The sequence below is a fragment of the Rhinolophus hipposideros genome (genome assembly GCF_964194185.1).
Source record: "Rhinolophus hipposideros genome assembly, chromosome: 12".
Lineage (NCBI taxonomy): Eukaryota > Metazoa > Chordata > Mammalia > Chiroptera > Rhinolophidae > Rhinolophus > Rhinolophus hipposideros.
In genome coordinates this window covers 10165288-11180750 of record NC_138058.1, presented here as the reverse complement: position 1 = coordinate 11180750, position 1015463 = coordinate 10165288, and the positions used below count along the sequence as shown (strand labels likewise).

General features: G+C 41.4%; 10 protein-coding genes and 1 pseudogene across 30 annotated transcripts; 4 read left to right on the top strand and 7 right to left on the bottom strand.

Moving 5' to 3' along the window:
- Positions 1 to 8418: 8418 nt before the first annotated feature.
- Positions 8419 to 13542, bottom strand: LYG1 (lysozyme g1; the record flags this gene model as incomplete). Its single annotated transcript, XM_081068587.1, has 5 exons — positions 8419 to 8537; positions 8723 to 8855; positions 10399 to 10589; positions 11504 to 11608; positions 13500 to 13542. The coding sequence occupies 5 exons, from the start codon at positions 13540 to 13542 to the stop codon at positions 8419 to 8421; spliced, it is 591 nt and encodes a 196-aa protein (XP_080924713.1).
- Positions 13543 to 36941: 23399 nt separating this feature from the next.
- On the bottom strand, positions 36942 to 51332 carry TXNDC9 (thioredoxin domain containing 9). 5 transcript variants are annotated; one of them, XM_081069755.1, is made up of 5 exons: positions 51205 to 51332; positions 49033 to 49248; positions 45427 to 45545; positions 41890 to 42144; positions 36942 to 39552 (listed from the first exon to the last, which is right to left on the bottom strand). In XM_081069755.1, the coding sequence occupies exons 2-5, from the start codon at positions 49219 to 49221 to the stop codon at positions 39435 to 39437; spliced, it is 681 nt and encodes a 226-aa protein (XP_080925881.1). In that variant the 5' UTR covers positions 49222 to 49248; positions 51205 to 51332; the 3' UTR covers positions 36942 to 39434. The 5 variants fall into 5 exon arrangements, with proteins under 5 accessions (XP_080925881.1, XP_080925883.1, XP_080925882.1 ...); XM_081069757.1 differs by lacking the exon at positions 51205 to 51332 and adding an exon at positions 50539 to 51100; XM_081069756.1 differs by lacking the exon at positions 51205 to 51332 and adding an exon at positions 50201 to 51072.
- Positions 51333 to 52259: 927 nt separating this feature from the next.
- Positions 52260 to 115548, top strand: EIF5B (eukaryotic translation initiation factor 5B). Its single transcript, XM_081068476.1, has 24 exons — positions 52260 to 52496; positions 76854 to 76979; positions 77095 to 77179; positions 77842 to 78517; positions 79599 to 79816; positions 80232 to 80382; positions 86019 to 86117; positions 86597 to 86686; positions 88218 to 88292; positions 92285 to 92568; positions 96740 to 96847; positions 97390 to 97500; positions 100071 to 100138; positions 100659 to 100800; positions 105462 to 105593; positions 106000 to 106182; positions 106319 to 106480; positions 108449 to 108580; positions 109717 to 109848; positions 109944 to 110020; positions 110105 to 110269; positions 111568 to 111706; positions 113114 to 113275; positions 113545 to 115548. Exons 1-24 carry the CDS (start codon positions 52462 to 52464, stop codon positions 113650 to 113652), a joined length of 3660 nt encoding a protein of 1219 aa, XP_080924602.1. The 5' UTR covers positions 52260 to 52461; the 3' UTR covers positions 113653 to 115548.
- On the bottom strand, positions 115157 to 206034 carry REV1 (REV1 DNA directed polymerase). 7 transcript variants are annotated; one of them, XM_081068474.1, is made up of 24 exons: positions 205824 to 206027; positions 181141 to 181204; positions 179570 to 179696; positions 164746 to 164941; positions 162697 to 162865; positions 156482 to 156634; positions 152724 to 153430; positions 150123 to 150230; positions 148641 to 148757; positions 144032 to 144137; positions 139524 to 139652; positions 137077 to 137231; positions 134356 to 134475; positions 126656 to 126876; positions 126223 to 126395; positions 120794 to 120896; positions 119555 to 119720; positions 119152 to 119357; positions 117921 to 118154; positions 117197 to 117314; positions 116454 to 116674; positions 116198 to 116354; positions 115866 to 115968; positions 115157 to 115571 (listed from the first exon to the last, which is right to left on the bottom strand). In XM_081068474.1, exons 5-24 carry the CDS (start codon positions 162834 to 162836, stop codon positions 115460 to 115462), a joined length of 3549 nt encoding a protein of 1182 aa, XP_080924600.1. In that variant the 5' UTR covers positions 162837 to 162865; positions 164746 to 164941; positions 179570 to 179696; positions 181141 to 181204; positions 205824 to 206027; the 3' UTR covers positions 115157 to 115459. The 7 variants fall into 7 exon arrangements, with proteins under 7 accessions (XP_080924600.1, XP_080924599.1, XP_080924597.1 ...); XM_081068473.1 differs by having other exon boundaries at positions 144032 to 144140; positions 205824 to 206000; XM_081068471.1 differs by lacking the exon at positions 164746 to 164941 and having other exon boundaries at positions 144032 to 144140; positions 181098 to 181204; positions 205824 to 206034.
- A 26146-nt stretch (positions 206035 to 232180) lies between these two features.
- Positions 232181 to 731737, bottom strand: AFF3 (ALF transcription elongation factor 3). Of its 7 annotated transcripts, none has more exons than XM_081069257.1 (24): positions 731625 to 731737; positions 731372 to 731473; positions 650609 to 650683; positions 648170 to 648290; positions 646867 to 647179; positions 646355 to 646740; positions 483887 to 483934; positions 408944 to 409024; positions 398574 to 398610; positions 388695 to 388746; positions 341331 to 341382; positions 319146 to 319186; positions 278746 to 278920; positions 270220 to 271302; positions 264977 to 265101; positions 261998 to 262199; positions 259548 to 259669; positions 247944 to 248007; positions 245291 to 245427; positions 242418 to 242489; positions 240640 to 240733; positions 238424 to 238473; positions 238048 to 238271; positions 232181 to 235710 (listed from the first exon to the last, which is right to left on the bottom strand). In XM_081069257.1, exons 2-24 carry the CDS (start codon positions 731422 to 731424, stop codon positions 235589 to 235591), a joined length of 3729 nt encoding a protein of 1242 aa, XP_080925383.1. In that variant the 5' UTR covers positions 731425 to 731473; positions 731625 to 731737; the 3' UTR covers positions 232181 to 235588. The 7 variants fall into 7 exon arrangements, with proteins under 7 accessions (XP_080925383.1, XP_080925384.1, XP_080925385.1 ...); XM_081069258.1 differs by having other exon boundaries at positions 319146 to 319183; XM_081069259.1 differs by lacking the exon at positions 650609 to 650683 and having other exon boundaries at positions 731625 to 731694.
- A 15888-nt stretch (positions 731738 to 747625) lies between these two features.
- On the bottom strand, positions 747626 to 748096 carry LOC308506192 (small ribosomal subunit protein uS13-like; annotated as a pseudogene). Its single transcript has one exon. The product of its transcript is annotated as a small ribosomal subunit protein uS13-like (transcript).
- A 129825-nt stretch (positions 748097 to 877921) lies between these two features.
- Positions 877922 to 906046, bottom strand: LONRF2 (LON peptidase N-terminal domain and ring finger 2). Its single transcript, XM_081068430.1, is given in 14 exon segments — positions 877922 to 878174; positions 879676 to 879740; positions 879743 to 879821; positions 881733 to 881751; positions 883468 to 883626; positions 884364 to 884485; positions 887847 to 887849; positions 887853 to 887961; positions 888241 to 888340; positions 888730 to 888934; positions 889457 to 889606; positions 891729 to 891851; positions 895521 to 895639; positions 905926 to 906046. Coding segments are annotated over 14 exon segments (1548 nt in total). The 5' UTR covers positions 906026 to 906046; the 3' UTR covers positions 877922 to 877979.
- Positions 906047 to 932782: 26736 nt separating this feature from the next.
- CHST10 (carbohydrate sulfotransferase 10) lies at positions 932783 to 961330 on the bottom strand. Of its 4 annotated transcripts, none has more exons than XM_081069010.1 (10): positions 961192 to 961330; positions 959222 to 959289; positions 952130 to 952230; positions 951624 to 951733; positions 950968 to 951099; positions 944702 to 944793; positions 938513 to 938747; positions 936330 to 936435; positions 933916 to 934622; positions 932783 to 933124 (listed from the first exon to the last, which is right to left on the bottom strand). In XM_081069010.1, exons 5-9 carry the CDS (start codon positions 951065 to 951067, stop codon positions 934085 to 934087), a joined length of 1071 nt encoding a protein of 356 aa, XP_080925136.1. In that variant the 5' UTR covers positions 951068 to 951099; positions 951624 to 951733; positions 952130 to 952230; positions 959222 to 959289; positions 961192 to 961330; the 3' UTR covers positions 932783 to 933124; positions 933916 to 934084. The 4 variants fall into 4 exon arrangements, with proteins under 4 accessions (XP_080925136.1, XP_080925135.1, XP_080925134.1 ...); XM_081069009.1 differs by having other exon boundaries at positions 951628 to 951733; XM_081069008.1 differs by having other exon boundaries at positions 934116 to 934622; positions 951628 to 951733.
- Positions 961331 to 975251: 13921 nt separating this feature from the next.
- On the top strand, positions 975252 to 975646 carry LOC308505934 (small nuclear ribonucleoprotein F). The gene has a single exon (XM_081068759.1). The coding sequence runs from the start codon at positions 975341 to 975343 to the stop codon at positions 975599 to 975601; it is 261 nt and encodes an 86-aa protein (XP_080924885.1). The 5' UTR covers positions 975252 to 975340; the 3' UTR covers positions 975602 to 975646.
- An 8674-nt stretch (positions 975647 to 984320) lies between these two features.
- NMS (neuromedin S) lies at positions 984321 to 994035 on the top strand (the record flags this gene model as incomplete). Its single annotated transcript, XM_081068429.1, has 8 exons — positions 984321 to 984526; positions 986400 to 986455; positions 986757 to 986795; positions 989663 to 989686; positions 989782 to 989835; positions 991174 to 991248; positions 993377 to 993412; positions 993988 to 994035. The coding sequence occupies exons 1-8, from the start codon at positions 984451 to 984453 to the stop codon at positions 994033 to 994035; spliced, it is 408 nt and encodes a 135-aa protein (XP_080924555.1). The 5' UTR covers positions 984321 to 984450.
- A 9548-nt stretch (positions 994036 to 1003583) lies between these two features.
- PDCL3 (phosducin like 3) lies at positions 1003584 to 1011985 on the top strand. Its single transcript, XM_081069017.1, has 6 exons — positions 1003584 to 1003694; positions 1005792 to 1005924; positions 1008297 to 1008387; positions 1008703 to 1008846; positions 1009551 to 1009759; positions 1011635 to 1011985. Exons 1-6 carry the CDS (start codon positions 1003689 to 1003691, stop codon positions 1011775 to 1011777), a joined length of 726 nt encoding a protein of 241 aa, XP_080925143.1. The 5' UTR covers positions 1003584 to 1003688; the 3' UTR covers positions 1011778 to 1011985.
- The last annotated feature ends 3478 nt before the right edge of the window (positions 1011986 to 1015463 follow it).

Genomic DNA, 1015463 nt, shown 5'->3' with positions numbered 1-1015463 from the left:
ACATACGCATGTATGAAGGTTTTTGATCCATTTTGAGTTAATTTTTTAATATGGTGCAAGGTAAGGGTCCAGCTTCATTTCTTTGCATGTGGATTAGTTTTCCCCCTTTGAAGACTGCCCAATCCCGTATTGAATGATCTTGGCATCGTGTGGAAAATCATTTGGCCATATATGCAAAGGTTTATTTCTGAGCTCTCTATTCTGTTCTATTGGTCTATATGTCCCTCTTGATGCCAGTACCCAACTGATTTGATTACTGTAACTTGTAGTAAGTTTTGAAATCAGGAAGTTTGAGACCTCAGCTTTGTTTTTCTTTTTATTTTGGCTATCCAGAGTTCCTTCAGATTCCATTTGATTTGTAGTATGGATTTTTTTTCCCTGCAAAAAGTGTTGGTGGGATTTGATAGGGATTGTACTGAATCTAGATTATTTCGGGTAGTATTGATGTCTTAACAGTATTAAATGTTTCAATTTATGAACACAGGATGTCTTTCCATTTATTTGTGTTTTCTTTAATTTTTTTCAGCAATGTTTTGTAGTTTGCAGTGTACACATCTTTTGCTTCCTTAGTTAAGTTTGTTCCTTAGTATTTTATTCTGTCTGATGCTATTGAAAATGGAATTGTTTTCTTAATTTCCGTTTTAGATTTTCATTGTTGACACATAGAAACACGACTGATTTTTGTGTGTGCATTTTATGTCCTGCAATTTTGCTGGATTTCTTTGGTTTTTTTCCTAACAGTTTAGTGTGTGGACTCTTTAGGGTTTTTCTACATATAAGATCATATCATCTGCAAACAGATCATTTTACTTCTTCCTTTACAATTTGGATACCTTATATTTCTTTTTCTTGCCTAACTGGTTTGGCTGAACTTCCAATACTATGTCGAGTAGAAGTGGCAAAAGCAGGTATCCTTGTATTGTTCCTGATCTTAGAGGAAAAGCTTAGAGTTTCTCACCAATTAGTGTGATGTTAATATGGATTTTTTCACATATGGTCTTTATTATGTTGAGTTAATTTTCTTTTGTTCCTAGTTTGTTGGGTGTTCAATTTTGTCCGTTGCTTTTTCTGTATCAATTGAGAATACTGTGTGGTTTTTTCCCCATTATACTTTTTTTTTATAGAAGTAGAATTAAAATGAGAATGAGAGGTTGCATACAAAGGAAAAGGAAAGGAATGATGACCGCAGAAGTCATTGTGATAATGATTCTGGGTAAAGAAGTTGCAAGGGGATAGAATGATGGAGGAGAGGAAACACTGTATTTAGATGTAGGTTATTTGTTGTGTAAATCCCAGTTTTTATTTTGAGGTGAGGGATGAGCCTTATGAAATTGCTAAAAAATACCTAACTACAGCTATATGTAATTACAACAATAAAAGCAGGTCATACTTGGACTTTTTGATGAGTGTCATTAACCAAGACTTATGAGTTAATATAGTGTGACTCCTGAGGTTGGGGAAAATTTTAAATATAAAAATAATAATAGGAAAAGCATTCAGGAGTTCACCATCAGAAAGACTACAAAGGAAAGAATGAAAAGTAGTTGCTTTGACCCAAAAATTCTATTCCTTGATATTTACCCAAGCAATGTGAAAAGGATATGTGCACAAAAAGAGTTGTACAAGAGTGTTCTTACCAAATGTATCCATAATAGCCAAAATCTAGAAGCAGTCCAGGTGATCATCAATAAGAGAACTCATGAACAAACTGGTATATCCATACAATAAAATACTAGTCAACAAGAAAAAGGTACAAATTACTGATAAACGCAACAACATACGCATAGGTGAATTTTTAAAACATTTTGCTCAGTGAAGAAAGCCTTACACAAAGGAATGTGTGCTATTTATTACATTTGAGTGAGGTTCTAGAACAGGAAAAATTATGGTATGAAGAATCTGAGCAGTAGTAGCCTTGGCAGGAGGAGATGGATTGGGAAAGAGCGTGAGAGAACTCTTGAAGTGATGGCAAGTTCTAAAGCGTGGCCAGGATTTCGGTTGTGTAGAAGTATGCACTCACTGGAAGTCATCACATGGTGTGCGTCTGATGTGTGCATCTCATTGTCTGTAAATCTCACCTCACTGAAAAGTGTAGCCACCAAGAAGAACCACGAACAAATGTTGAACTCCTGTTAGCTGTCTCTAGGCTGAAGTCCTTGTCAGGGAGTATAATGATGTCTGAAAATTTGTCTGAAATGCACCCAAGAAAATAGATGGATTGATGGGTGGTTGCAGATGGATGGTTAAATAGACGTGGGATAAAGGAAGTAGTGCAGTAAAATGGTAAAGGCAGAACCTATGTAGTGGGTAATATGAGTGTTCACTGTAAAAACTTTAAACTTCCTTGTGTGGTTAAAATTTTTCATAATAAAATATAGAGGAAGAATGGCAACGATCAAACTTCCATTTGGAAATTAATTAAATAGTGGTGCGTCCACGTAATGAAATGAAATACAATGCAACAATAAAAAAGAATTTTGTTGCTTCCGGGATGTGTGAGGAGGGATGGAGTGGGGATCCTTCTGCTTTTTATTATTTGCACAATTCTACTTTCTATGTGTTTGTTACTTTGATTAAAATTAAAATAATAAAACTACAAAGGAAGGGTTACAGAAATTTTTCAAAATGAAAGATAATTGATTTTTTGTTTGGGAAGCAAGGATATTGCCCTAATAGGTATCTAATTAGGTAATCTACTTGATTCTGAAAACTGATTACCCTTGCAAAATATACCAGGTTTTGTTTGGAGGTAGGGCAGATAGGCCATTATTTTTAAGGTGGTGGTATTAGCTACCTATTAAGCCACAAACACAGTGGCTTACAGCAAACACATTTATTATCCCACAGTTCCCTGGGTCAGGAATCCAGGCACAGCTCAGCTGCATCCTCTGCTTCAGTGTCTCTCATGGGACTGCAAGCAAGGTGTCAACCAGGGCTGGGGTCTCATCCGAAAGTGTGACTATGAAAGGACCTGCTTCCAAACTCACTTATTGGGTTGGGGTTAGGAGTTAGTTCCTTTTGGGTAGTTGGGCTGAGGGCCTCAGCTCTTAGCTGACTGTTGGCCAGAGGCCTCCCTAAGTTCTTTGCCACATGGGGCTCCTGAACATGGCAACTTGCTTCATCAAAGCCAGCGAGGAAAAGAGTTGACTAGCAAGATGGAAGTTACAATTTTATGTAATGTAATCACAGAAGTGACATCCCATCAACTTTTCTGTTAGTTAGAAGCAAGTCAGTTCCCACGCAAAGTCGGGAAGGAATGACGTAAGAGCATGACCACCTGGAGGAGGGCATCTTAGCGTCTATCAATCATGTTCTAGGCATCAGACAAATAGCAGAAGCCAGGATTCTGGTTGAAAAGTCTTGTTTCACAGAGAAAACCCTAGACTCTCAAGAGAATGTTCAACCTTTTTCAAATTTCACACCAATAGAAATGCTACTTGACTGAAGTTAAGAAATTTTTTTCCTAAGATTAGCTCTTTCTGTAGGTAATCAGATGGTTCATTTTTAAGAGCCGTCACATAACCAATCACCAGTGTGTCAGTGCTGTCTCCCGAGTCTCCTTCACACTCATGTCCTTCCTAGTCCCCCTGCCGTTGTGTGGTTTCACAGCCTCCTCACCCATCTTCATGCCTCCAGGCTGGTGTCTCTGCCATCTGCCATCTGCCCTTCCCACAGCTACAGGAATGACTTTTTCAACCTGCAAACGGATCAGACCCTAGGCGGAAAGTCATTCAATGACTCCCTTTTACCTGTGTGACAGGTTCTTGGGTCCTTGGCATATTCTAAAGTGCTGGTTCATAATCTGGCTCCTGGTCAACTGTCCACTGCCATCTGCCAAAATTCCCTGTGTTTTTGTAACCCAGTCTCCAGCAACATGCAACTGCCTCCAGGAAGCACTTACCTTTTCAAGCTACTATGCCTTCGTTTCTATTTTAAGGCTAATATTCTTACAATTAACCCTATTATTTCCTGGTAAACTCCTGTTCATTCTTCATATTTTACCTAAAATGTCATTACATGGCTGTCAAGAGCCAGACTTCCTGGTAAAGATGGTGGATCGAACACATGGCATATAATTTTCCTCCTTCCAAAACTCCATGGGACATGCCACTTTGTGTGATGTAATTCATAATCTCTACCAAAAAAATCTTGGGTCCCTATGAAAGCTTGTGCTTTATTTTTTTAAATAATTTTTTAGTTTGGGGGGTACAACATAGTGATTAGACATTTATATAACTTACAAAGTGATCACCCCGATAAATCTAGTACCCACGCGACCATACATAATTATCACAATATTATCGAGTATATTCCTTATGCTACACCCTACATTCCCATGACCACTTTGGAACTACCAATTTGTATTTGTTAATCCTTTCCCCTTTTTACCCATTCCCCCAACCCCCCTCCCATCTGGCAACCATCAAAATGTTCTCTGTATCTATGAGTTTGTTTGTGTTTTGTTTGTTCATTTATTTTGTTCTTTAGATTCCACATATAAATGAAACCATATGGCACTTGTCTTTCTCAGTCTGCCTTACTCCACTCAGTACAATACCCTCTAGATCCATCCATGTTATTGTAGATGGCAAGATCTCATTTGAAAAGGTTGTACTTTAAGAAAACAAAACACAAAACAACTTTGATGTGATTAAGACTTACTCTGAGACACCAGTTCCCTACACAGCCAGCTGACTGTCAGCAGAAAGTTTAGGGATCATTAAATATTCTTTCTGTTTCATATTATTAAGGAATTAAAAATCTCCATAAAACATCAAAAAGAAAGAGAGCAGTTTTCTAATTGAATGGCATGAACCAGAGTACCATGGGCATGGTTGATCATCTACAAAGGGATTATAAAAACAGAAAGAAAGTCTACCCTATTTCTACAACCAGGAAGTTACAATCCTTTTCTATGAGGTAAGACAACTAAGTTCGCAAACTCATCCTAGAAAAAGTGCTACATACCTCATTGCTGAATATCACTATGGTCACCTTTGAAGTATTCCCCTTGGGAAGTTACGCACCGATGCCAGTGCCTAGTCCACCCTTCAAAGCAATTCTGGAACTCTTTTTCTGGAATGGCCATCAGAGCTGTCATTGTATTACCCTTGATGTCCTGAATGTCATCAAAATGTCTTCCTTTCAATATTTCCTTTATCTTCGGGTAAAGAAAGAAGTCACTGGGGGCCATATATCAGGTGAGTAGGGAGGGTGTTCCAATGCAGTGATTTGTTTACTGGCTGAAAACTCCCTCACAGACAGTGCCGTGTGAGCTGGTGCATTGTCGTGATACAAGAGCCACGAATTGGTGAAAATTTCAAGTCGTTTTTGTCCAACTTTTTCACACCGCCTTTTCAGCACTTCCAAATAGTAAACTTAGTTAACTATCCAGTTGGTAAAAAGTTATAATGAATAATCCCTCTGATATCAAAAAAAGATTAGCAACATCGTTGCAACTTAATTGTCGCAAACTTAATTGTCAGATTTTGTGTGTATGTATGTGTACATGTATGCATATCCCTTCATATATGTTCTTCATTGGGTGGGAGCATCCTGCCCGGTGCAAATTGTAAAATGTTTAGCATCCTTTGCCCCACCACAAAATACTAGTAATGGCCAACCCCACCTTCCATCCCCCACCACAAGCACTGTGGCACTAACAAAAGGAAGAGTGAGGAGGAGGGAGAGAGAAAAGAAAACTGCCCTCACACATTTTCAAATACCTCCTGAAACGGATGATGCCGGATTGGTGACCACCTCTTCTGGACTTGCCCAGGACTTTCCCCTTTAACTTTCTGGATTCCAGCATTGAAAGTTCCGAGTTCCAGAAAACCCATCAGCTCTAGGCAAACCGGGATGGTTGGTCACCCTAACCCCTAACACACACACACACACACACACACACACACACACAATCATGTATAATAATTATGTACAGGTGGCACTTGGGGAAAATTTTTAAAGATTGGCTTTAAAATGGAAGAAATCTGGGTGTGGATACCGGTTAGGTCCCTTAACCAGTTTGTGACTAAGCAAGTGTTTTACCAGCTCTTGTCTGTTCAGTGGAATAAAAATCATGCATCTGGACTGGTGTGAGAATTCAGCTCCGAATAAACACCCTTACCTCTTGTGTGAACTCAGGCCTCAGGTCTTCACCAAAGCTCCCACGCCAATTTGTATTTATCTCTTTAGAAAAACTAGCTTATCATGTCCCAAGTGTCACTATATCTGGACCCCAACTAGAAAAGGAGCATTTGTGAGCAAGGACTGTGGCTTTGTCCTTCCTAATACAGTGGGTTGCAGGTAGGAGGTGCTCAATAAGGATTGGTTAATAGCTGTTTAATTAATACTCTTGTATTTTACCAACCGCTAAATCAGCTGTACGTTCACCACAACTCTCGTTGTGACATACGGTATTCCTCGCCTTCCTTGGCTGGATTTTTCTCAGGATGGGAGTCACCACCAGCACAGATACAAGTGACCCCCACTTAATTGGGCATACATGCTCACAGTGGGAGCTGCATGAGACTGCCCTAGGGGGGTGATTTCAGGAGGATTTTATTCACCCCAGTGTTTCCTTCGTGGGCTCCTAACTAGTGCCTCACAGTCTGAAGTGTGTTCATGTTCTCCCTGGTGGGAACCTCTCAACTGGATTCAGCCTTGAGAGTAGGTCTTGGAAGGCAGAGGCTGGGAAGACCAAGAAGGAAGTGGCCCTGGAGAAGGTCAAGGGCATCAATGGCTATGAGCAATGGTTATTTCACTGGCTCCTGACACAGAAGGTGACCTCTTCACATTGTCTCCTGGTGTAGGCCCTGTGTCTGTACCTTGTGCACACGTGAAGTTGGCTGCTATGAGGTCAGATAATTTAATTCGCAAACTCATCCTAGAAAAAGTGCTATGTACCTCATTGTTGAATATCACTATTGTTAGCTTCGAAGAACTTGCTTTGGGAAGCTATGCAGCAATGCCAGTGCCTAGAACACCCTTCGAAGCAGTTTTGGAACTCTTTCTGGAATGGCCATCAGAGCTGTCATATTACCCTTGATGTCCTGAACGTCATCAAAGTATCTTCCTTTCAATATTTGCTTTATTTTCAGGTAAAGAAAGAAGTCATTGGGGGGGCAGATCAGGTGAGTAGGGAGGGTGTTCCAATACAGTGATTTGTTTACTGGCTAAAACCTCTCTCACAGACAGTGCCGTGTGAGCTGGTGCTTTGTCGTGATGCAAGAGCCATGAATTGTTGGCGAAAAGTTCAGGTCGTCTAACTTTTTCATACAGCCCTTTCAGCACTTCCAAATAGTAAACTTGGTTAACTGTTGTCCAGTTGGTACAAATTCATAGTGAATGATCCCTCTGATATCAAAACAGGTTAGGAAATCATTGCAACAGCTTTGCAAACTTAATTGTCAGACTTCATATCTCCAACTAAATTTTATGATTTAACCGTTCCTGAGGGGCAGAGACTCAGACATACCAATGAGCACATACTACTTGTTGCAAAATAATTCTGCTTGAAAATGTGAAATGACAATTGTTCTGGAACTGCACACTGTCGAGTATTGATATGCTGCAGTTGATAGAATGGGACTTTAATTACTTTTATAGACTATAACCCCTAAAATTGAATAATTTACCAGTATAGGACATGGTCAGCGTCTTTGAGGGCTGCTTCAACAGATGAATCACTGTCCCATGGCCTGGCTCTGTTAGTGACGTAAGTGCCACAAACAAGAGAATAGTTTTGCTGAGTAAAAGGAGGTGGGATATAGAAGGTAAAGGAGGAAAACTTGGATGACAGAGACACTGACCTAGGGTTAAGATAGTACTATGAGGTTAACAACTATTCCAAAACCCAGCAGGTGGGGTTGGCCACCATCTAACATTTTTCCTCATAAATGTTTTCAATTAAATTTGAGACTATTTAAAAACAATTTTTTTATCAATAATCAAGAAAGCCATGATAGACTTGCCAGGTGAAATACCATATGCCCAGTTAAATTTGAATTTCACATAAACAACCAATACTTTTTTAGTAAAAATGTGTTTCAAATATTGCATGGGACATATACTAAAAAATTACTTGTTATTTATGTGGGAGTCAAATGTGACTGAGCTTCCTGTGTTTTTAATTCACTAAATCTGGCAATGCTAGTCAATAAGATGTAGGATTCATTTCACGGAAATCCACATGATATCCTACCTCCTTGGGAATACCTTTAAAGAGACACAGCCCTTACTTTATATATACACGCACCAGACCACAAAATGCAGGCAATAATTCTTCCTTTAATGTGATTCATGTTATTTTGACGACCTTCAGGTCAAACTCATATTTGCAGTGATAAGAAGCTAGTTTTATCTGTGAAGCAGTTGAGGCCTCATGTGTGATAATAACCTTGGGTTTGATCTGCAGTGTTAGAAGCCGTGTCTCTTGAAGTATTTGGCTCGAGCGAGGACATCATTGCAGAAGTCACAGCTCAGGTCCTGGCTGCTTCTGACGTAGCCAGGACCTCCACCGTACGCACAGAGTCCACCTGGAATTTGTGAGACAGGTTAACGCTGACCCCACAGCCCCTCCTGGCTTCAGGGTGCTCACCAGTTAACTTAGATTGTCTTTACTCATGCTTGTTGGGAAGCAACTGAGGTTTGGGGGCATCTAGCACAATGTATTACATTTGTCCCTATCCTTCCATGCTGTGAGACCATGGGTTACACCTACCTCTCAGGTACTGGTCGGGTGTCCAGGTTGGAAACCGCCTCTGGATTTCCTTGATTCTAAGAGTCAGGACCTCAGTCATCTGGGAAAGCTGGGACTCAGTAATCCAGGATGTGGGGGCATGATGGCCAGAGTCCTAGAGGGAGGGAGGCAGAGGAAAAGCCAGGTGGGAGGATGGAGTGGCTGCATAGGCTCAGAGATGCTTTCACATTTCCCTTGTCTTTCTCTCCTCCTCTTTTGGCAGAACCAATGGCACCTTCAGTCTCCCTGGGGACAAATAGTAAAGCTACAAGGTTCGGGCAAAGGAAGGGACGAGCAGATATTGCACTATTGCCTCAGTATAACGGTGAGAGGCAGAGTTGAAAGCCAAGGTTAACAATATAGGCTCTGGTCTAATGCTGTCCTTCACCACTGCACCCACAAACCCTCCAAACAGGTCAGAAAGGGGGAGTTTCTATCTGTCCTTGTAATTCTTCCCTATAATCTGAATGTCTAAAGGTACCTCTAACTTTTCTTCTACACCTTCGGCTATCATTCCATGTAGGTTCCACCATATTTAGGAGAAATAGCTGACTGCAGAATTCTTTCTTCATCTTCAAAGGAGGTGGGCTCGTCCTTTTCCCAAGAACAAGATTTTACAAAGGAGGCAGAGCAGGGTGACAGAAATGATGCCGTCTCTAACGTCACCAAAATTGTCCTTGGTCCCAGTTCTGCGTTTTCCAGCTGTCGTGTGACTTTGCAGCAAAGACTCTCTCCTCCTAAATTCATTTCCTCATTTGTAAAGGATGGATTACATGCCTTCCCCCAACCCCATTTAATCAGTTTATTGGATGGGTCCCCAAATCAAAATAAGATAAAGCATTTGAAAGTATTTTAAAATTGTAAAATGTCATACAAAGTATGAACGGGAAGCCAATTTAAAGATCACTGAAGAATACCTTTCCTAAAAGCTTAAAAAAAAGATTAATACTTACAGGTTTCTCGTCAACTACGACAAAGTGATAGAAAAAAAAAATGTGGTCTCATTGTCACCTCTGCCATCACCAATTCCCCTAATGCAGAGTTAATTCGACAGTGGGGTTAATTAATGATCAGTTCCCTGGAAGTCTCTATCAGACAACATAGGAAACCAGGCAGAATTTATGCAAAAATAAAACTTGACCTTCCGTACTAAGAGTTGTGTAGAAAGAAGACAAGGAAAAATGAATTCAGTATTTGTTGAGAACCTAGCCCATGCCAAGTGTTTTGTCACATTGTTTCATTGAATCTTCATAACAGTTCTAGGAGGATGGCGTTTTGTAGGTGAGGAAACAGGCCCAGAGAGATTATATGGTTTATCCATGGTCACACGGTTATAAGATAGCAGTAAGGATCCAACCTGGATCTTTCTTCCTGCACAGCCATACTGGAAATCCAGAAGACAACTAACGAAGATATTCTGAAGACACAGAATAGTAACTGACTTCAAAAAGGAATTGTGTGACTCAGAATGAAGCAGAAATGGAGCTGCTGATCTCTCTCACGAGGAGCCGTGGCTGCCACAGCTTCGGGGAGCCCCTTTCACTCTGTTCTATGGGCTGTGTCCCAGGGTTGCCATCCACACAACAAATGTGAAGGCATCCCCTTGGAGATGGGCCATGCAGCACTGCGGCCGTACATCCTGGCTTGTGGCGCGTTACCTGCACAACCCTGATTCCGTCGCCCATGTTGCCAATATTGATCATGTTGCCACCAGGAGACTCCCTGGACATGACCCCAGCGATCACGGCAGGGTCCATACAGTACTTTTGGCCAACGGTATATATCACGGGTTGATACCTCACTAGGTACGGCATGTCTATTTCAGCCATCCTTTCAGAAGCACGCACTCCTAAAGCAAACACAGAAAGAAGGATGTGGCTTGGTGTGACATATGCTGAAATAGAAGTTCAAGAGGAGAGAAAAAACACTCCAAGTATATGGGCAGCGGTTGAGGACTGAGAGGCCCACATTTGGGTAGGAAGCCCGTACTGGCCATTCCTAGATGTGAGATTGTGATTCCCTGTTTTGAGCTTGAGTTGGCATCCTTTGTGGCCACCAGTGCCCCTCCGCTGGGGCAGCTCAGACCCTCCCAGGAAAATTCTGTAGGTATAGGCACCATTGGCTCCATCCTAAGCACCCCAGTAAAATGCACCTGTCCATCAGCTACAACGAGCCCATGATGTGAAGGAGAAATTCTCCAAAGCCCTACAAGAAGTCCTTGAAGAGTATCCCTCACAGGTGGGCTCACTCTTGTCCACATTTCCACTCTACAGTGACACCCAGAAGTCATGTGTGCTTAAACCACTATGAAATAACAAGAATGCTGGGCAAAATGAAAACCAATCCTAATTTACCTGGCTAGCCCACTCACGTTCTAAGCACTTTGATGGTTTCAAATGCACTCTCATCCACATTATTGACCAGAGTTTACAAGAACACTGTAAATTAAGTACTATTATCTCCCTCCAGCAGAGGCTCAGGGGAGCTAAGGGACCTGAGGAAGAGGAGCCGGCATGCAGGCAAGGTCTTTGGACTCCGTGTCCAGTGCTCTTTCCACCAGTCGGTAGCGTGGGGCTGTGGGAAGCAGTGGGAATCCAAAGGGAATGTGGAGAGGATGAAAACTGGTGGGGAATGACTGGGAGACGGATTTGTGCAGTCTCAGGGGACAAAATCCTGTTGGAGCCACCCTTGCCTAAAGGAGTCACCTTCTGAGAGAAAGGAAAAGGAGAAGGAGGACAAGATGGACAGTGAGATTATAGCTACCACAGTAGTTCAGGCCTCGGCGTCTTCCAATCCCACAGGACGCCCCGGGGGTGTCGAGGGTTCGGATGTTTCCATAGCACCCCCAGTTGCCGCTTTCACATGACTCTACAAATTGAGATAATTTCAAGCTGAGGCATTGAACTAGAATAGTTCTGTGAACTAGACTAGTGACCATCCTTCTGTTCACGAATGAAGTGACATAACAAACACAACCGTACTGAAATCAACAAGAACCAGAACGGCCCTCGGCAGTGGAAACCCTTTCGAAATGTGCAGTCTAGGGACTAAGACATGATCACAGAACCTGCTCGATACTGAATTCTCGCCTCGGGTCCTGCGGACACGAGGAACGGTTGGAGCAGCTCTACTTGCCAAGCTCTGGGTCCGTCCAATGCGCTGAGTGGGTGTCTCGGAGTCAAATCAGAGATCGCATTCCCTATAAGCTAGTCCTCATCTTCCATCCTCTGTGAACTCTTAGCACTTCTCCCTCCGATCCCCCTAACTCGTTGGTCTGGTGGGATGTTTGTCTTTTGCTCTGGGGAAACACGTATGAAGCCTGGGCTTCCTTGGGATCTCAGGCGCTGCTCGTAAACTGTGACGTGGAACTGGCTTCCTGTGCTTGCTTGTCCACATCTAGGGGTGACTAAATCCCAAAGAGGGGGAGGGCACATGGGGCTCTGTCTTCCTATGTCTTCCCTTTGTCTCTGCCCTTCCTTCCCTCTCACTTTAACTGTCACTGCCATTGCCATCCCTGAAGGGGAGGAGAGGTTTACACACTGGAGGGATTCCACAAAGACCACTAAAAAAGACAAGGATATTGTCCGAGTATTTATCATTCACACCCAAAAGAGTGTGCAGGAGCCAGTAAGGAGATAACTACAGGTGGCAGGAAATTGCCCCTTGAGAGAATCATCTCACTACTGTAAGCCTGAAAGTAGATTATGTCATCAAATCTTAATGACTTGCATATCTTTGGAAGTATGTCTATTGCTTATCATATGTGTACTGTATGTTTATGTAAATATCTTTTAAGGTTCTCTTACTAAGAGTTTCATGGGGTTGACATCTGAAAATACTAGTATTTTAGAGTACACACTTCTACTTTAAAAACTTTCGATGAGTAATCTAAGAGAAGTGAGCGAACAACTTGATCTTTTAAGAGTATACTAAAAATTAAACGAGCCAGCGTGTCCTTTTATATTTTTTAATGAGTATACTTTATTTTTATAATTGGTGACAAATACCTTTAATAGTAACTGTTCGTGTCACTCATTGCTCCCTGCCTAGCCTCTCCCTACCTACATTACATGCTCCTCAAATTTCCTTACATTCCCCAAATTCCTTTTAGGAATTTTTACATATTTGTTGAATGAATGGGTCGATAAATAAATGAACATAAGACTGACCCCATCTGAGAAATTTTTAAAAGTTAGAATCAGGAAAAAAATTGCTTCTGTTGAGGAACTACACTTCCTCCTTTTCTCTATCAAAAAACATGTACTTTTTGTTTTTTGCCCCAGCTGTAATGAAGCTTACGACCAAATCTGAAATTCAAGCATTGCAACTATGTTAGCCTGTCTAGCTTACTCACAACTCCTCAATCCCCTCAATGCTGGTTTTCTACTAAATGACAGTCATATTAAGGTAAACCGCCTCAATCTTTCTATGGAAATCTATGGTCTATGAATAAATTCAATAAATACTTCTGGTGAAAGAGTTTTTATAGAGAAACAACAAGCAGTTATCAATGGTCTATACTTAAAGTCTGGCCTCAAGCAATGCTGTTTTAAGCCCACGCCACACTCTGGAGAAAGCCCAGCTTCTTTTGTGAGGCAGCCAGGAGGCTGCTTGTCAGTGGCTGTTTCTAACTCCAGGACTTGTTGAACAGTTTGGGGGCTGGGGGGAATTACATTTTCCACTGCAGTTTTACATATCAGAAGTACCATTATGTTCTCCCCATCTCCAAGGGCATTTGGGAAAAACGAAACACACTCACCAGTAAGGGCAAGGAGGCCCACCAGCAGCCACAGCACAGACATCTCGATGGTCTGACTACGGGTCCTAAAATGATTTTCAAATAGAAATTAGCTCGCAGATGTGAAAATATCAATCGTCATCATAACAACATGTAATGTCTCTCTGGAAAGGTGTGGAAAAAGAAACAGAAGTTTCCCCAGGGCCGACCTAAAAAAATTAATGGTTTGAATCATAATGAAAAAATAAAAAGTAGCTATCCTTTCAATTAGCTTAAAATGACGAGACTCCTGCTTGGCCCACAGGGATTCTGATGATTTCAAGAAACCAAGATACTTTGACTCTCAACACTGAGAAACACAGAGACCTTGACTTCAGATCCTGAAAAGCAAATTTTTGATGTAGCGTGCCTTACCCCAATCACCTTTTCATTACCAAAAGACAATAAGACAAGGAGAATTTTCTATTTGTTTCTCTCAATTGGGGTTCTTTTTCCTTTGGATTAGAGGAAAGGTTACACTTTTCTCTGTGCCTCTGAACATATTCTTTGCTTTGGTTGTTGAAAGGAGTTAGGAGACGTTGCCCGTGGCTCTAAGCCCCCAGCCTGGGAAACTCAGACCCCGTGGCCACCTTGAGCCACGATTCACATCCTGGGAGTAACGAACCTGGGCCAGAGTCCAGGGAGGCTGTGTGTGTGTGTGTGTGTGCGTGTGTGTGCGCACATGCGGGATGGAGAGACAGGCTACTTCCGCCAGCAAAGTCAAATCCCCGTGAAGTCAGGTCATGAGCAGGGTTCCAGGAATGACCTCAGAAGGTGCTTTCTAGATGGGAGAACTGACAACTGGTCATTATCAAGCACTCGCTCTCACACTTGCTCTGATGTGCTTTCTCTCTCATCACAACCATTTCTCTAATCACCATCCATGTGTCCAAAGAACCCTGATTCCCCCATTAGATATCAAATGAATACACAAATACCACCCAGCATAGTTTGCAGTTGACCCAGGGAATGCTGGAGAAGAAGGCCACCTGCTCCCAAAGCCTCCACCTCCCAACAGCCCCTCCCACTGCAGGGTGTTCCCATGACTTCCTTTGGTCGGCTGAGCCTGGCTACCTATCATTTTGAATTATTACTATCATTATAAGTAGGAGTGTACATATAAATATGGCATTCAGCATTTTCATAATGCTTTTCTCATCTCTCTTGTTTTAAGGTTATTCTTATGGGTGGTTCCGTCCAAACACCCAGGCAGAGATTATGTCTCAAGGTGAAGGAAAGTTTGTGAGGTGGGTACTAGACTTGTCAGGGGGACCATTTTGTAAGTTATATAAATATCTAACCACCACACTGTACACCTGAAATCAATATAATATTGAATGTCAACTGTAACTGAAAAAAATATTTTTTTAAAGTCGAAGGAGATGTAGTAAGGAAGTCATTTGACTTAAATCTTCCTACACCGAGGGGCGTGTGCCCCTCGCCTACGTGTGCCATCTTGTTTTTTCCCCCAACAACATTGAGATGGTCTACTTGATTTCCCTTAGTGGAGCAGAAAATGTCACACTAAGTCCCAACACCAGAAAGTTACAGGAACTTGGAATTTCAGCTGGTTTTGCAGAAACTCTCAGATTCAGTCACCCAACAGGAATCATGTATTTAGAATGCAGCACAGAATGAGACAGGACACTCAGTCCCAGGAAAAAGAATGAAAAGCCACTTAGGTGTGGAAGAAGCTCATAGAAAGGTCATCTTTACAGAGGTGTCTCCCTGGCTTTATGGAAAGAACCCAGCAGAAAAAAAGCACAGCTAGCATCCAGATGCTAAACCCAGGGCATTTTACTCTTTTCTGCTGCTTTTCTGGGGAGCAAAAAAATCTTCCTCTGGAAACCCAAGTGGAAATGCTTAGCTTTTGTTGCAACATGAAAGCTACTTCATTCTCCAAACATAACTAAATATCTGTCGAAATTTAATTCAAGCCCTTGAATGAAAAGAGTCTAAGTAAACACACGATTACTTAGAAACCTAGAATTCCTTTCTGTCATTTCTTCCCCTGATTACACCAGGCCAGAGCAAGAAGCAGCAAAGAACATAGACAGTGCATGTTGATACAAGCCAAGCTCCATGACCCAACTGTACAGGTGCCTGGAAATACATGGGTTTGGAAGGGCTTGCCAGGGCTCTGCTGGCGAGTGCTCAGGGAGCGGCCATGGGTTGACTAACCAGACATGACTCCTTGGTCAACACCCCTGTGGCCTCCAGCACTTAATGTCAGGCCTAGACAACGCAGGTCGTGATGCCCAGTTCAGTGTATATGGTGACATCGGTCCTCTCCCTTCTCGGAGAGCAAAACAGTGACAAACAGCATGTGGTATCAACAAGCTGGAACAGTGGGGGCCACCAGGCACCCTGAGGCTCCCTTGGGGATAATGCACATTCCTAGTGGCCTGTACCCACGCACCCTCCACCATGGACTTTGCAATTCCCAAAGCATCATTTAGGTTTGCAATGCACAATGGCTCATTTCTTCATCCTTTAAACACTTGTTATGGAAAAAGTGGAAACAAAGGTCTTGGGTCTTTGTAGTGTCCCCTTCATAGAACTCTCATTCCTTTTCCATGAAAGCTCGCCCAGATCTTTGCCATAAACCTTGATCCATAGCCACCTCCGTCCTCAGGGCCCTTTAACCCTCCTGGGAAATGTGTTGTATTGACAGCCTGCAGGGCCTGGAGATGAGGGTGGCCCTGTCCCATGTAGCCGTTTGAACCTGGAAGAACTAAGAAGTGCTCTACACATCTGCCTTAGGCATGGTCTCTTGTTCCGTGTTGTATTGTCACCCTGGTTTTGTCACCACCTCGTCTCTACCTCTGCTTGCTCCCTGTGGGCTGACAAGCCTTTCCCTCACATCTGAGTCAAGTGAGGGGACCTTCTCATGGTCCCATCCTTCCCCTCTTTCCTCACACAAAGCAAGGGGCTGGCAGCCCCCCAGCCCTTTGCCTTGCAGGCGGCCATGTACCAACACGCCTAATAAAATAACAGCAATGACAGTCACAAATACAAAATGTTTCTGCCACGAGGAGCATGTATCCTTGAGACAAATCTAATTTTTTAGAGTAAAATATAAGGCTCCCTATAAACTCAGTTTTTGCAGAATTGCATTTTCGCATGGTCTGTGAAAATATGTATTTACTGAATTTGAATTGTGAGCAAACAGCCCCGAAGAACTCAGAGGTTTTATTGCTTCTCTGCATACTCTGCAGGCAAATCCTTTCTTTGCTGAGAGACCTGGAAGGGAATCCCTTCTCTCTGTGCCTGCTTTCCTCACTTCGCCTGTTTGGAATTCCCAGAGAACTCCAAAAAGGCACCTCTCCTGGTGTTGAGGTCTGTCCCAGGAATATCCCAGCTGGACAAACATCAAGTCAGGGACCATGGCCTCTCCGTTACATCCAAGATTTTCAAAGCTTGTCTATCCTTTCACTCTGTCGAGCTTAAGCTGTTAGACATGTTGGCCTTAGTTCTTTCCCAGCTTCCAGAAAAAACAGGACTTTGTTATAGAACCATAACTTAAAGTTCATGTGGTTAATATAACCTTGACAGGAGTGAGTGTGAGGGTGGAGGAGAGATTATCATTTGGCAAAATACAAACACCACCGTCCTTCCTCCTTTGGCTTTGAATGAACAAAACAGACACCCCATGTGGCCCGTTACCGCTTCCATTAAAGGCACACACATTTCTGTTCTCCCATTCTTTGTTTTGCCAATGCTCACAATTCCAAAAGCAGCTTTATACGTACTTGCATTACAAGAAATCTAAAAAAAAGAAAGAAATCTAAAGTTTTATAAAGTATTATAATGAACAGAAAAAAATTATTCTATCATGTACATAATTTTTAGAACTTGGGTTTTCCTTGCCAGGTCCTTTAGTTTTCTCTGACTCCAGATTTTCTTGTTTACTCAGCAGCAAACACACCATCATTATCAATCGATCACCATGACTGGATTTTTATCCTAAAGAAGCCTGAGCGTAAGTTCTACAACTCAACTCGGTTTTACACTCACCTGTCTTCACTTAGCTCTTGTCCTTAGAGGCAGACAGCCTATCAGCACTTTATATACCGTCCCTGCCCTGCTTCCTCTTTTTGAAAGTGTTGACTTCATCCTATTATGAAAAAAAATGTGTGGCTAAGTCTTACAAATTATAGTAATGATCATAATAATCACAACTACTTTGAACTTCTATAAAGCCTTTTATTCAAAACTGTCCTGGCATTTTGCAAACATTAACCAATTAATTTCTTACCACACCTCAGAGGTTAGATCCTAATTGTAGGTTCACTTTGACACTTTCAGGTCCAACACATTTTATTTGTACTGGTTTCTGGAATGGGGTTAGGTAAAGAAAGGAGGGAGGGATGGAAAGGGAAGGAAGGAAAGGAGAAAGGGAGAAGGGGAGGGGGAAGGAAAGAGGGAAGAAGAATGCAGGGAGGGAGAGAGTGGAGGAGAAAGGGAGGTAAATAGGAGAATTTGGAGTGTCTGAGACTCTTATTGTTTTTCTGTATTTCAGGGAAGTAGAGCCACACCTTAGGTAGCCCAGATGATGCTCTTTTATATGCATTCAGCACCTACAGCTTGTTCCTAAACGTGTGCCTCAATAAATACTTCAGGATAGCTTACAGGAAGTTTCCAGAAAGGACTCTGCTCCAGACTGCCCAAGAATGTTTCATAACTACAAGAGGGGCCCCCTCTATCACCATGCCCTGTGCCCCAGCTCTACTGAATGACTCAATTTCCCCCAAACGCAGCCCCTTCGCTTGCTCTGTGCCTTCCCCAAGCTCTTCCCTCACCTTTTAAGGACAAGGACCATTTGTCTTTATAACTCCAGAACCTAACACCCTGCCTGACATATAGGAGACATCAGTAACACCTGTGAAGTAAATGGCTAACTTGTTTGTAATGCCTCCCTAGCACCCCTGCCTTCTCCCCACTCCCTGCCTGGCCGCAGCTAGAGTGTCAACTCTGAGCAGTGAACTTGGCTGTGCGTTTACGAAGGAGTCCTCAACGCCCAGAGCAGAGTCTGGGATGTTGTGGGTGAATATATGTTGAATTAGTCAGTGCAAGAAGAATTTCTACAACCTCACCCAGCAGGATTCAGACTGAGCTCCCAGCACCCTGTCCCAGGGTAGGCGAGCCTTCCTCAGGTCCCATGCTGCCCTCTGGGTATTTCTATCATAGCACCTACGATACTTGCTTTTTGTTGTTGTTGTTTGTTTTTGTCAGTCTGAAAACAACTTAAGAGCAAGGACTAGGTTATTTTTCCTGTTTCCTCTAAGTGACATGTAAGCGGTATTCAGTACGTGTTTATGGAATGAATGAATAAGTGAATTAAAGGATATTTGGGACTTGTAGGAAGTCACTGACTTGACATCGCAGCTCAGACTTTGGAGATTAGGATTCTGCTCTTCTGTACCTGTGGCTGAGACGTTTTATGAAAACATGGCCGTGACCCATTCCTTTACATATTGTGTAGGACTGCTTTTGTGCTGCAATGGCACAGGTATTGAGACCACATGGCCCTCAAGCCTATTTGGACCTAGAAGGAAAAGCTTGCCAGCCTCAGGTCTAGAGTCTCTACTTGGTCTGAGGAACTAAACCTGCAGTTAGAGAGAAAAATGAAGTAGCTGCCCAGGAGGGAGAAGAAATGAGAATTGCAGAGTCCTGACAGCACCCTAAGCCAAACTTCCAAATGACCCTGAGATCTAACATTCCTGTCCTCAAGTTCAGTCGAGACACCCCAGTTGTCTCATACTAAATTCCTCTTTTTATTGAAAGTAGTTTGAGTTGGGCTAATGATATTTGTAACTCAAGGGTACTATTATTTAATTTACCCACATATTCAACTCTCATGTATTCATTCAAAAATTTCATAGAAAGCTTAGTCTGTCAGGTACGATGCCAGGGATGGGCAATAACAGTGGTGAACAGGACAGCCCTGGTCCCTGCCCCCGGAAAGCTTGTATTTTAATAGAATGAGTTAGATTTCAGGTGCCTGTGAGCCTTTAATCCCATAAGATTATAATGGAGCTGAAAAATCCCTATCACCAAGTGACATTGTAGCTGTCCTAATGTCGTATCGCAATGCATTACTCACGTGTCTGTGGCAATGCGGGTGTGAACCAACCTACTGCGCTGCCAGTCATATGAAAGTCTAGCACACACATTATGTACAGTACACATCACTTGAAAATGATAATAAATGACTGTATTGCTGGTTAATGTAGTTACTATTTTTTAAATCATTATTATACAGTGTATTCTTTCTACTTATAAAAAAAGTTTATTGCAAACATTTCACCATGTTATGGTGGCAGCAGCCTCACATATTTGTATTTACACCATCTCTTGATTGCATCCTTTTCTCTTGTGCTTGATTTAATCTCATGTTGTTTTGTGCAGTACATGCTGTACGGGCTCGCAGCCCAGGAGCAGTAGGCTAGACCACACAGCCTACGTGTGCAGTGGGCTAGGCCATCCGGGTTTGTGTTGCGTGCACTCTGTGACATTCACACGACAAAAATTGCCTAATGATGCATTCCTCAGTCGTATCCCCATGGTTTAGTGGCACATGACTGTAGAGGCAAAGGAAGGGGGTATTTATTACTTATTTTTACAAGAAAAAGTACTAGAACATCTCTGAACACTAACGGGAGGGTTTCAGCAGAGGAAGAGCTTGGAAATGCATCAAGGGAAAACAAAATGGAGCCAAGTTTTCTCGAAGATGATCGAGAGTGGGGTCTTGAGCTCATGTGAGAGGTTGGTTGGCTTTTGATGGGAAAGGGAGTCAAAGGGACTGACAGCATGGATTTTGAATTCTCAGGGCTCTGGGTGACCTTGGGCAAATTGATTTCTTTGAGCCTGTTTCCTTAGCTGTTACCATGGGGATAATGTTCTTCCCTCACAGGGAGGTTTTAAGGATTAAATGAGATAAGGCTTGTGAATGACTTAGTGGTATTCTTAGTATCCTTTAGACCTTCTCCCTCCCAAATCCAGTCAAGTCTACCAACTAACTCACTTTAAGCCAGTGACAAACATCTGGACCGAGTCACGTACTAAAGGAAAGGCAGAGGGCAGAGGGAAAAGGGAGAAAAGAATGATAGAAATTTATATTTGCGAAGTTTTTTTTCATGTAATAGCCTCCAAATTACTTACCAAAGAATCTTCAATAGTCCTTGTGGAACTTTTCAAGGTGGCAATTAAACAAGCCCTGCTGACAGGACATTGGCTACCCAGAAAGGAATGCTGTCAGTGGCGTCCTCTTCCCAGATAAAGGAAGGACCAAGAAGTGATTATTCCTCAGTCACTGTTGACAGCTTTACTAGGCTCTGGGCAGTTTTGGCCACAGATGCCAGGAGGAAGGCAGGCAGAAGAAAAGAACTCAGGAAAAGGGAACTAAGAGAGAGCCATCGGTGCTGGCTTTGCACAACACTGATTTGCTATATTTTGCTGTGGAAATCACTGAACTTCTTGCATGTAGTCACATGCCACTGAACGGGGGCAATTCATTATGAGAAATGAGTCGTTAGGCAATTCTGTGGTTGTGCAAACATCATAGAATGCACTTCCTAGATGGCCTAGCCCACTGCACACGTCGGCTGTGTGGGCTAGCCTACTGCTCCCGGGCTACGAGCCGGTACAGCACGTACTGCACAAAACAGCACAGGATTCGGTCCAGCACCAGAGAAAGTGGTGAAGTCAAGAGACATGGTGAACAGGAGACGTCCGAGGCTGCGGCCGGCATCACACGGCATTCTGTTTTAGCAAACGTTTTTATAAGTAGAAAGAATATACTCTAACGCTAAAAAGTATAGTATGGCACATACACAAACCAGTCATCTGTCAACGTCAAGTACGACGTCCGGAACATAACGTCTGTGCCAGGCTTTCAAGCGACGGGCAGCGCAGTAGGTTGGTTCCCCGCATCACCACACCCGCATCCCCAGGGACACGTGAGCAATGCGTTGTGCTACGGCGTTAGGACAGCTACGATGTCACTAGGCGATAGGAACTTTTTTATGGGATAGGAACTGTCCCATAAGCTTTATGATAATCTTATGGGATAACCATCATATCTTCGGTCCATCATTGACCAAAATGTTGTTTTACGGCTCATGACTTCACTTAGTTTTTGTTTAGGTGTAAAAAAAAAAATCCAAATCAAACCTTTCTACTTAGTTTACTGCAATGGGCTCAATTGTTTTTAACTCGGAGTGTTTGGAACTATATTTTCAGTTGTCTCAGTTCCGGGGTATGATACTGGCATCCAGTGCTCCCTTGAGAAATGCTCTTGACTTTGTTCAGTAAGAGTGTCAGCAGTGCCAATTCTTTGAGTTCTGTACTATTGTACGTGTTGGAGTCCAGGAATGTTCCAGCTGGCATTTTAGAGGGGGTGGCTTGTTGGGAAAGATGCTGTGTTGTGCTCTGTTTCTTTCCTGGGGAAAGCCTTGGCAGCTCTTCTTGCTCTCCTCTGAGGTGGGTTCTAGGTGCAGCTTCGGCGTACAGTGGCACACCTCGTACCCAGCTGATTCTAGGTGTGCCATACAAACACTAGATGGGCAGTCTCAAGAGGGCTTTCCTGTTTTCATACCCTGGAAAGATCTTTCTAGTGTTTTTCTGAGAGCAAAGGAAGAAGCTGATCTGACCGGATATACTCCTATAGAAAGAGACCCTAGAGTCATAAAAACCTTATCACTGCTCCTCACCACACATTACTTGAAACATCAGGAACAATAAAATCTATGTGATATCTTTTCCTACACTGAACACAGCATTTATGGATTTTTTTTTCTGTTTGCACAATGTATGATGCCATTCTCAGAAACAAAAGTCTACACATAGTCAAGCATTCTCATTGGAAAAGACCACATCTTCCAGTTTTCATTAAGGTCAATGAAGGAAAGGAAAGCTGGGATTGAAATTTCAGCATAAGAAAAATTTAGCACCTAACACTGTCAGAGGACAACAGGTGGCATGTCTACATATACTGCTGGTGGCTGAAAATACAATTCACAATCTTCCGGCTTTTCTTGTGAATGATTGATGGAAGAAGAGAAGTAGATTGATCACTCTTACTCAGAAGAAACCTCCTGCAGCTCTGGGATTTGGAGGAAGTTGACTTGGTCTTAAGAGTCAAAGCCCAGTTTATTGGGATGTTCTACCATGTTAGGTTTTTTCCTGGGGGAAAAAAATCCTCTACTTTGCATTCCTACTTTACATCTTTGGCTTGGCACATCCCTGAATTATGAAATTCCCTTGTGTGTTAAGAGCAATGATTTAATACCAATTTATAAATGTGAGTACTGATATAAATGTAGACATGTAAATACACATCTTTTATTTGCTTTTCTTTAACAGCTAATAAAATCTCCAAGAGAAATACTTTTCAATTGTCGAGAAACTTAAATTACATGAACCTGAAACTACTTTTGCCTGAAAGCATTGGGGGAGTTCATCTAAGAATGAAGGCTTGCCCTTTAATTTGTTTCAGATTTCTTCTAGTTTATATGATGAAAAAGAAGAGCTGAGCATTTCAATTATAAATCCGATACAAGTATATTTGTGTATTTTCAATTTATATTCGTAGGTTGCTTTTTCTCTAATAAGGGTGAAATATAAAATATGGATCCCATGCAACAAAAAAATACAAAAACAAGGCAAATAATAAATGCCTAGATTGACTATGAAGAAAGCCAATTCCAGGAAGCTAGTTGTGGGGACAAAGCCCCCAAAAAACATTTTCAAGGCTCTCGGCCTCACATAGAAAGGTGCTGGCTCGGGTAGTAAATGACCATCAACTGTGATCAGATGGTCATCAACTGTGGCTATTTGGCCGTCAGCTGTAACCCGTAAGCCATTGGCCACTAATATAACTGCTGTGGCTACGCTAGCAAAAAAAGAATGGGGCTAGCAAGAAGATGGTGGCTGCCAAGCGCGGACTGCTGTTAGGCAGATTATGTAGATCCTGATTCCTGGGTCTCCAGCCCAGCCGCCAGCGAGAATATATTGGTTTGACTTCCCTATCTATGGCTCCATGGGTGTTCCTGTTTGGCCTTACCGTGTCCTGCATTCTTATGTGGGGAGCGGGAGCAAAGACCCTGCACGACAAATGGCGCAGCGAGCAGGGTCCCTTGCGTGACACTAGTAACAACCATATTGCTTCCAAAATATTTCTATCTGTCCATTAAATAAGTGCTTTCTTAGTATACACACTGTGCCAACCACTGAGAAGTTGACTAAGACACAGCCTCTATCCTGAAGAAGCTCACTGCTGGGTAGTGAATGGGTATTTACTGACATTTCTGATGTCTGTTGGGCTAAGGGGCTAAATTGCTGCATCCCCTGGAGCCAACATCAAATCTTTCATGTGCAGATCATAAAACTCCATAGAAGCCATCAGCCAGCCAGCAACAGACTGATGAGGTAACGCTAAGTAAAGTTCCACAGGCATGGAAGAGTGAGACCAATGAAACTGTCTTATCCAGGAACCAATAAAACTCTTAGATGCTATGAGTCATGCAGTTTGTCTAAAATATTCCAAGTGTGGGAACCTGCCCAAGGGATCACCCAGTCATGCCTCACAGTTGTGGAATACTTCCCAGGGTATGAAGTATTTTCACTTGTGCTATTGTGACACCCTGATGGCGTATCAGGAAAGCATAACTATTACCCATATTTCACAGATGAGGAAACTGCGATACTCAGTAATGAAATCACTTATCGTGGTCAGCAAATCAGTAAGGGTCAATGGTGGGGTAAGGTAGACTCGTTTGCCTTCAATGGTATGTCCTGTAACTCCCCTGAGAACATAGAGTTCCTATCTTAAATTTTAGTAGGATCTCTGGGGAGTATCACAATGTGGGAGCCAGCGTCAATCAAGGCTACAAATGTTGCTTATTACGTAGGGAACAATGGTCCACCATGGCTGTGTAGAGGTGATTGTCCTCAGGTGATGGCTGGGATTCCAGGGGTATGATGTGTCCCTAAAGTGGCTGTGGGGATTGCCATTGCCTCAAGTCAGGTTGTCCCAACCTTGGGAATTTACCTTCAGGAATGGAGGAGATTGGATTCTCTGTACAGTCTCTATAGAACAGCACAGAGCACCTGGGGGTTATTACCCGAAATCAGATTATGGGGGAAGCCCGAGTCATGGAGTCACCAACATCAGGTCCAGGATGACCCTGGAAATTCTGAAATGGGGGCTTATCTCAGTAGCAGGATTTGTTGCCTTGGAAACCTAAGACCTGAGTCTTGGGTGCTCCTCATTGGCAGCCAATATTTCCAAGCTATGTAGGGTCTCTTTAGTAGAGTCCACCAAAGAGAATAAGGAAGTCCTAGAGTTTGTAGATACTCCCTTGAGAAATAACTGCCTAGTCTCTGTCAAAAGGAGCCTGCTCAAGGCTGGCTGGGGCTTTCCACCCACTGGCTGTGAATTAACTTTCTTTTAGGCCAAGATAAGCCAGTTGGCTGTTATGTATTGTTCTCCCCAGATTAATAATTTATTATGGGATCCCCTAACTTGTGGAAATGAGCATGTAATTATATTGTTCAATTCTAAAATTTCTGTTTGGTTCTTTATATTTTTTCTTTTGCTGAGACTTTTTATTTGCTGAGACTATTTTTTCATTTGTTTCAAGTGTGTTTGTAATTTAGAAATCTTTGTCAAATAATTAACATCTCTGTCATCTGGCTATTGTCTTTTTTCATCAGTTGGCTGTCCTTTTTTCATTCAGTTGCAGATCTTAGCAGTTCTTGGTGTGACGACTGATTTTCAGGTGAAAACTGGACATTTGAGGCATAATGTTATGAGACTCTGGAGCTTATTTAAATCTTTTGTTTTCACTTGTTTCCTCTGACACCACTGCAACAGGGGAAGGGTGGGGTGCCATGTGGTTACTGCTGGGTGGGGATGAAAGTCCAGGCTTTCTATGGACACTGAGTGGGGAGGGGCTACGAAGTATTGCTGTGCAGAGGTGGGAGGTCAGTTTCCAACCAGCCCTCCACTGACATCTCCGTGGCTGGGAAGGATAAGAGTGTCCTGCTGCTGCTCCCCTGACATTAGGGTAAAAGGTGGCCTCATTACGGCTGGGGTGGGGCGGGGGTTGGTGGTGGAAATCCTGATTCTCCACTAGACCTCTGAATCACCTTTATTAGAAAGAGGGTGCTCATTACTGCCAGGAGGTCCCCAGTGACACTGTGGTGAGGGCGGAAAAGCCATTAGCCCCATTGGGATGAAAGCCCCAGGTCCTTCTCTGACACCACAATATGGGGAGGAATTGGGGCACCTTGTTACAGTCTGGCAAGGGTGGAAATCTATGCTCCCCATTCAGCCTTTGCTGGTGGGGTGAGGTCACAGTTTTTTCCATGGTGTTTGACAGGAGTTGAGCAGTAATTGTCTAAAGGTTGTCTGTCTTTCTAGACTGCCCCTTTCTTGGTCTTTTTGTTAGACACAGCAGGCTTTTGTTGAGGTTTTTTTTTTTTTGGGTGGGGCAGTTTGTCTGGGACCATAGTTGTTTCCAGATTGATGGCTTCTTAAGCTTTAAGTCTGCTATATATGAAACAAAACACCCAGGGAACTCACTCCCATATCATTCTTCAGGTTCTGAGCCAGTCTGTCTTCTTCTCTTCACCTTTCAGTTTTCTTATATTTTTTAAACACACAGGTCCAAGGTTTTTATGGTATGTAGGGGAAGAATAGGGAGACATGTGTCTGTCTTCCCAGAGGCAACATCCTCCATTCCCTCGCTTTTGAAAGATATTTTTCACAGCAATATTATTTCCCCAAGGGAACTTTAAGCTTATTTTCTTACTATTCTATTGCTAGGCCCCATGGACAATGCATATCGCTGCATTCAAGGCTTGGATGACTTCCAGTGGTCTCTGTTCTGCACTGTCCATGTAAGGCTGTGAGGTCCCGTTAACTAGCCCCCTCACCCAACCCTCACACTCACGTATCTTCTAGAGATGATCTATGACCACACAGCACAGTCTCCATCGGTAGTGTTTGCGTGGTCGCTCATTCCCCTTCTTCTCTCAAAGATGGCGATCTGGGGGATTGCAGCAAGCCAACAATGTGGTCATCGAGAATCCCTGGGGGCAGAACCCAGGCTTCAGTACTTTTTGAAGCTCCCCAGGTGTGGTAGGCAGGAAAATGGCCTCCCAAAGAATTCCACCCCTTAACCCTGGAAGCTGTGACCTGTTTCCTGCACATACGTTACACTGAAGGGAATCAAGGCAGCAGATGGAATTAAGGTTGCTAATCAACTGACCTTAAAATAGGGAGGAGATCCTGGATCAGGTAGATGGGCCCAATGGAATCACAGGGGTCTTTAAATGTGGAAGAGGGAAGAGTCACTGTCAAAGCAATGTGATGTGACTCCACCAGCCACTGATGGAGGAAAGGGACACGAGCCAAGGAATAAAGAGCTTCTAGAAGCTGGAAAAGGCAATGAAATGGATTTTCCTCTGGGGCCTCCAGAACAGTAGCCTTGCTGACACTTTGATTTAGCCCAGTGAACTCCAATTCGGACTTCTGACTTCCAGGTCTGCAAGGTAATAAACTTGTGTTGTGTTAAGCCACCAAGTTTGTGGTCATTTTTTACAGCAGCAACAGGAAACTGATACATGCTGCCAAGGTGAAGAACCACTATTGCAGACTTTCTGTTGGTTCTCTGCCACCATTTGCCAAAATCACGTCTCAGTTCTTTCTAGGAGCATGACTTTCCCTGGAGGAAGGGGCTTGTCCCAGCTGTTTCTAGTTCTCTTTTACTTTTTGTTTCTTCATAGGCACACCTCGTTGTATTGCCCTTGGCTTTAGTATGCTTCACAGATGCTGCATTTGTTACACTTAGAAGGCAGGACCTTCACCAGCAAAAAGATCATCACTTGTTTTATTGCGGTGAGCTGGAACCAAACATGCAATACCTCCAAGGTATGCCTATTTTACTAAAATTTTTAAATTGAGTATATAATTTACATATAACATTGTGTAAGTTTCAAGTTGAAAGTGTATGTGTTGATTTGATACATTTATATATTGCAATTTAATTATCACCATCATGTTAGCTAATACCTCTATCATGTCACATAATTTCCATTTCTTTTTGTGGTAAGAACAGCTAAGATCTAGTCTCTTAATAATTTTGAGATCTTAGCAACTTTGAAGTATTTAATATAGTATTGTTGTATGTAATCACTATATTGTGCATTCGATCTCCAGGACGTATCTTCTAATTGAAGGTTTATACTCTTTAACAACTCCTCCCCAGCTCCCCCACCCACCGGCCCCTGGTAACTATTCTATTCTGATTCTATGAGTTCCGCTTTTTTTTAAAAAATATTTTTTTATTGGGGAAGGGGAACAGGACTTTATTGGGGAACGGTGTGTACTTCCAGGCCTTTTTTCCAAGTTGTCCTTTCAATCTTAGTTGTGGAGTGTGCCGTTCAGCTTCAAGTTGTCGTCCTTTCAGTCTTAGTTGTGGAGGGCACAGCTCAGCTCCAGGTCCAGTTGACATTGCTAGTTGCAGGGGGCACAGCCCATCATCCCTTGAGGGACTTGAGGAGTTGAACCAGCAACCTTGTGGTTGAGAGCCCACTGGCCCCTGTGGGAATCGAACTGGCAGCCTTCGGAGTTAGGAGCACGGAGCTCCAACCGCCTGAGCCACCAGGCTGGCCCAAGTTCCGCTTTTTTAGAGTCCACATTTAAGTGATATCATACAATATTTGTCTTTGGTGTATCTCACTAAGCATGATGCCCTCAAGATCCATCCATGTCATTGAAATGGCAGGATTTTCTTTTTTCTCGTGGCTGAATAATATTCTCTCTCTCTCTCTCTCCTTCTGTGTGTGTGTGTGTGTGTGTGTGTGTGTGTGTGTGTGTACCACATCTTCTTTATCCATTTTACTATCGATGGACACAGGTTGTTTCCATGTCTTGACTAATGTAAATAATGCTACAGTGAATACAGATGTGCACTATCTTTTCAAATTAGTGTTTTTGTACCCTTCAGATAAATACCCAGAAGTGGAATAGCTGAATCATATGGTAGTTTTTCTGGTCTTGTTAATTTTTTGAGGAATCTCTATACTGTTTTCCATAGTGGCTGTACAAATTTATAATCCCACCAACAGTGCACGAGGGTTCCCTTTTCTCCACATCCTTGCCAATGCTTTTTATTGTCTTTGTGATGATAACAATTCTAACAGGTATGAGGTGATATCTCATTGTGGTTTTGATTTGCATTTCCCTGATTAGGGAAATTAGTAACATTGATTAGTAACATTGAACATCACTTCATGTGTCTGCTGGCCATTTGTCTTTGGGAAAATGTCTGTTCAGGTGTTCTGCCCATTTTTAAATTGGGTTATTTGGGGTTTTACTGTTGTTGTTGAATTGTATATGTTCTTTACGTATTTTAGATATTAGCACCTTGTGGATACATGATTTGCAAATATCTTCTCCTATTCAGTTGGTTGCCTGTTTGTTTTGTTGGTTTCCTTTGCTATGCAAAATTTTTTTATTTCATGTAGTCCCGTTTGCTTACTTTTGCTTCTGTTTCCTTCGCCATTGGAGTTAAATCCACAAAAATGTTGCTAAAACCAATGTTAAGGAGATTACCACCTATGTCTTCTTCTATGTATTTTATTGTTTTAGGTCTTATGTTCAAGTCTTCAATCCATTTTGAGTTAATCTTTATGTATGGTGTAAGATAGTGGTTTATAGTTTCATTCTTTTCCAACACCATTTATTGAACAGATGCTTCTTTCTCCACTGTATGTCCTTGCCCCTTTGTCATAAATTAATTGTCACATACAGGTGGGTTTATTTCTGGAATCTCTATTCTTTCCCATTGGCCTATGTGTCTATTTTTCTGCCAACTATTTTTATTATTATAACTTTGTAGTATAGTTTGAATCATGAAGAATGATGCTTCCAGCCTTTTCTTTCTCAAGATTGGTTTGGATATTTGGGATCTTTTGTGGTTTCTTACACATTTTGTGGGGGGTTTTTTTGTTCTATTTCTGTGAAAAATGCCATTGGGATTTTGATAGGGATTGCACTAAATCTGTAGATTGCTATGGGTAGTATAGACATTTAAACAACAGTAATTCTTCCTATCCATGCATGAGCACAGAATATCTTTCCATTTCTTTGTCTTCAATTTCATTATGTCTACAATGTCTTATGGTTTTCATTGTACAGGGCTTTCATCTCCTTGATAAATTTTTTCCTAGGTATTTTATTCTTTTTGTTGTAGGTGTAAATGCAATTGTTTTCTTCATTTCTCTGATAGTTCACTGGTAGAAACACAATAGATTTTTGTATACTAATTTTTGTACCCTGCATGTTTACGGTATTTTATTTAAAGTTTATTGTTAGTAAAGTTACATAGACTTCAGGTGTACAATTCTGTATTACATCATCTATAAATCCCATTGTGTATTCACCACCGAGTCAGTTTTCCTTCCATCACCATATATTTGATCCCCTTTACCCTCATCTACCACCCCTTCCCCCACGTTTACTGTATTTGTTTATAATTTCTAATAGGTTTTTTTGGGGGAGACTTTAGGGTTTTCTATATATAAAATCATGTCATCCACAAATAGTGACAATTCTGTCTAGTGCTTTCTAATGTGTTCACCTCACTTAGTGAGTTCTTCAGCTTCAGAATATCTGGTCCTTTTGTAGAGTTCCAATCTCTTTGGCAAAGTACCCTTGTTCATTAAATTTATTCCTGAGCTCACTGAACTGCCTTTCTGAGTTTTCTTGTAGCTCATTGAGTTTCTTCAGGAAAGCCATTTCGAATTTTCTACCAGTTAAATCACAATCTTTCCTGACTTTACTGGTGGTTTCTGGAGAACTAAGGTTTTATTTTTGTGATACCATGTTGCCATGATTTTCACTGTGCTCGGTACGTTGTTCCTCTGCCCTTTGGGAGTAGGGAACGCGTCTCTTATTCAGTTAAGCTGTTTACGTACTTTGATTCTAACAGTTGAAGTTGGTAATTAGAGGCCTTTCTTTTGTTTTCCAGCAGGGGACGCTATAGCACAAGATTTGGGTTTCTTTTACCCGCACTGCCTCTGTCTGTATTTGAGCCCTGCTTTCCACTCTGACCGCCTCCGCCAGAGGTGCTCTGGTACCCACTCCCGGGGTCGCTGGTACCTTGCTGCTGCAGGTGTTTCTGCCCGTGTCTGCGGGATGTCGGCGCCTAGATTAGGGGGGGTGAGGGGGTGGAGCTGGAGGAGGAGGGTGTGTGGAGAGACGGGGTTGCAGGCTTCTGCAGCCCGGGGGCGGGAGTCCCGTGTGCCACCTTTCTGCTGCTAACGGCTTCTCTGGGGGTGCGGGTACCGCCGCAGCCTTTGGGGGCCAGAGTCCTGGCGCCTACCCTGCTGCTGCTTTTAAATTTTTTTTGGGGGGGTGGCGTATTGTTTGTGGGTGCTGGGATTGCAGTGCCTCTGCCACTGCTACCTTTCTTCCCTCCGCCTGCGGGCTCGGCCATCATGGCTGGGCCGGGTCATGGCACAGCTTTGGCTGTTGCTGTTTCTGTCTCTTCTGTGTTCCAATCCACTCACCTTCTGATGGACAGGTGTGTTATCTCCCAGCGTCCTGGTGTGTGAGCAGCGGAACCTTTTTGAGTTATGCGTGTCCTACTAGGTAGACGCGCACTGAAGGGGAGAGATAAAAGGTGTTGAGGTAACTGTATTCACGTTTTGAACAAATAAGTTTCTCTGGGGATGTTACCATAGGCCCTGTAGCAAAGATCAATGATATTTTCAGTAATTGAGCAATTTCTTTTGAAAGTTCAATGTACTTTTTATTAATAAGCAAACAATTAGCTCACATAATGAATTAACATCATTATGACTTTCAGGAAAGCAGAGGACTGATCACAGGAATTAAAAATCTCAAGTTTGCATTTAGGGACCAGATACTGATTATTCTTCAGAAAGTCACATTGCAGCTTCGAGGAACCGGGGAAATGCAAACACCAATGGAGATTTTCCTAGGTGACCACCAACTGCTAAAAGGGAAGCAAGCTCTTGCTCTGAGCAGTGATTCTTGGCAGACAGAGGTGGAGACTGGGGGTGAAATCTCTGACTCTGACACAGCCTCCTTGGCAATGGTTCTTAAACTCAGGCATGAAGAAACAGCTAGGGGTTTTGTAAATGGGGCTGAGGCCCTGGTTTCAACCCCACAGACTGATTCAGTAGATTTGAGGCGAGACCTTAGGTCTTTTTTAACAATTGAGAACAATACTGTCCCAAGGGTGGTGTGCATGTCAGTGAAATGCACTTTGAAAAACAGTGGGGTTAAGACTCACAGGAAGGCAAATATATGACGATGGAAGGAGACCTGACTCTGGGTGGTGAACACACAATGTGAGATATAGATGATGTATTACAAAATTGTACACCTGAAACCTATGTAACTTTACTACCCCAATAAACTTTAATTAAAAAAAAAAAAAGAATCACTGGAAGCTTAGCAAATGATTGGCAGATGTGGTGTACCCCTCAGGTGTGTGGAGGTTGAGAATTACAGCTGTAAAGAGAAAACAGCTTCAAAGTCAGAGGACTCAGTATTAGTATTAGCATTAAAATAATTTCAGTTTTTCAACCGAGCTCAAGTACAAGTCTGGAATAATGTAGACTGTTACAAAGTCAGGCCTTTTTTCTGGGTTGCACTATTTTACTAAGTACTTACTGTCTGTGGAAGACCTGGTACACTTGGCATTAAGATTCAGCCTGGTCACCATTTAGGTAATACCAGCGGGAAGGGTGAGGAAGGACTTGGGCTCTCGTGAAAGTGTCCGTACTTAAGAAAATCCCACCTGTTGGCTGAGGTTCTAGCCAGTCTACCTAGCGTGATTACGTTTTTTATTCTTCCAAGTCTGAAGAACAAAACCAATGCATTTCACTTTGGCTTCCTTCGTGGATAGTGCATGCATAGAGTGTTCCATTGTGAATGGGTCCTGATAAATACAGGCGATTCAAATGTTTTAAAGAAAATTTAATGTGCATTTTTTAAATCATGAAAGTGAATTAAAAAGTGAATGTTTAAGGAATGAGGGTTATGCACCAACTTCTGGGAATGACCCGAATCACAAAACCAGAAAGAGGAACTTCATCTTTGAAAAAACCAGCCAACCCCTCAAACTCTATTATGATGAGGCAATGCTAGTTCAGAAAAGTTGAAATGTGTAGGAAAATGCCCAGCAAGGGTGGTAAAGCACACCTTGATGGGAAAACCCAACCACCCAGGTTGTCATGAACTTCCCCCAACTAGTCTATTACCAAAAAGACATGACAGCAGCAGGGCTAAATGACACACTGACAGCCCTATGTACAGGAAGCCATCAAGAGGCAAAGGGACCTGGAACACAAATTCTGCGTGGTGAGCAGCATGGGAGATGCTAATTTCTTGGTTGGGAGAAGGAAAAACGTACATGTCACTCACTCACATAATCCTGCCTCACAAAGGACTTCCTGTCTTCTTGGAACCTAGTACTGGCCTTTTCCAAAACTCCTGCAAAGCAGAGTTGAAGGAAGAACTCATCTCATTTAAAGATCATTGATAGTCAAAAAGGATAGCATTTCAAAATACATAACAAAAGAAAAAAAGAAACAGGAAAAACAAGTGGCAGGTAAGGATATCTCACGAGAAAAAAATGTTACCGAAAAACATAAAAATGTAGAACAATCATCACATAATCTAAATCCTTTTTATCTAAACCTGGTTACAGGTAAGCAAGTGGTCAAAATGGAGGAAGGCTCCGGAAAATTAATGCTTATAAAAAATGTTTAAAACAATCCCTCTCCTGGGTATCTACCCAAAGAATTTGAAATCATTTATACATAAAGACACGTGTGCTCCAATGTTCATTGCAGCTTTGTTTACGGTGGCCAAGACATGGAAACAACCAAAATGTCCTTCGATAGATGAATGGATAAAGAAGTTGTGGTATATATACACAATGGAATACTATTCGGTGGTAAGAAAAGATGATATAGGAACATTTGTGACAACATGGATGGATCTTGAGAGTATAATGCTAAGCGAAATAAGTCAGACAGAAAAAGCAGAGAACCCTATAATTTCACTGATATGTGGTATATAAACCAAAAACAACAAAAGATCAAGACAAACAAATTACAAACAAAAACTCACAGACACAGACAATAGTTTAGTGGTTACCAGAGGGTAAGGAGGAGGGAAATGAGGGTAAGGGGGATCAAATATATGGTGATGGAAGGAGAACTGACTCTGGGTGGTGAACACACAATGGGATTTATAGATGATGTAATACAGAATTGTACACCTGAAATTATGTAATTTCATTAACAATTGTCACCCCAATAAATAAATTTAAAAAATTAAAAAATAAAAAATGTTTTAAAAAAAAGAGATGAAATATCTATCAGAAATGGGGTAACACAATGAAGAGTAAAATTTTTTAAAAGGTGTTTTGGTTATCTGTTACTACGTAACAAATCATCCCAAATCTTACAGGTTTAAAACCACAACTAAAGAATGCTTGAGAATCTGCCATTTTGGTTGGGCTCGACAGAGATGGCTTATCTCTTCTCTACAGGGCATCAGCCAGACAGTTCAAGTGAACTGGAGAATCCACCTCCAAAATGGCCCACTTACTCATGGGGATGGCAAGTTGGTGGCTGAAAACCAAGTCAGGTTTGTTGGCCAGGAGTGTTGGCTCCTCTCCACATGGGCTTCTCCACAGGGCTGCTTAAACCTATTGGTTGCAGATGTTTGCACAACATAGTAGCTGGGTCCTAAAAACAGTGTCTGAGAGTCAGAAAGTAGAAGCTATTGGTCTCTTAAGACAAGGTCCTGTAACTTGCAGTGTCCCTTTTATCATTTTCGATTGGTTAAAATAGTTACAGAGCTTACCCAGGTTCAAGGTGAAGAGGCTTAGACTTCCACCTTTTTTTCTTTTTAACTTTTATTTATTTTAAGTGTGTTTTTTCAGGACCCATCAGCTCCAACTCAAGTAGTTGTTTCAATCTAGTTGTGGGGGATGCAGCTCACAGTGGCCCATGTGGGGATCGAACCAGCAACCTTGGTGCTAAGAGCGCTGAGCTCTAACTAACTGAGCTAACCAGCCACCCTAGACTTCCACCTCTTATGGGTGGGATATCAAAGACATTGTGGCCATCTTTAATCTGCTACAAAAGACATTGTGGAATCAAAAACAGAGATATTCTGAAAAGTTGGTAAGAGCTATGGAGGACAAAAATCAAGAAAGAGGAACAAACTAAAGTATACAAAGTTAAAAGGAATTAGAGAGAAAATTATGGATATAGAGTTCAGACATAGGCAATCCAAAATAGGCATAATTGGTGACCATGAAGAGAACTGAAATAGAAGGAAAAATAAATAAGTCAAAGAGATTTCCATGTTTGGTAAAATTCATAAATAAAAATCCTGAATATATTTCAATTCTAGAAATATAAAATCTAGAAATAATACAACAAATATTCTTCATTTAGAAATGTTTGTATTTTTGTTCTCATGGTTGTCCTTATCCAAAGCCTTTTTATAAAATTCTAAATTCCTCTTTTAGTGACTATTGGTGCTCTACCTTGAACAACAATGAAGTTAACCAGTAATATTTTTTTCCCATCCCTTACCCAAGCTTCTCATTTGAACTAATGCCCACCTATAAGGAAATTAGTGAATTTATTCAATATATTCTGTCTTCTCTTTATTTTAAAAAGTATATTGCATACATATTGTCAGAGCACATAATGATTACACACTATTCTGTTCACAATTTGAACTTAGGTGTTTTTTTTTAATTGGGGTGAAATTCACATTACATAAATTTAACCATTTTAAAGTATACTATTCAGTGACATTGAGTACATGAACATTCAAAATGTTGCACAACCAACACCTCTACTTAGTTTCATAACATTCCCAACACTCCAAAAGGAAACCCCGTACCCATTAAGCAGTTACTACACACTCACTCTTCCCCTAGCCCCTTGCAACCACCAATCTACTCTATGGATTTACCTATTCTAGACACTTCTTTCACTTGGAATGCTTTTGAAGTCCATCCATGTTGTAGCATGTATTAGCACTCTATTCTTTTTTCGTGGCTGAATATTGCATTGTGTACATATATCACAATTTGTTATCCATTCATCTGACGATGGACATTTGGGTTTTTTCCACTTCTTTGCTCTTATGAATACTGTTATTAACATGCACGTACACACATTTATTTGAGTAGCTCTTTTCAATTATTTTGGGGGACATACCTAGGAATTCAATCGCTGGATCATATGGTAATTCCACATTTAACTCTGAGCAACTACCGAATTGTTTCCACTGCAGCTGCACCATTTTACATTTCATTATAGATGTCCAGGGTTCCAATCCACCGCACTCTTATTCTTTTCTTTTTTTATAATGATAGTCATTCTAGTGAAGTGATATTTCATTGTGGTTTTGATGTGCATTTCCCTGATGACTAGTCATGTTGAGCATCTTTCACGTGCTTGTTGACTATTTGTGTATCTTTGAAGAATCATCTTTTCAAGTCCTTTGCCCATTTTTAAATTGGGTTGTCTTTTTGTTGAATTGTAATTCCATGTGAATTTGATCGGCTTTTCCATGTTTGCAAAAAGGCCACTGGAATTTTGGTAAGGATTGCATTGAGGCTGCAGATTGCTTTTAATTATAGTGCCATTTTAACAATATTTTATCTTCCAGTTCATGAACATGAGATATATTTCCATTTTTTGTTCTTATTTACGTCAGTGATGTGTAGTTTTCAGTTTACACGTATTTCCTTTGTTAAATTTATTCCAGTGTCTCCACACTGTAGGTACTCCCACCCGTTAGTCACTTAGTAGCCGTCTTGGTTATTACACAGACTGTCACGGTATCGCAGGGCTTGTGTTCAAGTAACCCTTCTTTTACTTAATAATGACCCAAAGGACACGAGTAGTGATAGTGGCAATTTGTATGTGTCAAAAAGAAGCAGTAAACTGCTTCTCTGAAGTGAAAAGGTGAATGTTTTCAACTTAATAAGGAAAAAAACCAAAACACCTGTACACTGAGGTTGTGAAGATCTACAGTAAGAGCAAATCTTCTACCATTGAAATTAAGAACAAAAAAGAAATTCATGCTGGTTTTGCTGTTGCACCTCAAACTGCAAAGGTTATGCACAGTGAGTGGTAAGTGCTTACTTAGGATGGAAAAGGCATTTAAATTTATGGGTGGAAAATATGAACAGAAATACATACACACACACACACACATATATATACATATACATATATATATATATATATATGTATATGTATATAGCCATTCACCCATATGTATATACTAGGGGTGCCAAAAAGATGTATACACGTGACTTGTCTTCATCTTTTGTTATTGGTATATAGTGAGTATTACAATTTTTTTTTCCAATCTTAGTTGCAGGGGGGCGCTGCCCACCATCCCTTGCGGGACTGGAGGAATTGAACCGGCAACCTTGTGGTGGAGAGCCCACTGGCCCATGTGGGAATTGAACCAGCAGCCTTCGGAGTTAGGAGCACAGAGCTCTAACCACCTTAGCCACTGGGCCGGCCCCGAGTATTACAATTTTAATACAGTTTTTTCCTTTCTTAAAATGTGTATACATTTTTGGGGCACCTTCTGTATATAAACAAACCATTTGGTACTATGCATGGTTTTAGGTGTCCACTGGGGACCTCGGAACCTATCAGGACTATTGTACTGTGTGGTCTCACTTCCTTTCAACTTGAATAACTTCCTTTAGCATTTTTTGTGTTTCCTAAAACTGAATTATTGAAATTTGAGAATGTCCTCATTTTGCCTTCATTTCTGTGAGTTTTGCTAGAAATAAAATTTCTTAGTTGACAGTTTTTTCCTTTCAGCACTTTGCATGCATTTCACTGCCTTCAGGCTTCCACTGTTTCTGATGTCGACTATTAATCTCAACGGGGTTTTCTTATACATCACGAGTGGTTTTCTCGATTTTCCTTTCAGCATTTTTATTCTGACATGTTTGGATGTGGTTCATTCTACTATAAGAATTTGCTGATCCTCTTCAATTAATGTTTTTTCATTGAATTTGGATTTTTAGGTATTATTCGTCTAATAATTTTTCTGCTCATTTTCTTCCTCTCCTTTTAGCACTCCTATTATACATATGTTGATGCTCCACATTTTTCTGAAGCTGTTTATTTCTCTTCATTTTTTTCCTGTTCTTCAGATTGCAATTATCTGTATTGACTGATCTCGACATTTGCTGATTCCTTCTACTCCAAGCTCAAATCTGTTGTGTCCTTCTAATGAATTTTTCATTAGTTATTGTACCTCCCAAGTCCAGAGATTTCCACTTGGTTCTTTTAAGTTCTATTTATTAACATTCTCTATTTTATGGAATATTATGCCTTTCTTTACCTCCCGCATGGTTTTAGTTTTAAAAACTGTTATTTATAATAGCTGCTTTGAAGTTTTTGTCAGCTTCCAACATCTGGGTTCACTCAAAGGTAGTTTCTTTTGATTGCTTTTTCCCCCCCTGTGAATGGGTCAGTTTCCTGTTTCTTTGCAGGTCTTACAATTTTTGTTGAAAACTGGATGTTTTAGATAATAGACTAGCTGTGGAGACTCATCCTCCCCTCTCCCAGGGCTTGTTAATGCTCTGTTCTAAACAGCCAGTCCCCTTATGAAATGTGGTGAAAGCTGTTTTGAGAGCTTGCTTCTCCCACTGGGCAGACCTCTGTGCTATTCCTCTGTGTTGGACCCTGTAGACCGGGGTGGGGATAGTAAAGCAGTGGCTGGGAGCCCCTGGTCTTCTCTGCTTGCCTGTCCTTGTGTGGAGACTCAATCCTAATCACTATTGCTCCAGCTTTTGAGTAAGTCAATTATTCATCTTAATGGGTTTATGAATAAGCTGGGACAACAGTGATCAGGAAACAGTATTTGTGGTTTGTCTGTCATTCCTGGGGTAGAGGTTCTGTGCTACAAGGACTGGGTGGAAGAGAAGTGCGACCAGTCTGCTCCTCCTAGGGAGAAATTGTAGGCTGAGGATGGGAGCCGGGAGAGAGTAAGGATGCAGAGTCATGGCTTAAATACGACAGAGACTCACCATTCTTACCAAGATACAGTATTTTCTTGAATAAATGTTTTTGTTTGCTGTATGCTCTTATGACAATTTCCAGAGACTTTAAGTTTTTTTAAAAATAGTATTTACCAGTTATGGTTATTTCACTGAGTCTGTAGATCTCTTCATGCTGCCAGTCCAAAAGTGCTTCCTGACTTTTTTAAATGCGTGTCTTAAAATACAAGCAACAGGACCCTTTAAATAAAGCAATCTGTTCACAACCTGAAAAAGCTTTTTTCTGCCATCAGTTGATTCAACATCAATGTGCAGTATACAGAATAAGCAGTTCTTTAATAGTTATTTAAATATATTCAAGAAGTGAAAAGTTTTTATAATTCATTTACAAGTGCAGTCTGTTACACCAGTAAATGTCACTTGACAGGTTGTATAAAGTAAATAATGTGTGAGAATTAGTCCTGGAATGGTTTTCTGAATTTCTATGTCCAATCCAGTAGATTAAGAACACAATTGTGAATGGTATAAAGATGCAAAAATCATATTGTGATAAAATCAATCACAAAAATAGAATCCAGACCCTTTCCCCAAAATTTAAGAACTCAGAAGTTTTCCTCAACTTAAATATGAGCTCCTCACAGAAAATATTAAAGATGTCTTTCAGTGTGATGCAAGTGTATAAAACTCTAGAGTTGGACCATTAGATGACCAATGTATCGAAATCAATAGAATTTAGAAAACACATCTAATTCTAAAGTGAGCAGAAATAAAAAGACAATTTACAAAGAATTATAACTGATCTCTAATCATCATCAGAGTCCGAATCATATTTCTTGCCTCGGATAGTTTTCTTTTCCAGCTTTGTGAAGTTTGTTCCAAATTTCTTTTGGCTCTGAAATGGTGGCTCCATTAAACTTCCACTAAAAATAAAGCAAATATGAAATGCATTTATCCTTTATAAGGTAGTAGTTGACATACTAAACTGCACAAAAATCTACCTTTTCTTCCTCACTGTAACATATGGAATTGAGTAAAATTTTCTTAAAAATGTTAGTGTCAAGGAAAAGGTACATTATTCATACCAATGGTTGATACTAGTAACCTTATTTTGTACAACTAAATGTTTTAGATCAATGTTTTATTTTTTTTATCATTAATTACTGATGAACATTTCACAGGATACACTAACGAAATTTCTGACTGAAAAGCATAAAAGGAAATCAAAGGTTTTTTCCCCCAGGTGTTTTGGATATGCTAAATCTGTACTTGGATTACATTCTTTTTATTGTGAGAATGACAGAAAAATGGTGCTCTATTTCTAATAGCCTGTTGTGACTGGTTTGATCCTGTTTAACATCTTTTAATATTTAGATTTCTACATATATCATCAAAATTCATGGAATTCATTATCATCAACCCAGAATGAGTATGAAACTCTTTTCAATGATGCTTGAGAAATAAGCAAGACAATTTCGTCTTTCAAAAATATCTGGGAATATTCCTAGTACCTAGATCTTGGTTTTGAAATATTATCTGCCACTGAAAAGAACCGTGGCTCCTTGGAGAAAAAGCCAATGCTAGGGAGAGTACAACATGAGTACCCCAAAAACATCTTATTTGTACCAGAAAGAATGTGCTCAAACAATTATGGGGACATGTACAAAGGACATAGAAGCCAGCATGAAGGTGGCTCTCATTGACCAAACCTGGGGCAATCTGAGCTCCCAAGTAAATAATATTAGCAGGGCTACAACCCATTGAGTAAAATAATCTATAGCTGATTCCAATATAAATAAAAAGGTAAGTTAATGTGAGATATGGAAAAGTTCTTCCTTAAATCACCATTTGGTCTGGTAGGTAACTGGTTAAGCAGTGTTTAGTTATCACCACCAGAAATGACACAAACCATTACATGCCTCCTGACATGGTGCACTGTGAAGGAAGAATATATCACTTCCACAATACACCTGTGAAAAAATGCATAATCTGAACCTACTCTTGAAACATTACACAAAACAAAATTGGGGGTGTTCTATAAAATAAGTAGCTTGTATGCTTCAACAGTGTCACAGTATTGAAAAACAAAGGCAGGGTAACAAATTGTCACAGATTAATGGAAATTAAAACACATACTAACTACATGCAACATATATTTTTTTGATATGGAGGACATCATTGGGACAAGGGCAGAATTTGAATAAGGTCTGTAAATTACATACTTCCTGTTTAAACAATTGTACTGTGGTTATATAAGAAACTACCTTTGTTATTAGAAAATACACTCAAAAATATTTAGGAGTAAAGGTACAATACATCTACAACCTCCATTCAAATGGTCCTGGAAAAAAAAAAAGTGAGTTTCTAGAAAAAGAATGATAAAACAAATATTAAATGTTTAAAAATGGGGAATATGGGGGAAGGGCATACGAGGATTCTTTGTATTGTTTTCTAGCTTGTTTAAAATTTGAAATCATTTTAAAATAAATATTAGTATTTTGTTTAATATTCAGAAAACAACACCTAAAACTCCAAAATCAACTTCAATGATGTAGGAATGACTCAGGCATATGTAGGAGAGATTCAGAGAAAAAGGGGGAGGGGAAGTAAAAAGATGAGAGAACTCTATTGAAAGGCAGTATAACTATGCAATGATAACTGCACAGTTTTACCTGTTATTCTTGCAAGTCAAGATCAAGCACAAAAGCTGGTATGTTCTAATCTGTGGAATTAGATAAATTATTTGTCTGGGGAAGTGGACAAAGAGATGAATGAAAACTGGAAGTTGGCTTTTAGACTGTTTTCAAACTGAGGGTGTTCCCCATAGTAAGTAACTTAAGCTGAGCATAGAAATGAGATTCTATATATCTGATCAGTTTCCACAAGTGAGATAGGAATATCTATATTAAAGATCTAATGTTGTTATCAATTTGAATAATTTGGTTCAAATCAGGCGAGAATTAATTGTGTCATTTTGCATTTCCAGATGACTACAGCATTAGAATTAGACTGGATCTGTTAGGTTGAAAACCTTTATAGCTAGGTGTACTCCAAGACTTTATTTATAACTGATTTTAATGTGAGGCCACACTAATAATGTACATTTTAAAAAATACGCTTTTCCTTTGTAAAAGTTTTCTACATCTCAGCCAAAAAAATCTTAGTTCCATTAAAATAAATGCTAACATTAAAAAATCCTCTCTAAATATATCAACTGAATATGTGAATTAAAATACATTTATTGTTTGGTTAAAAGTTACCTGTAATTAAGAATATCAGAACAACCGAGCCTCCATTCTAAAGTTTCTGTTGTGAAGTCATCGGTATTTCCTAAGTCAGTGAATCCGACAACATAATCTTGTGTTTTTCCATCCTTTACCAGTGCTAGTGTGGGAATGACTTTGATACGCAGTCTCTCACAAAGGAAAGGTGCTTTTTCCACATTCAGCTTCAAAAACTTGGTTTCAAGGTGTTTCTTGGACAGTATCACCAAGTGTCTGTCTAGTATTTTACATCTGTAAATAACATGTAGAATATCAAAAGTTAAAACAACAGATTTCTTTTTAAAAATAAATATCATGAAGGTACATCTAATTTTATGCTTTTCTGTCTGAGTCTCATGATCCGGCAGCCAATCTGTGCTGGTGTCAGATGGCCCCGTTCCCATTTCATAGGTTAGCTGCCTGATTATGAGAGGTAGAAAGGCAATTTAATATTGTAGAAAGTCAGATTCGCTCTAATGATATTTATAAAAAACAAAACAGTCAATACAGAGGGTGCCAAAAACATGTATACACATTTTAAGAAAGGAAAAACTATTAAAATTGTAATACTCAATACATACTGATAACAAAAGATGAATATAAGTCATCATTCGACTTCTGTAATTACAAGAGGTGCTCAAAGTGGTTACCATCAGTGTCCAGATATTTCTGAGTACGGCAAATTACGCTTGAGCAACGATGACCAAAGTGTCCACTTGTATACTTTTTTTTGGCACCCCTGGTATGTGCTTAAGTTGTAGGTGGTTCACAAAACTGCCACGTTTATGGGAAGAACAAAAGTTCATTGTCATTGCTCTTATGTATGTTTCCTGGTATCTCATACAGGCAGCTTAAAGGGTGACTTGACAGAACTCAGAAGAGACTTCTCAGAATTAGAAATGTACATATGGAGCCAGGTTTGGAAGTCATTAGGAAAGACTAACGAATGGTGTTGCTGAGAAGAAACTCCTCTAGCTATATGACTCCATCACTGAGAAGCATATTAAGGTTAAGGCTGTAAATATGGTCCCTATGGTTCCAAAGAAATGAAAAGTACCAGAGGCAACTTTCATTAAGCCACCTTCAATTAAAGAGGACAATTGGAAGTGACATTTCCTTTAAAGTAGAATGTATTTTAAACTGGTCAATCCTCTGATGTTTCTGAAACAGACTACTGCAATAATCTTTTTGAGCAGTAGTTTTTAACTGTCGATGTTCATTACAACCAACTTTTAAAATACACAGAGGAATTTCAACTCCTTGGGAGTGGAGCAGAAAGACATGCAGGTGATTCTCAGGCCCAGTAAACTCGAGAACCACTACTTTGGATGACTAACACACCAGATGTTTCAGAGTTGTTTCTACTAGGCTTTTGGGGCACTTCTTGGTGTAGTTTTTCTTGAGTGAGGTTTGGGTCCAGCGAGTTTCCTGTATCCTTAATGCCTTAATTCCCTCTGAATATACCTTTTCATATATCACCTAAGTAGTGCAGCAATGAGATTTCAGTAAAAATAGTAGGACAAATTGTTCAATGGTGTTTGAATGAAGCTCAAAACAAATGATAACTGTTATATGAGAAATACGTTCTTGAACATTTGTACGTAAGTCAACTCCATGGTTTTATTGGAGTAATACAGAACCTATTTTAAATAAGGTTATATACCACCTGTCAATCCATTTTTTAAAATACAGAAGTAGCAGTCATGGTGTAGTTGAAATCGCATTAGGTTTGAAACCTCTTATCATACAGTAACTGAGTGATATTACGTGAGTCACTTAATCTCTCCAAGTCTTGGTCTCTACATATGAAGCATAGGAATTATACCTACTTACCTCAATGGGTCACTAGGAATGACCTAGGATTTTATATATGAAAGTATGTAGCCTATTATGTGCTGGCAACGTTCATATATGTACAGGGGGTGCCAAAAAAGTATAACAAGTGGACACTTTGGTCAACGTTGCTGAAGTAGTAGACTGCTGTAATCAGAAGTGTCTAGACACTGATGGTAACCACTTTGAGCATCTCTTGTAATTGCAGAAGTCCAACGTGCCTTGTATTCCTCTTTCGTTATCAGTATATATTGAGTATTACAATTTTAATAGTTTTATCCTTTCTCAAAATGCGTATACATTCTTTTGGCACCCTTTGTATATATAAATTAACTGATTATTTAAATTTTGACTTTTTCAGTTTTGTTTGGAGGTTAGCACTCCTGGTACTGTACTGTTTATACATCCATCAAATATATTTACTGAGCACCTACTGCATGTCAGCCATTGCCACTCTAGAGCTAGCAACCCGGAGATAGTGGGCCATAATACACGCAAACTTCCTGCCTTCATAAAACAATCTAGGGGGCGAAGACATCTAATAAACAAGTGAGCAAATAATATCACCTCTTCATATATGTCAGAGGTGGTGTACCAATGGGAGATGACAGTGTACCGCAAAGGCAGAGGGTTTCTTTACCTTTCTAATCCCTGCCCCATGATTCTACCTTCTCAATATTTTCTTTCATTTTTATTTTCTTAGTCAGTGAGTCTCAGCCAATCAATCCATGAAAGGTGTTTATAGCCAAGTTGTTGGGTGGTGAGACTAAGACAGGGCCAGGCAGACTATGAAAGGAAGAGGGCATGGCTGAAATGACAGTGACTGATGGAGACTCCTCACTGGGACATGTAACCATCTAAGAGCGGCAGCTCTACTCAGCATCAGCAACTGCCTTCATATGGAATTCTAGGTCTATTATTACCAAGTTTGCTGACTTTTAATTCTGAAATCTAAATTTTCAGAAAATGAAATCTTTCTCAGTTTTTAAATGTTGGCAACTAATCAAATCTTGGGGCTCCAAAAAAGAACGACTTGGGTCCTTTGGTTTAAGGTACAAGTTCTCCTGGGGGTGTTTTATTTTACAAGGGATCTGCCTCTGTAGAGAGGTTTGCAGACCTGGGCTGGTTTAAGAGAAACCGCTTTCTTCTCCTTCCAGCCAAGCCTGGCAGTTCCAACTTCTGGGGAAAAGCCTAGCCAAATCATTGTCTCTTTATGGCTGCATCATTATAGTGGGGGAAAAAAGTATAAATAATTCTTGTCCCATTGATAAAATACTCAAGTGTATACTTCTAAGTTGTTTTTCAAGTTAGTGAAAATATAATTCAGAAAATAGCCACTTCTATGGAATTAGTCTCAGTTTTTAATAATGTTCATTTATACTTTTGTATATCACAGGTTTTTAAGTTAATATTTAAAATAAAAATGTGTAGACTTCTAATACAAAGCAACAACTTAAGAAGTAGTTCCAAATATATGGTGATGGAAGGAGAACTGACTGGGTGGTGAACACACAATGGATTTATAGACGATGTAATACAGAATTGTACACCTGAAATCTATGTAATTTCACTAACAATTGTCACCCCAATAAATTAGAAAAAAAAAGTAGTTCATTTTTCTTAGTTTCTCTATGAAGTCAGTGTATCTCTCTATTCAGATCTCACCATGTTTAAAAAAGTCACCGAAGGAAACAAAGTTACCTCAATGTGGTGTCACTGTAGAAATGGCACACCACTTTTTTACTCTCCTTGACTTCTTGAAAAAAGTCCCTCTCACTAGGGATTTCTCTGTATTCCCCATGTCCTTTCGAAAGCCATTCCTAATTTGAAGAAAAGGGAAATATTACACATATCCAATATCTCTTTCAGTACCACTTTACAGTTTGTGTCCAAATCACCCCAATATTTTGTAATGAAGTCGATTTTACCTTGCAGAGAAATAAATTCCTTTTAGTGATTTCCTTTCCTGTTTCTAGTGTCAATGTAAAAATGGTCTGCAGTCACTATCTCCATAGCATGGCTCGTATTTAACACAATTATCTGTCTTACTAACTTAAAACATATGTTTTCTTAGAACTTAGAAAATAAAAACTTAAGAGTCAAGAGACTTAGAATGTAAACATCCATTTGTTTGCATGCAAACTATTAAAATCAGAAGCACTTGGTCCATGTTACTACAAAGGTTTTCAAAATAATGCTCATGAGATAAAGCCAGTCAGTCTGTGCGGGTGGGGGTGGGGCTGATGGAGGGGTTACTGTAGCTCTGAAGCTCCAGGGCCCTATTTGTTCTTGATGACCTCGGAGAGGCAGGAGCCGCTCCTATACTGGCCACCAATGGGCAGTATCCCAGGAAGCAAAACTTGTCCACTCACACGGTGGCCAGAAACAGTGAGGTTTTCACAAGTCATCTAATTCGACTTCCCAAACCAATGTATCAACCCATATCAATCATGCCTAACAGACTTTTGAGCCTCTTGAAACTGTCCTGTGGCGGGATGCTTATCACCTCAACTGGAAGCTTGTTTCTTTTTTCAGGCAGCTGGTTTTAATAAAAGGGAACACTGGACTTTCAGGCAGAAGGCATGGGCTTGAATAATTAATTGTTCTACCACTTACGAGGCTAGGGACTCTAATAATCTTTCTGAGTCTCAGTTTCCTCATTTGTAAAGTGGAGATCAAGAAGCAATGATCTCATTGAGAAGTTGTGAAAATAAGATAATTAACATGAAAATAACTATAAAGTCTCTGGCATGTGCTTAAAATGCATCTGTATATGTACTCTGTAATTTTCAGAAAGATCTTCTCACACTGAAGTGTCATATATGTGTAACTCTGGTCTGTGGACCCCAGCTTGGATCTAAAATTAGGGAGCAAAGTTCTAATCTCTCTTTCACATGATAGCCTTCCAAATATCGTTTCTCACCTACGTCCTCCCTTTTGCACACTGAAATTTCCATTTCCTTTTGACTGTTTCTCGTAGGAAACAATTATCTAGACTTCTTATTCTTCTGATTGTTCTCTGAACCGTCTAATTCCTCCATGTCCTTTTAAAATGTGGCAGACATCTGAATGCAACCCTCAAGAAGGGGTCCAGCTGGAAAGGGGCCAGTGCCATTTCCTGTCTTCTCAGATTTGAACACAGCCCTCATGCAGTAACAGTTTGCTAGCCATTTCACGTCGGCTCACACTCAGCTAACACTCACAGAGGCTCCGGTATCTTCACCTCATGTGACATTTCTTTGGCAAAGCTCCCATAGTTTAAACTCTCAAATAGTTCCTTAACAACATGTGACATTTCATGCTTCCTTTCTTGACTTGTCAATGACATGTCCCCTTAAAAAAAAGTGTTTGTTTTTTAAGAAGTTGTTATTTCTTTTCATTATTTATTCTCATGTGTTTAACCAACAGGCTGAAGACCTGAACCTGCCTCAGAGGGAGGCCAGCCCACCGGGAACCTGCACCAACGTGCGGCATGTCTCCCACGTCATTCTGCACACCTGGTGCTGTTCTACAGTGCCCTCCACAGAGCACGTGCTCCACAGATACATTGGATGGGATCAGGGAGGATGGGCGCACGTCACAGGGCACTGCCGGAACCTACCTGATGCCTGGCAGCTGGGCAGCACCTGGTTTTCACTGGCTATCACCCAAGGCCTCTGGAGGGCTCCTCCTATTTCTCACCTTGTCCTCCTGCTCCCTAAGTCCTACCGTGTTTCCCCAAAAATAAGACTTAGCCGGACTATCAGCTCTAATGCGTCTTTTGGAGCAAAAATTTATAGGAAAATAAGACCGGGTCTTATATAAGACCGGATATGATATAATATAACATAAGTACCAGGTCTTATATTCATTTTTGCTCCAAAAGACGCACTAGAGCTGATGGTCCGGCTAGGTCTTATTTTCGGGGAAACATGGTACGTCTCTAGGGTGCTTGGATGACTGATGAATTTGATTAACACAAGCCTATTAAATGCTTATGTCACTGCATACACGGATCTCCCCAATACTCTCATGGATCAGAAAATCAAAATTACTATACAATCTATACTACTCTTTTAAAAAGAGTAGCCAAAATACCGTTAAGGCTTCTTGCCTGCTTCCTCAGAAAACGTTTTAACAACAACAAAAAAATCTATTAAAATGCAATGAAAGCTCTAAAATGAGGCCCTCTAGGTACTCCATGACAAATTCATTTAACATTGATTTGTACAGTATTTCAAAAAAGCCCTAAAGGCTGCCCGCCTCAATTCGTTTTTAGCTATAAATACTCAAGACTATTGTTTGTAACTGCTGACAACTTCATTTAAGATATTAATGTATGTTCCTCACTGCAAATCAGGTGGATATGGACTTTGCACAAAAATATCCTAGTTATGACAACTTTTTTAAATTGAGCATTAACAATCAGTAGGGTGCTTAACTGTGATCATGAAATGAGTTTGTAATAGAATCTCATTAGCGTCATATTAAGAAAAGTAGCCCAGTTTCAAAACCAGATACACACCCTATTTCAGAAAACTCAAAATCAAACTCCATCACATTATAAAAAGTCTTTTCTTTCGTAGCAATTTTTCTAAACAGTGAGGGTACGAACATTATCAGAGATGCTACAGCAGCACAGACAAAAGATTTCTCCAGAAAAGTTAAAACTAAGGTTTTAGTCTCAGCCAAATGAGGAGGAACCAGAGCACATGAGAATGCATTTCAATTTAACTTAAACCTATGGAAACCATTTCCATTTTAATCCTAATTCAATTTACCGAACTTAACCCATCAGAGTCTACAAGCCTTTCCCCACTCACACTCTAAGAGGCCAAGGAGGATAGTACTGTGGTCACCTTTCCTTGTGACCCAGCCTGCATTCTTTTGAATAAGCCACATAATTCAACGATACACTGGAAATGCCTGGAATTTCTTCCACGTAAGTTGCCTTACAGCTCTTATTTCACTTGCTTTGAGGACAGCTAAATTATGAAAGGTATTATACCACCTAGAAGGGAAACCACCGACTCCTATTGCTCTCAGTGCTCTTTTACTCCCCTCTCTCCTCAACCACACTAACCTGAGCTCAGAAAATGATCCTGGGCACATGTTTCTTTTACTTGACTGGAGATTAATATAGTTATCAGGCTAATTTTGAATGTGTCTTTAAAACTATTTTTTTTCCAGGCAAACTGTGAACAGCGATAGGTACTTTCAGGTCAAAAAAACCTTACAAATGAGGACTGAAATGAACTATTGCCGCATGTGTAAGTTGTCAGGCGCATACTGTTAAAGCAATTTCAGAAAGCAGGGCAGAGAGGTTACTTGTTTCTGCTGCTGAGCTTTCCTCAGCGCCTCGAGTCTCTTTTCTTTGAGGTGTTCCAGTTCATCCCCGTCCATCTGATCCAGTTTCTGAATTTCAGAATCCACATGTTCTTCCACTAGTTTGGTTGTTTGCAGCAACTGATTCTCCAGGACTTTTGAAAACATGTTGACAGACGCATTAGCTTCCATCCTTCTAAATGGTACAGCTCAGCCTTGCTGTTGGGCAGAAGGTTTAAAAAGGAAAAAAGTGCAAACAGTATGTGAGGTTTTCTCTCTTACTTTCAAAAACTCTAGCAATAATTTGTAGTCTACAAAATGTGCTGCTGACAGCCAAGGACTTCATGTTAGGCTTAATAATTTTTATTTGTTTTAAAATTTAACTTTCAATAGGTTACACCATGCAAAATAGTCACACCACTCAAAACCTAATTAGAGCAAAGTTTATGTGCTTCCGATTTCGTTCGTGTTTTACTTTGCTAAAGCAAAGTCAAGTCTTTAAGACCATCACCAGACCAGAGAGAAATGGGTAGTTGGAGTTATACCCGGTGATAATTACAATCGCTGTTCTTTACCGGAGGAAAAGGGAAGCAAAGCAGAAATGACTGTGAACCTTGATCAAGTTGAACGGTATTGAGGTTTTACAAATACACATCAAACTTTGATTCAATACAGAGCAGAGTTGAGCAAAAGACACATTTTTCATGGCCTCTGCCTAAATGATTTTCATTTTCTTTTTAACTCCTAAGAGAGCCCATTACAATTTATGTAAAGAATGGAACCTGGTGTTCCCTAAGCTTCGGTTTCCACTCCTGTTCTCCCATTACCTAACAAAATCCGAGGCCACAAAGATCGATACTGGTATTGATTTACTGACTCAGTGTTCTTAACTTTGATGTAAGACATTATAATTCTAAATATTAAAAAGAGTATCAATTTGTGTTCTATGTAAGATAGCTTAAAAACAGAATCTAATTGTGATTAGAAAGGAAGACCTATGTCAATTACCTATTTTAAAAGAAATGTAGTTCTATTTTCCACCAGCAACAATCAGATGGCAATTTTATGTTTATTTCTGGCTTATTATCATAGAAATGTGATTTATAATTTGCCTATCAAAGCAGGAGACTGTTGCATCTCAATTAACTATGATACATTTGCGAACACTAACCAAGCACGTTAAAAAATGTGAATAAATTGCGAACTCATCCATCCAACTTCTGATACGTAGCCTGGTCCACAGAGACCTCTATAAATGTTGAACTAAAGAGAAGCAGTCTTTTTGCAAACTTCACTTCTGATTCCTTTTTCTTCACAAGCAAAGCAGTTGAAGCGCATACTTGATTTCATCTTTGTATTCCCAGAGCTAGCAGTGCCTGGGACACAGCAGGTTCTGTGTTAAGCAAATGTTAACCTTGAATGAACCAAATTGTAAGTTCCTTGCATATGTTGTGAAATTTTACAGGAGCTGTATTTCAAATATAGTAAAAAGAGTTTTAGAATCCCTACCTCCCAAGAAAAATGTCATTGAGATTGTGACCTTCACTTTTGGAGCTGGACGAGGCAGAAAGTTGGACAGTAAACCCTGACCTGCACGTCAGAACCTGTTCTTACCAGGGACCCAGCGGATACCTATCCCTGGAGTTTTACAGGATTTAATGTGGGGATAACCGGGAGCAGAAGCGATTAACAAGGGCAGCTCTGGGAGCAGGTGGTGGTGTTCTAACGCATTCAGAAAGAAGAACGGAGATGCTTTAGCGATTCTGATAACTTTCCATTCTCCAAACCACAAGCCTCTGATTCTTCCTTTTTTCAGTTCAACTAGAATGGTGGCGAGGGCCTTGTCCTCAAATTATCTAACCATTGCCTCGATCCCCCTACGTGCACCCGCCGAAACAACCAAGAGGCCTCCTCCCTAACAGCACCCCGGTTACCGTCTCAAAAGTACACCCGTCATTCCCTGGGCCTGCCCCCCACCCCCTACCCACCAGGGACAGAGGGCAGAGTTCAGGGGCCCCGACTTCGACGCCTCCCGGGGCGCATGCGCCAAAGCTGCCGCCGCCGCACTGACACCGGCATCAGGGCGGCGCCCACCCCTGCCCGGATGTTGAGCGGCGGTGTGTCCATTAGCACCGGAACCCGGTGGCCGGTTTCTACACACCATCCCTGTCTCACCTGAGCTCTCGATGATATCTGAGAAGCGACGGACCAGTAGCTCCAAGAGAACAGTTCACTCTGCCTTCAACCTCGCGACAGCGGCTAGTGGCGGCGAACCGGACGTGACTCTCGCCTCCTCATTGGCTGATGCCCTTACGTGATACAGCCTGCGACGCCAGAGGGAGTCATGGGAGAGGAGGGCGGGCAAGCGGCGAGAGCCTACGGCGCGTGCGCCTCTGCCGCGGCGGCCTGGAACCCGAGGTTGCGAATCCATTGCCCAAAGGGCGCGGGAGCAAAGGATGCTGGGAGTCCTAGTTTTTTAGTGCTCAGCCTGGAGTTGTCAGACTTTTACTGGGCTCTGATCCTCAGCACGCGCAACGTTAAGTCAAATGAGATAGCTACGCTCCTGCTCAGGAGTGAGACTCCAACTTCGTTTACATCCTGTTTATTGAACATTTTCCTTTTTAAAAAAGTTAAAAGAGTAACATACAGCGTGATTAGCTTTTGTATAGTTAACACCCGTAACATTACCGTTCAGATCCTGAAAATAGAACATTTTCACCACCCTCGTCAGTTCCCTAACACACATTTTTAGAACTTGCTCTCGTAAACATTAAGACCTATTCAGAGGACTTAATGGATGTCCCCTTGTTTTATATTGTCAGTGACTGTACATTCATGGACGTTACTGAGGACCAATTTTGTCCAGGGTTTATCTGCTTTGGGAATAATCAGAGCGCTTATCTTCGGTTCATTGTGGTACTTTACTGAACTTCCTGCAGCTGAGAATACAAAGGAGTAGAGGTTGAAAGGTGGAAGGGAAGCCTAAGGTCTCCCTCTGACCAAGCGCCAGTGCCCAAGTCGGCATTCTCTGGCGAGGAGGGGCGGATGTGGGGAATCTTCAGCCTCATTGTCCGCTTGTGGTTCTAGAACCTGGAAACGGTTCGGGCGTCGGTGCGCGGCGGACGCTTGCGGGAAGGGGGCGCTGGCGCTCCCGCCTGGCGAGCGGCTCCACTGGAGACGCTCTAGCCCCAGGGCGGCTCTCGATGAGCCGCGCCCTGCGTCCCCACGCCGAGGCGGCGGGGCGATGCGCGTGCGCACTGCGAGCTCACACCATATGTGCCCTGTCCCAGTGCGCGGGTCTGTGGAGAGCCGGGTGCGAGAGGCGGCAGCGCGGGGGGAACGGAGCCGAGCGGAGACCGAAGTCTCCGGGGGACAGTGGACCTGTGAGAGACCGAGTAGAGGGGCCGGGACCACGAGCGCCGCTGTCACGCAATGGGGAAGAAGCAGAAAAACAAGAGCGAAGACAGGTAGCTAGTGGCTGGGTTCGCCAGGCGGCGGCCAGCACTGCGTACTGGGTCGCGCGGGTCCTGCTGGCGCGGGGTGGACCGACTGAGGTCAAGGCTCCAGGCCAGTCCCGCGGGGAACCGGGCCTGGGCCCGGAGTGGGCGGCGCGGGCCGGAGACCCCAGTTCCGGGCGGGCGCGGAGGGCCTCGGTGGCGGGCGGGGGCTCCCAGCCGAGACCCACTCCCACCGCTGCCCGCAGCCCGGCCTGGGCACGAGGGGGTTCAGCTCGAAGAGTTGGGCAGCGGTTTGGGGCGTCCCCGCCCCGCGGGGAGGATCTCCCCACCTGGTCCCGGCGAGTGGGGGTTGTTTTTGCGGCGCTGCGATTGGCGAGGGTCGGGGAGAGTTCTCTTCACGCCTTTGTGCCTGTGAATCCGTGGAGGAGGAAGGGAATGCGAATCAGCTGTACCTGCTGCCGGGGTTGTTTTCCACCCTTCGAGCCGCTCAGGTGGGTTGAGGGTTTAACATCTGACTCCCTCCCTCTTCACTTGATCTAATTTGGATACAGTTCTCGGTTATTTGAGGACCGATTGTCCAGGCTCCATGCTTTTCGCTTTCCTTCTTCCGGCCTGTCTTTGGGGATTTTTTTTTCCTCTCTCTCTAGCACCTCCCCTAAGAAAGGAGGAGGAGAGGAAACACACCAACCGGGGTCGCACCTTCCTAATCGTACTTAAAAGGTTTTGGGGTGGGGTGGGGGTGGGAGTATAAGGATGTTTGTGGAGTTACCTATCCTGCGATTTTGGGAACTTTTCTGCGTGTCATGTTCGTTTGAGACTTTTACACTTCGCATTGAAAGAGATGACTTCCTAGGACAGAACAACATCTGTTACTTTTCACCTTTGTATACCACCCACCAAGCTTAGTTCAAATACTAAGGAGAGACTAAGTTAAACAAAAACAACCCGTGATAGTTCATCCTTCTGACTCCAAATGGATATGTGGTCTTGAAGTTAAAATAAGCTCACTTGGCAGTCCTCTAGAGATGAGTGGAATTAAAAGACAGCAAGGTGAGTCTTGTATTTCAGTTACAGGTCTCCTGGAGGAAGTTAATTGGCTTGAAGAATAGAACTTATTGTTAAACCCGAGAAATAAAAATACGCACAATCCTGGGTGATTTAGTGGGACAGAAATTTTTCTACTTTTGGCAGGATGTTTTGATGCATAGGAGACCTTTTTCTTCAACTGGATACAAAGAAGAGGTGAATGTAATAAAGCTTCATGTCACAATTACCCAGCTCCAGCCATTGTTATTACATGACCCATCCTGTTTCATCCACCTGTTGGATATTTTAAAGCAAAAGTCTCCGAATCCTTTCATGTGTAAATCCTTCAGGTGTATCGGAAAGATAATACTTAAGGGAAAAAAACAAGCACAATGCCACCACCAAGCCTGAGGGAATTTTGAGAATGATTTCTTAAAAATTATCAAGTAGCCAGTTAATTCTCTATCTTCACTGTTTGTCTTATTAAAAATTATTTTTTAACAGTTCGGGTCAAAATTACAGAAGTCTGTTCTTTAGATTAAAAAATACGTGTGTATATGTTGTTATTTTACTTGGTTTTTACTTTATAGGCTCTTTCCCAATGGAAAAAAGCTACTCAGAGGAGAGAGATTTATTCTTGCCTGTTTATGTTTAGAGAAAAATGTGTCTTGTATTGATTCATAAAGATTTTCATGGATGATGTCAAGTTTAAATTGCAAACAGTAGAGCCTGTTGTTAAATGTTTGGTTTTAGAAGGAATGTAGAAGGAATGCTAATGTTTTTTTCCCATGCTCAAGACTAATTTCTAGTCTTTATCTTTGGCTCATGTTGAAGGGAAATGATGGCAGCGAAATTAAAAAACAGTTATCTCATGCTTTAAAAAAAGTTTTTTTTTTTTTTTAATAATGCTTCATGGACTCCTTTGCTTGAGTGTCTTTCAAATTGTACCTAAGAAATCCTAGGGTTTTGACCAGAGCTGCTTGGACTTTTTACTTTGGTGTCCCATATAAGAGACTGGAGGGGGAGAGGAGCATGAAAGTTTTACTGCTTTGTGAATTAGTTTGCTTTGAACTTTTGTATGTTTAGTACAGGCAGACCTCATTTTATTGCGCTTCGCAGATACTGCGGTTTTTACACATTGAAGGTAAGACCGAAAAAGATTATGACTCGTTAAAGTCTCAGTTGGTGGTTAGCATTTTTAAACAATAAAGTATTTTTAAATTAAGGTATGTACATTGTTTTTTTAGATTTAATGCTATTGCACACTTAGTAGACCACAGTATAGTGTAAGCATAACTTTCGTATGCTCTCGGAAACCAAAAAATTTGTGTGACTTGCTTTATTGTGATACGCACTTTACTACGGTGGTTTGGAATCGAACCCGCAATATCTCCGAGGTATGTCTCTCCTTCCTTCAAGGGTATTATAAGTATTTGTAAAAGGAACAAAACACAGTCTAGGAAGAAAGTCTAGAAGGAGAAAGTCCTATTTTAGAATTAACATTCTTCGTGTAAAATGAGTTATTGATCTGGTTTACTCTCTTGCATAAAGATCCCCACTTTTAAAGATTTTATATTTATCTCACGTCCCCTTCCCTTTCAAGCTGTCCTGGCCTAGCATGTTTCTGGCCAGGTAGAACTGTGTGAGAAATGAGCAGCTGTTTATCAGTTCTCAAGATGAGGCACTGAGCCACTTTTCAGTTCGAGGAAAGAACATAAAATACTTGACAGTTAAGTATTATATTTAATTAATTAATCTTTATATCAGTTCTTATGTTTAATTAATCCTTACTTTAACTTTTTAGCCAATGTTAATTTAAAATTAGATTTTATTATTTAATCTGAGTATCTAATTCTATGTGGATAACATGTTTTGTCATATCAGTGACGTTTGTTGAAAGATTAAATTACAGAATTTTGTTCCAGCTTGTGTAATTCTGAGAATGAGGTTTTGATGGGGTGCGCAGCAAGCTTCCCTGACTTTTTTCATTTGGGGAAACTCTTGAGACAAAGGGTAGGAATTAATATTAACATCATACAAAATATAAGGCCAATATTTTCATTTCTTCCGATAACCTTCTCAGTCATCAGTTTAGATACGGGGACCTTATGGGAGTTTGTGTGCTCTAGCGATGGCCTACTGTTTCCTTTTACACAATGGGATGGATTTTCTTTTACTGATCTGTGCAAAGAAGACAGCATCTGGATTATCTAGATTTTCAGTTTCCAATTCTTCATTTAGTCTCTTTTTTTGTTTTGGATTTCCTAAATGTAGTTATATTTTTGGGGTTATAAGGAATCTGGTGTATTAAACCCCCTCCCTCCACTCCCGGGGGAAAAAAAGGACATAGAGGGAAGAAAGATTACCTACCCCATGGTCAGATATCATGGCGGTGGGGATATCATTCGGGAACTAGAAGGTCTTTCAGGATTCAGTAGAGTTCTGGGGTATCTTCAGCATCAGATTATTTGTTGCTGTGGTTCTCTATACCAGTGGTGAGCTGGTATAGTGACTCCACTATTCTTGGCTTTTAACTACGGGTAATGCTCCTGTCATTATTGGCAAACTCCCCCCTTTCTTGAGAGTTCTGGCTGTCTGAGACAGATGTCTGACTTTTAGATGATTGCCCTAGTGTCAGACATTCTTCCTGCTCAGTCAGGGTAGCATGGTCCTTACCTTGTGATAGAAAACATGGTGATCTGCTTAAGGAACCTGTCCAGAAGGAGCTGTGAGGATATCAGGTACTCCAAAGCTTCACAAAGAGGGAGTGTTCCAAGTGGCAAATAGTCTAATCTAATTCAACAAAGAAATTTCCCATTTGTATATATTTGATTTAATTAAAAAAACCTCTATCTGCATACAAGGTGTGACAATTAAGTTCGCGAACTTGTTGGTTGCTAACCTTTTTTGATATTAGAGGGATTATTCATTATGAATTTGTACCAGCCAGGCAAACATTTAACCAAGTTTACTATTTGGAAGTGCTGAAAAGGCAGCGTGAAAAAGTTAGACGAAAACGACCTGAACTTTTCACTACCAATTCGTGGCTCTTGCATCACGACAATGCACCAGCTCACACGGCACTGTCTGGGAGGGAGTTTTTAGCCAGTAAACAAATCACTGTATTGGAACACCCTCCCTACTCGCCTGATCTGGCCCCCAGTGACTTCTTTCTTTACCTGAAGATACAGGAAATATTGAAAGGAAGACATTTTGATGACATTCAGGACATCAAGGGTAATATGACGACAGCTCTGATGGCCATTCCAGAAAAAGAGTTCCAACATTGCTTTGAAGGATGGACTGGCGCTGGCATCGGGGCCTAGCTTCCCAAGGGGAGCATTTGGAAGGTGACTAGTGATATTCAGCAATGAGGTGTGCAGCACTTTTTCTAGAATGAGTTCGTGAACTTAATAGTCTGACCTCTTACTTTAGATCAGAGAAAGAAAAAGGATGCAGTCTGAGAATTCTCTTGGCTTAGCTTGTGCCTACATTGTACTTTGGGAAATTATTAGGTGGCAGAAGGGAAGAAGTCCTAGTTTGCTATAAATGAATAAGCAGATGATAAACTTTTGTTATTATCTTGTTCTGTACCGGTGAACTCTATGCTGATACATCTGCTTTTGATGTTACTTGCCCATCATTGTGTCTTTAGTTATCCTAAGCTTATTCCAGTCCTGCAATTGATCTATAAAGGTGGGCAAGGCATTGTTTAAGTGAGGAACTGAGAGTCAGTGGTTGGGTTAGAATAGCAGTTCTCAGATTTTTTGGCCCTAGGACCTCTGCACATTCTTAAATTCCTAAGGAATCCCAAAAGTTTTTGTGTATGTGAGTTATATTTATCAATATTTACCATATTACAGTTAAATGGAAAAGTTCTTAAGGTATTTATTAATTAAAAAATAAACCCATCACATTAATAACATTGTTAAATAATTGTTTCAAAAAGTAACGAGAAGAGTGGTATTGTTAAATATTTTTGCAAACCTCTACTTAGTAGACCGTTTTTTTTTTTTTTTTTTTTTTTTTTTTTTAATTGGGGAAGGGGAACAGGATTTTATTGGGGAACAGTGTGTACTTCCAGGACTTTTTTCCAAGTCAACTTGTTGTCCCATCAATCTTAGTTGTGGAGGGTGCCATTCAGATTCAAGTTGTTGTCCTTTCAGTCTTAGTTGTGGAGGTCACAGCTCAGCTCCAGGTCCAGTTGCTGTTGCTAGTTGCAGGGGGGCGCAGCCCACCATCCCTTGCAGGAGTTGAACTGGCAACATTGTGGTTGAGAGGACGCTCTCCAACCAACTGAGCCATCCAGGAGCTCAGTGGCAGCTCAGCTCAAGGTGCCATTTCAATTTTAGTTGCAGGGGGCGGAGCCCACCATCCCTTGTGGGACTTGGGGAATTGAACTGGCAACCTTGCGGTTGAGAGCCCACTGGCCCATGTGGGAATCAAACCGGCAGCTTTCGGAGATAGGAACATGGAGCTTCAACCGCCTGAGCCACCGGGCCAGCCCAGTAGACAATAGTTTGTTTCTCATCTGCTTGTGCATTCAGTCTGTACATAGCAGTATCACACCTCGTGTGACCTCTGGAAAACTCCACGGTACAGTTGGGAGAAAGTGAGAATGAAAAGACTAATAGTCTCTCAGTATTATTTTGAAAATAGTTTAGACCCCCTGAAGAGGTCTTGGGGATTACTTTGAGAACTACTGAGTTAGGGACTCCTAAACCAGATTCAGGCATTTGTGAGACGCTTTCCAAGCTGGCTCGCCCATCAGGTGCTTAGAGTGCTTGCGGATCACTCAGGACAACTTGAGACACCTGTGGGCATGTTAATGTTCTTGCTCTTTTACCCACTTGTATATACATATACATACATATATATATATACACACACACACACACACACACACACACACACACACACACATATATTTTTAATGTAATAGGTGAATTTATCAAGGTTATTAAATGTCTGTTGGGGTTGATTTTAATTGGGAATCCCATTAAAATTTTAGATTATTTGGTATACTTGACATCTTTATGGTACTGAATTATCCCATTCAGGTACTGAAAAGATAGTGGTCAAGAAATAATATATGACAGGCTTCTCTGCTTGGTCAATCTTATTTTATTTACTTGAGTATGTAGAATATTTCTTGTTTGGCATTTTTCTAGGTGTCTTACAGTTTTGGTTGCTGTTAATGTAATAATTTTTCTTTTTTTGGTAAATAGGAAAAATATTTTTCAAGATAGTTTTGTTTGACGAACTTATTGAATTTTGTTATTAGAAGACTAAATTGTGATTAGGTTGTTATTTTGTAATATGTAAATAGTAAAGTGGGGAGGAGTAGGGAGAAAATTAAAGACATTACAGCAGCGTTCAAACATTTTAGTGACACACAGATGACTTCTTTTTCCCACCTTTTCTAACATGCCTTGTAACAAATACGTGCTATTGAGAAATTATAGTACAAAATATACAGTGGTACTTCGGTTTTCGAACATAATCCACAAGTTCTGAAACATTCAAAAACAGCCGACAGCAAGGCCTCAAGATCTTGCACTCAGCAGAAACTCTGTGACATGTTTGATTTCCGAGGCGTGTTCGAAAACTGAAGCATTTAATTCTGTGTTACGGCGTTCGTAAACCGAAATGTTTCTCGACGGAGACGTTAGAAAACCAAGGTACTATACAGTTATTTTGAACCCTTATTAAACAGTATTGAAATAATCACAGTACACTATTTGCCCTAGCAGTAACCACAATATTTACATAATTTCAATAATGAAAACACAAGATAGAACCAATAACCATGCTGTAACTAGTCTGAGACACTGAGCAAAGGGAAAGGAATAAAAATCTAAGAGCTACTATGTAACTTACATAAGTGGAAACTGGGACTTAGCCTAATGACCTTCTTGAGGCTTAGAACCTCTCAGCTATTAAGCCAAACCTGACTCAAGAACCCATTTTTTTTTTTTACTGTGCTGTACTACATGATTGAAGAAATCTTGATATTTCAGAATATAGACTTTAAATATCTACATAGAAATTTTACTGGTGAAGCAACTGTTAAAGATTAAGAATTTAAAGAAGGTGGGAGAATAGAAAAATGACAGCCATTGTATAAGGGTCAACCAGTATCAAATTTCTTTTTTTTTAATTAAAGTTTATTGGGGTGACAATGATTAGTAAAGTTACATAGGTTTCAGGTGTACACCTGAACTTTACTAATATAGAGATACATTATCTCTATGTAACTTTACTAATATAGATATACATTATCTATATATCACATTTACTAATGTAGATATACATTATATATCACATTGTGTGTTCACCACCCAGAGTCAGTTCTCCTTCCATCACCATTTGTTTCAAGAATTTCTCTCTCCCTTAACCAAATAGCTGCCTGTCTCATAGCCTGTCTGTCTAAAGTGAAGTCAGTGATGATTTAATGTTTCGTTCCTTCGCATTACAGACATAGTATATAAAATTTCAGATATTATTTCAGAGGAATGCATACTTTTCACTCAACTCATTTATTTAGAATCATTGATTTTCAAACCTCTTTGGTGATAGAAATATACTTTCTATTGATATTTAAAATGTTTGGTTTTTCTGTTTCTGAAACTTCATTTAAACCATGAACTTTGTATAGCAGTCCCTGAAAGTACAATTGTGTACTGTTTTAACTCAATTTAATTAAATTTATGTCATTAGGTTTTAGGTACTGAACTCTGGTGAAGCTAATAATTGTTACTGATGATAATTGCAGTTGGAATTTCTTCTAAGTCTGGAATCATATGTATTTTCTATTATATAGATATACTACATTTTTATCCCTTCATATGTTGATGAACATTGGGATTTTAGTTTTAGGCTGTTATGAATAATATTCCTATAAAAAAGTCCGTGTACACATTTTTGTGTGGACACGTTTTCGATTCTTTGGAGCTGTGCAACCCTTTTTATGTGTTCTTGGATTTGGTTTGCTAGTGTTTTGTTGAGGATTCCATTTTTTTACTTTTAACCTTTCTATGCAGTACTAGTTTTAGCTCTGTCTTTTGGCAAACAGCATAAAATTGAATTTTTATAAATATAATTTGGTAACATATCTTTAAGAGCTTCAAGTCACATTGCTTGTGATATTTCATGGTATATTTGACCTTATTTTAGCCACCTGTTTTGTTTTTATTTATGCCAATTCTGCCATGCTTTCTTTTCTTTTTTTCTTTTTATACTGGCTTAGAATTTATACATGGTATTTCTATTTGTTAAGTGGTGAGACTTGAAATTTTACCTTATATATACACAGAGTCACATTTAATGACCTGTAGAACAGTACAAAGGTGGTAGTGTGTTGTCCAGTATTTTAGTTTTATTTTATAGTCCCCCACTCCAGCTCAGTGACTTTTTACTTAAGGTTGGATGCCACTTTCCTTAAAGGCATTACTTGTCAGGACTGAACCTAAAAAAAAGTAAACACATGCTTAGTGGATTTTCCATTGCTCTCTTAAGACTGTAATTCTCTACAAAGTCAAAATGATTATGGAAAATGATTTCCTTGTTTTAGACACATTAATAGCTAACAAAAGTTTTAAAGAAATGAAAAGTTGGTAAGGCACCACTTTACCAAACTCTGGAAATAATGAGTCAAACTGTAGTTACCTGATTAAGATCAAGGTTTACTTTTTGTTTATGCAACTTTGTAACTGTTTTAATTTAAAAATTTAACTTTTGTTATAAAAATTTCAAGCACACAGAAAAGTTGAGGGAATAGTGTAATGAACCCGATGTGAGGTCTGGCGAGTTTGTGAACTTGTCCCCATGCACTTACATTGGCAGCACTGTGCAAACAGCTTGGTGAGGTCTCTTACCCATGGTATGTCCGTGTCTCACAACTGTGTTTGTGTCTTGCTGAGTGGCGTTCGTTATTGTTGTTGCGTGTCTTTGTGTTCTGTAGCGAGAATGTCTAAGCTTGAAATAGAGCAATGAACAAACATTAAGTTTCTTATTAAACTTGGCAAGAGTGGAAGTGAAATCAGGGACATGTTAGTCTGAGTTTATGGGGATAACGCCATGAAGAAAAGGGCAGTGTACAAATGGGTTAAACGTTTTTCTGAGGGGAGAGAACGTATTACTGAGGAAGAGCGGCCAGGGTGGCCAGTAACAAGCAGAACTGATGAAACATTACAGAAATTCGTCCAATTGTGCGTTAAAATTGTCGACTGACTGTAAGAAGCATAGCAGACCAAGTAAACATCAATAGAGAAACAGGAAGATCTTAACTGAAAATCTTGGCATGAGAGAGGTTTGTGCAAAAATGGTCCCAAAAGGTCTCACCAACGAAGAAAAGCAAAGAAGAGTCGAAGTTTGCCAAGACCTTTTGGAAAGGCAAGACGATGTTTTAGGCCGTGTTATCCCTGGTGATGAAACATGGGTGTAACCAAAACGACCCGGAAACAAAGCGTCAAAGTGCACAATGGAAGTCAGCCAGTTCTCCACGACCAAAAAAGTTCCATCAGTCCAAATCTAGAGTCAAAATGATGTTGCTAACCTTTCTTTGATATCAGAGGGATTATTCATTATGAATTTGTACCAACTGGACAAACAGTTAACCAAGTTTACTATTTGGAAGTGCTGAAAAGATTGTGTGAAAAAGTTAGACGAAAATGACCTGAACTTTCCACCAACAATCCATGGCTCTTGCATCATGACACTGCACCAGCTCACACGGCACTGTCTGGGAGGGAGTTTTTAGCCAGTAAACAAATAACTGTATTGGAACACTCTCCCTACTCACCTGATCTGGCCCCCAATGACTTCTTTACCCGAAGGTACAGGAAATATTGAAAGGAAGACATTTTGATGACTTTCAGGACATCAAGGGTAATATGACGACAGCTCTGATGGCCATTCCAGAAAAGAGTCCCAAAATTGCTTTGAAGGGTGGACTAGGTGCTGACATCGGTGCATAGATTCTCAAGGGGAGTACTTTGAAGATGACCGCCGTGATATTCAGCAATGGGGTATGCAGCACTTTTTCTAGGATGAGTTTGTGAACTTAATTGTCAGACCCCATGTACTCATCCACATTTAGTCATTATTAGCATTATTGTCCCCATTTTTGTGATACATATTTTATAGTCATCTTGACATTTTCTCTCCAAGTATTTTGTTATATAACCACAGTACTCTTAATCACCTTGTGCAGTTAGCACAAATTCTCTTAATGATTGATATCCAGTCCATACTTCAAAATTTCAGCTCCACAATGGCTTTTCATAGTTGGTTTGTTCAAACCATGCTGCAACGTTCACACTACATTTTATTATGTAGCTCGAATGCTTAAGTCACATTTTATTATAGATATCTGGCTAAAATTACTTTTTTTTCTGTGTAAATATTCTCTTCACATTCTCACTCTGAGAATTCTCAAAACTTGGTTATATCAGCCTACTGATAATATAATTGGAGGGGAAGTCTTAGACTTTTAAGTGGCAATTGCATTCTGTGCTAGTGTTTGGTTTAAGGACAAAATCCGTATGCAAGCCTACAAACTGATCACTCTTGAATGATGAATAAAGTGTTAAATAATATTAATGTACTCCTATTTAGGTTGGTGTGAAATAAGTAATTGTGAAAAATTATTTTGGGGGAATATGAAATTCATGTAACATAAAATTACCTATTTTAAATGCACATTCTTTGGTATTTAGTACATTCACAGCGTTGTGCCATCTCTTTGATCTAGTTCCAAAACATTTTCACCACCCCCAAAGGAGATGCTGTATGTCACTCATTAAGCAGTCAGTCCCCATTGCCGCTGCCTCTGAGCCCCTGGCAACCACCGGTCTACTTTGTCTTTTCATGTACCTATTCCGGATATTTCATATAAATGGCATCATACCATGTATGACCTGTTGTGTCTGGGTTGTTTCACTTAGCGCAATGATTTCAAGGTTCATCCATTGTGTAGTACATTTTGTTTAATTTATGGCTGTATAATGCTCCATTGTGTATACTACAGAATGTTTATTCATCTCATGATGGACATTCTGATTGTTTCCACCTTTGGGCTATTGTGAAAAGACCTGCTACTGGTATGAACATTTGTGTACAGATATTTACGTTCCTGTTTTCACTTCTTTTGAGTATATACGTAGGAGTGGAATTGGTGGGTCAGATGGTAATTCTATGGTTAACTTTTGGAGGACCCACCAAACTTTTCTACAGCAGTTGCACCATTTTACATTCCTACCAGCAATGAACAAGGGTTCCATTTCTTCATATATTTGCCAACAGTATTTTTTTTAATAGTCACCCTGGTGGTTGTGAAGTGGTGTCTCACTCTGGTTTGGATTGACATTTCCCAGGTTCTAATGATGTTAAACATCTTTTTGTGTACTTTCTGGCATTTGTATAGCTTCTTTGGACAAATGGCAGTGCAAGTTTACTCATTTTAAAACTGGTTTGTTCCTCTTTTTGTAAGTCTCCTTTATATATTCTGGATACTTGACCCTTATTAGATACGGTATATGATTTGTAAATATTTTCTCCCATTGTATGTGTTGTCTTTTCACTATCTTGATAGTACCATTTTTACAAAAATGTTTAATTTTGATGAAATCCAATTTACTTATTTTTGTTGTTGTTGCTTGTACTTTTGGTGTTGTAGTTAAGAATCTATTGCCGAGTTCAAGTACTGTAGTGTAAATTTTCTTAAATGAGAAATTTCAAACATGTACAGAAATAGAATAGTTTAATGAATATGTGTCTGTTACTCAGCTTCAAATATTACTGATTTCATGGATGACCTGTTTCATTTTATCCTCTCCCTATTATTTGCAACAACCCTAGACATTTGTAAATACTTTAGTTTACATAATTAATTAAAAGAAAGGTTTATATCTTAAATATAAATTTTAAAAAGTGGTGCATTTCCATGCATTTGGAAAATTCACATACAGTAGAATCCTTGTCTGTGTTGTTAAAGGAAATGTCATGTACTTTTCTCTCAGTGGGCATTTAAACTGGTATTTGAAGTTATTATTTCAGAAAATTCAGTTTGGAAGTTTTACTAGGATCAAAAGTACAGGGACTGTTATAGAGGTAGACTGATTTTTATTAAGCTGCTGTGATGAAACTGTTGTATGCAAGTGGTGGTTGCCATTTCCAGAATAGAGTTTTTTCTTTATTTAATAGTGCCTATTCAGAATGGGTTACATTCCCTGCTGGTTGCTGATTGCAGAAGGGAGGTGAATTGGGCATACAAAAAAGGAGTTTTTTGTTCTCAAAGGGTCTTACATTTTAATCTAGCAAATAGGTGTATGGACAGACATACAGAGAGGAGATGAAAGGAGACTGTGGAATTGAGGTTAAGTATGGGAGTGCCACCCATGAGATTTCAAATTTTCCCTCCTAAAGTGTCTGTGTCTTTCACATCCCTTTCTAATTAAATTTGCCATCAGGAGAGCAGGCCGGGTTGGAAGGAACAGGAGTGTGCAGTGTGTGTCTGTCTCTTGAGTATTAAGGGTTGATGAGTATCCAAGAGCTTCAGTTGCCTAATAATTCTGTATCCAGGTGCCGCCAGACCATTCTGATGATGGTGTTCAGCAGTTGGTCGTTGAGAAGTACCCTCTCCTGATAGTAGTTACCTGTGTCAAAATTGTATTCACTGTCATTTGGTTATGCCAGGCACTATAGAAAGTAAATTGGGTGGAATAATCTTTTAAGAGTGATTAAGGATGACCAGAGTTACTTACACAGAATACAAAGACTGAGTTCACTTCCATTGAGCGCTGAGTGCTCAATTTGATCAATTAGATTAGAGCATAAATTGTGTCCTTTCTTAAGGTGTTGAGAATGTTGGCCTAAATTATCAATATTGCCTACATGTCTAGAGACATAATATGAGGTATAAACTTGTATCTCTTATGCAATTACGAAACCCAAAATACTCTTACATCAAATAGTAACAAATACAAATTTTGTTTTTACAGTTGAAGTTTGCAGCATTGATGTGAAGAATGATACTGTGGTGTTGATTCTAAATCAGTCCTTCTCAAACGTGAATGTGCGCGTGGTTCACCTGCGGGTCTTGTTAGAACGGAGATTTGGGTTCAGTAAGTCTTGGGTGGGACCTGAAATTTTGCATTTTTAATGAGGTGATACCAGTGCTGCTTATCCTGCAATTATTTTTTTGAGTAGTAGGATCTAAATGATCATTTTATTGTGAATGTATTGCTTCCAATAATGGTCTTCTTTTCAGTTCAGTGTGCTCGTACATACTAGGAAGGGCTCAATGTTTCTAATACCTTTTTCAGGTTGAACTTATGATTTTGAGCTTTGCATTATATCACCTTCTCTTGGCAAAAATGTTTAATTTACATATTAAGTTCGTTCTGATCTGTTCTACCAACATGAAGCAACTTAGTGGAAGTTTATAGACGAAAGCATGGGTTGATGCTCTCATAGTACGGTGGCCATCCATGGAGTACATGGCATGTGCATCTTAAATCTTTATCAAAATTAAAAACAAAGATAAAACAAAAGTTACTGGGAAGTAGTTTCAGGCTTCTGAAATCACCCACTGTCCTATGTGTGCCCCGCCTCCTCATTGAGGGTCCTCACTCCAGTTTGAACAAGCCGTCCTAGACAGATTTCATAGTCAGACACGTGGGGACCTATAATATGTATGAACTTAGGTGATGTGTATTTGGGAGTCTCCAAGATGATGCTTCTACTTGCTCATGTATTCTTGTCACTTTAACGTATCAGGTATTTAGAAAGTGGAGAATTGGGCCGAATTGTTGGGAAGGTAATGAGTCACATGCTGCTTCCCTTGCGTTGTACAATGTAAGGAGTAGTGTGGTTTCACAGCCCTTTCGAAGGTGTCAAGACTTAGTTCACAAGGAAATTGTAAGCAGAGAGGGCATTTTTTTTGAGATGTGAGTAAATTCAAATAGCTCTGCATTTATTAGAGGGTTATAGTACTTAAGGTAAAACTCCATTGAAGGAGTGGGAGTGAGAAATGTTGGGGTCCGTGGTTGTGCACGTGGTGGGAGCTAGAGAGGAGCAAAGACATCCGTGCCTTTCCTTCTTTGTCGTGTTTTCCTTCTTTGCATCTGTAACTGGATGATCACGGAGTGAGTGCTGGGTGAGAAGGGGTGGAGGTTGGTGGAGATGAGATGCCAAAAGGCCTCCGGTGGAGAAGGCAGGACTGGGGTTCTCTGTTTCCCTGATCGCTACTGGGATAGAGTTAGGCGCAGAGAATGGGATTCCTCCTTATGCTTTTCCTCTTGTTTGCTGTTTAAGAGTCAGGGAGGAGCAGAAACCAAAGTCAAGTGAAAAGGGATAGTAACCATTCCTTCCCTCAGAGATTAGACAGTTTATGATTGTCGACTTGGGGACTGGAAGAGAGGAAGGAGTGGTGTGGTTTGGATTTTACGTCCTTTCATCATCGATGCGCTTTCTGTTTCTATACGCCCTGGTACTGATTAAGAATAGGAAAAAATATATGGGTATCATAACAAGTCCTCCCAAACTTAGCTGCTTAACAATAAAAATCATTCTCTCTCGGCTCTGAGGGTTGACTGTTCTCACTCAGTGAGGTGGATCTCACTTGGGGTCTTTCATGTGGTTACAGATAAATGGTAGCTGTGATGGAGTCATCTTCAAAGCTCCCTCACCTCACTCACTTTCTCACACCTGGTGGTTGAAGGTGGCTGTTGGTTGGGACCTGAGCTGGCACCGTCCAACCAACTGGCTTAGTCCACCTACTATATTGACCTCTCTGTGGCCTGGACAGTCTCATTAGCTTGGCAGAGAATCTCAAGAGCCAGGAAGTAGAAGCTGCTAGGTTCAGGCCTGGGCCCAGAACTATAGCCTCATTTCTGCCATAGTCTATTGATCAGACAGTCACACAGCCCCTCATTGAAGGGGAGGGGACGTAGACTCCTCACCTCTCAAGAATGTCAGAGAAATTTTGGGCCAGGTTGTAAAACCTCCTCAGGGAGTAAAGAGGTACTGGAGAAGAGCGGTTAGTAGGAGAGTCTTAGGAAGCTTGGAGATTTTGAATTGTTACTGATTTGGGAAAGGAGTTGGATTTCCTTTGTTCTTATCTAACTTTGCATTAATTACAACTTTTCAGTGGAAAATGCCTGTCATTATGATGTTTGCCAAGTTTGGAATTGAAGATGTTTGCACATAGGTTCATTTTCTGTGCAGGGAAAAAAGTTTTTGTAACGTTACATGTCTTTAAAAGGCTTTATACTATATTGGTCTCAAAATGAAGTATGTCTTATTTTCATATATGATTTTTATTTAATTATTCTGAAAAGCCAAACACCAAAGTTGGGTACATGCTTGCATACATAATTAATAAATACCATGTTTTAAAAAGATTTCATCATAATATCGTTTTAGCTATATATTATACTGTTAATAGAAATTAAGGTATTAGGAAAATATTACAGATTTATTCTTATTTTGGTAACTTATAAAAATGTGTAAATGATTTATATTAGGTTTAAATAATTTTAACCTGTTTTTAGTAAACTGATAAATGTATTATGTAACTTTTCAACTATTTTTATAATATTCCTAGAAATTCAGATTAACACATTTTTTTTGAGGTGTGTAATTGACCTAAAATTAAATTCACAAATTTCAAGTGTGCAATCGATGAGTTTTGATAAATGTATACAATTGTGCATCCTTCAGCACAATCACTATACAGAATATTTCCATAAACCCAAAACGTTCCCTTATGACCCTTTATAAACAGTTCTCTCACTACAGCTGGCTTTGGCCAGAAATCACTGTAGCTTTTGCCTTTTTTTTCCTTTTTTTTTTTCGGTTATCGTAGTTTTCCGTTATCTAGAAAATCATGTAAGTAGTTGAAGCCTTGATTGATTGGCTGGCTGGGTTTCACATAATATACTTTTGAGATTTATCCATGTTGGTGTGTGTAATGTTAATTCTTTCTGTATCATTGTGTGGATAGATGACAATTTGTTTAGCATTTACCTGGTAGGTGAATATTTGTGTCGTTTCCAGCTTCTTGTATGACTAAAGCTGCTATGAATATTTGAGTACAAGTCTTTGTGTGGACATATGTTTTCATTTCTCTTAGGTAAATACCTAGGAGTGGGATTGCTGGGTCATATGGTAAGTGTGCGTTTTACTTTAAGAAACTGCCAAACTGTCTCTTCCAAAGTGGCTGTGCCATGTTTGCATTTCCTTTAGGGACGCGTTCCCATTGCTCCACACTCTCTCGGAACACTTTGTGTTGTCGGTCCTTAATTTTAGTCATTCTGGTGGCTGTGTAGTGGCATCTCATTGTGATTTGCATTTCCTTAGTAGTTCATGATATTGACCATCTTGTCTACGTTTGCCATTCTTTTATCTCATTTGGTTTTAAGTGTCTGTTCATATCATTTGCCCATTTTAAAAATATGTTTTACAACACTGGATTATAGGAGTTGATTATATATTAGACAGATCCTTCATCAGATTTCTGTATTGCAATTTTTTTTCAGTCTGTGGCTTGCCTTTTTAACATTGTTTGATTTTTCAAAATTAAACTTTGGAGATAATGTAGATTCACATGCAGGTGTAAGAAATACTACGGACAGATCCCTGTACCATTACCCATTTCCCCCGTGGTAACATCTGGCAGAACGGAGCAGTCTCACAACCTGGATGTCCACCTTGGTTCAATTCACTGATATTCTGCAGCTTTGACCGGTTTCACTTGTGCTGGCACATGCACGTGTGTGTTTAGGGCTCTACACTATTATCAAGTGTAGATTGTATATTTACTATCACAGTCAAAATGCAGAATGTCACTGTAAGGCTCCTCATGCTGGCCCTCTGTAACCATCCCCGTCTCCTTGTGCACCTCTCCTCCCCTGTGTGTCCCTAACCCCTGGTATCTATGAATCTAGTCCACATTTCTCTGATTTTTTCTTTATGTGTGTAACATTTGGGAATTGGCCTCTTTCCACTCAGCCTAATTCTCTTGAGATCCACCCCTGCTATTGTATGTATTGTTAATTCATTCCATTTTATCGCGGAGTAGTATTCCATGGAATGGGGATGAACCACAGTTTATTTAACCATTGACCCACTAATAGCCATGTGGGTTGTTCCCAGTTTTTCGCTATTGCAAAGGAAGCCACTACACACACTTGTCTACAAGTTTCTGCATAAGATACATTTTCATTACTCAGGGATCATTGTGTAAGAGCATTGCTGGGTCAAATGGTAAGTACATTTTTAGTTTTACAAGAAAAGGATGGACTCTTTTCCAGACTGGCTGTTTCCATTAGCAATGTATGGGTGATCCACATTCTCCACATCCTCACGATCTTGGTTATTATCACTGTTTTTTGCAGGGGGAAGGGATTCTGATTGGTGTGTAGTACTAGCCCATTGTGATTTTAAGCTGCATTTCCCACATGGCTCAGGATGTGCTAACTCCTTTGTTTGCCTTCTGTAAATGATCTTCAGTGCAATGTCTTTTCGTGCCTTTTGTCCATTTCCTAAGGATTGTTTGGACTTTTACTGTTGAGTTTTGAGAGTTCTTTGTATATTCTAGATACTAGTCCTCTTTTAGATATGTGGCTTGCAAATATTTTCTCTCATGCTGTAGCTTGTTTTTTCATCCCCTTCATATGGCCATTGCACAGAAAACGTTTTTTATTTTGATGAAGTCCAGTTTTTTGGATTGTGCTTCTGATTTCAAGTCTTAAAAACTCTTTGCTTAGTGCTAGATCCCTAATATTTTCTACTTTTTTCTCTGAAACATGTATACTTTTAATGTTTTTCATTTAGGTCTGCCGTATATCTTGAGTTCATTTTTGTGTAAGTAGTGAGGTTGGAATTATCATTTTGTATATATGGCTGTCCATTTACTTTAACATCATTTGTTGAAAAAGGCTGTCTTTCTTTCCTTCAATTGCTTTTTTGCACCTTTGTCAAAAAACAGTTGGCCATCGTTCTGTGGGGGCTATTTTGAGCTTCTCTCTTCTGTTCTCTTGATCTCTGTGTCTGTCCCTCAGCCAGTACCACATAATTTTGGTTATTGTAGCTATATGTTTAGTCTTGAAATCTGGTAATGTGTTTTCTCCTGTTTTATTTTTTTCAAATTGTTCTAGCTATTTTAAATCTTTTGGCTTTCCATATAAATTTTAGAGTAGTCTTGTTTGTATTGGCTATGTCCCAAAAATCTGCTGGGATTTTGATTGGAATTGCCTTAAACCAGAATGTCATTTTTTGGACTTGATGTCTTTTCTATGTTGAATCTTCTGGTCCATGAATACGGTATATCTCTCCATTTTGTTTAGGTTGTTTTGGATTTCTTTTATCAGAATTTTGTAACTTTTAGCATACAAGTCCTATACATGTTTTGTTAGATTTATACCAAAGAAGTTTATTTTTTTTGAAGTGACTTAAATAATATGGTGGGGTTTTTCCTCCTCAGGTTTTAAAATTATTTTTGAGAAGTTTAGATTTACAGAAAAATGGTCAAGTGCAGCATCCTCATCTATCTCATACCCAGTTTTCCCTGTTATTCATATCTTACATTAGTATAGTACATTTGTTAAAGTTTAGGAAACAATATTGATGTCATTAACTAGGTTGCATACATTATATAGATTTCTTTAGTTCTCATACTGTCCTGTATCTGATCCCATACGAGATAGGTACCACATTACATTTTAGCCTTTTCTCCTTGGACTCCTCCTGTCTGTGATAGTTTCTCAGATTCATATCACTGCTGTGACCTTGATCACCTGAGGTAGTATTTGTCAGGCTTCTATACTATAAAGTTACTCTTTTCTTTTTCCTCACTGTACTTGCAAGGAAATCACTGTGCCGTCCAGAAGTGGGAAATTGCAATCCACTTCCTCGAGGGTGGAGTGTTTGCAGACTAATTTAGAATTCTGCATGGGAGATTTGTCTCACCACCATTATTCAATCTTTTATCTGTATCATAATGGATTTGTGAATAATATTTTATACTTTGGTTTATAATCTAATGATATAACTTGTTGCTTTAATTAACAGATTAATTTGTTTCTGCTATTGGCCATTGAGAGCTCTTTTAGTTCACTTCTACATTCCTTTTGTCATACACTTACATTGTGTGTGTGTAGGACTGGGAGAGGTTAATCATAATCACTTCCTTATTTTCTGACATTACAAGATACTCCAGGCTTATCTTGTATATGTCCTGCTCCAGACTTAGGATCAGCCATTTTGCATTGTCACCAGCAATTGATGTTGTCAGTTTCTTGGACTTGAGCCATTCTGATAGGCGTGTAGTTCTGTCTCCTGTTTTCATTTGCATTTCCCTAATGACAAATGATATTGAGTATTTCTTTGTGACTGTTAAGATCTTTACCCATATTTCAATTGGCTTCTTATTGTTGAGTTTTAAGATTCTTTTTTCTGTATTTTGAATACAAGTCCTTTAGCCAGTAGTGTTTTGCAAATATTTTCTCCTAGTGTGTGGTTTGTGTTTTCATCTTTTATCAGTATCCTCAGAGCAGAAGTTTTTAATTTTAATAGTCTAGATTATCATTTTTTATGGTTCTGCTTTTCTTTTCGGTTTTTTTTTTTACATCTTAAACCTCATTGCCAAACCCAAGGTCAATAAATTTTGCATCTTAGTTCTGTTTTTCTTTTTTGGCATATGGACAACCAGTTCTTCCTGCACCAAATAGTGAAAGGATTATCCTTTCTCCCTTGAATTGCCTTTACACCTTTGTCATAGATCAGATAACAGTATTTGTGTGGGTCTATTACTGGGCTGTCTGTTCTGTTGCATTGACCTAGTTGTCTGTTCTTTCACCAATAGTCCTCTCTCTTGCCATTAGTTTTATAGTTAAGTCTTGAAATAGGGTAGTGGGTGCTCTGACTTTGTTCTTCATGTTGTGTTGATTATTCTAAGTCTTTTGTTTTTCCATTTAAACAGTAGAATCAGTTTGTTGATATCCACAAAATACTGTGGTTTTGGTTGGGAATGCATTGACTCTGTAGATTAAAGTGGGAGGAATTGACATCTTAACAATGTTACCTCTTCCATTTCCTGAGCGTGGACCAGCTGTCTGTGTGTTTAGGGCTTGATCTCTATTTCTTGTTTACTGAGTGTTTTTATATGAATAGATGTTGGATTTTGTAAAATATATTTTTTGTGTCAGTTGATATGGTCATATGATTTTTTTTTCTTTAGCTGGTTGATAACATTACTTTTTCATACATTGAACCCAACCTTGCATTTCTGGAATACATTCTACTTGCTCATGGGTATAATCTTTTTTTATATGTGGCTGGGTTTGGTTTGATAGTATTGTTGAGAATATTTGCATATGCTTATAAATATTCATCTGTACTTTTCTCGTGACATCTTTGTCTAGTTTTGTTACCAGGATAATATCAGCCTTAGTTCGCCTCTCTTTTTTTTGTTGTTGTTGGTCGAGTTTGTGAAGGACTGATGCTAATTTTTTAAAATGTTTCCTAGAATTCACCAGTGAAGCCATCTGGCCCTGGGCTTTTCTTAGTGGGAAGTTTTTAAATTAATAACTCAGTCACTGTACTTGTTATAGGTATATTCAGATTTTCTGTATCTTCTTGAATCGTTTTTTAGCAGTTTGGTTTTCTAGGAATTTGTCCAATTCATCTAACTTATTTAATTTGTTGGCATACAGTTCACACTATTTCCTATATTCAATATATTGCTCTATTCAAACCTAAGAATAGATAAACAGTTCCGATAAGGAATAAAGGGGAAGGATTGACTGCCTGATTTTAAGACTTCTTATATAGTGATATTAATCATGACTGTTACTGCCAGAGGGAAGGACACACATATAGATCAGTAGAGCAGAATAGAGAATACAGAAATAGCCTCCACAGGTACCGCCGATTTTTGACAAAGGTGCAAAAGCGATTCAGTGTAGGGATGAATAGTCTAAAATGTTGCTGGAACAGTTGGGTGCCCACAGACAAAAAAAAAAAAAAAATCAAAGTGGATGATAGATTTAAATATAAAATGTTAAGGTATGCAACTTTTAGAAGATAATATACGTAAAAATCTTCATGACCTAGAGTTGGTGAAAAGTTCTTAGTCATGACACCAAAAGCATGATCCATAGAGAAAAACCTTGATAATGATACTCATGAAAATTCAGATTTTTTGCTCTGATTGAAAAAACCCTGTTAATGGATGAAAAAGCAAGCTACAGACTGGGAGAAAATATATGTGAACCACATATTTGACCAATGACTCATATATAGAACATATAAAGAGTTCTCCAAACTCAACTTCAAAAGAAACCAATCCAATTAGAAAATGGGCAAAAGATAGGAGACATTTCACTGAATAGTATATATAAATGTCAAATAAGCACATGAAAAAATTTCATTAGCCTTTAAGGAATTGGAGATGACTGATGAGCTATCACCACACATCTGTTAGAACAACTTAAAGGAAAGGTAGTCATAATACCAAACACTGGCTGGGATATGGAAAAAATTAATATCTCCATATGTGGCTGGTGTGACTATTAAATGGTAAAGCCACTTTAGAAAATACTTCGGCTGTTTTCTTAAAAAGCTACACATGCAATACAGTATTTTTAATAGTTTCAGTTTTTAAGACCATTAAGTTGTAACGTTTTTCTATCTTAATGGAAAAATGTGGCATGTGAAAACACTGAGTTGAATACAATAGAAAAGTGCCTTTTATTCCTGTAAGTCTGTAGTAAATGTACAATATAAGATTAGGGGCTGTAATGGAAAATATTAATAGGAATCTTGTAGCTTTGATAAAGGAAAAAGTAAGTGGTCTGCAGGAAGACACACCTGCTGAAAAATAGTTTTACAGATTCCTTAAAGATTTTAAAGCTTTCGGTATCACCATGAATGTATTTTACTTTTGAATCTAGTGTACTGAAAGCTTAAAGCTGTAGTTTGTAGTGGGTAAGTACAGAAGTAAGTAGAGTATGGTTTAAGGTTTCAAATTAAGTCACTAATTTCATATGTATGTCACCATCATGCCATCAGTAACATGGTTGACTTTAGGACCCTGTGTCTGGGGCAGGAAGCGCAGTGCACATTGAAGGAACTCTTTAAATCATTGTAGTTAATAATGTTAAGTCATGTTGTATGTCACTGATACAGTTTGTAGCTGTGTTTGAATTTTTCAAACGGTTTTCAGAAACTTGATTATTTTCCATTTTATAGGAAGGTAGTATAATTCTGGTATCAGATTTAGGCTTGAGTCCTTGGTATGGTGCTTTCTAGACGGGTGGCCTTTTGTAAATTCTTTATCATTTTTAAGCTTAACTTCATAGAGTTGTTATGAGCAATAAATGACGTACAGTATTTCTAGATGTTGGTGAGCGCAATGCCCGATACATGACAAGCACTCAAAAACTGTTAATCTCTTACTACTAGCCTGAAGAAGCCTTTCAAAGTCAACAGCATACAAGTGTAGTACTATATGTCATGTTATTCTAGAGATGTTTGTTAATGATTACTCTGGAAATACAGCCAATCACTGTTGTGATGAGATGAATATAGTTTGGGTGAGGGCTGGCGAATTTTTGGAGGTGAGGTGTCAAGCTTCAGTCATTAACTACCTTCCCTTCTCCTCCTGTTCTCAGAAGCTGTGAAATGTTGGCAGAAAGGTTTTTGGAGACATTGCTGGTTGATGCTGGGCCAGACTTAGGTGTCTGTTACTGGTGAGACCTAGGAGTCTCCCTTGACTCTTCCCTCCTCTCTCTACGTCCAGTCGGTCACCTCAGTGTTGCTGACTGAGCCCCTTCATATTTATCTGACTCACATCTTCGTCTTGCCTGCCGCTGCTGCAATCAGGCGCTCATCGCTTCTCGTCACTTAACTGAAAGCTCCCTCACTGATCTTCCTGCTTCCTAACTAGTTGGCATTCTGCCCTGCCTCCTATTAGACATAGCTTCCTGAGACACACATTTGATGACATCAGCAGGGGTAAGAGCTCTTAACTGTAGCATCAAACTTTCTGAGTTCAAATCCTGTCTCTGCCTTGTGTGATCTGGGCAAATTATCTGAGCTTCAGTTTTTTCTTTTATTAAAGAGTAACTGTTCAAATCTGACCCACAGTCACCTGGGATAGCTTGAAAAAAAACCACGTTGCCTCGCTCTCACCTGTTTGTGGTTTCCTAGATTTTGGGTGGGGACAGGAAATACATAACGCGTACCACGCTTCTCAGTTGGTTCAGATATCCTTTTACGAGTCCTCCTGTGGCCCTGTGCACGTGATTGCCTCTAGGTATTTATTTGTACGCTCTGTGTCTGGCCAACAACTTACAAAAGCATTAAATTTCTTCATGGCATTTAGCATTTTCCAATTCGTGGTTTACTGGTTTGCTGTCTGTCTCTTCAAAGCTTCTTGAGGATCAATCCTGTATCCTCTGTGTCTTGTAATGTAATCTTACAATTTATGTAGTTAAGTCATTCTCTTGAGAAGTTCTCTTTACTGAAATGAAGCCTCTTTATAACAAAGTGTCCATCAGTGGGGGCCATGTTGTATGAGATCTTGGTTTTCTTACTGTCTCATTTATTTAGATTCATCTACCTTTTCTACTGTACATATCTGACTGATCTCCTTGGTTTTCTGTAGGTTTTAACTGAAACTTAGTTGGGTTTACTCAAGTAATATTGGTAGGTGAGGGCATTATATGATGGAACCAGAAACAAAAGCAGAAATGTAAAAGGTTATGAGTTGGTTTGTTCTGAATATTTGGGTATTTTGTGTGTTTTATTTAGTGTGGGGTCATGTTTTGCTCAAGGCGTTTAAACTTTGTGCAGCTTAGTTTTCCCGTTGGTAAAGTGCAGTATTAGACTAGTTGATCTCTAAAGTTCATTCCAGCTCTAAAATTTCCATTATTCCAAGTAGAAATGCATATGTGTCCAAATATTTAAGTTATTGATAAATTATTATTTATCACGTAATAAGGCTTGTTTTAGCTTTTAGGTTTTCTCTGTTATGTAAATAACTCCAGATACACACGAAAACTTTGGTATTAACAAAAGTTAATTTTCCTTTCTTAATTGCCTGGAGCACTTCATTATAGTTCTTTCTGATTTGAATGTAACTCAAAAACTATTCAAGCAGATGGAGCAAGGCTGATAAGTGGTAATAACTCCAGTTGTCATGAAAGAACTTGCCAAATGGTTTTTCTCAGTGAACTGCTGATGCATGAAAAAGATAAAAAAAAATGTCTCTGTAGGTAAATGCGCTAGTTTTGCCCTTGAGTAACATTTAGATCTTCTTTGTTTTCATTTAAGTGCCAAGGATGACATTGATCTTGATGCCTTGGCTGCAGAAATAGAAGGAGCTGGTGCTGCCAAGGAGCAGGAGCCTCAGAAGTCCAAGGGGAAGAAGAAAAAGGAGAAAAAGCGGCAAGACTTTGAGTAAGTATATTTCAGATACTTTTTGAGTATTTCAGATTACTTTTTATTAGCTTTGGTGCTGGATTCACTTACTAAGCTAATTCAGTGCCTCAAAATATATTTTAATCTTTTTTAGTGAAGATGATATCTTGAAAGAACTGGAAGAATTGTCTTGGGAAGCGCAAGGCATCAAAGCAGACAGAGACACTGCTGCAGTAAAGGTGAAAGATGGTTGCTCTCCCGCTGGCTGCCTTAGGGAACTGCTTTTGGAAACTCGGAGCAACGTGTATATGTCAGTTAAAAGTTTCTACAAATTCTGATGCCAAAGGGGGAAAGCAATTTTTGGGGTAGAAGTAATGTCATTTAAAACCTTTCACAGATAGAAAGATGCTTTATTTGGGAATTGAAAGATATTTTGGGGTATATTGCCTATTCATAAAATTGTCACTTTTGGAGCTAGAACATTTCTCACCTCTATCTCCAATTTTCTGTATTATTTCTTCTTCACCCTTTGAATTTGGAGAAGCATCAAAGAACTGGGAAAGTGATAGATCTTTTTTCTTCTTTCAGTTTCCCCCTTCGGCTTTGTGTGCCTTTTAAAGAAGGTTGTAGATGAGAACTGTGATCAGTGCTGGCTGCAGGGCACCTGGATCTGACTGATAGTCTCAGTGACTGTGAAGTGTGCCCGATGCCTGGGCTAGCTTCTGGTGCTTGGTCGAGTTTTATATTCTTTTATATTCTTATGAAAAAGGAGCTTATTTTGGAATTATTTTGAGAATTTTTTCATGTGTACTTAATGAAGTACATGACTCTGAGGAGTCTTATTTATTTTAAAAAATAAAGTGTAATTCTATTAATATTTCTAACAATGGAAATTTTTTAGCCAACAGAAAATAATGAAGAAGAATCCACCTCCAAACAAGATAAAAAAAAGAAAGGACAGAAAGGCAAAAAACAAAGTTTTGATGATAATGATAGTGAAGAATTGGAAGATAAAGATTCAAAATCAAAAAAGACTGCAAAACCGAAAGCGGAAATGTACTCTGGGAGTGATGATGATGATGATTTTAATAAACTTTCTAAAAAAGCTAAAGGGAAATCTCAAAAGTCAACTAAAAGGGGGGATGGATCAGAAGAGGATGAGGATAACAGTAAGAGAACTAAAGAGCATTCCAGAGTAAATTCTTCAGGGGAAAGTGGTGACGAATCAGATGAGTTTTTGCAGTCTAGAAAAGGACAGAAAAAAAACCAAAAAAATAAGCCAGGTCCTAATGTAGAGAGTGGGAATGAAGATGAAGATTCCTCCTTCAAAATTAAGACAGTGGCCCAAAAGAAGGCAGAAAAAAAAGAGCGTGAGAGAAAAAAGCGAGATGAAGAAAAGGCCAAACTGCGTAAGCTGAAAGAAAAAGAAGAGTTAGAAATTGGTAAAAAGGATCAGAGTAAGCAAAAAGAACCTCAGAAGAAATCTGAAGAGGAAGCTGTAAAATCCAAAGTGACTCCTGACACTGGAGCAACCCCTGCCTCTGAGGAGAAAGGAGATACGCCCACAGCTGCTGAAGGTTGGTGATCTGTCGAGGAAAGGCAAGCGGCGTGGATTCATACTTAGTCTGTTTTGATCATTATGCCCCAAAGTCATTTCCTTATTTGTCCTTGGTTATAAAGGTGCTTAGTAGTAAGAAACCCTTTTAAAAATGACATCTAAATGCTCTGAATTGGTGTTTATTGTTAAACATTTAAATATAGTTTAAAATGTCTTTCAAATGGTTTGTGCACAGAGCAGGGTTTTTATAAAATTTCACTTTGAAAAACAATTTTTTGCTGTTGATGGAGAGTAGAAGTTGCCTAATGAAAACTTTGTTCTTCCTTTTGATAACCCAGTGTCAGTTAATATCCGAATTCTTTCTTGTTTTTAAAAAACCCAATTCAATCTATGAAATCTAAAAGTACAAACATGCTAAAATTAGTTAACATCTTTTAAGCAGTATGAGCCACTGTTTTGTACCAGAACCAATTAATGAAAAATAAGCTTTCTAGCTAAATGTCCTCATCGTAGTCAGACTAAAATGAGTTAAAGATGAAATGATTCACATAGTGTTTCTTTAGACCAGAAAACTTTTAATGGGAAAATTGGCTTAGGTTTTTTTAACCACTCGAATTATTATCTGGACATATTTGAGGAGAAACACCAAGAAAGTAGCTTTATAATCTTTAGTTTTTTGGCATAATGCTGCAGAGTTCTTAGAATATGATTATATTTTTGTATTCTCCTAATGTCTCCATAAAGTGGGCATCAATCATATCATCCCCATCTTACAGATTCATAACCAGTTCCAGAATTGAGGTAGGAATTCTGACACTCTGGATTAAGAGCTACGTTAGATACAGTCTATCTTCTCCCTCCTGCCTTATTGTATCCCTCAGGACAACTCAGAGCAACGCCAGCATTGTAGGCTTTGAAGGAGGCCTCCTGGGTTGTTCTGACCTGTTCTGGGCACACGGGGACTCACAGGTAACTGGAGGCTTATGCCTGCTGCTGGCGGGAGCTGCGGCCCATCATGGTCCCAGAATTCTGGGGTTTGCTCATCCCCTCAGGAAGAAACGTTTTTTAAAAACACTTTACCACTATTCTTTCTTTGGTAGATGACTATGAAGGAGACAAAAAGAAAAAAGATAAGAAGAAAAAGAAAGTAGAAAAGGAAGACAAAGAGAAAGAGAAGAAAAAAGGGCCTAGCAAAGCCACAGTGAAAGCTATGCAAGAAGCTCTGGCTAAGCTTAAAGAAGAAGAAGAGAGACAGAAGAGAGAGGAGGAAGAGCGAATAAAACGGCTTGAAGAACTGGAAGCCAAGCGTAAAGAAGAGGTACGTTTTCATGAAGCTGCTGACGTTACATTGTGCTTAACCAAAAAATTGCTTCTCTATAAAATTTGTCTAACAACCTCATTTTAAACATTTCATAATCGTGTGGTAATTCAGTTACATTATTGTTCTGATTTAAATAATAATATGAAAAGGTACAGAAAGTCCTACCTTTATTTCCTCAGATACAGACAGAAGTTGCAGTGTATCATTGCCAACACACAGTCTGCTGTCTGTGATACTAATTAATAATCATTATGTACAACATTTAAAATATTTTCATTTGGAATCTCCTAACGTAATACCTTAAAAGCTTGCATGTACCTTAAAAGCTTTGTTTGGCGTTCGGCTTGTTTACATTTAAGTTTTATAACTGATTCAGCCAGTACAGTTTTGTCTGACATGTATTCTTTTATAGGAAAGATTGGAACAAGAAAAAAGGGAAAGGAAAAAACAAAAAGAAAAAGAAAGGAAAGAACGCTTGAAAAAAGAAGGGAAACTTTTAACTAAATCCCAGAGAGAAGCCAGAGCCAGGGCTGAGGCTACCCTCAAACTTCTCCAAGCTCAGGGTGAGTAGTGTTTCCCCTTACCAGCGCGGTCTAGACACTTCTTGTGCAATTACTATGTCTCTGATGGTCAAAGGAGAACTGACCTGCACCAGAAGGCGAACTCCTATGAAATGCTGTGAAAAAGTCCAACAGAAATGTAAGCAGTAGGTGAGATAATTTCGTTATTTAATGAGGTGACTTCTATGATAAAAACATACATGTAAGTGATAATATGTTTCTAAGTAAGTTTTTTTGTCTCCCCAAATGAAGAGAAATATAGAAGATAATAAAATGAGTCTCCATGTACCCATCACTCAGTTTCAACACTTACCAACATTTATCATTCTTGTTTTTTCCCCTTCCACCTGCTTTTTTCCCCCTGGAGTATTGTAAATTTCAAGTACCATATTATTTTACTCATATTTTACTTTAGTATTTATCTAAGGACATTTTACTTTTTAACATGAATAGAGTACATGTTACATCTAACAAAATTAATTCCTTGATGTTACCTGAATTTTTGTCCATTTTTAAGTTTTTCCACTTGTCTCCAAAATGTCTTTTATAGTTGATTTGTTTAAATCAGGATCCAGATTAGATCCATGCATTGCATTTGGTTGATAGGTCTGTCTCTCGCTGATAGATACCATTACCATCCTGTGTTTGGCATGCCATTTATTTGTCGATGATCCTGGATTATTCTCTGTGATTTCTCATAATCCAGATTTGTCTAACTGCGTTCTCCTTGTGTGGGCTAATAGCCTTCTCTATCCTTTGTAATTTACGAGATCTGGCAGCTAGGCTACTTCCTAGTGGTGCTGTACACTTCCTGTTGCCTCATTGATCTTCACTTCTGTTGATGTCAAGAGTGATGAGTGGGTTTAGCTGTTGGCAGCATTATCCATTATAAAAGTTCGCCATTTCCTTTTCACTTCGTAATTTTAGTGTCCTGTTGGTGATCATTGCCTTTGTGCAGTATTTCGTTAGGAACTGCAGAATTGTGATATTCTGTCACTTCTGCATTTATTAGCTAGAATATTTTTCTAAAGAAAATCTTTCCCTGAAATACTGTTCATGCAGGAAAACCAGGATAATTACTTCATTCTTTCCCTTTCTTTATTAATTTTCAAAATAATAGATTGGTGTTCTAGCAACTTCTAAGGATGACCAATGAGTTTAATTTTGTTTTGGGATCATATCATTTTATTTTAATAGAGTTTTATATAATTGACATGTTTTCATCTCATGAACTCATTAATGTTTTTGATACTCAAGTTGTACCATCTTTGGCCAGTGGGAGCCCATTCAGGCTTGTCCCCGTGACTTTGTCACATGACCACAGTATTCTTTGACCTCTTCCTTGTTTTCTAACACAATAAGATACCTCAGGTTCATCGTGTACATTTTATGCCCAAGACCTGGAATTAACTGTTTACCCAAAGAGCCCTGGTTCCTTTTAGTTTAGAGACTGCAATCTGAACATATAATTATGTTTTGACAGGTGAGGTGCTTTAAAATAGTGTTTTTGCTTCATTGAGAAGAACATATTGGGACTCCCTTAATTTCCTATTCCTACATTTCAGGGACTTTTATATTACAATAATTTTGGTGCTTATGCTATGGTTACAGTGATAGCTACCGTTTATTATACGTTTAGTGTGTAGCTAATGCTGTAATAAACTTTTGACATTGTCTGTTTCCTCATAAAAATCATACAGATATTTTTATTCCCATCATATAGATGAAGAAATGGAGACTCAGAGAGCTCAAACAGCTTGCCCAAGGTCCTGGAGCTGAGATTTAAAGTGATCTGTGTGACTGCTTCTTTATTCTGCATTATTATGTTCAGCTGGGACCAGTAAATATAGAGAAACACAGTACTTAGATTTCAAAAAATTTCATGCTGAATTGGGGGAAAATTTCATTTGAAAAATATGAAATTAGAGAACAAATTGGAGTACAACTGGCACTTACATAATCAGGTTTGACTAGTGACTATCTGAAAGACTAAACACTCTCATGCAGTAATTAAGATGGGACCAAGCAGGAAGTAACTTGCCAGTCTTAGAAGTGCTGTTGTATGGAGTAGTTTGACTTGTACTTCTGAGATTAGAAGAAGATCACAATATAAAATGATGAATTTAAAATGATGAATTTAGCATCAGTCTTTAGGATGGGCTTCAAAGAGATGGCCTTTCCTGTGGCCTGTCTGGCTCCAGTCTCCTATTCTTTATAGTGCTGCCTACTGTTTGCTTTCTTGTTGGCTCCCTAATGTCTATTAACAAAAAGGCCAAGCTTCTTAGCATGATGTTAAAGACCTGCAGTCCACTCACTGAGTCATCTCATGAAAAGATGCTACCGTGCTATGTGTCACCATATCTCTCAAAGCAGCTGTGTTTGGTAAAGATCACTTGCCACATTCATTACCTAGAATAATATAAAATTTATTCATTGAGCCTCAACTCTATTCTTAAGAGAGTGTAAGGTATCTGCAGATATCTGTTTTCAGGTAATTACTCTGAAATGTGTAGCAGGCTACCTTTTCAATCTGTTTTGTAGCTTGTAACTACTAAGCATATATAGCAAGTACTTCATAAGTAATTTGGAATTAACTCCCTTCAGGCAAAGAGCTTCAGCAAGAACTTGATTTCCTGTTTCCCTGAAAATAATACCTAGCTGGATCATCAGTTCTAATACGTCTTTTGGAGAGAAAATTAATATGAGACCCGATCTTATTTTACTATAAGCCAGATCTTGAAAAAAATCAATAAAATTGATAAACTTCTAGATTAAGGGAAAAAAAACACAAATTATTGATATCAGGAGTGAAAGGATGGATAGGGATATCATTACAGATCCTACGGGTATTAAAATGATAAGACAGTACACTGTGCAACTCTGTGCTCATAAATTTAAAAGCTTAGATAAAATAGGGCCATTCCTTAAAAGATGCAAACTACCAAAACTCACAATGAAATACATAACCTGGGTAGTCCTATATCTACATTTCTCCCTTTAACTTCAGAGGATACTATCCCTCATGAACAAATATGCAAAAGTTCTCAACAAAATGTTAGCAATTTGATTCTAGCAATACACATGTGTATTGTGTATGTGTATTTATTCGTATTTATAGATAAGGATAATCTGTTATACGTTTTAATCCCAGTGCGTTTTATCCTGGGAATGCAAGGCTGGTTCAGTATTTGAAAATCATTGAATGTATTGACCATATTAACAGACTAAAGAAGAAAAACTACATGATCATCTCAATAGATGCAGAAAAATCATTTGACAGATTTCAACATCCATATGATAAAAAATTTAGAAACTGGGAATAGAAGGGGGTATCCTTACTAAGATAAAGGACATCTACAAAAAACATAACTAATTTCACTTAATGGTGAATGACTGAATGCTAAACCCTAATACTGTGATTAAGGCAAGGATGTTTAATTTATAAATTAGGCATAGTAAGAGATTAACAGTAACTAGTAACAAAATGCAACAGTTAATATACCGTAATAGAGGTTATGTGAATGTGATGCCCAGTTTTAACCACAATCATTCCACATTGCACTGGTATGTCCTTAGCTTGAGCAATGAGGCATATAGATGGAAGGAAGAAGTAAAACTGTCTATTCACAGATGACAGTTGTCTACACAGAAAGCCCCATGGAATCTACCCTCCAAAAACCACAAAACCCTACAGCTGGTGAGTGAGGTTGACAAGGTTGTAGGTAAGGCCAGTATGCAAATATCAATTATATTTCTGTATGCCAGCAAGTTTATATTTCTGTATGCCAGCAATTAACAACTGAAAATCAAAAAATTTCAAATATTTACAGTGACAACCCTCCAAAAAGAAAAACATTGAAATAGTTATATTTCTAACATTTGTGGAATCTGTATGCTGAAAACTAGAAAACACTGGTGAAAATAAAGATCTATATAAATGGAGAGCTGTTATATTCAGGGATTTGTTATATTCAGGGATTGGAAGAGTTGATATTGTTAAGCTATCAGTTCTCTCAAACTGATTTGTAGATTCAGTGCAATCCTATTTAGAATCCCGCAGGGTATTGTGTGGACATGTATAAGCTATTTCGCAAGTATATACGAAAAGATACAAGTATTTAGAATAGCCAAAATATTTTTGTGAGAGAAAAACTTGGAGGACTCACAATGTCTGATTTCAAGACTTACTATAAAGCTGCTGTTATCCATATAGTGTGCTATTGGCAAAAGGATAGACAGATAGATTAATAAAACAAAACTGTCCGTATGTGTTCTGTTGTTGTTTTTTCCCCTTGATAGGTAAAAGGCAATTCAGTAGATAAAATACAGTGTTTACTACAAGTAATAATGGAACAATTGGACATCTGTATGCAAGAAAAATCTAGTCCTATATCTCACACATTATTTAAGAATTAAGTCAAAGTGGGTCATAGATATAAATATAAAATACACAGCTATTAACTTTTAGAGGAAAACAGGAGAAAATCTTTGTGACCTTGTGTTAGGAAAGGAATGCTTAGTTACAACTTTAAAAGCGTAATCCATAAAAAGAAAAAAATGATACAATTGAGGAAGTCTAGTTAAACACTTTCTTTCCGCAGAAGATACCATTGATAGAATTCAAAGACTATACCTGAAAATCTCATATCTGACAAAGGATTAATATCCAGAATATATAGAGATAAAATTGAACAATAAGAAAACCAACAATCTTATTTGAAAATGGGTGAAAGATTTGAACAGACACTTCACCAAGAAACTAAGCCCCTGAAAAGAATGCTCAGTGTCATTAATCATTAGGGAAATTCAAATTAAGACCACAATGAGATATTACTACACACTTACTAGAATACATAAATTCTAAATACATTAAAAAATACCTGTGTTTACCAAAATGCCTGCAAGGATGGAGAACAATTGGAATTTTCATACATAACTGGTGGGAATGCAAAATTGTAAAGCCACTTTGGAAAACGGAGCCGTTTCTTACAAAATTACATACGTATTTATCTAATGTCCCTTTATCCCGAGTCTAAAATATTTACCCCAGAGATATATTTGCACAAAAACCTACACACAAATATTCATAGCAGCTTTATCCATAATTGTCAAAAACTAGAAACAACTCAAATGTCCTTCAACTATCTACTGAATAAAGGAACTGTGGTCCATCCATACAATGGAATGCCACTCAGCAGTACAAAGAAACAAAGCATTGGTACACGCAGCAATGAGGGTGACTCTGAGATGTCTTATAATGACAGCAGCCAGACTGTAAGGTTTTGTTCCTGTGACATTTTGGAAACCGCCAATCTTTGGGGGTGAGAACAGGTCAGTGGTTGCCAGGGGCGAAGGATGTGAGTAGGATGTGACTCACAAACGTCTGCATTTTCATTGTGACAGGGGCTGCATAACTACATATTTGTCAAAAGCTGTAAAACTGGACACCAAAAAAAAAAAAAGGAATTTTAATGTGTGTAAAATATGAAATACCTGATACAAAAAAGAGGTTTTTCTGTGAATGTTCTTTTGTAGTTTAGGGTTTGTATCTCTGAGGTGAATAAAATGTTACCTGTTTAGCACTTCTTAGGTGACATACAGGTAGTATAAATCTGATATTTTCCATTTTTATCCCTCAGGTGTTGAAGTGCCATCAAAAGACTCTTTGCCAAAGAAAAGGCCAATTTATGAAGATAAAAAGAAGAAAAAAACACCACAGCAGCTAGAAAATAAGGAAGGTTTGTTGTATACAGTGTAGCCTGTGATTTAGAAGCAATTTTATTTGCCTTTTCCCACACTTTTAAAACAGAATGTCTTTTAAAAAGAAATCAACAAATCAGAATTGCGTAATAAAACGTATTCCATGTTTCTGATTGTTGTTGATCATTCTCACTGATTCAAATGACAGGGCGATGGAAAAGTACTTTGAAAACTATGGCTCCTACCCTGTGAATAACTATCCTTAACTCTGAAAAGCACAACTACCATTCTTAGTTTTTCTTTGTTTTCTTCCTCAACCTTCTGTAATTTTGCATTCTTTGAGCAGACAGAAAAACTGCTGATTCCTGTAAAATACATGACTGATATTTAAACATTTTCTAAACTTGATAAAGAATTTGGGTTTACATTGAGTGTCATTTGTACTTAACAGAATAAGTATCCTAACAAATTACACACTGAAAAAGTATTGTTAACTTGGTTTCTGCCCTTTATTCAGTGTCTGAACCAATAGAACTAAGTGCTGCTGTAGAAGTTGTGGAACAAGGAGTGCCGGAAAAAGAAGAGTCCCCACCTCCTGTTGATCCAGGCCAGTAGTATTGGCTAATTAATTCCTATTAAGTAGTGGTGATGTATCACAAGGTGGCTTAGTTATCATTAGTTTGGGGAACCAAACATCTGGCAGGATGGCCTTCTTTCTTTATGGTTCTTTCTAAACCATTTCTTTTCATTTCCACTTTGGAAAAGTGTAGTAGTAAGACTTGAATCAATCTTGTTCTTTTCAGAAGTGATAGTAAAATGTTTTGCAGAGAGGATCGAGGTTTTTGCATTTTCTCTGATGTTTGTTTATGGATCAGAAATCTTGGGTGGTGCCAGAACAAATGAAGTTCTTTCATCCTTCTGAAGCAAATTGAAACATTTTACATTAGGACTTAACAGTCATAAAGATTGGCATTTTTAAACCTTCTTAGATATCAGCCTGTTTTTAGTAAATCAATAAGAGGATTGAACTTGTTCATTGTATGTGTGTGTTTTGAGGTTGGAGAAAGTCTCTGGGTTTCTTTCTCTCTCTCTTTAAAGAAAAACATTGTACTAATTCATGAGACTAGTTACTGAGAGGAGATCTAGAGGCTATCCTAATCAAGGTAAAATCAAGAGAATCTTGAATGTTTAAAGACAGGAGTGGGAGTGGGGACGTAAGAGGATGTCAAGACTGACCCACATTGGGGAAATTATTGATAGTTTCTTTCCTTTTCCCCCCTCCTATTCTCAGTGTAAAAAGGATCATTTACCTGGGCACATCTTCACTTAGCATGATGAAATTAGAGAAATTCAGGTTGATATGCTTAATAGCAGCCCACTGATTTAGATGACATGTGCAGCAGCAGAAAGAACTGCTAATTTAGAAGGAAGTTTTGAGCATCTGCTCCTGACTCATTTCCTCCTCAGCATGACTTATGCAAACATTGGCAAATAACTGGTTATTACAGGGAAGCAGATACCTGTGCAACCCTCATCATCTTTTTATTTGAGAATAGTGTTTGCTTGATTGGATCCCAGTAAAAATAGTCATTGTTAAGGAAAGTAGTAAGTTTTTAATATTCAGAGTTGCACCTTTCTGGCAGTTTTGGGTTATACACATAGTATTCTGTTCTTACTTTCAACTGGAGTAGAGCTATAGCTTTGCACCTCCAGCTATGGGATTTGAGTAGTATTTGTATGTATCTATAGAGGCTAAAACAAAATAAATAATAAATTCTTAGGTATAAAGTTGAAAGATCAGAAAGAAGATACACGTGAAATTTCATTTGTTTTCAAGGGCTGAGAGTGATCATATGCCCTTTTCAAGATCTAAAGCACCAGTTTAATGCCTGAGTTTCTAGTATTTTAATGACCTCAAATATGAAATCTGGGTTAAGTTTAATATGGTATAGTCAAAACACTAGGAAATTGTGAGGTGTTTAATAATAGTAAATTATAACACGTTAGCTATATTGAAAAAATAGTTCCAAAGGTAATGAAATTGTGTACATATTTTCTATATAGTGAAAATATTCCTTTTTATGGTAGCATAATTTTCTGCTTTTCTCTGTGTTTTTAATGAAAGCTTTTATTTACAGAAGAGGAAGAAGACACCGAGGATGCTGGACTGGATGACTGGGAAGCTATGGTCAGTGATGAGGAGAGAGAGAAAGGTGAACAGCTCATTAGCACACGCTGATAAATCCAGTGGTTATTACAGGTGTTGAGATGTAAAGGAATAGCCGGTCCGCTGATGATAAGCATTCCTGAGCATTCCTGTGCAGAGGGGCCGGTCGTGCTCGCTCCATTGCCCTGGTTCCTAAAGCCTCGTGTAGAGTCTTGTTTTATGAGTAAATGGGTTTTCAGCAAGTCATTCGTAAGATAGCTGCCTGGGATTTAGAATACATTTTTTCAGAGTGATAATGTTATAAATAGGGTGAGGTTATTAAAGCTAGCCTACAAAAAGCCCCTTTAAACTTAAAATATAATAATACAAAGATAATACAAATAATAGTATAATACCTAACCACTACGTATGAATAAAAATTGCCTTTCTTTGTCATTACTTTCTATCTTTTATTACTAACATCCACTTTCTTTGGGTTTAATTTGCTGCCTTTTTCTCTAACTTCTTGAGGTGGATATTTGTCTCTTTGGTTTTTCAGCCTTTCTCCCCCCAATACATATTTTTAAAACTGTAAATTTGTCATTAATCGCATGGTTGTAGCCCAATTGCGCAAGTTCTGATATGTTGATATTTTTAAATTTCCATTTTGATATTTATTAACTTATACCTATGGTTTACTTAGAAGTGTATTAATTTACATAAGTGGGGACTTTCTAATTATCTTGTTACTTCATTGTGATCAGAGAACATATGTGGTTCTATCCTTTGCAAGATGTTGAGACTTAATTTACAACCCAGCAAATGGTTGATGTTTATGAAAGTTTCACATGTGATTGGAAAGTGTATGTTCTGCAGTAGTTGGGTGCCTTGTTTGCTGTATTTAGTCACGTTCGCTGTTCATTTTGTTCGTCCTTATGTTCTTAGTTTTCTTCTGGTGTACTTCTTTGTTACTAAGAGTGGTGTGTTAAAATCTCTCATCGTGAGTGTAGGCTGGCTATTTCTCTCTGAGTTCTGTTAATTTTTGTGTCATATATTTTGGTGCTATATTAATAGATGAATATGGGCTCTATCTGAATTGACTTTTTTATCATTGATTTATTATTTTGTTTATATTATTATGTTTTATTTTATTTATTCATTCTTAGCAATGCTTTTTGCCTTCGAGTTTACTTTACCTGATAGTAATATAACTACACTGTCTTTGATTTCCATGGTTTGTTTTTATCTATCTCTTTCTGTATCTTAAAGAGGATATAGTTGAGATTTTAAAGTCGAGTTTGTCGGTTTTTGTATTTTACCTGGTGCGCTTAGCCCATTACATTAACATTTGATGTAATCAATGAAGTATATTGTTTTTATATTTATCATCTTACTAATTTGATAAAATATATTTTATCAAATATATATCAAATACATATTTGAATACATATATTTTATCAAATTATATTTGAACATATATTTTATCAAATATACATTTGATAAAAATATATTTATCATCTTACTAATCACCTTCTTATTTGTTCTGTTTTTTTTTTTTCCTTTCTTTTCTAACCATATTTTAGATTGTTGGATTTTGTTTTTTTAACATTTTTTTCCCTCCTTCCATGAGCTTGGAAGTTGTGTACTTTTCCCCTTACTTTCAGTGGTTAATTTAGAGACTTTTTACATGGATCTTTGAACTATCAATATCCATTGTTACTCTCTCTCCATACAATGCAAAGAGCATTGAGTACATGACATTTATCATTTCTCAATTTATGTATCATTGTTCTCATTTTAATTCTCTATTTTAAACCTCATAATAACTGTCCTTTTTTACAGTCAGTATTTACATTTGCCTATATTCTTAGCTTTTTGTTGTGTTTAATTTCTTCCTGCATCTCTGACCTTCCATTTGGATCATTTCTTCCTGCCTGAAGAACTTTTAGAATTTTTTTTTTAAATGTGTGCTTTTTGTTTTTTGTGGGTTTTTTTAAAGATTTTATTGGGGAAGGGGAACAGAACTTTATTGGGGAACAGTGTGTACTTCCAGGCCTTTTTTCCAAGTCAAGTTGTTGTCCCATCAATCTTAGTTGTGGAGGGTGCCATTCAGCTTCAAGTTGTCCTTTCAGTCTTAGTTGTGGAGGGCGCAGCTCAGCTCCAGGTCCAGGTGCCATCCCTTGCGGGAGTTGAACCTGCAAACTTGTGGTTGAGAGGATGCGCTCCAACCAATTGAGCCATCCGGGAGCTCAGTGGCAGCTCAGCTCAAGGTGCCGTGTTCAATCTTAGTTGCAGGGGGCGCTACCCACCATCCCTTGCGGGACTTGAAGAATTGAACTGGCAACCTTGTGGTTGAGAGCCCACTGGCTCATGTGGGAATAGAACCGGCAGTCTTTGGAGCTAGGATCATGGAGCTCTAACCGCCTGAGCCACTGGGCCGGCCCCGAATTTTTTTTAATATGATATTTGTTAATGAGGCATTCCATTTTTGCTTTTCTAAAATGTCTTTGTCTTTTTATCTTTATTCTTGAGGTTAGTTTTTCCTGAGTGAGAAATTCTTTGTTGAAATTCTATTTATGTAACACTTTGAAGATATTATTCCCTTGTCTTGGCTTTTATTGTTTCTCTTGAGAATTTAGGTATCAGCCTAAGTTTTTCATGTGTCTTTGGTTTTTAGCAGTTTCATTCTGATGTGGCCAGGGTTGATTTCTTTTTATTTATTCTGCCTGTAGAGCTTTCTGAATATATGGTTTTATGTTTTTATAGTTTTGCAATGTTATGAGCCATTATTTTCCCTCAGAGATTCTAGTTATGCTTACTATGATAGATAGACCTTACTATATCATTGTATCTTTTCTTTTTTTCTGCATTTTCCACCTTATTGAGTGTTTGTTTTTCATTCTTGATTGTTTTTTCTCATATGTCTTCTGGTTCATTAATTTTCTCTTCAGTCATTTTTATCTCCTGTATTTAAGTTTTAGAATTTCCATTTAACTATTTTTTATGGTTTTTATTTAGTTTCTGAAATTTTGAATCTTATCTTTTGCTCCCTGGATGTTAGAAACTTCGTCGTTTTTAAGTTTTAGTTTTGTAACTTCAGTATATGGAAGGCATGTTGGTTTCTATGTGCTGACTTTCCTGATGTGAATTGTTTTTTCATGTAGTTTGTTGTTTTTATATGTTGTTCTGGATATTAAACTTGTAAAACTATGGAAATAATATGTGGTCAAGGACGGTGTTTTCTTTCTCCAGGGAATATTTATATGTCCCTCATACTCCTGGTGGAGGTACGTATAAATATCCAGCAGTATGGAATCACCTTATTTCAAACTTAGAATTGAGAAAATCTGGAGGTGTTCTGCCAAGAATGGGGAGGTTCTGTTCACTTCCTGTTCATCCTTACTGATCGGGTCCTGCTTGCTTCAGGATTTTACCCACAGTCAGTTTGATACCAAATGTTGGTCCACCTAGTCCCCCTGAATCCTTGGGAGACCTGAACTCCTAATGCCTGGACCCGTAAGCACTGAGGGTCTAGGAAAAGCTCTGCGTGGCCTTCAGCTGCCTCTGCCTGCATCAGCAAATGACCCCAAGGGGAAGGAAGTACTAGCATTCTGTTTACCTCCCTGGTGGCTGCTCACTCTTGTATCCTGGCTCAGTAATGCTTTTTTATTACCTCACGTGTGGATGGGTGCAGTAAGTTTTCACTGTTCAGTGAAACACTGTAGCAGTTCTTCATGGTAGCATGTAGGGCCTCCCTTACCTAAGTCGAAATGCTGACTGCTTCATCTTGTTTTCCTTGTGTTCTCCAAAGTTTAATGTGTTCTGTGAGTGATGGCATGTAGGTATGTGTGCAGAGGTATTCTCAGCACATGCCCTCTCGTTATACACATTCGTTAGACCCTTTGCATTTAGGATGCATGACGTTAGTCTGGAATTCCTGACCCAGTGTGGCTGCCTTAGTGGGTGTACTTTCAGTGTTGCTTTCACGGTCTCTCTTAGCTTGATGGAAATCTCATTTTTAATCTTCATTTATTTTAAAACGTCCCTGTTTTTCTGAAGGAAACACAGTGCATATAGAAGTAAAAGAAACCCCTGAAGAGGAGGAAGAGGAGGAAGAAGAGGAAGAAGAGGATGAAGAGAGTGAAGAGGAGGAGGAAGAGGAAGGAGAGAGTGAAGGCAGTGAAGCTGAAGAAGAAGATGAGAAGGTGTCAGACGAGAAAGATTTGGGGAAAACATCAGATAAAAAACCCAGTAAAGAAGTGAGCTCAGAATCTGAGTATGACTCTGATGATGATCGAACTAAGGAAGAAAGGGCCTATGACAAAGCCAAGCGGCGGATTGAGGTATTTCCCCTTCTCTTTGCTCCTTTCTCTCTGTGAGCCTTAGAACAGTACTCCACAGCTGTGGAGCAGCACTTGGAACGTAGTCGCAGAGGAGCTTCTTGTCCTGTCCTATTGCTGTAATGTCGAGACACGATAGGTCTGGCAGCCCCTTGCCTATGTCAGCGTGCAGACTGCTGCGTCTTGTTTTTCTGTGCTCTTTGAGTGGTTTCTAGGCACGCGGAGGCATTGTGGGCACGTACCCGCTAGTTACCCGCATCAGGTAAGTGTTTGCGTGCATTGCATATTTACATTAATCATTGGGAGGCGTCGAATCACTTAGGTTGTTTGGCTTCTATCTGTTAAAGTCCACATACTTTGCAGGCTTACTACGTTTTTGCTACTTAATGCAATAGGCCTCAAGAGAAAGTTTCTTTAATTATGTCAGCTTAGCATAAATAATACACTAAAAACTACTTCGGTTTGTTTGAGGATGCTAAACTATTTTAAAGCTAAAAACTATTTTAGCTTTCCTTTATCTTTTCATGTATAATTCTAATTTTTTATTTTTTGTTTTCATACCTATATATCAGTGTTTGCCTTTTCCTTCTGTAAAGTCTAGACAAGGATACAGTTTCTGAATTTCTACAGGACTAAGATCTTCTGTTGTACATTGGGGGCTCTCAGACCCGGCCGGCACTATTGACATTTGGGGGCCAGATCATTCCTTGTTGTGGGGAACTGTCCTCTTCATTGTAGGATGTTGAGCAGCATCACTGCCCTCTGCCCACAAGATGCCAGAGCGTCCCCCTCCCTTCCCCCGACTGGGACTGCCTCTTTCTGCAGCACGTGCTCTCTGCAGCACGTGCTCTGGCAGCTCCCTAGCTCTGTGCCCAATTGTGAGAGCGTTTGTGCTGCGGTTGATGATTTAAAAACAGCATACAGAATGGGTATACAGCAGAAAGCAAAAGCTCCCCCATTATCTCACTCCCCACACCTGTTCATAGTTCTGTGTGTATGAGTTGTAGGTTTTTAAAAATGTTTAATTAAAAGTAAGATAATAAATTTTGTAGAGACATTTTTTTTTTCACGTAACAATATGCTGTGGACGTCTTAGCTCACCACATTTTTAAGCAGCTTTGTTGAGATATGCTCTGTTATAAGTGTACAGTTCAGTGATATTTTATAAATTTACAGTTGTAGAACTATCAACACAAGTTCAGAATATTTTCATACCCCCAAAAGATTCCTCGTGTCAATTTGCAATCATTCCCCATTCCTAGCCCCAGGCAACTGCTAATCTACTTTCTGTCTCTATAATCTCTGGAAATTTCATAAAAATTCAATCAATAATATGTGGTCTTTTGTGTCTGTCTTATTTCACTTTACCCTGTTCATCTGTGTGGTAGCTGTATCAGTACTTTGTTCCTTTTTATTGCCAAATAGTGTTGTGTTGTATAAATATACTGTATTTTATTATTATCCATTCACCAGTTAAAGGACATTTGAGTTTTTTCCACTTTTTGGCTGTTCTGACTAGTACTGTTACAAAATTCTCATATGAATGTTTGCATAGAAATGTGTTTTCATTTCTTTTGGATATATTCTTAGGAGTGAAATTGCTGAATCGTATGGTGGATTTGTGTTTAACTTTTTCAGAAACTGCTGAACTATTTTCCATAGAGGCTGCACAATTCTGGATTCCCAACCGCTGAGGGTCCTAGTCTGTGCATTCTCACTAATACTTGTTACTGCCTCTCTTCAATTGTAGGCATTCTAGTGGGTATGAATTGGTACGTCTCATTGTGGCTTTAAATTAGGCTTCCATTGCCCCTACTGATGGTTGGTAGATTTTCCTGAATGAAATGTTTCTCAATTTCTTATGGGCCTTTGGCCAATTTGTAGAGTCTCTCAGTGGTTTTGACTATTTTGTCCAGTTTTACCTTTTCTTTTTGGGAAGAGGATTTGCTGAGCTTCTCATTCCATCATTCAAGAAGTCCTGCCTCAACACCTTTAACAGTTATATATTGTATTCATTTTCTAGGAGGATCCTAATTTAACTTTGTATTAGTCTGCTTGGACTGTCATAGCAAAATACTACAGACAGGGTGGCTTAAATGACAGGCATTTATTTTCTGACAGTTTTTGAGGCTAGAAGTCCAAATTAAAGGGCTAGCAGGGTTGTTTCCTGGTGAGGGCTCTCTTCCTGGCTTGCAGACAGCTGCCTTCCATCTGGGTCCTTCCATGGCCTTTCCCCTGTATGTGCTGAGAGAGAGAGAGGGAGAAGGAGGGGGGGAGAGAGAGAGAGAGAGATTTTTGATTTTTTTCTCATAAGAATACCAGTTACATCAGATTAGGGTCCTAACCTCATGACCTCATTTGACTTTAATTACCTCCTTTAAGGCTCTCTTTCCAAATACAGTTACACTGGGGTGTTAGGGCTTCAATGTATGAATTTGGGAGAGATGCATTTCAGTCCGTAACAAACTTCATGGTTCCCAAACCTTGCTATGGTTCCCAAACTCCAGACTTCTGAGCAAGTATCTTCATTGTGGATTGGGGTCCCTACCTACATGATTCTGTGCAACCAGATAGGTATTGTCAGCCTTAGGTTTAGGAAACACTCATTGAGAAATCCTCCACTAACGAAGGTAAAGTGGGGCTGGCTCTTTGGCTCAGGTGGTTGGAGCTCCATGCTCCAAATGCTGAGATTGTCTTTTCGATTCCCACATGGGCCAGTGAGCTGCGCCCTCTACCCCTAAGATTGTGAACAACAGCTCTCCCTGGAGCTGGGCTGCTGTGAGCAGCCGGAGGTTGGTGTGGGTTGGCGTGAGCTGCCGTGGGCTGCTGTGTGGCCGGCAGCCAGCGAGAGCTGCTATGAGTGGATGACTGGCAACCGACTGCCTCAGCTAGGGGAGCACAAGGCTCATAATACCAGCATGGGCCAGGGAGCTGCGTCCTACACAACTAGACTGAGAAACAACGGCTTGAACCGGAGTGGGGGGAGAGGGAAAGGTGGAAAAAGGAGGTGAAAAAAAGATACTGTTATAAACAACACTGTAGAGAACAAACACTGTTTTATGGGTGCGTCTTTGTGTACTTGTTGTGTTGTTGCTTCAGGACAAATACTTAGGAGATAGAATTTCTGAGTTGTAGTCTATACTACATTGCCTTCCAGAAAATTTTGACACTTTTCTAAGTATGGGCGAGAAGGTAATTTTCAACCATATAAAATCCTAAGGTCATGATGTTTGTATTTGAGTCGTACATACTAGTCTTTGTTTTATTAGTCTTTGCTAGTAGTAATAAATACTCGCGTCTTACTTTGACATTCCAGAACGTTTTGCATTCCAGTTTCTACAGAAAGATCTAGTGGTAGAAATGAAACTAAAGAGTTCTTAGAAAGAAGGTTTTTAGATGGAAATTAGTACTGTAAATGACATTACTTCAGAATTTGGATGAAAGTTTTATGTCATTTGAATGCCAGCTTTGTTGTGCTTGAAACGTTTTCATATGAAAGAAGAATTGCTGGCATGTGTTTTTGTTTGGTTCTCAGAAAGCTGAAGTGTTTGGGTCAATGCTACAGAGAAACATTGTGGCTCAAGGACAAGCTTTCTCCTCCTTAGTGGTAGCTTAGGAAGGTGGGACGGGGCCTTGGATGTCTTAGGCTGAGGCCTGAGTAAACTCGCTCCTAATTGAAAGGCTTTATGGTGTTTGCACACTGGATAAAGTTTTGAAATAAATTGCTTCAAAATGTTTTACAACTGAAGTTCTAATGAAATTGTTTGAATGCAGGAGTATACCCGTTTTTATATAACCCCCACATAAGTTAGAGTTTGTACTGTATAGTAAGGATGACAGAAAGATCAATTCCTTTTCTATTCATTATATTCCATTAAATTAGCCATGTGCAGAAGTGTTCAGAAGTTTGAGCCCACACTTCACACCATTCTTATTCATATTATTAGCGCTGTTCTGAAATCTCCTCGAACCAGGTTTCTCCTTGCGCAAAGGTACTGTGATGGGAATTAGATTGTGAAGCTCACATTGTGAAATGTAATCACATGTAGTTGTACCAGCAAAGAACTTAGATGAAGGTTGTGGCATTTTCTTGACAAGGCAAAATAATTTAAAGGAAAATAATGATAGGGTTTGAAATAATGAATTTTGAGAGTTCTTTTTTTTTTCCTCCTAGAAACGGCGACTTGAACACAGTAAAAATGTAAATACGGAAAAGCTAAGAGCCCCTGTTATTTGTGTACTTGGACATGTGGACACAGGGAAGACAAAAATTCTGGATAAAGTAAGAAAATACTGTTTTGCATTGATACAACTTTCTTTTTTTTTTAAAGATTTTATTGGGGAAGGGGTGCAGGACTTTATTGGGGAACAATGCGCACATCTGGGACTTTTTCTTTCCAAGTCAAGCTGCTGTCCTTCCAATCTTAGTTGTGGAGGGTGCCGTTCAGCTTCAAGTTGTTGTCCCTTCAGTCCCAGTTGTGGAGGGCGCAGCTCAGCTCCAGGTCCAGTTGCCGTTGCTAGTTGCAGGGGACGCAGCCCACCATTCCCTGCGGGAGTCGAACCGGCAACCTTGTGGTTAAGAGCCCACCGGCCCATGCGGGAATCGAACCGGCAGCCCCTGGAGTTAGGAGCACGGAGCTCCAACTGCCTGAGCCACCGGCTAGCCCGATACAACTTTCAATAAATGAATGATACCTCATAAAAAGCTAATAGAAACCACAGCATGCATAGGCAATTCTGTTTACAATAAATAAGTTACTATTTACTGCTTTTGCTTCGTTTTGCATTTTGAAATACAAACCTGAAAGTGCTGTCTTATCCCAGCTCCGTCACACGCATGTACAGGATGGTGAAGCAGGTGGTATCACACAGCAAATTGGGGCCACCAATGTCCCCCTGGAAGCTATTAATGAACAGACTAAGATGATTAAAAATGTAAGTATACTGTGATTCATGTGTTTTAACCTCTAACAAAACTGAAAATATAAACTATTTGAAACATAGGAAAAAAGAACAGAATAATATAACAGACCCATATGCTTACCATTCATAATTTACATTTGTGCAATTTTGCCCTATTTGCTTCCAATCTTTTTTTAAAGACATAAAACATTAGATGCAGGATCCCTCACATTCCATTTCCTCCCCTCTTGCTCCAAGAGGCAGTCGCTAGTCTAAAGTTAGAGTATGTCATTCCCCTCCGTATTTTAACATTTTTGCCATAGATCTTCATGTTTCAAAATTGGGTTCCTTCCCCATTCGTTTTTTCTTCTATCAGATTGATTATATATATTTTTCATCTGTCTTATTTGCTCTGTTTTGGAGATACTCTATTTATTTATGTTGAATTTAACACTTTAAAGAAAAATAACATCAGATCAATGTACCGCCTAATGAATCATTGTGATTAATGCAAACACCCTTTGTGTCACACCTGTGAGGAGATAAAACGTTGCCAGTCCCCTCAGAAACCCTCTCTGTTCTAATCAAAACCCTCTTCTTCTACCCAGGAGTATCTTTTAAAGTAATCTCTACCTTTTAATGTGTTAGGGGTTGCAAAATGTTGATATTCCAATCCAATATCCATCTTTATTTTATTGGATTACTTCTCTAAAGAAATTGGTCAGATTACTTCTCTAGAGAAACTACCCAAGCTACTGTTTTGTTACTCAGTGACAGTATGTGTAAGAAAGGCAAAATAGCTGATCCTTTACCTTTATTTGCCAGCTTTTATAATAGTGTCCACTTTGGTTTGGTTTTATATTATTACAAACTCCTGGATTTCAGCATTTACTGTGGGTTTTTTGTGTTTTTCTTCATGTTTACTGTGTTTTAATCCATCTCAGTTAGATTATGCTGAGATTGTCCCATCTTTGCCAGGTATTGGCTTCTGAGTCTTTTTGATATGATTCCGGTCGTCTTTTTGGTCTTTGCCTGCTGTCTGGTACAGCAGGATGTTCCAGACTCATCTTTTACATAACATGCTCCAGACCTGGAATTGGGCCTTGTAAATAATTCCCCAGTTCCATTTTCACAGAGGAGGTGACAGTGGTAAATTAGAACTGAGAAGCAATGTATAAGTGACATGTAGCATGTATTATCACATGCGACCCTTACTTAGTCTTCTATACACAGAAAGGGTCAATGACCTTGTCTCTCAGGTTTTGTTTGCTTGTGTTTTATGAAGCTCGTTTTGTGGTAGACTCCTAAGGAATAACGGGAATAATATTCATTGAGTTTTTTGAATATTGGAGAGTTACTTTGTGGCCTTCATCCTGGAAAGTCAGTTGGCTACATATAGAATCCTTGATTCCCATTTTCTTTCCTGCAGTATCTTAAATTACTCCAGTTTCTCACATAAAGTGTGGCCTTTCAGGTTTGATCACAGGCTGGTTTTCATCCTCTTAATAATTTTTTTCATCTTGGTGTTGGTTATTTTAGATCAGTTTTCCAGTTATGTGGTCTTCTATTTTAGTATGTAGTCTAAAATCTTTATTTTAGGACAGTTTTCTTTAATTATAGTTTTTTAGATTTGTAATTCCAAATTTATTTTGGTTGCATTTTACCTGGTATTTCTTTGTCATTGGGGAATGTATAACAGCTTATTTCACTAGTTGGCAGAACTTGAAGTTTGGTGTTATTTTAGAACTTGAAGAGCATGATTTTTTATTAGGCCTGTATTAAAGTTCTCTGGATAATCTTTATCTGACTATTGTGTTTGTATTCTAGACACTGGAGTGGAAATAATTATGGTGCTCAGTGAATGTTGGTTTAGGATCACCAGAATGCAAATTGGAAATGTTTTACATTTGAATCACTTTGACCTAGATGAGGAGATAAGATTTTGAAAGAAATCTTTTGAAGATTGTCAGAAAGTATAGATAAGCAAAGTAAAATGATTTTGTGTGTGTGTGTGAGACAGAGAGTTGATGGTCAGTGCTACTCCCGGAGCTTAAAAGAGAATGTTCGTTCCTTTCAGGCCTGTTCTAATGTTTCCATTCATTTATGTACTTTTATCCAGAAAATCAAGTGTTTATGATGTGATTTGAATAAAACAGAATATGAATTTATTCTTTAACATTTTAGGTTGGGGTGTTTTTCAGAGTTTAGAATGGTTTCAAAATTGGACCAGAGAAATTTTCCAGATTTTGAGAATGTCTTCTTGCAGGTCAGCTTTTTCTAGATAATCTCTCCGATAATCACTCTGAGTGACTGCTCTGTCATTGTTACTGTTAACTCTGCTCACATTTAGACTACCTCATAGTTTTATGACCTTAACAAAGGGAATATTTTCTTATCTGTTTTTTTTCTGCAAAACTCCTTTTTGTATGAATGAAAATATTAACTTGTGCTTTGCTGGTTGACTCACTGTTTTCAAAACAGTTCATTCATTTTGAAAAGGAAGTGGTGAGAGTTTCAAGTTTTCAAGGCAGAATAATTGTTTTGTAAAGAAGCTTTCATTGTTCCGGCTTCCTTCAGCTCTCCACTTTTCCCCACTTTTCTAGTTTGATAGAGAGAGCGTGCGGATTCCGGGGATGCTGATTATTGACACTCCCGGGCATGAATCTTTCAGGTAAGAGCAGAGTCTTGTCATCAAGCAGCCTGCTTGAAACCAATGGGAAGGTGTGGCTGGTCTTTACTCTTTGGGTAGTATTTTATCTGTGGGAACTGCCAGCCTTCACCTGTGCCTTACTGATTAGTAGTCGTTTGTTTGGACACTTTTTTTTTTTAAGAGAGAAAAGTCTTTTCTCCTTTGAAAGAGTAAATCCTGATACATTCGTGGTCTGTCTCCAGTTAAGCCCATTATAGGTGGAATTTTATCTAGCTGCCTCTTGGCCATATTCCTTAGTGCAAAAGCTTGGTCAGTACAACTGGCAGAAATATTGCAGTAACTTCTGGAACTGACTCATTCCAGGTGATGTCAATTCACTGTCAGATAAGCATTTGGCAATTGAAGGGCTAATGACACTTGAATTTAATGCATGTACTTCATTTTGTTCTTTTTGTTTAGGTTTTACAAAGAAATTAAAATTTTAAGTTTAAGTAAAATTATTAATTTCAAGATTTCTATTCATCTTTTTCCTTTTCAACAGTAATCTGAGAAACAGAGGAAGCTCTCTTTGTGATATTGCCATTTTAGTTGTTGATATTATGCATGGTTTAGAGCCCCAGACAATTGAATCTATCAACCTTCTGAAATCGAAAAAATGTCCCTTCATTGTTGCACTCAATAAGGTAAGTTCTTATGAAAAATTAAAATGTGAAAAACATGCTTCTTAATTTTTTGTGATTAAATAAAAGTAGTATAACTTTCAAGTGAGAATGCACTTGTGCTACATTCAGTGTATTTTGACAGATTTATAAACACACACGTACTCACCACCATTCAAAATATAGACCACCTCCATATTCCCAGAATGTTCCCTCAGGTTCTTTTGCAGTCAGTCTGCCTACTTCCCCAACCCCAAGCAAACTGATCTTTCTGTCACTATAGACTAATCCCGTCTGTTTTATAATTTTATGTTAAAGGAATTATACAGTATGTAATGTTTTTACTGTTCATGTTATTATAGAATTCTCCATGTCGTTGCATGTGTCATAGGTTGTTCCTTTTTGCTGAGTAATATTTCATCATCTGAATAATACCACACTTTATTTACATGTTAGACATTTGGATTGACTCCAACTTTAGGTTACTTATTAATGAAGCAGCTGTGAACATTTGTATACAAGCCCTTGTGTAGATATTTGTTTTTGTTTACTGTGAATAATACTTAGGAATAGAATTTCTGGGTCATATGGTATATGTATGTTCAACTTAGTATGAGAAAATGACACATAAATTTTCCAAGGAGATTGTGCCATGTTACATTTTAACCAGCAATGTGTGAGAGTTCGTTTCTGCACGTTCTTCCCAACACTTGCCCTGCCTGTAGCCATTCTATTAAGAGTGTAGTGCTAAATTGTTGTGGTTTAATTTGCATTTACATGATGACTAATGGCACCAGACACCTTTTTTGTACTTATTTGCCACCTCTTCTTTGTGAAGTATCAAAATTCTTTGCTTGTTTTTTAGTTAGATTGTTGTTTTAGTGTTAAATTTTGAGTTCCTTAGATATTGATATAAATCCTTTGTCAGTTATGTATGCTGTAGGTGTGTATTTTTGTAGCCAAGGACTTGATTTTTCATTTTCCTGATGTGTTTTGAAGAGCAGAGAGTTCTAATTTTGGTGAAATCTGATTTATGAGAAATTCTTGTGTTCTTATAAGTAATCTTTTTCTACCCCCAAGTTTGTGAAAATTTTCTTCAGTGTTCCTAGATGTCTAACATTTAGATTGGTGATGTTTTTGGTTAATTCTTGTGCATGGTATAAGGCAAGGTTCAGAGTTTACTTTTTTCCATATGAACATCCAATTCGAAACCCTCTGTTGAAAAAATTGTATTTCCCCATTGAATTGCTTTTGAATCTTTGTTGAAAATTCATTGGCTGTGTGTATATCCATTGGCCTACATGTCAGTCCTAATGCAGCCCCTGCCCCGCCTCCATTACTGGCGTTTCATACATTAGGTCTTCAAAGCGGGGTGGGTAAATTCTTCATCTTTTTGTTTCTCAAAATTGTTTAGTTACTGTAGAGTCTGAATTTCCATGTAAAGTTTAGAATCAGCTTCTTTGTTTCTGCAAAACCTTTCCGGGATTTTGATTAGGATTATATTTAATTTGTAGATAAATTCTGGGAGAGTTGACATTTTAACAAATTAGTCTTCTGATCAATGAACACGGTTATCTCTCCATGTTCAGGTCTTGTTTACTTTCTCTTGGCAATATTTTATAATTTTATTGTCCATGTGTTGGCCACATTTTTCTAAATTTATCCATAGTTTATTATAGTGTCATACAGTGTAGTTTCACTGCCCTAAAAATCCTCTGTGTTCCTCCTGTTCACCCTTCCCCCACCTCCCATCCCCTGACAACCACTGATCTTACTGTTTCCCTAGTTTTTACCTTTTCCAGACTGTTGTATGATTGGAATTACACAGTATGTAGCCTTTTCCGATTGTCTTCTGTCACTTAGTAATATGCATTTAAGGTTCCTCCATGTCTTTTTGTGCCTTGCTAGCTCATTTCTTTTTAGCGCTGAATAACATGCCATTGTCTGGATGTGCCACAGTTCATCCATCCATCCATTGAAGGACATCTTGGTTCTTTCAAGTTTTGGCGACTATGGATAAAGCTGCTGTGAACGTCCGGGTGCAAGTTTTTGTGTGAATATGTTTTCAACTCCTCTGGATAAATACCCAGGAGTGTGATGGCAGGACCCTATGGGTAGAGTGTTTAGTTTTGTGAAGAAACTGAGAAACTGTTTCCTAAAGTGGCTGCACCATTTTGCATTCCCGCCAGAAATGGATGCGAGTCCCTGTGTCACCACATCCTCACCAGCATTTGGTGGTGTCAGTGTTCTGGGTTTTGGCCGTTGTGCTGAGTGTGTAGTGGCAGCTCCTTGTTGTAACTTGTGCTTTCCTGGCAGGTAACGATTTGTGGAACATCATGTTATGCTCTCATTTGCCATCTGTGTATCTTTGCTGAGTTGCCTGTTAAGCTCTTTGGCCGATTTTTAAATTGGCTTCTTATTGAGTTTTAAGAGTTCTTTCTATATTTTGGATACTGTTCCTTATCATAGATCTTTTTTATGTATTTTCTCCCAGTGAGTGGCTTCTCATCTCTCTTGACTCAGAAGTTTCTAATTTAATGAAGTTGGAGCTTATCAGTTCTTTCTTTCATGGAACTTGACTTTGGTGTTACCTCCAAATAGTCATCACCATAGCCAAGGTCATCTGTTTTTTTCTGTATTACAAAGTGTTAGCATTTTTCTTTTACATTTAGGTCTGTGGTCCATTCTGAGTTAATTTTTGCGAAGGGTGTAAGGTCTGTGTCTAGATTCAGATTTTTGTATGTGGATGTCCACTGGTCTGGCACCATTTGTTGCTTATTATTAATTTTTAAAAAATGTTAAATCAACCTGGCATTACTAGAATAAACCTTGGTCATGATAACTGTTCTTGGTAATGATATATTTTTTCATATATTGCTAGATTTGATTTTCTAATTTTTTGATGGTTTTTGTGTTCATGAGTTATTTTGATAGTTTTCTTGTAATGCCTGTTGACTGGTTTTGATATCAGAATAATGATGGACATCAGATGACTTGAGAAGTATTTCTTCCTCTATTTTCTGAAAGAGTTACATAGAAATATTATTTCTCCTTTTAGTGTTTGATAGAATTCACCAATAAAGTCACATCAGCTTATCTTAAGTAGATGTAGGTTATTTAGGTTTTTAAATTTTTTTTTGTCATTAGAGAAATTTGTGTCTTTCGAAGATCCAGCTTTTAGTTTTGATATGCCCTGTTGTCTGTCTGTTATTGTCGTTGATTTCCAGTGTTGATTATATCATTTCCTTCTTTTTACTTTGTTTTCATTTCCTCTTCTTTTTCCAGTTTAAGGTGGAAGCTTAGATTGTTGATTTCAGATTTTCTTTTTCTAACATAAGCATTTAAAGGTATGCCTAGCACTGTTAAAAGCGCCGATTAGAGATGTGTCTTTGTTATTTAGATCAAAACATTTTTCTAGATATTTTCATTTAATATAGAATTGTAGGTTTACAGTATGTTTTTTTCCTTCATTATCATTGCTTTCTTGCTTTTATCTCTAGTCATTCTTTGGTCTGCTGTATGTATCTTTTTTCCTGGCTGCTTTTAAGACCTTTTTAATGGTTTTGTCCATGAGATTATGTAAGTTTGTTTATCCTACTTTGGTTTTCTCAGATTTATGAATTTATAATTGATCTAAAAAATTCTCAGTCGTTCTGCCTCAGCCAGGGGGTGGGGTGGGGTGGGGTGGGGAGCGCAAGGCTCATAATACCAGCATGGGCCAGGGAGCTGTGTCCTACACAATTACAGTGAGAAACAACGGCTTGAACTGGAGTGGGCCTGGGGGAAGGTGGAAGAAGGGGGGAATAATTCTGTCATTATTCAGATATTTTTTTGTTTTCTTTTCTCACTTTAAGGGTTTGATAGAATTCTAGTATTCTTTTAGAACCTGAGTTACTTAATATTGTCCCATAAGTGACAGACGGTGTTTTCCCCTTCATTCTTTTTTCTCCATATGCTTCAGTTAGGATCATTTTTATTGTTATAGCTTCAAGGTCACTAATCTTTTCTTTTACAATATGTAATTTGCTGTTAAGCTCATGCAGTGAATTTTCCATTTTCAGTTTATATATTTTAGTTCCACAAGTTTTATGTTTTTTCTTAAAAGTCATTGTGTATATTTCTAAGTATTTTAAGGACCTTATATGTTGATTATATCATCTTTGTCATTTCTGAGTCTATTTCGACTTACCAATTTTTCTTCTTAGTAGCATTCAGATTGGTCTGTTTCTATATGTTATCACCCTAGACTAGGCCAACAGATTATGATTTTTAAAGACTATTAAATAATTTTCCTCTATACGCATGTATCACTCTTTTGAAAAGTGAGGGAAAATAGGTTATTTGATTAACCTGATTTGAGCAATAAAACAATTAAAATGGGCTATTTTCTGAGATAGGGAATATTTATTTTCCATTTTTCAGTATATAATTTTCCTGGTGATGGTACTTGCTGTAATTAATCCTTGTTCCTATATACTATTTATCCCAAACCATTTGGAATTCCAACAAGTTAGTGGTCCTAGGATCACTCCAGGGTCTCATCTTTTGCAAATGAATATATAATGTACATGAATATAAATGAATATATAACATACTGTAGGAATTTTCTGGAGTCTGTAGCCTGAATTAAATTTCTGAGTGTCCTGAGTGTTTTAGAGATGCTTCTGATAAAAACCCTTTCCTAGATTGATAGGTTGTATGATTGGAAAAAGAGCCCCGACTCTGATGTGGCTGCTACTTTAAAGAAGCAGAAGAAGAACACGAAGGATGAATTTGAGGAGAGAGCAAAGGCGATCATAGTGGAATTTGCACAGCAGGTAAGAAGAGCCTGTATCACAGAGACTTGCTTTTTCATTTACATGGTCTTTGTAATAAAGTCAACATTTTCACTAATATTGGGTCTCTTCTATTAGTGGCAGTTAGGGTTTTTCATTCATTTCCCTCATTTATTTTCCTTTGTAAATCAGAAAGCTGATATATTGGAGCTCTGCCTTTGCACTCTGAGTGTTTAACTTTTACAAACTGAGTTGACTTGGAAAGGACTATTTTTCTGTAACATAATTAGTGCCTCCAGGATATGCCCGATCTTTTCTTGAGTGTTTTTGAGGAGTGTCAAAGTGGTTAGCCATTTGCTCACCTAGATCTGGTTCGTTGTTCCTGTCCTAGATGGATGCCTCCTTCACAGCTTGGCCTTTGGGGTAATTTTGCTTTTTATGTCTTTAGGGGTTGAACGCGGCTTTGTTTTATGAAAATAAAGACCCCCGCACTTTTGTGTCTTTGGTACCTACCTCTGCACATACCGGTGATGGCATGGGAAGTCTGATCTGCCTTCTTGTCGAGTTGACCCAGACCATGTTGAGCAAGAGACTTGCGCACTGTGAACAGCTGAGAGCACAGGTGATGGAGGTAATGCCGGCTCCTCAGTTTATTGCCTTTTTATTTTTAACAGAATTCTCGGGTGGGAATGTTTACTGCTTTTAGATTTAATCAACATGGTGCACTGTAGCGTGTATTTCACCCCCTTTGCAATAATGTCTCTTAGGTCAAGGCTCTCCCAGGAATGGGCACGACTATAGATGTAATACTGATCAACGGACGTTTGAAGGAAGGAGATACAATTATTGTTCCTGGAGTAGAAGGGCCCATTGTAACTCAGATCCGAGGCCTCCTGTTACCTCCTCCTATGAAGGAATTACGAGTGAAGGTAAGCCGGGTGGGAAGCGGTGACACATGGGGACTTGTACCATGTTTGGGGGTTCTGCTGAGGGCGCTTCCTCACTTGGCGAGCTGTTTGGCTTACCACACACACACACCACTCACTCGTTTATTTCCGGTCTTCATACAGGAGGGACCATCCGAGCATGGCGATGTGTGATTTCATAAAAATTCAAGCACATTGTTGTGGTTTTACACTGCTAATTTTTCAGTAACATTTTGTATTGTGAAATAAAACATTCATATAGAAAAGTACACAAAACATAGAAGAGAAGTTAAATTGTTAGGAAGCAGACACCCAGGTCAAGAACCAGAACATTGCCGACCTACCTGCAGCCTTCTGCGCGCCTCTTCCTGGTCGTAGCTCCTCCCTCTAAGTTAACCTGCTTCCATTTTTATGGTAGCAACTAATACCCTTGCTTTTTTTTTTAAGTTTTTTGTTGGGGAATATTGGGGTACACTGTTTCTCCAGGGCCCATCAGCTCCAAGTCGTTGTCCTTTAATCTAGTTGTGGAGGGCGCAGCTCAGCTCCAAGTCCAGTCGCCATTTTCAATCTTAGTTGCAGGGGGCGCAGCCCACCATCCCACGCGGGGATCGAACCAGCAACCCAGAGCTCGCGCTCTCAACTGAGCCATCTGGCTCCCCTTTTTTTAAATTTATAGTTTTAATACCTGAGAGTGCACCTCAAAACATATATATGGACTTTATATGGATAGCGTCATTCTCATTGTTCCTTTGTATCTGGCTTCTTTCAGTCAAAAAATATATATTTTTTAAATTAAAGTTTATTGGGGTGACAATAGTTAGTAAAATTACATAGACTTCAGGTGTACAATTCTGTATTACATCATCTATAAATCCCATTGTGTGTTCACCACCCAGAGTCAGGTCTCCTTCCATCACCATATATTTGATCCCCCTTACCCTCATCTCCCTCCCCCCACCCCCCTTGCCCTCTGGTAACCACTAAACTGTTGTCTGTGTCTATGAGTTTTTGTTTCTCATTTGTTTGTCTTGTTCTTTTGTTGTTTTTGGTTTATATACCACATATCAGTGAAATCATAGGGTTCTCTGCTTTTTCTGTCTGACTTATTTCGCGTAGCATTATACTCTCAAGATCCATCCACGTCACAAATTTCACCTTTTTTTTTTACCACCGACAACAAGTAATTCTAAGATTTACCCATGTTGCATATAGCTGTGGTTCTTTTGTGTTGCGGTGTCATGGTTAATTTGTTCTCCTGATACCGGAATGTGTAGGCGCACCAGGTGAACATTTTCATTACTGTTAGCAGTGCTGTTGCTGTGGGCGTTCTTGAATGGTCTCCCGGTGGTTGCACAGGTTTCTCCAGGTGTGTGCCTAGGAGTGAATGGCGTGAGTCACTACCTGTGCTTAGCTCCAGTTTTACTAGAAAAGACCTCACTGTTGTCCAGTGAGTGGAATGTTACACTTCTATTCCAATTTTTAGAATTTCCATTATTTCATATCTTCATTGGCTCTTTGTTGCTGTCAGACTTTCAAATTTTTCCCATTGTTGAGGGTGTATAGATTGTTGCTGTTTGGGTTGGCACTTGCCTGATTGAAGTATGGCTGGTCATTACTTCATGTTTATTAGCTATTTAAATTTCCTCCTTTGTGAAATGCCTATTGTGCTCTGGCATTGTCTGTCTTTAGTACAGATTTATGAGTTGTTGGTTTATATAGTCAGGGTACCAGTCTGTTATTGGTTGGTAAGTGTTGCAGCATTTACTCTGTGACTTGTTTTTTTACTTTTCTGTGGTATCCTCAGAAAGAAATAATTTTAATGCTGAATTTATCAATCTTATTTTGGCCTTTGTGTCTAGTTTAAGAAATCTTTCTGTACCCCAATGTCATGAAAATACTGTCTCTTTCATCATCTCCAACTGCTAACCGCCTTTCAAATAAAAGTGGTAACAAATGTTTTGATCTCTATAGAACCAGTATGAAAAGCATAAAGAAGTAGAAGCAGCTCAGGGCGTAAAGATTCTTGGAAAAGATCTGGAGAAAACGTTGGCTGGTTTGCCCCTCCTGGTGGCTTATAAAGAAGATGAAATTCCTGTGCTCAAAGTAAGTTATTTTAATTTTTTTCCTCTGAAGCTATTTGAATTGTGTCAGGTGTCAGGAGGGCACATGCTAGGAGTGGTGAATAAAAGGGGTACCTTTGTCTTGTGAAGCCTTATCTAGTGGCTTCTTAGCAGACAGTTGCTGTTTTAAATGACTTCAGTTATGCAAGTACATGAATTGGTATAAATAATACATAAACTACATGTACACTAGAGTTCTAAAATATACCTTTTATTTAAATAAAAAAATGAAACAAAAGCTAGAAGCTGTTTATGTTTTAGATAACCTGACTATGTGGACAGAACTAAAGAAAACCTTATTAGGAGTCATCCTAAAGCCCGACTCCAGCACCACTTCACGAAAGCACGTGGGGCCAGGTTATTGTTCATGTGCCGAAGAGAAGACAGTGCTGTTCCCAGCCCAGGGCTCGTCTAGGTCCTGGGACCACCGTGGTTCTTTAGCAGCATCAGGTCGCAGCCCTCAGGGAGTTGGCCACCTTGGGGCCACTGATGGCAGGGCTGGCTTCCCTTTTTGGCCAGTGGCAAGGATGGCATGGACTTCTGCGTCTTACTGGCACCAGCGTGGTTGTTTTACTTAGAATCTCTTCATCTCCAGAGGAGCGATGGCAGAGGAAAGGGCTGCAAGCTCAGGGTATTCCGTAGTTAAGACCGTCAAGCAGGGCGTTTGGGTATCAACACATTTCATTTGTGTCCTGCTTTTAACTTTTAAAAGATTTGTATTTATTACTTCATTCCGCTCACATATCTACCTTATTTGCAACGTGGAGCAGAGGTGAAATACCAGGGGTGCCAAAAATTGTATACACGTGACTTGCATTCATCTTTTATTAGTATATATTGAGTATTACAGTTTTAATCGTTTTTTTCCTTTCTTAAAATGTGTCTACGTTTTTTTGGGCACCTTCTGTATATTTCAATGATAGTAAATCTCAGACACGGAAGGGGCTAAGCTTGGATGTAGCCCCAAACCCCTCAGGTGCCGCTGTGCCTCGCTCTTTGTAAGCCGTGCTTTCGTGTTTTCAGATAAATACTTCATGAAAAAGAGAAACACAGCTTCATTCTAGGCTGCTGATGACAGAGATGTACTTACAACCTTGTCAAATCTGATTTCTTTTCAAGGATGAATTGATCCATGAGTTAAAGCAGACACTAAATGCTATCAAATTAGAAGAAAAAGGTGTGTACGTCCAGGCGTCCACACTGGGCTCTCTGGAAGCTCTACTTGAATTTCTGAGAACGTCAGAAGTGCCCGTAAGTAGCCGCGCCCAGCCGCGTCGAGTTGTGTGGGTTGTGGTGTCACTTCTGTTACTGTCACAGGAGCTAACAGTCGAACTCCCTCTTTGCAGTACGCAGGAATCAACATTGGTCCAGTCCATAAAAAAGACGTCATGAAGGCTTCGGTGATGCTGGAACACGATCCCCAGTAAGTGGTTTCTCTCCTGCACAGGCTTGTCACCCGCCTGCTGTCCTCGCGCTCTCCCTGACTCGCCCCATTCTCCCCTTTCAGGTACGCAGTGATTTTGGCCTTTGATGTGAGGATCGAACGTGATGCACAAGAAATGGCTGATAGTTTAGGAGTTAGAATTTTTAGTGCAGAAATTATTTATCATTTATTCGATGCCTTTACGAAGTACAGACAAGACTACAAGAAACAGAAACAAGAAGAATTTAAGTAAGTTGGTGATTTTAACTTACTTTGGGTCTTGGGTAATGGAGTTGATTATTGGAGAATTACCAAATACCAGAAAGGTGTGCAGACGACAAGTGTGGCATTGGCTCCTCTGCACGAGGCTGGATTCTGAAATGGTCTGACGGCACCCCAAGTCCTGTCCACCTGCCACGGTCCTGCAGTGCTGGGACAGTCCTTCCTGGAGCTTTTCTGGTTGGTTTTACATTTTTAATTTGGCAGACCTAGGTCTCACTCATGGTGAGGAGTTGCTACATTTGGTGCCTTTGTCTTGCTTTAGTTCCTTACTTGAGATTGCATGACACGGAAGTAACAAAATTAGTGTGGAAAATCAGGAAATGAGGCGAGGCATTCGTGGGAGTAAAGCTCATCTGTCCAGCAAACTTCACCGAGTGCCCAGTGCCAGAGGGGCTGTGCAGGCGCTGGACGACTCAGCAGTGACCCTGGCCAGGTCCCCTCCTCTTGGAGTGCAGGGGAGAGAAAGCAGTGAGCACATGAGAAGTGGGATGATTGCTGAAAAGCGAAACAAAGCAGGGAAGGGCTACAAAAGGAGAGGAGAGCTGTGATTGGTATGCCACAGGGAGGCAGCTCGCCTGAGTAGAGATCTGAAGGGAATGGAGTGAGCTGCCCAGACACCGGGCTGTCCTGAGGGACCCAGGGGGAGGTGAGGTCAGAGTTGGCAGGACCCAGAGCAGGTTAGGCCCCTGTAGCCATTTTAGAGTCAGCGATGAGACCGTCAGGAGGCCAGACGCGCTGATGGCTAAGGGCAGAGTGGCCACAGGGAGGGGTGGTGAACATGGGACTTTGATCGGGACACCTACAGGGCGACTTCAGTTTGATGAGGCACTGCTAGAAACTGGAGGCACTTTTAGCATAGGCTTGATAAGCAGGAAACTGGCCTTTTGGATCAGCTGATTTGGGAACATGGTGGGAATGAGAAAGATGTGGTTTGGTGCCCGTGTAGTCCCCAGCATAGACCAGACACGTGCCACACCCGACAGGAGGCCCCCACGCTGAGGTCCTAAGCTCCATCCTTGGGGCAGGGCTCAGCCTGTTAGTCTGGATACCAAGTGCTCCTGTGAGGCGGCTCTGGGCGACTTGGGAAGCACCCACAGGACAGAGGGTGTCACAAGTGACGGCCATGGAGGTGCGGCCTTCCCGCGGTTCCTGGGGCCGAGGAAAGGTGCTCTGCCTTCTGGGAGAGGCAACCTCACGTTCACCTGGGTTTGTGTGTCATGTTATGTCATCTTGAAAGTTTAAAAATTCTTTTTCCTCCCTTGTAGGCACATAGCTGTATTTCCCTGCAAGATGAAAATCCTCCCTCAGTATATTTTCAATTCCCGAGACCCGATAGTGATGGGCGTGACGGTGGAAGCGGGCCAGGTGAAGCAAGGGACCCCCATGTGTGTCCCTAGCAAAAATGTAAGTGCCAGCTGTACTTGACAAAAAGTGCCATCTCTTAAAGCAGTAAATGGGAGTCAGAATGGTGACGGGCAAAAACAAACCAAGCAGAGCTTGTTACCTTTTGTAACTTATTCCTCAGTCTTGCTAAATATCAGCGTTGATTCTTAGCACCTGATACCAGTGCTTCAGTTAATGAAAACTGCAATTTACAGTCCTCATTCGCATTTCACCAGCTGTCCCCAAATGGCTTTAGTGACGCCCCCTGCTGACCTGGTCAGGACCCCTTTCAGGCGCACTGCCTTTGGCTGTGACGCTTCAATCTCAGGAACAGGCCCGGTCCTTTTTGACGAGTCCAGACCATTGTGTCAGATTATGTCCCAGCTTGGATTTGTCTGACCATTTCCCCACGACTAGACACAAGCAAGGACCCCGCATAGTGTCCCCTGTACCTCGTGCACTTCACTGTCGCTGACGACTGAGGAAGGTGCCTGCTGTTGGCATCTGTTAGAGACAACTTTTCCCCTTTGTGATCACCAAGGAATCCATGGGGTACTTTGTGTCCGAGTCGCCTGTTTCTCAGCCCTTGTCCCAGAAGCTTCATTAACATTGACAATCCTTGTACAAATCAATTATTACGTAAGTGGTCGCGAAATAGTGACCCTCCCCTTCTGTAAAGGACGTTTGTCCCCCTGACCTTCCTTTCCTTTAAGTATCTATACACCCAGGTTTTAAAAATCTGGTATGTTCCAGTCCAGTACAATATGCCCCATTGGGAGCCATTCAAGCTGGCTCCTGTGCCCTTGCCACATGCTTTGGGCGTTTTCTTCCTTTCTGGGGCAGTAAAATACCCCCGAGCCAGTTCCTTCAGTGGTGAAGGATAAATGCACTTGGGAGCCGTCACCCTGGTGCCATTTCAGTGGCCTGAGCTAGGACGCGCATTGCATCTATGACCTCCTGTGGGGCTTCGGCCAAACAGAGCTCCCTGTTCTCTCTTCCTCTCCTGGGGTCCCACGGCAGGCAGCAGAGGCGTTCCCCACCCGCCCAGAACTGTGATAATAGGTCGGTCGGTCATTACTCTCAGAAGGAAATGCAGAGTTCTAAGCACGACCTCCAGGGCTCACGTGTCCCCAGCTGCCTCTGACTGTCCCTGCCCCCACTTCGAAGCTCATTTCTGCTTGACCTGCTGTTTCCTTTTGCTACGGCACCTGTCATGTTGGATTCACAGGGCGCTTTCTGTTTCCCAGAGCACATCAATGACCCCCTTCTCACCTGTGGAGACCCTGAGTGATTATGGAGGGTCACAGAGCCGAGGCTTTGAACTTGCCCTCTGCTCAAAAACAGCTTTGATCTCAGCTCTCCAGCTAGGGTGCCTGTGACTGGCAGGACTTATGTGCTCACACTGTAGTTTCTGTCCTTATTTTACAGTTTGTTGACATTGGAATAGTAACAAGTATTGAAATAAACCATAAACAAGTGGATGTTGCAAAAAAAGGACAAGAAGTCTGTGTCAAAATAGAGCCCATCCCTGGTGAATCTCCCAAAATGTACGGGAGACATTTTGAAGCTACAGACATTCTGGTCAGTAAGGTGAGTCTCCGCCCAAGTGGCTGTTTGAGGGGGGTGGGGGAGTCACCGCCTCAGGTGCAGCTCTGAGGGCTGCGAGTCCTGTGCTTTGGCTCTGAGGAAAGGGCCTTTGACCTCGTCCTGGACTCACCCAGCAGAGGTGGGAAAGGCCGGCAGCGCTGCCTGGGCTCCCTGTGTAATGAGTAATACCGGGTGACACGATGGGGCCACCTGCTCTTGGGCACTCGTTGGTTACATTCTGTCCTGTCTGCTGTTTGTTGTGGACCTTGCAGATCAGCCGGCAGTCCATCGACGCCCTGAAGGACTGGTTCCGAGACGAGATGCAGAAGAGCGACTGGCAGCTTATTGTGGAGCTAAAGAAAGTATTTGAAATCATCTAATTTTTCCACATGGGGCAGAAATCAGAGTAAATGCAAGAAAAACAAGACAAAATAGAGTGGACGTATGTGGACACTGATGCACTTAAGTATGGAAGGAAAAAAATAGATGTATAAATGTTTTCCATGAGAAACCAAGAAACTTACACTGGTTTGACAGTGGTCGATTACATGTCCCCACAGCTCCAACCGCCTGTGTGCGCCCAACCCTCTACTGGCTGCTGTTTTAAAGTTTGCCCTTCCTCAAATTTGGATTTTTACTACAGACCTAAAGCTCTTTCAATTTTATACTGATTAAATCAGTACTGCAGTATTTGACTAACCAAGCTTCTACAGGTTTTGTGATTATTGGGGCTTTTTTGATGTAAGAAATACTTTATTTATGCATATCCTCCTAGTGATCCCCCCCCCCCCAGCATTCTCCTGCCACATGCCCTTAGGAGTTTTTTAAAATAGAAAATTAGGCATTCTGGTATTTTATTTGCCTTGTGTGAAACCATGGTGTAAAGCATAGCTGGCTGCTACTTACTGCTTGTCTAGTCAATGGGAGTCCACTGTAATCAGCACAACTCTGAACCACCAATAAAGAAAAAGACCTTCACCGGTGAGCTGTTAGGTCCCTGTTAGCACAGCTTCTCCCCCAGTCACCAGCTCTTCTAAGGAAGAGAAGTATTAACGATCCCACTGTGTGCAGTAGCACATATTAACATTAGGAATTTTTATACACCAGTCTTGGTCTATTTTGTCCTAGAAAATTCTATCGTGCATATTACATTTTCTGATGAGACACTCAGCAGAGAATATACTATTTGGGCTTAGTGCTTCTAAATTTTTAGATCATAATGATTTAAGCCTATTCCTGATCTAATTAGAGCTAGTTTGATTTTCCTGCAGAAAAGTGGAAAGTGGGTCCCCATGAGGATGTAGTCCTTTCCCAAATGTAAGAAATCTATTAGAACTAGATTAATCCTTATTACACCTCTAATATCTGACTACCTATTTAGCAGTGTTGAATGAAGTCAGTGTGGGCTGTTTGAAGAAAATGTTCCCAAATATTCAACTGGCACAGAATTATAAACTGTTTTTTGGAGTGTGATGGCATAACGTAGCATAAAAACAGTTGATGCACATTTGAAAATCTCCCATTCTTCATTATCATTGCAGTTTCTCAAGGGCCAATAGCAAACGTAACACCTCTCCACCATCTGTGGGATATGATTTTCCCAGGAAAAACAGCCTTTAATTGTGTGTACTGTTGTAACTCAACATATGTCAATTCCTCCACTGGGAAGAAGTAAAGATTTTCTTAACATGCTCCTGTGTTCATGGATAAGATTGTTTAGAAGCTTTACCCTCACTTGGAAGATGTGAAACCCCAGCCTGGGACCTCTCAGGAATAATTACAAAGCTTAGCATGGAGTCTGTAACAGTCTGGCTTGGAGGTTTTCGGCCTGTAAGTATAATAAACAGGTCAGGATTTGTTTCCTAAAGGATTCACAAAAAGGAACCTGTACAAAATATACATACAGTTCTTTATTAAACAACTGTAAACACTTCACTGTAAAAATCCATAAAACTTTATAAACAAACATTTTGTAAATAGAATCTATACTACAGTAAAAGAATTAACACAGTTATTTACATGCAATACTGACAAATTTGGCACTTATTGAAAAGAAATGTACAAAACACTTGCTCAAAAAGAAATTTAAAATTATAAAAACTTGGAGCATTACTATCATGCACTTTGCAAATACCGCACAAGCACTTATGGCACAGCCAGCGGCGAGCACAGGCTCTCTGGTAATATTCAGGTGACTTTTAATGTGCTCCCATAAGTTTGTTGTAAAACCACCTGAACATTGTCAAGAATAAAGTCAAATGCCATATTCCAAACCGATTCCACTGACTGCTGCATCAACCTGAAGGTGGGGAAAGAAGAACGTCGCATCAGGTGAACAGAGCTTTAGAGTTTAAGGCTTTTACCATTTTACTTTCTATGGTCTTAAACTACCTAAACCTCGAGGAGAATGGTCTCATTTTGACCTTATTTACTAACCAGTCAATGTTACAGCATATCTTCCTCCTTTTTCATTAAACCTAAAGAGCAGTAGTTAATGCAACTGGTGCCAGAAAGTACAAACCTCAGCACCTCACCTCCCTCGATTAGCCCTTGTGACATGCCACTTCTTCCTCCGGATAAAAGTACTAATTACCTTTTCATGTATTTTATGACTAGGTCCAGTTTTTCCAGGTCTTTCTCCTCTATGAGGTCAGTACAGTACTTCACAACTTGCAGAATGTCTTCTTCCATTGGCTCTAGAGAGGGGCAGAAGTCTAGTGAGCAGCAGCGAGCTGCAGGGTTACGGAGACCATGTCCCCGCCCATGGGCTCCGTGAAGGCCCAAACCTGAAAAGGCAGCTGCCTGCTCCGAGCTTATCAGGTTTAGGACAGTGAGCTCCCTGTGCAGCGCAGCCTGTTCCTGTCCTGGAAACCCAGCACCATTCCACACGTCATGTTGCAGCTCCCACCCACCGTCTAGGCCAACCTGAAATGGTGGTGATCCACTCTCTGAGCAACGTCTTCACGTCACTGAACTCCACCGCTCCAGCCAGGTTGGGGGCCGGGGGCCTAGTGCAGCCAGACGGCACAGGCTGCAGGTCACCAAGGCCTGGCACGCCGGACGGGGAAGCGGAGCGTTCTCCCTGTGGAGCAAGCACGGGAGAAAGTGTTACGCTCACACAACATCAAGTACAGCAAGACGCGGTAAAAGGTCAGTGTAGAGAGCATAACAAAAGTATTACCAGAGGTTTCTCAGGAGTAGGACCTTCGTGTTTCAGAAAGCCATCGATCAGCTTCTGGGGATCCCCGCAGGCCCCTGGCACAATTTTAGCGGGGCTACTCGGCAGCTTGTTTTTCAGAGGACTCTGAATCTTTTGGGGGGAACTCATGGGATTTTTCTTCTTGTTTCGTTTCCTTTCTTTCACTGCTGCTGGTTTTAGCTGAAGTAATGGATTCTTTGGCACTAAAAGAAAAGCATAACACTGACCCAGAGCTGGACAGCGCATGGGTTCTCTCCTCCCAGGTGCAGCCCTCCGCTCATGTGCACACCCAGCAAGGCCTCAGGCAGGCTCTCTGTCTCCTAATGTCCCGTGACGCCCTCGCCTGCCCTTGGGAACACTGCTGCTCTGCAACGGGGTGCTCAGGACGATGAAATGAAACCCAACAGCTCAGTAGGCACTGTTTTTACAGAGAATGTGTGTGATTCAAAAACCTTCAGATTTTGTTTTCAACCTACATCCTTCGGCGGATCAGCCTCAAAGGACAGTGGGCTTGACAACTATTCCAGAAGATGTCTGGTAATATCTTGTTAAGATTATTTTTAAGTCAGGAAGTTAAAGATGCAAATCTAATGGGGACTGGAATTCGTAGCCACACTGTGTACTTAAGGAGCTCTTCCCCCAATAGAAAGGGCTCAACATGAGTGACAGCGCAGACTCGGGCCCTAGCCACCACGGTGATCACAGAGCGTCACTCCGGGGCTTACCGGCCGTGCTGGCTGCCTGCTGCTGAGCGCTCTGGGCCTGCCTGTGTCTTTGATCATACGCTGCTTTCAGCTCCCTTTGAAGTTCCGCAGGAAGGGCAGCGAACACCTCAGGATCCACCTGGTGGAAAACACGGTTCAGCCAAACCTGCGCTGATTCTGCATAGCAGCTGGTGGTTCACAGAATAGATTTGTTTTTAAATCCTACTTTCCGACCTGTATGAATTCTTAACAGGCCCTCAGTGTCAAGGCTTATTAAATCCTCACAAGGTTGGCAGATGAGAGAATAAGTATAATTTTGAATATGAAATTAAAAACACAAAACCAAAACCACAGACCGACGAGGGACAAGAAAGCAGGCTCGTGTGATGTTTCTGAAACATCCGACTTAGACTGCTCTTGTCCCCAGTGTGGGTGACATGCCTGGACCCTGCTCGAGTACAGCCCAGTGGTCTCTGGCCAGAGGAGCAGGTGTCTTCTGGGGGGAAGCCGTGAGCACCGCACGCTACGGCCTCCCTCGTCTGCCCTTGGCAGCCACACGCGGTTGCTTCAGGAGAGGCTGCTGTGACTGGCGTGTAGGTGAGATGAGCCAGTTCCCCCGACTCCCAAGGGGCCTGGTGTGGACTCCTTAGAGTTTGGGGTGCAAAGGAAAGGGGACATGCCAGAGCTGGAGTGGGACGAGTGAGAATATTTAAACTATGGCAGGAGGCCCCGAAATTGAACTCACCTGTGAAAATGCTGGAAGGGTTATTACATTAATTCCTGTGTCACTGTTAGATTCTTGAGGTTCTGGTATTTGTAACAAAACTGTCCCAACTGGTTGAGGCAAAATTCCTGTACTACAGCCGTTTACTGGTTCTTTCTTTCTGTCACCACGCGGTTCCGCCTGCTGCATGGCACAAACTTGCTCTACTTGTTCCCGGAGATCAGGGGGAAGTGCTTCTAGAACGGACTGATCGAGCTGTAACATACATACGTATGGTCCGCAGTTAGGCCGTGCTCAGTTACTCTATCACTTTCAGGCGCAGATAACCAGGCTAGAAAGCACGTCTCTGCAATATCTCAGCCTTTTGCCACTAAACCCGAGTAACGATGTGTGGACTGGGGAGATGACAAGTGCACAGGACCAGGTGAAGTCCAGACACACGCTGAAGCCCACAGGAGGAGCAGACAGAGCCTTCGTCAGACCCCACCCACGGGCAGGGCCCATGCTGAAGGCATATGTCACGTTTCTGGGTCAGGAGTTTACCTTTCAGTCAGGAAACTGCCCCCAAATCCAAATAATTCTAGTCTCATGGCAACCAGCTAGAAAAAGGAATTTCAGAAGCTAACTTCTCTGGCCTCTGTACCAGAATCCTCTGCTCTTTTGGCCAGGTCTTCCCATTGCCCATGCATGCACGTCGCTCAGGAAACACACAGGCTGGGCCCTGGGCTGGGTCTGCCAGGAGCAACCATTTTGGGATAACTCCCATCAAGCGGGCCGCGTGCACACGCCGTTCCCTAGTCTCAGCCCCCTGCTCAGCGCAGCTTCCAGCGCTCAGCATGCCAGGAGTGAGCATCCCAGCAGTGCCCCCCTCAGAACCCACAGCTGCCAAGGGAGTGTGTCCGTCAGGAACACTGCGCTCTGAGGGCACAGCTGGCACGTGCTGCGAGAAAAGCCTCTGACCTACGGCCTCCGCAAATCACAAAGCTGCATGTTGTCACGAAGGGTTGACGTGGCTGTGATATTTCACAGAACCAGCTCTCACCCACATTTTAAAACTTGCAGGAGTTGCAAATCTACAACAGCACAATCTTTAAACTGATTATTTCCCTTTTGGAACTCAGCAACACCATGAGCCATCCTAACAAGTCACCCTCTTTCCCTTCCTTGACTTTACTGATAAAGAAATTAAAAGTGCCATTCTACTGTAAAGCTACTCGAGCACTTAAACTGTACTTAGAACTATAGAATATACCTGGGAAGGTGACGGGACCTCTATGCTCAGGTTAAGTCTTGATTTGAAGCTGACAGGAGAATGCAGACCATTCCACTTTACCGAGGACTCGGCTTTGCTAGTGGCAGGACTAGTACTTGGCGTCACATGTGTGGGAATAGATGGTAGGAAAGATCTGCACGTTCTGGAGGCCGATGATATTTCCAGATCTGTGCCGGCCACAAATACTGAAAGGACAGGAAATATATAAAATAGTCTCTTCCGATCATTTGGGAAAGTGGGGGCCCTTCAATCAACAAGTGTTATTAGTGTTCTTAACGCAGGGGGTCAGTTTGTTTCTTAAAGGTCACACAGCCATGCCAGACGACTTTTACGTTATCAGCCTTCCTAAGGATTAAGAGGCACCGAGACGAAAACCACTGACCTTCCCTGTGCTCCCCTTCTGTGGATTTCTTAACTTTCTGAACTTGGAAGAGATCGAGGACCGAGTGAGACCCAGCAGGAGACTGGCCTGGCTGACCTGATGGGCGACTGGGGCACGTGGATGCGTTGGGATTAGCTGGGACCAACTGGTTCACGTGAATCCCAACCTGAAATCAAAGAAAGAATATGTTTCTAGGAGAATTAAAGCAAGATAAGATATGGACTCAACTGAAGAAGATTCTCAGCTAATCCTCTTTTCACCTCTTCTAAATTCTGTTTCTAGAATATAAGGTTAAATGAAACTATTCAAAAGCCTCTACATGATTACGAAAACGACTTCTATACTAGCTAGTAAGCAATTATTGCCCTAAATCATCAAGTAGCCATTTCTATCCAAATAAACCACAACGTCTTCAAAACCAGAAAATCCAAGAAAATGGGATGGTGTATCCACTGAACTTCTAGCCAGCTAAGTTTTCAAAACAAGATTTCAAAAAATTTTAAGTAGGGGACAGTGTATATCTGCAAGTTTACTTCATATAAAATGCTCTGAAGCTCTGGGTTGGTGGAGGAGTGGGCACCTGTGCCAGCAAGCACCCCGACACCACCATAAAACCTTAGGACACTCCCGAGAGGTTTCATCATGGCGGCCTTAAGCAGCTTTTTAATCCTTCCACAAACCCACACTAAGCCAGTTAACTGCCCTTTACTCGTGTACACAAAAACACCCGAACTGACCGAGGTGAATCTTTAAGAAATGAAGGTGCCTTCACAGTCACCTGCTCCGAAGGCACCCTCGCATGCCCGTGGTACCAGCTCCCTTCTAGATCACCTTCATCACACAGAATAAACTTCTGATTTAAAAGGACCTTGCAGGTCCAAGAATTTGCAGATTCACTCCTCCCAGTTCCATCTACTTCTAGGGGAACGTGAACAGGACGCAAGATAATGTGTGTAAAGTAAGTCCTTGATTAATTAAAAGAAACGTGCTGTAAAAACTCAAGATATAAAATTACTATTCTAGGTGGAAAACAGCTTTCAGAACAAATTTGACTCTTCTCTGAAAAATAAGGAGATCAGATCAGATGAGAAAGTTAAAAGAGTTTTTCATTTTCTGTTCTGCTTGTATTATATCAAAGCAGCTGAAACCTGCAAATAAACACCTACCCCACCATAACGGTTCTCAGATCAAGCCTGAAATGACAAAAACATCACAAAGGATTTTAAAACATATACTCACCCCTCTCATGTCCGATATGTTTAGTTTCATTGTATGAAACATGCTCAGTGTTGCCTTTCCAATTACTTTTGCACTATCTGTTGCCTGGTCAAGAGTTACGGTCCTGTAAGTGGTAGAATCAACTCTTTAAAAGGAACAAAAGCTGCATTCCATATATATTCACTAGTATCTCAGTAGTACTGAACTGTTTAAAGAGTTATAGAAAAGTTGTAAAAAGAAGCTACAACAATTTAAAATAATTAACTACTAAATATAATCCTTAAAAAGGAATGAGATAGTCTTCCTTCAAGGAAGCCAATAATACCAAATTAATTACATTGGCAGCAAGAGGAAAAGAAAAAGCATATAGAACATTGGGACTCAAGATAAAAACTAATAGGAGACCTGATCAACTAAAAATAAGTTAGTACTTATTTTTTAAAAAGATGTATTTTAGTCAATACATATACAAATTTAAACATAACATGCTGCAACTAAAGCAAGAATGGTAAGTACAGTGTTTTAGATTGCAAGCAGTTTTGGGTTCCAAGGTTATCTATGTTGAAGTCGGGCTAATATTCAGAAAAGAAAGGTGAATCCCCTGTATTTTAGTTCTTGACACTCTTCATTTTGTTGGTTAAACTCAACGTGTGAATATGCTCATTACAATCCCACTTCCTGTCGGAGGCTCTATAAATGGATGAAGGGGCGGACAGCTCTGTCTAAGCCTTGGGAGGCTGGAATCAAGTTCTCAGACCTGTAAGGACATGCCAGCACTACTAGGGGCCACAACACGGTTACTAAGTTGTTTTTTTCAGGACCATGAGCACACTACATATTCATCTATGAAAAGTACTTGTTTCTTTAAGAAAACCATTTGCAAAACATTGATTTGTTACCTAATAATTACCTTCAATTTATTTTTCACAGATAAATACAGAATAATTTAAAAGCAAGATTTTTAGTGGACCACAATGGCTTAAAGATGTTTATCTTCATTTCTTTCTAAAACGCCACTGAACTGACTTGAAATGATTTGTAAAAGGTATAAACTCTTGAAAGATAGAAATGGGAGAGGAAGAGACAAGAGAGGAAAAAACACTAACCATAAATTACAATACTGAAAACAACTCAGTAAACGGGAAGGTGCCAAATGCCTGCTAAAAGCCTACAGCAAGGCACCAACTTGAGATGAGTCATTTTAGGCGCTTTAATTAGAGGTACCAGGTTATCTATGAGAGGAGGGGGAGAGAACGGGGCTGAGAATGTACAGAAATGGCTGCTCACAGATCCCCTCGCTCCTTTGTGGAAGACTTACTAGGACCCACAAGCCCTGGGACCTCCCGCACAGCTAAGGCAAGAGTGAGGCACCTCCGTCACGACGCACCCCCCCTCCCCACCCAGACCCCCTTTCCTACTGGGTAACCAGAATGCACCCAGCCCTGAGGCAAGAGACCGGAGGTTTCATTCTGGGGAAGCTGAGGGGCCAAACAGAAAAGATGGAGAGATGGCCGATGGGTTGTGTCACCCAACAGCATGCCCCTCCCACTGCTCCCCTAGCGGAGCCCATTGTCTACACCTCCCACCCAGAGTCCAGAGGTTTCACAACATCGCAGCAGTTCACATATGAAGAGACAGCCAAGAACTATCAGACAGGTAAGTCCGTGAAGAAAACCTCCCATATAAAAGACAGTAGCCAAGACAGGCAAAAAGGAACTTGGGAGAAAGTCTGACAAGAGGACTAGAAAACTATTTAAGAGATAAAAGAGAATACTGCATTTGTGAAACAAGACATGCTAGGAATGTTTAAACATCCAAAGAATAAAACAAAAACACTCAGAAATTTAAAATGTTACTAGAAATAAAAAATTTAATATTGACAAAATATCTGGCACAAAGACAAAGACCAAACAATAACATTCCAGAAGCCCAGAGATACAGAGAAGATCCTAGAAGTTCCCGGGGGAAAGAACAAACCCTGTAAGACACAGGCCATCAGAAGAGCACGGCCTCTCCAGTGGTGATCCTGAGAAACGACGGAGCCTTTACATGGTCTGAGGAAAAATGATTTCTAACTCGAAGTGACATTTATAACCTTTAAGCCAGCAAAAGCAGTGAGCATGAGGACAGACACACAGAGTGAAACAATTTACATTCTTCCTCAGTAAGATACGAGGAGGAGGACAGGGATCCAGCTTTGCAGGAGCTCTTAAAATAAACCACCCTAGACCGGAGCTGCGGGCGAGGGGAGAGGGGAACGAGAGGCCTCTGGAAAAATGATCAAACCAGTAGATTGCTGATAGAGTGAAACGTACTGGAAGGGAGTTGGGGGCTAAACTGACAAGTTCACAAAAAAGCAAACAAGCAAAACAAGACACTCAGTAACTCTAGGTAAAACCAATTCAACAGGAAAGTGACCAGAGTGGACGATTCGATCAGCTCTGTACAGTATGCACATGGTCGTAACGCAACACTAGACAGCGACTGACCCGAAGTCCATCGACTTCACTGGGGCAAAGGAAACAGGCGCATAGGGAAAGACCAACAGCAATGGGAGAGAATAAACCCTCATCTACAGTAAGAAAGTCAGTAAATAGCTGCAAAAGTGAAATAAGCTAGAAATAGCAGTTGAACTACGTATCTAGAAACATGGATGTAAATACCAGAAGAAACCATTAGAAAGTTGAAAATGGCCCCCAGAGCTGGGACTGAAAGCTCTGTGTGTGATACCTTTTCAACTGCACTTATTAAAAACACATACACAAAAGAACTCTAAAGGGGAAAAAATTCTTTTCCTACAAGGAAAACAAAAATTTTCCTAAGTGAGAAGCCACAGACCTCAATGTACAGTGGCTCTTTGACATGCAACTGAAAATCTGTCACTTCTGTTACAGTATTATCATGTATCGGGATCTATACGTCACGATTGCCATGTAGCGTCTGAGCAAGGCCAGTTACAAGATGACAGGATGATGGAATGTGGAGCACACTCCTTTAGACTACTGCAGGGGCCCACACACTTTTCTGTAAAGGGGCTGGCAGTAAATAGCTGGTGCCCAGTGGTCCCTTTCCGCATTCTTCACTTTTCACAACCGTTTATGTAAAAACCATTCTCCTTCACACCAATCTTATAAAAATAGGCCACAGGCTGGATTTGGCTCCCAGCAAGTAGTTTGTAAACCCGAGTTAGAGGAAATAGAAGGTCAATATTATAGTATTTCATAATCGCTCACCTGAAGCATTTATGCAGTTATGTAACACCAGCATGATATCAGGTTTAAGTTAAAGGCTACGATTTGGTGACACTGATGACATTTATTTCAATTAATCATGTACCCCTTTTGCATCATCACGTCTCATCCAAAGTTAGTATTTTAAGGACACAGCAAAATATAGTTTATGACTGTGTGTACCAAACAGAGTCCTTACCTTGTTAGAGAGAAACACTGAGATACTGTGAAGAAATGATACAGCATCTGAGATTTGCTTCACAGTAACGGGGAGGGGACGAAGCCCGGTGTAGTGAGCTAACAGCTATCACTGGAACCAGGTGATGGGTACATGGGGGTCATCATACTATTCTTCCTACTCTTGTATATGTTTGAAGTTTTCATAAACCTTCCCCCCCCTCCGCCTCCCACCGCCCCACTCTGGTTCAAGCCGTTGTTTCTCACTCTAGTTGTGTAGGACACAGCTCCCTGGCCCACGCTGGTATTATGAGCCTTGAGCTCCCCCGGCTGAGGCAGTCAGTAGTCAGTCGCCACTCACAGCAGCTCTCGGCATCTCTCGCCAGCTGCTGGCCGTTCACGCTGGCCACCGGCCACTCCTGGCAGCCCACGGCAGTTCACACCGACCTCCGGCTGCTCACGGAAGTCCAGCTCTAGAGAGAGCTGTTGTTCAGTCTTAGCTGTAGAGAGCGCAGCTCACTGGCCCATGTGGGAATCCAACAGGCGACCTTGGCGTTAGGAGCACAGCGCTCCAACCACCTGAGCCACCGGGCCAGACCGGCACACCCTTTACTTTTTCCTTTCCTTTTTTTTTTTTTTTTTAAATGTTTAGAACAAAAAAGGAACAAATACCAACAACAGCAAACAGATACGTGCTTACAAGAGCTGAATGAATATTATCCTGAGTTAGGAGAAAGATAGTATAATTAATCCCAGCTTTTTAAAAGTTGTAGCTGGATATTTGGAGAACCTGGATTTTCCAAAGAGGATGACATGAAGGCTGGTTTCTAAGTAAGACGTGACAGGGTGAGCCCCCTGGCACTGCGGAAGACTCCACAGTGCACAAAGCTAAGTGACTATGAGACATTTAAAACTGCAAATACAGCAGCAGGAAACTACCTGCTACCAGTTCTCCTCCCAAAGGAAAATTACTTCATTTCTGGATGATCCTGTCCATGCATTGCAAAAACAAAAAAATAAATAAAGCTCCAGATTACATTCCCAGAAAAAGTATTATACACTGGATCTGATTTTCCCATAGAAACCATGTTTATGAAGAATTCTATCCAGAGTAAGGTCCTAGTAACCAACTTATCATAGAAACGACCATTTACACTGTATTTAACTACCACTTGAAATATAGGTACATCAAAATGTTCATTAAAATAGGTAAGTTTAAGATTCCCAAGTGCATAAAATATATTTCATAAATTATGTTGTTTAACGTATAATTTAGAATCCCTGTTTTCCTGGGGAAACGAAAGCAATAATGATAAAGTTGGAAGTTTTCTGTTTCTGAGTGTCACTTCATTACTCTTAGCCACATCACGATAAATACGGGAATGTAATATATATGGTTGGCATGCTCTAACCCTTAATTAAAATATATTTTAGAATTCCTTATATGGCTTTCAGGATCAAAAGTCTCTCAAAGCTTTGGGTCACTGAGAGAGAAAACACAGTGCACAGTGGTATAAAACGGCATGCAAAACTATGTATTTTCATATTGGTCACAAATCTTAACTGAAGTTTTATACTAGTCACCTTCTCATAAAAAAACACAATACAAAACAAAAAACGGTTTTTAAATGCTTTCTACCAGTTTTCAGAGACTACAATGATCAATCTTTAAACAAACCAAAATTAGACCTCCCTAAACGGAGCCAATGTCCCCTTCAAATCGAGTTGTGTACTGAAACTTCCCCACAGGCCCCTTTCCCCAAGTTCACCACCACGCCCACGGTTGCGGGTGGTGTGCTTCTCTCCCTTTCTGTCCATGCACCAACGTCAGCCTGAAGGCCCCAGAGGTAGGCACACTGACAGGCTGACCTGCTGCTACAGGCCCACGTGACTGGCATTACCATAATTCAAATGGCCTGGGCTCTACAGGGTATCAACATCAAAGCTTACAGATCTTTATTCATATTCTTCCTTGGTTTCTATTAATTGTCATGACCTACACTGAAATATTAATATCCAATATCCTTTTTAAGATAAGCTTACCTGGTGATATTATCACAAATTCCATGGCCTCCAAATTTTGCTGTTTCTATAGGGGCCCCTGGCTTTCGTACCATGATTTTGAGAGTCAGGCGTTTACCCTTCATGCCAGCAGCTTCAAGCCGTCTTTGAATTTCTTCTGAAAGGTTCAGAAGAAAAGCTTCTGCTTCTTTTGGCTACGGAAAGAAACAAAAACTCCCATGTTATTTTCCTATATACCCAACAACTCTAAGTATTTTAACTTTCAGTATTAAACATGTACATTACTGACTATCCTGAGAAGAAACTGTTAAATACACAGATTCTGCACGCTCTGGAAACAGCAAGACTCTTAAGACTTAATTTCAGGCATCAAGAGACCGGTGTAGTTGACAAGACAGGACTATGTGAGAATATAAAGGACAATACGAGGTAAAGCCTGTTAAGAAGTCAGTACCTGGGTAAACCTTATGCCATAGTTGATCTCGGCTGAAACAGATTTTCTTTCCTTTTCAGTTCGAACGGGTCTATCATCCAAACCACGGCAGAACCTATAAAGCATCTGACCTATTTTGGGACCAAATTCTTTTTGGAGTTTTGCCATGGTCATATGTTGCAAATCTCCACAAGTTTTAATTCCCAAAGATGCCAATTTGGATTCCATCGAACGGCCAACTCCTAGGAAAGGGGATTTATACAGTTGTTTTATTCTGCACATAAACTACTAAAAACAATTTATCAATATGAAATAACTATCATTTGTACATAAAACAACTAATTTAGAATAATCTCCCTTGAAATTCTTAAGTGACATAACTGACGCATCTCAGAGATTAAAGAATTCTTTAGCGCAAATCATACTACCGCGTTTCCCCAAAAATAAGACCAGGTCTTGTATTAAGGTTTGCTCCAAAAGATGCATTAGGGCTTATGTTCAGGGGATGTCATCCTAAAAAATCATGCTGGGGCTTATTTTCCAGTTAGATCATATTTTCAGGGAAACACAGTAATAAAGTTATTTCTAGAATCTTCTCAATCTGGGCTCCACATATAGATGAACCAGAATTTCTCAAATACATATAAGTCCCTTCTCAAAAGAATGCGATTTTTTTCTTATTACTGAGTAACAGCAAGATTTCTAGCATTCACAAAGTCAACAAAGTTCCAGACTTGTTCAAACAAGTCTATAGTATGCCTTACAGATGAGAGGAAACTCACAGAGGTTAAGGTTCTACTACGATTTCACTGAGGGCCAAACTTTACCATATAGCCTCAACCACACGTTCTTTAAATGGGAACCAGAACAAGGATTTACGACACAGGCCCAAACCTGAAAATGTCACTTACCATCAGAGTGGGCAAATCAATAACCTGGGGATGGTGGTTCCAAAGCAAAGTGGCCACGGGCAAAGATTTCTTTTATTAACAATTATCTCCCTGAAAAGGCCCTGCCTCTCCTACAGCTAGGTGAGCAGGCAGCCGTCCCTGTGTCCATCACACTCTTCGAGATGCAAGGTTTGAGCCTCACCCAAAGGGTGCTGATGGGTGCTTCTGTTCTCATTGTGCCCAAAAGCTTAACAAAAGTCTACATATCTAGGAGAGATATTTAAGAGTGACCTAGAGAAATGAAAATTCTTATTAAAATCAGTATTTTTCTGTTAATGAGGAAAAGACTGTCTCTGGTCTTCAGTAGGATCTTATCAGAGCTGACTGCAGCCTGACATCTCCGCTCGTCACTGTTACTTGGCTCCTACCCTCTGAGTGTCTTCAGTAGCATGAACAACCAGTTTGGTCCAAGTTCTACCAGAACCTCTTGAAGCAATCATGCACAGCACAAGGTTAGGAGGTTAACTTCACAAAAGACCATGGAAGTGGGTGAGACAAATTTAAACCAACGAAAGTTAGATTAAAGGTGTTAAGGGCACTGCCTCCCACCATTTGTGCCATTTTGTTTTATTTTTTTAAGTTTATTGGGGTGACATTGGTTAATAAAATTACATAGATTTCAAGTTTACGTTTCTATAATACATCATCCATGTACTGCATTGTGTGCTCACCACCCAGAGTCAGTTCTCCTTCCATCACCATATATTTGACCCCCTTTACCGTCTTCTGCCACCATCCCCCCTTACCCTCTGGTAACCACTAAACTGTTGTCTGTGTCTAGGAGTTTTTGCTTGTTTGCCTCATTCATTTGTTGCTTTTCAGTTTTATATACCACGTGAGTGAAGTCATATGGTTCTTGACTTTTTCTGTCTGATAATCTCAAGCTCCATCCATGCTGTCCTAGATGGCAGTATTTCATCTCTTCTCATGGCCAAGTAATGTTCCACTATGTATATATACCACATCTTCTTTATCCATTCATCTATCTATCAAAGGACATTTCAGTTATTTCCACATCTTGGCCATTTGTGACATTTTAAAGTTCAAGTCCAAACAAAGAACAAGTAAGAATACCAGAGTTTGACTTGATAGCAAAAATAAAAAATAAAAAAATAAATAAAAAAAAAAATCCTCCAGAGGCTTATTATTCACACAAAGGTGAAATTCTGAGTGAAAGCTACCGAGGATTTTTCAAGGTGGGGAGGAGAAACCTAAGGTGAAGAACAACTCATATATTAGGTTGGCCAAAGTCAGACAAGACAGACACTTTCCACAGCTATTCATGTTCAGGGAAGGCTCTTTCTCTACTTTTCCTTCCCATCATTGCCTTGCTCCGCACCCTCGAAATGTGATCATGACCTTTCCTTAGAGACCTGGGAGCCGATCTGTTCTGACTTGCAAAATCAGCAAGAGGTAGTAATAATCCTGGATTAATTGTGTGGGGAGAGGTTGAAGGGTTGGGGGGGAAACCTATGGTTTTGAGTATCTTGAGTACTGGAAAAAGAACTATTACTAATAGGTACAGAAGAAATGCTATTATATTAAACATCACCAAATTATCCACAACCAACCTGACCTCACTGAACTGTCTCTGTGGGTAAGAAGGAAAGACTCGCCACTGCAAGCTCATCTGTGCAATGGGGTGGGCCTGGAATCAAGTGTGGGAGGAGGCGAGGGGGCGTCCAGCCTCTCACCCTTTCACCTGGAGCGGGTGGGAATGGCAAGCTTGGAATCAGCACCAAGATCCCGAAAGGGTGGCTAGTTTACCTGACTGCATCATGTAAGTGTTTATATGGAAAGGGGGCACATCTAGGGACAGTAACAGGGTCTTAGGGTCCCAGTGAGTGCAGCCACCTCCAAGAGAAAAAGTGAAGAAAACGCTAGCTCAGAACCAAGTCTCCGAGAAGAGGAGAGGAAAAACAAAGATGTGGAAGCTCCTGGTCAAGCCACTGGAACAAAGACTTGGTCTGTGTCCTTGAAGGGGAATGATACTCAGATGAGAAATGGCCAATCAGGTCCTCCCTGGCATCCGGAACGTGACGGCCCAGCAGAGACACAGACAAGTCTCAGCAATAACATTTTCACCATCTCACCACCTAAATGAGCACTGTCCAGTGGAACTCCTGTGCTTACCTGGTTAGTGTGGAACTGGCCACATGTGGCTACTGAGCACTGACATGTGGCCAGTGCCACCGAGGAACTGGATTTTAGTTTCATTTAACTTTAATTTAACTTTAAATTTTACTAGCTTTACTTGGCTAGTGGCTACCATGTCAGAACAACATAGATCTTTACATTCACCCCAGGTCATGGTGTTTCTTTGAGAATATAATTAAGGCATGGAAATCACAGGCCGGGTGCACAAGCTCAGCGTAGGCTGAACAAGCGTTTAGAAGGGGCTTAAATGAAGGGCACACGCACAGGGTGGAAAGCCTTGCAAAGACCCAGAAAAAACGCAGAAATAGCTATTATACTAACATGGTTTTCGGGAACAACCCTGTCTTTCATCAGATAAACAGATCTCATCAGGTAATTTATTGGTTGGCCTAACATATAATCATTACTCTGTGGAGTCCCCTAAAACCACCTTACTAGTGTGTTTTCCTTATGTCGCTACAGTAACTGTAGTACTGTGCTAGGCATACTATGTGCTCAGAAAACACTACAGGCACAGAAAGCGAAAAAATTTGCGGAAGGCAAGGAGCGAGGTGTGGTAACTGTATTTCCTCTGGTTACTGGTTAGACAGCAACATTTCCTCAAAGTGTGTTCCAGAAGATAACAGGCATTATATTCATCTTCAAATGCCTTTGTGAAATTATTAGTTTTTAACAAAATTAATAGGTTTCTTTATGTTAAGAGTCCTCAGAATTTTTACCGTGTGGACCCTCTCCCGCAAAGGGCTTCCACACTTAAGTGAAGTCCCTTTTTAAAGAAAAGCTTGTGCTTTGTAGCTCACATTTTGGGAAAAGATGTGGATTACAATGCCATTTTCAGGACAGGGATAACGACAAAGCTGACATTTTGCATACCTGAAATGTTCTCAATTGATTAAGAATTGGGGGATTTCATAAAAGTCGAGAGTTTAAACACATGAAAACCACTGGTTTTGAAGGAGGAGGCCGTGTGAGGAGAAGGTGGCTGCTGGAGGACACCCACTTTGCTGCCCCATCATTCAAACACCCCTTAGGAAATTCAAGGCTGAGCCTAAGAACTCAACTAGGTGATGTAACCTCACACTTGCCCTTGAAGAAATGAAGTCCCTCCAGTCAGGAAGCAAATAAAAGTGAAAGGTAAGAGTACTTGGTTGAGGAACTAAAAATTCTCTATTTCTGTGTAAAAAAATCCAAGAAACAATAATAATAATAATAATAATAATAAACTACAAAAAGGATTTATTTAAAGATGGTGTTATGGACTGAAATATGTTTCCTCAAAATTCCTATGTTGAAATCCTAATTCCCAGGTCCTCAGAATTGTGAATAGAATTGGAGCTAGGGCCTTGAAAGGTAAAGTGAGGTCATGAGTGGCCCTAATCCAATATGACTCGTGTCCCTGTAAGAGGAGCAGATTAGGACACAGACATGCACACAGACAAAAGACCTTATGATACCACAGGGAGAAGACAGCCACCTACAAGCCAAGGAGAGAAGCCTCAGGATAAAGCAACTCTGCCGACACCTTGACCTTGGACTTCTAGCCTTCAGAATCTTGAGAAAATAAATTTCTCTTGTTTAAGCCAGTAGGTATTTTGTTATGGCAGCCTGAGTAAACTAATAGGGATAGATAGTATCATAAATTCAAACTCAAATTTCATACGCAGCCTTAAACATACTGATTCCTTTTTATATAAAACTGCAATCAGAGGTGTAATTAAACTGTATAAATTGTGTCGTCTAGGAAGGTACCATGAGTCCTCACTTATGTCATCGACAGTCTTGGATGACTTTAAATGAAATAAGGTATAAGGGAAACAGTTTTACCCTACGCTAATTGACACTGTGCTTCCCCGAAAATAAGACCTAGCCGGACCATCAGCTCTAATGCATTTTTTGGAGCAAAAATTAATATAAGACCCGGCGTTATATTATGTTGTTATGTTATTTTATACCAGGTCTTACAGTAAAAGAGCTAATTGTCTGGCTAGGTCTTATTTTCGGGGAAACATGGTAGAAACAAGAGTCACGTTCCTAAGGCATATTAGTCACAAAAATATCATCAAACTTCTAAATAAAGACCCAAGACACTTCTAATATTAAACATTAGACTCATGTGAGCTAGATACATGTGAAGAAAAATGAATGAAAACAAGCAAAACCATTCTTTTCCAACCCGCTGATTCCAGTTCAGGGTCATGGTGTCTGGAGCCTCTCTGGGCAGTTCAGGGTGCCGGGGGACCCACTCTGGACAGGACGCCCTTCCACCGCAGGGCCACTGCACGCCCCTACTCACTCAGACAGGGACAATGCAGACACACCGATTCCCCTCACTGGCACGTCTTTAAGGTGTTGGAGGAACCAAGAATCCCCGGAGAAAACCCATGCAGACATGGGGAGGACATGCAAAGTTCACACTGACAGTGAACTCGCCAGGAATCGATTTTTTGCCTCAACAACGTCATACCGAACCAAAGATGAATGAAATGATGTTATTTGAGGACCTGTTGTAATTTGCTACCTTGATTTTATAAGATTAATTGTTCAAATTTAACCTTAAACTGACCAAAATGTCATATTTCACATTTCTGACACTAATACATTCTTTTGAGTTATTTACTAGAGAGTCAGGAAGCTTTAAAGCTAACCCATCATAAAATGGGATTTGGGTCAGTTAATACTTTATGGCTCATAACGGAAATTTCTTAGTTCAGATATACTTTTATTAGGTTTAAGAATATGCATCTAAAAATACCAATATATCTACTTTTAACAAATCAATTCAAAAAACTTTCATCAAAAATGTACTGCCTTGAACTTTCCCCACCACAAATACAGGGAGCATTGTGAAGCTAACACAGGCTGCTCTTTGGCAAACAGGAGACGGTTATCTAAAATAGTATCAGGACTGCTATACAGTTTAGAGACACTGCTTAGAAAAGAGGCATCTATCACAGAAAGGATGTCTGAATACTCAGTAACTGTGAGATGAATTGTCCTACGACAAAAATTTATATCTATTCAAGGTCCTTTAAAAGGCAACCATTTTTCAGTTATAATTAATAATACTTGATTTCTCCATAGAAATATTTTTACATGCTAGGTTAGTCACACAATAACTACACAAAAATATAAAATAACTATAAACATCCTGCCCTTTAGGCCAAAAAGATGTAGATGGAAGTTTTACTTTAATCTTTGAGTTAACAAAACACAGTATTTCATCTTTAGGTTTTACTCTTCCAAATATGATTCATGTATTTTATACTTTTTTTGGGGGCATTAATTCACATTTTTTAAATTAGTTTCAGGTGTACAAAACAACATAATGATTAGACATTTACACCTCTCACAAAGGCATTTTATACTTTTAATTAAAACTATCTGCTTACTAAATTCAGAAAACTGTCATTATAATTTTGTAAATAGAGGACTCAATGCTCAAAATTTTATCTTTGGCTTAGAAGTACACTATTGCAATTATGATTTATTTAAAGGACCAAAAGTCAATTTCATCATATTCCTTTAAAATGATTTCTTAGAATTCTTTAATTTTGCTACTTGTGAAATACTTAAAGTAAAACACTTCAGAAGAAAAACTAAAACGTAATATTAAGGTCCTGATAAATCAAGAGAGGAGATATTCAGTATGAAATTTCAAATTTTCTAAAGATGTTCGACATCACTAATAATCAGAGAAACGCAAATAAAAACCACAATGAGATATCACCTCACCCCAGTCAGAATGGCTATCATCAACAAGACAAATAGTAACAAGTGTTGGAGAGGCTGTGGAGAAAAAGGAACCCTCATACACTGTTGGTGGGAATGCAGACTGGTGCAGCCGCTATGGAAGGCAGTGTGGAGGTTCCTCAAGAAATTACGAATAGAATTACCATATGACCCAGCAATCCCTCTCCTGGGTGCATACCCAAAAAGTCTGAAAACATTAACCAGTAAAGATATATGTGCTCTAATGTTCACTGCAGCTTTACTTATGGTGGCCAAGACAAACAAAAACAACCAAAGTATCCTTCGATAAATGCATGGATAAAGAAAGTTGTGGTATATATACACAATGGAATAGTATTCTGCCATAAGAAAATAAGAAATAGTACAATTTGCAACAACTTGGATGAATCTTGATTATTATGCTAAGTGAAGTCAGACAGAAAAAGTCAAGAACCATATGACTTCACTGATATGTGGGATATAAAACCGAAAGCAACAAAGGAACAAAACAAATAAAGAAACAAAAACTCATAGACACAGACAATCATTTAATAGTTACCAAAGGGTAAGGAGAAAGAGGGATGGTAGAAGAGGGTAAATGGGATCAAATATATGGTGATAGAAAGAGAACTGATTCTAGCTGGTGATATACAGGTGATGTATTACAGAATTTGAAACCTATGTAATTTGAAACCTATGTAATTTTACTAACCATTGTCACCCCAATAAATTTTGATTAAAAAAAAAATTTCAAATTTTCTCAATGCATTCAAAAATAACTAAAAGTTTTACTTCATGTTTTGGAAAAGAGATACATTATAAAACATTTAGCACTAGCAAGTGTTTACAATAAATAATTGTTAAAAAGAGAAGATTTATATATACCTGGTAGATTAGTAACTAGCTGACCTCTGATAAAATCATCTACTTCTTCTGGTTTTAAGTGGTACTGGCCATCTGGTTTTGCTTTTCTAGTTGCCATTCTAGCCAGGAGAATATTAGAACCTATAGTAAACAACAAAACAAAAAGCTGTTCAATAATTCACCAATTATTTTTCAAATTTCTTAACAAATACATCTATCTATAGACAGGTTACTGACCAATTTCTAAAAACAATGAAAATAATTAATTTGCAATTTTGATCATTTCAACTACAGTACAAAAGTGGCTGAATTTTGTTAGGTGTCACAGATTATAAAGCAGCATGGTTACTGGATAGAGGTAACTCTTTGCTCCAAAACAAGTGCCATTTCAACGTTGCCTACCCAGGTTTTAAAAAAAGGAGAAAGCAGGCCTAATGACTGATTTATAGGAAGTGAGGGCAATGATCAGAAATGAGTGCATTTTACCAACCAACAGATCCAGGCTAGGAAGGGAAATAAGGCCAAAGGAATGCCTTTGGACTGGGGAAAAAAGAAAGCCCAAAGAACCAGAAGTCTCACTCTATGATCAGAACGTGTGTAGCAGGAAGTGAAGGTACAAGAGTCTGAGACATAGAGACGGGTAGGGCACTTGACAGAGGGGTCTGCAATGTGGGTGTGGACACGGAAACTAAAGCAGAGCAGAGGAAAAGGCTACTGGGAACTGGGAAGGTGCCCAGAAACTAGGACGTCAGGTGAAGTCGTATATAAATAATGACATCTCAGAAATTATGGAAGACTTATGTAAGAGCTACTGTGTTTCCCCGAAAATAAGACCTAGCCGACCATCAACTTGAATGTGTCTTTTGGAGCAAAAATTAATATAAGGCCTGGTCTTACTTTACCATAGTATAAGACCCAGTCTTATGTAATATTATATTTTACAATATAATATTAATTTTCTATTTCACCACAAGATCTGGTCTTATATTATACATTAATTTTTTCTCCAAAAGACGCATTAAAGCTGATGGTCCGGCTAGGTCTTATTTTCGGGGAAACAGAGTATGTGTTTTCCAAGGATAAATACACAGATATCCATGAAGATAAAAAGTTCTAGAAAGTCACACCAACATGATAAAAATGGTGAGCTCTGAAGAAGAAAAGGGGCTGAGGAGTGGAAATACCATGTGGGATTTTTGTATTAATCATATGCTTGAACTTGAATGTATTCATATCATCACACTAAATTAAAAACAAGTACAATGAAAATCAAGAAACTAAGCCCATGCCTGACACTGGCATACAGCAGGTTAAGTCCTACATGAGTGATGAGACAGAGCTACAGGCCTCACACCAGCGAGTCAACTGGCAGGCCAGCCAGTCATGGGGGGTGCTCTGAATGCGTGAGTCATGTTGTTCAGTTTCCGGATCTTACAATGTTCTGGCATCGTAAGTCTTGCTGGCTGGCAGTATGCCCTCCCAGGGCTGGCGAGAGAGAAGACAGCTTCCCTGGAAGCACGCCTGTCAGATGCGAGAGAGCTCCTGCAACCACTTCCTTATCAAACTCACACACAAAGCCACTAGTTCTCCTGCCTTAAATCAACCCAAGGCCGGGTACCAGGCAACTAGAGACCACCCCGATAGCCCTAAGAACACTAGAATTACCCAAAGTAGCCAATCCTAAACTGCTTACTCTGCCCTGTCTGGCCCTTCCCTAAGAAACCCCAGTAATGACTGTGGCCTAGGACTGCCCTTCACTCCTGCTTCTGCCTCCTGACCAAAACCTCCTGCTCCCTCATGGGGTCCTGTGTGCTGTGGCATGCCCTTTCCTCCTCTGGGGAAATGTAAATCATGAAAATCTTCCTTCAATAGCATTGGCTTGTGTGTCATCGCTCAGTTTCTCCATCAATGAAAATCCCAAGGGTACAAATGAGACATAGTTCAGAGAAAGAAGGGTTTTTGAATGAGAATGGAGAAGTAATGGTTGGAAGTGATGAGAAAGCTCTCTCTCCCTTCTAAGCCTGTGGCATACAGTGCATGGCAGGGACAAATTGAATCCACTTGAGAGAATGGGAAGAGAGGTACCTTGGCAAGAAGTACTGAGTAGGTTCTTGAGAGGAGGTAACTCAGGGAAGCTTAGGTGTGAGAGAGAGGGTTCCCGAGGACAGCTGAAGAGCCAACAAAAGAAGGATAAATGGCAGGAGTAACTGAGGAAGCAAACTGCAAGGCTTCAAGATAAAACAGATAAGGGGTGGGAGAGATGGGACCCTCACTGAGGGTACTTGTCAGTGGCTTCTGGGATGGCGAATGAACAGGACTGGCTGAGCATTCCAGGAAGCTGAAGTTCTGAAAGTAACTGAATTACAGGCTCAAACTTAACAATACAGAACTCCACATTTCCCCCTATCCCCCCCACCACCACTTTAAACATGGCTTCTGTACACTTCTAGAAAAATAAATTGTTTACAAATACTAAATTCAGTTCTCCCCATTTGTGAAGAACAAGAAATAGTCCAGCTTGTTTATGCCAAAGATATTATCAACCATTTACTAGCATTTCTGACATTTCTATCTCATGTATTGCACAATGGTGAGCAATGCTAAGACCTGCTTTAGAAGAGGCCTATGCAGTAAGATAACAAAAACAAGATCTAAACACCACTCCTAAAAATTAAGTGATATTCAATGACCAAAGGAACGCTTTGAGGAAAGTGAATAGTGTGAGATGAGCTGGACACTAACCAATTCCAACAGAGGCGGCACATTTAGTCTGCTCTTTGATTTCCATGCGGACAACATCTGCAAATTCATCAGGGGTGAGTCTGGTCTCTGCCAGGATTTCGGTGATGTCTACCAGTGCTTCATCACAGCTGACCGCTTCGATGTTATGTGTGTAGCTGTCAACACAAACACACGCAATGACATACAGCCACAGCCTGCCATCCAGAGACAGTGCTGCAAAAACAGTCTTCCCACGGTATCTTTCTTCAACATGCCCTCACAAGACTTAAGAGGCTAAAAAATAGTAGCATTTTCATTAAACTGGCCCGCTTCAGTGCCATTTTTAGTCACCTTTTAACCACCAAGTTAAATAGTATTTTCTGTTTTTCCATATTATCTACCAAAAACACAGCAGAAATTATCACTGTAGTTTCTCTATACTGAGAATAACTTTGTAAACCACTGAATAGTTGAAAACTGGTGGGTGAGTTAGAACTGCCATAACATTTAATCTAAAACATTTTCAAACATGGTTTACCAAATCTTCACCGAATAGGAAAATAAAGAAAGTCACACAAATCAGTTAAATAAGTAATTATTTAATTACTTTTACTAATTAATTTTAGTAATCTAGTTATTAGATTACTTTTAACAACAAGTAATTAATGCTGTTCTAAACAAAAATGCCACAATTAAATACCATTCACTGTAGCAGGCCTAAAATACAGGATATAATAACAACCAATCACCTCAAATGCCTGTCTAAAAGGACAACTGTATGTGGAAATATATTGGAGTTTTGTTTTTTGGTCATGTTTTAATTAGCTAGAGAAGAGGAAGTGGAGAGTTGCCATTTGGCTCTAATGCTAACTAAACAGGGACTACAAATGAGAAGCCACCAGAGAAGCCTCAGGAACTAAATGTATCTTCAGGAATCCACTTGGTAACAACGTATACTCGGGACAAGCCTCGTCTTTCATCTACATCTTCTTTTAGGTAACAATTAGACTAATTTCTATATTTACCCAAGAAATGAGTGTTCTCTCTCCCTCCTAAGCCTGTGGCATACTGTGCATGGCAGGGACAGGCACTGTTTACATTAAATAAAGTGTGACATTTGATGGAGCAGAGGTTACACCTGACATGAGGAATCCTGCTTCCGAGGGAAGGGTGCCCTGAGATCCGAGGCTGACAAGCTGAGGCAGGATTTCCAAAGCGTGGTAGAGAACAACATACATGCTTTCCCCCCAAATAGCCAGATGCCCCCCAAATGCCTGGACAGACTAAATCTCCATCAGGACGAGCCTGTGCATGGCTTTCCCTCACCGTCCTGACCCGAGGCTCACGCTGAGGGTGTGCTCTGGGACGGGAGCACAGGCACTCAGCCTTGTCACCCACTCCCGGCCCTAGATCTCAGCTTTGGAATGGGATTTAAAAAGCACGCTTTTCCCTCGGCAGTGCCAGGGCTGCCGTACTTGGGTCTTGAGGACAGCTGCGATGATGCTGGCTCTCCATGCAGCCCTCAGTCCTATGGTGATGCCAGGTAACTTCATCTGTTCTTTCTAGTTTCTCTCTACTGCTAAGGAAGTGCCTGCAAAGGCAGAGACCGGATCTTATCCTTCTCCGAGGACGATCAGCACCAGCAGTTGTCTGGGTTAATAAAGACTCAATAGGTATTCGAAGTGATGTGTAAGTCGTGCAGGAGGTGCACACAGAGGCGAGACGCCTCTCTCAGAACACCAATACAGCCCCAGGCTCAACACACCTGGCCCACCGTGCAGACGCCTGTTCCGTGAAGATGCGATGGGACACAGCCATGCCCCTTCACTAACATACTGTCTGCGGCTCCTTTCGCTCCACACTGGAGCGTGAGGAGTCAGGACAAAGACCTGGGACAGCCCTTTACAGAAAAATGTGCTGATTTCGGCTTTAGAGCAGACATGGCCTGGCATCTTTAAATTTTGAGTTTTGAATTAATGTTAAATATACCCACACTGTAAATATTATATAAGCTAATCTTTTCTCAAGGCAACTAATCAATCACTTTGAAATTCTTACTAAAAACTAACTTTTACAAAAAAGAACTCTTGCCACACCTAATAATTTTAGAGGATAAAGAGTTTTAAAGAGTCTCTACATGTTAACAAAACTATCATTCAAATGTAATGAAAGAGAATGACCAGGTTAAGAATTGCAATCCTTTATCTGTCTGGTTCCACGGAAAGACTAGCAGTTAGGCAGGCAATCAGACCTGACGTCTGATTCTGAGCACGTGTGCAGCACTAAAAGATGAGCTACCGATTACTGGAGCCGCTCAAACACAGGAGAGGAGGCCGTCACACTGGTTCCTGAAAGAGAGGACAGTCCAGCAAAAGCAACCCTGACAATCCTAAAGAAGCTAGACTCAGTTTAATATCAGACAAAGAAAGTAGAACACACACACACAGTGACGATGACATATACTGTACCTTGCCAATGTTTCATACAACGTGCGTGCTACTTCCTTATATGCATGAAAATCATATGGCACAGCTTGAAGATTGGGACAAAGTTGTTTAGCGTACCCAAAAAACATTCCATTCTTAATACCAACTTGTCTAGAGGAAAAATAAAACACAATGAAGGTTACACTAAAAAATGTTAAATGCAAAAAAATATATATCAAATATGTTGCTATCATCTCCCCATGCTACTAATATACAGTTTTCAATTAACTCCATTCTCGTGAGGGGTAAAAATAATCAGTAAGAAAACTTACAGGTTTGTATACCCCCCAAAGGAAAATTGTGCAATTGTCTGATTAGTGTAAATGACGTGTAGATGTGCCAAAATGTGTTATTAAAAGCCCAGGCTCTTGTCTATATCGGAAGATTCCCCCTAAGACTCAGATTTCTGGCCCCTTTGCAGAGGTGCCAGCTGCATATGCTGGTGATATCAACCACCACAGAGCAGGAACGTGCTGCCCAAAACTGGTTTTCTTCCCCTGACATGTGGCAGTTTGGCCAGCGTTCATCCCCCGAAGACAAAGAATATAAACGAAAGAACGACACAAAACGGTGCTATGTGACTGACAGATAAAATGTACTCATGCTATTACCACCCAATCCCCAAGTGACAATTCCATGCTCCGGAAGTGGCCACAGCGGTGAGATGCCAAGAGCACTGTGAATGGCAGGACATCACTGTGGGCTGGAGCCAGGGTTCCAGAACTTTGAGGGACCTAACTGAAAACGGGAAATTTTAAATCTTTTGTTTCTCAATGCCCTATGTTACCTTTGACATTTGGAGCATTCAGCCCAAAAGTATAATTGTGGAATTATACATAATTAGTAAAATTCCATTTTACCACTCTGCAGTGAATCAAGAAAAACATATTAAAGTAAAAATACAAGCAAAATAACAGTAACGTTTTCACCAGATTACACACTCCTATGGAAATACACCAAATGATTGTTCTGTACTTTAGTTCAATAGATATTCACTAACTGCTCATTTAGTATGGAGGTGTGCCCTGTTGTAAGAAGCATATACAAATGGTCCTTAATTACTCTGAGGCCTCTGGCACCCTCCCCATCTCATACCACCAGTGCGAACCAAGAAGGAAAAGATCCTCCAACTTACTCAGATAGAAAGTAAAATCACAGGCATTTCTTACGTATACAAAGACAGTAATAAGGTATCTGACTGCAACGCCCCTAGCAGAAATACCTAATGTAAGGAGAAACGATGGTGAAGGAAGTGATGATTGACAAATATGGTAAAAAAAAAAAAAAAAAAGATTTCATTCATTCACCAAACCTTATGTCTTGGGCATTGTGCAAGGTATGGGTAAAAGACGGTGAACAAAATGAACTTGAGCGCTCAGAAGGCTGGCCCTCCCTCACCCTTCTGGAAGGATTACAGTCAATGCACCTTGTTGGGTGAGGCAGGGAAGCACAGATAATAGAAGTCTACGTAGAAGTACATTAATAGAAGACATTTTCAATAATGCCACATGTATAGGTTCAGCATGGAAAAGCTAAACTTACAAAGATAATTATTCATTTTGAAAGGAATGGTACATAATTCCTATAAATATCATATTCTTACATTTACAATGATTTCACTTTACAAGGTTTCACTTACACGGAACTGTTCAGGGGCATGTCACTTAGAAAACTAGAACACACCTGCTCAAGTACACAGCCACATATACACCCTGGAGGGAAATGTTTAGGAGCCACGAGACACTGTAAGGAGGCTACAAACAAACGAGCAGGACCAAAGCTTTCCCACCACCCACAGAGGTAAAGTATCTTGAGTCGATGGTTGGGAGGCGAGATTTGTTTCACATAAAACCAATGAGTCAAGACAATTACAAAACAGTGATTTGTTATTCCTTCCATTAACTCCCACGCAGGGCACACCACCACCTCCTCCTGAGTGGGGCAGAAACTGCCTTTCCCACTTTCCCAATGTACACTGCAGGGAGCCTGCTCTTCCTTGCAATGTGCTATGCTCGGACAATTGTTCTTGGTGCTGGATTAGACAATATAAAAACTTCACCACTGAATCACCGTCACTGTCCATTCAATAGACTAGCAGACATCCACAGTGCTAATTAGGAAGAGAGGAGGGACCTTACAAAAACCTGTGAAAAGAGGTTTAAAAATGATTTGACCTTAAAAACCTGTGATTCTAGGATATTTGTGTTACCATTATGTATTCATCCATACATCTGCATTCTCACTCACACACAAAGCTTGCTCTTTGCAGTAAGTATGGATGGAACTACTAAGAGTGACGCGTACTGACCGACGACCTATCTTTCTGTAAGTTCTACTACCTCATGTTCCCTTTCCACCTTTTGCTGACCCCATGACTAATCCGTCTACTGAAAACTCACCAATGCAGGAAACTGGGGTGACCATCCCCACAGTCCAGGCCCCAACACAAGCCCAGAAACATCTGATGCAATTGTGAATACGTTTATTTAAAAAAAATCTCACTTAAAGAAAATATAACTGTTAAACACCCACAACAAAAGGGTATCCAACAATTATTCTCTGGAGACCTTTGTTAGCAGCAGCCTTATAGGAAATGGAAAATTACAATTGAAGGACAAAAATCCCATTGCTGTGGATTTTGTGGAGGCTGTTTTCCAAATTACACTCAAATTCATTTTAATCATTTTCTGCATCTCTAAAATAAACATTTGCCTTTTAAGTGGCACTTAAAGGGCTCACTACATATTATTTGGCCCTCATATATCGTCACCCTAATTGTACACTCAACTTCACAATCGCCACCTGTGACACAACACAAATGCATCATCCAATCCCCAACCTACACCTAGAATCCAGACACAGCTGTGGCTACCAGAACCCAAACCACCAGGAGTTGATAACACCCCGCATCGGCTTGGGGGGCTGAGTGACAACAGAGCCTGCAGAGGCAGCACAGAAAGGGTGCGGCTTTCAATTCACCAAGTAGCACAATCCGAGGACTGAGAGTATCTGGCCTTCACATCCTCCAGATCCGGAACACACTGTCCAGCCACCAGAAGCACAAGTCACCATGCCATAACTTAGTGGGGGAAAGGACGAGGCTACTGAGCACAACAAACTAATAAAAACATAATAATCCCAAATGCATTTGTGTTTCACAATTTTTTTATTAAAGTAAGTTCCAATTTCTTGGGAACATTATCAACTAACAGTGAAAAAACTTAAAACAATTCTGTCAACGAGAAAGGTAAAGGTAGTCTGGGAGTAAAAGTTTGATATTTCATAAGTGGAAAATAATTTAAAAGATTTTATAATGATGCGTGTGTGAATATGACACTTTTTCTTTATTCGTTTTATAAAACAATTGGCAAGATTTTAAATAAACTATTCCAGTTAGATGACTTTGAGTTGAAATATTTTTGTGCAGATTAGACTTACTTGAATAAACCCACCTTTTGATCTAGACTGAAAAATGTTACATATATCAAATCATTATGTTGTGCACCTGAAAAAGGTTATGTTATGTCAAGTATATCACAATTAGAAAAAAGCATGAATGACAAAGCCATAAAGATATTACCTAACCTCTCTAAATAAATAAATACATACATACACATATACATACATACATACATGGGAAGTCTGAAAAATGTAACTAAGACTTTATTTTTTTAATTATTAAATTAAATACTTTAACACTTGCCAACAATATGTAAATGCCTACTGTGTTATAGAGGTAAAAATGTCTGTGCTGGGTTATCAGGAAACGAAAAAAAAAAAAAGAGTGCTCTTCTTAATTAATCAATTCATTATTACTCCCTTTAATTTTACAATTATTATACTAGAAAACTTTTAAATGACTGATTTTTTTTTTTTAAAGTATGAGGAACATATATATAGTATGTCTGTTTCTTCTTATAGTGAGTAGCCGGTTGTAATTAGAGTTTAATGTTACTGTAAAAGAAAGATCGACACACCAAGTTGGTGCTACCAAGTTGGCAACACTGCAATGTTATATTAGGTATGCCAACATGGACTTATTGACTTGAGGGGCAATCAAGTTTTAACAGCATTAAAAAAAGACACTGAGTATTAAGAGGTTTAAATCACAAGGGAGTTTTCTTAGCTGTTAAAGGAATGATTAAATAAAAGCCCTCTCCCACTCAAAAATATCTACTTCTTTAATTCCGTGCTTCAAAAGACAGTGGTTTAAAAATGACAGTGTCCAATTTCTTTTGCTTTCCACTGAAGGAACTACTGGTTCATCAGGAAACTCGGTATTTATTCAAAATTATCTACTATTTGTGAGGTGAAAAAAAAAAAGGAACTGAAGGAATTAAGGCTAGAAACATTTTCTTTTCATAAAATGTCTGTAACATATTAAAAGATAGGCCTGACCAGCATGTCTGAATTCACTTCAAAAGTTCATATAAAAATAATTAAGTAAACAATTATTCCTAAATATTACAACACACTTAATTTTTACGTACCTGGCTTCATAACTACAAGATGCTATTTCAGCCTTTGACAAAACAGAATCAATTCCATTTGTTTGTGCAGAATCTTGATTCTCCCACACTGATGAATCTGGTATGTCTGCTTTAAAAATAATAAAATGTAATGATTACATGTTAAAAACTGGTTTTCCTTAACTTCCATTCAAGAAATATATTTTCCATTTCTTTTCTATACAAATAAATTCTATACAAATAAATGTATGTAAGTTTAATAAATTCCAAATACAGCTATCTCCATGGTATTTATCTCCTTATTTAATAAAAGAAAATCTGTAACTCTGAAATGGTTTACTTCCATTAAGTTCTTCCCCAGCAGTCAGATAAAAACTTAGAATAAACTGAAAACATTTTGTTTTAGTAATAGTTTTTTAAAAGCATTTCAAAAGATAAATATAAAACGTCCCCTGAACCCAATCTCCTGAGATGGACAAGGATGAAAAGTGATGTAGAAGACCAACGCCCTCCCCTGGCCTTAGAAGGTTTATACAGCTCTCGGTAATGGGAAACATGTTAATGGGCAATATAAATCTCTCTGAACGTTCTTTGTTGTTTCCTAAAAAGAACTATCTGCAAAACTTAAAGCTAATTAACAACATGTTCAACAAACATCAAATTCCTACAAGTCATTTGATCAAACAGTAATTTAGTAGGTCACATAGCATAAAGAGGTTTCATCCTAAATTTAAGATTGGTCTTTTGAACACTCATCAGGTAAAAGAGTGTCACATTGAAATTCTACTTTTGGTTTAACAATGCATGCTCAATGAAATATATTCAAGTGTGATCAGAATACCAACTGCTTCACAGAATACAAGTCTAGCCTGAATAGTACAGCTCACCGATAGGTATCTCTTCACATCCCAAACAAATTTACAGCTTTACACAGAGTATAAAGGCACACAGTGCAGAGAGCCTGCGGAATGAAGCCACCTCACTTCCTTTACTGTCGTCAGCTTCACTAATAATTGAGAAATAGATTAAAACACAACTTTGGTCACAGGTCTCTTAGGACTATTAAGTTCCAAGAACAATATGCTTTAAAAAGAGTCTAACAACACAGTCTCAGCCACAATTCTATTATGAACAAAAACACCATTAGTTAGTAAAACAAGACGAAGATACACCATGTTACCTAATTTTAGAGAAACCTATTTTGGGTACATTGCAATAATATATAACTAACAAACTCAGTATTTTCTATTTGAGACATAATTTCCAAGAAAAATCAGCCAAATTAAAGCCTCACCAGAAAAACATGGCAAAATGTCTGGCTTTGTGGGCTAAAAAACTCTTCCTGGTTTGACTCCAGTAGTGAACATCGTTTACCCAACCACACAACCCAGACAAGCGTTTCCGGATTCCAGCACCTATACACGCAGAGCATACACGCAAATCTAATTCTGAGGACTAGCACCTTAATGAGGTCAAACCCCACTTGCACCAAAACTGAAAACAGCTGAGCATATAATATGAGCTATGATTTCTGATATATTGTGACTAACATATGCTGACCATGACAAATTAAAGACAGAATGCTGAGCAGAATAGCCAGTGTTTTTCAAGGGCCTTGGAAGGCTAACCCACTTTAATAGTTCATTATTCTAAGCTGAAAATCTTTTAAGAATTTCAGGATTGTATCACAATTCAAGAGATTGTTACTAAACCAAAATAATAATAATAATAATAATAATAATAATAATAAAAGAGCTAAAGCTTGAATGGCCACAACCAGCTGCCTTTCAGAAAGGTATAACCATGAGTTACGCATTAAAAACTGGGGAGCTAGGTGACTTTTTATTTGAAGGGCTAGTTAAGTAAGATTCTTGTCGTGACAGTTACAGACAACCATGCTTGAGGTGAGAACAGTGTCTGAGGTCCCTGCGCTCCCAACGCCCTGCCGGAGGGGCAGCGCCTTGGGTCCCTCTGGCTGGGCTGGCTGACCTTTTCCACAGTGCAGCAGAGTGCGAGGGTCCCTCCACCAGCGCAGTGAGTTGCTTCAAGGGAGACTCGGGGAAATGCAGGGACACACTGTCCTCACTGGAGGGCAAAGTAGAGAACTGCTCATCAAAACTTGACAAACTAGACGGGCACATGGAGAAGGTGGAGGAACGGTTGGAGAAATCAGAGGCCAGGACCCAAGTCTGTGAAAAAGAAATCGCTGAGAATAAATCTATGGCCAGTACGATTTTAACAACTGTTGTTCTTTAGAATGAGCACTGAAGGGCTAGGAAATATATGCATTCTGGAATCCAGCCACGAAATCTCGAGAATCAAAGGATTCCAGATAATGAGGTCATCAATGAGAAGTGTCACCGTTGAGCCCCGCTCAGGGGGCAGCCAGCTACCAAAGGAAGCCACAGATGGAGAGCCCCTGCTTGTCCTGTCTGTTTGACAAAGAGGTTCTGAATATGACGAGTAAGAAACTAAAGCTTCTACAAAGGACTAAAGATGCTACTTATTCTAATGCTTTGCTAGACATATAAGCCAAAACATTATAATTGGATGTTTTTTTTTAAAAAAAAGCTGGTGTGCAGAAGCTTAAGATTCTAATTCCTAAGTTGATCCTCAATATTTTTAAATTTGGTGTCATATCTAATAAGGACCCAGAGAAAGAAAGATAAGGAATAAAAAGAAAAAGGAACAAAGGTACTGAAAAAACAAGTTCTAACTACAAGCTTAGTTGCAACCAAACTTTATAATACAGGACAATCCATTCACTTTATATGTGGCAAATATTTTGGTAAGCTCTACATGGGCCAAAAGGCTTAGGACATAAAAGTGAATGACATCAAGTTAAAGAAAGAATATAAAATACAAAGTATCATATTCACCTTTTCTAGTGACGGGAAAATCTATTGACAGTTTTCAATGGCAAGTGAAATTTCAATACTTCTAATTATTTACCTACTGGCTTACCACCCATACTAGAGGTGGAGGGATGTGAATTTTAAAAGGTCATTACAATGTTATGAAAATCCAGTGGCTAAATTGATGAAGACAAGTAACTAGTGACAGTAAGTATTCTGTTAATAAACTGTTTACAGTCAGATCATTTGTGATGGAAGGAAAGACATAAGAAGACTGGCTCTCTGCTACTCCTAAGAAATGTGCGCTTGCCAAGGCCACCACTCCAGATGCAGACTGCTGAAACAGGACGTGTGTAGCAAACACAAGATTTTACCCACTGGAGAAACTCTGAGCACTGAGTAACTGAGAGATGTTAATAAACAGTTATGCACATAGTACTTTTTCCTTCTTTCAACTTTCATTCAGTAAGGTTTTACTGAGTGTCCAATATGTGACAATAATTGTGTATTTTCCATCAAGCTATTAATTTGTTGTTTAGAACTTAAGATTTCATCTTTGAATAATGTCACCAGAAAAATAAAAAGAAAAACCAACCTACCACAAAACCATACTACCAATACCTAAGAAACTACCCATATTATCAAATACAACAAGACAACTAAATTCCAATGAGCTCATATTAGTCAAGATCTACTCATAACATACAAAATACTAGAATCTCAAAAATCTCTTAAAAGATTTAAAGACCAAGAAGAGCTTTAGGAAATTTGGAAAACATGGATACACATGAAGCATAAATATGTATGTACAATTATTTTCTTATGTACTTATATTATGTAAACAGATGACCACAACAAAAAGACTGTAATCCCAAAAAACGTCCAAAGCGATATCCACTGGCTTTCCTTTGGCCTTAATTTCATTTAGATCACTGCTAAAATCAACCCAAGGTTTTATAACTGAAAATTAGGTACCTGAAATTGGGCTGAAATTTAATAGCATGCCTTCCATTCCACTGTGTATCTCATTTCTGGCTACTTTCTGATTAGGACTTTTCTCAAAAACTAGTTAAAAAAATTTTTTTTTGTCTTTGCAGACATCCATGAGGAAACTGATCAATGTCAAAGAATTTAATTTCTAAGCAAATATTTCTCAGGGAATTCACTCACGGGAATAAAAAAGATATGAAAATCTTAACAGCATTGTGATTAGTATAAATTTATGATTTTTATTTATTAGTAGCCAAAATTTAAAAGCCAGAGAGGTAAGAAAATGTTTCTCATGTGAAATAGGTTCAACAAAGGTATGAGGAATGATTGCCGGTATTTATCTTCTTATTCCAATAAACTAAACTCCCACCGTTTCTTACTGCTCTTACACAAATCTTTAGCAACACAAACTTCAGCGTCTTTACTGTGATCAGTGACCAAACAACTAGCAATTAACTCTCAAGTCTAGATGCCTCCACAAAATAATGTATATGATTTTCATCCTAACCTAAATTTATACAAACTGATCACAACTTTTAAAACATCCTTTACTCTCTGTCCCAGGAAAATATTATCATCTAATTCAAAAAAGCAGAGCTATAAACCAGTTGTTTGTATCATAACATTCGGATTTTGCTTTAAGTTGTCACTGACATCCTTAAAACCCTCGAATAAAAAAGCTGATTATTTCAACTCTGCTTTCGTTTCTGTAATAATACCAACAGCAAAATCCAGAAGTCTTCAACGGGAGCACTATGACTTCAAAGAGAGCTCGTTATGTGTACCTGCTTTGCCTTTCAGGATTTTATTCTGGTAATACTGCCACTCCAACTGGGGGTTAGCGCCAGGACGTAAAGGTGCCCTTCCCGTGCCTCTGTTACTTGTAACAGCCACTGGTTTTCCTGTGTTGAGGAAAAGAATAAAATTGTTTTTAAATCTAAGTACAGGGATGTTAACAACACTGACAGCGTGTAAGGAAAATTTTTCAAAGGATTTTTAAAATACGGCATTTTCTCTTTAGTTTTATTTAGGTATTAACCCATAAAAGTTATTATCTTTTTTTTTTTTAAGTTATTATCTTTAAAGATTATCATGCACCCATACAAAAGTAAACTATTCATGGCTCTCATTTTGATGCATTTTTTCAATTTGAAAGCAACACTATCTCTTAGCTTTCCATGGTTTTTATTTGGTTTCTTACAGTTGGAAAACAGATAACTTAGATCTTGAGAGTCAGACTGGAGGGGTGGGGAGAGAAAGAAAAGCTAACTATATTTAGATTTTTAATATTTCTGGTTATCAAAAAAGTAAGGTAACAACTAAAATGATCTTTAATTTTACACAAGAAACACAAATTAAATATATATGCAGAGGAATCACAATCTGACCTACTATATAATGCCACATGAGTACACAGTCCTTAGTTTTTGGTTCAGTTATAACATTTTTCATGTACCACTTCCCTGTGTGTTAATTACAAGATAACTATAACTTCTGAAGCGATACCATGAAAACTTCATATATATATTACATTGAATTCATTGTTTTAAGGAAAAAAAATAATGCATCAAAAAGTCACTCATGGGATAAAATCCATTCTTTAACATTCTAAATATTCCTTGCAGAACTGAAGTTGCAATCACTCAGGACAAAAATAAAGCCCCAGGATTAACCCCAGCAGCCTCCGTGCTTTTCTTAAAGGAAGAACTGACTCTCTGAAGAAAATGCTAAGTTACATCTTTCAGACACAGAACCACTGAAAAATCCAGAGTAAGTATTTTAAAAAGTACTGATTAGCTTACAAATATCTGAAATTCCATTAAAACAAAGACCGCACAGATGACAACTATTTTAATGGTATTCAGTAAGTTATTCTACAGTCAAAAAGTTGGAATGTTCACCTTGTAAATGACAGTTTAGTCAAGAGAAAGCCTAGTGACTCCAGTTGCAAAGACGCTACCATAAAACTCCCATTCATTAACAAATAGTAAATATAAAAGAAAACAGGTCACTGCCTACGTTACTCTCAGATGACAGAGCGTTCAGCTAAAGATGATTGTTCTTCCTTAAAGATCCGATTTCTATTGGGAGAAAAAAACTTTTTAAATTTCTCTACGTCTTTCTTAGCAATGAATATTTGGAAGCAGGAATTGATTCTGCCAAGGAAAATTAGAATAAATATTTCCTTAAAAAGATTTTGTGATCCCTTAGAATATATATTTATAACAATGTATCAATTTTCTTAAAACATAAACAAGAATACAGACCTTTGAGATCTGGTCTATTTCGTATACCGACTGATACAAAGAAGCAATCCATATCAACATGCATTACACAGCTCTGATGTCTGGGTGAACTCAATACTGACATATTTCCTAGAAGGAAAAAGAGAATATTCAAACACCAAACTAATTTTTAATATAGACATTAAAAAAACCAAGTCTAGTTAAATTTTAGAAATTATGTTTTTAAATGCTTACAAGTAGAATGAAATCTTAAAAAAAAACCCAGAATCTATTAATCTTCTATCACCTCAAGAAAAGTCAAATTTGTTTCTTTAGCTCTAAAAATAATTCAGAGATCTGAGTGAGCTTCCAAACATAATTCAAATCAATTCTGAAGATATTAATACCATGTTTCCTAATCTATATTCTAATAATTCTGTAATTAAAAGTTTGTCTAAATACTTATCTTAAAATTGTTTCTGTGTGTCATTTTATAAAGATATCTCAAGGTGTTTTCATATATTTAGGTAGATGGAGCTAAGTAACTTTAGGTGGACACTATTCCATGCAGTCTACAAACATTCCTTGGTAAAATAACAAAAACTGCTACTATTATTGATTGAGTGCTTGGAAGGTGTCAGCCACTGTTGTTTCAATAGCACTGAGACAAGGTAATCCTATTATCCCCATTTTACAGATTAATAACTTGCCTAAATTGTACAGCCAGTAAAAGACTGAGCTGGCATCCAATCCCAGGCAGTCTGATTTCAGAGCCCTCAAACCACCACTCTATTGTTCTAAACAAATAAACTTAAAAAATAGTCCATAAAGCAAAAATCTGTGTATAAATTCTCCTTATGCCATTAAACACAATTGAAAATCAGCTCTGAAGCTTACATACCACTTTTAAGGAGATAAAGGTCAGTGTCCTCTCCTAATGTCTCTGGTTTCTAATTGCCCTGAGCTATAAGGAGACTCATCAGAGTTATTTTAACAGGTATCCAGCCACAACCAGAGCTTTCTTCTCCATCGCTCTCATCCTTTCCCTTTCCCCTGGTCCTCAAAGATACACAAGTCTTGAAAATTAGAACCCTGATCTTGTAAAAAGTTCTGATCTCATAAAAGTGCTTTCCTCTGCTGGATTTAAGGATACTTAAAGGTTACTCTTCATAATAGGCTTTGACAAACTTATATTTACTCTCCCCAAAGGTTCAGATGACTCCATTCACTAAGTTGTGACTGAAAGCATTTACCTAGTTCTCAATATGAGTGAGGCCCTGAGCCTTAGGTTCATATCATCTTCCCTAAGCTCACAGCCCCATCAGGGCAGCAGCATGGACAACCGCTCAGGCCACTGAAAGGGAAACTGAGACTCAGAGGTGTCGAACTGCCCATGGTCCTGCTGCATGAGAGTGGCAGAGCCAGGACGGGGGTTCAGGCTATGCTACCTAACTTCAAAGCCACAGCCTTCCTGGCTCCCCTCTATATTACCTTGAGAAATAATTAGTAAAATAAATCTTAACAATCATAATTCTGCTGTATAAAAGTATTACATAAACACAATGCAAACAACCCAAAACAATGACTTTAAACATTCAAGTAGTACAGGATGCATATACCAAATACCTACTGAATGCTTTTATACAACACAAAATTTTCTCATTTTATTCCCATGCACGGAACTAATGCATAAGACTTCTTTGAAGCTCTCAAAATTAAATGGCCTTTAGGTTACAAGGCCAAGGTATGATGTCAGGATAATCTAATACTTACAGTATTACTCTGAAATACTTCATAAATAACAAAAGCATTTAGAAACACATCAAACACAGGACAATATGACAGAAAAAGCCCACACGGAGAGGCTCTCACTTTCTAGGACAGAACCATGAGCTTCTCTCTGCACCTCAGTTTCCACAGCTATAAATTAAAGGGTAATGTTAGAGATTCTCTGAGATCCCTCCCCTGAAAAAAAAAGAAGTATAACCTGTAAAAAGAACTAAAACTTCAAACCAGATACCAATTTATGGCTGGCACAGAAACATAGCCTGTAACTGCTGGTTTTGTTTGTTTTTTGATGACAGTTACTAAAAACAAAACAGAATTAACCAATCTACTTAAGTATGAAAATACTTAATCTCACTCCAAGTTTACCACTATAAAGATAACAGCTATGTCAGTTACTTAATTACTTAAAAATCATTAAGATGCAAGCTTCTTGAAATCAACAGTTACTCTTACCAAACCAATTCATTCTTACAGGAATTTAAACACTGAATATAATACACATTATATATTACATAGTTCAAAACTTCAACAGCTTATAAAGTCTACATGAGGAATGAATGTTAAGAATCCCAAGCCTGTTACTGTTTAAATTTAAGAAATATCAATTAGCCACACTTATATCTAATTAAAAAGTATTTTCACAAATAAGGTTTTCAATAATCCATTATACTTATTGTAATTTACATAACCTGACATTCCTAAAGACTTTTAGATTATGAGAGCTTGGTATTAATCCGAATACCAATGATAGCTTAAGAACAAAATGAGGTATTAATCTGAATACCAACGATAGCTTAAGAACAAAATGAACAAGCATGACTGTTTCTTAAGAAAACAATTTTAGCAAGTATCTACCTGTGTCAGTTACAAGTGCAGACCTGACTGTTTTCATTTTTTTTAACTTTTCCCTTCCTGGAAAGATACCACTACTTTGTCTTTGTAGGGTATTGACAAACTCAGTCAATTCACACTTCCACGTTGATATGTGATGCAGTCTTGAGTGAGAATAGAAGTCTGAAATAAAATTGCAGTCGGAGGGTTTGGATGGCACTGAAGGCGCTGCCTTGCTAAGAGTAGGTACCAAAGAAGTGCTTTTTGTGCTTGAAGGCCCCTGGACAGTGGAGTGGTGAGCACCATTTATTTTTGTGTTAGTGTGCAAAGATGACGACGAGGAGGAACTAGTTCTGTGTGGATTCCGCAAAGCACCTGTGTCTCTGGTGGAGAGTGACACCTGATGCCCACCGCAGTCTCTGAAGTCAGAGCTGCTGTGCTCAGCCTTCCCCTCCTCCTGGGCAGAGTCTGGGGACGGCCTGCTGGCAACACTGGTGCCCATGGGCACCAAGCAAGCCTGTGTCTTTAAGGCACCGTTAGAGCTATGAGTGTGTCCATTAAAAATGGCAGGGCTGTCTCTGTGATGCGGAATTCCATTTTGTTTCCTTCCTGGAAAGACCTGCTCCAGCTCCACAAAACTAAAATCATTATTTGCATCTTCTTCATTGCAACTGTTCATTCCATTGACTTTGACTTCGTTTTCTGTCTCAATCTTCTTAATTATATGATTTCTAAAGCAGGGAAAAAAAATTGTTCGTAAATTAATAATGCCTGACTTTAAAGCTAAAACAATTTTTCATTTAAATACTGTCTTAGTAATACACATTTTGACATGTCCCCCAAAAAACTAAAAGATGAAGCCACAAATTTTACATTCTTTTTCTTGAGATGATTCTTTGCTAAACCAAAGTAGCAAAATAAGTAGGAAAATTCTAGAACATTAATAGTCTTTTAGTTTTGTTTTTTTAAAAAACTTCAGACACTCCCAAAGAAGAAATATAATGGAAATTTTTTAAGATTAAGAAAAAAGATCCAAAAAAATTATTTCAATTACTTTTCCCACTAAAATTAATTGGGATCTGTAAGCTCTAAATATCCAGTTTAAAAGCACAGCATCTGGAACATACTAGGTAGTCAATAAAAAATTGCTGAATTAACATATATTCATTATGGGGCCTTAATAGAGCCGACTGTTACACAACTAGATAAAAAGAAAGAACCAGGTCAATGTGTATAGGTAAGTCAGTAAAGTTGGTCCCTAGAAAAATGAGGACGTTTGCCCTAATAACAAGGTAAGTGGCATTTCATTTCTAAGAAAAGCATATTTAGATGCCAAGGAGGTCCAAGGCAACCTGGACCAAGTTTCCTGATGTCAGGTTTATAAATAAATGCAGGTCCTATAGCAAATGTGATGATAAATTCACATTCTGGCTCCTCTAGAGGTTTGCTTGGTAGTACTCTGTAATAAAAACATAATTCATTTGCATTCAAAAGAATCTAAGTAACAAAAGCAAAAACCTGAATTATAGAGCATTAATTCATTCTCAGAAACACCGAAAGCATTAATCCAATTCCATTTCAGGCTCCAGATGAGGGTACCATACACAATACTAAGGCATAAGAGATTACCACAGTATTACCAAATTTGATCTAAAGTCCCTCATTCTAATACCAACGTGGTATGTTATTGAAGACAGTCTGAATTGAATACACTCAAATGTCATGCGAGTCAGATGCAAAACATTACCACCCATTTCTGGGTTGGCTCTAGCTGACCATCTCATGGAATATGACGGCCAACTCTGAGTAGGTCCATTCCTCACAGATGATCACACAGTGAAAGGGAAAAAGACGACCAACTGGAAACAATTAAAAGAGGAAGGACGAAAATCTAATTTGTTACATGTCAGAGAAAGTCTGGCCCATGACATAAAGACGAAGGGAGCAAAAGAAAAATCACTTGAAAGAATTTCAAAGAAATTTGCAAAGTGTATTGAACATACCAAAAAATAAGGATCACAGAAAGCAACAAAAGTGAAGTCAGAAAAGTCTTATCATCTATTTTTCTGTGTCGCAAATATTAAGATTCTTTACAATTATACTAGCAATACATGCAACAGAAATGTATATACTGGGAAGAAAACACAGTGCAAATATACATTTTTTTCTGTACTATAGTTTTTTAGCCTAGACAAATGGATATATTTACAAAGTACTGGAAACATGTCACTGGTAAATATACATTTATTAGGCAATAGAGTAAATGTACGAATATCAAGAAGTAAAATCTACTAGGTAAATTCTTCCTAAAATTGACACAAAGGAGAATTTCCAAAATCACGTACAAGTAGTCCCCTCCTTATCAGTTTCACTTTCTAGTTTCAATAACTTGTAATTAGCTGCAATTTCACTTTCTAGTTTCAATAACTTGTAATTAGCTGCAGTCTGAAAATATTAAATGGAGGATTCCAGAAATAAATAATTCATAAGTTTTAAACTGTGTGTCTGAGTAGCCTCATTACATAGGCATTTTATCATTTCACATAATCATAAGAGGGGTGACAGTACAATAAGGTATTTTGCAAGAGAGAGACAAACCTTATTCACTTAACTTTTAACATAGTATATTACAATTGTTCTATGTTATTAGTTATTATTGTTACTCTCTTACTGTGCCTAATTTATAAATTAAACTTCATCATAGGTATATATGTATAGGAAAAAACGTAGTGTACATGTTTTTAACATAGTATACATTATGTTCCAAGACTCCCAGTGGACAGTCTGAACCCTACCATCCACTAGGGTCTTAGAACATAATCCTCTGCAGATAAGGGAAGCTACTCTATTGTCTACTTTTATTAGTGTGGGAAAGAAAAAAACATGAAGTTGTGTATCGAAGAGGTTTTCTAATATTACTTGTATATCTTCACGGTACTAAAACAATTAAAAGTTTTAGGCAATGTAAAAACATTTGAATATGCTTAAAGTGGGTACAAATTAAAGAACAAATGACAACAAAAACTACAGAAGGTAGTGACATCGGATCCTCCCAGATTAATTAGACTCCTGGTCTTCTGGAAAAAATATATACAACTCCCAAAGCAAGCAATTTCACAAATAAGGAGAAGGCTGATGATAATGAGCCACCTGATAATACAAGTTAAGGTCCACACCAATTAATTGTGAAACCAATTTACCTAGGATTATTGTAATTAAAGCTTAAATCAATATATTTTTAAAAATCAGTCACAGGAATAAACTCTAGATTCACCTCTAACTCTGTAACAACTAAATTTTAGGGTCAAAAACTAAATTTCCATTGATATAAAATATTTACGTTTATCATTGTTATAAATTTAGAATTTTTCAAAAACAAACTAGAAATGTTAACATTTTTGTTAACTATCTTTATGCATGGCACATAAAAATACAGTTGGTGTAATCAGTTCATTTTCTGAGAAAGCAACATTCTATAGCAAATTTCTTGTGTGGAAATAATTACTTTCAGGAAAACCCATGGAAAATTTTGCTTCTAATTCAAGGTCCACTAGTTTAACATGGGACTCTAAAATGACTGAAAAAGCTTCCCTATTTACATTTTATTTATGGAACGTTTACGACAAAAACAATTTTTAGGGAAGACACCCACGCCCCTATTTCAACATGTTTAACACAGATGAATGGCCAGGTTTCATATTTGTTTCCCACCTCAGCAGAGCAGGGGCCATACCCACTGCTAACACCCAGCTCAGTAGCTTTCCCTCTCCAGACAAACTTACACCCTGCTGTTGAGCTGTTTGGCTCTATTGCTTGGACCGGGGACGGGGTCCTCAGGTTTGCATACAGGATTGAAGCTGAGAGCTTTCTGCACAGTGGACTGCTTGCTGTACAGCTGATAGGGGATGTAGGACAGAAGTCGTCCAGCTTTGATGCTGAAACAAAAAAGTAACACCAATTTAAGAGTTCAATACTTGGGGAAATAAGCTTCATGAAGAGTCAGTGTTCTTAATAATGACAGTATTTCAACAAGTCACCTGTTTTCTTAGTTTATTCCTTCTCCCTCTGCCTTAGTGGTCCTAATACAATATAATCTTAAACACTTAAATTAAGAATGAATGACATTCCGTTCATAAAAAGACACACATGAGATTTAAAAAATGAGTGGCCAACAATCCATGAGACATGAGACAAAAACATGAGACAAAAACAACTGTAGAGTAGGATGAGCAAAACTACAAGCAGAGTTGGATTAGTCAGTATTTTCATCATCATGATTTTCACATTTACAATTCTCCCTCAAACAATTGACACAGAATCATCAAGACTTTCTCAAATCCCATCACATATTAAGTTTTCCCAGAATAAGTAAACTGGATGATGATTCTCAATTTCCACAATTCTTGTTAGTTCTATTAAACGTGAAACATTACAAAACAAAAAATATGACAAAATAAACAACCTCAACTTTAAGAGTAATAACTAATTTATACTATTCTTATGTATTTAAGACATCAGCAGAAAAGACCAAGGCAACACGAGGATTACTGTAATCTGAGGTGGTAGTACCGTCACACTGACACCCCCAAACACCTACCTATTTCCTCTGTGCATCTTCCGAGCTAAAACTAACTTGATTAAGTGGTCTTAAACTAAGTTGTTTTCTAATAAATTGATTTATATGCATGGTTATTATACTGTTTAAAATATCATTTTCAATTCAAATTTTAAAATAGCCAACCAATATATCTATGCTAATATACACACTTTAAAACAGGCCCCTTAAGTATCAGGAAATATTTCTAAACACATCTTGGGCTTTAAACCTAAAATACACACTAAGAAAGTCGTATTTTAATTATTTTGGAAGACATTAGTAAATAGACTGAAAATAATTTTCAAGAGTTTTGACATTTTAATTTTCTCAAAGGGCACTACAGAAAACATTTATTTAAAAAAGTAACAACCAGGTAAGAAATGACTGAATTGGCTTACAAAAAAACCAATTTAAAATACCGAGTCAACTGTGAATACAGGAAAACATATATACTCTAAAAATGGAACTACATAATGTTTCAGACTATGGCCTTTATACATTAGTAGGTAGTTAGTCATTCTACCTCAAGTGCTTAAACTGTATCCAAAATGCTAAAACTATTAAATTATGATGGTAAAGAACATACTAGTGACAACACCTCAAGTTGTATTTACTTAAATAGACTTATTATTGGGCTAAGTTAGTTTTATAAAGATTACAGATTATATTCAAACATTAGAATCAAAATCCTAAAATTAGACCATTTATTACTTTATTCTGTATCAAACTTTTCTTCCTTTAGCAGTTGGTGTCAACTGTTGTATCTCACCTGCCCCCGCCTCCCCCCAGAAATAGAGGCACTTAATACCTGAAGCAGGACCCTAACCCTAGCCTCCCACCCTTCTCCTCACATGTAGTTATAACTCAGGGGTGGCAGAGAGTGAAACTACACCTGAAGGAGGCCAGAGGGCAATGAACAGAGGAAATGCCTGTGATCATGCTCGTTTCTCCCACCCACTGACAGCATGCTGGGGTGACACGGATTTTCAGGGTGCTCTGTACTATGGTCAACACTGATCACACACAGGGTGTAGGACCTTGTCCCACTCCTAACAAGAGCCATGTCTCCCAGCAGAATTTTTAGGCTTATGTAACTAAGTCCATGGAGACTGATACACAATGAGAGCCAATTTAAATACTGCAGGTCTCAAATCAGATCTCCTCAGAGACACCTAGTAAAAGGAAGTAAAGCCCAATACACTACTGTTAGACAAGAAATTCTTTTAATCCGAAGCTAAAACAACTACATATTTATTGTATACTGCTAATTATTCCTGCTTATCTATCTACAGATATACAGCCAGAAACATAATCTGAAAGCATATTTTTAAAAGATCTTCTTTAACAGCTCTCAGGGATTAATTTCTTAAGTTTTTAATTTCGCCACTTATCTTAGAAAAAATAGAGCCAAATATCAAAATCAAAATTTCAAAATTAAAAGGAGCTTCACTTTACCAAGACGACTTCCTTACCTACTGAGCTTTCCATGTACTGTACACTGAAAATATATTCTGATTTTTATGAGTTTACATTCCATACAATGGATCAGACACAGATTCATTACAAGTGAAATACTCACCTATTTTGAAGAGTCTTAATTTAGTTCTTGCTCGGTCCTACAGCCCACTGCATTTAAGTTATATCTAAAACAAAACTTTGTATCTAATAGTTCTCTAAACCATATCCTATTTCTACCAACTCACAATGAATTTACACTGACAGTTATAACCAGATTTTGGGAAATTTTACAAAAATGAAGATACAACAAAATCATCACTACATTAATTTCTATTCCAAACCTTTCTTGCTGGCTTGTAGTAATAGCACTTTCTTTACAGGAAACAATTCTGTCCATCAAATGTGTTTACAGTTTCAGTCAATGTTGCAGTCATCCTCTATTAGAAAAGCAGCATCTAACACTGGTATCCCCATTGTCTATCCATTCAGGTATCCAAGTTCTTCCATGTTCAAAAGTGATTTAAGGTAACAAAAGATGTGATTATGTGCTAAGGAAAAAATGAGCTGTTTTTGCCTATTATTCCAGTATTACGCAAAAATCATCCTGATGTATCAAAATTAAAATTCCCTTCACCCCACCTCCGCTACCTAAACTTTCCAACCACTCACCAAGACAAATGAGCTCCGAGAAGGAAATAAACAGGTATGAAAATATGTACATGACTTCTTGCCCTTTCTCCTTCATTGTCCAGATTGTTTTTTTAGAGTCATGCACATTTTCTATGGAGAATAAATTCAGGGAAGACACAAAAACACAAGGGAAATGAAAAAAATCATGAAAGATAAAGTTGCAATCAGGTGAGTTGTATAAGCACTGTAGTATTGACACTACATGTAATTAGAAACAAAGTTTCAACCCATATGAAATATGGACCCTCAGAGTATCTGAGTATATGACAAATGTGCTAACGCAGAGTTTGGGAACTTAAAAAGAAAGGACAAACTGAGACTCAGTCACTCTCATGGAAGACCCCAGTGAGCGGCAGAATTGGAACAATGGAGACCACAGCCCTCCACTCACAGTAGAACCATGAGAAGAACCTAACCACAGGAGGCAGGCTCGTATGCTCAGAAGAAAACACAAAATGAAGAACAAAAACAAACTCGACCTGTAATAACTTAGGACAATGTTTTCAAACTGCGTACCATGGCACTCCTCAGGCTTGATGAGGCCCTGGGTGGATCACAGCAGCTTCTGATAAACTATTTACTCTACACTCAAATTTCAATGTAAAATTATTTGAAGAAAAGGAATATGGCAAAAATGTGAGCACTACTAACTTATACTATATGCAAGTGCAGGATTTGCAAGGCAGAAGTTTCAGTACAATAATCTCAGGCCTTCCACTACTGCACACAGGCTTCTTCTCATTAAGGACTTTCCTGCCCCTCAGTGCCCATGGCCCTGTAATCATGCGTACATTAACTCAGGTTTCATGGCACACACACAGACACCAGAGTATTCTAACCAAAGCCAAGTAATCACCCCACACACTAAGAAGTGGTAGTTGCTTTTTAAAATGCTCAAACTAAAAACAAGAAAGGTAATCATAGAAGAGAATATCCTGTGTCATCCATTAAACAGCTAATACAATGTCGAAAATTTTAAGTAGAATAAAATCTCATTAAAACACTGCTTAGAAGAGATTAACAAGATTGGGATTAATATGTGTGTGAGAAAGCAGCACTGTGATTTAACCAAAATGTCCCATGTTATGACACAGTAGCCACCGGGCATTTATTTTATGTATTAAGGTATATGCGCAGACTGATCCATTTCCACACGGGCCAGTTCACCTACAGCAAGCTTAATTAAATGACAAAGAGCAGACCCAAGTAGGAGTCCGAAAATGTGGACCCGGTGTCCTGCTGTTCTTGGGCAAATCAGGTAACCTTATTAGCCCTGCCTTCACACATATAAAATGAAGGAAATAGGCCATGAAATCATGATATCTTAACTTGCTTGTTATTTAAAAACAGATGATTAAGCCTGATTTCCAAGTAAAATGAAATCTGTTAAGGTGAATTTTAAAACCTATAACTGCCACAGTTGCTTTTTCTATTGCATTATTTCTCTAGTTGCATTCAGCGCCAGAAGAGCAGGTGTAAAGAAAACAGCTGTAAGAAAAACACATTTTCGAAGCAAATCAAGTCCTACCCAGCAAGAGAGCTCTTTACTCCCATTTTCCTACTGTCCAGGGATCGTTCCATTCCCTCCAAAGCCAGACTAATATCCCCAGATCCAAATTGTAGCCCTAGCACAAGGACAGGACTGGAACGTCTGCATGTGACAACGCACAGCTGACTCTGGAATGATCCTTCTTATACTGAAAATGCCACCGTTCCTTTTTAAGGAGACACACACAGCTCAAGGCTGTGCTCACTGGTTTTATATAATGAATGGACAGAGGCACGGTCTTGAGAACACAGCACAAGGAATCAGTGAGATGCTCTAGGGATGGGCCTTCAACTTAATCTCCCCAGGTTTAAAACACCCTTAATCTATAAAATCCATTTGGCTTTCTGGAAGCCAAATGAACTTATTTTAAAATGTACCTTTGACCTTTTGGAATTTATTTTTTAATATTTACAGAATAAAAATAACAGCAATTACTTCTCACATATACGCCTCTGCAATGTACCAGGCGTTGTACTAGCTTGCACAAATTATTTCCAGTTCTCACATAACCAACCATAGCAGGTAGATATTAGCCTTCCTTTACAAATGAAGAGATGAAGTGCAGGATGACTGCATAACTCTTCCCAAAGTTACACAAGATGACAGGGACACTCAATTCCTGAGTTCTGATGCGAACCTAGGTGTCTCCAGGGCCCAAGCACAGCCCTCCCACTGCTCTGCTGCTTCCCACTGAGTCTGGGCTGCTACACCTGCTATGCAAAGGAACTGAGCAGTACTAAATCTGCTGAATAAATTCACGGAAAGTGTCAGAGGTAGTGGAACTTAGGATTTAAAAAAACTTGAAGTTGACTAAAACTACTTGTTTTAGTCAATTAGCACTAGAATTGTTTCACTAGCACCCCATTATACAATTTGACCATTCTTTCATAAAATGATGACAATCTATTCATACATAAAATTACGATTTTTAATATTTTTACTTTCAATTTTTATAAATCTAGCAATCACTCATACATTTACATACTATTTCAAAATGTAAGTCACTTAAATTATGGCTCATGTCCAAAGTTCCAGATGACGTATAAATTTAGGTAGTTATGATGAATGGCCAACACCGACTTACAAGATTATCAATTCCAAACCAACAGAAGAACCATACTATAATAGCTAAAAAATATATATGAATACAGCAAATTGTTCTTCCTCTTTGCCCTCATTCCTACACATTCCCTTGATCTTCTTTTTCCCCCTTAGCATGTGATATAGTTTACTCATTAACTTTTAACATGTGATATAGTTTACTCATGTATTAAGCATATTGTTCAGTATCTGTTTCCCCCCAGTAGAATGTAAACTCCAAGTGATAGGGAAGAGATCTGTTTTGTTCGCTGATATTTCCCAACTACATGGAGCACTACCTACCCCATAATAGGTGCACAAATATTTGTCGAATGGATAACTTGCTTAATCAGCTCCCTCCCATCAGTGCTTCGTGCTGCTTACTTGAGTCATCGCCCCTAATTCCTGATAGCTGAGGTTCCAAGAACACTAACGTACTACTTTCAATAGGACATCAAATCCTAGGCCACCTGAATTATCAATATGAAGTTAAAGAGTATGGTGGTGTTGTTTAAGAAATTAATTACTTTTCACTCTTAAGGTAAAAGGCAATGTAAGTATCTGTAAGAGAACTAAAACATATTCCAATTTTTAAAATTTTTTAATTAAAAAATTAAACTTACCTTTCCACAATCCATTCTGGCCGAATTACTTTTTCCCCCTTTAATTCTTTGATTTTGGCAGTAGGAAGATTTGTGGCAATAATGTGTGTTGTTTTGGATCTGGAATAATACACATGGTATTGGCCCCCATGCAACATCATTAGCTTCCTCAATTCCTCAGCAGAAGGATCTGTAAGATCAATTGTTAAAATATATAAAGAACTTTATACATAAGCAGAGTCCTAGCTGAATAATCCCCTAAACAGGCCATTCAACATTATCACTGGTTCACTTTCTCCTGGGCTGTGTTGCCAGTAGATGAAGTCGGGAGGTAAATCACAAGGTGACAAAGCTATTTTGCCTCAGCACATCCTCTTCCTCTGGCTGCTAGAGACAGCCAACCAACACAAAACATCTACTGCTAAGAGGGGCCTAGAAGAGCAAAGAGGGACCTCAAGTAATGAATCAAATACGCATAATGGAGCAAATATTTTTAAATTTTGACTACATTTAGCAACATGATATTGGTACCTTATATTTTTAAAAATTCACAACTGTAAAGTCAGTTTACAGAGACTCTAATCCTACAGCTCCTTTAGAATATAGCAGGTCCTCAAATAAGGTCATTTCTTTAAGTTGATGAGACGCCCTAGGAACTTAATTCTTGTTTGTATTAATTAGCCTGTGGTAAAACTGGTTTTGTTGTATGTCATTTTGCTGAAAGTCACGGAACCTATTGATGACGTTAAGTGAGGACTTATTTTAACAGTCGTTGTCAGATAAACTGCTCATACTTACTATGAGCAGACTTACTGTAAGGTTTTAACAACAGACTTCACTCCTATGAAATAATTTTAAATTTTAAGAAAATATAAGAAAAGCTGAAATAATCTTATTCAGTTTCCTAATATGAATTTGCATCAAAGCCAAAAAACAAAGTTCACCAATACAGAAAAACACACTGCAGACCAAGAAACATAGTTTTCTTAACTTTGTTTCAAAATACTTTATTCTCAATAAAACCACGGAAAAATAGCTTAAAACAAGAATCAATGTATTTTATGCTTTCCCATAAAAAGAAATTTTTGACTCACTAGTTTGACTGGCATTCACTATTATCACATTAAGCTAATTATTTTCAACAGAGTTTCTATTTCTTTCACCTATTATCCTAATGAAAGCTCTAAATCACACCACCCCTGGCAACAGCTGTACCCTCGGTGGAGGTGGGGTGTCATAGGAGGCTTATATATCTACTTTGTTATTCAAGCAACATATTTTCCTCAAGCCCAAGCAACACAGGTCCAAGTATTTAAATGACCACTTTTATAACAAAAACTATCTAATTAGGTGAGTTTTGGTCTTTAGAAAAAGGAAAAAAACTAACACAGCACATATAGATATGCCAGGTTTGATCAATTCTTGGTAAATTCTTACACCGTGGAATTCATTTTATGTTACTGATCACATATACTGGCAACTGTCTGATAGAAATATAATGTGACACAGAAATGTAAGCCACATATATAATTGAAAGCTTTCTAGTAACCTCATTAAAAACAGCAAAAGGTGCAACTAGTTTTAATACTATTTTTACTTAAACCAATAGATCCAAAATATTATTTCAACATGTAATCAAATACAAAACATTGGGATATTTCACATTCTTTCTTTTCATACTAACTCTCCAGGAATATAAGTGTATTTTACATTTACATCTCAATTTAGACTAGCCACATTTCAAGTGCACACATGTGGCTAGTGGCTACCAAACTGGACAGAGCACCAGAAAGAGAAATGAAAACAACTTTTGAGTGAAATTAATTCAGATTCTTAATGGAAGGTTTTCCGGGCTTGGGGATCACAAAATTTAAACCAGAGCATCACAGTGACTTAACGTAAAACGGTGGAAATTAAACAGCTAGCCAGTCAGGAAACTATAGTTTACTTCTTTCTTTCCCTAAGACTAGAACCTGGCTTACCTTAAATAAGTTAATCTACAACTTTCCTTAACCAATTGCAATTGCATTAAGTGAAATGGAAAGTAGCAGGCTGCCAGGAACACATTACCTTTGCATATACACACTCATGAAGCACTCTGCCTTCTACTAGGTGCTCTTTGCAATCTAATGACTGTAGAAATTTGGAACTGGAAAACCTGGAGAGTTCCTTGTCCTTTTACGGGATGAAGGTAAGGGGGCTCCTTGAAGTTCAATTTTGAAACTTCGTACATTTCTTCCGTTTGAAGTAGACCATGAAAACCAATCTATTAAAAGGTGAGATCACATAAACTATGGTGTCAGACTGACATGGGTTTAATCTTGACTTTAACATTCTTTAGCTGTGTGACTTTGGACAAGCACTGAACTCCTTTAAGTTTTCTCCTCTTCCTTTACAAATAAACAAATAAGGCCATAACGACAAAGTAAGTTTGGCACATAGGAAGCACTCAATATAAAAACTGTTATTATGAAGCATGATGAACATCAGAACTCCTTTCAAGCAATGTCTAATGCTTAAGACTGCTGCCCTAGACCCTACGAAAAATGATGGAAGTCAGTACATATGCTGACACATGGTTGGTGGCCTTGTCAAACCAAACAGAACTAACAACAGTGCACAATGGACAGAGGCCAGGAACCACTCCGTCAGCCCAAACAGCCTGGCATACATTTAGGGAAAGTCTATCCTCCAAATCTTTACAGTTAGTGTTACACTAGAGAATGTCAGAACTAAAAGAACATTTAGAGACCTAATAACCATTTCATTTCCCACATTGATATAAACGAGATTAATCCAGTTAAACCGACTGGACCAATTCAAGTAGTTAGTAAATAAAATTCACATTCCTCAAACCTCATTACACATCTTCACCGTGCGTATTAAGTTCATTAGAGTATTCAAAAGGCAACTGAATCACCAACAAATATCATCACCACCGATTATTACTGACATTTTGGTGAAGAACCTTTAAGTAAAACAGTGTCTCTGAGGCTTGGCAGCTCCCAAAAAGACTTTATCAGAAAAAAAAAAAAACAATTGGTTCTTACAAAAGATTTTTAAAGGGCCATATGCCAACTGAATTATTTCTTTAAAGCTCTACCACATTTTTAAACAAGCAAATTATTATTCATTAGTGCACTTAATAAAGTTTCTTATAAATAACATCAACTTTAGGCAGATTAATGTACAGAAAAACAAATCCCAGATTGGAGAGATTAAGGTAAATTTCCCAAGTCACACACAGCTAGTGGGAGAGCCCCAACTCAGGTCCAGGTGTGTGGCCCCCAAAACTCCGACTGGATCAAGTCCGCAGGGTGCAAGCCTGGAGAGAGGATCTGCTTCCCAGCTGCAGGGTGACACTGAACAGTAACTGACATCTCGGCCACTGACTCCTCATGAAGAAACAGTCTCAGTCTCCTCATGGACAAAATATTGAAGATCCCTTACAAAGCTACTGTACGATTATATGCACTAAAACCATTACCGCCAGCAAACAAAATTTGAAAACTATTTCACGAGTTTATGAGGGAAAGCAAAGCAAGTCACATCACACCCAATTTTACAGATAAAAAAACTAAAGCAGAAAAATGTAAATGAGGAAAAACAAATACACACATACAGAAATTAGCAAGACACTGGAAAGGGCAGGTTAACAACTCACATATCTTGATTATCTAATAAACTACAATGTGTTATACACAAAACAGATACAAAATTTAAGAAGTTTAAAAGTCACAGAACAGAAAGTACTTACAGCAAATATTTTCTCTATTCTGGCCAATAAAAAACGTGATTTAAGGGGAAACACAGTGAACAGGAAATCCAAAGTCCTGGGTCTAGTCTGACTCTATCCATAATCTAGCCATAATCATCCAGGTGACATTAAGAACTTTTCTAGTATCTTTTGTGTTTTAGTGTGACAGAGGTCAAATGGGATGATTGAGCACATGACCTCTAAGGTTCATTTTAGATCTAAACTATTATAAATCTATTTAGTTTCTAGACAAATTCTATGTTTTACCACTGCTCATATTCCATTATAAGTAGGTTCCATTACATCAAATACTATCACAGAAAACAAAATCAGTATTACAAAACCAACTCTACAACCCATCAAAAAGTCAGCAAGAGTGCTCTGACAACCTGGTGAAAGTAAACCATCTTTAATGACGTGTGTATTATCACGTCAATTGATAATTTGTCAATTGATAATCACGCCAGCTCAACTGAGTTCATCCTCTATAACGGAAGTTCTATGTCTGATAGTACTAGATACTAACAATATTTATGAGTAGAAGGCAAAGATTTAAGGGGTTTTCACTTCGATTATTCCCTCAACAAGCAATATTGTCCACATCATCATTTGCATCTATGCATGCACTAAGTATTTGTGTATCTGTATGTATGTATCATCATACATCCCTACCGGCCTACACCAACTTCCAGAAAGTCTATTAAAACACCAGTACAGAAGATCGAGGACATTTGAAGAGAAGGTATAACTATTATTTATATTTGTGGCTTCACGACTGAGTCTAGGCAGTGGTGGTCTGAAACACGAGCAAGATGCTGAGAAAATCTCCTCTATGACAAAGCAATTTGGCAATCATTTTTACTAGCAATAATCCTAAATATTTGATCTAGAAATTTAAGATCAGTTATCAGTTTCCCTAAGCCACTATATTTAACAAAATATGTTTTTAAAGAGATACACAATACTTGGCATGTCTTATTATAAAGTTAAGTGCTTTCAATACACGTTTACTAAACAACATAATAAAGGTAAACTTTACACATGACAAAAAATTTGAAAATACTATTTTTTTTATTTCCTGTATGCACCAGACACTCATGTGTGTCCCTCATGTCAATCTTATTAAAAAAAAAAATCCACCTCTTTATAGAGCAAAATAACAAACTGTCAATTTTATAACCATGGCAGGTAAAGAGAACTGAGAAAAGAAAATTAACCTTCACTTTATGCCTATTCCAGTCAGGTACTTTACATACTTGATCTCACTTAATCCTCACCAGCAGGGATTCCTTTATGGGAATTCAACAGTCCAGTCTCAGAACCACGAGTTCTCTGTGAGATTATTAATGTCATTTCAGTACTATACTTATGAAACAGACAAACAAAACCAAGCATTTTGGGCGCTCACTTGGATAACCGTTTCATAACTAAGCACTGTCCCATGACTGCAGTGCCCAGGTTTTGTTATGAAGGTGCTGGTGCTCTCACATGCACTGCTTTAAACGGCATGGACTCCTCTGGCCGATAGACACAATGGTGTATTATTCAGCCTTAAAAAGGAAGCAACTCGAATACATGCTACAAGGTTCTAGATGAAGCTTGAACACATTATGCTAAGTAGAATACGCTAGTACAGACACACTGTATGACTCTGCAAACACTGTATGTATCTGGAGTAGTCGAATTCATAGAAACAGAAAGTAGAATGGTGGGTGCCAGGGGGTGGAGGAGGGAGAACTAGGGAGCTCCTTAGTGGGTATAGTGTTTCCCTTTTGCAACATGGAAAGGCTCCGGGGACCAGTTGCAAAACAAGGTGAATATAGCTAACACTGCTGAACTATAAACTTAAAAATGGTTAAAGTGGTATTTTATGTTATGTGTAATTTATCATAATTAAAAACTTTTTTAAAAACCACATTTGGACAGCCATTCCAAACACAAAAGAACACGCAATGTACTAGTTAGTATCACATATGCACTGTAAGCAACAATTTTGTTTCAGCAAAACAGTATCACTCACATATTAACTTGAATTTTAGCCACATTTAATTTTCAATTCTGCAAAACCCATAATTGTGAGAGCTTGATAAAACATTCTTATTACTCCTACCATTTTAGAGATGCTTGTGGAAATTAAATAGGTTAAAACCTCAGCTGTAAGAAAAGATGGGATCAGCTAATAAATACAAAAGACCCGGAATTAAAGTCTTGACTTCTGATCCCATGCTTATTCTCCAATTTATTACCTCTCAATTAATTTTTTTAAAAAATCCATATTCTGCACTTCAGAAAAAAGTTTTTAGGCGAAAGATCAATAAAAATAAAGGGAGCCACTTGCAGAATAAAAATTTCTATATTAATCCTAGAATCAGCACACAATCAACTTCTCTAACTTTTTAAAACTTTGATACTCTAACCGGAGAACTAGAAGTTGCTACGTGAAAACTTACTAGAAGATTTCAACAGAAGTGAAATGATGAGGGTTTCTCATTACATCCTTTGAAGCCAAAATTCTTAGCTTCTTCAGCACCCTGCATGGTTTTGTAAAGCAGACCAACTTCAAATAAAAGAGGACTGTAATACAGCAACATTTTCAAGTCTGAACAAATTTAAAAACAGGTTCTATAACTATCTTACATCTTCAGCAGATATATACTCCCCTTTCTTTGCTGTGTACACTTATAATGTGCACCCTTTCTTGACGAAACACGAGATCCTGCAAAGAACAACTGATCAACAAGAAAATGCTTTTCACTTAAAACTGTATTTCACACTGAAAGGATGGTACAATTTAAGAAAGTTACAAATATCTTAGAAAGCTTTGCAAACCTGTAACAATACACCTTCTAAGGACAGTGGTGGTCACTCAGCCAATAAAATACCACATTAGTGCTGACTGACTGAAGAGAAGAGGCTCTGTCTTCTCTACGTAGGGGGCGGTGGGTGTGTGCCGCTGACTGTGCGCTTGGCTGTCTGCACAGTATTGCAATTCAGGACTTGATGATGAAGAACACAGGTGGCTACATTTCTTGGGCAACAGAATGGGGAGAGTTGTTAACTTACGCAAGAAACAAAGTAATTTTGGTCAAAAAATACCTCAATGAGAAAAATGTAGCTCAAAATTAAGGTTGCCCATTTTATTTAAAACAACTGTACCATTTTAGGACGAAGGGGAACCGGTACAATGGCAACATGGGAAAAAGAAGTCTCAAATGCCTGAGCTAAACAAATGTCTGTTCCTTTGTTTAAAACAGCCCTACGAGGCTCTTTTCCCTCAAAACAGCTATGTCAGATGATGCCCAATGTGGAGGGTAGAACAAGGTGGGACAGTTCTACTCTACTTCCTGTAGGTCAGACTATGCACCTCAAGAATTTATTCCATTTATGATTCAATGTATGCAAGGCCCTGACCAATGTCATTAGAGAAGTACAGTAAAAATCAACCAGGAAGAATCCTCTACAGACCTCAAGCCAAGTCATACTGGCTAATAAGCATTTACTGATGTTCAGTCATGTACAAAACACCAAAGGAAACAAATTAAGAAACTGCATTGCCTTAATGAAGATGACAGATGGAGACATTTAAACAATGGATTTTTAATTTTTTTAAAATAGCAGAACCCTTATTTCAAGTGAACCCCCAAAATACCAAGCAAATAAAAGTAGTATTGTATAAGACAATTTTATTATGAAAGTTCAACTTATAACTTGCTAACAACCATTCTGCATTTCAGCATAATACTGAGAAAATTCTGATTCACATACTTTAGAACTATTAACATTTCCAACTATTTAAAAGATTCCAAGGTCTATGTAAAAACTGTTAACCTGACAGCAAAAGGTAAATAACATATTTGAGTATTTGTTTATCTGTTTTCAGTATACTTAAAAATACTGTAATTTTAAGACCGAAACTGTTAAGGCATTTTGGAACTCAAGTTGATAACCAATTCAAAACAACCAGCAGCTTTAACCAGGCACCTAATAGCATTCATTACTTAACGATATCTGGAGAGATAGGAACCTTATTTACTCATGAGTGTATCCTTAGTAGCCATATTTCCAAGCATCCCACTTAGAATTTAGTAAGGATTCCACAAATAATTTTTAACACAAATGAATAATATGATACATCAGAAAAAAGGTTAATGGGCACATAGAGCTAACAAACATTTGATTGGGCCAAACCTGAAACTAAGCAGGATTTTCACATTAAGATAAACTGAGGCAAGATGAACAAAGCTTTAGGGGACTGGGGAAAGAGGTGGACATAGGGTTTAAAGCACACTTTCAAAAAACTGGGAACAGTCTAGTTTTGGAGGGTTGTGGGGTGAATTAGCATGAAGATCAGACTGAGAGGACAGGACAGGGTTTGGATCTATGCTGGGGAGTCCAGAAAAAGAACTAGGACCAGTGGATAGAAGTTACAGAGAGGCATGCTAGCTCACTAGGACAATCACACCTGTTTGAACTGGCTTGCCTCCCAAAAGGTATAGCACCACTGGAGTCATTTCAAGAGGCTAAGTGTGGTCTGTCTACTTATCGACGACACCGAAGAAGGACACTCAGAGACAATGATTCAAGTCCCCTGCAACCCCAAGTTTCTGAGCCTGTGATCTGTAACAAGGGTCAGCTAAACCTGGCCCACCTGTCCTTCTAAATGGTACTCTGCCACTCTCATCACTCACATGTTGCCTCGGGATGTTTTGGGGTGACAAGAACAGACCTGAGTAGCTGCGACACAGAGTGCATGGCCCACAAAGCTCTGGACTTTTACAGAAAGTATGCCAACCCCGACCTAAAATACAGCCAAAGATGACCACTTTAGGAGACCCAACGCAAAACATACTATTTGATTTAAATATTTCTATTAGCTACCATTTCAGATCTCACTAAGAGAGGACAGGGCAGCTTATGCTGCAGTAACATACTCATTTGATCTCAAAATCTCAGTGACCGACAGCTAAGGTTTATTTTGGAGCATGTCTAGCCCATGCTCCAAAATGTCCACGGAGCTGTGGTTCTATGTTATCTTTACTCCAGGGTCCAGGCTGATGGAGCAACCTCTATCTGAAGCACAAACTGGCTCTTGAAGCTTGATCTCCAATGTGATACAGTATACCATTTCTGCTCATATTTTGTGAATAGGCCAACCCTGACTTCAGCAAGTACGGAAGTATAATCCTCTCCCAGGAGGGCAAGCAGATTTGGGTGGGGGGAAAAAATACAATCCACCATACAGTGTATTCAGAAAAATTTACATCAGTAATTTGTTTTCCTTATTTCTGCAACCTATCTGATCAATAGCATATTTCTATTCCAGTATCTTCAGCCTAAAAGCAAAAATGGCTCTAATGTCATTTCATGTTTTTTAAGACAAATAATATTAATGCTCAGAATTATTTAAAGGTTATTCTCTATTCTAATAAAAGATGCCTAGAAAAAAAATTGGAAAATAGTAGAAAATACATCACTCAGATCTATGCCCAAAGAAAGGAAATACGGGGATATATTTACTTCTAGCATTGTTTTCTGTGCTTTTGTTTTTTAAGTTGGGTGATCCCCTACTTTCCATTTTACATCCTTTCCTCATTTCCCAGTAAGTTTTTTATTACAAATTATAGTTTGCTTTTGTTTTAAGTCACCTTGTAAATGGTATAATCTATAACTAAATTTCTATTCTTACACAATACTTTGCTTTTAAATAAAACAATGTGATGAGATTATCTTTTACATAAATTGTATACTAGGGGACCAATTACTTATTGCCTTAGAATAGACTCTTAGACTAATTGTAATTATTGAAAGTGGCAGCATATCAAAGGCTGTTCATATATTTCGTATGTTGACACTTTCCAAAGGAAGTCTACCGTTATACTACTACTCTCACTCCAACAACGAATGGAGCAGTTAAGAGCAGTTATTTCATCATCCATGCCTGTACTGGGTATAATCGTGTAATAATTTTAAAAAATAAATAAACTTTGCAAAAAATCCATCTTGATTCGCTATGCATTTCTCTATTAATGAAGTTGAACCTACTTCCATGTTTGCTTCCCAGGTCTATTTCCTGAAATATATTGTTTCTGAAATCTGCCTTCTAATCAGTTGGGATCTTAGTGTTTTATTTCCTATTATTTTGACATATAAGCTTTTTCCAGTCATCCAATTTGTTGTAACAAATTATATTAAATAATCCTCCCATTTCCCTCTCTGATCAATGGAAAACTCTTCTATAACTTAAAATATTTAATGTAGTGCTGAAGTGCTAGGCTGTTCTAAGTGTTTTAGAAATATTAACTCATTTAATTTATAACAAATACATACATACACAAACGAGATCTAATTTACATGTCAAATTTATGCACATAGTCTAAGCTACTCTAAACCACATATCTGTCTATTTTTATACCAGTTACACAAAGTTTTAAGTGCGTATAACCTTCTATAATAGGTTTTGAGATGTCAGAGCTAGTTCTTCTGTCTCTGTTCTTTTTTTTTTTTCCATCACTGTTTTAGCTAGTCCCACCTGCTTTTTAAGGTAGACTATTGGGGAAAAAATAAAATGGAAACCAGACAAGTTTCTATAGCAGGTTGGCTAGTGGCAAATGGCATTAACAAGGATGAAAGTGCTGGGTTTGAAGAACCATCACTACTGCAATAAAAGGATTTCTAACATTGTTAAAAACTTTAACTACTCAGTAGACTTTCTTACATAAAATAATGGGTGTTCCTTACACAATGAAGGTACTCTAGGATACTAAGTACCTTCTAAATCAAGTTTAAAATTATATTCCACGATACCCCTACTGTGAATCGCACAGAACATTCTGTATGTAATGAAATTTCAGGATTAACTAAAACAAACCAAAGTAAGTAATGGACAACTAACCATGGTGAGAGTAAAAGGCATGCACATGCCCTTACGTAACACCAAAGAGCCACGTGAAGGCCACTCCCACATCTCCAGGCACACCTTATAAAGAGCTTCGCTCATCTGGTTAAAACAAATTCTATAAACAATTTTTACACCTCGTACAAAGTTTTCCTTGAGAGAATTCTATTGAGAGAACATTCGTTTTGTCACCATTTCATTCTGCATAGCCAAAGAACTTGATTAAATGCTAGTTGTGTTACATACATGGCAGAAAGAATTAAGACAAATGGCTGCTTATACTTTCTTTGGTCCTACAGTAGTAATAGCCTTCATTATTTCATTTGAGTTTCACAATCCTACAAATTAGAAAAGATAATTTAGCATAGTTACTGATAAGGAAATAGAGGAAAATTAGGTGACCTGCCCATAATCACACAGCTATTATGCAGACCCTTTTGTCTTCGATTCCCATCCACTACTCTTCCTCCAATAGCCGTACTTCCTCTCGACTCCTTTCCTCCCTAACTGCCTCATTTACCACATTCAACTAAAAGCCACAATGAAACAAAGATGGAAGAAGTTTCAAAAGCCCAGAGAACACATTTTGGAGTACCTAACAGATGCAAATACCTATCAGACACTGGCAAAATTACAGTGGGTTGTGTGTATTAATACAGCAAGTCTGTCCCATGTTGGAGGTTAAATTCCTACACCCTCAATTTACAAGATCAGAGTCTCATAGGAAATGGAAGAAGACATGTATATATCCATAGAAAATAATTCTCAGAAGGCATCCCTTTTTAAAAAACTAGATTCATCAGCATTAAATGGACTCTTTTCCTAAAGCACAAGCATATGCTCAGAAAACACTAACATGAGGTTAAGTTTTCAAACACACCCCCATCACTTGGAATGTTAAGTCTGTTACACTTGCATGGTCCCTTGTCCATTATGCAAATCATACCCAAGCATCTGCCTATCCACCTGCTTCTTCACCAACTTTGGCAGTACCAAAGTCACTGGGCCTCGTCTTCTATCCACATGTTAAAACAAGCAGAAACTAACCAGAATACCCCTTTCCGTATCACCTGTCCTGATCCTACTCCACAGAAGAGAGTAATTACAGTTCACTAGACTGAAGCACTAGCTCACCTTGGGAGTTTCCACCCACATAAACATGCCCAAGGCCTACCTCCCAGAGATTACAATTCAGTAAGCCTAAAATACAGCTCATTTCTTAAAAACTATAAATTCAAGAAGACTGAGTTGAATTAGCTTATGAGTGACAATATGCATGCTAATATTTTTATTTAAAACATTATAACATTCCAATGTATGAGGGTCTACTTTTTCAAATGAATGAAAACCCTGTTGCACATTCACTCACTTGAATAACATTTATTGAGCATCCTACAAAGTAAGTGCCAGGTAGGGTTCTAGGCCCCTGGAACACAGCAATGACAAGACTCAGATCTGTGCGCCACAGAACTTCAACTTCACTGAGCAGACAGAACATAAGTCAGATAAATAATACCATTTTAGGTACAAATAAATTCTATGAAGAGAAATCTAGATAGGGGTTAGAAAGCAACTGCAGGGCAAGGTACACCTATTTTAGATAAGAGGTCAGGGAGACTCTTTTGGAGGAGGCAATATATGAGCAGAGATCTGAATGATGAAGACCTAGAGAAGGCAGAAGAAACAGAAAAGTTAAGGTCTTATGGCGACATCTCTGATCCATGTTTGGCTAGGGGCTACTAAATAAAATGGACTTTCTGATTCCAAAAAAATTAAATACCTAAGACCTGACAATACAAGACGAAACTCGGGTGTCAAAACAAATGTTTCTAGCAATAATGCTATGACATTCTAAAACTATGGAATAGCTAAAGGGAAGGAGGCAAAATCTAATTTAATCTGGGTCTTAATGAATGAATATAATTCCAATTCACAGAAATGACGGAAGGAGCTTTTCATCAGAGGCAAAAACACAAACAGAAACACAGAAACGAGAAAGTACAAAGACAAACCTAAAATATCAGATAAGCCTGTGATCAAATTAATAAATATAAATGTGAAAATATAGGTTAGAATTAGAACAAGAATGTCTTTACTCATTTTCAACTAGAAAACACCTACTTATGCAAGACCCAGCTAACAAAGTCAATTCCTCTATGAAGAAGGATACACTCTAACTCTCAAAGGCAATTACTGTTCTTCTGTGTTGTCCCCAACGTCCCTCTGGTCACGTCTAACTCCCAGAGGTTACTTGCCACAAAAATCAACATTCTCCATTAACTGCCATCTCTGTTCAAACACAACTCCTAACACACAAGCAGCATACAAAATATATTTGTTCAATCAACCAGAGTAAAATAGGATGGAAGGTCCATAGATTGGAAAACTCAACATACTAAAGATATCAATTCTTCCTAAATTGACCTACAGGTTAATGGAATTCCTACCAAAATCCCAGCAAGGCATTTATTTTGTAGACACAGACAAGCTTATTCTAAGATTTATATGGAAAGGCACAGGTCCTAGAATACCTAAAACAATCTTGACAAAGAATAATAAAATGGAAATAATCACTCCTCCCCAATATCAAAGCTTACTATGTAGACAAGTCAAGATCATGTGGTGAAGAGACAGACATGAATTGATGGAATAGAACAAAGAACGCAGAAACAGACCCACCCAAACATGCCCAACTGATTTTTGACAAAAGTGCAAAAGTAATCCAATGGAGGAAGAACTGCTTTTTCAACAAATGATGCTATAGCAGCAATTGGATATTCACATGCCACACACACACACACACACACACAAAAGTATTCAAAATGGATCATGAACTTAAATGTAAAACATGAAGCTATAAAATTTTTAGGGGAAAAAAAAATCTTTGGGACTTAGTGCCACGCAGACTTTTGACTTAAAAGCACAATCTATAAAAGGAAAGATTGATAAATTGGACCTCATCAATTAAAAATTTTGCTCTGCAAAAAACTGTGTGAAGAGGTTAAAAAACAAACTACAGACTAGGAGAAAATATTTGCAAACCACTCATTTGACAAAGGAGTACTATCTAGAATACATAAAGAACTCCCAAAACTCAACAGTAAAAAAAACAAACAATCCCATTGGAAAACAGGCAAAAGACATGTACAGACATTGCACTGCAGAGGACATACAGATGGCAAATAAACACATGAAAGGGTGTTCAACATCATTAACCATCAGGCAAATGCAAATCAAAACTGCAATGAGACACCATTACACATCTGTTAGACTCCCTAAATTAATTAAAACACAGAACAAAAATGCTGGTGAGGATGTGTAGAGATTGTTCTACAAAATAAAACCACAATGAGATATCACCACACACCTACTAAAATATTTAAAATAAATACACTAAATACTGACAAGGATGCTGAGAACCTGGATCACTCATAACTTGCTAGTGGGAATATAAAATAGTACAGCCACTTGAGAAACAGTTTGGCAGTTTCTTAAAAATATTAAACATATAACCAGCAATTACTGGTTCATAGCCAAAACCAGGAAATAATCCAGCTGCTCTTCAGTGGGTGAATAGTTAACAAACTGTGGAACATCCATACAATGGAATACAATTCAGCAATAAAAAGGAAAAAATTACTGATACATACAACTTGAATGACTCTCCAGAGCATTATGTTGAGTAACAAAAGGCAATCCCAAAAGTAATCTTGAAGTAAAAAAAGTATAGAAATGGAGCCCAGATTAGTAGTTGCCAGGGGTAAGAGGGGCTGAGAGAAGTAAAGTAGGTGTGGCTATAAAAGGGCAGCGTGAAGGCTCCTTGTGGTGTGAAACTCTGTATTTTGACTGTATCAATATCAATTTTCTGATTGATATTGTTCTATGGTTTTATAAGATGTTACCATTGAGAGAAATTGGGGCAAAGGGTTCATGAGCTCTCTGTATTATTTCTTATAATTACATGTCATCCTACAATTATCTCAAAAAAATCTTTTTTAATTAAAAAAAATGGATGGAAGGAAAGGAAGTTAATCTTAACAAGGAAAAGATGCTTTTGGGGGGAAAAAAGAGAAGAAAGAATGGGTTGACAGAGGCCAAGTATCCAAAAGGCAGGGACATCTTATCTGTAAACTCAAGCTCAATGCTAACTGGGTTAGAAGAGATGAGGGTTATCAAAGAAGCTCTGAGGGCAGAATTGGGAACTTTAAAAGCGTCAAGAAAACTTGGAATATTAGTCTATAGGAAGCATGGTTAAGAATTAACAAAACAGCCTTCACTACTTGTCTTACAGCATGTAAAGCACTTTTCTTCACTTGCTAATTCATTACACAGATGTTGTTGATTCTGTTTTATCTATAAAGCTGTTTGATCTAAAACAGAAAATTTTTCTAAAAGCATTGTCACCACAATTTGCATGTCCCTATGCAATTCTACGTAATGGAACTTTACCTGTAGAATTGTAATATAATCCTAACAATAACAAGAGTAAGAATCAGTATTATTATCCTTATCCTAAAGCAAGGGATAGGGATAACAATGGGTCCAAACAAAATGGGTTCAAAGAGAAAATGTTTTACAGTCACACAAAACTTCGTGACAAAAGTAGAATTAGATTTCCAGATTCTCAACCATAGCAGTGATTACTACAACACTCATTTTTTCTCCCTCCCACAAATAATCTCTTTTTCTTCCTCTTATGTGAATAAGGGTACCCTGTGAATTGTGGATTGCCATAACTAGCTAATGTAACAAGCAATGTTTATTTTTGTTAATATTTTAAATATTTTATAATGCATCTCGGGAAAGTGAGTGGAGCTTAAATGTTCCAGGTTACCTAAGTAGAAAAGTCACATGTGAACCTTTCCAAAGTTGCACCTGCAACTCATTTTAAGATAACATTCTTAGGCTAAATGCATTGTCAGTGATGCCTGATAAAATTTAACTAGGCTAATGTATCAGTTAATTAAAGCTCAACTTTAATTCAACAAGTATTTCCTGAGTGGTTACACCCAGTCACTATAGAGGCACTGAGAATACAGCAGTAATGAAAATACAAAATGTAGCTCTTGCTCTCATCTAATAACAGGCAACCATAATAAGATTATATAAATGCTAAGATGCGGATAAATACAAGGAGCCACAGCCTCACAGGAGCATGAGACGTCAGCTACACCAGTAGGAAGACAGACACCAAGGGAAAGAGTTGTATAAACAGAGACCATAAAGACAAACAGGCATCAGCCAGTTGAGAAGTGGAGAGGGTAAAAATATACTAGATTGACACAAATAATAATATATGCAGTCATTCACTTCAAAAATACACTAAAATGATCTTAAGAGGAGATCCTAAACAGAATGAAGAGAAACTTGGGCAGTAAAATTTGACAGCCAATACACAAGTGGTAATTGACTTTACAGATCAGAGAAAGATGTTAGCTGGCTTTGTGGAAGCCCAGAAGAAGCTGCTTGGTACCAGTGAAACCAAGAAAAACTTATGAAATAGTCAGCAGGCACTTCCAAAGGTGGACATGGAAAGGTCATAAAACAAGAAGTTCCTGGTTGAAATTCTGTGTAAGAGACAGAATTCCAGATGTCCTCTCCCACTGATGAAGAAAGACTATTCTGTCCCTTCCAGATACCGGAATCAATGACAACAGGCATAGCAGAGGAGAGAAGTGATATAGGGGATTAAAAAAAAAAAAAAGGGGGGAGATTAAATGGACTTCTACTTTCTAGACTGTGAGAATTCTGGCCCTTTCCTTCTCCGTTGGCAACCAAAGTGCTGGCAGCCAGGTGTACACCCATCTTTAAGCAAGATTCTGGGAAATCTGACACACACACCACACGCTTCCTCCATCAGCCCCCAAGGACCTACGGGTAATTACAGAGGGAGATTCACCAATGAATCTTTGGTGAATCTATGGCCTTACCAGATACGCCATATTGAAGCTCACAGTTTACAATCCCCACATGTGTGTGATAGCTTCCAGTCAGCTATTTAAGCAAGACCACTACTAGTTTTCATTTTAAACCTCATTTGACTTTTTAAAATTAGGTACTTCGATAAAAATTAAAATAAAAGACAATGGCAGATACAGGTGGGATGGAAGAAAAAGTGAAGGATTTTTATCATTTTTATGTACAAGACAAATAATTAAAAACAGAATTTAAAACAAACCACTCTCAATCTTAATACAAGTGCATGCCAGAAAAGGATACCTAAAAAGTAAAAAGTACTCAACCTGTATATCCATTAACATAAATGGCAACTCCATTAAAAATCGTAGACGAAGTTCCATCCTTCTGCAAAGCAGCATCTGATCGAAACTGTTCCTCCAATTTCTGAACCTTGGCAGCCATATACCCACCCTAGAATTAAAGAAAAGGTAACCTAATCACAAAAGTTGTATTTTCTTCTCCCTCTACAAAGAAACTTCTATTTATAAATAAATAAATAGATAGAAAAAAAGACAGACCTTATTCTGTGCTAGTGACCAAGGTATAATGATGACATAAGTTATAATTTTAAACATGAACCATAGGGAAGGCAATGAAACAGACAAGTCAAGGAAGACTTTTCCCTCTGTCAGCTCTATTTTTAATAATTTTATCACATTCTTATGAGTTACTTTAAAAAGAGGAAAAACGTAAGTCAAGAATAAGTTTAATGCCACAAAATATTATTCTTATCTATAAAATCAAGCAAATGTTACACCAAAGTTTAAACCAATTAAAATTTGACAAGTGGTCAATAAGAGTATATTTCACATTTCACTATCTTCTGTATATGGGAAGCTTAAAATTAATAACTTCAAGTAAAATAAAGCAGTGTGACAAACTATTAGTCCTCCATACATGTAGATAAGAATACATAAACCATTCAGTGGCTAAATTCTGGATCTAAGCTATTTGATAGTAATACTAATTTTCATTAGATAACATGAACCTCAAAAAGAATATAAAAACACTATTATTTTTCCTACTACAGACCTCTACAAATCTATGAATTCAACTACACTTTTCCTGAACACTGAAATAAGCTTAATTGACTTGAATTATCAATTCTTTATTGATTTATCTTTATCAAAAAGAATTATCAATTAAGTCTTTGAAATAAAGTTATAGGTAGGCAGAAGTGGTATTTATTTTTTTCAAAATGTAAATGACTTAATTGTTACTGATTATTTGATAACCACATGCTCACTGTCAAAAACATTTTCCCCCCCAGAAAATATAAAGAAGAAAATTTAAATTGGCTATGATCCCATTCATTGTTAACATTTTGGGATTTTATTTTCAAAGTTTATCTCTTTGTCTCAGAGCATAGTGGTTTTACAAAAAGAGAATCCCATATATGATTCATACGATATATATATTCCTTTATATGTAGAATCATTATATATATATATATATATTCCTTTATAACATAACACATTTTTAGTCAAGGCCATCTTACCAGGTTAAGAAATATAAAGCTAAATGGTTGCAGTGTACCACTGCATAAAGAAAATTTATTTGACCAATTCCCAATTATTGGTTATCTATATTTTCATGTTTTTCACTTCAGTATTACTAGCAATTCTGCAATACAATTATCATACAATAAATGTTGTGCACTAGAATATTTCTTCAAGATAAAATCCTGCAAGTTTAGGGGTTAAAGTTTGATCTTTCAACACATTGTGAAAACTCAGAGTTGGTGTCTAAAGTGATTTACAAATTAGAAAATGTGTTTTACACCACATTATAAACTAAAAAAATGAAAAATACCTAGACTGTTCAATATAATTATTTTTATTCTTTTAAAACACACCCAGTTTTCCCAGCCATCATTTTCAGCTCGCCTCCTCCATCCACCCCGTCTCATGGTGGAGCTTCTGTATTAGGGGAAACAAACAAATAAACAAAAAAATGTCAATTTTATAACATAATGTGTCAATCAATAAAAATGAGAAATTAACATAAATTCAAATGTTGAATTCATAAAAGTTAAAAGTATAATAGTGAGAAAACTTTTTCCAAAGCGTATCATTCTCCTGATTCCCAAGTCAAATTTATTCCTATAGATAAGTATCAAGTTTAAATCATAATTACTTCACCAATCCTAACACCCACTTACATAAAACATCACCAAATCAGACTAACATTGTTGCACTTACTTGTAAACAATTAATTAGTGTTAACAGAACCTAAGAAAATATACTCCTTCATGAATTGACCTATAATATGGCTCTCAAACTCTGTCATTGCTATTACATACTGGACACTTAAGAGGGCAGTCACAGTGTAATTCATCGACACAAAAATCTCTAAAAGAAGTCAATTAAAACAATGCATCTAAGGAGACATCATGCAAAAGACTATCACTGATAATAAACTAGTAATTCTGGCATTTTCCTTAAGGCAACACTTGACCAACTGAGTTATAAAACCACCAACATGACCAATGACAGCTCATCTCAAGTGTCAGCTGCCTTAGTGGCTAGCAAGGCATAAAACAATTCATAAGTCAAAGCCTAACTCAAATGGCTACATCATGAGACATGATGACTGCATTATCCTTCACAAAATTAACATGGTCTCCATTTAGGCATTTTTATTCTAGTAACTATACATATGTTAATATCAAATGGTTACCATATATCACTGGAGAAGCCTTATACATTATCCAAGTCAAATCAGCTTTGATGTGGCTTATAAAAATTTGTTACTGAATACCTTAAAACATGACACTCTATCCACACACTTCAGCAGATACTGTCTTTCAAATATTTCTATTCTTGGTATATTATGAGATGTATAGTTTCTCCTTGCTGACATTTATATTAATTATGAATTTTTCTGTCTACTCTTAAAAGGTGCCTAAAAGATATGTAGAGAGATGCTCAAAGAGTTAAATCCAACAGAGAGACAGGAGCATGAGCTCTAAGAACCGGAGGCAAAGTGATTAACCCTGATTAGGTGTTATGGGTGCTTAGGGAGAGAAGAGTTTTGTTTTTTTGAAGGCTGACAATGTAGGGGCATGGCTCCCCAGTGTTCATCATGAGTCCCAGAACTGCCATCTTTGTTCTGCTAAATTCTTGTTTTCAAAAAAGGCTTTGTCCAGTCCCTGAAGACTTCTCCCTTACCTTAAAGGAATCAGGGAAATGTGTTAACATAGTTCTTGACTTCATATAAACTGAGCCCATACATCTGCTCTAACAAGTGAAGAGTCTGGAAGTTCTGGCCATTACAGATTAACGCTGCATACTCACAAAAATTAAATTGAGCAATTAATCTGTTAAATGAGGTAAATTTAAAAAAATATATCTTTAAAGTTTAATTCATTTTCCCAATCATGTAAGAGCCTCACTTAAGATCTATTAGGTATTTATTGCGAAAGGCCAGTAAGAAAATCCTTATCAATGTCTTAATGAGGGTAGGCAAGTATGAAACAAAAGTTCTAATAAATAAAACCCAAAAAACTGATTTTAAAGGTTCTTTCCCCATTCCCAAATAATAAAGCTATCCCAGACAAATGTTTAAAGGTTGAAAAGTAAAAGAAATAAAGGAATGAAAATAGTAATTTTATCCTTTCCTCTAATTTGACCCATGTACAGCAAACTCCCGTTGGTCCAGGATTCAAATAAGACCAAGAAAAGGGGAAAAGGAAACAAGAAACATACTTCATTTTACACATTCAAATTCTACTTTTGGGAAAATCCCATAACAAATACTAAACTAGATAATTTGGACCAACCTTCCTGCTGAGGAAGAGGAAAACTACACAAAACATTGTTTTTAAAAAATTGCCTCAAGGCAAAGAAGGCCTTAGCAAACAATGAAAAATTACTGGGCCAAGATTTAGAAGATGACAAAGGACACCAGCCACCTCACCTTACCTCTTCTTCCCAAACTGGGACAGCTTCTCCTCTGAGGGTATTTGTCAATTCTAGAAGAGTGGCTGAGAGGATGGGCAATGTTTCTGAGAAGCACAGTGCTAAGGGAACAGAAGTTGGAGTTCAGGAGTTTTCCAAAGATAAAAATCTGCACACGTGGGATGAGGACCCTGGTCGTGAGAGTAAGCTGACAGTAGAAAGACCACACTTTGCAGAACATGTATTTTGCCTTAGACTATTTCAGTCTTCGAAAGCAAATTGAGGTGTAATCCTGGACTGCCAGTGCCCAGAGCATCTGGTGGCACAAATGTAAATCCTCAGAATGACGACAACATCCTAAACTGTACATCCTTCCACAAACAATTTTGCAATTAGAATGTCTGGCATGCAAATAAAAATAACCAGGCACACAAAGAAACAAGATCACATGAGTGAGAAGCAACAGAAACAACAAAATAAACGCCACATAGTCAAATTAAAATAGACTTTAACTATGCTTACTGTGTTCAAGGACATAAAAGACAAGTATTGGAATAGTGGTAAAGAACTATAAAATATATAAAGTAACTAAATGCTAAAAGTAGAATTGAAAGATACAATACTAGCAGTAGGTAAGAGTAAGTTAACAGATAAGAGCAAATAAAGAACAGCTGAAAATAAGTCATTAAGAAAATACCCCGATAAAGCAGTGGCACAAAAGAATGGAGAACATGGGTGGGGAAAGAGATACAGAGGATACCTGAGAAGGTCTAACAAGTAAATTTGGGGGGAAAGGAGGAGAAAAGCAGTTACATTTGAAGAAAGTATGACTAAAACATTCTAAAACTCCTTAAAGACATCAAGCCACAAATTCAAAAAGCCCAATGAGTCCCTAGCAGAAAAAAGTCTTAAAAGCTGCCATGACTGGGAAGAACAGGGAGATTCCATTCAAAATACTCCAAGGAGCAAAAATTGAACAGCTGTTTCTTTAATAGAAACAAAAGAGCTAGAAAACAACAGTGCTGAAAGGAAATAATTACTAACTTAGAATTCTATACCCAGAAAGAAATTCAGTCAACAATGAGGAAATAAAGGTGTTTCAGGCAAATAAAAACAGAAGCTAATGCCACGAGCAAACATGCACTAAAGGAAACCCTAAAGGATAGCTCTCAGATGGAGGGAAAATTCTCTTACATGGAAGGTCAAAACTATAGAAAAAAATGCAGCAAGGAAAATAGTAACTATCTGGGTACATCAATGTCAAATACTGACTGAATAAAGATACAATAACGACAATCGGTTATCGCTTGTAGCATAATATACAGCACAAGTGAACAAAAGATCATGAGAAAAGACTAGGGGTACAGGGAACCACTTCTAGTCCAGTCTCAGCCACTAACTGGCTTCACCGATTTTTGGTAAATTTTCATTTCTCTGGGTCTCAATTACGGTATTATCTGGGTCTCTTACTGTAACTCTAAGAGGTTTGGGTAGTTGAGTTCTGTCAACCTATTAGAGTTCTGTCAACCTAAATAAAGAGGTAAACTGAGGAAATCTTGAATTACCAGAAACTGAGTTTATTTGGGAATAGCAGAGGAATTGAATGCTGTAGCAAGCTACAGGCGAGTCCGCTGAGGGATTGGAGGTGAGGGAGCTATATTTACGGGCACAGAGTGTAAAGAGGGGGAGTCCAGCCAGAATCCAAGCAGTAAATTCACTGGCTGGAGGATGAGGAGGGATTCTTGGTGGATGTTCACTGGTCAGGAGATAAGTCTCAGTGTTCTGTAAATCAGGCATTTACAGGAAACCAGTATCGCAGTTCTTAAATTCATTCTCCTAGAGGATACACGCATGAGATTCTCATACTTTTTGGTTCAATTTTAGATTGAAATCCTTTCACAGTTCCCTTTGGCGCTCTACACAAGACACATTCGAGGCCTATTTTCAGAAACTAAATATAAAAAGTTAAAACTACTATATCCACATCCTTCAGTTTCAGAAATTTGATTATGTAAAGCGTTGGTGCTCATCATTTGTGATTTATGCTGACCCCTTTACTTATTTCAGAAAGATTTAAGGCAACTTGTTCTATATCAAATTCATTTAAATAATCTACGTACAGACTAAGATGGCCTATGACAATAAATTCAGAGTCAAAACCTAACTGTAAACCTGGCCTTTACTGAACACCAGGAGTGGCACCTGATCAGTCGTCACTGTTGGATGACATCAACTGTGCAACTTTTTTTTGTCAGATGCTAGACGCTAGATGTTCAGTATACAGCTGTAGATTGCATTCAGCACAGATAATTATGGCATCTAAGAAGTAATCCAGAGCTCGTGTCTAAGACACACCACACTAGACTACCTTAGGTCACGGAATACGACTGTGTGTAAAGCACTGTACTGTACTGGGAACTACTGAGACAAATGAGAGGCATTTTTGTATGAGTTTTAAACTAGCCCTATACACTTAAGGGAAAGAATTTAGACTGGAAGAGTAAGGCGAAAAACAAACAACCCCTGGAGCACAAAGCAAACTACGTGACCCAGATCTATAATGCTGGCCAAGAGCAAGAACAGACCAGCCTGGCGTGCAGCATAGCTACCTGCAAACCTGACCTGTACAGCCAAATAACAGGCGGACACTCAGGTGGCAGGCTGTAAACGGTAAATAGGTTTATCACACTGCTGTTGATATGTGCATAGCATCAAAGACTGTTCATACGGCACTCGTTTTGGTTAGACCCACATTCATTTCCTTTTTGATACTCCAAACATTACAGAACGAAAATATGAAGAATATGTTATACATAAACAATTGCCATTAATCTTGTATATGATAGGAAGTCAATAAGTTACTGTTGAATAAAGAAAATGAACTTATATGTAAAGCATGGTAGCAACACTAATATGTCCCAAGTACAGTGTACCCCAACGTACCAATATTCAAAACTCTACCTTGCATATTTAGTTTAATCTACTATTTCTCTTACTTTAAAACAGCTTTCCAAAGATTGACAATAGAACTCCATGCTTTTTAATGAAGAGCATTATGATAAACACTCTGTCCCCCTGCAAGTGGCACACAGACAAGATTGGCAAATGATACACACACTTTTGGTGCTAACAAGAACCACACAACAGGTGGGATTAAGTATAAATCCTTTAGAGGGTTCTAAAGACTACAGTGCTTCCCTAGTAGTGTGAAATCAGTCAGTAGCTAACATAAAACCGTATTCTCGGAAACTGGTATGCCATAAAGGCTTATGTTTCTGCAAACCAGTAAGGATCTTCAAAAAAGGGGCTTTGCCAATGCCTCTGAAGCCATATCCAGGGCAACAGTTCTCCACTCCAGCTGATTTACTTCTTCAAATAGGACTTTCCCTAGCATGGAGGAGGGCCGGACTGCACAGCTGGACAGAAATAACCCTCAGAAATAAAACTCTCTCTGTTCTTATCCTCTCGGTTCCCACAACCTTCTGAATCACGATGTGTCATCTTGACTAACCCCATTCACTAAGAGGATGCCCTTTGTGGGCAAGCCATCCAATCACCAAGGCAGACTTGTAAATAAAAATTGCCATCTAGTTTTCAGATGAAATTCTTGCAGACTGGGTTCCCAATTTAGTTCCAGTGCTTTATGGCTTTAAGGAAAGTGAGAAACATTTCTGAAATTGTAATGTACAACCTAAAACAACCTACCAACTTCTCCTTATCCAGCAGCATTACTGTAGAAGTCAATTACTGAATTTTAAAACAATTAGTGAAAAAAAATGGATGAAGAATGAATCTGTATATGCAAAAGTACCCTTCGCCCTAGCACTTAGGGTATGCCCTACTCACTACTCATACTATTATACTACTCACTCACTATTACACTAATAAACACTATTATACTAATCTACTCTGCCAGCCCAGAGTGGAAACCAAATGAGAGCATATTACGTGAATATCTTCTGAAGATTGTGAAGTATACAACACGGTTATTTTAAATAAGTCATCCATGGTCTACCACATAATGGAAGAGCAATAGATTCAGTGGCACAAGATCTGGGCTCTAATCCCAGTTCTCCACCTGCCTCGCTATACGATTTGGGATGAGTCCAAGAGCAATGAGGCTCTCACCTCCACCTATACAACAAGGCCTCACTGATTAGCACTGAGTACAGTCCCTATGGGGCCATGAGCTGGGTGCAGGGTGCATGTGGCGGGAGGAAACAAGAGTTGGGGGCAAAAACAACAAGCAAGTAAGATTCCACTCTCTAAATCCACTTCAATTTTGGCAGCCCTGCTTTTGTAAGTTTTAGATTATTTAAGGTCTGAATAACAGTTGTTTTTGAAGAAAAAGCTCAAATTGGAAAACATGAAAACTACAACTAATGAACTAAAACCTAAGTCTAAAGACTATGGGCTCTGTCCTGTGTTTCTATACGTGACTACAGAAAGTAAATGCGCAAGGTCCTTGCAAGGGTCATCAGCTAAACTCACCCATAAGTCCTCAAGCAATGAAAAAAGACCAACCAGATTAGAGGCTGTCAGTGCAGTCAGGCCAGGCCCCCGTGTCCACATGAACAGCCAGCCGGGAGAGCCAAGTTTAAGACCAGGGAGAGCAGCTCTACCTATAATGAGCCCAGGGACCCTGAACACCTACAATGGAAGATTTCCTGAGTCTTCCATTCTCCTAATTGGGATGTTCTATGAAGAGTCTCATGAAGGTCCTGCTTATTAAAAAACTGTATCAAAATTATGTATGCATACTTTTCCCTTAAGTTTATTTCATCTTTTGCTGGAGCACATTGTTACTGTTTCACTCTGGACTTCCAATGTGCATTTTAAGAGGCTCATCGGGGCCAGCCCAGTGGCTCAGGTGGTTGGAGCGCCTATGCTGAGGTCCAGCGTGAGCAGCTGGCAGCCGGCGAGAGCTGCCCTGAGCTTCTGTGAGCGGCCAACCGATGACCAGCGACCGACTGCCTCAGCTGGGGGGAGCACAGGCTCATAATACGAGCATGGCCCAGGGAGCTGCGTCCTACACAACTAGACTGAGAAACAACAGCTTGAACCGGAGTGGTGGGGGGGAGGTGGAAGAAGGGGGTAAAAGAGGCTCATTAAAATCCCACTAAAAAGAATTTCCATTGTTTCTTTTTACTGATTATTTACGGATTTTAATATCTACCCATGGAATGATGTTAATCACAAGGAGCAATCACTTTCATGCAAAAGCACTATTTCATCTATTTCCTCAAGAATTATTCACATTAGATGGTTCCAAACAGTTCATCACACACCACTCAATTCCCACTACATATCCAGAAAATGCCCTTAAATAAACATTCATCAGTGTTAATCTGTTGGTTACACATTTGTAACTCTATAAAGTATACTATTAAGTAATGAAGATGACTTTGAGTGGCTTTTATTCAGTCTCATTACGGTAGTCATATCTACACGTATGAGTTCATCTTCAGTTACTTAAGAAAAAGTTGCAAAATGAATTGTTATATACAAATGAACATGCAACGAATGAATGAATGTGCATATTACAGTAGTATAATTATTCATGAACATGACATGAATGCAAAGACAGCAGCCTGTGGCCACCCAGACCATCAATAGGCAAGGGTGAAATAAAACGTTTACCTTTGGCTCCCTTCCATATTGCTGCTACTCAACACCAACCACTTTTCTTCTTCATTGTCTTGTTCTTTACCTTAGTTAGCTGTCAATTTTCTGCTAAGGCACCTACTAACAATTAAGGAACTGGTTAATACCTGACTTAAGGTATGTTCCATCCCAGGGATATGTGTATTTAAAAGGACTTCTCCACAACCATTCAATGAGGGAAAGAACAGCCTTTTCAGTAAATGACTTTGGGAAAATTGTTATGTCCACATGCAAAAGAATGAAGCTGAACCCTTGCCTTACATGATATACAAAAAGTAACTCAAAATGGATCAAAGACCTAAATCTAAGACCTAAAATTATAAAACTCTTAGAAGAAAACATAGGAGAAAAGCTTCATGACATTGGATTTGACAGTAATTTCTTGGATATGACATCAAAAGCATAGGCAATAAAAGGAAAAACAGATAAGACTGCATCAAAATTAAAATTTCTATGCATCAAAAAGACACAATCAATTAAATAAAAAAGCAACCCACAGAAGGAGAGAAAATATTTGAAAACCATCTATCTGATAAGGGATTAATACCCAGAATATATAAAAGAAAGCCTACAACTCAACAATAAGAAACAATTTAAAAAATGGACAGAGGATCTGAATAGATTCCTCTAAAGATATACAAGTGGCCAATAAGCACATGAAAAGATACTCAATGTCACTAATCATCAGAGAAATGCAAATCCAAACCACAATGAGATATCACCTCACACCCATTAGGACGGCTACTATCAAGAAAACAGAAAATATCAAACATCAGCAAGGATGTGAAAAAATTAGAAGCCTTGTGCACTGTTGGTAGGAATGTAAAATGGTGCAGACACTATGGAAATCGGTGTAATTGTTCCTCAAAAAATTACAAATAGAATTATCATATGATCCAGCAATTCCACTATGGTATATACCCAAAAGAATTGACAACAGATTCTAGAACTCATGTTAATAGCAGGATTATTCACAACAGCCAAAATGTGGAATCAACCCAAGTGTCCAGTAATGGATGAATGAATAAGAAAAATGTGGTATATACAGAGGGTGCCAAAAAAAAAAATTTTAAGAAAGGAAAACTATATTAGAATCGTAATACTCAATATATACCGTTAACAAAACATGAATACAAGTCACAATTGACTCCTGCAATTACAAGAGGTGCCCAAAGTGCCCATCAGCATCCAGACACTTCTGATTATGGTGAACAACTGCTTGAGCAATGCTGACCAAAGCGTCCACTTGTATACATTTTTTTGGCACCCTGGTACATACAATGGTATTATTTTCAGCCTTAAAAAAGAAATTCTGCCATACCCTACAACAAGGATGAACCCTGAGGACATCTTGCTGAGGGAAATAAGCCAGTCACAAAAAGACAAATACTGTATGATTCTACTTATTATATTAGGTACCTAGAGTAGTTACATTCATAGATACAGAAAGTAGAATGGTGGTTGCCAGCAGCTGGGGGAGGGGGAAATAAGGAGTTGTTTAATGGGTACAGAGTTTCAGTTTTACAAGATGAAAAAGTTCTGGAGATTGGTTGCACAACAGTGAATATACTTAACACTATTGAACTGTGTGCTTAAAAATGGTTAAAATAGTATTATTTTATGTTTATACGAATTTTACAATAATTTTTAAATAATACAAATTTTAAAAAGAAGAAGGGAAAAAAGACTTTTGGCACTGGAAACACTCCACAGGCAGCTGGGACCACAGAGACCGACTGGAGAGCTACAAGGAAGGGTCACTGGACAGTTCAGTTGGGAGTACAGACCTGGGAAAGAGGCTGCTTCCCCTAGAAACTTGGAGGCATCATTTGTATAGGACAAGTGTGATTGTGAATCACAAACCAGCCGTGCAGCAGCCTTATCGAGCATTTTGGCCTTTTCACCCTAGAAGGCAACTGTGTGCAAAATAACTGGTACTTGGCCTATCTGCTTTTTCCATAGATGTGCTGTGAAGATCCCTTTGAAAAATAAAGCACTATGGAAATGTAAAATACTACTAGGGGTGTGTTTTTAAGTTTAAAGAATTTAAATTTAAATGTTAAAAATTTTACTGAAAGGAGGAAAATAGAAAGTTATTAGTCAACAGGTGAATTTTTTCAAAGATTGGGGGAATGTGGGCAATGCCCGTACAGCAGTATCTAGGGTGTTTTTTTTTTTTTCTTGGAGGGGAAGGCAGAGGTAGACGGAGTATTATCCTTATAAGTGACAAAGTAAATGAAGTACTGGCACAGTTGCTGACGAGGTCGACAATGCCTGCCCCAAAGTGCTCTTGTTTGTCCTTAAATGGAAAAGGCTTTAACGCCAGATAAATAGCTTGTTACATAACATTTGGATATGAAAATACAGCTGTTTTGATGCCACCACAGAGACCATCACTGCCTAAGGTGACAGTCCCCAGACTGCTGAAGTCCTCAGGGCACAAGAGATTCTTGAGTTTTATAACCCAGGGAAGTACACATAGAACCTTCTTCCAGCCCCATCCACACACTGCAGTCAGATTTGACTTTGAAAAGACCCTCACCACGCTATTTAAAACAAAAACAAAAATCAGACACTTAGGTGAAGGAAATGAAGTCCTTGTAACAGTTGCCAAGAAGCACAACTATTGGCTCTAGTCTTTAGCACATACTCACTTTTAGGGATAAACCAAGATGACGGGTTACATTCTAAGAACAAAAGCTGTGTACTTATTATCCTAAAGAACTGTATTTCAGAGCAGCCGGCTGGCTCAGTTGGTTAGAGCTCAGTGCTCATTAACACCAACGTCTATGGTTCGATTCCCACATGGGCCAGTGAGCTGTGCCCTCCACAGCCAGACTGAAAAACCAATGACTTGACTTGGAACTGGTAGGTCCTGGAAAAACCCTTTGTTCATCAATATTCCCCAATAAAAAATTTAAAAAAAAGAACTGTATTTCATGTATTTAAATATATATAAATACACACACGTGCAAGATATTTAAACCAGATATTATTCCTGACCTAAGAGAACCCTTAATATTTTTAAAATTTATTTCAACATGGTTTCTTCACCATCAGTATACTGACCCATTTTCCTATTACCCATTTTTCCTGCTACAAAATAATTCCTGAAACTAATTTAAAAAAGACCAAATGAGCCCCCAAGATGAATATCTACCCAAAAAGATTATTTTATGAAGTGAAATGTATTCAGTAGAAGTGTACTGAGGGAAAAAAAGAGGAAATAATTCCTGCACTATATTACAAATCATCTTGATCAACACCAAATAAACAGCATTCAAAGAACTTTAATCCACACAATAAAAGTGGCTACAATATATACAGCACTCTCTAAACAACGAATTATAGGCTTAGTTAGATACATAAGCTTTTCTAGAAGTGAGTCTGGTCCTTCTACCTTTCCTTGAAACATTCTCTATTATCTTCCCAGTTACTGATTTGTGTTTATACACTGCTCTGTCATGCTGCCAGTGTTCATTCTGTCTTGCTAGGTGCTCCTCTTCAAAAATAGTATTTCCTGCTCTATTTATAAAAGCACATGTTTACTGTAGAAAAAGAAAACACAGGAAACAGAAAAGGGAAGGGGAAAATTACCCACATTCCCACCATCTTTGAAAAAATTCACCTATTGACTAATACTTTCTATTTTCCTCCTTAAAATTCCTTAAATTTTTAACATTTAAATTTAAATTCTTTAAACTTAAACACACCCCTAGTAATATCTTACATTTCCATAGTTTTTTATTTTTCACAGGGGTCTTTACAACTATCTATCTTCACAGCACATCTGCGGAAGAAGCAGGGAGGTCCTGTACTGGTTATTTTGCACACAGTTGCCTTCTAGGGTGAGAAAGTCAAAAAGCTTGATAAGGCTGCACTGCTGGTTTGTGGTACACAGTCACAATTATCCTTTACAGATTACGGCTCCAAGTCTTCAAGGGAGAAATTAACACTGCTATCAATACAATAAACTGTCGAAAAGTGAGTAAGAACACTGGTATTTAATTGAAACAGCCCAATACAATTCAGATGCTTCTGCACTGGGGAAGCTAACACCTGTCTGGGTCAGACACAGTAGCTGTCATGAATGTGACAGAAAGACGAAGGAAGAAAATAGTGCCCTATAAACTGGTTCCATCTAGACCCCAACTGCAAATAGTCCATATTCATGAGAAGTCAAGACCTAGAGACAGTACCAACTTTGTTACTAACTGGTTCTCTGACCTTAAGCAAGGCACAAGCAGTCAGATCTTAGTTCTTTCATTTGTGGACAGAGTTGGAACTGATAAATTCTAATCTCTTGTTTTAAAACGTGTATGATTCTATGTATCTATGCATTTATTTAAAAGTGGCTTGTAAGAGGAAAAGCACAGATATTATGCAACTCTGTCTATACTTTCAAAAACCAAGATATGCTTATCTATAGATGTGGCTGTATAGTAAAGAATTAATCTTACTCAGAGAGGTCTAGGTGATCTCTAGGCCCTTGGAATATCCTCACTGATAAGCGTCTGTTTATCTAGGAGCTGGGAGCCTCTCAGATAGTCTCACAATGTGATTTATGCCAGCTATGCACCATCAACGTCCTCAGAGGCTGGAGACTAATGGTCAATCACCTGAGAAGGTAACTATATCTATATGGCCAAACTCCCAATAAAAACTCTGGACATTAAGTGTTGGGTGAACTTCCCTGGTTGGCAATACTTTGTACATCTTGTCACTTGTTGCCAGAAGTTAGCGCTGTACCAGACTCAAACGGGAGAGGACAACTGAGTTCCACACATGGAACTCTGCCGTGTGCCCCATGAATCTTTTCCTTTGGCTGGTTTTAACCTGTATCCTTTCAATGTAATGAATTGTAATTATGAGTACAACAGCTTTCAAAAGTTCTGAGTCCTTCTAGTTATTTCCTGAACTTGAGGGTGGTCTTGAGGAATCCCCAAACTTGCAGTTGGTGTCACAAGTGAGGGTGGTCTTGGAATTCCCAAAATATGGAGTGACAGAATGACAACTCTCCTCCAGTATTGATTCTCCCTTTCTTTCTTTTAGTAATAAAACACCTCTACCACCTCTCTTAGAAGGGAGCAGGGTTGCCAATTAGAGGTTACATTTCCTAGGCTCCTTTAAAATCAGGAGTGTTCATGAGCAGAGTAATGCATACAAAAATCTGTTCCATATTCTTTAAAAAAAGTTGCTCACTTCTTTTTCTGGAAAGCAGCTGAGAGGTAATTTGGCTCAAACCATGAGAATGAGGACAAGACCCTAAGGGATAGCTAAGCAAACAGAAGAAATCTGGGATCCTAAATGACCTAAAACGGGGGGAGAGGGGACGGTCACTCACCCACTGTGGACTGCCTGCCTACTATTACAAGAGAAAGAAAACATTATTGCTTGCATCACTGTGTTCTGAAGTCTCTGTTACATTCTTAGACTGTAAGAATGTAAGCACACTTCAGCATTTTAATATTATGATTTAGAGTTAATTCTTAAATAAACTATAGATTTTAAAAAGAGACAAACAATAAGATGTGTAAGAAAACACTTGGATTTGGATATATTAAAACTGAAAATGCGTAACAAATATTTGTAATGTCCCAGTCTGAGGATGATCTTATTAAAAGGAAAGTTTCTATTCCAAACAACTCAATGTAACAGAATTTTCTCTCTCTTGGTTATTATTCATAACAACAAAAATAAAAAAAGATGATCAATTTAACAAAACCAGTCATTTTGTAAGGGTGAAATTCGGTAAATCAATAATGCAATTAGACTTAGCTAGCTTGCAGTTTAACTCACCACACAGCCGGCTATCTAGCCACCTAGGTTTAGTAATTAAACCTAGCTAGTTTGCAGTTAGATCCGCCCTGATATTCAGCTATTTCCTCTTTGTTTCTCCCCTAATTAACTGAAGAACTCTGTTTTGTTCCCTTTCTCAAGGCTACACAAACCTTGTTAATCCATGTAAAATCCTAACCTGGAAAGGGCAATTTCTTAATCATCAGGCGCCCAGACACTGGAATACACAGAAAGCCCCAGGCTGCGGTGACTGAATCAAGTTGGAGTCCAGAGATAATACAGTGATTCCTCGGTTTTCGAACGTCTCTGTCGAAGAACATTTTGGTTTATGAACACTGCAAACCCGTAAGTAAATGCTTCGCTTTTCATACACGACTCAGAAGTCGAACAAGTCACAAGGCTTCTGCTGAGTGCAAGATCCTGAGGCCTAGCTGTCGGCTGTTTTCGAACATTTCAGAATTCATGGATTACATTCGAAAACCAACCTACCATTCACTGTATTATCTTAAAACAGACCAGACCCCAGGAAGCATGTCAGCCCTCGGACTTACCTGACCGACTCCCCCTTTCCTTTGTTTTTCTTATGTCCCTATAAAACCTTCTGCCCGTTCTAGGAACGGAGGGGTGGCCTTTGGACAGGAGTCCACCATCCTCACAGAATGCTGGCATTCTTAATAAACCTACTTTTCTTTCCACCAAACATGTTTCTTGATGTTTAACTGTTTCAAGCGGTAGGCGGCCACACCTTAGCATGGTATCAATTTGAATACAAGCTGAAGGAGACCTTCTAATAATTTGCTTCCCTATAGTCACCGATTTCCACAGAAGGGAAAGGGAAAAAACAAAGACACTGTTTTAATAAAGTACAGCAAACTGCCTTTTTGGATATCAAGCAAGCAGCAAAATTAACTGGCCTCTAAATACCTTCCCTCAATTTCTCTGACTTCCTGACCGCCAACCCACGTGGCCCTAGTTGCTTATCAAGCATTTTTACTAGGATGTCCCACATTCACCTCTAAATCAGCATGCCCAAAACTAAGGATTAAGCTACAAAGGAAAACAAAAAAATGTTCTGGAAATGACATGATAGAGTACAGAAGGAGGGAGTAAAAAGCAGTGGTCTTCACTAAGGAGCAGTGGCATACTCTCACAGGAAGGCAAACGATTATCAGTAGAAAAGTTCAAGGTTTCAGTAAACAAAGAATTCCAAAGGCTACTGTAGAGCTTAGTAGTAGCAACAGAAGTCAGCTGAAGAGTAAAGAAGGTAATGTCAAAGAAGAGGGGACCGTCTACGTCCCGAGCAGTGGTTCTCTACTTTAAGAGGCATCGGAATCACGTGGAGGGCCTGTCAAAATGGAGACTACTGGGCTCCAACTCCCAAGCTTCCCACTCAGTAGCTTTGGAGTGGGGCCAGGAATCTGCATTTCTACAAAATTCCCAGGTGTCATGCAGGATGTCACGTAGGGTCTCGGCTCCCGCTTCCCACATAAGAATGCAGGACATGGTGAGGCCAAAAAGGAACACCCACGGAGCCATAGACGCGAGTCATACCACCATATTCTTGCTGGCAGCTGGGTTGGAGACACAGGGAGCAAACATCCACCGGTACCCCAACAAGGGGTCTTCCTTCATCCCAGTCTCGCTGGTGGCCCAACAGGACACAGGAAGTAGGATCCACACGATCCGCATCGCCGTCCGCTTTTCTGCCTGCCAACCAACCCACTTGCTAATTGCAATCCACGCTTGCTAGCGTAGCCACGGCAGTTATATTAGTGGCCAATGGCTCACTGGTTACAGCTGACGGCCAACTAGCCACAGCTGATGGCCATCCAATCACAGCTGATGGCCATTTACTACCTGAGCCAGCACCTTTCCACGGGAGGCCCAGAGCCTGGAAACTGCACTTCCTGGCTCTGTCCCCACACCAGGAAATGATGTTGCTGGTGTGAGGCACATACTTTGATAACCACTGATTTGCCTGTAATGAATCTAGAGTGGGAAGTGAGAACAAAAACCAGTATACAAGTTCACAGGTAACATCAGAGTATGTAAGTAGAAAAACTGTTGCTACAATGTACGCTAAGTAGAAAGAATTTTACAGTAGCACCAAATGCAACTCACCCTTTGAAGGTTCTGATTAGATTACAGGTGACACGATCTCTCCTGTCCTGCCTCCCATCCCTTTTCCCCCAATTCCAGGTCTGATCTAATACTTTACTCCACATTCACTGAGTATTCACTGTAATTTGCAGTTTTCAAGGTGAGAAAAGTTAAGTATAAACCACAATTCAAAGTTATCAGAGAAAAAAGATTTGCAATAATAAAACTACAATACAGGAGCCTACATTAGGGGCACTGATAAAATGCAATAAATCCACAAAGAAAATAGCAATCAGTCTCCTATGGGAGAAGATATCCAAAAAGGCTTCACTGAAGAGGTGCATCTAAGCTGAGAACAATGAGTAGGATTTTAAGGGGCAGAAAGGGGTCAGAGGGAGATTTCACGAAAAAGGAAAATGCAAGATCAAAAACAAAACAAAAGATAGATGTTTAAGGCAAGATTTGAGATTGACTGGTATTTTGGACACATGGCCAGACAGTGATAGAGGAACTAATAAGGTAGTTGATGAAATAACAGAAGGCCCTGAGTAGCTTACTAAGAAGTTTGAGCCTTCCTTTGTAAAAAGTTTGGAAAGGAAGTGTAAATCTGTGTACATAAATGGTGAGGAATGGGATGGCTGTGGAAGCAGACGTTCTGGCTCCACTACGATCTGAAGTCTCTCCCAGCAGAAGTCCTCACCGACTGTGTGCCCCAGCCACATATGCATTAGCTCTCTGAACTCACGCGGTAAGCCGGCCCACACAATGACACGCAATGAAACACAAATCCCTCTGTGGAACTGCAATTCAGAAACATGGTCAAACTCACTCCTTTCTAGATCTATCAGTTCCATCTTTCACAAATCTCTCCTCACAAATCCTAGTATTAAATGTAACCACAAGTGAAAACAAAGGGAGTAGAAAGTTTAAGAAACTGCCACTGTTTTACTTTCTGGCCTCTTTTCCCTTGCTTCATGCCAAGAACTCCCTAGCATGTATTAAAAACAACAAAACCCCACTTTTTAAGATGACATGACATTCTAAAGAGACGCTATATTCTTCAAAAGACACTAGAAATCCTATTCAATGTAACAGTTTATTTAGCTCTCTATACCTTAACTAATCGATTTTATTTCTGAGAAACATTCAGTGAGTTCCAAGAGAAAGTAACAATTGTTACTTTCATAAATTGTTAATTTATGTAACAATTAAAAATAAGATTTTCCTGTTGGACATAAACAATATGCAAAAGAACATTAACCTACACTTGCAACATTGTAAACTTGAACTAGAGCTAATAACTTCAACTCTAGTGCTAAAATTCAAAACGGCAACTAAGTTACTAAAGTGTTTTACAATTCTAACAACAAATACATTATCAATCCACCGACCTCACCAACCAGTCTCACTTCATAGGTTTAGAATTCCTTTCACTTAGCAGTATGAGTAATAAATAATCTGTCTAAAATTCCCAATTCCAAAAGAAATACTCCAAAATAAAACTTTTCAGTCAAAATTATAGAACTTTTAAAATACCAAAAAGTATGTAACCCTACCTACAACACAATTTATGTATTTGGCTCAAACATCAGCCAGGTTTTAAATACTATTGTATCAATTAATAAAAAAAAGTTAGATTTTCAACAGAAGGCAATCCTTCTGTATGCACAGTAACCTGTTCCAATTTTCAGCATAATGGAGATCACTAGGCTACAAAGAGAGATCACACTACAAAGATGTGTTCTAGCTTCAACTGTCACAAACTGGGCAAATCTCCTTCTTCAGCTATTGCTGTATAATAAAGAACTTGGATGGCCTTTGGCCCCGGTTCCTGGGAGGGAGACTACAGATGCTTAGAATTTCACAACTCTTAGGAGTGTCTCTGACATTCATGGTGGGACACTGGGACCACGTCTTTCATATTAATAGGTGACTGCCAGTGAGTCCCTAGTTTCAGGATGGGCTGGATCGTGACAGAAAGTCCAATTATGTGAATAGAGGGTTGCAGCTTTGTTTGAGCTGCATAGCAGCCGGATCTTCTGGAAGAGGAAGGGGGCTGCAGGCTGAACTCAACCATGCCTCTGTGATAAAACTCCAATAAAAACTCTGAATACTAAGGCTTGGTTGGGTGTGCTTCCCTGGTAGTCATATATCATTGTAGTGAGAGGATGAGAACAAAGAAGCTCCATGTATGGGACCCTCCCAGGCTTCTCTCTATGTATCTCTTGATTTGGTTGGTCCTGATTTGTATCTTTCACAATAAAACCATTAACTGCAAGTACAGCACTTTCCTGAGTTCTGTCCTTCCAGTGAATTATAAAACCTGAGGGGGTACTGGGAACTCCCAAATTTGTAGCCAGGTGGTCAGAAGTGCAGGTGGCCTGGAAGTCCTGGGGCACACGACTGCCATGTGAAGTGAGGGGAGTCTTGTGGACTGTGCCCTTAACCTGTGATACCTTGCCGAACTCTGGGTAGTTGGTGCCAGAATTGCATTGCAGCTATAAAATAGGATATAGTGCCCTACCTCTTTCCTCAGGACTCTTAGGGAAACTGAATGAGAAAAAGTCGAGTAAAAGCACTTTTTAAGGCATAAAGCAAAAAGGAAAGGAATTTTTTGGTTATGCTCTCAAAAATATTAAAGAAGAAATTGTTAAAATATTTTTAAAATTCAGGACTATCCAGCTTAAATTTTTTAAAAGGCTTAAAATAAAGAGCCAATAGATCAAGAAATAGAGCTTATTGGGGGGGCCGGATGGCTCAGTTGGTTAGAGCATGAGCTCTCAACAAGAAAGTTGCTGGTTCAATTCCCCCCATGGGATGGTGGGCTGTGCCCCGTACAACTAAAGATTGAAAATGGCGACTGGACTTTGAGCTGATGGGCCCTGGAGAAATACACTTTCCCCCAATATTCCCCAATAAAATTAAAAAAAAAAAAAAAAAGAAATATAGAGCTTATTATAAAATTCAGAACTTTGAGGAAAACCATTTAAAAGAACAAAGAATCTAAATCATAATTTCAATTACATAATTAAGACTAATGTCTAAATGATAAAAATATATTAAGTCCATTCTTATTAATCTCAACTATAGAAATAGAGTTTAGAAAATGTAAGATTCAGGTATTTTCTGATTAAACCTACGAAAAGCTCATTTTAGCCTTGGCTATGACCAGGAATGATTGAAGTCAATAAGCAACATTTTGGTTACTCAGATATTGGGTTCAAATAATAACTATTCACATCACAACTGACTTCTTGCGTATCCCTAACTAATCTTTCAATTCTAGCATAAAGCCAAGAAACCAAACTGGTCTTTAAGAGATTTCTCAAACCACCTTTTGTGCCTAAGGCAGCTACCTGCCTACATGAGAAAGCATAATCTCTAAATGCATTATGGAAGAATTTTTTTCTATTATTTTAAAGCCAGTGATTAAGAAAAAAACCCTCAAGATTTTAAATCACAAATTTACTACAATATACTGCTCAATTTTCTACCCTCTTGAACATAAGATACTAAGCACATACTGATCTGTCTGTGAGTGACAAAGGGGGCAGTTTATTAGTGTAGCAGAAAAAAACATGGCCTTCCAGTAAAAAACAAAACCAAAAGAAACCCATTAGGTTCTAGTCCTTTTTCTCCTCTTTATCAGGTGAATGACTCCTTTTTATCAGGTGGATGACTCCTATAAAATGACTTCTCATTTTCCTCCAGGAAAATATAAAGGTATGGTCTATAGAATCTGTTAAGTTTCATTCTAGCGCCAGTATTCTGAATCTACTTGTGTTGGAAGTCAACAACTCAAAATTTAGATATTTTTCAAATTTTAAGTCTCTCAAGTAGATGTCAAAAATCAATAAAGCTTACTATGGTGCAAAAATGTTCTAATGTGTCCCTCCTTATTAAAAATAGAGCTAGCAAATAAAGCTTGCTCCATAATCAGCAGAAATACATCATTAATTTTTATTAAGTATGTACTTAATACCTAAAATTTATTTTAGCCCTAAGCAAATTTAAAAACATTCATGTTTTCTTAAATCTGATGTATCACATAATTATATGCAAAAACTTTTCAAACTATTTACAAAGCTGACCTACCATGATACACAATGCTTTGACTTATTTTTAATGAGAAAAAATAAATGTGCATATCATCCGCCTATTAAAATGTTTCACACTTATAAACAGTATAGTGCTTAAATCCAAAAAACTTAGCCACAAACGATGATGAAACTGCCAGTAGTTAAGAGGAACACCACAAATAATGTGATAAAATAACTGGTAAGTTTCCAAACAGACACCTTGTTTTTAGGTGCCTCATAGCAGTGGTTATGACCTTGGGTTATGGAACCACGTCAAAGTAGACTGAAATCCTGGCTCCTTTCTTACCTGTGTGGCCTGGCCAAGTCATATCATCTCTCTAAATGTGTTTCTTTATAACTGTGCCTACTTTACAAGGTGCTTGTGAATATTAAATGAGACACTGCACTTAGCAAAAAGCCTGACACACTGTAAATATTTAATAAATTTAACAATTATTATGAAATTTTGGAACAAATGTTACACAAAAAAACACAGAAGGGCAGTGTTTTGATTTCTTTTTATGTTTAAGGCCCAAAGATTAGGATCCTATTGGCTGAGGTTCAAACTTAGAAATAAAACATAATGAAACAATGTTCCTACAAAGAGGCATTTTACTAAAGAGGACTGAGTAAAAATAACTGGTTTGATGCAAGCGTAATTACCACAAGCAGAATCTTAATTTTTAAGAAATAATTCAAGGTGCACTAGCTCAAAGTAACTATTACTAAGTTGCTTGTCCTCATCAATTCTTTCCCCTCTATTTCTGTAAATGCTAGAGAAAAAAACAAAATCACATTACGAAAATAAGAGAAAGGAAAAAGAAGAAATGAAGCACAGGGGTTTACTATAAGCTCTAATTAATAACCAAATGCAACTGGGGTGTGGGTGGGTGGGGGGGAGACCTATAATGAAAGGCAGAAATTGAACACACTGAAGATGACAAAACATCTTTCCTTTCCCAACTACAAGACTCATACTTCAACTGGATCTTCAAGGATCCTCCTGTTTTCAGCCTCCAGCAAGTCCTTTCATCACCACAATCATATCTCCAGCTGAACTTCAAAGGGAAATATATAAAAGCCACTCTGGTGGGCAGCTGTTGAGATAATCACTCTTACCATCTTCCACAGATCTAAGAATAAAAAGGCTGACTTACACATTAAGACCAAATACTGGTCATCATTCTCAGCAGTTGATTTTGTAATCTGTTCCAGACATCCACAAACTGTATCTATTTTAAAAAAGAGTTTCATAACTTTGGTATCTAAAACAATTCAGCAAAAGTAATAAACATAAAATTCAATGATTACATTTTTATCTCATACAAAAACAAAAAATCTTAAGTGATACTCCAAGCTAATTCCAAACGTTGTTTTTAAAAACTATAAAATAACCTGGTGCTAAGCACTTTACATATATCAACTGAATTACTCACCATACTCCTATGAGGTTGATATTACTATCCCCATCTTACAGATGAGCAAACTGAGGCACCAAAAGACATTAACTTACCCAAGACTACATAATCAGTAAATGGAAGGAGCCAGGATTCGGACTCCAGAACCAGTGTTTAAATCAACTACACCATTCATTTATTTAACAAACAAGTTTTACTGAGAACCTACTATGTGCCAGGCACAGTTCTAAGCACTAGGGACAGAGCCATGAACAAGTTAGCTGAGGCCTCTGCCCTTTAGTGGGGGAAGAGATCTTGGAGCAAACAAGTGTAACGGGAGAAGTCGATAAAAAAGTGAATAGTGTATCTTCACCTAGTATAATAATAAATGCTATGGAAAAAAATAAAGCAAAATGAAAACAGCAGGTGACAGAGGGAGGGGCTGGCTTCTATTTTAGGGATCAGGAGAGTCCTACCTGAGGTGATGACATCTGAGCAGCAAACAGAAGATATAAAGGCAAGAAAACTAGGAGGAGGAGGGGTGGCGCAGCTAAAAGCACAGCAAGGATAACACCTCTATGGTAGGAAGTTTGGTTTGTTCAAGAAACAGCAAAAGAACCATAGGCCTGAGGCAGAGTGATGGAGTCATGTGGGAGGAGGTAGGGGTACAACTGGCAGCTGCCAAATCATGTAATGCCCTGATGGGCTGTGGTAAGGAGTTCTGATTCAATTCCAAGAGTTATAGGAAGCTTGGGGAGGATTTTGAGCAAGAAAATTGATTTATAACTTTAAAAAGATCACTCTGATTATTATGTGGGGGATTAGTGAGAGAGGGTGGGAAAACAGGCACAGTAGGGAGGGCACTGTTGCAACAGTGTAAGGAAGAGACACTGGACCTTAGACTAGGATTCACATACAGATTATACGTAAATGAGATACTAAAAGAACACGAAACCTAACTATCTTTAAAAAAAGACTTTTTCTATATTCCTCCTCCCTTCATCCCCCATTCCTGACTTGAAAATCAGATTCTTCTTTTTTAATATCCATGTTAATGCTTCAGTTGGTGCTATTCTAGGAGGAAAAGAAGATTAAAAGGTATTTCCTTCATTTATAAATGTCCTGTTTAATATACTCTATGATATATAATATGCCACACACTCATTCTTTTTTTAGGACTTTATTGGGGAATAGTGTGTACTTCTAGGACTTTTTTCCAAGTCAAGTTGTTGTTACTTCAATCTTAGTTGTGGAGGGTGCCGTTCAGCTTCAAGTTGTTGTCCTTTTAGTCTTAGTTGTGGAGGGCGCAGCTCAGCTCCAGGTCCAGTTGCTGTTGCTAGTTGCAGGGGGCACAGCCCACCATCCCTTGCAGGAGTCGAGGAATCGCACTGGCAACCTTGTGGTTGAGAGCCGACTGGCCCATGTGGGAATTGAACCGGCAGCCTTCGGAGTTAGGAGCACGGAGCTCCAACCGCCTGAGCCACCGGGCCGGCCCACATACATTCTTGATAAGTTGAAAGAGCTTTACTGCTATTTAGTGAACAAATGCTTGTTCATTTATTTGGAGACAAGAAGAGGTACATATCACCACTTTTGATTAGCTTTCTTCTCATGCTTTGTCTCCAGCACATCCTGGTTCATTCTAGATTGTAAATTTCAATAAAGAGGCATTCCAAAGGGAATATGTATGTACTAAGCATCATCGTGTACCAGGGAGTCACTAGATACCTTACATTTAATCTTTAGCTACCCAAGGTGGGAATGAGACCTTTTCTACGAGAAAAAAATCAGATATTAAAATTTTAAATTGTTCAAGGTCACACAGCTAATAATGGACAGAGCAGAACTTAAATCTACATCTAACTCCGAAGTTCTTGTCTTTCTACTACAGCAACTATCAAAGAAAGGACTATCAAATATGTATTATATGAAGCATTCCTAATTTATTAATGACTAGGTAGTTCCTGGTGAGGACAGGCTTTCTTTCCTCTTATGTAGAATCTGAGTTTTGAAGTCAGAGGTGAGAAAAATGATCTTACATATTCAAGCACACTATTTTAAAAAATTAGTTTCTACTTGAAATTTATCCTAAAATAGTGATTTCCAAGATAAATGTTAAATATGTATTGTTTAGGAAAAAAAATCTTAAATATATATTGTTTACCATAAAACAGGTGAAAAGTTCTATGACGAAAGAAAGTTCAGTTCAGACTCTGCCCTCGAGACCTACAAGACAGTCTGAGAAAAAACAGGATGTGGATGAAAAGATAACCAAAAGTGGCAAATAAATAGCCCAAGTACTGAATGGAAGATATCCTCGGAGACGGAGAAGGATTCCTGGAACAGGAACTTTGGGTGAGCTTGAGGGGTCCACCATAGGAAGTACAGGGAGAGAACATGCTAGCAGCACTTGCACCGGCTAAGACGAGACTATGTGGGAAAGCAGAGACGGGAAGTTTGGAAAAGAGGGAATAAACAGTACTACCCGTAAGAGGGGTTGCTGTGCATGCCATAGGAAAAACCAAGGTGATGCTACGTCCTACCCTCCTACAGAGGAAATGGCTATTTCTCCAAGGCTAAGGTGGAGCGACCAGAGAGACCAGGCTGCTAACGAAGAATTAAGAACAGTCACATAAAGCCTTTAGTAATTGCAAGTCCTCTCGTGGTATGTGCCGGTCCATGTTTTTACCTATACGATGCCATTTCTACTCTGGACGTGACTTGAGCAGACGTGGAAGACAGAAAGAGTAGACTTACACCATCTACAATTCTTTTCTAAAATAAAGGGGAGTGAGTCAATGAAGGAGTGATGTATGACGGTATTTCTTTACAAGCTGGGTTTAGGTAGCAAGAGCAGCGAACTGCATAAGGAACGGTCCCTTTCCGTCTATACTTGGGTTGACTTGTTTCAACAGTGAGCGCAAGTATGAAAGCGACTCTCGCACGGACAGGTGGGGAAAGGTGCCCTTCACAGGAAGGCGACAGATCAGCGACACGGGAAAACCAAGTGCGTAAAAGGTGCCTTCGGGTATTCCGACCCCGATTCCGGATCCAATGGGGGGCGGGGGTGTCTGAGAGCGAGGTGACGGGCCGAGACGTGGTGGCGGGAGACGGCGGAGTCACCGCGCTCGGCCCCCGCCGTCCCGCTGCGCGGCTCCAACTACCCGCGACCGCACGCGCGCACCAATGAATGGCGCGGCGCGGAATGGCCGGCGCGGCGCCGGCGCAGGAAAGGGAGTTTGCGGCGCAGTCGGAGTGGGGCAGGGAGGCGTCCGCGGCGGGCCGCGGGGGGCAGGGCCGCGGGCACCAGTAGTCGCGCGGCGCCTCTGCGGGTGGCCCCGCGAGGCGCCCGGCAGGTCGCGCCATGGCGGAGGGGGAAGGGAGGTCCCCGTTACATAACCCGGCGACCGCCGCTCTCGGGACGCGGAGGGCCGCCGGGCCTCCAGAGAACGGCCGCGGGGTCCGGCCGGCGCGCCCTCTCCGCCCCGCCTCCGCAGTCCGTGCTCCGCCGCCGCCGCCGGGCGGGTCTGCGGCGCCCCTGGGAGGCGCGTGTCCGGTTCCGCCCCTCCCCCACCCCGCCGCCGGCCGGGGGTCGCTCACCTTCTGCTTTGCCCCAGACCACCATGCCCGGCACAGCCGCCTCGTCCGGCTGCGCGGACCCGGGCGCCGCCGCCGCCGCCGCCGCTGCCGCCGCACACTGTCGTCGCCTGGGCCGGGAGGAGGGCTGGGGAAGGAGTCACACCGCCGCGCCGCGGTCCACGCTCGCCCCACGCTCGCAGAGGCCGGCCTGGCGCGCTCCGCGGCGGTCCCCGCCCCTCCCCGTCCGGCGGGCGCGCGCGTCGCAGCTCCGCCCCGCCCACCTCCCCTCAGCGGCCTGCGCGCTCCCTGGCTCCGCCCCCACAGCTCCCCCGGCGGGCGGGGTCCTGCTCGGAGCGCGCGGCCGGGGCGCGGCTGGCCCCACCCCGCCCGCACTCACCCCGCGCGGCGCACGCGCTCGCTCGCGCCCTGCCCGAGGCGACCCCGAACGTCGGGCGCGGCGCCGCAGAGTTCGGCAGAGGCCGCCCCGCCCCTCCCCGGGCCCGCCCTCCTCTCGCGCAGCTGTCCGCGGAGGCAGCGCCGCCGCGGCACGTGACCGTCTCGTTGGCGGGGGAGCGGGGAAAGCGGCGCGGTCCCGCCTCCCGCATCGCACAGCGGGTCCGGCAGCGTGCGACCTCCGCACTTCGCGCTCGAGTCGCGGCCTGCGACTGGGCACTGCCTTCCTTCAGCGAGTCCTCCCCGCCCCTCCCGGCCCCACGCTCCCCAGTCGGAGAGGACGAGCGCAGGGACTGACCATGCTTAAAACCCTGGTGCTCTCTGAGCACACGCTTAAAACCATGGGTTCCCCCACGAGCCATTGATTTACAGTGACATCTAGTGGAGAAAAGGACACATGACCTGACACTTCACAATGTCGGAGAAACCGAGAGTCACCGCCCACCGGGGTTGGTGGGAATGAACACTGCGCCAAGGGGTGTAAGCGAGTCGTCGTCAATTCCCGCAGGGCCACAACGAACTCCTTTCCCCGTCCACCTGGATGTCTGCAAACTACGGCGGATATCCCATCTCACAGGCAGCACGGGGGTTACACGCGAAAGCAATTTTCTGCTAATAAAAAATATATGTTGTACATAATGTAAGCTTAAATACAATTTTAATTGACGGCCTTCTAGCAAGACACTTGTCCCATAAGGACCATTTCCCTCCTCTTGGCAATGTCGATTTGCCTGGAGATCCCACATTGCCATCATCACAGTCTTCATTGTTGTAATGCACAAACGTGGAGCGAACCTCGGTGCATGACGACACTTTTCCCCCCCTTATTCCCTTACCTAAGGCACCCGAAGAGTTTGCAAGTACTTATGAAACAACCAGTACTCTTTTGATTTTGCGGAGCTGGAAGAATAATAACATGGGTTGTTTTCTTTTTCCAAGTCCTTTTGTTTTGCCATTTGATAGACTTTAATAAATGCGCTTCAACTTCAGGACTCTTGTCTCTAATCCAGCAAATTCAAGTTGCATTTAATACAAATTGGCGTAATTTCAACAAGCTCACAAACAGCTGTCCACTGCACCATCAGGGTATCATCTACTGAGATGCCCCAGAAAAACAGGGGTAACCCCTTATTATAATAATTAAGTTTTTTAATGTATATCTCTAAATGTCAGTATTTCTATTAACAGGAAATGACAAAACTCGATTTTCACATTGAAAATAACCTGTGAACTCTATGGGAAGTGTACCATCGTATTTCAATTTCCTTTCCCACTCTCTCCTCAGCATTATTTTTTAAATGTATTTTTCTCAAGAAAGAAACACAACCTTGAGCTAACTGACCTGGGCAGCACCTTTATAGAATATAGTAAGATGGTATTAACTGCACTTTAGTGCAAATTAATAGGCAGCCTCCAATTCACACTGCTTTCTAGATAAATAGGATAAAAAGAGTGATGAAGAGTACATAAATAAAATGTATATCAACTCTAGAATCTTGGTACAACTTAGCCCAAGTTTTATTTTTGTTCATCCTAGAATATTATGTTATGCTATCCCATATATAGCACACAATGTCTGAAGAGGCTTTATTTCAATTTTACCCAATCACCTGCATTCATTCATTCATTCATTCATCTACTTCCATTTATTCTCATGAGGACTATCTTTCCCATTCTAAGGGGGGCTAACCTGACCTTTCAGGTAAGGCAACTGAGATGTTTATCCTGGACTCCCACATTTCAGGGAGTGCTTTGGGGCACTGCACCTTATTTTTCTTTTCTGAACTTCATTAAAATTCATTTTTGAAATTTCTATTATTACTGACATCTCATGGGACCTATGAAAGTGCAGACAAGTGACCCTTGTAGGGACAGCCCTGGGTACAGACATGGTTCTGCTATCCTTTAATTGGCAGTAAATTTTTCATGGAAACCTCCACATCTAGTCCCTCAAATACCAAAAACAGAAAATAAAAACATGAAACCATTAAAGAACAGAGGTTTGTACGCAGGTCCCTTGGGTGATGTACACACAGTAACTCATGTGATTTACTTGTAGGAAAGAGCGATAGTGGTGATTGTTATAAGTCTTTCAGCCCATTATGCTGAAATATGATATAATAACAAGGCAGGATGAGCACAAGCCTACAGAAACTTAAAAAGGAATTTGCAACCAGAATTGGCCAGAAGAGAACACTTCCAAACTCGTTTTATGACGTCAGACAAGGGCACTAGAAGAAAAGAAAATTACAGGCCAATATCCCTACAATATATGATTGCAGACGTAAGAGAGCAGACTTTGATCATTCTCAACGCGCATGCGCGCGCGCACACACACACACACACACACACACACACACACACACACTGGAAACTGTGCGGTGACAGATACATTAACTTGATTGTGGTAATCATTTCAGAAAGTATACATATATCAAATCATCACATTGTATACTTCAAATACATATAATTTTATTTATCAATTATACTTTAATACAGCTGTAAAAAATTTTCTTTCCTATTTTCTATTTGTTCTGCCTTCAGTGAGATTTCCTCAATTTTGTCTTCTAAATCTTCAATTAACTTTAAACCTTCCTATCATATGTTACATTTCAAAGAGCTCCTTTTTGCACTGTGAAGGTTCCTTAATTGTTTAAAATTACCATTCTATTTGTATTGCTGAGATCTCCTCTTATCCCTCTATGGATAGGAATGATATAAATTACCTCAGAAATTTTCTTCTGTTCCTTATGTCGCTATTTCTTCTCATCACTATTTATTTTGGTTTGGTTCTTCTCTTTCACATTAGACATTGTATTAGTCTGCTAGGGCTGCCATAACAAAATACCACAGATGAGTGACTTAAACAACAGAAATTTATTTTCTAACAGTCTGGAGTCTGGAAGTCCAAGGTCAAGTGCCAACAGGGTTGGTTCTGGTGAGGCCTCTCTGCTAGGTTTGCAAACAACCGCCTTCTGGCTATGTCCTCACACGGCCTTTTTCTGTGCATGTACATTCATGGTGTCTCTTCCTCTTTTTATAAGGACTCTAGTTCTATTGGCTTCGGGTCCCACCCCTATGACTTCATTTATCCTTAGTTACCTCCCTAAAGGCTCTATCTCCAACTATAGTACCATTGGGGGGTAGGGCTTCAACACATGAATTTGGAGAGTAGGATACGATTTAGTCCATAACAGACACCTTCCTCAAATATTGACAACCATGGCTATCTGTTCACATTTAAGCATGAGGCCCTAAAAGTGCTGTGTGGCATGGAAAGGCCTTTTGAGTGATGGACTTCATTAGCAGATAATCAGAGTGTCAGCTGGCTTCTTGGCTGGGGACCCTCCAGTCCTGCTGAGGGAGACTAAAGTTGGCTGCTGGCTCTATGGTGCAAGTGGAGCAGGACGGGGGTAGGCAGGACACTGGGCATCTCAACCTCTGCCATGTACACTTTCATTCAATCCCGTTTTTATCCAAGCATTCCCACCTTCAATTTGCCTTGTATCCTTCAATCCTGACTTTCTGTAGATCAGCCTCTCCAGGAGCAAACTTTTTTGTTGTTGTTAAACTTTTAAAAAATTTATTTTAAGTGTGTTTTTCCAAGACCCATCAGGTCCAAGTCAAGTTACTGTTTCAATCTAGTTGGGGAGGGTGTAGCTCACCCTGGCCCGTGTGGGGATCGAACCAGCAACCTTGTTGTTAATAGCACCGCGTTCTAACCAACTGGGCTAACCGGCCACCCCTCTAGGAGCAAACTTTTATTCTTCCTCTGGGGGCAGGAAATGAGCAGAATCTGGATGCACCAGCTGTGAGGCCATCGAAAGGGCTTGACTGATTTTTGGTAGATTCTTCCTAGATCTGTTCTGACTGCTGGAGACATGTGGCAGTGAACAAACTGAGTGAAGTCCCTGTGCTGCTAGAGCTTACTTTGTAGAAGGTAAAGGTGATCAATAAGCAAAAAGCTATATCAGTAAAACATCAGGTAGTGGTAAGTGCTAGGGAGAAAGGTAAAACAGGAAGGAGGATGGGCTGGGGAAGGGTGAGTGTATTTACAGGGGGTGGTCAGAAATGCCCTCTTTGGTCAGGAGTCCTTGGAGCAGAATCCAAAGGCAAAGAGAGAAGAAATCATGCAGGTATCTTGGAGAGGGGCATTCCAGGCTCAGAGGATAGCGAGGGCAAAGGCCCCAAGTTGGGAATATGCCTCAATATTTAAAGAGAGTGATGCTGGATAAGAGTAACCAAGAGGGGACTGGTTGGAGATGAAGCCAAGGGGATGGCAGAAAGCCAGTCGTGTTGGGCCCTGGACCAATATACTGAGTGTCGTGGGGTTTTGAGCAAAGGAGTGATGATAATCTGATTTACTTTCTAAAGGAATCCCTGTGGCTGTCATATGGGGAAGACTGGAGGAAGAGCAGGTGTTAGAGGGAAGAATCAGGAATTTTGCTTTAGTCACGTTAAGTTTGAAATGTTTACCTATTAGATATGAAAGTGGAGGTGGGGAATAAGCAGCTAGATATTCAATTGTTGAGTTTGGGGAAATGCCTAGATTGGGGTATACACATTTTGGAGTTGTTAGTTTATGGTGATGTTTACATGCAAGCAGCTAGATCAATCAGGAAATGGGTGTAGAGAGAGAAGATGTTTGAAGACTGAACTTTGGAACATTTTGATACGAAGATGTTGTTGGTATGATGGGGAGCCAGCAAAGGAGGCTGAGAAGGGGGAGCTGCCAGTGAGACAGAAGGAGATGGGAAAGAGAACAGTGTTCTGAAAGCAAAAAAAAAAGGTGTTTCAAGGATGAAAGGAAGATCAAATCAACTGAGTCACACACTGCTGATAACCAAGAATGGACACTGAACTTGGTAATATGACTAGTGACTTGGAAAAGTCCTATGGTGAGATGGGGACAAAATCTTGATTGATGCAGCAGAAAATGAGAGGAGAGGAAGAAGATGGATCCAGGTGAGAGGTGACGCTCACTTGATCTAGGCTGGTTGTGGTGGACGTGGTGAAAAGTGGTCAGATGTAAAAACAAAGATGGTTTTAAGATGAGTCAATAGGATTTGCCCCATATAGAGATGGGGAGAAAAGACGAGCAGACTTTCAACCAGTCTTCCTGTTTGCGGTCTCACCCTCACCCGTCTTTAGAGCGGCTGGATGCTTCTAACGCCTGAGGTTTCTCAGATTGTTCCCCCTGTCACCCTACTGAAATCACTTAGCTTTCAGCTTCTCCTGGTTGGCCAGGTCAGACACCACGCGTCCTTCTGATTTCCGGCCTCCAAAGTGTCATTGACATGTCTTCCCTCCCATTCTCCTTTTCCTTGTGTGTTTAAGTCTCTTTTATTTAAAACAAAACAAAACAAAAAAATCCTTTTTTTGTAGTCAATTTTGTGGGATTTGAAAAGGGACAGGGAAAATAACATATGCTCAATCCAGAGTTTAACAGGAAGTCTCCATGTTTGATTTTACTCCAGTTTGGTCAGGTCAGTTGGTCCTTCAGAGACTGTGTTTCCTGGATGAGAGAGATCAATAATCTATCTGAGTGACAGATTTTCTTCCTGCCTTTCTCCTCTCTCATTTTCTAATTCTCCTTCTCTTGAATGAAGCGGCATGTTCTAATTATGAATTGCTTGGGAATACTACCACTGGGCACCAGCCTGGAAAAAAGTATGCCATGCCATTTAAAACCTCGAGAAGCATTTACTTAGGTAATGTGAGCTTGTGTGAGTGTGTGTGGGTCTATGTGTATGTTTGAATTTGAGGATATGTCCTGATGAACATTTATCCTTAAGATAGACTCACAAAGAATCACATATATTTAACTGCATTCCACCTCGATTTATCATAAGCGGTGTGTGTGTGTGTGTGTGTGTGTGTGTGTGTGTGTGTGAGTGTGTGTGGTGGGGGTGGGTATCTCCCTGGGACATTCAACCCTGGGATCCTATTCTTGCAGGTTCTTGCAGATGATTCCTGGGCTCCCTCTCAGGGCTTTTCCAGGCTCTGGCTTCCAGCTCCATCTCTGCCCTGAGCAACAAGGGCCTGTGTTCTTGGAGTGGATTTCTCTTTCTGGTTTGAGCTGACTCCAGTTGGTTTCAGTAACTTGCAACCAAGGGGCACTGACTAAGATTAAAGATCTTTGTCTCACTGATCTGGAAGGTTGATCAAACTTTCCATGGAGAGTTAAAGCAGTCCAGCTCTTCCTACTGACATCATAAAGATCCAAGGCCTGAGCTTAGGACCCACAGCTCCAACTCAAATTTCCTGAGAGCTAGCAAATTCCCATGACCTTGGACCATTCGTGGGATTTTAGCAGAACTTGGTCTCAAGGACTAGCCATGTCTTACCATATGGAAAAAGCTGCAAAAGGACATAGGCCGAATTTATCAGCATTTCCCTTCCCCTTTCACTAGAACAGTAACAAATTGGAACATTCTAAATTGCCCTGAATCTTGGGCTTAGTGGGAGAGGATTAGAAATGTACTCCTAACTAGGATGGGAGACATGAGGATCACATTTCTGGATTAAAAGTAAGTGTATTTCCCCAGATTTAATGTCCTAAAAATGCTATATATCTTGTTTTTAGACTGTTTTAGACGAGGGCTTTAATAAGGTCTGTCTATAACTAGAATCCAACACATTAGGAAAGCCCAAGGGGAAAATACTCCCAAAGTTATACAACAAATCAGCAGGAGAACCGAAAATAAAGCCCAGAGACTTTTACTGCCCACTGTATCAATACCTACTCCCGAGACCTGCACAGACCTTGAAGGATGGAGTCTGCTTCTGGATTTTATTGGAAGAGTTCCCTTTGTGTGGATGTTCCAAATGCAAATACTAAAGGCGAAACAAGATTAACACCTATGTTGTGAAAATGATGACTTATACTGATAGTATTCAACTATAAATGACACTTTAAATGGAGACACTGTTCTGTTGTAGAAACACCATTGGACAGGAAGTCAGGGACCAGGTTTCTGATTCTGACTCTGGCCCTAATGAGCTGCTTAATTTTGGACAGCTTAATTTCTCTGGACCGCAAAGTCCTAGTCTGTAAAACGAAATGGTTGTAGTAGACAATGTTTTCCTAGTTCTAAAATTCTATGAAGAACCTTAATTTTAAGGTTTAAAGACTAACTAAAATGAATTGGAATGATGCTTGTATCATGCTGTACTGAGATATTCAAAACAACACAATTCATTTAATCCATTTAAAAAAGCTAAAATAGTTAAAAACATATTCAATTAAAAATAGAAAAAAAACAATTGAGAGGGCTTTTTGTTTCTGACTTTTTTTTTAAAGATATGAGGAAGCCAGAATAAAGGGAATGATAAAAGACAAGCAGAATTAATCATTATATGAGTTTAATCAGAGAAAGCTTAAAAAAAAATCAAGAGGCTCAATATTGTAAGCAGCATTCATAATCGTAGGCTTTTAAACCACCTACACATCAAATATTTTCACATGGGGGAAAAAAGGGCTCAGAGTACAAAAGGGATACAGAAAGACAAGGTTTTAAAAAGATAATTTCATTACTCACAGAGGCAGACAGCGGAGAATTGCCAAAACGAAGAATCTTCTATCTGGGAACACCAGCTGACATTCTGGAGACGGAGTGAAAGGGCAGTGATAGTAGAAATGATTAACAGGCAGAATGCGTCTCAGCTAAGCAAAGCACCAAGCTCAGATATTATCGTCTCAAAGGTGGTTAGCAAATAAGCAGAGCTATAGATGAAACTTAAAAATATATATATGATAAAAAGAAAACCAATCAATGTGAAGAAAAATTCCAAAGTAGGAAGAAACACAATTATCTTGAAGGGAAAACAACAAAAATAACAAACCAACAAAACCTGAATGACTACATCAGAATATAAAATAGTTTAGGCAAAGGGAAAATCCAGAGTGGGAAAACGGCTAACAGAAAGTGCACGGAAGTAATAGGACCATCAATTTGGTCTCATTTATAGACACAAGTTACTTCACCAAACTTTGGGCATTTCCTGAGCTTCCTGCAGTAATAATGAAAGAAAAGTGATGGTTGGACTATTCAGCCCACACCACGTTTTAATAAGGATTATTTGAAAATTCCTGCATGGAAAATAAGTTTCCAAATGTTGAGCCAGAGGCTAGGAAATTGCCCCATTTAAGAGCCAGGAAGAGGTAGGAAGTGGCCCATCAATAGCCCTGGGACTAGGACACACTGCTCAGAAAGCCCAGGTCCCAAGAGGGAAAGCAGGGAAAGACAGCAGGAAAGAAGAAAATGGTGAGGAAAGGACTAGGACAGGGGCTTCTCAGGAGAACAGCGTCTGTGCAGTTTGGTTCCCTTTCCTAAGCAAAATTCTAATCTTGGCATCCAAGACCCTGTGATAACTGGCTCTGCTTCCTCAGCAACGTCACTTTGTTGAACCCTCCCCTTAACCCACCACTTTGGGACCAAACTGTGCATTTCCTTGATTTAGCCTCTGGGACTTTACCCTTATACATTCCTTCTGAAATACTTTTCCCAAGGTCTGTTTGGCCAGCTCCTGCCCATGAGGTCCCAGCTCATAGCTCACCACAGCAGAAAGACGTTCCGTGAACAAGCTGTCTAAAGTTGTCGCCACCACCACCCTTTTTGTTCACTTACCATCATATCCCCGGCTCTATTGTCTGTTTCCTCTCTTATCACATGCTCAAATGGTCTCCATCATCGTCCTCCCTCATGGAATGTGAGCTCTCTGAGAAGAGGTCCTTGGTTTTCTTGTTCAGCACTGTGCCCCACGCACTGTGCCCCACAACCAACACATTGGTGGCCTGAATAAATTAATGATAATTACTCAGTTCCTACCAATTCTTCTGCCACAAGTCCCATGTTCCTCCATCTTTATTCTCCTGACTGTGGTCTTAGCACAAGTTCTCATCTCTTCACTCCTCAACAAGCACAATTGCTTCCTAAGTAATTGCATTGTCCCTTTCTGTGGCCCTTCTCACGTTACTTTCAGATGATTCTTCCTAAAACATCAACTTTGTTATGACTCTGCCAGTGATGACTTTGTCAGTGCCCTTCAGCTAAAGACCAGCAGGGTCACTCCTGTCGTTGAACAAGTTGGGTTTATTACTTACTGTGGCGATCACCACCTCATGGGGGAGTATCTGAGCGAAAGGGTGACAAAGAACCTATTATATGATTTAGCTTTGTTGGGTGATTTGAAGGAAGGTATAAGGAAATGGGGATACACTTTACATTGGATGTTGTCAGAAAGCAGGGGTAATTCTATGATTGTATGTTTCAACAGATCTTATCTATTGAAAGGAGAGGAGACTAGAATTATGATAAAGTTGTAATGGTAAAGAAGTAGCAGTCTCTCATTTGGCTGAGATGGAGGGCATTTGGTACTTTTCGAGTGGCAAAGTGACCCTGTTTTTTCTAGGCTTGGGCAAAATTATGAAGTGGATTTGCTTTGTTTCATTTTATCATGGTCTCAGAGTGACCTTGTCTGAGAATTATTTATATCTAATAGGAGACTGATATGCCTAGCTGTGAGAGTCAAGTCAGCTTCCGAACGTCAGGGGCTGCTCTGTTTGTTCTCTCTTTCTTTCCTTTTGGCCAAGGGCAGATGAGATCAGGCCATAGGACATTACCTATGATATCCAGATTTTCACCATTGTCAAGATTTTGTTGATTAAGAACAGAAAAGCGTCTTGGAATGTAGTCTGTGGTTGATCTAAGGTTGATCTTTCCTTCTCCTGTTATAGGACGAGTTGTTGAAACTGATGTGACAGTGGCTTTGCAGAACATTTAAGACTCTGGACAGGATACATTTACATTAGCCAACTGCCATACAGGCAATTATCAGAAGCACAATGACTGTTGGTTGCTGTAATAGGGCTTGAAGCCATAGAACTAGATTATGAAACCCAGGCAATGAAAGTGTGCCCCATAATCCACCTGAGTGTGTTCAAGAGAGCCAGATGGCTTTTCCTTTTAGTTAGTCATAGACTGTCCTGTTTACCCTGGAGTGTTTATATAGGCACAAAGAGTGTTTACTATGGCACCAGCTCCCTCTTGGCTGGCTAAAAGGAAATTAAGGGATAATACGATTGTCTATGACAATGACAACTCTAGCTAGTGGGTCTACATCAGCTCTTTGGGTTTTCAGAGCAGTTGTGTCATTTAAAACTTCTGCTAAAGGCAGAGACAAGTCTCAAACCACTTTTCTAATTGTATCATACCTATGGTGGGAATGCCCTTGGAAGTTCTCCCCAATAATCTGTGCTTGCCTCATTTTGGAAGTTTTAGGTATACTTCTCGAGAAAATAGGGTCCAGGCCGGCCCGGTGGCTAAGATGGTTGGAGCACCCTGCTCCTAATGCTGAGATCGCTGGTTTGATTCCCACATGGGCCAGTGAGCTGCACCCTTCACAGCTACGACTGTGAACAACGGCTCTCCCTGGAGCTGGGCTGCTGTGAGCAGCCGGAGGTTGGCATGAGCTGCTGCGGGCCACCGTGGGCTGCTGTATGCTGCTGTGGGCTACTGTGTGCTGCCATGAGCGGCCGGTGGCCAGTGTGAGTGGCTGGCAGCCAACGACTGGTGACCGACTATTTCAGCCGTGGGGAGCGCAAGGCTCGTAATAACCAGCATGGGCCAGGGAGCTGTGTCCTACACAACTGGACTGAAAAACAACGGCTTAAACCAGAATGGGGTCGAGGGAGGCGGAAGAAGGGGGAAAAAATAGGGTCCAATTGTTCTGAATATACAGATCAGTGAGTGTGTGGTAGAGGCATGAGCCTGAGGGTCCACAGAAAAAGACAGACTGAATTGGGAGTGTGTCATTTGTTATAAGAGGAGTCTCTATTGTGTCCCCCAAGATGAATGGATTTCTTGAGTGGAATTCCATAGTTCCTGCAAAGGAGGCTGAAGTTATCTCTGAAGAGAATAAACTATCATGATCAGGATAGCTCTGATATTAGTGCCTATTCCTGACTGACTAGGCTTTGCTGAAACGATTGTAATGATCTCAGTAGAAACATTTAATGATGGAAAGGTCAAAGTCCAACTTTTGCAAGACTGGAGGTTGGAATTAATGATGTGAAGGAGATCCAAGAACCAGAAGGGATCTGTTAAAGGGAATTTTCCTTCTAAAGGATTTAAAGGATTAGCTATTAAGTTTTCATCAATGGGGTTGGTTAAGGAGTTACAGATCCAGTAATCCATTGGATTCACAGCAGCAGCTATGGTCTGGAAAAAACATGTAAGAGAGTTTTGCTTTTCCTTAAGGGGTGGAAGAAGACCATGGGGAATGGGGGTCAGAAATAAAAGGATGGAGATAAGAAGGATTATATTAGTGTTTTGTTTTGAAAGTTGTTTAAGTAGAATAATAGGCAACCCTGCGTAGTAAAGGGAAATCAGAAAATTCTTGAGGAATCTGAAAATTCATCTTGTTCTATCAACTCGAGTGGGAGTTGTCCACTTCTGAGGTCCATTGTTTGTTCCACCATCTTGGGTAGACACTGTCAATCTCTGAAGTTGGCAACTTCTGGAGCATTGCCAAGAACCCTTGGTTTAAGGTCTCAGATAGAATAAATGTCCAGTAGTCAAGAGGAAGTAACATATCTTTTGACTTGGGAAGCATGAAACCAAAGGCCAATACCTTGGAGGGTTTTTGTTTGTTTTTTTGTTTTTTTTGTAAGTTTTAATCTCAGATGCCTTTAATAATGATGTTCCCTTCAATAAATTGCAACAAAACATAAGTCAAGCCACAACAGGTAGAATCTAAGATTGGGGATGAAGCTTGCAAACACATGGGGTAACCTGGTGCTTAATAAAGAGATAATTTGTGGGTTTCATCTTGTAGATATCAGAGCGAATGGCAATACTTTAAGCTGTAGGAGTTAAGGGTTTCTGAGAACTTTTCTTTGGAATTCCAGTAGTTCAAAAATTTTCTTTTTGAGGATTGTGGACAATTAGTTTTAGAGTAAAAGAAAACTTTACAGAGTTCATTAATAACAATTCAGTAAAACAAATGTCCCTCTTACTAGAGAAGTGGGAATTCTCCAAGTTGGAAAAATAAAAGCAAGAATTTTTTCCTTTCTTTTTTCTGTTTTTCTTCTTCTTTCTTTCTTTTTCTCTTTTGCCATAGTTACAGCAGTAGCTCTCTGGCCAGAAGATTCAAACTGCTCTGAAAATAAACAGACAACAACCAGCATATACTTATACCCCAGTGCAGGAGGCACTTATAGGAAGTCCATATGGAGTGGTTAAAGGGCCGTTCAGGTTTGGTTTCTGTCCACATCCGGTCTTCACAGTTTTGCCAGGATTGTGTCACTGGCTGGTAGGATGTATTTTGGAAACATCCTCTCGTGCCTCTAAAATTTCCCCACTAATGTTAATGTAACACCGTTGCCAATCGATTTCTATTATGTGTAATATCACGAAGGGTTTCTGGTAAACTCCATTTTCAATTTTTTTTCAGGCTACCAGTTGACCATCCTGAGGGCCAAATGTTATCTATGTGCAGTGAGCATCCTGCCTCTTGCCACTTGCATTTTTATAAATCTGAGGCTTGTCTCTGGTAGTTAATAATAGCCTCTTCGAATTTCTCCATGGTCTTTCTTTTCTGTGTGATTAGAGGAGCAATTATCTTGGTTAATGTTGCCCTTTTGGGCATAGTGGTCAGCTAAAGCATTTCCATGAGATTCAAGGTCTTTGCAGTTTGAATGACCTTCCACTTTTATTGCAGCTATTTCCTTAAGTAAAACCAAAGCGTTCAAAGGTCTTTAATCTGTCGTCCGGTTTTCATAGGGGATCCTGTCAATGTAAGAAAACCTCTTTGTTTCGGACGCATCCCAAAACTGAAGTTGTAGACTACTCCAAAAACATACCATCAGTGTAAATATTTGCTCTTTTTTAAATTCTTTTCCAGTTGGCGGCCGGGGTGAGGACCATTAACTCAGCCATCTGGGTTGATCTGATTTCTGGGAGTAGTTTATGTTCCACAGGTGAAGTCAAATTTGTGATCGCCTGACTTGGTTTCATATTGCTTTGCACTGTTTCCAATAAGAAGATGACCCCCGGCTTCAGGGAAGCCACAGGCCTGTGTCTGTTTTCTGCTCAGAAATGCATCAGTTCAGCCACATCTAGGAGCCTCCTGGGCAATTCAGTTCTTCCATCAGTATCGGGGGTTGAGGGGTGGGGGTGGGGGTAGGGTAGAGGAGGAGGAACTCTTGCAGCATCCAAAGGGATTTTGATCACTTAACTGATGAAGCCAGCAGATGGCTAACACAGATCAGAACGGAGTGAGCAAACAACAGCAAAGAGCCAGTGTGGGGGTAGGGCGTGCTCAATGCAAGCAGTAGATCTGAGGGGCCTTCACAGTCCTGGCTGGGCACTGAGGGGGTCCCCCACCTCACACTCAGAGGCAGCCACCAGGTAATCACTGCCAGGAGCACAATAGGCAAGAAGGGACACCTGAGAAAGGTCAGTGTTTGAATCTGGAATAAGCAATAATCATCAGGGAAAGGGTAAAGTACTTTGGCTGGGATTTCAAAAAAAAAAAAACACGAAAAAAAGCCCAGCAACTGATGTCAGCACTAAAGGCCTCATTTTATTGACATATATAGTTTTTATGAGGGACCAGCATTTATTTTTATGGCTGAATTAATGGACTTCTAGAAATAAAAATTGAATATAGAGAGGAGAGCAACATTTACTACTAATGTAACATTAGAAAGATCTCTAACAGCCTTTCTTCTCCTTTCTCTCCTTCCTTCTCCCCCTCCCTACTTCTCCCTCTTTCCCTTTTTCCCTCCCTCCCTCCTCTCACACTCATTTATTCAATATCTATTAAGTGCTAGACATTGTGCTTGGTACTGCAGATCAAGAGATAAAAGACAGGGTCCCATCCTGGCCTCGCAGTCTAGCTCTCAATCTGGTCATAAAAGTTTGCACACAGGTGATTACCAGGTAGCGCAGGCAGGGGCGGGATGGACCCCTGAGCAATGTGCTTCAGGAGTGCCAAGGTGGGCTCCTCACCCAGATGGCTAGAGGGAGAGAAGTAAAGGAAGGTTGGATTTGGAGGTGGGTGAGCGTGTGTGTTTTGAAAGCTAATAAGAAATGGGCTGAGTGAAGTTGGACAAAGGTGGTCGAGGAAGTGGGAAGAAGGTGGACAAAGGAATGGAGGCATTGGAGTCTGGCTGAGTTCAAAACCCTCAAGTAGGTTCAGCATGATTGGAGCCTCCTAAGGGGGGAGTGAGTAGGCTGAGATGAGAGACAAACACCAGGGCCCTGAGGGGCTTGTATATCAAAAAGGTTGGACTTTCTTCTAAAGCAGTGGGTGTCAACGTGCAGATTTTGCCCCTCAGGAGACACTTGGCAATGGCTGGAGATAATTTTCATTGTTACAACTTGTGACTTGCTCTTCTGCCCTCCCTCCTCTCCCTTCTCCCTCTAGGAATCAGGAGTGTGTGACAGTCAGCAGGTCTCAGTAAATGGTAGGTGTGTGTGCATGTGTGGGTGCATTACCTGAAAGGCTAACATGGGAAGGGGGCATAGGGATCATATAATCCAACTGGTTGACCTCCCAGATGTGGAGACCATGGTCCACAGAAGTTATTGCACCTTTTCAAGGTCACAGGTAGTTTGAGTTCTGGCACCATCCCCTGGATATTAGATGTCTCCTCTAGAATTCTTAGTGCCTCCCACATGCTTGGAGCAAATAAATCGAAACCATTTAAAAACCCGCATTCGTGTCTTGCACACATTCTCGGGTGTGTGTTTTGGCCATTGCTAAACTCGAGGTTTGAAGCTATCATTTTCATACCAAAACAAAACAGAATAAAACAAAACAGCCCATTCAAGATGATTTACAAATCAAAGACAACTCATAACAATACCTGGCAGTTCTGGAGAGCTTTTTATCTGCAGAGTGCTTCCCGGACAATAACTAACGAAATGTCTGACTCCCCTTAGGAACATAGACACACGCATTCCCACATGCACCAACAATTTAATTTACATGAAACGAAGAAAAAGATGTTCTGAAGTGGCATTCCACAAAATCATAATTACAACCTCAAGCCCAGGATAAACATGTTCAGCCCTCCCACCAAGCCCACTGGGCAGTTGCCACTTAGATTCTAGTGCCGCCTGCAAGGCGAGGACAGACCAGGAGTGTTCACATGAAGTCAACTGTCTCTGGGATCAAGGTCCCATTTTAAAGGCAACTGACCTTCGGTAAATGACTTGTTAAGGAGCAAAGACGGGAGCAGTGGTCAGATTTGACTGTGGGCCTTCCTCCTCCACTGGGCCTCTCCCCTTCTCTCGGCTTCAGGCCTGTCTAACCTCCCTGGCATTCCCACCTCTCCACAGTCTCCTCCTGCTAGTCAGGGGGAAACAGTGTGATAAGATGTCAAGGATGTGTCAGGACTTCCTGTGGGACCCCTGTGGGAATATGGGCTTTTACGAAGAGGAGCCCAGAGTGGACTTCCAGGAGTTTCCAGTCACTGAGGGCAGTACATAGAGCCGTCCGCCCAGCACTCCACAAACCACACCACCTGGCTGTCACCCACCTCCACTTTCCCAAGTTCTGGTGCTGTGGTGCTGTGACCAGGCTCACGTGTCCACCTTCATGCTCAACACCCTGGACTCTTTGCATTGTCCTTGCCCTACTTACCACGCTGACTTACTCGCTTTGAGATGACAGCAGCCACCAACTGAGATGGCTCCAAGTCCTATGTCAGAAGTGTCCTGGGCTAAATGGCGGTTCCCTTAGGGGCACAGTGGCTGAATGCAGAACTGCCCTCCAGGTCAGCATGCTCAGTCAGAATCATTCTGGTGGAAAGGATAGAACCTTTTACTTGCTTTCTACCTTTCAGCCTCTCCCTTCCCATGGTTGAGGCCATGTGACCTCCACCTGTAGGCCACCTACCCCAGGCTCTGGTCTCTACGCTATCGAGAGTCACATCTCAGTGTCCGGACAGCTCACGGTCGAGTCCTCTTGCTGCTGGCCCAGCTCTTGGGTCACAGCACTCATAACTGATTTCGGTCATTGTTCCCGGGATAGGTCCCTGCTTTAGACCAGGGGTAGGATGCCTTGTGCTGACCAACAGTGGGTTGGAACCACCTGGCCTGACTTCTGAGTGTGGTTTTTTCAAGGCCAGTCTAGGAATGGTCTCAACGTGGCCTGTGATGGGGAAGACACTTGTTTTCAGGGGGCATGTTTAAGGCTAAATTAGGGGTGGACGCCCCAAATCCACCTCACATTAGACTCACGGGTGTGGCAGAGACAGCAAAGGCCAAGTGCAGCCAGCAGGAAGGGGAGGCCTCCCATAGGTCCCACTAGGGGTACTGACCAGACCCTTGGGAAAGCAGCAGCAGGAATGAGAAAACCAGAGCTTGTTAGCCAAGGGGGCAGCTGGGGGGGGGGGCAACTCAGTGAGGCTGTCAGCAACGTGGAGTCCAGAAGTCCAAGGCCATGTCAGAAAGTGAGTTAGATGGAGTGAGAAGGAATGCAGAACACAAACATGCTGAACAGCCCATCAGAAAGCCTGACTTGTATCAAGCTTATTACCTATATGGAAATTCTCCTGCCACTAGCAAACATTGGGGCTCAATTTTATTAAAGGAGAGAGAGAGAGATGATCAAGATGGCCAAAGAGATATACCAATACTACTAGTAGTAATAATGACAACAATAAATCCACAACTGCACTAAAAAACAAGAAGGAGTACCTTAAAAGGTCCAAGAACTTTGAAGGATAGGTCCAGGATATCTGAAAGATAGAAAAAGGCTAGGATCATCAGGAAGAAGGAAATCACAATCCTGAGGTTTCCTCAGGACTGAAAAATGGAGCGCTGCTCCAGGATGCAATGAGCTTGGAGGTCAAGAACATTGGGAGGGTCTCTGGTGAGGGGGAGGGGTAATTACTTGGGATATCATATGGGAGCCACCTCTCCACCCTTAGGACAAGAAGCAGGTGACAGAGGTGGAGCAGGGGGTTCAGATGGTTGTGATGGAGGGGCCGAGTGGGGACCTGGCAACACCCAGGAGGGATGGGGTGCTTGCTACATCCAGGAGACAAGATGCAGTAAATACAAGGAACATTGACGGAAAGGCTGAAAACTCAAATGTGAAGTTGAACACAGCCAATAACCCCGAGACATTTGAAAAAAGCTATAAAAGAGGTACAAACCCCAAGAAATGGAAAAGTTTACATTCAAAGAAGCAGAGTTAATAGAGCAAACGGAACAAGAATTTGGCACATATATAATTAGAATCCTCAGAGAGAAATAAAATGATATTGCACCCATAAAAAGGAATGTTTTAGAGATCTTGGAAATGAAAAATTTGATGATTGAAATAAAATTCTCAGTAAATGGGCAGAAGCATTGAAGCTGATAAAGAGAGTAAGTAGAAAGGCTGAGCCAAGGAATTTCCTCAGAACAGCAAAAATGGACAAGGAGACAGAAAATATAAAAATAGTCAAGAGAATCGGAAAATAAAACTTCAACGTTCCCAACATTCATGTTAACAGACCTTGAGAAGAACAGAGACCATGAAGGAGAGAGTATACTCAGGCAGGCAGGGAGAGAACAGACAGTGTCCCAGAGTGAGCGTGGGCACAGTGCCCAGCGTGAAAGTGCCCAGGGACAGCTGAGCAGAATCAAGGACAAACAAGACAAAAACAGACTCTTATTAAGCAATGTCCTGGTGAGATTCCCAACATGACCAATAAGGAGAAAACCCTAAATGTTCCTGGGAGGAGGGGGATTGGGAGTGGAGGGAATATATTACCACACAGGTAACACCAGATACAAGAAGAAACCAGTGCAATAACTTCCAACTTCTGAGGAAAATCCTTTTGAATTGGCATTCCATAACAAGTGAAACTAAGACACAAAAAGGAGGGCCCAAAGGGAGGTATTTTCAGACATGCAAGGATTCCAAAGGTTTACATCTTAGATCTGATCTGAATGAATGAACTCAAGGAATATGATACAAGAAGCAAAAGATCAACTGGGAAGCCTCATGGTTAAGTCTAAGTAAGTATCGACTACTTTGAAAATTGAGATATAATTCACATACCATGAAATTCATCCTTTTAAAGTGCACAATTCAGTGGCTATTAGTATATTCACAATGTTCTGCAACCATCACCATTATCTAATTCTAGAACATTTTCAACCCCCCCAAAGAAATCCTGTACTCATCAGAAGTCACTCCTCCTTCTCCCTCCCCCACCCCCACGCCACTGGCAACCACTGATCCACTTTCTGTCTCTATGGCTTTGCCTATTCTAGACATTTCACGTAAGCGGAATCACGCAACAGGTGACCTTTTGTATTAGGCTTCTTTCACTTGGCATAATGTTATCAAGGTTCATCTATCTTGTAGCATCTGTCAGTATTCCATTGTTTGGGTATCCCTATTTTGTTTATCAACATGTCAGTTTATAGACTATCGAGTTGTTTCCACTTTTTCACTATTATGAATAATGCTGTTATAAACATTTGTGTACACATTTTTGTGTGAATATGTGTTAATATATGTTTTCAGTTCTCTTGAGTATCTATATAGGAGCAGAATTGCTGGGTCATGTGATAGCACCATGTTTAACTTTTGAGGAACTTCCAAACTGTTTTCCATAGTGGCTACACCATTTTATATTTCCAACAGCAATATTAGGGACCCAATTTCTCCACATCCTCACCAACAAGTGTTATTGTCTTTCGTTTTGATTGTAGCCATTTTACTGAAAATGAAGTATGAGCTTATTGTGATTTTGATATGCATTTCCCTAATGACTAAGAATGTTCATTTGTGTTTATGGACAATTTTGGTATCTTCTTTGGAGAAACCTGTATTCAAATTCTTTGCCCATTTTAAAATTGGGTCATGTCGACACAATGGAATAGTATTCAGGCATAAAAAAGAATGAAGTGCTGATGCATGCTACAACATGGATGAAGCCTGAAGACATTATACTAAGTAAAAGAAGCCAAACACAAAAGGCCACGTCTTGTATGATTTTGACTGTCCAGAAGAGCTGTAGAGACAGAAAGTAGATTAGTGGTTGCCAGGGGCTGGGGTAAGGGGGGGATGGGAAGTGATTGCCACTAAGTATGGAGTTTCTTTTTGGGGTGATAACAATGTTGTAAATAAGGGTGATGGTTACACAACCTTGTGAATATACTAAAACCCAATGAACTCCACACTTTAAAAGACTGAATTTTATGGTATGTGATTTATATCTCAATTAAAAAATATAATGAGTCAACCTAAATATCCATCAATAGGGGATATTAAATAAACTATGATAGAACATACTATGGAAATACTGTGCAGGGGGTCCAAGCAATGGAGTGGGTCTTTTTTTTTTTTTTTAACATGATCAAATCTCTCCCTTTTCTTTTTTTAAGAGTTTATTGGGGAAGGGGAATAGGACTTTATTGGGGAACAGTGTGTACTTCCAGGACTTCTTTCCAAGTCAAGTTGCTGTCCTTTCAGTCTTAATTGTGAAGGGTGCAGCTCAGCTCCAGGTCCAGTTGCCGTTGCTAGTTGCTGGGGTGCAGCCCACCATCCCTTGCGGGTCTGAGGAGTTGAACTGGCAACTTTGTGGTTGAGAGCCCACTGGCCCATGTGGGAATCGAACCGGCAGCCTTTGGAGTTAGGAGCACGGAGCTCCAACTGCCTGAGCCACTGGGCCGGCTCCAAGGTGGGTCTTTATGTACTGATAACGAATGCTGACCAAGACATTATTCAATGATAACAGCAAGTTTCAGAACACTGAAAAGCATGCACAATATGATCCTATTTGTGTAAACACACACACACACACACACACACACACACGAATGTGGACAAATACACTCAATTGACAAAAGTGGCTCCCTTTGGGTGGAACTAGATGAGAATTAAGGGGAACTTTTGTCTATTTGTAGTACATACATTTTTAAAACAAAAATGTATTCTTGTATTGTTTGAAAATAAATTTTAAAAAACACAAAGGGAAAAAAGGTAGCGAACTAAAAATGGCTTCAGTCAGTCTTAGCATCAAATATTTCCAATGTTTGTTTGTGTTCTAACCCCATCACAGTGTAACAGTTCCCACTTGTGCACTGCTTTATAGTAAACAAAACTTTGACATGTAAATATCCAAACAAAACAAAACAAAACACTGAAAACTCTTTTAGCGAGAATATTCCAGACTCTATCATAGGTTGATTTCTTTTTCACTTTAAAGTGACACCTCACATTTCCTGCCAAGAGCATTTTTAGAAAAAGAGCCTTTTGTTTAAAATGCTATCTTCCATTTTAGTAGTTCGGGTGGATTGATACTTACATGGAGGAAAAGGTGGTTTGTCACTAGCTATTTTAAAAACAAACTACTGTAACACTAGGGTGAGAAAGGAGGTTTTACTCAGAAGTTCTAGGAAGAGATAGGATGTTTTTGACAATAAGTGATGTTGATTTCAAGGTTTATTAATATATTAAAAAGTAATTTCCTTGAGGCACTAATATTTACTTTTAAATATAAAAGTGCTTATTCTTATAAATCCTTAAGGCTCGTTCTGTTACAGTATGATGTTTCCCCAGCAGAAACTGTGCTGCATGCGTATCATGCAAAATCTCCAAACAGTAAAACAAATGGTCAATGATTCTATCATCTTTGTACATGGTAATTTAAATGCAGACAAAATATAAAACCCCCTAGACACGTTAGACAGACTCCATTCCTTCCTGATATCTTGTCAAAAGAATTCACTATTGAATTAGTCACGATTTGACTGGGGGGTTTTGTTTATTTGCAATACGATAAATACAGCAGTGGGAGCAACTTTTACTCTTACACGAGAGGGAGACAGAAAAGGGGGAACTGACATTTACACTGCCTTTATACAGATATGAGCCACCACCAAAGTGAAGCACTCAGGCTCCAGTCACGCAGACCACTTAGAAGCAGCCTGGGAGAAGAGGCCCTCTTCAGGGGTTGGAGATCTGGGGTACTTAGTGGGGATCTACTGGAATTTCCTTGGAAAAAGTGTTCACGAATTTTGAGAAGGAAAGCTGAAGGGAGGGATCCTTACTAAAGCCACTGGTCTTTATTAATTGCTTGGGTTAAGACTTTTCTCACATACTTTAAAGCACAGGGAAGAGCATACAATTTCATCAGTAGTCGTGGTCTGTAATGCCTAATGATCCTTAGCAGACCACTGCGATTACCTGGATTAAAACTATCTGGGGCGGTCGGTTGGCTCAGGTGGTTAGAGTGCAGTGCTCAGGTCACCATTCTCACGTGGGCCAGGGAGCTGCACCCTTTACAACTACATTGAAAACAACGACTTGACTTGGAGCTGATGGGTCCTGGAAAAACAGTGTTCCACAGTATTCCCCAATTAAAAAAAACAAAACAGTGACTATCGGTACAGATTCTGGACTTTCTCCATAACCATCTCCAAATGCTCTAACAAGGAGCCCAAAATGAATATACATGACAAAAACAGACTTAAGCTATTTTAATATTGAATAGCTAGACAGAAATGAAAATGGCATTGGACCTTATAAACACAGCACTTTAATAAATGCTACAATATGTACCTTTTTACAGCATAAGTTACTTTGCAGAATTGGCCTTTTTAAAAATCTTCTTCAAGTCTGGAAACAATTCTAAGACCAGTTCCTGTAAGAGGAGAAGATGAAGGCCCTGCCATTTGGTTTTGTGGCCGCTAAAACGATCCCTGGAAAAGTCTTGCGGGACATTAGCAGATTCCCGAGTTGCTGACAGCTTCCTCAAGACCAAGATGCAGAATTTGAAATGATGTTTGATGTGACACACGAGGCCTTTGATGTGGGAATACTGAATTAGAGTTGCCAGCTCCATGAATAAACGTCCAAGATGACACAGCATAAGAAAGTGGTAGAGTTTTAAATTCTTGCTCCAATAACATGGGTGTCTTTAACCTTGGTTCCACAGAAGTGTAGTACAGCTATGCTGCCTCATGCTAATAAATCTTGTGTTACCATTCCACAATGTTTTACCTAAATACATGGAATTCACACTGGATAAGGTGTTGTGCTCCTGTGGAAAGGGCGTTAGAATTGATTTGGGCTTAAAACATTAAAAGGCTGGATCTTTCAGGACCTTCAGCCACTGCTCTTTTGTACTAAGAAAGGTTAGCAAGGGCGTTTCCAGTGAGTATGAAACACAGGTTTCCTTCTGAATGAGTTCATAATTATTTTGGTGAAACACAAAGCACTGGTTTAGGGATACAAGGAAGCCCTGTGTCTAAATAATATAAATTACTAGATGAAAGCTGAAAACTTCACTCCACCGTTTAGGACCTTGAGCTCAGTGGTACGAAACATTCAGATCACTGGTCAGATGTTTGGGGCTCAATGTTCAGTCTCTGGTTGGGCATCACAAAAATCACTAAGTTGACTTTTCTCCTCGTACACTGACCAAGGTTGAGGCAACCACCTAACTCACTCGAGAAAAAAGATCCATTCATTTTCCCAAGAGAGGTTTCCTTTTTCCTGAAGCTCATGACATATCCAAGTCCCTTATGACAGATCTCCTTCCTCAGGGACAAACCTCCCAGAGCAGGTGTCCTCCAGACTCTGGCCCCAAACAAAAGAGAAAATTACCATCAGAGGCACAAGACCCACGTAAAGAGAACGCAGCTTCCCAACATTCAAAGAAACACCACAAGAGCAGGAAGTGAGACTGTGCTGTATGAGAATGTTGGAAGCACAGTGTTTAACAGGCCAGTTATTTCCTCACAGCAGATACCACATAGTGGAGGCTGTGATGCAATGGTCCTTCCTCCCCTTTCCATTTGGATACCCCGATTTCTGAAGGCCGGGATTGTATGAGAAAAGAGGATGGTGGGATGTACCACCAAGACTGGGGTACTTGGCATCCCTGTTGCTCCTGGCAACAGACCACCCCACCCCCTCACTGGTCCATTATAACTCTGCCTACAAGCAGGACAGACTCCAGAGTGCTAACAATGAAGGCTGAGCAGCTCCATCACCCTCTTGCCCCACAGGTTCTCCTCTTGGTTCTCTTGAACCCACTCAGGCCTGGGACAAGGTACTATCTCCCACATCTCACATCTCTACACAATGGCGCCCTTCCATTGTCTCTGTTCTGACAGTGATGTCTAACTCCTGCGGAGCGTGACAACTGGGATCTCAAGACACTTGCCCAGATCTGAGGTAGTGAGATGTTTTGATTACTTCACAGAGAGGACACTGTAGTGTAGCGACGAGCTTTAGTCAAGGGTTGGGTACAGCAGGCAAAGCAGGAGAGTGTTCGGGCACCCGTTATTTTCCTGACTTCTTATCTCCAACATCAGTAAGTTCTAACATTGAATCTTGGTTTCCTTAGAGCCCCCACTACCTCCAACCACTGTTTTTCTAAACAAGTGAAGATACTAAATCTGACTTACAGAACTAAGTAGGAAAAGACCCCAAAAGAGCATGAAAAAATACCAAACAAAAAACAACCCAGCTCACAGAGAAGGACGTTCTGGCTTGAGTGGGCAGTCCTGAGAACTGCAGGGGATTAAGAATCAGTTTGCAAATTACGCAAAGGAGTGTTAATATTGCTATTTCTCCACACAAGGGGGGCCCGGAGATGGCTGGTGATGCCGTGAAAGTGTCCACCACTATAGAATGGCGTGTTCTAGGCTTAGAATTTTTGACATCTCAATGACAGGGCCGTATTTTTTTTTTTTTTTAGGCTTTGTGATTGATCACTCATGCTGTAGGATGAAGGTAACAGAGGAGACTCAAAGGGTGTTCTTTAAAAAGTCATGTACCTTTGGCTACTGTGGGTAGAATGCTGTTCAGTCAAGTAATGCACCTTCCTCAGTATTAAGTATTTTCTCTTTGCTCATCTGGACTTCTAGAAATAAAAAGGGGGAAATCAGTTTTATGAAAACTAAAAAAGTGTTGAATAACAATATGGAAACTTGAATATGGTAATTAATTTTCTAACTAGACAGTACTGTTTGAAAACCTTAAACATGAGTTTTATTTTATTTTACGTCATACTTGGATAGGAAGATGCTCTGATGAGCTTTCCCTAGGTTAGAAATGAGGGGCAAACAAGTCCTTGTTTCAGCTTGTCAGACCTCACCAACGCTTCTTGCTGCTTAAACACATATGCCGACCTCTGTGTGGACTTGCGACTAGTACCTTCACTTCACCCCTCAGAACAATGTGATTAAAATTGGCCGCAAGAAGAGGATTTTCAGAGAAATGCACTGGGATTTACTTCCCTGATTCCCATTATTGTAAGAGCTGTGAATCGAAATCCCCTTGCAGCCGACCCCAAATTTACCCCTTGCTGCCCCAGCGTGCCAATTAAACAATGAAAACCAAAACAACCACGGTCAGATATCATTAGTTTGAGAACAGAGTTTTATAATTTTCCTCATGCCAAGCAAACAAATTCACCCCGCTGATGACAAATACAGAATCATTCAGTTTGGACAAAGAGAACACAAATCTCAAGTCTAAACATTTCTTGTGCTGTTTGTCAGGAAGTTGTATTATTGAAAGACTGTGCTCTTCTGGGAACGTGAAAACGAGGAAATAAACTCTGGCTCCAAATTGTTGGAAATGCAGTTCATGTTGTTTTTTTCCTTTCATTAAAAAAAAAAAAAAGTCTTTCAAGACTCCAGTTGATCCAGGTTTCATCAAAAATGTGTTACTTCTTAAAAATATGATTCTGATAAGAACAGACTTCAGCTGGGTAGTAGGCAAAACTGTGTAAGAGAAAGACAGTTCTTGAAAGACTGCTGGGCATCTCTTTGCCCAAATCATCTGGGTAAGAGTAGCAAGTCGGTGGTCCCTGGAGTAAGCATAGCCAAGTCCCTGGTCCCGGCCATCTTTGGGGGTGAGGCGGTCTCCATGGTGATACAGATCTATGGTTCTGCTTCATGACAAGGCATATCTGAATCTAAGGAGACGGGCTAGGTAAAGTGAAGTAATCGGGTTGTTTTCGTTGCTCATTCAACCTCTTTGTTTAGTTTAGTTTGGGGAAGAGGAGAATGAAAAGGTAAAGAGAGAAGATTGAAAAATGAAGTTAACCCAAAACCCTCCCACGAAGGGGCTATATCATAGCAAGCTACGGGTCTAGTGCTTGCATCTGTTAGTTCAAAATTCTCTTCTTTTCATCCACCAAGTATTGCAAATATTCCACCACGTAGGTTTGAGTTGGAAAAACCCGGCACACACAAGTCATGGAATTAACCTGTGTCATTAAGGAATGTTGAGTGGAAGTGTGTCCCAGGGCCACTGGTTGGACAGGCATCAATGCAGTCGTCAATATGAACCCCTCAAGCCTCCTACTCAGCGTTTGCTGGGACATTGGGTGTATTCTCATGTACACGTGCGCATGTGTGCATATGGGCTGGAAATGGGAAATACAAGCAATAAAAAGTATAATTGTAACGAACAAAAACATTCTGTTTTTTTTCTTCTCGTGAAAAATAGCAGACTTAGTAATGATAATCTGTGGGAGCTACATTAAAAAAATTCATGAAAATAACAAGGTCACTCTAAAGAGATTAGGAACTGGGGACCAGAATACTTACTCAAACATATTTTGATTCTGAAGGTTCCTTGTAAAAATATTCACAGAGAATGTTGGATGTTTTTTACGTACAACTCGATTTCTCTCATTTACAACATAGATCATTTAATGTAACATTTGCAACCTTAGGAAGGCAGACATATGTAATCCAAGTCAGTTTATAAATTCCAATTTCACATGGATTAAGAACTGCAGATAAATTAAGTCACAATAATATCCTGTACATGCATTAAGGCTGGTGACTGCTAAAGTCTCTTGGGTAGCTACAAACAGGAAATCACACACAGATTACTGGGTCTGAAGAGTGTCTATATCATTAAAAAAATCTAGTTTTTTTTTTGGTGGTACAGATTTCAACAGTAACTCTGGAAAACTGTGAAAAATGTTATTTAAAAATATATATGTATATACTACTGCACAGTTTCAAAGATGTGATTCATAAATAATGTTGGCTGCACTGATTAATTTTATAACAATTACTGCACTTCCAATGTGATGCGAACACGCAGTGACTTATACTCAATATTAGGCACTAGTAATAGCCTTCAGGCGTCCTACAGTTTTATGGTAGCTGTATTGTACATATATATTTTTAAATGTATGCATTTATACAAACTGTGTATATCATGTATGGGATGTCAGAAATGTACACATCACTGTTATATAATACACACGTCATTGTTGTACATACGAGGATAAGTTTGAGTGCAGAAAGTCTCATTGCATTGTGTTCAATGTGTTCAATCTAGTACACAATTTGTCAGCTCTTCAGGTTGTTTTTCCAGTACGTTCCTCTTTAGGTAGTGGGTCCAAGTTTCCATTTGCAATTTGAAAGTTTCCAGACATATCTGTTTTAACCAAACCTCTCTTTCCAGGCACAACTCTGCACATAAGTCTGATCTATGTAGAATAGTAACAAATCCCAAATTTTGATCAGGAATGTATTTGGGTTACTTTCTTTGAAAGGTAACTCTAACACTGTGATAAAACATGGCATCCATTCAGGTCATGGAAGGATAAGGTCAGTTGAACTTGTGTTGAACTTTTGAGGAAATAATGTTTTCAAATAGAAAAAAATGACAATAGACATTATATATTGAAATGGGAGGATCTCTAGAAGGATATACACAAAACTGTGAGCAGTAGTTGTCTCTTGGGGTTGGGACTTATTACCTTCTACTTTCTACAGTTCTGTATTGTCTGAATTTTTACAATGAGCATGTATTGCTTTTATAATTAAAAAACACGAGATATTTCTACTTTGAACAAAGACAAATAAAAGGAACAGTTGTGAATGACTTTCACAAGCAATGATCAGAAGATGGTTCCTTACCAAAATCATCTACGTCCAAGCAAACAGAAATCACTGCCCAGCATTCTCTACCGAAGAAACACAAGACAGTGAGAGGAACTACATGCTCTGACTATCCCCGAAATGACCAGTGGTGTTTGGTTGGGAAACACCCGTCACCAAAGGGCTGATAAAATGCCACTGGCACAGTCACCTAGAGGCTACATGTGTGTCAGCCGGAGGCCATCATGTGGATACCACACAAGGCCTGCAGCTTTAAAGATGGAAGAGGCCAGCAAAACGCCCTGGGGATGCAGGACAGACCCTGAGGGACCCTTTATGTGACAGTTTGAACATTTCATCAGAATTCAGCAAAAGCAAGAAGAACTAAGCCTCAGTCCTCCAAGAAAACAATTTACCATTTCTTAAGTTCGTCACAAATTTCCAACATCAAATGGGATCATAAACTCTGCGAACAACAACTAGTAGGACGGATGTGAGAAGCACCTCAGTTGGATAAATGCAAACTAGAAATTCTCTTAATAGTTCAAGATGCTTGCAGGCCAAAGCCGTACGCAAATTTCATAAACCCTTGACCTGCTCGTTTTAAATGAATTTCAGATCACCAAAGTGGTTCAATCATTTGTACAGTTTGAATCAGTGCTTAGCTAGGGAATTACAGCAATCTTATTTCCCACCTATGATCAGCTGACAAAAATGTTAGTGTTGCAAGCAGACCAGATGTAGGCTTCCACTGAAGGAAGGTTCGTTAATGAGACCACCAGTGAAAGCATACATCCATATCTGTTATAAATGCTTTGTGCCACCATCACCTTGAAAAATGGATTGCTCCACCTATTTTTCTCAGACTATCCTGGTGCAATGTTATCAAGTGAGAGGCCTCAAGGACATTATTTTGTTTTTAAAGTGTGACAAGGGATATCCTTTTTTTTTTTTTTCAGGAGTTTTTCTTTTTAACCAATATTTTTATATCCAAGTATATTTCACAAGAAGACTAAATCTAGGGCGTGGTAAGAGACTATCAAAGAAACAAGTTTCAGACAAAAACTAAACAAGATGTTAAAACACAAACATAAACTTAATCAAAGAAAAAAAAAAGAAAAGAGAAAGAAAAAAGGAAAGAATCAAGGGCAAGACAGAGCAGACGCACGGGATGGAAGTGCCATGTTCTGGTCGTTGCTACCAAACAGCACTGCGACCACCACAGGAATATCTCCTGCTGGGCAGTAAGCAGCTTGCTCATCAAAGCCTGAAACATAACCCCCCAGTTCAAAATGCATTAAAGGGGCACATTCTGCATGAGGAGTGAGAGGGTTAGATAGTACCATGACAGCAAGTAGTTCTCAGCCAGATAAGCAACAGATACAGACTCCTAGTGAAGGGGCCTTCTAGGTAATGTCCTAATTTGGCCAAGAAAATTTGTAAGAAAGCTATTATGGAAAGAAAAGACTTGAAAAAATATCAGTGGACAAACGTCACATGGCTGGACAGCCGCCATATCACAGTGGCAGGAAAAAGAAACAAACACGTGCTGGGCGGGCTTGTTGCTACCTGTGCAAAAGATTTCAATTCCTAACTCGGCTCCAAGATGCAGCTGTTGCTGCCTTCTATTGGTTCACGTTCAAAGACACTGAGTCCTTACCAAACCTCAGTGCCATTTTCATACTATTTGGGAGCAGGGAAGGCCTGTGGGAGTTGAGCCATTTGCTTATAACGTGTCTAATTGATAATAAAGTTGGGTGAAGGGGTCAGGTGTTTGATGAAAGGCAGGGTATTTGGTAACATGCAACCTAGTAAACATTCAGCACAAAAATAACTGACTTATTTTCATTATTCAATTATCCATTAATATACACAATTAAAAAATAATTGGGGAATAGTATATTAATACTGAAAGTAATCAATAATGTAAGGACTAGGTTCATCCTAACTGGCAGTTAAGCTTTTGGTGTGCTGTATTGCACCTGGTTAACTAACCCATCAGATTTTGGTTGAATGGTCTAAGAAGTCATGGTTGAGCTTTAAAATAGAGTGTATATGTGTGTGTGTGTGTGTGTGTGTGTGTGTGTGTGTGTGACAGAGAGAGAGAGAGAGAGAGAGAGAGAGAGAGAGAGAAAGAGAGACTGATTTTGTGTGTGCATGTGTGTAAGTGTATTTTCTCTAATCAGAAAGCTCTGATTACTTTGTCTAGCCTAGGATTATGGAAACCAGACAAAGAAAATGTGTTCTGAAGAACTGTGTGTCTTACACACATACACAGGCAGCTTCTTCTGCACCCACACATACAAACACACATGCCCTGGGAAAAGCCCATTGTTCAATGCTGAGAAACAGTCACCGCAGTTTGAGAAATGCTGGGGATTTCAGTAGCACACTGCCCTGAAACATGGAGCCACCTGTGGAGAAGAGAGCACGATCTAGCTCAAGGGCGAGGCCCTATGATAGGTGGGTGCTGTTCCGCAGCCAGTGCAGGCCCTGCTGGGAGTACTGGACCAGATGCTCCATGCTGCTGTGCAGGGTGACAGGCCCCATGAGCAGGTCCAGGTCGTTGAAGAATTCTAGGGGACAGAGAGTCGTTAGCGTGCCACACATGCCAAGTGTGCTACCCTGAGACACCTGGGTAACTAGAAACTATTCCATTCGTGGTCTCTCTATGAATCACGCATTCTAGGTTCCATCATGTGACCTTAGCATGCAGTTGTACAGAATGAAACCCAAAGGTGGAGAACTTGTTCTACAGCCACTCTATCGGCCATTTTGAATTCAAATGAATAATAGTTACTTAGCCAAACAGCAAAGAACACTGATGTCCTCAGACTGTGTTCTCCTCGTGCAGTAACGCATGCCTCCCTGCACGTGGGCTCTGTCATCCCGTATCCTGGACTCGGCTGTGGTGTGTGCTGAGCCCCTGGAGCAAGTCTAGGCTCCTGGGGGCAAATCAGAGATGGCTCTGACACATCTCTGCTGAGATCACCTCCTAGTCCTCAGATATTCTCTGGATTTGCCCTGTCATTAAACACTTATTTTGTGCCAAGGCATTATGCTGGGCACAGAGGCGGGGGTTGAGGCAAAGAGTGTGCCAAGATGAACCATCGCTCTCAGGAGTCACAGCTTAGTGGCTAACAGAGACAAATAAATTCATATGGCTGCAATGCTGTCATAACTGGATCATGGAACTATACTTCCGAAAGGAAGTGATGGGAGAAGTTTCTCAAAGGTGGTGATATATATGCTGGGAAGACAAAGGAGGGGTTAGAGAAGACCCCCGTCCAGGTGGCTGGGGTGATGGCCATGGCAGGGACCCGGGAACAGGACAGGGAGGAGGAGTGGGTGGAGAAAATGCTGACTTCATGTTGGACTTGTGGCAGAGCCCTCTGGTAGGAGACGTCTAGTGGGCAGCCGGCAGTACCAACTAGAGCCTGGCCTGCTCAGCGTTTCCCAAACGGGCCACGTAAAATTTCATACATTTGTCCCTGCTGTTTTGTCTGCCTATGACACTCATCCCACTGCATCTCAGCTACTCAACTACTACTTGCTTTTCAAAACCCTGTTCCATGCCGGCTTCCCATTGGATTTTCAGGGTCACCACCACTGGGCTGAATGTCACATACTATCTGGCTTTATTATCAATTTCATGTAGTCAGCATATCTGCCTATCTGTGCCATAAATTCCTCATCTCATCGTGGGCATCCTGGTCTTGTCCTCAGAGGCTTATGATATCGTGGGAACAAAATCTGCATTTAAAGGTTTGAAGTGACCTCAGATTTGTACTCTTACCCATTGCTAAAGGGAGAGTAGTAAGTTGGTGTAATCCTTTGGGAAAAAGGTTAACAGTATATACCAAGATATTTAACAATATATATTTTAAAAGAATCTATACCTCTTGACCCCAAAATTCTACTTCCACAACTCACTCTTATGAAAATAATAAAAAATATGGACAATGATTTATATAAAAATATTTATAACATAATTTGTAACAGTGGAAAAAGATGGGAAGTAACCTAAATGTCCAATAACAGGGGAAAGGTTTGAGAAATCATGTTTGTTTATGAATGCATAACCACTATTATGACAATATTGTAAAACCATTATAAAGGATATTTCTGAACTAGTTAGTGCCATGGAAAACCATCTAATAGAATGTTTAATAAAAAAGACAGGGTATAACACTGTATGTATATTATGATCTTATTTTGGCAAAAATCATGCATATTCAGAGGAAATTAGAAGAAACTTAAGTTAGAATGTTAACAGTAATTATTTCTTGGTGATAAGATTACTGTTGATGTAAAAATGTTCTCTCTATAGCTTTTTGTACTTTATAAATTTAGCCACGCAAATTGTAAATTTAGCCATGCAAATTGTAAACATGTATTCCTTTCAGAATTAGTAAAAACAAACATTTAAAAAGAAATATAGCTTACTGCTACACATAAAACAACCTCTTTTCAGTGGTAAGCAGCTATCACTTAAATAGCTAGTAATATTCATACTCATTAATCAATCAATCAATGTTTCAGATCTCCAACTGCATTCTAGGTACTGTGCAGGTCTTGGGAATGCAAAGCTGAATAAAATATAATCCTTACCTTCAAGATGTAGTCATGTGTGTATCTATCTATATCTGTATCTGTATGTATTTATATCATCTGTGTTTATACCATTTTTACCTCTACCTCTGTCTCTAATTTTCTACAGTGAAGACAAAGGTAGGTAAAGGCATAGGAGGCCCTGAGTGAGGGGAAGATGTTGGGACAAGTTTCACCCAGTAGGTTACAGCTTCTACAATTTCTTCTTGGGTGAATGATGACTTGTTTGATGATGCCTAAGGCTCACGCTGTCTCCCTGAGCTGTGGCCGAACCACGCACACACTCCCAGCAGCATACACACCTCTGTTTTCCTTGGCCAGGTTGTCCGCCATCTCCCAGTAGTCATAGCTGTGGAGGATGCTGTTGGTGATGCTGACGTGATTCGCTGCCATCTGGTGGATGCGCTGCGGGATGCTGACGATGGTGGAAGGGGAGAGGGTGCTGGTGCTCGAGAGGCTCCCCTGAGATCCCACGGAGCTGGTGGGGGAGGGGCTGGGAGACATGGGGGATGGGGTGCCAGTGCTCCTGGAAAAGCAGAGCGTAGAAAAACAAGGGTGGAGAGGTTGGCACCAGGTGAGGTGGGGCAGCCCCTCGGGGCACTGTCAGCAAAGCACCACGCTGTCCAGCATTGGGCCCTGACTCAGTTATTACCTTTACTTAAAAACAAATGAACTTACTTTCCACTGGCCCCCCATGGAGATGGGGCTTGGGCAGCTTTAGACGAATTCTGCGGGAAAAGAAAAACATGGACAGTGAGTCATCTGCTGAAGTTTAAAGAGCTAGCAATAACGTGCTCAGGTGACGGCTGAGAGACGTCATGGCAGACACGGCAGATAAAAGGCAGATTCCTGGAGACTGGATCTAGGCAGTCACACACGGTTTTTAGGCTGGAACCTGGGCAAGGGCAGCTGCATGGCCTATGGGGTTCCACAGCTCACCCCAGAGCCTGGGGGTTCCATGCACCAAATGAAATCATAATCCGGAGGGGCTGCTGAATCCTGAACCAGTCTAATTCTTTCATCTTAAACTTACATTTAACTGACATAACATTTAAAGCCTGAAAATATACGAGACGTCAAATTCCATTATTTTAACTTATGAGGCTTAAAAGTATTTCTCCTAAAGGAAGTTGCTCTTGAATATTTCTAAAGAACAGATTAAAATATATTTCCTTGAAAGTAGGGTCATCAAAAATCCTGCTTCACCTGAATATTCTGATTTGGGGTGTTAGATTGAACGAGCCAGTTGTTGGCATCAGGCCATTTACAAGAAGTTCTGCCTTAGCAAGAAAAGTTCCTAAGTGTACAAACAGATTTCCTCTCTGAGAGCCCAAGAATGCTTTCTTGGATCCAAGTCTATGGGACTGTTAAGGAAAGAAAACGGTCTTTATGATGCTGATGTGAATTTTTCCTTCCAGAGACATAAAGAGTCTCAGGCTGGTTCCCCAGAGACGAAGCATTTCTTTTGGTTAAAAAGAACTTTATGAAGCGGCGATTGATTTTTAGTTTTCAGTGGGGGTATTATCAAAATGGTAAGAAATGGCTGTCCGTGTGGCAATTTTGTAATTGCCTTCAGGCCTCTTCCACTACCACTAAAAAACCCGGGTGGGAACAAAGGCCTCTGTTTAGAGACAGCTCCATACCAAAAAAACACATTCATTATGGACAGATAATCATTGTTACCTGAGGGTTTCATAATCTCTGAACTTTAAGAAGCATTTAAATAGCTTTTGATTACGGACAACTACCAATAACTCCTGGATGATGAACTCTGATTTCTAAGTTGTGATCTCTCCCCATTCTGTACGTATTCACGGACTGCACACACATAGTGAGAACTTCTTGTAGTGTTTAAAAGTTCTGTTGTAAACTCTGTGGCCTACGTAGCTCAGATTCCTTCTTTAGTCAAGCATGTGTCTTGACTTTGATAACTCTTCTTGGTTATCAGCTCTCAGACCCGAAAATTTTGAAAACGACGTATCTCGACCTTAGGTACCCAAAGTGAAAGGAAAGGCTTTGTGTCAGTTTTTGTTATTATGACACATGATGGTCAATGGGCCAAGACAGTCATCTCCTTGGCTGAGTACCTGTTTACTGTTCACTCATGACAAGGAGGGAGGCGACATGCTGGACACAGCCCATGAGAACCCCAACATAGCCTCGTCATCAGAGATACTCTCTAAGAAGTGGAGACTGGGGAATAAAGGAGCTGAAATGATGATTGTGTATCTGACAAACGGTTGGTGGAGGTAGAGACAGAGTAATTGCTTGCTTCTACAGCCAAATGGACAGCGAAGAGGCTCAGAAACCTCCAATTAATTATTAGTTTAGGTCCACTTCACCATGGCACATCAGAGAAGGTTTTCTTGTTTTATTCTCTCTGTGAAAATGATTTCATTCCTTGAGACAGGTGGAAGTCCTAATTCTACCTTTATAGTCACACATTGCTATTGTCCTAGTGCCTCTGAGTTCTTACAAGTCATTTCTTATCATTTAAAATAACACCTTTATTAAAATTAAAGGAGTTCCTGGAGATAGCTAAGAGGAAGTTCTAAGTCGTTATTTGTAAGAGATAGAAGCTCGACGTGAACATGAGGAACTTATATCAGCTATCAAGATGAATTTCCTAGGATATGGAATGGGTAACTGGCTCTTCTTTCTCTTGAAGCCATAAAAATACTTGGACACAAGGCAGGGAAATAAATTAGATGGGTTCTCAAGGCCATTCTCTGAGCCCTGAACACCACAGGTATGCATAAACGGCGTTAATGTGGGTACCAGAGGGTTCCCAGATCATCCCCAAAGCTATGAAATCTACCAGGCTCCTCAAAAATGTCCTTGACAAGGAGACAACTAAATATGAGGACAAATGTCACCCATTAGCCAGACAGTACCTTGAAATAGTCGATAAGTGCTTTTGAATACTTTACAGCATGATCCCTTTTGAGGCGAAACATCCGCCAGTACAGGAGAGCCAGGCATCGGTAACTGCAGCAAAAGAAGAGCATTGACCCTGAAAGCATGAGTCCGTCCTTTGCAAACAAGACTTGAAACAAATCTTGTTCCAAGGCACTCAATATTTATACCATGATATATATTGTCTGTCTGTCTGTCTGTCTGTCTGTCTGTCTGTCTGTCTGTCTGTCTGTCTGTCTGTCTATCTATCTATCTATCTATCTATCTATCTATCTATCTATCTATCTATCTATCTATCTATCTATCTATCTATCTATCTATCTATCTATCTATCATTCCTGTACATAAGTATATGTCTGTAAGTATTTGACCTTCCTTTTGTTCAAAAGATATACTTCAAAATTTCAAGGAGTTACTCCCTAAATACAGAAGGTGCCAAAAAAGTATACACATTTTAAGAAAAGAAAAAAACTGTATTAAAATTGTAATACTCAATATATACCGATAACAAAAGATGAATACAAGTCACGTTTGACTTCTGCAATTACAAGAGGTACTCAAAGTGGTTACCATCGGTGTCCAGACACTTCTGATCACGGCAAACTACTGCTTGAGTAACGTTGACCAAACTGTCCACTTGTACACATTTTTTTTTTGGCACCCCCTGTATATTTTCCCTTAGGTCACTTAGTACTAGGCTCTATTACTTTGTTGGGGCGCGGGGCTGGCCGTTTCTTCTTTCACCACTAAGGGGCAGTGTCTCTCCATTAGAGGAGAGAGGAAGCTCGAGAACACAAGCTTTCACTGTTTTTGGGGAGACTTTCAGGCCAGAGCCACCTTACTCCGATTTCCCTCTGAGTCCCTGGACTTCTGGCAGCATTGGCTTTGCTAAAAGATAGCCTCCACCTGTTTTTATTCCTTTACTTTTAAACTACTTTACTGGATTACAATTAGTTCAAATAAAATTAACAGATATCAGAGTCTTTTATAAACAATACAAACTCCATGCTGAGGGGTAGTTACCATCATTTTATTTTATATGTTTATTATTCGCATATTAGTATACTGATATATTATTAATCATCATTATTAATCCTAATATGCAGCTTAAAGTTTGAAAAGAGCACAGAAAGCATTTCCTGAGACATTTCCTCTTTTCCTGGGCACTTTTCCTTCACAATTATTTGCTGATTCAGGTGCGGTGTTGACATGCTAGATTACTAACATGCCAAATACAATGGAATGGTTATTATTATCACATAATCATTATTATTGTAATCATTATAGATACAGAAAAAAATCTATTCCATGTTAGTTGACATTTTAAAAGAACATTTTTATCATCACAGTGCAATGAACTACTCAGCTCACTGTGGTGGGAACTTGAATGCATCACCTTGACTGAGTCATACTGATCCCACATGTAGAAAGGCAGAGGAATTATTTTCATTGCAAGTAAGATGTTAAAACACGAGACAAGTTACATTTGGTCCAATCCACATTCAGATTATTAAAACACACACATACACACACTGAAAAACTTATCCTTGCATTATGGACCTATCTAATGGCTCAATGCACACCAGCCCTGGTACAGCAGCAAGCAATGGGGTGGGCTCTCCCAGGCCACTGTGAGAACTGCATTAGGTTTTGCATGTTAGAGGGCACTAGAAAAAGTTATGCATTTCAGCACCTGATTTGCCTATCAAGGTATACGGGCTGGGGAGGTTATTTTAAGCTGATATAATGCACTCACCATAATGCGGCCAGTTGCTTGTCTTCTGGTGTGGCATTGGGGCCAGAGTGGGTTTTTAGTCTCATAGCATACCTAGAAAAAAAGCAAAGAAAGTAAAACCAAAGAAATCGAAAAAAAAGAAGGCTTTCTTATTAATAACAGATTTCTCTCTCTCTGTCCAATACTTAAGTTCTCCTAGTGCTTGCTCATAATCCTTTTTGTTTTAAGCTTTTATTTATTTTAAGTGAGTTTTTCCAGGACCCACCAGCTCCAAGTCAAGTAGTTGTTTCAATCTAGTTGTGGAGGGCGCAGCTCACAATGGCCCATGTGGGGATCGAACCGGCAACCTTGCTGTCAAGAGCACCACACTCCAACCAACTGAGCTAACTGGCTGCCCCGTATAATCCTTTCTTAAAAGCTAGCTGATGCTGCCCATTTTCCTGAAGCATCATATTATTATGATGACTAGAACAATATGACTTTTGTGACCATCTAGCAACCTTCTGCTCTTTAACAATAAACGTTCAAATGCTGCAGAGGTGAAGAGTGATACCAATTCAAGCATTATCTACGTATATGGTGACACATCCATTTTTATAAATTTTGATTTATGGCCGAGTGGCTGACAAGATGGAGGCAAAATTTAATCCTTCCAGGCCAACGTCCAGAAAAAAATATTCATTCCTTGTACTCAGATGGATGCTTGGACTTACCCTTTTTTCATTGTGATGGAATGCTTACTTTGATAGCAGCATAAGTGTTCCGAGTGCATAACTAGTGGCTTTTAGGAATTTTACTTAATCCCACTTATTTCTCGACACCAGGGGGACTATGGCCATTTTTTTCTCCAATAATTACTAAGTTATTGCAGACTCTTGGAGATAGCTGAGGCAGTGTGTGGAATGGTCAAGGAGTTCTGGGTTCAAATTCCAGGTCAGACAGTTATTAGTTATGAGAGCTTTGACAAAGGAATGTCTTTAAAGTCTTTAAGTTTATTTCTTTACTTATAAAGTAAGAGTGATATTGCTAATAACATAGCATTGTTGTAACATTCACTGAGACAGTATTTGTAAAGCTTTTGGCATAGCAGGCTGGCTCCTTGTAAATTGTTCAAGAAATGATACTGTTATTACACTATTTCCACAACATGCAGATTTGTAGTGTTTTTGAATGTATCTCTTTGCATAGTTTTCAACAGTGGTTGTTCTGGGTATTACAATATATGTAAGTGACATCATAATTTACTGGTATCAGCTTTTTCCACTTTGGGTGAAGTGTGGAAACCTTAGTTCCATTTAGGTCCCTTTACTTTCCCTACTTTTAAATAACACGGTCTTGAGTATCAGATGGTGGTATACGTTTTGTTTCAATCATCCAATATGATTTCTAAAAGTAATCAGGACAATTTATTGCATGTATCCAAATTTGTTTTTCCATTGCTCTTTCTTCCTTCCTAATGCTCCAAGATTCCTTATTTTGTCATTTACTTTCTCTGTTTGATGAACTTCTTTTAGCCAATTTATAAGGGTGGGTCTGTTAGAAATAAATACTTTTAGTTTTCCTTATGCTGAGAATATTTTTATTTCTTCTCCATTCCCCAAGAATGAAGTTTCGCTGAATCTAGGATTCACGGCTTGACAGTTTTTTCTTATAGCACTTGAAAAATGTAGTGCCACTGCCTTGTGGTATTCATGGTTTCAGCTGAGAAGTCTGTTGTCACTTGAATTGGTGCTTCCCTCTAGGTAACATGTTATTTCTCTCGGCTGCTTCAGGATTTTTCTCTTTAGTTTTCAGGAATGTAGTTATGATGTGTCTTCACGTGCATTTCTTGGGGTTTATCCTATTTGGGTTTCTTCTTGAGCCTGTAGGTTTATGTCTTTTGCCAAATTTGGCAAGTTTCAGCCATTACTTCTTCAAATACTCTTTCAGTGCTACTCTCTTTCTCTCCTTCTGGAACTCCAAAGATACACAGATTGGATCTTTTGTTATTGTGCCTGAGGCTCTATCCTTTTTCCTTCTTAGTCTATTTTGTCTCTGTTGCTCAGTTTGGGTAAATTCTACTTCCTGTTCATTGATTTTTATCCTCAGTCATCTCCACTCTACTACTGAGCCCATCCAGTGAGGTTTTCGTTTCTGTTAGTTTTGGGAAGAATTATTTTACATCATGGTTCTAGACATTATCCAGAGCACTTGAACTGGCTAAACACATAAATCATATGACAAAGGTTCTCAATAGGGTTAGTAGATGAAATTCCCTTAATGGTTCATTAAAGAGACATTAACGATGTGCCTTTCCAGGCCTCCGTCATGGAAGACAAGCATCTCCCATCCACCCTGTGATGTGCTCCCATCAGAAACCCTGCTCACGTTACGTGTCTTCATCCAGGTTTGGGGAGCGACGCTCACACCCAGATCTTAGAGAACAACGCCAGGACCCTCTGAGATAGTATAGCATACAATGAATTTCCTTTCCTAAAGTCCCCATGAATTCTCTTCCCTTTCATTAAATACTCCTGAGTCGTGTTTTGGTAGACTTAGGACTGAGAGTATACTAACCTGGATTGGATAAAAAAAAAAAAAAAGCAGCATAGAGGTGGAATGAGTTAAAAATCTGTCACTTCCTAGCTGGGTGAAGTGGGCATGTCATGTCTCATCAGACTCAGCTTTCTTCCTGCAGGTTATTGGAGCTGCCCTACCTCGCTCACAGAAGAAAGGAGGAGTGTGTGTGGGCGTGGGGGTGTGTGTGTGGCAAAAGTGCCATGCAAAACCTCACATTCTTACTTTTGGTTGCTTCTTGGTAGCTGACAGTGCAGGATGACATTCTTTTCTCTGTATTCAGAGGACTCACATACTTCCTTCACCCCCAACCCCTAGCACGAAAACACAGTGCTTACCTGATGAGCTCCACTGTTTCTGAATACATGGTGTAAGGAGATTTGGATTCCATTGGGCCCTGCTCCATTGCATTTCCACACTCAATGAATGACAAGGCCGCTTCGGCGTAGTTCAAGGCCTTTCCAAACTTCTCCACCTGATCAACAGAATTAATAGTGTCTTCCTTAAGCATACAGTGTTTAAAATGCCCTTGTCAAATAGTCTACACATTTTGAGAAACGTGACTTTTGAGTTCCAAAATCTTGTGAATGGAGCTGAGAGAAGAAATAGGATACTTCCTTCTCTAGGAAGTGGTTTCGGCAAGTGAGCGAATGGTTACGTACAGAATTGTATCAAATCCATATAGTGATGGCCAATCAGAATTGCTTAGAACTTCACGGCTGCTCTAGTCTGTTTCCCTCCTTATAACCCCAAATAGCTTGGCAACTTCATTCCTTGTCTTTCCATGCAAAGCTAATATACCGCAATGTTGCTATGTCTGATTCCACATAAGCGTTTTCATACTTTTTTGGGCATAGTCCAATTTTGACAGTTGACTGGCCTTGGTTATTGTCTTTTATAACATATAATATCTGTGACATTTACAACTCCATGCTTTTCTCTTATTGTGCAGGTTTTTATTTATTTATTTATTTATTTATTTATTTATTTATTTATTTATTTATTTATTTATAGTTATTTTACCCTTCACTTAAGGGTGAGAGTGAGGAGAGGAAAAGAGAGGAGATAAAACCCAAGGCACTATTTCAGCTTAGCTAAAATGCGACATAAAAGTTGAAATTTAATAAAAAACATTATTTTGGATTACATGAGGTTGTCTAAATTGATGTTAACCTTTCCCCACATCAACCAAAATCGGCTTTATATTCTTAGTTCCTCATAAATCTAAACTTACCCATCATGTTCCTGGTTCCCTGTATTGTTACTCTCTGTGGATAACTACATATCTTAAGTATGAATGGCATAATCTCCCCAGTTTTCAAATATTCATTCATCATTCAAAACAGAATTACACAAATACTCTAATTACTAATGTAAGTCTTGCCTCTAAACAAAAATCTCACTCATAACGATGCCTTAGAAAACAGAAATGTAGAGCACAACTCTTCCTCATTAGCAAATCACATTTTTAAATAGTTTATAACCCTAATAGGATACTGAGCAATATTTCTTGGCAATGTTTTCAGATGAAGGAAGTCATTTCATTCAGTAAATATTTTCTGAAGCACCCAATTCTGTGCTACGCACACTTGATACACTCAAGTTCCCTCCAGGAACAGAGAGTACATTTGGAGAGAAAAAATGTGCACCCACGAGACAGTTCACAGCACAAGGCAGTCTGTGATTAACAAAATGCAAAGCCAGGAGTCCAGGGCACAAGAGATGGTAGAAAGGGAACAAATGATTGGGCTGCAAAAAGGCTGGGGAGGAAACCTGACAAAGACACTGGGAAGAAATGGTACCATTTGGCTGGCTTTGGGGAGTATGCTGAAGGTGTGAGTGTACACGAGAGTGTGTGTGAGTGCGAGAGTCTACAAGTGCAAAGGTCCAGTGGCTGGCTGGTGTCAGCAAGGTGTGCTTAGAGGCCAGCAGGGGACCACTCTGGCTGGAGTAGAGTGTCGGGCTGGGCAAGATGACACTGAATGAATAATCCTGGTAACCCTTGGATGATTCAGGCAGCAAATTTCATTCTGCTTTCATGTTCAATGATTTTTTGCAGTAGTGGCCAGGCCTCAGCTTCTTTAGGTGACTGGCCCTCGCCAGAACTGTACTTTCCATTTCCCTTCTCTATCTTCTGGTTTTTCTCCCCTGTCCACTAGTGAACTGAGGCAGTGATCTTCATCCAATAAATATTTGATGGGCATCATCAGCAGCATTGGGAGAAGCATACTGTTAGGGTTTGAAAACCTTCAATACTGGATGAGAACAGCGAAGGGCATCTGAAATGCCGTATTCATCTCCAGCTGTCCCCCACCTCAGTTATAAATGCTGGAGGGAATCAGAGCTGGCATTCCCGGGCAGGTAGGGGGCCCTTTAGATGAGACCTCAAGATGGAATAACCGTATGATTTACTTCAGAAAAAAACAGAAGTTTTTTTAATCTAATGCCTGAAAAGCTTCATGCTTTCCAAAACAGGAGATTCTACCAGGAAGAAAAGCTATTTTTTGTAAACATCAAATTGCGGTGACTTTAGAATCTTATGTGCAGTCTCTGTGCCATACAGTTTCTGAGAGATATCATTTTGGCAGGTACACATGAAGAACACGAATCTTTTTGCAAAGGGATTAGCTCCTGGGACCACGCCAAGGGTTGGCCAGGCTAACGAGACAGAAAAATGCAAACCTAGATTTCATTTTTAAAGGAAAATAATACTGCCACCCACTGACTCCACTGCCTCTAGTTACTATTCAAACCTTAGGACTAAATTAAAATACTCATTTATCCAGAACTTTCTCCCAGTCAGACATTATTGGTGGAAGTAATAATTTATTGGGCTATGAGCACTTGATTATATATAAACATTTCTGCACGTAACGGACCCAGCCATCCTTGTAATAGATTTTATAATTACCCAGCGTATATTGTCCCAGTGATGAAGGTGCAATACAAACACAATTTGCAAGAACGTATCTGGAAAGAAAAGGAACGTACCATTGCATCTGCTTTATGCTTCATCCGTTTAGCTTCTTGCATAAAATAATCTGCACTACGTGGCCTACAAGGAGAGGATGATATTAAATGTCATTATTGTGGAAGTGTAAGCTCTTTTGAAAATAACCTTTCCTTTCGCTCAAACCTGAATCACAATGTAAAAACTCCGCTTAATACAGAATCAGGTACTGTATGCGTTTCCCAATTACTGCCCATATATAAAATATCACAATTATATTTCTCTTAAGTTAGCAATTCAAAACACGCTTAGTATATGCACATTGGTTACATTTACAGTGATTTTTAACAGGGTTCCCAGTACCTAATTTGGGCATCAGGTTTTTTATTGCAGTTAAGAAAACAAGTGAAAAAAATCTTATTTCACATGATATTTACACAAAACACTCGCTTTTTAATGTAAAGATTGCAAATATGCCTCATAATAATTGTATGGGTATGTATGGGTGAGTATATGCAAGTATCCTTATGAAAATCAGTGCCATTTACATGCATAAATGGTACCTAGAGTTGTATGTATCTATCCATATATAATTATTTTAAAGCTTCATGGTGAGAAATTAAAAGAGGGAATGCCGTATGATTACACTGCAGTTATAATGAAGTTCATTGTAAAATGATGTCTGCCTTGTAACACTGCCAATGTAGCATGTATTCTCTAGTGCGCTGATTAGCTGACTGGTAAACATTAACAGCAGACATGTGCATTATTAAAGCAATAACCCTGGCCAGCACCGATTCTGCTGGGAGATGAAAGCAATTCACCCAGAGACTGATCTGAGTGGGTGTAATGACCACAGGTTACAGAAAGCTACTCACCAGACAGTATTTAAATGCTTGATCTGAGTGACTTAACAATATCTAAATACTTTAGGTGCCATCAGCCTAAATATTTTTTTTTTGTATTATGGGTCTTTATGTAATCAATAACCTTGATCTGTTCATGAATATCCAATATAAGCCAGGACTCACTGAAAGGGAGGTAAGACGGAAGCGGGGACATTAACTATGGGCTGTTTAACCCGTGCTTATTGTGAGCTGCCTTCTTTCATATGCTAATAGGTCTTTCTCCTCACCGCAGTATTAGGTTGTCAGAGCATCCTTTTATCCAAACGAGGTCAAAATGCTTAGGAAAACCACGAATACCAGGCCAATAACATTGCAATCCAAAACTATTATTCTCATTTTAATGGTTTTAATCAATCAAACAAATAAACAAACTGGGATCACAGCAAATAATTAGTTTTGGGTCACGGGTCCCAAACCACTGAATCAACAGGTGTTGGTTTTCTGTCTCTTCTCCACAAAATACTGTCAGGACTGTGGGACCATGCTGGGTATATTTTTAACTTCTCCAACAAAGAAATAAGGACCACAGTTGCAGGATTTCCTTAATGGATATAATTAAACTCCTATTTTTGGCTCATCATCCTGTCACCATTCTTCCTGCCACTCAGACCTGAGACCTTCCATCCACCTTGGTTGGTCTTCACTGGTGGGTGAAGCCTGCAGTTTCCTTCACAGGAAGGCGCTGCTCTTACTGCCTCTGCTTTCTCTAGTTCATCTCCTAGATGTCCAGACTGCTTCCATTTGAATGGGTTTAGTGTCCTTTACGTGGTGGGTTTTCCCTCTTTGTCCACATACTGACCTTTGAATACATATTCACTGTCTGGTTGGTCTTTGATTCCAACTCTGGCAATTTACATTATTTTTGTCGTTGTTTTTGAATGGATTTACTTTATTTTTCTAGAGCTGTCTTAGGTTGACAGTAAGCAGTGCGTAAAGGGTTTTCCCATGTATTTCCTGCCTCAGCTTCCTCACAACCAAAATCTCTCACCAGAGTGGGACATTTGCTATAATCAGTGAATCTACACTGACATGTCATTATCACCCGAAGTCCATAGGTTACATTAGGGTTCACCCTTGGCGTATCTTTTATGGATTTTTGACAGATGCATAATGACACATAGCCACCATTATAGTCTCATCCAAAGTAGTTTCACTGCCTGAAACATCCTCTGCATTCTTTTCTGGTTTTCCTTGTGTTTCACACCCCAAAGTGGAAGACTGGACCTACCTCTAGCCCAAACCCAGATCAGATGGGCTTCAGATGGGGTCCCAGAGTTGATGTGTTCAAGAGAGTTCAGGTATTTCCACCCATTTCTCCCGTTATCAAATGCCCTGAATGCTTCCTTGTAAAATTCCTTCCTTTTCCCAAAGAAACATCCACCACAGACGTCAAGGTTGTCACCACCTCTCTTGGATTATAGCTTCACTCCCCTCCAGTCTATCTTGGGCTTTAAATGTTGACCAATGTTTGTAAAATATGGCTTTCATTACATCACCACTCTACTCACAGACCTAAATTAATCTCCGGGCCCATGAGATCTCAGTTCAGGCCTCCAGTAATCTTGACCAACCGTCTTACCCACGTCACTTACTCACCAAGGCCCTCACCCAAAGGATATCTCCTTCCTGTCTTGTAACATGCTGTCCCCATCTTAGAAGCTCTGCTCATACTTTTCCTCCTGCCTGGAACATTCTCCTCTCTGCTCATTCACAGAGTGCTTATTCACTGATTCACTGAGGGCCTACTATGTGTCAAATGTGACCATCCCTCAAATTCTACTGTCATGAGGCCGTCCTGATAACTTTGGTCCATGTTCATGTCTGTGTCTGCTGATCTCAGTCACCGGTTCTTGTTTGCACTATACTTCTGGGCATTTAATTACCTTCTGAGCTACAGCCATGGTGTATGTGCTACTTAGCAGCTGGCACACTTTCAGTGGGGACTACATTGTAGACCTTGTTGATCCTCCCAACCCTGTAGTTTTAGGCACATGGGAGAAGGTAAACGAATCCCCCCTGAATAGCACTGAATTCACTTTGAGCTTAGAAGAGAGTGGTGGCTTCTGATGGGATGCAGCATCACAGCCAATGAGCCAGGGAATGTCTCCATGGCAACCTGAAATTCTCTACATCATTATCTGCTCTACACCCCAGTGTATGAGTTTGGTCCTTTTTTTCTTGCCCTGTTTGGTAGGCCTTGTCACTAACGGATTATCATTTCAAATGCATTTCGTTTTCATGAAAGGATTCTCTTGGTAATAGGCTATGGCATCTTAGTTTTTACGAGCTTTCTACGTTATCCTTATGGATGGTAGTGGGTCCTAATTTCTAATATGGGGTCCTCAATGAAGGTCGTTTTTGTCTGCAGAGTATGAATGTATTTTTAAAACCTGATACGGAGGCTGCGTCTCAAACTCTCACAGTAGTGTATGCGGATAAGTAACACATCTAATTTTCTGACTGTATCACAGAAGCTACAATGGAAACCTGAGAAACTGGGGGTGGGGGTGGGGGATGAACCAGCCAGAGGCCATTTATGAATGCATTAGTTAGCATTCTTGTCACTACATAATGGAGGGCTCACTACACTGAGTCACTGAAGATTGCCTGATGATTGGCCCATTTTCTCCTTTTAGGTGATTTCTAGCGGCACACTCCTAGATCGGATCATTATAAAGGCGAGGGGACCAATGGGACATCATGCAGGTTGTCCAGCGGGCAGTGGATGCATGCTAGCATTAGGGCTCACTCTGACAGCAACATTCAAGTCAGTAGGAAAATACAATTGATGTCACCGGTGTGGCAGTTATAGACTATCACATATGGCAAAGGTACTAAAATGAAATTGAATTATTGCAGTGTTCAAAGAGATCCATCATCGAATCTTTTTTTTTTTTTTTAACGTGGACGACCTAGAGTTTTTGTTACTCATTTAGATAATAACATTCTTCGCATTGTTTCTCACAGTGATGGTATTTCATGAGGATACATGAGCCAACCTAATAAAAGTTCAATTAAACATCACACATGCAACTGTGCATTTTGGGCTCTTCAGAAAGTAGGCTTGAGGGATCTAAAAAGGCAAAGCGTAGCCACGTCTGTCTTTGTTATAAGCGCTCTCTGCAACAGAAACAGTCTGAGCACTTGATCCAAACAGAATCCATCCTTTGCCTCACCCTCCCAGCACCCCCACCTACAAACACAGGGCTTTAGTTTTCAGCAGCAGTGGAGTTTGAGCTGCCCCAATATTTCTTCTGGCACAGGAGGATGAAAGCAAGCTTGCTTTTTGTTCTCCTTTGTGGCTGAGATCCAGCTGAACGGTCCCCCATGGAGAGGCTGGCAGATTTCTTTCTGTAATTCCTACCCCTGTGAAACACCCCCCTTCAGCAGGGCCAGCCTGTTTCGTGAAACCTGGCAAGGATGAGAGCTCAATGTGTTTGAACAAACAGGTTCCTTGGCACAGCAGAAATCTGGATGATTTTCTTAGGGAAGCTGAAATGCAAATCAGGCAAATAGGCAACTGCATACCAAATGAATTCATCATCTGACATCCTGTCAGCTTGTTATTTGATAAGCCCCAGAGGTGTGACTGTGTCCCAAGTTTTGAGGTACTTTCTCCACAAAGAAGAATGTGTAAGAAGTTAAGTGATTATTTTGATGCCCTGAGTAAGTGATACTATTGACGAGGGCACTACAGAGCCAGCGGCTTTGGGAGGGGCATTGGCTCTGAGCGCTTCCTGAAGCAAGCAGGGCTGCATTTGGGCAGCAAGGATTCAGATGCAGCTTTTGTGTCCATAACCTTAATGTTGGCTAGGACCCCAGAGTCCCTGCAACCTGGCTTTGCAGAGGCACCAACGATCATTCATTGTCTCTTACAGGCCACAGGCTCTGGCTGACGACTGCTTCCCTCTTGGCCTCGCACAGAACATACCATGCACTTTCCAGAATGCACAGGCGGAACGCTGCAGGGTTTTGTCATTCAGTCAAAAGCAACTTTCTGGTGAAATGGAAACTCATCAATTCGATGGTTGTTCTTCTCTGAGTGTGGCATTTAAAATAAAATCATTGTTCAAAACCCTTAAAATGTTCAGAGAGCTAAGATTTCAATCAGGGAGATGTGAATTCTTTGTGTCCCCGACCTCACACAAGCTTAGCCTCTCTCTCTCTCTCTCTCTCTCTCTCTCTCTCTCTCTCTCTCTCTCTCTCTCTCTGTTTTCATTAGAATAAAACAAGAATCTGGCTGAGAGACAGGGACCGTAATTCCCCCAAAATAAGACCTAACCGGAAAATAAACCCTAGCATGCTTTTTCAGGATGCTCGTAATATAAGTCCTACCTCAAAAATTAGCCCCAGTTAAGATCGTCAGCCAGACGGATGCATTTAGTACGTCCGTTGCAACACATGATGGACGTATTGAATTATAAAGCAATATTAATATATAATTAAATATAAATAATATTATTGACATTAATACTTAAAATAAATGATAATATAAATTATAATTCAGTATTTGTAAATACCCAAGTGGGCGCCTTTGGGTGAGAGGTAAATGTCTATGTAAACAGATGAACTCAAGACTTATTGCCAAATGACCATTCAGAGACAGACACAACACATGAATAATTTGCGCACTTGATAACAAACGGACGTGGTTGTGTCTAATATGAATCTTTATAATTCAATACCTGTGTTGTAATGGACGTACTTAATGCACTTGTGTGAAATAAAGAAACGTTTTCTGAATTTTGGTGCTTGCAATTCTTCGTCGCTTTTGTGTGGACCATGATTCTTAACTGTCATTGTTTTTATTGCCACTTCTGTCTCGTAAGTCTTCAGTAAATACTTAATTTGATGGTAGATTTTAAGGGAACAATATTTTGACCCCCAGACAAGATGAGTGCAAAAAGAAAGAGCTATTCCATTGAGTGCAAGAAAGGAATCGTGGAGGACTCCCGGGGCAAGAATCTTACAGCTTTCTGCGAAGAGAAGTTGGATCTCCGAATGGTCCGAAAATGGCGAGCAGAGTACCATAACCTCAGTCAACAGGTGGACGAGGGAAATACTAAGAAGCACAAGTGTGAATCAGGTCGTCAACCATTATTTCCTTAGCTGGAAGACATCATCTGTGAATGGCTGACAGGAGACCAAAGGCTTTGCTTGTGCACAGGGCTGATATTCAAGCATTTGCCCTTGCAATGGCACCACAGTTAGAAATATCCCAGAAGAATTCAAAGCATCACAACACTGGCTGGATGGCTTCCTTCAGCGATATGAACTGTCTCTAAGAAGATCGACAACACTGTTCCAGCTGGAAGATACTGAAGTTATTAAACGTGTACTTACATTCAAGTTCTTTGTTGAGAACATCGACTTTTCTAAATACTAGCTCTCCAACATGATTGCTGTGGATGAAACTACAGTGTTTATGGTCCAAGGATCTCAAACGACAATTGATCAGAGGGTTGCCTCGTCAATCTATATTCCTTCCACTGGTTACAGAAAATGCACGTGTTACCTGTGTTTTGGCAATTCATCTGGATGGAAAGAAAGCCCCACCTCTAATCATCACTAAGGGCAAGAAAGATAAGGTTGAATGTGTTTCAGGCATTTATGTTCTTGAAACCAAAAAAGCCTGGTGCACACAAGTAATTATAAGGAAGTGGGTCGATTTAATGCTGCCACTTGTTGTGCGAGGTGGCCAAAGAGATCTGCTAGTCTGGGATTCAGCCAGCATTCACCGTGCTAAACACATGAAAAACTTCCTTACAGAGAGAAGAAAAGATCAAATAATGATTCCTGCAGGAATGACTGCCTATCTCCAGACTCTTGATATTGCAATAAACAAACCATTCAAGGACCATTTGCGCATGGAAATCTATGACTACATTGAAAATAGAATGGAGAGAAATCAGTGTGGAAACTGTGAAGCCTAGCCTGCAAGAGGTTGTGACTTAGGTGAAGAATTCATGGGATAAAATCACTGACAGCTGTGTTGCTAATGCACTATGAGCAGGCTACATGAACAAGAAGTGCTCATTTAAGGAGAGCTCTATTGCTGGACATGAGAGATTGGGGCCAATGGTTCTACAGGAAATGGAGTCACAAGAAATTTAAGCTGAAATTCGGGGTTTGGAGATTTATGACGATGTTCCAGAAGAAGATGACATGACTGTATTTGAATAAATGCAGATTTTTGTACATGAATAAGTGAATAAATGTAGATTGTTGTACATGAATAAGTGTAGATTGTTGTACATGAAAAAATAAGACATCCTCTGAAAATAAGCCCTAATGCGTCTTTTGGGGCAAAAATTAATGTAAGACCCAGTCTTATTTTCGGGAAAATACAGGATTTCATACAGAAAAAATTCCATATGAAGAGCTTGAAGGCATACTAATGGTTTATTGGGAAAGGTGGGATCCAGCTTTGAAGCAACTGGGAAGGGGAGCCCCTCAGGAGAACAGCAGTGGCGTCGGCAAGCCCTCCACAGCAGTGCCTTGCCTTGAGGTCACATCTCCTACTCAAGGATTTCAGTTGGTGGCCTTTGACTAAATCATGCTGCGGAAGATTTCACACATGGAATCTTCCCATCCCCTATAAAGTTAAACTCCTCTTAGCTGTGAGACTGCTGAGCATAATTATATTACAAACGCCGAGTCCTCTTCCTTCCCCACAGCCATGTTTCACGGCCGCAGTGGCTGACGGGGGTGGGGGGGGGTGTCTGTTCTCATTGTCGCATGTTTATGGACAGGAGCTGGGCTCCTGTTACTGGTGCCATGGGGACAGATGAAACGTTGGGTAGTTTGGCTGAATGCGATGATCGTGACTGACTCTCACATGCTTCTGGGAGCACAGGCAGAGCTGGCGCGAGAGGTTCGCGGTTTCCCAATGCAGCAATATGGCTGGTGGGAATGGAGGCTGGATTTTCAGCCAAGCATTTCACCACCGAGCTCTGCTCAGAACTTCTGTACTGAGGCCTTCGTGACACAGTTGCTCCCTCTCAATCTTCCCCGGCCAGGAACTCGCCGGTCACTAATTAGGACACCAAGCAATTTACAGCTCATGGTTTTGTTTCTAGGCTTTGAGTTGAATGAAGTGTTGTCACTCCTTGACATAAATTCTTATGATTTTTTTTTAAATAAAATTTTGGTAATCATACCAGTGTCACCTTAGGACCCAGGCTACCAAGTAGTGAGTGGCATGGGTGGCTAAATGTCAGGGGAGGAGGTGTGGTCATACTGCCACCAACCTGAGCCTGCAATTGACGCAGAACAAGCTGACCTGGATCACGTTTTTAAACTAAGTGTTATTTTGCATCCTGAAGGCACAAACTGGTGCCTGTTTAATTGGTGAGTCACACAGGCAAAAGGGCTTGGGCGTCTGTGGATTTAAGGTTACCTGTGTGTAGCTCCCTTACATTCATGGATACAGAAAAAGATGCAGGCAGCACCCTCCCCCACGCTGGGTTCATTCAACACTGGATTCAGCTGTTGTCTGAATCACATGTTTATTCAACCATTAATGAGTATTTATAATAACAAAGGAATGAGTTTACTTGTTTTTAAGAGCTGCACGATGCGGCTTTAAAAATTAAATGACAGTGTGGCATCTGTTACGTTTTGGAACACAGTAACTGACTTCCATCAACACGACATTACTCCAGAGCTAATTCTCCAGCTCTTTCTTTTCTTCTGGTGGCCTCTGTGTGGTTATTTCACTGCTTGTTGACACCATCAGTGAGAAGTCAAGGAAAGTGACTGTCAGGCAGCCTGCTGGTGGGGAAACTGCCTTAGAAGCTACACCGGAGTGGAGAGGGAGCGGGAGGAGGCTGGAATTTTGTGGTTCCAGGGAACCTTCCTGGGGAGGCCACCCATGGGCCTCCCTCCCCCCCGAGTTAATAACTGAGAATTAATTAATCACGTACCCTAGCTCCTGCCACTGTACCTGGGGCTTAGTGAGTCTCAGCACACACCTACTAAACCTGGGAGACAATTTTATAAGACCTCCTCGCCCACTGATCTCTGAAGGGAACTTATTTTCATTGTTTCGAGGAAGAGGCAATGCCCATTTTTGCTTTTCAAGCATGAAGAACCTTCCCAGGACTTTCTTAGGTCAGTGGTTGAGTGGCTGTTTGAGTTGCATGTTTATGTCACTGCTACGGATTTCAAATCAGTTGGGACACAGAGCAATTGGAAGATGCCATTTCTCTCTCCATATGATGGATGTGGAATGGTGCTTTTTTTTATTCGATTCGATCTATATCCATAAAAGGAGAAACAGTGGTATTGTCGCTGTCAGCCAGAAAAATTAGACATACTGCTAAGACATACTGGAAGAACCAATGACAACAGGCTCTTCACTGATACATAGTGACAAAATTATATTAGCCTCACCCCCAGAGATTGGGAAACACTTCCTCTTGTAAACAGCTCCAAGAAACTGCACATCCAAGCACAACTATTTAATTGTTGCTGTTTCTGAGTTAGCTTTCTGATCCAAACATTAGAATATTCCTTACATTTTAATTTTCCATGTGTGAGTGTGTGTGTTTAAATACCATGCCCGTAACAGCACCTGCTGGAAATGTTTACTGTTTTGACCACCTCAGTGTTTAATTGTGTTTGATCAGGTTGTTCGATTATGACTTCCGAATGCAAATTTCCATGTCATCATTAAACACAATTCCAATCTCCTGTTTTTACAAATGGTTAAAGCCCCTGTGAATACTTTATACCACTGAACCCTAATTATATTGGTAGTTGATCAATTGATTGCACTCCCATTACATGTCCCCCTCCCCCCACCCAGGGGATTAATGATGACAAAAGAAAAATTCTGAGATGTCCTAAAATAAATTACAGTGGGTGGAGAGGAAGGGATGAGTAAGTAAGCAGTTAATAGCAGAGGGCCAACTAACAACAGACTTCTCACATTCCCAAATGTATGTTGGAGCTTTGAATCAACTTCTATAGTGACCACCGGATGTCACCGAATGCCGTGTAAGCGCGAACTTCGGCACTGTTGCCTGTAACCAATCAAAAGGAGTAAATCTGTCTTCCTTACTGACTGTGCACCTGTCCTAGAACCCCCACTTCACTTTCTCCCCCACCTTATCTGCAGTCAGTGTAAAGTCTTTCAAAACAACTTACCTCTGTCTGCCCCAAAACATAAGGTATAAAAGAGCCCGTCAGCTCCAGGATGGCAGACATGTTGCCAGCGCCATCCAGCCCCGCTGCTGGTGTTTTAGATTGTACGCCCAGGACCTGGTCCTTTTCTGGCTAGCATTTGGCTCAATGAACCCTTTCTTACAGAAAAGCTTTGGACCATGAGAATTTCTTGTTTAATAATGACTACCTCCCTCGCTGCTTAGGGCAGTGGAGAAAAGGAGGGAATGGACACATGGTGAGGGCCAGGAAGACAGTGTTTGTGGGGTTGCCGGAGCAGCTGCAGCAGCCATGGGAAGAGGAGAACACCTGTCCTCCTTGGCCACCCTTAACCTTTCATAAATCCAACTATCTTGGAACACATCCAGTAAATGAAACACAAAAATGCAAATCTGTCTTTCAAACCCCAAATTCTGTGCCCGAATTAGCTTACTGCGGCCCAGGTAATGCTTGAGGACCATGACGTAGTCCCATTTCTCAGAGACGTCTACAGAGGAGACAAATAGATCTTGTCTCTATATGGGTGAAATGAGGGCTGGAGAAGAGGAGGGGAGGAAGATGAGGATGGAGAACCCATCACTCTGCACAGAGCTTTTATTTCTCCAGACCAATACTCTTGCCAGAGAGTCCTAGGAGAACTGGGTCCTAGGAGAACCCCTGGGAGACAGGTGTCACAAATACCAGTTTTTTTCTGGTAAGGAAGCTGGGACTTACAGACATTTAGCACCCTTTAATTTTCCGACTTTGGGTGGGGTTAGTGGTTTATTGTCTGTCCCCTTAGCTGGACTGTGAGCAATCTGAGGGCACGATTTCTTATTGTCACACGCTGTTCCACCTCAGACAGGTACTGGGTGCTCAGTGAACAGCTAAAGCTGAAAACAGGTGTCAAGCAAACTCTAGAAACCATGTCTTCCGCCTTCCAGGCTTGTCCTTGACCTCGACTCGTATTATTTCCCTAAGAATCTAAATAATTTCCAGTGTCATTTAAATCATTTCTCATTTGTCATTTTCAGCACCACAAGGGCATTCTAGGAGGTTATTTTTATTCATCTGCTTCTCTTGCTTCTGCTCCTTTTAAATTGATGCTGGGAATGGAAGTTATACTTGGGTTTTAGTGCGAGGACTGGCTGAAGGATGACAGGGTATTTTTCTCCTGTATAAGAATTGTTTATAGTGTTATAAAGAATATATCATTTTAGAGGAAGGGAGCTTTCATGAGTAAATCACTATCATTCTTTGACTGTGATAATGTACAAAAACAAAAATGCTTCTCTTGCTGGTAGCATACAACCCCCATCAGTCCCCAAAATGCTTGGAAATATAAGACTCATCAGTGCCAACTGCCTTAGCTTTCTGACATTCTGGATGTGACCCCATTAAGACTGGTAGTTCTAGCTGGTCAAAAGTCGCGCCAGGACCCAGGGGTCCACTCAGAGTTAAGCTGCAATTCCCTTCGAGGAGGGAACATTTTAGTGACCGAGCCACGCTGCACATGGCCACACTGTAATTTCTACCTCTGACGTTTCCATTTCACCTTGCCTCTCACCGTATCAACAAAGAGCCCACACTTACATGTCATCGAAGACAAGCCTCTGCCTCTTGCAGTCCCGGTGGCCGTTGGAGCCTGGAGACCACGGCTCTGTCTGTGGCCGTGACTTGTGGAGCACGTTTTCCGAATTGTTGTGAGTTGCCTTCTAAACAACAAACAACACACCAGTCTTTGAGAAGCTGAGAGGAACAACCCACTACACAGACTATCTTGTGTTCTGTGTTTTACTGTAGAATAGATGGTGCTTTTTTGTTTAAATAAAGAAAAAGAGATCATGCGTACCAGTTGTCAAGCTGAGGGCTTCCATGCACGTTTTCCTATGTCATTCTCACAACAGTTATCTAAACGGAAGTCTTAGAGCGGCCAACCCCAGAGATCCAGTAACGGATGCGTGTGAGGTTAAGGAATTTGGCCAAGCTCAAATCGTGGTTGTGGGTGGAGGCCCAGAGCTCAGCGCGCAGGCCCCTGCTTTGCCCAGTTGACTTGCCCCGTGGTTCAGAATCACCTGGGAGCTGGTTAACACAGAGACAGCTGGGCCCCTCCTGCAGAGTCTCCACTTCAGTTGGTCCGGCCTAGGGCCTGAGAACATGCATTTCTAACGAGTTCCAGGTGATGCTGACCCAGGGCCAAAGCTCTCAGAACCACTGAGCTGTAACCTACAATCCCTCACAAAAGAGAAGTCACACAGGTCGCAAATTGACTGGTTCTCACTCACTGTCTGTGAAGACTAGAAAAAGCCAAAGGGACTTATGAGAAATTATTTCAAACGTGTTTTAAGAAGGAACACTATTGATCTGTGGGAAAATTTAAAAAAAAGATCATTATTTCCCGGGGATAAAAATATTTATAGAGCATAGCACCCATTGTGTGCCTAACACATGGATCAGAAAACAACCATCTTTGGTCATGAAATTCAAATTGACTCCTCTGAGGTAATTAAAATCGAGTGTATACAAAGGCTTCTTTAAATATGGACCGATTTTATGTGTCGATCAAATCTCCTTGTTATAAGAGCCTCTTTGAGTCTGTGCGTTTCCTTCTTGGCAGGCATGGCCGTCAATTATGGATGTGTGTGATCCCTCATCCAAGTCACTGTCCCCAGCTAGGCTGGAGGTTGTACGTAGGCATGGACAGAAGCCGTTAGGGCATCACTGAATCTCCGCTGCTGGGCACAGTGCCACACAGTTAAGTACTTGCTCAATAAAAATCTATGCGCTCAAAGGACAACTAAATAAAGTCCTTAATTTTGTTTTTGTTTTTTACAGTTCTCTGCACACTGCAATTGCTTGTGACAGAAGGATCTAGAGGCACAGAAAGGTCTGGTTTGCTTTTAAATTTGAATTGGTAGCTTTTTATTTCAGGTTTTTCTAGTATGGTCTTCTCAGATTCTTGCAGCTTAGAATTAAAGATAATTGTTCCCCAATGAGGGTACATGAGGGGGTTAATTTCCTGATGATACAGTAAGATTTAGGCTCTTGCAGGACCTTCTACCAACTCCTTAGCTGTTTAATTTGTGGGCTGAAGCATTAAATACTGCCTCCCATCTCTGTTTGTAGGGTCCTGTTCTCAAGTCGCCTGTCTCCCTGCCTCGCAAAGCCCCACTGGTTTTGACAGGCACCGTGACCCAAAGAACTGAGTAGGGCAAGTTCGGAGTGAACTAATGTACCCCAGAGGAGAGGACACCTGGTACAGGGTCCCAGCTGGCAGACAAGGGTGGGGGAGGACAGTAAAGAGGAAATAACAAGTGGTGTTAGTTGCACAGGTGTCCATAGGTGTCAGGTTCTTTAGATAGTACCATTTCATTTAAATCTATGACACCGTTTTGCAAATGAAACAGGCTGAGAGTGATGAAGCAAGTGGCCCAAGACACGTGGTCACTAAGACATGAGGCTAGACACTGACTGTGGACCCCAATCCCCGGCCCTTCGGGGGTGGGGGAGCGGGGGGTGGGATCTGCAGGGCTCTAGGATCACCTGAGGAGGTCGCTGGAAGCAGGGCAGTGGCAGGGGTGCCACACTGTGGCTTCTACACTGGTTGCCAAGGGCAGAGCGGGAGCCCCGACATTTTGGCCTGGGGTTTCCATCCCAGGTTTAATTCTATCCTGGGGCAAAGAATATTTTCAAGTGAAAAGGTGGGTCGATCTAAAAGTCCTCATATACTTTGTGAATATAGTATTTACTGGATAGTGTTCTAATAGTTTGGGGCGATTTCTTTTCAAACTAAGAAATGAAATCCTACAAAGAGGCTTCCTTAGCAGAAGCGGCTAGCTTCCGGCCCCTCCTCCACAGCTCTCTGTAGGGGATGGGGAAAGACAGGGGACATACTCCTGTGCTAGGACTTCCCAGAGCAGCCTTGGGGATCCTCTCTGGGACCTCAAGCTTGTGATCTGACTTTGCTGGGCTGGAGACTCAGAGCACAGGGGTGTGCACAGCTTTTTATTTTAATCATCGGGACGGGAAGAGCATCAACATACCGCGAGGTCTCCGGCGTGAGCCTGCAGCTGGTTCTCAGCCTTATGCTTTTTGTTGGAGGTGGCAGAAGTGAACAAACCATTGCCGTTGGATCGGCTGGAAGACGTCAAGTCGTCACTGGAGTATTTGTGTTTAGAGGAGTCGGAGAGGGGTGAGATGGGCGACCGGAGCATTTTTTCATTTTTATTTATGGGTATTGCCAAGCTGAAAAAGGAAATCACAGTAATGGAATGTCACCCAGGCAGTACAGGGAGAGGTAAATGTTTTATATATGACCCAAACCTCCTATTTAAAACCTGCTGGTAGGAAGACGTTTACGGGGAATTATTATACCAGGAAACAATTTTATGGCATTAGGACCATAACAAACAATAAGCAAATTTTACTCACTGATTCTTTCACTCACGGGTCCTACAGCATGAAGAGGAATTCTGGAGTTAAATGACTAAAAATAATAAGACTTTGATTTTCTGAGTTTTTCATTTAAGGATTTCAAAATCCACAACAAACAATTTCCTGCTTTCCTAGCGTAAGCAGCAAGTAATGGGGAAGTCAATCAAATGATATACGAGTTCCCCATTTCCAAAAGGACTTTTGTTAACACCTGAGCTTGTACTAATTATTATGTGGAGAATCACAGAATGAGCTGCAAAGCAAGAAGCAACTTTCAATTGTTAGGTTTCAACTTTCATTATGAGCTAACCAGGCATTGATCCGAATAAGCACAGAATAGAAAACTGTCGGCAGAAGTTACATTTTCTGATTCCTATCTGCTTATTTTACCTTCAAAACTTGTGTATAACTCTCCCCAAAATTAACCATAAGAGAAGGGAGTGCCTTTCATTACAGTCTTAGCAACATATATTATATCGACAGCACTCTATTACTTAACTTTGAAACAAAAAATACATGGGGAAAGACACATTAACCTGAAATAAACTCAAACACTACTAATCTGGGATGCTCACAGAAATCACGTGACAGAGTCAGTTAAAAAAAGGTAAATCCATTTAACAAAGATTTAGTCATTCCTGCCGTTAGGACTTTTTAATTGCTTGCATTGGCTATCACTGCAAACAAGCCATTAAAATCACTTCAAAAAGCGATTTCCTTCGTTTGGAGTAGAAGGAAACAAACACAGGCCTCCAATGATAAAGCCAAGGTTCTCAATGTTATGCAAACAGATATGTGGAGTGACAGAATGTGTGGTGATGGATTTCTAGTTCAAAAAGCGCTGGATGTCTAACAACTCAGAAGTGGGAAGACATTTTGGAAAACTGCCCTGGGCCAATCAGAAGTGGCTCAGCCAGTGAGGAGGAAGGCACTGATGCTGGGGATGGAGGAACAGTCCCAGTATAATTTTTTCTTGACATGGGCGTGAAAGAGGTCCTATTTCTAAGTCTCTACTATTTTCCACATATGTGACTTTAAATGTTCATGAAAGCTAAATGATTACATTAAATATTATTGTCATGGACATATGATCATTTCTTCTTCATTATTATAAGTTGATATATATTCAAGTTGACCAAAGAAACTTTTGTTGGATCTTCTCTTTGGGATGGGTGATCATCTTGTATATGGATGGGGGTGTCTTATCACATGGGTCAAACCTGACAGCAGTCAGCACAGAACACCTCTCTGAGACTGTCCCCAATGCACTTTCATAAGCATCATTTCCTTACTTAACGTAAAACCATCGGAGCAAGTAGGCTCTGCCTGGCAAAGGCTCTAGATCAAGAGCTTCCATCCTGGGGTCCAGGAACTTGGATGGGAAAAAGTTACATCCTCATTTTCATGAATCTCTCACTGACATTGAACATGTCCTTCAATTATGAATGAAGGCAAGAAACCAGAGGAGTGGTTTGGTAGGAGCAGTACTGGCAACACTTGGGACTGTGTCACCAGTAGAAATCACGGATATATCCTGTCACATGACAGTTGTCTCAGACATCTTGAAATAGGGTTTATATTCGTCACTACTAGAATTTATGGTAGTTACCAGATCAACTAGTTACTTGATACATTAACGAAACCGCACATTTTTGAAAGATTACTTGGAACCACATTTTCCCCATTGAGATTTTCCCAGTAGTGTGGGACCATCCACTTGGCCCAGAATTTGTGGGAGAGGCCAGCTTCATGTGCAGCGCCCCTCCTGGCTCAGACCCCAGGAGCCCTGGTCTTCCTGCCCGTGGTGATTCTGACCCTGCAGGGGGCCTGGCTCCAGTGCCCTCGCTCTCCAATTTCCGCTCCGGGTTTTAGTGATGCTCTACATCTTTTCCTAACCTTCCAGTTTACATTTTTATGTGTTGTGCTGAAACATTAATCTCCCCTTAAAAATTCTATGTACAAATCAGGGAGAGTGAGGGGTGTCTTGGCTGAGGGAAAGTGGTTTCTGAGTTGTGGTATTTCTAAACAAAAAGAACTTCTATGACTGATGGTAAGCTACTCGCTTATCATAAATACCTGGGACCTTGCCTTGCTAGAAAGACATTTGTCACAGAGATTCAGTGCAACGTGGGTCTGCCTGGCACCCCTCCAGAGGAGTCACTAGGTGTCTGTTTAACCTTGGAGACACAGATACCGTCTAACACCACAATTTTAGTCCAAATCTAAGCACTGTAGAGTAGTCATATGGAGGTTCCATTCAAAGTTTATATTTCCTCCTCTGTGTAATAAGCTTAGTGTTCTTATAGGTTTAGTAGCTATTAAAACAGTGGTTTAAAAATTCAGTTATTAAAAAAAATTCAGTTATTAAGTTTTCAGAGGGCAGGGTGCATCTTTGGGGGTGCAGAACTGTGTGTAACAACAAGTAACTGGTCTTCATTATTAGCCTTGGGTTCAACCAAGGGACGCATGTCTGGAGACCCAGACCAGAGCAGTCATTAAAACATTCTGACTGTCCCCCAATATGGCTCATGACATTCAGACCCAGAGATCCCTCCAGCTCACTTCTATCTTCAAGGGAACATGCATACCTGTTGACATTCATGTTGCAATGGTTAGCAGACAAAGCATTACTGGCAGAGGTGGTCAGTCGTGAAGAGCTGTCCTTGTCTCCCTGGGCCTTCTTGATGTCCCTGTAGTCGTCTTCGTTGTCACACTGTGGAAATAAGCAAAAACCAATCTGCTTTGGATCTCAAGGGCTCGTCATGAGCTCCCATCACCAACTTCCACAAAGCAGGCTTTCTAGGAGACCTGCTCACCTGGCTTCTCTGGAAAGCATCCAGCAGCATGCCTGGCCCTTGGCCCAGGTTACCAGTCAGTTCCTCAATGAATAAGGATGAAATCTGTCACTTTTACTATCGACTATTTAGTGAGAGGGAAAGCGTGGCACTGTAGAATGTTATGAAATTTATATGTATATCCTTCCACACATTTCTCTCTCTACATATCTATATATACCTACATAGTTATCCATATTTCCAATATATGTGTTTATCAATTTCTATCTATATATATTTCTTGTATGTATTTTTTTCTCCCTTCCCCCCTCATCAGTCTATCCATTTATCCATCAATCCCCAGGTGATTAATTGACTGATTCATTCATTAATCAATTAATCACCTGGGGATTGATGGATAAATCAATCCAAAAGTAATGCTGGGGGCAGGGTATCGAGAGGACATCAGAAAGAAAGAGGGGTAGGGAAGTAGGGAGCTGACCCGTATTACTTGAATTATATTGTTTGAATATGACAACACCCCTGCAAAGGTTGTCACCATTTTACAAATGAAGAAAATGAAGTATAGAGAAGGTAAGGTCACCTGATTAAGGTCACCCAGAAGGCCAGAGATGACTACATAATTTGCAGGTTCAGCTCAAAATGAAAATGCTAGGCTCCTTGTTCAAAAAGCAGGAAAAAATTCTTGTCTTGGTGATGATTTTTTTTGTATTTGACACCAAAAGCAAAGGCAAGAATAGCAAAAATAAACAAGTGGGACTAAATCAAACTAAAAAGCTTCTGCACAGCAAAGGAAACCATCGACAAAATGAAAAGGCCACCTATGAAATGGGAGGAAGTTTTTGCAAACCATATGTCTGCTATGGAGCTAATATTCAAAACATATAAAGAACTCGCAGAACTCAACAGCAAAAAAAAAAAAAAAAAAAAAAAGCCAGACAATCTGATTTAAAAATGGGCAGAGGTCCTAAAGAGACACTTTTCCAAAGAGGACATACAATTGGCCAACAGACACATGAAAAGATGCTCAACATCACTAATCATCAGGGAAATGCAAATTAAAACCACAGTGAAGTATCTCCTCACACCTGTCAGAATGGCTGTCATCAATACATCAAGAAAGAACAAGTGTTGGTGAGGATGTGGAGAAAAGGGAACCCTGGTGCACTGTTGGTGGGAATGTAAACAGTGCAGCCACTGTGGAACAGTATGGAGATTCCTCAAAAAATTAAGAATACAACTACCTTATTGATGAGACAAGAGTTAACAGGAGTGGGCTTGTGAGCTGGCAGGAATCACAAGCAAAGAATTAACAGGAGTGAGCTTGTGAGCTCGCAGGAAAGACCTTAAAAATTAACTGCTTGGCTCTGAATCCCCTGGCTAGCACTTCACCTGCAAGCTGACAAACACCTTACATCCATCATAGGTGGGAACAGAAACACTTCATAGGTGGGAACAGAATAGTTTCCAATCACAACAGCAACCCCCTGCAAGCTGACATCCATCATAGATGGGAACAGGACAGCTCCCAGGAGAAGATAATTGTAACGGCAGCTCTCCTGCAAGCTAACAAGCACCCTACATCCTTCACGGAAAAATATAAAACCCCAACACTCCTCATTGGCACTACTGTCCCTATCAGACTCTGCCCTGACAACACTCCTTTTGCCAGGATTTCTCTTCCAAACAGAATGTTCTCTCTCTCTGTCTAACTTTCAATAAATCTTTTTTTGCTCCTATAGAGTCCTGTGAATGCTTTCACATTCTGTGAAAAACCAGGGGTTAAATCCATGCCAATACACTTATAACCCAGCAATTCTACTTCTGGTTATTCATTGGAAGAAAATGAGAACACTAAAAGATATATGCACCCCCATGTTCATTGCAGCATTATTTACAATAGCCAAGACATGGAAATAAACAAAAAATTCATCAGACTATATATGAGGTGTGATCAAACAATACTTCCAGGACTGCTTCAGAAAGTGTCAAGAACGATGGGATAAGTGTGTTCGAAACAACAGGGTGCATTCTGAGGGACATTAATGGCAATGTGTCTTTTACTGTAATAACTTTTTTTAAATTTAAGCATTCACTGTATGTTTTGATCATACCTCATAATTACTGTATTGCATATTTGAAAGTAGCTCGGAAAGTGGATCTTGAAAGTTCTCATCTGGAGAAAAAATATTGTAACTATTGTATTTTGCCGTGTAAAATGCATACCCATGTTTTTGGCCCAAACTTTCAGGGGAAAAAAATCTTTTGTTTTTATTTTTTAATTCAAATTTTTATTTGTTTACATTTAGGTACTTGTTTTTTGTATTATAAAGGAATTTTAGCATTTATTTCTTAACATATTATGGGACAAGAAATTTTATGTACTGGTAACAAATTTATGATATTTATGCATCACAGAAGGTCAAGAACTCTTTGTCGTTGCAGGTTTGTCGTAAGTTCAACAAAACCAATTATCGTATTCCAGGGTATTATTTTGCATAAAGATATTGTTATTGATTTCTAGAGTTACACTTTTAACTCATAAGCATAAATAAAAGAATTAAAACATTTATATAGATATGGATTTAGTACTACCCATGTATAATGCACATCCTTATTTTTCCCTCACAAATTTGAGCAAAAATGTGTGCATCATACATGGCAAAAACCAGTATGTATAGTGGTGGATGTTTATTGGACTTTTTATGATGATCATGTTGCACTAGATACAAATACAGAATCATTACATTGTACACCAGATACTAATATAATGTTATGTCAATTATACTTCAAATTTTTTGTTTTTTAGAAAATCAGGAAGAATACTGTATAAAGTATTAAAGTAGAAACATTTTCCCGTCTTTCAAAGTCTCTCTCTTGACTTGCTACAGTGGTGTTTATTTGCTGTTTTATATTGTGCTCCTTGAGGGGTGAGGATACCTGGGGTGGGGGAGGGTGAGTACAGACTCAAGTGCCCAGGGGTCCTGTCCTGTGAATGGGCACATGTGTGGTCCAACAGCAGAGGGTTTCCACTGCCCACCAATTGTGGAACCCACCTGTAGTGGGGTCACTAACTCCAGTCAGGCATTTCCCCTTTCCATGGCCCACCCCCCAATCCAGGTGAACTGGCAACCCTAGGGGACTGCGGTCTCCTCTCTGAGACCCCTCAGTGCTTGGATTGGGGTTGGGCAAGATGTCCCTCCTGACCCCGGCCCTCACTGTGCCTGCCCCTTGGCCCCGTCTCTGGAAGGAGATGGGGAAGGGAGCCTACAACAGGACCAGGCATACTCAAGGCCACAGGGCAGGTAGAACCTGTCCGGGGAACAGGGGGACTGCACGTGGGACAAACTCCACATGCCCCCACACATGCTCTACTGTCCCATCATGCTTCACTTACCAAACACAAACTCGAAGATAAAATGAAGACTTTCAAGATGGCAACCACAAGCATGAAACTGCAAGCACGAGCCCTTCTGAGCAGGGGCCCTGGGATAAGGGCTACACAAATCTCAGGCTGATTTCTTATTGTAAGACCCTCAGTCAGACAACCTCAGTTCATTTTTGAATCTGTCCCCGATCACCTAGTGAACCTGAGGCGAGTCGCTTTAACCTCTTTGCCTCAGTTTCCTCATCTGTAACATGGGCATGATAATAGTATTTGCCTCATAAAGTTGTAAGAACGAAACGCTTTAATACAGAATGCTGAGAATAGCATCCCTCATAGGGACGTACATGTGTGTTAACTGTTAATGATTTTGCCCTAAATTTGGAACCATCCACAATTACTGCAACCTGCGGTTTGTCCCCCATTGTATTTTTCACTGTGGTCCAAGTTACTTTTGAAGGTATGATAATAGGAGGGGATAAAAAGCCTCAAAATTGGCTTTAATTTATGATGAAGTTACTCTCATGTTCAAAAATCTTCAAAAACTGCTGAGCATTTGGGTCTGCTTCCAGATGAGGTGTCTCCAGCTCTCCCTGTACTTGAACTGCCTTTCTCACTCCCGTGCTTCCCTTGTTCCCCCTTTTCCGCATTTGATGCAATTTAATGCCTGACCCTCTGATTACACTCACGTGCCACATAACGTTTTCGTCAACCATGGAGCACAGATATGACAGTCGTCCCATAAGATTATCACGGGGCAGAAAAATTCCTATCGCCTAGTGTCACTGTAGCTGTCCTAATGTCACAGCACAAGGCATTTGTCATGTTTGTGGTCATGTGGGTGTGAACCAACCTACTGCGCTGCCAGTCGTATGAAAGCCTAGCACATACGCTATGTACAGTACATGCTACTTGATAATATACGACTATATTTACCATGTTATACTTTTTATCGTTATTTTAGAGTACATTCTTTCTACTTATAAAAACGTTTGCTAAAACAGAATGCCGTGTGACGCCGGCCGCAGCCTCGGACATCTCCTGTTCACCATGTCTCTTGACTGCACCACTTTCTCTGGTGCTGGACTGAATCCTGTGTTGTTTTGTGCAGTACGTGCTGTACCGGCTCGTAGCCCGGGAGCAGTAGGCTGGACCACACAGCCTACGTGTGCAGTGGGCTAGACCATCCGGGTTTGCGTGTGTGCACTCTGTGACGCTCTCCTTGATCTACAGCACCGGGAAAAACGGCGGCTGGTTCTCTGATGCCAACGTCACCTCTTCCCTTCCATCAAAGAATGGGGTTCACACCGTGTTTTGCTTTTCTACAGGCCCCGCAACCTCCAGCTTGCCTCAGCACACTTGATAAACATTTCCTGTATGCCTACTTCAACATGCAGTGGGACAGGAATCATTAATCGAGAACCATAAAATGGGGGTCATAATGGTACTTCCCTCCCTGGGCGGTTCTAAGGACTTAACTGACTCACTGTATGTCAAGTACTCACAACAGCATCCGGTCAGTGTAAGGTACTAGAGGAATGCTCGCTGAGTAAGGACATGCCAGACTAGCAGGGGACTCGCGCTCCACTACCTCACCCAAAGGTGCAGGGACAGCCCTCCTTCCCGGCCAGGCCCTCAGCCCCAAGCCTACCTTGCGTTTCCTCTTGGACTTTGGCAAAGCCTTTTCCACGGGTGTGTCGGCTGGATGGCTGGGTGGTGCGCTTTCAGCGTCCTTGGCTGCAGGAGCACTCAAGACGCCCGGCTCCGGGGGCAGGTGTTCTGGGATCCTGGACAGAAGGGTCAGGTCAATTTTGACCCACAGAGACCTGACCTCGTCACTGTCCTTCAGGGGGGAGAGAAGTTCATTGCGGCCGAAGGGGACGAGCGTGTAGAACTGCTCCTCCAGCTCCTTGGCGATGTCACTGGTGGTCCTGGCGTTGATGGAGCCCACAGAAGCGCGCGTCCCACTGCCACCGCCGATGTTGCTGGCAGCCTCCTTGAGTCTCTGTTCACTCGTGGAGGCAGCGGTGGCCACCGCCTGCGCTTTGGCCAGAGGGTACACCTCCTGCTCTGACTCCAGGTCCGAGTCCGAGGAGGAGGACGAAGACGAGGACTCTGTCTCGATGAACTCCTTGGACTTGGGGACGATCCTGCTCAGTCCACGCGTGCGGCGCTTCTCGCAGGTGACTGAGGCGCGCAGCTCCTTGCGGTGGCTCGTTCTGCTATTGCCGCAGGGCCTGGCTTTGCTGGGCTCCGCAGGGATGGCCGTGCCAGCCCCCAGGGCATCCGCGGGCTCCTCAGGCCGGTGGCAGTTGGTGCTGTCGCCAGCCGAGGTTCTCTCCGTGCGCCTGGGGGGCTTCTTGCCCGCAGACCTTCGCGCGGGTGCGCTCTCGGGTGGCGCACCGGGGACCGCAGGCGGTGGGGCGGCTGCAGTGACAGCCACGGCCACGGCCGCGGGCGGGGACTTCTGCTTCACACCTTTCGTGCCGGGGGCCTTGTTCGCTGTCCTTGGCCTCTGCTCCTCCTTGCAGGCGCCCTTGTCCTTCTCTCTCAGGCCGGTTTGGCACCCGTCGGGGAGTTTCCCGCAGTCCTGCACTTGGTCTTTCCCGGCGGGGTAGTACTGATTACTCTCCGGCCCGTGGCTTTCATTTTGGATCAGAATGGGAGGCTTGTGGGGATTAACTTTGTTGAGCCATTTATCCAGCTGCCACTTGTTCGAGGACGCAGGCTCCGCCTAAAAGCAGAAAACCAGCAACAAACAAAACATCTTTTATTACAGACTCACTTAAAAGGGCACGGCTGCTCTTATCTTCACTTACTCCTTTAGGTGTGTGAGCAGAAAACGCGTGGCCTGGAAGCAAAGGAACATGGGCACAGCAAGGGTGTGGGGCAGCTCTCAGCGGGCAACAGGATGTGGGGTGGTGGCCCTTTCGTGTCCCAGGGCACTTAAATGTCAGCGCCGTTCTTTGAAGCCTATTAGGAAAAATTCGTGGATGGCACTGTGCTTCATTAGAACCCACTTCTAGCACTTCTGAGTGTTATACAATGTATATTTTTAATAATTATACATACATACATACATAAACTTGAGATCCCACAAAAGTTAACTGGGGAACTGTCTGAGGGCCCTGAGTGTTACAGCACTCATTTTTTTCTAAGACCTAACATTTTTGGGGGAATTAGAAGTGGGGGATAAGTGGAATCTATATAATCCCACAAAGAATTAACATATAGTTTATGTGGTGAAGGCAAGTGGGGCGTAGTTGTTTACGAGTAGAAGCAGTAACTTTGGGAAGACGGTATACCATTGTTTAGTGGTACAGAACTCCTATTTTCAAGGGACCGGGTGTATGCCCTGTGGGCTCTGGCAGCTGAACTTGGTTAGCCCATCCTCAACCTGCTTTGCCAGAAATGTTTCAGACATGGAAATGACGATGGAGACCTTTCCGGTAAGCAGTTTTGCTGACTTAGAGCAAATCATGGATATGACAGGTTTCAAACTCTGCCCCATAGATTGGTTTGTCACTGAATGCCCCCAAAACAGAATATGAAACGTTGTGTAGATGCATTTTTCCAGGAGAAGGCCATAGTCCTACGTCTCATAAAAAGGTTAAGAACTGATGATTTTACGGGGAGTAAATGCTTGAACGGTTGATTTCTAATAAAAGTCGATTTATCCAGCATCTACGATTATTAATAGAAAAGAGGTATACAAGTGTGGAAGTGCAGACAGAGTGGTTTTCAATGTGTGACTATATGTAAGATGGGGGAAATATTTTGAGTGATTAAGGTGATGTATTTTTCTCTACAGCCTCCCACCTTCTGATTGTGGCATCCATTGTTTCAAAGGGAGACTATATACCAGCCTAAAATAAAGAAGATATTGCATTTCCAATATAATTGGTTAAAATCTAGAGCAAGCCAGGCTCCCTTGTAGGAGAAAAACTTTTTTTTAACATAATAATTTCCAAAAGCTCACTTTTATGTTTCAAGATCTGCTTTTCAATAGTGAGGTCCATATTAAGAGCAGAGCTTGAGGTATAACCACATGAAGGGAGTGAAGAGAGGGCAGGGTCTTAGACACAGGGGTCCTGGCTGAGTCTGGGGAAGTCTGGGGCGTAGCTCAGGGAGATGGGAACTGTCTGATGGGCCAGAAGAGCTTGGGGCCAAGACGGAGAGGACACAGAGTATGGGTGCCAGGCACTAGAGCTTATGGCAGGGACCATGGACATCCTGCTAATTCTTCCAAAACTGATGAGACCAACTGCACTTCAGGGAACCCCAGCATGGTGTCCAATGACTGGGAAGGACAAGTAACACTTCCTTGGAGGCCAGCATGAGGATCCAAGGCTCTTGCCCTGGGGATCTGGGATGGAAAAGCTTCACTCTGGGACACAGGTATGGGAAGGGAAAACCTCATGGCCCCAACGGGGAGTCTGGTGTCTGATCTGAATTGTGCTGTTTGTTTTCATGTACCAGAAGGACCAGGGCACTAGAGTAAGATGCAAAAGAACAAAAAGATCTATCTTTTCGGTGCCCTTGAGTGGTTATAGGTAAATCTGACCTCGCTTTACTTTGGCTTCTCCAGAGAAAGAGAGCACATGAAACATATACAACGATAGCAGATGCATGCACTGGAGAAAGTGGGCCACGGAACAGCTTTTGTCAAGGGGAAGCTCCCACCTTCCCTGAAACTAGCTGAGTGTGGCCGAGAGCTAATTTGGTGGCAAACAATTTATGGCTTCTGATATTGTCTTCTCCCGCCCCCATTTCTCTCACTATGTGACCACCGACGAGTCAGTGACTTTTTTGCTTCAGCTTCAGTAAATAGGAATGGATGCTGAAGGGCCTCTTGCAGAAAGGGGACCTATACTGGGAGAAGGGGCAAACATTTAAGGCAGAGTATACCATTCACACTGGCCCTACCACCATGTTTAACACTACCTCTCCTTCCCTCTACCGTCCCCAGTCTTCCTCAGTTCACATTTCTGAGGCGAGAGCACACAGATGATTGCCTGGAGCGAAAACACAGCTGCACACAGGGAGATTCGCGCTAAGACTTCCTGGTGGGAGCGTTAACAGCGGAGGGGAAAATTTAATAAATTTAGTATCGGGCCCATTGCCTGATGTGCTTTAGGGTCATTTTTTTCTGCATTTCACAGCTGAAGAAATCAGTCTGAAGTATCATTTTCAACACATCACTAAATCACACTTCCTTTCTCAAGGATCTGCGAAGACCTCCTACTGCCTCTCAAAGGAAATCCAAATTCCTCGGGCTGGTGTTCAAGGGCATTCATCGTCTTACAGTCAGTTGTCTTCCACTGTGCAACACCCGCAACGTACCTCCCACTGCACATATGGCATCTAATTTAATCCACGCCGGTGAGAAATACTACCAGTCCTAGTCTGTAGGTGAGGCTCAAAGAGGTTAAGCGACATGTCCAAAGCTGCAGAGCTGTCAGGCACCAGGGAGACGAAACCCGTATTTGTCGAGGTTGAAATACCAGGTTCTTTCTCCTGCTGCCTCACCTGAGCTCCCATCACTGTCTGGCAAAGCTTCATGGAAGGGGCACCTCATGCCTTTGAGAAATGTCAGTCTTCAACCTAAAATGATCTAATTAGGTCTGATTTGGGGAGAATACCACTAACTCTCCAAACGATATCTTTGCCCTTTATTATCCTCAAAGGCACAGCCTTTTCTTGTTCATATCTGTTTCATGTGTATATGACGTCTGACAATTAAGTTTGCGAACGCATCCTAGAAAAAGTGCTACATACCTCATAGCTGAATATCACTACAGTCACCTTCGAAATATTAATACTCCCCTTGGGAAGCTATGCACTGACACCAGCACCTAGTCCTTCAAAGCAATTTTGGAACTCTTTTTCTGGAATGGCCATCAGAGCTGTTGTCATATTATGTTACCCTTGATGTCCTGAATGGCATCAAGATGTCTTCTTTTCAATATTTCCTTTATCTTCGGGTAAAGAAAGAAGCATTGGGGGTCAGATCAGGTGAGTAGGGAGGGTATTCCAATATGGTTATTTGTTTACTGGCTAAAAACTCCCTCACAGACAGTGCCCTGTGAGCTGGCGCATTGTCATGATGCAAGAGCCATGAATTGTTGGCGAAAAGTTCAGGTCGTCTTTTTCACGCAGCCTTTTCAGCACTTCCAAATAGTACATACACTTGGTTAACTGTTTGTCCAGTTGGTACAAATTCATAATGAATAATTCCTCTGATATCAAAACAGGTTAGCAACATTGTTGCAATTAAGTTCACGAACTTAATTGTCAGAACTCAATGTCTTAATTTTGCCAAACACTTCTTTTAGGTGGGTGCTGGGTCTGTTTCTTTGTGTCCTTTGCAATGTCTGTCATAGGTTAGGGAGGCAGATTGCCATGACTCTGCTCCTACTAAGCACAACTCGTAGTGGATACAATTTGATAATCAAATTGTATTATTTATTACTCAGGACGTCCTCACAGATTAGGCCGCAGAGGAATATCTGCCATTCCGGGGAGGAGGCAATTGTGGCTAAGGAAGTTAAATGTGAAAAGTGGCAGTGAAGGGGGGCAAATTCAGGGCTTGCAACGTCCACGGGCATGCTGCTGGTATGGTCAACCTCCTGAGCCGTCTACCAGGTTCTGCTCAGTGTTTTGTTTGCTTGCTCGCTGCTTTATATTTTCAGCCACGATTCTCCTCCGCGATTAATCTCTGTATTCATGCCTAAGCGTCCACCGTGCACTGTAGTTCCTGCTTCATTTCCATCCTTCACAGCACCCACTGCCATGTACCCCATGGACACCTCATTAAGGAGAAACTTGTTGGGTCACTGAATAACTTGTATCACACTTCTGCTGATTTCCATGGTCAGTTAAGGGAAATGCACAGTGGAAAACACAGCTTACCTGAGCAACATTAAGGGCTGGGTGAAGCCCTAGTATAAAGAGATGGGTTAAACCTACTTAATCTCGGCACGCCTCAAAATCATGGGACCAGGCTCTTTTTTCCTCCATGTAGTACCTCTGATGTGGGGAACACAGGTTGGGGGAGCTCCATGTGCTGGCTGAGGGGGAAGGCGCTTTGACATGACAGGATGTACGATGCCAGGAAAGATTAGGCCAAGAACAACAAGGCCCTCCACATTGGGCAATCGAGAGGAGATCTGCGGGGATGGAAATACCATGTTTCTCTGTAAAGAAGACCTACCCCCAAAATAAGCCCCAGCTAAGATCATCAGCCAGACGGACACATTTAGTACGTTATGACGATGTTCCAGAAGTCGATGACATGACTGTATTTGAATTAATGTAGATTGTTGTACATGAACAATTAATAAGACATCCCCTAAAAATACACCATAATGCGTCTTTTGTAGCAAAAATTAACGTAAGACCCGGTCTTATTTTCAGGGAAACACGGTAGTGTTTGCAGTGGTTCTTCTATGCTAGCTCGCATATATGGCATTGTATATACTACTTTGGAGGTTCAGCTGAAATGCAGTGGTTTTTTACAACCACAGCCATCAAGAACAGTTCAGATGAAACTCAGTGAAGCCCCACAAGTTTTCAGTGCTGGCACATTGAAGGGGAGAATGCAGGTGCCTTGGAACCTCATGAGGGTCTCCTTCTATCCCCCCCTACCTGCCGCTCTCCTTCCTCCCCCCATCAGGATGTTACCAGTAGGGGAAGTGACAGCCAGAAACACTTTGCTTCAAAGCAGAATAAACTGGTGTGCACAGTGGAATGTGAGGTGTGGGGCTCTACGGAGCCCCCCTGTCAGGTGGGGGTCAGGAAAACAAGCCTCACTGCTGTCTGTAAGGTGACGTGGGCCAGTGCAGTCAGAGAGAAACAGTGACACTGTGGACAGCCAGCCGGAAAATGCTACTTCCCTGCTTTGCGATTTTCATTCTGCAAAGGTGCTTTGTTTCCAAAGGGCGTGTGTCTGCATTAATCTTGGGGAAAATGTTAAGAGACACCTGACTTTTATTCCCACTCATACATTTCTTTCCAGCAGAAAGAAGTGGTGGGCAGCAGGGCTAACAACTCCCTTGCCACTTTTGCATTGTCTCCGCAGAGAGAAGCAAGGAATTAAAAACTAGATGTGGCCTCAGGCAACCTAAACTTTTAGGCTGGCTTTCTTAGACTCGTGCTCCCTCTCCTTAGCCAGGGGCCTCTGACAGCTGCTGGAAGAAATGACAAGAGCTTCCTTTCATCACCAAGGGGTTTAAATCTTTGTAATTATCTCAGTGACATTTAGAAAGAATTTGCTTAAAGCACCTTAGAACTACTTTTCTTAGGCTACTTTCAGCTTCATTCATGAGCTCTAGAAGTCACAGTTCAGCAGGAAAATAAGACTCAACATTCATGAATTTAACCTTCAAAGTCACAAAGAAAAGCCTGGGGGGGTCTTCATAGATACACTTTTTGTCCCCATCCACTCTCCTCCTTGGCTGTTGCAACGTCCCTGGAACCCAGTTATTTCTTATACTACTACTCTGGAGTTTCTTAACAAATTATAGCATAAAGCTGACTTTGAAGAATCCTGTTTAAGTCCTCCATTAGATTGAACTCCTGTATTTTTTGTTTGTTTGTTTCAAATTACTCCCATTGTTATGCCAGTTCTATGAAGACCTTTCCTGTCAAATAATTGTTGTACCCTGGAGCCAAGCACCATGTTGGTGGCAAATGCTCAATAAATATTTGTTGAATGAATACTGAATGAGTGAATGAATGAATAAATGAAATTATAAAGAAGGAATCATACTTTAGTTTCCGGGAAGAGTCAGGGTTATAGCAACCTCTGGCTTTTATAGGTTAAAGGTGCAAAGGGCCTTCCCTCTACTACAGGTAGGTAGGTAGGTAGATAGATAGTGGATCTAAATGTATAAGTAATGGATTTTCATTAATAAAGGATAGATAGATAGATAGATAGATAGATAGATAGATAAAAATGGCAGAGGACATAAGCCTCACGGAATGGAGAGAAAAGTGTTGCAGAGATGGCTTATTTCAGGATGAGTGGAGAGCTTTTGGTGCAGAGCAGAAAGGTGCTGGAGGAGAAATGAGGAATGTGGGGAAATATTCTGTCCCTGGGTTTCTCAGGGATCCTGCCCAAAGCCCCAGCTTCCTGAGAGGACACCGGAAGGGGAAAAATCCGAGGGAATTTAAGGGAATAAACTCGAAGGACTTCAGATGAAAACACCACTGCTTTCGGGTGTGATAACATCCGAAGGCACAGGTAGAAAAGATGGAAGCAGAAGTTGTGCTCCCCTCTCACCATAGTGGTTTGCCTCAGGGGCTTTGGTTTTATTTCAGAGCTATTTAGAAATGTGGGCCCCAAGTGGTAAAGAGGATTTTAGGCAAAAAGTTAAATCTTACTACCCATGGTAATGCCAAAGGTTTATATACTCAAGAGGAAACTATTTTATTCCTTCCTTAGAACTCAGAGTCTACTCCTACAGATACATGGACTTGAGAAATTGGCTCCCAACCCTCTCCCAAGAATCTCCATGCTCTGAATTACTCTTTATTTTTCCCCTTTCCCCTTTGAAGTAGAAATAGCACTGTTTTTATTGGTGCCTTATAATGTTTTTATATGAGGCACCTAAATCTTCCGCACAGATACTCATTATAGCTATCAAACGTTTCCTTATTATTTGTAGGTTGATGCTAATTTTTCTTTTTATATTTTCACAAAGAAAACACAGTTAAGAAAGTTTTATTAATATTTATAGCTCTTGTTCTTCTAATCCGTGACAAACTGCAAAAAAAGTAAGATTATAACCATGTTTAACCCATAAAAACTCCTTTCCCTGTGATTTATGGGCGACCCCATTTCCCAGGCGGTAAACTTCCCTCGCTGGTTACTTCCTCGCTGACCCTTAGGGAGACTTGATCCATAGGGTATTTCCAGTCAGGGGTTTTATAGCATATTTGGAAATTTCTGGAAGTCAGGAGAGAGCTTTTTGGACAACGAAAGATGAAGTTTCTATACTCCCAAGGAAGCTGTGTGATTAGGAGACCTGTGGGGAGGGGACAGAGTGAGGGAAATGATGTCCAAACAAACCCTGACAGGCTGCCCAGGGGTGGTGGCCGCAGGGGTCCCGGCTGTCACAGCCCAGAGTCCACGGGGCAGAAGCCGTCAGGGCTCGGGGGCCAGTACAGGTCTTACCTCGGGGCTGGAGTAGTGGGCAGTGCCCTCGCTCTCACTGGAACTGCTCTCGGTGTCGGAGTCTGATCCGGAGCTGCTCTCCGAGTCGCTGGACGAGCTGCTGCCGCTGCTGCTGCTGCCGCTGCCCTTGCTGGGAGGCACCGAGGCTCTGCAGTTGGCCTGCTGGACGACAGCGCTGCCCGCCCACAGGGCCCCCGGGAAAGACAGGGAAGGAAAGCCAAGTGAGCAAACACGACAGCACCGAGCATGCTGGCACTCCAGCACAGCAGACGGGGGGCCCAGGCCACACCTCCGCCAACCATCCCTTGGCCCATGAAGAGTGATCACCAAGGTCAAAAGCATTCTAACGGTTAAAAGAAGTATTAAATAAAATTGGGAGTGAAAGTTGGTGCCCCTTGGTGGTCGGGCATGTGTTCTTTGCGTGGCCATTTTAGAAGGGGAGGTGGTGTTATTCCAGAATGACTATTTCTATTTTGCTGCTGTTGTTGGGAATGGCTTTTCCAAGGCACCCCAAATCTAATCATCTACAAAACTGCAAGGAAATCCAAAATGCTTGAAATATTTTATAAAAAAATGAAAATGTCTGTTTGCTTTATTTTCGGACGTAGACTGTGAGGACGCACACAGTATTTTGCTCTGTGCTTTCATGGCCTGCTGGAAGGTTCTGGAGACCGCAGGACCGGCAAAGTTACAGTCTGGCTGCCCACCTCTTCCTGCTCACAGACTCGAGGGCTGTCTCCCTTATAGGAGCTGGCTTGCTAAACAAACAGTCATCTTCCTTTGAGTCCTTTATTAATGAAGATCCATTACTTACACATTTTTATATATTTCAGGCTTTAAAATTCAACCCCAGTACAGTGGCCTAGAGCAATAGCATTTCAAATGATACTTGATGTTCCCACCCACACTGGAATTTGCCAGGAAATTATATACTCCAATTATATACTCAAAGAGAACAGGAAAAATGGACACTTTCGAATGGTAATTAATTTACCACAAAACTTCAAATAGTACACATCCACCCCAAAGAGAGTGTGAGCCAAAAAAAGTTTTAGTACTCACATAATATTCAACATCTGCAAAGTCTGTATTAATTGCATTGAAACACACCTGAATTTGTTTTTTTGAGGTCAAATTCTAAACCCAGAAAATGCAGTGACTACGTTTTCTTTTATGTTGAATCAGCAGATAGTTGCTTGTCCTTTTCAAATGTGACTACTGCTTCAATAGGACTGAATATTAGTGAAGGCCATGGGCTGGGGGGCTTGCCAGGGTTTAGGGTCTCAAGTGCAAAGCAGCCTGGACGAGGTAAAGGGCCCTTTTTACCCTCCCCTCAAATCTTTGACCAAAAAACAAAAAAAAAGCTTTGCCCACGGACGGATTCTCATAAATCCTCAGTGTGAGGGCAGTGAGGGGGTTAATACTCATTGGAGCCTGGCTTCTAGAAGAATGAAAAGACAAGAAACTGTCTTGCAGGATATATCTGGAAATAAAAGCACCTTCTGGAACTGCAGGGTCAGGGAAAGAACATGTTGAAATATAACCTTCCATAGTGGTTTTTCTGTCCACCACCAATATCATGTCATGGTCCATACCTACTATGTGACAAAACTCTTCAACATCAGACAACATCTGCACATTTATGTCTTGCCTGAGCTGAAGTGATTTCTTTGGCAGCCTCTCATTTATGTCTGGTGTTGAGTGAGGAATCCTGGCTCTTTAGACAGAGGCAGGGAAGGGGAAGGTTAGTGGCCAAAGGGCTGTAATATCGCTTTCTTCCCTTATGAACTAAACTCCAACAATCCCCCCCAGCGCCCCGGTCACAAGACCAAACCCCCAAACCTCCCAAAGTGAAGCAACACATGGTGGAGGAAAGGATATGTCCGCCCCCACGGTACTTTGGGTGACACTGCCGAAGACTGGGAAGTTAAGATGAATAATCAGCATTCTGATTGGTATTGTATGACGGCCAAAGGCTTTGATCACAGGGCACTACAGCCCACCTGCTTCAGCTCAAACAACGAAGCCCCTGTGATGAAGCTGTGGTGTGTGCACGTGTGAGCGCAGAAGCAGTAACGTCTGTGGTGCCCCGGGGCTCGCACCACAAAGTGGCTGCCTGCCTTTGGAAAAGCACCACTCTAACTTCCGGGAAGACGTCCATTCACCAGCACGGCCTGCCTTTTCCAAATGCCTGTCCTACAGGAATGAGACACTGGCCCAAAGAGACAGAATCTTGGATCAGATCTAGCTCAGTAGAAAAGCCTTAGGCTTTCATGATTTCCTTCCTTAAAACAGGAAATACACTTCAAATGAGTTTTAGTGGGATAACTATTATTTGCTTTATAAAACAGTTGAGAGAGCCAAGAGTTTTAGGTTTTTCTTCACGCTTTGCTTGTAAGGGCTGTGGGGCTTATGATGCCTCTGGGGTCAGGATTGAATATGTTCGTGTTTCTGTGGTCCAGGTAGAGAAAATGTCACCAGAAAGAATCTATGTTACACACCCCTAGCCTGAAGGGCTCTGGTGGCTCCAGTTGTGAGATCAAGAGAACTACCCTACATACATTAACTAGTCTTTGTGTGGGTCCTTGGGGAGGGGGACTGGTGGTTCGGCCTCAGTGTAATGACCACTCTTGTCGTGAGCACACGAGGCTGCTGTGCTTCCGTTGGAGGGTGGCAGAGTAAAGACGAGAGAACCAGGTGGTCATCACACACAGACTAGTGCTAATAAAAAGATTGGCTCAGCTCAGCCAGCAGCACTCTCTGGGGTCACAGAATCAAGAAGATGAAAAAGACTTATTGGAAAGACCTTCCTGAAAGAAAAATACGCTGTATATATTTAAAAGGGAAACTTTAGTGTGCCAACTAGTTGTCATATTGCTGTACCAAAGGTAGTAAAAAAATTTAAATTAAAAAATTTTAACTTTTGCCTGAAAGGATAACATAGATTGGTTGACATGATGACACAGCCTTCAATAATTTTTAGGAGAGTTCTTAGACCCTATGCCATTCCAGGAACATGGTGCCATTGAGTCTGCAGACATGAAAACATCAGTGAGATCACGGAATAAGTCTTGTTGTCACCCAACTTAGCACAGTGCCTGGGACATAGCAGTCGTTCCCATGTGATTGCTGAATAATAAAAAAAAAAAACCAATAGAAAAAAAAATCCATCATTGGGTGAGTTTTTTTTTCCACTTAACCTTTCAAAAAGGTCACAGTTTCTTTTTTCCAATAAAAAATATTTAAGGGGATTTCAGCACCTCTGTACTCTTCCAATTTTAACACTTCTTCCTTTCAGAGAATATTTCAATGTTCTCTAAATTTAATCTGCTGTAATTTAAGCCCAGTTCTCTTTTGGATGGTGTATTTAATTTCTGTATTTTGATTTCATAAAATGTTTTGCTGGTTCTGTGAGTGGTGAAGACCAAGTACACCTTTGAGAGAGTCCTGGCTTTACTCTAAATGACCTGTTTGCTGTGTTCCTTCCTTTGACTACAGAAACATACTCCTTTCAGAATCTGGCCTGGGATAAATCTGAATACAGACAGTAAAAGAAAAGATCTGGAACCTAAATGACAAATCCTGGCTCTCATAGTCAAGGGTGCTCCTGCCTGCCAAGTGTATTGTGGGGCCTGGATAAATACCCACAGTTGTCCGCAAGCTTTCAACCAACAAGTAGCTAGGAGGCAGGCTGTCTGCCTGGTTGGCATGGTGTGGATGCTGTGACGCCCAGCATGGTGCCTCGCCTCCTGTGGGCACTGTACTGGTCTTGGCCAAATAATATTATGGAAGAGGCTACAGCACCTCCTCCATCGGCCCACAGAATGAACTCAACAAATGCGTGACTCGCAAACTGTCATCAGTCCCCTGGCAACAGCAGTCCTGCATGGAAAGCATCTTTGTTGATATAAATTGATCTAAACCTATAACCACATTACGAGAAGTGAAAAATGGTAAAAGTTGGCATCAGAAGGTTCACTGTTGCTGGAATTCCCTTCCAAAAAGCAAAACTGATAGGACCGTTGGTTCCGATCTAACATTTTTGTTTGCTCTGCATTACCACCAGGAACAATTGTTCTTTGAAACGTGGCTTTTGGAGCTCTTCATGGTCTGGCCTCAATCACAGCTCCAGCTTAGCCTCAGCGGGTCCATCTCTAAAGCTCAGCCATGACAATTTATCATCATTTTGACAATTTTTGGGTATAGCTGGGTGCCTTTGCTCATGCCATTTCCTGTGCTAGACAATTCTTTCTCCCTTTCTTCTTCTGGTTATTTCCTACTCACTCTCCAGGACTGAGTTGCAATGCTATCTTATTCTGTGAAGTTTTTGCCAATTTCCCCACACATAATGGATGTTTCTTCCCTGGGCTCCTAGCACATTGCCCATTTCTCTGTTGGAGCCCTTACCATATTAAGGATATGAATTATCTAATTTATCCTTGTATTCATTCCCCAAAGGTAGCAGAAGATCTGGCATAAACAGACTCTCAACAAATATTGATTGACTTAATAAAAGAAAAATGATTCTTGATACAGTTGTGTAAGTCCATGTATTTTGTTATACTAGCCAATGAGATGTTTATATACAACACAGGTATTTTTTTCTGTTGCTTGGTGCTGTCTAGGATTTCATAAAACTGAAACCTTTAGAAAGCTACCATCTATATTACAGATTGCAAACTGGAAATCTACAGGGGCCAGGAAAGTAGCGTGTTTCCCCCAAAATAAGACCTAACCGGACAATCAGCTCTAATGTGTCTATTGGAGCAAAAATTAATATAACACCCAGTCTTATTTTAATATTATATAAGACTGGGTATAATATAGTATAGTATAATATAATATAATGTAATACCGGATTTTATACTAATTTTTGCTCCAAAAGATGCATTAGAGCTGACTGTCCGGCTAGGTCTTATTTTCGGGGAAACATGATAGCATACATGAGTGAAGTGTCCAGGTATGAAAAAAACCCAAATACCTAACACGTGAAGATAAATGATAGTGGACCCTTGGCTCCAAGGTGGTGAAAGTGTCAAACTGGAGAGCCCCATGTGGTCTAACACTACTCCCCATGCCAGCATCTTTGCCACATGGAACGGAGACCCCAGTGTTACCAAGTCCTTTGATTTTCTAGAGGCAGCCCCAAATCTTGGTGTTTATAGCCAATCTCCTGATTTTTAAAATGCTAATACCTAATTTGAGAAGTTCTAACAATGAGAAGTTCCACTGTATTTTAGCAATGAAATTTTAGCAATGTAGGGCAGATGAGGCCTGTGGAGCACCAGTTTGAGACCCCTGAGCTCTGTTCTATTATTACACATTCTGAAAGCCTCAGATGGTTCCACTTAAAAGCGATGGACAACAACCAGGAGTTTTTACTCCCTTAGGGATTTAGATTAGCAGGAACAAACAAGAGGTTAACCACATCCATGCACTCTCTCAGCCCCCTTATTTAAAATCTGAAGTAATTACTGATCCACCAGGAGCTGTAAAATAGTAGAGATGTCTCATGTAGCCCTCACTCAGCTTCTCGAGTGGCTCCATCGTACGTAACTATGGTATAGTATCAAAAGTAGAAAACTGACAATGGTACAATGTGTGTATGGTTCTGTCATTTTATCACGTGTGCAGATTCAAGTCACCACCACCACAGTCAAGATACTGAACTGTCCCATCACCACAAGGACCTCCCTCATGCTACCTCCCCCTTTAGAGTCACACCTGTCTCTCAGCCTCACCTATCCCTAACCCCTGGGAACTATTAATCTGTTTTCCATCTCTAAAATTTTGTCATTTTAAAATGGAGTCATATCATGTGCATCTTTTTAAAATGAGATATGATTTAAATATCATAGTATGTATCCTTTTGAGATGCGTTTTTCCCCCCATTCAACACAATGTCCAGAGATCCATCCAAGCTGTTAAGTCATACAATCATGTTAAGTCATAAATATCAACAGCTAGTTATTTTTTATTGGTTCCATGGTTTGGATGTTTAACCATTTGCTCATTGTTTCACCATTCAACCAATGAGGGACATTGTGGTCGTTTTTAGTTTTTGGCTATTACAGATATGTCTACCATGAGTGTTTGTGTATAGGTTTCCGTGTGCACATATATGTTCATTTCTCTGGGACAAATCCCAAGCAAAGAATGACAGCTAAGCTGAATGATAAGTGCATGTCTATGTTTTAAAGAAACTTTCAATTTTATCAGTTTTGGTTAATGTATTTTTCAGCTCTGTTGTTTGGTGCATACACATTTAAGAATGTTATGTCTGAGTGAAAAGGATGAAGGGATTAAGAAGTACAAATTGGTAGTCACAAAACAGTCAGGGGGATGTAAAGTACAGCATAGAGAATATAGTCAGTAATGTTGCAACAACTATGTATAATGTCAGATGGATACTAGGCTAATTAGGGGGAAATCACTGCATAAATTATATAAATGTCTAACCACTATGCTGTGCACCTGAAATTAATATAAAATAAGATCACGTAAAATTAATATAAAACAATATATTGAATGTCAACTGTAACTGAAAAAAAATTAGTAATATTTTAAAAAAAGGAATATTATGTCTTTTTGCTGGCTTGACTCTTTTACCATTATGTAATGTCCCATTATGTCCCTGGTAATTTCCTTTGCTCTGATGTCTACTTTATCCGATAGTGATACAGCCATTCTGGCTTTCTTTTCATTAATGTCTTCATGATATATATCTTCCATCCTTTTACTTTTAACATACCTGTACCATTTTATTTGAAATGAGTTTCTTGCAGACAACACGTACTTGGGTTATTTGTTTAATCCTCCCTACCAATCTGCGTTTTAATTGGTAAATTTAGGCCTTTTACATTTAACATAGTCATTGATATTGTTAGAGCTTAAATCTGCCACTTTACTTTTTGTTTTGTTTGATTGCTGTTTTCTTCTTCCTGCCTTCCTGTTCTTTAAAACATGTTTTAGAATAACGTATGTATGTGTGTGTGTGTGTGTGTATGTATGTGTGTGTGAGTACATATTTAAATTCAATTTATTGAAACTAAAAAACAAAACAAAAACAGCTCCCCAATTTCTCCCACCACCCCCTTAACCTCTGGCAACCACCAGAATGAAGCAGAATTATAAAAACATAGAATACAATTATATTTTGATTTACTTACAGTGTTTTTGAATGCATATCTTTGTACAGAGTTTTAAATCTTTTTTCTAGATGCTATATTACACATAACTTATCATGATCTATTGGTATTGTCATTTTACCAGTTTGAGGGAAGTGTAGAAACCTTGCCTCCTTAATTGTCTTAAGTATTTCTTCTATATAGATTGAGAGCCACATCAAACAATGTTTCAAATTTTCCTTCAACTGTCAAACACCTTTAGAAAACCCAAGAGAAGGGAAATTTATTGTATTTTCCCTAGTTTTACCCTTTTCATTGGTTCCTTTTCCTTCTTGATTATCATTGATTTTTATCAAGGTTCCTTCGTTTACAATTTCTTTTCTGTTTCAAGAACTTCCTTTAGCCATTCTTTTTGGGTAGGACTGCTGGTGACAAATGCTGTTAGTTTTCCTTCACCTCAGTATGTCTCCATTTGTCCTTCATTCCTGAAGGAAATTTTTAGTGAATATAGAATTTTGGGGTTGACAGTTCTTTTCTTTCAACACTTGAAAAATGATGTGCTATTTCCTTCTGGCCTCTATGGTTTCGAATCCAGTGTCATTCAAATTGTTTTCATTGTTTCACCCCTACAGTAAGGCGTTGTTCATTTCTCACTGCTTTCAAGATATTTTTTGTCTTTTGTTTTCAGAGGTTTGACTATAATGTATCTTGGCATGAATTTATTTGGGTTTATTGTTTGGGGTTTGCTCAGCTTCTTGAATATGTAGATTTATGTCTTTTGCAAAACTTGGACAATTTTTAGCCAATATTACTCTGAATAATTTTTTAGCCCCACACTATTTCTCCTCTTCTGGGACTCTGAGGACACAAATGTTAGGTCTTTTGTTATAGACTTACAGGATATTGAGGCTCTGTCCTTTTTCTTTTCTTTAGTTTATTTTTCTGTTTTTCATATTGCAATTTTTATTGTTCCATCTTCAGGCTGACATGTTCTTCCTTCTTTTCTCTTCATTCTATTGTTGATCTCATTCATTGTATTAAAAAAATTCAGTTATTGTATTTTTCAGTTCTAAAATTTCCATTTGAATCTTCTTTACATCTTCTCTTTCTTTGCTGAGACAATTTTTGCATTTGTTTCAGGTATATTCTTAATTGCTTGTTGAAGCATTTTATAATGGCTCCTTTAAAGTCCTTATCAGATAATTCTAATATTTATGTCATTTCAGTATTTGTTGACTGTCTTTTCTCATTCAAGTTGAGATTTTTCCAGGTTCTTGGTATGATTAATGATTTTCTATTGTATATTGAACATTTTTGGTATTATAAGACTTTAGATTTTAAAAAAAAGTCTGCTTGTTTTAGCAGGTCTCCACTAACACCAGACCGGCAAGGACGCACAGGGTCTCTCCTTACAACTGGGCAAGCATGCAAGTACATCGATGTTTCCCAAAGATGTGCTGATGGACATGGGCCACTTTTCTTTTTCTTTCTATGGTGGTTGGCTGGAATAGAGCAGTTATTGTCTAAACGTTTTCTTTTTTTTCTAGGATACCCATTTCCTGTTTTTTTATTTTTATTTATTTTTTGACGAGAGAGAGCTGGATTTCCTGGGGTGCTTAAAAAAATCTGTGCCTACTGGCAATTCCAGGTTGCCAACTTCTCTAGCAGTCACTCTGGGCTATTTGAGGAAAAAAGAAAACCCAGGGAACTCATTGTCATGTCTTTCCTAGGGCCTGAAGTCCCTAGTGATATCTACCTTTTCTCCACCTTTCAGTCTTATGTTAGATCTCTTTCTCTCTCCCTCTCCCTCTCCCTCTCTCTCTTTCTCTCTCTCTCTCTATATATAAATCATATATATATGATTTTAGCTGTACTTAGCAAGAGGAACAGAGAAAAGTACATCAGTATCTTGTCCCAGAACAGGTCCATCCACTTGACATTTATCAACTGGAAAGGAACCCTCTCTCAATATTTCCAACCTTCTGCCCTGGTTGTCTCAAAGGCTGATGAAGGAATCATGCAGGTCTTTGCTACAAATCCCTGCCCATTTTATCACCCAGTCAAATTAGGCATTAATTCATTTACTTAAAAACCCTGATTGTGGAAATGAAGCTTAGGTTTTATAACTGTGTGTTCAAAGCTAGAAAGAACATGTGTCACTAATGATGCATATACCCTTGTGAGAAAAATGACTCAAGTGAAATGAGGCTGTAAAATTGTTAAGGACAAAAAGGTGAGTACTTTAAAAGTTATGTTAAGAGTAAATGGCATGGGGGTAAGAGATGATATTGCTGTGACATTTGTTAACAGTCCACTTTGTGCCAGTACATCAGAGTGATAGCACTTGTGTGTGCATGTGTGTGTGTATTTGGGGAGGAGGGAGGTGACAGACACCCAGTCATGTACAGGGCATGGAACAGAGGAGTCAGCTGGTCCAGACTTCTCCAAGGAAAAAAACTGTAACCATCAGACACAGTTTGGAATCATAAAGAATAGATGAAATAAGCTATGAAAACTATAAAGCAAGGTCCAATAGTGCTTGTTGACAATGCAAAAGTTGCACATTTTTCATCTAGAAAAACCAAAGAAAAGCTCCATAAGTCAGAGTGGAGCACCCAGTACCCAAAGGGAGGAAAACAGTTATATTCATACACAAAACAATGACTCAGGACAATAGACAATACCTCCCTCCCTCAAGACCCCAGGCCCCCAGGATTATTTTTGTTACTTTATGCCTTTGTTGCCTCCTTATAGGGTAAGTATTATTATGCCACTTTATAGGTGAGGACAATAAGGTCCCTAAGAAGAGACATAGCTGAGATTCTACTTCCAGAAATGTACCCTATGAAAATAATCAGGGACATTTCAAAACATTTATCTACAAGGATATATGCTCTTATGTTATTTGCAATAGGAAAGCATTTTTAAACAACCAGAGTGCTCAACCATAGGGGATTAAATAAATAATGATACACTTTTATGAAAGACTACTTTTCAGCAGTATGTAGTCATTATAAACACATTAGCAGAATACTTTCTATTGTGAACAATTCTCACAGTATATTTGGAGGAAGTGGGCTTTTCAGTATGCCAGTCATCTGAGGGCACAGAAATTGATCAGGAATACCTAAATTTTGACTCTGCTTTTTCCCTGGGAGAGGATGGGGTTTTGCTGACACTGGCTTTCTTAAGAATCCGAGGGTCCCCATGTCTACACACATGCTCTTACATGGGATTATTAAACACACAGATTATGTAAATCTTCCAGACTAGTTCTGTGAGGTCCAAGCATCAAGGGATTGACGTGTGAGCACCCTCGAGGGGTACCTGGGGATCTGTGATAATGTACGGTGCACCTGTTCTGTGAGGCACCTTTGCCTCAGCTGTGCTTCTCTATCCTTTGACAGATAAGTTGAGGACCTGACCTAACCTTACAGGGTATATGCGTGTGGTCTTTCCCTGTTGGCTACAAAGCAGCATGATCATAATTACATTAAACATTTATACATACAGAAAAAACACTAGAAGGATATATACTCAAATGTTAACTGTGGATATTTTTGGGTGGTAGAAATATGAGGACTGAATATTTTTCAACTTTCCTATGTTTTCTAATTTTTCTCCAATAGAACATATGCCACCCTTTTCAAGTTTTTTTGATTGTGGAACTGATTCTATTAATATATTGAAATTAGCTTCCTGGTATTTATTTAGGAATTTGGAAGGAACTATATTTACTGGTGAACTTGATATATATTTACATTTCCCTATTTTGTACTTTGGGGCAATTTTTGGCAGGTTTTGTAGCATGGTGGTCTTGGCTTAAAATAATAAATTGGATAGAGTTTTACCTTTTCATAGTGTTTTAGAAAAGTTTAAATAGTATAAGAATGATCTCTTCCTTGAAAGTTTGGAACTTACAATCAGTAAAATCATGTAGTCCTAGAAACTTTTAGAATGGCAATTCTTTGGTACCTTTTGCAATTTATTTCTTGGTTATTGTCCATTTCTTCTTTCGTCAACTTTGCTAATTTGTATTTTTCCCCCAAAATATTCTATTTAACTTATATTTTCAAGTTTATGTATTTCCTAAAATTCATATTCTCTTGAAATAGAAAACATTGCATCTAGTATATCACTTACCCTAAATTTTGCTTTCTCTTCCGTTTTTCTTCATTGTATTTGCCAGAAGGGTTTCTATTTTATTTTATTCTCAAAGAAATAGCTCTTGATCTGTACAATAATTCTAGCATTTTCTGGCTTTGCTTTCTTCTACAGTTTTTTTCAGGTCTATTTTCTACTACTTTTCCATATTTCTTGAATCGAAGGCTTATTTCAGCTATTTTTATTTTTTCTTAATAATGGACGCACTTGAGACTATCATTTTGCTTCTGAGTATATCATCCTCATTATGTTGTTTTTATTTTCTTTACTTTCTAAATAGATTGTTGTAGCAGTTTTAAATTCTCCTTTGATCAAATAGTTGTTTAGAAGGCTGCTTTTCAATACAAGATGACATTTGAGAAGGACAAACATTACATTAAGGTCCAAAAAATAAACATGGGGGATGTAACATATGTGTACACTTCAAGTGGAATGGTGGCTTTGGCCGGAAGGGGACATCTTTTTCTTAAATAAATTATTCATTTGTTTTTTTAAGTTACAACTGACATTCAATATTACTTTATTTTAGTTTCAGGTGTACAGCATAGCGGTTAGACATTTATATAACTTATGCAGTGATCCCCCCGCTAAGTCTAGTATCCTGGCACTGTACCTAGTTGTTGCAACATTATTGACGATAGTCTCTATGCTGTGCTTTACATCCCTGTGACTATTTCGTAACCGCCAATTTGTACTTCTGAATCCCTGAAGGGGAAATCTTATTGCTCAGATAAAACAATCTGGCAAAGGTGAGAAGAAAGGGGCAGGGAGAACAGCTCCTTTACCGTGAACTAGGATGGAAGGGACGGGAATTGGGAATGACCTGGGGAAGGGATTAAGGCTGTGAAGAAAACTTCTACAGTGCTGGGCATATCCCAAAGGTCTCCAAGCCTTCTTGTGGCCTTAGGGAAGGATAAAAGTCAACAGAAACTGTCATAGTCAGCAGGAGACAAATTCAGTAACATAGAAGGGCTATGAACTTGGACATAAATTATGCCTCATCTTTCACTGCTGATGCTGTTGTAACATATGGAATTATTTCTGTCACATACCAAAGAACCCAGAGACCCTCCTGAGGGGCCAACTGGACCATTTACATAGTCCCACAGAAAACAAGGGACTAATGTCCAAATTCCACTTCTGTGAAACGCTTTGGAACATAAGGTTTGACCACTAATTCCAGATACCAGAGCACAGATGTCACCTCCTGGGGCCCTTGTTATTTCCTGGATTTCTATCCTTTATGACATCACATGACATAGATGACAATAAGTCATGAATTCTTAACCAGCTGACTGCCGCTCTGCTCCCCTAGCTTAGACTGGGGCCATGGCTTGGGGAATGTACGTGAAATTTAGGAATCCTAAACTCAAGAATTGTGAAAAGGACCACAATTCTTGAGTTTAGGATTCCTGAATTTACAGCATTACCACCTGACTAATGATACTTTGTAAGGAACATAAATTCTTTTGTACTGGGGTCAGTCCTGCTTTTGGATTTATCAGATTTCCTTTTTAGGATGGGTGAAGAATGTTCTCTTCTAGAGGGGCAAAAACAAAACAAAAACAAAACAGACCAAAAAAACTCCAAAAACTACGGCTTGGAGTTCTGGGTCCTATTTGGAACAAAGTTTTACTTTCCATTGAATAAAGACTCACATGTGACTCAACCAAGGAGAAAGGCACTTCACAAATAAAGGAAAAATACAACAATGTACACATATACATTGGTTCCCAAATATTCCTGAGCTTGTTGATAGATTTTGTCTATTTCTAAAATAATGCTTTGTTTATCTATCTTTAACTAAAGGCCCACCAGAGAACATTCTCCACCAGCTATCTTCTCTGGACTTAAGCTCTGAACAGGGTGGATCCCTCTGGTTCCTTCTTCAGATGGAAGTGGTTTGGGGTTGGGGTATGTAAATATTACCGGGAAGCAGAGAAACATCCGCACATCTTGTTAGTGTAATGGGCAGGATTTAAGCTGGGAGTCCTGTTGGATGAGGGCCCTGGAGGATGGCGGGCTTGTGTCCATGTGAAATGCTTCTACGATGTCTGACAATTAAGTTCGTGAACTTGTTGCAATGACGTTGCTAACCTATTTTGATATCAGAGGGATTATTCATTATGAATTTGTACCAACTGGACAAACAGTTAACCAAGTTTACTATGTGAAAGTGCTGAAAAGGCTGCATGAAAAAGTTAGGCGACCTGAACTTTTTGCCAACAATTCGTGGCTCTTGCATCAGGACAATGCACCAGCTCACATGGCACTGTCTGGGAGGGAGTTTTTAGTCAGTAAACAAATAACTCTATTGGAACACCCTGCCTGCTCACCTGATCGGGCCCCCAGTGACTTCTTTCTTTACCCAAAGAGAAAGGAAATATCGAAAGGAAGACATTTTGATGACATTAAGGACATCAAGGGTAATACGACAACAGCTCTGATGGCCATTCCAGAAAGAGTTCCAAAATTGCTTTGAAGGGTGGACTAGGTGCTGGCGTCACTGCATAGCTTCCCAAGGGGAGTACTTTGAAGGTGACCGTAGTGATATTCAGCAATGAGGTATGTAGCACTTTTTCTAGGATGAATTTGTGAACTTAATTGTCAGAACTCGTAAGAAAGTCCTGCCTGAGTTTGGCCCGGCCAGCTCTGCACTGCATAGCTAAGCAAGACCAGCTTGCAGCTGCCTTTCCATCCTGTCCTTGGGCACCATTTGAAAGATTGCACCAAAAAGCAGCTGCCTTCTGGTGACATAAACTTGCCTCCCTTACAGTTAGGTGGGTGGCACCACCAGTGATACTGATTTGAAATGTCCTTCGTGGCCCAGAGAACACCTGAAAGCAGGTAATTCAACATCCTTTTCTTGACAATTGGAATGGGAGATGCAATATGGCAACAACTCTGGAAGGCCTGGGCCCAACTGCCAGAAAGCTAAAAGACCCAGTAACACAACCACTCCCCTGGCAGAAAGAGCTGAAACATGGGTTAGGTGAAGACCACCTGGATGGGAGTGAGGGGAGACAGAGTGGGTGAAATGTAAGGGTGCCAGCCTCTGTGAAGCTCAGCTACCTGGGTGACTGGTGGGGAGGGTGTTACCAGGTGGTGGCGGGGTGCTGCCAGGTGGGGAGGGTGCTGCCAGGTGCTTCTAAGAGCGAGCTGGCCACCCCGATGAACAAGCTCAGCAGTGTTTCGTTTGACCTGCTCACAAGACAAAGGCCGCTCTTCTGACTTCCTCAGCGTATTTTTCCCCTGACTCTTGGCTGCTGCATGTGGATGGGGAATCTTCCAAATCAACTGCTTTTCAGCCATCTGGTCTACAATGCAATGCAGTGAGATTTGGACCTATCGTAATTTAATGCTAGCCCAGCTTCTTTCTCACCCTGTCCTTAGGGGTAGGGTGCCCAGGAACTGCTTCTAGAAATGAAATCATGTTGTGGGGACATGCAGGACCCACTGAGTTCCATGCTTCAGTATGACAGTCCTGGAAGAGAGAGGTTCTACTGTGAAGAGCACCTCTTGCATTGTCAAGCAATTTGAGTATTTTAAAGCAATAGCTCATCAGAGATCTTACTACCCATGTGCTTCCTTATCTAGTTCTGAAATTCACTTATGTATATTTTCAGTTCATGGAGGCCTTTCCACAGTGCAACCCCACACAGCGGCCCTCATGGAGACTCTATCATCCACGTGGCAATAAAATTTTACCTGAGCTCCCTGACTCCTTTTTAAGAAAATCAGCTTCAGTGAGATATAATTTACATGTCACACAAGTCACCTATTTAAAGTGCATTCCTCAATGTGTTTTAGTATATTCACAGGACTGTAACCATCATTGCAATATAATCTTAGAATATTTTTGTCCGCCTTTAAAGAAACCCTATACCCATCAGCAGTCAACCGTTCTCTTTCCCACCTCAAGATCCCCTTGTTCCAGCCCCAGGCAACCACAAATTGACTTTTTATTGCTATGAATTGGCCTATTCTGGACATTTTATATAAATTGAAGAATATAGTATGTGGTCCTTTGAGACTGGCTTCTTTTCCCGCCATAATATTTTCAAGGATCATCCATATTGTAGCACATATTAGCACAATATTATAGTTGAATCATATTCCACTGTATGGATAGAACACGTTTTGTTTATCCATTCGTCTGTTAATGGTCATTGCGCTGTTTCCACTTTGGGGTGATTATACATACAGCTATGAACATTCGTGTACAAGTTTTTGTGTGGACATACATATTCATTTCTCTTGGGTATATAGCTAGGAGTAGAATTACTGGGTCCTGTGGAAACTCTATGTTTAATCATTTGAGGCACTGCCAGACTGTTTTTCAAAGCAGTTGCACCATTTAGCATTCCCACCAGGCGTATGAGGGGTGCAATTTCTCCATATGCTTGTCAACACTTGTTACTGTCCATCTTTTTGGTCCTATCCATAGAGGTGGGTGTGAAGTGTGAGCTCATTGTGGTGTTGGTTTGCACTTCCCTGATGACTAATGGCATTGAGCATCTTTACATGTGCTTAGTGGCCATTTGTATGTCTTTTTTGGAGAATGTCTATTCAATGCCTTGCCCTTAAACGATTTCTTATTATTGAATTGTAATTGTTCTTTATATATTCTGGATCAAAGGCCCTTATCAGATATATAATTTTCAAATATTTTCTCCCTCTTTGTGGGTTGTCTTTCCACTTTCTTGATGTTATCACCTGCAGCAAAAACATTTTTAATTTTCTTTTTAAAGTGTGTTTTTCCAGGACCCATCAGCTCCAAGTCATGTAGTTGTTTCAATCTAGTTGTGGAGGGTGCAGCTCACAGTGGCCCATGTGGGGATCGAACGGACAACCTTGTTGTTAAGAGCACTGCACTCTAACCAACTGAGCCAACCGGCCACTCCAAAACGTTTTTAATTTTGATGTGGTCCTAATCTATTTTTTTTGTGTTAATTGTCCTTACTTGACTACTTTTAATAGTATAGATGCTTCACTTAATATGGTTCTTTAACATTTTTCAAAGCATTTTCTTTTTAAGTCCCTCCTCTGAGCCTCACAATAAATCTATAAAATAGGAAAGCCAGGTATGATTATGACCATTTTACAGCAGGCAAAACAGAGGTGAAATTGCCAACCCACGCCTGCACACCTGCTTAGTGTAGGGGAGAGGCTGGAAACAGGTGTTGGATGCCCAACGCTAACCTCTGCTCTCTGAGGAGCCAAACGTTCCCAGCAAGTCGGGTATCATCAGCCTTTTTGGCCTCAGTCAAGAACATCTAGATAATGTTGCCACACGAGGTAGAATGATGTGTGAACTTTAGAATCTGACAGACCCAGATGGATATTTTACTTCCTCTGTTTGATGGCTGTGTGACCTTGGGAAAGTTACTTAACCTGTCTGAGCCTCAGCTGCTTCATTGGTATTAAGGGGGTGATAACAATGCCAACCTCATAGCATTGCTAGGTGAACTAAGTGAGAAAACACATGTAAGGTTCTTAATTAGTACAATGCCTACCACATAGCAAGTGCTCAATAAACATGAGTCAACATTATTCTTTCATTTTTGATAACTGTAATAGTTCTTCCAACGTGGTAACCTCAACAAGTAGGAATTCCTCAAGGTGCCTGCATTCTTAACTTGCATTATCCATCACAGGATTATAAAATGTTTGATCAGGAAGGAACCTGGGCGCTCAGCTAGTCTGACTCCCCAGAAAAGGGAAGTAGCATGACGTGTCCAAGCCCACACAGCATGCGAGCTTTCCAACACTACTTGCTAGAAGTTTCCTCTTTCACTTCCATAAACTTGGCTCTTTTAGTGCAAAGCTCCAGACAGCTATGATCTTGAACAAGGTCAAGGGAAGCTCCCAAGGGAGGTTAGAGGGACCCAGAGAGATGGCAACACCCATCTCGGCTCTGCAATCATGTTTGGCCCCTGAAAATCCTCCTCCTAACCCAACCTCTATCTGAATAAACTCATTCCACTTCTCTCGTGTTTAAAGCAAATAAAGTGAGCTTCTGAATGTCAGCAGCATGTGGTGTTTAATTTGAATCTCACCAAGGAACACACGACTTAAGGATGATGAGCAAAAGGGATTTTTATGGAAACCAAATTATAGCATCTGAGATGTAGGCTTGTGGCCATACCAGCTCAAGCTGTGATCTTGTTAGCTGTCGTAAAGCAGGTTCCTTAGATAAGGACTCCCAGGGAAAACGTGTAAAATGCTATTCAGGTGTTTCTGCGGGAAGTGCTGGTCCTTGGTGTCCTTTCAAAGGCCACGTAATAGAGCATAGCTGATAGACTGTTCTCAGATAGGGGACAGCGACCACAACTGAAATAAGCAAAAACACAGGAAGGTCATGCGTGCCTCTTAATAAGAAACCCCGAGGAGAGGCATTTCCAGGCCACGCTAATTCAGAGGTTCCGGTGGCTCCTCAGGGCCCAGGTTCTTTCCATCTTTGCTCATTGCCATCCTCGGCTTGTCTCTGCTCGCTCTCATTGTCCCAAGATGGTGGCTATAGTCATCACACACAGATGACGATGTCCAGAGCAAGGAACATTCCTCTCTGGTTTCCTTTGTTAAGGAGACCACCCCGTAGGCCCCACCGGCTGGAATTACAACACACGTCCATGACTAAACCAGTTCCATAGCAAGGCTAATAAGACCTTTGAGACTGGTGGACCATCAAGGCTCACCCCTCAGCATTGGAGACGGACCAGCCTCCCATGAAGAACCTGGCACTCAGTGTACAGTGTACAGAGGGGCTCTCTCTGCAAAGAAAAGGAGGGTAACTGTTGGACAGGCAATCAATGGTGTCTTCTTCCTACAGAAAGCCTGCTCCCTCAGTGAGATCCTGGGCATACGCAAGGAACCCAGCTAGCCCGATACCGGCTACATGACCAACAAGGGTAGCTTGGCAGGTCACCCCAGGAAAGACTCCAGGAGACAGCCGTGCAGCTTTAAAACCTGCACACCTGGGCTCTGGTCATAGCTGTGCTGACAACATCCCTGGGGGTCTCCACCTTGTCATCTATCAAGAGATGGGCTTGGACTAGATGTCTAAGGTGACTCTCACTTCCAACATCCTGCAACGAATCCACAATTAATTAAAAAGAAAACACCTGGTGACGCTCATTTTCGTTACTCATCCCTACAAATGCCTAATATCAGAATTGCTAACTAGAAGCGACCTTAATTTCCGTGTTAATTCTTTTCCTTTCCCCTGTTCAGGATGATGAGTGGTGGGTGGACCAAGAAAAACCCAGAGAACACTGGAGGCGGAAGGTACGGATGGTAGTTCAACCAGAGCTGACTATAATATGCTGTCTTGTGTTCTCCTCCTGACTGTGCATGTAGAATGACTGTTACCATTGAGCCTACGCCGAATGCCTAGCTTCACCACTCTTGGAGTTTAGGTAATCAATTAGAAACACTCCCTTGGCAGCAATGCCCTGAGCCCCTGATATGCCAGGCGCTGTGTTGGGGGCTGGTGAGTCTTCTCGCGCTGTGTGTAAAGTGACATGGAGCATGAGCCAAAGGCATTATCTGTCTGAAACCCAGACACTTCCAGAGCGCCTTTGACTTTTGTTTCAGGTCAGTGAGAGTTTTTCTGCCATTAAGGATGGACAGTGCCCTTGCCTTGTACTGCTGCTTAGCTCTTGCGCCCTGCCTGGCACTATTCTGAGTGCGGTGGGGCAAGAAGCACCACGTCCACCCACGGCCTCAAAGCTGGAGGGTTCGAAGGAGGACCGTGCATGTCAAGTGCTAAATTCTGATGAAATACTTCATCCTCAGGGTTTAGAGACCAGGGGAATGAGGAGGGCTGAACTTTTCAGGCCAGCAGTCCCTGGAGGAAGTGGTACCTGAGCAGGGCGCTCAGTGTGATGCAGGATTTAGCTGGGAGAACAGAGAAGGGGTGGGATTAATGGGTGGGAAGCTAGAGCCAGCCAGGATACAGGGACTCAGAAGGCAGACGAGCAGAGTGAAGTAAAAATAGTTCAGACCCGGCGGTGGAACCATTCATCCTTTGATTTTATAGATTCCGGCACCAAAAAGCCCTTCTATCTAGACATATGCGTGATGATGAAAAAAGCTAAAAAAATAGATCGGGAGTGACTGATTTCCTATACCATGTGAAACGGAAATTCTATAAGGAAATACATGAGATTTAAAATAGGAAGATTATTCTGAGTGGACTCTCGTGGGAAAAACGCTGGATCAAGGGTCTCCAGCCCCACTTGGGTGCGGCCACTGCTGGAGTGGGAGGCAACTGAGTCAAGGAGGTGGGTTCTCCTCCAAACACTGTGGGCCCCCCAACACACTCTGCAGAGGCTGAGGCCCCAATACAATAGATTGACGTTCATGACACAAAGCGACACCCATACGCAGAAGCTGAACCTGGGAGAGGGAAATTATGACAACAAGGCTTTATTCAAGGAAAGGAACATCAGAACCAGGCCTTTGTTTCTTTAAGGTTTGCTGACAATAGAAAGGTTGTTTTACGGGCAGGCTGAGCAAAGAGGGAGAAAGGAAGGGAGGGGGCAGCAAGAAAAAGAAGGGGAGAGGAGAGATAAACTAGAAGGTGGTGAATAGAATTTTATGGGCTTTATTATTCTTGAGTATGGTGCCAATAAGTCTGAGCGCTGTGCCTCTCCAGCTCCACCGTCACAGAGAACGTGAGCAATCCCGCTCCTGGAAATGAGCTTTCCACTAAAGGGAGCAGCATCACCAAACAGTGCACAACAGTTCAAGGAAACCTCAGCCCAGGCCCGGCCTGATTTCCTGGCATTCTCCCAGCATGGTCTGAATGGGCCCATGCATTCAGGCCTGGGGACAGGCCAAGCCTGAAGGGCTGTGGCCTCTTCTCTCGCTTAGGAATGCAATCAGGCCCCAGCTGGGCTCTGGGGACAGGCAGGTGAGCTGAAATGTCCTGGAGAAGGTCCTTGCCTACGGGGAGTTTCCCACTGAACCTTTGGCTTGTTGTCTCTTTGATCAGAATTTCTCTGCTTCAAAGGTAGTCCCACTGTTTTTCTAATGAAGAGCAAATGAGTTAGGGAGTTCACAGGGCCATTTGGGTGACTGGAGGAAGAGAGGACAGGAGGAAGGACGCAGTCAGGCATCAGAGCACGCCTGGCAGTGTGTGCCTCAGTGAATTCCAAGGAGTGAGTGCATTGGGGAGTGTCATATGAGAGAAAACACTCCATCAGGATCTTAACACCTTAAAAGGCAGGCCTTTCCAGATGCTAAATAAGGACAGTGATACAGCTTTCCCAAGCTTTGGAGCCAGGCCCTGCCACATCATTTGCAGGGCCCACTGCAGAAGGAGTATATAAGCCACTTGTTCAAAAAAAAGGGAAAAACATAGAGTCATTACAGGTACTAAAATATAAAGTTTCCTCTGTTCTTCCACGGTCTCTCCACTGGCCACGGCATTTTGTATTTGCTGTTTCCGGTCATGCTCTCTGGGCACCGGGATGCTCACGGGTGGGGATGGGCCTTCCAGGCATCTGGGGAACTCATCATGCAGTGTCCTGGCCGGTGTGTGTGTGTGTGTGTGTGTGTGTGTGTGTGTGTGTTAGAGCCAGACAGCTTCCCTACCCACAGTCCAACACCTCAACCTGCCTGGGGAAGGCTAATCTGCAAGGATATTGTGACCTTCTCACCAGGACGTACTATGCGTCAGGGTAGGGGAGAGGCTCACTCCTGGAAAAGCCGACCATTGAATGCACCCCAGCACTGTCAGCTTGGGGCAGAAAGGGCCACCACAGTGCCCCAGGCATTGGTGCCCCACCCCAACCCCTAATGTGCTCACACTCCTCTGGGGGTGCAGGATGGCAGCAGTCGCTGTGGAGAGTGGAGAGGGGAACACTGGTGGGGCCAGGGTGCAGGGCAGGGTCGTGCACAGCTGAGAACCCAGCCCTGGGTGGCGGGGCCACACGTGAGCCAAGGTTCCAAGCCACTGCAGCCTGCTCTCCTGTCCCACTGGACTTCACTTATGAAACACAAATTCAAAGATCAAACTATTAAGAATCTCAAGAGGGCAACCGCAGAGTATGAAGCCCAGTGTGGCCCGTCTGTGCATGGCGCCTTAGGAGACTACACAGGTTGCTGGCCCAGGATGCTGGTCTCGCCTGGAGCCGCAGGTTTCTTCTACCTGCATCATGCTCTAAAACAGCACGCCCCCCGCACAGGTATCTTCCAGGCTACCGGGATCCTAGTCTTCTGAAGGGCCAGGTCCCGCCTATAACCTACCCAGCTACCTCTCTGCTTGCGCTCTCTGAGTTGCTCACTAGCATCAAGATGGAAGAAAATTTCACAGACTGTCTCCAGGTCACCAAGGTGGTGACAGTTTTGGAAGCTCAAAGAGGCTCTGTGGAGACAAGATTTTACACAAGTGGGAGTCTCGTGTAATTAAAATAACTCTGAATTAAAATTGCCACTTTGGTAATTGATTTTATCTTATAATATTTACGACCACTGCCATTGTGTAACTTATTAATTACTGTTGGAGAAAAAGGCAATGAATAATTAACAAGATGTGGTAACAGAAGGAGTCCTAGTGCTTAAGAAACAGAACTTGAAAGTGTCACCCACGCCCAGTGCTGTGAATGACAGCCTCACAGCCCTGCGGGCCACATGCTGGGTGGTGACGCTCTTGGACTGTCACCTGCAGTTCTAGGATGTCACCAGAAAGATCTCTCTGGCCTCACCACAGATGCAGAGAAAAGGTCAGGGGTTCTCCTCAGTGGGGGCAAGAAAAAGCTTTTTTTTATCAAAACAGACAGCACTTGGTACAAACAATTCAGTGAAATACAAATTTAGAAATGGTGCCAACAGGTCAGTATGGCACTGGGACAACAACCCATGCCCACAGAGTAGATGTCTGATGTTTTCCATCAGGATACACATGGTAGGAGTTGGGGGCAGGGAGGCCAAGTTCAGCCAGATGCCTCCACCCTGCAAATGATACCTCCCCCACCTAGATTTCCAAACAGGCCTCACACCTGCAGCAAGTATGACACACGCCATGTACACAAAGATACACGTACGGAAAATTAAGAGGAACCGCTGTGCACGGCTTTTACTGAAAGTAAGATGCTTATTCTACTGAAAAGAGCAAATCAGTTTTCAAAGGAGCCCTCTTGAAGAGTGAGACAGAATTTTGATTAAAGCTGCACCTGCAATTTGAATACAGATGTCCCACCAAGATTTTGACCTTTTCTTATGGAACGTCCAACAAAAATCCAATACTTTTACAGAACCTTTTTTTCTTAATGGTTTTTCAATTAAAATATAGTTTGTGTAGGATTGCCACATAAAATACAGGGCACCCAGTGAAAGCTGAATTTCAGATAAACAATGACTAATATGTAAAATTAGGGATATATTCATACTAAAGAATTATTCATTGTTCCTATATTTTTACTTGGTAAATCTAGCAACCCTAGGTGTGTGATTTTCTTATCCATCCAAGTTAAAAAAAAACACAAAAAACGTATGGCCCCAAACCCAGAAGGGACACTCCTGGAAGGTTTGTGGATGGATGACCCAAGGAAGGTGAATGACCCCTGGCAACAGTATCACTATTAAATGATGTGCAGGTGACTTCTGGCTTGCAAGTTCGTAGTGTCTTCTGGGTTATTTGACAGCATCCCAGATGGAATGACATGTGAGAGGATTAATTACAGTTAGTCACAGATCGAAAAGTTCGGGGACCTTGCAACTCATCTCAGGTTGCCAAAGCTATATTTTAAGAGCAGTGTAATACAACAGACATTATGATGGAAGAACAGTCAGAAATTAAAAGTAAAGGGGAGATAAAGTATCATCTGAGTCTATTTCAAAGTCACAAAATTCAGGGTTAAAATCCTGCCTAAAATCCTGCAGTTGAAAGCTTTTGAATGAGTAGGGAGGGGTAGAAAGTGAGCCTACCTAACCACTTTCCCAGTGAAACAAAACTTGTTTGTATCTCTAGAACTGCTACACCCACCAGCTAATTTAGGATCCTCAAGTGGCCATATAAAGAGATGACGATTTCTATAAAAAGAAAGGTAGGGAATTGTCCTGCAGTGCAGGTATAGAGAGTGCCAACACCAAGGGTCTTTAGTGAATCCTAGGTAGCCAAGTTCCACTGTGCAAACCTGCCTTCTGTAGCATTTGGACAACAGAACATTGAAAGATGTTACTTTAGTTCAACAGGACAGGTTTGATAACAATGTTGCAGTTAATAGAGACCCACCCCACAACCTTTGGGGTGTTTTGCTGAAGCAAAGTGGTATCTGCAAACTTAGAGTCCCACGCCCCATGTTGGTTGTTACTGTTGCTACTGTTGTCACTGTTGTTAATGTTTTATTTTCATAATACATAAAAGGTAGCAAATTCCATTGGGAAGCAAATCATCTCCTTTCAACCCTATTATTCAGACCTTCCTACTGCACTGGATGCAGCTTACCGGTCTGAGAACAGGCAGGTAGGACGGACAGATGAGGTTGTCTACACACACCACGTTTCTCACTCTAGCCCTCTTTGGGCAGGTGACCCCATCCCTCAGAAATGCGAAAATGCGACTGTCAAGGAGCAGAGAGCACCTGAAGACCTGCATTTCCTTTAGGATCTCTGTCTGTACCAGTTTCAGCATGAAGACCTCCCAGAGATAATCTTCACCAGAAAACGCAGAGATACGGACACCGATGGGGATGCCTCGCATGAAGCTTGAAAAAGGGGAAGGTTAAGACGTAGACAAATATTAAACACCAACTAAGGAATGGCAATGGTGTTAGAACAGAGTCTACAATAGCTATTGAACACCTATCACAGAAATCAAGAGAACTTGATGACAGCGTCCTCACTCTTCCTTCCCTCAAGAAGTTAAGGAAGGGGATTAGGCCAGTGGAGGGAGGGCCACAGGCTTAGGGACAACCCACGGGGTGCTTTGACACAGCTGTGGTACAGCTCAGGGGCCTACACGTTGGAGGAAAGAGAAAGGCCTGCCACGTACTGGGCTCTCCTCATGGACGAGGTGACCTTTTAGAGGGCATGGGGTTCTCAGTGGAGCTGAGATGGAGGAGGGCATTTCAGAAGAAGGCAGCTACTGACTAAGTCTTGAAGACGTAAGTCCTGGGGGCTGTTGCAATCGTGAAGGCTCATTGAGGTCCCCACCCACACAGCTCTTGTGAGTGGCCTGGACATATGCTCCGCCCTCTCGGCCCTCCAAAGTCTGGGACTCACACTCTAGAAACTGCAATGAGCCTTTCTTTCCCAAAGAGCCCCAGCCCCAAGTCAATGAAAGGGTAAGTCGGATTTCCCCTCACTGGTGGCCTGATTCTTGTGTGAACTGCTACTTAGCATGTCACCCAACCTGAACAAGTGTCCTTTAAACCCACCCAATCTGCCTGCCTAGAGGTGAGATTCCTTCATAAGAAGAGCTTTTTATTCCATAGTTAGAAATAAAAGGCCTGCATTGAAAGTGTTTCCTTGAATTAACACTGACTGACACACAAATTCAAAATTAGTTATAATTAGGTTGGCCACACAATTTATGGTCTAAACCACGTTACTTGGTTTTGCTACCATCACCACCATCCATATTCAAAATTCTTCTTATCTTACAAAACTGACACTCTACATCCTTTAAGCACTAAGTCCCCGTCCTCCCCACCCCAGCCCTGGGCAACCCCCATCCCACTTTCTGTGTCTGAATTTAACTACCCTACGTACTTCATATAAGTGGAGTCATACCGCATTTATCATTTTGTGACTGGCTTATTTCACTTTGCATAACGTCCTCAAAGCACATTATGTAGCACATGTCAGAATTCCTTTCCTTTTTAAGGCTGAATAATATTCCACTGTATGTATAAAACATACTTTGTTTATCCCTTCACCCATTGATGGACGTGGGATCCTTCTACCTCGTGGCTACTGTGAACAATGCTCCTACGAACACGAGTGTGCAAATCTCCCTTTGAGACGCTGCTTTCAATTCTTTGGGGTATATATCCCAAACTGGAATCGCAGGATCATATGGTAATTCTATCTTTAGTCTTTTGAGGAACTACCATACTGTTTTCCACAGCGTCTGCACCATTTTACGTTCCCACCAACAGTGCACAAAGGCTCCAGTTTCTCCACATGGCTTGATTGTAGCCATCCTAATTAATGAGTGCCAGGTGACATCTCATTGTGGTTTAAACCAGGGCACTTTTCAGAGTGAAGGAGGCATTACGCATAACTATACTGGGGCACTGCATACATTGGGGTGCGTGGTGACTACGGCTACAATCAGCCTGGGGACTCGCACGGGACATGCTGCTCCTGTGGCCTCCGACCGACTGCGGCTGGGACACAGAGAAGCCCAGAGTGCACGGCTTTGGAGAAGAGCCGCGTAACAGTCTTCTGAGGGGCCAGGTCCCACCTGTCATCTTCCTAGCTTCCTCTCTGCTTGCGCTCTCCGAGTTGCTCACCAACGTCAAGATGGAAGAAAATTTCACAGACTGTCTCCAGGTAACTAAGGTGGTGACAGTTTTGGAAGCTCAAAGAGACTCTGTGGAGACAGGGTTTTACACAAGTGGGAGTCTTGTGTAATTAAAATAACTTTGAATTAAAATTGCCACTTATAAGATGAAAGTAATTGCTTTTCTCTGATAATATTTACTACTGCTGCCATTGTATCACTTATTAATTACTGTTGGAGAAAAGTCGCCAGCCTACCCTAGCTTGGAATGTAAAGAGTAAGGGGGAAGGAGGGAACAGGGTGTTTTGGCTTTCCCCTTTGTTACTCATCAAGGGTAACAGCTGCTATTCAATTTCTTTTCTTTATTTCTCTCTCTCTCTGTTTTTGCACAACTGTACTACTATTAGGTTGGTGCAAAAGTCATTGCGGTTTAAAAGGTTAAAAATAATTGCAAAAACCGCAATAACGTTTGCACTAACCTAATCAAAGCGTGTAGTTTGTAGTCAGCTTTTTGTTTCACGTAGCTCTTTCGCAAAACTAGTCTCCTAAGGCCTGACAAAGGCTTCCAGGTGGATAGAGCGAGTAATATTATCTCCACCGAACAGATGAAAAGGACTCAGAGAGAGCAGGTCGGCCAGGAAGTGTTGAGACTGACGTGCCAGGCACTGCATTAGGTGCCAAGATGTGACAGTCACAAGATGCAGCTGGTCTTCCCCGGGAAGGCGGGAAGTGAGGCAGCTCATTACAGCAGCACTGAGGGCAGCATGTGGAGGGTGCCGTGGGAGCGGATGGCAAAAGGAGGCAGGCCTGATGGGACCCAGGCTGTTTAAGCTGTCACCTGCAGGACGGGCAGGACTAGGCCAGGAGTTGAAGGGGGAAAGGAGGGACAGCATGGGTGTAGGTGTGGGGGGGAAATGGAAGCGTCTGTGCCTGGACTCACAAAATGAGCCTGTGACAGAGCCAGGGCTTGGTGAGGACATGAGGTGTCACGGTGGTGGAGCCCTTACTGTCACAGACCTTCTGATATACAGAGACAGTGTGTGTGGCCTCCACCACCCTGGGGCTTTACTTCTCTTGGCCGAGGCCAAGGAAATGGGTGACGGATGACGGTGCCCAAAGGAACAATATGTGGGAAGGGTTCACAATTTACAGGCCCATGGGGTACAGAGTTGCTGTAGAGACGTGAGCACAATTTGGCCTTGATTTTGAAATGTTAGTGAATAGCTAATATTTCTCCAGCCAGCTGGAAGGAAAGAAAACCTTTGAGAAATATAAGTCTTAGGAAATAACGTGGGCTTGGCTCCCCTTTCTTCATCATATAAATCTATCTAACATGACCACAGCCCTTTTCAAGTTTTTTGTCATCTTCTATTGCAAGTGCGGAACATAGCGGGGGGAAGGGGGTTTGGAAGCACCAGAACTACTTTCTTGGAGAGAACAGCACTAGACGAGGAAGGTTCTACCAAGCCAGTCCCCATCAGAATCCTTCATGGGTGCACGTTCCTTTGAGTTATGTTTGAATGTGGAGCGAACCAAGAGTGCCCCCTGATTAAAGATGACTATGCTTTGACGTGCGGGGGGAGGGCAGCCCTGGGCCCTGTGTGCAGGGCTTATACCTGTGCTGCGTGAGCGCACGGCAGGGCTGGATTTTGTCCTGTTTTAAGGGGATGCAGTGGGATGCAGCAAGGATGAGGCCCTTGGGCCACCACACAACGAACAGCGTGCCTTCGCTGCCAGCTCAGTCTGCCAGGCCCTCCCTGCCGAGGGCCACACTGCCACCTGGAAACCTGGGCCCCAACCAGCTCGATTGTGATCAACCTTAGGCAAGTGATTCCATCACTCCAGGCTTCAGCTCTCCCACGTATAAAATGGGGACCATGGCACCTACTCCCTGTACTGCTGTGGCATTAGACAGTGACACCAAGTCCCCTCAGTGGACCCAATGCAGCAGGCGCTACTCTGAGAGGCAGAGGGAAGAGAAGGCTCTGAAGGCCATGTGCCAAGGTCAGAGAGGCTGGGTTAGCGTCCAGCTTTGTGTTCGGAGTCCAACAGCGAAGGCCTGTGCCGGCTGTCCTTTTAGAATTACATTAAATAGCTCAGTGGCTGGGGCAGTGACTCAAAGAAAATAGGGACCTCCTTCACATCCTCCCTCAGAAAACGAACCAATACCCCAGTTCTGTGCCTGCGTAGCGCTCAAGGTTGGACGTACCCACACACGTTCTCTTCCTTCTCTGCTCCCAGCACCAGCATTCGGCCGCTGCACAGGGGTTACTGTGTCCATGGCCTAGGGTGCCTCTCTGAGTCACTGGCCAGGAGGAGGGCAAATGGGGCCATGCGAGGCCGAGTGGAGAGGCACGAGCCTTCAGGCTCTTGGCCTGGGCTGGGTGGTCTGAGGTCCCGTCCATTAGTCTGACCGCAGCCTGCAAGTAAGCAGACCTGGTCTGCAAAATGGAAACAGGGGCCATGAACTATCCCTCCACAAGTAGTCAGTTTGATTTCAACACTTAACCTAACTGACCTATAATTAATTAAGAAACACTGACATACTGAGCACTGCCTCTCAGGATGAGGGGAACAAGAGAGCTCAAACCCAAAGCTGGAGAATTTCAGAGAAAGGAGGGGAAGCTGAGAAATCTGCTCCGAATTTGGCAGCTTGGTGGTTGTCCTCAATGACAGGGATGCAGATGGCCGGGCTCTGATGCTGGCTGGTGAGGGCAGAGGTGGGCGCTGCATCCTGCAGACTACTGGGACACATGGTGTGGCAGCTGGCCTGCCAGCCACTTGCCTGAGAGCCAGCACAGGGAAAGGAGTTGGACGGAGTCGGGAAGGTCAGGCTGCTCCAGCTGACGGGGAGCACATTAACCTTTCAACAGCAGTGGGGAGCTTATCGGGCTGCAGAACAGTCAGTAAAGGCCAGCTGGCCAGCTCGGCCAATGCTGGCCCAAGGCTGCCTCTGGGAGGCCAACTGGGCAGTGGAGGGGGGGCAGGAGGGGCAGGCCCTGCGCCCAGAGTCAGCAGCTGGAGGGGCCCCTCGTTCCAGCTGGCTCTGGGAGTCTGAAGAGTGAAATGGCCTGGGTGGAATTGTCTGGTAGGAATTTCCTGGGGAAGGGGGGATGGAGGGGATAAGAGTGGTGGGTGGTGCTGGCCTGAAAGGCTCTTAAAGCAGAGAAAGGCTCCAGGGCTTCGGTTTTCCCCACTAAACGGAGATTTAAGAAACCAAAGCAAAAAACAATGGTGCGTCACAATTTAAATAAACTTCATCAAAAGCAGCTAAGTAGTTGGGTTGTAAGCAAAACAAAGCAAAAAAACCAAACCGAATCTATCCACTAGTCACCCAGCCAGCCACCGCAAATGTTTCTCCAGCTGGCCCGCCACTTAAGCACAGACACGAGCGATACAGCCAATGACAGTGGCATCAGTGTGTTGAGAAGTTTACATGTGTGTTAAAAATGCATCGTTTTTGAATTTTCTTTTCCCCCCCTGTACAATAAATATATGATTTCTTGCCGTTGGGTTTCTTTTATGTTCACTCCAGTGTCCCAGAAGGGATCAGTGAGAATGGTGACCACATATGCAAAATTTGAAAAGTGGGGAGGGCGAGACTATAGATTATCTTCATTTGTAACTGGTTTAAACATTTTTTGTTTCCAGTCTCAGTCCGTCTCAGCACACTCCATCACCCGGTTCCCAGGACTCAGATTGCTCAGTGGTCACGCCGTCATCGACCAGGGCTCACAGTTACAGCGGCAGACACCGCCCTAAACCTCTCTCATCTCTAGCCTAACTGGTGACCCCTCATCTCCCTGCCCCGGGTCCCCCGGCCCCACTTCGCCTGACACGTTGTCATAATCCTCTCGGGCTCCAGGCACACGGCGCCGCCAGCCATGGGGCCCAATCATATAAGGAAAATACCGCGGGCTCATCCGGGGGCTGCATCAGGGACCTGGGGGCACCCCTGCCCTGTGACCCCCGCTATGCCCCTCGCACACCGACCTCCCCGCCCCCACTAAGGGCCTGCTCCTGGACACAGACCGTCCAGCATAGGCCTCTGCCCCTGGTCTACGCAGCCGCACAGCTGCCCACCACCTGGGGCAGTTCCACCAATCGTCTGGTTTAAACATTTTAATAGAGCTGACCACTAATTAATCAATGACATATTCGGTGAAGGACAACAAGTGCTTAATTCAATCTAAGTAGTTATTCAAGAAGGTACAGGTATAATTCTACTTCAAAAATGTACATTTTTGGGGCAGCCGGTTGGCTCAGTTGGTTCCAGCGCAGTGCTCATAACACCAAGGTCGCTGGTTCCATTCCCACATGGGGCAGCAAGCTGTGCCCTCCACAACTAGATTGAAAACAACAACTTGACTTGGAGCTGACCTGCGCCCTCCACAACTAGATTGAAAACGACTTGACTTGGAGCTGATGGGCCCTGGAAAAACACAGTTACCCAATATTCCCCAATAAAAATTAAAAAAACCCCACAATTATATATATACATATGTATATATATGTATATGTATACATATATACATTTAAAAAGTAGACAGCAGTGACAAATATTGATACTATGTTAATTACACAAGAGTTTTATTTCTCTTAATTCCAACTTTGAGATGTCTCATTAAAAATGTTTTTGGCTGCATTAAAAATTAAATGAATAACAAACATCTGACACACAGTGTACCGTTGTCCTTGGTCTAGAAATGACAGCGACACAGTGTTCAAAAGGAGTATGATGCAGTGGTGAAGATTTTCAATAGAAGTAACTCAGAGTTCTTTTATTTATATTTTACCTCCAACAACTTTATCAACTTAGAGAATGAATCCAGAACAAGGGAACACTGTGTGGATGGCAGTGAGTCAAAGCTAGTCATTTAAAGTACGGGCCTCCTCATCATGTCACTGCTCTTATGGGGTGTCTGGTTCCCTCTGGCCCTTTTCCTGAGGTTGGTTAACTCTGGTGGTGTGGATGATTAGCTCACAGGAATAGGGGAGGGCTGGTGGGTGCCCCCCACAAGAGACCAGGGTCACCTGCCAGAGTCCTCCACCAGCAGAAAAGGAAGAAAGATACCTCTAGGCTAGAACGCTAGTACCTCAAACCTGTGACAGAGATAACTGTTTCCCACTCCAGACGTGTAAGAAAGAGGATCATCCTGAAGAGTTTGGAATGTTAGTCTGTGCAGAGATGTACATTAAAACATTTTTTTATCATGGTAAAATATGTATAACATAAAATTGACCATTTTAACCATTTTCAAGTGTACAATTCAGTGGCATGAAGTACATTCACACCGTTGCGCAGCTGTCACCACTATTATTCTTTTTTAAGGAGATCAAACCCTTTTAAGTCTGACCCATCTCGAGTCACCCTATCTGTTACTGAAGTCTGTGGCCATGGTGGGCTTTGACTCAAAGGGTTAGAACTTACTTTTGCCCAGAGGCCCCTCCTGCTCTGTCCTCTCTGCCCAGCCTGCAGGCAGCAGACCCACACGAATCTTCGGGCATCCCCAAACCCACTAACCCGTCCTGAAGGGCAATTCTTGGCTTCATACAACTTATTTATTACTCAAAAGACAGCAACAGTTTCTTCCAGGCTGCACTGTTCTATTGTGTAAAATGCAAGTTTGGGACCTTTTAAAGTGTGTTATTTACCTGATATAATTTAATGGCTTCTCTGGAGCTATTCAGTTTTATTGGGGAAATTAGTGCTAGGGGGGCTTTTTCAAAGCTGATTTTTTAGACCTGATAGCCTGCATTTATTTGCTCACGCTGTTAATGCAGTCGATTAAGCTAACAGCCACCAAAGGGCCACTGTGAGGAACACTTATGTGGCCTCTCCAGGAGGGTGAGGCCGAGGTGTCCACTTTTGTGAATACAGAGGGGTCTCGCTGGCCCCGTGGGAGAGGAGAGCGCAACCACTGGCTCAGTGTTTTTTCTGTCTTCTCACGGCCCTCAAACAAATCTCTACCAGTGATCCCCCATGTTACCTGAGAATTCCGGTTTGCTTTTGAAAATAATAAGAGTTCTCTACTTTGAACTAATAAAATGGGAACAATTCTTTGACCATCAGCTGGACAAGGTGTCAGGAAATGCCCCGGATGACTTTTCCAAAAGAGTGAAATTGGGAGATGGTTTGGAAGAGAGGTTGTAGCCTCCCTGCAGGTGCATGGGACCCTCACGGAGGACCTGAAGACCCACGGGTGGGCTCCCGGGGGAGAGCAGGCTGAATTAGGACATATTACAAAGTAGGGATGGAAGGAGCAATGGTAAGGATTTGTTGATACTTATTTTTCTATAATGCTGATGTAAAATCTTGCCCTACATGATTAGCGATTCAGGGTTTCATGTGTGAAATCCATACCCGTATTTTTCTTTTCTTGGTTTTTTAAAACTTCTTGGTAAAACTGAAAGGTACATAAATGTTAAATAACTATGGTGTACACCTAAAACTAATGTAACATTGTATGTTAGCTGTATTTTAATAAAAATCTTTTTTTAGAAAAGAGTATCTCATGGTACCCTGGTGAGGGGCTTTTCTATGTGGTGCAACAGAGTGCTATTGTATGGATAGATCAACAAAGCTCTTCTTCTACCTGTCACCTCACATAATCTGTCCATGAACCTAACGGGGGGGGGGGTACTCTCCTCATCCTGTCGAGGCAACTGAGAAACTTCAGACTCAGATGGGTTAATACTTCGCCCAAAGCAAATTCCAGCCCAAGTCTAAGGATTCAAAATCCCCTGCTTGCTTCATGATGTCTTGTATTGTGTTTCCCTGAAAATAAGACCTAGCCGGACCATCAGCTCTAATGCGTCTTTTGCAGCAAAAATTCATATAAGAGCTGCTCTCATATAATATAATATAACATAAGACCGGGTCTTAATATTATAATGTAAGACCAGGTCTTATATTATTTTTTGCTCCAAAAGACTCATTAGAGTTGATGGTCCGACTAGGTCTTTTTCTCAGGGAAACATGGTAAAAGAAAGGGACATTAGGGAAAGCCAGTCTGGAGTGTGGTATTTTTTCCCTCCTTATCAGGAGAGCAGAGATGACTGGCATAATTGGAATTCTTGGTCTGGCTTGTTGGAAAGGCACTTGGTAAGTCATTACAGAGCAGTCATTTTGTATACAGCGCTACCTAAAAGTCAAGATGTGATTCCCGGTTGCCTGTCTGTTGTTGAGACCATAAATTCAAAAAGGAAACCAAGGGCAGACGCACGCAGGTGTCAGCAATTACACGAGAAGCTGGCCGAACAGTTGTGGGAGTTGGGTAAGTTTTCCGGGGAAAGTGAGGCCTGATCCACATTTGGAGGAAGCATGTTGGTGCTAATGGTGACCCCCCAGCCCCGCTTGGCCTTGGTAGCTGTCCAGAGCTGCCTCCCAGACACCTTTCCTCACGAAGCCCACACCTGGAGCCAGGAAGGGCCTGCTGTTCCTCGCTCACCTCTGCAGCCTTGCCTTATCAGGCCAATCTTTCTGCAGAGAAGGCGGGCTCTTCCCTTCTCCGTCCTGGGTCACTTGATGCGACCTATCCTTCATGTGCCACCTCAAATGCGTCGTCCCTGCTCTCTCTGTGCTCTGAGAGTACTTCAGTGTTTCACCTGCACCCCCGCCAGTGACATTTACTATTTCTTCATAACTTGATGGGGGTGGGGGTGTTCCTGAAGCAGGATGTTGCTGACATTGACTAGAATCAGACCACGTGGGCTTCATGGCCGGAAGGCTCTGGGTAAGTTATGTATCTCTGGAAACTCGGCTTCACTCGGATGTTAGGGAGGGTATTTGGAAAAGGAAATGAAATCAAACGTCATTGAAAACATCTCTTTGAGGCCCTAATGTTGAATTCCTCCATTTTAGCTGAGATGGTACTTGTGAGGATTAAATGAAGTAACGTACGAGCTCTGACAATTAAGTTCGCAGACTCATCCTAGAAATAGTGCTACATACCTTACTGCTGAATATCACTATGGTCACCTGCAAAGTACTCCCCTTGGGAAGCTATGCACTGATGCCAGCACCTAGTCCACCCTTCAAAGCAATGTTGGAACTCTTTTTCTGGAATGGCCATCAGAGCTATCGTTCTATTATCCTCGATGTCCTGAATGTCATCAAAATGTTTTCCTTTCAATATTTCCTTTATCTTCAGGTAAAGAAAGAAGTCATTGGGGGTCAGATCAGGTGAGTAGGGAGGGTGTTCCAATACAGTTACTTGTTTACTGGTTAAAAACTCCCTCCCAGACAGCACTGTGTGAGCTGGTGCATTGTCGTGATGCAAGAGCCATGAATTGCTGGCGAAAAGTTCAGGTCATTTTCATCTTTTTCACGTAGCCATTTTCAGCACTTCCAAATAGTAAACTTGGTTAACTGTCCAGTTGGTACAAATGCATAACGAATAATCCCTTTCATATCAAAAACGGTAGCAATATCGTTGCAACAATTTCACGAACTTAACTTTGTATGTGAAATGCTCAGCGTAGTCCCTACACATGACGGCTGTGCTTATGACATCTAGGATGAGGTACGCGTATGTGAACATTGAACGTCCCCAGTGGTTACGGGCTCCCCGTAATGAACTTTTGGGTCTTTCATAGAGACCAGCACAATGCCTCTCCCTGTGCAGGAGCTCAGAATTATAATGTGCATCAGTTGAATGAAGGGAAAAAAGAAGCATTAATAATTGGTGGAGATAAGATAGATGGGGGAGCATTTTAAGTGTGAAACACTGAGTGAGGGAGGGATGAGTCCGAGGTCATGGGTTTTACTCCCTCTCCCTTCAGGAAAGCTCTCCACGGTGCCACGCAATTGTCTTTTGGTTACCGATTTCTAATTTAATTCCACTCAAATTTAATTGCACTGGGTCATTTCAATCTTTTGAAGATTTTTTTCTTGAGACTTTCTTGCCTACTTTTGGAGTGATTTTTAAAAATCATTCCATTTGTCCCCTCTGTACCTGTGTGCCCATTAATAGAGTTTCTCAATTCTACAGCCTCTTATAGGTGTGGACACCTGCTCGAAACCCTTAGTGACGACTCTGCCAACGCTGCCTCCTGAGGGGGTCGGCTGCAGTGGCAGACAGCTACAGTTTCTGAAAAGTCCAAAGTTGCCATTCTTTAACCACAAAACATTGGTCCTAGCTCATTTGTTCATGTTCTTTTATTCATCGAATAACTTACAGTGTCTCCTAATGGTCAGGAACTGTGCTAGGTGATAGGGATTAAAAGATAACTAAGCCAGACGTGTTGACGTGTTGTGATTATTGTAACTATTAGTGGAAACAAAGAAAATTTTAATGCAGACCGAGTAAACTCTTTGTTAAGATGTGGCCTGGGCCACCTGCCGCTGACCCCTGCTTTGTGCTGTGTGATGGAGAGCAGGAGAATTACCATCCACATGGTGAGTCAGAGGACCTGGACTCTAGTCCCAGCTCCGCCGCTTGTTTCCTTGTGACCTTGGGGGAGTCACATCACCTTCCCAGGCTCAGTGTTTTTGTCTGTAAAACGGGTCCTTCCCATCTACAGGGTGCTTGTGAGGATAGTAAAATAGAGTCAGTGTGACAGTGTTTCTAAACTCTAAAGCCCTTAACAAGGTTTTTATTTACACGGTGTACCGAAAGAAGTTCATTACCAAGAGCCCTGAGCAACGGCTGTGGGTCTCCAGGGTTGACACATATCCTCCAGGGTATGTGTCAGTTACTGTCTCCCGCACATCTTCCAAGTTGGAAATTTAGAACTTTCTTTAAAAGTACTCCCCACCTTGCTATGGGGCCATTTCCAGTCCTGCTTCCAGAGACAGATCAAACTCCCAGGGAGGTGAAAAAAGCCCCTTCATTTTAGGCTATTCCTCACTTAGTTAATTTCATTACATTCTCTCTAAATGGGAAGAGGAGATTTGATAGATGACCTTTATTTGAGAAAGTACAAAATTGAGAGCAGCCAAATGCATGAGGCTGAAAAGGTCTTTCTCTTTCTACAACAAGCCCCACTTCCACGGGGAAGTCCCGAGCAAAGGTGAAGGGCCGCTTCTGCTCACCCTTGCACGCCTGCTGCAGTGCAGCGCTGGGCGGTGCTCACAGGATGTGCCCAATAAATACTGGTGGCATAAATGAATAAATCAAGGGCAGCTGTTTGGATTTCAATATAAATGGATCCAGGACTGAGATATTGCCAGATGGGCTGACAGGGTACAGTCTAGCGATGTATCACCAAGGCTATAAAAATGTAGCCATTTCTGGAATCACAGGCTGACATTTCAGAAGGTGATTACATGCACAATTTAACGACACGGCCATCCGTGCCCTCCGAGTGCCATCGCTTCAACAACTGTTTTCATGTTGGCTTTCTTGTTCCTTCTCTGTTTTTAAGTCGAGCACAATTTTTTTCCCCTCAGCTCCTCACATTTCTACCTGAATGTGATTTTTTTCACATGAAATTAGGCTCCATTTTTATAAAACCTAAGTTACTGCCGACGATGTTTGAGGTTTCACAGCAAATAGGGACTCCTGGTCGGCAGCTTCACAGCACCGCTGCTCGCTCTGCAGTGGCAACGTTGCTCCAAGACAGATGGAAGCGGTCCAAGGGATGATTAACTTCTGGGTCCTCTCAGTGTCCTCACGCGCGACTTGCCCTAGATTTCAAGATTGACCTCCAGCTTCTCTGCAAACGCATAGTTGCTAGGCTTGATAAATCACACGGATCCTTCTTTTGATCACAGTTATCTACTATTTACTACTCAGGAAGGGAAGTTAATCACACCCAGAGGCACTTCATATGCTGCACACACGGCCTCCCTCCTCCCCCAGCACTTCACACACTTTATCAGCTACTCTGTGGCATTCTCAGTGCTGCGTCCACATCAGACACACTTTAAAAGTGACCGTCAGGCCCACCTATCCCTGTTGTCTTCTGCCTTTGTCGCCCTCACCCTACACAATCAGCCATAAGAAGAAAAGACACTTGATCTATAGATGATACATTACAGAATCAGACACCTCAAACCTATGTAAGTTTACTAACAATTGTCACCCCAATGAACTTTAATTAAAAAAAAAAAAGACACTTGAGGGGCACATTCTAAGAAGTAGGAAGGATGGTGTCTCTTTGCAAACTGAGGGGTTTTTTTGGTAATTGGCTTGTTTACCTTATTGGGAATTTTGCCCCCTTTTCCTGCTCTGGTGTCCTGATGTTTTCTCATTATTTGGGGCAATCAGTGGGCCTCTGGTAGGCCAGGTGACTCTTAATGGCATCAAATAGACAGATGAAAAACTCGGCAGTCAGCAGAACACAAGAACAAAAACAGTGCCATCTCACCTACAAAGGATGCTTCCTATCACTGCAGAGGATTGGGGTGGGGAGTGGGGGAACACAAGTGAATTGGGCTGAAGCAGATTTGCCACTGGGATCCCATGTGGAACCACGGACACGGGATGTTTTGGCTGAATCATAAATTGAGCCCGTTGCTCAGGCAAAACCAAACCAGGCCAGAGGTTTTCTTTAGGGGTGACCACAGATGATTTTTAAATTAAGTAATGAACTACCATAGTTTTTAATTGATCAGGGTTGTGTATTAATTACTGAGGACTCACTGAACTTAATGTATACATTCTTAATTGCCAGATACTGGGTTCCTGCCAGAGCACCTATTTAAACCAGGAAACTGGAGAAGTGAAAAGACAGATGAGATTGGCCTTCAGAAAACATCTGGATATTCTCTCCGGTCTGACACCCGACAGGCATGAGCTTTCTATGGCCCTTAGAAAGGAAAGGGAAATGCCACCCCTCTGCCTTACAACTAGTCTCATTAGGTCTGAGGGAGCCTTGGAAGGAGGCTGTCTTCCGGGGAGGCAGAGAACAACAGGCTTCCTCCACTGGAAAGTTACATCCCCCCGCAACCCCTAGTCACCCAAACTATTTCATCACCAAGTTGCACATCTTGAAACAAAACGGCTCCAACTCCTGTATGAAACGTACTTGTATTTACCAGGTACTCAAGGCTAAATGGAAGGGGGCCGGGCCCACTGCTGAGCCTCCGAGACAAGGAGCCTGTGCTGGCACGACTTGAGCCAACCTGGGCTACTCTGTTCAACTCCAGAACTGCAAAACTCAGGAAGCGCCTGTGGGGGTCTGAAGCGCTTTCTTTTTCTAGGACAAAAGTGAAAGTGCTGCCTACTCGTTATGGAATTTTATATCCAGAGGTGATTCACAGACTGAAAAAGAAAAATAGTTCAGGAAACCAGAATAGTTTGTGTAAGTGAATGTGTAATAGATGAATACCACCAGGCTATAAGTGGCCAGAAATATTGGGTTTCGACCTCTACCTTAGGAGGGTCACAACCTGGGGGGAATTTTTTACTCAGTTCCATTCCCAACCCTGAGGTGCTTCCTCTGACGGACGGAAGAGCAGGCAAGTTAGGCAGTGGTCTGAGCAGGAGTCATGTCGATCATTTTCTAGAAAATACTGGTTTATTCAATAGACTAGACAAGGTGATAAAAACTGACTTCCGTCACTTGGTAAGTTAGCATTCTCTAATTTAAGAAACTAGAAAACATGAATCCAATCAATTCAGTAGGTGTTTTAAGCCCTTATTTTGAAGAAGAGTTTTAAATTGTATTTTCAAATGGTTACAGATGCTTCTCGCTAGGGAAATTACTCATGTAGCCCTGAATGAGTGGGAAACATAGAAGAGAAAAAGCACAGAGAAGGTAGCTTTACACAACCGCATTGTTAGAAAGGCACATTCAACTCATTACTTTGAAGTGAGCCAAGATCCCCCAATTTTGAACAGAAAACATTGTTAGATTTAAGGGGGAAATGCTCTATTACATTTGAAGACAGAGAAATTCGTCAATGGGAAGCTCTGTTTCTGTTTCTAGGGAATGGACTTTTTTCTCACAGTACTCTGTACTTAGCAGTTAGATCATCAACAGGGGATAAGGTGCTAACTTATCAGCTGATCAACTCTTGGGCTTCACTGGGGTTGGAGAGAATATCAGAAAAAAGTCAAAAGGAATAATGTTGCTCATCATAAAATCCAGGCACAGTTTCTACCCAGGATAGGGTCAAACATCTTTGGGGTGAAGCCTCAGGATGTATTGGTTCTAGTTTCTGATTTGTGATTCTATTTTGCAACCAGGTCTTCAAAGGGAGTCCATACTTTCCTAAAATAGGTGTCTATTCATTCTACCAGAGGTCATAATGACATTTTATATCTACATAGCTTTTTTGAAATATAACTTCTACACCACAAAGTTTACCCATTTTAAAGTGTGCAAGTCAATGATTTTTAGCATATTTACAAGGTTGTGAAACCATCACCATAGTACAATTTTACATTTTCAATACTGCAAAAGAAACCTTGTAACCACTGGCAACTACATGCTGAGGGCTTTCTCTTGCTTCTCAGTGCATTTTGTTGAAGGAATCACTTATTTAAGAAGTCAGAGGGAAAAAAAGAAATAGGTAGATGAAAGGAATTAATGTGTCAGACTTTAAATGTTTTGATCCAGTCTCTCCTCCTTCTACCAACAGACTTAGAAGCTGTACAGTTGTCAGCTTTTGTGAAAACCCCAGAAGGAATTCCAGAAGATCATGTGGCAGCCACTCTTAGAGCACACAAGCTTGTGTGGTTGTCATGGGGAAGGTTTTTCAATTGAAATAAAAAGACTCAGGCTCAGCCTGTCATCAGAGGCCACGCTTTCCACCCATGCACACAGATGATTTGCTTAAGTGACAGGTTTTACCTTGGAGAAGCTGAACTGAGCCAGTTGACAATGTCAATTATTGCTCATTCCACAAACTAAAGAACTGGGAAAGAAGGGGGGGCAGTGACAGGTCGCTAGGTAACACTGAGGTGCTCACCAGCCAGCCAGGGGAACATTTTCAGCTGTTTCTGACACTGTAAGAACCTCCCTTGTGGAGAGAAACGGGGACTTCGTCTTTACCTCCTGATAATCCTTTAAGAAAGACACACTCACACACACACCCAACCTTAGCAAATGAAAAAATATAAAAAAACAACCAAAACAAAAAAGGGTCTGGTCTGTGCTAGAAAATAACTTTCTCTATCCCTCTTCCACTTTCTTTACACAGCAAAGCGGGATGTGAAATACAACTTGAATATGTTAGTGGATTAGGTTTATACATCTCATTCAATAATACCATCCAAAAAAACCAGCTGAAGCACGGAGTAAAAAGTCAGGAACGGGGGACCATGAATTGGGTTGCGTGCATAAAGTATTCCAAGAAAGAATCTCATCAAAACACAGATAGCTCCCGGGGAAATGAGATGGAAAAAGTCTGAAGAAAACACCTCAAAATAAATGAAGTACTTATTGCTGAAAAATGAGTTTACATCTCAACCAATTCTAAAGTTCAGAATGTACTGTGCCATTCAGGCCTTTTCCTCTAGTTCCTTGTCTCTTGTTTCACGGCACAATGAGGACCTCGCCACACTTTCTGTGAAATACAACAAGGCGATTTTTGCAGTAATAAACTCCACACGTGCGTGACAAATCCAAGCATACAAAAACGTTTAACACCCCAGTTCCCAGACACTTGAGGGACAAAATCCGATTATGAATTATATGCCACAATAAATAGGGCTCAATGTTTCATATAGCAATTTATAGTTCATAAAAATGACAGAACGTACCTGTCAGACAGAGCGTGGAGAGCCGTTCTCTGGGCTGCCTGCTGGAAGAAAGGGCAGAAATGTTTATTTAATATTCTGACTTTTAAATTATGTGCTCAATCAACACTTGAAAAAAACACCCATGTCACACACATTTTTGCAGTATGGCCAAATATTAAACTACTAGGAGCACAGTAAGACTCCTGTTATGCTATGAAAGGAACATTCCTGAAGTTAACTAAAATCCCTGCAGTGCCCACCTGCCACTAGGGGGCAAGCTTGGGGAGGCAGGAAATACTGACAGGTGAGGTTGGACAGGTCTCAGGAGACCCAGTGAGAATTAGAGCTGTTTCAATTTCACTCCCTGAAATCACTTTACCATTGTTTTATTCTGCAGGGCAAAAAGATGTGTTTTGGTTCCTTTATAGTTTTTCTCCCAATGCAGGTGTAATTTTTGACCCAATTTTCAGATTTATTGAAAAAAAGTAACCACAATTGGAAACTGGAACACTGACTGGAAAACGTGATAATATTATGAGATTAATGATTTATTTTGGGCTTAGTAATGATTTTGTGGCAATTTTTAAAAGAGTCTTTAGAGATTCGTATTAAAATATTTATGGATACCAACTTTATAATTTTTTGGGATTTGCTTTAAAATAATATATATGGAGGGAAGAGAGAACGGATAGGCATACCCTAGTGAAACAAGATAGCCTTGGGTTGCTAACTGTTGGAACTAGGTGATAAGTGCACTGGGGATTATTATATTATTCTAAACATTTTTGTATGTGTTTGAAATTTTCCACCAAACAAAAACTAAAAGAAAAAAGGAAACAAAAAGGCCTCCATTTCTCCATCAAATTCTTCCCATTTTGTACTCACTTTCCTTTTGTCTGCCTAGTCTATTTTTTTGTCCATTTTCCTTCTACTGCCAAACACTCCGAGACTTCAGAAGGTAGAAGGCATGCTCTGTTCTATTTCAGAAGTCATAAGAGGGAAGGGATCAAAGCATGGCCTGTAAGACCAAGGCTTACTCAGGGTACACCAGGAAATAAGACATGTGTACGGTCCGTTTTCACCTTGTACACTATCCATGTCAAGTTCACTGTTGATTGGGGACACCAAAATGTTTCCCATGCTAGTCCTCACTACATTTGGATAGCAGACAAAACAGATAGAATCTTAAAATTAGGAAAAACATGACCCATCAGAAACATGTTCCCTCTTGCAGAAATGAAATCTACCCTTGGTGATAAATGCATGTCAGTCCAACAGTCTCTGATTTCCTACCACATGGAGACTGTTGCACCGGGCTCCAGAAAGGATAAAAACAAAGCAAAACACTATGGAAGGCAGTGTGGAGAGTCTCAAAAAATTACGAATAGAATTACCATATGACCCAGCAATCCCTCTCCTGGGTATCTACTCAAAAAATCTGAAAACATTTATCCATAAAGACACGTGTACTCCAATGTTCATTGCAGCTTTGTTTACGGTGGCCAAGACATGGAAACAACCAAAATGTCCTTCAATAGATGAATGGATAAAGAAGTTGTGGTATATATACACAATGGAATACTATTCGGCAGTAAAAGATGAAATAGGACCATTTGTGACAACATGGATGGATCTTGAGATTATAATGCTAAGCAAAATAAGTCAGATAGAAAAAGTAGAGAACCATATGATTTCACTGATATGTGGTATATAAACTGAAAAGAACAAAAGAACAAGACAAACAAATGAGAAACAAAAACTCATAGACACAGACAATAGTTTAGTGGTTACCAGAAGGTAAGGGGGAAAAAGGGTGATAGCTGAGGGTAAGGGGGATCAAATATATGGTGATGGAAGGAGAACTGACTCTGGGTGGTGAACACACAATGGGATTTATAGATGATGTAATACAGAATTGTACACCTGAAATCTATGTAACTTTACTAACAATTGTCACCCCAATAAACTTTAATTAAAAAACAAAACAAAACAAAAAACAAAGCAGAAGAAGCAGTCATTGTCTTGGATGAGCTCCATCGGCAGGCAGGACGTCAGAACAGAGGTCCATGATGGCTTGAAGACACTAGTGAAATAGCATGCACATACAAAGATGAGGCTAGGACTGGGCCAGGAAGGTGCGGATGTGAGTGGTAACTGATGGTGGGTAGGTCAACAGCAACTCAGACGGTAGTGTCCGGGACTGTGAGCTCAGCAAACATCTGCTGAGTGAACGTTAAAAAATGACTCCATTAGGGAATCCTTCCCGCTAAAATTTGAACAAAACTGTCAAGACAAGGAGGGATGAGGCCAGGGAGAAGCAGCATTGGTCGTACTGGACCAGAAGGCAGAGCAAGGGCTGTCTGAGCCTCTACCAGTGGTTCTGAATTTGGGGGGCACCCCTTCCCCCCGACCCCAGGGTGTCTGGAATTGAGTAGGGGTGTTTCCGTGCATCACATTCACAAGGGGGAATCACTATTGGCAATTAGTGCCTGGGGCCAGGGATGCTAAAGCCTTTCGAAAATCAGAACTCCTTGTAGGAGGAATGGGCCCCTTAAAATGATGAGGGTGTTTCTGTGGAGAAACATGGCAGCAAAGTAGATCTGACAGAAGTGACTTAGGGAACATTAATTTCTGGGCTTCGCAAAAGGAACGGAAACTGAATTAATAACAGGAACTTAGATAGTTTCCACAAGTGACATAACCACACTGATTTAGGAAAAGCCATAAAATCTGTTGAACTGGGCATGTGAAAGTCTTCCGTTCTGGGAGACGTTCTGCCACTCATTTATGTTATGGGCCCTGAGTCTGGCCCTCAGCCTATGTCTCAGCTTCCAAACTGCTCTTTCTGCCATGAATGGGATGATGAGGGAGCTAGTCTGCCAATGACCAGGCTACGGTGGACCATCTACAGGGTGACTGCTCCCTCCTTTTCCCCTGGATTCCAGTGAATTAAGGCCCCAGTGCCCTGGTATTCCAGTGTCACATAGTCAATTCAAGAGAGGAAAGAAGAATACTTGCAGAGCTTTCTCTTGATGAGGGCACCTGAGGCAGTAGAATGAGGGGAGGCAATGAGGTGAGAAGGAAGGCTTGGAGACCAGGAGACTCCTCCAGCATCTCAGAGGACAGGCACTTCCTTCTCTCTCCTCTCACTCCTTTCTCTGTGCTCTCCGAGGGCCAGCCCAGGAGCATGCTCACTGTAAGCACCAAGTAGGTGGCGGGGCAGTCATCATTGTCCCCACGTCTGTCTCCTAAAGGGTTCTCCTATCACTCAACAAAATGGCTTGGTTTTCACTTTTGGAAACTACACTTGAAAAGAAGATTCCTGACTGTTTGGCTAAATATACACAAAGTATTTGGAACTTCCCAAAGAAACGGTGGCTTGCGTTATTAGGACAGTCTCTTAACACCCTCTCAGCAGAGTCTTTGGACACAGACTCTTCCTAGAATAACCAAAATCATGACAGATGTGACTGAAAGTTCAACAGAAATCTCTAACATGGCATCTCAATTTTCCCCTGACCAGGGCTGTCGGTATTTAAAAAGTCTGTTCCCTTTTTTCTCCCCTGCCTCCAAACATTCCCCGCTGACTTCTGTGATAATGAAACAGCGCTTGCTGATGTGAAGACTCTAAGAAAACGGTTTCAAAAACAAAACAAAACAAAAAAGAAACAGCTGCTTGACCATCACTGGCGTGGTGCGTCTCAGGTGGGGTAATGGCATGAGACTGCTGTTGGCCGGGTCCTCTAAAGAAGCTGAGCTGGGAGCCGAGAGCAGGGCTGCTTTCCTTAGCACGTGGACGTGATGTTGGGACCAAAAGGTCCTTTGGGCTTACACTTCGGGCATCCCACCAGTCACTAAACAATGACTTTCTGTGAGTCTCACCCTTTAATCTGTCCCCACGACGTATGTTTCCGGACACTTAACACTGTGGTAACTCAGCACGATCACCTGCCTACACCACAATTTTAATGCCTGATTTTGATTATGCTATTTAATTTGCAGTTACTCTATATTATGAAAAAATTTCACAGTGGACGACTCATCATCCTTCAAGAAAGCAGATGAGAATATGTTAGATGTTTTGCATACCACCTTGAGGGAAAAAAACTCTATGTCACTAAAGTTATATGTCATATACCAAAGCAAAGACCGCCAATTTTTTTATTTTTTTATTTACTGTTTCCCCTTTTAAATATATCTTGGCTTTTGGACACTATTTTTTTTTTTTTTTTTTACTGTTGGAAAATAATAAAATAAATAAACACTGGAATTAAATCTCAGAGAAAAAAATTACTTAGGTGACTCATAATTGAAGCCTGAAAAACAACTCATAGTAAACTAGATGAATTGCCCAATTTCCTTCTTTCAAGAGTTGTATGTTACAGCAACCATATTTCTCTCTTTCTAAATCATCATCCCCTCTAGTAGCTCTCCTCTCATCCAGTTCTCAACAAAATAGGTTGAGAGGGTTAAGCGAATGCTTCATTGATCTTTCCTGAGTTCATTACTCATTCATAAATGACTCTGAAGCGTAAGTCTATGAGACAAAACAAGTTTTCTGCTAGAAATAATAATTTTCCAGGCTCTCTTCAAGAGATAACACGTTTTCTCTGTCTTTATTGTAGCACGCTTGTTCCTTGGGAACATAATCAGCAGACATTCAGGTTTCAAGGTATGCTAAAAAAATTACCAGTCACAATCTCTTATTGAAGGGCAATCAAAGAGGAAATTAAGTGCCCTTATTGTAATTGGGTCGAGAGCAGGACAATCCATTGCAGTGGGGAGAACAAAGGGAAGAGGCTGAAATTCAGAGGGGTGCCAGGATGATCCCTGTTCTTTCTCACTTGATAGAAACTGAACTAACAGGTGGACAGCTCCGTAATTCAATCTGAAGTACCTATTCTGTGCAGGTAACACGCTTGGCTTGGGTGACAATCAAAATAGACAGAGCCCCTCACCACACTGTACCTAGGGTCTGGAGGTGAGTCAGACATAAAAAGATAAACATACACACACATTCAAGATTACAGGGGCTATGACTGAAGAGGAGAGGGTGCTATGAAACAGAATGTGAAGGGGACCTCACGTGGAGTGTGTGGTCGAAGAAGGCTCACTCAGTAAGGGGTAACATACCTAGCGGACGCGTGAGGGAGAAAGAGCTATTGAATCAGAGAAATGGGAGGGGGCGGGGAAGAAAGGGCTCCAGACAGACCTACATCCTTGCTCAGTTCAAGAATTACAAGAAGGTCACTGTGGGGGAGCTCAGTGAGGGGTGGGGATACTGGCAGATCCCAAGGGATTTGGAGGTCAACTTAAGAGTTTCTCATACTATCCACGGGGCAGTAAGAAGTCTTTGAATGATTTACGTTAGGAGAAACTGGGTGAAGGAAGAGACCTGCCTGTACACTCTATGCATGTTCTGGTGAATCTAAAATTTTAAAAAAAGGAGTGGGGAGTGAGGCAATATGATTTACATTTTCCAAATATTGCTCTGGCTTCTGTGAGGTGAATGGATTTGGGCAGGAAGGGACAAAGTTTGAGGTTGTCACAGTAATCCAGGCAAGAGAAGTGCATGGTAGCACTGGAGATAGAGTTTATGTTACATTTTGGAGTCAGAATGGAGGAAATTCGTGATTGACTAGAGGTGGCAGGCTGGGGGAGGTGGCAGGAACGAGTCCCAGGTTGCAGCTTGAGACCCTGGTATGAATGGAGAGCCATTGACTAGGACAGGCAAGATTGGGGCAGGAGCAGGGGGCAAAGGCAGTGTTTAATTTTGGGTGTGTGAAGCTCCAGTTGCTTCCAGGATGTTCAAATGGACATGTTGAGTAGTAGGTAGTAGGATACATGAGACTGCGTCTGCCAAGTGCCAATGAAGTACAAAACATCAATATCTTGTTAACAAATAAGTCATAAAAAAGGAGATCTATGAATTAATTTTCTGGATCTACATTTTTGCTACCATACAAAGAGAAGTGGTTTTAGGGTTCAAGTGGTTGGAAAGCATCTTTGTTTCTCCATTTCATATACACATAACCTCCGTCTTTGCTATTCACAGTGTCAGGTTTATTATACTAACAACAAAGGTGGCACCTCTATAGCAGGGATTTTAATCATTTTGTTCCACCTGTGTTAGCTTCTGTATCCACATTCAATTACTTGAATAAATGCCATCACAAATGGCCTAATCTTAGGCCATTTGAATTTTGCTGTTATTGAGGCACGCTGGGAAATGTAGATCGAATCCCATATCTTTGTAGGAATTCTGTCTGAGAAGGCCTCACTTTTTTTCTTGCCATTCTTCTTAAGTTTAGACTCGTATTTATTAATTTATTTCCCTGTTTAACTTCCTTCTACATCTATTAACGCATTTTAGGTTTCATTAACTTAACTTTAATGTGGTTGATTTTCATTTGAGTCCTAGTTAATGAACCTCTGAACTTTTTGTGTTACGAGCTTCCATTGGGTGGTTTTCCAATCCATTCAGTAACAGGTACAAGACAAAGGAAGAAGTCTTATTCTCTATTTTTTTCCTCTGTAATAATGAGTACTCTGCATTTTTAGATTTCCTAGAAATGCTGTTTAGGAAGCATTTTGTTCAGCAGACTTTGACCTTATTCTGTTCTCTGCAGGGGTCAGGCTGAGTCAGGGATGACAATATAATTTATCATCCATATAAAAATGTTTTTGAGAGAGAAAGGAAGGGGATGCTAACTAGTTTGGGGCTAGGGGCAACGAGAAAATACTGGTTTTCTGAGCACGGTGGGATGTTTGGCTGCTCCACTAAAGACTACTCTGTGCAACTATAAGTAAAATCAGGATGAGAAAATAGGATTTCACAGGCTGAGGAACTTGTCAATAAAGAAAGCAAAACTCATATATGGTGATGGAAGGAGAACTGACTCTGGGTGGTGAACACACAATGTGAGATATTGATGATGTATTACAGAATTGTCCACCTAAAATCTATGTAATTTTACTAACAACTGTCATCCCAATAAACTTTAATTTAAAAAAAAATTGGAAAAAAAAAAGGAAAGCAAACAGCTGAATGGGGTGGAGAAATTACTCTGATTCTTGGTGTCTCCGTAAGTCAAGCCAATGCTTATGCCATTTTCCCATTCTGTGTCCAGCTGCTCCTCCCTTTAGATTCTGCCTATAAGTGTTCCTTGATCACTCAACCTTTTGCAGAACTTCCTCTCTCTCAACTCCTTGTCTAGAACATGGATCAGCACTGGGTTCTTTTCTTTCTTGAGGAGTTTGCCATCTGCTTCATGAGAATTTCAGTCTTGGCTCCTCAAGTTCCTTGAAGGCAGAGATCCTAGCTCATTCCCAGCCCCCCGGCCCTGCCCCCCATCAGAAAGAGCTTCCTCATGACTGACAACACTCAGAGTGTGATTCACAGGCAGGATATGAGGAGGTAAGTTCTGCAGATGACAATCGCTGCTATTTGCCATGGCTCCAATTTGCTGAAACGCATTTTTTTTCCCTTTCAGCTGTATATTCATTCTCCATTTCACTTTTTTAAAAACTAAGGTACACGTTCGTCTTTGGAGAAACTTTGACTAGTTTTTTACCCCTGGATTGCTTAGATTTGTTTATGTCTACCAAAAAATTGATAAGTGACAAACATTCATTGAGCACCTATTATATCCTATGGAAACGCTGATTAGGGTCAGCAATACCGGATGAAGTTTGCCTCGATAACATTATCTCATCATTTGGATCCTGTTACCAACTGACTGATTTGGGGGTCTTGTTTGACGTCAGACTGTCAGTGACGGTCCTAATTTAGCAACTCACGTCTAAGAGGGATTAAGAGCATTTCCAGGACATTTTCCTCACTAGAGACACATTATGAACAATTTGTGACATCTGTTGTGTGGCCGTCTCTGCTTCCAGGCCCTGGGGGTTTTGGCCACTTTGATTTAGGGTTGTGCGTAAACACACCCCTCAGGGGTATGCGTAAACCTGGAATCCTGTTGAGGTACTTTGTTTCCCCGAAAATAAGAGCGGGTCTTATATTAATTTTTGCTCCAAAAGACGCATTAGGGTGTATTTTCAGGGGGTGTCTTATTTTTTCATGTACAACAATCTACATTTATTCAAATACAGTCATGTCGTCTTCTGGAACACTATCATAATGTACTAAATGCATCCGTCTGGCTGATGATCTTAACTGGGGCTTATTTTCAGGATAGGTCTTATTTTTGGGGGAAACACGGTAGTAAGGTAGTGGTGGTCCTGACAAACAGGATGTGTTCTCTGATAAGCAGGATGTCTTCCTCCGTTCCCTGGCCTTTAACAACATAGCTCTGATTTAGAGGTATGTGTAAGCCTGGAATCCTATTGGGCAGCTGCAAGGGGTCTTGACTCAAGTAGGAGCTGCAGCTAGGGTTTTTCTCACTGGGGTTAAGTCTCTCCTTCTCCTGCTCATTTCTTTCCACTCATCTAACCCATCACCATCACAAATGAAAATGTAGGGCAGCTGTTAGGACTTAGGAGAAAGAAGAGAAAGGTATGGGGACAATGTGAGCACATGCCATGGGTTCTGTACTTCATCCATAGTAACTAACATCAGACTACTTCCAGAGGGGCTAGGGCTCCACTTTGGGTCTGGAAGATATAAGACACCCTAGATGGTGGGCCACACTGACTGCCGCAAGGGCAATGCTATGGGTCAGAGGGTCCCAGTGGGTTCCTGGAGGTCTGTGGGGCAGGGAGACTGGTGTGGGAGTGGTAAGAAGTCAGTCTGCAGTGCAAGGATGATGGTATGAAGACCCATGGCCATGCGCGAGGCTATTAGTGTTCGCCACAGCGTAGGGCGCGTGTAGAAGTAGCTGGGTGACATCCAGCCCCAGGCCAGGTCGTGGTGCTTCAGGAGATGTGGCATCGTCGTCCCATTGGAAACAGCCGCTTCCACCTGGGCAGCTGGACACTTACCCCATACAAGGCAAGACGTAGGGAGGGTAGATACCAGTTTCTTAAGGACAGGAAGTGGCTACCGAGAACATTATTGAACCACCCTTGGTACAAGTTCTAACCAACAGCACAGGGCGCACAAATGCTTGACAAATATAATATCACCAGATGACCAAGCCCTAGTGGTGCTTCTCCTGAACCCCTGACGGGTAATGTATTAGCCTTTATCGCATCCATTCACTCAATTTGATCTCATTCCAAAAACCTTGTTACAGAGAATGAGAACTGAAAAACTGGGCTTTAGTCTTTAACATAGGTTCTAATGTTTATTCAAGCTTCTGTTACTACAATGAAAAACCAAACATTCTTTTTTTTTTTTTAAAGGAATGAACAAGACAGTATTTTGCTTTTAAATAGCCACGCCCATCCTTCAATTGTCAATTACCCTTTTAGGTCAAAGGATCTGACAAATCTTTGCTAAACTATTATTTTGTTAAAAACCCAAACAGCACCCTCTATGAAACTGCTTTCCTTATAAGAAATTAAATTTTTCCTTGTGGTGTTTTTCAGTAACAGCTTCTATCAAGGTACGAAATAGGTGACTATTTGGGGCCCTCACTGGACAGGTGGTAAATTACCAGTCTCTAACCTTCTGTGCCAAACATAAACATTTTGTCCTCCTAAAGAATATGTTCACAAAACTCAGTCCCCATTAATTATGGGCTTGGTTCTTTTGTTAGCTATGTTCTCAAAATATTTAGGTTGCTTTGAGAGAGAGAGTTGACAGTGACGCAAAGAACAATGTGTAATATCTAGCCCCAAACCTTCAGATTTCAGACTTCATCCACATCGTATACCTGTGACACACAATCAGGGGTATAAGTTTAAATTCCAGACCCCCAATTTTTATTACAATTTTCAATTGTCCAAGTGGTATATGTTCATTATAAGAAAAAGGAATTAGTACATATACCAAGCAAAACCCAAAACCCAACAAACCAAAGCAGAAAACAACCTCCATTTCACCCCTGGGGTGACAGCTACCATTAGCAGATTGGTGTGACTCTCTCCCTGTTTTACCTGTAACCCAAATACTTCAGGGCTGTCTTGGGGCCAGTCTGAGCGTGGTGTTGCATGGAGAGAAACACAAAAATGCTACAAAAGCCTTGTAAAATAAGTACCAAAGCTTCTTGACAAGCGAGGGTCAAGGGGCTACAGGCTGATAACACCCTGTAGAACAGCCTCAGAATTTTCTTTACTCAGCTGTCTTCTCACCATGGAGCAGTGCCTTGTCTCTTCCTTCTCTCTGCCTCCTCCTCACTCTCTCCTCTAAACCCACCAGTCTCTCCTCCTCCTCCTCTCACCTTCTATATCCAGTCTTCTACAATTAGCTCCTCGCCTTCTCTTATATACATCAATTGTCTTGTAATTGATGGTGGCTATTTAAAAGCAAAATACTTCATAATATTTTCTGTCAATCTATGGTAGTATTTTTGTCCGGGTACATTAAGATATTGGAACAGAGGTTCAGTAGAGTTGGCTGGCTCATAGTTACAAAGCTGGTAAGTGATGGAATCAGGCCGGCGAGGCCCCACGGAACACCCAGCCTGGCCTCGGCCTCACTGGACTATTTGGGCAGAGGGCGAAGGAAAGGGGACGAGATGAATTTTGAATACGGCCAGTCTCAGTGTGAAGAGGCCCAGTGGGACCCTGAGTGGATACTAACACACACAGGGCAAGCTTTCTCTGGGGCTAAAGAAGAGAAAGCATAGGCGCCATGTCTTACGTATTTGCAAAGGAGACGGGAGGGATTCAGGTTTCTGAGTCGAATTTCTGTTCCTTAAGAGGTTTTTAGGTGGAAATGTATTATCTCAGAGCCTGCCCGAAACTCCTGGGGAAGAATTCTTTTTGCCCCTGGGCTCTGCTTGACAGGACTACACGAAAGGAAGTGCCTGCCAGGGTCAGGTCCGGGCAGCACAGAGATTGCTGAGGCTTCCTCAGGCAAATGGGGCAAATCCACTGCTAACGTTGGGTGACGGTGGAAGATCTAAGCTGAGTGGTCTAGTCTCAGAACTGGGAGAGGGACAGAAAGATGTGGACTCTGGGACAGCGCATTGGCAAGACAACAGTGCCTTCCACGTGAGGGAGTGTGCCTGTGCAGTGTGCAAGCGCTTGTCCAGCATCTACATTTCCAAAGTGAAAGCAAACACACCATAGTAACCATTGCAGCTAATGATGGCTGAGCTGCTTGGAGATACTCTACAGGGAGCGTGTGGGTTTAAAATCCTGGTTCTTGGGAAAAGAAGGAAAAATTGGGGTGTGGAAGTTGATGTCCTCTAAGCCCTGCAGGCTGGACCATGGCTCCGGGGCCTGCCCATCACCACAGGCTCCTGGGACTCATCTCGCCGGCCAGACCCTGAGCACCGCCAACATGATGATGGCCTGTTCGTAACGCTCAGCCCTGGCACAGCAGGTGGATACTGCGTTTAGTCACTTCCCACTTGGTTGCATTTGCCAAATGCCTCTTGGAGCTTTTGACCAAGTCCTTATGTGACCTCGATATGATGCTTTGGTGGAATCCCACTCACTTTCCATGGGCCTCGGTAGGTGGTTGATTATTTTGAATGCAAACGGAGCCCAAGTTGTGGAATGCAAATGTTACTTTGTATAAAGACAAGATGGAAGTGACATAAATGTTTTGATTTGTTAAATATGCAACCAGTGTTTGAAGACCTAAAATCTAAATCTGGCTTTATGCTTCACTTAAACATCTCTTTCAACTCAGACAAAATAGCGATATTTGAAGGTAAAAACAGGTTTGTAATGGCTAGGAAAGATTCTCATAATTGTGCCTTGCAAATCAATTACATAATATTAGAGAAAGCTGAACCAGTTGTGATTATTTTATTACTGGTGTTAGAATGTTCGCCTCTCAAGTGACCACGGCTTTATGGTTTATGCATGAAAGTGTTTTCACATACAATATGCTGTAATCACATTCTCTTCCTTGACCTGCTTGGACTTTTAAGAATGAAGAACAGGTTGAATGGGAAGGCACCCAGAGACAGGTTGCTGATCTAGACATCCTGGAGAGAGATTCTGGCTCATCGCACTCCCACACTTTTCTCGTGTGGAGAGGACCATGTCTGGCCGCCTGCCATTTCAGGGGCTGTCTGGTCCACCTCTTAAAGACAGTTGTTTCAGTCAGCGCAACCTGTTGGCTGCAGATCTGGTCAGGAGGGAAGTGGGAAGTGCCAAGGGGTGCTGGATTACCACAAATGATTGTGCGTCTTGTAGAAAGACCAGGCTGGGAGAGTCTCCTGAGAAAATGTGCTCGTGAGATAACCAGCCCACCTGGAGAAGGTATGGGAAAACACAAACAAAAACAAAACTTTCCAAGTGCCTATCTGGACCGAACACCTGAATGATTTGGGTAAATCCTTTACTATACGAAGCCAGCCAAGCCTGGACATGAGTGATAGCATATACTCCAAGGAGCATCTATTCTTGAATGGCTCCCCTTCTGAAAAAACTATTGAAGAAAAAAACCACTGAAGTCACAGGACATAAACAGCAATGTCCCCTGGAGGGAGATTTCCACTTCCTCTGCCAACCAGCAGCCCTGCTGGCAGTTGTATCTGAGAAGAGCATGCCTATCAATAAATGATGCATGGCCCTCCTTCTGTCTTCCCAATGGAGAGTCTATAGTTTGGAGGTACCGATATGCACCATTAACGAAAACTTGGCTTGGCTTAAAAAATTTATCTCCTTCCATGAATTCTTCAACTTAACAAAGCAATGATTCTCCGTTTTTTATTCATTATATGTTTGCCCAAATTTAATGGATCGTCTTTTAAATTGTATATAATTTTCCAGATTTCCACTCAGGGTCCTCAGACTGATATTAGTCACAATCAAACCTACATAAAGGAGGCATGAGAAAATATTTCAGGCAACAGGATGTGGGCCTTTATACATCTGTGCTTGGTGACATTTAAGCTGGCCGACCATTTCAATTTTGGAAACTGCAGTTCATGAACGAAAAAAAAGGCAATTACATTTTTGTGTATCTCCACCTATGCCAGTGTTTTTTACAAACATTTATAGAGTGGCATGATATAATACAATTGGCCACCTTAAGAGAATTTTGCATTTGCTTCTGGTGACAGTAACATTTTATTTATAAAATATGATTACTTAACTAAGTTTTAGGACTTAGAGAAACAAACAAAACCCTTTTGCTGAATGTGTGGGTTTCACTGATTGTGAGTGAAGGTTCAAATGTATGATCACTTCATATACAGATGACAAAGATCTGATAGGCAATAGTTTTCAATTAGAGTTACTATTGTTTTTATATTAGAAGTAAATAAATTTGTCAGCATCATGAAATTGGGTATCTAGCTTAGGCAAAACATTGATGCAAGATTAAAAATAAACTACTTTTTTGGGGGTCTATTTTGCTGTAAGGTTTACTATATGTAATACTATATACTTATTCTGTATAGTCATTGAGGGAAGGGCGTTTCCTGGCACCTAAAGTTTACTTTAAATTTTTCAGGTTAAATTATCATAATCTATATCACTAATGTGTAAATTCACCAAGACCAACAAGCCAGCATCTTGCGCAATGTTTGATGCTTCATAGGCATTCAAGATTATTCTCAGAATGACTTTTACATAAAAATTTTCTACCTCATGTTTGGCTACAAATCACATCTACAAAACCGTTCATTTCTAACGCGGGACAAACTGCATTTTGGAGCCTTGCCCCTCAAACCTGGTCCTGATTACTGCTTCCACTCCTGTTTATATAATTCTCTACAATGTGGGCAGGATTCAAGACCACATACCAGGGTGTTGGCTTTTAATGAATCTCCTGGGATGTGAATGTCAGGCTGACTGGATGAACTCTGGCCACAAATCCCAGACAAGCACAATGACTCTATTTATTCAGACTTGGCCGCCTGAATGCAGATTGACTCTGTGGGTAATAAATTTTCACAGGCCAAGAACTTCAGCATCCAGCAAGCTGATCCCGAGAAGAAAAATGCACCCAGGGAAGTGCAGTTGGGCTGCAAAAGCCTCCAATGTTTTTATTCCACGTCTGCGTATCATCCAGCTAATTCGTTTGGTTGATGATTGACATGCACACCCAGAGGTTCTTTTTAAAAGCTCTGCTTTCTGTTATGCAGTTGTCAGATGAAAAAGGAACAAGGGTAAGAATGAAGAGCGCCCACTGTGGTGGTCAATCCGCTTTCAATATTACGCCCCAAAGTGATGTGAGTTATCCAGTGACCTCTATGGTAAAGAGCAGGGAACTGACACAGGAATGTTCCTTGTGCCTCTCCACCAGAAATCCAAGGTAACAAAAAGCAAGAAGAAGAGTAATTCAGTACTCAGAGCAACCTCACCTACAATCCTGATGACGCAGCCAGGCTCTTAATTCATACTCAGATGCTTGTCGAGAGACCCAATTAGTACTCTGTGCATTAAAATACGAAGAATTGGCCCTTTAACTTGAAGATTTATGCTAACTACCTAGATATCTATTAAATTAATCATGCTCTCCAAATATTGATTGGGGATTAAAAGGGAACATTTCTTCATGGCGGGAAGTAAATTATGCCAGTAGGAGAATTTCCCTGTACAGATGCTATCCAGTGATCACGGCCTGCAACATTACAATTGTCAGTTTAAGTGGATAAACCATGCTCATTTGAAGAGAAAAATGCAGTTCTATAATTAAAATGAAAAGACTGCCTAATATGTGTGGATAATGTAATTACTGGAAGCTGCAGGCACATACGTAGCCATGCAATTTGGATCCTGCTCCCTCACTTTCCCTGAGCTTGTGTATTTGTCATCTCTGAAACAGTCTGCAGCTGACACTATCTAGGCTGCTCCTTGTTGGGAGCCTTAATCCATGTCCCTCCCCTTGTGCCTTCGCTATAATAATTTCATCTAGGTATCTGCTGTGGCCAACCGCCCAAGCTTATCGTCACATGACAGGGAAGACACGCAGTATATAACACATCTCTCTCCTCTAAATCCATTTTTAAAGCTCCTTTAGGGACTTAGTACCTTCAGGAATAATTTTGTCTTAAATCTTCTAATTTCTTCATATTCTCCCAGGGAAATGCTGGCCTTTGGACTTGTTAAAACCAAGAGTGACTGAAAAGGGGATTAAACAAAGTACTGCATGTATCACATGTCCTCATTCACCCAGACAAACAAGAAAACCAATTCTCACATTGTTTGTCCTATTTCCGGGATGAACCTCATCGACTATGAAAATTATGGGAGCAAATATGAGAATATGTTTCCATTTCCATTATATCTCCAAACTTTCTGGGTAAATCCTGTCACAATCCCAGCTCTAGAGGTTACAAAGTTCTGCTTTCCTTGAAAGGGAAGGCTGTGGAGAAACCCATTCTCCTGGTTTTGGAGACTTCTGTTTGAGGTAACATCTGATAATTTACAACTTCAATACAGCTTGGCAAGAAGCATATTAAAGAAGCAGCAACAGACATTTCCATGGAGATTGAATAGACGCTTTTCTCTTCAATAGGTAGATTACTTGTATATTAATCTATATAGCCAACTTACGTTTTTATCTTCCCGGTCAAGACATTTGATCTTTGGATAAGACTAATTTGAAAAATCACAGTGTTCAGTAAAAGAAAGAGAGGTAGAGCAAAAGTCATCTTTGCTATTGGACAACGGGCAGCAGGAAATACTCTGAGTTCATCTCAGCCCTATGCATTTACTTACTCATGTATCCATTTAGCAAGTACTTAGCACCTCTACTCTGCCCGGCACAGCCCCCCCCGCAGGAAACATCCAGTCTTGTTGGTATGGATAGATGTCTTAAAAAGTCAACATAACACACAACTAGAATTATGAGGAGACTTAAGAAGAAGGGTTAAGGTTATTGTGAGAAGGCCTAACCAGGGGAGGATCCTTGAAGAAGTGGAACATAGGCTGTACTTCCTAGATGAGTAGGTGTTGGTTGGGGGAAAAAAATGAAGGAATCGAGGACTTGGAGGTTCTGAGACACCTGAGTTGGAGGAGCTGAAAGAAGGCCGGTGTGGTTGAAGGGCCATGAACTAGCTCAATGTTAAGTTAAGGGGAAGAAGTGGGTGAAGCCAGACTATGGGCTCTGGATTCTTACCGCAAATGGAATGAGAAATGTATTTAAGATTTTAGATCAAAAAATGACTTGATCTGATTTACATTTTTAAAAGATCACTAGGAGAAGAGTTGCATTTTAGAGAGGGAAGAAAAGAAATATGCTGGTGTCTACTAGACTGGTTTAGATTAGCCAGGATGGACTAATATTTAACTTTGGAGGTTAAATTTATAGGACTTAGAGATAAAATTAAAATTTAAGTGAGGAAGAGGAGTTATCAAAGATGAGCCCAATGTTTCTAGGCTTGAACTACTGGGCATCTGGCAGAACCACTTTTAAAAATGGAAACAATTACAATATCTGTGTGAAGGTGGGTGAAAGGGGGTAAAGACCAGAAGTTCATTTTGGCACAAATTGAATGGGAAATGCTTGTGAGACATCTCAGGTCTGTGAGACATTCAAGTAGGTCTGAAGTTCAGAAGAGAGGTCTGTGCTGATGATATAACTTTAGAAATTGTAAGCATATACAAATTGAAGGTCATCAGAATGGATGAGATCACCTAAAGAGAGAGAAAGTGGATAAAAGAAATCAGGGATAAATCTGAAAAGCTCCAACATTTGAGATTGGACAGAAGTGAAGGAGTCAGCAAAGAAGCCTGAGAAGAAACTGTCAGAAGGCGAGGAAATAAACCAGAAGAGTTTAGTGTGAGACACCCGAAGAAAAGTGGGTGACCAAGAGTTTCCAGTGCTGTACGTCTTCTGGTGAGATGACAGACTGAAAAGGATTCAGCACGTTGAGGTCTGTGGAGGTCATTATTGACCCAATGAGTAGTTCTGGTGGACAGGTGGGGCAAAAGGAGTAAAGGGAATAAGACCCCAAGTAACTGAGAGTAAGTGGGATGGATTTTGGATAAGAGGAAGGCTGTGTTTTCAGTAATAGGAGGGAAGGGAGAGGATGAGTGAAGATAAATGCGGTTCTGTGGATATGGTTATGGGAAGATGAGGAGATCCAGTTAGGTGCCAGTCAGCCCTGGTAGGCAGTAGGGAAATAAAGATGAATAAGATACAGACTAAAATTTAGGTTGCTCACTCAAGAAGTCAGAAAGATAGAAAATCAAATCTCATATTATCCACATATTATCAGTTCTGTGATGGAGGTAATTATAGGATATCAAGGGAGAAAACTTGTAAAACACCATCACCAGTGAACTATTATAAGTTATGTGTATGTAATATAAAACATAGTACAGGCACTAAAAAGCTACACAAAGAGATACACTCAAAAACACTATAGATAAATAAAAATGGAATTCTACACAATGGTCAAGGAACCTACTGGAAGCCAGGAAAAAGAAAGTAGGAGGAAAAAAAAAAAGAGAGAACAAACAGAAAACAAACAATAAAATGGCAGACTTAAGCCCTAATGTAGCAATAATTACATTAATTGGAAATGGTCTACATACATCAATTAACAGATAGACGGCAAAGTGGATAAACAAATGTGATGACTCCATGCTGTCTATGGAAACTCGTTTCAAATATAATGATATAGGCAGGTTGAAAGTAAAAGAATGGAAATAGTTACATTATGCAAACATTCATTAAAAGAATGCAGCAGTGGCTATATTGATCAAGTAGACTTCAGAACAACAAAATTACCAGAGATAGAGTGGAATATTACAATGATAAGAGAGTCAATCAACCAAGACGACAAAGAAATCCTGAATGTTATACACCAAATAACAGAGCTGCAAAATATGTGATGAAAAAACAGATAGAATGGAAAAGAAAAGTAGACAAATTGACACTCATATCAGAGACTTAAACATTCCTCTAACCAATGATTGATAGAGTAACTAGACAGAAAATCAGCAAGGATGTAGATAACTCAACAACCAAGGATATAGATAACTCAACAACATTGATTAACAAGATCTAATTGATATTTATGGAACACACCACCCAACATCAGCACAATACATATTCTTTCAAGTGCGTACAAAACAGATATCAATATAGACCACGTGTTGGGCCATAAAAATATACTCAATAAATTTACAAGAATTGAAATCAGACAGAATGAGTTCTTTGACCACAATGGACCAAACTAGAAATCAATAAAAGTAAGATTACAGGAAATCTTCAAATATGTGGAAATAAAACAACACGTTTCCAAATAATCTATGTGCCAAAAAGGAAGTCTCCCTAAACTGAATGACAGTGAAAATACAACATATCAAAATTTGTGGGACCCAGTTATAGCAGTGCTGAGAATGAAATGCATAGCACTAAATGCTTACATTATAAAAGAGGACAAGTCTCAAATCGATAATCCAAGCTTCCTCCAGAAACTAGAAAAAGAACAGCAAAATGAATCCAAAGCAAGCAGAAGGAGAAATAATAAAGATAAGAAATCAATGAAATTGAAAGCAGAAAAACTGATGGAGAATGTCAATGAAGCAAAAAGCTAGTTCCTTGAAAAGATCAATAAAATTGATAAACCTCCAGCAAGACTGACAAAGACAAAAATAAAAAAGGTCAGTATGAAGAATGAAACAGAAGCTATCACTGTAGCCCCAGACAGGGCACTAAAGGAATACAGCTCTACACACATAGATGTGCCAACTTAAATGACACGATGGACTAATTACCTTAAGAGCATATACTACTGTCACCTACCGATGTGAAATAACCTGAAGAGTTAATAGCCTTGAACTATTAAAAAAATAGAATTTGTGAGTTTTTAAAATCTCCAGGCCCCCATGGTTTCAATGGAGAATTCTGTCAAACATTTAAAGAAGAATTAACATTAATTTCATACAATCTCTTCAAGACAAGGGAAGAGCAGGGCACTTTTCAATTAATTGTACAAGCCAGTATTTCCCTTTTACTGAAACCAGAGAAATACAAAAAAGAAACCTTTGCAACAATATCCCTCATGAACATAAAAAGACAAACGTGAGGCTGTAGAATAACTGGAATTCCTTTACATTACTGGTGGGAATGCCAACTGTACAACCACTTTGGAAAATGGTTTGGGATAATCTACGTAGGTTGAACACGCACACACCCTACGGCCTAGCATTTCTACTGTTGGGCACAGACCCAAAAGAAGTGTGCCCATCTGCTCACCAAAAGATGTGTACAGGAGGGTTAATAACACCACCATGCTAAGAGCCCCAAACAGCCTCGTGCCACCAGCAGAATAGGCACAGATTACGGTACAGACACAGAATGAAATATGATCCAGTAACAAAATGAACGAATGTCAATGACATGCAACCTAGTGAGTCTCACAAAGATAATGTAGACTAAAAGAAGCCAGAAATAAGAGCATACCTGCTGAATGATGCCTCTGATACAAAGTCCCCAAACAAGCAATGTTATGCCGTTAGAAAACAGAAGGGGTTATTCTCCTGAAGGGTGGTGACTGGAAGGGGACACAGGAGACCTGAGAGGCTGGTCATGTCAGTATCTTGCTCTGGGGGCTGGGTACATGGGTGCTTTAGTTGTAATGTATGATTTATGAATATTCATTAAGTTGTATTCTTGGGTTATGTGTGCTTTTCTCTCTGTATGTCTTATTCAATTATAAGTTGACTAAAAGAGGGAGAAAAAAAGCCTGTTGGATCTGGAGACATGAAGACCACAGGTGAGCACAAGTTCGGAGGGAGTGGCCAGGCTTTGGGGACCTCACATTAATTCCTGTTTTACTAATGGCAACACTGGAGCAGAGAGCAGTTTAGGGACTGAGCCGAAGTCGCAAAGCTACTGAGTAGCAGGCAAACATTTGAGCCCAGGGAGCAGGGATGCTGAGCCTGTGCTTACCTATGAAACGACCGTGTCTTTGTCTCTGAGAGCACAAAGGCAATAACGATGAAGAAAATATTAGGCAGGAGAGTCTGAGGCTACTTTAGGAAGGACAGGCAGGTGCAGCAACTTGACACTTTCATGGATGTCTCTTTATCACAGTGGCTATACAGGCCAGTGACCAATATTCACAAGGATGAGCAGGTATCATGTAAGAAAAGGTACCATGTAAGAAGAGCATTTTAGTATACTATGTTTACCAAGACAGGGAAACGTACAATATAGTTTTGAAAGTTTTGGGTTCCAAAGTATAGTTAGGGATAAACTCTGATTATATTCGAAAAAAAATCATTTGTGTTAATTGTTTATAGCTCCCAATGCCAGAGAAATGCAGTGTGTGTCTGTGTGTTGCACGTGAGCATGGGCTCCATGTACTCTTTCAGGCCACATGTATATTTTGGTCTTGGAGAGAAAAACACACCACTGTATTGTTAGTCTTTTTGAGAAGCATAGGAATTATGGATTTGTGATTAGGCCAGGGGATAATTATAGGCCAGAGCTGGATAACTTAATATAATTAGTGGTAGCCCAATTACTGAAGCTACCACAGAAAACCACTGTGTGGAGCCCTAATTAAAAGAGGAGAAGATTACTGGATAAAAGTCATTGGTTCTGTCAGCTGCTTTCATTGCAGAAGGTGGGAAGGTGCACACACCCAGGAACCACACGCAAGAATAAAGGATCTGACCTGTAGATCCACAACACAACGTTATCGATGGCTGCAGACTGGAAAGACATCGCTGCTAAAGGCAGATGAGCCAACTAAAAGTTCTTGCTGCCTTCGAGAACGTGTCTAGTGCATCCTCGACAAGTAGTTTTTTAAACCTGAGTTTGCAGTGGAAATGTTTCCTGGAAATAACTCAGGAGATTCTGTCCAAATTAAGAAAGGCTTTCTGAATGAAACAGCGTGCAAATCCCTCTTCTAATAGAAAGTGTACACAAGCTACACGTTTGTCGTGACTTTACCCACAACGCACCTATTTGAACCTCTCTTTGGGGAAACACACACACAGATGAAATCACTTGCTTATCGTCACTTAGCTGAGGAACCAAGGTGAGGCGTGAAGCTGTTCTTCCCTTCTAGCAACATAGCTGTATTATGGATAGCAGAGTGCCCTGATGCAGATATCTAGGATGAGTGAATCCATCTCTCAAAACCCAAGGCCTGAGCGAGCCTCCTAGCTTAGTAACCTTCCTTCCCTTGGTGTTTACTCTGCGTGCCAATCCAGTTTCCAGATACCCCGAGTTCTAGCTCACGTCCAGTCCCTTCTTTTGTGTCCAACCTTCTCCCACAAGGTGAGCAGACACTTCTGTGAGCTCTCAGCCACCTGCTCAGATGCTCTTTCTGGAAATTTTCTTTGACTCATTTCACCTCTGTACACTCTCTCTGTGCATTATTTGCATTCGCATGTCAAGATAGCTGCAAGTATTCCATGATGCCTCTATATAAAACTCTTCCAAAAGCAACCGAATAGCACAAGCGTCTTGTACTGCATCTAGAAACGACTCATAAAAAAACTTCTCTGAATCGTCTTTATACCTCTCACATTTATCCCAACCTGACAAAATACAATACAGGTAATGAGAAAAAGGAGACAGAAGTGTCGGAAAATCTGTCTTTAGTGTTTTCAAACTGGTTTTAAAATACAAACATTTCCTGAAGTGCAGAGGTGAAAGTGATGAATGTTAAGTGGATATTTTTTCACCTTAACTGACTGATCAGAAGAATATTTATAAACCCCGACTCATGTCTCGAGCTGATAAATGGTTTATTTCAAGCTCATTTATCATTTAAGACAAACACGCCATTCTGAGCACGATTATTTTTTATTCATCATTTTAGCTCACCTTGATGGTTGCTTCCTCTCAAAGTTAATAATATCTGTATAAGACTTCTAAGACTTCTCAATATTTAATGCTTACAGCTTGTCTGTTGCATGCCAATGAGCTTAAGATTACAGGTTTGATTTCCAGAAGACCAGTTAGCTTTCCAAAAAAGGAGGCTCTATTTCACGTTGAAGCCTGCCCCCAGTCAGCTTCCTTATAAATAGCTGTGATTAGTTTCAAGGCCATAAAAAGCACAGAATTACAGTTTCAAGGGAAATTAAGGCCACGATATTTTAACTGACTGGCCCAATGGCATAGAACCTCAATAAGCAGAGGACACCCAGCACCCTAGAGCATGACAAGTCGGTATTTGTATGACTCAGATAATACACAGGAAAGTCTACTAGGTAATGTCATCAAGTCACATTCAAACAACACAACAGAAAAGATAATCTTACCTGCTCATTGTCCTCTTCATCACTACTTAGCTTAAGGTCATCTTCTAGCATTCTGAAAGAAGAAACAAAGAGGTACAGAAACTTAGCAAATGCAAAATAATTTAGCACCAAAATATTTTTATTTGAGCAATGTTTGAGCAATAAGTCTATTTGATTTCCTAATTAAAAATTTGTTCCTTTTAGACAGGGTTGCCCCCTGTCACCAGTGTTATTCAACATAGTATTAGAAGTCTTTGCCAGAGCAATCAGGCAAGAGAAAGAAATACAAGGCATCTGAATTGGGAATGAAGAAGTCAAATTGTCACTTTTTGCAGATGACATGATTCTTTATATAGAAAACCCTAACGACTCCACCAAAAAACTATCAGAAACGATAAGTGAATACAATAAAATTGCTGGTTACAAAATCAATGTACAAAAATCCATTATATTCCTATATACTAACAATGAAATTTCAGAAAAAGAAATGAAAAGAAACACAACAATAGTTCCTTTTGCAATTGCAACAAAAAAGAACAAAATACCTAGGAATAAATTTAACAAAGTATGTGAAGGACCTATACATTGAAAACTATAAGACATTCTTAAAAGAAATTGAAGAAGACACAAAGAAATGGAAAGACATTCCGTGTTCATGGACTGGAAGAATCAACATAGTTAAAATAGCCATATTACCCAAAGCAATAAACAGATTTAATGCAAGCCCCATCAAAATTCCAATGGTATTTTTTCAAGAAATAGAACAAAAAACCATCAGATTTGTATGGAATCACAAAAGACCCTAAATAGCTAAAGTAACTCTACGAAAAAAGAACAAGGCTGGAGGTATCATACTCCCTGATTTCAATCTGTATTACAAAGTTGCAAAAATCAGACACACAGACCAATGGAACAGAATTGAAAATCCAGATATAAACCCACATATATACTGGCAGATACTTTTCGACCCAGAAAACAAAAACATACAATGGAGAAAAGAAAGTCTAGCCTCTTCAATAAATGATGTTGGGCAAATTGGAAAGCACATGCAAAAGTATGCAACTAGACTGCTATCTGTCACCATATACCAAAATTAACTCAACATAAATTGAAGACCTAAATATAAGACCTGAAACAATAAACTGCATAGAAGAAAGCATAGGTAGGTACTAAATTTACGGACCTTGGGTTCAAAGAGGATTTTATAAATTTGACCTCAAAGGTAAGGGAAGTAGAAGCAAAAATAAATGAATGGGACTATATCAAACGAAAAAGCTTCTGCACAGAAAAAGAAACCATCAACAAAAGAAGAAGGCAACCAACTGAATGGGAAAATATATCTGCAAGTGATACTTCCAATAAGGGGCTAATATCCAAAATATATAAAGAACTGGTACAACTCAACAACAAAATAACAAACCATCCAATTAAAAATGCACAGAAAACCTGAACAGACACTTCTCCCAAGAAAACATACAATGGCCAACAGATATATGAAAAAATGCTCAACTTCACTAGCTATTAGGTAAATATAAATCAAAACCACAATGAGATATCACTTCACACCTGTTAGAATGGCTATCACCAATAAGACAAGGAACAACAAGTGTTGGAGAGGCTGTGGAGAAAAAGGAACCTTCAATACACTGTTGGTGGGAATGTAAATTGGTACAGCCACTATGGAAAACAGTATGGAGGTTCCTTAAAAAACTAAGAATAGAATTATCATATGATCCAGCAACCCCAGTCTTGGGTATCTACCCCCCAAAATCTGTAAAGACCTGTGTGTTCCCTGATGTTCATTGCAGCCTTATTTATGGTGGCCAACACATGGAAACAACCAAATTGTCCTTTAATAGATGATTGGATAAAGAAGATATGGTATATATACACAATAGAAAAATACTTGGCCATAAGAAAAGACGAAATACTGCCATTTGCGACAACATGGATGGATCTTAAGATTATTATGCCAAGCAAAATAAGTCAGACAGAAATTGTCAAGAACAATATGACTTCACTCATATGTGGGATATAAAACTGAAAGCAACAAAGGAACAAGATTAACAAACAAACAAGCAAGAACTCATAGACACAGACAACAGTTTAGTGGTTACCAGAGGGTAAGGTGGGGAAGCAGGTGGTAGAAGAGGGTACAGGGTGTCACATAAATGGTGATGAAGGGAGAATTGACTCTGGATGGTGAACACCCAATGCAATATATAGATGATGTGTTATAGAAATGCACACTTGAAACCTATATAATTTTACTGACATTTACTCCTGCAATGTCAACCCAACAAATGTAATAAAAAATTTGTTCCTTTTAAATCCCTTTCCTCTGATGCAGTTAGAAGTAACAAATTGCCACATCATGAAAGTTAACCTTCACAATAAGATGGGCTGCTTCAAGAATCTGAGGCTGAAAAGCTTTAACAGGTGCATTTCCTTGTGACGTTTAATTCTACAACTATGTGCTCAGTGTTTTCCATCTGGCAGGTGCTGGGCTATGTCTCTACTTCCATTTATGGCAAACAGAACAAGAGGGCAAGAATGATGCCGAGAGGTAAAACACAATACACTCGAGTGTGAGCAGCAGCAGCTGCTTAGGTCTTCCACCAGTCAGAGATCTGGAGAAGACACCTGCCCAAAGATCCTGCTGGATGAGCAAAACCAAATAGGAGGGAACTTTCTGGAAAACTTCTGAAGGCAATTCCCTAAGGCTCCATGCATCCTTCAGATTCATTCTGAAGGCAGAGCATAATTTTGGGTCCATCAAAGTTAAAACTGAAAAAACAAAAAAGAAATAAAACTTCAAACCCTATTATTTCATGATAAAATGATATTCTTATCAGCATTGCTGGATTGTTTCTTTATAGAATAGTAGTTTTCAGATTAAGTCATTTCAGAAGAAATCTCACTCAGAAGTGCACTCTATATATAACACAAATGCAGGGCTGTTCTGTTGGGGGTGGGGGGAGCGTCCATTTCTGAGAGACCTCGGGGCACCAGGGTTCAGTCTGAAGGTCACTTAGCCCATGTACTCAAAACCCTCACTGTTCTCCTTGAAGTCACCTTCCAAAGACTATCCCCTAAAATGTGCCTCGATTACTTTAAAAGCCAATTATGGGACTATTATCAGTATATTCCTCTGAGTATTTTTATAAGTCATTTCAGTGACTTTTGGGGTTCAAGTGGGGTAAAGACCTGCTAGGGTGAGGCATGGGACGAGTTCTGCCCCAATTGGTTGCGTGTTTGGGGCAAGTCATTTAACTTCCTCGGTCCCGGTACCGTAAAATGTCACGAATATTTCCCTATTTGTAAAATGAAGGGTGATTCCGGGTAATCTCTAAGGTCCAATCCTGCTTTCGATTCCATGAGTCTAGGAAATACATTTGCCCCCTATTTTGTAAAGTAGGAAAACTCCTGCATTGTTCTAGAGAGCACACGGGGGATTGCTGAGCACTTCTGGGGTACCACTAAGGCCTTAACCATTAGGACGCTGTAACTGTCTCCCCATGGGCTATGGCTCGTTTACCAGTAAGGAGAAGTATCGCTCTCTTATTATTTAACCACAAACAAACAAACAAACAAACAAACAAACAAACAAACAAACAAAACATTAGCAAAGACTGCAGAGCTGTGTCCCCAACTGCTCTTTGCCTGCTGGCGTGCCATTCATTTCCCTTAAGACCTTGTACACTTGGCTTCAAAGAGAAGAGACATCGTGGGGATTTACTGGAGCACGGTTTGGGAAGAACCCAGAAGGGGACTGTGTTTTATTTGTCTGTGAGTCCCTGGTGACTAGCACAGTGATGACACAGGGTACAATGCATTTGCTGGCTGGGCTGGGGCACCTTCCCCAAGATTATTTTCCTACCAAAAGGTACACATGCCTTTCTGATGAAAAACACCAGAGGAGCAGGGCAGTTTCTTGCCTCCACCCCTCACTCCCTCTCTTGGGGTAAACTGCCCACTGCAATTTGGTTTAACCTCATGGCCTGCCCTGTGAGCACGGGATGTTCTAAGTGTGGGTGGTCTCGTCTGTGGGTAGGAAAAGGGTGCAGGACACACAATCGCCATTCACAAACCACTTGCTGTTACACGGAAGTCATGTCGAGGCTGACTGAGACATTTTCTCTTTATACGGGAATCACGTACACAGATTTCAAGGCCGCTGGAAACCCCAGCAGCCCCAAAGCAAGGGACCTTGTGACCCAGCCGTGTGACTTGGTCACCACATGAAGCTGGCATTGCTGAAAGTAACCACAACAGTAAAAACAATGTGCAAAGGTTTCTTCTAAGGAAGGGAGTACAGCTGAGTTTTGTTTCTTGCAAGCATGCTCTAAATGTGTATGTGGACACATAAACGCATGTCTGGTGGAATCTCACACTGCCTCCACGGCCCCTGACCTCCGGCGAGTTGCATCTGTGGGCTTCGGCTTTGTCATTTCTGTAGCCAGACTCATCTACTTGGTCATCGTTTCCAGAAGAAAAGCAGAGGTCCACCTTGCCTTGTGAACAGCAATCACTCTGTCACTGAATTTGCCTCTCATATTAAAAAAAAAAAAAGATTTCTGTGTGTGTGTTTCTGGCTGAGACCTAAAAACAGAGGATCAAATGGAAAACGACTCTGTAGTCAAGAGAGACTTCAAGAGAAGTCGGAATCCAATGAAACGTCAGAACCTCTCAGAATCCGAGCAAATGGTAATGGAAACGGTAAGCCAAACAGACACACACCCATCCCACAACAATCCTGGATGTGGCTATTCCAACACAGGCAACCCAGGCCTGGGATAGACAGTCACGGCCACTCTGAGAACCCAACCCCAACAGACACACTGCTGAAATAAGGGAGGCTCAGGCCATCTGAGTACGGGGCCCGGCCATTCCGCTTTGTTCTGACGCTCACAGGAGAGCAACTTCCAAAGCACAGCGCTGCTTCCCATTCACCGTGCTCTTCAGCTCTGGTCTAACGTTCACAACGTGCCAACTTTTAATGCTGGAAACATGTAAGTGGCCTCTGAGGGAGCCTGGGATGCTGAATTGTATCTGCGGTTATAGCTGAACAACAAAACATGGTTAGAGAAGAAAGAGAAGAACGGGGACACCCACGGCAGCCTAAGAACTGTCAGGGTTCGGTGTGTGGCACGTGGACTGAGGCCATGGGTCAACACACATCGGTGGCACTGCTGTCGTTGTGCACCCCAAATCCAATTCCACCCGCTTGACACCATTTTTACCGTTTGTCTATTTCTAGAAGGAAACAGATTGGCATAGGTATATTAAACAAGAACAAACAACAAGTAAAGTTTTAAACCAAAAGGAAAAGAAAATGTAAGTAAAGGTAGGTTAGGCCATAGGATGGTAGGCGGGATCTCTGAGGCCATTTTTGAAAAAGGGCAAAGACTGACATTCAGAAGGGCTGGGGACAGTTTGGGATGGGTCATCTGCACATAAGGGCATGGCCTGTGCATTGACACCACACTGGCTCGTGTGGGCATTCTGCTACACCCCTGTATCTGAGCACCACCAGCCTTCCCTAGAGGATGGCACCCACCCAGAGCCACACCCCTTTCATGTTCCCTCAGCCCCTCCCCTTCATGTCCCTGACAGCCCTCAGAGATGACTCAACTCCCATCAAATAGTAGCAGCTCTCAAGGTTGGATGGATATTTGGGCCAGGCTTGCTGAGCGCTTTCTAGATGTCCCCTCATTCACTCCCCACAGCAACTCCTCCGAGGAGGGCAGCAGGCTTGGCAGTCAGAGCCTGCGCTCTGGAGTCAGACTACCCAGGTTGAGTCCCAGCTCTGCCACTCAACTAGCTGAGACTGCACACCTGCCTCCAAGGGTTTTCCAGAGAAACCACTGCACAGTCCTTGGAAAGAACTTAGCACAGAACCGGGCACAGGGTAAGCATTCAACAGATGTTCATTTTCATTACCATTCCTCTTTCACCATTGAGGGTAATGCCTTAGAGCTTTTAAGACACTTGCATGGGTTTCTTAAATTTAGGCAACGAAGTTGTTGAGGAGATGAAGATGTTTCTGTAATAAAACCTTAAACGAAGCCATTTACTCGACTTTCAGGCCCTTTTGCAAAGAAAAGATGACCTTCGGTAGAGGCTGTGGAGGGGGAATATATTTTAGGTTACAATTGCTGCCATGATTGGTTGATCTGATATGACTTGGCCTGAGTGTACAGGAGATCCGCCCAGGGATCCAGTGGTCAGCCATGTGGCCAGGAGTCCGTCAGCAGGACCCACTGTCTGATGACAACAGGGACATTGGAATAAAATAGACATTAAGATCGAACCTTGTGAATTCAGGCCAGAGAGCAGAGGTGCAGCCAGCGGTGCAGAGCTTCTGGACTCATGCCCTGAACGCCTGAGGAGCTGTCCGACCGCTGTCAGGAGCACGCCACGTCAGGGCCAGCCTGTGACTTCCCAGTGGAGTTTGCACCAGGCAACCAGACCGGAGACACGTAAAGGGCTCAAGCAGGATTGTGTGTAAATTAAATTTATTGGGGTGACATTGGTTAGTGAAATTACATAGGTTTCAGGTGTACAATTCTGTGCTACATCATCTATATATCACATTGTGTGTTCACCACCCAGAGTCAGCTCTCCTTCCGTCACCATATATTTGACCTGCTTTATGCTTTCTTACCTCCCCCTCCTCCTTTATCCTCTGGTAACCATTATATTGCTTCTGTGTCTATGAGTTTTGGTGCTTTCAGTTTTATATCTCATATATGAGTGAAATCATATGGTTCTCAATTTTTTCTAACTGATTTCACTTAGCATGATAATCTCAAGCAGGATTTTTAAAAAATGTAGTTAGGTGATGGAGATTTTATCCACTTTTCATGGGGGAACTACGTTAAATAATAGTTTCTTAACATTATTGTTCCAGGCACATTGTAACACTGCCCCTTCCCCATCCACCCCATCCCACCCAAAAATACAACTGGTGCAAAGGTCAAGGTTTCTGAATGATCTTAGTTTTCACAGAGGGAGAGAGGGCCTTGCATGAACTGTGTAGAGGGAAGGGTGTGATGGGAGACTGCTCAGAAGAAATCAAGTACACATATTTCTTCCCCTTGTAGTCTGCCAAGGGCCACCTCAGGTGGACCTCTCTCTGAAAATGGAAGATGAGTGGAAACTTTGCCTCACCACCAATGGTAGAATCAGCACCCAAGCTCCTAACCATTTCCTCATTCACTCATGTGACCACTGGGTGGCAGGAACCTGTCCATGGAAAGCATCTGTCTCCCAGGGCTGGCTCCCCTCACACACAGCATTCAAACCGGCATTGCCATTCTAGCCATTTTTAAGTGCCTTAAAAGTGTGAAGCTCTGATGTACCTAATTCTAAGAGAACCCAACTGCCTCGTCTGAAGATAACCTTCCTTCAGTAGCTCTCAGAAAGGGAGGAACCCAATACTATCCTTGCAAGTTTAATATTTGATTATGGTAACGTCCCCATGCGTTACTATTTTTTAATTAAGCAATAGACAAATTGATGTTGTAGCTGGTACTTATATTTTTGAGGCCCGAGGTTTCTCAGGAAACAGAAATAGTAGCCTGCCTGTAACAGATGGCCAGCTGCTTCTCACACTCTTTTATATCTTACACAAATATTGCAAACAGGCACTTTACCTACCTGCGGATGTAATGGCAGTCATTTCACAGAGCAGCAGTTTTTAATTAATACGATTTCCCCGGAATTCCTTGTCATTTGGGTCCCTTATCAGATGTGAATCGTTTAGTTCTTTAAAGTTCATTTCATTTTGCTATACCTTAATGGCTTTTTAAAAATCTGAATTTTAATTGGGTTGTTTGACTTGATTTGCAGATTTGTTTCTACAGCAGGTGCCATTACTATCTCCACCTATTTGAGATTTAAAGCCAGAGACAAAATGTTTATGACTCCCCATTAAACATATTCATATGCAAATATCTATTCTGGCCATTAGCAGTGCATGACAGCCTATTCGTTATGCAAGTACACCCCTCTGAAGGGATTCCCCAAGCCACCTTCTCCACTGCTTGGAACACAGGAGGGAAAGTTATAAAACTCATTTCATTCTTTTTGAAGTCCACTGCTCAGCCTGGGTCAGTGCTACCATCTCCCTGGGTTTGTTTTCATAAATGGTGACCACCTTCCTCTCTGCATTTGTTCAGAAGAGTTTAGTTCATGCAATTCCAGTCAACTGAGAACCGGGAAGGCTAGGATAGGCTTGCACTGGGGGTTGGTGATGTAGTGTGTCCAAGGCGCAAGAAATTATTTGTCTGGAAGCCAATGGAGCAATCAGGAACAGGACAAAGGGGTGGTCTAGGTGACCTAGGAGTTCCCGACTCTGATGCTCTCCCATCCAGGTTGTCATATCTACATATTCTGAAGCAATGGTGGTGCACAGGGAGACGGCATTTGCTCACACTTATCTCCTTCCTGGACTCTCTCTGCAGGATCTGTTCTGGTGGTCGATGAAATCACAAAGGATCTCCTGATTCTGGCCAAATTCTCCCTGGGGCGAAGGTGCACTGTATCTCTTCTATGACTTCATTTTTACCTAAGGACAGTAAGTTCTAATGGTCCTTTTCTCCCACTTACAGGCTGAGTCCACCTGCCACCCTCTACATAGGCCCGTCTTCACTGGGGGATAGGATCTCATTTCCTACCACTTAAGACCCTTGAAGAAGGCAGCCTTATTTAGGAAACCTGCCAAATGCTGGTGAGATACAGAAAGAATATGTGGCCTCAAAATTGCAATCAAGCAACGGCCTTTCTCAATGGTACCCGGTTCTAGTATATCAAAATAAACAGAAATCAAAGGAAAATGAAACTCACTAATAAAAAGACACAGTCAATGGCAGTAGAGTGTGGGGTGGTGGAATGAGTCCTGAAATGGCAGCCAGTAGGCTGGCCAGCATTTCAGTCTGAGTTCTGTCCCTAACTAGCTCTGGGAAATTAGGAAAACCATTTAATCTTTCTGGACATCATTTCCATATCTTCAAAATTGAAGTGTGGATAAAATGAACTCTACAGCCTCTCGTTGCTCTGAATGCCAAGGCTGTGTGCCTTTACTAATGGGTGCAACGTTGGGGAAAACTGCTGGAGTATTAGAAGGGACACTGATACAACTAACAGGTTGGAATTTGAGTAAATGGCCCAAGGACCAGTACTGGGAGTCACGGGCCTGGGGTGAAGTCCCGTCACTTCCTTAAGCTCTCACTTCCTCATCTGTCAGGTGAGACATTTCAAATGGTTGTTCTAAAAATCATAGAGAACATGGACATGGTGATGCTTTTAGATGCTAGAGTGCTATATAAATACAGAGGGTTTGAGCACTTTATGGAAAACTTTCCCATGTGATATGGTGTGCAGGATAGCACCTCACCTTCAGGCACCAGCACTGTAACTGTGTAATGCTCAAGGCTTCCTGGAGATGAAAAGCAAGGGCTAGACTAGACTGCAGCCCAGTGCCCCTGTGCCAGGTGGCACAGAGATGGACCTGGGAGAAGGTGCCAGCTTCCCACCTGGGCTGGAAACCAGGAAACTGTTCCTTCCTGCATCACAAACTAACCAACTGGCTTTAGGTATTCTCTAGACTCTTTCTTATCATAGTGAAAGGTGACCCCAAACACACATCTAACAGCTTTTGGAAAGTTTAAAAAACTACGTTCATCTTTTTCTTTTATCCTAAGAGGATCTACACATAAAATCAGATGACATATAAGAAAATGGTGAACAGACCAACAGAGCAATTTGCTGAGGCCCCTGAGGAGCCGTCACCAAGTTCCACCAGAAGTAGATGTCCTCTCAGACACTGTGTCTGTGTGATCCTTCATCCTTTCCAAACACCACCAGGAAGACACATTGAGGAAAGCATGATGTCACAAAATACTCTTCAAGATAACTGCAATAATAGGTTAATAGGGGGCTAAGTCAGAACCTTCTCAGGAGGTGACCTCTAGTTCCAGTTGCTGGGTGAGCAAAAACTGCCATAGAAGCATTAGGAGTAAGAGTGAGACCAGTGGGCCTCAGACTTCAGCCTGCTTAGAATCACACAGATGGCTAGGCTTACCCTCAGGGTTTCAGATTCAACAGGTCTGGGGTGGGGGTCCCCCAAATTTGCATTTCTACTAAGTCCCCAGGTGATGTGAAGGCTGCTGGCCCAGAGGCCATACTTTGAGAACTACTGGACTAGGCCATAACCTCCTGCCCACAAGGGTTTATTACATGAGGGGTCAGCCACTTAAAGGAGCTAAATCTTGCCAACAAACACACGAGTGAGCCTGGAAATGGTCTTTACCCAGGCAAGCACTGAGGGGACCACAGGCCCAGCTGACACCTTGATGGCAGCCTCGTGAGAAACCCTGAACCAGAAGACCCAGTTAAATGACACTCAGATTCCGGACCCACAGAAACTGAGGGATACTAACATTTGGGGGTGATTTGTTAGGCATCAACAGGTAAAATGGATATGCTGGTGTGTGGTATTAAATATTCAGTGTGATTCCAACTGGTTGAGCTAAAGCATTCACAGCCATCATTCAAACGGTCCAACACAAGTATAATGGGAGCCTGATAAGAAATTAAAATTTTATAATAGCTGTATTAAAAAGAGTAAAAAGAAACAGGTAAAATTAATTTTAAGAATGTTTTACTTAAGCCCACCTATCATTTCCACAGGATAACACCCACATTTCCAGTGCTCAATAGCCACATGCGGCCAGTGGCTCCTGCACTGGACAACACAGGCTCGTACATTTTGCAGGAGGTGAGGGGCATTCAGATCTCCAGGGGGCTTCATGTTTTTCCCCCCCCTCTCAGCCCCTTTCAGTTGTCCCTCTTCTCTACACTTCCTGCCTAATGGGGTGCACTGAACAAACCTGTGAGAGTAAAGATGCTGGTAACTAAGAGCGTGGAAGAGGTGAAGGAGGAGATCGGAAGGCTCTGGACAGAACTGATGCAAATGCTTACCCCTCCCCCCCCAGTGATTACTCGTGGTGGAGACAGGATACCAAAGGCCCATTTTGTGCCAGTGGGATGTGTCAATGGCCCATCTTACTCCGAATTCTGCTGACGCAACTTCCTTGTGGCATGGCACTCCACCAATGCACCTGTGAGCTGCTGACTTCACAGAGGAGCTGGAAAGCAGGGACGCACAGCTGCAGGTGGCCTGCAGAAGGGGTACGCTCATGAACCACAGCCCAGGAAAACAAAACAAAACGGGGCAGCCTTGCAAATGCCACACCTTGTAAAAGGCTGACTATGTGGCATGGGAAGTCTGTATATTACAGGAGTCTGATTTATCGCATCCCCAAGTCTCTTAGATGTAGTAAAGACACATCTTACTGAAGATATTTGACATATCGTTGGTTTCTTTTGTTTTGTTTTGGTCTTGGTTTGTTTTTTGATTTTTAGTTGCGTAGTTTAAAAACTCTGCTGGCTGTTCTTTCACTTGGAATTGCAATTCCGGCTAAGGGCACTGAGCAGCCCAGAGGGAACTCTCTGTCTAGGAGAAACGGAATGCTGGGCCCTCCTTCCTTGTACATGCCATGACTCTTTCTGCCCAGAAAGATGGAAATGCTCCACACAGTATGAGTATGAAAATATGAAAATGCTCCACCTTTTCCATTTAGGGCAATGCAGGCCATGCTGATAAAGTAGCATTCTCTGAACGTATTAGGCTTTAAAATTGGTTCCTCCTGAAGGAATTACAGGGAAAGAGAGCTGTACTTACTCTATCATTTCTACCAAAAAACTATAGAGGCTTTGTAGACAGCACGCTTTCTCCTCAAAGATGGTTTTAAAATTCCTGTCCTTATTCCTTACAAGGACTTCTAGAAAATTAGTTTCTGAACTCGATGTTCTTTGGACCCGAGAATTCATTTCTCAGGCTTAATGAATTCAAGTGCCATGTGTGAAAGAACAGGACCCTTTTCTGAGCAGATGCTGGAGGAGAGGTCAGAGGACCCTGAGGGGGAACAAAACATTTTCTTGGTTGCACAGATTTGACAATGGGCATTTCTTTGCTGAAAGCTTTCTGCACGGTAAACTGTACTTAGAGGGGAACTGAGGTTTGTACATGTTTGATTCAAGTTTGTGATGTCAAATAGTAACTGCTTGTCAGTCAATTAGTAAGCTGATTGCCCATTCTGTTTGCTGATGGTTTGCTTATTTAATGGACAACTTTTGAGAAAAAGAATGCATCGACTCTAGAAGGGTCATAGTTAAGATTCGTTCTTTGGTTCACAATACTCGTTTCTGCATTTTTGTGGCTATTGTTATCGACAAGTTAATTGCTAAGACAGCCCCTAATTAAGAGACTTATTTGAACAGATAAATGGTGAGGATTAGAAAAGAGAACCAAGCATAATCTCCTAATTAGCAGATGCATGTATTTCAAGCTACACCAACCTCACGTGTTGCCTGAGGATGGCACAACACAGTGGTCTCTAACCTTTACAGCACACTGGAATCACTTAGGAGCTTTAAAAGGTACTGATGCATGACTCCCACTCCCATATTCTGGTGTACTAGGTCTGGGGTGTGATCAGGCACCCAGTTGTTAAAGGCGCCTTAGGTGATTGTGGTTTACAGCAAAGTTTGGGAACCACTACGTAACACAGAACTGGACAGAGAATCTGAAGAGCTGAGGGCCTTGAAAAGCCCTGGCCTTCGGATAAAGTCCCAACTCTGAGCTATAGTTTGTCCGTTAATGGGATGAAAGTTGAGTCCCAAATGAGACAACAGAGGTGAAAGCAGGCTGTATGCTGTCAAACCTCCTAGGGGTTGCTCAACGAGGGGTGAACATTACTTGGGGTCCTCAAATGCTGATTCATGGGCCTCACTCCACAGATCACTGGTTTGGGGTTGGGCCCAGGCATCAGGATTTTGACATGCATCTCATATGATCTGCTAATCAGCCAGGTTTGAGAACCACTGTCTTAATTCCAAGTGGACTATCACCTCCTTAAAGCCAACTGCAATCCACAGCACAGACTTCTTCACATCTCATCTAACTTTGCACAGAACTAGTGCGTTGTACGAGGACTGTCTACCAACTTATCTGCCTCCACCTTCCCTCCACGTCCCACTGAGTAAGAATGCTTCCAGGGCAGGGGTGTTTCTCCATGCCTAGGAATTCTCTCAGGAACACTGAGCTGCCAAATCAAATGGACACCTTTGTTTCTTGGTCTCGTTTAGTCCCTGGTTTATGTGACATTTATGAGACTCTTTCCTTGAAATGTTCCTTGCACAGCTTCTCTAACTTTCAAGGTTCTCTTTTCCTTTGATGAATTTGCCCCTTCCTACCCCTGTTCGCAAGTTGATGCGATCCCAGGCTCCTGCCCCGGCTCTCTTCCCATCTGTACCTTCTCATCATTTCATCTCCTCCCAGGGATGACAACTCTGACCTCGTCCTCCAAGAGCCAGCAGCACCCTGGGCATCTCTGCCCTGTGGTTTCCCAGAGGCTAGAGCCCATGTTTTCTTTCGCCGGGCATCTTCAGTATCTATTAAAATGCCAGGCATAGAATAACCACACAATACAAATTTGTTGAGTGAATAAATTAATCGCCACTTCGATGTGCCTCCACCTTGATTTGTCCCAAACCAGTGCCCATTATCTCCCTGCCTAAAATCCAGCGTTCCCTGCTGAACTTGGTACCCAGGTCTGTGGCACTGCCACTCACCTGCTCATGTGCTCATGGCTTTTGGCTTCCTCTCTCTCCTCCTTACGACAATAAAACTCTTAGACGTGTCTGTCCTATTTGTTTTGAACCCAGCTCTTTCTCCATCCTTTATCCCCCCGCTTTAGTCCACACTCCCAGGTCTCACTAGAACAGTGTACTGACTCCTCCCTCTCTCCAGTCCTCCCTCCAAGGCCGGTTTCCCATCTTGCTGCCATCCATCTTCAGTCTAAATTCAGAGTCGCTGCTGCTTCCAAAGGCAACGCACACCATGCTCTTAGTGCCTGGGCCTCAGCTCACTGCAGTTGCTACCCTGTCCTTGGCCTTGAACTCAATACTGGAACAATCAATGCAAACTACGTATAGTTCCACTTGTCTGCATCGTGGCCTGGCCTCTCCTGCCTGATAAGCCTCTCTTTCTGCTCCCTATTCTCATCTGTTACCCTTCAAATGCCATCCCAAAGGGCATATCTTCTTGGGGCTCAGTGACCTTAATTATAGGTTGGTGCAAAAGTAATTGTGTTTTTTGCAATTATTTTTAACCTTGAAACTGCAATTACTTTTGCACCAACCTGATAGTTTCCCTCTTCTGTACACATGTCCATTAGTGCATTTGCCACCCTAAGTAATAATTGCCTATCTGCAGTCTGTCTTATCTTCCTGACTCCTTGAGGGAAGTATCTGGCCTCATTTCTTTCTGTGTCCTCAGGGCCTGGAGGACAAAGGTTTTTATTTAATTGAAACAAGCACATACTGCTACATCACAGGAGCTAAGACCTCAAACAGTACACAAAATGGAATGGAATACATTTAAAATATGCCCGTGGTGAGCTGAAAAATGAGCGCAAAATAAGTTATATAAGAACTTATTTACAAAAACACTTAAATTTATAATAGCCACACATGTTGAAAGCTTATTGTCTATTAACTTCAAAAACAAAAAAGTGGTCAGGCACATTTGCCTACTTCAGAGTCAGACCAACAACGAAAGGACACAGGAGAACCCCAAGGCTGCCATGGGCTGAGTGACTAAACGGACACACTCTGCTGTTAAAATTCTCATAGGAAAAGATGGAACAGTGCATGCTCCTTTTTATCCCCATCTTTCCCAGTAAAAGTTTGGCATTTAGCAAACATATTTGGGCAAACACTATCCTAATCCAGTGGAATATGTATTTTTAAGAAAATTTGACTTGTGCTTGGAGAGTTTCTACACAGGCATGGTGGAGCTTCTCTGTTTGGTTTTCTTGGTGGAGAAAGTAGAAGCCAGGAGTGTCAGCGTGCTGTATGGTGTTGGCAGATGGGTTGCGTGTCCATCTGAATGTCTCGGTGGAGGGGCACAGAAGTGACGAAGTTACGTGAGGAATGTGCATTCAATGGAGTCACCCTCACTTGGCTGTCACTTGGTTTGGGGCCAAGCGGACCAATCCCTTAGGAGAGCTGAGGCCCCGCAGGTCATTTCTCGCCAGGTCAGAGGCTCCCTCACTGCCCTTTCTTCTCCACCAAACCAATCGGGTGTTACGGAGGAAATGGCGAGTCGCCTTTGTCACGGAGAGCTCCATACAGGAGGTTTCACTGTATCTGTGCCCAATGATATTCATGAAAACATGCAGACACTACTGTGTAGGTCTTCCTAAAGTGTATGTACCTGCTGAATGTGTGCAGCCTGCGTTTGGGACAGAGTGCTACACCCAGTGTCACCGAGGCTCTTGTGCCCTCATCCCCACCTGGTGTCCAAAATGGTAGTTTCCTGGCTTTCACTGGGCTGCCTTCCCCAAAGGGACACTTCACCCAAAGCCACAGTCAAAGGACCCAGACTGTGGATGAAGTTGGGCACCAGGAAAATCCTCTCCAAAGGGATTTTAGGTGATGACGCTTTGGGAACAATCGAGACCAGTGGTTTATAAACATTTGTTGTTGTGGTTGTTGGCAGCGCAACCCTTTCTTCAAAGGAAAACCTGTGCACGAGGGCAGGAGCCCCAAGTAAGCCTCACCAGCCACTTACCCCTCGTGCCAGGAAATAGCCCTGGGACAATGCAGGTAGTCACCCTGCCATTAGTGAGAAGGCACAGGACCCTGGGACAAGCCCTGCAGAGCCTGTGAGGGTGTGACTGAATGAGGAGAAAAGTAAACTCATGGGCAACGCTCTGTAACGTAACAGGAGGGCCATTGGATAGAAGGTAGACATTCAGTCTGAGGGAAGTCTTGTTTCTGGAGGCTATTTAATTGGTGATTAGGGCCCAAGGAAGGATGGACTTCATGTAGTTCACAAGTGTAATCTAAAATGTGAAAGGCTTTAAGGACATTTCTGAATAGCTTTCTCACCCTTCTCGGTGGGAGCTTTAGGAAGCAGTGACTTGTCATCAGCCTCCAGGGCTGGGGGCTGAGCCTGGTTGCAGTGACAATGTCAGGACAGCTCTGAGGAAGCACGGGGAGGCTGTGGCTGGGCCCTCACCCAGTCTGAGTTGAGGCCTCCTCCTGCCAAAGGCAGGACACTGCTTACCCTCTTCCCTGCAGGACAGAGGCCCAAGGCACAGAGAAGCCCCAGTGGCTAAATTCTGTAGTGGCCCTTGCTGGGGTCTCCCGTCGGCGCGGGTGTCCCCTGTGGCCCGAGAGACAGGACAGTGAATTCTGCTTGTCCCTCGGATTGGCCCACCTTCAGTAGTACTGTTCGTTATTCTCACTCTCCTATCTTATTAATAGCAGCAAGAGTTAGGAAGAGGTTACCAGGCTGTGGAGGACGGAGATGGGCCGTGGCTGGGATATGCCACAGGACAGGCTGATGAAGCCTGAAGGAGGTTTCTAGGAGAGGTGAGGCGGAACACGGGCCAAATCCTGCAGTGCCATGTTGTCCTGGGCAGTGCCAGGCCTCCTTCCTCTGCATTTGTACTCTGCACACCTTTGAGGGTCCATCCCAAGAACCATGCCTCTCGGAAGTCTAGCAGACAATCCACGTTCCCCCATCTGCCCTCCTCTCTGATCCCCATCAAGGGGCTGATGTCTTAACTGGGTGCATGGTCTCCTCTCTCCTCTGGCCTTCTGAGGACTGATAGGATGCCTGAAATACCTTCCTTTGGAGAGCGGGGTGTGACTAAGTAGCAGGTTAAATGCACCAGGAGGAGACTGTGTCACAGCCTGGAGTCTCCTCAGCTTCTCAAGGCTGGAGTGGCTGCTCTCTTGTGCCAGGGACTATGGGGGCTCTGGGCCAGTCTGCATGCCCACCTTTATCACAGCCCTGGTCACCCTCTTTCTGCTCCAGCCTCACCCCTGCAGGGGAAATGCCTTTTGCGCAAGGGCCATACCATGTTCCCATGCTCGTTTCCTTAGTATTTCCAAGCTGAGCATGGGTCCCGGACAGACCAGGAACCAGATTCCCAACTGAACCAAAGGACAGACTGTTGTGAGGTTGCAGAGAAAAGAGCCGAGCGATAGATAAAAAGGAGACATGAAAATTCCATTATTAACTGCAGCTCAAGTCAGTATCAACTGGTAGTAACAATAACATTATTATACCGAATGGGTAACTTCAAATGTGATTCAGCAAGAAAAACTTGATTTTTCTGTGTTTGTTTTAGTCGGATTCTTGGAAATGAAGGTTCTTTTCACCCCTAGATATTGCAAAAACTGGATGTGCCCATACTGAATTTTCATAGGGAAACAGTTTATATCTCACTAGGATTTCTTATCTAGCATCATCATTTATAGTAATTCTACACTTTGTTCTATTAAAGAAAAACACTTAGACTTTTTTTTTTTTTTTTTTTTAGAAATCAAGGTTATTTCAACCAAATAAAAATTACAGAGTTGGTGGATATTACTGTTGGTGGGAATTCTGGGTCCTATAATTTGTCAGTCTCAGGTTTATTTCTGGTTCCTGGATAACAGGAAATGGCTACTGTATGCTCCCTGGCATAACTCCTTTTATCCTGTGGTATCAAATACTTCTTTGTGTCTTTCCCTTATTATTGAAAAGCAAAGTCATTACTTTTTTTTTTTAAACAATAAATACGACAGCTAGTGATTTTGGTACCTTATTTATAATCTAAGTTGGGAAATGAGAACAACACTCAGAACACCTCTTTGATTTCCTACTGCATCATTATTTCCCATGTCATGATGTTTTATATAAAACCCAGCCTTTTTGCTGTGTAAATACATTATCTCTCACTCCTCGATGCTTTTTAGAACTCTCTAGCCAAGAAACTAGAGGTGGATGCTTCAGACTTTCAAAGGATTTTATGGACTCAAGGCCAAATTCTGACTGAAGGAAGACCATTTGGCTGCCCTTGCCCCGGACAGCAGGTGTAAAGACGGGTGCAGTTAGTGGGAGCCGTGAGCGGTCAGTCCACAGGCAGCCCAGAGGACGTCAGGGGCTCTGAGTATAAGTGAGTAAGGTCCTGGGTTACTTCCCCGCATTCTTTACTTGTTTGGTGACCTGGTAGTAATAGTGACTGTCAATTTTCTTCTCTATAAAGGAGCACATAAAACACTCTCTCAAGTGTTGTATTTGAAAAACAGTATGTGCACAAAGGCTTTTGTCCTCCCAGGAATAAAATGTTACCAGAAGTTGTCATTGGTTCATGTGATATACCACGATTGCAGGACTATGCAATTTATCAAAGCCTTTCATGCACCCTCGAAGGGCATCTCCCTTTCCTACACCCACAAAGCACAGTTCTTTTAACTGATCTAGCACCCTGGGTCGTTTCTGCGGCTAACACTTATAAATTATTTGCAGCCTCCCCTGCTCCATCCTGCTGTTCCACATGCCTGGGGCAACCTTTCCTTCACAAGTTTGGGGTTCCGTTTAGATTTTCAGCCTGTTAAGATTATTCTGGATAGTGGTTGAATATTGCCAACACCACTTTGGCAACTAGTGAGGAAAGATATATTTCCGGGCCAGGAGTGGGCAGGCGTACGTATCTCCTCAATGACCTTCAAATCTCCAAAACATCTACTTAAAACAAAGCTTTTTAGCCCCTTACAGCTTCCTGTAATACAGGAAGTCGCTGACTGCTGCACTGGAAAGAGTGCTGGATTTGGAGTTAATTTGAGACTCCTAACTTTGTCACTTACGAGCTCTGTGGTCCTGAGTAAATTAGTTAGACCTTTTAGGCTGCTACTTCTGAACTGAAATTGAGAATGGATAACACACATCCCCGCAACTTTAAAGGATCAATGAGGAATTGAATAAGATAATGTAAACCAAAGTATGCTGCAAATTTTAAAGCACAGAATAAATAGGAAGGGTTATGAGCATGTAGGCTAGTGAAGCACAGCAGACAGAACTGAACTGACGGGCTACCATGTACCCACCACTGATTCCTCTAGCAACTTGACATATAGTTGAGAGGCGAAGGAAGGGAGGAAATAGAGTTGGCAGATTAATTTTGGGCTCCGTATGCTCCAATCAGCTTTCCTGACACATGGACGAAAGCAATGAGCTTCAACATCTGGGTACATGTTTCTAAGGAATCGATTCCTTAGAAATGACAGAACACAGGGAACACATTTTACTCTAGAAGGTGGTATCCTTCGGGTATCCCTTGGGACCACTGGAAAGGGATTTGGTGCCAGGTACCTATATCTATAAGCAAAAGCATATTCTTTGTAGTCTACTCTCTTGAGACAAGCTGGAGGTGTGCCCTTAAACGGCAAGGAAAAAAATTTGGGCAATGCATTTTCCTGTAAACCCTGATGTTCCCTGCACGCCCATAACTCCACAGGATGGAGGAGGCAGGCCTGTCTGTGCCCCACTCTTTTTCATTATAAATGAATATGTTTAGTTCCAACAATGCAATAGATAGAAGATTTCTCAAACTAACAACACAGCATTACATTTTCAAGTTTTTTTTTTTTGTTTTTTTTTTTTTACCGGTAAGAGGGGATTTCATTTTTCATGTGTAATTCTGAGAATCCATGGGCACTTATAAGTACTTTAATGCCATAAAATAAGGGAACTGATGAAGAAGCTGAAATAAGGCATCTGTAAAAATGAAGGTCAGTCACCGAGTCGTTTTCACTAGCCAAAAAACTCTCCAGAATCTATGGAAAGATTACTTGTGTGTGTGGGGCACCCAAACCACTCCAATAGGGTACTTACTAAACATCAGTCATTAGCTTCCCATGGAAGGCATTACACAGCCTGATGGCCTCACGCAACAAACAGTTAGCTCCAAACCCGTTCAAACAAAATTGACTTTTTTTTTTTTTTTTGGTGAGGGGTACAGATAAAATACTAAAATGAATTGTCTGAGAAATCAATTTGATATATTATCACATACAATCTTGGCTGTTTGGAAGCACAGTAAAAAGTTCCATTAACGTAGCTTTGTTCTCCCCCACCAGCTCACACCCACATCCCAGCATGTCACAGCATCAAGGCTCAGGTGGTTTATACACAGGAAGCCAAAGTCATGCCATCTCAGCCGAATAGTAGGCGATTTCAAGACTGTTTATCCTCTGCTTCTATTATTTAAACTTCACCTTGCATTTAATGTAAAATGTCTAATCCAGGGTGTGCGCTGCAACCTACACAGCTCTATCTGCACCCACTTTTTCTGCCACAAGAGGAAAAGAATCACGTTACACTCATTATTATACTATATTATTATTTCCTCTTTCCATATGAGACATGTAGTTCCTGGAAGCCCAGATCTTGGACTAAGGAACTCTTTGCCCGTCTTATAGCACAGTGTGCGACCTCTAGGTCCTGGTGGAAATCTTGATGGTTGCGGAGAAGGAGTCGGCCACCCCTGCTGTTCCCTCTGTTCTCCTCTTCTACTACCTATTTCTGCTGAGGGGGTGAGGCCTTGCCACACCTTGATAATGTGAAGGCATCAGGACTCTTAACCCAACTTTTCTTCCCTGGCTTTATAAGCAGAGACTAGAAGAAGAAAGCTGTTGAGGGGGGTTTCACTGGAATTCGGATCAGGTTCCGGCAAATTTGGGAATTCTCAAAGCCGTGAGGGTCCTGCCACCCACTCAGCTGGGTGGCTCTGCAGGTGGACCGAGCTGGCCTTCTCCCCATCCCTTCTCTGAGTGTGGGGACTGGTGTTTGTGTGCATGTGTATAGGGTGTGATCGAAAAATACGATGAATGTTTACATTAAAAAAATTTGTTACAGTAAAAGACACATTGCCATTAATTCCCCTCAAAATACTTCCCTCACTTCGAACACACTTATCCCATAGTTCTTGCCACTTTCTGAAGCAGTTCTGGAAGACCTCTTTCATGAGTGTCTTTACTTCATCCTCCATCGTGACAACGCTCTGTGTCCCACCTGGCTTCTGGTATATGGAAATTTCTGTCAAATAAAAACATTACGGTGTGTCCTCATCCACCTTATTCACTGGATCTGACACATGCGACTTCTGGCTCTTCCCCAAAGTCACAATGATTCAGGTTGAGGCAGCCACGACAGTGCAACTAAAGACACTCACAAAAGAGGACTTCCAAAACTGCTTCAGAAAGTGGCAAGAACGATGGGCTAAATGTTTTCGAAGTGAGGGGGAATATTCTGAAGGGGATTAATGGCAAGGTGTCGTTTACTGTAATACATTTTTAAAAATTTTAACATTCATTGTATTTTTTGATCATACCTCATATGTGTATGTGTGTGTGCGTGTGTGTTTGAGATTGTGGATATCCTAGTTTGAAAAAGCCTTTCCAACCCAAAGACCAACTGCTAAGAGCCCGTTTTTTGTTTTTTTAGAGAAAGGAAAAAAAAAAAGCAGGTTTCAGGTCTATAGAGACAATGGAGTAAGAAAGAACAATTGGTAAGATGATGACTTAGGTTTCTGTACAAACTTCCACTGTGAAGGCTAATTCTTTTTATTTTTTATTTATTTATTTATTTATTTGGCTAATTCTTTGTTTTAAACGAGCAAGGCATTCTGCTCTTGTTGAAAGGCCCTTGGGATCAGAACAAGAGGAAAACAGGTCCTGTGAAAGAATCAGGTCTGACTACTCCTTTCAGGGTCTGAGCTCTGAGAATCAGTAGCTCCGAGGACCTGAGTTCTCCTTCTGGTTCTAATGTTAACTACTCAGCCATCAACTTCCTTGTGGTTTCTTTACAACGGGAATAATAAAGCCAACTCTGCCTCCCTCACAGCTTGTTGTTGAAGACACCATGATGTGGTAGCACTGAAAGTGCTTTGCAAACCATTGCTTTGTGAACACCAATGAGGCAGTAAACAAATACACGACGTGGTGAGTTTGCACGCTGCCAATGTCTCTACCGCCTGGATCACAAAGTCTCATCTGCGAGGTTCTAGTATGTCTACCCGTTTCTTCTCTACAACGTCTCTGCACATTCTCTGGCTGTTCAAAAGAGAATTCCAAGTGTGCTCCATCTGCAGGGTTGGGCCATGGCCGAGGGCTATGGTATTCCTAGACCTCACCCAGAGTTCCAAAAACCACAGCATCTCTCAACATCTTCCCAACTTGAAAACGCTAACCTAAGTTATACAAGCATCTCTACCCAGGCATCTCTCCTTGCCTTGGGGTTCCTGTCTTAGCAGCTTATTTGTGTTTGTAAAGCTCATTTCCCTGCCCCCCCAGTACCCACAAGTCTTCCTACACAACTAATAACGAGTGGGGGTGGGGTGCGGGAGTGGAGGGGGGTAAACTGGGCTTCTCTTCAGTGAGCTGACTGCCCAAGAGCCCACTTGTGACTCATGCCTTGACCTGCCCGGCACCGGGGTGCTGGGGGGCTGTCAGAAAATATTTGCAGCATTTGGAAATTCTGCCTCAGGCTCAACTCCAAGGGTGTTAATCCTGGCTGACTATGTTTACGCAAAAGCATCCAGCACTCTGACTCACTTTAGGGATCTCGTGTTCTTGGACTTTTGATATTGAGACACTGGAAAACTTTTCTATCAGTATAGGTGCTGCCAGTAATTTTTATCCATCTAAGCACTCGACCTTTTATATATTCACCCAGCAATTTCCAAGATGCACCACTGATGCGCGTGAGCCTTCTCTGCAAGGACAGACTGCTCCCCAGTGCCGACAGACATGCCTTAGTGGGCACCACATGAGAACAGCTTAGGCATTTAGGCATCAGCATTTTGTAGTCTTCATCATAGAGACTCGGTACGCATTTTATTAGAGTCACACCTAGGTACTGAATTTTCTCGGAAGCAACTGTAAATGGGAGCATATTTTTAATTTTCATTTCTACTTGTCAGTATGTACAAATATAATTGATTTTTGTGTGTTGTTGATCTTGTATCCTGTAATCGTATGGCATTTGTTTATTCTATTTTATTGGTTCTTTGGGATTTTTCTGTATAGACATGCTGTCTATAGAGACAGTTTTATTTCTTCTTTTCCAATATGTATGCCTTCCATTTCCTTTTCTTGTCATACTCCAGTGGCTAGAACTTCCAGTCCTACCTTGGATAACAGAGGTGACAGTAAATCTCTTTATCTTGCTCTCAACCTTAGAGGAAAGCATCCAGTCTCCCACTATTAAGTATGCCACTACCTGTTAGCTATAAACACTCTGTAGATGTTCTTTATGAGGGTGATGAAGTACCCCTCTATGTCTAGTGTACTGAGAATTTTTATGAGTGGGTGTTGAAATTTGTCAAATGCTTTCCTTGCATCAACTGATCTGATCATATGCCTTTTCTTCTGTACCCTGTTGCTATAGATTACATTGGTTGATTTTCAAATATTGAACTTGCCTTGCATACCCAGAATAGATCCTACTTGGTTATGATGTATTCTTCTGTTTATACACTGTTGGATTCAACTTGCTAAAAATTTTCTTGAAAAACATTTTTATGTCTAAGTGAATGAGAGCTATTGGTCTGTAATTTTCTTTTCCTTTTCTTTTTTGTTTTGTTTTGTCTTTGTCTGGTTTTAGCATCAGGGTAATACTGGTCTCATACGATTTGAGAAGTGTTCTCCCCCTCTTTTTTTTTTCAGAAGAGATTACATAAATTTAACATTAAATTCTCCAGTGAAACCATCAGTGCCTAGATATTTCTGTTTGGGGGCAGCTTTGAAATTACAAAGTAAATTTCTTTAATAATTATAGGGCTATTCAGGTTAAATATTTGAACTTGGATGGGTTTTCATAATTGTGGTTTTTAAGGAATTGGTCCATTTCGTGTAAGTTGTCAAATTTATGTGTGTAGAGTTGTTCGTAGGATTACCTTATCCTTTTGACATCTGCAGGTTCTGTAGCAATATCCCGTTTCATTCCTGATACTGGTTATTTGTGTCTTCTCACTGATTACCTTCAATTTCGCTAGAATTTTATTAATTCCTTTAAAACCCACATTTTAAAATTTAATTTTCTCTACTGTTTTCTTGTTTTCAATTTCACTGATTTCTACTCTTTAGTTCCTTTCTTCTGTTTGCTTTGGGTTTATTTTGCTCTTCTTTTTCCAGCTTCTTGAGGCAGGACTTAGATAATTGATTTGGGATCCTTTATCACTGAATGCTGCAAATTTCCATCAGAGTGCTGCTTTAGCTGTATGCCACACATTTTGATATGTTGTATTTTCATTCATTTTTAGGTATACTATAAATTTCCTTTGAAATTTCCCCTTTGACCTATGGGCTATTTAGAAGTATGCGATTTAATCTCCAAGTGTTTGGAGATTTGCCTTTTTTCTTTCTGTTACTGATTTGAGTTTGATTATGTTATGGTCAGAAAACATACTATATGTGATTTCAATTCTTTTAAATTTGTTAAGGTTTGTTTTGTGATGCAGAATAAAGCTTATCCAGGTGAGTGTTCCATGGGTGCTTGAAAATAATTTGGATTCTACTGCTATTGGGCAAAGTGTTCTGTTAACGCCAATTAGATTCTGTTGTTTAATGGTATTGTTAGTTCCTCCACATCCTTGCTGATTTCCAGTCTAATAGTCTATTAATTGCTAAGAGTGGGGTGTTGGAGTCCGTAACTATAAATGTGGATTTGTCTATTTATCTTTTCAGCTCCATCAGTTTCTGCTTCATGAATTTTGAAGTGCTGTTGTTTCTACCTACACATTTCAGATTGGTGTATTTTCTTTTATCATTATGTAATTTCCTTCTTTGCCCCTAGTAATTTTCTTTGCTCAGAAATCTACTTTTTAAATATTAATGTAGCCACTCCTGATTTTTCATTAATTTTTGCATGGTGTATCTTTCCAGTATTTTTACTTTTAACCTACCTATGCCATTATGTTTGAAGTGAGGTTTTTTGTAGACAGTAAATAGTTGGGTCATTTATTTAAAAAGTTCACTCTACCAATCTCTGTCTTTTAGTTCGTGTATTTAGATGAGTTATGTTGAATATCATTATTGCTATGTTAGGGTTTAAGTCTGCCAAATGATTCACTGTTTACTGCTTGTACCTTTTGCTTCTCAATCTTTTCTTTCCCCTTGTCTTCATGTGGGTTATCTGAACATTTTCTAGAGTTTCACTTTGATTTATTCATAATATTTCTGAGTACATTGCTAATTTCTATAGTTTCATTAGGGGTTGCTCTAAGTATTGCCACACACATAGATAACTTATTACAGCCTACTGGTATCTACTTTGAGTGAAGTGTAGAAACTTAACCTCAATTTAAGTCCCTTTATCTGCTCCACTGTGAAAACTATCTTCAACAGATCATCTGAGGTAAGAATAGTTTTAGAAGTTTGGGGCTGAAATATGCAAGCCTTGTGGTCCCCAAACTTCTGGTGTCACCTTCAGATCTCAGAGCCATTCCTCAATCTAGACTTAATATCCCACTGATACAGGCAGGCATCAGGCCTGCAGGTATCCCACATAACACACTCTCTATTATGCCCACGTGTGTACCCTAAAACATAAGATGATAACCATCCACTATGTCTCATACCTCAGATGTAAGACAAGAACCCTCGGCAGAGGGTCAGCATCAATAAACAACATCCTACCTGTGGCTGTCACTGGGTAAAATGAAGTATTGGGTATTGGAAGGCACGAATTCCACCATGGAGAGCCACTCCACTTTCTGGAGTTGGCTGCTATGCTATCTCTGATTTCTGGAATTTAAAACCAACATGCCCTTGATTTGCTGTCCCAGCCCCTGGAGCACCTAGTTAGTGGATTAAAGCACACAGTTCTGCATCACGGGATGGTCTTATGTTCCCAGGTCAGTGTGCTAATTCCTGGCTAACCCATATTTCAAAATGTCCAGGCAATAACTAAGGTGAATTTCCACTTTGTAGTGATTTTACATGCCTGTGATATGTTTATAACTAATGTATTCATTATATTCTGAGTAAATATATTAGGGGCAAAATCAGTCACCCAATGTGGTATAATGGTAGAGGTAGAAACAGAGCTAGACCTTGAAACCCGAGTATCATTCCCACAAGTGAAGTAGGAGAAAGCACACTGAGCAGAGAGAATGGTAAGAACAAAGGCATAAGGAAGGCAGATTCCAGAGTGTGACAGAGGAAGAGCAGGCTGACCAGTCTGGATGGTGCTTTGCGTATGGCGGGGCTGGGGGTACGTCGCAGGAGACAAAGTGAGCGAAATAAATGGGGCAGAGAATGACAGATTGCAAAGTCTAGACTTAGACTTGGAACTTAATTTTTGGGAGCACAAAGTTAGCAAACATTTTAGAGCCGAGAAGTGGCGTGAGCAGAGCTGTACTTTCAATGCATCAATCGGACAGCATCACACGGAGGGAATGAAGAAAGTGGTGGCAGTGAGGTCAGGTTTGTACAGAGGACAGCGAATGGGGCAGGACGGCCGAAAGTGTGGCCATGGGAACTTTAAGAAATAGAACTGTGTAGGAGAAAGCGTGGAAATAGAACTTGGGAGGATACAGCAAGTGACTGAGGTTGGGGGCCAAGGAAGGGAAGAGAATCCATGGTTTTGTCTAGATGGTATCATTAGTGAAAGGAGGTGATGAGACAAAAGGCTGGGTGGGGAGTGCAGGAGGGGAGGAGAGGAATGGGAGACTTGGAACACGCAGGGTTTGAGGTCTGAGTGGATGTCTGGAAAGACTGGTGAGGAGCTCAAGGAAGACACGAGTTGGGGACTTTCACAGGAATGGATGAGATCACCGTGAGAAGGATGCAGCGAACGAAACAAACGGAAGACTGAACTCGGGTAAGAAAAGCAAGAAAATGCAGTAGGGAAGCAGAGAAGGGATAGACGGCATGATCAACAGGTCACAGGCGGCAAGGACCTCAAGGAAGTTAAGGACTGGGAAAGGGCCATGGGTGGAGGGCCCTAGAGAGGAGAAAGGGCCGACGTAAAGAGAGAGAGCTCAGTATCTGCAATCGTGGATGGATGTGGCTGCTTTGTTCTGTTTGGGAAAATATGAACATGTTATAGGTCCAGGTAGGAAGAGTCCCTAAGAAAAGAACAAGATGAGCCTGGAGATGGAGGGAGGGAAGAGCTGAGGTCCGAGGCACCGGAGGAGAAAAGAATCAGGCACTTTTCCCTCTGGGATGGAAGAGAGACAGGCAGGATGAACCAGGAGAAAGTTTAGGTGAAAACGACGGAAACACAGGAGGCTGCTCCAAAGGCACTGTACATCTGACTAAATTATTTTTCTTTCTAATCGTCCCTCCCCCACTCTTTCGCTGAAATTAATGTGTTTCGGTTAGGGCTGAAGTGGTTTCCAAAGCCAACTAATCATCAAAAGTAATTAAGAAACTGTCCCAAAATACCGATCCCTAGGCCCAAGCCCCGCCACACCAAATCAGAAGCGCTGTGGAGGGGCCCAGGAATCTGCATTTTAAAAGCTCCTTCGTGATTCTGATGGTTATGTGGGTTTGGGACCTCCTGAGTATGGTTTTCAACCAAGGATGTGCTTCAGAATCACAGGGGCAGGCACTGATTGACCAAGATTCCGCAGAGCACAGGCATTAGCTTAAAAAGCTCCCCAGGTGATCGGAGATGCATCCTGGCTGAGAACCAAAGCGAGAGAATTAAATTGAAAACACAAACTCGTTGGATAGGACACTTGAATTCACCACACTGATTGGTTCTCTGTTTCACATGTCACTTGACAGTTTCCTTGGGACATTTCTCCTATCAAAACAACACCTGCTTCTAACCTCCTGTCACATGTGGGGTGATGGGGCTCCCTGCAGCTTCTCAGAGCATAATCCCAGGCAGCCAGGCCTGTGCAGACGCCCACTCCCGGCGCTTGGGAGAAAGCCGACTTTAGAATTTTTTGAAGCCTCTTTAAGGGAAATAACACTCTTCTCTCTCCGAACTAACCCCATAATGTACTTTTAAAAAGAATCAGTAAGACACAGAATGGAGGAAAGAGTGGATGGAAAAGGAATGACGGCTCACTTTTCACTAATTTAAAAGAGAGTATTTTCAGGCAGATTCAGAATTAATTTGATCAGAAAATTCCTTGCACCATCAGGTCCTTTTTTTTTTAAACAGCAACAATACAACAGCAACCACAAAACTGAGAGCATGGTTTACAGGTAAGATGTAAGCCCATTCTTTAAATGCTTCTCAAAGAAATACAAAATTTTCTTTTATCCAAAATGATGGCACAATCCAATTCCTGCTCCAGCAGCCCAACAATCATCTGAGACGGAAACTGACAACTCCTTTCCCCTTCTACGGGACATGCCATTTGCACACTCAACAGACAGTACAAGTTCAAAGGCCATACTCCCCAAAACATAATAAACTTACTTTGAAATACAACAGATAGAATAGTAACATGAAAATATTCTTACCCCGATGAAGGCTGGCTCCAGCTGTGGCTCAGTAAGTCAAAAACTAGTAAATTTGCTTGTAATAACATCCTAAAATTTCCAAAGGTTATTTCCCCCCATCCACAGTTAAAAAGCCATGTTCTACAGAAGTGTCACGACTGTGACGTGTCCGGATCAAAGCAAGAGGTTTCTTGCTCATAGTAACTTGTCTGGTTAGATAGCAAAGAAAAAAAAAAATCTGTCTTGAAGCTGTCACTTAATATTTTATAACTTTAAAAAAATTGTCATCATCACGCTTCACAGCAGAACGGTGTGATGTTTAAACGGATGTAAATTCTTCTCCACTATCAGGTATCTAACAGTTTTTTGCATTTCAGTGCAAAGCGAACAAACAAAAGGTCACCACGAAGTTTCAAAGGCGTCTTAGTAACACAAACTGAAGTTAGTCAGCTTCTTTGACATCGAATTACTGAAGCTTTTCACTGAAAAACCAAAACTCTCCTTGCAATTAATAAAGAACTGTGGTATTCTAACAAAGCTGGAAGCGCAGAATCTTTAAATTCCAAATCTTTCCATTCCTGGATGAGCTTTGGTATTCAGATGTTAATAGGATGCCTTTCTTTTTTTGGCTGATGTTCAGGCTAGAGTCTGTGAAACAAACTTTTTCCGTCCCATGACCTCAGTTTTAGGATTTCTTTCTTGCAAAATGTTAGTTGTTTGACTTGGCAGGTTGCCAGAATTCACTGTACTTTCTCTTTTTCTACTTCTATTACTTTATCTCTTCTCTCTTCTCTTTTTTCACCCTTCTTCACTTTATTTTCTATTCTTCGATAAATTATGGATTTAAATTAAAGTCCAGTTAGATACATAGTCTACGTGGTGTTTGGTAGGGTTGCTAGAATTAGCAAATAAAAAAACATAGGATGCCCAGTTAAATTTGTATTTCAGGTAAAAAAAAAAAAAAAGCAGTTTTTTTTTTAGTATAAGTATTTCCCAAACATTGCATGAGACATACTTATACTAAAAAATTATTTCCAAATATTGCATGGACAGACCTACATCCAAACAGTTATTCCTTGTTAATCTGAAATTCAAATTTAACTGGGTGTCTTGTATTTTATCTGGCAATCCTAGTTTGGAGGTTAAACAGAAGGGATTAAAAAATAAACAACAAAGACATCCATTTACAACTCCTGGAAGAAGAGAAATTTCCATTCCTATCCTGAATGCTTTTTGTCTAGGTATAACCTTCTCTATGGCGTTTCTTTAGCTTATTTTTGACCCACCAAGTTTTACTCAAAGCTCCACTGAGCATACCACATCCTGGTAGTGAAGAAGTCCACCTGGGTTTCAGGTTTCACCCGCACCACCAGAGCCCAGAACTTCCAAAATCTGTCCTCCAGGTAACATACGGTCTTAGTTCAGCCACAAAACCATACAAATACTCATTTTAATTGATCATTTTTCTTCAAAAATTGAACATCAAGTGTAGTTTTATTTAAAATTTGAACATCAAATTTTCAAATGAAAATTTGAAAAAGTATTTTCAAAGGCACTGAGTTTTCCCTTCATAGTTCTCATTCGAACGCAGTTTAGCACAATTAGTAACAGTAACCACTAGAAAAAATAGAATTCAAATGTACTTCAAAGTGTAATAACATGATGACCTCTTGGACTGGAGGTCCATGGGAAAGGGAAGATGAAAATGCTGATAAATTCCGGACATTTAAAGATAAAAGAGATCTTTATTACATTAATTATTGATTCAAGTGTATTTTCCATCATCTATGTATACTCAGGGGTGACAGGTAATTCGAAATGCTATTCCCTTATTCAGAGACATGTTAATATTCAGTATTTTGGAAAGATTTTGAAATCTATTAGCCAAAAGGGAGATTGCATAGAAGCATGGTTAAAAGCATGGTCGCTGTCACACTCTCGCTGTGGGACTCTGGGCAAATTACTTACCCTCTCTGTGCATCATTTCCATTATCTGTAAATGGGGATAACCATCCCAGAAAGCTATAGGAGTGATATGAATAAAATGCTTAGAATAATACCTAGTACATAGTAAATGCTTAGTAAATTTGGGGGGTGAAGGTCATATGACCTAGCCCAAACTGTCAACAGGAAAACAAAACAGAAAATCAAGAGACTGTTTCCATTTTAACAATTGGCTCATGAGAAAAATATGCTTTTTCTTGTGATCAAATGGATAATGTCTGTTTTTTTCAAAATTATGAATAACAATATTTTACATATTTATCCATTAAAGAAAATCTCTTTGTTTTCAGAGCAGACAACTTCCGGGCTTGTGTGAAATTAGCATCATATTGTTTCAAGAAATGAAGCTATGTGGTTCAGAGTTCTCCCCAACAACGGTTGTTTTTCTCATCTCTCTGTAATCACCCTGCCGATTACTCTGTCAACTCGCCAAAATTCCCAAAGCAAACGAGTCACACGGTCCCCCCCTTCCCCCCCCGCCCCCCCCCCCCCCCCCCCCCCGTCCTAAAAGCCAGTTGATCTAATTCAATCCTCTAGCTTCAGTGTTAAACATACTTTCAAACAAAATAGTCCCCCGCCGCTGGGTTTGCTGCCATCTGGCACTTTGAACTTCATTTGTTTGTGTTTGGAACCGGCAATGGAGTCCAGCAGCGCTAGATGTACCCCACGGATGGCACAGCTCAGGTGTCTGAGGCAGTGTCGGAGGCGGAGTGCTTTCAAGGCAGACCCCTCAGGGGTGACTTCCTGGTTTGGCCACCTAGCTCTGAGCCCTCTGAGCCTCGTTTGCCTTACCTATAAAAACGGAGATTCTAATGCTGTCTACTCTTCTGTGTTGCTATGAGCATTTAGCACACAGTTTGGCATACAGTTAGGACTCGGTATTTTAATCATGGTAGACCAGCCCTCGGACTATTCTAAAGAAATGCCTTAAATCCCAGAGTCCTTATTTTTAAAGCATGAATGGTCTTTTTTAATGTAGAAAGGTGAGTGTGTGCATGTGTGTGAAAGTTTGGTCAGCTGCCCATGATCCCTGCATGCCCTCTCCCTTTGTATATTTCAGTCATTTCAGAAGCTAAAAGAGGAGGCAGAATGCTCTGTGGTAGGACCGTGAGGGCAGAGGCCTAAATATTTTACATGCTTTGGTGGGATCATGTGAGCACTGCTTCACCAAAATATCCTCAGCCAAGAGCAGAAGGCCCTCCAAAGTGAGCAGGTAGGCCAGGACTGGGAAGCTGTCCTTTCATTTCTGCCAGCTCCTGGCGGGTGAGATGAATTCCAGCCTCTGCTAGTTCCAAGATCTCCATTGCTACGCAAAAATCCCACTTTTACTCATCGTCGGTACAGACACCCTCACGCCTCCTCCCCCAAGCTTTCTTACAGGCTCTTTGGGACTCCATTCTCTAGACAATATGGAGGGAGGGCAGATGTGAAAGGCTTTGAGGGACATACCAGCCCTTTTTTCAGAAACAGAATTTTGTCCTCAATCTCTCTGCCACTTCCCGTGCCCTGTGCACCAGGCCACAGACCTAAAGTGGTGCCCCCACGTGGCCCTGGAGCTGACCTGGCCAGTATCTCAGCTCTGCCACTGCCAACTGCAAAACCTCCACAAGCCAGCTCACTTTTCTGAGACCTTGACCTTCTCTTCTGTAATACGAGATGTAATGATGCAATAATACACCTCATCGGATTGTTGTGAGAGTTAAATAAGACACCGCATCCAGCAGTGTACCTGACACAAGACAGGCCGTGAATGCTTGGAAGTCTTCCAGTGCCAGGCTGGCTGGGAAGGGGTGAGGGTGAGAGCACGGAGGTGCAAAGAGAAACTGTGACATGGGGGCAGGGCAGGGGAAGGAGGAGAATTCAGTCTATACATTTACAAGCTCTGCATTTGGGAGGTTTACATCTTAATGAAAATCTGTACATGAGAAAGAACCTAGCTAATGGTGTTTCTGAAAGAAGACACATAAAATGCACACAGCAAATATACTCCAGCCACCCTCGTGTTGTTCTGCATTCATTCATTTATTCATGCTAATAATTTTTTGTTGAATAAGTATTATGTTCTAAATGCTAGGCAAGGCTTCAACACAAGAGCATGAAGAAGCTCTGAAAGAAAACATTTGGAGGAAGTATACTCAGTCTGTTAATGTCGGGTGATATTTATTGATTACCAACTGCAATCAATAAATATAGTAACATTTGTTGATTTACCATACTTTCCCACAGCCCGAGTGACACCTCGGGAAAATGTTCCCATCTGCCAAAGAGCCACAGTGAATGTAGAGTAGCTACAATTTAATTAGTATCTCTGTGGACTGGAAGGACTCACTGCAAAGGTACCAAACCCACTTTTAGAGACTCCATCCACCTTAGTCATTACTAGGTGAAGGAAGTCATTGCTTATGTGGTCTAATTAGGAGTTGCTAAACAACTTTCCCTTCTCATATGACATACACCCCAAATACCTAATTCTTGAGCCTGTGAATGGGTGCTAAAATTTTCTGTGGTGCCAGTCCTTTGGGTTAAAGCTTTCCCCTGTAAGAATGTGTGTGGGTTTTCCGAGGGGAGAACTGCAGGGTGACATGTGAACTAGTCACGTTCTGGCAGTTGGGCCAATCTGAGGGGGGACACACTCACTGGATACAAATTTTTGGGCGTTTCTCATTTCCTTTTAACCTCAGTTTCCTCATCTGTAAAATGGGGAAAAGAAGAACTCTCTTTTAAGGCCATCAGCAGGACTGATGAGGTCATTTACATATTGACCCAGCCAGAGCTAGAACATGAAGGGCTCAGTACACGTCATTGCCTTCTTCTCCCTCAGTCCTTTGGCACAAACTGTCTCATTAGTTGGTCAGAAACCTATATTATGTTTGGTGAACATGTTCTGACAAAAGTAAATTTGTGTGGTTTGACCTGCATTTAAAAACCCTATATAAAAATGGAAAATATTAGAGTATTAATAGGTAATATTTTGTGACACTTGGTTTAATACATACACTCTCATAGGATAAGATGTAAAATGTGTTTTTGACTAGGCAGGTTATGTTCAGTCTAAGTTGGGTGTATACCCAAAATAACTGAAAGCAGGGTCTCGAAGAGATATCTGTACACTCATGTTCACAGCAGCATTATTCACAACAGCCAGAAGTAGAAGCAAACCAAGTGTTCATGGATGGACGAATGGATAAACTAAACATAAACACATGCAAAGGAATACTACTCAGCGTTAAAAAAGGAAATCCCTTTTCTGAAAAAGGAAATTCTGACAGACATGCTACAACACGGATGAACCCTGAAAACATTTTGCTAAGTGAAATAAGCCAGTCACAAAAGTGCAAACACTGTATGATTCCATTTATATGAGGTACCCAGAGGAGTCAAAATCATAGAAAGCAGAATGATGGTTGCCAGGGGCTGGGGACAGAGGAAAATGAAGAGTTGTCGGCTATGGCAATTTACTGATTTGGTACATTAATGGGGACAGAGTTCCAGGTTGGAAAGATGAAAAGAGTTCTGGGAATAGATGGTGGTGATGACAGCACTACAGGGAGAATGTACTTACTGCTACTGAACTGTACAGTGGTCCCCCTTATCTGTGGTTTTGCTTTCTGCAGTTCTAGTTACCTGTGGTCAACTATGGTCCAAAAATACTAAATGGAAAATTCCAGAAATAAACAATTCAAGGTTTTAAATTGTGTGCTGATCTGAGTAGCGCATGATGAGATCTCACACCTTCCAGCTCAGTCCTGTCCGGGACATGAATTGTTCCTTTGTCCAGTGTATCCATGCTGTATATCTACCTGCCCGTCAGTCACTTAGTAGCCCTTTCAGTTATCAGACTGACTATTGTGGTACGGCAGTGCTAATTTTACTTAATAATGGCCCCAATGTGCAAGAGTAGTGAAGCTGACCATTCAGATATGCCACAAAGAAGCCGTCAAGTGCTTCCTTGAAGTGAAAAGGGATGTATGTATAGGAAAAGAAACACAGCGCATATAGAGTTTAGTACTATCTGTGTTTTCAGACATCCACTGGAGGTCTTGCAACGTATCCCCCATGAAAAAGGGAGACAACTGTACACTTAAAAATGGTTAAGATTGTAAATTTTATGTATAGCTATCACCATTAAAATAAAAAAAACCTCATTAAATTACAAAAGTTTGAGAAACCCTGACCTAGGTAACACCCCAAGAAAGGTACATTTGGATGGAGCCCAGAGGAAAGAGAAAACATGAGTCTCAGGGAAACCAAAAAAGGGACAAGGGCAGACTCCCTAGTTCTGCAGCTGACTTCTATTTTATGACCTCTGGGACCATGGTCCCTCCAGTCTGGTATAAGAAGATGGAAGATAAGGTTTGCAGTCTTGTTCTGCGATGGCATAATTTCCAATCCACATTCCTGGGTTCGTGTAGTGTTTTAATCTGAGAGAATAAGGAATACCACAGCAGCACCTCATTTCCCTCTCAGGTAAAACTGACAAGAGTCTCCTCACATCTCTTCTCCCCCACAGGACTCGTTAGTACCTAAATACTGGGTCAAGGACTTCCTTCTCAATCCATCAGAGAAGCCATACCTTTCCAAGGCCTTTGGTCTAGTTTGTTCATCCATGCACTGTGGGCTTCCAAGGAACCTTAAAGACCCTTTCCATGTTATTTCTTATTCTTTGTGTCTAAGAGTAGGAGTTGGAGAAACAGGATCTAGCCGATTTTCTCTAGGCAAAGCCTGTACACTAGGTTTCTCACTGCCTTAGCAGACAGGATCCTGGCAAATTACTTAAACAGATACGGAAAGGGAGTCCCTGGGGACGGAGACCTCATAGACTAAAAGAACAGCCATAGTTCATCATTTTAGACTCGGATCGCCACAGCCAAAATAAATATCAGGAAGGTTTCAAATTACTCTGAAAAAAACATCTTTCTGTAACAGTTCTCAAGTTGACTTTGATCTCTCAACTTCCAGAACCTATTATATGACCAGTTTGTGTAACCTTATTATTAAACACACATGCATAAATGATAGATTTCTTCATATGTTGGTCCTCTGTATATATTTTCCTCCTTATTTAACATTTTCTAAGATAGCTCCATAATAGGCATCAGATAGTTTTAATGAATACTGTTATGGTCTATGAATACGGCTATCTTACCCCCAAATTCGTATGCTGAAATCCTAACCCCCAATGTGATGGTATTAGGAGGCGGGGCCTTTGGGAGGCAATCAGGCCATGAGGGTAAGACGCTCAGGAATTGGATTAATGTCCTTCTAAGAAGAGACAGGAGAACCTGCTTCCTGTCTCTCCGCCACGTGAGGACACAGTGAGAAGACGGCCACCTGCAAAGCAGGAAACGGGCCATCAACAGACACAGGATCTGCCAGTGTCTTCATGCTAGACTTCCCAGCCTCCAGAACCGTGAGAAATCAATTTCTGTTGTTCATAAACCACCCGGCCCGTGGTAGTTTGTTATAGCAGCTCAACTGACGAAGACAAATACTTTTCGTTGACACGAGCATATTTCACCTTTCATCTTTATAAACGACTCACAAAATTCCACATTCTACACCTGGAAAGGAGCTTTGTGCATTGTCTGGACCCTCTGTTCCAGCAATCAATGATATCCAAGTCTTCCGAGCCATTTAAAAACAGAAATCCGTGGTGGAGGTGAATTCTTTAGCTGCCTCCAGGTCATGCATGCTTCTCGGGGAGAGGTAACTCCTGTGCTCCCTGCCCTGGGGCCCATCATCTGAAGGTTTGGAGAAAAGCTCATTTTGGGTGACATCTTTGCAGTAAACTGACCACTCTGCCTTTCTTCTTCACAGGCCCAGCTTCATTAGAAGAGCTTTATCAACTTTTGTTTTTACCACCCTTAACCCTTTTTAAGTTTTCCACTTTTTTAAAAAGGAGAGATTAAAATTCTAATGAGGTCTGATCGTTACTAACTGCTCAGGGAGGGCTGTTTTCTATGTTTTAGAAGTCATGAATCTGGTTATGATAGCAATCATTATTATTTATTGAGTGCCTATTAGATAATGGGCACTTTCTATATATTAATTCTAACTACTGTGTTAACTTTGGAGAAAGAACATTTCATCGGTCATTCTAACTCACTTTGAGCATATAGTAATTTCCAGGTCCTTTACTGTACACAGTACACCCCTACTGGACCATTTTCCTTCTGCCTCATTTTGTTTATTTTTTTTCTCCTAGGCGTTGGATGCTTTGTGTTTAATCCCATTTCTGTAATGTATGAAGGTTATTTCAAATCTTCATTTATTTTTTAAATTTATAGTTACTTTGGTCAGTTGAGGGTCATCTACAAATGCAGAAGGCTCCTCCGTTAGGCTTTTTCTATAAGCCTATGCTGTTGACCTCTGACTTCAGAGTGGGTCTGTTGGTGGGCAAATCTGGATTAAGCAAGCACAGTGACCCTGCGAAATTGTGGCCTTTGTAGGATTTTGGAAATCCCCATTTGCTCATTATTCCTAGAACTCTCTTAGTATAGATTACTTTCTAGCAGGATCTCAGTCTACTCATGCTCTGCAGGCACTGCCTTACTTCCTTGCTCTTCCTGGAATGGTGACTGTCTCCAGAGCAACCATCTGAGAGCTCTGAGATGGCGGCAGACTGGGATGATGGTTAAGAGTGTGGCTTCCAGAGTCTGAATCTTGGGAACAACTTTGTCACTGCAAGCTATATATATAAAGCAGGAACCTTAGCTAGCCTCCTTTTACCTATAAAATAGGGTACCACTGATTTTTTGTAAGAATTAGAGGTGATAAAACATGTCAAGTGTTAAGACTCGTCCCTGGTCAAGGTCAGGGCTCAAAACGTGTTGATTATTATTATCAGGTAGAAAAACTGTCACATAAATATTTATCCTTTTTGTAAATTTATGTTTTATTCCTTATTTTCTTAATTGAAGTAACACTTTTGTGTGGATGTAGTTTTCAGCTCCTTTGGGTATGTATACCAAGGAGCACGACTTCTGGATTATATGGTAAGAGTATGTTTAGTGTTGTAAGAAACTGCCAAACTATTTTCCAAAATGGCTGCACCATTTTATATTCCCGCCACTTATGAATGAGAGTTCCTGTTGCTCCACATCCTAACCAGCATTTGGTGGTGTCAGTGTTCTGGGTTTTGGCCATCCTAATACAGGTATCTTATTATTTTAATTGGCATTTCTGTGATGACATATGATGTGGAACATCTTTTCATATGATTAGTTGCCACGTGTATGTTTTCTTTGGTAAGATCTCTGTTAACTGGGTTGTTTGTTTTCTTATTGTTGAGTTTTAAGAATTCTTTGTATATTTTGGAAATAAGTCCTTTATCAGACGTGTCTTTTGCAAATATTTTCTCCCAGTCTTCTCATTCTCTTGACATTGTCTCATCTTCTCATTCTCTTGGAATGGTTTTCACAGAGATAGTTTTTAGTTTTGATAAAATTCAGCTTATCAATTATTTCTTTCATGGATTATGCCTTTGATGTTGTATCTAAAGGTCATCACCGTACCCAAAGTCATCCAGGTTTTCTCCTGTTATTTTCTAGGAGTTTTACAGTTTTGTATTTTACATTTAGGTCTCTGATCTATTTTTGAATTAATTTTTGTGAGGGATATAAGGTCTGCTTTTAGATTTTTTTTTTTTTTGGCATGTGGATGTACAGTTTTTCCAGCATCATTTGTTCAAGACTGTCTTTGTTCCATTGTATTATCTTTGCTCCTTTGTCAAAGATAAGTTGACTGTACTTTTGTGGGTCTATTTCTGGGCTCTCTATTCTGTCCCATTGATCTATGTGTCTGTTCTTTTGCCAATACCACACTGTCTTGATTACTTAGTTGTACAGTAAATGGAGTTGGGTAGTGCCAATCTGCCAACTCTGTTCTTCTCCAATATTGGGTTGGCTATTCTGGGTCTTTCGCCTCTTCATATGAACTTTGGAATCAGTTTCTTGATCTCCACAAAATAACTTGCTGGAATTTTGATTGGGACTGCATTGAATCTATAGATCAAGTCGGGAAATTCGTTCATTTTTTTATTAGAAGCATTCCATTGTACAGATATACCACAATTGTTCATCCATTCACCAGTTGATAGATACTGGGGTTGTTTTCAGTTTTTGTCTATCATGAATAAAACTGCTACAAATATTTTTGTACAAATCTTTTAAAAGACAAGTGTTTCTCATTTTTCCTGCACTAATGTCTACAAATGGAATTGCTGAGCCATGCAATAGTGTGTGTATAAGAAAATAACAGCTTTCAAAAACTGCTTATAGCATTTTACACTCTTATCACCAATGCCCAAGAGTTCCAGTTGCTCCATATCTTTCCAACTACTTGGTGTTCTGAGTCTTTCCAATTTTATCCATCCTTGTGGCTTTACTTTATATTTCCCTGAAGATTAATATTATTAGTGAAATGAATCTTTTTAATTGCTTATTGGCCATTTGTATATTTTTCTTTTGTCTGTTTAAGGCTTTTGCCCATTTAAAAATTGTTTATTTTTTTGTTATTGAACTGTCAGAGTTCCTTATATATCCTTGATACAATTTATATATCCTTGATACAAATGTGTGTACATATATATATTTATACACACATATATATGTACACACACACACAGAGGGTTCAAAAAATGCATACATGTTTTAAGAAAGGAAAAAACTGTACTAAAATTATGCTGATGGTAACCACTTTGAGCACCTCATGTAACTGCAGAAATCAAATGGTACTTGTAGTTATCTTTTGTTATTGGTATATATTGAGTATTACAATTTTAACACACACACACAAACTTGTGCAAATGTTTTCTCCCAGTTTGCATCTTGCCTTGCCAATTTTAATGTTGATGAAGTCCAAGTCATTGGGATTTTCGTTTATGTGTGTGTTTTGGTGACTTCTGTAAGAAATCTTTGAATATCCCCAGGTTGTGAAGATATTATCCTATGTTTTCCTCTAGAAGGTTTATAGTTTTAGCCTTTATGTTGAGGTCTAGGATCCATCTCAATATCTATATGGCGTGAGATTCATATTTTCCCCCAGTAGTTGCTCTAGCAGCATTTGTTGAAAAGACTTGGGTTTCTCCACTGAACTGCTTGGTTCTTTTGTGATTAATCAGTTCACCATATACGTGTAGGTCTATTTCTAGACTCTGTTTTATTCCATTGATTTATTTCTCTGTCTTTATATTAATGCTACACTATTTAAATTACTTTAGCCTTACAGTAATATCTGAAACCAGGTACTATGAAGCATTCGACCTTGTTCTTCTTCAGGACTGTTTTGGCTACTTAGGTCCTTTGCTTTTTCTATAAAAGTTTTAGGATCAATTTGTCATTTTCTACAAAAATGTCCTGCTGGCATTTTGATCAAGATTGTGCTGAATCTACAGATCAATGGGAGAACTGACATTAAAGTGGAGTCCTCTAATTCATGAGCATCTCTCCATTAATTCAGGTCTTAAATTTCTCTCAATGTTCTATAGTTTTCAGTGTATAGGTCTTTTATGTTGTTTGCTAAATTTAAGTATTTTGTCATTATAAATGGAATTGCCTTTTAAATTTAATTTCCAATTGCTAATAAGAAGAAACACAACTGATTTTTATATATTGACCTTGCTAAATTCATCATCTATTGATCCTAGTAGTTTATTACATTTCTAGTATTTTCTCTAAAAACAATCATTCTTTTCAATCTTTACTTCTACTATTTCCTTTTCTTGCCTGATTGCATCAACTAGAGCCTCTAGCACAGTGTTAAATAGAGGTGATAAATGTAGACATCACTGCTATATTTCTGATTTTAGGAAGAAAGTATTTGGTATTTCACCATGAAATACATATGTTAGCAGCAGGTCTTTTGGTAGATATCTTTTATCAGATGGAAGAACTTTCTTCTTGTCTGAGTTTGCTAAAATCATGAATGTTGAATCATGCCAAATGCTTTTTCTTCATCTATTTAGTGGATGATATGATTTTTCTCTTTGATTCTACTGACATAGATTACATTAATTATTTTTTAAATGTTAAAACAACCATACATTCTGTTTTGGTAACTAAACCCTACTTAGTTATAATGAATTACATCCTTCATGTATTACTGGATTATACATGCTAATACTTTGTTAAGGAATTTTGCCGTGTTTATGAGGGACAGTGGATTATAATTTTTTCTTATAAGGTTTATGTCAGATTTTGGTATCAGGGTTACTCTAGCTTTATACAATAACCTGGTTAGTTTTTCTTCCTCTTCTATATTCCGAAGGAGTTTGTAAAAGATTGGTAGTTCATTTTTTGGTGTTTCATTTGTACAAACACTTCTTACTTCAAGTTCTTACAGAATCTACCCATGAAACTATGTGGCTCTGGGGCATTTTCTTTGTGGAAAAATTTTGACAACAAATTTTCTATTTGTTCTTGTGGAAGTTATGGTAAACTGCATTTTTCAAGGAAATTGACTATTTCATCTAAATTGTCAAATTAATTGGCATGAAGTAATTTATAATTAGTTATTATTTAATTTCTGTAGAATATGTAGAGATGTCCCCTCTTTCATTGCTGACACTGGTCTTTTGTGTTTTCCCTCCTTTTTTTCTTGATTAATCTTGTCAATTTTAATTTTTAAGGAGAGCGCAACTCACAGCCTCCCATGTAGAGACTGAACTAGCAATCTTGGTGTTATCAGCACCACGCTCTAACCAACTGAGCTAACTGGCCACTCCTCAAGTGTTTGTTTATTTTATTAATGTTTTTAGAGAACCAAATCTTGGCTTTTTAATTTTCTCTATTGTTTGTTAATCTCTATTTCTATCTTTATTATGTACTTCTTACTAATTACCTTTGATTTAATTTATTCTTCTTTTTCTAGCTTCTGAAAGTGGAAACATAAGTTACTGATGATCATCTTTATTCTTCTCTAGTATAAGCATGTAAAGCTACAAATTTCCTGTTGTTGGGTTTATTATTTTAGTGAATTCTATACATTTTCATAAATTGTACTTTCATTTTCACTCAGTTAAAATTCCTAACTTCCCTAGTGATTTATTCTTTAACTCAAAGAAGTGTTATTTAAATCTCAACTATTAGGGATTTTCTAAGTATCTCATTGCTATTGACTTATAATGTAATCATGATATGATCATAGAACATATTCTGTAAAATTTTAATCCTATGAAATTGAATGATACTCCTTTAATTGCTCACAATAAGGTCTATCTTGGTGAATGCTTCATGTGTGCTTGATAAGAATCTGTATCTTGAACTCGTTGGGTGTAGTGTTTTATAAGTATCAATTAGGTCAAAAAGGTTGATAATGTTGCCCAAATATTCTATATACTTGCTGATATTTTGCTTAATTTTTCTACCGGTTACTAAAGAAAGGGATGTTAAAAATCTCTAATATTATTGTAGTCCTGTCAGTTTTTGTTTCATGAATTTTGAAGATCTGTTTTATATATATATAATTGTCACATCTTTCTTTTTTTTTTTTTTACATCTTTCTTAATAACTGATCTTTTAGCATGATAAAATCTCCTTTTTATCTCTTGTAACACACTTTGCATAGAAGTCTATTTGGCACTATTAAGAGTAGTGTCACACCAGCTTTCTTATGCTTACTATTTTCACAATCTATCTTTCCCATTCTCTGGCTTTAACCTATTTGTGTTTTTATATTTAAGTTGTGTTTCTTGTAAACAGCAGACAGTCTTGATTTTATCACCAGTCTGACAGTCTTTGCCTTTTAATTGGATATTTTAGTCCATTTACTAAATCATTAATAACAATTAATGCAATTATTGCTATGGCTGGGTTTAAGTTTACTATTTTTCTATTTATTTTTGTATTGATACCTTCTGTTTTTTTGTTTGTTTCTGTTAATTCTTTCCTGTCATTTTTTGTATTGATCTATTTTTTTGTGTGTTTTATTTTAATTACTCCAATGACACTCTAGCTATCCAATTTTTGTATTTGCTTTTAGTGATTTTTTTACTATACACCCTTAACTTATTAGTAGACTACTTAAATATAGTATCAAGTCACTTCATATAAAATGTAAGAACCTTGCATTCAGGCAATTACATTTGCCTTCTCGTGTTCTCTGTGTTATGTTGTGATATATTTTTACATCTAAATACATCCCGAATCCCACAAAACAATATTTTATCTTTACATTAAACTCTCTTTTACATTTACATATATATTTATTTCCTTTAAATACTTCCTTCTTGTAGGTCTGAACTTCTATCTGATAGTATTACCTTTCAACTGGGTAATAATAAATTTCCTTTATCATTTATCAAATTTCCTTTATCATTTATTGTGCAGGCCTACTGGATATGAATTCGCTCAGATTTTGTGTATCCAAAAATGCCTTTATTTCACCTCCCATTTTGAAAGATATTTTTGCTAGATTTAGAATTCTGGCTTGATAGTTCCTTAACGTTTTTTAGTCTTTCAGCACTTTAAAGATGTTTTTGCATTGTATTCTAGCCTCTGTAGTTTATGACGGGAATCCTTCAGTTAATTGTTTCACTGTTCCCTAAATATATCATTTTCTCGGACAATTTTCAAGATTTTCTCTTTATTTTTAGTTTTTAGCAATTTTACTATAATGTTTCAAGATGTGATTTTATTTTTAGTTATCCTACTTAGGGTTAGTTGAGCTTCTTATATTTGTAAGTTAATGTTTTCACCTAGTTTGGGAAGCTTTCAGCTATTATTTCTTCAAATATATATATTTTTATGATGTGTTTAGCTCTGTCCTCTTTCTGGGACTCCAATTACATGTATATTAGACTACTTGATATTGTTGCATAATTCAATGAGGCTCTGTCCATTGTATTTTAATATTTACTCTTACTGTTCTTCATATTGGATAATTCTTATTGGCTATCCAGTAAATTTTTCATTTCAAATATTCTACTTTTCAGTTCCAGAATATTCATTTGGTTCTCCTGAACAGTTTTCATGTCCCTGTTGAGATACACTTTTTTTTCAATCATTACGACCATGTTTTCCTTCACATCCTTGATTATAATAGCTGCTTTAAAGTTCTTGTCTAAAAATTCCAGCATCTAGGTCATCTCAAATTCTGTTGTAGTGACAACTTTCCTTCTTGAATGTGGATTACATTTTCCTTTTCCTTCACATACCCTTTAATTTTTGATTAGCAAATATTGTTATAAAGACTATAATGTTACAGAGACTGTGGATTCTGTTTTCTTCCTTTAATCAGTGCTGAATTTTTTGTTCCGTCAGGCAACTAAATTAGTAGCTGATCATCTTGAACTTTTGGATGCTTAGTGTTATGTTTTGTTATGGTATGTTCTGGTTTTGCCTTTAGTTTAGCACAAATCCTTTACCAAGCCCCTCTAATTTGGGTGGGATTTGAATTCCAAACTCTATAGGTAGTATTTATAGCCAGTAGGCAGCAGCTGAAATCTGTGTTCAGATTTTTCAGCTCTCTAGCTTTTCCACTGGGGTCACTGGCATCTCCTCCACACACAGGCAGTTTAGTGGTCCTCCAAAAATTGAGGGAAATTTACATACAGAATTGGAGCTCTCTTCTCTATGGCTTCGTCCTTTATGGAATTTCCTTCCTTGAATCCCAGCCACTTTGGTGGCCCTGCATTCCGTCCTCTGCCACTTTAAGCCAATCTGATCGCAGCTTTCTCCATGAGTTGTTGCTCTTTATGGATTCAGGAGTGCCCTCAGGGGAGAAGCTGTATAAATGTAGATCTCACCCCATCCATTTTTCTTCCTTCAAGGATCAAATTCCCAACATTTTTTGCCTTCTTTTAGTCAGCCTCTAATGCCTTCAATTAGTTAAAAAAATACTTTGTTCAGAGTTTATAATAGTTATCTGCAGGAGAGTTAACTCAACATAAGGTCTTCCATCATTATTATAACTGGTACTCTAAGGACATTCTAATTCATATTGTGTGTGTGCACGTGCATGCGTGTGTGTGTGTGTGTGTGTGTGTGTGTGTGTAAGAATAAACTACACTTTTCATCTTTATGAATACTCATAGTATCACTGAATAATATATCGTTAAGGGATCCTAAGGTGTTATCTAGAGTACTGTGTCCTATCTGTCAATGATTGTCTAAAACTTACCATGATTAATCTGCTGCTTAATTAATCTTCAGTGAGGAAAGATTCTTTTTCAGGAAATGAGCTTGTTCTCTGGAGACTTCCAAGTTTGTACTTCAATTTAAACCCATAAAATGGCTTTAAATGGCTTACAGGGTCATGGAATTATACAGACAGAGGGATGTCAGGCGTTCCTGAAGCAGAGTTGGTCCCACCAAACTGTGAATGTGGAAGTGGGTCTTTCCTAGTAACTGTATGTATGTTGTCGAGTTTTCTTTGCTCTGCTTCGTCCCTTCAGCTCCCATGGAACTCGCTATTTTTGATGTTTTACGGTTCTCTCCCCTTGTTCTATCTCCTGGCATCCTAGCCCCCTGGTTCTGGTAGCCTGGCTTCTGAATCATTCTTATTACTCCAACCCTTGATGTTATGAGTTGAGTTGTTCCCCTCACACTGAAATTCGTATGCTGAAGTCCTAACCTCTAGGATCTCAGAATATGACCTTATTTGAAGACAGGGTCTTTATAGGGGCAATCAAGTTAAAGAAGGCCTTTAGGGTGGGCCCTAATCCAATACATCTGGTGTTATTATTAAAAAGGGCAATCTGGACGGAGACACGCTCAGAGGGAAGATGATCTGAAGAGACACTGGAGATGTCCATCTGCAGAATAAGGCACCAGGCTTGGAACAGACCTTCCATTCACGGAAGAAACTAACCCTACTGACCGATCTAGGACTTCTGGCCTCCAGAACCATGACACAATACGTTTCTGTCACGTCAGGCACCCAGTCTGTGGTACTTTGTTGTGGCAGCCCAAGCACACAAATATACTTACCACTTAACAAATAAGCCGACACCAGTTTTTCCACTTGATTCTGATTTATGGCTTTGCTTTGCCTCCTATGACCCACCAATCCCTCAGTATGGTAAATGGGCAAAAAGCAAAATATCCAAAGATCTGTGTTCTACCATTCTCACTTACACTGAATGGCTGTTCTGGCCCTTAGAGTCCTTCTATATAAAATAAAGATATTGTGGCTGCCCTCCCTATCTGCATGCCTAAATAAAGCTCCAATAAGGTACTGCCCAGAGAATGTAAAATGCTTACAAATCTAAGGCCCCCTGCGTCCTTGCTCTTTATTCTGACCGCCTCTGCCTCTTACCCAAATACAACAGAACCACTCTCAGAGGGCTCTCTGAGAGGCTCAAGTACAGTCCTCGCCACGTTCAAGAGAGATCCTTGCCACCTCAGACTTCACTTCTGCTATTTCTAGTTCAAGAGGCAGGTGAGGCAGGAGAGGCAGTTCACTAAGGAACTGCTTTGCTTAAAGAGATAGGAGCATGGGGTGAGGCTTCAAGCTTTTACCGTCCTCAAATGTCCAGAGGGTTTAAAGAATTGCTCAGACAACATATTTATTTTCCTAAGCTACTGAGGTATGGAAACCCATGCTTTTAGAGAACACACTTTTTAGAAATGTGTGAGGGAAGAACTTAAAACAGCATTAACAAAATCGGCATCTACTGAAGGTGGTTTTAAAATATGTGAAATTAAATGTAGGATATTAGCAGTTTCCAACATATGTTGTATGTATCTTTGTCTATTTTTAAAATGAGTTTGTTAATAGGAATTTGAAAAATTATTGTTTCTACAATAATTAGCACTTTTATAAAATTATTTATATGTAAAACAAATCTTACTCCCAAGTTGCTTACATTATAATTGTGTAAATTCTTATCCAGTCTCCAATGTTATTCAAAAGGATCAAATTTGTAAATGATTCTACCTTTTTCAGTTCTCTAGAATGCCTCCAGATGGCATTAAAACCCTTTTCTCATATTTTGCAGCATAAAAATTTAAAAATTAGTAATATTTTAACCATTTAAGACTTGTCACATTCATTATATCCTCAGAAATCATGACAATGTTACTCTTTAGAACTAGGGTAACATCAAGAAAGACAAACATACAATCACATCTTCCATGAAATACACAGCCACCCTATGCAAGCTGAAGATCTTTCTAGACTGAGAAACAGAACTTGAACAAAATAAGACAGTAGTATTATATCACAAACTATGATATCTAATGAATAGCATTTTAAATGCTTAGTAATTAAGAGTGCTGGTCTACAGGAAGATAAATTCATAAAGGTGTCTTACAATAAGAAAACAAGTCACCCCTCAGAATGATAATAAAAATTTTCAAGGAACAAAACTATGAGTGACTCCCCTGGAGCTAAAATAAATTGTTAGCTGGTGAATTATTTCATTTAAACTTTGGTATACAAATTTGGTATCAAATGAATCATTAAAACATATTGGATTCCTTGAGTACAGAGAGGAAGAAGGCAAAATATAGACTGAGGGAAAGTGTATTTTATAGGAGTCTTTTCTTATTTTTGAAAAACTGCATTTGCTAATTCAAAATCGTCAACGAAGTTGAGATTCCAGAGATCTCTTTAATTGTATTTTTCACATAATTCTGAGGTGAAGTTATATATGGCAGGCTTTTCAAATGACCTTGGTACTTCACAGGTGTGCAGGCCAGAGACTCTCCCAGTACGTGGGAGTTGCACAATCATTTATGACAGTGATGAAAGTCTCCGGACACATTCTAAGGGGTTTCCCTCCCTTCTCCCCCCACCATATGCACCTTCAAATCTCATTACGTTTACATTTTACGAAGAGGAGCATTTGTGTTTTCAAGATTATTCTCACTGTGCTAAAGCATAAGACCTCCAAAACCATGTGTGCGCAAAAGCATTTAAAAAGATATTATCATGAAAAAGAGAACCACGACCTTCCTTCCATCATCATCATCATCATTATTATTATTATTATTACAAGATACTTGTACTGTTTCATATTATAGGCACATTAAAGAACTGCCATTGCAAATAGAAAAGGGAAAGACTTACGATGTATTCGAAGTGCCATTGTCTGGACTCTCTGGCTCAGCATTACTTTTCTCTTAAAAAGGAAGCAGAAAAAAATACCAATATGTGAGTGTTACCATCTTTAAGAGTTAAGGGAGATTAAACGTATTTCCATGCTCCTATTAACAATCTTTTTAAATGTGCACCAGGAGGCTTTTCAAACATCTTTTTATTATCTGAGAACCAGATTTGCGAAATCATTTCTTCTCTGTTATACAACTACCCAGGCCTGGATCTGTGAGTCGGTACTAAGGAGGTGTTTGCAAACAGCCAGAGGCTCAGAGTGCAGGCCTCGCCAAAAGCTGAATATCTTACAGATGGAACCTGTTTTCCAACCCCTTCCGTTTTACAGAAAACTGGGGGAATAAACCCCATTAGCATTCTACATGCAAAGCATTCTGAACTTTGATCCTTTCCTCTAACACAGACAAACCAGGTCTGGCTGCATCAGAACTTGGAGGAGAGAATTTTATTGAGGTTGCCCCCTAGGTGACAAGGTCCCCAAGAATTCTACCCCACCACGAGCCCTGGCAGCAGGTTTTGGGGCCCCCGAGTTAACACAGAATAAGATGTAAACCAGAAATCCTTCCTGACTATCTGAGAGGCTAGGTAAGCAAATGTTTCTGGGGTCTGCAGTCATCAAGGATTTAACAGGATTTAATTAAGGGAGCTTGGAACCAGTTGCTTTTGTAGTTTTAAAGGGCAAATTCTTCTCGCAATAGACATAATGTAATTCTTAGGTCCTTGGTCACTGGTGGTTTGAAGAATGCATCCTCATGTGTAAGATGCTTCTTTTTATTTCCTGGAGGCCAGGGGATAGAAGAAGGGTCTTGATTGTTGGGGCGAGTTGGCTGTGGTTATGATGGTTGTGTCGTACTAATAATTTAACAAAACCCAGAGAAGACCACGGGTTGTAAGACATGGGCCTGATGGTGGCAACCTGCTTTGCTTGGCTCTTTCGAGTCAGGCCTGGAGATCTCACAGAACCCCCTAGTATACTTTTTAGGGTCACATTCTGAAGATATCATCCAAACTGAACCCAGAAGTAAACTTGATAATTTCTTCTTTTTTCCTTTTAGGAAATTAAACAGTGGTGAGAAAAAAAGACAGATCTAGTTCACACACCTATCTCAGATATAACTCGGTGCTAACGTGTCTACACAGTGCCAGAACCACGAGGGATAGCCACTTTGTCAGAAAGCCACAAAATCTATTTAACTGCCTCGGTAACAAATACATATGAAACCTTGCTGACGTAAAAGTAGAGGCAGCAAATTAATAAACTTGCTTTAAAGCGCATACTTTTATGTTATGTCTTCCAGGCCTGGTCTGTGGTGTACTCAAGAGACGTGTTAGGCCTTGTCAAGTGGCTTTAGTGCTGGAAAACAACCCAATTTAGTCCTTTCCAGAATCATTTTTCCACTGAGTATCCACAATTCCTGCCAGAACCCCCAAATAGAGCTATAACACCTGCATTATGTAAGACAAAACGAAAGGGAGGTTGAAAAGTCAACATATTGATCTCCTCCCCACTCCCCTTTTAGAAGAAATTGGTTGCTTTCTTCAATCTGTAGCCACAGGTAGTCACAGCACAGCCCTTCGCAATCAACACTGTGGAACGGCCAGGCTCAGAGCAGCTGGCACTAGTAAACATCTCCACACAACTTATGGGAAGAACATAGGAGATCGAGACTATGAACGAAAACACTGTTTGGCTGTTTGAATCAGTAAGTTTTACCTTGAGCAGTAATGCTGCCAAAGAACCACAGGTCGAGAGGACACAGGCTCTTGGGACGTGGGGGCTGCAGGAGTCGTGGGCTAGACCAGCGCAGGGACAAAGCTGTGGCTGATTAGCAGCACTTATGTTGTGGCAACAGGGAAAACAGTAGGTTCTGGCAAATAGGAAGGATACCATGGGGCCAAACAAGACCTTTATGAACAGCCTGAGATGAGAGTGAGTGTTCTCAGCACCTCAGTGCTGACAAGGAAGGAACGTTTCTGGGGAAAAAGTAAGTGCAGGATGGAGACAGGGATCCAAACTATTTTTTGTCCTTCGGGAAGAATGAAACGCAATATTCTCCCCAACATCTGGCTGTTTTAGGTGATGCAATTGCTGAGGTTCATGTGAAATGTTTAAGTGCCTGAGCCATTACAAATCATAGTTCCTTTATCATGACCGAAGGGAATATTATGCATGGGAACTAGAAAATTCTCAGTAAGAGGTTTTTTAGTTGGGTGCTGAGATGTTTCTGTGCAGCCACCAAAGGAGGGCTGTCCAGTGTCATCCTGGTGATGTCAGCTGTTTTCACGATGGACACAACACTGGTTTCTTTTGGGGGGGGGGAACCTGCACTCATCATGAAGAAACTGGACATAAGAGACTGACCTGGGTCCTGTGTGGTCATTTTACATGTGGAAATACAATTAGAGAGGAAGAGGGGAAAACAACTGAGCCAGAGAAAGGACATACACACAGACATATGTGTGTACACACATGTGAATCATGTATGTATACATGTACCTCACATGTGTACTTTAAACTTGACATACCATTTTTGCCTCTCTGCACCTGGCACAGTACCTGACTACACACCATGCTCAGTGTCTGTCTGTCTGATGGCCTGTCATCCATATAGAATCCCACACGACAGTGGGAGAAAGGAGTAAGGTACATTTGCTGCCATGATGGACATACGATTTGAAATATTAAACAGCGTGACGGCTCCGACAGTCATATAAAGATAAATAACATCAAATTCATGCCCTTTGAAGGCTTCAAGAGACTGCATGGCTGGAGTAGCGCACTCTCCATTAATAGGGCTATGATAGGGACTAAAGAAGATGTCTGAAGAGGGAATAAATCCAGACCCATGTTAGGCTGGATTCTGCTGCAGAAAAAAGCTTTGCTATACTGAACTTCTCTTTATAATAAAAGTAATCCATGTTCATAATAAAAACCAAAAACAAAACCATTGCTTGCTTTTTTTTTTAGTTCCGTGAGCCTGTTGACCATTACTGGAGGTAATATACCTATTTCTGGATATATCAACTTTAGATGGTACCTAAGGATTTCTGATATGAACAATGAGAGATAAGGTATTTAATATACCATCACCTCCCCTCTCTACAATTTTCATTAGCTCCATTATTACTTTCACTGCCTCCAGTGAGTATTTATAACTTTAAGTACATTTAATCTATTTCTTGATTAATCAACTTCTGACAGTATCTTTTCTTTTATACTTTGTCAAAGAGGAAACCCATCCATCTATCCTTCCCCCACCTTCCTTCCTCTATTACATACTCCGTACAACCACACCTTTCCTTCCACGTAGCCAAGATTTAAAATATTTATATTCTGTTCGGTAATTATTAATGAGTCATTCTCATTAATATTAATTAATAATTTAATTTCTAGAATTGCCAATAGGCTGCTTAGGAAAATTATAAACCAGTAACAGAATTTACAATACTATAACAATATAAATGCTAGTCAGAAAGAAGTGGGACTGGACCTGTACAGAAGGGAACGTCACTAAACCTGAATGAAAGTGACTATTCCGGGCATTTAGGTCATATGGATTCTCATTCTTAATTTCATCAGGCCACAGGTTACTCTGTTTCAAGTAAAGGCTATGCTTTTCCTAAAAACATGTTCAACAGAACATGCATTTAATATATATAAAAATGCATCTGTACATAAAAATGTATATATAAAGTTTTAAAAAATTAAACTGGGTTAACTGTGAAAACACCTTCTGGGCCAGCAATGGGGCACTGCCAAGAAATAACCCAGAAGTCTTTGAGCTTGGTCCTCATCATGCCCTCCCCATTAATGATCTAGTAAAGGAATTTCATGTTAATCACTCTCTTTCTCTTCTTGGTTAATTTTACCACCCATGTATTTATTAGTAAATATTCTTCAGTTGTTTTTCTGATTGTGAAATTTATACGAATTGAATCATACTGTATGTATTCTTCTAAGGCTTACTTCTGTCCCTCGACGATGTTTTTTAGATCCAGCCATCATATTATATAGCTTTGGTCTGTTCATCCTCACTGCTGTACATTTTATTAAAAAATCTACCATGATTTTCTTATTCATTCTACTCCTGGTGGATATTTAGGTTTTTCCCACTTTAAATGACACAATCATCAATATATATGAATATTCTTTCTCACGCACATGTTAGGAGTTCTGGACCACAGGGCTTACACATGTCCAACCTTATCAGGGAATCCTGAATTGGCTTCCAAATTCACTTACGATCAAACTTTGAAAGTTTTTCTAATTTAATAATGCAAAGTGCAATTTCAGTGTAGTGTTTGCATTTTTCTGAGTACCAGTGAGGTAGATATTTTGTGCTTGCTCTTCTGTGACATTCCTTCTCATTTTTTAAAAAACATTTTTGTAATTTTTTTTTTTAACTCACAGAAGCACTCTGTTGTCTTGATACAAATCTTTTCACACACACACACACACACACACACACACACACACACACACACACACACACACCTCAAATAACTTTCCCAGTGTGAGTCTTTTTACTTTTTCTGGTACCTGTGGATGATTATACGTTCTCAATTTTCATGTACGTGAATTTATCAATATTTTGCTTTATTTGATACATTTTTGTGCTTTATTTAAGAAGCACACCAGAAAGATGTTCTATATTGTCTTTTGAAAGTGTATAATTTTACTGTTCACATTTAGGTCTTTATAAATACCTAGAATAGTTTTTGTATGTGATATGGGTTAGTTAACTTTATTTTACTTGTTATGGATAACCAGTTATTCCGGTAACGTCTACTGAGAAATCCATTGTTTCTCCATTAGTCTACATTATCAGCTCTGTGATGAATCTAGTTTTCATATATTTGTGGGTTTGTTTTTAGGTCCTATATTCTCTTCCATTGCTCAATTCACCTGTTACTCTCTGTATTACTTAACTAAAAATATTTATTTAATAAATTTTAATATTGTTAAGGCAAGGCCCCAACATTGTTTTTCTTCAGGACTGTCTGAGCTTTTTTGGGTCCTTTGCTCTATGAAATAACCTTTGAGAATCACCTTGTCAGTTTCCACGTACATGAAAGTGAAGTTATAATTTCACTGTCAGCTGGCTCCCACTGCTGCTGTTGAGAAGTCAACTGGAAGTTTAATTGTTGCTTCTCTGAAGGTATTAAAAAATATTTTAAGAATTTTTTTCTGTATCTATGTGGTTTACAGATTAGCTGTAATACATTTAGTATAGACTTTCTTATTTATCCTGCTTGATAGTTTTTGGGTTTCTTGAATCTGTGGGTTCATGTCTCAATTCTAAAAAAAATTTCCAGCTGTTATCTTCCTTAATACATCCTCTGTTCCCTTCTCACTTTCTGAAATTCTACTTAAATCTGTTAAATTCTCATTTATCCCCCATGTTTCTTAACTTCCATTTCATATTTTTCATTTCTGTCTCTCTAGGCTGCATTCTAGATAATTTCTTAATTTCAATTTCCCAATGCATTTTTCCCCAGCTATGTCTAATCTGTTTAACCTGACCAAGAGAATTTTAATTTCCGTTATTATTTTTTCATTTCTAGAGGTTCTGATTAGTATAATCCTTCTTTAAATTTCCTTGTTTTAAACCACATTCTTAATCCTCTCATTTCTGGAAGTTAAAGTAAGCATTCTTATTTTATACTCTGGGCTTATTTTATATTTTGATATTTGAAGTCCTTACAGGTCTATCTACTTCTCTGCTGTCTGTTGTTTTTCCTTGCTCTTGTTCATGGTCTCCTGTTTCCTTACATATAGTGTTTCTGATAATGGGTTAAGCATTCTTCTTGGAATTATAGTTCTATTATTATTGATTCTTCATTTTCTTTTTCTGGTATTCCTATTAGCTGGATTTTTTCCTTTCCACCTTGATTGATCTTCCACGTATCTTAACTTCCTTTCATATTTTCCATCTGTCTTTTTGGTTTATATTCAAAAAAAGTGTTTTCAACCTTATATTTTATATTTTAGAATTCAGCTATTACTCATTTCTATTAAATTTTTAAAATTTTGTTGACCATACTTTTAATTCTCTAGTGCTCATTTGCTCTGTAACTGCTTCTTTTTCACACCAATCTGTGTCTTTTAATTTAATACAAATAATTTCAAATGTTTCTGAAGACCGTAATGACACTTGAAATTTTTTCCTTCTGTCCCTTGAATTAAGTAGATTTCCTCTGAAGTCCCTCTTTCTCTTTGGTGCTCATTGGTTATGTATTTGTATTTTTGAATGATAACAGGTTGGTTAACAAAGGTAATTGGTGAGGATTTCCTGTATTAGTAAATTGATCTCTTTTTCTAACACAAATCTCCTGTGTAGGGAAGAGCTGATTAAAACTCTTTATAAGTGGACAGAGTGTGTAAACCAGGAGACTTCATTTAGGGTTCAGAAGCAAGGGCTCAAAACAAGCTGAGGGAAGGCGGACACAAGGGGAATTGTGGGGTCTGAGATGGTTCTATTTCTTGCTCTGAGTTCTGGCTCTATGACTCTTAGTAACTGTGAAATTTATAGAGGTGTACTCATAATTTGCATACTTTTTTGTACGTATATTATATATCAATAAAATGTTTATTTAAAAAAAATACAAGCTGGGAGCCCTGACCCTCTGACACCCCTCCGCCCAAAAAATAGGAAGCACTTTACTCTGGGTGTGTAGCATTTTTATTTCCTTCTTGAAACAAGTTATCTCTCTTCTACTACTCGTATATCTGTTTTTAAGGACTGGTATTATCTCAGAATATTGTGCTTCTCTCTTAGGTATCAGCTCCCAAGTAGGACTTCTAGTCAACTGTTCACGTTCTTAGCAAGCATTCCGTTTTTTAGTGTTCTTTTTTGGGTGGGGGCATGGGACTGGAGGGAGAGGAAAACCAGACTGAAAGCTCTGTATGCGAACCAGCTAGGATGGGGATGGAGGGACCGTAGGTGGAAGAACAGCCCAGGTGCCCCATCGCTGCCTGCACTTCTCTGTGGGGTGGAGTGGAAATCTGAAGTCTCTCTTGGAGCTAGTTCCTGTTTGTTTCATTATTTTCTTTTTCAGGGTCATGACCGCCCCTGCTAAGGATTATTTAATAGGAGGTCCTATGTACTCTCTGTTTTCCAGAAACTCAGTTGAATTTCTGGTTTGTTGATACATTCCTTTCTGTTCTCTGTTCTGTTATAGATTTACTTCTATTATCATAGCTTTATGGTTATTTAAATGGGGATTCTGAAGGGAGGAGAAGAAATGCTTATGCTCAGTCTGCTACTTGAACAGGATATTCTTAAAACTTTAACAAAAATGTAGACACACATCACCTATTTTAATATTTAAGTTTCTCAATGCTTAGTAAGCTTCCATTTTATAACATTAAACTAAAGTAGCCAGTGATTCAGCAAACTGACTAAAGTATCTTTTAAAAGATTTGGATGAAAAATAATTTTCTGTTTCATTTATACTTTTTTATATACTCATTTATATACTCATTTATACTTTTCTTTTAGTATCTCTATAACATAGCTCTCTAATTTCAAAAAGGAAAAACAGCACTGACCTAAAGCAGTGAAAACTAGTTAAAGAATCCACACTACACATTTGGTGTTTGGTTTCTCTGGAGTCCCGTTTTCTTCTATTTCCTACATATTTACTAGAGTCATGATTCCAAAAATTGCAATGATTCCAAACCCCATACAAGAAACAGCACAGGAAATGCTGGTGGGACCAGCTCTCCTAAAGTTTCAAAAGTGCTCTAATCTACAGAATGCTTGGATTTTTAAATAATATATTACCTTTACATAGGTATGCTTGGCTTTTGGGAAAAGATCTATTTAAAAAAGGAAGCAAAACCCCAAAACATAAAAAACTAAAAACAAACCAAAAAAAACCCCATAGCCCCAGAAAAGAGAAAGACAATCACAGATTTCCTTAGGCGATGAAATGCCAGAGGGCTTTATACCACAAGGGTGCCACCTCACATTCCACAGAAGATGGGTCTGCTTTTTACATAATCCAAATTGCAGTTTAAGCATGTGAATGTTATGGCATACTACAAAAGTATGCCGGGTACATACAAAAATCACAGAATATAGTTCTTGGACAAGAATTCAATCTCACACTGAGGTGACAGAAGCAACTTTCTAGGGGTCAAGGTAATGGGATGGAAAGTCTGTTTTCTTTGGGCAGTAATCCCCGAATTCCAATCCTAGCTGTCATTTTTTTTTTAGCCATGTGACCTTAGGCTACTTATTAATCTCAGAATCTCATTTTCATCGTGTGCAAAATAGGGATGATAATGTCTACCTTATACAGCCATTATTGGAATTAAGAGAAATAACATACACCAAGGTGCTGGCACCCGGAAGAGACTCAACAGCGATTTCCTTTGTTCTTTATGTCAAAAAACTCCAAGCTGAGAGAAGGTACACTTATTCACCTATTATAATCTCCCTTTACTCTGAGCTGTTTCAATTACAATGGAAAGGAACAGTGAGGAAAGTAAGAGCAATTTTTCAGTATGCTCTAGTCTTTACATATGAGGCTGATGCCGCACATCTCATGACTTAACCATGCATTTCTGCATACTGCTGAATTTATTATTTTCTTTAGATTTCAAGTCCCTTGGTATTTCTCCTCTTTGCTGGTGCCTGTGCTCACAGCAAATTCCAACAGAGAGTGAGATGATTAAGTGATATTGCCTATACATCATTACGCCATCATCCCCCCACCCTGACCTTTCTTTAGCTCTGCAGGAAAAGTCGGGGGCTTCCTCACACATTTGTCTGGATGTCTTTTCTCCTCAACCCTTCTGCCCTCACAGATGCTCAGTGGGTGAACCTCAGTTCTGAAGACATACCGACTAGCTCAGAGTGATTTTCATGTTCAAACATAGCTTTGTAATTGGCAAAGGGTGCTCTCAGCTGACGAGCTGGTCACAGGCTAACAAAGCCAGTCTTTGTGGATGTCTTTCATGACACGAATGGGGTAGCTTATGCATTTTTAATGCTCAAGAAACATTAATACCAATTAGCAGTGCCAAAGAAGAGAATTAAAACACTATGTCATGGAATGATAACATCCTCTCTTTGACGATGAAGCCGGCATATTTTATTAGACACTGGATTCAATAAAGAATCCCTTCCTAGACACTTCAGTCTGTCTGTCTCTGGAAGAGGGCATGGTATCTTCATGGATTCTAAGGCCATTAATCTTGAGGTCTTCTGATTGGTTCTCTTTACTCACTCATTTTTCTTTCGATTTAGATACTGTGTTTCCCCAAAATTAAGACCTAGGCGGACCATCAGCTCTAATGCGTTTTTTGGAGCAAAAATTAATATGACTCGGTATTATATTATATTATACCCAGTCTTATATCATATTAAAATAAGACTGGGTATATTATAAGAACTGGTCTTATATTATATTAAAATAATACTGGGTCTTATATTAATTTTTGCTCCAAGAGACACATTAGAGCTGATGGTCTGGTTAGGTTTTATTTTCGGGGAAACACGGTAACTCATTAGTTGCCTTTAAAAAGCTTTTCCCTTCTACATATACCAGAGACAGCTATGGTGAAGTATGATGTCCCTTCCTCCTGGGCTTGCTTTGAAATTCACCATTTCATATTTAGGCCCTGCTTCCCTTGAATGAAGATGAGGAACACTCAAGGTCACCATGAATCTCATTCATGGGCAGTAATTGAACAAATGGCCCTCTTTCCTGCCACTTGATTATGTTTTTCAGTGAAATTCTTTTAAACCAACTACCTATTGCATGCACCTCCCCTCCTCGTCCATGTTACCCCACACATCGAAAGCTGTAGAGAGAAGTTTTTCTTACTTGGATTATTGTGTCCGGAGGAAACGAGCTGAGAGTCCTAAAAGAACAAGAAATATCAATTAATTTTCTTACTCTGACTTTCAAAATCTAAGTTGAATGTGAGATACATTACTGCTCACTCATAACCTCATCACTGATCAGGTAATGTAATGAGAAACTTTCACACGAATGTACTCATCCAACATTTCTGGTAATACAGCTTACAACCACTTCCCTTTTGTTTTATGGACTTTTTGTTTTGTTTATTGAGTGAAATTCACGTAACATATGATTAGCCACTTTAAAGTGAACGATTCAGTGGCATTTTAGTACATTCACAATGTTGTACAACCATCACTTCTATGTAGTTGCAAAATATTTCCACCATTCCAAAGTAAAGGTCCTTACCCATGAAGCAGTGGCCCTGCGTTGGCCCCTCCCTTTGGTCCCTGGCAACCACTGAGCTGCCTCCTATCTCTATGAATTTATCCATTCTGGACATTTCATAGCAGCAGAATCATATAATATGTGGCCTTCTTTCACTTAGCATGTTTTAGAGGCTCATCCATGTTGTACCATGTATCAAAACTTCATTCATTCTTACGACCGAATACTATTCCACTGTGTGTATACACTACAGTTTGTGTATCCATCCATCTGTTACTAGACATGTGGGCTGCTTCCACCGGTCGGCGACTATGAACCGTGCTACCCTGAATGCATATGCACGTGTACTTGTTTGAGTCCTTGTTTTTAGTGCTTTTGGGTAGGAGTGAAATTGTGAAGTCACATGGTAATTTTATGTTAAACTTTTGGAGGAACTGCCAAACTGTTTTCCATGATGGCTGAATCATTTTGCACTCCTACTAGCAATGTATGAGGGTTCCAATTACTCCACATCCTCACTAATATTTGTTATGTTCTGTCTTGATTTTAAATTTTTATGATAGCCATCCTAGTGGATGTGAAGTGGTTTCTGATTGTGGTTTTGATTTGTATTTCCCTAATGACTAAGGACACAGGATGTTTTCTGTTTTCAACTATGACTCTTGAGAAAAAAAAAAGCAGAACAAAGCATCTTTATTGAGGTATAAATGATATAACATAAACTGTACATATTTAAAGTATACAATTTGATAATAAGCATCTTTAAAAGAATGCTACTATGATTGTCTTGACTCAAGGATGGCTCCATCTTACTAAGCAGCACTTACCATTCAAACAAAAGTGGTATATATTCATTAAAGAAAATTCAGAGAAATAGGAGAGTATAAAAAAGTTACCTGTAATCCCATTTCTAAGGTTAATGTGTGGCTTTTGGTCTCCCACTGTCATTTATGTCATTTATGTGTTTCATACTGCAGTCATGAGAACCAATGGGAGAATCACCACTTCTGGTTACTTAGAAGATATTTACAAATAAGGGTTTATTCTTCTCCATCTTTAAATCCTGAATTCCCCAAGACTGAACTCTTGTTTGGTAGATGGGAATCCTTAAACTTCTTAATATGTGGTCTATTTAGCTGAGAATTAAAGTTTGTCCAAATCATTTTGCTGAAGACAGAAATAACTAAGCTCACTGGTATCCGAGAAAGCCCTTCAGTGAAGCACCATAGTAAATACTGTATTTCATCAAATGGAACACACCATCAAAATTGTATGAGGCTTCATTATCTCATGTACTACTAGGAAGGATAACTGCTACCAACTGATTGTAAGATGCCACCAACTGTAAAATAAATCCTGATTTTAGGGAACTTAAAATGTGAAAAAATATGCACCTTAGGTCAATAAAATACAGTCATTCTTAAGCCATGGTGTTGACAGTGGATAGCACTTATATTGTGAGGGTGTTACTTAAAAATGGCTTTTTGGAACCATTTGAGAACTGGACCATTCATACTTCTCCTTGTTTATCTACCCATCCATCTTTAGAAACATAAAAGGCAAGAAATAGAAATATATCTTCTCTTATTTTCAGACCCCATAGCCAAACAATTACTATAGGAAAAAGAACCCCATTTGGTATGGTCCCTTCACTTCCACAATCACTTTCTTCTCAATCTTTTTCTGTAAAGCTCAAAACTGCTGAAATAATATAATTTACAATGAATTTCAATGCTTATTTTGAGGCAATGCTCAACATGAAGGTTTAGTCCAGACATTTGGTGGTACTTTTTGAGCATGCTAGTAAACCAAAGAAGGAGGTAAACTTTCCAACACAAAGTACTTCCCTTCACACCTGCTGGCTTTCATGCTCCTTCTGGGGCACAAAGAGAAAGGCAAGAGGATTCTTTCCCATAATGATGCTAGAATTCTTCTGTATAATGCTTTAAAATGAATCAGCAAGAATAGTTTCAGACCAGGTCTAACCCCACCAGATTCAGAGTCCATTGCCATGTGAAATGTTTGTAAGATGCCATTCAGTTTGCCTATATGCCTTCTGAGGATGGCAACAGTTCTACCATTTTGAGTTCATTTGCATTTCAAAACTCATGAGATCGCTACAGAAATGAAAAAGGCAAAGCAAATTTTTTTCCCTTCATTGGAATACCTGATAATGGCAGCCAATTTAAAGGAGTTATGCCTTCTTTTCTTTACCAAATTCAATTACTTTTGAGATTTGAAGAATGAGGAAGTCATGTCTGGTAGTATCTGTCTAGCGAACAGTGACTCCAAATTAAGTCTTCAGAGAATAGAATAAAATATCCAAGTTCAGTAACAATTGACTTTACTATATATTATGTCCTTCAATACCCAGACAAATTGGGGAACTTCTCGGAAGTATTTAGCTAATTAATTTAGTGGTACTGGCAACTAAGATTGCACAGTTAAATCGACTTTCCTTGTGAGGTCAAATTACCCCTTTAATCTTAATAAGGGCTTAATTTCATTATTTATTGGTCATCTAGGAGATTTTGCCCCTCCGATTCCATAAACAATTCTAGCTCCTGCACAATAACAATAGAGTGATAATCTCAAACGTTAATAATCTAATTAAGGAACGGTGAGTTTCCAGCTGTCAGAATACTAATTAGCTGAGATTCAGGTTGAAAGAAGTACCCTGTGTGTCAAAATTAATGACAGTCTTTGTAGTAGGCAGAATAAGGGCCCCCAAAGACGTCCCTATCCTCATTTCTGGACCCTGTGAATATTAACTCTCATGGCAAAAAGGGGTTTGCAGGTGTGATTAAGTTAATGCTTTTGAGAAGGGAGATTATCCTGGTTTATTTAGGTAGGCGCAATATAATCACAAAGGTCCATGTAAGGAAAAGGAGGCAGGGGAGTCAGGGAAGATGTGATAAGGAAGGGAGAAGTCAAAGTGAGAGGTAACAAGGGCAGCCTCTAGATGCTGAGAAAGGGAAGAAAAGTTCTCCCCTGGAGCCTTCAGAGGGAACACCGCTCTGCCAACACCTTCATATCAGCCCAGTGAAAATGATTTTAGACCTCTGACGTCCAGAGTTGTAAAATAATAAATTTGTGTTGTCTTCACTCTTTAAATTTGTGGTAATCTGTTATAGCAAAAGACATTAGTGCAGCCTTGTTTCATTTGTACAAATTACTTATGGGGAGCTTTTTGAAAGAAAAGCATTAAAATCATGCAATTGTTCCTGCATTTTGTAAAATTATTTATTCTTTCTTTCTTGGGCAAGGCAAAAAGATCTAGAGGTGGAATAGCTTCGTACAAATGATAGCTCCGTACAAATCATATAGAAGTCCTAAAGAAGACACATTTTCCATTTAAATTTAAAATTTTATGCCCTATATGATAGTTAATAATGTAACTTTTGGGGTGGAAAGTAACATACTTGTAACTTTCTGCCTTGAGAAAATGAACTTTCCCATTAATGTCTTGAGGATATGAATATCACCTGAGGAGTTGGTGCTTAAACTTAACTATTTACATTCAACAAAACAAATTTGCACAATCCTTTTGGAAAAGTCACAATCAAATACGTCTTGGGATATATACTCAATTATATTAGGAAACGTACTTATATCACAGATATGTTTACAGAACAAAAATGCTTATCTGATTGTACTTTGGGTTAAGCCATTATTTTGGCCAGATTATATACAAAAATTGTAAAGATTATTGCATTGTATTTTAAGTGTGGGATGCCATCGAAAAGCTTCGAATACAAAAGTGACAAGAGATGATTTACGTTTTAAAACGATTTAAAAACTATTGTGTGGAGAACAGGTTGTGTATTAGGGGCTAAGGTGAATGGCTATAGAACTGTTACAGTCCAGGCTAGAGGTGATGATGGTTGGAATAGAATGGTACATGGAGCAAGTGAGGAAACAGGGGGACCAGTTAGGAGCTATTGCAACAATTTATGCCAGAGATGATGGTGGTTTAGACCAAGGTGGTAGCATGACGGTGGAGGGGAGCATTTAGACTCAGAATATATTATGAAAGCAGTGTAGACATGGGTTCATGATGGGTGGGATGTGTAGTATGAAGAAAGAGTCAAGGAAGATATACTGGGTTAAATAATGTTCCGCAAAAGCTCATGTCCACTCAGAATTTGTGAATTTGACCTTATATGGATATAGGGTCTTTGCAGGCCACACTAGATTACAGTAGGTCCTCCATCCAACGACTGCTGTCCCAACGACTGCAAGAGAAGAGAGATTTGGACACAGAGACACACAGAAGGAAGACAGTGATGTGTACGTAGTGGCAGAAATCGGAATGATGCAGCTACAGGCCATGGAATGCGATAATCACCAGAAGCTGGAAGAGGCCAGGAAGGATTCTACCCTAGAGCTTTCAGAGGGCGTGGCCCTGCTGATACCCTGACCTCAGACTTCTGGCTTCCAGAACTGTAAGAGAATACATTTATTTTTAAGCTACTGGTTTGTGTACGTTGTCACAGGTGCCCTACAAAACTAATACAGATGGCTCCAAGGCTGGTGGCCTGAGCCAATGGCAAAGATGGAGGAGTTACTTACTGAGAACACTGGGATAGGTCTGTGTGGGGCTTAAAAGCTCAGCTTTTGATATATCCAGCTGGAGATGTTTGTGAGATATGCAAGAGGAGAGGCTGAATAGGTAACTAGAAATACAAGTATGGAGTTGGGGGATGCAGAAGGGGCTAGAGATACGAATTTTGAAGTCATCAGCTTGGCATACAGAGTAGTTAAGGCCTAGATGAGATAACCAAGGAGAGAACAAACACAGAGAAGAGTGGGAGGACTCAAGACAAGTACAGAAAAAGTCTATTAGAAACTTTAGATCAAGAATGGACTAAAAACCTGCTAGAAAACAAACCCTAGCAAAACAATAAATACACTTTAAAAAGAGGAAGACTTGAGACACAGAAACAATTAATGAATCAAAAAAACTAACAAATAATTGTTGAGGCCTCACACTAAAAAAGAGTCATAACAACAATAATTTGAAATTTAAAATATTGTAGATAATGTCAAACTGAGAGATGGTGGTGGTGGAGACAAAAGTAAAACTGATTGTTTCATATTTGGGGATAGGAGGTAGGTACTGATTTAATTATAGGCATTGGTAAGAATAAGTTTCAATAGGTTAGTATATTAAAATTTTAAAAGAAATTACCATATTGCCTTTAAAATTATTATGAGAATTATATTTATATTATATATACATTTGAAAACATACTATTATATGTATTTTTGCAAAAGGAAGAAGGAAAGATGAATTAAGCTAAGAAGAGGTAGAAAATCTGAATATGCCAGTAAGCATAGCAGAAAATGAGTAAGATAGTTAAAGATCTATTCTTAAAAGAAAACTCTACTTACAATAAGTTATATGAATCAACTATACCTGATGCCTTTCAGGAGGGAAAAATTGCCATGTTATATAAACTGTCCCAGAATACAGAAAATGGTAGAAAGCTAATGAATTTATGACAAGAGGCTATTTCATTCCTAATATTGAAACTGAATAAGCATACACAGAAAGATAACTAGTTTCAAGTTCATTTATGAAGATAGGAGTAGAATTCCTAAATTAAACATAGGCATATTAAGTCCAAAAGTGTATTAAATGAACAATATGCCATATGTAAGGAAATTAATCATAGAACTTTACAGGTGATTAAAAAAACTCAGACAATGAAATTATTGATGCCATTTTCTGCATTAACAGATTAAAAAAAAACTATGCACATCTCAACATAAGCTGAATAAACAATTGAACTAAACTCAAACGTGTTCCATTTATACATATTTGGAAAACAGATCAATGATTGCCAGTGATTGGGGCGTGGAAGGGGCTGACTACAGAGTGTCCAAGATAATCTGGGTGATGATGGAATGCTTCTGTATATTGACTATTAAAGTCTCAGGAGCATAGGTGTCTGTCAAAACCTGCAGGATACTAAAAAGGGTGAATTTTACTGTTTGTAAATTATACCTTAATTTTAAAAAATGAAATGGAAATTCAATCCTTTAAAATGTTCAGAAAGCTAGGAAGAGAAGGAAGCTACCTCTGCTGGACATAGAGTAACACCCTGGAATCATCTTCCTTAATATCATGGATAAGGCAAAGACGCAGAGGTTCTAGCAGACCCAGTAAGAGGAATAAAATAGAACAAGCTGGTTATTTGCAGAATTCTTTACGACTTCTCAACTCACTCAGAGCAGAGCAGCAGAGTGAAGCCCCAAGTCCTTTCAGTGGCCTTACAGTCCCTGTAGGTGATGCTGCATTCATTTCTGTGTTATTTCTGTTCCTTGCTCGGTTTGCTGTACCCTGGCCCCACTGGCCTTGCTGTTCCTCACACATCCTGGCATGCTCCTGCCTCAGGGAGCTTTCTTTCACTTTCTCTTCCATCTACCTGGAACTCTCCTCCTCCAGGTGTCTGCATGACTTGCTTCCTCCCTTCCTTCACCTCCCTTCCTTCAGGGAGATGCTCAAATGCTGTCTCCGCAGAAAGTCCTTCTTAAGCTCTCTATTGAAAATTCATCCATTCCCAGTCCCCATCAGCATTCATTATCTTCTTTTCTTGATTTCCTTTTCTTCAGTACACATCATCATCTACCATGTTATATGTTTTACTGCTATTCATTCTATTTTTCCCCTATTTGAAAAATATAAGGTCACCAAAAAACCTACTAGAACCAAAAGTTCAGTAAGGAGGTATATGAAACCCAGTAACTTTCTTTCACACCATTGGGGACTAATTAGAAAACATAAAAAGTGAAAAAAAGCTCACTAAAAGAGAAAAGTAAACAAATGTTTTTAAATATCTGAGGATGAGCTAAGAACCAATGTGAAAGACCTACATGAAAAAGAAATATGTTTACTAAAGGTCATGAAAGAAGACATGAAAAAAAAAAAAAAAGGAGATATTCCCAATTCCTGGACAGGAAGATGACCCTGTTCTATGGATACACTTTCTTAAAGTTGGAAACCAAATAAATTCCAAAAAAAATTCCAAGGAGCAACAGGTCATCAAGATGACTCTTAAACTGATCTGGAAGAGGAAAATGTAAAATAGGCAGGACTTTTGGAAAATAAAGAGGGAGCTTGGACTGACCACATGTATATATAGGCCCCAAATTATCCAAAATTTAAACTAGGAGTCATCCAACCATGGCCCAGAGGCCGAATATAGCCCACCCTTTGTTTTGTTTTAAGCAATTTAATGGCTTTTAGCATACTCAGAGTTTATCACCATAATGAATATTAGAATATTTTCATCACCTGAAGAAGAAATCCGTTACCTTTTAGCTATCACTCAACCCCACCTCCCCACTCCTGAGCCGTAAGCAACCACTAATCTATTCTCTGTCTCTCTATTTTTGCCTATTCTGGACATTTCAAACATATGAAATCATGTAATGTGTGGTTATTTGTGACTGGTTTATTTCACTTGCACTTAGCATAACGTTTTCAAGGCTAGTCCATGTTCTATCAGGTATGAGCACTTCATTCTTCTTTATGCCGGAAAAATATTCCATTGTAAGGATGTATCACTTTTGTTTATCCATTCATCAGCTGATGGACATCTGTGTTATTTCCACTCACTGGCTATTATAAATACTGCTGTGAACATGGGTGTATAGTTTTTGTGTAGACATGTGTTCTCATCTCTTGGATATATACTTAGGAGTGGAATTGCTGGGTCGTAGGTTAATGCAATGTTTGAGGAACTGCCTAAATGTCTTTCACTGAGGCTGCACCATTTTAGGATCCCACCAGCACGTGCTATCAGGGTTCCAATTTTTCCACACCCTGGCTAACACTGGTTATTATCTGTCTTTGATTTTAGCCATTTAAGTAGGTGTGAAACACTATCTCATGGTGGGTTTGTTTTGCATTTCACTAACGACTGATAGTGATAGTATCTTTTCATATACTTACTGGCTATTTGTAGATCTTCTTTGGAGAAATGTTTGGAGAATGTTTGCCCATTCTTAAAATGGGTATTCCTTTTGTTGTTGAATTATGAGTTCTTTAAATATGCTACCGTCTGTTTCTATAAATAAAATTTTATTTGAACTTGGCCACATTCCTTCATTTACGTATTGTCTACAGAGCCTAAACTATTTACTATTTGATCCTTTATAGAAAAAGTTTGTCTACCTTTGATTTAAACAATGAGTTACTGGGAAAGAAGTGGATAAATATACTGAAAAAACAGCATAGACAGTCTGAAAACAAATCTGTATTTATAAGAAATTCACTTGTTGATACAGGTAGTATTTCAAAACAGTGAGGGGGAAATATGGGCTAATTTGTTAATAGTGTTATAATAATTTACTAACCATTGAGAAGAATAAAACTAGAATCTTATGTTACATCATCCACAAAAAATTTTTTTAAAACCTAAACCCCAAAACTATAAAAGACTTAGAATAGAGAGAACATTATTAGAATGTTAGGGTAGGGAAGGTGTTCTTTTTTCTGACGTGAAAATCAAACACTTTGCTAGCATAAAAGGTATATAAATCAAGTTACAAGAAAATAGTTGTATCACATATATTAGATACATGAATAAGATATAAGGAGTTCCTACAAATTATTTTTTAAAAAGTGGCAATGGACAGGAACAGGCAAGTTGCAAAGGAAAAATGGTTAATACTCAAACTCAGAAGAAATTAGACAAATGAAAATGAAAACAATGATATACCCGATTTTCATACAGAAACAAGGATAAAAAAACAGATACTGTCAAACACTGGCAAAGATGCATCAAAAGGACTCTTGAAACACAGTCAAGGGTAAATATGGCCTCCAGCACCACAGTTCCTGTTCAGGGCATCAGGACTACAGACATTCAATAACAGGCATACAAAGGCATCTATAAAACATGTTCGTTGGAACAGTGTTTGTGATAGCAATCAACCGGAAGCAATCTGAATGCCCATCAAACGGAACCTGATTTAATACATTACGGCAAACTCATACCATGAAATATTTTGCTGCTGTTAAGAAGAATGAAGAAAATACATATTCACTTGGAAAGCTCTCCAAATATACTTCATTGAGGGAAATAAAAATGAACTCTTAGAATGGAAGTTATTCATTGCGATAATTATAATAACTATTTCAATAATTCACTGTAGAGAGTGGTGATATTAATATTTTGCAATGATATTTATGAATTGTGGGTATCTGGAAGAAAAGTAACTCTTAGAAAAATGCTTTTAGAACTATAATTTATGAATTCAAAAAACTGCATATGCACATACATGTATATAATGCATAGAGAAATGGCTGAAATGGTACACACCAAACTCTTGATAGTAATCTCTGAGCAGGGAAATAAAATCTGGATGAGAGTGCTGGGGATTTTCATATTTTGCTCCTTTATTTGCATAACTTTGTCTTTATAATGAGAATGTAGTTATGTTAGTTGGTTAAAAAAATTAAAACTATGACTCATTTATAATTTAAATATATTTTGTGGCTGACTTTTGTTATGTGCTTGTCCTTAGAACATATAGGAAATCTTTTCTTTTAAAGTCTTAGGAAATATTTTAAGCGTTATAAAAGATATCCAAGAGGAATTAAATCTTCCATGTCCCTAATTCTAACACATTGATTTTAAGACATACCATTAATTTACTAAAAGCTTTTCAGGATAAAACGAGACATACAATCACAGTGAATGTATAAAATGATTGTGTAAGTTGCATTTCAGCCTCTAAAATGTTTTTAGACAAAATGACAATTATAATATGCATCACATTTTGCAGAAAGTATGGAAGCGTAGGTAAGTAAGACTGAAAGCCTGATTTCCCATTTGATGAATAAATATATGCTTGCAAATTATTGAAAATCAGATCCCTATGTCTCTGGCAGTAACACTGATAGAAGAAAAGAAAATCAGGGAAAACCCAATGTTCAGGAAAAATCTGTGTGTGAGTAAAGCTTATTGTTTATGAATGATGCAAGATCTCACCTTATTTGGAAATGAAAATTTGCTTGGTTCGACTTTGCTGGGAGCTTGAATAGCAGAAAGTGGTGGAAGCCAGGTCATCTCCTAAAGGGGGGAGAAACCAAACAACATTGTAATACAGACAGTATTTAAAGTAGGTAGCATTAAAGCAGCTACACCAGCCTGCATTAAGAAGGCATGGAAGGGGCAAGGAATGAACCAGAAATGAATAAGGAATGAGAGGGATTTTTTCTTTTAAACTTGAAACCCATTTTTATGATGGTTTTTCCTAATTTTACCAATTCTTGGTTTCATGGCTATACTCATGCCCCCTTTATACCTTAAAAGATCTACAGTTAATGTTCAATTAAGTTTCTGAGTACAGGGACACTCCAATACTAAAAGTTCTATGGAAGATGACCTACAAAGGGGGCTGCTTCCCTGGGATGTGATCCCACAACATTTGCAGGGTTGCAGGGTTTCTGAAGGCTTGTATAAAGCACTTGTCACTTTAGGGATAATTATTAGAAGAGCTGTTTATTTTTCAGGAAATCTTATTAGTATGAGTTTCCAATAAGACCCACACATCACTTTGGTCTTCATAAAAATGTCATTCATAGAGAAGTGTAAAAACAAATCACAGGTATAAAATAAGGAGAGTGTGTGTTGCGATTTTTATAACAGTATTAAGAAGGCAACTTTAGCTTAACATGTAATAATCTGTCATATGCTTTTTGACATACACTTTCACTACTGTGAGACAGAGAGGCAGGGCTTGTTTTAGTCACTTCCAGCTCCTAGAAGATATGTGCATTCAGTAAATGATAGTGCAATTAAATTAAATCGATTTCTGATTACCAGAAAATTGACTTAAGAGTTTCCGAGGGTCTGGAATAGGTTCTGAGTCCTATTCTTTGATTCCCTTCCACTTCTTACCCTCAGCAAGCACAGAAGCAGTAGTTGATCCATTTTAAGAAAAGTGAGAAATTCTCTTTAGGTGAAGACAATTTCTCACCCCTTTGGTTGGGGGTGGTGTTATTGAAAGAGATTCTGCCAGGCTGTTGATGTGAAAGGCTTTCTTGAGAATGGTCTTGTGCCTTCTTTCCTTGGGCAACTCACTCTGCCCCTAGCACCCTGACGGTGCAGACCCACCCAGGGAGCAGAGGGAGAGCGATCTTGTTCAAACCCTCCTTACAAGGATTTACTGACCCTCCACCATCTCTTGCCCACCATGACACATGTGCCATAGGGGGGTTAAGCTCAATGCATCTGAGGTGTCCCTTCTCCATTCTGCTGGTACCAAGGGTTCCCCAATGGAAAGTAAAGGAAGACCCAGTGACCCTTTACATCCCTCTCTCCTCTCACCTTGCTCCTCAAGTACCTGCCCCGCTAACCTGTCTCTATCCCTCTTATCTCTTTTGAGGCGAGTTTGCCCCGGAACAGAGTGGGTGCTCAGCCCCTTTCTGAATGAATGCCAGATTGCACAGTATCGCTGCCATGTCTCTACCTTTCTTTCTGGTCACCTGAACCATTATCCTAATCATACCTTCAGTATTTTTAACCTGAATTACCTTAATAGCTTCCTGGTTGATTCTCTTTCTCCTGTTACTATTAAGCCATCTTCCACACTCCTGCCGACTTAATTTTCCTAAAGTACAGGTCCCAACGAAAAGCTCCACTGCTATAAAATCTTCCTACACCATCACATACGTAACAATGGCCACGATACTGACGGCAATGATACCTTCCGTTGTGCTTGACAGTTTCCGAATACACCCCACAAAGGTGGGGTGTAAAAGTTACCTCATTCACACCCCACCTTTAAAGTAATTATCATTATTATCTCCACATGGCAGGTGAGGGAGTCAAAGCTCAAAAAGACGAAGTGATTTGCCCAAGTTCACTCAGTTCACTGACATGCGCACAGTGTACACATATCTCCTTCCTCCCAGCCCAGTGATTGTTTTCACTTTACTGCATTTGCCCCAAAGACAAATAGTATTCAAGACCTTCTACACCAAAATCCCAGTTGTCAACCTTGTACTTTTTTATTAATCTACACACCTACCACGTATAAGAAACACTGCAGTCTCTACTTTTACTTACACCGCACCCTCTGTGTGTGCATGCCCTGCCCTCATCTGCGTTCTGGATTCCTACCCATCATTAAGGCTCTCCGTGAATATCGCCTATGTTTTGGGGCCTTTGTAGTTTCTCCTTTTACTTCAATATGACATGATAGTTCCCTTCTCATGCTCCCCCAAAGCACTTGTCTTTTCTCTCTCGCATTGGAACTCTTAGATTGCAGAAAACAATCTAGGTTTAGTTTTGTAAGTATTCACCTCAATGTGCACTCAACCATTTCTCCATCTTCTGATACCCATCCCCCAATGTAGAATAAAACTCATACTAAGGAATCCTGATAATCTCTTTCAAGAGTATTCACTTTTACTAAACATAATCCCCAAGTAGGAATCCTAATAATTTCTTTCAAGAATATGCAGATTTAATAAACATAATCCTTTAAAGAAGAACTGGAAATTTCTTCAGAGGAGTAATGTCTACTCACTTGTGTAGACGAAGCACCTTACAGCTGAAAGTGCTCAAAGTTAACTTGTTGAATTGAACTGAATGCCCATATTTGAATGCAAAATTGCTTACTAACCTGACTTTAATTCTAGCTAAGTATTTCCATGGGATTTGTCCTCTAATGTTCCTGCTATAGATATGAAGGAGTAATAAAGATAGTAGGGTTGCTTAAAACATCGAAATCTATTAGAATTTCCAAAAAACGTAAGAGTTATATGAATTAAATATATGTTTTTAATAAATAAACATGCAATCCCTTTTGAAGATTGATTATCCGTTATATTAAAATTCTCCATTAGGATTGCATGGGAAACTTAAGGGCAAACAGACTATTTCTATTTCCTCTTCTGTCACTTACTAGTTCAGTGAGTTTAGTTAAATCACATCTCAGTGACTTCAAAACAAAAGCTTGAGAATCAATCAGATCTCAGTTTGTGGTGTCTGAGAACCAGAGGGACTAGAGATGTGCACTAGCTCATGACTTAATCATGAGCATTAAATGAGATAATAAACACAGAGTATAGCATGGCTCCTAGGTTTAAACATTCAATAAAAGACAGCACTGGTGAGCATCAAACTGACTTTCAGAATTCTTGTCTCTAAAGTGAGAAAATGGAACTTCTCTTTGAGTTTTAGATGTTGGGAGTCTAGTGATAAAAGAATACATGGGAAAGTGTTTTTATAGAAGAATGACGTACCGTGAAAATGTAATCTATAATTAAGCTAGCAATTATTAATACAAACTATATATTACTAAAACTGAAAGTCATTTAAAGAGATTATTACGATTGCTAAGTGTGATTGCTACTTCACACTGGAGAAAATGTCCCTAAGTTTTCCCATGGGAACAGATCGCTGATGCAATTAATAGCAGTTGGTGAGATAAGATTTGATAAAAAGGTGTTTAATTTGTACCTTATTCTGGATAGTGATTTAATATGTACGCAAAGGTAAAATTTTTCATAATGGCTAAAATTTCACGTTGCTCACCTCACTTCACAGGGAAAGAATGCTATTTTGTGGCAAGGCCACCAATCCCATGCCTGTGTGTGTGCTGTTCCCACAGCCCATGTCCCGACCTGTCTTTACCATTCCATCCGTCATTACTGCTTTGCTCCTATATCCCCCACCTGGCTGTCCTTTAACCACCTCCTGGACCACAGGTAAGACAGGAAGAGAAATACAACGTTTAAAGCCAATTACTCCAAAGTCTAGGTAGCTACACTCTGATCTTAAAAAGTCCTCCGTCACTTCTTTGATCTGCTTTCCTTCCTTCCTTTTGATTTTCTTGTCACCTAGAAATGAGGCCACACGCCCTCCTCAGCACTGAGGGGTCCTCAGTTTTGAGCTTCGCTTCCTTAGCCAACTGATGGGATTAAGAATCAACATATCTGCCTTAACACAGCCTCACCCTTCCCATCTCCCTCAGTAGATGCCTTGTTACCCAAGAGACATATTTTAGGGTGTCTTCTTATTTCTTAGACAGGCGTAAAATGCCAAGTCTCTTTATAGCAAATGCACTCACTTTTCTCCTAAATGAAAGAACAGATGGTGAAATGATAAAAGCATATAGAATTCCGCATTTCATTAACAGTTCAACTTTTCTTCCATCCCCCAGACACATGTGTTCAGAGGTCTATGGGGCACCTGTGCAGTTTCCATTTTCATGTCTGCTGCACAGCGAGACTGACCAGGAGTCCCAAGAACCCACAGCTTTGGGCGCATTTGGCACAACCTCTTCCCTCCATGTAGCTTCCCCCTTCCTCTGATGTCACCTAAATCAGCCTGTCTTGGGATAATGGTTGGAGGCCTAGGGCATTGCAGCTCTTTGTAATTTGAGAAGAAACAAAAATGGAATGTTAGCCTGAAGTCGAATCTTGGATTCAAAATGTAGTGTTATGAGGATCTGCAAAGTATGATTAGTTTGCAAATTGATTGCACTAGAAAAATTTTAAACAATAATATTGTAATTTTCCTATTAAAAATCAAGGACCAGAAAAGCCCTTTCCTTGGTCTCCCTCCCTAGCCACTGTTTCCCTACGCAATGCCTTGGTGGTGGCCATGGAAGTGTTTTATCTAACATCGTCACAATGCTGCACTCGCTGAAATGCTTCCAGTGACCCTGCTTCAAACGTTCAAGATGCACTGTCATGTGGTGCCATCAAGGAATGCTGCAGTGTCACTCCCTGTTCCTTTTTTATGCAGTCCTCCCCCAAGCCAGATGGGTTAACACCCCTATTTCCTCTTGCCCGGCCCTAGGTTTTCCTGTCTTGACATTTTTTGACTTTCCATTCATGCTATTCCAACTTCTCCATTCTTTCTCATCCCGGCCTCTTTTGGAAGGTCGTTGATTGGTGCGACCCTCAGCCCGGGCTACACACTCCTCTGTCCATCACACACAATTTGTGTCACTCATTTAATATTTACACGCTGCCCGGGGCTGTGTTTTTTCCTTTTCTGTGCTGCCACTAAACGATTCTAAACTTTTTAACCCCTACTAGATTATAACCTCTTTGAGACAAGGGATCATGTCTTATAGCGCTCTTGTAAGTCCCCAAAGGCCCTAGCACAAATGGGTATGACAATAAGAATTCATTTACTCTCGCTGGGTTCCCTTTTTTCGCTTGTAAAATGAGGACAACAGTAAAGCCTACTTGTCCTACCAAACACATAGGACAGTTGCCAGGACCGAGAGGGATCAAATTACTTCCTTCTCTTTCAGCAATGTCTCAACAAGGGGCGGCCAATTCAGAGGGCTGCTGGAGAGACCTATCTCCCCAGGCCTGGCAAATGACCACAGTTGACTCCAGAGTTCTTTGTGCTTGGAAATGTATTCTTTTCTAAATAAAATGCTGGATTAATTCTGTCACTTGGGAATCAAAATGGAAAGTGTCAGAGTCGATTTTTCTGTGTGGCAGTGGCTGCTGAATATCAGAGCATTATTTTGTTTTCAGTTTCCATATCAGAACCATCATTCAGCTTTTCAGTTCTTTCACACATGTTATCCATGCTATGACACTCTGATCAGATAAGTGCCACCCACAAGAGAAAGTGGTAATTTTTATTACACTGCACATTCTTTAAATGCTGGCAGCACACATGGGCACCGATGTGGTAAACGGGAAAATGCTCCTGCAGGCCTGTACTTGGGAGACAGAGCACCGGCTCTAGAATGGATGAAGTGGGAGAAACACTAGTGGGACCAGCCCATACGTTCTAATTGTCAAGCCATCCTTGACCTTTAGCCACGAACTCCAAGGTCAGACTTGAAGGCTCGGCAGATTTGGGCTCAGAAGAAGATCACAGCCAAAATCTCTATGTTTGTGCCTAAACCAACAAAAATCTGAGAACAGTCTCATTCTGCTATTACAGCAGAGAGACCTATGGTTTGAAGAGTAATGGTAGTTAATATAGCACCGTCAGGTCCATTGATGGAAACGACAGTCATTATTTTGGTGGAAACACTACTCATGGAAAGCTTTTGGAAAAACAGTAGCTGCTGAAAAAGAAAGTCCGTTCCCATACTAAGATTTTTAAAAATCTGTTTTTCATAGTATAACTTAGGCTGCTAAAATTACAATTAAGGAAATAATGAATAAGAACCTGTAATGATACCATTACCAAAAATCACAGCGAAATCTCATTTCTTTAAACCGAAAAGCCAGGAAATCTGATTTGAATCAAAATCAACCTGAGAACGGGATTGCCAGGCGCTGTGTGTGTATTTTGTGGTCTCGTGCTGGACTGGAGAATCTCAGATTGAGACACCAACTAATCTAACTCACTGTAACTCCAGAATCCTTATTGATAATCCCCTGATTCAATGAGGTTAATCCCCAAAGGAGAGAATGGAGCGTGCACCATAATCTTTATTAACGGAATTGGCTCTCGAAGCAGTTTTCTTTGCATTTCACAGCCTGAGAAATACAAGTGTTCACACGCACAGATAACAGCATGGCCCCATGGGCTTACGGCTGTTAGGCAAGTGCTGGGCACTGGGGAATACGAAAGGAAGCCTTCAAACTGGCTCCAAGGGCACCTCACACCTAAGTATCACACGCATTCCTTGGTCCATAAGATTTCTGGTTCTCAAAAAACTGAGGCCCAATGGTGACTGGCTTTTCACTATTTCTTTCATACTATAAAGAGTGTTATGCATTGTAAGGAAATCAGTCTTGGGTAGCCCCCTCTCACCTCCCTGATTTCATTGGTCCCTGTAAATTCTAGACTCTCGAGGGAAAGGATAAGAGTACTAACTGAAGTTGATACAACTGCCCCTCTTAAGAAAACTATCTCATGTCGGATCCCTTCATTTTGGACTTTACTGAATATTTCTTGCTTGAGATGCAGTTCTGTTGTCTTTTGGGGCAGGAAGATGGATGTGACCTGTCTGATTTCTTGTCCCTGTGTCCCTGTTCCATCTATTTACTTGGGACCTTTTGGAACAATAAAAACCATACATTTCTCAAATTCCTTTTTAGATTCACCTGGCTTTCAAGGTTCATTTTATTTCTGTGTTTCAAACACACTCTCATTCCCATTCTTTAATTTGGGGGAATTGTTCCCAGTACTGAACACTGTTTTAGAACATTAAAAGTAGTACAGTCTATACTGGGTTCTCAGAGTTTAAAGAAGAGGGTTTTGATGTTGAGTGTACAGCTGTGGGAACTTAGTGACCCTTGGTAAGCCCAGGTGACAGCTGCACCTCTGGGTTCTTGCTGCAACATACAGACACCTATTTATTTCCTGCACTCTTACACACCTTGTGACCCTGATAACAAGCACTAATTGGCCTAATTTTAAAAGATGCTTTTAAAAAAAGGAATGAAGCATTTGAGGGGTGCTAAGATTTCCCAAATTGTGAATCTGGGACTGGAACTGATCTCTTTTGAGAATAAATCATATTAAGTCTAGGTGGTTAAGAAGTGAGCCAAATTTCTGACCAGCTTGTAAGGAAGGTCATGTTATGAATGAGGCCACTGTCACCTCATTTCTGTTCTGTGTTAATACCTTTTAGTGGTAGTGCGAACATCCAGAAATAATCCCCTTTAGCAGACATACAGATTATACCTAGTCTTGGAACGAGCTTTGGTTTGCAATCACCAAAGGGCTTTTTCATCTGCATCTAAGGATAAAGATGGTTTATTAGGGCACAGAGGAAGACTGGAGGCCAGAAGGGGAGGAGGGTGATAATGACCTTCTTGGTCACGTTCACTACTTAACATTGCCCCCAGCCCTTTCCACAGAAGACAATGTGGAAATGTACATTTGACAAAACCTGAGTCTCAATTACAGAGAAGCAGAATGGCAGGACAGAAAGGGCTTCGAGTTGGCATCTGAGAAACCTTGTTTAATTTTGGCCCTGCCATGGACCAGTAGAATGACCCCGGGCAACTATACTTTTCTGGCTATTGGTGTCCTCATCTGTAAATTGGTGTTAATGACCTTATCTGGCAGGATTAACGGCAAATGCACAAAGGATCTAGTGTGGCGTCTGGCACAAAATGCGTGCTCCACAGAATATAATTATTGCTGTATTACTACCTATGTAATTAGTGTCGGCAGCTTTTGGCGTGGACCTTGTGAAAGGAGGAGATGCATAGAGGAGAAGGCATTTATGAGTTTGTTTTTAATCTACTTCGCTCAGTTAATTATTTAATATTGAACTGGTAAATTATTCATAGTGAAATAGGAGGCATAATGGAAGTCTGCTTATTTACTAAACAACAATTTCCTTCCCTAACTATCTTTGCCACTAGAGCACCAAGCACACAAAGGGAAAGGGTGCCATCTCAGTGGCTGGTATTTTTCTTGCCGGGGATACTTACCAGTAAGCAGGATGCAATCTCTTTCCAAAAGCTGATTTGAGGTCCTAAAGAGTTTAGAAGCTTCGCCTTTATGCCTATAGACTGCCCCAGGGACAACAGTTAGGGCAGTTGATCTGGTATCCTGGCCCGAGAGCTGTCCTCAGGTGACTTGAAGGAGGTGATGGGAACACTTTAATGTACAGGAGGAAAGCTACTGTGCTGTGGTAACAGGACTTAGCGTCTGGGCAGGACACAGAGAAAGGCAGGCCAGGCTGGACGAGAACAGACCCTGAAAGCCACTGGGGCCAACATACAAGTCCCTGGTATGGCGGCACTTCCGGTCAGCAGAGGGGCGGCAACTCTCAGCGGCTGTGTTGCTGTGAGCACTGTCCTGTTGAAGACATGTGTCGTCCTCCCTCTCAAGCCCTTTCCCAGATAAGTTCTGGCCGAAAACACAGACTTGCGTCTACTAGCTTTGCCCAAATGTTTCCTCTCAGTGTGAGAGGCGATTTATAAATCACTGACGGCACTGTCCTAGTCCAGCAGGGATGGCTCCTGATCTTAAGAATGAATGTGAAAGGCAGGATGACTTTATAGGAGACAGGAAATGCCTACTGAGGTACTCCAGATAGGGAAAGCCAAGCCCAAAGGCTGGAGCCCAAAGGCTGGAGGAAAGCTGTCAGGCTTGGAGACACCATGGGTTTTCTTTTTTTGTTTTGTTTTGTTTTTTCTTTTTTAAACCATGAGGTTAAAATATCCTTGAAAAGTATAAGAAGAAGATGAAAATGCTTTTCCCTCAAAAGTTCACAGGTCTGCAAGAAAAGAGAAGTTACAGCCCAAATAACAGGATGACCACTGCTTTTATTAGAAGAAAAGGCATTAAAAACGACTGAGTTACTATAACCTGATAAAGAGCTCCACTCTTGGGAAAATATGTTCTGTGAGAACAAATAAGTAAAGATAAAAGAGGAAGGCACCAAATTAATGATGTCTAAAAAAGATAAGATCCTGAACTCAGCTTCCCAATGTGTCTTTAAGTGGGGAAAGGAAGAAAAGACCTTTAGGAAATTAGGAAGCAAAGAAGATCTTCCAGAAGTCTCCAGGGGGAGAACGGGAGAAGGAAGGGTCAGAATACACAAGGGCAAATGGACCATCTACAAATTTCAGACAGATGTCTCCATTCTGGGATCCTCTCCCATAGCACAGACGTAGCTCTCGGTCTTGAGAAGGCGTCTGATATCACGCGGCACAGTTGATGACTTATAAAGCCAATCATTTCGGTTTCTGTTAGAGCCTTCCACTGAACACATGTCTGAGCAGCCATTAGGTGCCAGGTGGCTTCAACACAGAATATAGCCGACATGACCCTGTTCTCAGGAAGCATGACAGACAGGCATTAAACAACAAACAGAAAACTGTAAACACAACGGGTCCATATTCCTCATGGTTGCTGCGTTTTTTTTCTTCTCTTTTTGGTGTGTGTGTGTGTGTGTGTGTAATGGAGCTGCTCCGGCCACCAACACCCATCCTGGCCTTAATGGGCGATGGTGGAGGAACCATATTCCTCATGGTTGATGCACTGGTCTGTTGAGTCTAATTAGTGTTTTGGCAGAAAAGAAGCACGAGAGGGGTGCAGTTGCTGTATCAGATATCTGAGGAACAAACGTGATGTGTGGCTTATGGAGACAAGAAGCACATGAAGAGTCGACACGTTCAAGCTACAGGGAAGAGTTTGTTTTTTATAAACTTTCTAACAGCTCCAGTCACTAAATATTCCATAGGTGCTTTGTGCTAAGCACTGTTTTAGGAGATGGGGACATAGCTGTAAATAAGGTCCCTGTCCTCATGGAGGCTACATCTGACAAAAACAAGATAGACAGTAAACATGCACGTAATATTATGGAACATATAATACAATGCAGTATAACTGGGCATAATGTATTATGATATAACACAATAACTATTAAAACTACCCAACAGTGAACTGGCCAGCTCTTAAAATGGTGAGCTGCTTATCTTGGAAGCATTTGGGATCATAAGCAGCGTGAGAGGTCTCTGGGAGCCCCAAGTCTGGAGTACCTGCTTCCTCTGACTTTGGTGGGGCCACATAAGGGGCTCGGGACAACCCCTGTCCTCTGTTTGTCTCTAATTGCTGACTCAATAAAGTTCTTAACTACACTTGTGATATCTGGTAGCCTGGGGACACAGGATTTCATTTTACTTTTTAATTAAATTGAGAAAGTGTCTTCACTGTCCCTTTCTGCTTACATAAATAATATATGCTTCTTGTTAAAAACTTAAACATTGCAAAAATACAAAACTCAGAGAAGAGAGAGTCATCCAGGACCTTAACACCTACAGTGAACAGGTTTAAGCACTGGGTACTTATCCAATTTTTATATACTAACATAGGGATTATACATATATTTCTAATGAGGTCATGTTATTTGGTGATGGAATAGTTTTCATTTCTTCTTTTCCAGTAAAACACACAGATGTATCTTCTTTTAAAAGGCTACATAGATCATCCCACTGACTTCAAGTAATATAGTTTATTTAATCAAGAAATGATGACCTGAGAAGTTGTTTGTTAATCACTATAAACCATGCTTTGGCAAAAATCCTTGTACCTGATCTTCTCTTGATTCTGTAGTTCTTCCACAGGGTTAATTTGTGGTATAGAATTTCTAAATCAAATGGCATGAATATTGTAAATTTTAATACATTGTCAAATTGTTTTCTAAAAACGGTTTACCAATTTACATCTCCAAGGGTATATCAGAGTCCCTCTTTCTACACACTAATACTCTTCTTAATAATCATATTTGAAGTAGCTTCTGGACCAAGATGGTGATACAGGAGGCTCCTGAATCTCCCTCCTCCCACTCACTGAATATATACCTACACATAGAGCAATTTTCTCTGAGAGAAATTCAGAAATTAGATGAGTGACTCCTACACAATGAATAACAGAGAAAATGGCAATATCAAAACAGGTAGGAAAGGTTGAGACAAACTCTTGCCATAAACCCCACTCCCAGCCCAGCAAGGTATAATTGGGAAGAAACCCTGTAACTCCTAGCTTCTCTCTGAGTAGTGAACCATTTGGACTACACATCTAGTGCTTCACAGAGCTATAGCAAAGAAAGAAGCAGTTGTTAAGGGGTGCAGAAGAACTCCCGTGGCTATACCCCCAGCTTAGTGCAGAGAGAGCAGGCAAAAATACCCATCTCCCAGTATCTCCCTGAAATGGGTTTGACTGTGTACTTTCCCAGCTGCTGCCAGCGGGTCTTTCTGATTAGCCTACATCTAGGTGATGACTACAATCCTCCCTTTGGGACAATGACAGGTGTTAGCATGCTCTCAACTACTGGGAGCCACTGAGAACAAAGATCACAGCTTGGACAATCACAAAAGTTTGAAAGGTAACCAGGAGCTCAGACTGGGCTGATGGATGAGGTTCATCTTCTTTTTGAGGCCAGACTGTCAAGACTGGGAGAGGTGGCTGTTTTACCTAATGCATAGAAACCAACAGAATGTCTCAGAAAAATGAAGAAACAAGGGAATATGTTCCAAACAAAAGAACCAGATAAAGTTTCAGAAACCGATCTTAATGAAAAATAGATAAATGATTTACTCAATACACACTCATAAAAATGCTCACCAAAATTAGGAGGTAATGTAAGCCTCATGGTAACCACAAAGCTAAAACCTATAGTAGATATACAAAAGATAAAAAAATCAAAACATATCATTACAGAAAATCACCAAATCACAAAGGAAGAGAGAAAGAGGGGAAGAAAGGAAAAAGGAATTATAATACAGCTAGAAAACAATGGACAAAATCACAATAGTAAATCCATACTTATCAAGAATTACTTTAAATGTAAATGGACTAAATTCTCAACTCAAAAGACACAGAATCACATAGGATTAAAAAAAAAAAAGACCCAACTATATGCTGCCTACAAGAAAATCACTTCAGCTTTGACGTACATAGATTGAAAGTGAAGAGATGGAAAAAGATATTCTATGCAAATGGAAACCAGAAGAAATCAGGAGTAGCTATACTTATGTCAGATAAAACAAATATTAACCAAAAATGGTAACAAGATAAAAAGAAGGTCATCATATAATGATGGAGTCAATTCATCAAGAAAATATAACAAGTATAAATATTTATGTACCCAGCATCAGAGCACTGAATTATAGGTAAACATAATCAACAAACCTATAGCTAGATTAAGACAAAAAGAGAGGAGATTCAAATAAATATCAGAGTTGAAAAAGGAAGCATTGAACTGATGCCACAGAAATTCAAAGGATTATAAAAGACTACTGTGAACAATTATACATCAACAAATTGGATAACCTAAAAGATAGATGAATTCCTAAAAATATACATACCTCCCTTCAAGACTGAATCATGAGTAAAAAGAAAATATGAGTGGACCAATTATTAGTAAGGAGCTTGAATCTGTAATTAAAAACCTCCCAACAACAAATAGTCAAGGACAAGATGGCTTCACTGGTGAATTCTACTAATTGTCAAAGAAGAATTAATATCAATTCTTTTCAAACTGTTTCAAAACATTGAGTAAGAAGGCACACTTCCATACTGGTTTTACAAGGCCAGCTTTACACTGATATGAAAGCCAGACAAGAAAACAAAAACAAAAAAACAAAACAAAAACTACAGACCAATACCTCTGATAAACATAGATGCAAAAATCTTCAACAAAATATTAGCCAACTGAATTCAACAGCACATTAAAAGGACCATATACCTTAATCAAGTGGAATTTATTCCAGGGTTGCAAGGATGGTTCAACATAAATCAATAATGGTGTTATACCACATTAACAAAATGAAGGATAACACCATATTATCATTTCAACAGATGCAGGAAAAAAACATTGTACAAAAGTCAACATCCCCTCATGATAAAAACTCTCAACAAATTGGGTATACAAGGAACTACCTCCACGCAATAAAAGGCCATGTATGACAAACCCACAGCTAACGTCATACTCAATGGTGAAAAGCTGAAAGCTTTTTCTCTAAGATCAGGAACAAGACAAAGATGCCCAGTCTCACCACCCTTATTCAACATGGTATTGGAAGTCCTAGCACAGCAATTAGGCTAGGAAAGGAAATAAAGCATCTAAATCAGAAATGATAACACTCTATTTGCAGGTGACGTGATATTATACATAGAGAACTCTAAAGATCCCACCAAAAATCTGTTAGAACTAATCAACCATCTATCGTTAAATGGAGTTGAACGCAAGGACGTTCGGGTGACTGCAGCTACAGGGACGGTCTTTAGCTCCGATGCCAGATGAATCCTCCCTGAACACCTTGTCTATTATGTCACCTGCTTCCCTCAGTCTACTCGATCTGAGAGGGTCCCTGGTCACACATTACACTAGATCCAAGTTCTGGGCCTTGTTTCAGGCCCTGCCTGACTTGATGTGTCCAGTACGTTCCTCCCAGAAGTCTCCATTCAGGCCAGCTGGGTTACCCCTGCCGCTCACAGGAAGGGGGCTCTGTGCACCCCATCTGCAAGCTTTGCTCAGGTGTTTGCCCATCTGCCTTCCCTTTCCTGCCATACCCTACCCTTCCATCACATCTTAACTCACACCCATAATGTTCAGGAAACATCTGCTCATGTTCTCCTTTTCCTAACCTTTCCTTTCTCTGAACGTCTGGAGCACTAATAGTTTATAGCACTCAGTCAACTCCCGACACCATGGTTACACCATCTGAGGGCAGAGACCCCTCTTTTGTTAACTGCCCCATCCCGTGTCTAGTGTGGTACAGGGCCCATGGCAGGTACATGTTAAAGAATTATATGATGAATGAGGAGTTACTGAACGTATGAAGCATGATGGGTAATGGGGCTGCTGTAGCACACAGTCATGTAATTTTTTTGTCTCTGTCAGGCAGGTGAGTCTTTCAGTCCAACAGTGTTGTGACAGCTCAAAATGTTCCTGAACTTCCTCTCTGGGAATTGTTGTACATCACAGTCCTTTGAATTCCTGGGGTGTGGAGGGGATGAGGTGAGGTAGGGCATCTCAGCACTAAGAGTGAATATGCATTCAGAGAGAAAACTCACTCGGAGTCAGACCTCAATAGAGTGGCTGCTCGAGTGAAGGACAACTGCTTTCGGACCGGAACCCAAGGAGGGATACTTGTTCTTTACTGTTCACCCTGCTTGTCTCCAGAAGAAAGGAGTTCTAGCAGAAATGTTTGAGAGATGTCATCATGAGAACGACTAACTTCTCAAGATGCCTTTCTGAAGGACAATGCGTGATCCCTACGAATGTGTTAAAAAATACCCCAAACACAAATATTTCTTTAGAAAAATGAAACTAGCAACTAAGCACACAGTAGGAACTAATTCGACACCCGCTGACCTAATCGTACTTACAGTTGTGGTAGAACACTAGTTTGGTTCTGTGTATATATGAACTTTAAAATGATTGTGATGCTTTCTAAATACCATGCTTCTGGAGTAGAACAATAAGAAAATGCCACAGTAGGAGACATATGGAAATGCATGAGTACTTCTCAGGAGGAAGGGAAAAGTGGGGAACTTTTAAATTACAATTCTCAGAGGGGTTTCAAATAACACTGGGACAAAAAGGAACACACTAGATGTTTCTGGAATTTCTTACAATTGTGCCTTTTTGGTTCCCAACAAAGAATCAGCAGCAGAGACAGGATTATTTTGGGCAAATTTCAAGAAATTAAAACAAAGGTTAAAAAAAAAAAAGGAAGAGAGGTCAGTCTGTTTACCTCGTATAGACAGATGGTTGTATTTATGTAGTTAGAGGAGTAACACAGAAAGATTTCCAAAGTTCCATGAGGCACATTTGCCAAGAAAATGCTTCAGGTTGGCAGAAGGTAGAAACCCTGTATTGGGTAAATATTTAGCAACAGTGACGAATTTTTAACACTAATATCTCATTTGCAGTGGAATATACTTTATAGTCTGAAATCTCTTTCCTCATTCTGTTTTATAAGTGATGATAAAAATCAAAACATAGTCACCTGTCAAGGAAGAATCCTGCATCTGTGAAACTATATGTCAAACAAACCAGCTTCTGAATTATAAGGGCGAGGGCACTGGCGTGAGAAAGCGTGCTCTTGTCACATTCCTGCAGTGTCTCTAGGCTCTCAGACCAAGAGCTGTTGGTACAATTGCGACAAACTGCTAAAATCATCTTTTATTATTCCTGTCTGCACAACTAGCTCTGTCTGGGGCTCAAAGTAGACTCCAGTCAAACTTTAAGAGGGCTCAGCTCTGAGGCATCTGAGAGCAGCCCTGCCGAAGGTGGAAGCCAGACCACTGTGAGAGCCATGATGACAGGGCTACAGAAGACAATGGAGAGCTGGCTTGTGCATGGTGCTGGGTGAGCGTGTCAGGGGCATGGAAAATTGGAATCATGGACTCTGCTGAAGGGGACTTACAGTGCAGTTGGGGAGATAGGAGTCTACAAATACATGTGTGCAGAAGCAAAACAGTTTCTCGGGCATGTGTGGCAAACTCCAAAGACAGGGACGGGCAGTGATGCCTGGAACTGGGTGAGAGGCAGTATTCACTGTGACTGGCTTGCTTGGGGCTGCCTGGAGGGCTGCCTGGAGAAGGTGGAGGGTGCGCAAGCCAGTATCAGAAGTGAGATTTGGGTGATCCCAGGTACAGGCTGGCAGGATATCTGAGCAGGGCTGAAGGATGAGTGGAAGTCAGCTGGGCTCGAGTGGAGGGCTGAGGAGAGCAGTGAGCATGGCCTACAAAGGGTTTTGAATGCCAGCTTGCGCCATGGAGGGAGTGAGGTGGTAGCTGGAGGTCAGTGAGGGCTTGAACATAGAGTATCACACGTGTCAGGAGCTGCGTCAGGCAGAGCCACTTGGCAGCGGCCTGCCAGACAGCTTGGACAGGGGACAGCGGGAAAAGGAAGACAAGCTTCTGGGAAGTAACGCTTCTTTAAAGGTTGAGAAATATAATTACAATAGGCTAGGAATGAGGAGGTGGCAGGCTCCAGGAAAAATCAGATGCTTTCACCTCAGAGTGAGGAATTGCTTTCAGAGGACAGAGAGTGTGGGGCCAACTTCTGATCTCAGAACCGGTTTCTTCGAAGGCAGTTTTGAGAGCACACTGTGCTCTGGGCTCAGAAGATGACTGTGATGGAACACTCAGCCCCCCAGGAACTGCCAGGAACTGCCAAAGCTCCCCTTTGCTCTCTTGGGTTCTCCTTTTCTTTACTGCAGATAAGATTGGACCTGGAAAGTTTGCACTTGAGTTATCAAACAAATAAAAAATGCACACCAATTTGCCTGATATATTCGATTGCATTTACAGGCTTAATGTGGTCTTTGCCTGGCTTCTGGCCACCCAGGAGAAACTTGAAATTTAGAATATGGAGACCTGATGAACATGCATTAGTTAGTAAGCATCCCCAATGGCATGTAATTTAGGGCAACGTTACGTATTTTGGATCATAGGGGCTACAGGAATTGAAAAACATTCAGAGTCAATGACCAAACAATGTAAAAAGCACAAAGAGAGCCTGAATATGAGCAGGGCAGCCTTGACTGAAGGACCTTTGCCCTCCCATTAATGAAGATAATGCTTTCAAACAGAGGAACTGATGGGCTTTGAGGAAGAGAGAAATGTCCAAATTGACGTGAAGAGCAGACAGAATAATGGAACGGCCAGTGCAATCACGGAGTCCCCTTTAGCTGGAAGTTTCACATCTAAAATTACAATTCAAGTGTGAGCCTGGCACGTTCAGCTCCCAGGCTTCTGCTGACCAGGCGTGAACACCGAAGCCACCATGTCCAAAGCCACCACGTCCCGAACGTCACTATGCCAAGAGCCACAGCGAACACTTCCTCTATCATCTCATGCAATCCTCGGAATAGCTGTGAGGGAAGCACTACTGGCCCATTTTAAAGATGAGGGAACTGAGGATTTGAGAGGTTCAAGTGATTGCCCGAGGTCACACAGCCAGAGGTGAAGGAGTGATACCTCCATCCACACCTGAGCCACCCGGTCTCTATGCCCACCTCCAGTGGGGACAGGATTGCCTGGGTTCCATCCAGGGACAACAGTTGTTGAAACTGCTCCCGCTGCACTCGATGGACACCTCCTGCCACTGACCAAGCCCTGGATGCAGCTGCCGAGCAGGGCAGTTGGGGGGGTGTTCTCTGAGGTTCCACAATAAATGCTTCCTGAGGGGACATCTGCTTTCCAGTAGTACAATTTTATAAGAACAGCTAGTGGCAGAGACGAGGTAGTTGAAGACAGAGACTGTTGGTAAGGGGTTGTTCTGGGCATGAACCCACCTTTAGCCCAGAGCAAGGGGCCTATAATTTTCTGAATCAACAGCCTGGCTTGCTAGTAAGTTGTAGCCGAGGTGCTTCTGTTTTTAAAGTAACATTTATTGAGAGCCTCCGGCACGTGGGGCTCTGTGCTCCATCCTGCACAGATCTTGGGAAAGTGCCGGGAGCCCCCAGCTCTCTCTGCACAGAGCAAGCCTTCCATTCCTCCAAAAGCTCTGACTTGGTCCTCCCTGGCTCCTGGCCAACGCCGGTGTCCTCCCTGAGGGCCGTCCACCAGCTGACCGCAGACAGGGGCTGCTGCAGCCCTGAGGGCAGGCTGCTCAGAGCAGTGAGCCCCTGGGTCGTGGGTGTCTGCACACTGGCCATGCTGGGTCCCGGCCAGTGGTCTTCCAGTTGCCCTCAAGGAGGGGAGACACTGCACTGGACACCCAGGCCTTCGCTTCGCCATGGTTGGGTCAGATATTCCCAATGCCCAGCATTATGAGCGTCTCTCCCAGATTTAACTACCGGGTTCCTCATTCCTAACTCTCTTAAATTATGTTAGGTAAGGATTGCTAGCTCAAGACCTTCAGCATCTGGCAGGTTTTCTACTTTGTTCCTTTCCTTTCTGCAGCCATGAGAACGCCCCAAGGAACAGGTCTCTGCCAGGCAACCTCTCTGCAGCCCCACTTCTAGGCACACAGATGTGTCAGCCAGTGGCACCAGCGCCCCTGGCTGCACAGAGGAGATGCCCTGCCCTCAGAGCACTGCAAAGCAGACCCAGGGTTACTTTACAAAAGCAAAAACAGAAAACCTGGGAACAGTCATTCCCACACTGCCAGTTTAAATGGGCAGCCTGCATGTCCATATGGCCGGGCCCCTACAGGTCGGACTGTGTAATAAAGACAGGTTTCGGGGGTTTGTTCCAGGCCTGACAGCCCAAGCCAGGGTGATGACTGCGCCTGCACAGAGGGCACTGCCTTTGCTTGGCTCACACTTCCCTGAGGTCCTCCTCCTCGGCTCTCACCTCCTACAGGCCCGCGGCAGTTCCCCGCACCTTACACAGTACCCAGGCAAATATTTGTTCAATAAATGAATGTATCATTGATCCAAGAAAGGGATGGAGCAGGGGTGTCTCAGCTAGGCAATCACTGGGATGGAAGGTGAAGGACACAGAGGGGATTAACGCAGTTGTAAAAGATGACAGAAGTATTTGTGAACATGTATTACAACACGATTCCGCCAATTCTCAACAACAATGGCTGGGATAGGACTGGCAGCCTGTCTCTCTCCGACTCCTATCTCCATCTTCTCTTTTACACAAATAGCAGTGCCATCCATATGGACTCCCATCTGTCTGTCTGTCTATGTGTCTATCTATGGATCTATGTATCCATCGATCGAGTGTTTTGGGAGGACATCTCTGAGTGTACCATATATGTGTGTGTCACACACACACACACACACACACACACAGAAGCTTAGAAAGGCCATCTTCAAACATTCCAGTACAAGGATACCTTCCTGAAGCCAGAATTTTGTGGACTTGCAGTTTTTAAAATTTATTGACAAAGAAATGATTTAAAAATTATATTAAAATAAATATTTAAATGAACACACTACATTTAATAATCAGAAAAATAATGACATTTTAAAAAGCATAGTTTCTCCTTAGGGGTCATCTTGAATTCAGTGATGAGAAAAAGAGGCACTGAGAAAAATTCTCATTGGACTCTCACTGACGAAATGGGAAGATGAATAACTCTACTGGTGGCTAACTTTGGATGTCCAGCAGTGTTGTTAAGAATCTTAAGTCGTTTTCAATTCTAATTGCTATAGAAAAGCACGTTGACTCCCAGAAACCAAAATTGAGACAGGCTTTGGGGAAAGCTGATCACATATGGTTAGGCACTTACCACAGAACTTCATTTCTTACGTGAAAGCTTTTTGTTATTTTTCTCTCTAAACTGTCTACCTTCACAGTTCAAAGAAAGTAAATAGTAGGAAAGCAAAAAAGTTGGGGGTTTGTGTATATGAGTGTGTATGTGTTTAGCAGAGGCCCACCCTGGTGAACTTGGCCACTTCCCAATAAAGCATACACTACAGTGGTATTTTTCTGGCATCTCAGAGCCTGAAATCCCTATTGTGTTGTTTTTACTAAAAACCACAAAACAATTTTTAAAATACTGAGATATTCACATAATATCAAATTCACTATTTTAACCATTTTAAAATGCACAATCCAGTGGGTTTTCGTTACTTATAATGTTGTACAACCATCACTCATTTCTAATTCTAGACCCTGTCCATCATTCCAAAAAGAAATCTTGACCCTTCCAATTCTACTCTCCTCTGGCAACCACTATCTATTTTCTGTCTTTATGGATGGCTTGTTCTGGACATTTCATATCAATGGAATCATACAATATGTGGCCTTGTATGTCTAGCTTCTTTCACTTAGCATAATGTTTTCAAGGTTCATCCATGTTGTAGCAGATACGAGGTCTGTCAATTAAGTTCGCGAACTCATCCTAGAAAAAGTGCTACATACCTCATTGCAGAATATCACTACAGTCACCTTCGAAGTCCTCCCCTTGGGAAGCTATGCACCGACACCAGCACCTAGTCTACCCTTCAGAGCAATTTGGGAACTCTTTTTCTGGAACGGCCATCAGAACTGTCTTTGGATTACCCTTGATGTCCTGAATGTCATCAAAATGTCTTCCTTTCAGTATGTCCTTTATCTTCAGGTAAAGAAAGTCATTGGGGGCCAGATCAGGTGAGTAGGGAGGGTGTTCCAATACAGTTATTTGATTATTGTCTAAAAATTCCCTCCCAGACAGTGCCGTGTAAGCTGGTGCATTGTCGTGATGCAAGAGCCACGAATTGTTGGCAAAAAGTTCAGGTCGCCTAACTTTTTCATGCAGCCTTTTCAGCACTTTCACATAGTAAACTTGGTTAACTGTTTGTCCAGGTGGTACAAATTCATAATGAATAATCCCTCTGATATCAAAATAGGTTAGCAATATCATTTGCAACAAATTCTCGAACTTAATTTTCTGACCCTGTATAAGCATTTCATTCCTATTTATGGGCCAAATAATATTTAACTGTACCATAATTTGTTTATCAACTTACCAATTGATAAACATTTGGGTTGCTTCAATTTTTTGACTATTATGGATAACGCTGCTATGAACAAGTGTTTGTGTAGACATAGGTTTTTTAATTCTCTTGGGTATATATCCTGGAGTGGAACTGCTGAGTCATATGGTAACTGTGTTTAACTTTTTGAGGAACTGTCAACTGTTTTCCATAGTCCCTGCACCATTTTATATCCCTACTAGCAATGTATGAGGGTTCCAATTTCTACATATCGTCAACACTTGTTTTGTTTAATTTGGTGTGAAGTGGTATGTCATTATAGTTTTCATCTGTATTTTCTTAATGACTAATGACAAGTATCTTTTCATGTGCTAATTGACTATTTATATATCTTCTCTGGAGAAATGTCTATTCAAACTGTTGCCTCTTTTGTAGTCAACTTGTTTTTTGTTTATTGTTGAGTTGTAAGAGTTCTTTATATATAAGAGTTCTTTATATATAAAAGTTCTTTATATATAATACATAGATCCTTGTCAGATACATGATTTGCTAATGTTTTCTTCCCTTCTGTGGGTTGTCTCTTTATTAGTAGTGTCTTTTGAAGCACTGAAGGTTTAAATTTTGATGAGGTCTTACGTAGCTATTTTTGCTTTCTTTGTTTGTGCTTGTCATCTCATATTTAAGAAACAATCACCTAATCCAAGGTCACAAAGATTTATACCTGCTTTCGTTTAAAATTTTTTATAGTTTTGCCTCTAAAATTTAGGTCTTTAATCCATCTTGAATTAATTTTTGTGTATGGTGTGAGGTAAGGGTCTGACTTCATTCTTTTACATGTGGATATCCAGTTGTCCCAGCACCGTTTGTTGAAAAGACTGTTCTTTTCCCATTGAATGGACTTGGTATCCTTGTCTAAGATCAAATGACCATAAAAGCAAGGGTTTAATTTGGACTCTCAATTCTATTCTGTTGATCTATATGTCTACTCTTATACAAGTACCATATTGTCTGATTACTGTTGCTTTGCAGTTAATTTTAAAACTAGGAAGTATGAGTGCTTTTTTATTTTTGCATTGGATGTTGAAGGAGCGTTCTGTCTTCTTCTTTTTTTTTATATAGTTTTATTTTATTTTATTTTTACATCCCTCACACCGTGAACCCCCCTCCCCCCATCCACCACCACCCCGACCTCACACCGAGCCATCACATTATACACATAAAATTATAGTTGGCATTCATTAATGTCCAGTCTCTGGTGTACAATGCCATGACCAGGCATCCACAGCATCCCTGAGGTGGTCTCCCAAACAGGACACATGCCCATCGGACACCCAACAAAATCCCCAAACACTATTGAATAAGTTCCTCAAAGTAATTCTCAAAAAACCCTGAGGCCATCCTATGGTCACCAGCCGCCCCCCAATCCCTTCACCCTTTCCCCCATCCCCTACCCCCTCCCCCCCCGCCCATCTAACAACTCTCGGTTTTTTGTGTCCCCAAAACTGTTTCTGATTAGTTCATACACATATTCTTTTCTTTAGATTCCGCATATAAGTGAGATCATATGGTACTTGTCTTTCTCTTTCTGACTTATTTCACTTAACATAATGTTCTCTAGATCCATCCATGTTGTTGCAAATGATAAGATTTCTTTTTTCTTTATGGCTGCGTAGTACTCCATTGTATAAATGTACCACAACTTCTTAATCCAGTCATCGACCGATGGGCATTTCAGTTGTTTCCATATCTTAGCTATTGTGTAAAGTGCTGCAATAAACATAGGAGTGCATACAGATTTTTGAATTGGAGTTTTGGATTTCTCCGGGTAGATGCCTAGGAGTGGAATTACTGGATCATAGGGTAGTTCTATCTTCAGATTCCTGAGATACCTCCATACTGTTTTCCATAGTGGCTGCACTAATCTGCAATCCCACCAACAGTGCACTAGCGTTCCCTTTTCTCCACATCCCCGCCAGCATTTGTTGTTTGTTGATTTATTGATGATAGCCATTTTGACTGGGGTGAGGTGGTATCTCATTGTGGTTTTTATTTGCATTTCTCTGATGGTTAGTGAGGTTGAGCATTTCTTCATATGTCTTCTTGCCTTCTGTATGTCCTTTTTAGAAAAATGTCTCCTATGAGTGCTTTAACTTGGTTGTTCTTTTCAAGATTTTTTTTTTTCATCTTTGATGGTCTCTTGCATTTTCATATGAATTTTAAGATCAGCACGTCCATTTTTGCAACAAGGACAGTTAAAATTTTGATAAGGATTGAACTAAATCTGTAGATCAATTTGGGGAGTACTGACATGTTAAGATTAACTCTAATCCATGAACACAGGATATCTTTACATTTATTTAGGTCTTAAATTTCCTTCAACACTGTTTTGTAGTTTTCAGTGTACAGGTATAGCACTTCCTTGGTTAACTTTATTCCTAAGTATTTTACTGTTTTGATGCTATTGCAAATGAAATTTTTTTTCTTAATTATATTATCAGATTGTTCATTATTAGTGTATATAAATACGTATTTCTGTATACTGATCTTATATCCAACAACTTTGCTAATTCCTTTATTAGTTACAACAGTTTCATGTGTGTCTGTGGTGGGGGATGTTCTATGGGCTTTCTATATAGAAGATAATGTTATCATTGAATAAAGATAGTTGTATTTCTTTGTTTCCAATCTGGGTGCCTTTTATTTTCATTTTCTTGCCTAAGTGTCCTACATAGTACTTCCAGTACATGTTGAATGGAAGCAGTGAGGGCACACATCTTTGTCTAATTCCTTATTTTAGGAGGAAAGCTTTCAGTCTCACCATTAAATATAATGTTAGCTTTGGGTTTTCCACAGATATCCTTTAACAGGTTGAGGACCTTTACCTATATTCCTCGTTTGTGTTTTTTTTTATCATGAAAGGGTGTTGGATTTTTGTAAAACGCTTTTTCTATACTTATTGAGATGATGATATCATTTTTGTTATTTATTCTATAGTGAGGGTGTATTATATTACTTGATTTTCATATGTTGAACCAACTTTTAATTTTGGGGATAAATCCCTAAAAAGTAATTCTTAAAACAGAAGACAATCAATATGCTTGCAGTATCACATACCAGTGCGGTAACTCACATTTTTCATGGAAATTTCACAAACAAAGAATCCCCAGGAAAGTGACCCCAGTGTTATTATTGTTAATCTTCATTTTACAAGTGAAGAAACTGACGCTCAGAAACTCGCCCAAAGATACAACATTGGCAAATGTAAAACTGGGTCCAGGATTCAAATCTTCTCATTTCCAGTCTACATACTCTCGGTCCCACACACATGAAAGTCTCTTTTAATTACACTGAAAAGACAGCCACAGCATAATTGTTATGAAACACATCTCATTTAAAACCGGAATCCCGACATTGGAAACACCACTGAAGTTTTTCATGGCCATTTGTTCATAATCCCTTTCTGTGGGTTATTTCTACTACTCCAGAAACAGCAGAAGTCATCTCCCATCTCCAAACACTACTCTCCCTCGACCTCACAGCACACTTCAGCAACTGTCCCATTTTTCTGCTCCATTTTATAACAATACTCCTTGGGCTACCTATACTCTGTGTCTCAACCTCCTCTCCCCAGTCTCCCGATTACCATCACGCTGAGATGACACTGCTTTGGCTTTCCAGGGCCGATACTCAGTCTCCGTCTTACTGGACCTCTCAGGACTCTGTTTCAATGGCTAATTCTCTCCTTCGTGACTCACTCTGCACCTAGCCACTGAATCATTCTCTTAGTTCTTCTTCTTCAGCAGCTACTCCTTCCCAGTTTCCTTTGTAAGAGAATTGTGCAACCCAGGGCTCAGCCCCATGGCTACTTCTCTTTTCCCAACTGACTTATGTTCTTTCGAGGTGATTGTCTCCCAGTCGAATTTACTTTGCTAACCTATATTTTCCCTTGTTTTCCAAACTGGTGTATGTAACTGCTTCCTATTTACCTCCATTGTGATAGCTGCATAGCACCCAAAATTTAATACATATAAAACTGGGCTCTGGATTTCCACCAGGGAACTTCTTTTTTCATAGGCTTCACAACCTTAGCGGATTGCAACTTCATTCTTCCAGTTGCTCAGATCACAACCTTGGTGTCACCTTGACTCTTCTTTCTCTCACACTGAATGATTCGGCCTACTAGCAAATCCTGTCCGCTCAACCTTAACAATGTACCCTGCTCCAATCACTTCTAACCTCCATTGCTACTATGCTGGTACAAGCCACTGTCATTTTGCATTTCACTTTCATTAAGGTCTCTTGCGTCCACCCCTGACAAGTCTCTTCTCCATACATCAGCCAGAGTGATCTTTTAGGTGAATAGGATAACCACTACACTACGGAAATAGATCAGAGTGATCTTTTAAAAACACAAAACTGATCATGTCACTCACTCCTCTGAGGAAAAGTTTCCAATGGTGCCCTATGTTGTGGAGAATAAACCCCCAGGTCCTTACAATGGCCTTTAAGGTCCTATGTGACCTGGTCTCTGGTTCCCTCTATGACTGAGTTCCCATTATTTGCCCTTTACTCTAGTTACAATGGCCTCTTTGCTGGTTCTCCAAGCAAGCTCCTGCCTCAGGACCTTTGTACTTGCTGTTCCCATAGCCTGCCCAGTTTATTCCATGATAATAACACCGCTTGCCCCCTCATTTGTCACTTCAACAGAGAGGCCATCCAGCCTGCCCTGTCGTAACGAACACTCGCCTAGTCTCCCTCTGTCCTCTCACCTGCTTTATTCTCCTTAGCACTGTGACCACCTGACATTTATGTATTTGTTGTTTATTTGTTTCTTGTCTCCCTCCACTAATGTGTAAACTTAAGGAGAACAGAGAACTTGCCCCATTTAGTTCACTGCTCTATCACAGAGCAGGATCAGTGAATAATGGTCTCCAGACCAAAGTGGCCTGTCACCTGTCCTTGTAAATAAAGTTTTATTGGGTCAAAGCTCTATATCCATCCATTCACTACAGTTGTTTGTGGCTGCTTTTGTGCCACAAAGGCATCACTGCAGAGTTGCAACAGAGGCTGTACGACCTTCGAAGCCTAAAATGTTTACCACTTGGCCCTGACAGAAAAAGTCTGCTGATTCCTTTTTTGAGACCTAGAAGTCCATGCTGGCACAGGGTCAAGGTGCTGAACACACTTGTTCAATGAATAAATGAATGGAAAGGAAAAAGAAAGAAACAAAGAAGTGGGGGTAAGAAATATCACCTCAAACAGACACTTTCATTTGTTGTTATACTCGATTAACCAAGTATAGCAAAGTATAAATGCTGATTTGAACATAATAAAATCCAAATATACATAAAAGATATTTTATAATTCTGGTTTTTTTTTTTGTAAATTGAGACTACAATGTATTTTCTTTGATGTGATATGAGAGAAATGCTCAGATGAATACTGTTAGCCTATGTGACATAAAAATTCAAATAGATCTTTGTTATCTGGAAGACTTCACTCCAAATAAACAAATGCACACACACCAAAAACTATTCCTTCGGAAGCCTGAAAAGAAAGGTGTTGTTTTTTTCTTTTTCTTCTTTAAATTATTCTGGTCAGTGTTTCGATTTTCCATTTCCCATTGGGTATGAAGACAGGCTTTTGGATTTAGGGTCCTTACAGTGTAGTAATTGTAAACAGAGTACACTTGAAAGGCTTAATCTAGAAGTTACCAAAAGCTTTGTAGCCCAAACATCTGTAAATATTGGAGAACATTACAAAATAAAGTAACAGGATTCCAGGTTTATGATTTTTTTTTTTTAAAGGCACCAATTCTGCCAACATGAGAAAGAGAAATGAAGGAACAGAAGCCAAAAAGGAAAAGGTCAGTGTTAGAATTTTAAAAGTCCCCACAAAACACTTAAGGAACATGCTGCTTGAGCTGTGACCTCTGCTGTTTCTGTAGTATGAGGGGCCTACACTTACCCTGCAAACATTTTTCATGGTAATCCACTTGAAAGTGGCCCTGAAACTTTCAACCTTGACCCACAATACTGATTCTTAAGAGATCTGGATCGAGAAGCATCTACTCAATTCCTTCTGTGCTTTAGTTTTAGTGTAACATCAAACTGGTTGTTTCATTTGTGGACAAATACTCCCGGCCCACTCTCTCTCTCCCTCTCCCTCTCCCTTCTCCCCCCTCTCTCCTTCCTTCCCTCCCCCCCCTTCCTCCTCTTCCTCCTCCTCCTCCTCCTCTCTCTCTCTCCTCCTCTCTCTCTCTCCCTCTCTCTCTCTCTCCCTCTCTCTCTCTCTCTCTCTCTCTCTCTCTCTCTCGTTCCCTCTCTCTCATGGTTAATTCTGAGACAAGACTTCTGAAGGTGAAATTAGTGTTCCAAAGCCCCATTAACAAGACTCAAAATATTTTAAACTAATGATATTTCGATATCCAGAAGCAAAAAAGACACAAATGCTTATTTTGGACTGCAAGTGTATAGAGGATCTGTTTGCTTAAGTGTGAATATTTTCCAGACGATCATTTTCAATATCCAAAAAGTCTGTTTTGCCTTGCTCTTTTAGACAAGTCCTGGAGTTTTAGAGAGGTGAATGGGTACAGAGCCAGTGGTTGTTCAAACCTGAGCCCTGGCGGACTCCTTGTCTCTTGGTGTCTCTTCTGCAGAAGACAATGGTGGATAAAATCAACCACTCACAGAAGGAAAATAAACAATGGGCAGAAACTTACGTGACAGTACTTCACTATTTGCCCAACTTCAAACTGGCAATAAAATTTGAGGAGTGCCATGCATTACCAGCCTCCCTCCTCCGAATATGCCTTAATATCTCCCTCTAAACTTGAGGGATCGGAATTCCCTCCATCATTAGCCCCAACCATAGAGATTCTGAAAAGCTGTCACATACCACTCCCTTCTCTGGAGTCCCTGTGTTATGAGGGGAGTGGCTATCAGTGCCCAGGGGCTCTGCACAGACAGTGTGAAAGGGGTGGCGGGTCATACATGTAAACTGCGGTTTTTGTGCCACAGCCACATTGTTCTGAAATGTGAGAGAACTCATCCTGCCTCAGGGTGTCTATAACTCAGACCTCTCTCCTGAGGGCACTTAATGGCTACTGACTGAAGACACCTTGTGACACCAAAGCGTTAAACACCAGAACAGGATTCACTTCAACCTTACACTGTCCTAAGGACTAAGTCAAGCTTGGTCACAACAAAGGATGAGTTCTTTTCCCAACACAATCACCTCTTTGTTCAAAATGTGTGTAGAAAATCATTTAGGCTGTCTTTCTAGAATCCAGGCACACTTGGTGATGTGGAAATTTGCAGAAACTTCTATAAAAGGAAAGAATGGTCAAGAGACTAGCCTGAAGATATGAAACTAGACAATTTTCTAACCTAGTCTCTTCTTCCTCCGATAGTATAAGATAGGCTTTCATGGAAAGGCAAAGGGATTCAAGAGTCTTCCCTGTTGGATTAGAGTAGTAAATCAAGTCTCTGTGGAGTACCTACTGTCTGCTAAGCACGGAGACTGTACTTCATCAACCATATGTCATTCACTCAAGTACCCTGTAAGATGCATGAACTCTGATCAAAAACCAAGGTGACCTCCACAGATGCCCTGTCGAAAAGGGTGGATTTACCTTATCAGCTGCTTTGGCCTGAATGATTCACAAGGGGTAGATGTAAGCCCCAGGCCCCTCGGGGAATCTGGGCTAGTCCAGAAAATCTGGAGGCGGTATGAGAACAGGCCCACACTGCCCGGAGTTCCCAGGGCTTTGTCATCTTGGACACTTCCCTTCTTGGAAACAAGACTTTGGGGAGCTGCCACAGGTCTGCCATCGCCAGCACCCTCGTGGGCGGTCCAGGGTCATTCTTTAGGTTCTCAGCCTGTGTGTGTGTGTATCTCAGTGCCGTCATCCCCTGTGGAGCCTCTGCAGCATCCAGATCTGAGTGAATGCCAGGAGTCCCACAAAGGGCCCATGGTGTACCCCCCAAAACAGAGATGACAGCCTGGGACTTACATGCTTATAGGGGCTTGGAACAGACTTGGAGCAAAGGATGGACTGAAGGCCACTGGGCTGGCAAACAAAACTGCACATACTAAGAAATTACATCAGTCCACAGCAAATAGGAGGTCTGACAATTAAGTTTGCAACCTTGTTGCAACGATGTTGCTAACCTTTTTTGATATCAGAGGGATTATTCATTATGAATTTGTACCAACTGGACAAACAGTTAACCAAATTTACTATTTGGAAGTGCTGAAAAAGCTGCATGAAAAAGTTAGGCGACCTGAACTTTTCGCCAACAATTCATGGCTCTTGCATCACGACACTGCACCAGCTCACACGACACTGTCTGGGAGGGAGTTTTTAGCCAGTAAACAAATAGCTGTATTGGAACACCCTCCCTACTCACCTGATCTGGCTCCCAATGACTTCTTCCTTTACCTGAAGATAAAGGAAATATTGAAAGGAAGACATTTTGATGACATTCAGGACACCAAGGGTAATACGACGACAGCTCTGATGGCCATTCCAGAAAAAGAGTTCCAAAATTGCTTTAAAGGGTGGATTAGGCACTGGCATCAGTGCATAGCTTCCCAAGGGGAGCACTTCAAAGGTGACCACAGTGATATTCAGCAATGAGGTATGTAGCACTTTTTCTAGGATGAGTTCGCGAACTTAATTGTCTGACCTCGTACAGTATGATATCAGAGTAGTATAAAGCTTTACACAGTATTAAGATCTTGTTAGCTTTAAAATGTTAAGCTGTCAGTATGTGGGGAACAATCTCTATGTGGCATTAAACACAGAGCCATTTATATTGAATAATGTGGACTCAGTGCTTTTAGCCACTTTTTATTTCAGGCTCCGAAGTAAGAATATGCCAAATGCAATTGCACTGCCTTAAAATTTAGTCCATGCCCTTTCAATTACCTTTAGAGGCTGTTTCTGTCATGAGTACATCCCAAGTTATTAGAGTTTAAAAATTAATAATGAGCTGATAAGGAGCTTGTATTAATTTTCCTCTTTGCAAATCTGTTCTCGATTCTTTCTTTTGCATGTTCCTTCATTCCTTAACTTTAGCTCTGAAACTGTCTATTGAGGGAATGTGACTGCAATTTCTCACACTGTTTGCATCTCGTTTAGTGTCTATGCACAGAGCTGATATTGGGACCTTGGAGGTTTTATTGTCTTTATCCTCGTTTACATCCCTGCTTGTGCTCTGGAGACCAAGAAGGCACCCAGGTGGAAAGAAGTAGAAGAATGAGTTGGAGTTATTGCAGGTCAGCCTGAACTGGTCTGTTTCTAATCAAGCTCTGGCTAAGCCACTCCAGGTTCTAATCTATGTGGACCTCTATAATAGGAAGAGAGTCAAACAGAGAATTACAGTAATGGAGTCTATGAGGAACGAAGTTATAGACCGTGACCTTCATGCCAAGATCCCACTAAGTGGCCATTTCTAAATCTAAAATAATGGCACTAAAGTGGATTCTATCTGCCTTTAAAAGGATAGTACTCATTCAAAAATTATATCCAAATCTCTAACAATTACCTGTTAAGGTTATAACTACCAAAGAGAGGAAGACTAGCTACAAAGAAGAAAATTTCACTCTCTTCTTATTCCTTTTCTCTCTTTACAATGGACGGAATCTTATCAGAAGTCCTACAAGGGCAATGAAAGGGGACATTTTATTTCGCTTCAGGTTTCTAGAAGATACTTACAACACATTCTAAAAAAATATTATAGCTGAAAGGTTTCTCTGTTGTATCTTAAATTGAACACAGGGAAGAGTTTAGAACTCTTCAGAAAACTTCCGACTATTTCTGTCACTCAAGAAATCCTGGGAGTTGGAGTCAGCGTAAACTTTCAAGTTATTTCCGGAGTTATTTAAGAACTAGTTCACCTAGTGCAATACACCCACGTATTCCCTGTACTCTACTCCACACCGAGCATTCACCGAGCATCTGCTCTGTGCCTACTCTGAAACTGCGCCCTCCCCCAGCACAGTGCCCAGTGGGTTACACAGAAACACAGGAGGAGGTGAAGAGTTTGGGCTCCACAATCTGACTGGCGGGGTATGAATCCTAGCTCCGCCACTTTGCTCTGTATCCTCTGGAAAGTTATTTAGCCTCTTGGTCCAGTTTCCTTATCTGCAAATGGGGGATGGATAACAGCATTTGATTCACGGGCCAATGGAGGGCTAAATGAGATATCAGCATTAAAGCACTGTCAACATGCTAGCTGCTTGTATATTAAATATCACAGAAATATTATCCTGAAATGTTAGTCCTTAAATATTCATAGTGGCTACTGAACTTATTACTACAAATTGAAGTGGTCATAAAGTAAAGGATATACTATTGGCTATTCAGATAGTGCTTCGTCTTCACAATGACAAATGTTTAGGAAATAAAAGCAAGATTTCCCACATTCTGTTTCCTATTCCAGTGCGATAAAGACGTTGAGTGTGACTCAGCAATGCAGTAAGCACTCGGGCACGGACGTGAGTAGCAGTCAGGGCTGTGGGAGCCAGTCAATAGAACCAATACTGGAAAGCACTGTGGTTTGATGCCACAGTGCTATAAAGTAAGAGAGTAAAAATATAAACAACTTCAAATTAATCCTCTTATGCCAACTTGATGTAAACTATTTAAAGGATTCAGGTTGGGTTTAGCGACAGATTCAGTGCACCACGGCGCTTTGTCCTATACCATACTTTAGCTCCTATGGCTGGATTCCCATCACACCATCTGTTCCTGACACTTGGTCTCATTAGCACGACTATTTTTATTGATACACGCAGCCATGCTCCTCATAGCGCCTTAGCTAAGCATTATTTATTGCATCTATATATACAACAATATTAACACAGTTGAGCACCAGCATTGGACTTGAGGGCATCATTAAAATCAGCCGGTTTTCAGCGAGAGATTTAATGATGGATTTAATAGTATTAAATGGGAAAAAATGCCCTTGGCCTTTACATTCTCATTTAAAAACATATAAAAGAGCAGTAATTCAGGCAGTTATACTTCTCGCAAAGATTTCGCTCTAAATCACAGATGGCAAGGGGAGGCCACGGCTGTGTGCTGGCTCCCACCCACTCACTCTGACCGAAGCCAGAAGAGCCTCCTGCGGTCACAATTAGCCAACTGCCTGCGAACTCACCTCTTTAAATCAGAGGCCTGTGAGTGCCAGGCAGAAGCACAGAGGGTGGAACACAAGCAAAAAACGATGATCTAGGTGTCTCTGGAGGCGGCCTTCTCTGTAGCCCCACGTTCCAACCTCATTCCTGGGTACCACAGCTGCATGGGTGCAGGGTGAGGTGGGTTCTTCGGTTTCTAAGAGAGCCTCATGGTTCAGCTCTTTGGTTCACAGGGCTTCGAGCAGCGTGCAACCCTGGACCAGCTCCTGCTCGCCCCTCGCTCCTTGCCACAAAACGGTCATCCATTTCTGTTTCGGAAACTCATAATTTCGCCAACTAATTATAAATTCCCCATGATGTACATACACATCCTGGAGAGCTCTGATTGGGGGCTGCTGGTCTGCAAGTCTAAACATTTCTGATTAGAGACCATTAGGCTGGGTTTCAAATTTAGATAGAGACAATTTTGGCAGAGCAGGAAAAAAAAATCTTGGATTTTACTCAAGAAGCCTGGCTTTGCGTTGGATCAGTCATGCAGCAGCTTTGCGATCCGGGTCTGGCTAACCTCTGAGTGCGTTCTCTCATCTGTAAAATGCCTCCCAGAGTCATCTGAAACTTCCCCTAAGTGCTGAGGACTCAGGCCACTGGTACTTGCCTTTCTAGAGGCCCCAGAAATCATGGAAATGTGACCAGAATGACAATATAGGTGCCCTTCCTTGGCACTTCTGGCAAGCATCTCTGGATACCAGCTGGGATGAACAAGCAGTGGGGGCGGCCATGACTCTTCTTGCCTCCATCATTAGGAGACACTTCCATTTTTGGAATACCAACAGTCAGCGCTAAGAATGGGGCATGAAGGAGAAACTGGTAGAGCTACCACGCCAGGACTCAGGCTGCCTCCATGGGGACATTACTTCCCACACTTCTTAAAGGCTTGTCAGGAAACATAGACATCAGTGGCAGAAGCACAAGCGCTGCAATTTAACATATAGCTACAAAATGATCTTCTTTGCATTTTAAAGCAAATTACAGAATCACTCAACTAATTTCAACAATGAGAGGAATGTAGATCCAGTCAAAATCACACAAGCACGGACGTTGGTGATGACATCTAAAATTAGATTCTTGGTGGCAGCTTCTGCAAAAATCGTGATTGCTCATCAGAAAATACATACGTTCTGATGTGAAACGCTCTTGCTTGAGATAAATTCTTCCAAAAAAGTGACGACTCAAGCATTTGCCAACCTGCTTTAGAAAATAGTGCAAGCTCATGTTTCTTGTCCAAAAATATGTATACACCACAGATAGGGGAAGTAATGTGACAGCAATATTAGAGTGTTGAACTGTCTAAAAAGCAAATGAAGTGCCAGTAGAAACATAGTAGAAAACCAGATAAATATGGTACCTATAGTATCTAACAGTAGCACCCAAAACAAAAAACTAAACTTTTATTAATAAAACTGCCACATTCTTTTCAACATCTAGACACAATGGGCCTAATACTTTGGAAAGTTTGAATGAAATGTACTAAATAGAACCTTCTGTGGATGAATGAGAGATCTAAGATTTACTTCTCCCTGTTAAAGGAACTCAAGAAACATTCACACAGTGAAGATAAAATATGAGGTGTGATCAAAACTTATGGTGACTGTTTAAATAAAAAAAAAATTTATTACAGCGAAAGATACAATGCCATTAATCCCCTTCAATCCCCCCCCCCCCACACTTCGAACACACTTATCCCATCGTTCTTGTCACTTTCTGAGGTAGTTCTAGAAGTCCTCTTTCCTGAGTGTCTTTAGTTGCGCTGTTGTGGCTGCCTCTATGTCCTGAATCGATTCAAAACCTTTACCTTTCATGGTCATTTTGACTTTAGGGAAGAGCCAGAAGTCGCACGGTGCCAGATCCAGTGAATAAGGTGGAGGAGGACACACCGTAATGTTTTTATTTGACAGAAATTGCTGTACCAGAAGTGATGTGTGACATGGAGACTTTCTGTCGTGGTCACAAAATATAGTAAATGCTGCTGCCGAGTGCCATCCAACAGAAAGGTAGGGATCTTCAATATGGGAAGTTGTGCTTTAAGCCTTAGTAACAGTGTGGGACAAGTTTCAACTTGTTTGGTGCAGTTTGTCGGGTGTGAGCTCTGGTTGAGAGAAGGTGTGTTTTAAAGAATGCCATAAATCATCCTCCATCACGACAATGCTCCATTTCCAATGCAGCCATTTCATGAGCCATGACTCACGAAAGAGGACTTCCAGAACTGCTTCAGAAAGCGGCAAGAATGATGGGATACGTGTGTCTGAAGTGAGAGGGAGTATTTTGAGGCTTAATGGCAATGTCTTTTACTGTAATATATGTTTTAAAATTTAAACTTTCACCATATTTTGTGATCACACCTTGTATTTCCTTTATTGAGCACTGTTTGCTTTTACAATTTTATTAACAATTAATAACAATTAATTAACAATTTTATTAACACTGAGTGGCTACTAAATCCTACAGTGGTTTTCAACCAGGGGTAATAGCTAAAGACATTTTTGGTTGTCACAACTGAGAGAGTACTACTGGCGTCTTGTAGGTAGAAGCCAGGGGCACCGCTAAACACGCTACAACACACAGGACAGTCCCCACAACCAAGAATCATCTGGCCCAAAACATCAATAGTATGAAGCCTGAGAAACCCTGATCAACATACAACCCAACAATTGTACTCCTAGGTATTTACCCAACAGAAATGAAGACTATGTCCATGAATGAATAGCCACAAATGAATGGAAGTGAATGAACAGCCAGATAAAGAGACACAGGGTGAGGTCCGGAAGGAGCACAGGAGCTTCCGTCTCCAGCATATGGATGAGTTCCTATTCAGCAACCTAGAAGCGCTCTGAACATGGCGCATCCTTTTGGGTTTTTATGAAAGCCTCATTACCTAGGCATGCCTGATTAAATCACTGGTCACTGGTGATCAATTCAGCCTTTAATCCCTTTCTTCTCTGGGGGGTCAGGAGGTAGGGCTGAAAGTTCCAGCGCTCTAATCCTGTGGTTGGTTCTCTAAAAAAATCACCTCATTAACGTAAACTCATGTATGGTTGTAAGTTTGCTATAAATAACAAAAGAAACTTTTATTTTTCTTATCACTTAGGCAATTCCAAAGGTTTTAGGAGCTTTGTGCAAGGAACAGGGAAGAAGATCAAATATATACTCGTATTTCTTATTATAAATCAAAATATCGTAGTGGTCATTCGCGAACTTGCCCAGAACAACGAACAATTGAATTGCTCAATGTGCATGTTCCCAGCTAAGGTCCAGCAAAGTGACGCTCTGCCTTCTTTCAGCTCTCTTACGATAAACAAGTGTTCTTTGTGAAGTATATTCAGTGCCATGTGTTTTTGCATTTTTGTGCTTTTTGTTGGTGGTTTCACTGTTCAAAATAGCCTCCAGTGTAGTGCTTAAGTGCTGTGTAGTGTTCTTAACCGCAAGAAAGCCATAATGTGCCTTTCAAAAAAAAACTGTGTTAGATAAGGTTCATTCAGGTCTGAGTTAGTGTTGGCCATGAGTACAATGTTGATGAACCAACAATACATATTAAATAAGGTGTCTTAAAACCAAAAGACACATAAAACTAGGTTATGTATTGATGGGTTGATAAAAACTTGCAGAAACCTAACATTGTATTTCCCCTAGGTTCAGTGTTTGTGAATTCAGTATTTACGGTAACTTTATAGAACAAAACTACTATAAATAAGAACTAACTGTACATGTGGGTCTTTTACTAGACTTTATTACACTTGTATCTCTATCTCTGTGTCAGTGTCTGCTTTTCTATCAATGTCTCTATTTATTCAGGTTTTCTTTAATTTCCCCTTAATAATTTTCTTTAGCTTTCAAAGTATAATTCTTACATGTAGTTTGCAAACTTTATCAAAATGTCCTTTACAAATTTTGATGCTATTTGAATGGACCATTTTATTTGATTTTTGTATTGTTCATAATTCATACATAAAAATTGACAAGAGTGTACATACATTACCTTTATTCATTACCTTAGGAGGAAAGCATTTTTTCCCTTATCATTAAGTACAATGTTACTACAGGCTTTTTGAGGTTTTCCTTTTATCAAGCTGAAGTTCTCTTTATGTTCCTAGTTTGCTGACAGTTAGTATTTATTCAATTTTGTCCAACGTTTTTTTTGCATCTATTGAAGTGATATGATTTTCTCCTTTGTATGGAAAATTACATTGATTGATTTTTGTACGTTAAACCTTTCTTGCATTTCTGAATAATTTACTTGGTCATGGTATGACCTTTCTTATATATTTCTGGATTTGTTTTGATAAAATTTTATGGAGGATTTTTGAGTGTATGTAAATGAAGGGTGCTAGTCTACAGCTTTCTCTGGTTCTGACATCAGGCTAATGCTGGCCTCATATAAATATTTGGTAAGTATTTATTCCTGCTTTGTTTTCTGAATAATTTTGTAAATGATTAATATTACTTTTTCCTTAACTGATTGGTAAAATTTGTAAGTGAAGCCCAGAGTAATTCTTTGGGGAATTACAAGTCCAACTTCTTTAATACAGTTAGAATTATGCAAATATCTGTTATTTTTCTGGTGTCTGGTTTGGAAATTTTTATTTTTAAATAAATGTGTACATCTCATTTGAGTTGTTGAATCTATCAACATAAAATGGCTCATAACACCCCCTTATTATTTTTTCAATGTCTATTAGATCTGTGATGATGTCCCCTCTTTCATTGCTGATATTGATAGTGTTTTCTCTTTTTCTTATTAGGTCACTTAGAACTCTATTAATTTTATTGATATTTTCAAATAATCAGCTTTAGATTTCATAAAATTTTATTTATTCTTTGTTCATTTTGTACTTAAATGAGCTCTGTTCTTTATTAATTTGTTCTACTTCCATAGGGTTTCATTTGCTCTTTGTACTCTAAATTCTTGTGGAAACTTAGTTGATTTCCAACCTTTTTTCTTTTGTAATACAAACAATGACAGCTATAACATTTCCTCTAACAATACTCTAGCTGCATCTGACAGATTTTTATGTTACAGCTTCATTAGATTCAACATACATTCTAATTTCTCTTGTGATTTTTTTTTTCTCTGATCCATGGGTTATTTAGAAATGTGTTGCTTAACATTCTAACATTGAGGAATTTTCCAGATATCTTTTTGTTTTTTATTTCTAAATGTATTTTGTCTTAGCCAGAGAATATACTCTATTATTCAACACTTCAAAATTTATCGACCTTCATTTTACAGACCGCCATGTGGTCTATTTTACCAAATCCTCCATTTGCATTGACAAAGAACATTGGGCGTAGAACTATTGGGTGTAGTGTTCTGTAAGGTTCAGCAATAAAACTATTGAGTGTAGTACTATTGGGCACACTGCCAAGTAGGTTAAACTGGCCCTTACTGTTTTAAGGTCTTCTATAATAGTACTAATTTTCTGTCTAGTTGTTCTATCAAATAATGAGAAAAAAAGTTGAAATTTCCAACTAAAATTGTGAACTTGTCAATTTCTCCTGGCAAGTCTACCAGTTTTTGCTTCATGTAATGCAAAGCTATTTTGTTAAATGTATACATACATAAAGTTGTTATGACTTGCTGCACAATTTTTATCACTTTAAAACATACCACTATATCCTACTACTTTAAAACATACCACTATATCCAGAATTCTACTTTGGCTGATAAAACATAGCCCCTCAATCTTTCTTTAGATTAATATTTGCATATCTTTTTCATCCTTTTACTTTGTCTATTAGAGCATGTAGACAGCAAATAGTTGACTTCTGCTTTTATCATGTTCATGCTAACAATCTTGATCTTTTAATCATAGTGTTTAGACCGTTTCATTTAATGTAATTCTGAAATTACATTAATTTAATGTTAAGTGTACATTATATAAGGCTTTGGTTTAAATCTATCATCTTGATAGCTATTTTTCACGTGCCCTGTCTATTCCTTGTTCCTTTTCTTTTTTCCTGCCTTCTTTTGTAGTATTGAAGTCTAGTAAATATGTATCACCATGATTACAGAATTTTTTTTGTGATGAGAACTTTTAAAGATTTATTCTCTTAGCAACTTTCAAATATGCAATATAATATTAACTATAGTCACCATGCTGTACATTACATCCATATCATTTACTTATTTTACAACCTAAGTATTATTTTTTTACTCTCTCTACCCCATTTTGCCTGAGCTTTTTTTTTTTTTTTTAACATTTTATTTCTTTTACATTTAGATTCCACATGTAAGTGAGGTCATATGGTACTTGACTTTCTCTGTCTGGCTTATTTCACTTAGCCTAATGCCCTCAAGGTCCATCCATGTTGTCACAAAGGTCAAGATTTCATTCTTTTTTATGGCCGAATAATATTCCATTTATATGTATGTATGTATCACATTTTCTTTATCTGTTCATCCATTGATGGATATTTAGGTTGTTTCCACATCGTGGCTAATGTAAATAATACTGCAATCAACACAGAAGTGCATATACATTTTTTAATTCATGCGTTTGTTTTCTTCTGATAAATACCTAAAAGTGGGACCGCTGGATCATATAGTAGTCGTAGTTTTAATTTTTTCGAGGAACCTCCAAACTGTTTTCCACAGTGGCTGCATCAATTTGCAATTGCACCAACAGTGCACGAGGGTTCCCTTTTCTCCACATCCTCACCAACACTTGTTATTATTTTCTCTTAACAGCCATTCTAACAAGTGTGCATTGGTAATAGTTTCAATGTTTTTCTTTCTTCAAAGATTGATGGAGTTTGTTATTTGTGAATCAGATTTATCCTTACAAGGCTGAATTTCAAAAGTTTGTTAAGATGGGTCCAAAGTAGCCGTTACTCTGGGGATATTTTAGCCTTTAGTACTAAGGCATGACTGCTCTGGTGTCTCCACTTCATGTTCTGATTATTAAATGAGATTTCTCCACTATGGCGTGTGAGAATTCAAATGCACCTCTGCCCAATGTGAGCTCTGGGAACTGTTCAGTTTATAGCTCCATGGACATTTTTATTTGCCTTGTGGAGTTTCACATTATGTATGCGAGGACTGGTATTCAGGGAAAGGCTCAAGGGGCTCCCATGAAGATTTCTAGAACTCTTTCTCTGAATGTCTCCACTTTCGTACTCTGCCTTGCAAATGACAGCTCGCTAGGCCCCTCCAGACACTGTCCTCTTTCACCCGTCTCATTGCGACTCAGGTTCTGCGTGAAGCTGCCTGGAAAGCATCTCTGAGCATAAACCTAAAGTGACTGCAGTCGTCGCTTAATTTCTTTTCCTTCTTATAGAATCACAATTCTGTACTGACTGTTTTCCAATGTCTGAAAATAGTTATTTCACAAATTTTGTGCAATTTTCTATTTTTTTATGGCAGAAGACAAATTCTAAGCCATTTATTACTTCATCAGAGGAATCGAGTAATCATTCAAAAATACAAACGTAATGATGTCATTTTCTAGCTTAACATCTTTCAATGATGACTATATAATTTAGTGTCTATGCTGGGATTTTTTAAGTGGTAAAATGCTAATCAGAAAGGGTACTGTGATGATAGGCATAAAGTAGTATGATCACAGGAAAACTGTCATATATCTTGGCTTAGCTTCTAAGCTCGCATTACATTCCCCCACTCTTTGTTTTCCAACTTTTATTCCTTAAGCTCTGATATCTCTACAGTGCTCTTTCCTTTGCTTGTGGCATTTATCTTCTCTTGTCCATCTAGTAAATTCCTCTTCTTCTCTTCAAGTGGTTGAAACATTATCTTCCTCTATGTCTCCTTGTACCTCACTTGCATGTACTTCATGGTACTGTATTAATTTGCTTACATACTACCTCCTCTTATAAACTAGGTTTCTGAGGAAGTGAGTGTAAAACTCAAGAAATATGGTTTAGAAAACAATTAATGCAGAAGCAGTATTTGTGCATAACTGGATAAAGGATGAGTGATAGAGGCAATTTAGGAAGATTGTTCGATATGTATAGTCTCATTCAATATCAACTTTCAAAGTGAAAGAAACCAAAAGTCCTCTCAACATTGAATCATCTCACTTCTTCTGCTTAGACTCACAACCACAGTTGAAACCTATTCAAAAATTCAGAATTTTAAAATGTGAAATTCTCAGTATAGAGATTTTACTATCTGTGTTTTATTCTCTATGTTTTATGATTGAAGCAAACCTGCCAAAGTTTGGTGAGTTTCAATGTTGGAAAAGTATCTGCAATTCTCTCATTGAACTATATTTAATTTCCTACTATAGTGTCCATTGCAACTGACAGATACAACATACTGTGCTAACAATCACATTATTTGATGCAAAACCCTACAGTTTAACATGGTGTCATGATTTTTTTCCTTTTAGAAAACATATTTCAATTCAAAAAGTTTCCCATTTGGGAAAAATACATAAAGCAAAGGTTTTCAAGATACTGGATATTAGCCAACCAACCACACTGAATCCCAGGAGATAAGAAACAAATGAGGGCAGCTGTACTACTTTCTCCGCTTACTTCATTAAGATAGTTTCCAGGCTATGGGACACACAGAAGAACCCAGGTAGAGCCCAGTGGACACCCTGAGCTGAGAGCCTGGGTGAACAAGTTGGTTAGAGTTTGCAGGACAGAGTATCAGAGAGAAGATTGCTGCTCAGAGAGAGCCCTGGACATCTGCAGAAGGTCTCCCGTGAGTATTCAACAGAATCCTGAATAGCACAAGTGTATGAAGAAACAACCAGAGGCTGGGGAAAGAGTCATCTGAAAAGATTTGAGAGAAAACACCAGGTGCTCACACAGGTCAGAAACAATAATTGTTTTCACTAGCTAGAGTGAAATAATTAATGAGGCATTAGATACAGCACTGAAAAGAATCTTGCCTCAGTAGTGGGCGGTAATTAACCATAGATAAATGCTGCTCTGTTTTCACCTAACAAATTATAAAAACAAGAGCCAAAATAATCAATATTTTTTTCCAAGCAACTTAACTGCACTCCGGGACAGAGCTCAAGAAATTTGTAGAAAAACCAAAAGGCAGAATTCTCACTGTCTAACCAAAGATTACCAGACCTGCAAAGAAGAAAATACACTGTAAAGTGAGGAGAACAATCAATCAAAACCAACTCAGAACTGCCACAGATGTTAAAATTAGCATAGAAGGATGTTAAACAGTCATGAATTGTAATCTATATGTCCAAAAAGTTAAGTAGAGACATAGAAGATATTTAGAAGACCCAAATCAAACTTCTGGAGATGGAAACTACATATTTGAGATGAAAATATACATTGACTGCAATTAATGGCAGAACAGAGATTGTAGAAGAAAAGAGTAGTGAACTTCAAGACATAGCAATAGAAACTACACAAAATGAAACACACAGAGAAAAAACAGTAAAAACAAAATCAAAAGCCTATCAGTGAACTGTAGGAAAACTTCATGTGTGTTCTAATGTACATTAAATTGGATTCCCTAAAGGAGAAAAGAAAAAAAAAACACCAAAAAACAAAACGTGGGAGGGCGGAGATAATATGTTTGAAGAAATAAAACATATTCAAATGTGATGAAAATTATAAATCCATAGATTCAAGGAACTCAATGATCTCTAAGCACAGGAAACATAAAGAAAGGAAAGCTATGCGAGGAAACAGTCTAGCCAAATTGCTCAAAATCAGTGATAAAGTATTAAAAGCAGAAGAGTGAAATGAAGATAAAGATTACGGCAGATTTCTTGTTTGAAATAATGCAAGTAAGAAGACGGTGGAGCAACATCTTTAAAACATGGAAATAAAATAAATACCAACACAATGATACATAACCAGCAAAAATATCTGAAAAACTAAGGTAAAATAAAGACAGTTTCAGGTACTCAAATGCTGAAAGAATTCATAACCAGTAGATGTGTCCTGTAAGAAATGATAAGTTCTTTAGAGAACAGCAATAAGATAGACGTAATCATAACCATATGAACAATCACATTTAATGTAAACGTTCTCAAATCCCAATTAAAAAAACAGAAATGGTAAGACTGCATAAAAAATCAAGACCCAATTATATTCTGCTTATAAAAAACACACTTTAAATTACAGATCAAAACAAAATGATAGAAATAGGTATTACAAACTAACATTAATCAAAAGAAAGCAAGAGTGGCTGTATTAAAATCAAAGTATATCTCAGTGCAAGCAGGGATAAAAAGGCTTATATCCTAACATTCAAGGAGTCAATCCAGCAATAGGACATAACAACCTAAATGTTTACACACCTAATAACAGAGCTTCAAAACGCAGGAAGTCAAAACAACCTGATACAACCTCAAGGAGAAATAGACAAGCCCATAATTATAGTCAGATTTCAATATCCCTCCCTTAGTCATTGACAGAATAAATAGGAAGAAAATCAGCCAGAATGCAGCGTTGAACAAATACTGTGACAATACCAGGATGGTCTATGTAAAAAAGACAGTGAAATCTCCAAAAAAAGCTACTAAAATTAATGTTAGTTCCACAATGTTACAGGACATAAGATCAATAAACAAAGCTCAATAGTATACCTATATGTTAGCAACTAAAACATAGAAATGAAAATTAAAGAATAAATTCCATGTACCATAGTATCAAAAATATGAAATAGGGATAAACCTGACAAAAGACGCTCAAGTCCTGTACACTAAAAACTGCAAAACGTTGCAGGGAGAAATTAAATGAGATTTAAATAAATGGACACTCACACACACACAGTTTTCATGGTTTAGAAGAATCAATATTGTTAAGCTGTCAATTCTCTCCAAATTAATCTGTAGGTTCACTATAATCCCAATAAAAATCCCAGCATGAACTTTTTTCTTTTGAAATTGACAAGCTGATTCTAAAATTACATGGAAATGCAAAGGTGTTAAAATAACAAAATCAACTTTGAAAAACAAGAACGAAATTGGAGAACTAACACCACCTCATAGAAAATCTTATTATAGAGCTACAGCAACCAAGAGAGTGTGATATTGGTATAAAGATTGATAGATAGGAACAGAATAGAGAATCCAGAAACAGACCACACATATATGGACAACTGACTTTCAGTAAAAACACAAAGGCAATTCAAATGAGAAAGCACAGTATTTTCAACAATTAGCGCTGGAACAATTGGATATCCATGTGCAAAAATTGAATTTGCATTCATACTTTAATGTGTATCTTAAAGCCAAATGTAAAACCTAAAACTGCCAAACTTAACAAAAGATGTAGGAAATAGATCTTTGTGACCTTGGATTAGGGTAATATTTCATATTTGGCTCTGACACCAAAAACATAATCCATAAAGAAAACAATATTAAATTGGACTTAATTAGAATTAATGTTAAAAACCCATCATCGTCAAAAGACACTGTTAAAGAGAATATAAAGAGAAGCCCCATACTGACAGAAAATATTTGCAAAGTGTGTATCTGCAAAGTACAAAGACTTGTTTATAGGGTATATACAAAGAACTATTCAAAAATCAGTAAGAAAAAAAAAGCCAACCCAATAAAAAAAGGGCAAAAGTTTTGGACATCCCACCAAAGAAGATATATGGATGGAAAATAAGTGCAGGAAAAGATGCTCAACATAATTAGTCATTAAGGCAACATAAACTAGAACCACAATGATGTCATTACACACATTAGAATGTTTAGGATTTAAAGGGCCAAGTGTGAGCATGGACGCAGAGGAACCGAAACGCTCATATAATGCTGCGGGGAATGCAGAAGAGTACAAACACTTTGGAGAACAGTTTGGCAGGTTTTTGGAAAAGCTAAACATACTACTTCTACCATTTGCTCCAAACATTCCACTCCTGGAGGTTTACTCCAGAGAAAAGAAAACGTAACTCCACTCAAAGATGTTTTGTATGTTACAAACATGTGCACAAATGTTTGTGACAGATTTGTTTGTAATAGCCAACAAGTGGAAACAAGTCAAATTCCTTCAAAAATGAATGGGTAAACAAATTTTGGTATATCTATACAATGGAATACAGCTCAATAATAAAAGGAATGAAGCAAAACCACGGATGGGTCTCAGAATAATTATGCAGCGTGAAAGAAGCCAAACAAAACAGCACATACTGTATCATTCCATTTACCTAAAACTCTACAAAAATGCAATCTCAGCTATAATGACAGAAAGCAGATCACTTGTGGCTGGGGATCAGTGGAGCATGTGGAGAAGAGTAAGAGGGATGAGTGACAAGGGGTCTCAGAGAAATTTGGGGAGTGATGGATATGTTCATTATCTTGATCGTGATGATGTGGTCACAGGTGATAACACACATGGAAACTTAAGTTGTCCTTCTAATTATGTGCAGTTTACTGTATGTCAAGAATACCTCAGTGAATAAATGTAAAACTAATATTTCCTATTTCCTTCCACTTCTATGCAATTTAGATTTGATACATGTAATCCTTTCTGTAAGCTCCCAGCAGTGTCTCTTTCATCAAAACTAGCTAAATAATTTTGAGGAATTTTCCAGAAATTTCTAGGTATGTTAACTTCGATTACTTCTCATAATTTAATAGGTTAATTTTCTTCTCTAACCTTCATGCTAATGTGCTACCAGGCATTTTCTCATGTTTTCATTAACCTGAGCTTCTCTGTCACAGACTTCAGTGACTGTGGTTCTTTACAGTCACAAAAGTGAACCAATGGCCTCGCTAATTGGAAAGGTGGACCCCGGAGTCAGGCAGCCACTGACTCAGCAGCAGATTCCTGTACAAGGAGTAGCAAGGAGTGTCACCGAAGCACAGGACATATACTTCTTCCTGTCAGGAGAATCGGGAAGGAGGCGAGTGCTCTGTCACAAAGTGTTCACCAGCTATGCCCCTATGGTGACATCTAGTTACAGGATCTCTCATTCTGACTCATCCCCCGAGTTCCAGCACTTTAGGGCATACATTCACCTCTCACCAGCAAAGCAGAAATCATGAACACAGCTGTTGTGGCATGAGTACTAATATAGTATAATCAATCGTATGAGGGGTTTCTATGTTACTTCGAGTCATTAATTAGCCAAATTCCTTTATTTTCTGCAAGTCAATCCTCTTGCGACTCTTCCCATAACTACCTCCCTCGAACTATTTCCTTTGTTAAATACATGCTTACACAGGCTTTTACATGTATATTATGTATCAATTATCATATAATCACATAATTACTGTAATCGAATTTAACTGCATAATTAGAATGTATAATCACATAATTAAAACATGTAATTACTAAGTTTAAAAAGTAATGGAAATTATTTTCTTTCATGAATAATGCATGGATGAGTCGGCATCTATGGAAGTTCACGACTCAGGCCTTCTAAAAACCATTTTAACTGAAAACACAATTTGAAAACCAGAACCTAGTTATTTCACTTGATGTCTTGAATACTTCCAACATTTTAATGGACTTTTTTATTTCATGAAAATATTATAAATCTTCCAGACCTCAGCATGTGGATAAGGAGAAAGGGACAAAAAGGCAGCGGTGGTCATGAAGTGTAGATGAGGTTTGAGCATATTATTAACTACTCTCTCAGATGTATTAAAAGTTTCCTTAATGCAATTGATTGCAAATAATTAGTGATCACTAGTAGGAAAGTCATGACCCAGCTGGCATTTTTGTGAATCCAGGAAAGAGTGTATCCGATTGCCCCCCAAAAGTCTATGCTTGGTCTCAAAGGCATGATGTTACTTTAAAAAATAAATGTTGATTATATAGTTGCTTCATAATAAGAAAAGTCCACCTCTGTTCATGTAATTTCAACTTGAAGAATAAGAAGTTTGTAAAAGTTAGAAGTGTCTTTTCTCAGTGTAATTATGACAGTAAGTCAACGACGTATGCGAGACGCTGGAGATACACACAGGAATCGAACGTGTTTCATGGCCTCTGTTGCTCAGACAGACACATAAGCCAGGAAGTAAGACACGGAGAGAATATTGGGCAGTAACAGCTTTTGAAAACTTTTAATCTAATAAGTCATAATTTGGTGTCTGAGGAAATAGTTCTGATCCAAATCAGCACACCAGTTGATTACTTTCTGTGCAGGAAAATCCTTACTACTCTGCAGACCCAGGACACTTTGTACATACTTAATAATATAGCACCTATCCCGTAATTGTGTACCTGTCTGCTGCTTCTTTAGAATGTCAGTTCCAGGAAACATTTTCTCACAGGTGTTGAATATCTGTAGGACGGACACACACACACACACACACACAAAATGAAGGACCACTTGCCTGTCCTCATGGGAACAGAATATGTGTCTCTTGACAACACACGCAAGCAGTATATCTTTCAAAACCTAGCAGTTTAGCTTGCGAGCATCTATAAAAATCATTCTCACATGGTACCTTATTCTCGGACATAAAAAGGAAACACATGCACAAAATAAAAGATGAGCTCACAGAGATGGCAGAAAAAAGTGAGCAGAGTGGCCAATCACAGGCTACATCTTTATATGACGTAGCACACCGGTCATGAGAAGTAAGGTCTGCGCGTGTGAGAACCGACCAGCCTGGGTTCAAGAGTAGCCCAGTTTCAGCAGACTGCACCATCACTGACCATCACATGACAGCATCTGCAGCAGGTTCACGTTCAATTCATTCATTAATTCCTCCCACAGCATTTACTGAGCTTCTGTGTACTACCATGTTGCCCAGAAAATAAGACCTAGCCAATCAGCTCTAATGCATCTTTTGGAGCAAAAATTAATAGTAATATAAGACCGAGTCTTATATAATTAATATAACATAATATAATATAACATAATACTGGGTCTTATATTAAATTTTACTCCAAAAGACACATTAAAGCTAATTGTCCGGCTTGGTCTTATTTTCGGGGAAACACGGTATATTTGAAGCACTGCGCCAGGCACAGGCGTTATTCTTAATGTGCTTTTGTTGGGAAATAATCTGCTGGGCTGGGGTTCAGCACGTTGCCTGGCAAAGAGTAAGCATGCCATGTTGAATGCTGAATCCTTACATGGGTGTCACTTACCATCCAGGGCATAATACGTTTGATTGACTTTTTTTCAATAATTTTTTATTTCTGAAGAGAGAGACATACTAATGGAATGTGGTAGTACTTGGAAGCCTCCTGGTTTATCATATATCATGGAGTTGGTCATGACCTCAGGAGTTTATTGAAGCTATGTTTAAGGGCTCAAAGCTCAGCGGAAGCTTTCAGGCTGAGAAGGGTGGCATAAATCTTAGTCTAACCCCCAAACATTCATTGCTTTTTTTGTGGGGTGTTACTGGCACCACCAGGGCTATTACTTGCATCCATCAACAAATACTGATAGAAGGCCACTGTTTACATGTGCGTGAATTGAAACTTGTCACACCCAGGAATGCCAATATGGTTCCTCAGATTAGCTACTGTCACCTCAGAAATGAGGAATAGGGTCCCAGGTGAAAGGGGAGAGCATGGGACAGGTGAGAGAAAATGACCCGGTGTATGGGGTGCTGCCTGGTCTATTGGTTCTTGAAGTCCTGCAAGACGACAGGCTCCAAGGACTCGGAAGGACACCGGACTAACCATGAAACGAATACATGAATCCGTACCAACACACCCAGTTTCTGTTCTTCGTAGGATGGGGAGCGTGTTACACCCCCAGAGAGGCCCTTCAGTCTTCCACATCTCAGCTGGTAGGAAAGTTTTCTTGATAAACACCAAACTGCAAATTCTATTCCTTGGTTCCCTTTTTATTTTTGCCCCGAAGTCAGAAGAACCAATCCAATCACCCGCTGCTCTGGTGTGAGACCTAAAGTTAAGATTCAGTCTGATGTGCTGCCTTGATGTCTGGTGAAATCAGGAGGGCTTCAAATGACCTAACCTCAAGTCCACCACCCACTCTGCCCCGTGGATGAGATGTCCTACCCTCCTTTCAAGGGGACCGAGTGTGGTACCTGCTTGTGTCTGAGTAGAGGATTTAGTCCCCTGACAGTCCACAGAATTATTCAAACAAGTCTATCTCACCTCTGTGGGGACCTCACCCTCTTGTTACCACACAGCCTGCCTCTCACAGGCCCTGCTGGGTGACTGTTCCAGAGTACAGCCCCATGTGACCCTGCGTCCTCCTCCCCAGGCTCTGACTGTACGTGACTAATAAACAGCTGTCGATCTCATCCGTCCAGTGTTGGGTGTCATACGTTCAGCCATCCCCATTACCGTGGGGAAGGAACCCCTCTCTCACTAGTAGACTGAAGAGGACACAATAAAAGCAGCTGCCTGTTGGCGGGAGGCCTTTGGAACCCGGGAAGTGGAGGTGAGTGAGAGGCCAGAACTCGACTTCGTGGGAATTCAGAAATCACGTATCCTCACACTTCCCACCTCCTGGAATCCCACTCTGAGTTTTCTAAGGTGACTGTGGGTATGGCTGCTGATGTAGTGCGGCAGCAAGAACACATAGACAGAAACAGAAGAGTCATACTTCCAGAGAAAGAAAATAGAAACATTCTGGGGCCTCAGAACCATCGGCGACAGAACACTCACTCCAGAACATATGCATAATGATGCATTTAATTCACCAGCACATTCTGTGCACATCTTATGCTATTTCTTTGAACATTGCACCCCTGGGTACGGAACACGACTTGTGTCTGTATGAAAACAAAGAGTGATGAGCAAGAGAACTAATGATTAGTACTAAGTGTGTGTTCTTGTGACAAACGCCAACCTGTCTCCCCCTCCTCCCTCCCGCCCAAGCTAATGGATGAAGTTCAATCAATACACCCAGGACAGACCACAGAATCAATAATGGGGCTAATTTCACAGAATTAAGAACTGCTTTTTTTTTTAAAAAAAAAAAAAGAAAGACACATTTGCAATAACCACATTCTTATGTCGCCTAGCAACAAGATATAAAAATAATGCATAATGTCAGTAACTTATTTTCACAAACAAAACCATCCCCTGCCTTGGCAATGCCATAATGTACTTTCCCTACCTAGAACTCCGCGGAGACTGTTAATGCTGCCATTTTTCATAATATACTCCGTTAAACAATCATGTGTTTTCGTTAGTGTATTAAACCAGTGAGTTTACTTAATGTCGAGCCAGTGAAGCAGTAGATACAGAACAGGGAGGAGTCTGTCTGTTACTATTTTAGGCTCACAGGTTCATTCCCTGGGCAGAGAATTCAGGAGCTAGCAAAGGTAATGGATCAAAACACAGGAATTCACATATAAAAGGTGAGAGAACTGGCCAAGGAGAGGTCATAGTGTGTGTGTGTGTGTGTGTGTGTGTGTGTGTAAAGGGAGAGTAGACAATGAAGTTCAAGAGCAGTATTAGCGTTTCTTGATGATTTTTTGAAATGTTTCTTTGGAATATGAAAGAAGTTTCTGGAAGGCAGAAAGCCTTTGTGGCTCCCAGGTATGTCTTGGATATAGGAGTGAAGGTGCGATGTTAGCTGAGGGGCTGGGAGAGAAGGGGCAGCTGGTGTGGTGCCGAGCGCTTAGTGGCCACATGAGCAGGCTCCCAACACGGGACCGTCACTCCTCACGCAGCTGCTGCCCTGGCAGGTGGGGAGGCGAGCAGGCCCAGCCCGAGCTGCGCTTCCCACATATTATCGCTTGTCATCCTCCTGTGATGTTAAGTCCATTTAACAGAAGCAGAAACTGGGCTCCACGAGGTAAGTGACTTTCCCAGCATCACTCAGCTAGTAAGTAGGAAAACAGGAATTCAAAACGGGGCCTGTCAGCGCCACCCACCACCCATCTTTGCTTCCATTGGTTATTACTGATTTCCAGCTGTGGGGAATGTTCTGGGATCCAACGAGCTAAGGAGGGAACCTATTTCCTCAAAAGAAGCGAACAAACAACAAAAAATCGAACTTTCCTGATGAGCCGCACGTCACACTGCCCTACCGTAACTTGCACTCTTCCATGATTTTTTTGCAAGTTTCTTATTCTCTGTTATGTGGGATCATCAACTCCTTGGTTTAGGGCCATGTATTATATTTAAAGAATCTGTTTTCTGCTGAATAGAGCATTTTGTTCAGGACACCTCCAGTAACTGGTCAAAGGACACCGAGTTTTATAAAATCTTTGGGAGCATGGATCTACCTTATTCAGAGTGTCACCTGTAACCCTTCTGCTGGAAGACAGTACGTGCTCATGAAGTAGGTGTAAAATCACCTTCATGTACTCATGAATTTCAAGGTTTCCCTACCAAGCGGACTGACCGGTGATTGTCACTCAGGATCCTTTGGGACTTCAATCAATACTGGCACCGGTGACACAGCCTCAGATGAGCAAAAACCGGATCCGTTACACTGGATGATGATGTGAAGTGCTGCTTAGTAGGGAGGGCAGGTGATTACAGGTGAAGGTGACTGGACGGCAGTGAGCACCCTCCTGGTTGCTATGACACCCCAGACAAGTCCCTGTCTTAACCTGGCCTCTCTGACCTCACCTGTTTCTTTATCTAGGAAATGATTACAACACTTACACAGTCAGGGAGTCAACAAATATTTATGGAATACCCACAGGGCACAAAGCGATCGACTTAGAGCTTAGTTAAGCCAGGAAATAAAGCTAAAGCAAAGCCCAGAATCCTGGGCAAACCAGGCACAAGTAGAAGCATGAGGCTCTGAAACCCTCCAGGGGATCGTGGCCATATACAGTCTTGGTATTATTGGGTTATTTTAAAATCAGTATCTGAAAAATCTTGGCTACCTGTTCTAGTCAACGTGTGTGTGTGCACACGTGCGCACGCGTTGGTTTCTATTGCTGCTGTAACCAATCATCTCAAACGTAGTGGCTTAAAAGAACACACACTTATGATCTTACAGTGTGGTACCTCAGACATCCAGAATGGGCTAAAGTCAAGTGTCACACGGCAGGGCTGTGCTCTGTTCTGGAAGCTCTAGCGCAAGACTGTTCCTCGCCCCTTCCAGCTTCTAGAGGCCACTCACATTCCCGGGCTCCTGGTCCTCTTTTCCATCTTCAAAGCTAGCAGGGCAGGGAACTCTCTGTCATAGTCCCACCTCTCTGTCCTCTCCCTTCCACTGATAAGGATGCTGTGATTACCTTGGATCCACCCAATGTTATCAGATGGGGATAATCTCCCCTTGTCATGTAACAATTCACGTGTTCTGGGGCTGAGGCCGTGGATGTCTTTTTTGGGGGGTCGGGGTGGCGGGGGGCATTATTCTGCCTACCACAATGCATGTGTGCATGTGAGTCGTTATTTGTCTATCGAGACCAATGATGGGTTAATGGAGTCTATGGGCACAGCGCAGTGACCTGTGTTAGACTGTCTACTGCCTTGAGAGCTTTATGTCCTAAGAAAGGTAATACACACATAAAATATTAACTACAATTTAAAAAACCCTGACATTTGTAATATGATCTGTAGTTTCCAAAGAACTTATGACATACATGGTTTGAACTGTGTGGGTCTGCTTATAAGTGGATTTCTTTTTCAATAAATGCTATAAATGTAGTTTTTCTTCCTTATGATTTTCTTAATACCCTTTTCTTTTCTCTAGCTTACTTTATTGTAAGAACACAGTATATAATACATATAACAGAAAAAAACGTATTAATCAATTATTTACATTATCCATAAGGCTTCTGGTCAACTAGTTAAGTTTGGGGAGATTGAAAGTTATACACAAATTTTTGACCGTGCAGGGGGTTGGCACCCCTAACTCCTATGTCATTCAAGGGTCAACTATGTATTTCTTATTAGACCCTCATAAATACTTTACAAGACAGGCAAGGAAATTATTATTATCTCTGATTTATAGGTGAGTAAACTGAGGCATAGAAGGTATTTTTTTTTCTTAAGGCCACAAAAACAGCAGATTCAAACCCAGAGTTGTGGTCCAGAGCTCTTTCTACTGTCCACACTGCGAAACCCTTACTGCATGTGTCCCATCAACATATGCTGCCCAAAGAAGCAATGAGAGACCTGGTTTCTGTTCTATGACAGGAAAAACATATGAGATTGCTCAGAAACTTTAATAAAGATCCATCCATGTGAAATGAGTGAGACAGAAAAAGTTGAGAACCATATGATTATGTGGAATATAAAACTCAAAGCAACAAAGGAACAAGATAAACAAATAAACAAAAACTCATAGACACAGACAATAGTTTAGTGGTTACCAGAGGATAAGGGGGGTTGGGAGAGGGAGATAAGGGTAAAAGGGATCAAATATATGGTGATGGAAGAAGAACTGACCCTGGGTGGTTCTAGTGATATATAGATGATGTATTACAGAATTGTACATTTGAACCTATGTAACTTTACTAACCATTGTCACCCTAATAAACTTTAATTAAAAAACAGAAGAAAAAAAAGAAACTTAATAAAGAACACAAAGGAAGTCTCTCACAGAGTGGAGGGGATTCTCTCTCTATTAATTTGGTGCTTATCCTCCATCTGTGCTGTGGTCAGTGACACAATCGTGGAGCGAGAGGTCAGGAAGCTCTCGGTATTAGTGACTGAACAGCACTATAGGGCGGCTTTAGCCTGTGGGCACAGTGGCAACAGTGAATGTAAGCATAAGGTACCAGAGAGGTTGGAAGTGGTGTTAAAATCTTGCATTCCTGTTCGCACTGCGTGTTATTTTACTCTCCAAAAAGGTACGTATAGTAACGGAGAATCCGAGATCGTTCTAACCACGATCTCACATATTTGTTCTGATGTTTTACCTTAGAAAAGGGGGAGGGGATGATTCCTGTGTCCCACCAAAGAGATGTGCTGATGATTAATGAAATGTGGCCACTCCTGACGGCTGGGTTAGATATCTAGGGCAAGTCTGCAGCGACTGAGTTCTGCCACTCTCTCCAACTCTCTCCATTTAGGGCCGCCCACAGTGGCCTCTGGAAGAAAGATATCCCCATTTTCCTTCCAGTAACCTCTGAAGACACCTTGGAAAGTGAAACACTAACAGAAGCTGAGAAGTCACCACCACCTGCTGGTAATGTCTAACAAAGGCACAGGGGACACGCTGGCCAAGCCGTAGCCTGACGCAGCATCCTGAAGGGAAGACCTTCCAAACTTCACGGCTCACTACTTCATGACGTGACTCTGACGGATAAGTTGGTGAAAGATAAGAAAGGAGATAGTCGCTGGTATAATGCAGTAAAATACACAAATGTAACCGCATAAAGGGAAGTTGAGTGTGACTCCCTTTCTTAATTGCCTCACACAATTCCCATTAGATGCATAAATTACAGTTCCTATTAACAGCACCATGAATAATAATCAGTTTACTTTCTGACTTGTATCTAAATATACTTGCTATATGATTTCATCTTTTATTCAGCTGTTTAAAAGCAGAACATCTAATTACAGTTCCTATTAGTCAACATTAATTTTTTTTCTTTTTGCCATAGAGCATGTGTGATGACTGATTTTCTAAAAACAGAATTCTTTAGCATATGGAACAAATCATGTTGTTATTAATGCAGTCCCAAATGACTCTGCATTTCAATTTCCTAAATTATTTAGTCATTGCTGATTATGTCTTTTTACAATTCATTATCTCACTTCTTGCAGCATGGGCATTTTATTCATTAAGTGTCAAAATGAAGGTTTTGACCTCATAAAAAAAGATAATCAGGAAATACCGACATATTTTTAAAAGTCTGTGCTTTCCATCTTTAACATTTTCCTGCTATGTGATAACACGCTCCCAACAACAAGGTTTTCAAGGACATCGCTAGGTACTGCTGCGAATCGGTGTGTGGTGACAGACGCTGTTGGCAGAGGTTGCAGAGCAGTCGAGGAGGGGAGGCTGGGGACTTGCTCACCCAACACATCTCTCGGGAGGAGCCCACACTTGTTCTAACTACAGCTCAGTCACACTGTGATGGTCTGATTTTAAACAAATATACTATTTGCGTAAGTAGACTATTGTACTAGTTTTATTCAAGAGCTCGAAGGATCTTTTAAAAATAGCTCTTTAAGTAGTACTGGGAAACACAGAAAGAGAAACACTTACTAAATTAAGAGAGAACTAGCTCTTAATAAGAATGAATTTTGTCCTCTGGCTGATCCTACTGAACTTACAGAACCAGAGTCTGACTTGGACCAGTTAGTAGGACCTGGGCACCACGACCTACATGCAGAAGGCGGCTCATGATTTCAGTGAGGTCTGTGCACCTTTTCTGAGACCAAGTTCATTGCAAAAAAAAAAAAAGGCAAAGTAAAAGCTGAAAGGATTAAGAAGGCTGAGTACAGGAAGAAATTAAAGAACACACATACTTATTTCTACCCAGCAAAGCCTTGTCTCTGTCCGAGATGTCAGCTGGAACTACGGGAGACCTAGGAAGAACTTCCCCGGGCTTCCTCAACAACGATTTGTAACCTGGATGGTAGCTAGAACAGTAGAAAGAACAAAATGGTAAACCTTTTAAGTGTACCTTCTAGCTAAATGTGCATCTCCGATCATGCTCCAGTTGAGCGTTGCTGAACAGGCTGTGCCAAGGGAACTCGCTCTGTCTCTGTGTTTTTGATTTTGAACAAACAATAGATAACCAAATAATCAAAAGGACTTGCACCTAGGCAACGCAAAGCTTATAAGAGAGGGGCTCAAAAGGAGCGTAGGACCGTCTGCTCAACAGTCATCTGAGGTCGAGAAAGAGGATGTCTTTGGGGAAAGTTGCTGTGATACTGGGATATTTTCCCTCCACCATCTGAAGTGGATGAGGGGAGAGGAGATGGTTTCTTCTCACCTCAAGCCTAAGAAAAAGGGCTTTTAAACACACACACACACACACACACACACACACACACACACACACACACGACTTTATATTTGTTCGGGGAGCTTGGGGGATGCCTCACTTAAGCCTAAAAAAACCAACAGGGAGCGGCTGACTGAATGGCCATAGATGGCAGCCCAGAGGCGATGCCAGATGTGGACACTTCCTCCCACAGAGACACCAAAGATACCACTGGTTGGGGCAAGAACAAGGCCCTGTGGGAGACTGGAAGAGAGGTGTTGCCCTTGTCAAAGGAGCTATAGGTGGTGTTCACAGTGGGCGACACAGTGGGGAAAATTGTTTTGGAGCCTTTAAAGAATCTCATGAGTGAAAGAGAATCCTTCCTTTCCCAAGAGAGACACCTGCCAACCAACAAGAGTGCCAGTGCCTGTGCACGTGGACTTGCCGAGCACAACCTCTCTGGCCCCTCAGCACCCTTTGCCACCTTAGCTCTTGCTCTGGAGGAGCCAGAAACGCCAGCTGAAAAAAAGAAACGAGCAGGCCTGTGAAATGGAGAAGGAACTACCATGTCCCTCCTTTCCTGGTAGGATTCCAGCCTGAAGGAAGCTCACATTGGGGGAAGAAAACCTTTAAATGACGTTCAGAGCTCTGACGATGGCCTATGACTGGGCATTTTCATTATGAAATGAGAATTTCTTTTGTCATGAAGAGTGATTGAACTTTTAAATCATCTAATAGTGTCTGGGAGCTACTGAGATTTGATGCAGGGGCAAGGAGAGAAGCAGCCATGAGAAGGGTTTCAAGAGACTTTATGATCCTGAGTGCTCCTCAGATAAGAGCAGTTGCGTTTTTCTACTGTGGTAAAAGATACATAAAGTTTACCATTTTAACCAGTTTTAACTGTACAGTTCAGTGGCATTAGGTACATTTGCACTGTTGTGTAACCATTGCTGTCATCCATCCACACAACTTTCTCATCTTTCTCAAGTGAAACTCCATCTCCATTAAATAATGTGTAATAAGGAGAAAAAGGAAGAACTCAGCATAAAGACTGGCTCCCGGCTTCTGCATTTACTTGCTGTTTGGCTGTTTCACTGTTATTTATTCCACTTCTAACACTATTATTTCTGCATATATAGATCTGAGTTTCTGACTACATCACATTCCTTCTGCCTCAAGAACTTCCTCTAATGTTTCTCGGGAAGTAGGCCTGTGAGTACTGAATTCCCTCCGTTTTTGTTTGTCTGAAACGTTTATGTCTCTTGAACTTTTGAAGAATATTTTTGCTAAGAATTCTGGGTTGACTTTTTTTTTTCCTTTTAGCACTTTAAAGATGTCCCTTCATTGTCATACTGCTTGCCCGGTTACTGAAGAGAAGTCTGCTGCCATCCTTATTCAGGTTCCTCTGTTGGTAATGTCTTGTTTTTTCTGGCTGACTTCAAGATTTTCTGTCTTTGGTTTTCAGTTTGATTTTTGCATACATTTGGGGGTATATGTGGGTGCTTGTGTATGTGTCTGTGTATTTAGCTTGCTGGGTATGCGCTGAGCTTGAGCTTCTAGGACATGTGGTTTGGTGTCTGTCACTAATTTTGGAAAATACTTGGGCATTATTTCTTCTGCCCATTCTTTTTTTTTTTTCTCCTTTGGGGATTCCAGTTACACAAATATTTGACCACCTCATATTGTCCTACATGTCTTGGATGCTCTATTCGCTTTTCCACCCCTCACCCCTTTTTAGTTTGAGTAACTTCTGTTGACTTATCTTCAGGCTCATGGATTCTTTCCTCAGCTGTGTGCAGTCTACTGCTAAACCCATTATAGGCATTCTTCATCTCTTTGTTTTTCATTTCTCAAAGTTTTTCACTTGGCTCTCTCTTCTAGTTTTTATCTCCCTAGTAAAATTACCTATATGATTTTATGTGCTGCCTGCCTTTATCTTTCAGAGCCATCAATATATTAATTATAGCAATTTAAGCTTCCTGACTGATAGTTCTAATATCCGTGTCATATCTGATTCCAATGATTGCTCTGTCCCTTTAGACTGTGTTTCTTGCTTGCTTTCTTTATATGTCTCAAAAGTTTTTGTTGAAAGCCAAATATGCTGTATAGAACAATAGATTCTGAAGTATGTTCTATGCTTGGAGATGAGAACACCTTCCCTTCTTTACAGTGGAGGTTTGCGTTTATCTAAGTCAGGAGTTGGGCTGGTTGTGATGTTTGCTCTCTGTTTGGCTATGGGTCTCCCCACTTGGCTTTGGGTCTTCTCTTGGTACAGCTCCCCTAGTTGTATCCCACTGTTGTATTTAGTCAGTGCTCATTCGTGTGGTGGTTGGAGTGTTGGGGAGGTAAGCCGGTCTGTGCATTTCTGATGAAGCCTTGGTTTTAGGTAGGCACGAGTGAACACAAGTGTTGGCGTGACCTTCCTCCAGGTGTAATAGGGAGCACACATTCCTGCCCCTTTCCCAAGGATAGAGCTTTATCTTTTCTTCTGTTCTCCTCCCGCAGGTACAACGGGTTTCCCACGGATGTCAGGATGCATTTTGGTTGCCCTTCCCACCAAGAATTAAGGCTTTTGTTTCTTAGAAATGACAGGGGAGATGGGTTTGAGTTGAGTTTGGGCGGTGGGTGCCCCTCCCCTCCCCCCACCAGTAGGGGATCCAGTAGGGTGCGTCCAGGATGCAGTTCTGTGCCCGCGTCCTGCAGATGAAGACTTTGTATCAGTAGCACAGAGAGAAGAGACGGCTCTGGGCAAGGTTCAGCATAGGCTGCTATTCCCTTCCCAAGCCAGCACCAAAGTGGAGGCCTGTCAGCACACTTGCTCCCAGGCCTTCCCCGTGAGCACCTGGTGGAGGAAAAGCCTGAAACACAGTGTGAACCTCCCTGTATGCTGTGCCCTCCTGTGAGCCCACATTCGCCTTTAGCAATTCATTGAAAGTTTCTTGCGGAATCTTCTCACTGGCTCATGTGGCAGTGGGTGGTGTCCCATATAAGCAAATGCTCAGGTCTTGTTTCTTCCAGAAGGTGCCTGTCTCTCTTCATATTTCAGGTTAATTGGTTGCCCTGTGACTTCGTGGGTTTAATAGACGTAGTCAATTTGCTGTTTCTCCAGCTTTTTCCCTGCTGTAAGCGTGTAAGCAATGCTCTTTCCAGCTGTCTACCTTCTGTAGCTCTGAGCTGGAACACTGCTGTGAACAGCACTTTACCAAGTTGTGTGCCATCCCTAATCTCCTTTGAGCTACACAACCAGCCTGGGTGAAGCACGTGATAGGTGTCCAGGCAGAGAAGAAAGTCATTTAGAAAACTCACTATTTACTATGCTGAAGAAGCATGCCAATTCTTCATTTTCAAGTAATCATAGATATCATTATAAACTGCCAATTCAGTCATGAGTAGATTACTACCAGAGGCAAAAACAAAGTTTATAATTTTAAGTGTCTTTGAGTTCCTAGGAAGACATGAATTTTCCATATGTAAAATTACAGCTCTCACTCATTTCTGGACCTTAGAAATCACCGGCTTTTAAAAAAAATAGTAATACCTTCAGGCACTGAATACAATTTAACAAGTACTATGTCCCATATTTGAAAGTATATAAGATATCTTTAAATATGGAATGAATAAGTTTTCTCAAGAAGTTAGATTTTCAATAAATCTTTCGAGTACTTATTGACATTATTTCTGGGTGCTATAAAATCATACAGAAATGAAGGCAATCTCATTCGAATTGAAATTAAATCTGTACATCAACGAAAAATACAATATTGAAAAGAAATAGACAATCCTTCATACATGGTCTAGGAATGTCTTTCCACTTCCCTTCCTGTGTCTTTTTTTAAGGGTCCCCGTGAAGGCTGAGCGTTTTGGTTTGTGAAGACTTCCACTATTTTAATTCATTGTCCTTTCAAGTAGACTTCTGAGTTTTACATTGCTCTCTTCAGTTGCACAAGTCTTCGTGGAGAAAGGATTTATATTGTAGTAAGAGAGTTCCATGTCATTTGCCAATAAGCAAGAGGCCTATTTCAAGCAATCCACCAAGTTTGTTTCAATGTGAAAATACTGCTGTAAGTTAGAAGTTATGCATGAATTTTAATCCTTCGTGAGCTCTCAAGAGGAGCCTTTAGAAACACTGTAGACTACGACGTGTATCATAAAAATTACTTTGCCTGGGTAATGTGATTCATAATTAGGCATATTAAGTACAACCACATACTTATAAAGGCAACTTATAGGCATCAGCTGACATAAATGAACATAGTTTTACAATCAACTAAGAAGGCAAAGAAACTAAATAAGCACTTTATTCTTAAAGAGATAAAAAGCTATCAACAACCTATCAAACAAATGTTCCACCAGGGGGTGTAGTCTGCATTTATTCCCCTTGCAGCCACTTAGTACCAGAACAGTTGTACAAAAGACTATATTTTGGTAAAGTGATTTACAATGTCCTGGTGGCTTTCATTTTTATTCTAAGGAAGCTTTGTCTTTATATTTTATTACTGTTTGTCAATCAAACTCAAAGTGATATCTATTTTGGTTTTTCTATTAATGCTAAGCTTTTGGTTTTTCTTTTAATGTTAAGTTTTGTTTTTTCTATTAATGCTACATTTTAAAGAAACTGTAAGCAGATATCGAGAGTCTTTAGGGGAGTCTGCTATTAATCCTAGGTTAATCCTTTCCTGCATATAGCTAGGAAACCTTTAGCAAAGCAATTGTTTCTTAGCAATAAAGATAATCTTACACATATCCTACCACTAGATTTTATAGACTGAGATTTCTTTAAGTGAACCTCATCTCTAAGGAATTTGAAAACACTCGATTATCCTAACAAGAATAATAGCAGCGAATATAGTCACCAGTTCCAAAATAAAATGTTTATTTCGATCGCAGACTTAGAAAATTGGTTTAACTCCAGAACCCCATTTGATGAATGAAAACATTTTGTTAGACATGTTGACTCACCACGATGTGTGTATTCACAAATTTATCCAGCAATAGATGTTACATCCATATCAAATAATGGGTGAGAACAATTGCTGTTTCCTTGGCAAAATGTGCACTGTATTGAAGTCTCTACTGGCTCAGAGTCACCCAGCCAGTCAATGCAGAAGTGGTGCTGAACATTGGCGTGTCGGACACAAAAGCTCAAGTTCCCGTGGAAACTCACACCCATGCCCTCAGGGGTGCTGTGGCTTCTGCTCCCAGAACTAACTCTTGGTGTCTCTGAACTCTCCATCTTGACCTGCAACTCTCCTGGGGATGAGGACAGCGTTGACTTGTTGCTTTTTACTAGGGCTAATACTAGCAGGAGGCCTCCACCAGGAGGGGTAGTAATCCAGAGCTCCATGGAAAGCAGCACAGCACACGCTGATACAAAAACACCCCGCGTTCCCATATGTCGTCCTCAGCAACTAGGTTACACATGAGTGCCACTCGAGATCAATTTGTAAGGAACTGTCAAAGGTATTTCTGTGCTCACTGGGCACCCCTCGTGGCACACCGCAGACATCAATCCTCAGTCTAACTCTTCACAAACCCTTTGCAGCTTCCTCCTACGGAAGCAGCAAACACAGCCACGAATGCATCCCCTCATTTCCTCAGGGCTGTGAGAAAGACGTGGTACAAAGACAAGGGTCTTGATGCATCCCCACAAGAAGAATTTGCTCAATCTTCCGTTTTCAATAGATTCAGATTTAAAAAAAAAAAAAAATCACACTGTATTGTGTTTCTAACGTGGGCTCTGGAGTCTGGGAGACCTGAGTTTAAACCATAACCATGTCTCTTAATTGCGGGGTTCACCGCTTTACATGTCAAGTTCATTTTCTGTGAGGTGGGGATGATACCACACAGGGTTAGTGTGAGGGCGAAAAGGCGTGAAGAGCACAGTAGGCCATGAATACCTGCCGTGTGATGCCATCATGGTGTCTGTCGCCTTAAGTCATGGAGTTTGCTCTAGTTCAAGGAGGCTGTTCAGATCCTCTGACCTCAAAAAAAGGGAAGCCATTCTGCACTGTTGACTTGATTGGCTCTTGATCGTTTTTAGTGATAAAAGGTCCAACGCACATTCTGTGGGGAACTCAGAGTTTTCCCCGTGCTGCTAAGACACTGGGGGGTGGAGGGTAGGGTGGGGTGAAGGAACACATTTTTTAAAGGCTCAAACCAAAATTATTGCTGATCTGATTTCCTAAACATTTGTTCTAATTCACCAAACATTTTGCTCACTGTCTTTTCATTTTCCTCCATTTGCATGTGCTTTGCTTTTGATGTGGCGTACACTTTAGAAATACATTATTAAGCAGACAAGCATGTCCCCCCTGGAGCAGGCGCTCTGTCCCGTGCTTATTCTTAACAAATCTCCTTTTGTGTTCCTTTGTGCTGAAGTGATTAATCATTTCAACTATCCGAGGGTTGCTGATGATTTTCCAGTTTTCATGACCCCTTCCTCCCCCACCATTGACACTGTTTTAAACATGTTAGGAAATTTGCTTTTGGGTTTTTATTCATAGCACAGTTGGGCTCCTCATTGCATATAATAACTAGCGAAACTCACAAAGAACTCGATGTTCATTTCTTGCCTTTTTCCAGTTTGAGGTTAGGGTATGTGTGGAGCGGGTAGTAACAGACTTCAGTGAAAAAGTCAGAATGATAAATTTTTATGATACAGACGAGGAGAGGTTTTTATCTCAGTCTGGAGAGAACCTGTTCTCTCTCTCTCTCTCTCTCTCTCTCTCTCTCTCTCTCTCTCTCTCTCTCTCTCCCTCCCTCGCGCGCTCGCGCACGCGCGCGCAGTATCATCCTCATTGTATTGTGGCAGGGTTTTCTTTCTCCATGCCCCATAGATTTGGGATCACTGAATTTTCATTTTCATTTGTCTCAAGGTATATTTTCATTCCTTCCTTGATCTCATTAACTCATTCATTGTTTAATAGCATGTTATTTAGCCTCCAAGTGTTTGTGTGTTTTTCAGTGTTTTTTCCTTCTAATTGATTTCTGGTCAGAAAAGACACTTGATAAGATTTCAATCTTCTTAAATTTATTAAGCCTTGATTTGTGGTCAAACATGTGGTCTATCTTGAAAAATGTTCTATGTGTACTTGTAAAGAATGTATATTCTGCTGCTTTGGGGTGAAATGCTCTAAAAATTCAATTAAATCCATTTGGTCTAATGTATATTTAATCAACTCTTTCCTTGTTGATTTTGCCTGGAAGATCTATTCATTGATGCCAATGGGGTGTTAAAGCCCCCTACTATGACTGTATTACTGTCGATCTTTTCCTTCAAGTCCATCAATAAATTTAAGAAGACTGAAATCATATCAGGTGTCTTCTCCAAGCACAGTGGTATGAAATTAGAAATCAATTACTGGATGACTTCACAGGTGAATTTATCAAACATTCAAAGAAAAATTAACACCTATCTTTCTGAAACTATTCTCCAAAAAAAATTCATGAGGAGGAAAGGCTCCCAAACTAATTTATTTAATGAGACCAGCATTACCCTGATTCCAAACAAGATAGACATTACAAAAAAAAATTATAGGCCAATAACCCTGATAAACATAGATGCAACAATCCTCAACAAATTATTAGCAAAATGAACTTAGCAATAATTAGAAAGATCATACACCATGAGCAAGGATTTATTCCTGCGACACAAAGTTGGTTCAATATCTACAAATCAATCAATGTGATACACCACATAAACAAAATGAAGGATAAAAATCATATGATCATATCAATAGATGCAGAAAAAGCATTTGATAATATTCAGCATCCATTTATGATAAAAATTCTCAGCAAAGTCGTTATATAGGGAATAAAGTTCAACATAATAAAGGCCATATGTGACAAACTCACAGCTAAAATCATATTCAATGAGGAAAAGTTAAAAGTATTTTCATTAATATCTGGAACAAGACAAGGATGTCCACTTTCATCTCTTTTATTCAACATAGTATTGGAAGTCCTAGCCACAGCAATCAGACAAGAAAAATAAATAAAAGGCATCCAAATTGAAAGCAAGAAGTAAAACTGTCACTATTTGCAGAAGACATGATACAATATAGATAGAATCCTAAAGATTCAACCAAAAAACGATTAGAACTGATAATTGTATTCAGTAAAGTAGCAGGGTACAAAATTAATATTCAGAAATCAATTGCATTTTTATACACCAATAATGAACTATCAGAAAGAGAAATTAAGAAAACAATCCCATTTTTATAATTGCACCAAAAAATACTTAGGAATACATTTAAACAAGGAGGTGAAAAAACCTGTTGTTGAAAAATTATAAAACACTGAAGAAAGAAATTGAAGAAGATACAAATAAATGGAAGCATATTCTATGCTCATGGATAAGAATAATTAACATCATTAAAATGTCCATGCTACCCAAAGCAATGTATAGATTCAATGTAAGCCCTATCAAAATACCAATGGCAGTTTTCAGAGAACTAGAACAAATCATCTTAAAATGTCTATGTAACTACAAAAGGCCCCCAAATAGCCAAAGCAATCTTGATAAAGAAGAACAAAGTTGGAGGTATCATACTTCCTGATATCAAACTATACTACAAGGCTGTAGTAATCAAAACAGCATGGTACTTGCATAAAAGCAGGCACATAGATCGATGGAACAGAATAAAGCTCAGAAATAAACCCACGCCTATATGGTCATTTAATCTATGAAAATGGAGGCAAGAATATACAATGGGTTAAGTCTCTCCAATAAATGACATTGGGAAAACTGGACAGACACATGCAAAAAATGAAACCCAATCACTTCTTATATCACATCAAAGAACAAATTCAAAATGAATTAAAGACTTAAATGTAAAACCCAAAACCATAAAACTCCTGGAAAAAACAAGCATAAACTCTGACATTGCTCTGAGTAATATTTTTTTCTGACATATCTCCTTGGGAAAGGGAAACAAAAGAAAACATAAACAAATGGGACTACATCAAACTAAAAAGTTTTAGCACAGTGAAGAAAAACATCAACAAAATCAAAAAACAATCTACTTAAAGGAGAAAATATTTGCCAATGATATATCCAATAAAAGGTTAATATCCAAAATTTAAAAGAATGCATACAACTCAACATCAGAAAAACAAACAATCCAATTAAAAAATTGGCAGAGGATGTGAATAGACATTTCTCCAAAGAGGACACACAGATGGCCAATAGAGACATAAAAAGATGCTCAACATCACTCATCATCAGAGAAATGCAAATAAAAACCACAATGAGATAAAAACCTCACTCCTGTCACAATAGCTATCATCAATAAATCAACAAAGAACAATTGTTTGTGAGGATGTGGAGAAAAGGGAACCTTCATGCACTGTTGGTGGGATTGCAGATTGGTGCAGCTACCATGGAAAACAGAATGGAGGTTCCTCAAAAAATTAAGAATAGAACTACTTTATGACTCAGTAATTCCACTTTTGGGTATTTATCTGAAGAAATCCAAAACACTAATTTGAAAAGATATATGCACCCCTATGTTCACTGCAGCGTTATTTACAATAGTCAAGATATGGAAGCAACCTAAGTTCCCAGAAATAAATCACTGAATAAAGAAGAGGTGGTACGTACATACCAGGGAATATTACTGAGCCGTAAAAATGAATGAAATCGTACCATTTGCGACAACATTGATGGACCTAGAGTGTAATATGCTAAGTGAAATAAGTCCGACAGAGAAAGACAAATACCATATGATCTCACTTATATGTGGAATGTAAAGAATGGAATAAAGGAACAAAGAAAACAGAATAGACTCATAGATACAGAAAACAAACTGATGGTTGCCAGATGGGAAAGTTGGGGGGGACTGGGTGAAAAAGGTGAAGGGTTTAAGTAGACATTGGCAGTTAGAAAATAGTCAGGGGGATGTAAATACATCATAGGGAATACAGTCAGTAACGTTGTTCTAAGAACTGCTTTACACAGAACCTATGAGCAGTGGAAATAGCTTTGACTTCCAGCCCTTAATTCTACTAGTAGCAGCAACATGGTAATTAACCAAATTATGTCTACAAATTTATTATCTTGATTTCTTCAACTTGTGCATTACTCTCAGTATCTAGCAAAATGAAAAACTAAGGCTCATGAAACATAATCAGAATACAAGTGGCAGACACAAAGGCTCTGAGTTTCCCGATGTGTCCACTAGCAGTGGCTGCCGGACTCCTTTTCACTTCCAACCCTCAGGAGTTGGGAGGTGGAATTGATCTTTCTGGCACTTGTGCTAACTGCTAATGTGTTCTCATGCTCCCGGGTAATACCCCAGCCTTGGCAGTCCTTAGAGGCTGATATTTCAAGCGGACAACACCTGAAACATTTTTTGTTGGAGGATTAGAAGGACAATAGACTGGAGAGGAGAAACAGATATTGAGCAAAAGGTCAAAGTCATTCATTCGTTATTATTCATCCACTTATTCAGTATTTGTAAAACATCTATTATGTGCCAGTCGTTTTGCTAGCTCCTGGAAATAGACGGTAACAGCTTAATGTGGGTCAGAAAGACCACTACGACTCAATGTAAGAAATGAGATGAGAATAAAGGGTGCCTGGGAAACAGAGAATAGAAGCATGTAAGTCAGACTTTGGAAACCAGAATGACTTCCTGGAGGGAAGGTGTGACATTTCAAGTGAGGCTTGGCAGATAAGCAGGAAACAGCTGAATGTGGGGGTTGGGGTAGGCAGAGCCTGTTTGTGGCTCTGTGGGGGTAAGGAGAACGTGAGTTAAGACCAGAGGTAAGGGAGGGAGCAGTGGCACCATGCTTCTAGAAGTGAGGTATGAAGCATGAAGTGGGCAGTGGCGAAAGACGAGGCTGGAACAACAGGCAGGGCTGGCGCATGTGTGGCCTCTGCAGACACATCCAGGAATGTGACTCTACCCTGAGCCCAGGCGAGTCATTGAAATGTTTTAAGTAACCATGCTTTGGAAAGCTGATACAGCTTGCATGGTAGAGAGCTTGCTGGAGGCAGAGAGTAGGCTGGAAGCCAGAGAGGAGGTGCCCGAAATAATCTATGTGGGCAAGGATGGTGAGCTGAACAAGGAGAGTGGCACAAGGAGGGAGAGAAGTGGGTGCATCGAGGGAGGCTTGGGAGACAGAACTGACGGACCTGGTAAGGAACTGAATGTGGTGAGGGTGAGGAGAAAACGAGTCTCAGGCTTGAGCAGCAGTGTGATGAGGACAATCCATGCTGTTGGGAGGGTCGGGGAGGAGCGAGGTGACCTTAGGGAGGAGGTGTCTATGACACACTAAGTGGAGCAGTGGGGGTACAGCTGGATACTGGAGTGTGAAAGTCAGGAAACAGAGCTGGGCTAGTGACACATCCTTGAGACCCCTCACGACACAGTTGTTAACAGTCACCGGGAAACTAGCCTATGAGAGGAGAAGAGAGCCAAGCCCAAAATCTCAGGGAGAATTATGGGGAGAGGGACACGCAATGAAGTGCCCCCCAAGTGGGGACAGCCCCAGGAAGTGTAGTGTCAAATGCCGAGGTATGAGCCTGTGGTTAGCAGCATCGAGTGCCCACCAAGAGATCATATAGCATTTTTCACAGAAATAGAACAAGAAATTCTAAAATATATATGGAACCACAAAAAATTCTGAATAACCAAAGCAATCTCAAGAAACAAGAACAAAGGTGGAGGAATCACAAGAGCTGATATTAAATTATTCTACAAGGTTATAGTAATCAAAACAGCAAGGTACTGGCATGAAAACAGACACAGAGATCAGTGGAACAGAATAGAGAGCCCAGAAATAAGCACATGTTTATATGGTCAATTAATCTATGACAAAGGAGACAGGAATATACAATGGGTTAAGGACAGACTCTTCAATAAATGGTGCTGGGAAAACTGGACAGATAACGGGGGAAAAATGAAACTAGACCATTTTCTTATACCATCAACTTAAATGTAAGACCTGAAACCATAAACTCCTAGAAGAAAACATAGGCAGTAAACGCTCTGACATTGTTGTTAGTAATATATATATATATGTATATTTTTGATATGTCTCCTTGGGAAAGGGAAACAAAAGAAAAAAATAAACAAATGGGACTACTGGAAACTAAAACGTTTTTGCACAGCAAAGGAAACCATCAACCAAAGGAAAAGACAAGATACTAAGTGGAAGAAGATATTTGCCAATGATACATCTGATAAGGGGTTAATATTCAAAAAATACAAAGAACAACAAAAAGAAATACAAAGAACTCATACACCTTCATACTAAAAAAACAAACCATCTGATTAAAAAATGGGCAGAGGACCTGAATAGACAGACATTCCTCCAAAGAGAACATACAGATGGCCAATAGATATATGAAAAAAGGTCAACATCACTAATCATCAGAGAAATGCAAATTAAAACCACAATGACGTATCACTTCACACCTGTAAGAATAGCTATCATCAATAAATCAACAAACAAGTTTTGGAGAGGATGTGGAGAAAAGGGAACCCTGTGCACTGTTGGTAGGATTGCAAATTGTTGTGGCCACTATAGAAAACAGTATGGAGGTTCCCCCCCAAATTGTAAATAGAATTTCTATATAATCTAGCCATTCCACTTCTGGGTATTTATGCAAAGAAAATGAAAACTAATTCAAAAAGATATATGCACCCTCATGTTCACTGCAGCATTATTTACAATAGCGAAGATATGGAAGCAATATAAGTGTCCACTGATAGATGAATAGACAAAGAAGAGGTGGTACATATATACAAAAATATATTAGTCTGCCATAAAAAAGAATAAATCTTGCCAATTGCCACAACCTGAATGGACCTAGAGGGTATTATGCTAAGTGAAATAATTTAGACAGAAAAAGACAAATCATATGATTTCACTTATACGTGGAATCTAAAAATCAAATGAACAAAAAACAGAATCAAAGTCATTACAGAGAACCAATGGATGGGTGGAAAAGGGGAAAAGATTAAGACATAGAAACTGGCAGTTACAAAATAGTACCGAGGATATAAAGCACAGCACAGGGAATGCAGTCAATAATACTGTAATAGCTGTGTATGGTGTCAGGTGGGTACTAGACTTACGGGGGGGGGGGGGGGAGGATCACTTTGCAAATTATATCAATGTCTAATCACTATGTTGTACACCTGAAACTAATACAACATTGGATGTTAATTGTAATTGAAAAATAAATTTGAAGAAAAAAGTTAAAAATGAATTATATCTTTGGGGAACTCATACATTTGAAAGTATTACCAGATATTCTCGTTTTACATGTATGAATCTTTTCAGCTCTCTATACTAAAATAGAAACATTACTGCAAATGGTAAGCCTCATTTATTGATAAAGAATTTGCATTTTTTTCTTCTACATGATCCAAGTTTAAGCACTTATTTTTCTGCAAATGAAGACCACCTGAAATATAGACAAGCAAACTACCACAATGTTGCCGTGGACACCTGTGTAGAATAAACAGATGACACTGTGTTGTCCAATGGACCACGTGTGCTCTGTGCCAGTAAGGTACCATCTGTCCATTTCTGTCCCGCCCTTCTGCACTTTCGTGTTGCTGGGCTGGGCTCTGCAAACCACCTTTCTAAGGAGGACTGGCGTTGAGGAGTGCGTCTACATTGTTTTGCCTCCGACGTTCTCTCTCTGACTCACTCGTCCACCGTAAGCACAGGCTGAGTCCCTCCTGTGTGTCTGGCGGGTGTTCGAAGGCACTGAGTAAGTCTACTCTTTTTAAGTTACAATCAATCTTACTACTTCTCTGCCCTGTTGATGTACCTTCCGAGGCCAGAGCAACAGAAAACAGAAAACGTAACACAGCAAGTGAGTGGAATGCCTCGGTCCTTGAATGTAGTGCTGAAGTTCTCCCAGTATCTTCTCGCGAACCTGAGAAGCTGGATCGTGGACGTCACGCCACCTGTCTAGCCAACACACTTGCCTCGCGTCTCTCCTCATTTTCGCCAGCCTGGGTGTAGCAGGAGGCCGGAGGCACACGGCACCGTTGGCTTTTGCCAACATTCTTTTTGCGAACCTCTTCCTTTCTTCCAGTTTAAAATATTGACTCTCATTACAAGCTATTGAGACCTTCGGGCACTCAGGCTGCTGACATTCCCTTGGTCTCTATCCCCGTGGCTGTGTAAACGCCTTTGTGATTTCGAATGTACACGTTACAATGAGAGAAATATTGAAAGGCAAAGCCATTAACTCCAACAGAGGCTTCCAGACCTCTGGGGTTCCTTTGGCCATCTCCCCAGAACCTCTCGCCTCAGACCAGACAATGCATGACAGTCACCTTCTGTGCCAGAGCTGTGAGAAAGTGAACACCTCAGAGTCCTTAGAAAGTCTGCAGAGTGCGGCCAAACACCCAGCAACATCAGTGCTGGCCGTTGGACACGCTCACAGGCCCCAGGACGCCTTTGGCAGGCAGAAGTGGAGCCATTTAAGTGAGGCTTTTGGTTTCAGCCAAAAGGACAAGGATAGTAACATCTATTAAAAATAAAAAAAAGGAAAAATCAAAAGAAAACACTACCAAGCGAAGCTAATTTATCTTGGATAAGATGCATCGGTTTTGCTCAGTGAATTTCTCTAGGCTGACATCCTGTTGACTTTTGCTTTGATTTTACTTTACTACAACAGGTAATGGGATGTATTAACAGGGTTCCTCTACAGTTACACCGGATTGATTTTGCCACTTACGGGCTTGGTTTTGCCACTAGGAAAATGTACAGTTTGAAGCAAATGACATACCATATTTTGCCGTGTATAATGCACACCCACATTTTTGGCCCAAACTTTCAGGGGAAAAATCTTTTGTTTTAATTTAATTCAAATCTTTGTTTACATTTAGGCACTTGTCTTTTTTGTATTATAAAAGGATTTCAGCATTTGTTTTTTAACATATTATGGTACAAGAAATTTTATGTAACAAATAATTACAAAACATAAGAACAGATACAAGGTACATGAAATTTTATGTACCGGTAACAAATTTACGATATTTACACATCATAGAAGGCCAAGAACTCTTCATCATTGCAAGTTTGTCGTAAATTCCACAAAATTGATTACCATATTCCAGATATTGTTACTGATTTCTAGAGTTCCACTTTGAACTCACGAGCATAAATAAAAGAATTAAAAACATTTATATAGACACAGAATTAGTACTACCCATGTACAATGCACATCCTTATTTTCCCCTCACAAATTTAGGCCAAAAAGTGTGCATTATACATGGCAAAATATGGTAATTTATAAAGACATGAGGAGGAGCTAGAAGAAGCCTATCTGGTTTGAAGCAGGGGAGATTTGACCTAGGTCCAGCTCTGCAAATGTCCCAAATAGGTCACTTAAAACAAGTGCACTCTTTGTTCTCTCGTTTCTCTAGAGTGGCTAACGTATTTTCACTTGGGTTAAGGAGCAGACATTTAAGCACATGGTTCCCCTTGGCTCACCATCCAGGGTCTGAACACATGGCGGGGGCACAGTGATGTGCATTTTACGTGACAGGCTCTCAATTCTCTCCTCACTCCCAGGTCTCCCACGATCACACTGGACTCTTGCCCAGGAGGCTCCTTAGTTTCTAGAAAACCAAGGAAAAGGAGTTCCCTTTATCTGCTGGAAGTCCGTTCAATTACAGTGCCAGGAACCTGGTTTGGGTCGCTAGGATTTAAACAAGTACCAGTTACCCCCTTCACATAAACAGAAACGCAAGTCTATATAGATACGGATTCACTATGAATATTTCACAGGACATTGGCATTAACTTAGTAAGTAAAGATGAAAGCCAAGAAGGTAATTTGCTCAGATGTTGCACAGAAATTGTCTCTAAATTTGTCCCTTAAATCCAAACCAGAATCTCAAGCCCTGGTCTCTTATCACAAAGCCTCCCTCTGGCATGCGTGCTGCCCCTCAACAAAACTGCCATTGAAAGCTGTCTTGCATAAAATGTGCGCATCCTGGATTCCAGCCCTGCACAACCCCATTAAATTGTAAATGGATTTTATTTGCTGAACAAATGTTAATGCTGTTCTACGTTAATGGATAATGCTACGAAAAGCACCTAAGTACTACAGTGCTGGAACTTTAAGGATGAAATATTGTGTAACTTAGAAAGCTGTCTGTTATAAACATATGTCAGCTGTGAGGGCTTCCAGCCCTAATCGCCCATCTTCACAGAACTCAGTTATAATTTCTCCCTCGGTTAAGTGAATTTTGCAATAATACACAGATTTATTAGGTCCCAGGATCAAAATTCTCCAAGTAAGAATAAAAAATAATTACACTTGAGAACATAATGTAATATTCAAATGACTTGAAAACAGTCACCTCAGCAAAAATAAGAGACGGGAGAGAAAAAGAAGTTTCAGGTGAGGTTGGTAACGCTAGCCATAAAAACTGTCTGAGTTCAAATTCACGACCAGGCGCTTCCAAATCATAAACACATGGAAACGGGAAATCTCCTATTCACAGCAGAATGCCTCAGTGGATCCATTAATGAGTGGGGGTGGGGGAGAAGGACTCCTAATTTAATGAAACAGCATAGTCGTTAGAGACAAAGGGTGCTACTCCCAGATGGTGTTTGTTAAAATCCCAGCTCTACCTCTTACCAACTCTGTGACCTTGGACAAGTTGTGTTTAACCTCTTGCCTCAGTGTCTTCCTCTATGAAATGGGGATGTTAAGAGTGCCTGCCCCCCGGGGCGGCTGTGATGGCTCAATGCCTTAACACACGCAAGGAACTTAAGTGTCTCATGCATCATAAATGTTAGCTCTTTATCATTTGGTAGTTGTTATTGTATGTAGGATTTACTGCAAACGAAAAGGGACCTAAATGGGACCCATGACCTTTCCTCACACCCCTCGAGGTCTCTGAACTCAGTGACTCCATTTTCTCAAGTCTGGCTTCCGCCCAGTCTCCTCCACAGAACTAGCACTCAAGTAAGTCACCAATGACCTCTCTGTGGTCCAATCCACTGGGTGGTTTTCAATCCCCGTCTCTCTTGTTCTCTTAGAAATTCTCTTTCCATGGATTCTATGACTTTTCATTGTCATAATTTTCCCTTTCCATGGATTCTATGACTTTTCATTGTCATAATTTTCCCTCAGCTTCTCTAGTCACTCCCTCTCACGTCCAGTGGATTTTCCTTTCACTGGCCTTTAAGTGATGAAATTAAGTCTTCCCCTGCTCTCAGTCTCTAATCTTTTTCTAGGCAAACTTACTCATTTCTATGGTTTTATTACCAACATGTTAATTAATCCAAAATGTTGGCTTGCAGCTCAAAACTCTGTTCTGAGCTCCAGACCCACGTATGGATGTTCATTCACATTCTCCAAGTTACTGGAATGTCTCAAAGGTACTTCAAACTCAACGTCTAAAAACAAATTTATGATCTCTTCCCTCCCACCCTCCAAAGCAGTATTCCCCTCAATGTTCCCCTGTCTGTAAACATCCCATAAAGCATCTCTCATCTGGACGTAGGCAACAGCCTCCCGCTCCTCATTCTTCTTCCCTCTTCCACTCTCCACAGCAGCCAGAGCAGTGCATTGAAATTGCCAATCTGACCACACTCCTCACTGGTCAAATCCTTCATGGGCTCCCTGTGCTTACGGGATCTGGAACATGGCCGAGAAGGCACAGCATATTCGGCTTCTCCTGCCTAGCTTTATCCACCTATTCTCTAGCCACTCTGGCTTTCTCTGTCCTTTCTGGGTCCCTAACAAGCCAAACTCTTCTATTTCCCCTGCTTGGAACCCTCACCAGTCTTCTCCCTAGGTTGATTTCCTATTCATCCTCCAAATATAGTTCAAATGTCCCTTCCTCAGGGAAACTGTTCTTGACCCCAAACTAGGTCATGAACCCTACAGTAAGCTCTCATAAAACCCTGAGATTACAAACAAAATTATACATTTGTTTATATGATTTTTAAAATGTTAGTGTCTATCTCTTCCAGCACATTGTCAGCTCCAAGAGGGCAAGGGGTCACGTCCGTCTGGCCCACTACTGTTCTCCCAGTATCTCCCACGTGGAAAGGGCATGCTAGTACTTGCTAAATGAGTATCTCAATTCTTATCATTTTCAGGCATTTTTCGTGATGCTGCTCTTCCTCGGCAACAACAGAAAGCCACTTAAATGCAGTGGCTACAACGTAAGGAGAACCTCTGACGACCTTGGCCACTCAGCCGATCACAGGGGAGAAACTGGTAAGGAAAGTCGGGCTCCACAAAGACTATCCATGGGAACCCAGTGCTCAAAAGACCGGTACATCATGTCCACAATTTACAGCAAATGAAATGTTTGTCAGCTATCAGAATGATACTCATCCTTCTGCTTTAGAGGGTTCTTTCAATCACTCACCCGTTTATTCTCTTAATAAAACTGTGAACTCTAAATAACAGACCCAGGAGCCACAGTGTGGAAGGAATACTGATGTGTGACAGATCAGTCACACAACACAAACAATAGGCTGTAGCTGAGAAGGGGCCCTGTGCTTGTGTTTGGAGGACAGGACATGCTTAGGAAAAGAGAGGAAGATGATCTTGGAGAATGATGGGTGTGAGTGAGGCAGGGTCAGCCAGAAAAAAGTCCAGGCAAACCTGGGAACCCTGACATGATCCTCTACGAAGTCCCTAAATACCAACGACTACTACTAGCATCTTGGGACAGGTGACGACAGAGAGGAAAGGCTCATCTGGACAAGACCAGCACCCCCATCACCTCTGTGCCTCCAAGTCTATAGTACCTCCCATCCTCGGTCACTCCTCATGGGCTCCACGAACAGTGGAGCTTAGAGAGAGCTCAGTGATCTTCTAATGAAGCTGTCATCTCCACTACCCTTAACCTCACTTATGCACATAAGTCGGTTATCTGGTTGGTCCAGGCTTTCCCTTCGGTTCCACACCTAATTCAAGGTGCACTGTGGCAATGGCAGACCAGTGGTGTGATGTACTAGGGCTCAGCCTCACGGGAAGATAGGAGGGGGCCGGGGTGTGTGAGGTTCCCATCAGCTCTCTTAAGAAAAAAGAAATAATGCTTTAAAGTGCTGGCAGCAGCATTCAGTTTTATTCTAATTAGGTGAATTTTATATTATAAAATTGATATAATTTTGGTATATGAGTTACTCAAGCTCTTATTCAAACTTCAAGCTCTGCTTGGAATATGGAGAAGAAAGGTCAAATGACAGATTCTTCTACAGCCTCAGGAAAGATAAGAAAGGATAAGGAGCGTTAGGGTTTTTTAAATAGCAACACTAAAGAAGGGATTGGTGTGCTCTGGTATTATCGTTCTGTAGACCTAAACACCATTATCAGTCAAAGGACGATGGCCTAAACATTGAATATTTGGAACCCAACACGAAAGTATGTTGAAAGAGAAAAATAGGAAAAACATACAAGTATCAGCATTTTACACTGTCTGTTGTTTAATCTGAAACAAAGCCCCAGGATAGAGATAATATAGACATAAAATACAATACCCTGTTTCCCTGAAAATAAGACCCAGCTGGACAATCAGCTCTAATGCGTCTTTTGGAGCAAAAATTCATATAAGACCCAGTCTTATATTATATAATCTTATAGTAAAATAAAACCAGGTATTATATTATACTATAATTATATTATATTACATTACATTACATGATATTGTATTATATTATGTTATTCTATAAGACCTGGTCTTATATTATAGTAAAATACGACCGGGTCTTACATTACCATAGCAGAACAGCTTGACCTAAGTGAATCTGGGTGTGAAACGGTTCACGGGGTGGATCCACTAGAGATGATGATGATGATGATGAAAAGGACGAGCTTACAAGAGGAACAGGCAAAATAATAACATGCAAAACAATAGAGAAATACATTTTCAGATGGCGAGACACCTCGTTGTCCGAGTGCTTCTGAGTTGAATTAAGTTCAGGAGAAAAAATAACAAGGCCACCCTGCCTGACTGAAAAGCAGACTATTGAAGGACGCTTCCCAGTAACAGAGTGATTAATGGAGGCATTCCACTGGTCCCTTTAACACGGTGTCACCTCCTCAGCCCATGCAAAGGCACCAGGCTGAGGCGTAGACTGCTTAAAAGAAGCGTTGTTTTATAAAGTGTCATCTAGGCACGGGCTTACCCTCAGGAAAGGTAAACGTTGGACAACAAACAAACACCGGGCTCCCTTTGACAACGCAGCCACATGACTCCTTTCTATTTGGATCTATGTCCAACCAGTTGCTAAAATTTGTAAAAGTATTCTTACCCGGATTATTTCTTCCACACAGCTGTTGGTTTCTCCAGATCTATTCTCCTGAAAGCAAAGGAAAAACAAATTAAGCCTGATAGACCTCCTTTACGAATTCAAAGAAAACATGACACACTAAATTGACTTTGGATTGGGGAGTGCCTAAACTGGGACTTATCGATATGCTCCTTTCCTTAATGGGACAGCTCCCAGCATGGCTGACTGCTCCCCTCCCCTCACTGTGCACCGTGGACAGCTCAGCCAGGAGCACCGCACATGCCCCAGAGATCAGTTCTGGGTCCTTTAACCACATCGATGCTAAGCGGCGCAGGCACCTACGAGTATGGGTATGGCAAGCAGGTCTGAGTTCTGTTCACCTTGGGCTCCAGCAAAGTGTAGAAATGGATCCAGTTCACCCACCAAATGCACACAATGGCTTGCCATATACAAGGGTTGCTATGGCTTAAGGAAAAGTCTGCTAGTTCCACTGTCCTCAAAGCCTAGAATTACTGGTTTGGTGGGCCCAAACCCGAAAGACCAAAGGAGAAACATCCTCTCGATGTTCACATGGTATGCTGGGTGCCATACTCCAGGGTCATCTGCTTTGTAACCACGCTGCCCTGTGCTGTGGAGATGTCAAGGGCTCTGAGGAATGGTGGCTTCTGAGGTCACAGCTGACTCTGGGGAACCACGTGAGTTCCAGAGACGCTGTGTGGTTACTGCGGGTTACACAGCCTGGAGTCCAGGAGGTGGCTTTGTGGGGACACGAAATCAACTTTGGCTGGTAGAAGCGTCTACTGGGGTTTCAGGGAGACAGTCCTTTTGGCCTTTTTAATTCAATGACATTGACCACAATTCAGCATGACATCCTAGGCTTTCATCACCCTGAGACACCATGTCCATTAAGCAAGAAATCCCCCTTCTCCCCGGTCCCTGGTAACCGCTAATCTACTTTCTGTCTCTATTCTGGACATTTCATATAAATGGAATTGCACAACATGTGGCCTTTTATGTCTGGCTGGTTTCACTTAGGATAATGTTTCAAGGCTCATCCATGTAGGCAGCGTGTACCAGTACTTCACTCCTTGTCGTGGCTGAATAATTTTCCAACGTATGGACATACCACCTTTTGCATACCCATTCATCGGTGGGTGGGCATTTTGGTTGTTTCCACTTTGGCTACAGTGGTAGCACTTCTGTGAACATCTGTGTACAGTTTTTGTTTGAACACCTTTCAAATTCTTTTGTAGTTCTTTTGAGTATATAACTAGGAGTTGAACTGGTGGCTCATATGACAATTCTATGCTTAGGTTTTTGAGGAATTGCCAAACTGTTTTCCACTCTGCCTATACCATTTTACCTTCCCACCAGCAATGTATGAAGGATCTAATTTCTCCACACCCTCACCAACACATTAGTTTCTGTTTCTGTTTTTGATAGTAACCATCCTAGTGGGTATGAAATGGCATCTGGCTCACTGTGGTTTTGATACGTATTTCCTTAATGCAAGAGATGTTGAGCATCTTTTCATGTGCTTATTGACCATCTTTATATCTTCTTTGGAGAACTGTTTATTCAGTGCCTTTGGCCATTTTTAATTGGGTTATGTCTCTTTTTATTATTGAGCTGCCAGAGTCCTTTATATATTTTGGATACTAGAGCCTTATCAGATATGTGATTTGTACGTATTTTCTTCCATTCTGTGGGTTGTATCTTCACTCTCTTGATAGTGTTCATGGATCTACAAAATTTTTAATTTTGAGCAAGTCCAACTTATGTGTATGTTTTCTTTATTGCTTTGCTTTTGGTGTCACATCTAAAAAAAAAAACCATTGCCAAATCCCAGGTTACAATGATTTACCCATGTTTTAAGAGTTTTACAGTTTGAGTTTTTATACTTAGATCTTTAGTCCAATAGTTTGAGAACTTTTAGGTGAAGTTTATTTCCTAATGGATTATTTGGTAGGTTTTAGTTAAAGGAGAAACATTATCTTTGTATAGATTACTTCATCCTAGACTCATTATTAAAAGATCAATAAGGAAATGTTATAAGGCACAGCTACTGCTGCTAACAGTTCACGAACACAACATACATATCTATCCTTATAAATCAAAGAGAACACTGTTAGGCGTTATGATGAAATTAAGAGGCCCAAACGTTTTTACTAATATTTCATCACCCTTTCCTACAGCCATCCCTCCATTTGTTTTCCTAAAAGTTCCAGTTTGGCGACACACATCTAAGTAAGTCCCCAGTCCCATCCCCAATGACTAATCCCAGGACTGCTCTGGAAATGTCACTATTCTGATACTTGAATCCAATAGCATCAGAGAGCTCTTTTGGGAACCCACCCCTAACCTGCGTCCTTTCCAGGGCAGCCTGAGGCAACTATCCCCAAGGCTGTTGGTAAATTCTCAGTCAGGTGAGGGTTTGATGGTCCCCTAGAATAATCTCCTTTGGAATTCAGTGGTGGGAATGAGTAAAAAATTTTTCCTCAAGCCCATACCATTTCTTTTACCCTACTTCCAAGTCCCAACCCTTATCTTCCCATGTAACATACTGGCAGAGCAAATGCTAAATTCTCAATGTACTTCCTATTTTCCATCTTAAAACAGTTAATGAATGAAAACTTGACTTCATGTTCTTCTGATGGAATCACTCAGGTACACAACACACTAAAAACACTCTTCAAATTAAAGGTTGGGTTTGATTCCTTAAAGCAAAGCTTCCCCTGAATACCACACTTGAATTTTGTTTGAAGCGATTTATGTAAATGACAGATTGCTCTTATGAGTATCTCCCCTTATAATCCTACAAATTTCCACAACTCTACTCTGAACAGGGAATGCACTGAGAGAGCAATGCAGTACAGGTGCCCTGTTAAATACTTCCCACGTCACCGTAGCTGGAGTACGTAGGATACTATATTGGGTCATCTCAGTGGTAGCTCCAACCATGAGCTCTGATGGTCTGGGATGACATCAGCTCATTCCCTATTGGGAGGGCCCTTGTAAAGCTGAGGAGAGATGAGAAGTGAGGCCAGGACACAGGACTTCCAACAACAGTCTCGGGAAGTTCTGTCTTTAAATTATAGCACGGACATAGTCCTTGGCAGAGGAAAATCTTGTGCCTTCTCTGGAACATTTCTGACTCCTTGGGACTCCTGAGGATCTCAGAAGGGTGCCACATTGAGTTTGAATCTCCAGGGCCCCATCTGGATTGGAGTGGATGCAAGAGGCACAGTATGTAGAAAGTTTGAATTACAAGGAAACTTAGAGCTCATTTCGGGCCAACACAATGACTTTAACAGATGGAGAAACTGTGGCCCAGCAAAATAGAGGGCTTTGTCCAAAATCATCCTGGCAGCAAGAGGCAGCAGTCAAGATAGAATCCCCCCACACTTCTGCAACAACATTTCAGTGACTTTTCTACTATCTCAGGCTCTCTCTCCAAGTTCAGCCCTTAGAACCAGCTCAACTTGAGGTCGCTGACACACTTAAAGTATGGAAATAAGAGAATCTGGAGAGTAAATTTCCACCTTCCTTTTCATACTGGGAATCCTCTGACACTTAAGTCACTCTGTATCTTACTACACTCCAATATCACATGCTCAGACCACAGGGGGAAGTGATAGGAGAGGAAGTGGAAAGAAAGGGTTAAAAATATAGTCTCTTTGGTGACATCAACAAATGAGAGACAAGCATTTGTGTGCTCAGAAACTGGAGGACAGAATACCACCTCTTTTCCAAATCCACAAAAGGGGGTACGTGGGAAGGGCTGGATGGGCCGGGTGTGTTTCGGGGGGAAGGCCTTTCAGCTTCCTGAGGTCCTTCTCCAGTCTGGTTTCAGCTGCAGTGGTGTACTTTGGTTATATTTACATTTTAAAACTCTCAGTGTTTATGAACAAGATTAAAACGTGCATGTAATTTCCATCTCCAAATTTGTGTTTATATTTCCCACAATGAAGTTACTGCTTTCCTTGGAAAGGTACCCACTGAGAAGGAGGGATGCACAATGCAAACTTTAATTATTCTGTATTTTTTGAAGGTTTGTAGCTGTTGCTTCACGCTGAGTTGCTGAGCCGTTGCTCTGTATTTACTCCAACTTCGATGAACCCACTCCATTTTGCTATCATTATATTTTGAAATATGTCATAACAGTCTCACCTCATTGAACCTCCAACTAAACTTCAATTAAAAGCTAGCAACCCCAGCTGATTCTCCTTCTCTACAGCCTTGTCTATCACGTTCCCTTGTCACGGAACTGCTTTCCCCAAATCCTACCACTTAAGAATGCACAACACACTCTCTGCCAGGAAAATATAAGGAGCTAAGTACAGCGGGTCCTTGAATAATGTCATTTCGTTCCGCATCGTTTCGTTATAATGTTGATGGGATGCCATAGGGACTTAACTCTTGTTTGTATCAATTAGCCTATGGTAAAACTTTGTTATAGATCATTTTGCTTAAAGTCACAGAACCTATTCACGACTAAGTGAGGACTTAATGTATAGCTCAAGAAATAGTAGCCAGGAGCATCCTATCACTGAGAACTGAAGCCCCTAATTACCATGCCAAGCACAGAGCCTTAGAAGAACCAAGCAAGGCGTAAGGAGAGAAGGTTGATCAAATCAGCGGGAAATGGCATTTCACTGCGGGGGAGATGACGCCGCACAGGTCCTATTTTCAAAAATAGTTTAACTCTTCATCAGGCGCACTTATCCCAGAACTTTCATTCTAAGATAATACTCTTTTAAAGTCACGCTTTATCGGCAAGCACTCAAAAGGCCCTCAAGCATTCAGTGACTGTTTATCACATGCACATTCTTAAACACTTCCGCAGAAGTATTCTAAAACAAGTCTAACTATTCCTGATTTATAAGAAAACTGGGATACAAAGAAATTAGGCGTGCCATCAATGCCACCAAAGCAGTGAGTGAGATTCTGAGCTCAAATTCAGGGGTTATCATAATTCTGTGCGAAGCCCCATTCAATGACTGTGTCCCCAGCCTCAACTGAAGGTAGAGTCGCCTGTGGACAAGAAGGCAGCCAGCCAGTCATCTTCCAAATTCAACCTGTCTTACACCCAACCTAACACATCCGTTTCCAAGGGCTTCACTCTGCTCCCAATCACCCACGCTGGATGCCTGGCTTCATCCCTCATCAGTCCCCGACCTTATTTTCCAAATCAGCCTGGCCCATGAGGTCACCTTCTGCCCTGCCACTCACATCCATCTCTTCCTCTCTGATCCTACTGTCGCTACCACCATCTTGACATTTATACAGAGAGAAAAAAATGAGCCAAAAAATAGTATCATGAAAGAAAGATGTATGAAGGGATGACAGCAGGGGTATGTATAAAGGTATAAAGGGATGTATAAAAGAATGACAGCAGATGATGGCAATATTAATATTAACTAAAGGACATTTCATAGCGAAAAAAATTGGAGAGCACAATACAGAATGAGTAAAAATAGGGCATTAATGGAGCATCAGAATAAGGCATGCTACGAAAACGGAAGAGAAATAGAATTATTATAGCTGGAAGTCTTTAATCCACCCCTATTTTTCCTAATAGACAAAAGATCACACCCCCCAAAAAAAACCCCACCAAAACAAAACTATAGAAGATAGAAAATTTGAAAAACGAAATTAAATAGGGCTAAGTTGATAGATATAATGAATTTAGAATGCTATGAAGAAACTTCAACTTTTCAAGCACACATGATATTTACTGAAGTGGTCACATACTCAGCTACAAAAGAGCTTCAAAAAAATTCCAAAAAGTAACTGTTTTATACCATAGACTCTTTAATCACAAGTTATCAAAACAATAAGCTATGATTTAAACACTGTATAGACATAAAAATCTCCCAGAATTATTAGAATAAAACAAATACCACACACTTATAAATAACTCTCTATATTTACAGAAAAAATAAAAGTAAAATACTGTAGAACAAAATCATGGGATGCCCCCAAAGATATTCTTAGAGGCAAATTAATACACTAAAATCTTTCATTATATTTTGAAATGAAATTCATGTGCTAAGAAATTTAAAATCAAAAATGACGTACAAAATGAAGAAAATCTATAGGGAAAACTAATGAAATATTTTTAAGTAGAATTTATAAAGCCAAAATATAATTTCTTAAAAACCAAAACAGAATATACTACCCAAAACAGTAGAAAGTTACTTAAAAATCTGTTCACCAAAAAGCTCAAATAAACATATCTGATATAAGGAGAAAAATAAATGGAAATGATAATTATAAGAGCACACTGATATTAATATTAAAATAGAACTACTAATAAATGAGAAATTTTGATGAAGTTGGCAAGTTTCTGAAAAAAAATTACATACAAAATAAAGAAAAATGAGATTAACCTGATAATTAAACCTGAGAATGCAGATTAAATTAAATGAAAAATATCTTTAAATAAGGCTTCAAGCCAGATAATTTTAGCATGAAGTATTTCAAACAATAAAGGAAGAACTAATTCCCATATATTTTCTCTTCCAGAGTAGAAAGTAATGGAAACCTATGTGATTTATTTTATTAAATTACTATAAAAACCTAACATAAGAGAATAAATCAATATCTGTCATGCAGGGTCTCCGGTCCTGCTCCCCGCACAAGAACACAGGATATGGTGAGGCCAAAAAGGAACACCCACGGAGCCATAGATAGAGGAGTCATACCACTATATTCTCACTGGCTGCTGGGTTGGAGCCACAGGAAGCAGGAGCCACAAGATCCGCAATCTGCCATCCGCTTCTCTGCCAACCAACCAACCAACCCCTTGCTAACTGCAATCCGTGCTTGCTAGCTCAGCCACGGCAGTCATATCAGTGGCTAATTGGCTAACTGGTTACAGCTGATGGCCAACTAGCCACAGCTGACATCCATCTACTACCCAAGCTAGCACCTTTCCACATGAGGCCGAGAGCCTGGAAACTGCTCTCTGGGACTCAATCCCCACAATATCCCTTATGAAGATAAATGTAAAATCCTCAATAGATTATTAGTAAATATAATTCAATAGAATATTATAAGAATTAGTAGGAATTTACTGAAATTTGTCTTAGGAATGGAAAAATGGTTTAATACTTAATATTAAGATCCTTTTAAAAGATTGTGCCACTAGGGAAAACGTAAAACTGTGATCATCTCAGTTTGCAAATTTTTGAACATATACCTAGAAAAATCCAAAAGGCTCCACTGTTACTCTTATTAAAAAGGGAGGTTAAAAAAGTGGTTGGATATAAACCAAACAGTCCAAGCTCAACAGCTCTTCTGTATAGTAGCAAAAAACAATTTAAAAATATGAAAAAAAAATCCCACCTACAATATCAAGAAAAATAAATGAGGAATAACTTTAAAAAGAAACAAATGTTCAACAAAAACTTCAAATTCTACTGAAAAATACAAAAAATACCTGAAAGGAACTGACCTAGACTTCTCAAACACCTTCCAACTCTTACATATAATACAAAGCCAAATAAATATATCAAGAGAAACCAACCACAAACTACATTAACTTAAAAAAAATTTGAGATGAAAGCTACAGAACAGAAATCTTTTAAAGTGTACAATTCAGTTGCATTTAATATATTCACAATGCTGTGAATTACAATCATCTCTAGTTCCAAAACATTTCTCCTGTACCAAAGCAAACCTCTGTGCCCCTTAAGTACTTTCTCCCAATTCCCCTTTACATTAACTTTTCAAATATGATTTTATATTAACAAATACTACATGGAACTAAAAGAACAAAATGAGAAAAATGATGAGTGTCACTTATTTGTATTAGATTTTACAGTGGATATGATACCTCTCATTTATGTATTTATGACCAGTTCTTAGACGACTACTTGGTATCATATAGTAGGCATTTGATGGTGTTTGTTGAATGAATAAATAACTAGTCAATATACTAAAAAAAAAAAAAAAAAAAAGAAAGGAAAAACAAAGACTATTTAAAAAGTAATATGGCTGGTCATCTACATGACACAGGGAGGCCTGCTTTATCAAAAAAATAAAAAATAAAACAATCATCAGTTATCTTAAAGACCAATTCTTAGAACATCAACATTTATTTACTTCATAAAAATTAAGCTTATACCCATGATTACGGAAACCATTAGGAAGTTATATGACTTCCCTAATCTCCACATTGGTATCTGTCAATTAGAGAATAAGTATTAGCCTTCTAGCAACAGGCAATGTTGTTAAAGAGTTAATGATCGATTTTCTATCAGATTCTTAGCCATAGGACAAGGTCTTTCAATTATGTTATTAGTTTTATAATGAAAATCAGTGATCTCAATCAGAGCTTGTAGTTAAAAGTGTATTTGGTTTTCAGAAAGTTAAGTGGTATGTCAGTGCGCTGACCTTGTCAAAAAGCCATTGATGGCATAAAAGGATTAGAACCAGAGACAGTCGCTTCATATCCTGATCACTAATTGATATTGAGTGCTTTTCCGCAGGGTCATGTCTCAATAAAGTGCCCGAGCACTGTGTACTGGGGCCATCTTCCACGCTGTCCTGTCAATGCTGGGGAAAGAAACCACAGAACAGTAATAATGAACACATGCTTCCCACTTGTAATCTGACATTGACAAGAACACGTCAAGACCTCTTCCTGTTCCTTCATCTAAAACTGCGCATTACTTTTAGCAAGAAGAAGACCACGCAGGCTCAGGCAAGAGAGACGATGCTGATCTGACATTATCTAAGCCTCACTTGACAGGCGGACATCAGTGAGGTGGCTAAAACGGACCATTTCCTGTTTAACATTTTCCTGAATCCCATCCTGCACCCCATCTCTGTAATCTCATAAATAATGTTATGTGTAGGAAGCAGAAGGCTTGCCCATAGGCCGACCACATATCCGTTTCTTTTCTTAAATGATGGAGAAAGGATGTTCAGGAAAAACACATCTGATTATCATTTAGAATTGGGAACATGGTTTGCTTTTCTGATCGTGAAATTCTCAACACAAAAGCTTGCGCGATGGAGAGACTAACTCAGTGGGGCTTTAAAAATTAACTAATTAAAGATACTGAGGCCTGCTCTAATTTGTGTCCCATGGTAAGACAGATAATCAATTCTCTTTCAGCCATAAGCTGCAGTGACTACTGAAAATGGTAAAACTGGTGCTACATATTTGACAATATTCTCTTTGGCACATTCTATCAATTTTACTTTAGCATTTTGCTAAAAGAAATGAAGGACAGACTCACAAATAACCCTTAACACTATGTGAAGCTCTTATGAGTCTTTCCCTCCATTATCATCTCACCTTTCCAAAAAGATTTCAGGTCGGTCTGATTCTCAGAATAGAGTTCATTCTGTGTGTGGCCGACATTACCTGTTTTTCTGTAGGCTCTCTGAGGAGACAGGCTATAAATAAATGCTATAAATAAATGCTGAATAAAGAAATCCAGCTGAAATCAGCTGGGGTGCAGGGGAGAGCGCTTACCTGAGAGGTGGGAGTGTGTAGCACTGGGAACACGAGTGAGAAAGTGGTTATTTTTATTGGCTGGTGAGAATTTTTTAACACTCCAAGTTTTCTATTTTTAAATAAATCAGTCTACAATGCTACACTTAAAGATTTTCTTTTTATTATTTTTCTGTGTACATTTATAGAATTTTCATTCTTGACTCTGCTGGTGTAGCTTTACTGTTAAGTCTTGGGACGTATTTGCAGGCTGTTGGAAGGAGAACTGTCATAGTGGGAATGGATCTTACCCTTTCCCTTCCACTCCCATAAAATGCTCAGTTCCTTCAATACCTGTAAATGTCCCCAGTGTAAGGCAGAGTGAGTTTGTTCACCTGTGGAACTTGGGGTACCTGGGGCTGAACCTGGGTATTGGTCCACACACTTGCCCTTTCCTCTAACAGGCCAGGCCTCAGAGGCCCCTGGATGGACCGGCTGACCCTTGAATTTTCACATAAAACACCAACAGAAAAAGCAATGCTCTGGTGGTTGATATCCAGGGACAGGAAAGATACATCAGCTCCCAGGCCTCTATCATAAAGGGGGCGGACTGTCTTTTATCCCTACTCCAAAGCCTCTGCCTGAGGCCCACGGCAAGACCCCCTTTCTTATCTTCATATCCTCACTATTATCACAAAATCCCTTAGACTGCAATCCACAGCCAGAAAAACCAAAGTTTTACCAAACCAAAAGTTTGATAAGAAATCAATGCCACATTGTAACTGTGCTGAGGTGCTTATGGCGAATTCCCACGCTGATAGCTTGCAGATACTCCCTCTTCGATGTTACCTATCTCCTTGTGCAAGACCCTCCATGTATCCGGAAGAGTGGGGTCATCTTTTGATTCCACAACCTTTGGCTTCTTTGGCTTTTCTCAGTAGATTGTTACAGTGTGGAATTGGTCATAAGACAAATTTCTGTACCAAGAATGCCTCTTTGCAATGGAGGAAATTTTTAACTATGTTTATTAAAACAAGACTGGAAGTCTAATTAAAACACAGCCAAGATTATGCTGGAATGATTTAATGAAAAAATGATCATTTTGTGATAAACACCAACAAGAGCAGTCAAATTAAGTCAGAAAGTGTGAATAAAAATTAGTCAAGGTTATTTCCTCTCTAACATTATGGATTAAAGGTCTACAGAAAAGGCAAAAAAAAAAAAATCACTCAGTTATCTATTAAGCCTCTTCTCTGACACGATGACTAATGACCAATGACTAATGTGCAATGTTTGTTTATGGACTCGATTTCTAGTACTGGGAATGCAGGTGATGTTTAGAAACTCCTTCCTTTAGGCTAAAGCAAAAGGATACCCATAAACTTACCAATCGTAAAGAAATAAATGATACAGATGATTTATTTAACATGCAACCAGAGAGGGGACTTGAAAAATTTGTAAGGTAGTGTAAAGAGTAAGACAAGGCCACTGCTTAGGTGGATGGAGTATTGTGAAATGACACAAAATCAAGAGATGACAGAAAAAAGCATGATTCAATTTTTATTATGCTTCTGCCTTCACACCAATAACCATCTTCAAAGTTATAAAGAACAGAATAAAGAGAGAATTTACACCCCAGTTAGGTGACAATACTAAGAGAGTGCTTTTAACCACTTTACATGGCAGCCCCAGAAAAAAATGCGCTAATGGCAACAAAGGAACTTGCTGATGGGGTCACAGACCCGCCATCTTAAAGAAACCATGGCCATATCAGGAAAAGGCAAATGCTCTAGCTCTTTCTGAGGGAGGATCCCCACACTATAAAGTATGTTCTAAGGTCCCCAAATCACAGCAGTGGTGTATGGTGCAGTAGCCAGGAGCATAGGTTTTCACAAATCCAGTCCTGCCATTTGTCACACATGTCCCCTCAGGGGAAGTTACCTAAGTCTCTAGATAGATATCCATTTATTAAAAAAGGATACTAACAGTCCCTACCAAATGTGAGGACTAAATGAAGGGAATACATTTATAAACCCATGAGGCATTTGGCAGGGTGCCTTCCACATAACAGCTGATCGCTAAACATGAACAATTATTGTATTTTAGAATTATAATAGAGTATTTTAGTACTTAGAAAAGCAATGATTACTAGTAGTGAACATGAGTTCACAGAGACCAGATGATGTTCTTGCTACAATTTCCCATGGTCTTAAACATAATGCATCTGCATTTCTGCAAGGCATCTGTCAAGGTCTTGTAAGATCTCCCAGTGGGTGAGATGGAAACGTATGAATTGGTTGTTCGTACAGAGAGATGGACTGGGAGGTAACTGAATAGCTATACCTGAAGTATTGTTCAACAAGTATTTACTGAGGGCTTACTCTGTGACCAGCATGCGCGAAATACTAGGTACTGGATATAACGGACAAAAAAAATCTTGTTCTCGTGGGATTCAGATTCAAGTGAAAGGAGACAGTAAAATAATAAACAAATTGTACCATACACTAGACGATGCAATGTTCCGGGAGAAAACTAGACCAGGGTAAGAGGGTTGGGAATGTGGGATGGGGCACTATGCCTGTATTCTTCATCTGAGGAGCATATTACAGACCTGGGCTACGTTAGCCCCCTCCCCTACCTCCGTCCCTACCTATAAACCTGCAGTATTTTTTCTAAGTATTTTTTCTAAGAGTATTATTACTCTTAGTAGTATAATTACACGTATGTATTTAATGTTTACCTTTATTGCTGAGTTAAAAGCTCCACGAGTCTAGAAAAGGGCGGTAAGGCCGAGGCACTTGAGGAGTAGTTGAAGAAAATAGGGATCATTTATCATGTGAAGGAGAAGAGTTAGAATGGCCACACTAGATGTCTTACATACTTCAAGGGCACTGTTACGGAAACAGATTTAAACTTATTCTGGGTCATTCCAGACATGGGAGTTTGCACTAATGGGGGAAAGTACTGGGAAATTCTTTTTCATACTTAGAATCATCCAAATAGAGAAATGGGTAGGACTGATTACGTACCCAACCAGAAGTGAAATGACTGTTTGAGTGGAAGTGAGTTAACTCTCACATCTGAGTGTGAGATTTGTTCTAACTTTAAGACTATAATTCTGGTCATTTCCAGCCAATTTTTGATTAATACAACGTTGAATGGTCAATTGCTATATCTTCTGGTTTAGTATAGTACTGTATGCGTTATTTAGGAAGAAAATCCTTAAAGAGAATAAAAAGAACATTCTCAAAGTACCAATCTGTAAGTATGGAGTAAGAGTTATTACAATATCCAATAAATTAAGTGGATTAATTAGGTAGAGATTTGAGAAATTTTAATTAACAATTAATAAAAGTATTCAACGTCAAAATCTATTACAACCCTGTTTACGTTATTTAACTTCAAGCACTTCAGTTCTGTGTGCTTATAATTAGCAAGCTATAAAAGATGCCATCCATGGGAACATAATGAGAAGAATTGTTTATAATTATAATTAGTATTCATTTTCACAAAGAGGAAGGTTACATGGCAGCAGGTTGCAGCGAACAAAGGGTTAAACTCATTATTGAGGAAAATACTACGTAGGCAGTATTTATTATATGCTTAATCTTATCATGCAAAGCCTTGTCTTAGGAAATACATCATAAATGAAGCCTCATGCTGGGACAGGTAAGATTTCCCAAGGTGAAACGAACTTCCATACCGTCACTGGACTTAATTAATCCTACCATATTGATCCTGATTAAACTCCAGCTGCTGACTTTTACGTTCTCTTCCTGGTTCCTCAAATCTTACCTGTTTCACAAAAAAATATTTTCTGTATTGTGAAGGCCAGGAACAAAATGAAAAGAAAAAAAACAAAACAAGTTTCATTCCTGTCATTTGGGCTGGAATTCATTCATTCCCCCTCTGAGCATTGTGGGAGGCTTCTCATGGGCGTGGCAGTAGGGAAATCTAGGCTCAGAAGTGGGAAACATAAACCCAGAATACAAAGACCCTCTGTTTTCAAACCCTTCTGTAATTCTGGCTTTACAAAAATCAAAGTTTTCATTCTGCAAAGATGCAGCTCTGCCCCTTTTCACAGAAGCTCCAATATCTACAAAGACCTACTCGGTGAAGCTGAAAATGCTTTCTAGAAACATGACTGTAGCAATAAAAGTGTTTCTTCACCTCTGACTATACCTCTGAGCTGCAGGACAGAATTTGTTGCTCTCCTGGTAAATAAGCTGCAATAATTAGAGCACACGGTCCTTTTCTCAGCATAGAGTAACCTGAAATGTGTCAATATGAAATGTGTCCTCTACTTGTTCTATGAGCAAGGCTAGGGCTGAACAAATCGTAGCCTGGTTCCTGGCCTGAAGTCACGGAGACATTTACACGGCTGGGCCCAGCCACGACCCAGGACAAGCCCAGGTAAATGTGAGCCAGGAAGCCAGCAGTCAGACACAGTGTGGTGGCTGCACCACCACCCTCTGAGTCAAGTAGGCACCTGAGCAGTCCCCACTTACAAAGAGAAAATCAAAGAATCCTAATAGAGATACTGGTGGGCTTACCTTCCATCCCATGCCTTTAAAAGGAAAGGCCTAGAGTCCACTCTGATCAATACAGCCTCTCCCACTTCCTGTATCTTTTCAATCTATTAAGCAAGACAATGCCTTCATGTTGGCACTGTGCCCTCAAAGGGAAAATATCCTCCTGAGGGACTGTTTATTTATAAACACACAGTCTTTTTTTTTTTTTTTTGTAAGCAATATTGAAAACAAGGAAGTGAAGACTATGAAGAAAACGTTCCTGGAAAAACCCTCTGGAAAACATATGTGAGTCAAGGAAAACTTAAAAGATTCGAGAAAGCCATCATGTTCAGGAACCCCCTATTATGCTTGTGAAAGAACTCCAGTCCCTAGAAGGTCACTTATTATTTCTTTGCTCATTCCTTCATTCACAGATGGTAAGTGGGCCTGAAATTAAACCAACGCTCTGTCAGGACAAGACAGACAGGGTCCCAGCTCCATGGAGCTGATCACATTTTATGGTGGAGCTGGACAACAGATAAACAGGACAATTTTGCATAGTGACAAGTGATTACGGAGGAGTAAGCAGGGTGATGTGAAAGCTCTGGGATAGTCATCAAGATTGTCATCAGCACTAATAATATTACCTTATCTTTACCCATTTCACAAAGGTATGAGGATTTTCAGTCCTTTGGATGAAAGGGGCCTGTTTAAGATGAGCGAGTGTACTAATAACCGTAGGTGTAAAACCCGAAAACATGTCAACATAAAATTGAAAAGCAGCAGCAATACATGATCCCAATTTCTACCACATCCCCAAGACTCTGGGAAAAACCTATTTACAGTTTCATCTCAGCCATTCTGAAAAGGTAGAGAAAGAAGCACAGGTTTTTGATAAGGAATTTTGCAAATAACATGGCGGTATTGCAAAATGCAAATGTAAATGCCACTGAGCCATCTGTTCAATATTACGGCAACAGTGGGAAAAGGCTCTGAAAGAAATGTTTGAAATCATTAAAAAAATAACATGTCAAGTTTAAAATACTCAAGAATCTTAAAACCCGCATCAACACATTCAGCGACCATATGGCCCTACAGCAGGTTAAAAAAAAATTCGCCCTGCTTGCATTTTCTACTTCAGCCCAATGGTTTCTAAAACATGTTTCTTTTTCTCATTTGAGTACCTTTTTTTTTTCTTCTGTTGATTTCCTTGGTGTTTCAAGCTCCATGAATTCTACCTAGATTCATAATGTTCATTGCACCCTTTCTGAAGCAGGAGATAATATAGTGAGGAAGAGTCAAGTCAACTGTTCCAGAAAAAACAGGACAGGTAGGTGAGTATACTAGAACATGCTGAACACATCTTGTTGGAGGGCTGTTGACTTACCCAGAGTAATCTCCCCCAGTAATAACAGCCAACTTCCCCAAGTGTCATGATTCCCCAAGCACTCTGCTAAGCGCCTCACATTCGTCATATCATTCCATTATCACAATTTTACCAAGTACATACTGTTACTAGCCACACTTCATAGAAGAAAACCTTCCTCAAGGTCACACAGCTGGCTCGTGGCAGGGCCATGGTCGAAACCCAACCCTAGGGGCCAAATCTGTGTTCGCAATTGCGACTGCATGCAACACATGAGTGTTTAGATGTTTGCGTGGACAAACCCAAGTTGACTTTTCAAGTTTAAGAAATAAGCAATATACATTTAGGATAGAACTGCCTCCCTTGTCTCATCAAGAAGGGATTCTTGGAGAAACGCCTGAAATTAAACTCTAAAGAACAGAGTTTGTAGTCTCCAGGAAAATTCTTCTAGAGGCAGAAGACAGAATGACAGTCATCGAGTTGGGAGAACCAGGAGCAAATGGAGGAAACTGAGCTAGTTAATGCTGCCAGTGTGGTTTTTGAGAAAGGAGTCAAAAGAAGATAAAGATTAGCAAAACTTACCCTGCTTCCCGCCCCCATCCCCGAATAGGACAGAGACCTAAAATGTCAATCTAACTTGCAAAATGACATTTCCAAAGCCATTGTTCCCATTGTTGGTAACAGATGGTGTCCCCTACTGTGTAACTCTGAGAAGCGACTTTACCTCAATGAGAGAAGTGGACTTTATGTGAAAGTACACTTCCTAGCATCATCCAAGGACAGGCCAATGGCACCTGCCACACTGGCTGACCTGCACTGCAGAGATGTGCGTCTGTCAAATCAAGCAAAGAGTCCGTGATAAATATTTCAACCTGTGAGATGGAGAAGCAACCTGAAGCCCTTAGGTTGTGTTAGAATTCATAACTCATCTCATAAGCCAATTCCAGTGTTTGGTAAAACTTACAAAATTTATAACGGAAATCCTTGGAGTTTCGAATGAATTAAAAAACTAGTCTCATTCAACTTAACATCCTTACAGAGTGTCTTGTGGATACAGCGGGAACCGATACATAATTACATGGGGTAGCAGCATTAACTTGCGTGTAAAAATCAGTATTACCTTAAATGATCAGGGTCTGCTACAGACATTTTAGTGCTAAAGTTGTGTTTGTATCTGGACCATAAAAGACTTTTTCTAAAATAATAAAGCATATTTAAACAACTTGATGAATAGTTTAGAAGAACCCAAAGGAAGTCAGGCAAGAAGAACGTCTGCCTGATACTATAATTCTCTAAACGTCATGATATAAATGACATTAGAATTGTAACCTCACCAAATGCAAAAATGTACAATAAATACATGTGCACGTATTTCCCAAAATTCTGCAATGTACATTGCTCTTTAGCTGTGTCTACAAATCATCCAGGGAAGGGGTCACTAATATATGACCGTGAGAATTAATGTCAGGGCCGAAAGTAACATGGTTTCAAAAGATGCTTCTGAAAACTTGTACTTTACATTCACCTGTCTTTTGCTTTGGACCAGGGGTGTCCAAACTGCGGCCCGTGGGCCAACTGCAGCCCGCAAACCATTTTTTATTGGCCTTCAGCAAATTCCAAAAATATATTTAGTTTACTTAAATAAACCAGGTGAGGCAATACATACTTCACCTCGAGTGAGTGGCCCGGCTGTTTGTGTATTTTACCGCATATGGCCCTTGGTAAAAAACGTTGAAAAAAGTTTGGACACCCCTGCTTTGGACTAATGATTTTTGTCTCCTGACTGATTAGCAATCTTGACTGTCTTAAGTGATCCTAAATCCCATGTAGTCAAAGAATAAATCAAATAAAAAATAAATAACCACAACAACAGCTTGGGCAAAAATGACTCAGCATGATAAGCAAATGTGGAGTCTCAAACTTATTACAGAAAAATCCATACAACCAAATCCACATAAAAATAGACACATTAGTTACAGCTCACCACCTCCCACCACTTTTGCCTTTTGTTCCCTAATTCAGGACAGTTGGTAAAAATCTCTGGCCTAGAGTGGCATTTTATTTGCAAAAGATGAAGATTTATGAGCAGAATATAGTTGCCTGTACACAGAGCTTGGCCCCTTTCTCCTCCACTCACCAGGGCATCCTTACACAAAAGATAAGGTTTCAGGTGCCAGAATTGGAAATATGTTCCTTTTTCTTGCCTACAGGCTCTGCCTAGGACTTCTAGTACTATGCTGAATACACGTGGCTAGAATGGGCACTCTTGTCTTGTTTCCTGATCTTAGAGGAAAAGCTTTTAGCTTTTGATCATTGAGTATGATGTTAGCTGTGGGCTTGTTTTACGTATATGGCCTTTATTATGTTGAGGGACATTCCTTCGATACATAATTTATTGAGAGTTTTTATCATGAAGGGTGTCGAATTTCGTCAAATGGTTTTTCTGCATCTATCAAGATAATGCTATTTTTCTTTCATTTTGTTAATGTGGTGTATCACATTTATTGATCTGTGTATGTTGAAACGTCCTTGCCTCCCAGGGATAAATGCTACTTGATTTTGGTATATGATCCTCTGAATGTGCTGTTGAATTAGTTTTGCTAATATTTTGTTGAGGATTTTAGCATTTATGTTCATCAGGGATACTGGCCTATAATTTTTTCTTGTAGTGTCCTTGTCTGGCTTTGGTATCAAAGCCAGGTAATGCAGGATAAGATGAGTCTGAAAGTGTGCACTCCTCTTCAATTTTTTGGAAGAGTTGGAGAAGGATTGTTATTAATTCTTTCTTAAATGTTTGGTAGAATTCACTGTTGAAGCCATCTTTTGCTGGCTGGGAGGTTTTTGATGACTGATTCAATCTCCTTACTTCTTATTGGTGTGTTCAAATTTTCTGTTTCTTTATGATTCAGTCTTGGTAGGCTGTACGTTTCTAGGCATTTTACAATATTAACAAAAAGTTTTAAATGAAGTTTAAGAAATAGACTTGAATATAAATGGTCAATCTATTTTTGAGGCAAGTAATTTGTTAAAAGGTAATTCAATGAAGAAAAGATAATCTTTTCAAAAATGGTGCTAGAACAATTGGATATCCATATACAAACAAATGAACCTTGAATCTTGCCTCATACTACATAAACTGTCTCAAAATGGATCTCAGACTTAAATATAAGTTCTAAAATACAAAATTTATAGAAGGGAACATAGGTAAAAATCTTAATGACCTTGGGTTAGACAAATTTTTCTTAAGACACAAAAAGCACAAATTATAAGAGAAAAAATACATTTGACTTTGTTAACATTAAAACCTTTTCTTCTTCAAAAGACATTGTAAAAAATGAAGTGATAAAGGGTGCAGGGTTTCTTTTTTGGATGATGAAAATAGTCAGAAATGAGCTGTGATAATGGTGGCATAGCTGTCAATATAACTACAACGCACTGAACTGTACACGTCTAATGAGTGAATTATATGGTATATATTTATCTCAATAAAGTTGTTACCAAAAAAAGAATACAGTCTAGGAGAAAATATTTGCAAAACATATATCTGATAGAAAACTTGTAACCAGAATAAAGAACTCTTACAATTCAATAAGAAGATAAATAACTCAATAAAACATGGGCAAAAACATAATGATGGGGGTATAACAAAGGGACACAGGAGACCACCTGAAAGAGCTCCTAAGGACCAAATCCAGAACAGCAAAAATAAAATAGAATTGGATTATAAATCAAACTATAAAATAAATATTCATGAGTCCATACTGATATAAACAAATGATTGAAAAACGAAATGGGGAAGACCAGGTAAATCTGTGCACAAGAATTAAAATAATTTACGTAGCTAATCTGCCCCCAAGGAGATGGAGTATAACTCCCCACTTTGGCATATGGGCTGTGCATAGTGACTTCTTTCTAACACGTATAGCATGAAAAGGGAGAAGAGGAATAACTTTGCAGTGAAGAAACCTGGCAAACACGCCAATTCAATGATCAAGGTCAACATCAACAGTGACAAGTCATGTTGACAGAATGTGTCCTTGATATGATGTGATGAGACGGGCACTTTACCTCTGTGGCCTTGTTCTCCAAAATCCAAAGCTCACTCTAATCATGAGAAAAAGATCAGATAAACCGAAACTGAGGGGTTTTCTACAAATGCCAGACCCATATTCCTCAAAACTGTCAAAAACAAAAGAAGTCTGAAAAACTCGCAGTGTAGAGAAAACTAAGGAGACATGACAACTAAATGTGTGATATCCTAGATGGGCTCCTAAAATAGAAGAAGGACATTAGGTAAAAAGTAAGTAAATCTGAATAAAGCATTGATCTTAGTTAATAATAATGTATCAATATTGGTTACTAAGTGTGATGAAGGCACTATATTAATGTAAGATGGTAACAATAGGGGAACCTGGGTGTAGGGCACAGGGAACTGTCAGTACTATTTGTAATGTTTTTGTAAACATAAAACTATACTGAAAGCAAACGTTTATTTTCTTTAAAAAATGGGCAAAGATTTTTGAAACACACTTTGTCAAAGAAGACAATAGGGTGGCAAATAAGCACGTGAAAAGATAACCAACATGACTGGCTAAAAGGAAATGCAAATTAAAGCCACAATGAAATAGCATTATGTATCTATTAGAAAGACTAAAATTAAACAGACTCACTTCTAGTTGCAGGGAAGATGGAGTAAACTGACTTTATCGTCTCTCACAGTGCAGCTAAAGAACCTAGACAAAATGCATGGATGAGAAAATTAAACAGCAGCAGGCTGACTGGCAAAGACCGGGAACCAAATTGCCAGTCAACCATTTTCTTTTCCTCTGGTATCTCTTGGTCTGGCCTGCAGAAAGCTTGAAACCCACAGTGGGCACTGTGTGGTGAGAAGGAGAAAGAATACCAAAAGGCAGAAAGGGAGGGAAAGGATTCTTCTGACACTCAGAAAGTGTGTAGAAATTCCCCCATTTCTTTCCTTTTCTCCATTTCTCACATGTCAGTCACCCGAAATATCCCTTGTTGGTGATGGCATTGGCAGTGGCAGCAATGGGAGCCAGCAAGAACCTAGGATTGTGATAAAGAAGAACTTTCCTCTCTGATCAGAGGAATGTCCAACTGACATAAGCCATATGAACGTAATAATGGAACATATATACACACAAAGCCCAGCTTGGATCAGATCAACCTTCCGAAAAACGTGAGGCAAACCCCTGGGTAGAGTTACAGGAAATGTGTGACAGGGTGATAGAAAGTCCCAGATTTCTGGCAGAATGTCTAAAAAGAGGAGCCCCGGGGAACCAGGAGATTCTGGGGGGACCAGAGAGGGAAAAGATTGGAAAATTAACCTTATGAAGTTTCTTACGATCTCCTGGGCTCACCTCTGAGCTAAATACACTTGGATCTAACTCTGAATGGCACACCCCAGACTCTGAGATCTGAACTCTGGGACCTTCTATCCCAGACCAGACAGTGGATGGCACTCACACAGGACGGGTCTGAATAGCATGCAAATGACTTGAAAACAGAACTCACATTGAAACTAAAACCCACAGAAGGCACTTCAGAACTTACAGCCTGAATCCAACCAGGTTGATTGCCTGCTGAAAATAGAAGTATTAACATTCTCCATACGATTTAAACAAGAACCAGAGTCTATTTGCATAATATTCAAAATGTCCCAAAAGCAATCCAAAATTACCAAGCATGTGAAGAACCAGGGACTCTCAACTCACATGGGAAAAAGACAACAGATGCCAATAATGAGATGACACAGATGTTGAAATTATAAAAATTTGTTCAAATGTCCATTTAAAATTGGTGGATTTTATTATGCATAAATTATGCCTCAAAAATAAACAAAATAATAAATTTTAAAAGGAGGATGGATGTACTTGAAATACGGTAGTATTGGCTTGGATATAATGTGAGACAAGTTGATTCTTATGGACTATTCTGGAACTATTTGTAATATTATTTCTTTGAGAAATTATGTTTTAAGTTTCAAACAGTCAAAAAAAAATCTTTTGGCACCTAGTCCTTTCTTAAGTTGATGACCAAACATTTTAGAAAACGTGGTACCTCACAGATCCCATCTTAAACCCAGGAACATGAAACTTCTGATTACTTGGGGATCAAATTATATGTAAACATGTCTTAATGCTATTAACATCTCTCAAGAGATTCTGGAGACAGTCTATTTGGAGGAAGGGAGGCTTTTAGAAAACCTCCAATGATGACTCAGCTGTTGTGCTGACATGGGACATGTAGGAGAGACTATTAAACTCCCTCCCTTCCTCTGGCATTGAAATTCTGTTAGAAATTAATGAGTTCTTGCTTTTATAAAGTATCTTTCATCAACTTCTTCAGTCTTTCCCTAGAAAGAGCCATGGAGACAAATTGTACTCTAATTTTTATTTTTTACTGACTACTAAATTATTTGGAGAGGGATATATATATGTTTCAAGAAGATTGTCCAAATGAATATTTATTTTCACTCTAAATAAATAATTATAATTGGTATCTACGTTTGGGAGCTCGTTAGCAAACTGGTCCCATAGTTGTGCCCAGTTGAGTGAATTGGAACACAATACTGAACTCTGCTATTGGCAGTCATTGTGATAAGTTGTCGCAGTTTGTTTGTAAGACTAAGTAACTTTTAACCATAAAATAATTATGCTGATTATCAAATGATTCTGTATTATTTAGATTTTTTAACATTTAGAAAATGTTTAACATAATCACTGCATTCATAGATCCTGAACTACAGAGCTTTTTATTTCATTGTGTTTGCTTTAGCTTCAAGAAGTCAGAGGTATTTTTCCAAGTCATTCTGTCAATAGTTCATTAGAAAAATAAACTAAGGGGACCATATGCTGTGATTTTTTAGGCGCAATAAAAGTTAGGATATAAAAATGTTGCACTGGAATCCAGGTACACATAAATCTAGGCTTGGGTCAGAAACTTACTGTTTGCTATCTACCCTAAGAATCCTACTCAATTCAACCTTCCTGGAGGGTGCTAACAATCATCAATCATTCCCTTTTATGTTCTCCCAAAGTACTTTGCCTATGTCTCCATTGTCACATTTCTCCCAGCCTACCTTTAATTGGGTAAATCTTTCTTCCCAACTTGACCTTGAACCCTTCGGGATCTCATTAGCAGCTTTTTTTCCCCTGATATAAACTAAAGGAAAATCTCTCTACTGTGCTATTTTGGGTTACTGTTCAGAAAATATTCACTCCCCTTTCCCTCCTACTGTGAGTGGAGTCTTCTCCCTCACCCCTTGATTTTGGTTGGCTAACTGACTTACTTTGGCCAATGGGATATAGTGGACATAATACAGGCCGAGGCTTAAAATGTGCTTGTTAGCAGAACTTGCCCTTCTGAACTCCTGCTATCACCATGAAAAGGGCATGTCCCAGGAAATACGTGGTTGAAGGAGGATTAACTCTTAGAACAGATCTGAACTCAACCTTCAACATGGAGCTGGATCCCATCTAGACTGGCAGGCCCTTGAGATAACAGGAGCAAGAATAAATGAGTGTTGTTTTAAGGCACGAAGATCTGGGGTGCAATGTTCCTCAGTAATGGCTTATTAATGTGGGTGTTCATCCTCTATGAGTTTGTCTAGGTTAACTTAGATTTTGGAATAACCCCCAAAATAAAATATCTCAGCTTTTCCTATGCCCTAAGTACAGTGCTTCATCGAGTCTGGATTGCTTTCCACTGACGGCATTATCTTACACTTGCCTATATTAAGGCTAATATTTCTCTTTTCTGTTTAGTCTCTCCAGATTTTCCTGTGACTTATCCTTACCGCTCTGGTACACCATTCTTCAGAAGAGCTGGAGTTATCCGCAAACTTGTCACTCTGAACCTGTTTTCTAGAATCATGTAATTTTTAGTGTGTATGAATTTTTTTCTTTTTTTACTTTTTTGGAATGATCTGGGACCATCTGCAGCACAGTTGCCAAAACCCTTGTTAAAATTATCAATTACTGGGCCTGCTCCAGACCTACTGAGTCAGAATCTCTGGGGTGGTATCCAGGAATTTATATCTTTAACAAGCTCCCTAGGAAATTCTTATGTTACAATAAAGTTTGTGAAACACTTGAATACTATGAATGTTAACTAACGAGATCCTAAGCCAATACTGAGTCCTAGAGGATTTAAATGATTATCTAGCACCATCCAGAAATGACTGTCTATCCTTCATTTTTGTGTTTATATGTTCATTTTCTATCTATTTTAAAACATTACTTTTTCTTCCCTTTACTTTTTTTTTAAAATTAAAGTTTATTGGGGTGACAGTTATTAGTAAAGTTACATAGATTTCAGGTATATAATTCTGCAATACGTTACCTATATTTCACATTGTGTGTTCACCACCCAGGGTCAGTTCTTTCTAGCACCATATATGAGACACCATTTACCTTTCTCTAGAGCCCCCTTACTCTCTGTTAACCCCTAAACTATTGTCTATGAGTTTTTGTTGCTTCATTTGTTTGTCTTATTCTTTTGTTGTTTTGTTTTATATACCACATATCAGTGAAATCACATGGTTCGCTCCTTTTTCTGTCTGACTTATTTCGCTTAGCATTATAATCTCAAGATCCTTCCATGTTGTCACAAATGGTACTATTTCATCTTTTCTTACTGCTGAATAGTATTCCATTGTGAATACATACCACAACTTCATCCATTCAACTATCGAAGGACATTTTGGTTGTTTCTTCTCTTTACTTTTAATCACGAAGTACATTTTTTTCAGTAACCTTGGTACAGAATATTTTTAAAGGCCTTTTGAAAATCTAAATAAGTTATTTCAATGCTTTCTCTCTATTAACAAATTGATATCTCCTCTCAAAAAGTTAGTCAGATATTTTCCCTATGGAAACCACATACGCCCCAGCCCTAAAAAAACTGCCCTCACACTTTGCATTCAGTGACCTTCCTTGTTAACTGGTTGGTCTTACATGGAAGTGACTCACAAATCTTAATTCATTGAGTTTCTTATGGAAAGTAGTCGAATTGGTAGCTGACCAGGCTTTTAGCAATTTGCCAGTTAAATAATGGGTTTTGGTCAATAGTCCGCAAATCGTGTTGCCATTGATTGTTTCATCTGTGGCTTCCACCCTCTCAGATTCAAAAGACAATAGGATCTTTTCTATGTAAGAACCAATGAGACATGTTATTTAGTCTTTTTATTGCTATGTGGCTGGTATAGAAAGGGGCCTCGAGCAAGGGCTTTGGAGCCAAAGTGGCTGGCCATGCCCTGGGTCTCAGTTTCCCCCACTGTGTAAATGGGGATGACAATGATGTTACCACACAAGCCTGTACATTACATGAGTTGTGACATTTAAAAGTGCTTGAATAGTACTTGGTTCATGAGAAGTCAAGATATGCAAGTTATTATTATTATATTATATTATATAATATGTATATTATATAATATATTATTATATAATATATAATGTTATATAATATTTTGAAATCCTTGAGTATATTCTTGGCACTATTATAAATCTTTAGTTGGGTTCCTTTGTATTTTACCACTTCCCCTGTTTTCTTAAATGTTTTATTTCAAAATATACCATACATACAATAGAGTGTCCATAATGCATATGAACATTTTAAAGATAAACAGTAAAATATCTATTTGTGTCTGCAAACAGCTGAGTAGGCAGATTTATAACAAGACATTTTTGGAACCATTGACCTCCTTACTTATTTCATCACCTTCCCTTCACTATCCCAAATGGTATGCTTGTCATTCTCACACTTTTCTTTATAGTTTCACTACCTATTTGTTTACTACGATTTTTAAATAAACTTTGCAAGTTGCTCATAAATTCTTTTACAACCTATTTTCTTGTTAACACTCCCCATCTGCCATGTTTTTTTAGGCTCTCCTTTCGTCTTAAATGGAGGACTGTCATAGGTTTTGAAAGATGTTCTGTTCCCCATAGTGGTCAAGTTTTTTCTTCACTGCTTAGTTTTGGAAGGCTTCCTCCCCAAGACGCCCTCATCTAATTTTTCAGTGTCTACAGTCATGGTTGCGAGTAACGCCCAGCATAGTTAGTTGGCCCCAATACCCCCCAGTGTGTCCTGACACTGGCCTGAATTACTTCAGCAGGGAATACCCACCCACAGTCTCATCTCATTCCTTATGCTCTTTACCCTGTGTAAGGGCCGAATAAAAAAAAATAATAATATTTTACAAACATAAAAGGGATCTTTGAAACCTACTTGATGTGTTAGTGTGCTAAAGGCTAAGGCTTTGCAAAAGACACCGAATGAGTTGTGATTAAACGTATTGAGTTTTCTCCTCTAAATTAAAATCTAGTGCCAGATACCAAAAGGTTTCCTTTTTCTGTCCTTCTCCTTTTAAGTAGTTATGATGGCAATTAAAAAGACCCCTTTGGCCTGGAGAAACACACTGTGCCCCAATACTCCCTAATACAATTTATTAAAAAATTAGAAAAAATAAAAGACCCCTTTGGTCACTCCACTATTCTGTACTTGCTATCATCTAGCGGTGCTGTTTTGGCAAACTAACATTACAAGGATTTTTTTTATTAAAATAAATATAGTTTTAAATGAAGCCACTCAATAAAATATCTCAACAGATGTTTTTCCTGCAAAGGAAATGGAACCACAGAAATTCAAAGCTAATCCATCCACCTTGCTCAATAAAGACTCCACTGTTCATGTGCTATTGCCATTGATTTTTGCAGGTTATAACAGAGGTGGAGAAGAAGTGAGCTTTTTAAAATGTGGGTGTTTTTGTCATTCACCAAGAAGCTTCTTCTGCATGACCTATTTCAGACTCAAAAAGTGAAAATTTATCTTGTGCTAAAAGGGTAACTATCTCAAAGTAAAAGTAACACTTTGGTGCTATGAAGATAACTATTTCAGTGTAAATATACTACTTTTCTCATGGTCTATGGAGTCATGTGACGACTGATTTAAACTATACAAACATCATAGTCAGACTGTTCTATTTATTTTGTCTCCTCTTTTAAAAGAAATTCAGAAAAGAGTTCACATAACCCCAACCCTAATCCTTTAGCCACCAAATAAAGCATCTTAAATAAATGTAAGTATGACTAAGGGACTTTGGAAAATATTTGGATTCCCCTACTGATTTATGTTTTTTACATGCAATATTATACAGAATCATTTTAAAATGGACTGTTAATATATATGTTATGCTTTGAAATCAAGGTTCAAAAATATTTTTGAATGGAGACTAATTCACCCAACATAGCAGACCCTTTTTCTTTTTTTTGTAAATCAAGGTTATACGCAGAAGTTACTGGGATGAGTGTGGTGAGAGTGCATGAGCCAGATGACAGCATCCTAACTGAACCCTCCCCCCCGCCCCCACCAAGGTAGATAAACATCAAATAAAAGAACATGACAGGCTCATGATCAATTTTCATTTGAAATCCACATGCCACAAAGATGCTGCTTCTTTCACAGTGGTGGAGCAAACTCTCCATGTTGGAAATGACAAAATGTTGGAAGGGAAGAAAGAGAAATAGTCCGAGGACCTTCTAAGCCATCAGAGTAACAGGAACGTGCAGTAGACAATCAACTACCTATGTGCAGCTTCAATTCCACAGAATCACCTTCCCGAGGGAAGCCCAGGAAGCCAGTTGTCACTGCGGTCCTGACAGACAGTTTACTACAACTGCCAACATCTGACTAGATGATCTACTTCCTAATGTCACCCACCATGGCCTTGGAGAATTATGGTTTATATAGTTTTTCAATACAAGGAAGTGGATGATGGCTGCCTAACAAGACAGAGGATAAAATCAACGATGTGTGCTATCACTGCTTGGATTCCCGGGTCTTCATAATAAGTTTGTCTGATGATAAAAGTCCACATGTGTCTCTAAAAGTCTACCCTAGTCTTTTTCATGACCATCAGGCTAGGAGGGGCAAAAATGTCTCAACAAGTATTGTCCCCATCTTGCCTGGTAAAGCAAGAGTTCCATGATGGCTTCCGCTTTGTCTAATCTGTTCTATACAGTTATTTTAAAAAGCACAAACACAGATGTTCAGACTGGTATAACTGTGCATCTGGTCCTTTAGAAGAATCCTTCAAGTTAATAGGCTACAAATGTCATGAAAAGTCCTTACGACCATTCAACCATCCATATGACCAGCTATTCAAAGGCTGCCTGCCCACAACTGCTGTGAATGAAACCCACTCTCTAGACGATACAACCACTTTTCTGTGAAGGCAACTACAATTAGCAACGAGAAGCCTGAGGTTAACACGTGAGGCAATGCCAGGGTAGCCTGTGAGCAACCAAAGAGTTCGTCAGGGAAAGAGAGTAGGTGCCTTGCCTGAATTCTGCTTCACAACCCAGTGTGTTCACTGAACATGAAATATTACGAAAGAGCTGACAGGGTCCTTGGGTTCACCACCATCAAGGCCCCACAAAACTCCAAATCAAGCAAAAGGGCAAAGAGTCATGCCTTCTTTGCAGCTGGACACTTAGATGGGACATGGATGTCACTTGTTACTTCTCCGGCATTTTAATTAGCACCCTCTACAAACTGTCTTTAGCATGAGATAGAAAGAAAAGAGATTCTTTTTTTTTTTTTTTTGAAAAGAGATTCTTAAACAGAGTCAATCTGACAGCACTGCAATGATATTTGCTGAGCCCACACTGCTGAGAACACATGGAGGCTGGGTGGAAACCAGACAGTTAAGCAAGAGCTACAAGAGATGCCAAATGGAAGTGAACCGAAGCTGGTGGATAAATGCTCTAAGGGCACGATGGCAAAGCGTCAGTCACTGTGGCCCAGCCACCATGTGCTGGGGGAGACACAACACGGGACCATCCTAACCGTTGGAAAGTGGAGGGCTTCTTGGAGCACACTACTTGGAAGCTTCAAGGAAAAAAAGTGGGCAGCTTTCGCCCATGCGCAATGGACTAGGGGGATAGAGAGTGGTTAGAGTAAAGCAAAGAATTATTTACATGAGCATGGAAGGGACTGGCTGTCACACTGCTTATTTAGCCACACATAGTTCATATGCTTGATGACAGAATTAGATTCAGAAAGATCTCATTACGCTGGATGGACCGTACCAACAAAACGGAACTTAATAGAGATATATGAGAATTGTATTGAGGCTCCAAGATACAACTCTAACAACATATAACTTATCGCTTAGGAGCCCCATGTACGTAAGACTTAGGAATTACATCTGGGAGTCAACCATGAAGCAAATTTGACCAACAAATTGATTAATTATGCAGAAGAACAGGACAACACTATTTATGGGCCAGATGTGCTGGGTTCTAGATGCACATGAAGTCACAGAAAATGCTCACTCAGGGGACCTGAGAATGCAAAGAAGGGTTTTGCTGTAGACAAGAGACTGGAGTATTCTCTGAGGCTATTATGGGCAAAATCAGAGGCACTGACGGATGCTTCCATTCAATCATTCATTCAACAAACGTTTGTGAAGCTCCTACTATGTGTCAGACATTGTGCTAGGCAGTAGAATGGCAAGACGAGGGAAATATTCCCAATACTCAAAGGTTTTCCAGAAACAAACCAGTTGCCTTATGAAGACAGTGAGTACATGGTCGCTGAAGATACTAAGGCAAAAGCTGGAAGCTACGTTTCAGTCTGAGAGTGGTTGGAAATGGTAATAGATGCATTTTAAGCTCCCTACGTCAGAGTGATTTATGCTCATCCACGAGTCCCACCAAGCATCTTTTTCAGTTCTTCCATATTCTAAGAAAGAGGCTAACTCAACACGGTTTTCAGTAGAAAACAACAGAAACCAACATTGGTGAATTTAAATAGCAATGGCATTTATTAAAGAAAATAATGGGTTTCTCACAGAGTGTGCAGGAAACCTGTAAAAAGCCAGGCTTGAAGACCTCATAGTCAGGCAAGGTCCCCAGTGTGCACGGCCGAGCTGGGGTGGAGAAGACACCTCCACTGTGAATGAGGGGCTCACATCACTGCCCGTGGGTAGATGGTGCTGTAAGAAAGCAGCAGCCAGGACCACAGGAAACTGTCGCCACTGTGCCCCTCCCTACAGGAATGGACTCCATGCGTCCCTGCGTCCTTGTATCATCCGCCTCCAATTCAACGTCTGGAGGATATGAGATGAAATGGCCGAGCCTGCGTGGTGGGCCTAAGTCCTAGCTCTGAGGAAGGAGGGAGGATCAAGTGTCTGGCATGGTCAGCTTTACCAGGTGGGCCCTGCCTCACCACAGTGAACACCAGTGTTCAGAGGCTGAGAGCCCTAAGAAACTCATGTCATAAAAACGCTTAATGGAAGCCACAGCGATTCTTCTCCCAATGACACTTTAACAGAGCCAAATGACTGCAACAGAAGACCAAAAGGTAAAATAAATTACAGTGGCAAAATAACTTCACTCACAACACTTTCATCACAGAAGTGTTTGCTTCTCCGAATCCCTTTTTAGGGAGAATTCTGATAGTCGTGGTCGCGCACAAACATGGTTGATGCTGACTGGCAACGGTCACAGTGAGTTTGAATAGAACTGATAAGAGAAGAAAAACCGAAGAGAAACTGAAGAATTTCAGGTTGTATTATGGCAGAGGGGTGTTTACATCAGCCTGAGGGAAAATTAATTACCACTGCAGTGACCAAGAATAACTTACTACATCACAGAACTGGAAGAACCCTCCAGCAGTCAGGAAATCCATCACACAGTGTCCACAGGGCCTGCACTTCCAGAAAAATGGCTGGCAGCCCCCTGTCTCTGAAAGCTTCCAGAGAAGGTCATTGGATAACCTCCCTAGATAAGCAAGACTTGCAGATGTCTTAGAGCTCAGGGTCAGAATGCTCTCTGACAATGCCTGGCTCTTTCCATCCACACCCCCACCCCCAGTAGTGACGACAGAGAGAAGGGGCTCACCATCTCTTCTATGAGTTTCACTGAGGTTTCCACAGAACAGTGCTGGGGGTCAGAGGCTGAGCGACCTCACACGCTACAAACACCAGCACGCATCCACTGGGGCTTTGCGGACGCTGGGTGACACTTCAGAACGCCAGATTTCCTCCAGGAAGTGTGAGCGTGCTAATCGTGCCCCTGGGACAGGTGGGCACGTGCAGAACGAGATTGGCTTTCCCCACAGCTGTCAAGCTGGGGCCCTCTCATTAACACCCACGTTTCTCTTTCTTTCTTCCTTTTTTTTTTTTTTTTTAGGTCCTTTGATGGCAGCTCGTGTACTTGAAGTATGTCATTGAAAAATGCACAGATGGGATCTACCAGATCACGGGAACACTTTCGCAGCTTTGGAAAGTGTGCTGGGTTTCTAGCCTTAAGGAGGAAAAAAAAAAAGCCTGTATTCTCATTTCTACCCATTTCCACTTTCGTTCTGCTTTAGAAATAGACGGTTACAGAAGCCCATGTTCCAGGTAGTAATAACCAATAGGGCCATAACTAAAATGCAGTTTTTTTGTTTTGTTGTTTTTTAATCCTAAAGCAGCTAATTGTCTCTGCTAATCTTGTCTTCATAGTTCACAGAGAGGGCACAGCATCTAAAATGTATTCAACATTTTCAGCTGCAACCTACTGAAATTCAATGTCGGGCAGAAGGGGAGACAGCAGGGCAGGCAAGAGGGGCGGCTGACAGGTGGTGCCCTCAGGGGAGATGTGGCCTGAAGCAGGAGGGCCGTGGGGAGGGGTTTTAGCTTGTCATGAAAGTTCTAGAGAAGGGGTGGGCGTTTTGTATAGAAACGGCCAGATAATGAGGAACGGAGGAAGAGTGCTGAGGCCATGAGTCTGTCTTGGATGAGCCTGTGGCTCCTTGAGCATTTTAATCAGTTTCATCTATGGTCCCCTGAACAACAGCAAAGTGGCAACAACGATAAAGTTACTATTCTCTGGGTGGACGCTGTGTTCTCTTTCCAGGAAGCTGTCTCTTTGTGTAGGGAGCTATGCCAAGATTCAACAGTCCTATTTTTAATATAAGTTCCCAATTCTGGACTTGTAGGAAGCCCCTGCCACCTCCACCTGGTCCCAGCCCACACAGGGGTCTCACCAAACAGATCCCAAGCAGAGTGGGCCCCCCAGTAGTCTGTCCAGGGAAGACTGTAATCTATACATTTAACGCATGTCCAGGGTTTGGGACAGGTGAGATTAGCAATCTTCCCAGCATATACCTAAGAAAATTCGTAATGACTTGGCTGATAAAATTATAGGACATGTTAAATCTCAACAAGGGCCTTCCATACAAAGAAGGCCCTCATTCAATAAACATTTACTCAGTACCTACTCTGTCCACGTGTCAGACGTCGGGTTAGAGGGTGGAGGTGGGCGGAGGGGAGGGAATTAAATATGATTAGGAAGGAGTTCCCACTGCACAGAATTCCACAACATAAAGGGTCACTAATGTAATCTTGGAAATTATTACCATCTCAGCTGAGGAAGTGTTGGGACTGACAAAGGACTTTATTGACTCATAAGAAATGATGAACAATAAGTATTCAAATATGTTAGTTTCTCTCCAGCCCAGTGGGGCCACCACTGAGCACCCTTTCAAGGGACATCACAGTAACACAGCTTACCCTGGGTCACCCCAGGTAGCACCCAGTGTGTGCAGTGATGTATCAGACGGCAATCGAAGTCAAAGCACAGGGACAGAACTTTGACCTAGAGGGTCACTTTTATAGGACGATCCAGGGGCAAAAGTTATATCTTCTGAAGGGATGAAGAAGTACCAATTGGTAGTTACAAAACAGTCACAGGGGTATAAAGTACAGTATGGGGAATATAGTCAATAATATTGTAATAACTATGTGTGGTGTCAGATGGGTACTAGATTTATTAGGGTGATCACCTCCTAAGTTATATAAATGTCTAACCACTATTCTGTATCCCTGAAACTAACATAATATTGTGTGTCAACTGTAACTGACAAATTAAAAAAAAAAGAAAAAAATGTTGTCACCAGTGAATACAAAATTCCACTTTTCTCTGTGAGCTACTTTCATGCTGCTCCTGCAAACTGAGATAGAGTAGGAACCTCTATGTTCAATGAGAGGCTGGCTGGATAACAGGGGGCTGCCCCATGGAGTTTTCACCAGGCACAAAGCAGCTGCGAGGGGGCTGTGCACATATGATTCCTCAGTACATCTGCTACCATGTTTTCAGAAAATGCACTATACTGTGAGCCTGGTGGTCCTGTGGGTCAATGCCAGTATTGAGCCAACTAGCCTCTGAAACAACCCCTCCCCCCCAAACTTCCTCCCAGCCTCATCCTCTGAACCATCTTCTTGGCCATCCTCTGCCTCAGGGATCTCTCTGTGGCATCTTGTCACTGTCCAGCCATGAGCTCCCAGATCCAACAGTATAACCCCTCGCAGGGTGAGACCACTGCCAGCTGCCTGCTCAGCCTGCCTGGGCCTCCTACGCCTACTTTGCCTGGGCCTAGACTTCCACCTCGAGGGTGTGGCCTGGGGGCGCATGGGCCTCTTCCCCCTGTTGATGGAGGAGAGCAGGAGGACACGCTTGCCCTCTCCCACCATGCAGGAAGCTGGCCAAGATGAATGGAGGTGCACCCTGGGCATCCTAGCCCTGCAAAGCGCTGCAGCCCTGGGGTTCTGCCCACATAGACAGCATCCCCAGCACTTCCTGGACCATCATTCCTAGATGAGGAGATGCGCGGCCACCTGCCTAGCCTCCAAAGGCTGGCAGGCCCCCCACGGGCTGGGCGAGGACCCCTGAGGAAGGCTGGTCCTCAGGGACTAGGAGCCCAGTCCTCTCAGGGAGCTCTTGAGCCACAGTGGAGCCCTCCCTCCCAAGCTGTGGGATAAGCGAAACTATACAGATTTTGCAGGAAAAAAGGGAATTAGCGACCCTAAGTAGCAGTGTTTGAAAAATGATCAGTTACACAAAGAAACCACTTGGTCCCTTAAAATGCTTTAAATTCCATAAAGTGGAATTAAATTTTGGACTCTGGAAGTACACTGCCTAAATTTAAATGCTGGGTGTGTCACATAATACGTATTAAACTTCTTTTCATGTCAGTTTCTTCACCTCTACAGTCAAGAATATAAGACTACCTGTTTTAGGTAGTCTTATCGCGAAGTCCTGGGCACATAGTAGGCACTCAACCTCGATACATATTAGCTATTATTATATTATTAAGTGTTTATTTACATCACGACACTATGCTTTGTTCCATTTCTCATCTCAATGAATACTCTACAACCCATCCTGAAAACAGATTAAAAACCTGGATAAGTTGAATAAAATTAATGTTTACCTTAATGTTAAGGAAACGCTCACAAGACTGACTTATTTTACAGATGTTTCTTCAAGACTGACTGTCCATCAACAATTAATTAAAGGCGGTATTGTAAATATTTTCAGGATACATGGCAAAAATATGTTGAGAAAGAAATAATAAATGTAAACAATAAAAATAATAAATAAAAACATGAACTCTGCAACCATAGCAACAAATTTTCCAAACTGTTACATTAAAATCCACAGGCCTAACTGAACTTTGAGTGAATCTTTTACACATGAACAATTTTGTAACGTTATGCAGTGGTCACTTGGAAAATATTGGTTCAATTGAGTTATAAATATCTTGCATGCTAACAAATTTCATTATGGAACATCGAAAACATCCTATTTGTTTATATGACCACCAGTCCCATCAGAAAAGTCTTTAAGTGCTTAAGCTGAAGTGTCAAGCTCCGGGTGGCAGATACAAGGTTTTCTAAAATTCTAAGTTCTGTTTGACAGCTCAGATTTTATCATTAGCATCAAACATTGTCAGCTGTTTATCTTGAGGTAACACTTTCACTTCGTTCATTTTTGAGAATCATAGCTCATCTCTCAGCCATTTTTTTTTTTTTTTTAAGTAAACTGTGTCCCATTCTACCTCAGGGCCACTAAGTGGCTTTTCTCAAGACAGCCATCGTCCTTGGGTCGGCAGTCGAGTGCTTTACACACATTCCCACTTACTGAGTATTAGAAAGACATGTGCTCAGCTGTTGAGAGCTAATAAAATGAATAATTTTTGCTTCTTCAAGGACATTCTTAAGTGAAACTGGGAGTTTTTTGTTTGTTTTTAAAAACTGAGCGCATGGGACTAAATACAATGATGACTAATAAATACTTTGGTGGCACTGCTGCCATTCATGCTAAGGCACCTGCAGTCTTACCCACCATTGTTTTTACATCTAGTGTAATGTTGACGCAGTGCCACAAATAACTTTTCTGTATTATTGTGAAGATAGCTTTGATGATGTACCCATTGTAAAGGTCTTGGGGCCTTCAGAGAACACACTTGGAGATCTACAGCTTTCGGTAGATTGCTTTGCCTCTCTTGCCCTCGGTTTTCCTATCTGTAAAATGGAGATAATTCATAGGACATATCCCCTAGAGTTGTCAGGAGGACTAAATGGAATAAACCACATAAAGACCAAGGAATAAAGTTGGTCTATGGTAAGTGCCATGTAAAGATTGGCTAAAAGGGGACGATGGATCACTCGAAACCCTTGGTTCATTCAGGTGTGATAAGAATAACCATCTCAGTGGTTGAATAAAAAGGAGAACATTATCATCATTTCCACTGAAAAAATTCTTGGTTATTTCCCTGAGGTCATATTGACTGGTCAATATGCCTTTCAATATGCCTTCAAATGCCTTTCTTAAAGCAGCTCTCACTGCTGAAATTTCCTGTGATGTGGCCTGAGTACATTACCCATCCCACCTTTACATAGGGTTCTGAGCATCTCTTCCTGGGGGCTACCTGGAAATCACTCAAGGCACTGGAGAAAAAAGCTGACACTTTTATTCATGTCTTCATATGTGTGTGGGTTCTCAAAATACCGTGACACCGAGAGAAACGAGAAATTGCTTGAACCCTGAACCTGCTATGCCATATTGGCTCTCTGCAGTTCAGCATGGTTTCCAAAAATGACTCGGGGCACAAACATCTGTCCCTATAGCCCACAAGAGAGGAAACTGACTTTGGAACTTGTTTTTTCCTGACGGCATTAACGTGATTTTTTTAAAAAAAATTAAGGCAGACACAGATGTGCAGTGAAACAAAATACAAACTTGCATGAATTTTTTTAGACAATACATCGTTTTGCTTTGGTGGTGAGCTTTTTGATGCTGCTGATCTCTTCGACCTCGTCCTGAACCAGCCCCATCTCTCTCAGAGCACTACAGCCAGAGCTCCTGCTTTGCGACCTTCAAACGGGCCTAGATCCATGCTGCCTGAGGCGCGCTGCCCTGGCTGCTCTGTAGGCCTGACACACCCCCCAGGCCATGCTCTTCCCAAGGCCGCTCCTGCTCAGAGGCCTGATCTGACTACCCCGTTTAAAGGAGCTCCCTCACTCCCCCCCCCAAGTCATTCTCTGTATCCATTCCCCAGTTGTTGTTGTTGTTTTAAATAAAATGATCAGTATCTGAAATTATTTTATTTATTTGCAGTTATCTATCTTCCTACAATACCACTATTCTCCATTGAGAGATCTTGTATTTTTGGTCACTACTGCCTTCCTGGTAAGTAGTGCCAGAAACATCATTGGCACAGACTAAATATTTGTCAGCTGAGTGGTGTACAGATGTCCTGAAGGCCTCCTGACCCTAGGTGTTCAAATCTCTCCACCTTTAGGGCTACAGGCACATGGAGTACTCAACATATATTCGTCGATAGTATGTGAACGAATGAATAAATGAGAATTTCTGACTCTGAAAAGGACTAGGTTTGGGATGGCTAGTGACCTCACTAATTATACACAGAAGCTCATACGCAGCTTGGCTACATAGAGTCTGCCAGGCACACGCTTTGACATTTACTCTTCAAACAACAACCGCAGTCTGGTTTTTGCCCTATCATTCCACAAAAGTTACTCACGCTAAAGTCACTCGTGATCTCCACGCTGCCAAATCAAACAGGCTTTTCCAATCTTTAGCTTTCTTGTCATTCTAAGCAGCGTGGCAGAGTGGGCCCCTCCTCCTTCATTGACCCCATTCTCATGACTCCCAGGGCAATGGGGATTTCTGGTCTCTCCCTGACTCTCACTTCCCTTTGTTAGCTCCTCCCCAATCACTTAATGTTCCTGGTCATTCTGAGAGACTCAGTTCTTCACTTCTCAGGCCACACTCATTCGCTACGCCATATCATGCAGTCCTGTGGCTTCAAATATCGTTTGTATGTTAGGTCCCAAATGTGTATCTCCACCCAGATCTATCATTGAATTCCAGGCTCATTATCCAACTGCCTAGTTGGCAATCCACTTGAACATCTCACAGAAATCCCAAAATGTCTATAACTGCAGACTTGATCTGCTAACCTTCTTCCATCCTTCTCACCTCGAGAAATGGCCACCCCATAAACCCACTTGCTGTCTGACCATCACACCCACTTCATCAACAGTCACGTCAATTTGACCTCCAAGAGCTATTTTATGTCCACATAGTCTGATCCACCTCCAATGCAGTCACCTCATCCTAAGGTATCATCACTTCTCACCTCTTTTAACCTGTTTCTTAGCTTCCCTTCTCGCTATTTCTCAGCCTGAAACACTTTTTCTCAAACTTTTCTGCTCTCTGAGTCTTCTATGAGAACCTTGGTTATAATGGGCACTTACTGAAAAACTTGAAGCAGGAAAAGTGCTTAAAACTAAATCTGTACTTTATAGTGGTGAAAGAATGGAAGATGAATTGGAGTGATGAGGATATAACAGTGATTGTTGAGATGGGGTGTGTAGGATGAGACATAATTGGTACACAGGGTGGGAGGAAGATAATGATCTCTGTTTGGGGCATGCATTCGGGACATCAGTGGGGCATCAGAAAGAAATGTCCATCACCTGCCATGATGGGGGCTATGGAAGATGCTCACAGGTTGGAACTTCCTCTTTGAGAAATCAGAAAGGGAGCTGACTGGAAACATGAAGAAAGAGACCCTGAGAGCCCATGGGTGGTAGAAGCCACTGCAATTGGTGGCACCCAGATGAGGGAACCTCCTTTATATTGAGATTGTCACTAGTTGTTTATTAAAGACCATTATTCTGTAGCCATACGTTCATGGCATGTTCACAAAACACATGAAGCCAGCATGACTATTTTTGGAACACAATAAAAAGTAAGTGAAATATAAAACTATTTTACAAGCATAATGTAGCACTTTGTTTAATAGCAAACTAACATTTGCTTGCCACTAGCCTAAATGTCACTAAACAGAGACTAGACACCATTATATTGATAGATATTAATTTCCTTCCATTCCAAAACAATGCAATTCACAAAAGAGTGCACTCTTTGTTCAACAAATATTCACTGAGTCCCACTGTGTGTCAGGCACTATTCTAGATGCTGGAGATAAAGTGGTAAGGAAGACAGACAAAAGGCACAAAAGGCATGTGGAATGAGTGCGTCCAATCAAATCACACTATTATTATATCACACTGTCAACACTGCTTCCCAGTTTTACAGAGATGATACTGTAAGTCAGAGAGCCTTGATTAGTTAGCAAAGGTACTTATCAGGTAAATTCTACGTTAAAACAGACATCCAATAAAATGCATTTTGTAGTAATATGTAGGGGAAAACAGAAAGCAAGAAGAGGAAATTGGCCATATTCTCTAGGTCAACAGCGAGCACTAATTGAGTTGACGAGAAAAATCGTAGCTGAGCAATTTGACCTTGGAACAAAATTCTTTCGGGTGAATTTTAAGTGGCTAAATTACAAGTTTTGGGAGAATAGTTCTTGCTATGGAACGTTCTTCTCTGTGTGATTCAACTTAATCTCAACTTTTTGTTGTTTTTTTGTTTTGTTTTGTTTTTTTTGGTCAGGGGAAAAGTCCATATTATAATCAATCACCTATTTACTGCAACACACTGAGTGTTTTCACCCATTCATGATAGATTTTTAAATGCTCAGAGTCTTCTACATCTCATGATTTCTCCTTCTAATCTGGTACTTTACAATAAGTAGACTTAGCGAAAACAAAGAAAAAAACTTGTGTCAGAAGGCACTTCTAATTCTTTCAATTCTCATGCTCTCTGGAGCTATACTTTTTATATACAACCTAAAAATAATTGATGATACAGTGTAAATTTAAGAACTTGTTAGACATTTCAATCAACTATTTCAGAAAGCTATAACTCAACTCTTTTTTGAAAACTTTTTTTATAACTCAACTCTTGATTTGGAAATACAAAGTCTCTCAAATAGAGAGCAGGCGGATGGGTGATTCCTGACGCTTGCCAGCAAGTCTGGCTTTTTTCGCTTTGATTTAACTGTATCTTGATCAATCTACCATGTTTCCCCGAAAATAAGACCCACCTGCAAAATAAGCCCCAGTTAAGATTGTCAGCCAGACGGATACAGTTAGTACGTTATGACAATGTTCCAGAAAATGACATGACTGTGAGTACGTGACAAAAAATTAGACATCCCCTGAAAAGAAGCCCTAATGTGTCTTTTGGAGCAAAAATTAATATAAGACCCGGTCTTATTTTGGGGAAATATGGTATAAGACCTGGTCTTATTTTCGGGGAAATATGGTAGTTCATCTAGATTTAAGCAGTAATTCCTTTTACACACTTTGGTTCTTTAAGGCTATGGAGTATCTTTCAAATATCTGAGTTAAATGTGGGCAGAGATAAAGAAAACTAGCCAACCCTAGGGCCGCAGACTTCAGAGAAGATATCAGGTTTTCCTGTGCACATGAAGTCTACACCCATGGGCAGCCCAGGAATTTGCTGGATAAAAGCAATCAGTAATCACATAGGGCCGAAAAAAAATGGTAGAGATGGTCATGGTGATGGAAACGCAGAGCATGCAGCTCAGAAACTGTTCTCCAGACTGTACTCTTTTAACAAAGACACCTACTATTTATGCTTTTGGAAAAAAAAATCAGTGACTTCCCTACACAGTCCATAATGAGTTCTGCAGATTCATGGAATTCCTTTCTTGAAATCATTTCCTTTAGCTGAATTTTTCTGTTTATACTATCCATCTCCAAGCTTATTTAAATTCAGGCTGTGAACAGGGACCATGTTTATATCTTCTGAGCTGTGCTCATCAACTTCCCAGTAGCTCCATAAATGTCTATGTAACAAAAATATTAATAATATTAATGAAGCATTTCATAAAAACTACAGAGTGTGGATCAGTTTTTCTTCCATTTCCTTGAGGTATAACGTGCCACCTTTGGAAAATTTCTCCATTGGGAGAACAGTCAGAGGTTCCCTATGAAGGTAATTCGGACCCTTTGGATAGCTTACCCAGAGTCAACTGGGTATAAACAACTGGTCCTCTATAATTTCTTGTATTTTGCAAAAGGCAGCCAAAGCAATTGGACATCATTTCACATATGATCAGGTTCACAAGCCATCGGGTCTTGCCAATTGTGCCTAAGGGCCACATCTGTGCTATTGCCCTTAGTATGGAAACTCTGGCTTTACTATTGTTGTTTCCCCGAAAATGAGACCTAACCGGAAAATAAGCCCCAGCATGATTTTTCAGGAAGACATCCCCTGAGCATAAGCCCTAATGCGTCTTTTGGAGCAAACCGTAATATAAGACCCGGTCTTATTTTGGGGGAAACACGGTATCTTTACCTCTTCTGTAGTTTTTATGTCCTTTTCGATTATGATTAATGTCCATGGGAACAGATAAAGTAGCTACTCTTTCAATAGGCATGAGCTATCATCAATTATCACTGTGACTTTCATTAAAATATTAAAGTAGTTAAGGACCAAATAGAAATAGTTTCCTTTATTAATTTCACTTAAAATAACAATGAAAGTGGAAAGATGGTTATATGTTCATTAACTTGCTAATGAAGCCAGGCCAATAATTCAAAGCTGGATTGCCTGCATGATATCGATCTGAAGTATCTATCACCAGCAGAGATCACTTGGTAACAGGAACTTAAAATAAGTACCAGGATTTTTCCTTTCCAAGAATTCATCTTTGGATTTTTGTGCCTGGTTGTTTTCTTTCCAGCCTGCTGGAAATGGAAGATTCCCCTGAAGAAAGCAGGCGTAAGTGTAGCCTGGGGAGTGAAATCCTGATGAAACCTTTGGACATCATATTAAAGTGGACAGAAGCACGCCACACGCCCTCTGGTTCTGTCACGCGCCCGGATACAGCCCGACAGGGTTCTGGGGAGGATCTCTGGGGACACGACTCTCTCTGAGGCTCTGACTCACAGCACCAGGGCTGTTTTTCTTCTGGGGAAAGACCAGACACTTGCCCTTTATAAAAACCTCTAGGATGAGTCACAAGGAAAATCAGCTGCCATTCGGGGGTGGTGGGTGGAAATCCAGGCTTGAAAATGAGGCCACGGGATGGGCCGAATGGCCCTGCGGCTGCAGCCTGGGTAGTGTGAGCTGGTTTTCATGACTGTGCCACAGGGAGAATCCCGTGTGGCCCTCATCATCCATATCAGACTCCTACTCGATTTCAAAAGGGTGCTACCCACCCTGGGGAAAAAACAACAACAAAAAACCTAGCCCACTGAGATGTGAAATAACACAGCCAGGGAAACAGATGGCTCAGGAAGAAGCAACGTGGAATAACAGTGAGGGTGTGGGAGTCAGAGTGTAGGCTGGGCGAGGCGACCCGGGAGGGGAGAACGGGCATCAGTATGTGGCGACAGATGACAGAGTGTTGTTTGGGAGGAGCAGTTGGAGGAGGCAAGGGAAATGGAAGTGATGTATTGATGCATAAGGGCTGTAGCATAATTAGGAAAAATCCCCCTTCTGTCGACTCCATAAGTCCTGCCTGGTTCAGGAGAGAGCGCTGGCTTCGCTGAGGAAACAGAGGTCACACGCAAGTCCAACAGGCCTTCTCACTCGAAGTGAGCTCATTTGTGTACAGCTGTAGGCAACATAAACATGGCTGCTTAGAATTCTTTATAGAGTACCGGCCTTTGTACTCCATACTTCACCGAAGTTAATAAGTAGGTGTCAAACTCTGAATTAAAATTCCCAGAAGAGGACACAGCACAAAGGACAATAAAAATGATTTTTAAATAATCATAGGGATAAATAGCATCCACTTCTGACAAATGTAAGTGCTGGCATAAAATGTTATTAGGCTACAGACATCGTCTTTTGTTCAGGAAGTATGCCTTATTCTCCAGCCATGTCATTCATCATCCTAATGAGCCCTCAAAATGTAAATTAAATAGCAAAGACGGATTCGTTCGAGAAGCATCTTTGTGCTAGGTGTTAAACCATTTTTCTACTTTTATTCTTATATGCTGGTTCATTTTTTCCATTGGGGAAAAAAAAGCCCTGGATACTTGAACACTTTATGGGGCAAGTTCATGTAATTTGTATTTTCAGTAAACAGTTCATTCATTCTTTAGTACTTTGGGATCTGCAATTTCAAAGAAACAAAATCTCATTTTAAAATGCTGCGCCCTGTAAATTATGTTTGATCTGGAAAATCTTAGGAACCTGGGTATGCATTTGCTTTCTTGTTTTATTCAGAAGTGATTTGGTCTAGGGAAGCCCTCAATGCGAAAGGATTAGTGAAAATTTCAAACAGCTTTAGTTTACTGAGCTGAATGCATTAATGGCTAGGCAAACACCATTTCAGCCATTAATGATAAAAGAATAAGGTCATGAGCCAAATTAGTTGCGATTTCTTGTTATGTATTGATAAGAACATTACCCGTTCCTCTGATGAATAGAGAAATCAGGGTTTTGTACTTGACCTGAATTTATGCATGAGCACACACAACAGGAGTGACTGAGCAGCACCGCGAGGAGGCATCCAGGAAAAACACACTGAGAAAGGAAAATAGCAACAAATCATGCCTCATTTTGGCCTGATTGGTCCTCATTTGCCTCTCTGTCTCTCTCAGTGTTTCTCCCCCCCACCCCCCAACACACACACAGACCCCTATCCTCTCTTATTGCAACATACAAATCATTCTTTGCACTCTCTGGCTGTCCCTGTATATGTGAGAGCTCAGCTCATGCTTGTGTTTCTCCAGCTCTTAGCTCATTCATTGTGTGTGAGTGAATGTATACAAAATGAAGATACAAATAATTGCCCTGTTGAGGTTTACCTCCTGTCCAGGGAACAGCCATTTATCTGCCCAAGGGGGTTTCTGCAGCCCCAATCTGCAGAATAAATTATCATTAACCAGTCTAGGTATTCTAGAGACATTATATTTTATGAGGTCAAAATGTTGGAGGAATACCCAGAGGGCGAGCTGAAACCATCCAGCTGGGAAAGGAGTAGGCTGGTGAACAGCATTATATGAAAGCCCGAGGTCTTACAGGGGCTGTGGATCAACTGCTGGCCCCGCCTGAGGTCAACCCTAAAAGCCTGGCTGGCTCACTGGGACAGCTGACTTTGGGAAGCAGCCATACCCTTGGGGCAATACCTAGGGATGGCGCACCTCTAGGTGAGGGGCCTCTCTCTTTGAGGGTCTGGCTGATGAAAGCATATCAAGATAAATGGGAGCTCACAGGAAAGCCTGCATATTCCGTTCTGATCTATCTTATTTCATTGGTTATTTTTAATGGGGACTTTTCTTTATAACAGGACCAAGTTGAATGCAATGCGAGGTTCAAAACTGTCAACAAGACAGTTGGCTAAGCCCAAGCCACGGACATTTCATTTCTGCCTCTCAATTTCCTACTAATGCACATTTTGATCAGGTTATGACCTAACAACAGTACTAATTAGTGGGGGAGAAGCTAACGCCTCGTGTCCATGGGCCTTGAGAAGTTTTGGGGTCGGGGGGCCAAGAAACAGGGAAAGAAGCAGTTTGAGTGATAAAGTGAATGTTAATCCTGACAAAGCAAAACAAGGTATTACTGTATACAGATAGCTGGGAAAGTATTATACCCCGAGAGACATATTTTAAAGCACAATGTAAGCCTCATCCAGAGTCTGGAAAGATTAACTGGTTAGGATATCGATAAATTTTTTTTATTTTCGACCCCAGGCAGGAAAAACAATGTATAGTCTAGGAACTGCAAGGTGCCCTACTATGGAGAATGTGCTTTTTAACCTTTGCAATATGTTAATATAAATTCACAACAATAATATACTTGTACATGCTCACACATAAAACCTTTCAAGTATAAAAGAAATCAGCTACTCCCTGTTTTCTGAGAAAATTCCCAGTGAAGAAGGATCTCAGTTGGAATGCACAGAACCTCAAATTCCTGCAAATGGGTCCCATGTTAAATGACTGACAGTACAGGTAGGAACTCCATAGAATAAAATCCATGCTTCATTAGTCCCCCAGCTGAACTCAGAATCCCCTGGCTCAGAATATATCACAGCCTTTAAAAATAAATTCTCTCCTGAATTAACATCTCAGAATCATTCATCTTTGAAGTGACCCTTCAATTTCCTTTGGAAGAAAACTACTGCATTTCACCAAGGTCTTTTTTTCTTTTGGCAAATCATGATTTCATGGAGAGAAGACAAATAACATGCTCCTTCTTTTATCATTTCCCCATTCTCACCCACAAGGTGGCTTCTTTTTCCTTCTCAACTGAAACATCCTAAATCTAAAATCAAGAGACAGCCATCTACTGAGTCAGGAAGGGGCGAAAATTTAATTTTAGGTATAATGTAAAAACAAAAACAAGGCTAGACAGATTATGAATTTCAGCAAGAAAGAAGCATTGTAGTTAATAAAATTTCGCTACATTAAAAATGGTTGGGATCTTATTCTTCATTGCAGAGGCCTGGTTTATTAAGTAGACACCAAACTCAGCTTGATTATTTCACGCAGTCACCACCAAATATTAATAATGTTGACTTATTTATTAGGCCAATGAAGGGATGAAGTCTGTGTGCAGTCAAGATATGCTGCCTCATTTTACCCGATGCATGTGACACTCAAGGTACAGATACCATGTTTAAACACATTAGGATACCTTGGTCTAAAAGTATCTCTACTATAAAGCCTTCTTAAGCAGAGAACCATTTAGAAAGAAAATAATTATTCCTTTATTTGTTTATTTATTAGTTGAGATTTTCAAAGTGAGGTGTTTACTTAAAGCAGAATATGTCTATCCTATCCCCAGTTTTCACTGTGAAGACCGCATAAGCCAAATCCCAGAGGAGACCTATTCTGGTTTAGGGATGGCTGGGTTTACTGTATTTGCTTCTCCCACCATCTTCCAACTCCAGTTCTTCCTTCTATCAAGGGTGTTCATTGGAATAATCCATGTGGAGTTCACATTTTCAGTGTACTTTGGCCAGAAGTGGCTTCCTCAAAGCTACCCACCTCTTCTAAATAGCTCTATTATTAGGTTAATCTTACAAGAGAGCTCTCACCATTTAGTTCTCCATGTTCACCCACCTTTAATGGCTCCCCATCACCTAGAGGATAAATCTATAGTCCACAGAGCCAAGCTCAGCCCCATATGAAGCCTTCCTGTCAGGCTGATTCTGGACAGTGTGCATTCCTGCTGAGAGGTCCTCCTTTCTCTCCCCTTTCAAATTCTTCCTCTGAAGATGTGCTGGAACCCTACCTCACATATGAAGGCTGTCTATCATCTTCCTCAAAACCCAGTGTCTGCACTCCTCCTGCTTGATACTCACTCTCTCCCATCTCACTGAGCTCCTTCACGTTCCACTTGCCTAAGTTTTACCAACATCTCTGAAGGTCGGCCACTGTCATGGGTGTAGCCTACACCGAAGAGACTGCCTTATCCATGGTCAAGACCAAATAAAATGAATCACCTTACAACTGTTTTCCCATTTCCATTTTCAGCTGGAAGAAACGTGAATCCCAGGGAGATACTGCAGTCCCTTAAAGGTGTGGTTGCGTTCAGTAGTTGCTGGTTTCAGGAATGAAAGTGCAGGGACCTTTTCAGTTCTGAAAATTCCATCCTTTGACCCCTCTTAAGTTTTAGAGGTAGTAAGAGATATGGAGCCCTTCTGGGTCCTTTTCAATGATCACCCACGTGTCTGCAGTAGATGTGTTCATTCATTACGTCTTCCTCCGATTTGGGAGACAAACTCCACCACTTGCTTGAGCCACTTGAATAAGCTCATTTCGGGGGAAGACCTCACTTTGGGGGCTGATCTAATCTACAGGGCCAGCTTTGGAATCAACCATGTGACTGGTCTCCTTCTCCTCCCCTCTCCTGTTACAATACTGGCAAGGGGTGCTTACCCGTTAACCAACTCGTTTTATTTCATCTCCTACTGTCTGGAGATCTGCCAGGAGACACGGGAACAGGGGACATATAGATAGTAAAAGTTTATTGATCCACTTTACTCTTAGTGATTGATCTGGAGAAGGGGGTATGAGGCCTGAACCAGGAGTGCAGTTCTGTCTTAAATCCTCAAAATACATTGACAAATCTCCTTTAAACACGCCTCTTATGCACTGTCTGCCTGACATCCTGCCCTGTTCACTTTTTGTTCAGTTATGTTTTAGCTTTCAGATTGACTATCTCTTCGTACTTCAGAAGGGTTTACAAGACCCTATGATGGATGTTCAGCCTCCTGTTAGCCATGTCTTTTCATTACTTTCCACCCACACATTCCAAAATTGGGAGAACACCCATCGTATCCCTGTTGCTGGGGAACCCTTTCTGCAGGTTGGCCTTAGCCTACCCCAATCCATGGATGCCGCAAGATGCCTGTGGCTATATTAAAGCTAATACACTGGAGTCATTAAATAAAAACCTTTCTCAGGAACAAAGGAGGGATGTGCAAGGTCAGATGGCCCCCTTAACACAGGATGGACTCATTTTCATGAGAGGCTTGGGGAAGTCCCCTGCTGCCTCCCTCTCTGCTAGAAAATGCAAAGGCTGCAAGTTTGCCATCAGGAAAATCTCTAATTGCTTTTGGACTAGTTTAACTTCAAATCCACTGGGTTAAGGTCCTTTAAAAAGGGTCTGTACACCATGCTCCCTGGAAGAAATTCTATTAGCCAAATTGAAAAAAATAACGACAATAAGGCAGACACATATTACCTCAAAATGATAGCTGTGGAAGAAATTCCATTATAATATTTGACTTGTAGATTTCTTGAGTGGCAAAAAGAACAACAGTACTCATGCAAGAATTTAATTATATGAATTTGAGATATTTTCTTAAGTTTGAGTTTTCAAAATACTTCAATAACCATCTTTAAAATAGATTGACTTCCACTTGTACCTAATACTATAGGAAATAGCAAATTTATCTTAATTAAATTTCTGGTGACTCCTAATTGCAAAAATTTCATCACTTAATCATCTCTCAACTTCCCTTCATGGGATGGCTGAACTAGCTCACGTACGCAAATGCGAATCACCAGTCAGTGTTAGAAACAGACATGCTGGGAACACTGGTGTGCCCTCACAGGTGGCAGCCCCCCCCCCCCCGGCAGGCAGGGCACCTAAAAGCAACACAGGTGCACGGACAGAAGCCCGCTGAGCAAATCTGTTCACCTGTGTGTCCCCATCATGTTCAAGCTGGCCTTGATCTCTAGAATGTAAGAGGTTTACGGCAAAGAGCAACTAGCAAATTCAGCCCTAAGTCACACAACCTGTCTCAGAATCCAGAAGAGGCAAAAACACACCATTTCCTGACAATTTGCTAGAAACACAAAATTAGAGGAAGAAAAACTCCACCATTATTGCCAGAATCATCTTTAGGTAAGAAAGACAATGAATACTCCATGGATTCTGGGCCTTTTTTATAACTGATATTCAGGGTAGTGTTAGCACCGTGCTCATTAATTCTGCATCTGCTTGGTTTGTGAAGTTGATTCTTTTTTTTAAGCAATGCGCTATCCCTGCTCACCACATATCAGAGTGCAGTCACAGTAATAATGTAGTTATCGTATTATGTGGTAATGATTGCTTAAATACATGGACTCTTATCAGAAAATATAAGCTAATGTCAGGATTTATTCTGGCTTTTTAAAAAATCCTAGTTGATAATATAGTATCTGGAACATGGTTAGCATTCAGTAAATACATGTTTTTATTACTGTTGTAGTTATTGAGCTATTATAAGTTATCGAGTACTGAGTGCTTATTGCAAAAGGCACTGTGCTTAAAGTCTTTCCGTACTTTATCTGACAATCCTTCATCGCATCCCTATGAGAGGGGAATTACTTCCTTCTGTTCACAGATGAGTCAATGGGACGTGGTAAATATGCGACTTGCTCCAATTCACCCAGATGTAAAGGGTGGAGACTGGCTTCCATCTGGGTCGGCCCAAATCCCAACAGGTAGGTTACTGAGGGCTGCACCAACATCCATGCCCTTTCAGTATTCTAAGAGCTAGCTCTCTGCACTTATTATTTGTAACCACATTCAGCAAGTGCTATATTAAGAACATCACGAACACTGTCATACACAGTGCGAACTCTGCATCGTACGTCTTCGTAATGAACCTCATATGAAAACGTTAGATAATTCCAAAGCAAGGAATGACAAAGTACATTCCCAAAAAAATACTGGGATGGAAGTCGTAACTCTAAAAATGAAATAGAGTAAACCTTCCCTGAAACTTAAGGACAAATGAAGAGAGTAAATGATGGAAGCATTGGTATAAGTTAAGGGAATTTCACTGATAAAATTCAGCGTAGACATTGATATGTAATTTCAAGTGAATGAAAACTGTCAGTTAAATAGAAGCTTTAGCCTATGTATAATGTTTGAATTTTGCCTCTTAAAAAAAGCATTTCATTTTTTGTACCACATTAAAAACTACATTCAGGATTTCACAGCTAGGAGACTGTGTCTATTTAAATTAAATGTTATAATTACCTTAGTACCTGTAGATAAGTACATTATCTTTCCCTGTATTTCTTCCTATTTTGTCAATTTCTTTTTAAAAATTGTATGAGTGGAGTAGGGTTTGAAAGTCACCATCTGACAATGACTTTTAGTCGTAAGCATTTCAGATGGACATTTAACCCAACGTAACTTTAAGAAGTCTTTCTCTTTTATGTATTGTAATCAATCACCCCTACTTCTGAAAAGACTTAAAGCATGTACATCAAAACTGTATCTTTTTTAAAGCACGCAGCTGTCTTTGTCAAAGCAGTGCATCTTTTCAAGGAAATGTCAGCAATGTTATTCTTGGGCCTCCCTCTGCCCGAGAGGCCAATGAGGGCTGAACAATGAAGCCAACAAGACAGTTAATCAATAGGAGTCACAGCACCATTTTTTATCCTCTAGAATCTTCATTTTCAATGAGGTTTACATCATTAAAGTAAGAAAGCAGGACCGTCAATCTCCATTGGTTTCAAGTGGTAGATGAAAGAATTAATTTGACTGTCATAAAAGTAATGATGCAACTGTGTGCTTTATGTCTTTAAACATTCGTTCATAGGTTTAAAACTTAGGACAGACAGATTGCTGGGAAATAAAATCACTGATGTATCAGTTTGTTTCCTTACAGTCTAACTAGATTTCTAACAGATCTGAATCTTGGAAAGAAAAGCAAAAGGTTTCAATACAAATCCTTTAAGGTGCTATGAATAATATATTTGAAGTACATGTATCAGCAGTGGTACTCCTGCCATTGTTTCTGAACAATGTTGCCACGTGTCGTCTCAACACATCACTTAACACCCACGTGACCCCTTCCTAGGTTTTGTGGGTCCAAAAGCCTATCAAGCTCTCTTGGGGAAAAAAAAAATGTAAAATTAGGTCCAGGGGCTTGTAGGAGGACCACACAAGCCAGCAGCCCTGAAACTGAATCTTGATTAACTTAATGGTAAATAAGCCCCAGCCTCATCCACTGAAAAACACGAGCGTCGTTTTGCTAGTACACGGCAAGTTCGGAATGAGCTGGGATTTTCCTTTGGTCTTCTTTTTCCCACAGCGGCCTCCTCTGACCTCCCGAGATATTATGTGCTACTGTGGCAGAAGGTGGGTTGAGAAAGAAGCAGGGAGACCCCAGCCCAGCCCACGGGGTTCTGTGAACATCCTGGAAAACTGCAGGCAGCCACCCTCACTCAGGGCAGGAGTAGCGGCGAGGGACTGCTTTCTGAGTTTTACACAATTTAGGGACTGATGGGATTGTCATTAGGTGTTTGTATGTTCAGGGCTTTCAGAACTAGTTTTACACATTTACATGTTATGCTTCTAATCATTTGTTTTTGGTACGAATTTTCAATGGAAAATCCATCAGAAATGCAATAAGGAATGGAGAGGAAGGAAAAGTCAGAAGGGATCATGGACTTTTAACTCTTGATGAAGGTCCATGTGTTGGCACCTCGTTTTTCACTGAAACACAAGCAAAGCAAGCACTGTCTAGGACATCACGATGCCTGACCGGGCATACGAATGTGCATGTGTCTGAGCAGACAGAAGACCTGGGGTGGGAGGAGGCATGTTACTTGTATGAATTCGGCACTTTCTCACAACCACGGGTTCTCACGCGCTGCACACCAGCCACCCTTCCCCCACCCGTCCTTCAAACAGCAGGGGTGTCGGAGACAGGCTTTGGTGTTCCCGTTCTGTCTGGGCAGAAGTGACCTCTGTGTGCCCCTGGCCTACCAGGTGCAGGATCAAGGGCCTGTCGCTGGATCTCCCCCACCTCCATCAAGGGCTGAGAGTCAGTCTCCCGGCTCACTGGGTCCTGCCTTGGGGCTGGTGTCTTGTACATGTAGGTTTTATTGTTATTCAAGTATGGTGATAGGAGACAACAGGTCTGGAGACTGTTGAAAAGATAGTTTGTTAGTCACAGATCCCAAAAGAAGGGGGTGCTCTACACAGGGGGGCCACATGGGACGTGGGGAGGTATCAGGGTCAGTCAGGAGGCAGAGGGCGTCGGGGAAAGTGTGCAACAACCTTGATTGTGGTTTCTGAAGGAAGGAACAGGAGAGGCAGAGTAAGCCGGTGTAGCTCTGGCTAGTCTGACTGACTTGAGCGGGCTCTGGGGCATAGGAGCGGCCCCCAGTTGCCTAGTACCAGGCCCTGGGGTGACTCAGGCAGGGAGATAGTGGCCTGATACAGGAGGTGGCTGTGGGGTGGACTCCAGGTTACCCGGTTTGCATCTGAAAGGTGTGCTCCCAGCAGGGGAGTCCACTCACTATCTCTAGGAATCAACTAGCTTTGGGGGGCGGGGGGCAGGCCCTTCAACGTCAGCTAGGCTCCAAACTGTCAAAGCATCAAACATATAGCGCAAAAAGACATGATTCATACAAGACAAAAGAGAAGTGGGCAAGTAAGAATGTCCCAGCCACAGTCCGAATCTAGCTTCCTAGATTCTGAGGCCAGAGAAGACAGACTTCCCTCACCATGCTTCACGTTCCGGCTGGAAGGGCTCCTGAACCGTCCACCCTCGTCCCTGTGACCTATGGAGGACAGCTACAGGTGGGTGCCTCACCCAACACCAAGAAACTAGACATGATATTAACCCCCATTTTACAGATGAAGACACTGAGGCTCAGAGAGTTTGAAAGCGCCTTTCCCAATATCACCTAGCTAGTCAGGGTTTGTATCCAGGCCTAGGAACATTCTGTCTCTTAGACACCGGGCTTAAAGTCTACCAGCATTCTCAGGTGCCACACAAATACTTGAGGGCTGAAGAAGAAAAATATAATACATGGGCTTCTGAATAAAAAGAGAAAGCTAAAATGTCAAAATTAATAAAGGTTTATAATTAAATGTCAAAAAAACCATATTCAGTCATTTTTGTTGTTACGTTTAGCATTCATTTAAAAGCCCTCTAACACTTGACAATAATGTGTATGTAGCTTAGATTTTTTTCACTTTCCAAGAATTCCTGAGTTTGCCTGATGATTACAGAGAAACCAATTACAAATTAAATGAATTAGCTATAGTCATATAACTTCAAAAGCAAAGTTATAAAAGCCTTTCAACAATTTTATGCCATTATAATAAAACAACAACAAAATGTATTTCATGTGGGATATGGGTATACTTTAATGTGTTCCACAGGACAGGGGTGAGGCCACCAAAAGGAAGCAGGTCTTTATAAAGGCTTGGAGGTCTTTAAAGGGTCAAGCCTGAGTCAGCCTGCTCCCAAATCCCGGCTCTGGCTCGGTCCACTCCCATGCCCGCCCCTCCCACACAGGGCATGTGAGGTGGCTCAGTGGCCCCTGTGGGAATGGGCCTATTACAGACAATAGCTCAAGAGCTCTGCAGCATTTGATAGCTTCAATGCTGTGGGATATAATACCAAGTATTACAAAGGTAGTGAGAGAACATTCGAATACACAGAGATATGCATTGGAGTTTCTGGAATGTCTGTTAAGAGTACCAACAAGGTATGGGAGTGAGAAGACGCAAATCTTCTTTTAGTGCCACCATTCCCTGGCTACCTGGGTGAGTCCTTATTTTCCTTATTTATGAATTTCAGGATTTGAAATATATCAGACCGCAGGGTCCCTGAACTTTAAAGTCTTTTATTCTATTCTAAAAACATACACAACGCTTTGCAAAAGGGCAAACTTCTTGGAACGGAATGGCACACTCTAATAAGCTGATAATAATAGTATTTATAGGCTTAATTTAAATAGAGGCCACACAGGGCAGCCATGGAGACCAGGCTGCCAGACTCCAGAGCCAGACTGTCAGATTTGAATCTTAGTAACTAAGACGTTTGGGTAATTTCCTTAACCTCAGCTTCCTCATATATAAAATGAGGATAACACCACACAGGGTTGCTGCTGCTATAATTAAATTTAAACATTTACAATAATGCCTGGAATACAGTAAACTCTCAGTAAATATTGATGTTGTTCTTAACTTTTAAAATCTGTTTTTAACTTTTATAAGGTAAACTCCCCAACAATAAAGACTGTATGTAAAAGTCACTGGAAAAAAATAAATGAAACAGTTTAAACCTAAGACCCTTGGAATACGCAGGTTTTGCATTTTTATTGGTTTCTTGATTTTAAATGACTATAAATTCAAAACTCCCTGGTCAGTTTTCACCCTAAATCAGTGCCTCCAAAATGCATTCATATTCTTGTAAGTTTTACAACAATGGCACTCCATCTATCAGGAGTCAGAAAAATATACAGCTATGGAACCGATCTCACTGTAGTGTACATATTATGATGTCTATCATAGTTATGAGACTATCAAATTAAAAATATACAAGGAAAAGGATGTGAAATTAATATTTAGAAATCAGTTGCATTTTTATACACCAATAATGAACAATCAGAAGAAGAAATTAAGAAAACAATCCCATTTACAATAGCATCAAAAAAGAATAAAATGTTTAATAAGTATATTTAACCAATTTGGTAAAAAACTTGTACTTGGAAAACTATAAAACACCGAAGAAAGAATATGAAGAAGAAAAAAGTAAGTGGAAACATATACTGTGCTCATGGATAGGAAAAATTAACATCGTTAAAATGTGTATATTACCTAAAACAATCTACAGATTCAGTGCAATCCCTATCAAAATTTCAATGTCATTTTTCACAGACATAGAACAAATAATCCTGAAATTTATATGGAACCACAAAAGACCCCAAATAGCCAAAGCAATCAAGTTGGAGATATCTTACTTCCTGACTTCAAACTTATCTACAAGGCTACAGTAATCAAAACAGTATGGCCCTGCTAGGCATAAAAACAGGCACACAGATCAATGGAACAGAATAGAGAGTCCAGAAATTAACACACGTCTATATGGTCAATTAATCTATGACAAAGGAGGCAAGAATATACAATGGGGTAAGAACTCTTCGATAAATGGTGTTGGGAAAACTGAACAGACACATGCAAAAAAAATGATACTAGACCACCTTCTTATACCATATACAAAGTAAACTCAAATTAGATTAAAGACTTAAATGGAAGACCCCAAATCATAAAGCTCCTGAAAAAACATAGACAGTAAACTAACTCTCTGATATTGCTCTTACTAATTTTGTTTTGATCTGTCTCCTCGGGAAAGGGAAACAAAAGGAAAAATAAACAAATGGTACTATCGGATCAAACTAACAAGTTTTTGCACAGCAAAGGAAACCATCAACAAACAAAAACATGACATACTGAATGGGAGAAGACATTTGCCAATGATACATCTGATAAGAGGTTAATATCCAAAATTTATGAGGAAGCCATACAACTTAACACCAACAAAACAATCTGATTAAAAAGTGGGCAGTGGACCTGAATAGACATTTCTCCAAAGAGGACATACAGATGGCCATATGTAAAGATACTCAACATCACTAATCATCAGAAATGTAAATAAAAACCACAATGAGATATCACCTCACTCCTGTCAGAATGGCCATCACCAATAAATCAACAAACAAGTGTTGGTGAGGATGTGGAGAAAAGGGAACCGTGGTGCACTGTTGGTGGGGTTGTAAATTGGTGCAGTCACTACAGAAAACAGTATGGAGGTTCCTCAAAAAGTTAAAAATGGGGGCTGGCCTGGTGGCTCAGGTGGTTAGAGCTCCATGCTCCTAACTCCGAAGGCTGCCAGTTCGATTCCCACACGGGCCAGGGGGCTCTCAACCACAATGTTGCCAGTTGGATTCCTCGAGTCCCGCAAGTGATGGTGGGCAGCGCCCCCTGCAACTAAGATTGAACACGGCACCTGATCTGAGCTGCCGCTGAGCTCCCGGATGGCTCAGTTGGTTGGAGCGCGTCCTCTCAACCACAAGGTTGCCGGTTCGACTCCCACAAAGGATTGTGGGCTGCGCCCCCTGCAACTAGCAAAACGGGCAACTGGACCTGGAGCTGAGTTGTGCCCTTCGCGACTAAGACTTCAAGGACAACAACTTGAAGCTTAATGGCACCCTCCACAACTAAGATTGAAAGCACAACAACTTGACTTGGAAAAAAGGCCTGGGAGTACACATTTTTCCCCAATAGAGTCCTGTTCCCCTTCCCCAATAAAAAAAAAAAGAAGAAAAACACAGGTGTAAAAAATATAGGTTTAAAAAAAAAAGTTAAAAATGGAGCAATTCCACTTCTGGGTATTTATCTGAAGAAATCCAAACCACTAATTCAAAATGACATATGTGCCCCTATGTTCATTCCAGCATCATTTACAATAGCCAAGATAGGGGAGCAACCTAAGTGTCCACTGACAAACGAATACATAAAGAAGATGCAGTACATTTATACAGTGGAATATTTCTCAATCATAAAAAAAGAATGAATTCTTACAATTTGTGACAACATGGATGGACCTACAGGGTATCATATTAAAAGTTAAATAAGTCAGAGAGAGAAAGACAAACACCATATGATTTCACTCAAATGTAGAATCTAAAAATTAAAATAAATGAAGTAACAAAACAAACTCATAGATACAGAGAACAAACTGATGGTTGACAAATGGAGGGGGACTGAGTGAAAAAGGTGAAGAGATTAAGAAGTACAAATTTCCAGTTACAAAACAGTTATGGTGATGTAAAATACAGCATAGAGAATCAAGTCAATAATATTGTAACAACTATGTATGGTGTCAGATGGATACTAGACTTTTTGGAGGGATCACTTCGTTAGTTACAATAACGTATAACCACTATGTTGTGCACCTGAAACGAATACAATAGTATTCCATGTCATTTGTAATTGAAAAATTAAAAAAAAAATATTGGGAGGGAGGGAGGGAAAGAGGGAGGAAGAGGAAGAAAGGGGAGAGAGAGATGGAGAGAGAGAGAGAGAGAGAGAGAGAGAGAGAGCTGCTCTTACCACCTGTAAAGACATAATAGGGTGAACCAGCTTTGCCCCCCAAATTATTTTAAAAATCCAACTATACCATCTTTGTTACCTATGGCTGGCCCTGCCTGGCCCCTGGTACTGGTTAAGCTTTCTGCTCAGGATGATGATGGTCACACCGTCTCGAAACCTCCCACACAGGAGTAACTCCTCTTATGACTATGTCTAAAGCACTTCATAGTGTGCTACACAAGTGTTTAATAAATGTTACTGATGGGAAGTTCGACAATCTCTACAGAGATGGTGCTATGGACTCAATATTTGTGCCCCTCCCCAAGGTTCATATGTTGAAGCCCTAACCCCCAGTGTGATGCTATTCGGAGGTGGGGCCTTTGGGAGGTGATGAAGGTTAGAGGAGGACTTGAAGGTGGGGCCCTCATCACGGGATTAGTGCCCTTAGAAGAGAAGAGACGCCAGTGAACTCGCTTACCTCTCTCCACCATGTGAGGACACAGTGAAGGGGCATCAGTCTGCAAGGCAGCAAGAGGGCTGTCAACGATACCCACCTGTGCAAGCACACTGATCTCGGCCTTCCAGCCTCCAGAAATTTGAGAATATAAATTTCTGTTGCTTAAGCCACCCAGTCTTTTGTCATGGCAGCCCAAGCAGACTAATGCAGATAGTTTATAGATATGCCATTTGATTTTATTAATTCACACAGAGGGACTAGGCAGAAAGACCTAGAAATTGCTAAAGACCTTTATCATTATCCTCACCTTTTGACTTGAGATTTTTATCTATCAGCATTTAAGGGATTCGGTTTATATCCTGTTTTGCCACTTTTCTCATTTTTAAGGCTCCACCTCTCTGAACTATGAAGGGTCCTCATCTATAAAATGGGGTTAATAACAGGATTAAATGTTTCATATATAATGTGCTTAAAAACACTGTGACTTTCCCATACAATGAAATACTATGCAGCTGCATAAAACAATGAGGAAGCTTCTAGAGAGAGATGTCCAAGATAATTGGTGAATGAAAATAGTTTTAAAAAGAAGAGAATAATACTCATAGATATGTGACTTTTGTAAGAAAAGAAAAAGAAAAGAGGAGGAAAAATATGAATATTCACTTCTATGTGATTATATCTGCTTAAACAAAACTCTAGAAGGATACACAATAATAAATACAGATATCTGTGGTAGGTTGAGTGTTAGGGGAGGTAGAATGGGGCAAAACAGGATAGATGGGACAAGGGGTGTGAAATTTCATTGTATAGATTTTTTATATGACATATTTGAAAAAATTACTTATTCAAGAAGGGAGAAAGGGAGGGATGAAAGAAAGGAAGGAGGGAGGGAGGGAGGGTAGGTGTGTACTACTCAGTAAGCATTTCAATTGACTTTTTTTCTAATGAATATCAGAAAAATATTTTTTAAAAACTTAATCACATAATACATAAGTATACGCCTTTAAAAAAACTTGACACAGTGCAAAAAGACACAGATTTAAAAACGTAAGTTCCCCCTTTACTTCTGAACCAGTTTGTATCTCTCTCTAAAAACAACCAAGTACTAATAGTTTTGGGTGTCACTATTTAAAAATGAAAGTCGCATCATACTATATATATTGGTTTTGCAATTCCTTTTCATTTGACATTTCTCAATGTTCTTTCAATGAGAGCATGTACAGATTTGCTTCATTTCATGTAACTGACGTACAATAATCCCCAATATTTTAACACCACAATGTATCTTCTTCCCTAGGAAGGCATTCGGGCTGCTGACACTTGTTCTCTATGACAAATTCTCTGTGCGCGTCGTTGTGGGCACTTCTGCCAAAAACAGTCCCAGAAATGGACCTGCCCGCCTAAAGGCCTCACGCTTTCAAAAGTTCGCAGGTGTTGCCACATTGCACTCTGAAAAGATGATGGCAGTTTACGGCCTCACCCCCAGAGCATTTGCCCATACTTCGGAAGAAAACCAATATAAACACCCATTTTAACAATGTAAACATGTTTTTGAAGTTGAACTGCAGTTCAGTAACACACTGAGAAACATACCTTTGGTTTTAATAAGATGACAAGTGGAAATTCAGATATGCTGAAGAGCAGAGATCTTGTGGGATAAGGATCAGAACCTTCACTTATATATTATGCAATTGCACCTATACACAAACGTTTCAAAGTCAGGTTTTCTACAGAGGCCCCCCACGCTCACAGCAGAGGGGATCCTTGCCCATGGCAAAGCCTGACCTCTGACACTGGCATACAGAACCCGCTCGCCACGGTGCCAGCTGCAGTGAAGGTTTGGGCTGCGCACTCTACAGATGGTCATGAAATAGGAAGGGACTTGGGGGAAGTGACTTAAGGTGAATTTGATTAAAGTACGAAACTGTATTTGTGCACTGCTAGCTTTTCCTCCAGTATCATTGGGCTGCCTCTTTTCTTTCTCTTTCTTCTCTTCCACTTACCCTTCCCTCTCCCTCTTTGGATCCCCTCCCCTTTTCTTAAACTAAATCTCAATTGAGAAATCGTCTGGCCACAGAAAACTCAAGAAAACTCTGAACACCTTAATTTTCTGAATAAACAATGAGGGAACACTAAGTCAGTTGTATAATAACTAAGGCCTTTATCTGAGATTTTAAGTTTGTACTAAACTGTACTTTGGACATCAAGGAATTTCCTGTCAACACCATTTAAAGTACTCTCCTATGATCTCCAAATGCCAGAAATGCAGAAAAGCCCATCCCGGCCTGCTGCCATGCGGTAGCCTCTTACCGGCAATGCCACTCGTGCTGCGTCTGCAGGCATCTCTGGTTCTGGAAGTATGTTCCCCGTCAATACCTGATGCTTTTGGCATAAATCTTTACCCAAGAAGCTGTCAGATGTTTCCATCTGAAGTGAGCAGAGTTAAGAACTTTAAGTTGCTAGTCAAGACGTTTCCTGTCATTATCCTTTTCCCTGTCAAAAACACGTTCTCACTCAGTAGTTCTCTATCCTATGTAAATAAACGGTTTTGCAAACACACCTACACATTTTAAAGAACTGATGTACTTTTAGTTTTTTGTTATTTATTATTATTTAATATTTTATTTTTTTCAATTGTATTATGAAGATCTATTCAAAAACGGAAGAATGGTTGGTTACTTTATCTGCCAAAGTTAAATGAAACAGATATTTCTTATAACATCAACAGAAAGGTGAATTCAAGTAATTTATCATAGGTATGATCGCAAGTTAGGACAACAGAGAAGACCAATACTTAAACGGCATTTCAGAATTTTGTACCTCAGCTACAAATACAAGACAAACTGCACTGTACACATATATATTCAATTTAATTTTTAGTCATATGCAATTAATTGATTCTGTTTTAAAAAGCAACCCCCATTCACTGCTCCTCCCCAGAAAAACCATTCCAACAGATTCTCTTGAAAAACAAGAATGAAAGGGATTCCCCACAGCCCGTGGAAATGAGTCCCTTGCACTGATCCAAAGGAGCTCTCTGGCAGGTGGGTCTGCCCAGCCTTCCCGAAGCCTCGGCCCAACCTTTTTCCTCCCCCATATCCTCACCTCTCTTCACAGGCTGCCCACTGTGGCACTGCCCAGCGGGGTGAAGGGGAGGTCCCTTGACGAAAACTTTTCTGATCATTTCAACACACAGTTTCAACTTCTTTCACTCTCTGGAGTGCTTACCATCTGTATACCACTCTTCTTAGTCCTTACTCATTTACTGTTTCATATCATTTTAGTCTTGTCTTTCTGATAAGATACGCTTTAGGAGTAAAATACACATCTTATACAATTTTACTTGTCCAGAATAGGGAAAACCATATTGTTGGCAAATTCAGTAAATATTGGATTGAAATGTTTAGTTGGGACTAAATGATACAGGCACAGCAAGTGAATATTAAACATGTAAGAGCCAGACGCACAAAGCTGAATTACAACCTGCCAGGTTAATAAAAACACATGAATTGTAAATTAATAAGAAAGAAACAAAGTCTCAAATGATTAACTTTTGAAAAACACCGGAGAACGTATCTGATAAGTTGGATCAACAAGCCGTAAGAATTTTCTATTTCCAACTCTCTCTGCCATTTCCACTGAGCATATTATAAAATTATAGACAGAACCCAGACAGAAGTGGATTCTTTCCCTTCCTGTTAACTCAGAAATGTGTTTGCAGAATGAGAGAGACCTAACTTCTCATCGACTTAGCTTTTGTTGCAGCTTTCCTGAGAGTTAACACTGTCCTCTATGCACTCTTCAAAATAATAACTTCTCACAGGATTTGAGCAACTACCCCGCGCCCACCATGGTGTCAAATGCGTCTACTGTGTGATCTCATGTAATTGTCACGTCAGCCCTAAAGGACACAACTTGCATGAGGAAGCCGAGGCACAGAGAGGGCGGCCCCTGGCCAGCATTCTCACCTCACCTTGGGATTCCAACGCTTTAGCCCAGACACTGACCATCGCACTCTATGACCCCTATGTCTCCAATCCCAAGAACAAGCTCACAATCAGGAAGAGCACTCCATAAGCAACCCCATCTTGGACACCTTCTCTTCTATCATCTCCTTTTCTCCCCCGGGCATCGTATCACTTGTGTCATCCTCAGTTCTGTGCTTGTTTGTACCAACACTTTGGTCCACCACGTGTGGCCTCCAGTCTGCATGGCTGCACCCAGGTGCTGAAGCCTCTCCCAGCCATCTACTCTGCACACCTCCTACTACCAGGCCTAGTTTTCAATGACACATTTCCATCTCAGCTTAAAATTCTGAAAGAGCTCCCACTGCCTCGAGGCCCTGCTGATTGGGACCCTCGTGTTGTCAGCCAAGTTCATTTCCCATTACTGCTCCTGCCCCTACAGGGATGCACTCCTCCCCGCTGCTCCCTCTCCCCTCCTTCCACACCAGCCTCCTTCCTGCTCTCAGCTCCTTCTCTTCTCTCAGGCCGCTGCTTATGCTGACCACATCTTCAAAACCAAGACTGGTCCTAACGCCTCCGAAAGGACCCTGAAAAGGTTTCAAAGGCACAGGATGTCTTTAATTAAAGCACTGTCTGGCAACACAAAAAAGAATGCAAAATGTGGAATATTTAAGAAAACAAAAAAGTCCACTTCTGGATGCAAAACAACAACAACAACAACAACAAAAACCACAGCTTCTTGTTTTCTTTTCTTTCATCTCACATTCACAAATAGACACAAGTCTTTCCAACTCCCCTCATCTTAGCAAGTTTACACTGCAGTTCTGTGAAACAAAGGTCACTTGCTCAGCTACAGATAAATAAAAATTCACAAGCATCTCCAGGAAAATCAATACAGGTACTAAAAAATCTAAGTTGATAATAAATTTTAGTTCCCCTTGCACATAGCTCAGGAATGTCACTATTTACTGGAATCACTGTAATATCAGATATTTCAGAGGGGTATTGATTTTGCCACTGAAGTGTGACTAAAGGGATAAATAAACTGCTCCTGGGGTCAATCGATCCATTTATCTTGACTGGTATTTTATAAAAAGTCAAAGTAGCATAAACTTTGATAAATAAATGTTATCATAGAAGAAATATTGCTGACATAAGGATTTGAAGAAAAAAAGAACTGACACGTCTACTAGCTGAAGAACCACAATTGGCTTAAGATGTTAGCAGTTTTAATGAAAGCGACTCGCATGGAAGCAATCCTTCGTCACCGTTTCTCCAGAATCCATGTGGGCCCCAATAAAGTTCTGAACTCCAATGGCCAAGAAAAATAGGGGCCACGAGTCAGGCTCCCCGTGAAACAGAAAGGTAAGGGAAACAAAGTTTTGTTTTCCTTCTGTTTAATCACAAAGTAAGCACTAACAGTCCCCTACAGACGACAAATGTCTTTGGATCTTTGAAAGTACGTTTGGAAATAGCAGAGCTATTTAGACTTGAAAAAATCCGAATGAGGCACGCTCTGAAGTGGCTTTTCAGGGCTTTATTGTTAAACGACGTGGCACCAATAACCATTTAACTGCACCACGATGACCCCATAACGATTTCAACGCGAGGCTGTGGAGAATATACAACATCGTGGCTGGAACAGATATCAAGGCTCCAAGAGAATTTTAATGCAAGTGTCGGAAGAGTGGGAACCCTGTGAGGAGGCTATAACTTACCAGGAGAAATTATACTAGCACGATTTGACTGCAGGAGTGCCGTCTTGTGATGCAACAAAATGATGATGATGAAAGGACATGAGCTGATACTGTAATTCCAGCGCAGTGATGACTGCGGTTCAAGGCCCATTCCCCAGGGAGACGCACAGCTTTCAGGATGCAGAGACTGCTAACCGATTATCAACCTCGTTTAGGTGACCTCAGAAAGGGATCTCGAACTTGAAAATTTTTCCAATCCAAATATGCAGCTTTGAGAGGTCAGCCCACCCCTGGTTCTCTCCTCATTAACGACCCAGAGCCTATTCAGGAGCTCCTTGTTTTTCCTCTTTCCTGCACACAAACCACTGCTGCCTTGAAAGACCCCTGCCCAGAGGGGCGCTTTTCAGGGTTCAGTTGGAGGAAAGCCTGCTGAGCATTTGGTGAGGCCACGAAAAGGAATGCATCTCCTGGGGGCTGGGGCATTGCCCAACAGGACACAGTGGGCCTGGATACAATAGCATTTACTGACTCAAAGCATCTGGGTGGCCAGACCAAGCCTGGGATTCTCTGACGGTCACAGGATGTTGGCAATGAGGTTCTAACAGCTGCTAAAGCTACCCTGGGCAGGAATAGCATGGTAGCCATGGGGACAGTCAAGGGGGGCAATGCCCATGACGAAAGGCTGCCTGGCAGTCGTGGACAATCTCCACGAAATAGGTCTGCATGCTCCCCTCATGGCAGGTCAGGAGAGACCACAGGAGACACAATGCGACTCATTTTCCTCCTCTCGCAGAGCCAGAGGTGCAGGATCAGCTACAGACGTGTAGAAATGCATGCCTCCTCCAAAGACAACGTCCCGTCTTGTTATGTGAGGGAACAGAATGTGTGTGTACACACACGTGTGTGCATGCATGCACGTGTGTGTGCACACATGCCCTCCCGCCATGAATGTATCGCAATAAGCCACCCTGATATCATGGCACTCAAGAAACAAGCAAGGTTTTGTTTGATGGGAATTTCCTTTTCTTTTCTTTTCCCCCAATCCTTCTGAGGTATCCTGGACTTGCCTTCCCAGTGCAGATTATATGAGGGTTCTATTCCTCTACCCGGATGTCGTCCACATGTGGGTTACATAGCACAGCTGGAAAAAATCTCAACATAACCGGGCAGACTGGGGCCTCATCTGGGGGCTTGGGCTGTGCAGCAACCTGACTTTTTCCATCCAGCTTTCTCACAGGTTCCAAAGGGTTCTGCCAAATCCTGATGGCTCTACTAAACCCTTGCTCTCCCCCTTCTCTCTCCATGGCCAGTGGGACATCTCCACTTGGACTGAACACATTCTCTTGAGCCCCCTGCCCCCAGACTGCTTTTCATCATATGGTCATTATTTCTGAGAATGGCAGCACAGTTCTTCCATCTGCCCAAGCTGGGAACCTGGGACTTAGCCTCAGCTCAGGCCGCGTTTCATCCAGTGCGCACTGCTCTCTGTTCCTATCGTATCTCGTCCAGCTCACGCCTCCATTCTTTCTTTAACTACTGCAGTCAGCTCCCGCCACATTTCCCCATAGTCAGCCCAGTGCCAGTGGGTTCTCTCTACAGCCCCAGGGACCTGTCTAAAGCACTGGTCTCATCACCTCACTCCCTGCTTGCAACACTCTCACGGCTGTGCCCTTAGAAAGAAAGGCCAGCTGCTTGTCACAGCTGAGAAGGCATTTCAGGAGCTGGCCCAGAGGTACCTCTTAATTCCCTGCACAACTCCAGTCCCAGCCTTTTCCAGGTCTCATCTACCTTCTAGGTTTTGCTAAGGTTTCTCCCTTCTGCCCTGTGCATCATTTCCGTTTCTGCTAGGATGTAATTTTCTCCTCGAATCTGAAAGCGAGGTCCCTTTAGGTTCTCCTACAGAACTCTCTGTGCAGTGGGCACTAATACCGCTCATGAAATACAGGGTTTACATCTATCTGGAAGTATATTTGCCCATGATGTTGAAACTGTAAGCTCACCCATTAAAAAAAAGTATACACTTCGATAAACAATATAAATGATTTATAGCCCTATAAATTCTTAAAAACTGGTAGTCACATGCTACAATTAGTACTGACTTGTTATAAATACACAAAGAGGAAATATTTCTCTTTTACGTTCAGAGAAACTGAACATTTATTTAAAATCAATGAGTGATAAATTCTAATTCCCAGTGGGCGACTCTTCTGAATAATGTTTAAGTAAATACGTGCAGCGTACTATGTGTTTTTGAGTACATTCAGCTGAATTCAATTGTTGACTCAGTGCAACAATGCGAGTGTATGTACCTCATTTTAATGACAGCCAGGCTTTTAAAACTGCATGCAAACTGAATTTCTGTGCCTCAGAGTCGATTATAAATGTGCCATTTGAACTAATTCCGTTCAAAGGGAAGAATCAGCTCCTAATTTAACTTTCTTGAATAATCCAGACTCTCATAATTGGATTTACTTATAGCAATATTATAATGTAACTAAATTGATTTCAGTCACAGACTAAAACACAAAGAAAACATAGTAATACAAGATATGTACGTACACGCTGCCAACATCCTACGTAATACAAAAACTGAGATGATTAAGCTGTCATTTAAACCTCTCATGCATAATGGGGGAAGTAATATAGGAAAGTTTAGTATTTATATTCCTCTGTAACCCATTTTATCTATTAATGAAAAGAACTTTTTTACTTTCAATTTACAACTATACAGGCCACACAGAGCTTTCTGTATTGGAGCCATTTTTTTCTCCCAGAGGCACAGAAATTAGTTTCTTGGAAGAATGATCTCAGTTCTCTTAATAAATAAGTATGAAATAGTTGCTGAGATACACGACATACATATGTGTAATTATAATTGTATCATTACACTCTGTTTCAACAATTATAAGATGCTATCAGTTGTGATATGCACCATGATATTGTGTGCCATTTAGAAAGAAAAACTTATGTCAAATAAATTATGACACATAATAGATTGTAAGACACATTCCAATTCAGAGATGTTAAAATGTAAGAAAATATGCATCTTGAAACCAAAAACATATAGTAATAGATTTTTTTCTGCTTTATTTGGAACAGGTTTGGCAATAATAAACACTTTGTAAGTATTTATTGAGTGAATAAAAAAATAGTGAATATTTAAAGTATAGTGAAACAAATATCTTGCACATAAGAAAATTATGATAATTGTGGGCACTGATCAAAAGTTTCGAATAGTGGTTGTTTAATATACCAAACAGTTACTTCATTTAATCTACAGCTCAGGAATTAGAACATAAATAATAATCTCTTTATAAACTACAAATGGATACCTGTCAGGTTTAAGATATGCAAATAAAATCATACAGAAATTTGATGAGTTTTTTTACTAGATTTTTAAATGATTGCCTGCTATGCCGTTCTGGCAAAATTTGCAATAGATTTTCCCCTACGTTTTACTTTAAGCTCATTACTTGTATCATACTTATCTCAAAGGTCTGGGGTATCTTAATGTGACTGAACAAATACCCCTCAGGCTTATACTTTGAATCATGTCAATATAAATGGAAAAATGCCCTATTTTACATTTGCTGACAACCCGCTGATGCCACCAATTACAAACCTTCCTAAATATATTTCATGAACAGTTCTTCCTCTATTATACTTATCTTCCTCTAGCTGACATCATTTTAAGATATTCCCAGCAGACAGCACTTTTATAAATGAAGAAAGACTTCAATCACTTATTTGTTACTTAAATTCGCTAGATTTTAGTTAATCGCTTTGCACATCTTCTTTACGAATTCTATCCTTCGTCTGAAAACTTCCCTTTTCTTCCTCATTTGTTCTGCTTTCATGGGCTCATCAGTGTGACACCAGAAATTGGTTATGTCACTTCTGGTAGTTTTGTCATCTGGCACTGTACTGGGATTGGAAGCAGCTCGGCTTCCCCAAGTCTTGATTGTCATGTACAAATGCTGGGGCTGTCAACTCTGAGATAAACCCATGTGTCCTCTGGGCCGATGCACAGTTTCACACAGGGTCGGAACCCCTGAACAATAACTAAGCAAAGACACTGCATTTGTTGTATCGTTAACAATAAACTGTGTATCTACCATTAAATGGCATCCCTTCATTTCTAAAGGTTGAGTAGGACAGTGCTTATAAATGAATTCCACTTGGTTAAATTAAGAACGTAGAAAATAAGTCGTATCCCAAAATACACTATGGCTTGGAGCCCTTGTCATTTGATTTTTGAATTAATTTATTTTACACACTTTCCTCGTAGTATCTTGTGAGGCAAACACCAGTTGACAGAACAATAGGAAGCCCTGAAATCTCAAATCCAGACAGACCTTTTATGGTGCTTTGCTTTATTGCACTTCTCAGACATTGCATTTTTTACAAATTGAAGGCAAGGCCCTTCACCAACAAAAAGATACAACTTGCTTTCCTGCGACCCTGGCTCTACTGCGACACTCGCTTTTTTGCGACACTCGCTCTACTGCGACACCCGCTTTACTGCAGTGGTCTGGAACCAAACCTGCAGTATCTCCGAGGTGTGCCTGCACCTGAATGCTCTGATTTAGCTGCCTTGTAGAGTTTTTAATTAAAAAGGGGGCTTTCTTTTTATTGATACATTTTTGATGCAAGCAATATTGGTAACAACCTTTCCCTGTCTTGTTCACTGTTCCGTTTCTTCAATAATTGACTTTGCAGCTGCCTCTTTCCCTAGACTCCCCGGGCGTCCCTCTTGCTTTAGAGATGGAAAGAAGGTCCCAAATGAGTATGGCCAGTTCTAAAGGCCTGTCTCTCTTAAGACGGTCTGGACCACTAACAATTTGTTTGGACCTCTTTCCCACGTTCCTTTTAGGGTCTAGACTCACAGCCATCTTCATATCTCTAGAGCAGGCATCCCCCCTGCAGCCATGCTGCCAGCTGCTCCAGAATGATGCCGGGTGCTTGGTGCTCACCATCCTGTCTTTCTGTTCCCCCCACACCCCCTGCCCTCCTCCTCTGGGCTTTTTCTGCATTTCCTCCTCCCACTCTCTCTACCACACTACACTATGGCCAGCTGCCTACAGGTTTGTGGGCCCTCTGATGATGACGCACCATCCAGGAGGCGCGGCTGCCCCTTCTCCCTGGTGGTGACTAGGGCTTCAAGGAGTAGCCCTGAAAACGCGTGCTCAAGTTCCGGCCAGGCTAACTCTGCCAGCTGGGGAAAAGCTTCCGGTGGGAACTGACATAAGAGCCCTCTTGGTCTTGGTGACCCTTCCCCACCTAAGGGCAAGAACTTCTGAGCACATGTCTCCTAGTCTCGGTCCAAATACTCCTTGCCTGCCCCTCTGCCCGCCCGCCCTCTCTCTCAGAAATTAAGATCACATCATCAGTTACACTTTTCTCTCTTTTCATCTTAGATGCTAATTACTATAAAATGCCAAGGAGGTAACACCCTGGTTAATCGTTTCTTTTGCTCGCCTCTATTTGTTCCTTGCTTCAGCTCCACAAAGAGAGGTACTTCATGCATTGGTAGGAACAGTAACATAAGGCTTTTGCTTCAATTTTTATATTTAAAAAACTATAACCGATATTCATGAGTTTAATTTAACTGTCTACTTACTAGCAGCCATGCTTGTTAAGGGCTGCAATAAACCAACTGAAAAATTAAGCGCTCCACTTCCTCGCACCCTCGGTAATACATAATTTTAAGAGTCCCGTCATTACGAATTCAGTTGGTACTCATACCAGCAGCCTTGATCCTAATGACTCCATTTGGTATTCACACAGATGTTCGCATGTATCATCCCCTCCACTGCCATCAGAGAATCATTCCCAGTCACTGTGGTTTTTTTTATTCTCTGTGTTTGACAAATAAGCTGATAATCTTTGCTCTGCACAATAAAAGAATATTAAAACCAGGCCTGACTAATATGTGACTAGAGACCGAAGAAGAAAGAAACTTTTATAAGCCCCAACACCAAAATACTCCAACTTTTTTCCTGCTACTCTGTTCAGCTAATTTTCAAAAATTCCTACATTTCTGAATTCCAAATAATGTGAAGATCAAACTCTCTAAATTGCATTAAACCTTAAAACATACCAAACTATGATAGCTACCTTTAACTGTATTTTTATCATGCCAGGTATTCACTTGATCATCCTAAGAAGCCCAAAGTGTGAAGTGAGAAGCCCATTTTATGTATGAGGAAATGGAAGCAGAGAGGTTACGTGCTCGACAGTCACAGAACTCAGACGTGGTGGAGCTGAGCTCCAGATCTACACTCCCCAACTCCCAAGGGGTGCTTTAGGACCCACATGTCAGCCCCAAACATAATCCTACCCCTACCCATCTGGGAGGGTCAGTTATGTGTCAACAGTGGCTATGAAAGAGCCCCCAGTAATTGGCTCAAACACTCACCCAGGTGTTGCCTGAAGTTATTTGGAAGATGTGGTTCACATTCACAACCAGTTGGCTTTATCTAAAGGAAATGATCCTGAGTAATGTAGGTAGGCCTGATCCAATCAGTCGAAAAGCCTTAATTGCAGAACAGAGGATTCCCAGAAGAAGAAGAAATTCCACTAACTCCACTGGTAGACTATAGCATTAGCTCCTACTCAAGAGTTTCTAGCCTGCTCTTCCTGATGGGCTGCCCTGTGGATTTTGCACTTGCCTGTCAGTTCCTCACAAACATATAAGCCAACTCACTGCTATCTACCTATCTATCTATCTACCTACCTATCTTATATATACACATATTATATATATATATATGCATACATATATATGCATACACACACACACACCTCAGGGGTGCCAAAAAAGTGTATACACATTTTGACACATGTTATCTATGTATCACTTTTCAAAGTTGAATTGAATTATGGTAGCGATGTGTAGTATGACATTCACTCAAAAGATGGCGTTCATCAAATGAATGCTAGCGTCACCATGCGACAGGCAAGACAGTCAAAGAAAATGGTGGAAGCACGGTGTCATTCGAGAAGCACAAGACCACCGAGACGTAAGACCTTACCTCAGTGAGAATTTGCCAGGACAATGGATAGGACGAAGAGGTGTGGTTGAGTTTCCCCCATAGTCTCTTGACTTCTACCTATGGGGGACCTTAAAAGATGTGGTGTACTGTAGAAAACTGGCTACAGTAGCGGTCCTTCAGAAGGAATTTGAAATGACATGCGCAGCAATACGAGCAGCAGTTTGCAGTAATCAGAAGTGTCTGGACGGTGATGGTGACCACTTTGAGCACCTCTAGTAATTGCAGAAGTCAAACATGACTTGTAGTCATCTTTTGCTAGCGGTATATATTGAGCATTACAATTGTAATACAGTTTTTTCCTTTCTTAAAATGTGTATACATTTTTTTGGCACCCTCTGTACATATATATCCATATATCTCTACTGTTTCTGGAACCCTGACTGCTACACCATCTAAGAACTGTATTGAGGATTAAGGAGGTATCATGAGCCAATACCGTGTTAGGTACTCTCACCGATTAATGCATAGCAAGTCTACACATATAAAACATGCCAGGCAAATACTGGACGCACCATGTCCTCGACAGTCAACCTCCCCCAACCCCTTTATGGCAATCAATTTAATTCTAACAATACATACAACTATTTCTCCTTTTGAATTTAGGGTTTCTTTTATCCTTTATAGAGGTGGAAAATAGCCTTTTCCTCCTCATATAGTTGAAGTTACTCATGTATTTATGTCATAAACAAAGATGTTAAAATTCTATGAAATCTGTGGAAGCTGCCTAACACTAGCCCAATTCTATTGCATTGTATACAATTTTACCACTTTGCATAATTAACAAGTTCATGCAAAAACTCAGTCCTTCTATGTGCAAGTCTGAGGTGAAGGATTTCCAGTATTACCAAAATATTATTCCTCAGACTAGTTTGGAAACTCCTATTCTTCTCTTCAGCTTAAATAACGTGCACTCCTTTCATGCTTCACTGCGAAGCATGAAGCCAGCCTTGCAGGTACTTCACTGGCTTGCCTGTGGAGAAAGGACTATTTTCTTCTTCCTCACCCTAAGTAGTTAACATTGGATTCAGTCTTCTAATAAGAGATTCTGAACATCGAGGAACACTGCTCTTAACATGAAGCAAATGTCTCTGGACCACGTGCAATCGTGGGGTCACTACACTAACCTTACACCTCCGCAGTCCACCCTCACATACCCATCCAAGCGGAGGGGATCTTGACTCTTTGCTCTCCATCTTGAGTCAAATAAATACTGGCCTTAAGCCCATATAATGCTGACAGCTTATCTTAGGTCTTCAACAAAACTGTCTACCTGATACTGTTTCTATTCAGGGGGCTTATAGTTGACCGTTACTCCCATTTCCCATAATAATCTTGAATCTGTGTTGGCTCTTTTGCCGCCTCCTGCCTATTCATCTCAAACCAATGATCAGTGGTCTATAAGCCACTGGGCATAATTTTCAACCCTTCAATTCCTGTCACTGATCAAAAGACGCTTAAGAATTCCCTTTTCATGTACAGCAGCAATATGTTCCATCCGAGATGAGCTTTGCAATACAAAATGTGCTGATCTGGATTGAAAGGAGCGTGGCCGGTGTTCTGCACTGCCAGAGAGACTAATCACTAGATACTAACTGCACAAAAATGGCCACTGAGGAGAAAAGCACTCTTAACGCTTGGTTTGGGAATATCAACACAGTTCTGTTCAAGCAATGATAGAAAACTGCCCTTCCATTTCACTAAGTATTGTTCCTTAACCTTTTCATTGTTCACTTGTTTTTATTCCCAAGCATCTTTTCAAAAATTAGACTTGACTGATAATTTAAAGTACTGTATCATGTAGTAGCATTTGGATATTGTATTGAAGTGGTAAAGAAAGATCTAGATAGGGGAGAAGTGAAATAGCAACATAATTCATCCTCCACCAAGTACTACCGTGTTTCCCCGAAAATAAGACCTAGCCAGGCAATCGGCTCTAATGTGTCTTTTGGAGCAAAAATTAATATAAGACCCGGTATTGTATTTATATTATGTTATGTATTATATTATATTGTATTGTATTGTATTGTGTTGTATTATATTATATTATATTATATTATACTATACCTAGTATTATATTATGTTACATTATGTTATATTATATTATACCTGGTCTTATATTATAGTAAAATAAGACCAGATCTCATATTAATTTTTGCTCCAAAGACGCATTAGAGCTGATCGTCTGGCTACATCTTATTTTCGGGGGAAAGGGTATATTTTAACATTTGGTCACTATATGAACAAAGGGATGCAACAAAAGCATCTAGATTAAAATGTCTAGGTATTGCAACAATGTTATAGACATCTTGTCTTCTATATCACTGCTTGAGGACATAAAAAAGTAACATCTCTTGGACCACGGCATGAGGAAAATCTCTGCATCTCCCAAGTGGCTAAGTTTGTATTTAAGAGAACCTTCAAGTTTCTCTTTTCACTTTGGCTGCTGGGAAACTCAGAGTCAATTTACAGGCTACTTTTATTTACTACGCAATAATTGTGTGGATTTTAGTCAGCTACCTTACATCTTTTTCTGAATAAGAGAACTTGTGCTTTGGTAGACTAAGTCCAATGTGACCATTACAGGCTCTGACTGGCTTTGCTGGGTGGCTGGGCAAATCACTTGATTAGAGTGAACATCACATATCCCTCCAAATACTGAATTAATCCAAGGCTACTCTGATGGTTGGTGAAGTTTAACTGAAGAATCTTAAAAAGAACACTTTTACATAAATGTTACGGCATAAAAAATGCTTTTGAGTTGTGTGCACAGTATAATAACGCAGCGCGGTGCCTGAGTCAGAGCTGCCGGGGTGTAGGCTCCCCGGGGTGGGGCATATTGGTCCATTTATTCTGCCAGCTGTCTAATGCTTCGTCTTGGACGGTGGATTGGCCTGTATTGCACGAAGCGTGGCATCGATGGTGTGTGGTTTTGTGTGTGTCTATCACATCCCCATCTTTCAATCATTGCTGGATCTATTATTTCCATGTTTTCTTTTTTGTAGGACTGAGAACATACCCAGATTTAGTACAAAAAGATTTTATATACATACTGTATATAAGAAAAGGATTCCTCTCAAAATCTCAGTAGAAACTGGAAATTACAGACTAGCTGCCTCGATAGATCAAAACTGGTTTTGTTGAACGTTTGTGCCCATTTAGAGAGTTTCACTTTTTATGTTCACTCAGCCAGGCAGTGCAAAGGAGGTGGGTCTGGCTGCTCTGGCAAGTACTGACCCCTCTGATATGGCAAAATTCCAAGCAGGAATGTTGGTTAGTCATTAGAGGGCTCCCATGCCCCAGGATTCATAGGGAATTTTGCTGATCAACACTTGAACTGCATAAAAAATAGACCAGAAACGGGGGTGTTATGTTTCGCTGCAGGATGTTCCTTTAAAAGAATAAGCTGCTCTACCCAGGAGCAGCTGCCATCATGCACCTGAAAGGATGCGGAGTGGCAACTGAATGGGGTGCACTGAGTTCTGGCAGCCACGGGGCTAGAAGGGAAGACATACAGACCTGGGAAATACCTGTGCTAGGCAGTGCAGAACCCCATGCAGCTACAGCTGGATGAGAAATTCCAAGCAGAACCGGGTCTTTGAAAGCAATTTAACATTTTAAAAGCTCTAGATGGTAGAGGTTAACTTTTCTGATGATTCATCAGGACTGTCTTATTGAACCGGGCAGAATTTATGAGCACAAAATCACAGCTGGCAGGGGAAAGTGCCCAAATGAAAGAGGACCAGAATCCATCTACACCCAGGACACCAAGCCTGAGACACAGCATTCCTTGGCATATGGAAGTAATTCAGACATCAGTGGGAGTAACAGATTGCTCTGTAGCCCAGAGGAGAATGAGGCCATCTTCACTTTACTGAGGAATGGTGAATCCTGATTTCTTCAAGTGATTAGCCTATAAAAGGAAGACCACTCTATTTATTAGCTTAAGAACCTAGCATTATTGGAGGCTTAGGACAAAAATCCACTGTGACCCATGGAAAAATATTTGCTCAGGAAACTCACAATCAATAGTTCTACATTAAGCTCAAGCTTTATACTTGATGACAAACACAGTCCATAAATGTTACTTGATAATTTGCACTAGTAAAAATTATCAGCCGAAAGTCATACTTGGGGCATCCATGCTTCCAAATACCACATAACTTCTTACAACATGTCCTCATATTTATAACTATGTTGTATGTCCCCATTAAAACCCGATAAATGACTTCTCTGCACCACTGATTATGAAGAGTTTTCTTCATTAGGGTATCTTCCAATCATACAGGGCTTTCAGAAGAACATATTTTAACCTGAATAAATGTAGCTGTATTTCCCACCAAATGATCCCTCAAGATCAGGAATCACTAGTGTATGAAAAAAACATGGGGTTACATATTCAATCAGGAAACTATGAATTAAATGAGGGGCAAAATCGCACTGGGTCTCACATCCCCAAATGATAATACAGGGAAACAAATTCGCAGCTTACACTTTCTATTTCGGGGATTTCGTTTTTGCTCTGCCAAAATTGCATATCCAGGAGCAAAACAAATTATTATGGTTAGTTTTCTCGGGTAAGGAAACTACGAAGATCTACCTGAGAGGCTGTCTCCTTTGCAGAAACAATTGCTACGTAGTATCAAAACAGGGAAGAGAAAGGACAACCTCCATGTGCATTCCCAACACCTTATTCCCCACTAACCCCACATCGCATCCTAGCCTGAACTCTAATCCTTTGTAGGATCTGAAACCACTGGGGCAAAACCAAAGCTCACTCCATCCATTCACACAGGAGGAGGAAGAGTTCAAGCAATTTAATGATAAGAACAATGTCTGATTCAGCTACACCTATTATTGTGCCTAATACAGTAGGAACCTTATGTAAATAATTATTTTAAACACATACTGAATTCTTGATAGCATGTTTTTCTGAGTTGCTTGTGCTAGCAATTTTGAAACTATTTTTTGTGCCTTCTAATATTGAAAAAAATAAGTAAATATATTGTGGATAAAAGGAACCAGGTTTCTCACTGTCAGAAAAGGGTGTTATAAATACAGAAAGAGAGAAGACTAGGATGAATCCTGTGGAATTGGATTGGAATTAGAGGTATCGGAATAAAGCCCAATTTTTGTTGGATACAAAAGTAGATAAATAGATATGTGGATGGATAGACAGAGTGATGGTAGGTGTGAGATAATAGGAACTGAAATAGATACAAATGTGTATATGTATATGAATGTGTGTATATGTATATTACATATATAGTCTAGATATTTATATATTACTATATTATAATATTTATATATTAATATATTATATTGTCTAGTAGCTCTGTCCAATGAAAGGGCTTATAATAGAAGCAAGGACACACAGGTATCAATGAGCACACACAATATCCAAGTCTTGGTTTCTAAAAACCATTTCTGCAAAGAAAGGAATCAGGGCTCCCTGTAGAATGGCTGATTCCAGGTCTGGGGTTGGGGAGTTAGAAAATGATTCTAGAACATCTTGTTGTACCAGAAGAAAGGAACAATGAGGAATCCTGGGAATATGTCAAATGGAAGGAACCCAGCTTGAAGGGACTCCCACTGACCAAACCTAGGAAAACTTGGGTATTAAAATAATGGGAATAACCAATTATAAAACCACTGAATAAAATAGAAATCCATGAGTGCATACAGACTAAGTAAACAAGGTAGAAGAGAAAGTTCCCCCTTACATGGGAACGCCAACTAATAAATGTAGAAGCAATGGCACAATTAGAAAAGCACTATTTTTCTGGCATCACTGTAATAACGGATTCAGGCAGGAAACGTCAAGGATGGATGCTGAGACTAGTGAGCGGAAGCATGGTGAGAAATAAGATGTCCCCATAGTTTCAAAGATACTTATTGATAATACTTATTAATAACTTCAGAGCAGAAACCTGGCAAATACCACGTTAACCAGGTGATGATGTTCCCATCCCCAGTAATGGGGCAAAGTGCTCTCGCGGGCCTCTGGACGTGATGTTTTGAGAAGGATCAGCACCTCTCCAGTGGCATTCCTGTCAAAAATGCAAACTTTGCATCTAATCACTAGAAAACACTAACCAAACCCAAACTGAGGACCAGTCTATAAAATACGGGCCTCTGTCCTTCAAAAATGTTAAGTACGAAAGACACACAAAAAAAGACCGAGGAACGGATGTATTTAAAGAGACCTGACAACAAAATGCAGTGAAAGCTCCTGACGTGATGCTGGACTGGGAAAAGCCAAGAGACATCATTAGAACCATCTGAGAAATGAAAATAAGGACTGTGGATTATAGCAGTGTATTAACATTAATTTCTCAATTTTGGTCACAGGGAATGTTTTTGCTTTTTGGGGGAAATAAACATAGACGTATTTAGGAACAAATGAGCATTATGTCTGCAACTTGTTCTCAAATGGGTCAGAAAAAATTATGTGCACATATGCTGATACACATTTTCTATTGTACACACACACAGAAAACAAAAACAAGAGAAAAGAAAAAGGGGAAAATAAAGCAGTGTGGTAAAGTGTGAACATTTGGGGAATCCGAATGAAAGGTACAAGGGAATTTTGACTCTTCTTATATGAAATTATTTTAAAATAAATGTTTTAAAATTACGTAGGCGTGGAAATAGTCAACATTCACTCGATAATGGAACAGATTAATTAAAATATCATATATTAACTCCTAAGAGCAGTTAACATGAAAAATTACAGAGCCACATGTGTTAATAGGGACAGATGGTAAAAATATGTTAAGTGACAAAGGCTAGTGACACTATGTCATGGGCAGCACAGCACCATCTATGTAATTTTTTTTTTTTAATTTACTGGGGTGACAATTGTTAGTAATCTACGTAATTTAAAACATATACGTGAAATATTACTACAGCTCTTTAGTAAAAGTCTTAATTTTTTAACATGGGGTCCCACATTTTCATTTTTTGCACTGGGCCTCATACATTACGTAGCCCCCATAAATTACTGTAACATTTTACTTCTTCCATAAAAAAATAACGAAAATGAAATCATTTATTCTGGATAGAATATGCTCCAGTGTTTACTGTATTAGTCTATGTACTTTCCAGTGGTTTTTTTTCCCCAAGTTAAAAAGGATCTTTTCTAACAAAAACAATATTCAGCATTTCAAGGTTGAGTTCAGTTTGAAAGAAGAGTTCGGATGTTCCTGCTTTGTCCAAATCCCGGGCAGTAACTTCTCTGCTCAAACATTGCCTCTTCCAAAGGTTTCTTCAGCCACGCCACGTGCAATCCCTCTCTTCCTTGTTAGCCCATCAGTGCATCGCCTCATTTATGTTACCTTTCTGGCAACACTCACTGAAATGCTATCATTTATTTATGCAGTTATGCATACTATATTCTCTTCACTAGAATACAAGCCCAGGGAGGTACGGGGCTCTGTATTCCTGTCCCCTGATACATTCCTGGCACCTAAAACAGGACCTGGCACACAGCCTGCATCTAATGTCCATTAAAAAAAATGAACTGAGAACGAGAGGCAGAGAAAAGCGACAAAGATCTGCAGAGATGGAGAGAGGCCTGAAAGCGTCTGTGCTCTTGGGAACAAGCTCAGAGCAAGATTTCTCAAGAGCCTGTGGGATCCTAGGAGGGTGCAAGCGCAGACCTGGAGGTGGCCGGGGACACCTGGCCCTTGAGAATCACATTCTCCAATCACGCTCTCAGTAAATAATCCAGGCTATACCCCTGAGCAGAATTCTGAGCCGCCTCGAAGGGGCAGCAACCTCCTTCCCTCATCAGCTGCGGTCACCTCCTCATTTTGTGGAGACCCAGAGAGAATTGCATCCTCGTGAGGCGAAAAGGCAAAGATACCTGCAAAGGTGAGGGCCTGACACTAAAGCCAGGATTTCCCTGGGGTCCCCTTGGTAAGACTAGAATCACCAGAGACCTCGAGAAGATTTGCACCTGTGTGTGTCTGCTCTTGTTCATGTTGCTCCCCGTTTCTAAAACCCCCAACCTCCAGGCCTGACATGAGCTTCCCTTTGTAAAACCTGTCCAATGCATTGGAGCCCACTGGCTAGCCAGGGTCCTGGCAGACGAGGTAAGCTAGGACCTGGCAGGTCAGAGTTTAACAGAGGGCCTGTTTGCCTACCCCACTGCAGGTGAGAGCAGCACCCTGCCCCAGGTTAGGAACAGCTGGGGTCATGACTGCCCTTGGCCTGAAGGGCCAGAGCCCAGAGTCTGTTAACAGAGACTGGTAAGGGGAGGAGATGAGACCTCACGTTCCTCCCTCCCTCTGATCTCCTCATCTGCTGAGCTCAACCAGAGCCAGAGGGCAGGAGAGCCTAATGGGTTCTAACCAGTGGGCTCCCCTGGCACTAAGCAAGGGGAGAAGAGGGGAGAGTGGAGCTGAGAGGCAACAGGAAGAAATTCTGAATGGCCTCACAATGGCCTCTTCTGCTCCAAACACTGATGACAAGGAAGTGCCCAATTCTATCCTGGTTTCCTGTGCAGCTGGCCTTGTTTCTCAGCTAGACTCTCAGCCGCTCAGGAAAAGGGACCATATACGTGTATTCTTTTCCCTGTGTCTTCTGAAGACCTTATCATAAAATCATATCATATCATATAGTCACAGTAATTCAGTGATCATATGATAGGTTACTAAACAGGCCGTCAGATTTTCTGATATTAAAAAATGGCCTACAAGTATCAGAATTTACAATCTTCTAGTTATATGTGATAGCAATGGGTATCTGTCTCATTAATAGTAGCCATAAGTCTATACCAACTAACATACATTTCTACAAAAGATACATTACCCAGTAAGAAAAGTAAATGATGAAAGTAGTTTGCTATTTGACAAGGAAGCTGCATTATGTGCTCCACAAAAAGCCTGAAAAAATTTCTGTGGGGTATTACTTGGCCATTATATGAAAATATTACAGAAATAAAAATCCTAGGAAGAGAAAAAAATCCTAACAAATTCTTATAGGACTGAATAGTAATATGCTAGCGTACAATCAATTCTGATACAATGGGGGGGGGGGAGAAAAAAGCTTTTCTCTTTCAGTGTGGTTTCTTAAAGGGAATAAATAATTTACCATTCCTTCAACCAAGCAACCTCTCCTATTATTTGAAAAATATATTCTGGTTGCAGTTGCAAAACAAAATATACAGTGGTTTTTTTTTGTTTTGTTTTTCTTTCTGGCTTTCCCTTTACTTGGTTGTATGTCTTTCAAGTATGAGCATGATAACTCAGAAGTCAGTAAGAAAAGTTTTCAAAACACCATCATCTTTCTTTGGAGACAATGAGGAAAAGGCAATCAATCAAAGTTTGCAATATCCTGGGAATATCTGAGGCCACTTAAAATGATCTAAATTAGATGACTTGTACCTTACATTTATGTTCTTAAATATCTACTAATGAACACCCCATTTCCCGATTCCTAGTTTCCTGGTCACTGTGGAGATCAGAATTACTGAGCACATCACCACTCCCGCCTTCCACAAAGACAATGCCACAATCAGAAAGCATCTATCCTAGCGTCAGTGTTTATAATATTAATTGCTCCAATCTTTAATACATTAACAACTGGGTCATTGCATTCATTTATTCTGACAACAACTATTTATGAGGTGAGACGGACAGACATAACACAAAACCACATCAAACGACCACCCTCAGAAGTGCTAACCTGAAGGCTACCTTACAAAAGTGGTACTTATGAAAGTGCAGTATGAAGGATAATTCTTTCTTGAAACCAAAACCTAACAGAAGCAGCCTCCAATGGCAAACTTTATGGATGTTGCTTCCAAAGGTTGTTATGAAAAAGAATAGCAGCAAAAAATACTAAATTCCGTAGAAAAAATATTTAGTCTGAAGACTACACTTGGATATCTTAACTCCTTCTTTGTCATTCAAAACCACTTGTGCACAAAACCACTATATCCTCCTGTGGCCCCACAGAAAAGGTGGTTTTCATCTGGGGCATGAAAATGCCTGCTCATTATGCTTTGAAAAGCAGGAGGTGTTATTACTCCTCCAATAATCATTACTGTTATTGCTTTATGGTACACCTTAGGTTACTGTCTGGTTTTTATGAATATAGACAATAATCATTAATTCCCAGTAGTAGCATAGAATCCATTCCCCCCACTGTAATGTTCTCCCTCATTAAGGATGTGGATGAAAAACATTTGGGGCACCTAATTCTTTTGTAGATGATCCATGAGCATAAAACTATTAATGTTTATCTCTTAAGTGTAATTACCATATTTCTCACGTCAATGCCCACGGTTGAACATATCAATTAAAACGAGATGTGTAAATTTCATGTTGTGAATGAATCTAATTGTGTGAAGAAGATCTGTTTGTATGCCCTCTTGTATGTATCTTTCAGGAGACATTACTTTGCCAGTTCTGCAAAGGGTTGTGTAATATGGGATGGTTCCTTCTATGAAATAATGCAGTACTTTGGGCAGCTGCCATCAAGATCAGAGCAGTCAAGCCTGTCCAAATTATTTTAGATCTAATCAGTGAAATTTGCTCATATTTTGAAAACTGATATCAAGTTCAGTTTACCTACAATATTTTTATAAGAAATTATTCTTTATTTTAAAAATGTCATACAAATTAATCTTTTCCCTTACTAACTAGTAATTCCTTTAAGACTAAAGATCGTTCTCCAAATTAAACCCATAGTAAATTGAACAGAAAAAATGATAAAAATAGGAAATGAAATAAAAAATTGACAAACAAAAAAACTCAACAGAGTCAGAAGTTGGTTCTTAAAAAGATTTGTAAAATCGATAACTGTCTAGCAATGCTGATCAAGATTAAAACACACACACACAAACCAACAGAAATTAACAGTAAGAATAAAACAGTGGACATGACTATAGATTGTACAAAACTTAAAAGCAGAATGAGGGGATATTATAAACAACTTTATGTCAATAAATTTGACAACTTGGATGAAAAAGATGAATTTGTTTAAAGATACAACTACTAAAACTGACACAAAAAGAAACAGAAAATCTAAATAACACTGTATCTGTTAATGAAATTGAATTTGTAATTAAGTTCCCAAAAGAAAACTCTCGGACTAAATTTTGCCACTGTTAAATTCTTCCATAAGTTAATAAAAGCAAGAATACCAATCATACACAATCTTTTAAAAAATAAAGGAGAGAATACTTCCCAACTCATCCTGTAAAGTCATTATAATTCTGGTATCAACACCAAAGATGTAATAAGAAAATGATAGACCAAAATCTCTCATGAACATCAACGTAAAAAAATGTTAACAAAATATTATCAAATCACTTACAAATATATAAAGAGGATAATACACTATAATCAAGTAGGGCTTATGCCAGGAATTAAAGGCTGAAAATAAATTAATGCAGTTCACTATATTAACAGATTAAGGGGGGAAATTCATGTGATCATTTCAGTAGATGCAGAATAAGCATCTGACACATCCATTTATGTTAAATAACAACCCATTTATTTGTGTTGCAACACCCATTTATGAGAAAGACTTTCAGCAAACTAAGGACAGAACTTCCTAGACTATAATGGACATAAAAAAAAATCTACAACTAAAAACACTTAACAGTGAAATAGTAAATGTTTTCCCTTAAGGTTGGGAATGAGACAAAAATGTCTGCTCTTACCACCACTACTGTGTTCGCCTGAAAATAAAGCCTAGCCGGACCATCAGCTCTAATGCATCTTTTGGAACAAAAATTAATATAAGATCCGGTCTTATGTTATATTATTTGAGACCCAGTCTTATGTTATAGTAAAATAAGACCAAGTCATATCAATTTTTGCTCCAAAAGACGCATTAGAGCTGATGGTCTGGCTTGGTCTTATTTTGGGGGAAATGGTATTTAACATTTTACTGGAGGTCTTAGCCAGTGCAATCAGACAAGCAAGAGAAATGAAAGACATGCAGATTAGAAAGGAAGAAGTAAAATTCTCCTTAGTCGATGATGACATGTTGCGTATATAAAAAGTCCAAATAAAACTATTTGACCTGATAAGTGAATTTGACAATGTTGTCAATACAATGAAAGTCAATACATTAGCAATAAAAACTGCCTAAAATATTATTTTCAAAAATAGCAAATACTTGGAGATAAATTAAACAAAAGACACATAAGATCTTTATAGTAAAAACTCTAAAACATTTCTGGGAGAAGGTGAAAAAGACCTAAATAAAGAGAAAAATATGCCATGAATGCACACATTGAAAAACTCGATATTGTGAAGATATCGATTCTAACCAAACTGATCTACAGATCTAATACAATTCCAGTCAAAATCCCAGCAGGCTTTTTTCAAAAGAAAACACACAAAAATAAAATCTGAGATAATCAACAGACCTAAATATAAAAGCTGAAACAAAAAGCTATTAGAAACAATGAGAAGAATACATCACCTCTGTAGTATTCACTCTTCCCAGTAATCCATAACCTCAGAATAATCATGAGAAAATTTTCAGATAAACCCAAAGTGAGGATTATTCTACAAAACTCTTGGTGTAGGTATCAAAAGTATCAAGGTCAGAAAAGACAAGGAAAGACAGGAACTATCACATTTGGAGAAAACTGAGGGCTCACGACAACTAAATGTAATGTGGAATGTAGTATCGTGGATTAGACCCTGGAACACAACAAGGACTTTAAGGGAAAAACTGGTGAAATCTCAACAAAGACTGCAGTTTATTTAATACAATGCACTGCTGTCAATTTCTTAGTTTTGATAATTGCATCATGGTCATGCAAGATGTTAACAAAGGAAGCTGGGGGAAGGGTACGTATGCACTCAATGTACTATCTTTGCAACTCTTCTGTAAATCTGTAATTACTTCAAAATAAAAAGGTTTTTAAAAGCTGTTAGGAGCAAGTATAGAATAATACATTCATGAAGCTGAAGTAGGCAAAGATATCTTAGAGAGAATACAGAAAGGCATAAACATAAAGAAAAAAGTAATTTGGATTCTATCACCATTAAAAAAAGTCGGTTCATCAAAAAATACTATCTAGAGAATAAACAGGTCAGCCACAGAACGGGAGAAAATATTCGCAGTGCAGATATCTGAAAAATGACTTGTATGTAGTATATATAAAGTACTCTCGTACCCAATAAACAACAATGACAATACAATAAAAGACAGGCAAAAGACGTGAAGCGACACTTCACAAATGAAGATAAGCAAGTGGTCAATAAGCACATTAAAAAGGGTTCAACGTCATTTCCATTTGGAAAATGCAAATTACAACCACAATGAGATACCGATATTCACCCACGAGATTATTAAATGAGAAAGACGAACGCTACCAAATGTTGGAGAGGATGTGGAATAAGCCAGACTCTTCAATATCGCCGGTCAGGCATAAGATGATACATCATCCTGTAAATCTCTTTGGCAGTTTCTTAAAAAGCTAAACACACATCAACTCTACAAGCCACCAATTCTACTCCTGGGTATTTATATAAAAGACATCCGACCATATGTCTGCAAGAAGCCCTGTACTGCTATGTCCACAGCTGTTTTATTCAATAGTAACCACACCTAGAAATAGCGCAGATTTCCATTAAAGCAGGGGTGTCCAAACTGCGGCCCGCGGGCCAACTGCAGCCTGCAATCCATTGTTAATTGGCCCGCAGCAAATTCCAAAAATATATTTAGATTACTTAAATAAACCAGGTGAGGCAATACGTACTTCACCTCGAGTGAGTGGCCCGGCTGTTTGTGTATTTTACCGCATATGGCCCTTGGTGAAAACTGTTGAAAAAAGTTTGGACACCCCTGCATAAAGGATCAGCCTACTGTGGGACCTTCATACAGTGGATCACTACTCAGTAATGAAGGAAGGAAGGAAGGAAGGAAGGAAGGAAGGAAGGAAGGAAGGAAGGAAGGAAGGAAGGAAGGAAGGAAGGAAGGAAGGAAGGAAGGAAGGAAGGAAGGAAGGAAGGAAGGAAGGGGAAAAGGAAAAGGAAAAGAAATAAAGATTACTGATGCAGGCCACAATATAGATATATTATGCTGCATAAAAAGAATCCAGAAAGAAAAGAGTACATATGTATGATCACATTTCTAAAAACTTCTAGAGTAGGTGAAGTGAACCCATGGTGACAGAAATCTAATGAAGATTTGCTTCTGGCAGAGGGGGAAATGACTGGAAGAAGCATAGGGATGGTGCCTTCAAACTTTGCATTTATCCTAAGCGACTGAAAGGTACACTTAATAACTGAGCATTTCACTGTGTGCAAATTATACCTCAACTTAAAAAGTGGTACCACTGTTCCTAAAACTTAAGAACCACTTAATGTTCTCAAGTGAACATGGTTTTTTCCTTTATGCCTAGACTCTTTCCTTCCTCTGGGGATGACGTAAACCTTTTTCACAGTTCCAGTCCCTTGGCCACTTCTCATGGAATGGTGGTGAATATTTTTTTGCCCACCTCTTCGGAGCGCTCACCTAGGAAAGGCTACTGCTCTACCAGGTGGCCCAAAATACTTCTCAACTGTTGCAAACTACATCCATGCATATGCCAGTCATTTCCAACAAACTCATCCAGACCATCAACCTTATAAATGTTTCACATTTTATAAACTTTTAAAAACACAGAGATGTCCACTACCCCCTCACCATTAGAAGAATTTTAAGCCACCATGATCAATACAGTATATTTTAAACAAACTCTTTTCCTCACCCCACAGGAAGCATGGCAGTAACCTAACTCCATTCTAGATATGATGACATGGGGGAAATCTGAACACAAGACAGACGGGTCCTGTTTGACCTTGATCCATCAGTATCTTCTCACAGTTGCTATCTCTTCAGACCAAACGCTAAGTTGCTCAAAGTTAAATGGCTCTTACGGAGTTACCGGAGAAAGTGTTGGTAAGGGCTTGGGTCTGAACCACATTTGTGAAGCTCACCAGAGTACAGGTTGCCAATTTCTAGATCTACGCACTCAATGCTGAAAAGCATATGTAATAGCCAGAAAGAAATAATACGTTGGGCTCAAGAATCAGCAAAAACTTTATTTCACATTCTAGCCAAGAATTCTCAAGGGCCGCAATCACATGTTCTGTAACCTAACAAAGTAATCTGTATTTCTGCAAAAGGAACAATTAGAGATGACTAAGATCTTCGGAATTCTAGCTGGGTACACACTAAGGTCCAATGAATTCATTCAAAAGACCTAAAGCACAAAGTGACATTAGTTGTTCACTGGCACATAAGAATAGCTATCATGCTGACAGTGTTCAGTCATTTGAATCAGATATTTTAAAAGGACTTGTTCCACTGTTCTTTTGCAAAAACAAAAACTCAATTTTGCTTTGGGAAAAACATATTCCTAAAATAGAAAAATTTTGCATCCTTGGTTTCTGACATTAATATAGCTAAAAAAAAGGAAAGAGAAAACACTGAGACCTATCGACCCCAGTATGCACAGACTGGACATACTGAATGTGTGTGTAGCCTCTGTATAGAATTTATTTTTAACGTTGCAATTCTTACCATTACAATTAAACCAAGGTACAGGATAAAATCAGTAATAGCTATAGGTAAAGGGCACATCCACTTGAAGAACCATCTCTGCTTCTGACCCATCTCCATTTGAGACTCAGAGCAGATGGCTTTTGTGCAGGTGACTTCGTGGGAGGTGAGCCTGCCTGTGACTCTGCCTGCTTGAGAGGACTCACAGAAGAAGGACATCAGACACTTACCCAATTCAAGCTACTCTCCATCAGTTTGTTGCAACATGTCCCCTTGAGCTACCCTGACCCATCCTTCCTCCAACAAGCACCACTGAGCAAATGTTTGTGCTCTACAATGGACTGGGGATGGAGGCAATTTCTTTTTCCCTGCCTCAAAGGTTTAAGTTCTTTTGGAAAGAAACACACACACACACACACATGCACACACACACAATATGCAATTCCTCCCACTTAAATCTTACATACCCTTCAAGGTTCTACTTGTATGTCACCTGCTTCCTTTGAGGTGCTTTCTTAGAGTCCCCAGAGAAACTGACCTTCCTACTCACATCATAATTTGCATCTCTATTGTAGGTCTTATTCGATCCTGCTATGAGCTCTAGTTTATGTCTAAGCTGCGTGCAGGGCACTCTGAAAGTCTCTCTCTTCCTCTTTGAATTCTGCCCACAGAGCTTAGAACAGCATCTTGTGTGCAGTTAGTGATCTCTAAATAACAGCTGAATTCCTGACCTTTTCATTTAAGTCTGAGAGCTGGAAGGGGACTTGCACTATCAGGAAGATGAAGGAGTGAAAATTCTGCTTCTAATTACTGTCACCATTCTCCGTTCTGGCACACTCTGTATAAGCTGAAACTTTACTTGACCTCAGCCTACTGCTACCAACTCAACATTGATCTGGCAAAAATAGCAACATGGCGAGGTCACTCTATCATATGATATAGTTCAGATTTAAAGACTATGAGAATGACACATAAACCCCAAATGTTACTTCATCAACTTATTTTTCCCATGTCCACACACTCCAACAGGGAATTTCTATTTGAGAACCACAGAGTCAAATGCAAATGACTACGGTTGTTTTACGATTATGATGATGATGATGATTACAGAATTTTTCCTTTTGCACATACCGGTGTGGATAATCAATCTCTATTTTTTTTACAAGCTCAATAATGATATTTTCCTACAAAATATGTTTATTATTATAGATGAATTCAAGCCCTTCCAAGGAATGATTCTTATTGATCTAGGAATTTATGTCTATTGCTTTTGATCTCCTGGAAGTCAAGGTCTACGTATTAATGTCTTATGTTCTCAGCAGACAGCACAAGACTTGGCACATAGTAGGTGCTCAAAGTTTGCAGTGGAGGCCCTGCAACCTGTCTTTGGCAGATAAACGGATGACTCAACATGAACAAAGGCAGCAGGTCAAAATCTCAGCCTTCCCCTGCCTTTTAGTGCTTTTCTATGCTTCCCCAAGGGTCCAGTCCCTGCCATCTCTGAGGCTGTCCAGGAGGAGGACACAGGCAGGACAGGGCAGCAGACCCGGCAGAAGGACACAGAAGACACTCAGCACACGTCTGTTCAGTTGGATGGCTTCCATTGTTCTAAGGCTCACGAGCTGAGCTTCCTTTCCCAGGGAGTTTCTTTATTATCAGGGACTAACTGAACCCAGATCTCACAACTACAGATCAGGAACCAGTAACGTTGGGAAGTAAGCTGATGTCCCTTTCATGCTACAGGAAACTGTGCAGTCCTTGCTGACTTTTTCAAATGAAGTCATCACTCATACATTTAGTAAATATTTACTGAGCCCCATCAAACTCAACTATGCGAGTCAAGAATACACAAACAATTTGTCCTTACTCCTTGTGAAGCCCCCAGCCATAGGGTCACAGTCATGATGTAAACTAATTAGTACAATACCAGAATCCCAATGTATATGCCTGGAAAAGAAACAGAGTGAGCTGGTGAGAATGAGAAAACATGTGGGGGCAAGAGCATAAAAACATAGGCACACCTCAGGGATATCGCGGGTTTGGCTCTAGACGACACAGTGAAACGAAGAGTACCATAACCTTTTCACTGCTGGAGGGTCTTGCCTTCAATTCATTAAAAAAAAAAAAAAAAAAAAAGTCATAAAAATGGCAGCGTGAGGTCAGCCTCTTGAAATCTCCCCTGGATTTTACAAACAATTGAACTATAATTCCACAAAGGACTCCCTGCACAGCAGACAGGCAAGACAAAGAGGCCCACTACTGAATTCACCTAAAGGTGGGAGAATCACACGAGCGGGGGAGGAGGGAAGGGAGAAGTGCAGATACGGAGCCCGGCGGGCACAGGACACAGACCTAGCTCAGTGCTCGGAGCCCGCTGCATCCCGGAACTACCGCAGCTGCGGGAGAGGGAAGGACTCCGACTGCTAGGGCTCCGCTTACGGCCCACAGGGCTGAGGGGACAGCATATAACACGGCTGAACCCAACGCTCACGGCAGAGACCTTGGAGAAAAGACTGAGGGAAGAAGGCTGCAAACGGTGGTTTAAGCCCTCACTGCCGAGCAGAGAACGGAAGCCTTAGGCACTGAGACTAGCCGCCCCCTCCCTACCCTCCCAGAGCTCGCCCCGCCCCAACCTGCCCGGTGCTAGAAGCGGAACAGTAGCAGTGTCAGATCAAAAAAACAGAATATTTGCTGTTCTGAGAACTGTGGACCGCAGGCACAGATTCGCAGCCCAACTAGTTCCGGCAAGAGAGGGAGCTGTGGAAGCAGGACCGGCTGTGGTGGTGGTCGCCTCCATTGCTCTGGGCCACCTCTCACAACTCACCCCGCCCCTGTCCCCACCTATATGGGTAGATCCCTGAAGGAGTAAATATAGCTGCTGAAGCACATGGGCTCTGAATCTGGTGCAGGAAGAGCTATGGAACTTCAGAAGCTCTCCACAACCCCCCACGAAGGCGGTGCCCTATTACCCAGGTGAACTGTTAACAGAGGAGAAGCCTACCATCCAGGGAATCGCTCCATTGTGTGAGAAGCTGGAATAGTGCAGAGAAAACATAACACTACAGTGTGAGAGAGAAAAAAAGGCTGCAGTCGGAGAGAAAATAAAACATTTTACAAACACGTACTGGAAAACAAAAGAAAAGACCTCTTCCTATCAACCTGTTGTAGAACCCTAGATACCTGGATTAGATATCTAGATACCTAGATACCTAGGTATCCTGTAGATACCTAGGAAGAGAAATAATAATTCACTAATTGTCATGAATAATCAAGGTAACAAAGCGGCTCAGAAAGAAAGTGAAAAGTCTCCAGAAAAGGAACTTAAAGACATGGGAATATGTGACTTAAATGACAGAGAATTCAAGATTGCAGTTCATAAAAAACTCAACAAGATGCAAGAAAACACAGACAGGTGGTTTAATGAACTCAGAAATGCAATCAAAGAACAAAATAAACATTTTACCAAAGAGATTGAAATTTTAAAAGGGAACCAAATAGAACTTATGGAGATTAAGAACTCAATAAAAGAAATGAAGAATGAAACAGCCAGCGTAGGTAATAGAGCTACCAGATGGAGGAAAGAATCAGTGACATTGAAGATAGAAATCTGGAAATGACACAGATGGAAGAAGAGAGAGACTTGAGAGTTAAAAGAAATGAAAGAACTCTACAAGAACTTTCTGACTCCATCAGAAAGAGCACTATAAGAATAATGGGCATACAAAAGGAGAAGAAAGGGAGAAGGGAACAGACACTATATTCAAACAAATAGTTGACGAGAACTTCCCAAATTTGTGGAAAGAAGAATTTGTGGATCCTCGAATCCAAGAAGCAAATAGAACCTAATTACCTCAACCCCAACAGGCCTTCTCCAAGACAAATTGTATTGAAGCTGTCAAAATCAACAACAAAGAAAGACTCCTCAAGGCAGCAGGCAAAGGAAGACGATAACCTACAAAGGAAAGCCCATTAGATTATCATCAGATTTTTCAGCAGAAACTCTACAAGCCAGGTGGGACTAGAATCAAATATTCAAACTAGTGAAAGAGAGAAATTATGAGCCAAGAATAATATATCCAGCAAAGATATCCTTTAGATATGAAGGAGGAATAAAGACCTTTCCAGACATACAGAAACTGCAGGAATTTTCTAACACGAACTGCACTACAAAAAATATTGTAGGAGGCTATTCAACCTGAAACAAAAAGCAAAAGAATACAAAACCATGAGTAGTATTACAAACAGACAGAAGCAGGAAATGGCAACCCCTGCCCCAAATAGGACACTATACACTTAAACATAAAATACAGGGTAAAGAAGGGGAAAAAAACCACTTAAAAAAAAGGAAAAAGACAACTCGCTACTGCAATGCAGAAATCAACTCACAATGTAAATAGCAATAATTTATGACAACAAATACATAAAAGGGGAGAGAGTCAAGGTCTAAACTGACACAAGGGAATGGAGAAAGGAAGCGTGCTGAAGGAACTGGAATGCTCTAAATATCAAACTTTCTTTTATATAAACTTAATGGTAACCACTAAAAAAAAAAAATCTAGAACTGACATAACATAAATGAAGAAATAGAGGGAAAAATCATAGAATACCACCACACTGAAATAAAAGACAGCACCAAAAAGACAAAGAAACAATGGAGAAACCATCCTACCAGAAAACCAAAGATAGAATGACAGGAAATCCTCACATGTCAATAATCACCCTAAATGCAAATGGACTGAACTCACCAATAAAAAGGCACAGAGTAGCAGACTGAATAAAAAAAACTAAACCCAACCATATGCTGCCTCCAAGACACACATCTCAGCTACAGGGACAAATATAGACTCAAAGTGAATCTAAGTCAAGCGAGGGCAATGCAATGTGATGTCAGGAAAATGCTTTGTTCGAAGATGGCATTTTTCTATAAGATGTGCCTTGAGTAATGTGGTTTTGTGAGACGATTAATATGAGAAGTCCTGGGGAACAAGGAACCAGATTCGTTTTTTAAAAAGTAACCGAGTATAACATAAAATCGCACCGAAGAAGGCAGGCAGTCAGACTTAATGATAAAACGAAGGAATGTGCCGTCTCTTCTTGAACTGAGTTGATCGAGAGACTTAATTTTGATTATTGGTGATGAGTTTTCTCATACTTACTTCCGTCACTCATGCCATTTTTTAAATCATAGCCTGAAATGTATTGAACTGGTCTAAAACGTTTTGTATGTCTTTCAAAGGGGGCTTTAATGTGTAACATTGAACCCGAGTCATGAAAGTGAGATGTCTGCGGTATTTATGTGATTTGTGCACATATCACACTGCCACGCAGGGTATTTTGTGATCAGAGCTCTTAAGGGCAGAGGCTCTTGCTGCCCCAGAAAGTTGGTGTGAACTTCCTCTGGACTAATCCGACAGGTCCCTGAACGTTGGGATGATAAAATTCTTTGTCCAAGTGAACTGAAGTAATCACAAGCCACAGCAAAATAAGTCAGACAGAAAAAGTCGAGAACCATATGATTCCACTGATATGTGGTATATAAAACTGAAAACAACAAAAGAACAAGACAAACAAATGAAGAAACAAAAACTCATAACACAGACAATAGTTTAGTGGTTACCAGAGGGTAAGGGGGTGGAGGGTGGGAGATGAGGGTAAGGGGGTTCAAATATATGGTGATGGAAGGAGAACTGACTCTGGGTGGTGAACACACAATGGGATTTATAGATGATGTAATTCAGAATTGTACATCTGAAATCTATGTAACTTTACTACAATTGTCACCCCAATAAACTTAAAAAAATGCAACATCTGTGAAGCGCAATCAAATGAAGTACAATAAAACGAGGTGTACCCGTATTAAAACCAAGCTCCTGGTATCACCTGCCATCCCACCGCAGTAAGTGTGGATGTCCAGAGTGGGAGCCGGACCTGCTATTCTCCACCAGTCGGGCACACGTTCTTCATGCTCCTCAGCTTCCCACACTGAGCTGTGCTCTACTGCATGAAGATGTACTTTTCATACAACAAAGCCCCTACGCCCACAGCACCTTCTTCACACATTGTTAATTTATACATACACAGTATACATCCGGGCATACACAGTATATATTCCTGCATCCATGCATACATAGTATACATTCATACGTTCATAGTATACACTTATACATACACATTACACATTCATACTTAGAGGACGGGATACACGAGAAAAGGCATGAGCTATTTATAGTGAGAAATGCCGGGCCTCTCAAGAGCAGTTTGGATGAAGTGCAATTTTCATCTCATACACTGGCTTTGACTGTTGGCACCACTGGATAGGCAAAGTACTTCAGACACCTAGGACCTGGGCGCAGAGGGCAAGACCGATGTCACTGCAGGGCTGTAGAGAATCACAAATGATCTGTACTTTTACTATCCAACAATGTGCTTCAAGCACACCATATACATTTAATGCTTCCCTCCACGTCCTAGAAACCTGATTTCTTTCCTCTGCTCCTGTTAAGTGACTAAACAATTTAAAAAATAAAGTAACATTTCTGAAGTCAAACACAATCAGGCTTTTGCCCACAAATGTAAATCTCCAAAAAGTCTAAACAAAAACATCGTTGCCCAGAGGTGCCAATCCCAGTGCATTTCTCCTGAGTCTGCCACCAGCCCCTGAGGTCTCACAGGCTCAGGCGTGAGCTGCTGTGCAAGGTGGTCCCAGGGCTCTTAAGAGAGCAGCCTCCTGCCTCCTTGTACGAAAAGATGTGACAACAGTCCCTTTCACACCTCCCTACTTCTCAGCATGTCTCTGCTCATGCAAGAACATGCTTGCTTAGAAGTCAAAAGCTAGAAGGAGATGAGCAATCAGACAATTTTCCAAAGGTTTCCAAATGAGTCTGAAGCAATTCAGCCCCAGAGCCTCTCCAAGGTGCTAAACCTTAAAAATACTGACACCTCGAGAGAGAACCATGAATGCACTGAGAAGCCACAAAGCACGTGGGAGGCAAGTTCATGCTTCAGCGTCTATAAAGCTCTCGTGGGACAAATGTCCTAACATGGAAAAGGAAATCAAAGTTTAAAGAATTCAAGAATTTCACAAAAATTTCAAAATGGTAGTTAAATAGCATGATGTCTTTTGACTCTGCATGGCCTGAAGCCAGGGGTCCGTCCTGGAAGGCTAGTTTCCTGAAGCTCTTTGTCCTCACGGCCGTGTGCAGGTGGAGGCTGCTATGTCCAGGTCATGTTCACGGAACACCCTCACCTAATTATATTTATGGAACCAGAAGAAGCTGGACTTTGTCTGCCAGGGGTATCAGGTGGACCGTGAAAGCTACTCCTGATAAACGGCTCTTCCTTCAAAAGCTCAGTAACTCGATCTGCATAAACGAAGTGAGGTTGCCCTTTTTAGCATCTCGCTTGGGGTATACGAGGTCAGTGCCACTCATTCCTCAACAGGAAGCCCAGAAAGAAGGCAGAAGGAGAGATACAGTTCCTCAGGCAGGCCTTGGCCATCTGTGGGGGGAAAGTCATACCGCTGTGGCTTGGGATGACCTAAATCCACTTGCACGAAGAATTTTATCATCCCAACGTTCAGGGACCTGTCGGATTAGTCCAGAGGAAGTTCACACCAACTTTCTGGGGCAGCAAGAGCCTCTGCCCTTAAGAGCTCTGATCACAAAACACCCTGCGTGGCAGTGTGATATGTGCACGAATCACATAAATACCGCAGACATCACACTTTCATGACTCGGGTTCAATGTTACACATTAAAGCCCCCTTTGAAAGACATACAAAATATATTTTATACCAGTTCAATACATTTCAGGCTATGATTTTAAAAAATGGCATGCGTGAACGGAAGTAAGTATGAAAAAACTCATCACCAACTGTTACATAATCAAAATTAAGTCTCTCGATCAACTCAGTTCAAGAAGAGATGGCACATTCCTTCGTTTTATCATTAAGTCTGACTGCCTGCCTTCTTCGGTGCGATTTTATGTTGTACTCGGTTACTTTTTAAAAAATGAATCTGGTTCCTTGTTCCCTAGGACTTCTCATATTAATCATCTCAAAAAACCACATTACTCAAGGCACATCTTCTTACAGAAAAATGCCATCTTCGAACAAAGCATTTTCCTGACATCACATTGCATTGCCCTCGCTTGACTTAGATTCAAGTTCATAGTGTAATAAAACAAAAAGCAATTCAGAAATTTTAAAATAAATATGTGTTGCGTATAACATTTTACAACCCTGAAAGCTTTAAAATACCTTCGAAAACAACTAAAGAGGCTGGAATGCGGACAAATGTCTGAGCATGAGTATCATTTTACATATAGTTTGACATATTCAGTGCAGGAAAACCAGGGCTAGGTACGGGTAAATGTACTACCACGCATTTAGAATTTTATTTTTTCAAATGAGCATCTGACTTCATGATATGTTTCAAACTCAGGAAAGCAGAAAATCCTGGGATATTAAAATAGATAAACTGTTTTCAGGATTATGCAGAGATTGCCACAGACCTGCACATTGGCCTCTCTCTAAACTTAAAGAAAACGCTGATTCTGGGTTCCAGGAGTGTTCAATGCCCCTGTGAGGTCTAAAGGGCGAGCTCACTTTATCCAACCCCTGTGCTTGCCGCCAAGAAATGATAAAAGAATGCTTCATGTCTGAAGAATGAAACAAGTGACATACTTCCAAGGATTGCAATCTGTTAACAAGAGAGACAAGCAGAGCTGAACCAACAGCTGGTCCGCACGAAGGGCCCCATGGTGCTCACAGCTGTGTGGGTGCAAAGTTCTCAGTGGTCCTGAGCCCGCAGTGTCAGCTGTGTCCTCAACGTGGCCCCCGCAGGCAGGGCTCCTTAGTCTTAAGAGTCCAGACTGAGCCTTGACCCCAGCCACGGCTGCCATGTGGTCATGTGAATAAGCCAGAACTTGTTCTGGAAGGAAGAGAATTCCCTGGGAGGCTGTGATAGGCTCCTCTCCCTCCCTCACTCCCTCTACCCTTCCCTTCCCTTCCCTTCCCTTCCCTTCCCTTCCCTTCCCTTCCCTTCCCTTCCCTTCCCTTCCCTTCTCTTCTCTTCTCTTTTCTCTCTCTCTCTCTCTCTCTCTCTCTCTCTCTCTCTCTCTCTCGTTCTCGCTCACTTGCGTGACTCGTACATTTCTGTACTCTGGGACAAAGCAGGCTTCTGAATGAAGTGATCTGTGACTGGGGTTCAAATGTGTTGATTGATACCTGTACCTGCTATGCTGATCTACTAAGAGGCCGGCAGGCTAGCCGAAGGGCTTTTACAGTTTTTCAAAGCATCAGTCATTAATGGGCTAAATTTACCACCAGGACCCAGGAAGTTAGCCTCAAAACATTAGCTCAAATTAACTGATTTTCCAATCTATGGTTATCAATGGCATGTTCCATTTCTATGAGGTTTCAATGAGACCGGAGAGATGTGTATTTTTTTAAAAAATTAGTTCTATGGGAGTGACATTGGTTAATAAAATTATATAGATTTCAAGAGTACAATTCTATAATTCATCTGTATATTGCATCATGTGTTCACCAACCAAAGTAAAATCTTCCATCACCATATGTTTGACCCCCTTTACCCCCATCTACCTCCCCCATCCCCTTTTTCCTCTGATAACCACAAATGTGTCTGTTAAAGCACACATTTATAATGGCTCTAACACCCGGGTGTGATCTAGTAACCTGCTTAAGCCTTTACATGCTAGAGTTCCAACAACCACTAGTGTAAGATTTAGAACTGAAATTCATATGGAAGAGGGCTTAAAGTCACGAGATGAGTCTTTACTTTTTTAAACTTCACAATCCTATAGATGGTTCGTAGTTTTAAGACATGGAATAACCATGGATTGTCATGATCCTAGGGCCCATTTATTTTGTAACAAAATGGACAAAATGGTGAAATAAAATATAACGGTGTCTTCCCTACCACACTATTTTTCATTGGCTTGTGCCTGGGGTATGATGGGTCAGGACCTAAGAGTCATCATTTGCTGAGTAGCTGTTGGGCTCAGGCCACTTACTAGGATTTAAGAAGAGCAAGCCACACACTCTGCGCTCATGAAGCAATTAGTGTCTGGCCATCAAGGGAAGCCAAAGTATTGAGTTCTTTGTTTAGGGAGAGAAAAGGTATTGACCTACATGGCCAAGAGTAGAGTGGACCTGGGTACAAACCCAGAAAGAGCCCAGCTCGGAGGGTGGGGTGTCTGAGGGACACTCATGGATTCTTTTGTGTTGTTGTTGTTCATTTCACTGAGTACAAAACCAGAGTTAGTTATGGGACACTGTGTAGGGATCACCGTGAAGCTTTCATATACAAACATGCTATAAGTATAAATAATTTGCATCGTAAGGTTTGCTATGTATCCTCTTCAGTCCACAACACCCCCAAGAACAAGATGTTAATCAGCACAGTCTTTGTAACTATGAAGGATACATGCATTTATCTTCCCTAATTCAGCAGACTCAGCTCATTTTTCTCTTTGAAGAAGAGCATTTCAGAAGATTTCCTCTTTCCAGATTTTACAATGACTACAGAAACACGATTTGGGAACAGAGCTTCCTTTAGTTATCTGGAGTAAGTCACAGCCACCAAGAGAATGGTCTACTCCATGGGTGTCCCCTGTGATAACGGCCTTGCCTGTACAGTGACCACCATGGCACCACCAGCGAACTGTGCCAGGGACCAGTCAGATGGTGCTGACCTTCCTAGCTTGGGGACAGTATCATACATGGAAAACTACGTCACCTTACAAACTCCATGGCAGTTCTACTGATCTCTGTGCAGGTAAACTGCGAGAACTTGGAGGGTAAGGACTGCATCTTGTATATTTATCTGTGTTAGGCATGTACCAAATGCTATGCAGTGTCAGTTCCATCCTCTCAGAATCAGTGAATGCACTCTCTAGAGTTTATAAAGGCTACACAGAGAGGCAGCGAGGTAAATGGTTTTCATGGGACCCCCATGGACTGCTCAGTTAATCCTATTTTCCAATTAACTTTTCCACCACGCCACACAGACCTTGCTCTACTCCCGATCATAATGTATAGTCTCAACAAGTGAGCTTTCTACTGACATTAAATGTGCTCCTAGAAGTTACACTGCAATGAAGTAATTTCACAGAAAGACAACTAGATTTGGCTAATCTTGGATCCAAGACGGGCAGACACACAGACAGACAGATATCCATGGAAAGCTAGAGAGAGAGAACTTTCCCAGATGCTTGGAAGGAAAAGTAAATACAACCCAACATGCTTGAGTTTTTCATTTTTTATCCCCCCACCCCCCGCTTCTTCCTTTCTATCCTTCAGAGACTACAGCTTTTGGGGAAACGGATTTGGGTATTAGCTGCGTATTAATTAGAGGATCTAAGTGTGCTGGTAGGAAGGATTAGCAAGAGCGAGCCCCGCGAAGCTGGCTAATCTCTCACCTGGGGCATCAGGAGCAGCCATGGCCCGGCGGTGCTGGTGGTGCTGTGTGGGCACGAATTTCCAGGAAGTCTAGGCGATCATTTCCTGACAGCTTCATGTGCTGGGAGTTAGCACCTGGCCTGTTTTCATGATGGGTTTTACCCTAATCAGACCACCCAGGCACTAGAAGCCAGCTGAGAATAAAGGCATTCCTCTTATCTGTCAAATCCACATACATTCCTACATAGATGGGAGGACATCCATCTGGGGCCGTGTGCTCATGCAGTTTACAGCCTGGAACTTCATGTTCAAAGTTTTTAGAACACCAGAGAGAAGTTACACAATACTAAAGGAACAGAGTCCAGCTTTAAACTCAGGCATCCCTAGGAAGGAAAAAATAATTAAGGTGCATTAATTTTGTTTGGAGATGCTGGCTCATTGGGAGAAATTACTGGACTTATGACGTGTAAGCACACTTGTTAGAAAGGCAAACACTCTTTAAAGTACTAATACTAAGCTTCATCATGAAAAGGTTTTTTCCTTCGATAGTTATTGGCACATATTTTCTGCCATCGGTCCAGACACCAGAGTTGGGTTACCTGGCACTGTCCATAATTGTCGTAGGTGCCACCCCAGCATGTGTGGTCCTCAGAGACTCAGGTAGAATCCAAGGACACCTAGGACTATTTAATGGGTCCAAAAACTCAAAGACGATGTTCTGACATGATTGTTTATATTCGGGAAGAAAACAGGAGAAAAATACAGTGTATTTCATGGAAGACAAGCACAGGAACCAGTGAGGTCCTGATGTGAAAGGCTGGAAGAGAAAGGAAAAAGGAAATTCAGGAAGACACACAGGAGCATAAAGAGGAAACACAGGTGTGAAAGCCACATAATTTAAGCGCTTTGAAGGGCTTTTTGTAGAACAGATTTGAGAACAGTAACAGACTTTATTTAAAGAGTGAAAGCCGAGTGATATGAGGTATACCAAACATGAGAGTCTTCATGACAGGGTGGTCGTAAGTGGGGAGACTCTCCTAGAATATTCAGAATAGATGGTCCCTGGATTACATGGAAAAGGTAACAAAAAGAAAGTAGGCAGTCATGTATTTGTAGAAAGAAAGTAGGCAGTATGTATTTCCAGCATCATCTACCCTTTAATACTATAGTATTATTCTTTTAATACCTAGTAAATTTCAACAGCTGTCTCAGCATCACAAGACTTGGCTGTGGAGCCTGGCTCTGTCATGTAGAACGCCATGATTCTGTTCAGGTTATTGACTTCTCAGGGCCTCAGTTTCCCCGTTACTTAAAATACCTACCCCCCTTATATTAAAGATCAGAGTACTTAACCCAGTCCTGATACGCAGTACCTGTTCCACAAATAGTAACCATTTCCATTCACCCAGTTAACAACTACAGAGCACCTGCAAAAGGAGAACAATACCAGCTATGCCTTCAAGGAAAATCTACAGGCCAGACAGACATGTGCACAACCGAGTTAGACTGGCTACAGCAGGCATGTTATTTGAACCCGCAGACTGCAATTCTGTCATCTGTCAAATGGCGAAAGTAAGAGTATGTATCACACGGTTGTGATGAGGGCCCAGTGAGTTAATACACACAAAGTGCTTAAAATAGCACTGGGCACACAGTAAACGATGATGACGGTGGTGATGATGATGGTGATGCAATAATCAATGTATGTATCAACTTGGCTAGGTCACGGTACCCAGATATTTGGTCCCATACTAGCGTAGATGTTGCTGTGAAAGTGTTTTTGGATAAAAATAATACTTAACTCAAGAGACATCCATAAAGCAGATTACCTTCCATAGTGTGGGTGGGCCTCATCTGATCAAGTAGAAGGTCTTACGGAAAAAAGATCGAAGTCTCTGAGGAGGGAATCTTGCCTCCAGATTGCCTCTACAGTCAGCCAGACTGCACCATCCACCCTTCCCTGGGTCTCCAGCCTGCTGGCCGGCCCTGCAGATTTTGATCTTGTCAGCCCCCACCATCACAGAGCCAATTCCTGAATATAAATCTCAATCAATCATATATGTATGTATATATATTTACACACACACACACGTCCTACTGGTTCTGTTTCTCTGGAGGACCCAAATACAAACACTATTATTTTATGGGCAAGAAAGATGAGAAATGCAAGAGATCAATGTCACAAACAAGATTTCATCATGATGAACTTCTTCCGCAAGGACCATCCTGTTTGATTCCTTTCTGTTAGAAAATAAACACAAATGTTTACTAAGATAAACTGAAGTAACATTCCTGATGACACCAGGGGGCAAAGATCTTTACATTGAACTCACCTAATCACAGAAACAGAACGACTAAGTTCTCCTAGGGATCAGAGAAAAAGGCCTCTCTCTGTCAGTCCCTTTCTCTGTTAAAGAACACGTAAGCTCCTTTCCTACAGAACAGTTCCTTTCAATTTAGATTGACACGGTAGCTAAGGAACATTTAAATATTTGCAAGAAATTGAAATGAATTACCCAAGATAAAAAATTCCAGGTCTACAAGCAGCTTTAGAAAGGCTATGATGTATTAAATTAGAAACTAACAATTTACTTTAATATGTCCTAACTCCAGACAGCGATAAATACAGCTATTTGTTAAGCTAAGCTTCCTGAAACATTTGATATTCTGACTACTTCTGCTGGATTCATGAAACCCTTGAAATGGAAAAAGGGAAATCTGTATTTCTTTCATCATCTGTTTATAGCATTAGTTTGCTAATTAGTCTATTGTCAGTTTTCTATTGGGATAAGTCTTTAGGTGTTAAAGCACATAAAAGCTTTATATTTAAGTCTTCTTCTAGATGACGACTATTGTTCCGATGGGGTTTAAATCATTGAGATTAGAGTTAGATGTGTCGTTCTGTATTGAGCTAACAGCTAAATTGGGGGTGGGGGGAATACCCTTCTACAAACACAAATCTTAGATTTCTCATTAAAGACTCCCCCAAAATGTATATGTCTGATGTGGCAAATGACTCGTGCTATCAGGTTCCCGAATGCTCCATGGCTTCTGTGTATGTTTACATGTGAGCGCACACGGAGGGGGTGTGTGTGCTGTTATATGGGCTTTCCTCTGTGATTATAAAATATTTTACATGAATTAAGCAATTAGAAAAATATCCCTCTGAAGGGGATAGAATTTGTCCAGTTTTCCAGGTTATCTTCCCAGATAATTTGCCTTCAGAAACCAAAAGGAAAACCAGGAGGCAATTCCAATTGGCTGTGTTTTCTGTCTGTGGTACTTCACGATCGCCATCAGCACCCCCCACTCCCTGTCACTAATGTTCCCGATTTCTTGGCCCACTGCAAAGGGAGTCAGAGAAGGTCCGCAGAGGCTGGCGCGCCTGTGGAGAAGCAGCACCCCCGGGACGTGCCTCTGGGGCCCTTGGCAGGTACATGAGCTGCTGCCGCTGCTGAAGCAAAGCTGCATCAAGCAGGCCCTGCCGAGAAGGACGGGCCTGAGGGCTGGTCATCAGGGCGTGGGCAGTGACCGCGAGAGTTTCTTCAGCAGTCGGAGAAAAAGGAACTGCCTCAGCCCTGCTCTAAATGCACAGGGACTGTCAGAGATTCCTTAGAAGACTCTGCAGCCATTCCTGCCATGAGAAGCTCTGCCTAGAAACTTTTCTGGGGTAACAAGTTCCTGCTGTTAGATGCTATGCGTAGAGCAGCCGAGCGCGCTGTGTGCTGCAAACCTGCTGGGTTGACATAACCTCAATTATACACGGTGGCAGAGACTGCTGCTGCCGATCTCCATCATTTCCCCTTCCCTCTTTACTACCAGCACCGGATATTGTAGACGAAGCAATGCACCCACTTTACAAACCACATTTGCCAATTTCTGCTGTGACGACTCATGTAACGAAATTCCGTTCAGTGAGATGTATGAAGTTATCTGTTGAGGCTTCTGAGAAAGTTCCTTAAGCGGGGTCTTACTGAGCTAGCAGCGTCCTTTTGTCCATCCTCCTCCTCCCTCCTCCCTATCAGGAATAGAGACGTGATGGCTGGAGCTACAGTAACTACTTTGTGACAGTGAAGCAACTTTGAGGATAGAAGCTACACACGAAGGATGGTAACAAAAAGAATGAGCCTGTGGCACGGATGACATCATGGCTAAGCAGCGTGTTGGTATCAACCAATCTTTTAGAGATCCACAGTTTCCCTGCCAGATAGGTGCAGTCAGCCCTTTCTCCAGTCAGTGACTCAGCACTTACTAAATGCGTAATGAACCAAGTACTGAAGGTACAAAGATGAGCGAGCCAGGGAGCATGCCCTCAAGGGGCTGCTAGTATCCTGGGGAAAAGTCAGGTAAGCTGTGGAGGACATGTCATATTACAGTAAGATACAGGTTACCCATTTATTCAAAAGATGTCTAGTAGGCACCCATGACTACTCTTCTAGGACACACTTCTGGACACGCTTCTAGGGATACGATAATGAGTTTATATTCTATATGGCCTGGGGAAGAGCCCATGGAGGGAGGGAAGCAAATGAGCCAGTGGAGGAAGCAAAGAAAAGAATGTAATGATCAGGACAATGTCAGAAAACAAGGGTGATGTGATAGTGAGTGACTGCTGGGAGCTCTTTTAGATATGGTGGCCAGAGAAAGCCTCTCCAGATAGGCAATGTTTAAACTGAGATCCTCAATTAAGAGAAAAACTGAAGAGCTAGGAAAGAAACATTCTTGGCAAAAGGCAGAGCAAGCGCAAAGGTCCTGGGGCAGGACCGAGCTGAACATGTTGGGGGATGGTGCTGACCCACAGAGAGGAGCACTTAGCTTTAACTGTGGGGAAGGGAAAAGTCAAGGAAAGTTTCCCAAGTTGGCCTCTGCAGCCAAAGTCCTTCTCCTGTCTAGACCACAGGGATTCCCACCAGAGAAAGAGTGCAGTGACGAAATCCTCTCTCCACCCATCCCACCTCACACCTGGCTCAGTGACACCACTCTCTGTGCCTCACTGCCAACATATTTTCCTTCCCTGAGACATAATTATGGGGGACTTGGAGAAAAAAAAAACCAGAAGAAACCCCTCCTTCTCCTTCTGTATGAAAGGAAACGACATTTCAGCAGTGCTGCCACTTAAAAAGCCATTGTCATGAATAAGACCCAGCCTGTTCCAGGATCAAAAGCTCACTGACACCACCTCCCTGTCAAAGTTTGCCAGGCACCTCAGTTCAAAAGGTCAACTGCATCGTAACCAGCGACAGGCCAAGCCCGTGTGGAAGAGAAACAGTCCCCAGAACCTGGAAGCCACAGAGAGCACCAAGGCAAGAACACCTGATGCATCTTCGGGTTCCTCCGAACCCTAAGTTAGTCCTAGGGACACATGGGACACTCATGAGCAGCTAGACAGTGTCTTTGGTCCCACTACCCTTCAGTGGCTTCGTGACAAATACCAAGAAGACAATGACATCGCTAATCTTTTGGCTTAGTGACCATTATTCAAATGCTGGGAAACGTAGCAACACACTAGTCCACTGACTAGAGGTATAGACCTAATTTTCAACGGATAATGATATTATTATATGGACGAGTCTTTGATCATTAAAAAAAAATGCGACACGGTCCTCTTCTTAAACTAAAAAGAGCTCTTTTCCTCTGGGAAAAAAAAGAAAAGAGTTTATCAAGTGAACGTAATTTTCTTCATTTTAATGACGATCCTGTCTTATATTTCATAGATTTACTGCGCTCCATAATTTTCAAATTATTACTTGGTGATCTGTTTCTAACGTGTTCTACTTGGTTAAAAAAGAAGTCGAATGTGGAATAATAATTTCTCATTGGTTTTCTACTACTCCTCTGCTGGCTGTCACAGTCTCCCATCTAATATTGGAGCAATGACAGTTTTGTGGCATTTTCTGCTGATTTCCCACTGGTCTGTTTCTCTCAGTTAGGTATTCAGTAGTCCCAGTAGCTCAGCCTGGGACAATCGGAACATTTTGCCCACTGAAGTCTCTACAGTTTTCGTCTCGATGTTCATCTCGATTAGACTGAAGATGGGTTTTCAGCCTAATCCATTTCTATCATCCCTGAGTTCTCTGTGTTTAAAATAAGCCTCCTTGTGTTGACTTCTTGTGCTAATGGCCACAACTGGGATTGGAGATGATTATATTGGCCCAGAGTTGGTAATATTCTCTCTGTGTTGTCATGGTGTGATATTTCTCACTGTAAAATTAAAGCTACTTCAATGCATTACCTGTTCCCCTATCAGTAATAACATCTGTACTTAGGAAAGTTCCTAAGAAAAAGGCTGATTAGACAAAAACTCAACTTTAGGCAAAGCAGATGTGAACGCTGGGTGGTAGAGAACCTGAATTCTCACTTCTTCAGAAATGCAGAGGTTGGGCAAAGCTTCTCACGTCCATCAAATGACCACTGGGGCTGGCCAGCTCTGAACAGCGCATAGCAAGAGCCAGCCCTTCTTTCACTGCGGGTGAAGAAGTTTACATTCTAAGAAGAGTCAACACGTTCTACTGCTTTTTGCTTTTTAAATTTGTCACACTTATGGGCTATGAACCACGCTTGGCCCTGGAGTTTCAAAGAAGGGTGAGACAAGGCAGTGAGTGACAGAACCACCAAGGAGCCCATCTCTAGCTGGGGTGACATAGAGTCAATGGCCCACGGGACCCATGTCCACAAAGAGCTTTCTTTTCCAAGCTAAAATGTAATAATGTAAAACTATATTATACAATTAAGGAATGGACCTTAAGAAGTTATCTGTTGGATTGTTTAAAATAGACGTAGAGAAAATGGAGTTGTGGGGGTTTATGTGAATCTCTGACAAAAGCTCACGAATGTGAGCGTTCCACAGGTATTAGACGCCGACTGCAAGCAGGCAATGTGTCAGTGCTGGAGCGGCAAAGGTGAGCCATGCTCCCTGCTCTCGAGGAGACTTTGTCCTCAGAGACGAGTGGATGCACAGCCTAAACCACAAGGCAGGATGGTAAGCGCCGCTGGACAGAGACAAACCAAGCGTGGAAGAACCAGCGATCAAAGAATGGCCTTCAGCTGGTTCTCGGAAGACAAAGGTGATCCCTAAGAACTGGAGTGCCATTAGGGCACCTGACCTTGGCACAGACATTTTTCCAAAACAATGGTCCTCATTCTGCCTTTGTTAGACATGCTCAGGGTCACATCTACCTTGTGTGTTTGCAGAAGACACAAGTAAGTCTCTGTGTGTCTAGTGTAAGCAAAACAGGCAGCAAGAACCCAGCTTTTTGACCAGGTAAAACCATGAGGCTAAGGGAACTCTGAAGGGAGCTTTTGTGCTTTCCTTGAAGACTCATGGCAAATAGGACTGCTATGCCGTTCCCCCACATGGGGTGTCAGAGTCTCACTGAGTCTTCTCTGTTCTCATCACACCTTCTCAGCTAGGAAGTCAGCCTGCTAGTTAGGCATCTTCTGGTCCCCACCCAGGGCAGTCGGCTCGGTCCTTCCTCTCCCCTCTTCATGAAGGTAGTGCACGTGAAGGCAGCTGGAAACGATTTCTGCCTTTTCACTTGCTCAATTCTGTCCCCTGCTGTGTATCTGGGAAAGATGAGGACCTTGCCGTCTGTATCACCCTCACTGGACAACTACATGTGATCTGGGTTCTGCAAACAACGATTCCTTCAAACAGCTTCTTGCTGACCTAGAACCTAATGTGCAGGTACTTTTTAGAGATGGCTCAGCTCTAAACTGCAGGATAAAGAATCGGGACAGGAGCCATGCCCCTGAAAACGAGCCATGCACATGGAAAACACTTGGGGTTAGAACACAAAGGCCGTCGACAGAAGTCTTACCAACCACTCAGCACCTCTCAGGAAAACTGTGGGGGACGTGACAGAGGGCTCTGCCACACCTCAGCAGAAGTCTGGATGGTACCCAAAATATACTTGCTGGATGATGGATATAAATGACTATGCATGTACAAAGCCAGTTGACCAAATTTTGATTAATGTTAATTTTTCAGGGACCTGTATAATGATTTTCTAAGTGTTTCACAGAAAATGACATTCAAGAAACACATGCCCCTCCCACAGTCCTTGCCCTCCAGGCTCTGAGATGCAGGCCTATTGGGAGGAGATGGAGCTGGTCTAGGGGACAATGCAGGCCCCCGATGGGGAAGGGCCCAAGAGGGGCCGCAACACCCTTCAGGGGCCCAGACGCACCACTTCTCCAGAATTTCTCCACAACACACCCCGAGCTCAGAAGTGAAGTTGCCTTGCAGACTGACAGTTCTGAAGAATGGTGGAAAACAAATTCATATGGACCACCCCAATCAGATATCAATAAGAGATGAAGAGGAATTAGGCCCAAACTGACATTTTTTGATATTTGCGTAAAATGGTTTGTGTAAGGAAATACAGTACCCTGCTTGGTGTGTAGGTGTGTCACTGTGGCGTACTTAGGAGAATGGAGTACAGGTTTCCCCTGCTTTTCAAAAATTCCCTTTACCCCACTTCACTGATGGAAGACCTACATCAGTACCTGTTTTCACAAACCGAAAGAAATCCAAAAGGACTTTCACTTTTACGAAAAAAGGTAAAAAGTGAAAATGGTGACCAGCAATTGCTTTGCACCAGCTGTTAACAGAGGCAGTGGCACCCAGGGCAGTGAGAGTGGCCCCCCTGAGCTCCCTCCTGGAACCTCACTCAGTGTCTCAGCATCCAGCCACAGAACCCTGACTGTGTCTGGGATCATTGGGCCTTCACCGCCACTGATTCTGTGCGTCCATTAGCAAGATTTGTCCTTGGGGATCAAAACAGTCTGAAAGCTCGTGAAGGTGTGACGTTCAGCACAAAACTGGACATAAGCATGTTCGGTATGATTTGGTAGGTTATTTTTTGGGTCTGGGAATGCTCAAAACCTTTTCCATATAAATGCATGGTAACTGCCTCTTCTCTATACAGCACTGTGGCTTACAAGAGGTTTCGTAGGAATGCTCTACTTTTGGATAACAGGGTAGCTTTTAATCCCCCATTATGTACAAATAACTAACAAACCAAATCACAAACCATTAAGGCAGTGACGACGTCTTTTCATTTGTGTATGGATGGGGCCTTGCACTGCATTCCAGATAAAACGATCTGTATGAAAACGTACCACGTATGGCTTCTTGTTGGCACCATTTCGTTCACCTCATACAAAAGAACGTGTTCTTTGACATAGTCTTTCATTACGTAAACATTTAGTCAATACCTGTGTGTGCAAAGCACTGTAGTAGATATTGCGATAGAACGTTAGGATGAGCAACATGTCCAAGCAAGTACACGGCCCCTAAAGTCAAAAAGTGAATATATGTAGACAAACTGTGTGAGGCTTCCAGCGGAAGTGGCGGTCGCATCTGACCAGCCTGGCATTTAGGACCAGCTTGGGGAACACCTATGACCGGGACAGGGCATGTGGGAAAGGGAGGGCTGCAAACCAGTTCAGGCAAGGTGGAAAGCATGGCACTGGGGGCACAGCAGCACTGAGATAGGTGTTCACTTCTTTCAGTGCATGGAATCCACGAAGCAGTTGGTTCAGGATACACCTAGGAGGGCAGAACAGGGGCTTAGCACGGGCGTCCTGCAGCCAAGACCAGACTTCTGGATTCTGGCCGTCAGCGTGAGCAGCTGAACTCTTTTAAGCAAGGGAGTCACAATGCTTGTCTTTAAGAGCACTAACACCAAATTCGTTTTCTGTAACTTAGGGGACTCTCATTCAGGTTGGCAGACTTCTGCCCCCAACACTGCTCTGCATGAATGAGACTGAACTGTAGGGTCACCGGTCCCGGGGTTACTCAGAGGACCCTGACCCCTGGTTGAGTTAGATGCTGATCGTGACTGCCTGTGCCCACCGCCGTCCCTGGGCAAGCCCTGACTGTCCGCTGCCACACAGCTGACCCCTTTATGAAACCGCAGGCCTTGAAGGATCTTAACAAGTCCTGCGACAACTCCCCACGTCGCCCCAGGTTCCATCCATCCGCCCCATTATACATTTCAGCTTCCGCAGCAGTCTGAGGACATTGCGTGGCCTTCCTTATATACAAACAGAATTCTGCTTTCTTTACTGCTCTATTCTATCATTTCATTTGGAACAGAAAAACTCAGAGGAAGGAGGAAGGAGGATGAACGTGAACAGACAGGAGAGACAGCGAGTGCCTTGTTGAAAGGATACCTCCTCCCCCTTGCCCCAAACTGCCTTCTCTGAGATGCTCCTGCTATCCCCACAGGGACGGAGCTCCCCACCTACTCCTGAGAAAGAACAGAAGTCCCAGGGACTCTGCCTGGGAAGTCCAGGGCACAGCTACCAGTACGTGCGCCTCCTCTCATCCAAACCAGCAGTCCGTGTAGGGAAACACTGGACAATTAAAACCACTGTGTCAACACACACACACACCCCAAACACAAAACAAAAACCTTGTTTTCCTTACTATTAGCTCATGACAACATCCAAAGCCCAACCACAGCAACGTGAATACCGGGAAAGAAACAGGTGGAGAACCTCTGCTCATAGCCTCAATTTACACTTGACCCTTGAATGCGGGTTTGAACTCCACAGGTCCACTTATATGCAGGATTTTTTCATTAAATATGCTGGCAATTTTTCTGGAGATTTCCTTACTACCATGAAGCAATCGTGTTGATTACACTAGGCTACCATGAATCGTTAGACCTGTAAATAAATGTGAATTTCTTTTTTCCATCAGCTTTCACTTCTGTTGTCTAGTGTTAGTAATATGTTTAGCACCTATAGTGTTTTGTGTCACGTAAGACAATACTGATGTCGTACTGATAGGTAATTCATCTTGTAAACAGATGACATAAACTTACGATATGGATAAGTACAGTACAATATTGTAAATGTATTTTCTCTTCCTCATGATTTTCTAAAATTTTCTTTCCTCTAGCTTACTGTACTATAAGAATACAGGATATAATACATATAACATACAAAATATGTGTTAACCAATCATGTATGTTATTGGTAAGGCTTCTGCTCAACAGTAGGCTATTAGTAGTTAAGCTTTGGGGGAATCAAAATTTACATGCAGTTTTCTACTGCGCAGGGGTCAGTGCCCCTAAACCCTGTGTTGACTGGGTCCAACTGTAATTCCTCCAAAATAAAATTGTGTTGGAAAAATGAAAGTACAGACGTAACAGAGGTCCTCTGTTTAAGTTACCAATAACATTTTCAAATAAGCTTCTATTTGTTGAAGTTTCAGGAAACAGGTTTGGTATCTAGCAGAGTTTTATTTCACGTAGGAGCCCATGGACTGGCAGCACACTGGGGTCCAGTCCACGGACCTGGGGGTCAGAACAACGCTGAATTTCAGTCCTGACTCTGCCACTTTCAAGGTGACCCTGAGCAAGTTACTCGGGCTTCAGATTCCTCACCAGTAAAATGGGAAAATAATAGTACCAACCTAACGGGACTGTCAAGAATTAAATAATGCATATAAAAGCACCCATCCACTGATCTTATTGCTGCTAACATTCAGTTATCTCAACTGTTTTATTTACTTAACCATTTCCATCTTCTTAAGTAAAATATGTGCTTCCTTTTAGTTCCTCTAAAGGCAGGAAAAAAGATAAATCCTTGGGGAAGCATGTGAACTCCATTTAGTGGATGAATGCTCTAAAATACTTATGGGCATCTATGTCTTCTACAGCTCTTCAAGTAATGTTTCAAACATCAAATAATGGAATAAACTGTCTTTGCACACAATAGCCATGAAATGATATTTTTCACTCTTCCCAAGTACTTTAAAAAAACACTGTTTCTTATATTTTCCCTAGCCATGACAAAGAAATTTTAAAAATCAAATTTCTAAGAGCAATTCGCTTCCTAAGAGACAGACAACAAAGCATTACTAACAAAATGATTATATAGCTGAATCTTAATTGCATGTGCAACTGTATCAATTCAGTTTGGACAAATAATTACATGATAAATCGTGCAGCAACATGAAATGTAACATCCCAGTAACATTAAACGTATTATCTCTATTCTCCTTCCGCAGCCAAGTATTCCTGCATTTGTGGTTGGGTTTCTAGGGTTTGTTTTTGTTTTTTAACTTGTCAAAAATAAGAGGGAAAGAAGTTAAAGGAGAATGGGTGTGTGGATGAACGAGTGACAAAGATTCCAGGAGAGAAAGAATGGAAGTATGTGATAGATCTGAATACTCGGTTCCATAAAAGAGCTACAAAGTCACTACATTCTGTACCCAGTGCCTGGGGCACGGGAGGCAAATAAATGTTTGTTCCTTGAATGAATGACCATAGTAATTCATTACTACTAATAGTGATAAAAATAATATGGTCAAATAAAAATTTAGTGGGTGTTTTTTTGTGAGTGTTTTCAATGAATTGCGATATCCATGAAATCAATTTATTTTATAACCTTATGATTAGAAGAGTGGGTTTAACTGCCCCAAATTCATAGATGGAGAATGTATCTGTGCCTTTAGCAAGTACTTCTTAAACACCTACTGTGTGTAATTACAACAGGAAAATTAGACTCACATACAAATCTGTTAACTTAAAACTGTGTATTTATGTTTCTTGCCCTACCAGTGCTGTGGTGAACTCTTGACAATTTTGTGACATATTTCCCATCAGAATAGTAAATAAAATGTAATTTGTAGATAGAAAACTAATGTTCAAGAAATTAGATAATAATTAGAATATTTATGCCTACATCCAAAGACACATGCCTGTGTGCACAGATGTCCCTTATTATCTGATTTGGTGCCAAAGAGGGGCTAGGTAAAATGAAACTACAGACAAAAGAGGCTGAAGTTCTACATTAAATAGTGAAATAAGCTTTCATGTAGTCTCAAAACTAAGAAAGAGAATTCATTTTATAACACTTTTTATCTTCTAATTGTAAGCACACACTCAGTCTTAAACAAAGTATGAATCAAGTCATAATTATTCTTCAAAATAATTTTTCTGACAAAAATTGTATGATTGCCCTCGAGAACATCGTTCTGAGTTTTGATCCATACAGAGGATTATTTTTGCAAAAATAACTGCCAAGTATCTGTGATTCTTCCGAGGATTTCTGTTCTTTTCTAAAACACCTACCATGCCATCATCCCAATGATTTTCCCTCTGATTACGAACTCATCTGACTCTGCCAAATGCACATTTGCCAGCGGCTCTGCCTATGATTCCAGCAGTTCTCCGACACCACTTTCCTGGACATCATGAAATCCCTCACTTCGACAATATTTGCACGTCGCATTTCTAAACTGCATTGTATTTGCAATTTAGTGTCACGTTTACAACTACCTCTTAGTGACAGGCAAACAGACAGATGCCAGGTTAGGTCAGGAGAGATGTGTAAGTGGGGGCTAATTTAACAAATGGTCAGTTCATTAGGAACTACTGTTATATGGAAACGACTTGATTTTCCCCACAGCCCTGGCACTGGCTGAACTGTCTGTCGAGAGTGACCAGAGGATGTAAAGGGAGGCGCCCACTTGCTTTGTTTAGAAAACAAGAGGTAACAGTTGAGTTCAGTTTCTCTTCCTCTGTTTCAGAAAAGCCCTTTGTTTTCCAAGCACCCAAGCCCTCACTTGGTTCTTTCTGTCCCATGGCCCCACCCTACAAATGCTCACCTTGACCTGCCCTCCAGGGTCTGCTCTTCCGCCTTCCATTATTTTCCAATCCTGTGTATTATTATTTCTAAGCTTTACTATGAAAATAGCTCCTTATTATTAAAAAAAAAAAATTACCTGAACTCCTACTTAGGATTGGAAAGGGGGTGTGGGTGCTTCTAGAAGCCCTTTCACAGGACACTTTTCCCTTACCAGAGCCCTTTCACTCTTAATTCAAAGGACTAACCCATGCAGGGCAGACATGCCCTCGGGGTTAGGAATGCATGTGTTGAGAGCAGGTGCCAAACCTGGTTCCCTAACGTACTACTTGACCTCGGGAGAGCTCTCTGCTGTCTTTGCGCTTCGGTTTCCTTATCTATAAAATGGGGGTCATCACAGTGCTGTACTCCAGAGACTCAGTCAGAGGACTGATGGAGTGAGATAATATGTAGAAAGTGCTTCAAACAATGTCTGGGACCCAGGAAGCATGTAGTGTTCGTCCTTACTGAGGACTTCAGGCCCCATCAAGTACTCAGTTAACACCAGGCTCTCTGTATCTCTGGGATACAGAGATACTACACATGTCCTGGGCCTAGAATCCGAAAGGGTTCCCTGTGGCAAGGATGTCAAAGGCCCCTCACATTCACAGGCTCAGAGATTTGGGGGGTGGGGAAGTGGGACAGACAGACATCCAACGCTGCCTGTGCCTCTTGGCAGCTGTATGACTTCAGACTGGGTGCTTAATGTCTTCAGACTCGTTTCCTCCACTGTAAAAAATGGAGACAAGACTTCCCAACTCACTAGGTTTTTCCAATGAATGCATGTAAGACACATTCGAGCAAGCATCTAAAACAGGTTCACACAGACACTCACAAATATTCATGTCTCTTCCCTTCTTTTATAAAAATGACCATAAATTCAATTTGCGAATACCTAGAAGAGAATGGGCCATTTAAATAAGTCACTATAGTTCATTTTAAATCTTTGTCCAAACTACAGGCCTTTGAAGACAGAGGATCAGTAATAGTTCTAATTTCTCATATTCATCAAAATTTATTATTTTGTCATAGCTAACCAGTGAACAGAGAAAGTTATATATTATGGTACCTTTTCTGGGGCTGTGTTTTACATACCGCAGGAGGGAAAATGCCAGTTGTTAAAAATAGGCAGGAAAATTATGTAAAATGAGAGACCAAGGGATGGGTGGCAACAACTGTAGAACTAACACAGTTGACCTGCAATCATGGGAGAAGGACAGAATGGTGTGAAAGGACCCAGGTGAGGAGAGGGGCTTCCTCCTCCCAGGATCTTCCACTTCCTTGGACAGACCAGGGGGAGAGACCAGCTCTCGCCCACACAGCTGAGTGAGTCCCTGGGGAGACATAACAAATGTTTCGTGAGAACAGAGAGTCTACCTTGTAGGTTTGACCGCCTGGCCACGGTCACGACTTAACTTGCCTTGTATACTATTTCTGGGGACTTTTCATGAATGTGTGTGGAGTGGTGGAGTGATTCAGATTCTTTCCCATACTGCACACAAACAACCCCAAATCCTCAAAGAATAAGTCCTGCTGATGGGGTCAGTGATGTCTTTCCATATACACTTAGCATTATACAAATGCAGGGAAATTAAAATGCTGTGGTACGAAAAGTACCCACTTAATTAACAATTTGCCATTCTGATAATTACACACAGAAGGCATTGCTTTGGTATTTTTGTATCTTCAGTCACATGTTAGGGCTATTCTGGCTTCTAAGCATAGAGAAGATAGATGTCACATATTTTTCTAATACACAATGATATTCATATATATGTATATATATATATATAAATCCTGACACTTTGTGGAAACGCTAACAAGATAATAGTATGTACATACAAAACACTCTGTGGAAGTACAGTGTTTAGAAATGCTTTCATTATCACCTAGCTGCTGTAGTAAAATGAGGATAATAAAATATAATTAAACATTAATTACAGAAATGATCAAAAGTAATTGAGTTGTACAAAGCGCAGTACTCCTATTAAAAAAGAAACTGATGGATAATAAAATATATACAGTATTCTGTCCTTTAGACATAATTACTTCAAGGCAGCAATTAAATTTACAGAAAACTGTTAAGTTTCTTCTGTGACGCTTTACTACTGTGAACTCAAGACATTCTGACTGAGAATTGCCTTCAAAAAAATTCTTATGATTGTTTACCATCTTAATAGGAAACACTGCCATAAACCCAAAGATGTGTGTTATAAACCAACAGAAATGAATTTTAACACAGTTAGGACTCCGCTGCGCTTGCTGTATTTTGGGTGTCCACAGAACAGACCTTTTTTCTCCCATTAGAAATGTCTAATGCTCATCTAGCCATGGCCGAACATAGTTTCATATGAAGAAAAAAATTTATTTTATGCAAAAATAATATTCTGTATCAAGACTGGCAGAAGAACATGTTTTCACTAATAATTATCATGCCAAATTTTTTACACCGGTCAGCTTCCCCATTTGAGGAAGTAGGACACCATTCCGTAAAGCCACTCAATGTCCTTAGGGGAAGCATTACGTTTTTAAAAGGGCATAAAAATCTCTCCTTTTGGCCTTTTTACAGCATATCCAGAGAGTCCAGAGAATTCTCTACATGTAGGCAGCTGTAAACACAAACTTCTCTACCCTGTTGTGGGGTTGAGGGTGGGGGAAACTATTAGGATTGCAAATTTTTTACATAGATACATTTCTTTACCCACTTGAAAATGGTTTTAGTTGAAATAGGTGAGTTTAGGTGCAGCAATAGGCAAATAAAAGCAAAAAATATGAGAATTCTATATGTGTGTGTATATGTAGAACAGTTTTCAAAAAACCCAATTGTATTTAATGTTTCCTTCTCATGTACTCTTCTTTTCATCCACAGAAGATGCTTTTAATCCAAAAGATGTTTTAGTCCAAAGCCACCTTCAGCCCAAGTGAAGATAACACGACAGGGACATTAAATTAAAGGAATAATTGACTGATGTGTGCCTATGGGGAGAAGAGCTGAGAGGGAGAGACCGGGAACAAAGGGGAAGACTCTGCTGGCAAGCATGGGGCCTCCTTTATTGATGTGAGAAATAAGCCTGAGTCCCAGAAATGACTCTTTCCTGAAGCAGAAGTGAAATGGAACCACGATAGACGTGTCACGTAAACCACTCTATTGAAAGCCACTAAATCAGGGGTTATTTGTTACTGCAGCATAACTTAGCTTAAGCTGACTGACACAAAGGCTGACATCTAGTTTTTACAAGCAAGGTATGGTTAGAGAACCTGATTTCAAATGAATACAAGAGTTATCTCTCTCCTGCAAAGCCCTAACTTTTACATTAAAAGAAACTGAAACAATTTGGCAACAATCCTTAAGTTCACCTGATTTGGACCACTCAGAACTATGTCACTAAAAAAATTTCAGAGGCACATGTGCTCATCATCCATCTCTATTCATGGCAGGACATTTCAGCGTCACTGAACAATAGGAAATAGGTTCTACCCAGTGCTGGGCAGTTTGGGCCAGGAGTTTCTGAGAAAGGAAGGGGAAATGGAATAGGAAAGAGGGAACTCATTATATGATAATTCACCAGTTTTGTCTTTGACTGAGGAGGAAACACGGGCTCCACACCATAAGAATCACAATGTACAAGCTGGTTAAGTATCAAACAAAATAATATAAGCACCTACCCACAAAAATCACAATGGGAGGTTCAGCAGACAGTTGAGAGTGCTATTTAATAAATACCAGGCCCCAGGCCAGAGTTTTGGGATAAAGAGACAATATGCGTTCTCCTGCCCATGAAATCTGAAAAGGAGTCTAAAATGCATGCTGTTCACAGACCCCTATGTTCACAGGCCGTGTGTGTGTGTGTGTGTGTGTGTGTCCCTGCACCATTAGCTAGGTGCCTATCTTAATTACAGGTGAGGTACCTTTACTTAATTCAAATGTTTACCCCTAAAGATGTGGGAGGGCATTTCAGAGTTGTTTTAAAAACATATCACTCCTTTATAGGAAAGAGAGTAATGCTTAACACCTTAGGAGTGCATGCAAAAACAGACTAAGATCAAAGGACAATAACTCAGCGTGATACTTCAACTTCAATTTACCTCCACTGCCTGTCAAATCAGAAAATTCATTCACATATGTGTGTGAAATGTGGAAGGAGGGAGAGAGGAGGAAACAGAAGGGAGTCGGTGTATTTCTTTACAGAGTGAAAACGATACAGCACCCAGAACCGAGTCACAAAACACCCGCTTTCTGGTTGTCGGCCTCAACAGAGAGGGTGTTCAAAGGGCAGTGCTGTCCCAGAGGTGGCGGGAAATGTGAACAGGGCCATCCAGGTTAGACACCTTGCAGATAGTTTTATGCGGCAGGCAGAAAGGAAGCCAGCTCTCAGGACTGGTGGCCCCTCAGGTGTGCACAGGAACTCCTCCTCAGAGGAAAGTCCCGTGCTGTGTTTCCACAAAGGGCTGTATCTGTTCTGTCTGATGGATTCTCAGTATCTAAAGCAAAGGAGGCAGGTGAGTCTTCCAAAGGTAGATCAGTAGGCTGTGAGCAGCAGCTCGGCCACCAGGCCTGGCAGTGTGACTCAGGCTCACTGGGAGCCCAGAGAATCCGTGGCTGACTTGACTCTCCCATGAAAATTAAAACAAGATGACGCTCAGGTTGGTGGGTAGTTTTTCCTCCTGGAAGGAGGAAGTGGGTCTCTGTGCTGTAGAACGGTGCCTATAAAAACACAGTTTTCAGTTCTGGACACACTGTAAAGAGGGACAATGTCCAAACAAAGGTAAGAAGGCGGCATTGGACATGCTGAGTTTTAAGGGGAACTGCAATGGATAGCCTGGAAAAACTGAGCAATGGCATACTTATCCTCAAAACACGTGCCGGTGTGTTATAAAATATCATTCATTAAGTATTCAGCGAGCAATTTCCCTGGAGGAACACAGAGCTGGGTAGGACAGTTCTGTCCTTGTGGTGTGCGATCTAATGCAGGCAGGGTGTCTGAGAGTGAACAGCTCACACAAGGCAGGCTCCCCAAAGCAGAGCGGTGGGGACTGATGGGGGAAATGCTCCTCACGAAAGGACATTTGGCGGATGGATAAAGTTCTGACAGCCAAGAGATTTTTTTGAGGAGAAAGGAAGAAATAAGGACATTATCAGAAAAAGGATGCACAAAGGGCTGGAAGTAGAAAATCCAATGTGTGAGTTTGGAAGAAAGAGACTAGTTTTGCCGGGAAAACAATTGTGTGATGAGGGAAGTAATGGAAGATGGATATGCCGAATTCGTATTTCCAAGGCATATGTGTACATAAAGAGAAACGTTATCACATTACTGTAACATTCTCATTTTAGAGTTCGGAAAATGAAGCACAAAAATTCTTCCTCACCATCCCTCAGTTCCAAGCCATACTTTTCAGTCTGGCGCCTGGTAAACACCCAATAATGTGGTGTTGAATTGAACAGAGAAATGAATTGGTGTTTTTTAAAATAATGTGTGGAATGAAATACCGATGAGATTATGAGCATATTTCTTCCTAAAACCATATCAAGTCATATACTTCTCCCCTTTCTATCCGGGTGTAAACACAGTCCACTCTTGTTCAATGGACACTTACGATACTCGTATGTGCCCCAATTGAAACTCCATACTGGCTTCCTCTTGACGCTCAGCATAGTTTTTGGCTTCTCTCCACCACACCCCATCACATCCACCCCCAAGCAGAAGACCACAGATACTTGAATAGTGGCCTAGACAGAATAAACAAGGACAGGGTTTTTTGCGTGTTTTGTTCATTTTTCCATTCCCAGTGCCTAGAATAGAACCTGGCACATAGCTTGTGATCAATAAATATGTTGTTGTTGAATAAAGTAAACAGATTTTTAACTTATGCAGAATAAGCCAAAATAAAATTGTGTTTTCATCTGTTTGCTTGCTTAAGATTATCCATGATTTTAATGCAGTGGCACAATTAAAAAGGTTAAACTCTTTTTCTTTCTGGGATGGGAAGTAGAGTTAGTAACATCTAAGCAACTACTCTCCCAGCACTCATCTTTACATTTTCACCTGTCCTTAAATAATAATAACAACCACAACAATAATTACACAGGTTTCTCTACTGTGATTTTTAAACACAGCTAGAAATTTCAGGTCATATAACGTCACACTTTCTTAACTATTAAAAAGAAAGTAGTCTTTGTGATGTTCCACTTAATATCACTATTTACAATTCTTTTTATGTTTACTGAAAAAAATCCACTAGCACCGTATGGACTAACTCGGAGATATCCTGCTGTGATGTCACATTTTATTATCAATAACGCGAAATGCTATTATCCTTATAATAACCGAAACACTTTCACTTCTATCAAGTGCTGTGCTTCATATTACAAAGCTTTTATTGAAACATCAACCTTGCCACTTACATTGCATTATCTTTTATCCCTGCCTTCCCTCCTCTCCCCTGCCCTGTTTGGCACCATATACCACCTACGACAGGGACCCTCCACATAGGACTGGGTGCTTGGAGCAGCTGGGAAAGAGACAATTGCAGGTTCCAAAGGGGACCCGTTCGGCAGCAGCACACATCAAAGAGGTGGGCCTCGCACTCTGATAGGCTACTTCAGGTCTGGCCCCCACCCTTTGGCCAGTCATCATCACGCTGTGCTGTTTCCTTCTCAGCTGTCTTGCTAGAGCTGCCAAGCCTGTGACCTACTTCTACACAGCCCTGGGCTTCTGGCTTTCCCTACTGTCACATGTCCTTCCACATGGTGGGCTTGCTACCTGTTTTCTCAAAACTAGACATCACACTGAGCCAGCCACTTTCTGCAGCATATTAATCACTGCCTTCAGGGTTTTAGTCATTCTGAAAACCATTATGCCAAGTTTTCCCCATCTCTCGTCTCCCCTGATATCTCACCACCTGCTTTTGACCTCTCCCTTCCCCCAGTACAAGGGGAAGCAGAGCATAGCTAACTTGGGGGAAGGTGACTTGTTTTAAGAAGTTACTTTCTATAATAGCTGTCAGTTCCATATCACCAGCTAGAAGCTTCTTTAATCTGAAGAGCATATCCTATGGGCATCACAACCATTGAAAAACTGTGGTGATTAATTGCTCAGGTCAGATTAGGGGACGCATTGATCTTTCCTCCCTGTGAGTCCCCAGTGTTTCTGGCCCATGCCATTCACTTGGCAATTAATCACGTTTTGCCTGGAGACATCTGCGGTTTCACTTTTGCCATTTTCTATAGCTCTTTGTTCCCAACTGGCCATTCCTCTTGACACACAAAGGTTCTGTAGATTATGGGTCTCTGTTTTCCACAGACTATACTGGGTCTCAAAATATCTGTGGACTCACCTGTGGATGTCAGGTCTGGACAAGATGATGTAGACTCATTTCTCCCTGTTTCTCTCTCCAACCACAACAATGAACCCTGGTAATAATACCAAGAGCAACCAAAGGAAAAGTCTGAAAGGTGACAAGAGTGAGGTGAACTGACTAGGGACCCTGGGTCCAGAGGTGCTCAGAGTGAAAGGTATCTGAGGACCACCCCACCCAACAGAAGAAGGTGTCCCAGTGCTGGCATTTCCCAATCCACACCTCACAGCAACAGAAGGCAGCCCAGGGGTGCTCATTCGTTCTGTGACCTGATTCAGAGTCCTGCCAACAATGCCAGGTAAGGCAGAACTCGTAAGGGGAATGAATCAGACTCTCCATTAACAAAATCTGGCCAGGAGAGATGTCTTCCTACCCAGCCAGGCCTGAGACTGCCCTCTCCAATCCAGACACACCATGCAAGGGGGATCCTGCCACAAAGCACCTGACCCAGAAAGCACTCTTCTCCCACGTCCTTCCCATGGGCCAGACACTCCCTTCCCTGACCTAGGGGCATCAGAGAACCCAGACTGTGGAAAATCCTTCCTTCTCCTCAAGCAGCACCAGGACACAAGATAAACCAAGCAGATCAAAATAGCATTATAATGGCTCTAAATATTAAATGTCATTGTAACCACAGCCCACAAAAGAAGCCTACATGCTAAAGCTAGAAAAAGAGGTTCTTAATAGCCAGAATGTCTAAGATAAAATTTAAAAATAATCCATCATACTAAGAACCAGGAAAGCCACAGTTGAGTGAAAAAAGATAGTCAACTGAAGCCTACACTGAGATGATCAGATACTAGAATTATCTAACAAGGACTTTAAAGCAGTTATCAAGAAAATGTTTCAACAATCTTACAAGCAATCAATAAAATCTCAAAACAAATTAAAAACAGAAAATCTCAGCAAAATACTGAAAGTTATACAAATTTTTAAAAAATTGAAATTGCAGAATAAAAAACAAAATGGATATAAACTCACTGAACAGGCTCAACAATAAAGTGGGAGTGACACTGGATAGAAATCAGTGAACTTGAAGACATATGAATAGAATTTACTCAATCTGAAAACCAGAGAGGAAATGGACTGAAAAATAAACAAACAGAGCCTCTAAGACCTTTGAGACAATAATAAAAAAATTTAATATATTTTATAATCAGAGTGCTAGAAGGGGAGAAAAAAGTATGAGTGAAAGAGTATTAAAAAAAAATGTCTGAACACTTCTTAAATTTGGTGAAAGCCAAATGTACAGATTCAAGAAACTGAGTGAATGTCAAATGATACAGTTGAAGAAATCCACACCAAGACACATCATAATTAAACTTCCGAAAACTAAAGACAAAGAAAAATATTGCCAGTAACCAGAGGGGAAAAGAGGGAATAATGAGTTATATGAAAGTAGATTTCTCATCTGAAACCATGGTGGCCATGAGGAAACAGCACAACACTTTTCAAATACTGAGAGAACAAAACTGTCATCTATGAATTCTCTACCTGGCGACAATATCCTTCAGAAATGAAGGGAGGAATAAAAACCTTCTGAGACAAAGGAAAACCAAGAGGTTCTGTGCTGGCAAACCTATCTATAAAGAGTGGCTGAAGGAAGATCTCTAAACAGAGAAGAAAGCAACAGAGAACAGCTTGAACTTCAGGAACAACAACATCAGGGCAGGTGAAGTGGTTGGTCTCATGCATAGTGTATAGGAGAACACTTGAGACAATTGTTTAAAGCAAGGGAAGGGTAAAAAGACACCCAAATGGCACTGAGGTGTCTACATTCTACTTAGAGTAGTACAGCATTGATACCATTGGAATATGGTGAGTTTCACATGTGTAGTCCCAGAGGTATACCTAGAGTTACCACCCAGAAAACTATATAAAGAGATACACTTAAAAAAAAAAAACTATAAATAAATCAACACAGATCACTTATAAAATGCTCACATGATCCACAGAAAAGTAAGAATAGAGAAACAGGAATAAGAAACAGTGAAAGCAAATCAGAAAACAAATAATAAGATGAAAGATTTAGGTCCAAGCCATGTCAATAATTAGCTTAAATGTAAATCATCCATGTAAACCAATTAAAAGACAGAGATTGTCAGAGTGGATAAAATAACAAGATCCAACAATAGGCTGTCTACAAAAAACTCCATAGGTATACTGAAATAAAAGGATGGGAAAAGACACACCATGCAAATATTTATCAAAAAAGGCAGAGGTGGTTATATACTAATGGCAGATAATGTGGACTTCAGACAAAACTACGAGAGACAAAGAGGAATATTACATAATTATAAAACAATCAATCCACTGAGGGAGCATAACAATCTGCAAAATGCCTCAAAACGCATGAAAGAAAAACTGATAGAGGTGAAATGAGAAACAGATGAATCCATAATTATAGCTGGGGACTTAAACACCCCACTTCCAGCAATAGGCAGAAAATCAAAAAAGATGCAGAAGAACTGGACAACACATTTAACAAAGATCTAATTGGCATATATGGAAAACTCTACTCACTAACAGCAGAATACACATTTTTTTTCAAGTGTCCATGAAATATTCATCAAGACAGAGCATATCCTCTGCCGTAAGGCAAACTTCAACAAATTGAAAAGAACTGAAGTCATACACAGCGCATAATGGAATCATACTGGAAATCAATAACAGAAAGGCAATAGGACAATCTCCAAAACCATGCAAATTAAACAACACACTTTGAAACACTCCATGGTTCAAAGAAGAAATCCCAAAGGAAATTAAAAATCTATAGAATGGAATAAATATGACAACACAACACATCAAAAAATGTGGCATGTAGTAACAAAACAGGGCTGAGAGGGAAATTTATGGCACTAAAAGCCTGTATTAGAAAAGAGGAAAGGCCTCAACTCAAATATTAGATGCAAAAATCCTCAATAAAATATTCGCAAATCAAATCTAGCAACATATAAAAAGAATTATGCGCCATGGCCAAGTGTAATGTATTTCTGGGATGCAAGCGATACCAGAGGGGTCTTGGTGGTGATGGGGCTTTCTGTATCTAGATTGTACCAATGTCAATATCTTCGTTGACACATTGTATCACAGCATTGCAAAATGTTACCATTGGAGGGGGATGGGTAAAGGATACGCGGGATCTCTCTGCATTACTTCCAATTGCACATGAATCTACAATGATCTCAAAATAAGGCATGTAATTAACACATCTGTGGGTGAGGAATGCAATTCAGCTCAACAATTAATCTTTACAGTCTTATGTTATGGAAGACTGAGCGTGTCGTGGCTGTTGGTGCGTAGGGTTTAGTTAGACTCACCCAAAATGAGGGCTGAGACTGTTCTCTGAGATTTCAACTTTATGAGTGACACAAAATGAATGAAAGATGAAACAGAAAATTCAAAAAAATTAGTATGGCTGCTAGACCTGTGAGACTAGACTGTAATCTGATAGAAGCTACCTAACTAAAGAAAGGCCATATGCAGAGAGAGAGAGAGAGAGAGAGAGAGAGAGAGAGAGAGAGAGAGAGAGAGAGAGAGAGAGAGAGAGAGAGAGAGAGAGAGAGAGAGATCCATCCGTCCCAGCCCTTTTCAGGGAAGCAGTCTTAAACAAATCTGTTCCTTACACCCTGTTTGTAAGGCATTTGCACCATTGAGACAGAAGCACAGAATTGTACTTCATGGACTTCAAAAACTGTCCTGCTCCCCGTCCCGGGGTACGTGGTAGATAAATCAAGGTATTTAGCAACACAAGATAAAAACCTGGATCTCATGTAACTAGCTGAAAGCGACTGTTGCATACATGTTTACCCTTTTGCTTTTTTTCCCCTCTAAATTAGTCAGATCTCAATCCTGTATTCTTTCCTAAATGAACACATGGACATTCTAGTTTCACGTATCAGGCTTGCTACTTTAGATTATGTGAGTTCAGTCTTAAGAGTTTGGTGGCAAATTCACTACTGTAATACCACCAACCACAAGTGGCCTCTTAGAAGCTGGGCTGATGCTCATCACGATGGACATGCCTTCCGCTTGTCTTGGGGCACAATGTGGTTTTTGAATCTACTAGTCAGTCTTTCGTCAGTACTACCCAATTAGATACACTGTGTTCAGATTCTTTGACTATATTAACACAATTGCCGCAGGACAAATAGAAATATGCATGAGATTTTTTTTATTATTTTGACTAACGTGTTTTCCCGAAAATAAGACCTAGCCGGACCATTAGCTCTAATGCATCTTTTGGAGCCAAAATTAATATAAGACCTGGTCTTATATTAAAATAAGACCCGGTATTACATTATGTTATGATATTATATTATGTTATATTATGTTATATTACATTACATTATATATTATACCCAGTCATATTAAAATAATGGGTCTTATATTAATTTTTGCTCTAAAAGATGCATTAGAACTCATGATCTGGCTAAGTCTTATTTTTGGGGAAACATGGTAGCAAATGAAGTAGTTTGGTGTTTTTCCTTACTTTAAAGCACTATGACAATTCAAGATTTTTAAATTCTTATTATAATAGAGGAAATGAAATTACTTTTTCCCAATAACAGACTTTAAGGCTTCTATTAACTAACTCTGTTGAGTTTAGGATACAGAAGACTAGAGAAAGACCTTTCCAAACCACTTCATCTTCCCCGATGAGGGTTTTCATCTCGTCTCTAAAAGCCCTGTGCTCAGGTGAGCTGTCAGGAAAAAAGAACTAATTTACAGAGGCTTAATGGTTTGTATTTAAAGACAAATAAAACTTATGTGGCTATAATGACGACAGACTAAAGTTTATACAGATGAAATACTGTCTGAAGGATCATCTGCTGTTAATGGTTTAAAATATATGGAGATATATATATATATATATATCTCCAGGGAAACTGGACCCAGAAATGATGGCCTCCAAAGAAAATAAATAGCAGAGGATATAATCAGTATCAATATAATCAGTAACAATAGATTTTTTAAAAGTTATTGATAAATCCAATCTTTATCATGATATTTATGAAGAAAATAACTGATCCTGATTTAAATAACTTCATTAAGATAAATATGAAAACGGGAAAAATTGGAAACAGATTAACAGCACTCTATGGAAAATTGATTACGGGAAGGAATTAAATTGGCTTAATGATGTTCCCTCAGGAACTTCATGAAAATTAATTCATGCTGGGCCAATTCTGATTAAAATGTTATGTTCATAAATTGGGAGCCAAGACATCCTAGATTCCTGATGACATCATTCTGTTGCTGGAACTCTCTGCTGTCTTAGATCCTGCTCTCCTGCCTGCTCCCTGTTCTCACACCCTCCTCCCCCTTTCTACTGCTTTCTCTTCCCCAGTCCTTCACTTTGTTTTTATTTGCCACAGCCCACCCCTTCTACATAGGTATGCCCAGGGGTCCACTCTAAGCCCACTTCTGTACATTCTATCTCCCTGCCTCTTCCCCTCTCCAGTCATTTTCCTGGGCCTTCTCACTCCCCATTTTCATGCCGATGACTTCAATCTCCGTAACACTGCCTTGCCCTCTCTTGAGTGCCAGATAGAAATAAGTTCCCGATGCCTGCTAGACTCTTTCCACATGGTGGTTCCACTGATATATTAAATCAAGCCGTTCAAAACCGGACACAGCATCTTTCGACATGGTGGTGTGCTGCAGCTGGCTGGACCCAGCTTGTGCACAGCTCTGCATGTCTTTTCTCAGCTCCACACTCAGGGCCCCTGCCGGAGATGCTGCAAGTGGGAGTACCCACACTGCGGAAATTGGCAAACAGGATTTCTGCGCTTCATTCCTTCATCCCACTCAATAACACAGTTTTATTCAAGCCACCATCAGCGTGTGCCTCGACTACTGCCATAGTGTCCTAGCGGGACCCCCGACTTCTGTCTGATCACATGACCTATCCCTCAGCCAGCCACAGGATTCTAGCCCTCAAAATACAGCCTGGTACATTCAGTTCTGCTTCAATACCTCACCATTTTCTAAGGGATAAACTCCAAAACACAGTGGATCTCAGTAATATGTGCCTACTCATTTCCGCATGTGATTTTCCCTTGTATTCCCTTAACCTCAAATGTCCCGACCCTCGTCCTCCTCTCAAGGCCCAGTCAGCTGAGAAGCCCTTTTCCTGATCTCCCCAGTAAGAATCACCTATTTCTTCCTTGATACCTAGACAACCTTTGTTTGAATCACTATTTGTTCTTCTAGCCCTATGCTTCCGTGTCTCCCATTTGCCAAACTGGGCAAGCAAGCGATCGACTTGGTTTCCATCTGTTTTTAAAACCTCCTTTTGCCCTTAACGGATGGAGATTCTATTTTCTTTTCAACCCTGTATTTCCTTCATGTTGCTTCCCTAACCCAATTTAATTATCTCCAAACCATAAGCATTTACAGAGTTAAGAATGCCTACTCCGTCTGTCACAATCATGCAAGATGAAAGGATATTTAACCCCGGGCTGGGTGTTCCAAGTGCCTGCAATTAAAGCAAATCTTTTTTTCCCTTTGGTTGGCTCTATGATTAAAAAAGAAAATGATTTCATTAAAGATAATTTAGTTGACATTTCTGGTTTGCTACAACGTGGAGTTGAGACGGCTTCCATTCCCTGGAATAATTCAGCACGCAGTAACATCAAGGAACTCGGAGGGGGAATGCCCTCAACATCTATGAGTAATGGGTAAACAGGAAGTGAGATAAGTGGCCTAGAGGAGGTTTGGTTTGTCATCAAATACCTACCTACGGGAAGCCATGATCGCTTGCTTCTGGCGAGATGGCGACTGTACAATTTTTCCGCTGCCCTTCCTTTTTCAGCCTTTCCTGCCCTCTACCTCTTTTGGCTCTCCCCCTTCCTAAGGCAGCCGAAGCTATATCCTCTCAATTGTGTACCAGCGTTTAGTAATGTGCCATTGCAACAGAAGAGAATCACAGACCTAGGGTCAGAGCTGAGATGAGATGAAAATGAAGCCCAAGGGTGGTGACAGTAGAAAGAGCACAGGCTCTGGAGAGAGCGGGATTCGAGTGCTTTCTGCCCTACGCCACGGCTGTCTTCCTAAGACCCAAAGAGGAGTGGAGGGCAGAGCAGCGTCCCGGTGTCTGTTCTCCCCTTTGCCAGGGCACAAAGGTGAGGAGAGAACCGAGATGCCCTGCTCAGCTCTGCCGTCAGCATCTCCTCCTGTTCCAGACTCCCCGGGGACGGCAGGCCACAGGCTCCTCTAGTCCCTTCAAACTCTTCAGAGGTAACGCTGACATTCACTTTCTTTTGGTGACTGGTGACCTCACGACTTTGAACAAAAGGTACTCACGGGTGGAAAGATCCCTGTTGGGGCAACCCCACCCACATATGCAGGGAACTTCAACTCCCATGTCTATGAAAACAGGTTATGTTTTAACAGAAAGCTATTAACCTGAAAATCCATACCTTTTCTATCAGACCATATAGGTCCACATTTAAAAATTAAGAAATACTTACCAAATCAAATCATTTCACTATTTCTAAGCCTATCTATTTATCATCTTTTATAATTAGGACCTTGGGGATCTAACACAGAATTATCACCCTAGCAGCATACATTTATATAACATTTTCCTCCAAGGAAACAAAAAAACGTTTACACGTATCATTTACCTCAGTCTCAGTTTCTGCACCACCCTTTGGACTGAAAAGAAACATAAGATCAAATAATAGCGGACAAATGGTACCTATTCTGTGAGAGGTGAAGACGTTCTCTGGTAAGGAATAAAAAGAAAAAAACGGCAAAAGGTGAGACATGAAAAGATATGCTCCATAGCTTTTCTTCAGGGCATCCTCTATACAAGTATAGGTGACAACAAAACACAGCCCTCCTCTCACAGTCCTAAAGGAAGAATTGTCCCTTCTTGTCCAGGGTAAGCCTGGGACCCAAAGCACACCCACCTGGACCCCGAACACATCGCTTCTCTTTCCTGTCTGTCATCTTGACTGTCTCCTGCCGACCCTTCCTTCTCTCTCCCTTTCAAACAAACACAGATCTTCCACAGCTTGAGAAACCCACTGATTGATCCTGTTGCTTTTCTTGAAACCATCTCCCCCTTCCCTTCTCCTTCTCTCCTTATCTCTCTCTCTCTCTCTCTCTCACCCTCCCTCCCTCCATCATTCTTCATTACTAAACTTGGTTTAGAATCAAAATCTCTATTTCATCATCACCCACCCACTCAATTTGAAATCTTTTACTGCCTGCCTTAGGTTGTTATCAAACTGTTTTTCTATTTGTTTGAGAACAATATAGAGCATGGACCTTCTTTTTACCACAAGAATGAGCCTCCCCCATAACCGCTTAAGGCATCTGACACTGTTGAGCCCTGGCCCTCTCCATAATGACACGTTCCCCTTTCTTCACTTCCAAGGCACGACACACCCTTTTTCCCTTCCTCCTGCAGCCATTCCCTCCCTGTTGGGGTCTTCTGTTGCATGCAATGACACAAGCTCTCCAAGGCAGAGTTCTCAGCTTCCTATTCTTCTTGCTCTAATTCTCCTTCCCAGAGATTTAATTTCATTGGTTTAATTATGTCCAGGACTTCTGTCCCAAGCACCTACCTTTCTCGCATCAAATGCTTCCTCAGCATTCCACTTAAGATTTTCTACCCTCAACTCAAATGTGGCATATTCAGATGAGAATTTATCACCTTCTAGGCCAGGTCCCAGAGAACGTATGCTGCACGCCAGCTTCTCTACTTTTGCTAGCCACACACCTTGCATTTTCTAAGCTTTCTGTGTGTCAACATCTATGAGAGTCAAGTATCTTTCCTACCTGGTCCAGAGGGTTACTGCAATGATCAAATGGTTTTAACATCTATAGAATGCTATAAATACCTGAGGTATTGTCCTATCAATTCTGCCACCACCCTCATGACTCAAAACAGCCCTTTCTATCATTAACTCACAGGATCAACGTCTTCTCTAATTTGTTCTCCATTTCATCTCAGCAGACGGTGCATCTCCAGGTTCTAGAACTTTCCTTTGAGATGTTCTCAGGTTCATTCTTTCATTCTCGTCCACTCTTGCAGCCCAGGCCTTCTTCACCCACTACAGTTTGCTTCCCGCAACAGCTACAGACATTTCCCGTCTCCCTCCTCAATCCATCCTGTTACCCCCAGAATGATCTTCCTAAGATTTAACTTCCACAACATCTCTTCCTATTTCCTAAACTGATTATGGTTCCCACTATACCCAGGAAAACATCCAAACTCTTCTGGCTGACTTCCAATCCCTCCACAATCTAACCTCTTCTCTCCAGTCAAATTTATCTCCAACTAACTCCAAACCACAACCCACTCCTCCTAAATGTAAATGTTATGTCTCCCCTCCAGGCTGAAAGCTCCTTAAACACACATATATTTAAAAACCATGCCTTTGCTTTGTTTTGTGTAATTCACACTGTGCAGTCCACTGTTGACTGAGCAGGTAGTGTTTGATGCATCTTGTACTGAAAACTATAAGCAGGGTAATATGATCATAAAATATAATTTGAAGTCCACTGTGGTTTATATAATAACTCATCATCTAGCCCATTGAGGAGTCAGGCCCATGGCCAAACAGAAAAATGAGCAACGAAAGTCAATGTATTAGTTGGAAGTTTCAGCTCAGTATGATTGATCTGGAAACATATCTGGAGGCACAGTTAACAAAACTTTATGGTGGATAAAACAAATTGACATCCACTGTCTAAGTCATGAGCAAGAAACCAAAAGCATTTGACATGTCTGTGCATTGTAAAGACAGAGCAAGCCTAAATCCATTAACAGGTGAAGAAACTCAAATCAGATCCAAATCAAGCCAGTGTCCTTCCCGGTGGCTCAGAAATCTCCCAGCTTAGGGTTGGCTGACCAGAGGCCAGTGGTTCTTCTAATAAGACCACTGGGCACTGAGAGCATGGGACTGTAATATTGGGTGTCACCCAGTATATACCCCAAACCTTGGAGCTGGGGTCACTAAGGGTCTAGTGTGGACGCCAGGAGTGTGTCAGGCTTGGGAGACACAGGCTGGTCTCACAGCCACCCACGTGTCTATCCTTAAATTCCAGAGGCCATAGGGAGGCCACAAGATCTGGACAGGAGCAAGTCCAAAAAAAAAATTATTTAAATCCAGAGTTGCAATCACTGGTTAACTCTTAATTCAGGTAAGTCTCAGGCCATGTCCTTTCCTGTAATGCTATAGGAATCATGAGGAAAGGGTATCAGATAAAGACAAACAGTGACTCCATGCAGTTTCATGGGATAGCCGGAGTCCCTTGCTTCTCATTATGGATGCTATTTTCATTCACTCAACAAACAGTTATTAGCCCTTTATCGCATGCTCGGCACTGCTGTAGGTGCCCAGGATAAAGCAGTAAACAAGTCCTTAATATATTGAGGAGGAAGGCAATAAACCAGAAAATGAATAAGGTAATTGAAGAGGAATTTATAAGTGATAGGAGGAATTTATAACAGGCTAGAGAGGGTGGAGAATGGCTGTACAGTGGTCAGGGATTCCAAGCACAGTCAGTGTAAAAACCAGAAGAGGACAAGAATATGTCCCAACCTCCTTCTCACCACCCCTCACCCAACTCTGGAGTGGAAGCCACCTGGTCTCGATATCTCTGTCACCACTTCTGCTCAGCAGAAATATCACATTGCTTCTTTATTCCTGTTAAACCTGGCACCACCGTAACAAAGTAATGCCTCGACACCTCTAACTGGGTAAGTATATATGAACACGCAAACTCTTCTCCTCTGGCGACTTTATTTAGGGAAATGGGACGCTTTTGGACATACCTGATCTGATCAGAAACGGACCCTAAAACAACACATGATACCTTTAATTTTTTTCCTAATATACTTTGTACAATTTCCAGACTCTTGGGTTCACATGACCCTTAGCTGCTCTATGCTGTGTTCACTGTAGATAAAGCTGTTCTCAGCATTCACTAGAAGCACTTACCTCTCACTAACTCAGCTCCTTTGTTTCATTATTACTGCACAGATGCAGCTAAAAAGCAGTCCACACACTCACTAGAAAAACACTTCTTTGTTAAGATTTGATATGAAGAGGGAAAGCACAGGTCCTCAGGAGCTCTGGTGAAAGTGTTTTAAGCAAGGAGGAAAATGGGAGTAGATAAGCAAGAGATGGTTCCACTTTCCCACCACCACCACCGATTCAGAATGCTTCCTGTAGTATTTTTTTACCCATAGATTCAGACTGACACTTAAGACAGATGGTTATATTTTATTCTGTTTTATGCACAGAGGAAGAAAAAAAATAACTTAAAAATGGACCCAAATGTCTCCTAAGTTTGGTGCCCCAACTCTGTGCTGCATCGAATTATAATCATACATCCAGCTGCACTGAAATAATTCTCAACATTTTGACCTGGATATACGAAATGGTACTGCATAAACCCTGACGGCCTAATTCTAATCCTCCATGTTTTCCTCTTTCTAGGTAGCATCTTCTGTTTTTTAAAAAATGAGACCGTTAAAGGAAAATTATTGCTATAGGTACAGGTCTTCTATTCCCTTTGTGTCTCTTCAGCCATTATTTTAATTGGTTTGCCCGCTCGTCAGTGGGCCGGCTGCTGTGGCCGGCTCTGTCTGGGCCAGGGGTGCCCACAGAGGGTCTTCTGCTGGAGCGCAGGCGATAATGAGCCATTTCAGTAATCAGAGCCCTGTCCTCAGCCAAGAACCAGAGCACCCGAGATGCCCCAAGGAGCAGAACTCATGAATTTCGGAGGCTGCCTTTCTCATTTGCATTTAAACATAACTCCTGAAGAACAATTTCACCTGTGATTTTCTGAGCTGGGGAGTAAGGGCGTTTAGATGTCAAATATGAGCAAATTATGTTAATACAGTAGGGGTAAATGAAAGTCAAATGTGTTATTAGGTACAATGTATACGTCCTGCCTAAATGTTTAATTTTTACCCTATAGGTGAAATGTGATAGAAATTTCTTTGAATGAAGTGAAACTTGGTAATTCCTATTTGATTGAAATGATCTGATTGCCTCTCATTTTCCTGTGACCGAGACCAGAAACCTGCACAAAAGGAGCATGAGTTGGTGCAGGGCGACTTCATACAAGGGGTGGAAACCAATCTAATTTAACACCTGTGTGCTCATCAATAAGTGTACTCAAGCACAAAAGTGAGCGCCGTGTTGAATGACAGTGACATGACTGCATGACAACCACAGACACTGTATCCCAACACTGGCAGAAAAGAAGCTAATTGCAGTGATGAAAGGCACACCGCCAAAAGCACGAGTAACCGTTGCCGCGATCCACACAGAACCTGCTGTCCTACCACAGGGCCTTCGGCAGTTTATCCAAACCTGTCCTGCCCAATCTGACTTTTTTGTCCCTCTGACCAATGAAACAGGAAAATGATTTTTCATTGCCACTCCTGCAAGTGAAAGGTCTCTTCCACGTGGGCAGATTCAGTTCAGCAGTGAGTATAACATAGATGTGAAAGCTGACATTTGTCATCCCACTGCAGACATGCAAGGCTAATTAAGGAGACGTGTGTGTGTGTGTGTGTGTGTGTGTGTGTGTGTGTGTGTGTGTGTGTGTGAAGCCCTCCTCCCCAGTCCACCCCGTGGTCCCAGTGGAGACTACTGACACGTGGTCTTTCCAAGTTGTGACACACGTACCAGGGCCCAGGGTGGCGTGGGAGACGTGTCGCCGTGTATCCTGGCAGTGGTATGATGACACGAAGGAAGTATGCCATCGGGCTGCAGCCCCAGCTCGTGGTCATTAATAATGTACCTCCTGAAATACACAGCTTCAACCACTCAAGGAATGTGAAGATTTCCCACTCGATATGGAACTTAAAATGACAGAGGAAATGAGCCAACCAAGAAACCTGCTGAACTGGAAGGCGTCCTTACCCTGGAATCACAGTCACCTACTCTTATTCCGAGGGAAACTTGATTTTAAGTGTCACCAAGCTGTTTGGGTCTTTTCTCTCGGCACCCATCAGGATAAGAAGCAACGCACACCTGACCAGAAGTTGGAATCTACCCAAACCCACCAAATCACTGACCTCCCATTTTAACCTCAATGAACTGGGGTAGAATTGGGCATTCTGAAGTATCACACAAAGCAGAAAAACTCAACAATCATTCTAAACTACCCAACTGTCTGGCCTGAACAATTTCATTTGGACAAGATATAACTGCTTATGAAATACTAACAGTGGCAGCAGGAAAGTCTGTCGATTTCAAATGTATAGGCACCAACATCTATCATGGAAGCATGTATATAAATTAGTATCTGTAAATCAGGTCATTTACTATGGCATTTTGCTAACACAGTGGGACTGAAATGGAGAAAACCATTTAGGAAATCTGGATTCTCACACCTGCTGTATCCTTAAAGTGTGCACGTGGGCTGGGAGAGAGGAGCCATCTGAGTTTCCATTTTACTGTCCAGTGTTTGGGACCCAGTTGGCTGAGATGGGATGAGTGACACGTGTGCTTTGATGAGCAATTGTGGCCACTGCCCTGTGTGCCGACATCTCATTACACTCCTTCCTCCACAACTCATTTTGTGCCAAGCCGCCCTACCAGATGATACAAGTGCTGCACAAACAATCTCAGCAAATTCTGGAAAAGCACAGCTATGGGGATGGAGAATGAAAACACAGAAAAACAAAGCTAAGAAACAGAGGCTGAAAGCAGCATTGTACAGAGAAGAGGGCCCAAGAGGGTGCCAGATGTACCCAGGCAGAGTCAGGAGGACAGCCCACGGTCCTGGCGCCTGCCAAAGGTTTCCTTACATGACTCACTGCATCGTGAGCAGGTTAACACCGGCTCTTATTCAAAAATAACTTCTGTTCGATATTATGGATTTCTGGTGGGAATACTTCAGAAATGAAAAAGCATTTTCAATTTAAATTAAATTAAATATCCAATTATGTTACAGAGAACTATATACCTCAATAGGAACCTGTTTTACTTTACCCTTCTACAAAGAGGGGAAAAAATCTTTTTTTTTTTCCTCTGGTCATAATTTAAGCGTTTTATGAAGAATCACTCATTTGCACTTCTGATTAAAATGCAGTCTGTTTTAGGTTTAGGGATTAGAATCTGAGGTCCAGAGACTCAATGAAATTGTATGGAATAGTTCCTATTTCTAGGAAAGGGATCTTAGTTTTTATCAGATTTTCAAATGGATCCATGTCTCTCCCCAAAGATTAATAACTTCTGTTCCAGAGAAAGCACAGGTTTTGGCAAAAGTAAGGAATCCTTACTCCATGATCTTGTTTCTCTCAATAGTTCCAAATCAATTCAATTCACAAATTTGCTTTTAAATTCACAAAGAAAACCCATAAGACCTGCAAAGAAAAGTAAATTCTGGCTCTCACTGGAGGGGGGATGGACAGCAATTGATTAATTCTGCATTGATGATAATTTAAAATAAAACTTTTTACTTTATTGCAGCTAGCCATAACCTCAAACAGGACATCGTCAGCAGAGAAACTTCTCTCTCTCTCCCTCTCCCTCTTCCTCTCTCTCTCCGATTTTTTCCCCTTAAAAGGGGGCTTATACTTACTTGATTTGAATTTCCCTAGCAAGTTTTTTCTTCTAAATTCAAGTGACTGGAAGTGAAATTATCCCACCCGGGGAGAAGAGAAAGGTGAAAGAAAGCCAATTTAATATTGGTTTTCAAACACATGAAGGGAACTCAGAGAGGAAGATAGCCAAAGGAAGTGGTCTTTGAACTAAACTATGAGGAACGTGAGCTAAATTTCCTGACATGAAGAGTTCATAACATCAAATAGAGAAATTGAGAGATTATTTTGGGAGACTTTACAAATAGGAGAGACTTTTAATGTCTGAGACGGTTTGGATGTGGACCTGCCTGAAGTGAGAGGATGGATTTTCCCACCAGTGTTCCCTTCCCGGAATACAGATCAAAGGGTGTGACCCACAGATCAGTTAGGACACTAGTCCGGGATATCCAGAGTCAGCTCTCTAACGGGGGGTGGGAGGTGGGCACAGCCAACCAATAAACCTTGCAAGCTCACCATCTCGCTACCAGCCACCCCTGCCACCCACAGGGTAACTTGAGGCCTGCTTTTGCCTGAAGAGGGATGGGGATTCCCAGGGAGGACAGCTCTGCTCCCTAAGTCTCCCTCAACCCCCACTAATCCCATGGAGCTCCTAAATTTTCAAGAAGAACAGAGGTAGATCTCAGGTGTGGTGGTAGAAATTACATGAATGCTGCCAGTTTTTTTAAATCCATGTTTAACTTTGCAGCACATGTTTTTTCTTCTCTGCTTCCAAAACAACCACCTGTAAGACTGGGCTGGTCTTTGCCTTTCTTTTCCCTTTTTGCTGGACAGTCCTGCTCCAGTTTAGAACGGAGGGGATGTCTACAGCCTTGGACCTGCACACTGACCTCAGAAGGAGAACCTCAAGGAGCTGGAAGCTCAGCTTCGCCCACCTCCCCGCACCTCCCCCCACCTCCCATCTGCCCTGTCATCACTGACTCAGAGATGCTGAGCTGTTCAGGTCCTGGAAAACATCTGGGCAACCCTTCCGTGCAACGCATGCCCCTCTGCGACAGCGCCCGAGAGATCTCCCAGCTCAGCACCTCCAAGCTGCCCATCCCAAAGCTGTCCTGCTCAAAACAAGAGAAAGAGCTCAGCCTCTTCCTCTTCTCCAGACGTGTCCATGTCCACTTCACACAAGTCTATGAAACCTCACTCGGAGACCTAAATGCAGGGTATTCACCTGGGCTGTAAAGTTCAAAGCCAGCTGCAATGCACAGTCCCTCTGAGGCTCCGGCGCAGAATTCCTATAAGGTCACGGCCATCTCTCTCCTTTTTGAGAAACAAAATAATCTGGAAAATATGACTGACTATACTTCACGAGTGAAGAGTGCTCAGAGAACTCTGATCTATAGGAAAACGAAACAGGGTAAAACGTGTATATCTATGTGGATGCCCATTATAAAGGTCAAAACCAGCAGAAACCAGAAAGAGGCTAATAAGCTCAATATGAAAAAATATTTAGAGAATATTTTTTGGGGGGTTTTATGGATATTGCCAAGATCAAAATTACTTATTGGTTAATAAAAAACTCAAAACATCAACGAGAATAACAAAAGCCTTTACTGGCTTTTCCCTGAGAGCACAGGCTCCGCAGCCGACCCTACCAGGAGAAACGCTGGACATTATTCCAAGGATGAGGACGCCACCCTCCTCCTGGACAAAGCCCTGTGTGTGCCTCACACCCAGGGAAGAGATGGACAACTCACAAAGTCAAGGGCTCTGCAACTAGAAGAGATGAGGACGGGAGGGAGTGACTATGATTTAAGTCTCTCCCAAATCTGAGAGGGTGTAAATAGGGAGTATTTCATTAATAAACACATTCATTCTCCCCACTAGTCTCCTCAAAGACAAGGACGGGGACTACGTCCATCTTTGGATTACCCAGAATCCCTGCAGGCCTTGTACATAGCAGGTGTTCAACACACATTTATACTGAACTGGGCTGCATCTGAACAAAGGAAAAGTCAGTCAATGTCTGGCAACCAGCTCATTTCAGGACGAGGTTTTCTGTGACTCACAGTCTTTGTAGAAAAGGATGGCTGATCACAAGCTCAGAGAAGCTAGGCATCTAAGGCTGTGTGAGAATATCTAGATTCAGGGAGAAGTCTCATACGCCATGAAAGGGGACTATTCAGAGTCCATAGAGAGAACAAAAATCCTTTTTTTTAAGGTGTCGTTTTTCTTCATTCTATTCTTTACCATTAACATAAAAATAATTCCCTAATTCTACTACCTGTACATTAAACATTTTCTTTTCCGCTGCCAATCCACTCTGCACTCTGAGAATCACTAAGATCTTGAATTTCATAAAGTACAAGCAATGTAGATAAGCAAACACTGCTCTGAGTATCTTACTGTGTCTACTGCTCGGCATCTGTGGTTTTCAGCCACACTTCTTACGACAATCGTGTGTCCCTAATTAAATAGAACTATCTGTCCAATTTTTTTTTAATGTATAAACTCACGACAATGGCCTTGGGTTTACAGCCCCATTATCGTTACAGCAGGCTATCCAACCTCAGCTATTGTTTGACTGACTTAAGTTAATAGAGGGTTTTGAGTTTCATATTCATAGCAGTAATACCACTTGTGGAAATAAAGAACGTGCTGTTTGCCTTTCCCACCGGTTCTTCATCTCACCGCAGCCTTGAGGGCTGCGTGGGGTACTGGACCCTTGTACCAGGACAGAAGACATGAGATAAGCCCTACCAGACACAACGTCCGTGTTTTCTTCCCTCTAACTACGGATGCAATGACACTCTGGCACGTGTGTGCAGGAGGTGGCAATTACAGACAGGGTGCGTCTCAGAAACGACGGCACAGGAAGGACATGAAGAAAGACAAGGGTTTCTCTTTCCCAATACGTGGCAATTTTTAGACTTCAAAGGAATAACAGACAGACAGACTCTCTGAAAGGATTTGATTTGTGGCGATTGCTTTTCTCTCCCAGATTCCATGAATGCCAGGTTTGTTGACCTAAAGCAGGGGCCAGGTATTTGGTATTTTCCTCGTGTCCTCCTCTAGGCAGCTGTTATTGGTATCAATTTTCTCTTATCCAGATCAAGTCTATGAAAAAAGGTGCCTTTTAGTCTCTATTTTATTTAACCAAAATATCTGTTGGCATAACATGTTTCTACAGTCAATCTAAGGGAAGTTGAAGTCACAGGTTATTTTTCAATTACATGAGCTGTTTCTGATTATAAAATTCATGTTCATTGTAAGTACAAATTCAAAAAGAGTAAAAAAAAATTTAATAATCCATCATGCCACCAATCAAAATAATCTCTGATAACAGACTGTGCATTTATAAAATTGAGACCATCCTTTATATACTGGTTTATATTCTTATTTTTCAGGTAACATCATGAACATTTTCTCATGACAGTAAGTCCTCTTGAAAATCGTTATGTTAATATCACATAGGGGAGAGCAATTTTTTCCCCAATTCCTTGATGTATTAAATGAAACTATGATACACATTCCTGCAGGTAATATTTTAAATTTCTTCATCCATAGTCCAAATTGCTCTTCAGAAAGTTAAGAATGTAAAGAATCCTACAATTCTATAAGGCTCTTACAGGAATGTCTGCTCTCCAGTCTTCACAGTTTTTAAATTTTTGTCAATTTGATAGGGAACCCGTTATGACACCAATATTTTCATTTGTATGTCTTTACATTTATGTTTCTTTTGGGGCGGGTAGCTGGATATCTTCTCTTGCGAAATGTCAGTTCAAGACCTTTACCCACTATTTGTTTAGAGGACTGTGTGTGTGTTTTTTCCTGATTGACATTTAACAGTCCTTTATGTCTTAAGGATATTAAAAGACTGCAATTTCCCCCCCGTTTGTCATTTGCCTTTAAATCTGGGATCACGCTTTAAAAACTCAAATGAAGAGGAACTGGTATCTGCGTCATTTCTCAGATGAACTTGAAGCTGTCATTGGAAATCGCTCCATTGACAAGAATCAGATGTATTTTATGTTCTGAACTTGTCTATTGACTGTTGACCACCTACTACATACAACCACTAGAACCATTGCAAAAAGAGAACCTTTGGCTAACAACTAGCAGAAGACAAAAAACAACCGTACTTTCCATTGCTTTTGGTATTAATGATATCAGGGTTCAGCCATGACCCAAGGATATTATCCCTGCACACGGCTCTTCCCCAAGCCGCAGGAGCCACACACAAGTGAGCAAAGGCAGTGCGGGGACCACAGCACCCCGGGGTTCAGTTTGGAGTTCGAGGTGACAGAACTGGAGGGGCATAAACAGAACAGAAAAATGCAAGCACGCTCGCAGCGTCGCTTAAATTTCAGAGTCTCATTCTGGCATGTTACCTACTGGAAATATTCCAAATGAGTCTCCAGGGCTGGTGATCCAACTCTCCTCACGCTGTGGACCCAGGATGTTACATTTACTGGAAATTTGCAGAAAGTGTTAAACATGGAGCATTTAACTCAAAATGAAACTGAAAACCAAGGAATCAAGAACAGAGCTAAGACCGAAAATACAGAAAATCAGAAAGGCCAGAAAAAAGCAAAAATTTCCTAAGACAGCGGAGTATTCAACAGTGGGCGAAACTGGAAACATTTATGGGGTGATAAGTTCTGTTCAGTCACCTACAGTTACTCGGGTAATTGTCACATACAGGCAATGTCCCTGAGGGATAGAAACGAATCTTTGTCACAATGTGCAAGTACTAATTCATACTTCAATTACCTAACCAGGCATACGTGGGATAATCCACAAATCATTTATTAATAAAGACAAAAGTCTCAGCCCCTTAAAGACTCACTCATGTCTGGGCTGATGAGAACTCAACTATGAGATGTTAGAAACGTGCAGAGGATGCCAAAAAGATGTAAACAGATATAAAAACAGATGTAAACAGATGTAAACTGTAAAAAAATGGAGAGAGAGAGAGAGAGAGAGAGAGAGAGAGAGAGAGAGGAAGGAAGGAAGGAAGGAAGGAAGGAAGGAAGGAAGGAAGGAAGGAAGGAAGGAAGGAAGGAAGGACGGAAGAAAGAAAGAACGGAAGAAAGAAAGAACGGAAGAAAGAAAGAGGAAATTTTAAGTTCTGCCTCATCAGACGGGCGTAGTACCAGAGTGAGATTCACTCTGTTATCCTTAGTCACCATTTATCCCAACAGCAGAGGGAAGCCTATGTTTCACCTGGCCCATTTCCTCCATCCTGCTTCCAATGGTTTACAACTTCTCAGTAATTCATAGACAATACAATTCATTTTTTGTGGGTCACTTGTGAATTGTTTTTAACCATCTTTGTTATTGCTATTACTGTTAATGTTGTTAATATATCCTGAAACGATGTCAAACACTTGCAAAATTTCTGTTACGCAGGCGGACTAGACCAGCAAGCGTCTGGAGTGGTTTGCCATCTGAGGGGAGGGTGGGAGAGCAGTGACACCAGTGCCTTTTTATCTTCTCACTTCACAGGGGCCAGAAGGCACAAACATCATTATCTGGATGGTTCAGGTGAGCAAAATTCACTTTTCTCTTAGTTCTGTGTGTAAAAGAGGCTCTAATGAACTGAATTACTCATATAATTGTTCTGGTTGGTCTGCTTTTAATTAAAATAAGAAAAGGGACACTGCGCCCAGGCAAGCGAGCAGTTTTTAGTAGGTTCAGAGACGGAGTACCCCAAAGGTTTTGCAATAGTACGACAGGGCTCCAGAAAGTGCCAGCAGAGCAGAAAAACTAAATAACATTAGTTTTAATTTCACTAATTCCCAAAGAAATCCACTTCACAAAGCTTGTAAAACCCTGGTTTTCAAGCATGAGAAAGAGAAGTTATTTCCTCTTCTGCATAACATGAAATACTGTTGAAGTGTTTTCCTCCCCGTTTCAGAATAAGCTTTGTTTTTGCACTTTTGTTTCTTTTATTTTTAAATTTTACAACGCCCTGTAAATTGTCTTTAATATTTAAAATGTCAAGCTTCGAGCACAGTAGCCACAAGGCGACTGTGGCTAGAGCTGAAATGATACAGAGAGTGAACAAATGCATGCTAGATCCAATGTGATATATGGAAAATCAATTGCTTCCAACTAAAATCATTGACTTCTGTAAACGGAAGGAGCCTATGAAGATTTTAAATTCAGTCCTCGTTTGAAATTTTAATAATGAAGGATCCTCTTCCCTCAGCTTCCGTATCAGTTTCATCCAAAGTCCTTATTTGGTATGCCATGAAATACCTGGAGAAATTAAGTAGCAGCCCCTCCATGAAGGCCCAGGCCCAGCACTAGGGCTGCGTGAGGAAGAATGTAACAGACGATCTCACCCTGTTTTTGCTGTGTGTTGGTACTCTGCAGGATCAAGCCCCATGGATGTGAAAGTAGCCGTTCGGAGTGGAAAGAGGTGTGCTAACAAATCCACAAAGCTGAAAACAGCATAGCGCATTTATATCATCTGTTCCCGTTCTGTACGTCCCCACTCTGCCACCCATCAGAAGGACCTAGTTAATTCGCATGAACTGCCTCCTGCCTGAGAGTCTTGCCAGAACACTTAACAGCCCCTCATTTGTTGGGTGGTTTTATAGGCCTCTGGTGCCGAGCAGAGGTAGGGCAGCTTGCAGTGTGGGAGGAGGACAGACAACGACATCCTGCTGTGCAGATTTAGTCCATTTGCACTGGCTCTGGCACAGAAAACAAATTGCAGCCTCTCACAAAGGGACCCTTTTTTTGCACTAGCAACCCTGAAAAATGCCAACAAAAAATAAGTGAAGCAGGCAACTTCACGTGAGGAGGGGGAAAAATGGCTACCACTCCAACAGCTGCTCTCATAATTAAGAACAGATTTCATCACTAAACTCGTGCTGGTTATGTCTGCAGCAAAACAAATACACAGATGTGAGGCATTTACATGCTGGAAATTTTGTACTGCGTAACCAAACCAAAGTTACCTTTTTTGCTCTAAAATATTCTCTTAAAAATGTCACCCAGTCAATGATAAACTATAAGGTAACGTCCAAACCTTAAGTACAACTGTATTTCTGTCATCGTCTTGCAAAATTTATTTTGGCATTCTACCAGATTCGCTTGCTTTTTACGCGTTCAGAATTGCAGTGGACCGCCAATGATGAAAAGGTGCTACCAGCTTCTTTGACTCATAAAACTTGCTTAATTTATTGCTGCCTCATTTATCTATGTTTTAAAAGATTGCATGCCACATGCAGTAAAAGGAATAGCATTTGACCTTTTTAAAGGCAAATTTGTGTGCAGTTAAATCAGAGAAATAAAATTAATGAAATGATAAAAGTATAATACAAACGAATAGGTAAGGATAAATTAACGGAATGCCACCCCACAGCAATGAGAAAGTGCAATCTACAATTCACACAACATGGATGAATCGCACAAACACAACGCTGAACAAGAAGCCAATAAGAGAAACTACAGAAACGGGCAAAAGTAATTTTGCTGTTACAAGTCAGGCTGGTGGTCATCCTGGGGGAGGTGGGGTAGTTACCGGGCGGGGGCGCACCAGGGCTTCTTGGGGTCTGGTAATGGTCTGTTTTTTAATCTGGGTGACGGTTACACAGATGTGTTCAAATTGTAAATACCCTTCAAGGATCACTTTTCTATATATAAATTGTACTTCCACAAAAAGTAAAAAATAAAGTCAAATTACAAAGACGGGCGACGCATGCACTGAACTTCATGATTTTCAATATCAAGCATAAGCACCCACCCACCAATTTCAGCCACAAGCTCTTCACATGCCCCAACCCATCCAGTGTTCACAAACTTCCTGACACTATACGTCACCATCCTTATGAACAACCTTTAGCAAGGCATAAGCTTTGCTTTTTGAATGAGTCAACCGGACAATGTTTCAGCTCACATCAGAAGATGACAGTCTCTTGTCTAATGTATGAAACTGATCATCCTTCACAAAGGTGTGAATGTTAAATACATTTTTATTGTGGTTTTCATGATCACTACTATAAAGCAAAGAAGCGGTTCTAAACATGTACTTTTCAGAAAAATGTGGTTCTAAGTGCAATTTAAAAATGATATTAGGGAAGTGGGTGGCAGATGAGGGTAAAGGGGGATCAACTATATGGTGATGGAAGGAGAACTGACTCTGGGTGGCAAACACACAATGGGATTTATAGATGACGTAATGCAGAATTGCACACCTGAAATCTATGTAACTTTACTAACAATTGTCACCCCAATAAACTTTAATTAAAAAATAAATAAATAAAATAAGAATGACATTATTACACTGTTTCACCTAACGAACAACAATCCTTATAAAAATCTACAGATGTAAATAAGCTAATGCAAAGGTAAAAAATACAAGATAATGTCTATTCAAGTTGACCTTGTATGTTCTAAGAGTCTGAATACTAAAACTGGATTAAAAACACTACCACTATATATACACATGGAATACTATTCGGCGTTAAGAAAAGATGAAATAGGACCATTTGTCACAACATGAATGGATCTTGAGATTATAATGCTAAGCGAAATAAGTCAGATAGAAAAAGCAGAGAACCCTATGATTTCATTGATATGTGGTATGTAAACCAAAAACAACAAAAGAACAAGACAAACAAGTGAGAAAAAAAAACTCATAGACACAGACAATAGTTTAGTGATTACCAGAGGGTAAGGGGGAGAGGAAGGTGGTAGATTAGGACAAGGGGGATCAAATATATGGTGATGGAAGGAGAACTGACTCTGGTTGGTGAACACACAATAGGATTTATAGATGATGTAATACAGAGTTGTACATCTGAAATCTATGTAACTTTACTAATAACTGTCACCCAAATAAACTTTAATTAAAACACACACACACACACACAAAACACTACGACTACCAAAATACCCAGTATGGAATTCAGTGATGTTTGACTGGAAGGTTAAACAGTGGTGGAGTTTTTCATTTAGAATCATAATTTCAGAAGTTGAAATTATGCTATAAATAATCATTAAACCATTAGAGTACTTGGAGAAGTAAACTTACTAATGATGACAAGGGTGGTGTTTTCCACACTCTTTCATTCCAGTTAATTCTTTGGGAAACAAAAAGGCTGATCATTACAAACATGATCACATACGCTTTAAGTGGCTTCACAGCTGCACTTCTCAAATGGTGACCATCAGTGCATGAGCTGGGGTCAAACACATAAAGAGACTTTCTTTACCCTAAGAGGAGATTCTCTCTGACCTCTCCCTTTATGACTGTTCGTCTGTTTCAACACTGTTGCAAAGGCTGACTTCTCTTCTGATAGCTTGATCCTACACCGTAATTAATGTTAAACATTACACCAAAAAGAAAGAGGTATGGAAACCTTTACCCACAGTCTTTGCATTGAGCTATGTGGTGTCCACATGTATAAGTGAGAGCCCTGAGAACTCATACCAACCGCTCTGGAAGTCTCCACAAATTGGCATCTGTTGGAGTGAACTGAAATAGCTCAACATCGGGTTTCACTTTCACGTGCAAATTCCACACACAGAAAGGAATCCTCGAAGCTAATGTTAGTTTACTTCCATCTAGAGACGCTTCCATTAATGTCATTCTGAGACTGAGCTGGCAACCCAGGACAGTGCAGAGCTCATTTAATCTTCATTTACTCTCAACTTTAGCTGGAATAAGCAACGTTACTTGGACTTGTGCTTATATCAGACTATGGGTATTTGTTTTCAGGAACTCTTTTGTAGCCAGAATTTAAGGAAACTAGATCTGTATCCTTAATGAAATTATATGATTTCAAGTTCTTATTCAGACTGTGGACACTCCTCTACTGACCATCTGCTACTCCAAATGAAGGTTCTATCCAGGAGTTTACTCTTGCACTACCAATATCTTTTAAAAATGTATCCTCTGATATTTAAGAACTTAATGTCCAGCCAGAATTCTGACAGGGTGCAAGATATAAAGCATATTACTTTCTCAATCTCCAGCCTGGGATAACACTTGCTTCTCAAACACTATGAATCCTTTGTGAAAAGAACTGTTATAAGATTTTTAAAGCTTTTTTATTTAATTTGACATTAATTTGCAAAGCACCTGCATGGCAAGCACTGTACTCAGTGCCAATGACATGAAGGTGAAAAAGACAGGGTGCCAGACTGGTACACGAGACAACTATGTGAACCTAATGGAAATAAAAAGACAGATGGAGGGAGGATGGAGGATGGATGGAGGATGGGAGGATGGGAGGATGGAGGGATGGAGGGATGGATGGATGGATAATAGATGGGGGGACAAGAGTGCTCTCAAGGAACATAGAAAGCAACTCATTCCATTAGTAGAGGTTTCACAGAGATCATAAAGAAGGTTTTGTGCTGACTGGAGTAAGTCAGACAGAGAACGACAAATGACACGTTTTCACTTATTTGTGGTATCTAAACAACAAAATAAATGAACGAATAAAACAGAAACAAACCCATCAATACAGAGAACACTGTGATGGTTGCCTGATGGGAGGGTGATTGTGGGGGCTGGAAGAAAAAGGGGAAGGGATTAGAAAGTACAGACTGGTAGTTACAAAACAGTCATGGGGATGTAGGGTGTAGCATAAGGAATACAGTCAATAATGTGGCAATAACGATGTATGGTGTCAGAAGGGTACTAGATTTATTGGGGTGATCACTTCATAAGTTATATAAATGTCTAATCACTATGTTGTACACCTGAAATTAATATAATATTGTATGTCAACTGCAACTGAAAAATAAATTATTAAAATTTAAAAAATAATAAAATAGCTCAGATTTGTAACAGATTTGTATCTATTAGGATATAAATAAATGTGATTGTGAGATAGAAAATTACAGTCGGTAGACTGTAATAAAATGGAAGAGATATTTCAAGATTTAAAGAGTAATTATAGCAAATGCTTGTAACATCCAACTGAAAAAATAAAATTCCCTGGTTATGTGACCATCAGGAAAAAAAAAAGAAAGAAGGTTTAGTGACAGTGGTCTTGATGGGACAAGGGTGACTGGATACAGAAAATTTCTGGTGTGGAGCAATGGACCGTAAAAGCACAGAGGTGTGAAAGTACATGGTATGTTGCGGGGACAGCAGGCCAATTCTGAGCAGCTAAAGTGTGGTGTGTTTGGCTCAGTGTTGGGAGATTAAAGTCAGAGGGGCAAGCTGGTGAGGGTCTGTATGCTGGGTCCAGGTATCTAGATTTTTTACCTCTTAGGTTAGTATTTTCCCGTGTATGTATCTCAGAATACTAATTCCATAAGTTGCTTTGCAAAAAAAACAAAAACGTTTTGTTATTGGTATGTATTGAGTATTACAAATTTAATCCAGTTTTTTCCTTTCTTTTTTTTAAAGTTTATAGGAATATTTTGTGATCAAGTAAGTTTGGAAAATGCTGCATCCCATCGTCTCCTTTCAGAGATTCATTACACACAGGCAAAACCAGTTTACCTTGAACACCACGTAACAGAACGACCGTCATCCCTCAAAACTGCTGTTCTGCACAACACACACGGGGGATACTGAAAGCTGTTCTAGGGACGTAGGGGGACAAAGGCAGCTGTTGGAACAAGAATGTGACTTGATCAGGTTTAGTTGTTCCTTTTCATTTCTTCTTCTTAGAAAAAATATATACATACCCATTTTAGCAGTGCATGTCTGGTAGTGATGCACTTGTTGAACTAAGTTTGGAAGAGATCAACGGCAAGAAGCCGAGAGGTGAGGAAATACAGGGATGAGGCATCCCATTCGAGTGACTTTCTTAGATAAAACTGAAAGCAACAGAGGAACAATGCAAACAAATAAAGAAACAAAAACTCCTAGACACAGACAACAGTTTAGTGGTTACCAAAGGGTAATGGGGGAGAGAGGGGATGGTAGAAGAGGGTAAAGGAGGTCAAATATATGGTGACGGAAGAACCAACTTTGGGTGGTGAACACAGAAGGCAATATATAGATGATGTATTATAGAATTGTACACTTGAAACCTATGCAATTTTACTAACCACTGTCACCCCAATAAATTTAATTTTTTAAAAAAAGAACTAATGGTGGCGTAGAGGTGGAATGCTGGGAGCACAGCAAATGAGAATGACTCCAAGGTTCTAGCTTAGAGCCTCAGTGGAAGGCTCTCCTTAACCACTATACAGAATTTCAGAGGAGCTCTGTCTGCTGCTCACTTTCAGTATGGGGTGTCTACATAACTTCCATGTGGGCACATCAAGAAAGCAGTTAGAAATAAGAAGGAAGGTCAGGACTGGACATGCATACTGTAATCACATAGATGGTATATGAAGTCATCGGAATGGATAAAGCTCCCTCCCCAGGAAAACAGGAGGGCAAAAAGAGCACAGAATCCAGAATGCCTTTTTTTCAATGTATAAAATACAAAATTAATCAATCAGCCTTATGGACATGGGACATTTTTTGATATTGTAATGTTAAGGGTTTTTTTTTAATAGCAATGTTAAGGTTTTATTATAATGTAAAAGATTCACTTTTACATTATATCCAGAAAATAATATATTGTGCTAAGCCTGATAATGTTCCATATTATATTTTTACTTTGGTCATTGGTACATCATGTAAAGTAATCAAAATATGTTTGGAACAGAACAGGGTCTAATTAAATACATCTGAAAGCTAGACACGGTTGAAATTAGAAGGCTGAAAATTAGTTCAAAATACGGTGTTCTCCTCTCTCAAATGCTTGTTTCTGAAGCATTTGAGAATGCAAATAAAATCAAGTAACTCACCTGAATAAGGTCATTAATAGATGTTAGAAACCATTTTGCTGCTTTCATATGTTCTCTTTTTAATTTTAATTGCTCTGTTATGAGAGTGTTAACAATATTAGCTAATTTTTTTTCTTGATGTAGTTGAATTGTGTTTCATTGGAACATCATGCAATTAGCCTGTATACTTGGAAGGGTGGTCGGGAAAAGCAATATCCTGTTTCAACAATGGCCTTATCATCCATCACAGCCAGTCAATAGTACCAAGTGTCTAACAAGAGTGAGGCACCATCCTTCCTCGTGTCAGAGACACAGGGAAAAGAAGACAGAGCAGCACAATTACAACTGAGCACAAGGAAGATTCCAGTAGCTGCCACTTAACTGCATATAATGCTTCAATTGACCTGTATGAAATTCTTCAGTATAAAATACTTAAAAACCTGTGTTAGATGTGAGAGGATTTACAACTCTCTTCAATGTGGAGGGAATAAAACTTGCAAGAATTACAAAATATTGTTGCACAATGTGAATATACTTAACACTACTGAACTGTACCCTTCAAAATGGTTAAGACGGTCGCTTTTATACTATGTGTTTTTTACCATGATTAAAAAAGTGTTTAAAGGTTATTATATATTTCCCAAACTGTCTTTCGTATCCCCGCGGCAATCTTGTAGTCACAGAATGTGGAGTACAGCATAGGGAATAGAGTCAATGGAATTGTAACAGCTGTATACGATGTCTGAGGGGTAGTAGATTGGGGGAGGGGGTTAGATTGTGAGGGGTGTAAATATCTAACCATTACATTGTGTTGTACACCTGAAACTAATAAGAAAATGTGTTTAAAGGAATTGTGAAATTAAATTATCTTTAAACAACTTATATTTGTCCATAAAATGTTCTATGTCCAGCATGGAATAGGGAACTTGACAATATCTTTAGCTGGTGAAGAAACTGATGAAATTGGATCCTTAGGGTGATTAATCAGATAATGCTGCTGGTGGTTAAAGAGAAATTGACAATATGAACATTCAAAAGCCAGAAAAGCTAGCATGAAAGTGAAATAGTTAAACAAGAAGGTAGCACTGAGATTTGGAAGAATATGAAAGACTTTTGGAAAAATCAATTAACAAGACATGTTTTGAATATAGAAGAAGCAGCCAAGATGATTGATTGCAGGCCGTCAGGCTCCAGTGAGAACGTGGTTACATGTTCTTATGTCAACCTGAATCTAAACCATTAAAATGAAACTACCCAGAAAGCAGTTGGAGAAAGGAGACTTCAGCTTGGATGCTGTTTAACCACTAAGGCCCCAGAGATACCAGTTGTGACCCTTGCCAGAAACAGGAAGCAGACTCTTCAGATGGCTTTACATAACCAGTTGAGTCATTACTTTTCCTCTCAGAGAGGTTACCCGACTCACCTATTTCTACCTATACTTCACTTGAAGTCTACCTGGGGAGGAGACAGGATTAAGAGAGTAAAGTAAACTCGAGACAAACGAAAATGAAAACACAACGACCCAAAATCTATGGGATGCAGTGAATGCAGTCCTAAGAGGGAAATTCACAGCAATGCAGGCCTACCTAAAGAAACAAGAAAAATCTCAAATCAACAGTCTATCTTTACACCGAAGGGAACTGGAAGGAGAATTTCAAAATAAGCCCAAAGGAGTACAAGGAAGGAAATAAAAAAGATCAGAGCGGAAATCAACGAAATAAAAGACCAAAAAACAATACAGAAGATCAATGAAACTAAGAGGTAGTTTTTTGAGAAGATAAACAAAATCAACAAACCTTTAGCCAGACTCATGGAAAAAAAGAGAGAGAGGACCCAAAATAATAAAATCAGAAATGAAAGAGGAGAAGTGACAACAGACACCACAGAAATACAAAAAACAATTTAAGAAAATACCATGCCAACAAATTAGACAATCTGGAAGAAATGGATAATTTTCTAAAAGCATACAACCTTCCAAGACTAACTCAAGAAGAAACGGAAAATCTTGAATAGACTGATTACTACCAAAGAAACTGAATCAGTAATAAACCAGCTCCCAACAAACAAAACCCCTGGACCAGATGGCTTCACAGGTGAATTTTACCAAACATTCTAAAAAGAATTATCACCTATTCTACTCAAACTATTCCAAAAAATCCAGAAGGAGGGAAGGCTCCCAAACTCTTTTTACGAGGCAACTATCACCCTGATCCCAAAATCAGACAATGACATTACAAAAAAAGAAAACTACAGGCCAATATCACTAATGAACATAGATGCAAAAATCCTCAACAAAACATTAGCAAACAGAATTCAGCAATACATTAAGATCATAGTGAATCTCACTATGATCAAGTGCAATTCCTGGTATGCAAGGTTGGTTCAATATCCACAAATCAATTAATGTGATACACAACATTAACAAAATGAACCATAAAAATCATATCAATACATGCAGGAGAAGCATTGACAAAATCCAGCAGTCATTTACGATAAAAACTGTTAGCAAAGCGGGAACAGAGGGTTTATATCTCAACATAATAAAGGCTATATATGATAAACCCTCAGCCAAAATCATACTCAATAGGAAAAAACTAAAACCATTCCCCTTAAGGTCAGGAACAAGACAAGGTTGCCCACTTTCTCCATTTTTATTCAACATAGTTTTGGAAGTTCTAGCCACGGCAATCAGACAAGAAAAAGAAATAAAAGGCATCCAAATTGGAAAGGAAGAAGTAAAATTGTCATTATATGCAGATGACATGACTATATAGAGAGAACCACAAAGACTCCACCAAAAAACTATTAAAACTGATAAATGAATTCAGTAAAGTAGCAGGATACAAAATTAATATTCAGAAATCAGTTGCATTTGTATACACCAATAATAAACTACCAGAAGGAGAAATTAAGAAAACAGTTCCATTTATAATTGCTTCAAAAATCATAAAATACTTAGGAATACATTTAACCAAAGAAGTAAAAGACCTGTACTCAGAAAATTATAAGACACTGAAGAGAGAAATTTAAAAAGATACAAATAAATGGAAACACATACCATGGATATGATAGGAAGGATTAATATAGTTAAAATGTCCATACTGGCTAAGGCAATATATATATTCAACGCAATTCCTATCAAACCACCAAGGGTATTTTTCACAGAAATAGGAAACATAATCCTAAGATTTATATGGAACCATGAAAGACTCCAAAAAGCCATGGCAATCTTGAGAAATAAGAACAAAGTGGGAGGTATTATGATACCTGACATCAAATCATATTACAAGACTACATTAATCAAAACAGCATGGTACTGGCTGTTTTGGAACACATAGATCAATGGAACAGAATAGAAAGCACAGAAATAAATCCATACCTATATGGTCATTTAATCTACGACAATGGAAGCAAGAATTTACGGTGGGGTAAAGACAGTCTATTCAATAAAATGGTGCTGGGAAATCTGGACAGACACATACAAAAAAAATGAAGTTGAACCACCTCCTTACGCCATATAGAAGAATAAGTTCAAAATGGATTAAAGACTTAAATGTAAGATCTGAAACCATAAAACTCCTACAATAAAATATAGGAAGTAAATTTGCAGATATTACCCTAAGCAATATTTTGATATTGCTATTCTCTTGGGCAAGGGAAGTAAGAGAAAAATAAACATGTGGGATTACATCAAACTAAAAAGTTTTTTCACAGCAAAGGAAACCATCAATAACACAAAAAGGCATCTTACTAAATGGGAGAAGATATTTGTCAATGATACATTTGATAAGGGGTTAATATCCTAAATTTATTAAAAAAACTCATTCAAATCAACACCAAAAAAACAAACAACTCAATTAAAAAATGGGCAGAGGACATGAAGAGACACTTTTCTAAAGAGGACATATAGATGGCCAACAGACATATGAAAAAATACTCAACCTCACTAATCATTAGAGAAATGTAAATGAAAATCACACTGAGATACCACCTCACTCTGGTCAGAATGGCTAGCATGAATAAATCAACAAACAACAAGTGCTGACAAGAGTGTGGAGGAAAGGGATCCTCGTGCACTGCTGGTGGGATTGCAGATTGGAGCAGCCACTATCGAAATCAGTACAGAGGTACCTAAAAAAACTGGAAATGGAACTACCTTATGACCCAGCAATTCCACTCTTAGGTACCTATCCAGAGAAATTCAAGACGCTAATTCGAAAAAATTTATTCACAATAGCCAAGACGTGGAAACAACTGAAATGCCCATCGGTAGACAACTGGATTAAGTAATTGTGGTACATTTATACGATGGAGTATTACTTGGCCATAAAGAAGAATGAAATCTTACCATTTGCAATGGTATGGATGGGCCTAGAGAACATTAACGCTAAGTGAAATAAGTCAGACAGAGAAAGACAAACACCGTATGATCTCACTTATATGTGGAATCTAAAGAATAGAATAAATGAACGAACTAATCAGAAACAGTCTCAGAGATACAGAGGAAAAACTGAGGGTTGCTAGAGGGGATGGGGGTGGGGATGAGGGAGAAGGTGAGGGTTGCCACGGGGATACAAAAGTTAGTTTGGGGAATATAATCAATAATGTTGCAAAGATTTTGTAGGGTGTCAGATGGGCACTTGTCTTACTAGGGAGACCACTTCAGGGATGGTGTAGATGCCTGACCACTGCACTGTACACCTGAGGCTGAAGCTGAATAATAACAAATGTCAATTATAATTTAATATATATATGGTCACAGGATGTGGAGTACAGCATAGGGAATAGAGTCAGTGGAACTGTAACAGCTATATACGATGTCAGAGGGGAAGTAGATTGGGGCAGTATCACTTTGTGAGGGATGTAAATGTCTAACTATTATTGTTTTGTACACCTGAAACTAATTTAAAAAGAGAGAGAGGGGAAGGTAAAAATGATTTCACTTCCAATTTGACGGAACTAAGGAAACTTGTAGATGGTAAAAGACGCTCTTCTAAAATTTTGCTGCACTGTAGGGAAACCAAATAGAATAGAAAAATTAAACTCTACAAACTTGATGCCTTTAGGCAATCTGACAATTGTTGCTGTTCCTTCCATAGTGGATCTTAGCACTGAAGGCAGAAAACTCTTGCTTTGGTCTGTACAAAAGGTCATCTGGGGTTTCCAGATCAATCTCTGTGGTTTCCATGCACTAAAAGAGCAGATTAAATTAATCTTTGGTGTTTGACATGTGCAGGGCCTGCGTGTATCTCCTCTCCATTCCAACACTTGGGGGTGGGGGGGCTGAGTCAGGATGTCATTACACTGAAGTTGGAGACTCTTACTGTGATGCATCGTATTAAAAACAAACAAAAAAGAAAACTCAAGTTTTTAATTAAAACCTTCAGAACCTTATCACAAAATGCTTCAGCTTTTGCAGATCAAATGGAATTTTTCCACTTAAAAGAAGCATAGCCAGTTTCTAGAGGGGAAAACAGTACTCAGAAAAGCAAATGCATTTATTTTCACTGGAATCCATATTTATTTATACTATCTCACCTATCTCTGCCCTTTACATTTAAGCTTATTTATTTTCCATTTAAAAAGTGGGCAAGTTTTTAATTTATAATCTAAGGATATTATGGTTTTCTAAACAATTTATTTCTTTTACTTCTGCTAGCAACTTAATCTGTGAAATACAGCTCAGGAAAAAAAATGCAGTCATAAAACCTGTTGGTATAAAGATAAGCAGTTTATTTAGCATCTAATTAAATGTGGTCACCAGAGAAATCGTAGCTTAAGAAACTTTATCAGAAAAAGATTAATCCATTTCAGGCTTAACCCAAATGTCAGAAGAGAACTCATGAATTTAGATAGGAATCCACTTATTATCCTAAGTCATTTTCAAATTCAGTAAAAAGAGCCTATAGTAATCACTATATTTATACTTACTGCCATCAAATTCATGTACTTTGTAACTATCATTTATTTCAGGGATAATTATCAAACTAGAAAAACATAATAGAGAGGCTTTTTTGTCAAAAATTTATAGAACGCTTTAAAACACTTTATGAATTTATATGTCCCATTTCTCCAGAAACACAAAAATTTACACAGACTGTCATTTTAATTCAAAACAACAATTTACCAAAAAGATTATTAACATGTGTTGGACTCAGGCACTGGGAAAGTGAGGATGGGAAAGGTGATTCCTTCCTTTGAAAGGCTCACAAAAAGCATGAGAGATAAACCCTTATATATACAACCACCGATATAAAGTAAGAACTACTGTAGGGCAAAGGCTGCTTGTTTTTCACAATATCTACTCGTGCCTTTTCCCAAAATAATAAAAAATTGTATCTGGACACATGTTGACCCAGCATAACAGCTGGACACATTTCTCACTCTTCCCTGAAGCTAAGATTGTCAGGTGACTAATCCTGATGCATGGGATATGAGAGAAAGCGGTTTGTGCTCCTTCCAGGTTGAATCTTTAAAGGGTAGGATATGCCCTCACTTTTCCCTTCCCTCTTCCAGAAGCCTGGAAAGGAACAAAGCCCGTCTTGGATCATGGAGATAAGCATAAATCTTCTCTGGGTGGTAGAACAATAGGAAAAAAAAAGGAGCCTAGGTCCAATACAGGCTGTCACAGGACAAAAGCAGCATACCATCTCAGACTAATAATGAAAGAAAAATAAACCTTTGCCTTGTTTTCAAGCCACTCATTTTAGAATCCATTACATGAAGCAACACCAAGCTCTAATTAATATCTAATAGAGATGCTTCTTTTGCTGAGTGTTTTGGTACTGGAAAATGCCCGTTTAAAAAAAAAGAACCAAAATTTAATAGTGTAAGTAGAGGAAAGTTTGATTTCTAACTTTTTCAGGAAAAATAAAACACTGAATTATGACAATACATTAATAAATACATTAATAAAAATGAGAATTAAAATGTTGTAAATTCTTAGAAAAGAGTGACTTAAGTAATCATTGGGTGTGGCATAATTTTTTAAACAAAACTTTGATCATGGGATAGAACTAGTGAAAAAAAATTAGAGGCAGTAAGAAACAGAAGAGACAGCAAAAACTGAATTACTGACATACAGGAAAAGCTTAGGAAAATGGTGAGTGCACGTGAAAAAAACATAGATTAAAGCAATCAGAAAAGAACTAATAGATATGAAAGAAAGATAAAGATGATTCAACATGAGGGTAAATTCTTTAAGAGGCAAATCAAAAACAGGATGTGTAAACGTTTGCAAACAATATTTAAAAAATCCCCTGAACTAGAAGAATGAACTAATCTTGAAAGATTGAAAGAGCACTCCATGTTTTAGGAAACATTCAAAACTGAGATAAATTTTTGTTAAAGTACAGAAAGTTAAAGAAATAATTCTTTAGGTATTCTAACAGAAAAAGAAAACCATCTATAAGAAGGAACAAGATGCACATTTTAGAAGAATAGCTCAAGAGAGGTTCTAAATTTGATGAAACCAAAGAAATATAAAGAAAAAGAAGTGAAGAAGAGAGAGAGAGTGTAATCTGGGATAAAGTTCATTTTATGTTTGAGGTTTTTTTTCTGGATAGTGGGAATTGTTGATTTTTAAATTTCATTTTTCTTCTTTATTATTTAAATGAGCATGGAAACTGTTAATAAAAACAATGGGTAATTAAACAGAAAAATATCAAGAATAAAACAAAGCAAATATGCCAATATATTAACAATGATCAATTCTCAGTGGTGACTTCCTAACTTCTAAGTATTTTTTTTAATATATAAGAGGAAGTGGCCTTGAAAGACGACTTCGGCAGGCAAGCTAGAAAAGGATGATATTCCAGGCATAAGAAAAAGAGAAAAGTATGGAAGAAAATGCCATGCGTAAGAAACAGCAAGAGGTCCTGGATGGAGATTAAGGCAGGGTCAGATTAAATGCTATGCTTGCACTTCACTCTGGTTGTTATTTTTTGTTTTTGTCATTGATTTACCTAATATCGTTTAAACCAGTTAAAGTACAGTTGTCTCTATTTTTCAGGTGCAGAAATTCAATGTCCAGACCTCAGGGAGAAGAAAATAATTCAGTACTGATCTAATTGGACCATCTTCTAGAAGAAGACGGTGCAAAGAGGACTGGGAAGAGGTCCCTGACCTCAAGGTGCTGACAATATACTTGTAAGATCAGACAGACACAAAGAAAAGTAAATAATAATACAGGTAATACAACAATCGTTGACACAATAGGAATACATTAGAAACGGGACGCTCTTCAATGGTTGGAACAGACTATAGAAATGGCAGAACTTACACTTGGTCTTGAAGAGAGGATGGAGCATTTTGATTTAGGATTTCTCGTTTCACAAGAAATTGTATAGGATCCTTACCTATAGCTACATCCAACTGCATAAAGATGGAATACTTGTCTTCTTTCTTACTGAAATTATAAAGACAGACTAATTAATCAGCTATGAAGGAATCTGACTATTTGAAAAAGTAAACAAATAAGACTTAGCTTACATCAAAATAAATTCCAGATACAAAACTTTCCATCTAGTTCCCCAATGGTTTCATATTACGAACTTAACTTTTTACTATATCTATGGAAACAGCCTTTTAAACCATAATTACAAAGAAACAGATCAAAAGAGAGAAGATACAAAATGTAATTTCTCCATTATAAACAAAGGTTAATCAACAAACAGAGAGAATGACTTATATTTAAGAAAGGTCAATTTTCTTAATATTTAAGAAACTCGTAACTCAGTAAGAAAAAGTACTAACACTTCAACAGAACAACGGGTAAAGAACGTGAACTAAATTCACAAAAGAGTATATATGAAAACCTTTTGTTCATTTTAGAATAAATGAAATGCCTAAGAATTTTTCCTTGGAACATATCATATCGACACAAAATTTACTTATTAAGTTCACTCATTGCAGAATAATTCATAATAGTGAAAAAACTGAAAACAGCTTACATGCCCAACAAAAAATTCTGTAAAGAAATTATGGTGTCACTGTAGGATAAAACCAGTTGGTTTCACAACTGAATGTGATACAAAGGCAGGCCATAGCCTGGATGTTGCCAAAGATTGTAGAATGGCACGGTGAAGTGGTTTCGGTAGGTAAGGAAAATAAAGGGAAAACAGCCACATGTAACAGCTTCATCCCAATTCAATAAAGAAAGTCTAATATAAAAAAAGAACAACAGGATATATACCAAAACCTTCACTGTGATTATTTCCAGATTGCAGAATTAGAGGTGATTTTTTTTCTCTTTTTAAATTTTATTCAAATTTTTACAATGAAGACATTACTTTCAAAGTCTTTGCTGCCCTTTGCAGCAAAACTTCTGGAAAGGGTTGTCATTATGTAATGTCTCTAATTTCTCTTCTTGATTCTCTCTTAAACCTACATAGGTTTTGGCCCCCAAAACTCTCCTCAAGGTACCTGCTGACTTTGACGTTGCTAAACCCAACATCAGTGTCATATGATGTCACTAAGCCCTTATGACACTGGTGATAATTCCCTTCCCTTCTTGACACCCCTTTCCTGGAAGCTTCTAGGTACTAACTATGCTCTGTTCTCTCCTACCTATGATCACATCTTCTCTTGGCTGATTCCTTCTCTTCCCACTAGCCCCTTGCTGTAGGAAGGCCCAGGGCTCAGCCGTCTTCCTGAGCCCCACTCACTCCCTGGGTGACCTCACCCAGCACACATATGCTGACAACTCTCAAATCTTCATCTCCAGCTCAGATACAGATTTCTTCCCCCATCAAACTCCAGACTTCTGGCTCCAATGTGCGTTCCTACTTACCATATCCACCTGGATGTCTAACTGACACCTCAAACTCAAGAAGCCCAAACGAACTCCTGTTCTTCACCCAAAAATTTGCTTCACATGTAGCTATTTCCGCCTCAGGTGAGATCAAGTTCTTCCTTTCAGTTGCTCAGGTCAAAGACCTTTCCTCAGTTCCTCTCTTTCTGTCATCCCAGCTGCCAGCAAACCTCACTGGCTCTCCTTCAAAATACATCCAGAATCCAGGCTTCTCATCATCTTTGCTACCACCTGGGGCCTCACCACTCGTGCTCCCGGAGGTCAGGGTAGTAATTGCCAGCTGATCTTGCTCCTACCCCTGCCTCGTTCCAGTTTATTCTCAGCATGACGGCCAGGCTGACGCTTTTATTACCTACGTCAGATCATGACTCTGCTCAAACCCCATCAATGGCCCCCCATTCTCACCCACAGTAAAGCCAAGTCCTTCCTGTGGCCTGAAGGCCCTCTCTCCCATTTCCTTCCTCCTTGCACGCCCCACTGCAACACTCGGGTTTCTTGCTCTTCCAGGGCAAGGAGGCATGTCCCTACTTAGTCTCTGCTCCAGAAGTCCCTTCTACCTGGCGCTTTCCTTCGCCAGATGCATCCCTGGCTAAGCCCTTCACGTCCCAGCCTCACACTCTTCTTGTTCAATCCTCAGTTTCTCCGTGAGAATGAGAAGTACACTAACTTCCCTTTTCAATACTGCACTGGCTCGCTACCCTCCACCCTCCTGTGCCTCCCCCAGGCCCCTTTCCTCTGCACTGCTTTGTCCTTTTTCCGTAATACTTATCACAAATTGTAAAAGTCAAATGGTAAAGGAATGATTCAGATAGGCTACGATGAAGCAGGCGAGGCTACCCTGAATTTCGCATGCTGAAATGGACTTGAATGTCTGTCCATCTGGAAAGCGGGGGCATGGCCCTGCAGGAAGAACTGTCTGAGGGGCACGATGGGGACCTAATCTACAGGAATTAATGAATAACAAAGAAAACTGAAATAGCCCACAATTTAAAATCCCAGTGGGCACAACTAGAGCTAAGAAGCGTAAGTTACAGAAAGTTTGATTTGCAGGGTGGCATAAGGAAGGGTGAGAGCAGTCCAAAGATGGGAAGGTGATCCGGGATGTTGTAAGTTCCCTTCCAGCCACAGGGCTGGAGCACAGACAGGATGAGGCTTTATGGGGACGTCACAGAGAAAGGTTCAACAGCCCATCACGGATGCTCTCTGTGAGATTTTCAAGGCATCTAAGCATGGGGGGAGGGGGGTGCTGATCTTTATTGGTTTTCAGGGCTTGTAAAAATAGCTGAGTGCATATATTTTTCTATTTTCCACTGTTTATCTTTCTGTCATACAGATAAGGGGTCAACCATTTCCTGCCTGTTAAAGGCACACCAAGGGCTTTGTGGACCCCAATGCCACGTAACCAGGATTATTTTTGAAGGATATGTCTGCAAGACAACAAATACACAGAGCTCCAGATAAGTATGTGGATTATGTTTGCGTAAATTATGAAACAATGCACTCCCATGAATAAGAGAAATAGATATTGTGACAGAAAGAGGATCAATGAAGTATACAATGACACACAGAGAAAAAGGGCCATGGGACATTGGGGGGGGGGATCGGTACCCACTGGAATCAAGGATTGCCTCTAAGAACTCCAGGTATTCTAGGCCATTTTAAGTCCAACGAAATGCAATTCATGTGGCAGAAAGTTTAAAAATTGGGGCCCTCTCCTAGAGTCCCCTGTCCCCCTCACCCCCCTCTCCTTGCTCACACCTCCTTTTGCTACAGCTCATGTCATGTGACCAGAGAACACAAGCGTCTGCCTGCAGCACAGACACAGCTCAGGACACCCACTGCCCCAAAGCCAGGGCTTCTGCTCAGGAAAACCAAACAAGAGAGAGGAAAATGAGGCAGAGAACACACTGCTGGCACAGCCCCTAGGTCAGCACACAGCAGCACGGTTTATTTTACACAGGCTGTGTTTACATACAGCAGTAAATATGGTTCCCATTTCTCTCCATAACAGCAGCTATAAATTATATGATGGAAGGGTTTGGCTCCTCTCTTCCCATAAAAAGTTTGGCGGGAATTACTGAAGCCCCAGAGAGGAGATCAACGATTGGAGAGTGACTTCTTTCACTCATACCCTTGAATGAATGAACTAATTCAACAAATCTCTATTGAGCACCAACTATGTGCCAGGCACGGCTGGAGATGCTTCCATAAACTAAGTAGTAAAAACAAAACAAAAATCCTTGCTCTTAAGGCACTCATATGTTAGTGAAATTCATCTATCTCATCTCGATTTCCAGATGCTGAGCTCTCAGACCATCTAGGTTTGAGCACATAAGGTAAGTGTGAAGCAAACAGAGCTACTATAAATAATTATAATAATTATGATGAGTTATTATTGTGGATTTCATTGAGTGCTCACTATGTGCCAGTCACTACTGTGAGTGCTGTACAAATATTAGTTTATTAAGCGGTCATAAAAATGCTACTGACAGGTACTATTACATCGAATTGTGTCCCTTGCAACTTTAAATTTTAAATGGAGATGGGGTCTTTATAGGGGTAATCAAGTTAAAATGAGGTCATTAGGGTGGGTCCTAATCCAATATAACTGAAGACCTTTCAGAAAGGGGAAATTTGGACTGAGACACACATAGAGGGAAGACGATGTAAAGACCCAGGAGAAGACAGCTCTACAAGCCAAAGAAAGAGGCCAGGAGCAGAGCCTTCCCTCACAGCCCTCAGAAGAAACCAACCCTGCCGACACCTTGATTTTGGACATCTGGCCTCCAGAACTGGGATTAATTTCTGTTGTTCTAAGCCAACCGATTTGGGGTACTTTGTTATTGCAGCACAGCAAACGAATAAAGGTACAACCATGAGGCTCTGTCACAAACAAAGCCGTTGAGACACTAGGTCATCTGCCTAGCAAGTGGAGTGAGAGGCAAACTCAGACAGTCTAGCTCCAGCAACCACACTCCTCATTCTGCTCTAACGTCAGCCCATTTGTGCCAGAGCGATGGATCCTGAGCAGCAGGAAGAGTCCGCTTTCCTCCACGAGAAAGGTATTACTGATGCCAGCTAATCATGTGGGTAAGTGACTCCACAGCTCAGCCAATTAAATGTGGCATTTAAAACTCTGTGGCTTCAAAGAGCTCTCTTTCAATGAGTCACTCTCATACTTACTGCCTGAAATTTTTAACATTTTTCCTCAGACCAAATCTTGTTGATTCTGTATTTCACTGAACTGAAAATAAAGCTCAAGAGTGATATGGTCCATATAGACAATAAGAGCTGGAAAAAGCCAAGTACACAGAATAAGAGAGAGAGAATTCTATCCCAGCCTTGGCAATAAAACTCAGGGGGAAGAGGAGGGAAGCATTAAATAAGGGAGAATTATGCCATTCAGGCTATTAACCCAAGACTATCTTCATCTTCAAGATTTCAGTAATTTCTAACATACAAAAAAAAAGAACTTTCAGAATTTCAGTTTTCTTTTTCCTTCCACCTCATCTCTCTCTCTCCTTCACACACAAACAAACACACACACACACACACACACACACTCTCTTCCAATAATGTCCCCATTTTTCTATTTTGTTTGCTGTTGTTTCAGAACTGTCCCCAGTATTTCCCAAATGCTTACTGCATTACCACTGTGCTTAGCACATTACATACTGTATCTCATCTGCCAAGCAGATATTATCAATCTCTCTCCTTCACATAGGAGGAAACAGAGGCCCAGTGACTTGCTCCTGCCAGAAGGCTCACAAGTGGCAGAGCCAGGTGTGAACCCCGTCCTTGCTGGTCTGCAGACCCCGGACCCTCCCACTGTGCTCTGCGCCTCCCTGCACACCTGGAAGCTTGCACACGATTTCCAACCCAAGACGGATGAACTACAAAAGAAGCAGCTTTTCTCACTGGGCTGTAGAGTGACACTGTTCCAGGGTAGGAACGATGCTGGATCACACATGTTTTCAAGTAGCTCCAAACACAGAGGGGTCTTGATTAGCTCCAGGATTGGAGTCAACACAGAAGATTACAGTTTAAGGAAAAGCAGCCCGTAATCTGTCCAGATGCTTTCTGAGAGAGGAAGCTTTGTGAGAACTGTGAAAATATACAAGGAAATTCAAGTGGGGTCTGCTAACAGCCTCCCCCAGAGCTCCGGGCCCTGCCCTCAATGCCTCTAGCTCTGGGAGTCCTCTCCCACCTTACAACTAGAAAAACCAGCTTTATAAATGACTCTAAAGGAGCAGTGAGAAAAAGGGGGTGGAACAGGGCACCAGCCCCTTCACACAACAGGACACATTTTAATATGCGTTCTTCAAATGTTTCAATAAATGGGTTATAGAAACTGAAGTTATTATTTTTTTAAGTGATGAAGTGCTTTACCATTTAGGGCCCTGCTGGCTGAACATAAAAGTACCAAAAAATATGGAATCACTTCCACTTGCCCGCTTTCACCACGACCTTCAGAATCTGAGATCAACGTTTTGAGTTGTCCCTCTTCTCAGTCTACCCAGGACTGAGGAAGTTCTCCACGTCCTCACGAAGAGAGTGGAGGACATGTATTCTGTAGACAGGAGGAAGCGCAGGGCGTGACCACCTGGCTGTGACAAAGCCACACTGCCCTGCACATGTGTCCTCTGTGTGCAATGGCTCCAGGAGGATGGAGGTGAGGGTTATGGAGAGCAGGGGGCCACAGCAGATGGGACACCTGTGTCTCCAGCCTGGCCACTCACCCTCACTTCCTCAATGAGCAACCAGACAGCATGCTTGGACTTGAAAACATTCTACATCTCAAATGTAATTAAAAACCTGAGACTGGCATGAATATGTAATGTACACATTGCTTTTCAGATGCCTTTTTCGTCCGACAGGCTGGTGCTGACTTTAATTTGGAAGAAATCCATTTTCATACAAAGGTAACCAAGAGTGACAGGAAATAGGAAGCCTACACCATTTATCTTCTGTGAACTTTAAAAAAAAAAATCAGTTAATTGCTTTTCTAGGAAGCTATTTTGTAGAATCACGGTACTTTATCTTCCTGTTGTTATTCGTGGTATAAATGGTGATTTTAAAATGCCCGTTATGACAGTGCAATGGTTAATCAATACGTCTTATACTATTTAATTACTTATTTTAACAAATAAACTTCTGATCAACCAAAAATGGTGACTCTGTTCTTGCTGATGAATTTTCAAGCACGACCAAAACGCCTTCTATTCAGTGACGTTCACATTTAAGTGTTTCTTGCCTCACCACTGACGAAGCTAAGGGCAGCAGCCACTGGCTTCCTCCCTTCCCTGGCTTTTCAAATGCATTCTATTTTCAGCCATCAGAGCCCTCTGCGTGAGCAGTTTCAAACCACGGCTATTTACTAAATGAACAGCAAACAGAAACTAAACTGCGTATGCTTTGGAATACAACTGCTGAAGCTGTAACTTGCCAAACAAACGAGTTCATTGCTTGTGAGACCCATATTTTGTCCCAGGGGCACTGTATATTAGGCTTTTTCATAGCATTGTCTGATTTTTGCCTTGCCTACATCACCTAGAATTAGATATTATTTTTAAATTCTACCAAGTTTGAGGCTAATATAAAGCACTCTCTTCAGATCTAAAATAATCATTTTAATAATAATGTATCATTAGTCCATAGTCAAAGACAGAGATATACTTTGAAGCTAATGACACATAAGCCTCAGAGCCTCCTGAGCAGACGTTTCTCATAGGCTCCAGGAGGGGCCTTAGCAACGAGTTACTATTTGTGTTTATAAAAATTTCAAGTATAAGATATTTTCTGTTCTTTTGCTCCTAAAGAAGACCCCATCCCACCCCCAACATGGTATAAATTTTAGATCCCACAAAACCTGCATCTGGCCCTCGAAGTAAGCAGTTCCTAACATCTGGATCTTGAATTACATCTTAATGGCAAAACATTGTTTGTGTGTGTGTGTGTGTGTGTGTGTGTGTGTAACAAAAATAATTCACTTCATCTGGAAATAAGATTTAGTGTGCCCTACCCTAGAATGTTCTAGAACGCATGCTTCAGTCATTCATTAAGTCCCTTGTCTCTCATCTAACAGTAGTCACCCTTCCGAGTTACACTCCAGGGAAGGTTCACTTAATGAGGGGTGGCGCCAAGAATAAGAGACTCAGCTATAACAACAAAAATATGTTTTTCATTAAACACAAAACTGAGCTGGAAAAAACAGTCAAGAGGCAGGTGTACCAGTTCAGGAATTCCCTTGAGGTCTTTAACTTCCACATCAAATTGCACTGAATTTTTCTATACTAATTACTTATTACTGAAAACCAAAGAATTACAACAAATAATTTGCCATGGCAGCAGAGAGAATGCAGATGTTGTAAGGGAAAGAATGAAGAATTTAGAAAGTGTAAAATCAGGCAAAAGACATTCACGAATTCTCAATTTTTAAAAACGACAATATTTTTCTACCACAAGGATTATGAAGGTAAGGGAACTTTCCTAGGGCTAGAAGGACATTTTTAGATTTAATTTGGACTATAAGTGACAGGAATTGCAAAGTAAAAGCTATGTGCTGGCATCTAATTTATTCAATTCATTGTAAATTTCTCGGAGGTACGGATCACATCTCAGATTTTTTTTCAATTTCTCACATCACATGACACTAGTCCCTGGTTTGATTTTCTCATGTGGAATGACCTACACAATGCCTACACAGCTATATTTGCACCTTCCTTGTCTGATGTCATTGTTACCTAACACTGCCTTTTAGGCCCCCAATTCTTCATATTGTCATAATGAGTCTTGCTCTATAGCCAACATCCTGAAAAGGTATAGTCAAGAAATAAAAATATTAAAAAAAAAAAAGAAAGAAATGCAAGTTCCCTTCAGGTCATTCCCTCTGTCAATTTCCCTAAAAAACACATTCCCTACCTCACTGGAAGTCAGTCAATACTATTGAGACGACCTGTTCTCACTGGTGGTATCTGTGTAAACAAATACAGCCACGAACATTTTTCAAATTGTTTGCCACATTGAATTGTTTTATTCTCGCCAAAAAATAAAGCAAATACTCCCTCAAAAGTAAAATCTGATTAATTGGTAATGTTCTTCAGTTTCTATGTTGTGATTGTGGATTTTATAAACTTGCCCTATAAACACTGAATGATATACCCGCCAAATTTCTTAATCTCTTGGAGGAATGTAAAAAATCCAAAAACAAAAAAACCCTTTGAGTTTGAAGGATAGGAAATGTAACTTGCAGATACCACCCTGCTAACTGGAACACAGCCATTTTGACAGTGGACTAATTAAACACAGCAGTGTTACAAAATTCAAATTACCATATGTTCCATACTATGCAAAGCTTTTTGATAAAACAAGAACTGTATATCTCTACCCCCAAAAAAATTCACCAATTACAACTTTGTCCTGTGAACAACACTTCTTTTTACCTCTTCTCTGTCGATGCACGATTGCTCTCTTTGAAGTACTCAGTATAGAATGTTAGGAAGGGAGCAGACTGCCTGGTTCAATGTCATTACACGTGGGGGAAGTGAAATACTTCCTCTATAAAAGCTCTAATGTCTGTCTAATGCCTGACTCTCTAGCTCAGGCGTTTCCCTCATTCCAGACCTGGGAGTCCTGGAAGAGCATTCTGAAAGTATCCACGTTATTAGTGACATACCCAAACACCGAATGAAAACTGTGTAGTTATCTGTACAAGGCTAGCCCGAAAACTGTGTAGTTATCTGTACAAGGCTAGCCCGGCGATCAAAAACTGGCTTTTAACCAGAGCTTTATCAACTCACTGGGCTCCAAAGTAATTAAATTATTAAGGAATAAATTTGAAATTTCTTTTGTACATAATAATCATCTTAACAAGGAATCAATTAGGATTAAAATTATAAAAGGATTCCTGATGGTTGCAGGCCCTGCTGTTGAAGGATAAGTCATGCTTTATTTGCCATTACAGGTCATTTGATACTGATGACAAAAATCAAAGAGCTTGATGAATTTTGTAAGGTGGTACCTATACATGTCCCACAAACTTTAAAAAACATGAATGCTTGCAGAAGTTAGAGTTTTACTTATATTAATTCCTAGTGAACACTTTCTGCGGTCCATCATTAAAGAATAATCAAAAGAAGTTACTGGTATACATGCCATTAATTTCCTCAATAGAACCTGTGTAAACATCTGCATAATATATTGTTCTCCCAATTGGTGCATGGTGCTTTCTCACATGGTGCTCAGAAATGGTCAGGCTGTCTTATGAGACATGTAAAAAGAAATACCCAATCATTTGTTTCATTTGGTTATTCAATCAAATTAAGATACAAAGAATATTCCATGTTTGTTACTCTATCTTTAAAAAAGTATCCAAAAAAACCCCAAAACAGAATAGTTCCCAAGTACAGTGTTCTAGAATTCACCTTTTTATTTCAGTAAGTATACCACGTCATCGCAAAGCAAAAGACATGTGCAGTCATATTTCTTCGTCATGTACTCGTGACAACTGTCATCAATTTGGAACACACTGTAAGATGTACTTCTCTACCACAAACCTTCATTTTCAATCCAGATTTCTGTTCAAGAGACTAGTCATGGCCTCTTTGCTATCTCTGTGATTATGTGACTGGCTTGTTTTCAGTTCTAATATTCCATACATCTGATCTACATATTTGAATAAACACTTTAGAATAAAATCAAAATGCAAATCAGGAGAATCTGAACTACAATCTTTCACTAGATTCACACAGCCTCAGATTTTTTTTTTCTTTTACAGGGCAAAGGGAGTCCTTACTTGACTGACATCAATGGACCTGCGTCTTAAATACTATAATATGGATGGGACAAGTGATACATCTGAATATTCACCATAATCGGCATTGAATTGTGTAACAATTAAAAAGTCATTCTGAGGTTAACTTTGTGAAGTTTGTCCTGGAACAATTCAAAACTGACCACAATGTTAAATTTCTGAACTCTTTTACCTGAAAGTTAACCTCTTTACATACGAAAAGTACAGCTTTTGAAGTCCTTTTATTTCTAGTGTCTCCTATTTCTGTTAACACTGGCTTGCACAATATCCCCTGAACTGTATTAAAGAAGACGCTTCTTTCTTAACTAAGAGACACACACACGACTGCATTTGTTGGTCCTTATAAAATGCTGATTCGAATCTATTTGAGATTTTTCAGACAGCATTATTTATGTGTACATCTCCCTTACTGACTGCTACGAACCCCACCACACGCAGTCAGTCAAACACTGAAATAAAGAAACGTGGGAACTGAATCCACAGCTGAATCCACTCAGAACCCCTCAGATGCGTGTTAGCAGGAAGAGGACAAGACTCACCTCCGTCTGTTTGGGGGTGCTGAACTTAGCAAGCTTGGCCTTGGCTCTGGCCGACTCCGACTTGGTGGCAGGGACACCCCTGTAGGAGGTGCAGTGCACGCTGCTTTCCGTGGACGACTTCAGCTTCGGAGACTCATCAGGGGCCTGATCTTGGCCGTCCATGGGCCGCACGTATGCGGTCGGTTTCTGCTGAACCAGGCTGGGTTTTGAAGCCAGGGACGGAGGAAAGTTCTGAACACAGTGTCCACTGCCGCTATGCTTGGCTGCCATAGCAGGTGGCCTTTCCTGGGTCTGAAGACCCACCTCTACGTTGCAGACTTGTTTGGCCCGTGGTTGCTGTCTGCCAACGCTATCTCCAAGGAGGGTCCTGAGAGAACCCTGTTGTGCTGAGTTGGAAGAAGAAGAAGAGGGAGGTGAGGATAAGGAGCTCGACACACAGTGATTAGGCTTTTTATCATGGTTCTCTGGCTTAGCGGGTCTGTTCAAATCAACCACCCTGTGTCCGTACTTACTTGCTCTCTGTTGGCCCTCGGAGGGCGGGTGCCCAACCTTCTGCCAGCCCACGGTGGTCCTCTTACTCTGCTGCACGGGGACAGCTGCTGGTGTGGAGGATGCAGTGCTGCAGACTGACGAGGGCTGAGGCTGGGCTCTTGATTCGGGGACAAAATGTTCATCCATCTTGTTCACAGGAGCCTGAGCAAGCCCAGGCTTGGGAACGCCAACTAGGTGACTCTGATTGGATCTATCAGTTAAAAAGTCTTTCATTTCATCGTAATTGCCGAGCGTATTCTGGATCCGGTTGGAGAGCTCGTCCCCCTTGTTCGTCTGAGAAAGAAAAACATACCCTCTTGTTAGAGACAAAGGAAACATAGGAAACCGTGGAGAGGGGCCTGGATGGACCACAGAGCCAAGGTCGCCGCATGCAGAATGAGGGCTGAGACATGAAATCAAAATCACTGTCTCTGAGGCCATCTGTCCGCACTCTGTGCCTCACCAGACCCAGAAACCATTAAGGGCCTCACAGGACACCAAGGCCCCAATCCTTGGCCTGTGCGCGGCTGCTGAAGATATCAGCATGTGCCCTATTGCAACTTCACAAAACCATCCAGATAAGAATCTCCAGGATTGGGTTTCCTTTTCTGTTTTTCCGGTCCCAGCAGAAGCTTTTCTTGAAAATTCAGATTTGGCTCAAATTGTTCTGCTTGCAATTTGTACATACATAATTATTCTTGTCAGAAACCCCAAGTAACAGGCAAGAGAAGTCAGAATGAAGGGTAAAACGGGCATGGGGCTAAGTGTGCAAGAAGCCAGGAGCCTGAACTACCTACAGCTCCATGCAGCCAAAGACACCAGTGACATCTGGGAAGATACCGCATTTGGGAAGAGAGGTTATATTTCTGGCCTTTGGGTAAATGAAAGAAAATCCCACAGTTTCTTTCTCATCAGCCCTAGCAGGTATCCTAATACTAGCACGGTCCATGTGTAAAAGATATGGAACCCAACCTCTTTTAAGAGTGTTTGTTTCCTAACACTTTAGAACACAGAGCAGATGTCACTGACTTTAAAATCAATGCAGAGATGAAGTCTACATTATTCATAAAAATCACAGCAAGTTACACTTCACTGAACAGAGTGGCCAGTAAAGACATGTGAACTAGACACCAAGTTTTGTGTGGGAAGACCCCGTTCTTAGTGGCTGAGCCATCTTCCTCGAGCTAACTAAAGTTTGGTCAACTCTTCAAGTCAAGACCATCATCCGGGGATTAGAGGTACAAACGAGTGAGGGGTGGAGACAAACAATGGAAAACCATCTACCTTATAGGGTTCACTGAAGAGGGAGTAACTTGAATTAAATGTGCCATCATCCTGTTGAGTTTCCTGATTTCTTCTTTCTCGTTCTTTCCTCCGTAACACATTTCTATCTGGTTCATAGACACTGCATCAGAGAAAGAAAAGAGAACAACCCCATACAAAAAAAATTAAAGGCTAAAGCCCAATCTCACATTCACCCGAGTGCAGAAATCTGGTTCATGGACAAATGGTGACGATGACAAGAACATGGATCAGACTAAAGCCATTCTAATCAAGCAGGATGGGCTCATGTGTCTGATAATTACATTCTCCAGGAAGAAAAAAATCCTTAGGACAAGTTCCAACCAGTACTAGACCTCTCTGCCTGACATGGGAAAGAGGAACTATCTAAGCTACCTTGACAGGGAGAGACTAAAAGTAATCTTCAGGCAGACGGTAATTATTGCGACGTGTAAATAGAAATTATGAGCATAGTTCCTCTTATGACATAGTCTCTGAGTGTTATATGGGAATGCTCTTGTTCTTTTCTCTCTTTATTTTTCTTTTTTCACATGGCTGTGTTTCTGTAGTGATTCTTTCATTAGCTAACTCCCTAAAGAGCTGTTAGAACTCCATGTTGCAGTGGCTTTCACAGCTGTGAGCCTTCTTCTGATCTCTGCAAATCAGTCAAGTCGTCAAACTAGGACAGAATCAACTCTTCCTTCTGATATATTTGACACTATCACTCCTCCTAACCGTGAAAAATGTGCCAGGAGGAAGGGGTGTGGGCAATGGAGGGAGAGCACGGAAATTGAATTATAGTGTGTCATCAAGGAACTCAGCCTTTTTGTTGAAGAAAATGAATATCTATTCTCCTAAAACACAATTATGAAGTGACCAGACACCAGATAACGGGGAGGACTGAGGAAGAAACAGTGTTCTTTCCCCTAATAAGGAGAAAGGAAAGGGCCTAATTCAGCTAATAATGAGGAAGTGACCCATGTAGTGAAGGAAGGAAATACACTGGTGTTTTGTTCTTTTGTTCTTTTTCAGCCCAGTAGATAAAGAAATCTGGCCTTGGTGTAAACACAGAACTAACACTACCAATTGTAAAGACCTGACACGTCCCTCAGAATGAGCACTGTCTTCATTTCCTGGCAGAAGCATTCGTTTAAGGGGCTTTATCATCACCTTGCTTAGAGCTCCCACTTGGTCCAGTGGGCAGATGCCCGAGCTGGAATCCAGGGCAACCACCTACTGACTGTGGTTCGCCCCCAGCCACCGACATGATGATGGGAAAAGCACATGCTCTCTCTGCACCCCAGTGCCTTCATTACAGCGCAGCGTGTTTCACGGTGGTGATGGAAGGTTTAACCGTGAAAACAGTCCATAAAAAGGGCTCCAGAATGGCTTTCAGTGTCAAAATCCAATGTACTACTATTAAATGTTATTAATAACGAAAGGATCTGTGGGTGTTTGAAGGAACTTGTAGAAATAGGAAGGTTTTATTTTGGTTTGGTTTGTTTTTTCAGCTAAATTGCTACACTGAGTAAAAGAGAGACTATCTGTATCACGTAGCTGTAGAGGACACAAATAAAATAATCATAACATAAATATCGCGTATCCTCTAGCTCTGCCCATGTGGCCAGAATATACTTGAAACTTGCTGTTTAAGGGGTGACGGTAGGCTGTGTTTCCAGCAAGGCTGTGAGACACTGCATTTCAATTGAAGAGTAAGGAATGTTAAAATACCCAGAGTATGCAGACTGTTATCATTTTAATTCATCCTTAGTACATTAGCCGAAGTTATTAGATTTGGGAGTCCAACCAGTGACCTTTATAGAAAGGGCAGCTGAGCCACAGCGTCACCAATGGAGAGGCTCACAGCTCCAACATGGCCCATGGTCACTAAGAACTCTCTGGGGTGGCTGTGGCAACCCTGACTAGCATAAGGGAGGCACGAGATGGAAACGACACTCTTAGTCTCGGAACCAGGCTGGTGGTTCAAAGGAGAGGGTGTGACTGTCCCTCCCTGGTTGTGGACATTCATAATATGAAACCTCCCGCTTTCATGAAGACTCCATGGATTTCAAATGGAGGTCTGTAAGGACACACGACTCATGCTGTGGATGGACATGAAGTGGGATTCTGCTTTCACCACTGACGTGCTCACTTTCGGACCAATTCCAGCTTTTGCATCAGAAAACAAAATAAAACCTTGCACTGCCAGCATTACACTTCTTTCCTCTCCAGTCTGCACAGCCACCTGTGAGGCGCCTACTGTGCGCAACTCATGCACAAAGACGCCCACAAACATGCTTGCTGCCCGCAGCCGACAGGTCAAGCCAACCAAACACACAAGACTGGTATGATGTACGAAGTGACCTCATGTAACACGGAGCGGCCAGGGGGCATTCAGGATGACTGCGGGCTTCAGAGACGGCCCCATGCCCGAAATAATACCTCCTGCACCGGCTGGCTGACGACTGAAATTCCACCACTAGCGAGTCGTTCCTCTGGTTTAAGATGTCTTCACCCCTGTAAGAAACGCAGACACCACAAGAGGGAAAACACTTTAAACCTGTGTCTTCATGTGCCTGGGCTTGTCTGCTTTCTTCCCCAGGGCCAGGAGGAAAGGATACAAGGACAGCAGCGTGCAAACTGGAGGCATGACAAAAAAGGAAGGGATGATGTGGAAGGCAGGAACATAACAAATTTATCAACCCCACCTATGCTGCAACATGGCTAAGATGTGTAAGACAAAGCCATCAGGGTAAAAGCCATCTGAGGTAGGCAGATATCGAACTCACTGCGGTTCCAGGATCAGGCGTAAGGATCACTTTCTAATATGGAGAAATCGGAGGTGAGGAAGAAGCTACTCTTCCTTAATTAAACCTGCCTCATTTCCCAACCCCTTTAAGCTTGAAGGTAACCAAAAGCACCCCACAGGCAGCCCACTGCTAGCTAAAGTCCTCTAAGGAGGTCCTATGGTTTCTAATACTAAGAAGGACTCAACACCCTCAGGAACTGCACATCACCTCCTAATAGAAAGGAACTGGCCATCTTTTATGAGACCACCACAAGGCTCGGGCCGTGCAGCAGCCTCCACACCATGAGATGAAACCATGATGGCGAAAAAGGACAATCACCCCTCCCACCCCCCGCTTTCTCCAGAGAGGACAGGAAACCCATGTCCTCTCTGGAGTGGGGTGACACTTGTTCCATGTCTTCCTTCCCAGCTGTTTCTCTTCCCCTTCCGTGGTCGGCAGCCCCGTCGTTTCCACCGAGCATTCAGCTCTTCCTAATGGCAGCCCACCCACTCCTCATCCTTAACTAGAACCACAAGCCCACTTGTCACCTTAGGCCTAGGAAGACAAAATGTTAACTGAGTAAAGCAAATGTCATTGTAAGAGAAAGTCTGGACTTGCCATCCCCCATCTCTCCCTAAGCATCTGAACTTTGATCTCTTCTACCAACACTTAATGTTTTCACTCATAAAGAGAGTATCTCCTCGACAGCGAGTCCACCATTCCACTAATTGCGTGTGAAATCTATGCAGGTCTTCCCAATCCTGCAGAGTGCCTTTCTCTTGATCTGTCACCATTGAACTCAGCCTTCTTCCCTCCTCTGCCATTCCAACCATGGGAAGCCCATGCCATTGGCGTTAGAAGCAAAGGAACCTTTCCCACGACATGCTGCTAGTCAGGTCAGCTTCCCTGGGGGCGGGGACTGAAGCGGTAGAGAATTCCAAATCCTGGCCTGCCAATATATATACGTCAGACTCAGTAAAAGCTTTGTGTTACGAGCTATGCTTCTTTGTTACTAGCAGATGGTAAAATTACTATCATCTGTAAAGTTGTTCCTGATTTCTGTGAGAATTATAAGAATCATACTCCTCAACTGTATGTCACCAAATGTATTTATTTATTTTGCAGCGAAGTGGAGGCAGCCAACTGCTACAATATTATTTAATCTTTGTTGCAGATGTATAACATTTCAGAAAATGGAGCTTTTTAATCAACTCTTTTTAAAAGACATTGAATTTTAGAATTTAAAAAATAGTCTATGAAAAATGTAAAAACTTTCTGATCATTCCCCATTTATTTATTTTTAATCTATAAATTGACATATCGTGTAGGGCTCAGGTAAAAGCCAATTATGGGGTTAAGTTGGAATAGATGTCCAAACATGATATTATCGTCCTTTCCAAAATGAGGTTATTCTGGGTCATATGGTATCAGTAGAGAACTAAATAACGATAATACCTTTGAACCTGATGGCTTCTCCCTTCTACTGAGCTCAAAACATTTCACATATATGTCCCTTAATTATAGTTACAATGTCATATGGCGAAAGACAGGATGGTAGATATTATTAGGTTCACTTTTTTAAAGATCACGGAACTCAGCGTAAGAGTTTGACCATTCAGACAATGCCATAAAGAAGACATTATGTAGAAGGAAAAGCAATGTCCAAAGTACTAAAGTACTTTCTTCATGTCTATCTGGGGAAGAGGTACTGTCCATGAGTCACACGGCGGCCACACTGGCTATACCCTGATGTCCATCATCTTATGGTTAATGAAGAGTGAACATGAGCCCCAGAGCAGCAAAACAGGACAAGGAAAACAAAGGGAAGCTATTTCTCATTCAGAAAAATCTAAAAGGAGAATTCTGGAACAAAGACTGTGCTGTTGGAATTTTTATATTCCCAGAACAAAAGACAAAAGTCAGTCTCTCTCCACAGTACACACATAAATAGGATAACCACGTAACATATTATAGAATACTGGAATAGAGGACAGACGAATGAATAAAGAAATTATAGATTCTAACAGAAGCCAGCTAGGACTGATGGTATCACCTTGGCCAGCAAATCCCGCCCATTCATCAGCCTGCTCTGATCCCAGCCCAGGGAAAGATGCTGGGGCTCGTGCAGCCTGTCCCTGTAGCTGAGCCCCAGGTTTGACCCAGAGACCCCCACTGGACAGGAGAGACGGCTGTCCTCCTTCCTGCACTGATCTATATGCAGCCGGTTTCAACCTGAACATCTGCTCCAAGCAAATTGCATTTGCCATGGAGGAGGCTCTCAGCCAAGGGTATACACAGCTAATTGCTCCCCTTGCCTAGAATCATCATAATGTTTTATTCTTAAAAACAAAACAAAAGCCCACCATTTTCCTACCTACTTGTGTATCTCCAAGGTTGGGGTCTTGAACAAGTCAATTCGATGAGAAGAAAATGAATAACCTCTCACCTATTTCTGAAGAAAGTTATGTTCTCCATGTTTAAAAAATACTGTCCTCTTCAAATAGCAAATCGAAATACAATTCACTTTAGTCCAAAAGCATTTCCTGAATGCCACGGTGTTAGATGCTGGCTAGATGCTGGCGACACAATTAGGGCTGTGACAGGCCTTTCCTGCTGCTGAGAAGCTGACAGCCTAAGGGACAGGGGGAGAAGTGCGGAAGGGGAAAGGAGCCCATTCTAAGCTGAGAATGCCGATGTCATGAGGTCACGACACTGCAGAAGGGAGAACAGGGCATCAGGGTTGCTTTCTGCAAGAGGTCACTTTTGAGCTGGGTCTTAGAAAAAGGCAGGTGGAGGAGAGGGAAGGGAAAAAGAAGGGCTTAAAAATACAAGATAGATAAATTACTATCAAGTGGCCGTCTAGAGTATACAGAGGATGTGACCCTTGCCCTCCCCATAGCATCTTACATCTTTAACCAGCTAGAATTTCACATTTAAGGTTCCATTTCTTTGGTTTGCTTCACTTCTAACCCTTCATTGCTACAGTACCTCACAAATTTACCTGATCCCTTCCTGAAAGCAGTTTGGTTTGGAGTAAATAAGTGAATAAACTTGCTTTACAGTTTGTATGAGGCCTGGCCGTGAATGGCTTGGTGCACAGAGGAGACAGTCTTTTCCGTCATGGAACATTTACAGTCCTGGGACAACATGCCAACCTTCCCCTGGGGTGCAGACTGGTAGCCACAGGGCAAACAAGAAGAAAAAAAGGCACTAAGTGGGGAAGAGAAGAATGTTTCCCAGGAACTCTCCTCCTTTTAGGAGCAGCAATAGCAACAACTATATATAATTAAAAAAACTTAAACACTACAAAACTTTAACAATTGCTTTAAATTTAATGAGACAAACTAACATCCTTTGTTATTTATAAAGCAAATGATAAAAGATCAGTAATCCTTTCTTAAGTCAGAGAAGAGCAAGGCTGCTGAATTGCACTTACAAATCATCCCCTCCTTAGTCTACAGGCAGAGCTAGTGGACTAAAAGAGAGGTGGTCAGAGAGTGAGAAGGTGAGAAAAGCAAGTCAAGCAGAGAAAAGATGGGGCTGGAATCAGAGCTTGATAAAGAGGATTCTCCCAACTGGAGTCCTTCAGGGACCTGAGTTGTTGTAGCATGGTGCCAGTGCTGGTGATGGTGAGGCGGTGGTGGTAGAGATGGTGAGGGTGAAGGTGGTGGTGGTGGTTGTGGTGGTGGTGATGGCAGTGGTGGTGATGGTGGTGGTGGTGATGGTGGCGATGGTGACGGTGGTGGTGGTGGTGGTGATGAGGGTGGTGATGGTGGTGGTGGTGGTGGGTGTAGTGGTAAAGTTATTAATGTTTAAAGACTTACTGAGGAGTGAGAACCAGTTAACAGTGCATAAAACCAAGCCTTAAATTTTGAAGTACATTACTATCCCCCTGCTTACTTATACTAGGCTTTTCTTTTTGAGTCAAGGAATTCTAGTACCCATGCCTATTCACTATTTTTCTGCAACAGCATTACACCATCAGCTTTGTAAGTGTGACCCCCAATATTATTTTACCATGGATACTCTGAAAAGGTCAGTCCAACCTTATTTGTCTCTGACCACAAAAGTTATCTCAATCTTAATTCAATCTTGAAACCCTGAGAGCAGTTACAAATCTCTGCCTTAGGGTTGTTGATCTGTTCTACAAGAATGGGAATAGAATTGAGGGTGGTTTGTGCCATAATCACGTCTCCTGTACCACAGCCTTCGTGACACTAGGAAATAGAAGGGAGTCACAAAGTAACAAATGCCCATAGACGACTTTAACCCACAAATATTCCACAGAAAACAGCCTTTGGGATGATCTATGCCATCTTCCAAGACCCATCAGGCCCATATTAAATTTTGCTAATAACAATAACTCCCCTTATTACTACATGCAGCCACTGCACAAAGCACTTTACATGTCTTATTTCATTTACTAGTCTTTAAAACCCCAAGAGACCCTATCCTCATGTACCAGTGAAGAAGCCACAGGCTCAAGGTTAACTTGTCCAAGTGTCACAGCCAGTGAGCGACAATGCTGGGGTGTGAAGTCGGGAAGTCCAGCACCAGAGACCAAACTCTTAAGACTGCTCTGCTGGCTCCCCAGGGAACTTGCTCACTGACAGGCTCTGACAAATGGGACCCCCATCCTTTGTTAGTAAATGCCAGCCAGAAGGGTGTTAATTTTCAGATCATGACACTTTCAATTTGTTCTTCTGAGATCTCCTAAGCCTCCTTGGTTGATATACATTAAGAATTCTTCTAAAACCTATGAAATATAACTGGCATAAGCAATTCAAATGAATCAGCAGTGGCAATTAACTAACACTCCAGTCCTTGAGTTCTGTACAGTGAATTCCTTAAGGATTATGGAGTGCAGCTTATAACAGAATTAGCATAGACGAGTCACTGTTACAATATGGTACTGGGTACTTTTCAGTCCTTTACTGGTCATTTACTGAATCCCATTTCTATGGAGCTAGAAACTCCATTTCTGACTCAGTGGAAATGAGGGTTGCTTCAAATCTCTCTCATAAATACACTCCAGTGAGTTTTTCAAGAAATGACAGATAAATAACAGCTTTGTACATCCAAGAGTTAAACGCTTTTCCTGAGGGACCCTTAGTCTTGGTGCCATGAGAACAGGCATTGGGTTCTAATGGAATTGTTCCATGACAATAAACTGCCAGGTTGTATGACAAGCAGCTTTTAAAGAGGCTTTCTATACAGTATAAACAGCAGAAGTTCGTTTGAGTTTCTTAACAGGACCTTTTCCCTTTACAATATGAAATGCCTTGGGATGAAGCAATTACTCTGATTTACCATCTTCTCCTTGGTAGAATATCAAGATGCAGCAGAGTCTCACAAAAGCAGTCTCGTAACCCAACGAAACCCACCTGCAAAGTCCCTACTATGCTGTTTCCAAGAGCACACTGCCAGACAGCTACGCAGCTGGCCGCCATCGATCACAGGGTCCACGATGAGAAGAAGGCTCACTCCCAGAGCTTTTCATGTTAGAGCCAATAAATTACTTTTCCTGCACCCAACACTCAGTTACATTTCATTTTCACTTTACAGCATCAGTTTCTAAACTTCAGGTCCTAGGAATTTTCAAGCCATATACAGGAAGGGTCTTATTTTAGTGCATGCTCTGTTTTCACCATGATGCCCTTCCACACAACCTGGTGGCCACTCGGGGACACAGATGTGGTGGCTGAAGTCAGAGGGCACAAGGGAGGCCATGTCCCCTCACACAATTTCCTGATGTCACCTGGGTCTGACAGAAACCCGGGACCCCAAATGTTAGCCAAAAAAGAATAGCTCTGCTTTTCCTGCATCCAACTCCTTAACTTTTTTCCCTCCCAGAACTACTAGTGAGAAATGCACTATTTAGTTAAGAAGGGTTTCTGAGAGAAGTTAGAGTCCAATTGGGCTACTGCCATCTGTTGAACTGAATTAATTTACCTGTGAGATAAAGAACTAGCCCAAGGCTAGAAAGAAAACAGAGCTAACTTTGCAAGAAGGTAGAATTCAAGGGGTATGCATGTCTTCGAATGCCTTCTGGTGTCTATAATAAGACAGGCCAACCGTTAGAGTCTTCCATGTAGACAACACAGATGGAAACTACTATAATAGAAATTAACATATCGAGAGGGAAAGAGACCCTCTCTGAAGATGAGAATACGTGTTTTAGTACAGGGAAGTTGAACAGCTTAAATGTGAGTCTCAGTGGGGAAGGAGAGCAGGGAAGAGGAAAATAAGACACTGAAAATCCCCATTATCTGAAAGAGAACACAGAACCCCCCTGCAAGGATGGAGGCAGGATTGGGGTGTGACAGCAGGAGCTCAGTTCCTGGGTCACAGAGAAACAGAAGCCAATGGGCAGATGTTCCTCAGCTTCTCGTCCTCCAACATTTCCCACTCACCTGCCACTTCAGGCCTTCACACCCTCTCCTCCTCCCCAGGCTCTGAAGCCTATGTCCCCCAACCCCCACTTTCCCATAGATGCCACTTTTTCCTATTTGATCATCATCGTGGGTCTCCTTTTTTCTGATCAGGAAATAAACCCATTCAAACAGATGGCCAATAGACACATGAAAAGATGCTTGACATCACTAATCATCAAAGAAATGCAAATTAAAATCAAATGAGATACAACCTCACGTCTGGAAGAATAGCTATCATCAATAAATCAACAAAAAACAAGTGTTGCCGAGGATGTGGAGAGAAGCGAGCCCTTGTGCACTATTGGTGGGATTGCAAATTGGTGCAGTCACTATGGAAAACAGTATGGAGTGTCTGCAAAAAAATTTAAAAAAGAACTACTGTATGACCCAGCAATTCCACTTCAGGGTACTTATCCCAAGAAACCCAAAACACTAATTCGAAAAGTAATATGCACCCCTATGCTCACTGTAGCATTATTTACAGTAGTCAAAATATGGAAGCAACCTAAGTGTCCATCAATAGAGGACTGAATAAAGAAGAGGTGGTACATATATACAATGGAATGTTACTCAGCCATAAAAGAGAATGAAATCTTATCATTTGTGACAACATGGATGGACCTGGAGGTTATTGTGCTCAGTAAGATAAGCCAGACAGAGAAAGACCACATACCATATGATTTCATTTATATGTGGAATCTGAAAAGTACAAATGAACAAATAAAAACAGAAACAAACTAATACGGAGAACATTTTTTTAAGAAGCATTATATAATAGTTTAATTAGAAATACTTTTTTGTGGTGACACAAAAAAATAATGGTACATCTTATAATTTATTTTTCCTAGGGTCAGTTAAATGTGATTTTCTCCTCCCTTCGTTCCTTCTACCCTCTTTACCTCCCTCCCTCCTTCCCTCCTTTCCATTCTTCCTTCCTTTGTTCTTTTGGTCCTTCCAGCCACTTTTTTTTTCCATTAGTTTCAGGTGCACAAGACAAAGTGATACTTAGACGTTTATCTTTTATATCCCTCACACTGTGTGAACCCCCCTAACCCCATCCACTATCCCTCTGACATCGCACAGAGCCATTACATTTCCATTGTCCATACGGAGAACATTTTGATGGCTGCCAAATGGGAAGGGGATTGGGGGACTGGGTGAAAAAGGTAAGGGGATTAAGAAGTACAAATTGGCAGTTACGAAATAGTCATGGGGATGTAGGGTAAAAGAAACATAGTCAATAATATGAGATGTGATCAAAACATACAGTGAATGTTTAAATTAGACAAAATTGATTATAGTAAAAGACAGATTGCCATTAATCCCCCTCAAAATACTCCCCCTCTCTTCGAACACATTTATCCCATTGTTCTTGCCACTTTCTGAAGCAGTTCTGGAAGTCCTCTTAACATGAGTGTCTTTAGTTGCACTGTCGTGGCTGCCACGATGTCCTGAATTGATTCAAAACGTTTTCCTTTCGTGGTCATTTTGACTTTGGGGAAGAGCCAGAAGTTGCACGGTGCCAGATTCAGGGAATGAGGTGTAAGGACACACCATAATGTTTTTATTTGACAGAAATTTCCATATCAGAAGCGATGTGTGACATGGAGCATTGTCATGATAGAGGATGAAATAAAGATACGAAAGAGGACTTCCAGAAATGTTTCAGAAAATGACAAGAACTATATGATAAGTGTGTTCGAAGTGAGGGGGGCTATTTTGAGGGGGATTAATAGCAAAGTGTCTTTTACTGTAATAATTTTTTAAAAACATTCACTGTATTTTAAAATCATACCTCGTATTATAATAACTATGTGTGGTTTAAGGTGGGTACTAGACTTATCGAGGTGATCACTTTGTAAGTTATATAAATCCCTAATCATTATGTTGTACACCTCTTCAGAGACTCTTGACAACGTTTCTCTAACTTCTCATGGTAAGAACGCTGCAGTAAATTAAGCTTGACTTAGAGAAAGATGTTAAGAATTATGAATCATTTGAACTCTATAGTTCTATAATTCATTCTGTGCTAGTGATACTAAAGATGATTAATTCTAAATATCCATATAATACAGTGTCAGAACACCAACAGGTCTTCCTATGGCTGACGTGTCACTCACAAGTTCCAATTTTAATTACACATGTAATCTATCATAAAAATATTTTACTTGATCCCTAGAACATTAGGAATACTATATATTATGGGGTTGCCTACAAAAGACCATTACCACAATTCTTTAAGAAATGTTGCAAAGAGGATACCACTAAGTTTACTCTGACAACATATTTGCTTCATGTTACCTTGAGATGTCTTTATCCCTTCCTCCCCTTTTCCTTTCCTTTCTTCCCCCCATCTTTACTCTTTCCGTCTCTTTTTATGTTCCCCAAATACACGCATACACAACAGAGTAAATCCAATGTCACAAGATATTAAGATAAATTTATTTATGTGAAGGAAGCCTATGAAGAAGGCTCTTCTTTCTCAAAAAGCTGTGCATGGAACAGAATTAGGTAATCTAGGCTAGGTAGGGTTGGGCTGTTGGTGTCATCACAGGGAGAGATGGGAGGCAACATCTCACTTCTCTCCTCATCTTTGATCTCTGCCAACTCAAAATCAAGCAGCCTTCTGCTGAGTGAGCAGGAGGAAGATGCCATTCTGTGGACTTCCATCTTGATTTCCCAGCTCTGGGCCCTCAGGGGTCTCCCCCCCACTGTATTTTAGAGTCCACGCCTCTCAAAATTAGCTGAGAACATGCCTGGATCACACTGGGCACTCAGTTACCATTTTTGAATGAATAGATGGGTGGACAGGTGCACACATGAGTCACCAACCTCCCCTGTCACTGAATAGCTGGCCAGTAAGGATAAGAAATACTGTGAGTAGATTTGTCTGGTTTTCTTAGGACAGTAAAGCACATGCTATGATACATAAAGGCCTTTCATGTACATTCTGAAAGAAGCAGTCTCAAGGAATTGATAAAGCTAGGCTTCACCAGATAATTCTTTAATGATTTGCACCAAGAGACATGGAGGTGTCACGTTGTGCTTTTGCAATTAAAAGTCTATGTGCATTAACAGAAGATATTGTCCTATCTCTATGGGAAACACACTGGAAAATTACTGAACTTCAAGCTTTCATGAATAAGAAACAAAGAAATCGGGGCCAACTTGGAATTACAAAAGTGCGAAGGCATAGCAAATCTTCCCATTGAACAAAAGGAATATTTTCTACCACTGAGCCCATAACTTCCAAGGACCTTCAAAGATACTAACACTGGGCCTGGAATGGGGAGACCCAGGTAAGGTCCAGCCACAGACAAGTTAGGAGCCACTCCGTGTCTCAGACCCTCATCTCAAGCAGCATTATAAAACCAATCCATACATTGATCAGTGGTTGGTAAGAAGCAAATGAGGTCATAAACGCAGAAGTCTTTGAAAACGTTAAAGTGTTCTGCCAAAGTGAATTATCATTAATAACGCGGATGGAGGGTGACTGAATACCCACAATGCAGAAAGAAATGCCACTCCTTACCCATCTGATAGGTGGCCTGAGCAGGCTACTCTTAAAAACGGACTTTGACCCAGGGATTTCGTATAGGAACATGCCACTCATATTTAGGGTTTCACTGCAGCATTGTTTAAATTGCAAAACAAAAACAAATGTCAAACCAATTAAATATCATACTTAGAACTGGCTAACAAATCACAGCACTTCATTCATGGAGGCCACGTAGCCTTGGATGGAGGGGAGCGATGTGTACAGACATGGAGAATATGCAACACATATACCAGAGGTGAGGAGAGTGAGCTATAGAAGAGCATGGGTGATATACGCTTTTCTACATACAACAACGTGTATGTTTATAGATCCATGCAAATTTAAAACTAGTGGTCTCTGAGGTAAATGATGGATGGCGCGGATGGGAAGACTTCATATTCTCCTGTCTTGCTTGGATGTTTTACAAGGCCATATTACTTTTTCAATACAAAGCACTTATTTTCAAAATACTGACAGTGTAAAGTTTTAATGTGTTCTTCCCCTTCTAAACTACCTGTAAACATGCAAAACATAAAGCAATGATCAGCAAGTATTTCTCAGGATTATGAGCTATGCTGTACCAGGATCCGGGCTCTCCCACCAAGCCAAGCCTTTCCACACCCCTTCTCTCCCACACCCCTCACTCCCACTCCCTAAGGATGAACTAAACCAATCTTTCCACAAACCTAACCCACAGGCTTTAATCCAACCAAACGCAACGCTGAGCAAGGACTTCCTGAATCTCTCTGTAATTCCCCTGCATTGAGGCACAAACAACAATAATAATCACCATCACATTCATCCTGACACCATCTAATTGCATCCACTCTGGCACAATCCGGGTCTCAGACAAATACCCTTCGTGATTCCCAAGGATAACTCCAAAGACACCAGGTCATGTGATACCAGGTTGGGATCGTCTCATGAGCTCAGCTTGTCTGCTTCTTCCAAGAGATACAGAACAACGAGACTGTGACGCTGGGTGCAGAGGCACCTGGCCCTTCCCACTGCAACCGGGCTAACAGCTGACCTCAGGAAGGGTTTACTGAACTGCCAAGGCCTCCAGGAACTCTGAACATCTCCTGGCTACAGAGTTATTAAGTGTCCCTTCCCCACCCTTGCCCAGGCTTCCCCCTGCACCCCCCAGGCCCATCTTTCCTACCTTCTAATTTCATCAGTACTCTTTGGGGTTTTTGTGTGAAACTGTCTCCTTTTTTCTCATCGAGTCAAACTTTGCTTGCTGTTTGAGAAATACTATTTATTATATTTATTATTTCTTTTCAAGTAAGTAAATAATAAAATTGGAATTTTAGATAAAAAAGAATTGTTCTTCAGACTATAATGTGCATTTCCTCAGTTTCAAATACTTATATTTTAAGCAGTTGTTTCTGACTAGTATTTACAAGTCTTATAGAGCAAGGAAATTATCATTAATAACAGCAAAATCACCTCTTAATATTAATACTAAGCATTGTACATTTTCTTAATCATTAAAGGCTGTGACTAATAGCACCTCCTTATACTTCGAAAATGCTGGTAATTCTACAACTTCTATGTGCCATTTCCTATCCACATCAATTATTTTATCACGCATATTAAATTCACCAAAGAAAGAATGATAAATGTGTAAAAACTGCACATCCTCACCAATAATTAAAGAAAGGCAAACCAAATCAAAGTGAAACCATTTTTACCTACCCAATTGGAAAGGTTTGTTGTTTTTTTAATGAGTTGGAAAATTACTATTCGGTCCTGATAAGAGTTGGTTGACAGTGGTGTCTCCCACATGGTGGGAGGGGGCGCAGATCAAGACAAAAATTCCTGAGAAGAATTTTGCATTTTGCTAATACATATTCAGAGCCTTTAAAAATGAATCTTTCACCTTGTTAATTTCATGCTAGGAATCTGCCCAAAGCACAATACCAATACCACAATGATGGGTATCTATGAAAGGGAGACAGGGGCCAACTGAAAAAGCTTCCAATGGCAAAAGCTGGTATAATTTGAGCAAAATAAATAAAGTAGTATTGGATTATAAACCAGATTATAAAAGAAATATCCAGAAGCCCATACTGATATAGAGAAATGACTAAATAAATAAATGGGAGAGAATAGATAAATCTCCCATGCAGAACAACTCCAAATAATTTATGTGATACTCCACGTTTAGGGAGGTGAAGCATAACTCTACACTCCTTAAAACTACAGCTACAGGCAACACATAAATAAATCTTACAAACATAATATTGAGTGAAAGAAGCAATACAGAGAAAAGTACTATATAATTCTATCTGTATGATATACAAAAAGAAGTAAACATAAACCATAGTGTTGGAATTCAGGATAATGGTTCTCTCTGGAGAGAAGAGAGGGGGTCAACGATTGTTAGGATACCCAACAGAGCTTTCTGAGATTCTGGCCGTATTCCAGTAAACTTCATTGAAGACCTATGTTCCGTCAATGACCTAATCAACTCAGTGAATTAAACCTGACCACTACCTCACACTATGTACGAAACCAGTTTCAGTTCAGAAAAAATAAAAATAAAAACCATGAAACTGATTTTGCTGTAATGTAGGGATCAGTTTCATTTTTTCCACATGGTGAGCCAAATGACCCAGCACTATTTGAAAAGACCATTATTTTCCCAAGTGTGGTTCTGTTCCTTGACTCTCTTTTCAAATCCATCTGTCCATCTGCCTAGCCCTATGCTAAGGGTATATGTCTTAATTACTACAGCTTTATAATAAAGTCTTGCTATCCAGTAGAATAAGTCCCACAATCTTACTCTTTTTCAAGATTGTCTTGGTATTCTTGACCCTTGGTATTTTTCACACATATTTTGGAATCAGCTTGCCAATTTTCACACAATTCCACGCACAACTGTTGGGAGCTACTTTGAGGACAAGTATGCACGTCCTTGCATATGTCATATCCATATTTCCTCCCTTGTCAAATGGGGACGCATAAAGACGGGGCTTCCCTTCACCTGGGTCCATGAGTCAATGTCACAAAGAGCCCCCACACCCATGCACACATTATGAACATGTAGCACAAGAAATAAACCTTGATTATTAAAAATTCTTTGGCCTTGGGATAGGAGGAGGGGCTAGAAGAAAAAGATTAAAGAATAACTCTGGATTTATTTTAAATAGCTAAGCTACAACAAGCTTATTGCATGCATACTCACACACACAAACAGGGGATATATGAATCGTGAATTTTGGATGGAACATCTGAGTTACTTGCAACTCTCTGAAATTAACTCATGCCATTTACCAGATGGCAAATTCTGGAAATAAAAGTAAAATATGCAAAAAAATATACTGTCTGACTTTTATATGAAACACAGAATACCTAATTATAACTTCATATTTTAATTTTGAGAAGAGGAAACAATATAGAATTTTTATTTCTAATATCAGCTTTGAATGATCATCAATTCCGGTTTGCAAAAAGGGCTATGCTTTCTAAGCCAGTCAGCATTTCCCATTTGCGATTTTTATTGAACAATAAAAGCCATATGGGCTAAGAATTCATCAGGATTAATAAAAAAAAGATGCAAATTCTTATAATACAATGTGCCCGTAAACTTTCTGAGAACCTCTGCAACAGCTTTTTGTGTATATCAAATTAAGATTTACTATATAATAAAATTATGTAGTGATAACATACAATCTTTATCTAAAGTCATATGATTCTACAACATTTATCCTTGCTACACTACAGCACATAAATCATGCAAGGGAATTCTCATGATACCTATTATATAGGGCACAGAATTATTTTGATTTAATTCCCTGTAAGAAGTGAGGCATTAACTTGTTACTTCAGAGGGGCAAATCAGAATCAAAGGCTCGTTCTAAGACTGGGTATCACTCTAGTCATGAAAGTAGCTTCAAAAACTGAAATAACAATGACAGAGAGATTGCTCTATTTGCTTTCCAAAGGCTTTCCTGTGTGACTCTATACTTAGTTTTATGCCAAAGAAAATCAATGTCTTTACTCAACTTGTCAATCAGAAAACACATATAGAAATAGTGATTTCATTGGAACACATAAAAGTACACTGATAATAATGAAATGTGAAATGGAAACATAAAATGGCATTACAAAGAAAATAAACACGTAACAATATTATTAACAGGCACATGTGACAATTAACATACATATGAAAATATACTTAAATGCAAAAAATATATAGAAATTTAAACTGACAAAAATCAGTTGATCACATTTCTTCCCATATTTAGTGTTCGAATGCACCAATCTCTTTTTAATTTGGGACGATGGATGGATCTTGAGAGTATCACGCTAAGAGAAGTAAGTCAGGCAGAAAAAGTCGAGAACCATATATGACTTCACTCATATGTGGGATATAAAACTGAGAGCAACAAATGAACAAGACAAACAAACAAACAGAAACTCATAAACACAGACAATAGTTTAAAGGTTACCAGAAAGTAAGGGGGGAAGTAGAGTGATAAAAGTGGGTAAAGGGGGTCAAATATACGGTGATGGAAGGAGAACTGACTCTGGGTGGTGAACACACAAAGCAGTACAGAGATGATGTAATATAGAAATGTACATTTGAACCATATATATATATATATATATATATATATATATATATATATATATATATATAAGTTTTTTAAATTTTTTTTCTTTTTTTAGACTGAGTTAGTTTCTTTTTTTTTTTTTTCTTTTTTTCTTTTGGGGGGCGCAGCCCACCATCCCTTGCAGGAGTCGACCCAGCAACCTTGTGGTTGAGAGCCCCCTGGCCCATGTGGGAATCGAACCGGCAGCCTTCGGAGTTAGGAGCACGGAGCTCTAACCACCTGAGCCACCGGGCTGGCCCCTATGTATATAATTTTAATAACCAATGTCACCCCAATAAATTTAATGAAAAAAATCATTTTAGAATAACTAGCTTTTCCCATTACAACAAAAGTCCACAGAAACCTAATTTTCCTTTTTGTTTTTTTACCCACAAACACTAAACTTTTTACCGGGATGATAATGCTGGCACATTTACATCAGAAAACCAGTGAAAAAGCATTTCTCTTTAAAATGAAGAGACCAAGTGACCCCAAATTACACTTTACGTAACACCCAAGAAATATAGATGTCTGGCTTTTGATCTAGAGCCAATAAAAAGAATCCCAGAAAGGTATACATTGGAAACCAAGGTAGAAAGCACATAATACATTGGTCTAATTTTTATCCAAGTTCCCTCATTTCATCAAGGTCACTCAAGTTCTCCAGGCACGAGGAATTAAATGCCATCCACATCAACTGCCTCATGTGAGTTTTCTTCTGTTTTAATGGAGGAGTATTTTCAAGAACTAGCTTTTCAAGTCCTGGCTCTTAAAGGTGAAGTCTGGTTAAGAAAAGGAGTCGGATTCTTCCTTGTCCCACTGTCCATCACCTGGTGATCATGTCCCCAACCTGAGCATCCTCCAGGCCACCCACAAAGCAGTGCACTGCTCCATACAGGCCTGTGCGCCAGCGATGGCTTTCTTCACTATGGCTTATGGCCAACTTCCTCCATTCCAATTTTAGTCTTCAGGTACCTGGGGAAGCACGTGTGTGGAAGCACACACGTGTGCACAAAGTTGAACATGTTTTGAGGATGCTCAGGTCAAGAGCCAACCTTCCTTTACACCGACTCGGTCAAAACAAGGATGTTTAGGAAGCGTTATTTCACCCAAGGATCAGCCCTCGGCATCACGCTGTGCTAACACAACCCTCACTGCAGAGTCAACCTTTCGCTATCCAGGAATCCTGTTGGTGTGCAAGGAGCCCCCAAGTGTGAATGAACCATATTTACTCAACAGGGGTAACCAGACATACCAGTTAGGAATGACAATGACTGCTGCACAGTATGACAACTCCCCAGTGAACCCAAGATGATCAAGTTCCTATAAATGGAGCGACCTCGTCACTGCTGACCAGTCTCAGCTGAGAAGCTTATGGGCACATATACCAGAAAGTATCGCATAGCGGCAAGAGGACAGCTTGGAGTCAGAGAGTCTGGGTTTTACTTCCAGCTCTGCCTTTTACTTTACTTAGTGCTTGAAATGTGGGAACTTTCCTTTCCATCGGTGCACCCTCAGTACCTAACAGAGCCCGGCACGTTATGGGCCTTGGGGGAGTATTCCTTCAGTGAAACAAATACTCCTAATGCCTTTTAATATATGTTTCTAGATCTTTAAAACCAAGAACATAACAATGCACGCATGCCTTCCACAGTGGGGTGCTATGAGAACCAAGTGAACTAATAGGTATTAGTTATATCTATTGAAATAGCTCTGCGTTAACCACCAAGTATGTTACAAAGGTAAGTTCTAAGTTAAAAGGCATTATTGGACTTGGGGTGTTAGTAGTAAGAGGGGGTTCTTCAAGGAACAGGGCCTTCAAAAGCCCAGATTTCTCATCTGTCTCTTGAACCACGCTGCCCACCTCTTGGCTTGCAAACATGTTCAATCCACTCAGAGAGATCATTGCTACGGCTCTAATCAAAACTGAAGTGTGTACCAGGCTCTGAAAAAAATAAAAGTGCTAAAGAAAATTGTTCAAGCTCTTCCCTGACAACGGTCTCCCCTCATGAATTCCCCACTAACAAGCACAGCACCACCATCCTTGTAGGGCCCTGGGTTGGAAGTGTTTGCTGTTGCCCTGTCACATCCAATTCCTTCTATGAAATAACCCTGGGATTGCCCCACATATTGCCCTAGGCCATTACTATGTTACCAACTTTTTAAAACTTAGCTTCATATCATTACAAATCCACTTTGGGGTTTGGGGATAATAGGGAAAGTATTTGGAGGAAAAATGGTTTATCATACCTCATGACTATTCAAAATAAATTCCAACCGATAAATAATTGTTTGAAAATGAAGCAACAATAAAACAAGAAAATGTAAGTATATGTTTATGTGATCTTGAAAGGAGCTGACATTCCTAACCATTAAAGTAATGAAAGTGAAGGCAAAACAATTTGATTTGACCATGCAAAAATTATGTACTTCTACACATTATAAAAGTCCCACGAAGTTAAAAGATTAAAGATAAAATGGGGTAAGGATATAAAACACATAAGAAAAAATTATACACATAGAGTTCTTTATATACACAGAGTTCTTAGAAATAAAGAAAATTGTTTTTTAATAATCAGATAAAAGTGACTTAGGAAGTCAGGCCAAGACACACAAATACCGTATGGTTTCACTTAGAGGTGGAATCTGAAAAAATAAACAAACAAACAAAAACAGACTCACAGAAACAGAAACCAAAGGGATGATTACCAGGAGGGAGAGGATGAGGGATAGGTGAAAAGGGGAATGGGAACATAACCAATAATATTGTGATAAGGTGGCATGCTGACAGATGAGTACTAGAATTAGTGAGGAGATCACATTGTTAAGTATAAAAATGTCAAACTACTCTATTGTACATCTAAAACAAATATAATATTGTATACCAGCAGTACTTAAATTTAAAAAATTAAGTTACGAAATCAACAACAGGTCACATAAAAATAAAGGGGGGTGGATGAGAAATAAAAATAACCAAACAGGGGAACAAAACTCAGATCACCAGTAATTAAAAACATGAAAAAAACACACAATAAAGAAATACTATTTTTCCTACCAAATAGGCAAAGAATGAAAAAGTGTTCTCTTTAATCCCGACAACTGTATAGGGAAGCAGGAGGTCTCATATGCTCCTGCTGGTAGTAAAACAGGTCAAATCTTTCTGAAGGGAAATTTGGCACCACATCAAAAACTACATAAGGGTTTACATCCTCCAATCAGGAATTCCAGTTTTAAGTATTTTTGCTAAAGGAATTATCAGTGAATCTGTGCTATGAATTCTATACAAGAATGTTCATCATAGCACACATTCATGTAACAGCTAAAATACTAAGAGGGAAAAAACCTTAAAATGTCCAATAAAAGGATGGTTAAATAAGTACTTCTCACTGTTTTGAATCAAGGTTAGTGAAAATTCAAGACTCAAAAATCTATACAGTGTATGGTCCAAATATGGGGGGAGGGAAAATAGGGAAAATATGAAACCACACATTTTATACATATAGCTCACTGAGAAAGTGAATGATGGTACTCTCAACTCAACCTTCAATGTGTTTGTGGTTTTCGTTTTGTTTTGCAATTGTTTGATTTGGGTCTCTGCAGATTCCGAAATAGCAGGGGTAAAAGAAAGACTGTCAAAGTCAGTCTTTCAAATTATGACACTCTTGGCTTTATTTCTTCTCACCCAAAAAAATCCTTATCAAGTCATTATGGAAAGAGAAAATTTTTTTTAAAGGAGGAGAAGGGAAAGACAATATAGGAATCATTCTTGTGCAATGAAGTGCAAGACACAGGACAGAAGGATCACCAGTCCCCCGTGGGGTCCTCCAGAGAATACTGGACACAGCAGAGGACCCATGGACACCTGGTTGAGCAAGAGTATCTATGCCCTGCCTGCTTTCTCACCATGCTAATGGCATCATATGGTCTTACTCTCACAGATTTCAGCCAAACAGATCACCTGGCCCCTTATCTCATTCTCTCCCGAATTCCAGCCTTCCAGCATCAGTCAGGTTTCCTGAAATTGAAAACCAATCTGCAGGGGTCAATAACCACCCCCAAATCACGTCCAAGTATGTACACAGCAAAAAGAGAAGAGCTGCACAGAGCAAAAGTGTTCTTACAGGAAGACCCAGAAGAGTAAACAATCTCAACCATTTTGTGGACTAATAATACAAAGAGAGCTTAGATTTTATTTCTCATATATTTTATAAACACTGGAGAGAGCAAGTGAAAGACATCACGCAGCTTGCAGTTGGGGGAAAAGAGACTGGGCTCCAGTCCAAAATCTTCCCATAATTTCACCCATGATACATGCACACACAGAAAAGACTGAAATGTAACAAAGCATTCAGAGGATTTCATTTCTGTGGGTCATGGGACTATGTAGCATGTTTATTTTCTTCACAGTTTTTCTACTTCTGAATTTTTCTGCAATTAATCTATTTTGCTTTTATGAGAAAAAAAACTGCTATAACAGAGCTTAGATTTTTTAATTAGGGAAACGAAATACCACCTTCATTATGTCACTGTCCTGAGCAAAAATGTATAATGGCTTCCCAGTAGCTCGAAGCTAACTCCCCAACCAAATTCACACTCCTCTTTCACAGGAAGCTCACCCTCCTTGACCAGTCTGCCGGCCCCGCCGCCCATACACACCTCTGTCCTTACTTTCTCTGCTGGACTGTTCTAAGTCTGCAGTCATTTGGACCCTGTTTGCCCAACATCATTAAGTACTATGATAATTATTGCTTAAGAAAACGTGACAAATGACTTGAATTCCATTTCCCCTGCGTCCTGACACAGTCCTCCACACACAGAGGGAGCTCCCCGCCCAGTAACTACAGCATTCCTTCGCTCCAAGAAAGAGTCCAATCCAGCTGAGAGGCCATCATTTTACGAGTTCAGCCATATACGTCACTGAGTTTCAAAAGCTCCAAATGGTCCTGGGGACTCCCTCTTGTCAGGAAGGGGCATAGGGAGAACCATAAAATGGACGGGCCCCTTTCCTAGTCGTCAGCAGAAGATGTCCTTGTCCTTCATCCTTCTCACTTGCATCATAGGACCCTCACGCACCCCTGATGACAGCAGGATGTTCAGTCTGTGGCTAAGACTGGTGTCAGCATTGCCAGGTCTGTGGCACCTGCCTGGCGAGAGCAATGCAGACCTGGCATTCTGAAGCACCTGCTTATTCACTTGATACTCATGGGCCAGCCTTTTCTTTAAAGCGTTGTCTCATGAAGCATCACAAGTGAAAGCAGTCCTAGAAAACACAGTTTCAGGGCTTTGGGGAAGCCTTGAAGTGTTGTTTTGTGGGACTGCCTGAAAAGTCAGCCTGAGCAGTGATGACACAGATGTCCTGAGAGGAGAGGACCCACTGAGCTGCACAGCTGGAGAACAAGGGGGCGGGACTAAAGGGCGGAACTTCAGTCAGCTGGGGAATGTGCTTTGTGACAGGTCCGACAAACCTGTTTTCTAACTACAGTCTGTCACGTACTGTGGCAAGCGTCTTAACCTCGTCACGTTTGCCCCTTTATTAACATTTATAAAGTAAAAAAAAAAAAAAAAAGTAAGCAAGTGCTCATTAAATGTAAGAAATACAGATGTATAAAAAATTTCTTCTTCACCTTTTCCCTCTATTCTTTCTGTGTGTCCTCCATTCAACAGAATAGGGCAATAATTAAGTCCTATCAAATTCTAATCTAAGAATTCTAAAAAACACACTTCTATCTCAACATAAATAGTCCCTAATCCTGAGGAAGACTGTATCCCTCTTGACCACCTTGAGCTTCCTAATAAACCATTGCTAAAGAAATCATGAAACACTCTAGATTAATATTTACTATCCCATGGCTCCCTTCTAAACTGGAAAGACTTCAACTTTATTGACTTTGGCACTTAGCAATTTCTTCCTGCAAACTGAAAGGCAGTGTGGAATGGTGGAAGAAGCACAATGTTTAACGTCTGCACATCCGCAATGGGACCCAACTACACAGCTTACTACATACCTACCTCAGAAAAACTATCAATGTCTTATCTGTCAAGTGGGCATAAAAATGCTGATCCTACACACTACTTTCTGTACTTTTGAACAAAGTAAGAAATTGCTCCTGCACTGTGAAACATTATCCAAGTTAAAAAAAAAAAAAAAGCTGTATAATACAGTTATGCAATGACAAAAAAAAATGGTACAAGTAAAAAAACATTAAAATCTCTAAGAAAAGTTCTGTCGGGGGCTGTGTGTGTTTGGCTCAACTACTACTAAGTTTTATTACTAAGATTATTAAAAAGTAATCAACTTTAAGAATTTAAAAACACATACCGTATTTCCCCGAAAATAAGACCTAGCCAGACAATCAGTTCTAATGCATCTTTTGGAGCAAAAATTAATATAAGACCTGGTCTTATTTTATTATAATATAAGACCAGGTCTTACATAATGTAATGTAATGTAATAAACATAATATAACATAACATAATATACCAGGTCTTATATTAATTTTTGCTCCAAAAGACACATTAGAGCTGATTATCTGACTAGGTCTTATTTTCGAGGAAACATGGTATGAATTACATTGCAATGTCTTAGGCGTGTTTGAGTGGCAGATCCTCCTAATGGTGCTAAAAGGGTCTAGACTACCAGCTGTGACCATCTCAGCGTCTTTATTCCTCTTACTCCCTGGAGGTGAGGAGTAGACAGACTGAACACCACCTCTCAAGCCAAGGGGCCTACCCCGTTGGGTCAAGGTGGCTCTAGGCTCACAGTTCACCCAGTCAAATCCTCATCAGGGTTACAGCTTCCTTCTTCATCACTTTGCACGTTAATCCAACCCAGGTCTCTGGTCCTCAGAAACAGAGCCAATCAGAGCTAAAACCACGTGTGAAGGCATCATCTCATGAGGACGAAAGTCCTGTGTGACTTATGGCTCTACCAATGGCGTGTCCGCCCGAAGTACAGCAAGAGACTCCTGAGCACACAGTATTCTCCAGTTCCATAAAAATAGCAGATAGGTTCATATGGAAACTACAAAATGGGCCTCACTGCAAAGGCATGGCTTCCACTGCACCTGAACTTCAGGGAGCAAAGTGCTTTTGAAATACACCTTGGAAAGTACCTCACTCATAAGGAAGGATCATATATGCTGAGCACTGTCAGTGTTTATTTAAAAGCCAGTGGAATGTGAAACAAAATATTCTGTTAACAGTAAAAAAAAGTACCATGATTTTAATTCTGGAATGCTAAGTCAACTCATCTCCAATGTTTTGTGTTCAGATGACAGGCAGGCCGGCAAAGCTAGAGTTTATGCTGGTCCAATTAATCAAATAACCTCCATGCCACTTATTCTTGGAATTGGCATTAGAAAAGCCCCCGTGTGCCTCCAAATCATGAATTCCATGGTTTCCTATTCATTAAATCCAGGATGGCCTATGCTGATATGTCATATTTTGACATGTGGTCACAGGGATATACAACTAAAATTAAGAGGCAACCTCAGCTCAAATTGGCATGTCCCACTCCAACGAACAATTTATGCCCACATATGGATGAAAATATATAGAGATCATCTCCAGAGGATGAATATTACCATAAATTGTTAGAAACACAGAGATGTGTAATTCATTTGTTCATTTTGCATAAAATACTTCTTTTAGCTTTCAACTAAACATATGGAAGGAATGCTCACATCACAGCAAGTACACAGGCGATTATTACATGTAATTACATACAGATTTTCAATACTACTATCATCATGCTATTTATTGAATAAACCTGCAGTGCTGTTAAAATCTGATTTGTTCTCTTGCTTTAAACCCTCCTATGGCATCCCTCTACATTTGGAATAAAGGCCAAAGCCTTCACCATTGCCTCCAAAGTTCCAGCCTCGCCCACTGTCTGAGCCCATCTCGTAGCACCCCCTCCCCATGCTACCACTTCTCCACCGCCTGGCTCTGCCCCCACATAGCTTATTCTGCCCCTGGCACAATGGCCTTCTTTCTTTGTCCCATTTATGAGCTGAGAGAAAGGCCTTTGTCCCTGCTGTTTCCTTTGTTTGAAAAGTGTTTCCCTAGACCTTTGTATGGCTAACTTCTCAGTTCCCAGGTCAAATGCCACCTCATCAGTGGGGCTTCCCCAGCCACTGCAGTCACTCTCTATCATGTTCCCTATCACTCATTTTACTTTCTCTGTAGCACAAATATATTTCAATCTGAAATTGGTTCATTATCTGGCCCACAAAAACGTAATCCCCAATAGGAAAGCTGTTTTCTTTCACTGTAGTGTCCAGAACTGTGCCTGACACACAGTAAGCGTTTGTTCCACAAATGAATGCTGGGCTAGAAGATGGGGAGAGCAAGTTACAGACACGGCGATCCAAACTCCTGAAGCTATGTAATGACTGAAAAATAAATGGACAAACAGCAGTCAAGGAACAGAAAAAATACTCAAGAGTTGCACACTAAATTATGATTAATTAATCCAAGTTAGCTGAACGAACCCAACATGAATAAATTATTTAATAAAACAAAGGAGGGTCCCATGGAAATGTAAGTGGCCTAAGCTGGGAAGGCTTTCTGAGGTTTGAATCATGAAGAATTTGATGAACTTTCTGACATGGTGTTATGGGTTGAATATTTGTGTCTCCCCCAATTTCCTGCTCAAGTCCCAACCCCCAGGTGCCATGGTTTTGGAGGTGGGGCCTTTGGGAATGGTGCCCCTATGATGGATTAGTGTCCTTATAAGAAGACGAGACTTCAAACTTCTTTCTTCCATCGAGAGGACGCAACCTTCTGCAAGCCAGGAAGAAGGATAGCATAGGAAATCGAATATGTCAACACTTTGACCTTGGACTTCCAGCCTCCAGAACTTGGAGAATTAAATTAAGTGACCCGGACAATGGTGAATTTGTTACACAGCCCGAGCTGACTAATACACAGTGTCTGGTATGGACCTACCTGGAATATCACAGTTGCTCAATAAGTATCAGTGAATTTTGAAGTATATAAACTAAGAAAAACTTGAAATGTTATTTTAGTTTTCTCAGTGAATATTTTTCAAGGCCACATCTCTATAATCCCCAGTGATGTTTCTCTCTGGCATAAACAGCAGATATGTGGATATTAAAATTAGGCAGTTGAAAAATCATGCAAGAATGCAGGTATGACACAAGTCGGAAGAATTGTTTTCTAAGTAGGGAAAAAAATTATTTTCAGCCTTACAAATTTCAAAGAGGCTTTGCAAGTGCAAACAGACTTCAGCTTTTTCACATTCCTCATGCCCAGAAACTGGGACATTAAAATGCCAGGAACCGTTTCAGTATCAAAACCATGTGATAAATGCAGGAGAAACTCTCAAACGACCAAGATAACTTCTGTGGAGTTGCCAATGAGCCAGATGCTTCTTTCAAAAGGATAGCAATTTGGCTTTGAAAAATACCTGGGGCCTCAGCCCCAAAAGCAAAGGGCAGGTGCTTTTACCTTGTGTAATGTGTGTCCCCAGTCCCCTCAGCAAGCACCTTCTTCTGACAGCAACGCTGTGTGACTACCAGGGTTGGTGGCATGTGCAAAACGCAAGCTCTGCTGTATATGAGGACAGGAATTGGAAGGATTTGGTCTGGGGCCATGCACAACAAATTCAATGCAATTACATGGGGAAAATGTGAGATTGAAAAAAATGCAAAATAGCTTCATCGCACCTGAGATTTTCATTTTCAGAGAAATTGAACACAGATGAAAGGGGGGTAATAGCTGTATTCAAAAGAAGTTTCATGATGCAGGATACTACAAAACTTCTTTTAACCATTACATACAACAAAGAGCAATTGTTTTACTATTGCCATCTACCAAACTATCAACTGTGTGATCTTTTGCCTTAACTATGAGTTTTTAAAAGGCCCTATTCATGCACATTGATTTTCACACACTCCTGTGAAACTCGCATGATGATTCGGCTTGAAACATTGAATTCAAAGGTTTTTGTAGTTGTGGTGGAGATCTGTTTGTGTTTTATTTTTTAAAAAAAGCCTAGACTGCGGTTCGTACATTTGTAGCCCCTCATGGAGTTCATCAAGTTCAAATTTGCTGCCGAAATGATTTTTTTTAGTATCTTTAACGCTGGTCGGGCTCCTGAGAGCGTGTGTGCCCTGGGCTTTCATAATTAGGCAGCTTGCACCTGAGCATCTCGGCTCTGGTAATTAGATCTCCCAGCGCCAGTTTCCTTCCTATCAGGCCACGGTGCCAGGATGGAACACATTTGGGAGCTGTGACTGCGGGCAGCGTCCCCAGCGTGCCCTTCCTGGCCACCTTACCAATGACAGAGCCAGTGCCTGCAGGGCAAGGACACCTCCTCCATGCGTGCTCTCCTTCCACACCTGGCAGAATCCTCTCGTGGGAGACAGCTCGTAAACAGTCATTTTCCAGCAGTAATGACGTCTCCATACTCATAGACAATTCCATGTTTTGAGTGAAACAGCTCTGTTTTCACTTGCTTCTGCCCTCTAAGACACAAATACTGGGGATGGCACAAAGAAACAAGCTCCAGATAAAAACACGGAATTTGTTCAGAATTACCCTTTGTCTGTTCTCCATATCAGTCTACGTGAGTTATGGAGTGCAATGAACTTCAAGGCCTTTTGTCAAGATATTTTTCATTCTCCACACCCAACCTAAGTTTCACTTTCCTGACCCGACGTAGCAGCCAGCAGCTCACAGAGCAACATTCCCTGAGCAATAAATAGAAACATGGACTATCTTCTTTTTTCCTCTCTGGGTTGGCAGGCTGTTTGCTGGTTCACTGGCCGGTGGCTGTCTGACAGGGCATTTGGTTTTGGTTGATCTCTGAGGTTGAGTGTGGGGAAAGTTGATATGTTTATAATCCTTCAAAAGGAATCTGCAGGTGTGCCAAAGAGGAAAAAAAAAAACAGTGCTGACCAAGCAAAGGCCCATCGCCCCTTTCTGTCCCACTGCTGTGTCACTGCCTGGCGGGTCAGACCACCACATTAAGCAGCGAAGCCCATGTGAAGAGACTAAAGGTGGGTGGGGGCGACAAGTGCAAGATAACAATCTGCTCTGGGTGACAGCGCCCCAGACCAGAGGCTCCCGGGCACGTCCCCGGCCTAACCAGCCATCTTCATGAAACTCAGGGCTGTCCCAGCGCTGGTTTGAAAGGAGAGGAAGGGGAAGGAACAAAGCACGGCAATGCAGGGGGAGAGGGGGGGATTGGGGGAAGGGTGAGGATTTGGCTCTTTTCTTTAATCAAGTGGCCAGTGGTGGCCAGAGAAGACTGAAATCACCTCAGAATCACAGGCCGTCCATGAGCTAGGGAGCCACTGACTGTCACCAGTTACTACCCATAACCAGCAGTCCTATTTTCACCAGTGTTCTTCTGCTGCTAAGAAGCACAAAACACAGCCAGGCAACTATAGACAAATTTACTTCTCAATAATAAGAACAGCTATCATTACTGAGTCAGGCACTCTGCAAAGAACTGCCTTAAATCTTCCCGTTAAGGGTACCAATAAATATTTACTTTTCTGCGAAATATAAATATATAAATATTATTTCTAACCTACTCTACAATTCTGCTATGTTGGTGTATGAGTCAGCCTTCTCCAGAGAAACAAAACCAACTGTGTGTGTGTGTGTGTATATGTGTGTGCGCTGCGCGCGCACGCGAACGCATGTGTGTGTTTAAAGAGATTTATGATAAGGAATTCGCTCATGCAATTCTGGAGGCTGACAAGTCCCAGAACTGCAGGGAGAGCCGGCAGGCTGGAGGCCCAGGAGAGCCCACGATGCAAAGCATTCGATGTTGTAGCTGTCCATCTCCCCAACAAGACTGCACAGCTGAGTGGATGCTGAGTCTTAGAATTTTCCAAACATTACTGGGTACCTTCAATGTAACAGGCCTAACAAGAGCAGAGCACAGACTCTGTCCTGATAAGCCTTTCTAGGATAAACTCCAAAACATCCTGAATAAAACAAACTGAAAATTGAAAAACAAAAAACCAAAAAGATAATCCATTGCACATGTCCCTGACAATCTTTTGTAATTCAGTCAGATGATTAAAATCTTGAGTTAAAAGTCAACTGCAAACTCTAAGCCAATGCTTATCAATGCAACAGCGTTTGACTTCTTCATTCAATCATTAGCGTCCTGATGAAACACTCTGTAAGGAGTAAAGCATCATGTCCTTTGTGACAAATTAAGCTGCAGGGCTGTTTCCTCTGTTCTCTGGTTTCTCGCTTCTATTAACGAGCGCCATAAAAGAAAGCCTTTAAGATAATATTTATTTGCAGAAACAAACATCGATTCAAAGCACTTAGAAGCACATACGTGCATCAAGGGGAGACTCTCAAGGGAATGCTAGCATTTTATCACGTTGTGGATATTATTACTGTGGTACCTGTATATCTCCACACTCAATGCACTCTCAGTATTTCATGCCGTCGGCGTCCTCCAACCAAAGCCGTCCTAGTGGCACCCCTGCACGGCACCCACAGTAATGACAGCAGTAAGCAGCACATTTCACCCCTTGTCAGAACTGCCTAACATTCCACAAACAAGGCGTATTTTAAGAAGAAATGCATCTCTGTTGTTTACAACTTAACAGCGATAGCGACATGACAAATATTAGAAGCTATAAATAAAGACGTCTAGCATTGTACTACACTTTATTATTCATCTCCAGGTTGAACAAATGTTAATTATACAGAATTCAAAAATGAGACTTGTTAATGTCATCTTTAATTTAGCATGTTACAGTGTAAATGTTTTCCATTGTGTTAATTTACACCTGTTATCACAAGCTTCATTATTAGGTTTATAGTGGAGCAGCTCCCTGTGACTCTGAAATTTGCTTAAAATGGCAGAAACAATTATTAATTAGAGGGGCATGTTTACTTTAATTACGTTTATTTCCTAGTCTAGTTTTATATGTAATGTACTATGAAAGTGTATGATTTAATTAGTGAAACCCATTTATCACAAGCAATTTCTCAAATGAGTACTGCTTAAAACATACAAGAGATTCGTTGAGAGTTTCATAAATTCCTTGGTTGATACAGAGCGATACATCTACATGGAGATCTTTCACAAACCGAACATTTTCCGACTTGTGTTCCAAATACTGCAACAACTACCAATCACAAGAACTCAACTCTGAAATTGTTCATGTGAATTTTAAAATATAATGTACAAAATTTAGAAACCTATAAGCTCAATATTTCAAACTCTGCACTCAAAATCAACAAGTTTTTACTTACTGATATCCACACTCACAAATTTCACTTAAAACCCTATTTTCAATATACAAAAAGCAAATTCCTTTGTTTTTTTTTTAATAAATAGGACATGCTTTTCTTTCTCCCCAGTTCAGTCTCTCGCACCCAAAGTACTGCTGACTTTTCTTTCCCACACATCGGAGCCGAGTACCACCAACGCAAGGCAAGCACACCTGAGATATTGCAGACCACGGTCTTGAAGCAAGGCTCACGAAACCACAGGGGTCACAAAGCTGCAAATATCACAGACCTGCGAGTCCTCATCTTTTTGCTAGGGGAGTGGCTTGCTTCCAGTTTGTAAAAAACTCACCACCAGTGAAGCGCAGTAAAGCTAGGAGCAATAAAACAAGGTATGCCTATAATTAGGGTTTCCAGGCGGGAATTCCTGCCCATTCTCAGGAATTTTTTTCGCTTTCCCGTTCCTAAATCCCAAGATATAAACTGTTTTCTGTTCTCCATGATAAATCAATTCCACAAAGAGACAGCCGATACTACCAACCACCTGGGTTCAAGGAGTTGATTTTCCCAATTTCCCGACCAACTTTTCTCAGAATTTGGGCACGGGAAAGCGAAAAAAATCCTGAGAACAGGCGGGAATTCCCACCTGGAAACCCTACCTGTGATTGATGCAGGCAAAGACTACCAATAGATGTTAAAACTCACAGGAAAGACTGCTGAAGAATGGCATATTCACCTGGTCTCAAAAGATTACCCCATGGGCCAGTTAACCACAAAAAGAGAAAAGTGCCTTTGGAGTGGAAAAATCCAGTTCACACCACCCTAACAGAATGACCAAATCCAACACCACCACTAAGGGGACAGACTGACTGCACATGTTCCCTGAGGTACTGCTTTGGGAAAGCAACTCTCCCTAGGTGGCATTCTTGAATCTTATAAAACAATTGGCCACATACAGACTGCAGGATATTCCATAATAACTAGCCTAGGCTTTTCAAAATATTCAATGTCACAAAAGACTGAAAAAGCTAAAAGACTAGCCTAGATTGAAGATGCTCAAGATATGTGACAACCACGTACAATATGTGATCTTAATTAGATTCTAGATTTTTTAAAAAGCTACAAGTAAAATTCCTGAGATAATTGGGGAAATTTGAGTAAGGTCTGTATACTAGATAATATTACACTAAGGTTAAATTTTCCTGGTGTTTTAATGGTAACAGATCAAAACATCTCTAGAGGCAAACATGACAAAACTCAAGCTGTCCTACTTTGGGGCACATCATGAGAATATAGGGTTCTCTGGAAAAGGCAAGAATGCTGGGAAAAATATAAGGCAGCAGGAAAAAAGGAAGACCAAATATGAGATGGATGGATGCCAGAAGAGAAGCCATTGGTTAAGTCTCCAGGAGCTGAGCAGGGCTTTTGGGGACAGAACAGTGTGGATGTCACTCATTCACAGGGTCGCCAGGAGTCGCACCCGAAGGCAACACAAGAGAGCAACACAAAAGAATAAACTAATTCTTAGGAGATACACCTGAAATACAGGATGAATTCTTATGATTTACAACATTCTTTCAAATATTCAGAAAAAGTGAGGGCTATGAAGCAAGTGTAGCAAAATGGCTGATAAACCAGGTAAACAATATTTTTCAAGTTCATTACATACACCCTTGTTTCAACTTTTCTGTAAGCAGGAAATCAAATGTTCATAACATGTAAGTGGTCCAATGGGCAGAGTGGGAAGCCAAGTCCAGAATACTCTTCATACTGCTCACATACAGACTTTCAAGAGATTCACTGCGCCCGTGTGAACTGAAGCTTTTTAGCATGACTATTAATATTAAACCCATTAAAAGGGCGGAGTTACACTTCGTAATGGCTTCCGTTTCTCAACCTATTGCCTAACAACATTTCTGTGAAGCACACATTCTAGACACCTTACATTTTTAGACCCCAGAAAGAATCCACCCACACAGCAGCCAAGACTTTTCTCATACAGACTCATGCACCCCCCCACCAGCCTGCTGACAGTTCCAGTACTTGGTTTTGTTAGAAAAGATGAATCTACAGTGTTTTGTTTAATTTTAAGATACCACTTTCTATTAAGTTCCTTGACACTACACTTTTATAAACACACTTTGTTAATAGCCATTGGTACATATAGGATTTTGCCTGACCAAGAGAAATCCCCAAGAACCCTAAAGGGCAAGACGTCCCCCACTGGTTCCCAAGCAGTCCCCATGCCGTTCCTACAGACGCAGATGGGCTGGACCACACTCACCAATTCCCATAAAGCAGGTGAGCTGACAGAGGAAAGTCTGCTGCACTTTGATTAATGTGGATCAACAGCCAGTGAGGGGACAGTCCCACCAAAGAAAGAGCATTCCAGGGTCCCTTTCTCAATTCTCCCTTATCCAGACAGAAGAACGACAGAGTACGCTCCCTGCTACTCCTTGAGCCTTCCACCAGGCTTCCCAGTCACTATGGCATTTTTAGGAATGATGGGTTGTTATCTGTTAATTCAATTTCTGATTTCTGCTCATGGCAGGGTCTTTTCCTTCCAACTCCAACAGTCACTTTAGCAGTCTTCTTTAAATACGGTGACCCTCCCGTATTTAGCATCCGCCTACTCCCCCTGCAAGCCCTGGATTTTAACCTAACGAGTAGACCACTTCTAAGTAAGGAAGTAAAAAGAGTTTCCAGAACAAGCTGGAAGACCCAAGCTGAGCCAGTGTAACGTCCCTCGGGAAGGTGCAGAGAGCTGCTAGTAAGGCTAGTTAAGAGCTAGTTACGACTGGGTTAAGCCGATCCATGGACAGCTGGACAGCTCAGCAGCTCTTAACGATAGTCTTCATACATACTGCACTTGCGTGTTTTGAAACTGAAAATAGATCTCCTATCTCCAGAAGAGGGAAGAATTAGGATGAGGCAAAGCTTGTTGGGAGAAACAAGAGAGGCTAGCAGTGAGCCGGATTATGTAGTAATGTCTTCCTACCACCCTTCGCAAAGCTGTGACAGGATTACACACTAACATGGCTCACACTTCTTAGCTACCCTTTAAAAAGAGAGTAGAAATTAAAACCCAGGGAGTTTTACAGGCATAGATGATTTGTGTGTGTCCGCCTCCAAGTTTATGTATGTACAACACACAGCGTACCTGTGTTTCAAGAAGGGACAACCAGATAAGGAAAGGTTGCTGAAGCAGGGTAAGTTTTCAGCAAAATGTAACCTTCTCCTTAGAAACCAGGAACCCGAGTAATGAGATTACAATCTTTCCAACACTGTGGGAGAGATTTGATCAATTAGGGCCACGATCAGTTACATTATTTGGTTTACCTAAGTAATGGACCCTTAAATGCAATCAATACTTCTCCAGGCTGTAAGTCGTCAAGACCTGAGATGCATTCAACAAAAAACACAAATGGATTTTCAAAGCACCCTAGGATATTCAATCACAGAAAGGGACTGAGGGGGGACTGGGGAGAAAACAGACTTTTGAGCCTGCTGTATGCAGTCTTCCCTTCCTTCCCTCTTGTGAAGGCTACTGTCCTGTTTGCTTGGTCATTCACGTGGGAATCACATTTGTTTTACCAAAGAGCCTTATGTTTCCATGGGTGAGCAGCCGCACCACTCAATTTCTTTTTACAATTTCAGTATTAAAACTAATTTGATAGCGGGGGGAAAATAAGATTAAGATTTCTATTTACATTTTAAGAAGTCAGGAAAACATAAGTAAATTGTAAAGCTGTGAAGAAAAATGGCAGAAGTGGCTGGAGATGAGCTATCTCTACCTTCCCTCCTTATTAGCCCTCCATGAGTGAATTTAGAGAAGGGCAATGGGGGTGTCCTGCCTAGTGTGTGGGGAGCTACCTAGAGCTTCCTTCTAGGACTACTCTCACTTAGAATGGATCCAAAGGGCCGCATGTTAGCACCAAACGCTCCGACTGCCGACACACCCTGTCTAGGTGCAGGAGCTGTATTCAGAGACTGTCATTCGCCTCGGTGGGTCCATTTCCCAATTCATATGGTTTAGAGCCTCTGGATAATGTATTTGTACATCGAGACAGACATCCTCAGCATTCTTTCCAAGTCCATTCACTCTTACCCTAACTTAAGTCTCCTGCAGGGGCGGCGCGAGCCGGTGCCTGGCGCTCCGGGTACATTTCCTCCAGCAGCCTTCCCCTGGACTTGCTCGTGCATGGGAACCTGCAACACGCGCGTCTCTCACCAGCGAGTTGTTGAACACACTTGTATTAATAATTAGAAAGTTAATCAACTAATTCCTGACTTCCCCAAGAGCAGGGATTCTGTTAAAGGGTATGCGGGAATGTGACAAGAAAAGTGGGAAGGGGGAAATTTATACTGAGAGGCTCTTACGCATAGCTTTTACAGCTCTGGATAATGGGGCAGAGGAGCAGAGGTCACCGAACACAATGGAGGCATTTATATTTACCTTTTACCGTTAATTATCTTCCCCTAGGCAGCAGCTGAAAAATTATGTTTCACTCAAAAGTCGGCCCGTTGACTTTATTTCCACAACACCTGAAGTGTGCTGGGTGTCAGCATGTTAGCCCCTATGGAATTTCAAATTTACTGTTTGACAGTAACTGAGAGTTGACTCTGAAAGCAATACATTGGAAACTGTATCATTTTTAAACCATTTTCTTCCACAATGAGGAAATGCATCTGGAGCTCAGTCTCCTCATCTGGGGAGTGGGGATAACGTGTAACCCGTACAGGCGTCTTTGGACTGGGAAAAATAAGGTATGTGGATCATCTAAAACAGCCTTGGACACAGGAAAGGTGTCCCACTTAGTTTACTGGGATGGTTGGCAGGAGCGTATCCTAGAGGAAGAGCTTCCCTTTGAGCACCTTGCGACTTTATGGTCGAGTCATCTTCTGATTCAGCCAGAGGAAGCCATATGCTGAGAACATGGGGGACGCCCCCTGTGGGACTTCTGACGGTGAGTGACCTTCACACACCTGATTATGCATGCCAGTGTGGATCCTGTCTGAAGATCCCTCTTCCTCATCCTCTTGACAGATTAACTAGCATCGGGGTGCTCCCTGAAGAGGCTGAAGGGTGTTTATGTAGAGTATCTAAGTACCTAAGCCTATGGCTGTCACCTGGATGACCACTGACCCCCTCCAAACTGCACCCTACACTTCCAGGAGCTACCATTTCGTCCTGGTGAAGGCTTCTCATTCCTAGCCATTACTTCTTCCCTTTCTGGCAGCAGAGCCAATCTAATCCTAGGAAATGGAGAGGGCCCTCCAGGTCATCTACTCCACAGGCTGTGGGAAAAGCAAGCCTGTGGGTTTGGAAGACCTGAATCCCAGAGCTACCCGAGCCACTAGGTCACCTTGGGTAAGTCGTGCCCTCTGAAACTGTTCTCCTCCACAAAATGAGGATGTTGCACTAGCCAGTCCTGGTGATGGTTAATTTTATGTCAACCAGACTGGGTCACAGGGTGCCCGGACATTTGGTCAAACATTATTCTGAGTGTTTCTATGAGGGTACTTCTGGAGGCCTGAATAGAACAAAAAGGCTGACCTTCCCCAGGAAGAGAGAACTCTTTCTGCCCAACTGCCTTCAAACTGGGACATGTACTGGGACATTCAAGTGCCTTCAGACTTGAGCTGAAACACGGACTGTCCCTGAGTTGAGTCTGAGGGCCTTCAGACTGGAACTTACGCCACCGGTTCTCCTTGCTCACAGGCCTTAGAATTCAGGCTAGAACTCCCATCACTGGCTCTTCTGCGTCTCCAGTTTGCCCAACGACCTTTCAATTCTTGAGACTTGCTGGTCTCCATATCAGATGAGCCTATTCCTTACAATAAATCTCTTGGTTACACACACACACGCGGGCACACACCCTACTGGTTCTATTTTCCCATAAAACCTGATAATACAATCACAAAGGATGTTTTCAACTCTAATCCCTGCCAAATGGTCATCCAATCTCTGCTTGAACACTTCCCAGAGACGAAACCTCCTGTCCCCCCTGGCAGCTCATCCTGCTTTGTGGAGGGTGGTACTTGAAAGGTCCCACCCCTGGGAGATTCCAAGGCTGAATCAGCTGTTTTCTCAGCAGTCAGGAGCTTGTATCAAACATGTGATCTGACCTGAGCAGAGCACAGTACAACCTTTAGCCTTGCTTTTTGTTATAATTATGATAATGTAGTCTGAGACTACCTTGGTAGTTACTGCTAGTTGTGTTTCATTTTGGTTTTCTTGGTTATGTCATAATGTTGACTAATCTTGAGTGTGCAGGTGATCCTTAGCTCATTTTCACATGAATTACCATGAAGTAAATTATCACCCAACAATGCTGCAGGGGACCTTTAGTACATAATTGTAGGACCTAGCATTTATTATCAAAACCAACATCATTTTGTTACCTTGGGGGCAGAAATTTTACAATTCTTATCCTGCCACCTAGAGGACCATCTCTTCCTCTCACCTGTGTCATCCCGAGATTAATATGTCATTAGCTCTAATCGAAAACATGGGATGGCTCTTACCCCCCCACACAAGACCCCCCCATTTGCCTCCTCCTTCTAGGCCAGCAGTCTCCAGCCCAGACTGCACAGTAAATCACCTGGGAATCTAAAAAGAAAAAAAAAGCCAGGCTCAACTTCAAAGATTTGTATTCATCTGAAGAGGGTGGGGGGAAGACAAGCCAGTGCATTAATAAGAATTTCTTAGGTGATTCTAGTATGTAGCTGGTCTGAAAACCCATGTTCTCTCTAGACTAGGAGTCAGCAAACTTTTCCTGCAAAGAGCCAAAGAGCTAATATTACAGGCTAGGCAAGCCATATGGATTCATATGGACTCTGACACAACTGCTCAGTTCTTCCACTATAACATAAAAGTAGCCACAGATAATATGCAAATGCATGGCTTTGACTGTGTTCCAATAAAACTTTATTTACAAAAAAAAAGTGGCAGGCCATATTTAGATCATAGGCCATAGTTTGTCAATTAATCCATTCATCACCCAGTTTTACAATGGTTATTGCACCAAATATAATGGCATCCAACTATGTTATCACCCAGCTCACACTTCTCCATCTTTTCATTCATGAGAGACTCTCAAATGTTTTGCTGAAATCAATATGCACTCTCTGACATTCCCTTCCTGTGTCACACTAATGATCCCATCCAAACAGGAACAAACCCGTTTTTAGAGAATCCTTTCTGTCTCCCAGTAGTCACTGCTGCCTTTTATATGTTCACAAACATCTGTTTAATATTGCTTCTAGAATTTCATCCAAAACTGACTTAAGCTTGAGAGTATAATGCTAAGCGAAATAAGTCAGACAGGAAAAGCAGAGAACCATATGATTTCACTGATATGTGGTATATAAACCAAAAACAACAAAACTGACTTAAGCTCACCCATCTGTAGTTTCTAAACCATGCTTTACCCCCCTGGAAAAGTGGTCATGTTCACTGAAATCATTCACAATCTTCTGGCATCCTATTCTCCTTGACTCACGAAGTATTACCTAAGGTGGTTCCACAGTCAAACATCCAAGTTCCCTTGGTGCCCAGGGGACCTAAATGCACTTTTAGCAGCTCTCATTATCTCTGCTAGGTTTTAATTTCTCCTAACCATGTTTATTCTACCCTTCCCAAATTGAAGATCATTTTTCCTGATAAATACAATAAAATCAAAATAGGACTCAAGCAGTTCTGCTTTTCTCCATGTCATCGGTTGACACTACGCCATCTGTTCTCAATAAGGCTATGTCTTTTGGGGGAGGGGAGGGTCCAAATACAATTGCTTCAAAATTCCTGTACATAGGTGACCACAGTTTGGGTTAGCCTTGGACAGTCTGGTATATATCTTTTGCCCTGAAGTAAGTGTTAATAGAGCCCTCTTCACTCTGAAAAGTATCTGGTTTGAACAGCTGGTCCCAGAGGAAAAGCTGAGGAAATGGAAATAGACAGCATTTCATAGACTCGATGGGTTCTCACATCTGTCATACACTCAAGAAAAAGAGAACCCCGTCTCTGTTGAAGTCTCTAGCCACACTGGATTCATTTCCTAGATCTGCCATTTATTACCTGTGCGACCTTAGGATAAGTTATTTAACTACCGACTAGATCCTATGGACTCTCCATACCTATTCAATGACTAAATATATGATTAAAGCACTTAGCACAGTGCTCACGTCACATAGTAAGTGCTCAGTAAACACTACTTATTATTACTGCTCATATTATTATTAGTGTTGTTGATTCCCTCAACCCCCGCCATGGCGTCTCAGTATTTGTTACTCTCTATTCTGTTGGTGCGGTTGTCCTTCCTTTTTCTCCCCAATCTCTTGCTAGTAGTTTGAACTCAACTCTACAGCCCCACAATCTTGTAGAGTCTCTCCCGTGTTGTTGAAGAAATCTTCGTCTTCACTGGAATGCTGATGACTCACAGGCGGTTTCTCCTCTCACCAAGAAGCCACCTGCGTTTGTAACCTACATAATTTGTGAGCTGCTCTGGCAGGAATGCAAACATAATATTCCATGAATCCCTAGGCATCTCTGTTTCCTGGAATCAAGATAAACTATCTATCATGGATCCTTTGGGAGCACACCCTGAAACTTGGGAAGGTTTCAACTCTCAAATAGCTACAGTAAATCACACTAGCTAGAAAATGTAATAACTACATTAACTTTCTGAGAATAAGACTGACCTACGGCATATTCACATGAGGGCATTAGGAAAAGGATGACACAGAAAAAAAATGAGTGATAGCTGAAGTTCCAGTATCATCTACAGAAATAGTAACCGTTTATTGAGTGACTACTATGTGCCAAGAAATGATATACTGGGCATATTATAAATGGGATCTCATCTATTCCGCTCAACAGTTCCACTGGAAATTGAGGCTCAGAGGCCTCAGTCACGCCAGGCACAAGAGAGGTAAGCCGCAGGAGCAGCATTCACCCAGGGCTTGTGCACCCACAGTTCTTGCTCCTTCAGATACACCATACTACTTTTTATGAAGACAATCCCAACTTTTAGACACAGTTAAAAAAAAGTCTCCATGAAAAAAGCATGATAAGCTTTACATACATTTTTAGAGAAATGTATATACCTTGTTGAAGTGGATAGCTAACCTTCTAATCCACAATTTTGGGTGATGAAAGCCAGATATCCAAGGCTGCTTTTTCCGAGTACACAAGACGTACATCATATACACACAGCGCGGGCAGCTTGAAGTAGGTGACTATAATGAAGTACACAACCAGCAAATTTAAGGGAGATACCACTTTGATATATCCCGTCCAGAGAGAGTGAGTAGAACCATGAAGTGGCCTAGAGTTGGTCCTAAATTTAGAATACGGGGTTCTCTTACTGAGGGAATGTCTGTGCCCCCCAAATTCATATGTTGAAACCCTAATCCTCAGTGTGGCAGTATTTAGAGGTGGGCTCTTTGGGAGGTCAGCAGAGTTAGATGAGATCATAAGGGTGGGGTTCCTGTGATATAGCATTACTGCCCTTAGAAGAAGAGGAAGGAGAGAGCCCCCTCTCTCTGCACTATGCGAGGATGCAGCAAGAAGGCATTCATCCACAAACGAGGAAGAGGAATCAGTGGGCACCTGATCTTGAAATTCTCGTTCTTCAGAATCGTGGGGAATAAATGCCTCTTGTTTAAGCCAGCCAGTCTGTGGTATTTTTGTTACAGTAGCCTGCACGATGACAGGTTCCTGTGCTAGTCCACACACTTGCTACCTGTATAAGACTTTTGGTGCCCCTGAGCTTTCAGGAGTTACATTTCTCTTTGAAACTACATTTCTCTTTCAACAAATGATGCTAGGACAACTGGATATCCACATGCTAAGGATGAAACTGGACCCTGTGGCGGGCAGCCCTAAGACCACCACTGTGTTCAGATATTTGATGAAAGGACACGGACTCAGCAAACAGTGGTACCTTGGTTTTCGAATGTAATCCGTTCTGGAAGACAGTTTGAGTTCTGAAACATTCAAAAACAGCCAACAGCTAGGCCTTGGGATCTTGCACTCAGCAGAAGCCGCGTGACACGTTCAACTTCCAAGGCATGTTCGAAAACCCAAGCACTTACTTCTGGGTTTACGGCCTTTGTAAACCAAAATGTTCGTCAATGGAGACGTTCGAAAACTGAGGTACTATTGTAGTTATATTAATAACTGAGATTTATTACGGCCATGCAGTGAGGATACAAAGCTGGGTCATAAGGAAACAGGCACAAGGGCAGTCTGGAAGAACCTACCTGCAGACTTCCTCTGCTCTCTCCCCATCCTGAGGGGTCACACAGAGCACACTTTTCTACCAGCAACAAAAAGGCAATGATATGTGGACAGGCTTCTGCTCGGGAAAGTCCAACAGAGACTTGGAACCCACGGTTTGCATTGGAAACAGGTCCTGGAGGCACTCCCTTCCTACTGCACACCAAAGTTACAGACATCCCCCCAGAAGAAGGAAAGCACAGCATCAAAAATATTAACGCAAAATAGATCACAGATCTACATGTAAGAGCTAAAACTATAAAAATAGAAACATAGGAGTAAATCTTCATGACCTTGATTGGAAAAGCTTTCTTAGACATGACACCAAAAGTATAAGTAACAACAAAAAATAAAGCAGATTTCATCAACATTAAAACCTTTTGTGTTTCACATCATATCAAAAAAGAACAAAGACACACACAATGGGAGAAAATATTAGCAAGCCATATATCTCATAAGGGAGTAATATCTAGAATTATAAAGAATTTTTACAATTCAATAATGAAAAGAAAAACAACCTATTTAAAAATGGGAAAACTATCTGAATACACATTTCTCCAAAGAGGATACATAAATGGTCAATAAGCACACAGAAAAGGTACTCAGCATCATCAATCATTAGAGAAATGACAAAACAATAAAATGCTTTAAAAAAATAGTTTAAATACACTTCTTAGCTTCTCGTGTTTTCAATTCAGAGAATTACTGTGTTTGACATGTTCTCGTGAAACAGTGGTGCACATGTATTTTAAAATTACTTTCAGATTACTAAAAAGTTCTTTGCTAGAAATCTCTGTGAATGGATTTTTAAAAAATAAAATAATGGGAGCTTCAAAAGAAAGGGGGAAAAAACCACAATGAGACACCACTTCACAAGTACTAGGATGCCTACAGTCAAAAAGACAGATAATACCAAGTGCAGAAAAATTAGAACCCTTCTACGTTAGGAATCGAAAATGATGCAGCCACTTTGAAAACCAGTCTGGCAGTGCCTTAATCAGTTAAACACATAGAGTTACACCATATGAACCAGCAATTCCATTCCTCAGGTATATACCCAAGAAAATTAAAAAGACATACCCACACAAAAACCTGAATAGAAACGTTCAAAGCAGCTTAACTGTAATAGCCAGGAAGTGTAAATCAACCGATGAACAGATAAATAAAATGTAGTCTACACATTCAACAAAATACTATTCACCAATAAAAAAGAATGGCATGCTGATATATGCCATGACATAGATAAACACTAAATATGTTATGCTAAGAAAAAGAAGGCAGACACAAAAGGCCACATATGATATGATTCCATGTATACGAAAGGTCCAGAACAGGCAAATCTATAGGGACGGGGAAGTAGATTCGTGGTTTTCTAGGGCTGGAGGTGGGGGAAGTTGGGGGTGCTAAAGGGAACAGACTTTCTTTGGACCTGAAGATGTTCCAAAATTGATTGTGGAGAGGCTGCACAAGTCTGTGAATATCCCACACTTTACAGGGATGAGTTGTATGGTGTGTGAATTATATCTCAATACAGCTTTTTTTTTTTTTTTAAGAAAACTGTATGTCCTTCTTTCTTCTAATCCAAGGTAAGCTAACAAAAGGGCAATGAGAAAAAGAGCGCTAATTCTGATCCAGCAGTCACATAAATGCCCCCATGTGGCTGAGGGGTCAGCCAAGAAGCCAGACATCAGGGCTTGAAGACGATGACCCAGACTGAGGCCTCGCAAGTGCCTTTGAAAGAGGACAATGACATCTCATCTGGCATGAAACACAGGAGCATCCATAGAACAAGCTTTATGATGTCAGCCGCATGATGTGTTGAAGAGCATTAAGAAACTATGTTCTGCAAAACCAGAAACCCAAACACATGACTAAATGTAGTAATCTGATCCATTGATTAACACTTAGAGAGCACTGAGAGGGTCCAAGATACACAAGTGACCATGTCATTACTGAACACTGCGGGGTGGGGAACACACTCTCCATCCTTGCTGATTTCAACGTTGGCCTCTGAGAACAGATCATTTCCTATTAACCTGCCTGGCACAGAGTTGCCCTCCAACTTGTCACTCTTACAGTCATTTGTACAGGTGGGAAAAACGTTGGGAAAATAGAGTGAATGTCGGGGTGCTACAACCGGGATTTGGGATATGCCAGGTGAGCTTCATGTGTGTCACCTCATTAGTCCTCACACTCACCCAGTGTGGGATAGCAATTCTGCAGATGGGGATACTGAGGCACCGGGCTATAAACTCGCCTAAGGTCTCCCAGCTCGGAGGCATAAAATTGGGCTTCAGACCCAGTGAGTCTGGCTCCAAAGGCTATGCCCTTAACCACCATGCTACATGCTGTCTACTTACCTGTGTTACTTACCTATCCACTGCAATTTCTCACCTCTTCCTGTCACAACCAAGGAACCAACCCTGGCACACTACTTATTAAGTAAACGCCACACTTAAGCCACACTTACACCTTTCTTCCTAATGTCCTTTTTCTGTTCCAGGGTTCCCTCCCACTACACTTCATAGTCGTGGCTCCTTCACCTCCTCTCACCTGTGAGTTTCTCAGACTTTCCTTGTTGTTGAGGACCTTGACAGTTTTGAGGAGGACTGGTCAGGCATTTTGTAGAACGTTCGTCAGTTTCAATTCTACTGCTGTTTTTTCTCATGAGACTGAGATTACGGGATTTTAGGAGAAGAGCAGAGGAGTGCCAGCACCACTGTCACCACACCTCATGGAGGCCACATGCAGTCGGCGTGACTTACCACTATCGGTGTGAACCTGACCGGTCTGACCCAGAGGTACTTTCTCCCCTCGCCACACACTACTCTTTGGAAAGAAGTCATAAAGGGCAGCCCTCAGTCTACTGATGGGGAGTTAAGCTCCACTTCGGGACGGGAGTGGTAGCAATATCCACATAATCTGATTTTTAATGGAGTTAGTCTGGCATGACATTTTTAAAAATACACCATGCCAAAGGACAGTGTATGGCCTGGCCCTGTACACGTGACCCTGTGGTTGGTTCTGAGGCCTCACTGCTCATCGTTCTTATGTCTCAATCACAGTGGGGAAGATGTATTTTCTGCAAGGTAACAAAAGAGTAAACCAACTGGCTACAGAGAAATTAGGAAATCCATTCCATTCTAGAACATGTTTAACACACAACAGTGGGTCAGAAGAATGAGAAAAGTGATCCTGTGAGAGGAGGTGACGCTTGCTGTACATGTTTGCACGGACAGGAAGTAAACTGGAAGTTTCGAATGAGCTACCAATCCACAACAGATACAAACTTCCAAAGTGAGGTGTCAGGCTCCGTAAAGGAACTTTGCAAAGCTAACGAGTCATAACTGATTTCATGACTTTTTACACCCTTCGCCTTCTCTAGGTGAAAAGGGAGGTCAGGAGAGAATTTTGTCTTTGACAGGAAAGAGCTGAGTTGTGATCTGCACCACCAATGGGCCAGCGTAGCATGGTGGGACCTCAAGTCTCGTGACACAGGCTCCAAAGCAGGAAAGCACAGCGCTTGCTACAGTTTCCCTAGAATTTAGGAGGCATCCCAGACTGGCAGCTGTCACACACCCTCAGGACCACAGGCTAGCTGAAATTGCACCGGGAGGTACCTGCACCCCATTACCCACTCCAAAGTGGAACAAAGGTGACTCAGTCTAGGGAGCCAGATGTAGAATTTCAGGGGGACTGCTGGTCAGAGATCTTCCTGTCCAAGAGATTTCTTCCAGGGGATGAGGTGACTCCAAAAGGGGGTAGAGAGAGCAGATCTCTGTAAAATCAGGAGCCTGGGCACAGCTCCAAGGAAGGGAGCTGCAGCTGGAGGGCCCAGTACAGGACCCACACACATGTCCATGTGAAAGCTGCTTTAAACTCAGCCGAGGCTTCCAGAAGTATGATAGACCCCTCCCCCCACAAATAGGAAGGGTCCTACAAGGGACAGTGATGCTTTCAATGTGGCCTTAGGTCGGTGGCTTGGTGGGAGAAATAAACCAACCCCCGATTACACTGGGGCACCTGAAAGGGGGTGAACTGCTGTCAGGACAGCAGCACCCCATGACTACTTGCAGAAAACAAAGCAAATACTCTCCTAGAAAAGGCATCCTTTTTCTACAGATTTCGATCAATCAAATATGAGCTAGCAATCAAGGCTTACTCAATACACATGGAAACAAAACACCATGTGTGAGCATCAGAAGAAATAACAAACAACAGATTTAGATTACCATGGACTTCAGCTGTTTCAACTAGCAGATACGGACTATAAAATAACTACATACATACGACGTTATTAAAGAAGCAAAAGACAGCATCGCAAAAATAAGCAACAAGTGACTGTCAAAAATGACCAAGCAGTTTCAGTTCTGCAAGATGAAAAAGGTCGTGGCACAACCAAGAGAGTGTACTCAGCACTACTGACCTGTACACTTACCAATGGTGAGGATGGTTAGTTTCGTGTTACGTGGTGTCAGGCAGGGTCTCAGCTCCCGCTCCCCACATAAGAACGCAGGCATATGGTGAGGCCAAAAAGGGACACCCGTGGAGCCACAGACAGGGAAGTCATACCACTATAGTCTCGCTGGCGGCTGGGTTGGAGACACAGGAAGCAGGAGCCATATACGCAATCCGCCATCTGCTTCTCTGCCAACCAACAATCCCCTACATAGCCACGGCAGTTATATTAGTGGCTAATGACTAACCAGTAACAGCTGATGGCCACCCAGCCACAGCGGATGGCCATCTGATCACAGCTGACGGCCATCTAATAACCGAGCCAGCACCTTTCCACGTGAGGCCAAGAGCCTGGAAACTGCTCTTTGGGACTGTCCCCACATGTGGTTTTACCAAAATTTTTAAAAAGACCAGCCGATTTATGAAGAACCAAATAAAACATTAAAAAAAAAAACTATAGTTACTGAAATAAAAAAATTCACTATCAAGATTATATAGCATATTAGTCAAAGCTGAAAAGAAAATGAATAAACTGGAAGGAAGAGCTTAAGAAATCGCCTAAAAGGCAACACAGAGAGACAAGGAGATGGAAAACATACTAGAAGAGAGGTGAACCTGTATGGAGAATAGTGAGAAGGTCTAAAATAAATCTAATTAGAGTCCTAGAAGCAAAGAATAGAAAGGATAGAGGAAAGGAAATATTTAAGGAGATAATAACCTGAGACTTTCCCAGAGATGGTAAGGCCCGAATCCATGGATATACTAATCAGGATAAACAAAAAGAAATCCAATCTCGACATATTGTAGTAAAACTGAAAAGCACCAAAGATAGAGAGATGTTATAGAGCAGCTAAACCCAGGAAACACAAAGCCAGCCTATGACCAGACCGGTCAAGTAAGAAATCCTTTCTATTTCTTACAATTACCTTTCTTTCCTCGACTTCTTTTCTTCCCCAACACAAACGCAATGAGAAAGAGCAGTCAGAATGCAGGGGGCAAATGAAATAGACACCAAACCCCGTTCTCCCCCACAATCAGGGTGGAGGCCTACAGAGCCTCAGATGGGCAGGGAATGTCTCACCTTTGAAATGAGTCAAGTTTCTGAGGTTTTCATGAATGTGATAATATACTTGATTGAAACTTCCCATTGCTACTAAATTGAGACAGTGTGTTTTCCACTTAACACAAGTGCCCAGTGTAAAAGTGGTAAAAAGAGTGTAAACACAGACCTGTGAGTGAGCCTTCCTCAACAAAAAGTGTGTAGTATGTTCCTGTCACTTCTGTATTGCAAGCTGCCGAAGAAACCAAGAATGTCTCCCACCATTTGCTGTCCCAGGGCCAGAAATCACAGTTGGCTTGAAAACCACGGCCTGGTAAATACCCAAATATGCCATTATGCGGGGTCATTTCCATGCCTACGCTCACCTTCACTCTCATTTCTAATGTGCAGAGTACTAATCTGCCGACTGGTTGTGAAAAGCATCTATGTTGTGCTGCTTCTAAATCCTGTAGATGTATTAAGATTAGACGCTCTCCTCATCCAGCAGCCAGCCAGAAAAGAGGATGAGATAATGAATAATACCCCAGGGAAGGAAAATCCCTTTTTCAGCTGGTTTAAGACTTGCCGATAATGTGCACGCAGCATTTTGCATTTACCATAAAACCCTTCAATTAGTTCACAGACAAGTTAACCTTCTAACTCCCAGAAAATATAATTCATGCACATTTTATACCGTGCTGCATCCTGCTAGCTATTATCCATCATTTACAAGTGTTATTTGTCTATAAAAATGACACTACATTTTTGAGAAATGACACTGCTCTGCCTGCTTCTGGCTGTGTTTTAACAAATGGTACCACTGCAAAAGGCTTTAAGTCGTATAAGAAGCAATTAGTCAAAGAAGCAATAAATATTTTTTAAAAGGATATAAATGATCGCTTGTCCAGATAGCCAAATGTCTAAAGGCTGATACACAATAAAAGAAGGGTTAACATAAAAGAGTACACTTCATTATTTATGGTTAATAAAGTTAATCAAATTCAGTGCTTCTTACTCCTGCGCTCATTTCAACAGAAACACGAATATGATATGCATATTTATAACAGCCCGAAAGATTATTATCTCTAAAAGAAAATCCAGCTAAGAAAGATGCATAAAATGTTGCTGTTATCCTATTACAACATAAACTGTTTTGCTTAAAACACAAACATTTATTTTTATTAAAAGTATTAAGCTAAGTAGTATTTTCCACAAATGATAAGCATGACTAAAACATGAATTCTAAGATTAATATTAAAATAATTTATTGGAAAAAGAGAAACACATAGTCAGAGCCCTTCAATTTTTCTTTTTCGAGTACCTCATCCACCTATCCTATTTTCGTTCTTCTAGTCGAAAATCTATTCTCAAAAGACATATTGGGATCTTTTTAAAACAAAATTAGATAAGCATAAGCACATCAATCAGCAATTTCTAAATGCATTATCTTCTAGTGGCTTGGACTGTTATGTCACTTATCTGCTTAAAATTAAGTGTAAAGGGGTTTCCAAGAAAAGAAAATAGAAAATTAACTTCATTTCCTAACAAGTTCTCCAATCACGCCAGCAGAGAGCTGACATTATTACAGCTCACACTTATAAATCAGTGATTATAAATCCCAGTTAAGCAAGAAAAGAAATGAAGAAGGCAACTGTACAGTGGGGAAATTGCCAAGAAGCACATTTGTAGTCAATGTTGCTGCACAGCAGTTCACTTGTGGTTAAAATTAAAAGGAAAACAAAACAAAACAAAAAAACCACCTCCAGATATTTTGGGGGTAGTGACTTTTGAAGGGAAGAAAGTAGAAAATCTACACAATTTGTCTTACAAGCAAATAGGCCAGCAAGCGATCAATAAATTGTAATTCCAACTCATTTTATTGTTTATTTTGAAGTTGAATTCTAAAACTTCCATATGTCATTAAACAATAACATAGCACTGAATCAAAGTGAGAGCAGAATGTTTGGAAAGGAGGGGTGAAACCCAAATATGTTTAGTAACGAATGAACCAGCAGCAAATAAAGACATAGGAAACGAGCCGATGGAGACTTCCACACCCTCTCCTGCTCCATGCCACTTGAACAAGGGCCAAAATGCCACTTCTAATCTTATTTTCCATTTCTTAGATGTGTTTTATTAACTCCTCTTTTATTGCAACGTTAAGTATTCTAATCGGCACATTGTAGACATACAGCTACTAGATGTCGATTATACTTTAATGTGTTTGTAATGGTCTGTAGTATTAAGGTTCTGGCAGACTCAGTGAGGTCCCATTTATTTTTTCACTGAGAATGACTGCCGAGTAATACGACCAGAGTAGAGCTTCAGAACAAAGGAGTTAGTGTCATTCCAAGAAGCGGAGCTTTCTGTCGTCCATCATCTTTCCATTACTTTGAGCAAATGAGGTATCTTCTCTACTCAGTCCAAGTGAGAACTAAACGGTGTTTATCATTTCTGAAGTACCTTTGGATTTTCGAAGCATTTGCTAGTCATCTGTAGTTAACCCTCTAGTGCCTCTCCGCAAGGAAAGCCACAGGAAATCTTGCCCAACACTGACATTTCACCAGGGAAAAAGGAACAGGTATTCAGAAAACTTGAGAATGGTTTTCTGAGAGCTTCTACAAAAGGAATCTGAAGAAGACAACACTTTTTGTCCCCTCTTCACCTCCAATGGTATGCCCTGAAGGAAATACTACTTGTGATCCTGGGAACTGCAGTTCACTGCCTTGTGTCTTCATCTAAACCATCCTTCCCATAATTATTTCCTTCTTAACCGGCAAACTTCAAGAGCCGATCATACCTTCACTTGGTAAAAAAATGTGTTTGTTCAAAAGGCCAGACAGATAACCCGAGACCACCCCTCCCTCGGAGAAGTTTACTTCTCCCAGTCCACCCAACAGCCCAGGAAAGAGCTGGATAACCTGCAGTGGGAAGCGTCTGGCATCTGTTTCCTTCCTGAGAACAAATGGAGCCAGCACACAAATGCGAGTGTGTGTGTGTGCACATACACACGCCGCTCTCCACACTCATCTGAGATGGATTCAGAGAGTTGTTTCAGAGTGATCAGTCTGTTCCGTAAAAGGTCAGGATTTCCCGGTAAATATTTTTGATCATTCCATCCTGTCTAAACTAACAGCAATAGTAAAATTAAAAATTAAATAGAATGCTAGAGTAGGAGTCTAAATTCCACTAATACGCCGACAGTGGCATTACTCATCACGGCAATTAAATATTCGCGGAAGCACTGCATTGTTTCATGGAACTCATTTCTCTGGACATCTCAAGACTCTGGGTAGCCAAGGTTTAGCATCTCTCTCCACAAGGTACGGCAAAAGTACTTATTAACGCTATTTCATCAAAGAACCTTGACCCGGAAAATTCAGACTTGTCTAAGGTATAAACTGGTGACAAGGTAGAGACCTGAATTCAGGTCTCCAAACTCTCTAACTAAATGACAGCCCAAAAGAGTCATAGAAAAGTCAACACAAACAGACTGTCAGCTGTTATTTACACTGCCTACAATAAATGTTTGTTCCAGGAAAAGAGTTCAAACAAGACGGGAAAGAGTTTAAACACAAAGGGCTGAAGGGTTCAGTACAGGAGGAAAATATGTTTGCTTTTAGTACATGGAGGAGCTGTCAGGAACAGCCTGTTCCTTCTGTGAAGGCTGGCCTCCTGGTACTGAGGACCACAAGACCACAGGCTACGTAGCGCTGAGCAAATCTCACTTCTCTCTTAATGCCCCAGGTTCCCATTCTTTTCAATCCTTAAAATCTCCGACCTGGAATGTGAGTGATCTTTTCCGACAAGCAAACTTTAGATCTGTGTTATGAACAATGACCAAGTGTCTTGCTTCTTACACAGAGCTAAGTGATAAAGAAGAAAAAGAAAACTAACTGGGGAATCTGGGAGGCTATGCAACGATGGCTACTAGAGAAAAACAGCCATCGCACAAGCTTTCTGAGGAGCTGGGAGTTTCATGGTTGTACATAGAGCTGCAGTGTTATTTCAAGCTTGGCACCTATTCGAGAGTAGGAAAGCCGCTGTAGGAAGAAGCTGGGTTTCTTAGAATAGCACATAGGCTGTTGTGCAAAAGAAGGAGTGGATTTATTCTGGATAGCTCCAGAGGGTAAAACCAGTGAGTGACAGGCAGGAATGTGAGTGCCCAGAGTAGAGTGGAACTTGCTAATAATCAGAACTGCTCAGCCATAGCAAGGGCTCCTGAGAAAATCAGAGCCTCATCCCTGACCCACCTCCCACAGAGGCTCAGATGCCCACAGCCAAGGATGTTGAGAGGCAAAGCCCACACTGGGAAAGATGTTGGGCAAAAGTAAAAGCTAGGATTCTTTCCAATACTAGGATTCAATGGTGGCTTTAAATGTCTGTGCTTGGGCCACCATCCTGGTCATCTCTATCGCTTCACAGCTGTGACACAAGGTGACACAAAATGGCTCTACCAACTGTGACACAAGGTGGCTCTTCCAACTAAGTGTGGCTTCCAAACCTACGTGTTTATTAGAACCAACTGGGGAAACTACTTAACCAAAAAGGTACTCAGATCCACACTCTAGAACTTCTAAATCCTACTCTGCAGACAGCGGTCCAAGAATCTCTATTGTTTAAAACCTCCCACATGACTCGCTGGCAGACCAATTTGGGGACCGGTGGTAACCGTTTTTAGCCTACGTCTTCATTGGGAAAATAGAGGTAATGATAGTTTTTAACCTCAATGAGTCATAGAGATATTTACATAAGATAAAACGTATAAAATACTTAGCATGGTGTCTCTATCTAGTAAACACTCACAGTCTCAAAAAACGTGCTCAAGCCTGAGAGCCTTTGTTGACTAAACATGAGGACAGTCTGGCTTATGCAGAGTTAACGCTTGGCTAGCGACTGTTTTCTAAAATGTTTTCTCATCCTATGTTCTTTGGGCAGCATGGATTGAATCATTTGAATAAAAAGGCTTACCTATGCGATTATTACCTTAAAATTAATTTAACACACAGAGTTGCATTTAAAAGTTGAATGTAGACCTATAGAAAGCCGTGAAGTTTTGCTCTTTTATGCCAATTAGAAGCTCAAGACATAAATTCTCTACAAACATGCAGTTAAAACTCATGTTTATTCCCATATACTCAGGTAAAGATAAAAGATCCTATTTCTCTCCCCTGTAGCAGGCAGTCATACTCACTCATTTAAAATCCTGCAAGGCACTGAAGTGCAAGTATTCTGTTCTGACATTTATATCACCACAATGGCTTCAATTCTTTAATTGTAAAGTTGCGCCTAGATTCTAGGGTGAGTGTTAAAATACACCAGACAGAAAGGAAGAAAGGAGGTAATTGGAGCAATGTATAGCGGGTGGAAAAAATGTCTCCCAGATTTCTGTATTCCCAGTTACAAGTTATTCAACTGTTTCTGTTTGGGTGGTGTTATACAAAAAGGAAAAAAAAAATTGTAAAGCGTGGTTGCTTAAGTACATCTAAAGGTTAAACTCCAAGCAGCTAATCTGTATGTGAGAACAAGGTACTGTCAAACACTTCACCTTTCGCAGATTAAAACCGTCTGACTAACAGCTGTGAAATCACTGTTGCTGTAATTGTTATAAGTAGAAAACTGAGCATTTTTAGAAGATACATCACTTTATGTAGCAGTCATTTTATGCCGCTGGGTCAACCTTCCTGTTCATGACGAGCTAGAATCACTGCTTTTCATTTACGCTCATACTCTGGTACCCCGGAGTTACCATCGTGTTCATCATTATTCTACAGATGTGTTCCTGAAAAGCTCTAATTTGAATTCTAACCATCAGCTATGTTTTCGCATTGTTCCACACATGATAATCTTAGGAACACAGTCACTTCATTTCTGAGTGATTCTAACTGGCCACAGGCTTCTGAGGTTCTCTGCTCCCTTCCACTTCTCCATGCTTACTTCTGTCACATAATTAGAAGTATCTGACTCAGAGGAGATGCTCACTCAAGATATACTCAAGTAGTTATCTTTAGCACGTGAAAGATCTACTCCCTAAAGACAGTCTTTGCTAAAGTCTTTTTGTATTATAAATTGCTATCTCTACTGAACTTGTTTAATAGTTTTAAAGTTTAATAAATGAGGTTTTTCTTAAAATGAAACATACTATTACTGGTTTTCAGTTATAAAGTTACTGATAGGAATGAACATTCTATAACATATGAATACATAATAGTATAAAATTACAGTTATGTTCTCGTCCAGCACAGTAGAGGATTTTTTTGTTTAGGAAGACTACATTTTAGAAATTACAGCATTAAAACATCTGACTTGCAACATACTTCAATTTAATAATATAAATTTCTTCTTATCAACAATGGCTAGTTGTAAATGATCTGTTTCTAAAGAGAAACCATGTGTGCAAAAGCTTTTATTTTAATTCTCGAAATCATCATATAAAATAGAGAACCTTTTTAACAACAAAAATGTCTAACAGGAGAAAAGTTGGAGGTTTTTTGTTTGTTTTTTAGTTTCAGAAGTACAAAACAACATAATGATTAGACATTTATATCCTTCACAAAGTGATAACCTCAATAAATCTATTACCTATCTGACACTATACATAGTTATTACATTATTATTGACTATATTCCCTATGCTGTACTTTATATCCCCGTGACTATTTTAATTATAGTTGACATTCAATATTTTTTATATTAATTTCAAGTGTCCAGTGTAGTGGTTAGATATAATTTATGAAGTGATTCCCCCCGATTAGTCTAGTACTCATCTGACACTGTACATAGTTATTACCATGTCACTTAGCATATTCCCCATACTGTACTTTACACCCCCATGACTAATAAAGTATAAAGTATACAGGAGGAAGTCAGAGTACAAATTCTGAGTTTTTACATGATTAGTGTATACAAAACATGAATTGTGGAATATACCCTAGACCGCCTATAAGATGACTCCATAAAGCCATATCCTACAAACATGGGCTTAGGTTTGAAGAAACAATCACAGTGTAACAAAGCACAAATAAACTTTACCCCAAAATCACATCTGGAGAGAGGAAGTGTGGTTCTGTGAGGCTCCTGGTCTGAAGGAAAAAACCTCCAAGCTCTGGTTCCAACCTAAACCTGGACAAATGAGGGGGCTTAATATTGGGGTCTTCCCTTAAAGGGCTTAATGTTGGCTTGGGTATTAGAAGGAACTGCAAGGAGCACCCCTAAAAGTGCTTTGAGTAAAACCATCGATAAACACCAAATGGTGAAGCAAATAGGCTGGTTTTTAAATAGGTTTCTTTAAGAAACCAGAGCTGCTGTTTTTCCTTTTCTGTCTGCAAATCCACTGCCTTCTTCCTGTGAAGCCACTCTCCCGGGTTCTGAGTCTCGGTACGTATACATTTAGGCACATGCTGCCTGCACAGCAGATGTGGTTATCCGCAGGTAGGAAAGTCTGTAAATCCAGCTTGCTCAACTAAACACCGTTTATCATGTATTTTCATGCCTTCTGACATCTGTTACTAAATATAAACAAGGGAAGAGTCACTGACGATTGGAGGTTTCTAGTCTATGAGACAGGATAGCCAGGAAAATCAGCTCCATTTTAACCACAAAATGAGACATTTTGGCCTCGTGTCCATATACTCAGGCTGTCCTCTAAGTGACCTCTTAGTCTTTACAAGAACACGCTGTGGACCTGTGGAGAGCAGTACCAGTGGAAAGAAGAGTCCTGAGCTGAGCTGGGGCAGGCTTGCTGGCTGGGCCACACCGTGAGAGGCCTGACCTGCTGGGAAAGGCTGCCGCCTCAGGAAAGTGCCAGTGTCAGCCTAGGGACCGAAACATCTTCAAATACTGATAGCTGCACCTTTGTTTTTCTTGTTTATTAAGTGTGGGATTGCTGCCATGAATGCTAAGAATCCACCATATCACAAATATTGAGCTGTTGGGTCTTATTATGACAAAGTGTATAAGATCCTTCAGAGATTTTCTGTGCTCAGAAAACTCCATTTGAAACATGCTCCCAAAATCACTATCATTGCTGTTTCTCCTTATTTGTGTTTTTTTTATCTTTGTCATCTGATATTCATTTTCCTCTTTCCTGCCCTTGCTGTTACCTAAATTGAATCCTTTTGTTCCCTACGTCCATTCCCATATGAGCTGACTTGGCCAATTAACTTACAGAAATGTCATTTTTCAATGAAGTGCAAGACAAAGTCCAACACGTTAGGTCTGAATGTTGAGGACAGATTCCCTCCCCTCAGTCTTGGGGAATCTTACTATGCTATATATAGTCTGTTGTGGGTTGAACTATGTCCCTCAAAATCTGTATGTTGAAGATCTAACTCCCACGACCTCAAAATGTGACCTTATTTGGAAGTAAAGTCATTGTCGATGTAATTAGTGAAGATGAGGTCATCCTGGAGGAGGGTGGCCTTCACCCAATATGGCTGATGTCCTTATAAAAAGAAGAAATTTGGCCACAGACGCACATACACAGGAAGAATCGTGTGAACATGAAGACAGAGGTCAGGGTGACGTGTCTATAAGCCAAGGAACACCCAAGACTACCAGCAAGCCACAGGAAGCTGGGAGCATGGCATGACTCTCCATCACAGCCCTCAGAAGGAGACGGTCCTGCCCACACACCCATCTTGGGATTTCAGTCTCCAGATGGGAGACAGTACACTTCTGTTGTTAAAGCCCTCCAGTCTGTGGCCCTTTGTTACAACAACTCTTGTGATGCATTTTATCTGCTTGCCCAAATGCTCAACAAAACGTGTGACCTAGTCAACTCAAACGCAGCACACAGCCAAATAAATAAGACACGAATGTTTCTCAAATACAGGCAAGTTCATATATCATGGTCAGAAGTTAAAAATGAAAAGAGTGACTGGTGTCTATAATTCAAATGTTGCCGTCAAGAGCCTTCAGACGGCCGCTTCATGGAAATAACATTCTAAGTGTCACACCAAAGTTTAAAATTGTAAATAAGTAGCTTAGTGTGCACAAAGCAGCATTTTACATCCATCCATGATCTAATAAAGAGACTAATGAAATGAGAAATTTTTTAAACTATAAGAAATGAGAACATGTGGCCTAGTGGGGTACTGTAAACGAGTCCCAGCAGAAGGGCCAGTCTTTCATAGATATGGAGGAGACTGAGTAGAAAATTCCAGAAGGAAGACCATTACCAACCCCTATCATGGCTTGGCCATGGATCAGACACTTAATCTTCTAAGCACTGGCTTCCTTGCGCTGTATTTTACTCGGTCGACCACTCATCCTTGAAATTTCCCACTTCCTGGGCTTCTGGACTTTTCTACCTCCTTTATATGTAGCTCTCCTGCTTTTCTGTCTATTCCTCCTCTACCAGTTCACTCTCATTCTTGTCACTCTCCATGCTCCCTAGGGAGCTGGCCCACCATTTCCAAGCCTGTATTCCCATCCTAACCTCTCACCTCCCACGCAGCAATCTCTAGGAAAACAGCTCGCATAACAATTGTGATTATATGCCTTGTTCTTACATATACTCATACGTATACTTCTGCCCAACAGTATTTTCACAGTTGGTCGACACAACATGAAGAAATAAGATGACTTGAAAGATGGCTCGTTAACAGGTTAGTCTCTTAAAGAACGTTAACTCATTCCAACCACTTGTTTTTGGTTTAGCTGACGCTTTTCTCTCATTTTACTTGGTGAAAAGTTAAAGCCCAATTTGTCTCTGAATTCTGAATCAGAGGGGTACAAAACAGGCAATGTGCTTTTAACAGGATCGCACACGATATGCAGGTCCTTCCTGGGAGGGAACGACCGCAAAGAACTAAAGGATGAGGGCCCCACAGAGTGCTCGCTGACCTTGTTTCTCCTGAGAACACAAACTCTGACCTTGGAGAATTAAGGACTATTTTGGAAACAGTCACTGCCACTTGCAGGCAACTTAAAAGCCCACCTGTGAGCACTGGTAGAGAGGAAGGTAAGGCGAGGCAGCAGGAAGCCTGCATAGGTAAAACAAAACAAAAAATTCTAATTTCAACATCCACAAGGACCATTACAGGATCTTAATTCCTGCCAGTACATAGAGCACTTCATTCTATGACAATGCACTATACATATAACCTGTCTAGAAAAGAAAAGCAGCAGAGAGCTCTGTGCTCCAGGGAGCAGCCTTCGCTTTCACAGAATACCACGAGCTAATGCCTCACGTTTCTTGGTGGGTGATAAGTTTCAAAAAGACCCACTTAGGGAACCACAGGCACAGCAGCTGGCCGTGGCCCAAGTTAAATGCCATGGCTCCCAGTTGACACATGGCAAAGGGCTGTCTCCCAAGTCCGCCCCTTCTAAAACCATCTCAAGAAACATGACCAACTCCTTCATTCAGTAAAGAAGTCATTTAGACAGCACAACGTCGGTATCTGGAGCAATGGTTCTGCTGGGCTAGCAGGGGTCTTCCTAATTTTAGAGCCCCGAGAACTGCAGGGAAACCCACGGTAAGAATAACAAATGACTGCTGAAGCTGTTTGCTTCTCTTTCTCAAAACATTCCATCGAGACCCTTCACTAGACACACATCCATGGAGCAGGACCAAGAGAGAGGGGGTAAGCACTGGCCATTCCTGGCAACCGTCAGGCCAGAGCAGGACTGGTTCTAGACATGGCAACAGCAGTGGCAAGAAGCTGTCCATTAAGGAAATAACTAAGGAAATTTCACTGTAATTAGGGAAAAATCTCAAATTCTGGTATTTTCTAAATGTCTCTAGCCTTCAATTTTTTTTTTTGAATAGGTTCTGGCCAAATTCCTAGCATGCATTTCTCCAATGACGTTTCAAGGGATGGCAAACACAGAATTGCCATTGCAGTTTTGTTCCCACTGCTTGTTTCTCTGTGGGTCCCTCCTCTGTCAGATGTTTGTGCCCTGAAGGCATTGCGTGTCACTACGCGTTGGGGCCGGGGTCGTGGAGCCCCACACCACCCAGTTAACTGGACAAACACCCAAATGCAGCCCAGATTCTTCGTAAAGCACCGGTCCGTGCTGCTGGGCCATTCGCCAGGGAGCGTGAAAGCTGGTTATGGGGCAGGTTAACATGTTCGTAATCAAAGCAATTCGCAAGTCAAAATGGACTGGAGAAATGTGAATTTCTTCATGAATGAGATGAATTTCTTATGGTGACGTGAATATCTCTGCCAAATCAGAGTATGAATGCAAAGTTGCTGGAGTTCATGGCGAAACAAGATGTGGCTTCAAGTGTCACTGATGTGTCCCCCGGAACTCTGCACTGCCCTCCATCAATTATGTCTCCAACCATAAAGCGAGATAACTTCTTATCTAATGCAGTGAAGATTAAAATGTCACCCCTGAGATAGTAAGACTGCTTCTGCTGCAGAGGACTATAAACACTGCGAGTGTCACTTTCAGACTCTACACAGGAGTTTCTTTCCCATAGAGAACTTGATAACTTCCAGTGCTTTCACAAAAGCTTCCAAGACTGGAAAGTAAGTGCATGTTTCCTCAACATCGAATGCAAGGCAACCATTGCAGGTGAACAACCAGAGAATTTAAAACCTAACATCGCACCAAGTTTCCTAAGAGACCAGTCTCACAATACCTGCGTTTCTGGCCCTGGGAACCTGTCTGCCTTTTTCTCTGCACAACTGAATCAGACTACGTCTTACACTCGCCTTCTGAAGTGAAGGCCTCGCTGTTGACTCCATTTGAGTGGATAAAACTGCCTCCCAACTGTGTAGTTCTCTTCCCATTTTCTCCCCTTTTTCCCTTTAATAAACTCCCTGCTGAGGCACAAGAGGCTGGAGCAGTGCAACTGAAGGTTCCTCATGAATGCTAAAAATGATTTAATCTGCTGGCACTCTTTCTTTCAAGAGCAAGAAGCAGGCTCTCCTGGGCCAATGCAATGCTATCAACATTATATATGTGCGGTAGGTAGAATAATGGCCCCCAAAGATGTCCACCTCCTAATCCCTGGAACCTGTGAATATGTTAACTTATGTGGCAGAAGGGGCTTTGCAGATGTGATTAAGTTAAGGATCTTGAGCTGGGGAGATTATCCTGGATTATCCCAATGGGCCCCATCTAATCACAAAGGTCCTTATAAGAGGGAGACAGGAGAGTCAGAGAAGCAGAGGTCAGAGTGAGGTGACTGCTAGCTTTGAAGATGGAGGCAGGGACCAGGATCAAGGAATGTGGAAAGCCTTCCCAAGTGGGAAGAAGCAAAGAGACAGATTCTCCCTTAGGACCCCGCCAGAAGGAACACAATCCTGCCAACAGCCTGCTTTTAGCCCAGAGAAACCCACTGCAGACTTGTAACCTTCAGAACTGGAAGATAGTAAACGTGTGTTGTTTTAAATCACTAAGTTTGTGGTAATTGGCATCAGCAGCAACAGGAAACTAATACAGTATGTCACTTCTTCCCTCGTGATCTAATCCAATTGAGGAGTTTGGGGAAACAGGGAGCAAAAACACCCGGCCAATCCCCAAATTCTAATCCTCTATTACCCCAATTCTCTATTATCTATTCCATTAACAGAAACTAACCAGGTGAAGTGTCCTTTTCCAGCACTGCAGAATTCTAGTTTTACTAGACTAAAGGGCATTTAAGCCAAACCTCTACTTTTATCCAAGAGGAATCTAAGAACTCAGAGAGGTTCAAGGAATGTCCGCCAGTGGACACCCAGTCAATTGGTGACTGGTGCTGACACTCTAACCCAGTTCTCTACATTTCCTGTTTCCTGCTTATATTGTGAACAACTCTGTCCTTCAGAAACACGCTCTTCCTTCTCCCCTAAATCAATTCACTTGGCAAATTTTTCTTTGAAATAAATATTTCAATTAGCAAACTGTACATATTTTGCATATTCCAACTAGGAAGTAGCACAGACCGGCTCAGAGAACTTCAGTTCACATCACAATGTCAGTTCATAGCTAAGATGGAGTACAAGGTTGCCAAAGATGGACATCTGGAAGCCAGGTGAATCAGCTTCTCCTGAAATGTAAACATACTTTAAATCAACAGACAGGTTTTTCAAGTTGTAGGTTCTATGAATACCATCCAAAACACTGCAGACAGTTTTTACCACCTCAAACTCATGGCTTTGCAAGGCTTTTTTATTTTTATTATTTTGAACCAAAAAATCACATGCAGTCACGTGCCAGCTAACAAAAGAGATGCGTTCTGAGCAATGCGCCATTAGGTTATTTCGTCATTGTGCCAACGTCACAGAGTGCACGCACGCAAACCCGGATGGCCTAGCCCACTGCACACGTCGGCTGTGTGGTCCAGCCTACTGCTCCCGGGCTACGAGCCGGTACAGCACGTACTGCACAAAACAGCACAGGATTCGGTCCAGCACCAGAGAAAGTGGTGCAGTCAAGAGACATGGTGAACAGGAGACGTCCGAGGCTGCGGCCGGCGTCACACGGCATTCTGTTTTAGCAAACGTTTGTATAAGTAGAAAGAATATACTCTAAAATAATGATAAAGAGTATAGTATGGCACATACACAAACCAGTCATCTGTCATCATCAAGTACGACGTCCCGGACATAACGTCTGTGCCAGGCTTTCATGCGACGGGCAGCGCAGTAGGTTGGTTCACCCCCGCATCCCCAGGGACACGTGAGCAATGCGTTGTGCTACGGCGTTAGGACAGCTACGATGTCACTAGGCGATAGGAACGTTTCAGCTCCGTGATAATCCTTTAGGACCACAGGCATATCTGCGCTCCATCCCTGACTGAAAGGTCATTGTGCTGTGATGACTGTAGTTAGAGCTGGAAGAGACTTAGAGATCATTCCTTCAATCCTTCATCTAGTCAAAGAATTCTCTCTACAAGACCATGCACATATGCGTATGACTTGGTCTTGAACCAGAAGCACAAACCAACGTCTCAAAAGACTCTGTTCAAGTCTTGCTTTTAATCAGTGGCGCAAATGACGACGCAGAACAGGCTTATTCGTTTGCAGATTGAACTGAGTGAAGTGAACTTGCAAACATCTCCCAACGAAAGAATTAAAAAATCAAACTAAGAATATTGTGTCAAATGGGGGGCAGCCAGTTAGCTCAGTTGGTTAGAGCACGGAGCTCTTAACAACAAGGTTGTCGGTTCGATCCCCACATGGGCCACTGTGAGCTGCGCCCTCCACAACTAGATTGAAACAACTACTTGACTTGGAGCAGATGGGTCCTGGAAAAACACACTTAAATAAATAAAAGTTTTTTGAGGGGAAAAAACATTGTGTCAAATGGAATTAAGTGTAATGTACAGGAAAGTATACTTAATCTAAAAAAGAAAAAAGAAAAAAGCCAACTAAAACCTAGCAGAATTGAAGTTTCTCTAAGTTGTAAACTTCTCGGGCAGACCCCATCTAAACATACTTCTCTTTCTTGCCTGCTGCCCCTTACCTGACAGTGATGCACAATCGGTACGCGTTGAATTCAGCTGGAATGCACAGACCCTGCTTAGCGCTCAGCAATGGGAGATCTTCTAGAACACATTTACAAAATGAATTGTACTGCTGTACTTCCTTCCAGCCCTGCCATGGAACTTGAAGTTCCCCAGCTTCATAAATCCTTGCAGATATAATCTAAACTTTTCCTGGTGGTCCAGGTCCTGGACGAGGGTTTGCTCCTTGATTTGAAGCTTATTTTCATCTGGGTCCAAGGGCAGCCCGATGGTTGCATATGGTGCGTCTGAGTACTGGATGAATGGCGTGCTATGCGGCTGACTCGTTCGTTATAGGACAAAGTGAAGAGGTCAGTCTCCCTGAAGTTCGGTGTTCATTGAGCTCCTGGCCTTGAATACAGAACACCCAGCCTTGTAGCTCCTTGCTCTTGACTAACTGCACACTTCACTGCTATTCTTGTCGTTACGACTTCCGTAGTGTATGACATACTGTGCCTGCTCCAGTCGTCTAGCACTCAGACACAGCAAACGGACCAAGAGTAAGAGCCACAGTTTACAGAAACAGTTTAAGAGAGCTGCAGTGTCCTTTAAAAGAGGGAGAGAGAGAAAACACCTGCTTGGCTCTACAATCAGAATGGCACTATGTCCTTTTCTCATACTTGAACTTACACCCAACTGTGTCTTGGTTTCCTCATCTGCCTGCTGTGGCAGGTTATGGCGATGACTGGAGAGAATGTAGATAAGATGCTATTCATTATTAGTAGGTCTTCACCATTATGGCTATTTGTATAGTATTATATGGCTGCTTACAATTTTGTATAACTGTCAAATGGCATACTTCTAATTAAAACATTAATATAGTTCATCTTAAACATTTTCTTTTCCTCTACACTTTTTATCTGGAACTTGAGCTGAAGCTAAAAAAACAAAACCCTCTGCAGACCTGTCACCTCTCTTATACATCGTTTTCCTGACACCTGAAGACAAGAGGCAAAAGTAAAGCCTACCATCTCAGCTACATAAAGAAAGGGAGGAAGAGAGGGAGGGAGGGAAGGTTTATACATCGGGGGGTGGGGGGGGGGAAGAGATTAAGACTCCAAAAAAGAAGCATAGGTAGGCACCCAACACTAACAGTGTGTCTCAGTGGTTCTCCTTGAAGGAAATAATTTGTATTGTTTGAGCTAAATGACCGATTTATAGATAAAGATTAAGAATCACTGCATTTTGGAGGCTTTTCTGACAAATTTCTACTTCAGAGCAGACAGACCAAGAATCTAACCCTGACTCCAGAATCCTTGGCTACAACACTTAGGCACGTGCTTATCCCTTCCTGCCCCATGTGTCCAGTGGGACCAGAGAGTGGCTACCATATAGTACTTATCTGTACGTTAAGCATTCAGAGTAACCTGCATCCCGTCGGCCTGGGTCACCCATCTCAGCCCCTAGCACAATACAAAACTGCTGCTCCCTGCTCGAAGGTGCTGCCAAAGGATCTGGAGAGTGAAGTCTGTACTTCTCCAAAAGAGAATGGCTCTGATGAAGATAGAAACCTAGGATGACGGTGAAGGCAAAGATGGGAGCCACACAGAGGTCCAGCAACGCAGCCTGCAGAGCAGTCAGAAGCCACCGCAGCACTCTCTCCCGTGGCTTAGGACTGGTTTGGCCCCCACCGTACCCACATCTTAGATTCACAGAGAAAGGAGAGAAGGGACAACTCAATGAGGTGACAGGACCTCTGTCTACAACTAACTGATTTACCTGTCGCTCCTTCTGATGCACAGAAGCATTGGAGAAAAAAATAGTTGTGAGTTTGAGTGCTAAGTGTAAGGTACTGTCCTGGGTTCGCTGTGAGAAGTCATTCATTTAATTCTCACACCACCCCATGAGGTAGACAGGATAGTATCATCATCCCCACTTTATAGATATGGAAATAAAAAGTCAGATTCTAATGAGAGGCATGGCCAGAGGTTAAGTCCACATTTGGCCTCTCGTTGATCAATAACTCTCCCCTAACAGTCAATAGCCAGGCTCTGTAAGGAAATTATGTCTATTAGGGGGGAAAAGTGAGATGTAACCTAATAGCTTTTGCATATATGTGGTTTCTTTAAGTTCGTTTAAAGAATAATTCCTATTGACATTTCTTTCCTTGATTTAATTTTTAATACTAATTTTTAATACTTTTCCTTAATAGTAATTTTTAGTATCTGGTTCTTTCAAAAGCTTTTTAAGATGGTTTTGCCCAAGTATGGGTTTGTCTCATCAAGAATTATTCAGATCCTTCTAACAATGTCCCATAAGTAAACAATGTCAGGAAAAAGTGAGATGGGTTGAAATATGAATTAATGAACAAATGAACAAACAAACGTGAAAACAGTACAAACACTGTCCTATATGCCTAAATTATCTAACTTTAGCTACAACTGTGACTGGAAACTCCAAGCCAGTGACAGCCCCACAGTGGTTTCTGGAAGCTAACTATAGATCAGGTCCAAATTCCCAAAGTCTCACCCTGGCTTTATCACACATACTTGGCAAAAGAACGTTATTCTGATAAAGCCCTCTTGTCTGCCCCTGGTTACTTAAGTGGCCCCAACATGCACTGTCTTCCGCTACACTGCCAGGGAGAAATGGATCACTTCTGCACTCTGGCCAGACTAGACTAAAAAGTCTTTGATCTTGCCACTGCAACAAAAAGTGCACTGCCATCAGTTGTGTTAAAGCTACTGTGTGCTAAATCTGAATATTGCATAATGGAGGGAAAATACCGAGGGCTACGTTAGGGCTATAAAAGGGACATGTGAAGCTATTTGGTCATGATTTTATCATCGAGTCGTGACCTTCAGGATAACTCAAATTGCAATTAATACTTGAAAAGCCCTTGGCATATAGTGTGATATGTATTCTTATAAAATGGCTCTTATAATCATGCATTTGAAGTCCTAAGTCCTTATACAAAACATGGGCCCCCTTAATTTTATTTTAAACACAGAACACCAGCATTTTTGTTTTAGCAGTTATGAGAAAGGCTATGTCCCACAGCTCATTTGCAAGTAAGACAAACCAAAGCCACCTGACTCCCACCGTGCCGTACGTGAGAGTTCTCCCTGGCTGACATTCCAAATCGTGGCCTGCACTGTCTTCATGCTCCAGCTATGTGACTGTAAGTCTCGGCTTGTTCAGACAGTCAAGAAGAGATTCCACAGTGTCTTCATGATAAAATCACTGCGCCTGGCGGAATGGCTTTGCCAAGCACCGGGGTTAGTGCCCACTCTCCGCTGCAGCCGGGAACACTAACAAAGGAATACAGTTCTTACACTTCTCCCCAAGCTCCACCCAGCTTCTGCTTGTGATGGAAAACGGCTGCTGCCAGAGACGCTTCCTCCCTCACACAAGTGGGGTCACGGATGCCTTTGGGAGTCTGATGAAAGCTGTAAGCTCTCTTCTGAGAGAAGACCAAAACGAAAGAAAGAAAATGTACATATGATGTGAGGGGGTTCCCTGACCTCCAGTTTAAGAATCCCAGCTTTACAAGGCTAAGAGAGAAAGAAGGAGATTGATGAGGGAGTTCTTTTCTTTGGGGGGGGGGGAGCAGAAAAGGAGAGAGCAAGAAAGAGGGGAGGAGGAACAGAGGGACACAGAGAGAGCGCCAAACCAAGTGACAGAACAGTGAACACAGTGCTCTGGAGAGAAGTGACTCCTTTCTCTTCTCTCCCAGCCTGGGAATCAGGGGGTCTGGGTTCTGGTTCAGCTTCTAACTTCCCTCTTGAGCAAGTTCTTAAAATAAGCCCATCAATGTGTACAAGGAACAGCATTTACTAAGTCTCTTCAAAGCACTTTACACATGTGAACTCATTTCATCCTGACGCCAATCCTTTGTGATACCGTGTTTCCCCAAAAATAAGACCTAATCCGAAAATAAGCCCCAGTTAAAATCGTCAGCCAGACGGACGCATTTAGTATGTTATGACGATGTTCCAGAAGAAGGTGACATGACTGTATTTGAATAAATGTAGATTGTTGTACATGAAAAAACAAGACACCCCATGAAAATACGCCCTAATGCATCTTTTGGAACAAAAATTAATATAAGACCCAGTCTTATTTTCGGGGAAACACGGTAGGAACTGACTATGCTTTTGCAGAGCTCGCAGGTGACAAATAGTTATCCATAACAAGCAAGTGACAGAGTGGGCACCAGGACTCAGAACATCTGGTTCAGAGCCAGGATTAACTCTTAATTACTCCTGTGTGGTTCCTGCCTCCAACCAAGTCATACACCAGGGAGAACTGTCACCATACAAAACATATATATGTATGTATGTATGTATGTGTGTGTATATATATGTATATGTGTATATATGTGTATATATACACATATGTATGTGTATATATATGTATGTGTGTATATATATGTATATATATATATACATATACATATATATATGGCATTTTGACAGTAAAATGAACATCCAATTGTGTTACTGCTTCAGACATTTACTTGGTCTTCTTAACCCCTGAAGGTATTTGAATTTGTCACCCTGTGCTAAATAATTATATTTACATATCTCTACAATACAAATAATTATATCTTACCATCATGAAATCATCTTATGAGCACATTCACATTACCATATTTCGTTTTCTCATAATCCTGTTTACTGATTAGAAAACTAAGTCCCCACGCCCCCCCACTCAAAAAACAAATGAATGATTTGCACAGGTCACAACCTAAAACCTGAATGTGTCATATATAAATAACACCATGTGGGAATTCTGAAATTTGATTATCACTTAAAGGACAGTCATTCGGAATATGTGCAGAAATGAAGCTTCCATATTTCCATGGGGAAGTCCTGGGAAAGACACATTTCTTTATTTTCCTCTCCAATGTTCGTGAGCTTCTAAAGTCAAAATAAAATTTGAGAAGTCTGCTTTCAAAAGAAGTCATTCAACACAGTACTGGCAAAATGAATCCAGCAGTGTACAAAAGGATTATGCACCAGGACCAAGTGAGATACTACAGAAATGAAAGGTTGGTTCAACACACAAAAATCAGTCATTATAATAAACAATACTAATAAAGGACAACATCCACATGATCATCTCAATAGATACAGAAAAAGCTTGAAAAAAATCACTCTCTCATGATAAAAACACTCAACAAATTAGGAATATAACAGAACTTCATCAACCTGATAAAGCCTATGAAAACCTACAAATAACATCATACTTAATAGTGAATGACCTAAAGCTTCCCTCCTAAAATCAGGAACAAGACAAGGATGGCTACTCTTACCACTGCTATTCAACACTGTAGTGGGGGTTCTAACAGGCCAAATAGGAAAAAAAATTAAAATGCATCCAAATTGGAAAGGAAAAAGGAAAGCTATATTCACAGACGACATGATCTTGTGTATATAGAATCCTAAGGAATACACACACACACACACACACACACACACACACACACACACCTATTAGAATGAATGAATACATTCAGCAAGGTTGCAGGATACAAGATCAATATACAAAATACAAAGTAAAAATATCCGTGATTAGTGTTTCCATCAATAAATAATTACTAAATAATAACTAAACAGAAGCACTAAAAAGCTTGCTCTGCTAATTTCATTACGCTCAACCTGAGATAGACAAATATAAAATTCAGACGTTACTTTGGCTTTTTAAACTATCCATGATATTTGGGTAAGAGAAACGTTTCCTGGTATACACACAGTTCCAGAAAATGTGGCAGGATAGATACTTTTGTTAATATAATGAAGTTGAAGTGGTGACAATTAGAAAAGGTTTTGAAGCAACAAAAGATCTTCTGTTACACCCATTAAAGAACACTAACCTGTTCAAGTTTTAATTCTCTTCTAATGGATTTTCTTCAGAACACTTAATACCAATTGCAATCAGTTCAAGATATTACATCTCGATGCTCACACAAACTAGAAAGTAATGTCTACGTTTTCACTTATTTAGTTTATAGTTTTACTTCGGCCTAGTCTCCCAGAGATTTGTGACACCATTAAGCACTTCACGATATGGTGTGGACTGATGTCTTCTTCAATTTCCTCAGAATTAACAAAGCAATGATACCTGATTCCAACAATATTAAACATGCTTCTTTATAAGTGACGTAAACCAAACATACACAGAAAGTAATACTGTTCTTCTATGTTTCAGAAAGCATGAACTTTATTTCTTTCCTGAAGGCTTGAATATAGACCCTGACTATACCAAGATGCAGGAGGCATAAAGTGAGCCAAGGGTAAGCCTAAGCTCCAAGAGATCCTGTTAAGTTCCAGCAAATTCCTTTCACACCTCCTACCTCAGGATCTCAATAAACACTCATTCATTCATTCATTCATTCACTCACATCCCTGGTCAATTATCATTCCCTCTGTCTCTGTATGTTCCCACATCTTCTTTTGTTGTTTAAATCTTCCCAAAAATCAAAACTACCATGTTTCCCCAAAAATAAGACCGGTCTTATACCATATTTCCCTGAAAATAAGACCGGGTTTTGTATTAGTTTTTGCTCCAAAAGACGCATTAGGGCGTATTTTCAGGGGATGTCTTATTTTTTTCATGTACAACAATCTACATTTATTCAAATACAGTCATGTCATCTTCTTCTAGAACATCATCATAACGCACTAAATGCGTCCACCTGGTTGACGATCTTAACTGGGGCTTATTTTGGGGGTAGGTCTTATTTTCGGGGAAACAGTCAGCTTAAATTATAAGTAAAGATTTGGTTAAAGAAAACATTAGTGAGACTTTTCTTTTTCTGTAAAATTTATTGTCTGGATTCCCAATCATCCACAATTTGATTCTAATTAGTCAGAGGCAAGCAAAGTTATCAATTTAAGAATCAGAACCTAGTAACTGAATTAAAGTACCATTCTCTACATGGTGAAGGCAAATTGTTTAGAGACGAAATTCTGAGCACATTTTAGAAAACAATTTCCCTAATGTTTTAAGCCTGTAATACGGAAACTTTGGCTCTTTGGATGAAAACATTTTCACCAGTCCCCCTTTTATGCAATGAAAATTCAAAAGAGGTGGTAAATCCCATTAAAAAGAGAATGATGGGCCAAAGGCAGAAATCTTCTATAATATAAAAGGACATGCTACCAGACACTTCTCTAAGCTCTTTTTTGAATCTTGCTATTTTTCTTTAATTTAAAAAATACTGATAAACAAAAAAATACTGATCACAGTAGATTGTATTATTGCTTCCAATTTTTCCATGCCCTCCCTTTAGGTCGCCAGGGGACATGCTGGCCGTCATGGTGAGGCTTTATGAAAGGAGGATATTTCCCACACTACTGATGTCAGGCTTGGCCTTATGACTTATTAGGCCAATGCAACGGGAGCCATATGACATCTGCCCCATCCAGCAAGAGTTTCTTTTTTCCCTCCACGAAGAGGACAGCATGTTCCAAAAAGGTGCACTCTGTCAGCCTGGGTCTTAGAACTCAAAAGACACCAGCGCACAGCTGACCTGTAACTGGCATGTAACGTGGACAAGAACTACACTTGGAAATGGTAAGCCTCTAAGATCTGGGGGGTGTTTATTAGCACAGCCTCACCTGACAAAAGCTGACACATACAAACTGCCATCCTAACGTTTAGCCCTCCTTGTCACTTGAATTTATCTGTAAGGAGACAAACCTGATAAATGTCATAAATTACCCTTTGGGGATGTTGATTTCACAATTCGGTATGAAAGAAACATGTAATGACTCATCACCAGGTTTGCCAGAATCAAGTGATTTGATATAAATCTGCCCTACATTCTACATCAGCAATTAACACAGTGATGACAGAAGAAGGCAAATCAAGACCAAGAGCACCCACATCTGAAGTCCACAGAAATACTGAATCCATGACTTAGGTTCGTTGTACCAAGACAACAGTGGGCTGGTAGCCCACTGGAGAATCTGGGATCATTCTCAGTCCACAAACTGGGAAGCAAGCATATGGGCATGGATCAAAGTAGAGATATGAGGTCAAGGGGTAGCCACCCATCCAAAACAGGAGAAGGACTGTCATTTGATACTGACAGAAAAAAAAAAATTACTAGAAATTTCATCACTTGGGCTATCAAAAGTCACTGCTCCTAAGTTCATCTAAACTAAACAGTTTAATAATATAATTGCTTCACCAATTTTCAAGTTCTATTTTGTGTTTTAATCAAAATACATATAATAATTTTTATAAACAGACATTTCTTAGCCCCTACATACAATGCATAGGGCTCATTATATCAGCACTGAGCAGGATTTTCAAGTCACTAAAAAAGAGTTCTTGTGTGCAATGGAAGAAAGTATTGAACTACGTTCATACCCGACTGCAACAGTCATTCAATAAAGCAGAATTCGAAGAAAAAGATAATCAGTTTTTTAAAAAGATACAAACTGAAATAGTGACTCACATAAATGCCTGTGAATATGTTTTCAGTGACAGAATGGATACAAACATTGAATACAATTGCTAATCAAAATATTGGGTAACAATGAGAAGGAAAAGAATAATTAATAATAAAGTTACCATTTTTTGAGGCCCTCCTATGTGCCAGGCTATCTATGTTTATTATCTCACTTAATCTTCGTAACAAATCAGTGGCATAGGCACTATGAGCTCCATTTGAAGCACGAGGAAACAGGCACAAAGGTTAAGTTACTTGCTTCAGGTAACACACCTAGTAAATCACAGTCCGAATTTGAGCCCACTGCAATGCTGGCTCCAAACCCCTTTCCCTTCTCATTATCAAATCGTCTTTTTCTGGAATTCAGCCAACTGAATTTTTTAACTTACTTTAAAATTTGTCTTATTTTCAAGGATTTTTAAAGAAGACATTGAAAGTAATTTTTGTCGTGTGTTTCGGTATGTCAAAATTCCTTAAGCCAGGAATCTATTAATTTTTCTTCATGCAAATATCTCATGACACAAATTAAACCCACTTACTCTTTCTATGTCATCAAAGCAACACTTTTATTGAGCCAGTCATACAGCTGTAAGAGACAGTTTGTTCTTACCTAGGAACGAAAAACCGCAAGGTAATCTACATGAAACAGAGTCCCTTACACACAATTTCAGATTCCTTTCCTCAGGTAGTTCTACTGACTGCAGTACCACACCCCCATTACTGTTCTCCGCAGAGTGACGCTCAGGTGTTACGTAGATCTGACCAGCTGTGGTGAACAGTTGTTACCATATTCTTCTCACGGAAAACTTTGTCAAATGTGTGGTTTTATGAGTATAGAAATGATTAAGAGAAGATATATAGATAGCGTATTTTTATACATATTAAACACAGACAAAAAGCCATACCTAAATGACAATGAATGACAGATGGTCCTTGCACAGGAAAGCCTGTTTAATTCAAATGCCACTAGTCCAAAATATGTAGTAATTTGGACACAGTATATTATTCATTCTGGGTTTAAAAAAAAAAACACAAAGTAAATCTCAAGATGTTTTTCCATACACAACTCATTTCCACACAGACCATATAGGTATACCTATATGCATATGTATATGCTGTATGAACACACAATCATAAATATTTTGAAGTGGGAAGGAACCTCTGAACTCATGCCCTACAATTCTGTCACTGAGAGATATTTCTTATGGGATATAGGTGGCCACGTGTAAGGACTCTGGAGCCCCAATGCCTGGGGGAAAGCTCAACTTTGGATGTACCAGCTGTGGGTCTTTTGGTAAGTTATTTTGCACCTTTGTTTCCTTCCCTATGAAATAGGGACTAGCAGAACCTACCTCACAGGTTATGCAGATTAAATGAAACATGGTACGTGTAAAGGACTCACTATACCTCCTCACATATAAGAAACACTAAGAAACCCTGAGGCCAGATGACTGAGTGACCTTCTGAGGAGATACCACCATTAGATGTCAGAACATCCTGGGGCACCTGTCAGTCTTGTGGGTTTGTATACAATTTTTAAAAATTCATTTAAGTATACTAATGATGTGTGTGTGTTTTTTTTTATCAGTTTCAGGAGTACAAAACAACATAGTGATCAGACATTTACACACCTAACAAGTGATAACCCCACCAAGTCTACCACCTATCTGACACTGTACATAGATATTCCAATACCATTAACTACATTCCCTGTCCTGTACTTTACATCCCATGACTAAAAATATATGCATTTTTAATTATAGTTGACATTCAATATTTTATATTAGTTTCAGGTGTGTAGCACAGTGGTTAGGCATTTATATGATTTATGAAGTGAACCTCCCAATAAATCTAGTATCCATCTGACACCATACATAGTTTTTACATTATTGACTATATTTCCCATACTGTATTTCACATCCCCATGACTATTTTTAACTACCAAATTGTACTTCCTAATCCCTTCACCTTTCTCAGCCCCTCAACTAACCCCCTCCCATCTAGCAACCATCATTTTGTTCTCTGTATCTAGGTGTCCATTTCTCTTTTGTTTGCTTGTTTATTCTGTTCTTCAGATTCCACATAATCAGTATACTAAAAAAATAAAAATAAAAAAGTTAATCCTGATTTTTTAAAAAAAAAATCCTTTTAAGTAGTTCACAATTAGGAAAGTCCACAAATTTTTCCTGGCTCTGTAGCCTCATCCAATTACTTCTGAATCAAAACTATTCGTATAAACACTTAAATTATGGATGGTGTGACATGAATTTATGCTAAAGTAGCTTATGCAGGCTTTTCATTCATTCATCACTGATCTAAAGACATCTATGAAACACGTATCACTGATATTTTAAAGGCAAATATTTGATACTACTCTCTTCTCTGCAGTCCCATTCTCTGCAATTTCCATTTCTCACAGCTATGTTTTTTTAAGTTTCCACTGCCCCCAACATATCTATAACTATACCCACCCATATGCTATTTCTCTTCCTCTTCCTCTGGGCCTGGCCCACCCACTGCCTTCTCTGAGACCTTCCTCCTCCATCGGTGTGCTCGCCTTTCCCTTCGAGAGTGAGAGCATTCAGACTGTCCCCTCTCCCACCTCCCATTTATTCTCTCACCCTACTGCCAACTCCACAGACTACCTCAACCTTCTCATGTAAGGTGACTGCTCTAAAGCAGCTGACCATGGCCCCTATCTCCAACCTCTCAGACCACTTCTTTTTAACCTCCTTCAGGGGCTGCCTTCCTTCCCACTGCCTTCCCAGTGTCCTCAGCCTACCTCTCACTCTCGTCACTCTTCCTGCATAACCCTGTCCAATCTCGTAGCTGTCACCAGCACCTGTATGCTGATCACTCCCAAATCTGCATTTCTGTCCTATCCTTCTTCCTAAACATCATTATCATACAGCAAACTTTCCTCAGGCAGTTCTACCTGGATGGCCCACAGGTACTTCAAAGACAACATGTTTAAATCCAAACACGTCATCAATCTAGATGTCACTTTCTCCAGGAAATCGTCCCTAAAACTCCATACCTAGTTGGGTACCCATAGTATGCCATAGGATTCCCTATTAGAGCACGTAAAACTCTATGGAGATTATTTGAAACAATCTGTTCCTGGCTAAAGTACAAACACATCAAGAACTAGAAATGGGGTCTATTCACTTCTGCCTCTGGCTGGATACATAGTTGTTCATCTCAACCCAGAAACCTATAAATCTAGAGGAAGAAAGTTACAAAGAGCAACTTAAAGTATCCATACTCTGTTACATCATTGTATATAATACAAAGGGCACCAAAAAAAGTATACACATTTTAAGAAAGGAAAAAACTGTATTAAAATTGTGATACTCAATATATATCAGTATTCAGGTAACAACAGATGACTACAAGTCACGTGTATACCTTTTTTTGCCACCTCTGGTATTTAAGGGCTTTAAAATATCATTTTTGTCCTGCTGAGTGATAAGAGTAAGGAAAAGAATACAAATTAATTTATGTAACTAATTACCTACCTAAATATTAGAAACTAAAATACCCATACTCTCTTTTTAGACTACAAATATTTAATGTACATACACAGAACTTCTTAACTCAGCCTTGGAGTTTTAATTCAAGTGGGAGGGTTGGGAGCAAAGAGGCAGGGTGACTTGGAAGTAGGTAAAATTCACCAGCTTTTCCACAAAAGACTGTCAGGTATTCTGCTCATATTAAGAGAAGAAGCTCTGCTTATTAAAAACACACTCTAAAGGAAAGTCACCTAAAAGGTTTAATTCTCAGAAGAGGCTGTGCCATATTCTGGGAAAGGACCTATCTTCTGTGAAAGAAACCCAAATAGGAGTCCACGTGGCCCTCTCCTGTGCGTGGACATGCTTCTGAGAAGGACACGGCAGGCTCTGCACACAGCACCTGTCCCGAGCGCCAAATATCCCTCAACAGCACTGGTGCTCAGTCAGGCACAGCATGGACTTTACCTGCATCACCCTAACCTGAGCCCTGACAACACAGGCCAGGCCCAAGTCTTCCCCCTAGAGCTACACAGCTTGGGGTGCAACTGGTATACCACTGTCAAATGGTAAGCCATTGGATTTGACATCAAAAAGAGAAGGCTCTTACACACGGATGCTTTCTGGAGTAGTATGGGCTTCTTCCCATTACTGCTGATGGTGCAGTCTACGATGGACAGCTCGTATATTCTGCTCAGAGGGTCTCTAAAGCTACACCCTCCTGTCAGGTGAACCCACCACCACCTCAGACCAGGAGAGGGGCTAGGCAGGACACTTCAGAAAGTGGAGGCACCATACTTTCTGGATCGTGAGCCTCTATGTCAGTCAACTGCAGAGTCCACAGCCAATATCTGCCTCTTAGTCTGAGGTAAGTCCTTAACCCCCAGTGGCCCTTTCCATCCCGGCAGTCCTGAGGAACGACACCAACAGGCTCTCAGCCAGGGAATATGGTTGGTATGAAAAGGGGCAAGCAGGGCCATGCTGACCGCCTGTCTTCTCCGTCAAGGCTAAAAGCCCGAATAATGTAACCGAAGTGCAGAATTCAGCTGACCATCATCAGTTGCTTTTTCATTTGTTTGTGTGTGTGTTTTATAAGGAACAAAACAGGTGTTTTTTCCCCCCGAAGCAGACCACTGACGCTGAGAGTCCTTTTTTGTTTTGCAACAGGTGTCTAAATCACCTGACTACTCCGTTCTTTATACCATATATTGGTAGCCAATAAATAGTGCTTTCTCCCATGTGAAAGAAAATGCATGAATTTGATGACACTAGTAAAAACCAAAGCAATAATGAAACACTTGCTTTCCTTACTAGGGGCCTGACCCATCTCCATGCTTGCGGGTAACAGCCCAAGGAGAAGCTACGTTAGAGGGACGTAATATTGCAGATCACAAGGAGTGGTGAAACACAACTAGTCGGGTCACATAATGGATGATGATGGAGAAGGCAATCTCGTGGCCACCAGAAGCACCAGTAAGAAGTCCTGCCCCCAACAACGAAGGGGTTAGAAGGTACTGCACGCACTTCCTCTATAGGACCACGTGTCCCAAGGCTGCAGATTTACATTGGTCACTACTAGTTCTGAAAAGTCAGCTTTCTTTTCCAAATCTGAAAGTCATAATTGTTGAAACCCAATCTGGCTTTCTCTTGTTGGCAACAGGCTTGTCTTCTGTGCCCATATCAGAGAATGGAAGTGTGTGTGTGTGTGTGTGTGTGTGTGTGCGCGCGCGCGCGCGCACATACACACACAAACCTTCATTAAGAATAAAGTAAATAAACCTCACGCCAATCTCATAGCAATTCAAAGTCAATTGTGCTATATTTACTCACATAATCAGTCCTGTCTACATGTATTTTTCTAATGAAATAAGGTGGGAAATTAAACACAGAGAGTGCGGCTCAGTCTCACCACCTGATGGACTCAGGGCACTGTGGTGAGGGCTGAGGGGGAGGGTGGTCAGCAGTGCTGGGACAGGTGTCTGACACTTTCCTAGGACCATAGGAAAGGTGTCACTTTCAGCTATGGCCACAGGGTAATGCAGTAATTCTGCAAAGAGCTGCCTGACCCTTCTGGGGCAGTGGCGAATGCCACTCCCCACCCCAGTTCCTTCCTAAAGAGAGAATGTGGACATCTGGTCCGAGTGCTGGGCTCCTACGGGAGTTATCGTGAGATTCTTGACAAACCCAGAAGTGTCTGTAAGACCATCCAGTCCCTCAGCATTCTCTCCTGATGGACCAGCCTTTGAAGGACTGACAAGAACTGTAAAGCTCTAGAAAGGGATTAGCCTATTTATTACAAACTGTGTTTATTTAGGTTTTCGCCTTTATTTCCCACTATATTCCCACTAGGATACAATTAACCACCCCCTCACTCATCAGAAATATTAGAAAGACGCACAAAAATAAAATAAATGCTGCATCTAAATGTAACTTCCCAGAATTACAGAATTGTAATGTTATTATACAAAGCCACCCCAAAATAAAAAGGAAGAAAAATGAAGTATCCTGAAAGAGCTTCTTTTTCAAAGGAATGTTTATCCCTTTAGTTCTTGCTACTCAAAGGTAGGTCTGTGGATCAGCTGGTTAGAAATGTAGACTCATAGCCCCACCCTGCACCTATTAAAACAGAATTGATATTTTACCAATATCCCAAATTATCTGGATGCACATTCAAGTTTGAGAAGCACTAGCTATCCTGGGTGACAGTTAATACAGAGAGTACACTAACCTACATCCTCAAAATAGTTTGCTAAGCTCTGGTTCTCCTCCTCCACGTGATTTATTTCATAGAAAAACAAGGATATTTTGAAATTTGAAAACAAAAACCGATTACGTCCCAGAACTGGTGATGACCCACTGAAGTCAAGCCTGTTTCTAAGCTAAACTGTCTGGGAAGTAATTAACGTTTCAATGAAAACTGACAGAAAATTTGTTGTCACTCCATAACTCAGGTAAACAGCACAGGTATGACAGGAAAATTTTAACTAAACCTAAAAGACTCACACTACAACACTCCAGAGGATTTTTGAAAACTAATTTCCTGTCCACAAAAAAGGAAAAATAAAATTATTTTCAGTATCAAGTTAAGCACCCAGCTCTAAACTGAGTTGCTACATAGTCACTTTTGTTTCCCTCAGCCAACAATGAACCTCCTGGGAAGAAACTACCTGAAGAAGTTTAAGTACCCTCTGACTTTCTCCACATGTGAGTGGAGAAACTCCGAAGGGAAAGAAGACACAAGTACCATTAACGGCTTCTGCACTTTTGGATTCTGCAACCCTATGAATGGAATGATCACAGATGCTTAAGGTGGAAGGACTCTGGGAGATGACTTATTGCGGCTGGTCCACTTACCCAGGAATCTCTTTCTACAAAGTACCTGGCAGTGGGCCTACAGCCTCCTAGAGACAGGAAATGGTTACCTCTAAGACAGCCTAGGGCAGCCCTATCACAGAGCTATTAGATACTGTCACACCCACTGTCTTCCTCATAGCGACCAGAACAACTCTATTCCCCCCTTCCCAACTCCTTCAAACACTCTGAGAGCCCCTCTCATGTCCCCAGGTGTTATGTTTCCACAGACTCAACCCCTTTAGATGATGTGGTATCCTCTTACCCTAGAGTAGCTGTGTATTTTGTTTCTATTGAAACTAAATTATGATTAGCCTGACATAATTTAATGAGACCCACAGTGCCAAATGAAGTCATTTGATGTAATGGGTGGTAATTCAATACATTCTCCATGAAACATCAAAGATTATGTAATGGTTAATATATCTACATGTTCGTAGTACAACCATAAGTAAGGGCCTATTTGTCTGCTAGACTATGATGTACAACTAAGAAAAACTATCAACCTCTGCTCAAAAATGTCCCTGCGTGCCATCTTCAGGCACAGAACTCTGCACCACATGGATGACCTGACCCAATGTGGCCTTTCTGTATCCTTCCTTGTTTATGATGAAGAGGCATTTTTAAGGAAGCAAAGGGTATAAAAGCACTACATTTGGCATTCACAAAGCAATTGACACTTTTATTACTTAACATCACAATCTTATGAGGTAGGCCAGTATAAGTGCTGTCACTTTGTAAGTGATTAAACCAAGACTGAGAATAGGAAATGAAAAAAATAGTGCGCTGCCCAGGGCCAAACAGAAAGCAAGGTTGGAGACAGCTGAATTCAGAAACTTCAGTTAAATTTCAAGACAAAACGGAACAGGCAAAATTGAATGTAAGTTTTATGGATTTCACTTTGAAAGAAAGCAAGGAAACATTATGTTACCATTAAATGATATTAAAATCGTTTTTTATGGCCTTGATTTTGCCACCAAGGCTTAATTCCCAAAAGAAAGAAAATTTAAACAGGCGAAGTTATTCCAGGTTACAAATTTCATTTACACACACACACAAAATCTTGCATTCCATTTTGAGAGATTAATTTTTCCCCCAAATTTCAGTTACTTTAATCAACATTATGCCAAAGGGCCTCGTTCAAGTTGCTAAACCTAACGTGTCGATGATTAGATCCACTGGTTCAGAGGAACATTCTCCCAAAATCGATTCTTAGCATTTTCTAACTCTCCTACATTTTCAGAAAAGAGAATCTGGAACACAGGAAGGAATCATTTCCCCACAAACAACACTCATTTTCAGCCTCATCAAAAGGCATCTGGTTAAAACCCATCTGAACATCTTATGCATTCCCCCAGTTATCCTGGTGGCCCCAAGCCAAGCAAGCTCACATCCTCAGCACCAATTACCTGTCCCCTCACCTGGCTTGCTCCAAAACGCACCACCTATGGGCTGGGCACATGTAGTACTCAGCTCCCTGCCGCCAGCATTTCACTGCTTCTCATTCACACATCCCTGCCTTCTCCACACTGGCCACCAGCTCCTTCAAGGCTGCAGCCCACAGGCCCTCACCGTGGAAAGCTGCTCTTCTTAGAAATACATTCACCCTGCACTTGCTGAGTCCCTTTCCCGAGCTCTGGGGCTCTCAGCCAATGAGTCCTGCAGCCAAGCACAGAGTCACTTCTAGCCAATGAGAGTGAGTGCCGCCACCTTCACTGCTCTAGACCAATGTGCTGCAGAACCAACAGCAGGGCTCAGCCCTGCTAAGTGAAGGCGGTGGTGCCTCCACCCACCATGCTCCCCAACTTCTGCCCTTTGTGTCCTGGTGCACTGCCTTGTCCCCTGAAGGCTGATAAATGGAATGGGGGTAGATCTGGAAATGTTTGCTTTGCTGGGACTGAAGGAAAGGGAGTCGAGGCACCTGAGGGTCAAGATCAGGGGTCTGAGGTAGTTTGCTGACACTCTGAAGGGCTAGGAAGCCTGTCTAAGGAGGTCTAGAGGAAGCTATGGTCAGAGCATGTCCGCCAGCGGTCGCTTTGAAGAGAACCAAGTGTGTAGATCAGCACTCCTGGGAAGACCCACTTGGAGACTACATTGTCAGTGTTCTGCTTCACCCCCTCCCCCGCTACAGGAGAGCAGGCCATGTCCACCCTGTGTTCACTAAACAAGCTCCACTTCATTCCTCCTTATTTCTACTCACAGTCTTTCCTCTGGGTGGACTTTCCTCCCTTTTATTTTCTCCTTCTGAAATTCTGCTTGTCCAGGGTCCATTTCAAATGCCACTCAACCATGAAGGTCCCACTCTCTCTATTGGATGTGCCCTCATCTTCTGAAACAGGCTGTGTCAGCTTTGTATTGCAGCTATTTATGCGTGCAGCTTATTGCCCTACAAGTTCCCAGCAAACTCTCTCTCTTTCCTTGCATCCCCTACAGTAGGGTGTTTTTGGTTTTTGGTTTTTTGTGGTTGTTTTTTTTGAAACTGCATGTTTCAACCTATGAATGGGAAATTTTTTTTTTAATGAAAAAGAAATAGAAATTGTCAAAGTGCACCAAACATATCCATCATACATGGATAAGTGTAATTTCATGACACTTCTGTTTCAGGTACGTAAGTGTATGTGTGCGCAGGAATGTAGTAGGTTGTAATGTTAAATGTATTTGTTACTGTGAGTCATGGTCTAAAACATGTGAAACCAATGCTCTACAGTACCTACCCTATAGTACTGCCTAATATTCTCTGTTATTGAATTGAACAAATAGATGAGCATGAAACTGTCCATTTATTACAGCTTCAAATGGTTCAAATTTGAAAGATTATAAAATGCCTATCTGAACAAAAATAAATGGATTCTGGCCTACATGAAGCTATGTGGGGGCGGGGGGGAGGAAGAGGGTTGTAGACAGGGATCTGAATATTTACTATTCTATTTCAAATAGACTTTCTCCCCAGTAACTAAAATGTGTTTATATTTAAGAAAGATTAAATCCAATTTGAACTAAGTTCCTTTTGGAAAACTTCTCATTCATTGCAAGCAATTCATGATTACAAAGTTCTGCATCTTAAGCCTTTGTTCAAGCTCTTTCTTTGCCCAAGATGCCTCTATGTCCTCTCGATACCCCCACCCCCACAGTGTGTAAAAATTCCATTTATCTTCCAAGAATTAGTTCAAAGGTCATCTATTCTATGGAAGTTTGTTTGTGTTTTTTTTTTAACTCAATTTTTCTTCTTTCCCTCTTCTACCATCTACTCCACTCCCATGTATGGTCTTTCTCTCTTCTGAATCAAAAATGCTGAAAACTTCCTTTTTCACCCTTCTCATTCCTCTACTAGACAATAACATGCACAACCACGGTTATTTATCTTTGTATCCCCTACAGCAACCAGCATAAGGTCTCATACTTAAGAGATAATCAATAAATATTTGTTAAGTGTATAAAAGCAACAGTTAGCCTGTTAAAAGGCCCTGAGGAATGGCTTACATGCCCAGCAGCTGATCAAAAGCTGATGGAGAACAGCAAGAAGAGCCAAGAGATGGCGGGGAAGGCTGAGGACAGGCGCTGCTCCTCTGGACACCTGCCCCCGTGAACCTACTGAATCCCCACGTGTCCAGGGATTCAACTCCACAGAATGAAGCTGTGGAGCTGGGTACAGAAGGGGTATCTTCGCCTTACTCCAAATTCTCCACTCTCACTTCAAACCAGAGATGGGAAATGGAATTAGAGGTGGAAATTAATCTTACCTTTCTCAACTTTAAGGTAAGCATAAAAGAAAAGTTGAAACAGCCACCTGCAGGTCAAAAGACCCCCCCCCCTTGAAAAATAAGTAGAGGTGTTTCTGAGTTGGCGGGGGGAGGTACATAAGGAAGCAGAGGAGATGGTTCCTGAATTATCAGCTGATGGTCTACATGGATTATATACAACAGTACCGAATTTTCCTTTTCATATTGTCTGTACAGTCATATGGGGACTATACAGTCAGATGGGGCCACTTTCTGTGACCACTAGACTAAGCTAGCTCAGGTTCAAAGCCACAGTCACAAGTAACAAACTATAATTGGTTTTGTTAGAAAATGATGCCCACCAATTGGAAAAAAATTGTTAGGAATTGAAATACAGTTTCTTTTCCATTAATCTATATCTTCCCCAACCTCTCAAAAGAAAAGTGTTTTTCTACAATGAATTAAAGGAAGAAGTTTTTAGTGGTCTTTAAATTTATACATTATATGGGTATGTGTGTGTATGCGTATGTATGTATGTTAATTCATATAAAGCATAATTTCCTAAATCATGGTACTTTGTTTTCAAATTTTTAGTTTTATATCATTTAGGACTTTGACCTTCTCTTTCTTAACTACCAATCCATCAAGGTTTTGATTTGTAATTAATTTCAGAGCAGCCCACATAAACTGGGAGTCATCTGCAGTAGTGTGGGAAATGCAATGGATCTGAAACCAGAAAACTGAGCTTTGAAATTAATGCCTAGTTCAAATACAGTGCCTCCAAGTCTAAATGTGTGACCTTGGGCAGATTACCTGATCTTCCCTACCCTCGATTTCCCAATTTGTAAAATGGGAATAACAACAGTACTTGCTTCCTAAAGTTGTTGTGAGGATTAAATGAGCTAAAACATGTACTGTACTTAGAACAGAATTAGCATGTCATGTACTTAGAACCGTGTCTGCTAAATGTAAGCGTGCAGTAAATGTTAGTTAAAAAAATTCTGCTGTGGTTTGTTTTATGGTCTCAGTGAAGTCATTTTACAGTTCAAAGCCTCCATTTCCTTGTGTATAAAATGGGACTACTACCACTTACCACCTCCTAGACTGTTATGAGATTCAAATAAGAAAACAATGGATATAAAAAAGTCTGACACGCAGGAAGTATACAAATGTTAGTTACTGTGGATTACTCATAACTTAAAAGTAAACCATAAACTTAAAAACTTATAAACTTAAACATAAGCCATTAAATTGAGTTAGAAAGAAAATACCATCCATAACTGAGCAAATTCATCCATAACTGAGAAAATGTCTGTGTTAAAATGCATACTCAAGGAGTTTGGTTCATCTTTATCAGAAATATACAAGGTTCTGTAAAATGTTATTTCCACATCTGCAAGCTAGAATCACTCTCTCAGTCGAGCCAAACTGTCCTACTATATTGTAAGCAAGAGAGGCTGCACGCTTTCATAAGGCAAACATAAATTGATGCCTTGATTAAAACCTGATTGCCAGTATAGCAACTTTTTAAAACTGTGTAATTTTTTTCACTTTTAAAAATAGTAAGTATACTGTAGCTAATGTAAATTTCAACTAATTCAACAGACATTTGTTGTATAACTGTGCTCCAGGTAACTCACCTGGGAACTAAGGATGCAAAGGGAAATTAGGTCCTGTGCTAGAAAAGCCCACAGATTAAGGCTGATAATTTCAAAACATTACTTGTAAAACTCAGGAAGGGGTTTCAATGTGAGTCACTACGCAGACAAGCAGCATGAAAATATGCCAAAACAATAGGTTCTTCCCTCTAACTGAAAAAGTGCCATCTGAAAGCAAAAGTCATTTTTAAAGCACAGTTTCTATCTGGAAACCTATTGAATTTGTGCCAGAAACCAACATTCCTTATTGTAGACCTGTAAAGTAATAGGTATCTGTAAATGAAAGGCTGAAATAACCCCAGGAGCAACAACACAGTAATTAGCAACTTTTATAGAGTAATAACATGTTTCATATTCTTTCGACATTGACTCTTTGAAGTTCCCAGTGTAATACATAAAAGTTTTATTACGTTAGGACCCATCCTTGTGTATTTTATAGGTGCCCCTGTTATGCAGAGCAAGCAGTACTTACTCATCTTTGCACCTTTTATTAAAATCTGCTCGATGATGCGCTAGCTTTGTGTCCAGTTTAGTTTGATAAACCTGGCTTTAGAAGGCAAACGCCACTAGGAAAGCCTAAATCACTGAAAATATACGCACATCCACAGATCAGCTCAAAGACCATACATCATAAAGCAGCTTAGCTTTAAATTTTTACATTGCATATTCATGTGCACACCACTTGCGGTTGTAGACACATGTGAACTCTCTACTGAATTAAGGAGGAAAAAAAGCCCAGCTCTACAATAAGTGATTACCAGAGGCAGAACAGAGTGCAGTTAATATGCTTGTTTCAGCAGATGTTCATTGCCGTAAATATTAAACGTAACACAAGTTCCTCCAGGAACATGGAAGCACTGATTTTACCACCTGAATAGGGCTGGTTGGAAAAATTTAGGCGTGGGGGGTGGGGGGGGAGATAAAAAGGATGCTGAAGCAGCCAATGGGATTTTTAAAACACCCACAACTGGAATTGAACTGCTTCTAGCGGCGATTTACCTGCAGCAGCTCCTCAACGTGAGAACCTGAGCACAGAACCCGGAGGGCTCCCGGGGCTGCGGGCCGTGAGCGGGGCATAGAGGGGTACAGGGGGCGAGAGGGGACCACTGTAGTGGGAGGTGTGCGGAAAGGGCCCCACGGAATTGGGAACCTCTAGGAAAGGAGTTTTCCCGGGCCCAGGCCTCTGGAATTCCCGCACAGAGAAAAACACTCGTCCCCCTGCCCTGGTGCTCACTTTCCGTGTCGAGTGGGAGTGGGTGGGAGGGGACAGAGAGGACGCGGCCGCCCAGACCTGGCGCCCACACGCGGTGGCTGGAGCGTCCTCCAGGGCACTTCGCTGCAGCCCCAACTCCAGGGGGTCGATGGTGGGAACCGGAGGCTCTCGCGGAAGAGGGAGGGGACACGGGCGAGGGAAGACAGGGTAGGGGGTCGAGGGCTGCATCGCGGGCACTAGTGACACGTTCTAGAAATCGGTTCTTTTTTCTCTGCACGGCTGCGCTCTGCCCCTGGCTCCCCGGATCACCGGCCCCTGGGCTGGGGCAGGCAGCACGGCGCGGGGGAGGGGGCCGGAGAGGGGGCCAGAAGACGGGAGGCGGCCGCGCATCCCCCGGGGGAGGCAGACAGGAGCCGGCGCCGCGGGCGCCCCGGCCCACCCCACCCCCACAGCCAAGCCCCCGGCCCAGGTGAGGCGCTGGCCGCCGCGGCCGCCCCCAGTCGCCCTGCCCGCCCCAGCGGCCGGCGCGGGGACTCACCACAGCGACTCGAGGTCCCATTCCTGGAGCAGGGCTAAGTCGAAGCTGTCCATGGTGGGATGTCTCGGTGTCAGCGCCGCCGAGGCTCGGGCCGCCCGCGCGCTGCAACGAAAAGCGGCGCTGAAGGTGCATCCCCGCGGCGCCGGGGCCGCCCGCCGCCCGCCGCCCCCCGCCGCCCCCCGCCCCAGCTCCGGCTCCCGGCGCCCCGCTCCCCGACGCCGCCGGCCGGCCGGGCGCCCGCGGCCGCACTCACCCGCTCGCCGGCTCGCGCGCAGGCACACTCGGGAGAGCGGCGAGCTCGCCGCGCCGCGCCCGCCCGCCCCTCCTCCTCCCCGCCCCTCCTCCTCCCCGCCCCGCGCCGCCGGCCGCCTCTTTCTCCTCGGGGAGGCGCGTGTGCGCGGGCGAGGCCGAGGCGCGCGCACCCTGAGCCCCGCGCCGCGCCCGCCCGCGCGCCCCGGCGCTCCCGCACCGCCCCTCGGGGTCCCGCGGCGCCCGCAGGCCGCGCCGCCCGGCTCCCCGCACCCTCGCCGCGCCCGCCCGCCCGTCCGCGCCTCGGCAGCCAGGGGGCGCCCGGGGCGGCCCTGCGAGCGGGGCGGAGGGCCGGGCGGGGGTGCCGGCGGGGGTGCCGGCGGGGGTGCCGGCGGGGGTGCCGGGCGGGCCGCCCCGCGCGCTCCTCCTGCTCGGCGCGCTCTCCTTCCGGGCCCAGGATCCGTTTGACCCGTCCGTGCGCTCCGGCAGCGCGGAGGCTGCAGACCTGGAGTCGGTGCTGGGAAATGCCGGGCCGCCCCAGGCCCGTGAGAGTTAACTGTGCCGCCTCCCGCCGCGCCGTAAACAAACCATTTAAAATATCTGGAGTCAGTAAGTTAAGGGAAATAAAGGCGAAGCGGAGAAGACAGCTCTTCTGGCAGGACCTGCAGTTTGGCCTGCAGTGGGGGGGTGGGGGGGGGTCCCACCACCCTCCAGCCGGCCAGTCCCTGGAAACCAAGCTCCCCACTTTTTATTTCTGACAGGGAAGGGGGCAGGCCTCTGGGTGTAGACGGCAAACTTCCCGCCCCATCTCCAGTCTGGAGAGTGGCGTATTGTCAGCTGGAAGGATGCTATAGTGTCACTGTGGCTCCTAAAACGCGAGTCCTTATTATTCTTACTTCTTGATGTTAAAAAACACTTTCCTCTTTCTGGCTTCTATAGACGCGCTGAGAAGCCCGCTTCTCCAAATCCGGGAACCCTTCCTCCTTCCCGACCCTCCTGTCCTCTTGACCACAGCTCGGGGAGCCTCACTCAGGATTCCAAAGGCTTCCTGGAGAGAGCAGTGCAGAGCAGCGAAACTGAGTCCCACCACTTGCACCTATCCCCCTACCCCGCCCCACACACATACACACATACACACATACACTGCCTGCCATTGGGAGGCCTTTCTGGTACTCTCCCCTTTGTTCTTTCTCAAGAAGAGCCACTGACTGGGGCCACTGGAAATCTAGAGCCCTAGGTAGAAGGCACAGGATCCCGCCAGGGTCAAGCCCGGGAGTCACCCTCCTCACCTCCCTGAATGAGGATTAACAAACGAAGTCTGGAGAACATGGAGAAGAAGAAAAGACCAATGAGAATTCCTGGCTATTTGGAGTTGGATTACAAAATACTCATCCACTCGTCCTTCCCCAAGCTCTGAAGCAGCCCTTCTTTTATTAACACCCGTAACTAACATGCAGAATGTAAAACAGTAAATTAAGGCGGAGGGAGCTTCTACATAGCTTGAGAAAACGGAATTGTTCTTTTACAAGCTGACAATTCCGGTCCCTAAAAGCCTCCCTCATTAGTGGAAGGTAGTACCAAGGCTACAGGAGAACAAAGAGATTCTGAACAGGAGAAAGTACAGGTGTGAAGGGCTGTCTTCCCAAATCCCTGTCCACAGTGTATTTGGAGAGAAGGGAAAAAAAAAAAATCTGTCTTCCTAATATCTCCTTAGCATACGCTTGCGGGAAATGTTTGCTCTGGCAAAAGTGAGATGCCTGAGCCATCCAGACAGCATTCCCAGGAACAAAGGATGGGGGTGGAGGAGAGGAGGGAACAGCCCCTCTCTGGAAGAACTGCAAGTTCCAACGCCTGAACAAGAAATGCATCCTGTCCCTGTGCTGGGGGCAGCAGCTGGGAAGCTTCCAGAAGCAGACCTCCCACCCCTCGCAGAGACTTGGCTCTCCTTCGCTTCCCACCACATCTGTTTATACAAAAGAGGGCTGCTGAAGAACAAACAGAACCGTGTTTACTGGGAGTCCCATTCTGGACTTGAAGCTCAACATACTGATTTGTCTTCACCATGGAGGCTGAAGATAAATAGATGTTCCCCGGAAAGAAAAGAGAAAGCATTGGGGGTATGGAGCTGGTGGAGGGGTTGACTCATGAAAGGCTTCTCCCCAAAAGCCATGTAGTAATGGGGACGTTTATATTTGAACCTAAACATGGTGACTTGTGTTAATACATTAGTGTTCTTGAACCTTTCATTGTGGGTATTTACTTTTTTTTTTACATTTTTTACATTTTTTTACATTTTTTCCCCATTAGAAATAGCTCCTATTTTCTTTTGGGGGCCTCTAGCATGGGAGAAGTTGCATTGATACTTTTATCCCCGGATGTATGTTTTTGTGTAGCATGTCCAGTTGGAGGATAGAGCCTTTGAAGAAACCCAAATAGTTGTAGATACCATTTTCACTAAGTAGTCATGGATATAAATCTAAATGAATAGTATTTACAAGTGAAATGTAGACCATCAATGACAGCCTTTATAGGGAGGTCTTTATTCTTATTATTATCTGGTTTATTAAGATGGTCACATCATTCTCCAGCCCCTAAGTACCTTCACCAAAACAAATATTTAATCTAATTGTCAAATTTTTAAATCCTTAATACAAAGCAAAAAAAAGGGGGGGGGTGGCTTGGACTTCTTGGAATTAGAATGTCAGAACTAAAGGGGAAGAATTTTTGCCAAGGAGTAAGAGACTATCTAAATTAAAAATAAAAACGGGTGTTTCCTATGAAGCTGATGAAGCTTCTATGCACACTAACGGCCTCTGGCAATTCTGCAGACACTGAGTGAAACCACCCAGTTCCCGAGAGCTGTGGGGTAGGCAGCTCCATGAGGGGAGCTGCTGGCTTCCTAGGTCAGGTCTGTTTGTTTAGGTGAAAAAAATCTACAAAGGAAAGGGACTAAGGAATGATTCCTGCTCAGTCTGGGGCAGGCATACAAGTGCACTTAGCAGGGGCTCCACTCACACCCCCTAAACCTGAATCGGAAGCCTCCTAAGTAGACCCAGAAGCAAATCTATGGTGTCCAACTAAGATCTCCTTTTGGCTATGAATGGAGAGAAGAGAGTTTGCGTGGCTTTATTTATTCATGCCTTATTCTGAAGACATGGCTGCAACTCAGAGGTCGCCTTTGTGACCAGGTGGGGGTTTTCCTTTTCTAATCCCAACTTTCCCCTAGAAAAAGATGTTTGGCCAAAAGCCAGCTGTGCAGGTGGTCTTGCTGGAAGGTGATGGGAGCCTCCACTCCACCTCCAGCATGGTTTGTCACTACACCTTCTCTCCTGTTCCAGCCAGGCTGCTTCTCCTTCCAGAGGCTTCCTGGGTGTTGTAACTGTATCTACAGATTGCAGGATAAGCTCTCTAGGCTTTCTGCTTGCAAATTACATGCTAATATGTCGAGCCCCAGGACAGCTTTGGTTTTGATGCACCTGGGAACTCTAATGTCTTCAGGCCTCTGCCTCTCCATTGGTATCTCAGAGTGGTTCTAGCCTGGGATCGAGGTGCCTTTCTGTTTCTATTTTTTTCATCATTCACCAGGTCCCGAGCAGATGGTGTGGCTGTGCTGGCTGTCATCACTCGTCCTATGTTTCCATGGAAACATGGGGCATAGGGACCATCTCTGCCTTGGGCTCTCTGACAGTATCCTCCGGCAAGAACTTCAGCACTCTGGCCCCCTCCCCCTTGTCTGCCCACATCCTGGAGAGTTGGAGAATGTTGTGGGTCATTCCAGGGATCATCTAAGCACACGTTCCCCACAAATGGTTGTGAAGTGACCGGGAAAGGGGTTGGGGTGGAGGGTGCCTGTCCCCCCATCGTATGGCTAAGGCCGATTTGCAATGGTGGCATATTTGAACTATTTGCCACTCAGCCAGCTTCCATAATGGCTGATTATCACCCAGATATCAAGAGATGCTTCTAAGATTGCATGTGATCATCATGCAACAGATACTTAATGAGCGTAAGGGTGTTACTGGGATTCTGAGATTCTGCCCCCTCCACCTGTGTTTCTTTTTTGAGTTTTTTGTTGTTGTTTTCTTTGGTACAAAACCAGGTTTTCCCTAAGGAATGCACCTTCCTCAAAGTTTCTAATGTCCTCCTGCCTACATAATTCACTTATATAGCCACTAAGGCATTAATTAGATTCAGAAGTCCATGGAAACAGCAGAGCTGGGCAGGGTCAGAGGCCAGGCAGGGCAAGGAAAAGAATGAGGAAAATGACCCTTGGGAGAGGGCAAGGAAGTGGAGGGAAATGTTTCATGCCATTCAAGTAGCAGACGAGACAAAGATAATTTCAAAATGTGATCAACTACCATAACGCTGTTGCAAGAATTAAAGTAATGTCCAATTAAAGTGTTCTTTAAAAAAAAAAACATCTAGTATAAGAATTCCATGCATGTCTTTGGTGGCAGTTCCTCCTCACACAGCTGGTATGAAAGACTAGCGTTTGAAGCTCACCACGTTTTTAAAAAGTACAAGAAACAAAGCAGGCACATGCATGAAGCTGCAGACACAGGCCATTCACACAAGTGCACCAGAGAAGTATTTCCTATCGCAGATCGTGTATTTTGTGCCATGCTGATTTACTTTGGGGATAATCCCATTATTTGTGGTATGAGAAGATCCCTTGGTGTTGGTAACAAGAACCAAGCATCCTGACTTAACACTTAATATCCCCACTGGCTCTTTCTTGTGCTTCTTCAAGGTGCGCATGGGCCATCGTGCAAGCTTCAAGGACTCAGAACCTGTAAGTAATCGTGATGACAGCAAACATTTCTAAGATATGATGTGCTGGGTGCTGTTCTATTAGCTCCATTGATTCTCCCTGAAACTAGTTTTTAATTTACATTGCTGCCATTGTTTTCATATACAAGTGAGTAAACTAAGGAGCAGTGAGTAAACTAAGTGTCACCTACCAAAGCATGGCAGAGTGGGGATTGGATGGAGCAGCCACAATACCACACCACCTCTCACCTCTCACCGCTTTTTATCTATAGCACTGGATAAGCACCCATGCCTGTGGGAGCTTAAATAATGAGTGCAATACAGACCTAATCAGAAGGTGAGAGAGAGCCCTCTACCTCTCTCTGTACAATCCTCCTTCCTCTAGTTTTGATGCCAGTGTTCTGCCATACCACACCTGGAGGAAGGCACTAATTCCTTCAAATGTTGGTGTTCTCCTCTGTAACATGAGAAGGCTGGGCTGGACATTCTTTGTCTCTCAGTTCTAAAAAGGTTGGAGTTCTGTTTTCAGTTGCCTCTCCTGTGCCTGTACCAGACAGAAATTCCTAGAGGACGTCAGGAGAGCCATCTATCTTGTTTTAAGATAGGACCTTCTACTCAGCTTAAACAAATCTCAAGGTATTGATTGGTCTGTTCCAAAGAGGAGTGCTTGTTCTTTTAAGTGTTAACAGCCAGCAAGACCACAGTGTCCAAGAGAAGGTCTGGGAGGAAGCTTAGATCTGGGAGGAAATGTGGGGGAAAGTCACAACATGACTGTGAGTGTCAGACTTTTCTCCATGGCGGCACCAGAGAGTATTTAAGCATGTTGCTGATAACCTCCGTGAGACCCCTGGAGGACACTGTAGTTATGAGTGGCTGGATTATGGCTCACAGCCTGAAGACAGAAACTTCTAATTATATCACGTGGACTTAAACATTGAAGGGCTAAGGGCAGCCCTGTAAGAGCCTCACGAGGTCTTTCAGGTAGAGTTTCCAGGCGGGAATTCTCACCCGTTCTCAGGAATTTTTTCACTTTCCAGTTCCTGAATCTGGAAATATAAACTGTTTTCTGTTCTCCATGATGAATCATTTCCACAAAGTGACAACCGATACGACCAGCCACCTGTGTTCAAGAGGCCGATTTTCCCGATTTCCCAACCAACTTTTTCGGGATTCGGGAACAGGAAAGTGAAAAAATTCCTGAGAATTTTTTCAGGAACATTCCCGACTGGAAACCCTAGGTAGAAGTATCTCCTACAGCTCAAAGTCCGTAGTGGAGGTCCTCCAGTCCAGAAAAAGAAGAAACAGAGGGCAGAATCTATCTCAGCAGAAGCGTGAAACACATAGGTGATGGCAGTCACAGATGGTTACCTAACCAATATCCATCCACCCTCTTTACTAACAATCCCTGAGTTTGGTATATCTTCAGGTTCAGCAAGAACCGAACATGTAACACAGTTTGGTTCAATGAGACCATAAACTTAAGTCAGCTGGAATATCCTGGGAAGTTTTGCTTTCCTGGAATAGCCACCCCTTTGTCTATGTCACTTCCTTCTTCTTTCTGTCCAGAATGCAACTAAAGGCCTGGGGTAGTGCAGCCGTCTTGGACCTTGCAGGCAAAAACCACACTCTAAAACTGGCAGATCTGAAGTTAAAGGGAGACTACGTTCTTGATGGTTTCTTCACACAATTGTACCATCTTTCAACCACCTACCTAGCTCTAGAATTTTGGGAACAAAATAAGACCCTATTTGGCTGAGCCACTGTAGTCATGTTTCGATTATCACTGGCAGAGGAGTCCTGATCCCTCCAGTGTGCCCTGCACACTGCCACATACAGTCAGGTCTACCAGATGTCCCAGCCTTGTGCCTCTGCAGGGACAACACTGCAAAAATAAATAAATAAATAAATAAATAAATAAATAAATAAATAAATAAATAAATAACTGTGATTTGGAAAGTCTATGTTTGCTTTCTTAAATATCATCTTGCGTTCTGGGTTCATCGCAACTGTAAGAAAGTCAACTAATAAGAAACCCATGTTTCATTGTTTGAAGATTGACTAATGTGGCTCCAGCATTTTTGAATATTCCACATTAATAATTGTTTCTTTATGTTCATATTATTTATTAACCTGATTAAGTTACTGTTACATCCTCACAGGGACACTGTTAGATCTCATTTCTGGAAAGGAGTGCAGGAATAATAATAGTCAGCCTTTCTTGTGTTTGCCACATACACAAAAATATGCATGTTGCAGACCCTGTCATTGTTTCTACTAATAAACTAATTACCACTGTATGAAGCTGATTTACTTCAGAAGGAGTTTAGAAAACAACTAATTAAGTACAGTATTTTGAAATATAAACTGCATTATAGGGTTAGAACCCTATAATAAAATCACAGAAGCTTGAAAGTCAAGAGAAACCAGAGAGACTCTCTTTAGCTAACCTCCTACCCAGTGCAAGAATTCCGTCTCATCAGCCCTCATACGCTCAGCCTGCACAGTAACATTTCTAGTGATAGGTAGGTCGCCGTCTCAAAACACTTCCTACTCCATTCTTAAGGAGCTCAGCTCTGACCGGAACAACATTCTTCCTCATATGTAAGAATCCCAAATTGATGTTCCTATGATTTCCTAGCACATCACTGGTTTACCAGAAGCATCCCATCAGTGCCCAGTTTCACTCAATTCCTTCTCTCGGTCCTCCATGTAATGAGACTGTTCACCTCAAGTGCCTTCCTTTGACAGAGGGAATTCCTTCTGCAGTTGGGAATTCTATACAGAGAAGAGGAGCCAGTCTCCTAAGAAGGACCACACGGACAGGGGAACAAGAGACACCCGACTTCTTCCCACGGGGAGTTGGTTTCTTGGGGGAAGGGAGTTTCACAAAGAAGCTGGAGCGGGCCTCAAGAAGGAACACGCCCCACCACAAGATAAGGAGTAAGGACACTCCTCAAAAGGAAGATACCGCCCTGGTGTGTCTCAAGGTAGAAGTTGAACAGTGGGGGCGGGGGGGTGCAAAATGGGAGCCCAGATCACGTCAGGAGGATGAGAGCAAGGACAGGAAGAGTCCTGATTAAAGCTCTGAGTCCAAGGTCAGGCCCACTCCTAAAGAAAGTCAGCAGCTCTTTCAAGGGATGATTCCCAGTGTTTTTCCAAAGCTCCAACTCTCGTGTGATGCTTATTGTAATTCTATGTTCTTGGCACAGACAGTTACATATTTATGAACTTAGCATTACTTTCTGCCATTCTCTAGACAACAGTATGAGGTTTATTAAAACATCATGGAAAATTCATACTCTTGGGCCTGAGTGTCAGCCCACATTGCCATGTTGTCATCCTGTCATCCTAAATCTCAAGACAATCTCAAGACAAGGATGAAGTCACTGGGGGTACCCACCGAGGCCAAGTCTAAGAGGCCACTATGAGATTGCAACAATAACATCGATTTTTTTTTTTTTACTGAGAAAACATTAATGAGTACCTCATACATGCCAATCAGTGAGTTAAGAAATAAGGAGAGAGAAAGAAATCAAACAAAGTTTGAACACCCACAGTCTAAAGGATAATGCACATATACCTTCATTCACTTACTCGTTCTTGGCTCGAATACATATTTATTGAGCCAGGTATGTGCTCAGAACTCAGCTAGGCACTCAGGCCACCATAAGTGAAACAGACCTGGGGCACCGATTATATGATTAGTGCTACGATGAAGGAATTGCAAGCACTCAAGGAGATCTTTCTAGAAGGAATGGCTGACTTGTATTCCAAGTCAAGAACTGATTTATCCAGAATATGGTGGGTGGGAGAGAATGAAAGGTAAGACCAAATCCCACATGCCATACTGTTACTGGCTAGGGCAGAGGTGGCTCAGAGCCAGAGGAACAAGGGCCAGTGGGGGGTGACTTCTGCCTGAGGTGCTCTTACAGGGTTTGATACAGAAGATGACATCTGGGACGGGTCTAAAAGAATGAGAGCCAAAGGGACAGTGGGCAGTGGTGACAGAAGAGCACTCCAGACAGAAAGCACACGAGAGAGCACAGAGGCATGAGGCATGTCACATTCCAGTGACAGAGAAGGTTCCATGCTGTCAGAGTGGTGCCTTGGGGTGGGCGGTGGGCAGAGTCAGCCGACCATATTCAGGGTGGGAGCAGGAGTTTGGGGCCAGATTCTAACAAACCCCGTTTTGCTATTGTGAAAACATCTAAAGTGAGCAGGAAATGAACGGGAGAGATTCAGTAGAGCAGTCAGTCAACACCCAGCTGCTAAACCCAGGGGCACAACTGAGAGCTGAAAAGAGGAAATGGTTTCTGAGAAACCAGAGAAAGGATTTCAGAGGGCACTCAGCCCAGAGGTTTGACCTTCTGGGTTGTAAAATCCAGCAAGACTGTAACCCCCCTACCCCCAGCCTGAGGGTGGCCACCATCATTGGTGGGGCCCAGAGCAAAATGAAAATATGTAGCCTCTTGTGCATAAACTATCAAGAATTTCAAAATGATGACGGCAGAACATTAAACCAAGCACAGGACAGTTCCAAGTGTGGGGCCCCGTGTGACTGCATAGGTGGCAAGTCCATGAGACTGGGGCTGCTGAGGTGTTTTGTGCTAAGAGGTACCTCTGCACGAACAGGGTGTTTGCGACACACTAACTCCCTGCAGCCTGTTTTCCAAGGACTGGTTGGACAGCACGTCTAGAGGGCAACACTGCACTCTTACAGTCTGTACCACACAAGTCACCCCTGCACTTGAGTTTGTGCCAAAATGGAAAGGTTCTGTTTTTCCTGATCATACTGAAAATATACACAAAGACAATTCAAGCCATGCACAGCAGTATGTGACAGGGGAAAACTTTAAATTACCATAAGTAGTACTTTCCAACTTTCTCTCCCCTTTTTATAAGAGTGAGTCCTCAACAAGATTTCTGTTTGGTAAGCAAGGTGATGATAGAGACGTAAGTTAGGGAAACAGAGGGAAGGGGGAAATTGTTTTGCAAACAAACGAAAAATCCAGGAGTACAGGAAGAAATGAAGAGCTCGGCCAGAGAGGAAAGGGAAAAGAAGGGGCATCAGCTGAAATTGAGGAAAATTTAGGGAAAGACAGAAATCTCTAAATGGGATTTCAGAAAGTTTTGCAATATGATGTAATCACATTCTCTATCCTCCTTATGAGGCTTAAATAAAAAACTGCATTGCTCATCAAAGTTTAGGGAAGGAGGGAGGGAGGGAGAAAGAGAGACCCTGACTCAGAGAAAGCCATCACACAAGTGGCCAGAGAAAAGTGTCTCTTCTGGCTCTGACCCAAGATATTTTCTTCGGTGACCCTGTCATTTCCATTGGTCTATTCGCCTATCCTTGGGTTAGTTGCACAATTTTAATTACTGTAGCTTTATAACTAATGTTGATGGCTGGTAGAGCCACTTACTCCCACCTTGTTCTGCATTAAGATAATCTTCTATTCCTTGCTGTTTGTTTTTTATTATCATTTTAGAATCAGCTTCTCAAGTTTCACACACATATGCACACACACGCATGCACACACACACATGCACACAAAAAAACCTGTTAGCAGTTTAAGAGAAATTGCTTTGACTATGTAGAACAGTTTGGGGAGAATATGCCAGCAGTTTTGACTCTTCTGATTCATAAACATGCTACATCCCTCTATTTATGTAGTTTTCTCTTTACTTCTATCAATAAAGTTCATTATTCTTCTGCATGGAAATCTTGCGTATCATTTCTTAGATTTTTTTCTCTCTAGGTATTTGATTAAAACAACCTACTCCAATAATTTGTCTATAGTTTTATTTCCTATGTACACAATGATCCAATAATACCATATGAATGATGGCTGCTTTTTTCCCCCTTCTGCAATCCTTACCTTTATTTAGTTTCCTGTTTTCACTTGCCAGCAGAACTCGAAACACAATTTTGAGTAGAAGCAGTAATGGGCATGCTTGTCTTAGTCCTGATTTCAAAACTAGGAATTTTTGGTAGGTGCTTTACCAGATTAGGCAATTTCCCATCCACTCCTGGCTTGTTAATAAATAAAGTTAATAAATTAACTCCGGGCTTGTTAATAAATAAATTATTATTTTGTTTATTAGAATCATGGGTTGATGCTGAATTCTATAAAATGTTTTCTATGGCCTGTTGAGATAATTCTACTATTTGACTCCCTTTTTTCTCTGCATGGTTAATGCAGGAACTGCACTGATTGGTTTTCAAGTCAAACCAGCCTTGTACTCATGGAATAAACACAACTCCATGGTGATGCATTACTTTTTATATATTTATTGCTCGATGCACTGCGCTTTTTTTGAGTGTGTGTGGGGGGATGTCTGCACCAATGGTCATGAATAAATGACTTTTCTTATTTTGAAGTGACCTTGTTAGCTTTTATTAAGAAAACCCCTCCTCGAAAATGAATTGGGGAAATTTACCTCTTTTTCTTTTTATTCTCTGGGTTTGTTTGTGTAATAGTGGCATGATTTCTTCTCTAATTATTTAGTGGCATTCACCAGTAAAGTCATCAGGGCCTAGAGTTGTCTTTGAAGGAATATTCTAAATTACAGTTTCAATTTTAATACTTTTAAGTATATTTTCTGTCAATTTGGGTAAGTTGTATTCTTCTAGAAAGGTATCCAAATCATGAAAATTTTCAAATTGATTGCCACAGTTATGATACTTACTTCATATCTCCTGTTATCTTTAGGATCCACAGTTATCCCATTTTGCATTCCTTACAACCCTTAGCTATGGCTTCTCTCCCTCTCTCTCTCTTTTGAAGTCAATCTCACCAGCACTCCGTTCTGTTAGCAAATTTCAGTTATACAATACATTGTTATCAACATATAGTCACCAAGTTACACATTAGATCCTCAAATCTCATTCATCTTATAACTGAAAGTTTGTATCCTTTTACCAAACTTTCCCTATTTCCCCCACCCCTTATACTACTCTATTTCTATGTTTTGTTTTGGTTTTAGATCCCATATATAAGTAATATCAAACAGTATTTGTCTTTATCTGGCTTATTTTATGTAGCATAATGCCTTCCAGGTTCATGCGATTACAAATGACAGGATTTCCTTTTTAGTTAAGTCTGAATAATATTTCATTGTACATGAAAATATATACAACATTTTCTTGATTTACTGATGGACATTTAGGTTGTTTGCATACCTTGGCTGTTGTGACTAATGCAGCAATGAGTATGGGAATACAGATATCTCTTCAAGGCAATGGTTTTGTTTCCTTTGGATAAATACCTAGAAATGGAATTACTGGATCATATGGTAATTTTATTTTTAATTTCTGAAGGAACCTCCCTAGTGGCTGCACCAGTTTATATTCCCACCAACAGTGCACAACAGGGTTCCCTTTTCTCCACATCCTTGCCAGCATTTGTCATCTCTATCTTTTTGATAACAGCACTTCTAGAAGGTGTGATATCTCCTGATTTGCATTTAGTTTGCATTTCCCTGATGATTAGTGATGTACCTCTTTGCTGTTTGTAGGTCTTTTTTGGAAAAATGTCCATTTAGGTCTTTTGCCCATTTTTAAAATTGAGCTATTTGGGTTTTTGGTATTGGGTTGTATGGGTTCCTTATATATTTTGGATATTAACCCCTTATCAAATAGGAGGTTTGCAAATATTTTGTCCCATTCCAGTGCTTGCCTTTTCATTCTGTTGATCGTTTCCTTTGCTAAACAGAAGCTTTTTAGTTTGATGTAGTCCCATTTGTTTTTTTAGGTTTTGGTTGCCTTTACTTTTCGAGTCAAATCCAAAAACTCACTGCCAAGACCAATGTCAAGGAGCTTACCTCCTATGTTTTCTTTTAGGAGTTTTATGGTTTCAGTCTTATGTTCAACTCTTTACTCCATTTTGACTTGATTTTTGTGTAGGGTATAAGGTAGGGGTCCAGTTTCACTCTTTTGCATATGGCTATCCAGTTTTTATGACATTTATCAAAGAGGCTATCTTTTACTATTATATATTCTTGGCTCCTTTGTACAAAATTAATTGACCATATATGCATGGGTTTATTTCTGGGCTTTCTATTCTATTTTACTGATCTATGTGTTTGTTTTTATGCCAAATGTCATTCTGTTTTGATTACTATAACTTTGTAATATAGTTTTAAATCAGGGAGTGTGATGCCTCCAGATTTGTTCTTTGTCAAGATCGCTTTGGCTATTTGGAGTCTTTTGTGGTTCTTTACAAATTTAGGATAGTTTTTTTCTATTTCTGTGAAAACTGCTGTTGGGATTTTTATAGATATTGTGTTGAATATGTAGGTCACTTTGGGTAGTATGGACATGTTAAATGAAAATCCATGAAAACAGAATATCTTTCCATTTTTTTGTACCTTCTTCAATTTCTTTTATCAATGTTGCATAGTTTTCAGGGCATACATCTTTCACCTCCTCGGTTAAATTTGTTCTTAAGTATTTTATTTTTTATTTAATGTAGGATTATGGAACATAATAAAATAATTAGTTGAGGAAAACCCAAAAACACTATGATAAACTATACACAGGTGTCCTAATACTTCATAAGCATAGATTTTTAGTTACCTCTTCTTGACTAATTTGTAATCTCTTAACATCATTTACTTTTTTACATTTCACTCATTCAACAAATATTTATTAAATGCTTATTATGTGCTACCTTATTCTTTTGATGCTATTGTAAATGGAATTGTTTTCATCATTTCTCTTTCTGGTAGCTCATTGCTAGCGTACAGAAATGCAACTGAGTTTTGTACATTGAATTTGTATCTTGCAACTTTTCTGAACTTGTTATTAGTTCTAACAGTTTTGGGATTTTGTTTTTGTTTTGTTTGTTTGTTTTGGTGCAGTCTTTGGGGTCTTCTGTATATCATACCATGTCACATACCAAGAGCAACAGTTTTATTTCTTCCTTTCCAATTGGGATATCTTTTATTTCTTTTTCTTACCTAATTGGTCTGGCTAGGACTTCCAGTAGTATGTTGAATAAAAGTGGAAAGAGTGGGTATTCTTTTCTTGTTCCTGATCTTAAAGGAAAAGATTTCCGCTTTCCACCATTCAGTATATTAGTGGGCTTGTCATATTATATATGACCTTTATTATGTTGAGATACATTCTAACTATAACCAGGTGTTGAGAGTTTTTATATGAAAGGTTGCTAAATTATATTAAATCCTTTTTCTCCATCTATTGAAATTATATTATTTTTATCTTTTATTCTGTTCACATGATATACCTCATCAATTGATTTATGGATGTTGAACCATCTTTGCATTCCTGGAATAAATCTCACTTGATCATGGTGTATGATCATCTAATGTACTGGTGATTTGGTTTGCTAATATTTTGTTAATGACTTTTGCATCCATCAGGGATATTGACCTGTATTTTTCTATTCTTATAGTGTTGTCTGGCTTTGCTAATCAGGGTAACGCTGACTTCATAAAATGAGTTTGGAAGTCTGACTTCTTCAGTTTTTTGGAAGAGTTTGAGAAAGATTGGTATTAATTCTTTAAATGTTTGGCAGACTTCACCAGTGAAACCATCTGATGATGGAATTTTGTTTGTTAGGAGATGTTTGATTACTGATTCAATCTCCTTATTAGCAATTTGTCCATTTAAGTTTTCTATTTATGATTCAGTCTTACAGGTCATGCGTTTCACTAAATTTATCCATTTCTTCTAAGTTATCTAATTTATTGGTGTATAATTGGACATAGTGATCGCTTATGATACTTTGTATTTATGTAGTAACCATTGTAATATTTCCTCTTTCATCTATAATTTTATTTGAATCCTTTCTCTTTTTTTCTTAGTAAGTCTAGCTAAAGGTTTGTCTATTTTGTTTATCTTTTTAAAAAATCTTTTACTTTCATTGATCTGTTCTGTTGTCTTTTTCATTTCTATCTCATTTCTGCTTTGATATTTGTTTCCTTCCTTCTAATAATTTGGGCTCAGTCTGTTCTTTTTCTAGTTCTTTGATGGTAAAGTTCGTTTTTATTTCCTCAATATAAGCATCTATCACTACTCTGCATTCAGCAAGTGTTTTGTTTTCAGTTTAACGTCACAAGACTTTTTTTTTTCCTTCTTTGACCCACTGGTAGTTCAGTACACTATTGTTTAATTTCCATATATTTGTGAATTTTTCAGTTTTCTTCTTTTAAATGATTTCTAGATTTATACGATTGTGGTCAGATAAGATGTTTGATATGATTTTAATCTTCTTAAATTTATTAAGGCTCATTGTACAGATTAACATGTGATTTATCCTAGAGAATGTTTTGTGTGTACTTGTGAAAAATGTACATTCTGCTGCTGTTGGATGAAATATTCTATAAATATCTGTTAGGTACTTTTGATCTAACATAGTTTAAGTCCAATACTTCCATATTAATTTTCTGTCTGGATGGTTTATGCATTGTCAAAAGTGGAACACTGAAGTCCTCTACTATTACTGTATTGCAATCTATTTCACCCTTCAGAACTGTTAATACTTGCTTTATGTATTTTGGTGCTCCTATGATGGGTGCATGATATTTACTAATGGTATATCCTCTTGACTAATTGATCCCTTAATTGATCCCTTTATCATTATATAATGACCTTCTTTGTCTCTTGTTACTCTTCGGCTTAATGTGTGTTTTGTCTGACATAAGTATGGCTATCGCTGTTTTTTGTTTCTTTTCTTTTTTGTATTTTGTTTTTTGGGTTTTTTGTTTGTTTGTTTCCATTTGCATAGAATCTTTTTCCATCATTTTACTTTCAGTCTATGTGTATCTTTAAAGCTGAAGTGAGTCTCTTATACACAGCATGTAGCTGGGTCTTGCTTTTAGCTCCATTTAGCTATTCTATGTTTTTTTTATTAGAGAATTTAATCTCTTTACATTTAAAGTAATTATTGATATATTTGGACTTACTATTGCAACTTTATTGTTTTTTTATTGTTTTGTACTTCCTATGTTTACTTCTCTCTTGCTCTCAATCTCTGTGATTTAATAATTGTCTATAGTAATATGCTCTAATTCCTTTCTCTTTGTAGTATCTATTACAAGTTTTTCCTTTATGATCACCATGAGGCTTACATAAAACATATTTATGGCAGTCCATTTTAAGCAGATAACAGCTTCACTTCAAATGCATATAAAAGCTCAACATGTTTACATTCCCCTCTTCATTTTTGTTTTTTAGGTGTATAAACTCTTTAACAGACAAGGCCGACAGATTTATTTCTTTTTGGACATACCCACAGTATGGCCTTGGCAGCCAGTGGTCTTGGTGTGCTGGCTTCAAACATGAAGTCCCCAGAAGTGGTGCAGCCCTCTGTGGGCCCAAATTTTCTTCAGTTGCTCCGGGTCTTCACAGAGCTGGCTGACCAGACCATTGGCCAGGACCTAGCTGTGTTTTCCATCCTTTACATCCTTTTGTCTGTTCAAGAACCTTCACATCCTTCTGTCTGGGATCTTGTACCTGTGTGGATTCTGCATAATGGTGATCACACATTCCACCTCATCCTCAGTGAGCTCTCCTGTCCTTTTGGTGTTGTCAATGTCTGCTTTCCTCAACACCACATGAGCATTATCTTTGCCCCACACCCTTAATTGCAGTGATGACAAAGGCTGTTTTCACCACCCATTGATATTAGTGTTGAGCACTCACAAAGTGCACTGAAACTTTTCTGGGATCACTAGAAACATGGCGGCAGCCCCAGTGGCAGCATGTAGGCCTCCTGCGGAAAAGCTCCCCATATTTTATTTTAATATCACAACATACATCTTTTTTACATGGTGTCTATTAACAAATTATTGTAGTTATATGTATTTTTAATAATTTTACATTATAATATTTATAGTAGTTATAAGTGATTTACCCATCATTATTACAACATTAAAGTGTTCTTAATTTATATTTTTACTTTTAGCAGTGAGTTTTATACTTTCATATGTTTTCCTGTTACTTATTATAGTACCCTTTTGTTTCAGCTTGAAGATCTCCCTTGAATATTTCTTATAAGGCCACTCTAGTGGTGATGAACTCTTTCAGCTTTTGTTTGTCTAAAACTTTTTATCTTTCCTTCAATTCAGAAGGACAACTTTGCTGGGTAGAGAATTCTTGGTTGGCAGTGTTTTTGTTTCAGCACTTTGACTATATCATCCCATTCCATTCTGGACTGCAAGGTTCCCGCTGAAAAATCTGCTTCTAGTCTTATGGGGGTTCCCTTGTATGTAACAAGTTGCTTTTCTCTTGCTGCTTTTAAGGTTCTCTCCTTGACTCTAACTTTTGACAATTTAATTACAGTGTGTCTTGGTTTAAGTCTTTTTGAATTAATCTATGGTACTGTTTGGGCTTCCTTGATATGGATCTCTGTTTCTTTCCTCAAGTTAGGAAAGTTTTCAGCCATTATTTCTTTGAATAATATTTCTGACTCTCTTTCTCTCTGTTCTCTTTCTGGGACCCCTATAATGTGTATATTGATATTCTTGATGATTTCCCTTAAGTTTCTTAAGCTATTTTCACTGTTTTTCAGTCTTATGTCTTTTTGCTTCTCTGACTTGATGAACAGCACCACCCTGTCTTCATGCTCACTGATATTTTCCTCCACTTGATCTAGTTTGTTGTTGAACCCTTCTATTGAATTTTTTCATTTCTGATTACTGTTCCTCAGCTCTGTGATTTCTGTTTGGTACTACTTACTATTTCCTATCTGTTTTTTTAAAAAATCCCCACTTTGTTCATGATTGCTTTCTTGACCTCAGTGGGCATCTTTATGACTATTATTTTGAACTTTTCATCAGGTAAATTACTTATCTCCATTTCATTAAGATCTGTTACTGAGATTTATTTTGTTCTTTTGTTTGAAACATTTTCCTCTGTTTCATTTTCCTTGACTCTTTGTGTTGGTTTCTGTCCATTAGAAAAAACCAACTTCCTCTCCCAGTTTTCTCATTTGTGTAGGAAATGAGCTTTGTCAATCAGCCCAGCCTGAACACCTGGTTGCCTCTCAAAACTTTGTGATTATCCAAGTTGCCCTCTTTGTTATTAGTGGCTCCCAGTAGTTGAGGGTACAAGACCTGCTAGTGCCCCAAAGGGGAAGGACACATTCAGCACCTAGATGCAGGCTGATTGGAAGCCAGACCCTCAGACAGCAGCTGGAAAAGTATATAGGTCAGCCTCTTCCGGGGAGAAACTGATAGTGTTTTTTGCTCCCTCTGTACTGGGCCTGGGTGTAGATCCATAGTGGGGCACTCTACTTGTGAATGAAAGCCCCAATGGCAATCAGAGTCATCTGGGGATCCCTCTATTCAGTGACATTGCAAACACTGGAGTGCAGACCTGTATGCAAACTTCTTCCAAGGAGATACTGCAACTTGGAGTAGGCTAGAGGCAAAGAATGAAGGAGATATCTGCTGGTTCCCCAGTCTCCAGGGTAGATCACAGCCAGCCTCTAGATGTGTGCTAAATTAGAAGCCTGATCCTCAGGCATCAGCTTTCAAAGTGTGCAGAAGGCTGCCTTCAGGGAAAGGCTGGAAGATGGGTGATTTTCCCTGCTCCCTCTGGGCTGAGCCACAGGGTGGGTAGCCCTGGGGGGGATACTCACAGTGAGTACCATTAATAACTGCTTCCTTGTTTGCTATTGCCTGTGGGTTTCATGGATGCAAGCCCCGCCAGCTTTCTGAACTAGATGTTTTGAATGCCTGTCCATCTGATGGGAGTCTTAAAAGAAGAACTAAACACAGGTTCAAATCCTTCATTTCTCAGGAAGATGGAAGTTGAGCGTTCCCCCCTCATTGTGTGGCACTGTAACGGAGGCGAGGTTTATGGCAAGAGCATGTCTCAGCCCTTCTTATCCATTTCAATGTGGGTATTTTCCTATTTACCTGATGTGTAGGATTTCTTTTATAGGTAATTGATCTGTGTATAATTGTACATTTGGTGTTTCAATGGGAGGAGAGAGGTTGTCTCCTGTGTTGCCATCTTGGTTGAACTCTCTATTTTACTTTTATTATTAAAGGATATTTTTGCTATGTTTAATATTCTCAAGTTGACAGGCCCCACCCCCTCCCCATATTTAAATTTATTTAAGGATATTATATCTTGTCTTTTGACTTCTATCATGTCTGTTGAAAAGTCAGCTGTCAATTATATTGTTTCTGAGAAAGTAAAGCCTTTTTTTCTGATTGTTTTTAAGATTTGCATTTTTGTTTTTGGGTTTCAGTAGTTTTGCTATGATGTCCCTAGATGTAAATGTGTCTTTATCCTACTTGCCATGCATAGGGTTTCCTATCTGTGCTTGATAGCTTTCATTATTTTTGTTAAATTTTTAGCCATTATCCCTTCAGTTCTGATTTTGACTCATTCTTTCATCTCCTTCTAAGACTCCATTTTTATGCATGTTAGAATTTCTCACTGTCTTCTCTCTTTTACTCCATCTTTTGATATTTTATGATTCTTTCTGAATATTTTCTTCCAATGTATCTTCCAGTTAACAAATTCTTTTTTGAGCTACATGTAATCTATTGTTAAACCCATTCACTAAGTTCTGAATACAGAGTATCATGTTTTTTGGTTCTAGAATTGCCATTTGAGTTCTTTTTGTAGTGTCTCATCTTTTGTTAAAATTCTCAATCTCATCTTTCTTCAATTTGGACATTGTAAGCATAGTTATTTTAAATTTGTGTCTTATATGGTGAACATTGTATTTGCAAAATAATTTACAAAAATAATTTGAGGCTTAGGGTAATGTTACCTTTCTCCAGAGAAGTAAGACTCTTAGAAGCATTAACAATTCAGGATTACCTTTATATAATTTTACAAAATGGGATGATTTTAAACTAGGGACTTCAGTATATTTGGGGGGCATGTCTACTTTCAAGTCCCCATTTCTTTTAGGGTCAGTCCCAATGATGGGGATTCAGTACAATCTGTTTTTCCTTTGTAGACTCTGACTTTCTTGTCATCACCTAAGCCTGAGAATGTTGTCAACAGCTTGCATTAGCCTCTTGACCATTGCCTGTAAACTGGGATGGGTCTCCGGGGAAAAGTGGTCCTAAACACTAGCATCACTTCCTGTAATCTCTGTCTTCTTCTGGAGCTTGGCTAAGAAATCATTCATTTAGGTTTTAGATCTCTAATTCCTTTATATTCTAATGATTCAAAAAAATTCTTTAGAAGAGCTGAATAGATATATACAAAGTTTTATTTGGATTTGGGTAATTTTCTCTTCCAGGGATCTTCACAGAATGGCTGTCAACTATCCTGTGTATTGGTAAGATCACGGGATTTAGAGCCAGCAAATCTGGTTTAAATCCTTGTTTTGCTTCTATTAGCAGTGTGATTTTTGGCAACTTATTTAAACTTCGATTCCTACTTCTCTCAGTGGTAAAATATGATGATTATAGCTTCTTTGCTGACAAATAAATGGACTAATATTGCAAATACATAATACAGTGTTGGCATATAGTGTAAGCACCCAACTATTCTTATTCAGTATGAACTATTTAAATAATATCATCTGCCAAAGATTACTATTTGAGATTTGAAGTGATTTTAATTGTGGGATTTGTTTTCCCCAGTGTTGTATTTCAGGCAGGAACTTTTAGGTCATGACTTTGGGGTCCTGGCAATACTTGCTTTGTAATTTTTCCATACCCAAAGTTTAGTAATGTTCATGCTGTAGAATTTAAGCACCCGTGGAATACTCCCTTGCATTCTGGGATCAATCACCGACTCCAATCAAGAAAAGCTCTGGCTTTGCCTACGTGTAGCCTTAAAGCATACATCCGTGCAGAGATGTGTGAGACTCCCGGTTATGTGTCTCAGCTGCTACCACTGTCCCAATTGTTTTAATGTCTTTATTAAAGACCTCTTCAAGCACAGGTGAGGCCAAAGGTGCATTAGGAAAAACGGCCCCATGATTACACTCAGGGGCCTCATTGTTACGCCCTACTTTAAACCACTTGGCCCAGTTTTACATCTAGAAGTTATACCACTCTTCAGGAGACTCTTCCTGCCAGTGCAGCCTGTTGGGCACTTGAAAGCAGGTTCATTTAAACATCAATAACTAGAACTCTTCATTGACCTCATGCTGCTTAATTCCTAACCTAGTCTTGACCCCAGAGTCAAAACTGGGTAAAAAGTCAATAAAAGTAGCAAACAATGCTATGTTATTCTTGGCAGACTGTGCAAGACAATGAGAGGGTTTAACAATAATTAATTACGGCTTAATAGTTGCTAACAAGAATTGAGTGTTTACAATGTGGCAGGGAATGTGCACACATGCTCTGATTTGATTCACATAACAACCAAATGAGGTAGGTACTATCATTACCCGTTTTACAGGGGGTCTGTGGTTTATAGAGGCTAAGTACTTAACCTGAGGCCACAAACCAGCTACTAGGTTAGTGCCAGCCATTCCCGGAGTCTGTGTGCTCTCCGTGTCAAATATTAGATTGAGAAACTCAGACTCTCAGTTTATTATGGAGGGAGCTGATGTGACATTTTCAAAGAACATCCGGCAAACTAATAGGTCTGTAGTTAGTCTACAGAAGTGCTCTGTTAAATGGGATAGGTGGTGCTTTTAAAAACTACCCTGATGAGAATAGAGCCTGAGGATCTAATTAAAACAAATAGGTTAGCAGACATCAAAAACAACCCACCAGAACAGGGTGAGAAGAGTCTGAAAGCAAAGGGCTATCATTTGGTTGTGTAAGTGATAATGTTTAATAAATAATCCATAAAAGGAGTCATTAGCAGGTCTTGAGAAGAAGTTTCCTGGAGAAGCTTACAATTGAGAAAATGAAAGGTAACACTCTTACAAGCCTGTGTAAAATTAACCTTCCAGTCTGAACTGGCCTATGTGTTTAAAATAACTATGCTTACAATGTCCAAATTGAAGAAAGATGAGATTGAGAATTTTAACAAAAGATGAGACACTACAAAAAGAACTCAAGTGGCAATTCTAGAACCAAAAAACATGACACTCCATATTCAGAACTTAGTGAATGGGTTTAACAATAGATTACATGTAGCTCAAAAAAGAATTTGTTAACTGGAAGATACATTGGAAGAAAATATTCAGGAAGAATTGTAAAATATCAAAAGATGGAGTAAAAGAGAGAAGACAGTGAGAAATTCTAACATGCATAAAACTGGAGTTTCAGAAGGAGATGAAAGAATGAGTCAAAATCAGAACTGAAGGGATAATGGCTAAAAATTTAACAAAAATAATGAAAGCTATCAAGCACAGATAGGAAACCCTATGCATCTCAAGTAGGATAAAGACACATTTACATCTAGGGACGTCATAGCAAAACTACTGAAACCCAAAAACAAAAATGCAAATCTTAAAAACAATCAGAAAAAAAGGCTTTACTTTCTCAGAAACAACAAGCGTAATTGAGATCATGTCTCTAGGGAGCAGAAGAAAGCAAAGTGGCTCTTCAATAAATGAAGTCAACGTCTCAAAATGTGAGTTTCCTAAATTGAGCATTCCCCAAAATGTGCATTTCCCCAATTGTGAATCTGTTACAGAATCACAATGTGTATTAGCAGTGAAAGACCCTGAGAAGACAAGCAGCAAAGGGACGCTAACTTCATTTAACACAGATCTCATCTTATTTGACCTTGGAATGCATTTTTCATGGGACATCTATTCTCTTATCCCAGGAACTGTGTGGGAAATGTTGAATTCAGAATCCGATGTTTAATCTCATAGTGTCTGGCGTACATTAGGTGACCAATACATGACTATTTTTGAAGCTTTAGAAGTAATCCTCTAGTAACAAATTTATTATTTGTTGTCAGTTTTTTTCTTAAAAATGTGGATTTCAAAAAAGGAGCCAAGACCTTTGGAATCATGAAAAAAATCTTAAAATTAGGAAGAATGTGGCTCTCTGAACATCTACTCAAAATAATTTTAAAAATTTCTACCATCTCATGACCTGCCCAATCCTGGGATAAATTATTCCTTCAAGTTCCATATCACATAGTCTCTCTGAAACCGATAATTCTGCTTAGATGCCTTCTGAGTGTGAGTGAAATTTAATTATCTAATTTTCTTTACTAGCAGAGAGTAGATTCACTGCTTAAAAGAAAAAAAAAATGGCTTGTTACATGGGTAGAAAGGTGCAGAGTCCCTGGTGTACTGCTCAAGAAATGACCATCATAGTCATTAAACTATATGAAGCTTAAACTATATATTTTGTACATTTATTTTAAAATAGAGTCAATTTTTCATATAACACTATTTTAAAATTTGTTTTGAAGTTTATTTGCCTTTGTGGAATGAGAATAAATGTTTTCATCAGGCAAGCTGCATTTCAAATTTTGGCTCCATCACTTACTAGCCATCTAACCATAAGCAAGTCTCTGAGCTTCAGTTCCCTCTTTGTAAAATGGCAAGAATGCTTTTGGAATACTAAAATAAAACTTCTTCATTTTAGCATTTAGAAATCTTCAGGATGATTGTTGCTCACTGTCATCCTACTGTAAAGCAAAGCTTCCTAGCAGACACCCCATTCCATCCCACTCAGAGTTCTAAAGGACAGAGATCCAGTGAGGAAATAGACCTACTAACAATTAACACATGAGATGCCTATAGTCACGTAATTCTTCTCCCTTAAACGGAAATGCAAAACTCAGGATCACCAAGCATACACGGACAACTGTCATGTGAAAAAGAAAAGACCAAAAGAAACAAAAACTGACCCAGAAAAAAAAAAAGAGTGACAATTAGGGAACAGAAAACAACATTAAAGCACTCTAATAAATATGCCAGGGGGATTTTGGAGAAAGTATTATATCCCTCAAATTAGAACAAAAGGTTAAGAAAAAGAAACAATTAGAGAATAAAAGACAGTACTTACAGGTCAAGAAAAATAAGACTGGTTGAAAAACATTTTAATTAAAGAAGGGCTAGAACATAAACACAAAGATTCTCTCAATTCTCTCAAAATGTAGGGGAAAACAGATAAAGGAATGGAAAACTATGAGAGTAAAGATCAGTCTAGAGACTAGAAGATCAATCTAGGAGGTTTCACAAGCAGAGCTGGAGATGAAAAACAGCCACAAAAAAAAAAAAAAAACTTGAAGAAAAAATGTCCAAAGCTGAAGGACAAAATTCTTCAGAATTAGAAGAGCTTCCTGAGTGCCCAGAACAATTAATGAAGAGAGAGCCATTACTAGATACATCTTTGATGTGTCATAGTACCAACGATAAGAAGTAATTTCCAAAGCCTTTTATCCCAAGTCAGATATCAATCAAGTATGAGGGCAGAACAATGCTTTTCAGACAGGAAGATCTCAGAAAATTTATCTCCTATACTCCCTTTCCTTTAAAGATATTTAAAGATATACTCCAGAAAAAACAAAGAGTAGAATAAGGAGTTTGTGAATTCTAGGAATCTGTGGTTCTAATCCAGACTCCTATAGCAGTGGGAAAAATTTAAAACAAATGCATATCATGCTTAGAGGGCAACCAGGACAGACTGGAGCAGGACAGTGGGGAGATCAGTGATGGGGGTCTTCAGGAGAAAGGGGACTTAATAGAGAAGACAAGTTTGGGGAAAATTAATCACAAAAGTGAATAAAGCAAGAAAAGCAGCAGCATCCATTGGAAACTCCAGGGATCAGTGGTAAGGTGGAGGAATGTGTAATAAAGGTGAAGGCATAATAAAACTACAATGTGGCAATATTGGAGGATAAAAACAAAGAGAAATTCCACTGAATCTTGCTGCTGGGAACATCCTTCCTTGATTGGCTTGAGGGTTATATCAGACTTATTAAAAAGAACGTACTCTTAACACATAATTTGATCAGTCTACGGATGAATCATGGAGACTTGATTGCCACTTGGAAACCAAATGTAAAGAAAATGTTTATCTCATAAAGTGAGACAGGGAAGGCAGAGAAAAGGGCAGGGGCACCAATAACTTTATCTTTTAAAGTAAGAACTAGATAGACTACCATCAAAAGTTAATGAAACTAGAAAGGTAGAGTTAGTATAACACTTTAAATTACAAATATAAACATGGGAGAACAAAGGTAACAATACAGATGTCAGACACCAGAAGTGGCCAGGGTTCTGGTAGGAAAAGAGTTGTAGTGCTGAGCTAAATACTCAACTTTCCTACTGAGGAGTCTGTAAATAATATCTTTCATTGGTAAATTAAAAAAAAATAGTTATAAGCATGTTGTCTATACGGAGGCAAGAGCAGAAGAATTGAAAATGGAAACAACCTCTTAGAACGGGGACCCCGTCTGTCTCACTTGTTGGACACTGTACCCCTAGTGCTTGGAATGGCTCCTGGCACACTTGTTTGATAAACAGTGACTAAAAAGAAGTTGACTCTGGAAAATGGTACTGGGAGTGGGGAGGGGAAGGGCCAGAGGCTGTCTCTTCCCAACATTGAATAGTTTCAAGATGAAAGTATTAGTTTGATGAAAAAATTATCATTGTGAAAGTACACAGAAGAATGGGGCATGCCATGGATAGTGGTGGTTTCCTTGAGGAAGTGACCAATAAGATGAAACCTGAAGGAGGAATCAGCCAGGTGAGGGACGAGAATGTTCTAAGCCAAGGGAACACCTGTGAAGACTCCAGGTGGAAAGAACTTCAGGGACAGCGTAGGGTGTGGGGGGGGGAGCTCCATGAGAGCCTGGGGAAGAAGGCAGGGGCCAAGTCTAAGAGGGCTTTGTGGGCCACACTCAGGATGCTAATGAACTTCCCAAGAAATGTGCCATGAGACCCATGGCTTGTCTGTATTTCATTACCATTCCTGTTCTGTGAGTGCACTGGGACCAGAGCTTCCACAGCACCCTGTTCTTGACTTCTCAGGAATGGACTGGACTTTTGGGTTGATTTTCAGTATCTAATAACTTTGAGATACCAAAGAAGAAGAAAATACTACCTATTAGATAACTGAGTAGAGTATGGTCAACTTGTTGCATATACTATGTACTTAAGGCAGAAGCTGAATGAGACATACTGAGAACATTGCGGGCAATGGCTGGATTTCCTCATTGGGGCTTATCGGGAAGTTGTGATGCCATTTTAGCAGGGAGGCAGAAAAACACCATGAGGGCAAGTTAGGCATCGGTGGCAAAGCATGTTCTAGTCAAGAAGCCAGAGGAGTGTTTCCTGGGCTCTCAGGAACAGGGGACTGGGCCAGATGCGAACCATCACTGGAAAGATGTGGGCTCTACCCTGGAGAAGTGCCTGTTCTTAGAAGACAGAAAGAGACACGGATGAGCCCAGATCCAGATTCTCTCAGAGCACAAAGGCTGCATAGGGATTAGGCCTGGTGCTCTGGGAAGCCGAACAAACTCTTCCAATCCACCAGGGTCCTTGTTAGTGCATCGAAACAGTAATTTAGTCAATGACAGGAGTTCGTGTTGCTTTCGAAGGCACTTAACTTCCTCCCGGGATGTTGGTTGCACACCAGGGGAATCCAGCTCACTAATCTTTAACACTTGTCATAATTATTTTTCCTTCAATAATACTATTTCCCCCCTGAGAAACCCAAAATTATTACATAAGGAATGTAGAAATAGAAGTGTGTGATATTTTTTAATAAAATGTAGTCAGTGGCTCCAGGGAATTTTTCTTGCAAAAGCCTCTCAAATCAATTATATTTTCTCATTTCTAGTTCCAATAATTGCGTATTTTATTTCTATATTTATTTAAGTTCTTTCAAAATGAAAAGGTGGAGTTGTGTTGACACACTGAGAAAGGAGGGTATTATTAATTAAAGTTGTTTAAAGCCTGAGATGAAAACAGTGCTGATGCATATCAATTTGTTTCAGTGAGCTGTCAGGTCGCTGTGTGAGGTTACAGGAATATTGCTTGCAATTCTGGGCGCTGGCCCCCAAGTGCATCATCCCCTCCTCTCCGGGAGGTAGGTCTGCAATCACAGCTCATCCATTCGGAGAAAAAGTAAATGATGCACCCAGGTGTTTAGGACCTGTAACCCAACTCTTTAGAAGATGCAGGACTACTGACCTGCATTTGTCATATTTTAATCAGACTGTTCAGCCCTGCTCCCTCCCTCTGTCACTTCAGTGGGGCGCTCCTTGTCATTTACTTCCACTGTCTCCTCTGAGTCTAACATCTCTGCTGTGACACGGTTGGAGTGGCGGTGGTGGGCTTCTTCCCCTTTAATTCTAAGGAGCACCAGGTTCGGAAAGGTTGAGGACACTTGCCCAGGGTCACATGGCTGCTGGGCGGGAGAGCCAAACCAGACTGGGGGGCTTTTGATCCCTGACCCCAGGCCTTACTCTGCCTGCCCTCTGAGCTTCCACCATTCCTCCACAGTCCTGCTAAATAGTGCTCTGGGTGCCTGAGTCAGCAAGGCCTGAGAAAAGAACAGCCCAAGGAGATTCCTGCTTCCAACTAGAGCCTGAGGATGGCGTACCTCTCCCTCTTGTGCAGGAGTCTGTATTAGTCAGAAAACAATGAACCATGGATCTCTGACCCTCTCTTACTAGTTCCCTTTCTCAGCTGAGGGCCCCTTCATAATAGGCAATACCACCTCTAGTGTTTCTTTCTCTATCTCCTCCCTGCCCCACCCCCCCTCCCCCCACCAGCTTTCTTCCCTCCCTCTCTCCCTCCCTCCCTCATCCATTCTCATAGGGAAAGCTCTCAAGAGACTTCTGATGTTTTCTTGTGGTTGGTTAAGGATGACCAGAGTGACCCACTCAAAGAAGGTTAATTTCAGAGTTCAATCAACGAGTTTTCCAGAGCCTGCTTCTTTTAAACCATGCCACTGGAGACTAGTAAATGTTGGTTATTATTATTTGGCCCAGAGGATGCACTGAATACAGAGAATTATGATCTGTTTGCCTAAGTCAATCTCATAGTCTTTTATCTACTCATTGTGACATCAGAAGGCAAAATGGGAAACAGAGGTCGAAATTACAAAGAAACTGGTTAGGATTTGAAATGAAGGACTTTCAAGCAATTGGAACTCTTTGAGAAAAGAATGGCCACATCAGGGGCCGTGAGATTTCTGTTGCCAGAGATGGTGAAACAGAACCGATGACTACTTAATCAAACTATGCTGGATGAGAAGAGAAAGGTTAGAACAGATGACCTCTAAGGTCTCAACGCTGAGATTTTTAATTTGTTTATCCTTCCTACGAACACGTTTCTGGAGTTCAGAGAGAGGGAGCTGGGTCAGAGGTCGGGGCTATGGTCAGGCACCTCCAGTCCATCTGTCACCTTTGCTAACCCAAGCTGCTCAGCCACTACATCCAGCCAGGCATGTTCAGGCTGTGGCACTGAGGACGGCAGTGGGGTACAGCACAGGTCCACAGCTTACAGAACACAGGTCAGACTCTCCATGATTTCAGCTGCAAACTTAACAGAAGCAACCACTTAACTAAACCAAAGGGCTTATTTTGAGGAGATTCTGAAGCAGGAATCCCTAATGATTCCCCCCCACCCCGGAATCACAGGAAAATGTGGCAGGGGTATCATCATATCATTTTAATGTGTACCCACTTGCCAATTACTCTGGATTGATGCTTACCTGTGTAAAACATCAACTGAACATAAACTCTACATCATATATTTGACACTTTATTCAAGACAAGAAAAGATTGGCTATTTAGGCAAAAGCATCAGCCTCGTAGTTTTCCTCACAGACGTGCAGTAACTACACACACACACACACACACATAGAGTTCACATTATGAGTAAGTAATGGTCAGGCAGTTCCAATGGGCAGTTTACTCTCCAGGAAACAACAGGCCCTGTCTTACATGCACACTCTTCCAGGTTAATCAAAGCCATTTAGAAAATTACTGTTTTGGTTCACAAAATGCTCCACCAATCTGAAGAATTACCCCTTTTCCCAAAATGGCTAATTTACTCATTCTTTGAGTAATTGGCATGTTAAAGTTGATGTGGGTCCAGTGTCTGAATAATAAAAAATAGCTACTTTCTACCGAGTGTTTAGTATGTTCCAGGCACTCTGAATACATTACGTACAACCTCATTAAGTTCTCACAACAACCTGGATGTATTGTTCTCCTTATTTTCACCAAAGAGTAAACTGAAACTCACAGAGAAAAGTAATTTACCCCTGGTCATACAGCTCTAGTGTCTAGTGCACAGGAAGTGCTGGATGAATGATCATTAATATTATTTTATACTAGGAGGCACAGCTGGGATTTGAGTAGAGGTCTCACACACATCAAAGCCTTTACATATGGCTTCTATGTTGTTCTGCCTCCTGCACTGTCCACTAGAAGGAGGTATGTCATAGCCAAGTGTCACTCGCAGGGATCCTTGTCTTAAAAGAGGCCACATATCACACTTTCAGTCACTCCCTATTAGTTCAGAGCATGTACCATATAAAACAGAATGATTAAGACAGTAGTCACCTCCAAACTTGGGTGGGGGGAGCACAAAGAAATTTCTAGAAGTTTCTAGAAGCTGATCAATACATCCAGGGTTAAGGGAATCTATGGCTAGATTCTCAGTTTGCAGATGTCATTCTTCCTAAAAGTGATGTGCCCAAGATTGCTCTCTAGGCAATGCTCCATACCAGCTCTCCATTCCCACCTCCCCCGCACCACGGATCTCTACCATGCCAGACACTTCGGTCACCTGCATAAGACACTGGCTCCGAAGGTTGCAGCCCTGTGGGCACAGGGCTTGGTGAGATGCTGGTGTCTTTGTGAGAATGAGAGAAAGAGGTGTCTTTTCCTCCTGGCGTGTGGAGTGTGGGACTGACTGGGAGTTCCTTCCCATTTACTCAGCAGCGTGCCCCTGTGCAGGTATCCGACTACACAAATCTTACCACAGTGCTGAGTGTGTTCGCTGCTGGATATGAAACCCTGTGCACCAAAGAGGCAGTTTCCAATCTCAGTTGAGACGACAGAAGGACATTTGCCAGCTGAGAAGGTTAATCACTCACTGTTTATTTCTAAACAGAGATTGTCAAGCATCTCCTAAACTACGAAAAGATAATTGCAGGCCATCCAACAATAAAGATTGAATAATAGACTCATAAAATGAATGGCCAGAAATTCCACAGCAATATTTTCGGTCCAGAGTTTCTCTGGCCCCAGATTATAAACTTGCTATTTGAAAAACAAAATGATGGGTTCAGCATTTCGGTTCCTGTCCCCTTAAACACAGGCAGCCTACAGCTCGGTGGAAACCCAGACCCCCAGGCCATATGTCATGATTCCTCTACCAACTGAAGAAGTGCTGGCTCTGGCTCAGTGTGGCACAGGGTGCTTCTTCCTCAGCCCTGAAACCACTCGAATGAGGGGGATTTTCAGGTTAGTATTACTGACACGCTATAAATGCAGTTTTCCTGGGAGAGGCTGCTTTTTCCTTTTCTTTTTTTTTTTTTTTTGAGGCTGCTTTTAAAAACAGATTTCTTGAGAAATCCAGGGCTCTAGTAACACCTTCTCTTCATATTTATAAGTCAAGGGGTGAAGAAAGCAGAGTGCTTGCCTCTGAAGTGGGCACCATACGCACGCCCGGGAATGAAGGAAACAATGAATGAAATAATGAATAAACTTTAAACACCAATGGATACTAAGCACCCACTATCTGCCAGACACCGTTCTAAGAAAGGCACACATATGCGCTCCATGAATCCACATGACAACCCATTTCCAGAACTGACTAGCTTGCCCACCACACAGCTGGTGGGATTTTTACTTCCAAATGCTTAGGAGGCATTTGTATTTTTTTCTCCTCTGAATTTCTTTGACAGAGCTCTTTGTATATTAGGAATAGCATGCACTCATTATATATTGAAGTTGTTTTCCAGGTTTTTTGCTTTCTTTTTATTCTTTTTTGTGTGTGTGTGTGTGTGGTGTTTCCGACAGAGTCAAATCTACCTTTATTTTCACTTCTACTTCTTTTATTTAGAACCAGGCTTACACACGCTTTTTCACTCCAAGATTATCCATCTTTACCCAAACTTTCTCTAGTAAATTTCAAGCTTTATTATAATATATTAAAATCTTTCTGGAACTTATTTTGGTTTAATGTACTAGGTACATATCTGATTTTACTCTCCTCCCCCACATACCCAACAGTTAGGAACTATGCCAGTGTCATTTACTGAAAAGTTATTAATCCAATCGTTCGTTTATTCAACAAATATTTATCCAGAATCTACAGTGAACAGGCATTTTTCTAGGGGATACAGCAGGGAGCTTACATTCTAATAGGAAGAGTCAGATTATGCCAACTATATATGTCATGCAGTGGACTAAGAAGGGCCGGAATGGCCTTACACAAGGTGCTCAGGGGAGATCTCTCTGAAATGGTGACATTTGGGTTGAGACCTGAAGGAAGTGAGAAGTGGCAAGAGCACTCCAGGCAGAGGGCGCAGCAGGCGCTGGGCCATGAGGTGCGATGTTTGGTGTGTTTAAAGAAAGGCAAAGGGGCCTCTTCAGCAGAAGCACTACCACAAATGAGGGGAGAGGGCAGTGGGTGGAAGCAGAGGGGTAGCAGGAGCCTGATCATGTAGCCTCTGAGAGGTCATGGTAAGGACTTTGGATTCTGGTACTGGGTGCGTGTCGTGGCATTTCCCAAAGATGGCCACAACAATATCCAGTGTGCACTTTGCAATACACTGCCATGCCCCGATCAGAAGACAGAGTCTATCTCTTGACCTCACTGAATCTGGGCAGGCCTAGTGACTGCTTTGGACAATAAATTATGGCAGAAAAGATGCTATGCCCGTTGGGAGAGTAGCCCTTAATCAGTCTGGCAGCTTCTTCCTCCTGCCTCTTAGAAGACAGTCATAATGGAAAAGGTGCACATAGAGAATGCCGAGAATGCCACAATGAGAAGGCCAAGCCACCTGAAGCGCCCTGGAGCATAAGATGCCACGAGGAGAGAGAGAAGCCAAGGAGCCACAGGCACCAGATATGTGAGTGAAGAAGCCATCTTGGCAGGGGAATCCTCCAGCCCAGCCAACACCAAACTGCCCAGACTCCTGACCTGTGTTATCTTGAACAAAACGGAAAGGTTGTTTTGAGCCACCATGCTTGGGGGTAGTTGGTTATGCAGCAATAGATAAGTGAAACAGTGAGGTACAAGGACCCTGGAGGGTTCTGAGCAGGTGTATGATTTCAGTTTTACAGCAATTCCTCTGGGTCTGTGCTGAGGACAGAATGCAGAAGGGAGAGTGTGAAAAGGAGACCCATTCACAGAGCAGGTACGAGACAGGGAGGTGAAAGTTAAAGTTTTGGGAAGGGATTCAATTCTAGATCTATTTCAGAGGTCACATGGGATCTGCTGATGGATAAGATGTGCGATATGAAAGAAGGGAGTGAGAGATCTCTTCAGGTTGCTGGCCTGACACTGAACAAGGAAGGGGACCTTGACTGCCATGGGAGAAAGCTGCAGGAGGAGCAGGGTTGGAGCTAGAGACATCAGGAATTCTGCTTTGGACATGTTAAGGTTATGAGGCCGAACACACATTCAAGTGCACATGCTGAGTGTTGTTGGACAGCTGGTGTCTGGGCAGAAAAAAGGGCTGGGACATGGAAGTTTGGGCCTTGCTGGTGTTTCCACGGTCATGTTGGACCGGGGCACCTGGGGAGTGAATGTAGACGGAGAAGTTGGAGGACTAAATCCTGGGCACTCCATTATATAGAGATGTGGAAGAATTGGAGAAGGACCTGAAAAGGAGGCTGAGGACGAGTAGCCGGTGAAACAGGATGAGAAGTAAGAGACCGATAAGAGAACGATGTGAGAATGACGTTTGGGTTAGGGGGAGGGGTTCCAATAATGAAGGAATCAATTACTGTGTCAGAGCTACTGAAGAACCAAGCTGATGAAAACTGACCATTCTTATATTACTGTGCTCATTCCTGACATCACCGACTTGAAAAGGCGATTTTTATCACATGTTAAATTTGCACATGAGTGGGAGTGTGTGCATGCGTCCTTTCTCTCCTCTCCCCATTGATCTGTTTATCTATCCGGAGCCCAAAGACCGCTGAAACCTTCACACATGACCAGGTAAGCACCATGCCTGCCCCCCACCTTTTCTTCTTTTTTCCAAAAATGTCCTGGTTGTTCTAATCCCCAGGAATTTTATCAAGTCCCCTTCCTCCCAAAATGCATAGGAAAGTTTAATATATATATATATATATATATATATATATATATATATATATATATATATGATTTGCATACAAATTGGTTTGGTGAGTGTTAATATTGAGTCTGCTTATCTACTCTCCACATGGTATGTGTTTCCATTTATGTGTTTTACATCCCTAAGTAGATTGTTTTAATATATAGGTCTTGTGTGTTTTCTCTTAAGATATTTTCTAGGTATTTAAATTGCAGTGGCTTTTGTGAATTACAGGTAACCCCCTGTATAACACAGTTGTTAGGTTCCTTAAAAATGTCGTGTTATGCGAATCTGTGTTATACGAAACAAAGAACTAGTACAAAAAAGGTGATTAGGTTCCAAAAATTTAAAAACATACTATTATATTTATAATTAAGAGAAATATATTTATTAATGCAATTTTCACCAAAAGCATAATATATTAATATGTATTAAATAATGTTTTCTTCCTCATCATTACTAAGCACCATTAACCAAAGGCATTTTCTTTTTGACAAGGTATCTTCATCCTCTGAACTTTCTTCAGCATTATCTTGACTTCTGTTCTGTATTTGTTGCAAAAAATCTGTTATTTTAGATTGTTTGCTTTTAGCTGAGAGATCTTTATAAATTTCGTTATATGGTGCTAAGCACTTGTGATAATCTCTCTTAAACTTTGCGCTTCTTTCAGTGGAAGGATCTTCATTAGGAAATATGGCTCCAACTCTTTGGCTAAGTCTAGGCCTTTCTTTATGCTTTTCAGAGTCAAGTGTTTAACTTCTTCGTTTTCACCTGTGCTGCCGTCCTCTGAATTATCTTGGCATAGTAATGTTATGCGGTCTTTTGATGCTTTAAAACCTGGTGCAAATTTTTCATTTTTTGAAATAAATGTTCTCTTGGGCATTTTTTTCCACCAATGGCCGGTCTCGTCGGCATTAAAAACCTGATGTCTTGAATATCCACCCTGTTCAATAATTTCTTGCAATTCCTTTAGATAAGTTTTGGCAGCTTCTTTATAAGTTGACACACTTTCTCCTTGTATTTTTAGGTTTTGTAATAAAAACGTTTTCTAAAACGGTCAAACCACGCTTTGCTAGCAACAAAGTCAGGGTTAACAGCAGATTCTCCATTTTCCTTTAAGTAATTGTAGATTTTTAAAGCTTTCTGTTTAATAACATTGGTGTCCTGTGGAATCCATTTTTTTGAACAGTCATTATTCCAAATACTAAGGGCTTTTTCCATCTTCTCAATTATTGGTGCTGTGGGATGAGATGTCATATTTGCAGAGATAGAACAACCAGCAGCAATGGAAGCTCTAATTTTATGTTCATTTTTCTGTTTAGTCTGGATTGTTGCTTCATTTAAATCCAAGGTTTTTGCAACATATGATACTTTTCCCCTCTTTTCGAGCCGATCCAAAAATGTGTAATTTTTGTTCTAGCGAGATGAAATGCCTTTTAAGAGCTATTTTTTTATTTCCACCAGACATAGTTCAGGGCTACAAATTAACTCAAAAAAATGAAAAACGTAATTACCATTTCTTTAAAAAAGGTTGAATAACATTCACCCGAAAACTTTTAATCTATGTATAATGAAGTAAAAAGAAAAATACAAAGTTTTAAAATGTATGTACTTAATACTCCATGACCAAAATGGATTTAAAATTCTAATAAATTTTAAAATTCTGTAGTCAAATCTGATACGACATCCAAGCACGAATGAAAAATTTCAAATGAGATATCTTTTGCTCTTAAAAGCTCTTATTACTCTCCGTGTTGTTCGGGGATTTCTCTAACTCTCAAACTGTGTTAGAGTGAAACCGTGTTCTAGGATGCCGTGTTGTACAAGGGTTTCCCCCAATTCTTGAACTGTGTTAGAGCGAAACCGTGTTATAGAAGTACCGTTATCCAGGGGTTACCTGTACATCCCTTTTTCCCATTGTATTTTCTTACTGGCTATTTTTGCTATAAGAAATCTATTTCTGTATAAAGAATTCTCTTATTGTTTCTAATTATTTCAGGTGATGCAAACAGATTTCAACACCTTTGTTATTTTCATGGGCATGAGATCTCAAAGCTGTGGAATAATATAGCCAGAATATAAAGCTGTCCTAATTTCTGCTGATAAAATCTTTCCTAGTTTGGAGAATGGGATTTAATATGTCAGTATTTCAAAGTGTTCCCCAAAGAACTCCATGATTTCTAGGTGCTCTGGGAATGATTGTAGCCACACATCTCAAATTGTCCCAGTTATTCCCAATTTCAAATATTTTTCCCTTTGTTAACCCATGAGTCAGACCATATGTCCTTTGATCTTTGCTTCAAAAAATATTGTCACGGTATTTAGAAACAGGGACAGCCCAGGCAAAGTTATAACATATGGGATGTTTTTCCTCTGAGCCCCTAACTTTCCCCTCAGCATTCTTCCTGCTTATGTGGTGCCTGGAGCGCGTGCACACACACACACACACACACACATACACACACACGCCCGGGCATGCACACACACTTGTACATATACTCACACGCAGCGGTGTCCTGGAAGAAGGGGATTTCACTCAAATAATACCACATGTGCATTCACTGTGCAGGCTGGGACAGTCTTACCCTGAGGCTGCATAGTGTGGGAGCTCTTAGAGATGGGCAGCCTGCATTTGAACCCCACATTTAAGGGCATGCACTCGGCCCGGTCACTTAACCTCTTAGAGACTCTGTTCTCCATATGTAAGAGGAGAGTGTAAGGTCTGCATTGCAGGGCTGCTGTGGGAACTCAGAAAATGACTGTTAAATGTTGGACATAGTAGGAGCTGGAGAAACAGAACCCATTACTTTCATTTAGAAGGGAGTTCCATATCATTGCTCAGGTCTTTAAGAAAATCCCTTGGTCTCATATCTACTCCCAGCTGTAGAAGCCAAGTGACCACCATGAGACTGGGAAGCAGGGGGGTCTCAGCCTAATTGTCCCTTGTGTACACCTGTCTGTACAGACAAACTGCCAATGGCTGACCTCTCCAACTAACCAGCCTCCACTCAGAGACTGCCGTGCAGTAGCCATGTGGAAGACATCTGTCATTTTTTTCTCCTGCCACATCCCACCATCCATCCCTTCCTATTACCACTTCAGTCTTGTTTTGGAGGGTGCCTCCCTGTGCGTAGCTTTGGGAGGTAGGGCCTGAAGTCAAATGGATGGATCTGACTGTTCCCTGGGGGCAGGCATGTGACCTAGGTGCAGCGCATCACTCTCTCCCTTCTTTCTAGGATTCTGTATTTTACAGAATGTGGGGACAATTGAGGTCATGTCTGTTAGAGTGGTGGCCACATTATGTGGCCCAGGCTGTGCCCACGTTTCCATTACTGTGGTTTTTAATGGTGTTCTTACTGGTTCTGGCTGCCTGAGCTTCAGACGACCCCCCACCCTTGCTGCTCTACTTCAAGCCTGCTCAGGCCCAAAATTGTTCCAAAAGACTGCCTTTTTGAGCACAGCTCAATTTGGTTTCTCTCTCTTCTACAGGAGCACTGTCTGATACAGCCTGATTCCAAGAGGAAAATCAGAAAAGAAACTCATCCCACTGAACAAGAATTCTGTCTTTCGTTGGTCAACATCCGGCGCCTGGGAGAAAGGTGAAATCTTAACAACCCATGAGTCAACAGGACATGATGAGTGAGTTAAGATTATGCACCATCACATTAGAGAGGATTTCGGAACAGAATGCCTTTCAGTTTGCAAATTTATCATGAAAAGGGTCAAGAGGATGAAGGGGTGGAAAAGGGTTAGCAAGTATCAACTTATACAACTACCCGCTCCAACAAAGGCTCTCTGTGCTTTTGGGAAAACTTAAAACAATTCCTATTTTGAGGATGGGGAAAAGTGTTTCCTTTGTACTTTCTCTTCGTTATCCATTGTCTCCGCACTGCCCCTTGTTCCTAAGCTGCCACAAAGCATTTTACTAGTTATCTGACTATCACCCCACTTAACATGTTCCGTGGTCTGCTGGCTGATGGTCATTTAAGCAGGATCTAATTGGTAACATACTGTCAACTGAATTAAGTGCCATGTGATAGAGATTTAAACCATGGTAATTTTTCCATAAAGAAAAATCTGTCAACAGTCTACAGCAGAGGAACAGCAATAAATCAAATTGTCATGTTTATTAGTTATTGCAGGAGTCTAGTTGTCTTGTATTCATTATAACCACCCCTTGTTTTTAGCACCGATAAATGCTATAAAGAGAAATATTTGTGCAAGGTGCTTTTTAATAGGTTTATATCTGTACGTGAATACCTGATTGTATTTTAATCATGAGAAAAACGGTGCTACTTCACTTTAAAAGGAACATTTATTTTGGCTGTTTTCTGGATGAGGGATAATGTTTCTAGCTTTTTGCAAAGTTGTGTTTTAAAACGCTGGGAATCATTTCACTAATAATCACAGAAAAGCAAACAAAAACAAAAACAATATTAATACCATTTGCTTATCAGGTTTGCAAAATTAAAAGACCTGATAGAATGACTGCACGAAAGGATGTGTAGAACACTCATTGCAGTTTGATTTGGAATATTAAAAAAATGGACACGAATTAATTTTCCATATATGGGACTGGTTAAACAGATTATGGAATGTCATTACCAGAGAGTGCAAAGCAGCCATTTAAAAAATAAGTGAAATCATATTTAATGATGTATCATTAAGAACCAACATCATTTATCCTTTTCCTTTTCTTTTAACTTGCCTTTACTGAAAGTTACTTTCACCATTATTTTACATGAATCGGAAATACACAGAGGGTGCCAAAAAAATGTATACACATTTTAAGAAAGGGAAAAAAACTGCATTAAAATAGTAATACTCAATACGTACTGATAACAAAATTTGAATACAAGGCATGTGTATACATTTTTTTGGCACCCCTAGTATACCAGTACTTTACACAGGTAGCCTCACTGGAATCTCATAAAACCCTGTGAACTATGTAGGATGGGTTATTATACCCAGTTCACAGATAAAGAAAGTGAAGTGTGGAAGATGAGGCAACTTACTGGAGGAGTCCCCCATCTGTCAGCCTCAGGAGGAGGGATACAAGCCTAGGGGTTCTTCCCTAGAACCGCAGTTAGAATAAAGGGTCTAGAACTCAGAGGCCAGCAGTTAGCTCCACAGCACACCTTTAACTCTTAGTGTGACTTTGAACTTATTTCTTAATTCTCAGGGACTTCCTTAATTCTCGGCTTCCTCATCAGTCGTGTTTCACTACCACTTAACTTGTATTATAGAGGCGATATATGAGACTAGGAGCAGAGTCTGGAGACAGTCGGACCCCAACTCGGCCATCCCCCAGCTCTACAATCTCCGGCCCGCGATCAACCTTTCCTCTGAAAATCTCACAATCACAAGGGGATCTGCTACAATGATGTGAGAGAAGGTATGTAACACAAAAGCACATGCTTTACACATGAGAGGCACTAAACGTGTCATTTCCTATCGCCTGGATGCCACGGTTACATGTACCTACGTTCTAGGCTGCTGTGCACGTGGACGTTGGCAGTGTGTAAGAGCTCGGAGTTCCAGCGCTGGCTCCTATCCAGAGTGGGACTCCAGGGAGGCACCCCGGCTCCTTTCCCAGCCTCCTGCTCTCCACACGTGTCTCTGAGGGTAAGGACCCTGCGTGTTGGTGTCGCTGCTCTGACTTCTCATGGGTCTCCTTCGACTTGCACATCCCCACCTCCCGCCTTCAATCTTTCCTACCCTCCTACCACTTCACTGCAAGTCTGGCAGTTCAATTGCACAAAGGGTGGTGATAACAACAATAGTAACAACAATAATAATAACAATGGCCACTAACCCTTACCAAGCCCTTTAAATGTAACAGAGACTCTTCTAGGCACTTTAAATGTATTACCTCACCTAATCCTAGTGAAGAGGCAGAGACTATTAGGGCACCCACTGCACAGATGCAGAGAGGTGGAGGAACTTGCCAAAACCATGGTGCATGCGAGAGTTGGGACTTGAACCCACATGTCTAGCGAAGGAGCAATATATATATTTCCCATTTAAAACAATGCAAACTAAATAAAAATGTGCACGACACAACTGAACACTGAGTGCAGGGAATGTCCAGAGCAAGGAAACAGCAGCTGACAGACACAAAACCGAAACCTTAGAACAGGGAGTGTGTTCGTGTTACTTTCCCTGGAATAATCTCACTTGAGCAGCGAGAAGGGAAGCCCTGACAGCCCTAAGTAAGGTAGGGTGGCCTTCCTCAGCTTTCCACCAAGGACACATGCTTTGGATAAAAGCACACACCACAATTTTTTTTAATTGATTATTTGGTGCATAGAGCCAAGACTCAAAGAACGAATTGACTGCCTTCCTTTGTTGTCGTGGGCACTGGTTAACATTTGGCCCTTAGCTGTTTTCATTGCAAGATCAGGTGTCAGACTGAACAGTCTTCATCTCGTGGAACTTTCAACCCTTTGAATGAAAGGGATTATGAAATGCATATCTAGATATGATTTCTCCTTTTTGGATGTAAGACTTGAATAGCAAGGAATTCACATGTTAGGAAACAAATTCTTGGTCACACCTCTAGTTCTCCGGCTTCACAAACACGGTGACAATTGCTATATTGTATTACATGATACATGCGCTTATATGTGTGTGTGTGTGTGTGTGCACATGCATATATGCACATACGGTGTTGCCCCGAAAGTAAGACCTAGAAAGACGCATTAGAGCTGATTGTCCGGCTAGGTCTTACTTTTGAGGAAACACGGCGCACAACGTGCTAAGGAATACAGAGATGGCACAGTTCGCCCCTAATGGTGAGGAGGTCTACCAGAAGGCTGGGCTCACTCACTGGTGCAGTGCACAGGAGGCCAGTCTGTGGCCATGTCACGGGTTCTTTCAGAGGTGTAGATCATGCCCTAAATGAGGTTCAGACACACTTCGCTAAGGCCCGTAGGCCCAGCCACCATCCTATATGTGTGCGAGCATGGGCACACCTGGCTTGTGTCCCACATGAGTTCCGGGACTTTTCTGATCACATTCCAAGGCTCCCTCCCCAGTCTGCCCAGCTGTTCACCCAAGGCTGGATTATCCCCACGAAGCAGGCTGCAGTGCTCCATGCTGCTCAGGAGCACGGGCCAGGCCGGGCTACTCCAAGTGCCCCCTGCAGGGTTACTTTTTTCCCACCCAAGGCAGCCCAGATGCTCTCTGGCTTCATCTTACCTCTCAGCTCACACGCTCCTTTTCTCTCTCTCCCAAATAAGTCGTTCAGCGTCTTCCTTCTGAGGCTGAGTGTGGAGCTCCCTTCTCACTGGCAGCTTTCTGAATGGCACTTTCTGCATAAACAGGAAGAGCACGTGTGGTCACAACTCAAGTGTGCAGGTGTTGATAGAGGATGTGAAAGTGTGGAGGCGAGTGACTAAACTCGCTCATGGCATTTCCCCATGAGACACCTACTCGGCCTCCTCTTACCCACTGCAGGGCCAGGTCTACCAGAAGGCTGGATTCAGGAACCCAGACCCCACACCAGGGCCCACCTGACACAAACCACGGAGGCCAAGGGAGAAGTTCTCTACTGCTCTGCCTCTCCCTCACTCTATACAGACTCCTGAAAAGAATCCCTTTAAAGATATTCTTATTATCAGGTATGCTAATTTAAATGGCTTCCTTCACTTGTCCAAAACCCAGCTGGTTCCTTAAACTGCTTAGACATCCAAGAGACCAGAACCAAAAGCCTAATTCTCCTCTGTATGACAATGTCTTCTAGAACTTTCTAGGACAGAGATGCCTCAGGAGAGGAGAAAGAGCATTAGATGGGGCATCAGATGAACCCAGGCTGCTCTGTTGGAAGGGTTCCCACCTCCCACTCACTAGTCAGCCCACAGCAGCTGGGCTCCTTGTCCCCACATCCTTCCCTGCCACCCTTTGTCTCTGGAACTGCTTTCACCAAGGTCACCAGGGAGCTTACCAACAGACACTTGTTCAGTCCCTGTCTTACATGTCTCCCTGTAGTGTTTGACACAGTGACCACGCCTTTCCTTCTGGAATGCCCCACGACTCCACATTCTCCTGGTTGGATCAGGTGATCTCTCCATGTCTTACTTTTTGTCCTTCCCCAGGTTCCACGTCAGTCCAGGGGTTCATGGTCTCCATGCTGGCCTCTTCCACCCTCTGCATGCTGCTCCCCAAGCCCATGTCTACATATCACAAGCTTCTGCTGCTTTCCCAGGATGTCCCCCAGGCACTCAGGTGTCACTGGTCAGAATGAAGCCCTGGTCTGTCACTCCCCTGCGGCAACACTTTTCATGTGGCCTGTAAAATCCTTCCCGCCTTGTTCCTAACTTGCCCCTCGTTTCTCACTCTAGGGGCATAATTTCCTTCAGGACTCTTGCCTTGGCCCTGGCTGATGTGGCTTCTTCAGATCTGACCCTCACTTACCCTCATCCAAACAGGGCCATCCGTCTGTATCCTCAGGCTGGATTCACATCTAGTCATATCTAGAAACCGCCCCCATCCAATCCTATGCCAACCACCGGGAAATTATCCCAGTACTGGCCACATCCAGTCCACAGCAAGGGGAAAACCTGTCTTTCTCCTGTATCCAAACCAGAAGTGGGGAGTCTCCCTGCCTTCTTCCCTGTTTCGCATACTCCTCAACCTTCAGTCACCAAGCCCTGTCCATTCTGCCTCGTACACCACGCCTCAGTGCTTTTTCTTCTCCTTTCCCATAGCTAGGCCCTGACTCCAAGGCCTCGTCATCACTGCCCAGTCCACAAAGGGGCAGGTCACCCAAGGCCTACAAGAAAATGTACTGAGGTGTGGGAAGAAGACACGAGTATCTACTCGTGCTTATTTGTTTATTTTTATTGACGTAAGATTCACATTAACAGCAAAATTAACCGTGAACCATTTTTAAATGTATAATCCAGTGGCAGTGAATATATTCATAGTATTGTGCAACCACCACCTCCATCTCGTCCCGAGATTCACATTTATTTTCAGCATTTACTTTTTGTGTACATCTTAATGCATGTAATATATATATATATATATACACACAGTTGTATTGTGATCATTTGTGAATACTCATACATCCGTTGGGAATATGTGGTGAAGACTTCTTTACCAAGGAGGGTGCACGACCAGAAATGTGGACACATGTGGTCACCAAACTCATTGCCCAGGTGACAGCCTCCAGAGTATTTTCTAAAATGCCTCCAAACTTTCTTTGTAAAAGACAGCAAAAAGGATAACACTGCACACCCCTCACCCCAGGCCCAGTCCTTACGCCCTTCAATGGCTCTCCATCACCTACAAGAAAATCCCAAAGTTCCTGGGTAGACAAGGTGCTCGATGCAGGAGCCTCTCCTACATCATCTCTTGTCACACTCACTACCTACCTGCCTCCTCAGTACCCAGCAATAGCACACCGCTGGTGAGTTCCTGGACACCCAGGCTACTTCCGGCCACTCTGTTTTTTTCTCATGCTGTTTCCTCTTTCAAGAATGCTTTTATTTCCACTGGCTGTCTGGCAAATCCCCATGATGCAGAAAACCCTTCCTTATCACGGCGCTCAAAGGCAGAATTCATTCCACGTGCCAGCTGCCATGGAAGCCATTGCCTCCATCCTGGATGGTACTCTGGGCGATCTGATGGTGAAGAGGCTCGGACATCAGAGAATCCTGGAATGGAATTCTGCCTCTACCACTTACAAGCTGTGGTCCCTCGGGTATGTCGCTTAACTTCAGCTGCCTCATCTACACAATGCCCACCTCACAGATGGTAGAAATTAAACAGCTTCGTGCACGTACAGGATGTAATAAGTAGTAAGTGGTAGGCAATATCATAATAGCTATTTTGTTCGCCTCACTATTTTGAAAACTCCTTATAAAATTCATAATTTCATACCCAAGGAGAGCTACTCCCAATAAGGCAGAATGCCTTCATTAAAAAAAAAAGTTTTATATTCCACATGAGTGAAATCATAGGTTTTGTCCTTTTCTAAACAAATAAACTAACAAAACAAACAAACTCATAGATACAGACAACGGAGTGGTGGTTACAGAGGGCTGTAGGGGGAGGGAGGCCGTGAAGCACATCAAGGGGGGTCAAATACACATGGATGGAAGGAGATGAGACTCTGGGTGGTGAGCACACAATAGAGTACACAGATGTCAAATTATAATGTTGCACACCTGAAAATTATATCATGTTGTTAACCAATGTTACCCCAATAAGTTTAATTTTTTTAAGAGGTTAATTCTTTCGTGTACATTTGTAACAGAAGTTCAAAGAACGCGTTTTCTGCCAGCTGTTTATGCGAGCACCCCAACCATGCCACCGTCCCAACCATGCCACCTCCATTTTCCCCTCAGCTCACCTCCCACTTTTCACCCAGCAATGACCCACCCCTGGCGGGTTGCTGAGCACTCAGGGCCGCACCCTGCCACGTGCTTTCGGAGGAGTACTTAGCTGCCCTGGCCCTGGCAGGGGGCACTCAGGAGAGCCTGCCAGTGCTCCTCAGCAAGCATTCCCGCGTGCCCCTCATAGATGGCCCCGCCCTGGGGGAAACGGCAGGCAGATGAGAAGACAGACAGGGAAGGAAGTAGCAACGGGTCCCTGGAGGCAGGGCTGGGCATGGATGAGGTCATTTAAATTTACTTCCAGCCTTTGGCAAAATATCTGGAACAATGTTTAGTAAATGGACTACGTCTGCTACATAATTACAATCAATGACACAGTTGGGCATCCTCCCGGGAGACGGGAAGCTTTGCAGGGTCGAGTTGGCACTGGCCCCATCCACACCTCTCTCTACATGACCTCCCACACAGTAGGCTGTCATGCGGGGACTCATGCGGGGTCTCTGGTCCCGCTCCCCACATAAGAATGCAGGACATGGTGAGGCCAATAAGGAACACTCACGGAGCCATAGATAGGGGAGTCATACCACTATATTCTTGATGGTGGCTGGGTTGGAGACACAGGAAGCAGGAGCCACACTATCTGCAACCTGTCATCCACTTCTCTCTGGCATCCAACCTCACTTGCTAGCTGCAATCTGCCGTGCTAACTGCAATCCGTGCTTGCTAGCTCAGCCACCATCTTTTTGCTAGCCCCCATTTGCTGCTAGTGTAGCCACGGCAGTTATATTAGTGGCCCATGGCTCACTGGTTACAGCTGACGGCCAACTAGCCACAGCTGATGGCCATCCAATCACAGTTGATGGCCATTTACTACCTGAGCCAGCACCTTTCCACGTGAGGCCAAGAGCCTGGAAACTGCTCTCTGGTGCTCTGTCCCCACAAGGCCCTCAATAAATATTTGTTGGGTGAGTAATGAATGAAAGGTTATTACACTGCAGTTGGGTAAAAACCATGTTGAGCCCAAACTCGGCTGTGCATTACCCTGGTCATGCTGTGTGTGTGACCTTGAGCAAGTTGTCAAACCTCAGAGCTTCAGTTTCCTCACCTATAAAATGGGAAGCACAAGACATATTCTCCCATTGGAACAGGGCAGTTACCAAAGCAGGTCGTACACTGCAAAGCCCTTTACAAGAGTGACTGCTGAAAATTACGGCTTGTCCTGTCTGCCAGGACAAGGACAGCAGCCCACACGGCCTGTACTCGCTGGACACTGAGGGGCCACATGAGTGAGTCTCTCACGCAGCTGGGATGGAGAAGTGTGTTTGGGCATCAATCTGGTAAATCCCCTCTGGGGCCAATGGAACTGCTGAGGTGGTAGTGGGTGACAAAGCACCAGGGCCTTTGACATAATTCCCAACCAGAGAGGGTGCCAGGTTAGCTATGGAGGATGGGAACTGAGGGAGGAGGCCCACTGGGGCCCTCACCCGGGAGGAATGCACGTCTGAGAGCAGAGAATCTCCATTGTCAGCCCCCACCTCCGAGTACTAGAAATGACCCAACATCACAGATAATTCGTGAAAGAGCTAGGGTTCAAACACAGTATTATTAGTCTCTACACACAGAGAGACACACACACACACTGACACACTGTATTCACGTACACTTGTGTGGATGGGCAAAGGCAGGCATACACACTGTGTTTATGTTTACATGTAAATCTACATGCATAATGTTGGTTCCTGGCATGACGGTCCCACATGAAATTTTCATTCAGTTTCTCAGCCTTACTGAGCAACCCAAAACATACCCATGTACCAAAAGTAATTTTATCTCCTATTTCAGTACCACATAAATCGAGCGGAGGGAGGGAGTGGGCAGGGGCTATGCTAGTGAGTTGAACAACTGATCTCTGCTAGAACCAAAGACTTCTAGCTCAAAAATAAACAAACAACAGAAGGAAACGTGCAGAAGGAAGAAGGACGAAGTCTCAAACATTTGGTTGGGAAAGTTCTGGTAAGTAGGTAACAATTTAAGGGGAGAGAGCTGGAGCAGCTTCGCATCCATATGGAAAATTGCTGCTGGAGCCACCCAGTAATTCATGACTAGAACACGAAGCAGGGATGGCTGGCTGTGGTGACATAATAAGAAACAAACAGGGTAGACTGGGATGGGGCATAATTAAGGAGACACTCAATCCACTGGTAGCATTTACCAGAGTAACTTGCATACCAGAGAATTTGCATACAAATGAGATGCTGAAAGCACAGGAACAGGACAGTGATAAGACCGTATACATGTTATTAAAGCATGTCAGTGGGAAAAAAATCATTACATTGATACGATGTAGGTTTAACTACATTCTATTACCAAAATAAATCTTAAACAGCATCCTGAGCTTTAAAACAGGTACGGGGCTTCCAATTCAGAATGTTAGCTGACATTTTGTGTGTGCCCGTGTCATTATGTTCATTGCTTGGCCCTACATATTTGAAGTATTATTTTTAGGAACTTATATTTTAAAATAAATACTGAATTATTAAGTGTCCTGCAGGCAAAAGTAATCATTCCTTTTTTTTGTTTTGAACTCGATCACCTTAAAATTTTTACTTTCTATATTTTGATACCGTTTTGGGGGCACATAAATGTTCCTGCCTGCTTTAATTTTGTTATTGATGATACCTTTTATCATGTATAAGACAAATCCATTTCTCATTATAATTATAAGGCATTTCACATTGATTTTGACTTCATATAAATAAAAATACCATACCCCCGTCTCCCTTATGTTTAGCATTTTCCTGAGAGTCTTTATTTATTCTTTTAATTTTAATATTCCTTTGCCATTCTGGTTTATATATTAGGAGCCTAGTAACTCAATTAGAGTTTATGTTTCACCTGATAGTTGCCCTTTACAAAACGATTTTTCCCCTTTTACTCTTACTGTGTTAATTTACTGGACTTTTCTTCCATTATTTTTAAGGCTTTTCCTTTTTTATATTTCTTGCTACTTCTCTTGTTTTGATTTTTCTACATGAATTATGTATTACTTCCTTTGAAAGGTAGAGATCCTGTTTTAATTCCACTAGTCTTTTATTTTTTAGTTTTAAACTGGCAAAAACATAAGCAATATTTACTGTTTTAATTTTAGCAAGACATACAATGTTTAACAGAGCAGCATATTAAATAGAACTACTAATGGCACAGTAATTTTAGTAATTCTGGTAGGAGCTGATGTTAACTGAGTGTTTAGCGTGTACCAGAAGCCTGGGTTAAAAGCTCCAAAGGCATGACTCAACAGTGGGGTTCCTAGGCTGCTGAAGGCCTGGCCACAGTCAAAAGGGGAGAGCTGAAATCTGAACCTCAGGCTGTGCGATTTCAGAGGCCAACCTCAAATCTGAAGGGATACCCTCAGAAATCTTGTAAGGAGCAGATGTCCTCTCTCCCCCCCAGTGGCCTTCTGCAGCTCCAAGCATGTTCAGAGGTCTTTTTAGCCAAAGATAATTGGTTTTGGGGAAAAGCCACATATAGTGAATCCACTTAAAATGGGGACCAAACTTCGGCACTCAATAGAGAAATAAGTTTGACTGTGACTTCATCTTTAAAAATAAAGTAAAAGTTATTAAATAAGGTTAGCTTACATTTATTAAATGTACTTTGTAATGGTAATTGTGTGCTAATTCTTAAGACAAACAAGAAGTAAACTGAATGCTATTTGGGTAGCTTTTGGTGCAACGTTCCTGACAAAAGAGTAGGGTAACATGTGAAGACATCCTTTACTTCACAGTTTTATGGCACAAACACAAAGAAAATGTCTCTCCTATTTTAAAAAAGAAAAAAAGCAGCAAAGGATTCATCTATTTTCTTAATGCCTCTCTTAATCCTTTGATTTTGAAATTGCCCTTTCAAAGTAGCTAAGTGTTGATTTTTAACTGGAGAAACTCTGATAAACCACATGAGATAATAGTTTTCCAAGTGATTCAAACAGTCCTCCAACACCATTTTCAGTTGCTTCATGAAATCCCACCATCTTTTGCAAAATGTGTAATTTCATTTTGCAATTGACTCATACGGCGTATATGGCATTGTCTTGTCCTCTTACATCTGACAAATGGGGAGGGGGAACCATACCAGTCTTGGATCCTACAGGAAACAGATGGCATACTTACTCAGACTGTGTAACTGATGAGAGTTCAATAAAGAAATCTTTAAAAAATGTACTTGGGCAGGGTCGGGGAAACCAGTAAAGGATGCTGGAGGATAACAGCAGGAAGCTATTACCAGCCACCCCCCACCTGTGACCCAAATAGCATAGCCATAGCCTGAGGGGAAGGCAACCACAAAGGAGCTGTGATTTGGGTAGAGGAGCACAGGTCATTTGCAGTAACGACTGCAAGGGATCTGGGAGAGTAATTATCCCTGCATCACGCTTTTATTGTCTTCTGGTCTCCTGCCAGCGACTCCCACTGGCCAAACCCAAATGGAATCCAGAGCAAGGGAGCCCATTGATTACATTTATAAAGCAGCCTCTGAGGACACAGGGAGAAAAGGGAGGAACTGGATCTAGAGGGAGAGAGAAAATATCTATTACATTGACCAAAACAGGTGATTTTGTTGACTCAGTAGAGTCTGATGTGAAGTGGAAAGGGAGGTTGGAATGAGAATACACTTTATAGGTTCTCAATTTATTTTGGATCTTCTAGTTTTAGAGCTTGTCTTTGCTAAATGACATCATAACTGAATGACCTGGAGGATGGATACTGATTTAATGTGATCTCCTGGAGTTTCCCTTCTAAAGGAATGTAGGAGAAAGTGTCCCTTCTACTTTGAAAAAAGAAGTAGAATATGAGGTCAGACAATTAAGTTCACAAACTCATCCTAGAAAAAGTGCTACATGCCTCATTGCTGAATATCACTACAGTCACCTTGGAAGTGCTCCTCTTGGGAAGTTATGCACTGATGCTAGTGCCTAGTCCTCCCTTCAGAGCAATTTTGGAACTCTTTTTTTGGAATGGCCATCAGGGCTGTTGTTGTAATTACCTTTGAAGTCCTGAATGTCATCAAAATGTCTTCCTTTCAATATTTCCTTTACCTTCGGGTAAAGAAAGAAGTCACTGGGGGCCAGTTCAGGTGAGTAGGAAGGGTGTTCCGATACAGTTATTTGTTTACTGGCTAAAAACCTCCTCACAGACAGAGCCATGTGAGCTGGTACATTGTCGTGATGCAAGAGCCATGAATTGTTGGCGAAAAGTTCAGGTTGTGTTAACTTTTTCACGCAGCCCTTTCAGCACTTCCAAATAGTAAACTTGGTCAACTGTTTGTCCAGTTGGTACAAATTCATAATGAATAATTCCTCTGATATCAAAAACAGCAACCTCGTTGCAACAAGTTCACGAACTTAATTGTCCAACCTCATAAAAGGGAAATTGTACGTGTATATTTTGGGAACATATTTGTGTACACAGATTAAAAACTGTCACCTCTATAGCATGAGTGAATTTATTGAGTCATGCTGTATAGCAATATATTTGCAATACTGGACATTTCAACTGTGAGAAAATGCTTCCTGGTATTTTGAAGCCAAGAGGCCATATTTACGCTTTCAAGCCTTAACTTAATCACCAGTTTCATAATCTCACCCGATATACAAGATCTAATTAATGAGGTGTAAGTTTCAGAAAGGAATTAAGTTGGAAATCATTCCATTTTGTTTCATACTTTAGAGGTTTAAGAAAAATTAAAAATCGCAGTTTACTTCTGGCTCCTTTCTGAAGTCTTTCAGAAGATCTGAAATGGATGTCATCTAGAATAATCATTAAAATCTATTTGCTTCTATACATTCAGGATAATTTCCCTGTTTTTAAACATTCTGGTGGTTAAAACAGGACACATAAAGGCAAAAGGAGCAGAATACATCATTCTGATAAAAAGGTCTGTCCAGACTACACTTGTAAGGAAAGGCGCGTGTTTTTAGCTGGTGAGTCACTCACTAATTTTCAAGATAATAGCTTATCACTCCCCATCTAACTAGGAAACCGACCACTCACTAGTGTAAAAGATTCTTCTGAATTCAACACTCCTTCAACAAACATCCTGTGAAGTTGGCCACGGCCCAAAGCCCTCATCATCCTCAGCCTTTCCTCTCTGAGTGTCGTTATCGCCTCTGCTTGCTACTCGGGAGTCAGCCCTAGTGCAACTCATTAGTCTAAGCATGTCTTAGTTTGGGTTTCCCCAGAGGTAGACTCTGAGACAAGAATTCTACCACAAATTATTTCTTTGAGAAGTGCAAAAACACCAGTGGGGGAGTTGGGAATAGAGGGAAGGGAAAGCAGCCCAAAGGGAGTATTATCGAGCCTCTGTGGCCAAATGGAACTTGACTTCTGGGAAAATGACCTGGGAGGCATTGTAAACCATACAACCCAAGGATTTGGGGCTGGAGTGTGTATATACTGACTTCTATTTGTCATTGGCTGAAGGATACTTGCTGGGGGTGCCAGTTCATCAGCACTCCAAGTCTGCCAGAGATGAAGGCAAAGAGGGACTTGAGGCCAGAGGAAGCCCTCAGGCAAAGAAGTGCCAGTATTGGCAGTTGGAAGTCAGACTGGTGTATTCTAAGATAGGTAGTTAGCACCTGCTATGCCACAGCTCTCTCCCTCATGACTCTCTGTCTATTGCCACCAACTCAGAAATTATTTTCTTGGAGTGGGGAGACCTCTACGCTCTCCAGCCTGCCTCTCTCAAGAATTTTTCTGAGGCCTCACATTCTTCAAGTTATCCTAAAGGCCTAGGCTTTTGGAACACCAAAGTCAGAGACTGACAGGCCTCTTTGGCTCTGTATTCCATCATATCCTCACGTGGGACAATGGACACAGAACCAACTATCGGTATCAGTGGATAAAAGCAAAAGGTGGAAATATTGGGGAGTTAAATATGTCAAAATTTTATCCTTCCATAGAATCTACCACTGTTATACCAACACCACTGTTAGTTATTTTATTACTATAAACACGACAAAAAATATGATCATGAGAACACTCGTGAAAACTAGTATGAGGAAATGTGAACAACTATCATCAAATCAAAGTAATATACGATCTTCATATTTTATCTGCGTGCTCACAATTCAAACTGGTTTCATTAAAATCCTACAGAGCATTTCTCTTTAGGCTAGGATGGAATGATTTGCAGTAGACTAATACTAAAGCTGAAAACAAGTAGAATACAGAGTAAATTTGTTTAGGGCATTGGAGAGACGCTGAGATAGGTGCCAGGACCTGAACGGCTAAAGTCCTAAAGAAAAGGGAAGCTCACTGAAGAGAACTCAACCATTTTCATTCCACTCTTTCTCTTAGGACCTTTGCTGATTCCTGACACACAGAGAGTAAGGTAGAATGGGGCAAAAGACAGCTACCAAGAATCAGACAAGCCAGAAGAGCTACTGATCACCTCACAGAGATGAAGAGGCAAAGCAGGAGTTCAGGGTGGCCAAGCCAGCCAACACGTGAAAGGCCAAGTACTCCAAAGAAAAATTCAGAAAAGTGAGCCTGAAAACTCCACAACAGTTTTTCCCTTGCGGCATTTGCTAATTCTTCATTTGTGCAATACAAAAGGCTCAGACACCTCTAAAAAAAACAGTTGGAAAACACAGCAGAAGTTTTTAGTGATCACATATACCTGGGGAGACAGATATTCGTGTCTAGTACCCTCCAAGCTCTAGCACACACCCAAGTTCTCAGTGAGAGTCTGGAGTATACACCAAATGCAGGCTTGAATCACAAATATAGCCACAAGAGGTCCCTACACAAGTAACACTAAATTGGGCTTTTCAGTCAGAAGGAAAAGAAACCCTGATTAAAATATAGGAAGGAAGGAAGAAGAAAGGAAATAATACACTAACAAACAATACACTAACAACAATTCATGTGATTTAAAATATATGTACAACTAAAGTTTTGTGACAACCATATCACAAAAAGCAGGGAATGAGTAAAGAAAGTTAAAAGTCCTAGCGTGAGAAGTGGTAAAAGAACTAACTTATACCGAGCCTTAAAAAATAAAAAGCACAGATAGTAGTCTCTAGGGTAGTCATTTAAAAAATAGTACAGGAATACGTAACTAAAAGCAAGATAAAAAGATTAAAAATGTGGAATAATAAAACATTTTTAATTACCTAAAAGAACTAAAAAGAGATAAATAAAAGACAGAATGGAACCTACCCAAGGAAATTAGTAATAGAATGGATTTCAAAAAAAATAAACCACAACTATATGCAGTTAACAAGAGACACATTTTAATGTGAGGATAAAACAAAAATGTTAAAAATGAAAGGATAAAGAAAAATGTACCATACAAACACAAACAGAAGAACGCTGGGATAGCTGTGTTAATCTGCCAACTACTAGTCAACTGGCAAAGGAGACTTTCAGTTAAGAAACATCACTAGAAATGAGGACAGACTTTCATAATAATAAAAGGGTCAAGCTCCAAGAGATATACCAAAATTATAAATTTGTATTTACTTAATTACATAGTTGCAAAATATACAAAACAAAACTTGACAGAACTAAAAGTAGAAATAAACAAATTCACAATCCTACTGGGACAGTTAAATATGCATTTCTTATTAACTGACAGAACAAGCTGACAAGAAATTCAGTAAGGACATAAAAGACTTGAACAACACGATTAATAAATTTGACCTGATTGTTTTATATAGAACACTACGTCCAAAAATGACAGACCATCTATCCTTTTGAAGTGCACATTGAATATTTACCTAAATTGAACATATTCTGGTCCAAAAAGCAAGTAGTGAAATCATTCAGAGCATGATATCTATCAGTGAAATTAAGCCATAAATCAGTAACAAAAGATAACTTAAAAATCCCCAAATATTTAGAGATTTTAAGAGTTTTTAAATAACTATGGGTTAAAGAAGAAATCAGAATGGAAACTAATAAATATTTCGAAGAGGTTTGGATTCCAATAATGGTGGAATAGCCCATATTGGATTAACCCTCCCACAGATCAAAATTGTAAACTCTGGGAAAATACAACCTCTAGACAACAACAGCAATAAGAACAAATGAGTATTTGTTAATTAGCCATATCACAATCAAATTCCTTAAAACCAATGTGAAGAAACAAATCATAAAATCTTCCAGATTGAAAAACAGAAGAAAAAATTATGTACAAAGGAAATGAGATAAAGCTGATAACAGATTTCTTGGTGGAAACAATGCAAACTGAAAAAAGATGGAGCAAAATTTTATGCACTGAAAAAAAATGTCAGTGTAGAATTCTTTACTCAGCAAAAATAAAGACACTTTCAGACATACAAAAGCTGAAAGAATTCATCACCATCATATTTGCACTGCAATAAATATTAGAGGAAATTCTTCAAGCAGAAGAAAAATTATGCAAGTTGGAAATCTGGGTCTTTACAAAGCAACAAAGAGCACCAGCAGAAGTAACTGTATAGTCAACATAGAGACTTTTTCATATTATTGGAATTTCTGTAGAAGAAAAATAGTACTGTGTTTCCCCGAAAACAACACCAGGTCTTATATTAATTTTTGCTCCAAAAGACGCATCAGGACTTATGTTCAGGGGATGTCATCCTGAAAAATCATGCTAAGGCTTATTTACCGGTTAGGTCTTATTTTCAGGGAAACATGGTAATAATGTGTTATGGGGTTTATAACACATAGAAGTAAAATGTATGACAACAACAGTACAAAAGCCAGGAGGTAAGAAATGCAACAGTTTGTTGAAAGACTCTGAAACTGTATGTAAAATGTTACGTAATATCATAATTAAAAGGTGTGTACTAGAAGCCCTAAGGCAAGTACTAAAATAGCACAACATTAAAATATCAGTTGTAGCTAATAGCCAATGAAAAAGATAAAGTTAAAGATAAAATACACTCAATCCAAAAAAAACAAAAAAAATGCAGAAAATGAGAGGAAGAGAACAAGACACTGATGGACAAATAGAAATAGTGACATGATAGAGTGAAATTCAGTCATATGGATAATCATATTCAATGGTGTAAACACCTCAATTTAAAGGCACAGGTCAAACAGGACCAAAAAAATAAAATCAAGAAAGCCATATATATTCTGCTTATGAGAAATTAAATGAAATGTAAAGACTCAAATAGGTTAAAAAAAAAAGAATGGAAAAAGACATACCACATTATAACTAGCCAAAAGAAAGCTTGAATTGATATGTTAATATGTGGTGAAGTCCGTTTCAGAGCAAAAAATTACCAAGGACAAAAAAGGTCATACATAATGATAAACAGATGAATTTATCAAGAAGACATACAATTTTACCATTTATGTTTGTAATATCGATCTTTAAGATATACAAAGCAAAAATTGAAAACCTGCAAGGAGAAATACATAAATTCACAATTATGGTAGAAGATATTTCCATTATCTTGACTGTGGTAATTAATGATAGTTTCATGAGTGTGTACACGTATTCAAACTTTTCAAATTAGTCTCGTTAAGTACATGCAGTATTTTTTTCTATCAAAAATTCTTTAACAAACATACTTAATGGTGAAATAGTGAAAGCTTTCTGCTTGTGATCAGGATTGAAACAAAAATGCTCAATATCATTGCTTCTATTCAATATTGTACAGTAAATATGGCCAATACAACAAGGTAAGGGAAAAGTTACAAGAATTGGAAAGGAAAAAAATAAAACTATTATTCACAGTAACATGGTTGTGCATGTAGAAAAGCCAAAAGACTACAAACTCTTAGAATTAATAATGAATTTAGCAAGACCACTGAAAACAGAGTCAACATATAACAATTAAATTTCTACAATCAGGAACAATCACAAAATACAATTTTAAGAAGCTACCACTTCAAGTAACATCAACAAACATAACTAAAAATAAATTTAATAAAAGTTATATAATTCCTCTGCATTAAAAATTAGAAGCTAAAAAAAGAAATTAGAAGCTAGCATATAGAGAAATTAAGACAGACCTACATAAACAGAGGGACATATCATATTCATTATTTTTATGCCATAAAAATCTCATTATTCCTCTTTGATTCGATGCACTTATATGGGAATGGAAGGGGCCAAGAAGAGTCAAGACAATCTTGAAGAAGAAAGCTGAAGTTCTTACTCAACCATGGACAAATTACTATGGCACACATTAGTGACTCCAGAACCAGATGTCCACATATACTGTCACAGACTTACAACAAAGCTGACACTAAAATAAAGCTAGAAAAGATTGTTTTTGCTTAGAGCAGCGCTGTACCAATTGGATACCACAGGGGACAAAAATGAATCTTGACACCTACCTCACACCATACAAAGAAACCTATTTTATATGAGTTAAAGATCTAAAAGTGAAAGGTAAACACTAACACTTCTAGAAGAAACACATTGGAGAATGTCTTTGTGACACAAAGGGTAGGCAACGGTTTCTTACATAGGATACAACTAGCACTCACTTCAAAGAAAAACTGGTAATTTAGACTATGTTAAAACTAAGACTTTCCCGTCCATCACCCATCAAAGGACAACATTAGGGCGTTAAGATACAAATTTGCAACTCATGTGTAACAGAATCCAATACTCTTCCCAATCAATAAGAAAAATACAAACAAACCATGGACAAAACATGTGAGCAGCTACGTCACAAAAGGAATATGCAGTTTCAACAAAGATATGAAAAAGTTCATCTATTCTGCGTCATCAGGTCAATCTGAACCAAACCGCAAGGAGCTAATACCATACATACACCAAAATGATTAAAATTAAAAACAGACAACACCAAGTGTTGACAAGGACGTGGAGTAACCAGAATTCTCCATCACTGCTGGGGAGTGTGTGAATTTCTACAACTGCGTGGCAGTCAGTTTTACTAACAGCCCCTATCTTCACAATTTATGCCCCCATAATTCCACCTCTGGGTACACCCCAAGAGAAATGTGTACACATGTACACCAAACTGCAAGGGCAGGAATGTATACAGCAGCACGCCTCATGACGGTGGAAAACTAAAGACATCCCAAATATCCCTTGGCAGTTGACCCACTAGATACACTGGGTTATATTCATACAACACAATACTACACAGGACGGGTCAGCCAACCTTTCCTGTCAAGGGTCAGAGAGTGAATATTTTAGGTTCTACAGGCCACATATTGTCTCAGCTGTATATCCTCCTTTGTTATTTTTTTTTTTACAATTCTTTACAAACGGAAAAGCCATTCTTAGCTGTGGGCCACACAAGAACAGGCTGTGGTGGCATGCGGGCTGCCAGTCCCTGGTACACAGCAACAGCAACAGACGTGTTACTGCTACATGCAATGACATGTATGAATTTCACCAACATGATTTTCCATGAAAGAACACTAAAGGGTGAATATTTAAAATTTTAGGCCAAACTGATGACGATAGAAGTGTTGATAGCGGTTACCTTTGTGGGTAATAGAAGTGATGAAACAGGACAGAGAAGGCTTCTGAGGGGCTGGCAATGTTTCCTGTTCTGGTGATGGTGACACGTGATTTATTTGACACAAATTCAATGAGTGATACACTTATGATTTCTATAACTTTCTGTGTATTATACTTCAAAAATAATTTTGCTTCAAAATACTAAAAAAAATAATCATGGAAATTCAGTTTTGTCCCCCGCCCCCATTTAATTACTTTCCTCTCACTGCCATCTTATATCCATTTCTTTTCAGCTATCCAAATGAGTAAAAGCCCTAGCCTGCCTAAGTTTCTGCCTCCATCTAAAAAGTCTGCTAGTGACCCAAAGGAAAATTGTATTTGGGTCATAATCACTGTACTGTTATTAAACAAAAGTCCTCAAAACACTAACTTTCCTTGTCATGAATATGTGTGTGTGTGTGTGTGTGTGTGTGTGAGAGAGAGAGAGAGAGAGAGGGAATAGCGCCTTGAGAAGCCACCCCAAGTACAGCAGGATGATGGTTTTGCCATCTGGCCTGCGGTCATTCTTCCTGTTCATAACACTTACATTTCAGTAGAAGAGAATTAAGAGCACAGTTTAGCCCAAATCAAAAAAGCCTAGTTGAACATGTTTTTCTCATTTGTGCTTCATCCTAAACATTTGTAAAGATTTAGCAGCTCACCCCAGCTAGCCTTTTTAATTCACATTCCAGTAATAAAAGTTTTCATAAATGCTTTTCAAGGACATTATTATTTCCCGGCTTCACCAGAGCCACGTTACTTCACTCTCTTAGGTGGTGTGGTAAGCCTTGAGATGGTGACCAACTGGTGACTGACCAGACAAAAAGGTGATTCCTCTAAGTGTGGTATTGTCCTGTCTGGCCCAGCATTCCACCAGGGTAGGGGTTAGAGGCGAAGCCCCAGGGTCTGGACATGAGCAGAAATACAACAGTGGTAAAAGTGGTTTTCCACCATTGGGAAATGCTGCTGTGTTTCAGATCTGGGTTGAAAAGTAATATGTCCTGACTTCCCTTTCAATTTATAGTCGAGCTGGATATGTAATAAGATTAGGTTTCTTTGAAGGGGAAAAATGAGGTTTTTCAGAGAAGAAAGGGAGTAAATGCAGGCTATAAAGAGGGAGCATAGCATCAGGTGACTTGTGACCCCAGGAAGGGCAGGAAAATGTTTAACATGATCAGAATGGAGAGAAGTGGCAGGGGATCAGAAGTGTATGGGTAGGCAAGAAGAGGATGGAGAGAAAATACAAGCTGGATATGGGGGAGAGCAACAGAGAGAGGTGAAGGGCAAAAAGGCAAAACAGTGTCCAGGAAAGGTCCTAGGGTCAGTACACCTTGACCTATGTAAATTAGCTTTGTTTCCCTGTAGATCAGCAAGGGGTGAGGATAACTCAGCTTGCAGATGACACTAGCCTCCCAAGGAAAGAATTGCCCCTCCTTGACTAACTGATCTGAGCCCCTCTCTACACTTTAGTACACGATGCCTACACCTACACAGGGAAGAACCCTGGAGGCAGAAAGGGAGGAAATAAGAATAACAACATGTGAGGGGTCCAAGGAAAGTAAGACACAGTTATGTAACCTGCCAGTAGTGGTATAGTTGGGATTCTAGGTCTTCAGAGTCCCCCAAAATTATCTTCCACAAATCACCAAAATTGATGATGTTCTTAGGAGGCCTTTTCTAAAGCGTACTCCATTTTGATTGCTAGTCCTTCAAGTTCTACCGTTGAAGACTCATTCCAGCAAGATCTGAGACAAAGAACTCTTACCTAAGCACCTCACGGTTTAAGCCAATGGCTCTCGAACTTCAGTGTGCACAGAAGTCAGATGGGTAGGGGGGCCAATAACAAAGCAGGTGTCAGTCCCTGAGTAGCATTAGGTCTGGGGAGGCGGGGCAAGTGGGAGCATGGGTTGACATGGGGGTGGGGGTCAAGTGTTGGGAAATGGGTGACGTGGTTCTAAGTTGCCATACAAATGGATTAGTTTCTTAGTGCTATCATTTAAAAAGTATCACAAATTAGACAACCTGAAATATCAGACATTTATTTTCTCAGAGTTCTGGAAGCTAGAAGTCGAAAATCAAGATGTCGTCAGGCTGTGCTTCCTCCAAAGGCTCTAAGGAAGAATCCTTCTTTGCCTCTGCTAACCTCTAGAGGGTTCCAGAAATCCTTGTTATTTCTTGGCTCATAGTGCGTCACTGTAGTCTGTATGTGTGTCCAAATGTCCCTCTTCTGATAAGGACACCAGTCATATCGAATTAGGGCCCACCGCAATCCAGTATGACCTCCCTCTCAACTTGATTATACTTACAAAGACTCTGTTCCCAAATAAGTTTATGTTCACAGGTTCCAGGTGGACATGAATTTTTTTGTGGGGGAGGACGGCCCACTATCAAACGCAGTGCAGGCAACAATGTTGCTTGGAAGTGATATGGGCTCAGGTGAGCGTCTTTGATAGCTCTAAGGAGTGGTTGTGTAGAAAAGACAAAATTAAAATGAAACCCAGAATACCCAAACGTCAGAAGATCTCTACGGCAGCATTGAAAAAGTCCCTTATTTCCTACAACTGCAGGGCAGGCATGGCTGACGACCAAGGCTGAGGTCCTGGTTGTAGAGCCTACAGTGTTGCCGTGTCCATTAAGCCCACTCCCTCTGGGTCTCTTACGCGGAACTGCCATACGTCGTTACGCTAGGACACCGTAAAGAATAAGATGAACCCTAAGAAATGGAGTAAGGACATCTGGGCACTCATGCAGAGGCTGAGAGCTTGGAACTCCAAAATCCCCCTTAATCCTTTGACAGTGGCAAGCAGACCCTCACTCCTTCCCCAAACACCTTCCATGCAGCCTGTCAATAACTTTGGCTGGTCAGCTGTATCACAAGACCCACGGCCACCACCCCTCACTGCCTGTAGACCCTGAAGAGAGTTCCATCCGAAAGTATCCCCAAGAAAGACAGACAAGATGTGAAACCCAAGAGAGTTGTAGAACTCTGCTGAGTTTTATTGGCAGGAGCCTAGGAAGCATGTGTGGAAGGGCATTCTGGGGATGTGAAGCCAAGGAAGGAAAAATACGAAACATTATTGGGCCAAATGAACTAATTTGTACACCTATGTGTACTCACTCAGGATCTGGTATTTAAAGTGTTGATTCGTCCCTGAAAGTGACATAAGTGTTCGTTAGGATTAACTGAAGCCTTGACTTAAACAATAGCCTATGGTCAGTTAGGTTGAGTTCTCCTGGTAATGTTTTGCAAACTTTGATGAGCTTATTAAAACAGTTCCCTGAGTCTCATCCTCCAGAGATTTTGATGAATTAGATCTGGCTTAGGACCTGATAACCTAACAAGCTTCCAGGCAATGCTTATGCTAAAGGAAGACTTTGAGTTGCACTATAACATTCAAAATGTACCTGAAAAGAAAGGTGGCTGAAGATTAAGGGTGACAAGAGTGATCTGATGGTTTTACTAAATGCCATCTGTTCAGACATCCCCTAACTCTAAAGCATGGGAGGACCCTCCCTTCCTTAAAGCCATAGGAGGTACATTGGTGAGAGGGACCCTGGAACTCTGAAGGTTCTGAAGGAACTCTGATATTGTTCGATACAACAATGTTGGATTTTCTGATCTCAGTAGAAACCAGGTGGTGGCATTTAACATTCAGAGACAAAATAGGTGCAATGACCACAATAAGCAACAAAGACAGAGCTGTCACCAGAATATTTTGACATGCATATGGAAAGAGGTGGACCCCTAGGGCCCCCGGGAAGGAAAGAGATGGGCAGCCTTCTAGCGTGCTGCCTGACATATGAGTATATAGGTGAAAAAAATCTCATTCTGATGAAAACTAACGTGAGTTGCCATCGTGGGAATTCCAGGTCTCTTATGCATTTCTCAGACACTCTCCATTGAGGGGGTGACTGGGTTCCTGTGAAGAAGGATCTAGCAATATGTACAAAGAGGTACAGCATACTGTGAATATTCTTCCAATGGTCCCTCTGGGGCCATTTTCAGGACTGTGCCATGACATAACCAGACTTTCCAGGAGTTATTAAATATTGGCTCTGAATTGGTGCTAATCCCTAGAGAACGAAAAAAACACACACAAGGGGGGGCATTTTGAGGTAAGCGATAAATGAAGTCTTCATTCTAGTTTGTTTTACAGTGGGTCTAGAGAGACTACGAACCCATCTTGTGTTTAATTTCTCTACTATCAGAATTAGACTGGGATTAGATATACCAGTAACTGGCCAAATCTCAACACTGGTTCCCTGACCTATGGAGTGAAGACTATGATGATAGGAACAGACAAGAAGTCCCTGAAATTGCCCCCAACCCCATCACTAAGAAAGTAAAGGAATGCCATGTCCCTAGGACTTGCAGAGATCAATGCTGCTACCAAAAGTCTGAGGTATGCAGGGGTGGAGACTCCAGCCATATCTCTATTTAAATCACCTGACGAAACAACCCAATCGCTCCTGGAACATAAGTGAGATGATCACAGACTTAACCAGATGGTAATGCTGATCACAGATGTGTTTCTGGGTGCGGTGTGATCAGAAGCAAATCAATGTTGTCCCTGGCATCTGGCATGTAGCTGTGGTCCTAATATATCTGTTTCTCCCCGTCCATGCCAACAGAGATAATCTGAAATGGTTTGCACATGTAGGAAAGGCACGTCACTCACCTGCCTCAGTCTGTCATGTCTCCCACTTCCTACTGAAATACAGTCCAGAGGGAACTTGACCTTCTTATCTCACATAACATCATGCTGATCCATAACACTGTTGACAGTATGATCATTTGAAAAGCAATGTCCTCATCTGTTGACAAATCTCTACTGGAAAAGCAGCTCCTGGCATGCTATTGACTCCTAATGGAGACCAAACACCTGCGCGTGGGAGAGTTTTTGTTATCTATTGCTATGTAAGTTGACTTAGTGGCTTAAAACAACAACCATTTATTATCTTCCAAGATTCTTTGGGTTGACTGGGCTTCGCTGGGCAATTTTATACTCCATATGAGCTTGGGCTGCATCATCCGGGAACTCAATTGACCTGGAAAGTCCCAGATTGCTCACCAAGTCCAAGGTGGTTGGTGGCTGATGCTGGCTATTAACCAGGTCACCTACACGTGACTGCTCCTGTGATACTTGGGCTTGTGACAGTATGATAGTTGGCTTCCAGGGAGGAAGCGACAGAAGAAATGAACGCTCCCAGTCCTTCTAATGTCCAGACCTATCACACCGTGGCACAGAGACACTTGACCACATCATCTTGGCTGATCAGTCTAGTTTCAAGGGGAGGGGAAATAAACTCTACTTCTTGATGGGGGAGAGTGACAAATACTTTGCAGACATTTGTAAACCACTACAGATACCAAGGGACCATGCAATCTTATCTGGCTCCATGCATGAGGTGCTACTTCATATCAAATTATAAAAGAGGATGTGTATAATAGCATTCCTTGTAAAATGCAAAATGGTAAATACAGAATTGAGCTAGCACAGGTCTGAAAGGCATGAATAATAATATGCTGCCCAAGCCAATGGATCGTATTCCCATAGTACCTGCTCCCCCTCTTTCCCTCTTCTCCCTAAATCTACGGCCTCATGGGGAGCTCCTTATGACCAGTACCGTAAGGATGGCTGGGGAAGGAGGAAGTAGATGGCTGCTGCAGTACAACCCCACTGAGAGTGGCCCTGACAGACAATGGTGAAGTGAATTCTCCTAGTGGGCAAAACCGTAGGCAGTACATCTGGGTGTCCACATCATGTGGAAAGACGAATGGCCTGCAAAATGAACTGGCATTTACTGAAGTGCAGTGGCTATTGGTTTGGCTGGTTGGTTAAAGATTTTGAAAAACACAGCACTGGAAGATTAGTGACAAGGAAGTCTGAAGGAAAGGAGATGAACCTCTTGGAAGATAGCCATGCCCCAGTGGGTACCCACTGCAGAGGCAGCTCTCAATAACTGAGTGGACAAGACCCATCTGGAGATGTCACTCCGACTCTTTCCCCAGACCTCTTGGTCCTTGCTTAAGGGGCCCGCTGACAAAGTGGCACAGAGATGAAGGCTGTGCATGGCTGCGACAGCAGCATGTGCTTTCCGCTACCAAGGCTGATCTGGCTGCTGTCACTGCTGAATGCCCAGCCTGTCAACTGCAGGGCCGGAGCTAAGGCCCTGGTTTGGCAACAACCTCTCGGTGGATCATACATCCAGTTGGTGGGAATTGATTACATTACACGACATATCACGAAGGAGTAGGGGTTTGTAGTCCTAGGGGCAGATTTACCTTCCTCACCTGAAGCACCTCTGCCAGTGCCACTGTTCATGGCCCAAGAGAATAGTTTATCCATCATCAAGGCATCCCACACGAGATCTCCTGTGATGAGAGGACACAATTTATAGCAAAGGAATTGGGACAATGGGCTCACGGCACAGAATTCACTGGCCCTCCCACGTGTCCCATTACCCAGTTAGAGCTGTCTTGTTAGAATGGTTCGATAGGCTGCCAAAAAGCCACCTCCTGGGGAGAAGGCACTTGCCAGTGCTATATCCAATAAGGGGTTAGTATCCACAACATATTAAGAACTCATACAATTCAACATCAAAAACAACAACAACAACAAAACCCCAATCCAATTCAAAATGGGCAGAGGACCTGAATAGACTTTTCTCCAAAGATGAACAGAAATGCTCAACATACAGACACATGAAAAGATGCTCACCATCGCTAATCATCAGGGAAATGCACATCAAACCCCCAGTGACATATCCCCTCATACCAGATGGCCAGAACGGCCATCATTGATAAATCTACACACAACAAGTGCTGGCGAGGATGGGGAGAAAAGGGAACCCTCGTGCACTACTGGTGGGATTGCAAACTGGTGCAGCCACTACAGAAAAGAGCATGGAGGTTCCTCAAGAAATTAAAAACAGAATTACCGTACAACCCAGCAATTCCACTTCTGAGCATTTATCTGAAGAAAATTAAAATTATTCGAAAAGATATATGCACCCCTATGTTCACTGCAGCACTGTTTACAATTGCCAAGATTGGAAACAACGTAAGTGTCCATCAATAGACACCTGGATAAAGAAGAAGTGTATATACATACAACAGAATATTACTCAGCCATAAAAAAAAATGAAATCCTGCCTTCTACAACATGGATGGACCTAGAGGGTGTTGTGCTCAGTGAAATAAGCCAAACACCATATGATTTCACTTACATGTGGAATCTAAAAAAAACCCAAAATAAACAAAACAGAAACAAATTCATAGATTCAGAGAACCAATGGTTGCCAGAGGGAAGGGGGTGGAGGAATGGATGGAAAGGGGAAGGGTATTAAGAATTGCAAACTTCTAGGTATAAAATAAGTCATGGGGATGTAACATATACCATAGGAAATAGTCAATAACATTGTAATAACTGTGTACGGTGACAGATGGTCACTAGATTTATTGTGTTGAACACTTTGTAAGGTATATAAATATTGAATCACTGCTGCTCAGCTGAGACTAATATAGTATTGTGTATCAGCTATAATTAAGAATAAATGTTTTAAAAATCTGGGTCACCCTAGCTGTCTAGCCAAGATGGTGGCAGAGGGAAAAAGGAACCTGGAATGAATGGAAGAAGGAAAAAGCTACCAACTTAGGCCTGGGACCAGCTACAAAAGTGGGGACCGCAGCGGATGTGTTTGTTAATGAATCGCTGTTACCTCTGTTTGCACCCCTCATGAGGAGTACTAGCGGTGCTAACATTTGAGGTTTCAGGAGGGAGTATGACCAAATTGACCCCCATACAGTCACTGAAAGGTATTTATGTGTCAATTGGTTGAGAATACCGGTAATTTTCCAAATAAAAGTGAGGAAGCTAAAGGGAAAAAGGAGTGAGGTCTTGTGGTTATTTCCCATCATCCCTCCAAATCCCTTCTCCATGCTTCTCCTCCTGCTCTGTGCCCGGAGGCTGGCCTGTATGGACAGCACTGACAGACATACCGTGTTTCCCCGAAAATAAGACCTAGCTGGACCATCAGCTCTAATGAGTCTTTTGGAGCAAAAATTAATATAAGACCCGGTATATATTACATTATATTACATTATATTATATTATAGACCTACTATACTATATTATTATAGTAAAATAAGACTGGGTCTTATATTAATTTTTTCTCCAAAAGACTCATTAGAGCTGATGGTCCGGCTAGGTCTTATTTTCTGGGAAACACAGTCCTTGCCTTCAGCCTGAGGCTAAGTTGGCCAATGGGAGGCACCCGCAAGGTATCTCAGTTGAGAGAAGAGTGAGGTCGTCGTAGTTTTCTGCCAATTCCTTTCGTCCTGGATTGCCTTGGCTTGGTTGTGCCCCTCCCTGAAGAAGGCCACTCTTTCTATCAGGCAAAGCTTTCCACACACCACCACTCGCTCTGGGTTCTGGTCAGGCTTAGGGCTGGTAATGGCTGTTTCCAGTGCTGCGTACTACTCTCTTCTGTTGATTTCACTAAACTTTGCCCATATCTTTACAAATAGCTTCTTTACTAAACTGTCCAACTACCTAGTTTGCATGTATTCTGTGTGTCCTTCCAGGACCCTGACTCACATGTAGATGAACAATTTCCAGCCCCCATCTAGGGATGTTTGGGCCTTTGATAAGGAGATAGTGGCCATAGCCACAAACGCCACTGCCACCCTGTGTGTCTCCTTTCCTTCTAGTCACACAAGGAGCTGGAGAACCAGCATCCACCCAAGCTGCATATCCCCTGCCTCCCACCTGGCCTGAAGTTTCTTTTTATGCTCCTCTTCCTTGGTTTTCCTCTATGAGGGGTGTGCTGCGCCAAGATCCAGTCCACCTGGCTATTAGAGTCTGCCCTCCTCTCGCCATCCCCGTCTCCAGCTCCATGGCTCCGAGGTCCCCAAACCTCCTTCTCTAGATGGCGTGGGGGGTTTCCGGGAAGCAGGACTCAGTCTTCCTCTGCTTTCTGTTGGCTGCCTGACTGGTCACTTAGAGCTAATCATTTCTAAAATCAGAACCACGCTACCCAATCCAACACAATGCCTGACCACAAACTGTACTTTCTGAGCCAGTCTCTTCCTTCAACTTCTAGGTGATATTTCTTGGCCTCTGCCTAGCCCCACATAGTTCACATTTGAGCTGCCCTACTTCCCCCCAAGCAGACACACACTCACTCCAAGGCCAGAGTTATGTTTTATTTGCCCCTCGCTGTACTTGGCGGTAATTCGGGGCTTATTTCACAGCACCAAATGCAGTCAGTGTCTTCACACAGAAGTGCCTCATTAAATGAAATGACACGTCAGGAAGCATTCCATAAACTATAAATTCCTACATTACAAACAATACAGTTGTAATGTTTTGTTGAATAAATTAAATGACCACGTACACCAAAGGTTTGATATTTGATATTGCCTTTCACGTAGTTGATATTTGTAAAGTGACAGTGAAAAAAAAACACACATAATTTCCTTTTATAAGTATCTTTTCTTTTTCCTTCCTAAAGGTTCATTAGGAAAAGACCCACCTTTAAATCCATGTGGAAATGACATGGCAGAAGCATTCTGCCATGTTCTCTGGGAATGAGCTGGAGTCTATACAACTCACTAGGAGTGTGGTACACAATACTGTACCTTTATGCATGTGTGTATATATGTTGTGTGTACACATGTACGTGTGGCACGTACATGTATGTGGTGTTTGCACATAGGTGTGTTTACATGGTATGTATATGTGCATACGTGTGTGTGTGTGGTGTATAAGAGTGTGTGTATGTGCTGTGTAAGTGTATGTATGTGTGTAGGAGGGTCAGTTAGAGCCTAGAGTAGAGACAGAAGACAGCAGGCAAAAGATGGTTGAACTACAGGTTAAGGAGAGAGCTTTGGCAGAGTGGCTGTTAGGAAGTTGACGGAAGCCTTTCTCTGAGCAGCATGAAACAGATGCAGCCAGAGGGTATGAGAAGGTTCCAGGCCAGTGCAGTGTCAAGAAGAAGAAGAAAAAAATCACATTCTTAGGTCTCAAAGAAGACACTGTTTAACGACATAGGGATTACCACAGGTAAGTACCGACATGAAGGCTTCATGTATATGTAGGAGTTATGTTTACTTAACCCTTGCTGTACCTGGCGGTAATTCCGCGCTTATGAAAATAGAGAAAAATGTGATGATATAAGATGTTTTAAGCACTTACTATGTGCCAGGTACTGTTCCAAGCCTCTTGCATGCCTTCGCTCATTTAATTCAGATAACAACCCTCTGAGTTATGCTTTACTATCATCCCCACTTGCAGATAAAGAAACTGAGGCACAAAGGGACTGAATGGTAACTTGCCAAAGTTCATACAGTTAGTCGGTGCTGTGCCTGACTCCGGAGTCACTGGGTTCTACGTGCTAAGTTGATTCACCGGGATTTTACTCAGTTCATTTATTTCTGTAGATAAAACTAAGAGAGTGAATCATCTGTTAGGTTTTTATTATCCATGCCTGAGAAACTTAATCCCAAACCAGCTATTCTGACATGAATTAAAAGTAGGGTAACCAACCATTCTGGTTTGCCCAGGAGCTAACACTGGGAATCCCAGGCAAACCAGTTGGTCATCCTAAAAGGTTTGCTATTTAAAAGGAATAAATTGCCGCTATGGACTACCACCACTTTACATTGTTTTGGCAAAAAAAAAACCATCACCAGGGTAATTTCTGCATTTTGTCTCTGGCATCAATTCATAGCTATCATTTAGGTATAACGACCCTCATTCGTTTTTCATTAAGCAGTGGCTTTCTTCCCAGGCATCCTGGGATGGTTTTGCCTTGTTGTTGAGTGAAGGCGAGTGGGTGAGGGGTCCCGGGCTCTCTAACTCACTGCAGGTGCAGGAATGTGGGCACAGCTGGGTGGAGGGAGAGCTCCCCATGGAAAAGAAAAGCCTCCAGGGGTGGCGGAAATCCTGCAGGAGGTCCAGCCTCTGCCCTTGCAGGAATTGTCTCCGTGGCTCTCACAGTGCAGACCTGGGACAGGATAGCTCAGTGAAGGCCCAAAAGATGCCCACATGCAGCCCCTGCATTCATTAGACACTGGGCTAGCCGCTCCATTGTGCAAGTCACTCCAAAATTCAGTGCCAGGTACGCACTCAGCACCTATGACTCTCTGTAGTAAATCGCTCCACTGCTGGTGTCTCTCTCACCTCTCCCCTGTCAGGCCTCAGAGCATCTTTCCCATTGTCCCTTTAGCTTTCTCTGTCACTTGGCCTCCTTCCATCCCCTGGAATCTTTTCCTTCAGTGACTGGAGAGACGCACGTTGATGGCTGCCTCTGGTGAGGGTTTTTTTTTTTTTTAATTAGCTTCAGATGTACAAAACTACCTCAGCTCAGTACATTGCCTCATTTTATAGAAGTCCCATGTTCAGCTAGGAGTAAAGCCCCATTGGCTGGCTTGTTCCAGTTTATCAGGCCAGGCCACAGTCAACGTGAAGTGACAACTGCTGGAGGGTACTCATTTCCTAAGCCTCAGTTTGTGCCTGCTAGTGAGGTAGCATGTGGGCTGAAGCCTGTAGATTTGCAGAAATCAACCTTAATGGCTGCTGACGTCACATGGGATCAACAAAGTCACTCGGGCAGAAAGGAGGCACACAGGTGGCGTGAAATGTATGAACAGTCTTTAGCTAGGATGCTTTTAAACTCAATTCATTGCTTAAAAGTGAACGATAAACAACTGAGAAATAACCTGGGATTCAGGATTGCTTGGGAACAGTTCTATTTGCATAGAAAGAACCAGAAACTCTGATCTTGTAGCTGGCTAAATCGTCCTACGTGGAGATCATGAAAACGGAACTCTCCATAATTTCCTGATGTGTTCATGTCAGTTCCGCATGTGAAATCAGTTCGGAAATCCCAACTGCTCTTCAGAAAAAGAAAGAAAGAAAAAAAAAAGTATATATATATATATATATATATATATATATACACATACACACACACACACACACACACACAACTAAGTTATCATTTTTTTCTGTCTCTGGAGATAAAGTGGCACTACTTCAAGAGACACACAATGAAATCATTTAAAACTCCCATCTTAATCCAGCAGAAAACCATAACAGTACAATTCTTCCTGGGGGTAAACTAAAACCTGCTTTAAGGTCCCTGCTTATAATTATTTTACCATTAGAAACAGAACTGTATTTCTAAAACCTGGTGTTTATTGTTCTGATCTATTTGTTTCACTCACGACCATCAGCTGCTTCCCAGTTACAAAGATGAGCCTGGAAGGAAATTAGGGCCTTTCTAAGAACTCATAAAAGACCGTCCCTTCTGCACGTTGGGGTTTGTATTATGTTTGTCATCGTTTGGCTGGGGGAGACTCTAAGAAATGAGAAGGAGATGATTACACAAGAATACATATTGTAGGGAGAAATAAAGATGTGCCCATCGATTCTATGTCCTGTCCCAGAAAGTGGGAGATACAGTTCCAAGATGCTCAGGGATGTTCATTTATTTTCTCAGGAAAGAAAGAAATTGGGATTGAAAGACAGGGAAGGCAGCTCCGCCCTAAGCCAGCCCCATTATGCTGGGCCCTGGCACCCCACTGAGGACATCCCTTAAGAGCTTACAACTAACTTACAAGGAGAAAGGTTCCTGGCAGTGCCTAACCTGGCAGAGTCTCCCATCTGCAAAGGAGAGGGAAGTTTCTTTTCTGTCAAGTTTTGCTGAATGGACCAAAAGAAATCATGCCACAGGTCCAAATTTAAGAGTGTTTAAAGAATACTGCCTAAAGACTTATTAACTGTGGGCTTATTTATTCCTCACTTTCTCCTCTTTCATGAACTCACAGCTCTGCTTTGAACTGGCAAAGTGGCAGGACAGCTCTGGGTGATGAGAACAGGCTGTGGAGGACACGGGGTGGCAGTGGGTGGAGTGGTCCCTTCTCACCTCCCCCCACCTTGGGCAGGATCTCAGACAAGCCCCGCCTCCCGGAGCAGCCTCCTAGCTCTGCATGAATCCCCCAAACAGCCCCATTCTGCCCCGCCTGTGTGCCTCGCCAGCAGAAAACTCTTCTCCTGCCACATTTTCATTATGACACTTCTCCCACCCATAAACCCAGAATGTTGACTTACTGGCTAGCACATTAGGAAAGTCCAAACCCAGCACCATTTTCAACCCCAATACTAGGCAGCAGTGTTGCCAACCTATCTATCGTGCCATGGCCGGGCACAGTATGAGTCACTGATGACCATTCTCTGCTGCTCCAATCAACACCACGCCAAACCACCCCTCGCTACTGATGTGGGTTAGCAAGACTGCTCGGCGAGTGTGTGGGGTCCCGTTATGTTCCAGGGACCTCTGCTAGGCCCTGGGGACACAGAAGGAAACACAACAAAGGCCATATCCTCATAGGAGACAGTCAAATAGACTTACTTACGTCTGGTAGGGGAAATAACGTAACGAAGGAAAATTAAAGCAGGGTAAGGAGATGGAATTTCGGGGGGAGTGATTCTGCTCATGGTGATCAGAGAGTAGAGAGCAGAAAGAAGTGAGGGAACCAACCCTGCAAACACTAGTGGGGGATTCTTCTAGACAGAGGGACTGGCAAGTGCAAAGGCCCTGAGGTGGGAGCCTACTAGGAATCTGTTTGCTGCCCTGCCCCCTCCCACTTTCCACTCTTGGCCAAAGCCAATCAGTGCACAATGGTTGCTCACCTGTGCCACTGCTGTTCCTTCTCCCCGGGGTCTCTGAGCCCGTGGCGACGGTAAAGTGCTGCCAAGTCTTGTTGAGATGGCTGATATCCCTCCCCGAAGCTGCAGGAATTCAGAGGCTTGTATGAAGATTATGGAAAACAACCCCTCGGTTGTGCTTTCTGGCTAAATGTTGACCCTTCTGACTAATGTAAGGAGATCAACTGGGCACAGAGAAGGGCCACCTGACCTTTTGGGCGTTTTCTCCTGAACCATATAGGGAGATCTTGACCCTTCTTTAGGATTCTTAACAAGCTTCGCTCTACCGAGGTTAAAGCAATTCTTTTTGACTAACTTCCCTCCCTCCCAGCTTTCCACCTGGACTTGTCTCCCCTCCCTCACCCTACCTGGTGCCCTGGGATGGACACAGTGACCCAGCTTTGGGGTGGGGGTGGGGGTCCTGGCAGCAGGGCCTGGTGGGTGTGGCTTCTGTTCCCCAGCGCTCACACTGCCTGTGAGCCGCAAAGTGGGGGCCTTGGAGTTTATCCTCCCCTCCTTCCTGGGAAGACCAGAGCAACACGCGCCCATGCGAGCCACGAACAGCACACCTAAGACGCACCGGAAGTGCCGGAGGCGCCCCTCACGCCCCACGCCCCACGGGGAAGCCATCCGCCCAGCCTCACCCCTGCTTCTCCTGTCAGGTTTGCGGGCTTACATGATTGAATATTGACCGCAGGTGAGCGCTAACTCGCAGCACCTGCACAGCTAACACACCCAACTGTGCGCTGCCTTGGTTTCTTTATGGTGCTGCAGTATTTTATTTCCATAGAACAGGATCCATTCAGAGTCAACTGCGTATTTTCTGGTGATCTTATTGGATGACGGAGATCCGTGTGTGTATACGGGGAGGGGAACATGAAGGCGGTTTACTGTGTCAAATATTCATCTCAGCTCCCATAACAGACCACATCTGAATCCCCAAATTCTGAATCCTTATGCTCCTGCCCACTGGAATGCCTCTTTTTTTTTGGTCTGTGCCTCAGGGTCCATGTCAATGATCTCTCCTCTGATCTTTCTACATCTGAAGAATTGTCACTGAAGTCATACTTTGTTTTTTGTCCCATTCAGGGTAGGCTAATTATCAAATAAACAAAACAAAATCTGAGTAGCTTGCCGACGCCTACGTCATTCTTGCTTGGGTCATAGTCCATTCAGGTTGGGCAGCACCTCTCGATGATGACCCAGAAATGAATCACCTTCTATCGTGGCACAGCCATCTTCAACCCACAGCCTCCGAGGGCGCCATGGACAGGCCCAGAGAATGGAGGGTGTCAATGAGATGTTTCAAGGGCCAGCCTGAAAGGGACGCACCGAATTTCTGACTGCAGGTAGGTTCTGACCACGGTGGCTTAGTCACAATCATTCACCTGGCCCTAGTTATCTGCTGGAGACCCTGGGAAATGTAGTTGAACTCCCTGCCCAGGAGAAAAGGGACCCATTTGGGGGCACACAAGCACTGTCTCTGCTACCTTCTTGGATGCCTCGCTTTGATTATATTTTGTCTAATTATTTCTGCGGATGCAGAAAAGTAATAAGGGACCTCAGAGGTTTAATTCAAACATCTCATTTTACAAACGAGGTCCAGACCTACCAAGTGACTTGCCTGGTACAAAGTTTAGATTAGAACTCGGCTTTTCAGATTCCTGTTACAGAGTTTACAATTCCCGCTAAGCATTTTGCATTATTTTTACCTGAATCTATACATTCATTGAGGTCAAGAATTAGGTCTCTAATCCCAGCTCCTGTAACAGTGTTGGGCATGGAGTAAATCCTAAGAATTGATCAGAGCTGAGGTTGCTGAGTACAAGATTTCCTCTTCAAAGCAGAATTTCTCAAATGAGCCTTTTTTATATGGAAGGAGGAGGTGAAGTTAGGCATATAGCAATACTACACGGATCTAGGGTGCCAATAACTGAAAGATGTACCATTACTTCAAAGGCCAAGAAAAAGAAAAATGCTGCCAATTAACTGTCAAATGCTTTCTTATCACTTAAAATTATTTTATACTTATTAATAGAGTTTGTATAGGTTGGCTCAGGCATAGATTTTTATTGTGGTAAATATACATAACATAAAAGTTCCATTTGAGCCATTTTCAAGTGTATAGTTTAATGGCATCAAATGCATTCACCTCCCCACTATGCCCCTCCAGAATTTTTTACCTTCCCCATCTGAAACACTACCTACTAAACAGTAGCTCTCCTGTCCTCCCTTTCCACAGCCCCTGGTAACCACTATTCAACCTCCTGTCTCTATGAATTTGACTGGTCTGGGTACCTCGTGTAAATGGAATCATTACGATATTTGTCCTTTTGTGACTGGCTTATTTCACTTAGCATAATGTCTTCAAAGTTCACCCACATTGGAACATGTGTTAGAATGTCATTACTTTTTAGGGGTGAATGATAGCCTATTGTATGGATATAACACGTTTTGTTTAGACATACAACTGTCAAAGGACACTGTGGTTGCTTCAACCTTTTGGCTACTGTGAAGAATGATGCTATGAACAGATGTGCAAATATCTATTCAAGTCTCTACTTTTCGTCCTTTGGGGTGTATACCCAAAAGTGGAATTTCTGGATCATATGGTAATCCTATGTTGAATTTTTGGGGGGAACCATCATATTGTTTTCCACAGTGGCTGCACCATTTACATTCCCACCAACAGTGTACAAGGGTTATAATTTCTCTATATCCTTGCCAACACTCGTTTTTTCTGTTTTGTTTTTCTTTTATAATAGCCATCCTAGTGAGACATAGATTTTAATCATATATCACTCTTGTGTACCCATAAAAAGGAAAACATAAGTGAAATCAATAGTTTCAGGCATTCCTAAAACTTCTTCACGTTCAGTCTGTCTTCCTGCCCAGTATCATGCTATAGGACCATCAAGAACCGTTGTTGATAGGGAATTTTTTAAAAGGCCCTAAAAACAACTAGTAATGATGCTTTTCTGTAGAGTCAGCCTACTCATGACTCTTGCTTTGAGAATTGCTACATGGGCTGGTTTACCACCTTCCCCACATGTCCCAACAACCACTTGGTTCCTGGGAGTGCAGTGCTCCACTGTGATCTCAGGATTTTCCTCCAGGCCACTGATCCCCTTTCTGCAAGTTTCAATGCTGATGCTTTCAATATCAGTGCCTATCCAGGTGATGGCAGCTGTGTCATAACCATTGATAAAGAATGTAAGATGTCTCCATGTGCAAGGCGTATCTTAGTTCCAGAAAGGTTCAAATAAAATTTAAAAAATAACTTTGTGTCATCAAAATGATGACACGTATTGATAAAATGGGATAGGTGAGTATGTTTTGTACCTGGATCACTCAATACGAAGACTCTGTTATAGTGCAACTTCCTCATTTTGAAATTCGCATGTAATAACCAAGTTGGATGAGCAAGGAGTACACAGCCTACCCATCAAATAAGACTAGAGCCCTTTCATCCTAGACCCACAGGGGTAAATAAGAGTGCTGTCCCCACGGCTGGAGGATGCATCGTGGGTCCGCACCAGGGGGGTGTGTGCGTAACCCTTCTGTTAGGATGACTGCCGATCCTGTTTCTTTTAAGAGCGGTGGTTCTGGTCTTTCATCGCAAAACAGAGCCTATATGGGAATAAATACTTGAGCGTCTCTTTCGGCCATGAGGGGGCAGAATGGACATCACTTGTGCACAGAACAGATTCGCTCATGCTCTGTAATGTGTAATACCGTTCTTCCTTGCTCTGTCAATGCTTTTGGAGAAGGTTAACCCTTTAACTCATCCCAAAACTCTATTCTGGGTTTACTTATTGTGGGTAGGATCATAGAGAAATGTGCAATCTGGGACTTGTGAGTCTGAATGATTCCTGAAACATTAGAAGGGAATGAATGAGACAGCAGAAACACTCAAAACAATCACAGAAAGAAAAAGTTCCCAGGAGAGGGGAATTTAGAAAATTCATTAGATTTACAATGAATTTATCACTCGCTTAAATTTGTATGATTGGAAAATATAATACATACGGATAGATAGAAGTGCATAAAAATATAAATTTGCAGTAAACTGTACTTACAAAGCCACTTAAGTCAATAAATAGAATGTAGTCAGCGCCCCAGGGACCCATCCCTGAGTACCCCTCCCCATTAGCTACCTTCTTATCTCACTGTGTACCCCATAACCTGAGGTTCTTGGCTCCAGGCAACACTGGTTTCATGGGTGCCAGACCTGAGCGGTCTCATAGAGCCCCACGCTCAAAGGGGTCCCCGGCTTGAGATGTAATGCTCTGCTCTTACCATCTTTAAATTCTTAATAATTCTTTGAATTTGTGTCTTGTAAATGAAGTCCAATGGAGCATGCATATGAGCAGAGGAGGTATGGTAAGAAATGAAAAACCTTTATATTTCAATATCTTTAGTGACAGTTTCCTTTCTTTTGGGACAAAGGGCCCCACGTATTCATTTTGCAGTGTGCTCTGTAAATGATGCAGTTGGCTCTGGCTACAGGAATACTGCATGCCTTGAAAGAAAAAATAGAAATTATAAAAAAGAAGTTAACTGGCAATTCTTGGCAATAACCTAGAGGTATTTTATATGTGACACAGCTGGAGGCAGTCAGAGAAGGAATATAACCACTCAGCAGTTGACCTCATTCATTGAACAAACACTGAGTGCCAACCAAATGAAAAGCATTGTGGGAGATGAATGAAACACGATTCCTACCCTCAAGGAACCTAGAGTTTCCTGGGCAAAATGAAACATACATGTTTCTCCCTGACACCAATCATTTATCTTCATTGCAACCAGACTGATCCTTCTAAAACTTGGATCTTCATGTGACACTTCTCTCCATACAACCTGCCAGTGGCTTCCCAGTACCCTCAGAATCAGGTTCCAACTCCCTGACTTGGTGACTCACTTCACATACTTCCTGCGGTAATTATCAGATGATACCACTCGTAATGGGCCAACAGTAAGGAAACGGACTACCTCACAACAAGAAATCTCAGGAAGAGACGCTTTAGACCGGGTTCCTTCATCCACGCAATGACCTCGTCATGAATGTAGGGTCTCTCCATCTGGCTGCTCTGTCTTTCTGGCATGTTGATTCGTCTTCTGGGCTTGGTTTGGCTTTTGATCCCCAGATGGCAGCTAGGATATATCCACAGGGAAAATAAAAAGGGGAAGGGTGTGTTTGCTTCTATGTGACTCTCTTAATGAGCAAGAAAACCTTTGTAGAAAGCACGCTTCCCCCTGTCTCATTGGCAAGTATTGCATGCTTGCCAAGCTGAACCAATCCCTGAAAAGGGAACAGGATTACTGTGATTGACTTAGACGCAGGTCTGGGGAGGGGCTTTCCATCCTATCAATCACATGCTGCCTGGTGGTAGCTAAACAACATAGAGATTGCAGTAGCAAAGGATGGCTAGGGGGAAGGTAATTGGCAGGGCGACCACACCGGGCCTGGGGGACTCTTCATTATCTGGCCCCGTTTACCTATCCAGCCTCCTCTATCGCCATGTCTCTCTCACGTTGTATTTTTCAGAAATTTCAGAAATTTCTCAACCTGCCAGACTGACATTGTTTTGGATATCTGCATATGCTATTCTCTTTAACAGGAACCCTCTTTCCACTGAAGCACCTAACATGCATGCGTGTACACACACGTTACACACACACACACACACACACACACACACACACACTTTCACCTGGTTAATTCTCGCTCATTCTTTTGACCAGTAGTTTAGGCCAAGAATGGGAAGCTGTCAGTGTCTGATCTATTGACATATTTTTGTTTGTTTGTTTCCTTTAATGTTTGTATACTTTTGGATTGTTTCTGGACCTTTAAAAATAAAAATCCATCTTTCTGACTTCTCTTAAAATTGGGAACAGACACTGGCCCCAGATGGACACAGGATTCCATTTGCTCAAGCTGAAGACAGTGGCCCCTTTAGACGGGGCTTGCTCCCACCTGGATGGGAGAAGTCACTATATCGCCTGTCTGGCCCTGTAAGCGTCTGAGGTTGCCAACCCTGCCTTAGATGGTCCCTGACTGCCCACTCCCAATTTGCATTGGTTTTTTCTTGGATGTTTACAAAGCACCCTCCCCTCCCCTAGTCAAAGCACTAATCACACACTATTGTAATCACCCATTTTCTTGTCAGCCCCCTGAATACTTCCTTAGATTACAAATTCCTTGAGGGTCAAGTGTGTCTGTCTTGTTCCTGGTTCTGCTCCTATCACCTAGCATAGACTCCGGAGTGTTGCAGGTGCTTAATGAATGTGCAGACAAAAGTGAGAAGTAAGTGTATGTAGTTTGTCTCAGAAGAGCATTTAGACCCAATTTATCTAACCTGCAATTACACGTTCTTTCAAGCAGCATCAATTAACTGCCCATTATAAGCCTGATAGCATACTAGGTGCTGGGGGTGAAAGGTAAACAAGTCAGCCTTTGCCCTCAGTTAGCCCGTTGTCTAATGGGGAGACCAACAGAAATCTAATGACTACAGCGGAGGTAATACGTGGGATCTAAGAAAAATGTGGAAGGGCACTGGTGGGTAGTTGATTAATTCATCTTGCGTTGGCAAAGAGAATCTATGTCTGGGTCCCAGCAGGAAACAGAATTCATTCCAGATCATTCAAGCAGAGCGTTTAGTGAAGGGGCCAGACACTGGGCTGTGGGCAAGTTAAGAAACCAACAGAGGCTGTTGTTGCAGCCCTGGGAAGCCATTACTTCTCCTGGGGCTAAGGGGCAGCAGTAGAAACAGGGCCCTTGGAACAAGTGACAGCCAGAGTTGTGGGACCTGGTTAAAATTAGAGACCTGGCACCAATATATGAAGGAAGAAATATACCAACCTCTCTCTCTTTCTTCCTGCCTGCCTATCTGCCAGTCTCTCCCATTGGCTGAGTCCAACCAGAAATCCACCAGATGGGCTGCCAAGGTGACGCATCCTGCAGAGGTCAGTCTCCTGGAACACAGAACAGTGGGAAGAAGGGACCTGCATGGGCAGCAAACAGAGCACAGCTAGTGCAGAGTCTTTCCAAGAAAGGGTTACTGTAAATCAAAATAAACTTTAGGCTGTAATGAAAAACAAAAATCATTTATTCGAGCAAAATGAGTTGCACCCTGGGAGACACGGATTCAGGTAACAACCCAAATTGCAATCCAGTGAAAACAAAGAAAGCCAGAAGTTCCACGGTGTACTTCTACGGCAAGCACAAAAGTCCAAAAGTCCAAACCTCATCTGGATGCAAATGTGTGTAAGTCTGACTTCCCCAATGACCTCCTGACCCCATTTAGATATTAGTGACTCTGTGTTAGTTCACATCACCCTGGAGCTGAGGCTGAAGTCAGGAAGAAAACTATTGTTTTCACCTCGTTGAAGGTTTTTCGGTTGGTTTGTTTGGTTTGATTTATTTGTTGGTTATTTTTTGGATACACAGACATTTCTGCCTTATTTGCAGTTATCACACGTAAATAGCTGAGTTAGCTACCCTTTGTAAACCGCGGCTATAGGATCATTCACTAAGGCAGAAGATCTCCAACCATCGGCCTTGGAAATAAAAATCTAAATGAAAGTACTCAGAATCTGAGGGTTTGGTTTTGTTTCTTCAATTGCCGGACACATCAGCTGGGGTTCAGGCATCAGCAGTTGAGAGTGGAGTACGTGTTGTTTTCAATACTACTGGAAAGGCTGGACATTACTTCTGCCATTAGTCTAGATTTCCCTGTAGCTCTGAATGAAATGGAAAACTTGCCTAAATGTCCTCATCTCAGAGTTTAATTCCCTTAAAAAAAAATGAGAGTTTGATAGGTTCGGCCCTTCTGTAACATTTGCTCATATAAAAGAAGGAACGTCTGTGAAGGATTTGGTTCCTGTACCTTATAGGAAGAACAGCTGGCAGTCGATGTCTGCCCTTAGGGAACGAAAAGGATGCTGGATTGGAGGGACTTAGGTGCTCCTTAGCATTCAAACTGGGCAAGTTTCGAATGTAAAATTTGGAATCGATTCCTTCCTGTGATTCCATTAGAAAACTCTCAAAGCCTATTCTACTCTACGTGGGCCAGAAGAGCTGGCTGAAAAAGGAGACCAGGACAACAGTTGTGCATTTTGTTGCCTCCCCAATAAAAATCTCTGGCTGGATCAGCAGACACACTTGGTGACCACATCGAGGGGCTCACCGTGGCCCTCAGCGTGGCACTGTTTGCACATAGAGTGCAGTGAAAAGACAAAAGGTATCTAAAGATCTTGAAGTAGCAAGGTCCTTTTTAAAAGGTTTTAACAGGCGCTTATACTGAAGTGTTTGACCTGGCAAATGGATTGATTTCCAGTTCTCTATTGGTTTGTGCTGTCAATACTGGGCAGTCTCAAGGAGGATTTTCTCTGTATGTTATAATTTTTAAGTTTATGGAGACTTAAAGAAAAGTAGTTATCTGAGTCCTTGCCAAGTACATTTCAAAAGGATATTCTTGACATAACTCTAACAGGCTGTCTATATCCTGGGGTGGGTGGGACCTTGGAAAATTCATCAGAAGGGGAGTCCAGGGACCTGTCATCTAGGGAGGGCTTTTGATCCTAGACAAGTGGCTGAGCCTCTTTGGGGCTTGATTTCTGAGTAAGTCACCTAAGATACACATCTTCACCTCACTTGTTTCATTGAGGGCCAGCGGGGACAGAGTAAGACCATGTTCAGGTGCCTCAAGGAGCACAGGCCATCATACAAAGGCACAGTATCATTGGTCTGCCTTTCTGGCTATCCGCCAGGCACACCTGACACGCAGCATCCCACGTAGCCAGCAGAAGGGCTCTTGGAGGGGCTGGACAAAAATGGAAGGATTGTAGGAAAAAGTGGAGCAAGGGAGCTAATAACAGAAAGAAAAAAAAAGAAAGGATTATTTTTAGACCAGAACACCATTTTTTTTTTTTTTTTTGGTGTGGGGTGGGAGGAGAAAGAATGGCAAGGGTTTTTATCATGCAGATTACCTTTTCTTTCTATGGGGGATGGAGAGGGCCCACGTGACAGATTATTTTACTAGGGCTTGACCAGAAATTTCCAGACTGGTTGATGAAGGTTACACTTGTGGGAGAGGTTGAATCTGCAATTACGTCAGCTATTAAATCCAGGTTTGGTATCATTGGCTTTTAACATGAATGACACCATTCTGGGCCTGTCCATGGGTTTCTCTTTAACACCACTAAAGATGGCACATGGCAAGCCCTGGGAGACCTCTGGACTAGACACCCTGAGCTGTAATGCTTTTCTTCCATAACAGTTCTGTTGCCCTGATGTAAGAATGTACGGATGGGGCTCTCAGACCACAAGAACCAGACGGGTGTGGTCAAGGGGATACAGCCTGCTGGCTCCTTAGCCTGCCACTCGCCCTGTTTCCCCACAACACACGAAACGTCCTCTAGATTCCTTGCAGGGCTCTGTGGTTACTTACACATGTGTCCTCTGGGGCCTTTTATCCCTGAAGTTGGGAACACTACTCTTCCCTGGTCACTTTTCTGAGCCCCAGTGCCCCTGTCTCTTGTGAGGGCAGTGACGTGGTGTGGCCCTTGTATACCTTTGGGTTTTGCTGTGGCCTTGACCTCCCTTATTAGTGACATCTACTTAGTCACGCCTCTGATTACCAGTGTTGGCCCCACCTCTTTCACTCCGGGTAATCCTGATCACACCTCTTGGCTAAGGCAATGACTCTCCATCTAACGGTGACTAATTACAAAAATTTAAATCATGAAATAGGGAGGCTTAGAGTCTGACAGTGACCCTAGTGCACAGCTCTTCTTTTCCTTCATCTCTCATGTGAACATAGTCACCTCCCCTCCACCGCCACTTGGGCCTTCATTTAAATTCCCTCGGGGCTGAATTCAAAATGATTCCTTCCCATCTATGCTGACTGGACATCAATCAAAACTGCAGTTCCCAGGCCTTCAGTGGGTTCTTTGTCCCCATCCAGTCTGCTCCCAGAAAAGCAGAGGGAAAGCCCTTTCCTTGATATCCCACATATGTTGGGGGTGGGGTCCCAGTTCTGGGGTTGCCATGACACCCCGGGTCCTGGAAACCTCTCTCTCCATTTGGGTGCCAGATACATAGCATTGGACCAATACACTGTCCTTTAAACTTATCCTGCAGATTTAACTTCAGACCAAGACAAATATGGAGTTTTGAGCTCAAACGTATTAAAGGGATTTATGTGTGACTAAAAATAGAGGAAAATTCATTACATTCTTTTCTTGTAAGAAGCTGGATTTACTTTGCCAAATGTGTCTCAGAAAGTGCATCTCTTTTTTTTCCTGTCAATAGTTATATTTGCTGCCGTTCCCAGTAGGGCAGATTGTCCATTAAATAATCACACATTATAAGGGAATCCTCAATCAAATACAATTTTAGCACAGGAAGACATAGGTATGCCTTGTTTTAAAGAATAAAGATGTTCTTCAAAGTGACTTTTCGGTAAAGCAACTAAGAAGAAATGCACCGGAAGGGAAATGAAAAATGTGGCTCAGCCTCTAGACAGGAGGGAGAGGGGCTGGGGGGCTGGGAGGACAGGGGGGGGGGGGCGGTTGGCGCAGCCTGGGGGGGGGGCGGCGCAGCCTGGGGGAGGGGCACGGCTGGGCCTCAGCCCCGCGGTGGAAGGAAGCCGGCTCCTGTCTGTGGCTCCAGGACACTGGGGACTCTTCCTGCCAAAGGGGGCCACTGCCAGCAAGCCAGGAGCTCCGTGCCTGCTCCTCTCCCCGCTCCCGCCCGTGCCTGCTTTGCACCAGGATCAGCCCAAGGCAGAAACAGCTAGAGGTGGGACCACGATCGGAGACAATCCTAGAGCCAATAGGAAAACAGCCTTTGCTTCCTGGACAATTTACGGCGGCTGTCTGAAGCACAGATGCTTTGGTGATGCAAGGTACAGTGAGTACAGCTCTGAGGAGAGCATTTTATGTACCAGACGTGTTCTGTGCTGAGCTTGAGAAGCTGCCTCTCAGGCACACAAATTGCTTATATAACCCAGATGTCAGCTGGGGCCTCACTGATCTTGGAGTGGAGGTAACCTTGGATTCCCAAAGCCCCAGCGGCCTCCTGCTGACTCCTGAACACCCCCAGATGTACTCTCAGTCTGGATGCTGCCTGCCTGTCTCCTGCGTCCTCTATCCTGATGTGGGGCCAGATGCCAACGCCCCTGGGGTCCCCCTCTGGAATCTGCTTATGGAAAAGCTACGGGAGCTGCTGAGAGGACCTGACTAGACATGATGGTTGGGGCAGGCTTGGGGTTACGTTATATACGTCACAGCTCACAATTTTAACCCCCACAAGGTCTCCTTTGGGGGTGACGGAAATGTTTTGGAACTAGATAGAGATAATGGCTGCACAACATTGTGAGTACACTAAGTGGCACTTTCACGTGGTTCATCTGATATGAATTTCACCTCAATCAAATACAAAAATCAAATACCATCCCTCCAGCCCTTCCCTCCGGCACAGCCCAGGGTCCCACTCCTCGAGTCCTCCCCTCTCCCAGGCCAGGCCAGCCCTCCCCTCTGTCTGCAGGGCCCACACCTGCCCTGCCAAAGGTCTCAAGGGCATCAGCCGTATAGGACCTGGCCATGGGACACATCCACCCCCAGTGAAGGTCAGTCAGAGAAAAGTGACATTTCTCTCTGTTCCACTGACTTAAGTGAGGTGCGCTGAGAAAAGGGTGGCATGCAGAGGAAGGTTCATTGTTTGATGCGTCAGTGGCTTTCCACCCCACATAACTGGCTCCTCGTGGGTAGGATAGACAGCTCTTCCACCCTCCGGACCTCCTCAGGCTTTCACAGAGCGGAGTTAGGCTGTCCGCAGCCTAATGGCCAGGTCCACGTAGACCACACTGGGCCCTGAGCTGTCTTTGCCTCTGCCTTGTTCCATGACCTTGAGCTACTCCTTCAGCCTCTGTGTGCTTTAGTCCCTTCACTTGTAAATGGGGTCCTGACAGTATATGCTGGCCACTGCTCGTCTGATCATGAGAAGTGCTAGGTCATGAGAAGTGGCCAGCATGCCCTGAGGGACAATGACGGCTAATAGTAGAGACTATGGTTCCTGCCAACTCAGAGCATGGCCAGCAGAATCACCTGGCTTGGTGGAGTTTCAGCTTGGAATGCCTATAGTATGCCATAAATATGCACCTTTGTTCTCAGCACTCCCAGAGAGCCTGCCCAATGTGGACTCAGAAACTGGAGGCCCTGGGATGGCAAAGGTACCTGGCTTGAGGTCTCTGTGTCTAGATGAGAGCATGTGGCAACTCGTCTGGAACTTGCTTAATTGCTTAGATTTGTATTAATTACAGTTTACAAAACACTTCCACAATAGATTTGTCCCTTGTTTTTACGCCCACCACAGGAAGGAGGTTTCACCCCCCTCTTTAGAAATGAGAAAGCTGAGATTCATGAAGGTTAGGTGACTTGCCTGATGTCAATCAGCAAAGAGAGGAGACAACAATGAAAACCAGGCATTCTGACTTGTGTGTGACCTCCCAGGCCCTCCCCAGCTGCACACTGACATGTGCCCAGCACGGGGCTGGGGGCTGAGGGCTGTCGAGGGGTTTGGGGGATAGGGGGCAGGGGGTACAATCAATGGAAGATTCACACGTGTGCTGCCCCCAGGGAACTTACAGTCTGCGGGCGACAGCTGAAGTTCTGCAGCTCTTGGTCCAAATGGTTGCCAACACGTATTCCTCAAATCTCCAGGACATTTTGTAATGAATTATTTCTTCTTCGAGAACATATGACGCTGATGAGCTGTGCCCTCTGGTGAGTGTGAGAAAAGGAGTATGGCCAACTCTCAGTGTGGTGAGGGAGGTGGCCTAGTGGAGAGGACACCCAGTCCTAGGCAGATGCAGGGGACCCAGCTCTGCAGCTAAGCAACCTGGGCTAGGTGCCCAGGCTCTCTTAGCCTCAGCTCAGTTTTCTCATCTGATAAATGGGCGCCATCAGAGTGCCTACCTCACAGGGTTATGCTAAAGATTAAATAAGAAAATCTATGCAAAAAATTTGGCACAGTATTCAAAATTATCATTATCATCCACTTAAGCAAACTCTGTTCCACTCTGACCATTTCCAATAATAAGCAAAGTGGACAGTAACTAGCCGTCCATGTTTTGTGCAATGACTGTGTCCTAGGGAAGTAACCACAATTAACTATTCAAAACGGGATGTCCTTTATTCTTCTCTGTGTGTCTATATACAGACTAGAAATCTATGGAGCACTAAAAACACCATCATGATGAATGAATGGCAGGCATCAAAAGTACACTCTGAGTGTTTTTTCCATCTCAGTCACAAAAGAAATTTGGGGGAGAAAACTCTAGTCATGAAGACTTTTACGTCTCTTATTTCACTTAAATATCAGACCGAGGAATAAATCTTCATTATAGTTTGTAATAAGTTTACTTGACCTCTGTTTCATATACATGTACAGGAAGTTTGGTGAAAGCTACTAAAATACAGTAAAATAGGTGAAGAAGGTGAAAAGATTTTGAGGAATATACAAGGAATGACAATCTCCCACTCGCACCTTTTTGCTCATTATCCACAGACGTTCTCAAAAAAAAAAATTAAAAAAAACTAAAAATGTTCAAAAGAGGGTGCTCCTCAAACAAATATGGAAGGTAAACTATTCTTAAATGCCAAGTTGGCTCTGTCACCATTTTTAATAAAAGTGATTAATGACAAAGCGTGAACAAAATAGGGAAGTGAGTAATCAGGTGGAATTTATGTTATTTTAAAGCTGGAATAAAAGTCTATGGGATGGAAAAAAGCCTTGGGGGCTTTGGCAAAGTTCTTCAATAGCCCGGAGGCTGAGCACAGAGGCTGCTGTCAGGAATCGGTGCTCAGATGCATACACAGAGCCTATTAAAAATTAACCGAATAGCTGAAGAGGACTATTCTAAGCACTGTGAATTGGCAATGGTAAATACCCAGCTGGACAGAGGACTGGTCTTGATTCGTAACAGCCGATTGTAAAGGAAATAGACCATGACAGGCTTCCAATCACAAAAGTGGCTACCACACAGACTGGAGAGGGGCACACCCAGCCATGAGGATCCCAGGTCCCCAGGAAGCAAGCAGGCAAGGCCAAGATTTCCCAGCAAGTGCTGAGCTTTTCTAGCAAACTAAAGGTAAGTTCAGGTCCGGGGTGGGAAGTGGCAGGGTCCTTGAAGTGGGTGCTAGGAATGGGTGAAGCCCAGTAATAGGGGGGGCTGACTAGGCATTATTCAATAGTTTAGTGATTTGCGGGGGGGCGATTGACCATTGTATTAATCTTTTTTTTTTTTTATTTTCTATATGTCCTGATGCTTTGACATCTTGGGTAAGCCTGGATAAGCCTGGAGGGACTGCTCCTCCCCAGGGCTAGCCAATTCCTAGGCCTGTGGGTGTACCTTTCATATACAAACTAACCTGTCCAGAGCCTACACTCACTCCTCAGCCACCTCCTCTATGGATCTTTCACACTCAGGGTCCACAATTCCCCTGCTCTCATCACCCCAGGGCCCGGTACCAGACAACCTGGGACAGCCCATACACACTAGGGCCCCCTGAAATTATTCAAGCTGCCAACATGAAGCTTGCTTACCCTGTTTACCCTGCCTTGCCCATCCCTTCCCAAGGGACTCAGCATAAAGGCTTTTGCCCACCTACATTTGCCCCTCACGCCCTCTGCTCCGATTGCCCCTGGTGCTTCCCCTGTGGCCCTCTGTTGTGTGGCGTGACCCCTCCACTTGGGAACTGGAACGAACTATCTTTTCAGTGGGTCTCGTAATCCTTGGGCCTCACTATCCCAGAATAATAATAATAAAACATACATTTTAAAACAGCCATGTCAAATGTCCCTGGCATAAAACAAGCCCCACCAAAATGTCATGTACCCAGAAAAGCCAAGGCTAAGAAAGTCAGTTTGGGCTTCACAATGCAGGGCCTCCCGGGCCTGGGCCAGTCACGTGGGCTGTATTCCATGGCAGCGGGGACCTCTACAAGTTCCTTGCAGAGGGGGAATGATCGCAGCTACCCTAGAGCAAGATGGAGCCAGCCTCAGACCTTAGGATGCTGCGTGGAGGCGGGGAGGCCGGGGTGGAGATGGAGGCGCTGCTGAGGCCAGAAAGCCGGACCCCAGACCACTGTGGAGGAAATAAAAAGGACACTGTAAGTTAGAACAGGCCAGGTCTGCCAACTCATGAGACGTGGTGAGCCGCGGAACAAGCCCGGAAAGGATGTGGAGCTTCCAAACGCCGGCCTTTCAAATGAGAGGTGACAGGGGCAGCAGTGAGCGACGGGCAGAGGAGAGGGTTTGGAAGCTGAGGGATAACTGACTTCTTCATGCTGTCTTTTTAAATTGGGGTGCTAGAGACCATCCCGTGTGCCTCCATCAGTACCTCCGCACTTGCTGGGCACCTCTCCGGCCTGTCCTAGGTGCTGATGACACCGCCATGAAGGAACACACAGCGCTGGCCCCCTGTGCAGACCTTCCATCCTAGAGGGGAAGACGTTCCAAACACACTGCTTTCCCTTGAAAGAGCGTTGGAACCCCGCAGTTGCAGGCCAGAGAAACTCACCACCGTCCTGCTTCAGCGGCTGCTCGGTTTGCCCTTCTAAACATGCTGGCGGCTGCCTCATCTCCCCCATTCACGTGGCCCTGAAGACAGCCTCAGGGCTGTGAGCAGCCAGACCGCAGTCAGTTACAACTAACTTAGGAATCCGTATTTATTTATTTTCCCCTTCGCTTATCAAATAAGTGTTAGTAAAAAGAGGTGGCGGAGTCGCGTGGGTACCAGACGCTTGTGAGCGAGTCAGCGGGCCCAGCGACAGCCGGTCCTGCACTGTTTGCCTATTCCTGGTCCGGAGGTTGAGAAGCCCTCTCTTCCGGCCTAGGACCTCCCTCATTCACAGGTGCTTTTGTTTTCCTTCTGCAGAATCACCATTTCATTTCCCATTCCTTCTCCCACACAAAGCCTGGGAGTCACCGGTCAACGGCAAAAAAACACAGACTAGGAACAAAGAGAAATGCATCAGATAGACAAAACCATGCAAAGCGCACGGCCAATACGAATCGAGCGCTTCCGACCAACCACCTCACCTCTGCCCTCGGACAGCTTCTCCGGCTGTGGGTGAAAGCTGCTGCATCCCTTCTGTCTCGGTCACCTGAAGCTGCTGGGACGAATAGCAGCTTAAACAACATTTATTTCTTACAGTTTTGGAGGCTAAGAGTCCAAGATCAAGATGCCTGCAGATACGGTTCCTGGTGAGGACTTGCTTCCTGTCTTCTCGCTGTGTCCTCACATGGCAGAGACAGCGAGATCGTCTTTCTCATGTCTCTCCTTAATAATGCCCATTTTATCATCCCTTAGCATAACTTCTTCTGACAATGTTATCATCACTTACAAAAACATCCATTAGGGTAATAAGGCATTAAGTAGATGTTGATTGTAAATAATCTGGTTACTTTTACCAATTATATGGAGACTGAGTTTTTTTCCTGTTTAAAATGTAATTTTAAAACCTCACTACTTCCTAAACACAAGCCATATCAAAGTAAGGAGACAGACTGTAGAGACAGAAAATGAGATTTCTGTATATTTGGCAAGTGCCTGATTACAAGATGAAAAGAAATGAATGTCAGTGACTTGCTGTAGTTTCTTTGGTCTCACCTTCTCTCCCTCGGGGTCAAATTAATATGTTTACTAGGGACAGGCCATTTTATATAGCTGAAGACGTTGATGCCCAAATGCCATCTCACAGAGTGGGGATCGCCCCTGAACACAGTCTACAGAGGTGATTCAGTATAAATTGCCACGCTCTGAATTTTATGAGTCTTCCATAGCTGAGAAGTGCTGGTTTAAGAAAGGGGTTGAGAGGCTGCGGATACATTATAATGTTATCTAGGGCTGGTATAAAGTTTTGTAAGGCTGTCCATTATAAGCTGGCTTTCAGATAGCTACCACAACTCAATGAAAATAAAGATTTTTCTACTACTAACAAACTCCTACTTGAATATTGGCATATCTGAACCCGATTCAAATTATTTGTTTCTAATTTAATAAAACATCCTTTAGTGATATTTAATTTATAAGATTATTAATTATTTCAGCATCCAAACCAGAACTGGACTATGAGAGACGAAGGCCTTTTGGATTCTTCTGGAATGGAAATGATTTTTCTTTCATCTACAGACATTTTCTAACCTACTTTTCAGTAATATCTTCAGATCTTTTTGGCTCAGAAGGAATAAAAATAACTCAGATTTCAGGTAAAAAAATGACAATGACAGCTTGCATGGTGCAGTATTTTCCACTATTTAAAAACAATTTTATTTTCTCATTCTCTCTTTAGAAGATCCCGAGCATTAGGACACGTACTATGTGTTATACTTCATAAATTAGGCAGCTATTTGCCCCATTTTACAGATAAGAAACTGAGGCTCAGAGAGACCACGACTCACTCAAGGTCACACAAGTGTCCCCATTAAGATTAGAAGGACCCAGGTGTCCTGATTAACAGCCTTTCAACCACAAGACATGAAATGTGGGAAATGCACACCACTCCATTCACTCCTACCTCTTAAAAAATACATACTTTCATCACAATCTCCCTGAGACTGAATCTGACATAAGCACATGACTTTTACGTAACAGACGGTGTCCAGTTCTGCAATTACCCTCAGATCAATGTGAAGAGACATCTGAGACAGACACACTGTACTGCCCAAGATTGGTGAGTGGGACACACTTGAAGTGGCCTCAGGGACACCAGCTGAGCCACCCCCGTCCCTCACCAAGGGCCCCGAGGGCCAACGGCTCACTGACTGCACAGAGAGGTACCTCCCAAGGTGCACCTCTCTCAGTCACTCTGGTTTTCCGTCCTAAAAGCCATTAAAGATGGGGGGGAAGGGCATACGTTCTGTCCCCAGGAAGGTCTCCAAAGAGCCAGTAAAAAATTTAGCATAATTCAAATTTTAAAGGACACTAAGATTTGAGCTTGTATCATCTGACTGCAAACTGCTACCTGGGGGTGTGTGATAATTCCCACCGACCCACTGCTTGATATTTTATTAGGAGAAAAAGGTCAAGAAAGTTTAGGAAGAAAATCCTAGTCTAAGAAGGGTCCAGAAACTCCTCAGTACAAGAAGTTTCCTGTTTTAGGCGAACATGATAACCACTACACTGTGGAAACCTGTAAATAATGAATGTCAACTACAATTATGTATATATATATATGTATATATATGTATATATGTATATGTATATATGTATAAATATATAAATATATATGTATAAATATATATGTATACATAAATATATATTATATATTATACATATATTATATATATTATACATAAATATATATGTATAAATATATAATATATAAATTATATATAATATATAAATATGTATATATATATGTATGTATATATATATATTTACAAGAAGCGGAGTAGAGCATTAGGAATAGAGACAGAGGAAATGTAATGGCTGTGTGCGATGTCAGAGGGGTAGTGGATGGGGGAGGGGTTGTCACTGTGTGAGGGATATAAATGATAAATGTCTATTACATTGTTTTGTGCACCTGAAACTAATTTTAAAAAAATGTTTAAAAAAATGCTGGCCCCCTCAAAAAAAGAAGTTTCCTGTTTTGTTTTATTTTGCTTTGTTTTGTTTTGTTTTATTGTAGCTTCTCCCATCTGTATATACACCCCACAGTCAGTATCACAGAATCTAAATCCGCGGGTAGTTCCAAAGCCAGGGGAAGCAAGATTTGTTTCTATCTTGCTGGGAAGAATGTTAAGGTGTTTCCTGCCCCTGCATTCTCCTCTTTTCTATCGCGAGTTGCATTTCTTAAGCTATACAAAGGAATTACTTGGCTTCCCCACGTGTAAAATCAAGATGAGATTTTCTTGTGTGTTTTTTTTCCTTGCCATGTGTTGTCTTTGGGAGTTTAAAGGTTGTGGCAATGTCCCCCTCTCGCCCCCTCCCCATCATCGTATTTACTGAGCGTCCTTTGCAAGGGTTCAAATGAACAGATGCAGGCCCTGTGGTCCCAACACCACACCGACAATCTTTATATTAACAAGAACATAGGTCTAATTATTCCAAATTCTGCTAAAATGAGGCCCAAATGTTCAATTTTCCATGTGTTCCTTTTAATTAAAAGCGAAATGAAAAAGAAAAAGAAACCACCAAAATTATATAAATAAAAGCAGATGGAATGCAGTATTGGAAGCTGTTGTCTATAATAACATTCCCTTTAATAAAATTCATTGGTTAATTCAGTTGATAAAAGCAGTGTTAAAATTAAATAAGAATTAACATACACTTGGGTAAATATTTGTAGTTTCCTTCATGTGCTACCCTGATAAAGGTAATTTAGCTTAAAAGCAGTCATCATCTTTCTTCATAACTGATAAAGCATTACTAATTGTGTGTGTTAATATGGTACAATATGGAATTGAATAGAGATTTTATCTTAATAACATCTCCATTAAATTAAAGACAGTGTTGTATGACAGGAAAGATAAGTTTGCTTATTCCGACTAGCACCTCTCCCCAAATGTGGGGACATGGGGCGGTATCTAACATTTTCTATATCATTCCGGCTGGCGACATTACATTTCCAGTCACTGCGGTAAACAACACTTTTTTGGGGGGATAATCGAGATAATGTTTCATTGAGGAGAGTGATACTTTATGTGCAAAAGATACTGAGCTTTTCCTTTCTGTGTCTGATAGGATATTTCTATAAACAAGATGATGGGTGGAAAATGATGGGACTCCACTGCAATGAAATAACCATCCTTCACGGCTATTGCGCCACCCCTGAGCCTGTTAGCATACCACCAGAGGCCAAGAAGAGAACCCTCCAGCTTGTAAGAGTGAATAATAAGGACTTAACTGCAATAATGCAGGAGCCGTGGGGTAGCTCTTTCCTCCAGACCCCGAGTGGTCTGTCACTTGTGTGGCCGTAGCATGCAGGACTCCACGTCCACCCCACGGTGGTCGTCACAGCTGTGTCCCCACTAGGCTAGGGTGGTGCTAAGTGGCTGGAGGTCTCTGGCCTGAGAAGCCAGCCCCTTTCTCCACGTGGGTCTGGGCAGCTTTGCCCTGGTAAACCCCTCATTGCCACAGCTTTGGCTGCCCTGCAGGACCAGCAGATGTTCTGAACGTCAGTGATTTTGTCTATTAATGTGTTTGTGTATTAAAAGCACATTCCCCCCACTGCCTTTTCGGAAGGCTGCGAGTTTTCTGTGAATGTGAGACCCTGTACTTTGCTTTGTGGACATGCTCCCATGTCATGTCCGTGCTTCTGGGGGCACTCAGCCCAGCCCCCACACGTGTGCAGAGCCTCGGAAGACATAGCCCTTTACTGCTGACTTTGTGCACACATGTCAGTCACACAGATGTGCCCAGCACAAGGCAGCATGAGTGTGAACCGCCAGAGTCAACACTGAGTACCAGCTCAGAATGAAAGCAGTTTGGGAATAATTACAAACCTCCCCCCAAAAAATGCTGTTTAAAAAAAAATTCAGTCTGCAGAAGTCATGCCAACCCTATTTTTATACCAACCCCGGGAAAAAGAAAATCATAGTTTAACATCAAGTGGGAGATGTAATAAATAATAAACTGCACTAACAGCTCAGCATCATAAGGAGACAGATGGAAAACTTCTCTCCTGAGATCGCCGCTTCCAAAATTAGAGAAAGGGCTTCTGGATGTGTTCAGGGTGGATAGTTCAAGCCTGAATTTCAATGAGGTGGGAACATTTTGGGGGGTATAACTGCAAAATTTTCATGCCTCCCTTTAGAAAGTACAGCAATGCAGGCATCCATCCAGGACACTGAATCCCAGGCTCTCCCAGCACGTTGGTGTCATTTAACCAAGATGCTGATGGGACTCTGTTTCCTACTCAAGTGTGATGGTGCCATCGTCTGTCCCGGAAAAGAATGGACCACCCCCATCCATGTGTTCAAAGTGATCCTAAAATTGGAGCCTTGAGAATAAAGGAATTATTTCCATGAGAAAAGCACGGCCAGCCATTGGCTCATAATGGGTTCGAAGGCCAATGAGTCCCTCTCAGAGACCCCAAAAGCCTGGTGTCTGGGCCCCACAGCTGAGTTGGCACGGTGCAGATCACAGAGCAGGGGTGAGGTAGGCAGGGTCGACCAGCCCATTCTGGTCTGCACCACCTGGGAACGGGACCGACTTCTCAGCTCATCTTCATTCCCCTCCTACGAAAGAGGCCCATGCACAGATGGACACACTAAGGCACAGGTAATTTGGGGAGCTCACTTACCACAAAATGCTGGCCCATCCAGTTCTCTGGGGTCCCTCCTTGCCTAGCTGCCATCGTCACTGAAGTTATCGGATTGTATTTCTTTTGGAAAAGCAGGTGTGAGCCTGTGTCATTCTGTCCATTGGTTGGAAACTCTACATCTGGGCTCCAGCTGCCTCTGCCTCGATTCCAGTAACCACAGTATTCTTTAGATGTTCGATCCTCTGCTGTTTCAATTGACCTCTCTTGGTATCGTCATCATCATCTTGCCAGTATGGTTTTCGTATTAGAATGGCTCTGAGAAGTCTTCAAGAGAAAACAATGTGTATAAATATATTATCAAAACTACTCTGGTTGGGGTTTGGAGACCATCCAGAGCAATTGTGGACCACCCAGAGGAGGGTTTCTCCTGGTAGACCTGAGCCGGAAGGTGATCTGAGACTTCCCCACAATGATACTCCAGCTCATTAAGTAGCCCTACTCCTGCAAAACCCTACTGACTTTGACTTCTGTCTACTGACTACTGACTCTTGACAGAAGTCACGCATTTAAAAACTGTGAGTGTGTGCTCTCTTCTTTTTGGAACACTGCAAATAATGGGGCACTCCAGTTTCTGCACAATGCCTCTGATGAGCATTTCAACCCATGACACTTAAACACAAATGAATAGTAGCATGGATATTCAACCCAAGTTTCAAATGTCAGAAAATAGGACATCAGCATAAGATTAACTTATCTCTTAATTGCAGAAAAGGACAGGAAATGATGACATTAAAGACACATCATTCAAAAACCATGGCAGCTTGCTTCTTCAGAACCAACAAGGGAGTGGGAGACTCTAGCAAGATGGGACTACAGTCTTACATGATACGATCATGGAATGATGGCCCTGTGATCACGTACCTCCAGTCACCGTTACTGTATAATGTTGGTTAAAAGGTCATGGATCCTGCCCCCTCTCAAAGGGAGGGGATCACACAAGGCAAGAACACCAAGAGGTGGGGGTTATGGGGGCCACCTTAAGTGTCTGCCTGCCTTAGCACACAATTACTACATTCAAGAAAGTTAATACTGATACTGTCCTTCTCAATGTATTAGTACCTGATGTCAGTGTGTCCCATTATTGGTGATGGGAACTCTGATTGTTTGGTGAAGGTATCATTTACCAAGTTTCTCAGCTGTACATTTACCAATTTTCCCTTTGTAATTATTGTCATCTTGTTCCTCATCAAATTTTCACCCAATAATTGTAGCAAAATTGATGATTCTTTGCATGAATCAATCACCATGATGGTTGCAAAATGGTGATTTGTTTAAAACGCCATCGCTCTTTCTACATTTGTTAGTTGGCGTTCTGCTATGAGAGCTTTCCCTCTTCCTGTATGCGTGTGGGTATGTATTTATACAGGTGTGGACTCGGATTCCTATTATTTTAATGGTTTAAAATCTATTCCTGTCCTTATTTATTTTGATGCTCAAATTGTCCCAGATTTGATCAATGGAAACACATTCAAGTTGGCTCCTGAGTCCTTTTAACACCTCCCCATCACTCTGTGAGCGCTTCCTTACTTTTTGGCATGGCAAGGTGACCCAGGTCTAACTTGTACTTCCTTGTCCCCGGGATGTCATTTTTCCAAGGAGCACTAGTTCCTTGTATTGGAGAATGGCAGTCAGAAACCACGATGAGTGTGCACGAGAGGGTTTCAAACAAAGAGATGGATGACAGAACTTGGAGAGGCGGCCACAGTGGGTGGGATGGTGGGTACCAGCTGTGCTGAAGGTTCTTTAGAGGCTGAGCGTCCAGTTGTAGGTAGTGTTTCTCTTGAAGGCCCGGAAGTGATTAGAATCACGCGAGACCCTTAATGGATCCTCTATAAACATCTGGTCGATTGATTCATTCATTGATTGACTATATTTATTGTCTGACAGTAACGCCGCCAAAGTTAATTTATGTCATGTATTTTCATGAACTTTTTGCAATGGGTAAAATAAAGTGCCTTAGCAGCTTAGGGAGCCTCCAGGCCACCCCTCCATTTGGTTAATGAAGCCCCTTGCACCTCAGCGAGGGCAAGGCCGTCTCCAGGTCATGCCCTTGGCCAGCAGCAGAGCCACGACTCTAGCCTTTGGGCTCAGAGCCCTGCACATCATACACCTTTCATCAATGTTAGGTATCTGAATGTTATGTCTCAGAGACTTTGACCTACAGACAGAGCCATGTCTGCAAGAAAACAACAAAATGTCTGTTGGCCTGTACCTGCAGACAGAGCCAAACTAGCGATAACAGAAAATGCCACAAAACAGCTAATGGCTTGCAGGCAGTCAGCATTTTCTGTTCAAACAATGCTACCCTCTCAACACAGCCCCTATAAAACCCTCCTCATCTTCTCCTTTGGGGCTGCAAGTCTCCTTTAGGCGTGCAGCCTGGACTGTAGCAGTCTTTGCTCAGCTCGATATACAATAAAAACTTTAACTTGCCTGACCATGCGCGTTCCTTTACCAGCCGACCTATCATTTGGTGCCGAAACGCGGAAAGGTTTAGGCCAGAGAATGCAGGATCACCCCTTCTCTTTTTCCTCTCTCTCCACCAGGGCTTGATCCGCTCTCCGGCTACCCTCCTGGACCTGCTGTAAGGACGGGACTCGGGACTTTCTCCCTTCAGATGCTGACATCCCAGTAGGCCAGACTCTCACACCGGGTGAGTGAGACTTCCTATTCTCATCTCTGAGCTTCTGACTCTCAGAAGGTTCCCCGGGTCGGGGGGCCCAGATCCTCCCAATGTGAGGATGCTCATTCTGAGGAAGTTATCTACCATATCTGTATCCCTGGAGGACAAACACCGAACAATCATCTCCTGTTCTCCTCCCGAAATAGGAGGCTCCCTCCTCACCCTTCTCACTCCATCTCTTCCAACCATGGGGATCTCACATTCGGTCCCTGCCAAAGCTACGCCTCTCAGTTGTCTCCTCCGCAACTTACATGCCCTCGGGCTCAACTTACAGGAGATCCGACCCACATGACGTATCTTTTACTATAACACTGCCTGACCCCAATATAACATCTGTCAGCGCAACGGAAAGGGGTCAGAAATTCCCTGTATCCAGGTCTTCCTTACTCTTTGAGCTCGACTTTCCCTCTGCCAAACCTGCAACACTTTCCAGATTCTCCTAGCTCACTCTAAGCCTTCTCCTCCTCCAGATAAAACTCCCTCCTTTGACCCAGCTGACCATCGGGTCCCTCTTCCTCTACTATCCCCTACCATCCCCGCAGCCTAAGCCTTCTCCCCCGAACTCCAGCTCCTCATGTCAGGAGGATTTGGTTCTGTCAGTACTCTGGTTTATGTAACCTTATTTGTTTTATTTGCCTCTGGTCTATCTTTTTTCTTTTCCTTTTCTATTTGTGTCTTAGACACCAAGCTGATTGGGAGTTCTATATCTATACCTTCTGTGAGCCCCCTAAGTCATGTATTTAAAATTGTTTTATATACCAACTCTATATTCAGGATCTTGACAAAAGTAAGTCTTAAAACATTTCTGAAATTCTCAGGATCTTTCAAGGTCTCACACATAACCTCAAATGTAAATAAAGGGCCGCTGCAGCCTCTGCTTGAGGTGACTGAAGAGAAAAAAAAGAGGTACTTTTAAACCCAGGCAACAAGACTCCCCCCTCCAAACACACACACACTCCTTATTACAGCCTCCAGAAATTACAAGGACAACTATAAGATCTTAGATCCTCTCTACAATTGTTGGTGGTTCTGTTTATAAATATAGTCTCTAAGGTCCATACTTGTCTATGTTTTATATATATTATAATGTTTTTGCCTCTGGATGGTATTGTCAGTTTATAATATTTAATTGACTAAAAATAAGAGAGTAAGTTCTTATATTAATTAAGATATTAAAAACTAACTCAGCTAGTTCTCAGGATCATGTGATCTAAGAAAATATTTGATACTAAGTCTGGTTTTTTGGTTTTACTAAGTTGTGTTAAATGATAAAAGTTATTAATTGTCTAGGTATTTCAAAATAACAAAATACTGAGATATCAATTATTGGCTTGGTCTGAGTTTATCGTTTCTGGCTTCTTGTCACAGGAACGTTAAAGGACAAATTAAGATCTGTTAATGAATATGTCATGTATTGCATTACAAAAGCCAATGCTTTTAAAGGTTACAAAATATATTCCTCAATTTACCAGGAAAAGTGCTAATTACTTGCTTTTGGTTATCAGTAAAAATTAAGGTTGTAAAGCTAGTACAAAATTCGAGTTGAGTTTTCTCTATCTACTAAGTAAGACAAAGTTTATTAGACTATTGGTCTACTACTAATATAAAAAGTTTTCTACCTAAAAAAACAAAGATTATATATGGCATCACAATAATTTCTATATTCTAGGACTACCGGTGTTCATGTGCCCTTCTCATGTTAGATAAAACCAACTATAAAAAAAATAATTTAACTGTTTTTACCAAAAACCTAGATAAGTTCGGGTAAATTCATTTAGCTTGGCCTAATATTTTCCCTCACCTGACAGCAAATTATAGTAATTCTGACTCATTGTTACATCTTAATGAAAAGCCACAGAATCTAGAGAAGGTCAAGAAATTTGTTTAAATATCTTTCACAACTGAGACAGTGAAAACGAGTAATAAAGGAACAGTGAGACTAGAGACAAGGCCGGAGACAGGCCAAATTTTTGGCCGAAGTTATAGACAACCCAGGGCTGAAGCCACCTCTGGGCACCCCAGAAACCCCAGAAGAGGGAACACCAGGCCACTGGAGTAAGGAATGTCCTAATCCTCCAAACCAGCCATGTCCCTTGTGCAAACTGAAAGGGCCCTGGAGGAGGGACTGCCCCTGTTCTGAAGGGAGCAGGGACCAACTCCCTCCCCACAAATGGCTGTGATCACTGTTGGGCCTTAACTTCCCACCCACTCCCAAGCTGTTCTCATCACAGGGGTGGAACTGTGGGTGACCCTTGACATGGCAGGTAAGCCTGTTAATTTCCTGATAAATATAGAAGCCATTTATTTATTCTTTCTTGACCGCTCACTCTGGACCTATTTATTTCCTCGAAGACCTACTCAGTTGTAGGATAAAAGCCCTAAATTTGGGCTCATTTTACTCAGCCTATTCCTTACCATTGGCCTATGCCACAGGAAAAATATAAAATAAACAAATCAGACTTAAAAAGGACTCTAAAAAAAGTTTTGTCAGGAGACCTCTAGGCCCTAGCTGTAATTGCTGCCCATTGCTTTGGCTTCTGACCTCAATTCTGTTATTTTCTATATTATTAACTTTGGAAAAGGACAGTAGGCACTCAAAATATAAGGACTGGCACCTCCTCCAGGCTGACTCCTCTACACATTACAGCCCCTTAAAGTCATAAAGTTATAAAGTCCGGACCAAGTACTGTTAAAAGCCTAGAGGGGGACGGTTCTCTAACAGCCCAGTTAACTCCTAAAAGGAAGGGACTCTTTACAGTTCTCCCAAGCACCCCAACTACAATCAGGCTACAGAGAGTCAGCAGCTCGGTCCCCTTTCCCTTTGAATCAAACCTGTTTTATTCAAGTCTCCACAGGATTCCTCCAGAAAAAAAGACTATTGCTTCTGTTCCTGTGAGCCAACTGAAGACCTAACAATCAGGACCACGTGAATCCTTTCCTTTTTAACAGAAAAGGTTTTCCAAAGCCTCATCGTGACTTTCCCAGTGTGACTTGGCCTGGGCTCGTGCATCCTGTCCAAGCCCATAGTGGCACACATGCCAGGGCCACCGGCTCACAGGTTCCACGACAGCCATCAGATCCACGCTGCAGCACAAGGGGGGGGGGGGTCTAAGTCGCGGATTCACATCCCGCTTTGGCCTCTGCGAGATCTGAGCATGCGCACTACTGGCTCCAAGTCCATTTGTAAAACTTTCTGGACCCCTGAAGACTATCTGCAGGGCACTAGGTTCTGGGGACACATCCCCATCTCTGCCCTGAGGTCCTCGGTGTCTATTTCACGGTCAGAGTAAGCAGTCTTACTCCTTACTCATTAAATACAAATAAATACAATTTTCCAAAAAGCTAGATGCGAGAGTAGCTGCGGGTTACTGAGACCTTACTCCGGGCCGGATCTTTTGCCTGCTTTCTCTGTAACCGTCAAACCCCCACGCCAAAAGAAGCTATAATCAGTGGAAAAACCCTTCCAGTGGAACAACCTGGGGCAAAAGAGATAAGCAGCCTCATCCAAAGATGCACTAAGGGTGTGGAAATAAGAGCCTGGGAGCTGCCTGGACCCACTCGAGACAGGACTGCACACATTCACACCCAAAGGGCTGAGGCCAGGGGCCTTCATTCTTCTGCTCCTGGGCATGGCCTGCCTGCCTTCCTGGGACTCGGGCCCTGCTGGCCCTCCCACCTTGTCCCTTAGGCTTCCCTCCTGCTTCCTGCCAGCCCCAGCGGGCGCCAGGTGGGACTTGTGGGCTTGGGGCTCCCCCTCTCCCAGGGGCCACATCTTCATTGGCTTCCTGCCACCCTCAAAGGCCTTAGTTTCAGCTCTTAGTTTTTAAATCCCAGAAAATCTTCTGGCGGGGCTAGCCGGGAAACGTCCCCAGCTTGGCTGGAGGCAGCCATCAGCCACAGCAGAGGTTTCGCTCTGGAGCTGAGCCTGGAGCTGCTTTGTGAGAGAGAGCCTCGCCGGGTAGACATGAGCTCTGTGCTGTGGCAGATGTTATTTTGGCACCTTTCCTGGGGAACACTTCTGGGACAGCACCTGCCATGGAAACGGAAACTCCGACTCAGGACTTGACTGGGGGTGAGGGACTCTGAAACACTGAACCAGCAGTAATTTCCACTGTGGGACCAACATTCAAACAAGAACATTCTAATGACTCAAAATAAGGCAGACAGCAGGGTTTCCCATAGTGATGAGGAGGTCATGGAGTTAGACCTGGATACCCGTGCCTGTTCTACCCTTTCCTAGCAGTGGGACCTCGGGCACTTACTCACCTGATAGGTGCCCGAACGCACGTTACTCCCTCCCTGGCACTGGTCTATCTTAAATGAATGAAGCTCGAGGTTGTCATAGTTGTAATTTTGTATCATTTATTTGACCCTCAAACTGCTTAAGCTCCAAAGACTCTGATCCATTTCTGGCCCTTTCTGAAGGTTATTTTCCTATTTGAAGGGACAGCCCTTTGTCCCTAAGGAATAAGTACAGTGGTGGAATTAACAGCATAAGGGAGCACGGAGCCCCAGGCGCAGCCCTAGTGTTCTTTGGAATGGAAACCGCCCTGTCACATGGGCCTTCAGGCCCTTGCTCCAACGCCTCCCCTTCCAGGGCTCCTGAAATCGTGTGGGTGAAAAGGTTTGGGTGGCAAAGTGCTGTTCAAATGTCAGACGGAAGTAAGTCCCACCTTGTCCAGACCTTGCTCCTTAGCACAGCGGGTCCCCACCTGGCACGCCCTGGAATCCAGTGAGACGCGCGGAGAACACAAATGCCTACCCCTACTCCACGCCAATGACATGGCAGTGGGGCTCTGGCATTGCCACTTGGGTTTCAGGTTCCTCAGATGGTGCTACTGTGCAGCCGAAGGTGGGAACCATGACCTTGGAAGTCCATCTCAGGCCTCCCGGATCCTGTGCTTCTAGAATATTAATCCAGGAATATTTATCATTGCCATTCATTTGGTGCTTAGCGTTTACTTCCTTGTACTGCCATTTGTCATTTTGTTTCTCCCTCTCAGGATAGGTGGTGAGTACCTTTCCAACCCTTTTATCCTGCCCCCAGCCCCAGCCCCCACCCCCTGCCCTAGTTTTGAGCATTGAAAGGTGCCTAAAATACCGTGTTTCCCCCAAAATAAGACCTAGCCTGACAACCAACTCTAATGCATCTTTTGGAGCGAAAATGAATATAAGACCCAGTCTTATTTTACTTTAATATAAGACTGGGTCTTATATAATAATATAATACCGGGCCTTATATTATTTTTTGCTCCAAAAGACTCATTAGAGCTGATGGTACAGCTAGGTCTTATTTCCAGGGAAACATGGTAGTGAGCAGGAAGAAGGAGCTAACTGCCTACCGTGCACCCAGGTCTGGCTAATCCCACTGGAAGAAAGGAGACGGGCAACCACTGTTCAGCCCTTTCTGTGCTAGGAGCTTCCATTCTTGGAGCCCCATTAGAAATCGGTCACGGAAGGACCTTATTAGCCCATTCTACAGGTCAGGGAAGTGAGGCAAGGGGAAGTACAGCAGCTTGCCTGAGGTCACAGGGCCCCCTGTCCTTGAGCTGGGATTCATACACCAGTCTGTGTGCTCTGAAGCACCTGCTTTTCTCTGAGCATACCACCCTGACTAGGTTCTCACTGAAGCAAGGTCTCATCCAAGAGAAAGTGTTTGGGTTCAAGGCTGGAGGCCCGCTCAAGTGTGTCAAGTGTGAGTAAGGGAACTGTAAAACTGAGATCTCAGTTTCACTGCACAACTTCCTGAAAGGGTTCATGTTCCTTTTGTGTGGCCAGGCTTAGAACTGAATGACTAGCTCAGCTATAAAATTTGGGTGCTTTCCCGAGTTCCTGCTAGAATAAATTAATAATAAGGTGACCTATAAATATTTAGTGGTCAATTGGAGGTTTTTCCATTTTTGGATAGGAACCAACATCTTTTGATAATTGCATTTGAAAGTTGCAAATGATCTTTGACCCCTATGTTTTTCAGTATAAACTATGTAAATTACCTCTTCAAAAAAAAAAGTGTTTTGAGGAAAAGGCCCAGCAGGAAATATGAACAGCAAAACCACTAAAACCTGGAGGTCATTTCACTCTGATGGTGTGAGGACAGCGTGCTGGGCCAAGAAGAGTCAGGCAGTGGATGCTTACATGTTCTTAAATGAGGGTTGTGTCTGAGAATGACTTCTCTCTAGGCTGGTCCCTGTCCTCTTTCTTTAGGCCCAGACAAGCATCAGCCAAATCCCACACTGGCTTCCACTGACTTAGAACTTTCTGCCTTGTTGTACCTGTTGCTGGAGGTCCACCTTCTAGGGCACCTGTCCTTCTTCAGCGGTTGGAAGGATGCTGCTGGAGCTGGTAAAAAGTGCAGTCCAGCAGGTCTGGTTCAGAGGGTCTGGGATGGGGCCAAGGTAGGCTCAGGAACCTGCCATATTAGTAAGCATCCCAGACTGCTTGGGGCCGCGAGCTATGCTTTGTGCAACGCAGACTTAGATCACAGACTCAGGACACCGCAAAGGTTGTCCAGTCTTACCTTTGGAAGAAGAGGGTCTTCAAAGAATCCCCCAGATATTAGATCTTCCTCCTTTTTTGTCTGAACCCCCCTCTCATCCCCACCATCAGTGGTCTTCTGGGCTCTTCTCTGGCCTCCCAGGATCTACCTCTGTGGAAGGAAAGGGAAGGGAAGAAAAAGGAAGGGAAGGGAAGGGAAGGGAAGGGAAAGGAAGGGAAGGGAAGGGAAGGGAAGGGAAGGGAAGGGAAGGGAAGGGAAGGGAAGCAGGACTGGATGGGGTGAGAAGCTGAGCTGCAAGCAATCTCAATGACAGCCTCAGCCAAGCCCACAGAGAACGTAGAAGCAGGGATGGCTCTTCAGAGGTGTCCTGTGCCAGGTGAGTGAACCTTTTTACCCCTGCACTGATTTGTTATCCGTGAAGAGGCCTGAATCCAAGGGTTGTCTTCATCAGCACTCCATCATTTGGGGGAGTAAGTACTTCATCCCTGCAGGGGATGTGGGTGGCCCCTCACGATATCCACCATGGCTCATGACCACCAGCTCTCATCCCCTAGCAGGAGTCTTCACAACTCAACACCAGAATGAACCTCTTCCATGAGCTGAGTGAACACTCAGCCCCGGACATCTATAGTCCCTCCCTATGGTCACACTCTACCTCTGAAGACACTTAGACAGGCTTTAATGGCTCTCCCATAGAACAATCTTGCAAATATTTGAAGGTGGTGATTCACGTGGGGCCAAAGCCAAGACGTGGCAGATGCATGTCTGGCCCCTGGAGGCCCCTATGTCTAAGGTGGCTGTTACAACTATAATATCTGGAAAAACTTTCTATGCACCAGGCCCTCGGCTTAGGAAGTCCCCATGTGTTCAACCTTCACAACAAACCCATGAAGTAGAATCTACAAAATCATTATTCTCATTGCACTGATAAAGAGATTTAGAGAGGTTCAGAGAAACTAAACAACTTGCCTGATGTCGCTGTGAAGTTGGTCCCTCTGACATACTGCTCAGGCCCCTCTGACATACTGCTCACCAGCGTCAGAAGTATTCATTTTGAAAGCTGGGTCCCAAGTCCCATCTGTGAAAGGGAAACCAGCTGCAGAGAACCAAGCACTCCTTTTGCAAATGGTCATTAGAAAACCCCCTCCCAGCAGCCAGGAGGCCTGACGGCCCACTTGGACGCAGAGCCCTCACTGAGATCGGACTCACAATCTCAGCACGAGGTTTTGACCATTCTTCCTCTGACATCTTCATGCTCCAGACTTGCCAAACCAGAAAAGGGTCTTCAGGGAACCCCCAGATATTAGATCAAGCAGCCTAAGCCTTCCTTGTTTTATTGCTGAAGAAATTGAGGCCTGGGGAAATGAAGTCACAAGGCCAAGGTTACCTTACAGTCCTTGGAAGTCGGACTCTTTGAAGGTGTATGTCTTAAAAATACCCAGATACTTCCATAAAAATACAATGCCACACATGTCCCTTTGTTTCCCAGAAAGGCTTTTCTCGGACTTGAATGTTTTAATAGGGGCAGGCAGGAAACCCTAAGACCACAGAAGAACTAACTAGCAGGCATGGAGGTGACACCCTTCAACCCCATCTTCTGTTTTCATTGCCGGACTCCTAATGAGGGTGGAGGACCCCAGGTTTCACCTCGGGCTCAAATACAGGGGTGCAGATTCCAAACTGCATTGCTGAGTGAGCACAATTTACAACAGTGCTTAGCACCCCCAAACTCAATGCCCACCTCTCTAGGCTTAGTGGGGGCGTGCTCCTGGCCCCAAGAGGCCCCTGTGCCAGTCAGAGGAGAGGATGGAGGTGACCAAGGCCTCCTGATGTGAGGATGGAGTTCGTGTGTGCTCAGGAAGGCTTGGGAGGGTCCCCCCACCTTGGGGGCCCTGTGCTGTCCCTTCAGTGTCTCCCAAGGTTGCTGCTTATGAGGGAGGAGGACCTGAGGCTGCCATGCTGTCCTCTTGGTCCTTTCTCCCATCCGACTCCACTGTAACTCACCCCCTACATCAAATGCAGTCACTTGCTCCATCACCACACCCCTGTGTAACAGAAACACACACAGTCCTGATTCTTGCAGCTTCATTACCAACCGAGCCCTTAGGTAGGCAATGACCTACATAGTTTAATATGGAAATTCAAGAATGTTTATCTTTTTTGAAAAAAAGAAAATCCCTGACCCACTTTCAGGCCACGAACACAGGTGCTCCTGGATAAGGCACATTCCTGTTGACTGAACAGCACAAATGCTAATATCATTAGCATTTCTCCTAGGACGTATCGTAATTCAATCAAAGCCCTCACCCCCACCCCAGAGAGGGCCAGTTCTAAACCATGCCTTACTTCACTTGTCAGAATGTGGCTGCTGCAGCAAGGGCTTGAGTTAAAACAATTCTCACACAGGGGCTCACGGCACAGCAATTTTACGCAGCAATTTTACGCAGCCTCAACAGGATGTGGCCTGTTGGGGGGTGGAGGGATGAACTGAAGTACCCTAGTGACAAATTTATAAAAGGAGCGCTTGTCATTCTTCTTCCCTTCATTTCTCAGTTGATCTAAGAAACTCCTTTAACATGATTTTAAAAGAATGATGTATCATATCACAAGGTACTAGCTGCGATTTAAAATCTCTGTCTGGAAAAACGTAGACAGAACAGGCTCCTTCCACATTTGTGGGCAGAGCACATGATTTTGAGTTCAGAGACCTGAGCTTAAGTCCAGGCTCTACTACTTAATGGCAGGGTGGCCTTGGGGGGCATTATCTTTATGTTCCATTTTCTTCCCCTGAAAATGGGAATCACATTCATGCTTCCTTCGTTGAGTATTTATAAAGACAAAAATAAGATCGTGGATGTGCTTTACCAAGTATAGCACCTTATCCACGGATAACAGATCTTCTTTATTTTTGATTCACGAGTGGAGGGGTCGAAGTCAACACAGAGTAAGTTCATTTTCATCACGCTTTGCTTCCCAGTTTATCTTTTAGTCCTCAGAAGTACCCAATCTCTTTCCATTTTGATCACTGTGTATGGCATGAAATGGATTATAAATTCAATCATATAAAAGTGTAAATGGAAAAAAAAAACTGTAAATGTCTCTCACAGGGACATTTCCTTGGTTACAGGAGCCAAAACTTTAATCTAAACTGCTAGAGTTCTTGAGTGATGGACTGAGAGACTAATTTGGGGGGCAGGGAGGCATATGGGATCCCCTAAATTCCATTAATAGACAGCTGCCTCATTGGGGCTATTTAAGGACACGCCTATGGGTGGCAGGGGTATGATCAGAAAGGAGCAGTTTTCCACAGGAACCCAGGGTAACTTTCACCAGTCTTTGAACCCGTCCCACCATACACCTGCGGGGAATATTTACCTTCCTGGGGCCACTTGCAGCGGTGGTCTCGAATGTGAATTCCCAAACTCTGAGAAAGCAATTGGAGGCTCTACTTTTGATGCTATTATGAATGGAATTGTTTCTGAATTTTACTTCCAGGTTGTTCACTGCACGTGTATAAAAATAACAACTGATTTTTATATAGTGATCTTTTATCCTGCAACCTTATGAACTCATGTATAGCGCCAATGGCTTTTAGTAGACTCCTTGGGATCTTCTGTACACACAAGATCATGTCATCTGTGAACAGACATGCTTTACTCCTTCCTTTCCAATCTGATGTTTTTTATTTCTTTCTCTTGCCTGACTGTCCTGGCTACAAGCTCCAGGACTATGTTGTATGGAAGTGGTGAGAGTGGTCATCCTTGCCTTGTTCCTGATCTAAGGGGGAGAGCAGTCCGTCTTTCATAAGTATGATGTGAGCTTGGGGGTTTCACAGACGCCCTTTGTCAGGCTGAGGAAGTTCCCTTCTAACCCTAGTCGGTCAGTGTTTTTATAATGAAAGGTGGTTGAGTTTTATCAAAGACATTCTTCACCTTCATTGACATGATTATGTGGTTTTGTCCTTTATGAATATGGTATGTTATACGATCAATTTTGGGACGATAAATCAATCGTGGCATTTCGAGGATAAGGCTTACTTCGTCATGGTGTATAATCCTTTTTATTGTGTTGCTGGATTTGATTTCCTAATCTTTGTTGAGGATTTTTGCACCTGCATTCATAAGAGACACTGGTCTGTAGCTTTCTTTTCTTGTGCTGTCTTTGTCTGATTTTGGTATTGGGATTACACTGGTCTCGTAGAATGAGTTGGGAAGCGTTTCCTCCTTTTCTGATTTTTGCAAGAGTTTGTAAAGAAGTGGCATTAATTCTTCAAATGTTTGGTAGAATTCATCAGTGAGGACATTTGGACCTGGGCTTTCCTCAGTGGATAGCTTTCTGATTACTAATTCAATCTTTCTGCTTGTTACATAGGTGTATTCAAAGTTTCTATTTTTTTCTCAGTTGGGAAGCTCTTAAAAGAACCATGTCACCATTAAGCATGAACAATGTCAGAGACCTGAGTTAACACTTACAGCTGAGTCCTTTTCCTTCTTCCAAGCAATTATATTATGGTCACAACATCTAAAACTTTTCTTGAGCAAGTTGAACTCCCTGGACCATTCGATCTAAGATGTAGGCTGGTGAATGAACAAAAGCATGATAAAATTAAGTCCCATCATTTTGCAGTCCAACACAAAATGCAGCAGGTGTTAACAGATGCCCGTAGGTCTTCTCTAAAGCCAGAGAAGGCTATGTGACATCACCTGGCTTTTTAGAGGTGGCCAGCCCTTGGGAGAAGCGTACAGAAGAGTCCTTGTTTCCTATTCCTTTTGGAAAGTTCAGAGGCCTCTGGAGGACTGTCATCAACAACAACCTCTCCGTACCCCATAGGGCCAGAGCTTTCCAGAGTTGTCACCATGGACCCTGTTTCTTGTGATTTCTTTTCCACTTCCACCTGGCTGCAAGGAAGTTGCAGTTTCCTTGACTTTATTTCCTGCTATCTCTGAGAGGCATTTTCATTGTTATTGCTAATAATTATACGAAAATGGAAGGAGGGTGCCAAGCTAATAAATATGGAGACTGCAAAACTCAAGAAATCTGACCAAGTTCTCACAGTCATGCCAGGACTGTAGTTATTGACTTCCTTTCCTTCATGGAAACCAGAGGATCTTCTTTACTTGTTCTCCAGGTTTATTCCTGAGAGGAGAAGTTTTCAAACTGCCTCCATTAATTAGACTCCCCTGGTCCCTAAGGTATGTAGGTCTCTTCCTCCCAGGGGTCCACAAAGGTAGAATGAGAAGGTGCAAGAGGAGTGAATGGCTGTCATGGCCTCCTCCCTGATCCTAACCACCATCCCCTCTTGTCGGGGTAACTCCAGGAGCTTCCTGCTTCTGCCCTTACAGTCTATCCTCACCACAGGAGCCAGAGTGCTTTTTTTTTTTGTTAAACGTAAGTCGGATCATGTCAATCCACAGCTAACATAAGTTCAATGGCTTCCTATCTCACTCAGAAGAAAAGCCAGTCCTTACTGTGACCCACAAGGCCCTCCTTTTCATTTCTTTGAATTTTAATTATCAATTCTGCGATTGCCTTTCTTCCTGCTAGACTGTGAGCTACATGAGGGCAGAAGTTTCGCTATTTGTTCACTGAAGGGATTGGGATTGAATAAGGACACCCTTTATGCTGCCTAACATTTCACCATTCAAGCAGCTGCCAGTCACATCTAAAGGCCTGGTTAGCCCTGTAACAGAGTCTGTCCTGGATCCACAAAACCAGCTGAGTGAAGCCAGGGCAGGAAATCTTTTCTTCTTCTCCCAAGTGGAGACATAAACACATTCAATGCCCAGAGTATCACTATCTTGCCTTTCAAAGGTATTAGTCATGGGAGATGTCTTAGCAAAGTTCAGATTTACCTGTTAAGGCAATTTTCCAAATTCTCTCCTTCCTTAAACTTTCCTAGCTTTAAGTTTAAGCCTCCGGAAAGGCATGGCTGTGATTCTGGCCTAAAGATGGGAATGTGGAAGAAGCTCTACTCATGAAGAAGATTACAAGAGAGCCTTTAAAGTTTTCCTCCTTCTTTAGGCTTAGATTCCAGAAGGATCCATCATTCCTCTCCTTATACCCTGGACTCTCGGGCCCTCTCCCCCTGCATTCTACTTGCCTGGCAAACCCCCAAACGTGATGAAATACAACTTCCTGTGCACCTGCAACCAACAGCTGAATGGGGATGAAGGCAACCACAGAGCCAGCAAGCTGGTCTGACTTAACGTCCTGACTGCGGACTTCAGGTGGTGCCTAGTGCTTCCAGCAACCCTGCCCTCCCCTGGTTCACTCACTCTCCGTTCTCCACGACAGTTGTTCACGCCTTCTCTCTTCTCTGACCATCCACTCAGCGGAGGAACTTGCTTCGTATTCTGTTGAAAAGATAGAAGCAATCAGAAAAGAATGTCTAGGGACCGGCCCGGTGGCTTAGGTGGTTAGAGCTCCATGCTCCTAACTCCGAAGGCTGCCGGTTCGATTCCCACATGGGCCAGTGGGCTCTCAACCACAAGGTTGCCAGTTCAATTCCTCGACTCCCGCAAGGGATGGTGGGCTCCGCCCCCTGCAACTAAAATTGAACACGGCACCTTGAGCTGAGCTGCCGCTGAGCTGTCGGATGGTTCAGTTGGTTGGAGTGCTGGTTCAGTTGGTTGGAGTGCGTCCTCTCAACCACAAGGTTGCCAGTTCGATTCCTCAACTCCTGTAAGGGATGGTGGGCTGCGCCCCCTACAACTAGCAACAGCAACTGAACCTGGAGCTGAGCTGCGCCCTCCACAACTAAGACTGAAAGGACAACAACTTGAAGCTGAACGGCACCCTCCACAACTAAGATTGAAAGGACAACAACTTGACTTGGAAATAAGTCCTGGAAGTACACACTGTTCCCCAATAAAAGTCCTGTTCCCCTTCCCCAATTAAATCTTAAAAAAGAAAAAGAAAAGAATGTCTACAGACTTCCACCAACAAACCTGCTAACTAACCTGAATCTGGACTTACACATTCTACCTTCTGCCTTCACTCCTGTTACCATGGATGGACTGACCGCGTGTGTTCGCTGGTTCAGGCTGTTACACAGAAGATCAAAGACTGGGTTTGTTCAACAACAAACATTGATTTTCCACAGTTCTGGAGGCTGAGAAGTCCAAGATCCAAGTGCCAGCCTGGTGCTGGTGAGGGCCCTCTTCCTGGTTTACACGTGGAGACCTTCTCACTGTCTTTACGTGGCAGAGGTGGTGAGCTCTCGTCTCGTTCTCTTCTTAGAAGGACACGGATCTCATTATGGGGACTCTGCCCTCATGACCTTATCTAAACCTAAAGACCCCCTCCTAATATCATCCCACCAGAGGTTAGGGTGTCAACACATGAATTTTGAGTGACCACAAACATGAAGTCCATAACACTATGTCCCTACCTCAGGCCACACCTCCACATGGGTATTGGATCCCGTCCCTTCTAAATGACTCCACACCAGCCATTAGCCCTCTTTTTAACAAATCACACCTTCCCCCTCTTTACACAAATATGCAAATATGCTGAAATAACTCTTAAGTTAAAAAAAAAAAAAGAGAGAAAACTCTCTTGGAGCTCATCCCCTGTGAGCCATAGCCCCATTCCTCTGCCCTTCTTTATAGCAAGACTCCTCAAAGGGTAGTCTACAATCCCTCGCTCCATTTCCTCTGCCACTCTCTCTTTTCAGCTCACTCCAACCAGACCTTTGTTCTCACCAGACCACTGACAGCTCTCGTTAAGGTCCCTGCTGACTTCCTTGTGCCAAACCTAGCTCTCAGTTTCCAGCCCTCATCTTACTCATCATCTCTTCCTTGAAACACTTTATTTACCTTGTTTCTAGGACACCACCCTCTCCTCTCTCCTCTTATCTCATCATGCCTTCCCAGACTCTTTTGCTGGTTCCCCTTTATCTATCCAACCTGGAATGCCCAGCGCTTGGTTCTCGGGTCTCAACTCCTCTCTCTCTGCACCCAGTCTGTAGGAGGTATCATTGCTTCTCATCGCCCACTGCTGAGTGTACCTCCAGCCCAGGCCACTTCCAGCAGTGGCAGACGCTGTTGTCATAGCCAACTTCCAGCTTGACATCTGCCTCCAGATCAAGCATTGTGTCAAGCTTACTATGTCCAAAGAAAACTCGCGGGCAAGCATGCCACTTTCCACTTCTAAATGAATGGTACTTTACGCCAAAAAAGTCTTTGAGCCATTCTTGATTTCACCCTTTCTCTCACATGCTCTACCCATCACGTGATCTACCCATCATCCAATTCTTCAGACTATGTCTAAAATGCAACCATTTTGTTCATCCTCTACACCGTAACCTTGCCAGGAATATTGCCATGGCCCATCTGGTCTCTCCCTGTTTCCCCTTGTGTCCCTCTATAATCTAGTCTCCATAAAGTAGCCAGGGTGGGTCTTTAAAAATATATATAAGCCATATTATCTATTTCACTTCTAGGCCCCAAGTCCAGCAATGGCTTTCCATTTCACTTATAGTAAAATCTGGTTGCTGGCAATCTCTCTGACCTCATCTCCTCCTACCTTGTTGCATGCCAGCCATGCAGGCCTCCTTGTCCCTTTTCTAAGACATGCCTCAGGGCATTTGCATCAGCTATATCCTCTGCCAGGAATACTTCCTACTGGATATCTGCCTGGCTTGCTCCCTACTTCTTCCTAGCCTTTTAGTAGTCAAACCTTCTCTGAACACTCTTTGTAAAATCGCACAGAATCCACCTACCCAATCCCGTCTTCTCCTTAACCTGTTTCTTTTTCTTCCTAGCACTTCGGCCCTACTGACATATCATATGCTTATCTGTTTGGAGTCTATCTCCCCTACCTACAGGGGAATGTAAGCTCCTTGAAAACACATCCCTTTGTCTGATTGATTCCCTGTATAAACAGTGGCTGACCCATAGCCACCCTGTTAACATCTTCCGTATGAATAAAAGAATTAATTTATAATAGTAGAATTCATAAATAACTTGTGTGCAAAGGCAGACAAATGATTAAGTAAATTATAGTTTCACTTCCCAATGGAATTTTAGTCAATAAAATTGATGGAATCACTCATAGGTATTACTCAAAGGACACCAACGATTTCAAAAAGGACTTCAAATTGTTAACAGACATACAGGGGAAAAGTATTACCCACCTAACAACCAAAGAAAAGCAATTTAAAAGAACTACGGGGTACCGTTTTCCCGTTACTAAATTAGCACATGTTTCTCTTTAAATGTACACCACCAGATTCTGGAAAGGCTTTCTGGTGGTGAACTCTCCTCTAGGGGATGTAAATTTATAAAACACCTTTGGGGGGAAAAATTTGGACAAAAATGCATCATATTACATCAAGATGTTTATTCTTTTTCATCTGGTAATTCTGCTGGGAATACCACATGAGAACATAACAAAATACGATGGAGATATATGTGTATATAAATGCAGATAATCTATATGTCTCATGGTTAAGAAAACAATGATGTATCTACTCTATTGGACATGATAAAGCCACTAAAATTATGTTTATTTGGGGTTTTATTGACGTGGAGGTATGTTTATAACATAATATGATACTAAACTTTTAAAAATCAGCCCTGGGGAAGACACCAGGATATCCACATAAGGAGTGAAAGCCATCCACAGAGTTCCTTAGAAACTGCGACTTCTTTACAGAATTCCTGACTTGATGTTTTCCCTTTCTGTCTCCAAAGGTTTCATTAAGTTTCTCTTCAGATAATGCTTTGGCTGAGCTCTTTTTATTTACAAAGGAACAACAAATATTTCACTTGGCACTCCCTCCGGCAATCCTCCATGAGTACTATCCAGAATTAGGAAAGTTGATCATGGTATTAGAGGGTGGAGGTTTAATTTTTAGCTGTCAAGAATTATTAGCACCTTAATAAAAAACAACACTCCACATCTATTAATATGAACACACAATCTATTTGATCTTTACCACAACGCATCCATTTTTCTCATGAAAGCACACCAACAGAGACAACAACCTACAGGAAAAGCCTCACCTGGATCAAGGTCTCTCGTCTTAGGACCAATCCAGTGGCTGTGTGTGTAGTGCTGGGATCAGTGGTGTCCGGAAGAAGACATGTGACCGAGACGGGTTCCATCCCGCATTCTCGGTACCCGTGACTCAGAATCCAGGAGGAGCTGACAGGGATAGCAGAGTGCCAGGAAGACACATGGACTCCCCAAATCATAAACACTACAACCTGAGGCTTTCTTCTCTGTGGCACATACGTGCTCCTGCACACACAGAGCCCTACCTCCCACTGTCCAAAGAAGTGACTGGCTCCCTTTTTTTTTTTAAAGCAATTCAAAAGCATTTGAGATAGTTGTAGATAACAGGGAGACCAAGTTTCCACCAGTGGGAACATTTTGCAATACTGAAGTACAATACCCCAACCAGCATACAGACGTTGATACAATCCACTGATATTCAGATTGCCTCAATTTTACTTGTACTCGTGTGTGTGTGTGTGTGTGTGTCTGTGTGTGTGTGTGTGTGTGTGTGTAGTTAAAACTGTGTGCAGTTTTAACACATGTGTAGGTTCCTGCTTCCACCACTGAAGTCAGGATACAGAACAGTTCCCTCACCACAGGAATCTCTCTGTTGACCTTTTGTGGACATACCCACTTCCATCTTTTGACTCGCCTGGCCCTAACCTGTAGCAACTACGAATCTGTTTTCCATTTCTTTATTTTTTTCATTTAAACAAAATTACATAAATGGAGTTATATATGGTGCAAGCTTTAAGGATTGGCTTTTTCTTCACTCAGCACAATTCCCCCTAGACCCATCCAAAGGATTCATCCACATAATTCCATGTATCCATATTTGGCTCCTATTTATTGCCGAGTATTATTCTGTGGTAAAGATGCACCACAGTTCTTTAACTATTCACCCACTAAAGGATACTTGTGTTGTTTCCAGTTCTTGGCTACTACAAATAAAGCTGCTACGAACATCCATGTAAAGTTTTTTCTATGAACTTAAGTTTTCATTTCTCTGGGATAAATGCCCTAGAGTGTAATTGCTGAGTCGCATGATAATTGCATTTTAGTTTTATAAGAAGCTGCCTAACTATTTTCTAGAATGGCTGGACCACTTTACATTCCCACCAGCAGTGTATGAGTGATCCAGTTTCTCCACCCCCTACCGGCATTTGGTGTTGTCACTTTTTTAAATTTTAGCCATTCTGATAGGTTTGTAATAAATTTGCATTTTCCTGCAGGTCAATGATGTTGAACATCTTTTCGTGTGTTTATTTGCCATCTGTATACCTTTTGGTGAAATGTCAGTTTAGGTCTTCTACCCACTTTTTGATTGAATTGTTCTGTTTTTTGAGGTTTTTTTTTTAATAGAATTTCTTTCTTCAGAGCAGTTGTAAGTTCATAGCAAAATTGAGCAGGAAGCACAGTTTCCATATACCTCCTGTCCCCACACAAGCATGGTCTCCCTCACTATCAACAACCCCCCATCAGAGGGGTACATTTGTTACAATCAATGAACCTACACTGACACATCATAATTACCCAAAGTCCATGGGTTACATTGGGGTTCACTCTTGGTGCTGTACACTCTATGGGCTTGGACAAGTGTATAATGACATGTACCCATCGTTACAGTGTCAGACAGAGTAGTTTCACTGCCCTAAAAATCCTCAGTGCCCCCTCTTATACCAAGCTCCCTATTTATTCCCCCTCACCCTGAATCCTTGGCAACCACTGATCTTTTTACTCCCACCGTAGTTTTACCTTTTCGAGAATGCCATATAGTAAAATCATATAGTATGTAGCCTTTTCATATTGGCTGGTTTTATTTAGTAATATGCAGTTAAGTTTCCTCCATGCCTTTTCATGACTTGATTGCTCATTTCTTTTTAGCACTGAATAATATTTTATTATCTAGATATACCAGAGTTTTATTTATTGATTCACCTACTGAAGTTCATATCGGTTGCTTCTAAGTCTTGGCAATTATGAATAAAGCTGCTGTAAACATCCACATGCAGGGTTTTGTGTGGACATAAGTTTCCAGTTCATTTGAGTAAATACCCATGCTGCCTTGTTGTTCCTCCAGTTTTTGGACTACAATCAGTTCATCTTCCTCTTTCCACCTTTCGGAGCTCTCCTTTGGTTGTCTCTTACATTAAAGAGAAAAATTTTGAGAAGTAGGGCAGACAAAGAGTTCTTAGACTTGACTCCAAAAGCACAATATAACTGATAATTTGGACCACATCCGAATTAAAAACTTTTTGGGGCGGCCGGATGGCTCCGTTGGTTGGAGAGGGAGTGCTCCACAACCAGGTTGCTGGTTCAATTCCCAGAGGGATGGTGGGCTGCACCCCCTGCAACTAAAGATTGAAAATGGCAACTTGTAGCTGAGCTGCACCCTCCACAACTAGATTAAAGGACAATGACTTGGAGCTCTTGGGCCCTGGAGAAACACACTGTTCCCCAATACTCCCCAATAAATTTTTTTTAAAAAAAATTTAAAACTTTTGTTCTATGAAAGACCCTTGAAGAGGATGAAATGACTAGTTCCAGACTGGGAGAAAATATTTGCAAAAGTCACATCTGATAAAAAAAAAACTGTTATTGAAAATATAAAAACAACTCTTAAAACTCAACAATAACAAAACAAACAACCCAAATAAAATTGGGCAAAGACCTGAACAGACACCTCACCCAAGAACATTTCCAGATGTCAAAAAATCATTTGAAAAGATGCTCCACATCACATGCCATCAGGGTCACGCAAATTAAAACAACACGTTTCCCAGTCCCCGACTTTGCTCTAGACAATGGCCCCGGCAGACTCATTCCTCCTCTGCATAGAACAGGAGTCCCATCCCACAATGCCAAAAGGTATGGATCCAGAATCCTGTGATTCTGGATGAGCAAAGGGAAGTCCTCTCCTTTCTGGCTGGCTTGAGACCCTTTTCCTCCGCTGAGAGACACCAGAAAGCTGAACAGCACCGACAAGGCAGAGCCCAAGAAGTTGTGAGCCCAGGAAGCCTCTTTGTCTTCTCACAAAGGCCTGAGACTCCTCTCCCCCACCCAGAAACACCAAGTCGCAGAGTGGTATCAGCAAGGGAGAACCTGCCACAATAAGCACCTGGCCCGCAAATCACTCTTTATTTCCAGGTCCTGGAGGGGTCCTTCCCTGATCTAGAGGCCCAGCCTAGAGAAATTCCTGTCATTCACCATGGAAGCACCAGAAAGGACTAGTGGGAGCCTCAGGAGCAACAGATAAACCAAGCAGACCAACAGAGCCCCATGAAGAACTGTGAAAATTAAACTGTTATTGAAACCACAGCCCACAAAAATCACCTGGATGCTAAACCTAAAAAGACAGTCTGCTAACATAATAGCTAAAATGTCCAGGATACAATAAAAAAAAAAAAATCACCGGTCATATCAAAAACCAAAAAAATAACAACTGAAGTGCAAAAAGACAATCCACTCATGCCAATACTGAGATGAATCAGGCATTGGGATTATTGCACAAGGACTTTAAAGCAGTCATTATACAAATGCTTCAAGAATCAGTTACAAATTCTATTGACACAAATAAAAAAAATTTTAAAATCTCAGCAAATAAATAGAAGTTATAAAAAAGAACCAAATGGGAAATTATAGAGTTGAAAACAACCAATGAGAGTGAAGATGTGAGAGAACAGAATCATAAACTTGATGAAACCTTAATCGATTTAACCCAGTCTGAACAACAGAGAGAAAATAAACTGGGGGGAAAAAAAAATAAAAATACGAACCTGTGTGACAATAACAAAAGATGCAACGTTTGTTACATCTGAAAGATGAAATCCTAAAAATTGTGCAAATCATCTACAGAAAGACAAGGAAAAAGAAACAGATAAATGAGAAACAGAAAAGAAACAAATAATAAAATGGCAGACTTGGCTCTAACATATAAATAATTTTAAATGCAAATAGTTTAAATGCACTAATTAAAAGGCAGAGATTACTTTAGGGGATAAAATTAAGTTTCAAAAATATGTTGTTTATCAGAAACTCACTTTAAAGTCAATGACATAGGTAGGTTGAAAGCAAAAGTATGGAGAAAGATAAAACATGCAACAAGCATCAATAATACGATGAACAGAAGTAACTGTAGCACTATCTGATAAAGTCAATTTCAGAGCAAAGAAAATCACCAGGGGCAATGAAGGACATTATATAATAGTTAAAATTATATAATAGTTAAAATAGTTACCAAGAAAAAAATAATGATCCTAAATATGTACACATCAAATAACAGAGCCTGAAAATCCATCAAGCAAAACTAAGGGAGTTGTAAGGAAAATCAGATAAATCTACAGTTCTCAGCTGGAAACTTCAAGACCCTCTTCTCAGCAACTGATAGCATTTCTAGAAAAAAAAAGTCAGTAAGAATCGCGATCTAAACAGCAGTCAACCAACAGGCTCTATTGGTACATACAGAACACCTCACCCTACAACACCATGCACTGTTTTTCCCAAGTGCTCCGGAAACATTCACCAAGACCTACCATATCTTGGGCCATATGACAAATGTCAAAAAATTTAAAGGCACTGAAATCATACAGATTATGTTCTCTGCCCATAATGGAATCAAATTAGAATTCAACATGATAAAAGAAAACAGGAAAATCTCTCAACACTTAGACATTAAACAACATACTTCCAAATAATTCATCGGTCACAAAGGAAGTTTCAAAAGAAATTTAAAAATATACACAGAACTGCATGAAAATGCTCACCAACTTTTAAAGGTTGAAAAGGCTCTCATAAAAGAGAGAACTTAAATGAGCTTTATATTTTTTAAGTCTCTCACCAGGGTCTTTCTTACCCAGGGTGAATTATTCCAGTGCGTCTGACCATTTCATTTCCTGACCCCTCGATCATCTTTTGGGTCCTTAGCAACAGTCTCTCCTCCCCCATGACCACCCTCGACAAGTTTTTAATTCATATTATAGTCTACAATATTCTCCAGCAGGTATGAAAATGTAAGGAATTTCTGCTTTCAGAGAAGGTGTCAGAGAGCAAATGTGTTCAAAAGTGTTAATAAAATCCTGATTTTAGGAATGGCTTCTAAAGAGAAGTGGAAAGGGTCTAATGGGGTATAAAATCTGGCAATTAATTCCTGAAAGAATGCTTGAGAAACTCTAATGAGCTTTGCATGTTTCCTCTTTTTATAAGTGGGGTTGAATGAGTTATGTTATTCACACTTTTCAAGTGTAAATCTTAGCTAAAGGAGCCTTAATTATGTTTAGGCCAAGAAGTATGAAAGCAATATGGCACTCAAAAACTAATCTTTAGAAATTAAAGAAATACATGTCATGCTACAAACGTGAGCATTTTTCTTTTAAAAAAAATCAGATAGAGTTGCCGGGTACATGAGTACACATAGTCTTGCCTTCCTTCAGGCAGGGTCCCTGGCGAGGGTGATGACATGTTAATTTCAGGAGTATGTGTCTGAGAGGAGAAAAATAGAACATGTTTTATGAGAAGTTTCAGGCAGGGGCAGAGGTCCAAGCTGGCTTTGGGGGTGGTCCTATGGCCACCTGGACAAGTCAGGTTTCTTGCCAGGTCTGGAACTGGCTCATTTTCAGGTCTCATTAGATGAGGTTAAATTGGAGCCAGTGGGAGGGAGAACAACAGGTCAAGCTGTCTGGGGAATGTGCACAAAGCGGACCCCAGTACACAGCAGAGATCCAGGAGGGTGTCAGAATTCATCCAGCTCACAACTTCCTTCTCCTCGGCCCTAGCACCCGCCACTGGTGAGGTTCAGTGAGGTTGGTTGGGCAACGAATGAAGATAAGATTTGGTCTTTGTCCTCAAGAACTTTACAATCTTATTGGGGAGGGAAAACCCACAGTCAACCAAGGACCAATCTGCAAGCACATGCCTTGTGCGGACATGGGAGGATGGCAAGGATGGAGGTAGGCTAGCGGGTCTGAGGCTCCACGACCATGCCTCTGTCCCCATGAGTTTGATCTGAAGTGGGACATCACGCTCTGAATGCTTGTCGAGACAGCTGCCTGACTAGCTAGAGGAAAGACTCCCCCCTATGGGACAGAAGCTTCCACACATGCTCTCATCCCTTTTACCATCCTTCCTATGATGTCGAGGCAGCCAGCAAGAGCCTCAGAGATGAGATGCGAAGATGGTTTACTGACTTAGCGAGGCTAATGGCGGCCCATGGTGGTACCTCTAGTCTACAAGTCACTTCATCTCAGCTCTGAACTGCAGGGTGTGGATGTGAATCTGGTTTGTCTTTCTGGTCAGGCTTTTCTGAAGCTTCGATTAGAAATTCACACAGATGTTGAGGGGTGAGAAGAGTCGAGAAACACAGACTGGCCAAGGAGGGGGAAATCAGCCCAGGCCTGGAAAGCCACTGTACCAGCTTTCCTGAGGAAATCACCAAATTATGGAAATTACACTATAATGACATATTGTTTCATTTATCAGATTGGCAAAACTGAAAATGGGCTGGTGAAGATATCAGTGAGGGCATAGGAAAAAAATGGGCGCTTGGGAACATTTGGTCCAAGTGTAAATCAGAATACCTTTTTGGCTTGCAACTTAGCAATGTCTACTGAAATGCTTCAAGTTCATACCTTTGGACCCACTATTTCTACTTTTAAGATTTAAGCCTCCAAAACACTTTTATAAGTGCTCAAATGCCCAAGAATGTTCCTTGTGGCTTTGTTTAAAAACTTAAAAGTATTAAAAACATAGAAGTAACCTAAATGAACTCTGAGGAAGAAGATTAAATAAATGTCAGGACATCCATACAATGGAACACTGTATCTGTCTGAAGAATGAGTGAGACCTCTTTGTACTGAGATGGAAGTGAAAAATGCCAGCTCTCAACAGCACTGATGGTATGAGGCCACACCATATCCATACGAATCTAGCAATAATAATGGAGTGAATATCAGTGTAAATAAGAAACTAGAGACTTACATGCCAGTTGTTGGCAGTGTGTCTCTAGAAGTGAGGTTCTGTACTTCCTGCAAAGTTTGGAATTTTCCATAACTGTATCATTTCAGCAGAAAAAAAGATAGGAGCCATCTTAGTGTGATTTTCAAAGACGCTTCCATGCAATGAATATTTGTAGGACTTAGTCATGACATCTGTAAACATGTGGGCATATGAAGTGATACTTCAGAAGGCTTTTGGACACAAATTTCCTGTGTGAATAAACAAGGGCAGTTAAGGCCTCTGTGACAAGGTTTATTTACAGCCCCACATCAAGAGTTGCCATTGATTGTGGGTCTTTGAACAAGTAATTTTAAGTCCCTTGAAGTCTTGGTTCTCTTATCTGCAACTTGCAGTTGGGCAAGGTGTCCTTTTGAAGGTCTCATTGGGATGGCTTCAGCACACAGGTGGATGGAGTGGGGAAGTGATTCTCTGAGCAACGGCAGGCACGCACTGCCCACATCTGGGACCAGTGCAGAGGGTGGGCAGACCTCCTCTGAGTTCGTTCAACACAGACTCTTCCAGAATAACCTAGGTGGCCTTTTCCACTCCAGTACTTTCTCTCATTCACCCAGGCCTTATACTTCCTCAACTATACTTGACTGACTGATGAAAATTAGAGACGGAGAGAGACAGAGGGAGGGAGGTGGAGGGAGGGGGAGGAGCAAGAGAAGAGAGAAAGAGAGAGAGAGGTGGAGGGAGGGGGAGGGGGGAGAGAGAGAGAGGTAGAGGGAGAGAGGGAGGGGGGAGAGAGAGACAGACAGAGAGAGAATCAGACAGACAGACAGAGAGAGACAGAGAGAGAGAGAGAGAGAGAGAGAGAGAGAGAGAGAGAGAATTAGGAAGAAAATATGATCATGAATGGTGAACGGAACCGGGTCAGTTAGGAGGGCGGGCAGTTAAAGATGCGTTACCGGAGGTGCAAAGCACGGAACAAAAGTTTGAAAAACAAACCAAGGCCTGCCGAGGTGATGACGGACACACGACTCCAGAGCCCTGCGTTCCAGGCCGCCCCGAGGGCCTGCTCTACAACGTGCCCATTGATGCAGCCCAGGTGCATGGCCTGGGCCACTCTCATTTCCTCTTCCTGCCCATGGCCTCCCCGCTGCTCAGGAAGCTGTGCAGTCCTGGCTCTGCCTACACAACTCAACAGCAGACCAGGAGCCTGGGGAGAGGGGGCTCCAAACCCATTCTCACGGCAACAGCAGCTTTTGTGGCAAAGACAAGTTCACAATTATCGAGTGAACTTGGGAGAGTCTTGCAGGGCTCATGCCTTTACTGCCAGCCAGAGCTGGATTCAGGGAGACAGATGAAGTAACGAGGATATCGGAGCCATGATAACGCACTCCATGGGCCTTCTGTGCCAGCCTGTCCTCCTAACAGCTCCACGAGGCAGGCGTTACAACGGGCATCGAATGTTGCCCATCGTCAGGGCTGGTCAGAAAGGTCAAATGACTTGTCCAAAGTCACCCAGCGGGAAAGACACGGGGTCAAGATTCAAACCCAGGTCTGCCTGGCTCCTCCCGCGCTGCTTTGTGGACTTTAGCTCCTTCCGGGGGTATCTGCCCTCCCTTCCTGTGCTCACAGTATCCTTGCACATGTGCAAGCCATCCAGTTAGAAAGCTGCACCTCCTGAAAACAAGCTTTCTTCATCTATGTCTGTTTGCGGTGCCCTTTGGGATATATTAGAAGGTTAATCTTAATAGATACTCAAAAATCAATTTGAAACCTTGGCAATAATTGCAAAGCAACGGCCCCTCCAATGTCGCGTTGCCTCTCTGTGCCTAACAGAGCGTCCGTGGTGATGTAGGTCTCAGCCCTGCGTCCCTGTGAGTGAGACCAGCTGCTGCTGTCACACATTCAGGAGGCCACGTGTGCAAGCCGGACCCTATGTCCTGCCTCTGAGCTCTTACTTGGCCAAGCGATGCCAGCTTTCCTACATCTCCTGGGCCCACCAATCCAACGTTGCTTCTGAGAGGTGACAGGATGAACGCACCACTCTATAAAATTCCACACGCTGGTCAGAATGTGACACACAGGTTGAGAGCCACGGCGCCACACAGTGACCTGACAATGGATACAGACCATCCCTGCGCATGACTGCCATCTGCGTGAGACTACTGAAGATCAAGTCATCTTCAAGAAGGAAAGGGACCAATCTCCAAGGGTGTGCAGATACCCGTGGGGACAGCTTGGGAAGGGGCAGGGAGGGGGAGGGGTGGGAGTGGCCTTCTCAGTCTCTTAGATCATATGGCACAGGCAAAACTCTTTATATCCCTCCTCAGATGTGTATGTTAAAGTCCTAACCCCCAGCCCCTCAGAACATGACTTTATTCATTGCCAATGTAATGAGTTAAGATGACATCATACTAAAGTACAGTTTGACCTTAATCCAACATGACGGCTATCCTTATAAAAAGGAGACATTGGGACACAGATACAAAGAGAATGCCATGAGAATGCGCAGAAGACCACGTACAAGCCAAGGACAGAGGCCTGGAGCACATCCTTCCCTCACCACCTCAGAAGGACCCCCCTGCTGACACCTTGATCTTGGACCTCCAGCCTCCAGACCTGGGAGGTGGTACATTCTGCTGCTGAAGCCCCCACCCAGTCTGTGGCAGTCTGTTTTGGCAGCCACGGCAAACAAACATGACAGCTCCTTTTCAAAGTTCTGCAAAGAGAAACCTCGACAGTTCACAACAGTTCCCAGGAGTGAAGCTACACATTAAAATAGAGCAAAGCCAGAATTCTGTGCTTTCAACCCAAAATGGGACGACAGGCCTTCTGTGGCATGTCCCTCGCTTCTCTGGAAACCTTCCCCAAACAATCCATATATTGAAAGCAGTACTGTGTCACTATTTGTGTCCTAACTGACAGATTTTAAAGAAGCACAAAAACCAAGAAGCTCATTCTGTAAGCATAAAGACCCAAATATTAGGTGAAAATTAAATGCAATAGATTACATTCAACCGTGTTTTAGTCCTCTGTATAAGCATCAACTGGAAATCTATGTGTCTGACAGCATGATCTAATGTTTTCACGTACCATTCTTACCTTTTTCTAGCTTACTGAAGAAAATGTCCATAGAATATAGGCCTCAAAACAAATGGAATCAAACCAAGACATTCTCTATTTAAGGAACATATTCTGAATTAGAGCCATGAGAACACGCACAATTTTGTGGTAATCGGGCAAAACTGAATTTACCTTGATGACGTCATAAAACTCTGCACTACAGACGTTAGATATTTCTGTAATCTGATATGCGTTTTGCTGGGAGAAAGGATAAACATGAATTCTTTCTTGCTTTCCCTCCCCCCCATCACTGGTACATGTCACCCAACACCCAACAGGCAGTCAGGACACGAGCTCACCCAAGATGGAGCTGGTATTTAATTTACTTCGTGCAGCATGACATGGCATTAGTGTCACACACATGGACATTGCATATTTCATTCATTCATTCAACAAACCCACCACCCTCCTTACTGTGGCAAGGTGAGAAATCCTGCAGGATACACTAACAATCCTAGAAGGAAAGATGTGTGGAGCTATTTTTTTCTCTCTATACGTGTGCACATGTAGTCTACACTTGTGTAGTCACTGTCTCCTTTAAGATTATTTGGGGCAAACCCTAGAGGCCAGTTTTCGATGTGTTCTCTGAAGGCCAGGGAAGGCCGGGCTCGGTGATGACACTCCACCATCACGTCTTGTTGGCTCCTTCCTAAGGATTTAGCCCCAGGACAGAGGGGAGAGCTGCTGCAAGACAGAAAAGTCTTTTCTACTTTTCTGCTTTTGACTCAAATGATAACATTCGCTCTGACATAATGACTGCACCAATTAGACTGAGGCAAAGAAAACACTCTGATGGAATAAATTTAGTTGGGGGAATGAAAACCTGTCCACAGGTCCCTGCAGTAATTATCTGGGTCCTCCCAGGGGCTGGGTGACAGGCGGGGAAGGGGCGGGAAGTCCACAGGGAGACCCCAGCGTCACTGACACTGAGCCGGTGGGTGTCCTTGTCTCAACTCCTCACTGGGCATCTCACCTCACTTCCTGGGTCGCCTGCTGGGGGGAGGGACCCACAGGGAGGGCTGAACAGCAGGAGCCGGAAGGGTCTCAACCATCCTCAGGCTGACGGTTCAAGTCTTCCAGGAATAGACGCTCTGAGGGCAGGGCCTCCACCTGTCCAGCTGTGCACACAGCAGGTACACCCTGAATCAGGTCAAGGACGTTAAAATAAAACCATTCTTAGAGCAGCCTAAGTCCTTTGGGTGTCTGCATACAAGTGGGGGGCTTTTCCAATCTTTTCCCTCTTTGTGTATAGAAGACCTAGAGTGGGGTGTAGGGCTGTTGTCACAATTTCTTGGGGTACCGACTTAGAAGTCAACAGCCTTCAGGCATTTTCTGGGTGGGCTTTACAAACAAAGGAAAACAGTTTCCATAGAAAGTAATTTCGAGTTATTACTTAAAATTACCAGTGTCCCTCCACTGTGGCCAACAGAAACAAGTGTTTATTCTGTTTTGTTTTTTAGACGAAACTGTCAGCCAAGTTGAAAAATCCGTGTATCCCCGGCTGCTGCCTACGAGGACAGACTATGGCGGGCAGCTGTGCAGCTGTGTGACACTCAGCAAAGCCGCGGCCCCTCCCCGGGGATGCTATTAGTGTCCTAGGTTCTTGTAAAGACAGGGAGGGAGACATGAGAAGCTGATTGCTATTCAGATCAGCAGCCAGGCCCAGGCTGTCTGGAACTTACATCACCAGGTAAATAAAAGGGCATCACGAAGGACTGAGCACTTCCTTCCGGCACGCCGAGGAAGAAGTGTGCGCCTGCACCTACGACATTCATGGCCATCTTGCAGAAATTGTCCCCAGCACCCCAGGTGCAGAGGCACGCTTTGTACATGGTGTAACTTACTGTTTCGTGTCACTTAGCAGCCCCTTCTCTCCCCATCATCTTTAGCAGTCAGGTACCAGGCCCATTCGGACCTACCTAGAATTAGGCAGGGCTCGGTCAGGTCTGTTTCTTGGTTGGGTCACTCATTTCCTGCGTTTTGGCCTCTCTGTATGTGGCAGTGTCCACTGGTCAATAACGGCCTGTATCAAACAATAGCACCAAACCCATTGGCTCTGTGGCTTAAATGAATTACCTAAATGACCTCATAAAATAGCTGACACTCACTGACCTCTGTCTGTGTGTCAGGGACTGTGCTTACTGTTCATTATTTCACAATGAGCCTCTGAAGTTATTATCTTCATTTTACAGGTAAGTGAGCACAGAGAGGTTAAGCAACCTACCCTAGGTCACACAGCCACTAAGTGTGATAGCCAGGACTCAAATCTGGTTTGTTTCTGACTTCACACATCCTCAGGGTAAACAAAACACCTAAGAATGCAGATTGCATGGCAGGTTCTTTCTCCAGTCCTCCCTCCCCAACCTCCTGAGAGTTAGCACAATCCACCAAGCTGTGTCAAGTGGTTTCTCGATCACACACAAATTCGATTTTCCTTAAGTATCAACCCAACTTTATCTAAAAACCCATCTTGAAATTAACTTGCAGGGAGCTGAAGGGGCTGCGGCCAGGTGGGAGGTGCAGGGTCTCTCCTGGGAACGTCTGCGGTAAGACTAAACCCTGCCATATAAATCCTGTCCAGGAAGAGAAAAGAAGCGGGGCTGTGCAGGGGTAGAGTTACTACAGCTGCGGGACCACTCACAGACTCCACTCTAGGAGAGGAGATCAGAGGGGAGCCAGGCCAATTTGACTCTTGGCCCAGAGGGCCTGTGTGAAGCCAGCCTTCTCAGGTTTCCAAGGAGGGAAGGCTCGCTGGGGAGCTGGGAACACTCGAGTGCAGGATGAATTCGCACTGTGTGGTTCCTTAGATAAGCTGAGGGCGGCAGACTGGATAACCAGCCAGACTCCTTTCTACCTCTGATAAGACTGAGGCCTGTCTCTGAACGTGTTATTAATACTCCGTTCCATCCTCTGCCTGGGAAGGGGAGAGTGCTGTTTTTGTCCTGCAGAGTGAGTCAGAGACACAGGGACGTCCCCAAGGTTATAAACCCAAGGAGGGAGGGTACTGACAGAGCCAGGACCAAGGACACCTGGGTCTACTGTGTGTCGGTGGAGCTCAACCCCAGCTCGGCGGTGAGGCCGTCACAGCGACTGTCTCACTCACAATATAGTCACATTGAACAAAACGTGAATGCTGTACGATAAATACTGCTTTTTCCTACATCTGTTGGTGAGATCAAGTGTTATGCTTGAAAATATGAAACAGGCATCAAAATCTATCATAGCCTCCTCTGCTCATTTTGCATAAACCCTAACCTGTGAGAACGTTTCGGGGGTAGGACCTGGGCTCCACAGAACACCCCAAGCTGTTCCTCCGAGACAGTGAGATTTAAGCAGAACATGCTAAAGGAGGCACGTTAACCTCTGCGGTTCCCACGCCCTGCACCGTCACCCCCAGAAACATGTTCCCTCTCATGAGAGCGATTACTCTGCTTCCACGCACCACTCCCAGCCGGCCCCATCTGTCCGGCAGCAGCCCAGCTCTCCTGGGGCCACAGCGTCCCCTTTCATCAGTCCCTGGAAGCAGCTTCCTCGTGCTTCTCTGCTTCCTTGGAGCGGAGGGTGGGTATACCCTCCGCCCCCCACCCCCACCCCAGGCTCCTGTCGTCTTCCAGGGTACAGCAAATAATGTCACAGAACTCGTTAATTCCACCATACACTGTCCGTTTCACAAGCCCGTCCGTGTCCTCTCCAACCTCTTCCTCCTTCTCTTTCCCGTGTAACTCACTGAATTTCTCCAGGAAAATCTCTAGCCACGTTCTAACCCTTCCTTCTTTCCATTTGGGAGCCAAATGTTCACCCAAATTGTGGCAAACGCGACGAAAAGTGGTGTGGACCTAACGGCGGTATTGCTGATCCAAGGACATCTGGGAAAGAGATGTGTCGGCGTTTGCCACGGCGAGCCCTGGGGTTGCCCACCTCACAGCTCTAGAAAGTACTCCGAGGGGCCTTTCCATCTCCACAAGTCTCCAACCCCCACGTCCTATTTCTCCACAAAGAGCTGCCGTCCTCAAGTATTAGCACTCAAGAGAAACTCCCCAAAGCCCATTCTCCCCAATGCGGTGGCTGTTCTGCTGTCTTCCGTACCAACAGCCTCGGTGTCGGTCTCTTGCCTGTGCGATCCATCAGCGTGGGGCTTACGTTGTTTGTGGGCTGGGCCACAGCGTGAGCCAGCCTCCACTTCTTCCTGATGCTCTTTCTGTGGAGAGCTGTGGTCTGAACACCAGCCGTCTGCCCTGCGCTGCCGGGCCCGTGCCTGTGAGGGGAACACTTGTGAGTCACCTCAGCTCCTCACCGCCTCCCCTTCGTCCAGGCACTGCCTTTCGAACCAGGTCTCTGCAGGTGGCAACGAGCTTCATACAGGTGTGAACTGCCTGTGCCTTGCACACCTGCCTCAGGTCTCGGCTCCGACGCCAAGGCATGGGACACCGGTGAGAAGTGTCTCACACACGTCACCTGGAACTGCAGTCCACTGACCTGTGAGGCATGGGAGGGGGTCGGTGCTCCCCGTTTGCTGCTCAGGTGACAGTTCTGAGTCTTCACTCCTGAAGATTCTTCAGAGAGAGCTCCAAGGAGAGAGGTATCACTTCTCTCCCCTGTTCGCCCTCCTGTCCCTCACGCCTGCTCCTGGTGATGCCAGCCCTGAATAAATCAGTTCCATCAGCCCTTGTCTCAGGATGTGCTTTGGGGGGAACCTAGAGGTTGCTTCTAAATGTCCTACTATGCACGCGGATTTTCTGGAGAACCCAAAAGGTATGCAGCTTCTTAAAGGGACACTCTGTACACGAGATTGTTGGCTCATTTTGCTCCTCTGGGCACCTGAACTAAGAATACATTTGTGACACACGCCAGAAGACCTTCCATTAACATGGGGTTTCGTCACGACGATTCAAGGAATAGAGCCCTTGCTCTAGAACGAGGACAAAAGACTGTTATACCGTTAACTCAGGCATAACTACATAAAACTACGTCTAGGTAATATGAAGAGATTCTGATACTGATGTCCAGTTCCGCGCACCCCCAGTTACAAGCTCATCTGAAACCCTTGTGCACAGGGGGAGGTATATCTGCCCTGAGCTGGTCCAGGTTTCTGGGGTTCTGTCTTTTCTCTCCCCTGGAGTTTGCTTGTGCTGAGGTGTCATTTCTAGGATCAGGTTCAAAGCTGAGCCACAGAGGTGGTAGGGGCAGGACGGTGGGGAAGGTGTGGTTCCCCCAGACCTCTCTGGAAAGTACCTTCCTCTCTCTGGAGTGCCCTGTGGTGCCCCTTCAGCCGGCCCAGCCCTGGGCTGTCTCTGATCCTTGCTCCAAACACAGCTGACCTGCTGTTGACAAGACTCGAGGGGACATTCATGCTCTGCTTCCTGGCTGGTGCTTGAGCTGACAAGGGGTTCCCCCTGGGGAGCAGAGACAAGAGGCCCCCTTCCTGCACTTCGAGCACCCTCCCTGGGCAGCACTGCAGATTCACGGACCAACTTTTCCTACCTGAGCAGTGCCACCTACAGGTGGGGGCGGCCATCCTGGTGTTGTGTGCTATGAGCTCAGACCTCTGGGAGCCAGGTGGATGTGACCTGTTGAAAAGAACAAGAGGAGGTGACAGGAGGGGATAAGAAAGGGAGCCAGCCATCTCCTCCCGGCTCTGAAGAGAGCTTCTGTCCAGGTGTCACAAAATGTGACACAGTGGGGAGAGGAATGCAAATGCTGGACAAGCCTCACATTTATAAATATTCGAGTTCCGTTGCCCAGAAAGAATATAAGATGGAAATTATTCTACTTCAAGAGAAGAACGCAAGGCCGAGCAGACCCTCTTCAGTGGGCCTCCCCACTCTGAGGGGGGCTGGATGCTCTCCTACCCACTTCTCTCCTCTGCCGGGAAGTGTGGCCTCTCAGAAGTGCCTCAGGACAGGCTCAGGCCCCTGCTCAGGGGGGTCTCCCTGGTTCCAACGCGGACCTGTGGGATGGTGGCCTTAGCGCGCCACCTGGAGGCAGAGGTGGCTCCCGGCTCAGAGGGACTCAGGCCACAACGTGTCTCTGTAACAAGGACCTGCACACTTTCCCCACCTTTATTCATTTGCGCCAGGGAGGCCCGACCTGGGATCCCCAGCCCGGGGCCTGTGCTCACAAGGCCTCAAACACAATCTGGACACAGGGAGAGCCCAGGGAACCCCAGAGTTTTCTTAGCTTCCCCTGGATTTGGGGTTTTTGTTCTTTTCTTACCAAATGTGTTCCAACCCTATCGATTCTTAGAACTCAAAGAGGAAATGCTTATTTTGATGAACTAAGTCAACATAGAATAACTGGAAAATCCACACTTCTTGACTCAAATGTTATCGCTTCCCTTATTTCTTCTCTTAAAGAAGCTACAGTTCACCCTTGAAGAACACAGGCTGGAGCTGCTCGGGTCCCCTTAGAGGCGGCTGTTAAAAAATAAACACCTGCACTGTTTTTGATGCACGGCTGGGAATCTATGGGCTGACTCCCAGCAAAGGGCTGACTGTGTGCGTGGAGGTATGCCATTTTACACAGGGGACTTGAGTATCTATGGAGTTTGGTATCCATGGGGGGTCCTGGAACCAATTCCCCCGCAGATACTGATGGGCAACTTCAGTTTTGGGGGAGGCAAAAGTGACATGTGGATTTTTGACTGAACCAGGGTTCAGCGCCCCAATCCCAGTGTTGTTTAAGGCTTCACTGTACTTTGGACCCAGCTCCAAGCATAACTTATTAGGTAGTTCCCAGCATAATGATGGCTGGCATAGAAAACACTATTTTGACCATGTAAAACACTCCCTCTTGGGTTTCAGAAAGAGTTCTCAAACTCCTTTTCAGTTGGGTGGGCCCCCTCCGCAGGAGGACTGAAGGTACCTGTACCCAAGCTCACTGAGCTACAACCTCAAGGGGATTGGAGTAGACGCTGAGTCTCAGGGGGCCTCAGAGAACTAGTGGGGCACGGGTGGCTGATGGGTCTCTGGGAGTCCCCACCCTTAGACAGACTGGAGCCTGAGCTAGGGCGATGACACAGAGACTGCATCACTGAAGTGTGAGGTAGGGCTTGGGCCCGGGTAGAACCAGGGAAGAACAACTTTTCTGTTTAACTCCCGCTTCCTAAGCTCTGGCTGCACATTTGTGGTACCTGTTACAGCTGACTACTAATACATTTGCTCTCCACCTCCTAAGGCCATGGTAGGGTTGCATTCCCTGGCCCCTGTCATTGGATAGGGTCATGAGCCTAGTCTGATCAATGAGCTATGAGAGCAAGTGCACAGGTGCTGTCTGTCAGCCCATAATTACTGGTGAAGACCGTGCAAGTTCACTCTCCCTCTGGCCCCATGTCCAGTGTGGCGGCACTGGAGACAGTGGGCCCGAGGGCCCGAGTCACTTATGAAGAACAGTGTCCCCTTGCCTACCTGCAGTATCTGTGACGCTAGAGGGGCATAAAAGTTCACATCGTTTTAAGCACCTGAGACTTTGGACTTGCCTGATACTGTAGCACACACGGGCCTGACGCTTGTCATCTCGGCTGCACGTCAGGAACGTTAGGTTGTCCTGACGCCCGGCTCCCACGCCAGACATGCTGACTTCATGGTATCACTGTGCTGGAAATCAGGATCTTAAAAAATAAACCTTTTTTTTTGGAATACGTTTACATTCACAGAAAAGTTGAGAAGGTGGTTCAAAGAGTTCCCATATGCTCTTCACCCAGTGTTCCCTGCTGTTAACACCTTACATCCCTGTGGTCCCTTTGTCACGACTAGTGTGCCAACATAGGCACACTACTAGTAACTAAGGTTCACTCTGTATTCAGAGATCCTTCATTTTTACCTAATGCCCTTTGCTGTCCCAGGACTTGACTTAGGACGTGACCTGTGTTTAGTTATCATGTCTCCTGAGGCTCCTCTGAACTGCCACTTCCTCAGACTATCCTTGTTTTTGGCGACTTGGACAGTTTTTTAAAGAGTCCAGTTCAGGTATTTTGTAGGCTGTCCTTGAATCTGGGCTTGTTTGATGTTTTTTCCTGGTTAGACTGGGTTAACGGGTCTTGCGGAGGAATACCCCAGAAGTGGTCACCCATGACTTACCACCGCTGATGTTGACCTTCACTGTCTGCTGAGGTTGGGTGGGTCAGCTTTCTCAACTGTCAAGTTATTACTTTCCCTCTTTTTATTCTGTATTCTTTGGAATTCATTATGCACAGCCCACACTGAGGGAGTGGGAGTTACATCCTACCTCCTTGAGGAAGGAGTAGCCAAATAAATTATTTGGAATTCTACTCAATGAATATTGTATACGCTGCTTATGGTCCAATATTTCATGGCTCAAATTGTTCCAGTTTTGGCCATCGGGAGCTCATTCAGCTGGCTCCTGTGGCCCTTTGACATGTCCCCATCATCGTGTTCTTTGAGCACTTCCTTACTCTCTGGCACCAAGGATGCTCCAGGCCCATCTTGTCTTTCTTGCGCCAGCCCTAGAATTAATCATTTCTTCAGTGAGCCCTGGTTCCTTTTATTGGAGGATGGTATTAGAAACCAAGGTGCTTGGTTGGGCATCAGGATTTGTCATTTAATGTGCAGTGAAGTTTGGGAGCCACTGGCTGAATCCCAGTGGTTCTCAACCCTGACCACGCACGAGAAGCACCTTGGGTGTTGGCTACAGCATGGTGGTGGTTCCTCTTGGGTCCGGGGGGCTCCATGCCATACAACCCTCTACCATACATCACAAAGTATTTTGCATGTAAGATAGGCTTGCAATAGAAAGTTTTTTCTTTGTACTAATTTGATATCAAAAGTATTTGATACTAATTTGATATTTGATACTAATTTTGATATCAACAGTATGGCATGGAGCCCCCCCGGACCCAACAGGAACCACCGCCATGCTGTAGCCAACACCCAAGGTATTTGCAAATTAGTACAGCATCTTAGCAGAACGTACACCCTGTGCTACTAGCATTCTCTCTTTCCCTGGAGCTCAGTCTTTCTCTCAATGACCAGACCATTTGGAAAGCAGAGAAGTTACTCTTTCAAAGTGCCAAGGTCAGCTCAGGATCTAACCCAAGGCTTCTGAGCTCACGACACTGGGGTGACCACCTTTGTTTGGAACCAGGAAGAGAGCTCTAAGTTGTTTGAAGTGTATGTGTGTGTGTGTGTGTGTGTGTGTATGTGCACATGAGTGTGTGTGAGCATGTAAATTATGAGTGTGAGAGAGCAGGTGAATGTGTGTGATTGAGAGTGCAAATGGGTGTGAATGTGGTCAGCTTGAGATTGTGTATGAGTATGAATATGTGTGAATGCGAGTGTGATTTGTGAGTGTGTGTGTTGAGTTGTGTGAGTTTGGGATGAAAACACGTGACACTCAGTCCCTCGTGGGGCATGAGATCCCAGTGGCACATGCCATCCTTACCCCCCGACCCCCGTCGTCCTCATTCCTCTCACCATCTTGAACTTCCCAGTTGATGCCTCTGCTCCAAACTCTCTCCAGGAAAAGAGAGTCCTGGGGACCAGGGGCTCCCAGCCTGGCATAGTGCCAAGCGGCGTCTCTCGAGGCCTCCTGAGAACCTGGATCCAGCACAAGACAGTCAAGCATTCTCCGTTTTTGTCATCACTAACGAGAAACCCACAAGTTCCCAGAACGCTGTGTTAGCTCATCGCCATAATTAGCAATTTTCTGATATCATACTAACACTAGTTAATTATTCCCTCAGAGACAAAGCAAATTCATGGGATGTGGCTGGTGAGTGGATAATTTTGTTCCAGAGAGAAGCCCAAGCACTTGTGTTAGTCACACTGTGGTGCTGTCCCAGGAAGGGCTTGGTGACCTGGAGTGGGCCCTTGGGTGAGACCTTGCAGGAAGGCCTGGGTCGCCACAGGGGTCCCCAGCGCTTGCACCTCCTCTGCCTCACAAATGCGGGAAGCTTTGGGAACCTGTTTCCCGTGTCTGTCACTGACGCTGTGACCAAGTTCGTGGCAGCTCCCGCTGGGGCCCTGGTATAAAAGAGGGACATCTGTCATCTCCTCAAGCTGCCTGTGCACCCAGTAACCCCCCTCTCAGCAACACTAACCTGACTTCACCCCATATCCTTAGGGCGCTGCGGTGCGTCTGCTTCCCCCCTCGGGGACACATGAGTGTTTAACAATGGGGGACTTGGAATTCCCACCTGCGACAGGGCTTCCCGGAGGGGCAGTTAGATGGCGAGGGGCCCAGGCGGCCACTTCACCTCCCAGGGCACCTCTGCCCCTTGGTGAGCATGAGAAGAGGGAACTGAGAGTTCTGGGGATACATCCTTACGTGGGACATACCACAACCCTCTCAAAGACTCGTTTAGTGAAAAGAAGAAAAACAAGCCACAGGCTATTTTTGCCTGGGCCGTTCTAGTGACTGGGTTTTCTTGCCTGAGTTACTCAAATAACGACCCTGTGGTGTCTTCCTTTCGTAAGTGAGAAAGTCCCTCTTCAATGGAAAGTTTAGGCTTGAAGTCTTTTGCTTGTGGCTTCTTCTTAATTTCGAAAACCCAGAGAGGGCTGCGTGTGTGCTGTGAGGGTACGTCCCGGCAGGCGGGGGGCGCTCATCTCCCCGTTGCTGTCCCCAGCATGGGGCATCGCGAGATTGTCCTGTCAGCCACGTCCTATTTGTTTGGACCTTTACCAGTAAGCCCAGCCACCAGAAACCTCTCTTAAGCTCCCAGTCTGTGTGGTGATGGGCCACGCTGAGCTGTGGTTTGCTATGTTCTGTAGGCCCAGGTAGCTGGCTGCGCAGTGACAGCATGACATGACCCGAGTTGCTGGGACAGTCCCAGGTGACAGACACCTCTTGTCCTGGTTTACAGCACCCCAGTGTGTCTTGATTTGGACAATAACTATGGTCACCGTACCTGGTGAAGAAGATTCGAGGGCCAGCGCCATCTCCCTGGCCTCCAAAACCTGGCCTGTCTGAAGAGGGGTCGGCTTATGTCCTGAAGCTCCAGAAAAGCCAGTGGGAGGTGAGGGAAGCAGGTGTGCTGAGGACAGTAGGCTGCCCCCTCCCCATGCAGAGACCTAAAAGGCTCTTGCCTCACACCCACGTCTGGTAAAATCCAGCCCAACCCTTCCCATGCCAGCAGTGTCCCGAAGCCTCTCTGCCTCTGTCCAACCAAGGGTTTTCTCTCTGGACCCTCACATGCACCCTGAGCGGCTTCCACCTCCCTCCTCACATTCCTCCTGAAATGCTGGAGAGGCAGCAGGGAGCTGGGCATTTGCTCTGAGGTGGAGCTGTGGGACCCCGGGGAAGCCTGTCACCATGGGAAGCCTCAGCTTCCCCACCTGTAAAATGAGTGACAACAGGACCTGCCTCAGAGCGGGTAAGAGGAGCCAACCAGCAAAGCACCTGGATGCGGGTAACCCAAGTGAGCCTTCGCTATTGTTTTACTGCTTTTGAGTTTCTTTTCTAGATTGTAAGCCTTTCCTCTAAAAGGCAAAATTCAGGTATTTGTTGAGTGACTATATGCCAGGTGCTTTCACAACCACTGTCCCCGCCAACTCTGAGAGCTGAGGGTCACTGGCCCCATCTCATAGGTAGAGACAAAGAGGTTCAGAGAGGTTTGCTAACGGGTCCTGGTGACAAAGCTTAGTAGTTAAAAGATCAGGAATGATTTCAAACACAGACCCTTCCTCTGGCTTGTCATACATATACATACACACCACCATCTCCCTTCGCAGAAACCTCACAATGACAAATAAACCGTTGTCCTGAAATATATGGCAGTGTAGCCATAGATGTTTACACCAAGGGACTTTTAAAATCAGTTGTGCTCATCAACAAAAATTAAACAGATTCCAGGTAGCATCTGAAGAGGACAGTCATTTGGGTCATATTTAGACAACCCAAGGAGTGTTAACAGCTTCAGCCCCAATCAGTAGGTTACTGGTCTGGTACTCTGCCCTGAATATGTGCCATTGCGTCTGCTCATGGCCTTGGCTTCTGGATTAAAGGGATGACATTCAAACAAGGTTTGCTCTTGGCAGAAAGGGCAAGTGAATGTTGTTTCCAGTATAAGAGTTTGTTTCTAGGAAAGGAACTATCACCAGTCTATCTTGGGCTCTGCCACTTCCCCTCTGGGGGCCTCAGAGGTCTCCTCTGTACAATGGGACTGTATGAGATCTTCTCCAGGACCCTGACAGCTCTTTGCAGGGGTCCCTGAATCGCACATCTTAGCTGCTTCAAGTAACCTCTGCTTTCTAGAAGGATTGGCCTGAGTTGGTGGTATAGTGGGCTGAATGTTGGTCCCCAGAAGATATGTCCACACACTAATCCCCAGAACCTGTGAATGTGACCTTATTTGGATAAAAGAATTTTGAAGATAAAATTAAGATCTTGAGATGAGATCATCCTGGATAACGTGAGTAGGCCCCAAATCCAATGACAAGTGTCTTAGAGGAGAGACTTGGACTCACAGAGGTGAGGCCACATGAGGCCGAAGGCAGACATGGGAGCCAATCAGCCGTCAGCCCATCAGTCTGAGTGCTGACAACCACCGAAGCTGGAAGAGGCACAGAATGCATTCTCTCCTGCCGCCTCCAGAAGGAACCCAACCCTGCCACACCTTGATTTTGGACTTCTGGATGCCAGAATTGTGAGAGAACCAATTCTTGTGGTTTTCAGCCACCCATTTTGTGTAATTTGCTTTGGCAGCTGTTCAGGAACGAATACAAATAGTTTTATATGAACACAACTTGGCGATACTCATGTTCACTTTCAAAGCACACGTCGACTTCACCTGCGAAGGTTTCTAAAAGAACTGTTTAGTGGAACGACTGCACCTGAAAGTAAGGCGAGCCCCATTCCAGGAAAAGCTGCAGGTGCCTGAGGAATCCACTGAACCAATCCTTCTGGCTGTGAGGATACTTTATACCTTCACTGAATGTTTCCTGTGCTGGGTCATTCTGTTGGAACTACACTCACTCCCACTGGAAGATTCTCGAACATGTCTAGTCCACCTCGGGGACCGATACGCACTACAGAGCTTAAATCCACTTCAGCCGAGTGAACGTCACACAGTTATTTGCTCTGTGACACAGCTTGCAGCCCCTTGCAACCCCATCTCCCACAAGGGGCAGGTCACACACGCTGCAGGAGTGCCTGCTGGCTGTGATGTTGGCCCAAGCCAAACTGGGAACCGGCCCTCTGAGCCACCTGATTTTCCTGTTACAGTCTGGTTAGCTCCCCCACATTCCCCAGGTGCACAGCCTCCCTCATCACCACCCCAGGGGAGAAAACGGAGGCCACCGGGCATGGGCTTCTTCGATTCCCATCAGCCACCTCGGCCTGAGGAACTGTCATCCCTTCTTCCCTTCCTGGCAGAGAAACGTTCCTCTTTCCAATCTAAACATAGTCTTCCTTCTCCACTCTGGGTCCCATCTCCTCATGCCTCCTCAGAATCTTTGTTCACCCTGAGCCAGTGTCTTCATTCTCTCCCTCTCCCGAAGGCCTCCTCTGGGATAGGAGCATGGCTGACAGACACACTCTGACATGAAGAAACTATCCAGATCAAGGGCACAACAGGTAGCTCACAGAAGAAGGAAGACCAATAGCACATGAAATGGTCCTCGGTCTCACCAGAAGCAGGGGAATGCAACTGGAAACCACAGTGAGGTACCATTTCAATCACATCAGACTGCCTTGAGATTAAAGACGCCTCAGAATGCCCAGGGCTGGTAAACCACATTAACGATCGCTTCCGTTAGCCTGGGAATGGAAAGAACCTAAGTGTACCTCGGAGAGGACGGGTGTGTACACTAAGGGGAGTCACACAGTATGAATTATCCATGAAGTCGAGCATCGCTGCGCTTAGTGGAAGGGCATGCACGGGACAGTGTGGAGGGCTCGCCAGGTTTGAGAATGCACGCGTGGTGAAGGCTGCTTTCTTCTGTTTTGCTGAGAAATAAGAGACGAAGAGGGCGAAGGATCTACCCAAGTTTAAGGACATCGTGAATGGCTGAGATTCCTTTTTTACCTGTTTCGTTCTTCAAAAGAACCCCACATTCCACGGAGTCTGCCAAGCTGGAGGAGGTCAGATCCTAGTGTTCACTGCCTTGTGTGTTGAGTGTGTGTGTGTGCACACGTATGTACACATGTGCACATGCAGGCTTTGGAGGGAGGATACACCAGCACTTAAAGGCTGTTATGTATTACTTTTCATTTTTTAGAAATAAATATGTACCAAATATGTACCATCAGGATTTGTTTGAGTTGACAGTGGGTCCAATGGTGTAGAATGTTCCTCAAGGCTTCTCTGTATTATGCAATATTTCATTTCAAACATCTGTCCCCAGGTCCTGTCAACTTTCCATTTGCCTTCTCAAGTGGAAGTTAGGAGATATAGAAACTTGCAAAATCGGGAATCTCTGTAAACTGACCTCATTTGTGGAACCCCACCTCTTGTCACAAGGGTTATCAAAGCAGTTTTGGAAACCGAAGAGTCTGGTATATTTGCTCTGGAATCAGAAGTAGGGATAGAGGTCCTGGCGCCCACAGCCTGCTCCTCAGGCAGGCTTGGAGAAGACAGCACCCAGAGTTGAGGGGACCGAATGCCCGAGATCTGCCATGGTAGAGAAGCCAGCACCCACCACAGCCAGGGAGCTGGTGGGAGCACAGCTGACCGGCCTTACACAGTTGTGTGGAGATGGGACTGGCTGCTGCCCCATCTGTCCCTCCTGCCCTGCCAGCCTCTTACTTCTCGGTTCACTGACAGGAGCTTTCTGCATGTTAACGCCAAACCAAGGCAGGTATTAGGTTCCCCACTTTATAAATCAAGGCTGCAAGAAGTGAAGCAGCTCCCCCAGGCTCACCAGTCGGCACGAGATCCAAGCCTGTGTCCGTGCCGCACAGCCAATCTTGCCCCCCTTCACGCTGCCTAGAGCCCCCAGCACCAGGCAGAGCCAGGCCCTCACTCACCATCAGGACCCTGGGAGGCACAGGCTATGGCCTTGATTTATTGTATTGGCTATTTGACCTTTTTAGCCAGAGGATCTATAGTTTTCATCAGCTGTGAGCCGAAACAAAGATTACGTAGGAATTCCAAAATTCTATACCAGTGCAAATAATACTAACAGTCATTGTTCCAGAAGCCTGTTTTCTGTGTCAAACACTACACCGAGACTCTTCCCTCCGGATTGTAGGGAGGGATGCAGTGCTGCCTTGGGCTGCTCAGCTTTGCAGAAAAGGAGTGTCTTCCATCCCTTCCACGGGCAGCTCCTTTCTGAAATCCAAATACCACTTGAGACCGGGCCTAGCTGGGTGTCCCATTCCTGAGTGTGCAGTGCCCCCATGTGGTCATTTCCAGTGTAGCCACTTGCTGACGTGCTCTGCATCATGTAAAAAATCACCAGGTTGATTTCTTTTGTTAGAAGTTTTCCTTGCATCCCACTGGGGAGGAGAGGCGACAGTAGCAGCTCTGAGTGGGAAGAGGTACACTGAACTTGCCAGAACAAACATCCTTCCAGCGCACCAACCACGGAACCCTTGGGCTCAGGAAGTGGACTGAGAATGTCTCCTTAAAGCAATATTTGGGGAATAGCAATACAGGAATCTAGACAGCTAACATCAAGGTCTGCTTCTGCCTTTTCTATCACCCCTTCACCTGTCCCATTTCCCCTCCGCCCAACAAGACTCGGGAGGTGGAAATGGGGGCTTGTTATGTGAGTTGGGAAAGTCCATAGGGGTTATCTAAGCCACTCCTTCATTTTATAAATGAAAGTGAGGGCCAGGGGTTTGACGAAGTCTCTCCTTAAATCCAACCAGCTAGGTACAGCTGCCATTAACACATGTCGCGTCTCTCACATAGCCTGAAGTCCCTCGGAGGTAGGTGGGCCAGGGCCGCTATGGTGGCTCCAATGTCATCTCAGACCCCAGCTCCTCTGCCTTCTACTTCATCAGTTCTGAAGCACGACTTCTACCCATAAGGTTACATCATGATCACAACACGGTTGCTAGAGCCCCACCGATCAATTCTGAGTTCCAGGCAGAAAAAACAAAATGGAGCAAGGGCAAAAGCTCATGTGTGGAGGTGTAAGCTATCTTTTAAGGAGCTTTTCCTGTTTTTTCAGTGACTTTCCTTATCTCTTACTGGCCTTCCCTACCTGTAACGGAAGCTTGGAACTGTGGCTTTGGAAGCTGAGCGTATTCCTGAGAAATAAGGGGGAGAGTGAAGATGTGGACAACCAGAAGCCTCATGTGTGACTAGTGGTGATAATGACAGCAACTGTCTTCGGTGCCTACTCTGTTCACTTGCACTGTCTCACTTATCCCCATAATAACCCCGCCAGCTACAGTGTGATAGTCCCATGTCACAGGTAAGGAAAATGAAGCTCAGTGAGGTTGTCACCTGCACTACAGCTAGTGAGGAATGGAGACTAAATCGGAACCTAGACTGACTTCACATTACAGCCTCAGTCGAAGGGGAGAAACCACAGGACATGTCCAGCGATTCTGCGCCAATAGCAACTTCCAAAGCTGCTCCCTTGGCATAGTTATTGTTATTGAAAATGGAGAGAAACAACATCAAAACATTCTTTTTAGACAAAGGGTGCTGCTGCCACCACTGTGGGAAGGGCAGAGTATTTAACAGAATGGTCTGCATCTAAATAAGCAAGCTTGCCCCCATGCACTCCACCCAGACCCTCCATCCTTTTACTGCCCTGCTGCTGACCTTAAGATCTTGGGGAAAACCTCCCACATGACTCTGGGCCATTCTGGGTTAATGTCCCATCAGTCTGTCATCTTTTGCTCTTTATATAGTTGGGTCTAGAAGTTTTTAAATAATCATGTAAATGTATAAAACAGATAAATCCTTTGCTTTGTGAAAAGGCTCTTGGATTCATAAAAGCACTCACTCTGAGGTTCCTTTAACTGAAGGTCTCCAGATTTTTAAGTATAAAAAATTTTTAAGTATTAAGTAGTTGGTAAATTGGCCCAAGGACAGAAAAACTTAAAACTAGATTGTGTGATATACTGCCAATTGAAGATCAACCGGAAATCACTATACGTCACAATATAGACCAGTGGAAAAATACAGTTACATTTATAACCAGAGTTTTCCCACTCTCCCATAAAGGGAAGTCCACCTTGGCCTAGGATTCCTGGTACCACGGAGAATGGTCGAGAGTGGGCCTGTGGGAGCACTCTGCTCCACAATCAATTACCTTGTGATTGTGATTTGTTCTTTTGAAGCCATCTGTCATGGGATCTTGGCTGACTTTATTATTTTGGTGAAATTCTCTGAAAAAGCATCAGGCATGGATGGGCTGAGTGCCTGATGGGAATCCCTGCCTCTCAGCCCTTTGCAGATGACGCCAAACATCGCTTATCCTTTAGAACTTTACCAAAATGGCTGCTCATTCCCCCATTTCCTCCCTCCTTCCCTCCCTTCCGTTCCTCTCTCCCTCCCTTCTCTCTGTTCCTTCCTCTCTTCCTTTATTCACTGATTCATAAAATATCCATGAAAGCCTAAAGCTGAGCTCTGTGCAAGATCATTATATACATAATGAAGATGAGAAATACTCCAGCGCTCTAGGAAAACATGGTTGGGGTGAGTATTTGTTCAATAGTTTTTGAACACCAGTGAAAAAGTAAAGATCAACCAGGGCTGAAAGAGTAAAAATCACCTTGGATTGAAAAGAGAAAAAAAGCAGCCCTGCTGTTCACCAGCCTGGGAGGACAGACACGCCTAAAGCCAGGAGCAGACTTCACAGGGAGCATTTCTTACAAGGTCAGGCCGCAGCGGGGAAATGCCATCACAACCCCCTTGTTGAGTGACCACTGCTTTCTTACCCCTGACACCCCTGACCTGCTTTGCTACTCCCATCGTTGACTAGGAACACCCAAATGCAGAGCCATCCTGGCCTTGTGACGACACCCAAGCCTTAGCTGATCCTTTTCCACTTCTCCTAAACCCGCCCCGGAGGCAGCAGGCAGGACATGATTGCCACTTACCTTACACCCTCCTCAGATCCAGCAGGAGGGCCTGGACCTTACCAAAGAGGCTCCGTCTCCTCCGGCAGCATTCTACCAGGCTCTGGCAGTTACCTGCTGTCGCGTGGCCTCTATTGCTTTGGAATTCTGTATCACCCATTGCCATCAGTGGGCTGGGTTCTGCAATGGCCATTCCTATCACCAGCTCTGGGGTGGGTTTTAGGGTTGCTGGTATTACTTTCACTAGGATCCCCTTCCCATCTCCGGGGGTGCTGGCTAGTGTGGCAAATAAATCCTGAATCCTAGGAGGTTGCTCCCAAATTTATCAGCTTACTCAACTCGGTATTCCAATCCTTTTGATGAAGTGCCCTCAGAACCCTGTCTATGCACAGTGTCCCCGCCTTCCGCGGGTACATGTGGGCTACGTCTTGAGGTTCTTTTGGGATCTAGAGCTCTTCCTCATCCCTTATGAGGCTCAGAGTGTCCCTGGGAGAGGGTCGTTTTGATTTAACCCGTTACAGTCTCAGTGACCAGGAGGGTAGGTGAAGGCAGATCATGAGGGGCACATGTGTTAATCCCTATAGGAAGGAGCCTTCGGATTATCTCTAAGCTACTTCTGTAGGTTCAGAAGGCTCAGGGGAATCTGGGTATTCAGATTTTTCAAGGGTCTTGACGGGTGATTAATTGTCCATAGCATCGTATCTTTTTCTAGAGTATCCATCAGCCTTAGCGACAGCCACCCAATTCCACTGCCCTTATAGCTACTTATTCCACATTTTCCAAAGGGCTGATACAGTGTATGAACCAGTGTATTTCCTCCTACTGGTGACCATCCCAATTCACCGCCAGTGAGTTTTAAAACTTAGATGGTCACTTCATGCCAGGGGCTCTCTGGCCACTGATGGGGCTCTTACCTCCAGAAAGTGGTAAGTGATCCAGCTCCAGAAACCCACTTTATCACTTGATTCCTCGGCCCACTCCTGAACCATTGTAGTCTGGCTCCAGAAGCAGACTCTGAGACAACAGTTGAGTTTATGGGATATTTATCTAAGAGTGCCCTTGGGAATAACACCTGTGGGATTCGTGCCCAGAAAAGGAAGAGGAATGGACCAAGGGACATGCCCAGCTGTATGACAGGTGCAGTGGCCTCAGCTGAGCCCCCAGAGAGCTTTGGAGCCACTTGGCCCTTCGGAGTTGTCCTACGTTGGGTTGAGATGGCCAGACCTCTATGCTATTACTTTGATCAGTCACTGCACGTGAGTTTCCCCAGGAAGGGATGTGACTTTGGGTGAGGTGGCCCTCTGAAGAAGCTGACATTCAAACGTTGTCCCAGCAAGTGAGGCCACCAGGGGACCTGAGCTGTGCCCACCATGGATTGATATGTCGTGTTAAGTAGAAAACAATAAATGTTTGTCATTAGAAAACAATGAGACTTGGGAGGAGGCTCATTGCTGCAGCATCACGTGATCTACCCAGACTGATACTTCCTGCTGAAAGAAGGAAAACGATCTCGCGAGTCTTAAGAACATAACAAGGAACCTGTTCCAGACCCACACGCCTTTTCTTCTTTTAAAGCTGCTGATTCAATGGGCGTTCTGAGCACACACAGGTGGGGGAAGAGGACAATTTTTTTCATACCTCCACATCCTTGGTTAGTTTCACCAAATTCACTGGCTCAGGCCCCAGTCTGCTGACACAGTCACCGGTTCTGGAGGGAGGCCCAGCAGGGGACACAGGTGGGCCACAGGGCTGGCAGTGGGCGAAAAGCCAACGGTTAAAAATACATTAAATAAAGAATCCGCTTTCGCAGCCACGCTAATCACATTTGAAGTGCTCGCCAGCCACCCGTGGCTAGTGGTTACCACAACACAGAACCTTCTAGTGGGCAGTGCTGAAGGATGTAACATTAGTCACTGCATGAGATGCCTTGAAAAATGCCTATTACAGCGCATATATGAAAGGATCTCAGCTTAGGTTTTTCCAAATGACAACAACCCCAATAATGTAAATAACATTGCCAATGACAACTTGTAAAAACTGAAAGACACTTCTAAATCATAAATATTTTTCAACCATGCTAGAGAAAGAGTTTAAGTATCATTCTCTCTTGAAAGACTAATACAACATTGTTGTAGAAAGAGGTTATCAAAATATATACAATGAAAAAAAAGAAGGAAAAGTATCATAAAGGTGACAAGAAGTTAGTATTTTATTATGAGTGTTGTATGCCAGCTTTTAAAAATTTCAATTTACCCCTTTTAAAATTCTAAATAAATATGCATTTTCATACCTAACTCTGTTTGCAATTTTTTTCTTAAGAAGCACTACCTTGCCCCACCCCCAAAAAACTATTTAAGCTTCAGTTCCTACAAAATCTTATTTTCTTGGATAAAACTAACCTTAAAAAGTAATTTTCAATTTTAAGGCAAAGTCACTGAACCTCCTCCACCCTTACTTCTGGACTACTGAGGCGAGCTGGAACAGCTCCACATCTGCACGAGGTGCGATAGAGATCCTCCAAAACTCATGTCCAATTACAGCCTGTGACTGTGACCTTCGTTGGAAATAGGGTCTCTGCAAATACAATCAAGTTAAGGTGAGGTCATGCATGATTAGGGTGGCTTGAAGTCCCATGACTGATGTTCTTATGTGAGTAAAGGGAGATTCGGACACACAGGGAAGAGGCCAGGTGATGACAGAAACAGAGATGGAGTCCTGCTGTCACAAGCCAAGGACTGCTGGCAGCCACCAGGAGCTAGAAGGAACTAGAAGAATTCTTCCTCAGGGCCTCTGGACGATGTGGGGCCCTGCTGACACCTTGATTTTGGACTTCTAACCTCCAGAACTGAGAGAAAAGAAATTTCTGTGGTTTTAAGCCACCAAGTTTCTGGGAACTGGTTGGAGCAGCCATAGAAAACTAATATAATATCCTACACATAGATATGATCTAATTTCCAGTCATTCTACCCTACTACTTGGGTGCAATTATTTATGAAAGAACGTTTACAACACTGTAAGTTTTATTTACTCCAAATACCACATGTTAGATATACAATTCCAATGAATGAAAATGAATAGCACACGAATACATGAAGTAAATACGGCAACATTTCAGTTTGACCTCACTTAAGTAATAAGAAATGCCCAGTATTGTTATTACGTCATTAACCCTGACTTGAACTTAGGAAATAAAAGGAAGGCAAGAGGCACGATGCATGTTATATGAATGTATATGAACACTGCTTACCTCTAAACAGGTAAAAGCATGATTTTGAAGTTTATCTACATCAACTTATATTTGTTCAAACCTGCTATTCTAATTAAATAGAAAAAAGTACACATCAAATTCTTAACTGGTAAAATCATTTCACAACTATAAATTAAGAGGCTAATGACATATCCTCGACTAGCATGAAATAGCAATGTTCGAACAACGCTTTCTAACCTCTCTATTAACAGTTTTCGTTTTCTCCCCCCCCCCCCCGAGTTCAGAGGAAAACTGTGTATATGTGGTGGGGGGTAAGCAGTATGAGAGGGGGGATAAGCCAGGCACTGATCAAACTGTTAGCAGCGCCAACCTTGGCCAAAGCGGCCAAGAGTATGGTACATACTGACGGCCCTAATGCAATGCCGTCAAACGATCCCTGAAAGTGAAAGGCTGGAGAAAAGCCATTTTGTCCTAAGGGCCACACATGCCAACACAGCCTGATGATCTAGGCAAACTTCTCAGTGCGTTGCGTTATGATTGGGGCCTGATCTTTCCCTGGGGACGTCACATGCCTAGGGAGCCCCCTGCTCTTCAGGGCTGCTCCTTGGCTGCATGAATGCAGCCGTGGTTCTGCCGCTGAGCTTCTGCAAACACAGGGCTGTGCCCACGGGCCCAGGCCGCCCCTCTGCAGAGAGAGTACAGGCCTCTTAGAGAGGCTGTAGCCGGAAGTGTGAGAACAAGCTTGTTTAATGGGGTTTTTGTTTGTTTGTTTTTTACATTTGAAGACATTTTGACATCTTGGGCCCTCCTTTACCCCCCCGATTGGGGAAAGACTGCCCCTCCTGGCTAGCTAATTCTTAGAGACAGCAGGGAGCAGGCCTTTCACATGAAAACCAACTGATCCAGAGCCCACACTGTGAGCTGCCCCCTCTGCCTGGCTCTTACACTCCAGGAGGCAATCAATACTCCTCCGCCAGCTCCCCCAGACCCCAGACCAGACAACTAGAGATCACCTGAGAGCACAGAGCCTGCGCATTACTCAGACTCGCCAGTCCTAAACTGCTTCTGCTGCCCTGCCTGACTTCCTGGCAGAAACAGAATGAGGGCTGCTGTCCCTGTGCTTTTTCCTCGTCCTGCTTCAACCCCCTGACTGGCACTGGTGTTTCCCCATGTGGCCCCATGTGTCGTGTCATACCTCTCCTTTTGAGGGGAACTATGAGTAACAACAAACTTTTCTTTCAGTGACACTGACCTCTCTGTGTTATCCCTCAGTCACCTTTATACATTCGGACCCAGGCACAAATCGGAGCTAATGTCCCATCGTGACCAAGTGCAATGGTGACACTTCAATTTCGTCTTTAGTTTATGCTACTGCAATTTCCTACTATTCAATATTCTAATATTCACCTAACAGCACATCCACTACTAAAAGATACTTTATGGGATTCAGCAGCTTTTAGTAAAGCTTTTTTAGCAGTTGAGAGGTGCAAGTTAAGGTGCAGTTAAGGTGAGGAATTGTAAAAGTGAACAGACCTTTTCCTAGGAGTCAGAAGTCAATATCCCGGCCCTAGTAGAGAGGAGGTGATATCCAGCAACATTCAGGGTTCACTTTTCTCCCTGTGTGTAGCTGGCATAGCTCACCCTACCCATTTAGACCTAGCTTTCCCAGGTTTTGGTGAAACACAGAACCAGAAAGGGACCTGTGGGTACGAATGGTGCTAAAAGAGGAAGAGCTTCCTGCTGCAAGCTGCCACTGCCACCTACGTTAGAAGTGGAAACTGGAGACCACCCCATCCTGTTCCACAGGCATTTCTGGGGAAAACTAAACCCCGTGTCTCAAACAAAAAGAAATGACCCGACTTATTTTCCTCCTAATGGGCCATCTATCTTTGTATCATTCACTTCTATTACTATTATTATTGTTATTTCATAGGTAGCGCCTAAATTTTAAAGAGTGGTATTCACCAAAGTAATTTAAGTGGTGGGAGAAAACGCAAAAGAAAGGAGGAAGAAGACACAGATGAGCACTTTTTAAAAAGCAACTTAAAAATCATAATGACTTCTATGTCAAGCAACGGAATATTTCGATTGTAACAATGGCAATTTCAAATAATTCTATGACAAAACGATAGTATCATAGTTCGTGATAATTCTACTACCTATAACTTTGTTCCTTGATGATTCAAAAGTCCTATGTAAGACTTAACATATGTTAAGAGCTGAGATACAACTTATTAAACAAACAGTCTTGGTCGGTTGTTTTGATCTGGGTGTTGGGTGGAGGTGGTTAGAAAAGAAAGGACATCTCTGTGGTCAGAAAAATGGGATAATACTCAAAATTTTGGCACACGAATTTATAAAACAAAAAGATTGTTGTTGCATGGATAAACCTTACATTTTTAATTGTTTTCATTTGGAACTCTAAAAAATATTCTAACTTTCAACTCTGAAGACAGGGACCGAGGGGATGTGATAACCCTAAAAATCTCATGGGCTTTCAGAAAACCGCCTGTCAGGATTTCAGCTACATTTCAAAGATATAGGCAGAGATGGAATTATGAGTCAAGCCACTTAGGAGAGTAAATGGAAAATTACCGAACAGAATGTGCTGTGTTAAGAGAAGGAACACTCCCCAAAACTGTTATTACTCTGAGTAGATGGTTTTATTCTGATGTAACTAGAGCATTAGTGCTGGAATGTTTTCAGTAAAATTAAACTGGGATGCTCTGACTTTGAAGGAGAGATTCTATTATTTTCTGAGAAATCCTTAGAAATAACGTCTCCGTGACAGAAAGGAGGTGCGGTGGGGAGGGCAGGGAGAAGAAAGGGAACTGTGCTGTTTCAACTAGATTTGCAGCCAACTGGAGTTCGGGTTTCTTTCCTTTTTTAAAAACTTGTAAAAGGAAGCTTCCTTCATAATACGACTTGGGATGTTATTTCCTTGGTTCGGCTTCCTGATGAATAACTTATTCTAAGTGCTCAGGGAGTACCGATCTACCCCACTTTGCACTGTGTGAACGTGGGATGCTAACCAGAGCAGTCTCTTCCCTTTGGTTGCAAGAAACAAAAACAACAAAAATCGTGTTGCTCCAGCCTGCATCATTACTGTTGAACAGGCTTTTACATAAGAACACTCAGAATGAGAAGATGACTCAGAAAGAGGCAGACACACTCAGAAAGAGATAACTTGATGGTTTTGGTTAAAGAATGTGAGTTACTACATTTAAAGAGGATGGTTGAGAAAGCAATAGCTTCCAAGTGTTATGGGAAAAGCCTTAATTCTCTGAGCACAGAAACGTAACTTCAGGAAGCCTCCTGGAGAAGTGAAGGCCTTGTGGTTATTTAGACACCCCAAGTGAAAATAGCAATGGCAACTGTCCAGATATGGTTTTAAGGTAGAAAAAGGTTTTCTAGACGAGGAAGAGGCTGGTCAATGCAGACCCATGTTCATGAACCATTTCTCATACAGGTCTTCTGGAATGCTAGATGAAGTGTGTTTTTTTGTTTTAAATGATCAGGTTAGATTATCACGTCTAAGAAAGCTGGATACTATTGTTAATACAGTACATGAATTACGAAAATCATTTGGAAATCACTTGGCCAAATGGCCTTTCTTTAAACCATGTTCAAGATGATACCTGAGATTCACAGTTATGTTAGGAACTGTAAACATCTCATTGGAAAATCCTTTCAAATTTTCTCTTTATGGCTAAGTAAAACTAGTACTTTCCAACCTCTGGGATGAAACTGAATCTTAGCTATTGAAACTACACTTTTTAAAACTACGATTATAAAGTCTTTCTAATAAAATGTGTGATGGATGGATAAACCACCAACAGTTGGTATCATGACATATATGTTTAAAAACTCAAAAATTGTATACCTTGAATGAATAAAGCAAAACTTACAGCTGTGATTTGCTCTTTAGCCTGGTCCTTGTCACACCTTTCAGTTTAGTATGTCTGCCTCACAGACCAAGAAGCCAACAAAATGTACCAGCTCGTGAGGCCATAGCTCAGTATGTCAGGTTCAAATGATTACTCTAATCAATATTACCAATATGCATTAGAGGTTGGAAGTTATACATACTGCTCTTTAATAGATAATACCTGCTCTGATCATTGTAAAAGTTCTTCTCAAAAAGAAGAAAAAAGATAATCTTTAGGTTGGTGTTGAAGAAAAGCTTGCTGAATATTTACATCTCATACCACCTTCCCTCTCCTTGAATATTCTCCTCTTATGTTTACCTGGAACAGATACTCGTTTCATATGCAGCTTCTAATGTCTGCATATTATTAGTGCATGGATGGTGAACTCAAATTTATTGATGGGCCTAATTTCTAATGCAAATCCTAGTAGGAAAAAATGACTATTTCCTAAAGGCTTAGTACCCATTGAATATATGTTGACAGGGGTATGCTTTCAAGGGGAGCTTTGCACTAGTTGGGTTGTACATTTGACATCCCACTACACGTGCAGTTTTAACTCACTTTTGTTCACTCTTTATTGAGTGTGTATAAATGTATATCCTCAAGTCAACTATACTGGCCTCAGATATTTCTACCTGAGGTGGCCCCAGGTACACCTTCGTGTATGTTGACACTCACCTGATGACAACATGCAATTTACAACATCTTGAACTACTGCAGGACATAACACAGTTCTATCCGGTGGCTACCACTTCTTGGAAAGGCTTAATTTTGGCTCCTGCACTGGAATGTTGGTTTGATTCCTTAATTTCACAGACAACTTCACAGTGACACACGAAGCCTAAACAAAGTTTTGGTTAGCCTGTGCTCTGAGAAATCTGCTTCCAGATAAAGATGTGGTTTCCCCCTTCTTGTCTAGCCCCTGAACCATGCTGCTCCCATCAGGTGTAGCAAGGTGCTGTACTTGTAAACCATCTGTGGCGTCCATGCTGCCAGGGGACTGACACGCCAGAAGCATCTGCTGCAAAGACATGTTCTTTGGTTGCTTTCCACCCATGGGCTCCATTCAAACATCAGTCTATCCTTGTACAGAGTCACACGATACCAGGCACAGACTTTCAACTTTTGAGTAGAAGTCAGTATTTGCTAAGTGTTCCATTCTGTAACCCTATGAACAAGCATTTTACAAAGCGCTGCAAATGGGACGGGATGCTGTTCGTCCATGCCTGGCACTCCTCATGGAAGTACAAGGGCATCCAGAAACGTTGACAAACAGAGAAAATCAATTATTTCTCTCCCTGCTATTAACCAGCTCTTGCCGAGTATTCATCTTACGCGTGATGATGACTAATATTCGCCGAATGGCGAGCAGATGCCCCTTAAGTGAGGTCATGCCAAGGATAGCCAGCTGAGCCTTGCGTTCCAAGGGCAACACTGCCAGGATTGACCAGGACCAAGCAGGTCCACTGGGATTGCTCTGCAAAAGAAATGAAAGGAAAACACAATATTACTGCCTAAAATACAAGTCTGTTCCCTCAGTGCTGTCTTTCATTTCACCAACAGACATACGAGCAAGAATTAAACGCCACCTCCTAATTCAGGTCTATTTCACAATTCATTCAGCCCTCGAAATACAGTTTACTCTTATGCTACACACTTAACTGTGGGGAAACTCACAAAAGTACTTGCAAAGAAAAGCATCTTTGATGGAGAAATGCTGTGAATTAGTTGATTCTGTTCTCTCAAGGCTCCAGTTGAGTGTACAGATAAAGGGCAGAAGAAGAGACCATAATTTTTACCTCTACTTTCCAATGTTCTGCATTATTGCTTGTTAAGCTTGAAACATGCTACATAAAGCACAATATTACAAAGGCTAAAATTTGTATATAAGTTTAAGTATTATAATTAAATAAATCTTATAATAAAATCAATGTGACAAATGTGCATACTCGTATATATGAAACATCTATATGTGTGACTATTAATTACAGTCAACCCTCAAAGAACACAGGTTTGAACAGCCTAGGTCCACTTATTTGTGGATTTTTTCAACAAATACCTATACTGTTTTCGATCCACGGTTGGGAGTCCACAGATGGGGAGGGCCAACTGGATGCCTGGATCTACACCATTTTATATAAGGGACTGGAGCATCATGGATTTTGGTATCACAGTGGGAGCGTGGGGGCATCCTGGAGCCAACTCACATCACATGACAAGGGACAACTTCAGTTTGGAGGGAGTCAAAGTCTTACGTGGATTTTCAACTGTGCATCCCTAACTCCCGCGCTACTCAAGGGTTAACTCTGCGTGTGTGTGTGTGTGTGTGTGTGTGTGTGTGTGTGTGTGTGTGTGTGTGTGTCAGAGGAACCACATGCTCTCGGTCACAATCCTAACCGGTTCCTGTCTGCTCTGTCACCCAAGAGCACAGGAGAGCAGTTGTCTGCACCTAGAGATGCTTCATAAACCTGACGCCCGTCATGTGCCTGAGGAAGCAGGAGCACTTGTGGGGAGCCCGAGGAAGCCCGTGGTGATGGTAAGATGGGTACCACAAAGGAAGGAAAGCTTCTAACTTCACAAGAGTTAGGGGATTTCCCCTTCACTTATTCAATGCCTGTGTATCAGGTCAAGGCGCTGTGATGTGTTGATGTCAACAAATTAAGATTCCTATTTAAATCTTACGATGTGGGTGAGAGAAGTAAGAGTAGAGAAGCTGACCGCCAATCAGAAGAAACTGGTCTTGATAGGAAAGAAATGGCCTTCATATAGCATTAACCAGAAAGCATTTATCGTTTTGTTCCAAGGGGCACGTGTTACTCTGCGAGCTGCTTCTTTGGGCTGTTAATAAATGAACTGGTGCTAAAGCGATCATAATGGCATGTAGCATAAACTGCCTGATTCTCTTTAGGATCATGTGTCTCAGCACACTACAGCTCAAGCTAAGAACACTAGGAAAGAAAACAAAAAGAACATACCTAAGGTTCAGGTTCCCTGTCTGGCATTAACCCAAAATGATTTAAGATTTGTTCTCTCATGTGATCCGGAGCAAAGCAAACCAGGAAACAGACTGCTGATACACTGAGTCGTGAAGCGTAGTCAGTTCTTCATACGCTGGACCTTCCATCTGATCAAGGGAAAACAGAGGACCATCAGAGGTTCATTATTACACACAGAATGCAGGTAGCAGCCTCTGCTCCAGCCCTTCACAGCTTCCGTCCTCCACGTGTCCCTTACACATGGGGCTACTCAGGACGGTCTCTTTGGCTCCTCATGCATCCCCCATCCAGAGCCTTCCCAGGTGACCTTACCCACCCTCACGGCTTTTTCGTTTGTTTGTTTGTTTAGTTTCAGGTGTACAAGACAATGTAATAGACATTTACACCCCTCACAAAGTGATAACCCCCCTCCCTCAATCTACTATCCTTCTGACGTCATTTATGGCTATTTCAATTCCATTGACTCTTCCCTATGCTGTACTCCACATCCTGTGACTATTTGTATATTTAATTATATGAGGTCAGACAATTAAATTCGTGAACATGTTGTAACGCTGTTGCTCACCTTTTTTGATATCAGAGAGATTATTCATTACGCATTTGCACCAACTGGACAAACAGTTCACCACGTTTACTATTTGGAAGTGCTGAAAAGGCTGCGTGAAAAAGTTAGACGACCTGAACTTTTCACCACCAATTCATGGCTCTTGCATCACGACAATGCACCAGCTCCCACGGCACTGTCTGTGAGGGAGTTTTTAGCCAGTAAACAAATCACTGTATTGGAACACCCTCCTTACTCACCTGACCTGGCCCCCAGTGACTTCTTTACCCGAAGGTACAGGAAATATTGAAAGGAAGACATTTTGATGACATTCAAGACATCAAGGGTAATATGATGACAGCTCTGATGGCCATTCCAGAAAAAGACTTCCAAAATTGCTTTGAACGGTGGACTAGGCACTGGCATCAGTGCATAGCCTCCCAAAGGGAGCACTTCGAAGGTGACTGTAGTGATTTTCAGCAATGAGGTATGTAACACTTTTTCTAGGAAGAGTTCGCGAACTTAATTGTCTGACCTCATAATTGATATTCAATATTATTCAGCTTCAGCTTCAGGTGTACAGAGCAGTGGTCAGGCATCTACAACCCATTCTCATGGTTCTGACTGTAATCTGTATCCTGATGATATTGATTGTGCCTATTGAGGTTATAGTATGTGCTCATCCGAGCTTCACGAAAACACGGAGGCTCAGAAAAATTAAACAACATGTAAGGTCCCAATAAAGTTTAGAGCCAAGTTCTGAACCCAAGTCTATCTGGTTCTGAAGTCAGTGAACAATTCAGTACACACCTTGAAACTATTTAGTGATGGTTCAGGTTACATGCCTGCATGAACTGCCTGCTGAATACCTTTACAGGGACCTCTAATAAAACTCTCTTCCTGGTGATCTAAGGGGACTGTCCTATCTACAGCTGTGCAGTGCATGGGGACATTAACGCAACTGTCTGACCCTTGGGAACTCCCCTTGGGAAGTACTCCCCTTGGGAAGCTATGCACTGATGCCAGCGCCTAGTCCACCCTTCAAAGCAATTTGGAACTCTTTTCCTGGAATGGCCATCAGAGCTGTAGTCGTATTACCCTTGATGTTCTGAATGTCATCAAAATGTCTTCCTTTCAATATTCTTGAAGGGGATTCTGAAAATCCCCTTCAAGTGAGGACTTCCTGCTGCAGCTATCAGCCTATACCTCCAAATGCCACCTCGTCCATGTCTGTCTCAGCTGCAGAGCCGGTCTCTTCAGCGCACACCTCGTCTTGCCCGGGGACCAGGAATGCAAGTGGGTGCAAACTCCCCTACGCCTCAGGCTCCCGGGGAATCTAGGCTCTTGTGCTTGTCCACGTAAGGCCATTAGAAATTTGGTTTAAAAATTAGCTGAATGCTTCCTACACTTACAGGTCTCCTTCTCCTGGGCTCTGCCACAGGTGAGCCAGGATTTTGGTCTATTCTCTCCCTAAAGGGACCAGTCTTTCCTTTACCTCAAACAGCCGCCGCTCTCTGACGGGTTTAAGAAACTTATGTTCTGTAGTTTATCTGGAGTAACATACTCTACTGAGTGTTCTGTATCCTTGTGGAAGTGGAACTTTTGGAACTTGATTTTTCACTTTGCTTTTGCTGATTTTGATGAATGAAATTTTGATATAGTCAAATGTATTAATCTCTTCCTCTATGTTCTCAGAAGCTTGTGTAAAAAACAAAAAGTCTTTCCCTACTGTGTTTCCCCAAAAAGAAGACCTAGCCGGATAATCAGCTCTACTGCATCTTTTGGAGAAAAAATTAATATAAGACCCGGTCTTATTTTACTATAATATACGACCGGGAATGTGATATGATGTGATATAAAACCAGGTCTTATGTTAATTTTTGCTTCAAAAGATGCATTAGAGCTGATTGTCTCCAACTAGGTCTTATTTTCGGGGAAACAGGGTACTCCTAATTATGAAGATAATCCCCAATATTTTCTCTTAAATGTTTTTATATTTTGTTTTTCACATGTCAGACTAGAAATATAAATGTGTTATTTCGTGTGTATGGTGGAAGACAGAGATTTCTTGGCCCATTTTGATTACCCACTAATTTTCTGAGTATTTTTTATTGCGTTTCTTCCTTTTTCTCACAAAATTATATGTAACTTTGGAGTCTATACATGAGTAGATCTGTTTCTTATCTCTGTATTGTTTAAATGGTCTACTTACTATGAATTGTAAGTCTGTCACTGTAGAAATTCTCTTCTCTCACTCAGCTGGGCAAAAGGTATCATTGTCTTGACCTTTGGCTTTTCTGTACTGATTCTAAAATCAGCTTGAGCAACTCCACTGAAAAGCACTCTTGGGATGTTGACTGGAGCGATCTTGGATTTATAGACTAATTTGGGTAAAACTGGCATCTCCATGACATTGAGTCTGTGCTCCCATGACATGATATTTCTCTGCATTTATTTAGATCTTCTTGAATGTCTTTCAATAAAGTTGTAGAAGTTTCTTCATAAACATCCTACACATACCTTTAAAGAGATCTATTCCTAGGTATTTGTGGTGGAAACTAGTGGATGTCCCTAAAAATCCATTCTCCTTTTTTTCCTGGTATGTGGACTACATTTCCCAGCCTCCTTTGCTGTAGGTGTGAGAAGCAGCCATGTGCCCCTTTTCTCCAGAATCCTGTATGAGCACATGTGCCTCTTCTACCAGCTAGAATTTTAATGTAGTGACCTCACCATGACCAAGCAGTGCTGACAAAGCCCTAGGGGGTTAGGAAGCCAAGAGGTGGGAAGGATCCACAGGCCCCAAAGATGCCCATGGAGGGGAGCTGTCTGCTGATTCAGAACCTCTGCCTAATACAAATGATGTAAACTAGGGGATGTAAAAACTGAAGTAGAGAAGGTTTCGTGGAGGATGTAGCCCTTTAGACCTTAACAACTGGGCCAGGTTTGTCTGCATTATGATGAGCTAAAAGAGAATTGCTGGCAGAGGGAAGCATGGAGGTATGAAGACACGAACTGTATTTAGAGAAGTGTACCAGCAGGTAGGATAGTTGAAAGGAAGGAGCAGGAGATGAGGCTAGAAAGAAGGCTGGGATCATGTCATGGATGGCCCGGAAGTTATCCTTTGTGATGTCGTGGCAGCCACCGGAGATTTTCAACATCCTACATTGTTCTTCAAGAAAAATGACAAATTATAAATTTAATTAGGACCTTTGAATGCTGATGAGTCTTACCCGGTGTGCTCAGCGGATAAACACATGCCAAACCGTTTGGTGCCAGTTTCCATGCACCTTCTTATCATAAGCCAGTAGCGGGGCTCAAAGACGTGGAGCGGACACGGGACGGTGGGGAAGGCCATGGCACACACGAAGATGGGGACGTCTCTGGTCAAACTGTAGGGTAAAGGAAAATGTGAACTTAGATGGGGGAGCTGCTAGAAATGGAAAGGAGTACTAGGCATTACAAAATAGCAAAGGCCAGCCAACCTCAATTCTCTCATTCACAAAGTAAAACCCTCAGTCTTGCCTCGAGGATCACAGCAAAGCTCCCAGGTCACCTGGGTTTCCTGCCAAGTCCGTCTTAATTTGACCAGAGAAAACACGCTGAATTATATTATTACTTGACTTAAAAAAAGTTGTAACTTAGAACCACTATACAAAAACTTCTGACGAAAACAAAAACTACACAGTAATCACAGGTAATGAGTTCTACATAAAAAAGAATGGAAGAATGATAAGATCTCAGTACTAGCTAACGGCTACTACAACGTAAAACTTTAATCACTTTAAAAGATAAAAAACAATTGTCAAGCCTATTTTGAGTGGTACTTCTGTTTTCCCTTCTGTTTCTATATACTAATATACTGTGATTTTCAAGTCTGAAAGAGTCAGTATTGCTTATTTAGATACAAAAAGCGACTATATAATTTTGTTAAAACATACTTTTGAATCATTTCTTATAACCTCTTTCAATGAAATATCCATAAACACTTTGCAATTATTTTTTCTACTTGAGGCTTTCTAATTTCTCTGCCAAGAAGGGAAAACACTGAGATAGAGCTGTGAGGTTAACAAGGATTTTTTCCTTTAATCTGGACTTAAGACCATGCACATACAGCCTGAAAATTTACTTTGACAGTTCTGTCATTTCTTCATCAGACATTCTCTTCCTATCAGACAGTTCATCCGACAAATACCGAAAGATTAATTCTTCGGCCAGAATAGTTGTATTAAAATTTCTGCTCGCCAACAACTGTAACAAAAGGAAAAGTAAAAAAAAATAAAAAAAAAATAGCACATGGTCATTAATTCTAAAGGACAAACCACTCTGTTCCAAGGCAGAAAGGTCAGCTGGGAGGTGGAGGGGTGGAGTTTCTGAGAAGACAAAAGGGGGCCGGGGCTGAGAGCAGGCAGTCCTGTGGTGGGCGGGGCCAGCAGGTGCTCTACAGAGAAAAGAGCAGGAGAAGGTGTTCACCTGGGGGAAAGATGAGGCCATTCCAGTCTTGATGGCTGCTACATTTCCAACCAAGTATCATGTCAGGGAGGGGAGAGGAAGTGAGTACGTTGTTGGAAGAGAAGAGAAACATGAAACAATCATCTTGGAGAGTGAAAAACTAGAGCTACTACAGAAGAATAGTATAAATAACTAATGTTTTGAGTCTAAGATTTAAGATTATGACTTTAAACGGAAACCAATCGTCCTAATTTTGTTGTTTATCTCTAGCTTTGCTACATTCCTTACACAGAAAGAGTAAACTTTACTGAGATTGAGAAACAGAGTGAGGGACCAAGAAATTAAAGCTGGATGTGAAAGGAAAGTAGGTGGAAACTGAAGGGAAAAGTGCTGGGATCAATGGGCTGAAGGGTCGTATGTGGCTGGAAAGCTGTTACCCTGTGTGTGTGCATTGTTTTCAGCTCGGGCACAGGAATGTGCAAATCATAGCTCTTGTTCACTGACATCCTAATATTACAGCAAGTACCAGTGGCAGACGCTTCATATAAGTGAGGCCTTAAAACAGCACTAGGCTATAGGTATTGTCTAAACTACACCAACCAAGTACCCGGATTTCAGAAAGGTTAAGGCCTAGAGCCATTGTAGCACCCCAGGTAGGACCCCAGGCCTGGTAGGTTTCAAGTTGCTCGTGTTTCTTTGGTAACTGACTGCATGTCTGGGCCTAGGTTGGCCCTACATATTTCTCACACTTATACCTGGGGGAGTCTGCAACATACTGCTAAGCTTCCCTTTAGCTTGTGTCAGACAAGCTACGTTTATTGCTGGAATTGACTGAGAACTAGGAGGTCAACCTCTGGAAACAACTGTGTTTGAGAACCTCAGTCACAGAAAAAAAGCAGAAATAAGTGTCACCTCATTCACAATACTCCTTCATAACCTTCATTATTGATGACATAGGTATTTCATAAACCATTGGTTTATGGTATCCTTTTACTGAAGGGGAATACAGTAAAATGTGCTTTACTTGGCATTATGTTAACCAAGACTTCTGTAAATACATAGTAATCAATAATTCATGTTTATAATAATGCATGTGAGGAAGTCTAAGCTCATGAAGTGATTTCTACATTGAAGAAAGATCAAATTATGATTCTGGATTTTAGTTAATTTTATCATATTCTCATTTATTATTCTGTGTATAGCTTGCATGTAATCATTCATTCATTCATTCATTCAACAAAGATTTTCTGAACCTCTAGTATGTGTTCTGGTCCCTGGAGATAGAGGGACCAAGACAAGACAGAAGTCGGTCTGTCCCAGTGCCCACCCCCAGGCATTGTATTCCAGTGCCCACCCCCAGGCATTATATTCCAGTGCCCACCCCCAGGCATTGTATTCCAGTGCCCACCCCCAGGCATTGTATTCCAGTGCCCACCCCCAGGCATTGTATTCCAGTGCCCACCCCCAGGCATTGTATTCCAGTGCCCACCCCCAGGCATTGTATTCCAGTGCCCACCCCCAGGCATTGTATTCCAGTGCCCACCCCCAGGCATTGTATTCCAGTGCCCACCCCCAGGCATTGTATTCCAGTGCCCACCCCCAGGCATTGTATTCCAGTGCCCACCCCCAGGCATTGTATTCCAGTGCCCACCCCCAGGCATTGCTTCATCGCACAGCCTCCTACGAGGGAGCATTAACCACAGAAGCTAATGGAGAGTCTGTGCTCCAAACAGTGGTCACAAAGACATGCATTTTCCTCTGAGAACAGGCGAGCCACCCCTAGGTCCCCTGGCCCAGATGATCATGGGTACAACTAGAGAGCAGGCCAGACGCCATGTATGGAAGCAGGAAGAGACAGAAAATACCGTGGAGTAGAACAGCAAGGGAACCAACAACGGAAACTGCTATGAAGATGCAAAATGCATCCACTGTCATGACACACAGTGCAGAGCACAAGGGTAGGTATTTGTAATGAGAACCCTGAATAACTTGGACAGATTTAGTATGTACACAATTTAACAAATTGTGTACATATAATGTTTCCGAAATATTTAACAAGTGTGTACATATAATGTTTCCGAAATATTTCAATTATAACAACTTAGTTTAACAAGTTTTAGCAGTAAATTAATGTTACAATTATTTAAACATTCATTTAAGTATATTTAACAAGTGTGTACATATAATGTTTCCGAAATATTTCAATTATAACAACTTAGTTTAACAAGTTTTAGCAGTAAATTAATGTTACAATTATTTAAACATTCATTTAAGTATATTTCCTTTGCCATGGCAGATTTAAAAATGAATTTTATTGCATATTTGTTTTTAAAAAGCCACTTTATAAAACTTAAATCCATTAAATAAGTTTAATCTCCAGGAGGTAATTAAGGCAAATATTATTTGTATCATTTTACAGATGAAAAAAATCCTCTCCCCCCAAGAAGTTAAATTATTTGCTTCGTGGAAAGTTAGTAGCAACATGACCTGACCAGAACCTAATATAGTTGATACAGACTCACTATTTGAAAAATTGATTAGAAAGCACTCAGCTTTTAAATGTTGTTTCTTGTATTTACTATACATAAACTGTGGATTGAATGGTTTATATTTGGGTTAGACATAATTAACTCCTCCCACGGAATCTTAAGTTTTACTGGTTTTGATTTCAGACCACAAATACTTAAAATTGACAATCCACCCCAAAGGACTTCCCAGTAGTCAGAGACAACCAAATCTTCAATCCTTTGCCAAACTGAATACTGTAACATGACTCTACCTTCAGATGAGGTAAAGGAGATAGTAATACATTAAGCACATCGTATTTCAACCGTTTATGGTTAACATATGGTTAAGGACGTGGCAACGTTACCTCAACTGTTTGTAATGAACACACAGTAACATCTCCAATAATGTCAGCTATTTTTAATATATCTCAACTACAATTCATATCTGAAATTTTACTTGAAATTTAGTTGTTTCTGTGTCTAACTTCCCCTGTGCACTTTTTGAGAACTCAGAGAGATGGGAAAAAGACCTATCTTTGGAGAAATCCAACTGTCTTTAACAAACAGGTCGTAGGAGCTGAGCCACCCTGGAAATGAGCATCTATGGAGGAACGAGCAGCTGAAGTGTTTGTCGTTTCTCAAGATACACTTACTTCTCAAAGTTTCTCTTTGCACAGTGGACAATGTGGGGCATGGTCGAGGCAGCGTTCGAGGCATTTTAGGCAAAATGTATGTCCACATGGCGTAGTGACACGCTCAAAGAGCAACCTGGGGGAAAAAAAAATCTTGAGTTTTCAGCAAAAAGTGTCCAGAAGAGGCTATCAAATAATCTATTTGTTTTATAATAAAAATTCCTAGGCAATTCCTTTAGTGTTCCAGAACTCACTATCACCACTTCCACTTATATATTCCTTATCAAATTTTTAAAAATCAATTATTACTGAGATATACATAATTTCTCTGATAATAAGAAGCCCATTACAGTTAGGATATAAAACTCAGAAAGGCTCAATTTTTCAGTGTTGCATCGATCCTATGTCATCCTACCTCATGCAAAGGGCACACTCAAAGTCAGTTACATCTATCACGAGCTCTGGACTTCCTCCTATGTCAGAGTCCGTGTTCCTTTGAGGTGAGGAATCTGTCTCTGAAAACATTGAAAATACTATTGTTAACACTTGCACATCTGGTTAAGAGCATGCACTAACTATTTCCTCTGGATAAAATGTGTCACACCGATATAACAAGTCAAGCTAGGCAGGAATAGCTCTGGTCCAAGTAACAGTATATAGCAATGATTATCTGGACAGTAAGCAGGAGTCAAGGTTAAAGTTACCCCAAAATATTCTAAGCTATTGTGGACTATGAAGTCCTTGTAGGATTGACTATTTAAACTGTTCTGTAATCTTAAAGCTAATATGTTCATTTCATCACTAATTTTAAGCTGTGCAAATTTTTTTTTAAAAATAGACTGAATATTAGTTAACCTTCTATCAATCAGGAGTCACACACTCTGTGACAAAACAGCTTCCTGACCTTTCTTGGGAATTTTTCCAGGGGTGTCATTCAGGTCCTGTGCGTCCTCTGAGTCATTTGGAAACTGTCTCTTTAGACCAGTGCTGGGTGCTGCTGGAAGGATACTTTCCAACATTGCTTTATCCTCTTCTTGGTGTAGTCCCAGTATAAAATATAACACTGAAGGACTGGTATTTCTAAACACATCGGATTTCTCTGATGAATTCTGGTAAGTAGGAAAAAAGAATCCTGAATATTAAAGAATATTATCTTTCTCACAGCACGAGAGAAAAAAATTCATGCAGTCACCCTCCTTAGAAGGCTTTGGAAAAAAGAGGGCTTATATACTCTTCCTTCACAGTTGGTTTCATCTGTTAACTTCCAAGATGAGCTTTATACACTTTTCATGGTAAAATGCCAGATAGTTTCTTCCTGTGACAGATCAATGGAACCTCAGTCTTCGTATATTTCAAATCAACCCCCTGCTTTCTTTTCTCCAAGCCAAAAAATAGTTTCAAGTCTCCTGATGTTTGGAGATGTTGTAAAACTTTCTTTCAATCCTCAGTCATTTTCATTACTTCCACTAACTTCCTTTGAAAGTTTCATCCCTCAAGTAGAGGAGCTAGAACTGGCCTTGAGAAGTACTTCTACCAGAATGCCACAGTCTGAATAACTTGTAAACATTCAAAATGGAGGAATGACATAAAGCTTAATCAAAATAACACTGACAAACACTTGCACCTCATACCTGAGAACTCCCCACAGCACCACCTTCTTGGGTGTTTATACGCCTGTGATGCTGAGCCTGCAATGTGCTGTTCAATAGTCCGCTTTGGATGGGAGGGGTGAAATTTTGATGCACATTTTCTGAAGCTGGAAAAAACACCTCACACGTTACCTATAAAATTGCCAAGAAGAAAGAATACTTAAAACACTTCTGAAAAATATATACTATGCCTTAAAGATTCAGAAGAATCTATGAGGCAAAAACAGGCCTAAAGTATTGAAAAGAGTAATGGCCATATTCCAACTGCCAATATTTTAAAATTCAAATGTTTCAAAACCACAGTCAACGTTTTAAGCATTTTACCTCCCCGCTCCTTTCCATCTTGGTCTTACAACATATGAGCATTACAGTTCCTTCCTGTCTGGTCTTTACACATCTGCTACAGAGAATCTCCCCCAAAGTCTAATGGATAAGAGAGAAAAGCAGGGTGTAGAGGTTGCAGGGGGTCCCGGGTTGAGTCTAAGCTGTGATCACCAGGACTGAGATATTTCTAGAGGGCTGATCAATTTATAAGAAAGCAGACGAGCCACCTAGGAAAGCATGTTAGAAGAAGAGAAGGTGATGGTTTAAGAACCATGGACCAGCTTAGCTTTTGGTGGTGGTGGGAAGTAACTGCCAATTACTGGGTGGTCCTGCCAAACCTCATGGACTCAGCTGAATCCACGGGCTTGAGAGGCAAAAGGAATGACTGAACCCTAACAAAGAATCCCCCTACTTGTTCATGTGACAAGTGCGTCCACCATAACCTGTGACCTCTGCAGCAGTGAAGGACAGCAGCTCAGCAGGAACCCAGTGTCCGCAGCACTGGCTCTGAGGCGCGTCAGCAGAGCGGCAGAAGGCTGCCAGGGAGGGTACCAGGCTTCCTGGGCATCAATGGGCTGCTATCGTTTGCACTGTCTCTCATAGATCTCTAACAGCCACAGAATGCTGGAGGGAAAAACATCATGTCTGAAGAAGTACCAGACAGACAAGAACCCACAAGACCTAAATTCTGGTCCTGAAACCTCTGGGAATCTGTTTAGCCTTCTTGAGCTTAGGCTGAATTCTTCATGGCACTGTTGTAAAGATCAGTTGAGATGAGATATGTTAAGATTCTTGTGAAATTTGCAAGTGGGACAAAGCAGGCAGAAATGGTTAAAATAGCAGAACTGGAGATCACTATTATTTTGACAAGTGGGAACAATGGCCAAAACCAATGAGAGAAAATTTAACAGGCTTAACAAAGACCAATCAACCGCACAAGGAAAGGATAAACATATTACTAGAAAGTTCTCATTTAAAAAATCTAGGCGTCTTGGCTAACAGTTCAAATAAAAGCCAATGGTGTGATGGTATCTGGCTAAAAATAAACACACCCCATGAAGTGAACACAAGGGAAAGTAAAGTTCACTGTTGGATGTAGGTGCTGAAATTTGGGCTACATTAGAATGCACCCAGAGGCAGAACCCTCACAAACCCTTGCATAAGAAAAGAATGTTTGGTCCAAAGTATGATGTAACACAAAGGCAACAGCTGCTCTCAAATATCTAAGATGGCTTAAAATGAAGGAAGTGGAACAGTCATTTTCTCTTGCTCTAGAAAAGAAAACTAGAACTGTTAAACGGAAATGACAGGGCAAACGTATGGTAGAAGTTAGCAATAAATAGTGTTAAAATAGAGAAACACCGCCATAAAAACAAGAGCTCCTGGTCACTGGCAGTGCTAAAATTGTGTTACTATTACACAGGCTGCTCCATAGAGTAGATCCCTACATTAAGTGTGACGATGACCTCGAAGAAGACTGCACGAATGATCTGCATGAAAGAGCAGATATTTCTTCATCGTGCTGGCGAAGCTTCACTGAAAGGGTGAATCAACCTATGAAGTTGAATTGCTCTCTTTTGCGTACAGCACGTCTTCTATAGGGCACCTACACAAATGATCACACTTAAAAGTACAAACTCTAGGAAGCAACACTTTGCCTCCCCAGACACAGACATCAACCTTGCCTCACCTAAGACGTGTCATTCTTTCAACAGAATTGAGATAAGTGTGTGCTGTCTCATGAAACATTCTGCTTCATTGATGGATAGAAGGTACTGAATTGCATGAACTTTATCATTAGTGTGGGTTTGACAATATCACTGTCATGAATATTCAGAATTGTATTTTTGTTCATTTTATATATAAGAGTTACTCAGCATGGAAGGCTATAAATAAGAGAAAGAAAAAAGTCATTTATAAGAAATCACACCTTCTGTGCTTCTTTCTTCAGTGAGTTACATTCAGGATTCAAAGCAAGGCAATGGAGAAATTCCTTCAACACTTCCTTAATTCTTCCCAATCCAGAAAGAGCCTGAGCTTTCACACGATGTCCCTGGATTCATCAAAAGATTAGATATACGTTTTTAAAATGGTGTGGTTATACGTATGCTAACATACAAACAGCCCTGAAAAAAAATCACTAGAACTATTAGTTTTTCTTTCATATTAAGTAGAATAAACAAATGCCAACCAAGAACGGCTGGAGTTGGAGCTCTGCTGCCTTAGAAACGGAGCAGACTTGAATGTCTCGTTAATGGAACCCACTATCAGGACACAGGCATCACCACGCCTGGAATGTGGGCCCAAAGCAGTTCCCAGGGGCACGCGAGCGGACTGGCTGCCTACCAACTTTAAATTCATTCCGTGATCACAGGTCATGACCACGTTCCTGTCTTTAGGGAGTGTAGTGTCATGAAAAAAGACAGATAGGACAGGAAATAACCGTAACATAAGCGTAATATTCAAAGTGTCATAACAAAATTAACAAATTGCAGTATGGATCAGTACTTTCCAACAACATTGTTTTTGCTTCATGGGTGCAATGTTATGTCAAATTCTTAAACATATGGTGGTTTATTTGTTTTATGAGGTCACGTGTTACACGTGCATTTGGGGTCTGTTGCTGTCACCATCTATTTTAAGTCTTTTTCTTCTGTTGGACTTTTTCTTGTTGATCCCGGGTTCTATGTGCATATGTAAGAAAGATGGACTGTGTCCAGCGGGTTTTCTCTGATACTCAGTCAGAACCTCTGTCCACGTAGACTTCATTGCTGAATGGAAGACGTATTGGGTCCTTTGTCTACACAAGTGAGACCTATTGGGGAAATTTCATTTTCAGGTGTGTGGCAGGGGAGCCAGGCCTTAGCTGGGAGTCCCTTATACCAGGATTTAGAGGGACTTAGGAGGACCCACATGCACTGGCAGCCATACTTTCCCCAGGGAGTTTCTCTAAACGCTTTGCAGAGGGAAGCCTGTGATTGTTTTCCCTCTACAGCTCTGCATAGCGGAGTGAACTGGTACTGTCAAGCAAACCTCATTTCTCACTCCTTTCCCCTAGAGCCTCAATCACATCAAATCCTCTCTCAAGACTGTATTACGACCTGAGTTCAATCCCCATTTGAAATGTAAAGTCTTCTACTTTTTCTTCTACTCATGCACATTCCAAACATGTGTTGGATTTTCTAATCCCATTCAACATTCCCCAATCATTTCAGTTATGCACTTATCCTTGTTTTTAATTTCTGTCCCATTTTATTAAAGTATAATTTATATATAATAAAATCCACCCATTTTAAACGTGGAATGTGATGAGTTTTTCTAGTTTCATACCACTGTGTTCACAAATGGCCAGATGTAAAGGCCTATTTTCAGGTCCCTATTTTAAATGACTTCTTTCTCTATTGTTTTAAATGCCATAAATGTGCCAATGGTGACCAGTTTCTATCTCCAGCACCATTTCTAACATTTGCTAATGATCTATTCATTGTATCACTTATCTTCCAGCTCTCTGGGAGATCAGCCATTTCAAAAGACATGACAAACATTTTGGACAATATGTCCTCAGTATTATCCTTGAGCTCCCCAAAAAGCCTAAAATGTACTTCCAGCCATCAAAGATTCATTTACAGAATTCTTTTAATTTTTGGTCAACATTTGAAATTTTAGTAATTTTCTTATTCTCCTTCTAAGAGTGGGTCCAGTTTTTATGCAGCCTGAAGCTTACACAATTTGGAATGTCCTTTTAAAGAAAAAGTATAAAATTATGAATAAGAAGTACCCAGGGCCCCTCTTAGGCATTATGCAAGTAAGGGGACCTGACTCTCAAGCTTCAGTAGCTTCTAAATTTATTCTGTCTGCTTATCAAAAGTTTTAAGAGAATAATACTGTCTTATATACAGAAAGCACTTCACAGGTTGACGTTTTTCACACAAGCACACATACTGTCAACCAGTATTTGCATTTTTGACACTGTATACATACACGTCTATTAACTGAATTACCTAATTTGCAAACAGCTTTAAATCTTACAGGTTCCCTGTTTGGGTAAGATCAAAATTACCATGTGCCTGTTTATATTTCTGTGTACGGGCAAATATTCTGTTACCACTGGCATGTCTCCATTAGCTCCAGAAGCTCTGAATCAGTATGAGCCATGCCTGGCTGCTTACAAGAACAGATTTGCCTGGGTGAAACACACTGCTGTAATAGCCCCAACTGGAATCTGGATGTTGGTTCTACAAGTGCTTCCATGTCATCTTCACCCACGGTTGGCGAATTTCCTCTTCCCCTCAGTCCTTTCAACTTACCTCCCAGTGTCACTCCTTCCTTTATCCTGTAGTAATCATATTAACCTGGAAATAAATTTCTATCCTTTATTATATTAAAGTGATTTATCAGGGTACGTTTCTAAAGAAGGTGTTCTTCACTAGGCATTTATCAAAAATTGAGATCCATAGATTTGCAATGAACCCTAAAGATATTACCAAAATTCCAAAGGCTAGAGATTCATTTGCTGCCTCTCTAACATACAATTGCCATGTAACTTTTTAGTAATTAAGTCTGTCTTTTATTGGAGACACACTGCCAATATTTTAGCTCAGAGATCAATACTGCGGAGAAGAATCTAGCTTCAGAGGCCAGTAGGTCTATCATCAGTCAGAAACACTAGACTTACACTTCACAGCAATTAAGGTTCAATCATTACCGACAGAAATTACCTCAGAAGAATAAAAGATCAAGGGACAGGGGAAAAGGCATTAGAAAAAAGGAATAGAGATGTTTTTAGTGAAGCAAACAAGCAACAAAATAGATTTGTGGGTTTGGTCCAACAAACATTTGCTTCCCATCCTTCAGTTCATCCCCAAATCCAATTTAACACTCAATATAATCTGAAAACATTTTAATGGTTAGATGGGAGGAAAGAAGGAAGGAACGGAAGGAGGGAGGGAGGGAGTGAGGAAGGAAGGAAGGCTACATCCATCTTATTTATTAACCAGAGTTAATGCTTCTTCAACGTTTCTAAAATAAAGATGATAAAAAGTAATATATCAGGAGAAAAATTACTTTTTATTATTAGCTCATAGAGCATGCTATAGGTATTAATTTCATCACAAGTCCTTTAAAACTTTAAAATCTCTTATGAGTGTCAAATTCAAAGATTCGTGAAAAAAGCAACAACTTTTATTCTTTGCTTTCTTGCTCTTCAAGGACAATGTAAGCTATCATTATCAAGTTAGCAAAGCTTATTTTGTGTCATTAGAGGAAAAAATATTAGACCTTTCCAAGACAAAGACTCAAATTATTCCAAAACACATAGAAAAAGTTCACCCTTTTCCTAACACCCTTTATATGCCCCTGGCATCTTAGGGCCGTAGTGTTAACCACGATTCTGATATGACCTTCCTATTTAAAGTGTAATTTTAAACATTTCCTCTTTACCTACACATGTCTACAATTCTAGCATTTTGTTTATAGCTTTATTTTGTGCAGAAGGCATATCATCCAGCTAAATATCTGTGAAGAGCAATCTAAACTTGCGTTTCTTCTGTACATGCAGTTGGAGACTCAGTCTGTTACACTGAGTTGTTTTCCTGTGAACTGGATTGCTACATTTAGACTACTATAATTTGAGGGAAGGTACCTAATCACAATGATCTTACTTTATTCTTAAGAAAATCGCATGAACTTACATTTATTATCCCAAAGCCAACCATACAAATACCTTAGTCAAGAGAGGTACAATCTGACAAACAATACTGGCATCCTGCAGAGCCTGCTCGTGGTTCTTCATGGTTAAATATAACTCTGCTCTCAACAGCAATAATGAATTATCCCCAGGAGCTGAAAGACATGAGGAACAGAAACAAATAACAATGACTGCATTTAAAAACCAATCATCTTTAACTCTTTCACAATACTAAGTTAGAAAATAAACATAAAGGCAAAATAAACAATTCCTTCCTCCAACACTATTTAGAGTTGAGTAGTTTGATACATATATTTTACATTGCTTCTTTCACTCTCTGTGTGCAAAGACACACAGAAACTGAAAGTGAAGGGATGGAAAAAGATATTCCATGTCAATGGAAACTAAATAAAAGCTGGGTAAAAGACTGTAATAAGAGACAAAGAAGGTATATAATGATAAAGGGGTTAATCCAATAAAAGGATATAATTAATATTTGTAAGTACTTATGCACCCACATAGGAGCACCTAAGTATATAAAGCAAATGTTAACAGATCTAAAAGGAGAAACAGACAGCAATACAATAATAGTAAAGGGGCTTTAATATCTCATTTTTATCAATGGACAGATCAGCTAGACAGAAAGTCAATAAGAAAACATTGACCTTAAACAACACATTACACCAGACAAACATAATAGATATACGATCATATACAGGACATTCCATCCAAAAGCAGAATACCCATTTTTCTCTAGTGCACATGGAACATTCTCCAAGACATATCATATGCTAGACCACGAAGAAAGTCTTAATAAATTTAAGAAGACTAAAGTCATATCAAGCATCTTTTCCAACCACAATGGTATGAAACTAGAAATCAATTACAAAAAGAAAACTGGAAAATTCACAAATATGTGCCCATTAAATAATGTTACTAAACAACCAGTGGCTCAAAGGAGAAATCAAAAGAGAAATTAAAAAATTCCTTGAGACAAATGAAAATGAAAATACAACATACTGAAACTCATGGTAAGCAGCAAAAGCTGTTCTAAGAAGGAAATAGTGATAGATGCCTACCTACATCAAGAAACAAGAAAATTTTTTCAAATTTGAGTTTTGGATTTCTCCAGACAGATACCTATGAGTGCAATTGCTGGGTCATAAGGTAGTTCCATTTTCAGATTTTTGAGATACTTCCATACTGTTTTCCATAGTGGAAACTAATTTAAAAAAAAATGTTAACAACAACAACAACAACAAAATAGTAGAAAACAACCTGAGCTAACTAAAAAAAGAAAAAAGAAAAAAAAAGAAACAAGAAAAATCTCAAGTAATCAACCTAACTTTACATCTCAAGCAACTAGATCAAATGCAACCCATAACAAGTAGAAGGAGATAAGAATGACCAGAGCAGAAATAAATGAAATAGAAACTAAAAGACAATAGAAAAGATCAACAAAACTAAGAGCTGGTTTTTCAAAAAGATAAACAAAATCGACAAACCTTTAGCTACATTCACCAGGAAAAAAAAAGAGAGGACTCAAATAAATAAAATCAGAAATGAAAGAGGAGATGTTACAAATTATACCACAGAAATACAAGGGATCATGAGCGACTACTACGAACAATTATAATCAGTAAGTTTTACAATCTAGAAGAAATGAATAAATCTTGCACCACTATCTTATATCATCCACAAAAAATTAACTCTAAGTGGATTAAACACTTGAATGTAAGACCTGAAACCATAAAACTCCTAGAATACAGGCAGTAACCTCCTTGACATAAGTCTTGGCGATGATTTCTGGGATTGGACACCAAAAGCAATGGCAACAAAAGCAAAAACAAATAAGTGAGATTACATCAAACTAAAAAGCTTCTGCTCAGCAAAGGAAACCATCAACAAAATGGAAAGGCAACTTTTGGAACAGGAGAAAATATTTGCAAACCACATATCCAATAAGGGGTTAATATCCAAAATATATAAGGAACTCACACAACTTAACAGCAAAAAGAACAAACTATCCAATTTAAAAATGAGTAGAGGATCTAAACTGGTATTTTTTCCAAAGAAGAAATACAGATGGTCCACGGGCACATGAAAAGGTGCTCAACATCACTAATCTTCAGGGAGCTGCAAACCAAAACAATGAGATATCACTTCACACCTGTTAAAATGGCTATTAGTGAAAAGACAAAAAAATAACAAGTATTGGAGACGATGTGGAGAACAGGAAACTCTTGTATCCTGTTGGTGGGATTGCACCAATTTACATTCTCACCAACAGGATACAAGAGTTCCCTCTTCTCCACATCGTCACCATACTATGGAAAACAATATGGAGGTTCCTCAAAAACTTAAAAATACAACTACCTTATGACCCAGCAATTCCACTCCTGGGTAGCTATCCAAAGAAAACAAACACACGAATTTGAAAAGATATATCCACCTCCAAGTGTCCATCGACAGATATTCATTTTATTATGGATAAAAAAATGGTATATATACAGTGGAATATTATTCAGCCACAGAAAAGAAGGAAATCTTGCCATTTATAACAATATGGATGGACCCTGAGAGCATTAAGTGAAATATGCCAGACAATGAAAGACAAATACCATATGATCTCACTTATATGTGAAATCTAAAAAACAAAACAAAACAAAAAAACAAGCTTAGAGAAATCAGAGAACAGAGTAGCGGTTGCCAGAGGTGGGAAGTAGTAGGTGGGGGAAATGACTGAAGTGGGTCAAAAAGTACTAACTTCCACTTATAAAATAAATAAGTCATGGGCATGTAATATACTCGAATAGCTTGGTGACTCTAGTTAATAATACCGTATTGCATATTTGAAAGTTGTTAAGAGGATGGATCTTAAAAATTCCCATCACACAAAAAAATTTATCACTATGTATGATGACAGATGTTAGACTTATGGTGATCATTCTGCAATAAATACAAATATTGAATTATGCTGTAAACATGAAACTAATGTTGTATGTCAATTATACCTCAAAAAAAGTCAATTGGAAATGTTAATCTGTTAATTATGATCTGTAATGAGATTTTATATATTTTGTCTTTGAAAATACACATAGGTACTATAAAATAACTGATGTCAATCCACATATGATTTCAGATTGAACATTTCATTGCTTCGAAGGCATTTATAGAATTCTGTTAGATTCTTTTGTTAGATATTTGCCTTTTTAGTATGTCACTATATACTATACATAATTGCAGATTAATCATTTCCAACTGAAGATTAAGTGAAAACTCCTCATTGCACAGTTAAATGCATTTTGAAATACAGAAATCTCATTTGGAGTTTTTTTGGAACTCTAAAAAAAAAAAAAAAGAAAAAATGCTGTTGGAACTATAGTGTGAGCTTGGGAAATACACCTGCTGCACATTTGTGTGAGAATGGAGGTCTTCCGGTATCCCATCTTGTTCCCACTTTGCTAAAGGTGATTCTCTTCTTCAAAGCAATCATATCTCATGCAAACAATTAGCTTTGACTCTTGCATTCTAATATTTATACCTATTGTTTCCTTTTACTCTCATGTTGCAATAATAGTGGTGATAGTGGACATTTTTCTCTTATTGTTAAATTTTAAAAGAATGTATCTAAGTATGTTTGCTATAAGCTTCTGAGAGAGAATATCAAATTTGATAAGTTCTCTCATATTTCTAGCAATCTATGAGGGCATTATAACAAGTAGGTGTTGAATTTGGTGGAATGCTCTTTCAGCATCTGCAAGATTACCAGTAGTATATCTTCCTCTATAGTGAATTACATTGAAAGATCTGTCTAAGGACTGCATTATCCTTATATTCCTTGGAAAAGCTTTCTTAAGTTTTTTATTAGTTTCAGGTGTGCAAAACAATGTACTAGTTAGACATTTATCATTTATATCCCTCACACAGTGACAACCCCCTCACCCCACCTACTACCCTTCTGACATCGCACACAGCCATTACACTTCCACTGTCTCTATTCCTAATGCTGTACTCCACTTCTTGTAAATATGTGTGTGTGTATGTGTGTGTGTGTGTGTGTGTGTGTGTGTATATATATATATATATATATATATATATATATATAAAATTGTAATTAACATTCATTATTGTTCAGCTGCAGCTTCAGGTGTACAGTGCAGTGATCAGGCATCTACATCATCCCTGAGGTGGTCTCCCAAATGGGACCAGTGTCCATCGGATACCCTACAAAATCTTTACATTATTGATTACATTCCCCAAGTTGATTTTCGTATCCCAGTGACCATCTTGTGGTTACCGACTGTGCTTTCTAATCCCCTCACCTTCCCCTTTATCCCCACCCCCACTCCCATCTAGCAACCCTTCGTTTTTCCTCTATGTCTCTGAGACTGTTTCTGATTAGATCATTAATTTCTTTTTTTCAGATTCCACATATAAGTGAGATCATATGGTATTTGTCTTTCTCTGTCTGACTTATTTCACTTAGCATAACGTTCTCTAGGTCCATCCATGTTGTTGCAAATGGTAAGATTTCATTCTTCTTTATGTCTGCGTAATCCTCCATTGTATAAATGTACCACAGTTTCTTAATCCAGTCGTCTACCGATGGGCATGTATAGTGCTGAAATAAACATAGGGGTGTATAAATTTTTCTGAATTAAGAGTTTTTGATTTCTCTGGATAGATACCTAGGAGTGGAATTGGAGGGTCACAAGGTAGTTCCATTTTCAGATTTTTGAGATACCTCCATACTGTTTTCCATAGTGGCTGCACCAATCTGCTATCTCACCAACAGTGCACAAGGGTTCCCTTTTCTCCACATCCTCTCCAGCACTTGTTTGTTGATTTATTGATGATAGCCATTTTGACTGGGATGAGGTTATATCTCATTGTGGTTTTTATTTGCATTTCTCTAATGATTAGTGATGTTGAGCATTTTTTCATATGTCTGTTTGCCATCTGTATGTCCTCTTTAGAAAAATGTCTCTTCATGTCCTCTGCCCATTTTTTAGTTTGGTTGTTTGTTTTTTTGGAGTTGAGTTTTTTATAAATTTGAGATATTAACCCCTTATCGGATATATCATTGGCAAATATCCTTTCCCATTCAGTAGGATCCCTTTTTCTTTTATTGATGGTTTCCTTTGCTGTGAAAAAGCTTTTTAGTTTGATGTAATCCCACATGTTTATTTTTTCTCTTACTTCCCTTGCCCAAGGGGATATATCAATAAAAATCTTACTCCGGGTAATGTCTGTAAACTTTCTTCCTATATGGAAAAGCTCTTCTTGACCTCAAGTCATTTTACATTGCTGGATTCAAAATTCTAAAAAAATTAATTAAGGTTTTGGCATCTATGTACATATGTAAGTCTAGCCTATAATTTTTTGCTGTGCAAGTGCTACCTGATTGTAGTATGAAGATTATACTAACCTTATGAACTGAGATGAAAATCTTTCCATATTTTTCTATGATATTAAATCAGATGGGAGTTAATTGTCCTTGAAAGTTTGAAATTGAAATGCTACTCATGGATTTTCTTGTGAAAAAGGCACCAAGGCTAAGCAATAACTTTATATTAATTTCTTTTATGGTTACTGATCCATGTCAGGCTTTTACTTCTTCCTGGATCAATTTTGGTAATTTATAGTTTCCTTAAAATTGTCCTTTTTACATAGGTTTAAAATCTGTTATATTCTTTTATATTGCAATTATGTTTCTTTCATTCCTGATGTTATTTATGCTTTGTTTCTTCGTCACATTTGCCAAACATTAGTTCTTTTCCTGTTCTTCTCAATGAACCAGTTTCTGACTTCTTAACCCACTTGGGTTTTTTTGTTTGTTTGTTTCACTAATATCTTCTTCATCATTCATTTGTTTATACTTTATGTTAGCTTCATTGATCTTCAGAAAGTTTCCTGAGTTAAAACAAACATTTATATTTATTTTTAATCCTTTTCTAATCAAGTTTCTACTCACATTTTAAAAGCTGCTTTTACCAAAGTCCAAAAGCAATAAAATTTGTTTCCCATACAGACACTGAATGAATCACACTGTTTTCTTTGTTGACTTCTATCTACCATTTGGCAATCCATTTATGAAGGCAGCACTTCATAATTTAATCTTTTAAACATTCCAAATAAGTCTCTACACATCTTCTAAACATTAAGCCTTAAACTGAATAAAACTAAGCCTTAAACTGAAATAAACTGAGGAACCACTCAAAAATAAAACTGAATAACTAAGCCTTAAACTGAATAAAACTGAGGAACCACTCAAAAATAAAACTGAATAATTAAGCCTTAAACTTAATAAAACTAAGCCTTAAACTGAAATAAACTGAGGAACCACTCAAAAATAAACAAAAGAGAAAAAACCTTAAAATTCTTTGTGTGGAGAAATCATACAGAAGAAAAATGCACATGTGGACCTTCCAAAACACTGATATGTTTCAGAGGGTTTACCCCTGTATGGGGAAGAGTCAGACAGAGGACAGCATGAGAACCAGGCTTTGTGAGAAAGATAAGAATCTAATCCCAATGTTTGTGCTCAGGGCTGATCAAAGACTCTTCTCCAATTCCAACCCAGAGCCATGCTGTGCTGGGAGCCAGGGTTACTGCTGTAAAATCTGCCAAATGAGAGGGAAGAAGTGAGAAATGGAGAACTGTACAAGTGTTATTTTTGCAGGGTTGAATGGATTGACACACAAAGCAATGACAATTGGGCAGTGTCCCTGGTGATTAGAAAGAATGAATGGCAATACTCATTGGTTATTTGCTCAAACTGATGTTGGACCTACAAAATTTAATCCACAAATCTTAAATATGTGAACTTTTACATATGTATACACCCGTGTAATCACCACCCAGATCATTTCCAGGACCTAAGACGGTTCCTTTTGTACACTCACCACTGAGTATACCTCTCCTAAGGTAACTACCATTCTCGCCTCTATCACTATGGATTACTTTAGTCTGTTTTTGAAGTTCTTACGCGTGGAGTTATATAACTGAAATATACTCTTTTGTATCTCTCACTCAGTGTCATTCTGTGAGATTCATCCATATTGTTGTATGTCTCAGTAGTATTTAAGAAAATAAACTGCTGCGTAATATACTGTGTGACTTATTTATTCCTACTGGTGGGTTGTTTCTCAAATGTTTTTGGCATATATAAATAAAGCTATGAACATTTTTGTACAGTAAGTCCTCACTTAATGTCATCAATAGATTCTTGGAACTGTGGTGAAACAACATAAAACAAAACCAGTACTACCATAAGCTAACTAATATAAACAAGAGTTAAGTTCCCATGGCATCTCATTACAACAAAACGACTTTGAATAAAACGACGTTATTTAAGGACTATCTGTCTTCTGGTGAACATAAACATTCATTTCTATTTGGTATAAACTCAGAAGTGGAAATATGTTTAGCTTTAGTACATACTCCCAAACGTATTTCTTAACTTGTACCAATTTACACTTCCACCAGCAATGTAAGAGTTTCAATTGTTTCAAAACTAGGCACTGTCAATCTTTTTCCTTTTAACCATTCTGCAAGGTACATAGTAATATCTTATTTTAGTTTGTTTGCATTTGATCACTATTTATGTTGATCACCATTTCATGTTCATTCCCCATTTTGAGATCTAGTTTTATAAAGCATCTGTTCAAGTCTTTGCCTATAATTTAGACAGACTGCCTTTTTTGTTTTTGAACTGTAGGCCTTCTTTCAATGTTCTGGATTTACATTCTCAATAAGATATATATAACAAATACACTTCACCTTTTCACCTTTGGAGGTCTCTGAGGAACAGAAGTTCTTCATTTTAATTAAATCCAGTGTATCTATTTTCTTTATAATTATGCTTTTTGTGTTTTCAGAAATAATTGCCTATCCCGAGTTCATGAAAACAATCCCCCATTTCTTTTAAATATATTATAATTTCAGCGTGTGAGATAGGCATCCAGGATCATTTTTTTTTTCCCATCTGGATAAGCAAATGACTCAGACTATTTAGAAGACTTTTTTCTCCCCTGAATTCCATTGGCATCTTTGAAGTAAATCAAGTGGACTTGCATATGTGAGAGTCCGTTTCTGAGTGTCTACCCTTGGGCCAACACAACTCGGTCCTAATTACTGCAGCATTATAGTAAGTCTTGATATCTTATAATATAAATTTTCCAGGTTTGTTATTTTTCTTCAGTATCACCTTGGCCATTCATCAATTTCTACCAAAACCATTGGCAGAGATTCTGACTGAGGTTGCACTGAATTTATAGTTCAGTCTTCAGAAAACTGGCATCTTACCAATACAGAGTTTTGCAACCCATAACATATCTTTTAATTTATTTAAGCCTACTCTCATTTCTCCCAAAAATGTTTTGTATTTTCAGTGTAGAGGGTCGTGTACATCTTCCAGATATTTCAGGAATTTCTTTGTTATAGAAATGGGCTATTTTAAAATTTTTTTTTCTATTTTTTTGCTAAGTATATATAGGTATCATTGATCTTCCTATATTGACCTTATATTCAGCAATCTTGCTAATTCACTTATAGTTTCTAATAGTTCCAATATTCTTCTGGAGTTTCTGTGTACTCCATGTCACCTATAAATACTAGTAGTTTTATTTTTCCAATCTGGATACCTTTTTATTTTCTCCTTATTGCACCCGGATCTTCAGTACAATGTTGAATTGCAATGAACACACTTGTCACCTTTCTTTCAGCGAGAAAACATTCACTATTTCATCATTACTATGGTTGTTATCAATTTTTGTAGATACTCTTTAATGTATTAAGAAAGTCCCCTTTTATTCCTAGTTTCCTGAGAGATTTTTAACGTGGGTCATGTGATTTTCCTCCTTTATTGTGTAGATGTGGATTACATTGGCCTGTAATTGGCCTGTAATTAGATGTGAATTACATTGGTTGATTTACAATGGTTAAACATAATAACATTCTCCTTGATCACGATGTGTTGTTCTGTAAGTGTTATTACTGGATTCAATTTGCTAATATTCTGTTCAGGATTTTTGTATCTATGCCCATAAGAAACATTGGAATGTATTTTTTCTTTCTTGTCATTGATTTTCGCTCTTTCCTTTATTTCCTTCTTTCTACTTCCTTTGGATTCAATTTCCTTTTCTTCTTCTAGCATCTTGAAATAGAAGCCTGGAGATCACCAATTTTCAACTGTTCTTTCATAGTATAGGCATTTAAAGCAATACATTTCTAAGAACGGTTGCAGTGACCTCCCATAGTTTTTGATATTTGTATTTTCATTATCATTCATCTGAAATATTTTCTAATTTTCTTTATGATTTCTGATTTGACCTGTAAGTTACATACATAAAAATGCACTGCTTAATTTCCAAATACATGAAGATATTCTCGTTATTTGTGATTGAATTTTAGTTTAAGTCCACAATGTTCAAAGAGCATGTATTGTCTGATTTCAGTTTTTTAATATTTGTTGCAACTTGTTTTATGGCCTAACCCAGGGGTTGGCAAATACAACCACACGCCAAATCCAGTCCGCTGCTTATCATCACATGAACGTGAACAGATGGTATATTCTGCAGTAGCTGTATATGGCACCATATATTAATTAAACCAAAATGAAGTATGTTGTTCCAATTTATGTCCTTACTTTTCTATCCTTATTTTATTAGCTACTACGAGTTTTCTTCAAAATCTCCAATTATCTCTACTATTAGTTTTTTCCCCTTTAGCATGTGTGTACACATGATTTTGGCATACAAATTTAAGAATGTTCCTTATTTTCTGTTGAATTGACCTACAGATCATAAACATCTCCATCTCTCATGATACGCCTTGCATTAAAGAGTACCTTACCCGACAGTTATTTCACCATAGCAGGTCTCATTTGGTCGGTCTTTGTGCACTATCTTTTGCCATCCTATTAATTTCAACCTTTTTGTGTCCTTATACCTAATATTTATATCATGTGTACCTCATGCAGCAGTGTTTTGTTTAATCTATTGTGCCAACATTTGTCTTTTAACTGGAATATTTAGATCATTTACATTTAATGCAAATGAAGCCCCATTTTTCTATTTCTTTTCCAGCTGTCCCACTGATTCTCTGCTGTTTTAGTCTTCCTTTTTACTTTTTTTTACATTAATCAGTATTTCTTTATTATTCCAGCATAGATTTTTAATTTTATCTTCTTTTATTGTCCTTTCAGTGGCTACCCAAGAGATTACAATATGCAAGCTTTATTTATTAGTATATTTTAATATTTTTACCACATCCAAAACAATGCACAGACCACATAACAATTTAACTTTAGTTACTCATCCTGGCTTTGTGCTATTGCTACATGGCTTACTTTTACATATGTTATAAATATCACAAAATATTGTTGTTGTCACTTGAAATAATCAATATTCTCTTATATTTATTCATATACATTTACCTTTTCTAATGGTCTTCACTCTTTTCTTTAGTTCCATGCTTCCATCTGGATCACTTCCTTTAACCTGAAGAAGTCCCCTTGGTACCTCATGTAGTACCATTCTGATGGCAATAAAAAGCCTTCAGCTTTATTTCTTTGGATTAAAGCATCTTGATTTTGTCTTCATTTCTGAAAGATAGTTTCAGCCAGGTAAAGAAATCCAGGTAGGCTTCCCACCCCACCCCATCCCCCTTCAGCACCTTATAGATGTTATTGCATTATCTTCTAGTTTTAGTAATTTTGTTGTAAAGTCAGCTGTCAGTCTTATTATGACTCCTTTGAAGGAAAATGTCCTGTCTTTTTAAACTGCTTTTAAATTTCTCTTTACCTTTGATTTTCAGTAACCTGACTATAACACAGTCAGATATGTTGTTTGTAGTGTAAGTTTTTGTGTTTATCCTGTTGGGCTTACTGAGCTTCTTGATTCGGTGAGCTAAAGTTTCTTGTCTGATTCGGAAAATTCTCAGCCATTTTTCTTCAAATATTTCTCTTAACCCTTCTTCCTCTCTCCTCTTCTGGGATTCAAATTTCATAGATTTCAGAACTTTAGTCTGTGTCCCACAATCTCTTACACTCTGTTTTGCATATTCTTTTTCTCTCTGTGATTCAGTTTGGATATTTTCTATTGATTTGTTCCTGAGTGTTCTCTTCCTGACTCTGACATATCTAGTCTGGTTTTTATAATTCTTCTAATTAATTCTCAAATTCAGATATTATATTTTGCAGTCCAAAATACCTATTTGGTTCTTTTTTAATTGACAGTTAACTACTGGATTCTTTATCTTTTCATACATTTATTTTTGTTTTAACATATTCATTACTTATTTTGAATTCCACTAACAGCTTATTGTCCAAAATTAGTCACACGGCTCTACCGAACCACAACAGGCCAGGAGTGCTATTCTACCTTGTTTGGGGAAGGCATAGAGATAGAAATATTTGGGGAACAGCATTAATAATTACCACACTTGGCTAGAATTACATTTAAATATCTGTCAGCCTGGGTTTAAATACAGGCATTTCGGATTCCAAATACTTCTGGTCTTTGTATCAAAATTTCTTCTGAGGGCTAATTTATCATGAAATTAATTTTTTTTCTAATGTTTAAACTAGGGAAGCTTGGCTTTCTTTTCTAATCTTTGAATGGAAAATGAACACTGAACATAGTAAGTAAAAGTTCTCATGATGAATTAACTGCAACAGCCTATGTTTTCAAAGCTTTTAAATTAAGATCTAATATATACATGGAAACATGACAAATCATGAGTATACTGTTCCATGAACTATCACAAAGTAAAGACAGCTTTGTATCCATCCTCTCCGTCAAGAAACAGAACATCACCACTACCCCACAGGTCTCTCTCATACTCCCAATAACTATCCTCTTTTTCTTCCCCAAAGGTAACCACTTCTCTTCTAACATGGTATAGTAATTTTGCCTGTTTGGACTTACAGATAAATAGAATCGCATGTTAGAAATACTTTTGAGTCTGGCTTCTTTCACTTCACATTATGTTTATGATTCATCCACATTATAGTGTGTAATTGTAGTTGGTTCATTTTATTTCTATATAGTGTTCCACAAAGACATCATAATATATTTACCCATTCATTCTAATCTTATTTGACGCTTGGGTTGTTTCTACTTCAGCACTATCTCTAACGATGATCTACTCTTCTGTACATTTATTCAGTGCATAATACAAGGTCTGACAATTAAGTTTGCGAAATTGTTGCAACGATGTTGCTAATATTTTATTGATATCAGAGGGATTATTCATTACGAGTTTGTACCAACAGGATAAACAGTTAACCAAGTTTACTATTTGGAAGTGCTGAAAAGGCTGTGTGAAAAAGTTAGATGATCTTAACTTTTTGCCAACAGCTCATGGTCCTTGCATCACGACAATGCACCAGCTCACACGGCACTGTCTGAGAGGGAGCTTTTAGCCAATAAACAAATAACTGTATTGGAACACACCTCCCTACTCACCTGATCTGACCCCTAGTGACTTCTTTCTTTACCCCGAAGATAAAGGAAATATTGAAAGGAAGACATTTTGATGACATTCAGAACAGCAAGGATAATACGACGATACCTCTAATGGCCATTCCAGAAAAAGAGTTCCAAAATTGCTTTGAAGGATGAACTCGGCACTGGCATCAGTGCATAGCTTCCCCAGGGGAGTACTTCGAAGGTGACCATAGTGATATTCAGCAATGAGGTATATAACACTTTTTCTAGGATGAGTTTGCAAATTTAATTTTCCAACCTCGTATGCATGTACCTCTGAAACTGCTTGGCCAAAAGTCATATTTAACATTTCCAGATACTCCCAAATTTCCAGGAATATAATTTGGAGAATGAAATGGGGTTAGTACAACAAAGAAACTGATTTATTAATTTTATTTAATTTTAATTAACAGAAATTTAAATTTAAAAACCTTAAAAGTGGAAAACTTTTAAGGTAATTTGAAACAACTTCAATATGTAAGTCTACTTCTTCAAACCTAAATTTTATGAAATCTACATATAGAGGGAGGTATTTCTGACAAAAATTTAGTGTCTGAATTGGGGTGGCCAGTAAATGAAAAATCACAGTGGATTTAGTTTTTTATAAAAGTAAAATCTGGATTTTTTTTTACATTGAAGATATGTTCAAATAATAATATTTGGATAAATAGCTGTCATGCAGGGTGTCATGCGGGGTCTCTGCTCCCGCTCCCCACATAAGAATGCAGGACATGGTGAGGCCAAAAAGGAACACCCACGGAGCCATAGATAGGGGAGTCATACCACTCACTGTAATCTCTCTGGCGGCTGGGTTGGAGACACAGGAAGCAGGAGCCACACTATCCACAACCTGCCATCCACTTCTCTGCCAACCAACCAACCCCACTTGCTGACTGCAATCCGCTGTGCTAACTGCAATCCCCGCTTGCCAGCTCAGCCACCATCACCTTGCTAGCCCCCATTTTCTGCTAGCGTAGCCACGGCAGTTATATTAGTGGCCAATGGCTCACTGGTTACAGCTGACGGCCAACTAGCCACAGCTGACAGCCATCCAATCACAGTTGATGGCCATCTACTACCTGAGCCAGCACCTTTCCACGTGAGGCCGAGAGCCTGGAAACTGCACTCCTGGCTCTGTCCCCACAATAGGATTAAAAAATATTCATAAAATAAGTTTCACCTGCTTCTTTTCACCTTTTAAAAATGTGGCTACCAGAAAATTTTAAATTACATGTGTTGCTTACATAACACTTCTAGTGGATTGTCTACTCCACACCATATATAAATAAACAAAAGAGTTGAAAACGCGAAAATACACAGCCTGTTAAAGTATGGATGTGTTGGTTGCAAAAATGGTACAAGATATTTGTTACATAAAGCTACTCTAGTCCAGCAGAGAATTCCCCAATTTAGATATAGGTGTGCCTTCTAAAAGAGAAAACCTTAACCCTGTTTAAAATAAAATGCACACTGACTATAACATACAAAAAGACTATTAGTAACGAAAGATTAAACAAAGTCTTGTGGACTAGTGATTTAGATCATATATACCGTTTCAAAACCAGTGAATTCAGAAAACAAATAACCTTACACACACACACACACACACACTTCTACGCCCAAAACAACTGTGAGTAGAGCATCCTCATCCAAAGTCAAATACAATGACCTTAGTTTGGTCTTTCTTTCAATTATATATTCTTAACAGGTGAGGGAGGGAGCGGGGGCGAGGAGGGAGCCTGGTGCTGGTCACAGACTTTACTAAATACATAAATAAATAAATAAATACACATGTACTAGTTCGTATAACTATCTAACAAGCTTATTACATCATAACAAAATGGAATGGCCTTCGAGTGAGAAAGGACAGAGCCAGACAGCATGAAGTGGTAAAAACAGAGTGGAAGGGGTCCCTTCCTGGATTCACTAGTTGACACCCCAAAGCAAATCCTGCCCCCCACCAAACACCCCTTCTGCACCTCCTCGAGTGGTTCCCAAGTGCATCACATAGTCCTAGCGCTGATGTAGGAAACTGTCTTAAATGATGGGAAACCTGAAGTCGGCACTGAACGGATCTCATCACAAGCTTCTCTTAACGGAACCCTCAATTTAGACAGGGACGTTTCAGAACTCTGATTTAGACAGACCAGTCATTTTAATAGAGAACCTGAAGAAATACCAAAATAGGTGCTGAAAGAGGAGGAATTTGAGAGATGGACAAATGTATAATGCCTTGGATTAGGAAGCAGAAAGAATTTTTAAGTGTCTCCTGACGTGGATTACTCCAGATAGAAACTGCTGGAAGGAGGAAGTTAAAAGCCACATTGGTGTATAAGCAAGGACTAAAAATGTCCCTTCTGCGCTCATAAACCAGTTTTTAAAAGCATCATACATAGCCTGCTCTTCTCTCCCCCGTGTTCCACCATCTACTTTATTCTATGTACTTGAACACAATAAAATGCATTACAATGTTACAGAATCATACTGTTCATTATTTCTAGTCGAAATTTCCATATTCTAATTTTGTGGTGTTTTTCCATATCTAAAACTGATGGCTCAAGAAAATATAAAATATTTTGAATAAATCCGGTTTGAGAAAAGGAGAAATGCCTCATTAAATGAAGAAAAACAATTTTAGACCATTCGTAATAGGGTACAGTGAACAACTTTGGCCAACACTGTATTCCTGCAATAAAGAAACAATGCAGAGCACACCACCAGTCCTTTCCATGAACGATTTCTCGCCTAGCTGCCTATTCTGACTGACAGCTGCAGTCAAACTAGGTTTGGATATGTTTCTTATCATTGAATTATTTTAAATTCTCTTTTTATTCACTTTTGGGGTTTGGGTTTTTTTTTTAATCGATTTTTTCCATATAGTAACAATTCACTTATGAGCATATATGTTTGAAGATTGCTTATCCAACAAATTCACAACATACAACCAGGAGCTAGGAGGAAAACGCTTCTGAGTAGTCAAATTGGTGCGGCCAAGACTATACCCTAAAGATTATGAAACCTTTGATCTCAGATCCTATTTGTTCTTATTTTGACAAGTTTCTAGCAAGAGAACAGAAAGGAGAAACTTGTTGGAGGTGTGCCTGCCGGAAGCAAGAAGTATTTAATGCAAAAATATTAATGTATTGTGAGGTTTATAATATATAGAAATAAGATGTTTAACAAAAATAGCACAAAATCCAAAAGAGAAACAGAAGAATACTGCTGTAAAGGAACCACCTAAATAACACAAATAACTATAGCTAAAAAGCCAACAAAGGAGATTAAATAAAGTTATGTTTTAAAACTCTATTAATTCAAAAGAAAGAGGAAAAAAGGAAAAACAAAATACAGATGAGACAAACAGAAAACAAATAGCAAGATGGTAGTGTAAATTCAACTGTCAATTAATGTTAATTAAATATTAGTGGTCTGACCACCATAATTAAAAGGCAAAGATTGTCAAATTGTATCCAAAGATCCAAATATATGCTGCCTACCAAAAAACCCACTTTGAATAAGAAGATACAAATAAGTTAAAGATAAAATGATGGAAAAGGATGTTCCATCATAACCCTTATTAAAATAAAGCAAGAGTAACTATATTGATATTTGACAAAGTAGATGTCATATCCAGAAATATTGCTAGGAGAAAAGATGGCCATTTCACAATGATAAAGGGATCGACTAGTCAAGAGGACATAACAATCCTAAATAGGCATGTACCTAATAATAAAATTTCAAAATATATGAAGCAAAAACTGACAGAATTGTAAGGTGAAATAGATAAATTCATAACTGTAGTTAGAGATTTCAATACCCCTCTCCTGACAATCAACAGAACATGTATACTGAAAATCAGTAAGGATATAGAAGACTTAAGCGGTACTATCAATCAAATGGCTGACATTTATAGAACGTTCTACCCAATAACACTAGAACATACATTCTTTTCAAGTGGAACACTTACCAGTATAAAACATATTTGAGCCATGAAACAAGTCTCAATAAATATAAAAGGATTCAAGAAGTCAAGTCATAGAAAGTGTGTTCTCTGACCACAGTCTATTGAAAATAGGAATCAATAATAGAAAAGTATCTAGAAAGTCCTCACATATTTGGAAACTAAAGAACACACCTCTAAATAGCCTGTGGAATAAATAACCGGATTTCTATATACTAGCAACAAGTGGAAATTGAAATTTAAAAACAATACCATTTACAATATCACAAAAACCATGAAAAACTTTAAGGATAAATATGAAAAAATATATATAGGACCTACACACTAAAAACTATAAAATGTCACTGAGAGAAAACAAAGAAGACCTAAACAAATCAAGAGATACACAGTGTTCAAGGATCAGAAGACTCAATATTGTTCAAAATGTCAATTCTCCCCAAATTTATCTATGGATTCAACTCTATATCAATCAAAATCCCAGCATGTCTTTTTGTAGAAATTGACAAGCAGATTCAAAAATTCATATGAAAATGCACAGCACCTAAAATATCCAAAGCAACTTTGAAATACAACAAAGTCGAGTCTCCAAGACTCATAAAGCTACAGTAATCAAGACAGTGTGGTTCTGGCATCAAAATAAACAAGTAGATCAAAAGGATAAGGTAGAGATTTACATATGGGTAGAGATTTATAGGGTAGAGATTTATATATATATATATATATATATATATATATATATATATATATATATATATATGCAATTGATTCTCAACAAAGGCTATTCAGTGGAGAAAAAATAGTATTTTCAACCAGCGATGCTGGAATAATTGGGTATCTATTTGCAAAAAGAAGGAGGAGGAAGGGAAGAAAAATTGATCTGTACTTAGCATCTTACACGAAAATTAACTCCAAAAGGATTATTGACCTAAAAGTAAAAACCATAGAACTTCTAGGGAAAAAAAAATGCATAAGAGAGAATCTTTGTGACTTTGGATCTCAGATATAACAGCACAATCAGGATTCATAAGAGAAAAATAAAAGAAAGTAGAAAGGAGCCCCTTACATCCGGGAACTGGTCTGACACTCACAAGTCCTCAGTATTATTACAAAGACGGCCTGATGCTCACAACTAGCTAATGCTGTTCTCCTGTTGGACACAAACAACTTCACAGAACATCAACATCAGACAAAGTCACCCTGAGACCACCATAAAGTGAGACAAAAACAGGGTCACTGTGCATACCACAAAATATCAACCATCCCCCTCTCTCAGCTAAAAAGAATAATTACTACTTCTTTACCAATTACAGTTTTATTCTCACTCTGGTTTGCCCTCCTTATAAATAACATTTATTGAGATACCCAATCATAGAATTGCATCCGCTTTCTGACAGCACTCAGTTAGATCCCCCTTCTTTAGATTTTCCTCAAAATTACTGACCCAAAGCCCAAACTCCACAATAAGTTCTTTCTAATACCCTCTTACCGAGACTCCCCATGGTAAGCGTTCTCCCTCACGGCAATGAGCAATAAACCAAACTATATATATATACTATCCAGTGTTCCTGGTGGTTTGGGGCAGTAGGGTGTTAATGAATTCATAAGTTGGGTGCACCATCATTGAGAACTTCTGCTCTTCAAACACTGTTAAGATATTCCACACACTTGAAGAAAACATTTATAAGTAATATATCTGATCAATGACTTGTATCAAATATATATATATAAAGAACCCTGAAAGCTCAATAATAAGAAGACCTATAACTGAATTAAAAACTGAGCTAAAGATTTAAACAGTCAATTAACTACAGAAGATGTATTGATGGCAAATAGGTATATTAAAAGGTGCTCAGACTAATTAGTCATTACGGAAATCTAAGTCAAACCAAATGGGCTACCACTTCACACCTAGTAGAATGTCTACAAAGACTGACAGTACCAAGTGTTATCAAATTCATGGAGCAACTAGAACTCTCATAAACTGCTGGTGGGAATGTAAAATGGTGCAGTCCCTTTGGAAAACAGCTTGACAGTTTTAGTACCCAGCCTTTCCACAATTAGGCATTTATCCAAGACAAATGAAAACATATATCCATTCAAAGAGTTGTACATAAATGTTCATATCCATTTTATTTGTAATAGTCAAAAACTGAAAATAATCCAAGTGTCTATCAATAGATGAATGCATAAAAATATAGTGGTCTGCACAGTGGAATCCCACTGAGCAATAAAAAAGAATGAGCTATAGATGCTTTGGATCAACATGGATGAAACCCAAAATAATTATGCTGAGTGAAAGAATCCAGGAAAGAGAGAGTATGTACGTATAAATAATTCTACTTATATAAAAATTTCAAAAATGCAAACAATCTACGGTAATAGAAAGCGGATTAATGGTCGTGTGGGGCTGGGAGGAGGGATTACAAAGTTGAATGAGGAAACTTTCAATGACCATGAGTATATTCATCATCTTGATTGTGTTGATGGTCTCGGGTATATTGATGTGTCAAAACTTATAAAATTATACACTTTAAATATACGTACTTTATTATATTTCAATTACACCTCACTAGAGCTGTTTTAAAATCTGTATATATTTTAAAAAATTAAAAATGTTTAAATATGTGAGGTGCATCTAAAGCTATATCTTGCAGGAAATTATAGTCTTAAATGTTTTGATATCAGGAAAGAATAAAAACTAAAAAGCAACATACTAAACATTAAACTCAAACAGTTGGGGGGGGAAGTAACAGAAGAAACCCAAAAACTAGTAAGAAAACAAAGGAAAAAACTAGCGGATGGTTCTTATTTAAAAAAAAAAAAAAAGATATAGCTATCAAAAGTCAAGAAAAAGTGAGTAAAGGGGCAATAAAATGAAACACTAATTAAGATGACTAATTAAGTCCAATATATATCTATAATTATAACAAACATAAACGGACCACACTCACCACTTCATGGTGGAATATGCCAGATTGGGAAAACATCCAGTCCGATTGTATGTCATTTTATAGAGATGCACCTAAATTATAAGGACAAATATATGTTAAAAATAAAAAGATGTGAAAATTAAGGTAAATACTAATTAGAAAAACATTAGGGTGGCTATGTTAATAGCTGATAAAATAGATTTTAAGACAAAATCATCATTAGTGATAGTCATACCTAATGATAACAGGTTCAACTCACCATGAAGATAATAAATTCTAAGCAGGGATGCAACTAATAAAAGAGCCTCAAAACATATAAAGAAAAAAAACTGATGCAACTACTTGGGTAGACAGACAAAACTGATGGAACTACTTGAGAAATGAGGGAGAGTGAAATTCTGCTTTTTTTTAAAGGATATTTTTAAGTGCTTTATCATAGAAGAATTCAAGCATATAAAAAAGTAGAGGGGATTGTAATAATGAAACTCTGTGCATCCATCTCCCACCTTCAGACATCACATCATTTCATCTATAAATAACTCAGCATGTAGCTCCAAAGGATAAGGAATTATTTTTAAAAGAAACTACCATGCCTCCATCACACTTTAAAAAAATAATGAACCAGAGTTCAATCGATATCATCAAATATCTATCAATTCACAATTATCTGACTGTCTTAATTTTTTTAAGTTTTGTTTGTTTGAATCAGAATTCAAACAATGTCTACACATTCCTATTGGTTTACACATCTTTTAAGTTTCTTTCAACGTGTAAGTTCTCCTTCATCCTTTTTCCCCTTTCAATTTTTTTGGGGAAAGAGCCCAAATTATGTTCTGTAGTTTGCTGTAGTCTCAATTTTGCTGTGTTTTGGTGGTGCCTTTCAGTTGTTTCTCTGTTCCATATATTTTCTGTTAATTAATACTAAATTACCACTACCTAGTGAGAATGAAATACCAATGCTTCTAACACTAAAATACTACTTGCTAAAGGTGGATTTTGAAGTCTGATCAGATTCAGATTCATCTTTTTTTCTTCTTTTTTACAAGACTACTTCATGACACAGTGACACAGTGTATTTCCATTGGAGACACGAAATATCTGATTGCCCTTCTTTGTGATGTTAGCAGCCATTGATGATCATTGCCCAGATCCCATTTAATTTAATAGGAATTGTAACGATGGTAACATTTTGATTTCTTTTAGTCATTCTTCAAGTCCTATTGCAATACTTCTATAAAGCGAAACTCAAGTCATTATCTATTTACCCCAGGTACAATTTGGTTAGGAATTCTTTTATTTATCAGTGTAAAATAACAAGTTGGTTTCCTAACATACTCCAAAGGTAGCAGTTTTATTAACCATTTTAAACACATGGATTTAAACATTTTGATATACTTTAATCCATTGCCGTTATAATCCCTATGGTCCAAGTGGAAGCCTCTTTAGTGGGGTCCTGAGATTTTTGGACATGACCTTAAGGAGTCTTAGAGCTTCTTTGTACTCTGGAGTAAGATATTATCAGCTCATTTTGTACATTTTCTGTTCCTGGTTTGAATCCAGCTGTTTCTCCAAGAGGCCTCGTTCCTTCTGTGGGACATGATACTCAGCAAACAATCTGTCCTGAAGATGCTTGTTTTTTCTGGGTGAGTCATTGTTTCTGGGCCTTTTCAGTGGACAGTGCTTTTCATTTTATATTTATATATGATATTTTTGAAAAACATGCATAGATATTACTGTTTTTAAATTCTAGGAGTTAAATTCTAGGAGTTGATATAGGATATATTTTACATTAAAAATATAATACCTGTTTAAATATATATAGTATTCAACTTTATGCTTTTTTGTTAAATTATTTATTATTAAAATATAATAAATGTTGTTAAAAATATATATGATATCCAACTTCATCCTACTTTCCTAAAACTAAAATATAAAAAACAATCTTGCTTAATACTTTAGTACTGAATACTCTCTGACATTTCAAACAAAGCAATAAACATCCATCAGACACTGGCACTCACTGCCTTTAAGGATAACTAAAATAAGCAAACAGGAGTTCCCAGAACTCTGATTGTCATTCTATTTAGAAATTTGTTTTTTAAAGAACTGATGGTTGTGAAACACTTGCTATGAAAAAGGCCACATAGCTTTGTAATTAATTCCAGATAATCTGGCAAGCAGTATTATTTTCTCAATTACAAATAATAATATCCTAAACGCTGTGATGTGTCATGTCTGAAAGCTCTGGAGTCAAATATACAAGTCATAAGAGAAGGTATTAATAACATGTTCCAAACAACATCTGGAAGTTCTAAGGAACAGCCAACAAATGTAATATTTACATGGATGGTGACTGGTAAAAGTAAGTTAAAACACTTTTATGATTTTTTGTGATGAACAGTGGAGTTTAGGTTGTTTTCAGCTAGAAGCTTCTTAGTCGCAGTTCCTTTCTAAATATTTATGTCATCACAGGCTCCTCATCTCACTTTTATGTGCCCTCCTGTATGAAAAGAGAATAACAATAATATACCATTCATTCCTTATAATTATGAAGATTCAACTGGAAATTATATATGAATCTTCATAGTGATATCTTTGGGAGAATATAATTTTTAGATTTCTTTTCTGCACATTCTAAAAGTTATCATAGTATTTGTATTCTGGAAAAATGTTTGAGGGTAGCAGAGAGGGAATTTGGTGTTTGAAAGGACCAATAGTTGACTAGAATGGAAGACAAGGGCTCATGCACATGTCAATCTCCTGACTCTGCCCCCTTGGAGGGGTCTACTCTGTTCCTTCCTATAGGAAGAAAGAGTCCCTCCTGATATACCCAATCTTCTCATTGCAATATCCTCTCTGATAGTTTCCCAATCTTATTTTATTAGTGAACACTTTTCATGAAAATATGGTCATTGTGTGACACCCCCCCTTTAGGGCATCTCAAAATGATGTAATTTTTGCAAAATATGAATAAAAATGATTTTAGGTTAAAAAATTTTATGAACAGGATTTGATTTTAAATTGTATTATAAAGTTGATTTTAATACCATCTATAATAAGAAGAAACTGTTTTCCTAATATTAAAGACACATATCGAATTTAATTATGTAAGAAAAGAATGATTTATTTACAAATTTAAAAAATGTACATTGTTCTTATTCTCCTAAATGAATGTGTATTGTACTGAAGTGTAGATTGTTAATTATGTATTTAGGCCTACAAATACACAAAAACTGTGTTTATATCTTAATGTTTGAAATTCATGAATTTTGTGCTTTAAAAAAGAAATCTACAGGTTTCTACTTATAAACTATGTTTTGTTACTAAACAACCAGATAAGAAAATTTCAGACTTCTTTTTATTGTACTAGAACTTTCAGCTGGGAACAATGTTACAGATGTGGATGGTTGTCCCTCCCCCCCATAAATGAACAGCAAATTAGAAATAATTGTCATTATAGAGTAAAAACTGAAAAGCAATATGCTAAACATTGAACTCAAACAGTGAGGGGGGGAGTAACAGAATAAACCCCCAAAGTAGTAAGAAAACAAAGAAAAACCTGGTGAATGGTTCTTATCTTGTTTAGAAAAAAAGATACAGATAACAAAAGTTAAGAAAAGGCTGCTAACTAGTAAAGAGGTTTTCCTGGTCACTCTTCACTTGAGCAAACTAACTAGGGGGTACCAAAGCAGTTATGCGGGATGATCTGGAAAATCTTGAGGGTTTAATTGATAAATGTGACAAGTGGCCTCTGTCCTTCTAGTAGCTGCTCACTTTAGATAGGCAATGTGATATCTTTCAAATAGATTTATTTTCAACAATTTTCTGGAATAACTGAAATTTATTTTATATAAATATAAATATATATATATATATATATATATATATATATGTATATATATATATAATATGTATTTCTTGTAGGGATATATGTATATATTTATAACATGTATTTCTTGTAGGGATATATGTATATATCCCTACAAGAAATATAAGAATGTTTAAAGTAAAATTCTATATTACTATTTTCTGGTTTTCGGGAAAATTTATGTTGGTGCTAATAAATCTCAATGGGCATGATAACACTCACAGGAAATCTGGCAAACGCCGAGGACCAAAATGCTGAGGACCAATGAGAAAATCCTACCTCAGTAATCAAGCATGGTAATGAGACATTGATACGGAACAATAGTTTAAAACTTGATTGGATTTAAATGGTATTTTATTTTCTATTTAAATATATTCTGACCCTAAATATAATGATTTTAGTTGTTGAACAAGGGGAAGAAAGAACCCCAGCTCTGCCCTTCCATGGACCAAGGTGGTGGCAATCTGGCCAAGGACACAGGGCAGTTTCCCTGACTTGAAAAACATTCACCTTATCTCTATACTGCCTCCCCATCTGGAAGTGCAGGGAGTCTGAATGTCAGCCTCCCCTTCAAGGCTTCCCCTGGGCTCTCCACCTCCCTCTTGCCTGCCCAGTTTTGCACGTTATTCTGCTTCCTATTAGAGGAATTTTCCATCTTTCCCAGACTCTCCCTTCCTGAGGAGCTGCTGCTAACCCATCTTGCTATATCCAGTGATGCTACTTCTTTCCCAGTTTCGGGATTTGTTAAACCACACTTATATATACCCCAAAGCTACATAGGAAGTCCATTGTGCTAAATAATGTTTACCAGCTTATACATTCATTGATATGGTTTAATAACAGCTGAATGGGAGTCAGTAAGAGCTCCATGAATGTTACAGAAATTTCTTTACCATTCATGCACATTTGATATTGATGTGAGAGTTTCTGAATAAATACAGGTTAGAAAAGAGGTTAGAGTAGACAATAAGCCCTTATCTGATCCCAAACTTCTCACTACCTCTTGCCAAGCCTAGGCATATTTATATTTACACCCTTTTTTTTTGGTTTCTTCATACAGATTATAATTACCTAATACAGAATGTAAAATTGGGACAAGCAAAAATTATCACAGGAGTGCATTATTTTGGCAGCTGCTGGAAGTCTGCTCAAGCAGAGTGTGATTTATTTTAGGCAAATTTTTTCCCAAAAAGAAATCATGTTGCAAGTTAAGGCAATGAGCAGAAATTTCTGTTCTGACCTTAATTCTAATCTAAGAGGAAGGACTATTTGGCAGAGTGGGAGTGATGGGAACTTGCAAGAAATTCCTGGTTATGTCCGAGTGAATTACAGACAAGGAAACAAGGAAAAGAGGCTGGCATTATTTGGGCCTGTGCCTTAAATCTTAAAAAGGTGTATTTCAAAATTTCCAGAGGAAAGATAATCACGAATTCACGCTGAAACTTTATAAAAGAAAGAAGGCTCATAAACATGAATTTCTGATCATGTATTATTACTTGAGGTGACAGTAGTGGTGAGAACTGGGGGAGATTATACCCAACCTCAGAGGACCCGACTGGAGGGATTTTGAGCAAAGAAGTGACTTACAGTTGAAAATACATATTCATGAGGTGGCCAGTTAACTCAGTTGGTTAAAGCATGGTGCTAGTAACACGAAGGTTGCTGGTTTGATCCCCACATGCGGCACTGTGAGCTGCATCCTCCTTAAAAAAAAAAAAAATGTGGGAAAAAAAGAAAATACGTATTCATGCTGGCTGCTATGTTAACTTTGGTAGGTTATCACATCACCTCAGTAGTAAGGCAAGCAACTTGAAACAATACACTCCTATCCTCCACCCCAACTTTTGGGCTATAAAGTCCTAGATTTTTTTTCTGAAAAAAAGTATTTTGCCTTTATTTTTGAAAACTACTTTTGATGAGCACAGAATTCTAAGTTAAAAGTTACTTTCTTTCAGCACTTTAAAGATGTGATTTCACTGTTCTGACTTGCATAGTTTCTGATAAGAAGTCTGTGATTTTTCTTTGTTCGCCTTTACGAACTATGTCCTTTTTTACCTTCTGATTGCTGTTAAGTTTTTCTCTTTATCACTGTTTTCAGGAATCTGAGGTGTCTTCATGTATATTTCTTTGTGTTTACCCTTCTTGCAGTTTATTGAGCTTGTTAGGCTTGTAGGTATATAGTTAAAATCAAATTTGGGGGTTTGGGAGTCATTATTTATTTGAATATGTTTCTGCCCTTCCTTTTCTCCTATGGTATTCCAATTATATGTATGCTAGACTACTTGATATCGTCCCACAGGTTACTGAGGCCCTATCCATGTACTTCCAGTCTTTTGTGTCTTCATGCTTCATTTCAGATAGTTTCTATTGCTGTCTTCAAGTTCACTAATCTTTTCTTCTGTAGGGTCTAATCTGTGAATTTTCTTTCCATCCAGTGAATTTTTTTCCCCATAGTTTTTGATCTCTAGAGATTCCATTTGGTTCTTCTATACATATTTTCCACTTCTTTCTTCACTAGATCAATATTTTCCTTTAAACACTTAAACATAATTATAATGACTGTTTTTAATGATTTAATGACCTTTTCTACCAATTCTACCATTTCTGGATCTGTTTCTATTGTCTGATTTTTCTCCTAGTTATGGATCACGTTTTTTTACTGTGGTTTTTTTTGTTTTGTTTTGTTTTTTGTTTTTTTTTTTGGCATGTCTAGCAATTCTTAATTGGATGCTGGAAATTGTACATTTTATTTTGATGAGTATCTGGATTTTGTTTTATTTTAAAAAAATAGGGCATGGTTCTGGTAGCAGGTTATGTTTGGTTCCTTTTGAGGCTTCTTTTAAGCTTTGTTATGATGGATCTAGAGCTTCTTTTATTTTAAGGTTAGGATAGCCCCACTTCTAAGATGTGGGTGGCTCTTTTGGATACTGCTGAGCCTCAATAATAGTTAATCCACAACATGTAGCCTGATGATGTTGAATGCCTGAATGATTAAGAAGGACTCTTTACTCTGGTTAATGTGAACTTGAATAATTCCTAGGACTGTATGAGCCCTGGGAACCATTCATCTCATTACTCTCTGATCTCTATTTGCCCTACCTCATGGGGTCTTATCCTGTACATCGTGTTATTCTGTAAAGACTCAAGGGAACACCCATGAAAATTTCTGTAGTTCTTTCTCTCTTTAATTATGTATATCTCTGTATATCTCTCCTCTCTTGTCCTCTGTCCCACAACTTCCAGTTGCCTGTACTCCAATCTCTGTTTCCTAAACTCAGAGGATTCTGTTCTGTCTTTGGCATTCCCCTCCCTGCCCCAGGGTCCAGAATGTGCCTCCAGACAGAACGTTGAAGTGATAGGTGGAGTATCCCAGAGAAAAACATAAAATTTTGAATGCATGAAATAATAGAGAATAAACGATCCCAAATACACAATATTTATTACTGAAATAAAAACAATTATTATACTTTCTTAAGATCAATTTAAACTTAATGTGGAAAATAAGTGAAGTAAACTCATGGAAGAAAACTACTAAGGCAACGAGCTTTTCTTCCCCCAGCCATTCCAAAAGGAAAAAGAAACTGGTATTTTTAAGTTTCCCCCAGGCTCTACACTTGGCAAGATTAATTTAAAACTATTCCAGGACACTACAATGGACAATAAGAGCAATAGACAACCCATGCAATATGATAGATAAGATGACTTGCCTGGGAATAAAGAAACGTGGATTCCAGGCTTGATTATAACTATTATGTTATATGTTTGTAACTATGTGACTTGGAGCTTCAATTCCCTCATCTATAAATGAGGCAATGACCAGTGTTCTATTCAATCCCCAGAGCTGTTTTCAGCATCAAATGAGCTAGTGTATATGGAAGTGCCACATAAAGTATAAAGGACCAGATAGAAAGATTATCATTATTAGAGTGACCAAGATTATATCATGTTTGGGAGTAATTTAAGGCAGCCATAGTGTATGGGCCCAATTAGAAGAGGCCAGATTACACCTCATGAGCACAGTAGGGGTCAGCAGCCTTGACCCTCCCACATAGAAAGTCTGGGCAGAGCAGTGGGAAGCACTCCAGGGCCAGATTGCAGGAGCCCCTATTTTGTCATGATGGGGTTCCTCAGAAACCCACCTTCAAGAATCCCCTTACTGAGTGCTATCATCTCTGCACTGTGTTTGGGGCCCTGTTGTGGATTAACTATTGTTGAGGCTCAGCAGTACCTGGTGAACTTTGTCCTTCCTTGTTAGGGCTCATGGCCAGTCCCGGCTCCCTCCCAGAGCAGCCTGGGCTGGCTGGGCTTCAGGTCTCTCCCCGTTGTCCCTCCCCCACAGACGAGTGCCATTCCTGGGCTGCCCACCCAGCCAGCTGGCTTTCTTCTCCTGGGTTGCGACAGTCAGAAATTTATTCGAATTAACTGCTCACTAATTCTCAAGCTAATTAAGGGTGCTGCTGCGAGGGTCGGCCCCTCTGATCAGGTTCCTTCTGTACCTGTCACAGTTAATTTCTTCCTGGATAAGCAAGGGCTGACTGTGGTCTTGTTTTCACCATGAAGTTTAGTTATCTGTAAGTTGGCTTCCACTCGGTCACCTGGGAATTAGGAGTCTCCTGTGCGGTAGGGCAGGGCAGGGCACACTCCTCAGACAGTGCTGCTCAGCATATGGCACATGTACACTCCATTATGCCAGTCAGTGTCTGAACGGCCTACGCCCACTATCTTTAGCACAGGAGCCAACCGTTCACACTTGCCTGCCCTATCCAGTGAGAGGGGAATGCGGCAACTGCCTGCACTCTCTGGCTTCAGCAAGGCAGCAGAACAGTGCCATGATGGCTTCTCTGCTGGGCCTGGCAAGGCAGGAGGAGGGTGCCACATCCGAACTCACCCGCCGGTGCTAACAAGGCCAGGTGGAGATGGAGAAATGACATTCACCAGGGCCTCTGTCTCCAGAGTTTCAACTGTCCCCTACCCCTCCAGCAGATGCTTTCAGAGGAGCAAATGAATCTCCTTCACATATACTCTAGGTGCTCTTCAAACTTCTGCTTTTGTGCAGGATCACGAGATGAGGGACTGCAGCCAAGTCCTTACAAAGGAGAATCTCAGTTTGCTTTTGCCCTTTGGGCTCCTTAGACATCAGTCCCATTGGTTTTCTAAGCCAGAGGTTTTGGGGGTTCATCTCTCTGGTGGAGATTCCAAGTGTTGAGGTGCCTGATGTAAGGCATACTGTGGGGACAGAGTCCCAGAGAGCAGTTTCCAGGCTCTGGGCCTCGTGTGGGGAGGTGCTGGCTCGGGTAGTGAATGACCATCAACTGTGATTGGTTGGCCATCAGCTGTAACCGGTTAGCCAATTGGCTACTGATGTAACTGCCGGGCTGCGTTGATTGGTTGGTTGGTTGGCAGGCAAGAGAAGTGAATGGCAGACTGCGGAATGTGTGGCTACTAATGCGCGTGTGTCTCGCCCAGCATCCAGTGAGACTTTAGTGGTATGACTCCCCTACCTATGGCTCCTTGGGTGTTCCTTTTTGGCATAGCCACATCCTGCGTTCCTATGTGGGGAGCAGGAGCTGAGACCCCGCAGGCCGCCCCACGCGACACATGGTGCAGCAAGCAGGGTCTCCCATGTGATACACACACTCCTTGCTCCTCTGGGAGAAGCACCGGACTGATGAGAACCCTCCATATTGTGTGTCCCAACCTGGGGTGGGATATTTTTTTTGGTGTGAGCATGTCTCTCTGCCTCCTACTGATTGTGACATGGTCCTTTTATCTTTTGTCGTAAAGGGGCAGTTCATCTAGGTTTCAGAGGGAACTGGTCCATACACAGCTATCAATTCGGTGTGTCCGTGGGAGGAGATGAGTTCCAGCTCTCCGAGGCTGCCATCTTGGACCGCTTCCCTGGATGGTTTTTTAAAATCAGACACAGACTTTACAGGATTCATGGAGTGTAAAAATAAGGTGTGGAAAACATTCCAAACATCTGTGACACAGTGAGTGGGAGGTGGTACGGATTTGTGTGTAAAGTGACCAGCAGTCACTTCTCATGCTCGTAACTTGTTGTCAAAAGCAGAAACAAGCCATCATTACTATTAATGGAGTTATTGGCTGAGTGCTAATGAGGCTACTGATCAGACAAAAGCTCTGAGGCCCTTGCAACTCCCTGAACCTGAGCATATACAACATTACAATGGCAATTTCTCTGGACAAATCCTTTCCACAATGTCCTGGTAAATCTTCACAAAGTAATTCTTATATATAACTCAGTTTCATTCTGCACAATCATCTGGTGAAAAAGCAAGCAATAAGCTAAAATAAAATTTAAGACATAAAACAAACCTATCCGTTCTGCATTGTCAGCATTCACAGCTCTTTCTGGGCCTAGGACCCATGTCTCGGCCCCCTTACTACACACCTCCCTACCTTTTACTCTTGGCATTAAAGGACTTTACCTCCCCAGGTAACTGCATTCACAGGTGGCTTCCCACCTACAGTTTTTAAAGCCATCCTCCATTAATATTGGAAAGGAGGAAGCAATGGGACGCTGTGGCTTCCCTGCAGGGGAGAAAATTCTGTCAGGTGACAGAGGTTGAAGGCTGTCAGTGGAGTGTATACATGATAACAGGGGAAGTCAAGGTGTGGAGCACAAAGCTTTTAAAGCAGGAAAATTCCAGTGTGTCACATAAAAAGAAAGCATGCATTTGATATCTGTTTGCCAAGAATGGAAGCTGTAGGCTTACTGAAATTAACCTAAATTACATATAGGTATAGATATATGGATACGTGTGTGTAAGTGTACAGATAGACATACATGCACACACAGATACATATATCTGAATACACACAAAAAGTTTTTCTGTATATCTTGATTTTACTATGTTTTCTGGGTTCTTATTAAGCAGGAAAATCTTTCTATAAGATAATTTGAAGTTTGAACCATTGCTGAATAGAAAAATTACTCATGAAGCTACGTGCCTAGGTTTTGTTGATGCTGGTAAGTGTGCAATTCTGGGGAAAGATTTTTTTATGAAACCCCCACCAAAGTCCCAAGGAGTGTGCATTCAGGCCAGGCAGCTGAGCCCTCTGTGGCAGACAGTTGCTTTCCTCACTGCAGGTGAAGACAGCCCTTCACAAACAGAACAGTTGCTCTGGACTCACAGCAGATCCTCATTCTTTTCAGAACAAGACACAGGGAGTTATCTTGACTTAGTCCAAGTATCACTGGGGCAAGTTCCAGCATGAGGAAAATCATGGTGAAATTATACAAAGACCAAAGCAAGGGGTCACAGATTTAAAACTAACTACTAGCACCAGCAACATAAAAATTCTTCAGGATTTTTGTAGCATTTTACTAAGAATTATCTTGTGGGATGGGAATCTTTCCACTGTTTTTAGAGCTTATGATTTAACAAAATTAACAAATGTTTTATTTCCATAGCTCTGAGATTTAGTTTGTTTGATTTCTTATTCTCTACCTGCTCTTCAACACAGAAAATCTGACCATGTTTGTTCTGGGCCTAATTTCAGTACAGTAGTATTTTGTATGTCATCATTCTGTCATGTTTAAATTATTATTTTTTAATTTCTCAATTACAAGTGACATTCACTATTATTTTATATTAGTTTCAGGTGTACAGCATAATGGTTAGACATTTATATAATTTACGAAGTGACCCAGCAATTAGTCTAGTACCCACCTGGCACTCACTATATATAGTTATTACCATATTATTGACTATATTCCCTATGGTATACTTTACATCTCTGTGACACTTCTGTAACTGCCAATTTGTATTTCTTAATCCCTTCACTTTTTTCACCCCACCCTCTCCCCGCTCCCATGTGGCAACTAGAAATACCTTAGTGAACTTCCCTGCTCTCCTAAAGGGAATCTGGGTTAGCAGGAACTGGAATAGGAAACAGTGCTCCATGGAGGAAGACCGTGAAACAATGCTGGCAGAAAACCTGCTGCAACAGGACAGCTTGTGAGTAAGGGGTGGCCCGAGGACCCCCTGAACTTGTGCAGTGCCTCTTCTCTGATGTCCCCAACTGCATAATGGGTATTCCCACTTCTGCCATCTCACCAAGTATAAGTCTTCTTATACTTAGAAGTGTATATAATGGCATGCAGGTCAGACGTCCTCGACACTTCCCTCCAGTTTAGATTTACCCCAAATTGATGTGTTTCCACATTTGGCTATTTTCAAGATCAGTGAGAGATACCATAATGGAAATGTAACACATCAGAAAATTAATTAAAATTAACCATAAGGTTTCATGCAGATATCCTGGGGGAGAAGTAAAGGGGTTGCCGGAGCAGATGTTCTGAGATCTCCCAGCTCTCCTGGCCTGGGCAGGCTGACTGTACTTTTCTGTGGGGTGCTCTCTGGCCCAGAAGTCCACAGCTTTGGGTCAAAATTATTTAATATCTACTGACCAACTGAAGACTAGAAAATACATGGCTACTATTTTTATTAGTACCCTTCAAGTTTCTAGATAATTTCGCAGTATAATTGTTTATGACTAATTCTTTAGTTTTACTCTCTATGTAACGTGAAGGTTGGTTCTAGTTTTGTTTTATTTTGTTTTTTTTGCCCATGAGAAACGTCTTTAAAGTCATAACATTGGTTTATCTTTTCCTAACCTTCCCATCAGCATTCCCATCCATAACCAGGTTGGGGGGTTGAGAATAGGTCTTCAGGTCTGAGGTTCCGAACAACGCATGGTCTAGAATCCAGATCAGTGTCTGAGCACCAAGACGTCAGGGGCTCAGCCATAGAGCTGCATGAGACCTGGCTGGAGCAGCAAGAGGACAATTCTAAGCTTATGTTGACTTTGTATCTCAATGTCAGCATGAAAGCTTGTTATTGAGATATGAGCATATTTATTCATGTAAGGATATGGGTCATAATTATGAATTTAGAAAATACAGCTCCTGCATTGATACAGAACCCAAAGGTGTGTAAACCAGATACTTCAAATCCATTGTTGCAGAGGAGATGTAGGAGGAAGGCAAAGGAATATTTTTTCCTTAGCACCTGGATTTTCAGAGTTTTCCATGAAGACCTCAAAGCAATGGTCATGAAGGCGCATTATCGTCCTACGACAAAGCATTACACTAACCTATGAGGCAGCCAGAGGCAACTTAGCTGACTCAAGATGAGATTCTCACGTTCTTATTTCCAAAGCACTGTGACCTGTCATTAGTTGAGCTGCCAAATGTTCACAGATAATTTTGCTCTCATATACAGGAGGTCTAAAGTATATCTCACACTTAAGTTACTTTGAGAGATTAAAGTGAAAATTGTTACTGTTCTTTGACAAAATTGTTACCGTCCTTTCCTAAGGAAAAAGGAAAATGATAGACAATAAGAGCACATTTAGAAATTGGCTAGTGTGTGTGTGTGTGTGTGTGTGTGTGTGTGTGTGTGTATGCACGCACATGTGTGTACACGTTCCTTTATTTAGCATCCCTGTCCTAAAGCTATGGAATGGGTTGGGCAGGAAGTAGAAAAGCTGCTCATGAATCTGCAGGATGGGGGGTTGGGATGGAAGCACCTTCCGTTCATAACTTCCTCCCTTGTTGAATGCTGGCGGCTGTGGAGAAGGGAGGCCCGGTGGTTGCTGCAGCCATGCTGGGGGTGTACAGCAGATGGGTAACAAAGAGGGTTGATAAGTGTCCCTGTAAAAACACTGTGCTCAGTGACTACACCAAGTCAATCCAGCATTTATGGAGCACCTACTGTGTTCAGAATCCAGACCTTCAATTATAAATGGAAAAAGTCCCTGAACTTGAAGGTCCCAGTCTTGGGTGGAAGATGTTTGGGGTGAAGGAGAGCATGAAATGTGAGGAGATACATCCATTTACAAAATTCTTTCCAATAATGGATAACTGACCTGAAGCTTCCTTGCAGGGTGAACAGGAGTTAGGGTTACTTGATCCAATGTTCTGTTGGCAATCACAACCAGCGCTCACAAACCTGCAGGAGAATGACCTCGTTTATCCACCTTGACATACATGTTACAGGTGTGGAGAGGCTCTGCTCTTCCTAGAAGCCAAACTTGGCTCTGTAATCCTTTGATGTTCTCTGCTGTGGAAGAGGACAGGTGACTGAAGTTAATAAATAAGGTTTTTCTTGGTTCTGCTACTCACTGGTTGTATCATCTTTCTATTCAAAGTGGTTTTGTCATAAATACATGTACTTGGGTCTTATTTTTTTATCTTCTTTGGCAATCTCTCTTTTAATTAGTGTATTTTGACCATTCACATTTAAAGTTATTACTAATATACTTGGATTACTGTCACATTTATAACTTCTTTATTCACTGTGCTATTATTGCTTTTTGTTTGCTTTCTTTGGTTTTGAACACTTTGATTCCGTTTTATCTCCTCTTAGAATATTAATTACATTTCCTTTTTATGTTATTTAGCGGTTGCACGTTTGCATAGATGTGTACAACTTATCTAAGCTCACCTTCAAGTAACACCATCCTGCTTCATATGCAGTGCCTTCTGCTGAGAAATCCATCAAAGGCACTTTTTGTTACGTTGTTGTGGATTTCTAGCATTTCATTTTGATTTTTTCTGGAGTTCTGATCTCTCCGCCTAGATTACCCATCTGTTTTTTCATGGGGACTACTTTTTCCATTACAGCCCTCACCCTATTAATCATTTTAAATTCCTTGTCTGATAATACCAATATTGGTGTCATATCTGAGTCTGGTTCTGATGCTCTTCAGATTGTGTTTTTTTCTTGTCTTGTAGCATGCCTTGCAATTTCCTTGTTACTATTCAGACACATGTAAGAGATAACAGGAACTGGGGTGAAAAGCCTTTTAGTGTGAGGATGTACGGCAATCTGGTAGGAGTTGGGCTGTTTGATGTTTGCCTTAACTGTAGGTGCCAGAGGCTTGTTTTCAGTGTCCTTGTTGCTGTCTCTCTGCGGCCTTCAGGCTTCCCTAAGAATTCCCCCTTAAACAATCTGCACTCAGCTATATTTGATTCCTATTGATGTGGTGGCATGGTGTGGGGGAGGGGAAAGTGTCCTATAATTTTAATGATTCAATCTCAGTCTTTTACTGGGCCTGTGTTTCTGGGCTGTGACCTTCACAAGAGATTCTTAGCATTTTTTCACCCCGGAGGTGAGAAAGGAAGGCTTGAGGTGGTTGAAATTGGGTAAATGTCCTTCTCCCAGGTGGGATAAGACTCTGGTAAAGTCTTTTCCCCTAGAGGAGGCTTTTATCATAGAGAATGTTCTGGGCAGATCTCAAAATGATGGCCTTTTGTCCCCACCTGCCAGAGCCAGCAGGGAATTTTTCTTCACCATAAGAAACAGATGGAGTCCCCAGGAAAATCCGGAGAACACTCTAAGACTGGCCTCCCGAAGTTTTTCACTCTCAAGCTAGCCCACACTCAGCCTCCAGCAATTGGTCAAAATCACCATACAAGGGATCCTACCAGCTTCCACTCCAGGTATGCTGATCTCAGCTGCGAATCTCTGTATTTACACCATCGAATCTCTGTATTCACACCATCGCTCCAGATTTCAGGCCAGGAGTTTGCCTTGTCACCTCAGTTCTCTGATGAGTAAAAGAAAAAGCGTTTTGTTTTTTCAGTTTTGTCAACTTTTTTCTTGTTAAGGACAGGTGTGATAACTTCCAAGCTCTTTACACATTGGACCTAAAACCAGACGAATACTTATATAATCCTGAGCAGGTTGACTTTTCTGAATCCATTTCGCCCTTCATGATATGGAGATAATGAAACTGCTAAGCCTACTTCCTATTCCGATTATTTACATTAAAGCTTTACAAATAGAACACTACACTTACACAGGGGGTTATTGTCTGTCAAGTTGGTGAAACTGTCACCAGGAAACAAGGTGGTGAACTGTCACCAGGAAATGTCTATTAAGCCAGAAATATTTCTCATCTCCCTTTGAAATTCCTGTGCTAAAAGAACGTAAAAGACATGTGTCCCAATTCCACAGCTGGTCTATAATGTCCCCAGTGCTCCGCCATGCTCTTCATCACAAGACCCTTGGATATGACGGAGTCATGAAAGGAAAAAAAATCCCTGCCTACAAGGAACAGACCATTGGATGGTTATGTGTGCAAGAATTAAGCATGGTAGTATGTCATTGAAATCCTGATGTTTATTTGTTACAACAGGTAAAGTTACCTAATAAATTGGCATTTTGATATTGGGGCTGCAGTTACAAAAACTTGAAATACCGACAATAGTTTAGTGGTAAGAGGTTGGATGGCAAAGAAAAAAAAGATATTGTAGCTGCAAAGACTGAGACTCAGGTTATATTGTGGTGAAATACTGAAACTGTCACCTGTGATAGTATGGATGACAGAGAGAAAACAGAGACCACTAGGGAAAGTGGTGGGAAAAATGCAAAATGAGACAGTGTATGGATTGTTCCCCTCCATATTTACCAAGGGAGGGCTGAGGTGGGGAGGGAGAAAAAGGAGGGAGGGAGGAGAGAGAGAGAAAGAGAGGGAGAGGGAGAGGAAATTGGCTAGTTTTAATTATCAGGCAGAAACAAAAATTCCAGAAATTTGGGCCCTTGCTGTGTTACAAACATTGAGTATTAGCAATTCCAGACAATAGGAAATAAGAATGAAAAACGCTCTGACCAAGGCCCATTAAGACTTCCCAGGTAAACAAAGTGACTCAGCCTTGAGGAAAACTCAGATTATGGAGGTGATTATTCCCACCCAAACCTTGTTTGGGACGGCTTCAAGGTAACTAGTAGTAAGTTGACAGGGTTTGGCTTGGGTGCAAGGAAGACAAACTAATTCCTGCTCTCTTCTCTAATCCTCCCAGTGTACCTGCTGCCCCTTCGGCTGGAAACCGTCCCCACTTAGCCTGGGCCTGCGTAGCCCCTTCCCGGCACTTCCCATGCCTCTCCTCTCCTGTGAGCCTGCTGTTCTGCTCAGCTCCGGAAGAAGCTCAATGTTACTCCTAGACACTTGCCACCAGCTGCCCTCTCTGGCTGCCCATCACTTCACCTGGAGTTGTCTCCTCTGCTTGGGAATGAGCGGAGCACCCTGCCCCATGATGGCACCCCTGGCTCGCTCCCATCTTGGCACTCGGCCCTGTGGTGGCCCTCCAGCCCCGCCCATGACAAGTCGCCAGTCAGCCCAGAAGGCCCAGGGCCGAGGGCACATGGCTCCTGGAACAGCTGTGGGCTCAGGCTGAGTCAGCCGTCTGGGTGACGACGCCTGCCAGGTGAGGGTGGTCCCCAGTGAAGTCAGGGCACTCGCTGCCAGGAAGGACATGGCCAGGTTCGCTCCAAGTCATGTTTGTAAAGCTCGATCTGGGTAGCTGTGTGGGGAAAAACTGCCTCAAGTGACAGAACTGGACACTCACTCTTAAGGCCCGGAAGGAAGTGGATTTTGGAGATAGAAGAAAGTTAAGGACCTCAGTGTAGGGTGAGGGGCTATGGAATTCCAGGGGCGGCTGTGAAGGGTCAGGAGCCACAGTGGGTAGTGGTGGGGATGGGAAACCCATTATTTTGGACATACTGTGTCTAGATGTTCTGGTGGTGATCTCTAGTTGTTTGGCAAAATCTGTTAGGAAAATGACACATATGCCACGAAATATCTAAAAGTCAAAGGGGTTAGGGGGTCAAGGAGGGACCCCGGGTGTCCAACCTTTATTTCTGAGAGAAAATGGTCTTATTTTTTTTTAATTAGGACTAACTTTAAGGCCTTAAATTCACATATTATTCACACTTACATTTCAACTAGGAAAGATCAGCTCATTAGGTGTGAAATGATTTTAACAAGACTTCGCTAAAACTATAGAAAAGTAACGCACGTTACATCCTGTGTGTCAATTGAGGATGAGAGGCTCTATCACACTGTCGACCCCCCGCCCCCAATAAAGGTTGCGGTGGGTCGCACTTGGTCCTTGCCTCCCTCCGCAGTCCTGTCACCAGCAGCCATCCGCACGGGCCTGCGCCACCCATCACTGCTGCCAGGCCTCGGGGACCGTGCATGGCCACACAGAACCTTCCCTGGAGTTGGAGCACAGGTCAGGTTTGGCACATGTTTTTATTTTACTTTCACATTTACAAACTCAAGCAGCCCTTTTCAGAAAGGGAAGGCTGAGGCTGCCTGGAAGAAAAGCTGGGCTCATGGGCACTGCACAGAGTTGGGCACTTGGGTCTTTTCAGTTGGGAAACTGTCCCGTATCTCAAGGGCCCTCATGGTCACATGGCATCTGGTGGCCGTGGCTTGCTCCTCGGTGCATGGGAGATGCGTTACTTGAGGCTGCCTCTGTCCAGGGTTTTATTGCTGGTGAACCACATTATCCAACTTAGAGTCTGGGATGATCGCAGTATCAGAAAGGGGTCCGTCCGGTGGTGAGCGCTTTGCTGAGACGAAAAGAAATTGAAACATGTAAACTACGCTGATTCTGCAATGCTGCCATGTTGTCTGGGTTGCCCTGGAGGAGACAGGCAGAGAAGCCCCCATTGTCCACCCAGGTGGAACGAAGATGAGAGGGGGACAATAATCAGGACGGACGTGCCCAGATCCATAGCAGCCGAGCGCCAGAACCCAACCAGCTCTTCTTTTACCGTGCCATGTTCTCTTAAAACCCCCAAAGATGTTCCCCTTCTCGGGTCGAAAGAACCTACACTCCCCTCACTTTCCAAAATTGTATCTCTTGGGCTGAATGAGACAATCACTTGGCAGGCAGAGGTTCACAAATAGGGACTAGTGGTACACAGGCATGTATTCTGGACAGATGGATTGCCAAAAAGTGCCCTTGCCTCACCACTGAATTTCATAGGAAGATAGTCATGGAAAAAATGGTTTGCCTGTGTGGTTACAGCAGCGCCAAGATGAAAGCCAGATGTGTGATTTTGTTACTCAGATGTGGTCCTGTATCAGCCCCTGCAATTTCTGTGGACCATTAGCTTCTCATGTCTCCTGAGAGGACTGGGTGCCATTCCTGCAATCCCCGGGTGACAGGCAGGACCACTCCACCATCCAGGGGAACTACAAGGGCGCCCGCCTCCTTAACAGCTAAGGGAAAGGACTCCTAACGCTGTATAATTTTTCTTCCCGGTCTGTCAGGCTGCAAATATTTTGTCCTTTTCCCTTTCTAAGGAGAGCATAATGGCATCCTTGGCAGGGGTGGTGGGCGAGGCCCTCAGTGCACCTGATGTTCAAACTAAGCCGTAACGGTCAGGGTGCAGCTTCACCGGCTGAGGTACACACAGGCCCGTGGGAGACTGCAGGAGTCTTCCAAGGAGTGTCCTTTCTGCCCTCGGATCTCCACCTGCTCAGCCTCTGCTCTAACAAAGTATCTGAATTCACAGTCCTATGCATTAGTTGAGCAAAAAATCTGGCTTCTGATACCCAAAGAGCTTAAAGTCTCCTTCGAATCGAGCATACAGGCGCCGGATGTCTCGTTTGCTGATGCCCAGAAAGTAGAGCTCCACCTTGGTTTTATTATACAGGGTGATGCCCGGTGGGATGGTGGGGTACGACACCAGGTGGTCTATGCCCGCCTCCTTCAAGATGTATGGGGCGTCGTCCTCCAGGGTCTCGTGGTGGCCAATCACACTGTACGTTATCTCGCAGGGTGCACACAGTTCCACGTACGTCACCCAGTGGATGATGTGGTCCCCAAATTGAAGGTCCAGCCATCTATGGTTTGGATCACCCAGGTAGCGCACAAAGTCTTCAAACTGGATACCCCTGGTCTCCGTGCGGTTCCTCCTGTACTTCCGGATGATGCCAGGGGCAATCTCATGCCTGTACCAAGGTTCAAAGCGGGGGTTATGAACAAACTTATCCTTAAAAGCAGAAATCAGTCTTTCGAAGGGATCTCTTACGATGAAAAACTTGAAGTATGTTTTCAAGCTAAAGGAAAAAAATGAAGAGAAACGAGGTTAAGCGGATGCTGTTGGTGACCACAGCTGTGGGGGTGGGGGAGGCGAGAGCAGCTGGAGCAGCTGTCATCGCTTCCTGAGCCCTCACGGGGTCCCGACACCAGCACAACACGGGTCTCTCTTACTGAGTTCACTCAGCCGTCACCGGAAAGCAGACCCTGTCATTAACGCCTTTACAGGAGAGGACATGGGTCTAATATACGGTGATGGAAGGAGCACTGACTGGGTGGTGAGCACACAGTGGGATTTATAGATGATGTAATACAGAATTGTACACCTGAAATCTATGGAACTTGACTAACAACTGCCACGCCAATAATAAACTTTAAGTAAAAAAAAAATAAAGAAACTTTAACTGTCTAAGGCCACAGGATCCGTCCTCGTGGATCACTGAGAAAACATCTATTTAACCCATGTTTTGTTTTACTTGAGTATTTCAAAACTTTAAGAATGTTGAAAAGTTTTGTTTCTGAGCAGAAAAACCTAAGGGCAGGAACTCTATCTAAATGAGTCAGGAACAGCTGAGGCCAGAGAAAGTTACTTTAAGGGTTTATCTTTAAAAACTCAATTCAAAATTGAAAGGACAGGGGCGGGAAAATAAGAGGGGGTGGGTAAGAGAACACGGGAAAGCAAGGCTTCAGCTGCAGCTGGCAGGAAAGGTGGCCTGGGACAGCTGCCGGCAGTGGCAGCGGTGGCGCACTGGCACCAGTGTGAAGGGCCTGCGACAGTGACGGTGACAGCACAATGAAGACATGACTGTCATTACGCTGGAAGGGCCCATGGCAGGGACGGTCACAGCACAGCGAGGACACAGCTGTCACTACGCTGGAAAGGCCTGCGGCAGTGACGACGATGACAGCGCAGGTGACAGCACAGCGAGGACACGGCTGTCATTACGCTGTGCTGACGCTCAGGCTCCGCATGGCTTCAGCCTTTCCCTCACAAGACCCCAGGAGTGCTTAGGAGAGTGACAGGAGGCCCTGGCCCGAGAGCACCTCTGACCTGAAGGTTCTGTACAAGCTGGGAAGACCATGTGACCGGGGCAGAAGGATTGAAAAGCAGGTGAGGAGCAAGAGGCCAAAGTTTGGTGGGTCCGTGACATTCTTATTCCTTTTAAACCTTGTTCTACAGGGCCATATCATAGCTAATGAAGAGAACATTTCAATTTATTAGCTAAGTAAGTTTTTAAACGCCAGCGTCCACTCCTGCCATGATCACTGGGGTCTGCCTCTTGGCTCTGTGCGGAGGCCCAGGCCACACCACCCCTCGGGCAGCCACGGTTGGAAGCAGCATAATGCCTTTGGGAAAAATGAAAAACGAAGTGGGGTTTCCCCGCCACCTAAATCCCTTTTTCATGAAATAACGAGCACATTCAATAAGGAGTCCATAAAACATGACCAAAGCAGGGCAAAACCGACCACTCATTTCTATTAAGAAAATGACCAAACTTTCATTTTAAAGGACTGCGTGAAGGTGAGGGCAGAGAGGTGTTCTGAAATTCTCATCAAGATTTGTGAATTTAAAGGCACTGAATGCCGGGTGTACTCAGCTGTCTCTCACCAAAGCAAACCAAGAGCCCCCAGGATTTCCTGGCGCACTGCAGGGTACCCGGCAAGTACAGCACAGAGTCCAGAGTTTTGTAATAGCAAAATCCCCTCCTGGAGGAAACTGCCCCTACCGCTTCTGAATTTCTGCATCACTGAAGGAGGAGAGACGGGGAAGGCCGTTCTTCTCGTGGTCGTGAACCACGTTTTCAGGGATCTCTTCGATGGAAGGAAAGGCCCCTGGGAAGTAAACAAGGGAGAAGGTGAGTTGGCTGGCTCAGTGCCACCTTTAACGAAGATGCCCAGCTCTTAACTTGGACCCACATTCCCCACAAGCCATTCCCGAAATCCACGACGAGGCCTTTGAATTCCCATGGCTTCTCTTGGCAGGAAAAGAGAGTGAAGAAAAGCTTTTGGCAATCCGTAAGCCAACGAGGAAACACAAATTAGGGGAGGTCGAGGGAGGGACGGAGCACGGGATGGAGATAAGGGCAGCATCTACTGGTAACGCACCACACCTGGGTTAAAACAGCAGGGAAAGAAAGATCCCTGCGTGCAGACAGGATGCCGAAAACTAGGGTACTTATTCTGCTACGAAACGGGGGAGATGCCAGACTATGCCCACAACACCCTCCCAACAGGCGAGGTGCTCCCAGCACCCCCGCCCCCATGCCTCAGGTGGCTCCTCAGGAACCTCACAGCACCCCGACTGGCACGTGGCAGGGATGTGCTGGGACTATCCAGCTATGTGGTGGGGCTGACGTGACTCTGAAGCAGGAGCATAAGGAGTGACTGAGGAGAACACGGGCCAGGGTCAGGGGCCACAGGGCCTGAGCCAGGCTGATGAGGAGCCTGGGGGGCCTGGCCTTGGGCTGGTGCGCAGAGCAGACTCTACTCTTTTCTCAACTGAGACAAATGGAAATAAAGTGGCATGATCGGAGGTTTTAGCCAGGCCTCTGCAACCTTCACATCCATCGTGTTAATCTTGTGCTACACGCAGAGTCTGGCAGGGAAGAATCTCCGCTGGGCCATCTAAGCAGCGGCCACAGCCTTGTCTGTTCTATTCATTCCTCCCCCAAACACTCACACACCAACGCAGGCTGTGCTAGGTGCTGCGGATGGCTGTGAAATGAGCAAGGCTGGAAATGAACCAGCCCTGCAGACGTGCCCCTGGACCTGCTCAGGCACCTGTCCCCACCCAGGTGGCCAGGGACGGCGCAGACAGCCACAATGGCGGCCCGTTTTCTATCAAACTACCTGGCAGACCCGCTCCTCCTTTTGTCCTGCCCTTGTAAGTGGGTGTTTACTTCTTCCTTAACAGCTGATACTTCATGCTGTGGTAGCAGATTTGTTAAGACTTTCACATATTCGTTGTTTTAAATTTGATTTGTAACCTCAGTCTACGTCAAAAAGCCAACATGCTGTCCGATTACTCAAGAAGCACATTCATTATATACCAAAAAATGAGGCCAGTGTCTCGCTTTTCTCCAACCAACCAGTGAAAAGGCCAAATGACAGCAAACTGAGCACTGTCTCTGAGAGCAGCAGCGGAAGGCAGGAGGACAGAGAGCGGGTCTGACGCTTGATCCAGGAGTCAACTGCTGTGGACGGCAACTCAGTGTCTTTTCAAGCTGAATTTAACCAGCAGAGCTGAATTTAACCATAATGATCTTGGACTAGTTCAAAGTGGAGTTTAAACTAATAAACAGTGTCTGAAAAGCATGGTAAGTAATCAAAACTGTAGTGTATGAGGTCACTTTGCTCATAATTTGTTTCTGAGGAAACATCAGATTTCCTGACACAAGGCAGACACACCCTCTGAATATGGACGCCCGCTGTGAAATGGGAACCATCTCTTTTTACCCAAGTGGCACAGAATATTTTGTCTGCCGGTGAAGACGCCCCAAGACCCACCGGCAGGGCTCCCCTCCCAGGCACTGTGTGCGGGCTCTTCTCACTCCAGGAAAGGCAGCTGTGGGGGCTTCCTGGTGGCTCAGTGAGCCTGGACCCTTGACTTACAAGGACAGAGCCTGTGACTAATAAGAAGCAATGCCATGAATCTGAAGGATGAATCTGCTGGGTGGGTAGGCTGCCTGAGATGGGGACCCTGCAGTGAGAAGTGAGGAGACCCTGGCCTTCGGGGAGGCCTTCTGAAAACAGGCAGGATCTGAATGAACCAAGTCTTGAATGATAATACAGACAGGAAAATCAGAGAACTCTCTGTAAAGTCACCAGCCCTCTCGGGAGACGCCCCGAGTGACCCTCCCGGGCCCAACCCTGCCGGCCACTGACGACAGCACAGCGCTGCAGCACGCACCATTTAACACGATCAACACTTTCTTCCACTGGGTGTTGCCCACTTTGGGAGTCTGGCAGAAAAGGATCTTGTGCTTGTCACAGACGAATATTCGGTCGAGGACGAACTTGGACACTGCCGTGTGTGAGAGGCTCTTCAGGGCCTCGTCCTGGCAGACGTTTCGGATGAGCTCCAGGCGCTCCATATAGACCAGGGGCTGAACAAGCCGGCTGTCCGAAAGCATTTTCCCAGTCGGCTGCAAGGAACAGGGAGGCAAAAGGCGCTCAGGATTCATTACTAGAAGACAGGAGGCCCCCCACGAGGCCCTGCTGAGACCGCCAATTCATCCAGAGAAGTTGCCTCACAAACACAGCTGGGCTCTCCAGCCTGAGTCTCCCTCAGGAGCCTGGGATTAGGCTCTAAGGAAATGACGGACCAGAGCTCAGAGACAGCGAACCTTCGTTCCTTCCGCCTCAGCTTGGACAAACCCAGGAGTGGGTGGTTGGGCTGTGTGCCTGTCACTCTGCTGATGGCATTATGGCCCATCATTTCCCAGAAACAGCGGGATATTTTCACTCAGGGGTTTTAGTGAAGGCCAGTCTCATCCCCCTTCGTTTTTCCTAGCATTTACCCCCATGTGAATCTGAGTGTGCATGTGTGGACTACACCTAAGGACAAACTGTTTACACACACGGTGACTGTTCTGAAGATATTTCGGTGTAACAGTATATCTGGTTTATTGAAACAGTATATCTCGTTTATTAATTAAAAAATAAAACACCTTAGGTCATTACGTTTTAAAAATGCAAAACGCATGACTCTATTTCCTCAGTGACAAGCACATCACGCTGCTTCTCTGTAATGCTAGTGAAGGAGGGGGATGGTTTTGCTCGGCACTCCTGCCCATGGGACCGAGGTTTAGGCCCCGTGAGCAAGTGCAGGAGCACGCTGGCACTGGTTTGTCCTCCAGTCATCAAACCAGGTGAGCAAAGTGTATGCACTGGGGGTACAGGCTGCGATGCCAGAAACCCTTGCCTACCAGGAGAGTGAGCCCAAAAGCAAGCAGAGGGGGGCGTGCTGAGCACCCACCCCCACGAGCACTGAGGCTGCAGGACAGCTGGGAGCACAGCCTCAGGCTGGGGCTCTGAGCTAGGAGGGAAGAGCTGTGCTGCTTTTATTCTGTGCTGTCTTCATTTTGAAGTGAGGTTTTGATCATCTCTGCGTTATCTGTAATAGGTCTTTGAGTAGGTTCTTTTTCCCCCTCAAAAAAAAAAAGTATATAGTCAGTGGCACTTCTAGCCCACGTGCAGCTCAGACAGGTCCTCTGCTGCCTTCACATAGAATACAACTCGAGGAAAAGACTGGAGTCACAGTCCGCCACAAGAAATTCTGGAACTGAGGCCTCACTGCGTACTGACTACCGCAGAGAAGTCCATGACTCCCCCCACCCCCCAACTGTCATTTCTTTCTAGGCAACCCATTTTTTAATTCCTGAGTGGCTTGTAGCACTTTTCCTCTTATGGTTCTAGCACTTTCAACATTTTACCAGGATATGTCAGTGTGGGTCTTTTCACTGATTTTGCCTGGAAGGCAGTGAGCCCTTTCCACCTATAGCCTCAGCTCAGGAAATGTCCTTTCATCGGGATATTTGGGTGGGGAAGGAGTTTATTTAAGACAGAGGGAAAAAAAATCATCTTCTGTTACCATGTTTCCCTGAAAATAAGACCGGGTCTTATATTAATGTTTGCTCCAAAAGACGCATTAGGGCTCATGTTCAGGGGATGTCATCCTAAAAAATCATGCTAGCACTTATTTTCTGGTTAGGTCTTATTTTCGAGGAAACACAGTAGGAGGCCTATGAGAGGATTCACCCACAGGGGCTAAACTCTGGTACAACAAGGGGCCAAGCAAAACCCTGCCCTCTCAACAGTTACAGAGAAACATAACTGTAATAACTGTGTGCTTATCTTGGGGAAATGGAGTCACAGACCACATATATATACACACATATACGTATATATATATATGCACATATATATACATATATACATATATGTGTGTATGAGGTGTGATCAAAAAATATGGTGAATGTTTAAACAAAAAAACTTATTATAGTAAAAGACACATTGCCATTAACCCCCCTCAAAATACTACCCCTCACTTTGAACACACATATCCCATCGTTCTTGCCATTTTCTGAAGCAGTTCTGGAAGTCCTCTTTCGTGTCTTTAGCTGCGCTGTCGAGGCTGCCTCGATGTCCTGAATTGATTAAAAAACGTGTACCTTTCACGGTCATTTTGACTTTTGGGAAGAGCCAGAAGTTGCACAGTGCCAGATCTGGTGAATAAGGTGGATGAGGACACACCGTAATGTTTTTATTTGACAGAAATTGCTGTACCAGAAGCAATGTGGGACATGGAGCGTTGCTGTGATGGAAGATGAAGTAAAGACACTCACAAAAGAGGACTTCCAGAACTGCTTCAGAAATTGGCAAGGACGATGGGATAAGTGTGTTAGAAGCGAGGGGGAGTATTTTGAGGAGGATTAATGGCAATGTGTCTTTTACTGTAATAATTTTTAAAATTTAAACATTCACCATTATCTTTTAATCACACCTTGTACATATATATACACACACACATACGTATATATATATGTGTGTGTATATGTATAATGCCTCAACAAATGGTTTTGAAAAAGGAAATATACAAAAGTTGATGTTTTTTATTTCAATTTTGGGTATTTTTTAAAATACACAAGTATGTATTACTTCTTAGTAAAATACTTGATTTAAAAATATTGGCTGGGGGGCACGTAAAAAGACTTCTAGGAAGTTCTAGAAAGCTCTTCAAAGTCCTCTATAAATTATTTCTACCATATTTGGGTATTTTCTGTATCCAAAGGCAGCTCTGCAAAGACAGCACAGCATTTTTCTCTCTTCCTTCAGCTCAACCTTCCACTAAGTAGAACCACAACCCTCTACCAGAGCCCCCTCTGGATTTCCTTGCAGGGCTGGCGTGTCCCTTTCTTTCCATCCACAGGCCCCTTCTCTTCTTCCCTTCCTCCCTCTTTCTACAGAGTGACAACCACTCTTTCCAGCCACTTCCTGAAGTCTTCCTCAGGGCCTTCACACTGCCCAGTAAATCAGAGATGAATCATACAGCTGGCAAGGAAGACACAAGATGGGCTCATCTGATTTTCCTTCTCAAAAGAAGGCTGACTTAAAAAAAGCCAAAAAAGCTCCAGTTCCCAGTTATGGCACAGACCCTTTGGGACAGCTTTAGAACTCAGAATGTCTGTAACACAAGAGGCTTTTTATTAATGCTCAATTCAGAATTCTACTGCTTTTGTTAGGGAGCAGAATCATTTGTATGACAAACATTTACTGAGTCTTTATTCTGTGCTTGGACAGTCACAGCGTTTCCTGGAGACACCGGGAAAGCCTCAACTGAGTAAGAACACATGTGCACACACATTTGTGTGTGTGTGTGTGTGTTTGTCTGTGTAGGTGTGTAGGTGAGGGAAAGGCAATTCTGAGTAGGGTGGGCATTTCCTCCGATCCCACCCCTCTGGCCACCTCTAGGTATGATCCTGTTTGTCAGCGTTTTGAAATGTTTCTGCTGCTATGTCTATTTATTCCCTTAAAGTCACACAGAACTTCTCCCCAAGATTTCAAAGCAGATGGTTCTTCTAAATTAACTTTATTAAATGGGCCAAAATGCCCTTGTTATTATAGCTGTTAAAATGCTCTAGGCTTGCCAGACAATCCATTAACGGTGCAGTGGTATCAACCTGTCCTCCCTGAGGGACTGGGCCAGTTGCAACATGGGAAAAGAATGTAAGCCTTCTAGAACACTTGAGAAAAGGCACGCCGGAAATACCGGGACAACAGGGCTTCCCTCCCCCCCTCCGCCCACCCGCTCCCTGCGCTTCTTCCTGGATCTACTCAAACCAAACTCCCTGACACCAGGCCCTCGTCCAGGACACTCTCGCTGTCTCCTGTGTTTGACAGAATTTCCTGGGTGCCCCTGGTGGAGGGAAGGATGTCTTAGGGATTCCTAACGGCTACTTCTTGAGGTGAAGACGTTGTGGAAGTGAGAGTGGGCACTGCAGACCTACCCCCTCTGCTCTTCCCCAAAGGGCACCGCCGGCTGCCAGGACTTCACACGTCTCCAGGGACCAGCACCAGCCACCTGCCTTCTTGCTTTGAGAAATGGGGTCTAACGCAACCTCATTCTCTCATGGACCCCAACACTTGCTCACTTATCCAGAGAGTCTCTCCTTTCTCCTCAGGCTGTTCCAATTTTTTTAAACCTCAGATCTAATCCCGATCACAAATAACACTAAGGAGCAGTGCATCATGGGGCAGCACCTCCACACAAGTGCTACTGAAAAACTGCAGAAAAATCTCTGTCACTTTTAAATTTGCTTTTCTTCAAGCTTAAATATTAAATACAAAGAAAAAAATCATTCTCAGTCAGGTGTGTTTCCTCACTAATAGTGCTTTCTATTTTTTCCCCTTGCACATATACAGAACCAATTTTAATATCTGATACCATTTTCTAATATTTCCCATTCAAATATTCAGTTACATTATGTACAAAATAAACTTTTAAAGGTAAGCTATGCAACCTGATCTCCTTCAAAAATCACCTTTCTTTTGGGAAAACATGTGCTGAGTTTAACGTCATCTGATGACTCCTAGTCTCAGAGAATTGTGCCTGACCGCTGTCCCCATGTCCTTCTCCTTATAGGAGTTTTCTCCTTGCATCTGAGTGTTATGAGAATCAATGGGATGGGGCAGCAGGAGGAGGGGACAGAGAACTGAGCTGAAAGCCCAGGCCCACTACTTGCTGTCCAGGACATAGTCAAACCCAGTGAAGTGCTTTGTAAACTGTACGGCATGTGGAGGTGTCGTCTTTTCAGCCACAGTGGCTTCTGGAGGACAACAGTCTTTCTAGGAAGCGTGCCCCTCCCCCCCAGAATGCTGCTTTTTCCTATGCAATCAACGCTGCTGCAGCATCCAAGGGGTGCCTTGTCTCAAAGCACTTTCTTTATTCCTCTTGCAAAACTCTCACCCTTCCTTGCTGTCATTATTGATCCATCAACTTCCTTAACCCTTTCTATTAGAGCCACTCTCCTATTTCCTACAGGTTTGTTTCTTGTCTCTGTCCATCCGCACTTTCCTTGCCCTGGGACACATCTTAACCGAAAAGCAACATTCCAGGCCCATCTCATAAGAGCTGTTCAGACTTGATCTTTATTCCGTCCGTGTCCTGTGAAAAGTTAACTCCAACAGCACGTTCCTCTGGCCAGGTGCGTGCTTTTTAGCCTTTGCTGGGTTCTAAGTTGTTGTCCTTACACTGCAAGTCACGACAGGAACTGCCCTTTCTCTGTGGTTTAACTCTGGGCTGATTTACATATTTAGAGTTTGCTCTACCCACTTCATTCCTTCCGGCACAACTGTACCCTAAATCTTCCAGACCCAGAATGGGGGCTCAACATGTGAGAGGGGATCTTAAGAGGACACCCCTCATTTTGGCTGAGGGATGGCTAAGGATCTTTGTGAAAAGGAGCCTGAGGAGAAAGATCTGGATCAGAATGTCACGGAAGGTGAATGCTGGGGACAAGTCAGCAGCCGTGGGCGCTGCCACTAACTCCCAGGGAATTTGGGATGATCAGCCTTTTTCCTAAACTCAGTTCTCTCATCCACAACACTCTCAGGCTGAACTAAAGCTCTTCTGCCCAAGACCCCTTCTACCTCTAAATTTCCATGATTCTAGGGCAGATCTTCTCCCATGCCCTGGGCTTTCTCCTGACCTTGCCCAACACCCTCCACTCCCCTGGCAAGGCTCATTCTCGGCTGGTCAGGAATTCAGCACAATCAACATTTACAGAGCAGCCGTGATGTACAAAGCACTGTGAGGCACACAAAAATAGATGTGGCTGTGCCTCCCCCAAAGAGAAGCTAAAAAGATGAGCAGAAACATGCAGAAGTGACAAAAGCAGTGACTACAAAGCAGAACACAATGGTAAGTGGAAATAGCTGATGAGCACACAAAGGGAGGAGAAGCTAGTGCCCACGCATCAGGGGCTGCAGGCAGGGAGCAGGTGAGAGGGAGACCCCACAGGTAAGACTGGGAAGAGGTGGCCCTGCTCCTCTGCTGACCGAGCTGGAGGGGACAGTGCCCCTGCCTTGCTGTGCCCACCTTCAGTTCCTCGGGAACGTGCTTCTCTCCCGGCAACCTCCCCGCGTCTGGCATGGCGGTCAGGAACAGGAACTCCTGTTTGGCGCTGTAGGCTAGGAGACAGACAGGTTAGAACATCTGGTCATGGAGGAGTAGACACACAGGCTGCTGCGACAGAAAAGAGGCCCCAGAAACAGATCCACCCAAATATGCCCTACTGGCATCTGACATGTGCAGAAGCAATTCAGGAGAAGAGGAAGTCTTCTCGACAAATGGCGCTTGCGCTACTGGACACCAACAGGCACATAAAACTACAGAACTTCTTAAAAACATAGGAGAAATTCTTCGCAAAAACTAATGAAGTGAACCTCCTCAAAACAAAAAATTTACTCTGCAAAACACCCTATGAAGAACATGGCAAAACAAACTGTAGACCAGGTGAAAAATCTGCAAACCACATATCTGACAAAGGAGTAAGTAGTATCTAGAATATGAAAAGAATTCTCAAAAGACAATAGTAAAAAAAAAAAAGAAAAAAATCCAATTAGCAAATAGGCAAGACATGAACAGACGTTTCACTTAAGAGGATATATGGGCGGCAAATAAATACATGAAAGAATGTTCAACATTGTTAGCCATCAGGCAAAAGCAAATTAAACCCACAGTGAGATACCACTACATAGCTACCAAAATGCCTAAAAAACAAAATAGTGAAAATACCAAATGCTGGTGAGGATGCAGAGAAAAGTGAATCACTTATACATTGCTGGTGGGAATGGAAAATGGTCCAGCCACTCTGGAAAACACTTTGGTCATTTCTTTAAAAACTACACATGTAATAATACCATGCGACCCAGCGACTGCATTGCCAGTCACTTATCCCAGAGAAATGATAATTTCCAAGTTCACGCAAAACCCTGCACACAAATGTCTGGAGCAGCTACATTTGTAATAGCTCCAAACTGGAAACAATCCAGATGTTCTTCAACAGGTGAACGATTAAACAAACAACAAACGGGGTACTTCCACCACTGACTACTACTCAGCAATAAAAAGAAACAAACTGTTGATACACACAAGTTGTGTGAATCCCCAGGGATTTTTTTTTTTTTTATGGTGAGTAAAAAAAGCCAGTCCCAAAAGGTCACATACGACATATATTGTTGAAATGACAAAATGGTTGAGAGGAGAGATTAGTGGTTGTAGGGGGTGGGGAGAAGGATAGGGCAGAAATGTGAGAGGGAGGAGAGTGTAGCTATAAATGTACCATAGACGGGATGCTTGACTGTAGTAATGTCAAAACCCTGCCCCCAATGCTGCACCATAGTTCTGCAAGCTGCTACCAATGGGGGAAACTGAGTCATGGGACACAGAACTCTCTGCTACTTCTTACAACTGCATGTGACTGCACAATGTTCTCGAAATAAAAAGTTGAATCAAAAAAGAAAAAAGAAGTTACATTTAGTGCTTACTCATTAAAAATTCATGGGAACTGAGGTGAGACTAGAGAAACCCTACACACAAAATGCTAGTCCAGAGTAATAATTTACAGCAAACTGATTTCTGGGAAACCTATGGGGCAGAATTTGAAGATAATTTTCAGATCTCTACAATCAAAGAAACATATACTTTCAAAATTTTGCAAAGCCTACTATATAATTAGAAAGAACAGATATCAAATAAAAGCCTAAAAATCAGCATAACAAAGCATGAACAAAGGCACAGTTCATTTTTTAAAACAAATCAAAACCTACTCCTCTTAGGTCGCTAACACCAACCCTTTGTACACTGTCCTGCAGCCCCCACCTGCCGGGGTTACTGTTAAACATCGCCCCCCCCCCACCCTCCCCGTCCCTTCCCAGGCAGAACAGCACCTGTGGCCTGATGTCTTCCCTGCACAGAAAACACCTTCCCAGCATCCTGACCACAGTGATCCCATCTCCCCATCGCCCTCTGAGTTACCTGCTCCAATATAAACCTCTCTCCCACACACCCTTATGAACCCCACTGAAATCTTTTCCCCATTTTCTCTGTTTGAGTTAAAATGCAAGTAACTAAAGCTGTGCACAGGAGCTGTTCTGGGCCTGCATGAGGACACAGTGTGCTGTGTACGGTGCAAAAGCAGAAGAAAGCATCAGTGCCGTCAGCCAAAGCTGCTGAATGCTCTGAGGGCTGAGGGACCAACATCTGTCCCTCTCGTCATCCTGAAGCACTGATGTGCTAATAAAAAGGTCACAATCCACTCCCATGTGGTCACATCCTGTTCCAACGACGTCTTCCGCTACTAGCTCTGCCGTAGGTGCAGTGGGTTTCGCAGAAACCTAGGCTTCCTTAACAACACTTTACATAGGACAATGTCTCTTGAATTCTAAACAATCGACTCACAATGAATTGTTGAAAAGTAACCTATCGCACACACTCAGGAGCATACAGAACAGGCCTCGGTCACCGTGGCACGTCTCACACACCGGCCACTCATCTGCCGATTTTTATGATTTTAAGCCTCCTGGCATTTGCTCCCCAACTCTCCTTGGCCCTGATTCAACCAGGGTCAAAAAGCACAGCACAGCTTATGTCTGGTTTTTCCATTGCTTTGCCGACAGCCATGTCTTTTCAGCAGATGCCATTACGCCCACTATGATCACAGAGTGGTTCCTTTCCCCACCCTGACTCTCAAGAGCAAGACTCCAGCTTCCGGACCAAGGATTCTGATCCTCCAGCTGTGGCCAGGTTTCCTCATAGAGCATTCGCTCGCTTTTGTTATGGACATCGTTATACTTATAATGTTTTACAAAACGTTTTTCAATTTGCCAGGGGACATAGTGCCTTGTTCTCCTAGAAGTGCTCCCAGGGGACATAGTGCCTTGTTCTCCTAGAAGTGCTCCCAGGTACTCGTCTCCCCGAGCATGCTGTGTATCCAGTCAGCCCGGGCCACTAATCCATCACACGCTGGGCAAAGACAGTCAGGTCATGGGCTCTAAAGCAGCTGACAGTCAAGCTGAGGGGCTCAGTGCAGGCAAAACACTGGAAGAGGAAGTCACACAGATAGTGGCACAGCAGATGTACAAGGATGTCAGTTTTGATTTCAAGTCTCAGGATCCCACGCCCTGGAACTGCCATCACTGAATGGGATTTATTTCCGAATAATAAAGTCTAGTTATAACATCTGATCCTAGTTCAACATGACCCTGAATTTGTTAACCAAGGATGAGTCACTGCCACAAATATCACGGTGGCTTCCTTGCTGAGCTGAAGCGAGACCATAACACTAATTTAAAAAAAGGTAAGCGCTGCCTTAAACAGCAGTTCAAGACCAATCTGCTCTTCCTATTGGCCTAACTGACACAGAAATCATTAGAAACGGGTAGATGAGGAGACACGCATCCACTGAGGGACTCGGGAACAGAGCCCACTTCCCGGAGGACAGAGCCAGCAGGAGCAGCCCCACAGAAAGGCGAGTTACAACCAGCCGCTGGACACTGAGACCAAGGACTCGGCATCTGCAGAACAGGACGTGGACCTTCGTCACACAGGATACGCTGTGTCGTCAGTTATTTCCTCGTGATGACACACCACACTGGGATCTTGGTGCAAAAGCAAAAAGACTGCGAACACCAGTGAAGTACATTCTAACACGTGAGAAAACCTCCTATGGCCACATGTGTTTACAAAGCTCTTTCAGTTTCCTGCTGGGGGTTTAAGTGCCGCCCCAGACAGAGGGGGCCCTAAGGCCAAGGGCCTGTACCCACTAAGCGCCAGTGCTCAGGGGCAGCAGATGCCGCGACACCCCACCGGGCCTCCAGGGGCTGAGTGTTTGACTCCTCCTGGGTGCTCAACCATCCAGACTAGCAAGACCCCACGTGTGGCTCGCTGCCTTCGTTCAGAACTCATCCAATGGACACCCATCTTTGTGGTTCTAGACAAGTACTTAGGGACAATTGGGTAAGACCCTCAGTGGTCAGGAAAGGCCAGGCTATGCCGTGGGCCTGACAACAAAGGGTTCTCTCTCTGAGTTCACCGTTGCGGGGCTGACACGGCCCTCACCAGGGACCCACCTGGGGGACCCTTTCCATGCCTCCCTGAATGGGAAGGGGGGGTGGGGCTAGGTGTGCGCCGACGCTCACATCCCCACCTGGAGCGGCCTGTGCCCACAGCCCTCACACAATCACACGGAACATCAAAGCGCACGAGGGCTCACCGCTCGCCTTGAGCTGGACAGGCTGCTGAGCAGCATGAGGCCTACCTCAAGTCTCTTCTCGGGTAGAAAATCCTAAGTAAAGCTTTTCTCCTTCTCCACAGGTTTTCCCTTCTTTCCCTCTAATATTTTGCTCCCCTTTAGAAAACACTCTGAGTGTCTATACTTCTCTGAAAACATTCGACATAAAACTTGCTGCATCAAAGCAAAATAACCACTCATTTATCAGATACCACTGAGGAATGAGGTGCTTTTTAGAGGTTATACTGCCATAGAATATTACGACTCAAACACACATCGAAGTAATTATTTTTGGTGGAAGTCTCATAAATACATTACCTATTCTCCTACTTCTTAAGACAAAATAAACAATTAACAATTTAACATCATGACCTGACTTTTAACTGCCCTCCTTTTCAGGAGGTGACATTTAAAGGAATCGTGAATAAAACGTGTGGACTTAGTAACACGGATTTCATATTCTCAGCAGCTCTTTTGATTTCCCAGCTTTGTTCTACACTTGGGGTTCTCCACTGGGCCCCACTTCTAGATTCTAAGTCACTAGGTCTCTCTCTGGTTGCGTCCAAGCAGCGAGGTCTACAAAGAACCTCAATGACTCTGAGGCACCAGGGGAGGAGACCCACTGCTCTAACTCTTACTCAGAGGCCTCCATTCTCGGCGACGCATATAACTGCACTGGAATAGTGGGCGAAGTGTCAAACTGTCAGGCTGAGATCCTGGTCTCACATTCCCACAGCCCTCCAAGACTGGGCCCCTGCTGTCCTGACAGAGGCCCTGGTCCCCGGGGTGAGCCGTGATTACCTGTGACGCCCCTGGCCACCTGGAGGTGTGACACCACCTTCCCGAGGCTGTGAGACTCTCAGGTTCTGACACAGGGCCATGCAAGATGAAGGGATACTTGTGATGACAGCCCGTCGGGGCCCCAAGCCCGAAGGCCTGTAACTGTTACCGAGTGGTCACTGTGGAGCCAAGAACCAGCCATCAGGGCTGATTTCAGAGCCACCCTCTTCTGCCTGCGGATCTGCCTTCAAACCTTGTTCCTGGAGACAGAGGGAATGGGAGCAGAAGTGGGGGGCACGGGGCAGCCCTCAGCACCGCAGGGACACATGGGATCTCTGGGGCGTAGCAGAGCCAGAAGCCTGTGGTCACACAGACGGCACAGGCCGCACGGCCGCCAGAAGGAAACTGGGAAAACCGCTCATGTGGATGCTTCTCTAATCTCCTTTCCTGCAGCTGCCATCCGCAGGAGGACATGCGCAGTGTGGGCAGAATGCAGATGCTATGCACAGCCCTGGTCCCAAGCAAGCATCCTCCCTCAGGCAGACGTCCTCAGGCCAAAGGAAAGCTGCTCGTAAGCCACCAACATCTCCCCGTGCCACACCTCACTCTGCCCCTGAAAGGCGTCGCCTCGAGGTTCAGCAAGACCATCCCTGCAGCCGCTTACACACAGCCGGCACTTGGAGGGTCACCCAGAGAGCCTCCCAGCGCTCGGCTCAGAGCATGCAGCACGTCCATTTGCCAGAAAAACCACCGCGGCCCAGGTAAGCAGGGGACAGGAGCAGCAGCTGGGAGTTGCGTGCTGAGGCTGTCCGTGTCCCCTCGCGACCCCTACGTCAACCCGAGAAGTTAAAAATCCTCAGAAACACCCGACACACACATGAAACCACCGTCCTGGTGCACAGAGGTGACCTCCGTACACGTGGCCAGCAGCACGCAGAGCCAGTGGGCACACAGCATGCTGACTAATCACAGCAGCACCTCACGACGTCACCAAGTCAGCTGAATTCCCAGATGCTGGGCCTGGCGGACACCACGCAGGAGGCGCCAGAGAACCCACAATGAAAACACGTCCTGCCCACCCCCGGGGCTGCGCGGGGAAAACCCTCCCCTCCCTGTCCACCTCCTCCTAGCACCTCTGTAACTGGAAAGATTTGGGTGCCGTGACCTCCAAGGCCCCTTCGGGCATGACAGTCCTTGAATTCTGTGACACAGGTCAGTCATGCATGTCCCTAAGAATTATCACAGCGACCTCCGGATTGGCCAAACCCATTCCACACGGCAGTGTACCTACCGTCGGGGTCTTTAAAGGTCAACGTAATGAATTTGCTGGCCACCATGAACATGAAAATCACCCAGAAGCAAGCGGCCAACAGAAGCCACTGGTGCTGCATGTTGTCAAATGTCAGCCATTCAGTGATTCTTCCTGGAAAACAGCGAAATGCACCCGCTGCTTACAGTACATCAATGACACAAAAAGTGATTAAAAACAACAGATGATTTCAGTTAATAGTATCAACACAAGCCATTTTTTTTAAAAAAGTTGTTTGGATACAGTGGGTATTTTGACTCGGAACTTAACATTTTATTTTTAATTAATAATACCATATCACTTTGATAATTAAGTCCAATGTAAAACCCCAAAACGGAAAGAAGCCACTTCTACCTGTTTGGGAATGCAAGATAAGATTTTACTTTTGCAGATTTGCCTCTTGACTCCTTTCTCACCCAGGCTAACATCAAAATGTGTTTCTGATCCCAGGGCCCACCAAGGCCTGGAAGCAAGGGGGCAGGAGGCCTGCGATGGGCTAGCCCTTCAGAGGACAGAAGCCACCCTGGGGGATGACAAGCAGGCTGTTTAGAATCCTGCCTTGCTGATGAGACGGAGCCACACCCAGGGAATCTGGACAACAGGAGAAATGACATCGAAGCTTCTATGTCTCCACTCACTTGCCTGCAAGGGCCGGTGCAGAACCTGGGGGGTGGGTGTTTTTCATGCTTTCACTGCCTGGGAGAGATGCAGGCCACGTCAGTCCTCAGGTCACACAAGTCACACTCTGCTGCAGGGGACACGTAAAGAAACAGGAAGTCACAGTCAGTTCTCAGCAAGAGAGACAAAAACGAGTTTCATGTCACCTTTAACACAGTGCTTCTTTAAGCCAAACCAAACCACTTAAAGTCACCAAACCAGCTGACTGAGGCTACCCGTCAGTCCTGGGCAGTGGGGAGAACTGGTCCTCTCCACACGTGCTGATGACAGAGGACCCCAGAGAGCTTGTGAAGGCTGGATGGGACAGAGCTCCATGAGGGCCCACGTGCTCAGCTCTCCTCATCTCAACAACGTTTACTTCCTAGAATCTCACTGGAACCAGGCCTCTGAACCCCAAGTGCCCTCCACTGAGTGGTTACCCAGCCTGCACCTGAACACACGCTGCAGCGGGGAGCTCACCACCTACCATGCAGCCTGTGCCTTTCCAGGGTGGCTCGTGCGTCACGCTGTCAACCGCAGCTGCCCATACATCAGGCCCAGTGAGCTTCCTGGAGTCCCCAACTATGGCTGCCAGATTAAACAAAAAAACCAATTAAGTTTGAATTTCAGAAGAAAAACAAATGACTTTTTTAGTATGAATGTGTCCCAAATATTGCATGTCCCAAATATTCTTTAAAAAAGCTATTTGCTTTCTCTCTGAATTTCAAATTTCACTGTGTGCCCTGTATTTTATCTTGCAACAGTACCCGACAAGGGGAACGCCAGTCCCTCTCTACCTGCCTGAAGCCCACTGGTTGGTCCAAGCCGAGTGTCCCTTTCTTCTTTGTCATCCTCCCCGGAGGCCACACTGCACAAGGCAGAGAGCCCTGGATGGTTCCATCCCTCATGGGCTCTGACTTAGCAAGTGACTGAGTCTCTCCAAGCTTTGGTTTCCCATCTGAGACCAGGGTGGTCACGAGGATTAAGTGACAGAACACATCCAAAGGACCAGCACCCACCTGGCCTGGAGCAGACCCTTTACAAACATAAATTGGCCAGTGCCTCAGCACCTTGTGACCTTCTGATTTAACCTACACATACACTTCAGAGTGTGGTGGCCAGCAATTAAAATGACAGGCTGGTCTTCTCCAAGGAGAGGAAAAGCAAGGCCCGACTCATCCCAGGTGACTCAGGCTACTAGCCCTTCCCTGTTAGAGACAAGTGACGCATAGCCTGTGCCCAGGGGTGCAGGGCACTGCAGTCCTGAGCCCACTGGACTTGTCCCTCCACGACAGTGACACTCAGTGGGACCCTCCCTCACTGGTCACAGTGGGAGTGCCCCACTGAGAAACCCCCACGCAGGCCTTTTCTAACAGAGGGGTGGGGGCCACGTGGGTCGGGGAGCGATCCAGAGAAAGGAGGCAGGCGCCCAGGGGGTGGTTGCAACCTGAACAGAGAGGTATTCGCCCCCGTGTGCTGGTTGTCGGGAAGACGCAGCGGCTGAGGAAGGGGGTCTGTGGTGAGTGCCTGGAGCTCACAATCCACGCTCTGCTAAGCGCTATGGGCAGTGAGCAAGGACGAGGGGAGCCACCTGGGCCCCCACACACACGCAGACACACTTCCTCTGCAGAGTAGTGAGCAGGACCTCTGGGCACTGCCCACTCTCAGCGTCCTGCTCTGTTCACACCTGCATACCTGCGGGGCTTCCACCCTCCTTGGCTTCAGGAGATTTTTATGGTTTAACTTTCCACGGGGAAGTAGTCTTTTGATGGGATCTAATTTGAGTTTTACACTGAGCTTACTTCTAGATAAAAGTAGGGAGATAACGAATAAACAACTTACATGAAAATGAAGACCAGGACTTCTGACTTCTGCTCTCCAGGAAGCCAGGTGGCTTAGGGACAGGATTTCTACACCTGGACTAGTTGAAAAGGGAGACTTGCACTATCCTATCCTGAAGCCATGCCCGCCTTCCCAAGACTCGGATTTCCATTTGAACTCAGGAGCACCCAGGCATGGCGTCACGGTCCAGAGGAGGCTGCAAGGCTCCCAACTTCTTCTCATCCCCTCATGCCCCCTCTGGACCAGGCTGGGAGGGAGTACAGGACGCATGAAGACTCTGCTGGGGGCTGCAGATCTGGAAAGCCTCGTGTGCATAAACCTTAGCCCCTGGCAAAGAGTGTGAGCCCACAGGCCCTCACGGGGGACTTCCACACAGCCACCCCAACCAGGCAGAGGCCTCAGTGACCCCGTACCCTGCTGCAGGTCCCCTGGCGGGCCTCAGCACCTGTGCTCAGGCAGCCCGGGAGGCAGCAATCTCCTGCGGCCCCTGGGCTTCTGTAAATTCCAGATTAGCAGGGTCTGCTCCTGTCCCATGACCCAGACCCAGCAGAGGAAGAGCCAGCTCTCCCTGATCAGCCAGCCCTTCCTTCACTGCACCCATCACAGGTGGAATGCGTTCCCTGGTTGGCCATCTGCTTCCCCGAGTAGAATGTAAGCCAGGGCTGGAACAGTGCCGCACACACGGTCAGTCAACCATCATTACTGAAGTTGCTAAAGGACGGCATCAACCAAGAAACTTCTCAGGAAAACGTGGGAGAATGGAAAGGCCCTTTAGAAGATACCTCATCCACCCTGCTACATGAGTTTCCAAACTAAAATCTTTAAATAGGAGGCCCCCTTTCAACCTCAAAATATATCTCCAGTCTCCACATGAGAGGAGTTATATGAGTATATTTAATATCCATTATCTGAGATTAGAAAATAACTGAAGCTATTACTAGGACTTCAGGATTACTTGAAAATAAAAGTTATTATTTTTTATAAGTCACGGCACTTACATGTATTTCAACAGACATACAACTTAAAACATAATGACTGGGGGGTTAAGAAATCCTACTGAAGTCCAAAAAAAGTTGTTTTAATTTTAAACAAAATCCTATGCCAGAAGGTGTACCAATGACATAGATCCAAAGTTTCAAGATATGTCAGTGAACAAAAAAGGGAAAGTTGCAGAACTGAATGTGTGATCTTATTTGTTAAGAAAAATTATATATGTGTGAACGTATGTGATTATATACACACGTAAACACATATACATATATGTGTAATGCACAGAGTAAAATCTTGAGAGGATGAGTAGAATCATTTTTTTGCTTGATACAATCCTATATTTAAAAATGTTTTTGCAACAAGCACGTTTCCAGAAAATGCCACCTATATACCTGGACCCTGCTGATTTTATTTCTTCTGTGTAACTTTCTTCCTACCTCATTTTTACCAACCGCAGTTTCCTTACCACTCTACAAAGCGTGGGAAAGGATGGGAAATACTTTCCTAGCCAGGAAAGAAGGGGGTGAAATGACAAAGTCAGTATGTGTGTAACTGAATATCTGGTAAATACAGCTCTGTCTTCCTTACTTTTTAGTTTTTCAAATGACTCACTATTTAAAACATGAAGTACAGAGAATAATGTAACAAACACTGATGTTCAGCAACTCAGCTCCAATAGTTCTGCTGTACTTTCCTGAGTTATTTGAAAGGATGTAGTGTTACAAACAGGTTGGAGCCCCGCCATGCCCCACCTGGCCCTGGTCCCGGCCCTCCCCAGGGCAGCTCCATCGGGGTGACCACCCTTCTACCAGGTCAGAAGTGGCTCCTCTGATGGGAGCATCAGCAAGGGCTTAGGGAGGTGTCTTCCCGGCCCAGGCAAAGGCAAGGCCAACTGGGGAGGGTGGGAAGGTGCGTTTACCCGCGGCCTGCAAGGAAATACTGCGCTCAGTATAGATGCTTCCATTATGTCAGGAGGCAAAGGCCAGTGGTGAAGCGCGGAGGGGGGGGCAGGAGAGGGAGGGACGTGCCCAATGTTTAAGCCCCTAACTTTTTCTCTCATGGTCTACAGCAAGTAAATTAAAAATCAAACACAGATTCAAGTGAAAAAGCTGTAAAGGTGGGCAGGTTAAAATTTTAGATGAACTGAGATTTGTTTTCCAAGTCAAATGGTATGTGAGCCACCCAGGACCAGTACGATTGTACCAGAAAGCCTGGTACTTCTCAAAACGCCCCCTCCCTCAGGTCCAGTATCTCTACAGTTTACAACGTAAGACACTCAAACAGAGGTAGATGACCACCTGCATATACTCTGAATAACACAACCTAAAAATAATTATTTATTGACTTCAGCACCCATTGGACAGAACAGGTACAAGGATGTAACACTGAGTCCCCAACCAAACACACACACGGCTCACGTCCTCATGGAGCCTGCAATCTGTCGGCGAGACCCCCATGCACGGAAGAATCTATCCAAGAAGAGGCATGCGGTGCTGTGAGAGGAACACACAAGGGGTTAGGACCTGGGTGGACAAGTTGGGGACAGCACAGTCACCTAAGGAGCTGAAGGGGCAGGATTGCAGGACAGGGCAACAGCATGGGGTAGGAGGGAGCAAGCTGGGGGCCCCCGAGTAACAGAAGGAAGGCCATGTGTGGTGGAGTTTTCAGAGCATGGTCAGGGACGAGCCAAAGCAGATGTGGGCCTTCGAGAGCTGTTACAGAATTTGGTTTGTACCTTGCCAGCAACGGAAGGTTACTGGAGAGAGTTTTACATGAGAAGAGGGGTGGCAGTACTGTGACCTGACTTAAATTTTGAAACTATTTCCTTGGCAGCAAGTCAAAGATGTAAAACGCAACTGTCTACTGGGCCACGGCCCACTCTCAAGGCCATTTCCATCTCTGGAGCAGGAATATTCCAACCAGGTACCACCACGCCCGACCAAGTGTTCATCACACGCCATCGTATGGGTCCCTAAAACCAGTGAAGGAACCAGTAAGAGCCACAGTATCTGACGGGCTGGGTTTTTATGAACCCTAGAGGTTGGTATGTCCGGTTGGCCGTGGCATGTTTTTGCTTTGAGATTGCAAACATTCTGAACCTAGCTAGCTACCAAATAGTGTCAGACTTTATGTTGAGAGCAGTGGTTCCCAGCCCTGAGTGGACACTAGAATGATCTGGGGAGCTTTTAAAAAATATAGCCAGGCCCTAGGTCCCAAGAACACCAGGGCCAAGACAAGACACCCCTCTGGAGACGGATCTTGGGCAGGTTTTCAAAGCTCCGCCCAGGATTCTAATGAGCAGCCAGGACTGAGAACTGCCGGCCCCGGCCCTCTGCCCCTCTCAAATGTTAACACCCACAGGAATCCCCTCGCAATCTTGTTAACAATGCAGATTCTAGGCCTTCTAACATAATGGACAGTTTCCCATTACCTCCTTCAATTATAAGAAGGAAAAGTGGTAGCAAAAGAGAATCTGTCAACTAGAATCTATTGATGACCTGAATCACACGAGGTCTGGAAAAACAGTTTCAAGAGGTTTAATTAGAATCAAAGACCTCCATCAATGTTCCCATTTACCCTATTTTCTGGCCCTCCCATCAATAGGTAATTCACTCTGTAGAATTAGGGTTTGGTCTGACCTTGGAAAAATGATAATTTGCCCCAGTTTTTTAAACAAAAAGAAAGGCATTCCAAACTCCCTTCACCCCAGCTCCTCTCAGCCTGCCCCACCGTCGGCACTGTTTCCTGAGCGCACCAGTTCTCCATGGGGCCTGCCTCCTGCCCAAAGGTGACCTGCAAGACTCACTGCTTCTGTCCCCAGAACTGCCCCAGAGTTCTCCAGGGCTCTGCCAAAGGCTACTGCTCTCCCGGCAGCCCAGGGACAAACGGCCTTTACAAAGCCTGACATTTTCTGTAATTAACTCTCCTTTGGTCAAGGAGCCAAGACAACTCTCAAAGTGCCTCTGGCAGCTAATGGGTGCAAACCTGTGGGTGGCCCAGGTCCCCTGTGGTCATGGTGTGCTGCCCTGAACAGGGCCCTGCTGGCCCCCAGCTCACCCATCCATCTTCAGAGCTTTCCTACTTCCGGTCATGAAGAGGGATTTTCTTGTGTCAAGATGGCAGGATCTAAACGAAACTCACAGGATGGGGCTCTTTGAAATCCCCTAAGGCAGAACTGGTGGTTAAGGGACTTACGACCTTATGGGGAAAGCAGGGGCAGGGAAGCAAGATCATACCTGGACCTACAAGAAATCCTAACCTTTTTCTCTCTCACTCTAAACGAAAAGAAAGCAGGCGTTTTCCATGTTTGTAATTACTAACAATAGGATTGGCGCTATTACCATCTTTTGGTGCAAAGTCTCCCTCCCTGCATTTTCAAAACGACGCCTGTAAATCCATTTTGCTCAGCTGCCAATAACACCCCCGCCCCTCCCCCAGTGTTTGAGTTGTCACCACAAAGCACAAAGCCTTTCTGAATCTGTGCTGAAGAGCTCGATTCTCATCTGCCATGTTCCACTTTTGCCATGCACATTCCCTTATTAAAGGTTTGGAAAGTCCTGTGGTAAATAAGCCCACCTAACTCTGTCTAAAACAGCTTTTCTCCCCAAATGTCATCCATTCAGTATTTACCAAGTGGCTGCTCTAGGCCAGGGGTGGTTCTAGGCCCTGGGGATACTTAAGGCAACACACACTCCCTGATCTCACAGTGCTTGGTTTTCTTAGAGGCAGATGGGCCATAAACAAACAGAGCTATTAATGTAAAGGATCACACCAGGCACTGAGAGCCATCGGTAGTAACAAAGAAGAGTAAGGCATAAGGGGAAGGCCTCTCGGAGGGCACAATGTTGAGAAGAGGCAGAACAGAGTGAAGAGACAAATCTGGCAGCCACGTGGGCAAAGAGCGTGGTCTGGGTCCCAGAATCCACAAAAGCAGCAAGGAGACCAGTGTCTCTCATGTACTGACCAAGAAGGGAAGGACGTGGCCCCAGGAAGAATCCTGGCAGTGGAACTTTACTGAGATGGAAACTCCTGGATCCCCACTTCCAGCACCCCAAGAGAAGGATCTCGTGTCCAGTGTTCAGTTTTTAAAACATTCTTTCAAAACATACGCAGACACGAAAGGAAACTTCACAAAAATAATCTGGTCATGCCCAAGGAACTCATAACCCTGGGAGGACTCACGGGGAGAAGGGAAAGCAGACAGCTGAAGGCTAGAGCAATGGGGGACAGTCCACAAAGCAAATCAACCTTTCTATACCCTTTGATTATGAACTGATCAATAAAATTATTAAATTACAACCTAAATGAATTTATAATGTATATAAAGTTCAGTCACTGTAATTTTTAGGTTCATAGTAAGGGTTTCTCTCGATCTAAGTTCAGAAATTTCCTTTCGAAGGATCGTCCTTGGTTACCAGAATGAAAACTCGCTCCCATCTCTGGCCAGCAGCAGAACGCATGTGAGGTTGACAGATTTTCATGAATAATAACAATCAACAGCCAATACCTGTGTGAGGCTCACAGCAGGGCAGGCATTGCTCTTCACAGAGCTCAACTAAACCTAGCCTGAGAGTTTACTCCTATTATTTTACTTAAGAAAACATTTCTTCTAAGTATATGTATACAGACTCCTATTTAAGAGTTTTAAGTTTCCTAAAATCTCCACACAAGCAAGAAAGGAGGCGGTAAGAATACTGAGTGACAAGAACCTCAAATAACTAGTGAGTTCCCATTCTCCTTCACGTACCTTCTGAGGTTTGGGGTCCACGTCCCTGCAGTACTTCCTTTGTTTGAGGTTCCTGGTTCCTCCTGTCACTGTATAGGACAATTAAAAATCCAATCAGCATCATTAGAAGTGACAAGATTAACTTACTTAACACAACTTGGTTTGCACTCAGGAAATAGTTAACCACTTTGATTATTCAAGCATATTTTGCACAACAGGTCTCTTACAGAGGTGGGTTATAGTTGGATTTCTTGGTGAGTGAATAAATATTCTACATGTACCAAAAGAGTTAGCTGTTTAAAAGACTGCCTGCAACATGAAACACATTTTGAAAAATGCAGTATGTTTTATAACAAAAATAATCAAATCCTATTATACTGGTTTCACATGTCTGATGTTGGGTAAAGGACTCCGGTCTAAAACGATCATATCTTCCAGTACACGGTATTCTCTGGGTTTTGTATTTCTTCAAGCGTTGACACCCTGGCAAATTCTAGCCAAATGTCACATCGTGAATGAGTAATTGGAAACAAGTCAAACTCGTGGAATTGAAGCGATTACAGATTTCATAGAGTTAACTGGCAAAATAAACATACAAACTCATGTAACACAATACAGCCTGAGCTGCCTGGGATGTGTGGAGCACAGCCTAGCTGTGTTTCCCTCTGCTCTCAGAACTCAACGCGAAGATCAAAAGCCATTTCATGTTACGTCAATTGAAAGATTAAGCCTTCTGTTTTCACACCCAGATTCTTCCAGACCTGTATCAGGAGAAAACAGACTCTCTTGGCTTCTGCAGTCTCTAAGGCCCTGCGTTCACCTACCTCTCCCCCATTTGCATTTCTAGCTCTCCTTCCTTTTACTGCACAACTTCAAGCATTTAAAAAATGATCTGAATATAACCGCAAATGGCCTAGGATATTTACTAATTCTTTCCTTTCTTTGTTCAGTTTTGCTAGTTCACTTCAGTTTTCATTCTGGGGAGGAAAGAAATTTTTTCTCCGGTATTTCTTTGAGATTCTTTTCTTCAGGGTCAAGAGCAAAAATGGAAAGATTTTGCTTTCCATCTCGAAATTTCTATTTTAACCCAAGATGGGCTATGCCCTCATTTGAATGGGGGGAAAGGGAGAAGACCATTTCTCTTTGTGTGTCTTCTCCTTCAGCCACCCAGTCACTTAAAAGGGAGATCAGCGGAGCAGGAGCTAACCTCAGCTGCCTAATTTTAAGAATGTCTGAGACATTTCTCACCCTGGCAGTTAAAACTGACCGATACCCAACTCTTTTTGGCTCCGAGCCCCAGACTTCGGGTGTTTCGGACAAAAAACCCTTTGTGACAGTGCTCCTGCTTAGCTAACCAGAACCTGGCCCCGCTGCTTTCTATTCACGGCTGGCCCTTTCCTGCTTTTAGCAGACTTGGAAAACAAAAAACGACAGCTTTTGGAAAACCTGGTTGATCTTCCCAGCCAGAAGTGTAGAAATGCGTGCCTCAACCTCCAACTCCTGACAAGCCCCTCCGGCTGTCAAAACCAGCCCTGAGAACACTCTGGAGGTGCCTGGCAGGAGCCATGCCTTGCATTTGCAGCCATCCCTTCCCGCTCACCCTCCAAAACCGGGGCTGAGGCTGCACATGGTACCTCTTCCCCGCGTGCCCCTTGCACCCAACAGCAACATTTTCTTCCTCTTTCCGCCTCCAATTACAAACGCAAAAATCTCAGCCAAGGATGGAAAACAAAGTAAATGACAGATCACCACCGATGACCGTATTCCGGCAAGTCCAGCATCCCGCGGCCAGGAGGCCACTTGGTTGCATAATTCACGCGAGGGAGGTTCTCCCCATTAATCCCGTCAACGACGGAGGTCCTCAAGTCGCCGAACACACTGGGGGGCGAGCTGCTCACAGAGAACGGCCGGTCCACCCCGGTTTTCCACGCACCCGGGTGGGGGGTCTCGGGGGTCGGCAGAACCCACGCCCCCGGCGGCCCCGCGCTCACCCTCCGTGAAGTCGGTGCCCTCCCGCGCCTCGGAGGGGAAGCTCGGCTGCGTCTCGCAAGCCTGGGGGCGCAGCGCGTCCGGGAGCGCGGGAGGCCCCGCACCGCCCCCGGCCGCCCGCACGCCGCCCGCCCCGCCCGCGATGAGGCGGCCGCGGCGCCGGAAGGAAGAAGCCGGACGCGCCAGGCCCTCCCGGGAGGCGAGGCCGCCGCCGCCCCCTCGGCCCCCGCGTCCGCAAGCGCCGCCTGCGGGCTGCGCGCGTCCCTGCTGCCGTCCCCGCCGTGCGCGTCCCCGCCGTGCGCGTCCCCGCCGTGCGCGTCCCCGCCGTGCGCGGCCCCGCCGTGCGCGTCCCCGCCGTGCGCGCGCCGCGCGGGTCCGTCTGCGGACGCGAGGAGGCGCGGCGAAGGGACCCCGGGGTCTGGTCTCTCGTGGGCTCGCCGCAGGGCCCTTGCGGCTCCCTCCTTCCCCCTGGAAACAAATTACTTCCCAGGAAATGACAGAGACGTGCGGCCGGCCACGTCCCACCAGGTCTCCAGCCAGAGCATGGGTTTGGTATTTGAGAACGGGAAAAAAAACCCCAAACTGGGAAAAATGAGGTACCTCCCAGCATTTGCTAATCAGCCTACCTGGTAAAAGCTGGACCTTCTGTTTACAGAGTGCCCCTGGGCTGGCATCTTAGGAGATGCAACTTTGTGGTCAAGGTAAACTTGATTCATAAACAACTGAGAAAGGCCAGAACAGTGCACAACCCTGTGGAGCTGTAACTTAAAAATATAAAAAATATATATATATATATTTTTTTTCAATGACAGTTGACATACAATATTATATTAGTTTCAGGTGTACAAGGTGACAGGCTTAAGAACTACAAATTACCCGTTGTAACTTCTTAAACTGCAGAAGTGGAGAAGGGGGCAGGACTTCAGAGCCTGGTACCAGAACTCAGTCCCAAAGGTGTTGGAGGTTTTGTTGCCCTGGAAAAGGTAAAGTCGTTTTGTTTTGATCGAACCTATATGTTTGTTAACTACCTAACTGCATCTGTATCTATTTAGCAAACGGTAATATACATATGTGTGCACACGTGCACACACACAAGATTTTTGTCAGGCTTTCAAGGAACCAGCTGTTTTTGTGTGTTTTTTTTTGTCCACCCTGTGGGTTCCCTCCTCACCTCCTCAATGAGTTTTGGTATTTGAGAACAAAAAAACAAACCAACAAACAAACTTGGAAAAATGAGGTACCTCCCAGCATTTTCTAATCAGCCTACCTAGTGAAAACTGGGCCTTCTATATCTATGGGGTTCAGAACCCTTTCAGAACTTCCCTTTAACATCATTATTAACCATCATGGCTTAAAATGGCAAGAGGTTTTACTTGGCCTTTTGGTCACTCATTCAGATGTTTAGCCCTTTCTTTGGGCACACTGGGCGACATAAGACATTTGCTGTCTCCTTGAGTGTTCGAATGGGCACACATATGAGTACATGGAAGAAGCACAATAGGTAAATGCAGAGCTTAGATGTGGCATAGAATATTAGGCAGGATTTCAGGGTCTAAGCTCTGGAAATTAGACCTCATGGGATCAAATCTTTATTCCACCATATCTAGCTTGTAACCCTATCAAGTCTTTTCATCTCTCTGAGCCTCAGTTTCATCATCTATAAAATGGGGATATTATATAGTAGCTACCTGAGTTTACTACTGAAGAATAATGGAGGTACTGCAGTTAAAGTACATAGCATAGTAGTTCTCCCCCAGTAGTAAACCTTGCAACAAACATGTTACTTTCATTGTTACTATTTTTCATTTATTGCATTCCCAAGATGCTGTTCAAATATTAAAAGGTACAGTTCTTTCTAAGGGTTTACACATTGGCGACTAAGGTAATTGGATATTTTTCTTGGGGTTTTTAAAAATTATTCCAGTTCCTCTTTTTATTTCTATAAGTGAACTTCGGGAAAGTATTAGTCTTTATAACAAGAGGATAATTTCTGAAGTAGTGGCTCTCAAAATGTGACCTGTGGACCCCTGGTGGTCTCCCCAGGATCCTTTTAGGATGTCCACAATGTCAAACATGTTTTCACAATAATATTAGGACATTAGTTTTCTTCACTAATCAGACATTTGCTCTGATGGTACAAAAGTAATGATGGGTAAAACTGAGGACAGCATGAATCCAGGCAGTGGAACAAAAAGGACTTGGCAGTCATTGCATTCATCACCACCATGCACTGCAGTGAAAACAGACATACAAACACAAAGTGTCACTGAAGAATGTCCCCTTTGGAGCAGGACGGGCAGTGCACATAAGCACTCCTGCTGGTATGGTGGTTGTCTGGAAGCAAAGCTCTTGGGCGATCGATGGTTTGCAGTGCAAAACAGCTAGCTGCTTTTCTTTTCTTTCTTTTTTTTTTTTTTAATGGAACGTCATTTTTACTTGACAGAAAAACTGACAAACTGGGGTTCCACAGACAGGTATTTGGCAGACATTTTTCTCCAAAATGAATGAAACGAGTCTGTCACTTCAAGGAAAACAACTGATAGTGTTTGTTGCCAATGGTGAAATTCAGGCTTTCAAGTGAAAATTCAAACTTTTGGAAAACTTCTGTCTGCCACTATAAGTTTGACAGCATCCCAATATTTAAAGATTTTTCTGATGAAATCGGGTGATGCCAACAACCATTTTTTTATATGGCGTACTGACAGGTCGATTGCAGCAAAGTAAGATATATGTATATTTGGCCTTTCCCAGATTCCTGGCACAGAACTCCTTAAAACCGTTGTAATTTACTAAGTGATAGGAGTGACAGGATCATCTTTTTTTCTTTAATCTTTGGCCTTTGTTCCTGGTTCCTGACAAAAAGCTCCTACTCCGTTAGAATTTCCTGGACAATAGGAGCATCTTTTCTTCTAATGAGACAACTCTGGGTTGACCCTTATACAGCTTCAGTTGGGGACTAGTCACCACAAAGACCAAACCTTGATTAGAAACCTGGAACTTTCAGCCCCAACCCTTCAACCTCCATGGACAGAAGAGGGCCTGGAGATTGAGTTAATAATCCATCATGCCTATGTGATGAAACCTCCATAAAAATGTCTAAATGACAGGTTTTGGAGAGCTTCCCAGTTGGTAAGCACAGTGAGGTTCTGGGGGGGGTGGCCATGTAGAGCAGACATGGAAACTCTGCACACTACCCCCGACACCTTGCCTGACTCATCTCTTCCATTTGGCTATTGCTGGGTTGCATTCTTTATAATAAATCAGTGATAATAAGTAAACTGTTTTCCTGAGTTTTGTGAGCCATTCTAGCAAAATCAAAACAGAGGTCTGGAGGGTCGTGAGAACCTCTGACTTATAGCCTCATCTGATGGAAGTGTGGATAACGTGGGGACCCAATATTTGTGACTGGCGTCGGAAATGAGCCCGTCACACCTGGGGAGTCTGATGCTTTCTCCAGGTGGTGTCAGAATAGACTTGAATTAAAGGACATTCAGTTGGTGTCTGGAGAATCAGAGAATTGGTTGTTGGTATTAGAAATCAACCTAGGTTGATGAATTTTAATGTCACAGAGTATGAAAAGTTCACTGATAGGGTTTTGGATTCTACATTGTATTAAATGTTAAGAAACTGCCACTTGCTGAGTTTGGATGTCGTGTTAAAGAAAAATACCCCCAATTATCGGAAAAGATTATTAAAATACATCTTCATTTTTTGCTTATCTGCACAAGGAACAATTTCTTCATATTCTTTGACCAAAATAACACTGCAACACATTGAGTGCAGAAACAAGTGTATAAATCCAGCTATCTTCTATCAAGTAAGACATTAAAGAGATTTGCAAAAGGTAAACAATACTAATTTTTCGTTTTGGGAAAGATCGCTATTTTTCCTTAAAATATGTTATTAATAGTAACATATAATGGGAATATTATCATCTTCTAATGAATTAATAAATGTTTTAAATTTCTCAGTTTTAATTACTAACCTTGTAAGTATAGATAGATATAATCCAGATTAACAAAACTCTTTGGATTCCTCAATAATTTTTAACGCTGTAAACATTAGAGAACTGCTGTTTAAAAGAAACCCAAATTCTTAAACGTGAAAGAAAAATACACAGATTCTTTTACCCTCACTGGCCAGTGTGCATCTTTAAAGTCAAGGCTGGACGTGATACTGGGGAATGACAGGAGTTAACCACTGACCCCAAACTGTTGCCATCTGTTTGAACCAAACCAGTGGCATAATCAAATAGATACATCTAGAAAAATCTAGATGCCTCTTGCAGGGAGTGCGGGTTATGTGGAGAACCATCATTCTACAGGAGGAGGAATTTGCCAGTTCCTCTGCATATTCCATGGTATTAATATTAAGATTTTATAAATGTCTCTCCAGGTCTTTATTTTGAGTTAAGCAAGTATGCGCTTGGAGTGCTTTAGTGTCCATGCTAAAAATGGACATTGTTTTCCTTCTTGTATTTTACAGTTCAATCCCAACTCCTAGCTGTGCCACAGAGGGGCTCCGGCAGTACTGCCTCTCCAGTTCCTGGACTCTCATCTCCTTATGAACAGTGGACACCAGCCACTCACAGGCTGCCCTGAGGTTTCTTTAAAAGAAGTGGGTTTGGAAATTATTTCTGAGCTACCCAGGACTGGAAATATAATGGTAAATGGCACACAAAGAGCGTATATCCCAGGTCTTTTTCCCTAACCCACTGAAAAATTGCACTTGGCTCCCATGATGGGTATATGAGAAGACGCTTACAGAGTTTGAAATGACATTTTGTTCAGGTTAAGGCTGTAGGAGGGCTGTAGTGATCACAACCTAGCATTTCTATGTAGTTCTAGAACTGAGATGTTCAGTTAGGTAGAAGGTTCTTCTCAGTGGACATATTGTTGGAGGCAGGGGTTCTAAAAACTCACACAAGTTGACTTCCCTTTCCAATTTATAGATGGCTGTACAATTCAAGTTTTGTTTGTTTGTTTGTTTTTAACCAGGACGTGGCGGAGTGAAACAGACTGGATTCCATATACTGGCCCTTAGAAAACCTCAAATGATTTTATTAGGGTCTTTGTAAGGGGGCTGTTTTGTCTTGTTAAGAACTTCTAAATTTGCTAAAATATGATTAGGACTTCACATTTGGAAAAGTTCATCAACAAGATTTATTTCATATTTTAAGTCAGAGGCATTTTTGAGAACTACATTTTGAATTGTCAAAAATATTTTTTAAATATTACTAAGATGGAAAAAAAACAAAGAGGTGTTGAACTCTTAATAAGAGAAGAGACCACAGACACCCCCTTTCGCCTCCCATCAGGTTAAACTACATCCTCAATGTAATAGGCTAAGGATAGAAAATCATATTGGAAGTAAAGTGACCACACAGAGTAGGTTTGGGCCACGTGACTGGGTTCTGGCCAATGAGATGTACACAGAAGCCATCTACAGGGCTCACCCTAATGAACCTGCCATGTGATCCTGAAGTTTTCTTCCCCTGACATATGCCATGTGTTTTGGAAGGTAGATGAAAGCCGCTGTGATCCCTGAGTCATCATTTGGAGAAAAATTGCAATACCAGAATAAGATAAGCAATAAATCAGCAATCATTGTTTTAAGCCAAAGATAGCACAGGATATATGCCTTATACAGCACAGCCTATCCTAATACAATATTCTAATTTAGTGATAAAAACTCTGGACTCAAAGTCAGGAGACTTAGGTTCTACGAGGGTGAACTATAAGAAAATGCTGATAATCAATAGTTTTTGATGTTCAAGAATGAATGGCAATCTGACGTGATTTGCCCTTATAGTTCCACCTCTGTGACCAGCTAGATATGTGACATTGAAAAATCCACTAATCCCATTTTGATCTCATTTTTCTCATCTATAAAAATCAGACCTAATAGACCTGTATAAAACACTCTACCCAATAAAAGCAGGATACACATTCTTCTCAAAGATAAAGCAGAATACACATCCTTCTTAAAGATATGTAGAACATTCTCCAGGATATGTACGATTGTAAAACAAGCTCAGTAAATTTAAAAGGATTGAAATTATACAAAGTATGTTCTTTAACCACAATGGGTCTAGGAGGAAATTTGGGAAATACACAAAATTAAATAAAATAACACAGTCCTAAATAATCAATGGGTCAAAGAAGAAATCACAAGAAATTAGAAAATACTTTCAAATGAATGAAAATGAAAGCACAACATACCAAATGTATGGAATACATTAAAAGCTGTGCTCAAAAACTTATAGCTATAAATGGGAACATTAAAAAAGAAAAAGATCTCAAGTTCAACCTAACCTTTCACCTTAAGAAACTGAAAAAAGAACAGCAAACTGAACGCAAAGCAAGAAAAAAAGAAATAATACATATTGGAGTGAAAATAAAGAGAAAAACAGTAAAGAAATGAGTAAGTAGATTTTTTTGTGTGTATGTGGCATATAGCTAGATAATTAACTATCCATCTAGTTGTTTGAACTATACCCAAAAATTAACTCAAAATGGTTTAAAGATAAGACCTGAAACCATAAAATACATGGAAGAAAACATAGGTGGTAAGTTCCTCGACACTGGTCTTAACGATGTTTTTGTGGATTTGACTCCAATGGCAAGGGAAACAAAAGTAAAAATAAACAAGTGGGACTACATCAAACTAACAAGGTTTTGCACAGCAAAGGAAACTATCAACAAAATGAAAAGGCAACCTACTGAATGGGAAGAGATATTTGCAAATGATACGTCTGATAAAGGGTTAATATCCCAAATACATAAAGAACTCATACAACTTAATAACAAATAACCAAACAACCCAATTAATAAATGGGCAGAGGATCTGCATTTTTTCTCCAAAGAAAACATACGGATGGACAACATGAAAAGACGCTCAACATCACTAATTATTATCACTAATTATTGGGGAAATGCAAATCAAAACCAGAATGGGATATCACTTCACACTTGTCAGAATGGCTATCATCAATAAATCAACAAACAACAAGTGTTGGTGAAGATGTGGAGAAAGGGAACGTTTGGACACTGTTGGTGGGATTGTAAGTTGGTGCAGATTGTAAATTGGAAAGCAGTACGGAGGTTTCTCAAAACATTAAGACTAGAACTACCTTATGACCCAGCCATTCCACTTCTTGACATTTATCCGAAGAATATGCAAACACTAATCGGAAAAGATATGGCATCCCTATGTTCTTTGCAGCACTATTTACAATCGCCAAGATACGGAAACAACCTAACTGTCCATTGACGGATGAATAGATAAAGAAGAGGTTTCATATATACACATATATGTGTGTGTGTATAATGGAATATATAATGAAATATTACTCAGCCATAAAAAGCTAAAGTCCTGCCATTTGTGACAACATGGCAGGGTATTATGAAGTGAAATAAGTCAGATGGAAAAAGACATACTGTATGATGTCACTCATGTGGACTATAAGAACAGAAACAAAACAAACAAAAAAACCCAGACTGATAGAGGCAGATAACAGATTGGTGGTTATCAGAGGGGGAAGGGAGTAGAAGGAGGTTGAAACCGGTAAAGAGGATCAATATTATGGTAACACATGGCAACTAGACCTTTGGTAGCGAGTGTGATGCACTTTATAGAGATATGGAATTATAATGTTGCACACCTGAAATTTATATAATGTTATCAACCAACGTTACCTCAAAAATACATATATTATGTACTGTTTTCTCTCCAATCATGGAAGGATGAGACCTGTTTTAATGTCTCTTACTTATGATAAGGAGAATGCCAATTAAAATAAAGTTACTATTACCTTTTTTTCATCCAGAGTACGCTGCTCAGAATGCAACAGTGAAACAGTGGGACCATCTCTATGGTAAAATAGTGTAGTGCTAAGTTGGCCATTGAAAAATTGGTCCTGACTCTCTTCTATTATGAAGTTCACAAAGCATAGAAAAATATGTTCTTCTCAAATGAGACCTATTAATAACAAAGCATGAATAAACTGTGAGTGTCAATGAGTAACAAACTCCTGCTGACTTATTGCTAAAGATTGTTTTAGGATTGTTACCAGAAAAAGCTGTACATCAGGTGGAAAGTTGGAAATTCACCATGCATGTGCTGTATTTTCTCTGTCATCCAAATCTTTTCCGAGTAATACGTTAGCAGCAGTGGGGGTGCATTGATTCTTGAGACCACGAGGAAAGCACTTGGTTCCCATCTGCTATTGATTCTCAGACTGGGATGACCATCAGGGCAGTGTGTAAAGAAAATGCAGATCCATGGGCTCTGTCCCCTAAACAGTCTTACTCAGTGGGTCTAGGTGAAGCTGGGACACCCTAATTTTTAGAAGCTGCCCCGATGAAACCAATGAGCAGCCAGGTTTGGGACCACTGGTATAACAAACGCTCTGAATTACTGGGTATCCTTAGCACCATCTGTATGATACTAATTTAGGAACAGCTTCTGTGGGCACAGAGGAGAGAAACACTTCATTAATTGTAGTAAAACCTTTTCTTTTTCAGTACCACATTCAAAGTTTTAGCCCAAGTCCTCTTTGTTTCCAGAGTCTAAAGGTACTCCTGCTCAGTGTCGTGGAAAGAGCTGTCCATTAGTAACCTGTTCACATGAGCTGAGAACTCCTAGGACTGAGTAATTCTGAACCACATCAAAGAATGCTGCTATTTTATTTGTATTTGCCATTTGGTCAAAATCTGTTTTGTTCCCCATCATTCCCTTAATTGAATCACTTATGACTGGATGTTGAAAAGCTCTTCTTCAAAGTTTGCCAGAGGATTTTGACAGAGTAATTCAGTGCATTGGAATAGACCGTTACAAAATATATATTGGGCACAACAACCTCTCCTAGCTTTGGAAATTCTGTGATCCGAGAAGTTTGATAATCCCCCTGCCTTTGATTGACTTGCTTTTATACCCATGGGGCCACCAAAGTAATTTACCTAACAGGTGACAATGGGCAAACAAGGTGCCTTGCCTGAACAGCAGGTTTGTATATATGCAGCCAAAGACAACTACATTACAGCGTTCTCTTCGTTCTGGTGGCTGGCAAATTTTTTTTGCTGTCAGTTGTAAGAGGCAAACATGGATCTATGGGACGCCCTCGTTCCTTGTACCTGTAAGACCCGGTCTTATTTTCAGGGAAACATGGTAAGACTCAAAGTAAAGAATGTCTTAAGAGGGGATACTACTCCCAACCCTCAATTGAAACCACTCCATTAAAGGCCACTGGTAACCAAATTCATTCACTTATAGACATTTATCAAGTGCTTACTATGTGCCAAGTACTGCACAAGTGTTGGCGGTCCACAGATGAATAATAACAGAAAACATTTATATAATGACTACTATATGCAAGTGATGTTTTTCACACTGCACATAGCAACCTATAAGTGGGTCACAAAATCAATTTAGTGCTTCCCAGCCATCATTTGAAAGAATAGAAGGGAATCAAAATAGCAGAGTACTTTCATATACACATACACTCACACATCTGTGTGCACTGGGTCAGAATATAAAATGTATTTCCTATTGTTTTGATCAAAACAGTTTCACAATCACTGATATGGATAGAACATTACTACAAGAAGTGTTAATGTGCATTTTTTCACATTTTTAACTCTCTCAAACCATTATGCTTCTCACATTTACAAGAAATGAAAATTATAGATCAATATTTCTAAAACAAATACAGAAAAATTCTAAGTAAAATAATACCAATTTGAATACTACTATGTATATAAATATATAATACTACAATACATATATAATACTATTTTATATATATGATAATATGTAATAATGACCAAATGGAGTTTATTTTAGAAATGCAAGGTGGTTTTAATATTTGAATAGCAATCAATGTAATTCAGCATATTAACAGAATAAAGGGAAGAATCATATCGTTTCAATAGATGCAGAAAAGGCATTTAATAAAATTCACTTTGGATAACATTCTCAGAAAACTAGACACAGAAGAGAATTTTCATAATATGCTAAAGGGAATCTGCAAACAGACAAACAAAAACAGAAACAAAAGCAAAAATCCAAAAATCTTATAGCTAACATACTTACTGGGTGAACAAAGCAAAGATATACACTATCACCGTTTCTATTTAACATTGTACTGAAGGTTTTAGTTTATAGAGAAAGAAGTAAAATTATCTTTATTCACAGATGAAATGATTGTGTATATAGAAAATCTAAAGGTTTACATATAATTTATTTCATTCTCACGACAACCCTATGATGTAGATGGAGATTTTGTAAGAGTGATATTAGTTCTTCCTCAACGTTTGGAAGACTTCACGAGGACAGTCTGTTGCTAGAGTTCTCTTTGTGAGAAAATGTTTAATTATGGGTTTAGTTCAGAATTTTTATTTTTTTAATTTATTTTTAAATTTGCTTAATTGTTTTTTGGGGGGAAATTTTCCATTTCATCTAAGTTTTCAAATTTATTTGCATAAAGTTATTCATAATATCTTGTTATCTTTTCTTAATATCTGTGGAATAGGCATGAATGTCTCCCTTTTCATTCCTGATATCATTTGTGTTTTCTCTGTTTCTTGCCCAGTCTTGCTAATGTTTATAATTTATTAATATTTTTCAAAAACTAACTTTTGATTTTACTGATTTTCTTTGTTGTGTGTCTACTTTCTATTTTATTTAATTCTGCATTTATCTTTATTATTTCCTTCCTTTTCATTTTTTTATTTATTTGCTGTTCTTTCAAATATAGAAGCTGAGATCATTTATTTTCACTCTTTCTCTTTTCTAATAGTTACATTTAAACTATAAATTTCCCTTTAAGTACTTCTTTGGCTGCATCCCATAAATTTTGATGTGTAGGTATTCTATGTCGTAACTCAATGCTTGTTTCATTTGGCTAATTTTCTCAGTCAATGTGCAATTAGTGTTTCTTTTCTTTCATCTTGCTGAGATATAAAGCGTAATTTTGTGACCATCAGGGCAATGCTCACATAGTTTCCCAAATCATTTTTACTTAAAATATATCTTACAAAACATTGTTTGACATTGAGTCTTCTGAAATAGTTTTTGTAAGTAGACCATATTTAGATTCTTCCCTGCTTCTATAAAATCTATGAGAAACACATCTACAACTCTTTTTAAAATATAAACTATTAAGTATCACTTGTTCTTAACCTCCTTGTAGTTGGGTAAATAAGGATGTGACAATTATCTTCTTTTGTCTTAACAAATAAAACTCAAAGTATTTAAGCTTCCAGAAAATGGAGATGCTAAACATTATAACCAGGGCAACATATTATTAAGACAACCAATTAAAATTATAGACTTTTTAGACCTAAAATTTTACAGTGCCGGGAGATGACACAGTTGTCCCAGCTCCATGAATTGACTAGTCTTTCCCCATGATTAGCAACATCTCCCATACTACAGACCCCTAAAGGCTAAGGTCTCTCTATGATGACAAGAGCTGATATCAATAACATGAAACAGACATCTTCACATGTTGTCCCTCTTGATTTTGGTTTGTGGATTCTAATATCCGAAGTCCGAATGCTTCAAAGCTGACGTGGAAAAAAAATAAATTCCCATTTTCTTTTGACAACACTTTCCAGTTTTTAAAGATTCATATAACACAACCCAGAGTCTTTCTATACAGATGCCTAATAGTATGCCATGGGCTTAGCCCGTGGACTTGTGCCTTCTGATAAATACGGTGGGGTCAGGTATGACAGCTGGGTAATTATAATTGCAAGCAATCTGTAGCCTTCTCACAGTAGGAAACTGAGTTAGTTTATGAATTGATCAGCAAACTCTCCAAAAAGAAAATTACTAACATGAGAAATGGAGGATAAATGTGTAGTCACAGTCCAGTTTTATTTCCTGTGAATCGATTGCTTCCTCGGAAGTGGGCAATATGTAGTCTCAGTGCCTTCTGGGAAGCAGGTTCCTAAAGTGTTGGATAATAAAAACACAGAATCCTGAGGAAGAGCATTGCTACATGGTTTTAAGTATGGCCCCAGGGTACAAAGTAAAAGATAAGCTTGTGACATCTGACTAATAGGGAGATGGAGACTTGTAAGAATTATTCATAGTGGGTTATAAAATGAAAATGCCAAGAGGCTCACTGAGTAGGCAGCCAGCAGCACTGGGGGGTTGGTCGCACACTGCTCCTCTAAATGACAAATTCTAGTCATCAAAGCCTTCTCGAAACTTCCCATTCACCAGGACTGCTGAGGCAAGTGCACTAATAATATTTTTACACATACAGATGGCTATGCACAGATCATAGAAATGCCAACAGTCATGATGCAGCTGGTCTGTAACACAGGTCACCCAAGACATTCCACACAACTACTGGGGAGTCCTCTATGATTGATTGATTGATTGTTTGATTGATTGATTGATTGATTGATTGATTGATTGCATAAGATGTATCTTTGTCAGTGCAATGTTGTGATTTATAAGAACTATATGTTTGGTCTTCACAGTTTCTGGCTCATAGCTCCAAAACACAGAATTTTCTAAGTGATGAGAGCATAAAGGTGTCTTTGGTTATGCTAATGAGGTGACTTTTGGAAAGCATCTAAAGATGGGGGCTGGTTGCCAGAGAAGGCAACAAAGCTATTAGAGGGTTGGAAGTTTTAGTCCCACCAGGCCTCCCCCCACACCTCCAGGGAAGGGAGAGGGGCTACAGGTTGAATCAATCACCAACGGCCAACAACTTAACCAATCATGACTAGATAATGAAGCCTCCATAAAAATCCAAGAGGACAGGGTTTGGAGAGCTTCCAGGTTGCTGGACACGTGGAGATGTGGGGAGAGTGGTACCCTGGAGGGGTCATGGAAGCTCAGTCCTTTCCCCATACCTTGTTCTACACGTCTCTTCCATCTGGCTGTTCCTGAGTTATATCCTTTTATAATAAACCAGTGATCTGGTAAGTTAAATATTTCCCTGAGTTCTGTGAGTTGCTCCAGCAAATTAATTGAACTGAGGAGGGGGTTGTGGGAAGCTATGGTTTACAGCCACTCGATCAGAAGTACAGGTAAAACCTGGACTTGTGATTAGCACTCTGAGTTGGAAGAGGTTGTTGGAACCTCCAATTTGTAGCCAGTTGGTCAGAAGCCCAGGTAAGAACCTGGGCTTGTGACTGGCATGTGAAGTGGAAAGCGGTTTTGTGGAACTGAGCCCCTTACCTTGGACTCTGAGTTCATCTGTGGGTAGATAGTGTCAGAATTGAATTGAATTCTCAGTTATCCTGCTCGTGTCTGAGAATTGCTTGTTGATGTGGGAAAGCCACCCACACACACACGTTGGAAATGAGTCCAGGAAACCCTTTTTAGTCAGTATTTTTCCAGAACCAATATAAAAACACCTGTGCATGTCCTGCGCATGTCTAAGGTGATGGAGAAAGGAAAACTCAGGACCATGCTGGCTGGAAACAGGAGGCAGAAAGAGCCCAAAATGGGCTGACAAAACTATTGAGTCAACAAGAGAAATTGCCCAGTTCTATGTGAAGTGAGATTCTTAAACCGAGGTTCCTAAACCCAGAGTCAAGGCTTCTCCAACTCAGATTGCAGCAGACCCCCAGGAAGGTAATTTATAAGGTGGATTTTTGTGCACCACACCCAGCAACCCTGATTCAGAAAATCTGGAGTGGGACCCACAAACCTGCATTTTTCACGTGCACCCTAGGTGTTTCTGAAGCATGTGGTCTGGGGACTACCTTCAGAGGAACCCTCTCCTGAGGGTGGTGGTTTGTGAAGGGGGTTCATGAAAAAGGGTGTGGGAAGAACCATGTGCCCAAGCCTCTGAAATGGTATGAAAAACTGGGCATTGTGCCTGTGCGTTTTTCAGAGATGAGGATCCATAGCTTTTCTCATATATGTCCTCTCAGAAGTTACAAACCATGATGATAGCATGTGGACCCCACAAAGCTAATGATCGTATCTCTCTTTCCACAGGGGCTGTTTAACTTCACTTCCAGCCTCAGATCTTTCCCCGAAATCCATCCAGCATCTCAAAGAAGTATGTTAATTTTCTCTCGGAGCACCGCGATTCCGGCCCTGCTGTAGGTGCTCCAGTCATGAGGGACGACAACAGCAGGGTCGGGCACTTGTAACCTGCAGCATTTGCCCGTCATCACAATGAGTTTGCCCCTCAATCCCAAACCTTTCCTCAATGGATTGACAGGGAAGCCAGTAATGGTGAAACTTAAGTGGGGAATGGAATACAAAGGCTACCTGGTATCTGTAGATGGCTATATGAACATGCAGCTTGCAAACACAGAAGAATACATAGATGGAGCATTGTCTGGACATCTCGGTGAAGTTTTAATAAGGTGTAATAATGTGCTTTATATCAGGGGTGTTGAAGAAGAGGAAGAAGATGGGGAAATGAGAGAATAGCATCTTTTGTGGGACATTTTTTATAAAATAAAAAAACTTTTTCATTTGAAAAAAAATAAAAAAAGAAGTATGTTAACTGCCAACTCCATTTCTCTCCACAGGCCCTCGACCTGACATGACAGCTCGGTTCTCGGATCCCTTTCTGGCTTCTGTTCCTCCCCTGCCCTTGAACACTGATATCCCCCAGGGTCACTGGTGTCACGTTCCTTCATTTATTGTCCCACAGTGACCTCATCTTCTCCAGTGACTTCAGCCACCAGACCTGCTCCTGATGCTTACTCTACACACGTGACCTAAGCCTCTTTCTTAAGCATAAGGCGTTCGTTTCCAGCCACATCCTGGATTCCTCCATTTTCACCCCCCATAGGCAAGTATCCAACATGTCACATCAACCCACTCCCTCCAACCTGCACCCACGTCTCAGTCAAGCCTGAGCCACTCTCTGCTCTGCGTCGCAGGCCATACCCCTCGGAGGCTGCTCCAGCTGCTCCCTGTCCTTCAGAATCCAGACAATCATACCCAGCTCCTACCAGTTCTCCAGTTAAAATGTCAGAGTTGACCCCCTCCGTTCCATTCCTGGGGAGCCACTGCCTGGGGTCTGCCCTCACTGTTACTCACCTGCAGATGCCTCCGAACAGATGTCCCATCTCAAGTCTCACTTCTCACTTAAGCTTTTTCTCTGTAGCCACAGCTGCTCTGGATTCCAGTCTTCCTGCTGCAAACCTTGAAGACTTCCTGATACTTACACAGTAGTACATGCCCAACTCCTGAAATGACGTAGCAGGCTCTTCGATGATGGCATTCCATGCCAGCCCATCTCTAACCAGCATGTTCTTCTCCCTTTCACTTCCCTCCCTCATCAGAAGAGAGGTCAAGTTCTATCATCCGAAGATACCCAGCTGGTTGTGGGCAGCTCTATTTGCAGATGGGCGAGTAAGCTTGTAAAAATGGCCCCGCTCATTTATAACTCTCTCTGTGAGTCGGCTTCCCCTAACATCTTTGTCATTGTCCTGTCAACCTTCCAAAAGACGCCACAACTTTCTCTTTTCCCATTCCAGCTGTCAGCCTTGCTTCTGTCCCGTCTCTGGAAGCAGCAGACTTGTCTGATGCTTCCTCACCTCCATACCCTTCATATTTCTATTCCCCTCCTCTGCCCACTCTGCTTGGCAAACTTCTACTTGTCCTTTAGACCTCTTGTCAAAGCCAGTTCTGCTGGAGCCTTCCCTGCTCCCTTCCCCAGCAGTGGATGCCTTTTACAGCACTTCCCACACGTTCTTGTGGGGAATTGCTGATGCGCCATTTTCCCCGCTACAGTGTGACCTCCTCGAGCTCAGAAATTTATGTCTTATTCATCTTCCTATCCCTGGTGCCTAGCATATAGTAGCAGCTCAATAAAATGTTGTGTAGAGAAATGAATGAGCGACTGAATGGATCACTGTCATTTCTCTGAGTGCTGCGGAAGAGCAATAGAACTGATGACACAGCCCCGACCCTCCTGAGGGTTAAAGGTCATAGTAGGTAATGCTGTGTGAATACATAGGAAACCCCTTAAGATGGACAAAACAGTGACATCAACCAATTAATAGCGAGGCTGAGAAGAGGAGGCCCTGTCTTAGGCTTACTCCACACTCCAAGGAGGAGTCATTCTCTCCCAATTTGGTTGACCTCTTTCTCCTCCAGCTCTTGAATCACCAGACTAGAAGGACCCTTGTGCCAGCTCACAGCAAATAGACTCATCTCACCCACCCACCCCAATTACCCGTCCAGAAGGCATCAGCTGGGGAAGCCCTTAGAGCCAGTGCTGTCGTCACTGCCAGATTCACTGTTCCCATCTGCTCAGTCTGTCCTGGGGCAGGTGGGCTGCTCACAGCCTTTGCTTCTCTATGACTATTCAGTGTTTAGTGCAAGCTGTTTGTGTTTTCTTGCCTTCAGTTAAACTCATTCTAATCGGTTTCTATGGAAGTTCTCATTTGAGAGTGTCCTTACATAGAACTATGATATAAACCATTATATTTCCTATTGATTGCCATTCCTATTTACACTTCCTTGTACCGACTCTCCCATTACTTAGTCTCTATTTCCAAACACTGGTGATTACTCTTCTCTCTTACCCTTAAATGTTTCCCATTCAATACCTCTAAACCTTCCCCAATGTGTTTGCTAGAAATTCTTTTCTTGTTTCTCTATTTCTAAGCTTCAAATAGAGTTTTTATAGTCTCATTTTATCATGGTCACTGACTGTCTAGACATGATTCTTGATTTTTATTCTCTCATAGCCCTGAGAGCTTTCCTCTCAATAAGTCATGTATTTACGAGTCTAACATGTATTGAGTGTTACATCACTCAATTCTTATATTGGGGTAGCATCCAACTAGGAAAAAAGAAATCACTAGGTATTCTAAACAGGGGAACTTTAATTTAGGAAATTGGTTACAAAAGTGTTGGAAGGAGGAGAACAGCTAAAATTAAAAGCGTTAATCATACCAAATATTGATAAGGGTGTGGAGCAACTGGAATTCTTATGCACTGTTGGTGGGAATGTAAAATACCACTTTGGAAAGGTACTTGGCTGTTTCTTAAAAAGTTAGACATACAACTACCCTATGATTCAGTCATTCCATGCATAGATATTTACCCAAGAGAAATGAAAGCAGATATCCACACAAAGACTTGTACACAACTGGTCATAGCAGCTTTATTTGTAATAGCTCAAAACTGGGAATAATGTAGATGTCCATCAAGGGGTGAAGGGAAAAATGAACTATGGGACATACATACAATCAAATACTACTCAGCAATAAAAATGAATGAATAAATCAAACATGCAACAACTTGGATCCGTTTAATTTTTCTGAGTAAAGAATTCAATTGTTTTTAAAAGGGGATACATGCTGTATGATTCCATTTATATAAAATTCTAGAAAATGCAAGTGATAATGACAGAAGACAGATCAGTGTCAGGAAGGGAAGGGAGAAATTACAAGTGAGCAAGAGAAACTTTTGGAGGTGGTGGGTATGTTTGTTATTTTTATTGTGCTGATGGTTTTGCAGGGTATACGTATGTTAAAATGTATCAAACTATACAGTTTAAATCCATATAGTGTTCCTCAACAAAACTGTAAATAAATCGTCCCGGAAGGAGGCTGGAATTGCAAAATGGTGGAAGCTGACTGGAGCCGGAGGTTGGCAACTGCAGAAAGCCCCACCTACCCCGAGGACTTGAGGAGCATAAGGAAAAATGGTGTTCCCAGAGCGCATGTTCCTTGGTCCCTAAGACAAATGAGGTTCCTACTGAGGCTGCCCTTTCAATTATCATCTCTGCTTCTCTTCAGGAAGCGGGGAGCATGCACTGTCCACACTGCAGGACCGGGGAGCGTGAAGTCACGTGGAGATGCTGTACTGTAGTTAGAGCCTATGAGCCCTGCCTCTGCCGGATGCAGCACCCACCACAGAAAAAAAAAATGGCTCTCCCTTCCACCTTCCAAACTCCTCTTCCATTGACAGAAGGCAGCTGGGAAGAAAGTGTATTTCGCAGGCTTCCAGCAATCCATGACCAGAGCTGAGTAACGACAGGTGTTGATGGAGCTGAAGGCCAATGACCAAGTAACTTGTACAGCTGTCTGATATATGACTCTTGACAAAGGAAAGTATAAAATCGGTGAAGGTGTGATTCTGACTCTCATGGGTCTTGTCTGTTAGCACGTGCTGGTTCCGCTGAGGTCACATGGCTCTCCTTTCCCCTGCTGCTACAGAATAGCGAAAAGGGTATATTCAAATGAGTGGGGAAAGTGCCGTGCTTCCCCGAAAATATGACCAGGTCTTAAGGTTTGCTCCAAAAAAACCATATCCGGGCTTATGTTCAGAGGATGTCATCCTGAAAAATCATGCTAGGCCTTATTTTCCGGTTAGGTCTTATTTTCGCGGAAACACGGTGTTAGCAGATGCGGGTGGCTAGCCTTTTGTGCCACCAAACAGTTTATTTGGGGATTTGACAGCCAGCCTCTGAAATAAACCTGTCACTACTTTCTATGAAACCCTGCTATGAAACGTAGATAGCCGCCCTCAAACATCAATCCCATACCTGCCTCTTCATTTACTTTAGACTGAAGGGTTCTTGAAGAACGTTGGGTGCCACAAGAACTCAGAAAGTTATCCTTTGAACACAGAAACGTATAATCAATTTTGAAATTCCATTTTTTTATATCCTACAGATTTAAGTTCAGTTCTTTAAAAGCCTGCTGAGCTTTATTGGAACAACCATTTGTGAAGTGCAAGCTAATTCAATGTGGGAAGGAGGAGGAATTTTTAGTGTAATTCTCTGGCATTTGCTTCTATTGCAAAAGGTGTGGGAAGTCCACATGGTAAGTTGATTTATTTTCAAAAATTATATCTAATTAAATCGGCTTGGCACTGACACATCCACTGGTCACGACCTTCTCACTAATGCCTAACGAATAAAGCACTTTGGAAAAATAAGTGTAATGACATAAAGAAAAGAGTTGATCTTTCATATAAGTAAATTCAGGTCTTTATATTAATTCATGTACTGATAATAGTGTACAGAGTTTGAAATTTAGTTTTAATTATACAAATAGTTCATAAATAGTCAACGTAAGTATTCAGAAGTACAGATATGCAAAAGGTTTTTATGACCCCCTTGCGGTCCCATTTCTCTAGAATCACTGCTGTGTGTGTGTGTGTGTGTGTGTGCATGCGTGTGTATAGCATCCCGCCCTTTTTCTTTGCACTTACCTGTACAGGTTCTTATGGAATTACATGTGCTATTTTGAATAAACTTGTATGTAGGCGAAGGTTGGTGGATTACAAGATTGGCCATACCACTTTTCTACTCCTTTCATTGACAGATGTAGTTTATTTTCCCCACCCCTCAAATCTAGCTAGCCTTGTGACTTGGCTTTGACCAATGTAATGCAGAAGTGATGTTGTGCCAGGTCCAAATGTAGGACTCGAGGCCTTTGTAGCTTGTACTCTCACTGTCTTAGAACTCTGAGACCAGCCTGAGAACAAGACTGGGTGAGTCACGTGGGGAATGAGAGACCACATGGATCGAATGTCCCAGACACCCTGGTCTATTTGCCAGATGAACACAAATGATCAGCTGAGCCCAGCCCAACCTGTAAAAACTGGCAAATTAAGCCCAGTCCAAATTACTGACCTGCAAATTTTTGAGCTAAATAAATGGTTGTTTTAAACAACTAAGTTTTGGAGTGGTTTGTTATGATCAGAAGCAAACTGATACTAGACCAATATGGTGTGTAGCTTTATAACATTTTTTCTTTACTCGTTGTGTTATAAAGAATTTGACTTGTGAATACATATAGAGCTAGTTTACTGTTTTTAATAGTTGCATAAATTTTCATGTTATGGGTATTCCACAGTTTAATATTTTCTCTATGCTGGACATTTAGGTTGTGTCTGCCTGCCTTCTTCCCTTCCTTCCTCCCTTTTCCCCTCCCTCCTTTTCTCCCTCCCTGTTCTCTTTCTCTCTCTTTTAGTATAATATGTATCTTTATAGTAGTTGCCGGATACTTACCTTACTGTCTTTTCACTGCTAATATTGGTTAAGGTATCTTTTCAATACAGATATTTAAAAAATATAATCCAGTTTATCAATCTTTTCCTTAATGGCTTCCTTATTTTGAGTTTTGCTCAATGGCAATTTTCCAATACTCTATTCCCCTCCTAATACAGCAGTTTCCGTGTGTGTGTGTGTGTGTGTGTGTGTGTGTGTGTGTGTTAGGTTTAATTAATTAATCTTCTGGAATTTAATTTATAGTGTGAAATAGGGAATTTTTTTTTTTTTGCTAAATGGGTAACCAATTGTCTTAGACACCATTTATTGAGTAGTTCATCATTTTTGCACTGATTTGAAATACTATATTTATATTAAACTGATCTGCTTCAGGACTCTATTCCATTCTACTGATGTATTTGCCTGTTAGTGGATCAATAACAAAATGACTGTTATAATACGACAATTAGTACTGCTTTATAGTACATTTTGACATTGACAAAGTATCAGTCTTTTTCAAAAATTTATTGAATATTCTCTCTCCCAAATTAATTTCAGAATCACTTTTTAAATTCCATGAAGAGTTGTTTTGGAATTTTAATAAGAATTACATTGACTTTATTTAGATTAATTTGCCATCAGTTGACCCTTTAACAGTGAATCTTGTCAAGGACCATAATATGTTTTTTCATTTATTCAAATATTCCTTTATGTCCTTCAGTAAAATTTTATAGTTGTTTGTTAATATATTGCACATTTATTCTTTGATTTAGTTATCAACAATATACTTTTAATGCTATTTACATTTTCTAATACATTTTAAAATTTATTTTTGTTTGTGTCTAAGAAAATTATTCATGAAAATAGTTTCCTTTAAATCTGGCCATTTTGGTAAACTCATGCATTCTAATAATTTGCCAGTTGATTTGTTTGATTTCTTTGGGTAGATAATCATATCATTTGAAACAATGAGAGTTTCCAACTTTTACTTTTCATTTCATTATTTTCTTTTTTTTTATTTGAATTGGCTAAAAATCCCTGTATTTCTATTGGTCTGCTTGAGTTACCATAACAAAAGATCACTGATTGAAGGGCTTAAATAACAGAAATTTATTTTCTCATAGTTTAGAGCCTAGAAGTCCAATATCCAGGTCCAGGAAGATTGTTTCTGGTGAGACTTCTCTTCTCAGCTTGCAGGCAGTGCCTTCTTGCTGTGTCTCTAGCCTTTGCTCTGTGCATGCATGGAGAGAGAGGGAGCACTGGTAAGTCTTCCTTTTCTTACAAGGACACCAATCAATTGGATTAGGGCCCCACCCATGTGCCTCATTTAACCGCAATACCTCCTTAAAGGCCCGGACTCCAAATACAGTCCCATGGAGGGCAGGGCTTCAGCATCTGAATTGGGGAGGGAGGAGGGGAACACAATTTCATCCATAACAAGGTTATTGAATGCGATTACTTTCTTGTTTTTTTCCCCGTTTCCCATTTCTGAATTAGCATTAAAAAATAACATTTGTATTATTTTATCCTGAATATGTGAGAAATAAGGTGAAATATGCAAAGGAAACATAACATAAATTTGGTACAAATCAGAGTTCTCACAGAGGTTTATTTGAAAGGGTATGTCTGCATATAGTTCACCCGCAGACACAGACCGTATGTTCAAAAAGTACTTGCTGATTGACACTTAGTAGAAGTGCCACAAATCTTGTTATTATGTGTGTGTTGTGTGTCTAAAATGTCCACAAATAGTGGTGCTTAATATCGTATAAATAAGTGGTTTATGTGCAAAAAGCATTTTTTCTTTCGTTCAGTAAAGACTTGCTGCTAGGTAGTGAGTATATTTTAATACAACAGAAGTAATCTCTGCCTGGTGTTTAAAGACCTTAGGTTATTCTCCTTGAACCAAAGTGATAAACCCTATAATAAATGGAAATCTCTATTTCTTGCTGGTTCAAAGTAGGCAAAATATTATGATTATAAAGTAGTTCAGAATTCCCAGTCTGTTACGAACTGGAAATTTTTTGTACAATACCATATTTTAAGCCATAAACAGTCTATTTTGAGCAGCTCCCACCCAAAATTATTCTTAAAAAGTTCATTCATTTAAAAATGATATGATATGACTTAAAGTATAAACGTGTTTAGGCACATTGCAAGCATTCAACTGTTGTTAGTTACCTCCTGTCCTTAAAAGGACAAAAATTAAAGATATGCATAATGAAACAAAATGGAAGATATTTATTTCATGTATGCCATATATTCCTCTTTTGCAAGAAATAGCAAACTTTATTCTTTCCCCTTCTCTCTATCCCATATCCAATGTCAAGACGGCTCTTTGAAGAAAAAATTAACTTATCAACTGTAATTGCGCACTCTTAAAGACATACCTGGGCTCAGATACACTGCGTCCAAATTCCTGATCTGTATCCTTGATGGCTTGGTGACCTTGGTCAAATTCCTTAATCTTTCCCAGCCTCAATTACCCCATTCGTAAAATTAGGATAATAACACATTGCTTATGGGTTTTCTGTGAGAATTACATGGAATCACCTATGTGAAATGTCTAAAACAAATAAAAGCTTAGTAGATGGAGTATCATTATTATTATTATTATTAAACGTTGTCATGTTTTCTTGAATACTGATTTAAGTGGATATATTTAACTCAGTCATATAAATCTAGCTGGAGAAACCTTAAGGAGTCTTATTTCCAACCATGATATGTGTGTGTGTGTGTGTGTGTGTGTGTATTTTTTTTTTTTAAATAACCCTAATTGACGTTTTCAGTTTCTTGTAATGTTACATCCAGGACTCCCAATTTTGTTCTTCTCAGATGCACCAAAGACTACAAAAGATCCTCTGTTAATGATGGAAAATAACAGTTTCTTTAGAAACAAGCCTTCATCATGCACGAGTTTATAGATTTATGTCCAGTTCTTTGATTAGAAAAAAGAGAAAAAGCCTTTCTTGAGTCAGAAATGTTTCTCAAACCACTATAGAATAACAATTATGACTCTCCATTTTTTATTTTTATTGCCGGGTTGAAAAAGATGACTCTCTACAATGCCTACACCAGGAAGATATTATTCCACAAATAAGGGCTCAGCGTGACATTTATGAGAAAGCGGGGGTCCTCCTGTGCAAAGCTGATTGGTGCTCAGCCAACGGGCTCCAGGGCGTCGCAAATAAAGGCACCTTCTTTACTGGGTTTATCAGCTGCAGGTCAGAGGGTTGCCTCTTGCCTGTGGAACTTCAAGAAATGCTCAACTAGCAGCACACATCTGTGGCCAGCAAAGAGAAACTGGACTTTGAAGATGAGACATCTTCTTCTCCAATTCCCTTCCATCTTAGCCATCTATTGCTTCTGCCTACTACAGATTCCCTCCTCAGGTAAGGGGACTCCTTCATCAGACCCCAGTTGGCCTGAGCTCTAAGAAAGACTGAGACAGACCTTGATCTTTCAGGGCAGTTCTGGAGGGAGGCAAACTTTATTTCCTCACATTCCCCCTTTCCACCCTTTCAATTTCTGGCTTCTCATTTGTGTCTAACCTTTCAGAGAGGGTGGACAGAGCTAGATGCTGCAGCCTTTTAGCAGAAGAAACTTTCCCCATGTGGAACTGCCTTTAAACAGAGCCTACCCCAGGGCTTTCCTGAGTATGTGCCACTGAAACTGTGAGGGGTAGGAGTTGGGGAAATCCCAACGTCTTAGCCATTTGTGCTCCCAGAATCCTGAAGAGACAGAACAAGAGATGGTAGAATTGAATTTACAGTCCCAAGGACTGGGGGTTGTGGGCACAAGGAAAGGGAATCTTTTCATAGATGTTTTGTGGGCTCCCAGGAAGCAGGATCCCAAAGAGCCCATGGAAGACCCCACGGCTTCCTGGGTGGGTGCGCTGTCCGAGGTGCTGACCAAACACTGGCGTTGCTTCATCAACTTCTGAGAACAGTGCGTTTGTAGGGAGCCAGGGATGGGATATAGGGTCAGTCGTCTGAATCCGTTACCCATCTCCAGGTAACCCTCCATTTGATGTGGGGAAGGGTGTGGTGGCAGAACAGCTGTGGTTGGAAACATGAACTATTTCAAAATTTTAGATTTTCTATTGGAATTTTGATTTAAGGGGGTAGAAAATCTTTAAAGATATTCAAACAGAAAATGTATTTCAAACAGATTTTTTTTTTTTGCCATTTCCTGTAGTAATCACAAAACCTAGGCATTGCAAGAAACTGTGGAGGTCCTTTGGTTAACCTCCCAGGGAGAGCAGGGATCGGCTCTGTGGCTTGCCTGATTACTTTCAGTGACACTCAACTCACTACCAGCCTAAGGCAGCCAGTAGCTGCCTCCTCTGGGCTCCAACAGAATCTCCCTTAAACCTCTGTGAATTTGTTATTACCTTTCTTTATCTGTCTATATATTTATATTCACCTCCCTCATCTATGTTCCCTGAGGGTAAGGTCCCTATGGTCTTTATTATTGTATAGTTAATCCAGAACCTTTTCATAAATCCTTATCGGATTGGCTTGAACTGAGTTGCATTTCTGAGTGGCAACAATCATCAAAAACTTCTTTACACTGAGCTGAAATCTGATCACATGTAACTTCTAACCATGAGCTCTACTTCTGCCATTTGGCCATATACAAAATAAGACTAAGTGCAGGGTTTTGTATTTATCCCATTTAATTTCATCTGCTTAATTCTGATCTATCCAGTTCATTTTTTTCAGTTGCAATATTAGCTATTCCTACAAGTGTTGTATCACATGCACATGGAAAGAAGGCTTCAAGTCTGCTAAAGGCTGACTAGTACAGGCTCCATCTACATGCTGGCAGCAACCTTCCTCATAGCTCCACCCCTGGAGAGTCTGATGAAGAAGATGGACAGGCATCCATATTTCCTAAACGTTCCAAGAGTGATTCTGACACATATACTTTTTGACAGCATTTCCTGATATTCCATCCTTATAAATTCTATCAATTTACAAATTAAGTCGTTACCCAGACATTTTTGCCTTTTTTTGACTTGCTCATTCTTGTACTGTTAACTCCTGGTATATTTTTAAAAACATGGTATTTTTAATGAATTTTGATACACATCTCAGATTGGCTAGTGGTAGGTAGAGTATGTTTTCTTTGTCAATCCTATTTTAACAGCATTGTATTTATAGAATCTCTATATGTTTTTCATGGTATGGATTTAACAGTTAATTTAAAAGAGGCTATAGCCTCTTTTCTCCTAATTGATATTTTTATGATTTCTCACAATAGGATTTCCTCGACCTTTAGCTGATTCTCCAGATGGCTTGGACATGGTGCAACTTGAGGTACATTGTTGTTCAGAATGTGAGATTTTTATTTAGTCTTGGCCTTGAAAATACCATGTGGATAATGTTCACTTAAAACTATTTTAAGATCAGATTCTTGGCTGCAGCAGGACTCACTGTTGTCATTTTTATGGCCTCATTTAAGGCACCCTGAGACTTATGTTGAAATTCACTGCCCGTGTGTGAAAAGATAACGCAAGGTTCACAAACAGGACAATTTTAGAGTTTTATGTGTTGCAATAGAATTCTATTGGCTAAGGGATTTACACTTATCTTTAATTAATTTTCTTATTTTTTTTAGCGGCTGGCATATTGGGCAACTCTTTCTAGCCAACCTAAGGTAAAAAATATATATACATATAATTGTTTTAGTTATAACAGTGTACATATTTATGGTGTAATTGATCTCTGTAATAACCACAGTTTTGCTACCGACATGAGAATTTTGTGTGTGTGTGTGTGTGTGTGTGTGTGTAAGAATATAGCTTTAGAAAATAACAAGTGAATCTCTTAAATATAAATTCTGTAAAATATTTGTAGTTCATCTGCAGTCTTACAATGATCATAATGACATATACGTATCTAATTACATTATTTATGTCATAACTGACATTACAAATTAATATACTAGTTCTCCAAAACAATGCTCTTATGTAAAGCACCTGTTGTCAGTAACTATATTAACCACAACGTAAATATTTCAATGGATATAAAGTAAATGTTGATTCAGTAGAGGGTGGTATTAAGGTCGTGTCCATGATTCTGAGCATAGACTGTATGTTTTCACCTTTGGCCACATCTCCTCTTCCCTCACCTCCCCCAGCCCACAGCTTACCAAGATCCAGCTACATTGAACTTCTCACTATTCCCCACATGCACCGGGCTCTTACGTCTTTGCACAGGCTTTTCCTTTGCTGGCTGTGGTTAACAGCCAGGCTCTAAAACAAAAGTACCTGGGTTCAAAACCCGCATTTACTTACCTTTAGCTAGTTTCTTAATCGCTCTGTGTCTCAGTTTCCCCATCTGTGATATGGGAATAATAGTCTTATGAGCCTGACAATATTATTGTGAGGATTGTTTTGATATTTGTGAAATGTTTCCAGCAGGGCCTAGAACATGGAAATTGACAGCATTTAGGTGCTAGCTGTCACCATTATCTCTCAGTGCAACTCATTTTTATTCTTCAAGACTCAAACATCACTTTCTCTCTTAAACTTCATAAATATGCCATGCTGATTTCTTATTTTCAGTTTACCATTATGCATATGTGTGAAAACAGTTGTCATCTCTTACCTGTAGAACTAATCTTTACCACCTTGCTACTCAGAACAAAAATTCAGGGCGAGAACTCAGAATTCTCCATCTCCTTGCCATGGCCTCCTCGCCTCACACCAAAGGGGCTTCCCTATCCCTCACGGGAAGGCTGTGAGCATGTCCCCTGCGTAAGCAGAGGAAGTGGAAGTGTGGCTGTCACATGTGCTACCTGCATATTGTGTTGTGTGGTTCCCCACATGCAAAGGCCCACTTGAAATGAATTTCCTTCCACTGCCTCCATTTCCCCAAAGCTGATCCTGTTCATTGTTTCCAACTGCAGGAGAGCAAAGCATTGCTCATGAACAAAACTACCAATATTTTAAAGCTAGTCATAGAGAGACTGGGCTGACCTTTGGCATGTCACTTCCTCTCCTGGGGCTTTGGTTTCCTCAACTATCCAATGTCTAGATGAGTGACCCAAATCCATTTCTAGTCATGGTGTCCAGAAGTCTAGGTCTGTGTCTCCAGGGAGCTCTTATCTCAAGACCACTCAGAAAGCATTCCATTCTGCAATATCATGACACCTGCAAAACTCTTCGTGTTTTGTGTTTCTGGTTATGACTCTGGATCAGAACAAGTTTTTATGGGAAAAGGGCAACAGATTCTTGTGAACACAGCCCTACTAGTCATCCATTCACAGAAGGTATTTATTGAAAGCAGGCCACGACAAAAGTGCCTGCTCTCATGGAATGTATATTCTGGTTAGGGAAATGGTAAGAAGATGGGTAAGTAAACTTTAACATGTTCTGTTTTCTCTAAAAAGAGAACTTTACAGCAAGGAAGGCATATATAAAACATTGACAGTGATGTTTAGTAATTGGAAAAACATCTTCAAATTCCTTTTTATTTGGGGGACTGAAAAGTAATGGTGTAAAACTGATGAACATGGTACCAAAAAACCAAACAATTGTGTGCCCAGTAAGTTTTCAGAACACACACACAGAGAGAGAGAGAGAGAGAGAGAGAGAGAGAGAGAGAGAGAGAGAGAGAGACAGACAGACAGACAGACAGACAGACAGATAGCTATCAGCTTGTTCCACTGCAAACGCTCTCCACAAAGTTTGTAGGAAAATGTAATCATATTCACAGCAACACAATTAAAAATGTTCTTAAAAATCTTCATTTCTGTCTTAATTGAAGTTTGAGCCGATTGAGAATATTTAAATGGGAATGATCAATAACAGCCAGATCAGCCCATTTAAAAATCGTCCCCAGTAATCATAGCAGTAATCAGTAGCAGTTTTAGAAAATCCAGACCTAGAACTCTGTGCTTTGTTGGGTAAGATGCCTCCTTCACAGCACCCCTGGGCACGGTGTGCTGCCTCCACAGCTCTTCCTGGGCTTTCATCTATGCAGGTAAGGGCAAGGTGGGGCTCTAACAGGGACTTAGAAATGAAAAGGCTGTGCTTTCTGCAAGAACACTGAAGGTTCATGTAGAAAGCTTTGAGGAAAGAAGTTTTAGGGGAAAAGGTCAATCTGAACCAACCTTTTTTTTTTTTTAAAGCTGAATTCTAGGGCACACCCTGTAGCAAATTAAATAATTGCAATCATTATTTTATTCCAACCCTTAGTCAGATGGTTATCTGGGAATTGATTATGGTATTACTTCTATGCATTATAGGGTATGCTTTCCATGCAAAGATTGAAAAGGTGAAATGCGATTAAATTTTAAAATAATGAGGTATTGCTGGAACTTTTTTCTCTTGTAAGATCCAGTATCAACTATATAGTCTAATTAAGTCTGTGAAATGAATGTCTTTTTAGCTTGCCAATTTATTTCATAGTATTCAGGTAAATCTAATAAGGTCTGTTGTGTAACTTATACTGAAAACCTTGTCAGTTGCCCACCCCAGTAAAATTCCATGTAACTTACCCTCACAATTCTCTTCCCAGGATAAACACGACATATACAAAAGGGTGAGTACTGCCCAACCCTGTAGCAAGGACATGCAACTTCCACTTTATAGGAAGTGACACTCAATACTAAAATCAACTTTTGTTCTCTTATTCAGTTTTTATTTCACTACTCCCGAACTCAGGAGCCAACACGCCCAGTTAAAATTGGGGTCAGTATTGTATCATAATCATCTTTCTGTAAAAGTCCTTGTCCTCTGCATGCCTTTTCTCCCTTCCTAATTAATATGCACAGATCAGTAGAAAAGCAGGGGGCCTCAGACACTCTCTGTGCAATAGCTTCCCAGGTGCCTTTTCCTGCGGCTACAGGGAGTATGGGTCTCCCTCTCTGGAGTGCAAGTGGGGCTGACAAATCTAAAAAGCTAGAGAATAAATTATGGAAAAGGAAAAATAAGTAAGAAATAACTTTTTATAACACACTCAAACAGATGTACAAGAAGACCCTGGCAAGTACTACTGAGGTCTGTTTACGTGGTTCCACGTAATCTTCTGTGTTTTTAAGTTTTGAAAAGTGCTTTGTGACGTGTAAAGCACCTGACGCCCTGTAGTGATCCATGGGTCTGCATCTTCCAGAACCATCAAGGGCGTGTGTGTGCTAGGCCAATAATAAGCACCACATCTAACTTTCTTAGTATAAACTTGAGTTACCCTCGGGAGCAGGTTGTGTAAGTGAATTTCTGCAAGGTATGATTTGAGGAATATTAGGTAGATCATAGAATGAAATTAATTCAGGTGCCCTGTCACAGCACCTGAAATTTTACCATTAGAAAGTCACTTATTTATATAATCAAGGCTTTCCAAATCTTCAAGAAGACGCTTAAGAGACAAATACCTAACAAAGTGTTTCTTTCCCTAAGAGGCAAAGACTCATCAGTAGTACAGGTTCAGGAATGGGGAATTCAGTAATGATGGTTATATTATCAAGAAGGACCAAAGACACTGCAAAGGGAGAAAGGACAACGGCGGGGAGAGATAAGCCTGTTCTGTGGCACAAGTTAACTTTGCTGCGAGCCACACTACTCAGGGAGAATTCACAAGACTAGATAAGACCCGGGTGTTATGTCTGAGTGTGTGCGGGCAGTCACAGACACATACAGGAAAATCAATGTATCCAGGAGAGAGGGTTAGGGGTGCTGCCTGCAGGCTGGTCCCTTTGATGGGGAGAGTGCACCTGGGGAGTGAGAAAAGATCTGTGTGGAGAGGCTTCTGTGGAACAACTCCACACCAGAGGGCGGAATGAATGTGGCAAATGCAGATGGAAAGTCTGATGTATCCTAAGGGAATATATGTAAGTGATGGGTTGGAATTGAAACCTGCTATTAAGGCAGGTGATTCTTTATTGAAAACATAAAATGTCAAGCTTAGGCTGGGAAATGGATTTTGCTCTGCAAATGAAACCCATTAGTAAGGAAGTGAGTGGAAAGGATGCAGATAGCCCCAGGCTGGGTCCCAGTGCTGAGTCTGCCGCTCACGGCCCCTCTGTGTTGCAGTTTCCTCCTGTGCACCCTTTAATGCGTCTGGCCGCCAAGCTCGCCAACGGGAGGATGAAAAGATTTCTACAGAGCGTATGTGCTGTTTTCTTTTTTTTCCCAACTTGGTTTCCTCTTTATTGATGTGCTTCTTACCTTCCCCCCACAATTTCAGTCCCTTCCATCTACCCCAAAAAGATAGTAAAAGGAAAGGATTATTGGGGTTCTGAGCACCTCGGGCAGTTAGAAAGGGAACAGAAACCAAAACAATCACTGGATGTGACAGAGATTGATAATCAAGAAGTCTAAAGCAGAGTAGTGGGAAAGGTGGTATAAAAGGGGGGAAGAAAGGAGAAAGGGGAGGTACCAGAGGCCGTCTCCCTCTATTAACCCTCCTGCTAAGAGGGTCTGGAAAGGAGCCTCAAACATTAGGAAGTGCAGGTCCTGAAGGGAGGTGGTGTTTGAGCCTGAAGGAGGAGGTGGTCCAGGAAGTGGGGCCACCTCTCTCTGTAGAATGGGACACCCCTCCCCGACTGCAGGGGCAGCGGCTTCACAGACCATAGACACTTTCGTCACTGTACGCGATGTACAGAAAGAAGTCTTCTTCGTGCTGATCCTGGTATAGCTGACCCATCGAGGCACTGGTGGGTGGAATGACATTGTTGACAAAGAAAAACAAGCCGTCCTCAGCTCGGAGATAAATTCGATTCCTGATCAAGAAGTAGAGCCGACATGCTTTTTTCCTCCACTGTGTTTTATGCCCCTAAAAGTTCACTTAAGTGGGGTAAAGGCGTGTCCTTGCCTTGGGGCTCACCTGCATCCCCTCCAGGAATCTAAGTCTCCCCCTCGGGAAGGCCCTTTGACCTTGCACAAGTTCCTTAACCTTGGAGCCTCCCTCTCCTTTGTGGAACCTTCCTTATATGCTGGCCCAGCATGGTTCCATCCTCTCCTCTTCTGAGCTCTTCATCCACGTTTTAGCTTTTGTGTTGATGTCTCTCTTTCACTGTCCCTTCCTCTTCCTCTTGGCATGAACGTTTGCCTCTGCTTCCCATTACTTCTGTCCATCTGAAGTTCAGAAATTGCCAGTTTCCGTAGTAGCTGAACATATTCAGAATCTTAATCAAGGTTTTGTTGCATGATATTGAGAGAGAGAGAGAGAAAGAGAGAGAGAGAGAGAGAGAGAGAGAGAGAGAGAGAGAGAGAGAGAGAGAGAGAAGGAAGGGAGAGAGGGAGGGAAGGATGAAAGAGAAAGAAAAGAAAGGAAGGAAGGAAGGAAGGAAGGAAGGAAGGAAGGAAGGAAGGAAGGAAGGAAGGAAGGAAGGAAGGCAGGCAGAAGGGCGGGAGAAAGGGAGGGAGGGAGGAAGGGGAGGGAGGGAAGAAGGGAGGAAAAAAAGAAGGAAGAGAAAAATTAAAGAAAACTTCTTTTGGACACTGTGAGCCCACGTAGGGTGACCAACTCATCCCAGTGTGCCTAGGACTTTCCTGGTTTGAGCCCTGAAAGTCCCAAGACCCCAGGAAACTGCTCAGCTCCTGAGAAATCAGTTGGTCATCCTAAGCCCAGGGAGCAGTTTCTCTGATTTGCTGCGAGCCGCAGCTTTCCAGGTTGAGTCTTAGGCCACCTCCATAGGCAAAGACAAGCTGCAGAAGCTGAAATGGCTTATCCTGGAACCTGTGCCTAAACCAGGGGTCAATTTCAAGTTGAGGCTGCTGGGAAAAGGAAGAAAATACAGTGGTACCTCGGTTTTTTAACGTAATCCGTTCTGGAAGTCCATTTGAGTTTTGAAATGTTCAAAAACCGAGGCACGGGTTCCCCATAGAAAGTGATGCAAAATGGATTAACCCATTCCAGACCTTTAAATCAACCCCGAAAACTACAAATTTAGCATGAATTTTACTATCTAATGATACCATAGATCCATAACATTTACAGCGTTCAGAAACCCAAACGTTCGTCACTTCGTCAACGGAGACGGTTGAAAACCGAGTTACTACTGTACAACACCATCCTGGACGCAAGTGGCACTCAATCAAGGAAGCATGCTGGCCTTCCTGAACAGAAACTGAAATTGGCTACATGGTTAGCTGCTGTCCTGAGCTGCTATTTCGCACCTGACTTCTGGCTGCCTTAGAGTGGAACCAGAGAGGTGCAGGGCCACAGCAGAACGACTGCAAGCCTCGAGCGTGCGGTTCCTGCTAAAGTAACCCATGTCTCATTCCCTCGCAGGATTCAAGGGCTGTGGCAGTGGACTTTACCAAAAAGGTATGGAAGCCCTGAGGAGAATAACCCCCTCCCACAAGGAAGAGCTGGGAGTGAAGGACAGGGATGTGCCTGGAGCTGGGCCAACTTGCAGCCTCTTTAGACCACTTCTGGAAAGAACTGGTCACCCAGTATGTCCCTGAAAATCTTCTCTGAGGCTGAACATTTAATTTTAGGTTTCCCTGGGCTTGTCTCGGGGCCGAAAGGGATCATGGGACAACCCTCTGGCTGTGAATGCTTCATCTCTAGTCTTGCAGATGAGTAAAATTTCTGGAATTTTATTTCTCTGGCTCAGGGGACTACATGCTAGTTGTACCAACTTCGGGAGAGGTATGACAAGTGGCGCAGACCCCATATATAAGTGCTTTTCCCAGTAGACAATGCATCATCAATCCCTGTGGACTTTGTTAAAATCTAGAGATTCAGCAGGAGCCTGAGAAGGTGCATTTCTAGCAAGTTCCCAGGTGGGATTGATACTTTTGGTGTGAGGACCACACTTGGAAAACCGCTGCCACAGACATCTTTCAGAGACCTCGGGCGCAACGTGTTGCATAATGCTTTGTGTTTTTATGTTGCAGGGTCATGCTGCCTCCTGGGGACGACCATTTTTCCTTTTCAGGGTATAACATGTTTCCTCTTCTCTGTTCTTAACCCTACTTTCCTCCTGCCACCCCAATTATGGATTTCCTGCAGAATAAGTCCAGCCAGACCACCCCAGAAAACTGGTGAACAATTTTGGGGACTCTCTCACCCTTTACTTAGTGGGGGACTCAAAGTCTCCTCCTACAAACAATCCTTGTAATGGAAAGGGGTCCTCCAGGACACAGGCTGAGAGCACCAGGACTCGGACACAGGGACTGGAGGTGGGAGTTCTGCGGATGGACAGACATGGAGGCCAACCAGAGTCTGAGTCCGTGCAGGTTCTGGATACCTGGCTCCAAAACACACTGGCAAGAGGAGTCTAAGCGCCATTTTCTCCTTCTTCCCAGGGACTTGGAGCCTCTTGCAAAGGTCACGGAGTTAGAGAGTTGCCTTTTAGTTTTTGGCTGGCCAGTCACTGGATATGCTTCAACCCCTAGATCTTCAGCATTTGCCTCAGAAAACCGTGCAATCATACTGGACTTGGGCCCTTCCAACTGCATTCTGTGGGTCACTGGTGCTAAGCGATGCTATGCAAAGATCAAATAGGATTGAAAACATAGCACCCCACATTCGTGAAGGTTTACAATGTCTGCCAGTATGTCCCGTGGGAAACAACCTGTTCAACTTGACTTAATCAAACGTTGTTTCCCAAACTTTTTTGTCCATGGAAATGCTTCCCACCCCCATGTACCTTTTTGACCTGCATGACCTATTAGTGGTTGTTCTCTGGAAATTACTTTGAGAAACAGTGGGTCTGTATGATGTCTTTAGAGTGAGAAGTCCTGTGAGGAGTGGTGTGAGGACCATCCTGCCACATAAACAGAGGCTAAGGGGTGGAGTGGTGGGGTGGGGACAGTGTCTGGGCTGGGGGAGCAGCAGAGGTCCTGCTACTCTGCCGTACAAGACCTACAGACCAGCACATGGCTGGGGCTCACCAGGGGAGCCCCCAAGGAGACTGTTGACATATTAGGAGAACAAGGCCTTAGGGCCCGTAGAGAAAGGATAGGAAACCAAGAAACAGGGGTTGCAGATGGTTTTGTCTCAGTGTCTGTAAGCTGCTCCTTTTTGTTTTTTTCCAGCCAAGGAATGGACGAAACACTGAAGATCACACTCAGTAGGATAGTCCAAGGTCAGCTCATTGCAGCTTTTCTCCTCCAAGCAAATGGTAACTGTCTGACTGGGGGGAGTGAGAGGCAGTGAAAGGGGCGATAGTTCAAAGAAAGGGGGGCCACGTGGAACCCCCAGGACCTTTTGTCCCCGCCCTTTCTTGCTCTCAGAACCACAGAGCCCCCACCAACCTGGCAGAAGCAACCTGCCCCAGGCAAACACTGCACTTCGCATCAGACCGGCTCTTTGCAAGTGTGCAGACCCCAGCAGTAGCTGGGAGGGGCTGAAAGCTCCAGCCAATGCCTGGTGACTTCTCCCCTGGCCCTTCTGATAAGAAACAACCACCCTGGCACGCTTGCTTGGGAGGGTAACGTATCTCTCTACAGTGGCACACTTCAGAGTACAGCCAGCCTAGGCCATTCCCTCCATTCAGTGATGCTCTGATTCCGAAGTTTCAGTCTGGGGAGATTGCTGGCCTTTGGGTCTGTGGAAACAGAAGTCCACGCCCATGGGTAGGTCTCCTCTGTCTCTCATGATGATGTGAGTCCCAGAGATATGAGGCCACGGTCCTGTGGCAGCATCACAGCCTTCCTCCGGGAGCCTGCCCCTGATCTGCCAGCAGCCGCAGGGCCCCGGCAGGCCAAGGTGACAGAGCTGCCCAGGTGACAAAGAGAAGGTGTTCCCTAAGGCCATGGCACGCACACAGACCTAATGGGCTAATAAGATACAGCAAAACCAAATCTTATAAGTACCTACGATTATGGGCATTTAGGACACGTCAAATTGAGGTATAATTTAATGATGTTATATATTAACATGCCTGTGGGGTCTCGTCTCGATTCTGAGAATGATTTCATCTGAGCTGTATATTTTTCTTTTCTTTTTCAGAGTTCAGTGGCAAAGGGGAGCTGGATCAGATGAAGCAACCCAGCAGTTATGTTGAACAAATGTCAAATTTCTCTCTGTGAGCAATAGATAAAGATCATTCTCTTGCTCTGTACTCACTAGAATATTCTGTTGTATAAAGAATAAAGTAGCACTGACACATTTCCATGTCTTATTGGAAAGTCTTGGGGGAGAGATCGGTCCATTTTTAAAATAGTGGCACATATATATATTTTTAAAATACTGTTTTGGGGTATTGTTTTAGCATGCCCCAACCATCTTGTTATTATTGAGAATTGAGCACATGAGCTTAGGACAGACTGGTGCCTTTAAATCCTGACTCCCCCACTTTTTAGCTGGGGACCTTCACCTTGGGCTGTTCACTTCCCACCCCTGTGCCTCAGAGGCTCCTCCACAGTAAAATGGGGTTGGTCATAACAGCACCTTCGCATAGTGTTTGTGATGACTGAGGAGGGGTCCATGGAAGGGGCTTAGCGTGGTGGCACACAGCAAGCACTCAACAGTGTTGTCTTGAATTACACTCCAAAGATGATTTTCACTTCACAAATAGTACCGAAGGGACTTGCCGTAACGAAAGCTGCTTCTATTGCTGACCAAGGGCTTGAGGTCACATCATTAAGTTAAAGCACAACAACTCCAGGCTCCTCGAGGAACCATAAGGCTCACACCTTTACCTCTCGGGTCCTCTATAAATAGTATTTGATTTCCACACCCCTGAGATTGTCCAAAGGAGAACATGGTGACGCAGAAGGTGGGCACGCAATGCAATGAGGCTCCCTAATGATACATGCAATGAACCTAAATTGCACCGAGCCTTCCTTTAGGGCGCAATAGTGGGTGCTTTCATTAATCTTCATAGCCCTGCTAAGTATTGTATTTGAGTCATGCTAGTGACTGCAACAGAGAAATCTCAGGATCTTGGTGGCTTCGTCCATTAGAACTTCATGTCCAGCTCTCCCACAGTCCGTGACAAGTGTTCCTAGTTCAGAGTCCAAGTTCCTTCCACACGGTAGTCTCTGCCCAGGATGGGCTCAAGGGCCTCCCAGCTCTCTCTGTTAGTGAGTGGACGGGGAACATAAGAGGCTGTCAGGAGGGAGGATATTTATGAGCCAGGCCATTCCTTTTGGTGCAGTGTAGTCATATGACCACGTCTGACTGGAAAGGAGCCTGGAAACATAACCTAGCTGTGTGGCCTGGAAGCTTTGGTGAGAAGCCTGCCATTTCTGCTGTAGTTCTATTAGTATCATCTTTAGGGCATGAGAAAACTGACGCTCATAGAAATTAAATATTTGCCCAAGGTCTTTCATTAAATGGAGAGTTAGAATTGAAACCCAGATGCAACTGACTCCAATATCTGCGGCTTGTCACCAGCATGGGCGTTCCCCCAGGGACATGGAGTTAGCCCTTGGCTGGGGGCAGCAGGTAAACGGGATGAGGGGACACAACTGACATGTACACGAAGTTACAAAGCTACCATCCCTGCCACCGCAGCCCTGACTCATTCGGTAGAGGTGACATACCCAGTGCAAGAAGAGCGTGAAGCAAGTTTTCACCACAACCAAATAATACAGGGCTTGATTTGGGGCCCATGTGGCATCCGGATGAAGTGGGAGAAGTTGAGCGGGGCCCCTCCCCCATCTCTGCTTGGGGCTTCTTGTTCTTTCCCAATTCGCCATGTTCAGACATTCTGGTTTTCTTAGTCTTTATGAAGGTATTTACCTTGTGTATCTCAATATCTGAAAGAACAAATACGTCTGGCCCAGACAAACCCCTTTGGAGAGTCGGAAAAATTCCACTTCTGGACAATTTCATCTTTTGCTCAATTCTCTGATCTCTTCGCTGACTCTTGGTATTTTAGTTTAATATTAAAACCATCAATTTGCCTCGAGATTCAGTCACAATCAATAGAAACCCTGAAGGAAAAGCAAGTAGGACTTACTTTATTTATACTCTTAGTCTTGCAGACACTGCTAAAATGGAACGTAGGGAATTGCTGTAATAAAGCAGAGTGCAGGAGAAGAGGCCTTCACTGCATGGCAACTCCAAGATGCAGGGGCGCTGGACAACTGGGCAGGGGACCATGTGGCTACAGACTCAGAAAGAGAAGTGGCCAAAGGAAGAGCCACCATGTGTCACCATGCCTGGGGGAAACGCACCATCACCTCAAGCAGGTGAAGAAGAGTGAGGAGGAACATTTGTGGGCAGGAAAGCCACAGGAGAGTAATTTAAGCTTGACCAGCACTTAAGTGATGGATGACATTATAAAATGCACCTTTTCATCAGGCGATAGGGTCCTCTTCCACTGAGCTAGAAAACACGAGAGGCATTTTGGTAATGGGACTTGTATTACTTGGAGTCACAGTGTGGATAATCCAGATCAGCGGAGCAGCTTCTAGTCTTTGACCCTGAAAATCATTGCCCCACGATGCCCTATGTCATCAAAACTGGGTTGTCACCAGTGTGTGTGCTCCAGCACAACCTCTAAAGGCCTGGGCCAAGAAATACAAACATTGCTTCCCTCCCTTGGGGAGAAATCTGCAACAAGACCACACTCAGGGGATGTAATTTGTACCCGGGTGGCCCTGTCCCACGACAGCCCTGCTGCTTTAGATTTAAAAGGAGAGAAGGGTTCTTTGTGGGCAACCAGCTGACTAACATGGAACTGAAGTACTAATGCTGTGATATGCTAGGGGAAGGAGGGGTCGATAGTGCAAAAGCCTGTCAGGGGCTGGTACATCTCTACCAGCAGGATCTAAGGGACCCCCTTCTCCACCTCATCTGCGGGGAACTGGATGAACTGAATAGCTGTCTTCTGAAACGGGGGGCCAAGAAGAAGAGGTGGGATCCTGTGGACCGGACTACACAAAGGGAGGGAAGAGAGAGGGTCTGGAGGAGAGGGATTTGTGGCCCAGTGACTGCAAGAAGGGTCAGACGTGAGCAGCTGCCCTGGGACACTGAAGTGAAGGCCGTGGGTGGGTGAGAACAGACAAGATGAACGGCAAAGAGACTCTATTCCTGAACATTCCTGTGAACGTTCTCTGAAAGGATGAGAAGGTGTGCTGGAATCTGAAGTCAAGAACTGCTTTGAAATTCTTCTGGTCTACGGCCATACTAGCCTGAACGCGCCCGATCTTGTCTGATCTCGAAATTCTTCCGGATCCTGAGTGTGTGAGTGGGCTTGGGCGGTTCCACCCTCTTCCACTGTGGGTAGGTGGGGGTAGCACACTGGGGGGCTCCACTTCTCTAATCCAGCAGAGCCAGGGGATTCTCAACAGAACTCTGTTGACCCACACAAGGCAGATTTCCCTGAACATTCTCCTCCTGTAACCTGCACTTGACCTTCGTACCACCTACTGCTCTTATAGTTTCTCATTTAATGTCTGTCTTCTCTCCCAGACATTAAAACACCATGAGGACAGGAGGGCAGGGATCCCAAATGTCTCGGTCAGTGCTTTACATACAGTGCTTAACACATGCTCAACACATGGTAGGTGCTCAATGAAATTTCTGTGAGGCCCTACTATGGCTTGCTGCCAAGCAGGAGAATGGCTTGTGATGATGCTAATGGAGGGATTGCCATCTGATGTATTTGAGATGCTTCTCGGGGCAGCCAGAACACTCCAGAGGGTTCAAAGCCACCTCTGGCCTCAACCTCAGAACTTTAGACAGGGTGCCTGATCGACCAAGGCCTTGAGCCCCCCGCCCAGGCCAATCTCACTGCTAGCTGCTCAGACTGACAACCCGGCCCAGTGACTCAGCCATTAGGACTCCTCAAAACAGCACAACCCCACGGACCCCACCCACATGCTTGGCCATGGTACACACACTGCCAGCTGTTGTAGCCTCCATTTAGGAGGAGATAAGCACTGTTTGCTGCCCCGGAATTGTCCTTCTAGCCGTTCTTTCATTGCCTCCCTCTCCTCCAGGGCCCCCCCTCCCTATGAGCTCTCTAGACTTTTGGACCCGGATAAAAATCACGCTTCATTGGTAGTCTCATCCTTAAATGCTGTACCCCTACTTCCTTACTCTTTCCTAAGGACTTCCTGGGGATGGCAGTGGGCTGGAAGACGCTGCTCAGGGTCCAGAACACCTGGTATCCCAGGGTGCCTTGAGGGGAGAGCCTCCTCCCTGCCGTAAGTATTCCAGGCCAATTGTCCCCCATCCTCCCCCCAAACATCATACTTCTTGGTGACTTGTTTCCTCCGGCTAAGCCATCCTACCCTTCCTCAGTGCTGTCATCTGCAGACATCCTGGTGGCACTCCCCCTTCCCTCGAGGGATCTGGGAATTTGTTCATGGTCCTCCTCTCTGCCTTGTGTCCCGTGTCATCCAGCTTTGCCTCAAAGCCCCTGTAGACGTCTGTCTGACACTCTGAGCTTGGAGCTCTGGACCTCTTCATCAACAGAGCTTTACATCTCTTCACTCTGGCTGCCCACTGGTTCTCTCCCCAATCGCAGTGCAAGCTTCCTGAAGGCAGGGGCCATGTCTAATTCATTTTAAGTTCTGAGACCTAGGACAGCATTTGAAGTACAGTCAGGCTCTTGAAAAATGTTTGAGTGAATGGATGAGTAAAGGAACATGTGAAAGGTGAGTTCCTAGTCCATATTCAAGGTAGCGAAGTAATATACTAGCTTAATACATCAGAAAGACTGCATTAATCAAGTCACAAAGCTCTCAACTCTTGGTTGTTGCAATTATTGGTGCAAGTTTCTTAGGTGGAAAATGCCAGTATTATTAATAACTTTAGAGATTATATTTGATGCAGTGAAAGATTGCTGTGCTGGATGCATGACTGATAATATTAGATCTTTGCGTAGGGCTGTGACAAGAAAATACCTAATAATTATGGGGAGCCAAAGATAGAGACTGATTGGAAATGTGATGAGAAGTAATCACGGACAATTTCACGGACACTCAGTCCTCTGGGTTCCTTTCCGTGACCTGGGATCTAAAATTGGTAATCAAGTCAAATACAAACAAATAAACAAACATCACCACCACTCCTCCTCCAAATATAGGCCAACAGGCCATTTTCCTTCTGTTAAAGCTCCATAAGACAACGACCACCTGGGATACGCCTGTAGTCCAATCAAATCAGACTTATGGACTTGATGCAGTGAGGAAGGATCTGGAAGAGCCACAAAGCACTGTGCTGTAAGAGGAGGAGATTTGTAAGGTCGTGGCTCCTCCCAAAGGATCTGAGGAGGGTGCAAAGGAAGTGGGGGTCAGCTCAGTACTGGTTGCAATTTCCAAGACAGAAATAGGAAAACTGGGGACTCACCAAGGGTTGTATACCATCGTGAGCCAGGCTCAGCAAGTCTATGGGGCCTCATTGGTAAGAAAGCAGTGGTCATTCAAAGTGGGCATTGTTATGGCATTTTACAGCTGCAGCCAGACCTTGGGAGAAAAGCTGTTCTCTGTGAACTCTGCATTTGGCTTTATCTGAGTCTGTCCTCCCAGCCTGACAAATAGCAGGGCTGCTTTTACTCTTTTTTCAGTCCAAGTTGATTTTCACTCTTTAAGTCCTGGATACATTTTAGCTCTTTCAGTTAACTGGATTTAGCCAAAGTTTAAATATTCCCTTTTAAATTGCACTAGAGCCAAAGGTCCACACTTCCCTTTGCCATTGTGACCGTCAACCACACCCTGAAGCAAAGTCCTACAAAGCCTAAGGTGGCATGCGCAGGACAACTGCAGTGTGGTTCATTAAAACAACTGCAACTAAATAAAATTCAGGCTAAAATCAGAGATGACTTATTTCCAGCAAAGTATGACCAGCTTCATGGGACTGGTGTTGGGGAGCAGTTTTCTCTAATAAGGCCCTAAAGCATTCGCTAAGAGAAAGCAGTTATTAGCTCCTTATCTCATTACTTATAAAAAAAAATAGGGAAACCACCTAGAATCTGGACACACAAAGAGCCCAGCTATCATAGATGATGAAAAACAGCTCTTACGTTCCAGTGGTTCTCCAACTTCAATGTGCTTCAGAAACCCCTATAGGACTTGCTGAATCTCAGGTTGCAGCGCTCCACCCCTAGAGATTCTGATGCAGTAGGGTAGAGCGGCACCCAAGAATTCAGATTGTTAGTGAGTTCCATTGTTAGTGATGCTGGTGCAAGGCCCACATTTGGAGAACCACTTCTCTAACTCAAATATTCCTCCAGTGCCTCCACCATCCATACTTTTGTACTTTGTTTCTCCTACTTGACAGGCTTTCGCTGCTCTCCATCTAACCGGTTGCTTGTCTTAATTTAAGTTCTACCTTCTTGCTTGGCCATTGTATTTGTTATCTATCGATCTATTGCTGTGTAACAAATTACCCCAGGTAGGACCTCCAGAATGGTAGCATGAGGTGTTCAGGGAAACCATTCCCCAAGAGACACACCTATTAAGCTGGTCAAGATTAACAAAGACAACCATTCAAAATCTTTAGAGATTGACCAAAGGGTGTACAACAAACTGAGAAACACTAATTCCAGAAAATCTATGGAAACTTAACAGTGGAAATGCACGGTACTGAAGCTAGGGACTGCATCCGTCTCCCACAGCTCTACCTTACGGAAGAACTGTTCCAGTGAGCTCAGCAACCAAGTGGCAGCTCACCGTACCGCTGAAGGGTAAAACCTCCCTTTCCAACATAGCTCAACCATTGCAGTAGATATGCTCTCATGGGTTCAACAGGTGAATGACAACTCCCATGTCCCCCAGCTTCCCAGGGCTGAAGCTGGGTAGGTTTGGCAACCAGTGAATTTCAGATCTCATCGTCCTTGGATCTATGCAGAAGATCCATACTGGGGACATGCTTGGGAGTGGCCGCAGCCTTGTGTGGTCAGAACCTCCATCGTATAGAGGTTTGGCCCAGGGCGGAGGACAGAAAATCTCCAAGAGGCAACACCAGCCCGGATGTCTTAAGATAGAAGCCTGGAGCCCAGCACCTGCATTTTACAATTCAGACTCTGCTGATTTTATCCAGTGCCTACTGTGTGCCCCTATAGGTCGGGCACTTTTACGAATATGAATCACCTGAGGCTCAACCAGGTAAATGACTGGTCACCTTTCTGGTTTAGTCTGTCGCGATCACTGCCACGTCCGCAGTGCCTAGAATAGTGCCGGGTATAAAACAGGCCCCCAACAAACATGTGTCTTATGAAGGAACTGCCTTATCCGACGTCCAAATCATAGTGAATTCCAGGCCACCCTGCATCCTTTTTAATTGTACCACTGGATCACTGAAACATTTCTATTTCTGACTTCTTGGGCAGAGACCTTTCCTCCACAATTAGGTATAAGGCTGAAAAAGGCGCACTGCCACCGGGCACCTCCCCCACGCAGCCCCACTAAGCCAAGGCCGAAGACCTACCCTAATAGGCAGCGCCCCGGTTTGGCTCCGGGTCACGTGAATGTTGCGGCCCCGACCGACGGTAGGCGTGTCCTGTCTCGCGCGTGCGCACAGCTTCTGCGCCTGTTCCAGGAGAGGAAGCACCCGGAGGCCTCGCTTCCTCCCTGGCTCCGCCCAGCTCACTGCTGGAGGGCGGGGCCGAAGCTGGGCGCCTGTGCGCGTGCGCGGGAGAGAGTGCGGGGCGGTGGCGTCGCGACCCCGCCCGGCCTGAGTTATTTGCTACAAGATGCAGGTGAGCAAGCCGGGGGCACGAGACCTGGAGACTGCGGCGGCTCGTTTGCCCCGTTGGGTCCCCGCCGGCGGCGGACTGTCCCGGCCGGGCCGCGGGAAGCGCCGGACGCCACGGGCACCGGCAGGCCACGCGAGTCGAGGCCCGCGCGTGGGAGGGTGGGCGTGGTGCCGCCGTCTGGGCGTTCCCACCCACGTGGGGTCCACCCCCCAAATCTCCATCCTTTGGGGCCCCCCCTCCTTGAGGTCGAAGCCCACCTGGCAAAGGTACTTCCTACTTATTAACTCTGACACCTGAGCAGGTGTGTTACGGAAGCGTTGCGTGGGTCGGGAAGCTTGCAGGAGGGAAGAGTCCTGCCGAGGGTTCCGTAACCCCAAAGTGGCGGAATGCGTGTTCCGGGCTCCACTCAGAGCCGGGGGAGGGGCTACTTACGCCCTCCTCCCGCCCGTGTTCGTGTGCAGGTGGACGTGCGTTCACCTGACCTCCAGAGCTGGGCCCGAGGGCCCCTCTCCCCAGTTACTTTCAGCCTTAAAATGGATAAAACGAGATCCCCTCGTTTTGTCCTTTTGTTGTCTCTGGAATGTGCTAATGGAATTTGAGTAAAACCCAAAGAAAAGTGGGGGAAAAAAATGAATGAAGACACCATGAAAAATGGATGCTTTTATGAGCAAAAATCTGACAACTGAATTTTGTCACTATGCGAGGACCCTCTTCCAAAGGGCTTTCTCCTGCCTCCCAGATTTCGCTGTGGCTGAACCGTCTGGCTTGTTGGCAGGTGGGAAATGGAGTTCCTGTGGGTTTGTTTGGGCCAGAAGGTATTGGGGACTGGATGGTATTGGAGGATGATCATTAGAAAGGCAATGTGTCTGCCACAACCAGACACTCTTAAATGATGAAGAGGAAGCTCCAGGGCTGCCCCGGCCTCCTTTGCATTCTCTGTCCTTTTTGTCCCTTCTTAAAAGTGTCACCTCTTCAGAGGCCTTCCCTGTTGAAAGAATTCTGTTCCTTTTTCTTTTGAAATATCTCAGCAAGACTCGGAGCTGGGGCTAGAGCCTGGTTCTCTCAGTGCCCTTTCCTCAGTGCTCCTTGATTTCATGTTTCAAACCAGGTCCTTTAGCAGTGTTCCTGCCAACCCATGCAAAACCAGTGTTTGGCTGGCTGGGTTCTGGAGCTAAGAGCCCACGTCGACATTTATCCTTCTGACATTTGATCTTGGTTACATTTGTCTTGTTCCAGCATAGCAGACTTCCTAAATGCCATGTCCCGCAGGTACAGGTAAAGGAATTAGAAGCGTTCCCAGCGGGTAGTACTCAGTGTTAGCCCTTGTGAGCTATTCCACTGGGGTCTCAGCTCTCAGGTTTGGCCATCAGAGGGTTTGTCAGCCGGCATCAGGCTCTCCTCCCTCAGATTCCAATGCAGCCACTCGTGACTTTGAGATGCTCAGTATTTCTGCTCTTGGACACTTTGCACATGCTGGTCCCTCTACCTGGGAAGTAATTTCCTAAGTTCTCTTCATGTCTGGTTCCTTTTCCCCTTCCAGTGATGGTTAAATGTCACCTCTTCTGAGAGAGCGTCCCTGCCCATCCCGTGGAATGCGGGCCTCCTGTAACTAGGTCAGCAGCCTGTTGGTCATGGCACTTACAATTTGTATTATATATCTGTTAGTATATTTCATTGTTCATTGCTTGTCTCTTCCTCTTGATTAAAATAGATGGTTCTGGCACTCACCATGCGTCCCTACCATCTAGTGCCGTAATTTACATATAGTAGGTACATATACTAGGTACTTAATAAATACCGATTGAATGAATCACTCCAAGTCGTTAATAAAAATATTGAGCAAACGTCAGGTCAGAGCCTGTGCAGCAGATCCTAATTTTTACCCTGGTAGTAGCTCCACTGTAGGGTTGGGCGCTTTGAGTACGTGACAGGAAGAATGGAATAGGGGCTGTGGATCTTTTGACACGTTCTTAGAAACGACATAGAATGATTTGGTTTGAATTTTCCTTCCCACCACCTTTCTCATTTAACCCCTTGCCCAAAGTGGCACCCTCCATAGTGGACGTTTCTCTCATGATATCCTTGGTCCCACTGCTCTAGGACCCCAACGCAGACACCGAGTGGAATGACATCTTACGCAAAAAGGGCATCCTGCCCTCAAAGGAAAGTTTGAATGAATTGGAAAAGAAGGCAGAGGAGGAGGAGGAGCAGCGAGTCCTTCAGCAGTCCATTGGTGAGATAGCTTGTATTCTTTGTTCTGTGTCTGTCTGGGTAGGAAACAACTTTCTACGCCTCTAACTGCTCTGGTGGAAGGATCCTCTGGGCAGGAGTTGGGCAGCCAAGGTTTGGAGTGCTGGACAGGACACTGTGGGACTGCAGGCAAGTTGCAGAAAGTCCCAGCTTGCAACTGTCTGGGCCACAGAGTGAGGGGACTTCAAAGGCCCCTCCATTGCCACAGATCCTTGTCTGTGTCGGATGAGCACATGACAACCCCAAAGAAAGGACTTTCTTGTAATTCCCTTGGTACACTGTCATGGAGATGCACTCCAAGGTGTTAGTGTTTGTGTTCTCCTTATCTTATACTTTATTCTCTTTGTGGTTTGATTGAGGATATTCAAATTGTTTCATTTGGGGAAGCGTAAGATGTTTGCAATGTGTGGGGTCTGAGAGAGGGGTTTTCTCAAAAGTGGTTATACTACCTGACTCTGAATCTCTTGGGGTGCTTGTAAAAAAAACCCAGTTCCTACTGAATCAGCATCTCTGGGGGCTGGGTGGCGGCGGCCCAGGAACCTGCATTTTAAATAAGTGCCTCAGGATTGCCGAGTCACAGAGTCAGAGTTTGAGAACCACTGATCACAGGGGTAGTACCTTTGTCCCGTTCACATGTTAGAGCTAATTTAGAGGAGGATTTCTTACAAAGCATTCAACCATCGAGTGTTTACTGAACGATGACTGTGGCAGGCGTTGTTCTAAGCAGTGGGGCTTTAGCCGTGCACACACCTGATAAAAATCCTTGTTCTCATGGAGCTTATATTGTAGTGAGAGGCAGACAATAAACAATATGCAGGTGAAATATAGGAAAATGAAGCAGGGAAAAGGTTGGAGGAGGACTAAGTATAATTCTCGATAGGGTCAGAGAGCACCTCACTGGGAATGATACTTGGGTAGATCTGAGGGAGGTGAAGTGAGCTGCTTCAGCAAGTGAAAAGCATGTTGGAGAACTTACAAAGAAGCCAGTAGGATTAGGAGAGAGGAGTAATAAGTTCAGAGCGGCAACTAGGAAGCAAACCATTTAGGATCTCGTAGCTTCTAGTAAGGACCTTGATTTTACATCTAATGAGGTGGAAGTCGTTGACGGTTTGGACAGAAAGTGACACGTCCTCCATGTTGACAGCACCATCCTGTTGCTGCCATGGGCTTTGGGGGGGGTGGCAAGGCAGGAAGTAGGGAGACTAGTCTGGAAACTACTGCAGTCATTCAGGCACGAGATGCTGTTGGCCTGGACCCACGTGGTGGTGGTGGAAGTGGTGAGAAGTGATCAGATCTGGATATATTTTGAAGGTAGGGCCAACCGAATTTGCTGATAGATCCTATGAAGGGTGTGAGACAAGTAAGTCAAGGGTGACTGCAGGGATTTGGGCTTGAGCCACATGAAGGATGCAGTTACCCAACCGAGATGAGGAAGTCTTGGAGAGGAGCAGGTCTGGAGGTGAGATCAGGAAGTCTGTTTGGGACATTGTAACGCTGAGATTTTTTTATTAGACGAATAGAGATGGTAAGTGGGCCATTGGGTATGTTTTTCTCCAAATCAGAGAATACGGGCTGGAGGCCTCAGTTGGGAAGTTGGCAGCATATTGGTAGTGTTTAAAGCCATGAGATGCAATCACCAAGGTAGTGGGCATAGATAAAGAAGAAAAGGAGTCAAAGAAAGGGCCCAAAAGGGCCGCCTTAGAGGTGGGAAGAGGCATCCTGGAAGCCAGAGGAGGGCAGTCATTCACAGGAGGCAGTGACGGGTTGGATCAGATGCTGCTCTCAGTCCAGGAACGGCGGTCATTGTCGACCTTGATTAGAGCAGTTCTGTGTAGTCATGGGGTGGGAGGTCCGGGACAAAGCCGATTTGATGGCCATTAAAACAAAATACAGGTGTCATAGCAGTTCCTTAAAAGAAAAGATGCAGGCAGGAGAGAATACCAAGAGTCAGTGATAATCCCTTTAACTCTAGGAAGAGTGTGCTCGCTCTGCCTCCTGGGAGACAGGGAACTGTGACCCACCGTCCCTTAGTGTATGTGCTTGAAGGTCAGATCAGATGAGTCCAGGCAAATACAACTCTTGTTTTATAAACCTGGGAAACTTCGCATTCCTATCCTTACTATGGGGCGGAGGTAAGAGAGAGCCTGCAAATACCAACATACTGGTTCTATCTTTTCAAACACCACCAGCTTCATATGAGTGTAATACCTTAAGTATTTTGCGTTCTGCTTTTGTGGCTGGGGAGTCTTTTGGGTTGCAGGCACATCTCTGGGAGAAAAGTAAAGGAAAGAAAACCAAACGTATGTTTGTTCATCCTTTAAATTTTTTTGGTTTTTGCCAACTAACTACATTCAGTGAAAACATACGAAGACATGACTTTGGAAGAACTGGAGGAGAATGAAGACGAATTTAATGAGGAAGATGAACGAGCTATTGAAATGTACAGGTTGGTACCGCCCAGGGGACTGTTTGTTTTTCTGTGTGGCACTAAAATGTGTGTCCTTTGAAAAATGAATTTTCTGACTGACGTAACATTTGGAAAGGACCATAATTAAATAATAATGTTGCAGATGTCAGCAAGCTCATCTAAGACTTTTGCCATGAGGCAAATAAACCTGGACCTTTATGAAGGTTGCTGTCAGAAAGATGTACGTGTGTGTGCGCATGCATGCGTGTGCCTGGAGCCTCTGTGTGTGTGTGTGTGTGTGTGTGTGTGTGTGTAAGTGTGTAAGTAAGATGTCTCTCTTCTCCTCTTGTGCAGGCAACAGAGGCTGGCTGAGTGGAAAGCAACTAAACTGAAGAATACATTTGGAGAAGTTTTGGAGATCTCAGGAAAGGATTATGTTCAAGAAGTTACCAAAGCTGGAGAGGGCTTGTGGGTAATTTTGCACCTTTACAAACAAGGGTGAGTGACCTCATACTCTGTCTTTAAATGTTCATTTGAATTTGTGTTTTAAACATCTTGGGCTTAATCCACCTCAGAGGATGTTTTATGTAGTTCTGTTGCTGATTTGCCCAAACCTCAATGCCTAATTATTTTTTAAGACTTTCAAATTAATATTTGTGACTCACACAGATGCCTTTGTTATGGTGTAGCAATGAAGACTTTGTTTTTATTGAAAAGAAACTGTTATTTATTCCTCTAGAGAAACTCTGGCTGTTCAGAATTCCATATAATAAACCACTGTCGTAGGTGGCAAAGGTGACCTTTGTAATAATTGTCCGTGGCAAGTGGTGCAGTGGTTCTCCAGTGTTTGTCACCTCCAGGCTTGTTCTTGGACTGTAGAGTCTAGTGCTTGCGCAGGAGTTTCTTTAGAGCAGGAAATGCTTTCTGACCTGTTTTACATATTCTAAATCTTGAATGTTCTCTCACGTAGATAGGCATAACAATTATCTTTTACATTGCAGCTGTTTTTCTGACTTATTATTGGGTTAAATTAAATTGGACTTTGGATTTTGAGTTCTTCACTTTCCCTAAACATATTAGAAGCTTTTTAAAACTGGCTGGAGTAGCAGAATCACTTGTGAGGTTTTGCGTAGGGCAGAGGGTAATTGAGCTTTGGTGTGTCCAAACGCAGAATCGCAGTCGCTTCTGTTTCTATTTTCTAGGATTCCCCTCTGCACCCTGGTAAATCAGCACTTCAGTGGGCTTGCCAGGAAGTTTCCTGATGTCAAGTTTATCAAAGCCATTTCAACAACCTGCATACCCAATTATCCTGATAGGAATCTGCCCACAATATTTGTTTACCTTGACGGTGATATCAAGGCTCAGTTCATCGGACCTCTGGTGTTGGGTGGCATGAACCTGACAATGGATGGTAAGGGCCTCTTTGAGGTGGCCAGTGCATGGTAGGCATGGCGAGGGCATATTTCTGTTGAAGAAGAGAGTGCCTGTTTCCTAGACACGTGTCACGGTGATACAGTGATTTGTCAAGTTCACCTTTGCTCCTGTGTGAGGCATTGTTAAAAGGGAAGACGCAGATTTAATCGCTCACCTTAACTGGGCTCTAATAATTCTCAGTGAAAAGAGAACACAATGCACTCTAAGATATATATATTTAATATTAATGTCTAATATGTTTTATGTGTCCCTACACTTGAAAATGTTTTAAGTTATATCTCAAGATCACGTCATTTTTTTAATTCACGTGAACATATTATTGACAGATGCTTACATGTATCTATAGGTGTGTGTGTATATAAAAATTACCTCTATAGAAATATTTTCTCAGTTGAATATCTTAGTAACTTTTAAATTAAATTAAAAGTTTATTTAATTCTACCTCTTAACTCCTGAAAATGTGTCTTTTTATTCCTTTTCACCTGTTACACACAGAGGTGTCAAAATATGTATACACACATTACGTGAGAGAGACTGAGGCCTGAGGGCTTCCTGCTAAGTCCTTTGTGCACTATATACTCAACAAGGAGTGTATACTGCTTTATATACTCCTGTATACACGACTTTAAGTACTGTAACATACTCGACTGGGAAAAGTATAAACATATACACACGTACACACACACATATGTGACATCGGTTATACTATACCAACGTTCAAAGGCGTACAGCATTTCAAACCAAATACACGTGTGCATCTTATTTTGGTCTTTTCATCCATACCATGGGGGAGAGAGACAGGTGTCTTTATTTGTAGAACAAGTCTTATTTAAGGATTAGTGAACTTACAGAACAATGATTACTGTGTATTAGTGGATAATAACTTAATTACATACACTTACACATAATGTATTTATGTGCGGATCTAAATGTATTCTTGAGTCAAGAATCAGAAATCTTAAGTTTTGTGTGTGTGTGGTTTTTTTAAGAAATTTGAAAATTCATAAATTTAACTGAGCTACCTAGAGCTGAAAATAACTAGTGTTACTCATCTCCATGAGCACTTTGCTTTAATTAATTTATTTTTTTATTAGTTTCAGGTCCATGAGCACTTTAAATGACTGTGACTTGGTTGTCAGATTTTAATGGAAGTACCTAATTTGCAGAGCCTCACTTTTAAACCAGGCTATTCGTTATAGAATCTGAAATCGAATCCCTCGGTTCTGCTTGGGTCCTCTCTGCCTTGGAAAAATGCATCACTTGATTTTGTTTCATAAGTTCACACCCATGTGGAGTTTCACCGATTATGAGAGAATGGTATATAGGAACTGAGCCTTTAGTAACTGATTCTTCTTTTTGTGGTACTTTTTTGTTATTACTAGGAACAAATGCATCAGTCCTGGGAGGTCATCAGACATTTGTCCTTTGATAGATTGAGATATTGGACCTGAAGCTTAGGAATTTCCTTTTGTAACCAAAATTGTATTTATGATTAGATTGCCAGCAGCACGGTGAAAACCGTTTCCTTTAAATGTTTCATGCTGATTTTTCTCCCTGGAAATTTTACATTCTGAGACACTGGTCGTTAGAAGATGGGTTTACTCTTTGTTCTTTCTTTTAATTACGATACAGGTTCGAATGTATGCAATATCTCATTTAAGCTCATCTTCTGGAATTTTTGTTTTCTTTCTTAAAGGTCTGATTTTTTTTCCTTTCTCCTAGGCACTAAAAATGGTCATCAAATGTTGATGATTGTCATTTCTGCTTAGGAAAAACCTATGGCTTGATGGACTTGAGGGTGAGGGCTGTGTGCAGACTCTCTTAGGTGATTTGCTTTTTCTTTATCACGTAGAGTTGGAGTGGAAATTGTCTGAGTCTGGAGCAATCAAGACAGACCTGGAGGGAAACCCTAAGAAACCAATTGAAGACGCCTTGCTGTCCTCGGTGCGGGGCTGTGTCCCCCTGAGGCGGGGCAGCGATTCCGAGGATGACTGAGGCTGCGGGAACCTGCCCAGCGATGGGACAGATCGTCTGGATCTTCTAAGAAAGGGAAAAGGAGGATTGAGTCCTTTGCTTTTCAGCCTTTTATAATTATGTTTTAAATCTCATAGGTCTCAGAAATTATCATTGCTGGGAATCCTATTCAATTTCATGGAACTCTCTTTTTTAAATTAAAATATTTCCTTAAAAAAACAAAAACCAACTGTTGGTATGGCAAATGTCTATTTTATTCACTTATATTTTAAGGAAACTGTAGAACCATTCACTGTTTATTCACATATAACTATATACAAAGGAATATGGAATGTAAAAAAAATAGTGTGAATAAGTTTTACAGTGGAAAATTGCAGCTAAGCTTTACAGTTACATAATTGTTTATTTTTATTCTTTTATAAAGATAGCAACATTTATTAACTCAAAATAAAGGAATAATTGACAGGAAAAACATCTTAGTATTTATCCTATTTTGGAGAAATGGGCAATAATTTTTATAAAACACACATTGTCTTACTAAAGCAATAACTGAAAGATCTCAATTTATTGCTATTTTAAGTTAAATATTTTTTTCTAGTTTAAGTAATTTTTTGTCTGAGATTGTTGCAATGTCAGCTAATCTGGAATGCTGTCAAAGGCCACCTTAAATTATTTTGGAAGTAACAGATATAAGCACATGTATAAATAAGTAAACTGAATCTCAGTCAATAAAAACATCAAGCTCTTTTCCAACTAGGATCCTTAGATTTACCAGTTCTTGTCAAATTGACTTTCACAGAACGCTTAGAGGAGATAACTCCTTGATATTTGTGTTGAATGATGTAGTACTTAACGCTGGTTTGAATCTTAAGAATCAGATTCTTGAATCAGAGAGGGCACAGAGTTCTTTTAGATTATACGGTGAAATTTATTTTTGCTGTAATTCAAAGAATGACGAGCAGCCGTGACCCATTTTATCTGTCAGAAGTGCCTATGTCAGTGAGTATTTGTTTTCTACATACATGAGAGCCATTGTTGCTGATAAAAACATACTCTGTGTAGCAGTTTACCTTGAAGGATGTTTTGTGAAATTTTAGTTAAAGGGTTAATACAAGGTTGGTCAGTTCCATCACTTGTATGCTGACTCCATGGTTTTTATGGGGGGAGCTGCTTTCTTAGGTTTTCTGTGGTTGGCTGACATTAAAATGAAATGCTGTGGGAAGAACAAAGATGAAAAGCTTGAGCATTGTGTTTGCCTAAGAGCTGCGATACACACAGCTCCTGGGAAGAGGAGGAACTGTGCTTGGACGTCGTGGGGCGGGGTGTGCACAGTGATGGAGCCCATCCAGGGGATAGTTGTAAACATGTTTTGTGCCACTTTGAGCTGTGTAAGTGTGAGAGCTGCTTCCTAATCTTGCCTCCACGCCAGCTCCATGGAGCTCTCCATGCCAGTTGGAGCTCACTAAAGCTCAGATGCCCATGGTCTTGGCCCATGAGCGCCCTGTGTGGCCATGCAGCACCCAGGCCCAGGCCTCTGTTTAGTCATGCCGACTAAACTTGATTTAAAGAGAGAGAGAGACGCATCTCTGTCCTAAATTAGTGTTGTGATTTGGAACCTGCCCTGCAAATTTCTACAAGTTAATTAATTCTGGGAGACTTCCCTATAAGATTCACCATTAACTTCACTTTATTTCATTTGGAGCATTTGTGATGTGACAGGTGATACAACTGGGCGCTTAAGCATTGAGTTCATCTAATTCCACAGAAGAAACACATAGCGACCAGGGCAAAAAGAGAAGGTTGCTACCTAGAGCCTGTCTTCTGGTGTCAGAGGAAAGGGCCCTGGGGAAGGGGGTTAACAGCATGTGCCAGCCTTTTCTTCAGTGATTTAAATTCAGTTTTGTTACATAACGAGCTGAAGTGTTGACTAAGTGCTCTTCAAGTGTGACAGGCCAAACGTTGTGATTGTGTTGCTTGCTTTAGAAACACGTTTCAATGAAAGTGACTTTGTTCTGCTTATGGAAACCAGTTGTTACTCATACATAGAGCCTTTTGACAGGTGGCTTTCAACGTGCATTCTTGATATCGGTTACATTCACACAGCAGGTGGCCAGGCTGCTCCCCACTCAGCCCCTCCACAGGACACTTGTCACCTGTGTGCTGAGAGGACTCCCGTCGGCTCCGGTCTCAGCACCCCATACCGGTCTGTAGACTTGTATTCCCTTTCTGTTCGTTCAATCTCAAGTGAAGACACGTCTACTCCAAGCCCAAACCCTCCCCCTGTGCTTTTGACTCTTCTCTCCCACATTGTTTAGGACTTTGCTTCAGTAAAACCATCATCTTGATTTCAGTCTCTCCCCTGACACGGGGCCTCAGGCAGTGAAAGTGTTTCGGTCCTGAGGCAGAGACAGCTACTTACCCGCCCGAGTATCCAGGATTCTCCAGCTCCACTCACTCCGCAACGGGACCAGCTCAAAGGTTAAACTCCTGCCTCCCTTGGAGCTACAGATTGTCAGATGGAAGTGGGCAGAAGTTGGCTGGGGGTTCTGGGCCAGCTTCTTAAGAGGGACAGACAACCAGCATGTGCCTTTTGGGGGCCTAACCCCCTTCTGCTTTCTGGCTGACGTGGAGATGTGATTACAGCCTCCTGGGCCCTCGGGCATTCTTATAGAGGAAGCAGTAGGTATAGTATTCCTGATGCCGTGGGGCCACTAATGCAGCCCTTGCCAGCGCTCCCTGGACTTCTGTTCTTGAGAAAGAAGCAGCTTCCATCCTGGTCTCAGTCGCAGCTGATGCATTTCCTAATAAAGCCACCTGCCCATTGCCAAAGAAACCTCAGCCATTCCAGCTTTCCAGTCTTACTTTCAAATTGCCTGACAAAACAGTTTGCCAAGAGCAGTACGAGCAGTATGTCCTGTGCCCCTGCTTCATCATCGCCTTTCGGCAGCTTCCTGAGTCAGACTTCAGGACTTCCATTTCTAGTGTGTGAAGGGTTAGATAGTCTGAACAGCCCACCTGATCATAACTCAAAATGTTGGATACAACTTTTAATGTTCTCAACTGTGCCTCTGCGCTGACAAGACAGGGAAGCATTCTCAGAGGCCAAAAACAAAGTGAAAGCAGATCTCCAGGGAGATATGCGAGCACTCAGCTTGTTTTCTCCCCAGGGGCACATACCGGATTTTGGTGATGCTGAACTTCTATTAGAACACACTTGTGGGGTACAGGTAGCAAGAGACAAGCCTCCAGTGCACCAAAGTTGGGGAGTCTTAGTAGGAGATCCCCCCAAAAAACTGGAATCCCAAACGACTGCCTTCAGTATTGGGGGGAACTGGCACTAGTTGGGAAGGAGAAAAACACAATTGTCCCTAAGAAGTCACAAGACTTCCAGCATGTGGGTGTGCAGTTTGCATTCTCACAGTATGTGTGGTCTAAAAACTCAATCCAAGTTCTTAAAGGAGTGCTAAGCGGCAATGTCCCTGAGCTCATGGCCTAAGCAGCTGTATATCCAGGCTGTAAGAACACAACCGTGATTTAGTCCTCAAAAGCTGACTACAGATAAAGCTCCGAGGACCATGAGCTCATAGTCATAAATCACAAGCCCACAATCACAGGATGCCTCAAATAAGGCTTCCTTTAGGAAGCCTGCAGAAAACAGTACAGTCAGACCGGCAGACACGGGATAGTGGAATTTTCAGATATAAAAT

Excerpts from the sequence above, each read along its gene's own strand:
- TXNDC9 (XM_081069755.1), bottom strand. The coding sequence starts at position 49,221 with ATGGAAGCTAATGCGTCTGTCAACATGTTTTCAAAAGTCCTGGAGAAT. Across the intron at positions 45,546-49,032 it reads AAGCTCAGCAGCAGAAACAA|GAATGGCTTTCGAAAGGACA; the intron begins GTAACCTCTCTG and ends TCTTCAAATTAG. Across the intron at positions 39,553-41,889 it reads TCTGATATTCTTAATTACAG|TGGAAGTTTAATGGAGCCAC; the intron begins GTAACTTTTAAC and ends CTTTATTTTTAG.
- EIF5B (XM_081068476.1), top strand. The coding sequence starts at position 52,462 with ATGGGGAAGAAGCAGAAAAACAAGAGCGAAGACAG. Across the intron at positions 108,581-109,716 it reads ATGAAATTCCTGTGCTCAAA|GATGAATTGATCCATGAGTT; the intron begins GTAAGTTATTTT and ends TTTCTTTTCAAG. Across the intron at positions 111,707-113,113 it reads TGTGTGTCCCTAGCAAAAAT|TTTGTTGACATTGGAATAGT; the intron begins GTAAGTGCCAGC and ends CTTATTTTACAG.
- REV1 (XM_081068469.1), bottom strand. The coding sequence starts at position 181,194 with ATGAGACGGGGTGGATGGAGGAGGCGAGCTGAAAATGATGGCTGGGAA. Across the intron at positions 144,141-148,640 it reads AATCCTGAAAGGCAAAGCAG|CAGACATACCAGATTCATCA; the intron begins GTACACATAACG and ends TTATTTTTAAAG. Across the intron at positions 134,476-137,076 it reads TGCCGCCTCTGTTGGAATTG|GTTCTAATATTCTCCTGGCT; the intron begins GTTAGTGTCCAG and ends TGTTTACTATAG.
- AFF3 (XM_081069254.1), bottom strand. The coding sequence starts at position 731,424 with ATGGACAGCTTCGACTTAGCCCTGCTCCAGGAATGGGACCTCGAGTCG. Across the intron at positions 483,935-646,354 it reads GCACCCCCAAACAGACGGAG|GAGAATAGATCTGGAGAAAC; the intron begins GTGAGTCTTGTC and ends CTTTGCTTTCAG. Across the intron at positions 242,490-245,290 it reads GAAACAGTGGAGCTCATCAG|GTATGCTATGAGACTAAAAA; the intron begins GTAAGCACTGTG and ends CTTTTTTTCTAG.
- CHST10 (XM_081069008.1), bottom strand. The coding sequence starts at position 951,670 with ATGAAAAACACCCACCCCCCAGGTTCTGCACCGGCCCTTGCAG. Across the intron at positions 951,100-951,627 it reads TTCTGCACCGGCCCTTGCAG|GAAGAATCACTGAATGGCTG; the intron begins GCAAGTGAGTGG and ends GCTGTTTTCCAG. Across the intron at positions 936,436-938,512 it reads AGTGTTGATCGTGTTAAATG|GGGCCTTTCCTTCCATCGAA; the intron begins GTGCGTGCTGCA and ends TTTACTTCCCAG.
- LOC308505934 (XM_081068759.1), top strand. The coding sequence starts at position 975,341 with ATGAGTTTGCCCCTCAATCCCAAACCTTTCCTCAATGGATTGACAGGG.
- PDCL3 (XM_081069017.1), top strand. Across the intron at positions 1,005,925-1,008,296 it reads AGTCCTTCAGCAGTCCATTG|TGAAAACATACGAAGACATG; the intron begins GTGAGATAGCTT and ends AACTACATTCAG. Across the intron at positions 1,009,760-1,011,634 it reads CATGAACCTGACAATGGATG|AGTTGGAGTGGAAATTGTCT; the intron begins GTAAGGGCCTCT and ends TTTATCACGTAG.